Consider the following 971,956-nt stretch of genomic DNA (forward strand, 5'->3'; position numbering starts at 1 on the left):
TAACACACTTGTTAACCACACTCTTACACAATCTCCAGGGATGGCTCCTCGTTCTCTCACTTCCTGCACTGGTCTTAAAAATATCATCTTTATCAATCCTGTAAAATCCCTTTAACAATTTAAATACCTCTATCATATCTCCTCTCCTACGTCTATCAGCTAGTTTTTGGAACCCAGAGATCATCAATCTATCCTCATAGGGAACATTCAACAGACCTGCAACAATCTTTGTAACCTGCCTCTGAATCCTCTACACCACCTCTGCATCACCAAGAAATCCTAGCGACCAGATCTGTGCACAATAGTCCAAATGCGGCCTTATTAATGCCTTATAGAGTGGAACAATAACCTCCCTATCCTTGCTTGTTAGGGTGTTGCTCAACAACCATGTAATTTGATGTGATGTCTTGGCAATCTTTGCAATATGCCCTTTAAACTTAAGTTCTCTCTCCACAATAACTCCCAAGTCTCTTGTCTCATCAACTTCTTGCAGTTCAGTTCCATTAATATAGTAAACGGCATGCGATATCATCCTCCCGAAGTGCATGACCTTACACTTAGCCACGTTGAACTGACAGCCATTTACCTTAGTTCATACCGTCAGCCTATTCAAGTCATCCTGTAAGATATTTACATCAATTGAATTGATTATTGCTCTTCCCAATTTTGCATCATCAGCAAACAAGTGGATATTTCCATTCAAGGTATTTCCAATATCATTGATGAACAAATTAAACAATAGAGGATCAAGCACTGAGCCCTGAGATATACCACTAGTCACTTGCCTTTTCCTGGACTCAGCTCCTCCGTAAACCACTCTTTGATATCCCATCCTTCCACCAGCCATCCTTTAATCCAAATCACCATCTTCGGATCCATACCCATTTGCTCTAATTTATGTAACAGAGTTCCATGTGGAATCCTGTCAAAAGCCTTTGCAAAGTCAAGCAGTATCACTGAGTAAGGATTTCCTTTATCCAACTCCACTGTTACTTTATTATAGAAAGTAAGCAAATTACTTAGGCAAGACCTACCCTTCACAAAAACCACGTTGCCCCTTATAAAGTATCATATTTCTGTCCTGAATTCTAATTTTTAACAATTTCTCCAAATCTTAACCACCACTCCGGATGTATTGATTGGTCTATAATTTGCAACCTCAGTCTTAGAGCCTCCCTTGCGCAATGGAACTATTTCCCCCTCTTTCCACTCTATTGGCACTTTACCAGAACTGAGGCTTAAATTAAACATCCTGGTTAGAGGAGTTGCTAATTCTCTTGCACATTCTCGGAACACATGGGCCGATATGCCATCTAACCCAATGGCAGTGTTAGCATTAAGGTTCTTTAATATATTAAGCACCTTAATTTCGTTTATCTCTAGACTCTCATCAGTCAATGGAGCATTTGACACTGCACTAGGACTTCCAAGATGGTACACGTTTTCGAAATGATCACTAAGCAACTCAACTATTTGATTAGTTTCTGTAATTTCCTTACCATCAACACTTTTTAAAGTAATCTTTCCATGGATATTCTTCCTTTTACTAGCCACATAGTGAAAGAACTCTTTAGGGTTTCTTTTGGATTCATCAGCTAGCTTCCTTTCATAATTAGCTTTGGCTTTCCTTACCATACAGGTTACTCTCTTTGCCAGTACCTTGTATTGCTTATTGGAATGCTCATCACCTTTTTCTTTATACGTCCTCCACAACCTTTTCTTTGTCTGCAACTCCTGTTTAATAGTTCTACTCCTACTTGATTTCTCCTTCTGACTCTGGGAATACAGTCTGATACAGCTTTCTTCAAATACTCGTTGAAAATCTCCCATGCTCCATCAACATCTCTCCCCTTGAAATTCTCATGCCATAGTACAGCTGAAAGCTGACTTCTCAGCTTGTCTAAATCACCAGCCTTGTAGTTCCACATATACCCATTCTTAATAGAATATTCAGCACAGCTTACAATCTCCCAGGTCAAGACCACATGATCGCTTTCCCCAAGTGGAGACATTGTAACTAAATTACTTATTGATATGTTCTCCGATGTTATGACCAGATCTAACACTCTAGAATCTCTTGTCCCTTCCATCACATGCTGCCTCAGGTAATTATCTCTTAACAACTCTATAAACTCCATTTCCTTTGTTCCTTGTGACCATTCCTTCCCCAAATATATGTCCCCAAAGTTATATGTCCCCAAAGTTAAAATCCCCCATAATAATTACTTGACCTTCACTCATCGTGCTAATTTGCCAATACATGCTATCTACATTCTCCTTTATTCCCCTTGTATTATAGCAACAACCAATTACATATTTCTCCTTGTTAATCTCTATCTCATACTAAACAGCCTCGAATGAACTACCCTCTACATACCTGTCACAGTGAGGTACTTCTATCTCTTTTGGCTTTAATGCTTCGTCTATCATTAATAAAACCCCTCCCCCATTCTGCATCTCTGTCCTGCCTGAAAATATTGTACCCGTTACATTCAATCCCAATAACTATATCATTCTTAGTTAACCAAGTTTCGCTAATTCCTATGATTTTTGGCCATGTTGTACTAAGTAATGACAAACATTCTTCACACTTATTCCTAATACTTCGAGCATTAGTATACATAAACTGCTATACTCCTTTCCTCCCATAATCTCCCTGTGTGCGAATTAGCCCAATTTGTATACCGTTAATATTCTGCAAACAATTAATTCCAAATTCACAGCGATTAATGACCTTAGTATTATTTACAGCTGACTCTATCACCTTCCTCCCTAGCAAATTCCATTTCCTTGTTTTTGACCCATTACTTTCTCCTTTATCAATAAATGTTCTAAATGCCAAGCTCCTAATCCATTTAAGTGCAAACCATCTCTCTTAAAATACTCCTTCCTTTTATCAAACTCATCCCAGGCATTCATGAAATGAATATTCAGTTTCATTTCTTTGCAAAACCTTTTACACAATCTTGACACCATTCCATTTACTATAACTGCTCTTCTGTTCAATTCATCACTAACAAATTGTGGTAGCACACTCATGATCTTTCCACCCTCACTCTTTGCATTCACTGTTATAATTAAATCCTTCAAATCCTGTCTTACAGAAAATCTTTCGCTTAATAGATCATTCGTCCATTTCTCCAAATTTCCATATATTATTCCCCAAAGAAAATAGCAGAGCTCCTTTAGTCCTAATTCAGCTTTAGAAGATAAATAGACAGCCAATTTCATCTTTCACACTTCACTGTTAGTGAGTTCAAACTATCAATGGACCAAGTCATTTGGGGGAAGAGGAAGTACGAAATATATTGCCGCCATCTCATTGCCCTAAAACCTAACATTCGTATTATTTTCCTACGCCGTGCAATTGGAAGAACACAATAGCACATTGTGCCCTTCAAATAGAAATGAATTGAGATCGATTCTCGTCATGAAAAGATGAATTTTTATATGGACATTTTGAAATGATGGTGAGTTAGACGATCTCATACGGAAATATCAGGGCTTTTTCTTCAGGGAACTAGGGTTTTCATCTAACATACAGTCAAACCAGCCATGAGATCACACGATATACAGGCATTATATATACTGCCGGAAAATAAGCCAACGAACAACCCCATGGGTTGTTCGTTGGCTTATTAGAAATCAGCTAATCCATTTTATTCCCGTGTTTTGGGAGTAAGCAAGGTCGTTTTAGTCCTATCTAACTTTTGGAGACTGAGTGGACAGTTCAATCTACACTGGTAGCCAATCAGAGATAGCTGGCCCAAGGCTATCACTAATTAATCAACACGCAGTGAAGAGATGGCTAACAAGTGCCGCCATCTCTTGGTACATAATCCTAAACACAATGTATTTTTTTTTTTATGTCTGAAAATAGTATTGGTTCTACGGTGGATTTTCTCGAGTGTTTACGAGACGAAAAACCCGAGTTTCCGAGAGAAAAAACTTCCTTTCTCGTGCCGGGGATCGACTAACTCGGGAACCAATCGAAAAAAGGCTTAGAAAAAGTTCCTTTAGTCGGCAACTAGAATCGAACTCGTGACACTCTTTCTTCGGGTGGTTTAGCGGTAAGGAGCGTAAACACCAATCCACTGAGCTACATAGATTATCATTATTATTATTTTGTGACACATCTAAGGAGTCCAAAGACTCATCGAGTGAGGGCACCCACTCCACAGCTCTGTCTCCAGCAGTTCCATCCGTCTCCATCTTCTACACTAATATCATCTACTTACATCACCTACGAACCGTCAGTCTTCCAATTGAGTTACGAAGGCCGAGGAGGATGCTCATGGAGTGACAAATCACGCTACACCCTCTGCCGAGCAGATGGACGGTGTAAGTGTGGTGGATACCCGGTGAACGTCTCTTCCTATAATGCGTAACCTCAACTATGACATTCAAAGATGGCAGTGTGATGGTTTGGTCCTGTCTTACCTGGATCTCTGTTTGTGTGCCACCACGAATACTAAACTCCGAGATGCCTCTGATCATTCTAGAGACGCTTCCTATTTTGCAGTGTTTCTAAGGGATTGACCGTTATTTCTTTCAGCAAGGTAATACACCTGGTCATAAGGCTGCTTCTGTAACTGCGTGGGTGGTAGACATGAACGTCACCACAATCAACTGGGTCCTCAGAGCCTTGATCTCGACTATAATGAATATCTCTGGACTGCACAAACTGTATTAGACCACATCCAGCCAATTATGCAGGATGTGGTCTATATAGAGGATGCAGGTTTTATCCTATTAACCAAACTACTGGAAAACAGAAATTCCCTTCAAACCCTTTGGCAAACAAGTTGATCGTATATTCACCTAATAAACAGAGAGAGAATCTAAAACCAAATAAAACACATGCAGAAATGGTGTGAACAACGAAAACATCAACGATTGAATAAACTATCAATATTGACCATAATCGCAATCATAACCGCCTCAGTAGCAACCATGTAAGATGAATTCAGTAAATCCAGTTCGATTCTGGTTTCTATAAAAAGATTGATCAAAGAACGTACTCCATTCTAACTGCCCTCACCAAAGCACAGAAATACAATCTTGCCTAATTCACTTCTGATTGTCTCTTGGAATCGAACTGCCTCACCAACAAAATTCTTGAACTACAAAATTTCTCCATTCGGTATAATCCAGAAATAATTCTAATTAGTGATACATACTTTTAGCCAACAAACAATCCAAAATTAAGAGGTTGTATTATCTACAGAAATTATAGACTTGACGCCAGAGGTAGTGGCACTGTCATTTATGTTAAAAACTACCTCAAACCTAACGTTGCAGTCAAATCCGAAAGCAGAAATTCAGATATCACGGAAATTGAAGTTCATACCAATAATGCGAGAAAACATAAAATCTACGCAACTTACAAGTCAACCAGTAAAACTCTACTGATTACAGATCTAGACGCCATTCTGGGCACCAAAGATTCCATTATCATAGCAGGTGTTCTAATTTCCAAACATGCAACACGGAAGATCAAAATGACAAACAAAAATCGACGCTTATGTTGCTTTCAATTACACAGCAGTAGTTGGTCCAACCGATCTCATTCATTTTAGTCCGTCTGGGAGTCCAGGCATTTCGGATATTGTTATCCTACAAAACATTAGATAACAGTATCAACTTCAAATGATTATTAAAGTACCTTTAAATCAGAATCCAATCTTACTCACATTAGGCACTAAGTGCCCAAACTCATTTCTTCATAGCTTGAGAAAAATTTTCTAAAGTAATCTCAAATATATAGGTTCAGTTCACCACTCGCTGCACTAACAGGTAAGGGTAACAGTATTCTTAAAGCAATTGAAAAGTTAGGGAAAGATAAGTTATTGGACACAATAAAATTAAGAATATCGAAAGGGCTTTTGAATATTTAAATTATCCTTCCGAAAAATATCCCGGAAAGCACATAACTCGTCATATAGTTCTATTGCATTTACGTCTTTATTGTCGCAGTACTTCAAGAGAATCTCTAAATCGTCACAATTTCTTCGTAAATCTTCGTTATTAATTTGTAGTAATCTATACAAGAAATTGAAATTATCATAATATGTTTTTAATTGTTCAAAACGTTCTATTAACGAACACATCGTAACGACTAGAAGTGTATAAAACACATTCACTCTAAATTTATCTTCTGGCGATTGTGTCGTTTCGTCATGATGCTCGTAGTCTAATTGTCATGTCTTCTTCGTCGTCGAACTTCCGTACCAGTTTTAAATTCTTGTTCTCCATCCACCGCTTCACGCAGTTATTTTGCCGTTTTTAGAACTTCTTTAACATTTGTATTTGATCGATACTCTTGTAAGAATATTTTTAAGTTTTCGATAGATTCTAAAGCAAGTGTCAAAAAAAAAAAAATCAACTAACGCCTGTTTATTTCCGTATACGGGGAGTAGGCAAGGCCATTTAGCCCTATCTAACTTTTGGAGACTGAGTGGGCAGTTCAATCTCCACTGGTACCAATCAGAGATAGATGGCCCAAGGCTATCACTAATTAAGCAGTACACAGTGAAGAGAGACGGCTCAAATGTGTCGCCATCTCGTGGTACCTAACCCTAACACAATATATTTAATGTCTGAAATAATGTGGGTTCTACGGTCGATTTTCTTGCGTTTACGGGACGAAAAACCCGAGTATCCGGGAGGAAAAACCCGCTTGCCCATGCCAGAGATCGACTAACTCGGGAACCGGTCGAAAAAAGACTTAGAAAAATTTCCTCTAGTCGGCGACTAGACTCGAAAGAAGTCTTCCTTCGTGCGGCCAAGCGCCGTCGTGTGCAAATGCCACAACCATTGAGCTACACAGGCTCTCACAAAAAGCAAGTGTAATGTTCATATTTTTGTCTTGAAGCATTTTACTCACAGGGTTTATTCTGTTAAGTAAATCATGCCAAGTTATAAGAGAGCAAATAAATTTGTAGTCCTTTATTATAGCACCTAATGTTAGTGCTTCATGTTGAGTTTCTTTATTAAAATTATCATTATTTAAAATTTCAATAAGTGCATCATAAATTTCTCCTAACTGATATCGTACAGGGCGGAATACATTAATTTTACTTTCCAATCGCGTTTCTGATGGCTGTTTCAATGTTAATTTTTTACGAACTTTAAAAGGATTGCTGAACGTCTGTAAGAGAATGAAAAGAAATTTTATATTCCTTGAATAATTGCAAAGAAACTAATTGTATCTGCATTCACTTTGGCAGCATCGTTAATGAATAAATTTAGAATATGAGCAGCACATGGCACATAAAATGCTCGAGGATTTTTGTTCGAAAGCAAATTTTGGAGCCCATGTTTTTTCTTTTTCATATTTGCCCCATTGTCATACCCTTGACCTCGCATGTCTTCAATGGGAATGTTCCATTTTTCCAGTAGTTCCATTATTGTTGCACATAAACCACGTCCTGCGCAGTCTGATATATCTGCAAAACCTAAAACGTTTTCCCTGATCATGACAATTCCATTGTCACAGGAAACAAAGCGAATAATAATGGTCATTTGTTCTGCTTTATTTGCATCAGGTGTGCTGTCTAAAATTATGGAATAATATTTCGATTTACGAACTGATAATAAAATTGTATCCCTGATTGCATTACTTAAAGTTTTCAATATTTCATTTTGACTGTCTTTACTCAAATAGTGTACCCTATTGTTTCGTTGTAGGGCACTTTACTTGATTTTCCATAACGGGATCAAACATAGCAAACAATTCGACTAATTTTAAAAAATTACCGTTATTCCTTTCATATAATTTATCAGATGATCTGCGAAAAGCTAAATTTCGACTACCAAGGAATTTTATAATTTCAATCAAGCGTTCTAAAACACTCGACCGTTGTTTCTTTTCCATTTCATACATGCTTTGAGTATGGAAATCAATAGTAGTTTTTTTTTTTTAATTTTTATCAAGTTCCTTCCATTTAAAGAAATTTTTCATGTGAGTTAAACTAGTCTCATGTCTATGTAAAATTGTACTTACATTTCTCCGATCGTTATAACCTTCTACAAGACTCAGTAGGTGAATTCAGTAGGTGCGACAAATTTGCAACAAAAGCAAAAAACAGAAGTTAAAGTTTCAGAATAAATGAGCCATTTTCTTGGCAAGAGCTCCCGTTTTCCATTTTTCTATTATAATACGTGTCGCCAAATTTACGACCATATGTATCTGATATTTTATATTTTTATTTTGAACAGGCCCCATTTCAATTAAAACAACTCGTAATTTTTCATCAATATTTCCTCATTCACCTCTATCCTCTAAATTTACAGACACTAACATGTGATAGTTTCATGGTCAACTACAACTAAATCTTGTTGTAGTTGACTAAATCCTAACTATTTTTCACTTAAATCATGTTCAATTATCTTGCTCAATAGTTGCAATATTACTTTCATGCAAACTGGATGATGTGCACGGTTCTTCGACTCTGATTTCTGATGTATCGAGTGGGTTACAATCTGGATCAGAATAATTTTAATGTTTTAATAAATTTATTAAGAGCCCCAGTTTGTTTCTTAATATCTGCTTCTTTCGCAGCATGATGCTTACGATTTTGTGCACCGAATAAATTTTTTAAAAATTTTTGATTCCATTTCAATTTTATACCCACAAGAAATTATTACCTAACGCGACACAGAGACGAAATAATAGTCCAGTGCGCTACTGTCAGTAGCCTACTGAGATGTGTACCATATGACTGGTTAACTAACAACAAATGTTTTGTACGAAAATTCGTTTCTGCGCATGAAAATCGTTCACCGTTTCACTTTAGTTAGATTGCAGTAGACACAACATTCTGCAGGCAAGCATTTAGCCTGCTCTAACTGCAAAATTGTAAACAGCAGGCTGATCAAAGAGTCGGCAATATACTTTTTTTTTTTTAATTTTTATTCGGTGTATCTGGCCTTATTTATTTTAATATTGATCATTCTAAGAATTTTTTGTTTTTATGATAAAAATTTTGTTTCTTAATATTAACTTATGAACCGTTCCCTGGCGGCGGCGACCCCATCGTAGCGGCGCCCGCATGCTCTGCATGTCCGCTCTGCCGGCTCTGTCCTTAATTGTTTTTTTTTTCTTTTTTATCAATACTAATTGCATTCGCTTACATTATACATATAAATTTCAACCAATTATTGGTATGGAATAGTTTCCAATAAAAGCTGAAAATTGCTTAAAGTTCTAAAGTATGCTAGATAATATTAAGTAGGCTGAATATGTGCCATCCAAATTCTTGGAATTTTTATGACACCATTATTATTGAGATTAGGGTGGTTAATCAGAATTTCACAGGCTTCTTTAAATTTTCTTTCATACCAGGTTTTTGTATGATGTAAAGAGCAGGTCTTTTCCAATCAATTTGGTGTAGGGTGTTGAGAGCATGATCTGAGAGGCCTGCTTCACCAAAATTGTTATATTTAATGTCTTTTGTGTTCTTTTTTATGTATTGGGATTGTACGTTCAGTTTCACCAATATAAGGTAAGTTACAGGTGCAGTAGATGCAATAAACTCCAGGATGTGCCCATGGGAGGAGAAGATCCTTAGAGGAGTTGAATATGTTTTTTAATCTTATAGGTGGTTTAAAAGTGGCATTGAGATTATAATGGTGTAGGATTCTATTGATTTTTTCTGATGACCCTTTAATGTATGGGATGGCTATGGTTTTATTGTAATCTATATTCTTTTTTGATGAAGTTTTATGAAGAACTTTATTAATAGTATTTTTTTATAGCCATTATTTATAAATGTGTTGCTAATAATCTTTAATTCTTGTTTAAGAGTGTGTTGATTAGAGCAAACTGTTATAGCTCTGTTTTTAAGGGTGTTAATGACTCCAAATTTTTGCGATGGGTGGTGATATGAGTTAGCATGTATATATTGGCCAGTATGTGTTGGTTTGCAGTAAATCATGAAGGATAGACTGCCTGAGGGAAGACGTGTGACAAGTGTATCCAGGAATGGGTACGAGTTCTGATTTTCAATCTCGATAGTAAATTGTATGCATTCATGTTATTTGTTCAGGTGGCTGAAGAATGTGTTTAAAGTTTGTCGACCGTGTGGACAGTTAACGAAAACATTTTCAACTTATCGAAGCCATACTGTAGATTTTCCTAATGGCTTGTACTTTAAGGCTTGTTTTGATAATCTTTCTGTTTTCATTCTTTGAACATGTTCCATCCATTTACGTTTATAATTTTTAATTTTTTAAAATTTTTTTAGCCATTAGGAAAAAGAAAACCAGGACATCCTCTTAAACGATTCAATGATGACTTCTAAGGCCGGAACAGGCCATGCTAGGCCTAAATCCTTGATACGCATGATGACGATGACTGTAGATTTTAGAGTAAATGAATTAAGAGCGCTTTGCTCAAAAGCTACCATATAAAAGTTAGCAATTCGGGGGGATAGTGGTGAGACCATGGCTGTACCTTCTTTTTTGTAGGTAAAATTTATTTTGCCACACGAAGTAACGGAACGTAGTATGTGGACAAAGAGGGCCGTAATGTCAGCGGAAATTTGTTCTGTAGGAAAATTGAGCCACTGATTGGGACACACAACTCTTTATAAACAAAAAATAAAGAACACACAACACTTTATAAACAATATTAAAAACATAACACTCGGCAAATATGATTTATTAGTCAGTTTTGACGTTTCTGCCCTTTTCACAAATGTCTATATATAATAGTATATAAACATGTTGCTCTCCAGCCTAATTTAATTTTGTAACCTAATAGATAATAATAATAATAATAGGACTCTATCTTTGATGTAATAAAGGTTTTTTTTTTTTTTTCACCAGAGGTCCAGCCAATAATTGTTGTAACAGTTGGTCAGTGACTTTAGCAAACCATGTAGATTGTAGTGCAGCTTGTTTCTCAGTATATATGCATATGCTCCAGAGGATGGCCTTGATATGAAAGTCGGAATGTCGAGTGTTCGTTTTGTTTTATATTAAACTAAAGTTTTGCTCTAACATGGTAGTTGTCTCCATAATTTCCATAATGTATTAGATAACAATAAGACTGATCTCATCTAATTGATTAACTTAATGGCTCTAAAAAGGCATTAAGTAATTGATTTTATTATTATTATTATGTGACACCTCCTGGGAGTCAAACGACTCATCGACTACAACTAACTGCAACTATACCAACGTCATCTATTGCCTGCCACCATCACTACTGTTTCCACAGACAATCACAAACATCCATGCCCACGGCGGGATTCGAAGAGCAGCCTTTTGGCTGGAGAGCGGATATGCTAACAGCTTGGCCAACTAGGCCGGCAAAAGTTACAAAAAACTGAACCTCGGGAACTTTGAAGATTCTGTCTTCAAGTTCAACACCTTCACCAGGAGGCATATCATAGACGATAGTTCACATCACCAGCAACACAGTTAAAAATCTGGGGTTTCTCTTTTCTTTTTAAATATGTTACCACTTTTATTACTTATATACAGGGAGTAGATGAAGCTGTTTTGATCTTGTCTAACTTTTGGAGACTGAAGAGACAGTTCGATCTACACTAGTAGCCAGAGATAGCCAGCCCAAGACTATTGCTAGGTATAAATGGTTTTCTGCCACAGACGAATAGCATTTTTTTAATTCAGAAAAAAAACAAAACAAAAAAAAAAACAGCCTGTGTAACTCTGGTTGGCATTTGCATCCATAGGACTAGCGAAACTCATGTTTTTCATTCTGTAAACTCAACAAAATTGTCCATAGAACCCATGCTATTTCAGAGAAATAATATATACTGTGTTAGGGACCATAAGATGATTGTGCTTGTCTGTCGCTCTTCATCAGATGCCATTTATACCTAGCAATAGTCTTGAGCTGGCTATCTCTGGCTGCTAGTGCAAATTGAACCAACTCTTCAGTCTCCAAACGTTAGACAAGACCAAAACAGCCTTATGAACTCCCTATATAAGTAATAAAAGTGGTAACATATTTAAAATCAAAAAAAAGAAAAGAAAAGAAAAACCCCAGATTTTTAACTCCACCATTTTTAAATCAGAGAAATTGACTATAGAACTCACAAATCACACCTCCTTCATACTACTTAAAATTCTTTGTAATTTGCATAAGGATACAGAAATAAGTTGATAACAACAGTATTCTCTGTGGTTGTCAGCATGGGCTTGTTAAATGGAGATCATGTTTTACTAACTTACTTATGTATAGGAGACATTTGTCACCTATAACAATGTGACAAATGTCTTGGAAAAGGCAGATGCATATACAGTGCCATATTTGGATTTTGCAAAAGCTTTTGATAGACTGCCACATAACAAGCTGTTATATAAATTGAAACGGATGGGATTGGATAACAGACTTCTGAGTTGGATCAGTGACTGGCTACCAGATAGGTATCAGAAAGATGTATGTGCAGGGGTGCAGTATCCCAAAAGAGGAAGGTCACTAATGGTGTACCACAGAGGTTAGTTTTGGGATCATTGTTCAATTTGTATATTAATGATATTAGGACAGGTTTAATTAGTTTTGTATGATCTGCTGCTGTTTGCTGATGATGCAAAATTGGGGACAGCAATGGGGTCAAGCAGACGTTCAAGTCCTCCTTGTAAGGCAGACTTGAATAGATCATGAATGGACAGGTAGTCGGAATTTTCAGTTCAATGTTGCAAAGTGTAAGGTTTTCAAATTTGGTAAGCAACGATGGGATGTAAAGTATACACTTGGTGGGGAAACTTTAAAGGAGGTAGAGGAGATGAGAGCTCTGCGAGTGGTGGGGAACAAAGACCTGAAATTCAGGGGCCACATTGCACAAGAGGTGAAGATGTCACATTGGATAATGGCAATGAAGCGGAGGACCCTGACATGCAGAAATAGAGAGGTTATTATACCATTGTATAAGGCCTTGATCAGGCCTCATATGGATTATTGTGCACACATATTTGGTAAGCAGGTTTTCATGATGAAGGATATGTTAGAAAGAGTCCAGAGAAGATTCACAAAGGTGGCCAGTGGGGTTTGGAATGTGGAGTATGAGGACAGATTGAGAGAATATAAATTGCAAAGTCTCGTGAATAGGAGGAGAAATATGATTGCATCATATAAGTTAGTCGGGGGGGGGGGTTGTTATCAGGTTGACATGGAAGAGGAGAGGGATATAGAACAAGAGGCCCATTCCTGGGAACTGTATAAGGAGGATGTGAGCAGGGGAGCAAGGAGTAGGTTCTTTACATTAGAGAGTGGTTATTATTATTATTATTATAATTATTATGTGACATCTCCATGGAGTCCAAAGATTCATCAAGGGAGAGTGTCCCACCAACAGCATCGAACGATTGAACTCCTTCCAACTACTAACTGCACTCAAACTTGCTTAACTTTTTGCGAGCCATTAGTATCAGAGGCTCTACCAATTGACCAACCTTTGCTGGCAGATGAGTGGAATGCATCGTTTCAGTGTGTTGTGAATGTAGACATCAAATCGGTTTAAGGCATAGTTGGATGAGCTTTATATGTGATAGTGTATACCTCCCACGATGAATATCTTACTCCATGGCAGTCAGATGTTAATAATAATCAGTTTAACTTTATAATCTAATACTGATGGATAGCACACCAATTCTGTATGGTAAAGAAGATTATAAAAGCATCATACTGAAGATAACTAATATGGCTACATCAACACCAGTTAGTTCATTCAGTTGCAACTCTGTTACTGCATCCCAGATTAATTGCAGTTGATAACTCCAATAGATAACTGTACATTATGGTGCAGAGATTCTACCAATCAAAATAAACTACCAACCATACCTTGTCTGCCATGTGATGATTCTGGAAAGGATCAAGCTATATATTACCATGATAATGTACCAAATTACCTCATATGGCAGTCCATAATCAAACAGTTTTTACATATTCAATTTTGAAATTGAACCCACATAGTGAATAGTGTAGTGTGATTTGAAGGTCAGTAGAATATTGGAAAGCTGCAGCATGGAATAATAAAATATGACACCGACCCTTCATATCAGATAGTTATTATTATTATTATTATTATTCAGGTCTCCATGGAGTCAAAAGACTCATCGTGGGAGGTACTTCCTAAGAAACACAAAGTCTATCAAGACTCATCGAGGGAGGTCCCCCCTAAGAAACACAAAGTATCATACCACTCCTTGACTATTCTCGCTCTCGGCACTCCATCAGGCAATGCATTCCATGGTTCAACCACCCTCCATGCAAAGAAACCACTCCTCACCCTCTTGCTCACAGTTTCCTTTTGTAACTTCCAAGGATGGCCTCTTGTCATCACTCCTTCCCGCTGTTCAACCAAGTGAAAAAACTCCCCAGTGTCAACCCTGTAACCACCTCTCAACAGTTTAAAAGTCTCAATCATATCACCTCTCCTTCTTCTATCCACCAAACTCTGCAGTCCACATTCCCTCAGCCGATCCTCATAACTATCATTGTACAGTCCTGAAACCATCTTTGTTATCTGCCTTTGTACCCCTTCCACAGTTAATTTATCCCCTTCAAATCCTGGGGACCAAATCTGAGAACAATAGTCCAAGTGTGGTCTGATCAGTGTCTTATACAACAGAATGATAACTGTTTTATCTCTGCAGGTCAGTGTCCTTCTCATTATTGCAGCAATCCTCTGTGTTACCTCCACCTTTGCAATATGTCCCCTAAATTTCAGGTTTCTATCAATCATCAACCCAAGATCTCTTGTCTCCCCCTACTTCCTCTAGTATAACTCCTCCCATAGAGTATGCAGCATCCCATCGATGTTTCCCAAACCTCAAGACCTTACATTTTGCTGCATTAAACCGACACCCCCATTCATTTACCCATCTATCTAGCTTATTCAAATCCGGGCTGCCGCATCTGCACTATTACTAATAATCCTTCCCAGCTTCGCATCATCTGCAAACAACTGAATATCCCCTTGCAATCCACTGACAATGTCATTGATATAAAGGTTAAACAATATATTGTTTAACCTTTATATCAGTTTTAAGTTGTCTTTGGACATGGTGGCTGTCAGCAAGAGATTTGTTATTTATTGATTATTTGTGTGTGGTGGGACACACAAATAATGATATTAGAATGTGGGAAAGTATTTCCTAGCTTATATTAAGATTCTCCCATACAACTTGAAAAATTATCACCATCATATGTTATATTGATTCCAAGCAATTCCATGTTGCCTGCCGTGTGATGATTATGGAAAGGATCTAGCTATATATTAGTATGATAATGTACCAAGTCACATCAAAAATGGTGTTGAAATTGTTTTTGGAAATGTGAATTAACATATTAGACCAGCAAGGATGATTCTAATGTGAACCCCATAAAGGACTTAGAAAGAGTTAGAACATCAATGGAAGGTAAGACCAATACATCCTTTTTAAATGAGGAACTGAATACTGCTTTGGCAGAGGAATGAGATGAAAGAGATGTCTGCATAATTATTATACAATAATGTATAGAGTGCAACAGGAAGAATTACTAACCTGTGTAATTGATTCCTTTGATAATTTTAATAAAAAAAAGTTTATATCAATATAGGTCCAATTCTGGGTGGGTGGAGAAATAGAATCATTTCACAGTTTTCAAGCATTAACTGCAAACTGAAAGTGCTCTGTATTTGTAAACTATGTTATTGAGTTCATTATATTTACTGAAAAACATGCTAAGTTTTCAAATAAATACATTAGGATCAACATCATTTATAGCTTTTATAAGCATAGTAGATTTCCAGAAAGTATTGTTCAAGTTGTTTTTTTTTTTCATGAATAGCAGTGTTTGAAGAGATTTGATTATTTGTTTTGTATCTGGCCCACAATACGCCTCAGCAATGAAACATGAAGAACACTTATGGGATAAGTCTGAACTATTACACCATTTCTATTACATAACAGAAAGAAGAATTTGGGAATCCTTAGAATGGCATTGGCTCCAAAACACCTAAATATAAACCCTAGTACCAACTTGTTGGAATATATTATAGCCACATCTAGCCAAACTCTTGTCCATGTATGCATAAACAAGCACAACCTGCTCAACAATGATACATATAATCAGAAATATTTTTTAAAATCAGTTTCTTGTGTACCTATATAGTGGTGGTTACCTTTTAATTTTTACTCTTTGTCTACTAGTTTTTATTTTTACACCTGAAGAAATCCTATATAATTAGGATGAGACCTTGCATTTTTAATTAAAGTACAATAATACACTGCTTTATGAAGTTTCCCTTTACAATTGCCTACTCGCAGTACTCTTTTTAGTTATAACCCATGCTGCATTCGCTCACAGCATGTTGATTTTATCAACATGCTGCCATGAATCAACTGATGCACGATATTCATGAACTCATTTCATACTATTATTTTATTGTTCTTAATAATGGCAGATGAAATTCAAAATAAGGGTTGCTCTCTTACTTATTAGTGAAAAGAAGATGCCATGTAAACCTATTGCATTGCATGCTAAGGTTAAAATTAGGGACAATGGCATATCAAACACTGAGATAGGCCATAGTTTAAACTTATCTTGCGCTACTGTTGTTATAGTTGTTAAAAACAAAGGTAAAGTTCTTGGTGAAGTGAAAAGTGATACACTAATTAATACTACAGTTATCTGTAAACATGACAATCTTAATGCCAAAATGGAAATCCTTCTAATGGTGTAGATTGATGACCAAACTGTTTGGTGTGTTCCTTTAAGCAAAGCCATTCCGAATAACTTTCCGTTTGAGGAAATTATTCTATATCTTTCATTAGCATATCTGATGAATCTAAATGAGTTATTAACATAAGTTATGCACATAAGAGGGTGTGCTGAAAAGTTGTGATAATTTTGAATTTCATCAAAACCTCTGACATGTCTTCTTATATATCCTAAAAGAAAAAGCTCAATTTTAATTATTACAATTTGATGAAACATGGAGTTAAAGGGTTTTAAGATATGTTCTTTCTTGTGGTTATAACAGTTGTTTTAATATCATTTTTGTTTCATCCCCCCCACCCCATATATGACTGCTTAAGAATGTTATTAAACCTTTACATGCATATACAAGAGAAGAGAGAGGGAGGAATTAAAAAAAAGCAGTGATTCACTAAATGAGGTAGCCTAGAACAGTGGTTCCCAACCTTTTTCCACTTGTGTACCCCTTTTAAACTATTTCTATAAATTGCACTCCTTATTTTTAAATACTGACACTTTTGTTCAGTGCCTATTAGTGCATTTTGTTTCCCGCCATTACTAATTATTTTTTGTGTACCTACCCGTGAACGGCCCAGCACGTACTCCCAGTACGTGCTGGGCCGTTCCACTGGTTGGGAACTGATGGTCTAGAACATAGGTTCCCAAAGTGGGCGGTACCACCCCCAGTATGCACTGAAGCCTTCTAGGGGGGCTATAGTGGGTTCAGAAGCATTTGGGGGCGGGCTAGGGATCTGTGGCTCTTTATAGAAATTAATAATATATATTTAAAACTTAATTATTTTTGATTTTGTGATTAGATAATCATTAAAAATTTAAACATTGCATTTTAATTCATCTTATGCCCTTCTTACACGATCAATTTTTTTATCAATTTTCTATTTCAATTATTTAATCATTTGAAAATTTACCATGTCAGATAGAAATAGATGTCAATAAGGAAATAGAGCATGTATATATGTGTGTGTATAATAGGGGGGCGTTACAAAATTTAAGTCTTGCAAAGTGGACGGTGGCCCGAAAAAGTTTGGGAACCTATGGTCTAGAACTTAACATGACGTGTCATATACCTGGGATATGCGTGTAACTGTTAATATCTTATTCTAGTTTCCTGCCTTATATACTCTTTTATATATATGTAATTTTTTTTTTTTTAAATGGAGAACCCAATCAGAAGAGGTTAATAATCCTATACTACACTAATACCATGGATGGGCATTTCACTTGAAAAGCTATGGGTTGTATTCCTTGAGAAACACATGGTAAAAGAGTGTTCCAGAGGAAAGCAGTGAAAGGGATAAATGAGGAGGAGGAAAAATTTGTTGTGTTGATTTGAAGATGAATTTCAGGTGGACTTGACAGAGAGTGGGAGAAATTATTGATGCCAATTCTGATATACAGCTGCCATAGAAGTATTTATAGATGTAGACCACAGAATCAGAACAACTGTGTGAAAGTCAGTGGAGTGTATTAGAGAGAGAGAGAGAGAGAGAGAGAGGAGGTTCATTGGTCAGTTTAACTGCCCTTTCCTGTATAGCATCCAGTATTTTTAGGGAGTTATTAAGAGCACCATCCTAGATATGAGAGCAGTATTCAATAGTCAAGCAGATTTGTGATTTGTATAGGGTATGCAGTTAAACTAATACCTTGAGTGAAAGCAAAAATCTAATATTTTGGATGCAGTGAAGGCAATATTTGTAATATATTTGTGTCAAGAGAGACTTCAGCATTGTCAAAGATGAGAATGGAAATAAATTGATGGAAGTATTTTCACTTGGCTATGCTACCAATTCTATATTTGGTTTAATCCTTTATTCAAGTGTAAGCAAACAAAGTTTGCACTTGAAGTATTTTCAGGACTAGGGCAACTCGTGATAAAGGTAGTATAAGTTCTCATCACTTGCCTCAGTATCCCATAATGCAAAGCACATCTCCTTGAGGACATGTATAATGCTATGCGTTAAGGGAAGGGTCACTACCCAGACCGTTTTCGACCTTTATTGAGGTTTCATCAGTAGGAGCCAGACCCAGAGATGGTGATACTAAGGTGAAAATAATCTACCTTAGTATCACCAAAAGACCTTATTGGTGTGACACCTTTTGTCAACTGGTATATGGAAATATGACTTCTCCATTACATCCACCTTAGTATCACCACCTCTGGATCTGGCTCCCACTGATGAGACCTCAATAAAGGTCGAAACTGGTCTGGGTAGCGACTCCTCCTGGTGGCAAAGGTGGTATAAGAAGTTATACCACCTTTGCCACCAGTTGTCCCAGTCCTGAAAATATTTCAGGCGCAAACTTTTTTTGCTTACACTTGGATGAAGGATTAAACCAAATACAGGTATCCCTTGATTAATGCGGTTAATTAATCCCTCGATTTTACCGCATATATCAAAATCGCGTTAATCAAATCTAATAATTAATGGTAAAATTTACAATTCATCCATGATCGATTACTGTATTAATAATTCATAGGATGAATGACATCATCATGCTCACGCCACGAGGCTTGCATGTTTTTGCATGGTAAATGTAACCCTACGGAGCTCGCGGTGGGAAAAATTGCAGCATAGGTCGCGGTATCTGACAGATACATTCGTTACTAGTATGTGCTAAAATGCAATAAAACATAAAGAAAAATACTGCAAATATAATACATGATGGTACAAATTAAGTGGATATTGAATCCAACATTATTTCATAGCCGAATATAGAACCTACAATAGTTTCGTGCCGAATATACAGAAACGTTTTTGATGATAGCTGATGAACTGCAGCCAAGGAGAATTGAAGTTGTATAGCAGGATAGTGAAAAGAGCTCATTTGAGGCTATTTGGTGTGAGTTTGAGACTGGCAGAACAAAATATGCAGTTGGGTGCTGCTATAGACCAGGTGATGGAATAGATGGTGCAGATAGTACGCATAAACAAATTGATGAAATGAGTGGAAGGAGGGTAATTATTATGGGAGATTATAACTATGGTAATATTGATTGGACGGAGGAGAGGACACATGTGAGGAGGAAATGGATTTTATTCAGTTATTAAGGGATAACTATCTGAGACAGCATGTAATTGAAAATACTAGGGGAGTGATTGACCTGGTAATTGCATATGAGAATTTGACTAATTAATAAGACTATGTTGCCACCTATTGGTGGGAGTGATCATAAGGTCTTGACCTGGGAGGTGGTTAAAGTTGTGGAATTTTCGATTAAGACAAGGTATATGTGGAATTACCGTGCTGGCAAGTATGACAAGCTTAGGAGATTGCTTGGATCAGTCCCATGGCATGTAAAATTGCAAGGGCTGGATGTCGATAGAGCATGGGAAGTGGTCAAGGAGCATTTACAGGAGGTTATGGCTGATTGTATACCTAGGGTCCAAATAGTAAAACAAGTAGGGGTTAAATGGATGAATAACACTATTAAGCTTGAGCTGCAAAAAAAGAAACAACTGTGGAGGGAATTTAAAGAAAGGGGTAACCTGCAGGCACATGAACGGTATAAAGTGCAGACCAGAAGGGTAACGAGTGTGGTAAGAAAAGCAAAAGCGGATTATGAAAGGAAACTAGCTATTCAAGCAAAAGAGAATCCCAAACAGTTCTTTCAATATGCTGCAAGCAAAACAAAAAAACTGTACACGGCAAAATGATTTTAAGGAATGACGATGATAAGGAGGTCACTGAATCAGTCGATATAGTGGAATTACTGAGCGAGCACTTTGCAAGAGTATATCATCCAGGTGGTGACATTTAAAAAATGAAGGAACCATTAGTTTATACGGGAAATGTTATGAATGAAGTGGAGGTGAATAGTCTATTACAGAACTTTAATGCGAACACATCTGTGGAATTGGATGGTATACTGGCACGGGTCTTATGTGAAGTGGCTAAAGCATTATCAGTGCCCTTGACCATGTTGTTTAATCCGAGTCTCGGATCTGGTTTAGTCCCGAAGGTGTGGAAAGAGGGGAAAATAGTTCCACTGCATAAAGGAGGATCCAAGACTACTGTTGCAAATTACCGACCGATCAGCATATCAGGAGTTGTTGTCAAGGTCTTGGAGAAAGTAGTCATGGTGAGATGGATAGGTGGGCGGTTGATGGAGAGAGATATAAGAGAGTAGTTTATTCAGGAGTAGAGTCCAAAAGACGACCTATGACAAGTGGTGTGCCGCAGGGTTTTGTTCTTGGACCACTGCTGTTTAATTTGTTCATTAACGATATAGGGAAGGATCTAAGAGGAACAGTTCATTTGTTTGCTGATGATGCAAAGTTGGGTAGGGCGATAGTGAATGCAGAAGAAGGAGAATGGATGTCAATTTAATGTGACAAAATGTAAGGTTACGCATATTGGGGTGAAAAGATTATCAGCAGTATACCACATTGGTGGAACTGTACTCCAGGAGATTGATGAGGCCAGGGACATGGGAGTATTGGTGGATAGGGAGATGAAGTTTAGGGGGCACATTGCAAAAGTAGCTAAATTAGCTCATCATCTCGCTTGGTTATTGAAAAATACTTTGATGAGCAGAGACAAGCAAGTTATTGTACCTCTGTACCGAGCCTTGATAAGACCTCATCTTGACTACTGTGCCAAGATTTGGTCACCTAAGTTTCTTCTTGATGGGGAGGAGGTGGAGAGGATCCAGAGGCGATTGACCAAGATGATAGCAGGTCTATGGAATGAATCATATGAGAACAGGTTGAAGATTTCTGGGTTGCAGAAATTAGTTGATAGGCGGAAAAGGGTGGATATGATTGAGACATTCAAATTGCTGAAAGGTTTCTATAGGATTAATTCAGAGGATATATTTGAGATCAGGACTGGTGGTGGGAGAACTAGGGGACACCTATGGAAGCTGGGCAAGAGTGTGGTTAGAAAGGGTATTAGAGCTGGGTTCTTTACTTTTAGAGTGGTAAATGAGTGGAATAAGCTGCCAGAGGCTGTTGTGGGTGCTACGACGGTGAGTGAGTTCAAGGCACGGTATGATAGATACTGTGAGAATGTCGTATAGTTGTGTGGACATGATGTTTAGGGCCTCCCTCGATGAGTCTAAGGACTCCCTGGAGTCGCCCGTAATAATACTAATAATAATAATAAAAACTAAAAGTTTCAGTGAATGAAAGCATAAGCAACCTTATGGGCAACTCGTAGTAAAGGTGGAGTAAGCTCCAGATCTCTTTCCTTAGTATTTTCCATAAAGTAAAGCACATCTCCTAGAGGACATGTATGATAAATAAACCTTTGGTTCTCTGTTTCAGTAATACATGATGGTTTATTTATTTTCAGTTAAAATCTAGAAATTATTGAACAAAGAATAAAAAAAAAAAACAAAAAAAAAAACAACTAAACCATACTATACTGACATTGGAGGTCGCGGTATCTCTCTCAGATACAATTTACTGTCAAATATCACAAACCTTTACCTAACATGTTTTAACCAAACTGACAGCAAAAAACAGTGCAGAATATCACTTGTAACATATGAATGCACAGCTACTGTGCATGACTTCCAAGCTATACACTGAATTGTGTAAGAATATTTATAATAAACATTTTGCATGTATCTATCAGATCAGCTGCGAGCTCTGCAGGGTTAACGGCACGTTAATCAAAACTCTTGCCGCGTATATCAAGAGATTGCTGCAAGTAATTTTGCCGCATTAATCAAATCCTGCATTAAGCAAAACCACATTAAGCAAGGGATACCTGTATATAATTGGTGAGAATGGAAAAAAAAAAGGGTTATTTTTTGAGGAAAATAATGTGGAGCTCTGTTTTGCAGTAGTGAAGTTGACAAGGTTATCCAAATCCTAATGATAAATGCTTTGAAAATCAAACTTTAAGGCAGTAGAAGTTAAAGTTCTGTAAGTTGTGATCTGTGCTTTTCAAGGTTTGTCAAATGAAAAGGTGGAGGAGAAGTACTATGTGCTGTCATTAGCAAAATTGTGTACTGGATTGGCAATCAGCTGAGTAGATCATTTACATATAGAAGGAAGAGGGTGGGAAAAAGAACATGGGACCCGAGCATTAGTTGTATAATTAGAAGATAGGGAGTCATCCATCATTACTCGAAGTGAGAATCCAGTCAGGGAGCTGATCAATGATGGGAGTTTTCTTAATAGATCTTTGTGCCAAACTTGGTCAAAAGCCTTGGGGATATCAGGGACAATGACATGCGATTTAAACTTTTCCACATGGTGTGTGTTTAGAGATGGGTGGTACAGATTAGTAGATCCCCCGTTGATCAGCAGTAATGAAATCCATATTGTTGGTCATTTATTAGATGAGAGCCTTCAAGGTAGCATAGGATTGTGTGTTGGTGGTTCTTTCCATTATTTAGAAAGAATTGAGGTAAGAGAAGTTGGTTGGATGGTAGTTTGAAGCTAGAGATTAGTCACCCTTCTTAGGAACAGGTTGAGATCATCCGGAGTTTGTCCTTCTTCCTCTTTCCCCTCTTTTACCTTGTGGGGCCAAGGGTTTTCTATTCATTTAACTGCAACCATACACAAGGATAAGGTGGTTGGCCATATGCCTCCCAGTGTATCCTATGTCTGTAGAAGTGTTGAGTTCTCAAGGCCAGTTTGTCTGCTTGCGGGATGAAAAACCCCATATAAGCTGAGGAAAAAACCTTTGCAGTTCATTCCCAAGACTGGCTAACTTGGCTATGTCTGAGAAAGATCCTAAGCTCCTCACGTCAGACCACACGTATCTGCAGACATAGGACACGCACCAGGAGGCACTGGGCTAGCCACCTTATCCTCGTTAAATGAATACAAATTTAACACAGCAAGGTAAAAGAGGAGGGAAGGAAGAAGGAGGAACAGGTTGTATGTGGGCTAATTTCTAGACTGCAGGATAGACACCAGTGGAAAAAAAAAGTGTAAATAGGTAGTAATAAGTGTAAATAGTAAATAGCATGGAGTGGAAGTCAACTTTGGAGTGCATACCTTTAGAACAATTGGAGAAGGTAAGGAGACGTTCTGGTATCCATTGTGAGCAAACTTTTTTCTGAATTCTTTCTAGCAAAAGGTCAAATGAGGCATTGAATGTTGAGTGTTTGGAATAGTTGTAGGATATTTACCATGATCAGCTATGCAAGAATTGGAGGAGAAGTAGGAAGCCAGGAGGGTGGTTTTTTTCTGTGGGCAATAATGCAATAGTACCATCTGGGTATAATAGGGTGGGAGCGGTGTTGGGCAGAAGTTACAGCCAACAGCTTTGGCTAAAGACCAGAAGGCATGGCTGTCATATGGGCAGAATGAATGCAAGTTTCCTGCTTTTAGCTCTCAACATCATTTTTTCAATGTGTTGATAATTTTCTTGCAGCTATTCTAGGCTTTGGTGTAAGATATATAAAAAGATGGAGTTTTGGATGCAAATCAGTTGCAGTATGCTTGACTTTATTTGTATAGCCTTGGTACACTTGTGGAAGAACCAGGGGACAGGAATTTAGATATAAATAGTAAACAGTAATCTGAACAAAGAAATGAGGTGTAGAAGTTGCAGAGTCCATCCCACTTGGTTTTCTTGTAGTGTCATGCAATACATGGATGTGAATGGTTGCATATGTGTTGCAGCAAGGGAGAGGAAATCTGCACTAGATTGAGGTTTGAGCTGCCTAGAGGAGGGGCAACATTCACATTCTTAGATAAGTCATTGGTGAGGAAAAGATCCAGAGTGTTTGTGGTTGTTTGGTATTCTGGTGGGCATGTGAACCATTTGTGTGAAATCATTTGTGATTCTGTGAAATCTGCTATGATACATTATGAGATGAACCTGAACCTCACATGAATTCTAATCACACCATACTAATTTTCCAGGAATGTCCTGAGATCACATAGTCACATAAATCAGCAAAATCACCCCCTTTTCTCTGTCTATTCCTCAAACTTTGCAAACATTCCATCAGTCTGTCTCATGTCAATTTCACAGACTAATTATCATCTTCATTATCTACTGTTGGAGTTTCCACTGTCCATCTCCTTGAAAACCCAGTGATCATATCTGTACACAATGCACAATAGTCCAGATGTGTTATCATCAAAGTGTTGTTAAGTGGGAGGATAGCTTACTTCTAATGATGAATTTACCACCTTAGCAATGTGGTCCTAAATAATGTAATCAGGTCTCTAGCTTAAGTGACTATTTGCAAAAATTTCTTTTAACATAATACACTGCATGCAAGATCCTCCATCCAAAATACATAACCTTACACTTTGCAACTCAGACTGTTCAAGTCAGCCTGCAGGGATTCTATATCAGACGTGTTCTTTATTATTGGACTGAACATAGCATATCGGCAAATAGTTGGATATCACCTTCTAGATCAGGGGTCGGCAACCAGCGGCCCATAAAAGTTTGAAAATACTTACATGGCATGTGACCCATATGTTGAATTATTTAAATACATTTTATAATATGAATAATAAATTAAAAATAATTTTATACCTATATATATACTTATATTTTTATCTATATAAAGTGTGATTATGGCAATTAAGAGAGGTGAAAGGGTGGATGAGATGATTGTGATGGTAGGAACAAATGACTTGAGTGGTAATGTAAGTAGGGCAGTGACAGATATGAGATTCTTACTTGAGGGTATACGAAAGAAGATACAGAGAGGAAAGATAGTGTGTGTGTATGTTGCCTAGGTATGATAGTGACGAGCTGAGAAGAAGAGCGGTGATATTGAATGGCATAATCACGGGAATGTGTCAGAAGAGAGGATTCGAACATCCTTTCTTCTGACACATCTTCTGAGCAAGCATCTGGAGAGATTGCTGTTCTAAATGAGTCAGTGTGTCCCAGTGTGGATGGTAGCAGGGGTGACCTCTTGTGGGAATGGGTACTTGGGAGAACGGGGACAACATCAGGTAATGCTGAGCCCAGTGGAGTCGAGAGGGGATAATGCTGAGTATAGAAACAATGGCATTTTTATGCTTTATACTAATGCCAGGAGTATTCGGAATAATGGAGAGGAATTGGTGGCACTGATAGCATCAGCCTGGCTAAAGATTATTGGGATCACCGAGACATGGTTGACAGAAGAGGATATAATAACTGCGTACAGCATTTTTCGGTAGGATAGGAAGGGAAAGCGTGGTGGTGGAGTAATGCTTATGATAAGTGATGAGCTATGTCCTCTAAGAGTGGAGGCTTTGGAAGGCTGTGACACTAATGATTTTGAAAGCATATGGTGAGGTGGAGGTGGGCAAGACAGGATATTTAGTGGGGTGTTGCTACAGACCCAGGAACACAGAGGGTAGGGACCAAGAGATGTTGAGACAGTTGAGTGTGGCAAGTGCAAGAAGAATGATTGTCATGGGAGATTTTAACTACACAGTATAAATTGGGGAGAGAAAGTTGCATGTAGCAATAAGTGAATGGAATTTCTAGAATTCTTGAGGGTCAAATGTCTTAGGCAACATGTAACAGAGGGAACAAGAGGTTAAAGAGTTTTGGATTTGGTTATAGCATCAGAAGAGTTGATAATAACTGAGATGATATCACTCCCACCAGTTGGAGAGAGTGACCATATGGTTTTGACTTGGAAAATGAACAGACATGCAGGAGTATCAAAGAGACGGGAACTTATGTGGAATTATAAAGCAGGTGATTATAATAGTCATAGACGTCAACTTGGAGAAGTTTCGTGGAGGGAGGAATTGGAAGGCCGGAATATCATTAGTGCTTGGGAAATTGTGAAGGAATATTTGTTAGCAGCAATGGTAAGCTGTATTCCACGAGTGAAGAAGAGGACACAATTTGGAGTAAAGTGGATGACAAACAATATTAAACAGGAACTGCATGCAAAAAAGAGGCTATGGAAGAGATATAAGGAGACAGGTGAAGAGAAGATGCATGAAGAATATAAGACACAGGCCAGGAGAGTGACTAGTATGATAAGAAAAGTGAAACTGGAATATGAGAAAAGATTGGCCCCTAGATCCAAGGAAAATCCTGGGGAATTTTTTAGCTATGTGGCCAGTATGAGGAGAAATGACTGTGTAAGAATGACATTGTGGGATAAAAATGGGAATAGACATAATTCCACTATGTCCCCTGCATCAGATGACTGATGCAGAGGATATAGTGGAATTGTTCAATGAACACTTTATTGGAGTATTTCATCCTGGAGGAGTCAATTTGAATACTAGAGAGGATAGGGCAGGTTCAAGGTTTAGAGGTGCAGGAGGAGAGTGTGTTCCAAATACTGAGTACTCCAGATGTCAGTAAAGGAGTGGGACTGGATGGTATTTCACCATGAAGTTTTGAGAGAATGTACTGAGGAACTGACAGCGTCTTTGACCTGGCTTTTCAATGAAAGTCTCGCTGTGGGAAAGGTTCCCATGGAATGGAAGGATGGTAAGATAGTGCCATTGCATATGGGCGGTAGCAGACTGGAAGTGTCTAATTATAGGCCAGATTGTGTGTCATCAGTAGTTAGTAAAATCTTGGAGAAAGTAATGAGGCACCGTATACAGCATTGGGCAGATGAGGGTAATGTTATCTGTGAGAGTCAACATGGATTTGTGAAGGGGCACTCTTATTTTAGCAATATGCTAGCCTTTTATAATAAAGTTACAAGAGCATTAGATGAGGGAAAGGCAACTGCCATTTTCCTAGACTTAGCAAAGGCATTTGACAGGGTGCCACATGATAAGCAGATATTCAAGTTGTAGCACATGGGTCTGGATGTCAGATTAGTCAACTGGATTCAGGATTGGCTGTCCGATATGTATCAGAGAGTTGTGTATGGTGGAACAATCAAATCAGACAACACTTAGACTATCAAAGAAGCAGAAGGTTACAAGTGGGATTCTACAGGGCTCGGTACCGGAACCTATATTGTTTAACCTTTATATCAATGACGTTGTCCGTGGATTGCAAGGGGATATTCAGTTGTTTGCAGATATGAGAAGCTGGGAAGGGTTATTAGTAATAGTGCAGATGTGATAACCCTGCAAGAGGATTTGAATAAGCTAGATAGATGGGCAAATAAATGGGGGTTTCAGTTTAATGCAGCAAAGTGTAATGTCTTGAGGTTTGGGACACTGCATACGCTATGGGAGGAGTTAAACTGGAGGAAGTAGGGGAGACAAGAGATCTGGGGTTGATGATTGATGCAATAATGAGAAGGACACTGACCTGCAGAGGTAAAAGGGGTTATCTTTCCATCATATAAGACACTGATCAGACAACACTTAGACTATTGTTCTTAGATATAGTCCCCATAATTTGAAGGGGATAAATTAACTGTGGAAAGGGTACAAAAGCGGATAACAAAGATGATTTCAGGACTGTACAATGATAATTATGAGGATTGGCTGAGGGAGTGTGGACTGCAGAGTTTGGTGGATAGAAGGAGAGGGACTGATTGAGATTGAGACTTTTAAACTATTGAGAGGTGGTTACAGGGTTGATACTAGGGAGTTCTTTTGCTTGGTTGAACAGCGGGAAGGAGTCATGACAAGGGGCCATCCCTTGAAGTCATGAAAGGAAACTGTGAGAAAGAGGGTGAGGAGTGGTTTCTTTGCATGGAGAGTGGTTGAACCATGAAATGCATTGCCTGATAGAGTGGTGAGAGTGAGAATGTTCAATGCATTTAAATAGTGGTATGATAGACTGTGTGTTTCCTAGGAGGAACCTCCTTCGATGAGTCTTGATAGACTTGTGTTTCTTAGAAAGGACCTCCCACGATGAGTCTTTTGACTCTATGGAGGCCTGAATAATAATAATAATAATAATATACTTTGTGATATTGCCATGCAACTTGGTGCAAATCAACCATGAGAGTTATCGTGAGTGGGGATAACAAAGGCGACTTCATCCCATAACAACCGAGATTTTGGTGCACTTTTGCAGTCGTATTCTCTGGTCCGTCTTTTAATATAATTCAACAACATCAACTATTATTTTCAGAGGATATATATTTGTTAAAAAAATTTTAAAAATGAGTTCAATAAAATGTAAAATTGCAGATGAAGGAAGAAGGTTTAATGATGAATGGAACAGCAAGTACTTCTTATTGAAAATGGGGGTAAGCCTCTTCGTCTTATTTGTCATAAAAGTGTTGCTGTTATGAAGGAATATAATATCAGACATCATTACAAGAATGTCACACTTTATCTTGTAATCTCGTACTTTAAATATTTCTGTGTTTTTTAAGATTGATAATAAAAATTGATAACTTAAGTATTTTTTTCACTCACTATTTTCTTTTAATTAAACGCTTGCAGCCTGATTATTAAAAATAAAAAAGTTGAATGTGATCAGCGAGTGTTAAAAGGTTGCCGACCCTTGTTCTAGATCATCTCCAATGTCATTAATATATAACACAATACAGAACACTATGGTACACCACTACCATCCTTCACTTAGACTCAGCACCTTCATATATCACTTTCTGATACTCGTTGGAGTCAGCCACTCTCTTATCCATACCACACATATATTTTGCATATCCATCCATCCATCTCTCTTTCTCTCTCTCTTGTAGTCACCATTTGAAGATGATAATGTAGTCACCAAGTTTCTAGCTTAATTGTCAATTATTTGCAACAAATTTCTTTTAACATAATAGAGCCTGCAAGATCCTCCATCCAAAATACATAACACTTACCAAGGCATTTGACAGCATTCCACTTGAGAAGTATCCACTTTCCATATTGGAAAGACCAGTTAGGAATCACATCCAAAGCAAGTTCTACCTTTAACACAGTCATACTTATATAGAATCATAGTGCCTTTGGATGTGATTCCTAACAGGCCTTTCCAATACTTTGATAATTGCACCAGGGATTATCAGAGATAATATGCTGCACCAGTCTTAGCTCCATGCTTGTAGAATGAAATTATCTTGTTCTCTTTCCACATATTAGGAATCATGATAATTTGATAGTTGTTCATCTTGTGTTTTAACATGCATTTGTTAAGACACAAGATGAACAACTAAGTCAGGGAACTGCTAAATCTCTTGTATATTCCTTCACCACCTATGCCAATGTCCATCCAGTTCAACTGCTGAATTGGAATCAAGCTCCTGTAATAGCCTTTAATACTTCAAGCTTATCTACGTCTATTCTTTTCTACATTTTCTCTTTGGCTTCCAGAAAGCTTATGGGTTTCCCCAGAACATTTAAAAGTGGAACACTTAAAGACTTGAAAAACTCTCATGTGTCCGAGTTTCCCAAGTAGGTCACTGATGCAATGGTGAAATCCCAAATTCTCCACTCACTCTCCTCATGAAAAAAGTAACTTCATGACTTTCGTAGGTTCCAGAATTACTATTATACAAGAGCCTGTGTCTCGTGATTGAGGATCAAACAGAACACTTTGGAAACTAGAAACTTTTGTCAAATTACATACAAAGATTGCATACTGCTAAAAATAACAGAATGATTTCTATAAATTTTTTTGTCTCATTTTATATCATAAGAAGAAACATATTTTAAAATGCTTTTAAATGGCTTGGGCAAAAATGTTTATTTGTTTGCCAAAGAAATTTTCAAATCACTCAAGATAGGTGTTAAGTGAATATGATTACCATGGATTTGTTTAACTTCAAACTTGGATAATAATTGTTTGCATTTTATAAATACCTTCAAATAAAGCCAATATATTACTTTAGAATAACTATTTTGGTATAAACCTCTTGTCATTCAAATATAATTTAAATATAGACAAGCACAGAACTGGCAAATTTCTCATAACTTAACAATACCATTTTAAAAATCATTCCTTAGTTTGTTGTGCATTTTCATATCAAGAAATTATTATTATTATTATTACGGGTATCTCCATGGAGTCAGTAGACTCATTGCGAGAGACCCAAACTAGCAATACAATATCTATCATATCTCTTCTTGAATTCATTTACAGACGAAGAACTCACAGCTAAGTCAGGCAATGAATTCCACTCATTCATCACCCTCCAAGCGAAAAACCTCGTTCTCACACCCTTGTTAACCACACTCTTCTTTAATTTCCAAGGATGACCTCTTGTTCTTCCATCACTATCACACAGCTGAAACATTTCCCCTGCATCAATCTTATAAAAACCTTTAAGTAATTTAAATGTTTCCATCATATCCCCTCTTCTTTGCATATCAACCAACCTTTGCAATCCACAAGCTCTCAATCTATCAATGTAGGGAGCATTTTTTACATCACTCACCAACCTAGTCACTCTCCTCTGAACCCTCTCCATAACCTCCTCATCTCCAAGGAATCCAGACGACCAGACATGAGCACAGTAATCCAAATGTGGAAGTATCAACGCTTTATAAAGGGGAATAATAACCTCTTTATCTCTGGATGTCAGTGTGGTCCTCAAAAACCAAGTAATCCTATGTGCAATCTTGGACACCTTAGCAATGTGTCTCCTGAACTTCATCTCCCTATCTACCAACACCCCTAAGTCCCTAGCCTCATCAATCTCTTGGAGTACTGTACCATCAATGTATTTTGGGATTAAAAGATTACACAGCTGGTAATCTTTTAATCCCAAAATGCATAACCTTACACTTTTCCACGTTGAACTGACATCCATTACCCTTTGCCCATTTTGCCAGCTTATTTAAATCATCCTGCAAACTTTCAACATCAGCTTGATTTTTTATTGCATCATCAGCAAACAACTGTATATCTCCTTTTAAGCCATTTCCTATATCATTTATATACAAATTATACAACAATGGCCCAAGCACAGAGCCCTGAGGCACACCACTGGTCACCTGCCTCACCCTGGACTCGGTTCCTCCATACACCACCTTCTAGTATCGCTCCCTGAGCCATTCTCCTATCCATATCACCAGTTTAGTATCCATTCCCATCTGCTCCAATTTGCATAACAGTGTTGCATGGGGTATCCTGTCAAAAGCCTTGGCAAAATCCAGAAGTACCACTGTGTAGCCATTTCCTTTGTCCAGTCAGATGTCATTCTATTATAAAAAGTTAATAGATTGCTAAGGCAGGATCAACCTTTAACAAAACCAAATAATAACAGAATAACAGAACATTTGCACAATTAGAAAAAAAAGATGATCACTGAAAAGCTGTCATTGACAACTACATGACAAATGCATTAGCTAGTTGCAAAAATTTGAGATGCTCAAATAAAAGAAACTATGACATAATTTAGTTTAAAAGGGGATTAAAGAAATTTTTCTTAAGAGAGTCAAGATAGATGACATATTATCAGATTGTCTATGACTAAATCTCAGAAGTCTAAAATGCTGAGGGAATCGATGTTATGACAATCACAATGTGGAGTACACAAGTCAGTCTGCAGCGACAATCATTAATTCTCACATTCATATTGGTGGGCATGTTAGTAACCCTGGATATATTCCCCAGCCAACAGGCATTAAGCCACTTAGGCAGGGTTGAAATAGGGCATCCAAATCACTTGAAAGTAAAAAAGCTAAGTGGTATCAGGCTATAGATGAATTTCACTGTAAAGCCTAATACCACATCTTTCTTTGTAGGAAGCTTGCAGTGACCAAAAACCATATTCGAAATCCACAGCAAAGACCCCCCCCCCCATTATTTTCACCATGCAACTTGAAGTTTTCAGAGTTACATCACACAGATCCAACATTTCTTCTTTTCAATGGTATAACTAAAACTGCAGACACTAGCCACTAGATAATATCCTAGACTGAACCTAATGGTAATGGTTTAGGAGAATTCTGGATCAGCTAGTGAATAAGGAAACCAATCAAAGTATGCACACAATTAACAGACAAAAAAATACTATTAGTGGTATTAGATGGCATCATGTGTAGATCATCGATAGTAGTGTGTATAGATGGAGGATTAAATAATGTAAATAGTAAGATCGATGGGACGCTGCATACTCTATGGGAGGAGTTAAACTGGAGGAAGTAGGGGAGACAAGAGATCTGGGGTTGATGATTGATAGAAACCTGAAATTTAGAGGACATACTGCAAAGGTAGTGAAGGTAACATAGAGGATTGCTGCAATAATGAGAAGGACACTGACCTGCAGAGATAAAATGGTTATCATTCCGTTGTATAAGACTCTGATCAGACAACACTTAGACTATTGTTCTCAGATCTGGTCCCCAAGATTTGATGAGGATAAATTAACTCTGGAAAGGGTAGTACAAAGGCAGATAACAAAGATGGTGTCAGGACTGTGCAATGTTAGTTATGAGGATCGGCTAAAGGAGTGTGGACTGCAGAGTTTGTGGATAGAAGAAGGAGAGGTGATATGATTGAGACTTTTAAACTGTTGAGAGGTGGTTACAGGGTTGACATAGGGGAGTTCTTTTGCTTGGTTGAACAGCAAGGGGTCATGACAAGGGGCTATCCCTGGAAGTTACAAAAGGAAACTGTGAGAAAAAGGGTGAGGAGTGGTTTCTTTGCATGGAGGGTGGTTGAACCATGGAATGCATTGCCTGATGGAGTGGTAGAGCGGTCAATGCGTTTAAGGAGTGTTATGATAGACTTTGTGTTTCCTAGGAGGGACCTCCCTCGAAGAGTCTTGATAGACATGTTTCTTAGAAAGACCTTCTCCTGCAATGAGTCTTTTGACTCCATGGAGGCCTGAATAATAATAATAATAAAAGATGTGTAGAGTAAAACACTCTCCTGCAACGAGTCTGTGTAGGTGTTGTAATAATAATAATAAAACAATATATGGACACAAAGACACAAGAAAGTTTATTAAAAAGGTGTATAACCATATTGATCTGAAATATACAGATCATCTTCAGTGTAGAAAGTTTTTGCTCCACCTTTGCAAGGAGTTTCCCTGGTGTTGTACCACCTTATCCCAGTCCTGAAGATACTTTCAGGTGTAAACTTTGTTTGCTCACACTTGGATAAAGGATTAAACTAAATTTATTTTATTACATCTTTGTAATTGACAATTCAAAAAAAAAGGAGTATAACAAAACAAAACAAAAAAGATAAAATAAATTGCTGGATTGGTTGGCCAAGTAGTTAAAATACTTGGCCAACCAGTTTGAATCCTATATTGGGGATGGATGTTTGTGATTATCTTCAGGAGGGAGATGAATTTCATTACCCTATGTGAGGCAACTTCCCTGCATACTGAAAGCATTAGGTAGCTTGAAAAAGTTCCATGTTTGGTCTCTCCAGCAGGATTTGTAAAAATAACATATAAGATATACAAAAAATAAAAAAAATGAAAATAAATTATTATTATTATCCTCAGACCTCCATGGAGTCAAAGACTCATTGTGAGAGGACCCTGTCTCATACAACTCACACAGCATGCCTTAAATACGTTCACATTCTCTGCAGATGCCATTCTCTCTCTCAGGTGATGCATTCCAATCATTCATCACTCTACATGCAAAAAACTTGGTTCTCACCCCTTTGCTCAAACTTTTCTTATACAATTTCTAGGAATGATCTCTTGTTCTCTCCCCATTTCCCACATTCTATGAAAAACTTTTCAATGTTAATCTTATAAGAACCATTTATCAACTTATATGTCTCTATCAATATCACTCCTCCTATTCACTAGAGTCTGTAAATTGTGTCTTTCTAACCTTTTTTCATACATTACATTTCAGAAACCAGAAACTGCCTTAGTCAATTGCCTTTGGACCTTTTTCAATACAGGTGTTCCTCACTTTACGCAATTAATTGGTTTTATGAAATAATCGTGTAACACGGAATCACGTAAAGTGAGTTGAATTTAGCATGGGTGAGATAGGGATAGGGGTTTCTTCAGAAGGATAAAAAAATGAAACCTTTACACCTGTGAGCAAAAGAAATTTTAATGAATGAATTATTTAAACATTAAACAAAACACAATTTTCGTCGAGACTGAACACTTGCTGAGGCAAATAACCTTGTTCCTGAATTACACTTAGAAATTTTGCTGGAAAGTTCTCAGCAGCAACATCCACTCCTGCATCCTCGCCAGTCAGCTTGAGATTATAGAATCCATGTCACACCTTGAAACCACCCAGCACTTGCAGCAAAAGATTGCACTTTAGGATCTAAAGCATTCAAATCATCAAACAAACTTTTTGCTTTAGCTTGGATAATCAAGGTGGATAACAGAACAGCACGTTGATTTTCATGTTCAATCCATTGGACCAACATCCTTTCCAATTTCTCCATAATTGGTGCCCTTATCTGAGTTATCTTAGTTGTTGACATTCTTGTCACACTTTTACAACCTTCTTTTATTTTCTCTGCTTGATTTCTTATTGTTCTTAAAGTTGATTCTGAAATTCCTGTAGCTCTGACTATGTCGACTGTGCGCTCATTACGTTCATGCCTCTTTATAACTTCTAATTTTTCCTCCAGTGTTATAGCTTTTCTCTGTTTTTTAGTCATGGAGGTATTTTGATCACAATTACCTCTTTTTTCCATAATGTTTGCATTGCAGAAGACTCCAACAATGGAGCTTACTAGTTCTACACTTTCTGGGAGACTGACTTGCAGCATGATGCCGCCTTGTCAAAGCGGTGCGCGCACAAAGTCACGTGACCAGGCACAGGGTAACTATGAAATTGCTACCAGTTGCGATTTTTTAAATTAACTTTTTAAAATCATGTTATAGCAAAAATGAGCGAAGCAAGATCACGTATAACGAGGGATACCTGTATGTCTCTTCATTCTTTTGAAAATCAGGTGACCAATCTGTGCACAGTAGTCCATATGTGACAAATCAAGACCCAGATTAATCTAATCTAATACAACTCCATCCATTCTAGGTTAACTATCAACTTATCCCGTGACAATCTATCAAAAGCCTTTGTAAAATCTAAGCATACTACTGTTTATCTGTTTCTCTTGTCTCAAATGCACCTGTCACCTACTGTCATAAGTAGATTACTAAAACATGATCTTCCTTTAGCAAATCCATGCACCATCAAAAAAGAATACCACTGTTATTAACTCAATTCTGGATTCCTAGTTTTTACTAACCTCTCCATTACACCTTACACACTGAGTGACATATAATTTGAAGTTAGAATTCTGTCGCTTCACTTATGAAGCAGTACAATCTTGCCTTCCTTCCACTCTTTTGGAACTTATTCCAGTATAAGACTCATATTAAACAAGTATGCCAAGCCAAGGTAGATGTCAAACCGCCTCGCACATCCCCTCAAAATATGTGATAATATATTGCGAAGTCTCATAGCTCTTTTAACATCAAGTTTATTCAATTCCCCATAAAAATTAAAAGCATTAAATAAAAAATAAAAGTATTATAAAATGATAAACAAAAATCCTTAGCCTGCCCATGATACTGATGTACTATAGGTTTACAACCTTTCTTGGGTGGGGAAACATGCACAAACCAGCTAATGAATTAGAAACCTTCATGCAGGTATACGTAAAAATCACTTATGCAAAATAAAACAATCTGTATTTAAATTAAGGGGATATTAAATCCCACATTGTTTTAAAACCGAATAAGAAACTCAAAGATTAGAATCAGAGAGTTTCATGCCGAATATAGTATAATAAACTATAAAAGTATCGGCGATTACTAGCGTAAGCTAATGCAAGTAGTCCCAGCACGTAGTACAATGTCGGGCAACTTGTAGCAAAGGTGGTAAAGTTCTGATCACTATTCTTGGTATTTTCCATAATGCAAAAACACATTTCCTAGGAAATGTATGCTGCTATTACATTATGGTGGGAAGTCACTACCCAGACCGGTTTCAGCCTTTATTGAGGCTTCATCAGTGAGTAGCTAGACCAAATTAATATCAAAGGGTATAGCAAAAAGAACTTATATACTCTGCTATATGAGTTGTCAAAAAAGTGCACCCATTAAGTTACTAAAAATTTACCCACCTTTGCTATGAGTTGCACGAAGTGCTGGGACTACTTGCATTAGCTCACGCCGATACTTTTATAGTTTATTATACTATATTCGGCATGAAACTCTCTGATTCTGATCTTTGAATTTCTTATTCGGTTTTAAAACAATGTGGGAGTTAATATCCCCTTAATTTAAATAATGTTTATATCGCCGAAATGAAGCCCATTGGCTCTTTATATTTTTAGTAACTTAATGGGTGCACCTTTTTGACAACTCATATAGCAGAGTATATAAGTTCTTTTTGCTATACCCTTTGATATTAATTTGGTCTAGCTATTCACTGAAGAAGCTTCAATAAAGGCTGAAACCGGACTGGGTAGTGACCTCCCACCATAATGTAATAACAGCATACATTTCCTAGGAAATGTGTTTTTGCATTATGGAAAATACCAAGAATAGATATCAGAACTTTACCCACCTTTGCTACGAGTGTTGCCCGACGTTGTACTACATGCTAGGACTACTTGCATTAGCTCACGCTAGTAATCACCATACTTTTATAGTTTATTATACTATATTCGGCATGAAACTCTCTGATTCCAATCTTTGAGTTTCTTATTCAGTTTTAAAACAATGTGGGATTTAATATCCCCTTAATTTAAATAATGTTTATATTGCCGAAATGAAAACAATCTGTGTTTCAACCTGTGTTCTGGGCAACTACATAAGAATGCTGCTGGTCAGTAATTGTCAATAATGTTGATTGCAATGGGAAAAATAAAGGATCTTTTGGAGTTTGATAAAGGACTTATTGTGGGTGCCAGTCTAGCTGAACCATGATTTTGAAAACAACAGCAGATCTGACTGGTTTCTCAAAGAGTGAGATATCCTGGATGCTTAATCAGTGGAAAAATAACCTGCATTGCTTGTCTAAGAGGCAATTGTGATATAGTCTGTCAGGAACAGATCGCCATCATCTGAGAAGGCCTGTGTGGACAAACAGAACTTCCTGTATGCACTAACTGCCCAAAGCATTTAATGAAGGCTGTTCCCAACCCATATCTCACTGAATCATGAGCAAGGAATTGAAGAGGATTGGTATTGGCAGTCGCATGTCTATTGTTATTATTTGTCACCTCCAGGGAGTCCAAAGACTCATCGAGGGAGAGTATCCACTCTACACCTCTGTCTCCACCACTCACAATCCACCAACTGACTGCAACCACACCAATGCCATCTATCGCTGAACACCACCACTAGTATTTCAACAGAATCAAAAACATCCATGCCCACGGCGGGATTCAAACCCGCAGCCTTTTGGCTGGGGAGCGGATACGCTAACCACTCGGCCAGCCATGCTGGCCATGTCTATTATGGAAACCACTGTATTAAATAAAGTTTCTAATTCAGTGGCCAGTATGTATATAAAAAACATTAATTTCAAAATACATTTGCTGTGTACAGGCAAACTGGCCATCAGAACACATGCAATTTACAGACAAAAAATATTGTTGGTGGTGATGGGTAGCAGATGGCATCAATCGTATTTATGTGTAGTAAGAGAATTAAGTAGTAAGGGAAGTTACATGTGTGTGTGTAGCAGAGTGACGTAGTGTGCCCTCCAGTGATGAGCCCTTGGACTCCATGGAGGTGTCATGTAATAATAAAATCGATAAGAAATGTGTTCAAAAGTGGTATAGTCAGTTACATTGATCCCTAAGTTTCAGATTGAAATATATATATATATATATATATATATATATATATTATTATTATTATTATTACGGATATCTCCATGGAGTCAGTAGACTCATTGCGGGAGACCCAAATTTGCAAAACAATATCTGTCATATCTCTTCTTGAATTCATTTACAGATGAAGAACTCACAACTAAGACAAAAAACCTTGTTAACCACACTCTTCTTTAATTTCCAGGGATGACCTCTTGTTCTTTCATCACTATCACACAGCTGAAACATTTCCCCTACATCAATCCTATAAAAACCTTTCAGTAATTTAAATGTTTCTATCATATCCCCTCTTCTCTGCCTATCAACTAACTTCTGCAATCCACAAGCTCTCAATCTAACAATGTAGGGAGCATTTTTTACATCACTCACCAACTTAGTCAAAGGACCTCCTCCTGCAATGAGCCTTTTGACTCCATGGAGGCCTGAATAATAATAATAATAAAAGATATGTAGAGTGAAATACTCTCCTGCAACGAGTCTGTGTAGGTGTTGTAATAATAATAATAAAACAATATATGAACACAAAGACACAAGAAAGTTTATTAAAAAGGTGTATAACCATATTGATCTGAAACATACAGATCATCTTCAGTGTAGAAAGTTTTTGCTCCACCTTTGCAAGGAGTTTCCCTGGTGTTGTACCACCTTACCCCAGTCCTGAAGATACTTTCAGGTGTAAACTTTGTTTGCTCACACTTGGATAAAGGATTAAACGAAATTTATTTTATTACATCTTCAGTGTAATTGACAATTCAAAAAAGAAGGAGTATAACAAAACAAAACAAAAAAGATAAAATAAATTGCTGGATTGGTTGGCCAAGTAGTTAAAATACTTGGTCAACCAGTTTGAATTCTATATTGGGGATGGATGTTTGTGATTATCTTCAGGAGGGAGATGAATTTCATTACCCTATGTGAGGCAACTTCCCTGCATACTGAAAGCATTAGGTAGCTTGAAAAAGTTCCATGTTTGGTCTCTCCAGCAGGATTTGTAAAAATAACATATAAGATATACAAAAAATAAAAAACTGAAAATAAATTATTATTATCCTCAGACCTCCATGGAGTCAAAGACTCATTCTGAGAGGGCCCTGTCTCATACAACTCATCATAACACGCCTTAAATACATTCACATTCTCTGCAGATGCCATTCACAATCCACCAACTGACTACAACCACACTAATGCCATATATTGCCGACCACCACCACTAGTATTTCAACAGACAATCAAAAACATCCATGCCCCACGGCAGGAATCGAACCTGCAGCCTTTTGGCTGGGGAGCGGATACGCTAACTACTCGGCCAGCCAGGCTGGCCATGTCTATTATGGAAATTACTGTATGAAATAAAAGTTTCTAATTCAGTGGCCAGTATGCATATAAAAAACATTAATTTCAAAATACATTTGCTGTCTACAGGCAAACTGGCCATCAGAACACATGCAATTTACAGACAAAAAATATTGTTGGTGATGATGGGTAGCAGATGGCATCAATCGTATTTATGTGTAGTAAGAGAATTAAGTAATAGTAGTAGTAGTAGTAAGGGAAGTTACATGTGTGTGTAGTAGAGTGACGTAGTGTGCCCTCCAGTGATGAGCCCTTGGACTCCATGGAGGTGTCATGTAATAATAAATTCGATAAGAAATGTGTTCAAAAGTGGTATAGTCAGTTACATTGATCCCTAAGTTTCAGATTGAAAAATATATATATATATATATATATATATTATTATTACGGATATCTCCGTGGAGTCAGTAGACTCATTTCAGGAGACCCAAACTAGCAAAACGATATCTGTCATATCTTTTCTTGAATTCATTTACAGATGAAGAACTCACAACTAAGACAGGCAATGAATTCCACTTATTCACCGCCCTTCAGGCAAAAAACCTTGTTAACCACACTCTTCTTTAATTTCTAAGGATGACCTCTTGTTTTATCATCACTATCACACAGCCGAAACATTTCCCCTACATCAATCCTATAAAAACCTTTCAGTAATTTAAATGTTTCTATCATATCCCCCTCTTCTTTGCCTATCAACCAACTTCTGCAATCCACAAGCTCTCAATCTATCAATGTAGGGAGCATTTTTTACATCACTCACCAACTTAGTCACTCTCCTCTGAACCCTCTCCATAACCTCCTCATCTCCAAGGAATCCAGACGACCAGTCATGAGCATAGTAATCTAAATGTGGAAGTATCAACGCTTTATAAAGGGGAATAATAACCTCTTTATCTCTGGATGTCAGTGTGTTCCTCAAAAACCAAGTAATCCTATGTGCAATCTTGGACACCTTAGCAATGTGTCTCCTGAACTTTATCTCCCTATCTACCGACACCCGTAAGTCCCTAGCCTCATCAATCTCGTGGAGTACTGTTCCATCAATGTAGTACACAGCTGGTAATCTTTTAATCCTAAAATGCATGACTTTACACTTTTCCACATTGAACTGACATCCATTACCTTTTGCCCATTCTACCAACTTATTTAAATCATCCTGCAAACTTTCAATCAGCTTAATTTTTTATTGCGCTACCCAAATTTGCATCATCAGCAAACAACTGTATATCTCCCTTTAAGCCATTTCCTATATCATTTATATACAAATTAAACAACAATGGCCCAAGCACAGAGCCCTGAGGCACATGAGGTCGCCTGCCTCATCCTGGACTCGGTTCCTCCATACACCACCTTCTAGTATCTCTCCCTGAGCTATTCTCCTATCCATATCACCAGTTTAGTATCCATTCCTATTTGCTCCAATTTCTTTTAACAGTGTTCCATGGGGTATCCTGTCAAAAGCCTTAGCAAAATCCAGAAGTACCACTGTGTAGCTAGTTCCTTTCTCCAACTCAGATGTCATTCTATTATAAAAAGTTAATAGATTGCTAAGGTAGGATCTACCTTTAACAAAACCATGTTGCCTCTATAGAGTATCACATCCTGTTCCACCCATTCTTGAATTTTGTCTTTAAACAACTTTTCCAATACTTTTACCACTACTCCTGAGATGGTGATTGGTCTGTAATTAACTACTGCAGTTTTAGAGCCACCTTTATGCAAAGGAACCACTTTGTCTAACCTCAACTCCCTAGGGACCATACCAGACTTCAAACTTAAGTTAAATATCCAAGTTAGAGGGTTTGACAATTCCTTTGTACATTCATGCAACACCCAAGCTGATATTCCATCTAAACCTATAGCAGTGTTTGCATTTAAATTTTGCAATATATTAAATACCTCTGATTTCTTACCTTCAATTCTCACATTAGTTATTACCACAGGTACAGAGATATCCTCACTTGGGTGATAGACTTTTGAAAAGTGATCACTCAGTAACTTGACTATTACATCTGATTTTGTCACCTCAATACCATCAGCACCCAAAAAAGTTTCTTCTGAAGTCATTCTTCCTTTTACTTGCCACATAGCAGATGAACTCTTTGGGATTACCCTTGATCTCATTGGCTAAGATCTTTTCATAATCTAATTTAGCTTTTCTTACTATGCTGGTAACCTTCCTAGCTTAAGCCTTGTATTGCTCATGAGTGTTTTGATTGCATTTCTCCTTGTACATTCTCCATAACATTTTCTTATTTTGCAGATCAAGCTTGATACTACTGCTCATCCATCTAACACCTGCTTTGTTTGTCTTCCTGACCATGGGGACACAATCTGATATTTGTTTTCTCAGATACCCGCTGATTTTATCCCATGCACTGGTAACATCTTTCCCCTGCAATATGTTCTGCCATGGGATGGCTGCAAGGTCACGCTGCAGCTAGTTATAATTGCCTAACCTGTAGTTCCGTATATACCCCTTCTTAAAAATCCACAGATTTTGCAACCTCCCAAGTCAATACCACATGATCACTTACTCCAATTGGAGGTAACGAGGATGCCTTACTTATGCATATATCCTCTGAACCAATAACCAGGTCCAACACTCTCACACCACGTGTCCCTTCAGTTATGTGCTGTTTCAAGAAATTATCTCATAGAAGTAATTATCTTGTATGAACTCCATTTCCTTTTTGCTACATGATATTTCCTCCTTCCAACTGATATCACCATAATTCAAATCCCCCATAATAATCACTAAACCTCTACTCATTGCACTAATTTGTTGATGCATGAATTCAATATCTCCCTTGTACCCCCTGGCCTATAGCAGCATCCAACTGTATATTTGGTTGCGTTGGTCACTATTTCACACCAGACCACCTCAAATGAACTCTCATTCACATGTCTATCATCTTGATATACTACTTTCTTTGGGTGCAGCACATCAGCTATCATCAACAGTACTCCTTCGCCTGTTCTATCTTCTCTATCCTCCCTAAAAATACTGTACCAATCACATTCAATTCCAGTGACCTCATCTTCTGCTGACAGCCAAGTTTCACTAATGCCTACAACTTTTGGTGAGATTGCCCTGACTAATGCCAAAAATTCTTCTCTCTTATTTCGAATGCTTCTTGCATTGGTATACAAAAGTTGCAGATTCCCTCTAGTTCTTGTACTGGCTTTAGAACTGATATACAAGTCACTAATTTCAGTAGTCTCATGCCGATTTTTATCCCCTCTCTTCTGCAATTTATTCTGTGAATAAGGATCAATAAATATACAATAACTGCTAAAGTTTCTCTCTCTCTTACACTCAACCTTTTCAATATTAGTTTCCCTGCCCAATTACTTCAACTTGTTCAGAAAACAGTAACTAACTTCTTCAATCGCTTATGTCCTTTCATGTTCAGATGCAGCCCATCTCTAGCATACAACTGTTTTTCTCCTTCAAACACACTCCAGACATCAACAAATTCCAGACCTCTTTTTTTGCGCATTCTTGCAATCATATTCATTATCGTCGCTCGTCTACTTAACTCGTAATTGTCAAAATGAGGCAGCACACACACACACACACTATCCTCCCATTGACACTTTTCCTCTTCACAATATCTAACAATGTTCTTAAATATTTTGCTACCCGATTTATACCACCACTCAGGTCATTTGTACCCACCATAACTATCATCTTGTCTGCTTCATGCCCTCTCTTTATTGCTAAAGCCAATCTTTCTATTGTCCCACCAGCCAAGCACTCCTCAGGCATACCGCTCTCCATACTCTTAATCATAGAATCACCATATATCTTACCACTCTTAACTTCATTCAAGTCCACACAAGTGTCACTCATGGACTAATTTTCTATGCTCTTTAGCATGACTCTCCAGGTTTCATTACTCAACGCTCTTTTACTTACCCCCCCTCTCCCACTCTCACGACATCTCGTTTCTTCTAGACCTCTTGTGGTTTTATTTTGTTGATTCCCAATCACTCCCATACTATTTATTATTTCATCATTCACCAAAGACTCACTCATACGTAATCCTGTTCTAGTTACTTCAGCTAAAGTAATCTCTATAGTCCTAATTTCTCTGTTTAACACATTAAACTCAGTTTTAACTTCCCGTATCTCCTTACTGAGCACTTCCAATTCCTCATGCAGAAGATGAAGGTCATTTATCATTTTCATGAACTCCCGCTGACGTTCTTCCGCTATGGTCCCGATGTCAGCTTCCATTCCTAAACGCTCCAGCCTATCCCGACACTTCTCACATATGTCGACATTTTTGTTCTTCTCATTTAGCCAGACCAACCACAGATCCTTCACATTCTTTGGCACATACATGTAGCAGTTTCTGCAATGCATCCATTACAAAAAATCTAACATTGAGCCAGCCTTTCATGTAGAAGTAGAAGTCCTGCACGCCGGTGATACGTTTCTTGTTGGACGCCATCTTTACATGTTGAAGTAGTGAAATAAACGGCAGCAAAAACATAATACATACAACACAGTTTCAAACAATAACACCACTGAAGGATGCACAACTGCAGTACAATTTGAGACAAAAAGTCACACTATACTTAAATTAAAAAAAAAAAAAAACTATAGATAGATAGATAGATAGACAGACAGATACACACACACACACACACACACACACACATATATATATATACACACATACATAGATATGCATACAAACTCACAATACAAAAAAAAAACTTTCATTATGTTAGCACATTAAATAACTGAGCATTCATAATAAGAGACTCTCGCAATCCATTCCACTCATTCACTATCTCCAAGGGAAAAATCGAGTCCTAAGGCCTTTCAGGGATGACCTTGATTTCCAGGGATTCCCTTTCAGCCAAGTGCTGAAAACTTTCCTCTATCAATCCTATAAATGGAGGTGGTCAGATCAGAGAGAGAGAGATGCACTATCGCAGAAATAGTATGGAGTAACGGTTTTGGTAAAATGGTCTCAAAGAGTGAAGAATTGCTACGTTTTTATACTAAGGTAAGGAGTATCAGGAATAAAGGGGCTGAGTTTATAGCATTGATTGAGTCAGTATGAAGCTCGGTTGTATGAGGATGATACTGTCTGGACTAGAAATGGTAGGATATAGAATTAAACTTTAATTCTGTATTCTAAAAGAAGGATGAGTACTGTTAATAATAGCAAAGAAATTGTCCTTGAAGAGTGGAAGTGGAAAACAATAGTATTTGTGAAGATTTTGAAGCTATTTGGTGTAAATTTGAGATTAACAGGATAGTATCTGATAGGATGCTGTTAGAGGTCAGAGAATGTGGAGAACACTGATTATTAAACGTTTAGATAAAGTCGTTGGGAAAGTAAAAGGAAGGTGATCATACCGAGAGATTTTAATTATAGAAATATGGATTGAAAAGAAGAGATAGTGTATAGTAACAAGGAGAGTGAATTTGTTGAGTTTCTGTGGGATAACTACCTTAAACAGCATATGATGGAAACAACACAAGGCAGTATCTGCATACCAAGATTAAGCAAATAAATAGAGTAGGAGTGAGATTGATGAACAGTGAAATCAAGTGAGCAGTGTGGCAAAAGAAGTTATTATGCAGGAGGAGGTACAAGAGACAGTTTGTAAGGTGGATGAAGAATATAAACTGCAGGCCAGAAAAGTGACAAGCATGGTTAAAAAAGAAAAAGTAGAATACGAGAGGAGATTGCCCAGTCAAGTCAAAGATAATCAAGAGAATTTTTCTACAAGCAAGAGGAAAAATAATTCTGGCAAGTTGATACTGGTAAATAGTTATGGTAGCGGAGTAATCATAGCAAATGATATAGTGGAATAATTTAATGCGCAGCTCATAAGTGTATATCATACAGGTGTGAATGCTGTTATGCAATATGTAGAAGGGAGGCAAGTATTAGGAGAATTAAAAGATGAAAAAATCAGAGGTGTATCAAGTGTTGCTTGGGTTAGAAATAAGGCTGCAGGAATGGATGACATATCATCATGCATTTTTAAAGATGTGCAAAAGAATACGCTAGTCTTAATCGGGTTATTTAATTCAAGTCTTGTAGTGGGGAATATTCCTAAGGAGTGGAAAGATGGCAAAATAGTATCTCCTCTGCACAAGCATGGTTCTGGACAGAAGTTTCCAATATAGATCAGTCTGTATATCTGCAGTTGTGGTCAAAGTACTGGAGAAATTGGTTGGGAATAGAACACAGAATTGGGATGATGGATATAAGATTCTCTATGATGGTCAGCGTGGGTTTGTGAAGCAGGTCTTGGTTTAGCAATCTGCATTTTATGATAAGGTGACAAATGCATTGGATAAGGGAGATCCATATGCACTGATTTTCTTAGACTTGGCAAAGGCATTTGACAGATTACTACATGGAAGATTGGATTAAAGAGATTGGAGATTGGCTTTCTGAAAGATACCAACAAGTTGACAGTTCTCAGAAAAGGAAGGGACCAGTGGCATGCCTCAGGGTTATGTTCTTGGACTGCAAGACTTTAAATAACCAGGTCAACTGGCTGGCTGAGTGGATAGCGTATTTGAACCCGTAGCCAAAATGCTGTGGGTTCAAATCCTGCTGTGGATATGTATGTTTATGATTGTTTGTGAAAATACTAGTGGTGATAGTGATGGGTGGTAAATGGCGTTGGTATAGATCCAGTTCATTGCAGTTGGTGAATTGAGTGGTAGAGACAGAGTTGTGGAGTAAGCCCTCCCTCGATGAGTCTTTGGACTCCCTTGAGGTGTTGCATAATAATAATAATAATAATATTTCTTGTGAATTCAATGGGGATCTTCAAAAGTTTGCTGATGATTCAAAGTTACATAGAATTATCAGGAATATTGCTGGTGTTAATTCTCTCTACAGGAAGATTTGAATAAACTTTTAGCTTGGAGATGAGTGTTGGTTGTAGTTTTAATAGTAAAAAATGCAAGGTGTTACACTTTGAGGTATAGACATATAAGTCAATGTACTGTATTAGTGGAGCTGCATTTCAGGAAGTAGATGAGATTTAGGATCTTGTGTAATGATAGACAGTGGACTAAAGTTCCAAGAACACATTGCAAGTGTTGTGAAGACTGCACATTGTATTGCTACTATGATATGTAGGGATAACAAGGGGGCATTGCCTCTATATAATAAGGCTTTCCAACCACACATGGACCATTGTGCTCAAATTTGGTCTCTTAGTTTTTACTGTGATGTGAAAATGCTAGAATGGTCTAAAAATGAACGTGAGAGTGATATTGGAACTCTGGAGGTTATGCACAGCAGTTAAAGGAATATGGATTACAGAGTTGGATGGGTATGAGGAAAAGAGAATATATGATAGAGACCTTCAAGTTAGTTATGGAATTCTACCAGATTAATACAGAATATAAAAAGAGTGAACTTTAAGATGGAAAGAACAAGAGCCCATCTTCGTTGCTGCATCACCATCAACATGTTGCTGGTTGAGTGCCCCCCCCCCCAAACAATATTAACTCCATGGAGAATACTGTAATAATAATAATCAAATTATTTTATTAAATTAAATTTAGAAAATTAAATATTTTTATCATACCATAGATTAAAGCAAAAGTATAATATTCTTTATAGCCAGGTGAAACAACTTCCTACCACTTTCTCTGATGCCAAGTATTTTAATAATATGGTTATATCAGTGGCAGCTGGTGACAATAGAAACAGGTGGGGTCAGGGGCCAAAAACAACTTAATTTTTTTTATATTTATATAGTGGGTTCTATTATTGATTTATAGTTATTTCTATTACAATAATATTTAGTCAGAATCCACTGATGCATTGAGCTATTAATTTTTTAAAATTGTTAGGACGTAACATATACGGGTTCAACATATTAATAACACGAAAACTCAAAGGATTTGCAGTTGCGGTCATAACCCAATGGACTAGAGGTGGACCAGAAATCCAAAGACACTGGTTCAATGCCAGCTGGCTGCCCTGCAAAATATTTTCGAGTTTTCATTTTTAAAGTGTTAAAAAAAAGTTATTTCTATTATTTATTTTATAAATCAATGTCGCAACTTCAGAGAAAATAAATTTTTAAAAAGTTAAAATTGTTTAATTAAGATTGACTAATAGAACCCATAAATATAAACACATAAAAGACAAAGAAAAATCATAAATTTTATTTTTTACAAAGTAAACATAATATGTAGTACATATTATGTATTATATATAGTGACATAATTTATTTTTTCAGTGTCTGAAAAAATAAACACAAAAATAATAAATTAAATAACTACTGATAAATCGAGAAAAAAATATAAAATACAGGTTATGACAAAAATATTTTTAAAAAATTAAGAAATACTTTAAAAAAGTTATTTCTATATCAAAGAAGGGGAACCATCGGTATTTCTAGTCAGATGCACAAAACTTTTCGGTTAGCATATAGATTTTATAATTTTCATTTACTGATATTCACACAATTATTTATTTATATAAATATTCTGTTCTTCTTTGTTTCATATGAGCAAATTTTTCGATTACTTTATGATTAAACTGTTTGAATTTCTTGTAAATAATCCTTATGAATAGATAGTACGTACGGCTAGAGCATTCAACTGATCTTGGCCTGGCCTGGCCTGTCTAATTTCTTAAAAGTGTTTTAATACATTTTAGAATGCTAAAACAATGTTCAGCATCAGCTGTGGAGACAGGTGTCACTAAAACAATTTCAATTAATTTTGACACTTCAGAAAAGGTATCGACCAGTTTATTGTCTTGTATAAATCGTGATAAGACATTGATGTTGGGTATATCACTAAAAGTAGTATTTTCATACATAACAGTTAATTCTGATATCAACTTGTCTTCCTTAGCATTGGATAATTTCTTATGTTTATTATGTGTTCTCTAGGAAAATGTTGTCTATTGAAATTTTTAGGGTCTAAATAAAAAATGATTTAAATATTTCAAAGCTGCTGAATCTGTCACTAATTATTTTGTCGCAGGCTTCTTTGGCATCTTCTATCAGTAATTCATCTGTCGTGTTGTGTCTTTTAATTCTTTTTTTAGGTATTTCCTTGCGATCGTCTGGAACTGATGCAGGAATAAAATCGACGATGCAATTCTGTACAAGATTAATGGATGATTCAAATTTATTGAATGCTTCTTTGATAGTGATATTGTTGGTTTTATTAGATTGCAATATGTTGTAAAGTACATTGACATGTTTTAAAATTGAATAAAAAAATATAAAAAGAAGTTGAACTCAAAATCTTCCAATGATTTTTTGAATGCAACCGATTCCCACATGCTTTTGTCGTCCCATCCTTCTTCGTTTATAATTTTGTTAAAACATTCCAGAAGCTCTATTTTATTCTCTTTTATACAATTCACTATCTTGGAACGAAAATTTCATCGTGTTTCACAAACTCTTGGTTCTTGTGTTTGACTAATTTTGCAAAGCAAGTCATTTCGTTTTGGAGAGGATGTGAAGAACAAGCCAAATCCACTTAAAACAGTGGTGTAGCAAGGGGGTGCGGAGGTGGCAATCTGCCCCGGGTTGCACTTTTTTGGGGGACACGAGACACAATTTTATTTGTTGACGGTTCTTTTATTTATGTTAATTTAGTAATTTTTATTACTTAATAAATAATTAGTTTTTAACAACTATACTTACAACAAAAAATAAAATATAAATATAACAGAACCATTACATATCCCTATCATACTATAATCTAAATTCTTAAAAATAAAACTCATGGCAAGGCAATTGCTTTATTGCTTATACTGCGGCGGCTGCTTCTCAGGAGCTGGCACCACACAGTCAATACACATTTGTGAAAACGTATTTTTTTTATTATTTTTCTCTAATTTTGCGTATAACTAAGGCCATCGACAGGATTTTAGGGCCCGGCTAGGGTTTATTATATTAAAGTTTTGCTTAACCCTTTTGATGCATTTATGCAGTGTATAAAAATTAACAAACATGATTCCGTTTTTACCCTAAAAATGCTAAAATGCCTGATTCATCAGTTTTTTTAATCTGTTACACATTTATATTATTTGGCTCGTTATCGAAACCGTTGAAAACATATATTTTTTTAAGTATGGGTAGTCTAGAGCAGGGGTGGACAAACCTTGGCATGCCTACCAAACGTGCCACTCCAACCACTTTTCTGGCACGTAACCCAGGGCTCATCTTAAAAAATAATTAAATAAAAAAAATACATTTCAAACATTTTCGCTGACTTGTATATTTTAAATTAATATAATACAATTTTATTAAGTACAGCGATACCAAATAAAAATGCAATAAATAAGCAAATCCTACCAACTGTTTGGGTAATAATAAGTAATAAGAAAATTAGAAACAAACATCCTATTTCCAAGCCATCTATATCTCCACGATATACTGATGTACAAGTTTCATCCAGTTCAGTTATTGCATCATTCGTCAGGCATCACAAAAGTGCTGTGACTCCTTTACCATCATTTGATATATCTTTTCATGTTTCGTAAAGAACCTATCCGTTTTCTAAAGTCTCTATATATGTGGATTTGGATTTTATTAAATTGTAGGTCATTAAAATATGGATTGGAAGTATTTATTGTCAATTAATGTTTAACATATTAGATATAAAAGCAAATTTCCTTTACATTGCCATAAACATACCGTATTTACTTGAATATAATTCAAACTTTTTTTTCTCCTCTGCTAAAAATCGTGGTGCGATATATATGTATGTGGGGATTTTCGGAAACAAAAGTTTTCAGTTTTTTTCGTAAAATCCGTGTATATATCTCACACCATGATTGCAATTGCTATTTCCTACCTAGAGAGCAGTTTCCTTGTATGCATCCTACCCAAATAGCACCATCTTCTTTCCAGTGGCAAATTCTCCATGCTTGCTGCGCAAGTTCATTAATTGAGAAAGAATTAATATTTATTTGTTAATAAACGCATGCATTTATAAACATTCCATTTAGGCTTTTATTTTGTAGACAGAAGACGTGTTAAGCTTGCGCGGCAATAATTGAGTTTTGGTCGTGTATTGAAACCAATGCTTCCAGATCCTCGCAGCAGCACTGTGATTTCATGCGGCGCATAGCCATTTCACATCTCACTCTGTTGTGTAAACACAGGCATATGCAGTGAACGTAGCTCTAGTCAGCCCACCTTTACAAGTGTGCATGTTGCTTGGGAAAATGAAGTTACAACCAAATTTTTATGACGATGTTATTGACCAGTTCATAAAGAACCATAGGGTAGAATTTGTATTCAAGTAGCTAAATTGAAAAAGATAGAGTATCATTTGTAAAATATAAATGTTGTATTTGTATGATTAAATATACATAAATTTCTAAACAGTCGGGTTTCTTTTTATGCGGTAGATATATTCTGCAGAAAACTGCACAAAAAAGCCCTAACTTGCATCGAAAAATTAGGGATAAGTTCCATACTTTTCTAAAACTGCATAAAACCGAAGCAATGAATTAAAATAAACCTAAAATCGCATAAAAAGTTTATAAAAATTCAGGAAAATAAGAATGCCAAAGTTTGTTTTAAAACTTTATTCATTTAATTTTATTGAAAAGTAACAATTTTTTTTTACATCTTGTCATCAGAATTATCAATATTAGACAATATATTCGGCAATGTTTGCAAACTGGTGCGAAATCACTTTCATCACCAGAAGAGATAGTCAGCACATCAGATCTGTATGGCAAAGGCAATGGTTCTTCACAAACAGAATTAGTTTCACCCTCATTCTGTGCTGATTTTTTCTTCTGATAATGTAATCAGTGATTAAACTTTGCGATGATGATTTTACTAATTTTTTATACAGCTCGTGATATCCAGACATAGTTCTTCAGCTCACTTTGGAATTTAAAGGCTCATTCAGAATTTGTGTCATTAACAAGAAAATGATTTTCAATTTATTACACAGTTCAAGACCTTCTCAAATTATATTTTCAGTTTCACTTAAGGCATAAGGCGTTGATGAAGAAGATTCGTAGTAGAGGTTTGGTGTAGTGGTTGAGGCAGTTGTAGGTGTCCTACCGCGATGAGTCTTTGAACTCCTTGGAGGTGTCAGGAATAATAATAATAATTATCCACAAGTAATTCATCTACATCATTCTGGTTAAATGTATCAAAGCCTTCTCCACCAATTTCCTATGCCAAAGTAATGATTTTGCTCATAATGTAGATGTTTGCATGGTTGCAACGCATCCAGGTCAAGCTGCTTTCCAGCAGGCATTTAAAGTTTGTGGTCTTATTTCAGCGATAGCAGATACAACATGATTTAAACAGTTCAAAATAGAAAATTATTTCCTAATGTCAGTTACTGTTAATGATTCATTTTCTAATTTATCCAATATAAATCGAAAAGTGTGCTCGACGTAATATTTTTTAAATTTTAAATTTAAATATTTTTTAAATTCCTAATGTCAGTTACTGTTAATGATTCATTTTCTAATTTATCCAATATAAATCGAAAAGTGTGCTTAACGTAATATTTTTTAAAAGTAGCAATTATGCCTTGATCCAATGGCTAAATAGTGCTTATTTTATTGGGTGGAAAAAACGCTACCTGCACATATGATGTTCTAAATGCGGACGACTTGGTGCATTGTCAACAATTAATTTTTAAAATCGAGAGCTTTTTGCTTCATGTATGTTTCCACTTCTGGTACAAAGCAATTATTGAACCATTCAGTAAATACAGCAGTTGTTACCCAGGCCTTTGTATTAGCCATCCAATGTACAGGAAGCTGTTTTAGATCTTTGCCTTTAAGAGCACATGATCTTAGAGATCGATTTACTAGGATGGGTTTCAACATTCGATCCCCTGATGCATTGCTACAAAGTAACGTTACTTGATCTTTGCTTGCTCTAAACCCACTTGATTTTTTCTCAGACTTAAAAATTTAGAAATTTTAATTAAAAACTTAAATTTAGAAAAAATAATAATGAAAAGACAAACACTTACTCATAAGCAAAATTAAACTTCACGGACACTCACTGCTTACACGTTATTCACCTCACGCCAGAATGTGCTGCAACACGCTGTTCATTATGTACAACAATACATAAGTTTTGAAGTTATGAGGTGCATAACTTCAAATCCGCATAAAAAGAGACCCGAGTGTATATAGTTTTAAATGGTCAGTAATTCATTATTCCTCTATCACTTCAATCACACCTCTTACTCCCTGAATGATAACAAGAGCAAGCATGAATTTCAAGACCAGCATTCGCCCCTGCTTCTTTCCCATTATTTCAAGCAAAAATTACCAGTAATTTGCAAGACTTGTAAATACTTAATGAACAATCCTTCACGAATGACTAATGAACAGACGGCTATGGTACCAGGCCAGTAAAAGATCGTGCGAGTCAAAGATAAAAGCCAGCAGACAATGTTTGAATTGAAATGCTAATTCTCTTCAACCAAATACAATATCTGAAAGTGCCATAACAATATTCCATATATATTTCTTAGCTTTTACATGTTTATGAATTTTAACACTTTCCGTTAATTTTTATTGTTGCTTTGCATTTGAGCTGGTGGTAAAGACTCCCATACATCTAGTTTTTAGTGTTTGCTGGTGCAGCATATGGCTTTGCTTGAGTCTAAATAGCATAGTTTCTGTGGAAAGGGGACATGTGATTCATTAGTTAGTGCCATTTTTATCCCAGATGTCTCCAATTGCACTATTTGTTGAGAAATATAATACACCGACTGCAAATGTCTGTACCTTATTCAGTGATACAATAAAGCGACCTGCTTTTACTTGTGTTTGCAGTCATTATGGGCTACTGGGGAGGAAGTGCAGTAGCCAATAATGACTGCAAACACAAGTAAAAGCATGACCAGTGAGTCACTATCACCCTGAGGTGAAAGTGATTAAACTTTTTTTTTCCTGTGCGAGGTATAAGTGAAATTTTTAAATTTCTTTTTTCGCAAAGTAAAATCAGGGGTGCAAGTTATACGCGAAGGCGAGTTATATTCCAGTAAATATGGTAAGTTATTTTTAAAAATATGTGAAATGTATTATCAATATTCAGGATTATGAAGTGTTATCTGCACTTGATTAGATTGCAGCGTACCCTTGTCTTTCATTTGCGTGTGTAGGTCGGCTTATAATTGTACAAATTTTTGGTTTGCTTAAACTTGGTTGGTATATGCAAAGAGTGATTACAATGAGATCGAGTCCAAATTATAATTTTTGTCAGAAATATACCCCATAATCTCATAATCTGATTTTCATTAAAGTTAAGAGCTGTATGAATAAAGCAATTATTTAATTGTTTCCTTATATATATATATATTTATTTATTTATTTGCTTCCTGCTCTTTACGGATTGAGCAGAATGTCATCACCACCACCAGCAAAGAAACAGACATTCAAATGAAAAGGATATTAGACAATTTAAGGAATACTGGACTGAAAAATGTGGCATGATTAAGAAAGATAAAGCATTATGCATTTTATGTTCCAAATCAGTTGTTTGTTAGACTTCTGTAAAGAGACATTTTGAAACTGTTCAGAAGAAATTAAGTAACAAAAGTGAGCAAGAACAAAGAGAATTAATTTCTCGTGAACTGAGCAAGACAAAAAAAATAGTCCGATACCTTGATGAAATTTATTTCAGGTAGGCCTGGTTTCAACTTAGTTGCTGCTAGTTTTGAGGTTTCAAAAGTTATTACCCAACATGGAAAACCACTCAGTGATGGGAGTATATTAGGGAAGCATGGCTAGAATGTGCTCCATTCCTTTTTGACACTCTTTCAGAAAAGGTAAAAATTATTCGGTGCATTAAAGAATTGTCTCAGTAGAAAAACAATTAAAAATAGAATACTTAAGTTGGAAAGGAACACAGCAGAGCAATTAACAAAAGATTTAGCTTCACGTAAGTTCTTTTCTATTTGTGTTGATGAGAGCACAGACATTACATCATCAGCTAGGTTGGCAATCTTTGCTCAATTTTGTATGGATGATGAAGTATGCAAAGAGATGATTAACCTTGTAACACTACCTGAGTGTACATGGGGTTGAAATATGTAAAGCAGTTAGGAAGGAATTATCCATTCGGCAAATTGATATTTCAAAAGTGGTATTTTATATTATGTGCAAATATATGCATTATTTCACATAATTGCATTATGTGATATATAATTATCTATTAATTATGTGTGATGTATATTTGTATATCACATGATGTAATGTGTACATTATGTGATACACATATACACACACATACATATATAATGGATATTATGATAATATATTCCATAATTATACTGTATTTAAACTTCATAAAATTTTTGATTGTACAAATTGATATCACTGAGATTTTATAGCAAATTAACATACTGTATTTCTTTATTAATTCACCTCATCACATTTAGCCAGCAGTTTATTGATAATGTAAATATGTGTAGCACAATTTGTGAGTTTATTTAGAAAAGTTAATAGTTCATCAGTTTGACTTATTACTTCTACTGTTGACAGTACAGAACTTTGCATGTGTGAGAAATTTTATGTACATGAATTCACCCTATTGATTATATTATTATTATTATTACCCCAAGACCTCATGGAGTCAAAGACTCATCTGGGAGGTCCTTTTATCACACACACACATCTCATCATACCGTGTCTTAAACACACTCAAACTCCCTGCAGACACCACACTCTCAGGCAAGGCATTCCAATCATTCACAACTCTACACAAAAAAAAACCTACCCTTCAATCCCCTACTCACACCCTCTTTATACAGTTTCCAGGGATGACCTCTGGTTCTTCTCTGATCTCCCACTATTCTCTGTAGAACTTCTCCACCATTGATCCTATAACAACCCCTTACCAATTTGTAGGTCTCTATCATATCTCCCCTCTTCCTCCTGTCCACCAGACTCTGCAAATTACATCTTCTCAATCTTTCCTCATACTCGACATTCCAGAGGTCAGAAACTACCTTAGTCAGTTGCCTTTGGACCCTTTCCAACATCTTTTCATCATTCTGAAAACCAGGTGACCAAATCTGGGCACAATAGTCCATGTGTGGCCTAATCAAAGCCTTATACAACGGAACAAGAATCTCCCTACTTCTACACATCAGTGTCCTCCGCATCATTCCAATATAAATTATTTTTTTATATAATTTTTTTTTACTGCTAATATAAGTAGCAGTAAAAAACTATTCACTACCTCTAATAAAATGAAATGTTGCTAGATCTAACAATAATAAGGCAGCACCAATAAGGTTCCCCTGAGTTAATCATGTATTTGTTGAAGTAGAGCTCCTTCCATAATTCATGCAGCCAAAGACAAAATTTAATCAACAGAGAGTAAAGAGAAAATTCATTTAAGAAAGTCAGACTACTGTTTTCTTTTCTTTTTTATCATATATTCAGTGAAGAATTTTACATATATACATGTTTGCATACATCATATTTTTCAGTACATTCCTAATTTATAAGATATAAAATATACCAAAAAATATTATACAGCATATTTTTTTTCCTGAATAATAACATTACTTGATGAAATATTCCAGAGTATTCTATGAAAAATATTACACAGAACCCCCCTTCCCCCATACATATTACATCTAATTCATTAATATACACTTTCAAACATAATTTCTTTACAACCTGTCATCTGCAAACAGCTTAATTTAAACATATAATACACTTGAACAAAACTATTAAAACCGACATATGTAGATTTATTTTTATTTTGAAAAGTAATCTTTTTTTTATTTATTCAAATTCCATGTATACTATATTCAAATCATGTTTATTATGTAACACTGCAGTTTCATAATAAATGCTATTTCGTCAGAAAAAGTAATATACTAAAAAAAAAAAATAAAAAAAAAATACTACAGCTGAAGTATTATATTTTAAGAAATACAATAATTTACATGACACCCAGCCATATATCTACTGACCTTCCAGACTATCGACCTTCAGACTTGGGCTTAGTGCTGTGATCATCGCTACTGGCTTTTGTGTGTGCCTGTTTAAAAAAATTGATAGTTGGCTTTAATTTGTTTGTGTGTGTGTGTTTGAAACGACAATTCTTATAAGTGAAGTCTAAAACAAAGCAAAACAAAAACAAAAAAAAAACAAAAAAACAACGTAAACTGCATGAGTTAAAACAGACAATAAGGCAGCACCATACTCTGTAAACAATATACATACATTATGTGTATATTATTTGCAGAGTTCTATGAAAAATCTCTTTTGCAGTAACAAACCCCTTACAGGCTTATATGTCTGAATTCTATAATACCTTTCCTCTAGATTATTTAATCTAGCTTCTGATTTTTTTTAAAAAATATTTTATTTTCAAAGTATGAAGAAATGTCTACTACAAGATTTCCAATCTGATCAGCAGTGAGATTTAAATTAGCATCACTGCCTCTAATAAAATGTAAATGTTGCTAGATCTAACAGTAATTGTATTTTTGTGAAAAACTGATTAAAAGTTTCACATACACACACACACACACACATACATATATATTTGTTAAATTTTAATGACTAAACACCGAGGATTTAAAAATCAGAACTTTAATAGAACACGACTAGTTACGGCGGAAAGCCGACTTTGTCAGGCGTCACAGCATAAAAATATGTAAAACAGAAAGACTATAAAAGCATAATAATAATACATACGTGTATGTGATTTAATTTAGCATATTTTATATAACAAATGAATAATTAATTTTTCAAAATTACTAAATAAACATACTATTAGAGGTTAATTACACACACACACAATTCCCATCATTATTAACTTTACTTTCTATTAGAAAAGCAATACTTGTGAAGTTTCCAAATTACAAATATGAGACATAATTTTCATGTACTTCAATTGAAGTTCACTTATTTTCTTTTAAAGTTTTTTTTTTTTAGTTATATTAAGATTTAGAGCAAGATTATTTGCTAGTGAAGTGAATTCAATTAGAAAACTGTATAACTTACCTGCAAGAAATTAATTTGTGTTATCTTTGCTAACTTCTGTTCAGTTCAGTAACACTTTTTGTTGTACATGACAGCCAAAACAACTAAAACTATAGAGTAAATATATTTTATTAAATTTGGTCTGCAGGAGGAAAAACCTGAGTTTCTGGGAGGAATAATCCTGCCTTCTCCATATGTGACTATGTATTTAGAACTCAAACAAATGAATTTGAATTCCATCTGGGATGCAAAACATTATTTTCCTGACCCTTATGGAGTCACAAGACTCATCATGGGAGGTCAACACAAAGTCTATCATACCACTCCTTAAACTCATCCACTGACTGCACGTTAACCACCCTCTCAAGCAATTCATTTTATGATCCTACCACTCTCCACACAAAAAACTTACTTCTTACCCTTTTATTCACCACTCCCTTTTGCAACTTCCAGGGATTGCCCCCTTGCCTTGCTCTTTCCATTTGTTCTACAATCAGTCTTAATATGATAATAACCCTTCAACAGCTTAAATATCTCAATCATATTCCCCCTTTGTCTTCTATCCACCAAGCTCTGCAGTCTGCATGCCCTCAGTCTATCTTCATAATCAACATTGTAGAGCTCTGATATTGTTTTTGATATCCATCTCTGCACCCTCTCCATGGTTACTTTATTCCCTTCAAATCTCAATGGCCAGATCTGAGCACAGAAATTCAGATGTGATCTGATCAATTATACAATAGGACCACCACACTTTGATCTCTAGTGGTCAAAGTCTTCTTCAATTGCAGCAATTCTCTCACAACCTTTGCAATATGCCCTTGGTACTTCAAATCTCTATCCACAATCAACCCAAGATCCCTTGCTTCCTGCACTTCTTCCAGTATAACCCCACCATGTGATTATGAAGCATCCCATATGTGGATCCCAAATTTTAAAACCTCAACATGCATATACAGTGGTGTACTTGGATTTTGCATAGGCTTTTGATAGACTGCCACATGACAAGCTGTTAATTAAATTGAAGGAGATGGGATTGGATAACAGACTTCTGTGATGGATCAGTGACTGGCTGTCAGATAGGTATCAGAAAGTTGTATATGGGGGTGCAGTATCTCGAATGAGAAAGGTCACCAGTGGTGTGCCACAGGGGGTCAGTTTTGGGGCCATTGTTGTTCAATTTGTATGTTAATGATATTGGGTTTGGTTTAACTAGCGATATCCAGCTGTTTGCAGATGATGCAAAACTGGAGAGAGCAATGTACAGTCAGGCTGATGTTAATGTCTTACAAGAGGATTTTAATAGATTGCATGAATGGGTAGGTAAGTGGAACTATCAGTTCATTGCCAAGTGTAAGGTTTTGAGATTTGGTAAGCAACGATGGGATGCCAAGTATACACTTGGTGGGGAAACTTTAACAGAAGTAGAGGAGATGAGAGATCTAGGAGTGATGGTGGACAAGGACCTGAAATTCAGGGGTCACAAGTTGTGAAGATATCACATTGAATAATGGCAATGATGCGGAGAACCCTGACATGCAGAAATAGAGAGGTTATGATTCCATTGTATAAGGCGTTGATCAGGCCTCATATGGATTATTGTGCACAGATTTGGTCACCGGGTTTTCATGGCGATGAGGATATGTTGGAAAGGGTACAGAGAAGATTCACAAAGGTGGTCAGTGGTCTTTGGAATGTGGAGTACGAGAACAGATTGAGGGAATGTAAGTTGCAGAGCCTCGTGAATAGGAGGAAGAGGGGGAATATGATTGAGACATAAACTGGTCAGGGGTTGTTATCAGGTAGACATGGAAGAGATTTTTCATAGAAGTGGAGAAGGAAGTAGAACAAGAGGTCATTGCTGGAGGCTGTATAAGGAGGGTGTGAGCAAAGGAGTGAGAAGCAGGTTCTTTGCATGGAGGGTGGTTGGTGAGTGGAATGCATTACCTGAGTGTGTTGCAGATGTGGACACATTGAATCAGTTTAAGAAGCAGTTGGATGAGCAATGTATGCAATAGTGAGTACCTCCCCCACGATGAGTCTCTGACTCCATGGAGGTCGGGTGTTAATAATAATAATAATAACAACATTTAGTTGGATTAAACTGGCATCCTCATTTGCTTGCCCACCTTTCCAGCTTATTCAAATTCACTTGAAGAGTGAAAAACATCAGCTCTATTACTAATAATCCTCGCAGGCTCACATCATCTGCAAACAAATGAACACTCCCAGCAGCCTGTGAAAATATCATTGACAAAGAGTGAATGGTAATAGTCCAGTACTGAACCCTGTGGAATTCCACTTGTAACCTTCTTACTCCCTGATACTGCTCCTCTATATGCAACTCTCGATATCTACCAGAGAGTCAACACAAATCCAGTCCACTAACCTGATATCCAAACCCATATTTGCAACTTAAAAATCAACTTGTCATGTGGTACCCTTTCAAATGCCTCTAAAAAATCCCCCCCCCCCAAAAAAAAATGTATTCCTTACCCTCATCCACTGTTCCCGTTATTCTATTACAAAAGGACTTTTTTTATAGGGCTTATTAGAAGGATTTAGGTAGGATTTTTTTTCCTACAAACCAAATTTAATAAAATACACTTGCTGTATATTTTTAGTTGTTTTGGCATATTCATACACAACAAGAAATATCAGAGTTTATTGACATTTACACTTCCCACACATACTGGTCACTGAATTAGAAACTTTTGTTTAATACTGCTTTGGATTAGCAACTGCCAGCCGATTCTCTTCAATTCCCTGTGCATAATTCGGTGAGATATGGGTCAGGAACAGCCTTCATTAAATGCTTCAGTCAATTGCTGCACACAGGAAGTTCTTTTCGTCTACACAAGCATTCTCAGATGATGGCAATCTTGTTCCTGACAGACTGTCTTAGGACCACAGTTACACCTTTAAGTAAGCAAAGTGGGTTATTTTTCTACTGATTAAACATTCGAGATATCTCATCTTTTGAAATACCAGTCAGCTCTGTTTTCAAAATCGTAGGCTCAGCCAGACAGGCACCTACAATAAGCCCTTTATCAAACTCTGAAAGATCCTTTGTTTTGCCCATTATGATCAACACTACTGACAATTACCGACAGCAGTATTCTTAAATAATTGCTTAGAACATGTGGCGATGCATGTGACCAAGTATTTTGCATATAAGCTGCATAGTTGACATTTACATACATCTGCATAAAGGTTTTTAATGCAGTGGCCGGTAGGTAGAACATGGTTATGAAATCAAGCCTTAATTTGATAAGTCAAGATTTTATAGACTTTACTAAACTTTGAGATAGTTTGCAATTAATGTACACACAACACACACCTAACAGATTTAGTTTAAGGAAGAAAATAAGTGATATTTTTATAAAGCCAAACTAAGTTATTTATTGACATGAAAGAATTTACAACAGCAGAAGAATTTAAATTAAAAAAAAATCTTGTTAAGTGACCTTTCATAAATTTCTCTATAGTAATTACGAAGTCAAGCTGAATCACAACATTCAAGGATTTATGACACCTTGCAATTGAATTATGTGTTGAGGATATGAATGTATATAGCAAAATGACTTGGAGAGAGCAAAAGTTTATCAGTTTTTTGAACAATAGATTTAATTGTGATTTTTAAGGGGCTAAACTAAAATTTCTGAGGTATAACTACCTTTGCCCACATGGAGAGAAGCTATGCAAGGTTTTAGAGTGTTGGACTTAGTGAAAGCCTCACCACATGTAGCAGTGACTGAAGTAAAAAGACTTGCCACCAGATGACGAGAGTGCTCCTGAGATACTGATTTAGGAATAGGCCAAACTAAGGAAGATTTCAGCCATATAAATGGATACATTTATAGATATATATGGAATTACACGACAGGTGACAAATGGAAACTTATCCCATCAGCAAATATAGTGTACCATGGAATTATGAGCTGTAAGGAAAAGAGGATCACAGAACATGAGAATTGCTTAGACATTATATAAATATCTAATTATGCATATGCTCACAAAATGTAACCTACTGTATATAGAAGAGCATATAAGATGATATTTGAAGTTAAAAAACTTAAAATATCATCTTATTAAAAATGGTTCATTTTATACTGCAGGTATGAAATCTGAACCTTTGATTTCATGATGGAAAACATCAAGCAACCGTCTAAAAAAGACAATTGCTTGATGTTTTTTTAAACATATACGCTGTGCTCTAATAAAATTTTATATCAGATTAATACAGAAGGAATTATAAAAAGAGTGGATATTAAGATGGGAAGAATGAGAGGCAATCCCTGGAAGTTGTATAAAGATGTGGTGAAGAATGGTGTGAGGAGTAGATTTTTTACATGGACAGTTGTTAGTGAGTGGAATGCAGGTAGTGTAAATAACTTCAAAACTCATTATGATTGGACATGTTGTTGGTTGAGTGGGCCTCCCATGATGAGTCTGTTGACTCCATGGATGTTACCAAAATAATGATAAGGTAATTAGCATGTTAATATATGGATATTTTGCATATTAATATATTTTATATATACATATTTGAATTTAATAAATGTATTCAGTAGGGTAAACATGTAGTTTTTCATTTAAATTCTAATGAAACCTTACTGATGTGATCACGTGAATTACAATATACGAAACTGAGATGATATAAACAAACAATTTTACTGATCTTGTATGGGAAGACATTCATAAATTACAGTAAAGAAAATACCTGAGGTTATGTCTACACCTACATTATATTAATCTAAAAGTAATGTGTAAGAAGTTGTCAGCAGTAAGTGTAAAATTTGTGATCATCCTATATAGTGAGCATATCAGAAAATAGACATTTTGAAAAGTAATTCTGGGGATCATCTTATACACCCAGTTTCCTTATACAGTGGCATATATGGTACTTTGTATGTTCTCCACTATAAAAAGTTTACAGTAACACAGACCACTATATATAAAACTTTTTACTAGTTACATTCTCAAGGGATATTTAGAAAGACTGCATCATGCTAAAGATGAATCCTTTCTTTTAGGCTAAAGATGAATTATCATCTTAATAGGAGGTCAAGTCTAAATATCTGGAAGTTGTGGTGGTATTGCTGTGAACATAGGAAAATAAGCGTGTATTTAAGGAACATATCAAGTTTGTCTTTAAGTTTTATAGATCTTAACAAAAAGCACATGATGATATTGATTGCTGTGCAATAATACAACTTTTACTTCATTTATACATTTCTTTGATTATTCTAGCATATTTGTTACGAATTCCATAACTAGGGAAAAAAAATGAAAAAGACTGAAACTGTAATAAAATTATTTCAATTGTCAATAGAACTTTCCAGTTCCTTTCTTTCATTTTCCAAGGTTGCTTTCAAAGTGCCTATTTACTTTAAGTGTCAGGTTTGCATTCACTTTCAGATGATTGGATTGGATCTGCATGCTATCTACACAGCAGCTACACTGCATAATTCAGAAGGCCTGGTCAGAGGGTCAAATTTCAGATGATTGGATTAGCAAATCAGCCATTCTTCTTTCCTTTCTGTCATTCTCTGCCAAGTTTAATTTAGGCCTACTCTCTTTTCTTCCTTGGATCCATGTCAAGCTACCCTTGGAATTTCTCTGCTGTCCATTCTCAGTATATGTCCAATCCATTTCCATCTTCATTTTTTTTTTATTCTATATTTATTCTTTTTTGCTCAGTCAGCTTATATAAGTTATCATTTGTTATACATTGGGCAAAATAATTTTTATATTTTAAACAGACATTTTGTTTAAAAACTATTTAATTTAGCTTCCTGTTTTTTTGATCAGTTTCCAAGTTTCTGATCCATATAATAGTATGGCCTTAACATTGCTATTGAAGATCTTAATTTTGATGATATTTGGAAGATTTCCATATATTATTTAATTTTCTGAAAGCACTATTAGCTTTTTCAATCTTTGCATTATACCCTTGTCAGTTACACCTACATTTGATCCCAAGTATGTTAACTTCTTAATTCTTCTACAGCATGTTCATTGATTTTAATTTCTTTGTGTGGCATTTATTGTTCAATTTGTTTCAGTCATATTTATTTTAAGACCAATCATTTCAGCTGTTTTATACAAGTCTTTTGATTTGGTTTGTATATCATTGTATTTTGATATTATTATCATTATACAAACACCTCCTGGAGTCAAGACTTATCAACAGTAAGATGCTTTCTAACAGAGATAATGTTTATCATACCTTGTCTTAAAATGGTTCAATATGTGTACTCTCATCACCTCATTTGGCAGGATACATTCCACTCTAAATGCAAAAATGTCATGCTGCACTCTCTTATGCACTACACCCTTATACAACTTCCAAGAATGTCATCTTGTCTTTATCCCCCTTCCATCCTTCAACCTTGTGAAAAATATCTTGGGTATCTATTTGATAAGCATCCCGTGTCAACTACATAAGCTAGATCTTCTAGCTGTGACATAGGATTCCATTTAATTCTTCATCTTAAACCTACAACTTTTCTCATAATCCAATCAATGACTATGTTAAACAACAAACCAGACATTACATGACCCTGTCTCACACCAGCCCTTATCTCATCTGATGTTTGCTCTGCAACAACACTACTTTTACTTCCTTTATACATTTGATTATTCTTGCATATTTGTCAGGAACTTCATAACTTTTAATGATTAATCATAATATTTCTCTATCAATACTGTCAAATTCTTTAGAAAAATTTATAAAAATTAAGTATAATGAGCTTCTAAGCTTTTCTAAGATTCCTGAGAAGTTTCTACTTCTCAGGTATCTCAGAAACTTCTTTCCACTGCTCAGGTATCCTTTCAATCTCTAGCACATTGTAAAGGATCAGGTGCAGTTTATCAGCAACAGTTTCTTTAGTTGTCTTAAGCATTTATATTGCTATATCATCATCGCCACATGCCTTTCCACTTTTTATCTTCTCCATTAAGTTCATTATTTCATTTTGCTATTCAAGATCTTATTTTGGTTTTCTTATGATATTTGGATGACATCCATATATTATTTAATTTTCTGAAGCAGTACTAGCTTTTTTCAATCTTTATTAAAAAGAAAGTCCTGGGAAAAGAAGAAGATGGAATGTCAAAAGTTTCTAGCAAGTAAGTGACCAGATATCCTAAGAGAACACAGAGACAAATGTAAGAGATGTATATATAAAAATGGCTAAACAAAAGTCATGGGAAGACTTTGGTAAGAATTTTATTATTATTACCCCAAGACCTCATGGAGTCAAAGACTCATCTGGGAGGTCCTTTTATCACACAAACATAGCTCATCATACTGTGCCTTGAACACATTCAAACTCCTTGCAGACACCACACTCTCAGGCAAGGCATTCCAATCATTCACAACTCTGCATGAAAAAAAAACTGCCCCTCAATCCCCTACTCACACCCTCTTTATACAGTTTCCAGGGATGACTTTTGGTTCCCCCCCGATCCCCAACTATTTTCTGTAGAAATTCTCCAGCATTGATCCTATAACAACCCCTTACCAACTTGTAGGTCTCTATCATTTCTCCCCTTTTCCTCCTGTCCACCAGACTCTGCAAATTACATCTTCTCAATCTTTCCTCATACTCAAAATTCCAGAGGTCAGAAACTACCTTAGTCAAGCACCTTTCGATCCTTTCCAACATCTCTTCATCCTTCTGAAAACCAGGTGACCAAATTTGGGCACAATAGTCCATGTGTTGCCTAATCAAAGCCTTATACAATGGAACAAGAATCTCCCTACTCCTACATGTCACTGTCCACCGCATCATTCCCAGAAGCTTTTGTGTTGTCTTCACAATTTTGGCTATGTGTCCCGTAAATTTTAGATCCTTATCCACTATCACCCCCAGATCTCTTATTTCCTCCACCTCCAATAATATATCCTCACCAAGCATAAATTTTGCATCCCATCTTTATTTTCCATTTTAAAACCTTACATTTTGCAACATTGAACTCACATCCTCATTCCCATGCCCAATCACTCAATTTATTCAAGTCTTCTTGTAAGGCCACAACATCTTCACTACTCTTCATGGCTCATCCCAACTTTGCATCATCTGCAAACAACTGAATATCTCCATCCAAATCTTTATCTATATCGTTAATATACAAGTTAAAGAGTAATGGCCCCAAAATAGACCCCTGAGGCACTCCACTAGTGACTTTCCTTTTCCTGGATATTGCTCCCCCATACACAACTTGTTGATACCTATCAAATAGCCAGTCTCCAATCAAATGCACTAATCTAATATCCAACGCCATCTGCTCTAGTTTGACTGTCAACTTATCATGAGGTACTCTATCAAAAGCCTTCGTGAAATCCAAGTATATTACTGTGTATCCTTCTCCTCTGTCCAAGGAAGCAGTCACTTTATTGTAATAAGTAAGTAGATTACTAAAACATGACCTCCCTTTAGCAAATCCATGTTGTCCATCAAAGATAATACCATTGTTGTCAACCCAACTCTGGATCCTAGTTCTCACAAGCTTCTTCAACAACTTAACCACAACACCTAACACACAGATAGGCTTATAGTTCGATGGTTGAGTTTGATCACCTCCTTTATGAAGTGGCACAATCTTGCCCTCCTTCCACTCCTTAGGGACTTGACCATCTGCAAGACTCATATTAAAAAAATATGTCAAGGCGGGTGTCAACTGCTTGGCACATTCCTTCAGAATACATTGCGATATATTATCAAGTCCCACAGCCTTATTAACACCTAGTTTACTCAACTCCTGATACACCTCTTGCTCACTTACAGTCAGCTCTTCTCCATCATCTACTGCTCTCAATCTCTCCATGAAGTCACATTCACAAGATTGAAAGACCTTTATGAATTGCTCATTAAATATTTCCACCACACATTCTGCATCAGCTGTCTTTATGCCATTTTCTCCTATCAATGTCATCCTTCCATAATCATTCTTTCTTTTGCTGGCTACATATTGAAAGAACTCCTTAGGATTCTTTTTAGCTTCATTAGCTAACTGCTGTCCACATCTCTCTTTAGCTACTCTCACCAACCAAGTCACCCTCCTTGCCTGGTCTTTGTAGACCACGTGAAATTGGTTATTTCCACTTCTCTTATGCTGCCTCCACAATGCCCTCATTCTCTGTATTGCATGCTTAATCTCTTTATTCATCCATCTCACGCCTACCTTATTTAACAAAAGGAAGAATACAAAAGTTAAATATCAGAAAGGCAGGAAAATGTTGCTAAATGTTCTAAGCTGGTGAAAAAGCTTAGAAATGAAGAAACAGTACTCTAAAAGGAAATAGATAAAGGCAACATTGAATCTGAAAGTAAAGATAACTACTTTGAAAGACTATTAAATGAAAGAAGTAGAAGATGAGTGATATAAAATATTCAAGCGGAGTGCAAAGATGAGTTTGGAGTGAAAAAAAAAAAAAAAACTATCAAAAACCAGAAACAGTTGATATTCAATCAGAAATGCACAAATATGAAATGATAAAAATCTTACTGCAGTTACACTGCATAATTAAGAAGGCCTAGTCAGAAAGTCTTCCAGATGACTGGAGTAGTGCATTCATAGTGCCAAACTATCTATAAAAAGAGAACTAAAGCTGAATGGTTATCTTTGTATATCAAAGTTTTAGAAAAAGGAACTGATATCTTAGAGAAGATGTGAAATAAGAAATATATTTCACAGAGGAATTTCCCTATAAGTGAGTGTTCCGGGATGGATTTACATGAGTATACCTGAAAAGATGCTAAGAAAAACTGTGGAAAAGAAACAGCAGAAGAGCAAGCTAAGTTCAAGCAAAAGAGGATATCAGATTTTTGCTTTAGGACAAACACTTGAGAAATCACAGAAATATAATAAGGATCTGTTTTTTAATTTTGTAGATATGGAAAAGGAAAATGACAAAGTAACAAGAGCAAAGCTGACCACAATCCTTCAATTGTGTATGGTTTAAACAGGATATTATTCATAGCAATACATCATCATCATCAAATTCCTGCCATGCACCCTCAAGAGGTGTAGAGGATATGATAGTACTACATGAAAAAAATTGCATCATTATTAACTTCCTATCTACAATTTTCCTCCAAATCAGTCTGTTACTTGTCAAGACTCCAACATTATCAGATCTCATATTTTTATCGTCTAAGGAACTTTGTACCGTATGAATCTACCTATATCTTGGTCTTCCTCTCGGTCGTTTTGCTGCCAACCTGGCAGAGAACACTTGTTTTGCTAATCTTTCTTCACCCATTCTGTTTAAGTGACCATACCATCTGAGATTAGCTCTGCTAATGCATTCCTGGATGTTGACAATGTCAAGTTCTTTCCTAATATCCTCGTTTTTAATATGATATTGCCATTCATGCCATCTGTTCACGCCTATAATCTTTCTCAGGACTCTCATATCTGCGGTCTCTAGTCTTTGGTCAAGTGTTTTACTTCTGACCCAGCTCTCAGATCCATAAGTTAAAACTGGTTTGAACACTGTCTTGTATACAGCTAATTTAGTGTTCCGACTTATTTCTCTCGTATTCCATATGAATTTATTCAATTGACTTCCTACCATACCAGCTTTGCTGATTCTGTTGTCTATTTTGATATTTAATTTACCATCTTCAATAAAAATCGTGCCTAAGTAGCTGAAATGTTTCACTTGTTCCACAGGTTCTCCATTCATTCACAGTTGACATTTTCAATGATTCTGCCTATTTTCATTGTCTTTTTATTGCTGACCTTCATACCATATCTATTACAACAGCTATTCAATTTAGTCAGAGAATCTTGCAGACTTGTAGTGGATTTCTTTAGAAGTATAACATCATCCACATAAAGCAAAGAGCTGACATTAACATCTCCAATTTTGATATCATGTTTAATACCACTTTCCTTCATAATGTGATCCATATAGATAATGAATAACAGAGGGGATAACGTACATCCTTGTCTCACACCAGATTTAACATTAAACCATCTTCCTGTACTTCCTTCAATTCTAACTGCTGACTTACAACTCAAATAAAGACTAAGTATTGCTTCATATAATGCCCCATTGACACCATATAACTGCAGCGTATTGAATAGCTTCTCTCTTGGCACCTTATCATATGCCTTTTCCAAATCGACAAAACTTAGATACAGATCTTTGTTATATTCCCATGCTTTCTTGACTATTTGTCGTAAAGTGAAGATCTGATCCTGACAGCCTCTATTTGGCTTGAATCCAGCTTGTTCTTCACCAAGCTTTTCTTCCACAACTCTTCTCAACTGTTTCTGAAATATACTTGCATAGATCTTGCCAGGAACACTCAGTAGGGAAATACCTCTGTAATTCTCACATTCAGTTTTATTTCCCTTTTTATATATGGGTGCTATGAGAGCTCTACTCCAATCATCGGGAATTCGTCCCTCTGTCCAGGCTTTCTCAACTATGCAGTGCAGCCACTGTAAGACTCTTATACCACCATACTTCAGCATTTCTGGTCGAATATCATCTACTCCTGCTGCCTTTCCACATTTCAAGCCATTGATGGCTTTTTCTATTTCAAGTATGGGTGGGAGATAATGGTGCACTCTATCTCCATCCTTATTCATCATCTATTTGGATAGCAATATGAAAGAAAGTGGCATTAAACCTGATATTGGAATTGAAGATATCAAATTTTCTTTTCTTCTCTTCAACTAAACTGAATAACAGCTGTAACAAATTTGATGTGAAAATTAGCATTCTCAATGGAAAACCTATAGAACAAGTAAATTATTTCAGCTATTTAGGCACAATTTTTAGTGAGGAGGCAAACTAAATATGTAAATATATAACAGAATAACCAAAGGTGGTATGGTGGTGGGAAGCCAGTTGAATGAATTTATATGGAATAAGAAATTAGCCAAAACACTAAACTAGCAATATACAAGACAGTGTTCAAACCAATTTTAAATTATAGATCTGATAGTTGGGCTAGTAATAAAACAACTGATTAAAGACAGGTGATCACACACATGAAATTTTTTCTGAGCAGAATTAGGAGAGTGAACCAATGGCATCAATGCCAGAATCATATTAAAAATAAAGATATTAGTAAGGAACTGATATTGTTAGCATTCAGGAATGTGTAAGTAAAGCTAATGGGAGGTGGTATGGTTACTTAAACAGAATGAGAGGAGAAAAGTTAGAAAAACAGGTGTTTGATATGAAGATAACAGAGAAAAAACCCAGAGGAAGAATGAGTTCCATGTAGATTAATGCAATCAGAAGTGTCCCAGAAGGCAGAAGTAAAAGATCTGACAATACGAAACTTCTAACAAGTGTGACAGATTAATTTGGAGAAAAACTGTTCACACAACATTAGTAATAATATAAATTTAATCATGTAGTACTGTCATAGCATCCTGTATACCTATTGAGGGTAGATATCAGGAAATTAATGCTTATGAAGTCTTCAAGATGCTTCAAATTGTTTGTGGAGTGACTGAACAGGAGATGAGAGAAGATATGAATTTGTAGAAAAGGCAATATTTCGTTAGACTACAAGTCAGCGAATCATTCTGCTGATTGTGAAACAGACTAAAGGAATAACAGAATGAAAGCTAGGGAGACAGAGGGAATGAAAGAACTCAAGAACAAAGAAACAAAAGAAATTCATATGGAAGCAAAAGGAAGTATGAATGAGGAAACAAGTCAGGTACTGGCAAACAAGAGGTAGAAGAATGAAGGAGCTACAGAGAGTGAAATTGCTGGAATGCAAGATTTGAAGAAAGAGTTATTCAAAATGAAATGAGGAATACACAGAGTGATATTAGCCATTTAGTGGAAACAAATGAAAGAGTGAAAAACAATAGAACGAAGTATGGAGATTCTAATGTTAGAGAATTGGTTAATGAGAGAGTCCATAAGGTCTGCTATCCAGGAAGGAAAATGAACAAGAAAATTCATGCTTTGGATATGAGGAGGAAACAAGCAAGAGAATTAGTGGTGGTTGTGGGAACAAATGATTTAAGTTGACATAAGTAGAATGTAAGAGCAGATATCAGGAGATTATTGTGGAGAGTGAAAGATAAGGCCACATCCAGGCTACTGCATACAAATTTGAACTCTCAGATTACATGGTGATGAAGCAGTTGTGGAGAGGATGCAGAGGCAAGTTACAAAGACTGTGGCAGGGTACTGTAGAATGCACCTTATGAGAATAGACTGAAGATCTGTAGGCTTCAAAAATTAGCTAACAGATGAAAAGCAGGAGACATGATAGAAGAATTTAAGTTATTAAAGGGGGTTTATAGGATTGATAGCGAAGAATTGCAAGGGAGAGAACACGAGGCCACCAGTGGAAGTTGTGTAAAATGTGGTTAGTAAGGGTGTTAGGACTTTATTTTTTGCTTGGGGTGGATGGTGAATGAGTTGCCAGAGGTGGTTGTGGGTGCTTCATCAGTGAATGAGTTTAAGGAGAAGTATGTTAATAAATGGATCTCTCATGATGAGTCTTCTGACTCCATGGAATTACCTGCATAATAATAATAATAATAACAGTATAGTAGGAAAGGTTGTCAGTGTGTTGAAGGGATATGACAATGATGAGTTGAGATGGAGAGCTAGAATCATGAATGGTGTGCTGGCAAAGCTGTGTGAGGAGGAGTGCAGTTTGTGGAGATGTATAGCATGTACTTGAGGGAAGAATGGAATTATATATATACATGACGAATTGCATTTGAATGGCTTTAGAAAGAGTGAACTGAAGAAACTTGCTATATGGAAGTGCAGTGTGTGTGTGTGATGCAATCAAGAGATCAGAAGTAAGAGATGAAGTGAAAGGTCAGGGGAGAGAGGTATGGAAGAGACTGAAGTGCTTGGCAATGAAAACAGCAGTAGTGTGAGAGATGAAGAGAGAACGGGAATGGAACAGGAACGGTAAAAAGGGGAGGGGAGCCAGGATGAACAGAGAGACATGGCATAGGGATAATGGATATTGGACAGGGTAGCGAATTTATGAATGAGGATGATCAGCACAGAAATAAAACAGATCATGATGTGAGTAGGGCAGTTGAGACTGAGCATATGTGGTAAGAGGTGATAAAGGAGATCGGGCAAGGGCAAGTGTGGTTGAGAAATCACAACCAACAAGTGGCTTGAATAGGACTGGTTATAGACCTAAAATGAACAGCTGCACTTGTTTATTTACAAGTGCCAGAAGTATCAGAAATAAGGGAGATGAAATGGTTTTACTGATCGAATTTATTTACCCCAGAATCATTGGAATAAGTGAAACATGATTGAATGCAGATGATATCATACTGTATATATACTGCATGCTGTATAATGCATATAGTAAATCATACTGTACACTGTATAATACTGAAAAATACTGCATCCTTCTATTTCTATTTCAGTTAGAATATCATCTTCATTCAACCAAGTTCCACTTATTCCAATGATTTGGGGGTAAATAAATTTGATCAGTGAAACCCCTGCCTGTGTAATAAGAGTCTTACAACAGCACAGGTTCCAAGGGAATGGAAAGAATGTAAAATTGTTCCACTGCATAAAGGTGGTGGGCTGTGGTTACATATTATAGGCCAATCTGTATATCTGGAGTTGTGAAGATATTAGAGAGACTGGTGAGAAGTAGGATACAGAAATGGGCTGATAACAGTATTCTCTGTGACAAGCAGTTAAGTAAGTTGAAATGGATGGGATTGGATAAAAGATTTGAGTTGAATCAGTGATTCGACTCAAATCTTTTAGAGTTGAATCAGTGATTTGCTGTCAGACAGGTATCAGAAAGTTGTATCGGGGGAGGCAGTATTCCAAAAGAGGAAGGTCACTAGTGGTGTGTCACAGGGATCAGTTTGGGGACCATTGTTGTTCAATTTGTATATTAATGATATTGGGATGGGTTTAATTCGTTTTGAATCATCTGCAGATGATGAATGGGGGATAGCAATGCAGAGTCAAGCAAATGTTATGGCCTTACAGGAGGACTTGAATAGATTGCATTAATGGGCAGGTAAGTGAATTTTCATTCAATGTTGCAAAGTGTAAGGCTTTGAATTTTGGTAAGTAACGATAGGCTGCACTTGGAGGAAACTTTAAAGAAAGTGGAGAAGATGAGAGATCTGGGAGTGGTGGTGCACAAGGACCTGAAATTCAGGGTCCACACTGCACAAGTTGTGACGATTTCACATCAGATAATGGCAATGCCAGAGGACCCTGAGATGCAGAAATAAAGAGGTTATGATGCCATTGTATAAGGATCTTGATCAAGCCTCATATGGATTACTGTGCATTCATGGTGACAAGGATATGTTAGAAAGGATCCACAGAAGATTCACAAAGTGGTCAGTGGTCTTTGGAATGTGGAGTATGAGGAGAGACTGAGAGAATGTAAATTGTCAAGTCTCGTGAATAGGAGGGGAGATATCATTGACACATATAAGATAGTCAGGGATTGTTATCAGGTTGACATTGAAGAGGTTTTTCATAGAATGGGGAAAGGGGATAGAACAAGAGGTCATCTCTGGAACTGTACAAGGAGGGTGTGAGCAGATTCTTTGCATGATGTGTGGTTGGTGAGTGGAATACATTGCCTGAGTGTGTTGTGAATGTAGACACACTGAATCAGTTTAAGCATGGCTGTATGACCATTGTGTGCAATAGTATATACTTCCCATGGAGGTCAGATAATAATAATGATATCATAACGGGAATAGAAAGGGAAGGATACAGTGTCTCCAACTGAGAAAGGACAAGAATGTTGTTGATGATATCAGGGGAATTATTTTCAGGTAAGATACACAGGAAAGAATAAAATAGTGGCAAATGGTTTTGAGGCAGTGTAGTCTAAGGTGGAGGTTGACAGGAAGAGATATTTTCCTGTTGTTATTTTCTGGATGTTGCTATAAGCCAGGGAATGTGGAAGGTGGTGATGAAATATATAAGCAGATTTGGTTAGTGAACAAGGGAAGGAATATTATTATGGGTGATTTTAATTATGGCGGTATACATTGGAATGAAGAGATAGCTTGGGAATAAGGAAAATGCATTTCTCAAGTCCTTGAGAGAAAACTATCCCAAGAAGCATGTAAAGGAGAGAATGCAAGGATCAAGAGTTTTAGATCTAATCATTTCATCAGAGGATGTAATTGTGAGTGGGGGTTTTCGCACTTTCCTCCAGTTATTGAGAGTGATCTTGAAGTAATCACCTGGTTTGTGGCTAGCCATATGCAGACTTCTGTGAGGAAAAGATATATGTGGAAGTACAAGGCTGGAGATTATGACAAGCTCTCGTGATTTTTTTTTTTTCGATATGTGGCAAGTAGAAAGAAAAATGGTTATGGTAAGATGATGTTAATGGATGAAAGTGGGAGATGGGTAACTGCTGCAGAGGACATAATCATGGTATTCAGTGAGCAGTTTTATCCTCAGTGAGCATGTTTTATCCTCAGTGTGAAATACCCTGATGAACTGCTCACTGAATACCTTGAGTGTAGAGAATGAAATGAGAAAAGATATAATAGCGAGCGAGCAACATCAATAAGGCAACAGGAATTGATGAACATATTACATGTTTTAATGGAATATTCCAAGGAGTCAGCATCAGCCTTGGCCTACCTGTTTAACAAGAAAAGTGAACTGCTGTGTTTATTTACAAATGCCAGAAGTATCAGAAATAAGGGAGATGAAATGGCTTCACTCATTGAGTTTTATTCATCCCAAATCATTGGAATAAGTGAAACATGGTTGAATGAAGATGATATCCTAATGGGAATAGAAAGGGAAGGGTACAGCATTTTACATGAGGATAGAAAGGACAAGAAGGCAGGGGGAGGATTACTGTTGTTGATAGCAGGAGAATTATGTTCAGATAAGATACACATAAAAGAGAGAAATAATAGCAATGGTTTTGAGGCAGTGTACTGTGAAGTGGAGGTTGACAGGAGGAGATATTTAGTTGGATGTTGCTATAGGCTAGGAAATGTGGAGGACTGCAACAGCACAATTCCCAATGGAGTAGCAGGAAGACAAAATTGTTCCAATACAAAGGTGATGATAAGAGTAAGGCATCAAATTGCACACCCATCTGTATATCTGGAGAGGTTGGTGAGGTATAGGATATAAAAGTGGGATGATAACAGGGTATTCTTTGTGCCCGTCAACATGGGTTTGTTAAAGGGAGGTCATATTTACTAACCTGATTATGTACTATAATAGGGTGATGAATGTATTAGATAAGGGAGATGTATATACAGTGGCATACTTAGATTTTGCAAAGGCTTTTGATAGATTGCCATAGCACAAGTTGGTCACTAAACTGAAGTAGATATGATTGCATAACAGACTAGTGAGTTGGATAAGTGACTAGCTATTAGATAGGTATCAGTAAGTTGTGTATAGGGGGGCACTATCTTGAAAGAGGAAAGTCAGTATTGGTGAGATATGGGGGGGTCTGTTTTGGAACCACTGTTATTTAATTTGTATATTAATGATACTGGGATAGGTTTAACTGGTGATATACAACTTTTGCAGAGAATGCAAAATTGGGGAGAGTGATGAGGAGTTGAAATGATGTTGTAGCCTTATAGGACTTGAACAGATTTTATAAGTGGGCAACAGTATGGAACTATCAGTTGAATATTGCAAAGTGTAAGATTCTGAAATTTGGTGGGCAACAATGGGATGCAAAGTACACTTGGTGGGAAAATTTTGAAGGAAGCTGAGGAGATAAGAAACCATGGAGTGGTGGTGGACAGGGATCTTGAAGTTCAGAGGTCACATTGCACAAGTTGTGAAGACATCCCATCAGATTATGGCAATGATGTGGAGGACCTTAACTTGTAGAAATAAAGAGATTCTGGTTCCATTGTATAAGGCCTTGGTCAGGCCTCGTATGAATTATTGTGCATAGATTTGGTCTCCTGGTATTCATGGTGAAAAGAGTCCAGGAAAAATCAAATTAAGGTCTTAAGGTCTTAACTGGTCTTTGGGATGTGGGATACGAGGACAGATTGAGGGAATGCAGCTCGCAAAGCATTGTGAATAAGAATAAGAATAAGACAAGGGATATAACTGAGATATTTCAGCTGTAAAGGGGTGGTACCAAGTTAATGTGGAAGAAATTTTTCATAGAATGGGAAGAGGGGATAGAACAAGAGGACAATCCTGGGAGGGTGTGAGCTATGGCATAAGGAGCAGGTTCTTTTCATGGAGAGTGGTTGATGAGTGGAATACATTCCTGCCATTGTGGTGAATACAGATACAGTAAAACCCCAAAGTTACACAGTAGGTGGGACCAACAAAAAGTGCGTAAGTCGGGGTATAATTTTGCATGTAATTTATATACACAAACATAAAAATATTAGTTAATTGGGACTAAAGGTTTACAAAAACACCTATTTTTTTTTAAGAAATATAATCATAATTGTTGTTTTTTGTACATTAAAAAAAGAAAATTATTTCAATGTCAATGGTTTCATAAAATCTAATAGATTCGTCTGACGGCATATGTCTCTTTCTTATCATGCAAAATTTCTTCATGGCAAGCCAATGATTTTTTTATTCCTTGCCTTGTGGCTACAATTCGTTCCTCGTTAGAATCTATGTCCTCCAGAATCTGTAAACCTTTCTTAATTAAGCTGTGACCTGTTAATTTTGCAATTGTCATGTGTTTTTCTGGTAGAACTGGATCTGAGGTTTCGGTCTCTTCAGTAGCGCTTTGCTCACGCATCTCTATGAGCTTGTCGATTGTAAGCTCCTTGTTATGCGAGTCTAACAGCTCACTGACATCTTCACTGTCGACTTCTAAATCTAATTGCCTGGCAAGGTTGACAACTTCTTCTATTGCCTCAGCAACTCGATCAGTTTCTGGCAACATTTCCGTTTCGCATTTAAAAAAGGATGGACAAAGTTTTTTCCAGACACCATTCAAGGGTTTTTGGGAAATTTCATCCCAAGAATCTCCGATAATCCTTACAGCATCTAAAACATTAAGCTGTCTCCAAAACTCTTTAACAGACAGTTGCTCATTTTGCCTCATAGCTTCATTCAGACTTGCAAACGAATGCTGTGTGTAGTATGCTTTGAATGTTTTGATAACTCCTTGGTCCATCGGTTGAAGTAAGCTGGTTGTATTTGGAGGCAAGACAACAACTTTTACACGTGGATCAAAATCAATTAAAGTTGCAGGAGGGGAGTTACAGCTTTAGAAAAATCGTGTATGAATGGAGACCACGCGAAACACATCAGTGCTTGTTCACAGCATGTGCGACACTGGCGAATGTGGCCAGTGCCGGAAAGATACGACTAGTAGTGAGATGTGAAGCGGGATGGGAATACGTACATATAAGAAACCGCATTCTCCAGATTGTCATGTGTTTTTCTGGTAGAACTGGATCTGAGGTTTCGGTCTCTTCAGTAGCGCTTTGCTCACGCATCTCTATGAGCTTGTCGATTGTAAGCTTCTTGTAATGAGCTTGTCGATTGTCTATGAGCTTATTGATTGTAAGCTCCTTGTTATGTGAGTCTAACAGCTCATTGACATCTTCACTGTCGACTTCTAAATCTAATTGCCTGGCAAGGTTGACAACTTCTTCTATTGCCTCAGCAACTTGATCAGTTTCTGGCAACATTTCCGTTTCACATTTAAAAAAGGATGGACAAAGTTTTTTCCAGACACCATTCAAGGTTTTTTGGGAAATTTCATCCCAAGAATCTCCGATAATCCTTACAGCATCTAAAACATTAAGCTTAATGTAAGTCAGGGTATTACTGTACATTTAATGCAGTTGAAGCACAGTTTGATGGGCTTTGTGTGTAACAGTGTTTGCCTCTTCTGATGTGTCTTTTGAATCCATGGAGGATGTGTTAATAATAAATGAAGTAAACAACTGCTGTAAGAAATTTGGTATGAAAATGAGCAATAAAAAAAGAAACAAAATATTTGAAAGTAGTCACATAAGTAGTAGTTTATGTAATAGTCCTGACTTAAGAATAGATTCACAGAGGTATCAAGGAGAAAGGCATTTATGTGCAGTTATAAGGATATCTGCTATTTAGCATTATAAGATTATCTTACAATTTTTGTTTAAATGTATAGCAACAGCTGATTTGGAATAATTAAAGAAATAAAAAGAAAAGGATAACTTTTGACAGCAGATAGAAAAATGGAATAGTATATAATGAATTTAGTTTAATCCTTTATCCAAGTGTAAGCAAACAAAGTTTGCACCTGAAAATATCTTCAGGACTGAGGTAAGGTGGTGCAACACCAGGCAACTCCGAGCAAAGGTACTTGTCTCAGTATCTCCCATAATGCAAAGCACATCTCCTTGTGGACATGTATACTGCTATGCATTAAGGGAAGGGCCACTACCCAGACCAGTTTCTTGAATATGTTGTGAAAGTTGGAAGTTTAGGGAAGAAATATACTTTAAAGGAAAGAATGTTTTTCTTAAGTCAAAAAAGGTGGAAAAGAGCATTATGGGGGAAACAGTTATCCCAAAATTAACAGATAAATTTCTCTTAAAAGTAAGTTGGAATATGGATAAAAGTGATGAGAAGAATTACATAGTTTTGTCCAAAGAAATGGACAGTTCCTTTTGATATGTTAAGAAGTAAATGTATTCGGGTTAAACACTATCAATTCGAAAGTGATGAACTTTTTGTGTCCAAGGATAAGGAAGAAGTTTCCACACAAAAAAAGGGAACTTTGAAATTATTTTTTGTATGTCAAAAAATTAGAAACAAAAGGAACTGATATCTTAGAGAAGACATGAAAAAAGAAATATTATATTTCTCAACAAACTGGTTGCACACAAATTAAATTTTTGTTTTCAAAGAAAAAACAGGTATGAATTTTTTTAAATGACCAGTAATTATAAATAAATGGCCAATGTTGAGAGTGGAAAAAAACTGCTTTATAAGTTTCAAGTTAATTGCTTTACTTGTGTGTTCCCATCATATCCTGTATGATAAACATCAACACAGGATTTCTGATTGAACATTAAAGAAAATAAACATTTTCTTTATGTATGATGTTAAGTTTGGGTTCCCTTTCCCATGCTTTACACTAATATTTGTTTGTAAATAAAGATATTAGTTTTGAATTTATTTTTGAAAATTATGGAGACATTTACCGTGTTTGAATAAAAACTTTAGTTTAATATAACTAAAATCTACATTCGACATTTCGACCTTTATGTCAAGGTCATCTTCTGGAGCATACAACTATACACAGAAAACAAGCTATACTACAATCAAACTGGTTTGTTAAAGATACTGACCAACTGCTACAACAATTGTTGGCCTGACCTCTGGTGGAAAAAAAAAGTCTACATCAACGCTAGAGTCCTATTATTAGTGTTATCTGTTGGTTGTAGAAATACATTGGGTGCAACAACAAGTATCTATCTATATACATATTTTAACATCATGATTATACTTGTACATTCCAGCCAGTTGGTATGGAATGGTTTCTAATACTAGCTGAAGATTGGCTAGAGTCCTGACTTATGCTGGATCTTAAATATTAGGTAGGCTGAATGTGTGCCATCCAGATCCTTGGAATTTTCATGCCATCTTTGTTGTTGATATTTGAGTGGTTTATCAGGATTTCGCAGGCTTCCTTAAATTTCCTTTCATACCAGGTTTTTGTGTGGTGTAAAGAGCGGGTGCTTTTCCAGTTGATTTGATGTAAAGTGTTGAGCGCGCGGTCTGAGAGGCCTGCTTCATCATAATGGTTATATTTAATGTGTCTAATGTGTTCTTTTTTGCTTATAGGGATTGTCCGTCCTGTTTCCAATGTACGGTAAGTTACAGGTGCAGTGGATGCAATAGACTCCAGGATGTGCTAATGGAAGGAGAGGATCCTTAGAGGAGTTGAATATGGTTTTAAGTTTAGTGAGTGGTTTAAAGGTGGCATTGAGGTTATAATGTTGTAGGATTCTGTTGATTTTTTCTGATAACCCTTTAATGTATATGGGATGGCTATGGTTTTACTGTAATCTAGATTCGTTTTTGCAGTAGTTTTATGGAGTATTTTATTAATAGTATTTTTGTTGTAGCCATTATTTATGAATGTGTCGCTGATGATTTTTAGTTCTTGTTTCAAGGCTTGCTGGTTAGAGCAAATTGTTGTAGCTCTGTTTTTAAGGGTGTTAATGACTCCATATTTTTGTGAAGGGTGGTGGTATGAACTGGCATGTATGTATTGGCCAGTGTGTTGGTTTTCGGTAGACCGTGAAGGATAGACTGCCTGAAGGAAGACGTGTGACTAGTGTGTCTAGGAATGGGAGCGAATTTTGATTTTCGATTTCAATGGTAAATTGTATGCATTCGTGTTGTTTGTTTAGGTGGCTAAAGAATGTGTTTAGTTTTTGTTGTCACCCATGCGGCCAGATCGCGAACACGTCGTCAACGTATCTAAGCCAGACAGTCGGTCTTAGCATGGCGGAATCAAGAGCCCTTTGCTCAAAGGTTTCCATGTAGAAGTTAGCGATTGGGGGAGGATAGTGGTGAGCCCATGGCTGTACCTTCTTTCTGTAGGTAAAATTTGTTTGGCCACATGAAGTAACCAGACTTTAGTATGTGGGCAAAGAGGGCCGTAATGTCAGCCAGAAATTTGTTCTGTAGTAGGAGAATTGTGTCAGTGATGGGGACATTAGTGAAAAGGGCAGAAACGTCGAAACTGACTAATAAGTCTTCTTTGTTGTGTTATGTTTTTAATTTTGTTTATAAAGTGTTGTGTGTGTTTTTTTTATGTAGGAGGAGGAATGACCTACCAACTCCTTGAGTGTTGCCGCTAATTTCTCGGCTAAGTGGTAATTGGAACTGTCTATTCCTTCCACGATTGGTCGAAGGGGCACATTTTGTTTGTGTATTTTCGGGACCCCATATATTCTGGGGGGGGGGGGGCAGGCGTAGTGGGGTTTGAGTTTTTTTAACCGTGTCTGGTGGCCAAGAAGTGACGGACTTGAGTAGTTTCTCTGTTTTATCCTTTATCCTTTTTGTTGGGTTATAATTTACCAGCTTATATGTGTTGTTATCGGTTACTAGTTGATTCATTTGAAGTACGTACGTTGACCTGTCAAGGACGACAGTGGCATTGCCTTTATCCGATTTCGTTATTAATATGTTTTGTTTTGCTTTTAATCATTTAATTACTGCTAGTTCTGTTTTTGCGAGGTTGTTCTGTATGGTTTTCTTAGTGTTTAGGACATTACTAGTTTCTAGTTGTATTTTATCTGCTATATTGTTAGGTAGGGACCTGATGCCTCTTTTTATGTGGTAGATAAAATCTAATTTGTTTACCTTTTTAGGTGCTATTGCGTAGTTAAGTCCTTTATTCAGTAGCGTAAGTTCGCCGTTGTTCAGGGTGTGGCTTGATAGGTTGATGTGGTTCTTGCTTGTCTGTGGTTGGTTGCTCCTTGTTTGTTGTTCATTGTTGGTGTTTATCGGAGAGGTCTTCTGATTGGATGGATTCCTGTGATTGGCTGCCATATTTTGCCATTGTTTCAAACAGTGGAATTTGGTCTTGAACTACTACAAAAACGAATCTAGATTACAGTAAAACCATAGCCATCCCATATACATTAAAGGTTATCAGAAAAAATCAACAGAATCCTACAACATTATAACCTCAATGCCACCTTTAAACCACCCACTAAACTTAAAAACATATTCAACTCCTCTAAGGATCCTCTCCTTCCATTAGCACATCCTGGAGTCTATTGCATCCACTGCACCTGTAACTTACCGTACATTGGAAACAGGACGGACAATCCCTATAAGCAAAAAAGAACACATTAGACACATTAAATATAACCATTATGATGAAGCAGGCCTCTCAGACCGCGCGCTCAACACTTTACATCAAATCAACTGGAAAAGCACCCGCTCTTTACACCACACAAAAACCTGGTATGAAAGGAAATTTAAGGAAGCCTGCGAAATCCTGATAAACCACTCAAATATCAACAACAAAGATGGCATGAAAATTCCAAGGATCTGGATGGCACACATTCAGCCTACCTAATATTTAAGATCCAGCATAAGTCAGGACTCTAGCCAATCTTCAGCTAGTATTAGAAACCATTCCATACCAACTGACTGGAATGTAAAGTATAATCATGATGTTAAAATATGTATATAGATAGATACTTGTTGTTGCACCCAATGTATTTCTACAACCAACAGATAACACTAATAATAGGATTCTAGCGTTGATGTAGACTTTTTTTTTTTTCCACCAGAGGTCAGGCCAACAATTGTTGTAGCGGTTGGTCAGTATCTTTAACAAACCAGTTTGATTGTAGTATAGCTTGTTTTCTGTGTATAGTTGTATGCTCCAGAAGATGATCTTGACATAAAGGTCGAAATGTCGAATGTAGATTTTAGTTATATTAAACTAAAGTTTTTATTCAAACACTGTAGTTGTCTCCATAATTTTCAAAAATGCATTCGGATCACCGTGTAAGCTTAAAAGCAAGAATTTTGAATTTACTTTGTCTCTTTAATTTTAAGTTAACTTATTTTTGTACTAATATCCCAGATCCAAAACCTGTATTATTAACCGTGAAAAGGAAAAGTTAATAAATCATTCTGGTATACCACAGATAACAATAGTCTTAGAAATCAGCTTGGGGCAGCTCAGTGGATGGAAAAATCAGAAGTGATAGATATCACCAGTGCATAGGAAGTAGTGAGGAAATATTTAATACAAGTAATGGCAAGATGTATACTCCCAAGTGATAAAGATAAAATGTTTTGGTGTAAAGTAGATGACTAATGAAATCAAACAGGAGCAGCAGATGAAAAAGAAGTATAAAGAGGGGGTGGAGAGTAGTTTTACGAGGAATATAAGACTCAGACCAGGTAAATGATTAGTATAATAAAGAAAACAAAACTGGAATATGAGAAGAGATTAGCCCTGTGATTCAAGGAAAATCCTAAGAAATTCTTTCATTACAGACGGCAGGGCCGTGCCAACCCGAGGGTGCAAGGGGTACACTGCACCCGGGCAGCAACATTGATAGGGCGGCATTTTATGTAGCTAATATCTAATTTGGATTATACAATGCAGTATAGGGGCAGAAGATACAGTGGAGTTGTTTAATGATTATGTCTACTTTTGGAATGTTAAGCAGTTACCAAATTCAAATATTTTATTAAAATTGGAGTTTTTATATGATTAAGTTTATAGTTTATAAAGTACATTTATAACTAATTTACCTTTTGATAAATAATAGTATTTTCCATACCAAAGTTAGTACAAAGTGTTAAGTTTTTGACAATTAGTCCTTGCAGCACTTGTCTATGTTATATTATCAATGAGAATCCAAATATTTCAAGGCAATTAATTTACGCAGCCAACATGCTATGTAAAGTATATGCATATATGTATTTCAGTGAAATATAGAAATATAGTTTTATATTTCTATATTTCAAAAGAAAAATAGGTTTGAGAATGCAGCAGAGCAAAACTTGATTTATCATAAATCTGTATGGCTTTTTACTTTATTTTCAAGAAATTCAGAATGATAAAATTGTCTCTCCTTTTTATGAAAATAGGAACTGTTAGGAAAGATTTTCACACCTAACTTATATACATGCACATACTTTACCTCCCTTTATGGAGAAAATATATATGGAGGAAAATTATCAGGTCAAAAAGAACTGCTGTTCCTATGCCATAGGAATAGTTTGTTATAGTAGACAGTTCACTGCAGTGAAATTCTCAGAGTACAGTATTGCACCTGTGGAGCTTTAGTCAGAACTTTTCAGTTGTTTGATATAATATGTGAGTTGGTTATAGTGGTGTTTGATATAATGAGATTACTGACAAAATAACAGAATTTTATTTGTAAATTTAATATAAACAAATAAGCTTCGATATTTCAGTAACTGTTACTGAAAGCATCTTCAGGAAGTTAACCATACTAGAGAAATATATAAAAAACTTCTGGAAACTCCTAACAACAGTTATTTGTTTTATTTTATTTAATTTTTTGAAAATTACAATATAGCTTAATGTTAGAAAGGCACAGAAAAATAGCATAATGTAGAATGAAGGCCCTAGTTCCTGTTAAAAGTGCCTCAAGAGTGTATGACTTCAGATGATTCCTTGAAGTCCTCTTAACAACAGGTTGTTTTTTAAGGTAAGCCATGGAGGTGGATGATCATTTCATGGTGTTATGTAAATATGTGAAATGAGGTCAGTTTTACTTTTCCTTCTGTATTTAATGTCTCTCAACTATTCCTTTTCTAGCTTTTATTTCAGTCGTTTTCTAAGCGATTAGTTGATTTCTGTACACAGACAAATAGATTTTATGAATGCTTAAGTTTCTGTGGTTTAGAAGTTCTGTAGATTCCAATTAATTACAGATATTAAAATTTCACAATTCATAACATATAAATATCCAGAATAAAAAATTAATTGATGTATATGTGTTGGAACAATGCAAGGTGCTGCTATCGCATTCCCTAGCATCACTTGTATCGTATCCTAGGTCACAACAGCAGTTAGATTTTTAATGAAAGCAGACTGCACTTTGTGTATGATTAAGCCTTGATTTTTGTTACATTGTGTGGGATTCATGGCATTTCAGAAGCTTCCTCTTGAACTTTCTTGTAAAACAATTTTGATCAATATAAGGCATTTTTGTTTGTTGCCAAACTACTTGATGGCCTGTGGTAGTTGTATGGGATGCCAAATATATTTTTTCGTCTCTTATGTTTTCAGACATGTGGATCTTCCCCACCCTTCCTGTTTGGCCTACACAGCAAATGCCACAAGAGCAATGAATCTCATAAACACCTGGATTTTTCATAGGATGATGTGGTGGCTTTGGTGGATGTAAGAATCGGGTGATTTTATGTAATGGTAATAAAGCCACTTTAATGTTTTCTCACTGAGCAACTTTGCCACTTTGTCTGTAACATTCTTGATATAAGGTAGCATGATTACATTCTTCAAATTTTGTTTAAGTACAGGAGGTGTATTAAGAATTTTGTTGATCGCCTTGAGTTCGTAATCATAAGGGCAAAGTTATGCCTCAGGAAGTGTAGTTCTTCATTCCTATTAACTGACATACTGAACATCTTGTATACTCTAGCTCATAATGTTTTAATCATGCCTATCTTTTGTAATGAATGATGTGAAGCAGTACGTAAAAATCTTCCAGTTGCAGTAGGTTTTCTGTGTACTGAAAATAATAATATTTTTTCTTCATTTATTTCAACAAGAAAGTTCAAGGAGGCCTCTGAAATGCTGCAGATCTCCAAGCAATGCAACAAAAATCAAGGCTTAATCCTACACCAAATTTGGTCTACTTTCATTAAAAATCTAACAGCTGGAGACCTTGGACACAACATGTGCGATGCTACAGAATGTGGCAGTAGTAACAGCATTGTTATATACAGTGTATGTTATATACAATGCTTGTTGTATACACTGTATATATAGCAATTAATTTAATGTTTTTTATTCTGGTTATTTATATGTATGAAGTTCTGATAACGTCTAATATTGTGTAATTAACTGTTTCTAGTCTCTTTTCTGTACAACTTTTGCTAATATCCCCTGATGATGTAAGTCTGACAACTTACAAAACTTGTAAGATTATATTTTATTAAACTTGTTAATTATCTTAAAACACGTGGTCTCGATACTGGAAACTATGTATATGAAGATATATTGGAGGAGGTGTAGAAAAAGAGATTTGGGGGGTGATAGCTGACAGGCTGACAGGGATCTTAACATTTAGAGGACAGCTAAAATTGTTAGGATAGCACACTAAATTTTGGCAATGATGCAGAGAAATGACTTGTAGAAATAAGGAAATTATGGTTCCATTGTATAAGGTCTTGATCAGGCCACATAGAGAGTATTGTGCACAGATTTCATCACCTGGTTTTCAAAGGAAGAACATATATTGGAATGGCTTTCAGAGGTTACTGACTAAGGTTTCTAGTCTCTGGAATGCTGAGTATGAAGAAAAGTTGAGAAGATGCAATAGGAGGAAGAAGGAAGGTGGGGGAAAAAGCAAGAGATCCGATAGAGACATATGAGTTGGTAATGGGTTCTTATCATGTTAACATTGAGGAGGTTTTTCACAGAATGGGAGGAGAACAAGACATCTCTTGAAAGCTGTATAAGGAGAGTGTGAGAAGCAGGTTTTTTACATGGTGGGTGGTGAATGATTGGAATGTGTTGCCTGAGAGTGTGGGCAGAGCATATGAATGTATTTAATGCACAGTATGATGTGTATGTCTGTCTGTCTGTGTGTGTGCATGCACATGGCAGAAGGACATCCCAAGACAAATCTTTGATTCCATGGAGGTCTCAAGACAATAATTTCGCTCATTAGGCTCTTTAAGCCTCAGTACTGACAAAATCTCAAGGGAAGGAAGATGACAAAATATTACAGCATATAAAGAAGGCTCCAACATAGAGGTAGCAAATTATAGACCAGTAAGTATCCTAGGAATGGTGGTTAAGGTATTTGAGAAAATGATGAAGATACAATTCAGGAACGGGTGGACAGAAACAGGATGCTCTATGGAAGGGGAGGGACAAAAGGATATATATAATAGGCCTTGCCTTTCTATTTTATTTCTATAATAAAATGATTGAAAGAAAGAAAGTGGCTCCACCAATGTAATACTACTGGACTTTGGAAAAGCATCTCACAGGATACTGCATTTAATTCTATTCCATGAAATGGATGGGGATGAAGTTAGTAACGTGGATAAGGAGGTGGGGGATGCATAGACATTAAAAAGTAGTACAGTAATCAACCATTTATCTGACCCTTCGATTATCAGAATAGCAAGTTCTGATAACTAAACGGTCAGATAATTGCAATACAATTATGTGGTATTCTATCAGAGGTTAGTTGACATGCAAAGGTCAGTTAATTCAAGAGTTGTTTTGAATGCAATATAAACAGTAGATTACTGTTTATAGTGTAGTGAAACTAAAAAGGTAGGCAACCAGTGAGTGCTGTGCTGTAGAGATATGTTCTTGGGCCACTGCTGTGTATTTGCATATTAATGATATTATTATTATTAGTAGTAGTACATCTTCCATGGAGTCAGCAGACTCAATCATGGGAAGTTCATTCAACTGATAACATACCATACTGAATCTTAAAATCCCTAGCACTCCCTATATTAACAACATACATTGGTAATGTGTTCCATTCACTCACAATTCTCCATGTAAAAAATCTACTCCTCACACCCTCTTCACCACACTCATAATTTCCAGGGATAGCTTCTGGTTCTTCTCCTCTTGCCTTCTACTCTTTTTATAATCCTCTCACTAACATCCACAGACCTCCCACTTCTTGGTAATTAACCTCTGGATCCTCTCTGCCACTTCCTCATTCACAAGTAACCAAATCTGTGTACAGTAGTTCAGATGTGGGCTGTATCATAACCTTATAAAGAGGGATAATAACCTGCTTATCTCTAATAAGAGCATCTTGAGCATTCAAGACATACTTTTGAACTATTTTGTCCAGTTTTTTAACATATGCCATCTGAACATCAACTCTCTGTCCACTATCACCTCAAAATGCATAGCCTCAGAAATTTCTTGCACTCCATTTCTGATGGTGAGTGATTTTATGAATATATGTTTGCTGATGATACAAAACTGGAGAGGGCAATAATCAATAATGATAGAATATTCTACAGGTTAATTAGAAGAGACTGACAGTTTGGCCATAAGATAATAGTTGGCAATTCAATATGGCAATGTGTTGGGTTTGTAAAGTTATATACTTTGAATAACCTTAATGAAAAGACTATAAGTTGTATTATATAGATCAGAAATGAAGTGCAAGAAATTTTTGAGGCTGTACATTTTGAGATGATGGCGGACAGAGAGTTGAAGTTTGAAAGTGGCAGAGAGGATCCAGAGACGAGTTATCAAGAAATTGAGAGGTTTGTGGAATGCTCCATATGAAAATAAAGGTTTGGGAAATAAAATCTTTGCTGATATGTGGAAAAACAAGGGATATGATAGAAACATACATGTTACTAAAGGCATTTGACAGGACTGATGCAGAATACATTTTTATGACATGAGCAGAAGTGAAAGAACAAGGGTTTACTCCTGGAAATGATATAACTGTGGTTAGTAGAACCATGTAGACTAAGTTTTTTTGCTTATTGACAAAATGGTGAAGTGGAATGGTTTAAGAATTTAAGGAGAGGTATGATAGGTGCTATGAGAATAATGGTTAATTCCTCAATGAGCCTTTGAAGTCCAAGGAGATGCCTGCATAACAATAATAAATAATAATAAATGATATTAATTTAAATCGATATTATTTATATAAATTTCTATTATATAAATTAAAAGTAACTAACCGAATGGGAAACCCCAGCATGAATTAATTTTATTATTATTATTAGTTCATTTTTTTTTCTTCCAATTTTGGAAGTGTGAAGAAATGCAACTTTTCTTTTTGTTTTTGTTTGTTCTGAACATTTGCAATACTACAAATGCAATTTGTATTATTAAAATGCAAATTATTAAAATGTGATTACTTTTCGCACTATGCATATAATTTCTGTTGTCTGCAATAGGTTTGTGGCCTAGTCATTCCAAACAATGAAGTTTTGCTGCTTACTTTTGAAAAAATAAATATTTTATAACATTTGATCTTTAGTAGATTGATACAATTATTTGCTTTAAGAAAAAATATATGAGCTGAAAACTTGATAAAACACAGATCAATTTGGAAAAAAATTACTGATAGAAAATTAGTAATAAAATCTTAATTGGGCTAGACTATCATGTTATCTGTATGTCATTAAGGTCACATGTCAGAAACAAATGCAATTAACGGTTCCATCAAAATTGTTAATTACATTATAATTGTTACCCACTTCCTCTTAGTAATTAAAGTAGCAGTCATGTTTTGTTCCATCTTTGATCTTGGGACAGACTTGGTTCTGTGTTGGGTGTATTCCTTCTTTTTTCTTGTCCTATAATCTGAATATTCTCACCTTCTAGTGGCCCAAGTGGTACAGATATCGTATAATTACTACAGTATATGTTAACGTACTAGAAGAAATTAAAACAAACTTTTTTTTTTTTTTAAATTTATGTTACAGAGTTACACAATTCAATTTAATTAGTTTCTGGTGGACTTGTATATGCTGATGTAGTTTTTGAGTATAATACTTAAGCTGCAGTAATTTTCTTAGTATTTAAGACCTACCAGAAAGATATCATGTAGTGGCATTAGGAATCATTCATTTATCTAATAAACATGTGTATCAAGTATAATGTGAAGTTTGTATAAATATTAGAGTAAAATGAAGAAGCATTTGATCCACCAAGCACCTTTATAGTTAAAAAGCCAAACTTCGCCAGAAAAAATAGCCGTTTGGTTTTTTATATTAGTTATAATATATGAGTACACCTTTCTGACATTCGTATAGTGAAGGTATGCAAGTTCTTTTCACTTAAACTTTGATATCATCCAGGTCTACCTACTCACTGATGAGACCTCAAAAAAGGTTGAAACCGGTCTGGGTAGTGACCTCTCCTCATAATGTAAGGCAGTATTACATCTCCTAGGAGCTGTGTTTTACATTATGAGAAAATATCAAGGATAGTGAGAGATCTTGCTCCACCTTTGCTTCGAGTTGCCTTGGTATTGTACTACCAGGTGTTCACTTACGCTTGGATTCGCCGATAGTTCTTCGGCATGAAACTCTTAGATCGTAGTTTTCGATCTCAGAGTTTCGCATACTGGATGTAAAATAATAAGGGATTTTTATCCCCTTAATTTAATTCACCTTTATAGTTATTTCAACTTACGTGTTGCATGTTTATAAATGTTTAATATAAATTATGTACAGTAACTTCATCTAATATATATACTATTTTATATTAAACTGTGAAATATGAAAATAATGTGAAATGAAATAGTTAAAATATTAAAATTGAAATGATTTAAGTTAAAACATCTGTTATATGATTCTGAGCACAATACTATAACTAACTTAAAAACTAGTTTTAGTTTTAGTTGAAACAGAAAATTTAATAACTGGTCTCATTTCAAAGTTCTGTTACATATCAAATGTCCAGTAAAAATAACAAAAAAGCTTAGCTTTTTTGTTATTTGTGTCTTTTTATTTCTGAACATAACTTAAATAATTATAAAAAAAATTCTAATGTTGAAACACGAAAAAAAAAAAAATTACTTGTGCGTTTGTTATGATCATTGTAGGAGACAAAATATAACAATATCATTTGCTAAATCAACCATATGATAATATATATCAGTTCATTTCAAGCCATATAATAAAAAAATAAAATAAAATAAACAACCAAAAAAAAAAAACTGACTGGATAAATTTATCTCCTTTGGTAACATGGTTTCAAGAATATATATTTTCTATTCTGGTGTACACCTCATCTTTTGGTAGAGTTAATCTTCAGTTACTATAATAATAAATACACACTGTTTCCCGGAGAATATAACAAAGTAATCTTTCCTTTTTCCTTCTGACAAGCATCGCAAAATATATATCAAAACTTTCAAAGTGAACTATGGAATGATTTCTAGTCTTCACACATATAAATCTTTAGCAGCAAATAGTAACTATGTGCAGATTTGTTCATATGCAGAGAAGAACTAGTTGCACAGTCATTATATATGAGCAAAATGAATCTGAATCTTACTACAGTTTTCTCCTATTTGTAGTATTGGCACAGGCTGAACTAGCTCTTAAGGTGACTATAATTCGGTACTCATCTCATGGCTACTTTGTGAATGAAGTGTATCTGTTGGCTTTGGGATGTCACTATTTGGCCTCTGATATCTTGTTGACCATGGCTGGTGTGGCACGAAGCCCTAGAGAAGGATATGTACATAATGTGCATGAAATAATCAGGGATTTTTTTTATCACGGACATTTTGCTCATGAAACTGTATTTTCCATTTTATGATATAAAAGTAAAGATAATGAAGCATTTCAAAACATGAATAAATAATAATTTCAAACATGCTTCTCATTCTTTATGTTTATTGGTGGAACTTAAGTTTCTTTTCTTCTTAGCAAATATATGTGTATATTTATATATTTTTTAAAACAATTTATAAAAGGTTATTCAAAGAGAATACATAAATCACGAGTTAATATTCAATATAGCAGTGATTATCAGAATGAAGAGAAAAAAGGTAAATTTATATATAATCGATTCATTTTTGAAAATATAGAAAGAAAATATGACATATAGGAAATAGAGAATTAAAATGAAGAATGAAAATACAGAAAGAGGTAGTTTAGTTCATGAAAAGAGAATGGAAAGGAAAACACTCTCAACCTTACCAGATACGTGTCTGAAGGAAAATTAGATCAAGCGTATAGCACAAAAAAAAAAAAAAGTCCATGCAGGAAAATCACATAGTAGTGTAAATAGTATTATGAAAGATACTAGTTCAGCATTACCAATGAAAGATTTTTTTGCATTCTGATTGAAGAAATGGATGTTTGTGAATGTCTTTATGGTGGAAGATGAATTTCACTGCTTTGTGTGAGACCACTGCCCTACTTACTGGAGGTCAAAAGCATGTGAAGAAGTTCCAGTGGATTGAAAAAACTCCCTGCTCTGCAGATCAGGTAGGAAACTAGAGCAGAATTTCCAGATTATCTAACTCACTGCCCTCTGCAGTAATAACACCAATATGCTACTAATCTATAATTTTTCATGATGAAATTATGATGAAAAGAAACACTTAAAATAAAATAAATAAAATATTGGTGAATGCAGACAGCAGGAGAGATGCACAAGGAATACAAGGTTGATGATAAAAAGCGAAGCTTGTAGTTTGAGAGAACACAAACACTGTGAAAAAGACAACATCTTGTAGTTTGAGAGAACACAAACACTGAAAAAGACAGCGTCTAGAATTATAGGGAGAATTAGAAAGACATTTCTTAGTAGGGATAAAGAAGTGTTATTTTCTTTTATATTAGGTTTTGATTCTCACCTAGATTAAGCACAGATTCTGTTATCTGTGATATTTTGTAGGAAGGGGAAGAGAAAGACATCGACTATGATATAATAATTAACAGGATGCAAGTCACAGAATTTGATAAAAAGCATGGTAAAGAAAGAGGAATACAACAGACATAAATAAAAAAAAAAAGAGATTATTCATAGTACTCTAAGAGAGAGAGCAGGACATGGGGAAATTTCTGAACATTGAGCAACAGTGTAGTCAGCAATGGAATGAGTACTATATTTATCCCACAGTGAGTAGTGACTAAGCAGAATGTGCTGGCGAGAGGTTAATGATTGCACTGACATGAATGGATTTAAGGACATATGACAGGTAAAGAGAGATTTAGAGTAAATTATTCACAGTGAGTCCTGTGATATGAAGATGGGTCAGAAACAATAATAATATAATTGAAAGCTGTAAATAGCTGAAAGTGAATTTGACAATGGAAAGAATGCTGAAAATAAACAAGTAAAAGAGTATATGCAATTTTGCCAAAAGAATTTGTATATAACTGTCTAGATACTGCAGGCCACCACTAATTATGATCTACACTGAACTTCAGTGATGGATTAAGACTCTGAAACCAGCAAAAATAAATAAAATAAAAAAAAATAAAAAATAAAATAAATAAATAAAAATAAACTGCCATCTTGGTGTTATGGTGTCCTCCATAATTTTGGGAAAATTAATGCAGCTGTACTAGAGGTTTGGAGATTGCTAATGCTGATTCCAAAAATAGTCTCTCAAATCTGTAATGGCTTCTATATTGTACTACAATGTTCTTCATTTAGTCTCATGTGAAGCCATACTAACACTTGGTATGCTAGTCTTCCCTTGCCATAATAGTGTCTATTTCTTGAAGAACATTGAGGATAATAAATGCTGGCTGAGAGCTATTGAACAGACGCAATGCATTCCAAGGGCCAAAAGATTAAATAATGTAGGTGTGAAATGGATGAATGAAGAAATTACGCATGTTCTTTCCAATGTTCTTCAAGGAAGACATTTTCTTCCTCTCTCTCTCTCTCCACAGACCAATGTCAAAGCACTGTTACTAGTTTGATGCATGATGAAAAAGTGGTGCCAAGATTATATTCATGTAGCATTTTGGCTATAGAGATATGGAGAGGAATTGGAGGTATATAGTATTCTATCTATTTCAGAGTGATTGCAGTCACTTGCAAAAAAAAACAAACATGTGAAATATATAATTTACTTTTGATTTTATTAAAATTGCTTATTCCTCTGCCATTATTATTCAAACATTATTCATGCTGGTCACCTTGCATAAGAAATGAGGTAAAAAAATACATGCTTGTTTGATTTCATTTTATTGGTATCATGCCTATAATGAATTCAGTTCATGGCTAAAATAAACAGTAGACATCTGCTGCAGAGATCCCTTATAGACCAATTTGCACTATAGCAAATTTATGGAAAATCTTCCCCCCCACCATCCCCTGCTCCATTCCCATGAAGCAAAGGATAAGATGAGAAACAGAACAAAGGAAATATGGTGGGAAATCATACACCAATGACAGAACAATGTTTGTGTATGGCAGGAACCAGAATGAAGGAAATTGCCAGAAATAACAAAGGAGATGACAGGAAATCACCTCAAGACACTGTGGCAGTATATTAAAGCCATTTCAGTTTTCAGAGACTATTTCTAAAATCAGCATTAACAATGTGTTGTTCTTAAACTTGGGCACGTCTAATTACAAAGACAGAGAGAAGCATATTTATCTCTCTTGTCCAATGCACCAGTTCCCTTATTGTAATAAGTAAGCAGATTACCAAAACATGACCTTCCTTTCACCCATCCATGCTGTCAATCAAAGAGAATGCCATTGTTGTCAATCCAGTGCTGGATCTTGGTCCTTACTAACCTCTCCAATACCCTCACTAATCACACCTGAGACAGACTAGATTATAATTTGAAGCTTGAATCTTATCACTTCGCTTGTGAAATGATAAAATCTTGTCTTCTTTCCATCCCTATATAACTTGACCCAATGTAAAACCTATATTAAACATGCATGTCATGGCAGATGTCAATTTCTTGGCACATTCCTTGATGACATGCAGTAATATATCATCAAGTCTCATAGCCTTATTAACATCAAGTTTACTAAATTCTTCACATATCTTCTGTTCATTCACGGTCAGTCTCTCCTTCCTTTCCACTGCATTCAAACTCTGCATGATGTCACATTCATGAAGATGAAATATCTTTATGAACTGCTCATTTAATATCTCAACTCTGTCCTCTGCAGTGGTTATTCTTTTACCGCATTCACCAACCAGCATCATCCTTTCTTCTACTAGTTACATATTGAAAGACCTCCTTAGGGATTTTTTTTTCTGCCTCATTAGCTAAGTACCGCTCATACTGCATTTTTGCTATTCTTACCAAATGAGTCACCTTCCTTGCCTGTTCTTTTTGCTCCTCAAGCAAATGATTATTACCGCTCATCTTAAGCTGCCTCCATAATGCATGCTTAATCTCTTCATTCATCCATTTCACACCTACCTTATTTAATCTTTTGACCCTTGGAATACATATAGACACTGCTTCTGTTTGATAACTCTTAAATAGCTCTCGGCCAGCATTTATTATCTTCCCCAAGCTCCTCATTCCATGCACCACTGCAACTTGTCTCCTGAGCTTTTCATAATCATCAGCCTTGTAGTCCCACATATATTTTGCTCATAGAAGTCCTCATACAGTTGGAAACCACTCAGGTAATCACTTCATGATCACCCTCACCAATCAGAAGGAGATTCAACACTTTATTTATAATGACATCCTTTGATGAGAAGATCAAATCCTCAATCCTTGCATGCCCTCTACTGCCTAAGATAGTTGTCCTTCAAAATCTCAAGAAATTTATTTTCTTTACTTCTGGAAGCTATTTTGTTATTTCCATCTATATTACTATAATTAAAGTCATCACCCATAATGATCACTCATTTTCTATTTGCATGTCTAATTTGCTCATAAATTTCAATGTCACTGCCTTCCACATTACCAGGTCCATAGCAACTTCCAACTAAGTATTTCATTCTGTCAATTGCTAACCTTACACCAAAGCATCTCAAAACCAATGCCACTATTTCTCCTTTGTATCTATCCTGCATGTGGGCAACTCCTTTTCTGTCATCAAGAGCACTTTGCCTCATATTTTGTCTTTTCTATCTTCACAAAAAAAAAAACATCATACCCTTCCATCTCTATTCTTGTCAAGATGTCCATCCTCATCCAATGATATCTCATTTATTCCAACAATTTTTGGGTGAATGAATTCAATAAATGCAATAATTTCATTCTCCTCATTACTGATATTTCTAGCATCCATATGCAAGCATAACAGTTCATTTCTATGTTCATAACAAGTTCCATCGATACCACATATTAAATATGACTCCTGCATTTCTTTACCCCGTCATTTGTCTCTGTCAATACTCATCACATAATCCTCTTTATCCCCAAATCGCCCCTCCCCGACACACACACCACGGGTCATTCTATTCCTTTCTTCTAGTAGCATCAACTTTTGTTATGTTATGTCCACCTGTCTACTCTGACTCTCCTGTTTCCCTTGCACTCCTGTTCTCCAGTCTCCTCACTCATGCTACTCACTTCTCCATTCATAATCATTCCTTCCTTACTCTTCTACTCTTTCACATATCTTCCATCTTGCTCAGATTCATTCTCTGCAGTCATTACTATATTTTTCCAGCAGCATCTCCAAATGACTCACATTAAAATCATTCAAATGCAATCATCACTCTTCACAGTTCCATTCATCCCTCAAACTCATCCTACACATTCGCAAACTGCACAGACACATTTCCACTAACATACCCTTTATGGTCTTTGCTCTCTGCCACAACACATCATTGTCATTCCTAGGCAACACAATGACTACCCTTTCTATCACATATTATCTTTTATTCTTCTCAAGAACCTCTTGACATCTGTTCTTACATTTTCCCTGTTTCCATCTGCCTTATTTCTTCCTGTTACTACTACCAACTCTTGAACTCTGTTTTTCACCTTGCTTACTCCTCATATCCAACATCTCAATCACTCTACTCATTCTATCTCCTGGAAAACTCATTCTATCTCTTTGTGCATCCTCTGATTTGCCACACCTCTAATAATGAAATCCTCATACAGTGCTTGAGTCATTTATTACCTCTTTCAGATGACCATCATTTATTCCAATTATTATAGTAATATAGATTGGAATAACAAGATAGCATCCAGAAGTAAAGAAAATAAATTTCGAGTATATCTACAATTGTCTAATTGTCTTGATTTCACTCCACATAAACTTCATCTCTTGCCTCATCTTCACCATCTCTGGTTTCAAATCTGGAATGGCTTTTTCACCATCAGTCACTGTTTTACTGTTGGTCACACCAGTTGTTTTTGCCATCAGCCCACTCATAATCTTACTGTTGATGGTACTCTGTTTTTTACCTTTAATCTTGCACACTTTCTTAATAGTTGCACACACTCGTCATCTTCTGTTTCATCTTCTTACTATGCCATTTTCCCTACTCTGATTCAAACAAATCTCATAGTCCATTGGCATGTCACACTTCCTGCATATCCACACTCACTCATCTTTTTTTTATTCAACCTTTCCACATAAACATCCACATCTCCTCATGCATACTTATTACACTGGCAGCACTGCACCATTCTAAAAAATCCATGCCATTCACTTTATTTGTCTTTCGTGCTGACCTATGCAATGATCTCCCTCTCACCACCATTTTGACAACACTGAAAAGAAATAAAGAATTAAAAGAGAAGTTTTATATGTTTATTTTTTATTGATAAGATTATGGAAAGAAGAGCAGGCTTAATAATACCTTTGCCAGTATACTATAATTAATATATTATTTGTTTAACAAAAAAAAGCATTGCTGCTTGCTTGGGGTTAACCACTCTCCTTCCAACTAAGAGGCTGCAGGCTTGAATCAGTCTGTGGTCATGGATGTTATGATGGGTCTTCTTTTAGATGCTTCTTCAGATATTTCAAATGGGGAGAAACTTGTCCATTATATGAAGTGCATAGAGAAAAATCAGAAGAAGCATATATCTTTTCCCAAACTAAGCTGCAGTGAACTTTGATAGATGAGTGAATGAAACAAACAAGCTTGCCAAGGAAGACTAGTAATAAATTAGCACGCAGTGGGACAGAAGTAGCACGTAACATGCTGGAAAGAAAACAATGGACTAATGGCAATAATTAAAGAAAGATATGCCAGATCATATAAATTATTACACATAATTTGGCTGTTTTAAATTCTATTAAAGATATTCTCTTTGTTGCTGTAATTGAAATGGTGGTAAATATATACACACACACACAAACAAACCTTTTACCATAATGCATACTATGGGCGAGTAAATTTTTTGCAACCAGTAGATTTAAGTGGCATTTCCAGAGTCCTGCTGATATCCATCAACATATTCTCCTATTCAACCAAATAATTTATTCCCACAATCACAAATAATTCTCTTGCTCATTTATTTCTTATATCTAAAGCATTAATCACTCTCTTTACCTTCCCTCCTGGGAAAACAGACCTCTCTCTCACATTCACCACATCTTTAGTAATGGAATCTCTATACACTGCCACTCTCAAATTATTCATAGCCTTTTTTTTTCTATTTTTCTTTCATTCTATTCTTTCACACCATTTCATTCATATCCACCAAACATTTAATTTCAATGTGCATATACCGCATCTCATTTCTCATCCTGATCAACTTATTTTTCAAATTTTGCACTCCTTTCACTCACTTTCTTACATTTCTGGCAATCACATTCTTTCATTTCCACAATCAAACTCACTTTTGTTCTGTCAGGCTGTTTGTATCCCAATCATATTCTTAGCACTTTTATTTTGTCATTTAACCTTCTGGTTAATAGTGCCCTTTGTCACATATCCACTTCTTGTTCCCTACATTCATTTACTGATACCTTACAGCCTGTCAAAATATCCTGCTTTATGTGCAAATCCATATCTTCTAACTTTTTTTTGTTCAGTCTTTTCACAAATAAGTATGTTTTATTGCAATCAATAATCAGTTAAATGCATCTTGCACATGGACAATTGTTAGAGTGCACGATAGTTTTAATGAAGCATGTTTTATCATGAAATGATTTAAGACTTTTCTGAAAAGGACCTTTTTGGAATAGCATACTTCTTACTGCCCATTGCACACTTTAAAAAATAAAAAAACCTAGTTGACCTGCTCACCTTTGAATACTGACATATTAAAGATGGACTTTGAAAGGTTACTCTGGATGCTGAAGTTGGAATAGATGAAGAGGAATATGCTGTGGAAGGTGAATAGTAGTAATGGCCATTTGTTAACCTGCAAGCATAGATAAAATATATAAAACAAAAATCACACATCGTGTTCTTATTTATATCAATATATCATTTAATCTATCTTCAACAATTAAAAAACTACTTAAGTATTCTAGCATACAGTGTGGCCCAGAAATAAAGAACAGTTAGAGAATCCCTATTTAAGCAGAAAAATTTTATTAGGAAAACACAATATATATGTAACGTATGTGTAAAATAATTATCACTTAAATAACTTCAAATAAAAATCAATCAATAATCAAAATGATAATAATAAATTATAATATAATGATGAAATTGTAATGGCTGTTGTTCTGACAATGGCCTTATTACTTCTGGGCCAACCTGTATAATATACAGTTGATCGTTCAACAACACATGGGGTAAGGAATGCCAACCCCTGCACAGTCAAAAACCCGCATATAACTTTTTACTCTCCAAAAACTTAACTACAAGGAGCCTAATATTGACTAAAAGCTTTACTGATAATATAAACAGTCGATTAACACATATTTTGTATGTTATATGTATTATATACTGTATATAATTACATAATGTATAAATAAATAATATAATGTATACTTTATTGTAAGACAAGAAAAGAAAATGTTACAGGAAAACCTTACTTAACATGATTAATTAATCCATGAATTAATGCGAGCTAAGTCAAATTGCATTAAGTGAATACAATAAACAATAGGAATAATTATAATTCATCTATTAATTTGCATTAAATTTAAAAAAATTTATAAGCTATATTAAAGGAAAAAATCATCAGTTAATAAAAATCAGTTGCTTAAATTTTGATTTGATGTCTAAATATTTGATTAAGCTACTTTTTTACAAAAAAAAATTAAGTAAAGATGTCTGAATAGTGCTCGACTCTTTCATCTTATCGTGCAATTTGCGATAGCTAGCAATCGCTTTAGTTAGAGTTAGAGTGCAAAAACAGAGGGTGAAAGAATTAATAATTGTGGCGGGTACGAATGAATTGAAAGGTGATAAATTTTTTATGAGAGAGGACTTGAAAGTATTGTTAAAGGTAGCGAAAGAAAAGAGTGACAGAGTTAGAATGGTGAGTCTGTTGCCACAGTATGACAGAGAGGAGTTTAGAAGGAGGGCCATAATCGCAAATGACATTATGCGCAGGTTATGCAGACGGTGTGGTGTGGAATTCGTGGACGTGTGGAATGAGTTTGATGGGTGAAAAGACTTATACAAGATGGATGGCCTGCATTTGAATGGACATGGTGTGCGAAGACTGGAAAAAATGTTGCTGAATGAAGTGAAAATGGATGTGCAGAACCAGGGAAACTAGAACTACCAAGGATGGGGGGAGTGGATATGCAGACATCAGTGAGACAGTTGAGTGTAAAAATGTATATAATGTACCTGAGCCAGCACTAAGCACAAAAAATGGGAATGAGACATTTAGAATAATGCATCAAGATAGGGGTGGGACAAAGGGATCACTGCATTTCATGTATACTAATGCCAGGAGTATTAGGAACAAGAAGGAAGAATTTTTGGCCTTGATTGGCTCTTCCTGGCCACAGGTTATTGGCATTAGTGAAACATGTCACGAAAGATGATATAGTTAGTGGGATAGAATGTGTAGGTTATAGTGTGTTTAGGAGGGACAGAGAGAATAAAATAGGGGGAGGGGTGTTATTGATGATAGCTGATGAACTGCAGCCAAGGAGAATTGAAGTTGTATTGCAGGATAGTGAAAGGAGCTCATTTGAGGCTATTTGGTGTGAGATTGAGACTGGCAGAATAAAATATACAGTTGGGTGCTGCTATAGACCAGGTGATGGAATAGATGGTGGAGATAGTATGCATAAACAAATTGATGAAATGAGTGGAAGGAGGGTAATTATTATGGGGGATTTTAATTATGGTAACATTGATTGGAAGGAGGAGAGGACACATGTGAGGAAGGAAATGGATTTTATTCAATTATTAAGGGATAACTATCTGAGACAGCATGTAATTGAAAATACTAGGGGTAAGAGAGTGCTTGACCTGGTAATAGCATCTCACAATTTGACTGTAATGAATATGACCATGTTGCCACCTATTGGTGAGATTAATCATAAGGTCTTGACCTGGGAGGTGGCTAAAGGTGTGGAAATTTTGATTAAGACAGGGTATATGTGGAATTACCGTGCTGGCAAGTATGACAAGCTTAGGAGATTGCTTGGATCAGTGCCATGGCATGTACAACTGCAAGGGCTGGACATCAATAGAGCATGGGAAGTGGTCAAGGAGCATTTACAGGAGGTTATGGCTGATTGTATACCTAGGGTCCGAATAGTAAAACAAGTAGGGGTTAAATGGATGAATAACACCATTAAGCTTGAGCTGCAAAAAAAGAAACAACTGTGGAGGGAATTTAAAGAAAGGGGTGACCTGCAGGCACACGAACGGTATAAAGTGCAGGCCAGAAGGGTAATGAGTGTGGTAAAAACACAAAAGCCGATTATGAAAGAAAACTAGCTATGCAAGCAAAAGAGAATCCCAAACAGTCCTTTCAATATGCTGCAAGCAAGAAAAAAACTGTACATGGCAAAATGATTTTAAGGAATGACGATAGTAAGGAGGTCACTGAACCAGTCGATATAGTGGAGTTACTGAGCGCGCACTTTGCAAAAGTATATCATCCAGGTGGTGACATTGAAAAAATGAAGGAGCCATTAGTTTATACGGGAAATGTGATGAATGAAGTGGAGGTGAATAGTCTATTACAGAACCTTAATGTGAATACATCTGTGGGATTGGATAGTATACCGGCACGGGTCTTGTGTGAAGTGACTAAGGAATTATCAGTGCCCTTGACCATGTTGTTTAATCTGAGTCTCGGGTCTGGTTTAGTCCCAAAGGCGTGGAAAGAGGGGAAAATAGTTTCACTGCATAAAGGAGGATCCAAGACAATGGTTGCAAATTACCGACCGATCAGCATATCAGGAGTTGTTGTCAAGGTCTTGGAGAAAGTAGTCATGGGAAAAATACAGGAATGGATCGATGAAAATGAGATACTGTACAGGGGACAGCATGGCTTTGTAAAGGGTAGATCATGCCTGAGTAACTTGCTCAAGTTTTATAACAAGGTGACGGTGGAACTGGATAAGAGAAATGGGTTTACAGTGATACTGCTGGACCTGGCAAAGGCGTTTGACAGGATACCACATGGAATTCTAATCTGTAAACTACAACATATGGTAATGGATATAGGGTTGGTGAGATGGATAGGTGGGTGGTTGATGGAGAGATATCAAAGAGTGGTTTATTCATGAGTGGAGTCCAAAAGACGGCCTGTGACTAGTGGGGTGCCGCAGGGTTCTGTTCTTGGACCACTGCTGTTTAATCTGTTTATTAACGATATAGGAAAGGATCTAAGTGGAACAGTTCATTTGTTTGCTGATGACGCAAAGTTGGGGAGGGCGATAGTGAATGCAGAAGATGTCAAAGTCTTGCAGGATGACTTAGATAGATTGGAGTTCTGGGCTAAGGAGAATGGATGTCAATTTAATGTGACAAAATGTAAGGTTATGCATTTTGGGGTGAAAAGATTAGCAGCAGTACACATGGGTGGAACTGCACTCCAAGAGATTGATGAGGCCAGGGACTTGGCAGTGTTGGTGGATAGGGAGATGAAGTTTAGGGGACACATTGCAAAAGTAGCTAAATCAGCTCATCAACTCACTTGGTTGTTCAAAAATACCTTAACGAGCAGAGACAAGCAAGTTATTGTACCTCTGTACCGAGCCTTGATAAGACCTCATCTTGACTACTGTGCTCAGATTTGGTCACCTCGGTTCCTTCTTGATGGGGAGGAGGTGGAGAGGATCCAGAGGCGAGTGACTAAGATAATAACAGGTCTATGGAATGAACCATATGAGAACAGGTTGAAGATTTGTGGGTTGCAGAAACTGGTTGATAGGCGGAAAAGGGGAGATATGATTGAGACATTCAAATTGCTAAAAGGATTCTATAAGATTAATTCAGAGGATATTTTTGAGATCAGGACTGGTGGTGGGAGAACTAGGGGACACCTATGGAAGCTGGGCAAGAGTGTGGTTAGCAGTAATGTTAGAGCTGGGTTCTTTACTTTTAGAGTGGTAAATGAGTGGAATAAGCTGCCAGAGTCTGTTGTGGGTGCTATGACAGTGAGCGAGTTCAAGGCAAGGTATGATAGATACTGTGAGAATGTCGTATAGTTGTGTGGACATGATGTTTAGGGCCTCCCTCGATGAGTCTAAGAATTCCCTGGAGTAGCATGAAAATAATAATAATAATAATAATCATAATAATCATCATCATCAAATTCCTGCCATGTATCCACAATTGGTGTACAGGATATGATAGTACTACATGAAAAAATTATATCATTACTAACTTCCTATCTACAATTTTCCTCCAAATCCGTCTGTTACTTGTCAAGACTTCAACATTATCAGATCTTATATTTCTATCGTCTAGGGCACTTTTTACCATACCAATCCACCTATATCTTGGTCTTCCTCTGGGTCGTTTTGCTGCCAACCTGGCAGAGAACACTTGTTTTGCTAATCTTTCCTCGCCCATTCTGTTTAGGTGACCATACCACCTGAGATTAGCTCTGCTAACGCATTCCTGGATGCTGACAATATCAAGTTCTTTCCTAATATCCTCGTTTTTAATATGATATTGCCATTCATGCCATCTGTTCACGCCTATAATCTTTCTCAGGACTCTCATATCTGCGGTCTCTAGTCTTTGGTCAAGTGTTTTACTTCTGACCCAGCTCTCAGATCCATAAGTTAAAACTGGTTTGAACACTGTCGTGTATACAGCTAATTTAGTGTTCTGACTAATTTCTCTCTTATTCCATATGAATTTATTCAATTGACTTCCCACCATACCAGCTTTGTTGATTCTGTTGTCTATTTCTATATTTAATTTACCATCTTCAGTAAAAATTGTGCCTAAGTAGCTGTTCTACTTGTTCCACAGGTTCTCCATTCACAACACAGTTGACATTTTCAATGATTCTGCCTATTTTCATTGTCTTTGTCTTTTTTTTGCTGACCTTCATACCATATCTATTACAACAACTATTCAATTTAGTCAGAGAATCTTGTAGACTTGTAGCGGATTTATTTAGAAGTATAACATCATCTGCATAAAGCAAAGAGCTGACATTAACATCTCCAATTTTGATATCATGTTTAATACCACTTTCCTTCATAATGTGATCCATATAGATAATGAATAACAGAGGGGATAACGTACATCCTTGTCTCACACCAGATTTAACATTAAACCATCTTCCTGTACTTCCTTCTTGCCATGTATCCTGCTGACTTACAACTCAAATAAAGACTAAGTATTGCTTCATATAATGCCCCATTGACACCATATAACTGCAGCGTATTGAATAGCTTCTCTCTTGGCACCTTATGATATGCCTTTTCCAAATCGACAAAACTTAAATACAGATCTTTGTTATATTCCCATGCTTTCTCGACTATTTGTCGTAAAGTGAAGATCTGATCCTGACAGCCTCTGTTTGGCCTGAATCCAGCTTGTTCTTCACCAAGCTTTTCTTCCACAATTCTTCTCAGCCGTTTCTCAAGTATACTTGCATAGATCTTGCCAGGAACACTCAGTAGGGAAATACCTCTGTAATTCTCACATTCAGTTTTATTTCCCTTTTTATATGTGGGTACTATGAGAGCTCTACTCCAATCATCGGGAATTTGTCCCTCTGTCCAGGCTTTCTGAACTATGCAGTGCAGCCACTGTAAGACTCTTATACCACCATACTTCAGCATTTCTGGTCGAATATCATCTACTCCAGCTGCCTTTCCACATTTCAAGCCTTTGATGGCTTTTTCTACTTCAAGTATGGATATGTATTCCTGACTGCATGCCTGGTCAGTGTTTTTTACCACTGTGCTGTCATCACTGCTTGTTTCATTTAGCAGTTTTTTAAAGTAATTACTCCATACTTCAAGGATATCTTTTTCTCCAGTTTTCATGTCACCTTTATCATCTCTAACTCCTTTTACAACACTCTTTCCTCCATTCCTAAGCTTCTTCAACAACCTCCAGAATATTTTGCCACCTTCTTGATATTTATTTTCTATATTCTTGCCAAAGTCCTCCCATGATTTTTGTTTAGCTAGTTTTACACAGTGTTTAGCATTCTTGCATTTGTCTCTATATTCTCTAAGAGAACAAGCTGACTTATTTGACAGGAACTTTTGATATGTTTTCTTCTTTTCCTTCACTGCCTCTTTAACTTACTGTGTCCACCAGGGAGTTCTGATTTTTTTATCCTTGCAGACAACCTCACCACATGCCTCTCTGGCAGAATCAATCAATGTTTTCTTCAGAGTTTGCCAATGAATCTCCAAGGTTTGATTCCTGTTCTCAAACTCTTTCATTTTTTCTTCAATAATCTTTGTGTATTTTAGTCTACAGTTCACATCTGACAGCTGCTCAACTTTTATTCACTTTAAAACTTTCTTACATGTTATTCTTTTCAATATGAAATTCAATTTTATCCTACTCAAGACTAAATAGTGATCACTTCCAATTTCAAATCCTCTGTACACTCTGGTGTCCTGCACCAGGGAGAAAACATGACTATCAACAATAACATAGTCAATGAGACTTTTCTTATTCCTAGCCTAGCCTCTTCTCTCCATGTGAATGTGTGCACATTTTTATGTTGGAACATGGTGTTAGTAATAACCAGTCCATGTCCTGAGCAGAAATCCAACAGATATTTGCCATTATTATTAGCTTTGCTCTTTTCTCCAAATTTTCCCAAAATATTTTTGTATGTCTCACAATTATTTCCTACTCTGCTATTTAGATCCCCAACAAGGACCAACTTTTCATTTTTCATTGTGTCAGTTGCTTTTTCTAAAGCCTCAAAAAATTCCTCCACTTTTACCTTAGTTGAACCTTCTGTGAGACCATAGGAACAAATAAATCTCATTGTCCAGTTCCCCATTCTCATATTTAGTGTTGAATACTATGGCTACTCCTTCTTTTCCTTGATTGTCATTGCCTGAATATAACATTTTGTATTTATTGCTCAGAAAGATCTCACCAGTTTTGGTCTTTTTTGTTTCAGTCACCCCTATTATGTCGATCTGGTACTTATCTAATTCCTCAGCTTGCTCCATTTCTTTGCCATTCAGGCTTCTTACGTTGATAGTACCAATCTTTAATTCTGGTGATGTTGAGTTAGAGTTTGTTTTCAGATTTGTTCCAGTAGCTGACTTATTGCTGTTCGCCCTGGTTCCCTGGCGAAAACAATGGGGGCCTTGTTTAACCGGGCGACGCCCCAGCCGGCATGAAATTTTGTCATGTTGTACCATCATTTTTTATTTTGGTTTAACCAATAAGAATACAATTTGGTCGGTTAAATCCCAAATTGCCAGCCCATCCTCGTTCGTTCAGTATCCAAGTAGATACCCAACAGGGTGCACCACGAGATGGTGAGGATTGGACATTAGGTCAGAAGCCCTGGTCGGTTCTCTGCATTCTTTTAAAGGCTATGTGGAGGTCTCCTCTCAGTTATATAGCTTTGACCCTTAAGCACCCCTAATAATAATAATAATAATAATAATAAGATTTCTGCAGACTTCGAAATTTCATTTCATATCAGGATTAGCATCAAACAAAATTTCCTTAGCATGCTCAATGTGATTGAAAACTAGCTCAAGTTCTTTTGCAGTTAGCTTCTTAGTCATAACATTCTCTTCTTGTTTGCTCTCCTCATCACCATCTTTTTCTTCATATGCACTCTGTTCTTCTAGTTGAAAGAGATCATTCTCGCTTAACTGTTCTGAATGGGAATCAAGCAAGTTTTTTTTAACCTTTCCTCTAATGTAATTATGTTTCTTCTCTTTTTATTACTGTGGCTTTCTTTATCAATCTTTTTCTTTTCCATATCAGGGGTTGAATATAATAAATCCTTATAGGTATCTAAATTAAAGCAAAATGAAAGAAAAGTGATTAAGCAAGAGAACAGAGTGTGCATGTGTGCTTGCGAAGATAGCTTTGAGTCAACCCCCAAGTGTTGTCGGCCACTGCCCGCTAGATTGACAAGTGCCGTCGCTCACTGCAGATTGTCAACAAAAAATTTCACATAACGTAAAAAATTTGTGTTAACTGATTAATCACTCACTTAAAGCAGGAAATGGTATCATTTCACTCAATCATGCTAACTGATTTTTGCATATATTGAATTCACATTAAATGAGATTTTCTTGTATTAAGAAAATCATAAGGAAGTGAAAATACAGGTCCACATGGTTAGCTGAGTGGCTATGCACCTTGCAACCATATGCCTGAGTTCGATTCCCATCGCTGACGTGAGGTGCTTAAGATCTTTCTCAGACATAGCCAAGCTAGATGGTCTTGGGTGTGGACTGCAAGGTTTTTCTCCCCAATTTATCTGGGGTTTTTCATCCTGCAAGCAGGCAAACCAGCCTTGAGAACTCAATGCTTCTATAGACATAGGATACACCAGAAGGCACAGGGCTAACCACCTTATCCTTGAGTACGGTTGTGGTTAAATGAATAGAAATAAAAAACCCTCAACACTGCAAGGTAAAAGAGAAATACACTGTATTTATCAATACCATAAGTTTACATCGTCTGTTTACAAGATGAATCATGTTTCTCAGTACCTACATCAATATTGTCTTATATGATACAAAACAATGTGATGTTATATGTATTACTAACACTAGACATCAAAAATTAAAAGATAATGTGAAAAGAAATTACAGTGGTATCTCTCTCTCTAATCCGAACTAATAAAAACCGTGCTAGTTCGGATTAGCGAATTTTCCTCCAAGAGGCAACAATAACTAGCGTTTAAGACAAAAATAATCAGATTCTAATGGTATATCAATTTAATTCTGTAAATAAATGGAGTAACTGATAGAAAAAAGCTACCGTACTGTAATATAAAACAAAACAAAAAAATAATAATAATACGGTACACAAGTTTATTTTAGTAAAAAATTTAATTTGTATGTACTGTATTGTTGAGGATTCTGATTTAATAAAATTGCATAGTTCAGTACGTAACTTAATTTAGATAAAAAATATCACTTTCTTGTACACAACACAAAAAAGTTTCACAAAATAGCACAAAAAATTTTTTTTTTTATTTCTTTGTAAAAAAGTCCCCGATTTTCTTTTGCTTCTTTGAAGCTAAACGTTTTTCGAATGCTTCTTCTCAGAGCTGCATTAGCAACAAAATTTTGTGGAATGGCGTATCATTCTGCTCAGCCCATTCTATGCACATATTAAAACTGTCAGCTGCCTCTTCATGTTTTACTTTTTTTTCTTCGAGTTCTTCATCATCATCTTCTAATTCATTCTGTAGCGTCATATTTATAATTTCATCATGTGACTTGATTTCGAATTCACTTTCGGTTCTATCTGTAATCCATTCTGCAACATCTGGATTTATATTTTTAACCAAATTATGCACGTTTTGAATTTTTACTCAAGGGCTCACTTTAGTGAGTACGGGCATGGCAAACCCGAGGTACCTGATGCTGGACCATGCCTTACTTCATGTAATATATATCTGTTATATTATTCTGTAGACTGGTCCCTCCTCTTCTTTCTTTGCTTCTTTCTCCTCTCCTTGCTCCTTCCCCCTGATGCTATTAGAGTATTCGAGGGCTAGGGGTGAGTCTTTCCTATCTTGCTAAGTCATTTCGTCTTATGCAGCCACCGAAGGAGGCAAGCTAGCCTCAATAGGTGCCGGTCCCAAGCCCGGATAAATGCGAGGGTTGATGTCAGGAAGGGCATCCGGTCGTAAAACTTCAGTGCCAACTCAAACTATGATTATGAGTCTAAGAGAAAATGGTATAAGGGCTAGGGCGTACCCCTTAAGCGACGCGCAGCCACATCGCCCTACAGCAGTGAGAAGTGGACGAGGGCTACCGCATCAAGGGCGGGTGCGGTTAAAGAAGCGATCCCAGCAGGGGGAGAGGATGTTGCGAGTGGGAACACTGAATGTTGGAAGCATGACTGGAAGGGGAAGAGAGGTGGCAGACATGATGAGGAAGAGGAAGTTGGACATTTTATGTGTGCAGGAGACAAGGTGGAAAGGGGGAAAGGCAAAGGAACTGGGAGATGGATATAAATTGTTCTACTCTGGAGCGAATAACGAGGGAAAAAATGGTGTAGGAATTGTGGTGGGTGGCAGAATGAAGGGTGAAGTACTGGACGTGGGTAGAAGGAACGACAGGATCATGCGAATGAAATTGGGTCTTGGAAAAGAGCGGGTGGTCGTATTATGTGTTTATGCCCCACAAGTTGGTTGTACAGCAGAGGAAAAAGATGAGTTCTGGAACGTGTTAGATGAAGAAATGAGGGAATTGGAAGAAAATGAGATGGTGATTGTCGGAGGAGACTTGAACAGGCACATAGGAAGACAGAATAGAGACTGTGAAAGGGTGCATGGTGGCCACGGAGTGGGAATGATGAACCAGGAAGGAGAGAGGGTTGTGGACTTTGCAATAGCGTTTGATCTGGCAATTGTGAACTCGTTTTTCTTCAAGAGGGAAGAACATTTGATAACATTTAGAAGTGGTAACAACAGCTCACAAATTGACTACATTTTGACTAGAAGAAAACATCTTAAGGTTGTGACAAATTGTAAGGTAATTCCAACAGATCAAGTAGCACAACAACACCAACTGCTGTGCGCAGACTTTAAATTAAGATCGCAGATAAGAACTTCTGGTTGCCATGGGATGAAGACAATTAAGTGGTTTCGCTTAAAAGAAGAGAGTGTGAGGAATCGTTTTAGGGAGAGAGTGTTAGAGAGGATTTCGGATGGACTGGAAAGTGTACAAGATTGGTGGAAACATAATTCAAAAGTAATCCTGAGCTGTGCAATCGAGGTGCTTGGTGAGACATCTGAAAAGATTAGAGAGCAGAAGGAGGGTTGGTGGTGGAATAATGATGTACAAGTGGCAGTGACAGCTAAGAGGAAGGCAAAGCAGAAGTGGGATGAGTCAAGAGTGGAAGAGGACAGAGAGGTGTACAAAGAGAGAAAGCAAGAAGCCAAGAGAGTTGTGGCACAGGCGAAGGCCATGGCATATCAAGATCTGTATGATCAATTAGAAACAAAGGAAGGACAGAGAAAAATTTACCAACTAGCGAAATGTAGAAATAAAGCAACTAAGGACATCTTACATGTGAGGCAGATCAAAGATGCTGAAGGAAGAGTATTATGGAGGGATGTGGACATAAGAAACAGATGGAAAATATACTTTGAGGGACTTCTGAATGAGGAAAATGCAAGGACTCACAGAGGAGATGGGCATCCTTCTGAGGGGATGGTGCAGAACATCAGTAGAATGGAAGTGAAGGAGGCGATGAAGAGGATGAGGAATGGAAAAGCGGTGGGCCCCGACAGAATTCCAGTGGAGGCATGGAAGGCACTGGGGGAAGAGGGAATTGACCTGTTGTGGGACCTGTTTATGAAAGTTTGCCAACAGGAAAATATACCCGAGGAATGGAGGGAGAGTACTCTTGTTCCCATCTACAAGAGTAAAGGGGATGCACAAGACTGTAAAAATTACAGAGGAATAAAGTTGATGTCCCACACAATGAAGATCCTAGAAAGGGTTCTTGATGGTAGATTGAGGGAGGAGGTGGAGATTGCAAAGGAACAATTTGGCTTCATGCCTGGTAGATCAACAACAGATGCTATCTTTGGGTTACGACAGATGATGGAAAAATATCGAGAGAAACAAAGGGAGCTACATCTGGTATTTATTGATCTGGAGAAAGCATACGATAGAGTGCCAAGGCAAGAAGTCTGGAGGTGTCTGAGGGAGAAGAAGGTGCCGGAGAAATATGTCAGGTTGGTGCAGGAAATGTACAGAAATGTGAAGACAAGTGTTCGGACCTGTTTGGGACAGACAGAAAGTTTTCAAGTAACAGTTGGCTTGCATCAAGGGTCAGCATTAAGTCCGTTACTGTTTAATATTGTGATGGAGGTGGTAACAGAGGAGGTGAGAGAAGATGCACCTTGGACAATGTTGTATGCAGATGACATCTTGCTGTGTGTAGATTCAAGAGAAGAAGCGGAAACTAAACTGGAAAGATGGAGAAAAGTACTGGAAGAGAGAGGTATGAGACTGAGCAGAAGTAAGACAGAGTATATGTGTTGCGCAGTGGGCGGTGGCCAGGAGACAGACCTGGAGCTGGAAGGAAATGTCATCAGGAAGGTGAGAGACTTTAGATACTTAGGTTCGACAGTGGAAGAAGATGGAGGAGGTGAGAAGGAAGTGGGATGCAGGATACAAGCAGGTTGGAGGAACTGGAGAGAGATGGCTGGAGTGTTATGTGATAAGAGGGTGCCGATCAATCTGAAAGGCAAAATTTATAGGACAGTAGTGAGGCCAGCTATGACATATGCTATAGAAACTGTGGCCCTGAGGAAAAATAACATTAGCAGGATGGAAGTAGCAGAGATGAGAATGCTTAGGTGGATGTGCGGTGTGACCAGAAAGGATCATCTGAGAAATGACTATGTCAGGGGAACAGTGAAAGTTACGAACTTAGGAGCGAAAATACAGGAGGCAAGGTTGAGATGGTTTGGTCATGTGATGAGGAGGGAGGACGAATATGTGGGAAGAAGGGTCATGCAGATGGATGTGCAAGGAAGGCGGAAGCGTGGGCGGCCAAAGAAGAGATGGAGGGAGCTGGTAGAAGAGGACTTGAAGATGAAGAACTTGGATGTGGTGACAGCCCAAGACAGGAAGGTGTGGAGGAGACTCATAACAAACAGTGATCCCACTTAAGTGGGAGAAGCTGCAGAAGAAGAAGAAGAAGAAAGAAGAAGATGCACGTTTTGAATTTCCTCTTTTTGTGTATATTTGTGATTCATGCCGACAATACAGTACGTACTGTACAGTATAAAAAAGCAAATGTGAACAGAATAAATCAAAATAGACCTCCATTATAACCGTACAATCGACAGTATGAAAAAAATACTGTACCATAATAATAATAACATAAATAATAATAGTTAAAATAATAATTATTAATTAAAAATAATACTACACAAAATAATAATACGTAATAAATAAAACTTTTTTCTTTCAAACCGCAGTTCGGTTTACTGGAGGGTTCGGATTAGTGAGATACCACTGTATTCACATTTACAGGTATAACAATTCATGCATTGATAACAAAGCAGCAGCAATATGGTTACTTTGTGGTAGCCTAGCCTATACACTAATGAATGAATCATTATAAAATTTTTACTTTATGCTAATTAAACTAATTAACAACAGTTAATTTTATCCAGTTATGATTTAATACTGCATCTTTATTGTTTACATTTCTCTTGACTGCAAATGACACCATGTATGGTCTGTAAATGTTTGAATGCACAAGTTTTGATAAATTTTAACTTTTTATAATAAATTTGTGTATATTTTATGGTAGTAAATGATAAAATTAACTGGTATCTACATAAATTTTATGCATTAATCACATATCTAACTTTTTCTTAAGATTTTTGATATTTCTAGGCTGTGCAATTAATCTGTGAATTTTTTCAAACTGTCGCAAATCTCCAAAAAAATTTTCCAATATATTTATTCAAAAAAATCTTCGTATAAGTGGACCTGCGCAGTTCAAACTCACACTCTTCAAGGGTCAACTGTATTATTACAATACAAGGACATATTGTCCAGGCAAAGAAAACAATTATACCCAACTAAGAAAGGCTAATATTTCAGACTACTAAAAGCCTTTCCTCTTACAAAGTTCTGAAATGTAGCAACAGCATTCAAGATGAAACTAATCTAATTCTGGAAAGGTCAGTCAGAACACTGTTATATTTTATCACAGCTAGCATCTCTCTAACAATTAAACTGTACATGCCTCTATATAATAATATAATTGTAATAACAATAAGCATTATTGCATTCATTATGGCATAATTATAGAGACAACTACCATGTGCGAGTAGTAACTCACAAATTAGTCTCTGTTGCTCACTTGTTATTGATGATGTACTCTGGTCACAAAGATCTGTGTTTGAATTCCATGTATGATGCAAAGAACCACTATCAGGGCTTTTCAACGCAGGTGAGTTAGCTGGTCTCAGACAGGGTTCTCCCTCCTCCCAGAAACTTGGTTTTTCATCTTGCAAAACATGCAAACTGGCCAGAAGAACATATGCAAATTAGAAATGTAGCAAGCAATGATAGGTTTAACTGTCTTATCATAAGCAGTAATCAGGCTTCAAAGGTGCCAAGTTACTTGGACATGACTAGCCATTGAGCCTAACATGAAAAAGGAAAATGGGATGAGATAAACCAAACTAATTACATGATATTCTAACCTTCATATTAAGCTCATCATATAGTGTACATATATACAGAGTGTTTCTGAAATGTTTGGCCAAACTCTGGGTACTTGTTCTCTGCTGAGAAAAGGTCAGAAATGCTTTCCTACAGAGATATATCATGTGCAAAATGTGACTGAGAAGGAAACGGTTTGTGTTCCGAGTGGTACTGTACATGGGAAATGATTGAGGCGACCAACTACTTGGTCTCGTCAATCATTTACTACCATTGTTAAAGGACATGTCATTAGCAACATGCTGGTCCATACATGAGGGAGCTCCAGTACATTTTTGTGTACTGGAGCTCTCTTTGGTCCCCATGATCTCCCAGTATGAATCCACTGGATTTCTTTGTATGATGACAGCTGAAGGCCACTGTTTGTACTGCACTGTGCCTAACGAACATGCTCTCCTAAGGATTGTTGATTGTAGATTATTTTACAACAATATGATTTACTCCAGGACTTCTCAAACATAAGACTGCTATATATGTTTACACACACACACACACACACACACACACACACACACACACACACACACACACACACACACACACACACACACACACACAGAAACAAGATACATTATGATTCATACAGTATGCTGAAGTATCACCCACCAACTGGTGAGAGTGACCATGAGGTGATTACCTTGGTGGTTGCCAACAGTGTGAAGACCTCTGTAAAAAAAGGGTATATGTGGAACTACAAGGAAGGGGAGGTGATTATGAAGAGCTCAGGATACAGTTTGCAGGTGTAGCATGGAAAGAGGAGTTAGCTGGAAAAGAGATCAATGCAGCTAAGGTAGGTGTGAAATGGATGAATAAAGAGATTAAGCATGAGGACTATTGGTTGGTGAGGGTAGCTAAAGAGAGGGAGCAGTTAGCCAATGAAGTCAAAAAGAATTCTAAGGAGTTCTTTCGATATGTAGCTAGCAAAAGAAAGAATGATTATGGAAGGATGACACTGATTGGAGAAAATGGTATAAAGACAGCTATTGCAGAAGGTGTGATCGAGATACTTAATGAGCAGTTCATAAAGGTCTTTCAATCTTGTGAATGTGACTTCATGAAGAGATTGAGAGCAGTTGATGATGGGGGGAGGAGAGACTGACTTTAAGTGAGCAAGAGATGTATGGGGAGTTGAGCAAACTAGATGTAAATAAGGCTGTGGGACTTGATAATATATCACCACATATTCTGAAGGAATGTGCCAGGGAATTGACGCCGGCCTTGACATATTTTTTTAATAAAAGTCTTGCACTGGGTCAAGTTCCTAAGGAGTAAAAGATTGTGTCACTTCTTCATAAAGGAGGTGATAGAACTCAAGCATCAAACTATAGGCCTATCTGTGTGTCAGGTATTATAGTTAAGTCATTGGAGAAGCTTGTGAGAACTAGGATCCAGAATTGGGTTGACAACAATGGTATTATCTTTGATGTACAGTGGATTTTCTAAAGGGAGGTCATGTTTTAGTAATCTACTTACTTATTATGATAAGGTGACTGCTTCCATGGACAGAGGAGAAGGATACACGATAATATACTTAGATTTTGCAAAGGCTTTTGATAGATTACCGCATGATAAGTTGATAGTCAAACTAGAGTGGATGGGGTTGGGTATTAGATTGGTGCATTGGATTGGAGACTTGCTATCTGAAAGGTATCAATAAGTTGTGTATGGAGGAGTGATATTCAGGAAAAGGAAAGTTACTAGTGGTGTGCCTCAGGGGTCTGTTTTAGGGCCATTACTGTTTAACTTGTATATTAATGATATTGGAGAAGATTTGGATGGAGATATTCAGTTGTTTGCAGATGGTGCAAAGTTGGGACGAACCACAAAGAATAGAAAAGATGTTGTTGCCTTACAAGAAGACTTGAATAAATTGAGTGATTGGGCATGGGAATGAGGATGTGAGTTCAACGTTGCAAAATGTAAGGTTTTAAAATTTGGAAAACAAAAATGAGATGCAGAATTTATGCTTGGTGAGGATATATTGTCACACACACACACACACACACACACACACACACACACACACACACACACACACAGCTCATAAGACAAAGCATAAATGCTTTCATTGTTTTTGTACTCTCCAAACTCTTAGGTAATGAATTCTAATCATTCACCACTCTCCATTCAAAAAATCTGCCCCTCCCCTCAGCACCCCCTTCCATTCTTTATATACCTTTCAGGGATGTATATAAGTCAAGTGAATATTAGATCCAGCATTATTTCAAAGCTGAATGTAGTAACTATGAAAGTTTCATAAAAATAAGCGGACCAGAGAGATTATGGGAATACACTCACTGGCATTCACGAGTTACCTTAGCGTGGACTACTTAGAAAACAAACACTGCCCAAGAGTCTATACATTCACTTTCTATTAATCCACTTTTATAAGGTTTCACTGGCCTGACAGCTGTTTTGAACTAGTTGGTTCTCATCAGAGACCAGGCAGAAACTTTAAGAGAGCAAAAACTCGCATTCAGTACTAAAGAACTTGAAATGTGGAAGAGGTATTTTTCATAAGCGAACTCTCGGTAAGTGCATAAAGTATTTACTAATTATCTTCAGTGATGCTTATTGTTCTCTCCCAATCTCCTCCAATTCTACGAAAAACCTGTTATATGTTAATCTGATAATCATATACCTCCTGTTTCTCTTAACTACTAGACTCTCTAACCTGCATTTCCTTAACCTTTCTTCATAGTCAACACCGCAAAGACCATAACTACCATAGTCAATTGCCTCTGGACTCTTTTCAGTATCGCTTTATCCTTTTGTGGACTGGGTAACCATATACAGGGTGTTCGGGATAAATTTGACAGTTTCGTAAGGAAAAAGAAAATCTTCTTTGTATCTATTAAATTTAATGAATTGACAAAAAAACATTACAGGCAGAGTTAATTACAATACTATCAACAAGATTTACTCAAAATAACCACCATTAGCATCGATCACAGCTTCAATTCTGCTTCGGAACCTCGAACAAGCTGATGCTACAGTCTCCCTGGGAAGGGCCACAAAAACTGTTTTAATTTTATCCATTAACTGGGCTTTTGTATTACTGGAAGTGCGATTGGTGTCTTTTTCAACTGCGCCCCATACAAAATAATCCATGGGGTTAAGGTCTGGGGAGTTTGGAGGCCAAACATTTGGACTGGTGAAGTCGTAGAAATTTTCAGACAACCATTTTTGACTTTTCCCAGAGGTGTGGCAAGGGGCCGAATCCTGCTGCCATACATACGGCCTACCATTGGCTACCCTTGTTATCCAGGGCTTGACTACAGTTAGCAACTCCACGAACAAAGCCCGAATTCCAATGCCAGGGTTCTTCAACACCTGTTCCTGCAGATTTGCGAGGAATTCTGCTGTACGAACGCAATCAGATCGTCTGCTAGGGATCTTTCTTCTTGCTACATCCTCGTAGTCACCATTGCAAGTCTCTAGTTCATGCCTGATTGTTTTTACTGTATTCAGGGAGCATTGGGCAGCAGTCGTAATATCCTTATTTTGATGGCGGGCACGAATCATCATGATACAAGTTATTCTCTTCCATGATTCAGGTGGGTTCCAGCTATCCATCCTTTCTGACATCTTGTATATGAATGAAGAAGGGTCCAAACTTTTAAATGAAGAGAAGTGTGTGTTAATACATGTAACTTACGGAAAAATATAATTAATTATAAATATGTCAAATTTATCCCGAACACCCTGTATGTGCACAGTAGTCTATATATGGCCTGATCAAGGACTTATACAATGAAACTATAATCTCTATTTCTATATGTCAGTGTCCCCTTATCACTGTTAGAATCCAGATAAGGATTCTAGCAAATGATGGCCCTTATCACCATCACCCCAGATCTCTTATTCTCTCTACCTGCTTTAAGATATCCTTACCAACTGTATATTGCTACCGATCTTTGTTTAATCACTCCACTAACTTTCCAATTCAAACAATCTATTAAAATTCTCATCTTCAAACAACTGCATATCCCTATTTCAAATCTTCCCCAATATCATTAACATACACCTTAAACAGCAATGCCAAAAACTGACTCTTTGGGCACACCACTAGCATGACTTTCCTCTTCAGAGATATTATTCCCTGTACACAACTCAGATACTTATCAGAATGTTAATTGTACAACTCCATCCGTTCCAATTTAATTACCAACCTGTCATGTGGCAGTCTATTAAAGACTTTTACAAAATCAAAGTAAATCACCATCTATGTATCCCCCACTGTTCAATGCAATTGTCACCTTGTTGTAGTAAGTAATCAGGGGACTAGATAAAACATGATCTTTCTTTAATAAACCCAAATGCTGTCAATCAAAGAGCAACTGTTGTCAATCCAATTTTTGATCTTAGTCCTCACTGACCTGTCCAATCCTTTATCCACAACTCCAAATTGGCCTATAATTTGAAGCTTGCATCTTGTTACCACCTTATGAAGCAGAACAATCTTGAACAATATCAGAACTGAACAATCATAGCCCTTCTTTCACTCCTTTGGAACTTAACCCAATGTAAGATTCATATTAAACAAGTATGTCAGGGCAGATATCAATATCACAACTTTATTAACATCAAGTTTAATCAATTCCCCACCAGTCTTCCTTTCCATTGCACTAACTCTGCATGATATCACATTCATGAGAATGAAATATCTTTATGAACTGATAATTTAATATTTCAACTTTATCCTCTGCAGTGGTTATTCTTTTATCTTTTTTTAAATTTTTTTTTCTTTTACCAACCAATATTATTATTCAGTAATCATCTGTCTTCTGCTGGCTACATATTGAAAGAACTCTTTAAGGTTTTTTTTGGCCTTCATTACCTAACTACTGCTCATACTGCACTTTTGCTACCCTTGCCAACTTTGTGCTCCTCATGCAACCGATTATTACCAGTCATCTTATGTTGCCCCCCATAATGCTTTCTTCCTCCAGGTTGCATGCTTAACCTCTTCCTTCATTCATCCATTTCATATCTATCCTATTTAACCTTCTGAAATTCCTATTCAACCCTTGGAATATATTTAGATATTGCTTCTTCTAGATAGTTCTTGAATAGCTCCCAAATAATCACTAGGTGAAATTCCACATATCTTATATTATATGAAAGGTTGCAGAGGTGTCAGGAATGACAAAGTTAAAACAGTGAGAGCTGAAATATCACACAGTCAAATAATCATTGCTTACTACATCGAAGAAAGAAGAAAATTTGGAAAAACCACACGAAGTAATGGATCTTAGTAAAATACAGATCTTACCTGTATTTTACTAACTGGAGGATGTTAGATGAAGTTCATTCAATGATGCTCTGGTGATCATTATTTTCATGAATGCTATCTATCCCAAATGCCAATATGTCAAGTTATTGGTTTGAGGAACAAATAATTTCAGATGCTGCTTGTTGCAACTGAACAGACCAGTTGCACTTTGAGCTTCTGGGATATGAAACGATGCTATTGTTGTTGTTTAGGATTATGTCAAAAGGATGAGAGGAAAGTGTATTATGCCAGTCAATGCATGCATTCTCCAGCCTACATATCTATTTTGTGAGACTGAGGAAGATTTCTTTACCTTAGAATGAAATTTTCTTACTAACCCTCAGTCGAAAAAAATTATACATGTTCTACATATCCTAAGTGCAACCTGAACCTGTTCTTTATAATTAAAAGAAATATATTATTTTTTTCCATCTGTGCTTAAGAAGTGATGGGAGGAGGGGTGGTGAAGTGAAAAGGGATACCACCTTTGTTATAGTATTCTTCTCCAGCAAACACCAATGTAGAATTTGTAAACTGTAGTTTTATAATAGGCCGTTCTGTTTAATATTTCGAGGCCTCTTTCTGCATCCTATAAGCTTTACAACATACCACATAATGCACATCATGGGTCTAGCTCCCACTAATGAGACCTTAATAAAGGTTGAAACCAGTCTGCGTAGTGACTCTTCCCCTAATGCATGGTGATATACATGTCTAGAAGTACTGAGCATTATCCCATAATATGCTAGCATATTAGAGAAATCTGATGTGCAATTATGTGCCTCCATATACAAGTAGTCTAGTAATGAAGTTACTTCACAAACAAACTTTTGTTTGATCACACTTGATCTCTCATCCAGAGTATTTTAATAATAACATGGTAATACACAATTCTCCTACTTGTATATGGAAATAAGACTTCTACCATTAATTTAACTCTCAGTATTTCCACTGGTCTGACCCCCATTGACAAGATCAGAATAGAGGTTGAAACCTGTCTAGGTAGGGACCCTTCCAATAACGCATGGCAATATACATGTCAAAAAGAAAGTGTACGGTGCATTATAGGATACTAGGGCAATTAGGTGTGAAGTTAGCTACCTTCATTTACAAGCAGTCTAGTTGAGAAGTTAGTTCACATGCAAACTTTTGTTTGCTCATTGGTAAAGGATAAAAACAAGAATACAATTTACATCACGTCATAACTTTTTTTTGAACTCAAGATCAAGAAGTATTAGTATCGTAAAAGATTAGATTAAGATTATATCAAGACTAATAAAAGTGCTCAATCAGCATTTGTGAATATATTAAACTACCTATTATTCAATGGCTGGCTCTGCTCTATATTGCACGTACTTTGCTCCTGTACAATATTTCCATTCATAATGATATCTGGCTTGCTCTGTAAAGACAGAAAAAAAATTACCACATATCATATATAAAGAACTATAATGGTTCAGTACCAAATTCAATTTAAGGCACTAATTACAATAATTACTTACAACAACAAAAATAAACAATATATACACATGTATAAGCCACATTTCTCTGACTAAGTTGTTTCAAATCTTTTTGATAACTGCAAATCTCTTTTTAGATATTTTCCTTTTTTAGATTCTTACTATATTATTACTTGCATTTTCACTTTTTTAGATATTTTTACAATACTGAGTTAAGTCATCTCATGGCTACATCATATAGTCAATTTTTTTCCCCACTCCATAAACAGAACTATATTTTAGAGAGTTTCAAACCACTTTCTGAAAGTGCAGCAAAGGAGAAGGTAGACAGACATAATATTAGCTTCAATACCATAGCCTAGCCATAATAATAGGTTATGAGGGTAGGCTAGCATTATGTCTGTTAACAACATGTTTTCTTCTGGGTAGTTTATCTGTTTTGTGGGATAGTCTCCATAGCTCAGTCAACTTTTACAATGCCCTTTGGTTAGAAAGACCTCACAGTTTGAATCTCATCTAGGACATGAAGAACTTACACAAGGGCTTTTCAAGTGAAGATGAGTTAACCAGTCTCATATGGAAGTAGCAGGGTTTTTCTTCCTGCAAAACAGGCAAGAAGAACACATGAAATTTACAGTTATAATACATTAATCTCACAGCCTTAGTTGCTTTGGCTGTAAATCCAATCAACACCAACCTGTTTTGTAGGAGGAAAAACTCTTTCACCTCATGGGAAACTAGCTAACTCACCTATCTTAGAGAAGATTCAAATCCAGACTTTCCAACTAAAAAGTATCATCAATACCAAGTGAACTATAGCAGCTCATTACAGGATATGCACTGACATAATACTGAAATATGGTGATTTGCCTACGTGTTGAGCTTTCTTTTTGCAGAAAAGTAGCCTGTACAGCCTATACCTGCTGGGGCAGGTATTAGAAGAAGAAGAAGATGATGATGATGATGATGTGGAATTGTGACCATGAATGGAGGAGGGTGCAATGTATAAGCATCTCACACATTTGAGTGGGTTGAGATCAAGTAAACTCACTGGAGGACACATGGTACATTACTGTCCTAGAACATGATAAATTCAATGTCTATCTAGGAACAGATGCAACATGGTAGAGTGCATGTGGTCTGCTGTGATATGCCAGTAAGCCATATCAGGCATATACTGGCCAATGGGAGTCCTAAATCTGACCAGCAAAACATATTTCATATCATGATAATACCTCCCTTGTTGTGAAAGGAGAAACCTTGTATAAGGATCCCACTGACTCATGCTTTAGTTTACTCATAACTCAGGTTATGAAGTCTGCATCCTGTGTGTGAAGTCAAGCCAAATTACTAAACTTCATATCCGCAATGCCATTATTAGTGTTGTCTCCTTGGATCTCCACTCTGCAAGGACAGAGTCCATCCATCATCATTATGAGTATTCTTTTTACTTTGAATACTGTACCCTCCATATTCAATTCTGGTCACCTCATACTCATCAGTGGCTAGCTCAACTTTTTCAAAGCATTAGTGAGATATGGTACAGTGATAATGCACTGTACCAATACTAAGGGATAGCAGTAATTATCTCTTAGTATTGTCTTATTTCCTAAGAGATAATTACAAGTAGCTAACCTTCCTGCTGAACTCTTCTAGTATAACACCAGAAGAGTTCAGCAAGATAGAATTGTAGGAGGCAGTGCATTTGAGCTATCTAGGCTTAGATAGAAGCAACCAGGACAAAATATATAATCAGGCTGCTGATTAAGGTAGAGGGAGCAAACAGAAAAGCAGATGGCATACATCAGCAAATTAACACTAGTCCAGGTAATTATGATGGAGGCTTCAGTGTTGGGGGGGGGAGAAGTAGACTGGAAGGAGAAAAGTCATATACTTCCTAGAATTTATGCAGCTACTAAGAGATAATTAATGAAATAGCATGTGATATAATTGGAGGATTTGTACACAACTAAAGTAGCTGATAGCCATGTTTGAAGCTCTGATTGAGAAGAGCAATCATGCAGTTAATAGAGGAGGTTTGCAAACATGGAATTAAAGAGTAGATGATTATAACAAACTAAGGAGGAGCTTGGAACTGTTTCATGGCATGAGTTTCTACAAATGATGTCAGCAGTGCATAGAAAATGGTCAAGGGATATTTGAAGGAAGCAGTAGCAGATTGTATACCCAAGGTCAGGAGAATAAATCAGAAGGAGTTAAATGGATGTGATGAGCCAGTAAGTAGGAGGTGCAGATAAAAGAATGTGGAGGATATATAATGTTGCGGAGGAGTGTGTGGCCAGCAAGAGTAGTAGCCAGAACCATTAAGAAAGCCAAATCCACTGAGCAGGCCAAATGAAATTCCAAAGATTCCTATGCTACATAGCCAGTGCAAGGAAGAGTGACTACAGAAGGATAACTTTAAAAGCAGTGTCAAACTCTGAGTCACTTCCATTATATGGAAGTGACTCTTTAAATCTTACCCATTGAATCTGACACCATTAATGTTTACATTTCCACTACTATTTAAAACCATGCTTTCACTCTTTCTACTATTAGTATGTAACCCATAATTCTGTGTCTAGAAAGTATACTTCCCAGATATTTAAACGGTAAAAACTTCAGATACTACTGTGTCCAGATTTGGTCACCTAGGTTTCTTCTTGATGGGGAGGAGGTGGAGAGGATCCAGAGGCGAGTGACCAAGATGATAGCAGGTCTGTGGAATGAACCTCATGAGAACAGGTTGAGGATTTGTGGGTTGCAAAAATTGGTTGATAGGCAGAGGAGAGGAGATATGATTGAGACATTCAAATTACTGAAGGGTTTCTATAAAATTAATTCAGAAGATATTTTTGAGAACAGGGCTGGTTGTGGGAGGACTAGGGGACATCCATGGAAACTGGGCAAAAGTGTGGTTAGTAAAGGTGTTAGAGCTGGGTTCTTTACTTTTAGAGTAGTGAATGAGTGGAATGTGCTCCCTGAGTCTGTGGTGGATGCCGTGACAGTGAATGAGTTTAAGGCGAGGTATGATAGATACTGTATGAATGTCGAATAGTTGTGACGAATATGATTCGGGGCCTCCCTCGATGAGTCTAATAACTCCCTGGAGTTGCCCGTAATAATAGTAATAGTAATAGATGTTTGGGAAGTATACTTTCTAGTGATGGAAGTTTAGATCAAGAGATAGTAGGATTTCACTGGGCCAAACTTTTTTTTTACAGTGTAAGTAGTCTGCTTTGGGACAAATTAAATAGTTGTGTTATTTAATCTGTGCATTAATGATATAGGAAATAATGTGAAGAAAAATATATAATTATTTGTTAATAATACAAAATTGAGTAGGGCAATACTTAATAAAGATCAGAGATAATGCAGGATATTTTAAATACTCTAAATGTGTGGGAAGCAATAATGATTGCTATTTTAATATAACAGTGTTAGGTTATGCACTTGGGGGTGAGAATATTACAAGTTGTGTGAATGAGAGCAAGAGAGAAAAAGAGACCATCGCAGGAGACTATGTAGGGAGGATGTGAGTAGAGGAGTGAGGAGTACGTTCTTTGCATAGACACATCAGCTTAAGGCATGGTTGGATGAGCATTGTGTACAATAGTGTGTACCTCCCATGATGAGTCTCTGACTCCATTGAAATCAGATGTTAATAATAATAAATAAAGGAGTTATGATATATCAGATGTTAATAATAATAATAATAAATATTAATAATAATAATAAATAATAATAAATATTTCATCCAAAAATGAACTTGGAGGGACAAAGGAATTAATATGAATGGTAAAAAAAAAACTAAATTATTTACAATATGCTGATGATATTGTAATAATAGCAAACAACAAAAGAGAACTAGAAAAATTATGAATTAAATACAGTATCAAATAAAGTAGGATTATACATAAATTATGAAAAAACTAAAATAATGATAAATATTGAAGGAAACCAGATAAGAGACATACAAATAACAATAGACAATAACAAAATAGATCAAGTACAAGATCATGTGTACTCTGGAAGAACTTTTACATTAGAAAAAAGAAGCTTTTATGAAATAAAAAAGAATTCAGCTAGTCTGGATGGCTTTTGGAAAATTGAAAAAAAAATTCCTATTTCTGGTTTTATTTTTATTGCAGTCAGTAGTAAAATAAAACCAAACTTTTTAACCAGTGCATCATCCTAGTTATGACATATACATCAAAGAGAGAGAGATGGTCAATAATCAAACAAATACTGGAAAACAAAATGAGGAAAACTGAGCACAGAATGGAGAGAGAGAGAGAGAAGGGAGGGGGGGGGCATGCTAAAAATCAGATTGCAAGACAAAACAAGGAATGAAGATATAAGAAAAGAAATAAAAGTGTTGGATATAGGAGAAGAGATTTAAAAAAAAAATTAAAATGGAGATGTGCAGGATATACTGCATGGATGAAAAGCAATAGATGGACAAAGAATAGTGGCATCCATATGAAGAAGGGCAAATGCCTGTACAACTAGAAAGAAGAGGGAAGGATGACCTATTGGAGAGAGATGTTTGTAGAATGTAGGCATCGGGAAGCCTTCAAAAGAGAGAGATGAAGGCTTCTCAGTGGAGAATGGCACAAGAAGACTATAACCAAAAATGATTATAAAAAGGACTTAGAAGTAGTAGGAGAAGAGATTATTGTGTGACAGCTTATTAAATCTAGAAATTTCAATTATTACAATATATTATTAGAAGGTTCACCAATTTTTCCATATTCAGAATTTATTTTCTTTTGTTCAGATGGCAGGGGATGCATATAGGATAAGATTCCAAAATAAGAAAAGTGAGATATTGCAATAGTTAAGATGAGGGAAAACAAGTCTGCAGATATGTTTAATAATATACACTTTTCTTTTTCTTAAAATTTTCTTTTTTAATCAAGTCTGTTCACTTCAAAAAAAGTCTTTCTTCTTAAATAACAAATTTATGAATATGAAAAACAGTTACAATACAGACAATTTTTGAAAATATGAAAATCATCAATAAACACTGCAGCCAGAACAGTATTTGTTGTTGACAAAAACCATAATACCATCTGAAATGTAATAAAGTTGCAAAATATATTATGCAGAAAATAAAATAAAAAGATATTGCACAATAATAAAAATGTATCTATAAAATTAAAAATATAGTAAGTCACATCTGTATATAAAGTTATTAAAGGATCAAGTATTCAAGGACCTGATTCCTATTTGAATTCTGTGGAGGTTTACAAGTAGGTGACCACTGCATATTTCCTGGAGCTACTGGAGTCCTATGAGAAGATGGGGTAGGTTCCAAAAAGCTAAAAGAAAATAAACACTCATCAAGCTTTCAGCCAGTTATAATTTCTTATTAGAAGCAATATAACTTTTCAAATGACAATAACAACAACAAAAAAAAAAAAAAATGCACAATTTCAACTACATTCTGACACTTAATCAGCATATTTTGCTCTCTCTCCCTCCCCATAGCAAAGTCGAAATCCACCAAACCCCTCATCCTTAATGATTTCCTGTACAAATTCCTTACAATCACTGATTACTTACACAGAAAAAAAAAAAAAAGGGTACATATAATAATCAAACTTCCTCAATCTGTGGTGCAAATTCTGCAATCCTTTGTAGCTTCATTAAGGGATATTCTGCAATTCGATATTTCTGTGATATGCCTCTGTGTTTACTCAGCCATCTTTATCACAAAACTGAAGGGACAAAATCTGAGTATAGCAATTATGTCTTGCCTTCAAGGTACTATCACTGTGCTATGAAATTCACTAATTTAACTCTAGAATTTCTGGTCATGAATGAAAAGACTAACTATATGTATAAAACTAAGCCAAGACAAGATTAATTGAGTTATGACATACTCATTAACAAAAAAAAAAAAAAATATACAATAAATGCACTTTAATAAATAACAGGAAATATATTTAGAACTAAGCTCTATAACAAGGTTAAAATATAAAGTATAAAAATGTTTTCAACCATTTACAAAATCCCTTGTGCTGGTAAAGAGAAGGAAGAATACACAGAATAAGCTTTAGTGTCTGAACAGATGAAACTACATGCATAATGAGTGAGAGAGAGAGAGAATCTGCTAATTATATTAGAGTAGTACACAAATCATGTTAATTATTATTACCATCAAAACTTCACAGCAAGCATCCAAAGATCCTAAAGGCTGGATTTTCTCTGGAATTTCCTCTCCTCAAAGTTCACAAAGACAGCTCAGATAGACAACTTAGACATAGCAGTAAAAATAGCTGTAGTGTCACACTGGTTTATGTGCACAATATACAAGGAACCACAATCATAACAGCCTCTGTGAGCATATACTGGTCTTATTCCTATTGGAATAAGACCAGTATATGCAAGAATACTATGCAACTAAATATGCTACTTTTCAGCACTTCTAGTAGAAAACTGCTACTTTAAAAGGAAAGTAATCTCTCTCTCTCTCTCTCTCTCTCTGGTCACAGGCAGTTAAATCAAGTACCACATATACAAATGCATAGGCATGAGGAGATGGTCATGCAGAAAGTAAATGAATCAACTAAACAAGGCTCTGATGACATTAGTAACATAAATAGCCATAATTTAATCATACTTTTCTATATTACATCTTAATTAAACATTGTCATTTATATTGAAAGGTTATTTCTCACTAGGTTAGACTATAACAAATTTAGTTTAATCCTTTATCCCAATGAGAGCAAACAAAGTTTGTGCCTGAAAATATCTTCAGGACTGAATATAGTGTTGTACTATCTTACCTGGGTAAGTAGTACAACACCAGGCAACTCGGAGCAAAGGTGGGGGCAAGCTACCAACACTCCTATCCCATATCTCCCATAATGCAAAACACATCTCCTTGTGGATATGTATACTGTTATGCATTAAGGGATTGGCCACTACCCAGACTAGTTTCAACCTTTATTGGTCGAAACTAGTTGGTTTTATTAAATATAATTTAATAAAAAAAAAGGGGTGGCAAACCTTTTGGCAACTCCTATAGGTAAAGATGACCTTGCTACTGCTTCTGCCTGGTATCTCCAACTCTGGGCCTGGCTCCCACTGAAGAGACCTCAATAAAGGTTGCAACTAGTCTGGGTAGTGACCCATCCCTTAATGCATAACAGTATACATATCCACAAGGAGATGTGTTTTGTATTATGGGAGATACTGGGATAAGAGTTGGTAGCTTGCCCCACCTTTGCTCCGAGTTGCCTGGTGTTGTACTACTTACCCAGGTAAGATAGTACAACACTATATTCAGCCCTGAAGATATTTTCAGGCACAAACTTTGTTTGCGCTCACTGGGATAAAGGATTAAACTAAATTTGTTATAGTCTAACCTAGTGAAAAATAAACTTTCAACATCTTTATCTAAATCAAGAGTAATTTAATAAAAAAAAGGTGGCAAACCTTTTGGCAACTCCTATAGGTAAAGATGACCTTGCTACTGCTTCTGCCTGGTATCTCCAACTCTGGGCCTGGCTCCCACTGAAGAGACCTCAATAAAGGTCAAAACTAGTCTGGGTAGTGGCCAATCCCTTAATGCATAACAGTATACATATCCACAAGGAGATGTGTTTTGCATTATGGGAAATACTGGGATAGGAGTGTTGGTAGCTTGCCCCCACCTTTGCTCCGAGTTGCCTGGTGTTGTACTACTTACCCAGGTAAGATAGTACAACACTATATTCAGTCCTGAAGATATTTTCAGGCACAAACTTTGTTTGCTCTCACTGGGATAAAGGATTAAACTAAATTTGTTATTGTCATTTATAACAGCAAAATAATGTAAGAAACACACAGAAGTAATAATTACAAAAATAAAAACTGCATACAGTCCTGCAGTGGTTTTGTGTTTGCATCATTCAGACAATATTTGCCATTCACATGATATGAAACAGCCACTAAATGAAAGAGGGGGGGGGTGCTAAAACCACGAATTCAGAGAAATATCAGAACTGAAATGAGAATGAATCAATACCTTACACAACAGAACCATAGCCTCACTTATTCAACTAGCCAGTGCACTCTCTTCGTAAAAATCATAACTCCCATAAAAAATATTTAATAACTGTTAACAAATAATACTTATATTCTGATCTCCATTCCAGTTATTCCACCCCATATAAGCTCTTCACATCATCCATCATCTACCTTCAATGTTATTAATATAACAGTCTGCCCTCAGTATATTATGTATTTAAATACATTTTTACAACAGCTGTAATTTCGAATTCTAGTGTTTAAGTTTATAAGTTGATTGTTATTTATCGTGTTTTAGGAAATTACAACATAGAAGATATAATAACTAAACAGATTTAATTATTTATTGTGAAGAACAGGAATGTAAGTGGATATGGAATTAAACACAATAATTAATTATTAAAAACAACACATAAGTCCACAGTAATAACTTTAATTAATAAATAAGGTAGATATTTCATAAAAGATATTACTAAAACTAATAGTACATCTTCAGGTGTTGCAAACAGATAGGAATAGAATACAAGTAACGAACATTCGGTGGATCACCTATTAAAATACATTGTTGTCGCGAGCTAGGAAATGAAAGAAATTAATAAATAATTAATATTTAAGATAATTAGATTTATAATGATTACATAAAATAAAAGTCTGCCAGATCTTCGAGAGAGAGAGAGAGAGGCAATCATTTCGATTTAAATTTGGTTGGTGTAAAAATGCTTCACAACTTTCTTTAAAGAGGCGTTCATATTTGAACCTGCATCTATGAAGGAGAATAGCTTTATCCCACTGGATATTATGGGTAATGGTAATACTGTATTGTGCTAGACCAGACTTCTGAGGTTTGTTGTAATCAATATAATATTGATGTTCTTTAATTCTTTTTTCCACAGAACAGCCAGTTTGTCAATTCCTTGTGAATTTGGTAAATTCACAAGGAATTGACAAACGATGTTTGCGATGTTTTTTATTTTGGAGAAACTGGCCGTTCTGTGGAAAAAAGAATTAAAGAACATCAATATTATATTGATTACAACAAACCTCAGAAGTCTGGTCTAGCACAACATAGTATTACCACTACCCATAATATCAAGTGGGATAAAGTTATTCTCCTTCATAGATGCAGGTTCAAATATGAACGCCTCTTTAAAGAAAGTTGTGAAGCTATTTTACACTGACCAAATTTAAATCGAAATGATTGCCTCTCTCTCACGCGAAGATCTGGGAGACTTTTATTTAATGTAATCATTAAAAAACTAATTATCTTAAATATTAATTATTTATTAATTTCTTTCATTTCCTAGCTCACAATAACATTGTATTTTAATAGGTGATCCACCGAATGTTCGTTACTTGTATTCTATTCCTATCTGTTTGTAATACTGAAGATGTACTATTAGTTTTAGTACGAAATATCTACCTTATTTATTAATTAAAGTTATTACTGTGGACTTACATGTTCTTTTTAATAATTATACTATGCCACAGGTTCCTCTAAAAATAACAATAATTAATGTTATTTCTATAAAATTTTTCCCCAAGTATCAAGAGCATCTTCAGTATGAAATTCAACAACCATCAGTGACAAAATAAACATTCAAAAATGAGAATATGTGAGCAACATGATGATATAGAGACATATTCTAAAGTATTTATAGGGCTCAACAATTTGAACAAGTTGTATATACCGACAGTGATGGAATATATGAACAACATTTTGTCATCCATTCTAGCATATTTACTTGTCAAAACAAGTTTTATTAGCAAATAGAAGTTACCACCATGGGTAGTCTTTTTTCTCCTACACTTGCAAACTACTTTATGGAGTGTGTTAAACAGTGACTACTTGATAACATCAATCCTAGGCCTTATGGTACAGATACATAGATGCAATATGACAGGACTTCCCTTCCAAGCTTCAAAATTTCATTGCAAAGATTAATGCTGTTCTTCTTCAAATACCACTTATTCTTGATTATAATAAATGTAGTTTAATCCTTTATCCAAGTGTGAGCAAACAAAGTTTGTGCCTGAAAGTATCTTCAGGACTGGGGTAAGGTGGTACAACACCAGGCAACTCGTTGCAAAGGTGGAGCAAGCATCCCTTAATGCATAACATTAGACATATCCGCAAGGAGATGTGTTTTGCATTATAGGAGATACTGAGATAGGAGTGTTGGTTTCTTGCTCCACCTTTGCAACGAGTTTCCCAGGTGTTGTACCACCTTACCCCAGTCCTGAAGATACTTTCAGGCGCAAACTTTGTTTGCTCACACTTGGATAAAGGATTAAACTACATTTATTATACTCTAACCAAGTAAAAAATAAACTTTCAACCACTTATTCTTGAAGTGGAAAAGAATCATTGCATTTCTTTTTTAGGCCTCCTTATTCTTTGGACACCAAACTTTATAACCATGCTCAATTGCAGCCCATCCTTGTCAGAAATCTAGCACTATCAGGTGTCTCATATATCATGCTCTACTGAAGTGTTGCTGGTGCAAGAAACAAATTTTATAAAGACTACTTATTTGTCTAAAAGCTTCACCATGTCCTTTATGGTTATGGAATTTCCAGGTCACCTTCCTACCAAGAAGTTATCAACCATATTGCCATTTCTTGTATCCATCTCTTATATCTTGTATTTCTGCAAAAATCAAACAATTAATTAGATCTGTTGAACTCAAAAGGTCTGCAAAGGATAAGCTGCAGTCTATCTCAATGTTTACCAGATACCTTACATCTATTAGCTGTCTTAATTTGACTAAATTGGGAGATCTGCAGCTGATTGTCATTTACTAAGTGACTAAAAATGAATATTTTTACTAAATTAGATTATTATTATTATTATTATTAAACACCTCCAAGGAGTCCAAAGACTCATCGAGGGAGGGCATCAACTTTACAACTCTGCATCTCACTACTCCACCAACCTTCATCATCTAATACCAATGCCATCTACCGCTGACTACCACCACTAGTGCTTTCACAGACAATCACAAACATTCATGCCCATGGCGAGATTCGAATCCACAGCCTTTTGGCTGGAGAGCAGATATGCTAACCAGCCAACCAGGCGGGCAAAGATTCCATGAGTCAGATCAATATGGACTTTCTGAACATGCAATTCCCACCAAGCATGAATCCTTTGAAAGAAGACTAAGGTCTTACACAAAAGCCATTTTCTTTTAGAATGATTATACAAAGAAAGTTGTGAAGCCTTACTTCAATGTTGCAATTTGAAGAGAAACAATAAATTAAAGCTATCTCCCTTATGAGAAATTGTTGTTCTTCACACACACTATCCTCAAACAGTTTTATTTTGATATATATGCATATATAATTCTATAAAATGAAACAACTCTCACATAAATCTTCTGTTGTTGTTATTGTATTAATTATGTTTGCTTACTTTCCAATTCTTCACAATACAACAAGTTCATTCTCACCATATGGAACAATCTGAATAGTGACTTCTTCATACCACTGATCCTGGGCATTCTTTATAGTACAGATACAGATGAAATTATTGCAATATGGCAGTGTTCCCCCTTCTAAGCTTCATGATTTTATTACAAGAACAACAGAACAATATACTGGTGCAGATACATGTATGCAGGCACTATATGAGTAAGTGAGACTGATAAGATGAAACACAGGGAGGTCCATAGTCCTAAAATGTGTGCCACCTATTGACCTTGATTGAGTTCTTGGCCATTGGGCTGATTGTCTGTGAATGAGAATTTCCCAGATGAGAGACAATTTAATGCAACCATATTTGTCGAAGTTAGGATAGTTCGTGAGGAGACAGAGACTGAGTCAAGGAATAATCTTTCACATTTACATTTGTTTTTATTAAGTAAGGTGGCATTTTTCCAATGATCCTCTGGCAGGTGTCCAAGGCATGGACTGCTAATCCTGAGCAGCCACAGGTTGGAGCTGATGTACTCTTGATGCTCCAAGATCCTGATGCTAGCTGTTCTGTCTGTTCGGTCACAGCAGAAAAGATTGCACCTGCAAGATATTTTCTAGAGCCAAGTAAATCCATGTTGTACCTGATCTAATGGTATCTGTTCAGCGGTCTACATTACAGATTGTCCAGACAATGGCATTCATCATGGCACCACTCCTCATCTGGTGTATAAATAGCTTTGTTGGTGTAAGCAAATTCAAACTTTACAGACTTCTAAAAAATATCATCTCCTGGATGTTGCAAACAAATCAAAACCTAAAATCCCATTAAAACCAATTCAAAACCACTCACAGTACTAATGTAAAACAGGCTTAAAACCTTTTGGGAGTAGGAGTCATAAAAAAAAATTTCAGATCCCCCTCCCTCCCTAAGATATATGGACTGCCAATGTGACATTACACTTATTTGTGTATGGAATAGATTCATCCACTTATAAACTAGCTAAACATATAACCAAAGTGCGCTCTTATCCTCCAAAATACTGACTTAATTTTGATTTCTCCTCATTATTCACCAGCATTCCACTTACAGATACCTTTCACCTAATCCAAACTCTCATAGCTCCCAATATCTCAGCCCCATTTCAGTTCACCATGAACTCAGGCTTTTTGTTTGGTAAGGCAAATTCTACAAACAATGCAGAAAACAAAGGTCTGAGTGAGACAGTTTAATGCATCCTTTTTAAACATCTCTCCATCACTTCCCCATCCCAAAAATGTGGCATTATAAAAATCTTAGTCAAGAGAGAAAAATTAATTTGCTTTGATGAAAATGCACTAAATTCTGAACTCAACATACACGATACCTTCCTTTTTTAGCCAATGGCTATAACCCCCACCAGATCAGAAGATTAACATTCCATACCACCTGCCCCTTCCTCCTCAAAACACAGACTACAATAAATCCATCACTAGCCCATACATCCATGGTGTCTCTGAAAGGCCAAGATCCTAAAGAAATACAACCTTCTGACCATCTTCAAACCATACAAGAAATTATCATTCCTTATCTGTTCTTCTAGAGACTAGCAACAACTGGATTTGCCTGAAGACTGCCTTGCAGATGCAGTCTTCTTCTATCTATATGTTCACTGGACATCTACAGATGCCATATGGTCACCCCGATGCTCGGTGATGTGCCACACCATGCCTCGCTACGTAGTCCTGTTGTTTGCTTTTCTGGTGGCCTCAACTCTCTGAAGATCAGTCACTCCACACACACACACACCATCCATCCATCTCATTGATGGTCTACCCCTTTCTCTTTTTCCAGGAACTTTACCTTCTATTACTGTTCTGAGAAGTCCCCCCTTCCATCCTTTCTATGTGTCCAAAATATTTTAACATTCTTCTGTCAATATCCTTAAGGAGCTTTAAAGTTCTACTGATCTTTTCTAACACCCATTCATTTGTACGCCTTTTAGTATATGATATCTTCAACAGCCTTCTGTAACATCTCAAAAGCAGATATCCATTTTTTATCTGACTTCTTTAGGTTCCAAGTCTCACATCCATAAGTCGCTGTTGGAAAAACAACTGTATCCAAAATCCTCAACTTGGTTCCCATGGAGATAGATCCATCCTTCCAGATTTTAGACAGGTCTCTGACTGTTGTTTTAGCCATTCCTAACCTTCTTCAGACGTCTTCTGAACAGCAATTCTTCACATTAATAATGGATCCCAGGTACTCAAACTTGCTAACTTCCTCAATTCTTTCTCCATTAAGGTACACTTGTTTCTCAGGAACTTCTCTGTTTGTATTTCCTTTGAGAATCATAATCTTTGTCTTTCTAGGATTGAGTTGAAGTCCTCTGTTATTACTGATCTTGTTAACTTTGTCTAGAATTAATCCTAGTTCTTCCATGTCATTACAAAGGAGTACTGTATCATCAGAATACCTCAGATTACTGATCAATCTAACTCCTATCCTAATTCCTGTCCTAGCCTCATCCAATGTTTCATGCATGATGTCCTCTGCATATATACTAAACAAGTGAGAAGAAAGTAAACATCCTTGCCTAACTCCTTTTCCAATTTGAAGCCAGTGTCAATCGAACACCTGTTCTTACTGTGGCTTCTTGCTCCCTGTACAAGTTGGCTATCAACCTGGTAGTGTGTTGAGGAAAACCCATTTTTTTTCATTACTTCCCACTGTTTCACATGCTCAACACAGTCAATACAGGATGCACACTTCTTAATATGGCCAAATAGGCAGGACAGCTAACTTCAGGATCTGGGAGCACTGAGACTGCATCAAATTCCACCATTATGGCTGCTTAAGATTATGCCTTCACAAATGATAGTTTGTAAAGGCATAATCTAAGAATAATAATAACCTCAGAAAATATAGTTGTAATAAATTGCCTCTCATCTGAGAAATTCTCATCCACAGACAATTAGCCCAATGGCCAAAACACCCGATTAAGTGCAACAGGCGATGCAATTTAGAAGTATAGGCCTTTCTGTTTATCCTTTTCAGTCCTGCTTACTCATAAAATAAATGAGACTGAATGTGCATCTCTGTACTAGCATATTGTTTTCCTGATGATGCTAATTTAACAATGTTGAAATATCATCATCAAATTCTTGATATGTACCCTCAAGGGGGTGTACAGGATATGATAGTACTGCATGAAAAACTTACACCCTTACTAACTTCCTATGTACAATTTTCCTCCAAATCAATATGTTACCTGTCAATACATTAATATTATCAGATATTATATTTCTATCTTCTAAGACACTTTTTACTGTATCAATCTGCATATATATTGGTCTTCCTCTGGATCTTTTTCCTGTGAACCTGGCAAAGAACACTTGTTTTGCTAATCTTTCCTCTCCCATTCTGTTTAAGTGACCATACCACCTGAGATTAGCTCTGCTAATGCATTCCTCCTGGATGCTGACAATATTAAGTTCTTTCCCAATATACTCGTTTTTAATATGACATTGCTATTTATGCTATCTATTCACCCCTCTAATCTTTCTTAGGACTCTCATATCTGCAGTCTCTAGTCTTTGGTCAAGTGTCTTACTTCTGACCCAGCTCTCAGATCCATAGGTTAAAACTGGTTTGAACATTGTCTTGTATACAGCTAATTTAGTTTTGACTAATTTCACTCTTATTCCATATAAATTTATTCAGTTGACTTCCTACCATTCCAGCTTTGCTGATTCTGCTGTCTATTTCCATATTTAATTTACCATTTTCACTAAAAATCCCTCCCCTTGATGAGTCCTTGGACTCCCGGAGGTGTCAAATAATAATAATAAAAAAATCGTGCCTAAGTAGCAGAAATGTTTTACTTGTACTATAGGTTCTTCATTCAAAATACAGTTGATATTTTCAATGCTTCTGCCTATTTTCATTGTCTTTGTCTTGTTGTTGTTGATCTTCATACGAAATCAATTACAAGAGTTGAATTTAGTCAGGGAATCTTGCAGATTTGTAAGATTCATCATCTGCTTCTCGTGGAAAGGCTTAGACATTGGTTATGCATTTTTTACTAAATAATTTAAGGAAATTACAACATCAACTATGATATACATTAAAATAAATTTTAATATACTTCAATATTTCGGCAACGTCTCGTTGCTATTTTCAAGAAACTTAAGAACAAGACATGTGCACGCAGGCACAACAGACAGTAAGTGAGAAAGAAGCAGAAAGCTATTATTTCTCCTAAAGTCCTGATGGTGCCCCCTAGCAGGCAATGTTGGTATTCTTGGACGATTGGGCTGAAGGTCTCCTGATGTAGGTTTCCCAAATTTGAGGAAGTCTCATGCAGCCAAATTTGTTGAGGTTTGGATTGTTTCTTAGGGCTGAAGTTGATTCCATGAAAAGCCTTTCATATTTGTATTTACTCCGGTGTATTATCCTCGCTTTCTTCCACCGTATTCTATGGCAGGTATCCAGCGCATGGTCAGCAAGACCAGAGTGGCTGTATTGGTGAAACCGGATGTAATCCTTGTGTTCTGAAATTCTGTTATTTGCTGTCCTGCCTGTTTGGCCAAAGTAGGACAGCTTACAGCTGCAAGGGACGTGGTATACACCAGGTAGGTCTAGGGGGTGGGGGGAGGTTGGTCTTTAGTAGAGCAGATAAAGGATGCCAATTTTTTATATGGTCAGTAACAAAAAGTTAAATCATGTTTTTTTTAGGATTTTTGTAATTTTTTCTGAGGTGCCTCGGACATAGGGTATGATTGAGATTACTCTCAATCCAGGATTACTCTGGAGCGAGAGTAATCCTTGTTGTGAGGGGGGGGGTTGTGGTTTACTGGTTTCAATATTTTTTGGATTTTTTTTTGGAGGGTAGCCATTGGCTAAGAAAGTGTTGAGAATGTGGTTTAGTTCTGTGGTTAGGGCATTGTCATTTGAACAGATAAGTTTAGCCCTGCTGTGTAGTGTCTTAATGACTCCATATTGTTGCGAGGAGGGGTGGTGGGATTGTTGGTGAATGTATCTGCCTATATGGGTGGATTTTCTATAGACTAAGAAAACCAAGGTTCCATCAGGCTGGCAGGTGACTAGTGTGTCTAAGAAAGGAAGGCAGTTGTTTTTTTCTTCTTCCAGGGTGAATTTGATTCTGGGGTGTTGGTTGTTTAAGCATGTTAGGAAGGAGAGGAGTGCATCGGAGCCATGTGGCCAAACAGCGAACACATCATCAACATAGCGAAGCCAAATGGTTGGTTTTTGTGGGGCAGAGTTTAAGGCTTTCTCTTCAAAAGTCTCCATATAAAAGTTGGCCAAGGGTGGGGAGAGTGGAGAACCCATGGCTGTCCCCTCTTTGTTTGTAGAATTTTCCTTGCCAAACAAAATAGCTTGAGGTCATTGTGAACTGAAATAGGGCTGTGATATCAGGAGGAAATTTAGCTTGGATCCTTAGAGCTAATCCAAGCTAAAAGTGTTATTTTGTATGGCAAAATGCCTTCTACTTACAAAGAGAAGGCACAGCCATGGGCTCACCATTATCCCCCCCCCCATTGCTAACTTTTACATGGAACATTTTGAGCAACTTGCCCTAGATTCCTCCCCTCTAAAACCCAAAGTCTGGCTTAGATACGTTGACGATGTTTTCGCGATCTGGTCCCATGACCGCCAGACATTAGACACATTCCTTAGCCACCTAAACAAACAACACAAACGCATACAGTTTACAATTGAAATTGAAAAACACAACACACTTCTGTTTCTAGATACACTTGTCACATGTCTTCCCTCTGGCAATCTTTCCTTCACTGTTTACCGAAAACCGACACATATGGGACAATATATACACATAAACTCCTACCACCACTCAACACAAAAATTAGGTGTCATCAACATGCTAAAAAACAGAGCTCAGACAATCCATTCCAGTGAACAGGCACTGAAAGACGAATTTAAAATTATCAGTAATAACCTACAAAAAAATGGATACAGCCAAAACACTATTAACAAAATTCTCTACAAAACCACAATAAAAAACAAAGACAAACCAGACTACAGTAAAACTATAACATTCCCTACATTAAAGGAATATCAGACAAAATAAACAGAGTACTACAAAAGTACAGAATCAAAGCCACCTTTAAACCTCCTGCAAAATTAAAAAGCTTACTCAACTCATCCAAAGACCCACTCCCTCCACTAGCCCACCTTGGAGTATACCGGATTTATTGTACTTGCAACATACCATATATAGGAGAAACAGGACACACAATTCCTATTAGACAAAAGGAACATAAACGACACATTAAATATAATAATTATGGTGAAGCTGGCCTTTCTGATCATGCCCTGAATACCTTACACAGAATTGACTAGAAAACCACCAGCTATCTACATCACACTAAAATATGGTATGAAAACGGAAATTCAAGGAAGCCTGTGAGATTATTATCAACCATCCCAATCTGAAAAATAATGATGGTCTAAAAATCCCAAACATATGGAAGATATATATTTGACCCACAGAATCTTCCTCACTAAGAACAACTATAAACAAGACTGTAGAAAATCCAGTATTGCAAATCAAAAATAAGAATTTAATACTAAAAATAGGACACCAATTGTTTCTGAAAGAAAACCATCTAAAAGAATGTTTATTCCTGTCATTGTAAAATAGAATTTAGCTTGATGTAATTATTATTATTATTATTATTATTTTCCACTAGAGGTCATGCCAGTAGAATAACATGATCAAATCATTGTTTCTCTAGCTTACAGTTAATGATGTAACTCAGCTTGTCCTGTATATTTATGTACGCTCCAGATCTTGATGTGAAGATCGAAACGTCGGGATAATAAAAAAAGTTTTTTTTTAACACGGTTGTATATTCCATAAAAAATTTTTAAAATTCATGCGAGTTTATTTTTGATCTGATGTGAGCAAACGCGGCACCCATCTTGTGCAAAGCTTTTTCATTTGCAATTCTTCGTGCAAAACATATCCTACACATTATTTTGAAATGCCCGTAGTCTTAGCAATTTCACACACTTTGACTCGCAGGTCATCCAATACCATATCATGCACTTGATCAATGATTTCTGGCGTTGTTACACTTTTTGGACATCCTTCACCTGGATCATCTTCAAGGCTGGTATAGCCACGTTTAAACTGGGCAGCCCATTTCTTAATTGTCGAGAACGAAGGAGAAGAGTGTGCATAAACTTTTATTAACTTTGAATGAATTTCTTTTGGTGTTAAACCTTCTTTTACAAAGAATTTTATAACCACACAATAGTTAATTTTATCCATTTCAAGGAATATAGACAACACTTTTGCTTCTGACAGTGTATAAAAAAAAACTACTTGATAGAATGATTTGCAATATCATTCTATCAAATGACTTCACATGGATTCTTATGATAGATGTACCAACTAAGAAAAAAAATCTTGCCGATATTGTTGCCATCTATGGTCGAGAACTTTTCAGATCACCCTTGTAAAGGGAAAATTGGCCATGAAAACACACATAATTTGCACACAAAATATACTATTGGTGTGTGTGTGGGGGGGGGGGGGAAGGTAGATGGCATTGTGTGCTGACAGTAGTAATGCCATGCAGTTGGAGGTTTAAGTAAAGGAGAAGGTTATTTTTAGTGGAGTAGCATGCCCTCCAACAATAAGTTCAAGGACTACTTGGATGTGTCACATAATAATAATTATGATTATTATTATTTCCTTACTATGCTTGATGCTATTCTCTATGCAATATAGAATAGCAATATGACAATAGTGGATTGAGAACTGAGTTGTGTGAGCAAAGGATGCTCAGTTTGTAAATCAGTGGAGTGAATTTGAAGAAAAGTTGAATGGTTTAAAGCTGACGGATTGCATTTTAAAGGGTTTTGTGTTGAGCATTTAGACAGGCTATTGTTTTCTGAGAAAGCACAGAGTCAAGAAGTTAATGCAATAAATGATCAGAGTCTCCTTGTGAAGAAGGATAGCACAACTAAACAGATTGTATGACAGGAGGAAGATAAATATGAGGTTGAAGATATGGTTTGAGCAGCACAAGGCAATGGAATGCATAAAAGTGAGGATGACAGAGGTAGGAATGAAAATCGGAGTCAGGATCAAGGAAAGAAGAGTGGTCAGATCGAAGAGAGAGGTGTGGTATAGCAGCTAGAATATAGAATGTTGGTTTTGGTAGAATGGTCTCAAATATACAAGGACTGTTATGTTTGCATACAAATGTAAGGAGTATTAGAAAAAAGAGTGCTGAGTTTGTTGCACTGATTGACTCCACTAATCTTTCTTAAATCTCTCATATCTGTGTTTCATTTCTAACCCAGCTCTCAGATACATAAGTTAAAATTGGTTCGAAAACTGTCTTGTATGTGGCTAATTTATTGTTATGACTAATTTCTTTCTTATTACAGATAAGAAAGAAATTCTTGCCTAAGTAGTATGACTGTGGTGAAATGAGGTGGAGAGCAAGGATTATGAATGATATGCTGGCTGAAATGTGTGATGAGACAGGAGTACAGTTTGTTAATGTGTGGAATGAGTTTGAGTGACGAAGTGAGCTGTATGGGAACAATGGACTGCATTTGAGTGGCTATGGTGTGAGTCGCTTGGAGATACTGCTGCTGGAAAGTAGAGAAGTGAGTAGAGAGAATGAATCAGAGCAAGCAGGACATGATGTGGAACAGCAGGAGAGTAAGACAGGAGAGATGGAAGAGATGATTATGAATGGGGAAGTGAGTGGAATGAGTATAGAAAATGAGTGAATGAGTGTGCAAGAGGAGCAGGGAAACGGGGAGCCTCAGGGTGGACAGGGGTACACAGCGTCAGAAAGGTGGATGCTCCAAGAGGGGACGAGAGCACGTGTAGAAAGGAATGGGATGACCTGGGATCAAGAGGAAACAGTTGGAATTGAAAAGGGTTCTAAAATGAAGAAGGAGAAAGGGAAATGGTTCCAGCCAAGCATGGAGAGATCACATCGAGTGAGTGGAATCAATGAAATTAGCTGTAGATCCAGAAATGAGCTGTTGTGTTTGTATACAAATGCTAGAAGTATAAGAAACATGGCGGATGAAATGGTTGGACCAATTACATCTGTTCACCCAAAGATTGTCGGAATAAATGAGACATGTTGGAAGAAGATGACATCCTGACAGGAATAGAGAAAATATGTATGATGTGTTTCGTGAGGATAGAAGGGGTAAAAATGGAGGGGTGTACTATTGATGATAGAGAAAGAGTTATGTCCGTGCAAAGTAGAGATGCAAGAGGGAAATAGTGCCAGTGGTTTTGAGGCAGTATGGTGTGAGACAGAGGTGAATGGAATCAAATACTTGGTGGGATGTTGTTATAGACCAGGTAATGTGGATGGTGGTGAAAATGAAATGTATAATCAAATTAGCCAAGCAAATAAGAAAAGGGTGATCAGTATGGGTGATTTTAATTATGGCAATATAGACTGGAATGATGAGATAACAACTGGAAGTAAAGAAAATGAGTTTCTTGAGTTTTTGAGGGATAACTACCTCAGACAGTATGTAACAGAGGGAACACTAGGATTGAGGAACTTGGATTTGGTCATCTCATCAGAGGATGTAATTATAAATGAGGTGTCAAATCATCCACAAATTGGTGAGAGTGACCATGAGGTGATTACTTGGGTGGTTGTCAGAAGTGCGAGGACCTCTGTGAGAAGAGGGTATATGTGGAACTACGACAGGGGTGATTATGAAGAGCTCAGGAGACAGCTTACGGGTGTAGCATGGAATGAGGAGTTATCTGGAAAAGGGATCAATGCAGCTTGGAGGATTTTCAAAAACTGTCTAGTAGATGCAATGTCTAAATGTATTCCAAGGGTGAGAAGGTTAAATAAGGTAGGTGTGAGATGGATGAATAAAGAGATTAAGCATGTGATACAGAGAAAAAGGGCAGTGTGGAGGTAGCATAAGAGGTGGAAATAACCAATTCCATGAGGTCTACAAAGAACAAGCAAGGAGGGTGACTTGGTTGGTGAGGGTAGCTAAAGAGAGCTATGAACAGCAGTTAGCTAATGAAGCCAAAAAGAATTCTAAGGAGTTCTTTCAATATGTAGCCAGCAAAAGAAAGAATGATTATGGAAGGATGACATTGATTGGAGAAAATGGTATAAGGACAGCTGTTGCAGAATGTGTGGTGGAGATACTTAATGAGCAGTTCATAAAGATCTTTCAGTCTTGTGAATGTGACTTCATGGAGAGATTGAGAGCAGTTGATGATGGGGAAGAGAGACTGACTGTAAGTGAGCAAGAGGTGTATGGGGAGTTGAGTAAACTAGATGTTAATAAGGCTGTGAGACTTGATAATATATCACCACGTATACTGAAGGAATGTGTCAGGGAGTTGACACCTGACATTTTTTTTTAATACGAGTCTTGCACTCAATCAAGTTCCTAAAGAGTGGAAGGGGGGCAAGATTGTGCAACTTCATAAAGGAGGTGATCAAACTCAAGCATCAAACTATAGGCCTATCTGTGGGTCATGAGTTGTGGTTAAGTTGTTGGAGAAGCTTGTGAGAACTAGGATCCAGAGTTGGGTGGACTACAATGGTATTATCTTTGATGGACAGCATGGATTTGCTAAAGGGAGATCATGTTTGAGTAATCTACTTACTTATTATAATAAAGTGACTGCTTCCTTGGACAGAGGAGAAGGTTACACAGTAATATACTTTGATTTCGCAAAGGCTTTTGATAGAGTACATCATGATAAGTTAACAGTCAAACTAGAGCAGATGGGGTTGGATATTAGATTAGTGCATTGGATTGGAGACTGGCTATCTGATAGGTATCAACAAGTTGTGTATGGGGGAGCAATATCCAGGAAAAAGAAAGTCACTAGTGGAGTGCCTCAGGGGTCTGTTTTAGGGCCATTACTGTTTAACTTGTATATTAATGATATTGGTGAAGATTTAGATGGAGATATTCCGTTGTTTGCAGATGATGCAAAGTTGGGACAAGCCATTAAGAGTAGTGAAGATGTAATGGGCTTACAAGAAGACTTGCATAAATTGAGTGATTGGGCATGGAAATGGGAATGTGAGTTCAATGTTGCAAAATGTAAGGTTTTAAAATTTGGAAAACAAAGATGGAAAACAGAATTTATGCTTAGTGAGGATATATTGTTGGAGGTGGAGGAAATAAGAAATATGGGGGTGATAGTGGATAAGGATCTAAAATTTATGGGACACATAGCCAAAATTGTGAAGACAACACAAAGGCTTCTGGGAATGATGTGGTGGACACTGACATGTAGAAGTAGGGAGATTCTTGTTTCATTGTATAAGGCTTTGATTAGGCCACACATGGACTATTGTGACCAGATTTGGTCACCTGGTTTTCAGAAAGATGAAGAGTTGTTGGAAAGGATCCAAAGGTGCTTGACTAAGGTAGTTTCTGACCTCTGGAATGTTGAGTATGAGGAAAGATTGAGAAGATGTAATTTGCAGAGTCTGGTGGACAGGAGGAAGAGGGGAGATATGATAGAGACATACAAGTTGGTAAGGGGGTTGTTATAGGATCAATATTGGAGTAGTTCTACAGAAAATAGTGGGAGATCAGGGGAGAACCAGAGGTCATCTGTGGACACAGTATAAAGAGGGTGTGAGTAGGGAAGTGAGAGGCAGGTTTTTTTTGTTTGTTTCATTTGCAGAGTTGTAAATGATTGGAATGCCTTGCCGGAGAGTGTGGTGTCTTCAAGGAGTTTGAGTGTGTTTAAGATACGGTATGATGAGCTATGTGTGATAAAGGGACCTCCCAGATGAGTCTTTGACTCCATGAGGTCTTGGGGGTAATAATAATAATAATAAATTTATTCAGCTGACTTCCTACCATACCAGCATTACTAATTCTGTTGTCTATTACTATACTTAATTTTCATCTTCACTAAGAATTGTGCCTAAGTAGCTGAAACGTTTATTCTCTAATTTTACCATTCAGAATACAGCTGATGTTTTCAATGTTTATGTCTCTTTTCATTGTCTTTGTCTTTTTATTGCTGATTTTCATACCACATTTATTACAACAGTTATTCAATTTAGTCATGGAATCTTGCAGACTTGTATTGGATTTATTCAGAAGTATAACATCATCTGCATAAAGTAAAGAGCTAAGATTAACATCACCTTATTTGATATCAGATTTAATATCACTAGCAAAGGTGGTGGTGAAGGTAACCCAGAGGATTGCAGCAATACTGAAAAGGTTGCTGACTTGCACAGATAAAAGAGTTGTCATTTCATTATATAAATCCTGATTAGATCACACCTGAACTAGTGTGCTCAAATTTGGTCCCCAGAGATTTGAAGGAGAAAAATTAACCAGGGAAGGACTGAAGAGGCAGATAACAAAGATGATAACGGGATTGTACAATGTTAGTTATGAGGACAGGCTGAGGGAATGTGGACTGCAGAGTTTGGTAAATAGAAGGAGAGGTGATATGATTGAGACTTTTAAAGTGTTGAGAGGTAGTTACAGAGTTCTGTAACTAGGCAATTCTTTCAATTGGTGGAACAGATGGGGGGTGAGCAAGAACAAGGAGCCATCCTTGAAAGTTATGAGCAAGAGGATAAGGAGTGGTTTCTTTGCATGGATGATAGTTGTCTTAAAGTGAAAATCTGATCCTGACAACCTCTATTTGGCCTGAATCCAAGTTGTTCATCACCAAGCTTCCCTTACACAATTTTTCTTAGCCATTTCTCAAGTATATTTCCCTTTTTATATATGGGTACTATGAAAACTCTACTCCAGTCATTCAAAATTTGACCCTCTGACTAATCCTTCTGAATTATGAAGTGCAGCCATTGTAAAACTTTCATACCTCCATATTTGAGTATTTCTGGTCGAATGTCATCTACTGCAGCAGCCTTTCCACATTTCAGGTTTTGATAGCTTTTTTTCTACTTCAAGTATGGATATGTATTCCTGTTGGGAGCTTTCTACCACCATGTTGACACTGCTTGCTTCATTTAGCAATCTTTCAAAGTAATTACTCCAGACATCTAGAATATATCTTTATCTTCAGTAATCATGACATTTTGAAGAAATATATACTGGTTGTGAAAAAAAAAGCATAATCAACAATAAACAGTGACCACATGTGATGGGAAGAGAGAAGGAATCAATCTTCCACAGTTTGGATGATTTGCCTGGGTGTATATAATTCTGTAATCATGTGTACATTTGTGGAGTTCACTAATATTTGGAAATCTTTGTGGAGTCCAACGACTCATCACTGAAGTCTACACAATGCCTATTGAACTTATAAAAAAAAAGAACAAAAAATTACAGATGGTGCATTCACAATTCTAGTTTTGAATAGTTTTTAATTGTGAATGTTGTATCTGCTATCCACTCTGCATCCAACAGGCTGTGGGTTCAAATTTTATCTACTGATGGGAGACTACTCTCTGCCTATGGAAGTGTGAAGTGGCTCAAACTCTCTCTTTAGAACAGAATTTGAGGAATAGTCCCACACTATCTCATCCTTATCCTACCCACACTGCTATGTTTTTATGTTTATATCCTAGTGTGGCTGGAATTCACATAAAAAAAGTATTAAAATGATTTTAAAATATTAACTGATTAGGAATTATGCCAGTAAAAAATAAACAAAGTATGAGTTAACAATACTAAAGTAATATATTTAAAAAATAATGCTCACGATGGCAAAGATGAAGTGGTTGGACACGTAGTGCTTGTAAGATTTCTAGTCATTGGCTCAGTAAACAGTGTTGCAGATGTGGCAGACAATGAAACAGGCAGAATATTTTTTGACAGTGAATCAACACTCTGAGGAATAGTCCCATTTTGTCCAGCTGGTGTGTATGGAGGTGGTGGACCTTCCTCTTCATAAACAGATCTTTGAGATTTGGCATCAAGAGATGTTCTGAGAATAAGCTTATTTTAGAAATTATGTACAAAATTGTAATGATATAAATGCTTTAAAAATATTGTAACAAAGAGGAGTGTGTAGTTTAGAAGTATATTAACAAGCACAAAATTTTAAAAAATTATACATTATGTGATAACTATTCAATAAGAATGGATTAGTTATGAAAATCAGAAATATATTTTAAAAAAAAGCTCTGAAAATTTTTTTGTTTTGTTATGAAAGAAAAAGAGAAAAGCAATCATAAAAAGCATTTATTTTTCTTAGTGTTTTTAATGCTCTGATATATTTTTATAACTGGCATTAAAGGATGCAATGATATACTGGATGCAATTGACCCTCACATAGCAAACACCATTATAACAAACTTGCCCACTACAACTAAGTACTGAAAAAGTTCACCCAATTGGTATGATATTATGCTAAGAGCAACAACAAACTAATTACTACAGCAAGACTATTCCTGCAGATCCCTACAAGTTGTTAAGAGTCAACTGCATATTCTATTTTCTTTTCTTTCAAATGAAACAATTTTCAAAAAGCTTCTATAAGAGCATCCTAATTCCAATTTAAATGGAACATTAGATAATGGAAAATTAAAAGGAAGAATATATTTTTAACTGAAACATAAGATGACATCATGCAGACTAAATAAAACTGAATATTCATTTATTATAAATTTAATAATCTAGAAGTTTTGACCAACCTAGTGAATTTAATCTGCTGAAAATAACCATGATGCAACAAATGAAAATTCTGCATTATTAAGTTTACATGTAAGTATATTTAGTTTTATTCCCTAAAACAGAATGCCATGGTGCTTAGAATTAAGCAGAAAGAATTTAAAAACAACTGCTTGCTTAACAAGTGAAAGTGATTTTAGCAACTTAATCTATGATAGAAAGATGACTGATAAGCCACAATTTTTCAGCTAAATGGGGCTAGTATAATGAGATTTCGTGGAGAAAATAGATATCAGTGTGTAGATAATAAATATAGGTTCCACTTCATCAGAATCAGAACACATACATTGAGTATGCATGGTGACAGATATCTTATTTGACAAATCAGTTATTTATGAGGAAGTAGCAAAAGAACTGGAAGAGACTTTTCTTTATTTTTTTTCTCAGATCAGTTTTCGAAATCTGATAAAAGGTTGAGCTGATAGATACCAGAGGTCTGTGTATGGTTAATGTAAAGTAGGAGAGAGAGTGATGAAGAAATATCATGAGGAGTTCTACTTTACATTACTCCACAACAAACAGCTTTCTTTCTTTAACCAGTAAAATAATAACACAGAAGTTCATATTGTTTATGGATGTTTGTGTTGTCTGTGGAAATACTAGTGGCAGTGGTTGGCGGTGGATGGCATTGGTGTAGTTGTGGTCAATTGGTGGATTGAGTGGTTGAGACAGAGTTGTAGAGCAGGTGCCCTCCCTCAATGAGTCTTTGGACTCCCTGGAGGTGTCAAATAATAATAATAATATTGTGCAAGATATTTGCAGATGATGCAAGTATGAAAGAATGGTCAAAAGTGAGGACAATGTAAGAACTTCAAGACATTTGAATGCTCATGAAATGGGTGAAGAAGAGTTCCATATACAACAAAACAAAGTGATACACTTAAGTTTAAAATAAGATCTGAGCACACCTTAATATTAAAGACCAACAGTTAGAAAAACTGGGATTGCTAGTTGTTTGAAATTTGAAATTTAGAGGTTACATTGTAGAAATTTGCAAGAGGAATCAGAAGAATATTCGTGTATTGTGGACAGTGTTACGTCGTTACTTTCTATTATTTTTCTATCTTTGTTATCTCAATATCCGCTATTATCTATTCTATTGTCTATCCTATCTTATTTCTATCTAGGGTTATTTTCTCTTCAGATACCGGCAAAATTTGTATTATGCTGCGCTAGCCAGTATCCTATAACAAAAAAGATTCTTTCTCAGGAAAATAATCCTGGATCTTAAGGCATACACACATTATTTTACTCTTTGTTATGATTATATAGATTTCTGGTACTTTGCAGTTGTGACCTGTAATCTATCGTTATATAACTTCTAAATTCTTTCCACTAAGGTTCTATTTTTTATAAGTGGTAATTTGTCCTTACAATCAGGCATAACTTAAGGCATATGTAATAAAACATGTTTATTGGGAAATCAAATATTTTACAGTTAAAAAGCAACATATATTCAATGCTAAAGAAATCAGTACATGCTAAATAAAATCAGTTCACGCTAAGTTGTTCAAAATGCTATATCATATTGCATAACCTATAATCTCTTTCCTAAAGTTATAAGTTACACATATACACATTCTTAAGGTTTTCAATTAAAAGGTTCTCAGCAATACCCGTTTCATTTTATCAGGTTCAATCTCATTCAATAATATAACTGCCTCCAGACAATCTCTGCTAAAGGTTACTAGTTATTTTCAAAAGGGAATTCTTACTAAAGTCCTCTATTAATTGTCCATACTTTATGCTTACACATGTTTTTTCTTCCTCTAACAATTCTGCAACATACACTGAAATATTCTACATTACTGATTCTGTTCCGGACAATATGTCGCTTCCACGTGGTCTGGTTACTTTCTGCTTATTCCATCGGCATCTGGCAATGAGCTCACGCTGTCCTTGAATTCTGCTACTGAATATGAACGCATATTGCTGCCGTGTCATAGGGGACTTTCTCCACTCTTTCCGATGGGACATCCAGCGATTGGCACGATTCTGCAAGGCTGATAATTCACGAATGGCTCCGCGTGGAATTTCTTAGGCATCTTCAGGAAAAGGCCCGCTGTTCTACATCTCAACACCTACGCACGTCTCTCACGAGCCACCAGTCAAAATCACCAAGCAAGAACCAGGAACAAGAGAGCGAGATATGGAGTGCATCTCCTTATATTTTCCGTATCTTTTTCCGCATGACACTTTATTTTATGCCCCCAAGTTGATCCTTTGCTCTCCCTTTGCTGTTAGGGTGCTGTTCTTGGAAAGTGTGCCTGCGTTACCTTCCGCATATGTTATTGCCCCCCGGCATTACGCAGATCTGGGTGGCTAGCACGCAACCTTTGGACTGTTACTTAAAATTGTCTGGAGACTTACAATACACTGGATATCTTAATGAACTAAATATTTTCCTTACACAAATACTATATTATGATACAAATTCTCACATTGATCTCTGGTTAAATAACAATAAGATCTCAGTAATTTACATAGAAAGGAATATATACTTTCACATACAGTAAACAAGTTTTATCTATTTTCTGCTGAAGTGCAGGCATCTCCTTTAGTTGTTAGTTTTTGCATGTTAAATCCTGAATGAATAATTTCTTCTCAAAATTTTCTCATTCAGGATCTAACAACAGCAAAGTAGGATATAAGAATCCTACTTTGCTGCCCAAGTGCTCAAATTTTATTATTATTATTATTATTATTATTATATTGCATGAGAACCTCCATGAAGTTTGAAGCCTCATTGTTGGAGACCCAAACTAACCACACAGCAATTATCATACTTCTCCTTGAACTCACTAACAGACAAAGCTCTCACAGCTGACCCTGGCAACCCATTCCACTCATTCACCCCTCTTCAAGAGAAAAATCTAGTCCTCACACCCATGCTAAATAGACTCTTATGTTGGAAGATTTCTTAATGCGGCCTCACACCACCATCCTTCACAAAAAATAGGTCTAATAACAGAGAAATGAAGAATTAGAATATCTAACACAGATCTTTCAAAAGAATGGTTATGAAACCAAGACTATCAAAAAAATCCTCCACACACCTCCTACAAGCATCTCTCAGAAACAAGATTTCAAAAATGCTATCATGCTTCCATATATCAAAAATGTTACAGACAAGATGACTAAATTACTTAACAAATATAACATCAAAATAGCCTTTCTGCTGCTGGGAAAAATTTCGAGATTTCTACATCCCCCGAAACCTCCTCATCATCCTTTAAAAAAACTAGGTGTTTCCAAAATTTATTGTTCTTGTGGCATCTGCTACGTAGGACAGACAGGAAGATCTGGGGAAATTTGCATGAACGAACACCAAAAGGATGTGCAAAACAGAAGAGAACACAAATCAGGTCTAGCTTTCCATACCACTTCCACCGGTCACAATATGCTCTAGAAGAAAAAACACGTGTCGTACATGGGAAAAAACTGTTACATAAGGAAATTTAAAGAAGCTGCAAACATGCTTAAAATACCAACACAATGCCATAAAAATCAAGGATTAATTCTCTACCAAGTTTGGTCAGCTTTAATAAAAAATATACCTCAGTCAGACCTCAGACATTATGAATGTTGGCATCATCCAGCATTGTTTAAATTCAGCACTGCTTTGAATCTGCATTCTGATTTTTAATTTTATGAATAGTCATATTCATAAATATACAGATGGCTACAACTGTATAGCATGAACTATTACTAATAATTTCTCTTTTCTTTGTGTTTTAAACTTTAAGTTAACTTTTACCACTGAAGATGTAAGTCAAACGACTTACAAAACTTGTTGGGTCTTTTATTAATTCATTGTTTTACATAGCTCATTAAAAAAAAAAAAAAAAAAAAAAAAAAAAAGTGGTCCAATTACCGGAATATACCATATGAACTTCTAAACTACAGAAACCTCCACTTACAAATATATCTAACTGTTCAGAATTAAGCAAAAATGACTATATAATATTAATAAGCAGCTAATAAACAGAATTTTTAAGTCATATAACCTCATATGGTTATATAATTATGGCAACAGGATTTGATGACATATCACCATACGTCTTAAGGGAATGTTCCAGTGAATTGGCAGTAACAGTATTCCACTGCATGAATGTGGCTATGGCTACAAATTATAGGTCAATCTGTATATCTGCAGTTGTGGTAAAGATATTGGAGAGATTAATGAGAACTAGGATATAGAAATGGCTTGATAACAGCAATATTCTCTGTGATTGTCAACATAGGTTTGTTAAAGGGAGAGCATGCTTTACCAACTTAGTTATGTACTATAACAAGATGATAACTGTATTGTAGAAGGGAGATGCATATACTGCAGCATACTTAGATTTTGCAAAAGTTTTGATAGACTGACAAGCTGTAAAATAAACTGAAATGGATGGGATTAGATAACAGACTAGTGAGTGGGATTGGTGAGGGCTGTCAGATAGGTATAAAAAAATTGGCACAATATCCTAAGAGAGAAGATGATGCACAAAATTAAGGAGAACAATGAAGAGTCATGCTATGTTATGTCATGTTCTTACAAGAGGAGTTCAATACATTGTATGAATGAGTAGGTAAGTGGAACTGTCAGGTCAATGTTGAAAAAGTGTAAAGTCTTGAAATTTGGTAAGCAATGATGGGATGCAAAGTATACACACTAGGTAAGGAAACTTTGAAGGAGGCAGAGAAGAAGATAGACCTGGGAGTGATGTTGGAAAGGAACTAAAATTTAGGGTCCACATTGCACAAGTTACGAAGTCATTACATCAGACAATGGCAATGATATGGAGGTCCTTGATGTGCAAAAATAAAGAAGTTATGATTCTATTGTAAAAGGCCTTAATCAGGCCTCGTGAATTACTGTACACAGATTTGGTCACCTGGTTTTGATGGTGGTGATGAGGATATGTTAGAAATAGTCCAGAGAAGATTAAACTAAATTTATTATAGTTCAGAGAAGATTCACAAAGGTGGTAACTGGTCTTCAGAATGTGGTGCAAGAAGACAGATTAAAAGAATATAATTTGCAAAGCCTTGCGAATAAAAGGAGGAGGGAGGATATGATTCAGACATAAGTTGATCAGAGGTTGTTACCAAGTTAAGATGGAAGAAATTTTTCATAGAGTGAGAGAGAGGGTAGTACAAGAGGCTATCCCTGAAAACTGTGTAAGGACGGTATGAGGCAAAGGAGTGAGGAGAAGGTTCTTTACATGAAGAGTGGTTGGTTAATGGAATATATTGCTTGAATGTGTTTTGAATGTGTAAAAATCTCAACACGTCATAGTGAAATATGTTGCTTTTTTACAATTTTTTTGGTGTTTATATAAGAATTATGTCTCTGTCATGTAAATTTTCTCAAATATGATAATTTTACATTATTCAAATTATTATGTGACGTGGAAGCTGTAATATGGCAAATGTGTTGTGATGTAGTATTCTCGATGTAAGTTTGGGAAAATGAGAATGCGCATTAGCTTTAAAACTTGTAATATAAGAGGGCATTGTGCTCGTCGTCAAAAATAGGGGGGGGGGACAGAGAGAAGGGAGAAGTTTGGTCATCTTTGCAAAAGATGGAAGATGACATATCAGAAGAACAGAGGTTCATCTATAGAACAGTTCATTAACAGAAGTGTTTGTCAACAAGAAAAAGACGAAGAAACAGCAGGATAGGAAGGTTGTCGTCAGAAAGGACAAGAGTTGGTAAGAAAGTAAAGGAAGTTGATTGTTAGTAACTCCATGGCGTTAAGTTAAATAAATGTTCAAGAACTTTCGTGAATTACCTACCAAGAATAAGGAACTGTGCGGTAAATGTATGCTGAAGTGATAAACGGTATCTGTCATGAAAGCTCAGAAAATGGAATTGCACTTGGACTATTCAAGTAATATGTTCCCATTTTTTTTCCTATTATATTCTTATCGACTATAAGAAAGGTTACATTTGTTGAGCTGAGTGTTAAACTTTATTGGTAGGATTGGTTTGTATTTGTTGACTAAGATATGAGAAACAATTGTTTAAATCCATTATTGTTAATTTTTAATTTGATTATGAAAGGTTCTTTGTGATTAATAAACTCTTGTACATAGATTAATGGGTAAAGTAAATATTATGAGATTTTATTTGAGCTTCATTAATTTGTGACACAACATAGCGATATCGAAATCAATGCACTATTCCCAAAAAAATATGAACCTAAATAGCTATCCAAAAAAGGGATAGAATTTGAAGAAAATGTTATTTTAAGCCACGACTATAACTTTAATTATTGATTACACATAAAAAGGAGAATACCACAGATATTTATTATAGTATCATAAAAATCTCACACTAATATAACAAAAATAAGATAACATAAATAGAACAGTCGACACGATGAAATCCTATAGGATAAAAATCCGATAGAATTGGATTAGTATGAGATAAAATAAAGTAAAACTACATCAAAACTACACACTCCAGGTGCACAAAAAATACAGATAGATTCCTACTCTTTTACCTCTTTCTCACACAATACTTTGCTACATATTTTGCAACCTCTCAAGCAGGACCAGCTCAGACGTTGGTTTTTCGGGCCTCAGACGAAGACCCCGTGCTCAGAGGGGTCCCATACTTTCAAATTTCTAAGAAAATTTGATAATAGAATTTTTGATGTTTCAGAGATGTATTGATATGGGAAATATTTATGTATATAACTATATGTATTTAGTGTTTGTAAATTATGTTTAATAAAATTATATGATTTTTTGATAAAAAAATTCTTTTTTGCAAATATTTTGGGGACTCCACTAATAACTTTTTCCAGAGGCCCTGTAAAACCTCCAGCTGGCTCTGCTCTCAAGTGTAGAATTAATTGATATATATATATATATATATATATATATATATATATATATATATATATATATATATGATGACTACTACTATTAACTCGGGGTTGGGATATGTTCATTTTTAATATTAACTGACTTAAAACCCGAGAATTATAACAAAATGAGATTTATTTGAAAACGCAACATGTTTCGTCGAGATTGACTTCATCAGGCGTTAAGAACATAGAAAGATATTAAAAGACACTGAAAATAACATTGAGATACTCTAAAGCTATACAATTATAAAGTTATAATATTCGACTGTGAATTACAGTTATTATGAACTTGAGCTATAGTCCGTGTAAAAGTTCTATTGTTGTACACTTGTGCGTGTGTGGAACCATGCGATCTCCAGTATCTGATAGTAGAGCTGAAAGAGTCAGGCAAATTATAGCTGAGATTATTGTTAATATGAAGTGGGTCCAAGGTGATTTCTTTGGACTCCACAATGCGGCGTTCCACCTCATCATGGCAAATGTGTAGGTTTGAAGTTGAAGTCCAATTTATCTCATGTTGGCAGCTTTCGTTGTTCGTGATTATTGAAAACAGGACATGGCCCGACAGAGCAGTTGCTCTGGTTCTCTTATAAGCAATGTCTCTCTGGTGCTCCTCGAGACGTAGGAGGATAGATTTCTCTGTTTGCCCATAGTAAGGCTTTCCGCACTCACATGTGACCTTGTATACACCTGGGAATTATAGAAGGATGTGAGATTGTTTCTCAACCACTTAAACAACCTCCATCAGGATATAAAATTGACCATGGAGATCGAAGAAAATAGTTCCATCTGTTTTCTAGATGTTAAACTCACCAAGACACCTGAATCAATAAAAGTCTATATTTAGAAAGCTAACACACACTGACAGATATTTGCATGCGTCCTCACATCACCATCCAGTGCAAAAGTTGGGTATTATATCAACTCTTGCGAATCGTGCAAGATCTGTACTGTCAGATGAAGAAGAACTAAAAAAAGAACTACAACATCTTAAATGGCTACTCTTTAAAAAGTATTAACAACCAATTATCCCACCGTCAACGTAGAGACACAGGACGCCTCCAAAGGTCATATCATCTTGCCATATATCAGCACACTATCCAAAAAGCTGAGTAGAATCCTAAAGAAGTTTAACATACAAACGTGCTTCTCGACTCTGCCAAAAATAAGATCACGTTTCAGCAACTATAAACAATCTCACAACCTTCTACAATTCCCAGGTGTATACAAGGTCACATTTGAGTGCGGAAAGCCTTACTATGGGCAAACAGAGAAATCTATCCTCCTACATCTCGAGGAGCACCAGAGAGACATTGCTTATAAGAGAACCAGAGCAACTGCTCTGTCGGGCCATGTCCTGTTTTCAATAAACACGAACAACGAAAGCCGCCAACATGAGATAAATTGGACTTCAACTTCAAACCTACACATTTGCCATGATGAGGTGGAATGCCGCATTGTGGAGTCCAAAGAAATCACCTTGGACCCACTTCATATTAACAATAATCTCAGCTATAATTTGCCTGACTCTTTCAGCTCTACTATCAGATACTGGAGATCGCATGGTTCCACACACGCACCAGTGTACAACAATAGAACTTTTACACGGACTATAGCTCAAGTTCATAATAACTGTAATTCACAGTCGAATATTATAACTTTATAATTGTATAGCTTTAGAGTATCTCAATGTAATTTTCAGTGTCTTTTAATATCTTTCTATGTTCTTAACGCCTGATGAAGTCAATCTCGACGAAACATGTTGTGTTTTCAAATAAATCTCATTTTGTTATAATTCTTGGGTTTTAAGTCAGTTAATATTAAAAATGAATATATATATATATATATATATATATATAATGATGATGTTATACTTCTAAATAAATCTGCTACAAGTCTGCAAGATTCCCTGACTAAATTGAATAACCGTTGTGATAGATATGGTATGAAGGTCAGCAATAACAAGACAAAGATAATGAAAATAGGCAGAAGCATTGAAAATATTGTGAATGGAAAACCTATAGAACAAGAAAAACATTTCAGCTACTTAGGCACAATTTTTAGTGAAGATGGTAAATTATATATGGAAATAGACAACAGAATCAACAAAGCTGGTATAGTAGGAAGTCAGTTGAATAAATTTATATGGAATAAGAGAGAGAAATTAGTCAAAACACTAAATTAGCTGTATACAAGACAGCGTTCAAACCAATTTTAACTTATGGATCTGAGAGCTGGGTCAGAAGTAAAACACTTGACCAAAGACTAGAGACCGCAGATATGAGAGTCCTGAGAAAGATTAGGGGCATGAACAGACGGCATCAATGGCAATACCATATTGAAAATGAGGATATTAGAAAAGAACTTGACATTGTCAGCATCCAGGAACGCATTAGCAGAGCTAATCTCAGGTGGTTTGTTCATTTAAACAGAATGGGCGAGGAAAGATTAGCCAAACAAGTGTTCTCTGCCAGGTTGGCAGGAAAGAGACCCAGAGGAAGACCAAGATATAGGTGGATTTATACGGTAAAAAGTGCCTTAGAAGATAGATATATAAATATAAGATTTGACAATGTTGTAGCTTTGACAAGTAACAGATGGATTTGGCAGAAAATTATAGGTAGGAAGTTAGTAATGATGTAAATTTTTCATGTAGTACTATCATATCCTGTACATTCCTGTACATCCCTTGAGGATAAATGTCAGGAATTTGATGATGATGATAATGAACAGCCTATTTTTCTACCAACTGCAGGGTGAAGGACTCTCCCATTGAGAGAGGTTTTGGGTCTACTGCTCCCATGTGATCCAGTCCATATTGGGAGAGTATCTATACTGGAGTGAATGAACATATGAAGGTGGAAGACAATCACAAACATCCATGGCTATGCGGGATTCAAACCCGCAGCCTCTTGGCTGGAAAGCGGATACACTAGCCACTTGACCAACCAGGCCAGCAACCTAACCTTCCCATGGCGTAACCTAACCTAACCTTCCCATGGTGGCAAAATTTAAAACTCCAAAACCTAATCTAACCTCCCATGGCAGCAAAATTTTAAATGCCCAGGCATTCTATAGAATGCCTAGGCGTTTTTTGGCAAAGTATGAAATATCTATTTTTTTAATATTTTACATACTTTCCCTAGGCATTGTATAGAATGATAAATACTATTTTGGATATACAGTAAAACCCCATTTTTATGTTCCCGCAATTTATGATTTCCTGCCATTTACGTCATTTTCCGTTGGTCCCGTCTTAAGGCCTATTCTCACGATATACTGTTTTCCCGCCATTAACAACTTGATGTGGACGTTATTTCCTGTGATTTGCGTTTTTTTTTCTGGATGGCAATACCAATTTTTGAATGATTTCTGCAGAAATCTGGGCATTTCTGTTCTCAGGTGGTGTTGCTTTCGGCTGTAGTTTTGTTTCCGCCATCACTGTGGCTTGCACGCTTGCAGTAGTGATGAGCGATACCATGATTTTTCAATCACAGTATGAATTGATATTGCAGAATTTCTGGTAAGTAATTTAGCGTGTGATAGTTGCTTGCAAGTTGCGGTGGTAGATTATCCATGTTAGTAACATGGAGAAAAAATACAGAAAATGTATTTTGGAAGAAAAAAAGATGGCAATTCTGCGACATGTAGATTGGCATGCCGGAACAAGTGTTCAATTATCAAAAGATCTTGGTCTCTCCGTGTCCACTTTGAACATGATAGTAAAAAACAGGTCACGCATTGAACTCAATGCAAAGCAATCTGGAGCTATGTCAAAAAAACGAAAATATATCCGGACATCGACATACGATGAATTGGATAAACTTGTGGCGAAGTGGTCTGTTTCTACCAGAGCATCTGATATTCCAGTCGATGGTACTATACTCCGAGCGAAAGCCCTTGAATTTGCTGTGAGGTTGGGGATTAATGGTTTTACTGCGTCAAATGGATGGATTGATCGTTTCAAGACTCGTCACAATATTGTGTATAATCAAGTGTGCGGAGAAAGTAACAGTGTTGCAGGGGGAAACTGTAAACCAGTGGAAACATGAACTAAAGACTATTATTCAGGACTACGAACCAAAAAATATTTTCAATGTTGATGAAACTAGGCTCTTTTATAACATTCTGCCAAGTAAAATATTGTGTTTTAAAGGAGAGAAGTGTCACAGTGGAAAACTCAGCAAGCAGAGGGTAACCGTTTTGCTCATGGTCAATGCTGATGGATCAGAAAAATTACCTCCACTAGTAATTGGTAAATTTAAAAGCCAAGGTGTTTTAAGAATGGGAAAAATCTGCCTACTAAGCATGATGCCAACAGCACAGCATCTTCACATCCACTATGCATGTTCTGGATGCTAAAATAGGGACAAATCACCGCAAAATACTACTACTGCTAGACAAATGTCCTGCACACCCTAAAGATCTGCAGCTCAGAAACATTAGATTAGTGTTCTTTCCCCCTTAATTGTACAAATGAGCTTCAACCATTAGATCTGGGCATCATCCATGCATTTAAATGGAAATATAGAAAAATGCTTGTTGAAAAAAGCTGTGTTTATGCATGTGGTATGGACCCAAAACAAATGACCATATCAATCCTTGATGCCATGCATTATGTGGCCAAAGCATGGTTGCATATTACTCCTAAAACCATATCCAACTGTTTCCGGAAGGCAGGAGTTACATTTGCAGAAGAGGTGGAACAACTACAGGAGGAAGAAGATATGTCAAAACCCAACAACCGGTATGTGATGGATGAGTCTTCCTCATTTCAAGACTATGTTGATGTTGGTATGATCACATCAATAGTACCAAGTGTAGAGGACATCCTTTCCAACCACCTTGGTGAAGAAGAAGAAGAGGAAGAAGTGGTTGAAGAAGACTGTGATCAAGAACCTACCGTCCCTACTAGTAAAGAAGCAATGGAAGCTCTCTCTCTGTTTTGAGGCGGTATATTGCAAATGCATCAGGAGACGATAGGGCATTTAATGCCTTATATACTGTGGAGAGTCAGGTGGAACTTATAAGAGTGCAGGAAAAGAAAAAACAATCAACAATTAAAGATTTTTTTAAATAAATAAATTTAAGTAATTGTAAATTCATTTATTTTCAGTTATTAAATTTTGTAATTTAGTATGTAAACTCACATACTAGCAGTAAGTCATCTTTTAGCCTTTTTTAATGAATTCTTTACATTTCCTGCTATTTACACTTTTTTCATCAGTCCCCTAAAAATGTAAAAAAGGGGTTTTACCGTATTTTCATTTTGAAGTTTTAAATTTTGCCGCCATGGGAAGGTTAGGTTAGGATAGGTTAGGTTCTGGCAGTTGTTATGAGTGTGACAGACGATGGTTTTTACCAACTTGGAACTGATTAGGTTAGATTTTGAAGTTTTAAATTTTGCCGCCACGGGAAGGTTAGGTTAGGATAGGTTCTGGCAGTTGTTATGAGTGTGAAAGACGATGGTTTTTACCGACTTGGAACTGCTGAAGGAATTTTAAACCAACTCCATGACAGATCACAATTCACTTTATGTCTCAAGGACTTACTGAGAGTTGGAGATGTTCTGGAATGGCATTTTGAATTGCACTTAACTGCCTTTTTCATACAAAAGCGCTTCAAATTTCGGCACTTGGTCTTGCAAGTACACCTCACAAATCCTTGGCCGCTACCCGTGGAAGCGGCTGACCGGAGAGCTATTTCGTGGTCAGGAACGTCTCCAACTCTCAGTAAGTCTGTGAGACATAAAGTGAATTGTGATATGGCATAGAGTTGGTTTAAAATTCCTTCAGCAGTTCTAAGTCGGTAAAAACCATCGTCTGTCACACTCATAACAACTGCCAGCACCTAACGTAACCTAACCTAACCTTCCCATGGCGGCAAAATTTAAAACTTCAAAACCTAACCTAACCTCCCATGGTGGCAAAATTTAAAACTTCAAAATGAAAATATATTTGAAATAGTATTTGTGATTCTATATAATGCCTAGGGAAAGTATGTAAAATATTAAAAAAAAATAGACATTTCATGCTTTGCCAAAAAACACCCAGGCATTCTATAGAATGTCTGCTTTTCACATTTTGCTGGTAACATATATATATATTAAAAAATTGGTATTTTTCAAAAAGTAAACAAAAAATGATTACAATTTCAAGAATAAGAATAAGTCTTACTTGGAAGGCAAACGAGCCACTTTATAATGATGGCGACCAACCGAAGGGGAATAGCGAATTTTGAAGAGACGACTATCAGTTCTGAAAACATAAAAATAAAAGTTACAAATTTCAATACTACTTCATCCAAAAATGATATTTGATTTTCAACACATTCATGATTACACATATCTATGAATATCTTTCAAATGTATAGTTAGTACACCACACCATACTGTGCATCCAACCATCGACTGTGAATTTGAAGACAAGTGGTGTGTGTCTATATGTATATATAATATTCATCCTAGATTGATTTGCTTCCTCAGCTTTAAGTAAAAGGTTGGTTATATTCCACTAATTTGAGCCCTACCCAAGGGCCAATGAGTTGTGGGAATACCTTCTGAATATGAATGCCGTGCACAAGGCAGCCTTTTGCAGCTTTCTTTTAATCATCTAATTCAAGTGCTTCTAGATGTTTTTTTTGATGTTTTGGGGATGGTGCCTAAAGCACCTATTATTAGGGGAACAACTTTCATTTTCTTTTGCCAAATTCGTTCAACTTCGACTTGCGACTCATGATACTTTGTAATTTTTTCAGTTTCTTTTTCATCAATTCAGCTATCTTCTGGCACTGATATTTCGATAAACTGAACACCCTTGTTTTCACTTTTTTCAACGACTGTTATATCAGGTGTATTACATTCCAAGCTTTTGTCAGTCTGGATTTTGAAATTCCAGAGTATTTTAGCTTTTTCATTCTCAATTCTTTGGTCAACTTTATGCTTCTAATAGTCTTTAGATACTTTAAACCCATACTTTTTACATAAATGCCAGTGAATTATCTTAGCTACTTTATCATGCCTTTTACGGACTCAATTTTTGCAATTTTGCTGCACCCACTTTAATGTGGTCTACCATTTCTTTCTTCTCTTTGCACAATCTGCATTTACTGTCTTCTTGAAATTTTTGTATTTTTGCCTTCATAACATTGGTTTTAATGGCCTCTTCTTGAGCTGCAAAAATTATTGACTCTGTTTCTTTCTTTAGTGCTCCATTTCTCAACCAATGCCAAGTCCAGTTGCTGTCAGTGCTGTCCTGTATGCTGTGAAGGTATTTTCCATGCAATGCATTATTTTTCCATCTTTCAGTTCTCACTTTTACTTGGTTGGCCTTGTACTCCATTTTGTCTCCGTGGGTTTAAATAAACCCTCCTTCCTTACCTCAGTTAGAAATTTTTCCGTTGTTTGCTACAGATAATCATTCAGATTTCGTTTTTCTTCTTCAGCAACCTGCTTTACTTGTAATAATCCTCTGCCTCCTTTTTTACATGATAGGTGGAGCCAATCAATGTCACTGCGAGGATTGAGAGCATGGTGTATTGTCATTAATTTTCGAGTTTTTTGGTCTAAATTCTCCACCTCTAGCTGGGTCCATTCAACAATGCCTGCTGAATATCTCAGAACAGGTATGGCACAGGTGTTAATTGCTTTTATCAAATTTCCAGTATTAAGCATTGACTTAAGGAGTTTTCTTAGTCGTCTTATGTATTCTGCTCTAGTTTTTTCTTTGATCTTATACAGGGTGTTCGGGATAAATTTGACAGTTTCGTAAGGAAAAAGAAAATCTTCTTTGTATCTATTAAATTTAATGAATTGACAAAAAAACATTACAGGCAGAGTTAATTACAATACTATCAACAAGATTTACTCAAAATAACCACCATTAGCATCGATCACAGCTTCAATTCTGCTTCGGAACCTCGAACAAGCTGATGCTACAGTCTCCCTGGGAAGGGCCGCAAAAACTGTTTTAATTTTATCCATTAACTGGGCTTTTGTATTACTGGAAGTGCGATTGGTGTCTTTTTCAACTGCGCCCCATACAAAATAATCCATGGGGTTAAGGTCTGGGGAGTTTGGAGGCCAAACATTTGGACTGGTGAAGTCGTAGAAATTTTCAGACAACCATTTTTGACTTTTCCCAGAGGTGTGGCAAGGGGCCGAATCCTGCTGCCATACATACGGCCTACCATTGGCTACCCTTGTTATCCAGGGCTTGACTACAGTTAGCAACTCCACGAACAAAGCCCGAATTCCAATGCCAGGGTTCTTCAACACCTGTTCCTGCAGATTTGCGAGGAATTCTGCTGTACGAACGCAATCAGATCGTCTGCTAGGGATCTTTCTTCTTGCTACATCCTCGTAGTCACCATTGCAAGTCTCTAGTTCATGCCTGATTGTTTTTACTATATTCAGGGAGCATTGGGCAGCAGTCGTAATATCCTTATTTTGATGGCGGGCACAAATCATCATGATACAAGTTATTCTCTTCCATGATTCAGGTGGGTTCCAGCTATCCATCCTTTCTGACATCTTGTATATGAATGAAGAAGGGTCCAAACTTTTAAATGAAGAGAAGTGTGTGTTAATACATGTAACTTACGGAAAAATATAATTAATTATAAATATGTCAAATTTATCCCGAACACCCTGTATATATATATATATATATATAAATATACACACACACACACACACACACACACACACACACACACACACACACACACACACACACACACAAAGCATGTTCAAAAAAAGGCAAAACTTTTGCTATAAAAGACTTTATTGCTCATTTTACAACAATTTAAGCACTCCCACTTCAAAGTAGTCTCCCTCTATTGGCAATACACCATTCCCATATGTTTTTTCTATTGTTGGAATGCTTCTTGGAACGACTTTCTGTGATGTTGCACAGTTCTCTTATCACATTTTCCTGAATCTTCTTTATGATTTAGAAACAACATCCCTTCAAAGTGGTTTTAAGTTTGGGAAACAGGAAAAAGTCTACTTTCATTACCATTTGCATTGGCAAGCAGTTCCTGATTGATTTCAACATGGTTCTTTTTCTGATCATCGGTCAACAAATGCGACACAAATTTTGAACTGACACGACTCATCTGAAGTTTTTTAGTCAAAATTTGATGGCAAGATTCTATGCTGATGCTCACTTCATCAGCAAAACTTCTCAGACAGTTAAACAACTATTTTCATGAATCACAGCACACTTCCTTGAAATGGTCATTGTCTGTTGATGTGGAAGGTTGTCTAGGCCTGGGATCTTCACCGACCAATGTTCTGCCCTTTTTAAAATGCTTAAACCACTCATAGTACTTTGTTTGGTTCATACAGTCCTTCCCAAAGATGCTTGGTTATGCAATTGAAATGTCTCTGTAAAATTTTTACCAAGTTTGCAGCAAAATTTTACACACATATATGTGCACACATTGTTCTTCAAGCTCTTTCATTGTCACTAATCCGAAGAACAGCTTGTGCATGTGCTCACTTCAGCAGATGTAACTTGACGACTAATGCTCATAGCAGAATGGGGAAAATGGCATTTTGCTATCAAAACCTGCCACTAGGTGCACTCAGTAGCAGCAGCACACTCTCTGTGCTGGTTGGTATGCTATTTAAAGAGTTTGGTTGTTTTTTTTGAACAAGCCTCGTGTGTGTGTGTGTGTGTGTGTGTGTGTGTGTGTGTGCGTGCGTGCGTGCGTACACACACACACTGGGGACTGTTATTAATTGAACAGTCCTAGTGGTGCAGCTAATAAAGCTTCCTTTCATTCGAGGAAACTAGGTATAGATAATTGTCATAACCTGGTTGTAAATGTGCCATGTTTTGGTCCATAGAGCAGTTTTTACAACTTCTAAAAGTATAAATTTCATGAAAAAAAAGAAACACACACACACATCTATCCATACAAGTACAGTATTCTCATATAGGACTAGAACAGAAGAAAGAAGATTCTGGTTTGGATCACTTGAATGAGCAGTTGTTCATTTTTAATAATTTTACTAGACACAGATGGCATTCATTATATTTTCTTAACAAGTGGGGTTTGTCACTGCTATTAAGGTAGGCTGTAGGACTTCAACTGCTTCTTTAAAAATCATTCCTGTTGTCTGTGTTTTCATGAGTGGAATTCTCACATGATGCATGTGAGAATTCCACTCATTCAGAGTCACATAAATCCATGCCTTCAGTGGGATTTGAGATTCAAGTTCAACCTAATGGATGGCAAGTGGAAGCACTATTTGTTTGATTAACTAGGTGGTTAAAAAATGAATCTGAAAATCAGTTTGGTATTCTTCCATTTGATGTAATAGGTTACTTCAAAAACATGCAAGCATAAGCCAGTCCTGATTTTTTAGGATGCCTCTGTATCAGATGTGTGATCAAATGCTCTGAAGATATCTAGAACAACAGCCTAGGAATTAGAAGAAGGCAACATAAACAAAGTTGCCGGTAAAATGGATGTGAAAAACTGATTTATGCATTATTTTAAAATGAAAGTTAATTATCTGCTAAAGGATTTGTTAATGTAAGAGCAATGGATAATTAGCTAGTACTTGTTTTTCTCTCTTTATGGTAATCTCAGACACAAAAGATAGTTTAATCTATAGTAAATTAGTATTATGGATGAGCAGAAATTTCTAGAAGAAGAAGAAACTTATTAATACTGGATTTCTGAACCTGCAGTTCACGCACTTCAGAAAATACATAAGAAGGGAAGCTGTTCTTTAAAAAACAGCAATAGAATGCATGAACAATGAGGAAGAAAAATTGTTCTGTGAAGAGGGGGCTGCACAGCCACTGCACTTATTTTAGAATTATAGGCAAGTGGTGGAATTACATGCAGATCATGATGATCAGGGACAATGGAAATATCCACTGCAATCAGCAGCAATGGAATATTATGTTAAATATGTGTGTAGAGAACCACTTATTATTTCGTGTGATGATACTGCGTTCCCCGTTTTTACAGGAGTTCACAGTACCATCAAGTCCCCCCAAATTTTATCCGGGCTCCGGAACTGGCATAGGCTGACAAATCAGAACTATGGCTGGGTCAGTATTCCTGACTGTAATCCGTGTGTCCTCAGACCGGTTTGCCTGCTTGCGGGATAAAAAACACCAGATAAACTGGCAAAAAAAACCCTACTGTTCACGCCCAAGACTGGCTAACTTGGCTATGGCTGAGGAAGATCCTTAAGCTCCTCACATCGTTGACGGGAATCGAACCGAGGACACTCCTTCTCCAGGCATATGGTTACGAAGTTCAACCACTAGGCTAACCACGCAGACTAGAGAACCACACAGAGACATTAATCAATCTAATTGCTTTGTTTTATGCTGAGCCAATCATATTTAGGGATTTCCAAGGTGTGCCACCCAAAATGTGAGAGCAGTACAGAACAGATGAATGGATTTAAAATTTATAGAGTTAATAACTGTTTCAAAGGTAAAGTAATGCTTGAAATGAAATAGAAAACCTGGCTTTTTGGTGATCAGAGACAATAGTTGTAACATGTTTATAACAAAAAAGATTAAAATTAGAGTTATATCAAGAAGAGAAACCTCTGTCATGTCAGAAATTTTGGTATTATCAAAAGTAAGATTAGAATAAAAGGTTCTTTTTTTTTTTTTGAGATACACAAGATAGGATTTAGTTTTGCTAGCACTGAAATTAACAGAACATCATGGAATTTGGTTTGGAGATAAAAATCAGGATGTAAGAGGTGATCTAGAATGATCTGGAAGTTTTATTGATTTGATTAGTACAAGGTTCATCAAATGAGAAAGAGAGGTGCTATGTATATTATTCATTACGCTATTCAGAAAAGCAAAACTTCTCCATTTTGACTGCAAACAATTCAAATGGAGAAGATTGCTGATATCCATAAAAGTGGAAAGTTGATGTAAGAATGATGTCCTGCGGAATCCCAGCATCAGTTGCAAAGTTTGAAGATAAAGATCCATTCATTCACCATATGACGTGTAACCAGAATGAAAACTAGCAACCCAGATGGAGAACTCAAAAGAGAGAGCATAAGATGGAAGATTACTTAATAGACTCTGTACTCAATCATATGACTCAGAGATATCAAGAGAAACCACTTGGATGTTGGTTAATTTTCAAGTTCAGATGCCAGTGAAACAGAGGAGCAGAAGCAATTAGTTTTGCAACACCTATTGTAAGAACTAAATCTACTAATGCAACAAGAAGCTTTCTTGAGTCAAACTTGCTCAAGATTTTCTTGATTTCTCATGAAGAAATGAGAAAGGGAAAAATCTGTTGCAGTAGGAAAAATAGGATGTATTATCTGTTTAATGATGCAAAAGTTTGAGGGGGTGAAAAGGATATTAGGAGATTTCATTGCTGAGTTGTTGTTTAGCAATGTTGTAGAAAAACAATCTGGATGTGTAAAAAGGTGGTAACAAGGATGAGTAGAAGATGAAGTAGCTAGGCAAATTGGTTTATCAAACAAGAGAAGGGTGATCATTATATATTTTATTTTATATATGGAAAATTAGATTGGAATGAAGGAATAATAACTAAAGGCAAGGATATTTTGAGTTTTTCAATAGAAAACTACTTTATGCAGTATATAATGGAGAGCACATAAAATCTGCCTTCAGATAGTTTTCAAAAATGACCATGAGGTAATCACATGGGTTTGGTGGCTAGTTGTATGAAGGATTTTTTCTACAAGGAAAAGATATGCATGGAGCTACAAAGTCAGCGACTGTGAAAGCCTGGGAGACAGACTGAAATAATGGCACAGAATGAAGAGCAAGGAAATCAAATCTACTTGAACACTGGTCAAGAAATTTATAGCAGAAATATCTGAACATACTCCAAAGTTCAAGAGGTTAAACAGGGTAAGTGTAAAATGGATGAATGGTAGAAATAAGTATACAATCTACAATAAGGCTTTGTAGAGGCAATAATCAGTTACATGAGGAGTTACATAAAGAGTCAGCTAAGAAGCTGACTCCAATGGTAAGGAAAGAAAAATTTTATAAGTAGCAATTAGTCAATTAGGCCAATAAAAATTTCAGTTTTTTTTTTTCCGATAGGTAGTGATTACAAAATGATGATATTCCATATCTATAAGTTCACTGGATATCATAAGATGCCACATAGTCACTCCACTCCTCACTGATGTGCCCCACCAGTCCTCACCAGGTGGTCCTGTTGTATGCTTTTCTGGAAACTTCAATTCTCTGAAAACCAGTCACTCCAAACATGCTATCCATCTATATCATTTAGTGTCTATTACTCCTCTTATTCTAGGGAGAGTCTTTACCCTCTGTTACTGTATTGAGACATCCTTCTTCCATTCTTTTAATCTGTCCAAAGTATTTCAGCATTCTTCCATCAACATCCTTAAGAAGTCTTAAAGTTCTACTGATCCTTTCTAGTACCATTCCATACATCTGCCTTTCAGTATATGGGATGCTTAATGGTTTTTTGTTAAGGATCCCATATATTGAAAGGATCCCATTTACATTAACACCACATCTAAAAGCAGCTATCCTTGTCCTATTAGACTTCTTTAGGTTCCAAGTTTCACATCCATAAGTAATTATAAAAAAAAAAACAGCTACATCCAAAATCCTCAATTTTGTTCCTTTGGAGATAGACCCATCCTTCCAGATTTTAGACACATCTCTAACTGTTTTAGCCATTCCTAATCTTCTTCTGATGTCTTCTGAACAGAAACTCTTCATATTAATGATGGATCCCAAGGATGATATTAGTTGATGAAAATAGCAGGCTGAGAGTCACTGCAGCATATATACAGTTATCTTTCAATTATCAATCACACTGTGAAATGAATCTGTTGGTTGGTGTTAAGTGAATGTACAGTTAATTGCATATCAGGAGTCCAGTGACAGAATAACACACTCAATAGTCAATTTACTGAGGATTTGATTATTTGAGGATCAGATAATTGAGAGATTAATTATCAGCATAGGGTGGTTAAGAGAAGTCACGTTTCAGCAATCCACTTATTACAACAGGATGACAAATGTATTGAATAAGGGGGGGGGGGAGTATACATAATAGTATATTTGGATTTAAGGAATTTGCAGACTGTATATGAATTGTTGTATTTGTATTAGGATGCATATGTGGTTTGATAATAGATTACTGAGCTGAAGAAGAGACTGGCTCTTTCATAGTATCAGCAAGCTGATACTATGGTAGTATTTTGGGATAATATTACTCCCTGTATATTATCCCAAAAGAGGAAAGCCAGTATTATGTGTTGTAGAAGCTTGTTTTAGAGCCATTAACTTATATGTTAATGATATTGATAGAAGTTTAAATTGGATATGCAGTTGTCTGAATATGATGAAAAGCTGGGAAGGGCTATGAAGAATGAAGCAAATGCTGTGTTGTGGCTCTGCAGAAAGTTTGAATAGACCTGTCTGTGCAGGCAAATGGGATGCAGAACATACAGCTGGAAGGGGATATCATGATGGAGGTAAAGTGTAAAATTATTTGATTTATTTGGGTATTTTAAAAAAAATTTTTTTTTTTTTTTGTATATTATCATTAAAGCAGTTAAGTGTTAAGAGAAATTTGTTTTGAAATTGTGTTAATTTTTTCTTTTCATTTATTTACAATGTATTTCAAAATGAATATGCCGATTAAAGAATAATTATGTATCACAATTGATTTAGGGATTATAGCATTATAATTCAAAATGAATGTTAATATATAAGGTTGAAAGTTTATTTTTCGCTTGGTTAGACTATAATAAATTTAGTTTAATCCTTTATCCAAGTGTGAGCAAACAAAGTTTGTGCCTGAAAGTATCTTCAGGATTGGGGTAAGGTGGTACAACACCAGGACAACTCCTTGTAAAGGTGGAGCAAGCTACCATCATGCTATTTTGATAATGAAGATGCATTATTAATGCATCTTCATTATCAAAATAAACTTTCAACATCTTTCTCTAAATCCAGAGTAATTTATTAAAAAGGTAGCACACCATTTGGCAACTCCTATAGGTAGAGATGACCTTGCTAATGCTTCTGTCTGGTATCTCCACTTGGGCCTGGCTCCCACTGAAGAGACCTCAATAAAGGTCAAAACTAGTCTGGGTAGTGGCCCTTCCCTTAATGCATAACATTAGACATATCCACAAGGAGATGCATTTTGCATTATGGTAGATATGGGAGATACTGAGATAGGATTGATGGTAGCTTGCTCCACCTTTGCATGGAATTGCCCTGGTGTTGTACCACCTTACCCCAGTCCTGAAGATACTTTCATGTGCAAACTTTGTTTGCTCACACTTGGATAAAGGATTAAACAAAATTTAATATATAAGGTTACTTACTGATGTAATGGGGCACATGGCTTCAACACACACATGAATGTTTAGGAGTGAATTATGAGCAATAGAGAAGAAATATGACAGTATTATGAAAAAGGCAAGAAAAGAAATTAAACAAACAGAATTTTTTTTAGATGAACTTTTAATTAGAATTTGCTGATATCATATTTACAAGGATTAAGGAAAAAATTTATTTTCAAATATTTTCTGTATGTTTTTAAGAAGGATAGTCATCCGATGTTGGGACTTAAATAGTGAATAAAGACAACAAAGAATGACAGTCTAATGAAGGTTAAGAAAGTAAAATCCTTGAACATCATTCAAAATCGTTCTAATGTGTATTATCAGTTTCTATTAATGAGATATTTTGTATATGAAATAACCTTCAATTGTTATTTTTTGGATAACTTTTTCAACTTTTTGGATAACTGTTTTTTCAATAATCTGACAAAGAGAATTTTTATTCATCTGAAAGAAGAGTTCATAATTAATGAGAATAATCTGTTGTTTTCTAGAGAAAGTTTGGAAGATTTAAATATGTTAAAGACAGAATATGCATTATTAAGCTGCAAAATTTCTATATTAAGATTATAGTCATCTCTTGTTATGGCAGAATCTATGTAATGGTATTCATAATTTTTTTTAAATATTTATTTAATTCTAATTTACTTCTATTATACATTTAATGTGAAAGTGAGAGAGTGATTGAGTATATGAAAACATTATCATTTTGTAATTGTTATTTATTTGTAAATAAATAATTTATATATATTTCTTCATTTAATCAGAGATTTTCTGTTGAATGCTTATGAATTTCTAAAACCAGATATGAACCTGATTTCATACTGGTCTCTTTCTTTTATGGATGTCATAGGGAATTAATTGAAAGATATATCAATTAATTCCATGCAGATAACAATTAATTAGAAAATTTAATAAATCGTGCAGCCAACAATTTCATCAATAAAAAGTTTTACAAGGGGTACACTGACTTGCAAAAAAAAATGCTCACGATTTAGTTTGCAAGGCTTTAATCACGCTTCCAAAGGAAGCGTGACTAAAGTGATGTCAGATCTCTTTTTGCAGAGCCTGGAGAATAGAAAATGGAAAAAACATGACTGAGGCATATTTACATTTGAAAGAGTTTTTTGTCAGATTAATATGAATGAGATTTTTTAGTGTGTATACGACTGAAAAGTTCTCAGCCTCAACCATAGATGGCAACAATATCGGCAAGATTTTTTTTCTAAGTTGGTACATCTTTCATAAGCATCCATGTGAAACTGCAAGTCATTCTATCGAGTAGTTTTTTTTTTTATACAGCTGTCTGAAGCAAAAGTGTCTGTATTCCTTGAAATGGATAAAATTGAGTATCGCATGGTTATAAAATTCTTTGTAAAAGAAGGTTTAAAGCCAAAAGAAATTCATTCGAAGTTCATTAAAGTTTATGCGCACTCTTCTCCTTTGTTTTTGACAATTAAGAAATGGGCTGCCCAGTTTAAACGTGGCCATACCAGCGCCTTGAAGATGATCTATGTGAAGGACATCCAAAAAGTGTCACAATACCAGAAATCATTGATCAAGTGCATGATATGGTATTGGATGACCGGCGAGTCAAAGTGCGTGAAATTGCTGACACTATAAGCATTTCAAAAGAACATGTAGGATATATTTTGCATGAAGAATTGCATATAAAAATTCTTTGTGCAAGATGGGTGCCGTGCTTGCTCACAGTAGAAACGCACTCACATGAAAATTCTTGTTAAAATGCTCAGAGCATTTTAACAAGAATAAAAACTGATTTTGTGCATTGATTTATTACTATGGATGAGACTTGGATTCACCATTACACACCAGAATCGAAACAGCAGTCAAAACAGTAGACAGAAGCCGGATTTTCAGCACCAAAGAAGACAGAGTCAGTTCCATCAGAAGGAAAGGTCATGGCATCAGTGTTTTGGGATGTTAAAGGCATTTTGTTTATTAATTATCTTGAAAAGAGTAAAACAATAACCCAGGAATATTATTCTGATCTTTTAACCAGACTAAATGAAAAAAATTCGTGAGAAAAGACCCAGTTTGCAGAAGAAAAAAATCATCTTTCATCAGGACAATGCACCTGCCAACAAAGGTGTTTTGGCAATGGGAAAATTAAAGGATCTCACTATGAATTGTTGGAACATCCACCCTATTCACCAGATTTGGCTCCCTCTGACTTCTTTCTCTTCCCAAAACTAAAACTCTTCCTCACAGGTCAGTGTTTTTCTACAATTCAAGAGATGATTGCAGCTATAGAGGGGTATTTTGCAGATCTTACTGGGAACCACTACAGGGACAGGATAATGGCACTGGAATAAATGTATTAGCCTTAAGGGAGATTATATTGTAAAAATAATTTTCAAATTATAAATTTGTTTTTTCATTGTTAGGCTGAGAACTTTTCAGACCTCCCTCGTGTGTGTGTGTGTGTGTGTGTGTGTGTGTGTGTGTGTGTGTGTGTGTGTATAAGAGGAATGGAATAAGAAGCCATTCTTGGAATTTCTATAAGGAGAATGTGATTAAGTATTGTGCATGGAGAGCAGCAGTTAGCAAACAGAATAAGATCATGCTAACTGCAAAAATAGGTGATGATACTAAGGTTGAAGTAATTGAGAAGTCATAATTACCTATACGAGTTGCCAAAAGGTGTCTCACCTTATTATTAAATTACTCTGGATTAGTCCACCTTTACCACGAGTTGCCTCAGTCCTGAAGATACTTCAGGAGCAAAGTTTGTTTGCTTACACTTGGATAAAGGATTAAACTAAATTTATTATAGTCTAACCAATGGGAAAAAATTTCCAGCAATATCTGAATTAATTATGTTAATTAAATTGTCATATGCATATTACAATACCCATATGTGATGTTTATGTGTTATGGGCCATGTCATTTTTGTTTTTGACTCTTTCACTTTTTCTATCATTGTCAAATATGCTGATTTTGTAAAAATTTGAGTGACCTGGGCAAAGTTCCCTTCACATCTCCTGACAAAAAGAAATCCAAAGAATCTCTCTCCCCAACCCCTACCACTTCTAATACTGCCAAAAAGGTATCATTATTATTACTTTACCCAACAAAGTGATAGCAGTATTCATATTGACCCATCAATGTGATAAATTATGATAAACAATGTGAAATTTATTTCAGTGCCCGACTTTGTTTGTCATTATTCATAATAGTTAGGCATTATAAACAATGTCCATATTAATGATTTAGTCTATAACACACACACACACACACACACACACACACACACACACACACACACACACACACACACACACACACACACACACATTTATTTTTCATTGTCTGGTCAATATATCATTGCAATTCACATTCATTCACTGTAACTCACCACCCTGTATAGAAATATAGATAAATGACCAATACTTTTCAAAAAAGATAACTGACCACCTTTTCCAATGAAAGGTAATCAAAACAAAATTACGAAGCAAAAAAATTAATGTTATACAAAATGGATAAAACAGAAAAATGAGTGATAACCAAAAAACAAAATCCAGAGTCAAAATAAAGATAACAAAAAACAATAGCCATCCCAATATAAAAAAGTTATCTGAAAAAAATTAGCAAGATATTATTATTATTATCATTATTATTATACCCTCCATGGAGTCGGCAGATTCATTGTGGTTTCATTCAACTGACAACAAATTGATCATACTGAATCCTAAAATCCTTAACACTTATTAACAACATATTCTGGTAATGCATTTCATTCACTGATAATTCTCTATGTAAAAACTACTCCTCACACCCCTCTTCGCCACACTTTTACAGGACTTCCAGGGATGGCCTCTGGTTCCTTCTCTTTTTGTCTTCTAATCTTTTTATAATCCCCTCTGGATTAATCTGATAAAATCACCTCACTAACTTAACCATCTCTATCATATCACCTATTTTCCTCCTATCCACCAAACTCTGCAATCCACATTTCTTCAACCTCTCTCTCCATAGCCAGTATTCCAGAGTCCTGATATTGTCTTAGTCACTTTCCTCTGGACCTTCTCCAATGTTTCCACATCACATTGAAAATCAGAAAATGCTATTATTTTGAAACCTTCTACTAAAAAAATCTGAACAAGACTGAATGTGTGGTCAGCATAGAAAGACCACAACCAACACATCTATTTTATCCACGATGAACAAGAAAGCCTTTATGATCATTCCCTTGAAACTCAACACAGGTTTGACTAGAAAGATATCTGGATGTTATATATTATTTAGAAAAAAAGCACAGTATGAAAAAAAATTAAAAGAAACATCAACTAACCTTCCACTAAAAAAATCTGAACAAGACTGCATGTGTGGTCAGCATAGAAAGACCACAACCAACACATCTATTTTATCCACCATGAACAAGAAAGCCTTTATGATCATTCCCTTGAAACTCAACGCAGGTTTGACTAGAAAGATATCTGGATGTTATATATTATTTAGAAAAAAAACACAGTGTGAAAAAAAATTAAAAGAAACATCAATTTCTTTTAATTTTTTTTTGATTGCAAGACCGTCATCAAACGGCCTAAAAAACACTTAAATTTTCAGAGATTTGAGTCTACATTCATTTGATTTCCCCAAGTTACAAAATTCCATGAAGATTAAGCTTCAAGGATTTCTATAAACTACAGTTGGTGATATTATAATGAGAACCTGAACGTCTGATAACTCATAATTATCTGGCCTGGTTGATTGAATAGTTAATGTATCAGCTATAGATTTAACCAAAGACCATGAGCTGAATCACATTTGAATCACTATGGGCTTGAATCATAGAAGTTTGTGAAAGTCCTTAGGTAACATATTACCCAGTGTGAGACAACTGCCTTGCTTACTGGAGGCTTGAAAAGGACTGAAAGAAAGAAAAAAAAAAGTCCATGTTTGGTCTCTAAAGCAAGTCTTTGGATGATGAAGAAAAAAAAAATAATAATAAAAGTTGGGAAAAATCCTTGCCCCAACCTCAGTACTCAAAAAATATATGATTATAACCTTTTGGATGGGAGTTGCATAAAAATACTTTCCTCAAACACTTTCTTAATTTAAGTTTATTTATTTATTGTTATCATTATTATTTTTTTTTTTTAGGAACTCTAGGATGAACCTCACTAAGTTTTCACTTTCCTTTCACTAAGTTCGTAATAGTGAATATAACTAGAAGAATCAAGAATCACCAATAATATGACTATAGCTATGCTATACTTTTTAGTATAGCATAGCTTTATCTTTGTTCCACTGATTCTCCCAACTATTGTTAGGAGAATCAGTGGAACAAAGATAAGTTTCATTTTTTTGGAATATTTTTAAAGAATTATATGCATTTCACCAAAACTTTATTTAATTAGTGATACTGAGACTGAATTCATATTAATTTTTGAGATTGCCAGTAGCTTTTGTAGTGAATTTTGTATACAACAGTTAATGAAGGCAGTAAAAAATAGCAATAAGAACCAGAACAACTAGACACATGACACAAAAATCGAGTGTGTTGAGCAGTGTGGATTTTACTAAGATGGTTCGTTGTCAGGAGTGTAATATATATGTATGTGTGGGCAAATGTGACAGATGTGTTTGTTGAGGAATTAAACAAGAGAAGTGAGAGAGAGAGAGAGTGTAGTTTTGCAGAAAATGTGATATATTAATAGACTGCAGCGATTTAAAAGAGAGTCATTAAGGGGAAGTGAAGAGTACAAAAAGAAAAGCAAAAGGCAATGATGGATGTAAGACAGAATGATAGCCAGAACAGTGCGTGTGAGAATATGTGTCAATAATTTGATAGTGAATATGGACATGACTGAAAAAAAGAAAAGTGAGCATAAATTCAAAAACAGAAGCAAGCCTGATTCATGAAACAATAGTGGGAATGACTACTGGAATACAAGAATTGAAGAATGAAATTATTAAGATGAGAAATGAGATGAGGCATATACAAAATGAAATTGCGCATATGGTGGATATGAATGAAAAAGTGAGAGAAAATAAATGAAAGAGAAGGGAGAAAAAGAATAACAAAGAACTCATGGAAAATCTATTATAAAAAGTGTGTTGAAAGAGAGAGTGCACAGGGTCTGATTTCCAGGAAGAAGAATGAACAGGGTGACAGGCACTGGATATAAAAAGTAAGCAGCGAGAGAGTTAGTGATAGTAGCTCAAAAGAATGATTTGGTTGGGTAAGGAGAATGTGACGATGTATATCAGGCAATTATTAAGGAGAATGAAAGACAATAGTGTAGTAAGAAGAGTGATTTGTGTGTCACTCGGGTATAACAATGATGAATTTTGGCAGAGAGCTAGGATCTTCAATGAAATGTTAGTAGAAATGTGTAAAAAGAAAGAAGTTCAGTTTGTGGATGTGCGAGATGAGTTTGGGAGTTGAAAGGAACTATACAAGAGTAACAAACAGTATCTGAATAGTTTTGGAGTTAGTCTGGAAAGGTTGCTACTCTGGGAGAAAATGTAATGAGTGATGTGAACAAGGTATCAGTGGAAGTCAGAGATAAATGTAAATGATCAGGACAATGGACTGAGTAAGACTGATATGATTGTGAATGAATATGAGATCATAAGAACAGGAATGCAAGTTGACCAGGGGAAATGAGGTCGGGAAGAGAGGTCAGAGTGACAAGTGTACAGAGAGTGGATTCTGAATATGCTGTGGACTATGTTTACCATCCTCATGTATGGGGGATGGTCAACATAGGAATGAAACAGCCTGGAATATGAGAGGTAGTTGAGTAAGCAGAGGGAGGCATATGGGACAAAAGGTCATTATGAAAGACAAGAGCAAGTGCTGAGGTCAAAGATGAGGGACAGCAATGGTAGGACTAGTTACAGACCAAGAAATGAACTATTATGCTTATTTACAAATGCCTGGAGTATCAGTAATAAGGCAGATGAAATTGTTGCATTGATCAAGTTCATTTACCCAAAAATATTTGGAAATAAGGGGAACATGATTGGATAAGAATGTTATTCTGATGAAAATAAAAATGGAACACTGCAATGTTTTTAGTGAGGATCAGTTTTTGACAAAATGTGCCACTTGTAATCACTTTCCATGTAGGAATTTCTCTACTGTGCATATCATACAGGAGAGTTATTAAATGAAACTTACATGTTGTTGAACTTTGAAGGTAAAATTAATTTTCTATGGCATCTCAGTGGTAACTATGGACGAAAAACATGACATGTTTCAGATTGTTATGAAACAAACTTCATAGCTACACTCACTTTGTTTAGTCACAAAAATTTTTTGCATTTGCATATGATATGCAATTACCTCTTCTAATCACCTCTTTAAGCCAATGTAGATGAATCACATCGGCTTAAAAAGGTATTATTACAACAGTGAATAAATTAAATCAAGATCTTCCATCAGCTTCAAGTAAAAGATTATTTCATTATCAATCCTACCTTATATTCTAATCTTCCTGCCTTCTCTAACCCTTTTAAGACAACTATAGAAACAATAACTGGCTAGTAATCTAAATCTATCTTCATGTTCAATGCTAGTCCATTGATAGGTTCATTATTAATTGTTCCCACCATCTCAGTCGCCTAATGAACGCTCAGTCATTTTTGTACTGTCCACATAACTAAAGAATTTAGTTCTATGTGTAGCTCACTAAATTTACTTTCATGCTACACACTACCAATTTCTTTACAATATCTACCACTTTCCTATCGACACCATTATATCCTCTGAAGTAACTAATACCTTTTCCATAATCTTCATTGGTTCCTCCCTCTCTATATATCATCATCCATGTTCTTTATGCTCACTCTTTCCACATAACTCTTGGAATGTATTCTGATACTGCTGTCAAATGAATCGAACTAATTACCAGCATCTTATTCCCATCTAGTTCTTCATGCCATGGCATATTTGAAGATTCTGACAGAAATGCACCATATCAATCATGTTTCCAGATGTTTCCATGTTGTGTTATTCTGACTGTTTTCAGATTCTGCTAAAGCTGGTCATAATTTTCTTAGCCTATACACATCTCCATTCCATAATTATTTCCATACTGAAATATTATCACACATGGCCACTTTCCACAGTAAGATTATGCTCATCTACTTGCAACATGTTGTCATAATCATAGTTAGGTGAAAAAGCAGTGACAAACTGGAGAACAGATTCTCGGTCTAAAAAATTACTAATTTTTAAATTTATTTTAAAAATGAAATTAGCATGAACTCTTGTTTCAGTAATTTACTCAGAGCACTATATAGTATCCATCCCTTCTTCGTTATGTGAAAATTTAATTTATAGGTAACCACTTGTGAATTCAAGAGCATCATAATGAATGAAATCTTCTGAAGCATAAGTGCAAATATCAAATTTTGCCAATGACATTTGGATAAAACACTGAATGAAATATTTGCATTAATCATGTGGTAAAATGATGTTCAAAAGATTTTAAGTAACACATACTATTAAAACAGGTAGAAAATTCCCACTGCTAAGACTGGGATGTGTGCATATGCCAATTATCAACAAATAGTGGATACTGTAACAGAATAAACCAAAATATACCAAATCAGAACTTTGCACACATTAAGTTATACAGCACATGTTATCTTGATAACCAACTTCTGCCCAATGTAGTGAGCATACAGTGATTTGTGGCATTGTCAGTAGCTGATTAGGTGAAGCATTGCTACAGAAAATTAGGATGAACATGGTAATTTCTACATTATACATAACCAAAATATATTATTCTATATTATTATTATTATCCAGGCCTCTATGGAGTCAAAAGACTCATCGTGGGAGGTCCTTCCTAAGAAACACAAAGTCTATCAAGACTCATCGACGGGAAGTCCCTCCCCACCCCTAAGAAACACAAAGTCTATCATACCACTCCTTAAACTCATTGACCGTTCTCACTCTCACCACGCCATCAGGAAATGCATTCCATCGTTCAGCCACTCTCCATGCAAAGAAACCACTTCTCATCCTCTTGCTCTTTCCTTTCATAACTTCCAGGGATGGCCTCTTGTCATGTCATCACCTCCTTCCTCTGTTCAACCAAGTGAAAGAACTCTCCAGTGTCAACCCTGTAACCACCTTTCAACAGTTTAAAAGTCTCGATCATATCACCTCTCCTTCTTCTATCCACCAAACTCTGCACTCCACATTCCCTCAGCTGATCCTCATAACTAACATTGTACAGTCCTGAAACCATCTTTGTATCCTTTCCACAGTTAATTTATCCCTTTCAAATCCTGGGGACCAAATCTGAGAACAACAGTCCAAGTGTGGTCTGATCAGAGTCTTATACAACGGAATGATAACCCTTTTATCTCTGCAGGTCAGTGATACCTTATCATTATTGCAGCAATCCTCTGTGTTGCTTTCACCACCTTTGCAATATGTCCCCTAAATTTCAGGTTTCTATCAATCATCAACCCCAGATCTCTTGTCTCCCCTACTTCCTCCAGTATAACTCCTCCCATAGAGTATGCAGTGTCCCATTGATGTTTCCCAAATCTCAAGACCTTACATTTTGCTGCATTAAACCGACAACCCCCATTCATTTGCCCATCTATCTAGCTTATTCAAATCCTCTTGCAGGGCTACCACATCTGCAGTATTACTAATAATCCTTCCCAGCTTCACAATATCCCTGAATATTATTCCTGAAAAATTCTGGTGGGATATGCTAAAGAAAAGGGTAATGTCTAAAGTGCTTTTCAAAAATTCTTATGAAAAAGTGGTGCATTATAGATATTATAAATTTGTATAAGGTGCATCACAGTCAGTAAGGAACAATATATACATATTCTGTTTTATGATGAACATAATCATGCATGATTATATTAGTTGATAAAGACTAGCATACATGCTAACACTTAACACCAACTGACAGTACTTCATATGAAAACTCTATAGAATAATGAAAAGATCATTGGCAAAAGAACAATTTTAATCTAGGCAAAAAGACAATATTTAAAAACTAATATACAAATTTTACTTACTGTACACTAGTATACTTAATATCTCTTCTTTCTTCTTCTGTCATATCTGAAGAGTCTATAAGTTTGTATCTGTTTATACAAAACAATTATTAAAAAATACTCAGTGAGTATCGAGTTCTAAGCATTTGCAATTAAATTCTTTTAAATTACTGCCAAATTTTTTCATGATACTTTAACAATATATATATATATATATATATATATATATATATAGAGTAATTCCTCGATTAATGTGCCTCTGATTAGTACGTCATTTTTTTTCTATACCCAAATTTGATTAGTCTGTCTATATACATCTTAAAAATAAATGCTACAGATTTAAAATTTTTTCTATCTATATATATTTATGGCTAACTATTTTACAAAACATTTTACAAAGTTATTTTTTAATGGCATACTACACAATTTCCATGTACACTATGTTCCAAATTTACCACCAAAATTTATGTTGTCTGTTAATTACATAGCATTTTGATGATCATATCTCATACCTTCTTTGCAAGTGTTTTCCTTACTTTTTTATTTTAAAGTATTTTCCTAACCTTTCATCATGAATAAAAGAATTAGTGAGCAAAAAAGTGGAAGTGTGAAAATGATTCGAAAAGTAATCTCATTGGAAGAAAAACTTGAAATAATAAAGAAAAATGAATGGGTAGAGTCCAGAGCAAAGATAGGACAAGAACACAAAAATTGGTGAAATAACTTTATGAGCAATTTTAAACAAAGCTGCTGAATACAAAGAGAAAGGTAAGGCTGCTTCAAGTTCATCGTGTATGTACTTGAAATCAAAGTATTATAATGATTGAATTAGAGAGATTTCTTTCTACATAGATCGAAGATTGTAACCAACAATGGATCCCACTAAGCACTGACTTTATTAAATCAAAAGCATCAGGTCTCTTTGCAACCTTGAAAGAAAGGGCTATCAATGATGGAAAAGAAGAAGAATTCTATGCTAGTGCTGGGTGGTGTGAGCGTTTCAAAAAGAGAAATAGCCTACATAATGTTCTAATCACAGATGAAGCTGCAAGTGCAGATAAGGAGGTGGCCAGAAATTATCCAGAGATTTTCAAGTAATTGTGGAAGAAGGGAGCTATTGTGAATATTAAATATAACAAATATTTAATGTCGATGAAACCTTTCTTGGAAGCAAATGCCTTCCCAGACTTTTCTAGCCAAATCAGAGAAATCTCAGCCTGGTTTTAAAGTTGCAAAGTCAAATGAAATTACTGCTAGCAATATGCAAGCCATTTGGAAGCACATTCTTCCACATTGTGCAAATTATTTTAGAGGCTTTTGAAATGAATCTAAGTTAATTAAATCTCATTCTGAGAAATTGAGTGATTCTGTCCTGCTAAATTTAGATGCACAGTGGGAATATCCTGAAGAATGTGAAGAAAATTTAATCACTGACAAGCCTAAAGAGATTTCACAGAAACAATTTGAAAATATTTTTCATACAATCGAAGTTTTTAAGCAGCAATACTTAGAGGATAAAGAGAGAAGCAGTAAAATTTGCAGAAGTAGTTGAAGAGGCAATAGGACCATACCATCAGCTGTATGAAAAAAAGAAACAATGCCCTCCGAACTACGTTAGCTCAATTCTTTGTTAAGAAGTAAAATAATAAATTTATATTCTGAATATGTTTTATTGTCTTTCAGCTTCATGGTTTTCCTTTAACTAAGCCATGAGATATACCCTAATTCTTTTATATAAAAAAAATTAAGGGTTAAAAAAGAAATCTGAGGAACAAATGATACTTTTTCCCATAGGTTATAATATTCGATTAGTGCATTTTTGATTAATGCACCTTTTTAAAGAACACATTAGGCGCATTAATTGAAGGATTGCTGTATACATATATATAAATAACAATATTTACACTCATTCTGAACTTTATGCATTGTGACTGCATGAGAGGCCAAACTCTACATACCATAATACCCAAAACCTTGTCTTGAACATATTCAGAGTTGGTGAATTTACCAACAATAGCACTAATGCCTTCATATGAAATATTTAACAGTACTGACTCCCGGCACAAGAACAAATTACTGATAACTTATTAAGCTGTGCAGAGAAGCCAACAAAGATCAAAAAGAGGAAATGTCAAGTTGGAAAATTCTCTGATATGTTATATCAGTGTGAACACATACACAAATACCATGTCACCTTTGACATGAAGAAGTTAAAGTACATGCAAATGAGAAAACTGAGTTAAGTAGTATTTGAAGTTGCTGAGTTTCTCTTTGGTAAAGTAGGCATGATTTTTGTAGACTGGAGAAGGAAATTACCATTGGAGAGGTTTGGAACTAAGAAATATGTGTGTGTGAATTGTTCTAAGAAGTTTTTGGAAGGTTTGCCTTTTACTGCAAGTAATTTATTTCGCATTTCTTGATTTTTTATAACTACTATTTAATGTGCCTCAAAATTAGAAAGGATATGGAATATACAGTAATGAATAATTTATTAAGTCATATGTGCAACAGAACAAGACATAGTGAGACTACAGGAGTAACTGAAATTGCTAGAATGCAAGATTTGAAGAGTTATTCAAAATGAAAAATGGAATGAGGAATATGCAGAGTGATATTAGATGTTTAGTGGAAACAAATGAAAGAATGCAAAAGAACAGAATGAAAGAAAAAAGGAAGAAGAGGTGATGAATGATTCAAGGATAGCAGTGTATGGAAAGTCCATTGTTAGAGGATTAGTTAATATGAGAGTCCATAAGGTATGCTATCCAGGAGGGAGAATGAGCAAGATAATTCATGCTTTGGACATGAGGCGAGCAAGAGAATTAGTGGTCATTGTGGGACAAATGATTTAAGTGAACATATGGAGAATGTAAGAGCAAATATCAGGAGGTTATTAAGGAGAGTGAAAGATACCAGTATAGTGGGAAAAGTTGTCAGTGTGTTGCCAAGGTATGACAAAGATGAGTTGAGATGGAGACCCAGAATCATGAATGGTATGCTGGAAGAGATGTGCAAGCAGAAGAGAGTGCAGTTTGTAGATGTATTGAAAGTTAATTTTTCACTAGACTATAATAAATTTAGTTTAATCCTTTATCCAAGTGTGAGCAAACAAAGTTTGCACCTGAAAATATCTTCAGGACTGGGGTAAGGTAGTACAACACCAGGAAACTTGTAGCAAAGGTGGACCAAGCTAACATCACTCCTATCTCAGTAACTCCCATAATGCAAAACACATCTCCTTGCAGATATGTATAATGCTATGTATTAAGGGAAGGGCCACTATCCAGACTACTTTAGACCTTTATTGAGGTCTCTTCAGTGGGAGCCAGGCCCAGAAGTGAAGATACCAGGCAGAAGCAATGGCAAGGTCATCTTTACCTATAGGAGTTGCCAAAAGGTGTGCCACCTTTTTATTAAATTACTCTGGATTTAGAGAAAGATGTTGAAAGTTTATTTTTCACTTGGTTAGACTATAATAAATTTAGTTTAATCCTTTATCCAAGTGTGAGCAAACAAAGTTTGCACCAGAAAATATCTTCAGGACTGGAGTAAGGTAGTACAACACCGGGCAACTCGTAGCAAAGGTGGATCAAGCTAACATCACTTTATTGTATATGTTACCAGATGGAAGTGCAGTGTCTGATGCAAGCAAGATATCAGAAGTAAGAGGTGAAATGAAAGATCAGGAGAGTGGTATGAAAGATACTGAAGTGCTTGGCAATAGAAACAGCAGTAGTGAGTGCAAGACATAAAGAGAAAATAAAGAGAAAATGAGAATGTAAAAGGAATAGGGAAATGGAGAGAGCCTGGGCGAACAGAAAGGCATGGCATAGGAAGAGTTGACGTTGGAATAGTGGTGAACATATGTATGGGAATGATCAGCATAGAAATGGAATAGATTCAGATGTGAGTGGCATAGCTGAGACTGAGCAGACGTGTGTGTGTTATGCAGTAATAAAGGTAATTTCGGCAAAGGTAGGTGTGGTGGGAAAATCACAACCAACAAGTGGCCTGGGTAGGATAGGTTATAGACTTAAAAGTGACCTGCTGTGTTTATTTAAAAATGCTAGAAGTATCAGAAATAAGGGAAATGAAATTGTTTCACTGATTGAGTTTTATTCGCACCAAAACATTGGAATAAGTGAAGCATGGTTGAATGAAGATGATATCCTAATGGGAATAGAAATGGAAGGGGACAGTGTTTTTATTATTATTATTATGTGACACCTCCAGGGAGTCCAAAGACTCATCAAGGGAGAGTATGCCAACATCATCGAACGATCCCCTTCCAGCTACTAACCACACTCAAACTTGCTTAACTTTTTGCTGAGTCATTAGTAGCAAAGGCTCTACCAATCGACCAACTTTTGATCATGAGGATAGTAAAAACAAGGGAGAGGGATGGGGTTGCTGCTAATGACAACAGGGGAATTATGTCCACATAAAGTAGCCATGAAAGAGGGAAATAGTGACAATGGTTTAGAGGCCGTGTGGTGCGAGGTAGAGAATGACAACAAGAGATATTTAGTTGGACGTTGCTATAGGCCAGGTGACATTTTAAGCAACTTGGGATAGTGAACACAGGAAAGGTGATTATTATGGCACTATAAATTGGAATGAAGAGAACATTTGGGAATAAGGAAAAAATTTCTCAAGTTCTTGAAAGAAAACTCAGGCAGTATGTAAAGGAGAACACATGCGAAATAACAGTTTTAGATCTGATCATGTTATCAGAGAATGTAACTGTGAATGGGATTTTGCACTTCCTTCTTTGCACTTTGTGAGAGAGATCACAAAGTGACCACCTGGGTTGTGGCTAGCCATATGAACACTTCTGAGAGGTAAGGATATATGTGGAATTACAAGCCTTGCAATTATGAAGCTTAGGAGACAGCTTGGAGCTATAGTATGGAATGAGGAGTTGATTGGTAAGGATGTCGCTTGGGAAGTGACAAAGAAATATATAACAGCATCAATATGTGAATATATTCCAATGGTCAAAAGGCTGGATAAGGTGAGTGTCAAATGGATGAATGAGGGTATTAAGCATGAAATTTGGAAGAAGCAGAAGACACTTTGAAGGCACTACAAGATGAATAATTGTAATAAGCAACTGCATGAAGAGTATAAAGAACAGACTATGAGAGTGACTCAATTGATAAGGACAACAAAAATGCAGCACAAACAGAAGTTAGCAAATCAGACCAAGAAAAACCCTCATGATTTTTTTCGATATGCAGTAAGTAGAAAGGAGAATGATTATGGTAAAATAATGTTAATAGCTGAAAGTGGGAGATTGTTAACTTCTGAAGAGGACATAGTTGAGGTATTCAGTGAGTAGTTCATCAGGACTTCATCTTCAATGTAAAATCAGAAGCTTAAGTGTAGACAATGAAATGGGAGAAGACTTAATGGTGAGTGAGCAAGAGATATGTGAGGAGTTAAGTAAGCTAGATGTCAATAAGAGTTGATGACATATCACCATGTGTCTTAAGGGAATATTCCAAGGTGTTTTCATCAGCCGTTTAAGAACACCAATCTGGAAGGAGTTGAAGGAAGGCAAAATTGTTCCACTTCACAAAGGTGGTAATAAGTCTAAGGCAACAAATTATAGGCTGATCTGTATATATGGAGTTGTAGTTAAGGTATTGGAGAGGTTGGTGAGAAATAGGATAAAAAAAGTGGGTTGATAACAGTGGTAGTCTTTGTGCTTGTCAGCACAGTTTTGTTAAAGGGAGATCGTGTTTTGCAAACTTCCTTATGTACTATAACAAAAGTGATGAATGTACATTGGTATCTCGCTAATCCAAAACTCTTTAGTCCCAACCCTCCAGTAATCCAAACTGGGGTTTGAAAGAAAAAAAGTTTTATTTATTACGTATTATTATTTTGTGTACTATTATTTTTATTTAATAATTATTTTAACTATTATTATTTATTTTATTATTATTACAGTAGAGTATTTTTTCACGTTGTCGATTGTACGGTTATACTGTAGGTCTATTTTGATTTATTGTGTGTTCACGTTTGCCTGCTGCAAAGCCGTCGAACCTGAAGCAATTCGAGCATCATGGAAAAAACTGTGGCCTTCTAGAATTTTCCAAGATAACTACGGTGATACACAAAAAGAGGAAATTCAAATCATGCATAATTTGGTTAAAAATATAAATCCAGATGTTGAAATTTCACAAATAAATGTTACAGAATGGAAAAAGAGTAACACATAAAGAGGCAGTTGACAGTTTTAATATGTGTATACAACGGGATAAGCAGAATGATATGCCATTTCACAAAATTTTATTGCTAATGCAGCTCCGAGAAGAAGCATTCGAAAAAAGTTTAGCTTCCAAGAAGCAAAAGAAAATCAGTGATTTTTTTACAAAGAAATAAAAAAACTTTTCTGTGTTATTTTGTGAAACTTTTTTTTTAGTGGGTTGTGTACAAAAAAGTAATATTTTTTACACAAATTAAGTTATGTACTGATAGCTTTTTTATTGCAGTTTTATTAAATCAGAATCCTCAACAATACAGGTACATACAAACTAAATATTTTACTAAAATAAATTTGTGTACAGTATTATTTTTTAAGTTTTACATTGCAGTATAGTAGCTTGTTTTCTATCAGATACTACATTTATTTACAGAATTAAATTGATGTACCATTAGAATCTGATTATTTTTGGCTTAAATGCTAGTTATTGTTCTCTCTTGGGCAAAAATTAGCTAATCCGAATTTTTCGTTAATCCATACTAGAACGGTTTTTATTAGTTCGGATTAGCAAGATACCACTGTATTTGACAAGAGAATTGTATATACATGATATACTTAGATTATGAAAAGGCTTTTGATAGATTGCCAAACCAATGTTGGTCACTAAACTGAAGCAGATGGGATTAGCAAGTTGTGTGTGGGGGGGGGACACTAGCTTAAATGAGGAAAGTCAACTAGTGGTGGGCAGCAGGTGACAGTTTTGGAACCATCGTTATTCAATTTGTAAATTAATGATATTGGAATAGGATTAACTGGGATTTGCAGATTATGTAAAAGTGGGGAGAGTGATGAGGAATCAAGCAGATGTTGTGACTTTACAGAAGAAATTGAATAGATTGTAATGAATAGCTAATACACCTTCTGTCCAAAAAAAAAAAAAAAACCCGAACTTTTCGAAAATAGAAGAAACTAGTGGCTCCACCTGTTGTATCTTTTTGTTGTCGAAAGTTGCAACCTTAATTAGTGTTGTGTCAACTGTTTATGACATTTGTTTCATTAGAAGCAGAGTTATAGTGTCAAGAGTGACAGTGTATTTTGACGAACAGTCGGAAAATGAGTTTCAAACAGAGCTGCGATTGACTTTTGTGTTAAACTTGGTAAATGTTTTACTGAAATGCATCAAATGTTTCAAAAAGCATATGGTGATGAATGCTTATCCCGTACTCAAGTTTACGAGTGGTTTAAGCAATTTCAAAATGGTCATGAGACACTTGAGGATGACAAAAAGGTGGGCAGTCCAAAAACTGGATTGAGCAAAGTTAACATCCAAAAAGTGTGTGATTTCATCAAAGAAAACCTGAAATCATCCATGAGATTGATTGAAGAGGAATTGGGGATTCAAAAATCAACTGTGTACGACATTTTGACCGAGAGTTTGGGCCTTCGTAAATTGCATTTGCAATTTGTTCCCCACAAGTTGACCGACGACTAAAAAATATATCAAATTGAACACTGCTAGGACCTCATTAAAACAGCGCATAAGGACTCAAACTTCCTTGAAATGATTGTTACTGGTGATGAAATGTTGTGTTTTGAGTATGAGCCTGAAACAAAGTGCCACAGTGCTGAGTGGAGACCACCAGAAGAAGGGGCATCTGAAAAAAAGTCGCTTGGAGAAGTCAAAAGTAAAGACAATGCTGATTTGTTTCTATGATTCCAAGGGCGTTATCCATAAAGAATTCATTCCGCTGGACCAAACAGTCAACGGTGAGTTTTATCTCAAAGTTTTAAGTGACTGATAGCGAGAATTCATCGTGTACAACACACAAACTTGGTTTTTGCTCAAAAACTGTCTCACAATGTTCGAACAATGAGATGGTGCAATAATGTGCAAAAGTAACTAGCTGCCTGCATCACGATAGTTCGAACATTGTGAGACAGTTTTTGAGCAAAAACCAAGTTTGTGTGTTGGATCACTCACTGCATTCACCTGATTTAGCATCCTGTGACTTCTTTCTCTCCCCCCCCCCCCAACTTCATTTGTCAATGAAAGGAAAGCGATATAACACCATTGAAAACATCCAAGCGGCAGTAACCATGACCTTCAACAGTATCCCAAAAACCAATATAAAAAACTCATTTAATGAATTAATTGACCATGTCAACCACTGTATCGAAGGTGAGGATATTGATTGAAATAAATTATTTGAATAATTATAATTGGCCTGTGTTTTATTTTCTATCAAAAGTTCAGTTTCTTTTTGGACAGAGGGTGTAGTATGGAACTGTCAATTCAGTATTATTATTATTATTATTATTATTTGACGCCTCCAGGGAGTCCAAGGACTCATCGAAGGAGGGCACCTGCTCTACAACTCTGTCTCCACCACTCAATCCACCAACTGACTGCAACTACACCAATACAATCTACCGCTGACCACCACCACTGGTCTTTCCACAGACAATCTCAAACGTCCATGCCCACGGTGGGATTCGAACCCGCAGCCTTTTGGCTGGAGAGTGGATACACTAACCACTCAGCCAGCCAGGCTGAGTTTTAGGATATTGTTGAGGGTCATGGTTACTGCCGCTTAAACGTTTTCAATGGTGTCGTATTGCTTTCCTTTCAGCGGCAAGTGTATTGCCAAGTGTAAGGTTCTGAAATTTGGTAGGCAACAATGAGATACAAAGTACACACTTGACAAGGAAATATTGAAGGAAGTTGAGGAGATAAGAGACCTTGAAGTGGTGGTGGATAAGTATATGAAATTCAGAGGTTGTGAAGACATCACATCAGATTACTGCAATGATGTAGAGGACCTTAAATTGTAGACCTTGATCAGGCCTTGTATGGAATATTTTGCACAGATGAGTCTTAGGATTCCATGGTCGTGCCTGTGCAATAATAATAATAATAATAATAATAATAATAATAATAATAATTTGGTCCCCTGGTTTTCATGGTGATGAGGATATACTAGAAAGAGTTAGAGAAGATTCACTAAGTTCATAACTGGTCAGGGATGTAGGATATGAGTCTGTACTCATATCCTACATCCCTGGGAATGCAATTTGCAAAGCCTTGTAAATAGGAAGATGAGAAGAGATAAGATTGAAACAACATGGTTTCATAGAACCAGAGAAGGAGTAGATGTGGTTGTGACAGTGTTTGCCTCCTGCAAGTCTTTTGACTCCATGGAAGTCTAGTGTTAATAATAATAATAATAATAATAATGATGATCACTAGCCAACCAAATGAGATGGTGGAAATGCAAAATCGAATAAAGAGAGATAATCAGGGTTTTTATTCTCTCTTGTGTACTCAGTTCAAAAGATATTCATTGGAAGACTAAAGTAAAAACATACAAATTGATAATTCATCCAACTGTTACCTATGGATGTAAAATCTGGATATTTACAGCAATGGTAGAGTATGATTTCAGCTTTTGAAAGGAAAATCCTTAGAAAAATATTTGTCCCAGAAATGATAATGGTCTCTGTAGGATCATATACAACCATGAGTTATATCAACTTTATAAGGAATCCACAATATCTAGTATAATCAAGTTGAAAAATATGCAGTGGGTAGGACATGGTTTCTGTATCGAAAAACTACAGTATTCTCATGAAGACAATCAATAGTAAAATTCTTAGTAAACAACAACAAAAAAAAAGGAAAAAAGAGCAAGATGGATAGACACCATTAGTCAAGATGGCAATATCATATTGTAATGTCCAAATCAGAGAAGTAACGTTTTAGACGGACAGGGTTGGAGGCAATAAATTCAGGAGACCAAAGCTTGATTTGGTCTGTAGAACTATAAAAAGAAGACCAACATGGTACTCCATTATCATATTTAGTAAATTTGATACAATCACAACTTCATACTAAGACAGCCAACCTGAAACCAAAGAAAAACTGTGGTGAGGAGTGGAGGAATGGGATGGAAAATAACATGTTGACTTCTGTCTCAGCCAAAATGAATATACTATTTGATGAGTTGCAGACACTCCTATTCAAACCTTCCTGTAATGCCATATTCTGCAAGCTCTACAATTCTTACAGGTTTGGACCTCAGAATTTTGATTTTTATATAATTTCTATTCACATCTTCCTTCGAGGACCATATTACTTTATCACTTTAGTTATGAAAATACTATTCTCTCTTGAAAATGAAATGAAGGAGTGAAATAAAAAAAAAGGAAACTAAATTACAGATTCCTTCAATTAAATGTTCAATGCATTATGTACCTGTACATTAATGTTTTTTTTTTTCTTTTTAAACATTCATTCAGTTATTTTTTTACTATCCCATTGTTATTGTCACATAGTATACCACTCATGATCCTAAAAAAGTTGTCCTAATAGGTGTACGCACAAAATATGCTGATAGATAAAGAAGAATTCGGCAACAGATGCTGATGAGATATCAGCATGGATGGATGCTAATACAGTTCAGCTGACCTAGCTGTGCTTTTGGCCTGAATAATTTGACTGTCAGAACAGGTATGATTCCACAGGAATGGAAAGAACATATGATAATTTCATTGTATAAGGGTGGTGCAAAGATCAATGTGCCCAACTATGATCCATCAGTATCTAGAAAGTAGTTGTAAAGATTTTGGAAAAATTGGCTAGAACTTGAATATAGCAATAAGTTGAATCTATACTTTGCAAAGAACAGCATTAGTTTACTAAAGAAAGTTATAATAAAATCCTTCACATTAATAACTTCACTTTCCAGACTGAAGCCTCTTATTCTCTACAGAATCACAGGCCTATGCATATTAGCAGACTTTGTCTGCCAACAAGCAAAGGTTGTTGCTTGGTGAATGGTGAAATTTTACCTGTCACAGCATAACGCTATGGCTTGACCTGGTGGTAGACTTTGTCTGTGGCTGTCCTGGCCAAATGTTTGACCAAGTGTTCCTGGGCAGAGCCAAGAGATTCATAAGAGGCCCAGTCAGAAGCAACAGGAGAGTGAACTTTTTTTAGGTCACTCACAAGTGTCTGAAACCAGAGGTGAATTAAACATGCTTATTTCTGTTTAGTCTTTGATGAGAACCAACAGTTCAAAATAGCAGTTAGACCACTGAAACCATAAATATTAAAGAGAGATGAATTTACAGGTTCCTGGGCAGAGTCAATGTCATTTGAAGAAGAATTATTAGATGTTTTATAGAAACATGTGTTAGACATAAAAATATATTTTTAAAAAAGTTGTTTAATACACATAAGGGAAATTAGAATTCATTTATAACTCCTGTATATTTTGCTTGCTGTAACATAAGCATCATTCAGGGGAAGAAAGCAAAAGAATTGGTTAGAGCATTTAAAATATTAACACAAGAATAATTCAAACAGCATGAGATAACGCTATTAAAGTTCCAAGGAACCAGGTCAGGTATACCTATAGTTTTGTAATTAAAAAAAAAAAAAATTAAAATAAATAATAAAAGTTATGAACAGTTTATGACTCTTACTTCCCAAAACTTGAAATTAGGAATGCAGTCTGTTTGATTAAAATTAGGTTGATGTAGTGTTTTCCATGTTTCAAGGAATACATGATCTAATTTATTTATACTATAGTATAATATCTTTCTGATTCCAGTGAACCCTATGTCCAATGTCAATGACATGAGAAGCAAGGTCTGAACTTTCTGATGCTAGAAATGTTATGTAACCTTGGTGTTCTTCACTTCTGATCATAGCAGAATGGCTAGTTTGTCCAAAACAGCAAAGTCAACATGAACTGGCTACTTGATGGACACCAGACAAGGATAGTGGAGGCAATTTATCATTAATAGATGGTTTGTGAACAGAATAAATTCATACAACCACATCAAGTTAACTACTGAATGTGAGTCTAACAACAATATTTCCAAATTGGATATCTTAATAATCCATAATTCTACTGGCAATATTGAATTTTCCATCTAGAGGAAGCCTTTCTTCACTGGTAGGTATATCCACCTAGCTTCACATCGTTATCCTTCATGCAAGACAGGTATCATGAAAAGACTTGTAAAGATAATGTACAATATGTTCTTTGGACACCATCTAACAGAAGAATCAAATAAAATCTATATCATTTTGTTGTCTAATGCATATAAAGAAACCACCATTCAAAAAATATTTGATAATATCCTTCATCCAAACTACAATCTAATTGGGAAGAGGTGTTCTGCTAGGATCAGTGATGAATACTAAGATTTCATAAGATTTCTATAATCAGAGGGTTCAGGCATTGCTTTTCATGCCATCAAAACTACATATAGAGTTCGCTGGAATCAGACAAAGATGTTACCCTACAGTATATTTCAATCTGATTGCCTATTCACTACAATAAGGAATCCAATATTTCCGTGTCATCATCTTAATCTTAATTGAAGAGACTACATGCTTATCTCCAAGTTTTGGGAAGTAATAGCCATAAATTGTTTATAATTTTTATTATTTATTTTTATTTTTTAATTTCTTTAAATTACAAAACTATACCTGATCTGGTTCCTTGGAACTTTAATAGTGTTGTGTCCTGTTCTCTTAGTGATAATATTTTAAATGTTATTAACAATTCTTTTGCTCTCTCTCTCTCTCTCTCTCTCTCTCTCTGAATGATGCTCATTACAGTGAGTGAAATATATATGAGTTGTAAATAAATTCTAATTTCTTTTACATGTGTTAAACTTTTTTTTTTTTTTAAATATATCTCTATGTCAATATAGCTCTGTAAATTTTGAAACATTTTAAGTTTCAGTTGTATCTGGCTCGTGTACACCCCTTGAGGGTACATGGCAGGAATTTGATGATGTATCTGGCTATAACAATGATGGATTAATAATATCCTTCATAGTAATAACTTAATCTGCCAGATTGAATTCACCAAGATTTGATGAAACAGTTATTTAAAATGAAAAATGAAATGAGGAATATGCAGAGTGATGTTAGACATTTAGTGGAAATTAATGAAAGGGGGCAGAAGAATAGAATGAAAGAAAAAAAGAGTAACAGAGGTGATGAGTGATTCCAGGATAGCAGTATATAGAGATTCCATACATAGAGAATTAGTTAATAAGAGAGTCCATAAGGTCTGCTATCCAGGAGGAAGAATGAGTAGGATAATTCAGGCATTGGACATGTGGAAAAAACGAGCAAGAGAGTTAGTGGTGATTGTGGGGATAAATGATCTAAGTGGACATAAGGAGAATGTGAGGGCAAATATCAGGAGGTTATTGAGAAGAGCGAAAGCGAACAGTGTAGTGGAGAAGGTTGTCAGTGTGTTGCCAAGGTATGACAATGATGAGTTGCGACGAACAGCCAAAATCATGATATGATAATGGAGCTGTGTAAGGAGAAGGAAGTAGAGTTTGTGGATGTATGGCATGTGTTTGAGGGAAGAATGAAATTATACAGGCATCAAGTTGTGTTTCAATGGCTTTTGAGTGAGTGCACTGGAGAAAGTGTTGATATATGAAAGCACAGTATGTCAAAGTACAGTGTGTGATGCATGCAAGACATCAGAAGCAAGAGATGAAGTGATACTAATATACTAATATTAGAAATATTAGTATTTCTAATAGTATTAGAATTAAGGGAGATGAAATGATTTCACTAATTGAGTTTATTTGCACTAAAATTATTGTGTGCATCATGGTTGAATGAAGATGATATTCTAATGGAGAATAGAAATGGAAGGATAGAGTATTTTTTGCGAACAGAGAAGGGAAGTGCTGCTGATGATAGCAGGGGGATTATGTCTATCTTATGTGGTGTCAACTGCCAGTGTGGTGTAATTGGAGGTTGACAGGAAGACATATTTAGTTGGAGGTTGCTATAGGCAAGGCCAAAAGGCTGAATAAGGTAGGTGTAAAATGGATGAATGAGGAGCTTAAACATGAAATCTGAAAAAAGAGGAAGGCACTTTAGAGGCAGTATCAGATGAATAATGGTAATAATCAGTTACATGAAGAGTATAAAGCACAAGCCAGGAGAGTGGCTCAGTTAGTAAGGAAAACAAAAGTACAGTATGCGCAGAAATTGGCAAATTAGGTGAAGTAAAATGCTAGAGTTTTTTTTTAAGATATGTGACAAGTAGAAGGAAGAATGATGATGGTAAAATGACATTAATGGATGAAAATGGTAGAATGGTAACTGCTAAAGAAGACATTGTTGATCCATCAGTGATCCATTTATAAGTGTGTTTCATCCTGATCAGGGTGGAATCATGAGGAACTTAAGTATAGAGAACATAGTAGATTTCTTAATTGTGAGTCAGAAGGAGGTATTTGAGAAAAATACCTCCTTCAGGCAATGCATTCCACTCATCAGCCACTTCATGTAAAGAACTCCTCTGCTCACACCTTCTTTATACAGTTTCCAATAACCTTGAAGTCAATAAGGTGATAGAATTTGATGATATGTCACCATGCACCTTAAGCGAATGTTCCAGGGAATTAGCAGTAGCATTGGCATGTCTGTTTAATAAGAATTTTACAACAGCACATTTTCCAAGGGAGTGGAAGGAGGTTAAAATTGTTCCACTGCATAAAGGTGGTGATAAGGCTGTAGCTTCAAATTATAGGCCAATCTGAATATCTGGAGTTGTGGTGAAGGTACTGGAGAGATTGGCAAGAGGTAGGATACAGAAATAGGTTAATAACAGCAGTATTCTTTGTGGTTATCAGCATGGGTTTGTGAAAGAGAGATCATGTTTTACTAACTTACTTATAACAAGGAGACAAATACCTTAGACAGCAGAGATGCATGTACAGTGGTATACTTGGATTTTGCAAAAGCTTTTGACATGACAAACTGTTAAATAAATTGAAACAAATGGGACTGAATAACAGACTTTTCAGTTGGATCAGTGACTGGCTCTATCAGATACATATCAAAAAGTTGTATTTTGCAGTGCAGTATCCTCAAAGAGGAAGGTCATTAGTGGTATACAACAGGGGTCATTATGATGCAAAATTGGGGAGAGCAATGCAGATGTTATGGCCTTACAGGAGGACCTGAATAGACTACATAAATAGGCAGGTAAGTGGAACTGTCAATTCAATGTTGCCAAGTGTAAGGTTTTGAGATTTGGTAAGCAACAATGGGATGCAAAGTACACACTTGGTATGAGAAACTTTAAATTAAGTAAAGAAGATGAGTGATCTAGCAGTGATGGTGGACAAGGACCTGAAATTCAGGGGACACATTGCACAAGTCGTTAAAACATCCCATTGGATAATGGCAATGATGCAGAGGACCTTGACATGCAGAAGTAGAGCGGTTATGATGCCATTGTATAAGGCCCTGATCAGGCCTCATATGGATTATTGTGCACAGATTTGGTCGCTGGGGTTTTCATGGTGATGAGGATATGTTGGAAAGGGTCCAGAGAATATTCATAAAGGTAGTCAGTGGTCTTTGGAATGTGGAGGATGAGGACAGATTGAGAGAATGTAAGTTGCAAAGTCTCGTGAATAGGAGGAAGTGTGTGTGTGTGTGGGGGGGGAATATGATTAAGACATACGCTAGTCCAGGGTTGTTATGAAGTTGACATGGAAGAGTTTTTCATAGAATGGGGGAAGGGTATAGAACAAGAGGCCATCATTGGAAACTGTATAAAGAAGGTGTGAGCAGAGGAGTGAGGAGAAGGTTCTTTACATGGAGTGGTTGGTGAATGGAATGCATTGCCCGAGTGTGTGTGTGTGTGTGTGTGTGTGTGTGTGTGTGTGTGTGTGTGTGTGTGTGTGTGTGTGTGTGTGTGTGTGTGTGTGTGTGTGTGTGTGTGTGTGTGTGTGTGTGAATGTAGACAGATTGAATCAGTTTAAGGCATGGTTGGATGAGCATTGTGTGCAATAGTGTGTACCTCCCACAATGAGTGTCTGACTTCATGGAGGTCAGATAATAATAATCTTATCAATTAATAAGACTTACTCTATATGTTTTTTTAACTCATCTGGTAGTGAAGTTTTGCTGTCTGGAGATCGGGATCTTGACCTGTGCCTTATTAAAAAAAAAAAACAATTAGAAAAATTCAGCTTATTTTGTACATTTGTATATTGATACACTGATCTAATACAGTGAGTTATAAATTAGCTAATGATCAAATAACTAGATCATCAGTTAACAAATCTTTGAATAGGTTAGCAAGTATGATGACTGCAACTGAACAATCGAACATTTATCTGACCTTCAAAATAATGACCCTTTAATTAACTGCCCCTTGCATGTCAACTGACTGCTAGTACTAATCTTTAAAGGTACCTGTAGCATGACTATAAACAATAAATTACACGATAACCACAGTAATTAACTTTAATGAAATGAAAGTACAGATATTTCGTACTGAAAATAACAGTACATCAGTGTGTAGAAACAAGCAAATTAAAGAAACAGAAATACAAGGTATGTACAGCAGTCAGTGGTTTTCTAATTAAAAACAGTTGCTGTGTGCTAGAAATTAATATAAATAATATTATTAAAAACTATTTTTGATGGTTACATAAGATAAGAATCTCCCAAACGTTTGGAAGAGAGAGAGAGCGACAATCATTCCGATTCAGATTTCACTGATGTAAAAGGGCATTGCAACTTTCTTTGAAAAGGCGTTCATATTTAAACCCTTCTATGGAGAAGACGACATGCATCCCACTGGATACTGTGTTTAGTGTCAATAATCTATGTTGTGCCAAACCAACTTTTGAGATTTCATGTATTCGATATAATACTGATGTTCATTAATTCTTTTTTCCACAGAACGGCCTGTCTGTGTAAGTATGTTAGATTACATTCACAAGATATCTGGTAAATGCTAGCTAATGAGAAATTTTGTTGATAGTAAAATAGAGTATTTTTCGGATGATAACATGTACCGGACTATAAGATGCACCCCAAATTTATGAGACAATTTTATTAGAAAAAATATATTATATAAAAATATTTGCAAAACTTAAATTTCATTTATTATTAGCATAACTTGTACCAGCAGCATTCAGTTCATCTTCACTCATCTCGTTACTGTCATGTTTCGTATTATTGTCTGAACTATTGTTATCACTCTCTTCAAAACCTAAGTCATCTTCAGTATCATCCATCATGTTACTTATGCCACATTTTTTAAAAGACTTAATAATTGTCTTGTCCATTCAAAACCGCATACGCTTGCCCACTAACTACTATTGATGGCAGTAGAGTTTTTGTATGTAAATAGGTGATTCCCACATATGCGGTGAGACACATGTTTGACTCGCATCGAAACATGGGAATCCAAGACTTACCTGGTATCACCTACCTTCGGACCAAACAATGCAACCCCAACTCTACGTAAAAAGGTGCATCTTATAGTCCAAAAAATAAGGTATGTGGGAATGAGATGATACTTCTTCAAAATTCCATCAATCAATTCAGAGATGCCAGAAATATAAGGGATTGGAACCCTGCAGTCTGTTGAAGAATCCTGAGGTGTTGGAACATAGGAGTCAATTATCTGCTGGATTTGAATTAGAGTTGTAACCATTAAATTCCATTAATGTTTTGATAGTGAGAAGTTCTTGTTGTAAGCTTGAGGGAGAGAAGCACACATTATGTGTTCTATTAATATAGACATAAAGCAAAAGCAATAGCTGTTCTTTGCATGAACTCTTGTAATTCATTGTTTTAACTTTCTCAATGTTTTCACACAGCTTCATGAATACGCTGTTGTCCTTTTTATAATACAGTCCTGGTGAATGACACTTTTCTGTCCCAAAAGAGTCAGTGCTTCCCATCAGAAAGTTCGTTCTGGCTTTTTTGTCCCTCAGTAAGTTAAGGCAGTGATATTCCATAGTCAGAATATTTATTTTGAGGTGATAACGAGGGACTCAACTTTTGTTCCCAGTCATAATGTTGAAGGAAATTTTTATGCTGAAACATTGGGCAACAAACTTCCATTCTCATCTTTTCATTTCACCAGTCAATTAACATGGCATTCAACATGCACACTCTTTATTGTAGCCCAATTCTGTAATGACTTAGTTGATTCCTTTTAATCAACTGTTTTTATTGTTTATCTCTGACTTTTTTCACTACTTTTCTTTAATTAAATTGCTCAGCATTCTGCTTATAGAAATCAGCAATCAACACTTGCAATTTTCACCCATTTCATGATCAATCAATTAATATCAACTCCACCTTCAATGTTTCTTGTTCTGCATGCCTAGTAACATGCAATACTTAAATATCATTGCTTCAGCAATGATATTTAAGTATCATTGCTGAAAATGTGATTGTTATTTCAATAACAATCACATTTTCATGTGTTAAAAATTTGATTACTGCACACACACTTTGTCAAAGTTTAAGGGAATCATCCACTGCTCATGAGAAATGCAACTTCAATCTTACAACACTATCTAGTAAATTAAACAGGAGGATGAAACAACAAAACAAGGACTAGACATGTTTCAAGGTCACTTATACTTCAAGTGTACAGTGTAAATGTAGGCATTACTTTTGAGAATGTTCCTCATAGATATAATAGTGAAGATAAATCTGTGCTCCAGAGGCATATAATTCCATCTCCAATTTTCACCAAATTTTAAATTTTTACATGGTGTTCATGTTTCACAAGAAATAGCACATAAAGAATTCCTTTCTTTTAGAAGTTAGACATGATTAAAATTAACCTATCTGTATAGGTTAATTTTAATGGAGAGTAAATATGAAAAATCAATGCTAAAAGATTATTCTCCTGGCAATATTGAAAAATTCTAACTGTGTAAGATAGTATCCTATGACTCCAGGATACAGAAAAAAAAACAACTCAAATTAGGTATTATATGGTTCAATCATAATGCACCAGAACTTGTGGATTATTCATAATGCAAAATCAATGATTTCTTAACAAGTAACCTGATATATTAAAAGGTTATGGAACTTCGTGGGATTACCTAGAACTGGCCAATTTTACAGCATATCAAAATAGGCTACCTTTTTTCTGTTTATTTTCATGCTTTTCAATCATAGTCCTGTGTTTCTTCAACTATGTATTAAATCAACAAACACCTTCAATGAACTTTTCAAACTGCATTATGATTTTTGTCTAACGTTTTATATTATACTTGATTTAACCTCCTAATTTTTTAAATAATGATGTGATTAATTTTCCAAACAGTTCAATGAAAAAAAAAACCCAATTAATACTGTGAGAATCCCATTAAATACCTATGCCATTACATCTCTTTAATCACCATGGAAAATCGAAGATTTTCATAATCATCAGCTTGTCATAATTACCAGCCTTTTAATTTCACGTATCCTTTCCTTACAGAAGTCTTCATACGGCTCGGCAGAATCCAAATGTCATCCTCACAAAGTGCAAAACCCTAATTATAATTACATCCGCTGATGAGATGATCAGATCTAAAACTCTCGATCCTCACATTCCCTCCTTTACATAAGATAGTTGTATCTCAAGAAATTTATTTTTCTTATTCACAAATGGTACTTCTTCATTCTAATCTATACTGCCATAATTAAAATCACCCATAATAATCACCTTTTCCTTGATCATTAACCAAAGTTGCTTATGCATTTCTTCATCGTCTTGCTCCCCATCCCTGACCTATAGCAGCATCCAACTAAATACCTCTTCCTGTTAACCTTTGCCTTATACCACAATGCCTCAAAATGAATACCGCTATTTCCTGCTTTCATGTCCACCTTATGTGGTATGAATTCCCTGCTATCATCAGAAGCACTCCACCTGCCCCTAATTTGTCCTTTGTCCTTGTATAAAAATTACAAAAAAGAATGCAATAAAACAATTAAAATTATTAAAATATTAAACAATTAAAAACGCTGTTGTCCTTTTTATAATACAGTCCTGGTGAATGACACTTTTCTGTCCCAAAAGAGTCAGTGCTTTCCAGCAGAAAGTTAGTTCTGGCTTTTTTGTCCCTCAGTAAGTTAAGGCAGTGATATTCCATAGTCAGAATATTTATTTTGAGGTGATAACGAGGGACTCAACTTTTGTTCCCAGTCATAATGTTGAGGAAAATTTTTATGCTGAAACATTGGGCAACAAACTTCCATTCTCATCGTTTCATTTCACCAGTCAATTAACATGGCATTCAACATGCACACTCTTTATTTTCTTATGAGCATTAAATACACTGACTAGTCACTATATAACCTTGAACCAGACTCAACTGACCACAGAATCTTCTGGTATAAAATGCTTACTCCATTGATGCTGCTTCATTTCGAATGTTTATTTAAGAAGAGCACCAAAGTCCTGCTTTATCATCCTAATGTGAATAAAAAACAAGTGCCTCTCCTTACCAAATCTGGGAAAATCTTATTCTTATAAGACATTAATAACCCTCTTTTTTATTATTACATGTCATTATCTGCATCATGGTGTTCCTTTTATACCACCGTATAGTTTGTACTGCTTTTTTTAAAAAAATCCATTGTTAACATCCTAACTTGCACTTCTTGCCACTAACTGTCTAATATCACTTTGCATGTTCCTCATTATATTTTTCATTTTGAACAACTATCTTCAACTCTTGCATTTCAGTAAATTCACTCTCAGTCACTCCCATTGTCTCACTCCCTCTTGTTCTGCCATACCTTTCTTCCATTTCCTCATTCCTACTTCCTTTCTCTTTCACATCACTTACTTTCTTTTCTTCATTCTTACATTCTTTCACTTCATCAGTCTCCCTAGCTTTTGCTCCATTATTCACAGTCTTTTGCGCTCACATTTACACTTTCATTATTCAGTGTTTCGTATTCACTGATTACTCTTAGTCTAACAAAATATCAAACTTTCTATAAATTCATACATCATTCTCTCATTTCCTGTTTAGTCTCTCCACAAATACATCTTTCACATTTTGCCATGCATACATGTTGTACTTTGAACATTGTACTTTTGACATTGAACCATTTTGAAAAGTCAACATAGTTAATAGCATTTAATCTTCATGCTGTACAGCACACAGATCTCATTCATACTGCCATCATGTTCCATTCAAAGTAAGATTCAAAAATTCAGTAAAAGTAGTAAGCAACAAATTCAGAAAGCCCAATAATCATGCAGTTACACTAAGCCTTAAAAAATAAACAATATTATACTACAATGCAAGCAATATCACCAATTATTACACAAAATAGCACATCTTTTCTAGAGCTCTTTATCAATTACTACATATGTTGAGGCCTCTAGCAGCTGGCAATTTTGCTCTGGAAACACTCAAAATGCTTTGAATTATAGGTTTGAAGGCGTGGATAGGCTTATGTGTTCATTAGACATGTTGTAATAGATTTAACGGTATTGATATGAACACAGATGGATAAGAAAATAAACTATTTATTAACTTAAAAGCTAATATTTTGCTGGCATTATATCCTGCATCTTCAGAGCATGCAACACAAGTTTGTTACAAATGCAAGACAACCACAATCCGGTGTAACAGTGGGGCTAGTATAAGTAATTGCAGTGTGCAACACAAGACTAAAGTCCTAATAGTGCACCAGGTTCTAGGTTAAAAAAAAAAAAAAAAGTAGTTCAAAGTTTTGAAATAGTAGTCCAAATAATAGTCTTAGAAAGTTTGAAAACAATAAAATAAAATAAAAGTAATAAGTATTAATTTGGTCTTAGGATGACTGTCTCCCAAATCTTTGGTAGATTTATACAGCCATACTTGTTAAGGTTTGGGGTATGTTTTAAGGTTTCTGTTGATTCCAGGAACAACCTCTGACTTGTAGAAGCATACAACACAGAAGCCTACAAGAAAACTATCACCATCCCATACATTAAAGGCACATCTGAAAAGATATCTAGGGTGCTTAACAAACACCAACTGCGCACTGTATTTAAACCTTATGTGAAATTAGCAACTCTCATCCGTTCACCTAAGGACAAATGCACTCCTTTATCACATCCAGGAGTCTATGAAGTGCCCTGTTCTTGCCATAAAGCCTACTACAAACAAACAGGAAGAACTGTGGACATCCACCTCAGTGAACACAAAAAATATATCCGACACTTTCGTCATGGCAAGTCGGGTCTGGCAGACCATGCTTTGGATACCCCAGCACACAGGATCAATTGAAAAAAACAAAAGTAATGCACAGAAGCTTCTACAAGTCAGAGAGCTTGTTCCTGGAATCAACAGAAGCCTTAAAACATACTCCAAATCTTAACAAGTATGGCTGTATAAATCTACCAAAGATTTGGGAGACAGTCATCCTAACACCAAATTAATACTTATTACTTTTATTTTATTTCATTTTTTTCAAACTTTCTAAGACTATTATTTGGACTACTATTTCAAATTTTGAACTATTTTTTTTTTTTTTTTTTTAACCTAGATGGTGCCCTATTAGGACTTTAAGTCTTGTGTTGCACGCTGCAATTACTTATGCTAGCCCCACTGTTACACCGGATTGTGGTTGCCTTGCATTTGTAACAAACTTGTGTTGCATGCTCTAATACCAGCAAAATATTAGCTTTTAAGTTAATAAATATTTATTTTCTTATCCATCTGTGTTTATATCAATACCGTTAAATCTATTATAACATATAAGTTTGAAGATTTTTGCTTTTCAATATAGACTTTTTTTTAATGTAAATTATACAGTTCTTTATTCTCCTTAGAAAATTTTATTACTGTCTACAACATTCGAAATACTTTTATAAACTTATAATAAAAGGACCAACACAGAGGCGTAGCTAGGGAGGGGTGGAGGGGCAGTCCGCCCCAGGCAGTACTTTCAAACTTTTTGAACTTTTGCAGTTAATTCTAAAATACAGTCTAGAGACCTCAGTTCCAAATATTGTAATACTACTGCGATTTTCCTCACAATTGCTGTAAGTGTTGCTAGTTGCGAGAGGAGTTTTTCTAAATAAAATTGATTAAGAATTACCTACATTATTATGAAATAGACTTCGCCAATGTCATCGACGATTTTGCTAACAGAAAGGCAGGAAAATAACATTTTAGAATGTTGAAATTAAGGTTTTACTTCAAAAATAAACATAGCATTTAATTTATTTCCCTATACATCGTTTTGTAGTATTTTTGGGTGTATTGAGAGGGGCGGCAAACTCAGGGACCGCCCCGGGTGACAAAAGCTCTAGCTATGCCACTGCTACAATATATTGATCTAAAAGCAGTTAGGACATAGACTAAATTTTCTGCAGATAAAGGAGAAATGAATGGTCATCCAATCACAATAGAATTCTTTCCAGAGTAGATGATTTTAGGCAGTTAATCATTGTAAACATTAGGTGCAGCTACCCTTACTAATAAGTCAATTCATTCTCATTACACAAAAGAACAAGGACTTCGATGTCTCTCACTAACACCTCTCTCTCTGATATGATTATCATGTTGACTTCATTAATTTAAAATAAAAGAGTAAGCAATCAACATAGCATAAAATTTTATATATCTACTATAAAATACAACTTGTAGAGGATTTTCAGCATTTTTTTGGTTGAGATTTTTCAGTATGAAACGATTGCAATAAAGGTACCTTGTAACTTAATTCAAGTGCTATAAATTCTCAAACTATCATCATGTGTATGTGATTTTATATTTTTTGATTAATTTCAAATGTCAAAATCTCAGAAGAATTAGAATGTTTCAGTAACAATTAACATCATAACAGTAGTTTTTACCTTCTTGTCTTTCTTCTGTGATTGTAATTAATTTCTGATTCTGTTTCTAGGCCAGAATTCATATATCTGAAAAATACAAATGCCATTGTCAACTCTTTGAATAATTCTGCTTTACTTCTAAATAGATATATTAATAGATTTCTATGGAAATATGCAGTAAAATAATTTTTTTCCAGTTTTATTATTATCTAAAAATATAATGGATTAAAAATTGTATACTTTTTTTTTTTGCAGAAATGTTATTCATGATGACAACTGAAATTTATATCCAAGTAAAACAAAAACTTTTTTTCGTGCTACCCTTAAAAACATTCAAAATGTAATGCCACAGTGTGATATGTATCTACAGCCCCTTGCTTGGAGAGTGGAGGTGCTTTGTTGGCCTGGTTAGTAAAATGGATAGCACCTCCACTCTCTAAGTACAGGGTTGTAGATACAAATTCCACTGTGGCATGAACATTTTGAATGTTTTTTAAGGATAGCATAAAAAAAAGTTCTATGTTTGGTGTCTACAGCAAAGTTTCCAGATAATTATCGCTTTACCCGTCCACAGTAATATGCAAAATACATTTATAAACTTTCATGTAAATGTATATAACACAAAGAAATTTGTTAGTGGTTATAGATGACTGTAACAGATCCCTTCAGAAGTCAGGAATAAAAGTTATTTTCTATATAAGACATTCTCGTAGAAAGGCTTATACGTTGATTATACATGATTATTAATTAACTTAAGGAATTCACAACGTACACTAGAATATAAATTAATTAAACTTTAAAATATATTTCCAATATTTCGGCAATGTAACATTGCCATCTTCAAAGGAACTTAAAATAAAGACACGGGCATGCAGACACTACACACAGTAAATGAGGATGAAGCAAGGAAGCTACTGTTTCTCCTAAAAGTCCTGATGGTGCCCCCTAGCGGGCTATGTAGGTATTCTTGGCCATTGTGCTGAAGGTCTCCTGATGTACGTCTCCCAAATTTGGGGCAGTCTCATGCAACCAAATTTGTTGAGGTTTGGCATGTTTCTTAGGGCTGAGGCTGATTCCATGAAAAATCTTTCCAATTTGAACTTGCTAAGGTGTATTATTGTGGCTTTCTTCCACCATATTCTGTGGCGTGTATACAGAGCATGGTCTGCAAGACCAGAGTGGCTATACTGGTGAAAACGGACGTACTCCTTGTGTTCTGAAATCCTGATATTCGCTGTCCTGCCTGTTTGGCCAAAGTAGGACAGCTTACAGCTGCAAGGGACCTGGTATACACCAGGTAGGTCTAGAGGAAGTGGTTGGTCTTTAGTGGAGCAGATAAGGGATGCAAATTTTCTATAAGGTCTGTAACAAGCGGTCGTCATGTTTTTTAAGATTTTGGTAATTTTTTCCGAGGTGCCTCGGATGTAGGGAATGGTGATGGATTTAGAGTAATCCTTGTTGTGAAGGGGGGGGGGAGGAGAATTGTGGTTTACTGGTTTCAATATTTTTTGGATTTTTTTTGGGGGGGGGGTAGCCATTGGCTGAGAAAGTGTCAAGGATTAGTTTAGCCCTGTTGTGTAGTGTCTTAATAACTCCATATTGTTGTGGGGGGGGGGGTTGTTGGTGAATGTATCTGCCTGTATGGGTGGGTTTTCTTATAAACTGAAAAAAACCAAGGTTCCATCAGGCTGGCAGGTGACTAGTGTGTTTAGAAAGGGAGGTTGTTGTTTTCCTCTTTTTCCAGGGAGAACGTGATTCTGGGGTGTTGGTTATTTAAGTGTGTTAAGAAGGAGAGGAGTGTATCAGAGCCATGTGGCCAAATAGCGAACACATCATCCACATAGCGAAGCCATATGGGTGTTTTTTGTGGGGAAGAGTTTAAGGCTTTCTCTTCAAAAGTTTCCATAAAGAAATTAGCCAAGGGTGGGGAGGGTGATGAACACATGGCTGTCCCACCTATTTGTTTGTAGAATTTTCCCTGCCAAACAAAATAGCCTGAGTTCATTATGAACTGAAATAGGGCTGAGATATCAGGAGGAAATTTAGCTTAGATTAGCTCTAAGGTTTCCTTGAGTAGGACATTTGTGAATAAGGAGGAGACATCAAAACTGACTATTATGTCAGTATGTTGGAGTGTAAGGTTTTCTATGCTGGATTTGAAGTGGACTGAGTTTTTTTGTGTGTGATGGTGTGCTGCCAGTATAGTGTGTGTGTGTGTGTGTGAGTGCTTTGGCCAAACGTTTGGCTAATTTGTATGTGGGGGAATCAAATGCCATCCACTATGGGATGTAATGGCACATTTTCTTTATGTATTTTTGGGAGTCCATATATACGAGGGGGCATAGAGAAAATGGTTTTAATTTGTTAGTAACTTCTACAGGTCAAAAAGTGACCTTCTTAAGGAGCCTATGGAGTTTTCTGATTTGTGAGTTGGTGGGATTGTATTCAATAGGGAGGTAAGTAGCCCGATCTAATAATAGAGCATTAAGCTTAACTGTGAGTCTGTTTGGTTGAGTACTACGGTGGCATTTCCCTTATCTGCCTTGGTGATTACTATTTCTTTGTTTTTCTTCATTTCATGCAGAGCTTTATATTCACTATTGGATATGTTGGTTTTTGGTGGTCTTGCTTTGGTGAGAACACAAGCTACATCCAATCTAATATTGTTGGCGATGTGGTTTGGAAGGTGGCAGATCCCGCGTTCAATCTGGATCATATCTTCTGCCAGTATTTTTCTGGGAGCAATGGCGAAGTAGGGGCCACATGAAAGAGCGATGAGTGCTGCAGGCTTCAATGTAACTGAAGAAAGGTTGACAACAGTGTTGGTTGGAAGTTTGGTTCAGAGGTCGAGTTCTTTTTTAATTTCTCAAATTTCTTGATATGTCGACCCCGTATTTTCTCAAATTTTTTATCTGCTGCAGTGCACAAGACGTCATATAAAATTGACCAAAGCTCATGATTTAACGTGTTGGAAAGCTCTTCTTCAAGCACCCGAATAGCTTTGTTTGCATCAGTTAGGAGAACGTGCGTGGCAGCAATTTGTTCTCGTAGCAGAGCATAGCTGGAGCGGTTATAAATTTGGAGAGCCTTTTGTGAAAAGAAACGGTGCTTAAATTTCACACAATTTGGGATTATCTGATTTTCCCGGCAGTGTTTTAGGAAGGTCAGATGATTCAGTTGTCTTGATAACTTCAGCTTCATTTTACCGTATCGGCGAGCCTTGCGTGCGATGGAATCTCCGTGGATGATAGTAATTCTCGTAGAAAGGCTTAAACATTGATTGTACATGATTATTAATTAATTTAAGGAATTCACAACATACTTGATAATTCACAATTATCAAGTACATTGTCAAGTATCAGGCCATCAAAATTAGTGGTAGTCATGGGCACAAATGACTTAGTTGGGGAGAAAAAAGAATGTTGATAGAGACTTGAGGAAGTTGTTGTGGTAGGTAAAGAAGAATAGTGTTGTTGGAAAAGTCGTAGGCATGTTGCCCAGATATGACAACACTGAATTGAGAAGGATGGCAGAAATAATGAATAGTAAGATGGCTGAGTTGTGTGAGGTAAAGGGGGTTAAATTTATAAAATCTGTAGAGTGAATTTGAAGGAAAGTTGGAATGGTTTAAACCTGATGGATTACATATGAATGGGTTTGGTGTTGGACATTTAGAAAGTATTGTTTTCTGAGAAAGCATAGAGTCAAGAAGTTAATATAGTAAATGGTCAAAGTTTATTTGTGAAGCAGGACAGCACAATTAAACAGATTGTATGACAGGGGGAAGACTGATATGAGGTTGAAGATGTGATTGCAGCAGCACAAGGTGATGGAATGCATAAAGGTGAGGATGAGAAAGGTAGCAATGGAAATCAGAGTCCGGATAAGGGAAATAGCAGTGGTCAGACTGAAGATAGGGGGTGTGTGGTATAGCAGCTAGAATCGAGAATGTTGGCACTGGTAGAATGGCCTCAAACACAGGGATGGTTATGTGTATGCACAAATATAATAAGTTAAAAGAAACACACATATCAACCACAGTGAAAATTATTAATTGTAAATATTTCATCCTAAGTATCTTAGGACATCATCAGTACAGTAGTTTAAAACAATAATAGGAATAACATACAGTTAGGGCGCATGATTACAATAGAATCTCATTAAACGTGCGTAAAGTGTTACAGAAGTAAAAAATAAAAAATAAAAATAAATAAATAAATAAATAATAATAATTATTTTACACAATTTTGTATGACAATTTCCCATACTTTAGGGATAGTAAGAACATCGTTGCGGTTTAAATTTGGTCTGTGTAGTAGGGCTGCAGAGGTAAAGGGGGTTAAATTTGTAAATCTGTAGAGTGAATGATGATGTCATTCACTCTACAGATTTAATGATGATGTCATTCACTACTGTACTGATGATGTCCTAAGATACTTAGGATGAAATATTTACAATTAAATAATTTTTACTGTGGTTAATATGTGTGTTTCTTTTAATTATGATCTCACCACAGGTTTCGTTATTTAAAAAAAATATAACAAGTATTCGATACAAGAGAGCTGAGTTTGTTGCATTGATTGGGTCAGTATGCCCAAAGGTAATTGGAATAAGTGGCACTTGGTTGTCTGAGGAGGAGGAGGAGGATGTGATGTCAGGAATAGAATTAGTGGGACAATTTTCTGGAAGGATAGAAATGTGAAAGAGGAGTGGGGAGGATTGCTGTTAATGATTGCAGAGGAATTGTGTCTGCAAAGTGTGGAAGTTGATAGTGCATGCACAGATTTTGAATCTGTGTGGTGTGAAGTTGAAATTAATAGGCTAGTTTATCTGATAGGATGCTGTTAATATGCCAGGTAATGTAGAGAATACTGATTGTGAAATATTTAGGCAAATTGGTTGGCATGTAGAAAGAAGGTGATGTTGATGGGAGACTTTAATTACATTAATATAGAATGAAGGAGGACATTGTGTATGAAAACAAAGAGAGTGAGTTTGTTGAATTTTTGAGAGATAAGTATCTTAAGCAGCACATGATTGACGCAACTAGAGGCTTTAATGTTTTGAATTTGGTGATAACGTCAGAAGATGTAGTTGTTAATGAGGTGTTGACACTGCCACTAGTTGTTGAGAGTGATCATGAGGTACTTGTTTGGGAAAGTGGTAAAACAAGAAAAGGTTACAGCCAAAAATGGAAGTATAAAGCAGTTGATTATGAGAAGCTCTGTAATCCGTTAGCATCAGTACATTGAGTATATGAGCGGAGCAGAAAAGATACTGATCGTGCATGGAAATTCATAAGGCAGTATCTGACACAAGCAATGTATAACTGCATACCAAGGGTTGAGCAATTGAATAGAGAAGTGGATCAACAGTGCAATCAAGCAAGCTGTGTTGGAAAAGAAAATGCTATGAAGGAGGTACAAAACAGTTGGTAGTGATCAGATCCATGAAGAGTATAAAGTGCAGGCTAAATAGGTGGCAAGCATGGTAAAGAAATAAAAGGTACAGTATGAGAGGAGATTGGCTGGTCAGTCTAAAGTTAACTCAAGGGAATTTTTCCACTATATGGCAAGCAAGAAAGAACAATTATGACAGATTAACACTTTTGGATAGTCATTACAGCAGAATAACAGATGCAAGGGATATAGTGGCATGATATAGTGGAATTACACAAGCATGATATAGTGGAATTACGGAACAAGCACTTTATCAGCATACATCATACTGGTGTAAATGATGCTGTGCAATATATAGAAGAGAAGCAAGTATGATGAGAATTGGAAGTGAAAGAATTGGAGGTGTATCAGATGTTGGTTGGGTTAGATGTTAATGAGGCAATTGGAATGGATGATATATAGCACATATTCTTAAGGAATTTGCACCACTGTTGGCTATGCCCTTGACCTGGTTATTTAATGAAAGTCTTGCAGTGGGTAGGGTTCCTAAGGAATGGAAAGAAGGCAAAATAGTACCACTCCACAAGCATGATTTTAAGACAGAAGTCTCGAACTATAGGCCAGTCTGTATAACTGCAGGTATGGTTCAAGGTGTTGTAGAGATTGGTATGGAATAGAATACAAGATTGTGTTGATGGACATAGCATTCTTTATGATGGTCAGCATGGATTTGTAAAGGATAGGTCCTGTTTTAGTAATTTTCTTGCATTTTATGATAAGGTGACAAGTGCGTTAGATAAGGGAGAATCATATACAGTGATATTCTTGGACTTTGCAAAAGTGTTTGATAGATTACTATGTGATAAGTTGGTGTACCAGCTAAGAGGATGTGAGTAGGTAGTATATTGGTTAGATGGATCAGGGATTGGCTTTCTGAACGATACCATCAGGTTGTGTATGATGGACCAGTGTCTCAAAAAAGAAGGGTAACCAGTGGTATGCCCTAGGGTTCTGTTGTTGGGCCCCTGCTGTTTAACTTGTTTGCAAACGATATATCATGTGGACTCATTGGGGATCTTCAGTTGTTTTGCTGATGATACAAAGTTGGGAAGAATTATAATTAGCACTGCTGATGTTAATTCCCTTCTGGAAGATTTGAATAAACCTTTTACTTGGACAAAGGAGTGGGGTTGTAGTTTTAATATTAATAAGTGCAAGGTGTTGTATTTTGGAGTGCAGAAATATAAGGCTTTGTTCTATATCAATGGTGCTGTACTGCAGCAGGAAATGGATAAGATTAGAGATTTGGGAGGGATGGTTGACAGTAGACTGAAGTATTGAGGGCATATTGCTATTGTTGCAAAGGTTACACATCATAGTGCTGCTAGAAGTACTCGAACATGTAGGATAACGAAGCAGTTGTGTATAAGGCACTGGTCAGATCACACTTGGACTATTGTGCTCTGATCTTGTCGGTTTTCAATGTGATGTGGGGACATTGGAGAGGGCCCAGAGATGAGTAACTAAGACAATGTTGAGACTTTGGAATGCTAGCTAAGGAGAGAGAGGTTGAAGAAATGTGGATTGCAGAGTTTAGTGGATAGGAGGAAGAGAGGTGATATGATAGAGACATTTAAGTTAGTGAGAGGATTTTATCAGATTAATCCAGAGAGGGATTATAAAAAGAGTAAAAGGTGAGAGGGGAGGAAACCAGAGGTCATCTCTGGCAGTTATATAAAAGTGTGATGAAGAGGGGGGGGAGTAGATTTTTTACTTGGAGAATTGTCAGTGAATGGAGAGCATTACCAGAATGTGTTGTTAATGCAAGAAGTGTTAAGGATTGTAAGATTCTATATGATATATATGTTGTCAATTGAATGAACCTCCCACGATGATTCTGCCGACTCCATGGAGGGTGAATAATAATATCTATGTATTATATTTGTTTTGATGTGCCTAACCCTGAAGAAGCTACCAGTCCTATTTTAGGTGGTGACACTAGTTAGTGTAACTTATTTATGTAATGCCTAATAAATTCCTTTGTTCTATCGTCTTGTTTTATGACTAAAACAATTCTATGAATTGTTTTAGTCATAAAACTATCTCTATTTAGGATAAGATGTATGTTATAAAATTGTCAAGAATGAATAATGAAAAAAATCATATTTTTGACTGCTCTGAGCAACCCACAGTGATTACTGTTGTTGAAAGAATAGCAAACAAGAAAGTTCATTAGAACTTTTAGGAACATTCTATATAATTTCAGTACAGAGTATCTTCAATTTATTAAAGAGCATTCCTTATTTACTTAACTCTCATTATGAGTAAATTATTAAAGCAATCTCTTCTCCTTTCACTAAAAAATCATCATCCCTCACAGAATGCTATACTTCTATCCATTCATTCCTGAATATATGGACACCGACTTCTCCAAAACTTTAACCATTTCTCCAGCAATACTAACTGATCTATAATTCACTATTTCTGTCTTAGATTCTATGTGACAGAGCTATTTTCCCGTATCCACTTTGCATTTCCTGGACCTTACCTGCATTAAGACTTAAACAACTGGGTCATAAACATTTTCTATTCTTCAGTACATCCCTTCACATGTTCAGTAATACCCCACATTATCTCACTGCCACATTAATTTTGAGATTTTCTGATATTTTTAGAAGCTCCACTTCATCTCCCATTGCTCTCTCATCAGTTCTGACAATATATTATCTCCACATGAATGATACAGCAAACTAATTACTAACTAACTGAACTATTTCCTCCACTGCTATCAGCTTCCTATCATCTGCATTCACTAATGGCAAAGTGGTTATCAGTCATTGACAAATTTATGATGCTAGATCAAACCTGTGTAAATATCAGTCTCCTCTGTCATGTTCTGTTTTTGTTAATTATCTCTCAGTTATTGTCTTTTTTTTTTTTTTTTAGAGTAGACGTTTTAAGATTAAGATTGTTATATTAACAAATATGAGGGTTGTTTGAAAAGTTTGGTAAATGTGCAATAAATGGCAGCACAATTCATCCATTCATACCACTGTCGAAATATATCATCTTTTTCATGACCCCCTGACAAAATTTTAGCCACGTGCGATGCGTAGTTCTTGTTTAGCAAACATTTAGAATGATTGTTTCACATTTTTCATAAAAATGGAGAAAAACGAGTTTCATGCAGTGATAAAATGGCTTTTATTTGAAGAAGTGGATGGCTGCAAGGATCAAAGTCGAGTTACATTCAGTTCATGGGGACTTTGCATCAGTATTAAAGACTATTTAGTTTCGGATAAATGAGTTTAAATGTGGTTGTAAGTTCATTGAAGATGAAGTGTGCTCCCGAAGCCAGACTGAGATCACCACGAAGGAAATGATTGGCAAAATTCATGGTATCGTTATGGAAAACTGCCAAGTGAAAGTGAGTGAGATTGTTGAGATTGAAGGCATCTCAACTGAAAGGGTGTATAATATCCAGCATGAAAAATTGCACATGAAAAAGCTGTGTGTGTGTGCAATGGGTGCCGTGATTATTGACTATCGATCAAAAATGTATGTGAAAGACATTTTGACGCAGTATTTGGTGATGTTTAATTGCAATTCGCAGGATTTTTTTTTGCGTCAATTCATGACTGCAGGCAAAACTTGGATCCACCACTACACATCTGAGTCCAAGCAGCAGTCAAAACAGTGGACAATGAGTGGTAAAAGAGCACAAAAAAAAGCGAAGACCATTTTTTCAGCTGGGAAGGTGATGGCCACTTTTTTTTGGGATTCTCAAGGAATTATCATGATAGACTATTTAGAAAAGGATAACACAATAACAGGAGTCTATTATGCATCATTGTTGGACTGTTTAAAAGAAGAATTGAAGAAAAAATGGTCAAGATTGGCACACAAAAAAGTGCTCTTTCATCAAGGCAATGCACTATAACTTCTCTTATCACTTTATATCGTAGCAGATAGCATCTATTTTTCAGATTTTTCACTAATGCAGAAATGTAATGGTCAAATGTAAAAACTGTAATGCAAAAATCTGAAAAGAGGAAGGTTACTGCAATATTATTATTTATAATTATATTATATGGATATCTCCATGAAATTACAAGACTCATTGTAGGAGACCCACAGTAACTCAGGGCACTCACAACTAATTCTGAATACATTCTATTCATTCACCACTCTCCAAATCTAGTCTGCACAGCTTTACCACATTCTTACACAACTTCCAAGGGAGGGGCTCCAATTCTCTCTCTATCAAAGTCATGTATCAAGAAATTTCTTTTCTGTCAATATTATAGAGTTCTTAAATAAGTTAACATCATGTCTCCTCTTTTCTGCATATCAACTAAATGTTGCAGCCCACACACCTTCAACCTATCCTCATTGGGAGAATGACACTGAACTGTCACCAATCTTTGAACCTCCCTATCGCCTGATCCCCCAAGAAACCCAGGTGATCAAATTTGTGCAAATTAGTCAAGATACAGCCAAATCGTAGACTTATAAAAGAAGGATAATAAACTTCCTATTTTTACTTTTTAGTGTGTTTTTCAACATTGAAGTTATCAGTTGAGCTATTTTTCCCATTTTTGCAATATGTTTTCAGAACCTCAACTCTCTGTCCACTGCCATTTTTTTTAAAATCATCCTGCAGAATATATATATCTCCTTTATCAACTATTGCCCTGTCCAGTTTTGCATTGTCAGCAAACTGAATATTCCACCTTAAATCATTCCCTATATCATTAATATACAAATTAAAGAGTAGTGATCCTAGTACAAAGCCCTGGAGCACTTCACTAGTCATCCTCATTCTCCTAGATTTCACTCCACCATATACTATTCTCTGGTGTTTGTCAGCCATCCTATCCACGCCACCAGCTTCGTATCCATTCCCATTTGCTCCAACTTTTGTAAGTTTTTCATGCTGTATTCTATCAAATGCCTTTGCAAAGTCAAGTAGTATCCTGATGTAGTCATTTCCCTTATCTAATTCTTCAGTCACACTATTATAACATGTGAGTAAATTAGAAAGCCATGCTGTCTGCCACAGAGTATCATATTTCTATTCACCCATTGCTGGATTTTACCTTTAACCAACTTTTCCAATACCTTAACCACTGTTCCTGAGATATTAATTGGTTTGTAATTTGCTACTTCTGTCTTGGAGCCACCATTATATAATGGAACTATCTTACCCTCTTTCAACTCCCTTGGAACATTGTCAAAACTAAGACTTCGATTAAACAACTTCATCAGAGGCACTGCCAATTCTTTTGTACATTTGGGTAGTACACAGGGAAACATGTAGTGGTATGTGGGAAGCACTGTTGAGACTACATAATGGCACGGAGACTGGTTTCTCTCTCTATGTGATTGTACTTCTGTCTAATAAAACTAATGATCAAATTTACGAAGATTCTCACAAACAATATGACATTGCAACAAAAGTGAATCTTCCTCATAAACTAATCCCATTAAAAAAATGTTACATCACAACCAGCCACAACATGCAAATCATACCAGAATCGCTTCACTAAAAATTCACTTTCACATCCACTTTACCAACATCCATGGCATTAACACAAACATAAATGACGTTCACAATACTTTCAAGTCTTTCAGACCAGACATCTTATTTCTGACAGAAATAAGATGCCTACATCTACTGCTGTGCACCTCCAGTGTGCCCAAACTACACACTTCACTATTCTTTTCACCACATGGGTGGCACCTGTGCCTTTGTGAAATCTGACATAGCCTGGAGAGAAGAATGGTTAATTTAGAATCCCATTCTTTCAACCTTCTCTGGCTCATGATTTCCTTGTCCCCATTTAGTAACTTTCATTAGTTGCATTTACCATTCTCCAAACACTAATAACCATTCAGATCTCTTCACTTTCCTTTCCATGAAACTTAATCATCCTGTCTCTTCACTTTCCTTTCCATGAAACTTAATCATCCTGCAATACAGCTATTTAAATAGTGAAGTCATCTTTGGTGAACTCAACGTCCACAACTCCAACTGGCTTGAACACCACCAACTAAGCAGGACAAGAGCAGAAGTCTTTGCTATAAGTAATGACCAAAAACCAATTGTACATCTACCACTCAAATCCATGATAACCCTCTTTACTTTCTAAATACTCTGAACATCTTTTTGACCAGTTCTCCTTCCAAATACATCACAGAGAATACCACTCCTCTCTGAGTAGCTGAGAGGAGTGGTGATCTCTGTGATGTATTTGGTACAATGTTGTACGTCTCCTCTCTCATAGAATGCCCCTCTTCCAACCACTACCAAACTCACATCCTCTGGCACTACAAAGCAGCTAATTGAGATGACCTCTGAATTTCTACTATTCCTTTCTTTGGTTTGACTACCGCTTCCACTTACCTGACCCTAATAGCTGCTGTAAATGAGTCACAGAAATTATTCTCACTGGTATGAAGGCCTTCAACCCCCACCACTCTCCAAGTCCTTGTTCAACCAAAAATGTGTCAAAGTAGTCAAAGAGAAAAATTCAGCTTAATGCATTTAGCTCGCATCAAGAACTCCCCCTTCAAACTCTGCCTATACCAAAGCATGCAACATATGCAAATCAGTCATCAGTAGATCCAAATCCAATTTCATAAAGGCCACCAGCAGAAATCTCACCTCCTGTCCATATGGAAACCCATGCATTCTGGTCACTTGCTAAGGCCATTCAATGCAATTTCTGCTCTCCTGCACTTCCACCTCTGTCTCATCCTGATGGTACCATTATAACTTGGAAACTGGGCAAAAGTGTGGTTAGTAAAGGTGTTAGAGCTGGGTTCTTTACTTTTAGAGTAGTGAATGAGTGGAATGCGCTCCCTGAGTCTGTAGTGGATGCTGTGACAGTGAATGAGTTTAAGGCGAGGTATGATAGATACTGTATGAATGTCAGATAGTTGTGATGAATATGTTTGGGGCCTCCCTCGATGAGTCTAATGACTCCCTGGAGTTGCCCGTAATAATAGTAATAGTAATAGTAACTTCACCTAAGGATAAAGCCGATCTCCTAGCATCACTCTTTTCCTCAAACTCCTGCATAGATGACCAAGGGAAATCACTTCAAAAAGCCATCAGAAAACTACTAAATAACTTGGATACTAAAACATCTTCTGGTCCTGATGGTATTTCCCCAACTGGTCTCAAGCACTGTTCTCTGGAGATAATGCCTGTCTTGCATTGTGTCTATAATTTATTATAAGTAACAGGTACTAACCCCAATACATGGAAGCAATCTAATATACATCTTATTCCAATAAAATTGTGATAGAAGCATACGTCAAATTACTGAGACCAATTGCCATCACCTCCGTTCTCTCCAAAATAATCAAAAAAAAAGTCATCAACAGTCATCAACAGACCAAGTGTCCAGTGGTGGGTGCCTTGAATGGCACCCACCACTGGACACTTACCATGTAAAGGTCTGGAGAAATTTGTGCTGTCACCCTTGACATTTCTAAAGCTTTCAACTGTGTGTGACATCAAGGCCTACTAAACAAATTGCCATCCTTCAGTTTCCCTGCCACTCTCTGTAATTAGATAACCAGTTTTCTCTCTGGTTGTTCTCTGCAAGTCATGGTAGATGATTCCCTCTCTTTGAGCTTCACCACCAATGCTGGTGTGTCCCAAGCCTCTGTCCTATCACCTACTCTCTTTCTCTTGTACATAAATGACCTACTAACAATAACCATTAATCTCATCCACAGCTGTGTAGATGATAGTACTCTCCATTTATCCTATTCATTTATTTGACAAACCATGCAGTACTCAGACATCCCAGGACACAAGATCATCTACAACTAGTGCCTTAAACATTGATATACATACTCTCCTCAAACAGGGCAAGGATAACTTTGTTATGTTCCACCAAAACAGTCATGCATCTCAGCAGTGGCGGCCCATGAAGTTTTTAGTGGGGGGTGTTGCCTATACAAAATAATTTTAAAAAAATTATTTTTTTCCTAATCAGTAACCAATTTATTAATAAATAAATCTACATATTTATTTATTAATAAATTAGTTAGTAATTAGGAAAAAATAATTTTAAAAAAATTATTTTGTATAGGCAGCACCTCCCACTTAAAGCTGTACGGGCCGCCACTGCATCTCAGTAATACACAAATCACCAGACAAGATCAGATCTCTTTGCTTGGATTAACATTTAGCCTCCACTCTTTCCTAGCATAAACATGTCACATCAATAGTACGGGATCAATGAAAAAAATAATAAAATAAAATAAAAACATGCCATCCTATCCCACTGTTGTATTCACATCGATATTTTTCCTGATGAATCTAAGCACCTTGTGTTCATCTACTTTGATTCTCACATTAGCAACTGCAAAATCTCCACCTGGATTTATAACCCTTGCAAAGCAATCACTCAGCAACTAGACTATTTCTTTTGCTTCTGTCACCTGCTTACTATTAGCACTGTAAAGTCATTCTTCCTGTGACTTGCTACATAATGAAAAAACTATTGAATTTACTTTGGTCTGCTTAGCTAATTTTCTCTCATAATCTAATTTGACCTTTCTTTCTTAATATTAGTCACACTTCTTGCATGCACTTTGTACTACTCACAAGCATGTGGATCACCTTTTTCTTTATATTTTATGCACAATATTTTCTTTTTTTTGCAACTTTTGTTTTATCTCTATCCATTTATTTAGTCCTGACAGTGGGTATGCAGTGTGATAGAGCTTCTCTCAAACAATCCCAGACCACTTCTCATGCACTACTAACTTTCTTTCATTGCAGCTCCTTAAGCCATTGTATTGTTGCAAGTTGCTACCCAAGTCTGTCATAAATATAATTTTTATAGTTTAACATACACCCTTTCTTGGCAGAGAATTCTACTTTAGAACCTCTCAGAACATGGTCACTTTTTACAAATGGAGGCAGTGTCTACCTTGGTTATGGATACATCTTCTGATACTATTACCAGATCAAATACTTTCAAACCCCTAATCCCTTTGACATGCTGTGTAAGGTAATTATTCTTTAGTGGCTGTATAAATTCTACTTCCATCTAGCCATGCTTCCTTTCCTCCCTCCAATATATGTTGCATAACTGAAGTTATCCATAATATATCCATAGTTATCCAAAATAGCATCAAACAATAATCTTCTACTTTCCTTTAGGCCTGTAAAATATAAGCAGTAACTGGCCAACATCCTTTTATCGTCTAAATGCAAATTCATTAAAACCTATTTCTGCCCTGCCTCTATTTTCTGAAACAGGCTTCCATGCCAAGAGACTTTGTGAAAGAGGCTATCCAAACACTTAAAAAAAAAAAAAAAAAATATATATATATATATATATATATATATGTGTGTGTGTGTGTGTGTGTGTGTGTGTGTGTGTGTGTGTGTGTGTGTGTTCCTTCTCTCTTAGCCCTTGTCTACACATAGCACCAGTGTGCTACACATTCTACACCCTCTTATGTGATAGAAAAAGGAAAAACTGACGTGAGTGGTGCTCATAAAAGCTGTTAGCAAAGAATGTGGGTTTGGAGATTTAGAAGTAAATGAATGTTTTAAAGGATGGAACTATGACCATATTTGTGAAATAAATCTGGGATGTTTTGGGAGGTTTGCTTTTTTTTTGTTCTTTTTTTCTGCATGTAATCTATTTCTCTTTGCTTGACTTTTCACAGTTGATTAAAGTGAGCTGAAATTTGAATGGATAGAGAAAACAGAGTAATGGATTATATACATGGAGAATTTTACCTAAATCCTTTGTGAGCTATTGCCTTGGCAATACTCCTCATGTATCACTCCTAATAGGACTCCTCAAGGCATTTAGCAGAATAGTAGTAGCAAGATTAATGTCTAGCTGTGTAATTACTATACTGTGACTAAATAGTAACTAATGTTACTATTTAGTCACAGTATAGTAATATACAGCCAGTCTGCAGAATAATTCTTTTAAAGTTGTACCTTCAAAAACAAAACAAAAAAAAATTATCAGTCTCTCCATGATATATGACAGAACTCTGAAATAGGCAATGAGGGAAGGGGGGAAACTGGGTCATTGCCCACTACTTTAAGCTTCCATTAAAAAAGTGGTGGAGGTGGTGTTACACTGGGCAATGGAACTTGATCAAAGTTTGGTAGTACCTAATGCCAAAGTGACTTGGTATTTTTCATGAGGAACAATGGACATCATAGTGCAACCACTGTCTACAGTAGCGGCACACTTAAAATTAATGTAACAGAGAGATATAAACAGAACTACTAATAGGGTCACATGAAAGCATTGTAGAGAATTTGGTTATTGCTAACTAAATGGCTTCAAAGGTCATTGTGGTAGCCAGAACATTAGTTCCATTAGTATTTAAGATTTCTGAGGTTTAGGTTTTAATCCTGCAATCATTCAACCTATCTCTTCCATCTCTCAATAAAATGTCTTCAATCTCAATTTAAGTCTTTTTATACTAAGATACTTACAATAACAAATTGAATAGATTACATTATTTGACTTTCTGAGAAAAAAATAAGAAGTATATAACAGACAGGTGATAGATGAAGTGCTTTGTAAATTTCAGTTTTACCTGGAAAACATTTACATGAAAGTGTAATGTCATTTGCTGCTTGAAGGAATCACTATTAATCACCACCATCATCATCATCATGCTATTATTTCAGGAAACTCAATACAAGAGGTTTACATTCCAAATTCAAATAAATGGTAATTTAAAGGGGAAAAAATACTTACCCACTCTTCCGGTTTGACAAATCTTTTACTATAGCATTCTGAGGTCTATAAAAAAATATACACATTACAGATTACAGTCTGCAACTTCTATACAAATCATGTGATAAATTACATTTGAAAATTTTCAGCACATGCAAAAATTTTCCAATAATTTCATAACATTTTAAATGAACTGTGATTGCAATATTTATATATACATATTATAAATAGTTTTATATATAAAAACCAGGTACATTTGGACCATTATGGGCCAGCAATGCACAACACAGAGCCTTTCTTGGTCAAAGCAATCCCATCTTTACAAGGTGTGGCCTTTCTCCCAAAGGACTCTGGAACCATCAGCAAGCATTCCTACTGTAAAAAGATATATTCATAGTCAGAGGAAATGCCAACTGGATCTATTAAGTGACAGATGGCATTAATGGGTTGAAGAAGCATCACCATCCTACTTACCATGGGACTGAAGCAGCTGTTGTCATGACTGGTCTTCAGAGCAGGGATTTTGGCTTCTGTCCTCAATCTTTTAACATGGAACATGAGTGATAACCTTCAAGGGCATACCAGACATACTATGGAGATTCAGAATCTTCCCTATTTTTGAGGATACGTAAAACAGTTTTGCAGGCTGGCCACCTGAGAGCATATGGGATCAAACCTGTGGCACATTTAGGAGGCTTCTCAATCAAGCCATATACTGCATGCATTACAGAGACTGAATGCTCTTTGTGTAGACAATATGTCTAAGAGTCTATTTCTTTCCAATGTATCATTGACTGCTCCTTTTCTCTTCACCTCTGAGAGTATGACTAAACAAACTGTCTTCAAAAAATCACAAAATTATTTTAAAAATGCAAAAACTTACAAAAAATCTCTTTTACATTCACTTTACCAATATCAGTGGTATAAACAGCAACTTAAATAATGTGCACCATCACTTACAGACATCCAAATGTGATCTGTTTTTTGACTGTATCCCAAATATTACTGCCAATAACCACAGTTCATCCTAACAGTCCAAATTACACAGTTTGATTCTTTCTGCCACAAGGGTAGTAATTGTGCTTTTCTGCAATCAGATACTCTTAGTCAGAGCACACTTAATCTTGAATCTCCTCTTTTCAACCTTCTGTGGCTTAAGATTTCTTTGCCTTATTAGGTTTCATTCATGAAGGAGAATTATGATTAATGGTAGAAAGAGCTTCAGACCAATGTTTGGCTAGCTTATAAGTTGTACTGCCAAAAGAATCCACTACAAGTCCTAAAGGCGCATTCTCTTTTTGAATTTTTGGAAGTGTGTATAGTCTGAAAACTGAAAATTCGGTAGTCATTAAAAGATTATTTACATAAGTGATTTCTGTTTCTATCATTAATGTAGATTATTGTTGAGAGGGATATCTTTAGAATGGTTCAAGATGCGAAATAGTACTGCAACAGCCACAGAGCTTAAAAGCAAGAACTAAACTTTAGAAATTCAGTAGTAAAATCTAGAAAAAAACATCAACTGATTCTAAGAAACCTAGCAGGTTGTCTCTCATCCACAATTTTCCTTATCCTTTTCAAGAATACCAGACAGATGCTAAATAAAAGTTGCAAAACTAGAGGTTAGTATGAAAGCAAGCCTTTGTCCTGCCTGTCCTTAAAAAGAGAGATAAAAGTCAGCCATCAAACTACTCTTTACTACCCTGAGACCTCATTAATGCATAATCAACAGTAGATTCTGCCACTATTATATAGCAGATTTTCTGGCCAACCGTACTAACCTTTAACAAGTCATGGACAAGTTTAGAGAAACTCATTATTATTATTAACATCTGCCCTCCATGGAGTCAGAGACTCATTGTGGGAGGTGCACACTATTCCACACAATGCTCATCCAATCATGCCTTAAAATGATTCAATGTGTCTACATTCACAACATGCTCATGCAATGCATTCCACTCAAATCTTGCATAGAAGCCTTCTTACAAATTACCATTTAATGGTCTCAAATTTTTATTTATTAGACACATGTATTCACAAGAAGACAGCAATTTTATTACTGCAAATATTTAGACCAGAAACTAACTGGTCATCATCAGCGCATGGCATAATCACAAGGTGAAGCTACAACAAAACAACAGAGAATGCTAATTCTATTTACAGAGCTGAGCCACATGCCAGATGCAACTTTGTCCCTCAAAAACTCAAGAAACTAATTTTTTTTTATTTCCAGTTGCTATCTTATCATCCCAGTCTATATTGTCATAATTAAAATCACCCTTTTCTTATATGCTTGCCTAATTTGATTATGCATTTCATGATCACTACCATCCACATTAAAAACATCTGCCTAAGTATGATATTTCATTCTATTCACCTCTATCTCACACCATCACACCTCAAAACCACTATTTCCCTCTTGCATGTCTACCTCATATGGACATAAATCTTTCTCTGTCATCAATACCACTCCACCTCACTTTTTACCCTTTCTATCTTTACAAAATACATCATATTCTTCCATCTCTATTCTTGTCAGGCTGTCATCCTCTTCCAACAATGTCTCACTTAATCCAACAATTTTTGGGTGAATAAACTCATTCAATGCAACCATTTCATTTGCCTTGTTTCTTATACTTCTAGTATTTGTATACAAACATAACAGCTCATTCGTGGATCTATAACAAGCTTCACTGATACCACTTATTAGATGTAGCTTCTCCATACTTTCCCCAAGCCATTTCTTTTTCTCCTTATTCATCTCAGAACCTTCTTCAAATCTGTTTGCCACCTCATCTCTTCATTATCAGACCTAGGCAACACACTACCTTTCCTATCACACTATTATCTTTTATCCTTCTCAACAATCTCCTGATATCCAATCTTAGGTTTTCCTTATTCCCATTTAAGTCGTTTATCCCTATTACCACTACCAACTTTTTTACTCGCTTACTCCTCATATCCAATGCCTTAATCACTCTATTCATTTACCTCCAAGAAAACAAACCTTCTGCATCTTCTCGTTTACCACACCTCTAAAAATCGAATTTCTATGCAATGCCATTCATGGGCTTTTCATTACCTTTTCATACTGACATCATTCATTTTCGTCTTCTTCACTCTTTATCTAATTCTTTTCATTTCACTCCACATCAGTTTCATCTCTTGCCTCGTCCTCACCAACTCAGCTTTCAAATCTTGCAGAATTTTTTCGCTATCATTCACTCTCTCTCTCAAGTTTATTGCTAGTCATACATGCTTGTTTGCCGTCAAAGCTATTTGCCAACCTACCATTAATTGTACACTGTTTTTCAACTTCTGCTACATTCATATCCTTTCATCATTCTTACTAGCATCGATTGTTAAGTTCAGCAGATAGCTCATTCGCTTTTTCAAAACTTTTTTTTTTACCAATATTTCACTGCTCTTTTACAGTGTCTCTCTTTGCTATCAGATCAGCATTCTCACTATTAACACCTTCAGTTCCACCCATTAAGTCCTCATTCAGATAACACTTCACACACACATACACACCCTCCTTCCATCCACCTTAAATATCCATTATTTATTGATATAATCTAATGAATACATATAGCATACCTTGCATCTCACGAAACAACTAAAATCAAAATTCAATGTTCGTAAAGGCAAAGACAAATCCACCATCATCTTTCCTTCGCCAGTTACTATACTCTACTCTAAGTGTAAAGATTTTGCATACAAACTTAAACAAATAAGCCTAAACACTGCAAGAGCACAACTTCTGTAACTCTTACACATAAACACACACTTATTTATATTAATTTTTTTCAGTTAAAGATGTAACTATTCTGCCTCTGGTTGGTGATAGTGATCATGAAGTACTCACTTGGGAAGTGACTAAATTTATGAATGTTCCATTCAGAAAAGGTTACATGCTGAACTAAAAAGCAGGAAATTATGACCAACTGAGTAGTATACTGAGTTCAACAGAATGGTATCGGTTGCTAGATGGGAAGAATATCAACAATGCATGGGAAACATTTAAAAAATATTTAAATCATGCAACAGCAGAATTGTGTCCCAAGAGTTCTATGAATAAATAGGGTAGGAGTCAAATGGATGAAGTGGAAGGAATAGCATGTACATAAGGATGGCATCCATTATGAAAGTTATAAGCAGCAGGCTAAAATAGTCACAATTGTTGTACAGAAAGCTAAGTCTGAGTATGAAAAGAAGCTGGCTCTGCAAGCTAAAGACAACCCACAAGAATTCTTCAGTATGCTGCAAGTAAAAGAAAGAATGAATATGAGAATAACTCTTCTGCATGCAGATGGTGTGAGAGTGACAGATGAGAAGAGGTTATTCAACTAATGAGTGCCCATTTTGCTAAAAGCTATCAAGCTGGTATATGCAACATTGAACTAACTGCTACTTCACTAAATGAAAAAACTCAGGTGTATGAAGAAAAGGTATTAGATCTGCTATGCAAACTGAATCATTCAGCAATGGGAACTGATGGGATATCAGCACAGGTGCTAAAAGAGTGTTCAGCTGAACTGGCTATTCCTTTGACCTGGATATATAATTTGAGTCGCAGAACAGAAAAATTCTGCAGGAATGGAAAGAATGTATGGAAAGAATACTGTTGCACAAAGGTGGTACAAACACCAATGAATCCTATCAACAATCAGTATCTCAGAAGTAGTGGTGAAGATTTTGAAAACATTGGTTAGGGCTCACATTCAGAAATGGGTTGACAGTGAATCTCTACTTTGCAATGAACAGCATGGGTTTACTAAGGAAAGGTCATGTTTTAGCAACTTGCTCACATTCTATAATAATGTAACCATTGAACTGAACAAGGGAAAAATGGATACACCATGATACTTTGGGATTTTGCTAAGACTTTTGACAGGATACAGCATGGAAGACTGTTGCATAAATTGGAGAATATGGGTTTGGATTATAAAATATTAGTGTGAATAAGAGGATGGCTGACTGATATCAAAAAGTGGTATGGGGGGGATGTGAGTCTGCAGGAGTTCAGGTAACTAGTGGTGTACCACAAGGATCAGTCCTTGGTCTACTGTTATTCAATCTACATTAATGATATTGGGAAGGATTTGACAGGCAACGTACAACTATTTGCTGATGATGATGTGGCAAAGATAAGTAGGGTAATTAGGAATGCTGCTGATATGCAGCACTTACAGAATGATTTGAATAGGCTGGAATTGTGGGCATGGGAAAATGGATGTCAGTAAATGAAAAGTCATGCACTTTGGCATGATTAGATATCCAATGTTGTATTATATTGGTGAGATTATGCTAGAAGAAACTGATTAGGTTAGAAGGAATCTTGGAGTGTTAGTAGGTAGCAACTCTAAGTTCATCAGCCATGTAGCAAAAATTGCAAATACAACTCTAAAGATAATTGCAATGCTGAAATGAACTTTCACATGTAATGATAAGGATGCCATTTTGCTTCTTTACAAAGCCTTGATAAGACCTCACTTGGACTATTGTGCACAGGTGTCATCTCCTGGTTTCCATTGTGATTCTGATAGTGGAGAGAGCACAAAGGAGAGTGATAAAAATGATATCAGGATTGTAGAATATTGATTATGAAGACAGATTGAGAATTTGTAGACTGCAGACACTAGTAAACAGGAGAAATGGAGGTGATATGATTGAGACTTGAAAACTTCTGAAAGGGTCATACAAGATTTCGGTTGATGGAATTTTTAATTTTATGGAGGGTGGGAAAGGACAAGAGGGAATTATTGGAAGCAGAGAATGAATGCGTGCTAAGAAGGGGGGGGGGATAAGAGCCAGATTTTTCTCTCATAGGTAGGTGTGTGATTGGAATGGACTACTATTGGGTATTGTGTGTGCAAGCAGTGTGGATGAATTCAAGAATAAGTATGATAGCTGGTGCGTGTAGTATATCGCCTCCATTTCTCCTGTGCACAGGTGTCATCTCCTGGTTTCCATTGTGATTCTGATAGTGGAGAGAGCACAAAGGAGAGTGATAAAAATGATATCAGGATTGTAGAATATTGATTATGAAGACAGATTGAGAATTTGTAGACTGCAGACACTAGTAAACAGGAGAAATGGAGGTGATATGATTGAGACTTGAAAACTTCTGAAAGGGTCATACAAGATTTCGGTTGATGGAATTTTTAATTTTATGGAGGGTGGGAAAGGACAAGAGAGAATTATTGGAAGCAGAGAATGAATGCGTGCTAAGAAGGGGGGGGGGGATAAGAGCCAGATTTTTCTCTCATAGGTAGGTGTGTGATTGGAATGGACTACTATTGGGTATTGTGTGTGCAAGCAGTGTGAATGAATTCAAGAATAAGTATGATAGCTGGTGCGTGTAGTATATCGCCTCCCTTGATGACACCCTGGAGGTCTCTCTCTTAATAGTAATAATAATAACAATAATAATAACTTGTCAAAAACAGTTATCTGGACCGAGAGCCTTCTTTACACAAACCTTCCAGCAAAATGGAAGGATTGTATAAAGAAGGCTCTTGGTTCAGTTAAGTTTTCAGATAAGCGATTATTTTTTATATTGCTTTCATGTATTGCTTTAATTTTTGTAATTTTGTAAAGATACATAAATGCCAATAATCCTGATTTTTTCTTGAATCTTAACATGAAGAAAATTACTGTTGCATATTTTAATACCATTGTACATTCATGTTGTGCTCTTCTATTTTAAAAGTAAAATACATAATATAAACTTGAAATTACTCTCATTATAAACTATCAGCTTTTAGATATCTGATTGTGCTTATCACAAGGAACTTAGTTTAAGAAAACATTGTATGAGATGAAGAAATATGCAAATTTAATACCAAGATCTGTAATTTGTAAGAATAACATGCATCAAGAAAAAATGTGCCATTGTCTGTGAAGTACAAAAATATTTGTGACGTAAGAAAGCAAATTCCATTTTCATATAGAAGTTATTACTTTAGAAAAAGAAAGAAAACATTTTGAAATAATCAACAGTGTGCACAAAATTTTATTTATATTTACATTGCAATCTGTATACAAATTGTAACATTACAAATTATTGTAATGTTACAATTCTGCTATGCAATTACAGGCTGTGAACTCAAATCACACTGGATGACAGATAATTTTCATTCCTCACAATTTGTGTGGCCACCACAACTCTTCTTACAGAAGACCTGAAAGTACCATGCTTAATCTCTTGTTGGGTTCCCAGATAATCTAACCCTTAGCTTACCCACAATGTTTACATTGTGGGCAAGCTAAGGGTTGTAGATGAGATTAACATAAAAAACATTTAGATGCAAATGAATGTCTAATGCTTTCCTGGTTCTGGAAAGTAGTTCAGTTAAATTCACTGCAAAATGATTTTTTCAATTGTAGAATTAATTATTAATTTTATAGTAAAGTAGATTGAAAATGAGTTTCCTACTTTTATGTGAATCCTATCCACAAAATGTTGTAAGAGATAGATAAGTCAGAACCTTACTCTAGAGACCAAATAAGCCTCACACACATACAAACAAAATGAGAAATGATATTCATCTACCACCTAAACATATTCACAAACATCAATGTACACAGTGGCATTCAAATTTCCAATTTTGGAGAAAGGATATAATATCTACAAATTAAATTGGGGAAATATATGAAACAAACTAACAAAATCTAGAAGTATGAATAATAATTAAACTTTAACAATGATAATTGCAGTGAGTATTTTCTCTTGAAATCACTTCACATGCAAATTTTTGTTCACTCATGCTTGGATAAAAGATAAAAAAAAATGAATACAATTTTTTGTCAAGTATAATTTACTTTCTAATTGAAAAAACAGTTTTATAACTGTAAAGTTTTTGCCATAACTAAATCTCACCTAGAGCATTTTAATAATAATAGATAAGTCAGGAGCCACCATAGCTCAGTCAGTATAGACAAAAACTCTTTAGTCAGAAAGACCTGGGTTCGATTCCCGTCCATGATGTGAGGAACCTTTATCTGGTCTATTTCAACTAAAGATGAGTTAGCCAGTCTAATACAAAGGTAGAGGGTTTCTTTCACCCAGAAACTCTGTTTTTTTGTCCCTCAGAACAGGCAAACCAGCATGTTAACACATGCATCTACAGACATAGGACACTCCTGGAATAAGGATTGCCCAACTTATTCTGAGAGATTGTTGGTTTTGAATGCCTGCACTGTGAAGTGTGGGTATATATGTGAGCATAAATCAAGATGAGGAAATAAGTCAGAAAACTTGCTCTGAAGACCAAACAAGTCTTCAGCTATTTATATATGGAAATATGACTTCTGCCACTGATTAAGTTCTCAAGATTTCCACAGGTCTAACTATCACTGATGAGACCTCAATAAACGTCGAAACTATTCTCGACAGTGACCTCTCTAATGAATGGCAGTATATATACCCAAAAGGAAGTGTGCTATACATTATGGAATATTAGACAATTTCATATGAAGTAATCTACTTCCATATTCACTATCTACCAATAATTGTCTGGACATGCCTGTTATTTGAAGTTATGGAACATTCCAGGTTTATTAATAACATAAAACCAGTGTACAGACAGTAGGAAGCAGTATTTCATTGTAGCAATTGAATACATGTGGTATGGCAACATGATGTGAACGCAATGACTTCAAGAGAGGTGTCATCGTGAGCTATCACATCAGTGGCATGTCCATACATGCTGCTCAACTGGAGCATCTAAAATCAAGAGTTCACGATGTGATTAACAAATGGAGACATTCTGGCATCACTAGTGCAGGAAAACACATAGGGCAGCTGCAGAAAATGACTGACAGGGATAGGAGGATGTTAAAATCGGTGGCATGCAAAAATTGGCTGCAATTGGCACAACCATTTGTGATGCATTCCAGAGTGCCAGTAATACCTTGATGAGCACTAACACTGGACGAAAAGAACTCCATTTACTGGTTTTCCACAGATGAGCAGTGGCACACAAGCCGAACATCACAACAATGAACAAGGCGACTCTTCTGGCCTGGTGTAAAGAACATGTGAACTGGACAACTGCCTGGTGTAAAATGGTACTCTGGAGCAATGAATCAACGTTCACCTCTTTCCAGTTTGATGGCAGGGTGTGGGTGTGGTAGCATGGTTACCACAGTATGTTGTACCCACAGTAAAGTTTGGTGGTGGAGGAGTAATGTTGTGGGGGTGCATTCAGCTGGTTTGTAGTGGGATCCATGTAGGCAACTCAGTACCTTGATATTCTGGATAATCAGGTGCTGCCCACACTGTGGAGTTTTTATGGAATGGACCTGTGTTACAATCAAGATGACAATGCCCCATGCCACAAATGGGGCAATGTCATGTAATGACTATGTTATGACATAACATATCATTGTTATTGAATGGTATGAAGAGATGGATGTTAAATTGGTTCAGAGGTTATATGCATAAGTAAGGTGTCCTCGTTACCTCCAGTTGGTGAAAGCGATCATATGGTATTGACTTGGGAGGTTGCAAAATCTGTGGATTTTTCTATTAAGAAGGGGTATGTACGGAACTACAGGTTAGGCAATTATAACAAGCTTCGGAGTGAGCTTGCAGCCATCCCATGGCAGAACATATTGCAAGGGAAAGATGTTAGCAGTGCTTGGGATAAAATCAGCGGGTATCTGAGGAAAGCAATATCAGATTGTGTCCCCATGGTTAGGAGGTCAAACAAGGCCGGCATTAGATGGATGAGTAGTAGTATCAAGCTTGAACTGCAAAAAAAGAAAATGTTATGGAGAATTTACAAGGAGAAAGGCGATCAGGACACCCATGAGCAGTACAAGGCTCAAGCTAGGAAAGTTACCAGCATAGTAAGAAAAGCTAAATCAGATTATGAGAAGACCTTAGCCAAAGAGATCAAGGGTAATCCCAAAGAGTTCTTCCGCTATGTGGCAAGTAAGAGGAAGAATGACTTCGGAAGGATAACCTTAGTGGGTGCTGATGGTATTGAGGTGACAAAATCAGATGTAATAGTCGAGTTACTGAGTGATCACTTTTCAAAAGTCTATCACCCAAGTGAGGATATCTCTATACCTACAGCAATACCTAATGTGAGAATTGAAGCTAAAGAATCAGAGGTATTAAATATATTGCAAAACTTAAATGCAAACACTGCGGTAGGCTTAGATGGAATATCAGCTCGGGTGTTGCGTGAATGTGCAAATGAATTGTCAACCCCTCTTACCTGGATATTTAACTTAAGTTTGAACTCTGGTATGGTCCCTAGGGAGTGGAAGTTAGGCAAAGTGGTTCCTTTGCATAAGGGTGGCTCTAAAACTGCGGTATTGAATTACAGACCAATCACCATCTCAGGAGTAGTGGTAAAAGTATTGGAAAAGTTGGTTAAAGACAAAATTCAAGAATGGGTGGATCAGGATATGATACTCTATAGAGGCCAACATGGTTTTGTTAAAGGTAGATCCTGCCTTAGCAATCTATTAACTATTCATAATAGAATAACATCTGAGTTGGACAAAGGAACTGGCTACACAGTGGTACTTCTGGATTTTGCTAAGGCTTTTGACAGGATACCCCATAGAACACTGTTACGCAAATTGGAGCAGATGGGAATGGATATTAAATTGGTGATATGGATAGGAGAATGGCTCAGGGAGAGATACCATAAGGTGGTGTATGGAGGAGCCGAGTCCAGAATGAGGCAGGTGACCAGTGGTGTGCCTCAGGGCTCTGTGCTTGGGCCAATGTTGTTTAATTTGTATATAAATGATATAGGAAACGGCTTAAAGGGAGATATTCAGTTGTTTGCTGATGATGCAAAGTTGTGTAGTGCAATAAAAAATCAAGCTGATGTTGAAAGTTTGCAGGAGGATTTAAATAAGCTGGTAAAATGGGCAAAAGAAAATGGATGTCAGTTCAATGTGGAAAAGTGTAAAGTCATGCATTTTGGGATTAAAAGATTACCAGCTGTGTACTACATCGATGGAAAGGTACTCCAAGAGATTGATGAGGCTAGGGACTTAGGGGTATTGGTAGATAGGGAGATGAAGTTCAGAGGACACATTGCTAAGGTGTCCAAGATTGCACATAGGATTACTTGGTTGTTGAGGAACACACTGACATCCAGAGATAAAGAGGTTATTATTCCCCTTTATAAAGCATTGATACTTCCACATTTGGATTACTGTGCTCAGGTCTGGTCACATGGATTCCTTGGAGATGAGGAGGCTGTGGAGAGGGTTCAGAGAAGAGTGACCAAGTTGGTGAGTGATATAAAAAATGCTCCCTACATTGATAGATTGAGAGCTTGTGGATTGCAGAGATTGGTTGATAGGCGAAGAAGAGGGGATATGATAGAAACATTCAAATTACTAAAAGGTTTTTATAGGATTGATGCAGGGGAAATGTTTCAGCTGTGTGAAAGTGATGGAAGAACAAGAGGTCATCTCTGGAAATTAAAGAAGAGTGTGGTTAACAAAGGTGTCAGAACAAGGTTTTTTGCCTGGAGGGTGGTGAATGAGTGGAATTCATTGCCTGACTTAGTTGTGAGCTCTTCGTCTGTAAATGAATTCAAGAAGAGATATGACAGATATTGTTTTGCTAGTTTGGGTCTCCCGCGATGAGTCTACTGACTCCATGGAGATACCCGTAATAATAATAATAATAATAATAATAATTAAGGCTCTGGCCTGTGCATAATTATGAACTCAACCACATCGAAAAACCCACAGGTTTTTCGATGTGGTTGAGTTCGACAGAAATTGAGGTCCAGAGCAGCACATCCTCAATCTGTTGCTGAACTCAGTGCTGCTTTGATGGAAGAATAGAGACAAATTCCACCTGATGTCTGCCTCATACTGGTGGAAAGCATCCCTCAAAGGGTGCAGGAGGTGATCAAAGCCAGTGGTGTAGCTAGAGCTTCCCCCCCCCTCTCAATACATACTAAAAATACTACAAAAATTCAAAACAACATATTGGGAAATAAATTACAACACTATGTTTATTTTTGAAGTAAAACTTTAATTTCAACATTCTAAAATGTTATTTTTCTTGCTTTTCTGTTAGCAAAATCATCGATGACATTGGCAAAATCTATTTCATAATAATGTAGGTAATTATTAATCTATTTTATTTAGAAAAACTCCTCTCACAACTAGCAACACTTACAGCAATTGTGAGGAAAATTTGCAGTAGTATTACAATATTTGGAAATGAGTTCTTCAGAATGTATTTTAGAATTAACTGCGAAAGTTCAAAAAGGTTTGAAGTGCCGTCCAGGGTGGACCGTCCCTTCTGCCCCTCCCAAGCTACGCCTCTGATCAAAGCCAAAGGTGGACATATACTCGATATTAGGGTTCGCCTGCTGGTATCAATTGTAAATTGATAAAATGTCCAGACAATTATTGGTAGATAGTGTACAAGTTGCCTAGTCATGAAATTATTTCACATGAAAACTAAGTTTTCTCATGCTTGGGTAAGGGATAAAAACAATTATCATTTTTTCTATCAAATATAATTTAATAATGATAATGCAACATTGCAAAGTAATGCTGCATTATCAGAAACAACAGAAAGCAGTAACATGAATGTTGACAGTTCAGTGGTTGGCTGTTTTGGAGTTATGGCCAAAGAAACTAGGGCTGTGAGGCCAGTGTATTATGTTTGCTAATTGCATATGTTCTTATGGCCTGCTTGTCTTTTGTGGGATGAAGCCAGTTCAATGGAACAGTGACCACGGAAGTACCTACAGAAAAGGCAGAGAGCTGAAATAGTATATCTGTGAAATGATGACTGAAATTAGTCAGTGAGAGAGGACTCACTATCAGCCATATTTATTGCTATTCTCTGGACAGCATAAAGAATTTTGAGAGATGTTTTTTGCATGCACTACCCCAAACAGTATTCTAAGAATGGGAGAATTTGGGATTTGTATGGAGTTAGAAACTGGATGGGTGAAAAACAGCATCATGAAGAAAAGAATGCCTAGTTTTTTAGTGGCTGAGAAAGTTATGATGTCATTGATTATGCCTAGAGATGCTGGAAGGAAGCATCAGTCCAATGAGCATGCTCTCATCCTGCCTGGTAATTTGTGTATGATTAAGAATAAGGGCAAGTAAGTTTTGATCTCTTTGGTGAGAAAAATATTTATAAAAAGATAATTATTATTTAATTATAATAAGGTTGGTCGATTGGTAGAGCCTCTGCTACTAATGGCTCGCAAAAAGTTAAGCAAGTTTAAGCGCAGTTAGTAGTTGTAAGGAGATCAATCGTTCGATGCTGTTGGCACACTCTCTCTCGATGAATCTTTGGACTCCCTGGAGGTGTCACATATTAATTATTATTATTATTATTATTATTAAGTTAATAATTATTAACTTATTAAGTTGAAGAAGAATTGATTTCTTTAAAAATCATTAAACAGTTACTATTAATATTTTTTTTCTTAGTAACATTTATCGATATCTGAATTTCTCCATTACCAATATTAAATAGTATATAAAAAAAAGAAAAGATATATCTAAGAATTTAGTTAAAGATGCCAAGAAATTATATTCTTGGTTTCATCCTTTATCCAAGTGCAAACAAACAAACAAAGTTTGTGCATGAAGTAACTTTATGACTGGACTACTTGTATATAGAAACTAAAGCTTCACATTAATTGCTTTAGTATCCCATAATGCAAGGCACATATCCTTATAGGCATGTATAATGCTATGCATTTTAGGGTAACTACCCAGACTAGTTTTGACCTTTATTGAGGTCTCATCAGTGGGAACCAGACCCAGAGATACTGTTAAATTGTGAATGAAGCTATGTTATGTAATTTATTTTTTTTTCATTCACATTTAACATTGTTTATTAAATATTAATCATGGCTTATATAAAATTATTTATTATTTCTTAATTAAGAATTGCTAATTAAATATTTATTTAAAACCTGACCTACTATTAGTTTATAGAATAATAAAATGTATAGAATTTTGTATAACCAAATATATATGATGTAACGTAAAGTGTTATTTTATATTTAACTGTATACGTAATCAAAAAGTTGAAGAAGTAGCTTAAATATTCTGTTGTTCTTATTTGTGAAATATTTAATGTTATGTAATCACTGTAGTAGTAGTAAAAGAGCATACATTACATTAGCGAAATGTTTACGCTTAGTTTGTTGTCATGGAGACGCACGCGTAAACAACCACGAGTGGAGTGGAGCGTGGCGTTCGAACGTAAGGTGGGAGTGAAGGTCATAGATAGATAAAAAAAAAAAGGTGATAAGGAAGGTCATAGATAAATAGATAAGAGAGAGAAAGGAAGAGAAGAATTATTATTAAGCGAGTGAGGAGAGAGTTTTGCGGAACCAAGATTATAAAATCCTCAGGGCAGAAATTTATGAGTATAATGTTCGGAAGTGAACCTATAAGTAGTGAAACATAAAGTTTAATGTTATAAGAGAAATCTGCTGTTGTTATGAAGAAAGGTTGATGCCGTAATCAGATAAAAGGAAACTGGACAGTCAATGCGAAAATTCTGATTAGTTCCAGTTAATCTGGATTACGATTTAATTCTATGTTGCCCTAGGAAAGAGTTATATTGATTACTTGAAGAAAAGTGAACAGGAAAAGATATTAGTACCTACAGGGTGTTCGGGATAAATTTGACATATTTATAATTAATTATATTTTTCCGTAAGTTACATGTATTAACACACACTTCTCTTCATTTAAAAGTTTGGACCCTTCTTCATTCATATACAAGATGTCAGAAAGGATGGATAGCTGGAACCCACCTGAATCATGGAAGAGAATAACTTGTATCATGATGATTCGTGCCCGCCATCAAAATAAGGATATTACGACTGCTGCCCAATGCTCCCTGAATACAGTAAAAACAATCAGGCATGAACTAGAGACTTGCAATGGTGACTACGAGGATGTAGCAAGAAGAAAGATCCCTAGCAGACGATCTGATTGCGTTCGTACAGCAGAATTCCTCGCAAATCTGCAGGAACAGGTGTTGAAGAACCCTGGCATTGGAATTCGGGCTTTGTTCGTGGAGTTGCTAACTGTAGTCAAGCCCTGGATAACAAGGGTAGCCAATGGTAGGCCGTATGTATGGCAGCAGGATTCGGCCCCTTGCCACACCTCTGGGAAAAGTCAAAAATGGTTGTCTGAAAATTTCTACGACTTCACCAGTCCAAATGTTTGGCCTCCAAACTCCCCAGACCTTAACCCCATGGATTATTTTGTATGGGGCGCAGTTGAAAAAGACACCAATCGCACTTCCAGTAATACAAAAGCCCAGTTAATGGATAAAATTAAAACAGTTTTTGCGGCCCTTCCCAGGGAGACTGTAGCATCAGCTTGTTCGAGGTTCCGAAGCAGAATTGAAGCTGTGATCGATGCTAATGGTGGTTATTTTGAGTAAATCTTGTTGATAGTATTGTAATTAACTCTGCCTGTAATGTTTTTTTGTCAATTCATTAAATTTAATAGATACAAAGAAGATTTTCTTTTTCCTTACGAAACTGTCAAATTTATCCCGAACACCCTGTAATTACTGTTGTTTGGAATAGTGAAGTGCGACTTACAGTAATACAGTTTAAACTTGGAGAATTTTTATTATGTGTGTTCCGCTAATGTTAATTAAGTTAATTCATAAGTGCTCTCTCAATAATTTGATGTATTGAAGAATTTGTCTGGTAAGAGTAGTTGTATAAGTTTCTCTATTCTAGCATTAACTGTAATATATCTCCGATGCTCAAGGTCCGGGAATATATTTGCTTGGAATAATGCTTACGTAGTTTATTGCCTGCTGTGAATATAAACATTGAGCTGATAGATTTGTGAAGACTGATTAAATGTGAAATTGTTATATTAACTTGAGATAAGAAGATTTGTGTTTTTGAGACTGTGAATAGTATATGAAAGTTAGAACATTGAATTAGCATCAGTGACCTAAGAAGATGTGTTAAGTTAATTGTATAGTTCCATTTTAAAATAGAGTTCTTGTATTTGTTAACCATATCATATATTAAATGTTTTATTTTGTTGATCTAAATATTGTGTTTGCCTGAATTCCTTATTATTGCACCGTTCATAAATATTCGGATCTTGCGGGAACCCCAAGTAAAAATGATAATAGATGATTCGGCCTAATGAGATGACTGCTAACTTAATTTAGAACTGATCCTACTATTTATATAGACTAATCTAAGAATAGGGTGGCGCAGTATAAATATAAATTTCCCTACTTTTGGATCGGTGATCATTTCGTAATTAGTTATTTTATTTATAAAAGTGACTTGAACTAGACGGTGAATTAGAACACGGCAGAAAAGAGTCGTCACGACAATACCAAGGTTGAAGTAACACAAAAGTAGCCCAATCATGATGTTACAATCAAACTTTGTTTGGTTATACTTGGATAATGGATGAAACCAAGAATATAATTTCTTGGCATCTTTAACTTCTAGTATAATCAAGTGATAAAACTTTCAACAACTAGCTTTAATCCAGGTATTATAGTAATAAGCTGTGCCACCTTTTGACTACTTGTATATGGGAAATATATGAATTCTGCATCATTTCAACCTTGGAATCTCTTCTGATTCACACTGATGAGACTTCAATAAACATCTTGAAATTTTCTGTTGATCTTTTCAACCAAATTCCAGACCTTCTATTCAAATTGGAATAATGTTACCTGGAACTGGGATATGTGGTTAAAATTCAAACATGCAATAAAACAGAATATGATTGAATGGGGAAAAGAACAGGCTTTCCTCAAAAGAAAAAAGTTGAAAGAATTGTATAAAGAGAAAAGTGTTGGTTTGCTACAAACCAACATAATGATATAGAAACCAACACAACATCAATAGAAACATTAACATAGAGAAAGAAGTGGAAAGGCAGAAACAAGAAGAAAAAAATTTTGAAATAAGAATATAGCAGCACTTAACAGATAGCCCTTTAGCTGCATTCATCAACAGACAATTCACTAAATTCTATAAAGAAAGGACTATCACTCAAATCTGCATTGATGGTGAAGACATGTCCACCACTCAAGACATCCTTGATTCCATTCAAAAACCCTAAACAATCTGTTTGAAGACAATAGTACTATGGGAAATTATAACCCTTGGAACATTAATGGCTTTCCTGTTTATATCCAAGATGGACTTGACAGACCTATTACAGCATCTGAGGTTACACAGCCTATAAAAAATGCCAGACAAGAAAATTTCCAGGACCTGATGGTCTAGGTATAGAACTTTGCCACGAGGCCTGGGATTTTTTTTCTTCCTATTCTATTTATACTATTTAATTCTTTTCTCTCATCAGGACATATACCAAGTCAATTTGTAGCAAGCCATGCTGTCCTCATTCTAAAGCCTAATAGAGATCACACCTTGATCAGCAGCTGGAGACCTATTTCTCTATCTAATACTGACTACAAGATATTTTTTCCCATTATCAATAACAGGCTCAAAATGAGAATGAGATACATAATTAAAAACACACAGATATACGGAGTTCTAGGCCAAGCAGTAGAATTTAATCTGTTTCTGACATGTGATCTGTGCTGCTTAGTTAATACGAAAAAGCAGCTAATGGCATTGACCTTACTCAAGCATTTGGTAATGTCTGGCATCCCTTTTTGTTCCACATCCTTCAGCAAATTGGTTGTGGGTAAAAAGCTGCTATCCATTATTAAAGGAGCCAATGCCAATTCAACTACCTACCTCCTAGTTAATGGGTTCCTGACTTGGTCAAAATTCAAAAAGGAGTCAAGCAAGGTTACCCTATTAGTCCATTGCTCTTTGCACTGGTTCTTGAATCTTTCTTACAGGAAGTTGACAATACACGTGCTGTACGAGGAATAACAGTTCCTTCAACTATGAAGGAAAATGATTCCATATACATCTTTTTTGGTATTTTGGAAAAATTCAGCCAGATCAGTGGATTAACTATGAATGCAGACAAGACAAAATTAAAAGTTTTTGGAAAGTGGGATCTTGGAGGCATTCCTTTTGGGCTAACCCATAAAAGAGAACCCCTCATTATACCTGGAATTCCATTCTTCACTTACCCAATATTATCAGCTCAAGAACTTATAAAAACTTTGAAACCTTAGAAGACTGGAAAATAGGCCCACTTTCCTTTTCTTCTAAAGCCATAGTACTCAAAATCATAATCTTTCCTGTTCAGTTGTACATATGTTCAGTTGTATATAATAAATATTACAGACATCACAGAAGTTGAAGAAAAGCAATTATATAGAAAGCAATTTTTTTGGTTAAGCCAATACCAAGAAGTTAAAAAGGAATTTCTTCAGCTATCAAAGAAGAACAGAGGATTTGGGCTTCCAATCTTAAAATTCTGCTATTTAAGCAATACAGCTTCAAAAATTCATAAAATGTTGCAGACCAATCACACACGTGCAAATCTTCTCTGGTACTACCTTTCATCTTCCCCTGTGTGGAGTAAATAATTATAAAGGTACAAAAGCTGAGATTGTTCCTGAATGCTACAACATTCTATACTTAATGCTAAGATTGTTACAACATTCTGGCATTGGCATTCTTTCAATTAAAAAAAGTAATATTTGGTATAAAGAAATCTTTAATCTCTTTTGCCATGAAATTCAACAGTTGGATACTGATAACAACACTTTGTTTCATAACTTATTGAAGTTCCAAAGATACCAGGAGGGATATTGCTTGGAAAATTGCATACTATCACCTTCCAGTCAATACCATCAAATGGAGTACTTTAACACAGGGAAATCCAATTTGTGATATCTGTTACCAATTAGAAACAGTAGAACATGCATTCTACAGCTGCCCTATTTGGAATAGTTTATGTAATGCGTTGGGTATTTCAATACTTATAACAGAACAGATTATTTTTTGCAGTATCCACCATCTGTCAGCAATGGGAAGAGAATTTATTTTTATAATTAATGAATTAAAATACCATTTATGGAAGGTTAGAAAGAAACATAAATTTAAAAACCAGCAATATGACATACAAATGCTTTATAATATTGTATTGTGGGAATTTTATTGTTCAGTCAGACGATTTTTCTATTTAGAAGTATTCTAGGAGATTTTTGGCTAGGTGGTGTAAACCACCCACATTATGCAGTATTCGCTAGGAGGAGTTAAATTCTATTTTTGCTACGAGAGTTTTTTTTAAATGGTTCCATCCTATTAATTCAATGTGATAGTCAATTGCAGGGATGACTAGAGAGCAATCCCAAGCAGAGAAGGTCAACTCAAGGCAGTTAACTCAGATAAGGCTAATCACTTGGGTATCAGTCATCTTTATTCTTTCGTTTCAACTGGTCTTTTGGATGTTCATCTTGATGAGACTGATGAAAAAGGAAAACTGATAGCTTTTGAATCTATGATGATATAAATGAGCTGAGGCCTTTTCTTTCACTCTCTCATACTATCTCTCTTTGCTTTCTCCCAATACTATCATACTCGCTCTCTCTGGCATCCCTACACTAACTACTCTAGGCCTATGATGAGCACCCCTTTACTTTTCACCTCAATAAACATCTCCCACTGATGACATCTCAGATTTTAGCAAGATGAATATTTGGTTTTCTTTTCTTTGTTTTTTTCACTTAGATTTTATTTTAATGGTGCTAGTGTTGGTTTTTTCCTCACTAGTACTGGCTTTTAAGTAAATATTAAGATTGCTGGTAGTGCAGCTAATATCTGCATTATGGGATTACATTTGGCTGTATTATGGCTGCCATTTTATAGTAGCATTTGCTGGTGGTGTAGAATTGTTTCGATATCAAAAGATTATTTAATTTTTCAGTCTTACAACTGAAAGGTTTTTTTCTCTCATAATCAAATGCACAAGTTTTAGTCCCCCCCCCCCCCAAGATAATGGTATCAACTCCTCCAAGGGTGCAAACTCTAAGAATTGAAATTCTAAGATGTGAAGAAGCGAGACAGGTGACTACGGTTTTAAAAGAGATAGTGGGGGCTGGTAAGATTTATTCTTTCACACCATATGGCTAAGAGAAATATTTAATTGTAGTTAAAAGATGTGTAGACAAGGGATAAACTATTACGGACTTTTACATTCAAAGGTAGCACAGTAATTCCTGTAATGGTAGGAAGCCAGGTTAAAACAGTAAAAATTGAGAGATTTCCAATGGAATATATAGAGAACAGTAATGAAATTCTTATCCAGACATTCTAGAAATAGGGTAAAATCATTAACATATAAAAGGATAAATCAGGTGAAGATTCAAACTGGTTTTCTGGTGAGGTAACCTTCACAAGAATATGAAGATGCCCGTACCAAATTTTGTCAACAATAGTACAACCTGAATTATGGTGAACTATCTTGGAGTATGGTGGCAGTGCTTGCATTGTGGTTCATACGATCACTTGGTTGGCAACTGTCCCAAAGGTAAATGTTTCAACTGTATGGAGATTGGACATATCATTAATCAATGTCTCAAACCTTGTCAGAAATGCAAAAGTTCTGAATATCATGTTACCATCTGTCCTTTCAGAACTTTCATTGAAAGAGTGGGAGCACTGGTAGAGACAATCAGAACAGCATATATATATCAGAGAAACATAAAGAAAAATTCAGAGATCTTCAAATTCCATCTAGTAAAGACTGCACTATCAAACAAACTATACTTTAATTTTTCACATCAATAAACATTGAAACTGGTCTGGGTAGTTGCCCTTCCCATAATGCATATCATTATACTTGTCTATAAGAATATGTACCTTGTATTATGGAATACTAAGGCAATTGGTGTGAAGTAATTAGCCTCTATATAAAAATAGACCAGTTGTGAAGTTATGTCACATGCAAACTTTGTTTGTTTACACTTGGATAAAGGATGAAATCAAGAATTCATATTATCAAGTAAAAAACTTTCAACATCTAAGAATTAAGGCCAAATGGGAATAAGTAAACTTTAGTGCAATTTAAATTATTTTAGCATTACATGTGTTAATATTTTCAGTTTAGACTGACTTGGTGTTTTGGGGAAATATACCTTTTTCAGAAAATGAGAGATATGGAGACTTTTTCTAGATCTGCCATGTTAGTAATAAATTAGTAAAAAAAAATGCATTGGCTATTCAATGCATTTTTTGCATTGCATTGAATGTTGTGTAATAAGAAAATAAAACTGCATTCTTCAGAAAACTTAATACATTTTTAGACATATGAAGAGCCAAAGGCTTCAATTCAGCGACATATAATTTGTTTAAGTTAAGGGATATATATCCCATATCGTTCTTAGCCGAATATAGTAGAAACTATATAAAGTTCGGCGATTCCAAGCGTAAGCAAATACCTGGATACTACAGCAACTGACCCTTATAATGTTCTTAAACTTCTCTCATAATGTAGAACAGTAATACAGCTCCTAGGAGCTAAGTTCACATTATGGGTAAATATCAAGAATAGTGATCGGAGCTTGCTCCACCTTAGACATGAGTTGTTTCAGCTTGTACTACCTTAAGGGTCAGTTGCTGCAGTATCCAGGTATTTGCTTATGCTTGGAATCGCCGAACTTTATATAGTTTCTACTATATTCGTCATGAAACTCTTTGAGTTTCTTATTCGGCTAAGAAACGATATGGGATATATATCCCTTAACTTAAACAAATTATATGTCACCAAATTGAAGCCTTTGGCTCTTCATATGTCTAATAATTTATTAGGACACCTCTCAGCAATACTCATAGAAGGGTGGTAAGTTCTGTTCGCTACAAAATTGATATTAACTTGGTCTACCTACTCACTGATGAGACCTCAATAAAGGTTGAAACCGGTCTGGGTAGTGACCTTCTCTCATAATGTAGAACAGTAATATAGCTCCTAGGAGCTAATTTCACATTATGGGTAAATATCAAGAATAGTGATCGGAGCTTGCTCCACCTTAGACATGAGTTGCCTCAGCTTGCACTACCTTAAGGGTCAGTTGCTGCAGTATCCAAGTATTTGCTTACGCTTGGAATCGCTGAACTTTATATAGTTTCTACTATATTCAGCATGAAACTCTTTGAGTTTCTTATTCGGCTAAGAAACGATATGGGATATATATCCCTTAACTTAAACAAACTTAATACATTTTATCTAGTAAAATGAGTTTCATTACTTTCATAACTTATGAAAGAAGCAATAAATTAAAGATGCCAAGAAGTTATATTCATGATTTCATCCTTTATCCAAGCGTAAGCAAACAAAGTTTGCATGTAAAGTCACTACATAACTGAGCTACTTGTAGAGGCTAATGACTTCACATCAAGAAAATTTATCTGAAATAATTCCCCTCTATATAGAAGTAACCCAGTTGTGAAGTTACTTCAGGTGCAAACTTCATTTGCTTATACTTGGATAAATATTATTATTATTATTCAGGCCTCCATGGAGTCAAAAGACTCATCGTGGGAGGTACTTCCTACGAAACACAAAGTCTATCATATCCCTCCTTGAACTCATTGACCGTTCTTGCTCTCACCACTCTATCAGGCAGTGCATTCCATGGTTCGACCACCCTCCATGCAAAGGAACCACTCCTCACCCTCTTGCTCACAGCTCCCTTTTGTGACTTCCAGGGATGTCCCTTTGTCATTGCTCCTTCTGCTGTTCCACCAAGCAAAAGAACTACCAAACTCTGCAGTCCACATTCCCTCAGCCGATCCTCATAACTAACACTGTACAGTCCTGAAACCATCTCATCTCCGTTATCCACCTCTGTACCCTTTCTACAGTTAATTTATCCCCTTCAAATCCTGGGGACCAAATTTGAGAACAATAGTCTTAGTGCAGTCTGATCAGGATCTTATACAATGGAATGATAACTCTTCTATATCTGCAGGTCAGCATCCTCAGTATTGCAGCAATCCTCTGAGTTACCACTTTCACCTTCACTTCACTTCACCACCTTTGCAATATGCTCCCCGAATTTCCGTTTCTATCAATCATCACCCCCCCCCAGATCCCTCATCTACCCTACATCCTCCAGTACAGCTCCTCCAATCGAGTATGCAGCCTCCCATCGATGTATCCCAAACTTCAAGACTTTACATTTTGCTGCATTAAACTGATATCCCCATTCATTCACCCATCTGTCTAGTTTATTCAAAACCTCTTGCAGGGCTGCCACATCTGCACTATTACTAATAAACCTTCCGAGCTTCACATCATCTACAAACAACTGAATATCCCCTGCAATCCATTGAAAATGTCATTGATATACAGGTCCCAGTACCGAGCCCTGTGGTATCCCACTTGTAATCTTCTGCCTTCTTGATACTGCCCCACCATACACAACTCTCTGATACCTATCAGACAGCCAATCATGAATCCAGCTGACTAACCCGACATCTAAACCGATGTGCTGCAACATAAATATCAGCTTATCATGTGGCACCCTGTCAAATGTCTTTGCAAAATCCAAAAAAAAAAGGCAGTTTATTCCTTTCCCTCATGAACTACTCTTGTCATTTTATTACAAAAGGCAATCATATTACTAAAGCAAGAGAGCCCCTTAACAAATTCTTGTTGACTCTCATAGATAACATTACCCTCATCTGCCCAATGCTGTATATGGTCCCTCACTAATTTCTCTAAGATCTTGACTACTGATGAAACACAAACTGGCCTATAGTTAAACATATCCAGTCTGCTACCACCCTTATGCAATGGCACTATCTTACCTTCCTTCCATTCCTTGGGTACCTTTCCCATAGCCAGACTTTCATTGAAAAGCCAGGTTAACGGAGCTGTCAGTTCTTTAGCACATTTTCTCAAAACCGGTGTGAAATACCATCCAGTCCCACAGCTTTACTGACATCCAGGGTACTCAGTATTTGGAACACACTCTCCTCTTGCACCTCTAAACTTCAGGCCTGCCCTATCCCTCTAGTATTAAAATTTCTCCAGGATAAATACTCCAATAAAGTGTTTATTGAACAGCTCCACTATGTCCTCATCAGTCACTCTATTCCCATTTTTATCCCACAATGTCATTCTTCCACAATCATTTCTCCTGCTACTGGCCACATAGCTAAAAAATTCTAGGATTATCTTTGGATCTTAGCTCAAATCTCTTCTCACATTCCAGTTTTGCCTTCCTTACCATATTATAGTCACTCTCCTGGCCTGAGTCTTATATTCTTCATGCAACTGCTCTCCCCCCCTCTCCTTATATCTCTTCCATAAGTTCTTTTTCACCTGCAGTTCTTGTTTGATATTGTTTGTCACCCACTTTACACCAAACTGTGTCCTCTTCTTCATTCATAGAATACAGCTTACTATTGCTGCTAACAAATATTCCTTCACAATTTCCCAATCACTAATGATATCCCAGCCATCCAATTCTGCCCTCCATGTACTCAGTATTTGGAACACATACTGAGTACATGGAACTGCCCCAAGTTGATATCGAAGCCTATTATAATCATCTGCCTTATAATTCCACATACATTCCCTTTTCTTTGATACTTCTGCATGTCTATTCATCTTCCAAGTCAAAACCACATGGTCACTTAGTGACCATGTAGTTTTGACTTGGAAGATGAATGGGGGGGGGGAGGGTTGTTATCTCAGTTATTATCAGCTCTTCTGATGCTATGACCAAATTCAAAACTCACGAACCTCTTGTTCCCTCTATTACATGTTGCCTAAGACATCTGTCCCTCAAGAATTCCAAAAATTTCATTCCGTAATTACTACATGCATTTTCCTCTTCCCAACTTATACTGCTGTAGTTAAAATCTCCAATAACAATCATTCTTCTTGCACTTTCCAAACTCAACTGCCTAAATATCTCCTGCTCCCCACTCTCTGTGATCCTTGGCTTGTAGCAACATCCCACTAAATATCCTGTCTTGCCCACCTCTAACTCACACCATATGCTTTCAAAACCATTAGTGTCACTGCCTTCCAAAGCCTCCACGCTTAGAGGCCATAAGTCATCACTTATCATATGCAGTACTCCACCACTGCATTTTCCCTTCCTATCCTGCCAAAAAATGCTGTATCCTGCTACTTCTATTCCTTTTATTATATCATCTTCCGTCAACCACATCTCAGAGATCTGAATAATCTTTGGCCAGGCTGATGCTATCAGCACCACCAATTCATCTCCTTTATTCCAATTACTCCTGGCATAGTATAAAGCATAAAAATGTCACTGCTTCTATACCTATCATTATCCCTTCTAGACTCCATTGGGCTCAGTGTTACCTGACATCGTCTCCCTTCTCCCAAGTATCCGTTCCCACAAGAGGCCACCCCTGTTACCATCCACCCTGGGAATTCTAGATTTGCTGCACTGACACACCGACTCGTTCAGAAAACAGCATTCTCTTCATATGCCTACAGCTACTGTCTGTCCTCAAATGCCCTCCAATCATCCACATATTCCAATCCTCTCTTCTGACACATTCTGGCTATTATGCTATTCATTATTATTGATCTTCTGCTCAGCTCGTCATTATCATACCTGGGTAACACGCACACTATCTTTCCTCTCTGCGTTTTCTTTTGTACAACCTCAAGCATGAATCTCAGTTCTCTCATCACCCGATTTACACTGCCTCCAAGTCATTCGTGCGCACATCACAATCATCGCATCCAACCTTTCACCCCACTTAATTGCCATAGCCACACCGTCTATCGTTCCTCCAGGCAAACACTCCTCTGGCATCCTATCTTGCACATCATGGATCATCGCGTCTCCATACATCATACCTCTCACCACTCTGTTCCTTGATTGCTCACCTGCATCCTTCACTCACTCACTCTCTCTCTCTCTCTTGTAATCCTTTCTGTCTGTGTTCCCCTACTTATCTGCTGTCTTGGCATTACTCTATCCCTGGTTCCAGCACTCTCTTGTATTCTTCTTATTCCCTCTCTCTGACTGTTTCCATTCTCTCCTCTTCTATCATTCCCATAAATCTCACTCATTCCCTCTCTTCTAATGTTTCTATTCTCTCCTCTTCTATCATACCCATAATTCACTTTCATTCTCTGTCTTCTACTGTTTCTATTCTCTCTTCTTCTATTATTCTCATAACTCTCTCATTCCCTCTCTTCTACTGTTTTTATTCTCTCCTCTTCTAGCATTCCCATAACTCTCTCTCACCCCTACTCTGATTCGCCTTATCTCATCCTTCATACTTCTCATCTGATTCCCAAGACATTTCACCTCCTCTTTCAGCTCATCTATCTCTCTTTGCAAGTTAGCCACTCTTGCTTGCCATTCATCCTCCCAATCAAGACAATCTCCGAAAACTTCACAATCATTCAGGCCTTCCACACTCACCACTCTTATTTTTTTCATTCATATTCCACTTGTTATTCTCACCTTCTATCACATTACTCATCTCTCTAGGTCGAGAGATGAGTAATGTAATGTCGGTTACTCATCTCTAAGATGAGAGATGAGTAACCGACTTCATTGTGATGCATTGAAGTCGGTTATTGTAATATCTAACTCAATAAAGGATGAAATCAAGAATATAACTTCTTAGCATCTTTAATTTATAGTATAACTAAGTGGAAAAACTTGCAACAAAAAGAAATAAGCAATACTTTACCTAAGAAAAAGATTTTCTTCTTGTTGCCTTTGAATTTCTTTCCACTGATTTTCAGAATCAACTAAAGCATAAGCACTCCCAGATCTAAAATTAAAATTAAAAAAAAAATGTAAAAACCCTTCTGCATGACAATACTTTGTTTCCACACACACACACACACACACACACACACACACACACACACACACACACACACACACACACACACACAAAAATAATAATTCTGAGCTTTAAAGCAGCTAGTTGCTATGGTGTTACTGAAACTTGAAAATAATGAATCATTTATAGGTAGATGTTAACCTGGTCTTGCCATAACTACTGTTACAACTTCTGTATCATCCCCCACACTGCTCACAGAATTGCATGAGCTAAGTTCTATTAGTGGTGCTGTGTGCAGCCAATACTTGCGTGTTTATCATTATGGGTTAACATACAGTGGGGAAATTATGAGAACCATGTAGCTGTAATAGCACTTCAGTTAAAATGCATCCACTTGTTATTTTCACAATGTTAAAAACACTCAGGATCAGTAAGATGTATTGGACAGTTAACCATTATAACAATACAGAAGATATCTGATCCCCAAAGAACAGGGTCAACCACACTGTGTTAAAACACAACAGCTTGTGAGGACTGTGAAGGTAAGTCTCCACCATAATCCTGTGAGAATGTAGAAGTGATGTCATGAGAGATGAATGTTTCACAGAAAATGATGTCACATGTACTAACCTGGGGGCGAGAGCTCATTACTGTTCTCCTGGACACTTCCTAACATCACAACTTATATGGCAGAGGGCGATAAAATCAAAGCACTTCTCTGGCAGTATGCAAAAACAACACAGATGAGATTTTCAGCACTGAATAGTCATTTAACCACCAAAACGATTAAGTATATGTCCCTGATGGTCGCAGCGCACCCAGGATTCAGAGAAACCATCAGCCAGCATGATGGTTTGGTGTGTGGGGGGAAGGGGGGTTACATATTAGGCAGTATCCATGTTGCATTTATGCAAGAAAGGGGTGAAAACCTCTGCCAAATTGTATCAAGACACTGTGCTGGAACATGTGGTACAGCTCCTGAACAACATTTTGTTTCACGGTAGGCAGTGGGCCTTCCAACAGGACTCAGACCCTGCACACAAGGCAAAGACCACACAACAGTGATTGGAGGTGAATGCCCAATCACATATTACTATCTGATTGGCTGCATGGAAGTCTGGATCTGAATCCACTGGACTTCAAACTATAGTCAGAGCTTAAGAGACACAGAGATATTCCTGCAAGAAATGGCACCCCGGCATCACCATCCTGAAGGTGGATTTGGAGCAAGCAGTGACAGAGATATGTGGCCTCACAGACTTTGGTGTGCATATGAAGGCAAAAGGAGACAATATGAACATTGAGTGCTACTATATGCATGTTACACATGTGGTTTGTATATGCTGAAAGCTGTAAATGATTTACTGATAGCTTAAAGGTTTATGCACTGTTCAAGTTGGAACAGTATTTATGGCTAGACTGTGTATACAACTGACTTTCACGATAGCAAACACTGCAATAACAAACTCATTTACTACAACAAACTACTAATCACTAAACACTGCAATAGCAAACTCACTTACTACAACAAATTACTGAAAAGTCCCAGCCAAAGCCTGAACGTTATAATACTAGGCTATATTATAATACTAGGCTTGGTTACAATATGGTAAAAGAAATTCATTGTAGCAAACTATCCACTATAACAAACTATTCCTGCAGTTTTTTTTATAATGCAGCTTAGAGTTAATAATTGCATTATAAAATGCAGTTATTAACTCTAAACTTTTTCCTGAGTTTTTATAACTGCATTATAAAAACTCAGGAAAAAAAGTAAAATAAAATAATTTACCATTATTTAAATTAGGGGGATATTAAATCCCACATTGTTTTAAAACCGAATAAGAAACTCAAAGATTGGAATCAGAGAGTTTCATGCTGAATATAGTATAGTAAACTATAAAAGTATCGGCGACTACTAGCATGGCGACTACTAGCATAATGCATGTAGTCCAAGTACTACATACTTGGACTATGAGTTGTCCGAGTTTGTACTACGTGCATTAGCTCATGCTAGTAGTCGCCGATACTTTTATAGTTTACTATACTATATTCTGCATGAAATTCTCTGATTCCAATCTTTGAGTTTCTTATTCGGTTTTAAAACAATGTGGGATTTAATATCCCCTTAATTTAAATAATGTTTATATCGCCAAAATGAAGCCCATTGGTTCTTTATATTTAAATAATTTATCATATTTAATACTCTTTTTAAAATTCCTTATGTTGAAAAAATTAGCTAACAAGTTCATATGTGATTTTAATAACTAAAAGTTGAATAATATTGTTTAAGATGGCTTTAAGAAAAACATTATGGTAAGCACATATACCACTTAGGTGTTGAGGTTTCAATGGCTTGAAATGTCCATAGTTAGTTTTTGTCAGGTGAGAACCACATTCAACTTTCTAGTAAGAACAACATATTCAACCATTGCCTTATGTTCATTCAAAGTATAACAATTATTAATTTAGAAATCTATCTGTTAATACCTCTTTTAACTATTTGTATTCAATTTGAAAATGCACACAACATGATATATGAAACTAGTAATTAAATGTTGTTCTTATTAAAAAGTTTTATGTGGTTCTTGCTGACAAATACTAACATATCTCACTTGTTGCCTTCGTCATTTAATATCCATAGGAAAATATTAAATGAAATTTAAAACATTGATGTAATTAATATTCATTGATTCAAAAATTATAAAATGTATTAGAAATTTGTGTGTATAAAAGCTCATCATCAAGAACATTTGTAAAATAATTTGGGGTCTTTCCTTCTCCAGTTTACTAATTAATGCCAATTCTTTTCATAGTGCATGTGAATTTTTCATTTTTTTTTCTCACCTTATTTAGTTTATTTAGTTTTAAATTTCTTACTTACCTAATTCAATTTTTGCATTCATATATTGTATATAAATAAAATGAAATATGTGTAACAGTTCAATCATTGGATTACTTGAGAGTGCTTGAGGGCCTCCTCTGAAAGAAAGTTTAATAAAATTTCATAAAAACTTGGTTACATGTCATTTGCAGTTAACCAAGATTCACATATCTTAATAATCCTTGGACACAGGAATGTGATCAATGCCACAAACTTAGTACCTTATTTCTGATGTTTCTTTCATTAAGTATACAAACATAAGTTCATGCAAAGACAAATTAGTCATGCTCATGCCATTACTCTTTAACTGATACACAAGGCCATAATCTCAATGACTTTTCCTTCCATACTTTCCCAGATATGAGCAATCCCACTCTGAAGCATTCCCACATACATTATCTCTCATCACTCTAGTTGCTAAACATGCAACAACTCTTTTGTCTCACTTCAATCTGATCATTTATTTCCCTGTTCCTTACTCTTAATTTCCTCACTCATGCATATTTTTTACTTATCTGTGCCATAATGACTGTCATATCTGTCTCTACCTTCTGCTTGTCTTTCCATAACCTGTTCATGCTTCTCAGTCCCTCAGTGTGAATAACAGAGCCTCTGTAGCTTAGTCAGTATAGAAGAAGCCCTTTGGTCGGAAAGATCTGGGTTCAATTCCTGTCCATGATGCGAGGAACCTTTACCTGGTCTCTTTCAATTAAAGGTGAATTAGCCGGTCTCAGAAGATTTTTTCACCAGAAACTCGGGTATTTCATCCCTCAGAACAGGCAAACTGACCCATGAACACACACAGATCTACAGTCATAAAAAATACATACTTAATCCCTCACTAGGAGGGCTCAACCAGTCCTAAGGGATGGTCGAGAAATGGGAAGGGGGATAAACCGCATACGAATAAAGAAATAAAAAGTGTGAATAACACTTTGTGATGGTTATCCACACATAACTTGCCTCCATGTATTCAATCTCACCCTTTAATCTTTAAATTTCTCATAGGTTACCATCTACCAAAGACAACTTACCCCCGCTATTTTTAGCTGGTGTTTACCAGATCCATTCTGAATGTAATTTGATAGATTATGGGAAGACAGGTTGTTCTGTGGAAAAAAAAAAAATTAATGATGAATACTACACTAAATACCTGAAACCTCAAAAGTCTTGTCTGGTACAGCATAGTATACTAAACACAGTATCCTGTGGGATGAAGCTCATCTTCTTCACAGAAGCAGTTTTAAATATGAACACCTTTACAAAGAAAGTTATGAAACCCTTTTATACCAGTCTAACCTAAATTAGAATGATTGTCTCTTTCTCACTCTCTCCCTCCCAAAGGTTTGGGAGATTCCCATCTTATGGAAATATCAAAAATAGTTTTTAATATTTTTCTAGCACATGGCAACTGTTTTTAATTGGTAAGCCAATTGTTGCATTTATTATTATTATCATCATCATGGGCAACTCCAAGGAGTCCCTAAACATCATGTCAAGAACAATTATTCAATATCCACACAGTATCTATTATACCTTGCCTTGAACTGATTCACAGTCATGGCACCCACAACAGACTCTGGCGACTTATTCCACTCATTCACCACTCTCCAAGTAAAAAACCTAGTTCTAACACCCTTGCTAACCACACTCTTGCCCAGTTTCCATGGATGGCCCCTAGTCCTCCCCCACCATCCTGTTCTGAAAAATATGCTCTGAATTAATCTTATAGAAACCCTTCAGTAATTTGAATGTCTCAATCATATCACCCCTTTTCTGCCTATCAACCAATTTTTGCAACCCACAAATCTTTAACCTATTCTCACAAGGTTCATTCCATAGATCTGCTATCATCTTGGTCACTCGTCTTTGGATCCTCTCCACCTCCTCCCCATCAAGAAGAAACCCTGGCACCCAGATCTCGGGCACAGTAGTCAAGATGGAGTCTTATCAAGGCTCGATAGAGAGGAACAATAACTTGCTTGTCTCTGCTCATCAAAGTATTCTTCAGTAACCAAATGATTTGATGAGCTGATTTAGCCACTTTTGCAATGTGTCCCCTAAACTTCAACTACCTATCCACCAACACTCCCAAATCCCTGGCCTCGTCAATCTCCTGGAGTACAGTTCCACCAATGTGGTATACTGCTGCTAATCTTTCCACCACAAAATGCATAACCTTACACTTTGCCACATTAAACTGACATCCATTCTCCTTAGCCCAGTCACCCAATCTATCCAAACCATCCTGCAAAATTTGGCATCCTGTGCACTCACTATTGCTCTACCCAACTATGCATCATCAGCAAACAAATGAACTGTTCCACTCAGATCCTTTCTTATATCATTAATGAACAAATTGAAAAGTAGTGGTCCAAGAACAGAACCTTGCGGCACACCACTAGTCACAGGGCAGTCTTTTGGACTCTACCCCTGGATAAACTACTCTCTGACATCTCTCCATCAACCACCCTCCTACCCATCTCACCAACCCTATATCCATCCCCATATGCTGCAGTTTACTGATTAGAATTCCATGTGGTATCCTGTTAAAGGCCTTAGCAAGGTCCAGCAGTATCACTGTATACCCATTACCCTTATCCAGTTCAGCCATCACTGTGTTATAAAACGTGAGCAAGTTAATGAGGCATGATCTACCCTTCACAAAACCATTCTGTTCCCCATACAGTATCCCATTTTCATCTATCCATTCCTCTATTTTTTTCTTGACTACTTTCTCCAAAACCTTGACAACGACTCCTGATATGCTGATCGGTCGGTAATCTGCAACAGCAGTCTTGGAACCGCCTTTATGCAGTGGAACTATTTTCCCCTCTTTCCACCCCCCTCGGGACTAACCCAGACCTGGGACTCGGATTAAACAATAAGGTCAAGGGCGCTGACAATTCTTTAGCCGCTTCACGTAAGACCCAAGCTGGCATACCATCCAATCCCACAGATGTATTCACATTAAGGTTTTGTAATATACTATTCACCTCAATTCCCATATAAGCTATTGGTTCCTTCATTCCCGCAATATCACCACTTGGATGATATACTCTTGCAAAGTGCTCACTCAGTAATTCCACTATATCAACTGATTCAGTTACCTCCCTACCATCAGCAATCCTTAAAATCATTCTGCCTTATACATTTTCTCTTTTACTTGCAGCATATTATAGAAAAAAGTGTTTGGGATTCTCTTTAGCTTGCGTGGCTAATTTCCTTTCATAATCTGCTTTTGCTTTTCTTACCACATTCATTACCCTTCTGGCCTGTGCTTTATACTGTTCATGGGCCTGCAGGTCACCTTTCTCCTTAAATTCCCTCCACAGTTTTTTTTTTTTTTTTTTTTTTTTTTTTGCAGCTCAAGCTTAATGGTGTTATTCATTCATTTAACCCCTACTTGAGTTACTATACGGACTCTAGATATATAGTCAGCCATTACCTCCTTCAAACACTCCTTTACCTCTTCCCATGCACTATCAACCTCCAGCCCTTGCAGTTTTACATGCCATGGCACTGAACCAAGCAATTTCCTAAGCTTGTCGTACTTACCAGTCTGGTAATTCCACATTTACCCTTTCTTAATTGAAAATTCCACACATTTAGCCACCTCCCAGGTTAAGACCTTATGATCACTCTCACCAATTGGTGGCAACATGGTCATATTCATTACAGTCAAATTCTCAGATGCTATTACTAGGTCAAGCACTCTCGAACCCCTAGTATATTCCATTACATGCTGTCTCAGGTAGTTATCCCTTAATAACTGCATAAAATCCAATTCCTTCCTCCCATATGTCCTCTCCTCCTTCCAATCATTGTTATCATAGTTGAAATCCCCCATAATAATTACCCTACTTCCACTCATTGCGTCTATTTGTCTATGCATACTATCTCCACCATATATTCCATCACCTGGTCTATAGCAGCACCCAAACTGTATATTTTGTTCCACTGGTCTGAATCTCACACCAAATAGCCTCAAATGTGCTCTCTTCGCTATCCTGAAGTTCAACTTCAATTCTCCTTGGTGTAGTTCATCAGCTATCATCAATAACACTCTTCCCTCCCCATTCTTTTCTCTCTGTCCCTCTAAATACACTATACCATTCACATTCTATCCCACTAGCTATATCATCTTCTGTCAGCCATGTTTCACTAGTGCTAATAACTGTGGCCAGGAAGAGCCAACCAAGGCCAAAAATTCTTCCTTCTTGTTCCTAATACTCTAATACTTCAGTAAAGATAATAATACTTTAGATTACTGAAATTCATGATACTCCTAAAATCTTTTTTAAAAAAAGCATGTTAATTAATATTCTTCTTTTTAAACCTTCATAAATAAAACTCTTAAGCCTTGTTGTTAAAAAAAAAAGTGCCTGCACCATTGCCAAAAATTGCCTATCCCAGAGAAGGTTCTATTTAGAAAGAAATTGGTAATTTTATGAGTTACTAGGGAAGGCAACTAATAAAAACAGAAAAGTTGGTTCTTGTTGGAGAGTTCAACAGCAGAGTAGGAAATGAATAACAAACAGAGAAATATTTTGGGAAATTTGGAAAAAAGAGCAAAGCTAATAATAATAATAATGGTAAGTAACTACTGGATTTCTCTTTAGGAGATGGGTTAGTCATTACTAATACCACATTTCAACATAAAGATATGCACATTTTCACATAAAAAGAAAAAACAAGAAGTAAAGCAAGTCTTTGACTATGTCATTGTTGATATAACCCTTGGAAGTTGTATATCAGCGTTGTTAGAAAAGATGTGAAGACTAAATTTTGCTTGGAGAGTGGCGAATGACTGGAATGGATTGCCACAAGTAGCTGTCAGCACCCTGACAGTGAATGGGTTCAAGGAGAGGCATGATAAGTATTATGAACGTAAAGGGTAGTGTGGGTCTCCCATGAGGAGTCTTGTAACTCTATGGAGATACCCGTATAATAATAATCATATCTTCATGCTAGCTCAGGACCCAAAAGCATACAGGGGATTTAAAATAGGAAGGATGTGATCAACATTTAGATTTGAGAGAAGAAAAATGAATGTTTATATTGAAAAAAAAAAAAAATTAAAAAGAGTCAAATCTATCAGATAAGCACAGTTCATTGATGATTATTCATGACTTATTTTTAACAGTATTAACAACACCAAACAAACTATTTTATCTATATTATAATAAAACATCCTTTGATAAAACAGTTTGTTTGGTGTTGTTAATACTGTTAAAAATAATTTATGAGAAAGAGTAAAAGTCAAGCAGCTTTCAGAGGTCTTAACTGTAAGCTCAAATATATAATTTGTTGATGAAGGATAACTGTGGTATTCATCAAAATAGAGTTACACGTTACACATAGTTATCTTGGTTGTTGTTTGAATTTCTCACTGTAATACTACACTGAAGATGGTTCATGATATGTGTATCAAAATATCCATTTAATTGACCAAGGTTAATTATACCACATATATTTTGATACACATATCATGAACCATCTTCAGTGTAGTATTACAGCGAGAAATTCAAAAATCAAACAACAATCAAGATACATGGAGAATGGAATATTTTCTTGTATTACTATTTTTGATTATTATCATCATCATCAGACCATGATGGAGTCTAAAGACTCATCATGGGAGGTTCCACGTGAACATATACAGCTTATCACACAGTGACTTAAATGAATTCATTGTCTCTGCACTCAACACACTTTCAGGCAATGCATTCTAATCACCCACTACTCTTGACACAACCACCTACTTCACATCCTCCTTACACAGATACCAGGGATGGCCTCTTATTCCCCTCCTGTCCCCAGTCTTCTATGAAAAATCTCATCCATATTAATCTGGTAATTATCCTTTACCAACTTATGTCTTGATCATATTCCCCTCCTCCTATCCACTAGGCTTGAAATTTACATCCTCTCAATTTGTTTTCATACTCAACATTCCAGACACCCAAAATCGACTTAGTAGTCAATCATCTCTGAACCCTCTTCAACAAATCATTATCCTTTCAAAAACTAGGCAACCAAATATGTGTATAGTAATCCATATTTGGTCTGATCAAAGTTTTTTACAATGGAATCATAACATCCTTACTTCTACATGTCATTGTTCTCCAGATCATTACCACAATCTGCTGTGGTGCCCTCACAATTTTAGCAATATGAATTTGCAAATATATGTTTCAGCATGTGAAATGTTAACTTACATGGCAAGTAACATTTCATAGAAATTTGTCCTCAAACCACTGAGTTTAGTTTGTATATATTATTATTACGGGTATCTCCATGGAGTCAGTAGACTCAGTGAGGGAGACATAAACTAGCAAAACAATATCTGTCATATCTCTTCTTGAATTCATTTACAGACGAAGAACTCACAACTAAGTCAGGCAATGAATTCCACTCATTCACCACCCTCCAGGCAAAACACCTCGTTCTCACACCCTTGTTAACCACACTCTTCTTTAATTTCAAGGGATGACCTCTTGTTCTTCCATCACTATCACACAGCTGAAACATTTCCAATGCATCAATCTGATAAAAACCTTTCAGTAATTTAAATGTTCTATCATATCCCCTCTTCTCTGCCTATCAACCAACCTCTGCAATCGACAAGCTCTCAATCTATCAATGCAGGGAGAATTTTTTACATCACTCACCAACTTAGTCATTCTTCTCTGAACCCTCTCCACAGCCTCCTCATCTCCAAGGAGTCCAGGTGACCAGACCTGAGCACAGTAATCCAAATGTGGAAGTATCAACGCTTTATAAAGGGGAATAATAACCTCTTTACCTCTGGATGTCAGTGTGTTCCTCAACAACCAAGTAATCCTGTGTGCAATCTTGAACACCATAGCAATGTGTCCCCTGAACTTCATCTCCTTATCTACCAATACCCCTAAGTCCCTAGCCTCATCAATCTCTTGGAGTACTGTTCCATCAATGTAGTACATAGCTGGCAATCTTTTAATCCCAAATGCATGACTTTACACTTTTCCACATTGAACTGACATCCATTACCTTTTGCCCATTCTACCAGCTTATTTAAATCATCTTGCAAACTTTCAACATCAGCTTGATTTTTTTTATTGTGCTACCCAACTTTGCATCATCAGTGAACAACTGAATATCTCCCTTTAAGCCATTTTCTATATCATTTATATACAAATTAAACAACAATGGCCCAAGCACAGAGCCCTGAGACACACCACTGGTCACCTGCCTCATCTGGACTCTGCTCCTCCATACACCACCTTCTGGTATCTCTCCCTGAACCATTCTCCTATCCATATCACCAATTTAGTATCCATTCCCATCTGCTCCAATTTGCGTAACAGTATTCCAAGGGGTATCCTGTCAAAGGCATTAGCAAAATTCAGAAGTATTACTGTGTAGCCAGTTCCTTTGTACAACGCAGATGTCATTCTATTATAAAAAGTTAATAGATTGCCAAGGCAGGATCTACCTTTAACAAAACCATGTTGGCCTCTATAGAGTATCATATCCTGATCCACCCATTCTTGAATTTTGTCTTTAAACAACTTTTCCAATACTTTTACCACTACTCCTGAGATGGTGATTGGTCTGTAATTCACTACCACAGTTTTACAGCCACCCTTATGCAAAGGAACCACTTTGCCTAACTTCCCTAGGGACCATACCACCAGAGTTCAAACTTAAGTTAAATATCTAAGTAAGAGGGGTTGACAATTCCTTTGCACATTCACACAACACCCGAGCTGATATTCCATCTAAACATACAGCAGTGTTTGCATTGAAATTTTGCAATATATTAAATACCTCTGATTTCTTACCTTCAATTCTCACATTAGTTATTGCTACAGGTACAGAGATATCCTCACTTGGGTGATCACTCAGTAACTTGACTATTACATATGATTTTGTCACCTCAATACCATCAGCACCCACTAAAGTTATTCTTCCAAAGTCATTCTGCCTTTTACTTGCCACATAGCAGAAGAACTCTTTGGGATTACCCTTGATCTCATTGGCTAAGGTCTTCTCATAATCTGATTTAGCTTTTCTTACTATGCTGGTAACCTTCTTAGCTTGAGCCTTGTAATGCTCATGGGTGTACTGATCACATTTCTCCTTGTAAATTCTCCATAACATTTTCTTTTTTTGCAGATCAAGCTTCATACTACTGCTCATCCATCTAATGCCTACCTTGTTTGTCTTCCTGACCATGGGGACACAATCTGATATTGCTTTCCTCAGATACTCGCTGATGTTATCCCGTGCACTGCTAACATCTTTCCCCTGCAATATGTTCTGCCATGGGATAGCTGCAAGCTCACTCTGCAGCTTGTTATAATTGCCTAACCTGTAGTTCCATACATATACCCCTTCTTAACAGAAAAATCCACAGATTTTGCAACCTCCCAAGTCAATACCACATGATCACTTTCACCAATTGGAGGTAACGAGGACACCTGTCTTATGCATATATCCTCTGAACCAATAACCAGTTCCAACACTCTCATACCATGTGTCCCTTCAGTTATGTGCTGTTTCAAGTAATTATCTCGTAGATGTATGAACCCCATTTCCTTTTTGTCACGTGATATTTCCTCCTTCCAATTGATATCACCATAATTCAAATCCCCACAATAATCACTAAACCTGTACTCATTGCACTAATTTGCTGATGCATGAATTCAATATCTCCCCCTGTACCCCTGGCCTTTAGCAGCATCCAACTGTATATTTGGTTGCGTTGGTCACTATTTCACACCAGACCACCTCAAATGAACTCTCATTCACATGTCTATCATCTTGATATACTACTTTCTTTGGCTGCACCAAATCAGCTATCATCAACAGTACTCCTCCACCTGTTCTATCTTCTCTATACTCCCTGAAAATACTCTCCCATCACATTCAATTCCAGTGACATCTTCTGCTGACAGCCAAGTTTCGCTAATGCCTACAACTTTTGGTGAGATTGCACTGATAAATGCCAAAAATTCTTCTCTCTTATTTCGAATGCTTCTTGCATTGATATAAAAAAAGTGCAGATTCCCTCTAGTTCTTGTTTAGAACTGATATAAAAGTCACTAATTTCAGTAGTCCCATGCTGATTTTTATCCTCTCTCTTCTGCAATTTATTCTGCGAATAAGGATGAATAAATATACAATAACTGCTAAAATATCTTTTAAGTTTCTCTCTCTCTCTCTCTCTCTCGCACTCAACCTTTTCAATATTAGTTTCCCTGCCCAATTACTTCAACTTGTTCAGAAAACAGTAACTTCTTCAATCGCTTATAAAGCCCATCTCTAGCATACAACTGTCTTTTTCCTTCAAACACACTCCAGACATCAACAAATTCCAGACCTCTTTTTTTTTGCACATTCTCGAAATCATATCATTCATTATCGTCGCTCGTCTACTTAACTCGTAATTGTCAAAACGAGGCAACACACACCATCCTCCCATTGACACTTTTCCTCTTCACAATATCTAACAATGTTCTTAAATCTTTTGCTAACCGATTTGTACCACCACTCAGGTCATTTGTACCCATCATAACTATCATCTTGTCTGCTTCATGCCCTCTCTTTATTGCCAAAGCCACTCTTTCTATTGTCCCAAAAGCCAAGCGCTCCTCAGGCATACCACTATCCATACCCTTAATCATAGAATCACCATATATCTTACCACTCTTAACTTCATTCAAGTCCACACAAGCATCACTCATGGACTCATTTTCAATGCTATTCAGCATGACTTTCCCAGTTTCATTACTCAATGCTCTTTTACTTAACCCCACTCCCAACTCTCACGACATCTCGTTTCTTCTAGACTTCTTGTGATTTTATTTGGTTGACTCCCAATCACTCCCATACTATTTATTACTTCATCATTCACCAAAGACTCACCCATACGTAATCCTGTTCTAGTTACTTCAGCTAAAGTAATCTCTATAGTCTTAATTTCTTTGTTTAACACATTAAACCCAGTTTTAACTTCCAGTATCTCCTTACTGAGCACTTCCAATTCCTCATGCAGAAGATGAAGGTCATTTTTCATTTTCATGAACTCTCACCGAAATTCTTTCGCTATGGTCCCGATGTCAGCTTCTATTCCTAAACGCTCCAGCCTATCCCAATACTTCTCACATACGTCGACATTTTTGTTCTTCTCATTTAGTCAGACCGACCACAGATCCTTCACATTCTTCGGTGCATACATGTAGCAGTTTCCGCAACGCATCCATTGCAAAAAATCTAATGCTGAGCCAGCCTTTCATGTACAAGTCCTGTGTGCCGCTGACGTACGTTTCTTGTTGGACGCATCTTTACACGTTGAAGTATAATAAATTTAGTTTAATCCTTTATACAAGTGTAAGCAAACAAAGTTTGCTCCTGAAAATATCTTCAGGACTGAGGTAAGGTAGTGCAACACCAGGAAACTCATAGCAAAGGTAGACCATGCTAACATCAATCCTATCTCAGTATCTCCCATAATGCAAAACACATCTCCTTGCAGATATGTATAATGTTATGCATTAAGGGAAGGGCCACTACCCAGACCAGTTTCAACCTTTATTGAGGTCTCATCAGTGGGAGCCAGGCCCTGAAGTGGAGATACCAGGACAGAAGCAATGGAAAAGTCATCTTTACCTATAGGAGTTGCCAAAAGGTGTGCCACCTTATTATTAAATTAGTTTGGATTTAGAAAAAGATGTTGAAAGTATATTTTACACTTTGCTTCTGCCTTGGTATCTCCACTTCAGGATCTGGCTCCCACTGACGAAACCTCAATAAAGGTTGAAACAGGTCTTAGTAGTGGTCCTTCCCTTAATGCATAACATTATACATATCTGCAAGGAGATATGTGTTACATTATGGGAGATACTGAGATAGGAGTGATGTTAGCTTGGTCCACCTTTGCTATGAGTTTCCTGGTGTTGCATTACCTTACCTCAGTCCTGAAGATATTTTCAGGCACAAACTTTGTTTGCTCACACTTGGATAAAGGATTAAACTAAATTTATTATTGTCTAACCAAGTGCAAAATAAACTTTCAAAACGTTGAAGTTATGAAACGAACAGAAGCGTAAACACAATATATACAACACAGTTTCAAACAATAACACCACTGAAGGTCACTTGTATCTAATCGATGCACAACTGCAGCACTATTTGAGACAAAAAGCCCACTATACTTAAATTTAAAAACACGTTTTCTACCCTAACTAAACACGACCGCCACATTCACCAAGGACACCAAATGAATAATATCAGGAGTGGGATTTGAACCCACGCCCAGAGAACTAGATTGCAACCTGAACGCAGCCCCTTAGACTGCTCAGTCATCCTGACTGCTAAATATGCTATATCCTGACTGATATATATTTCAGGTTCCGAATTCACCATCACTCCAAAATTTCAGGTTCCAAACACCATCACCTACAGAATGTTCATCTCCTCCACTTCCTCTAAGATGTCCAGTTTGCCATTTTGTAGCACACCTTATACTTTACTACAGTGAACTGGTAGCCCCATACACTTGCCCATTCATCCAATCTATTCAAGTCCTTTTGCAAGGCATCAAAATCTGTTCTACTCCTCATAGCTCTCCCCAACTTTGCATCATCTGCAAACAACTATATATCACCATTCAGGCACTTTCCAATGTTATTTAAATATAAATTAAACAACAATGGTCCTAAAATCCTACCCTTGGGCACATCACTAGTGACTTTCCTCTTCTGTGATATTGTCTCCCACACACACAACTTGCTGATACCTATCAAACAGTCAATCTCCAATCCAACACACACTAACCTACCATCCACCTCCTCTGTTCCAATTTAATTACCAGCTAGTCATGTGGCAATCAATCAAAGCCCTCTGCAAAAATTTTAATATACTACTATGTATGGACCCCCCCCCCCCGCCTAATGCATCTGTCACCTTATAATAAGTAAGCAAATTACTAAAACATAATCTTCCTATAGCAAACCCATGCTGCCCAGGAAAGAGAATTCTGCTGCTCTCAATCCAGTTCTGAATCTTGGTCCTCACTAGCCTCTCTAACAACTTAACCACAACTTCAGACAAGCAGATTGACCTATAATTCAAAGCCTTAGTCTTATCACCCTGTTTATGAAGCAGAACAATTTTATCTCCTTTCTGCTCTTTTGGAATTTGAGCCAATCTAAGACTCATGTTGAAGAAGTATGTTAAAGCTGTTGTTAATCACCTGGAATATTCTCTCAAGACGTGGTGATATAACATCAAGTCTTAGAGCCTTAATCACATCAAGTTTACTCAATTGCTCAATATACCTCCTGCTCAATAACCATCAGTGGCTCTTTTGCCATTCTCACTGCTCTTGAGATCTACATTATGTTATATTCATAAGGATAGCATACCTTATGGAATTGCTCATTTAAGAATGCTACTATATCCTCCTCAGTGGTTATTATGCTACCATCATCACTAACCAACATCATTCTTCCTTCTACTAGCCACATATTGAAAAAATTCCCTAGGATTTCTTCTAGCTTCATTTTCTACCTGCTGATCATACTGTACCTTACCAAGCGAATCACCTTTTTTGCTTACTCTTTATACTCTTCATGTAATTGATTGCCACTCACCATGTGCTGCCTCCGCAATGCCTTTTTCTTCCAGAATGAATGCTTTACTTCTTCAGTCATCCATTTTAGACCTACCTTATTTAATCTCCTGATTCTCTTGGAATAGACACACATTGCCTCTATCAGACAGTTCCTGATTAGGGACCAAGCAACATTGATTTCCTTCACATGTAATCCTTATTTCAAGATATAGCTGCATGCCACCTTCTGAGTTTATCATAATCACCCACTTTATAGTTCCACATATAACCCTTTGTCACAGAAGTACTAATATAGCTGGCCATCACAAAGTGATCACTTCGTGGTGACTTTCACCAACTGGAGAAAGATGTGACACTTCAATTTACAATAATATCTTCTGATGCCTATATAGTACTAAAACGGATGACTGAAGAAGTGAAGTTTTCATTCTGGAAGAAAAAGCCATAATGGAGGCAGTGCAAGATGAGTGCCAATCAGTTATATGTTCCAATGTCTGATCACCCGTGTAGCTCAGTGGAGATGGCATGCTCCTTCCATAGTGCTAAATCGACTGAAGAGAGAGAGTGTCATAAGTTCAATTCTAGTCGCCGCCTAGAGGAACTTTTATTAAGCCTTTTTTTGGATGGTTAGTCGATCTTTGGCATAGACAAACAGATTTTTTTCCTCCCGGAAACTCAAATTTTTCAAGCCGTAAAACTCAAGAAAATAGACCGTAGAACCCACACTATTTTCAGACAGTAAGCATATTGTTAGGATTAGGGACCACAAGATTGTGGCACTTGTCAGTTATCTCTCTTCACCAGATGCCATGTATAATTAGTGACAGTCTTGGGCCAGCTATCTCTGATTGGCTACTGGTGGAGATTAAACTTTGCCATTCGGTCTCCAAAAGATAGAGAGGGCTAAAACAGCCTTGCCTACTCACTATATGGGAATAAAAGGCATTAGCTTTTTTTTATTTTTTAGATCTTCTGATGAGATAATCAAATCAAATCAAACCCTGGATCTTTGTGTACCCTCTGTTAGACAGTAGGTAACAGAGGGTACACAAGGATCAAGGGTCTTGGATTATTACCACTAACACCTCTTTAGTTTGCTTACTCCTCTTATTTAATGCTTCAATCACCCTGCTCATACTACCTCCCAGGAAACAAACTTTGTGCATCTTTTCATTCATCACACTTCTAATTATTCAATCCCCATACAGGGCTGAATCATTCAATATCTCTTTCAAAAGGCCAGCCATCTTTCATCCATTTCTTTCTCACATTTCCATTTAAATCTGTAATTCTCCTCAGTTCAATTCCTCATGCCCTTAATCTCTTGCCTCACCTTTATCAACTTCACTTTCATTTCTTTAATTACAATTACATTTTCATTACCTTGTGTGTTCTCTGTTTTATCACTTGCCACTGCTAATACACTGCCAGTTTCACCCGCTGTCTTACCACAATTGTCGGCTGCACTGTCTTTCATGCACTCAAACATACCATCAGCCCTGCTTACTTCCACAGCTACATTTATGATCTTCTACTGTGACTTTTGCCTGCTACCACTCACATTCACAGACACCTCAATCTGTAAGCATGTTACACTTCTTGCACACCTAAACTCTCTCATCTCTGTTATTAATCCTCTCCACATAGTTATCCTCAATCTCTCCCTAAACATACATGTTACATTCACAGCAGCTCACCAGTTTTAAAAAACTACGCCATCTGCATTTGTCTTTTGCACCGATCCACTCATTGCTCCCACTGATGAGATCTCAATAAAGGTAAAACCATAATGGGATATTAACTCAATTAATGTGCAGTTATTAACCTCTATATACAAGTAGCATAGTTGTGAAGATATCAAACAGGCAAACTTTCTTTGCTTACACTTGGATAAACAATCAAATGATAAACTTGCCAAGAATATACTTTCTTAGCAAGTTTAATATAATTTATAACCAAGTGAAAAAAAAAAATTCTACACTATGTACTGATAAGCCTGTATCATTTTTATATGAATGTATATATTTCATTAAATCATTTAATTCACATTTAAATTACACCTAATATTAAAGTTTTGAGCAGCTGAGACATAATTAGTTGGTCAGAGGTGGACTGATGAACTATTATTATATGATCACCATTGGTCCAGGACAAATGGGTAATTCAAGAAGTCTGTAGAACCAAATGTATCAGAAAATCAGCAGTAGACCTGTAGTACCTACCATGGGGTATCCTCTGTACCTCTTGAGGTTACATATTTGATGATGGTTCATCAAACAAATATCATTAGACCTTTATGTCTGATGATATCAGACCTTTATATTGTCAGAGACTGATTGTAAGAGGTCCTTACTGTTATACAAACTCACTAAACTGTGCCTTAAACCATTCAAGGTTTTTTTTTTTTTCACTAATCACACTTTCAGGCAAAGCATTCCAGTTACCACCTGCCTGCTCCTCACATCCTCTTAACACACCAGGGATGCATTAGGAGGATGTGACGAGCAGTCGTTCCATCTTATGTGAGGATTGTTCCATCTTATGTCATTCTATTTGAAATGTCTTCCACATTAAGAAGATTAAAAAATCACTCACTAACTTTTGTCAGTTATTAAAGAGAAATGCTTTCCATTTAAATGTTAACCTCTGTTGTTAATTTCTGCTGTGTAGAAATCCAGTACTCGTATAGTTTTCTGTGATATTTTTTATCAGAGAAAACCATACACCTGATGAAGTCTGTTCTCAGACGAAACGAGTTGTGTGTATTAATAAAGTTTTTTTTATTCAAAACCTCTGTTTTCAGTCATTAAATAAATTTTAATATATTATCAAACCGAGTAAACTTTCAATTTAATAATAATATATATATATATATATATATATATATATATATATTCACAGAAAAAATTTTTTAGTTTAATAGAAAAGAAAATACATACTTTTTCCTTCTACTATGCCGCCTATGTCTATGCTGCACATCTGAATCACTTCCATTGTCACCACTCTGAGAACTGCATTTTCAGAAAATCATTATATAAAATATATATTCTTACATATATACACACAAAAATTAATCACTATATATTTACACAATGTTGAAATATATATGACAACCAATATATTTTGAGAAAAAGTAAACTGCACAAATCTCAATAAGCCCATGAACCTTCATATGGCTCTGATTACAGTTTCACTCTTCTAGGCACTCTCCACCAGTTTGTGATGGTATGAAACAGGTGTTTTGAACCATTCTTTCTTCAACATGACTATTCAGTACTGGTTTAGTGCATTAGTCTACCCTATAACCACACTTCCACTTCCTCTAAAGGTCTTCTATTAGGATGAGAGTAGGATCCTGCAGAAGACCATTCAAACTTTTTCACATAATTTTCCTAAAATATTGTATGTTACAATAGCACCTGCATTATGTTGAAAGAGACAAGAGCCTGTTCAATAAAATTGCCACAATGTTTAGCAACATTATCCATAAATATTGCAGATTTCTTAGTATTTATCCTTTCCCAGGAACACCACAAGCAATGGTTCAAGTTTTGTGGGGGAAGGGGGTGGATGTTCTGAAGGAACAACCGCAGAACATTCCTCCCCTCCCCACACACAAAACTTCATAGATGGAAAGATACATTTATGCATAAGGTACTCTTTAGACATTTGCACTGAACACCCACACTCAATGATCAGAAAAGAGATTAGCATGACAATAGCTTATGCAGAACATGTAGGGTATCCTACTATTAACTTGAATCTCTGTAGACGACTGTGGCAGATTTCCATAGACCAGAAGAGCATTCCGAGAATCTTTTGGGTCTTAAATTAGCTTTCTGAGTCTTTTTCTAATGTGGCACCCTCACATTTCTATCAGTCAAATCACATAATGCTTACAGTTGATTTTGTATCATTTAGTCTTTTACCAATACCAAGAATAGATAAGCTGATATGGCATCTTATGATAACACTTCCTTTGAAGTGAAATTTTTCTCCAAATAGCACTGAAAATATACAGACATGTAGTGTAGTGATAGGAGGATATTTACTTGCTGAGGCTATGTGTGACAACATGAATACATATTAGATATCATTCTAAAGCAAAGGGCAACCTAATACTTATATTTCAACACAGCATGTGCATATGCACGCACACACAAAATGCAGCATATTATATATGCTGAACCACATAATACTAATAAATACCTAAACTCTCTATCTGACCTTCAATTGTGTTCCAGCAGGTTTCAAATATCTTATATTCTTCTTTGGATGAATATTCTGTACAACATAAAAAAATCCATCTGCCCACAAACTCTATAACTAACAGCCTTTTGAATGTTTCTGCATACAACTGCTGCTTGATTAAATGTACATATGGCAGTAGTCATCAGTGCTTGTATATTTTTGGAAGTATAAAGTTGGCAGTGACATTTATATTTACCACTTCTTCAGTATCTTACCATTCTACATAATATATTTGTGGTGTGACTGAGTGTGCAGATAGTAATACTTTCATAGGAATCTAACTTTAGCATTCCATGTTTAGTGCTCATGCAATGTATGTCTACAAAGGCTAACTGACAGTGGTGAATTCTCCATTCTCCATGCACGCTCATTAATTGAGAAAGAAGTACTATTTATTTGTTAATAAATGCATGCATTTCTAAGCATTCCATTTAGGATTTTATTTTTGTAGACAGAAGACGTCTTAAGCTTGAGAAGCAATAATTGAGCTTTGTGTAGTATATCAAAGGCCGATGCTTGCTCGTCTAGTCAAAGCTACCTTGGCTTGCTCGGTTGTAGAAGCTTACAGGTCCTCACAGCAGCACTGTAATTTCATGCGCATGCATAGCCATTTCACGTCATCTCACTCTGTTGTTTAAACCACAGGCTATACACAGTCAACGTAGCGCTAGCCAGTGAGCTTCAGCAGCCTTTACAAGTGTGCATGTTGCTTGGGAAAATTAAGTTACAACCAACTTTTTATGACGATGTTATTGACCAGTTCATAAAGAAGAACTGTAGGGTAGAATTTGTATTCAAGTAGCTAAATTGAAAAATATAGACTATCATTTGTAAAATAAATGTTGTATTTGTATGATTAAATGTACATAAATTTCTAAATATATAGTTTTAAAAGTTTTAAATAGTCAGTACAGGTAACCCTCGTATAACGTGGTACTTATACAATGCACTTTCAATATAACACAGCAGACAAACTGTAGTAACTCTTGTTCAAAGTGGTACTTATACTAAGTGGTTTTGACAAAAACACAGTATAGAAATTGTAGTAACCCTTTATCTTTTCATATATTTTTCACTGTGCAACTTAAAAATCAAATTTTATCTTTGATAAATTTGTGTCTGCCCGTATTGCGCAGGTAGTTATATAAGTAGCGAATTTATATTAGGGGAAACACCCTTTAGCACGCATGTACATCAATTGTATACCATATAAAGTGTTTATTGTTGAAAATTGTCTTCGTTTTCTGCCAGGAAAGTGCATTAAAAATCATAAGTGTGTTATCTCAAGCTGAGCACTTTATTTTCTGGTGAGTTACATAATAAATATGCAATGCTTTTTTTATGTAAAAAAATTATTTTTATAGTAATGGCCACAAATTGCATTGAAAGGGAAAAAATTAATATTGAAAAAAAAAATTCGTCTTGAAGAAAAAAAAATTAAAATCATGGATCGGTTGAAAAATAGAGAAAAACCAGTTGTTGTAAGGACTTTGAATTTAAATGAATCAACAATTCAAACAATCAAACACAATGAACATAAAATCCGAGAAAGTGTTTATTGCTGGGTCAACGGTAAGTGCAAAGCTTGTTGCTCGTATACGCAATTTTCTAAGAGAAAAATGAAGAAATCTCTAATGATTTGGAAAGAAGATGCACTCAAAAGAAAATTCCTTTGAATGGAAATCTTATTAAACAAAAAAACTCTCAAAGTTTATAACCATTTATAATGCAGACCAGGTGTTCAATGCTGATGAATCTGGTAATATTGGAAAAAAATGCCAAAACGTACCTATATTTCGAAAAATGAAAGATCAGCTCCAGGATTCAAAGTTTCCAAAGACAGAATTACTCTGTTTTGTAGTAATGCATCAGGTGATTACATGACAAAACCAATGTTTATTAACTGATCCTCAAATCCTCATGCTATGAAAGATTAAAATATGCAGTTATTTTTATTTTGCCTAAAACTTTTATGCATTATGCGCAATGAAGCTTAATTACAATTTGTAATTTTTATAATTTTATACTACGTATCTGTGTCATAGTTTATGTTTTCTTAACTTACATGAATTACCTGAATTAAATAAAAATATATTTTTGTTGGATATGTCATTGTTGTTTATATAATTTTTTTTTTATTTAAAAAAAAACGATTTCGGAACATAACCCTACTTTTTGTATGTTATCTGAGTCTCGCAAAACGTGATTTATATAATGCGGCATTTCTATGGAACTTAACATCCGTGTTATATGAAGGTTACCTGTAATTCATTATTCCAATAATCAGATTTCAAATCACACCTCTCACTACCTGAATGATAACAAGAGCAAGCTTGAATTTCAAGATCAGCATTCAGCTATGCTAATTGATCAGCCTTTTCTAGTTTACAGACAAACTTGACTTAAGGATGCTGGCTGTTGAGGATACAGGAACTCATGTAATTCTGCCACCCTGTGCTATCAGATAAGAAAAATCATCCACATACTGGATTAAACTAGTTTTGGAAAGTAGATTGTTGTGTTAAATGTTTTTTTTTTATTCAAAGTATTGCATTAAAAAAATTCACAAGTGTTGGCCATAACAGCAGTAATAAGTCCATCAGCTGAATGTATATTATTTTTGGTTGTAGATGGAGTATCTGCTTTGTATATAAGAGAGAAATTTCTTTCTGAAGAGAGCTTCTTTCTTCTTATTATTATTATTAGGCTCCACTGAGTCAAAAGACTCATCGTGGGAGGTCCTTCCTAAGAAATACAAAGTCTATCAAGATCTTAGGGCTGATCTCCTGTCATATTCCAGTTTTGTCTTCCTTACCATACTAGACACTCTTCTGGCTTGTGTCTTATATTCTTCATGCATCTTCTCTTCACCTGTCTCCTTATATCTCTCCCACAGCCTCTTTTTGGCATGCAATTCCTATTTAATATTGTTTGTCATCCACTTTACTCCAAATTGTGTCCTCTTGTTCACTCGTGGTATACAACTTACCATTGCTGCTAACAAATATTCTTTCACAATTTCCCATGCACTAATGATATTCCGGCCTTCCAATTCATCCCTCCATGAAACTTCACCAAGTTGATGTCTTAGACTATTATAATCACCTACCTTATAATTCCTCATACGTTCCTGTCTCTTTGATACTCCTGCATGTCTATTGATTTTCCAAGTCAAAACCATATGGTCACTCTCTCCAACTGGTGGGAGAGATGTCATCTCAGTTATTATCAACTCTTCTGATGCTATAACCAAATCCAAAACTCTTGAACCTCTTGTTCCCTCTATTACATGTTGCCTAAGACATTTGTCCCTCAAGAATTCTAGAAATTCCATTCCCTTATTGCTACAATCATCTTCCTCTCCCCAGTTTATACCACTGTAGTTAAAATCTCCCATAACAATCATTTTGATACTTCACTTATTGATTTTGTTTCGAAGTTGTATTGCTTTACTAGACTGCTCTTGATCTTTTCTTGTTTAAGTTTTCTTTGTTTTGAATTGAAACTGAGGATTCTGTAATTTTCAGATCAAATAAGCTTGTGTAAATATAATGTAATAAAATGTAAATGTAATAAAATAAAGATGTTTTTTCTATGTCACAAGTGTTTCTAAAAACATTTAGTGGTTTCTTTATCAGATACTGCAAGTATTTCATGAGATGTATGTAAACAAAGATGCTACGTATCTTTGTTTACATACATTGAAATGGTGTCTCTGTATTTGCAAGGTTATATCCAATTAAGGTGATGAAGTAGCTAAAATTCTTCTCATGTAAAAAAGGTTTTCATACATGGTGTGTGCAAGTTCAATAAAGTAATTAGAAAGAGCACAGGTTGACAAACTGATTTCATCCATAATGACCTCTATCTACTGTGGATGCCATAAAGTATGGCATCAAGCAATGTAAGGAGCATAAGATTTGTCCAGTTTATAAGTAAATACATACTGGATAAATTTTATATTTACCATAAGTAAATACAAAACACACAAAGCTGTTTATAAATGCATTGTTTTATATATAGTGTAAAGGATATAGTAAAATAAAGAAGAACAGAACCACAATGGGGAGGAATATTGTTGTTGATGGTAGAAGAACTGCAAGCAATGAGCAGTTCAGCAGAGGATGCAAAGAAAAATGTGGATGACCTCCACCACAAAATTGCAAAAGAGTAGAATGAAAGAAGGAAATTAAATTTATAGAGATAATTACTTGAAACAGCATGTGGCACAGGAATTCAAAGATTGCAAGTACTGGATTCCAGTTGGTAACAGTTATCATGCAGTGTTGGCTGGGAAGTTTCTAAACATAGAATTTTCAAAGAATTGGGGTATGTGGAACTAAAAAGCTAGTAATTACAACAAATTTATAAGACAACTTTGAGCAGGGCATGAGAAGCTTCAAATGAAGAATGTTAACAGTGCACATGAAACACTAAAGGGATGTTTGAGAGAAATAATATCAGAGTGCATACTTAGGACCAGGAGGATAAATCAACTGTCAATTAAATGGATGAATAGCATCATTAAGCTGCAGATATAAAGAAAAAAAAATGCTGTAGAGGGAATATAAGAAGAAATGTGAACAGTAAATCATGACCTAAAGAAAACACATGCAAGAAGGGTGATCAGCATGGTGAAGGCAAATCAGATTATGAGAGGAAATTAGCTGAGCAGGCCAAAGGAAATCTTAAGTGTTAATGTTCAACATGGTAAGTAAAAAAGGAAGAATGATTATGGTAGGATAACTTCAATGAATGCTGATGGTAGAGGGTTGACAGAAGCAGAAGAAATAGTCACATTATTGATAACTCAGAGAGGATGTATCATCCAGAAGGAAATAATGCAGTGACTAATATGAAAGGGATTGACAAATGAATTGAGGTTGATGAAATTAAGATGTTTAGGATGTTAGGAAATCTCATGTGAATATAGTCATGGGATTGGATGAGATATCAGCTTGGGTGGAAAGTACAAGAAAAATGGCAGTATCTTTAATTAGGCTGTTTAAGTCTTGGCTCTGGCATGGTTCCATGGGAGTAGAAAGAGGATAAAACAGTTCCATAACAAAGGTGGTTCCAAAATTGAAGTAGAACATAATAAATCCAGACAGTTTCTGAGTAACAATATACTGAAAAAAGATAGTTAAGGACAGAATTCAGGAATTGATGGATAGATATTGTGGTATTCTTTTGGGAGAGGGACCGAACAGCTTTATGAAGGGAAGGTCTTACTTTAACATAACATATTCCTGTCAGGGTGTGCAGGAATCTCTCGCCACCACCTTAACAATCTAGCGGGGCAAATGAAAACACTTTCCTGCAGAAATTTTATCCTTGCATATCAGCAGACATACCGCATATCATGACAGTTCTGCAAAGGCAACCAAATCTTCATGCAGGGGTGAGGGGGGGGGGGAGGATTAAGGTGTTTGTTTTAGGATATATGAGAAAACAGTAATTAAGGAGAATGCTATATTTGGTTGGTATATTTGAATTACTAAAAGGTGTAAATAAGTGAACCGTCATCACAAACAGCTTCATTGTAAGTGCAAAACATAATCTAATTAAATGCATTTGTCCTAACATACTCTTTTGAAAATTTCAGTTACAGAATACATGTGTAACTGCCATCTATCATGCAGTCACTGGGTACAGAAAACACTCAGTTTATGTAAAGTAAATTTTCTAAAGCAACCAAAGATGCATATGTGCACACGCACGCACACACACACATGTGCATGCACACACACACACACACACACACACACACACACACATTGGAGACCTGAAGTGGCTTGAAAAATTTCCATGTTTGGCCTCTAGAGCAGTGTTTTTTGGACTATGTAACAATAAATAAAAAAAGTACAAATATATATATATATATAACTGATAAAAATGGGAGGAAAATCCTTAGCCCACCCATGGTACAAATGTATTATAGATTTACTAACCTTTTGTGGGTGAGAACTACATTAAAAAAATAATAAAATTAAAAAAAAATACATACATATATACATATATGTATATACTTGAAATCAGTTCAAATTTCATTTGATATTTTCAATATCATTAAGACTCACAAGTGCTAATGAAAAAGTTGCAAACATGCCATATAAGCTTTGTGAAAAGGAGACGGTCCAATGTGGAAGCAGCATATATATGCTAAAATTAGTTCCCACCAGCAATTTATGCACATGCAGACACTGCTAGGTGTTAATTTATTTACTTTATACAATAAAGTGACAGTTGTGTTGAATAAAGAAACAGCTACATGATGATACTTTTGGAGTTTGCAAAGGTATTTGAAAGATACTATACAGTATTACATAAAGTAGAAAATGAAAATGAATATGAAGCAGGGTAGCCGATAGCAGTGGCGGCTTGTACATAAGCACTGCGACACTGCAGCACCCCAAAGAAAAAATGAAAAAATGAAATTTTGTTTGTGTTTATAAATAATAACAATGCTTACATTATATAAATGCAATACAACATGTTAAAGGTTAGAGCTTATATTTCGACATTGATTGAATAGTTACTAATTGGAATTGTTCGATTAACGCTTTAGATTACAAAGCAAATGCACTGCGATCTAACGCAGTGTCAGAATTATCACGTTCGGTCAGTTCCAGCTAGACTCGCTGATATTCGTTTGCACTTGTCACTGCATGTAACAAGTGAATCCAACACTGCTCAGAGAGCAGTGTCACTACAGATAAATTTTTATGCTTCCGTGCGTTATTTCTGTGAGATACGAAACTTTTATTATTGGTGTGTGTGTGTGTGTGTGTGTACGTGGTGAGGGTGAAATATTTTTAATAAAACAATTTTTTAATATGTAAATTTATTTATTAATAAATTGGTTACTGATTAGGGAAAAAAAAATATTTATTTTGTATATGCAGATCCCCACTTAAAATTTTCACTGGCCACCACTGGCTGATAGACACATAGAAGAGCAGTATACAGTAGAGGCAAATACAAGAAAAAGCGGATGACTAGAAGTATACCACAGGAATCTGTACTTGGGTCTTTGCTATTTATACAATAATAATATAGAACTAATCTGGGGAGGTATCCAAATGTTTTGCAGATGATGCTAAAACTGAAGAGAGCAATAATTAATAAAGGTGACATGAATGTAGATATTCTGAAGAATAATTTAAACAGACTGATAGTATGGACAAAAGATAATCATTGAAGTTGAATGTAGTAAAGTGTAATCAATTTGGGATGATAGAATTATAAGGTAGCAATTGACAAGACTAGGAATTTGAGGAGCAGAGGAAATACTATGAATGTTAGCAAAATAGCTCAAAGGATAACTTGGACTTTGAAAAATGATCTTTTGTTTAATTTTTTTATAATTGCATTTGTTTTATTTCTTGTGATTTCTTCAGTTTTATTTCTCAGGATTTCATCCATTTTATTTCTAGGAATTTCATTTGCTTTATTTCTAGGGATTTTATTTGCTTTATTTCTAGGGATTTTATTTGCTTTATTTCTAGGGATTTTATTTGCTTTATTTCTAGGGTTTTATTTGCTTTATTTCTAGGGATTTTATTTGCTTTATTTCTAGGGATTTTATTTGCTTTATTTCTAGGGATTTTATTTGCTTTATGAGTCTTACATTGTGCCAAATCCATAGGAGTGGAAGGCAAGATTGTGCTGCTTCATAAGGAAGGTAAGAAAACCCACACTTCAGATTATAGGCCAATCTGTGTGTCTGGCGTTGTGATTAAAGTGATGAAGAGGTTAGCAAGGACCAAGATCCAGAATTGGGTTCAGAGAACAGTGGCATTCTCTTTGATGTACAGCAAGATTATGTTTCAGTAAAGGTTACAGGTACATTGGACAAGGGAGATATATATACACAATGGTATACTTACATTTTGCAAAGACTACCACATAAGTTGATAGTTAAACTGGAACAGTTGGGTTGGATAACAGATTAGGGCAAGGAACTGGAGATTCTCTATCCAATAGGTATCAACATGTGTATGGGAAAGCAAAATTCCAGAAGAGGAAAATCACTATTATCATGCCTCAAAGAATCTGTTTTAGGACCAATAGTGATTTTTGTTGAATAGCAATTCAAGTCTTCTTGTTAAGCAACAGGATCTGCTTTACTTCTCCTTGCTCTTCACAGTAACATATCATGTGCAAACAACTGAATCTTCCCCTTCAAACACATCATTAACCTACAAGTTAATGATGTTGGGGGAAGGTGTGAATGTGAATATCAGTTATTTGCACATGATGTGATACTGTGAAGAGCAAAAAGCAATAGAGCACATGTTCTGGCTTTACAATAGGACTTGAATAGATTGAATGAATAGGCATAAGAGTGGGAATAAAATGTTGCAAAGTGTAAGGATTTAAAATTCAGAAAACAAAGAATTGCAGAGTATATGAGGGTGGTGTGAAAACTTCTCGGCCTCGACCACAGATGGCAACACTATTGGCAAGATTTTTTTTTCTAAGTTGGTACAGCTATCATAAGCATCCATGTGAAATTGCAAGTCATTCTATCAATAGTTTGTTTTATACAGCTGTCCAAAGCAAAAGTGTTGTCTGTATCTCTTGAAATGGATAAAATTGAGTATTGTGCGGTTATAAAATTCTTTGTAAAAGAAGGTTTTAATGACAAAAGAAATTCATTCGAAGTTCATAAAAGTTTATGGGTACTCTTCTCCTTCGTTTTTGCCAATTAAGAAATGGGCTGCCAAGTTTAAATGTGGCCATACCAGACTTGAAGATGATCCACATGAAGGACGTCCAAAAAGTGTAACAACACCAGAAGTCACTGATCAAGTGTATGATATGGTATTGGATAACTGGTGAGTCAAAGTGCATGAAATTGCTGAGACTATAGGCATTTCAAAAGAACGTCTAGGATATATTTTGCATGAAGAATTGCAAATGAAAAAGCTTTGCACAAGATGGGTGCTGCGCTTGCTCAAAGCAGATCAAAAACGCACTCGCATGAAAATCTCTGAAGTCACCTAAAAATAAAACTGTGTGCATCAGTTTATTACTATGGATGACACTTGGATTCACCATTACACACCTGAATGTAATGGTGAATCCAAGTGTCCTTCTGCCAACACTGTTTTTGTCAAAAGAGTGGACAGAAGCCAGTTGTTCAGTGCCAAAGAAGACAAAGTCGGTTCCATCAGCAGGAAAGGTCATGGCTTTGGTGTTTAGGATGCTAAAGGCATTTTGTTTATTAATTATCTTGAAAAGGGTAAAAACAATAACCGGGGAATAATAGTCCAATCTTTTAACCAGACTAGAGGAAAATAATTGTGAGAAAAGACCTGGTTTGCAGAAGAAAAAAATCATCATTCATCAGGACAATGCACCTGCCCACAAAAGTGTTTTGGTGATGGGAAAATTAAGGGATCTGCACTATGAACTGTTGGAACATCCATCCTATTCCCCAGATTTGACTCCTCTGACTTCTATCTCTTCCCAAAACTAAAACTCTTCCTCGCTTGGAGTTTTTCATCAAATCAAGAGATGATTGCAGATGTAGAGGGGTACTTTGCAGATCTTACTGAGAACCACTAGAGGGATGGGATAATGGTGCTGGAGCATTGCTGGAATAAATGTTTTTGTCTTAAGGGAAATTACGTTAAAAAATAAAAATAATTTTGAAATTATAAATTTGTTTTTTCATTGTTAGGTCGAGAACTTTTCAGACCACTCTGGTATACAATTAGAGGGGATATAGTAGAGAAGCCGGGGTAAATAAGAGATCTGGTGATCGGGATCTAAAATTTAGAGGACAATGATAAAATTGTGAGAACAGCACAATGAATTCGAGTAATGATACAGAGGATACTGACTTATAGAAGTGAGGAGTTTATGGTTGCATTGTATAAGACCTTGATAAATCCACACATGGGTTATCAGCAGAGATTTGAGTGCCTAGTTTTCAAAAGGATGAAGAGATATTGAAAAGGGTCAAGAGGTGATTGATTAAGGCAGTGTTTAGTCTCTGGAATACTATGAAAAAAGGTTGAGAAAATGCAGTTTGCAGAGGCTGGTGGATAGGAGAGGGAGGAAAGAGAGGGGTATACGAGACATAAGCTGGTAAGGTTTTTTTTGTCTGATTCATATTTAAGAAATTTTTTTAAATACTAAATGCTATAAAAAAGGGTGCGAACAAGGGAGTGAGAAGCTGGTAGGTGGTTTTTTGCATAAAGAGCGGCGAATGATTGGAATGCATTGCATGAGTGTGATAACTGCAGAAAATGTGAATGTCAAAAACATGAGTCTTTGACTCCACGGAGGTCTAATAATAATAATAATTTTCTGCAATTTCTTTTGTTCTATTTCTTCCTATTTCTTTCCACCATTTCATTTGTTCTGTGTCCTATGATTTCTTCGGTTTTATTTCTCCAATTTTTATTTCATTTCTCGAGATTCCATTTGTTTTATTTCCTGTGATTTCTTGTTTGATTTCTCAATTTCATTTATTCTGTTCACTACATTTCATCTATTCTGTTTCCTGTGAATTTCTTTATTTTATTCCTTTTGATTTCTTTTGTTTTATTTCTCAATTTCATTTATTCTGTTTTCTAAGATTTCATTTGTTCTGTTTCCCATGAATTCCTTTTGATTTCTTTTGTTTCATGGAAATGAAATATGTAAGGGGTCCAATCAGTATTCTGCCCCCCCCCCCCTCAATGACAATAAAGAGCAAAATAGCATGCATACACAGCATCCTTCATGAGATAGAACAACTGGAGAAAGAATGAAAGAAAAAGTGAATGAGAAAAGTATGAAAGTGCAACAAACTGAAAGTGAGAAGGTATTATGTAACGACTCAAAGATAAGAGATATATTTAATAAAAAAGCAATGAAAGTATGTTTATCAAGTGTAAAGATCAAGGATGATAGTGAAGTAATTGGTCTGTAGAGGGGAGGGGGTGCATTTCTAGCTTGCCTATACATGGTACACCCTAGGTAATGTTAAATGAGCTAGAGTGATTGCTGATAGCCATAAAATTATTTTTATTTTTCAACATATTATTATTATTCGACACCTCCAAATACTCATCGAGGGAGAGCACCTACTCTGCAACTCTCTCAATCCTCCTACTACAAAGAACTGCAACTACACCAACACCATTTACCTCCCACCACCAACACTAGTATTTTTAAAGACAATCACAAACATCCATGCCCATGGCAGGATTCGAACCCACAGCCTTTTGGCTGGAGAGCAAAATGCTAACCACTCAGCCAACCAAGCCGGTATAATCTCCCTTAAGACTAATACATTTATTCCAGCGATGCTCTAGCGCCATCATGCTGTCCCTGTAATGGTTTTCCGTAAGATCTGCAAAATACCCCTCTACAGCTGCAATCACCTCTTGCTTTGAAGAAAAACTCCAACAAGCGAGGAAGAGTTTTAGTTTTGGGAAGAGAAAGAAGTCACATGGAGCTAAATCTGGGGAATAGGGTGTATGTTCCAACAATTCATAGTGCAGATCCCTTAATTTTCCCATTGCCAAAACACTTTTGTAGGCAGGTGCATTGTCCAGATGAATGATGATTTTTTTCTTCTGCAAACCAGGTCTTTTCTCACGATTATTTTCGTCTAGTCTGGTTAAAAGATTGGACTAATATTTCCAGGTTATTGTTTTACCCTTTTCAAGATAATTAATAAACAAAATGCCTTTAGCATCCCAAAACGCGATGCCGTGACCTTGTCTTCTTTGGTGCTGAACAACCGGCTTCTGTCCACTGTTTTGACTGCTGTCTGGATTCTGGTGTGTACTGGTGAATTCAAGTCTCATCCATAGTAACAAACCGATGCACAAAATCAGTTTTATCTTGTTAAAATGCTGCAAGCACTGTTCAGAAATTTTCATGCGAGTGTGTTTTTGAAATGCCTATAGTCTCAGCAATTTCATGCACTTTGACTCGCCAATCATCCAATACCATATAATGCACTGATCAATGATTTTCTGTTGTTGTTACACTTTTTGGATGTCCTTCATGTGGATCATCTTCAAGGCTGGTACGGCCACGTTTAAACTTGGCAGCCCATTTCTTAATTGTTGAAAATGAAGGAGAAGAGTGCCCATAAACTTTTATGAACTTCAAATGAATTTCTTTTGCTGTTAAACCTTCTTTTACGAAGAATTTTATAACCACACGATACTCAATTTTATCCATTTCAAGGGATGCAGACACTTTTGCTTCAGACAGCTGTATAATACAAACTACTTGATAGAATGACTTGCGATTTCACAGGAATGCTTATGACAGATGTACCAACTTAGAAAAAAAAAATCTCTTGCCAGTAGTGTTGCCATCTATGGTTGAGGCCAAGAACTTTTCAGACCACCCTCGTATAGCAGAACCCTGCACTATAACAGACTATGTCTGTCCCTAAGGATTCAATACAGCAATATCTACTCTACAACAGATTTTCAGTTTGAATCCCATTGTGGCATATTTGTAAAAGTTTTTAGGCAGCTGGCAATTTTTAATTGTCCTTGTGTGAGACCACCACCAATGAAACGTGATTTGACTTGAAAAAAATAATATATTTTGTATCTATAGCAGGATTCTTTGGCTCACCCACAGCAGCAAATAGGAAGTTTTGGATGAGCCATAGGAACAAGTGAAGAAATGCTATCAAACCAGAAGAGATTTTAATATTGCTCTTTTTAAGATTATTCTGATCACTGTCTGGTGAAAAATAAGAGAAACTATGAAGATGATTTGGAAGAGGTTAATCTTACATATATAAGATCTTTTCAAAAGTATCTAGGTTGGATGTGTATTTCAATATTGACTGCAAGCTTATCATAATGAGTGAAGAACATATCTTGCAGATTTAGAGAAGTTTAGCTGTAGGAGATGGTTGTTGTGTAAGGTCAGTCAGCTGTGGTGAGCCAATAAAGCTCTAATGTTTTTCTGAAGTTTTTAATGTTTGAAAGTATTGAACAATGTGCATCAAATTTTGTTTATAGAATATACACAAATGGCCAGTGACGTAATGAGAGATGAAGCACCTGCAGCAAGTGTCTAACTTGCACCCCCCCCAACCCCCAAATGACAAAAATGTTATAAGCTTTGGGCCCCAAACCTAGTTGCACCTGTGGCAGGCACCTTTTTCACTATGCCCTCGTTACAGCACTGCAAATGGCTATCAATGTTGAGAATGATGAAATGAGGCAATGCCATCAATATCATCTTCCTATCTTATATTAGGCCCCGGGCCTGTTACGGTCTCATTTCATCTCTTATATTGTCTTCCAACTGATCTCTTCTCCATGGGTTTGTATTCAAGGATTTGTTTGGTGATTCTACTATTGTCCATTCTTTCAATATGCTGTTTCCATTTTCATCTATAGTTGTGGATATAGTCTATTATTGGTTGTTCATTCATTTCTTCCATGATTTTTTTATTTCTTTTATGATCTAACAAGGTGGATCCTATGGTTCTCTTCATAAATCTCATTTCTGCTGCAGTTATCTTCTCTCATTTTCTTTTCTGATCGTCCATGCCACACTTCCATAAGTCAGCACTGGTCTTGCTAATGTTTTACAAGCTCTAATCCGAATAAAACCAGATTTATAATATTTAAATCTCTATTGAAATTTGTAATTTTTATTTCTATGTCTTTTTCTTCTATGTTGGTTAGGTGATATTCAAAGTATTTGGAAGAGTTGACTTGTTCAATAATTGTATTGTCTATACAGATTGTACTTCTTTTTAGTTCTCTTCCCTTAAAGGAAGAAAGTATCTTTGTCTTCTCTTTTGAAATTTCCATATTATTTTTTTTTTACTATTAAATTAAGATGATGGATAGAGTATTGCAGATCAGTTTCAGAGGTTGTAGGTATAGCCTGATCAACGGCAAACAGTATTGTATCTATATTAGTACGTTTGCTAATTGGGATATAATAATAACCTGTGAGTCTCCAATGTCTTACTATAGAATTCATATAGATTATGAAGAGAATGGGTGATAGGCTACAGATTCTTCCATTAACTTTTACTGCAATCATGTTATCTGTGTATGTATCATGAATCGCTTTAATTAGGTGATGAGGAACACTATCATTTATTAATATCTCAAAATGTTTATTGCAGTTAACTCTGTCAAATGCCTTAGAATAATCAATAAAAGCAATACGGGTTTCCACATTGTACGAGTATTCTTTATGCTTTTCCAATACAATTTTTAAAGTATTCATCTGCACAAGAGCAGCCTCTCCTAAATCCATTCTACTATTCTCTATCTTATCTTCATAGAAATGGGACAGTCTATTTTTCAGAATTTTACTATAGATTTTATATCCAGAGTTCATCATCGAATTCCTGACATGTACCCTGAAGGGGTATATAGGATATGATAGTACAATATGAAAATTTACATCATTACTAACTTCCTATTTACAATTTTTTGCCAAATCCATCTGTTACCTGTCAAAGCTACAACATTGTCAGATCTTATATTTATATATCTATCTTCTAAGGCATTTTTACCGTATCAATCCACCTATATCTTGGTCTTCCTCTGGGTCTTTTTCCTGCCAACCTGGCAGAGAACACTTGTTTGGCTAATCTTTCCTCGCCCATTCTGTTTAAGTGACCAAACCACCTGAGATTAGCTCTGCTAATGCATTCCTGGATGCTGACAATGTCAAGTTCTTTCCTAATATCCTCGTTTTTAATATGATATTGCCATTGATGCCGTCTGTTCATGCCCCTAATCTTTCTCAGGACTCTCATATCTGCAGTCTCTAGTCTTTGGCCAAGTGTGTTATTTCTAACCCAGCTCTCAGATTCATAAGTTAAAACTGGTTTGAACACTGTCTTGTATACAGCTAATTTAGTGTTTTGGCTAATTTCTCTCTTATTCTATATAAATTTATTCAGTTGACTTCCTACCATATCAGCTTTGTTCATTCTGTTGTCTATTTCCATATTTAATTTACCATTTTCACTCAAAATCATTCCTAAGTACCTGAAATGTTTTACTTGTTCTATAGGTTCTCCATTCACAATGTAGTTAATATTTTCAATGTTTCCCTATTTTCATTGTCTTTGTCTCATTGCAGCTGACCTTCATACCATATCTATTGCAACAGTTATCCAATTTAGTCAAGAAATCTTGCAGAGTTGTAGCAGATTTATTTAGAAGTATAACATCATCGGCATAAAGCAAAGCGCTGAGATTAACATCTCCAATTTTGATATCAGGTTTAATACCACTTTCCTTCATAATGTGATCCATATAGATAATGAATAACAGAGGGAATAATGTACATCCTTGTCTGACACCAGACTTAACATTAAACCATCTTCCTGTACTTCCTTCAATTCTAACTGCTCACTTACAACTCAAATAAAGACCAAGTATTATTTGATATAATGCCCCACTGATACCATACAACTACAAGTTTTCAAGAGCTTCTCTCTCTCTCTCTCTTGCACCTTGTCATATGCTTTTTTCCAAATCTACAAAACTTAAATACAGATCTTTGTTATATTCCCATGATTTCTTTCTCAACTATCTGTCGTAAAGTGAAAATCTAATCCTGACAGGCTCTATTTGGCCTAAATCCAGCATGTTCTTCACCAAGCTTCTCTTCCACAATTCTTCTCAACCATTTTTCAAGTATACTGGCATAAATCATTAATAATAGGAACACTCAGTAGAGAAATACGTCTGTAATTCTCACATTCAGTTTTATTTCCCTTTTTATACATGGGTACTATGAGAGCTCTACTCCAATCATCTGGAATTCGTCCCTTTGGACAGGCCTTCTGAACTATGCAGTCAGCCACTGTAAGACTTTTATACCTCCATTAAAGATACCAAGTACTTTTATAAACTTAGTTTTAATCCTTTTTCCCAAGTAAGCAAACAGACAAGTAAGTCAAGTTTGTGCCTGAACATAGTTCAGGTCTGAGGCAACTCATGGTAAAGATGGAGTAAGCTCTGATCACTTTCCCTTAGTATCTCCCTTAATGCAAAGCACATCCCCTTGCAGAGATGTATGATGCTATGTTAAAGGAAAGGGCCACTATCCAACCAGTTTTGACCTTTATTAAATGTTCAAGTACAGGTCAAACTTCAAAACCTCAGCGTTGTTCCCCTCAGTAACAGGCTCACCCTGCCACTGAAAAGAACTCTCAGAACTGGTTGGCTGTATACCGTGGCAGGCTCACCCCACCACCGAGCAGAGCCGCTCATTTGCTATCTGAGGGGTAACAGCAACAGCCATATTGAGGTCTCGTCAGTGGGAGCCAGATGCAGAGATGCCAAGGTTGAAGTAATGCAGAGCTTATAAATTTTACCTAAACAAGTTGCCACAAGGTGCTTTGACCTTATTAAATAAAAATCTCAGGATGAGAGAAAGATGTAGAAAGTTTTTTACCTTGGGTATACTATACATTAAAGATACCAAGTACTTTTATAAACATGGTTTTAATCCTTTTTCCCAAGTAAGCAAACAGACAAGTAAGTCAAGTTTGCACCTGAACATAGTTCAGGTCTGAGGCAACTCGTGGTAAAGGTGGAGTAAGCTCTGATCACGTTCCCTTAGTATCTTCCTTAATGCAAAGCACATACCACGAGTTGCCTCAGACCTGAACTATGTTCAGGCACAAACTTCACTTACTTGTCTGTTTGCTTACTTGGGAAAAAGGATTAAAACCAAGTTTATAAAAGTACTTGGTACCTTTAATGTATAGTATACCCAAGGTAAAAAACATTCTACATCTTTCTCTCATCCTGAGATTTTTATTTAATAAGGCCAAAGCACCTTGTGGCAACTTGTTTAGGTAAAATTTATAAGCTCTTCTTAGATCCTGAATGGAGAAATTTTGCAAGGAAATTGTTCATTCAGGATTTAACATGCAAAATCAAACTACTTAAGGAAATACCTGCACACCAGCAGAAAATAAAGAAAGCTTGTTTAATATATGTGAGAATATGTTTTCCTTATATGTGATGTATAAAAATTTACTGATGTCTAACAGAAAATCAAATTAGAGAATTTATGTCAAAAAAGTAGAATTTATATAAGAGAAATGTTGGCTTATTATTGGTTTCATTAAGCTATCTAGTATACTGTAAATCTCCAGTAGTAAGACAGGTAATAAGTAGCAGTCCAAAGGTCACATGTGAACTGTACAAGTCAAGCGTAGCGCCAGAGGCAATGGCTTACACGGAAGGTGACGGTAGCACATGTTTCATAAAAACAGCAACCTAAGAGCAAAGGGAGAGTAAGGGATCGACTTAAGGGCATAAACGATAAGGGTCATGTGGAAAAGACCCAGCAAAAAAGGGGGCACACGAGAGGAGAATATAAGGTGATGCATGCCATATTGAGCTCTCTTCTCTCTTTTACCTGGTTCCTGCTTAGTGAGTTTTGATGGGTGGTTCGTGAGAGTGAGGAGTGTAGGTGCTGCGATGTCAGACAGCGGGCCTTTTCCTGGAGATGCCTAAGAGATAATTCACGAACGCTTCTACGCGGAGCTGTTCGTGAATTATCGGCCTTTGGAATCATGCCATCGCTGAATGTCCCATTGGAAGGAGCGGAGAAAATCCCCTTAGACACGACAGAAACACATTCATGTCCGGCAGTAGTTTGAGGATGACGTAGCCACAACGCCAGGTGCAGAGACAGCCTAATAGGAAGATAACCAGAACCAACACGTGGCAGTGACTAGACACCCAGAAAGGACTTGGTAACGTAGAGAACTTTATTTTATGTTTCGGAAGTATCAGAAGAAAGAAATTTGTGTCTAATAATAAGATGTGGACAATTGATTAGAGAACTTTAGTGAGAATACTTATTTGGAATAGCTAGTTTCCATTGAACAAAAGAATTGTTCAGAAGCTATTCTCATATTTGAGTATGACTGAGTTTGATAAGGAAATTAAGATTGCAGACAGCCTTTAATGAGTAACACCAGAATGTATGATATATAATTAATGAGTGGCATGTGGATAGGGATCATAAGTTTATGTGGTATTGTGTTTGCTTTCTACCTTATCTAGTTTGATTAATAATTTGGAAACTAACTAAGTGTGTTTGATTAACTTAGAATGTATTAACTTCCTTAGCATGAACTTTATTTAGCATGAAATTGAGATTTTTGAATATATGATTCATCTTAGTTGTACATGTCTTAAAATTCCAATAAACATGTTTTATTACTTATGCTTGAGTCATGCCTGATTACGAGATCAAATTACCACTTATAAAATAGAACCTTAGCGGGAAGAATTTAGAAGGTATATAAAGATAGATTTCAGGTCACGACTGCCAGTACCAGAAATCTATGCGACCATAACAAAGTGCATAATGATGTGTGTATGCCTTGAGATCTAGGATTGTTTCCCTGAGCAAGAATCTTTTCTGTTATAGGATACTGGCTGGCGCAGCATAATATAAATTTTGCCAGTATCTGAAAAGAAAATAACCCTAGATAGAAATTTCTTAGGCTAGACAATAGAATAGAATAGATAATAGCAATTATTGAGATAATAAAGATAGAAAATTAGTAGAAAGTAATGACGTAACACTCTGCATTACTTCAACCCTTGGCATCTCTGGGTCTGGTTCCCACTGACAAGACCTCAATAATGGTTGAAACCAGTCTGGATAGTTGCCCTTTCCTTTAATGCATAGCATCATACATCTCCGCAAGGGGATGTGCTTTGCATTAAGGGAAATACTAAGGGAAAGTGATCAGAGCTTACTCCACCTTTACCATGAGTTGTCTCAGACCTATTTTTAGGTGCAAACTTGACTTACTTGTCTGTTTGCTTACTTGGGAAAAAGGACTAAAACCAAGTTTATAAAAGTACAGCAATCCCTCGATTAGTGCACCTAATGCATTCTTTAAAACAGGGGCATTAATCGAAAATGCACTAATCAAATATAATAATCTATGAGAAAATGTATAATTCATTCCTCAGATTTCTTTTTTGATCCTTCATTTTTTTTATAAAAGAATTAGGGTATGTCTCAGGGCCTAGTTAAAGGAAAACTATGAAGCTGAAAGACAATAAAACATATTCAGAATATAAATTTATTATTCTGCTTCTTAACAAAGAATTGAGCTAACGTAGTTTGGCGGGCATTCTGTTTCTTTTTTTTCATACAACTGACGGTATGGCCCTATTGCTTCTTCTGCAAATTTTACTAGTTCTCTCTTCACAGGGTCAGTTTCTAAGCATTGCTGCTTAAAAACTTCGATTGTATGAAAAATATTTTCAAATTGTTTCTGTGAAACCTCTTTGGGCTTGTCAGTGATTAAATTCTCTTCATATTCTTCAGGATCTTCCCACTCTGAATCTAAATTTAGTAGGTCGGAATCACTCAACTTCTCAGAATGAGATTTAATTAACTTAGATTCATTTGAAAAGCCTTTAAAATCATTTGGACAATGTGGAAGAATGTGCTTCCAAATGGCTCGCAGATTGCTAGCAGTAATTTCATTCAACTTTATAACCAGGCTGAGATATTTCTCTGATTTGGGTAGAAAAGTCTTGGAAGGCATTTGCTTTCAAAAAAGGCCAGTTTCATCAACATTAAATATTTGTTGATCACAATAGTCTCCTTCTTACACAATTTTCTTCAAAATCTCTGGATATCTCCTTATCTGCACTTGTAGCTTCTCCTGTGATTAGAACATTATGTAGGCTATTTCACTTTTTGAAACACTCAAATCACCCAGCACTAACGAGGAATTCTTCTTCTTTTCCATTGATAACCCTTTCTTTCCAGGTTACAAAGAGATATTGCTTTTGATTTAATAAGGACAGTGTTTAGCGAGATCCATTTTTGGATACAATCTTCAATCCATGTAAAAATAAGTCTCTCTAATTTAATCATTATAATACTTGGATTATGAGTGCATGCATGATGAACTTGAAGCAGCCTTACCTTTCTCTTTGTATTCAGCAGTTGATTCACCATTTTTGTATTCTTGTCCTATCTTTTCTCTGGACGATTTGTTCATTTTTCTTTATTATTTCAAGTTTTTCTTCCAATCAGATTACTTTTAGAATCATTTTCACACTTCTATTTTTTGCTCACTAATTCTTTTACTCATGATTAAAGGTTAGGAAAATAATTTAAAATAAAAAAGTAAGGAAAACAATTGCACGTGATATGATCAGCAAAATGCTATGTAAAGCAGAACGTAAATTTTGGCAGTAAATTTGAAACATAGTGTACATGGAAATAGTGTAGTATGTCATTAAAAAATAACTTTGTAAAATGTTTCAAATCGGTAACTAAATTATTTCATCCTGGTGAGTGATTTTTTAAATAGTTAGCTATAAAAAATGTATAGATCGAAAATTTTTAAAATCTGTAACATTTATTTTTAAGATGTATATAGGCAGACTAATCGAATTTGGGTATCGAAAAAAAATGAGGCACTAATCAGGGGCACATTAATCAAGGGATTGCTGTACTTGGTATCTTTAATGTATAGTATACCCAAGGTAAAAAACTTTCTACATCTTTATACCTCATTTCTGGTCGAATATCATCTACCCCAGCTGCCTTTCCACATTTCAGGCTTTTGATGGCTTTTTCTACTTGAAGTATGGATATGTATTCCTGATTGCATGCTTGGTCAGTGTTTTTTTACCACTTTGCTGCCCCTGATTGTTTCATTTAGCAATTTTTTGAAGTAATTACTCCATACTTCAAGGATATCTTTTTCTCTTGTTTTCATGTCACCTTTATCATCTCTAATTCCTTTTACAGCTCCATTTCTGAGCTTCTTCAACAACCTCCAGAATATCTTGCCACTTCTTGATATTTATTTACTATGTTCTTCCCAAAGTCTTCCCATAAGTTTTGTTTAGCTAGTTTTACATAGTGTTTAACTAGCTAAACTAGCTATATCCAGAGTTTAGGAGACTAATTCCTCTATAATTTTCAGTTATTAATATCGCCCTTCTTGTGTGAATAACTATTGCCCTTTGCCAGTCTTTTGGTGGTGGATCACCATTCCATATTTTATTTATTAGTTTAAGGAAATGAATTTTGAGGTTTGGGCCTGTATACTTGATTAATTCAGTATTTATCCCATCTTCACCTGATGTTTAATGGTTTTTACAACTTTTTAGAGTAATTTCTAACTCGTTTATTGATATAGGATTCAAGAGTGTCTCGTTATCAAAGTTTATTGTTTGAAAATCTTTATTATGAGTCCAAAGGTTTTTATAGTAGCTTAACCAAGTATTCTGATAGATCGATAGGTGAAACACGTTTTCTCTTAGCTCTCTATGTAAATTATTTAATATTTTAAAAGTTTTGGACTGTGGGCGTGTAATATCTATTTCAAGTTCAGAGACAAAGTTGTCCCAAGACTCTGTGTTTTTTCTTACAGCTTGTTTAGCGATTGATCTTTTTCTCTTGTATTTTATAGTCATCTTGAGATGTTGTTGCTAAGTATTTTTTAAAAGCATTCCTTTTGTTTTCAATAATTTGGGTGATATGATCACCCCCATCTTCTAATTCCCTTTCTTCTCTGCCATTTCCTCTTCTTTCCCAGTGATTCCTTGGTTGCATTTGTTATAATTGTTTAATATAATATAATATAATATAATGTTTAATATAATGAGGCAATGCGCAGAGTTTAATTTAAAATGATCGGTTATTTGGTCAAAATTTCCACAGGATCATACAACTCAATTAGAAACTGAAAACCTGAATGTAAAGCACAATTTAGATTATGTTATTATATCGGCTTCCACTGTGTATAAACTATCTGCTTCCACTGTTGATCAAAAATGGAACCACAAGTACAGTAGCTCCATATATACCAGATTTAGTTCTGTGAACATTTTTCTTGAGTTACAAAAAAATTCATGAAAAGCTACAACTGATAATAAGAATATTAAATTAAATTGATTATCTTAACATTCAATTCATAAGGAAAGAAATTCACATGTTCCTTATGTCTTCATTCTTGAATGACATAAGGAATGGGAACACATGAAATAGCTCCATTTATTTCTTTTCTATTCACCAATCTGATAAAAGCAAGTAGTGTCAGAATGCCAGATATGTTTTTATCTACATCACTGTCATTCCATTACTTGAATTTCATCCTGTATTAAATCTCTTCAAACATTAACCCAACTCTACTACTTTTTCTTAACAAAAATCTTATGACCTTTAAAAATGCCCTGTCCATCCTCTCTCACCACATATTCAATGGCAAATATTAGCCCTAGTAGGCACTACAACAACCTTAAAAACCCAACCATCTTATTCTCTGTTTTTTAAAGTTATTAATTAGCATCCAGGCATGCTGCTTTAAGAAATCAGCTTTTCAACTTTGCAACCAAAGAGCAATATATTCAATAAGCTAGCATAATACAATGTACCAGAAAGTGATTATCACAGCCTATCCACAATACTAATGCTATATATTATATAGTACACATAAACAACCAAAACTGTCAAAGATAGCTACAGCATCATTTTATGAATTTAGAAAGATTGCTAAAATGTTTATACATATGCAGATCTCCCAAAATCTTAGAATTCATTCTAAGATGATAGTGCAGCATGCATGCCTACAGAAAGCAATGCAAAAATAGTTTTATATATCAAAAACAAAAGAATACCTACCCATGTCGTCTATGTCCTGTACGAGAGGATTTGGATGATTTTGAACACCTTGATGATTTGGACACTTCACTTTCATTATCAGAGTTTCTTCGATTACGATGTCTTTAAGAGAGCAAAAAAAAATAGATTTTATTTCTACATATTAAAAAGAAAACAAACAAAGAGTTTTCATCCATTATTATCAACAACAGAAAAAAAAAAAAAAAAAAAAAAAAGGTAGAACACTATGTATCACAGCAATTTGACACTTCTGGACTCTCCTCACACACATTCATATTCTGCTTTAGTTCTAATGGCTGTCTACCCTTACTACATATTAAAGGAGAAGAATAAATAGTAACTGTGCAGCATGTATAGCTTAAGTTTTAGTTATTGTTGATGTCAGAAGCTGTACATCAAAAACAGTAATAAGAAATCAAAAAAAAAAAAAATTAATAATAAATAGATAAACGATTATTCTGTTCATACACTTATACTGTCATGGTCAGAACATCACTTCCATCAATGTTTTATGCTACCAAGTTGGAAAATGATTACCGATCTTCAATCATGCATGTTAAAATATGCATGCCATCTCAAGAAGGTTATTAAGAATACCTTCCAGCTTTGATGGAGGCAATGTTGATGTGAAAAAGTCTAATGAGTTTAAGGCACAATATAACAGATAAGATAATAGTGAGTAAAATCAATAAGCCTGCTGATTCCATGGAGGGATGATAACTGTTTATAAACCTATCAGACCAGATAATTCTAGCCACTCTCTGAATAATCAATCTCTTCCATAATAGTATTAATTCTAAGTAAACTAGAGATACTGACTACAAGAAAGTGGTATTGCAATTACATTTCTTCTTCTTCCATGAAATACCTATGTAGACAACAATTCTCAACCTCAAGTCTGGCAGTATATGAAAGATGTCTGAGATGTCTTGCATGGCCCGTTGATCTAGGGATATGATTCTCGCTTTGGGTGCAATAGGTCCCAGGTTCAAATCCCGGATGGATCCAATAAATTTTGTTGCCCTAGTTGGCCAAGTGGTTAGCGTATCCGCTCTCTAGCCAAAAGGCTACAGGTTCGCATGCTGCAATGGACACGGATGTTTGTGATTGTCTGTGAAAATACTAGTGATGGTAGCAAGTAGTATATGGTGTTGGTGTGGTTGCAGAGTAGGTGCCCTCCTTTGATGAGTCTTTGGACTCTCTGGAGGTGTCACGTAATAATAATAATAATAAACTTTATCTTTTAAAATAAAGCTGCATGTAGAGAAAAGTGTTATAGTTTAAGGCACAATATTTTAGCACACATGCAGCTGCATTGAAAAAGATAACCATTGTTTCAGCATACAATTATAATCATTTGCTTTTGCCATAAACATCATTAACATTAAACTGCTAATAATCCCCCTTACCAGTTGTATGTCTCAATCATATGTACCCTCCCACACACCCATCCTATTCAATAGACTGCAAATTACATTTCCTTAATCTCTCTTCATATTCAATTCATGGACACCAGAAATCACTTTATTCAATCATCTCTGGACACTTTCTGGTATTTCTTCAAGCCAATGAACAACAGGTAACCAAATCTGTGTAAAGTAATCTATGTGTGGTCTGACCAAGGCATTATACATAATGGAACCAAAATCTTTATTTCAAAATGTCTGTGTCCTTCACATCATTATCATGATCTGTTGTGCTGTACTAACAATTTTAAAGCAATGTGTCCTCTAAATTTTAGGCATTAAACATTACCCCCAAATCACTTATCTCCTACAACTCCTCTAAGATATCCTCATTAACTGTATACACTGCAATCATTTTTGTTTTCCAAATTTTAGAACCTTACACTTTGCAACAGAACTAGTAACTCCTCCACTTACATGCCCATTCACTCAGTCTATTCAAGGTAAAGACACTACATCTGCTCCACTACTCATAGTTCCTCGCAACTTTGCATCATCTGCAAACAACTGCAATCAAACTATTCTCAGTATCATTAATATACAAAGTTAAAGAGCAACGACCCCAAAACTCACCCTTGTGTACAGCCCTATTGTACTTTTTGCTTCCAGGATATCATTCCCTGCACAACTTGCTAGTTTCTATCAGAGAGTGAATCTCCAATCCAGTACATTAACCTACTATACAACTCAATTCATTCCAATTGTCCATTCACTTTTACTCTTTCATTACAGTGATCATCATCATCATCATCATACGTATCAAGGATTTAGGCCTAGCATGGCCTGTTCCGGCCTTAGAAGTCATCGTTGAATCGTTTAAGAGGACGTCCTGGTTTTCTTTTCCTAATGGCTTGTACTTTATTACAGTGATATATATATATATATATATATATATATATATATATATATATATATATATATATATGTGTGTATGTGTGTTCTATGATTTACATTCACAACATGTGCTTTCTTTTCAAAATACTATATTTACTTTTGATATAAAGTGATTTTCTGCCAAAGCAATCTGTTTTTTTTCAAGTTTTCAACTTTACTTGATATTTTGTATAATCCAAAGTAAACATTTTTTCCCCCGTCTGATGCAATTATCAATTATTCTTATTAGCATAGTCTCTGAGAGTCATAAAACTCATTGTTATTATTATTATCTGAGACCTCCAGAGAGTCAAGAACTCATCGAGGGAGACTATAAATCACCTAACCAGCTGTCATACCTTCCCTTAAATTCATTCACACTAGATGTACTCACTACTCCTATGGGAGAAAACCTACCTCTAACCGCTTTCTTGCCTGTGAACAAACTTAACTTCCATGGATGCAACCATATTCTCTCCCCACCTTCCATATGATGAAACATTTCATCAGATGATATTCTGTAACACCCATTCAAAAGTTTATAGACCCTCTATTATATCACTCCTCTTTCTCCTGTTAACCAAAGTCTGCAATCCACATACTTGCAATCTGTCCTCATAATCTAAATCCTATATCCAGATATAATCTAACTCTTCTTGGCACCCTTTCCACAGCTTCTTTATCCCCTTGGAATCCGGGAGACCAAATCTGCACACAATAATCCAGGTGTCATCTTATTAAAGCCTTATAAAGAGGCAAAATGACTTCCTTATCCTTACAAGTCAAGGTCAGCTTCAACATTGCAATTATCCTCCAACTTGTATTTGCATCTTTTGCCATGTGACCTTTGAACTTCAAATTCCTATCCACCAATACTCCAAGATCCCTTGCCTCTTCAGTTTCTTGTAGTATAACCCTGCTAATATAATATGCTGCTGGAACTCTACTCACGCCAAAGTGCATAACTTTACACTTACTAAAATTAAACTGATAGCCATTTTCATTTGCCCAAATTTTCAACCTATTCAAATCATTTTGTAAGTGCTGAATATCAGTAGCATCCCTGATTTCCCTGCTTATCTTTGCATCATCAGCAAACAATTGCACATCTGATGCTAGACCCTGCCTGATGTCATTAATGTATAGATTGAACAATAATGGCCAAGGACTGAACCCTGAGGTACACCACTGGTCACTTAAATCTGGCAGATTCACACCCACTGTATACCACTTTTTGATATCTATCTGTCAACAATCCATCCAGCAGATAATCCTTCCACAATCATTTTCTCATTTACTGGCTGCATAGCAAAAAACCTCTTGGGATTCTCCTTGGATTCCTGCACTAGTCTCCTCTTATATTCCAATTTTTCTTTCCTTACTATACTAATCAAAGTCATAGCCTAAGCCTTATATTCCTCATGCAACTGTTTTCTACTTCTTGCTTTATATGTCTTCTGTGACTTCTTTTTTTTCATTATTTATACATTATATATATTTGTTTCTGTTCTTCCAAAAATTTCAATCCAAATGGAATGAAACAAAGGGGGGGGGGGCTGCTTTCTCCATGGATATCTCTTGAATATTCAACCCATTTTGACCAAATCTGGAATACAACTATTTATAACACTTTTTGTACTCCTCTGAAATATTCACACTCTCCAAGGTAATTTTATTCCCTTCAAATTCCAGAAAGGAATATATGAGGTGGGGGAATGCTTGCTCCACCTCTCATCATTCAACTCATTTTGACCAAACTAAAAAAACAGATACATTTTTTTAGTTTGTTATATTGCTTATGTTCCTTTGAAAAAATCATATCTAAAATGAAGGGGGGGCGGAGTCACTTCCTCCACAGATAGTTTCATTGCTCAAATGATTTTCATTAAATTTGGGATGCAGTTGTTTCTTATGTGGTTTTTGATCTTTGAGTAAATTCAGTTTAATCAACCTAAAATGAAGGGGGGGGGGGAATTGTCTCCTGTATAAAACATCTGTACAAGTCGCACTGCTCTACAATATTTCTGAAATGTGAAATGCAGTTGTTTCTTATGTTTATTTAGGATCCTCTGAGAATTTCTGCACAATCAGATCAAAATGGAAGATGCACTTGTAAAGGAAGAAGAAGAAAATAAACTACAGTAGACAATGGCTGCATCATTCAAATTTGCCAGTGTGGTTGACTGAGTGGTTCATGTACCCAACCAACAGGCTGTGGGTTCAAATCCTGCTATGGGCAATTATGTCTGTCTTTAAGTGGTAGATGAATTTCATCACTCAGTGTGACTACACTTACTTAAGGCATGAATGGCTGAAAAAAAGTTCCATATTTGGTCTCCAGAGCAGAGTTTCTGAACTATGTAAAAAGTAAATAAAAATATGATAAAATAAATCCTTAGCCTACTTAGGGTACTATAGGCTTTCATGGATGGAAGATACATAATAAAAATATTTTGACATAACAGTTCCTTAACTGTTTTATCAACTTCATTTAAAAAATATCTTATATAAAAAGTGAACCAAGTTCTCTGGAAGCAGGAACTTGGCTTCAATTTAGAAATAACTACTTACTGACAAATGCTTTAAGTGTTAATATTGTTGATTTTATATGATGAGCATTATATGATTTATACTTTGCATTATAGCAGCAGGGTGAATAGCATCTGTTCTCCAAACTGTGTTTTCAAATCCAACTATCCCAGTTTTTTTCTGCCTCTCTATGTGACCACATCCTGTTTACAGGATTAATGTGGCTAGCTTGAAAAAAAAAAGTTCCACATTTAGTCTCTGGAGCACTGTCCCCAGATTATCTACCTTTACTGGTAGGCAGTATCAATGTCTGAAACATAAACTTTGAACCTTCTGCAGGTGGACTAATGCTAATAGGTAAATTAAAGAAGAAAATGTATATAATGTGATGGAATTCAAAACTTGACCTGGTGTAATACTCAGATGCTGATTAAATAAACTTAGTTCATTATTATACTTAGATGTATGTTAACATAAGTAATTCAGGGCAGCTTATTAATCCATAAAAAATTTCCTTAAAAACTTTCACACTGCATGGGAGGAACATATATAAGATAGGGAAAAAAAAAAAAAACCAGTAATCTACTATGAAACACACTTATGAACAGACATGATTAGAGTTTAATATTTCTTGCTTTTGGAGACCATTGCTATTTGTGAGAGAAACATTTTTGCCATATCATATTTTTCTTAGGATTTTCTAATACCCTGCTCAAATGATTTTCATTAAATTTGGGATGTAGCTGTTTCTTATGTTGTTTTAGGTAATATGCCACCCCTAGTTAAAAAAAAAAAGACAATTCAAAACTGATGAAATATATAAATGTATAAATGGCAAGTTTCAATAATTTCATTCAATTGTCTTTGACATACAAAGAAAGGAAATCATGCCAGAAAACACAGTTCCAGTTACAAACCTGATCTTGGAATTATCCAAGAGGTTTTGAAATCAAATGTCAAAAATATTTAGATAAAAATTATCCCATATTTTACCTGCGTCTCCTGTAGTCATAGCTTCCATTACTGTCTACAGAAGAAGATCGCTGATGAAGAGGATACCTATGAGATGATTGAGCTCCTGCACTACGTACAGACCTAGGTGATGGGTTGGTGGAACTGGAATACAAACCTCTATCCCTGAAATGATGAATAACAGGTTAAGTGACTATGTTATAATGCAGCAGTTTGCAAACATTTTAAACTGACAGAACTATTTGAATAACAACAAGAAGCCTCAGTTGCTGCTAGATTGATATTATATTCGCTATAATAGCAAAATTTGATATACTGAATATTATACAAGGTGTACAGAAAGAAACACAACCCATAGGTAATGTAAGTTCATTAGTAAATTAAAAAATGGAATATATCGGCTATTATAGGTTGCACACAAAAGCACACAATGAATCATGTTATTAAACATATAACATGAGATTACAACTTATATGCCACCCACTGGGCAACAAATGCTGAACATTACCTCTACTAACGTGAGAGCTGATTACATTCAAATCAGCTTTTTCATTTAAAAAATCTCCATAAAAAGGAATCATGTGGACTAAGGTCTGAAGATATTAATGACCATAATCCTTTGAAATAAACTGCCCATTAAACACATTATAACTCAAGGAGGTGGAAGAAATGTAAACAGTCACATTCTGTTATTGAAACCACATTTTGCAAAACTAATTTTCAGATAAAGTTTCCACATACTTTCTTGGAATAACTGATTATTAAAGCATGAATGTTCATGAGCTTATTTTCAGTAAGTACTTCTGGTCTTCTGCTTTTTCAATGCATCCTAAACATTTCTACTTTTTTTTATCATAGATTTTTGTTGCTTGAGTTGTTTGGAAAGGTCTTTGTACTATTCAGATTCCCCCCTTGTGGTTTATAACATTATAACATTGAATTCTGAGGTATTTGACAATGAATATTCTTTCCTGAAGTGTTAAGATCATTTTTGTACTAATAATGGTTAATGAATCTGAAAGAACCAATGTGGATTTTTAGTAATATACCTATGCATTGTCTATAGGTTGCGTTTCTGAACATCCTATATTTTATTATATATCAAGTATAATAAGCATAATATATAATATTATAGAGAGGTATAAATTAAATATGCTTTTTTGATATAATATAATTCTGATATACAAGTGTTAAAATCCTGCAAGATATTTTAACACATTATATGTACATACATATATAGACAGCATTTGTAGAGAGCTCCTGAACAGATAAGTATTATTTTAAGTAATAATTGGTAAATTTGCTTGAATCTTACGTAGTATTAGTTACTTTTTGTATCTTGGCGTGTCTTGGTGATTTTTGTGCATCTTCTGAGTTGTTTCAATAAGTAATTTGATAGATATGATTGCACCTGGTGCACATGGCGCCAATAAGGAGGAATACAATGGCATCCAGGTCACCATCTTTGTCTAAAAATTTTAATTTAAAGGATTTTATTCAGTGTACCATTTGTGAAATGTATGCTTTGAGGAGAGCGGTTGGAGTCTAATTAGACAACGATAGTGGAGCGAATGTGTGCAGAAAGTGTAAGGAATGCAAGGATTTAAAGAGTATTTCAGGTCGTGAGAGTGATATCGTTGTTGAAAGTGTGAATGAAAATAGTGATATGTGAGGAATGACTAGTGATATTTGCGAGGTAGTACCAGATAGTAGCTGTGAGAGTGGCATTGAAAGTGAGAATGAGGGTAAACATACAGAACGAATGAATGAATTAACAGATAATAAAAATGATGAGACAGATGCAATGAGTGAGATCACACGGTTATGCAGAGCAATATACAGGGCAAATCGGCAGCTGGAGCGTTGGCAAAAATGTTTACCGAGCATACTAAATAATAAACGGCAAAAGTATGATAAGAAAAATAAGAGTATGATAGTGAGTGTAAACAAAATGAAAGAATGAGTGTTGTAAGGAGATTCGTCAGTAAGAGGTGTGACAGATGAGAGTTTAACAAAATTGTACCAACCTGGTGCGAACATTAAGGACGTAAGCGAGTCAATTAGAATGCAAAAGCAGAGGATGAAAGAATGGATAGTGGAAGCAGGGACAAATGATTTGAAAGGAGACAAAATGGCTATGAGAGAGGATTTGCAGGAATTGCTTGAGGTAGCAAAAGAGAAGCGTGAGAGAGTTAGGATGGTGAGTCTGTTGGCGCGGTATGACAGTGAAGAGTACAGAAGATGGGCCAAAATTGGTAATGACTTTATGCAGAGATTATGCAGGAGTACTGGTGTGGAATTTGTGAATGTGTGGAGTGAGTTCGATGGGTGAAAGGATTTATATAAGATGGATGGTTTACATTTGAATGGATTTGGTGTACAGAGACTTGAAAAGGTGTTGTTGAATGAAGTGGATGTGCAGAATCAGGAAAACTAGAGTTATTAAGGGGGGGGGGGAGAGAATAGATATGCAAACTTTAGGGAGACGGTTGAGTGCATGAATGTGTGTGTAATATGCACATGCGAGTAGGAAAGACCACGAATCAGAATGGGATAGCTAGTATAAGGTATCAAAATAGGGATGGGACAAATGGGCTTCTGAAATTCATGTATACTAATGCCAGAAATATTAGGAACAAGAAGGAAGAATTTTTGGCCTTGGTTGGCACTTCCAGGCCACAGGTTATTGGCATTAGCAAAACATGGCTGACAGAAGATGACATAGCTAGTGGGATAGAATGTGAGGAGTATGTTGTGTTCAGGAGTGACGGGGAATAAAATGGGTGGGAGGAGTATTATTGATGATAGCTGATGAGCTACAGCCAATTAGAATAGAAGTGGAACTGCAGGATAGAGAAAAGAGCACATTTGAGGCTATTTGGTGTGAGATTGAGACTGGCAGAATAAAATATACAGTTGGGTGCTATAGACCAGGTGATGGAATAGATGGTGGAGATAGTATGCATAAGCAAATAGAAGCAATGAGTGGAAGGAGGGTATTTATTATGAGGGATTTCAACTATGATAACATTGATTGGAAGGAGGAGAGGACACATGGGAAGAAGGAATAAGATTTTATGCAGTTATTAAGAGATAACTATCTGTGACAGCATGTAATGGAAAATACTAGGGTTAAAGAGAGTGCTTGATCTAGTAATTGCATCTGAGAATTTGGTTGTAACAAATATGACCACGTTGCCACCAATTGGTGAGAGTGATCATAGGGTCTTGACTTGGGAGGTGGCTAAAGTTGTCGAATTTACAATTAAGACAGGGTACATGTGGAATTATCGGGTAAGTAAGTGTGAAATGCTTAGGAGTTTGATTTGTTCAGTGCCATGTCATGTAAAACTGCAAGGGCTGGACGTTGATAGTGCATGGGAGGCGGTTAAGAATTGTTTGCATGAGGCAATGGCTGACTGTATACCTAGAGTCCGAATAATAAATCAAGTAGGGGTTAAATGGATGAATAACACGATTAAGCTTGAGCTGCAAAAAAAGAAACAACTATGGAGGGAATTTAAGGAGAAAGGTGACCGGCAGGCACATGAACGGTATATAGCGCAGGCCAGAAGGGTAACGAGTGTGGTAAGAAAAGCAGATTATGAAAGAACATTAGCCATGCAGGCTAAAGAGACTCCCAAACAGTTTTTTTGATATGTGGCAAGTAAAAGAAAAAATGTATATGGCAGAATGATTTTAAAAAATGCTGAGAGTAGGGAGGTAACCGATTCAGTTGATATAGTTGAATTACTGAACAAGCACTTTCAAAGAGTATATCATCCAGGGTGACATTGCAGGAATGAATGAACCAATAGCTTATACGGGAATTGTGGTGAATAGTCTATTGAAGGTGAATAGTCTATTGCAAAATCTCAATGTCAATACATCTGTGGGATTGGATGGTATACCAGCTCGTGTCGTACATGAAGCGTCTAAAGAATTGTCAGTGCCCTTCACCATTTTGTTTAATCGAGTCTTGGGGGGTGGAAAGAGGGGAAAATAGTTCCACTGCATAAAGGAGGTTCCAAGATTGCTGTTTTAAATTACCGAGCAATCAGCATATCAGGAATCGTTGTCAAGGTCTTGGAGAAATTAGTCAAGAGAAAAATACAAGATTGGCTAGATGAAAATGGGATACTGTATGGGGGAACAGCATGGTTTTGTGAAGAGTAGATCATGCCTCAGTAACTTGCTCACGTTTTATAACACAGTGACGGCTGAACTGGATAAGGGTAATGCGTTTACATTGATTCTACAGGACCTTGCTAATGCCTTTGACAGAATACCACATGGAATTCTAATCAGTAAACTGCAGCATATGGGGATGGATATAATGCTGGTGAGATGGATAGGAGAGTGGTTGATGGAGAGATATCAGAGAGTGGTTTATTCAGGAGTAGAGTCCAAAAGATGGCCTATGACTAGTGATGTGCTGCAGGATTCTGTTCTTGGACCACTACTTTTCAATTTGTTCATTAATGATACAGAAAAGGATCTGAGAGGAAGTGTTTATTTGTTTTCTGATGATGCAAAGTTGGGTAGAGCAATTGTGAGTGCACAGGATGTCAAAATTTAACAAGATGATTTGGATAGTTTGGAGGATTGGGCTAAGGAGAATGATGTCAATTTAATGTGGCAAAGTGTAAGGTTATGCATTTTGGGGTGAAAAGATCAGCAGCAGTATACCACATTGGTGGAACCATACTCCAGGAGATTGACAAGGCCAGGGATTTGGGAGTGTTGTTGGATAGGGAGTTGAAGTTGAGGGGACACATCGCAAAAGTGGCTATATGAGCTCATCAAATCACTTGGTTGCTGAAAAATACTTTAACAAGCAAAGAGGAACAGGTTACTGTTCCTCTGTATCGAGCCTTGATAAGACCCCATCTAGACTACTGTGCCCAGAGATGGGTGCCAGGGTTTCTTCTTGATTGCGAGGAGATAGTGGATCCAGAGACAAGTGACCAAGATGATAGCAGGTCTATAGAATGAACCTTATGAGAACAGATTGAAGATTTGTGGGTTGCAGAAATTGATTGACAGGCGGAAAAGGGGTGATATGATTGAGACATTCAAATTACTGAAGAGTTTCTATAAGATTAATTCAGAAGATATTTTTGAGAATAGGACTGGTGGTGGTAGGACTAGTGGCCATACATGGAAGCTGGGCAAGAGTGTGGTTAGCAAGGGTGTTAGAGCTAGGTTTTTTACTTGGAGAGTGGTGAATGAGTGGAATAAGCTGCCAGAGTCTGTTGTGGGTACCATGACTGTAAATGAGTTCAAGGTGAAGTATGATAGAGACTGTGTGAATGTCGAATAGTTGTTCTTGACATGATGTTAGGGCCTCCCTCGATGAGTCTGTCGACTCCTTGGAGTTGCCCGTAATAATAATATGTGTATGTATGTATATGTGGAACTACAAGGGGGGGTGATTATAAAGAGGAGCTCAGGAGACAGCTTGCAGGTGTAGCATGAAATGGGGAGTTAGCTGGAAGAGAGATCAATGCAGCTTCGGGAATTTTTAAAAACTACCTAGGAGATGCAATGTCTAAATGTATTCCAAGGGTGAGAAGGTTAAATAAGGTAGGTTCAAGATGAATGAATAAAGAGATTAAGCATGTGATACAGAGAAAAAAAGGCATTGTGGAGGCAGCATAAGAGTAGTGGAAATAGCCAATTTCATGAGGTCTAAAAAAGACCAGGCAAGGAGGGTGACTTGGTTGGTGAGAATAGCTAAAGAGAGGTATGAACAGCAGTTAGCTAATGAAGCCAAAAAGAATCCTAGGGAGTTCTTTTGATATGTAGCCAGCAAAAGAAAGAATGATTATGGAAGGATGACATTGATTGGAGAAAATGGTATAAAGACAGCTGTTGCAGAACGTGTGGTGGAGATATTAATGAGCAGTTCATAAAGATCTTTCAATCTTGTGACTTCGTAGAGAGATTGAGAGCAGTTGATGATGGGGAGAAGAGACTCACTGTTAGTGAGCAAGGTGTTTTGGGAGTTGAGTAAACTAGATATAAATAAGGCTGTGGGACTTGATAATATATCACCACGTATTCTGAAAGAATGTGCCAGGGAGTTGACACCTGCCTTGACATATTTTTTTAATATGAGTCTTGCACTCGGTCAAGTTCCTAAGGAGTGGTGGAAGGAGGGCAAGATTGTGCCACTTCATAAAGGAGGTGATCAAACTCAAGCATCAAACTATAGACCTATCTCTGTGTTAGGTGTTGTGGTTAAGTTGTTGGAGAAGCTTGTGAGAAGTAGGATCTAGAGTTGGGTTGAAAACAATTGTATTATCTTTGATGGACAGCATGGATTTGCTAAAGGGAGGTCATGTTTTAGTAATCTACTTACTTATTACAATAAAGTGACAGCAGGAATATATTGCTGGAGGTAGAGGAAATAAGAGATCTGGGGGTGATAGTGGATAAGGATCTAAACTTTAGGGGACACTGCCAAAATTTTGAAGAAAACACAAAGGCTTCTGGGAATGATACGGAGGACATTGACGTGTAGAAGTAGGGAGATTCTTGTTCCATTGTATAAGGCTTCGATTAGGCCACACATGGACTATTGTGCCCAGATTTGGTCACCGGGTTTTCAGAAGGATGAAGAGATGTTGGAAAGGGTCCAAAGGAGACTGACTAAGGTAGTTTCTGACCTCTGGAATGTCAAGTATGAAGAAAGATTGAGAAGACGTAATTTGCAGAGTCTGGTGGACAGGAGGAAGAGGGGGGGGGGATATGATAGAGACCTACAAGTTGGTAAGGGGTTGTTATAGGATCAATGCTGGAGAAGTTTTACAGAGAATAGTGGGAGATCAGGAGGGAACCAGAGGTCATCCCTGGAAACTGTATGAAGAGGGTGTGAGTTGGGGAGTGAGAGGCAGGCTTTTTTCGTGAAGAGTTGTGAATGATTGGAATGCCTTGCTTGAGAGTGTGGTGTCTTCAAGGAGTTTGAGTGTGAGTGTGTTTAAGACACAGTATGATGAGATGTGTGTGTGTGTGATAAAAGGACCTCCCAGATGAGTCTTTGACTCCATGAGGTCTTGGGGTAATAATAATAATGCATGTATGTATGTATGTATGTATACACACACACACACACACACACACACACACACACACACACACATATATATATATATTGGTAAAAGGAGATCTAATAATATGGAAAGTCAGGGAAACTAGATTATGATAGGAGGAATGGTGAGTATCAGTGTTTAAGAGCAACTAGTTATGCAACTATATTAATGATACAAATATGCTTAATAATGGTGGTGATTATGATGAAAAGAAGAATGTTTTTTTCTAGTTCAGACATTAAGATATGTAAGGATATCTGCATGAGCAAATCATTAGATCTAAACAGGAATCTTATTTGTCCAACTAGTCATGCAAACTATACAGGTGAGTATATATATAAAAAAAAAAAAAGCATGGTTGGACTTATGTTCTGTACACAAATGCCTGGAGTATAAGGAACAAAAGAGTTCAGTGAATTGCTTTACTGAATAAACTGTAGCCTCAGATTATTGACATTACAGATACCAGGCTCTCGGAAGCAGATGCACAAGCTAGTATGGAGTGTAAAGGGTACAGTATTTTGTTTGAAAGGATAGACAAGATAAGAGGAAGGGGGATCTAATGATATTGAATGATTTAAGTCTAGTTAGAGTAGGAAACTATGATTACAAATATAATTATTATTACAACATCCATGGAGTCAGCAGACTCATCGTGGGAGGTTCATTCAACTGGCAACATTTTAATCATACTGAATCTTAAAATCATTAATACTCCCTGCATTAACAACAGATTCTGGTAACATGTTCCATTCACTCACAATTCTCCCTGTAAAAAATCTACTCCTCACATCCTTCTTCACCACACTGTTACATAACTTTTTGGCTGATAGTCAGGCATCAGAGGGTGGTGTATGGTGGAGTAGAATCAAGGCAAATGAGGCTGATTAGTCAAGTGTCCCAGAGCTCTGTATTAGGACCACTACTTACAATCCTTAACACTTTCTGCATTAATAACATATTCTAGTAATGCATCCTATTCACTCACAATTCTCCATGTAAAAAATCTATTCCTCAAACCTTTCTTCACTATGCAGTTAAGTGACTTCAAGGGATGGGCTCTGGTTCTTCCCACACTCTTTTCATAATGCTCCTCTGGATTAATCCAATAAAATCTCCTCACTAACTTAATCACTAACATTTCATCTCTTTTTCTCCTATCCACCAAACACTGCAATCCACAATCCTTCAACCTCTCTCCATCAACATTCCAGAGTTCTGATATTGTCTGAGTCATTCGTCTCTGAAACCACTCCAATGTTTCCACATCACAATGATAATCAGGTGACCAAAGGGGGTGGCTAATAGACATCAGTGGGTGGTGAATGGTGGAGTACACAGTCTCTGCACTAGGACCACTACTCTTTAATTTGTACATTAATCATACAGGAGAAGATAAGAAGGGAGATATTCAGTTTTGCCAATGATGCAAAACTCGGGAGGACAATATAGTTGATAAAGGTGATATAGATATCTTGCAAGATACTTAAATAAATTGGCAGTGTAGGCAAAGGACAATGGTTGCTGACTTTAATGTTGTAAAATGTAAGGTAATGCACACTGAGATGAAAGGGTTACATACTTCGTATCATACTGATGGCACTAAATTACGGGAGGTTGATGTGGCTAAGGATCTGGGATTTATGATGGATAGAGATTTGAAATTCAGAGGACATATTGCAAGACATTGCAAAATAGCTCAGAGGATTACTTGGATGTTGAAGAACACATTGAAAAGTGAAGACAGGAAGTTATAATCCATTTTTATAAGGCTATGATTCAGCCACATGTTGATAACTATGCACAGATTTGGTCACTTGCATCTCTAGGAGACTGGGTGGTGGTAGAGAGAATTCAGAGATGAGTGAGTAAGCTTGTGACAAGTCTGTGGAATCTACACATTTTCAAATCTATCCTCATAGGGAAAATTCCACAGATTTGCCACAAGCTTATATCATATCCCCTCTTATCTGCAAAGTTTAGCTGACATGCAGATAAGAAGGGATATGATAGAAACGTACCAGTTACTAAAGGGATTCTATAAGACTGACATAAAAGACATTTTTTAATGCACGGAGAGTAGCGGGAAAACACGGGGTCACACTTGGAACTTGCCTAAAAGTGTGATTAGTAAGGGTGTGCAGACTAGGTTCTTTACTTAGAGAGTGATGAATGAGTGAAATGAATTGCCAGAGGTGGTTGTGAGCAAACTAACAGCGGATAAGTTTAAGGAAGTGTCTGATAGTTATTGTGTTAATGGAGAATGTTGATCTCCTGCAATGAGCCTTTTGACTCTGCGGTGTACCTGTATAAATGATAATAACAATAATAATAAAATGTGAGCACAATAGTCCAAGTGTGATCTGATCAGTGCTCTACTTATCTTTACATGTCAGCATACTTATCATAGCGACACTATAATATGCAGACTTTGCAACACTTGTAATATGCCCTCTAAATTTAAGTCTAGTGTCAGCCAACACTTCCAAATCTCATCCACTTCCAGCAGTAACGCACCATCAATATATGATAATACACAGCCTTATATTTCTGCACTCCAAAAGCAACACTTTGCACTTATTGATATTAAAACTACAACCTCACTCTTTTGTCCAAGTCAAAAGTCTATTCAAATCTTCCTGAAGGGAATTAACATCAGCAGTGCTAATTATAATTCTCCTCAGCTTTGCATCATCATCATCATAACTGATAGATCTATCAATTACAAACAAGTTAAACAACAAGAGACTAAGAACAAAACCCTGTGGCATGCCACCAGTGACCGTCCTTATTTGAAATACTGCTTCAACATGCACAACTTGCTGGTATCATTCAGAGAGCCAATCACCAATCCATTTAACCAATATACTACTATTCCCATCCTCTGCAGGCTGCACACCAAACTTATCATGTGGTAATCAATCTAATGCTTTTGCAAAGTACAAGAATATCAGTGTATATTATCTTCCCTTATATAACACGCTTGTTACCTTATCATACTGTGTAATGAAAGTAAATTGCTAAAACGAGACCCTGCCCTTTACAAATCCATTATGAAATCCAAATTCATTATGATCAGCCATCATAATGAATACTATGTCCATCAATCCAATCTTGTATTATATTCACCAATCTCTCCAACTCCTTGACTACAAATGCAGTTATATAGACGGGTCTATAACTGGAAACTTCTGTCCTAGAACCATGCTTGTGGAGTGGTAATATTTTGCCTTCTTTCCATTCTTATCCACTGCAAGACTTTCATCAAATAACCAGATCAAGGGCATAGCTAACTGTTTGTGCACATTTCTAAAAAATATATGGTGATATGTCATCCATTCCAACAGCCTTATTAACATCTAGCCCAATGAACACTTAATAAACCTCAGATTCTTTCACCAACAATTCTCCTAATACTTGTCTCCCTTCTACATATGGCATGACATCATTTACACCAGTATGATATATGCTGATAAAATGGTCATCCAATAATTCTACTATATCCTTTGCAATAGTCATGCTACTACCATGACTGTTCACCAGTGTCAACCTGCCATAATTATTCTTCCTCTTGTTGGCCATCTAGCAGAAGAATTCCTTTGAATTAACTTTGGCCTGATCAGCCAATCTCCTTTCATACTGCACCTTTTCCTTCTTTAGCATGCTCATCACCAACGATTTTATACCTTCTATGTAGGCTCTTCTTTTCAAACACAACTTGCTTGATTTCACTGTTCATCCATTTCACTTCTAATCTATTTATTCGGCTAACCTTTGAAATGCAAATATAGGTTGTTTGTGTTGCAACATATTTTCTGCACAGCTCATCTACCCAACATATTGATTCTAGTTGATCACAGAGCTTCCCATAATCTTGCAATATGGGCAGTGCTAATACTTCATTAACAACTACATCTTCTAAATCATTAATTTTATGGCTATTCAGCCTATTTTTGTTTAGGAGTGCCCCCTTTTTATAATGTCATTAGTTTTTTTACTCAGTTCTAAGGCATTACTGAAGTTTAAATAGATAAAAGTATGAGGATTATAAGAGGAAAATTCAGACATACCTTTAGGATGTTGCTGGCTGTCTTCTTATTCAGTGGCATCCTGGCATGTGGTGACAACATTCATCTGTTGTTTGACGGGAGTATGATGGAAAGGAAGGGGGTTTTGGAAAAGGTGAGGGTAGAGCAACGGGAGAATTATTGGTGAGGCAAGGGGTATGTGAATCATTTTGAAAAACCTGGGTTTTATATATATATATATATATATATATATATATATATATATTATTAAGGGTGGGCAGAGAATACTTTGGAGGGGATGAAAATAGAAAAAATTTTTTGGAGAAGGGGAAGGATATGATGGGATAGGTTCAGGGGTGGGAGTAACGGGGTGCGAGCCATTTCGACAGTGCGTTGTCTTCGGAGTTTGTGGGGGAAGTGGAGACTATGCATGTCGGCTTGCTGTTTCTGTCTTTAGTGTAACGTGTTATTTCCTATTGGTCAGAGTCGTGACCTAATTTTTATGTTATGAAGCTTCCAATACTCTGAGATTATGTAGGGCCGGTGGATATTTATTGAGTATTCATCACATCAAAATGTGATGAAACCTCAATAAACGTCCACACGCCCTACATAATATCCGAGTGTTGGAAGCTCCATAACAAAAATTAGGTCATTACTCAGACAATAGGAAATAACAGTTATACTAAGGACAAAAACACCTAGCCAACATGACAAAGCCTCCCCAACGAGATCCGTAGACAACACACTGTAGAAACGGCTCAAACCCTGTTACTCTCACCCCTGAACCTGTCCCATCATATTCTTCCCCTTCTCCCAAAAAATTGTTTCTATTTTCAGCCCTCCCCAAAGTATTCTCTGCCCACCCTTAATAATAATATATATAAAAAACCCGGGTTTTTCAAAAAGATTCACATACCCCTTGCCTCACCAATAATTCTACCACATTGCTCTACCCCACCCCCTTTTTCCAAAACCCCTTTCATTCAATCATACTCCCATAAAAACAGTAGATGTTGTCACACGCTAGGATGCAGCTGAATAAGAAGACAGCCAGCAACATCATCAATGTATGTCCAAATTTTCCCTCTTATATTCTTCATACTTTTATCTATGTAAAACTTCAGTAATTATTATTATTATTAGTCACCACCAGGGAGTCCAAAGCCTCATCGAGGGAGGGCATCTACTCTACAACTCTCTTCCACCACTCACAATCCACCAATTGACCGCAACTACACCAACACCATCTACCGCCACCACTATTTCACAATCACAAGCATCCATGGCGAGATTCGAACCCACAGCCTCTTGACTGGAGAGCGGACACGTTAACCACTCGGCCATCCCTAGGTATTGAGTAAAAAGCCAATGACATTATAAAAAGGGGCACTCCTAAACAAGAATAAGCTAAATAGCCATAAAATTAATAATTTCTTAGAGGAGTAACATGGGAATTTTCCCAGAAATAACACCTATACATCTTGTAAAGTTACCACCAAATACAAAACACTAAACCTCTAGTTGCTTCGGTCACATGCTGCTTAAGATATTTATCTCTCAAAAATTCAATAAACTCATTCTCCTTGTTCCCATACACTATCTCCTCCTTCCATTCTTATATTCTTTTAATTAAAGTCTCCCAAAATCACATTCTGTTTATGCCCAACCAATTTGCCTAAATGTTTCACAATCATTAGTATACTCTACATTCCCTGGTCTATAACAGCATCCTATCAGATATGCTAGCCTGTTAATTTCAAACTGAAAATCTGCACATGTACTATCAACTTCACAATATGTGGACACTATTCCTCTATAATCATTAATAGTACTTCATCTGCTCTTTTCACCTTCCTAGCCTTTTCGAAAATTGTATATCCATCCATTTCTATTCCTGACATCACATCATCCTCAGATAACCATGTTTCCTTTATACCAATTATCTTTTGGCACAATGACTCGATCAATATATCAAACTCAGCTCTCTTATTTTGAATACTCCTTACGTTTGCATACAAACATAACAAGCCCTGTATCTTTTAAGCCATTCTACCAGCACCAACATTCTCTACTCTAGCTGCTATATCACATCTCTCTCTCTCTCTCTCTCTCTCCAGTCAGACCACTTGTGTATCCCTGATCATGATTTTCATACATGTATCATTTCAACCTTTATGCATTCCATCACCTTGCTTTGCTGCAATCATATCTTCAACCTTGTATCCATCTTCCTCCTGTTGCACCACCGTTTGACTGTGGCTATCCTGTTTTGCAAGTACCTTTGATCATTCACTACATTAACTCTTAATTTGTCTTCTAAGCAAACAACAGCCTTTCTAAATGCCCAACTTCAAACACATTCAAATGCAATCCATCAGCTTTAATCCATTCCAGCTTTATTTTAAATTCAATCCACAAATTCACAGAGTGAATCTCGTTTGCCTCACACAACTCAGCTATCTTGCTATTGATTATCTCTACTCTCCTTTCGAGTTTGGGCAACACACAACTTTTCCAACAGCGCACTCTTATCCTTTACCTCCTACAATAACTTCTGCAAGTTTCTATCAACATTATTTTTTTCAACAATTAAATCATTCGTCCCCACTAGTACTACTACTACTACTACTAATTCTGATGCCTGTTCTTTCCATCTCTGCAAAGCATTAGTTATGTTTCATCAGGAAAGCATGTTTTGTGCACTTTATTAGTTATCACACCGGTAATTAGCAAGTCCCCAAATATGCTCTCCAAATATGATATATGATTATCTTTTGACTCTTTATAGTACTAACTTTCTCTTCTCATCAGCAAATTATTGAGATTAAGCACTTGTTTAAGTGCTTAATCTCATCTTCCAGGTGCTTCATTTCACTTTTCATTTTCACCAACTCTTGCCTATGCTCTTCTACTCCAGTCCCAATTTTAGCTCTCATTTCTAAACAGTCTAACCTATCAATACACTTTTCACATATTAATGCTTTTTTCTTTTCATTCATTCTAACAATCCAGAAATCTTTCGCATTTTTCAGTGCATACATAAAGCAATTCCCACAATGCGTCCACTGGGAAAAATCCAGGACAGAACTCTGCTTCATGTTAAAGCTTTCTGTGCCACAAACATATCGGAAAGCATATTATTATTATTATTACCCCAAGACCTCATGGAGTCAAAGACTCATTTGAGAGGTCCTTTTATCACACACACAGCTCATCATACCGTGTTTTAAACACATTCAAACTCATTGCAGACACCACATTCTCAGGTAAGGCATTCCAATCATTCACAACTCTGCACGAAAAAAACCTGCCTCTCACTCCCCACCTCACACCCTCTTTATACAGTTTCCAGGGATGACCTCTGGTTCTCCCTTGATCTTCCACTATTCTCTGTAAAACTTCTCCAGCACTGATCCTATAACAACCCCTTACCAACTTGTAGGTCTCTATCATATCTCCCCCCTCTTCCTCCTGTCCACCAGACTCTGCAAATTACGTCTTCTCAATCTTTCCTCATACTCGACATTCCAGAAGTCAGAAACTACCTTAGTCAGTCTCCTTTGGACCCTTTCCAACATCTCTTCATCCTTCTGAAAACCCGGTGACCAAATCTGGGCACAATAGTCCATGTGTGGCCTAATCAAAGCCTTATACAATGGAACAAGAATCTCCCTACTTCTACACGTCAGTGTTGTCCGTATCATTCCCAGAAGCCTTTGTGTTTTCTTCACAATTTTGGCAGTGTCCCCTAAAGTTTAGATTCTTATCCACTATCAACCCCCCAGATCTCTTATTTCCTGTACCTCCAACAATATATTCTCGCCAAGCATAACTTCTGCATCCCATTTATGTTTTCCAAAATTTAAAACCTCACATTTTGCAACATTGAACTCACATCCCCATTTCTGTGCCCAATCACTCAATCTATTCAAGTCTTCCTGTAAGGCCACAACATTTTCACTACACTTCATGGTTCATCCCAACTTTGCATCATCTGCAAACAATTGAATATCTCCATCCAAATCTTCTCCAATATCATTAATATACAAGTTAAATAGTAATGGCCCTAAAACAGACCCCAGAGGCACTCCACTAGTGACTTTCCTTTTCCTGGATATCGCTTCCCCATACACAACTTGTTGATACCTATCAGATAGCCAGACTCCAATCCAATGCACTAATCTAATATCCAACCACATCTGCTCTAGTTTGACTGTCAACCTATTATGAGGTACTCTATCAAAAGCCTTTGCAAAATCCAAGTATATTACTGTGTATCCTTTTTCTCTGTCCAAGGAAGCAGTCACCTTATTGTAATAAGTAAGTATTCATATTTATGAATTTAGGGACACAAAACACATGTGTTGAAAAGATTATTTTACTGATTAATAATAAAATAATAACTTTATGTTTCGACCCCTGTATTGAGGTCATCTTCAGAAGGATACATGTGTATAAGAACAAGCTACATGCTGTTGCACTGTATACAAGTAAATTACATCTACGTTGTTAACTAATCTTTATTCTTAGCCTGCCCTCTAGTGATAAAATAATAAAAAATAAAAATTAAATAAATAAATAAATAAATAAATAAAATAAAATAAAATAAAATAAACAAAAATAAAATAAAAACTACAATAAACTCTGCTAAAGTCCTCACGTACTAGGATTCTTCTGGAATTATACAGTTTATATTGTTATATTACGATTATCTTCTGGATTTGTACAGTACAGGTTGCTATTGAATGTTCAGGAGAAAAAAAAAAAAAAACACTTCACCAAGTCTTCCTGTATTGAGATTTTTCTTTGTGGCTGCTATGAAGGTTGTAGATGGGTCCTCCACATTCTTGGAATTGTTAGACCATCATTTTTATTCAGGTTTGGATCATGTTTGAGCATTTCACATGCTTCCTTGAATTTCCGCTCAAACCAGGTTTTGGTGCGGTGTAGGGACTTGGTACCTTTCCAGTCAATTCTGTGGTATGTTTGGAGTGCGTGGTCAGAAAGGCCGGTTTTTCAAAAATAAAGGTATTTTATGTGACGTTTGTGTTCATCCTTTCTGATTGGGATGCTTTGCCCTGTTTCCCCTATGTATGGTATGTTATATGTGCAATTTATTTTGTAAACCCCTGGGTGGGCTAAGTGTGGCAGGGGATCCTTGGACGAACTAAGTAGGTGTCTTAATTTTGTCGGGGATTTAAAGGTGGTTTTGATGTTGTATTTGTGTAGTGTTCTGTCCATTTTTTCTTAAATGCCTCTAACATATGGTATTGCAATAGCATTCTTGAAATCTTTTATGTTATTAGTGGTATCTTTGTGGAGGATCTTGTGAATGGTTTTTATACTGTATCGATTTTTTATAAAGGTCTGTTTGATGGTCTCATATTCATGGTTAAGAGCTTGTTCATTTGAACAAATGGTTTGAGCTCTGTGTTTAAGGGTGCTAATGACCCCTAGTTTTTGTGTTGGGTAGTGATAAGAGGTTTTGTGTATGTACTGGCCTGTGTGTTTAGGTTTGCGGTAAACTGAGGAGAGACAGCCTGAAGGAAGACGTGTGACAAGTGTGTCTAGGAACGGAAGATAGTTATTTTTTTTAAAAATTTCAATGGTGAATTGGATGCGTTTGTGTTGTTTGTTCAGGTGGCTAAGGAATGTATCTAGTGCTTGGCGGCCGTGGGGCCAAATGACGAAAATATCGTCAACGTATCTGAGCCAAATTTTGGGCTTTAGGCAAATTCTAGAGCTCGTTGTTCAAAATCTTCCATATAAAAGTTCGCTATTGGGGGGGGGGGGATTGGTGAGCCCATGGTGGTACCCTCTTTTTGAAGGTAAAAATTGTTTTGGCACGTGAAATATCCGGAGCAGAGTACGTGGGCAAAGAGGGCCGTGATGTCGTGTGGAAATATGTTCTGTAAGAGTAGGATAGTATCATTGATTGGGACATTGGTGAAAAGGGAAGTTATGTCAAAGCTGACTAATAGATCTTGGTAGTTGAGTGTAATATTTTTGATTTTGTTTATGAAATGTTGTGTATTTTTTATGTAGGAAGGGGAAGGACCAACCAATTCCTTGAGTGTGGACGCTAATTTTTTGGCTAAGTAGTAATTCGGACTGTCAATTCCTTCCACAATTGGACGTAATGGTGTGTCTGTTTTGTGTACTTTTGGCAGGCCATAAATTCTGGGCAAGTGGGCACACTACAGTATTAATGTTTTAATTGTTTCTTCTGGCCACGTGTTAATTGATTTAAGTAGTTCAGTAGTTTTCTTTTTGTTACGTTGTGTGGGGTTGTAATTTACCATTTGGTAGGTGTTGTGGTCTGATACCAAATGGTTCATTTTTTCAATGTAGGTTGTCCGATTTAAAACAACAGTGGTGTTCCCTTTATCAGATTTTGCGATAATAATGTCACGGTTATTTTTTTAGGGATTTGAGGGCCAGTTAATCCACTTTGTTTAGGTTGCTGCTTAATTTTCAGGCAGTGTCCATCCGTATTTTGTCAGCTAAATTGGCGAGGAGGGATCTTAAACCTCTCTCGATATGATATATTATATCTAGTTTATTTACTGACCTCGTAGCAATGGCATAATTTAAACCTTTCTCCAGTAGCGAGAGTTCACCTTGTGTGAGGTTGTAATCCGATTGGTTGATAACCAGACAGTGGTCCGATGGTGGTTGGTTGCTCCTAACTGCATTGTTGGGTGATTGGCTACTCCTTCCATTATGGCGGCGTAATTGTCTTGTGCTTTCCTGTAGTTTTAATGCTTGAAACTTTGTTATTAATTGTTCTTTGTTTTTGAGTAATAGGTGCTTGGCTGAGTCGACTGTGATCCTGTCTAGAATATTCCAAATTTCCTGATTAACGTAACTGGATAGCTCAAATTTCAGTTGTAACACTTTGGCTTGGGTCGATGCCAAGTTCTTTCGTGCCTCGTGAATTTGTTCTCTTAACAAAGTTTTTTCTAGCCTGGCATAGATACGGAGCACTTTAGGTGCTCCGTATTAAATTTCTTCTTTAGTTTAATGCAGTTAGGTATTAAGTTGCTGTCTCTACATCGTTTCAAAAAGGCCAGTCGGTTAATTAACATGGAACAACGTATTTTTAGTTTACTGTAGAGGCTGTACTGCTTGTGGGTCACATTTCCATGGATTATGATGACTCTTTCTTTTAAGATTACACGGCGATCAGCATTCATATTTATGAATTTAGGGACACAAAGTTATTATTTCATTATTAATCAGTAAAATAATCTTTTCAACACGTGTGTTTTGTGTCCCTAAATTCATAAATATGAATGCTGATCACCGTGTAACCTTAAAAGAAAGAGTAATAAGTAAGTAGATTACTAAAACATGACCTCCCTTTAGCAAATCCATGCTGTCCATCAAAGATAATACCATTGTTATCAACTCAACTCTGGATCCTAGTTCTCACAAGCTTCTCCAACAACTTAACCACAACACCTGACATAGAGATAGGCCTATAGTTTGATGCTTGAGTTTGATCACCTCCTTTATGAAGTGGCGCAATCTTGCCCTCCTTCCACTCCTTAGGAACTTGACCGAGTGCAAGACTCATATTAAAAAAATATGTCAAGGCAGGTGTCAACTCCCTGGCACATTCTTTCAGAATACGTGGTGATATATTATCAAGTCCCGTAGCCTTATTAACAGCTAGTTTACTCAACTTCCCATACACCTCTTGCTCACCTACAGTCAGTCTCTTCTCCCCATCATCAACTGCTCTCAATCCCTCCATGAAGTCACATTCACAAGATTGAAAGATCTTTATGAACTGTTCATTAAGTATCTCCACCACAGATTCTGCATCAGCTGTCTTTATACCATTTTCTCCAATCAATGTCATCCTTCCATAATCATTTTTTCTTTTGCTGGCTACATATCGAAAGAGCTCCTTAGGATTCTTTTTGGCTTCATTAGCCAACTGCTGTTCATACCTCTCTTTAGCTACCCTTACCAACCAAGTCATCCTCCTTGCTTGGTCTTTGTAGACCTCATGGAATTGGTTATTTCCACTTCTCTTATGCTGCCTCCACAATGGCTTTTTTCTCGGTATTGCATGCTTAATCTCTTTATTCATCCATTTCATACCCACCTTATTTAGCCTTCTCACCCTTGAAATACATTTAGACATTAAATCTACTAAACAATTTTTGAAAATCCCCCAAGCTGCATTGATCTCTTTTCCAGCTAACTCCTCATTCCACGCTATACCTGCAAGCTGTCTCCTGAGCTCTTCATAATCACTCCATTTTTAGTTCTACATATACCCTTTTCACACAGAGGTCCTCGCACTGCTGGCAACCACCCAAGTAATCACCTCATGGTCACTCTCACCAATTGGTGGATGATTTGACACCTCATTTATAATTATATCCTCTGATGAGATGACCAAATCCAAGACCCTCAATCCTCGTGTTAAATACTATCTGAGGTAGTTATCCCTCAAAAACTCAAGAAACTCATTTTCTTTATTTCCAGGTGCTGTCTCATCAATCCAGTCTATAGTGCCATAATTAAAATCGCCCATAATGATCACCCTTTTCTTATTTACTTGGCTAATTTGATTGTATATTTCATTATCACCACCATCCACATTACCTGGTCTATAACAACATCCCACCAAGTATTTGATTCCATTCACCTCTATCTCACACCATACTGCCTGAAAACCACTGGCACTATTTCCCTCTTGCATCTCTACTTTATATGGACATAACTCTTTCTCTATCATCAATAGCACTCCCTCTCCCTTTTTACCCCTTCTGTCCTCACAAAACACATCATATCCTTCCATCTCTATTCCTGTCATCCTCTTCCAACCATGTCTCACTTATTCCGACAATCTTTGGGGGAACAGATGCAATTAGTGCAACCATTTCATCTGCCTTGTTTCTTATACTTCTAGCATTTGTATACAAACACAATAGCTCATTTCCGAATCTACAGCTAGTTCCACTGATACCACTCACTCGATGTGGTCTCTCCATGCTTGGCTGGAGCCATTTCCCTTTCTGCTTCTTCATTTTAAAATCCTTTCAATTCCAACTGTTTCCTCTTGATCCCTGGTCATCCCATTCCTTTCCTGCCTACACATGCTCACCTATTCTTGGAGCATCCACCTTTCTCATGCTATGTACCCCTGTCCACCCTGAGTCTCCCCATTTCCCTGCTCCTCTTACACACCCATTCTCTCATTTTCTATACTCATACCACTCACTTCCCCACTCTTCAATCTCTCCTGCTCTTCCACATCACTTCCCACTCGATCTGATTCATTCTCTCTATTCACTTCTCTACCTTCCAGCAGCACTCTCCAAGCGACTCACACCATAACCACTTCAAATGCAGTCCATCGCTCCCAGTTTCCCCATGTAGTATTGATTTTGAAGCTATATGGTGTGAGGTAGTATCCAACGAGATAAAATACTTGGTAGGATGTTGCAACAGACTTAGCAGCTCAGCTTCTGGTCATGATGATGAAATGCATTCCCAAATAAACTTAATGGGTACTAAGTGATTAAATATCATGGATGATTTGAATTATCTGAACATTGGTTGGGCAGCAGTGAATGACAACTTCCTTAAGTAGCATGTGACAAAACAAACTTGAGGTCAGAAAGTGTTAGATATGATTTTAGTATCAGAGGAGGTTTTAGTACAAGATGCGAATGTTCTGTCTCTGGTTGATAATAGTGATCATGCTGACTAATCCAGGAAGTGGTTAAATGTATTGATAATCTATTTAGAAAGGTTACGTCTGCACTTCAAAGTTAGAAATCATGTCCACCTCAGGAAAATACCAGATTCAATTCCATAGGATTAGATGCAAGATGGGAAGTTATTAGCAGTGAATAAAAATATTTAAAACAATAAATCAATGGTGCAATATTAGAATGTTTCCCTAGAGTTCAGAGAGAGAGAGAGAGAGAGAGAGAGAGAGAAAAATCAATGTGCAATTTTATTAAGCAACAGATAAAAAGAAATACCATGTCCACAAGGATATTGAAAGTTAAGAAACTGTCTCTGCAAGCCAAAGAAAGAAAAGCCAAAATAATTCTATTGTTATGCTGCAAGTAAAATAACTCTGTAGCTCAGTCAGTATAGACAAAGCCATTTGGTTGGAAAGACCTGGGTTCAATGTCTCAGACGAGGGGGGTCACCCGGAAACTTGGGTTTTCCATCCCGCCAGAACAGGCAAACCGGCCCCTGTGAACTCACATGGATAACAGTCGTGAATAAGTCCCAGCCATATGCCAGTCCCAAGCAGGATAAAATTGCAGGGTTGGGGAAAGCAATAGTGAACTACCCTGTAAAAATCTCGCCAGGAATACTTTGTGGGCAATGCCTACAAAGTCATCTACAGTCAGAAACGATCATAGATGACTTTGGTGGTTTTCCCGACTGAAAGGGCAAACCAGAAGTAAAAGAAAGAATGGATAGGAAAGTATAACTCATGTCATTGCAGACAGTATGTGGGGGTGGCAGATGCAGAAGAGATAACGAGTACCCATTTCGATAAAACCTATCAAACTGGTATATGCAACATGAGCACAGTGCCACCTCTACACTGGATGAAGAAACTCGGGTATACAAGGAGGAGGTACTAGAGTTATTCCTTAAACTGAATATGTATTTGGCAATAGGGATTGATGAAATTATCAGCATAGATGCTAAAAGAGTGTTCAGCTGAACTCGCTGTTCCTTTGACCTGCCTGCATAATTTGAGCACAGGGAAGATTTCACAGTGGTGGAAAGAATGGAAGATAATTCTATTGCACAAGAGTGGTGCAAAGACAAGTCAGAAAAGGAGAAAATGGATACTACATACAGTGCCGGATTTACGTATAAGCTAAAAAAAGCTACAGCTTAGAGACTCGCAATCTGCCGGGGCCTCAAATAAAAAAAAAAAAAAAGACCAGCTGATGTAATTTAAAACAGTAGGGGGCCTCTGGGTATTGTTTAGCTTAGGAATCCGGCCCTGACTACATACCAATTTTATTATAACTCTTCATTAAGCTTTGACGGGATTCAGCATAGAAGGTCACTGCATAAGTTGGAGGATAAGGAATTGGATTATATATATATATATTACTTGAGATAAGAGGATGGTTGACTAACAGATATCAAACTGGTGTATGGGATACGTGAGTAGGCAAGTTTTAAGGTGATCAGTGGTTTATCTTAGGGATCAATCGTTGCTCTGCTGTAATTCAATCTTTACATTAATGATCTTGGGAAGGATTTAACAGGAGACAAACAGCTATTTGATGATGATGCAAAGACACGCAAAGCAATAAGGAATACAACTGGCATGAAGCACTTGTAGATTGATTTTAATAATCGAGAAGTGTGGGCATGTGAAAATGACCATCAGTTCAATGTTATTATTATTACGGGCGACTCCAAGGAGTCCTTAGACTCATCGAGGGAGGCCCAAAACATCATGTCCATAACTATTCGACATTCACACAGTATCTATCACACTTTGCCTTGAACTCATTCACAGGCATGGCACCCAAAACAGCCTCTGGCAGCTTATTCCACTCATTCACCACTCTAAAAGTAAAAAACCTAGCTCTAACACCCTTAACTAACCACACTCTTGCCCAGCTTCCATGGATGTCCTCTAGTAATCCCACCATCAAAAATATCCTCTGAATTAATCCTATAGAAACCCTTCAGCAATTTGAATGTCTCAATAATATCTCCCCTTTTCCACCTATCAACCAATTTCTGCAACCCACAAATCTTCAACCTATTTTCATAAGGTTCATTCCATAGACCTGCTATCATCTTGGTCACTCGCCTCTGGATTCTCTCAACCTCCTCCCCATGTGGTGACCAGATCTGGGCACAGAAGTCGAGATGGAGTCTTATCAAGGCTTGGTACAGAGGAACAATAATTTGCTTATCTCTGCTCGTCAAAGTATTCTTCAGCATCCAAGTGATTTGACGAGCTGATTTAGCCACTTTTGCAATGTGCCAAATAAACTTCAACTCCCTATCCACCAACACTCCCAAGACCCTGGCCTCATCAATCTCCTGGAGTACAGTTCCACCAGTGTGATATACTGCTGCTAATCTTTTCACCCCAAAATGCATAACCTTACATTTTGCCACATTAAATTGACATCCATTCTCCTTAGCCCAGACCTCCAATCTATCCAAATCATCCTGCAAAATTTTGACATCGTCTGTATTCACTATTGCCCTACCAAACTTTGCATCATCAGTGAACAAATGAACTGTTCCTCTCAGTTCCTTCCCTATATCGTTAATGAACAAATTAAACAGCAGTGATCCAAGAACAGAATCCTGCAGCACACCACTAGTCATAGGCCATCTTTTGGACTCTACTCCTGAATAAACTACTCTCTGGTATCTCTCCATCAACAACCCTCCTATCCATCTCACCAACCCTATCCATTCCCATATGTTGCAGTTTACGGATTAGAATTCCATGTGGTATCCTGTCAAAGGCCTTAGCCAGGTCCAGCAGTATCACTGTAAACCCATTACCCTTATCCAGTTCTGCCGTCACTGTGTTATAAAACCTGAGCAAGTTACTGAGGCATGATCTACCCTTCACAAAACCATTCTGTTCCCCATACAGTATCTCATTTTCATCAACCCATTTCTGTATTTTTCCCATGACTACTTTCTCCAAGACCTTGACAAAGACTCCTGATATGCTGATCAGTCAGTAATTTGCAACAGTAGTCTTGGATCCTCCCTTTATGCAGTGGAACTAGTTTCCCCTCTTTCCACCCCTTTGGGACTAAACCAGACCTGAGACTCAGATTAAACAATATGATCAAGGGCACTGACAATTCTTTAGCCGCTTCACGTAAGATCCGTGCTGGTATACCATCCAATCCCACAGATGTATTCGCATTAAGGTTCTGTAATAGACTATTCACCTCCACTTCATTTACCACAATTCCCATATAAACTAATGGTTCCTTCATTCCTGCAATGTCACCACCTGGATGATATACTCTTGCAAAGTGCTCACTCAGTAATTCCACTATATCAACTGATTCAGTGACCTCCCTACCATCGGCATTCCTTAAAATCATTCTGCCGTGTACAGTTTTTCTTTTACTTGCAGCATATCGAAAGAACTGTTTGGGATTCTCTTTAGCTTGCATGGCTAATTTCCTTTCATAATCCACTTTTGCTTTTCTTACCACACTCGTTACCCTTCTGGCCTGCGTTTATACTGGTCATGTGCCTGCAGGTCACCTTTCTCCTTAAATTCCCTCCACAGTTGTTTCTTTTTTTGCAACTAAAGTTTAATGGTGTTATTCATCCATTTAACCCCTACTTGATTCACTATTCAGACTCTAGGTATACAGTCAGCCATAACCTCAAACTCAGGTCTTTTCCAATTGAAGGGTGCAATGTTCTGGTGTTCTTACAATTGTGCTACAAAGGCACTTGCAGTGCTGAAAAAACAAACATTTACATGCAAGAATAATGAAGTTATTTTGCCTCTTTACGAGGCTTTGATACAACCTCATCGGGATCTTAGATCTTATCTCCTGGTTTCTAAGGTGATGCAGATTCTGGACTACACACACAAATAAACAGGAAAAAAAAAACAGGATATGAAACATCACCCTGTTTTTCCTTCTGAAAGGGTCATACATGATACCAGTAGATGAAATTTTTCATTTTATTGGGCATAAGTAGAGGATGAGAGTACATCCATGGAAATTGAGGATGAATGGGTGGTGCATGACTGGAATAACTTGCATTTGGAGTCTGCTGGGACTATGTCCGGAGAATAGTGTGGATGGGGCACAACGGATGTCTGATGTTTCACCATGTAACTGCGGATGAGGAGTGATGTGTGAACCGGCTCATTGTCATTGTTCAACACCCAAGTCTCGTTTTCCCACAATTCAGGCCTCGTTTTGTGCACAGCATCCCTCAAATGCACTAAAACTTCCTGGTACAACTCTTTGTTTACCATCTGACCATGTGGTACAAATTCATAATGGAGAATGCCTTTCCAATCAAAAAACACAACCAACATCACCTTGATATTTGGCCGACTCATCTGTGCTTTTTTTTTTTGGTCTGAATTGAAATTTTTCGGTAAAATGTCTGTAAAATGTTTACCAAGTTTGCAGCAAAATTTCACACACATACATTGTTGTTCAAGCTCTTTTATTATCACTTTGTCACTAATCCGACGAACAGCTTATGCATGTGCTCACTTCAGCGGATGTAACTTGATGACTACTGCTCATAGCAGAACGGGGAAAATGGCAGTTTGTTGTCAAAACCTGCTACTAAGTGCACTCAGTAGTTGCAGCACGCTCTCTGTGCCTATTGGTGTGCTATTAAGAAAGTTCGATCTTTTTTTTGAGCACGCCTCATATGTGGAATTACAAAGCTGGTGATTATGACAAGCTTAGGAGACAGCTTGCAGCTATAACATGGAATGAGGAGTTGAGTGGTAAGGCAATAAATGCTGCTTGGGAACTGACAAAGAAATACATAACATCATCAATGTGTGAATGTATTCTGAAGGCCAAAAAGGCTGAATAAGGCTGATATAATGATATTGGGATGGGTTTAACTAGTGACATGCAGATGTTTACAGATGACACAAAATTGGGGAGAGCAATGTAGAGTCAAGCAGATGTTATGGCCTTGCAGGGGGACTTGAATAAATTGCATGATGGGGAAAGTAAGTGGAATTGTCAGTTCAATGTTGCAAAGTGTAAGGTTTTGAAATTTGGTAAGCTACGATGGGATACAAAGTATACCCTTGGTGGGGAAACTTTAAAGGAGGTAGAAGAAATGAGAGATCAGAGAGTGGTGGTGGTGACAAGCACCTGAAGCTCAGGGCCACATTGCAAAAGTTGTGAAGACATCACATCGGATAATGGCAATGATGTGAAGAATCCTGACATGGAAACAAAGAGATTATGATGGCATTGTATAAGGCCTTGATCAGGCCTCTTATGGATTATTGTGCATAGATTTGTTCACTGGGTTTTCATGCTGATGAAGATATGTTAGAAATGGTACAGAGAAGATTCACAAAGATGATCAATGGTCTTTGGAATGTGGAATATGAGGACAGATTGAGAGAGTAAGTTGCAAAGACTCATGAACAGGAGGAAGAGTGGGGGAAATGATTGAGACATATAGTCAGGGGTTATTATGAGATTTACATGGAAGAGATTTTTCATAGAATGAGGGGGGGGGGGGTAGAACAAGAGGCCATCTCTGGAAATTGTATAAAGAGGGTGTGAGCAGAGGAATGCGGAGCAGGTTCTTCGCACGGAGAGTGGTCGGTGAGTGAAATGCATTGCCTGAGTGCGTTGTGAATGTAGACACATTGTATCAGTTTAAGGCACGTTGGATGAGCATTGCATGCAATAATGTGTATCTCCTAGGATGAGTCTCTGACTCCATGGAAGTCAGATAATAATAATAATAATTAACCAGTTTTAACAAAAAATCGATATCTGTTCATCCATTTTCGATCTGTTTCATTTCACTGGAAGGATGAATAAACTGAGACATGGTGAAGCTAATAAATCCTATTTGCTTTCCAGTGCATCTAAAAATGCAATAAATAAACTTTTTTCATTTTTTATTTTTAGTTGTTTAGTGTATAAATACTTTTACACCAATACATAATTATATGCATTCAAAATGATCAAATTATGTTAATATTTGGTAATTTCTTTAAACCATTTCCAGCTGTAACACACATGTAAAGATACTGGGCATTATTAAAAATGGGTGCAAATTTAGCATAATGCACACACATACTAATTACTTAGGTCTGTAAGGAGGATAGTGTTTTGCAGATAGTATGTGTGTGTGTGTGTGTGTAAATGGTGAAAAATAAGAAAATGATATAAGACTCACTTTAACTCGCTCATTTGAGCAAGTTAAAGCAAACTATAGACAGATATCACATATACAGTCCTTAACCATGTTACTGGCCAGGATGTATATATACGTCCACATTTCCATGGATGCGAAATGCATATTAAAATTAATACCATTGATATTACATTGAAATTTATGATGGATACGAAGCTTTTCAGGATGCGCATTTGATCTTTAATGGTCGGTAAAGTGGTTAAACAACAATTAAGATGATTCTGATGCCTTCTGAGAATATCTTCTCGGAGATTACAGAACTTAGCCCTGAATCGAGTCATTGGAGGATGATGTTCAAGAGGAAGACCATAAAGAACTTGGTTATAGTCATTTAAGGAAAGGTCATAACTGTTCAACTCCAGAGAGATGATAGAAATGGCCAGAGATGGAGCCAGATGGCAACAATTTATTCATAGGGGACTCAGCCAATCAACACAGTGTCATATCTTTTCTTAAATTTTAATCACACTACCTGCTCTCATTCACAAACTTAAAACCACTTTGACAGGACATAGTTTCCAAACCATAGAGAAGATTCAGGAAAATGCAAAGTGTAAACTGCATGCCATCACAAAAAGTGCATTCCATTAATGGAAGAAACATTGGGAATGGTGTTTCACCAGTAGAGGGGACAATGTTGAAGGGGATTGGAACATCCTACCTGACTGACTGTTCCATTTTTTATTGGTTAGTTTATCTTATCTTTGCCTCTTTAAATTCCGTTTTACTTCATTAGTTGTTGATTGATGCTCATCTGAATATAAAGAAATTTATATTATATTGCACCACCCTATATTCAGATTAGTCTAAATAATATAGAGGAATCAATCATCAACAATACTTGTATTATCACTTTATCTTCAGGCCGAGGTGATTAGTAGCTTTTAAGGCTTCCGCAAGGGTCCGATTAATTTTATGAGCGGTGCAATGAAAAAAAGCAGGCAAACACCATGTTTAATTCAACAAAAGAAAACATTTAATGTGGATTGGTACATCATATACATTCAAGTATAACTATCTGCAAACGGTTATTCAATTGAAAAATTAAAAGTTCATACTCAGATATCAGTAGCTTCTTGATTAGGTTTGAGGATTATGCCTAATGTTGACATTTCTTAATTCTTAAAGCATTAGTATTTCTTTCACATAGTTCTCTCTACTCAATTGATGAATCAAATCATAAATATAGTAGCTCAGTCTAAAGTACTCAGAATAATTACAATCCATTAACTATCATACATTCATTTTTCAGTTTTCCTTATGCTCAGTTAATCAAGTTGAGAATAGTTCTTAAAAGTTTAATCTTCCAAATGTTACAATATTTAATCTTATGACAGGCTACACCGTATTCTTTCTCAGTCAGCTAACACTTAATAGAACAACATAACACTTATTATTTCAAGGGGAAAGTACTTCAGTACATCTAATATCTGACCATTAATTGACATAACACCACAGCTAAGGTCAAAATATATCCAGCGGAGTTAACCGTAATAGCTCCATGGGTCATAGAAAGGACAACTCTTACCGGGCTACTGCTTCTACACATCAAATTCACATAGGCACATTTGAAATTCTTGTTGACTTTTACTTTATGGCAACACAATTCAAAAGAAATCTTCCACTATAATAACTGAATTATAGACACAGAAATACACAAGTCTTGATACATTTGGTTTAAGTTATCTACTAATTCCTTATTTTCTTCTATGTATTAACTTTGGTTCTGCACTATTCTTCCACTAACTATTTTGAATTTATCGTAGTGTCAGAACTCCCATAGAAGTAATTCAAAATGCCTATTAATTCCTTGTTCTTTCCTAGTCGATTTAGGGCATATATCAACTCCCCTTCTGCCACTCACTACCGATCTCTATGCTGTCTTTCAGGCTTCTCCCTTTTACTTTTTTTGTTTCAATCAACTACGTTATTTCTTTCCTGCCAAAATCCGGTTTTAACCAGTTCAGCTTATACGGTTAACTTTCTGTTAACTTATATGGCTTGATGGACTTCAATCCCATGGATTCTGATCCCTTCATCGCTATGAAATAGACTAATATTAGAGGTTATCGAGCACCTGGCTCACCCTAATTAGGGCGAGGGTACCTGAACCGACGAGCAGAGCAGCTTTCGGGTGCTTATGTTTCCCTATCGTGTTTGTCATAATTAGATGACTCTTGAATGAGTTGATTGGGATGAACAGCTGCTTTGGCAAAATAAGCAGTGGCAATATTATGGAGAAACGTGGAAATATCGGCATCGCGATCTAAGAGAGCATTTCTGACAAACCATGGAGCGTTGAAAATCATACAGAGGCACTTGTTTTGAATAACTTGTAGCTTTTTGATGTTGGTGGGGGAAGTGTGACCCCAAGCCGGCGATCCTTAAGTTAACGTGGGTCTGATAATTGTTTTGTAGATCCGTAGTTTGTTTTCAGTGCTGACTTGACTTCTTCGATTGAGGAGAGAGTAGAGTTGCACAATTGCAGAGTTTGCTTTTTTGCATGCATAAACTGTGTGAGAGTTAAAGTTTAAATGGTTATCAAATTGAATGCCTAGATATTTGGTGCTAGATCTCCATGGGATGGCTGTGTTAAAAAAGCTTAATTTCTCCGAAGTGAGATGCTTTTCTTCTTGTGAAGAGAATGGCAGTGCTTTTATCGGCATTTACAGTTATTCTCCATTTTCTGAACCAGTTTTCTACATTTGTTGCTGCAGTTTGTAAGTGCTGCGTAGCTATATTCGGCCTGAGAGATCTGCTAAGAATTGCAATATCAACTGCATAACTAGCTATAGTGGTTAGTGATGTGCTAGGAACATCAGAAACAAAGATGTTAAAAAGCAGCGAGCCTTGAGGGACACCAGTAGTGATTTTTTTCAGTGAGAATCGAAGTCCGTGCAACTTGACCTGGATTTTACGGTCCTTTACAAAGGAATCAATAATTTTAAAAAATGTCTGAGTCTATTTTTGTTTCTGATTAGAGCAAGGATTTCTTCAGGAAGTAAGTTTACTTGAGCTAGAGTGGAAATAGAACAAGCTGTGGATAAGCCAGAATGGATTTTACATTCAAGATTGCTGACTGCCGCGTCAATTTCTTCACGGGAGGAGATAATAGGTACTGAGTCTATGATAGTGTTAATTTTAGCCTTGAATTTTGTGAAGTTAGTGTGTGATTGACTGGGAATGAGCTAATGATCCCCTCCTAAACTTAAAAGTACTGAATTGTGATCTGAGCTGAGCTCGTCAACCACTTGAAGTTGGAACTAATGTTATTATATTTAATGTTGTTAAATATAGCAATATCCAAAACATCAGGTCTGCCGGTCGCTCGTGTTGGCTCGATCGAGCCTGCAATAACAATGTTTCTCTTCAAGGCAAAATTGTAGAGGATCATTCCATTGTTGTTAAAACTCTTGCTGTTCCATAAAGGATGCTTGGAATTGAGATCTTCTGCCACAATTATTGCTTCATTTGTATCTAGTAGCTGAGAGAGAGATCAGAGGGTAGGAGAGGTTTGCAGGGGGGGTTGTATACAGAATAAATCTTTAAGTTGCCTGCATTGTTGGTATGTATTTCTAGGCCTGTCTCCTTGAGGTTAGATGTATTAGTCTTCTTATTTTCATTATAGCGGATGTTTCTTCTGACAAAGATGGCAGTGCCTCCACCTCTGGCATTGAGTCTGTCATTTCTAAGTAATGAGTAGTTTCTGAGTTTGGGATTATCGCAGGGACGTAGGTGAATCTTGTTAATGAGGAGAATATCAATTTGTAAGTGATCTGCAAGTTCCTGTAATTCCAATTTTGTTGTTGAGACCATTTGCATTCCAGAATGCTATCTGCATAGAGTCTGATGTTGAAGCAGGATTAGTCATTAATCATGGAGAAGATGACTTGGGTATTCTTAAGGAATTTGGTGTCGGCCTGGCTGGGATTTGTTTTGCTAAAGGCTGTTAGCATCTCCCCTAGTGAGGCAGCGAGAATTGCTGAGGAGTGTTGACTGCTAGTTGCAGGGAGTACCACGGTGTTACGCGAGGAAACCATAGAAGCATAACCTTTATCTGGTGTAACTACCCGCACTTTAATTTCTGGCGCAGATCTCATGATATTTTCCTGAATGGGCAGGACTAACTCCTCTCTAGACTTTTGGAGGTTGGATGGGTGGAGAGAACAACCCTTGTAATTGGCAGGATGGGGGCTGCCACAGGTCGCACATTTTACCACTGCACTTTACACATCTGTAATCTGCTCTACATAACATTTGCGCATGCCCATATTTTTGGCATCGATGGCATTGACCAGCAGATGCCTTTCTTCTGAGTGGTTCGGTCTTGATGACTAAATTGCAGACTATTCTAAGGTTGTAAATTTCCCTCTGATCTTTATTGATCTCCACCAAGACCAGGGGCATGAGGTGCTTGTCTGCTCGGTACATGCGAGAAATCTTGATCGGCTCCAAGCCTTGTGATCTGGGGTCAGTAGCTATCTCTTCAGATGTTATGGTTTCTACCAAACCTCTGATAACGACCTTAAGGTTTTTTTCACTTTTAAGCTGGTACATGTGATATGGGACTTTCTGTTCATCCATAAGTCTGGTGAGCTGGCGGCAGTCCGTTGCTCCTTCGGGCTGTATGCGGACTCCATTGTCGGTGTTTTTAGCTGATGAGAACTTGATGTTAGTGTTCTTCATCATCTCTGCAAGTGACGACCATTTTTCTTTAGATCTCAAGATTACTGGTGGAATCATCTCTTTGGGCTGTGTCAATGTATCTGTCCATGTTCTTTCATCAGATAGTGCTGATGTGTTTGGAGCTGTTCTTTTCAGGGATTGAGGTACTAATTCAGGTTCTGCAGCAAGAGACTCTTTCTTTCTCTTCTTTCTGCTGACCTCTTGGTAATCATTAGAATCTGCATCGGTTGTTGAAACGGGGGAATTGTCGTTGTCATGTGTAAGGTTGGGAGAAAGTTCAGAGGGTTGAGGGTCTTCTGCCTCTACCTCCATAATCTGATGGACTTCAACCTTTCCTGGCCATTTCGTGTGTAATATGTTACCTATGTGCCGAAAAATAGCTACAAGTTCCTTGAAAAGAAGGTCCTCATATAGTGAATCCATAATTAAATCTAGACTTGAAGTGGGGGCAGGACCTGCCTTGTCCCTTCCAACCACCAAGTGCACAGGGCAGGGAAGAGGAGAGGGCCTGAAAAACTTTCGGAGACTAAATTAAAAGTCTTACCTGCTCTGCTGATCGAGCACGCTGTTGACGCTACAGGAGGAACATCAAACAATCGCTATTTTAATGTAGAAAAGGAGCTGTGAACAAATCATCAATGTTTTATCTCAAAAACTTTTATCACTGCTGTATTAACTATGAAGAGTGCTGAAAAACACGTCTGTACTGATCGAAACCAAAACTCACTAACCCAATCAGTTCAGCTCATATCAACTGGCTTCTCTCTTTATACGCAGTAGCTCACGCTCTTAGCACTAGCTAACTAAAAATAAACTCCGTTTCTCTGTCAGCAGCCAATCAAATCCTATCAGTAGAATTCCATAAAATTACTTTTACTTACAGAAATAACAAACAAAATATATCACAGTTCACACAAAGTATATTTAATTTTATATATACACAGTTTCTTATAATAAATTTTACCGAATAAACTAAATAAAATGAGTGACATTTTTATATAGTCTTTTTATTACCATTACATATCCTAAGATTATATAATTAATTAATAACCAAAAAACTCAAAGCAATTTATAAGAATAATATATTATAAGCAAGAGATTAACAACAAATAATATTTACAAGTCTTGCTTATGACTTGGTGGATCATGTTAAATATGAATGAAGTATTATAATATATAAAATATCTTCATTCACAATTTAACAGGGACAGTGCTTAAAATGTTGTAAAATAAGCAATAGAGTCTTTATAGCAAAAGTTTGGTCTTTTTTTAAACATGCCATGTATATCCCTCACAGAAATATGCATATGGCTAGCCACAACCCAGGTGATCGCTTCATGATCACTCTCACCAACTGGAGGAAAGCACAAAACCCCACTTACAATTACATCCTCTGATGAAATGATCAGATATTATTAACACCAGACCTCCATGGAGTCTACCACTGAAATCTACCATGGGGTCTACACGTGCGAAGACCTCTACTTTATGAATATAAGGTGGTAATGAAATGCAATAAAATGCATTTTAATTACAGGCATTAGCAATGCAAGTAACTTCACTGCATAAGTAATGTATGCAGCGTGCAGTTATATTATTCTTATTATTACATGACACCTCCAAAGATTCATTGAGGGAGGGCACCTACTCTACTATCCATCAACTATCCATCTCCACTGCTCAATTCACCAACCACAGGGAATCACAACTACCATCATCTACACCACCACCACTAGTATTTTCACAGAGAATCACAAAAATCCCTGTCTACAGCAGGATTTGAACCACAGTCTTTTGGCTGGAGAGCAGACATGCTAACCACTTGGCCAACCAGGCTGGCAGATATTAATTATCTTTGATTTTTATCTAATTTATGTTATTTATTTTTGATGTATATTTGATATATTATTTATCTTTGAATGGTGGTGAATTTAACTGCTATCTTGGGATAATAACTATACTTTGCAATCCTAATATTCATGCATTTTGTTTATTAAGTAACCACTTTAAATAATGCATCTTAATATCACAAATACATATATATTGATTCATACACAAGATGCAGATGAACCTATAATACATGAGTGGTGTGTGTGGTGCAAGTGAAGGTTGGGAAAGAAGTTTACTGATATTTTTCTTGAAGAGTTGAAGTTGTATTTGGAAATACCTCATGAGAAAGGCTGTTCCGGAGCAGAGAGATAAACGGAATAAAAGAGGAATAGTAGAAGCAGGTTTAATGTGTTTACAGTTGTACTGAAAAGGGATGCTGGACAGCTTCTACTCTTGTTTTAACAGGTCCAACAGAAAGTGGAGGAATGATGTTTGTAAGTTCAGTGGATTAGTGACTATGACAGTACTTGAACCTGCAGAAAATACACAGAGCTAAAAGAGTACATCTGTGAGATAAAGGCTGAAGTAAGTTCCTCTTTTATTCCGTTTATCTCTCTGCTCCGGAACAGCCTTTCTCATGAGGTATTTCCAAATACAACTTCAACTCTTCAAGAAAAATATCAGTAAACTTGAGGGAGGGATCATCTATAAGCCCTCTGGACAGCACTTAGAATTTTTAGGGAGGTTTTAGGTGCATTATCCCATATATGTGAACATTATTTTAAGGATAGAAAGATTTTGGGATTCGTACAGACAGTAACTGGGTGGTTGAAATATAGCATCTAAGCAGAAAAGAATGTCTTGTTTTTTTCAATGCCAAGGAAGCTACTGATGTGATGAGTTTATACCAGAAGAGGCCAGAGGTGAATGTCAGAGGAGAGATCTGATTCTGTCACATGATGGCACAATAGCCATTAGCTCCATATAGACAGGTATCATCCATCTTGTGAAACCAATATAAAGCTATTTGTTGCAATGCAACTTTTTCTGTAAATTGTGTGTTCCATGGTCAATGTGCCTCTATGTAGGAGGAAAAATGCAATGCTTCCAGGAGAAAAAATCTTGCTGTCCCTAAAAGAGACTGGCTGGCTTACCCTCATATGAAAAAGACCAAATAAAAATTACTAAGTGAAAGGGTAAGTGAGTGAGCTGACATCCCTTTTGTGAGAGAAAAGGCAAGACTGCATTTTGGTGGCACTGAAGGTGACAGGTTATTCTCACCCTATTAAGAGATATTATGGAGATCAGTATTTAAAGCACTGGATACAGATCATCTAGGCTTGAAATGTCTGAGCACTGCATGGTTTAATAAATGAGTAGGATAGTATATATATCAACTTTGCTGATGATTAATGAGATTAGAGGATTAATGGTGATTGAGAGCAAGTCATTAATGTATAGAAAAAGAGGGAAGATGACAGAATAGAGCTTGATGCACTCCTGCATTCATGGTGAAGCTCAAGGAGAGGCAGCCATCTACCATGACACACTCTGACTGACCAGACAGAAAGATGGCTAACAAAACATTGCAGGTAGACCAAAGATTGCAATTTGTTTAGCAGTCTTCAGTGACAGATATTTTCAAAGATCTGGAAATATTGAGAGCAATAGCATATTTCTCCAAATCTTTCCACTGATGGAGTCCAGTGGTGGGTAATGTTGGCAAAGAGGTAGGTCAGTTGTGGATCTACACTGGCAGAATTCATACTGGTGGTTGCCAATTAATGGCCTCTAGCTAGTGAAGAAGCTTTGCTGATGATTTGCTCTATTATTTTGGAGAGGAAGGCATAAAGTGACAGTGACTGGTCAGTAGTCTCATGATAGACTTTTATCTTATTTACCTTTTTTTTTTGGAAGAGGTTGGATATAATGTTACTTCTAAGGGCTGAGATAAGTACCAGCTGAGCATATTATTATTATTATTACGGGTATCTCCATGGAGTCAGTAGACTCATCGCGGGAGACCCAAACTAGCAAAACAATATCTGTCATATCTCTTCTTGAATTCATTTACAGACGAAGAGCTCACAACTAAGTCAGGCAATGAATTCCACTCATTCACCACCCTCCAGGCAAAAAACCTTGTTCTGACACCTTTGCTAACCACACTCTTCTTTAATTTCCAGAGATGACCTCTTGTTCTTCCATCACTATCACACAGCTGAAACATTTCCCCTGCATCAATCCTATAAAAACCTTTTAGTAATTTGAATGTTTCTATCATATCCCCTCTTCTTCGCCTATCAACCAATCTCTGCAATCCACAAGCTCTCAATCTATCAATGTAGGGAGTATTTTTTATATCACTCACCAACTTGGTCACTCTTCTCTGAACCCTCTCCACAGCCTCCTGATCTCCAAGGAATCCAGGTGACCAGACCTGAGCACAGTAATCCAAAATGTGGAAGTATCAATGCTTTATAAAGGGGAATAATAACCTCTTTATCTCTGGATGTCAGTGTGTTCCTCAACAACCAAGTAATCCTATGTCCCCCCCACCCCCCCCCCCCCCCACCCCCCCCCCCCCCCACCCCCCCCCCCCCCCACCCCCCCCCCCCCCCACCCCCCCCCCCCCCCACCCCCCCCCCCCCCCACCCCCCCCCCCCCCCACCCCCCCCCCCCCCCACCCCCCCCCCCCCCCACCCCCCCCCCCCCCCACCCCCCCCCCCCCCCACCCCCCCCCCCCCCCACCCCCCCCCCCCCCCACCCCCCCCCCCCCCCACCCCCCCCCCCCCCCACCCCCCCCCCCCCCCACCCCCCCCCCCCCCCACCCCCCCCCCCCCCCACCCCCCCCCCCCCCCACCCCCCCCCCCCCCCACCCCCCCCCCCCCCCACCCCCCCCCCCCCCCACCCCCCCCCCCCCCCACCCCCCCCCCCCCCCACCCCCCCCCCCCCCCACCCCCCCCCCCCCCCACCCCCCCCCCCCCCCACCCCCCCCCCCCCCCACCCCCCCCCCCCCCCACCCCCCCCCCCCCCCACCCCCCCCCCCATGTTCTTTCCTAGTCGATTTAGGGCATATATCAACTCCCCTTCTGCCACTCACTACCGATCTCTATGCTGTCTTTCAGGCTTCTCCCTTTTACTTTTTTTGTTTCAATCAACTACGTTATTTCTTTCCTGCCAAAATCCGGTTTTAACCAGTTCAGCTTATACGGTTAACTTTCTGTTAACTTATATGGCTTGATGGACTTCAATCCCATGGATTCTGATCCCTTCATCGCTATGAAATAGACTAATATTAGAGGTTATCGAGCACCTGGCTCACCCTAATTAGGGCGAGGGTACCTGAACCGACGAGCAGAGCAGCTTTCGGGTGCTTATGTTTCCCTATCGTGTTTGTCATAATTAGATGACTCTTGAATGAGTTGATTGGGATGAACAGCTGCTTTGGCAAAATAAGCAGTGGCAATATTATGGAGAAACGTGGAAATATCGGCATCGCGATCTAAGAGAGCATTTCTGACAAACCATGGAGCGTTGAAAATCATACAGAGGCACTTGTTTTGAATAACTTGTAGCTTTTTGATGTTGGTGGGGGAAGTGTGACCCCAAGCCGGCGATCCTTAAGTTAACGTGGGTCTGATAATTGTTTTGTAGATCCGTAGTTTGTTTTCAGTGCTGACTTGACTTCTTCGATTGAGGAGAGAGTAGAGTTGCACAATTGCAGAGTTTGCTTTTTTGCATGCATAAACTGTGTGAGAGTTAAAGTTTAAATGGTTATCAAATTGAATGCCTAGATATTTGGTGCTAGATCTCCATGGGATGGCTGTGTTAAAAAAGCTTAATTTCTCCGAAGTGAGATGCTTTTCTTCTTGTGAAGAGAATGGCAGTGCTTTTATCGGCATTTACAGTTATTCTCCATTTTCTGAACCAGTTTTCTACATTTGTTGCTGCAGTTTGTAAGTGCTGCGTAGCTATATTCGGCCTGAGAGATCTGCTAAGAATTGCAATATCAACTGCATAACTAGCTATAGTGGTTAGTGATGTGCTAGGAACATCAGAAACAAAGATGTTAAAAAGCAGCGAGCCTTGAGGGACACCAGTAGTGATTTTTTTCAGTGAGAATCGAAGTCCGTGCAACTTGACCTGGATTTTACGGTCCTTTACAAAGGAATCAATAATTTTAAAAAATGTCTGAGTCTATTTTTGTTTCTGATTAGAGCAAGGATTTCTTCAGGAAGTAAGTTTACTTGAGCTAGAGTGGAAATAGAACAAGCTGTGGATAAGCCAGAATGGATTTTACATTCAAGATTGCTGACTGCCGCGTCAATTTCTTCACGGGAGGAGATAATAGGTACTGAGTCTATGATAGTGTTAATTTTAGCCTTGAATTTTGTGAAGTTAGTGTGTGATTGACTGGGAATGAGCTAATGATCCCCTCCTAAACTTAAAAGTACTGAATTGTGATCTGAGCTGAGCTCGTCAACCACTTGAAGTTGGAACTAATGTTATTATATTTAATGTTGTTAAATATAGCAATATCCAAAACATCAGGTCTGCCGGTCGCTCGTGTTGGCTCGATCGAGCCTGCAATAACAATGTTTCTCTTCAAGGCAAAATTGTAGAGGATCATTCCATTGTTGTTAAAACTCTTGCTGTTCCATAAAGGATGCTTGGAATTGAGATCTTCTGCCACAATTATTGCTTCATTTGTATCTAGTAGCTGAGAGAGAGATCAGAGGGTAGGAGAGGTTTGCAGGGGGGGTTGTATACAGAATAAATCTTTAAGTTGCCTGCATTGTTGGTATGTATTTCTAGGCCTGTCTCCTTGAGGTTAGATGTATTAGTCTTCTTATTTTCATTATAGCGGATGTTTCTTCTGACAAAGATGGCAGTGCCTCCACCTCTGGCATTGAGTCTGTCATTTCTAAGTAATGAGTAGTTTCTGAGTTTGGGATTATCGCAGGGACGTAGGTGAATCTTGTTAATGAGGAGAATATCAATTTGTAAGTGATCTGCAAGTTCCTGTAATTCCAATTTTGTTGTTGAGACCATTTGCATTCCAGAATGCTATCTGCATAGAGTCTGATGTTGAAGCAGGATTAGTCATTAATCATGGAGAAGATGACTTGGGTATTCTTAAGGAATTTGGTGTCGGCCTGGCTGGGATTTGTTTTGCTAAAGGCTGTTAGCATCTCCCCTAGTGAGGCAGCGAGAATTGCTGAGGAGTGTTGACTGCTAGTTGCAGGGAGTACCACGGTGTTACGCGAGGAAACCATAGAAGCATAACCTTTATCTGGTGTAACTACCCGCACTTTAATTTCTGGCGCAGATCTCATGATATTTTCCTGAATGGGCAGGACTAACTCCTCTCTAGACTTTTGGAGGTTGGATGGGTGGAGAGAACAACCCTTGTAATTGGCAGGATGGGGGCTGCCACAGGTCGCACATTTTACCACTGCACTTTACACATCTGTAATCTGCTCTACATAACATTTGCGCATGCCCATATTTTTGGCATCGATGGCATTGACCAGCAGATGCCTTTCTTCTGAGTGGTTCGGTCTTGATGACTAAATTGCAGACTATTCTAAGGTTGTAAATTTCCCTCTGATCTTTATTGATCTCCACCAAGACCAGGGGCATGAGGTGCTTGTCTGCTCGGTACATGCGAGAAATCTTGATCGGCTCCAAGCCTTGTGATCTGGGGTCAGTAGCTATCTCTTCAGATGTTATGGTTTCTACCAAACCTCTGATAACGACCTTAAGGTTTTTTTCACTTTTAAGCTGGTACATGTGATATGGGACTTTCTGTTCATCCATAAGTCTGGTGAGCTGGCGGCAGTCCGTTGCTCCTTCGGGCTGTATGCGGACTCCATTGTCGGTGTTTTTAGCTGATGAGAACTTGATGTTAGTGTTCTTCATCATCTCTGCAAGTGACGACCATTTTTCTTTAGATCTCAAGATTACTGGTGGAATCATCTCTTTGGGCTGTGTCAATGTATCTGTCCATGTTCTTTCATCAGATAGTGCTGATGTGTTTGGAGCTGTTCTTTTCAGGGATTGAGGTACTAATTCAGGTTCTGCAGCAAGAGACTCTTTCTTTCTCTTCTTTCTGCTGACCTCTTGGTAATCATTAGAATCTGCATCGGTTGTTGAAACGGGGGAATTGTCGTTGTCATGTGTAAGGTTGGGAGAAAGTTCAGAGGGTTGAGGGTCTTCTGCCTCTACCTCCATAATCTGATGGACTTCAACCTTTCCTGGCCATTTCGTGTGTAATATGTTACCTATGTGCCGAAAAATAGCTACAAGTTCCTTGAAAAGAAGGTCCTCATATAGTGAATCCATAATTAAATCTAGACTTGAAGTGGGGGCAGGACCTGCCTTGTCCCTTCCAACCACCAAGTGCACAGGGCAGGGAAGAGGAGAGGGCCTGAAAAACTTTCGGAGACTAAATTAAAAGTCTTACCTGCTCTGCTGATCGAGCACGCTGTTGACGCTACAGGAGGAACATCAAACAATCGCTATTTTAATGTAGAAAAGGAGCTGTGAACAAATCATCAATGTTTTATCTCAAAAACTTTTATCACTGCTGTATTAACTATGAAGAGTGCTGAAAAACACGTCTGTACTGATCGAAACCAAAACTCACTAACCCAATCAGTTCAGCTCATATCAACTGGCTTCTCTCTTTATACGCAGTAGCTCACGCTCTTAGCACTAGCTAACTAAAAATAAACTCCGTTTCTCTGTCAGCAGCCAATCAAATCCTATCAGTAGAATTCCATAAAATTACTTTTACTTACAGAAATAACAAACAAAATATATCACAGTTCACACAAAGTATATTTAATTTTATATATACACAGTTTCTTATAATAAATTTTACCGAATAAACTAAATAAAATGAGTGACATTTTTATATAGTCTTTTTATTACCATTACATATCCTAAGATTATATAATTAATTAATAACCAAAAAACTCAAAGCAATTTATAAGAATAATATATTATAAGCAAGAGATTAACAACAAATAATATTTACAAGTCTTGCTTATGACTTGGTGGATCATGTTAAATATGAATGAAGTATTATAATATATAAAATATCTTCATTCACAATTTAACAGGGACAGTGCTTAAAATGTTGTAAAATAAGCAATAGAGTCTTTATAGCAAAAGTTTGGTCTTTTTTTAAACATGCCATGTATATCCCTCACAGAAATATGCATATGGCTAGCCACAACCCAGGTGATCGCTTCATGATCACTCTCACCAACTGGAGGAAAGCACAAAACCCCACTTACAATTACATCCTCTGATGAAATGATCAGATATTATTAACACCAGACCTCCATGGAGTCTACCACTGAAATCTACCATGGGGTCTACACGTGCGAAGACCTCTACTTTATGAATATAAGGTGGTAATGAAATGCAATAAAATGCATTTTAATTACAGGCATTAGCAATGCAAGTAACTTCACTGCATAAGTAATGTATGCAGCGTGCAGTTATATTATTCTTATTATTACATGACACCTCCAAAGATTCATTGAGGGAGGGCACCTACTCTACTATCCATCAACTATCCATCTCCACTGCTCAATTCACCAACCACAGGGAATCACAACTACCATCATCTACACCACCACCACTAGTATTTTCACAGAGAATCACAAAAATCCCTGTCTACAGCAGGATTTGAACCACAGTCTTTTGGCTGGAGAGCAGACATGCTAACCACTTGGCCAACCAGGCTGGCAGATATTAATTATCTTTGATTTTTATCTAATTTATGTTATTTATTTTTGATGTATATTTGATATATTATTTATCTTTGAATGGTGGTGAATTTAACTGCTATCTTGGGATAATAACTATACTTTGCAATCCTAATATTCATGCATTTTGTTTATTAAGTAACCACTTTAAATAATGCATCTTAATATCACAAATACATATATATTGATTCATACACAAGATGCAGATGAACCTATAATACATGAGTGGTGTGTGTGGTGCAAGTGAAGGTTGGGAAAGAAGTTTACTGATATTTTTCTTGAAGAGTTGAAGTTGTATTTGGAAATACCTCATGAGAAAGGCTGTTCCGGAGCAGAGAGATAAACGGAATAAAAGAGGAATAGTAGAAGCAGGTTTAATGTGTTTACAGTTGTACTGAAAAGGGATGCTGGACAGCTTCTACTCTTGTTTTAACAGGTCCAACAGAAAGTGGAGGAATGATGTTTGTAAGTTCAGTGGATTAGTGACTATGACAGTACTTGAACCTGCAGAAAATACACAGAGCTAAAAGAGTACATCTGTGAGATAAAGGCTGAAGTAAGTTCCTCTTTTATTCCGTTTATCTCTCTGCTCCGGAACAGCCTTTCTCATGAGGTATTTCCAAATACAACTTCAACTCTTCAAGAAAAATATCAGTAAACTTGAGGGAGGGATCATCTATAAGCCCTCTGGACAGCACTTAGAATTTTTAGGGAGGTTTTAGGTGCATTATCCCATATATGTGAACATTATTTTAAGGATAGAAAGATTTTGGGATTCGTACAGACAGTAACTGGGTGGTTGAAATATAGCATCTAAGCAGAAAAGAATGTCTTGTTTTTTTCAATGCCAAGGAAGCTACTGATGTGATGAGTTTATACCAGAAGAGGCCAGAGGTGAATGTCAGAGGAGAGATCTGATTCTGTCACATGATGGCACAATAGCCATTAGCTCCATATAGACAGGTATCATCCATCTTGTGAAACCAATATAAAGCTATTTGTTGCAATGCAACTTTTTCTGTAAATTGTGTGTTCCATGGTCAATGTGCCTCTATGTAGGAGGAAAAATGCAATGCTTCCAGGAGAAAAAATCTTGCTGTCCCTAAAAGAGACTGGCTGGCTTACCCTCATATGAAAAAGACCAAATAAAAATTACTAAGTGAAAGGGTAAGTGAGTGAGCTGACATCCCTTTTGTGAGAGAAAAGGCAAGACTGCATTTTGGTGGCACTGAAGGTGACAGGTTATTCTCACCCTATTAAGAGATATTATGGAGATCAGTATTTAAAGCACTGGATACAGATCATCTAGGCTTGAAATGTCTGAGCACTGCATGGTTTAATAAATGAGTAGGATAGTATATATATCAACTTTGCTGATGATTAATGAGATTAGAGGATTAATGGTGATTGAGAGCAAGTCATTAATGTATAGAAAAAGAGGGAAGATGACAGAATAGAGCTTGATGCACTCCTGCATTCATGGTGAAGCTCAAGGAGAGGCAGCCATCTACCATGACACACTCTGACTGACCAGACAGAAAGATGGCTAACAAAACATTGCAGGTAGACCAAAGATTGCAATTTGTTTAGCAGTCTTCAGTGACAGATATTTTCAAAGATCTGGAAATATTGAGAGCAATAGCATATTTCTCCAAATCTTTCCACTGATGGAGTCCAGTGGTGGGTAATGTTGGCAAAGAGGTAGGTCAGTTGTGGATCTACACTGGCAGAATTCATACTGGTGGTTGCCAATTAATGGCCTCTAGCTAGTGAAGAAGCTTTGCTGATGATTTGCTCTATTATTTTGGAGAGGAAGGCATAAAGTGACAGTGACTGGTCAGTAGTCTCATGATAGACTTTTATCTTATTTACCTTTTTTTTTTGGAAGAGGTTGGATATAATGTTACTTCTAAGGGCTGAGATAAGTACCAGCTGAGCATATTATTATTATTATTACGGGTATCTCCATGGAGTCAGTAGACTCATCGCGGGAGACCCAAACTAGCAAAACAATATCTGTCATATCTCTTCTTGAATTCATTTACAGACGAAGAGCTCACAACTAAGTCAGGCAATGAATTCCACTCATTCACCACCCTCCAGGCAAAAAACCTTGTTCTGACACCTTTGCTAACCACACTCTTCTTTAATTTCCAGAGATGACCTCTTGTTCTTCCATCACTATCACACAGCTGAAACATTTCCCCTGCATCAATCCTATAAAAACCTTTTAGTAATTTGAATGTTTCTATCATATCCCCTCTTCTTCGCCTATCAACCAATCTCTGCAATCCACAAGCTCTCAATCTATCAATGTAGGGAGTATTTTTTATATCACTCACCAACTTGGTCACTCTTCTCTGAACCCTCTCCACAGCCTCCTGATCTCCAAGGAATCCAGGTGACCAGACCTGAGCACAGTAATCCAAATGTGGAAGTATCAATGCTTTATAAAGGGGAATAATAACCTCTTTATCTCTGGATGTCAGTGTGTTCCTCAACAACCAAGTAATCCTATGTGCAATCTTGGACACCTTAGCAATGTGTCCTCTGAACTTCATCTCCCTATCTACCAATACCCCTAAGTCCCTAGCCTCATCAATCTCTTGGAGTACCTTTCCATCGATGTAGTACACAGCTGGTAATCTTTTAATCCCAAAATGCATGACTTTACACTTTTCCACATTGAACTGACATCCATTTTCTTTTGCCCATTTTACCAGCTTATTTAAATCCTCCTGCAAACTTTCAACATCAGCTTGATTTTTTATTGCACTACACAACTTTGCATCATCAGCAAACAACTGAATATCTCCCTTTAAGCCGTTTCCTATATCATTTATATACAAATTAAACAACATTGGCCCAAGCACAGAGCCCTGAGGTACACCACTGGTCACCTGTCTCATTCTGGACTCGGCTCCTCCATACACCACCTTATGGTATCTCTCCCTGAGCCATTCTCCTATCCATATCACCAATTTAATATCCATTCCCATCTGCTCCAATTTGCGTAACAGTGTTCTATGGGGTATCCTGTCAAAAGCCTTAGCAAAATCCAGAAGTACCACTGTGTAGCCAGTTCCTTTGTCCAACTTGGATGTTATTCTATTATGAATAGTTAATAGATTGCTAAGGCAGGATCTACCTTTAACAAAACCATGTTGGCCTCTATAGAGTATCATATCCTGATCCACCCATTCTTGAATTTTGTCTTTAACCAACTTTTCCAATACTTTTACCACTACTCCTGAGATGGTGATTGGTCTGTAATTCAATACAGCAGTTTTAGAGCCACCCTTATGCAAAGGAACCACTTTGCCTAACTTCCACTCCCTAGGGACCATACCAGAGTTCAAACTCAAATTAAATATCCAGGTAAGAGGGGTTGACAATTCATTTGCACATTCACGCAACACCCGAGCTGATATTCCATCTAAGCCTACCGCAGTGTTTGCATTTAAGTTTTGCAATATATTTAATACCTCTGATTCTTTAGCTTCAATTCTCACATTAGGTATTGCTATAGGTATAGAGATTTCCTCACTTGGGTGATAGACTTTTGAGAAGTGATCACTCAGTAACTCGACTATTACATCTGATTTTGTCACCTCAATACCATCAGCACCCACTAAGTTTATCCTTCCGAAGTCATTCTTCCTCTTACTTGCCACATAGCGGAAGAACTCTTTGGGATTACCCTTGATCTCATTGGCTAAGGTCTTCTCATAATCTGATTTAGCTTTTCTTACTATGCTGGTAACCTTCCTAGCTTGAGCCTTGTACTGCTCATGGGTGTCCTGATCGCCCTTCTCCTTGTAAATTCTCCATAACATTTTCTTTTTTTGCAGTTCAAGCTTGATACTACTGCTCATCCATCTAATGCCTGCCTTGTTTGACCTCCTGACCATAGGGACACAATCTGATATTGCTTTCCTCAGATACCCGCTGATTTTATCCCAAGCACTGCTAACATCTTTCCCTTGCAATATGTTTTGCCATGGGATGGCTGCAAGCTCACTCCGAAGCTTGTTATAATTGCCTAACCTGTAGTTCCATACATACCCCTTCTTAATAGAAAAATCCACAGATTTTGCAACATCCCAAGTCAATACCACATGATCGCTTTCACCAACTGGAGGTAACGAGGACACCTTACTTATGCATATAACCTCTGAACCAATAACCAGGTCCAACACTCTCACACCACGTGTCCCTTCAGTTACGTGCTGTTTCAAGTAATTATCTCGTAGAAGATGTATGAACTCCATTTCCTTTTTGCTACGTGATATTTCCTCCTTCCAATTGATATCACCATAATTAAAATCCCCCATAATAATCACTAAGCCTTCACTCATTGCACTAAGTTGCTGATGCATGAATTCAATATCTTCCCCCGTACTCCCTGGCCTATAGCAGCATCCAACTGTATATTTGGTTGCGTTGGTCACTATTTCGCACCAGACTGCCTCAAATGAACTCTCATTCACATGTCTATCATCATTATATACTACTTTCTTTGGCTGCAACACATCAGCTATCATCAACAGTACTCCTCCTCCTGTTCTATCTTCTCTATCCTCCCTGAAAATACTGTACCCTTCACATTCAATTCCAGTGACCACATCTTCTGCTGACAGCCAAGTTTCACTAATGCCTACAACTTTTGGTGAGATTTCACTGACTAATGCCAAAAATTCTTCTCTCTTATTTCGAATGCTTCTAGCATTGGTATACAAAAATTGCAGATTCCCTCTAGATCTTGTACCGGCTTTAGAACTGATATATAAGTCACTAACTACCGTAGTCCTATGCCGATTTTTATCCCCTCTCTTCTGCAATTTATTCTGCCTATAAGGATCAATAAATACACAATCAGTGCTAAAGTTTCTCTCTCTTACACTCAACCTTTTCAATATTAGTTTCCCTGCCCAATAACTTCAACCTGTTCAGAAAACAATAACTCCTTCAATCGCTTATGTCCTTCCATGTTAAGATGCAGTCCATCTCTAGCATACAACTGCCTTTTTCCTTCAAACACACTCCAAACATCAACAAACTCCAGACCTCTTTTTCTGCACATTCTTGCAATCATATCATTCATTATCATTGCTCGTCTACTTAACTCGTAATTGTCAAAACGAGGCAGCACGCACACTATTCTCCCATTGACACTTTTCCTCTTCACAATATCTAATAATGTTCTTAAATCTTTTCCTACCCGATTTATACTACCTCTCAGGTCATTCGTACCCACCATAACTATCATCTTGTCTGTTTCATGCCCTCTCTTTATCGCTAAAGCCACTCTTTCTATTGTCCCATCAGCCCAGCACTCCTCATGCATACCACTCTCCATACCCTTAATCATAGAATCACCATATATTTTACCACTCTTAACTTCATTCAAGTCCACACTCATGGACTCATTCTCTACACTATTCAGCATGACTCTCCCAGCTTCATTACTCAACTCTCTATTACTTACCCCCCCACTCTCACTACATCTCATTTCTTCTAGGCCACTTGTGGTTTTATTATGTTGACTCCCAATCACTCCCATACTATTTATTACTGAATCATTCAAAGACTCACCCATATGTAATCCTGTTCTAGTTACTTCAGCATAGAACACTATAGACATAATATAGGATGGTGTTAGCAATGGAGCACACATTTGAGTTCATTTGGAGAGTGTCATCAGGACTAGAAGACTTTTTTTTGGTGTTAAGTTGCTAAGTATTCTTTGGTCCCTTTTTTGATTCAAACCCACAGAAGGCATATGGTGTTCAGTTTCTATTATGGTAGAGGCAATTTTCTTTGGTTATCTATGCAGAAGCTGGATGAAAAGAGTGATGCCAGGAGATCAGCTTTACCTTTAAGTGCTGTAATAGCAGTGCTATCTAGATGAGTGACAGAGAGAGAGAGGGGGGGGGGGGGAATATCATGTGCTTTTAATTAAATTGTTCTTTTTTTGAGTTTTTCTATAACTGTATTGACAATAACTGTGAAACTTAGTCGAAAAGTTTACAATAAAAATAGTAACGCGTGTTTCTGGTATTAATATTTTATAATGAATAAGCCTGAAGAAGCTTCAAAAAGACCATATTTGAATTATCTAACCTGGTCAACCCACTTAATGTGCTAAGGATTTCTAACCTTTTGTGAATAGGGTTATCTTAAACAAAATTGACTGATATATCATTAGTTGCAAGTTGGATTGCAGTATAGACAAATATGAAAATCAAATACTCACTTGAATTTTGGATCCTCCCAAGGAGTGCCTTGATTGGATGATGAGAGAGGCAAAGAAGATGGTACTGATGTTGAACGATGAAGCATAGGCCTAGTAAAAAAAAATTACTGAAAGCTGAGTATTCAGATAAAACATTAAAGTTGATAAATAAAATTATCTTTTTCCCTCACTAAACCTTCAAACATACAAACATTAAAATTATGCATTTTAAAATTATTGTTATTTATTAAAAATTCATTACTTCATCTCCTCTTTTCTAAATTGCTTATTTACCACTGCATTTATCGAACAATTTACTTCAAAGCATGCAGACAAAGATATCACATTTCTTTTCACAACAGATAAACCTGTTGTTTTCCCCAAAAAATTGATGTGTAAAGAAATTGTGGAGATATCTATAAATTATTACTGGACTATTCAATTGTGCTGAAAGTATTCACTTGATTATACTATAAATTAAAGCCAATAAATTATATTCTTGGTTTGATCCTTTATTCAAGTGTAAGCAAACAAAGTTTGTGTGTGAAGTAACTTCACAACTGGGCAACTCGTATATAGAGATTAATGACTTCACGTCACTTGTCTTAGTATCCAATAATGCAAATACAAAGCACATATCCTTACGAACATGTATAATGCTATGTATTATGGCAGTAGTGTTCAACCTTTTTTACTACGTGAGCTACTTTTCTATAAAAAGTTATTCGGCGATCTACTCTCTTATATAGATCATGTTCCCCCAACCTGATATCTGATTACGCACAAATAAACAACTAAAAATAAACAATTAAAAAAAATACACAACTAAAAACTTTATTTGTGTATTTAAAAATTTATTTATCACTTTTAATTATTTTAATACAACAACAAAAAAATGTATATATATATATTGGAATAAAATATTTATTTCTCTATTTTGGAAAGCCAAAGTTAAAAAAAACAACAGATTGATTACAAACTCACAAGTTACAGGAAATGCTGGTTGATTAAAAAAAAAAAGTTAATGTGAAATTTGGCATTGTTTGGATTTTGCAATATTTTCAGTCAAGTTGATATGAAGAAGTGACCAATCCCAGACAATGATCCAAATGATCATTTGTAATTTGGTTTCTTAATTGATTTTTTATGACGGTCATATTTGAAAAAGCGGATTCTGACAAGCATGTCGATCTGAAACATGACAGAATATTTTGCACAATATCAGTTAATATTGGGAATTTTTCATGTGCATACTTCCAAATGACTTCATTTTTTATTGATTTTAAATGTAAACTATTCTGAATGTTCATTATCTCAAGTTCTACTTCAGCTTGGTTTACATCAAACAGCCCACTAATTTTATTTGAAATTTCTGTGATGTTCAAGTTTTCTTGAAATGGAATATTGATAAAAGCTACAATGATTTCAGTTTTATTAAAATCTTTACATCTTGAATTTATTTCTTCCTCAACTAATTCTATTTCAGGAAATAAATTCTTTTAAATCATAGCGAAGCATTTCTTGATTTTCTTCAAAAAATTTTAATAAATATGGAAGATGTCTAAATTCGCGTTATTTATATTTTTCTTTAATAAAAGTAAGTATTGTTGGAAAGTTTTTATTGAACTTAACATGTCAATTAAATTTTTATCTCTACCTTGTAACTCTAAATTTAAATTGCTTAATTTTGTACAGAAATCTACTAAAAATGATAAGTATAACAACCATCTTTTATCACTCAATTGTGGATAAATATCTCCTTTTTCATCAAGAAAATATTTTATATCGTTAATTAATATTATTATTATTACGGGTATCTCCATGGAGTCAGTAGACTCATCGCGGGAGACCCAAACTAGCAAAACAATATCTGTCATATCTCTTCTTGAATTCATTTACAGATGAAGAGCTCACAACAAAGTCAGGCAATGAATTCCACTCATTCACCACCCTCCAGGCAAAAAACCTTGTTCTGACACCTTTGTTAACCACACTCTTCTTTAATTTCCAGAGATGACCTCTTGTTCTTCCATCACTATCACACAGCTGAAACATTTCCCCTGCATCAATCCTATAAAAACCTTTTAGTAATTTGAATGTTTCTATCATATCCCCTCTTCTTCGCCTATCAGCCAATCTCTGCAATCCACAAGCTCTCAATCTATCAATGTAGGGAGCATTTTTTATATCACTCACCAACTTGGTCACTCTTCTCTGAACCCTCTCCACAGCCTCCTCATCTCCAAGGAATCCAGGTGACCAGACCTGAGCACAGTAATCCAAATGTGGAAGTATCAATGCTTTATAAAGGGGAATAATAACCTCTTTATCTCTGGATGTCAGTGTGTTCCTCAACAACCAAGTAATCCTATGTGCAATCTTGGACACCTTAGCAATGTGTCCTCTGAACTTCATCTCCTTATCTACCAATACCCCTAAGTCCCTAGCCTCATCAATCTCTTGGAGTACCTTTCCATCTATGTAGTACACAGCTGGTAATCTTTTAATCCCAAAATGCAAGACTTTACACTTTTCCACATTGAACTTACATCCATTTTCTTTTGCCCATTTTACCAGCTTATTTAAATCCTCCTGCAAACTTTCAACATCAGCTTGATTTTTTATTGCACTACACAACTTTGCATCATCAGCAAACAACTGAATATCTCCCTTTAAGCCGTTTCCTATATCATTTATATACAAATTAAACAACATTGGCCCAAGCACAGAGCCCTTTAGTTATTTAATTAATACAAGAAATCTTTCTAAAAATTGACTTCTGTTGAGCCAGCGAACATTATTATACAACAGAAGTTCCCTATCATCATCTGCCTGTAATTTAAATAACTGCCGTTGCAGGGCTTTTCCTCGAACAGAATTTACAATTTTAAATGTAATATCCAAAACATCTTTTGTGTTTAATCTTTTACTACACAGTACTTGTTGGTGAATAATACAGTGGTATGTTAAAAAATCTGGATATTTGTCATCGTTTTTACATAATGAAATGACGCCTGATTTATTACCTATCATTGCAGGAGCACCATCAGTAGTAATAGATACAAGTTTAAAAAGCGGAAGTTTGTGTTGTTTCACAAATTCATCAAATGCCGAAAAAATGTCTTCTCCCCTAGTCCTTCCCAATAATGGCATAATTTTCAAAAGTTCTTTTTTACTTGAATAATCTAAATACCATGTGAATAAATACCATTAACTGAGCAATATCAGTGAAGTCGTTTCATTCATAAAATTGTAATGAAAATGCAACACATTGGTGAATGTCTGACATTGCTATAATACATAACATTATACATGTCTGTAAGGACATGTGCTTTGCATTATGGGATACTAAGGCAAGTGATGTGAAATTATCAGTCTCTATATATGAGTTGCCCAGTCATGAAGTTACTTCACATGCAAACATTTTTTGCTTTCACTTGGATAAAGGGTTAAACCAAAAATCTAATTTACTGGCATCTTTAATTTATTCAATTGTGTATTTTTATTATTTATTTGCAGAATAAATAAACTGATTTTAAGTTTGCATCCCACCTTGCTCACATCATTAGGGCTTATCCATAAATAGCATAATGCTATTTTCCAGATTTTTAGCTACAAATCCCTGTCCTTTTTTGTCATAAACTTGATAACATTCATAATGAATCCCCCCCTCCCTTAAATGAAACTTATAAAATGAACATTATTTTAATGCAGTGCTTTCATTATTATGAAATAAAACAAGCACCTCTGCAACACGATTGAAAATGGGACAATGATAAGAGAAACCTTTTCATGGGATTTTTCAACTGCAGATGAGTTAGCTGATGTCACACAGGGGTAGCAGACTTTTATTCTCCTAGAAACTGTAATTTTTCATCTTACACATAGGCAAAAAGAAATTATCATGCAAAAAAAGTTAATGATGTATTGTATAGCTGACAGTAGTTTTCGTGTATAATTGTGGAGTGGCCTCTCATGATGACTCATTGGACTCCATGAGGTGTAACAATAATAACAAAACCTTGTAAATACAAACAATTCCTATAAAAATAGCTGGAGAAACAAATTACTTGATGTACAGTGCTTCAGTTGTAGTTATTTATACAATAAAACAGATGAACAAACCAAAAAGAGGAAACCAAAAATGGAAATTGCATTTAGAATCAAAATTAAACAAATTTCAAGCAGATGTTATCAATTTAAAACAAAGAAAACTTAAACAAGAAAAGATCAAGAGCAGTCTAGTAAAGCAATACAACTTCGAAACAAAATCAATAAGTGAAGTATCAAAATGATTGTTATGGGAGATTTTAACTATAGTAGTATAAATTGGGGAGAGGAAGATTCATGTAGCAATAAGAGAATGGAATTTCTAGAATTCTTGAGGGACAAATGTCTTAGGCAACATGTAATAGAGGGAACAAGAGGTTCAAGAGTTTTGGATTTGGTTATAGCATCAGAAGAGTTGATAATAACTGAGATGACATCTCTCCCACCAGTTGGAGAGAGTGACCATATGGTTTTGACTTGGAAAATGAACAGACATGCAGGAGTATCAAAGAGACGGGAACGTATGTGGAATTATAAGGCAGGTGATTATAATAGTCTAAGACGTCAACTTGGTGAAGTTTCATGGAGGGAGGAATTGGAAGGCCGGATATCATTAGTGCATGGGAAATTATGAAAGAATATTGTTAGCAGCAATGGTAAGTTGTATACCACGAGTGAACAAGAGGGCACAATTTGGAGTAAAGTGGATGACAAACAATATCAAATAGGAATTGCATGCCAAAAAGAGGCTGTGGAAGAGATAAGGAGACAGGTGAAGAGAAGATGCATGAAGAGTATAAGACACAGGCCAGGGAACATGGAATATGACAGGAGATCAGCCCTAAGATCCAAAGAAAATTCTAGGGAATTTTTTAGATATGTGGCCAGTAGGAGGAAAAATGACTGTGGAAGAATGATATTGTGGGATAAAAATGGGAATAGAGTGACTGATGCAGCAGATATAGTAGAATTGTTCAATGAACACTTTATTGGAGTATTTCATCCTGGAGAAGTCAGTTTTAATACTAGAGGGATAGGGCAGGTTCAAGGTTTAGAGATACAGGAGGAGAGTGTGTTGCAAATACTGAGTACTCTGGATGTCAGTAAAGCTGTGGGACTGGGTGGTATTTCACCACAAGTTTTGAGAGAATGTGCTAAGGAACTGACAGTGTCTTTGACCTGGCTTTTCAATGAATATCTGGCTGCTGTAAAGGTGCCCATGGAATGGAAGGAAGGTAAGATTGTGCCATTGCATAAGGGCGGTAGTAGACTGGAAGTGTCTAATTATAGACCAGTTTGTGTGTCATCAGTAGTTAGTAAGATCTTGGAGAAAGTAGTGAAGGACCATATACAGCATTGGGCAGATGAGGGTAATGTTATCCGTGAGAGTCAACATGGATTTGTGAAGGGGCGCTCTTGTTTTAGCAATATGCTACCCTTTTATGATAAATTTACAAGAGCATTAGATGAGGGAAAGGCATATACTGCCATTTTCTTAGACTTAGTGAAGGCATTTGACAGGGTGTCACATGATAAGCTGATATTCAAGTTGCAGCACATGGGTCTGGATGTCAGATTGGTCAACTGGATTCAGGATTGTCTGTCCGATAGGTATCAGAGAGTTGTGTATGGTGGAGCAGTTTCAAGGAGGCAGAGGGTTACAAGTGGGATCCCACAGGGCTCAGTACTAGGACCTATATTGTTTAACCTTTATATCAATGACATTGTCAGTGGATTGCAAGGGGATATCAGTTGTTTGCAGATGATGCGAAGCTGGGAAGGATTATTAGTAATAGTGCAGATGCGGCAGCCCTGCAAGAGGATTTGAATAAGCAAGATAGATGGGGAAATGAATGGGGTTGTCGGTTTAATGCAGCAAAATGTAAGGTCTTGAGGTTTGGGAAACATCGATGGGACACTGCATACTCTATGGGAGGAGTTATACTGGAGGAAGTGGGAGAGACAAGAGATCTAGGGTTGATGATTGATAGAAACCTGAAATTTAGGGGACATATTGCAAAGGTGGCAAAGGTAACACAGAGAATTGCTGCAATAATGAGAAGGACACTGACCTGCAGAGATAAAACAGTTATCATTCCATTGTATAAGACCCTGATCAGACCACACTTGGACTATTGTTCTCAGATTTAGTCTGAAGGATTTGAAGGGGATAAATTAACTGTGGAAAGTTTACAAAGGCAGATAACAAAGATGGCTTCAGGACTGTACAATGATAGTTATGAGGATCGGCTGAGGGAATGTGGACTGCAGAGTTTGGTGGATAGAAGAAGGAGAGTTAATATGATCGAGACTTAAACTGTTGAGAGGTGGTTATAGGGTTGACACTGGGGAGTTCTTTGCTTGGTTGAACAGCGGATAGGAGTGATGACAAGAGGCCATCCCTGGAAGTTACGAAAGGAAACTGTGAGCAAGAAAGTGAAGAGTGGTTTCTTTGCATGGAGGGTGGTTGAACCATGGAATGCATTGCCTGATGGAGTGGTGAGAGCGAGAACAGTCAATGAGTTTACAGAATGGTATGATAGACTTTGTGTTTCTTAGGAGGGGACCTCCCATAATGAGCCTTTTGACTCCATGGAGGCTTGAATAATAATAATAATAATAATAATAATTCAAACAAAGATTATTGCCCACAGAAAAAAAAGATCATTTGCTACAAAGACTGAATAAGTCGATACAAGCAAAACATTCATTTCAAAACTAACCAACATCAGTTTCATCAAAATATTGATGGGAAATCTGAAAACAATGTTCTACTTCTGAACACAAAAGAAACACTCAAGTTCTGGAAGCAGCTGGGAATAATCCAAAAATAGGTAGAGTAAGCAGCCAATGGAATAAGAGCAAAATTAGCCCAAACACTTGGCTACTTTAATAAATTAAAGACTTAATTCTGTATATTAGTCAAGTAAATAATAGTTTAATATCCGACGTTTCACTGACTAATATCTGTCAGCATTTCAAAGAATACACTGGTAAGCAATAGAAAGTAACAAAAACTAGGAAACTAACCGACAATTCTCTAATTCAGAATTGTCGGTTAGTTTCCTAGTTCTTGTTATTTTCTATTGCTTACCAGTGTATCCTTTGAAAATGCTGACAGATATTAGTCAGTGAAACATCGGATATTAAACTATTATTTACTTGACTAACATACAGAATTAAGTCTTTAATTTATTAATACCAGTGGTCAAGAAAAAGGTCATAATAACTTGGCTACTTTCTTGTATATATAATTAGCAGTATAATATACTCGTATATATATATATATATATATATATATATATATATATATTCTGACAATTCATTTTTACTTGGTTGGAATATTATAAAATAAGTTTAATGACTATTACCGAGAGAAAAGATGGCAAGATATATTTAACAAGATACTACTAGTTTACTAGTTTCGTTACATGAACATCATCAGGTATCATACTCAAAGAAGTATATAAAAAACTACAGACACTTAAAATTGTACTAACAGAACAAGTGAAAAACAGTAGCATGTTTGAAAAAATGCAAGTATGAGTTCCATACAAACAAATACTACGCGCTGTCACGAGTGCGCCAGTACTGAACAGAAGCAACGTGTGCGTCCGAGAGATTGTAACTCAGGCTGTTGTTGATATGAGAGGAATCTAGAGAAATTTCTCTTGATTCAACAATCTTTCTTTCGAGTGCATCGTAGCACACACGGATATTAGCAGTTTGAGTCCAGTTTACAATGTGCTGGCGGTCTTCGTCTGAGTTAGCAGAAAAGAGAACGTGGCTAGAGAGAGCGCTAGCTCTAGTCCTGTTATAGGAGATATCTCTACGGTGTTCATCCAAACGTAGAAGGATGGATTTAGAAGTCTGTCCATAATATGGCTTTCCGCAATCACACAAAATCTTGTAGACTCCTGGAAACTGAGTAGGAAGATGTTTCTGTTTATGTTTGCAAAGTAATGAACGAAGTTTTGGAAGCGTAGTGTAGCACGTTTTGAAGTTAAATTTCTTGAGAATCTTTGCCAATTTTGGTGAAAGAGAGCTGATGTAAGGCAAGGAGATGAAGGCTCTTGGGGGAGGGGGATCTTCAGCAGTAGTTGAGTGCCTGGGGGAAAGAAATCTGTCAATCTTCTTTGGAGAGAAGGACTACACTTCCAAAACTTCGTTCATTAAAATCTCAATTTTTAGAAAGCCTACTCATACTGACAGATACCTTCATGCTTCCTCCCATCATTATCCCCCACAAAAATGCGGTATTATTTCCACTTTAGCCCACCGAGCCAAATCATTACTTACAGAAGAAACAGAAATTATAAATGAACTCAGTTTTCTTAAAAAAACGTTTATTAACAATGGCTTCTCTCCAAAGAAGATTGACAAATTTCTTTCCCCCAGGCACTCAACTACTGCTGAAGATCCCCCTCCCCCAAGAGCCTTCATCTCCTTGCCTTACATCAGCTCTCTATCACCAAAACTGGCAAAGATTCTCAAGAAATTTAACTTCAAAACGTGCTACACTACGCTTCCAAAACTTCGTTCATTACTTTGCAAACATAAACAGAAACATCTTCCTACTCAGTTTCCAGGAGTCTACAAGATTTTGTGTGATTGCGGAAAGCCATATTATGGACAGACTGCTAAATCCATCCTTCTACGTTTGGATGAACACCGTAGAGATATCTCCTATAACAGGACTAGAGCTAGAGCTCTCTCTAGCCACGTTCTCTTTTCTGCTAACTCAGACGAAGGCCGCCAGCACATTGTAAACTGGACTCAAACTGCTAATATCCGTGTGTGCTACGATGAACTCGAAAGAAAGATTGTTGAATCAAGAGAAATTTCTCTAGATTCCTCTCATATCAACAACAGCCTGAGTTACAATCTCTTGGACGCACACGTTGCTTCTGTTCAGTACTGGCGCACTCGCGACAGCACGTAGTATTCGTTTGTATGGAACTCATACTTGCATTTTTTCAAACATGCTAATGTTTTTCACTTGTTCTGTTAGTACAATTTTAAGTGTCTGTAGTTTTTTATATACGTCTTTGAGTATGATACCTGATGATGTTCATGTAACGAAACTAGTAAACTAGTAGTATCTTGTTAAATATATCTTGCCATCTTTTCTCTAAGTAATAGTCATTAAACTTATTTTATATATATATGTAAGACACCCACCATAGGATACAATGGAAGAAGGCTACTCTATTACACTGCAGCAAATATAAGTATGAAAGACTATTCATCAAATCTGCCTCGGCTCTAAAAAACTATCCAAACCTCAACACATTTCAGTGCATAAAACTGCCCCAAATTTGGGAAGCATGCAAATTAAGATAGTCAACCCAACGGCCAAGACAATCCAATTTAGCCCACTAGGGGACATTGTTTAGGATTCTACCTGACTTTTGTTGTCTTTATTCAGCCTCATTTGCTCATTGTTAGTGCCGGCATGCACATATCATTCTTTTTGTGATCCCAGATGATGGCAATGTAACATTGCTGAAATATAAGAAAGTATTAATTAAAGTTTTTTTATAATTAAAGTAGAAGTAATGTCTGAATGTATTCAAAAGGTCAGAAGGTTAAATAAGGTAGGCGTGAAATGGATGAATGAAGAGTTAAGCATGCAATACAGAGAAGAAAGGCATTATGGAGGCAACACAAGAGGAGGGGTAATAATCAATTCCATGAGGTACATCAGAGAGAACAGGCAAGGAGGATGACTTAGTTGGTAAGGTTAGCAAAATTTCAGTATAGCAGTTAGCTAATGAAGCAAAAAAAAAAAAAATCCTAGAGTTCTTTCAATATCTAGCTAGCAAAAAAAAAGAAAGAAAGATTGTGGTTAAATAGGAATGACTGGAGAAAATGGTATAAGAAGAACTGCTACAGAGGATACCATTGAGATATTTAATGAGTAATTCATAAAGATCATTCATCCTTGTGAATGTGACATTGTGCATGGAGGGGTTGAGAGCAGTGGATGATGAGGAGGAGAGATTGACTGTGAGTGAAGAAGAGGTATATGAGGAATTAAGGAAACTTGATATTAATGAGGATTGGATTTCATGCTACATCACTGTATATTTTGAAGGGAGTTGACATTGTCGAGACATATTTGTTTAATATGAGTCTTAGACTGGGTCAAGTTTCAAAGAAGAGTGAAGGAAGAAGGCAAGATTGTACCACTTCATAAAGGATATGGTAGAATTCAAGTATCAAATTATGGCCAATCTGTGTGATTGAAGTGATGGAAGGCTGGTGGGAATCAGGATCCACAATTGGGTTGTCAAATGGTATTATCTTTGATGGACAGCACAGATTTGCAAAAGGGAGGCCATGTCTTACTTATTACAATAAGGCGACAGCAGCATTGGAGATGGATACACAGTAGCATACTTGACTTTGCAAAGGCTTTTGATAGATTATCACATAATAAGTTGATAGTCAAACTAGAGTGGATGGAGTTGGATATTAGACTAGTGAATGCACTTTATACATTTCATGGATCAGATCACCACAACTGTCTTGTACCTCCTCCATAGCCTTTTCTTTTTCAAACACAGCTTTATTTCACTGTTCATCCATTTCACTCCTAATCTATTTACTCACTTAACCCTTGGGATCCAGTCATACACTGTTTTGTCAGGTACTGCCTTGTGAGTTTCCATACATTGCCAACATCTTTTCTGATCAGCTCATCTATCCAACGTACTGATGCTAACTGACTACAGAGTTTCCTATAATCACCTGCTTTATACATCCACATGTATCCATTTTTCGTAGTGACCTTTTCTTGTTTCATCACTTCCCAAACAAGTACCTCATGATCACTCTCACCAACCGGTGGCATTGTCAACACTTCATTAACAACTACATCTTGTGAAGTTATCATCAAATCCAAAACATTAAAGCCTCTAGTTACTTCAATCACATGCTGCTTAAGATACTTATCTCTCAGAAATTCCACAAACTCTCTCTCCTTGTTCCCATACACTATTTCCTCCTTCCAGTCTATATTCCTGTAATTAAAATCTCCCATCAGGATCACCTTTTTACATGCCCAACTAATTTGTCTAAATATTTCACAATCAGTATTCTCTGCATTTCCTACAACTTCCACACTTTGCAGACACAATTCCTCTGCAATCATTAACATCACCCCCCCCTCCTCTTTTCACATTTCTATCCTTCTGGAAAATTATATATCCTTCTAGTTCTATTCCAGACATCACATCCTCCTCAGACAACCAAGTTTCACTTATATCAATTATCTTTGGTATATAGACTCAATCAATGCCACAAATTCAGCTCTCTTATTTCGAATACTCCTTACATTTATGTACAAACATAACAACCTCTGTATCTTTGAAGCCAATTCAACCAGCACCAATATTCATTCTCTATTCTAGCTGCTATACCATACCTCTCTCTTCGGTCTGATCACTCCCGTTTCCCTGATCCTCACTCTGATTTCCATTCTGACCTGTCTCATCCCCACGTTTATTCATTTCATCACCTTGCGCTGCTGCAACCACATCTTCAACTATGAATCCATCTTCCCCCTGTCATAAAATCTGTTTAACTGTGCTATCCTGCTTCACAAATAAACTTCGATCATTTGCTACATTAACTTCTTGTTTCTGTGCCTTCTTACAGAATCAACTTTCTAAATGCCCAACACCAAATCCATTCAAATGCAATCCATCAACTTTAAACCAACTGATGAGACCTCAAAGGTTGAAACCGGTCTGGGTAATGACCTTCTCTCATAATGTAGAACAGTAATACAGCTCCTAGGAGCTGGGTTTCACATTATGAGTAAATACCAAGAATAGTGATCGGAGCTTGCTCCACCATTACTATGAGTTGCCTCAGTGTTGCACTCCCAAATGGGTCAGGTGTTGCACTATCCAGGTATATGCTTATGCTTGGACTCACCGAAATTTATATAGTTTCTATATTCAGCATGAAACCTTTGAGTTTCTTATTCGGCTAAGAAACAATATAGGATGTAATATCCCTTAACTTAAATGAGTTCTTCATGTGGCTGAATTGAAGCCGTTGGCTCTTCATATAATTAATAATTTATTAGGACACCTTCTTGGCAATTCTCATAGCAGGGTATGTAAGTTCTGTTTGCTATAAACTTGGTATTACTAGGCCTACTTACTCACTGATGAGACCTCAATAAAAGTTGAAACCGGTCTGGGTAGTGACCTTCTCTCATAATGTAGAACAATAATACAGCTGCTAGGAGGTTTAACATTATGAGTAAATACCAAGAATACTGATCAGAGCTTGCTCCACCCTTACTATGAGTTGCCTCAGTGTTGCACTCCCAAATGGGTCAGATGTTGCACTATCCAGGTATCTGCTTACGCTTAGACTCGCCGAAATTTATATAGTTTCTATATTCGGCATGAAACGCTTTGAGTTTCTTATTCGGCTATGAAACAATATGGGATGTAATATCCCTTAACGAATGGATGATTTAAATGATAATGAAAATGGTGAGATAGATGCAAGTAGTGAAATCGCACGGTTGAGCAGAGTGATACGTAGAGCAAAGTGGCAACTGGAGCGTATGCAAAAATGTGTACCGAACGTACCAACTAATAAACGGCGAAAGTCTGATACAAAAAATAAGAGAATGTTCATAAACATAAATAAAATGAAGGAGCGAGTGCTGTATGGAGATTCATTATTAAGAGGTGTGATAGTTGAGAGTTTGACGAAATCGTACCGACCGGGTGCGAACATAAAGGACGTCAGCAGGTCTATTAGAGCGCAAAAACAGAGGGTGAAAGAAATTATAGTCGTGGCAGAACAAATGATTTGAAAGAAGACAAAATGGAAATGATAGAGGATGTGAGGGAATTACTTGAGGTAGCAAAGGAGAAGAGTGAGAGAGTTAGGATGGTGAGTATTTTGCCACGGTATGACAGTGAAGTGTTGAGAAGGAGGGCCATAATTGCCAAATACTTTATGCGTGGGTTATGCATGGAGAGTGGTGTGGAATTTGTGGATGTGTGGAGTGAGTTCAATGGGCGAAAGGATTTATATAAGATGGATGGTTTACATTTGAATGGATTTGGTGTATGGAGGCTTGAAAAAGTGTTGAGGAATGAAGTGGAAGTACAGACTCAGGGAAACTAGATTTATTAAGTGGGAGGGAAGTAGATATGCAGACTTTAGGGAGGCAGTTGAGTATATGAGTATAATATGCCTGAGCGAGTATGAAGGATAACATATCAGAATGGGATAGTTAATATAATGCATCAAAGTAGGGATGGGACTAATGGGCTTCTGCAATTCATGTACACTAATGCCAGGAGTATTAGGAACAAGAAGGAGGAATTTTTGGCCTTGGTTGACATTTCCAGGCCACAGGTTGTTGGTATTAGTGAAACAGAAGATGATAAAGCTAGTGGGATTGAATGTGACGGGTATAGCTTGTTCAGGAATGACAGGGAGAATAAAAAGGTAGGAGGAGTGTTATTGATGATAGCTGATGAGTTGCAGCCTAGGAGTATAGAAGTTGAACTGCAGGAAAGAGAAAAGAGCACATTTGAGGATATTTGGTGTGAGATAGAGGTTAGCAGAACAAAATATTCAATTCGGTGCTGCTATAGACCAGGTGATGGAATAGATGGTGTGGGGGGGGATAGTATGCATAGGTAAATAGAAGAAATGAGTGGTAGGAGGGTAATTATTATGGGTGATTTCAATTATGGTAACATTGACTGGAAGGAGGAGAAGGCATATGGGAGGAAGGAATTGGAATTTATGTGGTTATTAAGGGACAACTATCAACATGTAATGGAAAATACTAGGGGGCAGAGAGTGCTTGACCTAGTAATTGCATCTGAGAAGTGGCTGTAACGAACATGACCATGTTTCCACCAATCGGTGAGAGTGATCATAAGGTCATGACTTGGGAGGTGGCTAAAGGAGTGGAATTTACAATTAAGACAGGGTACATGTGAAATTACCGGGCCGGTAAGTATGACAAGCTTAGGAGTGTGCTTGGCTCAGTGCCATGGCATGTAAAACTGCAAGGGCTGGATGTTGATAGTGCATGGGAAGTGGTTAAGAAGTGTTTGCAGGAGGCAATGGTTGACTGTATACCAAGAGTCCAAATAATAAATCAAGTAGGGGTTAAATGGATGAATAACACTATTAAGCTTGAGCTGCAAAAAAAGAAACAATTGTGGAGGGAATTTAAGGAGAAAGGTGACCAGCAGGTGCAGGAACAGTATAAAGCTCAGGCCAGAAAGGTAACAAGGGTGGTAAGAAAAGCAAAAGCAGATTATGAAAGAATATTGGCCATGCAGGCTAAAGAGAATCATAAACAGTTGTTTCAATATGTTGCAAGTAAAAGGAAAAATGTTCATGGCAGAATGATTTTAAAAAATGCTGAGGGTAGAGAGGTAACCAAATCAGTCGATATAGTGGAATTACTGAGCGAGCACTTTGCAAGAGTATATCATCCAGGTGGTGACATTGCAGGAATGGAAGAACCAACAGCTTATACTGGGATTGTGATGAATGAAGTACAGGTAAATAGACTATTACAGAACCTCAATGTCAATACATCTGTGGGATTGGATAGTATACCAGCTCGTGTCGTACGTGAAGCGGCTAAAGAATTGTCAGTGCCCTTGACCATTTTGTTTAATTTGAGCCTTGGGTCTGGGTCAGTCCCAAGGGGGTGGAAAGAGGGGAAAATAGATCTGCTGCATAAAGGTGGTTCCAAGGCTGCTGTTGAAAATTACCGGCCAATCAGCATAACAGGAATCGTTATCAAGGTCTTGGAGAAAATAGTCAAGAGGAAAATACAAGATTGGATAGATGAAAATGGGATACTGTATCTATCAGGGACAGCATGGTTTTGTGAAGGGTAGGTCATGCCTCAGTAACTTGCTCACGTATTATAACACAGTGACGGCTGAACTGGATAAGGCCTTTGACAGGATACCACATGGAATACCACATCATTAAAATGCAGCATATGGGGATGGATATAGGGTTGGTGAGATGGATAGGAGGGTGGTTGATGGAAAGATATCAGAGAGTAATTTATTCAGGAGTAGAGTCCAAAAGACAGCCTGTGACTGGTGGTGTGCCACAAGGATCTGTTCTTGGACCACTGCTGTTTAATTTGTTCATTAATGATATAGGAAAGGATGTGAGAGGAACAGTTCATTTGTTTGCGGATGATGCAAAGTTGGGTAGGGCAATAGTGAATGCAGATGATGTCAAAATTTTGCAGGATGATTTGGATAGATTGGAGGTCTGGGCTAAGGAGAATGGATGTCAATTTAATATGACAAAATGTAAAGTTATACATTTTGGGGTGAAAAGATTAGCAGCAGTTTACTACATTGGTGGAACTGTACTCCAGGAAATTGATGAGGCAAGAGATTTAGGAGTGTTGGTGGATAAGGAGTTGAAGTTTAGGAGGCACATTGCAAAATGTTGCCAAATCTATATGTGTGATTTAACACACATATAGATTCGTCCTGTGTAGCTCAGTGGATGTGGCGTTTGCACACCACCGCGCTTAGCCGCACGAAGGAAGTCTTGGTTTCGAGTCTAGTCGGCGACTAGAGGAAATTTTTCTAAGCCTTTTTTCGACCGGTTCCCGAGTTAGTCGATCTCTGGCACGGGCAAGCAGGTTTTTCCTCCCGGAAACTCGGGTTTTTCGTCCTGTAAACTCAAGAAAATCGACCGTAGAACCCACATTATTTCAGACATTAAATATATTGTGTGTTAGGGTTAGGGACCACGAGATGGCGGCACATTTGAGCCGTCTCTCTTCACTGCGTACTGCTTAATTAGTGATAGCCTTGGGCCATCTGTCTCTGATTGGGTACCAGTGGAGATTGAACTGCCCACTCAGTCTCCAAAAAAAGTTAGATAGGGCTAAATGGCCTCGCCTACTCCCTGTATACGGGAATAAAAAGGCGTTAGCTGATTTTTTTTTTTTTTTTTTCTATTCTATCAACACAATTTTCACATACATTAATGCTTTCCTTCTTTTCATTTACCCACAAATCTTTCACATTTTTCTTCGCATACATGAAGCAATTTTCACAATGCATTCACTGGGAAAAATCCAAGACAGAACTTGATCTTCATGCTGAAGCTTTATGTGCCACTGACATGCACTTTATTATTATTATTAAGAGAGACCTCCAGGGAGTCAAGAACTCAAGTAAGGCCATAATATTTGCTTAGCCGTTATACCTGTTTTTTGATGCTACTCGCACACAACATCCAACTGCAAAGCTTTCCAATCACACACCACTCTATGAAAAAAATATCTAGCCCTTACCCCCTTCTTGACAGCATTGATTCTCAACTTTCAAGGATGCTCCCATGTCTCTTCCCACTCTCCATGAAATGAAAAAGTCCATTTACTGAAATTCTGTATAACTCTTTCAGAAGTTTGTAACTCTCAATTATATCAACCCTCTTTCTCCTGTGTGATAGTGTCTGCAGCTTACAAATTGTCAATCTGTTTTCATAGTCAGTATTCCACAATCCTGATATCATTTTTAACACTCTCTTTCTCCTGTGTGATAGTGTCTGCAGCTTACAAATTGTCAATCTGTTTTCATAATCAGTATTCCACAATCCTGATATAATTTTTAACACTCTCCTTTGCACTCTCTGCACTGTATCAAAATCACCATGGAAACCAGGAGATGAGACCTACATCCAAGTGAGGTCTTATCAAGGCAAAGAGGCAAAATGACTTCCTTATCTTTACATGTCAAGGTTTGTTTCAGCAATTATTTTTTTATGGATGCCATTTTCAGAAGTAGCAAAACACAATATAAATTCCAACAACAAACACTACTGCTACATTTGCTCACAACACTAGTGATGCATGATTGAAACAATATTAGCTAAAAAGAAGCCATCAATTTCAATCATTAATGAAGAAGAAGTGATATCCAAACCTACCTTGGTATCATTAACTATTATGTATACAGAAGCAACATGAAAACTATACTAACAGCGTAATATAAATTACCATTCAGTAAAAAATATAATTAATCATTTGAGAAGTAGTGAGTAAGACTGGAATATGAAAAAGTAATGAATAAAATCCAGGATACCAAAGCAAGATGAAAAGCGTAATGAACAAAAACCCCAAGATATAAAAATAATGAGTAAAAATCCAAGATATAAAAAGGTAATGATTAAAAATCAAGTTATGAAGTACATGTGAGAATTAGAAGGTTAAAAAACAATACCTTATGGGAAAATAATGAAATAAGAACATGTATAATTTGTACAAAAACTGGATGACCAATATGAAACTTCTAATCATACTTGCAAGGTTTTCATCCCATACACTTTATGGGATGAAAATTATTATACATGTTCTTATTTTATTTTCCCGTAAGATATTTTTTAAGCCTTCTAATTTTCACACATATTTCATAACTCAGTTTTCATTCATTACTTTTTTTTTATCTCACTTTTATACTCTGTATTTTATTCATTATTTTTTCACTGTTAGTTTAGTTTCCATAGTGCTTCCATATACTTAGAAGTTCATGCTACTAAGGTAGGTCTTCGATATTGCATCTTCTTCATTAATGAATCAAATAGATGACTTCTTTTCACTAATACTGTTTCAATCATTTTTCATATCAAAATCACAAATCAACTACAACTAAAAAATATGGTACTGTATAGAATAAAAAAATGAATCAAATAGATGACTTCTTTTCACTAATACTGTTTCAATCATTTTTCATATCAAAATCACAAATCAACTACAACTAAAAAATATGGTACTGTATAGAATAAAAAAATGCTGGCTTATAAATTCTTGTTTTTAACTTAAAGACAACATGAAACTCAAATTCAGAATATCGATCAATAATTACATAATTAATATTAATATGTATGATACATATTTGCCATTGTGCAGCTAGAAAAAAAAAGAAAAAAAAGAACAAAACAATAAATTTACATGAAATAGAGATAAGCATTATACATACAGAGATACTGGCTGTGGAATAAGAATGGTAGATTTAGATTCGGAATTGCTTTCTTTCATTTTTTCATCATTTGCCTGTGTTCCGGCTTAGAATAAAGAGAAAAATATAGGAACATGGTAAGTATAAATATAACTTTACTACACTGTATTTATATACATAGATACAAGTCTTACTTTTCCATTTTTGTTATGTATATAATATACTAGACAACAAAATTATGTTTCTATTATTATTAGTGAGGCATCTCCATGTAGTCTGTGGACTCATCACAAAAGGAAGGTAATCCCTTGTCCACCCAACAACTTTTATACCTACCCTTGAATTCACTCAATGATGAAGAATCTACTATTCATATGAGTAACCATTTCTCTTGTTTATGACTCACTACAAGTAAAATGTTTACCTCAGAGTCATGCTGGCTTCATCTTATTTCACATCGCTTGTTCTCTTACCACTCACCGTGAACTGAAAAATCTTTCCTGGATATATAACTATAAACTCCTCTTACTACTATATATACAGGGTGTTCGGGATAAATTTGACAGTTTCGTAAGGAAAAAGAAAATCTTCTTTGTATCTATTAAATTTAATGAATTGACAAAAAAAACATTACAGGCAGAGTTAATTACAATACTATCAACAAGATTTACTCAAAATAACCACCATTAGCATCGATCACAGCTTCAATTCTGCTTCGGAACCTCGAACAAGCTGATGCTACAGTCTCCCTGGGAAGGGCCGCAAAAACTGTTTTAATTTTATCCATTAACTGGGCTTTTGTATTACTGGAAGTGCGATTGGTGTCTTTTTCAACTGCGCCCCATACAAAATAATCCATGGGGTTAAGGTCTGGGGAGTTTGGAGGCCAAACATTTGGACTGGTGAAGTCGTAGAAATTTTCAGACAACCATTTTTGACTTTTCCCAGAGGTGTGGCAAGGGGCCGAATCCTGCTGCCATACATACGGCCTACCATTGGCTACCCTTGTTATCCAGGGCTTGACTACAGTTAGCAACTCCACGAACAAAGCCCGAATTCCAATGCCAGGGTTCTTCAACACCTGTTCCTGCAGATTTGCGAGGAATTCTGCTGTACGAACGCAATCAGATCGTCTGCTAGGGATCTTTCTTCTTGCTACATCCTCGTAGTCACCATTGCAAGTCTCTAGTTCATGCCTGATTGTTTTTACTGTATTCAGGGAGCATTGGGCAGCAGTCGTAATATCCTTATTTTGATGGCGGGCACGAATCATCATGATACAAGTTATTCTCTTCCATGATTCAGGTGGGTTCCAGCTATCCATCCTTTCTGACATCTTGTATATGAATGAAGAAGGGTCCAAACTTTTAAATGAAGAGAAGTGTGTGTTAATACATGTAACTTACGGAAAAATATAATTAATTATAAATATGTCAAATTTATCCCGAACACCCTGTATTATACTCCCCTCTCCTTCATAAACAAATGCTAGTTCAAGTATGAAATAATTTGAATTTCAAACTGCTATTGTTATAATCACCATTATTATCAACAGATTTCAGTAGTTATCATAATATCCATCATAGGAAGTCAGCCTTAAGTATCTTATAATTTTATAATTCTTATTAAGCAATTTGCATTTCAATCAGACAATTTTAATGACTTTGCATCACTTATCACTTTATGATAAAAAATTGTGTGTCAAGATTTTATCTTGCAATGATTCTGTTCTGACTTGGGTGGAATGTAATATTTTGGATTTATGTTATGCACTAAAAAATATTTCCATGTGAATAAGTTCTAGTTTCAATCAGTTAATTTTTATTGAAAAAAATTATTTCTGTGTTCATAGCAACATTTCCATACTAGTGTGGTAGTGAAATTTGGTATTTAGTATCACTATTAAAATTTATCAAGACATCTCCATTTTGGAGATAAAATCAATTTCAAATTCATTTGCAGTGTCAAAACAATGTCTTCAGTACATAAGCCTTTAGTGCCTTTGTAGCGCAATTGGAAGAACAACGGTGCATTGCACCCTTCGATTGGAAAAAGTTTGAGTTCGATTCCTGTCGTGATGGGAGGAATCTTTATATGGACTTTTTGCAATTGAAGCTGAGTTAGCCGATCTCATACGGAGGCAGCAGGGTTTTTTCCCTCCCGGAAACTCAGGTTTTTCATCCCAAATACAGACAAATTGGCCCTTCAGAACACACACAATTTACAGACAAAAAATACTTGTGGTGGGCGGTAGATGGCGCTGATATAGTTGATTGGTAGTAGAGGTTCGCTAGTGGTGGAGACGGAGAGTTGTACAGTAGGTGTCCTCCCGCGATGAGTCTTCGGACTCCTTGGAGGTGTCAAGAATAATAATAATAATAATAATAAAAAAGCCAAACAGGGATTAAACTTCCATAAACTGCATTCTAATTTTTGACACATTTTTCAAAAGAATCACAATTCAACAGCTACGTTTAAATAGCATAATTATGTCACAGACATCATGATAATTCTTGTGAAATCACAGAAATATTGATAATTAAAAATTCCAACCTCATTTTTAATGAAATAATATTAATAAAATCCCATCAGAACTACAGCATATATTTGATCATCTGCAAGTGCTGCAATGTAGTAAGTTACAGTATTGGGTTAAAGACTTGCTGACTGATAATTCCTTACCCTTCCTGCTATAAATGCTTTTTTGTTATGATGACTCCACACATGAAAGGTCACAGAACCTATAACACAACAGTGCCATGTGTGGGTAAGTGTTTATGGAGAAAGAAGTAATCTATTGATATGTTTCTTAAAGAGCTAGAGGTTGCACTTTGTGGGAAAAACAGAATGGGGAAGATTGTTCCAAGGAATAGAGGTGGATGGAATGTAGGAGGATAAGGAGTTTGTTCAGTATGTTGGAGTTGGACAGTGTATGGGTGTTGGTCAGTGGTTCCACTTTCTTCTTACATGGTTAGAAGAAAGTGGAAGAATTGTAGCATCCAATTCAGGAGCAATGTCCATGAAAGAACCTACAGAAAAGTCACAGTGCAGAAACAAAGTGCCTATGGGAAAGTGACTGAAGGGAGTCTATGAGAGAAGGGTCACCTATTAAGTGGATCACCTCTGTATATCATCCACCACCCCAAATGTGGGAACAATATTCCAAGGTTGGTTACAACATAGACTTATAAAGTGTTAGGAGTTGAGCAGAAGAAAAGTAATGTTTTGAATGGAGAAGAACACCAAGCTTTTTAGAGGCTGAAGAGGCTATGCATTTATATGTCACCTTGAACACAACCTGCTGGTATCATTCAGAGAGCCAATCTATCTAACCAATATATTATCTATTTGCATCCTCTGCAGCTTGTACACTAACTTATCATGTGGTAATATATCAAACACTTTTGCAAAGTCCAAGAATATCACTCTATATGATTCTTCCTTATCTACTACACCCATCACCCTATCATAAAATGCAAGTAAATTACTAAAACAGGAACTATCCTTTACAAATCATGCTGACCATTATAAAGAATGCTATGTCCATCAACCCAATCCCATATTCTACCATAGTTATACAGATTGATCGATAATTGAAAACTTCTGTTCAAGAACCATGCTTGTGGAGTGGTACTATTTTGCCTTCTTTCCACTCCTTAGTAACCTTACCCACTGTAAGACTTTCATTAAATAACCGGGTCAAGGGTATAGCAAACAGTAGTGCACATTCCTTAAGAATATGTGGTAGTAAGTCATCCATTCCCACAGTCTTATTAATATCTAACCCAACCAACACCTGATACACTTCCGATTCTTTCCCTTCCAATTCTCTAATACTTGTTTCCCTTCTATATATTGCACTGCATCATTTATACCAGTATGACATATGCTGATAAAGTGCTCATTCAATAATTCCACTCCATATCCTTTACAAATGTTATTCTGCTGCCTTGAATATCCACCGTCCACCTGCCATAATTACTCTTTCTCTTGCTTGCCATATATTGGCCTGACCAGCCAATCTCCTCTCATACTGCACCTTTTCTTTCTTTACCATGCTCATCACCTTTCTAGCTTGCACTTTATACTCTTCATGGATCCGATCACCACAAACTGTCTTGTACCTCCTCCATAGCATTTTCTTTTCCAGCACTGCTAGCTTGATTACACTCGTCATCCATTTCACTCCTGCTCAATTTACTCGCTTAACCCTTGGTGTGTGGTTATACATTGCTTTTGTCACATATTATCTTGTGAGTTTCCATGCATTGTCAACATCTTTTCCACTCAGCTCATCTACCTAGCATATTGATACTAGTTGACAACAGAGCTTCCCATAATCACACACTTTATACTTTCACACATATATCCATTTTTGACAGTAACCTTTTCTTGTTTCATCACTTCCCAAACAAGTACCTCATGATCACTCTCACCAACTGGCAGCATTGTCAACATCTCACTAACAACTACAGCTTGTGAAGTTATCACCACATCCAAAACAATAAAGCCTCTAGTTGCTTCAATCACATGCTGATTAAGATATTTATCTCTCAGAAATTCTGCAAAATCCCTCTCCTTGTTTCCATACACTATCTCCTCCTTCATTCTATATTAATGTAATTAAAGTCTCCCATCAAGATCACCTTCTTTTTACATGCCAACCAATTTGCCTAAATATTTCACAATCAGTTCTCTACATTACCTGGCCTATAACAACATCCTATCAGATAAACTAGCCTGTTAATTTCAACTTCACACCACATAGGTTCAAAATCTGCACATGTACTATCAACTTCCACACTTTGTGGACACAATTCCTCTGCAATCATTAACAGCACTTGCTCTCCTCTTTTCACATTTCTATCCTTCCAGAAAATTATATAACCTATTTCTATTCCTGACATCATATCCTTCTAAAAAACCAAGTTTCACTTATTCCCATTATCTTTGGGCATACTGACTCAATGCAACAAACTCAGTTCTCTTATTTCAAATACTGGTTATTTTTTGTGTACAAATATTACAATCCTTGTGTCTTTAAGGCAATTCTACCAGCACCAACATTTTCTATTTTATCTGCTATACCACACCCCTCTTTGGTCTGACCATTCCTGTTTCCCTAATCCTGACTTTGATTTACATTCCTATCTGTCTCATCTTCACCTTTATGCATTCCATTACCTTGTGCTGCTGCAACCACATCTTACCTCATATCCATCTTCCTCCTGTCATAAATTCTGTTTAGTTGTGCTATCCTGCTTCACAAATAGACTGATAATTTACTACATTAACTTTTTGACTCTGTGCCATCTGAGAAAACAATTAGCTTTCTAAATGCCCAGCACCAATCCCATTCAAATGCAATCCATCAACTTTAAACCATTCCAACTTTCCTTCAAATTCACTCCACAGATTTACAAGTTGAACCCCCTTTTCCACACACACAACTCAGCCATCTTACTATTCATTATCTCTGCTCTACTTTGCAATTCACTGTTGTCATATGTGGGCAACCCCACCTACGACTTTCAAAATATAATATTTTGTCTTTTGTAAGAAATAAAATAGTTTTAATAGCATTGACTATTAAAACTATTTTATTTTAATAGCACTGAAATTAACAAAGTTAGTGGCATCTCACAAATAGATTGGAAATCAAAATTTTGGATATAGAAGTTGAAGGTCTGGAAGTTTCAGCAATTTGATGCAAGGTTTGACAAATGAAAAAGAGGAGTGTAGCATGCTGTCATCAGCAAAACTGTATTGGAATTTTTCAGTCAAACTGCAGAAAGTATATATAATCACTTTCTGCAAGAGAGAGAGAGAGAGTGAAAGAAAGGTTTGTGGAATATTAGATTTAGTTGCAAAGTTTGATGATAAGTCATATGTGATGTGCATTCCAACAAAAAAATCTGGCATGAAAGAAGATAAGAAAATAAAAATCAATATGAAAGAAGCCAAGAGACTGGCTTTTTCCATAGATAACAAGTGGAAAAAAAAAAAAAAGAAAAAAAGAGGCAAAACAGGACTGGACAAAAGTTATGACCAATAGCTTTGACAAAAGACCAGAAAACATGACTGTCAATTGGACACAGTGCAAGTTCATGCTTTTAGTTCTTTCAAAATCAGTTTTGTATGAGCTAATACTTTGCTTGCAGTTATTTCTAGCTTTGGTATAAACAGAAAAGAAAAACAGAGATTTGGATGAAAGCCAGTTGCAATATGCACAGTTCTTCTCTTGTGCAGACTTTACATATTTATTTTAGATAAGGAATAAGAATTTAAAGAAGAATGGAATAAATATTTCTCTACCAATGAAAACTGCTTTAGTGATACATTTAGTGTAAATGTTTGGATCAGAAGACTGAAGCAAAAATCCAACCAATCAAATGAAACAGAAGAAGTCAAAGATCATCCCATTTGGCATTCTTTTAATGCCATACAATACATCGATGAGAGTCGAGCGAGTTTTCTGAAAGAGAGAAGAAATCAATTCTAGATTGTAGTTTGTTGTCTAAAGGACCAACAACATCCACAGAAAGGATCATAAGTCAGGAAGGGTGCAGAGTGTTTAGAGAATGGTCAGCGTTATCTGATATTCCCATAGGGCTGAGAACAATTCATATAAGATCAGTGGTGATAATCAGGCATCACCCGCTTGATCTGTGCTTGTGAACATTAAAATTTCTAAGGAGGATTACCTAATTAACATCTAAAAAAAGAAATAAAAAAAGCATTCATAACTGATAATATTTGAAGAGTGATAGAGCAAATAATTTAAAAGAGTGGAGCAGGTAGATTGTTAGCAATAGTAGATCAATATAAACTCTCTGTCATGGTATATCAGAGTGAATATGTGTGATTTAGAAATAGATGGAGGAGAAAAGCTATGAGAAAAATACAATGGTAAGGAGATCTTATGGTATTGATAACAGGAAGATTTTGCAGTTAATTTTGCTGAGAAAGAGTGACTGTAAAGCATGTGAAATTAGCTTCTTCTCATGGCATGTGGTGAATGTGTGGAATCAACTACCAGTGAGTGTTGTGAGCATATCTTATAGGTATTTAGGCCTTGTATGATCTAGAAGGATTTTCTTGTTTGATATGGGCTCAGACTTCCTGGAGGAATCCACTTAATAATAATTACCAGGTTTCAATTCCTCAAATGAAACATGTCAAAAAAAAAAAAAAAAAAAAAAAACTACCCACACCATTAATATAATTCTAATATTATCTAGAAATTTCAAAATACTATGATTATATACAAATATTTATTAATTTTTTGCTTACATTTAATAAATGTTTATTATATACTTATATAACAAACATTTATATTGAAATGTACAATAAATTGAATAATTATTCATAAAGAACTGGATTGTTAGCTTATGGCTTACCATCTGCTCCATCTGGCTGTCCTAATCTTCTCTGATACCGTCTACTTGGAATTCGAATAACAGAGGGTGGAAGTCGTATTCTAGACTGAAGGCTCAGTTGTGACTGATTATCTGATCTACCACTATAAAATTATTTTAAACAATCTGTAACTTATTTATAAAACTTATATATTAAAATTATTAACTTTCACCAATTATTAAAAAAATAATAATAATAAAAAGAAATTGTTGTAGGATATACTGAATTATATGGCAATACAACATAATATAAATGCTGTTTCCAAGGTATTGGATGAAATATTTATTTAATTATTATAAATTATATAATTCTTCTTCTTCTGCAGCTTTTCCCGCTTAAGTAGGGTTGCTGTTTGTGGTGAGTCTCCTCCACAACCTCCTGCCTTGGGCTGCAGCCACATCCAACTTCTTCATCCTCAAGTCCTCCTCCACCATCTCCCTCCATCTCTTCTTTGGCCATCTGCACTTCCTCCTCCCTGCACATCCATCTGCATGACCTTCATGCAAATTATATAATAATTATATAAATTATTATATAATTTATATAATAACATTAACCCAAACAAGACCACTATTTTTGACTGCTTCATTAAGGATAATTTCATAAGTTTTTATAATTGTTAAAGAAACTGCTGTGTACAAACTTACTGTTACCAAATACACTACAGTCAGTTCTCACAAAATCAAACACCATTATAACAAACTCACTCACCATTAACAAATTACTGAACAGTTCTGATCAAAACAAATCCACAGGCACGATATTATTCTAAAAGAAATTCACTGCAAACTAATCCTGTTGTCTTTGTTGCATGTACACTCTCTCTCTCTCTCTCTGTATGTGTGTGTGTGTGTGTGTGTGTGTGTGTGTGTGTGTGTGTGTAGTGATGCACTAGATTTAAGTCTAAACAGCAAGACTCAAAGGTAAATCTATAAACAATATAACTGATCATTTAATGGAATTATTATTATTATATGACACCTCCAGGGAGTCCAAAGTCTCATTGAGGGAGGGCACCTAATCTACAACTCTCCATCTCCACCACTCAATCCACCAACTACAATGAACCGCTGACCACCACCACTAGTATTTTCACAGACAACACACAAACATCCATGCCCATGGTAGAATTCGAACCCACAGCCTTATGGCTGGAGAGCGGATAACTAACCACTTGGCCAACCACGCTGGCAAAAACAGAGTTTCATTTTATTTCTCACCAAATATTTTGATTCAATTCTCTAACTTTATCATTTATTTTCTAGGATATAACTTTGTTAATCTGCTAACTAATCTCTGCAACAAGAAGAGGTTAATGAAGTCTAATCTTGTAGACTATTTTTGGTATTGAGACCACACATTTTTAGACAAATAGAGTTTAATAAAATAAACAATATAATCCTACAAGTTTCATAAGTCACTGGACTTACATTGTCAGGGGTACTAGCAAATATTATACACAAAAAAGACTAGAAACAATTAATTACACATAGAAGATGTTATCAGAACTTCACAATTGGTAGGTACAAACAAGTAACCAGAATAAAAAAAAAATAAATAAATAAAGCCTTAATATCTATTAAGGAAATCTGCAGCATTTCAGAAGCTTCCATGAACATTCTTGTAAAACAATTATAATCAATATATGTTTGTTTGTTTTTTTCTTGCCAAGCTACTTGATGGCCTCTGGTAGTTGTATAGGATGCCAAACCTGATTTATGCTATCTTTTTTCCATATCTTTTACATGTTTAGATGGAAATCTGCCCATCCGGCCTACACAGTTAATGCCACAAGAGCAATGATTCTTGTTATTGCCTGGTTTTTACAAGATGGAGGATTTCGTGGGATGATGTGGAGGTTTGTGGATATAAGAACCTGGAGATTTTATATAATGGCAAAAAAGTCACTTTAAGTTGTAATCAAAGAACAATGTTGTGACTTTGTCTGTAACATTTTTGATGTAAGGTAGCATGATTGCATCCTTAAAATCTTGTTTAAGTAAGGAGCTGTAAGAAGTGTATTAAGAATATATTGATCATCTTGGGTTCATATCCATTAAGGGCAAGAGTATGCCTCAGGTAGCACAATTCTTTATTCCTGTTTTCTGATGTACTGAAAATGTTGTATACTCAATTTCGTAATGTTTTAATCATGCCTATCTTCTGTAATGGATGATAGAGGAAAGCGACATGCAAAAATCTTCCAGTTGTAGTGGGTTTTTTTGTATACCAAAAAGGTCAATCTGTTTTCTTCTTCATTTACTTCAAGAAGGATTTCAAGGAACAGTAAGATTTTGTAATCTTCAGTTCAAGAGTGAATTTTATGTTAGGATGCAAGCTGTTCAGATAATCTTTAAACTGAATAAAGTCATCTGTTGTTCCTGCCCAAACAATGAAAATATCAATGTAACATAAGCAAGTTTATGAAAAATGAAACTTTATGAAAATTTTGAAATGAAGGTTAGGAATAATCTTCATTTCAAAATTTTTCATAAAGTGGTTGGCTACAGCTGGTGATAGGGTAGAACCCATGGCATGTCTTTCTTTTTGTTCTCAGTATTTATCCTGAAATATGAAGAAAGTGTTTACCATACAGTGTTTGAATAGTCTGACTGTGTCTGGTGGGAAAGCTCTGTAGAAGATCCACTGTGTCACCCTAGAGCAAAAAATTTTTTTACAGAACTGCTAAACCACAGAAACTTTGTATTCATCTAGAAATCTAATCTTTTCAAAGTCAAAAGTTCACAGATGAATTTTAGACTACAATAACAGCAATTTCCTTTTATAAGTATACCTGACAAGAAATTATATTTTCATTTTCATCCATATTATCTTTTATTATTATCACCATCATTCATATTTTCATCTGCTTATCTTAACATAAACAAGAGTTTTCATGTGAGGCATTTTACAACACACACAAGTTCTCCACACATGGAGAAAAGGTGACATCACATTTTATTTATAAATCATTGCACATTTGTTTCATATGAGATATATAATGACATATATTATAATGGGAGTCTTACCTGAATGGTAAATATTATTATTATACAGGTATCTCCGCAGAGTCAGAAGACTCATCATGGGAGACCCACACTAACCTTTATACACAAAATCTATCAAACCTCTCCTTAAACTCATTCACTATCAGGGCATTCACAAATAATTCTGGCAATTCATTCCATGCACTCATCACTCTCCAAGTAAAAAATAAATAAAAAATACTAACCTTACTAACGCACTCTTACACAAGTTCCAGGAGTAAAGTTTAGTTCTCTATTCATAATGTACTGAAAAATTTCCTTTATGTTGATCTTATAGAACTCCTTTAAGTTTCTATTATGTTCTCTCTTTTCTGCCCATCAGCTAAATTTTGCAACCCACACACCTTCAGCCTATGCTTATAGAGAGCATTCAACAGACCTGTCATGAACTTGGTCACTTATTTCTGAATCCTCTCAACACCTCCTGATCCACAAGAAACCTAGGTGACCAAATCTGAGTAGAGTAATCAAGATGTGGCTGAATCATAGCCTTATTAAGAGGGAAAATAACTTCCCTCTCTTTCCTTGGAGCTGTTTTATCCTCTGAACATCAACTCTTTGTCTACCATTATCTCCAAGTACTTAACAGCATCAATTTCCTGCAATCTAGTACCATCAATGTGATACACAGTATGTAACTCTTTGAATCCAAAGTGTATAAACTTATATTTTGCAACATCAAATTGATAGTCATTATCCTTGGCCCATGATGACAAATTTATTTAAATCATCCTGCAGGATATCTACATCACCTTTATTGACCATTTTCCTCCTCAGTTTTGCATCATGAGCCAAAAAACTGAAAACCCACTAAAATGTTTCTCTGTATCATTAATACAGAAATTAAAGAGTAGTGGCACAAGTACAAAACCCTGAGGCACTCCACTAGTCACCTTCTTTCTTCTAGATTCCATTCCACAATATACCGTTCTCTGGTATCTGTCTGTCAGCCAACTCCCAATCCATGATACCAGGTTCATATCTATTCCCATTTGCTCCAACATTTGTAAGAGTTTTCCATAAGCTATTCTGTCATATACCTTTGGAAAGTCTGGCAGTATCATGATGTAGCCATTTCTGTTATCTAATTCTGCTATCACTATTATAAAATGTGAGTAAATTACTAAGGCAGGACCTATCTTGTACAAGGTCATGCTGCCCACCATAGAGTATCATATTTGTATTCATCCACTAGTGATTTTATCTTGAACCCACTTTTCCAATACTTTAACCACTCATTAGATGCTAACTGGTCTGTACTTTGCTATTTCAGTCTTAGAGACACCTTCAATGTAATGGAACTATCTTATCCTTTTCCACTCCCTTGGAAGCCTGCCAGGGCTGAGACATAGATTGAACAACTTCATCAGAAGCACTGCAGTTCGTTTGCATATTTGCATAATAGCATATGTGCAGACATACCATCCAGTCCAACTGCTGAGCACCTCCAGCTAGTCTACCTCAATTCTGAAATCAGTCTGTCACAATAAAAACTACAAAATCTCTACCTAGATGATACACCTTTGCAAAGTGATCACTCAGCAACTGAACTATTTCTTTTGCTTCTGTCATCTTATACCATCAGCACTTCCTTCCACAGTAGGGTTTCTGAGTCTCAGCTATTTTTCTGTTCTCTAGACTCGAGACTTTTTTCCCCCAGTCCCAGGAATTCACTTGCACTATACAATTTCATTTATTAATATTATTTTTTTAATATATTCAAATTTTAATATATATTTTGAAATATACATACATTTTTTTCCAGTTTTCTTTTTTGCATTATTTTGCATTCAGAAGTCCACAATATCTTGAATATGAACTGAGAACATTTTTCTGGATATATAAAACTAATCCTAAATTTAAAATTTTGTGCCATCTGAATGAACAACATTACTGAATATGCTATTTAAATACTGGTATACTTATGCCAAGTAAGACTAAAAACAGTAATCTTATTCTGCTAATCCTTTGATTTTTGATATTTGCTCTTCTTTTTTATGTTCATAGATGTCCAAAAAATTAACATTAAGATATCTGACTAGTTCTTTGATAATACATACCTTGAAATTAATTTACATAAAAAGCAGCTGTTGGCAATTGTTCAAACTGAGGTTCTGTCTTTGGTGGATAATCTAGATACAATCTCACTTCTACTAACCAGTCCACAGCATTCCATACTTTTGCTTCAGACAGCTGTATAAAACAAACTACTTGATAGAATGACTTGGAATTTCACATGGATGCTTATGACAGATGTACCAACTTAGAAAAAAAAAAAAAAAATCTTGCCGATAGTGTTGCCATCTATGGTCGAGGCTGAGAACTTTTCAGACCACCCTCGTATATTATAATATGTTCATCAGTGATGAACACATAATATACAGGGTGATTCAGAACTCTTGGGACAAACTTTAAGGGGTGATAGAACACACCCCAAACAAGCACTTTTCGTCATACAATGCATGGTCTGAACTCAAGTGGTGAAGCGCTAGAGGACGATGGATTGGTCGGGGTGGACCCATCGCTTGGCCGCCACGATCGCCTGATCTCTCATGTCTGGACTTTTTCCTATGGGCCATATGAAAAGCCTGATCTACGATAGCCCCATCGATTCCAATGAGGACCTTATTGCCAGGATTTCTATTGCCGCTGCTGCTGCTGTACGAGAAATGCCTGGTGTTTTCACCAATGTACGCCAATCACTATGTCGAAGGTGTGAAGCCTGCATTAATGTTGGCGGTCACTCTTTTGAGCAGTTTCTGTAATTTGTTCAATAAAATCTTTAACTTATGTTCTGTAATTTCTGCAATTGTTTCAAATCTCCTCTGTCATTCTTGTGTTTCTTCATTTCCTGACACAGTAGTTGCTAACTCCTAGCGCTTCACCGCTTGAGTTTGGACCATGCATTGTATGACGAAAAGTGCTTTTTTGGGTGTGTTCTATCACCCCTTAAAGTTTGTCCCAAGAGTTCTGAATCACCCTGTATAACAGATATTAACAGATGAACAGATATATTAACTAGTGTTGAGCATTAAGGGTGCAATATTTTTATGAAGGATAGACAGGATAGAAGAGGAGAGGTTCTAATGACATTCAATGAATGTCATTAGCACCTCTCTAGTTTAACAAGATCAAATACATAGTGGGGAGCTGTTACAGACCTATAGATCAGTTGCTAGTGAAACAAAGTACATTGCCAAATAAACACGATGGGATCTAAATGAGTGATCTTCACAGGTGACTTTAATTACCATGAGAAGGAGACTGAATGAGCTGTTGCATGACAACTTCCGCAACATATGTAATAGAAGGAACTCTAGGTCAAAGAGTATTACATCAGATTATGGCATCAGAGGGTTTCAGTATAAAGACATGATTGTTCTGCAACTGATTGGTGACAGTAATCATGCTGTGCTGCCTTGAAAGTGGCTAATTTTTATGAATGTTCCATTCAGAAATGGTTACATGCAGAACTGCAAAGCAGGAAATTGTGATAAATGAACTGAGGAATATACTGGGTCCTGAACTATGGTACTGATTCATAGATGGCAAGATTATTGTTATTACGTGATACCTCCAAGGAGTCCAAAGATTCATCGAGGGAGGGTACCTACTCTACATCTCTCTGTCTCCACCACTTAATCCACCAACCACAGAGAACCAAAACTACCTTTGCCATCATCTACACCAACACCATCTACTGCCTGCCATCATCATCATTAAATTTTTTTTGTCTGTAAATTGAATGTTTTCTTAAGGCCAATTTGTCTGTATGCAGAATGAAAAACCAGAGTTTCTTGGAGCAAAAATCCTGCTACTTCACCTTCAAATGAAACAACCTATATAAAGATTTCTCTCGTCACGACAAGAATCAAACTTAGGCTTTTTTCAATCAAAGGACACGATGCACCATCATTCTTCCAATTGCACTACAGAGACAATTATTGGCAGTTCATGAAAAGCATTTAAAAATTACTAAAATGATGCAATATGGAATGAGTACCTAGAGTTGGAGGAATAAATTGCATAGAAGTAAAATATATATGCAATCTTATTAAGCAAGTGATTCTTGCTTAATAAGATTATATGGAAAGAATATTATGTGCATAAGGATGATATCAGTTAAGAAAATTATAAGGAGTAGGCCAGAAGAATTTACAACTATTGTACAGAAAGCTAATTATGAGTATGAACAGAAACTAGCTATGCAAGCTAAAGATAATTCAAAAGAATTCTATCCTTATGCTGCAAGTAAAAGAAAGAATGAATATTATTATTATTATTATTTGCCACCTCCAGGGAGTTCAAGGACTCATCGAGGGAGGGCACCTGCTCTACAACTCCGTCTCCACCATTCAATCATCAACTGACCGCAACTACACCAATGCCACCTACCACCAAGCACCAATGGTATTTCCACAGACAATCACAAACATCCATGCTCACGGCAGGATTCAAACCTGCAGCCTTTTGGCTGGAGAGCGGATACGCTATCCACTTGGCCAACCAGGCCGGCATATGAAAGCATACGTCTAATGAATGCAGATTGTATGCAAGCAACAGATGTAGAAGAGATTTTGTTATGTAGGGTTCAAACAAAGATGTCAAATAGAAACTATGTTTTTATTTTGATTAGTTTCATGAAATACTTTGTTTAACATCAAGAAATAACAAAAATAAACTAAAAACTAGAAAGGAAGTATTAATTAATATTTCTAGTGAAAAATATTTGAAAACATTTAAACAATGGAAAGTGTGCATTTGCTATTATGCTGGCTGCTGGTTCGTGGGTTGCTATAACATATTACTGGTAAATGCAAATAGGTCATGATGGTGAAATTTTTTTTTCCCTTGCTTATACTATAAATTAAAGATGCCAATCCTTTATCCAAATGTAAGTAAACAAAATTTGTGTGTGAAATCACTTCACAAATGAACTACTTGTATATAGAGGCTAATGAATTCAGATCACTTGCCTTAGTATCCATATAGTGATACTATACTGAGATGGAAGGACAGGGAGTCAACTGCAAGTGCTACCAGCAGTTGATGATCCACTACACTCACCAAACATGACCACAGGGTGCTAGGAAAGATGATACTATATGTAAAAACCACCATTTGTGGTTTTTACATATAGTATCATCAACATATAGCCCATTCAATATGGCCTACATGTTGAATGCAGAGTTCTGGGTATTGACTGGAACATGAATCTGCATAAAAATATTCAGAATTGAGGGTTATATATGCATTTCCATGGTAGGCCTGCAATATGCAACCCCACATTACCCAAACAACATGCAATATCATCCTCAGTGGTGCAAAGACTTGGAAAACTGTGTTATGGAGTGATGAATCATGGTAAACCATCTACTGAGCAGTTGTACAGGTGTGGAACACCAACTATTCAGAGGTGGCATTGTGATGGCATGGTCCTGTTTCTCCAGGTTTGGCCTTGGACCTGTTTGTAGTGCCATGAACACTGAATGCCGAGAATGAACTCCGAGAGGTATCTGAACATTCTGGACAATGTAAGGCTTGCTACTTTGGGGCATTTCTACAGAACTGACCATTGTCTCATTCAGCAAGACAATGCACCATTGTCGTAAGGCTGCTGTAATTGTGTAGTTTGTGGATATGAACATCACCACATTTGACTGGCCTCCACAGAGCCCTGACTTCAACCCTACTGAACATCTGTGGGATGAACTGGAGCATCAGGTGAGGTCAATGGACATCTACACCACAACAGTCCAAGACCTCATTATTTGCCTACAGGAAGAAAGATACAAAATTTCCATTGATTGCTATTGTATGCTTGTGGAAAGTATGTCTTGTAGGATTGCTGCAATCATTGCAGCAAAAGGAGGTCCTACACCGTGTTGGCCCTAGGAATTTCGCCGCCCCATGCAATAGCATATTTTTCCACCCCTCTCCCCTATTTTGCCACCCTCATTGTTACTAATATGGTCATTACTGGGATAGCAATTAGAAGTACTTGCCATGAGCTCAGATTTTTTGGTTTCGGTCCTTTCACTTATTTTCTCTTTTACTATGTTAGATGTTTCAGTTTTTAGATATTTATGCAAAGCCCTGCTTTGCATAAATATCACATTCTGTTTCTGATTTTCGTTTACAATATTCTGCACCTAATAGTTTTTTTTTTTCTTTTGTCAGACATATTGGAATGTTAAAATTATTTTAAGTCAAATCCTAATAACCGTATCAAAAAAAGTATTATTAACAATCAGCACACAACCGTATTTAGGTATTTTGATGCTATTTTTTTAATTGGTTTACTCTTAACCAATTATCTCATTATGATCGTTTGGTCTCATTGGTTAATGAGAATTGGTTAAATCTTCAGGTCAAGGTCAATTCATGGCCAACAATGGAATCGGAAATAAATGCAAAGATAGAAGGTGTTCTGCTATTGTCAAGTCGTCTGATATTAACATTGACAGTGCGATATTAAACGCAACATAATACTATATTATTTTAAATGATTATGATTTTTAAAAACTATGCAGTACAATGAAGTTTTATTGTGTAAAAATTTAATGAATTAAAGAATAAATGACTTTTTTTATTATTTATTTTTCGTACAGTTTAGGCCAATTTTGCCACCCTCCAAAACTTGCCGCCCCGTGCAAAAGCACATATTGCACCATCGGTAGAGCTGGCCCTGGTCCTACATCTTATTAAGGTGGGTGCCATGGTTGTTTGTTCCTCACACTATGGTGTCCACTGACTTCCTTCCAACCAGTGTAGATGATGAATACGAGTGGAGATAAGGTGCATCATTGTCTCACATCTGATTTTACTTCCAAGTATCTTCTGGTATTTCCTTCAATGCTAACTGCTGACTTACAACTTAAATATAGACTAGGTATTACTTTGTATAGTGCTCCATTTATCCCATATAATTGTAGTGTTTTGAAAAGCTTTTCTCTGGATACATTGTCACATACCTTTTCCAGACACACAAAACTTGAGTACAAATCCTTGTTACATTCCTATGATTTCTCACCTATTTGTCATAAAGTGAAAATCTGATCCTGACAACTGGTATTTGGCCTTTATCCCACTTGTTCTGTTCCTCATTTCTCTTTCACAATTTTTCTCAATCTCTTTTCAAGTATACTTGCATAAATCTCACCTGGAACACTTAGTAAATAAATTTCTCTGAAATTCTCACATTCAGCTTTATTCCCTTTTTTTTTTTTATAAATGGGAAGTATGAGAGCTCTACTCCAATCATTTGGAATTTGACATTCTGACCAGGCCTCTGAATTAGGCAGGGTAGCTGCCTAATTCAGAGGCCTGGTTTCAGGTTTTTGGTGACTTTTTCTACCTCAAGTATTGATATGTACTCCTGTTTGCATTCCTCTTGAATATTGTGTACCATTGTTGTGTCACTGTTTTCTTTTTAACAGTCTTTCAAAATACTTGCTCCAGAAATCTAGAATATCCTTATATTTAGTTTTCATGCAACCTTTATCATCTTTGATTACAGTACTCTTTCCTCCATTTCTAATCTTTTTTTTTCAATAGCCTCCAGTTGTTTCAAGTTCTAGTAGTTTCATTTGCCACCTTCCTGAGATTTATTTTCTATATTCTTACCAAAGTATTCCCATGACTTTTTAGCTACCCTTACACATAACTTATCTCTCTTACATTTTTCTCTTTATTCTTTTGGGGCATCTGCCAACTTATGGAGATCTTGAGGTTTCTAATAATTGGCCACTGCAAGGTTTGTCAAATGAGAGGGGACGAGTGGATTGTACTGGCATTAGCATCCAAATTGACAGAATCTGAAGTCAGTGAGATCAGATCATTTTGTTACAGAGAGAAGAGAGTGGATGAAAGTATCCACTTTGGGGAGATGTTCCATTTTTATGTTGCAAGTCTCCAGGCCTCTTGTATAAAGTTGATAGGGAAAAAAAAAAAATTCTTGTCATACCTCTCAAACCTTTTGTTGACAAATGAGGGTAGTGGTGCTGTGTCTTAAATCTAAAAGGCTTGAGAAGTATAGCAGTAGTAATGGTAACAATATTTGCAGCTTCAAAAATCAATGGTGTGCTGGGAGTAGGGAAAATATAGTCCTTTGTGGATAGCAAGACTGGAGAAAGTTTTCTTAATGATTTATAAGAAACTTAAATCTTAATGTTTCTTTAGAATACTGGCAAATTTTTTTGCCAAGACTGGACTTTGATGTTTGTATTTTGTTGCATGTTTCAGATTATGTATCTGTAGATATATTGAGCTGTATCTTTTTTATTATTAATTCTTCTTCTGCAGCTTCTCGTAATTAAGTGGGGGTCACTGTTGATAATGAGTCTCCTCCACACCTTCCTGTCTTGGGCTGTCACCACATCCAAGTTCTTCATCCTCAAGTCCTCTTCTACCAGCTCCCTCCATCTCTTCTTTGGCCACCCACGCTTCCGCCTTCCTTGCACATCATCTGCATGACCCTTCTTTCCACATATTCGTCCTCCCTCCTCATCACATGACCAAACCATCTCAACCTTGCCTCCTGTATTTTCGCTCCTAAGTTCGTAACTTTCACTGTTCCCCTCTGACATAGTCATTTCTCAGACAATCTTTTCTGGTCACACCGCACATCCACCTAAGCATTCTCATCTCTGCTACCTCCATCCTGCTGATGTTATTTTTCCTCAGGGCCACAGTTTCTATAGCATATGTCATAGCTGGCCTCACTACTGTCCTATAGATTTTACCTTTCAGATTGATCGGCACCCTCTTATCGCATAACACTCCAGCCATCTCCCTCCAGTTCCTCCAACCCGCTTGTATTCTGCATCCCACTTCCTTCTTAGCTCCTCCATCTTCTTCCACTGTTGAACCTAAGTATCTAAAGTCTCTCACCTTCCTGATGACATTTCCTTCCAGCTCCAGATTTGTCTCCTGTCTGCCGCCCACTGTGCAACACATATGCTCTGTCTTACTTCTGCTCAGTCTCATACCTCTCTCTCTTCCAGTACTTTTCTCTATCTTTCCAGTTTAGTTCCCGCTTCTTCTCTTGAATCTGCACACAGCAAGATGTCATCTGCATACAACTTTGTCCAAGGCGCATCTTCTCTAACCTCCTCTGTTACCACCTCCATCACAATATTAAACAGAAACGGACTTAATGCTGACCCTTGATGGAAGCTAACTGTTACTTGAAAACTTTCTGTCTGTCCCAGACAGGTCTGAACACTTGTCTTCACATTTCTGTACATTTCCCACAACAACCTGACATATTTCTCCGGCACCTTCTTCTCCCTCAGACACCTCCAGACTTCTTGCCTTGGCACTCTATTGTATGCTTTCTCCAGATCAATAAATGCCAGATGTAGCTCCCTTTGTTTCTTTCAATACTTTTCCATCATCTGCCGTAACCCAAAGATAGCATCTGTTGTTGATCTACCAGGCATGAAGCCAAATTGTTCCTTTGCAATCTCCACCTCCTTCCTCAATCTACCATCAAGAACTCTTTCTAGGATTTTCATTGTGTGGGACATCAACTTTATTCCTCTGTAATTTTTACAGTCTTGTGCATCCCCTTTACCCTTGTAGATGGGAACAAGAGTACTCTCCCTCCATTCCTCTGGTATATTTTCCTGTTGGCAAACTTTCATGAACAGGTCCCACAGCAGGTCAATTCCCTCTTCCCCCAGTGCCTTCCATGCCTCCACTGGAATTCTGTTGGGGCCCACCGATTTTCCATTCCTCATCCTCTTCGTGGCCTCCGTCACTTCCATTCTACTGATGTTCTGCACCATCCCCTCAGAAGGATGCCCATCTCCTCTGTGAGTCCTTGCATTTTCCTCATTCAAAAGTCCCTCAAAGTATATTTTCCATCTATTTCTTATGTCCACATCCCTTCATAATACTCTTCCTTCAGCGTCTTTGATCTGCCTCACATGTAAGATGTCCTTTGCTGCTTTATTTCTACATTTCGCTAGTTGATAAATTTTTCTCTGTCCTTCCTTTGTTTCTAATTGATCATGCAGATCTTGATATGCCATGGCCTTCGCCTGTGCCACAACTCTCTTGGCTTCTTGCTTTCTCTCTCTGTACACCTCTCTGTCCTCTTCCACTCTTGACTCACCCCACTTCTGCTTTGCCTTCCTCTTAGCTGTCACTGCCACTTGTACATTATTATTCCACCACCAACCCTCCTTCTGCTCTCTAATCTTTCCAGATGTCTCACCAAGCACCTCGATTGCACAGCTCAGGATTACTTTTGAATTATGTTTTCACCAATCTTGTACACTTTCCAGTCCATCCGAAATCTTCTATAACACTCTCTCCCTAAAATGATTCCTCACACTCTCCTCTTTTAAGCGAAACCACTTAATTGTCTTCATCCCATGGCATCCAGAGGTTCTTATCTTCGATCTTATTTTAAAGTCTGCGCACAGCAGTCGGTATTGCTGTGCTACTTGATCTGTTGGAATTACTTTACAATTTGTCACAACCTTAAGATGCTTTCTTCTAGTCAAAATGTAGTCAATTTGTGAACTGTTGTTACCACTCCTAAATGTTATCAAATGTTCTTCCCTCTTGTAGAAAAATGAGTTCACAATTGCGATCAAACGCTACTGCAAAGTCCACAACCCTCTCTCCTTCCTGGTTCATCATTCCCACTCCATGGCCACCATGCACCCTTTCACATTCTCTATTCTGTCTTCCTATGTGTCCGTTCAAGTCTCCTCTGACAATCACCATCTCATTTTCTTCCAATTCCCTCATTTCTTCATCTAACACGTTCCAGAACTCATCTTTCTCCTCTGCTGTACAACCAACTTGCGGGGCATATACACATAATACGACCACCCGCTCTTCTCCAAGACCCAATTTCGTTCGCATGATCCTGTCGTTCCTTCTATCCACTTCCAGTACTTCACCCTTCATTCTGCCACACACCACAATTCCTACACCATTTCTTCCCTCATTATTCACTCCAGAGTAGAACAATTTATATCCATCTCCCAGTTCCTTTGCCTTTCCCTCCTTCCACCTTGTCTCCTGCACACATAAAATTTCCAACTTCCTCTTCCTCATCATGTCTGCCACCTCTCTTCCCCTTCCAGTCATGCTTCCAACATTCAGTGTTCCCACTCGCAACATCCTCTCCACCTGCTGGGCTCGCTTCTTTAAATGCACTTGCCCTTGATGCGGTAGCCCTCGTCCACTTCTCGCAGCTGTAGGGCGATGTGGCTGCGCATCGCTTAAGGGGTACGCCCTAGCCCTTATATCATTTTCTCTTTGACTCATATCACAGTTGGAGCTGGCATTGAAGTTTTCCAAACGGATGCCCTTCCTGACATCAACCCTCGCATATATCCGGGCTTGGGACTGCCACCTATTGAGGCCAGCTTGCTTCCTTTGGTGGCTGCATAAGACGAAATGACTTAGCAAGATAGGAAAGACTCACCCCTGGCCCTCGAATACTCTAATAGCATCATGGGGAAGGAGCAAGGAGAGGAGAAAGAAGCAAAGAAAGAAGAGGAGGGACCAGTCTACAGAATAATATAACAGATATATATTACATGAAGTAAGGCATGGTCCAGCATCTGGTACCTCAGGTTTGCTATGCCCATACTCACTAAAGTGAGCCCTTGAGGTTTTTTATTATTAATTAATGTTATAAAATATTATTATTATTATTACATAATACTTTCAGGGAGTCCAAAGACTCATCAAGGGAGGGCACCCACTCTACAGCTGTCTCCACCAACTACAATGAACTGCAACTACCATCATCTACACCAATGCCATCTACTTCCTATATAATCACCACTAGTATTTTCACAATCACAGACATCCATGTCCACGGCAGGATTTGAACCTGCAGCCTTTTAGCTGGAGAGTGGATACGTTGACCACTCGGCCAACCAGGCTGGCAATATGATGATTATTATAAACTACTCTAGGTACTCTATAAGTTTCTTCTAGGGTAGTTCATCTAAAAAGCAGATGACATAAATGTTGTGATGAGAGTGGTTTAATTACTTATAGTTTTTCTATGATGGATCCTTTTATAATATAAGGCTTACAAATATGTTAAAAATATCAGATGAAAATATGGCTTCTCTGTGACTGAAACAAATTACCATGCAGGTGGCTGGATAACAGAACTAACGGGATATCATATGATCAGATATTTGTAATTAACCAAAAAAGGTTTAATGCCTAGTGATGTTACTTCTTAATTACCACATAATTACTTACCTATATCTTAATTTTTTCCCTAGATCTTGTCCTTTTCCTGAATGCCCAGGAACTTCCCTCACTTGAGTTAATCTAATAATATTAAGGGATAAGATGTGTGAATTTTATTTTTGCTTTAATGGATTTAAAATACACATCATGCTAATCAAAATTCTATACACATTTATATTTGCTTAGATGAAGAAGAAAAGAGCAGGTTATAAATTATATCAAATCTAAAGATGTAATATTCTCGGGTGATCAAATTCCCTTGAGCAAAAAAAATCAACTGGTGATGCCTTGCCTCTCCTGTCCCCTACTTCCTTCGCTACAGCATTGCTCCAAAATCTAACATAACTCTACATTATAATCTGAAAAAAAATCAGATGTAAAGAAAAAGTAGTTATCCTGTGTGATTCTGTAATTACGCATCCTGAAGTTTTATAAATCACAACATACATTTCAGTGCTCCAGTAACTAGTTTCATATCAAAAGACATCTAGCATCGGTTAACTGCATTCAATCGCAACTATCTATTTTTATGATGAATGCCCATAAGTGATGCTATTGTTAGATATTCTTCTCAGAGCATTTCTCACAAAAAAGGAAACATTTTATAGAACTTCTAGGATGGTCATACAACTGCAGCTTTCCCTCCTCCTCCTTTGAAAATACCGAGTATCATTTACTAAACCTCCTCTCCCAAATTTATTCTCAAACATAACTTTTTTCTTTCTAGCTTTCAATCTGTTCTGTTAAATGACCAAACTGACTACTGAGATTGCTTCAAATGACTCTCTCTCTCTCTCTCTCTCTCTCTCTCCATTCCTTTAATTTCCTTCTTATTTCTTCTAAAATCTAGGTAACTAATAATGTTCAAAAAAGTCTAAATGTAGGTTGATTAAAACCACATGTTATGTATTATTATTATTATTATTACCAGCAATTGCCAGGGAGTCCTTTGATAAGTCCAGAGACTCAACAAACATGGTCCATATCAACAATACCAGCTGCCATATTTATTATTGAATTCATTCACACTACCTACACTAATCATCTCCAAAGGTAATCCATCCCAATCATGCACCATTCTATGAGAGAAAAATATAGCTCTTGCCCCTTTCTTGACTGCATTCATTCTCAACTTAAATGGACGCTCTCTTGTCTCTCTTCACCAGCCATAAAATTAAAAATTCCATGTATACCTGTACCCTGTGTGACCCTTTCAGAAGTTTGCTCTCTTAGTGTATTTGCTCTCTTTGCTCTCTCAAATGTGCAACTTTTTCAAGCCAATTCAGGTCTCTAGTAAGCAGGATTATAACATGACACAGGCAATAACATTCATCTATAACCTAATATATATATATTCAAAAATCCATGCCCATGGTAGGATTTGAACACATCATTAGATGGATAGCAGTTATGATATTCGACTGTCCAACAATTATAGTAATAGTTCTTTTAAAGAATGACTGATAACAGAATTTCTGAAATCAGCATAGCTGAATTTATATAAGCGACTACATTTTGTTAAAAAAAAAAATTTTTCTTTGCTCTGCAGTATAATTATTCTAAAAATGTATTTTAGATCTCTAAAATGTATTAATAAATTAATGCATTTTAAATAAATATTTCTTACAAAGAAGATGATAAAAATTTAACATATCATTTTGCATAATTCTAGTAGCAAGGCTTATACGTTGGTCAGACATAACTGGTGATTAGTTTACGGAATTAACAATGCATATAAAGTATATTAACCTTTAATTAATATACTTTATATGCGTTGTTAATTCCGTAAACTAATCACCAGTTACATTTTGCATAATATAACAATTATAAGGCTAATCAACATGGGGAAAATGGGAATCTCTAAGTAAGTCAGTTTCAAAAATGACTAATTGAAAAAATCTGGTTTTGAATCTCATCTAGGATGTGAAGAACTTTTATCAGAACTTTTCAACTGAACATAAGTTAGCTGGGAGGTGTAAGGTTTTTTTTTTTTTTCCCCTCCTGAAACTCGGGTTAATCCTATGCCAGTAGGATTAACTACCCTATAAGAGCATTAATCAAATTTCAAAACAAGTCACATTACTTGGTCATGATAGGTTCTTAAGCCTAACATACAAAGGATAATGAGAATGTATAATTTAAAAATGTTGTTTGGGGTTCTTTTTCAGCAAATTCTCTCAAATTGTTTTTATATTCACACAACCAAAATGGTATGTAAAATTACGTTTAAAATAGGAAAATGCCACATTATTTTATTATCATTATTTTATTATTTATTATTTTAAAACTTCAAATACTACTAGTTCAGATTTCTAAAATATGATTTGAATCTATTTTTTTTAATATGAAACTACCTCTGAAGTAATATGTTTACTTTACATTAACTCATAATTTACTATTACTGCAATCACCATATATGGCCATGGAGTATAACATCTAAAAGTGTGCCCAGGATAAACTAAGAAATACCATGTGGCTAGAGAACATCTTCTAAACCTACATACTCCATCACTGAAGACATTATTTATTAATAACTTCTTTTTGGACAGTTTAGGAGTTTGGATTCACAAAAGAAACCAGCGCCACAGCTTACTAACAATTAACAAACTCTAGCTAAATATAAATTTTCAACATCAGTGGGAACTTTAAAGTAATGAAGGGCTGTATGCCATTAAAGTTTTAGATTAAGTTTTTTTTGTTTGTTTGTTTGTTTTGTTTTTTTGACACTCATTAAGAAATAGTAATGGTCTATGATTAAGGAAGAGAATTCTTGCTGTTTACCAATCACTATGCTTTAAACTTTGTCTCCATATATTGTACACATAATAATGAATATAGCCTCAACATGATAGTTGAAATGTCAAGTGTAACTGCTTTTTAGTATTATTATTATTTTATTATCCAGATGATAGTTGAGGTTGCAATTTTTTTTTACAATCAAATACAATACTGCACACCTCTAGCTTTTTGAGAGAGAGAGGATCTCTCTCTCCTCTACAACCTCTGTAATGTATCCTCAGAACCTCAATGTCTTGTCCACTATCACTCAAAGATCATGCAACTCCCTCCCTCCATTTATTATTATTTTATTATCCAGATGGTAGCTGAGGTTGCAAGTTTTTTTACAATGAAATACTGCACACCTCTAGCTTTTTGAGAGAGGATCTCTCCTCCACAACCTCTGTGTTTGGAGGAGAGATCCTCATAGCACATCCTTTTCTCATTCCAATATGGAATGTTATCTTCCATCTCTGAAGTTCAAAGTGTAGAACTTTACATTTAGCAACAATGAACTGAAGTGTTCATTGTTGCCAAATGATATCCCCCCCCTGAGCTATCCACAACATTAAATTCTCATGAAGTATCATTATTATTATCCCAAGACCCCAAGGAGTCACAGACTCATCTAGGAGGTCACTTTTGTCATATACACAGCTCATCATACTGTGCCTTAAACATATTCAAATTCTCTGCAGACACCACACTCTCAGGCAATGAATTCCAATTATTCACAACTCTCCATGCAAAAAACCTTCTTCTCACTTCCTGCTCACAACCTCCTTATACAGATTCCAGGAATGAGCTCTTGTTTTTCCTCAATCTCCCACCATTTTATGAAAAACCTCTTCAACATTAAGACTCTGCAAATCGCATCGTCTCAACGTTTCTTCATATTCAACTTTCCAGAGATCAGTAACTATCTTAGTCGGTCACCTCTGAACCCTTTCCAACATCTCTTTCTCCTTTTGAAAACCAGATAACCAAATCTGTGCACAGTAATCCACGTGTGGACTAATCAGAGCCTTATACAATCGAACGAGAATCTCCTTACTTCTACAAGTCAGTGTACTCTGCATCACTCCCATTATTTGTTGTGCTGTCCTCACAATTTTGGCAATATGCCCTCTCAATTTCAGATGCTTATCCATTATCACCGCAAGATCTCTTATTTCCTCCACCTCCAACAATATATCCCTACAAGTATAAATTCTATATCCCATCTTCGTTTCCCAAACTTTAAAACCTTACATTTCACACCATTAAACTGGCATCCTCATTCCTGTTCCATTCCCACTCCCTCAGTCTATTCAAATCTTCTTGTAAGGCCACAACATCTGCAGTACTCCTCATAGTTCGTCCCAACTTTGCATCATTGGCAAACAACTGAATATCCCCATCCAAATCTTTGCCAATATCATTAACATACAGGACAAACATCAGTGGCCCTAAAACAGACCCCTGAGGCATACCACTAGTGATTCCTCTTCTAGATATTGCTCCCCCATACACAACTTGTTGATACCTATCAGACAGCCAATCTCTAATTCAATGAACTAGTCTAATATCCATCCCCATCCACTCTAGTTTGACTATCAATATATCATGATATAAGTAACATTTCATATCTCTTCCTAGTTTTGCATCATTAGCAAACAATAATCCTGTCCCACCACCCAAAAAAAATGTGCAGTGCATCAATATGTAACTCTGATATTTTTCTTTCAGCCAGTCTTCTATCCAATCATTCGTTAATTTACTTATCTAACAATATAGTTAGAGCACTAAATTGCCATACAGCAATCTCTCAAATGTCTTTGAAATATCCAGAAATATTACACTACATGCATTTCCATTATGAACTTTTACTAGGCTATTAAAACATACCTATCTCTTGGCACACTTTTAAAATGCATAGCAAAATGAAGTGTAATCCCTTCCATTTCAACAGTCCTCCCTTCCATTCTAGAAATATTTCAGTACTGTGAAACAAATACCTCCGCTATATTTTTCTTTCATCTTCACTGTTACTTTACCATCAGATCCATCCAGTAAAGGTATTCTCCTGTAATCTTTTTTTTTTTTTTTTTTTTGCACATAACAAAAAAAAAAAAAACATTTTTTATATAATAATTTTTCTTCCCTTATTAGACTTTCCTTCTTATAGCTTCTATTTCATATGCTTCATATTCACCCTTCTCTTTCATAGTTCTTCCATAGGTGCTTCTGAGTCTTCTGTCTAACGGTTTTATTCATCTATTACCATGCCTACTTATCCTTTTAATTTAAGGAATAGAATTCATGACTACTGATTCCGAGCATCTGGTAATATTATTCCTTTTATACACTTCATTATTATTATTATACAGGTATCTCCATAGAGTCAGAAGATGCCTTCTGGAAGACCCATTATTCACACAATAACTATCATAACTCTCCTTAAATTAATTCACTGACAAAGCACTCCAAACCACCTGAGGTAACACATTTCAAACATTCGCCACCTTCTTAAGCAAAAAATCTAGTCCTAACACCATTACTAACCAACTCTTACACTGTTTCCACTCCTCTCTCCCTCTCCCTTTCTTGACAGAGAGCAATAGTGAATGAATGTTTCCAGTCAAATCATTTCCTATATCACTGATGTACAAATTAAACAAAAGAGGACAAAACACTACGCCCTGTGGTACACCACTAGTCACCTGCTTTTTCTTCACTCAATTCCTCCATAAAGCACTCTTTGATAGTGGCCCATCAGCTATACTTATATCCAAATAACCAGATTCACATCCATCCTCATTTGCTCCAATTTATGTAACAAAGTTCTATGTGGAATCTGACTTTGCAGTATCACTGAGTAGCCATTTCCCTTATCCAACTCCATTGTCACTTTATTATAAAAAGTAAGCAAACTGCTAAGGCAAGACAAAACCATGTTGCCCTAATAAAGTATCATATTCCTATCCATCATCAAGTCTCAAATTCTATCTTTCACCAATTAATTCAATACCTTAACCACTACTACTACTGAGATACTTCTGTTGTGGTTATGCAATGAGACTATTTTGCCCTCTTTCCACTGCCTTAGTACCTCACCAGTATTGAGGCTTAAATGAGACAGCTTGGTCAGAGGAGCTGATAATTTCCCTATACATTCTCATAATACATAGTCTGATATATCATCTAATCCCATGGCCATGTTTGCATAGAGGATATGAAATACTAAGCATCTCAAATTCTTCAACCTTTATTCTCCCATCAATGTCACATCTGGCACTGCGATATAACCACCTAGATGGTACACCCCTGCAAAATGCTCCCTCAGTTTAACTATCTGGTTTGCTTATTTATTTAACATTAAACTCTCAACCCAATTCTCAAAATCCAAGTCCTCCCTAAGACGTATAGTAGATGCTACACATTCACTATGCTATAAATTAGCAAAACAATTAGCATGTTCTTTCCCACTCCCTCCCCACACACACACACACCAGTCATATCACTTCCTATAAAAAAAAACTATCCATTTTAATACTTCGATTGACAATTTAACATTAAATAATACAGATATTTTTGATTAGCTTTGATATCACCTCTGTTCACCAATTTATCACTTCGAAAAAATGTTTTTCCTCCTGATATTAGTGATCTCTTTTCCTTTGTTATTCATTCCAGATATTTCTCTTGGAAGCACAAAATTTATAAACAGGTAGAGGGTACCTCTATGGGTTCTCCCCTCTCATCCTCTCTTGCCAAATTGTTATGGAATATTTTGAAAAACAAGCTCTTGATTTAGTCTCTCTCAAACCTTCTTTCTAGTTAAGATATGTGGATGATATGTTCTCTAATTGGCCTCATGGCCCAGACACGGACTTTTTCCTCTTTCATGTCAATAGTCTTCACCCTAGAATCCAGTTTACTATGAAAAAGGAAACTAATAGTTTAGTCTTTCTATACACCTCAGCAACATGCCTACCCAATAGTAACCTGTCCTTTTCAGTATACAGGAAACCCACTCACAAAAGTAGATACATTCACAAACTTTCCCATCATTATCTGCCTCCCCCCCCCAACAATATGGTATTATTAAACACTAACCAATAAAGCCTATAAACTTTGTTCCAATGAGTCCTCTCTTACAGCAATAGTAAATGAATATTTCATTGATTAAGCAGAACTTAATCATATACATCACATCTTCTTATCTAATGACTACAGTTCCCACAGTATCAAAAAATAAATAAATAAATATAATAATAATCAATCCTTCCCCCAATCCTTGCCCTACTTGTCAGAAAGTTTTTAGTAATGCTATCGTCATTCCCTATGTGTCATTCCCCACTTCATAAAAAATAGTCAGAATCTTAAAGAAATATAATCTCTGCATGGCTCTCAAGACCCACCACAACTTGCTACCCTTATCCTATTAAAGATCAGCTCTCTCCTCTCTCAGTGCCTGGAGTACAAGTAAAGTGCCCTGTTCCTACAAGTTGGTCTATTATGGACAGCCAGGAAGATCAGTCACCATCCACATGGAAGAATAACAAAAAATATATCTGCAGTCATGACTACGGTCAACCAGGTCTTGCAGACCATGCTTTAAATGCAGCTCATAGAAACAATTGGAAAAAGACCACCATGTGCCATTGTAGTAAATTTAGAAGAGAAACTGTTTTTGAAATCTGAAGTCAGATGCTCTCAGAAATCAGCCTAATTTGAATAAATATGATTGTATTAAACTTCTCAAAATATGGGAAACAATAATAGTTTGAAATCCCAATTTACATCCTAGGGTGCCAATAGGTGCCCACAGAGGGAGTACCACCTAGTAAGGACTCTAGTCTTTGGTTCATGTCTTTCACTTAGTTTTGTGTGGTCTTTGTGTTAGAAGTTTCATTATCTGATGATGTCTCAGTGACAGATGGAATACTGGAAGAATTAAATATTTTTAATCCTTTCTCAGGGCTGTTTCACTGCATTAAACCTCTAACATGAGTTTCTCCCAACACTTAAGCATTAAGACACAGATAAAATAGTCATTTAATTAAAGAGTTCCATAATGTTCTATAACTGCATATTTATTGAATTACTGGTTCTTCATTTTGGCATTCATGATACAACCACCAGAAAATACAGAGCAAAATATGTAGAAAACATCTCAGATTATGGATTATGGGTGATAAAAGGGAATACTAAGCAAATATTAAAGGGAGAGAGAGAGAGAGAGATCAAACATGTTACAGACAAGAGCATGGAGCTTGCTGGGATTTAACTGTCATAGTATTCTATACAGAATCTAGGAATGACTATTTTTAAAGAAGCAACAGTTATGAAAATGTCTTGCACAACAGTGAACTATAACGACATTTATTCTGAGCTCAATATAGTCATCAGCAATAAGTTTCATACACCACTATATTAGATGTGCAAGTCAACAGAAATACTATACTGCCAGACAAGGAAAATAAAAAGTAAAACCCTAAACAACGAATGTGCTATCCACTTTCACACTATAGGATATTAGTGTGCAGTTTCCTGTCATAACTATTCAAGTGCATATATTTATGATGGGATTTGGACAGACATCTGTGATAACCAAAACAGAATCATTTATGTAAAAATGTTTTGCAATTAAGAGTACTGAAGCATTTCAACATGTAATTGCATATGTGACAAACTGTATAAAATGTAGTTTTACATATATTCACATAGAATCTAAAAATTGAAATTATGCATATTTGCATAACTATTTATTTGTAATAGATAAGGGAGCAATAAATTAAGATCAAGATGTAGTAAAACAATATAATTTAGCATGCTTACTAATACAGATAAAGGCAGAATGTGTAGTACAAAAAAAACCTGAATGTGAAAAGAATTTTCAAATACTAAAGCGCTACTTTAGAAAAATATATTTTTTTTAAGGATAAAGAGTTAATCTTTATCTTTGATATGGCTTGATAAAAATAAGCTACATAAATGAATTATCAATCAACTATCAGCTAACAATTAAAATGGCACATCCACCAGGATTGGCTGGTTTAAGAGTAAATAAAATAAATTATGCAACCAACATAAAATGGCAGCATTTCAATATTTCAATTAAAAAAAAAGAAGAAAATTAGATACTGAGTATACATATATAAGTTGATCTGTAATTAATCTGTCACTAACCTGAAGAAGGCATGGTGTTCTACACAACATTTCCAAAGATGCTTACATGCTTGCTTGCTAGGCAATTCAAATCCATAAGTATTTTCATCATTCTAAATATGTTAAAAATTCAGTTTTGAAATTCACTGGTTGAAAAATATTTATCATCTAAAAGAGAGGCTACTTGATTCAATACTGATGCTGACATATAACATATCAAAAATAAATAAATTTAAAAAAAATTACACAAAAAAAAATGCATGTAGGCCTAGTTGATGCCATTTCTGCTACCCAACCAAGAGCATGCTGATTTGAATCATACTGTGGTATGGCTGATTGAAAATGCCATTGACTGGTAAGATAATGAGTGGGGCTAACAGCAAAAAAAAAAATGCATGTATGACTGAAGATAGTAAGACAGTGAGAGTGAGAGAGAATGATAGTGAAAACGTGATGAATGGCAGAAAGCAGAGTTATTAAAGATGAGGCATACACAGAGAGAAATGAAGAGAACTATGGATGTGTATGAAAGAGTGAAGACTGGAATGAATGATAGTTGTATGAAAGATGTAATGAATGACTTGTGAGTGACGCTATAAAGATATGACTGACTGATTTTCCCTTTCAGTTGTTACCGACTGTAGGTGATTTTGTAGGCTTTGCCTACAAAATCCACAAAGTATTCCTGGTGAGATTTATTTTTACAGGGTAGTTAACCATTGCTTTCCCCACTCCCCTATTTTATCCAAGCTCAGGACCGGCTATGGCTGGGACATGTTCATGACTGTAATATACGCGTGTTCACGGAGCCGGTTTGCCTGTTCTGGGGGCAAAAACCCAGATCTGATTATTAGAAATGTAATGAGTGAAAGGAGGATGCAAATAGTTTGTGTTACTGGAGGAAGAATGGGTAGAGTGACTAATACACTGAAGATGAAGAGTAAGCAAGCAAAAGAGTTGGTAGTCATAATAGGAGCAAATGACTTGGTTGGAAACAAGGAAATGCAAGAGTTGATAGCAGGAGGTTGTTCAGAAGAATAAAAGATAATAGTGTGGTAGGAATGGTAGTTAGTATGTTGCCCAGATATGACAGTGATGAGCTGAGGTAGACAGCAAAGATCATGAATGGTATGTTTATTGAAATGTGTGAAGAGAGAAAAGGGTGCAGTTTGCAAAGTGCAGGATGAGTTGGAAGGACAAATGGAACTATAAGAGTGGTGTATTGCATTTGAATGGTTTTAGTATGAGTCAACTGGAGGGGATGCTGTTGGAATGGAGAATAATGACCAGACAATGGATTTCAGCAAGTAAAAAGCAATGTGAAAGAGAACAGAAGAGTAAGGAAGAGAATGACTGAAGGAGTGGTGATGAACAGAGAAGTGAGTAGCATGAGTGAGGAGAACAGGAGTGTCAAACAGACAGGAAAATTGCAAGAGGGGAAGTTGGTGGATAGGGGCACAGTGAGAAAGATTGATGCTGGAAGGAAAAGAGAGTAAATGTATGAATAGACAAGAAAGGAATGGGGGAAACATTTGGGTCCAGAGAGGATTCTGGAATGGGTAATGAGAGACGAATGGTGGGGGAAAGGCACTGAGGAGTCACATCTGAGAGGTGGTATCAGTGAAACCCAAAAGCAAACTGTTATGTTTGTAAACGAATGCTAGAAGTATCAGAAATAAGAGGAAATGAAATTTTGCATTGAGTTTAACATACTGAGAATGACATAATGACAAGGAGAGAGATGGAGGGATATAATGTTTATCATGAAGACAGAAAAGACAAAAAAAAAAAAGGGAGGTGGACTGCTGTTGATGACAGAAAAGGAGTTGTGCCCATACAAGAGAGAAATAATGGCAGTGATTTTGAGGCAGTATGGCATGAGGTGCAGGTTGACAGAACAAAATGGTTAGTTGCATGTTGTTAAGACCTGGTAATGTGAAGTGCAGTGACAATATATAAGCAAATTAGCTAAGAAAATAGGAAAAGGGTGATCATTAAGAGCGATTTTAATTATTGTAATATAGTATGTAAATTAATTTCTTGGATTTTTGAGGGTAACTACCTCAGTGGGTATATAACAGAGCACACACAAGGATTGATGGTTTTGGATTTGATAATTTCAAGTAAGTCATTATAAATTAGGTGTTGCATCTCTCTCTCTCTCTGATTGGCGAGAGTTACCTAGAAGTTATTTCCTGAGTGGTTGCCAGCTATGTAAGGAAAGGATATACATAGAAATATAAAAATGGTGATTATGACAAACTCAGGAGACACCTTGTAGCTACTGGAATGAGAAGATGATGGAAAGGAGATCGGTGCTATTCAAGGACTATCTAGTAGAAGCAATATATAAATAGATTCCAAGGGTTAGAAGGTTAAATCAGGTAGGTTTGAAATGAGCGAATGAAAAGATTTTAAGCATGCAGTTATGGAGGCAGCATGAGTGATAATAATCAGTTGTATGAGGAGTACAAAGAATAGGCATGATAGTTCACTTGCATTAAGGGTAGCAAAAGTGTAGTATAAGCAGCAGTTAAAAAAAAGCACTAGGGAGTTCTTTTGATATATAGTCAGAAGAAAGAATGATTATGGAAGGATAATACTGATCAGTGAAAACAGTAAAAGGATAACAACCACAGAAGATATAGTTGAGATATTAAATGAGCAGTTCATAAAAGGTATTTCATCCTTATGAATGTGACATTATGCAGAGTTCAAGTGTCATACCATGCACAAATCTCAAAAAACTTTTGCAACTTATGTGTAGTGTTGAGGTGTGTCGACTGACTTCTGTATGAATCCTTGGACTGCTTGGAGATGCTCTGTAATAATAATATGCAACAGAATGACTACAAACAACCATGATCAAATTATAAATGCTGTATTCAAGTGAGTGTAACTATTTGGAGTTTTAGATTCCAAATTTCACACTTAATTAGTATGTAAGAAAAACTTCTTTGGGGGAGGGGTGCATACAACTGCAAGCTAAGCATGTGCTAAATTTGATTGTGTACAGAATGATGGGTAGTTAGGAGTAAAAATAATAATAATAAAAAAAAAAACAGAATAACCACATTATGCACAGCATTATTAACAAAATTATTTGCAATAGAAAATCCTGCAAATGTTCCCTTTTAACATTCATTTTTTGAATATAGCAAGTCATGAAGTAGACTTCTTATACTTGAAATGTTAAATATGAAAATAACTGTTGAGAAAAATAAAATTCAACTACAGGTACAACATTAGTTTTCTGGCACCCTTGGCTTCAGAGCCATACCTGCTTAGCCATTTTGCAGGACTAATAAAGATTATGTAATAATCTCATCAGTGTACCTCTGACCCACAAATTATCCCTTCTATATCTCTATGGACTTCTAAAAACTTAAACATATATTACATGCGAAGTAAGTGATTAAATGAAAGTAGAAATGATACAGTACACATTTGCTAGTATGAATGAAATAGAATTATTAATTAAACAGGTATTAAATATAAATTAATATGAATTAAATATTTAATGAAATGCAATTGTCAGCACAGGTAAAATGATACAAGTTTAGCAGGACAGTAGTATAAATGAAAACATATGAAGAATGCTGCAATAGTACCATTCTCAAAGTGGCAAAATTTAGAATTTTACTGACTGTAGATCTAATCAAAGGTCTGGAAGATGAATTCTATGAGAATTAATATCAGTTTCAGAAATAATTGATTTATTCTTTGAAGACATCCTTCACTATAGTGAAGGATGTCTTCAAATCAGTGTTTTAATTTAAGTTCTCTTGATGAAACAGCTTAGCCTATTCCATTAACTATCCAATAAGTCCACCCTATCACTTTAACATTTTAAAAACAATTCCATCATCACTCAATCATGCTCAGTACTTTTACCAATTTTTAATTTTTTATAACACTACTTTGCTTCTTAGAATTACTGTAAAAATTAAATTAAACTTGCCAAGAATTTATATTCTTGTTTAATCCTTTATCCAAGTGTAAGCAAACAAAGTTTGTGTATGAAGTATCTTCACAACTAGGCTACTTCTATAGAGAGGCTAATGACTTCACATCGATGCAAAGCACATCCTTTCAGGCATGCATAATGCTATGCACACCTGATGCTATACTTGTTAGTGTTTTTCAGCATCCATGTAATTCGTTGAGATATTTTAGTAACTTTTGCAATATGCCCTCTGAACTTTAACTCTTTGTTCCACCATTATCCCCAAGTCCCTAGTCTCATCAATTTTCTGCAATCCAATAACATCAATGTGATACACCATATACAGCCTTTTCAACCCGAAACATAACCTTGCATTTTGCAACATTAAATTGCCAAGCGTTATCCTTTGCCCACAATACCAATTTATTTAAATCATCCTGCAAGCTATCTACATCATCTAAGTCATCTATTGCTCTCCCCAGCTTTGCATCATCAGCAAATAACTGAATATCCCCTCTTAAATCTGTCCCTATGTCATTGATATACAAATTAAAGAGTAGTGACTAATGGAGCACCAAATCCTGAGGTACTCCGTTAGTCCCCATCATCCTCCTAGACTCCACCCCACCATATACTACTCTGTGGTGTCTATCCATCAGCCATCCCCCTATCTATGCTACTAGCCTCATATCCATTTCCATCCTCTCCAGTTTTTGTAATAATTTTCCATGTGGTATTCTGTCAAATGCCTTGGCAAAGTTGAGCAGTATCATGGTGTAGCTATTAACCTTTATCCAATTCTGCTGTCACTTTATTATAAAATGTGAATAAGTTACTAAGATAGGACCTACCCTTTACAAAGCCATGCTGCCCACTATAAAATATTGCATCCCTATCCATCCACTCTTGTATTTTTACCTTTCACCAACTTTTCCAATATTTTAACAATAACTCCCGATACATTAATTGGTCTGTAGTTTGCTATCTCTGTCTTGGAGACATCTTTATGGAATGGTACTACTATCTTACCCTCTTTCCACTCCCTTTGAACCCTGCCAGAGATGAGACTTAGATTGAACAACTTTGTCAGTTCTCTTGCACATTCACATAGTACACAGGCTGATATGCCATCCAGTCCCACTGCTGTGTTCACATTCATATTTTTTTAATATGCTGAACACCTGCTGTTCACCTACCTCAATTTTGATGTGTGTCTCTGTAATATCAGCTAGTGTAAAATCTCCACCTGGATGATACACATTTGCAAAATGATCACTCAGCAACTCAACTATTTATTATTATTATTAATAAATGCCACCTCCAGTTAGTTTGAGGAGTCATTGCAGGAGGGCACACTACTCTACTTTGCCAAATACATCTCTTCCTCTCCACAACTACAACACTATCACAATTAACTGCCCATCATAGCCAACAACAATATTTTTTGTCTGTAAATTGCATGTGTCCTAAAAGCCTATTTGTCTGTACACAGGATGAAAAACCTGAGATTCAGGGAGAAAAAAAACGCTGCTACCACCGTATGAGATTGGATAACTCACCTTCAACTGAAAAAGCCCATATAAGGATTCCCCTTGTCACGACAAGAATCGAACCCAGGTCTTTTCCAATCAAAGGACACAGTCAACTTCACAGTCATTTCTTTTGGCACAGTCACCATCCTACTTTGAACTTTGTTTAAAGTCATTCTACAATAGTCCTTTTTCCTCTTACTTGCTACATGAGGAAAAAATGCTTTTACTTTGGCCAATTCTCTCTCTCTCTCTCTCTCTCATAGTCCGATTTGGCCTTCCTTACCATACTAGTCACCCTTCTTACTTACACTTTGCACTGCTCATGAGTATGCTGATCACTATTTTCTTTATATTTCCTCCGCAATGATTTCTTTTTCTTTCTTTCTTTTTTTTTTTTTTTTTTTTTTGCAGCTCTTGCTTTATATCCCTACTCATCCACTTAATTCCAACTTGGTTTATCCTCCTGACCTTTGGTATGCAGTCTGATACTCAGTACTGTTGACAGGGTGTAGCACAGAGGCAGCCTGCCTCACGGCAAGGCTTAATAAGGGAGTTCGTTTAGCCATATTGCAGTAGGCGGCATCGCATTCCTGTTAGCATAGCAAGTGCGAAAGAAGTGTTTGCAAACTTAAACTAATTAAAAATTATTTGCGAACAGCAATGACCCAAGAAAGATTGGTTGGTCTAGCTACTATATCGATAGAGGCAGACATAGCTTAAAATTTAAATTTAGAATATCTTATAAACAGTTTTACTGTGCAATATCCCCATAGAGCAAACATTTTAATTAATATTATTATGTAATCGTTTTGCATTAATGTTTCTCTTCTAATAAAAACAAAACAGCAATTGGAGATTTTCTTATTTTTGTCTTATAATCCATCAGGGACGATATTTAATTGTTTGCCTCAGGGTGTGATCTAATCTGCCAATAGCTTTGCTGATACTGCTACCCTCAAGCAATCTCTGATCACTTGCCATGCAGAACTGACATTATTTCATTGTAGCTTCTCAAGCCATGGCACTGTTCCAAGATGACGAACATAAACCCCTTCTTGACACGAAATAAGGGAAGTTGCCACATGTCTGGCTACTTCCCAGAACAATACTGCACGGTCACTCTCTCCCCAATTGGAGGCAGAATGTCTATTTGGTTATGGATACATCTTCTGATGCTTTTATGAGATCCAACACCTTCAAACCCCTTGTTCCCTCTATAAGATGTTGTTTCGTGTAATTATCCCATAGCAAATGTATAAATCCCACTTCCATCTCGCTATTCCCCCTTTCCTCAATCCAATCAATGTCCCCATAGTTAAAGTCTTCCATAATAATTGTTTGGCCTACACTCATTGTGATGATTTGCTTACTTGGCATCTACATCTTCCTACAGACCTCCTGGTCTATAACAGTGTCCAACACTGTATTTTGTCCTATTTATCTCTATCCCCACACCAGACAGCCTCAAATGAACCATCTCCTTCAGTCCTAATATCCTCTTTAACTTTTAATTTTGTTGGTTGTAATTCTGCAGCTATGATCAGCAATACCCACCTCCTGTCCTGTTCCTACTATTTTCCCTGAAAATACAATACCCTTTACATTTTATTCCTGTAACTATATAATTTTCAGTCAACCAGGTCTCAGTGATGCCTATAATTTTTGGCCAAGTTAAGCTTACCAACGGCAAAAACTATGTAGACCATATTGGTCTGTTCCAGTCTCATTATCCATCTAATATCTTCTTTTGAGGTCTCCTGGTCTTCTCTTTCCAACTGGTTTATATTTCATTATTTGTTTAGTATATTGGGTGTTGGCCATTCAGTTTACATGTTCTATCCAATTTTTTTTGTAACTGTTTACGTTTTCTTCTATTAATTTTATTTTTAGTTCTTTTAAAATATCTTTTCTCCTTTTTTTTTGTCTAATAATATGTATTTTGCAGTTCTTCTCATGAATCTCATTTCATTTGTTTTTATTCTTTGTTTATCTTGTTCGTTTATTGCCCAAATTTTGCTGCCATATAATAATGCAGGCACTGCTCAAGTATTATATATTTTCAAGTGTTTTTCTTTTTTGTACAATATTTGGATCGAGTGTTCTAGTGTACTGTTGTTTTAGTTTTATCTATGGATATTTTCATTCCAAACTGTTCTACTATAATGTTTAAATTATATAGTGCTCTTTGTAAACTGTCTTCTTTATCTGATATTATTACTTGATCATTTGCAAATAATAGCATATTTATTTTGTTATTCCAGGAAATTTCTATACCTGGATTGTTTAAGGTGTTCCACTATTTTAATATTTCATTCACATAAATATTAAAAAGTGTTGGAGACAGGGAGCATCCCTGCTTACTTCCTTGGTTTATAAATTATTTTTCAGACATTTTTTGTATATATTCAATATTGTATATAGTAAAATATTGGGTATATTTATTCTTTGTAATATATCAAATAGTATATATCTTTTTACTTTGTCAAATGCCTTTTCATAATCTATAAACAAAAGATGAGTTTCTAAATTAAATTCTCTTCTTTTCTCTATAAGTAGTTTTAAACAAAAAGCTGCATCCATTGTAGAATGTCTTTTTCTAAATCCATTTTGACATTCTAATAATATTTTTTTTTCAAATTTTCATTAAGTATTCTACTATATATTTTGTAACAAGTATTCGATAAACTAATATGTCTGTAATTAGCAGGTTTTGTTTCATCCCCTTTTTTAAATATAGGTATTACTATACTTGTTTTCCATTCTATTGGTATTTGTCCATTCAAATATATTTTATTTAAAAATTTTAATAATCTCTGACGAAATTTTTTTCCAGCAAATTTATACAGTTCAGAGTTTATCCCATCTTCTCCTGCTGATTTTCCATTTTTTATTTTACTTTAATTTGCCTTTAACTTTTTAATCTACTTAATTTGCCATCACATCATTAAAAATTGTGACTAAATAGTTTAAATATTTTACTTGCTCTATAGGTTTCTTATTCATAATGTAGTTGATGTTTTGAATGCTTTTGCTGATTTTTATTATTATTTTGAACATAATTGTCTTGAGCAGTTCCATAGAGTCAGACTCCTCATTCAATACCCATTGCATTCATTGTTCACACTACCTAACATACCTCTACTTCAACTCATTCACTGATGAAGCATTCATCACCATTTCTGACCACCCACTAACCAAAAAAAATCTAGTCTTAAAATTCTTGCTAACCTCATTCTTATACAATTCATAGGAGTGACTCCTTGTTTTCTCCTTCCTGCTATGTATTGACACTGAAAGTCTTCAGTGTAAATCCTATAAAACCCCTTTGTAACGTTTACTGTCTGCTGCGTTATTGTAATATCTTCTTTTATTCTTTATTACATTAGCAGTGAGTGCACTTTCTCTCTTGTAACCTTTCTCACTTACTCTAATGTTTATTCACCTTTTGTATTTTACTAGTCATATGCCTATGAACACTGGAAAATTTATTTGTTAAGACTGCACCATCCAGTATTTCAATATCGGCAAAAGCCTCAGTAAAACATCCAGTAGATTTCTCTCTCTTGCTAGCGTAAATTCCTTCAACAAAGTTTACATAAACAGTCGTGGTTCTTAAGTAATTAAACTGTGCTTTTAATGCCTTAGTTGTTTCCTGCTCACTAGTCCAATTATTTTTAGAAACAGTGCATTGTAAAATAAAGGATCAGGCAGCACTCTTTTAACAAATAATTAAAACACATTTATTTACATTAATATGAAATATACATGAATCAAACGACAGGGAGATTGCTTTCTCTACCCATCTAAAAATCTTTAGCATAAAATTAGAACCCTTTTGCTTCATCACTAAATAATCTCTTTAACTCAAAAAACTTATTTACTCTGCTTACAAATTCAACTTATTAAACTTCTAGTTTACTCGCAAAGAGGTTAGCTAACTCTCTGTTAAGTTATTTTTACAAATTTGATATCAACTTCTAACATGCCAATTGACTCTTTTATGGATGCTTCTTATTACTATTAAACTAATTCTTAACAATCCATATATAACATATCTCTTAGATTATAACAGAACTTACAGAGACTCTGTATTGCACATTCAGTCAAGAGTCTTGCACTAAAATTTTTATGGCATTTCTTTCATCTGGAATTTTAGGCTTCCTTCAGAGTGTCTTGCTTCAGCAGTATCACGTCAGGATATTGGCGGGCTTTTGGACTGCAATCTGTGGTACTTGAATAGCACATGCAAGAGGTTTCAGTATACGGGCAAATTCTCCTCTGGATCCTACTTCAGGAACTTCTGCTTCTAACTGCCACCACTTCTGCTACTAATTGTCGATGACTATGCCTGTAACTAACTGCCGCCGACTGGCTCTGACTCTCTTTAATAACAGCGCTTCGCCTTGCTCTCTTGGCAACTGGATCTCGGCTCTCCTTTGTTAGCAACTGGACCTGGACACTCCTCTCTTGTAACTGGGGCCTTATCTCTCTTCTGCCACTGCTCTGGTTCCAACTGTCCTCTGTTGTGGTTCCGCCTGTCTCTCCTCTGCCAATGACTGGAAGCCCCTTATGCTCGGCTCAGTCCCCTTTTATTTTGCAATCCTGGGGCCTTGCACTAAGGGTAGTAAACCCCGAAGAATTCGGTATAAAATAAATCTTTCATCTTCTTTTAAGTTCAACCTGCTCTTTGTTCTCCTCCATGCATTCTTTTGATCGTATTTTGCCGGGCAGCGGAAACTTGTCTCTAAAAGTAGTGGACCTCTTTGATACTTTGCTTGTCCTTTCAGGCCACATAAACTTCTCTAAACCTAGCAGAACTCTTAGATACTACTTTAAACGGGTTATGCGCAGAGCTTGTAAACAACTTTCTCATACACAAAAATAGTAAACAACTTTCTTGTGCTCTTGCACATAGCTATATACAAAGTTCTGATGGCAAAGCACTGCCTTTGTTTTTGACGTTAAAACAGTAAATTTCTCTTCCCATAGGGTTAACTACATTAATATTTAGCAAAATATACATAGAAACAAACAAGGTTATTTACAGTTCTCATGAGACTTGACCTATGTAAAAATCGATGTAAAGTGCTTTGGTATTTTTAAGCTACATCGAATTTTACACATTTAATAACTTATACACATCTATCATGTCCCCTCTTATTCACCTATTAATAAGGTTTTGAAGTCTACCAACCTTCAATCTGTTCTCATAGAAATCATTCCCAAAACCTACCACAATCTTGCTCACTCATCTCTCAATTCTATTCTCTCCAACACATCATCCCTGCAGAAACCAGGTGACTAGATCTGCATGCAGTAGACCAGATGTAGTCTTATTAAAGCAGAATAATAACTTCCTTATCCCTGCTTGTCAGCATATTCTTCAACAGCCATATAATATGATCGTTGTTTGGGCACTTTTGTCCTCTAAACTTCAACTCCCAGTTCACAGTAAACCCCAAATACCATCTACTCAATTTCCTGCAATTCGGTTTCATCAATTATAGTACACACAGCTTGTTATCTCTTCATCCCAAAGTTCATGACCTTACACTTGTTCATGTTAAACTGGCAGCCATTTACCTCTTCCCCCTACTACCAGGCTATTTCAGTCATCCTGTAGGATTTAAATGTAATCTGCATACTAACTTGACAAATAGAAACATCTTATGTTTCTATTTGTTTAATTAGTTAAACATAATATAGATTTTACTTAAACAATTTTTTTTTTATTAGCATAAAATTTTTACCCCAGTAAAAGGGCAACTTCAGTATGACTTTCAGATTAACCCTGCAGAGGTCACGGCTGATCTGACAGATACAAATTTTTAATATAAATATTCTTACACATATCCAGTGTATAGCTTGGAGGTCATGACTAGCTGCGCATCCATATATCATGAGTGATATTTCAGACTGTTTATGCAGTCAGTTTTGGTTTAACATGTGTTATGTAAAGGTGTGTGATAATTCATAGTAAATTGTATCTGAGAGATACAGCGACCTCTGATGTAAGTATAGTATTGGTTTTTTTTTTTTTTTTTTTTTAGTTTTTTTTATTTACCGTTGAAAATGGCTGGAAAAATATATCGATCGGATAATCCATCAGATATTGAAGAGATTTGCGATTTTGTTACTCGAGTCTGATGATGAGAATGATGGAGTCGAATGTGAAAGTGATATTTTATAGTAAATTGTATCTGAGAGATACTGTGAATTCCGATGTCAGTATGGTATTGGTTTAGTTGTTTTTTTTTTTCTTTGTTTCTCTGTTCAATAATTTCTAGATTGTAACTGAAAATAAATAAACCATCATGCATTATATTTGCAGTGTTTTTTTTTTTTAATTTTATCGCATTTTAGCACATACTAGTAATGAATATATCTCTCAGATAGCGACTTCCGCTGCAATTTTTTCGACCGCAACCTCCACAGGGTTGAACAACTAGAACAAAAACTTGTAAATTCTACAATGAAAACACGTGAACTGGTGTAAATGATGTGTAGAATGACATGGTCCAATTAAATAACTTTAACACGAGATTTTTAAAAAAAAAGGACATGTAAAAGGTGTAAAATATAGAGAGCAGAGCATTAATTGGCCACAAAGCATATAAAACAAATTTGAAATAATTGCTATTATATTATAGATATCCAGTGTAATCTTAGGCAAAATAGTCATGTTTAGTACTTAAAATATATTGTTCCTTGTACTTAATGGTGTTTAATGGCAATAGTTACAGCTTGTTAAGTTCAGTTTTTTTTTTTTTTTTTTTAAATCTATTGATGTCGTAAATACAGCTGAAGAAACCATCTTACATAAAGTTTTATATATTCTCTCTTTCAGCATTGTCAATCTTCAAGAATTCATTCTGGCAATTATTTACAATGGCTAACATGCTGCAGATGCACAAAGCAACAATGATCAGTATTCCAGATCTTAACTGTATATGCCCTACTATGAACTTATAAAGCTAGTACTGAAATTCTCTCTAATAATAGTCTGCAATTAGCTAGATTAACTTAAATAAAAATGTGCTTTAATAAAAAATGAACTTTTGTTTTTGTTCTATTTGTGTTCTATTACTAAGGAAGGGCAAAGAGTTCATGAAATGCACACAAATTTATAAATTGAGTCATTTGCCTCCTAACTTTGGTATAATTCAAGGTATCAACATCATAAACAGCAAAATATTAAAATAAAACAGATTTTGTGTTATTATGGGTAGTATAATATAGATTGTGTATTGTATATGTATTGATAATAGTGATTGTCTGTGAAAATACTAGTGGTGGTGGTGGTGCTGGGCAGTAGATGGCATTGTTGTAGATGATGCGGTTCGCTGTAGTTGGTGAACTGAGTGGTGGAAACTGAGAGTTGTAGAGTAAGTGCCCTCCCACAATGAGTCTTTGGACTCCTTGAAGGTGTGACGTAAAAATAACAATAATATTGCAGTTTTAAGTCTACAAATTTTGTAAGTAAAATTGTTATAATTTGCAAATGCATAAAATTACTTACATTTTTATCTCTAACTCGCAACATGAAATACTTTCCCTTAAAATAAACTTTAGTAATTCTGGGCCTATTGCAAATAAAAATATGCAAATTATTTCATACTAAATAAGACTACATTAAACAAACATATGGGTGCAAACAAGGAAATTTTTAAATCAGCTAGGTGCATAACCTTAATTATAATAATTGACGGATTATCAAACTTTTTCAATAAATTATCTTTCTTTTAAAAATCATTACAAAATATAAATGCATGTATCACTATTATCATTAATATTCCGAAGGTGTACTGAAAAGTTGTGATAATCACCAAGAAGGAATTGAGATAGAACCATGTAACTTACACATTATTCTACATATTCCCCACCAAGTGTTGTACAATGCTGCTGAATCATTTGCAATCCTTTAAGAAAAGTCTATCCTTGTTGCACAAACCAGTGATTATCTGTGAAATAATCCTCAGCTGCATATATGACTCCATCATCGATGGTAAATTTTGTTCCTTTCAAGTGTTTCTTTAAATTTCAGAATAGGAAATAGTCAGATGGGGCCAGGACTAGTGAATAGGGTAGGTAAGGCAGACATTGAAATCCCAAGCTGTGTATTGTCTGGTGGGTTTCATGAGCAGTGTGAGCAGGTACACTGTCCTGCAAAAGCAACATGGCTCTGCTCAGTTTTCCGTGGCATTTTTCCTTCACTACCTCATTCAGAGCTGTCGAATAAATTGCTGCTGTAACAGTTTCACCTTTTTTGAGGTACTTGTAAGGATTACACCATCCATATCCCAAAAAGGCAATGGCAAGAACTTTCCCTGCTGATTATTGGGTTCAGAACTTCTTTGGCCATGGAGAACTTTGTGTTTCCACTACACTGATTGTTGTTTGGTTGTCATAGTGATGAAGTCATGATTCATCAAATGTCACAATACAAGCATATTGACCCAAAATCGCTTGAGATGATAGCACACTTTCTCTCTTTTGGTTGGCATTCAAACATTTGGGGACCCACTTTGCTGAGAGCTTCTGTATGTCCAGATGTTGGATAATAGCTCATTCCCCCAGAGTCTTTGCAATGTTTCTGCATCAATATTTTCAGGAGTGAGCGCTGTTAGAAAACAGCACTCACTGTTGGGACATCTGTTGTCTCAGGACTTGACAACCCATCGGACAACTGTTGGATATGCTGGGGAACAGTCCCCTAAAGTCTCACACAAAATTTGTGAATTCCAGGTTTGGATTTTTCTTGCAGCACAAAAAACTTGATGACAGCCTGCACCTCAGTGTTTTTGAATTTCTTCAAAACCTCTGAAGTGTCTTCTATATCCTAAAAGAAAAAGAACAAATTATTTCAATTTGATGAAATATGGGGTTAAAGAGTTTTAAGATATGTTCTTTCTTGTGTCATATCAGTTGCTTTAATATCATTTTTGTTCTAGCTGTTTATCAGAACTTTTCAGTCCCCCCCCCTTGTATTATACAGTATTTCCATGGACTCAAAAGACTCATCACAGGAGGTCCATTATTTGGACACTTGCCATTTATTCACACAACAGCTATCATGCCTCTCCTCAAACTCATTCATAGACAAAGCACTCCCAACCAACTTCAGCAACCCATGCTACCCATTCACCACTATGCAAGAAAAAAGTCTGGTCCTAATACCCTTACAAACCATATTATTACATAATTTCCAAAAGTGACCCCTGATTATTTCCCTTCCTGCCATGTATTGAAAAAAGTTTTCAGTGCCAATCCCAAAACCCCTGTAATAATTTATATGCTTCTATTATGTATCCTCATTTTCACCAAATATTGTTTCATGTTTATGGAATGCTCCCTATGTGTCCCTCACCTCTGGTTCCCCTTCACCATTTCTTCATCCTCAAGGAATATAGGTGTCCAGATCTGCATGCAGTAGTCCAGATGTGGCATTATTAATGCCTTATATAGGGTAACAATATACCTCCTTATTCCTGCTTGTCAGTGTATTCTTCAACAGCACATAATCTGATGTGCTGTTTTCGCTACCATTGCAATATGCCCTCTAAATTTCAACTCCCTGTCAACAATCACTACCAAGTCCCTGGCAACATCATCAGTTTCTTGCAATTCAGTTCCTTCATATAGCACACAGGTTGTGATCTCTTCACAAAGTGATTTACTTTACACTTGGCCACATTAAACTGGCGGCCACTTATCTTTGCCTATACTGCTAGTCTATTTAAGTCTTCCTGCAGAATCTCTACATCACCTTCATTTATCATTCCTCTTCCTAATTCAGCATCATCAGCAAACAACTGAATATTTCCCGTCAAATCATTTCCTATATCACTGATATACAAATTAAACAACAGAGGACCAGTACTAAGCCCAGTGGTACACCACTGGTCACCTGACTGCTCCATAAGATAGAGAGCGCTCATGAGTCAAGCGTGGTGGATGTGTGTAAGAAGAGCTCCAGATTGAGATAAGTATTCTTGGAATAATTAAATATATATGAGTGTATGTTGGAGTAAGAGCTGCTGTAAAAGTTGTGCGCTACCATTATTATTAGTGTGGGGGATTTTGTTATGCTAAAACTTAATTATGAATTAGCTGTTATTATTAGACTTTAGAGTGGTAACCGGCAGATTAAACATGGCGGCAGCTTTGTCATTCCATGACTTTAATTAAGACTTCAGTCATTTCGTTAAGTGTGAGGTGTGTTATATGTATTCTTTTGATTACATAAATGATTTGTGGATGTTCAAAGCGGATGGAAGGAGGGTGTGTGCAAAATGTGACCTGAACAAGGAATAGACGAATGCAAATATGAAACTGACAACAGAAAGTGTTAGTAGCGAGAATGTCGCGGGGAAAATGAGTGCACGTTTGAAAGAGAGGATGGTGTGAAAGAGAGGCGAAAGAATGTTAAAAAATTGGAAAAAAAGAAAACGAGTGATTTAAAAATCATAAAATATGTTAATAAGGATGAAAGTGAGGTGAGAGGGTGGCGGAAGGAAACTAAATTGAGAGAACGAATGAAACTGGAAATGGCGTGATGCAGGAATCGAAAGAATGAATGACAGCGAAAGTCCGACGCATGTTGGACTTTCGCTATCATTTTGCTATCATGCCTGGACCGAAAGTATGGAAGCACAGAAGGTTGAATGAGAGTGAAAGTGAGAAGAGGGTGTCGAGAGTTAGAAAATTAGAAAAAATTAATGAAAGAGAGAATGTGACAGGAGATTCGGAAGTTGAATTGGATTGGATGAGGAAAGAGATGAAATTGATGCGGAATGAAATTAAGAAAATTCGGGTAAAAAAACTATTAAAACTAATCATGATGGCATGAAAGAGTTACTGAAAGATGAGCGAGTAGAGTTATATGGTGACTCCATTATTAAAGGTGGGCTGGATGATAGAATGCACAAGGTATGTTTTCCAGGTGGTAAAATGAGTAGAGTGATTGAGGCATTAGATATGAGGAGTGAGCGACCAAAGGAGTTGATGATTTTAATCGGCACGAATGATTTGACAGAGGAAAAAGAGCAAGTCAGAATGGATGTCAAGAGGCTGCTTAGAAGGATAAAAGAGAATAGTGTGACAGGAAGGGTAATCAAAGTGTTGCCTAGGTATGACTGTGGTGAGATGAAGTGGAGAGCAAGGATTATGAATGATATGCTGGCTAAAATGTGTGAGGAGATGGGAGTACAGTTTGTTAATGTGTAGAATGAGTTTGAAGGAAGAAGTGAACTGTATGGGAAGTGATGGACTGCATTTGAGTGGTTATGGTGTGAGTCGCTTGGAGAGACTGCTGCTGGAAGGTAGAGAAGTGAGAGAGAATGAATCAGATCAAGTGGGAAGTGATGTGGAAGAGCAGGAGAATAAGACAGGAGAGATTGAAGAGGTGGTTATGAATGAGGAAGTGAGTGGTATGAGTATAGAAAATGAGAGAATGGGTGTGCAAGAGGAGCAGGAAACGGGAAGGCTCAGGGTGGACAGGGGTACACAGCATCAGAAAGGTGGATGCTCCGAGAGGAGGTGAGAGCATGTGTAGACAGGAAAGAAATCGGATGACCTGGGATCAAGAGGAAACAGTTGGAATTGAAAATGGTTTTAAAATTAATAAGCAGAAAGGGAAGGGCCTCAGTCAAGCATGGAGAGATCATATCGAGTGAGTGGTATCAGTGGAACTAGCTGTAAATCAAGAAATGAGCTGTTGTGTTTGTATACAAATGCTAGAAGTATAAGAAACAAGGCAGATGAAATGGTTGCATTAATTGCATCTATTCACCCAAAGATTGTCGGAATAAGTGAGACATGGTTGGAAGAGGATGACATCCTGACAGGAATAGAGATGGAAAGTATAATGTGTTTCGTAAGGATAGAAGGGATAAAAAGGGAGGAGAGAGTGCTATTGATGACAGAGAAAGAGTTATGTCCATACAGGGTAGAGATGCAGGAGGAAATAGTGCCAGTGGTTTTGAAGCAGTATGGTGTGAGATACAGGTGAATGAAATCAAATACTTTTGATTCCATTCACCAGATATTATAGACCAGATAATGTGGATGGTGGTGATAATGAAATGTATAATCAAATTAGTCAAGCAAATAAGAAAAGGGTGATCATAATGGGTGATTTTAATTATGGCAATATAGACTGGAATGATGAGATAGCAACTGGAAGTAAACGAGTTTCTTGAGTTTTTCAGTTAACTGCCTCAGGCAGTAAGTAACAGAGGACACGTGAGGATTGAGGGTCTTGGATTTGGTCATCTCATCAGAAGATGTAATTATAAACGAGGTGTCAAATCATCCACCAATTGGTGAGAGTGACCATGAGGTGATTACCTGGGTGGTAGCCAGCAGTGTGAGGGCCTCTGTGAGAAAAGGGTATATGTGGAACTACAAGGGGGGGGGGGGATTATGAAGAGCTCAGGAGACAGCTTGCGGGTGTAGCATGGGGGATTTTCAAAAAACTATCTAGTAGATGCAATGCCTAAGCGTATTCCAAGGGTGAGAAGGTTAAATAAGGTAGGTGTGAGATGGATGAATAAAGAGATTAAACATGCGATACAGAGAGAGAGAGGGCATTGTGGAGGCAGCATAAGAGAAGAGGAAATAACCAATTCCATGAGGTCTACAAAGACCAGGCAAGCAGGGTGACTTGGTTGGTGAGGGTAGCTAAAGAGAGGTATGAACAGCAGTTAGCTAATGAAGCCAAAAATAATCCTAAGGAGTTCTTTCGATATATAGCCAGCAAAAGAAAGAATGATTATGGAAGGATGACATTAATTGGAGAAAATGGTATAAAGACAGATGTTGCAGAATGTGTGGTGGATATACTTAATGAGCAATTCATAAAGTTCTTTCAATCTTGTGAATGTGACTTCATGGAGAGATTGAGAACAGTTGATGATAGGGAGGAGAGACTGACTGTAAGTGAGCAAGAGGTGTATGCAGAGTTGAGTTCACTACATGTTAATAATGCTGTGGGAATTGATAATGTATTCTGAATCAATGTGCCAGGGAGTTGACACCTGTCTTGACATTTTTTTTAATACAAGTCTTGCACTCGGTCAAGGCCTTAAGGAGGGGAAGAAGGCCAAGATTGTGCCACTTCATAAAAGAGGTGATCGAACTCAAGCATACAAACTATAGGCCTATCTGTGTGTCAGGTGTTGTGGTTAAGTTGTTGGAGAAGCTTGTGAGAACTAGGATCCAGAGTTGGGTTGACAACAATGGTATCTTTGATGGACAGCATGGATTTGATAAAGGGAGGTCATGTTTTATTAATCTACTTACTTATTACAATAAAGTGACTGCTTCCTTGGACAGAGGAGAAGGATATGCAGTAATATACTTAGATTTAGCAAAAGCTTTTGATACAGTACCTCATGATAAATTTATAGTCAAACTAGAGCAGATTGGGTTGGATATTAGTTTAGTGGATTGGATTGGAGACTGGCTATCTGATAGGTATCAACGAGTTGTGTATGGGGGAGTGATATCCAGGAAAAGGAAAGTCACTTGTGGAGCGCTTCAGTGTCTGCTTTGGGGACATTACTGTTTAATTTGTATATTAATGATATTGGTGAAGATTTGGATGGAGATATTCAGTTGTTTGCAGATGATGCAAAGTTGGGACAAGCCATTAAGAGTAGTGAAGATGTAATGGGCTTACAAGAAGACTTGCAAAAATTGAGTGATTGGGCATGGAAATGGGAATGTGAGTTCAATGTTGCAAAATGTAAGGTTTTAAAATTTGGAAAACAAAGATGGAAAACAGAATTTATGCTTAGTGAGGATATATTGTTGGAGGTGGAGGAAATAAGAAATATGGGGGTGATGGTGGATAAGGATCTAAAATTTATGGGACACATAGCCAAAATTGTGAAGACAACACAAAGGCTTCTGGGAATGATGTGGTGGACACTGACATGTAGAAGTAGGGAGATTCTTGTTTCATTGTATAAGGCTTTGATTAGGCCACACATGGACTATTGTGACCAGATTTGGTCACCTGGTTTTCAGAAAGATGAAGAGTTGTTGGAAAGGATCCAAAGGTGCTTGACTAAGGTAGTTTCTGACCTCTGGAATATCAAGTATGAGGAAAGATTGAAAAGATGTAATTTGCAGAGTCTATTGGACAGAGGAAGAGATGAGATATGACAGAGACCTACACGTTGGTAAGGGGGTTGTTATAGGATCAGTGCTGGAGAATTTCTACAGAAAATAGTGGGAGACCGGGGGAGAACCACAAGTCATCCCTGGAAACTGTATAAAGAGGGTGTGAGTACGGGAGTGGGAGGCAGGTTTTTTCCGTGCAGAGTTGTGAATGATTGGAATGCCTTACCTGAGAGTGTGGTGTCTGCAAGGAGTCTGAATGTGTTCAAGACACGGTTGATGAGCCGTGTGTGTGATAAAAGGATCACCCAGATAAGTCTTTGACTCCATGAGATCTTGGGGTAATAATAATAATAATAAACCACTGTTTGATATCAGTCCCTCCCACAGCTACCCTCTAATCCAAATCATCCAATTCAATCTTGTTAAATGTTGTTGCAAAGTCTAGCAGTATCACTGACTAGCCATTTCCATTATTCAACTCCAATGTCTCTTTATTATAAAAAGTAAGCAAATTACTTTTTAACGATTCCTTCACAAAACCATGTTGTCCCTTATAAAGTATCATATTCCTATCAATTCAGTCCTGAAATCTGTCTTTCACCAATTTCTCCAATACTTTAACCACCACTCCTGAGATGCACATTAGCCTATAATTTTCTAGTCTTGGAGCTTCCTTTATGCAGTGGGACTATTTTGATACTCCACTCCACTGGCACCTTCCTAGTACTGAGGCTTAAATTAACAGCTTAGTCAGAGGAATTGATAATTACCTAGCATATTTTTGTAATACACAGGCCGATACACCATCTAATCCCATGAGTGTGTTCACAATGAGGTCCTGCAATATTTTAAGCACCTACATTTCTTCAACCTCTCTGGCAATGCAACATCACCACCAAGATGGTACACTCCACTGCAAAATACTCACTAAGTAATTTAACTATTTGATTTGCTTCTGTTACCTTCCCATCATAGCATTTTTAAAGTCACTCTTCCATAGTCATTCCTCCTTTTACTCGTAGCACAGCAAAAGAACTCTTTAGGATCTCTTTTGAACATATCGGTTAGCTTTCTCTCATAATTAGCTTTGGCCTTCCTTAGCACAAATGTCACCCTTCTTGCCTGTGCTTACCGCTCATGGGCATGTTGATCATCTTTTTCTTTATATTCCCTCCACAACTTTTTCTCTGTCTACAACTCTTGCTTAATGAGGCTGTTCATCCATCGAAATCTTACCTGATTTATCCTTCTGACAGAGAAAAAAACGAGAGTGTGCTTGTATCTCTTTTTATTTAACAAACTGAGAAAATCAACTATGATCTCCTTCAAAATAGTTCCGTTCAGTTGACACACATATTTGCATACGGTGCTGCTAACGTTCAAAGCAATTCTGCAGATCATTTCCTGAAAGGCTGTTGAGGATCTTCATCATTTTTGCTTTCACATCTTCTACGAACAAAAAATGGGTTCCTTTGAGCACCGACTTGATCTTTGGGAAGAGGTAAAAGTGCTGCTAACGTTCAAAGCAATTCTGCAGATCATTTCCTGAAAGGCTGTTGAGGATCTTCATCATTTTTGCTTTCACATCTTCTACGAACAAAAAATGGGTTCCTTTGAGCACCGACTTGATCTTTGGGAAGAGGTAAAAGTCGCAGGGAGCCAGGTCTGATGAACAGGGCTGGTGCTCAAGCACAGTGATGTTGTGATTAGCTAAAAACTGCTTCATAGACAAAGCATTGTGGGCTAGCATGATGTCTTGGTGCAAAATCCAACCGTTTCTCCACAATCCTGGTCATTTCCTTCTGATACGTTCGTGCGATTTCGTCAAGACTTCAAGGTGATACCGCTGACTTCCACTGCATTGATTGTCGCTTGGTTTCTGGATCATACGTAAATATCCAAGTTTCTTTACAAGTAATTCGGTAATTACTTGTGATGACCTTTTGCAATGCATTAAGTATGAACCAAATCTGGTTCATCCATAATGCGTTGCAAAAGGTCCAAACACAGTTCCTTATAACGTTCTTTTTGTTCATCTGACAACATTTTTGTACAAACCTTTTTATGTTCAATTCTTCCATAAAAATGCATCGAACACTTTCCCTGTCCAAATGAACTTTCTCAGCTACAGCTCGACCACCCAACCTTCTGTCTTTTCGAATCACATCTTGCAATTTTTTTAATGTTGTTACTGATAACTGCTGTGTGTGGGTGATCATCTTTCACGCTTTCTCTGCCTTCAGAAAATATTTTCTGCCATTCAAAAACATGAGTACATGAGACATGCACTCTTTACTGTAAGCCTCAGTCAATAACTGAAAAGTTTGTTGCAGATTTCTTCAGTTTCACAAGAAACTTGATGTTAACTCGCTGTTCACTTTTGCACTCCAACATTTTCTGACTGAGGGTAAGAAAACGTCTATATATGAACATGCATCCACTTGTACTGAGTAAAGCGGTGGAGTTGAGCCTTGTCTTGTGGTGACAGGTTAGAACATGCTCTATAACTATCTCTTTGTCTCTCCCCTCCCACTCTCCATTCCCAAGCTATAGGGTTAGTCTCATTTTTTTGTGTCAGACCTCGTATTCTGATACCGCTTTCTTCAAATACTCCTTGACCACTAACAGCCATGCATCACCAACATCTCTCCCATCCAAATTCTTATGCCATGGCATTGCTGAAAGCTGATGCCTCAGCTTGTCAAAATCACCTGCTTTGCAATTGCAGTTATATCCCTTCTTAACAGAAAATTCTGTATGCTTAGCATTCTCCACGGTCAAGAGCACATGATCACAGAGGTAGCTAGACTGGTTATTATTAAGTTCTCTAATGCTGTAAGCAGATACAGCACTCTCAACTCTTGTGTCCTCACCATTACATGCTGCCTCAGGTTATTATCTCTCAGAAGATATATAAATTCGATTCCAGTTATTCCCTACCTGTAACTATTTCTCCTCCCAATCTATGTCCCCATAGTTAAAATTCCCCATAATAATTACTCAACCTGCTAATTTGTCAATGCATGTCGTCTAAATTCTTCTTTATACCCCCCCTCCCCAGATTAGATTACGGTGGCAACCAATTACATATTTTGTCCTTTTGGCCTCTATCTCACATCAGATTGCCCTCTGAATCCCTGTCCACCCCTGATGTACTTCTACTACAGTTCCAAGAGCAGTTTCCTATTATTAGCAAAACTGCTCCTCAATCTTGTTCCTTCTGTCTTCTCTGAAGTTGCATTCTATTCCTATGACCATATCATCCATGGTCAACCAAGTCTCACTAATGCCTTCAACCTTTTGGCCAAGTTGAAATAATCAATGTCAGAAAACTCCTTGCTCTTATTTTGAATACTTCTGGTATCAGTATACATAAACTGCAATCCCTCCCTCCTTAATCTCACAACCTCCCTTACACCTTATGTTACTTAATTCACTAAAGTTAAGAACCTAGGGGGTTCTACATATAGTATGATGTGATCCCTCTCCCGCTTAATAACCTATATGTTGCCTGCACCTATGCTAACCTACCCCCCCCCCAAATGTTCTATGGACAACACTTTCTCAAGACTCCTGACCCCAAATCCATTCAAATGCAAGCCATCCACTTTATATAAATCCTTCCTTCCATCAAACTCACATCCACAAACTCCAGCATTTCTCCTGCACAATCTGCACACTGATTCAATCATGATCATAGCTCTCTGTCTCTACTTGCATGTATCATACTGTTGCGACAGACTCACAACTTTTACTTTCTCACTCTTCTTTTCCACATGATAGCAACTCTTTCATGTCTTTTTTCATACCACACTTGTCACTTACTAAATCATTTGTACCAGACAAAATAAACATCTTCCACCTTTGCTTTCTGCATTCTTACAGCATCACTAACGTTGATAATCTTAGCACCAGGAAAACATGATTTCATCACACTCTCCTCAAGCATCCTCTTATCAATGAATCACCATACAAAATCCAATTCTCATTCTGATGCTTTCACTCTTTCATACTCTGCTTTCTTTTCCCATGTATCTTCTCCTTTTGCTTCTGTGTCATACCATCCACCAAGCATTTCTCCAACCACTCCACAGAACAAATCTCACGTTTTGTTCTGTGGAGCATTCCACATAGGTGTGCTATCTTTTCCACTAACATCTGGTTATTCTCTTCATTTTCCACCATTTCATTCTTACTCATACCACTTGTAACACCAACCTCGCCAATCACATTATCATGCATTTTGTCTTTCAACTCACTGCTATCATTTACTTACTCTCTTTGCACTTCTCACATTTACTTATGACAAATACATTCTCAAGTTTCCTTTTTTCTATAAGAAGGAAATGATATAAAAAGAGAATGATAAGTAAGACCATTTTTGTTGCATTAAAACTATGGGTAAGATCGAATTCCTGCCACTTGACAAAATTAACAGAAGTATTTAGACAGTAGTTGTAGGAATAAGACCAAAACTGAGAATAGCTATATTCTTAGATTATTTAGGATTAATCCTATACATAAGAAACGTCTTAGTCTTTTTAAAAATTTGTATTTGTGTATTTTTTTTAATCCATTTAATTTTAAATATGGTTAGCTAAACCTGGACTTCTTGTTCTTAAGAACTAGATGTAATCTTTATTATGATTATCCAGGCATCACCAAGGAGTCTTCAATACAGGAGGCCTGTACTAACCATTATTTACATAATACATATCAAACTTTTCCTTTAACTCATTCAGAATATACCCTCAGTTCCCTATGTCAATCCATTCCATTCATGACTCTAAGCAAAAAATCTAATTTCATTCTTGCTAACCACTTACTCAATTTTCAGGGCTGAGCATGTGCTCACCTGAAAAATCTCCTCACAAAAATACACCTCTCCCCACTACTTAGTAAGGTTGTGTTCCTATAAACCAAATTTAGTAATGAACAAGAAATCTTCAATCTATTCTCATAGTGATTATGAGAATACCACATCTACACTTCTGAGTACAGAAGCATAAGGGTGGTAATATGTTAAAACATTATAAAGTGGACAATAACTTCCTTATCTCTATTTGCAGCATATTTGTTCCACATCCAAGTGGTTCTTTAAGCTATTCTACTCCCTTTTGTAATATATCACCTGAACTTTAATCCCAATTCCTTCTTTTCTTGCAGCATAATTTCAATGTAATACACAGCTTGTAAGCTTTTCACTCCAAAGTACATGTATAACTTTATACTACATTAAACTGAAGATCATTATCCTTGGACCCTAATGTTGGGCTATTTAAATCAGGGATTCCCAACAGGATCAAATGACTTAAAAGAGACAAAGGTAGAGATAGAAGCTAAGAGATAGAATGGGGGTCGATGGACAAATTATATTATAATATAACAATAATAATAATAAATATAAGCATCATTCTTGTTAACTTTCCCCAGTTCTTATCTTGTGGAAGCTGCATTCAGTTATATTAATATTAACAAGAAAAAGAAGAGACAGGCTGAACATATCAGAGCCCAGGGACCCAAGAATAAAATTGAGAAATTTTAGTCCAGATATGACTCCAGCTTAATGTGAACCATAGGTAAAACCAGTGCTTTTTTTTCTGGAGGCACGCAACGGTACGCAGTACGGCACCTTTTTTCTTAAGTTTTTAAAAATTTGCGATTTATTGACAGCAAAATGTATTATAAATATTCCAGTAGATGGCACTGTGTTCAAAAATTAAATTTTCAGTTTTGATTACTCATAAGTTGGTATCCTGCTTTCCTGTTTCATCATATACAACCGGAAACAGAAGTTGTGTTCATTTCCGATTCCTTCCAATATCAGTTTGAGTTCTATATTCACTCTGCAACAGGTAGGTGTTCACGTGAGTTTTGAATTAATATAAGTTAAATCAGTGCAATCATTGTTCAACATGAGTAAAATAAGTAGTTAGTTTATGCCAATGAGTAAAAAAAAGAAGGCTGAAGAAACAGAAATTGTTCAATCTACTTGTGATCCTGTAAAACAGAAAACTACCACCGAAAATACACTTGGTGAAGAGCATCACAAAACCAAGACCGAAGATCCACAAGAATAAAATTTCTCAATTTTATTCTTGGGTCCCTGGGCTCTGATTATGTTCTGCCTGTCTCTTGTTTTTCTTGTTAATATTAATATAACTGAATTCAGCTTCCACAAGATAAAAACAGGGGAAAGTTAACAAGAATGATGCTTATATTTATTATTATTAGAGCTAATAATGATTGGCCCGAATGTTGAACCCTTTTGCAGAAAAATGACCTTCTGCGAGAGAAACGAGTGGCTGTATGTCAAGAATAAAATGCTGGGCTGTAAAGTGTGTCGTGATGTCGGAAGTCTTGCTGTGGATAAACACATGGGAACGAAAATTTCAGTGGAGTGGACAAATGGTAAAATCAGTCATTTTGGAGAATCTCGCAAACAACAGTTAATGTCATTAAGAAAAAAGATTTACGTTCGTGATGAGAGTGCAGCACACAAAGCATGCCAAAAAATAAAATCTGAAGCAAAAAAAAGAAACATTAGAGAAAGTTTTCCTAAATACTTTGTCTCATAATAAAGACGTAATAAGAAAAGTGCTTCAAACCGCTTACAAAGTTGCGAGGAGAAATCAATCATTTAACAACTTTGAAGACAAAATAAATTTACAGGAACTTAATGGCCTAGACATGGGATATATTCTTCATTCTACAAATGCCGGCATTAACATTGTGAGCCATATTGCAAATGAAATGAGAAAAACATTAATAGACAATATAGTGAATTCCAAGAACAAAATATCATTACTTATTGATGAATCGACAACTGTGAGTAACACAACAACATTGATTGTTTTTGTTCGTGTAGTTATTCTTGAACTTTCGGCTCCTGTGAGTCTTTTCCTAGATTTGATCGAATTATCAGATGTAACTGCTAGAGGAATTCTAAACTCTTTAATTAGTCATCTTGAGTGTTTAGGGTTATCTGAAGATTACTTAAAGGAGTATTTATTGTCTGTAACTTGTGATGGTGCAGCCGTGTTGTTTGGTGTGTGTAATGGTGTAAGGAGGCAAATGCAAGAGAAGTTTCCTAGTGTTATTTTCTGGCATTGTGCTAGCCATCACCTTGAATTGTCTGTTAGTGACACAGTGAACAATGTGGCAGGAGTGAATCACTTTAAGAGTTTCATGGACAAACTTTATGTGACTTATCATGCTTCACCTAAGAATGCTAGGGAACTACAGGAATGTGCAGACTCTAGAACTTCAGTTTCTTAAAATTGGCAGAATTTTAAGCACTTGCTGGGTTGCATCTAGCTTTCAATCTGTTTTTGCAGTGTGGCAAGACTTTGAAGCCCTCGTCCATCACTTTCTGGAGGCAAAAGAAGACAGCAGAAGAAACAAAACAGATCGCTTTCTTTATGAGGGCCTTTTAAGAAAAATAACGTCATGCAAGTTTGTTCTTCATTTGGGCCTTATGTGTGATGCTCTCCAAGAACTTAGTGAACTAAGTCTAGATTTACAAGAGAGAAATATCGACTTGTACAAAGCAGATAGGAAGATAAAGAATTCAACTTTTTGAAGAAAGAACTGAAAATCCTAGTCCGTACTACAGTATTTCTCTTCAAAGTCAGAAGAACATGAAGTTCAAAGGGATTGAGCTCCACAAAAATGAAAGACACAGTCCTGCAATAAGTTCATTTGTTTTCTATAAAAGTCTAACAGAAGCTGTTGGAAAGCGTTTGATTGAGGGGGATGATGCTGATTTGCCTGAATGTGCTAAGATTTTAGATTCCAAGTATTGGCCAAAAATCCTGGGAAGCATCTAACATTCGGCGAAGCAGAAATTAAAAAGTTAAAAAGTTAGCACGCAAATTTCACTTGAATGAAAGAGAAGCAGTTCGTGGTTTTCATGAATATCTTCAAGAAAATAAAGTCCCGGACATACTACGTCCTCTAAAGCACACTTTGGGCACAATTACAATATCTTCCAGTGAATGTGAAAGGGGTTTCTCTCAGATGAATCTTATAGTAACTTCAGCTAGGTCATCTCTGCTTGTACGGACAACTTCTGCACTGATGTTCATCAGGATAGTAGGACCTCCTCTCACTCAGTTCAACCCTAGCAAATATGTGGACTCATGGCTGCTCCGAGGCAGTCATTCTGCAGTTGATACCAAAAGCAAGAAGAGATCTAGAGACGACGAGGGTATATCAGAGGATATGTTAAAAGTGTGGAAGTTGCTGTAATAACATCTTCACGGTGAGTACCAGCACCTTTTTTCCAGAAAAAAAGCATTGGGCAAAACTATTACATTGAAATAGACATAACATCCAGCAAATTTTTATGAGACTGACATAAGACTTACCTATAAAGAAATGGTCATTATTATTAAACAGAAGTAATCATTATTGTGTATTAAGTGTTACTTACCTATTATAATATTTATTTATTTATTATAATATTTATATATAATTAAAATATGTATGTATTATAATTATTTCACATTTTTTAATAAATGTTAATACATTTTTCTTCTGACCAATCCATTACAGTTAAAATGTCTATATTTTTTGATGAGGGGTCAGTGAGAAAGAAAAATGCTTTTATGAAGAGATTTAAAAAAGGCTGAGAAAACCTGATTTAAATCACCCTGCATTTACTGTTGCACTCACCAGTTTAGCATCACCAACAAATAAGAGAACATTTCTTTTAAATCATCCCTAATATCATTAACATACAAACTGAACAACAGTGGTCCAAGCACAAAGCTCTGTGGTACACCACTCGTCTACTTGCCTTCTCTTTGATTCTGCTCCATCATATAGCACTCCGATGCCTACCAATTGGTCTTAATCTTATCCATATGACCAGCTGTATGTTCTTCTTCACTGACTTCAATTTATGTAATATTTGAAAAGACAACACTTTCACGTGTTATCCTTTCAAATTCCTTCTCAAAGTTCAGCAATGGTGTAGCCAGTTCTCTTATCTAACTCAAGTTCAGTTTAATAAAGATGATGAATAAATGACTAAGACATTGGTTTCCTAAACCAGTGCTACTCCTTATAGAATCATATTCTTACCCATTCCCAAATGATCACTACTGAGGTAGTGATCAGTCTATAAATTTCTGTTCAGTATGCAATAGACTAACCTTTCCCACTTATTTATGAAGATCCTGCCAAAATTGAGACTTAAATTAAGTAACCTTGTCATAGACCCTGCCTATTATCTCATACCTTCATGTGATAGAGGAGAAGAAATCTCATCTGATCCTACTGCTCCATCCGCAGCAAAATTTTAAACTATCTTGAGCATCTAATGCAGCAAACCCTATTCTTACATTTGTCTCTGTCACACAGTTCTGCATTATCTTGTCTGGATGATATATCATTGAAAAGTGATCAGTCAGTAATTAAACTATTTCTTCTGCTGCTATTACCATGTAATCATTATCTGCATTCATTAAAGTTATGATTTCATTCCTTTAATTCTCCATGCAAAATATAATTCCCTGAAAATTGCTTTGCTCAGCTAATTTCTTCTTATAATTTGATTTATCCTTTCTTATTTTATTGGTCACTCTTTTCTTGCTGGAATTTTGTACTGTCCTAAACTCACTCATCTCATTTCTCCTTATTTGTAGCTCCTATTCAATGATGCTATGATGTTATTTGTCCATTTATCTCTAAATTTATCTTTATGATCTTGGGTATACAGCCTAATACTGCTTTCTCTGATAACACTCCTTGACTATTAATCACATACTGCTCCAATCTGTTTTTTGTCATAATCACCTGCTATGTACTTCCACACATGCCCCATCTTAACTAATATTCTATATGCTTGTTACCTCTCAGGTCAAACTGCATAATCACTCTCCTCACTCAGAAGCAGGGATTGATTCTCTTGGTAATGGACAAATCTGCTGATATCATTGCCATATTCTGCATTTCCCAACCTCTGGAAATGTTGGATATGGCAACATGACAATGACTTATGTATTCTTTCATTATAGGTTAAGATGAGTTTAGCAATTATTATAAATGATTTGCAGACATATCAGCTGTTTGAGAAGAAAACAATTTCACTTAAAAATTCTTAACTTTGATATTTTAACTTCCATACTGAGGTCATCATCAGGATAATATGAAGAAATAGCCAATCATTTCTTGATTTGCATGCATTTGATTCAAAGCAAGTGAAGAATATATATACTACTTCTTAATTTATGTTGCTTTTAATGCTTACTTTAATACTGTTATGTAATGCAAATAATGCAATGCAATATAGTAATGCAATATAGCAAACAATACCATAAACATGAATATATGACACACAAACAGTGTAGATGTACAGGTGCACACAGAGATAGGACCTGTGCACATAGACAGCATGCATGGTTTAAACATTTGCTTTATTATTATTGTATAGGTACCATGGAGTCCAAAGACTCATTATGGGAGACCTAGACTATCCACACAATATCTAATCATACATATCCTTGAACTCATTAATAGACAAAGCACTCACAACTGACTCTGACAACCCATTCCATTCATTCACCACTAGCCAAGTGAAAAATCTAGTCCTCACAATGTTGCTAATCATGCTCTTACTCAACTTCCAGGGATGACCTCTTATTCTGTCTCCTCTCTCCAAGTGCTAAAACAGTTCTCCTGCATCAATCCTATAAAACCCTTTAAGAAACTTAAATGTTTCTATCATATCCCCCTCTTTTTCACCTATCACCCAACTTTTACAACCCATGAACCCTTAGTCTATCATCATAGGGAGCATTCCACAGGCAACTCACCTCTGAATCCTCTGTACTACTTCCTCACCCACAAGAATCCAAGTGACCAGACCTGAGCACAGCAATCCAGATGTAATATATCAAGGCCTTATAAAGAGGAATGAAAACTTTATCTTTGCTTGTTAGTGTTTTCTTCAATAGCAAAGTAATTCTATGAGCTACCTTGGAAACCTTAGAAATATGCTATCTAAACTTCAACTCTAATACCATCTTGTGGTCATTCCCTTTATCCAACTCAGCTGTCACTCTATAATAAAAAGTTAGTAAATTACTATGGGATGACCAATCCTTCACAAGGCCATTCTGTCCCTCATAAGCATATCATATTCTTATCCACACGTTCCTGAATTCTTTCTTTGACCAACTTTTCAAGTACTTTTACTACCACTTCTGAGATACAGATTGGTCTATAATTTGTATTGCAGTCTTAAAGCCTCCCTTATGCAAAGAAAATATTTTGTCCTCTTTCCATTCCTTTGGGACTTGGACTCTGCCAGTTCCTTTGCACATTCTTATAATATGTGAGCTGATATCCGTTATAATCCTATGGCTGTATTTACATTGAGATTATACAATATCCTAAGAACTTCCAATTCATCCACTCTATTCTCACATCCACCCATCCCTGTCACATCTGTCATAGCACTAACCTCACCTGTATGATGTATCCTTACAAAATCGTTCCTCAGTGACTACTTCTGTCACCTCATTGCCATCAGCACTTGTTAAAGTTATCCTTCCATGGTCATTCTTCCTCTTTCTTGGCATGTAACAAAAGAATTCTTTGGATTTCTTCTGGCCTGCTCAGCTAGTATCTTCTCATAATTTGATTTTGTCTTCCTTACCATGCTGGTCACCTTTCTTGCTGGATACTTGTACTGCTTGTAAGCATGCTGGTTGCCTTTCTCCTTATATACCCTCCACATTTTTTTTTGTAGCTTCTGTTTAATGATACTACTCATCCATCTAACTCCTACATGATTAGCCCTTCTGACCTTGTGTTACATACAATCTGATACCACTTCCTCTAGATGCAGTGTTAATATCCTTTCCTTGCATGTTTTATGCCATAACACAGCTTCACGTTTCTTCTTAAACTTGTCATAATCACCTGCCTTGTAGTTCAACATATACCCTTCCTGATAGAAATTCCCCATGCTTTGCAACCCTCCAAGTCAAGAACATGTGATTACCCCCTCGAGTTGGAGGCAATGTGGCCACCATGGTTGTGGACAGCTCTCCGATCCTATACTAATGCCAGAAGCATAAGGAATAAAGGGGGAGGAAATTTGGAGGTTGTTTAACTTGGTCAAAAGTTATAAGCATTAGTAAGACTTAGTTAACAGATAATGATAGTCATAGGGATAGAATGCAAAGGGTATAGTTCAGAGAGGATACAGGAAACAGGATGGAAAGAATGGGGGAGGGGTTACTAATTACACAAGAACTTAAACCAAAAAGAGTAGAAGTGCATCAGGAGAACAGGGATGTAGAGTGCAGTTCATTTGAGCCATCTAGTGTAAGATAAAGACCAACAAAATGAAATACATAGCTGGCTGTTACTACAGGCCATGGGAGGAGGGGAGGGGGTCCAAGAAAGAAAGTGGAAGGCAAGAATTGGAAAATCAGAATAAGTGCAGAACAAGCAAATTAATATGAGGAATTTCAAGTATAGGGGCACAGGCTAGAAGGAGGAAAATAGTCACAAAGAAGAAAGGAGATGGGGAGATGGAATTTATACAACTGCTAAGAGAAAATTACCTGAGACAAGTAATGGAGGGTACTCAGGGTTCGAGAGTGTTGGATGACCATCAAAAAAGCAGTGACAAAGGCAGCCACATAAAGTTGAGGGATCATGTAGTCTTGATTTGTAAAACTACTATACAATCAAAATTTTTTGGTAAGAAGATATATGTGGAATTACAAAGAAGGTGGTATGACAACCTTGAAGTAGTTCCATAGCATAAGAATCTGGAGGGGAACGATATTAGCAAGTGCATGGGAGATGGTCAAGGGGTGTTTGAAGAAAGCTCTATCAGATTATATATTTAGAGTCAGAAGTATAAATTAGGTAGGAGTTAGATGAAAGAATAATCATTAATGAGAGCCTGCAGGAAAAGAAAAAGATGTGAAGGGTGGAGGGGTATATTAAGAGAGAGATAATCAGCAAGTTCATGAGCAGTACAAAGCAAAAGCAAGAGGGTGATCAGTATGAGATGGAAGAGAAATTCAGATTATGAAAGGAAGCTAGATAAGCAGGCCAAAGTAAAGCCCTTTTGCTATGGCAAGTAAAAGAAAGGATGGAAGGATAACTTTAAAAAGTGAAGATGACAGGAAGATAACAGAAGTAGATGAAATAGTTGAGTTACTAAGTAATCATTTTGCAAAAGCATACTATCAGGTGGAGATATACAGTGCTAGATGTGTGGCATTAAATGTTATGAGGATAGAGATACATGAACTGGAGGTACTTAGGATAGTGCAAAAGCATAATGCAAATTGAATCATAGGATTAGATGGGATATTAGCCTATGTATTAGAGGTGAGCAATTTGATTGATAGCTTCTCTGACCAAGCTATTCCATTGTAGAAGTGAAGGGAATCTCTAAGATTGAGGTAGCAACTCAAACCATTCAGTATTCCAGATGGGCAGACAGGAATATAATGCTCTATGGGGTGGGGTTCTAAATAGGTCTTGCCTTGAGAATCTGCTCACATTATTTTATAGTAAAGTGACAAAGGAAATGACTACATAATGTTACTACTGAACTCTGCAGATGCATACAACAAGATACCACAAAGAACTCTGTTACATAACTTGGAGAAAAATGGAGATTGATATGAAGCTGGTGATGATGATAAGAAAGTGGTTGATGGACAGTATCCAAGAGGAGGAGGATGATAAGTGGTACACCACAAGACTAAGTATTTGGTCAACTGCTGTTGAAGTGGTACATGATATAATAAATGGAAGAATACTTGATGAAGATGATGTAGAAATGCTGCAGGATGACTTAAATAAACTGGCAGCAGGGGTAAGTTAAATGGCTACTAATTTAATACGGCCAAGTGTGAGGTCATGAGCTTTGGATTAAAGAGATCATGAGTCATGTAATATATTGAGGTAACTGTAGGAAATTGTGAGGTGCCAGGGATTTGGGGATGATCATGAGCAGGGAGTTGAAGTTTTGCAAAAAGTAAACAAAATAGCACATTGGATTACTCAGATGTTAAAAAACACTGATTGGTAGGGATTGGGAGGTTATTATTCTCTTTCATAAGACTTCAGTAAGGCCACATGTGAACTGCTGGGCAAAGATCTGGTTACCTGGATTCTTGTTAATGAAGTGGTAGAGAGGATTAAGAAGGGAGTTACCAAGATTGTAACAGGTTTGTGGAATGCTCTATAGGAGGATGGATTAAGATCTATGGATTACAGAGACTAGTTGATAGACAAAAAAAACAGGGGACATGATAGAAACATGTAAGTTATTAAAGGGGTTTTATAAAAATAGCACTGAAAGCTATTTTTCAAATGCATGACAGGAAGGGAAAAAACAAGGAGTCATCCCCTGGAAATTGTATGTATAGTTAGCAAGCATGTTAGATTTTTTCTCGGAGAGTGGTGAAAGTGTGGAATGGGTTACAAAGGAAGTGGTGAATGCTTTGTCAGTGAATGAGTTCAAGAAAAAGTATGATAGGTATTGTGTGAATCATGGCTGTCCTCCTGCAATGAGTCTGACTCCATGGAAATGCCTAAGAAAAAAAAAAAAATACTAAATCTAGATGCTCCTATCCCTTAGACTCCTCCTGGCCATCATCCTGAGAATATTGAGATGTATAATAGTTCTATGCTTGCATCAATGCTGCATATCCTCAAACCGTGAGTCATCTGTTTGCAGAATAACAAAACATACACCTTTGAATGAGACCAGATAATCACCATTGGTTTAAAAATCTCTTTTATTCAATGAGGATGTCCTTTATATCATTATGTAATTCTTTTCCAACCAAAGATGAATACATAAATTCATCCATATGACTGCACTACACAGGCACATGTGTATATGTACTTTCCTACTGATACAGAATACTTAGTTCAGCAATTTCCAAACTAAGTCGATCATCATTCATTGAGAATTCAAATTGATACCTAGTTACAGAGCACACCACAAGAATGTGAGGGCTGGATAATAACAAATCAGAAGTACTAGTTAGTTGTTATAGGCTATGAGTAGATTTCCTTCCTCTGATCCAGAATTAATTTTCAAGCGACCCACTTTCCTATTCTATTAACAATTTCCACACATTTAAATTGTGCACAAACCAGAAATTCTCTTATTGTTAATTCTCTTACCTAATTTACTACAGCAGTTAATTTAATATGATTAATGACTCTTGAACATCTATACTGAATAGGTATATAAGATGACAGTAAACAGGGAATGATGGGCAAGAGAGAGAGAGAGAGAGAGATGCAGCATAAATAAGGGGAGAGGTCTGGTGAAAAAGTCACAGCTAAGAGGTGGCACAGATGAAGCTGAGTATAGATCAAATAATGAGATGTTATGTTTCTTTATGAAATCTTGAGTACTAAGAATGAAAAAGGAGAATCAGATGTATGCTGAACCAAGGAGAAATGAACATACAGCAGTGTAACTAGATTTTGCAGCAACTAGATAAGTTGCTATTTAAAATGAGTTTGCTGAAGAAGTAGAATCAGGCTTATTAATTTATAAGCTGGATAGGAGGCTGTCTGTCTGACAAGTATCAGCAAGTTGTTATAGGATAAGTATTCCAAAAAAGGAAAGTGACTAAGTGTGCTTCACTGTTCTTTATAACTGCTTTTATCTACTGTGCCATTGTCACTTATATTTTAAATGATATTGAGAGAGATTTAAACAGAAATAATCAGTTGTTTCAAATGATACAAAGTTGGGAGAAGCTATGAGGGGTAAAACTGATGTTGCTGCACTTCAGGATGATTTGAATAGCCTTACTCATATGTTTGGCATATGCCAAACATATGAGTAAGGCTTCCAATTCAACATCATGAACTGTAAGGTGTTCAAATCTGAAAGGAAGAGATGGGATGCAGTGAATTCAATACGTTAAGATGTATTAAAGGAGTGGAAGAGAGAAGGGACCTTGTGTTGTTGATAGAAAAGGGCTTTTAGGAGGAATGTCACAAGAATTCTGAAGACAACACAATGGGTTAAATGGCAATGATAATGAGGAGGGCATATGACATGTAGAACTGAAGTTATGGTTCTGCTGTAAAAGGCCTCAATCAGGAATCATGCAATATTTAGACTACTGTGCCTAGATGTGGTCACCTGGCTTTTGAGACAAGATTTTTTGAAGAGGGGATCAAGTGAAGGAAATTTCTGTATTTTGAGTATGAGAGAGACTGAAGATATACCATCTGAGGCCCATTAGACAGAAGGAAGAATAATTAGACTGGGACATAAGTTGGTGATCAGGTTTGTACAAGATTAACATTCTAAAGATTTTCACAAAATGCAGGGAGAGGGACAGAACAAGAGGGTCATCCCTGAAAGTTGGATAAAGAGGTAGTAAGGAGCAAAGTTTTTGCTTAGAGAGTGGGAGAAGAGAATGAGACTGTGCTGAAGTCCCGATCAAGATGGTGCCAGAAGTCTGGACCTGAGAGCTGGATAAACATGCTGAATTTTGCTTAAGAACAGTGATTATGGAACACTGAGGAGGCGGCTTAGAGCAGTGCCATGAACTGAAAGGAAATCATGTTAGTAATGCATGGGAGATGGTCAAGGAGTATTTACAGAAATCAATATCAGACTGCATACCCAGAGTTAAAAGAATAAATCAGGTGGGAGTTAAATGGATGAGTAGCATCAATAAGCAGGAAATGCAAATGAAGAAAACATTATGGAGGATATAAGCAAAAAGGTGATCAGCAGGCTCACGAACAACACAAAGCATAGGCAAGAAGGGTGAGTAGCATGGCGAGAAAGACAAAATCAGATTAAATGAGAAAATTAATAGATCAGGTTGATTCCAAAGAGTTCTTCTGATAGATGACAAGCAAAAGAAAAATGATTTTGGAAGACAACATTAATGAATTTTTATGGTAGGGAGGTGATATAAGGAGAAGAAATAGTGGAATTACTGAGTGAACACTTTGTCAGTGTGTATCAAGCATTATCATCCAGGTGGAGATAATACAGTGACTGATATTCGGAAGGACTTGACAGGAGACATTCAGCTGTTTCCTATTGCTGCTGATGATAATGATGCAAAGATAGATAGGGCAATCAGATGTACTGATATACAGCACTTTGAGAATGATTTGAACAGGCTGGAACTGTGTACAAATGATAATGGCTATCAGTTCAATGTTAGTAAGTGCAAAGATGATGAAAATCATCATGCACTCTGGCATGATGATTTTCAATGGCAGATTATACTGGTAGAATTATGCAATGGGAAACTGATGAGGCTAAGGCTTGGAGCTATACAAATGATTTGAAAGGAAACAAAATGTCTATGAGTGAGGATGTGAAGGAATTGCTTCAGGTAGCAAAAGAGAAGAGTGAGAGAGTTAGGATGGTGAGTCTGTTGCCACGGTATGACAGTGAAGAGTATAGAAGGAGGGCCATAATTGCTAATGACTATGCGTGAATTATGCAGGATGAGTGGTGTGGAATTTGTGGATATGTGGAATGAGTTCGATGGGCTAAAGGATTTATATAAAATGGATGGTTTACATTTGAATGGATTTGGTGTACGGAAACTTGAAAAGGTGTTGTCGAATGTAATGGAAGTGAATGTGCAGAATCAGGGAAACTAGAGTTATTAAGGGGGGAGGAATAGATATGTAGATTTTAGGGAGACAGTTGAGTGTGTGAATGTGTGTAATATGTCCAAGCGAGTAGGAAAGACCACGAATCAGAATGTGATAGTTAATATAAGGCATCAAAATAGGGATGGGACAAATCGGCTTCTGCAATTCATGTATACTAATGCCAGAAGTATTACGAACAAGAAGGAAGAATTTTTGGCCTTGGTTGGCACATCCAGACCACAGGTTATTAGCATTAGTGAAACATGGCTGACAGAAGATGACACAGCTAGTGGGATTGAATGTGAGGGGTATGGTGTGTTCAGAAGTAACAGGGAGAATAAAATGGGAGGAGGAGTGTTACTGATGATAGCTGATGAGCTACAGCCTAGGAGAATAGAAGTGGAACTGCAGGATAGAGAAAAGAGCACATTTGAGGCTATTTGGTGCGAGATTGAAACTAGCAGAACAAAATATACAGTTGGGTGCTGCTATAGACCAAGTGATGGAACAGATGGTGGAGATAGTATGCATAAGCAAATAGAAGAAATGAGTGGAAGGAGGGTAATTATTATGGGAGATTTCAACTATGGTAACATTGATTGGAAGGAGGAGAGGACACATGGAAGGAAGGAATAGGATTTTATGCGATTATTAAGGGATAACTATCTGCGACAGCATAATGGAAAATACTAGGGATCAGAGAGTGCTTGACCTGGTAATTGCATCTGAGAATAAGGCTGTAACGAATATGATCACGTTGCCACCGATTGGTGAGAGTGATCACAGGGTCTTGACCTGGGAGGTGGCTAAATGTGTGAAATTTTCAATTAAGACAGGGTACATGGGAAATTATTGGGCTGGTAAGTATGACAAGCTTAGGAGTTTGATTGGCTCAGTGCCATGGCATGTACAACTGCAAGGGCTAGAAGCTGATAGTGCATGGGAGGCAGTTAAGAAGTGTTTGCATGAAGCAATGGCTGACTGTATACCTAGAGTCCGAATAATAAATCAAGTAGGGGTTAAATGGATGAATAACACCATTAAGCTTGAGCTGCAAAAAAAGAAACAACTATGGAGGGAATTCAAGGAGAAAGGTGACCGGCAGGCACATGAACGGTATAAAGTGCAGGCCAGAAGGGTAACGAGTGTGGTAAGAAAAGCAACAAAGGATTATGAAAGAACATTGCCCATGCAGGCTAAAGAGAATCCCAAACAGTTTTTTCGATATGTTGCAAGTAAAAGAAAAAAATGTATATGGCAGAATGATTTTAAAGAATGCCGATGGTAGGGAGGTAACCAAATCAGTTGATATAGTTGAATTACTGAGCGAGCACTTTGCAAGAGTATATCATTCTGGTGGCGACATTGCAGAAATGAATGAACCAATAGATTACATGGGAATTGTGGTGAATGAAGTGGAGGTGAGTAGTCTATTGCAAAACCTCAATGTCAATACATCTGTGGGATTGGATGGTATACCAGCTTGTGTCGTACGTGAAGCGGCAAAAGAATCATCAGTACCCTTGATCATTTTGTTTAATTTCAGTCTCGGGTCTGGGTTAGTCCTGAGGGGGTGGAAAGAGGGGAAAATAGTTCCACTGCATAAAGGAGGTTCCAATACTGCTGTTGTAAATTACCAGCCGATTAGCATATCAGGAATCGTTGTCAAGGTCTTGGAGAAATTAGTCAAGAGAAGAATACAAGATTGGATAGATGAAAATGGGATACTGTATGGGGGACAACATGGTTTTGTGAAGGGTAGATCATGCCTCAGTAACTTGCTCACGTTTTATAACACAGTGACGGCTGAACTGGATAAGGGTAATGCGTTTACATTGATTCTACAGGACCTTGCTAATGCCTTTGACAGGATACCACATGGAATTCTAATCAGTAAACTGCAGCATATGGGGATGGATATAATGCTGGTGAGATGGATAGGAGAGTGGTTGATGGAGAGATATCAGAGAGTGGTTTATTCAGGAGTAGAGTCCAAAAGATCGCCTATGACTAGTGATGTGCTGCAGGATTCTGTTCTTGGACCACTACTTTTCAATTTGTTCATTAATGATATAGAAAAGGATCTGAGAGGAAGTGTTTATTTGTTTTCTGATGATGCAAAGTTGGGTAGAGCAATTGTGAGTGCACAGGATGTCAAAATTTTGCAAGATGATCTGGATAGGTTGGAGGACTGGGCTAAGGAAAATGGATGTCAATTTAATGTGGAAAAGTGTAAGGTTATGCATTTTGGGATGAAAAGATTAGCAGCAGTATATCACATTGGTGGAACTGTACTCCAAGAGATTGATGAGGCCAGGGATTTAGGAGTGTTGGTGGTTAGGGAGTTGAAGCTTAGGGGGACACATCGCAAAAGTGGCTAAATTAGCTCATCAAATCACTTGGCTTCTGAAAAATACCTTAACAAGCAGAGACAAACAAGGTATTGTTCCTCTGTATCGAGCCTTGATAAGTCCTGATCTAGACTACTGTTCCCAGATATGGGCGCCAGGGTGTCTTCTTGATGGGGAGGAGGTGGAGAGGATCCAGAGATGAGTGATCAAGATGATAGCAGGTCTGTTGAATGAACCTTATGAGAACAGGTTGAAGATTTGTGGGTTGCAAAAATTGGTTGATAGGCGGAAAAGGAGTGATATGATTGAGACATTCAAATTACTGAAGGGTTTCTATAAGATTAATCCAGAAGATATTTTTGAGAATAGGACTGGTGGTGGGAGGACTAGGGGCCATACATGGAAGCTGGGCAAGAATGTGGTTAGCAGGGGTGTTAGAGCTAGGTTTTTTACTTGGAGAATGGTGAATGAGTGGAATAAGCTGCCAGAGTCTGTTGTGGGTACTATGACCACGAATGAGTTCTAGGCAAGGTATAATAGATACTGTGTGAATGTCGAATAGTTGTTCTTGATGATGTTAGGGTCTCCCTCAATGAATCTGTCAACTCTTTGGAGTTGCCCAAAATAATAATAATTACTTCATCCAATGAAAAAATCAAGCAGATACCATTATTATTAGACTCAATAATAATGATAACTTATATCACCTGTATCGTTATTACATATAACTGTATAAAGATAATAAAGCTTTATATTATCTTTATCACACTTATATTTCTTTTATGTTACTTCAAATTATTAAAAAGTATTTGAAGTAACATATTCCTTTTATGTTACTTCAAATTATTAAAAAGGAAAAAAAAAAGATTATAAATATCTATTAAGTCAAACCAAGTAATCAAATGATCTCTGATTAGTTTCAACAGTAACTGAGAGTTACAAAATTATAAACCCTCTACATGGGCTGTTTTTGGTATTAAGCTATTTTTTAAATGATATATTCTGTCCAACCGTTATGTAAAATCAATTTTTTTTGCTACTTTTGATTATGGACTTAACTTGGTTAAGTCCACAGCAACTAGCAAGAGAATAAAATTATTATAAATATCCATCATTATTATATAATGAGTAAGCAAACAACTACATTACTTTATATTACTAATCCTACACTCAAATTCATGAAGTCTCCATAGCTCAGTCGGTACAGACAAAGCGCTTTGGTTGGAAAGACCTAGGTTTGATTTCTGTCAGTGACGTGAGGAAACCTTTATCTGGTCTCATTTGACTAAAGTAAGTTAATTGGTCTCATACGGAGGTGGAGGGTTTTTTTCTCCCAGTAACTCTAGTTTTTCATCCCTCAAAACAGGCAAACCAGTCCCATGAACACACACTGTTACAGTCATAAAATATACTACACCAAGGAAGGCAACAGGAAACCACCTTGCTCATAATTATCTCCCTAGTATGGTAGAATATAGCTACCATACCCCCACCAGCCATATGGCTGAGGGAATAGGATAGGACACTCAAATTCATAACAGAGTTTATGCAATTTGCCAACCATCTCTTATTCTTATTCTCTTGTATTTTTATACTAGTGTATTATCATATCTTCACTCTTAAGAATTTTAGTAAGCTCATTACATAAATCACTGATGATTAATTCTATTTTAAAAATGCAGTTAGTTCATCACCACAAAAAACTTTCAATAACAGCCTCCATATCTCATTTGGTATCAACAATGCCCTTTGGATGGACCCGAGTTCAAATCCAATCTTGGGATGTAAAAAATCTTTATCAGGGCATTTCAGCTAAGGTGAGTTAGTTAGGCTCGTATACAGAAGTGGTAGGGTTTTCCTCCCAGAAACTTAGGTTTCATCCTATAAAACAAGCAAACTGGCCAGAAGAATACACACAGTTTATAGCCATAAAACATCATATAGATAGGATTAATCTCCCTCATATTACCAAAAGCTTTGGAAAAACCAAATAGTGGATTGCAACAAATAATCAGGACACCAAAAAAAGTTGTGATAAAAAGTGATTCTGAAACTGTGTAAAGAATGGAATGGGTTGAATCTTGGGTTGCATACAAGGAGGTTCTTTGTCACCTCCATTTCCAGGAAAAATGAAAACACTAAGAAATTCCCAGTAATGAGTAATAACCAAGGTAGCCAGCATTATAAAATGTTATCTATTAGGATGGATTAAAGAAATGCAGGCTGCAAGTTTTTGGATTTTTTTCAGTTTTCTGAAAAAAAAAATTTTCAGTTGGCTGAGTAGCATGTTATAATGTACAAGAAATTATGGTTTTCATATATATGTTACGATTAAAGTGATAAATCCGGTTATTATTAATAATTACCGGTTAAAGTGAATAATTAGAATTAATCACTTTAACCGGTTAAAGTGAATAATTCCTAGAGGAATCTGGTAAATGTAATAAAAACATGTTTATAGGTTTTGTATATAGGTTTTCATTCTCAATAGAAATTATAACAACTTAGGTTAGGTAAGGTTAGTTTATAATGAAAAAAAGTAAGGAAAGTACTTCTTTTTTGCATTCAATGAAATCAGAAATCATTATAAACTAACCTAACCTAACCTAACCTTAATTGGTTGGAAATCATTATAAACTAACCTAACCTTTATTGGTTAGGTTAGTTTATAATGAAAAAAGTAAGGAAAGTACTTCTTTTGCACTCAATGAAATCAGAAATCATTATAAACTAACCTACACTAACCCGGATGTCGCATGTCGAACCAGAGTATAGTCGTAGTTTGTCGTGGGCAGATTAATGGGGATGAAAGATAAATGTTGTTGTTGTGGGCCGAGCTTAAAAATTGTGGGCAGAAATATTTCTGTTATCCCCATATAACAAAAAATTTGTTATATGGGGATAACAAATAAAAGTTGTTGTGGGCAGATGAATGAGGATAATAGATAAATCAGAGAGCAACTGATCAGTGTTTTTCTCCATTGATGATTAAAGAGGTACACAATGACGTTTATCTATTAACCCCATTCATCTGCCCACAACAACTTTAATTTGTTATTAGGTTAGTTTATAATGATTTCTGCTTTCTAATTTCATTGAGTGCAAAAGAAGTACTTTCCTTACTTTTTTCATTATAAACTAACGTAACCTAACCTAAGCTGTTATAATTTCTATTGAGAATGAAAACCTATATATAAAACCTAAAAACATGTTTTTATTACATTTACCAGACTCCTCCAGGAATTATTCACTTTAACCGGTTAAAGTGATTAATTCTCTTAAATTATTCACTTTAACCAGTAATTATTAATAATAACCAGATTTATCACTTTAACTGTAACATATACACTATACCCAAGCATATGCAACTAAATGCACATGAAATTATATTTGAGATCATGATTCTTGTATACCAAGAGCAGCTGAATTGGTTACGAGTTGCCTTTCCATACACTTGGGTATAATATGGTGAAATCAAGAACATGATTCCTTGTATTATGCTACTCAATAAGGTCAAAAACCTTCAAAAACTGCCCCAATTCCAGAATGACATAAGTTAGAATACAGTGATATAATATTTTGTGTATTATAAGGTAAATTCTGCTGTCAAGTTAATTCAACATATTTTATTTTTTTATGGTCCCAATAGAGACCAAAATGTGTCTGAGTAGTAAACACACTATAATGAAAGACATTTACCATCCAGATGTATGTCATATAATGTCTTCCATTAGTTTCTTAAATTCACTATAAGGAAAAAGAAATGCTCATAGGGAATGTGCCACTATAGCGAAAAGTAGTTACATAGAGCAACTCATAGTGAATCATTACTCTCAGTATACAAAAAAATGCAGTCAACTCTCACTACATCAAAGCCACAGAGATCAAAAGTGGGTTTACTATAGTGAATTTTCTACAGAACAGTATTGATTAATCATGGGGCTTCAGAGGGGTTTTTTTTTTTTTTTTTTTGGTAATTTGGTGAGGTCATTATAGGTGCTTGTTATTGTGAGAGTTGACTGTAATTTCGACGGCAAAGTTCTGTTGGAAGATACTTGGGTATAATATGAATGAAAACAAAATATAATTTCTTGTATACTATAATAAATACTTGATTCCACTGCAAACTGAAATTAAACTGAAAGAAGCTTTATTTACTCACCAAAAATAATTTCCAACTTTTGATTTATTTCTTAGTACCAGAACTCCACTAGGTGTGAGACCCAAGAAATATTCAATATTATCTTCCCCCTATAGTTAATAATGTTGTTAGAAATCATTCTGAAACACATAAATAATGATTACATGTTTGTTGCATTTAGTTGTATACGTTTCAGTGTTAGTTGTGGAGTTATGAATAGAAATATCAAAAATGATGACAAAGAACTAGAGGCCTTGGTATTATTGAAAAACACTTTAGCTACTAAAGACTTGAAAATTAAACTACTGAACTACACTGTATCATAAGGATGCAATTTATCTCTGTAGAACAGTTGGGGGAGACAAGCCAAAAACAAATATTTCTATTGTAATGTTAAGTCAGATGAGTTTGTTTTTCTAATATGTTGTTTACTATTTCTTTGTGTGTGTTCTATTGTATATTCATATCTGGAGAATTAAACATAGAAATATCACCACAAATTAAACATCAAGAATCATGTGATTAATACTAAGTAATTAACATTAAGAAATAAGTGCACATTGAAATTGATTATATTCATTATATTATTGCCCTAAGACCCCATTGAGTCAAAGACTCATCTAGGAGGTCCCTTTGTCATACACACAGCTAATCATACCATGCCTTAAACACATTCAAATACTCTGCAGACACCACATTCTTAGGTAAGGCATTCCATTCATTCACAACTCTTCATGCAAAAAACCTACTTCTCACTCCCCTGTTCACACTCTCCTTATACAGCTTCTGGGGATGACATCTTATTCTGCCCTGATCTCCCAACCATTTTATGAAAAACCTCTTCAACATTAATCCAATAACCACCCCTTGCCAACTTGTATGTCTCTATCACATTACCCCCTCTTCCTCCTGTCCACTAGACTCTGTAAACTGCATCTTCTCAACCTTTCCTCATATTCAATTCTAGAGATCACAAACTACTTATTCAGTCACTTCTAAACCCTGTCCAACATCTCTTCATCCTTATGAGAACCAGATGATCAAATCTGTGCACAGCAATCCATGTGTTGCCCAATCAGAGCCTTATACAATGGAACAAGAATCTCCTTACCTCTACAAGTCAGTGTCCTTTGCATCAATCCCAGAATTCATTGTGTTGTTCTCACAATTTTGGCAACGTCTTCTAAATTTTAGATCCTTATCCACCATCACCCCATAATGTCTTATCTCCTCCACCTCTAACAATACATCCCCACCAAGTGTAAATTCTATATCTCATCTTTGTTTCCCAAATTTTAAAACCTTACATTTTGCAACATTGAACTGGCATCCCCCCACTCCCATCCCCATTCTCTCAATCTATTAAAGTCTTCTTGTAAGGCTACAACATCTGCTCTACTCCTCCTCATAGTTCATCCCAATTTTGCATCATCTGCAAACAACTGAATATTCCCATCCAAATCTTCCCCAATAACATTAACATAAAGGTTAAACAGTAATGGTCCTAAAACAGACCCCTGAGAGGCACCACTCATGACTTTCTTCCAGAATATTGCTCCTCCATACACATCTTGTTCATACCTATCAGATATCCAATCTCCAATCCAATGCACTACTCTAATGTCCACCCCATCCATATCAAAAGCCTTTGCAAAATCTAAGTATACTACTGTGCATCCATCTTCTTTGTCCAATGAAGCCAATATCTTATTATAATAAGTAAGCAGATTACTAAAACATGACCTCCCTTTAGCAAATCCATGGATAATACCACTGTTGTCAACCCAATTCTGGATCCTGGTTCTCACCAGTCTTTCCAACATATTAATCACAAAAACTGACACACAAATAGGCCAATAATTTGATATTTAGTTCTGTTACCTCCCTTATGAAGCCACACAATCTTGCCTTCCTTCCTCTCCTTTGGAACTTAAACAGTGCAAGATTCATATTAAACAAATATGTGAAGGAAGATGCCAATTCCCTGGCACATTCCTTCAAAATACATGGCAATATATTATCAAGTTCCACAGCCTTATTAACATCAAGATAAATGCTGAAAGTTTTTTTCACTTGGTTATACTATAAATTAAAGATACCAAGAAATTATATTCTTGGTTTCATTCTTTATCCAAGTGTAAACAAAGTTTGCACATGACTTCACTTCACAAGTGGGCTACTTGTACGAGATGGTATCAAAAAGTTTCAAGACTAGTTTTGTAACATGCCAGCACAAGGTTGCACACACACAGTCACAGGGAGCACCGACCTTCATAAGTCAGTGTGCCAAAAGACATCATCCTGTGTACATCAGGAGCTGTGCAACTGGTGCTATTCTGACCACGTCTGCAATTTCATCATGGACAGCAAGTTAGAACAAAGAGTGAACGTGAAATTCTGCATGAAACTGGGCAAATCTGTTATAGAGACATTTCACATGATTCGGCAAGTTTACGGCAATGCTGCAATGAGTCGTTCGAGGTGTTTTGAGTGGCACGCGTGCTTTAAGAGCAGAAGGACATCACTGGAAGACGAAGAGAGATCAGGAAGACCTTCAACGAGCTCAACCCCCAAAAATGTCAAAATCATTCGGCAACTTGTGCAAAAGGATCGTTGGAGAACACTCCACAACATTGCTGCCATTGCCGGTGTGTCATACATAACAGTCCAGGCAATCCTCACATGTGATTTGAACATGTGCCATGTTGCTTCCGAGTTCATCCCCAGGCTGCTGACCCAGAAGCAGAAGGAACACCGCATCGAAGTCTGCCGAGAACTCTGTCAGCATGCCATGGATGACCCGCCCTTCATGTCGAGGATCATTACTAGTGATGAAACTTGGGTGTACGGGTATGACCCTGAGATGAAGCAACATCTTCACAGTGGAAGAGCCCATCATCTCCATGACCGAAAAAGGCAAGGCAGGTCCGTAGCTCTACCAAGTGCATGCTCATCATCTTTTTCGACATTCGCGGCATTGTACATCGAGAATTTGTCCCCAGGGGCCAGACTGTCAATAGCGAGTTTTACTGCCATTTTAAGGCGTCTGAGGGAAGACATTTGGCAAAAACGACTGGATCTATGGTGCATGAAAAACTGGATGCTCCATGACGACAATGCACCATGTCACCGAGCTCTCCTCACATGTGAGTTTCTCATCGGAAACAACATGGTCTCACTTCTGCACCCACCCTACTCACCAGATTTGGCTCCTGCAGACTTCGCCCTCTTCCCGAAGATGAAGATCCAGCTTAAAGGTCACCGTTTTGACACCAATGGGAGATCCAGCGCGAATCGCAAAAGGAGCTTGACATGCTTCGAAAAGAAGACTTCCAGGACACATTCCAGAAGTGGCAGGAACACTGGGACTGCTGTATTGCTTTGCAAGAATACTATTTTGAAGGTAATACTTACTTTATTTATCTATGTATAAACATAGATAAATAAAGTAATTTCTCATCAACAGAGCTAGTCTCGAAACTTTTTGATAGCATCTTGTATATAGAGGCTGATGGCTTCACATCAACTGCCTTAGTAGCTCATAATACAATGCACATATCCTTACAGACATGTATAATACTATACATTATAAGTATCACTACAGACCTGTTTCGACCTTTATTGAAGTACGTTAAGTGTGGGAATACCTCTCCAAAAACTCATGCAATCCCTCAAATTACCCAAAATGAGTGACCTGAAGGATCATTTAACTCAGCAGTAGTTCCACTCAGTGACAGGCTCAGCCTGCCACCGAGAAGAACCCTTAGCAGTGGCTCTGCCGAATGGCAGGCTCACCTCACCACTGAGCATAGCTGGTCATATCTCAGGGAAAGCAACCACTTCAGCACAAAATCGCATGAGTGGGAACCAGATCCAGAAGTGATACCAACCTTGAAGAAGTCATATTTCCATATACAAATAGCCAAAAGGTGTCACACCTTATTACTAAAATGCTCTGGATTAAAGATAGATGTTGACATTTTTTCACTTGCTTATACTATAAATTATAGATGCCAAGAAATTATATTCATGGTTTCATCCTTTATCCAAGTGTAAACAAACAAAGCTTGCACATGAAGTCACTTCACGACATATTGCTTCTGGGTCTGGCTCCCCATTGATGAGACCTCAATAAATGTTGAAACCAGCCTGGGCAGTGGCCCGTTTCAACAGTGGCCACTACAGACTAGTTTCACAACAGTTGAAACCAGTCTGCAGTGGCCATTCCCATAATGCATAACATTATACATGTCCATAAGAATTTTGCCTAACAGTCTCTAATCCTCATCATCAACAACTGCTCTCAAATTCTCCATGATCTCGCATTCACAAGAATGAAAGATCTTTATGAACTGCTCATTAAATATCTCAACTATCTCTTCTACAGCAGCTGTTCTTATACCATTTTCTCCAATCAATGTGAAAAATAATCTTTTTTTTTTTTTTTTTTTTTTTTTTGCTGGCTACATATCAAAAGAATTCTAGAATTGTCTTTTTGGCTTCATTAGCCAACTGCTGCTCATACTTTACCTTTGCTACTCTTACCAACCAAATCACCCTCCTTGCCTGTTCTTTGTAATCCTCATGGAACTGATTATTACCACTCCTCTTATGCTGTCCCCCATAATGCCTTTTTTCTCTGTATCATATGCATAATCTCTTCATTCATCAATTTCACACCTACCTTATTTAACCCTCTGATCCTTGGAATACATTTAGACATTGCTTCTACTAGACAGTTCTTGAACATCATCCAAGCAGCATTAATATACTTTCCACCCAACTCCTCATTCCATATTACACCTGCAAGCTGTCTCCTGAGCTTCTTATAATCATCAGCCTTGTAGTTCCACATATATCCTTTCCTCATAGAAGTCCTCACACTGCTGGCAACCACCTAAGTAATCACTTCATGGTTACTCTTACCAACTGGAGGGTGATTTCACACTTCATTTATAATAACATCCTAAGATGAAATGATCAAATCCAAGACCCTCAATCCTTGTGTGCCCTCTGTTACATACTGCCTGAAGTAGTTGTCCCTCAACTACTTCAGGCAGTATATAATCATTCAACTAAATCATTCCATCGCACCAGTTGCTATCTCATCATCCCAGTCTATATTGCCATAATTAAAATTGCACATAATGATCACCCTTTTCTTATTTGCTTGGCTAATTTGATTATACATTTCATGAGTCACTACCACCCACGTTACCAGGTCTATAACAACATCTGATTAAGTATTTCATTCTATTCACCTCTATCTCACACTGTACTGCCTCAAAATCACTGGCACTATTTACCTCTTGCATCTCTACCTTGTATGGACATAACTATCTATCATCAAGAGCACTCCCCCTCCCTTTTTACCCTTTCTATCTTTACAAAACACATCATACCCTCCCATCTCTATTCTTGTCAGGATGACATCCTCATCCAAGCATGGCTCACTTATTCCAACAATTCTTGGGTCAATAGACTCAATTAATGGAACCATTTCATTTGCTTTGTTTCTTACACTTCTACCATTGGTATACAAACATAACAGCTCATTCCTGGATCTACAGCAAGTTTCACTGATACCACTTATTAGATATGACTTCTCCATACTTAACTTGAGCCATTTCTTTTTCTCCTTATTCATCTTAGAACCTTCTTCAAATCCAACCATTTTCCCTTGATCCTAGGTCATCCCCTTCACTTTGTGTCTAAATATACATTCAAATCCTCTTATAATATTATCCTTTGTCGTGCTGTTTTTCCCCCTGTCCACCCTGAGCCTTCCCATTTCCTTGTTTTTCTTGCACACTTGTTCTCTCATTCTCTATACTTATGCTACCCACTTATTCATTTATAACCATCACTTCAATCTCTCCTTTCTTACTCTCCCACTCTTTCACATCGCTTCTTACTTGATCGGATTCATTCTCTGAACTCATTTTGTCTATCATACTAAACATACTAAACAATAAAGATACTAAACAATCAGGATAAGGAGGATAAAGGAATATCAGCAAAGGACATCACATGACTGCAAAAGAATTGCACAGTGTGACAAATCCTGATTCCTGTTATTTCATGTGAACAGCAGAACAAGGGTATGGTGACAACAAAAACATCGCAAGGTGGTGGTGCTGGTAGTGGGTGGCAGCAGATTAATGATCGGGACATGTTTTCCTGACATTCATATGTTTCTTAATACCTGTAAAACAAGCACTAAATGGTACAACCTTCCTAATCATTGTCAACCAAGTTGAATCATGTAGAAAAATTTATATGTGATGGATACTTCTGACAGGATAATATACCATGTCATAAGGCTGATTGATTGACTGATTTATGGTTTATCAGCACAAGGACAGTAAAGGTCATACTGCACCAAAGCAAAAGTTACAGCAGCATGCAAGACAAAAATAAATAGCAATAAAGCAATCAATTAATAAATAATACGTTCTGTACAAAAAGAAAATTTTCAAAAATTTATAAATTAAGCAATGCAAAATCCACACAAAAATAGAATGCATAATCAAATGTGCTTATATAAATTAATTCTTTGTATGTCATGCAATTTGTCCAAGTTCAATAACATCTGCCTGAGTGTATAAGGCTCAGCTACATTAGTAAAAATTTCATTTCTCTTTTGTGTGAAGTGCTGGCACTCCACCAGAATATGACAAATAGTGAAACTTGTTGAATTTTTTGCACATAGGTGGGTAATCAGCCCACAATAAATAACTTCCTCTATTATGTTTCTATTTTGACTAGACTACCGATGTTTAATTTCAGGTTTAATCTCATGCAATTTGTTTGTCGATGCTACCATGAAGATGTCATCAGAAATGGTTATATGAATACTGTGACTTTACCTTAACACATGCTGCTCAGTGGAATTGAGATCACCGAGATGTAATGAAAATGAGATATTCATGTTAAACTCATTCACACTGTGAATGTTAAACTCATTCACACTCCAGAAACTATTCAACATGTTTGACCACTCTCCAAGTAAAAAGTCTGCTACTAACTCCATCGCACCTAGACACGAGTTAAAGGATGGCCTCTCACTGTCCCAATGCACTATATATAATCCTTTAATGTATTAATACTCTAAAATCCTCTCATATCACACCTTTAATGCCTATCCATTTGCATTTTCTCAACCTTTCTCTATAACCACCCATTCAGAGCCCTGATATCTTCAAGACTCATTTCTAGACCCTCTCCAGTGTTTCTTCATCATAATGTAAACCAATTGACCAAATCTGCACATAAATAATCCTCATGCAGTTTAATGAAGTCAATGTACAGTAGTACAAACAGATACTTCTAATATTACCCAAAAACCTCCGTAAAGTCCAAAGACTCTTCACAAGAGGCCCAGTCATTGACAAAGTATTCCGAACTCCCTCAGGTTATCCATTCCACTGATTTGCAATCAACCAAAAAAATCTAGCACTGACACTGTGTTTTAACTATGCTATTACACAACTTTCAAAGTGATCCCTTATTCTCTCCTGTTATGCATTTGGATTTTTTTTTTCTATCTTCAAAGGTAGCACCCTACAGATAAGTTCTCCATTTCGGTCACACCTCTGAATCCTCTTCAATACTTCTGCATCTTCAAGGAACTCAGGCAATGGAATTTGTGCAGTGGTCCAGATGTGGCCATATAAAAACTTCATGGAGAGGAATAATAACCTCATTGTCTCTCTCTATGTCAATGAATTCTTCAATATCTAAGTGATCTTTTTTGAGCTATTTGCCAACTTTTGACAATATGCTGCCTGAACCTCAACTCTGTCTTTTTTTTTTTTTTCAGTCCATTTCCATCAATGTAATACATAATCTCAAAGTGAGTAACTTTAGACATGACTATTATTCTTTTCCCCACAATGCTGGTTGATTTAAATCATTCTATGAAATGTCTATTTTTATTTGCTATTTCCCTCCCCAGTTTTGCATTATCAGCAAACAACTGAATATTACCTTCAAATCATTCCCTATATCATTAATGTACAAATTAAAGATTGACAGGCCTAAATAAAGAGCCATGTGGAACATCATTGGTTGCCTGCCTTCTCTTGCATTCTACTCCTCAGCCACTCTATCTCTCTTTGTGTGTGTGTGAGTGTGTGTGCACGTGCGCACACGCCCCCATCAGTCATCCTCTTATCCAAGAAGTCACCAGCTTCATATTCTCATTTGATCCAATTTCCATAAAGTTCTATAATAAATTTAGTTTAATCCTTTATCCAAGTGTGAGCAATCAAAGTTTGCACCTGAAAGTATCTTCAGGACTGGGGTAAGGTAGTACAACACCAGGCAACTTGTTGCAAAGGTGGAGCAAGATAACATCACTCCTATCTCAGTATCTCCCATAATGCAAAACACATCTCCTTGCAGATATGTATAATGTTATGCATTAAGGGAAGGGCCACTACCCAGACTAGTTTCGACCTTTATTGAGGTCTCTTCAGTGGGAGCCAGGCCAAAGTGGAGATACCAGGCAGAAGCATTAGCAAGGTCATCTCTACCTATAGGAGTTTCCAAATGGTATGCCACCTTTTTATTAAATTACTCTGGATTTTCATCATCAACTTCCATAAAGTTCCATATGGAATCATTTCAAATGCCTTTGCAGTCCAGCAGCATCATGGTTTAGCTAGTCGTTTCTTTTATCAAACTTATTTCTTCCTTGTCCTCCCATGGCAGCAATGCATCTTTGCAATACTTGCAATGTGCCCTCTAAATTTCAGTCTCTGTCAGTCATTGCCTCCAAATCTGAAATTTCATCTACCTCCTCGAACAAGTTTTATTGATACAATATAGTCTTACACCTTTGAAGTGTAACACTGCACTTTTAAACATTAAACATTAATTATATTCATTCATTCAAGCTAAAAGTCTATTTAAAACTTCCTGATGGGACCTAATGTTAACATCACTCCTCATAACTTTCCCCAATTATACATTATCACCAAATGACTACATATCCCCTGTTTTTATCCAAGAGATCAAAACAGAAGTATCATTAACAAACAGTTAGGGCTCAAGAACACACAACCCTGCAGCATGCTAATGGCTACCTTCTTTTCACAGTCTGTCCATGTCTATCTTCCAAGCAAAATTTGCTGGTACTGGTCAAACATCAAATTTCCTATCCATCTGACTAATGTATAATCTATCCCAATCTTCTCTCAGCTTGGACATTAACTTGTAATATGGCAATCTGTGAAATGTCTTCCCAAAGACCAAGAATACCTTTCCCTCACCAACTAATTATCGTATTGTCATAAAATGCAAGTAAACTGCTGGTGTAAGATTTACTCTCTACAAACAAATGCTGACTGCCACAAAGAATCTTTTGTCTATCGACCTAATCCTATTCCCAACCAATTCTCCAATATCTTAACCCTAAATGCTGATCTATTATTATTGGAAACATCTGTCTTCCAATAATATATACTTGGTATACTTGGATTTTGTGTACTGACTTTTACTGACAAAGGATTCCTAGATGTGCAGGAAGTATATGAGGAATTAAGTAAACTTGATGTTAATAAAACAATAGGATTTGATAGTATATCACCACGTATTTTGAGGGAGTGCTCTATGAAATTAATGGCATCTTTGACACTTAACATGAGTCTCGCAACAGGTCAAGTCCCAAAGGAATGCAAGGCGGGAAAAATTGTTCCACTTCAAAAAGGGATAGGGATAAGACTAAGGCTACAAATTATAGGCCAATCTGGGTGTCTAGGGTTGTTAAGGTATTAGAGAAGTTGATGAGAACTGGGATACAGAAGTGGATTGATAATAGCAGTATTCAAAGATTGTCAGCATGGATTTGTGATGTTTTAGGGGAAGGCCATGTTTCAGAAAGCTGCTTATGTATTACAAGGTGAAAAATTCACTCAATAAATGAGATGCATATACAATGGTATACTTGGATTTTTCAAAGACCTTTGATAGACTGCCAAATGATAAGCAAGTAGCTAAACTGAAACAGATGGTATTTGATAACAGACTAGTAAGTTGAATAGCTGATTAGCTGTTGGATAGGTATCAGCAGGCTGTATATAAAGGAGTAGTATCTCAAAAGAAATCACTAGTGGAGTGCTACAGAGATCTGCTTTGGGATCATTATTATTTAACTTGTAGATAAATGACATCAAGACCGACTTAACTGGAGATGTGCAGCTTTTCACTGATGATGATGATGCAAAGTTGGGAAGAGCTATGAGTAGTAGAGTAGAAATTATAGCCTTGCAAGAAATCTGAATAGACTATGTGAGTGGGCAAATGAGTAGAGCTATCAATTTAATGTTGCAAAGTGCAAGGTCTTGAAATTTAGTAGGCAAAGTTGGAATTCAGAGTACACAGTTAGTGGAAAAATTTTGAAGGAAGTGGAAGAGATGAGAAAATTTTGGTGCACTGGTGGACAGATACTTTAACTTTAGGGATCACAGTGCTAAAATTATAAGAACATCCCAATGGATTATAGCAATAATGAGAAGGACATTGACATGCAGAAGCAAAGAGGTTATGGTTCCTCTGTATAAGGATTTGATCAGGCATATGAACTACCATACACAGATTTGGTTGCCTTTGGGGGGGGGGGGATGAAGATGTACTGGAGAGGATTCAGAGAAGGTTTACTAAGTTAGTGTCGATCTATGGGATGTCAGATATGAGGAGAAATTGAGGGAATGCAATTTACAGAATCCTGTGAATAGAAGAAGAGGGAGGGATATGATTGAGACATATGAGTTGGTGAGTAGTTAACAAGATTAATGTGGAGAAGATATTTCACAGAGTAGAGTAGAGGGATGCAAGGTAGAAATAGAAAGCATCAATGGAAGCTGTATAAGGAGAGTGTGAGCAGGGGAGTGAGAAACAGATTCTTTGCATGGAGAATGATTGGTGAGTGGAATGTATTGCCTGAAAGTGTGGTGAGTGCAGAAACTAAGAATGTGTTCAGGTCATGGTTCGATGATCTTTTGGCATAAGAGGGTATATAACTCCCGTAATGAATCCTTTGATCCCATAGAGGTCAGATGTTAATAATAATAATAATAATAACAATAATAATGTGAAACATTTCATCAAAGTCACAATGGACTTTACATTCAGGATCTTTCACATCATCATCATCCTAATCAAAAATCTATCACCATTAAGGCTTTGTACACTGAGCTCATTCTTTGTGCTCTACTGAAGATCTGTCTCAAGAAATTAATTACATTAAGTTGACCTTCATCACTAATAGCTTCATGGTTTCCTTATCACCTGCCTCCCAAGAATTGGTCTATCATGCTACCATTCCTTATGTTAAAGGTGTGTCCAAAGGAATAGTCAAACTGCTTAGATCCATTAGCCTTCAGGTGTTCTTTCAACCTACCAGTAAGATTTCTGCTTTTTTTTGGGGGGGGGGGGGCTCTGCAAAGGATAAACTTCTACCTTTAGCCTACCTTAGAGTCTATCAAATAACATGCTAGTGTTTGGCAGGCAAACAAATAATTGGCAGCTGTTCATCATGAAGATCATATCAATTAGATCAAATTCCATGAGCCAGAACAGACTGGACTAGTAAAACATGCCATCTCTATCAAACATTGCATCCTTTGGAAAAAAAGATGAACATCTCTCACAAAAGCAATTAATTCATGGAACGTTTAAACAGACAAAGTTGTGAAACCTTTACCATTCAAATCTGAACCGAAATGATGGCCTGAAATTATCCCTCCTATGGGAATTCTCCACACATTCCATAGTCAATAGCTTTTTTTTTAAAAAGTAATATTTTTATCTCTAGTTTCAATTTATATAGTTAGGATCTCAGTGGGTTTTAGACTGTACAACTCTATGTCATGTCATGTACTCATACATGTAGCTCACATGCTTTCACTGTTGAGTCTTACAGTTAACTATTTTATTATCTATTCTACTTGTAAATTATAATGAAGATGCTGTAGACAGCAGGGAAAATTTTATGCTAAGTAAAATGTGTCATGTAAGTTAGTCCATATTTGATAATTATTTCATTATGCTGCTTTAAGCTAACTCAAGATTTCACCTTCATTACTGAAATAGAGAGTCAAAAGGCTTCACTTTGGCGATGCAAAATTATTTAAATTAAACGGATATTGAATCCAACATTATTTCAAAGCTGAACAGAGAAACTACAAGAGTTTCATGCCAAATATAGATAGAAACTATAAAAGTTTTGGTGGATCCAAGAATAAGCAAACCTTTCAAGACAGGGGCAACTCGTAGTAAAGGTTACCATGAGTTTCCCCTGTCATGAAAGGTTTGCTTACGCTTGGATCAGCTGAAACTTTTATAGTTTCTATCTATATTCGGCATGAAACTCTTGCAGTTTCTCTGAAACTCTTGTAGTTTCTCTATTCAGCTTTGAAATAATGTTGGATTCAATATCCACTTAATTTAAATCATTTCACCTTCATGTTTCAGTTGTTTTAATTTTTTTTATTATGTTTGCTTGTGCCAGTATTCCAATTTATTTGTAATGAAAATACCTTTGATACTCGGGCAAAAATTTAATAATAATTTTTTTTTTTTTTACACAGGTTATCTAATGTTTATTATTTTCATTAAATTAATCCACAACTAAATTAATTAAAGGAGCATACATTTCAGAATGATTAAACCATTCCATCACCAGTACCAATACTAAAAGCTTGGGTTAATTGTATAAAGAATAACTCAAACCAATCATTAACGATAAAGAAGTTATTTATTTGTATGATAGAGAAGAATTTATTTGCTGATAATGCAAAACAAGGGATGGCAATAGTTAATAAATATGAGGTAGATATCCTGGATGTTTTAAACAGACTAACAGCGTAAAGCCAAAAATAATGATTACACTGGCCAACAAAAAAAAATTTTTTTTCTGCTGATTATGATCTGACGTTTGTTTTTTTACTAATTTGGGTGCGCTGATTTCAAATATCAAACCCATTTTTCTCTATCACGTCAGGTTTTCCTCTATGGCATTTTCTTTTTGCTAATTTGTAAGTTTTTGATAGTTTTAAGGAGGCAGTACTATTTAGAGGATCAAAAAAATCGATTTTTTAATATTATTTTCTAAAAGTATGTACTTTTAAAAATCTGTTCCTAACTTTTTATCAAGACATTCGAAAAATTCCAGAAGATATAGCCTATTATTCAAAGCGGTGCGCAGATCAGAATCTGAGCGCTCACCGCTCTCGCTTGTTAGTAAACGAATAAATGCGAAAGAACCTGCAACAGCACGTACTGGTACTTTGAATGCGAGAGAGGCCGATAACCATCCTAATACATTTAGGTGATGAAAAGTAGGCGATGACAACTGCCTAAAACAAATGAATGCTATATGCGTCATAGCGGACAAAGAATGATTGAAATCAGGCAATCGTTAATCGATCGTGAAAGTATGATGAGCGCTTATAATGTTTAAATAAAGTCTCTGGGTTTTTTTGTCTTGTTAATTGCATGTTAGTTGGCAGTGAAGAAAATACATCATGTCTACTACTCGAAAATGTGTCAATATTGTAGATTTCTTCTGCTACATTTGTGGAAGCTTTACTGTTCCCAGTCAAAGGACAAATATCACTGATTTCGTTAAGAAAGTGTACTTTGCATACTTTGATGTAAAACTTGCAGATCAGGACAATTCATGGGCTCCAAATAAAGTGTGTAAGTCGTGTAGAAAATTTACGACAGTGGAGCAAGGGAAAATGCCAAAAATTAGCTTTTGGCATTCCAATGATTTGGCGTGAACCGAATAATCACGTAGATGATTGCTATTTTTGTTTAGTTCAGACTTCTGGTTATAATAATAAGAATAAGAAAAAAATTGTGTATCCAAATATCTCGACTCAGCAATTCGGCCAGTTGCTCATTCCAATGAAATAGCCATGCCAATTTATAAAGGACTTCCTTTACTTGAGAACGAGCATGATCAGGATATGCCAGATGTTCTTGAGGAGCAAGACCCAGATGTTGATTTAGACAATGAAAATTTAATTTCTAGTTCTGGACTGCAACGTTTTACTCAAGCGGAATTGAATGACTTAGTAAGAGATTTGGGCCTATCAAAGGAATCATCGGAATTGTTAGCTTCAAGATTAAATGAAAAAAACTTACTGGAGCAAGATACGAAGATAACTTTTTATCATAGCAGGGAAAGTAATCTTGTACAATATTTTAAACACGAGTGTGGGTTTGTTTACTGTAACAATGTGTCAGGTTTGCTAACTGAAATGAGTGTTGTACAATATCATCCAAATGAGTGGCGTTTATTTATCGACAGTTCAAGCAGAAGTCTCAAGTGTGTCTTACTACACAATGGGAATGTATATGGCTCAATTCCTATTGGCTATTCAGTCCACTTAAAGGAAACATATGAGGACATTAAAAAGGTTCTGAAGTTATTAAAATATACAGACCATAACTGGATCATCTGTGTGGATCTTAAAATGGTGAACTTTTTTACTTGGCTTTCCAAGAGGATATACAAAGTTTCCGTGTTTTCTATGCTTCTGGGATAGTCGAGCTAGAAACCAACACTGGAATCAGAAACATTGGCCTCTTAGAATATCCTTAAATGTTGGAGAACAGAATGTTATAAATCAACCTTTAATCGACAGAGAAAAAATCATTTTTCCACCTCTACACATCAAACTAGGTCTTATGAAGCAGTATGTTAAAGCTTTAGATTTACAAGGTGACTGTTTCCAATACATAAGTGAAAAATTTCCATGACTTAATTATGAAAAATTAAAGCTGGTGTATTTGATGGACTGCAAATTAGAACTTTAATGAGAGACTCAAATTTCATCAATTCCATGAACGAAATTGAGAAAGAGGCCTGGACTTCATTTACGATGGTTGCAAATAATTTTCTTGGAAACAAAAAAGCGTGCAATTACAAAGATCTAGTGGAAACAATGCTTGAAAATTTCCAGTGCCTAGGTTGCAACATGAGCATAAAGCTTCATTTCCTATACAGTCATCTTGATAGATTTCCCGAGAATTTAGGTGCCATAAGCAATGAACAAGGTGAAAGATTTCATCAAGACTTAAAAACTATGGAAGATCGGTACCAAGGAAGATGGGATTCTCACATGATGGCCGATTACTGTTGGAGTATTCAAAGGGATTGCCAAAACAGAACACACAGCAGAAAATGCTACAAACAAAAATTTATTCCCTGAAACTCATGTGTAAGTAATATTGTTATTTTTTTATAAATATTCTTGTAATTTTTAATGAATATTGTTAAGTAGTTATGTATCTAATTATCGGCCTCTCTCGCATTCAAAGTGCCAGTACGTGCCGTTGCAGGTTCTTACGCATTTATTCGTTTACTAACAAGCGAGAGCGGTGAGTGCTCCGATTGTGATCTGCACACCGCTTTGAATAATAGGCTATATCTTCGGGAATTTTTCGAATGTCTTGATAAAAAGTTAGGAACAGATTTTTAAAAGTACATACTTTTAGAAAATAATATTAAAAAATCGATTTTTTTGATCCTCTAAATAGTACTGCCTCCTTAAAACTATCAAAAACTTACAAATTAGCAAAAAGAAAATGCCATAGATGAAAAACCTGACGTGGTAGAGAAAAATGGGTTTGATATTTGAAATCAGCGCACCCAAATTAGTAAAAAACAAGTCTCATATAAAAGTCAGCAAAAATTGTGTTGGACTAATTATTGTGTTATCAGTTTAATGCGACAAAAGGTTAAGGTTATGCATGCACTTTTCGGAAGAGAAGATTACAAGGTATGTACTATACTAAAAGAAGTGCACCACATGAAATTCATGATGCTAGGGATATGGGAATCAAGATGGAAAGATGAAGTTCAGAGAGCATACTGAAAAAGTGAGCAAAGCAGCTCAAAAGAACACCTGGATATTGAAGAATATGTTAACAAGTAGAGGGAAGAAGATTGTCCCTCTTTATGAAGCTCTGATATGAGTACATTCCGACTACTGTGCATAGATTTAGTTAGCTTGGTTTTTTGAGGATGAGAAAGTGATGGAAAGGATCTAGAAGCAAGTGATCAGGATGGTGACACATTTGTGGAATGGTCTTCATAAGGACAGACTGAAAGTGTATAGGTTACATATTTTATTTGATATGCAAAAAAGAGATATGACAGAAACATAAGTTACTTTAGGGGTTTTATAAGAATGATGCAAAAACATTTTTCAATGGATTACAAGAAAGGGGAGTAAAAGCTGTCACTCACAGAGGCTGTTAAGAGTGTGATCAGGAAGGGTATGAGGACCAGACTTTTATCATGGAGCACAGTGAATGAGAGGAGTAAGTGGCCATAAATAGCTGTGACTGCATTGTCAGTGAACAAGTTTATGGAAAGGTATGACAGGTATTATGTGAATAATGGTTTGTGTGAAACTCCCACCATGAGTTTTCAATGCAAGAAGCCCAAATAATTAAAATGATAACAGCAATATATAAACTGCTATCTGTAAACTATTAGTGACATGGTTTCAAGATTACACTCTCCCAAACATTTGGAAGAATTCTTAACCTATCATTCTGATTGAAGTGGGGACTATGCAACAGAATCCTGATATACACTAATAACAGTATTGGGGGGGGGGATAGGAGTATCAATATGACAGAAATAAGCATTTGTGTCTACAACTGCTTCTTTGATTGCACATTTGTTACAGCAAATCATTCAATCAATAAAGTCCACAACTACACAGGTTCTCTTTCCATCTCTCAAGAGGAGATCAGCCATATTGCCATTCCTTATGTAAAAAGCAAATCTGAATAAGTTTTAAAAGAGGTAAACCGTGAGTAGACATAACTATACATAATAAATAACGGAAAAACTCACGTAGAAATATTATTTAATAGTATAATTTTCGCCTGTGTGTCACAGGCATCTTCAGTACAATTAGGCACAAAAATTAAACACTAACTGACAATTCCAAAAAGCGCCACCTAAGTAGCTGGTGTAAGATAACTAAAAAGGTCAATAACTTTCCTAAAAAAAAAAAAAAATTTAATACAATAAAAAGTTAGGAAAGATTAGCTGATTTGTAAAGTACTATCTCCCATAAAGGGGATAGACGTAAGCCGTCGGATCTGTTTAAGTTAGGAGAATGAAGTAGAGTTTCACATGCTTCTTTATAAAGGCATTCCATGAGAAACTGACTTTTGTGAAGAACTTTTGTCTTTCTCCAATGAACTCTGTGTCTAGTGAAGATGGCATGTTCTGCAAGTCCAGACTTTTCAGGTTTAAAGTATTCAATATAAGATTGGTGTTCTTCTAGCCGAATGGAGGCAGATCTTCCCGTTTGTCCGAAATAACATAATCCACAAGAACACGGAATCTGGTAGACACCTGGATGATTAAGATGTGGAAGCTTGTCCTTTGGAGAAGCGAAAAAGGTGGAGATTTTTCTAAACGGTCGAAAGGCAACAAAAATATTCAGTGGTTTTAAAATTTTTGCTATACGTTCACTGATGCCTTGTATATAAGGGATGGTAATGCGCGTTATTTCTGCTGTGTTTGAAGAGGGAGACATATTAAATCTACTCAAAGTTCTTTTAATGAAGCAATTCTTATAGCCATTAGATAGAAAGGAAGAAGTTATATATCGTATTTCTTTCTGTAAAAGATCGTCTGTAGAACAAAAGGAGTGGGCCCGATGAACCAGTGTTTTAATAGTTCCTGCCTTTTGACTGGGATGGTGATGAGATTCCGCATGGATATAATAGCCTGTATGAGTCTTCTTTCTATAAACTGAGAAATGTAGGTTACCATCTGGTTGGCGAAGAATTAGAAGATCTAAAAAGGCTAACTGCTTATTTGATTCTTTCGACCATTTAGAAAAATCTCCACCTTTCTCGCTTCTCCAAAGGACAAGCTTCCACATCTTAATCATCCAGGTGTCTACCAGATTCCGTGTTCTTGTGGATTATGTTATTTCGGACAAACGGGAAGATCTGCCTCCATTCGGCTAGAAGAACACCAATCTTATATTGAATACTTTAAACCTGAAAAGTCTGGACTTGCAGAACATGCCATCTTCACTAGACACAGAGTTCATTGGAGAAAGACAAAAGTTCTTCACAAAAGTCAGTTTCTCATGGAACGCCTTTATAAAGAAGCATGTGAAACTCTACTTCATTCTCCTAACTTAAACAGATCCGACGGCTTACGTCTATCCCCTTTATGGGAGATAGTACTTTACAAATCAGCTAATCTTTCCTAACTTTTTATTGTATTAAATTTTTTTATTTTTTTTATTTTTTTTATTTATTTTTTTTTTTTTAGGAAAGTTATTGACCTTTTTAGTTATCTTACACCAGCTACTTAGGTGGCGCTTTTTGGAATTGTCAGTTAGTGTTTAATTTTTGTGCCTAATTGTACTGAAGATGCCTGTAACACACAGGCGAAAATTATACTATTAAATAATATTTCTACGTGAGTTTTTCCGTTATTTATTATGTATAGCAAATCTGAATGTATTTCTAAGATACTTAAGGTCATTGATCTTCACGAGACATTTTGTCCTGTCCACAAGATTTACTTTCCAAGTTCTGCGAAGGACAGACGTCTCCAATTGATAACTCACTCCACTCTCCAAATATCCTTGATCTTTTTTTTTTTTAACAAGTTCTCCTTATAGGTATATTGTAGAGGTCACATCTCCTCTCAGACCATAATCATATGCAAGAAGGAGTACATTCTGTCAGAGTTTCCTCTCCGACAGAATGCCCTCCTCTAACCACACCTAATGCCTCATGTCCTTTGATAGTAAACAAGTATCAAATGTGACAATGTCTGGAACTTCTACTCTTTCTTTTCATGGTCAGAGATTATTGCTTCTACTCTTTTGATTTGAACACCTGCTCTGAGTAAATTATAGAAATTATTCTCTGGCAAGAAGTCTTTTATTCCCCATTCTATCTATGAGTAAAATCCTGCACACGTTCTAAGTCATGGTTTAGCAAAAGGTGTACCAAAACAGTTCAAGAAAAAAAATTTAGACAGAATGGGTGGCTTGCAACAAAAACTCCCATACTCAACTTATACTGAAGCATGCAACAAATGCAAAACAACAATCAGCAAATTAAAATCTAATTTAGAAAGAGTAAACAGTAAAAAAACTTGACCAAATGGCAGTCATGCACTTCTGGCCCCTTGTAAAGGTCATTGGACAAGTTAAGCTCATTTGAGCTTCCACTTCTCTCTCTCATCCAGCAGAACTTCTGTTACAGCACCTAAAACATGAAGCTGATCTCCTGGCATCATTATTTTTTAACTCCTCACAGATGACCAAAGCAAAACACCTCCTAACATATCAGAAACCAGACACCTTTATGTATCCTGTCATCTTTTGGCAAGACATGCAAAGAATGTAAGATAACCTGGTCACCTTCAATGATATCAAAAAGCAGTCTTGCCTTCTTTCTCACAAAAAAACTATCTTAAATCAACTTGCTTGCCTTCAATAATGATCTAGGTCTGATCAATATTGAAACCAGATCAGACCTAGTTTGATCAAGTGAAACATAAGTAGACATTTAAAAAGAAACTAATACAATGGAACACTTACATTAGAATATTAATTGCATAAAATTTTCACCAAAGTAGCAAAGGCATTTTTAATATGAATTTAAAATTAAACAATGTAAAAGTACAAGTAACATAAAGACTCAACAGTGAAAATATGTCAACAACATGGGAATAAAGTAGAGTAGCACAATCCAGACTGCTCTAAAATCATAATGATATTTTTATATGTTATAAAAAATTAACTATGAAGGACTTACAAAGATTTCCCATAAAGGGAATGACTTAAGCCCATCCAGTTTATTCACATTAAAGCAATGTAGCAATGTTTCACTGCTTTCTTTAAACAGCCACTTCATAATAAAACAGCTTTTATGTAGGAGCTTAGTGTTTTTCCATAAAAATTCTATATTTGGAATAGATGGCATATTCAGCAAGTCCAGATTGATCTAGCTTGTGGAATACCAATTCCTATAACTTTTGGTGAGGTTGCACTAACCAATGCCAAACACTCTTCCCTCTTATTCCTGATGCTTCTAGTATTAATATATTAGAAACCATACCATCCCTTTAGGCCTACAACCACCTTTACATCATTAATTGACTACACTATTTGATACTATTGCCTGAGAGACTACATTCTGCCTTTTTGCTCACTCACACTCATTTGCTTCATGGGTATCTTCTCTCTCACACACACACACACACACACACACACATATATATATATATATATATATATATATATATATATATATATATATATATATATATATATATAAGTGCAGTCATCAATTAAAAGGCTATGCAGAAGTCACTCATGAATTGAATGGGATATCTAACAGTTATCTAAATTGATCCTTAAGCAACCCCAAAGTTGAGAATTATAACTATTAAAGAAAAGTGTTAATAAATTGAAGTACAAAAAAAAAAAAAATATATATATATATATATATATCATGCGTGGAGTGTGTGTATGGATGTGAAACAAGCATTTTGCTAGTATGCAACTTTCTGAGGAGAATAATATTAAATGAATTATGTGAATAATGGTTTGTGAGAAACTCCAACCATGAGTTATCAATGCAAGAATGCCAAATAATTAAAATGATAATAACAATATATAAACTGCTATCTGTAAACTGTTACTGACATGGTTTCAAGATTATAGAATATCGAAATAAGAGAGAAGAATTTTTGGCATTAGTCAGTGCAATCTCACCAAAAGTTGTAGGCATTAGTGAAACTTAGCTGTCAGCAGAAGATGTGGTCACTGGAATTGGATGTGATGGGTACAGTATTTTCAGGGAGGATAGAGAAGATAGAACAGGGGGAGGAGTACTGTTGATGATAGCTGATGTGTTGCAGCCAAAGAAAGTAGTATATCAAGATGATAGACATATGAATGAGAGTTCATTTAAGGCAGTCTGGTGTGAAATAGTGACCAACACAACCAAATAAACAGCTGGATGCAGCTATAGGCCAGGGGTACAGAGGGAGATATTGAATTCATGCATCAGCAAATTAGTGCAATGAGCACAGGTTTAGTGATTATTATGGGGGATTTGAATTATGGTGATATCAATTGGAAGGAAGAAATATCATGTAGCAAAAAGGAAATGGAGTTCATACATCTTCTATGAGATAATTACTTGAAACAGCACATAACTGAAGGGACACATGGTATGAGAGTGTTGGACCTGGTTATTGGTTCAGAGGATATATGCATAAGTAAGGTGTCCTCGTTACCTCCAATTGGTGAAAGTGATCATGTGGTATTGACTTGGGAGGTTGCAAAATCTGTGGATATTTCTGTTAAGAAGGGGTATATATGGAACCACAGGTTAGGCAATTATAACAAGCTGCAGAGTGAGCTTGCAGCCATCCCATGGCAGAACATATTGCAGGGGAAAGATATTAACAGTGCATGGGATAAAATCAGCGGGTATCTGAGGAAAGCAATATCAGATTGTGTCACCATGGTCAGGAAGACAAACAAGGCAGGCGTTAAATGGATGAGCAGTAGTATAAAGCTTGATCTGCAAAAAAAGGAAATGTTATGTAGAATGTACAAGGAGAAATGTGATCAGTACAAGGCTCAAGCTAGGAAGGTTACCAGCATAGTAAGAAGCTAAATCAGATTATGAGAAGACCTTAGCCAATGAGATCAAGGGTAATCCCAAAGAGTTCTTCTGCTATGTGGCAAGTAAAAGGAAGAATGACTTCAGAAGGATAACTTTAGTGGGTGCTAATGGTATGGAAGTGACAAAATCAGATGTAATAGTCTAGTTACTAAGTGATCACTTTTCAAAAGTCTATCACCCAAGTGAGGATATCTCTTTACCTGTAGCAATAACTAATGTGAGAATTGAAGCTAAGAAATCAGAGGTATTTAATACATTGCAAAATTTAAATGCAAACACTGCTGTAGGTTTAGATGGAATATCAGCTCGGGTGTTGTGTGAATGTACAAAGGAATTGTCAACCCCTCTTACTTGGATATTTAACTTAAGTTTGAACTCTGGTATGGTCCCTAAGGAGTGGAAGTTAGGCAAAGTGGTTCCTTTGCATAAGGGTGGCTCTAAAACTGCAGTAGTTAATTACAGACCAATCACCATCTCAGGAGTAGTGGTAAAAGTATTGGAAAAGTTGTTTAAAGACAAAATTCAAGAATGGGTGGATCAGGATATGATACTCTATAGAGGCCAACATGGTTTTGTTATAGGTAGATCCTGCCTTAGCAATCTATTAACTTTTCATAATAGAATGACATCTGAGTTGGACAAAGGAACTGGCTACACAGTGGTACTTCTGGATTTTGCTAAGACTTTTGACAGGATACCCCATGGAACACTGTTATGCAAATTGGAGCAGATGGGAATGGATACTAACTTAGTGATATGGATAGGAGAATGGCTCAGGGAGAGATACTAGAAGGTGGTATATGGAGGAGCCGAGTCCAGGATGAGGCAGGTGACCAGTGGTGTGCCTCAGGGCTCTGTGCTTGGGCCATTGTTGTTTAATTTGTATATAAATGATATAGGAAATGGCTTAAAGGGAGATATACAGTTGTTTGCTGATGATGTAAACTTGGGTAGCGCAATAAAAAATCAAGCTGATGTTGAAAGTTTGCAGTATGATTTAAATAAGCTGGTAGAATGGGCAAAAGGTAATGGATGTCAGTTCAATGTGGAAAAGTGTAAAGTCATGCATTTTGGGATTAAAAGATTACCAGCTGTGTACTACATTGATGGAACAGTACTCCAAGAGATTGATGAGGCTAGGGACTTAGGGGTGTTGGTAGATAGGGAGATGAAGTTCAGGGGACACATTGCTAAGGTGTCCAAGATTGCACATAGGATTACTTAGTTGAGGAACACACTGACATCCAGAGATAAAGAGGTTATTATTCCCCTTGATAAATTGGGTGCTCAAGTCTGGTCACCTAGATTCCTTGGAGGCTGATGAGGAAAAAATGCTCCCTACATTGATAGATTGAGAGCTTGTGGATTGCAGAGGTTAGCTGATAGGCAGAGAAGAGGGGATATAATAGAAACATTTAAATTACTGAAAGGTTTTTGATGCAGGGGAAATGTTTCAGCTGTGTGATAGTGATGGAAGAACAAGAGGTCATCCCTGGAAATTAAAGAAGAGTGTGGTTTAACAAGGGTGTGAGAACAAGGTTTTTTGCCTGGAGGGTGGTCAATGAGTGGAATTCATCGCCTGACTTAGTTGTGAGCTCTTCGTCTGTAAACGAATTCAAGAAGAGATATGACAGATATTGTTTTGCAAGTTTGGGTCTCCTGCAATGAGTCTACTGACTCCATGGAGGTATCCATAATAATAATAATAATAATGAAACATCAATGTATCTGCCTCTGTTAATTTATTTTTGTAGACTAAAAATTGCAGGCTGCATTATTGTGATCTCCGAATAAAGAATCTAAGAAGGGGATAACATCTGTTTGTTTCTACTACAAATATTAAATAAAATCTTAGACTCTGTATGATTATTCTCTTATTCTTGCTCAACAATTTCTACATTGAGGATATCGAGCATGAATGGATAAGCCAATTTAGGTCACTTATACAGAATGGGGAAAGGATGGCAATTGCAAAATGAGATTATTGAGCATGTCAGTCTGGGTGATATTTAATTGAATGAACACAATATATATATGTAAAACTACTATGGCAAGTCTGGACATGAAGAGCATGCTCTCAGCAATTCATGAAAAATTAAACTTAAAAGAAATAAAAACAAAAAATTAATATCCTTCTCAAAATCAGATATTAATCTGAAGATAGTAGCACCAAAACATTCCTCATATAGATGTAATGGATTGGCTTTGTATGTGTGTGTGTATGTGTGTGTTTGCTTGCTTGCTTGGGCAGAACAGCATTTTCTGTTGAACTTTATCATTTGTGCTATTTTTTTAATAGCACAAATTATAATTTTTAATTAATTATAATTAATGGCCATCTCCAGGTCATCTCCTTTATCTAGGGCAATGTGCAAAAAATGGAAACATTACTTAAATGTAATCTACATGCTGATTTTAATACTATCAAACTGGAAATCCTTATATGATTTCCAAAAATGCTTTTCATTATATAGTAAATACAAGTACATATAAATAAGACCACATATTGGCCTGCTTCAAACAAAAAGTATAGGAAGAACAGTTAATATCCATGATGAACAACACAAAAAATATATCTGTGCCATTATTTTGACAGGTCTAGAATTCTGGACCATGCTTCACTTTACTTTCATGTTTATGTCACTGAAACAGACATGGATCTGAAATACCATTTTCTAAGTTGGCCCCAGCACCAAAACATTTCTGCAAACTCAAAAGAGTATGGTTATATCAAGTTACCCAAAATTTTTTAAATGCTTATCTTAAAACCTCCAAACCTGGCCTGCTGTGATTCAGGTCACAGAGGGTATTCACCGAGGTCTTCATATTTGTTTTAGTTATAGAACATCCATAGCACAGTTAGAAAACTGACATGTGTCCTGTTGATTAGAAAACAGTGCAATTCTATCATGATGAGAGAAATGTTTATATGGTTATTTTCAGTTAAAAATAAGTTAACTGACCTCATGAGGAAGTAGCAAGGTTTTTTTCCAGAAACTTTTTTTTTACCCATTACACAGGCAAATGATAAATGCAATAAAGATGGTAGATTGCACAGTGAATAAGTGGATATGGCACAAGGATGTTCGAAGGTGGATTGTTTGGTGTAGAGTGGCCTCCTACAATGAATCCTAGGACTCAATGAAGAGGCCATGTAATTAAGAATAATTGTGAATATCCACTTTTTGTTTGTTACATTGCATTATATATTATATCACTAATTACACATCATATTGATTTAATAAATGACAACACTTAATGATATGATAAATTACAGCTAAAGAAACTAAGACAGTATAAGTCCCATTTATGTCTGTTAAGTTAATGTGTTCTTCAGCTAGTTTGTCAGGTTTTGTATAAGAAAAAAAAAAACAACTGAACTTTCAGGAGAAAAAAAAACCTACACTTCTCTATGAGACCAGTTAACTCATTTTCTGTTGAAAAGTCCCTATAAAAGGTTCTTTGCATCTTACTATGGGCAATCAAAATATCCCCCCCCTCAAAAAAAAAAAAAATTAATATAAATAGCATAACATGTCTAGGTTGACCATGCTTTAGAAAAACATTCTTCACCAGATAAAAGGTGACAAAAAATACCATAACAAATTCAAAAATTCTATGACAGTCAGAGCATTGAAAGCTCCTAACTGAACAAATCTGGTTATCAGAGGATACCAAAAATTTGGGAATCGCTATTGTTTTTTCCCAGTAGCTCCTGACTAGCTTTCAACTGTAAGGTCTGGTCATTCATTTCCTCAATACCAAGAAGCCACAACTATAGATAATTATAACTCTGTATATAATCATGCATTTGCCAGCCTGAATGGCTAAATGTATATAGCACACCTGCTCTCTAATAGAATGTTAGTTGGAGAGCAGGTATAGATGTCTGAAAGTCTGTTGTGGCATGAATGTTTATCAAAGTCTTTAGGTGGAAGATGATTTCTGACAAGTGCGAGATCACTACCCTGCTTACTTGAGGCCAGAAGTGGCTTGCAAAAGTTTGTAGATTTTGAAGTACTAAATGTGTGGGAGACTTACACCTTTCATGGGTGGGATTTATATTAAATATATTAGTAGTGTATATATCTGCACTACAAATAAATCATATCACACATATATGCATTAACCAAAAGTTAAGTTGAATTCCAGATACAATATATAATAGGGTAGGAGATTTCACTGTAAGAAGGAAAAAAATAAAAATGAACAAGAAAAGTATAATCAGGAAGATTATACTTTTTTTAGATGAAGAAAACCAACAATCTTGGTTCCATTGAGGCCTCTCAACAGAACTCAGTCATATTTGCTACACCTTCCTTCCTAATGGCCACATTTCCTATGGAATCAGCAAAATACTTAACTCCTCTCCAATCTTCCACGTTCACTTCGGAATGATTTTAGTAATGCTATCACTATTTCCTATGTCTGGGGAGCACATCTGAAAAAATAGCCGAAAAATAAAAATTAAAATACTGCACTACCTTCAAAGCCTTACTTGAAACTTGTCATCCTTATCCATTCTCCTAAAGACCAACTCCTCTCTCTGTTCCTGGAGTAGATAGAGTTCTTTGTTCCTGCAAGTTGGCCTATTATGGACAGGTTGAATCAACTACCATCCACATAGTAGAACATAAAAAATACATCAGTAATCATGCCTACTAACAGTCAAATCTAGCAAACCATGCTTTAGACACTATCTGCAGAACCAAATGGGAAAAAATCTCATGCTCCATTACAGCAAGTACAAAAGTGAAAGACTTTTTTTTCCTTTAAGAATTTGTAGCTGCTCTTAAAAACCAGACTTTTAAGGATGCATTAAACTTCCCAAAATATGGGAAACAATAATCCTCAGAGATCCCATATTATAACTAAGGCCTCCAATGGATGCTCAGACAGGATGCCCTACTAGTTACAACTATAGTCTTTTGTCTAGCAAGTTTCACTTAGTTTTGTTTGTGAGTGTGTTACAATTTTACACTATACTTCCTGAAGATGTCTCTGTGACAGATGAAATACCAGAAGAATTCTCAAATGCATGGAAAGGTTTATGTGTTAGCAGTACATGTTAGTTTATTTTTCATGGTATTTATTACTACCCCAAGACCTCATGAAGTCAGAGACTCATCTGGGAGGTCCTTTTATCACACACACAGCTCATCATACCGTGTTCTAAACACACTCAAACTCCTTGCAGACACCACACTCTCAGGTAAGGCATTCCAATCATTTACAACTCTACACAAAAAGAACCTGACTCTCACTCCCCTACTCACACTCTCTTTATACAGTTTCCAGGGATGACCTCTGGAAACTGTATTTCTGGTTCTCCCCTGATCTCCCACTATTTTCTGTAGAACTTCTCCAGCATTGATCCTATAACAACCCCTTACCAAATTATAGGTCTCTATCATATCTCACGTCTTCCTCCTGTCCACCAGACTCTGCAAATTACATCTTCTCAACCTTCCTCATACTCAATATTCCAGAGGTCAGAAACTACCTTAGTCAGTCGCCTTTGGACCGTTTCCAACATTTCTTCATCCTTCTGAAAACCAGGTGATCAAATCTGGGCACAATAGTCCATGCGTAGCCTAATCAAAGCCTTATACAATGGAACAAGAATCTCCCAACTTCTACACGTCAGTATCCTCTGCATCATTCCCAGAAGCCTTTCTGTTGTCTTCACAATTTTGGCTATGTGTCTGCTAAATTTTAGATCCTTATCCACTATCAGCCCCAGATCTCTTATTTCCTCCACCTCCAACAATATATCCTCACCAAGCATAAATTCTGCATCCTATCTTTGTTTTCCAAATTTTAAAACCTTACATTTTGCAACATTGAACTCACATCCCCATTTCCATGCCCAATTACTCAATTTATTCAAGTCTTCTTGTAAGGCCACAACATCTTCACTACTCTTCACGGTTCGTCCCAACTTTGCATCTGCAAACAACTGAATATCTCCATCCAAATCTTGACCAATATCATTAATATACAAGTTAAACAGTAATGGCCCTAAAACAGACCCCTGAGGCACTCTGCTAGTGACTTTCCTTTTCCTAGATATCGCTCCCCCATACACAACTTGTTGATACCTATCAGATAGCCAGTCTCCAATCCAGTGCACTAATCTAATATCCAACACCATCTGCTCTAGTTTGACTGTCAACTTATCATGAGGTACCCTATCAAAAGCCTTCGTGAAATCCAAGTACATTACTGTGTATCCTTCTCCTCTGTTCAAGGAAGCAATCACTTTATTGTAATAAGTAAGTAGATTACTAAAACATGACCTCCCTTTAGCAAATCCATGCTGTCCATCAAAGATAATACCATTGTTGTCAACCCAACTCTGGATCCTAATTCTCACAAGCTTCTCCAACTTAACCACAACATCTGACACACACAGATAGCCCTATAATTTGATGCTTGAGTTCGATCACCTCCTTTATGAAGTGGCACAATTTTGCCCTTCTTACACTCCTTAGGAACTTGACCGAGTGCAAGACTCGTATTAAAAAAATATGTCAAGGCAGGTGTCAACTCCCTGGCACATTCCGTCAGAATACATTATCTAGTCCCACAGCCTTATTAACATCTAGTTTACTCAACTCTGCATACACCTCTTGCTCACCTATAGTCAGTCTCTCCTCCCCATCATCAACTGCTCTGAATCCCTCCATGAAGTCACATTCACAAGATTGAAAGACCGTTATGAACTGCTGATTAAGTATCTCCACCACACATTCTGCAACAGCTGTCTTTATACCATTTTCTCCAATCAATGTCATCCTTCCATAATCATTCTTTCTTTTGCTGGCTACATATCAAAAGAACTCCCTAGGATTCTTTTTGGCTTCATTAGCTGACTGCTGTTCATACCTCTCTTTAGCTACCCTCACCAACCAATTCACCCTCCTTGCCTGGTCTTTGTAGACCTCCAGGAATTGGTTATTTCCACTTCTCTTATGCTGCCTCCACAATGCCCTTTTTCTCTGTATCACATGCTTAATCTCTTTATTCATTCATCTCACACCTACCTTATTTAACCTTCTCACCCTTGGAATACATTTAGACATTGCATCTACTAGACAGTTTTTGAAAATCCCCCAATCTACATTGATCTCTTTTCCAGCTAACTCCTCATTCCATGCTACATCCACAAACTGTCTCCTCAGCTGTTCATAATCACCCCCCCCCCTTGTAGTTCCACATATACTCTTTTCTCACAGAGGTCCTCACACTGCTGACAACCACCCAGGTAATCACCTCGTGGTCACTCTCACCAATTGGTGGATGATTTGACACCTCATTTATAATTACATTCTCTGATGAGATGACCAAATCGAAGACTCTCAATCCTCGTGTGCCCTCTGTTACACACTGTCTGAGGTAGTTATCCCTCACAAACTCAAGAAACTCATTTTCTTTAATTCCAGTGGCTATCTCATTTCCAGTCTATATTGCCATAATTAAAATCATGGCATAATGATCACCCTTTTCTTATTTGCTTGGCCAATTTGATTACACATTTGATTATCACCACCATCCACATTACCTGGTCTATAACAACATCCCACTAAGTATCTGATTCCATTCACCTCTATCTCACACCATACTGGCTCAAAACCACTGGGACTATTTCCCTCCTGCATCTCTACCCTGTATGGACATAACTCTTTCTCTATCATCAATAGCACTCCCCCCTCCCTTTTTACCCCTTCTATCCTCATGAAACACATCATACCCTTCCATATCTATTCCTGTCAGGATGCCGTTCTCTTCCAACCATGTCTCACTTATTCCGACAATCTTTGGGTGAACAGACGCAATTAGTGCAACCATTTTATCTGCCTTGTTTCTTATACTTCTAGCATTTGTATACAAACACAACAGCTCATTTCTGGATCTACAGCTAGTTCCACTCACTCGATGTGATCTCTCCATGCTCGACTGTGGCCATTTTTCCTTTTCTGCTTCTTCATTTTAGAACCCCCTTCAATTCCAACCGTTTGCCCCTGATCCCAGGTCATCCCATTTCCTTTCCTGTCTACACATGCTCTCACCTCCTCTTGGAGAATCCACCTTTCTCATGCTGTGTACCCTGAGCCTCCCCGTTTCCCTACTCCTCTTGCACACCCATTCTCTCATTTTCTATACTCATACTACTCACTTCCCCATTCATAACCACCTCTTCCATCTCTCCTGCTCTTCCACATCACTTCCCGCTTGATCTGATTCATTCTCTCTACTCACTTCTCTACCTTCAATCAATACAATCAATGTGTATTGATTACAACACAGAATGATAAGAAAATAATTATTAAAAAATAAATCAACCCTTGATTTTCTAGTCACATCTCCCTCCAGATATACTTCTGGAGGGAAATGTGAAATATTTGAACTATTTAAATTTACCATACATGCAGGTCACTTTGCATGGAAAGGGAAAATATACAAACAACTAGAAGGGACAGCAATAGTCTCCCCCATTAAGCCAATTTCTACATAGAACAATTGGAAAAGCTAGCTATGAATGCAGCCACTCTCAAATCAGTGGTTTGGCTACACTATGTTGATGATGTGTTTGCTATTTGGCCACATGGTTCAGACACACTGAATACATTTTTAGTGTATTTAAATAGCCAACACCCTAAAATCCACTTCACAATAGAACAGGAAGCCAATAACCATCTGCCCTTCTTGGATACACTAATTACATGGCTTCCTGATGGTTCAATATGTTTTTCTGTTTATAGAAAACAAACACACAGTGAAATATTTGCACAAATAGTCACACCATCACCCAGCTCAACAGCATGGTATCCTAAAAATTCACAGAGCTAGAATTATATGTTCCAATGACAACATTCTTACCGCTGAACTCACTCACTTGCATCATGGACTACAGCAAAACTGTTACCATTCCATACATTCAAGGCACATCTCAAGCGATATCTAGAGTGCTTAATAAATATCAGCTACGCACCATATTTAAACCAAATGTCAAATTGTCAACTCTCATCCATTCACCTAAGGACAAACTCTCTTCTTTATCACATCCAGGAGTTTATGAAGTGCCCTGTTCTTGTGACCTGGCTATGGACAGACAAGAAGAACTGTTGACATCTGCTTTGATGAACATAAAAAATATATTTGCTGCAATCGTTATGGCAAGTCAGGTCTAGGAGATCATGCCTTTGATACCGTTTCACACAGGATCAACTGGAAGAAAACAAAAATGCTACCCAGAAGTCATAAGTCAGAGAGAGATTGTGTTTGGAATCAACAGCAACTTTAAAACATGATTCAAACCTCAACAAGCATGGCTGTATAAATTTACCAAAAATCTGGGAGACAAATCATTTTAAGATCTAATTAATACCTATTTTCTCTTTTTTCAACATAGATGGTGCCAAATTAGGACTTTAGTTCCTTGTGTTGCCTGTCACAATTTTTTTTTTTTTTAAACTAGTCTCACTGTTATTCCAAACTGTTGTTTTGAGTAATGTGACAAACTGTTCTTGTGTTCTGAAGATGCTGGATATAATACCAGTGAAATATCAGCTAATAAATTATTAGACATACGAAGAGCCAAAGGCTTCAATTCGGCAACATATAACTTGTTTAAGTTAAGGGATATATATCCCATATCGTTTCTTAGCCGAATAAGAAACTCAAAGAGTTTCATGCCGAATAGAGTAGAAACTATATAAAGTTTGGCGATTCCAAGCGTAAGCAAATACCTGGATACTGCAGCAACTGACCCTTAAGGTAGTACAAGCTGAGGCAACTCATGTCTAAGGTGGAGCCAGCTGCAATCACTATTCTTGATATTTACCCATAACGTGAACTTAGCTCCTAGGAGCTGTATTACTGTTCTACATTATACTACTATACAATACTACTATATTCGACATGAAACTCTTTGAGTTTCTTATTCGGCTAAAAAACGATATGATATATATATCCCTTAACTTAAACAAGTTATATGTCGCCGAATTGAAGCCTTTGGCTCTTCATATGTCTAATAATTTATTAGGACACCTCTCGGCAATACTCATAGAAGGGTGGTAAGTTCTGTTCGCTACAAACTTGATATTAACTAGGTCTACCTACTCACTGATGAGACCTCAATAAAGGTTGAAACCGGTCTGGGTAGTGACCTTCTCTCATAATGTAGAACAGTAATACAGCTCTTAGGAGCTAAGTTCACATTATGGGTAAATATCAAGAATAGTGATCGGAGCTTGCTCCACCTTAGACATGAGTTGCCTCAGCTTGCACTACCTTAAGGGTCAGTTGCTGCAGTATCCAGGTATTTGCTTATGCTTGGAATCGCCGAACTTTATATAGTTTCTACTATATTCGGCATGAAACTCTTTGAGTTTCTTATTCGGCTAAGAAACGATATGGGATATATATCCCTTAACTTAATCAGCTAATAAGTTCATAAATATTAATTATTTTCTTATCATTCTGTGTTGTAATCAATACTGTAAAAATTAAACTAACATAACTGAAAGAATTAAAGAGTAAGTAGTGCAATTCTTCCAGTATTTCATCCAGTAAAGAGATTGGTTTTAATATTTTACCTGTATTATTTTATTCCATTACGCCTCAGAAAGAGAACATATGCAATTAACAGATTAAAATACTGTTAGTGTCAGTAGATTGCATAGTGTGCATACGATGGATAATGGTATAGTGTGTAGAGGAGGATTAAGCAGTGTATATGGTATTGTAAAGATATCTAATTATCTTTACATGATTTTTTGTTTAAGAAACATATTAGTTTAGTTATTAAAAGTGAAATAAAAGATGTATAAAAATATCATTATGTTGATAAGACTATTTGTGAAAATGATGCTGTTTAAGCCTAATTATTATTATTATTACTACCCCAAGACCTCATGGAGTCAAAGACTCATCTGGGAGGGCCTTTTATCACACACACACACACAGCTCATCATACCATGCCTTGAACACATTCAAACTCCTTGCAGACACCACACTCTAAGGTAAGGCATTCCAATCATTTACAACTCTGCACGAAAAAAACTTGCCTCTCGCTCCTCTACTCACACCCTCTTTATACAGTTTCCAGGGATTACCTCTGGTTCTCCCCCGATCTCCCACTATTTTATTAGTTTATTAATGCAGGTAGCATTAATAAACTAATCCCCCACAATTTTTTCCAGTATTTCATCCAATAAAGAGATTGGTTTTAATACTTTCCCTGTATTATTTTATTCTATTAAGCATTTATTCCATTAATGCACCTCATGGTTTAAATCAAGGTGCAATTAGTTTTCCAATTTGGCAGCAAGAATCAGCAAGATGTACATACCTTCCAACATCATTGGAATTAAAATACCTGTAGAAGTTCATTCAGAGTGCATGAAATAATCAAGTGAAAAAGAAACTTCATCACACTTCCAACAAACATATCCAGCCAGCCTTTACTGAAAACTTCTCCTTTCTGCAATCCATGATACCCAGCTTTTGTGACATTCTGCAAGCAGCCAAAAATAAAAGAATACAGTGTATGTGATATGAAATGACAAGTGAATGGACATAATAGAGAGAGAGATTGCATATAGAGAAAGAGAAGTAAAATCGAACAAATAAAAGAAGATAAAAGAGATTTGTAAATGATTCCCTTTAACAGATGGAAAGCCATTCTCTGTATTTGTGGAACTGACAGTTGTCAAGTAAAAACACAGGAATGTGTCAAAATGGTTGCATTCTGTTTCAGTGCTGGACAGCTGAATTTTTTGAATTAAACTGCTAATGTTTTTTGGTACTTGTTTTAAACAGAAACTGAGCATGCTTGAAGTAAGACATATATTGAAGATACGGATATGAGCTGTCATTTTCTTGTGTGATTATGTGGAAGACATGTTTCATGGAAAAGGGGGGGGGGATGGATAAGGGCCTTCATTTCAGCAAGTATTATTTTAGTTATTCATTTGGATAGATATGATAATCAGTCACTGGAAATTATGAGTGAAAATGCGAAAGCCATCCCCTTTTGCACTTCTGTAGTCACAAAGGATATGATAGTGAATGGCTAAAAGACACTCTGAAAAAAAAAACAATGTAGATAAGATTACGGTCTGCGTTATCAAGAGGACAGTTGGCATCTACCATATGTTTGGAGGGAAAGCTGGTTAAGAAAAAAGTCTGTGTTGAAAGGATGGTGAGATTGATCTAATATTTGGATGGAACATTTGAACATACTGTGGGTAGGTGAATTCGTGTCCCCTTATGAAGTTTCAAACATTTATAGATTTATTATTATTATTAACATCTAACTTCCATGGAGTCAGAGACTCATCGTGGGAAGTATACACTATCACACACAATGCTCATCCAACCATGCCTTAAACTGAGTCAATGTGTCTACATTCATAATGCACTCAGGTAATGCATTCCACTCACCAACCATTCTCCATGCAAAGAACCTTCTCCTCACTCCTCTGCTCACACCCTCCTTATACAGTTTCCAGTGATGGCCTCTTGTTCCACCCCTCTCCCATTCTATGAAAAATCTCTTCCATGTCAATGTGATAACAACACCTAACTAGCTTATATGTCTCAATCATATCCCTCCCCCCCCCTCCTTCTATTCATGAGGCTTTGCAGCTTTCATTCTCTCAATCTGTCCTTGTACTTCACATTCCAAAACCCACTGACCACCTTTGTGAATCTTCTCTGGACCCCTTCCAACATATCCTCATCACTATGAAAACCCGGTGACCAAATCTGTGCACAACAATCCATATGAGGCCTAATCAAGGCTTTATACAATGGCATCATAACATCTCTATTTATGCATGTCAGGGTCCTCTGCATCATTGCCATTATCCGATATAACATCTTCACAATGTGCAATGTGGCCGCGGTTTTAATTTTTTAGTGTATAATTTTTTTAAATTATTCATTTTATGTTTTACCTGAAATTCTCTCTATCTATAATATATATATATATATATATATATATATATATATATATATATTCTTTTCTGCTACTTAAATCAGCTAAACAAGTGTTTCATGTCTGTAGATCATAAGATAAATCTACCCTACATGCAATTAATTTCATCCCATGCTAATTTACAATATCAGCATCATACAGAAATGCTTTTAATTATGGCTTATTTATATACAGAATTCTGAACACAACAGATTCTTACTCTATGTATTTGAATTTCAATGGAAACCAAGTATATAAGCAAGTGTAATTCATGACATACCCTGTGTGCCAAACAAAGTACAAGATAACTTGCTAATTCTCACCCGTTGAAATAGTACAATATGAAATGATTCAGCTCTATCTAGGATGAAGAAAAACAACAGCTGTTAACAATAAATTACAAATTTAAAAAAAAATAGTATTCAAAATAAAGAAGTTTCATACTTCTGAAAGGACACTCACCAACACAGGATGAAGATCTACTCCATACATATCTAGCCATTTAACTCTATCCAAAAAATTAAGCTCAGCTGTTGCTGGAACTTGGCCTCTATAAAAGTGAAACATGTTATCATTGTTATTTGCTTTCCCTTGATGATCAACAAATTTACAGTTCTCAGCAGATTTATTTTTTTACAAATAAAAAATTAATAAAAATTTAAATTAAATAAAAAAGTAATAAATAATAAGAAAAAATGTTCAATATTCCTTTTCTTTCAAAGTACATTATTTGCACTACTTGAAAAACTGTTAACACCAAAAGTTACAAATATGCTACAGTAAATCTCAGTAGAAATATGATTTAGTATATTTTCATTTGATAAACATGACTGAGCATGGAACAAACAAAAACCTTGCAGGCTCAAAATTCTTAAGGAGGTTTCCATGTGCATCAATAATAATGCATATATACAGCTTTTATTAATTCTCTAAAGATTTTACAAATATCATTAAAAAATTGTAGTAGTATATTAGATTATATTTGCAACTGATGGTATTTAAAAAATGTTTTAATATCTTATTTAGTATTTTATTACATTTACATTCTTGTTATAATTATGACTGGAGTCCTATATCTTTTTACATATCAGATATGTATTTTTGAAGTGAATATGAAGGTTTTTCTTTTAACTCTGTCTAAAATATTGGCATGCTACACAGGGCATTATTGGTTTAAGGATGAGATCTTATCTTTAATTTTCTATAACTGATCAAATTCCTTAGTTAGAGAAAGGTTGTTAAAAAAATTTCCATACATGGAATAATCCAGCTGATCTTTGATATGTGTTATGACATTATATATGTGTTATAGCATTATATATATTTCTATGTTTAGCTTGATTTGCCTTAAGTCTTATCATTTTTAATACTCTGGTTAGCAATGATACCATTTTGCAGATTATTATTACATGAATATCTCAATGAAGTCAGGAAGATCCATGCACCTCTATATACCTATACACACAATGCCTATCATACCGTTCCTTAAACTCATTCACTATCAACCAACCAATTTTAGCAATCCATTCCACTCATTCACAACTCTCCAAGCAAAAAAAAAAAAAAAAAAAAATCTAGTCTACACACTGACTACACTCTCACACAACTATTTCCAGGACTGACCCCCTAGTTCTCTCTCTTTCTGTTTGTCATATATTGAAAAATTTCTTTTGTGTCAATCTTATGGACCCCTTTACTAATATAATTTTTTATCATGTCCCCTCTTTTCCACCTATTAACTAAACTTTGCAATCCACACACCTTCCTATCTTCATAGGGAGCATTCCCCAGACCTCTCACAAGCTTGGTCACTTGTTTCTGGATCCTCTCTGCCGCTGCTTGAATCCCAAGAAACCCAAATGACTAAATCTGTCATAGTACTCAAGATGTGGCCTTATCATAGCCTTATAGAAAGGGATAATAAGCATCATATTCTTACTCAGTGTGTTTTTCAACATCCAAGTAATCATTTGAGATATTTTGCAAACTTTTACAATATGCCCTCTGAACTTCAAATCTCTGTCCACAATTATCCCAAATTCCTAACCTCATCAATTTCCTGCAATCCAGTACCATTAAATGTGATACACAGTTATGAAATCTTTTCAACCCAAAGTGTATAACTTTACATTTTGGAGCATTAAAATGACAACCATTATTCTTCGTCCATACTGCTAATTTATTTAAATCATCCTGCAGGATATCTATCACTTTTATTGACTATTTGCTCTCCCCAGTTTTGCATAATCAACAAACAACTGAATATTCCCCCTTAAATTTTCCCTATATCATTGATGTACAATTTAAATTTACATTAATGGTCATATTCCAAGAGATATTTGATGTCAGGGTAATTCCAAGAAGAGAAATCTCATCTTGTCTAGAAAAGAGAGTGCTGTCAAAGGTAATACTGGAAGAAAAATGGGTTTTTTTGAGGAAATAAGATGGAACTGTGTTCTGCTAGCAATGAAATTGACAAGGTTAGCTGAACCCCAATGAAGTATGGCTTGGAGATCAGAACTGAGTAGTGGAAATTGATCCTCAGTAAGTTATGGGGATTTATGTAGTGCAAGGTTTTTCAAATGAAAAAAAGTACAATGTGCTGGCATCAGCAAAAACTGTGTGTTGGGAAAACAGTCAACTAAAGTAGGTTGTTGATTTATACTAAAGTAAGGGGGGGGGCACAAGTTAGAGGTACTGTAATGTACATCCAGTCAGAAAGCTGACAACCTAGTTGGAAATCATGAACCAGGCCAAATGATGGAAGCTTACTTAAGCCTTTGTAATAGACCCAGTCAAAATCCTTGATCTCAAGCCAATGAATGCACTTGCCTTTTCAAGTGCAACAACTGCCAAACTTTTCCATAGTATATGTCCAGAGATAGAAGAATATGTAAGCAGATCCCCTGTTGATCTGCTTATCTGTTGAACAGAATCCATTCATATTTAAATCTATTTCTGTACAGCAACATCTCCAAGATTAGTTTCCTCCCCATGTTGTAATGGTTTGTTTGATGAGCCTAACATGGAGGGTAGAGGGTGGAAAATGGGTGGTATGGATTGTCAGAGGTGGTGTGAGTACTTCATTAGTGGATGATTAAAGAAGAGGAATGATAGGTATTGTGTGAATAATGGCTATGATGTGAATAATGGGTCTCCTGCAATGAGCCTTCTGACACCTTAGAGATGGAGATACCTGTATTATAAAAATAACAAGAACTTCTTATGCACTTAACCCATTCAAAATGGTATGAATGAGTTAAGGTCAACAACACATAACTAGGAGAAGATCTCCTCATAGCCTGTAACAAATGTGGAGAATTAACCAGGGCTTTGACATGCTCAATCCTCACCATTCTCATGGTGTTCCCTGTTATTAGATTATCCACCTAGATGCAGAACAAAAAAGGCAGTTGAATTTGAGATTGTATCCAATCAGTTTACACTACAAACAAAAATGATGGAACAACATGATAGAATGTCATGCCAACTGGTACATAGCTCAGAACAATAACTCCCCTAATTTCAGACTACAATTATTGTAGTCTGAAATGAGACTACAATAATTATGGAGACTACAATCTGTTAGAAATAATTACTTTCATTTCCCAACATTTCGACCTTCATATTATATATATATATATATATATATAGGTGAAACAGGACGCACAATTTCTATCTGGAAAAAGGAACATAAATGGCACATTAAATTTAATAACTATGGTAAATCTGGCTTTTCTGATCTTGCCTTGAATACTCTACATAGAATCGACTGGAAAGGCACCTGTTGTTTACATCACACCAAAATGTGGTATGAATGTTTTCTATGCTATGTGTTCAAGATGTCTCTTTAAGATATGGAAATCCTTTTTACATTAGATTATAGTCTAGCTGAGGAATGATATTTGCTGATTATTTTCTGGATGGTGGTTTCATTATATCCATTAGACATATGGGTGATTCTTATTTTAGTACGTATGATTCTTCTAACAGAAGGGAATCCGAAGAACAAATTGTTAATTCTCTGTGAACAAGAGTTTTGATAATATCTGTCTTCTGAGATGGATGAATATGTGAAGCCAGATAGATTTATCTACCAGTCAAGGATGGTTTCTACACATAGAAAATTCAATATTGCCTGTACAGGTATAGATTAAAGTATCCAGAAAGGGAAGACTGTTGTTGGATCCACATTCAACAGTGAACTTCATGCAGGAGTACATGGTGTTAATTTTGTCTGGAAATGAAGTACTTTAATTAGTTAACCTTCAAATATAAAATTATACTTGGTTCCCTTGAACTCTAAGAGTGCACTTTCCTGTTCACCCAGCTGTGACCGAGGCACGAGGAAGTATATTCAAGCTATATGACTCACTCTCGTGATTCATATTTTGAATATCATAACCAGTCTTTATATTCAGCCTGAATGATACACACGTTACAATGAGCAAAATCATAGGAGTTATATTAAATTCTAATTTCCTTTACATGTGTAAACTTTTATTAAAATATATATATATGTAATATACACCTGTTATATTATCTGTAGACTGATCTCTACTCTTCTTTCCCTCTGTATTTCTTTTCATCGTGCTCCTTCCCCCAATGCTATTAAAGTATTTGAGGGGGGTATTCATTCCTATTTTCCTATTTTTCCACCTCATGCAGTGGGAGTCTACCTTCTCTCTCAAATACTTGCCCACCCCCAGTTAAAAATGGTGAAGACAAATCTGAACTCTATACTGCATTGGTCATTATGCAGATTACTAAGGGCCACACTGGATGTTTACACTTCCTAGACATTCAGTGATAAGTGGGCTACAACAACAAGATTGACAGAACTCGAAAGTAATTACTAGGAAAAAGTGGAACATGGCTGAAAACGACAAGTCATGCAGTGCATCTACCATTCAAACCCCTCAGTTAGGGGATTTCAGAAATGAATGTTCCAACTTTGGCTTGAACTACACCCAAATTCTGAAATTTCATTCGAAAGGCTGATGCGCCAGCACAGCTTCATTATCAAACGCAAGATATTTAATGAACTTCAGCTTGAAGCACTGAAAGCTCAAGTTGTAAAAGGAGACTGTACTGTCCAAGAATGTGAACGGAGCAGAACCAGATTCCAATGTGCAGAATGCTGAAAATGTCGAAAATATAGAAATAGTTGAAAGGAATCTATTAGAGAAAGAACAAGAACTCACCACAGAAATTATCAAGCAAATGAACAACAACCTAGAACAAGTTAGGCTTCCAGTATTGAGGCAAGTATACCTCAACAAAAACTGAAGGAACTTCTACAATAAGCCAATAAAGCTGCAAGGGCTATTCCTACTGGAACTATTGAGTACATAAGTACTCAATACCCTGATGTAGGCTATTGAGTACTTATGTACTCAATAGCCTACATCAGGGCTGTCCAAAGCACTGCCTGCAGGCCATATGTGGCCCGCAGTGCGATTTTGTGTGGCCCGCTTGTGGGTTTTCATTTTCACAAGCAAAAAAATAAAATAACAATTTGAACCGAATGCGTATTAGATATTTTAATTCTATCACTAATTGATAATCTTGATGTTGGTAATTTTATTTGGTGTTTTTATATCACTATATACCCACATGTTTTTCAAATATTAGATGTGTCAAAGAAGCGTTCTTACATTGTTTTGTTCCAATGCGCATGCTGCGAGCGCTCATGGGGAACGCAAGCACACAATTAGTGTTCAGCTATTGAGGTCATGTCACTACTATTCACCAAATTACTAGATACGCATTGCAATGCAGCTCTATGATAATGTTTTTTTTTTCATGCGGCCCTCGGATTATCTAAGGATGAACAGCCCTGGCCTACATAGTAACATCTGAATTAGGATATAAGATCAGTGAACTCAAAAGCAGTAAGTCTCAGAAACAAAAGTGGAAGCATTGACTGGAGAACAAAATTCTCAAACTTAGAGTAGACATGAGCAATTTGAAAAACCTTAAAGAAAATAAGCTGAAAAACATGAAAACCCAAAATAACTTCATAAAGAGATATAATATTGGAACACGACCTATTGATGAAGTATTAAAGGAAATGAAGCAAAAAATAGTTGCAGCTAAAATAAGAAGATACAATGCATGCATTGAACAGTACAAGCAAAATTCAATGTTTTGCACGAATCAGCACCACTTTTACAAGAAAACTGATTGCTAGAAATGATAATCTTAAAGATTATCATTTCTACAGCAATCTGTAGAAAAAATATATATGCTACAGACAAAAAAATACACTTACATTTTGGCAAAATCTATGGGACAACCCTAAGAGGCAGAAAAATAAGGCAAAGTGGATTGAACAAATTACGAACGAATCTCAAGAACGAAAAATGGACCAACTGAAAATAACAACTGAAATGTTTTAAAAGCAAGCTAAAAGGATAAAAAATTGGTCAACATCCGGGAAGGATGAATTACATGGCGACTGGTTGAAATATCTGACAGGCTTACACAAAAGACTTGTGTTAAATTGTGAATGAAGATATTTCATGTATTATAATACTTCATTCATATTTAACATAATCTACCATGTCATAAGCAAGGCTTGTAAATATTATTTGTTGTTAGTCTCTTGCTTATTCATATTTTTATGAATAAGCAAGAGACTAATATGTTATTCATATGTTAGACTAATATGCTATTCATATAATTACTTTAAGTTTTGTTTGTTATTAATTAATTATATAATCTTAGGACATGTAATAGTAATAAAAAGATTTTATATAAAAATGTCATTCATTTTATTTAGTTTATTCTGTAAAATTTATTATAAGAAACTGTGTATATATAAATTTAAATGTACCTTATGTGAACTGTGATATATTTTGTTTGTTATTTCTGTAAGTAAAAGTAATTTTATGGAATTCTACTGATGGGATTTGATTGGCTACTAACGGAGAAATGGAGTTTATTTTTAGTTAGCTCGTGCTGAGAGCATGAGCTACTGTGTATAAAGAGAGAAGCCAGTTGATATAAGCTGAACTGGTTAAAACTGGATTTTGGCGGGAAAGAAAGAAGGTAGTTATTTGGAAAAAAAAAAAAAAGAGAGAGAGAGAGAGAGAGAGAAGCCTAAGAGACAGCATAGAGATTGGTAGTGAGTGGCAGAAGGGAAGTTGATATATGCCGTAAATCGACTTGGAAAGAACAAGGAATTAATAGGCATTTTGAATTACTTCTATGGGAGTATTCCAAATGGTTAGTGGAAGAATAGTGCAGAATTGAAGTTATTAGTAGATAACTAATAATTAGTAGATAAAATAAAGAATTAGTAGATAACTTAAGTCAAGTGTGTCAAGACTTGTGTATTGTCTATAATTCAGTTATTATAGTGGAATATTTCTTTTGAATTGTGTTGCCATAAAGTCAACAAAAATTTCAAATGTGCCTATGCTGATTCGATGTGTAGAAGCTGTAACCCGGTAAGAGCTGTCGTTTCTATAACCTGTGAAGCTATAACAGTTAACTCCGTCGGATTATTTTGACCTTAGCTGTGGTGTTATTCAATTAATGGTCGGATGTTAGATGTATCGAAGTACTTTCCCCTCAAAATAATAAGTGTTACGTTGTTCTATTAAGTGTTAGCTGATTGAGAAAGAATATAGTGTAGCCTGTCACAAGATTAATTATTGTAACATTTGGAAGGTTAAACTTTTAAGAACTATTCTCAACTTGATTGACTGAGCATAAAGAACTGAAAAGTGAATGTTTGATAGTTAATGGATTGTAATTATTCTGAATACCTTAAACTGAGCTAATCTATTTATGATTTAATTCATCAATTGGATTGAAAGAACTATGTGAAAGAAATACTAATGCTTTAAGAATTAAGAAATGTCAACATTAGTCATAATCCTCAAAACTAATTAAGAAGTTACTAATATCTGAATATGAACTTTTGTAATTGTTCAATTTGATAACCTTTTGCAGATAGTTATACTTGAATGTATATGATGTACCAATCCACATTAAATGTTTTTTTTTGTTGAGTTAAACTTGGTGTTTGCCTGATTTTCTTTCATTGCACCACTCATAAAATTAATCGGACCCTCGCGGAAGTCTTAAAAGCTATTAATAACCTCGGCCTGAAGATAAAGTGATAATACAACTATAGTAGATGATTGATTCCTCTATATTATTTAGTCTAATCTGAATATTGGGTGGTGCAGTATAATACATTTTTTTTTCATGTGGCTTGGATAGATTAAAAAAAAAAGTGTTTGATTCAGAACTATGGACAGAACTATTTGGTATATTAGTGAATATGTACAAAAATTCTTGCAAACCAGCATGAAAAATTGGAAAACAACATTGGTTCTGAATAGAGAAGAAATTGGGAGGGTAAACATAAAAAGTTTATCTTTCAAGGAGACTCATTATCTCCTTTATTGTTTATCTTGTCATTGATCCCCTTAACTAGAATTTTAAATAAAACTTGTCATGGTTACCAAACTACACAAAAAAAGTGCAAAGATATCTCAACTTTTATACATGGACAATCTGAAGCTGTAAGCGAAATCAGAGAATGTGGATCATTGCTTAATACTGTGCACATGTTCACTCAAGATATATCAATGGATTTTGGCTTAGACAAATGTGCAATTGCTGGAATAACAAGAGGAAAGTTTGAAGACCTGAACAAAATCAAGCTGTTCAGTGGTGAAAAAATCAAGGCAATAAAATTCAAAGATAGATACAAATATTTGGGAATTTTAGAAGCATCAGAAATTCTGCACAATAAGATCAAAGAAAAAACTGGAGCAGAATACATAAGGTGACTAAGAAAACTCCTTAAGTCAATGCTTATCTTGATTACCTTGATGGACCTGTGTTTCACTCAGAATTTCTCCATGAGTGCAAGTCACAAAGATGACTCCAATGATCTTGATCTTGAGCCTCTCTTCCACGTTATACCATAGATTTCACTAGTGGATCTTCCCATCTTGTAGGCGGTCTTTCTGATTTTCTCTTTATTCTTGGTTGCCAGTTGAGTATTCAATATGTCCATCTGTTATCCCTGAGTCTGGCTATGTGACCTTCCCATCTCATCTTGCTTTCATATACTGCAGTTACCACATCTTTTATGCCTGATCTCTTTCTTAGTTCCATGTTTCTAACATGTTTCATTTTGCTGAATATTACAAATCCTACGTTCTATTGCACACTGAGTTATTCTGAAAGTCTCTTCTTCTTTTCTTGCCGTGTTCCATGTTTCTGATCCATATGTGAGTGATGGAAGAATGTCACTATTAAATAGTTTTGCCTTCACAGAGATGTCAAGATTTGGATCAGTATGCGTTTTTTTTAGTCTGTTGAATGATAGTCATGCAGCTTTCTTTTTGTTAGTTCTTCAGATAAATTGTTATTCATTTTTATTGCTTGTCCTAAGTAATTGTAGGAATCAACTTGTTCCATAGGGATATCATTAATACATAGGTGACTGCCACTTGTGTAGATGTTTTTAATCCATTTTGTTTTTTCTAGATTCATTTCTAGGCCTATCTTACTGCTGCTTGTGTATATTTTTTCACCCATTTCTTCTAGGTCTTTTGGGTTGTGGGATATCAGTACTAGATCATCGGCAAATATAAGGATTTGTAGATTTTCACCATCTATGCTCATTCCTCCATTTAGGTATTCTAAAGTGCTGGTAAATAGATTAGGGGAGATCACATTGCCTTGGCTGACCTCTCTTTATATCTATATTTATAGGTTAATCGAATAGGGTTATTTGTGTGGTCTAATTTTTGTTAATTTCTTTTATCATGTGGATGTAAGTAGGGTTCACATTTATTTCCAGTAAGGCACTGATGAATGCATTGTTCTATGGTATCAAATGCTTTTTAAAATCAATAAAGAGGAAGCATAAAGGGATTTGGTATTCTCTGCATTTTTCTGTTAGTTGTGAAATGACCTGGATATGATCTATTGTGGAGAAGCCTCTTCTGAATCCTGCCTGCTCTCAACTGGAGTTGTCTTCAAAAGTGTTTTGGATTCTGTTCAGTATTACTCTGTTCATGATTTTATATATGTGAGAGAGTAGACAGATTGGACAATAGTTTTTTTTATGTCTCCCTTGTTCCCTTTTTTTTAATAGAAGTATGGTTTTTGAGATCTTCCATTCCTCTGGAATCTTTCTTTCTTTGAAGTACTATTATTATTATTATTATTATTACCAGGGGCTACTCCAGGAGTCCTTAGACTCATCGAGGAAGGCCCTAAACATCATGTTCACACAGCTGTTCAACATTCTCACAGTATCTATCATACCTTGCCTTGAACTCGCTCACTGTCATAGCACCCACAACAGACTCTGGCAGCCTATTCCACTCATTCACCACTCTAAAAGTAAAGAACCCAGCTCTAACACCCCTGCTAACCAAGCTCTTGCCCAGCTTCCACGGGTGTCCCCTAGTTCTCCCACCACCAGTCCTGATCTCAAAAATATCATCTGAATTAATCCTATAGAATCCTTTTAGCAATTTGAATGTCTCAATCATATCTCCCCTTTTTCGCCTATCAACTAGTTTCTGCAACCCACAAATCTTCAACCTGTTCTCATATGGTTCATTCCATAGACCTGCTATCATCTTAGTCACTCGCCTCTGGATCCTCTCAACCTCCTCCCCATCAAGAAGGAACCGAGGTGACCAAATCTGGGCACAGTAGTCGAGATGAGGTCTTATCAGGGCTCGGTACAGAGGTACAATAACTTGTTTTTCTCTGCTCGTCAAGGTATTTTTCAACAACCAAGTGAGTTGATGAGCTGATTTAGCTACTTTCGCAATGTACCCCCTAAACTTCATCTCCCTATCCACCAACACTCCCAAGTCCCTGGCCTCATCAATCTCTTGGAGTACAGTTCCACCAATGTGGTATACTGCTGCTAATCTTTTCACTCCGAAATGCATAACCTTACATTTTGTCACATTAAATTGACATCCATTCTCCTTAGTCCAGAACTCCAATCTATCTAAGTCATCTTGCAAGACTTTGACATCTTCTGCATTCACTATCGCCCTACCCAACTTTGCATCATCAGCGAACAAATGAACTGTCCCACTTAGACCATTCCCTATATCGTTAATGAACAGATTAAACAGCAGTGGTCCAAGAACAGAACCCTGTGGCACACCACTAGTCACAGGCCGTTTTTTGGACTCTACTCCTGAATAAACTACTCTTTGATATCTCTCCATCAACCACCCAGCTATCCATCTCACCAACCCTATATCCATTCCCATATGTTGTAGTTTACGGATTAGAATTACATGTGGTATCCTGTCAAACGCCTTTGCCAGGTCCAGCAGTATCACTGTAAACCCATTTCCCTTATCCAGTTCAGCCGTCACCTTGTTATAAAACTTGAGCAAGTTACTGAGGCATGATCTACCCTTCACAAAGCCATGCTGTCCTCTGTACAGTATCACATTTTCATCAATCCATTCCTGTATTTTTCCCTTGACTACTTTCTCCAAGACCTTGACAACGACTCCTGATATGCTGATCAGTCGGTAATTTGCAACCATAGTCTTGGATCCTCCTTTATGCAGTGGAACTATTTTCCCCTCTTTCCACGCCTTCGGGACTAAGCCAGACCTGAGACTCAAATTAAACAACATGGTCAAGGGCACTGATAATTCATTAGCCGCTTCATGCAAGACCCGTGCCGGTATACCATCCAATCCCACAGATGTATTCACATTAAGGTTCTATAATAGACTATTCACCTCCACTTCATTCATCACAATTCCCATATAAACTAATGGTTCCTTCATTTTTTCAACGTCACCACCTGGATGATATACTTTTGCAAAGTGCGCGCTCAGTAACTCCACTATATCGACTGGTTCAGTGAACTCTTTACCATTGTCATTCCTTAAAATCATTTTGCCATGTACAGTTTTTTTCTTGCTTGCAGCATATTGAAAGAACTGTTTGGGATTCTCTTTTGCTTGCATAGCTAGTTTCCTTTCATAATCGACTTTTGCTGTTTTTACCACACTTGTTACCCTTCTAGCCTGTACTTTATACCGTTCGTGTGCCTGCAGGTCACCCCCTTTCTTTAAATTCCCTCCATAGTTGTTTCTTTTTTTGCAGCTCAAGCTTAATGGTGTTATTCATCCATTTAACCCCTCCTTGTTTCACCATTCGGACCTTAGGTATACAATCAGCCATAACCTCCTGTAAATGCTCTTTGATCACTTCACATGCTCTATCGACGTCCAGCCCTTGCAGTTGTACATGCCATGGCACTGATCCAAGCAATCTCCTAAGCTTGTCATACTTGCCAGCACGGTAATTCCACATATACCCTGTCTTAATCACAAATTTCACACCTTTAGTCACCTCCCAGGTCAAGACCTTATGATCACTCTCACCAATAGGTGGCAACATGGTCATATTCATTACAGTCAAATTCTCAGATACTATTACCAGGTCAAGCACTCTCACACCCCTAGTATTTTCAATTACATGCTGTTTCAGATAGTTATCCCTTAATAATTGAATAAAATCCATTTCCTTCCTCACATGTGTCCTCTCCTCCTTCCAATCAATGTTACCATAGTTGAAATCCCCCATAATAATTACCCTCCTTCCACTCATTTCATCAATTTGTTTATGCATACCATCTCCACCTCTATTCCATCACCTGGTCTATAGCAGCACCCAACTGTATATTTTATTCTGCCAGTATCAATCTCACACCAAATAGCCTCAAATGAGCTCCTTTCACTATCCTGCAATACTTCAATTCTCCTCGGCTGCAGTTCATCAGCTATCATCAATAACACCCCTCCCCCAATTTTATTCTCTCTGATTATGACTATGCGAATCTGGCAGCAAGACTTTGAAAATAATTGGTCCACCTTGTTGGATTTCTTCAGCCTTAACATGATCAAGTCCTGAGGCTTTACCTTTACTCATTTTCTTAAGGCATGTTCTATTTCTTCTGGAAGTAGATCTGGTATATTGCTTGGTTTTGGAATGATAGGTTCTGAGATTTGGCACTTAGTTGCATAAATATCATTATAAAAATTCTGCACAATTTCTTCTATTCTTTTCTATTACTATGTTTTTCTCCATTTTGATCCTGTAAAGCAGATGGAATTGGCTGTTTAAAATTTAAGTCTTTCTATTGTTTTCAGGCTGGTTTTTGCCTGCACTGCTTCTCTTAGTTTTTTTTATCCTGAAAGCTTTGTAGTCTTCTGGAATTCTTTTCCTTAGTAACTTACAGATAATTTTGTATTCTAGAAAATCTCCTTCAGATTTCTTCAGTTCTTTTCTCTTTTTCAGTAGTTCTATAGCTTGAGGTGAGAGTCATTGTCTTTTCTTTTGTTTCACATGAATTTCTGATTTTTTCTTGTACTCGTTGAATTTATTAATAAAGTTGATATAGCCATTATTTATGTAACAGTTCTTAATAGTCCATTCGGTCTCTTCTATGTACTTCCTGAACTTTTGGTAGTCTATTTGTTTGGGTTTTCTTTTGTGGTTTGATGTTGCCCTGATATGTTGTTCTTTTTTGTAGTCTATTCTTATAATGGCTCTGAGGAGTCTGTGGTCAGAATCTATGTTGAAGTATGTTTCACCTATTGTACCAACATTTTAAACCAGTCTTTTACAGTCAGTTAAAATGTAGTCAATTTCATGTATCTCCATTCGGTGACTGCCATGTCCATCTTGTTCCTGGGTGTTTGTTGAAAAAAAGTGTTCATGATAAAGAGTTGTTCAGCTGCAGCAAATTCAGCTAATCTCTCTCCTCTTCTATTTCTATCTCCCAGGCCATTTGGACCTATAATAAACTTTTCGTTTTCTTTTTTGGCATTAAAAGTCACCACCAATGAACGTGTATGTTGACTTGTAATTTAATGACTGTTTAAGTCAATGCTTAATGCTGGAAATTTGATAAAAGCAATTAACATCTGGGCTATGCCTGTTCTGAGATATCCAGCAGGCATTTGAATGGGTCCAGCTAAAAGTGAAGAATTTAGACCAAAAAACTCTAAAATTAATGACAATGCACCATGCCCCTCAATCCTTGCAATGACATTAATAGGCACTATTAATGTCACTGCAAGGATTGATATTAATGTCACTGCACTATTAAACATGCAAAAAAGGAGGCAGAGGATTGTTACAAGTAAAGCAAGTTGTTGAAGAAAACAAAATTGGAATGATTAATTGCAGCAAACAATGGAAAAATTTCTAACTGAGGTAAGGAAAGAGGTAAGGTTTTAAACCCATGGAGACAAAATTGAAGTACAAGACCAACGAAGTAAAAATGAGAACTGAAAGATGGAAAAATTTGACATTGAATGGAAAATAACTTCACAGCATAGACGAGCGTTGACAGCAACTTGACCTGGCAGTGGTTGAGAAACGGAGTACTAAAGAAAGAAACAGAGTCGGTAATTTTTGCAGCACAAGAACAGGCCATTAAAACCAACATTATGAAAGCAAAAATACAAAAAATTCAAGAAGATAATAAATGCAAATTGTGCAAAGAGAAGGAAGACACGGTAGACTACATTATAAGGGGACGCAGCAAAATCGCACAAATTTAGTACCGTAAAAGGCACGATAATGTAGCTAAGATAATTCACTGGCATTTATGTAAAAAAGTATGGGTTTAAAGTATTTAAAGACTGTTGGAAGCATAAAGTTGACCAAAAAGTGATTGAGAATGAAAAAGCTAAAACTCTGGGATTACAAAATCCAGACTGTCAAAAGCTTGGAATGTAATACACCTGATATATTACAGTAATTGAAAAAAGTGAAAATAAGGGTGTTCAGCTTATTAAAATATCAGTACCAGGAGATAGCTAAATTGATGAAAAAAACTGAAAAAATTACAGAGTATCATGAGTTGCAAGTTGAAGTTGAATGAATTTGGCAAAAGAAAACAAAAGTTGTTTCCATAATAATAGATACTTTAGGCACCATCCCCAAAACACTGAAAAAACACTCGAGTTAGATGGACTAAAAACCAGGCAGCTGCAAAAGGCCACTTTGTTTGGCACAGCATTCATATTCAGAAGGTATTTCCACAACTCATAGGCCTTTGGATATGGCTTGAATCAGTGGATTATAACCAGCCTTTTACTTAAGGATGAGGAAGCAAATCAAGCTTGGATGAATATTATATATATATATATATATATATATATATATATATATATATATATACACACACACACATAGAGGTGCTATGATACTGACAGGTTCTCAGATGCTATCACCAGATTCAACATTTTCAAATCCTGAGTCCCTTCCATTACAAGTTGTCTTAATTTAGGTTATCTCTTAACAGCTGCATAAATTCCATTTACTTTCCTTCCTGTGATTGTTCCTCTTCGTAATGTATGTCTCAGTAGTTGAAGATCTACATCAATATCATTTCCACTGCACACACATTGTGCTAATTTTCCAATGCATGCCTTCCAACATGGGACTGAATAAATTCAGCCCCATGTTGCTGATTTTATCTGAATAAATTCATAAGATTAAAAGAGAAATAGCCAAAGCATCTAAACTAGCAGTACACAAGCATGTTCAAATGCTTTAACTAAAATGTTAGTGCACAGTTCTCAAATCTGAGAACTGTGCATAAACTTTTACTCATACTAAGATCAAATACTGCAGAAAAAAAGAATTTCTTGTGAAGTATATAATATACTATTGACCATAGAAAAAAAAATTTCCATGTTCGCTGAAAAACATTGAAACCTGATAAGAGTGTGGATAGAAGAATGCTGACATGTACTGGAAGAAATATATCATTAAAAAACATTACAGAAAATATGCTAGGTATTGAGTAATTTGCTGAACAGATAATCGAAGGTCTAGTTACGTAATGCTATATCAGAAGTCAACTGACACACTAACCCATTCAATGGTTCTGGATGGGTGGGTGGATGTGGAGAGAAAGAGAAGCAAGAAGAATCAGTTATTGAATATGTTAGTTTTTATATAATGGTTTAATTCACAACATAAGACACTAATAAGATAATAAATAAAATATTTATTTACTTAATTGCTGATATTTCACTGGTTTTATACCCAGCATCTTCTGAGCAAATAATAACGATTACTTAATAACAAGAACAGTTTAAAATTATAACAGACAACACAAAGAACACAAAGTCTTAATTGGTGCCATCTATTGTTGGATACAGAGAGGGAGAGAGAGAGAGAGAGGTTGACAAGTATTAATTTGATCTTAAAATGATTATTACCCAGATTTTTTAGTAAATTGATATGGCCATACTTCTTCAGGTAGCTTTAAAAAGCTGCTACTGATTCCAAAAACAGACTCTCTAACCTGTAATGATTTTTGTGTAGCACCTTTGTTTTTTTCCATCTAGTCCTATGTGAAGGGGTGTCTAAGACATGGTCTGCTAATCCTGGCTTACCATAATGTGGTGCTGAATGTATTTCTTATGTTCTCTGAGGCAGATGTCAACAAATCTTCCTGTCTGTCCATAGTAAGCAAGGTCACATGTTCAGGACACTTTATTATTATTATTATTATCCAGGTCTCCATGGAGTCAAAAGACTCATCGTGGGAGGTCGTTTTTAGGAAATACAAAGTCTATCATACCACTCCTTGAACCCATTAACCGTCCCCACTCTGACCGCTCTCTCAGGCAATGCATTCCAAGGTTCAACCCTCCTCCATGCAAAGAAACCACTCCTCACCCTCTTGCGCACAGCCTCCTTTCGTAACTTCCAGGGATGGCTCCTTGTCATCACTCCTTCCCGCTGTTCCACCAAGTGAAAGAACTCTCCAATGTATACCCTGTAACTGCCTCTCAACAGTTTAAAAGTCTCAATCATATCACTTCTCCTTCTTCTATCCACCAAACTCTGCAGTCCACATTCCCTGAGTCGATCCTCATAACTCATATTGTACAGTTCTGAAACTATCTTTGTTATCTGCCTCTGTACCCTTTCCACAGTCAATTTATCCCCTTCAAATTCTGGGGACCAAATCTGAGAACAATAGTCTAAGTGTGGTCTGATCAGGATGTGATAAAGGAGAGAGTTTGTCCTTAGATGAACATATGATTGGTTTGGTTTATTTAGATATATGGCCAAAGCAACTCAGGCTATGAGGCCAGTGTATTATGTAGATTAATTGCATGTGTTCTAATGGTCGGTATGCCTGTTCTGAGGGATGAAAAACCCAAGTTTCTGGGAGAAAAAAACTTTCTACCTCTGTAAGAGACTAGCTAATCCACCTTCAGTGGAAAAGCCCTGATAAAGGTTCTTCATGTCCTAGATGGGATTAGAATCTAGGTCTTTCCAACCAAACGGCATTGTCGAAATCTACTGAGCTACAGAGGTTCTGGAAAGCAAATAACATTTAGTTTAAATGTGATGTGGAGCTGATATTTTTTAAGCATTCTGGATATCTTTTCAGATGCGCCCTGAATGTCTGGTATAATAACAAGTTTACTGTGGTCTTGTGTATAGGGAAAGGGAGGAAATTTAAAGAGGGACATTTAATTTTTTCTGCATTTTCTGGAGATTATAGCCATTGGCTAAAAAAAAGTATAATGAAGATAGGTGAGCTCACTGAAAAGTGCAGTGTCATTGGAACAGATACTTCTGGCTCTGTGTATTAGTGTTTTCAGTATGTTTTCAGTTTTCAGTATAATGGTATCTACTGTGCTGGATGATGGTGCGACTGTTTGTGCAAATATCTTCCAGTATGTATGAGCTTTTGTAAATAGAAAAGGATAATGAACCATTTGGAAGGCATATGATTAGTGTATCAAGGAAGGGAAAACAGTTATTCAATTACTTTCCATTGTAAAGTGGATTTGGGGATATTGGCTATTGAAATGCATTAAAAATGGATCTAATGTGTCTGAATCATGTGGTTAAATTGCAATAGATCATCTACATCAAAACTACTGGTTCGAGTATGGTTGTGTTGAGTGCTAAGTTCTCAAAGTGTTCAATGTAGATATTAGTCAAAAGGGGATGTAGATGAACCCATGACTTTCTTATCTAGTTGTTTGTATATTTTTCCATTCCATGTGAATTAACTAGAATGAATTGTAAATTTAAATAATTTGAATATATCTGAAGGAACTGGGATTTTATCAAATCAAAGGTCTCGAATAGTGTATATTAGTAAATTATGAACTAATATAAAAACTAATCATTATGCCTGAACATTTTAGAACATGGTTATTTAATTTATTTTTAAGCAAATAGAAGTTTTTACAAAGGAGGAAGAAATACTTGTAAATAAGTTTGCAAGTTTTCTAAACAAATTTCAAGTTTGTGTGTACTACTGTTTATACTATCAACAATATGCCCTTATGCCCAACAACTGGGCATAAGGGCATATCTTGTTTGTGAATTTTTTGTCCTCCATATATTCTGGGTGGCTTTACACAAAACAGATCAAGTTTCTTAACAGTTTCTTTTGGGCCAAGAAGCGATTTTTTTTTTCAGTAATTAATTGAACAAGCAAGTCATGGGTCATACCTACAGAATGAGTACTAAATTTTGATTATTATTATTATGTGACACCTCCAAGGAGTCCTAAAACTCATCAAGAGAGGGGTACCTACTCTACGACTCTCCATCTCCACCACTCAATCCACCAATTACAGCATTTATCTACTGTAATCAATCCAATGGTATCTACTGCCCACCACCACTACTATTTTCACAGATAAACATCCAGGCCCATGGCAGGATTCGAACCCACAGCCTTTTGGCTGGAGAGCAGATACACCAACCACTAGGCCGACCAGGCCAGTCCTGGGAATGGCCTGGAATTAAAATTGAATTACGCATCTTAAATATCCTGAAAGAAGCTCTCTTGATTTATTATTATTACAGTTTTATAAGCATCCCCAAGGAGTCCAAATTATCATGGGAGAGCAGATATGCTGACACATCAGAAAATTTGAATTAATAAAATATTCAGCATGTACTAAAACTACAACTTACGCAAGTCCTTTGTGTAATTCAGCAGCTTTTGCTTCGAGTTCTGGGGTTTGATTTGTACAAAATCGGAATTCTGAAACATAGCCTGGTTGGTGGCGTCTTGGATCATAATCACCCAGTTCCGCTTAAAAAAGAAAGAAAGATGGCAATTTGAAATTTAAAATAATGGAGAAAAAAATCAAAAAGATTCTCAGCTTAAAACACATAATGGATAGTATACAAATATGCTACGCTTTCCATTAATGTTAGTCACACCAAATATTTTAGTTAAATAGACTGATGACTGCAGTTGTTAGCTCTCCCGATTAACAATGAACAATCCTAATTATGTCTCATATGCCCTACATCCTTGTTATATTTAAACTGCTCAAACTTTTTTTTTTTAACTAAAAATACTTTTAGAAAATTTTATATCATATTACCAACAATAATTAGCACAAAAGTTATAAATCTAATCTGAAAGAATAGCAATATTTACTCTTTGACATGTCAAGTGACAAGATATTATGATTAGATGACATCTCCATTGAGTACTTCTCTTCATTGGAGATCCACATTAATCATTATTGACACAGTGCCTATCACTCTTCTTAAACTTGTTCACTGACAATCCATTCATGACCACCTCTGCATTCCCCTAATTCACTGATATTCAAGCAAAAAATATTGTCTTTAAATCTTGCTAAACACATTCTTACAAGACTTCTAGAAATGATCCTCTTGTTCTTTACTGTCAAGTGATGTAATGAAAGATTTAACAGCAACTTTAGTCATTTATATGTTTCTATCATATCCCATCATTTTTTTCTGCCCATCAGCTAAATTTTGTAACTAACAAACTTTCAGTTTATCCTTGACACTCCACAGACAAGTCACTATTTTGGTCACTGAATTCTGAATCCTCTCCAACACTTCAACATCCCAAAGAAATTCTGGCAACTAAATCTGTGCACAATAGTAAAGATGTTGTAGTAACTTATCAAAGCCTCAGAAAGAGGGATAACTTCCTAATCCCAAGTTTAGACTATGTCATCTAGCTTGTTTAAATTTGTTAATTCGGGATTCAGTGCAGCACTAAGTAAAATTATCACATAATAAAAGACTGAGCTTAATAAAATATTTCTGTTTATATTTCATTACCATAACATGTCCTTTATCATTCTATTTGTGAGAGGAGAGAGCTAAAACTTCATTCTTCCATACATTAGAAGAGGTGTAGCTTTAAGTAGCATGCTGTTTCAGAATGAATATACTGGTAGTATGAGAAGGACTGCTTTGAAGACCTTTTAAAAAGAAGGCCATTGAAACCATTATTAAAAATCCATTACTGAACTCTTAGGAACAAAAGCATAATTAAGACCTCTGCACAGATATCTTATTTATTGAAGGCTACCCAAATATGATAATGTCACTTTTCTTAATATCAAGAAAAGAACAAAGGAACAATGTTTTGTTGAATAATTCAACAAAAAATTATTATTATTACATGACACCTCCAGGGAGTCCAAGGACTTATTGCAGGAGAGCGCTCTACTTCACTAATCTTGCTACTACGCTACTACTATCAACTGCCCATCTTCACCAACAACAGTATTTTTTGCCTGTAAATTACATGTGTTCTGAAATGTATTCTGAATTAAATTTACAAATATGTTTCATCATAATTATAAAAATTCTACATGCTGATTCCGAGAATATCTAAGGCTGCTCAAAGGGGAAACTGGCAATACATTGACTAATAATAGCGTAGAATTTTTGTCATTACGAATCTGGTTTTTAAGAAAAGACTTGCTGGCATGTAAATATATACATATATTTGATGATTGGATGATTAGATTAAAATACATGTTTAATTTGACAAGAAAGAATTGCCTGTGGAAGCAAATAAAAGTTTCCTTTTCCTACATGTGTCCCTCCCAAGACAGACAGCGAGGCAGCATCACGCAATTCCTGCTATAGAGGGGGGGGGGGGATACACTGACACAACCTCCCATTATCCCTCTCAAAAACTTGCCACTATCAACTATGCAAATTCAAAAGAAATTCTTATGTATCGAAACTGAAGCATTATGGATTCTTTTCTAATGTCCCATCAAGCTTAGAAAACATTCCTTACTTTCAGTTATGCATATCATTTCCATATGGCAAGGGATTTCTGATTTTTGCAGATTACTGAAAATAGTGGGCGCATCACCCAGTGACAACTGTTTTAAAAACTTACAAAGTGAAACTCAGTGACAACATGGCTGCCATTAGTACAGCATTTTCACATTGTAATAGTATATGGCATAGGAACTCTACTATAAATACAGGTATCCCTCGATTAACGCAGTTAATTAATCCTTCGATGCTAGCACATATATCAAAATCGCGTTAATCAAATCTAATAATCAATGGTAAAAAGTACAATTCGTCCATGCTCGATTACTGTATTAATAATTCGTTTTATATGGTACTCTTTTAGGAAAGATAAAAAACGAATGCAAAGTAAATGTTTAATAAATACTTGTACCTACATTATTTATTTCAATTTTTTAATCAAAAGAAGTTATCAAGAGTCGTTTGAACAGTTTTAGTTTTTTTCTTCTCGGCATAAATTCTACGATAACAAGCAAAATGACTCTCCAGATCTTGGCAAAAAAAAACGAGCAATAAAACATAAAGAAAAAACACTGCAAATATAATAACATGATGGTACAAATTAAGTGGATATTGAATCCAACATTATTTCATAGCCGAACATAGAAACACTACAAGAGTTTCATGCCAAATATATAGAAACACTACAAGAGTTTCATGCCAAATATATAGAAACTACAAGAGTTTCGTGCCGAATATATAGAAACTACAAGAGTTTCGTGCCGAATATATAGAAACTACAAGAGTTTCGTGCCGAATATATAGAAACTACAAGAGTTTCGTGCCGAATATATAGAAACTAAAAGTTTCGGAGGATGCAAGCATAAGCAATCGTATGGAAAACATGTAGTAAAGGTGGAGTAAGCTCCAGATCACTTTCCTTAGTATTTTCCAAAATGTAAAGCACATCTCCTAGAGGAGATGTATGATAAATAAGCCATTGGCTCTCTATTTCAATAATAGACGGTTTATTTACTTTCAGTTACAATCTAGAAATTGTTAAACAAAGAAAAAAAAAAAAAACGAAACGAAACCATACTATACTGACTTCGGAGGTCGCGGTATCTCTCAGATACAATTTACTGTCAAATATCACAAACCTTTACATAACAAGTGTTAAACCAAACTGACAGCAAAAAACAGTGCAGAATATCACTCGTAACATATGAATGCACAGCTACTCATGACCTCCAAAGCTATACACTGAATTCTGTAAGAATATTTACATTAAACATTTTGCATGTATTTATCAGATCAGCTGCTAGCTCTGCAGGGTTAAAGGTGCATTAATCAAAACTCTTGCCACGTACATCAAAGGATTGCCGCAATTAATTTTGCCATGTTAATCAAATCCCACATTAAGCAAGGGATACCTGTATACATACAGTAAGCAACTTGATTGTCTAAATACATTTAAGTCACATAACACACTTTCACACATAAAAAAACTAAGCCCACTTTAAAAACCAGTATAAAAAACCTCAAATACCAACAATGGTCAGTTTTGATGTCTCCTCTTTATTCACCCTTTATGTCCCACTCAAAGATACCTTAGACCTCATCCAAGCCATATTTCCTCCTAAGATCTCAGCTCTGTTTCAGTTCACCATGAACTCAGGCTATTTTTTTTGGCAAGGGTTCTCCCCTTTCTCTGCCCTTGGCCAACTTCTTCATGAAGACCTTTGAAGAAACACCTTAAACTCTGCCCCACATAAACCACTCTCTGGCTACACTACACAAATGATGTGTTCTCCATTTGGACACATGCCTAGATACGTTCAACATTTTCTTAACATATCTAAATAATCAACACCCCAAGATCCAGTTTACCTAAGAAAAGAAAAACAACAATCTCCCATTCCTAGACACTCTGATTACATGCCAGCCTGATGGATCCCATATTCTCCATTTATAGAAAACCTACACACACAGGTATACATTCACCAGCAGCGCACTGGCCCCTGACATCCCAACAATATAGGATTATAAAAACCCCATATAACAGGGCAAAATTAATTGGTAAAATCTTAAACTGATAATAGTGCCCTAACTACTGAACTTGACTATATTCTCCATTTATAGAAAACCTACACATACAGGTATACATTCACCAGCAGCACACTGGCCCCTGACATCCCAACAATAAACAGGGCAAAATTAATTGGTAAAATCTTAAACTGATAATAGTGCCCTAACTACTGAACTTGACCATATCTGCAACACTTTCTTAGCCAATGACTACAATCCACTAAAAATCCAAAAAATATTAAAACCCTGTAACTGCAACTCCCCTTCCCCCCTTCAGAACAGAGATTACTCAACATCTATCACTATTCCATATGTCCAAGGCACAACTGACAAAAACCCTAAGGAAATGTAACCTTACAACCACTTACAGACCTCATAAAAAATTGGCAGTGCTTATCTGCTCCAAGAAAGATCAATCACATTCCCGAGACCAGTGTTTCTCAAAGTGTGGTAAGCATATCCCCCCCCCCGGGGTACGTGAAATATCTTCAGGGTATGTGGCAATTTTCGGCTATGCACCATTAACTCATTCATTAAGAAAAAAATTATTTTAAACTTATATTATATTTCTTAATAAATTATATATTATATATGAATTCTCCTACTCAAATTGTGATAATCAATTGAATAGTTTGCAAATTCACGGGCAATCACTCGTGAATCTTCTTCAGCTTCGTATATGAATGTATATTGTAAGCCTGCAACAACGCAAAGAGAATACAATAGCGAATGACAAAAAAAGGTATTTATATGAATCATTAGTAGATGTAATTAAGACAGTTAAACAGATATTAATCAATATGCTTCATTATTTGATCGTGAAAAAATATTGTTGTTAGTTAAAATAATGATTAATAGGTTAGTACTACTTTTACAGTGATATAGTTGCTTTAATAATATACGAAAGTTATAATACCTATAATAAATATTATAACTGTTTAGCGTACAAATTCTTAAGTATGGATCAATGGTTCAAGACTGGGTTTATAAAACGCACAAAAGAGAGCAATATAGAAGACACAAGTAGCTGTAAGCAACAAGAAAATTTTAATATTGTATCTGGATCAAATGAAATTTATAAGGATTGTCGACTGACATCTGTAATGAACCAATGAGGAAGAAGATGAAAAAAATTATTTTAAATACGTTAAATACATTATTTTAAGTACCTTCTTAAGTACGATATGAATTACTTGAAATGTGGATTTTCATGGATGGGAAATGAAGAGGAACCTATTCCATATGTCTCATTTGTGGTGAAACTTTAAAAAATGGAAGCATGAAACCATCTGAAAATCGAAACATAATGAATCCAAGGATGAACCTGTGGAATTTTTTTTCAAAATAAATTTAGAACAATTTAGAACTAGATTCTGATGGTTTCCTAAAAAATAAATACAACGTGAATACGTTATCATCATTTTGGCTACAAATACAGAATGAATTTCCAGAATTAACAGATAAAGCTAAGATTAATTTTTCCATTTCCAAGTTCATATCTGTGTGAAGTTGAATTTTCAGCCCTTGTAGATATTAAGACGAAGAAGAAGAACCACATTATAGATCTTGAAACGCATCTGAGATTGAAATTAACAACTTAGAGCCAAATACTGCTGAAATTTTATCCCACCATAAGCAATTTCACTCCTCTCGCTGATGATAAATTATTTAAATTAAGTAAAAATTTATAGTATCTTTATACATTTTGTTCTAATAAAAATAAATCATGTTTTTTTTCTTTGCAAGCGCATCTTAATTCGAATAAAATAGGCATTTACAATGAAATATGTTTATTTATTTATTATTTTGATAATGGGTACTTGCTAATAATGAAAAGTTAAGAAGGGGTACATGGATATCTGCAGTTTGAGAAACACTTCCCTAGACCTACCAATGTCTACCAGGTCCCTTGAAGTTACAAACTGTCCTACAACAGCCAAATAGCCACTATCAGAATTTCTGAACACAAGAACTACATCCAGTTCCACCAATACAGCCACTCAGACTTGCTGACACCACCGCAGAATACACTGGAAGAATGCCACTATTACACTGCAGCAAATACAAATATGAAAGACTCTTCCTCGAATCTGCCTCAGCCCTGAAAAACTTTCCAAACCTCAACAAATTTAGGTACATGAGACTGCCCCAAATTTGGGAAGCATTCATTCTAAGATCTTCAGCCCAATAACCAAGATCACCCAATTTAGCCCACTAGGGGGCACCTTTTAGGAATCTAGGCCAGACTTTGGTTGCCTTTCTTCAGCCTCATTTTCCCAGTGTTAGCACCTGCATGCACTTATCATTGTTTTTTGTGTTCCTTGATGATGGGAACGAAACACTGCCAAAATATAGCAAAGTATTAATTAATGATTTTATAAGTAATATTTTAGTATACATTGTTATTTCCTGAAAAATAACAGTTATGTATTCAAGAGTGTTGTGTGAACATAGCAAGGGGAAATTATGGTAAAGAAGTGTTGTTGCAGGCATTAAAAGCTTGCCACAACATAAATTATGTACCTGGTATGTAAATACCAGGTCTGGGGTCTTTCCCCCAGGCAAAGCTACATGCGACTGGACGGGTCTCCAGGTTGCGGATCAGGGAATGGCCACCAAATATGGTGGCTAACTGTGAATAGCCAATAAGCAGTCCCAGGCAAGAAGCGGCAATACTAACAGGACGTGATGGGTTAGTGGACAGTACTCCAATTACTCTATAAAATGCCACAGAAGTCCAATGACGGTATTGCGTCAAGGCAAGCTTAGGCAACCTTATGCCTAAATCTATATGTTCCTTCTCCTTCTGATTCTCTCCCAAGCTCTTCAAGGAAGACTAAGGGTTTATCAGATAAGTGTCGATGTGCCGACAGTAAAAAGAAAACACGATTGAAATCTGATGCCAAAGTACAAGAAAAAAGACTCATGCAGGCTCGGACATCGCCCAGTCAAACAAGGTCCGCGTCCCCAATCAAGTAATCAGGGTTGGATCAAAAAATCAATTACTGAACACAAAGTCAAAAAAATCAACCTCAGGCCTGTAAAGGATGGAATATCAATTGGTACATGGAATGTCCGTACACTCTAGGCAACTGGAAAATTGCAGTTGCTTCAAAAAGAAATGAAGAAATACAGATGTGATATATTGGCTATTTCAGAAATGAGATGGACATTGTCAGAGTAATCAAATGGTGGAAGAGTTCTCTGGTCAGGAAATGAAAGTAAGCATGAAGCAGGCATAGGTTTCCTAATGTAAGTAACAAGGCCTGTCAGGCAATGATAGGATACAAACCAGTTAGTGAAAGAATAATGGTTGCAAGATTCAGTGCCCAACCATTTAATATCACAACCATTCAAATATATGAAACCCAACGCAGAGAGTGCAGATGAAAACATTGAGAAATTTTACAGAGAACTACAACTAGTAATTGATGAGGTGCCGAAGCAGAATATACTCATCATCGGAGGAGACTGGAATGATTGGCAAAAATAACACAGGATGGGAAAAGCTTAGGGGAAAATTTGGATATGGAGCAAGAAATAAACGTGGAGAGATGCTTCTGGAATTTTTTGAACCTGATGATTTGCAATACCAAATTCCAACAAAAGGATTGTCGTAAATGGACGTGCGCTCCTTCGATGGCAAACACGGGAATATGATCGACCCGATATTAATAGATCAGAAATGGAGAACCTCAGTTCAACAGTTCAGATCATTCCAAGGAGCTGATATTGATTTGGACCACAGTTTAGTGACTGCGAATATAAGACTAAAACTGAATCAAAAGTACAAAGGAAAGTTCCAAAAAACTAGAGACTTCTCAAAACTAAATGAAGACAGGCTAAGAACAGCATATCAGAACATATTGGAAACTAAGCTTAAGACTGCAAGTGAAAAACAAAATATAAATACAAGAGCAGAACGACTGACTACAGTGCTAAAAAAAACTGTAGAGGAAGTAATTCCTGAAAGAGAAATGATCAACAAGAAATGGATAACTCAGGAAACCCTAAAATTGGTACAAGAGAAAAGAGAATTGAAACTTAAAAGAGATAATTCAGAGGCAGCAGATGAGTTATACTGTCAAAAATGCAATGAAGTATGGAAAACAGCAAGATCTGATAAAGCTAAATGGTTGGAGGACCAGTGCAAAGACATTGAACAGTACTATGGAGAACACAAAACTAGAGAGGTCTACAAACTTATAAGAAATGTCAATAGGAAGTGGCAAACAAGATCAGTAGCAGTCAAAGATGAAAATGGTAAAGTACTGATGGACAAGACAGAAATCATACGCAGATGGACAAGATATTGCAGCGAACTACATAAAAATCAACTAAATGATACTGCAACAGAAGTAATCAAAGAACTAAAAGGCAATCTCTACACCAGCAGAGATCTTTGAAAATGACATCTTGGAAGACGAGGTGAATAAGGCTATAAAACATCTCAAGAACAAGAAGAGTCCTGGAAATGACAACATAATAGGCGAGATGCTAAAATATGGGGGAGAATCAGTTGTAAAAGAAATACATCAGCTATGTAATGAAATATGGAGATCAGGATATGCCCCCGAAGAGTGGAAAAAATCGGTCTTGGTTGTTCTTCATAAGAAATGCAGTGCTTTAGAATGCACCAATTACAGAACTATTGCATTAATGAGTCAGCTTGGCAAAGTGCTGATGAAAATACTAAAGGGGCATATGGAGGCACATCTTCCGGATGAGCAAGCCGGATTTCGACAAGATCGAAACAAATACTCGCCCTAAGACTAATAACAGAGAAAGCTCAAAGAAAGAACAAAACGATATATTGCTGTTTCATGGACTTCCAAAAAGCATTTGATAATATTGACCAAAATATAACATGGGCTGTCTTGGAATCCTATGGTGTGGACAATAAATTGATCTGCCTGCTGAAAGATATAAACAGCCAAGCACAAGCAAAAATCAGGATAGCAGGTGAGACTGGAGATTGGTTTGGCACAAGACAAGGGGACCCAATATCACCAATCATCTTCATCACACATCTAGGAAGACCACTAGATAAGATTAAAGAAGGTGGAGGCATTTCAATAAATGGCACGAGAATAAACTACCTCTGCTTTGCAGATGACATCGTCCTGATTGAAGAAGTTGCAGCAAGGCTGGAACAGACATTGCAAACACTATACACAGAAGGAAAAAGATATGGACTAAATGTCAACTTTGAAAAAACTAAAACAATGATATTTGGACAACAGGAGTTACTGAACAGAGTTACGATAGACAGATTTCAACTGGAAAATGTGGAACACTTCACATATCTTGGATGCCACATGATGCATGACTTGGATCCCAAAAAAAGAGATAAAAATTAGAATAGCCAGAGCAACAACTATTTTAAAAGCCATGGAAAAAATATAGAAGAGCCGAGCTATAAAGATGCAAACTAAACTGCGCATTATAGAAACCTGTATCTTCAGCAGCGTGCTCTATGGATGCAAGGCCTGGGTACTCCTGAGAGAGTCTGAAAGGAGGATATTGGCATTTGAGAGGAAGTGTTATAGAAAGATCTTAAGAATAAGCTGGATACAGAAAGTGAACAATGAGGAAATCTACAGACAAATACAACCAAAAAAAACCTGATCCAGAAAATAATCAAAAGGAAACTACATCTATTTGGCCATATATGTAGAAAGAATGATGACAGAAAACTAAAAATGTTGCTGTTTGGAATACTTGAAGGAAAGAACAAAAGAGGAAGACCAATCAGAGAATGGGGCGATGACATCGTCAAATGGTGCGGAAACTCTATACACAAACTGAGTCATCTTGCACAAAATAGAATGCAATGGAAGAATCATATCAAGATGGCAGCAGACACCTATGGGCACTGGACCCATGGTTGTTGTTGATGACTATGTAAATGCATATCACGTCCATGTTCAACAGTAAGGCATGCGCTGCATCAGCTGTCTGCTCCACAGATGACTGCTGTTATGTGGCAGTCAAGTAACATACTAAGTACAATTTTTATAATTTTATTTTCCAAGACCTTTTAGGATAATTTGGGTAAGTCTGCATTTATGTAAGTTAAATTTACATGTTGGGAATTGCCTGTATAAGCTATTTTAAATATAAACCTGGTTATTTACTCTTTCCCAAATAAGCAAACAGACAAGTAAGTCAAGTTTGTGCCTGCAAGTGTTGCAAGTCTAGCTGGCCCTGCACGTAGTGCAAGTCAAGGCAACTCGTGGTAAAGGTAGAATAAGCTCTGATCACTATTCTTAATATTTACCCTTAATGCAAAGCACATCTCCTGTAGGAGATGTACGATGCTATGTATTAAAGGCAAGGGGCCACTACCCAGACCGGTTTCGACCTTTATCGAGGTCTCGTCAGTGGGAGCCAGGCTAAGAAATACTAAGTTTTAAGTAACACAGAGCTTATAAATATTTTACCAAAACAAGTTACCATAAGGTGCTTTGACCTTATTAAATAAAAATCTCAGGATGAGAGATAAATGTAGACAGTTTTTTACCTTGGGTATAATATATGTTAAAGATAACAAGCTATTTTAAATATAAATCTGGTTATTAAGGTCAAAACACCTTATGGTAACTTGTTTTGGTAAAATATTTATAAGCTCGGTATTACTTAAAACTTAGTATTTCTTAGCCTGGCTCCTACTGACGAGACCTCGATAAAGGTCGAAACCGGTCTGGGTAGTGGCCCCTTGCCTTTAATACATAGCATCGTACATCTCCTACAGGAGATGTGCTTTGCATTAAGGGTAAATATTAAGAATAGTGATCAGAGCTTATTCTACCTTTACCAAGAGTTGCCTTGACTTGCACTACATGCAGGGTCAGCTAGACTTGCAACACTTGCAGGCGCAAACTTGACAGACTTGTCTGTATATGCTGTTTGCTTATTTGGGAAATGGAGTAAATAACCAGGTTTATATTTAAAATAGCTTGGTATCTTTAATATATATTATACCCATGGTAAAAAATTGTCTATATATATATATATATATATAACCAACACATGCATGCATGCACGCATGCACACACACACAGAAGGAGGACAGAAGACCTATAACAAATAAATAGCATGCATGAACAAATAAATATCACATTAGAAAAACCAATATATACAATATATATATTTATTGGTTTTTATAATGTGGTAGGAAACATATAGGTTTAAAGTATCTAAAGACTATTGGAAGCATAAAGTTGACCAAAAGGTGATTGAGAATGAAAAAGCTAAAATACTCTGGGATTTCAAAATCCAGACTGACAAAAGCTTGAAATGTAATACACCTGATACAACAGTGGTTGAAAAAAGTGAAAACAAGGATGTTCAGCTACATATATATAATATTCATCCAAGCTTGATTTGCTTCCCCATCCTTAAGTAAAAGGCTGGTTATATTTCACTAATTCCAGCCCTACTCCAGGGCCTATGAATTGTGGAAATACTTTCTGAATATGAATGCTGTGCTGAACAAAGCAGCCTTTTGCTACTGCCCGGTTTTTACTCCATCTAACTCGAGTGCTTCTAGATATTTTTTCAGTGTTTGGGGGATGGCGCCTAAAGCACCTATTACTATGGGAACAACTTTTGTTTTCTTTTGCCAAATTCGTTCAACTTTGATTTGCAATTCCCGATATTTTATAATTTTTTCAGTTTATTTTTTGGCAATCTCCTGATACTGATATTTCGATAAGCTGAACACCTTTGTTTTCACTTTTTTCAACCAATATTATATCAGGTGTATTACATTTCAAGCTTTTGTCAGTCTGGATTTTGAAATCCCAGAGTATTTTAGCTTTTTATAATAAATTTAGTTTAATCCTTTATCCAAATGTAAGCAAACAAACTTTGCACCTGAAAATATCTTCAGGACTGAGGTAAGGTAGTGCAACACCAGGCAACTCTGAGCAAAGGTGGACCAAGTTCTCATCACTCCTTGTCTCAGTATCTCCCATAATGCAAAGCACATCTCCTTGCAGACATATACACTGCTTTGCATTAAGGGAAGGGCCATTACCCAGACCAGTTTCGACCTTTATTGAGGTCCCGTCAGTGGGAGGCAGATCTAAACGTGGAGATACCAAGGCAGAAGCAATAGGAGAGGTCATATTTACCTATATGGTATTGCACTACCTTACCTCAGTCCTGAAGATATTTTCAGGTGCAAACTTTGTTTGCTTACACTTGGATAAAGGATTAAACTAAATTTATTATAGTCTAACCAAGTGAAAAAGAAACTTCCAACATCTTTCTCTAAATCCAGAGTAATTCAAGGTGGTACACCTGTTTGCAACTCCTATAGGTAAATATGACCTCTCCTATTACTTCTGCCTTAGTATCTCCACGTTTGGGTCTGCCTCCCACTGACAAGACTTCAATAAAGGTTCAAACCGGTCTGGGTAGTGGCCCTTCCCTTAATGCATAGCAGTGTACATGTCTGCAAAGAGATGTGCTTTGCATTATGGGAGATACTGAGACAAGGAGTGATGAGAGCTTGGTCCACCTTTGCTCAGAGTTGCCTGATGTTGCACTACCTTACCTCAGTCCTGAAGATATTTTCAAGCGCAAACTTTGTTTGCTTGCACTTGGATAAAGGATTAAACTAAATTTATTATAGTCTAACCAAATGAAAAATAAACTTCCAACATTTTATATATATATATATATATATATATATATATATATATATATATAATGTATATATATATAATATGATATATATATATAATGTATATATATATAATATGATATATATAAATATATATCATATTATTGTGTATGACGATGCTGAGCAACACCTAGAAAGAAAGAAAGAAAATGCTACAAGTGACAGAAATGGGTATTAAAGTATTAAGAAGGCTAGATGTTAATAAGGATATGGGATTTAGATGATATATTATTAATATTAGACATTAATGAAATAAAAACACTCACCTGCAGAAGGTTCTCTCTGTTGCATTCAAAACATGTGCCTTAAAATCATTTAACATGTCTCCACTCGCTCATAGGCAATGCATTCCACTCACTAGCTACTCTCGATGCAAAGAATCTGGTTCTTATTCCCTTGCTCTCCCCTTCTTTATACAGTTTCCAGAGATGGCCTCCTGTTCTACCCTGTCTCCCTACATTCAGTGAAAAATCCTTTTCACATTAATCTGTAACAACCCCTTACCAACTTTGTCTCAATCATATCCTCCCTCCTCCTTCTATTCATTAAGACAGATTTGAGGGAATGTCATTTGCAGAGCCTCAAGAATAGAAGGATGGTTGGTTTATGGGGGGTAAATTTTCAGCCTCATCCTAAATGCATTGAAAATATACTGTCTTATTTTCTTTGCACAATTTACACATTTTTTTTTTAATTTTTATACATAATCTCATTCATTATCAAATGATTTGATCATGAATGGCCTCCAATGAATGTCATAATCATAAAGAAGTTTTAATTTCAACTTGGAAATAGTATCTTATGTAATTAATTTAATAAGTTAATTCCTTCATAGACTCTTTGCCCCTGCCAATAGTTTATATGGTGATACTCTCAAATATACCTTGCTGCTTTTTCCGAAATGTAAGGTAATTCCTATCTATGACAACAGGCGGCACTATTTATATCTCGTCCTCTGTTATAAACTAAAACCTATCCAGCTTCCACAGACTAATTTTGAAATAAATAATCAAATATTCTTAAACAACATTCAAGTTGTCCCCATTCATACAAAAATCAGAGATATCATTAAACAAACAAACAAAAAAAATAATAATTTAACAAGATTTAACAATTTGGCTGTGAAACAATTTTCATTTGTTTCACAGCCAACTGTAATTCTCCCAATACTCTCTGTGACCCATAATTTGGTATGCAGTTGTAATGTAATATGTAAGATTTTGCACAATTCACAAAATAAATAAGCTTAGTGTAATTATATACTTAAACATGCATGATGAAAAGGCTTGTTTCATATATTGGGACCTCATATTGTAGGCATTAGTGAAACCTGGTCAGAAGCAGACATTACTAACTGGTGTCGAGTGTAAAGGGTACAAGATTTTTAGGAAGGATGGGATAGGAGAAGGGGCATGCTGCTAATGATATCAGATAACTTGAATCCAGTTAGAGCTGAGACCTATGACTGCAATACTAGCCATCTGGTGTGAGGTGGAGTTTAACAAGATTAAATACAGAGGAATGTTGTTATAGACCTGGTGGATTGGTTGCGAGTGATGAAGAAATGCATCACCAAATAAATACGATAGTGTAAAAAGAGTAATTATAATAGGGGACTTTAATCATCCAAAGATTGATCGGGTAGCTATGAAATTGCATGAGAAGAATGAACTTGAATTTATTGAGCTGTTGTGAGACACCTTCCTCAAGCAGCATGTAACAGAAGCAGCTCATGGTTAAAGAGTGTTAGATCTGATTATAGTATCAGAGAAGAGTTTCAGTTAAAGACTTAACTATTCTGCCACCGGTTAGTGACAGTGTTCATGTGGTACTCACTTGGGAAGCGGCTAAATTTATGAATATTCCATTCAGAAAAGGTCACATGCTAAACTACAAAGCAGAAAATTATGACCACCTGATGAGTATGTGGGTTCTGCACCATGGTATCAGTAGATGGATGGGAAGGATATCGACAGTGCCTGTGAAGTGTTTAAAAAATACTTAAACGATGCAATATTAGAATGTGTCCCTAGAGTTCAAAGAGAAATAGAGTAAGCATGAAATGGATATATAATCTAATTAGAGATTTGTAAAAAAAAAGATGTGGAAGGAATACCATATGAATAAGGATGATGTCAGTTATGATAATTATAAGTAGCAGGCCAGAAGAGTCACTGGTATGGAAAGTTAAGTCTGAGTATGAAAAGAAACTGATTCTGCAAGTTAAAGACAATTCTATCATTATGCTGCAAGTAAAAGAAAGAATGCATGAGGAGGAAGTACTTCTTCCTCGTGTATAAGGAGGAAGTACTACAGGCTGTTCCTATTGCAGAATTCTTATTCAGTTTGTGCAACAGCCTGTAGTATACATGTTAATTCAATATCAGCATGGATGCTAAAAGAGTGTTTAGATAAACTGACCATTTCTTTGACTAGGCTATATAATTTGAATCTCAAAACAAGGAAGATTCCACAGGAGTGGAAAGAATGTATGGTCCATTGCACAAGGATCATGCAAAAACCAATGTATCCAACTACTGACCGATTAGTATCTCAGGAGTGGTGGTGAATATTTTGGAAAAGTCGGTTAGGGCTCACATTCAGAAATGGGTTGACAGAGAATCTCTACTGTGCAACAAACAACATGGGTTTACTAAGGAGGTCATGTTTTAGAAACTTGCTCACATTCTACAATAATGTAACCAGTGAGTTAAGACAAGGAGAATGGATATACACAATGATAACCATGATGCTTTTAATTTTGCTAAGGGTTTTTATAGAATACAGCATAAAAAACTATTGTATAAATTGGAGAATATGGGATTGGATTATTAGTTATCGGCATGGTTAAGAGGATGGCTGAGTGACAGGTTATCAAAAAGTCTTATGTAGGGGAGGGGGATGTGAATCTGCATTAACCAGTGATGTGGTTCAAGGATCAGTCCTTGGTCCATTGTTATTCAATCTGTACATTAATGGGATTGGGAAGGATTTGATGCAACATACAGCTATTTGCTGATGATCCAAAGATAGATAGGGTTACCAGGAAACCTGCTGATATGCAGTACTTGCAGAATGATTTGAAGAGGCTGGAATTGTGGGCATGTGAAAAATGGTTATCAGTTCAATGTTAATAAATGTAAGGTCATGCACTTTGCTATGACTAGATATCCAATTCATATTATACTGCGGGATTATGCTAGAAGAAACTGATCAGGCTAGGAATCTTGGACTTTAAGTAGACAGGAAGTTCAAGTGTCATAGTGCAAAAATTGCAAATACAACTTAGAGAATAATTTCAATGCTGAAATGAACCTTAACATGTAAAGATAAGGAAGTCATTTTGCCTCTTTACAAGGCCATGGTAAGACTTTGCTTGGACTACTATGTGCAGGTATGGTCTCCTGGTTTCCATGGTGATTCTGATACAGTGGAGGGAGTGCAAAGGAGAATGTCAAAATTGATATCAGGATTGGAATACTAATTATGAAGACATTAAGAATTTGTAGGCTGCAGACACTAGCGAACAGGAAAAAGACGGTTCACATAATTGAGACTTACAAACTTTTGAAAGATTTATACAGAATTACAGCAGATAGAATTTTTCATTTTATGGAGGGTGGAGAAAGGATGCAAGGGCATCCTTGGAAGTTGAGAATGAATGCCCTCAAGAAGAGGGAGAGGACTTGATTTTTCTCTCATAGGGTGGTGCATGATTGGAATGGATTACAATTGGGTGTTGTGTGTGCAAGTAGCATGAATAAATTCTTTAATAATAATAATAGTTATATATATATATATATATAACTATTATTATTATTAATAATAGTTATATATATTAATATAATTATATATATATAATATAGTTATATATATAAACTGTTCTTATAAGAACAGTAATCCGGTAAAGATGAGTCAAAGACTGGACCATGTTATTGGCATTATATCATGAAAAGTTAATCTGGTTCCGTTGAGAGTGTTGACCAATTTCTGTTGTTTTCAGAGTCTAGTGGTAAGGGGTTGTTATAGGATCAATGTTGAAGTGGTTTTTCATAAAATAGTGGAAGATCAGGAGAGAACAAGAGGTCATGCCTGGATCTGTATAAGGAGAGTTTGAACAAGGGAGCGAGAAGTAGGTTTTTTGCATGTAGAGATATGAATGACTGGAATGCCTTGCCTGAGACTGTAGTTTCTGCAGAGATTTTGAATGTGTTTAAGGCATGGTATGATGAGCCATATGAATGACAAAGGGACCTCCTAGACTCCATGGGGTCTTAGGGTAGTAGTAATAATAATAATAATAATAACTTTTCTGTCTTTACTTGTTAGTGTGTGACAATAATACATTGTGTTAGGGTAAAGGATCACAAGAATGCAGTACTTGTGTGCCTCTCTTGATCAGATGCTGTTTATAATTAGTGATAGTCTTGGGCCAGCTATCTCTAATTGGTCATTGATGAAGACTGCATTTTCCCCCTCAGTCTCCAAAAGTTATACAGGGCTAAATCAGCCTCATCTACTCCCTATAAGAGATAAAAGGCACTAGCAAATACAATACTAGTCACCCTTTTTTCTTGCACTCTGTACTGCTCATGAGCACACTAATCACCTTTTTTTTTTTGATATCCTCTCCACAATGTTTTCTTTTTTTGCAGCTCTTGGTTTATATATCTAGTCATCCAATTAACCCACACTTGGTTTATGCCCCTGACTGTAAGTAAGCACTCTGATACTACTTCTCTCAAATAATCTCTGACCACTTCTCATGTTCTACCAACATTCTTTCCTTGTTCTATCTCAAGCCATGGTGAGATCTAAGCATTAATCCAAGGTGCCTCTTAAGTCTGTCATAATTACAAGCTTTATAATTCAATATAAACCATTTTGTTGGCAGAGAATTCCATGCATTTAGCAACTTCCCAGAATGAGACTGCACGGTCACTCTTCCCAACTGGAAGTTTGGTTATGGATACATCTTCTGATGCTATTACCAGATCCAGCACTCTAAAACTCCTAGTCCCCTCCATGACATACTGTTTCAGGTAATTATTCCTTATTAACCATGGAATGCATTGCCTGATGGAGTGGTGAGAGCGAGAACGGTCAATGAGATTAAGGAGTGGTATGATAGACTTTGTGTTTCTTAGGGTGGGGACCTCCCCTCGATGAGTCTTGACAGACTTTATGTTCTTAGGAAGGACCTCCCACGATGAGTCTTTTGACTCCATGGAGGCCTGAATAATAATAATAATTATTAACTGTATAAATTCCACTTCCATCTTGCCATGTCCCTTTTCTCTCTCCAATCTATGTGTTTCATGTTCAGTCTGCACCCATGCTAATTTGCCAATGAAGAGCATCCACATCTGCTATAGATTAAGGATCCTGTGGACCCCTAATCTATAGCAGCAACCACAATATATTTTTTCCTATTGGCATCTATCTTGCACCATATAGACTCAAATGAACCATCTCCCCAGGTATAAAATCACCTTTAACTTCTAATTTTGTTGACTGAGTTGTTCAGTTATCATCAGCAATACCTCAGCTACTGTCCTCCCTGAAAATACAATCCCCTTCACATTCTATCCCTGTAAATATATAATTTTCTGTCAACCAATACTCACCGATGCCTATAATTGTTGGCCAAGTCAAGCTAACCAATGCCAAAAACACCTTTCCTTTATTTCTGATACTTCTGGTATTCATGTACATGCATTTCAACATCCCCTGGGAACCCACAGTTCCTCTTCTGTAACGTCAACACCAACCTATTTTGATATGAAACCTGTGAAAGTGCCTGCACACTCATTTCTGTACACGCACTCATTTATAATATAAGTGGCTGAACTTGCACCTGAGGGCACATCCCCTAATACTTCTGGTTTCCTTTATTTTGTACTGCCAACCTTTTACTGAAGATCACTCTCTCCAAACATCTAACTCCAAAACCATTCAAATGAAGTCCATCAGATATATACAAACAGAGAATCTTTTGATCAGATGCTGTTTATAATTAGTGATAGTCTTGGGCCAGCTATCTCTAATAACTCGATACATCTATTAAATGCACACTATTTCTCCTGCACAACCTTCTCATTTGCAATTATGGCACTTCCCAATTCAGTACTAATGCAGCAGACTTACAATCTTAACTTTCACGCTTTTCTTTTTTGCTTCTCTTCAGCAACTGTTTCATATTTCTCACCTCTCAATTCAATTATGCCAGCCAAAACAATCTATTTTTTCATTTCTCCCATCTGCAAACTAACAGCCTCACTAACATCTTTGATAATTTTTCCCAGGAAAACATGCATTCATCACTTTCTCATTAAGTATATCTGTTATCATATCTCTATACAATATCTTTTGCTTAGTCCCAATTTCTCACACTTTCATACTTTTTTCCATGCACTTTTTTTTTTTTTCATTCTTCCTCCTGTACCACACAACAATTGTTTCTCCAGACACTCTACCTCACATTTTGTCCTGTGAAGGATGCCATGTAAGCATGCTATTTCACTCCTTACTGTCACCTCATAATCCAAGTTACCTTCTGTAACTGCTTTTATGATCTCATTCATATTTCATGTACTATTGTTCACTCCTTCCATATTCTAAACTATAACACTTTCACTAGCTTGGCTTACATCATTAATGTTAGTTACTTCATTCTCCCACATGATTCATTTATCACACTCACAACACGTTTCCTCTCTCTCCACTCTCACACCATAAACCCATTTGCTTTTGACAATGAGTAAATCAACATCAGAACACACACTGTCACAAGTGAAATCTCTCATGCTCATAATCACTCAATGCCAAGGAAGACTTAGTTGTCACAAAATGTATATTAAATTTCAAAAACAAACACAGACATAACTTTACAGTCTAAAGTAAATAAAATAATACCAAAAATAATTACTAAAATTACTAACATTCACTAAAATAAAAGACTTGTCTGTATGCCATGTACAGCACTGTTTCTACTATGCACCGTGCTTGTGCCACTGATGACACGATACAATATGTCAGGTGCATGGCATGAATGTGTTAACCTCTTCATTTATCCAATTCACTTCACTTTACCTTATTTAAGCTACTGGCCCTTTGCATGCATTCAGATATTGTCTGCTGGATAGTTCTTAAGTAGAGACCAAGCTGCATTGATCTCCTTTCCATCCAAATCTTTATTCTATTCCAATGATATAGCTGCAAGCTGTCTCCTGAGCTTTTCATAATCACCAGCAGCCTTATAGTTCTAAATATCCTGATTTCTCTAAATTAAGGAACAAAGAGAAAAATCACAATAACTTGGGGGGGGGGCATGAAAGGCAAGTACATTATAAAAAAGTGACAATGAGTCTGGTTATTGTATACAAATGAGTTGCATTGTCAGCGGTACATGCAAATAAACCACAGTATAAAAGCAAGCATTTTGGGGCAATTTTCCATTTCATGTCTGGAGCAAGAACAAGACATTTCATGATAGCAAAATGTCTTGGATGTGGCTGCAGGACATCATTTAACAGATGAATTCAGATGGCGAGTCATCATAAGACTAGAGACTGGCCAGTCAGGTGGAGGTGGTGAGATGGTTGCATCTGAGTCATTCCATGGTTCACAGACTGTGGAACCAATTCCAACAGCCACAAACAACGTTCCAGAGATACAGTGAAGGAAGACCATGGACTACAACCACAACTGGTAGCTGATATCTCTGATTATCGGCTCACTGAAACAAGAGTGCTACTCCAAATCTGCTTCCACTGTACACAGAAGCCTTCACAAAGGTGGGCTATAGGTAACCTGTAGTCGACATGCTCCTATTCCCATACCACAGGAGAGCATGTTTGAAATGGGTCAGGTTCCATGTCAACTGGACTCAAGAACAATGGGGATTGGTACCGATTGCAGATGAGTCCCAATTTGCTCTGTGATACCAAAAAAGTGATACCAAGCATGCTCTGATTTGGAGAGAACCAGGGACACATTATCATCCTCCAATATCTGTGAAAGGGACACTTATGGTAGAGGTAGTGTAATGGATTGGGGAGGCATTGTGTTGGGTAGACACACCAACCTGTATGTGCTTCCTAGTGGAACCATGAATGCTGCAACTTATAAAGACAAGGTCCTGGATCGCTATGCTTATCTGCATGCAAGTGCAATAGGAGAGATATTTATCCTACAAAACAATAATGCTCATCATCACTGAACAAAGCTTGTGCGCCAATAACTTCAAGAAGAGACTATTGTATGTATAGACTGGCCAACCAGATCTGACCTTAATCCTATTGAGGGAGCATGTCTGGGATGCTCTAGGCAGACATGTTGCTGCTCTCAAGCCCACTCTCTAAAACCTTGAGAGACTTAAGAGAGCTTTGCAAGAGCAGTGGCTGTTATTACCTACTAAGCTCCTGGACACCATTATAAACAATATGAAACATTGTTGTGAAGGCTGCATTGCCGTGAGGGGTGACCATATTCTTTATTGAGGAACTTTGACTATTTTATTTTGAACTCTGGTTTTCGATTGTTGTTTTCACGTACCCATTTGTCTCTGAATTAACCTATTTATTTACAGTTTTTGTTAGGGTTTCTTTCACATCTCATATCATATTGCTTTTCACAGAATTGCATAAAAATTCATCATACAGGTTTTGAGTTATTGTGATTTTTCTCTTTGTTCCTTAATTTATGGACATCAGTGTATATCCATTTCTCACAGAAGTCCTCATATGACTGGTCACCATACAGGAGATCACTTCATGCTCACTCTCACCAACTGGCAGGAGATTCAAGATCCCATTTATAATAACATTTTCTGGTGACATGATCAGATCCAACATCCTCACGTTCCCTCTGTACTGCCTAAGGTAGTTATCCTTCAATAATTTGAGATATTCATTCTTTTTCTCTTCATTTCAGTTTACATTACCACAATTAAATTACCCATAATAATCTTATTTTCTAGACTAATTTGTATATACATTTCCTTGTCATTTCTCTCCACATTTCCAAATCTATATCAATATCCAACTATATATTTCATCCTGTCTACCTCTACCTCACACCATACTACCTCAAAACCACTGACACTATTTCCTTTTTGCATGTATCATCATCAACAACATCTACTATCATCAACAGATTTCCTCCTCCTTATCTTCCTTTCTTCATGAAATATTTCATAACCCACCATCTCTATTCCTGTCAGTATGTCATCCTCATCCAATGTGTCTCACTTATTTTGACAATTTTTTGGCAAATGTACTCCATCAATGTAGCAATTTTATTCAAATTATTTCTCATACTTCAGGAGCATTCATAAACAAACACATTTGTCCATTTCTGGGCATGAAATAACAAGTCCCACTGACACTACTTTTCTGATATGATCCCTCCACATCTTCCATTAGCCATTCCTTTCAACAATCACCTATCCCATAATTTCATAATTTTCTCTAGTTCAAATGTTCTCCAGGCCATTCCATTCTTTTTTTGTCTGCTCACTTTTGGCATCCATTCTTCTCACATACCGTCTCCCAATTCACCCTACTCACCCTATTACGTCTTGTTCTCTCATTCTCCTCATTCACACTGATTACTCCTCCATTCACAAGCATGTCTTCAATTTCTCCTATCCTATTCTCCTCCCATCCACATCACCTCTCACTTCCTTAGATATTCTATTCACTGTTAACTAGGATTTTTATGATACCATGTTATTACCATACATTGCCAACCATCATATACACCATCAATCTACTATCCACTAATAGTAATTTTGTCTATTAACTGTGTGTGTGCTCTGGCCAATTTGCCTATATGTCACATGAAAAAAAACGAGTTTCTTGGAGCAACAATTCTTCCAAGAAACTAATGTCTCGTGTCTATGTCCATGGCTAACTCACCTTCAACTGAAAAAGTTGAAAGTGAGTTAGCCATGGACATAAACATTCCTCTTGTCATGATGAGAATTAAAATCAGAACTTTTCCAACTGAAGAGTATAATGCACCAATGTTCCTCTAACTGTGCTATGGAGATGGTAGTAATGTTACATATCCTTACTGGTTAATGCAATATAGCCTCTTAAAAACCTCAATCTGAAAATAAAAATGGAAGCCAAAACTTATGTGAAACTGAATTTACTAGATGCAAATTCAATTTCATATAAGTTTTAGCTTCCATCTTTATTTTCCAAAATGTATCAGATTATGCACTTATTCTGAAACCAAAAACCTCCAAGTTTGTATTTCCAACAATTTTATCTGCTTTTTTTTCTGCCTTTGATATTAAATTCTGGAATATTTCAGATGTTTTTAGCTGAGAATATTTTGAATTATTAAGATATAAAATATACATATTTAAAACATGTCTTGAACATGTAATAAGACATCTACTACCCAATAATAGTATTTTTCTCTGTTGACTGTGCACATTTCTCTGTCTAATTTGCCAATATGCAGGTAAAAAATTCCAAGTTTCCAGAAGAAAAAACCCTGCTACCTCCATATGAAATCAGTTAGCATGCCTTCAACTAGAAAAGTCCATATAGATACCTCTCATCATGACCAGAATCAAATTTTTCAGTCAAAGGGTCCAACACAGTTGAAAGAACCACAGGATAATGCAAGTTGGTATTTAAAAAATAATTATATATAAGTATTTAGATTGGGAATGAATAATAGATCAGTGAGCTGGATAAGAGATCTGAAAGATATCAGTAAGTTGTGTATAATGGAAACAGTATTTTAAAAGAGGTAGGTCACAAGTGATGTGCCATGCAGTCTAGTAGCCATATTTAACTTATATGTTAAAGACACAGATAGAGATTCAAATATGCAACTGTCCGAATGCAAAGTTGGAAGATGTTGTGGCTCTCCAGAAGGATTTAAAAAGATGTATGAAAAATTAGCAAAGCACAAAATTAATATTGTGAAATATTAATTATAGATGATGAGGTTTGCTGTAGTTTGTGGATTTGAGTTGTGGAGACAGAGTTGTAGAGTAGGTGCCCTCCCTATGTCTTTGGACTCCTTGGAGGTGACACATAATAATAATAATATAAGGTTCTGAAATTTGGAAGACAAGGATGGCTTTTTTGCATGTACAATAAGTTAGAATGAACTGAAGATGGTGGAGGAGAAAAGAAACCTGGGAGTGATTGTAAACCAAGAACTGAAATTTGGAAGTCCCACTGAAAGAATATGCAATGCTAAAAACAACATGATATGTAAAAATAAAAAAGTTATAGTTCTAGTAGGCATCGAACAAGTCATATATGGATTGCTGGGTGTAGATTTTGTTATCTGATTTTCAAGTTAAGATGCCTTTCCAAAGCATCTTAATATTTTGGAAAAGCATGACTAAGGTAGTCGTGCAATCAAGTAGAATCAAGTGTAGATTCTACTTGATTGCACGTGCAATCAAGTAGAATCATGTCTAGAATCAAGTAGGTGTCTAATCAACTATATAAATAATTAGAATGAGTTAAACTCAACAATTTTTAAACTAAATATTTTTTACTATGTTTTGCTGTTTTCTTCAAAATGTTATCAGCCAATATGGATTTTCTGTAGACTTCTTCCTCAAAATTTTCAATATATAAATTTGCAATGAGTGGTGATAGAGGAAGAAGTCCTAGCACAGATGATCCTAAAGCCACACATCTGATGGAGATACATAGATGATGTGTATTATATGGATACATTTCAGAAAGACCTCAAAAATTTTGTACAACTCCTGAACAACTGTCATCCAAAAATCAAGTTCACAGTGAAACAGAATAAAACATTAAATTACCATTCCTGGATGTCCTAGTGAACAAAATTCCAGCTGAAGGATTTAAGTTAGAAATCTACAGACACATACGGATAGGTGCTTGCATGCATGCATGCTCATTTCACCAGCCTGAACAAAAATTAAGTATCATTAAAACTTAAAAAAACAGATCCTTAATTATACTTAAGGATGATGAAATAAAAAGAAAAGAAGAATTTCAAATCTTAGTTCACCAATTCCTCCAAAATGGCAACTCTCAGAAGATATTAAAAAATTTATTATATTCTGACTAACTGTCCCATCCAAGTCCTAAAACTAATTACAAAGGCATTATCTCTTTGCCCTATGCTGGCAACATATTATGACAGACAGCCCAGTTATTAAAATATCTGTTGTTAGAACAGCTTTCAGACCAGTTGATGACTTATAAAGATTCCTACATTATTACCCCTAAAGACAGTGTTCCATTTTATAAACACCACAGAGTACACAAGATCCTTTATCCCTGAAGAAAGCTGTACATATGTCAAACTGGGAGAAAATTTGAAATCCATAAAAAAAGAGCACGTAGGCAATGTGAAAGGGTGGTCTAGTTGCACACATTCTCACAGAACATGACACTGTAGACTGTCCATCTGCCTCCATACCTTACTTAGAGGAAAACCCTTTCATAGAATGCTCAAAGTCTTCTGAGGTAATTCACTTTCACAACACGTTAAACAGAAACCAAGGAATTATACTTCATGACATATGTAAATCCTTGATTCATGTACATAAAATCCAAGAATCATCTACAAGTTTTATACAATATACACATTGCACATGATGTGCCTAATAAAACATGTGACTCACTGACTGACTATTCACTATCTTTCAATTTGTAAAATAACAGCTGTTTGATCAATTTTAGATCTTTTGTATGTTCCTTGTATATCTTCCTGAATATGCTATCAATCAATGAAAGACAGCAAAATGTGTAGAAGAAATACTTAGTTTAAAAATTTAAGTTTAACTAATTCTAAGTATTATATTAGATGAAATCCAGCAAGATCCTCTAGTAAGCACTGTTCAAAGAAACCAAATAAAATTACTCGGCCACCAACTCAGACATCCACCCTATGTACCTTTTCATGCTCTGGTCCTCTATGCCCCTACAGACAGAAAAAGAAAAAAGAGGCAGACCCCGAACTCAATATTGAAAATATATCAGCAATATTCTCCCTGTTTCCCCCCCCCCAACTCTCCACATCAGAGATCCGTCAATTAGCATAAGACAGAGAAGCCTGGTTTTCCTTCACGTCATAAGAACCTCCAAGTCCTATCTTAGTGTACACAGAATACTTATTTGTTTTGATTGGTTTCCCTATTAATAATTGTAAAATTATAAATAAACAATGATGATGATGACATATTTCTATAGTTGATAAAAATGCCTCAGAGTTGTTTGGAATGCTGGGCATTAAGGATAATTGAGGAAATATTATCTGCAGACCCCAGAGTAGAGGAAGATAAGTGATATAACTGAAATGTAATTTTGGTGAAGTCTTGTACCAGTTTAATTCAGAGAGAGAGAGAGAGAGAGAGAGAGAGAGAGATAGGAGTAAAAGGCCACCCACAGAAGTTGTATAAGGAAGAGGAAGGAGGAGTAAAAAGTGTTTTTTTTTGACAGGCGTGGAATATACTGCTTTTAGAGTATAGTAAGTGCAGTTTCCATCTGCTAAGAAGATTCATATATTGAAGTATAATCATTCTATTAGTAAAATGTCACTATCATTGAATTGCTATAATAAAAGACAATATCCTATCCCCAAGGGGTGCAAATCTTAAATTATGCAAAATGTACAGTGCAACTCAATCTAAAGTTCCTAATACAGAAACATAGTTACATCCATTTATTTCAACCTTTCAATGCCTACAAAAAGTTACATGTGTCATTAAATCTTTAAGCACTCCCACAGTTATAAAATTTCACAAAGAAAAGAATTTGTAATTTCATATTATGCCTCTAGTCGGATCAAATCGTATATATTAATTTAACACACACACAAAAAAAAAAAAAAAAAAATTGCTCACAGAGTAAATGCTTTAATTTTCATGAATTATACTTCTTACACTGAATTGTATAAGCACAAAGTTCTGTAGCCAGATCGAAGGAAACTGGAAGCCGACCCTGTAGAACATCCTGCTTGACTTGAAGAAAAACTGGTACCTAAAATTGCATTAAATAAAAATAATAAGTATTTATATTTATATGCATATACACTGGGTGATCAGTTTATTAGGTGCACCTCTACCTAATAGTGAGCAGAACCTGCCTGTTGGCCTGCCTCAACTTGCAGCATGAATTCCATGAGGAAGTGAAAGTCTTCCACCATAAACAGTAGCCTGAACTCCAATCTCCTAGCTATATTCCAATGGGGCAAGGACAACCTTGTAGACTTCAATACCATCAAAACTTAGTCCTGTCTGATCTCTTACAAGAAAGCTTGCATCATTATCCCTTACCTTCAATAATAATGAGATATCCAAACACAATCAAATTTTCCTTCTTGCACTGACCTACACCTCTGATCTTTCTTGGCACAAACACTTTTTAACTATAGCTTCTGCAGCTGCCATAAAACTTGGTGTACTTTTTAAAAACACAAGACACTATGTCACACCTTCTTCACAGCTGCTAATTTTATACAAATCCCAAATCTGCCCAACCGTAGGATATTGTTCCCATATATGGGTTGGTACATCAAAATTCTCTCTCTAAGATTGCTCGATTCTATCCAAAAGATGGCAGTCTAGCTAATTAACAATCCCTCTCCCACAGATATTCAGTTTCTGTCTTGTGCCTCTTCTACAGATACTTTCATGGACAGAGCTCTGCTGAATTGGCCACTATTATTCTTCTTCCACTTTCCTCTGAAATCATCAGAACAAGAGCCACTGCTAACCAACAACCTTTTACAGTCCATCTTGAAACTCACTAAACCAATTTCACTGCCTCCTCTTAAATTCCATCTACTTCTGTTCCTTGGAACAATGTCACCTACTTTGCCTTCTCCTAAGAATACAACCTTCAGCTGTTCAAACAAAAAATGTGCACAGATTCCTGTTTTTTCTTTTCCTCTTGCCCACACCTGGCATTAATGTGCTATAGGTTTTGTGGCCATTTGTGTGGGGACCAGACAAAAAAATAAATTTCACATGGTCACTGCTGTGGAATGCTTGATGTACCATATGCTGATGGGAACAGCTCATTTCACCTCATCACACAAATGCTCAAACTGAGATGAGATCCACTGACTGAGTATTCAAATGATATGTGATAAAATTATCCTCATGCTCCTGAAAGCATTCCTGAACAATATGTGGCTTGTGACATTGTGCATTATTCTTCTGAAACTAACATTTATTGTGTATATTATTTCTGGGAAAACTCCCATGTTACTCCTCTTCCTCCTAACATTTATTATTATTATTACATGACACCTCCAGGGAATCCAATGACTCATCAAGGGAGGGCCAGCTCTCTGTCTCCACCATTCAATTCACCAACTACAATGAACCACAACTACACTAATGACAAGAAACATTTATCCATCTGATAATGGTTAATTTCAGAAGAATAATAGGCTTTTCATTCAGGAGAATGAAAAGCTTATTATTAAGTAACAATGTTCAAGTAGGCCATGGAATTCAAATGGCACTATACTGTAGTCGCTATACCAGCTTAGAATAAAGGGATTTATCAGATCAGATAACATTTTTTCCATTACTCAAGTGACCCATAGCTACGTGTCTAGTTAACAAATGTAAAACAAACACAGTGCAGTTAGCTGTGCATCATCCATAAAAGTCTGATGCATTGTTTTCTCATAATCTTTTTTTGTAGACAATTCCTGCTCCATTGTATTACACTGCATTTTACCATATTTCACATATTAGGTTACAAAAAACTCTTGTAAACATTTAGTCCTCTCTCATCAACTAGCTGTCATCCAGCAAACACAGGATTGTCACTGCATGGATGTCCTGTGGTTATTGGATCATTCTAAGTACAATCAAGCATACTGTGTGCAAAATACCTCCATGGCAGTTTCCATGATATTTTATGTTGAAATTTCTGGAATAAACTATGTAAAGACAGAAATGAAATTACTAATTTAATAACTGTACAGTAAACCCTCGATTTAAGGGAACAAAATTTCCGGTCCGTATGTCACGTGAAAATTAATACCTAGTAATTTTCACATGTGACATCTTGGTTAAAATGCTTTTAACCAAGATTTGTTTATAATTAAATTAACAGGTTTTTTTTGTTATTAATATCCTGTTACTTTTAACAAATTTTGGCAAATAGTCCATCATATATTGGAAAAACACTGTAGTAATTTAGCCAATATAAATGAGTCACTGCTCGTAAAACATGTGCGCCGAATGATTAGGACATGATCACACCAATCTCACTGTAATTGGTTCTTTGTTGCGTGGCACGACTTTCAGCGGCAGTTTTATTACTCACATGTTGATAATTTTAGGAAGTTAATTATAAAAAAAAACAACAGAATTCAAAAGTTCAAAAAAGCAGGATTACCTAAACCAAGCGCCTCAACATCGAACATTAACTTCACATTAACTTATCTAAAAGTGTGAAAATTTGTGTAAAACAATTTTTTTGTTATTACAGTGCTAATATTGATAAAATTGCAGTATAATGTTAGAGATATTTTAAAAAATTCGCAATTTAACGGACACCCCTTGTCCCCTATTAGTCTGTTAAATTGAGGGTTTGCTGTATTAAGCATTTACAACCTAACGTTTTGCCAGCTCAAGCTAGCATTTTATTTAATGCTAGTTTGATACTTAATCGATTGATTGAGTTGAGTGATGTCTCATACTCAATGAAGACTACAATTACAATAACTGCCAAAACAATGACAGTCACAAGCATGCTTGCCAACAATGGTACTATCTACAGTGATGTTTCATGATTATTGCTGATGGGCAGATAGGGTGGTGTGCCAAAATGTATGTAGAAATGGGTTTTGTAGCACATGAGCCTCATATAGGAACAGTCACTATGATTTAAACCAGGATCTCTGTAGCAGTTTTGCTTTTTTCCACCTGATGAATGGTGTTTAAGGCATGTGGGGCTAGTCTACTTTTTGGTTGTCCATACCAAATATATTTTTTATGGTCTTTTTCTTCTTGTAATGGTGATCAGTCCTATTTGTCCAAAGTACTAGATCACACACTGACATGAGATATTGTAGAACCTGGGAAGTAGGAGATGATTCTGGTGGTCCTTAATTTGTTTGAGGAAAGTGGAGACTTGTCCAGAGGCTTGTCAACTGTTCTGATTTTGTATTGTTTCATATCCTTCTCTTTGATATAAGGTAAGGATATGGTGTATATATAACCTGGTTGGGTTTGTGTGTGTGTGTGTGGGTGTGTGGGGGGGGGTATTTTTAAGTAGCAATGGTGAGGAACCTATTGCTACTTAAGAAACTTAAGGAAACTCTACTAAACAATAAAATACAAAACACAGACAGGATTCTTAGCATTCTCAACAGAAGATGTTATAGCAATCATCTTAAGCATTCCAAGCAGGTAAGGCCAGATATACGAGTATTCATAGAATGCTTAAGATGAATGCTATAACATCTTGTGTTGAGAATGCTAAGAATCCTGCCTGTGTTTTGTATTTTATTGTTAAGTTCAGTTCATAATGAAATGAAAATATTTAACAAAAATAAAATTAATTTAATCAGGAAATTTGACCTGCTTGCAACAAAGAAAAGGGTTAAGCAACTTCTGACAGACAAGGTAATTCATAACTTATCCGATAAATATACTTTCAGCAAATGAAAAAAAATTTAAGCAAAGGCTTCCATTTTGCAATAACTCCAAAAAAAAAAAAAAAATCCCATGCACAATGATTATGAAACCATAGAATTTGCTGCTATCAAAAGACTGATGTCAGATGAAGCCAACATTATTAAGTTATAACCTAACCCTGCTAGAAAAGGCATACCCTCCAAAATATAACATATCTAAGGGAGAAAAGACTGCCTTGGAAAATCTAAAACTGAACAATGACATAGTTATATTAGAGAACACAAAGGAAATGCCACTGTAAACCTTTACAGATGACTATATCAACAAATTAAAAAATTATATCTAATAATTATTTTATTTTGTTGAATAAACAAAAAAAAAAATGAAGTAAATAAATAAAATCTCCAGTTTCATACCCATTCCCACATGTTGTAGTTTGCATAACAGAGTTCCATGTAGTATCTTGTCTAATGACTTTGCAAAATTCAGCTGTACCAACATGTAGCCATACCCCTTGAATCAACTCGCTGTCAATCTATTATATAAAGTTAGTAGATTACTAAGGCATGACCAACCCATCACAAAACTGTGCTGTCCCTCACAAAGCATCATATTCTTATTCACCAATTCCTGAATTCTCTTTTTGACCAACTTTTTCAGTACTTTTACCACCACTCCTGTATACTGATTGGTCTATAATTTGCTACTTACGACTTAGATCCTCATTTATGTAAAGGAATTATTTTGCCCTCCTTCGACTTTCTTCAGCCTTTGCCAGAGTTGGGACTTAAACTGCCAGTTTCTTAAATTAAATTAAATCACTTAAATTAAAGCACTGCCAGTTCCCCTACACATTCTCTTAAAATGCAAGCCGATATCCTATCCAATCCCCAGTCTCACATTAGTCCCTCTCACCTTTTCATAACAGTATCTTCACTTAGATGATATACCCTTCCAAACTGGTCATTTAGTAGCACAACAAGTTCGTCTGCCTCAATTATCTCACTTTGCAACCATATGCCTGGGAAAGGCGTGTCCTGGATTCGATTCTCGTCACCGATGTGAGGAGCTTAAGGATCTTTCTCAAACATAGCCAAGTTAGCTGGTCTTGGGCATGGACACCAGGGTTTTTCTCCCCAGTTTATCTGGGATTTTTCCTCCCACAAGCAGGCAAACTGGTCCCGCAAACGCACACAGATTACAGTCAGGAATACTTGAGTCTCAGCCGTAGGCCTGATTCGTCAGCTGTGTTGGTCCCTGAGCCCGGATAAAATTTGGGGGGATTGAGATGGTAACGTACTTCCCTATAAAAGGGGTCTCACAGCCATTATTTCATCATACACTATAAAATAAATAACCTCTCTGCACTCAATTAAAGATATCCTTCCAAGTCGTTCTTCCTCCAACTTGCCATATAACAAAAAAACTCTTTGGGAATTCCTTTCACTTTCGGCTAATGTTTTCTCATAATCTGATTTTGCCTGCCTTACCATGCTGGTCACTTTTCTTATCTGATACTTGTACTGTTGATGAGTTAATTGGTCACCTTTCTCCTTATATAACAGTTACATTTTCTTTTCTTGCAGCTCATGCTTAATGATACTACTCATCCATCTACCTATCCAATTTATCCTCTTGACTTTGGGTATACACTGTGATAGTGCTTCCTCCAGATCCTCCCCCTTGACTATTCCCCATGCACTATGAACATCCTTCCTTTGCAGATCTTTATGCCATGGTATTACCTCCTAAATATATCATAATCACCTGCCTTGTAGTTCCACAGTCTTAAATGAAATTTCCACATGTTTTGCTAACTCCCAAGTCAAATCCACATGATCACTTTCTCCAACTGGAGGAACGTAGCCACCTTAGTTATGGTCAGGTCTTCTAACTCTATAACAAGATCCAACACCCTTGTACTTCAAGTCTCCTCCATCACATTCCGCTTCAATTAATTATCTCTCAGTAAATGTATAAATTCCATTTCCCCTCCAGCCATGTGATCTTTCTTCCTTCCACTTTACACAACTTCCAATTGAAGTTGTGTAAAGTGGCTCCGTAGCACAATTGGAAGAACAATGGTACACTGTGCCCTTTGATTGGAAAAGGCCTGAGTTCGATTCCCGTCGTGATGGGAGGAATCTTTATATGGACTTTTTCCATTGAAGGTGAGTTAGCCGCTCTCATGCGGAGGTAGCAGGGATTTTCCTCCTGGAAACTCAGGTTTTTCATCCCGCATACAGACAAATTGACCCTTCAGAACACATGCAATTTACAGACAAAAATACTTGTTGTGGTGGTGGTGGTGGGCGGTAGATGGCACTGATTGGTAGTAGAAGTTCGGTAGTGGTGGAGACTGAGAGTTGTACAGTAGGTGTCCTCCCGCAATGAGTCTTCGGACTCCTTGGAGGTATCACAAATGATAATAATAATAATCTATGTCTCTGAAGTTGAATTCCCCCATAATAATTACACAACCAGCACTCATTGGACTAATCTGCAGATGCATGTCATCCATCCCCCCACTTGCCTATAGCAGCAATCGGTTTTATATTTTGTCCTATTGCCCTTGATCTCAACACCAAATCATTCCTTCTGCACAACCTGTGTATAAACCTGCTTAGCCACCGTAGCGCAATTGGAAGAATAGCAGAACACTGTGCCCTTCGATTGGAAAAGACCTAGGTTTGATTCTCGTCATGAAGAGGGGAATCCTTATATGGGTTTTTTCAGTTGAAGGTGAGTTAGCTGATCTCATATGGTGGTAGCAGGGTTTTTTCTCCCAGAAACTCAGGTTTTTCATCCCAGGTACAGACAAATCGACCTTCAGAACACACACAATTTACAAACAAAAAATACTGTTGTTGGTGATGATGGGCGATAGAAGGCATGAATGGAAGTAGTGTTGTGGATGGAAATAGTGGAGAGGATGAGATGTATTTAGCGAAATAGAGTAGTGTGCCCCTCCCACAATGAGTTCATTGACTCCCTAGAGGTATCACGTAATAATAATAATAGTTTTTAAGTATTATCACCCTCCTTCTCCATTTGTCTCTATCATAGCATGGCAGCATACTCACAAACCTAACCTTCTCATTCTTCTTTTTCACTTCTTCCAATAACTCTTTCACATCCTCCTTCATACGATACTTCTAAGCTCGCAGCTCATTGGTTCCAGCCAAAACAATCAATTCTTTCACCTTCCCTTTCCACATTCTAACAGCTTTACTAATATTCATTTTTGCACCATGGGAAACAAGATCATGTAGCACTTCCGTGAGGTACTCTCCTTATCATAGAATCACTATAAAAATGATCTGCTTACACTATTTCTTTGATTTATCCTTACAATTTTCTTTTTTGCATCAGACCTTTGCTTTTTTCTGTTCTCAGTTTGACTGATCTCTTGCTGTTTCTGCAGACTTTCAATCTTGTCCTTTGTCTTGTGAAGGACTACATGCAAGCATGCTATTTCCTTATTCAAGTCTTTTACATGTTTCTCAACTTCAGCCATCACACTTTTAGTATTATCATTGATATTTACATTTTCTGATCTATTGTCAATACTCTCAACTCTACTATCATGTAATTTGCTCCCTCTACATTCATCTCAAAAAAATTTATTACACACTTGGTCACCAGTTTCGTTAACCTTCCATAAAACTTTCATGATGAGTACATCTCACATATTTAACACTGGACAAAATCACACAAATTTAGCTCGAACAGTGGCAGCCACGGTGCCATGCCAACAATATATAATTTAAGGAAATATACACATTTTACTTATGACTAAATAACTCAGTCTATCTTGCACACTTAGAACACAAATAAATACAATAAATTAACTCAGAATTATTAGCAAAAATTTGAAAGAATTACTTATCTTTCTGCAGCATTACAAATCCTCGTTACAAGGCAATTGGATGAGTTCCTCGTATGTTCAATCTATTGGAAGCCCAAACACACACAGACAGATACATAATGCCACTTCACATCACCATCCTACCCAGAAAATTCCCAGAAAATTGGAATTTTCAAAACTTTGGCCTCCAGGGTAGAGCGAATTTCATCCTTAGAACAGGTGCTATATCTGGAGCAACATGCCCAACTTCACTTTTACAACAAAAAAACTTTGCTAAACTTCTAAAAAAAGTACAACTCTTCCCACCAACCAGACCATATATACACGATATCCGTACCCTATATCAAAGGCAGAACAGGTTAAACAGGGCTCACTTCTAAAATAACACAAAATCAGAACAGTTTACAAAGGCTCCACTTTCCTCAGACTAATTAAGGACTGTCAGGATCTTCTCTCCCTCCCAAGTGTCTATAGTATCCCCTGTCAATGGGGAATCCAGTACTTTGGACAAGCAGGACTGACCACCATTACCAGAAAAAAAAAGAACATAAAAAACATTTTTGACATGGGCACCCAAAAAGTGGACTAGCCCAACATACCTTTAGGTGAAGACCATTTCATCAGGTGGAAAAAGGAAAACTACTACAGAAATTCTAGTTTAAATCACAAAGACTGTTCCTATGATGAGGTGTGTGTGTGTGTGTGTGTGTGTGTGTGTGTGTGTGTGTGTGTGTGTGTGTGTGTGTGTGTGTGTGTGTGTGTGTGTGTGTGAGATAAAAGGACCTCCCAGATGAGTCTTTGACTCCATGAGGTCTTGGGGTAATAATAATAATAATAATAATAATAAAAAGCTCATATGCTACAAAACTACAAAACCCATCAAACTCTAAGAAAAATAATGGTGTAATTCTACATAAATTTTGGCACACTACCCTATTTACCCATCCACTAATCACAAAACATCACTGCAGAGAATGTGACTGTTGCACTTCCATGCATGTGACTATTCTTGTTCTGGAGGTCATTGTAATTCTAGTCTCCACTGAGTGTATCTTAAAAATGCCAGGTTGTAAATACTTAATATAGTTATTAAATTAGTTATTTCATTCTTGTCTTTATGTAGTTTATTCCATAAATTTCAACATGAATCACTACAATTAGGGAATTCTGAATATGGAAATATGTTTCTATGATATTTGCAATGGCACATTCAGTATCATACTCTCTAAGTCAGTTCATATTGCACTCTTAGTCTATTACTGCATTGCATGTATACATGCTTATTCTGTGGTATCTGCTACCTGCTTTATAATATCAATGAAACACACATATGATATTGTCTCTAATAATGTGATAAATGCCAAGAATGATGAGGGGGGGGGTACATCCTAATAAACTAACCACACAGTGCATATAAGGGAAATGATAACTTTTTTTTATTTTAGAAACTAACTCTTTTATTATAAAAACAAAACAGATTCAAATACTGATATATTTAATTATAATAATACTAATAAATAATAATATGACTGTTAACAATATGTTATCAGTCATATTATTATATTGTTAATTCATATCTGTTTAAATATTTCAATTAAAATTATTATCTGAAAACAAACAAATATAAACAAAAACTAAATTAAGACAATCAATTCCTTTAAATGTGACAAAAATTCAATAACAACAAAACATCAAAAATTACATTATAGCCATTCATCAGTGACTAAAAGAGTGCTAAACCTGAACCATCCATCAGTAATAGCCTTCTAGGAGATGAAGTTGATACTGCCACATCACTGTAAGGAATCTGTATGAATCTGAATTTTATACAGTAATCGGTACAATTCTAATTTTCATTTCTTACATTTTGAACCATCAGGCTCCACTCTGCATTGCATGTATACATGCAACGAATCATCATTCTTAAAACAGGCTGATCTACAATCAGAGTAGAATCAACTAAATAAGTAGTACAGTCGTATCCACCTATTGAAGCTAGCAAGGTATCTGACTAAATGGCTAAATAAAAAGAAAATGGGAAGCACTCCTGGATGGGAACTGTAGCTTGGTAGCACAAGGTCATACAGTAGACCAAGGAAAATAATAATGGGTATAAGAGTAACAGGAATACTGACAATACAATTTTAAGACTACTGGAAATAAGGGGAATGGGGAATTCACAGCCTCGATGGATTCAGTTTGCCCAAATATTACTGGTATCAGTAAAACATAGATGACAAAAGATGACATTCTGATAGGCCCAGAGGTAAGGTGAAGGCTGAAGTACAAGGATGGTTCCATAAGTTTTGGCCTGACTAACTTTTAGAGGTGATAGAAAGTAAACAACTCTGTCACTTTTCAACATAATCTCCCTTTACTTCAACACACTTTTCGCATCTTTGAATTAAGATTTCTATGCCCTTGAAAAAACAGTCTGTACTTTTGTCTGTAAAATGGCCTAAAACTGCATCTTTCACCTCATTGTTCTCTGCAAATTTTCTTCCTCGAAGGTCTTTCTTCAATTTCGAGAAGAGTGTGGTAGTAGTCACTGGGTGCTAGATTTGAGTTGTAGGGTGGGTGTTCAATCTTCTGGAAGCAAAATTCCTTCACTGCAGACTTTGCAACAATAGCCATATGGACAGGAGCATTGTTGTGAACCAGGCGAACACCATGGCTCAGCATTTCTCATCTCTTCTCCTTTATGGCATCATGCAGTTTGTGCAGGAGTGAAGCATAATATACTGCATTCACAGTGGTATTTCTTTCCTTGAAGTCAATCAAGAGAATTCCAATCCCAAAAGATTGTTGCCATGATCTTCTTGAACGGAGTGACCTTGGCTTTTCTTGGCAGTGCTTTGCCTGGTCAGCACCACTCCATGGATTCCCTTTTGGAAAGAGGATCATAATAAAGGACCATGGTTTCATCCCCAGTGACAATGGATTCCAGCACTTCTCTCTGATTCCCTTCGAAAGGCTCTAAAAACTTGCGGGAACAGGTCACACAATGCTCCTTCCGAATTGAAGAGAGAAGTCAGGGTACCCACCTTGCACTGACCTTTGTCATGTGAAGATTCTCATGAATTATGAAAAAGACAGTTGTTATAGAAAGTCCCAACCTTCCTGAGATTTCTTTGAGCTTCAACCATCTGTCATTGAGCAGTTCCTCCCTCAACAAGAGAGAGAGACATTTTCCTCAGTCATCACTTCTACAGCAACCATCACAAGGATCATCTTTGGTGCTCTCTCTTCCTAAGTGAAACTGTTTAGCCTATTCCTTCATGGTGAAATATGAAGGAGAAGCTTCCCCTTAAACACTATCCAATTGCTGTTTGATAACACTTGGGGAGTTATCAAACCCTTCTTTGGTGAAAAATTATCACAGCGTGGTACTCAATTTTTAACGTTACAGCTACTTCGTGTGCCACGTGTTAGTTTCAACTCTCTATCTGCATCATTCAGTTGAAGGCACTCATTTGACTAACACGTGGCACACGAAGTAGCTGTAATGTTAAAAATTGAGTACCATGCTGTGATAATTTTTCACCAAAGAAGGGCACTCCCCAAGTGTTATCAAACAGCAATTGGATGGTGTTTAAGGGGAAGCTTCTCCTTCATATTTCACCATGAAGGAATAGGCTAAACAGTTTCATTTAGGAAGAGAGAGCACCAAAGATGATCCTTGTGATGGTTACTGTAGAAGTGATGACTGAGGAAAATGTCTCTCTCTTATTGAGGAGGAACTGCTCAATGACAGATGGCTGAAGTCCAAAGAAATCTCAGCAAGGTTGGGGCTTTCTATAACAACTGTTTTTCTCATAATTAATCAGAATCTTCACATGACAAAGGTCAGTGCAAGGTGGGTGCCCTGACTTCTCTCTTCAATTTGGAAGGAGCATCATGTGATCTGTTCCTGCAAGTTTTTAGAGCCTTTCCAAGGGAATCAAAGAGAAGTGCTGGAATCCATTGTCACCAGGGATGAAACCATGGTCTTTTATTATGATCCTCTTTCCAAAAGGGAATCCATGGAGTGGTGCTGACCAGGCAAAGCACTGTCAAGAAAAGCCAAGGTCGCTAAGCTCCCCATAGATGGTGCTATCTGTCATGCATGGCATTTTAAAATTGGCACAAATTTTGTATGTCAGGCCAGAAACTTTTGGTACCCACCTCATATGTTTCAGGAAGACAGGAGAGATTAAGGAAAATATGAAAGTGATAGCAAATCATGAAAGATCTCTGGTTCTCTATCCTGAACTTTAAGTTAGCTAGTACTTATTATGGGAGATTAACTATGCCAAAATATACACTAGAATTATGAATCATCATGCTTTGTAAGGTACCATTATATAATTAAGAAAAATTACCTCAAGCAGCATATAATGGAAGGAACATGAGGATTAAGAGTTCTGGAATGGTCACAGCCTCAGAGAATGTAATTATGTACAAGACGTGATCTCTTCTCCATCTTGGGATATGGCAATTCTGTGTGAGCAGGCATGTAAGAGTTTCAAGGGGATTACTGAGAAAGGGTCATTCACGTATATAAGAGTTTCAAGTCTAATATGGAACTACAAGATGGGTGATTTTGATAGACTTTATGATCTGCTATGGATGAAAAAATCTGAATTAAAGAGATTAATAGTGCTTGGGTAGTTAAAATACACTCCAGCAAAGGCATATGACAAAAACAGAATATCTTTGAAAAAATGACTGGGATGCATGTGTATGTGAAAGTGAAAGAGATTATTTACTAAAGTGGAATATTCTTTTCATGAGAGCATCACACATTTTTAGAGAGATTTTCATGCACCACCCCAAATATAAGAGTATTCTAAGGTTAGGTGGATATGTGGGATTTACATAGTGTCAGGAGTTGTACAGGCAAGAAGTAGTGAAAAAAAAGAACATCAAGGACAATATGGATGTGATGTGCTAGTTTTTGGAAAAGACAAAAAGTATGGAGTGGAGATCTCAATAAAGTGAAGTGAGATCTTTATTACAAAAAAAAAATAATAAAGTAAGAAGAAGACTGGCATTCACTAGGTTATTCTCATCCCATTGGAGAATAATAAGATCAGTGTTTAAGACACTGGTTATTTCAAATGAAAAAGAAGAAAGGATGTGTAGCAGTGTACTCTAATCTCAAATGATAACTGAGAAAAAGTCATTCATGTATATAAAGAAGACCATGGGTGAAAGTACACAGGCCTGGGGTATATTGATCTTGGTGCAGTTAACTCAGTGATTCTTAACCTGGGAGATAGAATGCCTCCCCCCCCCTGGGGGCGCTGAGGGGGGTCAGTAAGTGGTTAGGGGTGCTGAGGAGGCAGTAAGCATTATAATTCTACTAATATAATAAAAAACTTGATATAATAAACTTAATATTAAAAAAAACTTGAGACTTCGTTTGTCGAATATTGAACCTGATATTGAAAAATTGGCAGGATCTCATCGGGCTCAGGGTAGCCATTAATAATTGGCTTATTAAATATAGTAAGTTTCCATCTTTTTGAGTAAAAATTAATTTGTATCAAAGTCACTAATTTTTAATTAACTATCAGTTCAAATATGTTGATGGTTCAAATATGTAATTGAGGTTTGCCTAATAATATATTACAATTATCTTATTGAGTCATTAACCTAGTGCAAAAATGAGCAAGGGGCACCAGGCCATACAAATAGTTGAAAGCGGGTGTCAGGTTAAGAACCACTGAGTTATCTGAAAAGAAAAAACCATCCACCCTAGCACATAGCAAACAACTGGAGAGGACACTGGCAACCCCTTTGCAAAAGACAGAAAACAGACAGAAACGATAGTATCTTGATGATATGGCCTCTATGTCAGACCTAATCAAATAACTTGAAAATATCAAGAGTAATTACACAAGTTTCTCCAAACATTGCCATGGCTTGTGGTTAAAGGTAGATAAGTTTGCTTATGAGCTCTATATTAGATCAAGAGCAGTGGAGTCCATATAGTGCTATGGCACAATGTGGACTCCATACAGCACTAATTAGTTGGTAAGCTTCCAGGTACTTAAAGACATTCTACAATGTTTGAATAAATTTGGGTAAGGGCAAAAAAAAAAAATAATAATAATAATAAACAGTTTGATGGCTGACTTTTATCCTCTGTTTTGGGATGGGACAAATTTAAGTTTGCTGTCATGTTATTAAGTTAATGTTATTAACAAGCTCTCACACTAGTAGACTAGTGTGAGAGCTTGTACAGATGATGCAACAAGATGTATGTTAATTCTGGAGCACTAATTTTGAGCAGAATTGGGGAGGACATCACATCAACCAGGAAATCTGTTGGTATCCAAACTATTAAGAATTCTTCTGATGTCCTTCTCCAAAAAATAAGATGAGGCATGTAGTAGATTGTTCTTCTTGGTAATGAAAGGTGATTTCTTTTGACCTTCAATACAAGAATTGGAGGAGAATGATGTCAGTCGTGTCCCTGGGTGATTTTATATTCAGAGGTGATTGAGATGAAATCATGGCAATGAAGATATACCCAAATGTTTTGGCACAAGGTGCCAGAAGGTTCAGCTGTTATTTTGAGCAGAAGACAAGTTTTCTGCATTTTTGGTCTGAATTACAAGAGGAGAGTTGATATTGACATTACATTAGGAGGGACAACTGGTTAAAAAAAGGCTTAAGGTCTTGAAATACTTCTTTATCTCTTCCAGCTAGAACATTGGAATCATAGAAGGGAAGCTAGTTTTAATTGAAAAGTCTCCAGAAAATGACTGTGTTTGGTAATTAGATTGAAGACAATCTAGCTGCAAAAAGAATCAGTAGTCAGATAGGCAATCAGAATTTGGAAAGTAATAAAGAGTAAATAAATTCAAAGAATGTGGCAAGGAAACTGAGCTAGAGCACATCATAGATATTTTACATTTGGCATTCTTTGACATGGAATATCATATGCAACAAACGTTTTTTACATAGTTGTGGACAGTGGTTGTGGCTTCCAGCTGAGGTGCTGTGATGAATAACAACACAGCCATTAATTGTCTGTTTAAGGCCATAAGTGGTGAAGTGGATGTGAAACCATTTTTTCTATACTGATTTTTGTTGTTTTGTATATTTTGTGGTTGTATTTTTAATAGATTTTATGATTTTATGATTTTTGTTGTGGGAGTTTGATCCATGGTGCTACTGTATTTTTAGCAATGTCCTTCATGGCTGATGATGTTGTTAGATCTAGAATAAATGCTCTATCAAAATTTAGAGCCATTCTTCCAAGATCTAACAAGAAAACAAAGGTATGCAGGAATATACTTGAACTCTCAAAAAAGAAAAAGAGGTAAACATATTTTATATAAAAGAACATGTCACATCCTAGTTTGAAGATAATGAAAATTAAGGAACATGGAATGTCTAGATTGGAATGAGGTGTAAAGAAACATTAATGTTAAATTATGATATGTGTTAAATTGTATGTCTAAGATAGAAATACATTTGTTGAAACATGAATGTAAATTTATATTATGTGCAAGACAAGGGCTGTACATCCACCTGTTAACAAAAATCCAAAGGTTACTACCTGACCACCACTTGATGACGTAATGTATGATGAGTGAGCGTTCGTAAAAGGGAATGTAACAACCCTTCCATGAAAGCAGTGCTTGACGAAGAGAGGAGAGGTGACATCACCGCGGAGAACGAATGGGAAGGAGTTGTGAGTACGATTGGAGTGCTGATAGAGGGCGCTGGAAAACGGGATAAAAAGTACTCATGCGTTATTTGAACTGTCTCTATTTTTTTTTTGTTCCTGTGTCTTTCCTCATACAGACCAGCATGACTGAGGACCAGAAGAATGCCTGGCGCCGGTGACCTGCAACCGTTTTCCCGTTGATGACTGACCCAAGTTGGACAAGGCTACCTACAAGATGACAGCAGAATTCCAGATTGAGCCATTGGTAAAGCCTGTACCAATGTAAGATGACAAAGGATCTCCTATGAAGAAGAGTCACATGAACCGCAGTGACCCATGAGATGACCAAATGGTTAGCAAAGAAGTCTGGCCATTTTCGTAGTGACCACGTGGCAGCAACCATAGATTCATGATATCATAAAGACAAGGTGGTAACGTACTAAACTTTTTTTTTATAATACTTAATCATAGAGGAAAGAATGAACTTGATTTCTATCCAAGAAAAGAGGAATCCTAAATGCAAATTTGTGCTCAGTGTCCTAGTGTCTGTTTGGACTGATAGTCCAAGAACTGAACATTGTGCTGTTCCTAACTAGTACAGAGGAAATATAACATCTGAACGATTAGTTGAACAAGTTGATAAGTTAATTGTATTGCGTGTGAGTCTAACTCACGCATAAAATGTGGATAGTGCACTTGTAAAACTGAAAATTGCTTATTCCATTTAAATGTGATATAGTGTTGATAAATTAAGATGTTTAAATTTAGTATTGACCTTTTTTGGTAATTTAGATTGAAAGTGGGGAATTTGATTTCTTCACTTACATAATTGATAACTAGATAATGAAATTATTGTTTTTTTATCCTTGATATGTGTAACCTTAATGTAGTCTCATTTAGCCATTAATAAATGTGTTTTGTTAATATATACCTGAGAGTTGTCTGAGCACGAGACTGACTTACCACTTGTAAAATTACGGACCTATGCATCAAGGGGATGCCAAGGGAGTTAAGAGTAGATTGGCCATGACTATATTTCACAATCTCCAATGTTAACTAAACTCCATTAGTTGGATTAGATAACACGTTAGTTCTGGTGAACTTTCTGAGGACAAGAAGTTTCTGTTCCTAGGTTCTGACTGGGCACAGCTCTAACAAATCAAATTTTGTCAGAATTCAAAAATGGGATTGCACTCCCAGAAAATTAAAATGAAAATTCTTCTTCTTCTTCTTCTTCTGCAGCTTCTCCCACTTAAGTGGAGTCACTGTTTCTTATGAGTCTCCTCCACACCTTCCTGTCTTGGGCTGTCACCACATCCAAGTTCTTCATCTTCAAGTCCTCTTCTACCAGCTCCCTCCATCTCTTCTTTGGCCGCCCACGCTTCCGCCTTCCTTGCACATCCATCTGCATGACCCTTCTTCCCACATATTCGTCCTCCCTCCTCATCACATGACCAAACCATCTCAACCTTGCCTCCTGTATTTTCGCTCCTAAGTTCGTAACTTTCACTGTTCCCCTGACATAGTCATTTCTCAGATGATCCTTTCTGGTCACACCACACATCCACCTAAGCATTCTCATCTCTGCTACTTCCATCCTGCTAATGTTATTTTTCCTCAGGGCCACAGTTTCTATAGCATATGTCATAGCTGGCCTCACTACTGTCCTATAAATTTTGCCTTTCAGATTGATCGGCACCCTCTTATCACATAACACTCCAGCCATCTCCCTCCAGTTCCTCCAACCTGCTTGTATCCTGCATCCCACTTCCTTCTCACCTCCTCCATCTTCTTCCACTGTCGAACCTAAGTATCTAAAGTCTCTCACCTTCCTGATGACATTTCCTTCCAGCTCCAGGTCTGTCTCCTGGCCACCGCCCACTGCGCAACACATATACTCTGTCTTACTTCTGCTCAGTCTCATACCTCTCTCTTCCAGTACTTTTCTCCATCTTTCCAGTTTAGTTTCCGCTTCTTCTCTTGAATCTACACACAGCAAGATGTCATCTGCATACAACATTGTCCAAGGTGCATCTTCTCTCACCTCCTCTGTTACCACCTCCATCACAATATTAAACAGAAACGGACTTAATGCTGACCCTTGATGCAAGCCAACTGTTACTTGAAAACTTTCTGTCTGTCCCAAACAGGTCCGAACACTTGTCTTCACATTTCTGTACATTTCCTGCACCAACCTGACATATTTCTCCGGCACCTTCTTCTCCCTCAGACACCTCCAGACTTCTTGCCTTGGCACTCTATTGTATGCTTTCTCCAGATCAATAAATACTAGATGTAGCTCCCTTTGTTTCTCTCGATATTTTTCCATCATCTGTCGTAACCCAAAGATAGCATCTGTTGTTGATCTACCAGGCATGAAGCCAAATTGTTCCTTTGCAATCTCCACCTCCTCCCTCAATCTACCATCAAGAACCCTTTCTAGGATCTTCATTGTGTGGGACATCAACTTTATTCCTCTGTAATTTTTACAGTCTTGTGCATCCCCTTTACCCTTGTAGATGGGAACAAGAGTACTCTCCCTCCATTCCTCGGGTATATTTTCCTGTTAGCAAACTTTCATGAACAGGTCCCACAGCAGGTCAATTCCCTCTTCCCCCAGTGCCTTCCATGCCTCCACTGGAATTCCGTCGGGGCCCACCGCTTTTCCATTCCTCATCCTCTTCATGGCCTCCGTCACTTCCATTCTACTGATGTTCTGCACCATCCCTTCAGAAGGCTGCCCATCTCCTCTGTGAGTCCTTGCATTTTCCTCATTCAGAAGTCCCTCAAAGTATATTTTCCATCTGTTTCTTATGTCCACATCCCTCCATAATACTCTTCCTTCAGCATCTTTGATCTGCCTCACATGTAAGATAATGAAAATTAATTTTAAATATTAATAAAATAAATTAAATTAAAATTAAAATTAGTGAGCACAAAAGAATTGTTAGAAATTATAGTTTAGGCGAAGAACATATGACGTAACAATGCCGAAAAATTAATTACACGGCAGAGATAAAAGTGTGGAAAGAAAGACTTTTGAACACGTGGAAGAACTCAGTCCCTGTGTGTGTTCTTGATAAGCACTCTGCATACCTCCACTCACTCCCTTCAAGTGAAATGTGGCAGATTAAATGACAACAGATTACAGTTTTCGAGCCATTCCGATCAGGAAGCCTTCTGGTGTATTACCATCAGGTTTAGTCAGAGCTGGTCTAAGAGTATCTGATGCCCCTAGGCAAAGAAAATTTAGGCACCCCTATACATTGTCTCTCTCTATATATACATTTTGTCATACTCACACAAACATAAGCCCCAAAGTCTTAGCACCCCTAGGCAATTGCCTAGGTTTAAACCGGCCCTGGATTTAGTTATACATACTTTCAAGTAGCTAGCCTACACAACAACTCTACTACTAAATCCTCAAGTGGAAGAGGCTACTGGATCTCCAGTTAATTATAGTATCTCAGGCATGCCTATGAAGAGTGTCACTTAAGTGATGTGCAAGTAACACCCTACATGGTCATGCATGAGGGGAGGGAGAGAAACCACAAATCCTACTCTGGACAATGAATGTGACAAAAGCTATGTGAGTTCTCCAATAAGGAAGACATTGATGTTTCACTGTGTAAGGAAAATCATCAACTACCTAGGGATCTAGATCCCCTTTGAGCACATACTTAAGTCATTTTTCCTGTTAATTCATAAACAAAATATTCCAGGCCTCTGGCCACATGGATTTTATTCAAATTTGGTATTTCAAATTCATACAAAAATTTGTCGATTCATTCTAATTTTTTTAAATCAGGCTACATTTTTTACAGCAATAATTTGCTTCAGCTCAATGAAATTTGATAAAATTTAATACATACACACGAATATTTCAAGTTAATTTTTATAGACAAATTTTGACAAAATGAGTCTGAAATTAATAATAAGTCTGGGTGTAATTAATGAAATTTGGTATTTACAATCTCCATCAAAATTTATTGAGTGATTTCATTTGAGTTACAATCAATTAGATCATTTGTAATAGCAAAATTAACTAAAGCAAAGTATATATCTAGAGTAATGCTTCTAGAATCCACCCTCCAAACACTATCTCCCTGATCCCCCCCCCACCATTTTCCCTGTCCAGCTTGCCTTCCTGTTCTCATCTCTCATGCAACTCTCCTCTCTGTTCAAACACTTCACCTCACGTCTCACCTGATCCATTCTTCTGCTTGTTAACATCACCTCTGACTTCCTCTGATCCCTTGTTCACATCACTCATCATGCTTTCTTCACAATGGTCTTTCATTTGTTTCACACAATCCTTTTAAATAAAATCCATCTCTTTTATACAATTCTATTTGCAACTCAAATTTATTCCAGACATCAAAAAACTGCACCCTTTTCTCCTCACACAGTTCTGCTAGCATACCATTCATGATTTTCACTCATCTCAACCATATCTGTGATACCTGCGCAACACACAAACTACCACATTGTTGTCTTTTATTCTCCTCAATAATCTCCTATCTATCCTCACATTTTTATATCACTTCTCATATCCAAAGTATCTATCCCATTCCTTCTTCCTAGAAAACAGACTGTGCATCCCATCCTCTCATCGATATACCTGCGATAATTGTTCCACTTTATAGGGCATTAATCAGACCACATCTGGAATATTGTGCAGAGATCTGGTCATACCATTCATGATTTTCACTCATCTCAACCACATCTGTGATACCTGCGCAACACACAAACTACCACATTGTTGTCTTTTATTCTCCTCAATAATCTCCTATCTATCCTCACATTTTTATATCACTTCTCATATCCAAAGTATCAATCCCATTCCTTCTTCCTAGAAAACAGACTGTGCATCCCATCCTCTCATCGATATACCTGCGATAATTGTTCCACTTTATAGGGCATTAATCAGACCACATCTGGAATATTGTGCAGAGATCTGGTCATTGGATTCCTTGGTGATGTAGAAAGGTGGAGAGAATCCAAAGGAAATGATAGAGAGAATTCAAAGGCAAGTAACAAAAATTGTTGCAGGTTTGTGGAATGTTTCCTATAAGGAAAGACTGGAGGTCTGTGGACTGGACTCCAAACACTAGCTGATATTAAAGTTATTAAATGGGTTTTATAGGACACATTACTTTTTTCTGTACAGTGCAGCAAGGGAGAGAACTATGGATCATCCCTGGAAATTGTGTAAGAACATGGTTAACAGGTGGACTAGATTTTTTGTTTGGAGGGTGATAAATGTATGGAATGCATTGCCAGAGGTGAGCCTCCACAGTTCAGTCGGTATAAGTTGACCCTTTGGTCAGAAAGACCTGGGTTCGATTCCCATCCAAGATGTGAGGAACCTTTATCTTATCACCTTCGACTAAAGGTGAGTTAGTCTTATATGGAGGTAGGGGTTTTTTTCACCTGGAAACTTGGGTTTTTCATCCCCCAGAACAGGCAAACTGGTCCCCATGAACACACACGGATCTACAGTCATAAAATACTTAATCCCTCATTAGGAGAGCTCGACCCATCCTAAGGGATGGGGAGAATCCCATACGAAATAAATAAATTGCCAGAGGTGGTTGTGAATGCTTCAAGAAGTATGACAGGTATTGTGTGAATGGTTAATGTGTCAATGTTGGGTCTCCCGCGATGAGTCTTCTAACACCATGGAGACACCGTTATAATAATTGGCACTATCAAATTCCATTCGTTTGGAATGGAAAAAAAAAAAAAAAACATGCCTCAGAAAATTACAGCTAAGCGATACAACCGAATTTTTGTTGTGGTGGTTGTTATTATTATTATTGCTGTTTCGTTTTGACGCGTTCCGCATTCCGAAAGAAAATTTATGGTAATACACAGACCATGGTACGGGGGCATGCACCTTATAAATAATGCTGTCCTCCTAGTCTTAGCTGGTTAGACTCTAATTTTACATAAACCAAAATTAAGAAAAATGAAATAAATGTTTCTTCAATGAATCTTTATTATTATTATTATTAAGAACGTTCCTAAATGAACAGCACCTATTCCCGTAAAACAATTCCCAAACGGAAGTATCAATTTCGACAGAACTTGATATGTAAGACTTTAAAGAAAAATCACTTAGCAAATTTAATTTTTGTTAAAATGGAACAATAATAATCACTTTAAGCGAAGATGAAAATGAAGTTTTAATTGCATGACATAAGTAGTAATTTTAATTTTTGTTAAAATGGGACAATAATAATTACTACCACTTTAAGAAAGTTTTCATTGCGTGAGCTAATTTTTTCTGCAAGTGACTTAAGCAGTGACCTCCGGGCGCTAGCTGTTTTAAAATATCCAAATCGATACTTTAAATACGACGTACGCACATTCTCGCACTAATCTTCTTGTCTTAATATTGGGAAAAGGCTTTCAGTAGCTTGTACATTTCCTAATTTGTTTGTCAATACTACTAAAGGTTCACATAATTAAAAACTTTATAAATACTTTCAACCAAAAGAAGAAAAACAATTGGCTGAACATTTTCTTCACCAAAAACAGAAACGTGCGTATTCGCGTTTTCCTCCATCGTTATGAAAACATCGGAAATGCTTGGAATAATAACGAATAACGTTTCTGGCGAGTTTGGTGAAGCAAAAATGCTTTCATATTCCCCTTATCTGTAAAGGAAGAACTTTGAATGGAGTGTTTATGAGCTATAAGCTCGCCCAGTAAGGGCAGTGAAATTAACTGTGTTCAGCTGGACGTAACAAGAGAGAGACAAGAGACGTTGCTGACTATAAGGGTGAAGCAAAATGCTTTTATAATCCCTGCTATCTGATAAGGTTGCTGTGTAGGGAAAAGTTTATGAGCTGAGTGCTCTGCCTGAGTGGGTGCGATTTAAAGATCTTCATTTGGAAGTAGGATGGCCTTGGGTCTCCTATATTTGGAGAAGTCTGTTTCATCATATTTGCTGCTTGTTGCACTAATTCATTTGGATGTGAAGAGGATGCTGAGAAGAACTTTACTGCTGAAGACTGCAGGAAAGAGTAGATGTAGAGGATATTTGTATCCTGGTGGAGTTGGACGTTTCTGATATATCATGGTGCGTTTAAGATCATGCGGAGACGCTGGACGTAAGATTTTTTGGGCCTTTTATATTTGAAGCTTTCCGATTCATTATCTTCCGAAGCTTCCTTGATAAACGGGTCTGAGTGGTTGCTTGTCTTGGTAAAGAACTTCTCAGTTAGATCTAGAAGGGAAGAGCTGTAAGGAATGTTAACTTCTCTATGGATCTGGGAGTTTCTAATAAACCAAGGTGAATCTAGAATCATCCTCAGGTACTTGTTCTGTAATCTCTGTAGTTTTTGAATATTTGTATTCGCGGTGTGGCTCCATGCGGGGGATGCGTAAGTGATGACAGGTCTTATTACCACCTTGTAAATTATTAACTTTATTTGTGTATCCAGTTTGTTTTTTCTGTTGATCACAGAGTAGAGCTGTGCAATTACTTTGGATGTCTTCGAGGTAATGTGTCTTATATAATTGCTGAATTGGAGTTTTTTTTTTTTTTTATCAGCTATCACTCCAAGATATTTGACTTCAGTCTGCCATGGAATCTTAACTCCCAAAAGATGAATGTCCTCCATACTATGGATTTTCTTTTTAGAAAAAAGTATGGGTGAGCTCTTTTGGGGATTTACTTGGATCCTCCAGTCTGCTAGCCATTTTTCTAGTATATGTATACTGCTTTGAAATCTGCTAGTTGCCAGTTTTGGGCCCAGGGATCTTGTCATTAATGCAGTATCATCTGCATATAATGCAGTGAATGTTGTTCTCGTGTTCAGAGGGATGTCTGCTACATAGACTGAGAAAAGGAGAGGGGGCCAGAAGAGAGCCCTGAGGTATGCCTGCTAAGACCCTGCATCCGGAAGAAACCGTTTTACCGACTCTGACCTGCATATATGTCTTTCAGGTATGAGAAGATTATTTTTGTTAACTTGATTGGCAAGTTAAATATTATGAGTTTGTAAAGGAGGCCTTGATGCTATACTTTGTCAAACGCCTTCTCAGCATCGATGAAGTTGGCAACTGTATGGAGTTTCCAATTATAGCCTTCTGTGATGATCTCCACTAGCCGGTGTACTTGTTGAACTGTGCTATGGGCCTTGCAGAACTGCTTGTTGGGCAAAATTCCTAATTTATCTGTTTCTACTTGAAGCCTTGTGAGGATCGCGTTCTCTGTCACCTTTCCGAGGCTGGACAACAGGCTGATAGGGCTGTAGCTTTTGGGGAGTTGAGGGTTTTTTCCTGGCTTCTTTAATGGCATGATGGTGGCTGTCTTCCAAGCAGTGGGAAAATGCTGGTATCTAAAAATATAATGTTGACGAGATGAACTATGGCCTTTCTTGGAAGTAGTTTTATTATTCGGTTGGTTATGCCATCTGGGCCTGAGTCTTTTTACTGTTTAGATGAGTTAAGATATTTATTATTTCTCCCAGAGTAGTGGGAGTGATATGTTCTGAGTTATCAATATGCTGTCGTAAAGTTTCCTAACATAACAGTAAAACTTGTATACAAGGATTGTATTTACACAAGATTTGATTCGAGGGTAATCTATTAGTACTGCAGCTTAGCTGAAGCACTAATAGATAACCTGGAATCATACAGATAAAGAGAAAGTTAAATCAGCTTTCTCTTTATCTGTATGAATAATCCCTTTCTTGGTTTGTATAGGGGTATGAGTTGCGTTTTGGTGTGGATAGCTCTTAAGAATTTCCAGACGGAGTGATCTTCAGCATTGCGAGCCAATTTGGTTTCCCACTGATGGTTTCTGTGTTTTTGAAGAGCTTCACGAACTTGTCTGTTTAGGTTGTTCAGTACTGTTTTGTCTTGTGAGGCTCTTGTATTATGGAATCTCTTTCAGGATCTGTTTTTTTTTTTTGCTCTAATTAGGTCCATTATTTCCTCTGGGATGCGGTTGGAAGACAATGGTTTGCCTGATTGATTCTATTGCTTTCTGAATTTGAATGGTTAAGTTATTTACTGCTATCTCTTCCTTTTTACTGATGTTGGGCACCGGACCAATATAATCCAGAAGAACCTTGGCTAACTTGTCCTATGGTATGAATGTGTGCGGGAGAGAGAGAACTGATCTGATGCGCCTAGATTAAGCACTGTGGTCAGAAGATAATTCATTAACTGTTTCCAATTTGTATTGGTATTCTTATATTTTTAAAAATAATGATGTCTAGCACAATTGAGCTGCTTGATGGGCTGAAGTGGGTGGGCTCGGTAGATCCGGCCACAACAGCAGAGTTGAACATTGCGTAGTTGAATAGCATGTAGCCTTTGGTATTAATTGAAGAGCTGTACCAAACTATGTGTTTTGAATTGAGGTCTCCTGCTATTATTATGGAGTCATTTGATATGAGTATGGAGTCCAAATCTGTTGTCAGCAGAGGAATGCTCAGAGGATTATAAGTACCATAGATCTTGAGACTGCCAGCATTGCTGGCATGCACCTCCACGCTGCTCACCTCCAGTTTTACGGTTTATGGGTTGTATTATGATTTAGGTAAAACACACCTAAGACCAGTTAATAACCTTAGAATCCGTGGCTACACTAATCGAGATGATATCAGCACTGCGATGAGGTGCAAATTCTTGAAGTTCCAGGACCTTGTTTACCAATATCATGAGTGACTTTGGTCATACATTTTTACATACATACATTTTTTACATACATACATTTACATACATACATCAAACATACATTTTTACTCATGACAGATGGCTGCTATAACGGTTTGAGTGCCTTGCAGGAATCTCTTTTTGGAAGATGGTGAAGGGCTTATTTTGCTGAATTCCTGCAGCATGGCAAGCGAAGCAGTTAAAACTGATGTTAGGTTGGAGCTTGCTTGCTCGAGAAATATAGGAATCTTAGTTCGTGCAGCCTTGGCATGTTTTGGTCGTTGTTTGTGTTCCTCCTGTGTGGTTGAAGGTGAGGTGTTTCAGACTGGGGGGGGGGGGGGGGGGGGAAGACCTACTTGGTTGCTTATGGTGTCATTGCGAGGAGGAGCAAGATTGTTGGAGCATGACTTTGACATTGGAGGAGCATGACTCTTGTTGATTCTCGATTTCTTGGATTAAAAAAGGCATCCCTTGTAGTTCTGCAGTTAACACAGCAGGCAGAAGTAGATCGTGGCTTGGTGCAGGTGTTGGTCTGGTGTCCCTCACCGCACTTCAAGCACCTGTAGGCTGCCTTACATAAGTTTTAGGCATGCCCGAACCTTTGGCACCTATAACACTGTCCTGATGATGCTTTCTTCCTGAGCAGCTCAGTTGATATTTTGAGTCTGTATACAACTGTCAGTTCATAGATTTGCTTTTGTGTATTGCTGATTTCTACCAGCACCAAAGCATTTACCTGAGCATCCTGCTCACTTTAGCAGGGGACAGGCCCTGTCTGGAGAGATCAGTGATCACATCTTCAGGGGTGATACCTTCGGCAACCCCACAAAGAACCACCTTCAGGTTCTTTTCGCTGGGTAAAGCGAAGGTGTGGTATGGGAGATTTGCATTGTCCATAAATCTAGTCATTTGTCTACAGTCCGTGACTTTAGCAGGTTGAATTTTAACTCCTTTATCGAAGTTTTTGGCCCATGAGAACGTGATGTTATGTCCCCTGAGGGCTGATGAAACAGGAATCCATTTTTCTTTATCCCTTAAGATGACTGGTGGTACATTTTCTTTAGGTACACTGACTGATTCCATCCTGTTGTTTTGTGTTCTTCTGTGGTGGTAGAAATTTTTTTCTTCTTTTTGACCATTTGGAATTCTGTATGTGCTTCCAAGGTCTGACAGATCTTGGGATGTACAAAGTCTGATTGCATCTGTGTAATGAATTCGCCACTTATGTCATCCATTTTGTCTTCTATGACTTCTGAGGGGGGGGGGATGTATCAAAAAGCTTAACTTTTCCTGGCTAGTTGTCATCAGCAGCTTTTGTCATGATAGTAATAAGTGAAAAATGTGTAAAGACACAGACAGAGAAAGAATAAAGATTACTCAAGTGTCCCGAGCAAATTAAAGATAATCCTGTAGACTTTTGGAGATCCACTGGCAAATCCCATAGACACACACACACACACACACACACACACACACACACACACACACACACACACACACACACACACACACACAGGTGTCTACCAGCAAAATAATATACTGTATTTTATGGAGGAGCTGTTTGAAAGGACCTGTTTGATTTTCTAAACAAGATCAACTCATTACACCATATGATCAAATTCACTCTAGATCTTGAAAAAGATAACCAATTATCATTTTTGGACACCCTGACTCGTCCACAAGATACTTTTCTCTGACCCCCCACAAAGACAATGGGACTACTCACAGTATATATCTACAATCGCCATTCCATACGTGGGGACAGTTTCTAATAAGGTTGCATGACTCCTCAAACTCCCATAGAATAAAAGTGACTTTTAAACCTACAGAAACGATTAGACAACTCTTAAGATCTCCAAAAGATGGCTATCCTTTCTTCAAATACTGTATTACAGTTTAAAATGCCCTAAAAATAGGGAAAAGGAATGTCAAGAACTCACTTGGCCACAGTGCAGAAAGCTACCTCCCTAAAAGTACCATTCATCCACCACTGGTCCTCGTTGCAGGTGAGGCCTACGCGGCCATCAGACCTCTTGTATTTTTCATGTACGAGGTCTAAAGGTACCGTAAGTTAGCCGATCTTAAACGGAGATGGCATTTTTATTCTGGGGAGACGGTGGGTTTCAGACTGTGTTAGCGCCAGTGCAATGTGAGCTTCCCGATGGATATATATATATATTGCATGATGAAGGAAATGTTTAAGACTTTGCAGGGAAAAATGACTTAGCCAAACAAATATTGCAGATATTTACAAAATCCCGTTTAATTCGCTTAAATAAAATAGACAGTAAACACACCGTTTTCTCATGCAGAGTGACGTCACAAAGGAATTTTTGCAAGTTTTCTAAGCCTTTTGCGACATAAGAAGAAAAACAAAGACTTTTAGGCACATACCTAAAAGTTTATCTATAACACTTATTATTATTATTATTATTATTGTTGTTGTTGTTGTTGTGATGCTAAAAAGTATTTCATGGCGGTTGGAAGAACGATAGGACACTGCGCCCTTCGATTTGAAAAGGCGAGGTTCGATTTCATGAAGAGAGGAACCTTGAATGGGCATTTTCATCTGAACGTACCGTGAGTTAGCCGATCTTAAACGGAGATTGCATTTTTATTCTTTTCTCCTCTGGATACTCAGTTTTTCATTCCGCATTCAAATAAACAGGCCAGAATATTAACAAATACGTAGCACGTTTTCTGTTAATTGTGTGCATTTATTACTCAAGTTATGGACGGTAGATAGTAGTGTAATGTATAGATGAAGGGTTAAGGAGTCCTTATTAAGGAGTCCTGGCAAATAAGTCAGCTTTTACTCTTACAGAATACAGAGACAAATGTAAGAAAGCTAAACAGTGTGTAAAACTAGCTAAACAAAAGTCATGGGAGGACTTTGGCAAGAATATAGAAAATAAATATCAAGAAGGTGGCAAAATATTCTGGAGGTTGTTGATGAAGCTTAGGAATGGAGGAAAGAGTGCTGTAAAAGGAATTAGAGATGATAAAGGTGAAATGAAAACAGGAGAAAAAGATATCCTTGAAGTATGGAGTAATTACTTTGAAAAACTGCTAAATGAAACAAGCAGTGATGACAGCACAGTGATAAAAAACACTGACCAGGCATGCAGTCAGGAATACATATCCATACTTGAAGTAGAAAAAGCCATCAAAGGCTTGAAATGTGGAAAGGCAGCAGGAGTAGATGATATTCGACCAGAAATGCTGAAGTATGGTGGTATAAGAGTCTTACAGTGGCTGCACTGCATAGTTCAGAAAGCCTGGACTGAGGGACGAATTCCCGATGATTGGAGTAGAGCTCTCATAGTACCCATATATAAAAAGGGAAATAAAACTGAATGTGAGAATTACAGAGGTATTTCCCTACTGAGTGTTCCTGGCAAGATCTATGCAAGTATACTTGAGAAACGGTTGAGAAGAATTGTGGAAGAAAAGCTTGGTGAAGAACAAGCTGGATTCAGGCCAAATAGAGGCTGTCAGGATCAGATCTTCACTTTACGACAAATAGTCGAGAAAGCATGGGAATATAACAAAGATCTGTATTTAAGTTTTGTCGATTTGGAAAAGGCATATGACAAGGTGCCAAGAGAGAAGTTATTCAATACGCTGCAGTTATATGGTGTCAATGGGGCATTATATCAAGCAATACTTAGTCTTTATTTGAGTTGTGAGTCAGCAGTTAGAATTGAAGGAAGTACAGGAAGATGGTTTAATGTTAAATCTGGTGTGAGACAAGGATGTACATTATCCCCTCTGTTATTCATTATCTATATGGATCACATTATGAAGGAATGTGGTATTAAACCTGATATCAAAATTGGAGATGTTAATGTCAGATCTTTGCTTTATGCGGATGATGTTATACTTCTAAATAAATCCGCTACAAGTCTGCAAGATTCTCTGACTAAATTGAATAGCTGTTGTAATAGATATGGTATGAAGGTTAGCAATAAAAAGACAAAGATAATGAAAATAGGCAGAATCATTGAAAATGTCAACTGTGTTGTGAATGGAGAACCTGTGGAACAAGTAAAACATTTCAGCTACTTAGGCACAATTTTTACTGAAGATGGTAAACTAAATATAGAAATAGACAACAGAATCAGCAAAGCTGGTATCGTGGGAAGTCAATTGAATAAATTCATATGGAATAAGAAAGAAATTAGTCGGAACACTAAATTAGCTGTATACAAGACTGTGTTCAAACCAATTTTAACTTATGGATCTGAGAGCTGGGTCAGAAGTAAAACACTTGACCAAAGACTAGAGACCGCAGATATGAGAGTCCTGAGAAAGATTAGAGGCGTGAACAGATGGCATCAATGGCAATATCATATTAAAAATGAGGATATTAGGAAAGAACTTGACATTTTCAGCATCCAGGAATGTGTTAGCAGAGCTAATCTCAGATGGTATGGTCACTTAAATAGAATGGGAGAGGAAAGATTAGCAAAACAAGTGTTCTCTGCCAGGTTGGCAGGAAAACGACCCAGAGGAAGACCAAGATATAGGTGGATTGATACGGTACAAAGTGCCTTAGACGATAGAAATATAAGATCTGATAATGTTGGAGTCTTGACAAGTAACAGACTGATTTGGAGGAAAATTGTTGATGGGAAGTTAGTAATGATGTAATTTTTTCATGTAGTACTGTCATATCCTGTACACCCCTTGAGGGTACATGGCAGGAATTTGATGATGATGATGGATTTCTTGGAGGTATCACATCATTCTTATAAGTTCCAACGTGTTCTTAAAACTTGGGAAAAAAAAAAAAAAACTGAACACATATCGACGACTGGCACAAATGGGCCTAGTAGCAATAGGTAGCTAGGTTACTGGTTCGGTCCTTGGCAAATTCGTAGCTATGCGCTTTTTTTTTTTTTTTTTTTCGGTGCGATAATTTCGACAACCGTTAAAATATTCTGTCCCGGGTCTCTTGGCAATTGCCATAGCGTTCGTACGCTTTTGCCTAATAGTCTTGTTTTTATACACTGCGACCATTAGACCTGATCCGGGACCGTACAGCAATGGAAATCTGGCTAAGGAATCACGCTTCCCCCCCCCCCCCCCGGTCTGATGGACTTGTTTGGATATAGAGAATAACTGTAAAAGCTTTTATTTGATGATATTGTTCCAATAACGAAACGTGGAAAAATAGGAGCATATATCTGCAAAATGGTTTACGCCAGTATACTTAGGATGATAAATGTACTGGAATGCAGAATTAGGGCACGGACAAGATGGTCTTCTTTATTAATTGAACTTGATAATGCTTTAAATGCAGAGTGTAGCCCGGTGGACGCCAAAGTGGTCGATATCGACCCCCAGGGATCGATAGAAAAATAAGACATCATTGTACGGGTAATATTTAATTCGGTTAACTTGGATTACCTCCATCCTGAATGAAAACGCAATTAAGAGTGAATTGTGGGAACTGTAAGATGGAGCAAGGTCATGAAAATAGTTACGGAAGCCAATCAAGTAGGCCAAAATGACGTAATTACCAATAAACGGATGAATTTATTATAGGTATATTATTTAGACTTATTACTTTTGCTTAATGACTTCAAAATAAAATAAAATTTTATATTTTATATATTATTTATCCCTCCTATCAAATATGTAATATTAAGGACGTCAAAAGTATCCCTTTGACGTTAAGCTAATATAATAATATATACTATATTATACTTACAATAAACACTAACTATAAAATAAACAATCTAAAAACTCACATAAGCGTCTGTTTTGCTTGTCCTATTATGGTTACGTAATAGTAAAATAGAGGGGGTCGATAAAAAGTCAAGAAATTCTTGAAGGGGTCGACGGTCAAAGAAGTTTGGCGACCCCTGGTGTAGCCCAATACCAACTTGAAACACTACGGTAGATATTACGACCAAAAGGTAGAAACACAAGTTATTAACTTCTGTCGATAAATACATTATTGCTTATATCTCTGCACGTGTGTCATGACTTTTAGCAGTATGTTGTACAAGTGATGAATGTACTCGGAAATGATAACATATTTATTACTGGATTTTAACATGCTATTATTTACGGGATGAAAAGATTTCAATATACAAAAAATACTACATAATACATTTTGTCAAGATACATTTGAAATTAGTTATACGTTCATATTGTAATTAGAAATCTATTAAAGGGAAATATCCGCAGGTACTTCATTTTTTTTTCATCAAACAGATGAAAACAAATACGAATATCATTTTACACACAAAACGGTATTCGTTTTACCCGACGTTCTTCTACATGCATTAATGATCACACCTGTTCTAAAAATGATATTTTCTGCGAGAGTTCGTTTGATGGTGAATCTAGTTACTAATCCATTCCAAAACTACTATTCCAAACCAGTTTTGAGACACTTTCCCTAAAGCGATGTGCCAGTGGCTTGAGGAAAAAATAACGACAAGGAGCCATTAATGTGGTTGCATCCTGCCCCGCTTGTAAATAACGTTCGCATAATGGCTGAAGTAAGCGGAAGTGAATTCCCCCCCCCCCCGCTTCCACCAGCGACTGTGTGGACTAATAAAAACAAAATAAGTGTTTTCCGATTTCCTTCAAGTGAATCACTACTAGTGCCAGTGGTATGTTTGTTAATGGTAAATTTCAGCCAGTTTTCCTCCTTTGCGAGAGGGAGAAAATTTCCTTGCTGTCTATAAGACCAGAAAACTTACTTTTAATTGAAAAGCCCTTATGAAGATTCCTCGCCTACACGAAATCAGGGCACTGTCGTTCTAAGTATGATAGAGAGAAACAATGCAAGGTTCAAAGTTATTTGAAAGAATACTAGTGCAAAAAAAAGTATGCAAATATTTGTTAAAATAACGTATTCTGTGAAGTATTTTTCTCTCGCAGAATTTTCAAGTTGTAAAACAGCAATTTAGCATGAGCTGTATCCACGAAGATAACTACCATCAGGTAGCATAACATTTACTGCTTAGTCTACCTTTACAATTTCGTGTTCGTTTTCTCACAATGTTTCGTTACTTCGCCATTACTGATTTTAATAAGATTACTTTCATTCCCGAATTTTTATTTTCATGAAAAAGTGCTTTAAAAATGATAATAACTCATAAAACTGAAGGACAAAAAAAAATAAGAAATATTGCTATAAAAGTTTTGGATATTTATTTTGAGGTAGCGGGTTTTTTTCCTCCCGAAAACTCAGGTCTTTCATTTCGCATATAGGCAAATCAATCCTAGTACACACACAAATTACAAAAACAAAACGTGCCATTAGTGACGGTAGATGGCAGTGTGTATAGTTATGGATTGTAGCGTAGTGTGTAGATAGCGGCGTTGTCTATATGTCTATATATGAGGTTTAAGTAGTAGATGGTGGGTTATGTAGAGTGGAGTAAGATCAGTCCTTTGCGATGTCTCGTAATAATAATAATAATAATTTATAACACTTCAGCCCACACACGTCAGTTCAAATTTCATAAATTACAGTATTAAGCTTAGACAATCGAACAAAGGAGCTCTCTCTCTCCTCCCAACCCACAGCTCCGGTTTTTTCTCCTACAGACAGACGACCTAACTTGTGACACTACTGACCAAACTTTACATAGCCAGGGACCGGTTGGTATTTATGTATTGTTTGGTTCCTGCTGTAATTTTTGCAGCACATCACGTATACACATATGTGCATGTATAACGTGATGTTTATTGTTATTATTAACACTGAATAGGACATGTAAGATGGAGCAAGGTCATGAAAATAATTACGGAAGCCAATCAAGTAGGCCAAAATGACGTATTTACCAATAAATGGATGAATTTATTATAGGTATATAATTTAGACTTATTACTTTTGCTTAACGACGTCAAAATAAAATAAAATTTTATATATTATTTATCCCTCTTATCAAATACACAGTGACGGCTGAACTGGAAAAGGGTAATGGGTATACAGTGATACTGCTGGACCTTGTAAGGCCTTTGACAGGATAGCACATGGAATTCTAATCAGTAAACTGCAGCATATGGGATAGATATAAGGTTGGTAAAATGGATAGGAGGGTGGTTGATGGAGAGTTCTCAGAGAGTAGTTTATTCAGGGGTAGAGTCCAAAAGACGACCTGTGACTAGTGGTGTGCCACAGAGTTCTGTTCTTGGACCACTACTATTTAATTTGTTCATTAACGATATAGGAAAGGATCCGAGAGCAACTGTTCATTTGTTTTCTGATGATGCAAAGTAGGGTAGGGCAATAGTGAATGCACATGATATCAAAATTTTGCAAGATGATCTGGATAGGTTGGAGGACTGGGCTAAGGAAAATGGATGTCAATTTAATGTGGAAAAGTGTAAGGTTATGGGGTGAAAAGATTAGCAGTTCCACCAATGTGATATACTGCTGTATATCACATTGGTGGAACTGTACTCCAGGAGATTGATGACGCCAGGGATTTGGGAGTGTTGGTGGATATGGAGTTGAAGTTTATGGGATACATTGCAAAAATGGCTAAATCAGCTCATCAAATCACTTGGTTACTGAAGAATACTTTGACGAGCAGAGACAAGCAAATTATTGTTTCTCTGTATCGAGCCTTGATAAGACCCCATCTTGACTACTGTGCCCAGATCTGGGTGCCAGGCTTTCTTCTTGATTGGGAGGTGGAGAGGATCCAGAGGCAAGTGACTAAGATGATAGTAGGTCTATGGAATGAACCTTATGAGAACAAGTTGAAGAGATGTGGGTTGCAGAAATTGCTTGTTAGGTGGAAAAGGGGTGATATGATTGAGACATTCAAATTACTGAAGGGGTTCTATAAGATTAATTCAGAGGATATTTTTCAGAATAGGACTGGTTGTAGGAGGATTCGGGGTCTTCCATGGAAACTGGGCAAGAGTGTGGTTAGCATGGGTGTTAGAACTAGGTTTTTTTACTTGGAGAGTGGTGAATGAGTGGAATAAGTTGCCAGAGTCTGTTGTGGGTGCCATGACTGTGAATGAGTTCAAGGCAAAGTATGATAGATACTGTGTGGATGTTGAATAGTTGTTTTTGGCATCATGTTTAGGATCTCCCTCGATGAGTCTAAGGACTCCTTGGAGTTGCCCGTAATAATAATAATTATTATTATTAACATCATCATTTGGTATTTTTACTGGTGTATGATATCAGTTAGGCAGCAGATCAGAATTAAGTGTTTTTTTTTTGTATGTATGCAATGTTATAAACCTGAATAAGCAATAGTAACATAATTCTGTCGTTTAATTTAATTATTTTTTTTTAACTTATCGCATATTTTCAAGATCAACATCTCACATCAGCGTCTTGATTTTATTTTTTTTTAGAGGTCATGCAACTTTTATTCTAAAGAACAGTACCGAGCTGTGTGCTACACTTTGGGAAAGTAGTCTATGGAGAAAGTTTAAGCCACTGTTATCCTACCAAAATTCAGTTTATGAAAGGCAGATTAATTGGCAATAACTGTGCCTAGTATGTAAAGGAGAGGATGAGATAATGGCAATGTCTACGAACTTACAAAAAAAAAAAAAAAAAAGTCTTTTTTTAATTAAAAGGCATTAACATTTCGAAGTTCAGCAAAGAACAATATAGTGTGTGTGTGTGTGTGTGGTGCGCGCGCACGTGAAACAGATAGTACTTTGAAATGATGTCTGGCAACAAAATTTGGGCTCTTCTATATTTGTAGCACATCCATGCAATAAATATGTGGGAATAATTAAGAGGAATATGTTGATTCATGCTATTTGCAATAGACTCAGTAATAACTTTTCGCAATTATACCATCACCGCCCCTTTTGTTCTGGCTTTTATTTTCGTTGAAGAGATCACTGATACTCTCAACTTTTTCGAGATAAACTCAACGTTTATCTCGAAAAAGTATCAATAAAATCATTTTTTTACTGTTTCTAGTGACACCAAAGTAGCCAATCAGAAAAGGAATTACAAGAAGCTGATCCTATTCCAAATGTATATGGATTGGTGGTCAAAATGTGAAGAGGAACATCCTACAATTTTTCATATCCAATATGCAAAAGTGGGATCATTACAACGTATGTATTGAAACTACTCTAATTTGTATCACTATCGAACTCCAGCACTAAATATTCCGAGAATGCTTCTCTACTTAACCTGTATTATTTCAAAATTATGTGTTATGTATTATTTCAAAATCAACTGGACTTTAAATGATGCATACATAAAAAAAAAAAAGAGTTCAGATGTGTGATTGTTAACAACAATCACACATCTGAACTTTTTTTTTTTTTGAATAACGTTCGAATATTTGAAATGGAGCATCCCCACACCATTAGTTGTTAATGATACAAAAAAAAAAAAAAAAATTGTTTGAAATAATAACATTTCTGTATTCTTTTACATAAAATTGTGTATACTCTATTATAATAAATATAAGCATTTTACACTTACTTAGAGTGAAATTATATGATTGCCTAAGATTGTTTGAATTATGGCAGAAACAAATCAGGCTATGAGTTTGGTGTATTATGTCTATTAACTTCGTGTGTTCTTCTATACATTTCCTGTTTTAAGGGGAAAAAAATCCCTGTTATTTCTGTCTGAGACTGGCTAACTTACCTTCATCTGAAAAATCTTATTAAAAAGACTCTTCGTCCCAGACAGGATTGAAACTCAGGTTTTTCTAATCAAAATTCATCGTTGATACAATGAGATATATGAAGGCCTGGCTGGATAAATAATATGCAATGTGATTTAATGTGCTCAAATTTATTCATTACAATATTCCACGAACTTTATGACAGGGAAAAAAATAAGGCAATGATTGATAACGATAAGAAAGGTGTGTTTGTTGTAGAGTGATAATTCATCATAACACCTAAAGCTGTTTCTGATATATGCTGTAGAAGTATTTTTCCTAATTTTAAAGCCACTAAAATATGACTGATACAAACCAAAACTGAAAGGACTTCAACTTTAAAGAGATCTTAATTATCAAATTTTATTAAATTTCAGCCAAAGAGGAATGATTAGCTTGTCTAACCTTTTTTCCAATTAAAAATGGCTAATTAGAGTTGAATAATATAAGATAGTATTTCATCATCTTTGAATCAAATGAAAATCTAAGAATGAAAATTAGTGTATTACAGTATTTGCATATGTCCGATAAATAACGCATTAGCAGGCTCCTATAATTGTTTATACAGTTTGAAATTCTCAGTCGGTTTCGACGATGCCCTTTGGTTCGAAAGACCCGAGTTCGAATCCCGTCTAGCACGCAAAGAACCATTATCAGGGCTTTCCAACTGAAGGCGAGTTAGCCAGTCTTATACGAAGGTAGAGGGGGGGGGGGGTTCTCCTGGAAACTCGGGTTCTTTGTCCCTCAGAACAGGCAAACAAGCCATTAGAACAGACGCAATTAACCTACATAATACAATGGTCTCATAGTCCGTGATTTGCTTCGGCCATAAATCTAAATAAATCAAACAGGTTGAAATTACTGAGGATTGGATTTTCGATTGCTGACATTCCCATAATTTTTGAAAGAGAAAAAAAATTAAGATATCTATGACAAGTTTTCAATGTTCGAAGAACCCTTTCGAGTGGTGGTAATAATACTAAGCTCAACCACGTTGTCACCCACGTGGTTGGGCTTAGTATTGTATGATATTTGTGTTATGTTACATTAGTTATTTTTGTAATCCCCGTAGATGTCCTAGTGACTAGGACGAAATATAGGAAGTATTAAATTCTTTTTAATCCTTTCTGAGTGTTGTAAAAAAATCCATTAAACCTCCAACATTATAATATAGTAACAGCTTGTTGCGTTTATCCAATTTGCTGTTGCGGTTGATCAGGGGATAGAGTTGGGCTATGGTTCTGGATGTCTTTGTGCCTATGAGCTTGATATGGCTGTTGAAATTTAGCTTGTTGTCTAGTTGTATTCCAAGGTATTTGGTTTCTGTCTGCCATGGTATCTTTTTTCTGAGGAGTTGAATATCATCTTGGATGAAGGCTTTGCGTCTGGTGAATATTATAGCTGAGCTTTTGACGGGGTTTACTTGTATCCTCCAGTCGGAGAACCATTTCTCTAGCTTTGTGATGGTATCCTGGAGACGACTGATCGCCAGGTGTGGGCGGAGAGATCTTGTCATTATGGCTGTGTTGTCAGCATAAAAAAGGGCTGTGATGGTAGTCCTCGGGTTCTGTGGAATGTCAGCCACGTAGATTGTGAAAAGTAAAGGAGCCAATAGAGATCCCTGTGGTACTCCTGCCAGGATTTCGCATCTAGTTGAGATGGTGCCATTTATTTTTATCTGCATGGATCTGTCAGTGAGGTATGATTTTATTAGATGGGTAAGGTTTGTTGGAATGAATGAGTTTGTAGAGCAATAATCCTTGATGCCATACTTTATCAAAGGCCTTGGCAATATCCAGAAAAACTGCAGCTGTGTGAAGGTTCCAGTTGTATCCTTGAGTGATATGCTCCACTAGCGGGGTATTTTTGCACTGTGCTGTGCATACGGCGGAAGCCAAATTGTTCATTTGGAATTGTTCCTAATTGGTCTGATTTTTCTTGTAGTCTTGAAAGGATAATTTTTTCAGCAATCTTTCCTAGGTTGGAAAGCAGGCTTATTGGACAGTAGCTTTGCGGGAGTTGTGGATTGTTTCCTGGCTTTTTTATTGGTATGATGTCGGCTGTTTTCCATGCAGTGGGGAAGTGCTGTATCCTCAGTATTGCATTGGTTATGTTAACCAGGTGTATAATAGTAGCCTTTTTAGGAAGTAATCTGATGATTCTGTTAGTAATTCCATCTGGACCTGGAGTTTTTTTGTTGTTTAGATGTTTTATGATGTTGGTTATTTCAACTGGAGTAGTGGGAGTGATGCTGTCTGGTTTGTCTTTGGACTGTCTTAAGGTACGCTTGACCTGCTGGTGGACTTTATATAAGTGGGTGATGTTTATATTGTCATATGATGGGCTGCATTGTTTTTCTAAGTTTTCTGCTATTGCTTCTGCTTTTTCTTTATCAGTGTGCCCGTTTCATGAGCAGTTTGCATGGGGGGTAGGGGATTGTGTTTGGTGCGCAGAATCTTCAGAAATTTCCATATCGTGTGATCTTCTGGGTTGAGTGATGATAGTTTATTGTCCCAATCCTGATTTCTGTGGATTTGAAGTGCTTTTCTGACTTGGTTGTTCAAGTAATTTAGTGTTTTCTTGTCCTGTGGGGCTCTTGTGTTGTGGTAACTTTTCCTGGCTTTGTTTTTTTGTTCTGATGAGGTCCATGATGTTTTCTGGGAACCGACTGGTTGGGTGGTTGGTTGTGGTTTTGGTGACTGCTTCTAGTGCTTTTTTAATTTGGTTTGTTAGATTGCTTACTGCTTCATCTATTTCTTCTTTTTTGTGGATGATGGATACAGGACCAATGTATTCTGGTAGGATTTTAGCTAGCCTATCCCATGATATGAAGGTGTGCTGGTGGGCCAGTTGGTCTTGCGTGCCAAGTTTGATCAGGATTGGGTTGTGGTCAGATGATAGTTCACTGATCATCTCTAGTTTGTATTGATAACTGATGTTTCCAAGGATAGCTATGTCAAGTACATCTGATCTGCCAAGAGGGCTGTAATGAGTGTGCTCAGTGGGTCCTGCTACCACAACCGAGTTAAGTGTTGAATAGTTGTGTAGTACGCTCCCACTTCTGTTGTTGTTGGTGCTGAACCATGCTGTGTGTTTGGCGTTCAAGTCTCCTGCTATGATGGTGGGTCTGTGGTGCCAAGGACTGCATCCAGGTCTGCTGTCAGTAGAGGGTTGCTTGGTGAATTGTAGGCAGCAAATATCTTGAGGCTTCCAGCATTGTTTGTGTGGACTTGTATTCCTGTGGTCTCCAGGTTTGTAGTCTGTGGGTTGGATATGGCATTGTGGTGGAGGTACGGTTTGATGTAGATGGCAGTGCCTCCCCCTCTGGTGCTGAGTCTATCCGTTCGGTATGTTGTGTATCCTCTCACTTCTGGGTTGTTGGCAGGTCTTAGGTGGGTCTCGTTGATCAGCATTATGTCCGGGTTGCGTCTTTGTGCGAATTCCTGTAGTTCTAGTGTCTTGTTGGTGAGGCCATTGGCATTACAGGCTGCAATTATAAGCGAATTGGGTTTTACTTTTGTTTTATTCATAGTTGAGTGCTGTCAGTATGGAATGGGTTCCTTGCAGGAATCTCTTTGTGGAGGATGGAGTTGGGTTTGTTCTGCTGAATTCCTGCAGCATAGTGGCTAGCGAGGCAGTCAGTATTGCTGTGATGTTGGAGCCTATTTGATTGCTTTGCATTGTGTCCTTTGGGCAGGCTGCTTCTGCATAGGTCTTGGTGGAAGGTTGAGCCCTTTCCTGACTTTTATGGATAGGGTTTTGTTGGTTTGATGACTGTGCAGCAGAGATGCTTTGAGTGGTCCAGATTGAGGGAGGTTGGATGGGTCTTGTAGTTCCATGATTTCTGGGGTGGTGGTTGCATCCTTTGTAGTTTGCTGGGTGGGGACCTCCACAGCTGGCACATTTGGCAGGTGTGGTTCTTGGTTTTGTGCATGTAATGGTTTGATGTTTCTCGCCACACTTCAGGCATCTGAACTCGGCTTTACACAGTCTTTGGGCATGGCCAAACTTTTGGCAACGATGGCATTGCCCTGCTGATGCCCTTTTCCTGAGTGGTTCTGTTGCTATCTTAAGTCCACAGACTGCAGTTATGTCATAAATTCGTCTTTGTGTGTTCTGGATCTCAACCAATACTAATGGCATCAGTTGTTTATCGGATCTGAACATCCGGCTGGCTTTGATTGGTATTAGGCCCTGCTGGGTAAGGTCTGCCGCGATCTCCTCAGAGGTAATGCCTTTGGTGACACCTCGCAGTACAACCTTTAGATTTCTTTCGCTGCTTAGTTCGAAGGTGTGGTACTGTAGTTTGTTATCCATCATTTTTGTTATCCCTCTGTAGTCTGTGACTGTTGTTGACTGAATTTTTACTCCTTCGTCGGTGTTTCTGGCCCAGGCGTATCCAATTTGATGTTCTCTCAGGTTTCTTGCAACTGTGGTCCATTTTTCCTTTTCACGGAGAATTACCGGGGGGGGGACCTTTTCCTTTTTTTCCGGCACTGTTTGTGAGGGTGTTTCGTTTTCCATATGATCATCCTCGATTCTGCGTCTTTTATTCGTTTGTTCTTCTGTGAAGACTGTGGTTCTCGGGTAGGGAGATGATCGTGCCTTTGATCTCTTCTACTTCGCCCTCTATATCTTCGGATTCTTCTGGTTGTGTGTACAGGTTTAGGAAACCTGGCCATTCCGTATCAAATTTTTTAAGCAATAATTTAAACAGTTTTAGTGCTTGCTCTTTGTTTAGATGCTCTAGAAGATCATTAATATTATCCATGTCTGTTTTATTCGTTGTTATATCTAGTAGGTGGTGATTGGGGAATTGCTTATGATCGCAATTAGAAATCCCGCAGGTCTTGAGACCTGCAAGCAGAAATTTTGTAGAGGATATTGCAGATGAAAAGGATTTCCAGCAATATCGAGCGATTAGCTAAATGCGCAAAGCAATAGCATATGAAATTTAAGAAAATGAAGAACGCTTAACTCTATATATCATTCAAAACTATCGCACTGATCAAAATGCGCCACTAATACGCGAGCCGCCGTTTGCATAGCATCAGAAAATAATAGCTACACGTCTGCGTAACTCAATCCATATAGATCAGTGTTTTCTAAATTCTTAATTTCATTAAATTACAATAAATTCATATAAAAATTAAATCAGTATAACTTTTGTTGTCTGCCAATTTTCTTCAATAAAAAATAGTTTGTCCTACTTCCTTCAAAAAATGTAGTTTTAAAATATCATGCAAAGTTTTTATAAATTGCATACGAGAAATTGATTTTTTTAATAATAGTATGGCAATTGTCACATACACTTTCCCTAATTAAAACGGTGTCAAAACAAATAGTGTTACTACTACCACCTTCCCATCCGGCACCATTGTTGATATTATAATTATATAATACATCGAAGGATATAGAGTAAATCTGTTTGGTTAATTGGAAATATAGACGAAGCAACTAATGCTACGATGCCAGTGTATTATAACCTTACCACCAGCGTATGAGAACGACTAAACCGATCTTGACAGAAAAGTGCATAAAGGTTCTTCCAGTCCTACGGAATATGGACTCAAATCTTTACAATCGAAGGATAAATATCGCGTCTTCTTTGGGATGCACTACGGAAGCAAGGCATCCTGCACCAATTTTTTTTTTTTTTTTTTTCCCAGAAACAAAATAGTTCAGGATCGGATGAATTCAAAATGCGAGATAACTTCTGTAATTCGTGCTAAAGGTGATTCATCACTTTTACCAGATATGATAATGGATCAGAGTGCGGTTAAAGGGTATAGAAAAATAATAACTGAATTAAAAATGAACTATAAAAATATATCTGTAAACCTATTGTTAGTCATTTGATAATCAATTTATCTCACCTTGTAATTTCCTCCAGAAGCTTACAAGGATCAGAAGCGTAGAATTTTACGCCAAAATATAACGTAAAACTGTGTGTTCCTGTAAAATAAAAATTATTATTGTTGAGAATTTAAAATATGCATTGTACGTTACTTCAGAAAAAATTAAAGCAATAAAAATAGTTTCAAGCAGGACTCTAGAAATATACTCATCCACTCGCAGTCATGTTAGTGAACTACAGCAGTCGGCAGAATTTTGGCCTCACCAATGATGGATCATGGTTGGAGAAGTTAAAACTCCTTGCTAGTCATTTTATAGACAAGCAGATTTTTTAAATAGCATATTTAAGTTCCGCCATGATCAGCAAAATTTACAGCGTGTCCGCTCTCCAATTAACAAAAATATAAATTCATCGGTGTAAAACCTCCCTTTTCTACTTATTGGAGGCCTAAAGTGGCTTGTAAAATTCACTTCCAAGCAGGTGTATCTAACTCTTGGCGCATCCATGGCACTAATGTACTGTATACTATAGGCAACCTTTCTCAGACGGGAGTCACATAAGTTATATTTTTGGATTCTGATCTAAATAATAGTAAATGATAAGTAATGCTAGATAGAAATGATAAATCATTTTTATAGCAATTTTATCCACTTATGAAAGGATGCTAACCGAAAGTACGAGTACATTGTAGTTCACGTGGGAGGGCTAAAGGGCTGCTCTTGAGAGACCAAACATTCGTACTTTTTTCAAAGTACCAATCAGCAAGGTGACGGTTGTGGCATTTTGAATGCCGCAATGAAAATCGAACTCACAGCCTGAAGAGCGGAGAAGCTATCCTTGGCCGCCAAAGCTGGTATACGACTGGATATTCCTAAAATGTTTACAGTGCAGAATGTACAAAAATAATTAAATTATCACAGATTTTACAAATAAATATCAATAGCTGTTTGTTGCTTCTACAAGTTTTATTTATTCAGAATTAGTGTGTTAATTCTGAATAAATGATTCCAATATCCGACAGACTTGTGCATTGGATACAGGAAAAAACAATTCTTGATTGTGCACTACACATGTGCATTCGCAATGAGATCAATCAGATATCTGTTTGAAAAGAAAATCCTGGTTGCAATGAAAAGGAAATATTTGGAGAGGACACCTAGTCTCGAAACTCTGATTCCTGAAAAGTCTATCACTCTGACATTGGGTGCTGTACAGTTACTTCGTTGGATTGAAGTTGCCACTTAAGGTCATGATGTTATGCCTATCAACTCTGTGTGTGTGTGTGTGCACGCGCGCGCGACGAAAGAGAGAGACGTTTATGATATTAGGTTCGCTACAGATCAACTTCATTACACCTTGAATAGGTATTTCGGGGGAATGAACGACACTTTTTATACGACTTACACCCATTGTAAACTTACATCCATTGTATATTAGCACTGTGGGTAGGCCAAGAGTTTTTAGTTTATTTATTTATATATATATTGTAATTTTATTTTTGTAAATAATCCTGAATTCCTGCTTTAAAGATCACATATGGAACCTTTTCAAGCCACTTCAGACCTCCAATAAGTGGGACGATGATTTCACACCAGGAATGGAATTCATCTCCCACATAAATATATTCACAAACACCTATGTCCGCGGCAGGATTCTACCCTACGGCATGTTGATTGGAGAGTGAGTAATGTAATCAATCAGCCTACTAAGCCGACATATTTGTAATCTATAATAAACATGGCTGCTAAATTCTTAATGTGCTTAATGTTAAATCAGCTAATGTGTTTAACGTGCCGAATGCAAGATTGGCAAATATACATTTGAGGAAATTATGAAAATTTTCATTTGCAATGTTGACAGCCTTATTCATCACAGCGCATGTGCGCCGTTTTTATAGGACAGGCCTGAAGCAGATTGGAACGATTGGACTTAATCGGGATTCGAAGAAAGGCACTTAAAATTCGATAAAATTTTGAAAGATTTTCCTGAATAAGGAGGAAGAAAATTCTTTATATATTTTTTTAATTCTTTAAAAATAACTAAATAAACTAAATTAGTTTTTTTTTTTTTTTTGTAAAAATATAATCAATAAATATATTATTTAATTTTAATGTTATTTAATAGCATATATTTCCGCTACTTAATTATTTTACATTAGGGGCCGCCAAAATGATCCCAACTGGGTCCCGTATTTGCTACTGCCGGGACGACACCGTTTGACATGAATATGGCTACATTGAATACCTTCGCTCCTTCTGATGTCAATGATGAGAACGTAGTCTCTGGAACTACAGTGCCATTTGCAATTTTTGAGTACCAGATTGCTATTTTTTGCATGGCTTATTATCTATGCCCAGAGACTTTTAATGCTCCATGGTTTTATATTATAGAAGCACATTTTATGAGCAGCTAATTATATCATAACACTTTTGTATGACCTATCAGACTGAAATAAATACACTAGGTAATAACCTTTATTATTTCGGAAAACAAATTCGGAGATTGTTTTATATATGAGGGGATCCTATAAGGAATGACATTTTTTCCATATGGACAAATATGGTTTCTTGTTTATGCATGTAACTGTGCATATTGCGTGGAATATTATGATAAAATATTGCATGCAAACTACTACAAACTATGTTAACTGTTTTCATTTTTGTAAAACAATAAGAAGAGGAGGGGTGTTAGAAGACAAAATTAGACAAGAAAATGCTTTAGAAATCTAAGATAACCCGACTACAGCCACAAAACATTATGAGTTAATGGCAAGGAAGCATTAATGCGAGGCAAAAACCAATATAAATTCTGGACTTTCAGAAACGACCACATCTTAGATGATGACAACGGGCTATTAGTTGCCTGAAAAAAAAAAAACTTACAGTAACTTTTCCAATAGTTGAATTCAAACCGTTCTATCGTCTCTCTCACATTCAACAACTGGGAAACGCATTCAAAACTAAAAGCGGTTCCCAATATATTCTCACTAGAGAATCTTAGAGAACAGTCACCATTTTAAGTCACCGAACATCAAGTTTATTTCTGAATTGACCACTGGAAAATGAGAAGCGAGTGCTTTATTACGTGCGTGTCGTTTGAGTTAGTTGCTGCTTACCGGTATAACTATTTGGCCAATTAAAATTATCCCAATGACTAACGGACTATCAGTTGCACGTGACAGGCAATAGATGTGTATAGACGGGAGAGAGCGTCTGGGAAACTATCTATTATATTCAAATTTGTGTGACAGTGGGTCAAGGTCGGGAGCCAGATGAGCAGGTAAAAATATCTCAGAAGCCCTTGACCTGCAAAAATGACCACATGCAAAATGGATTCTAGTAGACCTAGAATAATGTGATAAACAAAAAACTTCAAGTCATTGTCCGGAATGTGGTTAAAACAACTGAATCTATGTAAGAGGAAAGATTTATATGATCGTGAAATAAGGGACAAACCACTATTGGTCAAATAACTATGCAGCAGAAACAGGAACTGTGAGGGAGTGCATTTAAACGCACAGTGAATCAGATTCTATTCCAACGGTTATAACGACAGATGATCATTGGAGATGGTATAGCCTGTTTAATTATCACCAAAATAGATAAAGAACATTAGCCACGTATGTATACACCAAAGGACTAAGAGAAAGATCGCATGGAGTGATGAATTATGGTTCCAGTAATTTCATGGGACAGAAGTATAGTCATAAAGCTATAGATGTCACGTCTGGTCGCAACAAGACGAGGAAGTGGAGCGATGGTCTAGGGCAGGGTTTCCCAAACTGTGTTCCGCGAGAAATTCTCCTGGAATTTGTCATTTTAGTTTTCTAAGCATTTTTCATGAATAAATATTTTATAGTGGAAATATTCCGAGGAGAAGAATATTCGTGAATATGTCGAAAAGCTCGAACCCAGAACGCCTAATAACATCTGTGTAGCAAATGTTAGTGACCAAGCCGTGTATTTTTAAACGTGGAAGTATTCATGAATTATCGTGAATTCTCACACATCGAAACCTTTCAACATTTGGGAAAGGGAATACCGCTGTTTATGGCCGATCATAAAAATTGCCTGCAAGCCGATTACGACAATGGGCGGCATATCCTCTGTTCTCAAAACTGAACCAAATAACATCTGTGTTAAAAATGTTAGTGACCAATCAGCAAGGAAGTATAAAGAAAATTTTTCCACTGAAATTAAAGATCAAGGTAGTCTGTATCCGGTTCTCAAATCTAGAAATACTGAATACTTTCTTCGCAAGTTCGTATTGTAGGGTGAAAGTTTCGAAACCGTAGTGCCGTGATTTTTTAAAAGTAATAGGCCTGCAGATTTACATTTTAATATGAATAAGAGACAAGGGACTTTGTTTAATTTTGGTATTAAGAAATCTCTTATTGAAGGTGTTTGTGACGAACAGATAGTGAGTCATCCACCACCAGCCTACAAAGCGATCTCCAGGATGTACAAAAGGAGGGGAAACTACCAGCACACAGGAGAAAAAGTCTGCATTCACTCGTAAGTACTTATATTATAAATTTTTGGTGATCAGAATGGGATGTGTCAATGAAAATCAGCACAAATTAATTTAATGTTTATATTTAATTGATGTTTAATTATTTATTAATAATTAATGATCAATTATTAATTAATAAAAATCAGCTAAATGAACAATTAATTATAAATTAATACATTACTAAATAACCAACGTGTTCCGTGAAAATATCAGGATTTGTGAAGTGTCCCGTCGTCGGAAAAATTTGGGAAACGCTGGTCTAGGGTATGATACAATATTGAACTGAAGTTAGAAGAGAGGGCGGAAGGGCATTTCCTCCCGGAAACTATAGTTTCATTCAGCAAACTAGTCAAATCAGCCAGAAGAATACATGCAATTTACAGACATAATACACTGGCCTCATAAGCTTAGTTGCACCGGTCATAATTTCAAACAATTCCGAAACATTACAGCCGACCAAGTACATTCATTCATATTACCTATTTACATGCAGATTCGCAACATGATAAATGCACCATGCCATCAAAGGGCACGTGTCATTCAGGAATGGATATAGGAGCAGTATATATTAATGGATTAGCCAGCTCAGTCACTAGATTACTACCCCAATCTTTGAAATATGATAGATTTTTTTTTAAAAAAAAGTTCATGATGGAAGCCTGCCGCCAGCAATGTGAGATGCAGAAATTCATCATCGCTAAGGACATCGTTTTTCAAACTGCGTACAGCGCTCCATTAGAAGTTTTCAACCAGCATGCTTATGGAGTAGAGAATGAACTATTACAGCTTAGTTCTTCATTTAGCCTGAAGAATGGTTACAAGACATTAAGTTTATCATCATTTTGGATTAAAATTAAAGAATTTCCATTGCTCAATAGTGTATGGAGATTATCACCATTCACAAAAATCTATTTGTGAATTTGGAAACTAGGATTTTCAACCATGAACCGATTAAAAAGAAAAGAAAAAGAAACTGAAAAGTGCACTAGATATGTGCGTGACATTGTTCTCGTGTGTTTCCAGATTGGAGTGAGTTATGAACAGACAGGCACATCCGTCGCGCTAAATAAAAGAGTTCCTAAGCTCTGTTTTTGTACTGTTTGAGATTTTTCTATTAATTTTGTTATGTTTTTGTTTTTACTTTATTATATATGTAGAAAGTTTTTTACCTTGGGTATAATATACGTTAAAGATACCAAGCTATTTTAAATATAAACATATAAACCTGGTTTTAATCCACTTTCCAAGTAAGCAAACAGACGAGTAAGTCAAGTTTGCGTCTGCAAGTGGTGCAAGTCTGGGTGACCCCGCACATAGTGCAAGTCTTAGGCAACTCGTGGTAAAGATGGAATAAGCTCTGATCACTATTCTTCGTATTTACCCTTAATGCAAAGCACATCTCCTTGAGGAGATGTATGATGCTATACATTAAAGGGCAAGGGGCCATTACCCAGACCGGTTTCGACTTTTATTCAGGTCTCATCAGTGTGAGCCAGGCTTAGAAATACCAAGGTTTAAGTAATACAGAGCTTATAAGTATTTTACCAAAACAAGTTGCCATAAGGTGCTTTGATCTTATTAAATAAAAATCTCCGGATGAGAGATAGAGGTCGAAAGTTTTTTACTTTGGGTATAATATACGTTAAAGATACCAAGCTATTTTAAATATAAACCTGGTTTTAATCCATTTTCCAAATAAGCAAACAGACAAGTAAGTCAAGTTTGGTAAAAAAACTTTCTACATCTATCTCTCATCCGGAGATTTTTATTAAAGGTCAAAGCACCTTATGGTAACTTGTTTTGGTAAAAGTCTTATAAGCTCTGTATTACTTAAACCTTGGTATTTCTAAGCCTGGCTCCCACTGATGAGACCTCAATAAAGGTCGAAACCGGTCTGGGTAGTGGCCCCTTGCGCCTTTTAATGCATAGCATCATACATCTCCTCAAGGAGATGTACTTTACATTAAGGGTAAATACTAATAATAGTGATCAGAGCTTATTCTACCTTTACCACGAGTTACCTAAGACTAGCACTACGTGCGGGGTCACCCAGATTTGCTCCACTTGCAGGCGCAACTTGACTTACTTGTGTTTGTTTACTTGGGAAATAGATTAAAACCAGGTTTATATTTAAAATAGCTTGGTATCTTTAACATATATATGAGTAAGGGTACATACTGTTTCCAAAACTTTTGTTTCAGTTGCGCGTGCTGGGTCGCTAAGTAAACATGTATTTCTTATTGTGAGTCTCGTCAAAAATTTTTGAAAAACACTGCTTAGGATATGCTTCCGAAGCCTGGAGATTCACGATCATGTAGCGTGCCATTAGATGGATATCTCCAATAATCTAGCCAAATAGTGCATTCTGTGCTTCTGCCTGACCTTTGAGGAGAACCAATACGTTTTCCGAAGAGTAAACAGCACTGATGAAAGGATAAAATACGGGTTCTTCGGAGAAAGTATCTTTTACATATTGCATTACCAAGACAACTCACGCCTAAAACATGCATGCAGGACCATGAGAGAGGGATGCAGGGGGTATATCTTACTTGGTCCGGGAGCCATAAAAACAGAATGACTAATGGATAAGGTAAGGGGCTCAAAAGAAACTTTGTACCACCCCCTAATAAAATTCCTCTCAGAGGCACTGCTTGCATGCTACAAAAACTGGTATAATTTTCGCAATTCTAACAAACCGTTTTGTTACTGCAAACATTAATTTGTTTTCCAATCGGCAAAATAAATGGATAATTCCACACATGAGACATTCCAGAAAGTATAACAAGCTGTCATGTGTGGTCTAGAGAATGACAGAAGGTTTTTTTTTTTTTTGGACAAATGGAGGCTGCAGTGCTTGCGGGGCACTAAATGAGAAGAGATGAACTAGAAAACAGACTAATGGAATGAAAGGAAAAGAAAACGGTTTGATGTTTATAGTCAGACTGATTCATTTTTTCAAATGTTAACTTTCACCTATTAGTCTTATTTTGTTATATAATTTTCAAATAATGTATATTACATTTTTTTCTCATTTACTTCTCGTTTAGCTCTGTTACACTATACTAATTTTAATAAAAAAAAATATACAGAATCAAAATCGTTTGTCCTGATCAGAGTTTACATTAAGAATCTTATTAGGGGTCTACTGTCACAATTGGGTATTTCGAATTTGTACTAACAATGCACAAGTCACGGAATAAATTTCGTTTTAATTAATACAGTACCGGTTAAAGAGCTATCCGTCATTCTACTTGCTCGCCTGACGGAAGAAGTCAGTCATCACTGTCCTCTGCCTTAGTTTGTAAAGTATTCGCCAAAGGAAAACAAGAACCGTGCATTTTTGACATACTATGGACTCAAATTAACAAAGCGATGTTCAAAATCAGCTATCATACCATAGCCATGCATTGAATTTGGGATGCGAGAAAGCCAATGTAGAGAGTGCTGCCTTCTAATCCCAGAACATTCAACTCTGCGTTTCACTTAAAACTCGAAGAGCAGTAAAATTAAGTATGGTGATCCCCTTTTTCCCTTCGAGCGTTCTGAAGGTCTTTCTTCGGAGCACAACAGCTTGTCCGTAGGGAAGAAGGTCGATCCGTGTCAGATAAGGTCGAAACCACCCACTGTAAACTCGTGGCCTATAATTATCTTAGAACCAGAGAGGCATGTACATGAAGTAGTATACTGTGGGTGCGGCTCTGGGAAACAAAGTGAAGAGAACAACGGTTTCTATTGTTGGCCTATCTACTACACTTATCTCACCTTTCACTGCTTGAATCATTACTAGTCTTAAATATACACATGATAAGCTGTAAATTTTCATTTATGTATCTAAACGTAGGATTTACTAGAGACGCGCCAAAGCAAAATATGCTAATAGTGGGTCACTGAACGACGAGCAAGTATAAGATGAATAAAAACGTTCATATATTTTCACTATATAGTAAATTCTGCTTTTAGATTTTATACTAACATTAAGCCGGCTTATCAATAACCAGCGATTTCAAATAATTATTATTGGAAATAATAAATAATGAGATCATTACTATCACTCACTTAACCTATTTTATTTCTTCATTATACACATAAAAAACAAACACATATCAAACTGGCACAAATATACAAGTTAACTACATTTTATGAGACATTGTTTGAAAGTATAAATTTATTATATAGAAAATCTATAGGGAATGTCTTTTGTTATTTTTTAAAATATCTATTTAAAACTTTTTAAATAGATATTTAAAATAGCTATTTTACTGCTAGAAATCTTTCGAAATTGGATTTTCAACTTTTCTAAAGTATAACATCATGTAATAGTCATTCTATTATCCCCCATTAAGTTTTAAAGTAGTTCGGAGCGATTCAGCGCAATTAAACGAAGCGGGACGGTGGTGCGCTTCTTCTGCAGACAGTTCTACAAATTTCATTTCAAAAGTTTTAACTATATTTGGAATATAGCTCTTTCTTACATTGCTTCATGTCATCGGGGGAATTCAGCCCCATCAAACTAAAGAGTTGCTGGGGAGGAAGATTTCTCCTCAGGTGTCTGTACTTGTCACACTGTTTAATCCTTTTCTGAGTTTGGAATATAACTGTAAGACCCACAGATCCAAAATGCAGGAAGAATTTAGAGAGACAAAAGAAAAGACAATACGATGCAGTTACACTGCTCCAGATCGCATCATTCAAAAGGATTCCGACCCGTTATTTGTTCAACAAATTTATCTATCTCATCTAATAAATAAAAAATTAAAATAAAATTAAAAAAAAAAAAAGTAAGCCTAAAACGGAAAAGCAGGTAGCTGCAATCCAAAACCGACGTAATACCATAATTGCAACAATACCGATATCATTAAGAATAATATGGATAAAGTGTCCGCTTCCAAGATGCACACAACCTCTTGTTCTTCATCTCATTTGGCTCGATTTTTTAACTTATGTTTTTTTTTTCAGAGATTACTGCAGGTATAACGTCACAAAGAACAGCCAATATGGTGAAAATTTAACCTTAACTTTTGAGATCATCCTTAAAGCCAATTTACGAGATACTTATTACAGTAGGCCAGTTACACTTTGAATGGCACATGATAATAAAGTGATTATGTACTGCCAACGGGCCGGGCGGCCATCTAAAATGAGAGCTACCACTGTAACAACATCGTGTGAACCAAGACACTTGTGATGGGGGGGTCGAAAATGTAAGATTGAAAGGTGAGAAGGCGGCATATCTGGAATAACACCACTACAAAAAAACTTTTAAGAACTTTTTTTTTTAATTTTTAGCACTTTAATGACCTGACTGGCCTGCAGCTTTGCAGTCCGTCAAAAGGCCAAAACAGTTTCAATATTTAATAATTATTATGTCTTAGAACCGCAGACTTAATACAGAATAGCTTGGAGTCCTGAAAAAAAAAAGCATTAAAAATCAGCTTCTCAGTTTATATGCAAGTAGCTGCAATACTAATACAAGTCGGGAATATTTGGCAGCAAGCGCCATACAAGTGTGTTTAGCAGCAGGGAAAAAAAACGTTACTTTGCTTAGTGAGAGGTGTGTGTGACATACTAACAAAGGAACATGAATCTTTTAAAGAGAGGTATGAGCCATTTTTTTCCAGTAATATCGGTACGTACCATTCTGAAGTAGTGCTTATAAGTTACAAAGTTTTGTGACTATATAATTATGGTGGCTCAAGCTCCGTATAATTTCAGTATTCTAGTGCAAATACCGACTTACTTTCTTCTAACTTTTGTATAAATAAATTTAGCAAATCGAAAAAGATTTGCAAATATGCAATTTCTTTATAAACACAGCTTGATTCATAGTTTACTGGTGTCGTACAGTGACAAGCTACATCTTATTTTTTCTTATATATAAAAAGAATAATCCCGTTTCAAAAAAATAAGAAATATATTTATCTGAATTTTTTAAAAGCCAATAAATGACAAATAATATATTAACGTTTTTTTAATATGCAATGAGAAATGGAGAATTAAGACAAAGGCACTCTGTAACAGGAGTTCCAAAGGCACGAAAAAAAGTATCATTTAAGGATACTTATGGAAATATAAAACTAAAGTGGTGGACAAAGCCTTCAGTCCAGCGAATTTCGCTGAAAATGACTTGAAAAACGTATCATTTTGGTCTTCAGAGTAAAGTTTCCAGATTTTCTAATCCTCAAACTACCCAACGTATTGGATAAATTAAATTAAATGGCAATTTTTGAAATAAATAAAATGCTCCAGAATTGGAAAATGTAATTTATTTAAAAAGTTGGCAATTGAAATATTAGTTCAATACAAATTACAATATAATGATAATGCATTCTTACAGTCAACTATATTTTAAATATTATTGCTAGTCCCTCTCCCTTATATGCATGAGTGAGGGGAGGAGCGGTGTACATATTATCAATTGTTAAAAACATCTTCATTTGCAAACACACCTTTCTGATAGTAGAATTGTCTATCAAATACAAATATTTTAATACAATTTAGAGAAAAACAGAGAACAACAACAAAAAAAAAAATTAACTAGTAATGATAAACGAGTTACATCACAATGCGACAGTTCTTCAAAAAGTAAGTCGAGTACTACGCGAGCGCTGACAATATACAAATATGTACAGTATGTCACCTACGACAACTTTACTGACCAGTTATCTTTGTAAGTTAAATATCATATTTTAAATTGAGAAGAAAAGACGTATCTTTATATTGCGCACGCACCCATTCGAGCACATGCACCTAGCCAGAAAATTAGAAAAAAATAACTTTTCATCAAAAAGGCTGGAGTATAACTTTTCATCAAAAAGTAGAGGGGGACGGGAATCTAGGAAGTCTGATGGAGCTACTTTCTGATAACAACAGATAAGTAGACTGTACGTGTCTGGAAAATACAAAATGGATCTAGGGATATGGTCGAGTGAGATAAATACGGATGAAACAAACAGCCCGGGTTGCGAGACATGCAAAAGAAAAAGTGTAAAGTGGAAGTTTAATATGGACTAGTCTTCGGATCAAACACAAAATCAGACTGGTTTTGATTGGAAAAGACACACACACACACACACACACACACACACACACACACACACCAAGTGTAGGAAATTCGAAAACGAATGATATCTGGTGAGAGGAAAAGGGAAAAAAATGAGATCTCTGGGCAGTTTGCCGGAAGTTCTGGTTGCAAATGGGAAGTTTCTGAGGCGTGAAGGCAGTGGCGATGACACTAGTTCGTGTTTTCTTGGAAATAATCGGTAACCTAACCAATGGAGAAAGGTTTCGACAACTCCGGAACATGAAGGATAGGACGCCAGCGTGGGAACCGGCCAAGTTAGAGGCGGTAGGTATGAAATCTTTAGTTCAGCGTGATTATCAGATTCGCACCCGTGCGTGTAGGATGGTCATGAAGGAAAAATGAAGGCAGTCAGTCAGGAGCTTCAGCCTTCGGTTTTGAGAGAAACAGAGACAAATGTTAGGTCGGGAGATAGAGAGATACTTATTGAGTATTAAGGTTTTTATTTTATTTTAACATTTATATTATTAATTTATTTACATTTTTAGTAATGACACTTAAAAATTTTTATTTGTGTTATAATCAAAAACTAGTCAAGTTTCTGAAAACATTTTGCTATTAAGTAATATTTTTATTATTATTTTTCTTTGATTTCTTGAAAAGGTGTGGAGGACCATTACCGCATCCAGCTTCTGAATCTATCAATCAGTAGAATAGATTAGCGCTAAGACACAAATAGATAAGAAATTGCACCTTCCGCGCAACAACTCGTCTTTCCTCGTTCAGGTTCGTTCTTCAGAAATCAAACGAAGGAATCGACACGATATATTGCCAACTGATGCTGTGTGGATTATTCGGGAAGGAATTACTACTCCTTAATGAGGATCCGAAGAGTAATAAAGATCTTTATTCTGGAAGGTAAGAGGGGCCACGCTGACCTACTCTGATTGCTATGAATCACTGACCTCTGGCGCCTTCACGAAGTGCACAACACAGGCTGACTCATCGAAGAGAGGGTCTGGCTAAAGAAACATGGAGACGCTTCTCTCGACGAGAAACTGGAAGTAACCTGCTAATAGCATTTAACCTTCTAAACTACAGGACTTTCTATTTAGAGCAAGTCTCTTGATCAAAGGTATGGTGAAAAGTAAAAGAAGTCATATTATATACGCCTAATATTATTTATAAAAAGAAAGAGGGCAAGAGCATCCATTAGTAGTTGCAGAGAGGAAGAAAGCAAGAGAAAAGGTACTAGGAAAGGCTCCACCCCCCCTTAGTTTCATTGTTTCATGTTTTTAAGCTTAGCTATTTTTTAGCTATTTGTTTCTTGCTTTTTCACTTACTTCAATTGGACCTATAAAGTGAGAATTTTGAATTAGATAACTGGCACCAAGTGGTTAGCCTTTTCCGAGGCAACCACCTCGATTTGACGTGCACTGCCTGGGTTTGTCTCTCAGTTATCCAATGGAACACCAAGAACCAAAACACAGCACTGCAATGAACAAAGAAGCTATTAAAGTAGTATTAGTTAACCAAAATGGCAAGATGCTAATTAGAAGATGTTATTATGGCAGGAAAAGACAAAAGTGAATGGTTGCGTTCCTCGTGCGCACAGGTTAGGTGGGCTGCACCATATAATTGCATATGTTCACTTTTCGAGCTGCAGGAACCGAAGTGTTGACACGTAGAAACATAATAGGACTTTTAGTACAAATCCAGCATGTTTGGAAGATTGGAGTTATCTGCATATTTTTTTCTGACTTTCCAGATGTGAAATTTGAATTCAATGATTATAAAGATTGTGTGATTCTAAGCTTATTGTTTAGAAGTGGTGGGAGATGCAAAAAAAAAAGGGGATCTATTCTTATGGAAGAAAAGAAATATGCATCATACGTAATAATGCATCACATAACCTTCTCCATAAAGAGAAATTGGATATTAAAAGAAGGCATGTGATCGAAATTACAGTATTAATATTGTTACAGAATTTGCAGCATGGGTTTCTGGTAGAATGAAATCTCCAAATACTAATGTTCACTTGAAGCCTTGCCATATGCAAACCCTCTATGTTGCTGGATCTTCTCTAGTTGTTTGTCTTAATGTTTCTTTAGGTGACAGAAAAAGATGTTGCTCTTCTCTCCTACGTCCTCGACATCGCTAAGCAAGATGTCGACAAATAACCTGCAGTAAGTTTTACTGCCCCAGACATTTATAATGTCAGTTATTGATTCATAAGTACTTTTATCAGGAAACATCGGAAAGCAGTCAACGGACATCATAGTGGGAGGAACAAATAGCCATGGTGCCCACCTTAAGATATAGAACCTCCTTTCGGTGCAATGACTGCAGCAATCCTACGGGGCATGTTTTCCACTAGCGTACGATAGCGATCAATAGAAATTTTGGATCATTCTTCCTGTACGCATGTAATGAGGTCCTAAACTGTTTTGGGGCTGACATCCGTTAACCTCACCGGACATTCCAGTTCATCTCACAGATGTTCAATAGGATTGAGATCAGTTTTCTCATCAGTAATACCATACTGAGATGGAAGCGCAGAGTGTCATCGGCAAGTGCTACCACCAGTGCACGACCCACCACATTCACCGAACGTGACCGTAGGGTGTTGCGAAGGATAACGTAAATACCACCATTCATCGGCTGACCTAGGCATCCACAAGAACACGAATCCGCATAACATTCAGAACCGAAGCACACGACATGGGTTTACATGGTTGGACATAGGACATTAATATGCAAGCCCCACATTATCCGAACCAACATGCAAAGTCGTCTTCAGTGGTGCAAAGAGCGTGTACAGTGGATCGTGGAAGCTTGGAAAGATGTGTTATGGAGCAACAAATCACGCTACACCCTCTACCGAGCAGATGGATGGGTGCGACTGTGGTGGATGCCCTGTGCACATCTCTTACCAGAGTGCGTAACCCCAACCATGAAATTCGGAGGTGGCGGTGTAATGAATTATGGTCCTGTTTTTCCAGGTGGTCTCGGAACTCTGTTTGTGGTGCCACGAACACTGAACTCCGAGTGGTATCTGAACATTGTGGACAATGCAATGCTTCCGACTTTGTGACATTTCTACGCACCTGACCATTGTCTCTTTCAGCAAGACAATGCACAGCATCATGAGGCTGCTGCTGTAGCTGCATGGTTTGTGAACATGAACATTACCACACTTGACTGGCTTCTACAGAATCCTGATCTCAACCCTACTGAACATCTGTGGGATGAAATGGAGCGTCGGATGAGGTCAAGGGATGTCCGTCCCATAACAATCTAGGATAGAGGTGAGCAACCTTTTTAAGTGTGCGTGCCGAAATCGCCGTCTTTGATGCAAAATTTTCTCATGTGCCAACTGAAATTTTGGGGAACATTATTTGGTGTCTTAAGTATTAGGAGAACCTTTTCAAATAATCAAAAAATCCACTAAAGTGGAAAAATCAAAGAATATTGTAAGAGTGATTATTGTAAGTAATGTAAGATTGAATGAATGTAAAAATTAGTGACGTAATTTTTATTTTCACGATTTTTTTTTTTTTTTATTTAAATAATGGTAAAGGAGTCACACCGCGTCTGGCTGTATGGCGAATGATGCAACAACTGAACGGGACAAAACTTGTACGGCAGTATATCGCAGGGATAGATGGCTTGGAAATAGGATGTTTGTTTAATTTCTTATTACTTATTATTACTAAAACAGTTATTAGTGTTTGTTTCTTTGTTCCATTTTTATTTGGCATCGCTCTACTTAAAATTGTATTCTATTAAGTTAAAATATACAACTCAGCGAAGATGTTGGATATGTACTTATTTTGTAAATAAGTACATAAACACCGTGGCAAGGGTTCTCCGCCCTCTGGTCTAGGACCTCATTACATGCCTACAGGAAGAATGGGCCAAAATTCCCATTGATCGTTATCGTGCGCTTGTGGAAAGTATGCCCCGTAGGACTGCTATATGCATCGCAGCGAAAGGTCCTACATCTTATTAACAGACAGCTATGGGCGCCATGGCTGTTTGTTCGTCACACTATTGTGTCCGTTGACTTCTTTCCAAGCAGTGTATATTACTATTGTGAAATATTAAACAGTGGAATCCGAATTGTCGTGATTAATATAGGTTAAACCAAACATAATACTTATTAGAGTATGTACAGGCAAATATTCCTAAACGCTATTTTTTATGCATCTCCTACTCAGGAAAGGCTGTAAAACTAAGCCTATAGTACATCAGCGCCGTGGGCGGGCTAAAATTTTTTATCCTTTAATATGTTATTTATTTATTTTTTTTTTTTTTACAGTCCGGAAATCCTGCTTTAGAGACCAAACATTGAACTTTATCAAGTCACTTCAAGTCTCTAGTAAGCGGGGAGATGCACTGGACGATGAAATTCATCTCCCACCTAAAGATAATCACAAACATCATGCCCACAGCAAATTCGAACATGCAGTCTGTTGGCTGGAGTGTGAATATGTTAGCCACTCGGCCAACTAGACCCCAAAAACCTATCTATAAGTATTTGCACACAAACATCAGTCTCTCTCTCTCAATACTCTGTACACATATGGGAATTTTGACAGAGAGAGGGGGAAAAAAATGAGTGACAGACTGGTGTGTATGCGCAAAATATTTGCAAATGAGATTTGGGAATGTATACCTGTACATACCTCATTAAGTATTATGTTTAGTTTAATCAAATAAATCAACAAATATTTAGGGATTCCACTATTTAGTTTCACTCATAGTTTCATTTCGCCATTAAAATGATATAACTGAAATTACGAATTTTAATATTGATTCTAAATACCAAATTTAATTAAATTCAGATAAAAAAAATATTACTTCGAATAGTTTTATCAATATAAATAGTCCCATTATAGCGAGAGAAGAAAAACGAAAACAACTAAATTGTTTTGACAATGAACATTGAATTAACGGAAAATAAAGTAGCTATCATTCTTGAACGTAAATGATTTAAAAACCAGTTTTGCTTCATACCAATGTGTTTATGTACACACGCTAGTTGTTCTTGAATTGTTTTCATACAAAATAACTGAAATTGTTCCGAATCTGTTCAGCATTGCATACTTCTGTTAAGTTAAACTAAAATAAATGGGAATGGATACAGGATTGGTGAGATGGACAAAAGGGTGGCTGATAGATAGACGTCAGAGAATAGTGTATGGTGGAGCGGAAGTCAAAAGAGAGGTCAAAAAAGTGAACAGTGGCATTTCACAAGGCTGTTCTCGGTTCATTGTTGTTGTTTAATCTGGAGAGTGATATTCAGTTTGCTGATGATGCTAAGTTGGGAAGAGATACGGTAGTACATAAAGACGATGTACCGATCCTGCGGAATGATCAGAATCGGCTGTCATTGTGGTCAACGGATAATGGTTTTTCTTTTAATGTGGCAAAATGTAAATTTGTTCACTTTGGATTAAAAACGTTTCAGTCTGTGTATTCTATTGATGGGATTTCGTTGTTGGAAATTGATGAGGCCAGAGATCTGGGAGTTATGGTAATTAACAGTAAACTGTAGTACAGAGATCATATTTCATATTGCAAAAATTTGCTAAATAGTTCAGAAGATCAATTGAATGCTCAAAAATACGCTGATTATTCCTCTTTATAAGCCTCAGACATATCCATCGTGCTCAGATTTGGTCACCTCGGTTTCTTAGATCAGTTGAGATCAATTAAAGTGGAAGCCTCTAACGCAACTTAAAAAAAAAAAAAAAAAAAAAAAAAAAAATCGAATTATATAAAGTGCGAAATATAAACGTTATTTCAATAAAAGAAATTTATCGTTTAAACAGGCGGACATTATCAAATGGAATGAGTCGTTAGAGAATGATTGTGTTATTGTGAATTTATTTATTCAATAACAGAAAATAATCAAGAACACTTAAAATGATCCTCAAGATTGATAGCTTTCTGCTCAAGGTCGAAGCTAAGAGTGGGCACAAAAGATTTAATATAAACAGGTGCAACTTACTTTTTTTTTTATTTAAGGTGCAGTTTGTAAAAAAAAAAAAATAATAATAAAAAAGAGCTAAAATTATTAAAATAAGAACATAAAAAGGCTTCATTTCTGGCGGAAGTATGTATATATGTTACCGCTAAAGTGCAGAAATCAGTTATTCTGCAGATTAACTACGGTGATCCGTTAATGTGCGGAAAATTGTTTCATTTCTCAAATTACCTAGGTAATCTGCACATTACATACTAGGCACTCGTTAAAGTGAAAATAAGATCTTTGCTGGAACAACAGCAACGTTTCTGTACGCTTAAATTAACATAATGTTATTTATTTATTTTTCGATATCTACAGAATCAAGTTAATACAATCAACAAATTAGTTGATAGAATCAATCATCAATCAATTAATATAATACAAGGAATCAAACGGTTTAAAATATTATTACAATTAAGGAAAAAAACATATGATAAAATTATGTTTACTTATTAAAAAACCAAACTAAAAGTGGAGGGAGAGGGGGGAAGGAGTAGGGAAAGGAAATGAGAGAAACAAACTTTCGAACTTTAACGATACGGAAGCCGTTAATGTGCACATTACCTAGGTAAAATGCGGAAAACTCTTGATTCCGCATGTTAACGGAGCAAATCAGTTAATCTGCAGCTTAGCTAGGTAATGTGCACATTAACGGTTTTCGCACTTTAGCGGTAACATATACATACACATATATACATATACATATATATGTGTGTGTGTGTGTTAAAGATACCAAGCTATTTTAAACCTTGGTTTTACTGCATTTCCCAAGTAAGCAAACAGACAAACAAGTCAAATTTGCGCCTGCAAGTGTTGCAAGTCTAGCTGATCCTGCACGTAGTGCAAGACCAAGGCAACTCATGGTAAAAGTAGAATAAGCTCTGATCACTAATCTTAATATTTACCCTTAATGCAAAGCACATCTCCTGGAGGAGATGTATGATGCTTTGTATTAAAGGCAAGAGGGCCACTACCCAGACCGGTTTCGACCTTTATTGAGGTCTCATCAGTGGGAGCCAGGCTAGAAATACCAAGATTTTAGTAATACAGAACTTAAGTATTAAAATAGCTTGGTATCTTTAACATTTATTATACCCAAGGTAAAATACTTTCTACATTTACATCTCCTCCTGAGATTTTTATTTAACAAGGTTAAAACACCTTATGGTAACTTGTTCTGGTAAAATACTTATAAGCTCTGTATTACTAAAATCTTGGTATTTCTAGCCTGGCTCCCAGTGATGGGGGCTGGCCTTGAGAGGCTCTGCTTGGGGATAGGTTTTTGCCTGTCTCTGAGTAGGCCCACCGCTGAGATTATGGCTCTGGCTGGTGGTGGGGTGAGCCTACCACTGGGTACAGCCAACGCTGAGTTCTTCTCGGTAACGGAGTGAGTCTGTCACCGAGTGGAACAACGCCGAGTTGGATGGTCTTTCGACCACTATTGAGTGGCCTAGGGATCGTCCTAATTTTTAGAGAGGTCTTTACTTAAATATACCTCGATAAAGGTCGAAACCGGTCTGGGTAGTGGCCCTTGCCTTTAATACAAAGCATCATACATCTCCGCCAGGAGATGTGCTTTGCATTAAGGGTAAATATTAAGATTAGTGATCAGGGCTTATACTACTTTTACCATGAGTTGCCTTGGTCTTGCACTACGTGCTGGATCAGCTAGACTTGCAACACCTGCAGGCGCAAACTTGACTTGTTTGTCTGTTTGCTTACTTGGGAAATGGAGTAAAACCAGGTTTAAAATAGCTTGGTATCTTTAACATTTATTATATCCAAGGTAAAATACTTTCTACATATAAGGATATTATACATCCATTTTAATTCCATACCCAGATTAAATTGTTTCCTGACAGCTTTATTTTCATCTGACTGTGGAATTGAAATGGATATAAATAATATCCTTTTTATAAATAATTGAAAAACAGCGATTTACAAAAAAATTATTTACTTATAATTTCTTTTACTTTATTTTAATTTTATTTATTTACTGCTTTTATAGATGAATATTGCGAGTTTGAAATTTTAAGTAGAAGCTGAAAGTTGTTAATACTTTCTCCCATACAGCTGTATCAGAAAATAAAACAAACTTAACTGAAATAATCACTGAGCAAAGCACGACAAACATCTACCGTTCAGTACACTAGTAGAATTTTAAACAGAATCATGACCAATTCTCTGAGAAGATAAAAGAAAGTATCAGAATAGTAGGGGACGAGGATGGTTTCTACCCCATAGACATGATCAGCGTCATGAATAGAAAACCAGTAAATGATTATACAACGAACGCTATCCGCTTCTCACGACTTCGTGAATAAAACCCGTTAACTGCTTTCAGGGTGAGAACAAAGAACAAGCAGATGTAACAAGTTCATTATAAGTGCTCATTGAAAGGTCACTGCTTATGTAAGAAAACTTTTGTAGTGTTTCGTACAAAACAAGAGATCAACAAGTTGGATAAGGGTAAAAAATGCTATCTCTGTATGGTACTGCAAAATCAAATACCTTCATATATTAAAATTATTTCTGTTCTAGGAATCGTTAATATCATCCAAGAGGAGTGAAACTTTATCCATCAACACGATAATTTAAGAATAGCAGATGTAGAAATGGTGCTATATTTGATGTTTGTAACTAAGTATATTTTAGCTATCGACGGATACAAATCTGTTGAACAACTAAAGGGATCGATCAAGAGATATTTACACTAAACGGACAATTTCGTATATTCAATCTCATAATACTTAGAGAAATAATTTGTCTTTCGTTATAGAAAGGTGATTCCCTCACTCTCATCCAATGCCCAGTTTCACGTGCCATCAACACTTTTACGATTTATTTCGTAAACGTTTCGCACTACAAAAAGAGTGAGGGAATTTCCAAGAGCTTAGGATAAACGCAATGGGAGAAGGTCCCAATCAAAACAAAAAACAAAGGGCTTAAAAAGGCATACATGGGGAGAGAGAGAGAGAGAGAGAGAAACGCCGCGTTAGGACATTATCTTAGAACCAAAACAAAAAGAGTGATTACAGAATGTTATTAATAAAAGAATAAGACTGTAAAAATAACGCTGCACAGTATCAGAAAAAAATTCTGATGGGAGGAAGTATAATAATAATCCCTACAAACCTGATGATTGCCAAATCCACCTCCTAGGTATGGTATGTCTGTTAAATGTTTGAAGAAAATGTCGACTGGATGGTAATTTAATTGCCTGGTGTAATACTGACGTCTCATTTATCGAAGGAATGAACTGGCATTACACATGCTCGTATTTGTACGCCGAAGTAGGAGCTCTTCCCCCCCCCTTTTTTTTTTTAACCTTTCTTCTCTCGCTCTGGCAACGACGATACCTTTGAATTGGAGAGATCTGGGATCGAACTCGTCTAGGATATGGGAACCTTAATAAGAACTTTTTAACTGAAGATGAGTTAGCTGGTCTCATATGGAGATGGCCGCGTTTTTCCTTCAGGAAACTGGTTTTGCATCTGCAAAACAGGCAAATCAGCCAGTAAACCATGTGCAATTAACAGACGCACTATCACATAGCCTTAGTTGCTCGGACATAATTCAAAACAACCCAACCGAAACCTTTCTCCTCAGCGACTTCCTGCTCAGTGAAAAGAGTAATTGCTTCGAGGGTAATATGGGAGAGAGTAACGCAAAAGAACATTCTAATGGGTGGCGTATGGTAATGACGCCTCTGGTGAATATCATTTCGTAAGGTGTACCTCAATGGACTCCATATTACTGCTGTGGTAGGGAATAAACGGCAGAAGACACGATTAAAAGAATCCCTGTGCTTTTTCACGTGAAAGTGTGCCGAAAGTTCATCTTTTCCTACTGTTCGGCATATTTCCGATTAAAATGATAAGAAAAATAAACTACATCATCTGCGAATAAAAGGCGAACGTCCAATGAAAAAACAAAAACTATTAAACGGAAATATTACTAATTAATAGTAATATTACTATTACTAATTAATAGTAATATTACTCTGGTCCCTTTCTCTAATTTAGAAGCATCTCGCATGAAACTACATATACCAGTCAGAATTTTTCATAAGTTTATGCACATTTCCATAATCATTGATCGTTTCCTCAATAATAACTATTCCGATTACATTATCAATGATGATGTTCAGAAATGAAAATATCTAAACTGGGGGAGATTTCTTCATCCTCGGACCGTTTTCCGCTAACTTCCTCATCTTCATTTTATCTGACATTATAACAGAAAATCTGAAAAAGACTATAATTATAGTCTCGTAATTTCTACTTTTCCTTCGCCTGATTAGACTATGGCTTATTTTTGCGATCGCAATATGTGCATTATCGAAATTATTTTCGCTGGTGTGACACTTTCATTGTACTTTGGATGTATCCTTTATCCAAACATTAATTCTTCAATGCCAAGGCAATGCAACATAGAGGGGGAATAATATCCATCCTCCCTTTCTGTTTACATTTAAAGCCCATATATGAAGATAAGAAAATGGAACATCATTAACAGATGCAAGTCAGAATATAAAAAGTCTAAAAGCAAAAATTTGTCTAATGCCCAAGTGGGATTAGAATTATTTACGGCTGAAGCAATTGGGGAGCTTATGTTAGCTAACTGTGAAGGATGTTTAAATTCTAATTCCATATAAGATGCTAGTTAGCATCTTATATGGAATTAGAATTTTTTTTTTTTAACTTCTATAAGATGCAAACTAATGATAAGAACATTACTGTGGCCAGTTTTCACATATGGAAGTGAGACCTGGATATTCAAGAAGAGAGTAAGAGAACAGAAAATGGTCTTTGAAATGTGGTGCTATAGGAGAGCTCTGAAAATCTCATTGACGGAACATGTGACAAATACAGATGCCCTACAGAGAATGAGAACACAGATCTTTATTACAGGAAATGATCCAGAGAAAGATGAGACCGGCAGGACATGTACTGAGAGGTTCAGGACAGAGGATACTAACAGTTTTAGAAGGAAAAATTATGGGAAAAGGATCAAGAGGCAAAAAACGAAGGACGTGGTTTGAAGATATAAGATCATGGACAGGATCACATGGCTATGCAGAAACAAAAAGGAAAGCCACCAACAGAGAGAACTGGAAGGACATGGTGCTGCACCCTCTCACTGAGGAAGCTACGTGAAGCAGCAGAAGCAAACTCACTGTCAATTAAACAGAATTTATAAAGGTTTCGCTTGTCCTAGATGAATCCGAACCTAAGTTTTTACAACTGGAGAAAGAGGGAGAATTTCGTTATATCAAGAACTGAACTACGGAGCTGTGCTAAAGACATTGATCCTTTGCAATTTATGCTCATCCCTAGTTCCACACTTCTCAATTTCGAGCATTATTCGCTAAAAAGCAAAACTTTCGTCTTAGTTTTAGCTTGGATTATTAAGATGGGATGAGTTTCTGACCTGTAGTGGCATTATCAATTCTGGAAAAAATAAAAATTAACATTAACAGTGCTAAATTCATATGTTAGGTGTACCTTGAACCTTCTCAATGACAATCCTAAATCTCTCTCTTTCTCTCTCTCTCTCTCTCTCTTTGCAAACACAAATTGTTAAAATGCAACTACATCAACGCAAATATTATGGCACATCATAATGTGATCCTGCTACTCATATCAATGTGTCTTCACTCCACGTTTCTTAAATGTGCATTTGTAAAATAATATTATACTGTTATATTTAATGCTTTTACTTTTTATTGGTAGTATTTGTAACTATTCTTGAAGACCAATAAAGATTATTATTATTACTTAAAAAAATGACAGAAATTCGCTGCATCATAAGTTTGGAAGGTTAATTTGTGAGAATTATTTCTCATCTGTCTTGGCGTAATCCTAAACAATAATAACAGCCCGAACAAACACGTTTTCTTCACTCCTAATCATTTTAATGGAGTATTTTTAACTTTTTTATTTTTGTCAAATATTAATAATGGTATTATTACTAGTAGTAATACAACAACTAATAATATTTCTTCAATATAACCTTTTTCAGTACAGATTTCACTGTACCATTGCAAACTAAGGGGAAGGTATCCCACCCAAAGTGCATGATTATGAGACGACAAAAATAATACGTCATTCTTTTGATTATAAGAATATCGTCCTAGATGATTTGAAATAGTGTTAAGGCGTACACTTTTCGTGGATACTGTTCGATAGATTCTGATATCATAAAATGAATCGGCAAGTGCAAAATTCTATCCATGTTTCGCCTTGACAGTCACCTTCAAAACGGCCATCCTGCTCAGAGCAGATGTTTCCATCTAACATTTTCCCGTCCGATGTTGCCCTCTCACTGCAGTTAATAAATATTTAGCCTCGTGCACCTGTAGATGAGCAATCACGATTTCAAATAAGAGAGCCGCAGAACTGCTTGCACACTTTTCGAAACAACAGTCTCTTTTTTTTCCCTTAACAAACTACTCACTCTAATCAGTACTTCGCCTTCCGCGAATTCGTCAATATATTGTCTTCTCTTCCAAATATGAATTTCAACTTATATCATGTTCAACATTATTAACAGTTCTTCTGATGACAACGAAGTGAATATGATAAAAAGCATCATATCAGTAAAAGTAACCAGAGATTAAAGCAGAGAGAAATTGCTAAAAAAAAGGAGGGAACTACAATGAATTTCCTTACCTAGGTAGTCTCTTCGGTGAAGTAAATTAATTTTTATAAACCGAATTAATATTTTCTCTCCTTTTTTCTTATGTTGATCCCATTCACGAGAGAGCGGTTGACCTACAGTACATGGGCAGAGAGTTGAGAAGGAAGAAACGAGAAAGAAGACACTTGTTCACGTTTTACTGGAAAATCTGTGGATTGTATGCCTTGTGAAACACATAAGAGGAGAGACTGTTCCAGAGGGCAGCAATAATAGAAGCAATGAAAGGGGAATAAGAGAAATTTGCCCTGTGAGTTTGGAGTTGAACCATAAAGTATGGATTTAGTAAAGAGTGGAAGAATTATTATTGGTAGTTCACTGAAAACGGAAGCCACAGAAAAATATTTAGAGAAGATGCATGCTCCGAAACTAAACGTCTGTGTGAAAGTGAGAGGAGTGAATTGATGAGACGAGTCATCAATCAATCTAACAGTTGTTTTCTATACTGTAGCAAATATTTTTATTGAGCTTTTAGGAGCAACACCCCTAATACATATTCCTGTTCGGAATAGTTATTGGGGTGATGTTCGTTACTACCTACCAGTTCGAAGGTAAAATAACGTCTAATTTTTTGGATGCTGATGAGGCAATAGTTGTTTAAACTTATATCGAGAGAGAGATTTGATGTTAGTGTAATTTCAAGAAGGGAAACTTCATGTCAAAAAAGTAAGACTGGAAGAAATTGGGTATTTTTTATGAGAAATAAAACAATTGCATTTTGCTTGCATTAAAATTGAGAAATAAAGAAAAATTCAGTGTAGTAGAAATTGTTTGACAAATGAGAAGGAGTAAAACAATGCGCTGTAATCAGCAAAACTGCATAGGGTTGGCGGTCAAGTAGAGCAGGTCCCTGATATACAGGAGAAAGAGTAGGTGAGGGAACAGAGTTCTTGTCCTGGAGAACAAAGCAGGGGTTGCAAAGTTAGAAGATAAAAACCATCCTCCATCGCATATAGTGAACGTCTAGTCAAGAAGGTGGCAACCAAGTTACAGAAGTCAGAGAACAGGCCGAATGACAGGAGTTAATACTTTCGTGCCAGACTTGGTGAAAAGCATTGGAGATATTAAGAGCAACTCCATGTGATTTACCAAACTTTTCCATAGCTATATGACAACTAAACAAATCCCCTTCTTGATATTAATGTTAGATATTAAAATGATAGATAAAGTAAGAAACATAGATATCATGGGGAAAAAAACAGGATTAAAAGACATCATTAAAGAAATAAAAATTTTTAAAAAAATGGAGATGGGCAGGACACATTGCAAGACAGGGAGACAACCATCGGACAAAAATTTGTACAGAATCGCAAGTACCAGAAGATTCAAGAAGACCTGGAAGACAATCAGCAAGGTGGAGAGATGAACTACACCTTTCAGTGGGAAACGACTGGAGCTCGTGGGCCGGAGACAAAGAAATGTGGAAAAATATGGAGATCATCGTCCAGCAGTGGATAGATAAGGATTGATGATGAATAATACTGTAAGGCTATCATTAGACCGTTTTTCAAGTAACCAAAAAAAAAAAAAAAAATGGAACTCTTCTCACGAACACCATTTTTTTTCTCTCAAGATAAGAAGGAATGATGAAATGGAATGCCAACCTAACAGTAGGAAAACATTAATATGACTTTTTTTTTTTGCAAGTTGCCTAATTATCTTAACCGTGTTAAGATAATTAAATAGTCTAGGTTTCGCCTCTGAGATGTTTTTTTGCTTATTTCATGTTACTTATTTTTAACAAAAGAAAAATCAAATATAACAGTGAAATATGGTCATTGTGCTGTAACCTACAGCTAACAGCAATTAAGGTGGAAAGATACGAGTATATTATGAAATCTTAAGGATTATACAATTTTTCATTGACTATGCAACTGATATTAATATTTAAATTTTTTTGCATTCTGATAAAACTCTAGATATGGCATAATCCCGGAGTTGTAACAACAAGCTTCACTTTTTCTTCTTGTATAAAACAAGAAGAAAAACGGACTATTAAAAATTGCTGCATGATGACTATGGAGTCTGTTCCGAATAATTAATTGCAGCTAAACAGTCACGCAGTAACAATCTCCTTTTTACTTTCAATGCCTTCGGGGCTCACGAGGTACAATCAGAAACTCGGCCATTCGTGCGGGTTCAAGCGAGGTCTATAATGTCGCTTCTTTTGATTAGACTCGCTGTGGAAGAGCAGTGGGTTACAAGTGTGACCGACTCAACCACCTGCTGTAGGAAGCTCGGGAAGTAACAAGTTCGCCAATCTTCAGATCCGTCCAATACATGCTTCATTATTGCAGACGTATAAATCTTGTGGAGGAACCCAGTAACTGGGCCAATGCTGTCGTATTGAGCATCTAGTAAGAGGAGCCCTCACTTTCCATCGCCGTGATAAATGGCAACTTTTTTTTTTCCCGATGTGCATCCCACCCACGAAAGACTGTAAGTCTATAGTAACATTAGTACCGTGAGTGGGCTAAGGGTTGAATAATCCAGGAACCCTGCTTTACAGACTAAACATGGTACTTTTTCAAGCCACTTCACGTCTCTAATAAGTAAGGTGGGATGAAAATCGTCTATCACCTAAGAATATATTGGATTCGAACTCACAGCCTATTGGTTGGAGATTTATATATCTCACAAGTATCAGTGCTGCAAAAATTCCAGAATCTCTCTCTCTGCTGCTTAAAGGAATCTACTAGTAGAAATTATCCGCAGTATTGCAACAATACATAGCTGTAGCTTTTCCTAACGTACAAGGTGAAATAATAATTGTAATATATTTTAACATTATGATTGCAAAAATTAGAATGCCAGCAATTACAATTAAAACTAATCCTTCATCCTTAATAGTTCTAAAGTTGTGCTTACACTTGATGAGAAATAGCATGCAATTGCATGCTATTTCTTTATGTCATTGCAATTACAAATTTCCCACTCCAATATTTTAACAATAGAGAATAAAATTTACAGCGTTTTATTACCATCGGGAAATACTGATTCAATTTTAGAAGTATTAAATTTGAATGCGATTTTGGACTATTTTTTTTCAACAGATAAATAAGGCTTATATCTTCCTTTCTCCAATTAGAAAGTGCGAATGACTTTTTAATTTATTAAATTAAAATATTATATATGGATCATCAAGTATTGATTGTTACATATTCTCTATTTTTAATGAAGACAGTTTTATGAAGTACATTTATGGTCAAATTATTACATAAGTGGGAAAAAGGAAAAATCAAACTCAAGTATTCTATTACAAAACCATAAGGGAACACTATCGCATATATACCGGAATACAAGATAGTTTTTGTGAGAACGAAACTATGCTGGTGTAGCAGCTAATTCTATTTCCCTGCTCAGTTAGAGGTTGGTTTCTTTCATTTTACAGTCAGTAGAAAAGGCCAAGTGTATCGTTCTACCTATGGCGATGCTGCTCTTTCAGCAGGGCTTCTCACCTTCTGTATTAAGGTCACAGACAGAAGAGCAGCTTCCTTTTGCGGTGAAGGCTTTTGTGTTATCATGCCTTGTATGTCTGAAGTAGATAGTTGTACAGTTGATCTGGTAGTTAACTGATCATATATGGATGAGGTCGGAGTACTCATCTTCTGTGGGCAATCAGCCACATGCGATACTTGCAGTTTCTCGAGACAACATAATTTTTATTGACAGAGCATTTGAGATAGATGTGCAAAATAGTTCCAATTTGGTTACAAAAGACATTTTTCTACCCTATATATATATATATATATATATATATATATATATATATATATATATATATAGGGTAGATTGCAAAATAACCAAGGTGTTCCATGAAAATTTCAGGATTTCTGAAGTGTTCCGTCGTAGGAAAAATCTGGGAAACGCTGTTCTAGTTCTTATTCTCATAAGAGGTTGTGTTTTTTAGATGATTCTTAACGCATCCCTCCGCAGATCAGTCGCCAGATATGGAGACATCGGTTCGGTCTTTCCATTTGACACATCACAATCCTATAGTTTTTATGAGTGTTTAGTTTAGCTCCTGATACGCCTGATATTTTTGGTATGCTTCTATGATGAGGTGCAGGTTTTCATGGATGGATCTTCCTCGGCTAGAATAAATAGCTTTGGTGTCTATTATTTCACACAGAGCAAGCTTGAATCTGTTAGCAATAGCTTTTAACATTATTTTACATTCAGTGTTTATAATGAAGATGGGTCGTCAGTTGCCCAGTTTTGTAAGGTCACCTTTCTTGATAGTTGCTTCGACATACACTCTGGAGAATAAATTGCAGTTATTTCGAGAAAAATTGGTAAAATTTAGTAGAAAGTCAGTCTATGCCTGGCGATGCGTCTTTTGATAGAGAAGTAGTGGTATTTGTTAAATCTTGTAACAAGATAGAAAGATATGTTTCATGGTGCATCGGGAATGAGAGTCCTTTCAAGTTAGGAAGGATTTGTTGGCATTAATGGATGTTGCGTTAACTATGTATATTGTTTAAGTAGTACTGCAAGATGTGTAGGAAGATTTCATTATGATCTTCTATACTTCTGCTGTTATGATAGAAAGGCTGGCAGATGCTTGTTCACGTCTTTCTGATGAAAAGAAATACTTTGTGGGTACATCTGTGAAGTTTATGTGCCTACGTCATGCTCTTATTAGGATGCCTCTTGCACAGTGCTCCAACTGAGAAAATATGGCGTCTTCTAGCTTGTATTGCTCAGAGCCTGGCTGATATACTTGCTGTTGTTGCTGCATTTCTCGTGAGGAATGCCTGTTCGAGAGAATATCTTAATTTTTAGAGTTGAAAAGGTGACCACTTTTGCAGGTCTAAAGTTAGTCTGCATCCTGTAGCAAGTTGTTATTAACGATCCAGTATGTTCCCTCCCCCCCTCTGTCCAGGGACAGAAATGTTGAGGAAGATAGAATCATCGTCCGTTACTAACACGTTCCGTGGTTTGGAGCTGCATGAGACTTTTGACCAACTTCTAGTGAAGCAGGGCAATTGGCTGTTCTTGGCGATGAATCATCATTACTCGTTGTGGTGGCTACAAACAACTGCAGGAAATATAGAGGTTGAAAGACTCTCGGACCTCAAATGTATTTTCTTGAGGTGACAAAGAAGTTCTGAAATACAGCTAATAAATTATGGTTATGCATATAATTAAAAAAAAAAACACTTAACTGCTCGATAGATCTTACAATTACTATTATTTTCAACCCCACTAAACAAGGTTCCGGTAGAAGCGACACAAGACACGACCGTTTCCTTCGGCGACTTCGCGATAGCGAATGAGCTGCGGTATAGGAAGAAATCTTCCTTTGAAGTTCGAACTGTTGGTCCAGAATTGCATCATCGTTTTCATAACAAATTAACAGTTTTGTAAGACCCGATATAGAAAAAAGTAGTCGTGAAAAATTGCAATCTATCATTATTTTCAATTTTCTCATAAAAAGCCAAACATTCATACTTTAAAACTATTTAATCATTACAGCAAATTGCTACCTACATAATTATATATACATAATGTTATACAGTATCTCAAACTTGGACGAATCTATGTGTGTGTTAAATCAGGTCCACTAAATTAAATTGTCCTGATTTTATATAATAAATCAGGTCCATTTAATTTAATTTATCCAACAACATTTACAAAAAGTACAAGGAATGAAAGTTGCCAACACACCGAACTTCATGACCTGTCCAGTGTGGCATAGATGATTGGCTGTAGCACTTTACATAGCAACCTTCAGCCACTAGAACGGGCATGCATCTTTGATTCCATATAGATACTCTTGGCAACTCTACTATCGGAAACACTTTTCCTCTCCACCTAACTTATGTTTTTACTTTAACTGTCCATATCATATATTTAATTTGTTTTCACTTTGTTACTGAAGAAATGTGTACTCTTTATTATTTGGAAAAGTGAAATATATACAGTATGGGCATATATATAAACAAATTGTGGTAGAATTCTAAGAAAAAAAAAAAACCCGTCACTCCAAAAATCAGATATTAAAATATAAATAGCAAAAATTAATAAATTTAGTTTACTCCTTTATCCAAGTGTAAGCAAACAAAGTTTGCGCCTGAAGTATCTTCAGGACTGAGGCAACTCGTGGTAAAGGTGGACTAAGCTCTCATCACTTGTCTTAGTATCTCCCATAATACAAAGCACATCTCCTTGCAGACATGTATAATACTATGCATTAAGGGAAGGGCCACTACCCAGACTGATTTCGACCTTTGAGGTCTCGTCAATGGGAGCCAGACCAAGAGGTGGTGATACTAAGGTGGAAGGGAGAAGTCATATTTACTTATATGAATTGCCAAAAGGTGTTTCACCTTATTAAATTACTCTGTCCTGAAGATACTTCAGGTGCAAACTTTGTTTACTTACACTTGGATAAAGGATTAAACTAAATTTATTATAGTCTAACCAATTGGAAAAAACTTCCAACATCTTTCTCTACCAAAACTTACTTAAGTGGAGTGGAGCTCCCCTAAACAACAAAATGGTAGAGTACGTATTACAACAAAATGGTAGAGTACGTATTACAACAAATTAATAACGTATAAATTACCAAAAAATAAGGTAGTAATTGAAATTATATTTTATATTAGAAGGAATATGGAATTTTTATTTCATCTCCAGTATTATATTTCAAATAACTTACCAATACTATAAACGCAAAAATACCCTATATAATCTTTCCCTCATAGCAATTAAATAAAATAACTTACTTCCCGTTACTCTCACACAGGGTCAGCCTTCTCTAGAAAGAGGCCCGGGTGCAAGAAACCTTTTGGGGCCTAAAATATTTTTCAAAGGTAAAAATTAAAGGATTCGAAATAAACGCATTGTAAAACCTCTTACCTGGAAATGATTTTGGCACAGGAAAACAAAAAACACATTCGAAATAACTGGTTAGCATAACGTTTACTGAACACAAAACAAAAGTATTAAATAATTAAAATAAATAAATCTTTAACACAAACAAAAGCAACCTGGCTCATCAACTAGCGCACAAAAACTATTTACAATTATTTATTGTTTAAAGTAATAAAAAAAATTATTTAAGCAGATAAAAAAATAAATAGGTTTTACTATTTAGGGACCTAGTCTTACTAACACGTATATTGCTTAATATGTATTTATTTAAATATGCGATTTTTTTTTTTTTTTTTTTTTTGCTATGTCATTAATCATTTCCGAAAAATTACAATTTTTGGCAATTTCCTTTTCGATGCTTAATATAGCAAGTGCATTTAAGCGTTCTTCGCACATACTTGACCGAAGATAATTCTTTATCAATTTTAATTTCCTAAAAGAACGCTCTGCACTTGCTATAATAACTGGTAACGTAAAGAAAATTTTCAATATAGTTAGCACATTTGGAAATAGTTCATTATAACTATCATTTAATATATATTGCAATATGTCTTGCGCACTATTTACATTTTTTTGGTCCAAGATCAATTCTCGTAACAAATCAATTTCCTGGATTAAGTCTTCATTTACATCTTTACTGAAATATTTTACAAAATTCCTTGAATGGTTTTCTAGTTCATTTTTTTCTAATGTTTTTATATCAGTGATTAATTTAAAATAAGAAATATCATTGGGTATATTTTTAAATCTCTCATCTATTTGTACAATAACAGTATCAATCACAACGTTGAAAAAGTGACATCTAAATTCCTCTACCCGGTTTAGTAAAATTTCATCTTCTGCTAGTTCGGAAAATAATTATTCTTTTTCGAATTCTTTTTTCAGGGAAGTCTTCGGAAATATTCAAGTTTCGTGCTATCATTTTTGCGTCGTCTAAAAATGTGTTAAATTTTGATCTTAAATTTTTTATTTCATTTTTAATTTTATTCACTAAATTAAAAGCAGACTCAAGAACAATTGTTTTTGCTTGAAATAGTTTGTTGATACTATTAATTTTTGACAATATTGTAAACTACACCGATAAGCTTAAAATAAATGGCATTTCTTGTAATGAATCTAGTAGACTTTTAGCTTCGGATACTGCCTGTTTTATCGTTAATTGCACCAATAAATTCTTCTAAGGCATTATAAGTTTGTTCAAACTGTGTATACACTGCTTTGACTGCGTCTATTTTGGCTTCCCATCGAGTATCACATATTGGTTTAAGTGTAATATTTAAACGCTTTTGGATAATTTCCCACCTTTTTGCAGATGCAGAAAATACGCAGTATAAACGTTGCAATATTCCGAAAATGTTTTTACAATATATACTACTGGAAACAGCATCACAAATTATCAAATTAAAAGAATATGATAAGCAAGGTACATAAATCGCATGAGGGTTTAAAGTAATTATTCTAGATTGTACGCCTTTATATGTTCCCTTCGTATAGCTTACCGTTATCGTATGCTTGCCCTCTACAATTCATAATATCTGAATCAAGCTCACCTATTCTTTTTAAAAGCGAATTTGCTAGTCCTTCACCAGTCATATCAGTTACTCAATAAATCCTATAAATGACTCATTTATAACTAATTTTTTGTCTACAAAATTTACATATCTAATAATTATTGAAGTTTGTTCCTTGTGAGAAATATCAGGAGTACAATCCATTCGGATACTCTAATATATGGCTGCTTTTATATCGTTTTTAATTTTATTAAGGACTTCATTACCTAATGCAGCAATAATCTCCTCTTGAATTCTTTGCGCCAAATGATGCACAATTCTTTTTTTCTTATTTTTAATTCTGTTTACATGATCCATTAGCACAGGATCATATTTACTTAATAATTCTATTAAACTTAAAAAATTTCCATTATTCGGAGTTCCTATTGTTTCATGGGATCCTCGAAATGATAGATTATTACTTGCTAAAAATAGAATTACATCTACAATTCTTTGGAATAGTCATTTTAGATGTTCCGTTTCTTTATTTATATTAATTTGATTTGTTCTGTCAACAGCCGAACATAAATTAAGCCTTTTTAATAATTCTTGCCAAGCAATAAAAGAATTAAAGTTACTAACAGAAAGCTCATAATCTCGAATTACAGATGACAGTTTTCTCCATTTATTAAAACCATATATAAATCTTGTTGATTGGTCTTTTCCTCTTCTTTTGAAAAAGAATAGACAACGAAAGCAAAAAACTGAGTCTTGATCTTTTGAGTAAACTAACGAGTTTGTTAATTTTTATGCACTGCATAGACGCATCAGGAATAATAATAAATCCTAATATAATAGAGAAACACAGATATTATTGTTACCGGGGGCTCTAAAATCCTGTCGATGAAATCCCATTAGTTATAAGCAAAATTAGAAGAAAAAAAAAAAAAAATACGTTTCCGCAAATGTGTACCGACTGTGCCCACTCGATCGTGGAGCCCGGGTGCATTGCACCCATCGCACCCCCAAGATGGTCGGCCCTACTCTCACACCAACACCCAATTCCACTTAACACTTTAATTTCCCTTACTACTATCAGATGATTTCTCGGAAACAACCAGTTCACGGTCTCTCTCTCTTAGTGCTGACTTGTCGTGCATTCTTATGATTTTCTTTATTTATTTTACCCCCCCCCATATTATTTTTAAATCCGTAATTCTGAGAGTCATTATCCTTTTACCAATTTCATTTATTTATGTTTCATTCTTGCCATTTCATCTTATTCACTGGTTCTATATTTTTAGAGTATTTCAAATTTAACTATTTATCGGTGCCTATCAAATTAAGTACCAAATGCACCATTATTTTCATCTCCAAAAATGCCAAGTATGTCTAAAACTTCATACTTCTAACATAATTATAATTTCATGACTACCCTGTTTTTGGTAATGTATATTTATAAACCTGTTTTAGTACGTAGCCTATTTTGATATATAAATGGAACTCCATTCCAGTTAAATAAGCTTTGCTGTTTACATTTTAATAATAATAAACAGTTACTATCTAGACTTTCTAGCATTATAACTGATGTCTCTAAGTAGCTTTTGGCCATTTTCCCAAGACCTTTTTATTTTAATTAACTGATGAACCAAAGTGAATTTTCTAACCTTAGTCTACCAGCTCAAGATAACAAAGAGTCTGAATTTAGTTGGCTACTTTGATAGCTACTTCGTTTAAAATGAAGAGGCTCAATGAATGAGACTTCTACTAACCATATCACGTCTCACTATTGTAATGTCTAGAAACAAGGGATAAGGGAGGGGAGAAAGAGAAAAAGAGATCGTGAAAGCGTCATTACCCTTATCAAAGCCACACTTCCTGCTAACAACTTAATAAATCTCCTTTATGACTGCTGAAAGTTTCTTACCTGTTAGCTGCTTTACTGTCTTCTTGTTAGGATCCAGCCAGTGCTGAAAAGATAAAAGAACTGTTATTTTCTTATTATTAACAAGCAAAGTTTTAGGATGAGAAACATTTGTTACAATGAACATAGTCAAAGATAACAAAGGAGTAATGAGAACACTTATTGTCTAACACTATATCACAGGACAAAACTTGTAGAATATCGTTAGTTGTAAATTTTCCAATCCTATTACCTTTTGTAATGGGAATAGTTAACAGACTACAATCGACAACAATAAATAAATAAATAAAAGTGTGACAGCCATTTAACTGACGAACTCCAGTAGCGATAATTTAAATGATGAATTAAGTTATTTTGTTTCTAGTATCCCAGGAGCTTTTCATTTAGCAATAACCCTGATGAATATAACCGATTCTCTTTTCTTGGCATAATAACAGATTATTAGGCAGTCCTGCTTGACTAGTTACCAAATAGCAAGAATTTCCATTTAAGTAAGAAGCGTAGACAGCATTCTGTAAGCAATATTCTTAAATCACATGGGTTTCATATCTGGAGAGTGCGAAAGCCAGAAATAACCAGATTTGAAGTGTGCAGAAAATACACTGGGAATGATGAAAATACTCCTTGAGAATATAAGGTATCGTATTTGGGTAGTGTTGGGGAGCAACGAGAAAACTGTCTTTGCAAAAACGGATATAATTGTCGGTAATTAGGTGTTTTCAAGAAAAAAGCAACTGATCCAACAATACACGTGCAGAAATAGCACGACACTTTCTTTTTTTGAAATGTAACGGCATCTCCATTTATTTTATTTGCGTGTTTTCGAGTGGATTTTGCTCGATAACGTATGTCACTTCCCAGTGCAATCTCAATGCTGTTCTGAAGGATCACTGTGCTTTGCTTCATTATGCTATTATGTAGGCTTTTCTAATAAACTGGTACAGCAGTTTATTAGAAATGTGTACAGCAATTACGATAGTGTTAAACCGTTGACGGTTTCATGAATATCCATTTGGTCAGTCAGTATCACTAAGTGCTTTCATCTATTTAGACTATGTTTCTTATAACCTTCTTTCATACTGTATGCCCACAGATGCGAGACCCTGCGACACTTCTGCATATGCCAGAAGAAGGAGAATTTATTCCGATAATAGGGTAATCAATCCATCTTATGGGGATGAGTTGTTTATTATTACACGACGGAAAATTAACTTTTTTTTTTTTATGAACATTGAAATTTTTAAAGTGTTAACTATTTTGCTTGTATTCTGCTTGTATTTTGCTTGGTGGAAAATGTTACGTTTATGCACGTGATTTCGAACGTTGGTAATGAATTCGTACATCGCCTTATTCTTTTCTCCCCTTCACCATGAACTGACTCGTCTTGGCACATTACCAGCTGAGGGTCTCGGATTTGTGGTCGGACAGTACCTCCTGAGAATGGCAACCGCGGTAGTGACTGCCAAAATACAGACTCTTGCAAGAATAAAAGTGTGCTGCTGCTGCTAATAATAGAAACTCCGAATGAATCGTTATGAAATAATTTTTTTTAACCAATCTGGTATCATTGATATCACTTCGAAAGCATACGGCATAAAAGAAGGAAACTATTGCAAGAATCTATATTTTGCACGACTTTTAGCGTCTAGAGTAAGGCATGAAAAATTAAATGAATTAATAATTGGCTGTACTGCATTTAAATGATGTGAAAACTAAGATTATTGTTTAACATAGTGAAGAACTGTTTAGTCTACAATGCGTTTTGTTTATGGGGCTTAATGATGTTATCATAACAGCTTATTTTTGCCTTTGCATATGAGGACGCGTTATGAATTTTGGGAATTTTATTGTTTTATGCTGATAAAGCATTAAATTTTCTCCATATCTATGTTATTTAAAAGAGGATTTAATGCTGATTTAAGAAAACTGAAAATAGCTCATTAAAACTTGTAGTTCATTATATGGAATTTTCTTGGTAACAATCTTTACATTATATACACATATAAAATATTCTAACGAAATATATTTAATGGGATACTTAGGAAATATTTTATTTTCAGCAAACCTCTCTACCAAGTTTCATGATCATCTTCTGTGCCAAAAGAAAACAAGAATAGAATGGAATCAAAAAAAAAAAAAAAAATCATATAACGATATGAGTGAAGATGTAAGCCGAGTCTGCTCCAACACCAAAAATTCACCTGTAACTTGAAACGCTTATATCACTGTTGTATATGAATTGAACTGCATATTGCGTGTCATTGTTGTAAACTTTCTTTAATACTGGCAATGTAGATGACTGTGATACTTAGCCGAAAGTAAAATATACGATTAAAGATCTTCCTTTATAATTTCTAGAATATTGTTAATTTGTTGTCGTGTGTGTGTACACACACTCATGAGTCAAAACCTCATGATCACCTGCCTATCAGTGTACTTGATCTCCTTTACCACCCGTCTTGTCAATGACTCCAATAGACCACGGAAGGTGTCCTGAGGAATTTTGGACCAACAGAATAACGTCAGCAACAGAGCAAGGTGCCCCTCGAATGACAGATGCATGACTCCAAATCAGGTGACCAGGGAAGTACAAAGAATGTTGAATATGACTCTACGAATCATGCTTGCACAACGTCAACCTTGTGACACGGGAGACTGTCTGCTGGAAGAGTCCAGACCATTGGGCCACATTATCACCATGTAGGACAATACATGGTCCGAAACAATCCCGGTAAGAACTGGCGGTCAAGGTAAATTCAATGGGGAACAAGAAGGCCCAGGGATTAACTGAGCCTTCTAGTCCAGAAAAACAGGCCTATGTCCGGACACTCGTGCAGTCTGGTTAGCTGGGTGATTACAATATTTTGGCTCGTGAATGCGTGCGCGCGCGTGTCTTTTTTAAGAAAGCGATAAACAACATACCGTCTGTCCTGTTACATCAATGAAACGGAGACCAAAGTATGCCGTTTCGAGAAGATTTAAATGTTTAAAGACGACATCGACAAGATCCTGACCTTTTGACGAGTCCTGGAAGAAACAAATTAAAAGTGAGTTTGCTATTTGTGCATAAATTAGAGAAAAAAGAACAGTAGAGATGAAATGAAGCATTCTCCTTTTTAAAATAATTTTCTAGATTAACTAATATTTAGTTAAACTAGTTAAGTCAGCTAGTTAGTTAAATTCCCTACCGAACCAATAACATGGGCTCTTTTTAATAATTATACTTTAAAATGTTTAATGTAATAATTTTAATTTAGCAGAATTATATCTTAAATATATAATAAAGTTATTGAAAATTTAACTGAATGTGACGCCTCAATTATATAACTAATATATTTATTTGTAAATAAGAAAAAAGGCACACCAAGAGAATCTGAACGTCATAAATAAACTTAAATGCGGCCCTTGAAGTTTATTCTGAAAACAACAGCATGACGATATACGAAAATTGCTTCGTCTGTGCTACGAGCTGCCTCAGTATGTAAGCATACTATTCTTAAAATTCCATATTTCGCCTTTCATTCTTCTTCTTCTTGAGCTTCACGAATCCTTAAGGTTATTAGTTGCAAGCATCACAGTTCTCCATTTTTTCCTATCTTTAGCCAACTCCTTCCAGTTTTGCAGCTTCAGCTCTTTCATCTCCATTTCAATGTTATCCATCCATCTTCTGCGGGGTCTTCCTCTAGGATGTCTTCCATTTGGGTGATGTAGAAAGGTTCTCCTCATTCTTTCCAGGTGACCTAACCATCTCATGCGACTAGCTCTGATTTCATTTATTAGTGGCTGCTTAGAAAGTTCATAGAGTTCTTTATTCGTTCGCCTTCTCCATTCATCTGTCACAGGATCTTTCACCAGACCAAATATTTTTCTTAAGATTGTTTTCGAAGCATTGCAATTGATCTTCATCAGCTTTTGTTATATTCCATGTCTCTGCACCATATAATACGACTGGTCTAATTTGCGTTCTGTAAATATTTATTTTAGATTCATATGTCAGATTTCTAGATGCGAGGAGGTGCTAAAGTGAAAAATATGATTTATTACCTGCTTGGATTCTCATCTTTATTTCTGTTTGGATCTTATTATCTTTAGTTATTATAGAGCCTAGATATTTAATCTGTATCGAGTTTTTCAATATCATGTCAGTAAATTAAATAGTTGATGGCTAATTGAGATCATTATGTCTAGATACTTTTAAATATTCTGTTTTATTTTGGTTAATATTAAGACCTATTTTTTCGGAAGAGGTTTTTAAGGTTTATTATATCATCTGCACTTTCTGCTATAATATCAATATCGTCTGCATACCCCAGGAATGATGCAGAGCATGACACAGTACTTTTCGTTGTTTCTCGAATTACTTTTTCGAAGGCTATGTTGAATAGTATAGGTGATATTGCATCTCCTTGTTTTAAACCTGTGGAGACATTGAATGGCTCTGACAATATGTTGTTAGCGAGAACTCTACATTGATTTATCTGTACACACATTTTGATCAATCTGATTAGCTTTTCTGGTATTCCAAATTCCTTTAAGATATTCCATAGACTTTCTCGATGTATACTAATCATATGCTTTTTGGAAGTCAATGAAGAGGTTATAACTTTCTTTATTGTATTCCCAATTTTTCTCTAGAATTTGTCTCATGGTAAAAAGTTGATCAACAGTTGATCGATTTCTTCTGAATCCTGCCCGATATTCTCCAAGAATCTCCTCTGCATATGGTATAATTCTTTATAGGATAATATCAGACAGGATTTTGTAATAGCATTTAAAAGTGAAATGCCTCTATAGTTTTCACATTTCCTTTTATTGCCTTTATTGTCGATGGGGATTATTATTGATTCTTTCCCGCCTTCTGGCAGTTTTTCATTTTTCCATATGAGCTTAATTAGTGTGAACAGTTTGTTAGTTAATTCTTTTCCTCCATATTTAATTTGTTCAGATGTGACCATCAAATCCTGCAGCTTTATTATTTTTAAGAGTTTTAATGCTTGTTTCTACTTCACTAAATGATGGCTCTTTGACTTCTGGCTCACAAGTAGAGTAAATTTTGGTTAGGAATGTTGCTTTGGGATTTTGGCAGCTTAGCCATCTGTTTGTCATTTGCAAAAATCTGTCCTTTATTATTTATTATCATTAATTATTGCAGTTCTTGACTGATAATCTGTCTTTAGTTTATTTATACCTTGAAAAAAGTTTCTTGCATTTTTATGTCTATTCTCTTTATCAGTTTTATCAATTAATTTTTTTAGATGTCTTTTTTTTTCTTGCCTAATAATTTTGTTTGATTCTCTGCTAGCAGATCTATAGTTTTGATAGTTATTGTTGTCCTGTTGGTTCTGAAACCATTTAAACTTAGCTTCTTTTTTCATTTGTATTGCTTCTTTGCATCTGTTATAAAACCATTTATTATGGTATGAAGTATTTTGTAATCCTAAAACTTTTTCAGATGCTCTGTTTATGCAATACTTAATTTCATTCAATAGTGTGTCAATATTTTCAGTTTCTTCAATATTATTAAGCTCTGCTTTTATTTCACTAGAGTAGTTTGATCTTATGTTATTGTTTTTCAGATTATCAATATTAAGTTAGGATGTTTTTTTTATTTTTATTGAAATAGTTTTTGTTAAGTTTTACTTTCATTATTGATCCTACCAAATAATGATCTGAATCACAATCAGCACCTCTATAGCTTCTAACAGTTTGAATACTGCTTCTAAATCTTTTTTCTGTTAAAATATGATAAATTTGGTTGTGGGTTAATCCATCAGGTGATGTCCATGTTTGCTTATGGATATCTTTTCTCATAAATGTTGCGCTACTTATTATCAGATTCTTGGATATTGCTAAAATTATTAACCTTATCCCATTATCGTTTGAGATTTCATGTAGGCTATTATTTCCGATTGTTTGTCTATAGATTTCTTCTCTTCCTATTTTTGCATTAAGGTCTCCTAAAAGTATAATAATGTCATTATTTGGTATTTCATCAATTATTCCTTCCAGAGTATCATAGAATTCATCCTTGGTATCCTGATCAGTTTCCTCTGTGGGTGCATATGCATTAATTAAAGTTATTTTGAACTTTTTTTGTTAGCAGTCTTCTTTCACTGAGTCTTTCCTTGATGGCCTCAAAACTTATGAGCGATTCCCATAGCCTCCTTTGCCTTTCATTATAATATATTTAATTTTTTTTTTCAGATTACAAGCCTACTTTGGATCTCATCAGTAATTCGGAAGAAATGGATATCTGTCAAGAATATCTAAACCCGAGTTGTGGATATCTGTCAAGAATATCTAAACCCGAGTTGTGGATATCTGTCAAGAATATCTAAACTCGAGTTGTGTTAAAAGTTTAAAATTCCTAAGAATCACGAAGCATGCTTGATATATGGTCATTATATGTTCAGCTGAAATCAGATGAAAATTCAAATTTTCCAAACAAACAATTGCACATCAAAATTTGCATTCAGCCATTGTAAAAGTTGCCTCGATTATCTTATGTAAATTTTTGCTCGTTAAAGTTATAAAATGTTCCTGATTTATTATATTTTGAATAGTTTTTTTTTTAATTTTAAATCGCATTATAGTATTTTGCATATTCCAAACTAGCATTCAGATGAAAATACTGAAAATATGTATTACTTTCAAATAAAGAATGTACTTCGATCAACTTTTTGTATGCTAGTGATAAATATAATTATAGGTTATGGATATTATTATGTTCTCTGTCATTTGTTTTTCGAACCAGTCCATAAATAAATAATAATTTAATATTATTTAAAGTATTCATATTTGGTCATGAAGTGTTAAAATATAAGCCTTATTATTGTTTATGTGACCATGGGTTTTTTAATTACTATATATGTTCATACAGGTTCAGACAGAACTGTCTCAAATTGTTACAACACTATCTCAAAATGGATATCCTCTAAACATTATCAACAAATTCCTGTATAAAGATAACCACCGACAACAAGAAACAGTCTCCCAGCAAGTTTCAACGTTCGTCATCCCCTTTATGGGTTCAGTTTCCACCAATATAGCAAGACTGTTAAAAGCTCATAACATCAGAGTTATATTTAAACCAACTACTAGGATTAGACAGGTGTTAAGATCTCCTAAGGATAGTATTCCATTTTACAAATCTCCAGGTGTGTATAATATTCCATGTACGTGTGGCCTCTCCTACATTGGACAAAATTCAAGAAGCCTCGGAATCAGACAGAAAGAACATGTTGGAGATATCAATCAAAACAGAACGATCACCTCCGGTTTAGCGCATCACTTTTCAACTTTAACCATTCTATAGACTGGGAAAATAGTTCTATGCCCTACATAGACGATGATTTCACACACCGATTATTCAAAGAAGCAACAGTAGTCCTACGAACAGGCAGCAACCTAAACAAAAATCAAGGTGCCATATTGAATGAGACTTGGAAAAATTTAATCAATTCACTCAGTTTGACGGAACTACAGTACGCCAACAGTCATATAACGCGTGCTGATGCAACGCATGTTCAGGACATGGACTAAAGATTCGCAATACATGATGGCATTGTCACACGAACGTATCAACTTAGCTACCTTATAGTTACTAACGGTTTTGTATTCTTTATACTTTGTGCATTTATCATTTTTTTTCTGTTTACAGTTCAAGCTAGCGAAACTGGTAGGCGTTATTATATGAACATATAGTAATTAAAAAACCTATGGTCACAAACAATAATAAGTCTTATAATTTAATACTATCTTACAGATTAGAAACTCCCTCCGTCATAGTTACATATAATAACCCTCTCAAATATTGCCGGACAGCATTTGCCTGTCCATTTATCATGAAGTCAAAAAAAAAAAAAAAGAAAAGAAAAAAAGATGCACCAAATCTTGGTTCTCAACATAGCAGGAAACTTTCTCACGATGGACGGTAGTGAGTATTGGCACGCACCAACCTATTATGCATTAGTATTAGTTTGAATCCCACTCATGGCGGGATTCGAACCCACTGGAGGCCTGAATTGGTTGGAAAAAATTAACATGTTTGGTCTCGAAAGCAGATTTCTCATATCAGAGACATTATCTAATATACTGCAGCATTACAACCTTTTGTGGTAAGATTCACATAAAAAATAATACTGCTATATTAATACATTTTATGAAATAATTTAAATGATTAAAATTCTTTTCGTACTTTTAATACTTTCGTTTATTATGCCTTTTAGATTAGCTATCCAGCTAATATAATCAACTGGAAAGACAGCACCGGTTCACCAGGTATTATCATCATACGATACCTTGATGGACTCTCGGGATTCGATGCGGGCATCGAATCCCGGAGCCTTTACTCTCCATACCATATAGAGCTATACTACACTATCCATCAAATTCCATTTCATATTAAAAATTCAATTTTGTCTGCTAATTGTGTTTTAGTTCTTAAGCTAGTTTGCTTTTTTTTTATTGAAGGGGAAAGGAATAAAAAAAACTCTCAACGTCCGTGTGAGACATCATTTAAAGATTAATTATATGATGGAAATCAAACCAAAGAGCTCTGTCTTGTCGCATCATCCTTTCGACTGCACACGGCGGATCTACGAGCATTATTTCCTATTGTTCTTTAATTACAAATATTTGTAGTTTAATAATAATTAAAGCAACGTTTCAATTTTTGGATTTACAGATGAAGTGTTTTTTAGACTAACAACATCAACTTACTAATAATCTTAGAGTTAAAGTTCCAACAGGATATACATCTGAAAGTTTAGACTTGAAAATTCAAGTTATCGAATCAAATTAGCCTCATCAGTGAACAACAGACCAAAGAATGTTTATTTAGCAGGGCCGGCCTTCTCTATAAAGGAGCCCGAGTGCAAGAAACCTTTTGGGTTTCTTGCACTCGGGCCCCTTTATATTATCGCTAAAATATTTTTCAAAGGAAAAATTAAAGGATTCGATATAAATGCATTGTAAAACCTCTTACCTGCAAATGATTTTGGCACAGAAAAAAAAAAAAAAAAAAAAAAAAAAACATTCGAAATATAACAGGTTAGCATAACGTTTACTGAACACAAAACAAAAGTATTAAATAATTAAAATAAATAAATATTTAACACAAACAAAAGTAACCTGTCTCATCAGCTAGCGCACAAAAACTATTTACAATTAATTGTTGTTTAAAGTAATAAAAAACTTAATTTAAACTCGAAAAAATAAATAGGTTTACTATTTAGGGGCCTAGTCTTACTAACACGTATATTGCTTAATATTTATTTATTTAAATATGCGATTTTTTTTTTTTTTTTGCTATGTCATTAATCATTTCCGAAAAATTACAATTTTTGGCAATTTCCTTTTCGATGCTTAATATAGCAAATGCATTTAAGCGTTCTTCGCAAATATTTGACCGAAGATAATTCTTTATCAATTTTAATTTGCTAAAAGAACGCTCTGCACTTGCTATAATAACTGGTATCGTAAAGAAAATTTTCAATACAGTTAGCACATTTGGAAATAGTTCATTATAACTAACTATCATTTAATATATATTGCAATATGTCTTGCGCGCTATTTACATTTTTTGGTCCAAGATCAATTCTCGTAACAAATTCAATTTCCTGGATTAAGTCTTCATTTACATCTTTACTGTAATATTTTACAAAATCCCTTGAGCGTTTTCTAGTTCATTTTTTTTCTAATGTTTTTATATCAGTGATCAATTTAAAATAAGAAATATCATTGGGTATATTTTTAAATCTCTCATCTATTTGTACAATAACAGTATCAATCACAACGTTGAAAAAGTGACATCTAAATTCCTCTACCCGGTTTAGTAAAATTTCATCTTCTGCTAGTTCGGAAAATAATTATTCTTTTTCGAATTCTTTTTTCAGGGAAGTCTTCGGAAATATTCAAGTTTCGTGCTATCATTTTTGCGTCGTCTATGTGTTAAATTTTGATCTTAAATTTTTTATTTCATTTTTAATTTTATTCACTAAATTAAAAGCAGACTCAAGAACAATTGTTTTTGCTTGAAATAGTTTGTTGATACTATTAATTTTTGACAATATTGTAAACTACACTGATAAGCTTAAAATAAATGGCATTTCTTGTAATGAATCTAGTAGACTTTTAGCTTCGGTACTGCCTGTATTATCGTTAATTGCACCAATAAATTCTTCTAAGGCATTATAAGTTTGTTCAAACTGTGTATACACTGCTTTGACTGCGTCTATTTTGGCTTCCCATCGAGTATCACATATTGGTTTAAGTGTAATATTTAAACGCTTTTGGATAATTTCCAACCTTTTTGTAGATGCAGAAAATACGCAGTATAAACGTTGCAATATTCCGAAAATGTTTTTACAATATATACTACTGGAAACAGCATCACAAATTATCAAATTAAAAGAATATGATAAGCAAGGTACATAAATCGCATGAGGGTTTAAAGTAATTATTCTAGATTGTACGCCTTTATATGTTCCCTTCGTATTGCTACAGTTATCGTATCCTTGCCGTCTACAATTCATAATATCTGAATCAAGCTCACCTATTCTATTTAAAAGCGAATTTGCTAGTCCTTCACCAGTCATATCAGTTACTCAATAAAGCCTATAAATGACTCATTTATAATTAATTTTTTGTCTACAAAATTTACATATCTAATAATTATTGAAGTTTGTTCCTTGTGAGAAATATCAGGAGTACAATCCATTTGGATACTCTAATATATGGCTGCTTTTATATCGTTTTTAACTTTATTAAGGACTTCATTACCTAATGCAGCAATAATCTCCTCTTGAATTCTTTGCGCCAAATGATGCACAATTCTTTTTTTCGTATTTTTAATTCTGTTTACATGATCCATTAGCACAGGATCATATTTACTTAATAATTCTATTAAACTTAAAAAAAATTCCATTATTCGGAGTTCCTATTGTTTCATGGGATCCTCGAAATGATAGATTATTACTTGCTAAAAATAGAATTACATCTACAATTCTTTGGAATAGTCATTTTAGATTATTTTAGATTATTTATATTAATTTGATTTGTTCTGTTAACAGCCGAACATAAATTAAGCCTTTTTAATAATTCTTGCCAAGCAATAAAAGAATTAAAGTTACCAACAGAAAGCTCATGATCTCGAATTACAGATGACAGTTTTCTCCATTTATTAAAACTATATATAAATCGTGTTGATTGATCTTTTCCTCTTCTTTTGAAAAATAATACACAACAAAAGCAAAATACTGAGTCTTGAGCTTTTGAGTAAACTAACGAGTTTGTTAATTTTTATGCACTGCATAAACGCATCGAAAGGGTTAAGCAAAAACCCTAATATAATAGAGAAACACAGAGATATTATTATTACCGGGGGCCCTAAAATCCTGTCGATGAAATCCCATTAGTTAAAAGCAAAATTAGAAGAAGAAGAAAAAAATAAAATAAAATAAATAAAATATGTTTCCGCAAATGTGTACCGACTGTGCCCACTCGATCGCGGGGCCCGGGTGCATTGCACCCATTGCACCCCCGAGATGGCCGGTCCTTTGCGCATTTATTAAAAATAAAGAGGAGAAAACCAGATTCGGGTTCATATATTGTATCAGAATAATCAAATGCAAGAAATTTTTCTTCAAATATTAGAATAAAATATATTTCTGTTACGTAACATATTTTTAGAACGCTCCTACCTCCTTATTCTCATAAATCTATAATCCCAAAGTGTCTTTAGATGCTATTTCGGCCAGTAACTAATTCATGGTCATATTCCTTATTTTCCTCTGTGGATGACAAGTGTGGTATTCCTAAGGGACAGGCTATTAACCTCGACATTAATTATAAGGCGTTGCTTACGTCAATTTCCTGATAAAGAGCAACTGGGGAGGACGTACTTTGCTCTTCCATAATGTGGCTGTCAAAATATATAATGGTGCTGTTCTTCAACCTTTTCTGCCCAGACGGACAACATGCAGACAACTTCGTATGTCCCATGAACAATAAAAGATAGACGCACAATGGGCCAAAAAAAAAAAAAAGAAAAGAAAAAAGCTTTCCTGTCACTCAAAAAAATTTCAAGAAGGTTGCTCGTGAAAGACTGCTTCATCCAAAACCTGGAAGAGTAAATGTCGCCTTCGCCATAACCGTAAGTCAACCGACATTACCTGCTTTATTTTCCTAGCACAGTTCACTGACATCTGTGAGGAACAGCAACAGCGACGATTAGAGTCGTGCTTGGAAAAATTTGCCATTCCAAATGCAGTCGTCGAAATGCGACTGCATTTTTCATCTTAATGTTATTACAACAGTGGCAACTAAATCATAGGGCATGACCTAGCTGTAGGTGTCTATTATGTTTTTGGAGGGGAAGAATGCCTATTTGAAACTTTTCAAATCGTCACATTATTTTCTTTTCATGTATTTAGCAACATTTAGTCTACGCATTAGTGAATTAAGCAATCCCTGTTTTTTTTTTGTTTTGTTTTTAATCATTAAAATTTCTTTAGTTACTTTTCATTTATACAGAATCAATTTAGATTTTTATACTAGCTTTTGGACATAAAATGTCTATAATGTTCGCTTTGTTAAACTACCAGTGGGACATCGGAAAATCAACTGTTGTTCCCTGGTGGATATCTTGTAGCATTTATTATCATCGCCAATATATGAATATGTCTCATATGTTGGCTACTGATACGTTACAACGTATAAAAATTATATATAAATATAAATAAATAAGCCAGATTGGTTGGTCCAGTGGTTAGCGTATCCGCTCTTAGGATCAAAAGCGGCTATGCACTCTTGACAGTTTGAGTTTCAAATTTACCTCTACCGAAGTGCTTCACATACATCAGCTATATTGCCAGTCAAACTATTGGCTTTTTATACTTTTTAATACAAATTATTAGTGGTCTTTGGAGAAATATTTAGGTCTTTCCGACATCAGGGAAGAATAAATTTAAAATGAGTAGCCAAAACCTTTGTAGACCTTTCATAAGGTCACAGTTTCATTTATCTGAAAATACGGGAAAATGCATTGTATTACAGTACATATTCTTTTCAATTGCTAATAATTAAAAAGAAGAAATTTGGCTGCATTAATGTCAAGACTGAAAAAATCCTCAAGGTCAAGGTTTAACTTCAATTTTATGCTTGTTACTTCCGTGTTTGTTTTCAGGATAGTTTTATCATGCTGTGCAGAAAATAATAATTGGAAGGAAACAAAAGTGAAAATCAACAAGTACCTGTTGACAGTTACCTATGGAAAATGTAATTGCACATTCCTAAATGAGAAATTCTGCAAATTTATTTCATCGGTTGACTTTCATCATCCGGTGTGACAACAACACCTTGTTTACACCTTGAAGTGGAATAAAAACCTTGTCTCTAGACTACAGTAGAATAAATGCTGATTATTGTACATTAGGCTAGGGTACGATAATCAGCTGAAATTTCAAACAGGAAACTTCTCTTTGATTATTTCGTATTGGACTGATAGTACTACAGTATAATATTATGAAAGACTTTTTTTTTTAGCAACATGAAAACGTATTTACAACATGTGGATTAATCCGATAGGTTTGAAATTATTTTAAACAGCGGTATTAAAAAAAAAAAAAATCACAGCAAATTCACTGATTTTCAGTTTTAATTTTAATATTCAGAAACAATGTCGGAGATATATTATAAATCCATTGCGTTATTCCATTTTTGATTCTAAAGCCCTTGATAGCCATGCGACAGAGAATGCCCAAACAGGATACTGAAATAGACGAAGGATAAGTGGCCAGTGTAAGGAAGAGACAGGTGAAAAATTGCGGTACGAAGATCCCCACTTAAGTAAAGTGATTTACTAGCAGGTGAGTAAAGATACACGTGACAAGATTAACAACTGATGTTACTTCGGGGAGTTTGGAAAGCTTCCAGTTCGGTAGTGATGAAACAGCAAAAAGAAGACACGAGCGTGAGAATCTGAGTTAAATAAGTTTGTCAACCTCCGGTTCTTTGACCGCCTTTTCTTGTTCAGTTAAACGCATATGTCAGTGTATACTGAGAGCCGATACACTGAAAGGCAATCACCTACACTTAAACAATTAAATCGCTTAAGAAGAGCCATCATTACGTTATTATTGTACAATGAAAGCGGAATACAAAATATTCATATGCTTAAATGAATACGCAGCTATGTATTACTATACCAACGGTACGGTCGATAGGGTGTAGCATAGAGGCAGCCTGCCTCAGGGCGCGGCTTAATAAGGGCGCACGTTCAGCCATATTGCGGTAGGCGCCGTCGCTACGCTAACAGGAATTGTGAGGCGGACATAGCTTATAAACAGTTTTATTGGGCGATATCTTCGTAGAGCAAACATTTAATTAATATTATTATGTAATCGTTTTGCATTGATGCTTCTCTTGTAATAAAAACAAAACAGCAATTGGAGATTTTCTTATATTTTTGTTATATAATGCATCAGGAGCGATATTTAATTATTTTCCTCAGGGCGCGATCTATCTGGCGACGGCCCCGCATACCAATCAATTAAAAAAAAATATAAAAAAAAACATTAAGAAGATGCTATTGCTTTTTTCCCTTATAGTTGGATGCCACCTGCAATTATTACAGTCCCATACTGAAAACTTATACTGCTCTAAATGGAAGATACCAAGCCGTTTGTTACATCCTTCAATCTTGAGAATAGGTTTGGCAAGACCTCTATTGTACGGAAGCGAATTATGGAACATAAAAACTGCAGAAGAAAAAATAAAATAATAGAAAGTAGAGAAATGAAATTCCAACAAAGGACAGCAGGCTCTTAGATAACAACAAGAACAACAAAACAGAGATACGTAAAGAACTAAACATAGACTCAGTACTGAACAAAATATACGAAAACCGAAAGAAGTGGATCGAATGTACTGAAAGAAGGGACAGTTCAAAACTACCCAAAAAGATACTCTCCGATACCACCTAGTAAAGGACATTGAGATTGGGGACGACGAAGGAAAAGATAGCATGAGATCACAACAGGACAATGGGCCTAAATCCCCGAAAATATATTTTTTAAGTTTTAAAATCATAACATAATTTTTGAATTTAAAAAGTTTATACTTCGCTTTTAAATGTTTATGTTATACGCAGTATTTCTTTATTCCTATAAAACTTAATGATTGCTTGGTATATAAATGCAAATAGCTCATAATATAATACGTAACTTTCTTTGTAGTTATGTAATGAGGGCGTTTTAAGACAATAATCTAATAACATCCTCAGTGTGTAACTACAAAAAAAAATAAATAAAAGAAAAATAACAATAATAAATAAATAAAATTACATAATGAATACTCTGTCTTTTATCTAACATACTGAGGAAAGAATGAATTGAACCTTCAATAAAAGTAAAAACCAGCTATCAATTTCGAGAAGAAAAAAAAAAAGAAACGAGCCAAAAGAGTGCCCCTGCTCTGTGGAAAATGAAAGGTTAGATTTGTGCAGGAAGATATTTAATGTTAAATCAGTAAAATGTCATTTTTTATTATTTATGGGCCGATTATTTATGAAAATCCTTCATAAGAAGTACTCTGCGACCTCGCAATGGGGTGACTGTAGATATGGGTAAATCCTTTAATATATTATGTAATATGCAGGAGCATTTTTTTATGGATAACCTAAAATTTTAAAGTGATTTACGATTTTAACTAGAAATTTTGAAATCTGAATTTTTACGAGAATTACTAATCAAATTGTGGAGAATACAATACTGGGTCACTACATTCTACATATCCCATTCTTTTCCAATCTAGTAGTGGGTATTCTATTTCCATATGTGATGATGTATTCCAGAAATGGCAAATTAAGCGACAAAATTATTTTCAAAAAGTAAACATTGCGATCCTACTTACTAAAGCTAACAAGTGAAAAACTTTGTTTCATTCTGATATACACAACGACAATCTTCATTTTTTTTTTTTTTTTTTATGTGATTCCACCTAGGAAAAATAAACCTATAAAACAGTACCGCGCAAGGCTAAGAATTTCTTGTTATTTTCGGTGCTTTAATTATTTTTTTCAATGGAAGTTTTTTCAAGCCACTGCAGACCTCCGATAAGCGCGACGATCAAAACATCCATGCCCATAATAAGATTCGAACTTGTAAAGTACTGCATGGAGAACGAAGACGCTAACTCCTCGCCAAGAGGATTCGTCATTCTCTTTCAGAATAAGGATATCAGTCTCTTTCAGAATAAGGGTAATGTTGGTATTTTGCATTTACTGAAGAATACATACTGTACTTAATACTTAATCTGTCACATAGATTCTACTAAAACATGCACATTCTCAGATAATTTTTAAACTGTGTAAAGAATCTTCATATAAGAAATGTTTTAAACTTCTAGCTTGTTTCTACATGTAATATCCGAATGAGGCGTAATATTAGATTCGTCAATGAAACTATTTCGGCACAATGCCTAGCCCACTTAACTTTGTTAAGTCGGCCAGGCATTGTGCCAAGCATTTTGCCATAACAAACGCGAAACTTTGTTGTTCCATCATTTTAGTTTCACTCTCGACAGTTAATGAAAAGTGATATTAATTTACAGCTTGCCGGTGCTGTAAGAATTCATTTTATACCATTTAGAAATTGAATACAGCATTTATCTGATATTTAAAAAAATGCAATTCAGTAAATGTTACGCTTTCTAATGTAATACCTTAAACGATTACTGTTTTTGTCAGTTTTCAGTAGTTTTGAATTATAACATGTAACCTGGCGTGTCTGGTTTATAATCTAGTCTTCACGCTTATCATTCGAATTTTCCTTGTTATTTCTCAGAAAATGAGACGGCACATTAAGATAAAAAAATATCCAGAAACTAGAAGTTGAAACCTAGAGCAATGTCCTGTAATGATTTAGCAATGTGCTTGAAATATGTTATGAAAAATTCCATTGTTCACCAATATACTGCCTCAGCACCACCCTTATGGATGCACAAAGAAATTACTGAATGTTACGGTACATTTACTCAAAAAAACTGTTTAATAATCCATTATCAAAATATAGACTTATATGAATGCAAAAGACATTACCGTGGCACTAAAATAATAATATGTATTTAGATAAAACTTAGGAGTTGATCATAGTAGTCATTAATGCGTAGCAAGAAAAATATTGCATGACTTGTTAAAAAAAAAAAAAAAAGTATTGATTAGTATCCCTCAAGATCTGCTGAATATCACTGTAGTCTAGTAAATTGTGGTTCTTATTTGTGGATGGCAGGAGTGAATATTTATTGATCATGTGATCGAAGTAATGAAAAATACTCAGGAATGTAGTAAGAAAGAACATGGATTATCGTGTGAAAAGTCTACAGATATTTAATAATGCATATGAGGGTGAATTGCTAGGGTATATACTGTATATGCAAATATATTCCATTGTTTCTAATTATGTTTATACGTATATGGTAGTAATGTGTTGCACAGGTACGCAGATAAATGCTGTATGTTGAGTATATCGAAATCGAATTCAGCGCATCCCCCCCCTTAATCGCGTTTTTTTTATCCTTTCGCCATCCAAACATTTTTTTTTTATTGTGCTAATCAGTATTTGAATTTTTAAGGTAAATAATGACCCAGAAAGTCAGTGGGTGATACTTCTAGACTGTGACTCCCATATGAGCCTAGCTCCGTGCCAATGTCCTGTACCCTAGGCGATTTTCTTGTTACCTTATCCTAACCTTCCGGAAACACGGGTTTTTTTATCATATAAAAACAGGCTAACCGGCTAGATGAACATGCTCAATTTACAGACATATTCACAATCTGCACTGGGCTCAGCTGAAGCGGAAAATAAAATGGATATATTTGCAATTCAGCAGATGTTGAGGGATACTAATCAATATTTTTTTACCAAGATTCCTTTCCGAGTGAATTGCAAATTAAAGGCGCATTATTGCAATATTATATTATTAACATTAAAGTTGTGTCGACATTTGTAGTTAGTTTATTTGCATGGAACTATATAACCCAGGCAATTACAGATAAGTTGCTACCATTTAACTTAGAAATTCAATGAACAACAACAAAAAAAATATTATTTCTCTTCTATATTCTCAAAATATAGAGGATCGAGAGATGATACACAAGTGATGCTACGAGACAAGCAAGAGAAGGGGGCATTTAGTCTCAGCTTTTTTATGGAGTGGATAAAATTCTAGGAGTAACTATCCTAATCATTTATTTGCAGTTAGGTAATCCAAAGCCTAAAAAAGGAGGCCACATGAACCTAGGCCAAGGACTAAGAGACTTAAGAAAAGGATCACAAAATTTAGAGACGATTACTCAAAAGGCTCAAAAATATTTATGAACAATTAAACATTAATGAACAATTAATTTAATTTATTTCAGTTTAAAGAAATATGTTCCAGTGGTATAAACTTTGTTCCAAATACTCTGGACAACAAAATGTGTCGTCTATCCTTGTCTGCTACAACTTATCTAAATCTTGCCTTCGTTTTTACATATATAATCGTGCAAAACTCGGAAATCTCTCATTTAGTAAAAAAAAAAAGTTACCTATTGTTCCGTCCAAAAAAGAAAGATACTGTAAATTGTGATTCGCTAAAATATCAGCTTAATATAAAATAGTATATATATATATATATATATATATATATATATATATATATAATTGAATAACAAAGAATATGAAATTTCAAGCAAGTATTATTAATGTTCTGGCTATGCCCGTTGGGTTCAGTTAAGGGTGACCAGTTTTGTTATTGGCGAAGGATGACATTCTCTACTCTTTGGCATTTTTATACGACCAGCTTTATTTAAATTAGGAGTATTTTCCAAAGGCGTACTATGACGATCAAAATGTGAATTTTGGATCATTCTTCCTGTAGGCATGCAATGAGGTCCCGAACTGTTGTGGGGCGAACGTCCCTTGACCTCACCCGGCGCTCCAGTTCATGCCACAGATGTTCAACAGAGTTGAGATCAGGGCTCTATGAAGGCCAGTCAAGAGTAGTGACATTCATGTCCAAAAACCACGTAGTTACAGCAGAAGCCTTATGAGTGCATTGTCTTGCTGAAAGAGACGATAGTCAGTTCTGTAGACACGCCACAAAGTATTGTAGTCGTCCATTATAATTTCGTGGCATTAATCAAATCACTTCAATTTTAATAGAGCTCTTTCTCACACACAAAAACTTCAAATATTACGCACGCTAGTGAACAGCCTCTGAACTGAAGACTCCCAACACCATGCACATGGAAAAACTAAGCCATACATAATACAAAGTGAACATAATTTTTTTTTACATTAATTACATAGTTTATCAATATATGCTCGTAAACGTTATAGAACTAACCGCTAGTGGAAACGTACCAACCAACTGGCTAGTTGTCCCGCACAGAACTGACTTAGGAGAAAACCTTGAAAACAGTGGGGTATTCGACATATAGCTGAAGCGCGTGACTACACCATTCCTTTAATAACAACAGGTGGTATTCCCTGTTTGTAGTAGCCAAACTTCGTGAGACATCTGTCGAGCCTATTCTCAGCTGACACTTAAATCCTGAGTTTTAAAATTTGCATACCTCTTGCCTCCCCAGCAATTCTCCCTCATTTCTCTATCTCTACAGAGTCAGCAATGAAGTTATCGGGTCTCAAATAGTAAGTGAGACCGTATAAAGATCTAAATAAGAAACATCCTATATATATATATATATATATATATATATATATATATAAGACGATTTATTTCTTTTAACATTTAATGGAGAAAGGTTCTCGAGTTACTATTCACATGTAACATTTAGAACGTGAGCCTATCTGTATATTCGACGAAGAAATATACGGATTTAAATATATAGAACATAAGAATCGAATTCAGGATTAGACTACGAAAAGAACTTCGGTTGTTTTTTTTTTCTTCTTCAGAATTTCAGATTCTGCCATACTTAAATACCTTCAAACGAGCTATAAAGACAATCCTGTAGGTTAACTAGACGACTAATTATTTTTAGAAGTATTTTACCTGTGTTCTGAAAGAATGAAAGTAGAACCCCCGCAATCCCCAATAAGCAATATTTGTCAACAAAATGGAAAATCTTTTCACGGCACTAATTGTTCATTCGAGCTTTTACAGAGCAAAACTATGATTTTTTAATACAAAATAAACAGGATTTTCCATATGCTAATGAGATCAGCTTTCTTTTTCTTCAAAAAGAAAGGCAACTTATTAGCTGACGTTCATATTTTTAAATGAGTTAGAAATCTTGTTTCAGTTTACTGCCATAATCTTTTGTAATTCAGTCAATGGCAAAATTGTCGGACATGATCAGTGATGAAATTTCAATTTAATAAAATAAATTGAAAGTATTTTAACTATGTGTACTTACACATAGAAAAAGAGGAAAACAAAATACTGGCCCATCCGCGCAGACCAACATGTAAAAACTTGGGAGGTTGCAGAAAAATATAAGGGGCAAGAGAAATCTTCAAAATATTTCCTACTCATGATATAAATAGAAAGTTTTAATGTGGAAGCTAGCTCATCTTTCATTACATATTATTGCTGTAATGCATAGATTTTAAAAAAATAATAAATAAAATAAAAAAAAAACAGGCAATGATTGGCACCCGTCACTAGAAAGAAACGTAAGCTTAAGAAAAAGAAGAATGCAATTATTAAAGAGCAAGATTTCAAGGAAGCGCACCCCTGAATTAACGACGAAAGGAGTAGAAGAATTTTATGCAGGATAATATGGCTCGTGAGAATGCCCACACAATTATAGAAAGCGATTGCTCTGCTCAAGCCAATCAATCCCGTGAACTGTCGTTTGAGTGTTTGGAGGGGGGGGGGGGCAACAGAATGCCAACTCCTGGAGAAATATATAGTCTAATGTTGTCTTGTAGCACATTTTTTTACAAGTGAATGTGTAGCGACAGCCAAATGAATTTAACATCAGTCTGATTCCATCAAATTGTTGCAGTTCCATGAAAGCCTTTCTTTGCATAATCACAGTTCCACTCGTTCCGTGAGAACGAGCATGGGCACTGAGCTGCTTCCCACCATAACACCTTTTCCTCTTCGCAATCTGATTGGTTGCCAACACATAAAAGACGAATTTATTCTTCTTTTATGGCTTTCCAATTGCAAATTTTATCCGTTATACAGGACGTTTGTAGAACAACGTGGACTAAGACATCTACAGAAGAGATCTCCATTTTCACCAAGCCATCAAATAAAAGAAAATAAAAACATCTCTATGATATTTTGCATGAATGATTAGTATCAATTTTGTATTTCTCCAATTGGATAAATGTAAGTAAAAAAAATTATGGACTTTTCACACCAAAATGAAAGTTTTTTTTTCTTTTTTCATACATCTGAGTTTTCTATGAAAACTTTAACTTTTAGATTTTAACTTTAAATTTAAAATAATGTATTATTATTGCTAATAAATACTTTTTTGTGCTTATACATATTTTTTTGTATTTATTTATTTGTGTATGCTTACTTTTACGTATTAAAAAAAAGCTGGGTAACCGGAGAGAATTTCCAGACGAAAAATAACTTTCCTTACATGAAAACAGTTTACATCCTTGCCTTGCCTTAAAAAAAAACTCTAGTATCGGTCATCACTACGTTTGCCGATAAAATATCACCGTACGTTTATACCGCATCTAATAAACTTGGAGCAATCAATTACAATAACTGATTGCTTAACAACAAAATAATTATTAAATGTACTGATGTATATAACATCGGTTATGTTCATCTTCCCGATGAGAACTTAGTTCCCTCAGCGATGTTCTCTGTATCAGTACAGCATATATTTAACCATGCAGTCCAACACCCAGAAGAGCAGTCCATTATCAGCATATGCTGATCAGAATGAGTGACAAGGAATATCGAAATCAAAATATAAATAATGAGTATGAATGTAATCCTTATTGCACCTCCCTGGAGTCCCAGGACTCATCGCGAAAGGCCACGTCAATTCTCCCTTTCCAATTTGATTGCCAGAAAGGGAGTTAGGCAAGGATGCCTACTTTCTCCGCACCTTTAGTATGTATGCTGAGGACATGAGTGAAGTACAGGATCAGCTTAACACAGGGATTAGGATAGGTGGCAGACTGATCAGTAATCTGATGATACAGTACTCATTTGTAAACAAGGAAGAACTAGAAAAAATCCTCATTAAAGTTAATGTGATCAGCAAGAACAAAGGTCTTCAGCTCAATCCTGTAAGACAAAGATTATGGTTCTCAAAGAAAATTCAAACAGGGAAGCTCCTGAGAAACGAGTATACCTTAATGGAGAAAGAATTGAGGAAGTCAGTAAGTTCGAGTACCTGGGATGCTGTTCAGAAGACGTCAGAAGAAGATTAGGAATAGCTAAAACAACAGTCAGAGACTTGTTTAAAATCTGGAAGGATGGATCTATCAAAGAAAAGTAACTGCATCCAAAATCCTCAAAGTTGCGGATTTTGGATGCAGTTACTTTTCCAACAGTTGAAGCCTCCAGTAAAGCATACAACAAGACTACCTGGCGAGGACGTTTGTTGCATATCACCAAGCATCTGAGTGCCCATATAGCATCTCATGATGTTCAATGAATAGGTGGATGGCACTGCGCGAATTCTACAGCTGAAATGCCTGTTTCCGGGAGAATAAACCTTCAGCTATAAAGTTCCTTATAAAAGACTCTTCAACCAAAGGGCACCGTCATTACCAAGGAAGCTACAGATGCTTAATATTATATATGCTGAAGCGAAATATTTTGTTTTTACTCAAAAGTAGCATTTTCATTCATTATTTCTTTCGTACACCAGCAATTTTTTTTTTATCAGTATACTTTATTAATGAGGAATTTAGTTACTGAAATAATTAGCAAATTAATTTTCTCGCAAAAAAAAAAAAAATTATTTCCTTTCACTTTGCGAGGCGACAAGTCTGATGTTCTCTTGACTGGTGTTACTGCAACACTGCTGGATAACAGACGACTAGTTAATTTTTACTTGTATTCATTCATATTTTTCTTTTGTACACTAGAACACACCACAGGAACAAACTGAATTACCTCACCTTTCAATCCTTTAAGCTTAATTGGTGAAGTTTACGCAGAAATCATTTGATGGGGCTTATTTCCAAAAGGCCAACAAAATTATTTCACAAAATAAAAACAAGTTATCTAAAACAATCTAAGAGCAATCTGTTATTCACTAATTTGACATTCTGTAGTCAGTCGATGTAGCTAAACAAGTTAAAAGGTGACTAGAATTTATTCTAAACAAGTATTTTCCCACGCCACTTGCGATATTGTTTGAGAGAGCCAGACTTACAGTAACAACAGAAATAAAGCGCAGTTTTAAATCAGACTGTGGGAGTTCGACCTACGTGTAAAGAATGAGGTCAGGTAATTCGGGGATTGGTACAACTATTCGAGTTGAAATGCCTTAACGAAATCTTTCGATTCAATAGGGAGGAGTGCATTAGTCTAGAGAGCCCACACTATAAAACATAGCTCAGTTTTTTTGTGTGTGTGTGTGTGTTGTCTTAATGGTGCGATCAGAGGGTGAAGGCCTTCAGAACTGGTTAATGCAAGGCTTCGGTCATTCAGGATGTTCGGGTTACATTTGAGATTTTATCTCCCCTCCTGAATAAGTTCTCCCGACTAGAACATGAACACGCAACAAACACGTTTATTGCTACCAGGGGGATGTTAAATTTAACTTGCCAAGACGAGTTTGTCATTCAGAGACATCGACTTGGTAGAAAAGAAGTGCATTTGACAGTTTGGGCCCAACTGTGGAAGGCTTATTACTAGTAATAAAAATTGTTAGAGAGATGTTTTTTTATCAGTTTGATCATAAAGAACACCCGTTATCTGAACTTGTGCTTGTCGTACATTAAAGACGTAAACACACACACAAAGAGAGAGAGAGAGAGAGATGCATTGCAGTGAGGAGAAAAAACCATTCAAGTTGCAATGATCAATCCAGGAATGCTCAATATCAGATCATTTAATTTTCACACCGATTTTAAATGTGTGTGTCAATGTCCAAGAACTCTTTTTTGAAACTAGCGATGTGGAACTCCATTTCTCTTGTTTTCCTCTTTTATAAAGAAAAAAAAAACTATAGTATACGACTCTTGAGCTCTGTACTGTACATAAACAAATAATAAAAATCTGTTCATCCTTTCTTTGACTAGTGATGGTACTGGATCAACGACTGATAAGCTACTCTTCGGATTCTAAATTACAAACAGCAAATTCCGAAACCTTGAGCGGTATCAATTGATGATTTAGCGGGTAAGCGGTGTGAGGGGATAGGGGTGGAACCTTTAAGACTATTAAGGAAAAATTAGCCTTTTTATGCTGAATTAAAATCTGAGACGAAATAGGTTTATTCTAGACCTATAGCTGTCAGTATTTTCGATACACTTGCTCTCTATTTTTATATCCGAGAGTACAAAGTACCCTCGGATAGAAAAAAAAAAAATACATACATATAATCTGTTCAAATAAAGGAAGCTGATATAGGTGATAGTTTTCTAAGTGTGACATTTATGAAAATAATAGGAATGAAAGGCCATTCCTATTAATAGAATGCTGAAATAGTATTTTCTTTGCGAACTGTAGCTGGTAAAATCTGAAACCAATGTTCACGATGCTTACTACAAATTCATTGACATTAAATACTGAAATAGAATACGCAACTGTCATACTCGAACGCAAGCCAACGAAGCCGTGGATAACACAAGACAAAACAATGTATAAAACTCAGAGGAAAGATATAAAAAAACACAAAAAATATCCTCACAATGAATACTACGAGAATAGCTTCAGACACAGAAACCAAGTAGGCTGTAAACTGAAAGAAGGAAAAACGAGTATTACCGTAATGAATTTTTGAAATGTGAAGGTAGTGCCAAAAAACCACTCAAATTCGTTATGAATATATTCTGCAAAAATATCTGAGACCAACATTTCCAAGACTTAGTAATGATAACGACAATCATATAGATTTAAACAGTGAAAGAACTTTAGCAGGCAATTTTAATAATTATTTCGTAACAGTCAATGCAATACTCCATCAGTAAACTGCACTCTTAAAAGAAATAAGAGTTCGATGTACTTTTTTCCTACTTGTGAGACTGAAATCAAAAATATTATATTATAATTAGACTTGGAAACTCTTCTGCTCCGAATCACGATGACATTAATGTCAGCATTGTGCGGGAGTGCCAAGCATATTTGATAGCTCCTTTGGTGAATTCTTCAATTTTTCACTGATGACTGGAGTGTTTCCAATAGAATTTAAGAAAGCTGTAGTAATACCAATCGAGGGAGGCTAATCTCCCTCCTACTAGTTTTCTACAAAATATTAGAGAAATTAGTAAAAGAATAGATTAGAACTTTTTTAGAAAAAAAAACTTCTCTAAGAACCAGTATCGGTTTAGACAGAAATTAAGCCGTGAATGCGCTGCTGAATTTCACAAATTTGATTTCTTCATCACAAGACCAACACAAACTAACTTGAGAAGTTTTTCTAGACCTCCAGAAAGCTTTTGACACGGTATCCCGTGATATTTCATTTATAAAAAAAAAATATTAAAAATATAAATAAATAAATAAATAAAAACTGGAGACTACAGGTAAAATGAATGAACATACGAGGGTGGTCTAAAAAGTTCTCGGCCTAACAATGAAAAAAACGAATTTATAATTTCAAAATTATTTTTATTTTTCAACATGATCTCCCTTAAGACTAATACATTTATTCCAGTGATGCTCCAGCGCCATTAACCCGTCAGATCTGCAAAATACCCCTCTACAGCTGCAATCACCTCTTGATTCGAAGAAAAACGCTGACCAGCGAAGAAGAGTTTTAGTTTTGGGAAGAGATAGAAGTCAGAGGGAGCCAAATCTGTGGAATAACGTGTATGTTCCAACAATTCATAGTGCAGATCCCTTAATTTTCCCATTGCAAAACACCTTTGTGGGAAGGTGCATTGTCCTGATGAAAGATGATTTTTTTTCCCTTCTGCAAGCCGGATCTTTTCTCACGAATTTTTTCGTCTAGTCTGGTTAAAAGATCGGAATAATATTCGTCGGTTATTATTTTATCCTTTCCAAGATAATTAATAAACAAAATGCCTATATCATCTCAAAACACCGATGCTATGAATTTTCTGCTGATGGAACCGAATTCGTCTTTTTTTTGGCGCTGAACAACCGGCTGATGCCCACTGTTTTGACTGCGGTTTGGATTCTGGTGTGTAATGATGAATTCAAGTCTCATCCATGGTAATAAATCGACGCATAACATCAGTTTTATTCTTGTTAAAACGCTCCAAGCACTGTTCAGAGATTTTCATGCAAGTGCATTTTTGATCTGCTGTGAGCAAGCACGGCACCCAAGTCGCGCAAAGCTTTTTCATATATGCAATTCTTCATGCAAAATATATCCTACACGTTCTTTGACTCGCTGTCATCCAATACCATATCGTGCACTTGATCAATGATTTCTGGTGTTGACACTTTTTCGACGTCCTTCACGTAAATCATCTTCAAGACTGGTACGCCAAGTTTATACTCGGCAGCCCATTTCTCAATTGTCGAAAACGAAGGAGACGAGTTCCCATAAATTTTTATGAACTTCGAATGAATTTCTTTTGGCGTTAAACCATCTTTTACAAAGAATTTTATAACCACACAATACTCAATTTTATCTATTTCAAGGAATACAGACAACACTTTTGCTTCAGACAGCTGTATAAACAAACTGCTTGATAGAATGACTGGCAATTTCACATGGATGCTTATGACAGATGTACTAAATTAGAAAAAAAAATCTCTTGCCGATAGTGTTGCCATCTATAGTCGTGGCTGAGAATTTTTTCAGACCACTCTCGTATGTACAAGGACAATAAATAGTAATTTACTCAGATTACTTGACTATGTAGTGATTCTCAGTAAGATCTGCAAAATACCTCTACAGATGAAATCACCTCTTGATTCGAAGAAAAATGCTGACCAGCGAGGAAGAGTTTTAGTTTTAATATGAGATAGATGTCAGAGGGAGCTTAACATTGTTAAGCTTTTCTTTAATGTTAAGAATATTATTTGTATTTCTCCAGGATGCAGGCTGTTATACAGTATGGTATGCTAAGCTGAGGAGGAACATACCACATCACACTGACACCACTAATCTCTTTTACAAAATAAAATACGCATTTAACCAACGGTAAATATAGAAAGACTACAATATAATATACCCATGAAATACCTTACCACTTAGACAACTATATATTTACAAGATTCTACTGTTCCTAATGTCTGTTAATCAGCCTTAAGCATTAGAAAAGATACTTCTGTAGAAAAGCGGGCTGAAAATATTTAATCCCAAAGGCACAAAAAGAAATTACACACAAACACTATATATATTTAGCTCCAAAAATCTTTAATGGCTTACATATCTTAATACGAAACGAAACTTATTAAACGAGTATTATTTTGATTTGTATAATTGTTATACATTTTGTAACCCGGATTAGCTTATGCTCTTGAGTTATACATATGTTTTTGTTTTATAATTTTTGAAAAATTATAAATATATTGAGATGAGATATTTACTCTCCTCAACAATATATCCTTCACGTTTCGCATATGAATGACAGCTCTTCCAAAACTGAAAAGATGTTTCTCAGTTTTCAAGAGAGCTTGAAGTCAAGTGGAGCCACGCCAGACGATTAAGCTAAGAATGGTTTTGGTCCTTCTTGGCAGGTTCCACAGCTGCAAAAAATTTAAAAATTTCTATCACAAGATTACATTTTGTGCACACGTACGTACGTATACACACACGCATTAGTCATTCAAACTCTTGCTCGTGCCATTATTGATATCTATGGATTTGTTTTAACATTTTGTATCACGTGCAGACTTTCCAGCTTCGTACAGAAAATTAATGTTAATTCAATGTTCTAAATAATGATCATCCCCTCCTTGAGACAACTTAGAACACGCATTACTATTCACCATGGTTCAGAACAACAGACAGATCAAATACTGTACACGTGTTTCAAGTGCGAGTAAACATTAGTAAATGACTTTGCAAGCAATAGTTATACTTAGTGATGTGCAAATAGCTTAATAAAATCAGATTTTATAGTCGCACCTCACATGTATATTAGCTGTGTTTATTGTTAATATTGTTTTATAATATTTCTTTTGCAATTTAAATACTTTGTAGCGGGATTGAAATAAATATCTGAAAAATGAATAATTTTTTTATTCATTCTTCGGATATTTATTATATTATACTCATTGTTTAGGTTCTAGGATATAAATATTTTTATATCATATTATATATAATATATTTATTTATTTTAAAAATCCATGACAACACACACATACACACTGATTATATCTTCTATAAGTGAAACTTTTCTTTTATTTCAATAAATTTAAATTACCAATATAAGATAAGACCTTTGATAAGACTACACCTAGATTATTGTACACAGATTTGGTCTCTCGGATTCCAAGAGAATAAAGAAGCCATGGAAAGGGTGCAAAGAAGAGTTACAAACATATCCGGATTATGGGATTTAGATCATGAGGAGAGATTGCGAGTATGCGGATTACAGACTGGTTAACAGGAGAAAGAGGGGCGAAAAAAAATTTCATCGGCTGATGAAATTTTTCGTTATATGGAAGGTGGGGAGAGAACACGGGGGGGATACGGGGTATCCATGAAAGTTAAGTTTGTTCACAGTCAAAAAAGGGTAAGAGCTAGGTTTTTCTCTCACAGAGCAGTTCAGTGAGTGGAATAGTTTTCCATAAAGTAGTGAGTGCATCTTTTACAGTACACCTCGAAACCCACAGAACAAGTTTCTTCTCCTCCTCATTCATCTCTGCTACTGCAGTACTGTGGAACAGTCTTCCCCCTGACGTATTTCACAAGGAATACAATATACAGGCGTTCAAATCAAATGTAAACAAGTTTCTCCTTTCACAACCCATCACCCTTATACGGTACTAACGTACCATAGGTTGAGCAGCCAACCTCCTGTATATGGGCCCAACATAAAAAAATAATAATAAAATCTAGTGATCAATGAATTTAAGGTAAAGTATGACAGTTTTGGGTGATTTATAGCCTCCTTGACTCCTTGGAGGTCTCAGATAATAATAATATTTTTCCTTGTTAATAGTAACAATACATAACGAAATACTATTTTTGTGTCATTTTTTCAGAATCATAATTCTTAAATTTATCCTAAATAGTCAATAAATAAACGATAAATATAAATTAAATTGTTTGTATGTTTCAGATGGATCACTCTTTTCTGGGAATGAAATGTTTTGTTCCGACCTGGAAGTATAACTTTAGAGGAACAAATAAATTGTTCCTATTCGAATAGCCATCCAGATGGATAAAAAAATGCACGATAAGAAAAAAAAATTCTACCAAGGAGTATTAATTCGTGCAATCAGAAAAAAAAATTCTTTTTGAACTGTTCCGAGTGGAACATTTTATTTTGGTTCAAAACCATTTCAGCTCCTGCTCTGTAGTGAAGTGGCATAATTTAAGTGCAAGAGCTCTGGATAATTACGTTTATGGAATTAGTCGCTTTATTATAATGAGTACCATAACCATGTCTATAGGATCTAGATAACGGTCTCAGCGGAGCAACCGTGACTCGTATTCAGGCGTAAGTTATTACTTGCAGCAACTTGAAGAATTTGTTGCCCTTGCAAAGGTTTGTAATATATACCTCTGCGCCCTCTTAAGAACATGCACATTGATTCGAGGTTGCTAGTTCTATGCAAATTAACTTAAAACAAAATGTAGCAAAAAAGGAACAAAATAATAATTATTATTATTATAGTTATTCAAATTAAGAGGATATTGAATCCAACATTATTATAGTGCTTTCAATACTTAATTTATCTGGTTTTACAGTCTGACATCACGTGATTTCAGATAGTTAATTCAGTTTTGGCTGCGCCAAAACGCAACTTGGACAAAGCAAGAATTGAATAGCAACAGAATTTAGTTGCATTTCGGCTATGCAATATCTGTCAGTGTATAACAGCATATAGTGGATATATGCTGTTACACTGTTATAGTGCAAAAATACATCTCAAAAGACCATCAACGTTTAAAATATTCGCTACTAAGAAATTTTAAGTGAATGAACGCATATAATTTTATCAATTAAGCTTATTAATGGACATATATATCTTTAGATAAGTTACTTCGTACTCGCAGGTTGTTTTTATACCATTTTTTATAGAATAAAATTGTTACAAATTTCACAGGAAATATTTCTATGAAAGAACAGTGATATAAACTTCGTATCGTGTTCAACTGCTGGTACGATTAATCATGATATATTGCTTTATATTATAACTGCACGTAATTTTTTTTTTTTCGGCGTTCACAGACACAGAAACTAACCAAGAGGATGCAAGAAAAGAGTGGTGAAATCTCTCTCAGTTATCGCATTAAATTATTATTATTGAATTATTATTATTATTAATATTATAATTGTGATATATTAATCATATCACATATAAATACAATAATCACTACGGAAAGGCTACGCGAAACTTCTACATCCCAGACATGATAAACAAATTACCTTTTGAATACAGAAACCTTACAAACTACAATAGCCTGAAAAGAGTTCTAAGGACATACTATGAACAAGAAACACGCACCCAAAATACCATACAAACTTAATGAAGCACAATATATTCGTTCAGGCTTCCAGTTCAGCAACGCATCAATACGTTCCCAGTTATCGTGTGTGTGTGTGTGTGCGCGCATTTCTCAATCATAGATTTCGTAGCTTCCCAACACAGCAAAAAAAAAACAACTTCTGTCATCCTCAGATAAGCTTACATATAAGCTTCGAGGATGAAAGCAGAGAAATTAGTTCTCATCCAAGATGTATCATCATATGTAACCAAAGTATGTAATGTACGTATCACATGTAACCAAAGTATGTAATGTACGTATCACATGTAGCCAAATGTAAGTAATGTACGTATCACATGTAACCAAATGTAAGTAATGTATCACATGTAACCAAATGTAAGTAATGTATCACATGTAACCAAATGTAAGTAATGTATCACATGTAACCAAATGTAAGTAATGTATCAGGTGTAAAATTGCAAAGAAACATCTGTAATAATCATCATTATGAATATTATAATAATATACGTTGTAAACAGTTATTGTTATTATTATTATTTAATAAAAAAACTTTATGTACGAGAAAGTATTTGTTATGCATAATTGTCTTCATATAATGTATGTAATTTATCTGAGAAATAATAAAATGTTAAAAAAATAATAAATAATATTAATAATATTAGTATTATTATTATTGAATTATTATTATTGAATCATAATAAGCAGGAAGGTGAAACCACCTTCCTGCTTATTAGAGCACTAAACTGGCTTGGAAAAGTTCAATGTTTGATTTCTACAGGCAAGGTTTCCGGACTGTGTAAAAATAAATGAAAATACAAATTATATAATTTTTAAAAAAAATGTACTAATGGGAGTCATAAAAAATTAAAAGAATTTTCGACATAATCCAGGTGATTAAGAAAATTAACTGTAATGGGTAGGTCACGTTAACAATTATTTCTGAAGACAAATAAAAAAAATAACTTCGCAACAAATACGGGTTAATGAGATAACTAGAGCCCCCCCCCCCCCCACACACACACACCTTTGTCACTGATGCTTTCCAATTCCTAGGTCTTCGCTTGCAAAATGTAGAAGGATGCATAACATTGAGCTTGTGAGAAATATGTATCTCCACTATAACAAATACATGCCTAGTGACCAATCTAGAATAAGGGGGAAAGCTTATATTCCTTCACTTTCTGGCGTTCCTCTCTCCCACATTATAAACTTACAAACCACCCATGACCATTACGACAATATCGTTCTTAAGGATATTAGTTATTTCTTTATTTTATATGAAGCTCGCTCGTTGTATATTTTATGTAAATCCTACGCAAGAAAAGTTGTATTTATCGTACATTTAACTGTGGATGGGTTAAGGATTGAAAAATACAGTTAATAGTATTTCGTCTAGAGACGAAACAGAATTTTGTCAAGTCACTTCAGATCTCCAACAAGCATGGGTGATCTGACAGTAGTACTGAACATCATCTACTACCTATAAATATTGGTCATGCTGAGAAGTTAAGTGATGCAAAAACAAAGTAATGACAGCAACTTAATGGAGTGATGATATATACATAGATGAGAAACGTATCCCACAATTATGCCTAACAATGACCATTTTAGAGATTTAAAAAAAACGAGCATTCCAATTTTTTAAAAAAAGTTAAAAATAATGAAATTATTTAAAAATTTTGAAATCTGAAAGAGAATATTCCCGATGACATTATTCAATAAGAAAAAGTATTCAACTTTTGTTACAAATAAACTGCTAACACGTTAGGGTAAGTCTAAAACGCATTCGAACTAATGAGTGTATTCTCGTTCTATACCCTGTCTATTGAGGCACGTTCTGGTTACAAGCGCCGGTAATACACTACAGAGTTATTTTAGTTTTACTGCATTTTTTTGAAAAAAAAAAAAAACTCATGTTAGAAGCTGGAAAGTGGAATGAAATAAAAATAAACGTATTATAAAACTATTCAGAGGCGAAATAGTGTAGAAATTGCATGTGAAGTGGTGAGAACACACACACACACACACAGAGGGGATGGGGGTAGAGAGCACTCTCGGTAGAGTCCTCAATTTACTCTAATAGAAGCGGCGTATAAAAAGAACCTTCTATCCTAATTAGAGCTTCCATCTCAGAACAACCGTGGCTGCATGACGCCTACCTACCTCCTAAAGTTTTGTGGGGTCGTTTAACTCAGTTCGCTAATGTTAACACGTTAAGGTGGGAAGCCCGGGGAATTAATGAAATTCATTTTTCTCAGAAACTCCCCAGTAACCCTTAGAGTGGCATTGTCAATGTGGAATTGCGTGTTGACTGGAGCTTGGCTTCAGGTATGCTACAGTCCACCTGCAGAGAGTTCACATTTAGCAGAAAGAAAAGAGAAAGAGAGAGAGAGAGAGAGAGGTATAAAGCATACTGGAAGGTGTTCGAGCGTTACTAATTTAGACAGTGAAGGAAAAATCCTTTTACCCGATTTTTATTCCACTAGAAAATAAATGTAATCTAATTAGTAAATATTTTGGAAGTGAAAATGGTTACAAAATTTTATATTATTTGAATACATTCCAGGCTTTTCATTAAAAATAAAAATAAAGTAAACGTTTTGCGTTAATACACGAGCTGTGACCTGTAACAAATGGAGAGCAACCTCAAGACAATGATTGATGGGATATTATGACGCGGGGGGGGTTAAATTAGTGATAAATATGAAATCAAGAGGCAAACTACAAATACCTAAATGGATCTCAACCTTTTAGTCCCGTTTGTGAAGCCCAACATTCCTTTTGCTTTATTTGCTAAATCTCAAAATTCTTTACGTACATATCAAAGGTACTTTTCACTGAATTTTTCAGGTGCGGCCTGGATACTTGCAAGGAACGGAAAGCGAAAGGAATTTTTACAGCTTCACAAGACCCCACAAAACATGAGTTTTAATACTTTTATTAATCAATGATTAAACCTTTTTTACTTCATTTATGTGAAATGATCATGGACAATCATAAAATGGTTCACCATACTGAAATAAAGAGGCTTCACTTCGACGATGCAAAATTATACAAATTAAGTGGATATTGAATCCAACATTATTTCAAAGCCGAATATACAGAAACTATAAAAGTTTCGTGCCAAAATAGAAACTCTTGTCTCTTTATTTCAGTAATTCTTGGTACCTTTTAAAATGTGACACCTTTTGGCAACTCGTATGAGAAAGCATGACTTCTGCATCACTCCAACCTTTTACATCTGGATCTGGCTCCCACTGACGAGACCTCAACAAAGGTCGAAACCGATCTGGGTAGCGACCTCTTCCCATAATGCATAGCATCATACATGTCCGCAAGGAGATGTGCTTTGCATTATGGAGAATACCAAGGAAAGTGATCAGAACTTACTCCACTTTTGCCACGAGCTTCCCGTCCTGAAAGGTTGTTTACGCTTGGATCCGCCGAAACTTTTATAGTTTCTATATATTCGGCATTGAAATAATGTAGGGTTCACTACATATCACTATAGCATTCTTGTATAGTAACATCATTCGTTTCACCAAAACTGAACTTAGATCCATTTGTCGGTTATCCACTCCTAGTTTACCACTCGGTATAACACGTTTTTGCATTGTTTCAAATTATCCCGATTAATTTTACTACTAAAACATGGTTTAATTTAAACTAAAATGAAGGGGTCAGTATTTTTGTAATCACGCGAAATTTTATCAACATGAGTTCAACCAAAGCAAAGTCGGTATGTAACAAACAAAATAAATCTAACAGTTGTTTAGGCTATTTTTGTTTTTTCAGAAATGCACCTGAAAAGTGTACCAAAAAGCCTTAATAGGTAGTTTACTCTTCACTACTAGCAATGAAAGTTTTAATATTTATATTCAATGGATGCAACTATAAACAAATTCATACCACTGCTTAGATTAACTAAAAAATGAAACGAAATGCTGTTTAGAGTTCATAGACCTTGCATGTAGCTATTTATCTATAATGACATTTATTAACAATGCTTCTTTTACGAATATTGCGGTGTATATTTTGAAAGGTGTATATATATTTTGAATTCATTAAAATTGCTAATGTAAAGTGGGTTTTTATGGAGTTTGTGTTTTAATATACGACTATTCCGTAGTGCAATTTGAAGAACGATGAAACTTCGACTGTTAAAGAGCTGAGTTAATTGTTTTTAGTTTAAAAAAATCTGAACTCACCTTCAATATTTTTCGAATGAAAAAAAAAAAATGAAGTTAGCAGGCCTCATATGGAGGCAGTGGTCCCCCCATCCCCGTAAAATCGTGTTTTCATCAACGCATAGAGACAAATCGGCTAGGGTACACACGCTATTAATAGACAAAATACTATTAGTGACAGTAGATGATGTTGTGTGTAGATGGAGAATTAAGTAGTGTACAAGGTGGACTGAGTGGAGCAGAATACCTCCCACTGTGAGTTCTAGGACTCCTGCGGGTGTCACGTAAAAATAGCATTCTATTGTATTATTCCGATTAGGTATCTCGTATTTTAACTGTTTATTGTTAAAAGCCTTGTAGTATAAATGCCAAGCTCGCCCATTTATTTTATAAATCTACACTTCATTTTACAGAGGAACAGGAAGAACCTGAGAAATGAAGGCGGAAGAAATAAAATAATATATATATATATATATATATATATATATATATATATATATATGATGAACAGCCTATTTTTTTACCCACTGCAGGGTGAAGGCCTCTCCTATTGAGGGAGGTTTACTACTCCCATGGTGACCCAGTCCATATTGGGAGAGTATCTATACTTGGGTGAATGAATATATGAAAGTGGAAGACAATCACAAACATCTACGCGAGATTCGAACCCGCAGCCGCTTGGCTGGAGAGCGGATACGCTAACCACTCGGCCAACCAGGTCGGCACATACCTATATATATATAATTAACAAGAATTATTATTATTATTATTGGCACCTAAATGGAGTCCGTAGACTCAACGTGGGAGAAGTATCAACGTCCATTACATCAACATTAACCATCAATACCTGTACAATCCTGGCATATCCTGCTTTGAACTTATTCTCAGACAAAGCACTCAACTGACTATGACAAATCATTCCACTCGTTCACCACTCTACAAGCAAAAAAAATCTAGTCTCGCGCCCCTGCTAACCACTCTCTTACTTAAATTCCATGGATGACCCTTCATTTTCTTCACATTATTCATTTACTGAAATATTTCCTCCGCATCACTCCTATAACCCCCCTGAAAAAAAATTATATTATATCATATCTCTTTCATATCCCCCTATCAATCAACCAACCTCTGCAACCCACAAATCTTCAATCACTTCTCATATGAAGCATCATACATACCTGCCATCATCTTGGTTACTCATCTATGAATCCGTTCCACGTCTCCAAGAAACACAGGCGGCCAGATCTGTGCGCAGTAATCCAGATGAGGCCTTATCAAAGAGGAATAATAACCTGATTATCCCTGCAAAGTGTTCTTTAGTAACCAGGTACTTCGGTGTGCTGTTTTAGCCACTTTTGCAATATGTCTTCTGAACTTCAACTTTCCATCCACCTCCACGTCTAAATTTCCTGGAGTACAGTTCCTCAATAAGGCATACAGCTAATAATCTTTTCACTACAAAATTCATAACCTTACACTTTGTCACATTAAACTAGCATCTGCTCCCCTTTGCCCATACTGTCAGTCTATTTAAATCATCCTGTAAAATATCAACATAATCTTTATCGAGCACTCCCTACCTAATTTGCCATCATCTTCAAACAACTATATATTTCTCCTCAGATCATCTCCTATGGCCCAAGTACAGAGCTCCCTGGCAGGCCTTCTACAGAACTCTGCTGCTAAATAAATTACCGTCTGGTATGTCTCCAACAACCACCCTCTTATCCACATCACCTACTTCATATCCATTTGTTGTAATTTATGTATCAAAATTATGTATCAATATAGCAGTATCCTGTCAAACGCTTTTGAGAAGTCCAACAGTATTACCATATAGCCCATTACCTTTATCCAACTATAATAAAGCTGTCACTTTATTATAAAAAGTGAATAAGTTACTGAAGAATGACCTACCTTTCAGAAAATCATGCTGCCTCCCAAAAAGCATCCCATTCCTGAATGTTGTCTTTAACGAATGTTGTCTTTAACCTAATTCTACAAACCTTGATCACCACTCCTGAATTGCTAATTGGTCAATAAAAGGCTTGCCTTGTACGGCGGAAAGAAACGATTTCGACACTCAGTGAATGTCGTTTTAAAAGATACGCTTAAAATGAAAACAAAAATTCAAAACCTGTGAAATCTACTGTTTATAAAATTAGATAAAGTCATTTGAAATCACGTGCTATAAACAAAGACAAAGGCGCACTGCAACTTTGTCTTTGTTTATAGCATGTCAAAGGTGCACTGATGTTTATGATGTATGGTATTTCTTGTGACTTTAATCACTATACAAATTATGATGAATAGTAAATGAGTTAAAAATATTTTGTATTCGTATGTTCCAAAATAACTTTAATGACAATAAACAAATGAATACTCGAGAAAGAAGTGAGTAGCAGTGAACTACTAACATTATCACGTTTAAACTTTTATTCTTTAATTTCAAAATATTATGCGTTCAGCTTCAAAAGCACCTAAAAATACCATACTGATGACATAAATCATGCAAAGACGCATCAACACTAAATACACATCCCTGATCTTATAAGCATTTCTTAAAGAAACAGTTGAGTATCCCCATTCATTACTATCGCCATTGAAACGCAATTGTAGGCTTTACAATTTTCCCACGCTGAACCGGACTAGTAGCTTCAGGGGATGGAAATGCGCTCGTGGCTAAGTTAATCGTTCTTGGCTGGTTCCAGAACGTCGTCTTCATCAAACTGCAACAAGACCTTCATTAGTGCAGCCGTTGACACTCTGGAAGAGCGATTCACTATCATTTATACGAGCCATTGGGCCTAAACTGTCCTGAGTCAGAAGATGACCTTCATAGACTCTAGACAATGCGTGATCTGTCATGCTCTTTCCGGTGACCTTTAGATCACCAGATTCACCGATAAAAGTAGTAATATGCATCGAATAACCCAACAGCAACATCTTATAGCTGTATACAGGACACACACACGCAACTTTCGTTTTAATGCTTTTACTCATCGTCATTCCGTAGTCTTCTTCTATTGAGTATAATAAATAATAGAAATATTGCTTTCATTTTGTTTTGCCGAAGTAATCTGTTGAATGTGAGAAGGGGGGGGGAGGAAGGGGAACGATGCTGGATTTTGTTTCTTTTGAAGGAAATTTAATTTAACAATAGATCACGTGATAAGTTGGATTTATCTGCGTGAGCACAGTTAAATGTCAACATTTGCGTGTCATCTTTAAATGATGCCCCACTTTAGAAAAGAAGAAGAGAGAGAGTAGAAATATATAGAACAAAAAATATATAGAGAAAACAGTAGTATGTCAACAAAAATCAAAGCATTTTCTTTTTTTTTTTTTTTCAGTTTAGAAATGCAGTACCTTAACCTATTTTAACAATAATTAAATAATTCGAAAAATAGCTGAAGAACAACAATCCAATTTTCGACTTATCATTTCAAAACGTGGTAGTTGCTCTCTCATAGCTGCGATAAAGTACATTTCTTTCTTTTTTTATTTATTATGTATGTATTTTTTTTTTATTAAATTTAGATACAATATGGCTATTTCATGAAACATAGCATGATATCGTGCAGAAATTTTTTGAAACCTAAATAATAATGACTGAAGGCAATTCGAGCATCGCAGCGTGCAAGAGTGAGGAAACAGATACTACTCTTGAATTGGAGTTAGAGCGCTTCCTGTGTGAGAATCGTGCCCACAAATCCTTCTCCCCTGCCGCATGTTCCTACTCTATAAATTTCGCCAATATTCTACTACCATGAAAGTTATCAAAAAGAATATAGTTGCTGGAGTTTAAAAAATAAAATCTCCCACAAACAAAAATAAATAAATAAAAATTTTTAAAAATAAAAAAAATCAAATATACCAAATGCAAAAATATATATCCGAAAAATTAAACATTGCATGATTCCATGTAAAAAAAAAAACACTTCTACATCGACTTTACCAACATCCGCGATCTCAATAAATCATCTCCATACGTCAACACTATCACCACCACTTACAGGCCTCCAAGTCACATCTGTTATTCTTCACTGAACCTCAACCGGCATCCTTTACGATTACAGTTTGCCTCAACTTTCCACATTACATCAAGTATGCAGCCTTCCGTAAGAAGGGCGGAACATGTGCTTTTTCCAGGTCTAATGGCCCATGCCAAAGGTTACCAGACCTGGAGTCTCTTATATACGATCTCCTTTGGCTCAAGATTTCCTTGTCTCACTTAGTTGCCTCCATTTGCGTTTATCGTTCTAATTCTTAAAAGAATGATAAAGGTTATGCAATTCATCAGAATTAGGAGATTTTTGGCTTTGGCATCAACTTCGTCACAAGTTAATGCTGCTCCTGTTGACTGGCTCAGTAATAATCTAACACACATTGTTCAGCAACTTACCAGAATACCAGATCATCCTCATCATTCTCCGAACACCGTGGATCATTTCTTAACCAACTCTTTTCAGCGCCTAACCATTCCTCGCTTAACTCTAATCGTGAAAGAATCCGAATAGGTCTGGTCAACTCAACATCCATACACTGTTAAACTCCGCAACAACTTTATTTTTCCCTTCATTCCATTTATTACTGTTCTTTGGTACTGCATTATACATATCGTCTTTCTCAATGAATGCAACCCGCAGATTTTCATTAAACTTGTTAATTGATTTCAACCTCTCACGCATACAAGACACTATTGTGTTACTAGTTTTGTGACCTCTCTTGTGTGGTGTTAATATATATCTATATTATAATAATAAAAATTTCAAAAATTTCAGTCCTATTCTTTTCGTCTCCTGCGTATTTTTGGTACACCAAGAGCAATTGTTTTTTGCTGCTGTTGCTTTCACCTCTAGTGGATGGCTACTCATGAAGTACGAGTTCTGACACAGGAAAAACGAGACTGTGCTTGTATCTCTTTTTATTTAACAAATTGAGAAAATCAACTACAATCTCCTTCAAATAGTTCCCTTCTGAGTTGTTGCATACGATGTTGCAAATGTTCAAAGCAATTCGGCAGATCATTTTCTGAAAGGCTGTTGAGGATCTCCGTCGTTTTTTCTTTCACACCATCTACCGAAAAAAAAAAATGAGTTTCTTTGAGCACCGACTTGATCTTTGGGAAGAGGTAGAAGTCGCAGGGAGCCAAGACTGGTGAACAGGGTGGGCGCTCAAGCACAGTGATGTTGTGATTAGCTAAAAACTGCTTCACACACAAAACGTTGTGGGCTGGCACGTTATCTTGGTGCAAAATCCAACCGTTTCCCACAATTCTGGTCGTTTCCTTCTCACGTGTTCGCGCAATTTCGTCAAGAAGACTTCAAGGTATTACTGCTGGTTTACTGTTTGGCCGCTGGGAACCCACTCTGCCATTACAAGACTCTGGATATCGAAAAAAACAATATGGCCTTGAATTTCGAACTACTCATGCGTGCGTTTTTTGGTCTTAAAGATGTTGCTGACTTCCACTGCATTGATTGTCGCTTGGTTTCCGGATCATACGCAAATATTCAAGTTTCATCACAAGTAATTACCGAATTCACAAATCTGGTTCATCTTTAATGCGTTGGAAAAGGTCCAAACAGTTCCTTGCGACATTCTTTTTGTTCATCTGACAACATTTTTGCACAGACCTTTTTGATGTTCAATTCTGTTAAAATGCGTCGAATACTTTCCCTGTCAAAATTAACTTTCTTTGCTACAGCTCAAACACCCAACCAACAAGTGAGAGATGCGATTCTTTTCGAATCACATCTCTCACTTTTTTAATCGGTAACTTATGTGCGTGGGCAATCATCATTTTTCATGGTTTTTAAATTCTTCACCGTACGCTCCCAGTCAATAATTGAAAAGTTTCTTCAGTTTCAGAAGAAACTTTATGTTAACTCGCTGTTCACTCTTGCACTCCAACATTTTCCGACCGAGGATAAGAAAACGTCTATATATGAACACGCGTCCACTCGTACTGAGTAAAGCGATGGAGTTGAGCCTTATCTCACGATGACAGGTTAGAACATGCTCTATAACCATCTCTTTGTCTCTCTCTCTCCCTTCCCAAGTATAGGGTTAGTCTCGTTTGTTGTTGTTATGTCAGATACCTCGTATTCTGTTGACCCTGCACTTTAGAATATATCCCGGCTTTATGAAGGGACCACACAGGAAATATCTACTTCTACTAGATTACATTCTATGTCAGTGTTATGGTGAGGATGTTACGAACCTAAGAGCAAAATTTGCAAGCCCGATCATTTGTTAGGGAAAAAAAAAATATATATATATATATATATATTTGCATACATATATATTTCAGAATAGCGATCTCTCTCTCTCTCTCTCTCTCTCTCTCTCTCTCTCTCTCTCTGGTAGTAGCTTAAAGGAAATTTCTGGAGAATACAAAATAAAAATGAAATATATTCACAAAAATCTGATAATGTTGGTAAGCAAACTAAACCCTGGATGGACCCGTTATACATGCAATATGAAAGATGTAGATCATAGTGAAAAGCCTAAGTGGGTTCAACCTGTGAAGTATTTTTAAGAATGCAAAAGATGATCATGGCATTTTGAGATATACGAGTGTATATTTTATGACTATTAATACATGAAAAAATAAATTATGTATCCATATTAAACAATGCTATATGTGCACCACCCAAATATATATATTATGAAATCAAAGTCTCCTCTATTTTCCCAACGGTCTAATACTTCTTCGAAACCAGACGTGTCATGTGTGTTTTAATAATGTTATATGTGCACCACCCGAATCTAACTGATTCAATGTCCTGTTCCCTTCTTTGCTCTACACTTGGCGACTAATTTGAATCTAATTTAAATTGTATTTAAACTTCTGATTAAAAACAATCAAGATTATTACTGCGCTAATTTATGTGAATAAATTTTTTATTTCTATATCTAATTTAAAGATAGTTTGTCTCTAAATCCATTTGACAATACGGTAGATAATGTGGAACGAGATGGATTAATTCTTCTCCAATTGCAGCAGAGATTATGCAAAATATGTGCAGAAATTTCGATGTTTGTGAATGTTCTTTAAGAAGCAAATGATTTCCATCATCTATTGTGATACTATCGCCTTGTTTATTAGAAATTAAAAAGGATCGAGTTTGGTCTCTAGAGCAGGTTTCGGGATTATATAACGCGTAATTCAACCATAGTATTACAACTTTTTTCTTTTTCTGGATGGGATTAGCATTAAAAAAAAAATCTTACAATTCGAATCTAGCATAATGAATGGTAAATAAGAAGGAATTCGAGTATTCTTGTCAAGAGAGTTCGTGTTTATAGACTAAAAGCGATCACTTGTATTATTGCTTTTAAATTCTAAAATTAAGCATTTTGGTCATCAATCGATAAGTCAGTGTGGACAATTCTGATTTTCCTAGTGAAAAAAATCAGTTCTTTTTAACAACATCGAGGTCCTCTGCTCACAATTTACTCAGCAGGCTGAATATTTAAGACAACAAACATTTCTGTGTATTATTTTGCAAAACATCACCTGTTCCTTTAGTAATAATGCGTTAAATAAGTCAAGACAATGCTGATGAGTTCGTTTTCAAGTTCACTCATTTAGCTAAAGAGGAATGTGTATTATCGAAATCGAAAGAAAATGAATCGCATTAGAATGAAAGATGATCCAAAAACAGAAAAATAATTCTACTCACAGTCTTGAATCAATGCAAAAATAAATGCTAATAAAAAGGAAATTTTAATTCGATAAATGAAGATAAATTATTGAATAACTGCGCTCATGGGAGAAAAAAAAAGGGGAAAAAAAAAGAAGAAGACAAGGTGTACCTGTTGAAGAACGATGCCTCTAAGCACAGAATAAATCTGATAATCGAAAAACGACCAACTAAATGAACCAATGCAACCAAATCTGTTGAAGTTAATTTTAACGATAAGTGTTGAAAATAAAAACTAATGTTTTTCATCAATGGCTTGAGATTTAATGCAAAACTAAAACAGACCGACAAGCAAGTGGTTAGATATTTCATTAATTAAAGAAAGAATGTTCTGTAAGAGAAGCGTTTAGAAGTCTGCAATGCGTGATGAATCACATTTATTCTTGCAATGTGCAAAAGACGAGGATGGAGAAAGACAGGATATAGATCAAAATAATCCAGCAGCTACTATCTAAAATCGATTACGAACAAACAAATAGTTCTTTAATTAATGCTGAAATAGTCTCACCCATACAAATTACTAACCTTCAGCATCAAATGCACATGTCAAATTAAGGTTACCTGTCCTGTCTCCTGGTTTTAAGCAGATAATCTACTTCAACTTTGCCTGCCTGTTATTAAGGGTGGAGAACACGGTCGTTATCCACCCACTCTCCACCTAACAATGTCACGGTCACACAGCACGAGTTGCTACTCCCATGCCCGCCCCCCATTGTCAGGATGAAGCTCATATCAATAAATCGTCAACAAATCCTCCAGAAGCTCGGTGAATTGACTAGTACTAATCGTAGCCCACCTCGATGGTAACAGATGCTTCATTTGATCATTATTTAAAGGCTGATTTAGGCATACATCAGTAGACAGCAAACTTCAGACCAATGTTGTTTATGATGCTTTTCAATTGTACAGTGGATTCATCTTAGATGGCGGGGGAAAAAAGTGATCTATCTACTCGTCCTGCATACAGATGGTATGATTATCGCACTGTACATCAAAAGCCAGTGTGTGATTTTAAAACGAAAGCTTGTGATGGGAGAAAAAGATCAATATAATAGATATGGTATTGACATAATGCAATTAACACGCATAACTACTTAACTATGCCTACATTTTTTTCATGTAATAATAGTAGTCAAATATACACTCGTATATCTGAAAAGGTCATAATCTTTTGTATTCTTAAAAGTACTTCACAAACAGAACCCAGGATTTTCAATCTGATCATTATCTTTCATAATATGTGTATAAATATGTTCATCCATGGATTTAGTTTGATTATCAACATTATCAGATTTTCGCGAATATATTTCATTTCTATTTTGCGTTCTCCAAAAATTTCCTCTAAGCTACTACCAGAAAGAGAGAGAGCTCTATACGAAAGCAGTGTGATATCACTGATATCATATTAAAGATAAATAAAAATGCCGCCGATATCTATAATACGTAAACACCAGCCTGTTCTACTTTGTCTACTGAGTACGCTGAATAAATTAAATGAATAAAAGGACAATTGAACATTTAAAAAGTGGATATTTACACCCTACAAATGAGGAGAGGCTCTTAGAAATAAAATGACGCTGTTTATGATTGCAAGAGATCCTGACCATTCTGTCACAAAATGGTATGCATAATATAACCGATTCTTGGCATTAGCTCACAAAAGAATCCTCTCCCCCACAAAAAAAAAAAAGAAAAAAAAAGTATTACATAATTTATAGATGAATCCTAACTGGAAAGTGCCGTTGAATAGTACTTTGATACTTTTCAACAGCATGGTTATCTTAAGTGGATTATCAGTATTCCTCCAGAAATCGCCAGGAAGATATGTGCCCAGAATCCACCCACCCGGTACAGAAAATCTAATATTCATGTCACCCGAATATATTTGGTTTATCATTTGCCTCTTCCATTACTGCAATCAGACCAAACCAAACTTCCAATGTGCGGTCCAATTTTTAACCTCTGAAAATAGATTAATCTGGTATCAAAGAAGAAAATAATGAACCACATTTGCTTATCCACAGTTTATTCTTAAGCCTAAAAGCACTGTAGAAATTAAGAATAATAAAGAACAAGGAGGAAATAAAAGGGTACAGAACGAAATCAGTTGCAATAATCATTTTATCATCAGCAGTTCTAACAGGCTTTAAGCGCCCATGATCTTCAAATATTTAGATTTCGTAACTATAATCCTAGGATAAGGTGGTTTAGCTTATGCCTATAGATGTAGACATAAGTGTAAATTGCTGCGTTCTCCTGGCGGGTTTACATGTTTGCAGGATGAAAAACCAGAGTTCCCATTAAGAAAGAAAGGAAGAAAAGAAAAAACTTCCACATATGAGACTGAATAACTGAGCTTCAACTAAAATCCTGATAAAGGTTTTAGCGTCTTAGACGGAATCTTAACCCAGGTCTTTCCAGCCGAAGGGCATTGTCGAAACCGACTAAGCTATGGAGACTATAATTAGTTAGGCATACATCATATATATGCCTAACAACTCTACCGAGGATGTGAATAAGACTGAACTTTTTGGGTAACAAAAAAGGGTTCATAAACATCACTACAGTTGGAATATGTGTGTTCCTCAGAATATGTATATTCCATAGAATTCTTTAATTTAATTATTTAATGTTAATTTTTTGACATTTTTCTTTTAACTTAGCTTGATCAAGTCAAAATGCGCGTGCCAGAAGGATAGATGATCTGTTTAACTTATTTTCAAATTTATTTTCAAACTCCAGTTTGAAAAAACTAACAAAAAAATGCCAATATTGGTTTATTTGGGAAATTCAATAATGTTGCCCTTCAAAAAAGCGTTCGATATTTAAATTAATTATACAAATATCATATTGAATTGTTGCGATCAATAGAAATTAGGCTGGTTATGTTCTTATTGTTTTCTGAAATCTGGCAAATTGTAACTAATTGAATCTTTCAGAGTTCATATTTGAAAAACATTTGTTAAATCCTGATAAATATCTATCAAGGAAGTAATGCAATGAAGATACACTAAAACTAAATGGAATTCTTGTCACGAATTTTTCTAGATGTTCTGAGATATAGACCAAACTTCTACTGGATTTATTGAAGCAGGAAATGGCTGAAAATGTTAGGGAACCGTCTATCTTAGTAGCAATCAGTAAATAAAATATTCCCGATAGCTGACAACCAGACCAGTTCTACATGTTTTTATGACTCCCTTTATATATAGAAAAAAAAAAAAAAATCCCTCTACCTTTCAGTCTGCACATTTGTCTTATCTCTTCGGGCTTGGTGTTATTATATCATTACCCTACAAACAGTAGGTTTCTCATTTAAAATGTGTTTGACCCAACCTGCCTATTTCTGACATAAAACAGCTAAAATTTATGCACTAGATAAAAGAAGAGATAGTGAACAGGTCGTAAGCTTTGTCTATTAGTTTCAAAACGTCTACTTTAAATGGGGAAATTCAAAGTACTATAATGGATTTTAAGTAACTCCAGTGGAAAGAAGATACGCCTCCCATATTACATACAACAGGGAGAGAGTTCTTGAATATTATTAAATTCAAAAAATTTGAGTCGATTTCAGGACACTGCTAAACATGTTCTACATTAATGCTTTCTCAGAAATGTAGTCTGGTAGAAGAATTATACAGAAAATAGGTTATATATAAAATTCGATTCTTACTCGCATTTTTTAAATAGGGGATTAAAAAAAATCAGCATTTGAAAGGTTTTATTTAATCAAAAATCCTATTATCGAAAAATATAGTTAAAATATTATACAGACAACTAAAGCGTTTTTGTTGTCCATATACAGACAACTAAAGCGTTTTTGTTGTTCACTTGTGAAGAGTACATAGTACTCTTCACAAGTGAACTAATACTTAATCCATCTATGTAGAGTACTAGCTATCTCCCATATTTTAGAATCGTATTAGCAGACTTATAATAAAACGCTGAAACTGGACTTCTTTAAATTCAGAGCAGTAGCACGATATTACTTTCTTAAACTTTTGAATATCTATATATCGCATCAAAAATTCGATAAGCCGACAATCTTGTTAAAAGTCATTCACTATTAAATAAAAAAGTACTGAAATAAAAAGTTATTTATTGAAATTGCAATCAATGCAAAAGAGAGAGGGAGATCACAATTTCCCGACTAAAATTAGGGAAATTCTGATCTCTCTACCAGTGTATTATTATTTGCATGTTTTTGACATAACATTAATAAGGTGGTAAAACACAGACATTTTAAAATTAAAAAATAATTTCAAAAATACTAAGTATCAATTTAATACTTATTAGGTATTTGCATAAGCGATAAAAGTCCCCGCGCGGTTAGCCGAGTGGCTTTGCGCTTCGCAACCATATGCCTGGAGAAGGAGTGTCCTAGGTTCGATTTCCCGACGACGACGTGAGGAGCTTAAGGATCTTCCTCAGCCATAGCCAAGTTAGCCGGTCTTGGGCGTGGACAGCAGGGTTTTTTCCTCGTTTATCTGGGGTTTTTCATCCCGCAAGCAGGCAAACTGGCCCCGTGAACACACAGGGATACAGTCAGGAATACTTAGAGGCATAGGGCTGACCATCTTATCCTCGTATTTCGGTTACGAAATCCAAGCGTGCTTGGAAAGCTGTGGGCCTTAAAGGCCTGTTAACGCCATTGGGATAGGATAAGCGATAAAAGAAATTCGTGTAATTGAGTCTGCAGATCCAGCTTAGCAACGATAATGCTCACTTAAAGAAGGATTCCAATGCCATCTGGAAAGTGAGGAAACTTGAAAAGCCCCTATCAAGTAAAAGCGAGTGTCTCCCAAAGGAATTGCAAGCTTTTTTTATTATTTTATTTGACACTTCCAGGGAGTCCAAGGACTCATCGAGGGAGGACACCCACTCTACAACGCTGTCTCCACCACTCAATCCACCAAATGACCGCACCGCCGACCACCACCACCACTACTACTGCTGCTGCTACTTTTTCCACAGACAATCACAAACATCCATGCCCACAGCCGGATTCGAACCGGCAGCCTTTTGGCTGGAGAGCGGATACGCTAACCTCTCGGCCAGCCATCTGTAGGAAACGAAGGGATGACGAGTCTCTTCTTTTGTTCTCGGAAAAGGCGAGTGCCAAAGAAATTTGTCCCGCAAACAGCTGAAGACACAGAATTGATACAACTATTTAGATAGGATTTAGCATTACTATTTCATTAAGTTTCTGTGAAGTAAGATTACTTGGCTGTGACATGCTACTGGACCAAAAATAGATAAATGACATGAGATTTTTCTTATTTCTTTTTGGCGATCATTATCTATTAATCAGCAAAAATGATCACGATAGTCGTGCTTTAAAAGTGCCTTTCCACAAAATTACTTTTTTTTGGACGATTTGTCCGGAAAAGTACCACCATGGTATGAGATGTGTATCTCGTTTTCAAGATGAATAGCCCTTGCAAAGATTCTTCACTACCCAGACTGAATCGAACCAGCTCTTCCCAACAAAAAGAATAAATGCCATCATTCACGCGATTCAACTACACAGGTGCTCCCGTCCACAAGAACGATCCAATACAGTTTTAAAATAATAATCAGAGTAACCTCCTAACCAAATGAGACTTTTGAAATTTAACAGTGAAGGCTTGAATTCTATAAAACGGGGGATTCCTATTCCTTATTCGCAGTTTTATTTGATACTTTTAGAAAAGCCTACTGTAGGAGTGTATAATTTTAAATATTTGAAAATCTATAGAAAGGAAAGTACGATAATAACTGCTCACATAACTATCTTAATATTAGTCTTAAATCAGGTGCAATGAAGCAAAGTTTATGGAGAATCGACAAGCAAAACAAGCTAAAAAGCAAAACGCCCTAGATAATCTTACGACCATGAATAATAAAATTAACAATAGAATTTTACTACCAGCTTACATTACCTATTTCAGTATCGACAATACCCTTTGGTTGGAAAGGATTAGTTGGAATCCCATCTAGGATGAGAAGAACCCAAGCACTTTCCAACTAAGGTAGTAGGCCTCATATGGAAGAAGGCAGGTTTTTACCTCGCTCGCGTTTTTCAGTAAAACAGGCAAACGAGCCAGAACACATGCAACAGAGAAAAAAAAATACACTGGCATCACAGCTACATAGGCAGTAATTCCAAACAACAACAACATCATCGTCTATTAATACTTAATAAAAAAAGCAGTCTATAGTTAAATTTTGTTAAATTTCCAAATAATTCCGTTTTTGCCATTTTTTTTAAACAAACTTTTAAAATCAAAACTACACATCGGAAAACTGCTCTTTACCATCAACATGAATGGTACTCAAGAAACTGAATATTGTCTCATATGTGACGGCACTTTATGCAACATACGATTCCTTCTCCAAAGTGATGCGGTCAACTCTAAAGCAAGGTCATTTACACGGGAAACAATGTACGTGCTCAGAATTAACATCACGAAACCCAGGTCATCACTAAAGATCGAGCTTTATTTTTGTGCGCTCCTTTCTATAATATGCGCGTATTCATCCGGTTAATGTCACAGAAGTGAACTAACCTTCGTTTCTTATGGTTCATCGGCCATTACTGCGAAAATATTAAATCGAAGACTAGAACGAAAAACACAAGACAAGGTCCATATATGGAATTCTTTCTCCCCTTCGTTTAATAGTGAAGGTGGAAGCATTCGAATATTGTGGTTTGTCATTTTTTCTGAGCAATGCTCAGAAGAAATGACAAACCACCATGGTCATGACCAGCTGATGCTAAACTTTGATGTGGAACACTTTCGTGTTACTTATTTGCTGTTAGTAAATAAATGAGGAGTGAGAACCAGGTCAACAATATTACAAAAGTATTGATTCTTTATAGAAAACGCATTAAAAGCCCGAAATGAAAATCTTTGCTTGATTCATTAGCAATATTTCGTATGTTTTGTTATTTTATTCGAAAAAGAAAAAAAAAGTACAAAGAAATAGGTAAATTCCCAGGGCATCAACTTATATAATTTTTTTTTTATTGCAGAATGTTCCTTTATAGCGCAAGTGAAGTGTGTGATTAAACCCGATCAGCCAAAACACCCAAAGCAGTCATACCAGGAGGTACGTCCATAATTATGAAGATATTAGTACACACTGCTTCTCACGGCAGCCGTAGGCTCAACAGTGACCTGAACAGATACGGAAGGTGACAGAATACCGAAAGTATAAATTCAGTAATTACATACATAGAGTTGGCTAAAAAATCAGTATTGTGTGAGCGGTCGTGACAGTTTAGCCATTAATTTAGTAGTTTCGACCGCCAGACCTAATAAGAACACAGCGCACTCTCGTCAGACGAACACGGAATTAGGCGTATAATTACTAAGTTAACGTCCGCTTAGCTCGTGCAGAAGTGACCTGGCAACATGCGCTTTTCTTTGTATTAAATATATAGGCTGACAATTCTGATATCCTCCTTTCGCTTTAAACTTCGTTATAATCAATCCATTTGAACTTTTTAAACTAAATTTTGGGATGACTGCAGATCAAAATAAGAGATCGGAAGTTCATGCCAAAGCGAACTGTTTTATGTTTTATTCGGTTCCATGAGAGAGTGGTTTTTGTTTTATTTGGGGGGGGGGGGGGCGGTCCTAATATTAATAAACGAGATAAATAAAATTATAATTAAACTTAAGGAAGATTTAATTAAGAAATATTGTACGACAATAACAAACATTTTACAACTCAATGTCAAAAAATTAATAAGTCACTCACATGTAATAACCACTTGCACATTTTTTTTTATCACCATCATACTCCACTATTCTGGTTTGTTTTTATTGTTTTTATTTAATTTCCAAACTATATTTTAAGCATCTGTTAGTATGTTTCTTTTAAGTGGCAATATCACTATCATAAAAATGAAATTCGAGTTGCGATTTCTAAAACCACGATGATAGACTTGGGCTTGATTTTAGGACCTCTTACCGATTCGGGTAATTACTTGTTATTTGAATATACATCAAATCAAAGAATGCTTGGAATGGGTATGCCCAAACAATACCAACATTAGCCATATTTAGCTACTGTATTTATTAATAAACGCATCTTTTATAAGTATATTTAAAAACCTGAATAATAACCAAAAGTGTTTCATTAGAAGATGCAAGTTGCAATTTATATATTTGCTTTTTAATTTTCTTTCAAATTTTTTTCTACGATATTGACTGTCAAGAATATACAAGTACTAGTGACAAGTTTAATAACGGCATGAAATAGAATGGCATGAGACATGACACCTGATTTGCACAGGTGAAACAATCCAGACATTCCAGAAGAAACAAGAGGAGGTCAGTACTGCAGTGCTTAGTTTGCCAAAAGCAATCAACTGAGAATACATGGCTCAGGTTTCATTCATTTCGTATGGTAATTCAACTGCCGTGAGCCCCTTTTACGGGGAGGTATGGCACCACCTCAATCCCCCCTATTTTTATTCGGCTCGGGATAGGCATAGCTGACAATTCGGACCTATGGCTGGAGGGATTGTCTTAAGTATTCCTGACTGTATCCGCGTGTGTTCACGGGCCGGTTTGCCTGCTTGTGGGATGAAAAACCCCAGATAAAGTGGGGGAAAAAGCCTGCTATCCACGCCCAAGACCGGCTAACTTGGCTATGGCTGAGGAAGATTCTTAAGCTCCTCATGTCGTCGATGGAAATCGAACCTAGGACACTCCTTCCCCAGACATATGGTTGCGAAGCGCATGGCCACTAGGCTAACCGCGCGGATATGGCTCAGATGACAAGCAGAGATGGAATGCAGTTTCAATTTAATATTATAATTAAACATGGTGGAGGATGGAAGATTATCTTTCGAGAACCCTTTGTATGTGGAGTTTCACAATATTAATAACATGCAAATCCTTGCTAATATTTACGGAACAAGGGAAAGGTTGGGCAAAGCTGCTCTTGTTCAAAGTCTAATGAATTCAGATCTTACCGATCCAAATAAATCGCATTCAATTCAATTCAATGCCTATTTTGAAAAATACCAAAAGAATCTTGATCAGTCTCAGTATCAAAAGTTTCTGGGCATACATTTCTCTGTTCTAAAAAGTTATGCTCCAGACATGAATCTTCTCTGCGCCGTCTTTTTTACGCCCTTAAGTCATGCAGCTCAAGAAATTTATAGACATCCTACCTAAGAAGGTAGACAAACCTAAACATCAAAAATAATCGTCCTATTGCAGTTTATTTACTATCAATTATGATAACAAATAAAATTACACGTTTTTAAAAAATCTGTCGGATCATTTTATAACCAGTACATTGTCTTACATGGAGAGAATAATAAGAAAAGAAATATAAAATACAATTTGTTCCGACAGATGCGCAGACGGTACCAATTATTGAGACATAAAAACACATCAATAACTCAGCGGCGATATAATGGGCACTCCCTATTTTAAGACCTTGGAGCAGATTTAAAATAAAAGTGTTAAGTAAGTAATGTTATGGTTTCTTGTGCTTTTATACAATTTTTTTTTCCCTGGCCTCTTAACTACGTATGCTGGTAGATGGATCTTCAAGTTTGGGTTTTCGCAGAACTAACCAACGATAGGATAGGGCAGGGTATCCCAAACTGTGTTCCGGGGAAGGTGAATAAGTGTTCGCGAGAAGTTCTGGAATTTGTCATTTTAGTTTTCTAAGCATTTTCATGAATCAATATTTTATAGTGGAAATATTCTGAGGAGAATAATATTCGTGAATATGTCGAAAAGATCAGATAATCTATATATCGTTAATTTTCACACATCGAAATCTTTCAACAATCGGGAAAGAGAATACCGCTGTTTATGACCGATCATAAAAATTGCCTGCAAGCCGATTACAACAATGTTCGGCGTATCCTCTGTTCTCAAAACTGAAAGAAATAACATCTGTATTACAAATGTTAGTGACCAATCAGAAGAAGTATAAAGAAAATTTTTCCACTGAAATTGAAGATCAACGTAGTCTGTATCCGGTTCTCAAATCTAGTAATACCGAACACATTCTTCGCAAGTTCGTATTGTATGATGAAAGTGCTTGTTTCGAAACCATAGTGCCGTGATTTTTTTTTAAAGTAATAGGCATGCAAATTTAAATTTTAATATGAATAAGAGACAAGGGACTTTGTTTAATTTTGGTGTTTAATTGATTATTAATTAATAATGAATTAAAAATTAATAAAAAATCAGCTAAATTAACAATTAATTATTAATTAATACATTACAAAATAACCAAGATGTTCCGTGAAAATTTCAGGATTTGTGAAGTGTTCCGTGGTAGGAAAAGTTTGGATAGGGCATGATATTTCACTTACTATCTTCCTTTCACCGTGAGACTCCAGTACCCTTTTTTGTGATTAAGTGGCGCCAATGTCATAAAAACTGTTTTCCGCTTGGTAGATAGCTTGCACTGAAGAATTTTAGTAAACAAACTGCTGGATGAAGGGCCAGAATGATTTGATTTGGTTTTTGTCAATATGGCCGAATAGCTTGGTTTTTGTCAATATGGCCGAATAGCTAAGGTTATGATCAATGTTCCCTCTAATCTAATTTTTTGCTGTGAGTGTGCGCAGAAATTTTCCTTCTTTTGAAAAGTATGTGCGCACCCATACGAGTCACCATACTGATCATTTAAGCAAAAAAGTTAAAAGATTTTAGTTCACTCTTTACCTTCTGGTGTCAATGGGACGTCAGCCAGGTCACCCCAACTCCCCACCGTGTTCCCACACACGGCAGTAGCCTTCCCAGTAAACAGCCGGAAATCACGATTCACAAGCCTTGGGCAGGACTCGATCCAGGACTTCGCGCATGCGAGGCCAACACGATACCGACTGTATCAGATAGGATTCTAAATGTGTGCATTATTACCATCACCAAGTAAGTTGTGTGACATCAATCACAGAGCTAACATAAATATTTTATATGTATTTGATATTGATCTAATTAGAAGTAAGAAATAAAGTAAAAAAAAAAAAAAAGTTAACACTAGTGACTGATTGCCTTTAATTAAATTTTCTAACTTTGCAAATAACTCTAAACATACATAATAAAGTATTCCCATTACTAATTCTCGCCTTGTTAAACATTCATAATAAGTCCGTTACTAATTCTCATCTTGTTTAGTTCTAGCTTCTCTTTATTTTTTCTCTCTTCTGTCTTTGGCATTCACCCACTCTTTATACATACTATCTAAATTAATTGAATTTCCATATAATTGGTAACTTTTCACTCTCATTAGCATATGCAAATGACATTCTCCTAAGGTTTCTAAGTTGGTTTTTTTATTTGATTCATTAGACTAAAACTTCGTTCAAGTTAGGTGGAACTTCTTTAATTAATAAATTTTAATTTCATCTTGAAAATCTAGTGTGCACATATTTTTGCTTTGTGAGCTAGTTGTAAAACATGTGTGCGCGCGCACATGCGCACAGCTTAGAGGGAACATTGGTTATGATGCTGGTATTTATGTCTGATAATTACGTGTATTCTCAGGCCAGCTGATCTGTTTTGAAGGACCAAAAAACTTTACCGAAGAAAATCCTGTCACTTCTATACGAAACCGGCTAACTCACTTTCAGGTGAAAAGCTTCTTTATAATGATTCCTCGCACCCTAGGAAAGACAGGATTTGAATTTAGGACTTTCCAACAGAAGCACAAATTGTTGCCTCGTCCAGTCGCTATTGCAATGCGAGGAGCACTGAATGGTCAGATTAAAAATTATATGGATTTTCCGGATCCAAAAAGGGGGGAAAAATCTTCAAAATCAATAAAAACGAACAGCTATCAGATCAGTACTTACTAAATCAGTGCGTTAGATGTTATTGCTGCGTTCAGCTAACTACCAACAGTTAATTTCTTGCTATCACATGTACATAACTAGAACGTCATAAACATCTCCCTTTTATCTAAACAAATCTCATTTGTAATAATCTCTCTCTCTGCATTTTATCTCTTCTGTTAATTGATAATTTGAGCTTTTGATAAAATTTCATCTCCAAGTGGATTAAAATCAAATGAAGTAAAGCTGCAGGTTACGTCACGTGGGAAATACAAAAAAAATTACATTAGCACTTTACATGTCATAATCGAGCCTCAGTAACGCAGGCGTGAGGAAGTGCATTAATGAAATGTTTTATTTTTACGGATGTGAAGAGAACATGTGAAGAATGATCGGAATCCCTTTCTTCAGGAGCACATTTCGTCACAAATATATGCAAGTCCGGTTTTACACAAAAAGTTTTAAAATTTTTTTATAGATTCCGATCATGTATGTTGACCAATTTAAATCGAAACCGAAATATCTCGACAAACTAGTAATCACAAACTCCATCAAAAGTTTCTCCATCTAAAGGTGCTATTTTGAACAGACAGACAAAGCGATGTTAATAATGATGCTCATAAGTTCTGTGAAGATAAAAATGAATTTCAGCTTAAAAATATTCTATTCTTATTCTCAAAAAATTTTTAAAAACGGCCGGGGAAAGAAACTAACCGATTTTATGCAATCCTAAACAATATTTGTCACCTGTTAACTTAACTTATTTTAGTTTCAAAGATATGTATTTTGAATCTGAATGCTCATATGAACGAGAAGACTAATATCCTAATAATACTGCATTATTTGTGTGTGTGTGTGTGTGTGTGTGTGTGTGTGTGTGTGTGTGTGTGTGTTGTGCGAGTAAGAGAGAGAAAGACAATCAGACTGGGTTAGAAAACTCAGAAACAAGAAACACAAAGTAAGCAGCAGAATTGTACTTCGTGGTAGGAAAATTGCTTCCTAAATAGGAAATGTCTCTAAGATTTTATTTTTCCTTAACTCGCCAAAGAAGTACTTCAGAACTCTACCTAGAAAATGTTTGCCTATGATATATTCTCTTGACACGTCAAGGCAACGTGGTATTTAAATATTATCATCAAGGCCTGCTGGCCTTCCCCACTTATGAAAACCAGGTGAAATTGTGTCGCGAAGAAAGAAAAAAAATTGCAGTAAGATGTAAGCTTCCATTTAAGGAAAAGAACATTTTACACGAAGTTTAATATGACAATCTGTTTTCACCATTTTTAAAATATTTAACGGAAAAGTTCATGAATGTTGTTCAAAATTTCTGTTTCCAAATCCAAGAATATAAAATAAAATGAAGAGTTTTTTCCAACTGAAAGGAGTATAAATGAATTTTTTTTTTTTACTTTACAGTATTATTTTACAATATTTAAATAAGCAATATTTAAGAAATGACTTCACAAATAACAATTCAAGCTCTGTTTTCTAATGACTCATTTTGTGTTCCTGCTGTGGGAGGACGGGGGGAGTGGCTGGTTTCATTGGTTGGAAGAAATCTTTGCCTTATTTCTGTTTAATAGACATTGAAATAAGGACAAAAATGTTCATTGAGAAACTCGTTACTTTTATTTTTATTACCAAGTTTAATGCTATATGGGAATTTTAAACTGTCAGAACATTTCTGTTGCCGTTTATCAAGTAGAACAAATAACATTACCGATTTTCAATTTTGTCTTTGAGATGGGCGAAGCTACTGCAGCATATGTATACAGGATGGAAAACTCTGTTTGTATGGAGAAATACAAAAGAATTTCATACATGACAAAAAAGTAATAAAATTAAAGCAAATGTTTTTATTAATTCAAAAAAAGAAACAAAATTAAACAATACTGAAACTGAACTTCTTCACTAACACTGCCAAATGCCGACATTCCAAATGGATGCAGTTAAAGTTTCTAGCGTTGAAAAGAGACATTCCATAACTTTTGTTTGTGGTTTGGGGAAAACGGCAAAACAGAAGTGTTGTTAAATGCTCTAAACTTCAGATGAATTACAAAATCAAAGAACCTGACAGCTCGTATGCGTTTTTTTAAAACTTGACATGAACTGAAGGTAATTAGTATAAAAAGGTCCTTTACAAAGAAAAAAGCCATCACTTTCTTATCGCCTCATGATCCAAGCTGCAGTTTTCTCCTATTGAAAGGCATAAGACGAAGGGAGGGGGGGGGGTAGTAGTCTCTGAGTTAATCACTGGCCACTGGGGTACATTCCATCTTTTTTTTTTTTCATTATCTATTGATAATGATAAGGTACTTTGAGAAGTACGAACTTGCCATACTGATTGCAGTTATTAAGAATATAATGGCACCGCCATCACCATTCGTTCTTAGAATGCTACCAATTTAACATTCTCCCCCCCCCCCATTTCCTTCCATTCCCGAGAACTGCATTGCTTCAGCAACAGGATTTTTTTTTTTTTCCATCGCTCTCTCGTATATCATATCATTTACCATTTAAAGTAGCAATTCTGAATTATTCCTGTTAACTTGATGGCTCTGTCACATTAACCTAGAAAGAAAAAATCCTTCTGAGAGGGGAATGGAAGTAAATAAAAATGCAGATACTGAAAGAAATTAGTAACATACGTTCACCTGTGATTTTGTTTATTTTTTAATCATTTTTCTTAAAATAAAAAAAAAACTTAATGCTTTTCATTCCCAAAGAGATTAAGAAAAGTCCCTTTTGTCTCCATAACAACTTTTTAGAAGATCAGTGAGAGTTTCTACTCTCAGTTGTCACTGATAGTTTAATTTATTTTATATTATGGAGCTCCAATCCATTAATGCTTTTAAAGATGCGTCTATGGTTGTATTATTTATATACCTCTGCAATGACATGTATCGAAAGCAGAAGCTAACTTCCTGAGGAATCATATTTCAGGAGCGTTTCGCAAATACCTATTACATTCGCTTCGTTCATCATCAGTAAGCATATAAAAACACCGTTGTGACTGGAGGGATTTAAATAAAACTTGGTATATGCGATCTAAATTAAAATTTGTCACTTTTTGGTTTAAAGAGGACCTACTTTAGAGGGCTAAAAATTATGGCTTTGGGCTGAATTATGGCCGAAATAATGAAAAATGACTGACCTCGTTTCAACAATTGAGTGAGTTTTCCGATCGACTAGCCTGTTATGCGAGAATAAAAAAAGCCGAGGTTCTGGGAATAAAACCTATGTTACCAGCTAACTTTCCCTCGACTCGAAAGCCCTTTTAAAGCTGTATAGCTTTCAGAATCGAATCCAGGTTTTTCATCCGAATAGCCCATACCCCGTCCTCCAGTTGCACTATGGATACTTCTCAGTTTTAGATAGAAAAAAAATTTAAGAGAGATACTAAATTTCATCCGTTAATTTTGATTTAAATGGATTTTTTTTTTATTTTAAATCAATATTGGATTGAATTACGGCCAAAGTAATTTAGTCTATGGTAAGACCAGCCTATTATATCTATTCATTGCGTATGTTCTTCTGTTAGGTTTGTCTACATTGTAGAAAAACAGTTTCTGGGAAAAAACAAAACTTCAAAACGATACAAAATTACATATGCAAATGACACTGAAATTGTCTACAGTCCAAGTAAACAACAGATTTTTATAATTGTGAACTGCACCTTTTTTTTCGCGGTTATCTCGGATGATTTCCATACTTATTACTGCTGTTGTTTTAACTTTGTCATGTTGTAGACGTTCTAATTTGATACAATTTATTTAAGTTTGGAGATGGGATCCTTTACCAATATTATATTAAGGAAGCGAGTCATTTATTATAATTCTAGAAACTAAGGCCCACTTTTACTTTCTATCTTTTTCTTTTCTTGTTACTGTAAACAGTTTAGAAACATAACAAAGGCAAATGGATATTGTTATTGTTCACTGAATTTAAAAATGAGCCCTCATACCCAAACGTATCATACATTGTTTGCCTCCTTCCCAATCATTACCTCCGCATACCCATTACTGATAACTAATGACGTGAGGGACACAAACGTACTGCTATTGACCATGTTGTTATCTCGGTCATTCTGTCAATCCCCCCAAGACCCTCCCGAGGCCACCCGTAAGGAAACAATACTGACACGATTCGAATACGAAGGCTTGTCACGCACGTAAAACTGCATTTCGTCAGCAGCCACTTTACGGTAATGGTGTCTTCACTTTAAATCCACCTTCTCTACGCTGGCAATTTTCTGAAGGAACTTCCTCATTCCGGATATACACAAGGACACAAAGAAAGTATAGCGCAATGAAACTGTCTACATTAGTGTTATATGTAGTGTGTTGGTAATGTACAAATATTCTCTCTCACACACGTCTTCTGTTCAGCGTCTGACCGATTGCCGACTCCAATGAGATACATGAATTGCAAATATATGACCTTTAAGAACGTTTTCAGATGATTTCCAATTACGAACATATTCCATTTTAAAATATCCATTATTGTAAAATCAAATCGTAAAAGCGCATTATATAATACTATTTTATAAGGTTTTATAAGCTACAGACTAATCTCTTATTGGAAGGGGGGGAAGGGGTGAAGGTCCCAGAATTACAATTATTTAATTCAAATTAAATAATTTGAATTAAATTTGACCTTATTTTTGTCCACTATCTTAATTTGTATTGGTAAATATATATATACTCTATAATATAAAATGAATAAAATGATAAGCCTTCTTTTGTAACGTTTTTGTATCACGTTTTTTTAAAACGTTTTGAAACTCAGGGGCTACCCTGAGTGTCGAGTCTTCAAAATTCGAATCATCAGAATTCAAGGAGAACTGGCCTACCAGTCCGCAACTCGGGGGATAGGCGCCGCAGGCGCCAGGGGGGAGGCGCAACTCCCCTTTCGAGTCTTAAAAATTCGAGCCATCAGAATTCAAGGAGAACCGGCCTACCAATCCGTAACTCGGGTGGATGGGCGTCCCCAGGCGCAAGGGGGAGGAACCTCCCTTTCGAGTCTTCAAAATTCGAGTCAATTCAAGGAGAACCGGCCTACCAGTCCGGAACTCGGGAGGTTTGGCCGCCGTAGGCGCCAGAGGGGCGGCACCCCACTTTCGAGTTTTCAAAATTCGACTCATCAAGGAGAACCGGCCTACCAGTCCAGAACTCGGGGTGTTGGGCGCCGGGGGGAACCCACCTTTCGAGTCTTTAAAATTCGAGGAGAACCGGCCTACCAGTCCGGAACTCGGGAGGCGCCGTAGGCGTCAGGGGGAGGAGCCCCCCCCCCCTACCCCCCAGTATATATATATATATATATATATATATATATATATATATATATACACACACACACACACACACACACACACACACACACGTCTGAGCAATAAATACAAAATGTTACATTCAGGCAATGGCAATCAAGGAAAAGGAGTAGCCATAGTATTCAATACAAAATACGAACCTAATCTTCTTGAATGGCAAGCAGTCTCAAGTAGAGGGATGTGGAGAAATATCAGAATGGGGAATTGTACAATGAGATTTATTTGTACCTATAGTCCCACAGAAGGTTCTACTAAGGTAGAAGTGGAGGAATATTTTTGATGCTTTAGAGAAAGCAACTGACACAATGAAAAAGGAAAAGGTGGTCCTTGTTGGGGATCTAAATAGCACAGTAGGAAATGATTGTCGGACATACAAAAATATTTTGGAAAAATTTGGAGAAAAGAGCAAAGCTAATAATAATTGGATTTCTGCGCAGGACATGGACTGGTTATTACTAACACCATGTTCCAATATAAAAATGTGCACAAATTCACATGGAGAGAAGAGGCAAAAAATAAGAAAAGTCTCATTGACTATGTTATCGTTGATAGTGATGTTTTCTCCCTGGTGAAGGAAACCAAAGTGCACAGAGGATTTGAAATTGGAAGTAATCACTATTTAGTCTTTAGCAGGTTAAAATTGAATTTCATATTGAAAAGAATAACATGTAAGAAAGTTTTAAAGCGAATAAAAGTTGAGCAGATCTCAGATGTGAACTGTAGACTAAAATACACAAAGATTATTGAAGAAAAAATGAAAGAGTTTGAGAACAGGAATCAAACCTTGGAGATTCAGTGGCAAGCCTTGAAGAAAGCCCTGATTGATTCAGCCAGAGAGGCATGTGGTGATGTTGTCTGCAAGGATAAAAAACCAGAACTCCATGGTGGACACAGGAAGTTAAAGAGGCAGTGAAGGAAAAGAAGAAAGCATATCAAAAGTTCCTGGCAAATAAGTCAGCTTGTGCTCTTAGAGAATACAGAGACAAATGTAAGAAAAACTAAACACTGTGTAAAACTAGCTAAACAAAAGTCATGGAAGGACTTTGGCAAGAACATAGAAAATAAATATCAAGAAGGTAGGAAAATATTCTGGAGGTTGTTGAAGAAGCTTAGAAATGGAGGAAAGAGTGCTGTAAAATGAGTTAGAGATGATAAAGGTGACATGAAAACGGGAGAAAAAGATATCCTTGAAGTATGGAGTAATTACTTCGAAAAATTGCTAAATGAAACAAAAAATGATAGCACAGTGGTAAAAAAAACACTCAACAGGAATACATATCCATACTTGAAGTAGAAAAAGCCATCAAAGGTTTGAAATGTGGAAAGGCAGCAGGAGTAGATGATATTCGACCAGAAATGCTCAAGTATGGTGGTATAAAAGTCTTATAGTGGCTGCACTGCATAGTTCAGAATGCCTGGACAGAGGGACAAATTCCAGACGATTGGAGTAGAGCTCTCATAGTACCCATATATAAAAAGAGAAATAAAACTGAATGTGAGAATTACAGAGTTATCTCCCCATTGAGTGTTCCTGGCAAGATTTATGCAAGTATACTTGAGGAACGGTTGAGAAAAATTGTGGAAGTAAAGCTTGATGAAGAACAAGCTGGATTCAGGCCAAATAGGGGCAGTCAGAATCAGATCTTCACTTTACGACAAATAGTTGAGAAAGCATGGGAATATAACAAGATCTGTATTTAAGTTTTGTCGATTTGGAAAAGGCATATGACAAGGTACCAAGAGAGAAGCTATTCAATACGCTACAGTTATATGATGTCAATGGGGCATTATATCAAGCAATACTTAGTCTTTATTTGAGTTGTAAGTCAGCAGTTAGAATTGAAGTACAGGAAGATGGTTTAATGTTAAATCTGGTGTGAGACAAAGATGTACATTATCCCCTCTGTTATTCATTATCTATATAGATCACATTATGAAGGAAAGTGGTGTTAAACATGATATCAGAATTGGAGATGTTAATGTTAGTCCTTGATTTATGCGGACGATGTTATACTTCTAAATAAATCTGCTGCAAGTTTGCAAGATCCTCTGACTAAATTGAATAATTCTTGTAATAGATATGGTATGAAGGTCAGCATTAAAAAGACAATGAAAATAGGCAGAAACATTGAAAATATCAACTGCATTGTGAATGGAGAACTAGAACAAATAAAACATTTCAGCTACTTAGGAACAATTTTTAGTGAAGATGGTAAATTAAATATGGTAATAGACAACAGAATCAACAAAGCTGTATGGTAGTAACAAGTCAACCGAATAAATTTATATGGAATAAGACAGAAATTAGGCGGAACACTAATTTGGCTGTATACAAGACAGTGTTCAAACCAATTTTAACTTATGGATCTGAGAGCTGGGTCAGAAGTAAAACACTTGACCAAAGACTAGAGACCGCAGATATGAGAGTCCTGAGAAAGATTAGAGGTGATGGCATCATGGCAATATCATATTAAAAACAAGGATATTAGGAAAGAACTTGACATTGTCAGCATCCAAGAATGCGTTAGCAGAGCTAATCTCAGGTGGTATGGTCACTTAAACAGAATGGGCGAGGAAAGATTAGCAAAACAAGTATTTTGTGCCAGGTTGGCAGGAAAACGACCCAGAGGAAGACTAAGATATAGGTGGATTGATACGGTACAAAGTGCCTTAGACGATAGAAATATAAGATCTGATAATGCTGGAGTCTTGACAAGTAACAGACTGATTTGGAGGAAAATTGTAGATAGGAAGTTAGTAATGATGTAAATTTTTCATGTAGTACTATCATATCCTATACACCCCTTGAGGGTACATGGCAGGAATTTGATGATGATACGCACAGAGAGAGAGAGAGAGAGAGAGATCATTACATTTTCCAGAGAACCCAGTCGTATTCATCAGAATACTTTCAAATCCATTACATTATGAGCGTAGGCTTTAAGTGATTCTGCTGAGTACCGCTTAAAATTAACGATATATATATATATATATATATATATATATATATATATATATATACACACGTTTATTTTTTTTAATTTCGAACGTTGGATACGAAGGAAGTGAAATTTTAACAATTGATAATAGTTATTACAGTAAAGCGATTCTAAATCACTAAACTTGAAAATTGAACAATCAAAATTATTTTGTGTTCTAATTTTGATTTCGTTCTTCCATTGCCAAACAGCATTCGTAGTTCTTCGGTTTTTCTTTCCGCTCTAGTCAAAAAGTTTCGCTTTGTCAGAGAGAGAGAGAGAGAGAGAGAGAGAGAGAGAGAGAAGGTATTCGTTTCGGGCTATATAAAGCAGGTGAGAAAACAGAGGTGCAAGCGTGCAAAATGTCATAGGATATTGAGTAGCATCATCATGCAGGACGATTAGCCAAGATAAATGACGTCTCTACTTTTCAAACTATAGGTTGTTGTGGGTAAAAATCTTGGTGTGAATGGTTATGGAATTCATTAGGTAAGAAATTATTTTCATTGCCCAGTGGGAAACCACAACCTCATGTCCAATGGAAGCCTGAAGCAATAGTCATGTCCTATACTTGTAAACCTTTCGAGGGTGGGGATTATCGTAGAAATAATTTTAAAAAAATGCTTTGATGGGAATTTGTCCTGAAAAATATGCACTCATGTATTTCAAAAGGACCAGCCTGAAAAATGCTGCTTGTTCCCATTCTTCAAGTGGATGTTAATTTCTGTGTTATGCGTTATTTTTTGAACTTCTGGATACTGCACGGCTCACTGCTTGATTGCTTGCCCAAAACTTAGTTCCGCAACCTTCAGGCTACAAGATATTCGGAAACAATAAAAATGTGCTCTTCAGCAATGTGCATTTATAGTAGCACAGGAATTATTCTAATTTAAGAAGACGCTATACTGAAAAGAAATACAATAATAATAATGATAATAATAATAAACATCTGAACTAGGAATCTACATCTACTGTTCTTTCATAGTTCGGATTTTTAATTTTTTTTTTTTTTACTCGACTTACAGTTATGAGTTTCTGCTCATAACTTTCCCTAAATAAAAATCACGATATTACAGGAAAAATGTTAAATGCAAGTACAATACAGCAGTTTCTATGACCAAAAAGAACCAACGGCAAATATTGCATTTATAACACATCTGAGTGTAGACCTCTTTAGGAGTGAAACATTTGAGTGTTTCACTCCTAAATAGGTCTACACGTGTAATATAATCCAACCTGCTGTCCAAATTTTTATTTTCATTACATGCAGATGGAACTTGTATTTGCAAATAATGACGAAAGGGAAAGAAAAACGAACTTCAACGAAGATGGCCTGTATTTGGGAAAAGGGCTGTCTGAAGGCCATTCTCATTTCAAGGAAGGATAGCGTGAGAGCCCCAGGCAAGCATTGCAAGTATTTACTCGATAGAGTCAAACATATTATTAGAACTTTTTTTTTCCCCTCCTGAAAGAGGAGATAGGAGCAAAGCATTCCGTCTGTATGTATGGTCTGTAAGCGAACAACGGTTAACTTTTATCCCATGGCCATACCTAGGCCTCCCATAGCTGCACCCACCCACTCCAAATTCTCCGCTGCACGTGACCTCCAGCCTGGCCGTCATTAAATAAACCACTCTGCTCTATCCTACGGTTAGCCCAAGAAGAGAGGTGAAAAGACCTCGTGATGTTTAAAATAACCCCAGGTGTCATCCACAGGTACGGCACAGCCCACCAGTACACTATTCATTCCTTATTACTAGCTGCGCTGATGGCCAACATCAGTCAGGAGACGGGGGAAAGAAAGGGGGGATATCAGTATTCAAAGTCGACTTCAAAAAAAAAAAAAAAAATCGTCGTTGGAAAGCAACAGAAAATTATGACACACCTACCAGCCGCTTAAAAGAATTACTACCAGGAGACTGGAACATGCAAATTAAAAGAATACGAAACGTGCTCTTCAGTTCAAGACCAATAGACCTTTAACAAGTGTTCCAGTGCAATAAAAATAAATCCAAGTTAGTAGAAATTATTCGTTATAATCTTACTTGTTATACATATTTATATAGTACTGTTTTATACGTGATATTACAAAAGAAGGTAACCTGCATTCATTACATATATTATTTGTGGTATGTGTATATCGAAAGCCGGCTATTAAATGCGATTATATAAATCCAGCTCTTAGCTTGCAGAGAAGAACTCGTCTTCTAGGTATCACCAATCAAAATGACATATAGAGAGGGTGAGGAAAATTAGACTTTTCTTTGTAAGGTCTGTCCAGTACTCGGTAATGATCACGAAAAACCTTCAGCATTTCTGCATACCAGTTTTAGTAGGTCTGGAAAGTAAACCCCCATCAGAGCAATTATAGACGCAGATTTTTCAGGGCGATAGCATCAAGAGTGGTCTTAGGGCACTCAGGGTTGTAAAGCTCAGAGAACGGTCACCACACGTGCACTCATATGGCGACACGAATCATCACAATGGGCATGAACTTAACGTGCACCAACTGACAGTATTTTCTTACGTCATCTTGCTCAACTCATTTTATGAAGTTACCACTAAAAAAAAAAAAAGACACATTCTTCCAAGCGTGCTGCTGTAAGGACCTTTCAACTAAATATTAATTTAGCTGGTTACAAACAACGGTGGGTTTTTCACTAGGAATCCAGGGATTTGCATCTTTAATAATATGCAAAAATGGCCAGAGAACATAAATCTGCAAAAGTAATACTTGCCTTCATCGTTTTGGTTGCAATGGAGTAATTTAAATAACCAACCTAAGATGGAAAGAAAACTTGGATTTGAATCCTACCTAGGAGATGAGTTAACCAATATGTTTTTTTTTCATCCCACAAAATAGGAAAAATAGCCAGAGAACACGCGTGTAATTAAGTCAAAATACACTAGCCTCTATGCTTTACTTGCTTCGGCCGTAAATTCCAATAATAATTCAACACAGCCAAAGCTTACTGAATTAACAGACCCCAAATATAATGATTAAGTAGATAACTCACTTTTTGACCGCCCGCTGTCTTACTTATTACTCTACCAGTTTTTTTTGATAAATCCAACAGTTAAGTAACATAAGTTGAAATAAATGCAATAGTTCATACAACTGTAAAAACCCATTTCTGTTAAATAAATAAAAGTAGTGGTTGTATATCAATGTAGTTGAATACAAGCATTTCCGACTGCCTTTTCATAATATGACTATTGTGTGGCACATTTGTGGATATATATATAAAGTGATGCGCTAAAAAATCTTTAAATTTTAATTATATTTATCCCTCTTTACTATTTCTAGAAATGAAAGATAAAGTCTAAAGAACAGACCTCAAAAGGCAACCAATTTGCCAACCAACCAAGTTTTCGTTGACTTGGCAAATTGGTCAAGTCATTGAAAATTTGGCATCTCGATACTGCGAAACATGATCGCATGTCAGAGTTTTTGTGTCTCATAGAAAGAAATATTATATCTCAAAACCTTTACCAGCAGAAAAACATAAGACAGTCTTAATTAAATGCTCATTTTGTGTGAAGGAACTTTTAGGATGTCGGAAAACTGGTTATGACATGTATTTTGAAATAAATACAGTAAATGATGAGTATGTTGATTTTTTTTTGGACCAAAAAACGAATGTAACAAAAGATAACTAACACTGGGTTTAATAGGGCGTAATAGATATTTAATTAAACCAACTAGTTTCGCCAGATATGCTAGTGCCTTCTTCTGGGTTAGGAAGAACAAACAAATATGCAATAAGCGATAAACATGAATCATTACAAGATTAAAAATCGAATATGTAGGAACCGTTACACGAAAATAAAATAAATAAATAAATAAATAAAAGACGTGGAGCGTGGAAGCTGGAATGGATCAATTTATAGTTATGTGGACGACACATGATTTGATCACTTACCTTTATTTGCGTTTCTTAAATAATGAACATTTAAAAATAAACACTGTTGACCACGCCTAATAAATTTGCACAACTATCTCCTTGAACACAGTCCTCTTACATAAAACGCAACGCCAGACTTGAGCTGTCTTCTGTTGTTATTGAAGTCTCCAATATGCTCCTTTTGCCTAATCTCCGAACTTCTAGATGTTTGCTCTATGTAAGCAAAAGCCACAAGAATATGGAACATTGTAAACTCCAGGATGTTTGTTAAAAGGGTTGTGGTCCTCAGGCGAACGTAAAAGCTCGTATGGTCACAATGGGCTTGAAAGCCACGCTTATATCAGGAGATTGGCGATTTTGAGAGAAAGTTGACCAATAAAAGGGATGGAAACCGAGGCTCTGTAGCGAATGTGATGAGTGACTTTAATTTGAAATTCACTTATTAGATCTTTCAACACAGACTTTTCTGTCAACTATCGTGCACACCTACGGAACAATGACTGACCCATGCTAGCTTCCATGCTCCACGTGTTTGTTTATTTTGTGCAGCGGTTCCTACATATTCGAGTTTTATTTATGTAATGGTTCGTGTTAACTCAGAAGCCTCTGCTAGCATATGTAGCGAAACTAATTGATTTAATTAAATATCTATTACGACCTATTAAACCCAGTGTTAGTCATCTTTTGTTAAATACAGTCAATAAAACTGAATTTTTTTTTTTTTCGGAAACACTAATACGAACCCATTAATAATCTTCATAAAATACTTTAGAAAATAAAATGTAATTTTTTTTATATAGGTAAGAGGACTGTTTTCAAGGAAATAGTTGTGCAAATTTATTAGGCGTGGTCAGTGTTTATTTTATTTTTTAAGTATTAATTATTTAAGAAATTAAAATAAAGGTAAGTGATCAAATCACGTGTTGCCCACATAATTATAAACCAGCGTGCTAGCCCAAACAACCACTTTCCTTAGCTACTCGCCATGGCAGTTCTTTCATTACCATCAAACATCTGTTTCGGTACCACTCGATATAGATAGAGTACATTTTTATATTTAAAAATCATTTCAAACCTTTTCTTCCCTTCCTTGAGAAATTTATCATTAAAATCTTTAAGAAAATCTGGAATCAAATACTAATTTTCCTGTTAAGCACACTTTGGGATACAGCACGTAGCGTTGATCTCAGCCTTTCTTATCACTATTAGTATCCAACGGCATATACATGTTTTAAATTTTTATATATATGACTTCCACCCATTAAAGGTTTTTGTAAACCTAAAGTACACTCATACCGTGGATGGGCTAAAGATTTTTTTCTATTATTTATTCATTTTATATTTTTGTATTTTTAAAAAATTTATTTTTAAATAGTCCGGAAATCCTGCTCTATAAACCAAACAACGAACTTGTTCTAAAATCGGCAACTGTCCTTTTGGACTAGATCAGAATTTGGACTCTTATCAGCCAATCTCATATTTTTTCTTCCGGAAACTCGGGGGTATTTCATCCCGCATATAGACAAAGTGACCATGAAAACATAGGCAATTTACATACAAAAAATGCAATTGGTGGTGCTGTAGTAGGCGATAGATGGCATTGCGTGTTGATGTATTAATATCGTTGTAGTGGTTGAGGGATTGAATAGGGGAAATGGTGAGTTTGGGCATAGCGGAGTAGAGTGCTCTCCCACGATGAGTCCTTGGAGGTGTCACGTAATAATAATAAGCAATTTTATTTTGGACTATGAAAGGTTGGCAAAGCATGACCAGAGCAGAATGGCTCTGCCCACGCATTACTGAATGCTAACAATGTCAAGTTCCTTTCTAATATCTTCATTTTTAAAATGATTCTGTCATCGATGCTATCCGTTCGTTTTCCTAATTTTTCCTCAAAAAATCTCATGCCTGTGGTCTAGTCTATTTATTTCTAACCTAGCTCTCAGATCCATAAGTGAAACTGGTTTGAACAGTCTTGTAAGAACTGGTTTAGTGTTTTAACAAATTTCGCACTTATTCCGTAAAAATTTATTCAGATGACTCCCTACATTCCAGATTTGCTTATTCTGTTGTCTGTTTTCATATTTAATTTGCCATTACATCGCTAAAAATTGGGCCCAAATAGCTGAAATAATTTACTTTTTCTATAGGTTTTCCCATTCAGGACGCAGTTGATTTTCGATGTCTCTGCCTATTTTCATAATTTTATTTTCATTGATGATTTTCATGCAAAAGTTTTTAACTGTTATTCAATCCTGAAGCCTTGTACTGGATTTGTTTAAGAGTATAACTTCATCTGCATACAAGAAAAGAGCACGGGTTAATATGTTTAATTTTGATATCATGCCTATTGTCATTTTCCTTCATAATGTGAGCGATATAGATGACGAATAACAGTAGAGATAACGTACACCCGTGTTTTATACCTGATTTTACAAACTCTCTTCCTGTAGCAATTGTTGACTTACATTTCAAATATAGATTATATATTCTTCAATATAATGTCCTGTTTATTCCGACAAATTATAGCATTTTGGAAAAATTTTCTCTTGGTATCTTGTCATGTCTTTTCCAGATCTACAAAACTTAAATATAGATCCTTGTTATATTCCTATGATTTCAACAATTTTCTTAAAATGAAAGTAACACTGTCAACCTCTATTTGGCCTGAACTCTGCATGGCTACTATAAAAATAGTACGATTGGCGAATTATAACAACGATAGGTAAATTATAGAAGTTTTTGTTTTTGTTTTAATTATTTCCCATACAATTAAATTGTCATTTTTCTCCTGGATTTTTCCATACTATTCCCATAGTTGGCGTGGATCTGTTCTTTTTAATGTATGGGCATCGGCATTATCGACTTAACTATAGGCACTAATAGTATCTCAGCTCCGTATGAGACTGGTGAGTTAACCAGTCTCACATGGAAGTAGCAGGCATTTTTCTCTCATATCTGCTAGAGAATATATGCAATAAATGGACAAAAATACATGTTCGAAGTTACAAGTATAGTGTGTAATAGTGGACGGAGACTCAATGAAGTTGCCATTATAGTAACATTGTATTTATAAATACTCCATGGATATGATGTCAATCTATGGTAAACATACATCAAAATGATAATGAAATAATGCATTGTTTCTCGATTGAGAAAGTAAGACTTTCCTTTTCTTGCGTTCTTAATCATAAATGCAACTTGTTTTTAAAGGAAATTTATAACAACTAAAAATGTGTGGACGATATTCAGTCAGCAATCCAGAGATTTTACAGGCATCAGTAATTATGATAAAAAAAAAAAAAAAAGAGTAACAACACAGGCTTAAAAATAAATGTACTAAAATCTCCAGGGCAGAGGTCGGCAACCTTTCAAGGAAGAAAAGACTTTTTTTTTTTTCTTTTTTCATTATTACGCTTAGTAAAACATTCTCAGAGCTGCAACACAAATATTCATATACACTACACCCAAACGTGCACGCTCACTCACATACACACAGAAAGGTAAATTTCTTTCTATGGGAAAGACGGAAAGTAAAACTGATCTCATTATCCATAGATTTTGTTCCTTCATCATGGTTAGGTGCAAAACCATTTGCATTACTATTAATATACTTTCTTAGTTTTCGTTCTGTTTGCTATTCATAAATCAGAATTTACAGCCTATGGTTATTAAAAGAAGGGCCGCAAGCCACGGATTGTCGACTCCTGCTGTAGGAAAATAGAAAAATCTGTGTCAAATTATTAAAATAAATCAAGAAAACATAAAACAAGTTACCGCCTTTGTAGCCTATATATGGAGTACCTAATTACTGAAGAAGGAAACTATGCTGCTGACTTGAATTAGCCCGATCAAATTTCATGTCCATGAAAAATCACACTTCGACAGACTAGTTTAAACATAAGGAAAAGATTAATTAAAGGCTATATATTATTACTATTATATGAAGCCAAGACCTTATAAATAACAGCTAAATATAAAAGACAGACTCCAGCTTTCGACAGGGTGTGACGAAAATTCCATGAACACGGAAGCTAGAAAAAAAAAATTAAAAAAAAATCTTGTCTATGACAAATGTAAAAGGGCTCTGCACACCTTCACAGTCAGTAAGGTTTAACAAATAACAAAAGCGAACTTGGTTTAACGACCCGCAGTACTGAAAGATCTGAATTTTAAAAAAAATATAATTAGAGATCTATAGTATCCAACGTTGAAGAAAATAATAATTCAAATAAAATCAATAGAAGGTTTTTCCTGAACTCAATAATATATAGCATTTAATCCTATTTTAAAAGTCAATTCATTTGATTAAATTATCGTCAAGGAAATCTGAATATCTCCATCTGAGAGAGGATTAATTCATCAGCTAAAAATAAATACAAAAAAAAATAAAAAAAATCTAGGAAACATTCTTCACAATTCACGAAGAGATTTGAACCGATGTTTCAGCCTGGAAAAACGATGGAGACGTCTTTAGTTTAAAAAGCAGCGAATGAAGTTTAAATGCTTAAGAAAATAACATTTTCAACAAGAATAACTTTGTAGTTTTTTGGAGGATTTAACATACCCGTAATGATATTTCATAAGCCACTTATAGGCATGATATTTTATAAATTCAACAAATACCTTCATATAAGTTCGCCCACCGATTAGAGATCCTTTGACACTTCTGCGCATGTCAGAAAAAGGATAATCTATTCCGATAATAGGGTAATCAGTGCATTTTGTGGGATGAGTTGTTTATTATTACAATTATTACAATATTACAAAAATTAACTTCTCTTTTATGATTATTGTAGTTACCTATGTTGCTTGAATAACAGTTGGAAAATTTTACCAAATAAGCAAGTGATTTCGCGTGTTGGCGACCAATTCGTGCGTCCTTCATTTCTTTCTCACCTTCAGCATGGGTCGACTATTCTTGGCAAGACGCCAAGCAGAGACCTACAAACGGTGGGCGAACTTTTTTTTTTTTAATACCTTATTAGTGTTTTTTTTTTTTATACCGTGAAACCAAAAAGATTACCGATTTAACCTTTGGTTTTTAAGTACATAATGCCGACTCTTCACGCCAATGATTTTCGTAAATGATTAACAAGTGGCAGTGAATACTACAAACAGAACGGTTGAATAATTCGGAGTATTCTCGTGAGAAGAAAATTTGTAGCTTGAGTACATTAAACTTTGTTTATTTTAATCAAGAAAAGCTGGCTATTAAAAAAAAAAAAAAAATCACTTCAACTGCAAGGTCAAACTAGAAGCGTGTCCTTTGGAAGTTGCAATCACCAACATACACCAATGAGAATTACAAATTAGTTTCAGTGTGCAAAACTGAAATAAAAGGTGCGCCTCCCTGTGTGGGGGAGAAGGGGGTATTATCGGACCATTTGAGGAATGTACTCGCTTTTGCCTAGCGAAATATAAAGCTGGCTTACAGATATAACTCGAAAGTTGCAAATGCTAAATAGTAGCACCAAAGTAACATCTCTTCCACACAATATAACTCATTGATGAACTGAACTAGTAATGTCACTGACGAATGGTTATTAAGCACTGGTTTTAAGCGCTATATACAAATTGTTTTAATTTTAAATATTTATACACAAAATAAACTTCCCCCTTCCTCCTCCAGCAATCATCACAACCATAAAAAAATAGGATAACAAAATTTCAAAACAAGCAAACAAAAAAAAAAAAAAGGAATCAAGGTTTTGAAAAAAGAAGTGTGTTCCTGGCTTTAGATTAACAAAATTCACTGGTTTTCCCATATTACGTGTATTTTTCACAAACCATAAATTGGGGAAGTGAAATAGGTGTGAAGGAGATGTCAAACACTGGGATACCACATATCTGTTCTGCATTTCTATCCTGTCACGCATATATTGTAATAATTTACCTCACAGACTGGGTGATAATTGATATTAAATATGCATGAGAAGATTTAGAGAATAATTTTGGATTTGAATTCTAACTTGATCAGCAGGAAATGTTGTCTAATTCAGGTTTTGTAGTCAAACTCTGTCCGCGCGGTTAGCCTAGTGGCTATGCGCTGCGCAACCATATGCCTGGGGAAGGAGTGTCCTAGGTTCGATTCCCGTCGGTGACGTGAGGAGCTGAAGGAGATCTTCCTCAGCCATGACTAAGTTAGCTGGTCTTGGACAGCAGGGTTTTTCCCCAATTTATTCTGGGGTTTTTCATCCCGCAAACCGAACCCGTGAACATACAGGATACAGCCATGTATAGAAGACAGAAGAGGAGATGGGCACCATCTGTCTTAATTCACCGCCCATTAGACATTCATGGCTCAGTCATGAGTGACCCAACGGTCCATTAAGGACTACGGGAGAGATAGATAGATAAACTCTCGTCAATTAACTCCTCCCCCTAGGATGTGGGGGGGGCGTAATTTTGGATCTGATATAACTCGTGGATGGTATATATTTTAATTTTGTGTTCCTGCTTAAACTGATTTACGTTGTAATAATTTTATTATTATTATTGTGGTAATCCTATACATGAGAAGTTCAATCAATAACCTAACCTAAGCAGTACTGTGAATGGACAGAAGGCTGAGAAGAAAGAAGAATGTTAACATTGAATTTGGAGAGCTGTAAGATGAACTCTTTAGGAAATACATAAGAGGGAAGACTGTTCCAAAAGAAAGCGGTAGAAGACTAAATGAACGAAGAGGAAAACAGTTTTCATCCGTGAGTCGATGCCAATTGCGTTGAACTGTGACCATGGAAATAACTTTGTCAAATAGAAAATGCAAGTAGTAGAAACTGAACGTCTGAGTGGAGCGTACTAGTGAGAAGTGGGACATTAATCAATCTTTACTCAAAACTGCTTGCTTCTGTACTGAGTCAAGCATTTTTAGTGAGTTCTAAGAAAACACTAACCCCAAATGTCAGAAAAAGTATTCAATGGTTGGACGGATTTGCGATTTCTACAGAGTTTAAAAAATGTCTGCAGACAAAGTAACGCCTGGAATCAAAGAGAAAAGATAATTTTTTAGATGCCGAGGAGACGATAATATATGCTTATTCCAAGAAAGATTTAGGGTTAGAGTTATGCCATGAAGAGAAATCATCTTGTCCTAACACATAGTGTTACCAAAAATAAGACTGGAAAAAAAGTTTTTTTTTTTTTTTTTTTGCGAGAAATAAGACGGGGTTGATTTTTACTAGCATTGGAATTCATAAGGTCAGAAATCCACTGAGGAGTGATTCAGAGTTCTAGATTTGCGGGTCAGAAATCAGTTATATAAGCTGATTGGTATTCTAGTTTCATTCGTATAATGCAAGGTATGCTAAATGAGAAAAAAGACTTCCTGCACAGTTATCAGATTAACTGTGGATTAGATTTGGGGAGAAGTCGTTCGTATGCAGAAAGAAGAGTAAGTGAAAGAACATTCTTTTGTGGAACTATAGAGTTCCACAAAGGAATGTTCTTTGGAATTTTCAAATTCTGAGGAAAACTATGCAAACATTATATCACACGTAACGTGCGATCAGAGAGAAGGCTGGCAACCCAGCGGAACTAAGGTAATATGATGGGTACTTAATTAAATGACCTTTATGTCAAACCAGATAAAATGTCTTAATCAAGAGCAACCATTTGAGATTCTCCAATCATATTAGTCCCAAGATGGGTGGTCCAATGAAGATCTCCTAATGATCGACAGAGGACGAATCCATACTGGCTACATGCTTTACAAGGTGTATAACATATTATTATGTATGCTATTACAATACACATTGATTAGAACCGTTATATTTATGTTACAATTTATAATTAATTCATAAAGAATGGCATTTGTGTAGGTCTAATAATGACAACAATTCGCACTTGAACGTGATAATGTAAACATGGAACAACCGCGGCATCTAATTAGTGCAGAAAAAAAAGAAAATATTCATTTATATACAAAAACTTACTTCTAGACTCACAAAAGCCTCAAAAAATACAGATGGCATCGCCATTGCATTTTATTATTATTAATTTATTTTTCTGATACATTGGAGACGTTTATGATCTTCAGCCTAACATCCGGAACACATCAAATTAAGTAAGAACGAAAAATCACCTATTTCTTAGATGAAATTTAGCCCAAGCAGAACAAACGTAACGAGTAAAACCAAACGAACCACTTAAAGAAGAGTCAATAATGAAATGATGCGTTAATTGTAATTGGTTGCGAAGGCAAATCTAATTCATGTTGCAAATTGCTGACAAGTGACTAAGCTATGTTAGTAATGTATTATTTACGCATAGAGTATAGAATAAGAGCCTAATTTAAAACACTTAAATATCAATAAATATCCACTGTTTTGCATTATTATACAACTTTCAATCATGAAATTCAAATAGTATCGAAAAAGTGTATCTGGTCTCCGATGAGACCAAATACCCTTTATGTAAAATCATCCCTTGTTTTTTGTTACACTGCAGAGCAGGGGTCGCAAATTGGCGGGCAGCGGGCCGGATACGGCCCGCGACCTTAATGATTTCTTTTCTAAAAAAAATCAATGTTTCTAACATCCTGCGGAGATTAAAACAGAAAAAAAAAGCAAACTTCTAAATGTTTTATGACAGCTTTAAACAAAAGTAAAACTTATTACTACAATTCTTTGTACCATGTTTCTATCATCAAATGTTGGCAACACTGAATGGAAGTTACTTGTCACGCAACCATTTTAAGCCACGTGATACAATGTCAATAAGTGACAGGTTGCTATTGTAATATGATAGTGTGTTAATAAAAAGTTACCTCAATAACTTATATTTTTTGCCCATAACAATGTCTGGATTTAAAGTTAAAAAAAATAGATCAAGAAGGCAGAACGTTTCAAGAAAAATGGGAGAAGGCATATTTCTTTGTGGAAGTAAAAAATATTCCAGCATGTTTGATATGTAGACGAAGTATCGCCATGGTGAAAGAATATAACCTAAAACGCCATTATGGAACAAACCATAAGAACTGTGATAAATATACAGAAAAGATGCGTGATGACAAACTTAAAAATTAAAAAAATCAACTGAAGTTTCAACAGAAAAAGTTTCGTGTGCATGCAACACGAAACGAAAAAGCAGATATTGACATGTTAGTACAGAGGGAAAAGATATCAGATTTCAGGATCAAAATCAAATTAAAAAAAGGACTCTTAGATAAAAAAATCTTTATTTTTGTAAGTCAAAATTATGTATTTAAATAATTTTCTTAAAGTATGAATAAAATGTAATTGAACTTATATTTTCTAAACTTGTTATATTTTTAAAATTTAAAAATAAAAATGGTTATAAATTTAAATGGTGGCGTGTGTTTACGTAAGTCATAAAGGTCCGGCAACAAAAGGGCCTTTGTTAGAGCCTTTCTTTTTTTTAGTTTATGTTTTAGTTCACAGAATAATATCGCCTGATATAGTGGTATCACACTAATCCGAACCTCTTTAGTCTGAACCACGGTTTGAAAGCAAAAAAAGATTTATTTATTACGTATTATTATTTTTTGCACTATTATTTTTATTTAATAATTATTTTAACTATTTTTTATTTTATTATTATTACAGTACAGTATTTTTTTTTCATATTGTCGATTGTACGGTTATATTGTAGGTTTATTGTGTGTGTTCACGTTTACTTTTTTATTCAGTACAGTACATACTGTATTGTCGGCATGAATCACCGAATTTGAAATCAATCAGATGCTGAAATTATAAATATGACGCTACAGAATGAATTAGAAGACGATGATGACGATAAAGAACCCGAAGAAAAAAAAGTAAATAGTTTTAATGTGTGTATAGAATGGGCTAAGAATGATACGACATCCACAAAATTTTATTGCTAATGCAACTCCGAGAAGAAGCATTCGAAAAAGGTTTAGCTTCCAAGAAGCAAAAGAAAATCAGTGACTTTTTTTTTTTTTTACAAAGAAATAAAAAAACTGTTATTTTGAGAAAAACTTTTTTTTGTGTGTTATGTACAAGAAAGTGATATTTTTTACGCAAATTAAATTATGTACTGAACTATGCAATTTTATTAAATCCGAATCCTCAACAATATAGGTACATACAAAACTAAATTTTTTACTAAAATAAACTTGTTTACTGTATTATTTTTTAAGTTTTACATTACAGCAGCATTTTTTCCTATCAGTTACTTCATTTATTTACAGAATTCAATTCATGTACCATCAGAATCTGATTATTTTTGTCTAGTTATTGTTGTCTCTTGGAGGAAAATTCGCTAATCCGAACGAGCACGGTTTATTAGTTCGGATTAGCGAGTACCAGTGTACATCTAATTGACTGGCCCTTGCTCCGTTTGAGTTTGAGACCCCTGCTGTAGAGGATGCTTCATCATTTCAGCTGATTCTTTGAACACTCTTGAGTTAACACGTTAATCAATGCGGAGCATTTTGATTTGTTGCCATTTCCACTTGGTGTTTTGTTTCCGTTGTATGTGCTGCCAGCCCTGATTTGTGCCTTCCTTCATTCTCAGCGTCCTTAAAGTGTCTGATCAGCCTATCTCACCAGATCTGCCAGTCTGTCCTATGTACTGTAGACCACGATTGCAACTGATCTTGTAGACACCTCGTTTTTTAAGTGCCGGATATGGAGGTTTAGGAGGATTTGGATATCCAGAGATTTTGTTGATTGAGTAGAAGGTGACTTAAGTTTTGATGGAGAGGCAATCTTGCTATTTTATCTGTGATTGATTGTATATATGGGAGAATCACTGCTCCTTTATATTCTTGGTTTATCTGTTTGTGTTGGAAGTTGAGATAATTTTTTTTTTTTACTAATGTTTTGTTGTAGCCGTTTTTTGAAAGAATGGAATTAACATGCTATAGTTCTTGGTTTCTTTTATCTATGTTGGTGGAAATTCTGTAGGCTCTATTCCATAAGAAAAGCATGATGGCTATTTTTTGTGCTTGGTGGTGATGAGAAGTTGCGTGTATTTTGTTGTAGTATCTCAATTGGTGTATCCAAAAACGGTAAAAGATCAATTTCTTTCTAATTCATCTGTGAATTTAGTTCGAAACTAGTCGAAATAAACACATTGCTTCTATTTGACATATTTGTTTGTGGTTTTATACCAGAAAAATAGTTCGTAAAACGTTTAGCTGCCTGATTGGATATTTGTTATACTGTACTTTCTTTTAATGGTATTTACCCAACTACGAAAAGCTACTGAAAATGAATAGTAAAATAGCTATTAAACATCTTCGGACAAGCATATTTTCAAGAACGAAAAAAATGAAAGAGCATTCTTTACGACCGAAAAATATTTTTAAAGCATTTACATTGACACCGAACATACCAAAGCACTTTTCAGACAAAAAATGCCTATATTGTGGTAATTCTGCGGACTGCGTAAACAATCTAAATACTGTATTCCAAGTGCTCCAATAATTTATCTATTTAGGTATACTGATTGGCATATCTCTCCTACAAAGAGAGATACGCTAATCACAGCTTGAGATACAAATTATTACTTTTATGCTAGATTATGACAACGCATGCCAGCAGTATTTCCACTAACAGGTCAGTCGAAATCGCAGCACTCATAAACATGATAGCAATTAAACCAATAACAGTAATCTGGTTATATGAATTTCTAACGGAGGTGTTATGTCCCAGCACAATGCAATAAACTCATATGGAATGTATGCTTATAAGTCTCCCAATGAAATCGTGGGAAAACTGTCTATTTATCTGGGACATAAATATTAATCACTAGTAGTTGATCCCTTCTTTACAGGGAGAAGATTTAACACACACACACACACACACACACAGGTCTGACTGGCTCATCAGCAGGTTCAGCTATGCTATAATTTTGGGGCGGTGGCGGGCCCCATCTCCAGCCGATCAACCCGAGGCCTTTGTACTCCCGTGGACGATACCCTGAAGAGCTGCAGCCACACCCTCTGAAGTACAGCGGTTCTCACGGGGTGCCTGTGGCTCCCGGCGATGCCAGTCAAGAGCACGTTGAACTATCTCTCAAGGCACGCGAGTAACCGTATATTCCAACTCCCTGTCTGAGATTAACCTTCCATCGCGTCAAGTGACAAATTGGGCGGTAGGGAATGAGAATATCATCATGTAGAGGGCGCATGGTAGCAACACTTTCCTCGTTGGCAATGTCACACGTCACCGTTTTGATGACAGAAAAATTTGTAATGTGCTTCTGTTTGTTTTGATGAATGGTTCTTCAACGAATGATAGAAATTTCATCATGAATAAATAACTTTCGTACGCATGATCGCAAGTTGTATTTAGCGTCTTCTTGACCATGCCGTTTAAATCTATATACGCATATTAAAATGGAAGAAGGATCGGACTTTTTTTATGTAAACATCTTGTTCCGCGAAAGAGAATTTTAGATAGGGTTATATCCCTTGGCCATCGTAGATTCAATAATCATAAGTAGCAGATGACAGAGGTCCATGTTTGAACTGAGCAGATCCATTCGACTCCAAAATTTGGGTAGAAGCATTGAGTTTTCTCTAAGGCATTCAATCGGGAACAAAAATATTAATCGTCGATGACTGATCTCTTCTTCCCCGCAGGGAACTTAGCTAACAGACTCGCAAACACGTACGTCTGACTGGCTCATCAATGAGTCTAGCTGTGCTATAATTTTGCGAAGGCGGTGACCTCCTTCAGCCAATCAACCCAAGGATTTTTGTACGCCGTAGACGGAGACCACAAGAGTTGCAACCACGCCCTCTGAAGTGCAGCAGTTCGCACAGAATGTATGTGGCTCACAGCAATATATAATGGGAATATCATTGCTATCACACTAGACTGTAGATATGTTTTCAGAAGTAAATACAGTGAAACTACTTCGTTCAAAGGACACAATGCGTGTAAAATTTGAAATGTCTTACACTGGTTGCAAAAATAAAACCAATACAAACTTTCTGAACTAAACTTAGAGGGAATAATTACTCCCAATCATCCCTCCCTGGATTTGATGTTGAGGTAAGGAGCGATGTATAGAACTTTGATCAGTCAAAGTTCTATCATTCCTTGAAACTTTTCAAGGAATGATAGAACTTACCGTTAGATCAATAATTTGTTTCCTGCTACAGAAACTGTATGAACCTTCTAAAATTAACCTAAGCCAATGTTTTGCTGAATATGAAGAGCAAAATAACTTAACAAACATCTTCTAGGACAAGCATATTGACTGAGATAAACGAATTCTAAATACTGCACCATTCGGAAAGATCCATACGAAATGTGAAATGAGCTCTAGATGAGATGAGTTTTAATAATACGACTCTAGCGATGAAAGTCGCAATAAAATATTATTTTCAGTGCAAAATGCTGGCCTACATATTTCTGGAATAACGAATACGCAAGACGGCGTACCTTAAAGACATAAATCTCTATTGAAGAAGGAAAAGAAAAAAATAAATACGCGTGACTCAGGAGTTACCGCTGTCATTACTGTTTCAGTACGGTGAGATAAATGAAATGCATCAACTATAATTAGTCGGTAGATGATCTCAGGAGACAGAATCTGTATTCAGGTGGGTGTAATAATGAGCAAATGTAAAAATGGACGTGATAGGAACTTATTTCCAACAAACCTAATAGAACTAAAGGAATTAATGATGCCTGATAAATGGGACACTTGGGCACTGTTTGGAGAACCTCATGAGGTCCATGTCCTGGTGTATCCAAACTGTTCTGATTGTTGACAGTGGATCTCTAATAAACTGGCCGATCAGCATGCAGGTATCCCTTGCTTAACGTGGCGAAATTAACTGCGGCAATCCCTTGATATACGCGACTTGATTAACGCGCCTTTAACCCTGCGGAGCTCACAGCTGATCCGACAGATACATGCAAAATGTTTAATATAAGTATTCTTACAGAATTCAGTGTATAGCCTGGAGGTCATGAGTAGTTGTGCATTCATGTTACGAGTGTATTCCGCACTGTTTTTTACTGTCAGTTTGGTTTAACACATGTTATGTAAAAGGTTTGTGATATTTGACAGTAAATTGCATTTGAGAGATACCGCGACCTCCGATGTCAGTATAGCATGGTTTAGTTTTTTTTTTTTATTCTTTGTAGTTGTTTCTTTTCTTTTTTTTTTTATTCTTTGTTCAATACTTTCTAGATTGTAACTGAAAATAAATAAACCATCATGTATTACTGAAATAGAGAGCCAAAGGCGTATTTATCATACATGTTCTCTAGGAGATGTGCTTTACATTACGAAAAATACTAAGGAAAGTGATCTGGAGCTTACTCCACCTTTACTACGAGTTGCCCATAAGGCTGCTTATGCTTACATCCGCCGAAACTTTTAGTTTCTATATATTCGGCACGAAACTATTGTAGTTTCTACATTCGACTATGAAATAATGTTGGATTCAATATCCACTTAATTTTTCTCATCATGTATTATATTTGCAGTGTTTTTTTTTTTCCTTTATGTTTTATTGTTTGCCGAGGTTTGGAGAGTCATTTTGCTTGTTATCCTAGAATTTATGCCGATAAGAAAAAAACTAAAGCTGTTCAAACGACCTCTTGATAACTTCTTTTGATAAAAAAAATGTGCAATAAATAATGTAGGTACAAGTATTTATTAAACATTTACTTTGCATTCATTTTTTATCTTTCCTAAAAGAGTACCATATAAAACGAATTATTAATACAGTAATCGATCATGGATTACTGTATTATCCATGATCGATTACGTTTTAATTTTTACCATTGATTATTAGATTTCATTAACGCGATTTTGATATACGCGATAACATCGAGGGATACCTGTATATATTTATTCCTTACCAGATATGCTCTATTATTAACGATTGGAAGAAATATGCTAATTTTAAAATCTTTCACTGGGCAATTTTTTTCAAATGAAAAACATTACGTTCTATAAGAAAATCTAAATTAATATTTTTTACACAAATGTAACTAACTTATCAACGGGATTGAGTGTTTTATGATTAATTAGTGCGTAATTAATTATGAAATATTCAGTCACGTTACCACATTATTATTGACTTTGGAGATTGGAAGCATAGTATGGAAACGGAAATATAATAAACAGACAACTTCAGCTAGGGAATGTTTCAAACAGCTATGATACTACGACGTCTCCACTTGTGACAAAATATAAACTCCCCTGAAGCTTTTTATTCCCCAAAAAAGAATAGGAGGAACTTTTAGCCTTAACTTTTAGATATCCACAGGCAGCCAGTCTCCATCCTTAATCGTCACCGGTAGCCAATCTCATAGCTCCCAATGACCTTGATGGCATCAAAGTGAGAGAATGGTGGACTGCTATCTCATGATCATGAATATTCAAAACTGGCATTACTGTCTGAAACAGTGTAACTTGTACGGTCGTTTTTTTTGTGTGTGTGTGTGTGTGTGTGTGTGTGTGTGTGTGTGTGTGTGTGTGTGTGTACAAAAGTCCAAAGAATTATCGGGGAGGACCTTCACCCACTTTCCACATATTAAATTGAGTTATGTTTAAGTATGTGTGTTGTTTTAGTCGAATGCTTTGCAGGGTTAAAAGCGCTGCTACTTCCGTATGAGGCTGGAGGAATTTAGTAGTTAATGAAGTAGTAGCTTCATTAGATTAAGTATGAAACTCCTTATTTCATATCATACAGTGAATAATGTGAAATATAAGGCATTTTATTGGACCATTTTCATTAATACACTGACAATTTTTTTTTTTTAATCTGCATGATTCACATTCGAGTATACAGAATGAAAATTAAAATCAATGTACTGCATTTCGTGCATTTCAAAATACAGATATCACATAACAGCTGGAATATTATTTATCGAAGCTGGGTAGAATATTTAAAAAAAAAAAAAAATGAGCATCCCTGCTAATAGACAAAAAAAAGTTTTGTTTAATAATACAATAAAGAAAGCAGGTTTAATAATTGAAAAAAGATCTATAACAGACTATCTAGGTAAGGCTTTCTTCTACGAACGATGTCTGAGAGATTTAATATTTAAAAAAAAAATGAATGAATAATAAAGTTTCGTAGCTACCTGTGAATTACAAAACACACTAGTAGTCAAACAAAACAATAAAAAATTAGAGGTAGCTTGTGTTATAAACTTCTTTCCCCAACCCACTTTTTTTTTTTTTGTGGTCACGATGCCGAACATTAACGACACTTCACTCTGCGCAGATAGCTTCTTGCATTTTTTCATGCGGAAAGCTGCTTGGAAATATTTTTGAAAGAACAAAAGGCGTTAAGTTTCACAATGAATGCGAGAGAAGAGGCTTACAGCGCTTTTTAATATTTTCATTAAGAAAGAAACTTGCATCCAAGCACAAAAAAAAAAAAAAAAAAACGAGCTACAAACCGGAACACTTCATTAGAGATTAATTTCTCTGCATAGATGTTCATCCAACTAAGTTCCCAAGCTTGAAATTTCACTGAAATATTTACTTCGAGTGTTCCAAGTATGAACTATTAGAAATACAAGTTATATTTTCAAGAAAGAATTTATTTCATTTTAAAGAATGAAAGTATATTCAAGATTTTGTGTGTTCGAAACGTGGAAATACGGCATACAATTTTTCCAGAAATTATTCGGAAAAACACAAATAATCATCTTAAAAATAAAATAAAGCAATAACAAATCTTTATTAATTGATGCTGCATTATTATTATTTCGTTTAATCTACAAATCACAAGCGTCGAGAATACTCTGATTTGAAAAAATTATATCATTAATCAATGATACAAGAAGAGGCAAAGCAATGATCAACTAAAAACATGTAGTAATATTTAACCATCCATAATACTCCCCTTCATTTAATTAGGCTTAGTGGACTGTTATGGTTAGGTAACTTGGTTTCTATCAAGTCTACGTTGGTTAATGATAGGGTAGTTAATCCTGTCTGTCTTCATTGTTATGCAGTGACAATTTGCAATAGTGATGATCCAGACGATCTCCAGGAACGCTAAGTATTACTGCACCAGCTAGGTTCACAGTACTTTCTCGATATCACAATTTAAAATTACCATCATCTGACTTATTTACCCGTAAACATTGTCGCTGATGTAGGAAAAATATGTTGAAAGGGAGGGGGGGGGGGAATAAAAGAAACTTGAGAAACAGTAGGAACCTCCGGGGGATCCTGAAGGATTTAATCTAAAATCTGGTGCTGCTATGGATATGTTGTCCTAGACAGGATTTGAATGTGAATCTTTTCGACCAAGTGGGGATAGTGATGACAACCGACTGGAACTGAAAACGCCTGCACTCGATATTTTTCAGATTAATTGTATTCATCTATAGTACATGAATTATTTTAATAGTACTGTTTTTTTTCTACAAAGAGCTATGATAACATATTAAAAAAAAAATAAGAGTTTCATATTCGGAACACATATTTTAATGCTATAAAAAATAATATAATATAAAATAAAACTATGTTCGGAAAGTAAGAAAAAAAAATTTTTTTTCTGCTATGCTTTTAGACAGCGTATTCCATCTACTAGTACGTAATGGAGTATAATAATCTGAGGGTACCCACTCCAAATTATAGCGTGCACCAGGCTTTCCTATTCCTGTAGCCCTCTTCATGCTTCGACAATACTCCGTCATGCCGAAACCCATCAGATAAACTATCAACCTATTGATCTTCACGATAATGATGGGAAATGAGCCGAAGCAAAGAAAGAAAAACACTCATAGTTTCCTTTCGATTTTATTGAAAAAAAAAAAAAAAAAGATTCAAGCAGCCGTCAGACCTTAGGAGTCGATGGACTTTACGTCGAAAATTTGCTTTATTATACAGATTATTTGACCAAAATCAAGACCACGCTTTGGGGCCTGATAAAAATCACAAAATCCGACCGTGTGCTATAGAATACTGTCACGATGCCTCGTTTTAAAGAAATAGCTTTCAATAAACCTATTCGAAGGTATTATATTCAACAGCGTTTAATAAATCTATCAAATGCTATTTCATGTCATACATACATTAATAACTAGAATCGCAGGAGGAAAAACAGTTTGCTTGTTGCTAGTAAAGTATATTTATTACTTGCTAGATTGTACTATTGCGCCGTTTAATTTATTAATTTCTGGGTTATCGCATACGCTCTATGATCCACAAACATTAAATTAGTGGTTTGTCGTTTGCGTGTGTTTGAGTTTTGTTTTGTTGTTACAGTCACATCAAAGGTGATATTTGAAAAAAATGAGGCCCTATCCAAATGTTTAAAGACTGGCTGTAAAGAACGCGTGCAACTTGCCATATATATATATATATATATATATATATATATATATATATATATATATATATGTGTTACCGCTAAAGTGCGAAAACCGTTAATGTGCACATTACCTAGCTAATCTGCAGATTAACTGATTTGCTCCGTTAACGTGCGGAATCAAGGGTTTTCCGCATTTTACCTAGGTAATGTGCATATTAACGGCTTCCGTATCGTTAAAGTTCAAAAGTTTGTTTCTCTCATTTCCTTTCCCTACTCCTTCCCCCCTCTCCCTCCACTTTTAGTTTGGTTTTTTAATAAGTAAACATAATTTTATCATATGTTTTTTTTTCTTAATTGTAATAATATTTTAAACCGTTTGATTCCTTGTATTATATTAATTGATTGATGATTGATTCTATCAACTAATTTGTTGATTGTTTGATTGTATTAACTTGATTCTTTAGATATCAAAAAATAAATAAATAACATTATCTTAATTTAAACATACAGAAACGTTGCTGTTGTTCCAGCAAAGATCTTATTTTCACTTTAACGAGTGCCTAGTAGGTAATGTGCAGATTACCTAGGTAATTTGCAGATTACCTACGTAATTTGAGAAATGAAACAATTTGCCGCACATTAACGGATCACCGTAGTTAATCTGCACAATACCTAGATAATCTGCAGAATAACTGATTTCTGCACTTTAGCGGTAACATATATACACACACACACATATATATATATACACACACGTACACACACACACACACACACACACACATACATACATATACATATATTTTTTTTTAAATTGCAACACTTAGCGGTTTTTTTTTTTTTTTTTTTTGGTTCCACAAGCTTAAACTGAAGCACAAAGGAAGAAAAGTTCAGAAAATTTCCGAAAAAGACCGAACTCTAATTTTGAAATAGAAATTATTTCAGAAACCGTGAGGGATAGTAATAATTATGATGTGCACTTAACAATCTTGTGCTTAGAGTCTATTAACTCTAATTCTTTAACTTAAACATCGACTTGATGCTTTGAATCCTCTCAAAAAATCCTTAATGTTATTACTGGTAATGGTGATGGATGGACTAATGTTCCAACTGATGTAACTACTCGTGATGAAAGCAATTTTTTTAGCACTTCTAACAACATACCATCATTTGAGCAAAAGGTATCAAACGATGCTCTTTATATAAAAAAAAAATATATATAAAAAAAATAAAAAAAATTATATATATATATATATATATATTTATTTTTTTTTTAATTAAGAATTTTGGAAATTAATAGCATAATAAACCAACAGTGGAATACAAAAATACTAAAATGAACTTATGTCCCAGATATAGTAATGCAACGAAAACAAGCATAAATACATTATCTTATCAAAAATATGCAGACACATGCTCATCCCAACTCTCGATCCGATATGAAAGGCACTGATAGAGTTGGTCGGCCCTTTCCTACTACAACATCCTTTATTCTTCTGGGCTTTCCACTAGATTCCCTTACAGAATAACATCGGTGAAGTCGGTCAGTGATGTTGGATGATTCCACTTCGTCCCACGGTTGTTCGATGGTTGAGATCAGGGTTCAGTGCAGACCATTCAAGCTCTTCAACAACCATCTCATCAAATCATTCTTGCACAGACCTCGCTTTATGGACGGGAACATTGTCATGTTGATACAGGGATATGTCTTCACCACACTGCTGCCATAAAGTTGGTAGCTAGCACAGAATTGTCTAGATTTTCATTATACGCAGCAGTGTTAAGATTTCCCGTTAATGGAACTAGGAGGAGACATCCTAACAATGAAAAACAACCACCGAACATGATGCCTTCTCCCTGACATCTGCCAAACCAAGGCTAGTCTGTTGAACTACCAGATAGTGAAGCGTGACTCATCTCTCCAGAATCCAATGGTGGCGAGATTTACACCACGCCATCCAATGTTTGACGCTGCCCTTGCTGATATGAGACTTATATGAGGCTGCGCGGCCATTGTGTTGCAGCTGTCCCGATCAACTGCAGGTCACGATCGTGCTGTTACTGCTCCAAGGCATTTCCACATCGCAATAAAATCACTTACAGTTGATCGGAACAGCTGCAGCACAGCAGAAATTACCCAAAGTAAATTGTTTTAAATGTGACATCCTATGATAATGCCATATAGAAAGTCATCAACCTCTTCAGTATGACCCACGCTATGTTCATATTTATCTATGAAGCTTGCAAGACCGTGTGCTTCTTTTAATGCCTGTATAAGCCATGTTTGTAATATATACTGTATAGCCATATCCAAGAATATGAAAGGGTGTCAGGATATTTTTGATCAAAGTGTACTTAATGTAAATTAACACATTGTACATTTTCTATGCCGTTTCTTTGTTAACTGGAAATCTGATACATTACTTTCATAAACTTGCTCAATTACAAATGCTATATCCTTAATGCTTTTTGAGTGCGTAGAAGCAAGTCAAATATTATACTGCAGAGGTACTGAAGTGTGTTATGGGGACAGACTGGTGTTGCATCCGTGAATTTAGCAACAAAGTTATTTCTCAAGAAAGGACGAATTTCTTAGCCTGTAAAAGTTGAGTACGCCACATAGGCAAAGACCTAAAACTTTGTTAGACACATGTGGAATGTGTTGACATTCTTACATTATAAACACGAATTGAAAGAACGTATTAGCTAAGTTAATAGATGCATGTTACATAGAATTTGGTCGGAATTTTGAAAACGAGCTGGGTAATTTTTTGTAAAATTCTTGTAACTTGTCATATTTGAAATAAAAATTTGTCTTTGCTAAATGGTTTGAGTGCTTACTATCCCAGAAATGTCTTCACAGAATTGTACGGTAACCAAATTATAGAAAGACAAACCTGGACAACAGTTTATCGAAAAGACAAACGGGGAGAAACCGGCGGTCAATCTCAGGTCGGCCGCTGCGAGATACAGAAAATTTTGTTCCACCAAGATCGCATATCATTTCGTGTTGTTATATTTTATTTTCTTAAAACTGAATTCCTTTTGTAAAGAGTAATAAAATTTAGCTTTTCATTTAGAAGCCATATCGTGCATCGCGAGAAGGTAACATTCAGCTGATTTAGCTCAAATTGTTGCGCATGCGTATATGCTCGGACGACGGTGCCATTTAATAGAAATAAGGAAATTAACTGGTGTCGAATTGTAAGAAAGCAAAACGTAAATGTTACTGCACTGGTGTCCAAAACCCGGAATTTGCGGTTGCAATATTGCAACCGCAAATTCCAATGAATCAGCTTGTGGTAATTTGTATAACTGACAATTTCGAGTAGAAAACGGTGCGCTCGATTCGAAAATTCGAATCGACAGCAAACAGATCATTTGGTAACACTCGACAGGATAAAAGGCTGCGCAAAGGGAATTTGTGTTTGAAGGAAACTCTTTTCGTTAAGGAATAAAATTGCAAACTTGGATATCTTGTTAAATGTCTCAAAGATAGGTAATTTCACGCGGGGAAAAAATATTGGAAAGCTTGAAGAAGGCTGCAGAATTACTGATATTGCCAGAAAGTTTGGAATCTCACATAGTGTGTTATCCAGGCTCCGAGCAGGCGTTTCAAACCAATGAAATGTGTTCCAGATGCTTGCTAAGAGGTCGTCCTCGCTCTACCACGGAGCATGAGGACAGATTTTTGGTTATAACATCAAAACGTAATCGACGCACCACGGCAGGTCAGCTTGCAAGTCTGTTCACTCAAGCACAGGTACGCGGATATTTCGGTAAACCGTGGCAAGACAGCTGGGTAAGAGACACCAATGGGCTAATATATTCTTTACATTAGTCTTTCCTCCAATTCTAGACGACACTTGATCTGGCGTGAAAGTAGTACTGCTTTCAGTAGTACAATAGCGAGAATGTTCTTGAAAGGGATAGATATGGCGGGTCATGGTGTGGGAAGGCATTATGCTTAATGGACACACCGAGCTACAAGTGCTGGAAAAAGGGACAACGACTGGTGAACGATATTGCAATGAAGTTCTTCAACATCACGTTCGATTGTTCCGTGGTACTGTAGGCGAAGAATTCATTTATCGTACACGAGTAGTGGAGATACTTCTAGAGACAAAGGATTCGAATCCAGTGACCAGCACGCTCCCCAGATCTTAATCCCATAGAACACGTTTGGGACGCAATAGGGAGACTCATTGCTGCTCGAAATTCTCCTCCAGAAAACAAACAAGGCCTTACCTTCTGCCAGTTTTACTCAAGAACTCCCTAATCACTTTGTGTTAAGCATGGTACAACGTTGTAAGAGCTGTATCTCAGTTCGAGGTGGACATATCCCATATTGACATGTCTCTCCGCCTAGTTTTCTGTAAACACTGTACATTAACCCCTTAATTTGGATAAAATTTTGAAATTTATAACACATTTTTGTGTCATAATTTATTAGTATGCTGGCAATAAACGTATGTCCACATTTTCGGCTGCAATGAAATTTTTTTCTTATACAGGTAAAATGTAATTCATCCTTAGCTTTTGGACACTAGTGTATTTTCCTGTTTATCATTTATTTCTTGTATTTAATACAATCGAGGGCTATTCGTGGGCAATTCGAGAAAGCCCACGTTTTTAATTATACATCCAAAAACCGGAGCATAATTGGTATCTTTTGGGACAAATGATCCGAAACCGGTACTGTCCCGTTCAAACCGGGAAGTATACGCACAATACAGAAGTGTTTTGTAATTGGTTAGATACCCTAAATATCTAGCTAAATAGCAAGTTTCAAACGCTAAAACTGAACATATGTCATACCTAACTGAAATTATAATTTTTTTTTTCTTTTAAACTAATTAAAAACAGTAATAACGAACTATGTTCCTTCGTTGAATTATTCAATCCTTTCCTTTAATATCAAATGAAAGCAATCTTCATTGTGCATAGTTTACCTGAAGGCATAATAAATAGCTCATCCTTTCATTCGAGTTACGAAAGATTCGATTAAAACCAGTTTTTTTATTTTCTTTTTCATTCTTGCTTCCTTTGCTACAGGGACATATAAACGTTCATCAAATGTCTTCTAATCATTAAGTGAAAGAGTGTGTCTAGACCACGATGCAGAACCGGTCATTTTCCCCGCAAGTTCGAATCACGTGATCTACAGAATGGCAATTCCGAGTCCTCTCCCCCCCCCCCTTCTTTCAGATTACAGTACTGATCTCCTGACTCGGAAATACTGGGTGGGGGGGAAGCAATTTTTGGAAATTCGTAATAGTCTAAGCGCTTCCCAAACTGTGGGTCGCGGCCCCCTTGAGAGTCAAAATGGTTTAAGACTAAGTAGATTTTTTTTATCTTAAAAGAAACGTATTTAATTTTTATTATTTCTATTTTGTTTGTTTTTTTATATTTTAATGGAAAAAAATTACACATCGGTGTTGGTTCACAAATTTTGCTTTCTGCGTATTTCGCAGAAAGCAAAATGTGGCATGTCAAACGTGTATGTAAGATGCTAAAAGTGTAATATTTGCATTTGATTTTTGCAATATTCGCTGTGTATGTTTTGTATTGAATATAAATACAATAAATATTATAATAATTTCGATGGAGGACGTGAAATATTTTAATTTTTCCAAAGGAGCCTTTACATCCATAAGTTTGGGAAGCACTGCTCTAAGCATTATTAGCTGTCAAAGTTCTGCAATTTCTTTCTCGTGCTTTAGTGACAACCTTCATGTTTGTCATTCTTAATTCGATATTACAATACTGTTTAATTCTTTAAGCAGTTTAGTTTTACTTAAAATGTCAATAACCAGGTTATAACAAGATTGGGTTAGGAATAACTCAGAAATCGAGCCAAATCGGCATTAAGTACTAAAAATAATAATAATAAATAAATAAAAATTAGAATTGCAACTTATTTCCACCAGAATATATTTAAAGGTTAAGCTTTGAGATTGCCCAAATTCCAAAGTAAAACCACCTACTCTGAAGCCGTGTTATGTAACAAAGATTCTCACTTTTCCAAAATTATGTCTCCAGTGAAATAGAGAATGCCGACTTGTGCTATAAGAAAATCATTCTGAAATTTGTTGTGGCTGCGACTATTTGTGAATTTAAGAGATCTACGGAAAAGTATTCTAATATTATCTTTAGGTTTGTTATCCGCCTAAAAGGATAGACTGTTTCCTTTTAAACCCAGATGCGTATGTTGCAAAGCAAATTTTGCTTACATTATATATTTAATTTAAAAAACTAAGGTAAATTCATCTCTTGTCACATTTATATTTAACTGCACTTATTGTAATATATCCATGGACTTACGTTGCCATGTGGGAAAGTTTCTCCTTTATATAATTCTAGACTGCCAGGAAAAAAAAAAAAAAGTTATAGATTTGATTCTAGTTGTCGAATAGGAAAACTTTTTTATGCTTTTTTTTGGAGGGGGGGGTTGTAGAGTTAGTCGATCCTTGGGATGCAAGGTTAGGGTTTCTTTCTCGGAAACTTAGGATTTAATCGAGCAACACTGAAATATCAACCGCATAAACTCATCATCTCAGACCTAAATCTTAACCGTACAAGTTAAGGTTTAGAAACACGAGCTGACGACAGCTATCTGCGAATAATCCCCGATGCCTTCAAAATTGGTGGTAGCTTGGCTATCGGTGACGACTAAGGTAGAAACTAGCTACCCACCGATTTTTAAAAATGAATTCTGGCTGTTTCCTTTAGAGAATAAAAAAAGCGTTAGAAGACGACATTAGAATTCATGAATTTGGTTTTATTGTAATGATATAATTTAATTTTTTATTTAACTTAAAAAATTGCAGAAAGGGAGCCCAAGCTCCTAAAAATTTGCAGTTCGAACCTTTCTGCGAACACAAATCTGCATGAAAGTGTATAAGTGTATAAGCTAAGTTTTTTTAAAGATAAAAATGAAGATCCGAATACAGTGGCTCACTCAGGAGTAGACGATTAGAGAATATACACTACGCACTGCATACGACCTATGACTGAGCACCTGCAGTGATCGCCAATACATGATACCCGTGATCTCATCTGGCCCGGCTCGGGCAAACGAAGTAGCGCTCGGTCCGCCCGAGCACTACTTAGTTCGCCTTGCATTCACAGTGGCCGTGATTCCCGAGAGCTATAGGGTATTCCCATCTTATGTGACCGCTAATTCATAAGTAGTATAGAAATAGAAGACACGACATAACATAAACTTAAAAAAATGAATTTTAATTAGGAAAAGATTTTTGGAAAATTTTCTAGTGTTTTTTCCTTTTTCTTTTGGGGGGACAGGGTCCCTTTCCGCCCCCTAGGTGCGCCACTGTCCGAATGAATTGTGTCCATCGATTAGGTTTAACTAATAGAGTTTGAATTTTTTTTTTTTTCTATGTGTGGTTCCCACCCACGCAAGGACATTTAGTAAACTTATAGTACATTTGTATCGTGGGTGGGCTAAGAATCTCCCCCCGTTTTTATCAATTATATATTTGTACACACACACACACACACAAAGGAAATATATGTATAATTTTTTAAAATTTATTTTTACACAGCCAGAATCCTTGCTCTAGAGACCAAACATGGAATAAGTGGGGGAGGGGGTCTCACACCGGGCGATGAAATTCATCTCCGATTGCCCCCTTGACCAATACACTGCTGCTGTGGGTGCTGCTGGACTACCTGTTCATTGGTTTCTTTCCTCGTTTTATAACCCCCTCCCCGGCAGGGGGACAACTGAGTTGGTAGTAGGGTCGCAGATGCCCATTCCACATAATTAGAGGGACAATCACAAATATCCATGCAGTTGGCGGGATTCGAACCCGCAATCTCTTGGCTGGAAAGCGGATACGCTAACCACTCGCCCCCAACCAGGCCGGTCTGAGTTTTGTTTATACTATGAAGCATTACCATGAGTAGTAACTAGAACTGAGTGTAAAGAATACAGTGTTTTTAGGAAGGGCAGAAGAGAAGAGGGAGTACTGCTGGCGATATTGGATAATTTATGTCCATTTAGGGTGAAAACTCATGTAAGCAATAATAAATGTCCCGTGCAGAAGTGAGTTTCAGCCTATCTGGTGTGAAGTCGAGGCAAACAGAATAAAATATATGGTGGGGGGGGGGGGGTTCTTACAGACCTGGTAGTTCAGCAGCTGGCGATGATGGAATGTATCGCTAGTTTAAACTTATGTGTACTAAATGAGCGATTATTATTGTTGATTTAAATTGCCCAAACACTGATTGTGTAGAAGAGAAATCTCATGATAGGAATGAAGGATAATTTATTGAGCTTTCACAAGCTAACCTTCTCACGCATCATATGAAAGAAGGAACTTGAGGTCAAAGAGTTAGATTAGATCATAGGTTACATGATGAACTACAAGGCTGGAAATTATGACAACATCGGGAGACTATTTTTGGTCCCATGGTATCGGTTACTGAATGGGAAAGATATCAATAGCATAAGGGAATCTTTGAAAAAAAAAGTGATCAAATGAGGCAGTATCTGAATGTATCCCTACAGTTCGAACAATAAATAGGATGAGAGTGAAATGGATGTGAAATCTTAAGTAAGAGCGCCATAAGAATAAGATGATGTGGAAGAAATATCGTGAGAATAAGAGTGAAACTGCAGGACAGAAAAGTTATGAGTATTGTGCAGGAATCAAGTTGGAGTATGAAAAAAAAAAAAAAAAGCCGTGCAGGCTAAAGACAAGCAGAAAGAATTTTATCTCAGTATGCTGGAAGAAAAATCGAATGAGCAAGAAACTATACACTTACTAGCAGTGACCATCGACTGTTAACAACTTTGAATTTGAGTTAGTTTTCCCATGAATTTTTTTTTTTTAATCTAGATTTTCAAATCCTTATGTGATATACCAGCGGTGACCAAAACCAGACTCGTTAGCCACATGCAGCTCGGGAGGTTATTCGTTGCGGCTGTCGAGACAATATAATAACCCATTTTGAAACCCATGACCAAATTGGTGCCCAGCAATTCATACGCGGGTCAAAGCCTTATATAATACAACCAGAACATCCTTACGTCTACACGTCAATGTCCTTCGTATCACTGCCATAATCCACTGGGCTGTCTTCACAATTTTAGTCATGTTTACCCGAAAGTTTAGGTATTTGTCCATAATCACTCTAAGATCCCTCATTTCCTTGATATTCCCACCAACTGTATACTACACATCCCATCTTTGCTTCCTAAATTTTAAAAAATTACACTTTGCAACACTAACTGTTAACCTTACTCACTTTCCTGTTCATCCAATACATTCAACTCCTCTTGAATAACCACATCCACACATAATTAGTATAATATATCTTTCATCATCTTTCTTTTATTTACCTTAAGTTTTACATAAAGCAAGCAGAGCGACAATGGAGTCAATGAGTAAAATTTACAAGTGAGGTGGTTATTTTTCGCCATAGAGTCCTATTTTGTGCAAGTATGTAAATTTTCTTGACAGTTAGCGGGTTGTTGAGAGATATGATATGACTAATATATTGATAAAACTGTTGTCTAGGTCTTCCCTTCCCTCTTTTGCCGATTGCTCCTTATCATAGAGGAGCGCCTCATGATAAGGAGCAATCGGGTGCTTCAGCTGATTTCCAATCCAGTCCAATTGAGACTGTTGTATGATCAATGGTAGAGGAATTTGATTGGTTTCTAAGAGAACTCTATCGTTGGAGATTCTATCTCTCCATGTATATCCAAGAATTTTTCTAAGACATATGGTTCCAAATCTGTTAATGAGATTTGGACTATTTGCTGTAGAGATGGTCCAAGTTTGGGATGCATATAGAAAAATAGCGCGTGCTGTGGCTTTAAAAAGTATAATTTTGGTTTCCAAGCAGACGAGAGAGGATTTCCATATGGGAGTCATAGTACCAAAGACTGCTAGTGCCTTTTGTTTTCGGACTTTTATATAGTATTCAGTGTCCATGATATAAGAGCCAAGATATTTGAAGGTGTGTCCATTTTGGATTTTGTAGTTAAGGTGATATAAAGAACCCTCAGCCAAAATGGGCAGAACTTTAGTTTTGAAAAAATTAATTTTTAATCCCACCGTGTTGGTGAGGATAATAAGTTCGTCCAGATGCCGTTGAGCTGTGTTGTAATCTGGATCAAGTAAGACGATATCATCTGCATAGATGAGTTCTTGCAACTTGGCACGTTCTTGATTGAAGTGTAATTCAATGCCAAAATGCGAGTTAGTTTGTTCAAAGATGTAATCCAAGGCGATAATAAAGAAGAAGGGAGCGAGAACGTCCCCTTGCAAGACTCCTGTAGAGATAAGAAATGGGTCAGTTAACATTCCATCGACTAGGATTTGTGCTTGAAACTCTTTGTTGGGAACCTATATTGCCTTAATGATTTTGTCTGGTATGCCATAATGGGACAGAATTTCAGAGTCTAGATCTGTTAATATTGGCAAAAGCTTTGGTAAAGTCGATGAAGGTAAGAACGACAGGTAGCTGTTTATTCCTGGAGCCTTCTATCAGCCTTCTAATACAATGGATTTGTTCTATAGTACTTCCCCTGAGGAATCCCGCTTGGCTTTTCTTGAGAAGGGAGTGAAGGAATGATTGAATCCTGTTTAATCACATTCGATTGTAAACTTTTAAAGCGGTGGAGATCAGGCTAATTCCTCTCTAGTTTGTCATTTTGGTCTGAGAACCTTTCTTTGTGATGGGAAGGATGTATCCTCTGGTCCAATCTGCTGGAGCAATTCCAGTATTTAGTACAATGTTACAGATGTTCAAAAGTAATGCGTTTAGCGTATTGCCTCCATAGATGAGGGGCTTCAGGAGCAATAATGTCAGGTCCTGGAACTTTTTTGTTTGGTTTTAGTTGTCCTACAGCACTTCTTAGTTAACCTAGAGTGAAGTTAGTTGTGTGTATCACTAGTAAAGATTGGTTTATATGTGAAGCGGTATAGGTGGGAAAGGTATGAACCGTGTGGTCAGCATTTAGTAATCCATGAAAATATGCTCTCCATTCCGTGAGAAGTTCCGCTGTGGTTTGGAAGACTTCTCCGTTTTCCCTGACCTCTCCGCTAGCGTTTTTGGTTGTGGCTTTTTTTTTTTTTTTTTTTTTTTAAACAGCTGGTTGACTTTTTGAAAAACATTTTTTTTGATTTCCTGCACGATTCTCTCTTTCCAAATCAAGGCATATGGCGTTTACAAATTGTTCACGGTCAGCCTTAAATTGATTGGTGATAGCATGTTGTATGTGTTAGGTTTAGAATTGTATTGACAGATATGTTGTTTGACGATCTGATTTCTCGTGTGTCTGAGTTCTACTGTCGAGGGGCTGACCCAGTCGATTTTCTGCGTTTTTGGCTATTGCCCAGCACTTTCTGGGCAAAGTATTGAATAGTTTCATAAAATATGTTGTAGAGGGAATAGATCCGAGTACATTCCAAATTTCGTTGTTCTATTTCCTTTGCTATTTGTTCCTGAAAGGCTATTGATGGATCGGTAAGGTGCTGCCAATTGTAGGAATGTTTTCTTAATTTGCTCGAATTTGTGGACCGAAGAATTAATTTTATATGAGCACTAAGGTTTCTGTGATCGGATCCCAGTTCTACTGCACTATACGCTTGATAGTTTTTAATGGAACGGATCCACTTTCTTCTTACAAATATGTGATCTATCTATGCTTTGGCTCCTGCTGGGTGTTGCTAGGTTCAGATTCTTCCTTCATGAGAAAATCTTGATTGAATAGTGATGAGGTCGTATATCAGAGAAAGATTGCCGAATCTAGAGAAATTTCTCTAGATTCTTCTCATATCAATAACAGCCTAAGTTTCAATCTCTCTGACGTACACGTTACCTCTGTTCAATATTGGCACACTCGCAACAGCGCGTAGTATACGTTTGTTTGGAACTCAAGCTCGCTTTTTGTTTTCAAACACGCTACTGTCTTTTTTGTACTTGTTCTGTTATTACAATTTTAAGTCTCTGTAATTCTTTATATATTTCTTTGATTGTGATACCTGAAGATGTTGATCTATTCAACGAAACTACTAGTATCTTTTCAAATATACCATGTCAACTTTTTTCTCTCGGTATCAGTCATTAAAGCTTTTTCATATATATATATATATATATATATATATATATATATATATATATATATATATATATATATATATATATATATAATACACACAGTTTGTATGAGCTGTGGTGGAATAACATCAGGAGGAGTGTTTGAACAAATAGAATACTAAATTCAGCGCGCGCACTAAAACAAGCAAACAAACAATCCGGTAAAACAAGTACATGAAAGAGCAAACAACTACTTTAATTAAAGTAAGGCGTAAGCAAATGAGAAAACAAGCAAAATTACGCTGTCAAGAACGCTACAGTGAAAGATAGGTATGGTGTAATGTTCTTGACGTAATTGCATGCTGATACGCAATTACTAAATATTTTGAAATATATTTATATATAAAAATGCTGTGTTTGAAAGTGTGAGCAAGAATATTCCCTCGGTGCCGTATAAAAGTATGCATGTTTTTATACGATTTATTAGTAATTATTTTACTTCTCTCCGAAATAATAATAATATATATTAGTATTATTATTTCACACAGTGCTTGGAAAGAAGTTAAAAGACACCATTGTGTGAGGAACAAAGAGCCATGGCGCCCACCTTAATAAGGTGGGCGCCATGGCTGTTTGTTCTCATTTCGCTGCGATGACTTCAGCAATCCTACGCAGAATACTTTTCACAACCATACGATAGCGATCAAATAGAATTTTGGACCATTCTTTCTGTAAGCATGTAATGAGGTGCCGGAGTGTTATGAGGAGGACGTCCCTTGACCTCACAAGACGCTCCAGTTCATCCCACAGATGTTCAATGGTGTTGAGATCAAGGTTCTATGGAGGACAGCTAAGTGTGGTAGCGGCGTTGATTCATGTTCACAAACCACAGTTACAACAGCAGCCTAATGACACAGTGCATTGTCTTGCTGAAAGAGACAATGGTCAGTTCCGTAGAATCGCCACAAAGTACGAAGCATTACATTGTCGAGAACGTTCAGATATCTCTCGTAGTTCAATGTTCGTGGCATCACAAACATAGGTCCAAGGTCAAACCCGGAAAAATAGGACCATACTATCACACCGCCACCTCCGAATTTCATACTTGGGGTTACGCATTCCGGCAGGAGGCGTTCACTGGGCATCCACCACACCCACACCCATCCAGTCATCTACTCGGTAGAGGGTGCAGCGTGATTCGTCGCTCAATAACACAGCTTTCCAAAGTTCCATGTCCCACTGCAGACGCTCTTTGCACTACTGAAGACGACGCTGCATGTTGGTTCGGGTAATGTGGGGCTTGCATATTGCGGTCCTACTATGGAAATCCATGTTGTGTGCCTTCGCTTATGAATGTTGTGCGGATTCGGGTTCCAATCGATGCCCGGAAACCGACATTCAACGTGTCAGTCGATGAATGGTGGTTTTTACGTTACCCTTCATAACACTCTACGGTCACGTTCGGTGAATGTGGTCGGTCGTCCACTAGGGGTAGTACTTGCCGATGACTCTCTGCGCTTCCATCTCAGTATGGTATCAGTGATTGTTGACCTAGGATTGCCTAATTTGTCAACAATTTCCGAATAGACTTGATGCAACGTGGCATCCTATCACAACGCCTCTTTCAAATTCCATCAGTTCCCTTCTCGCAGCCATTTCAGCAGGACACAGTTACACTCGATTAGGAGCATCGTATTCTTCCAATTTACGTGTATACTGGCTACAAACACCTGACTCGTTACACTGCACGATGCACCTTGTCCGTTGACTTCTTTCCAAGCAGTGTCTGGCATACTAATTAGATATTTTAAACAGTTTTAAAAGATTTTTTAAAATTCTAGGAAAGCACAGAATGTACATTTTAAAATGTTAATATGATAATGTTAGAATTATATTATGAAATGTTCTCACTAATAGTCTCAATCGATGGCATAAGTTATGTGTGCTGAAGGGTTCTTTTATAAGTAGCATAAAACACTAATCAGTCATTTTTTTAAAAAAATATTGCCCGATCCACTGTGTTATCCTACCCATTTCTTAATATTTTGAGTTAAAATTCTGTGACGATGTTCTACTTACTCCCAGATGAAACAAACAAATTTTGGACCCACCTCTTTCAGGACATCTTATTTAAAGAATACTTCATGTTCTTTTTTAATAGAAAATAGAGCTCATATAATTTGATTAAAACAAATTATACATTAGCTAGGCTATCGCTTGAATAATGGTGGAAGCACGGACTATTGTATGTAGCCATTACGAGAACAAACAAATGGAAACAACTAAATTTTGGTTGAAAAGAAGGAAAATCCAAGTTTTATGACCAGAGTTTTCAGGGATTATTGCAATAATATAGCTGTTAAATGACGATAATGTGATGACACCGAAAACTGAAGATTAATAGTATAAAAGTAATACGGATAATATATAGGTCACAAATGGACTGTGAACAGATTAGGTCACCTGGTTTTCAAAAGGATGAGGAGATATTGAAAATGTCCAGGGAGGATTGACTAAGGTGGTTTCTTGTCACTAGAATGTTGAGTATGAAGACAGATTGAGGAAATGCAAATTGCAGAGACTAGTGGAGGAGTGTGGGGGTTATGACTGAGACATAAGTTATTAAGGGGTTGTTACCAGATTAATGTGGATGTTGTTTTACATAGAATGGGAAAAAACAAAGGAAAAACAAGAAGTCATTCTTGAAAGCTGTATAAGTAAGGAGGGTGTGAGCAAAGAGGTGAGGAACAGATTTTTTTTTTTTTTTGCACTGAGAGTGGTGGGTGATTGGAATGCATTGCCTGAGTCTTGTGAATGCGGAGACAGGGAATATACAGTATTTAAGGCACGGTATGATAAACTCTGTGTAATAGTGAGACCTCTCGTGATGAGTCACTTGACTCCATGAAGGTCTGATGATGATAACAATTTGGTTGAAATTTAAAACTCAATCTCATTAAAATGTTTCACATGTGATGATCAGGAACGTATTTTAAATGGCATTTTTTGAGAATATTAAGAATAATTAATACGTATTATAATGATATTAAAGTTAAAATAATTATGTGCATAATTTGTTTTATATTATCACAACAATTCAGTCGAAGGTGAGTTAGCCGATCTCATACGGAGGTAGCTGGGTTTCTCAAGGAAACTCGGGTTTTTCATCCCGCATACAGACAAATCGGCCCTTCAGAACACACGCAATTTACAGATAGAATACCAGTTATGGTGGTGGTGGGCGGTAGATGGCGTTGATTCGTAGTAGAGGTTCGGTGTAGTGGTTGAGACAGTTGTAGGTATCCTCCCGCGATGAGTGTTCGGACTCCTTGGAGGTGTCAGGAATAATAATAATAATTACAATCATGTTCGTTTTGTTTTGAGAAGACACTTATAAACCACAAGTAATATCATCCTCTTCTGTTAAATTTGTTATTATTAGTGGGATTTATTAGTTACGTAATTTAAGAGGATTTGTTATGGGATCGTTGCTAAAAGAGGGGACATCCACATATCTAAAAAACAGCGTTTCATAATTTACGAACGAGCATTAAGATCACTTTATGCATTAAAACTCATTTAAAAAAAAATAATAAGATGCGTGCACAGAGTTGGGATCTCCACAGAGAGAGAGAGAGAGATCACAAGGTCAGCAATACGTGGACGAAAAAGGAAACAAGGGAGAAGCTTGAAAAGGAGACTGTATCAATTTCCAACTTAAACAAAATGAGTTATTTGATAAACAAAAACATGCCATGTTTCTTTTAAAGGAAAAGAATGGAGTTTTAACTTAATTCTCCGCGCATTCAACCCAGTACATTCCAGATTTCAATCAATATACCTTCGCACCTATAACTGGAATGCTGCTGATATCCTTGTTACTTCTATTTTACAAAATCCAGTCGATTTAAGGTTTAACCAACTCAACTAAAATTTTTATTTTTATATCACATTGCATCGATAATCTAAAACAGTGTATGAATTTTGATTAGCAGGAGATAAATATATAAACTAATTAGCGGAGGGTGGGGGGGAGAAGACCTAATAAAGATTTCAAATAAAATAATGCATCGGTGAACTCCTGTGACGTGATGAGATTAAAATTGAACTTTCTGTATACAATATTAATAAATCCAAAATCTAACATACTGCAAAAGATTAAATAAATGCTATTCAAAAGGTAATTTCTGTTCGCTTTTGTGTCATTAACTCATTTTATCTCAAGTTTAAAATATGTCATGATAATCCCTCACTGTTATCACAAACAGCGACGTTCGCTCGCATAACATGTACGTTTTCTTAGCACAATGCTACCAAAAATATGCGACAGAGAGCAACTATATGTGTTGTTATAATGGCGATATGTAAAATGGTGGATAAAGCTATTTAATCTAAGCCAAACTTAAGATTGGGATATATTTGTACGGAATCTATATTAAAAGTTTCATAAAATCCATCAAGAACACCAACAATATTTCAAGTTTTATAGGTGAACATTTTAATGATACCTTCACTGGAAAAATAAATAAATAAATAAAATAAAAACAAATCCTTTACTAAAGTTTAACCCATCATAAAGAAATCCTGTAAATGATATTTTACTACTAAAATAAACAAAAAAATAAAATAAAGATTAATAAAATAAAATAAATAATTTTATGGAAAGCATGAAGCTGTCCAGCAACGGTCTTCTCGAAAAAAAAAAAAAATCTAAAAAAAAAATGGATTGACAGTCAAAAACACATCCCATAAAGAAGGAGAGTTGGCAACCTTGGACACTCACGTGACTTAAACAGGATACGCTTTGTTGTTCATCGAGGATTACACAAGTCCTTATAATAACCATTTCTTGCAATGGCAGATCACTATTTATAGCATGGTGCAGGCTCAGATCGCAACGTGCGAGCTGTATATACCTACATGTTCAAACAGGCTAAGCTATCTTCTGATTAATTACAATTGAAAAATGCGAATCTTAATCTAGGCATTTTACATGTAACATTTGGGAATGCGATTTTTGACAAAGTGTAACTTAGTTTAGGCTGTCGTGTTTCTTTACTCGCATGAAAATATATGGCCCTTTAATTTTTATTTATTATTACTTTTTATGACTAAGTGAAATCTGCTGTGGTGAGTTATGCCACCACAAATAAATTCAAAAATGCCGTTGTTTTTTAACATGCACTGATCTCAACTGTATTGTGAAAACAGAGCTGAAGTTTTAATTAGCAGAAGTGACTGTAAGTGGTAGTTATATGGACTGCGCGAAGGGTGAAGCAACTGCCTCACAACGACCGACTCTTGCAAAAAGCAAATCTTTAGAAAAGGAGCGTCCTAAACGATACATTTGTTACCTAAGGCGATATTTTCCTCGAGTTAAAAACATCTAATCTTTGGACAAAATAATTAAATAAGAAACTATGAATTGTGGGCTTCCACATGACATCCATAATGTGCAGTAGAGAGAGAGACAGGTGGTCTCCCGTGTCTGTAGATATGCGTGTTCACGGGACTGGTTTGCCTGTTTTTAAAGGACGAAACACGCGAGTATTTGGGAGAAATAACCCTCCACCTCCGTATGAGATCGGCTAACGCAACATTTGAATGAAAATAGCCTGATAAAGATTCCTGGCGTCACAAATGGGATTCGGACCACAATTTTTTCCAACCAAAGGACTCATGTATACCAACTGGACTATGGAGAATGTATATTCGTAATACGCACCAATAAAATAAACAGCATCTGGATGATATAATGATTTCATATAAAAGAATAACCCAAGTTAAATGGCACTATATTTGAATTCGTATCAATGCAATTTATATGCCGAGTGAAACCCACACATAGAAATAATAATAATAATATATAAATAAAATAAAATAAATACTTACCGCATTTAATTATAATGAGCCTTGCAATGACAAAATTAGTGATAGTTAATTCAAGTTTATTATTTAGATATATTCTCTTCTGTAGCGTACCAAGACGGAGCCAGGGGGCCCTTACTCAAAGAAAAAGGGGGGGAAAAACTAGAAAAATTTCCAAAAATCTTTTCCTAATTAAATTTTTTTTTTTTTTTAAATTTATGTTGTGTTGGGTCTTCTATTTCTATACTACTAATGAATTAGCGATCATTGCAGATGCTCAGTCATTGGTCGTATGCGATGCGTAGTGTGTATTCTCAAATCGTTTGCTCGACTCTCCCCCCCCCCCATCAAGATTGAATCCTGAGCGCGCTACTGATTCTCTTTATATATATATATATATATATATATATATATATTTTTTTTTTTTTTTTTAAGTTGGTTAGAATTTATATCCTTTCGTAAAAGGAAGTAATTAACTGTATTCAAATTATATTCAAAAGAAACGTGTCTTTATTCGCTTTACACTAATATAAAAAGAGTGGTTTGAACGCTTTGTAACATAACATAACAAAACAAAAGTTTAATGCAAGTTCGACTATCACAAAGCATTGTTCGTCGGAGAAAGATCCAGTATATGTAATATTTACGATATATAATAATAAGCACCTCGAGGGAGTCAGGGACTCTTCGAGGGAGAGTAATAACTGACCTTAACATAACTGCAAACCAAATATAAATAAGTGAATAAAATAACATCGTAGATATTATCTAATCAGAATTTTCTCAGTATTTAAAAAAATCGCTAAATAATAATAATAATAATAATAGCAATAATATCGAGTAAGATAATATTATCTTCCTTACAAAATAATTCAATTAACAACTTACTTGTATCTCTTGAATTAGTTCGGTTTCATCCAATAGAACGATTTTGCAATGGTGATTTCTTGTTTTCTTACTAAAACACCCCATGCTACAGATTCACTTTCCCAAGAAAGCTCTAAAAAAACAAGTTCTTATGCTTCGTTAGCTGTATAATGCTATTTCTTGTAACGCTATAATGGAATGTTCACCATTATTTACACTCCTTAATGTCGAAGCAAAATCAACGGAGGTCACGACACTTTTTAGTTAGCAGCACACAGTTGTCATTCCAAGTAATAGTCAGTGATAAAGAACTCAGGTAAAGTTTAAAGTCTAGCAAGTGAACTTTTGGTGAATTAATAGCCGCTCGCATTTACATTAACTTCTTTCTCCACTTACTTGAACTTCTTCAATAGTGTTCGAAGTTAGCACTCAAACGCAACAGAGTTGGCTGACCCTTTTAAGTTGGGGTACTTCGATTGGATTGTGTTCAGGTATTTCATATAGACCACTTACTCAGAACGTTCACTTTTACAGCCAATCAAAAGCACAGAGTAAAAACTATGCTGCCATCTATGAAGGAAAATAAAAACTGCTTTAATTTTATTCACATATGAGCCTGAATTGGCAAAACGTTGTACAAGATAAGAAATGACAATTGCTTATATAACCCTGTTTAATTCTATTTATGAAAAATCTATAGAATAAAAATATAAAAGATCGGTTAATGCATTTTATTCCACAGAGGAAGTAGGTGGAGCTGTTTTACTTCTAACTTTTGAAGAGAGTGAGCAGATTGAAGAAAAGACTTTTCCGTTTTATTTTGTACTTCACGAAGCTTACATATACTCTAGGAAAGATTGTTTATTGTAATAATATTATGTTAGTGATATTTACAACGCAATACTGCTCCATATCACGACACAGTGATCAAGTATTTGGTTTGAAAAGAATTTTGCATGATTGCAGCGGCCAGTACGAAGTTTCCATCTAAAAATACTAGACCATATGTGAGATAAGCTGGAACACAAAATTAGTGCTCAGCCAAGAGAGAGAAAAAAAAAAACATCATTAGTTGAACTTACTAATAATGGTGTAGCAAAACATCATAGAATATCTAGTGTAACAGAATATCACAAATTTTAACTAGAAATCTGTAGACAGTCTTTCCTCAACGATGCTATTATGAAGGCGGGACACGATATAATTTCTGTCAATAAAGAAATTTTGTTTATATTGTATCTGCATATGTGCCACGACATTTGGTAAAATAGTGTTTATCATTTGGTATAGGATTGACATTTTTCTTTTCTTCCTTAAAACGAATTAATTGTATAGGACTCGATACAACAGCCTTTGTTCAAAAGCACTAACTAATAAAAATAAATAAATAAAATAATTATTTTTAGTTAGCTTGCATGAAAAATCGAAGTCCAAGCGATGGTAAAGGTCATCGTCATATTATTGTTAGCCAAGCAAAACAAACGCAATTTTTATAACATTTTTATATTTTTATTTTTTACATTATTTATTTTATTTTATATTTTAAAGAAATAACATTAAAAAAAATTCATTACATTGAAGCTTAAACTCATTAACAAAAAGAAAAAGAAAAAAAAAAGCAAGAATCCAGGATTATAAGCAATCCTTAACTTAACAAGACAAAATAGTGAAGAGAGGAATCTTTATATGAACTTTTTCAATTGATGGTGAGTTAGCCGATTTCATACGGTAATAGCAAGATTTTTTTTTCCAAAAAAAAAAAAAAAAACTTCGGGAGAAAAAAATCAAGTTTTGGGTTTTTCCTGCATAAAAGCTAATCGGCCAGGAGAACATACCTACAATTTAATGACAAAAATACAATTGGTGGTGGTGGTTAGCAGTAGATGACGTTGTGTGTGAATGGGAGTAGTAATATCGCGTGCAGTTGGAGAATTAAGTAGTTCAGAAGGTAAGTTATGCAGTGGAATAGAACAGAGTGCCCTCTGCCGATATATTCTTGGGCTTCTTGGAGGTATCACCTGACTACATTTGACTATATTTTAAAATTTGCTATCTGAAATTTGTCATAAACAAATTATTCCAAAATTACCAAATTGTCATGCAAAAATAAGCGTTGAAAATATATCTATATATACCTGACTTCTATTTTTTTCACAATGAGAGGAATTTTTATGTGGGCTTTTGCAAACCGATGGCAAATTAGATGATCTCATACAGATGTAGCAGTATTCTATCTCGAAACTAGGGTTTTTCATTACACACACAAGCAAACTGGCCAGCAAAGACAAGCAATTTGTTGAGGAAAAACAGTATTGTGGCATTAGAAAAAAGACAAGCAATTTGTTGAGGAAAAACAGTATTGTGGAATTAGAAAACTCTGTTTTTTTTGGGGGGGGGGTCGTTTAATATGCTGTGGCGTAGTGTACAGATAGCCGTGTTGTGTGTTGCTGAAAGTTTAAGTAATCTAAACGGAGATTAAATGGGGTGGACTGATCTTCCACGATGATTCCTTGGCCTCGTTAGATGTGTCACGTGATTATAATATAAACAGCAAAATATTTACGATCTGCACATTCTCGAAATGTGATTTACATGCATAGAAAGTTACATCCAATTTGGCAATTAAATTTATGAACTACGTTATAAAACTGAAATATTCTAATATGGTTAATGTTGATTTATAAATAAAAAAATAAATAAATAAATTTATTTATTTATTTATAAAAACATTAAACAAATTAGAATATTTCATTTTTAAAAATAAATTATTAAAAGGCCTCTGTAATCCTAGATAGGGTTAAAAAAGGCCTCGCCTGCTCACTATAAGGAATAAAAGGTATTGAATATATTTTTTTAAAATTTGTAGTACTGTGGAAATGTCTTTGCATCCGTAGTTAGACCACCCAAAGAAAGACGTTCTAAATTCTAGTTGCCAACTATGGGAAACATTTTCGAAGCCTTTCTTCACGCAGTTATTCTATCTCTGGCATGGTCAAGTGTGTTTTTACTCCAGGAAACACGGATTTTTCATTCTACAAACTCAAGAAAAGCGACTACAGATCCACATTATTTTGAAAAAATAATATGTTGCATTAGGGTTAGGGTTAGGAATCATGAGATGGCAGCACTTGTCTGGTGCATTTCCTCCACTGGACGCCATTAACATTACTGACAATGTTGGGCTAGTTATCTCTAATTGGCTAAGGATGAAAATTTACTGCAGCTGTCTCCAAAAGTTAAATATCGCTAAAATGACCTTACTTAGGGAATAAAAAGCATCATCGGATTTATTTACTTTTTATAAAAATAAACGTCCATGCGGTTAGCCGCGTGGCTATGTGCTTAGCAACCGTATGCTTGGATTCGGATATTTCGGAGCTTAGGATCTTTCTCAGACATAACCAAATTAACTGGTCTTGGGCATGGATTGCAGGGTTTTTCTCCCAATTTTATCTGGGGTTTTTTCTTCCCGAAAACAGGCAAACCGGCCTTGAGAACATAATGCTTATACAGATATAAGGATACACTGGGAGGCATAGGGCTAACCCCCTTATCCTCATGTAACGCTTGTAGTTACAAAGAATAGAATCCCTTGACACCATAAAGGTAAAAGAGGGAAAGAAAGAAAGAATAAAAATAAACCCTCTAATGCATTTTATTCACTGAAGAGAATAGAGAAGGTGATTTTCAGGCTTATCCAAAGCCTATCAGAAATTTCATTGGAACCCAGGAAAGAGAGTACAGCAGACAAGTATCTCTATTGTGTGCTTCATAAGCCTAATGCTGCATACTGTTTGAAATGGTCTGAACTCTATGCATGCTTTTGTTCAGTTGAGAGGATCAAAATACTGTCTTTTGCTAAAAAGCAACTAATTCAGAAAATTGTCTTTAAAAAAGGATATAAGTTGGATATAAGTTGCTGACCAGAGGGATATAAATATCCTTCTGGTCAGCAACTAGAATCGAACTTATAATGGTTCTTCTTCTGCATGGCTCTCGTAATATGGAAACAGATTCAGTATTAATATATTTCCACAAAGTTTAAAGGCATCTGTTAACTAATTAATTATAATAAATACTCTAGAGCAGTGATGGCGAACCTTTTTACCCAGGTGTGTCAAACTTTTTTTTTTTAAAAATATTGACGTTGTTGATGTGCTACTTGCATACATGTATTATAAATGTAACTACATAATCATAGATGGTGACTTATACATATTATATTAGGCTATTTATTTAATAGGACGTTGATAGGACGTCAAAAAAATCTATGAATTCATATTATACAATTAATTTAATAAACTGAAATTACAAACTTACATTACATTTAATGACTTTTCTGTTGCTGACTACTGGTAGGAAGTTCTTTCAATGAACAAACCTACCTTCGCCTTAACTGAGAGCGATCTTACACGATTTTTCGCAGTTTTTTCATCAGAATACCAATATTTTTCAACATCCAAGGTGTGTCACCTGAAACCCTCAAGTGTGTCAGTGCTGACACGCGTGTCATAGGTTCGCCATCACTGCTCTAGAGCCTCATATTCTCTAAAAAGGATTAGGTAAAATTATTTTAGACTTAGTTTTTAGCAACTAGTAGGATGTGAGCTAGATCTCTGATAGAGTCATTAGAGCTGAATTCACGATTACTATAACTATTTAAAGACGCTAGTAAGTGTGATTATATACATCAATGTTTTGGAGTTGTGCAGCTTTATAAACCAGAGTTTCCAGAAGGAAAAGAAGGAAGTCCTCAGTTCTCTCATGGCATTTCATTACAAGCTAGCAAATCCTTACTTTTATGTCAACTTATCGAAGACAAAACATCCATATGGTTTGTCTATATATAGAAGTATATATGCTTACGAAATGTCAATGTATTATCTCCGAAGTTCTTGGCCGGTTTAATATGATTCTTATATGAATCACCGAATCTTATAAGAGAGTTTTTAATAATCTACTTCTAGTTAATCAGCTTTCTTCGTCTTCTTCGACTGTCAAATATTGTGAAAAATTCGTTTTTAATATTTTTAGCCTATCCCCTCCTCTAGAGTCTAGACCACAATACCAAAACACTGATGTTGTAATGTTCTTTCATGCACAGCCACACACTCCCTTCCAAATTGGTACAGATTATCATAAATCTAAACATTTTACAACTAGTATGCCTTATTTCAAACTCAAAGTATTGTTTTCCTTAAAAGGCATTAACAATTTTTTATAACAGAGACCTTTAAGAGAAAGGAAATTGTGGTTTAGGAATGGAAAGAATACTGTAGATGCTTGCAACCTCTGCGTTAGGCCGTCCGAAGATAGGCTTATAGTTCAAGTCGAGTTGCCTAATGGATTAACTTTTTCTAACCCTTTCTTCAACCTGTTCTCGAGTTAGTTGATATCTGGCACAGCTAATCGGGATTTTTCTCCCAGAAACTCGGGTTTTTCGTCCCACGAACTCAAAAAAATCGACAGTAGTACACACAGACAGTAACATTCCCTGTTAGGGTTAGGTATCAAGAGATAGCAGCACTTTTTTCCTGTCTCTTCATCGCTTGCGGCTTATTAGTAATAGTCATGAGTCAGCTATATCTGATTGGCTGCCGGTGGAGATTGAACTGCCCACTTAGTCTCCAAACGTTAGATAGGGTAAACAAAAAACCTAATAAAAGGCGTAAGGTTAGTTTTATTTATTTTATAACTTATTTTAAGCTACGTTACTGCCATTGGAAGCCGCTAAGCAACTAGGAGAAGTAAGCTTGGAGGCTGGCAAAATTAGCCAATAACCAGAAAATCAACAGATTTTTAAAATTTTACATATTTACTGTATGTAAATTTATGTATGTATTTTTAATTTTAGATATTAGCTGTAGCAAAATAGGGCTTGCTTAGGTATATACTATGCTTATGGTATATACCATAACAGGCTGCTGATAATTGCACTTCATATTCTCAACTTCTAATGTGATCCAACTTCCACTCAGCTAAATAGATAGGCTAAAGAAACTCATCGATGATGTCTAAAGTTGGGATAATGAAATTCAAAAGTGGCTTAAATCCTATCATAGCTATCCTCCTAACTTGCATGATCTCCCCAAAATACACAAAGCAAATATTCTGTTTATTCTGTACAAAACTTATCGTTGGCTGCATCCGTTCACCACGTTACAAATTTAAAAAGTATCCCCAATTTACTACCTCATTCGCAGGTAAGTCGATGTCTTTTCCTCAAAAATGGTCTCTGTTTTCAAGAAAACACCTCGTAACTTAAGCTTAATCTAAATGACTTCTTCATTAGTATTGATAGTGTCTCCCTTCCCAAGTTTTTAGAAGAAATATCGATGTTCAAAGACTTTCCCGAAGCTGTTATTAGTCTCAAAGATTTTATGACGAAATTCGCAATATATCATTTGTCAGAACAAATTTTATCAACAGAGACCAGGTGCCACTGTGAGTAGACCACTTTCCCTAATCCTGGTGAATTAAATTACACAGTAAAAAGGTTTGAATGTAGATTTCATATAACATTCTTCCTAAACTCTCAGTATGCTACACAAACATAAGGTTTATCTTTATAGTATGGCAAGGATTCTTATCTGAACTTCAGGACTCATAGAAAGATCAATGTAAGTCATCATAGTGTAAACTTTACTATAGATATTGAAAAAGGTCTAGTGCATTTCTTTATTTGATCTGCATATTCTTCGTCATCAAGGTAAGAGCCTCCAATCATCTACTTTAGAAAAAATCCAGACTAAACTTTATATTCATTCTCTGTCGCAGCAATATCCTTTACAGAATTCCGGCACCATTACAATACCATTTATCAAAACCATTTAACAATTTTAGGGAGTTATTTGTCAATAACGTCATTAACGGTTATAGAGTTTTCTTCTAAGTCACCCGAAAAGCTTTCAACAGTATCGTTATTCTATTTGCCAAAGGTGTATCTGAATTGATTGGTATCAGGGCGACCTTTCATCAGGCTAAAAACCTTGCTCCTTTCTGAGCTCCACAAAAGGCTTAAATTGGCTTCTTTCGAATTCTATTGTTTGTAGTTTAGCCACACTAACAGATCTTCATCTGTTCGTCATAAGGACCATGGACATTCGATGAGGTGGAACAATCATCAGACTGTGCATTAGATGGCACAGATTCTTCTAGATGCAACACTTAGCACTAACATTGGTAGTATAGACAGTAAGTACACCAAACCGGACATGTTTTCGTGATATACTAGTAAAACATCCGAATCAGGTAGAACACACACACACACACACACACACACACACACACACACACACACACACACACACACACACACACACACACACACACACACACACACACACACACACACACACACACACACACACACACACACACACACACACACACACACACACACACACACACACACACACACACACACACACACACACAATTTAAGAGACAATACACTCTCCTAAGAGCATTACTTCTTTTGGCTATAATTCTGATCGATTCAAACCATACTCGGCTCTCCTGGGAAAAAACTGTTGATATAATAACATGTGGTTTATAAGAATTAAGACTACACGATTTGCTAACATCTTGAAAAAATTTCATTTGTGATTCACAAATAGAACTTTCTTCAATATGTTAAAATTACCATTTTTCCATATTTTTCTGATTACCTCATATAATAAAGTGTAAAACTTAAGTTGAGATAAAGAACTGCACGCTGAAAAATAATGTAACTTCTCAAGTGTTGCTGATGCATTTTATAAATACATATCGTCTCATTTCCAACCAAAATGATAATTATCCCAACCGCAAATCAACTGATACGCATTTGAACAGGTTTGAAAAAAGCATATTATAAAAACCTCAACGTTTCTTCAACTGCTACTAACTCACTTTTCCCAATTACACCAATTGAACTGTTTTCATATAAAGCATGGTACTCGCAGATAATTAAAAAAAAAATAATTAGAAAGTTGTTTATAAAGAGAACAAATAACCCCATTTTCACAAATCTTATTGATTTCTGGCACACAAATATGCACTTTTATGTGCACTGTTGATATTTTCCCCCCAAGATAGTTCAAATGAAGAGTTAATACCCATCTCTTTTCAAAAGGATCATCCCTACCGAAGTCATACTCTTGCAAGATTTCTCTATAAGCATACCAATATTAGCAGACTATCTACAATATTTATATTCTTCATTTCCTTGATTAAACTTTTCAGTCTTTTGATGTAGCATATTAACTTCCATGGCGCTAGAATATGCAGAAAAAAATCTCATAGATTAATACCCATGCTAACATCTGGCAAATAGATTTTGCCAGACGTTAGCTCCTCTAGATGTAAACAGATAAATAGATTTTTTTTTAATTTTCCATCAGAACGGTTTTATCCTTTGACAGAGAAAAATAACAAGCAGAAAAGACACAGTATAGAATAATTTCCACTGCTATTAGGAACAGGAGATTATGATTATTATTGCTTATTAAAATATTTAAATTACTGTCATACTAAAAATTGGCCTGTGTAGCTCAGTGGAAGTGGTGCTTGCGTCCTCTGCGCTTGGCCGCTCGAAGTTAGACCTAGGTTCTAGTCTAGACGCCGACTGGAGGAACTTTTAATAAGCCTATCTTCGACCGGTTCCCGAGTTAATCGATCTCTGGCACGGGCAAGCGGGTTTTACCTCCCGGAAACTCGGGTTTTTCGTCCCGTAAACACAAGAAAATCGACCGTAGTACCGACATTATTTCAGACAGTGACCTATGTTGTTAGGGTTAGGTCCAAGAGATGGCAGCACCTGTTTGTCAGCCTCTTCATCGGTGACTGACTGCTATAATTAGTGATAGACATGGGCCAGCTATCTCTGATTGGCTACCCGTGGAGATTGAACTGCCGACTCAGTCTCCAAAAGCTAGATAGGGTATAAAGGCCTCGCCTACTCCCTATTGGAGAGTAAAAGGCGTTAGTTGATTTTTTTGATGAAAAGTCATTTAAATTACTCCAGATCCAAATTCATCCAACAGGATGCTATGATGATGGTGAGTTTTTGGGGAACTGATTAAAAAAATGTCAAGCAGAAAATTGCACCATCCATTTCTTTTTTGGATTAATGGCAAGAGTGGATATATATTTTATTTTATTAAAAAAAACCAGCTAATGCCTTTTATTCCCTTATAAGGAGAAGGCAAGGCCTTTTAACCTTCTCTATCTTTTGGAGACTCAGTGGGCAGTTCAGTCTCCACTGCTAGCTAATCAGATATTGCTCAAGATTATCGCTAATTATAAGTGGCAACCGATAAAAGAGATGGACAAATCAATGTTGCCATCCCTTGGTACCTAACCCTAGCAGAATATGTTACCATCTGAAATAATGTGGGTTCTACGGTCGATTTTCTTGAGTTCACGGGACGAAACCACCTGTTTCAAGAAGGGGAAAAAACCCTCTTGACCCTTCCAGGGATCGATTTACTCGGAAACCGGTTTAAGAAAGGCTTAGAAAACAGTTCCTCCAGTCAGTTCCTTCAGAGATCGACAGTTCTTTCCAGAGATCAACTTACTGGGAAACCGCTCTAAGAAAGGCTTTGTAAACAGTTCCTCCAGTCAGCGACTAGATTTGAATTTCAGTCTATCTTTGGTTGGGATGGTTGGAATGGCTGTCTAGCACAGATGATTCAAGCACCACTTCCCCTCATCTACACAGGCCTTATTTTATCAATAAATTTATGAAATCAAAAAATCAGCTAACGCCTTTTTATTCCCGTATAGGGAGTAGACAATGCCGTTTAGCCCTATCTAACTTTTGGAGACTGAGTGGCTGGTTCAATCTCCACTGGTGCCTAATCAGCAATAGCTGGCCCAAGGCTATCACTAATTAAGCACATGCAGTGAAGAGGTGGCTCAACAAGGGCATTATTTTATTTTATTTTTTATTTTTTTATTTTACTTATAAGGCCAAAACGGCCTCGCTTACTCCCTACATGGGACCAAAAAGGTGTTACCTGATTTTATTTTATTTTTATTTTATTTTATTATTTCATTATTACTTGCAGCTGATGAAGCAATAAACCAATTGTTGTTTATTAATTGAAAAATCTTGCTGCAATAACTAATTAGATGGTCTATATAAAGAAGAAACAATAGATTCTTCTTTATCTCTGTGTGGATATTATTATTATTATTATTATTATTATTATTATTATTATTATTATTATTATTATTATTATTATTATTATTCTCAGTTTTGCTGATTGCACTCTCCATTTGAGTTTTGACTAAACATGCAGTAATCAGATATTCTGAGTTTCAAGATCATTTTCAACCTTTTCCTTACACAGTGATCAGTACCACCATCCTTCAGTGAAGTGAATGACAATCTGGTTATTTTTAGGGGGAACCAAACTATAGTCGTTTATTTTGCAAAAGAGATCTCAGCTCATTTACCTTACCTTCGGAAATGCAAAAATCAGAATAGACCAGATTTCGCCTTGGATTAATACGTACTTCCACACACTTCTATCAGTACAAAAAATACTTGATATTCTGCTCGATTTTCTTGAGTTTACGGAAGAAAAAACCTGCTTGCGCGTGCCAGAGATCGACTAACTCGGGAACCAGTAGAAGAAAGGCTTAGAAAAGTTCCTTCAGTCGGCCACTAGACTAGAACTTAAATCTAACCTCGAGCGACCAAGCGCAGAGGACGCAAGGGGCACTTCCACAGAGCTACACAGCCTCATTTTTTAAAATAAATCAGCTAACGCCTTTTATTTCCTTATAGGGAGTAGGCGAAGTCTTTATACCCTATCTAGCTTTTGGAGACTGAGTGGGCAGTTCAATCTCCAACATATCTCAAATTCAACCATCCTTAGAATACTGTTCTCTTGTTTGTTTTGGTGTCCGTAGGCGAGAATTCGGCTCATAGATGACCTCTTACATCTCCTCAACCAGTATGTAAAAGGTGCAGCTCTTCAATACTGTGCCTCTTGTACAGGTATTTCAATAGCTCTGTTAAATTTCAAATGCTCTGTTAAAATGGCAGCCATCAGTCCTGTACTAGAGCATCAGTTGCTCACGATCGCTTTTCTGTACAGCTGCAAATGCGACGCACCTTTCTCTCCTCTTCCTCTTTTATTACATTTTCCTCTGTCTTTTATAACAGTCTTTTTCATGGAAGTAATTGAATCACCTACATTTTTTTAAAAATACATTTTTCTTTCTCAATCCATACCTACACGTCACAAATGGCGGTATTGTGCCATCTTTAAGCCCTTTTGCATGGCATGTATGTAAATTGTAACTCGACGTGCACTGCCATTTGTGACGTGTAGGTAAGGATTGAGAAAGAAAAATGTATTTTAAAAAAATATAGGTGATTCAATTACACTACACATCTAATATTTTAATTCTGGTATTCTTTTGACGTTGATTGAAAAAGAAAATTGATCGAAAAGATCTTTTACATCTTCAGTAACTATTGAAATATTTAGTCATCTTATCGCATTCTATTGCAACTTAGTAGTTGCAATAGAATTAATAGCAAGTTGTAAACAGTTTTTATTCAGTCCAACGGAATGAAATTTACACCATGACCAACTTGCATTGGTGATGGAAGCTTAAACTAAATTTATTATATTGCATTGGTGTTTTTTTTTTTGTATTTTGGTAGCATCTCTGTCGACATGTATTCTAGACATTCCCCTTCCATTTTATCTGCATCGAGAAGAACCTGCTTAACATTTGCATATCAAAATGTTCCTTTATTATCAGCATTGCATTGATGATCCAAAATAACACTCAAGAACTATTAATTTTATGTGGGTTGTGATTTCGTTTCCGAAGAAGGTAATATGCTATAGTTTATCCTATGTATTTCTCTCAAAACTGTTACATCTTTTACAGATAATATATAAAACAGTCAGTGTTTCTAAGATGAAAAGCCAAACGGCTATTTTTCTGGCGAGGTTGATAAGTTAAGGGGATAAAAATCCCTTATTGTTTTTCAGCCAGTAAGCGAAACTAAGATCGAAAACTACGATCTGAACGTTTCATGCCGACAAGCTGTCGATGGATCCAAGCGTAAGTGAACACTTGGTATTGCCACATCAAGGCAACTCATTGCAAAGGTGGAGCAAGATCCCTCACTATTCTTGATATTTTCTCATAATGTAAAAACACACAGCTCCTAGGAGATGTAGTACTGCTTTACATTATGAGGAGAGGTCACTACCCAGACCGATTTCAACCTTTTTTGAGGTCTCATCAGTGAGTAGAATGGGAGTTAATGTCTTTCATCATCGGCCTTTGGAGTATAAAGATGGCTGAGGGTCAGCAGGTAGTAATAGGGGAGATTAAAGAAAGGTAGAGTAGGATAGTAGTAGGTAAAAAGAGGCCTCAGTCAAACCGTTTAGCTGTATAACCCAGAGGTTGTGGCTAAAAGGTCTGTAAAACATCATCTCCTTACACCTGTTCTAAAAAAAATCTTTGAAATAAACTTTTCTTATATGCGCTCGTAAAATACTTTTAAATTAACAATTTAACTGATCAGGTGTCTTTGGAGGTCATCTTCTAACACCTGTTTTAGTATAAAACTTAAATCGTATTTTTTATATATATATATATATATATATATATAAACAGTAAGAGAACTGGCCAACCTTACACCACGAGAAGAGCAAGATTTGGGGGAAGAATCTGGCCCGAGAGATGCCGCTCACAAGGAGCAGCACCGCCTCGCTGTAAGCCTTCGCAGCCCGGGTTCTCAGATCTGCCCCCTCCTATATGAACTGTAAGAACTCATGAAGAGAGAAAAAGAGAAGGAAAAAAAAAACAAACAGACAGATATTTCTTTTTAAAGGAAGTGACACGGTATGATTAAGCCCTGTCTCAGGACACAGAGGATAGGAGGTTTGCACCATTTATGTACAAACCTCCCATCCCCTAGTATATGTCTTTCTTGTGTGAAGAACCTAGGTAGGTAGAAATAGATCCCACTGAGTATTTTGGCTTGTATAGTGTTTTCATCGCTGATTTGGGACTTTTTCCGCACTTTCCAGATGTGATACTTGATTACATTGATGAGAAAAATTGTAAATTTCTGAATTTTCTTGACTGGTGGGGGAAATTGCAGGTACAAGACCTCCTGTAGGGTAAGCGGCTTGATTCCCAGTGCTGTGCTTAGTCTTTGCCAGATATATCGGGCAGGGGGGGGCACGAGTAAAAGAAATGTCCCACCGTTTCAATGCTCTGGCAGACGTCGCAGAAGGGGTTGCACGGTCTTGAAGTGTATTGGGACATAACCAGTTTCACCGGTAGCTGACCATAGGCTATTCGCCATGCCAGATCCCGGTGAAATGGCTGTCCCCAGCTATTTCTGATATTTTGAAATAGCGTTTCTATGTTAGTTTCTATATTTGGCGTATCACATCCGGAAAGTCGAAAGAACTTCCAATATCTTGCTTGTGGCTTTAATTTTAGAATTTCCATTCCTTCTTTTTTAAATTTTTTAAGTTGTTGGCATAATGGATAATACCATTCTGGCACAACCTCTGCGCTGGGGTCAGCATGTCCCGTGGTCCCGAAGTAGGGGAGAAAATGCCCTAGAAAATATTTAATTAGGGATCCTGAAATATGGTTAGATTTTAAGGCTTTCCCTATGGTTTTGAGAGTGTTTGCATAGAATAGGCAGTTTAATTTCGGAAGTGAGAAACCCCCTTGATTGATTTTGAGTTTTAAATATTCTTTTTTAACTTCATGTTTTCTTCCGTTCCAAAAAAAATCTATTAGTATTTTGTAAAGTTGACCTTCTTGGGTTTTTTTTATATTAGTAATATTTATTGTATGCATTAGCATGGGGATTATTACTGTTTTTATTATTACTGTTCTTCCGCAGAAGGAGAAATAATTGGGTTTAAAACGTTTTATTTTCTTTTCGCACTCCTCCCGCAATTTCTTAACAGGCAGTACCGGGCTCGCCGTGAATGGGACGCCTAGTACTGTTAGGGGCTGAGTTTGCGGGACTAAACCACAAGGAAGGTTATTTCTATTGAAATTTCCAAAAATTTTAATTTTAGTCTTCGAAGTATTAACGCGAAGACCACTGGCCATGCTGAATTTTTGCAAAATGCCGAAATAAATGTAGATGGACTCAAAATCTCTGAGCGTCGCAACTACATCATCAGCATATGCTACAATTTTGCTCTGTCTGGAGACTAGGGGTAACGGTATTCCTCTGACTGCAGGGGAGTTATCTATTCTTCTTATGAGGGGTTCTAACGCGAGTGACAAGAGGAGAGGGCTTAGTGGGCAGCCCTGTCTTACCCCCTTTTTAATAGGAACTGGTTCCGAGAGGAACCCGTTGATAGCTATTTGGGTAGAGGCCTTTGCGTAGATGTTTTTGATTGTTTGCCTAAGCCTCCAGCCCACACCTATTTTCTGAAGGATGTCCTGCAAGTACGTGTGTCTGACGCTGTCGAACGCCTTTTCCAGATCCGTAGAGAGAAGTGCCAAAGGGTAATTTTTATTTTTGGCCAGACGGATTAGATCTCTTAAGAAAAATAGATTTAATTCCATCGATCTAACCGGTATTCCGTAAACCTGGGTGCTTGTTATGATTTTTTCTATACCGCATTTGATGCGGCTGCAGATAATTTTTGCAAATATTTTGTAATCCGAATTTGTTAGGGAGATCGGTCGCCAGCTATCTGCCAAGGTGCGATCTCGATCTTTCTTTGGGATAAAAATTGTGTAGCTTTTAACGAATTCCTCGGGGATATTTCCCGAAGTGAGGAATTCGTTAAATATTTTTACTAAAACTGGTAGTGCGTAGTCCCAGATAGATCGGTAGAATTCTATCCCTAACCCATCTAACCCTGGGGTTTTTCTTGCCTTCATTGTTTTGCAAGCTGTTTTTATTTCCTCAGCAGTTATCGGCCTGTCATGCAGAGCGGTAAGATGCTCGGGAAGACGTGTGATGTCCCACTCATTGAAAACATCTGCGCTCTGCTGATCAGAAAAGGCGCCGAGGTACTGCTGATGGAAGATGCGAAGTATTTCAGGGGTTGATTTTATCAGTTTGCCATTCTCTTAGATCTGGTAAACCGTTCGCTCATCATTTTCCGCCACCCGTTGTTGATTGTACAAAGCGACGGAAGGTGTTTCCAAATATCTGAGATAGAGTCTCGCTCGAAAATCGAGGTCCTCGACTCTACTCTGCCGCTCTTGATGTAGCTCGATTTCTACCTGTCTGATAAGATCGCTACAGGGAATTCCTCTCCGCTCGTTGGTGCGGTACCAGCCGAGCTCCCTATAGAGATCCCTCAGACGTTGTCTCTGTTGGTGTGCCCGTTCACGCCCATACCGCTGAAAGAATTCCCTTGCCTGCGACTTGAACTGTAGCCAGGTTTCCCAGTCCCAATTAGTGTCTCTCCATTCGTTAGAGGTTCTGTAGCTTATCGCTAAAAAGACTGGGGAAATTGGGAGTGAGCCTCCAAGGACCTCTGGCTGTTTCTATTATTTCTGGTATCCTTATTTTTAATAGTACCATTTTGTGGTCTGTTAGCAGACCTCTCGCAGCGATATGACGTACCCCAAGAACATGTGGTTCTAAAAACTGGGATACATAGAACCTGTCGAGCCTTGTTGATATCCGACCACGGCACCACGTTGTTCCGACTTTCAGTGGATTCTGCCGTCTCCAGATATCGACAAGGTCGAAGTTTTCGCAGCAACGGTTCAGTGCTGCAAAACCGCCAGTTCCGCTGTTAGCATTCCCGCCTATTTTGTCATATCGTGCATCTTCTATACAGTTCCAGTCGCCCGCCACGATTAGGTGTTGCGCACCAAGAAAATAGTTTTCCAGTGTGGCAAAGAAACCGTCTCGTTGGTGGGGGTTATTCGGGGCGTAGACAGCCACAAACCGGGTGTTACAGCCACCGTACTTCCAGTCCACGGACATAAAACGTCCCGCAGCGTCTTTCTGGATATTGAAGAACCCCCCCGCGATTGGGGGGCGAATTAGTATCCCCACCCCTCGCGAGTGAGCTTCCCCAAAGCACTAGCTGGTAACCGGGTAGCTTCTCGAAAAGTTCTCCACGTCCCAGTGTTTGTAAAAGTGGGTTTTTTGTAAGAATAAAATGTTGATATTATGCATTAGCATCAGTCTCCAGACAGCGCTTTGCGCCTGAGGATTGCGCAGACCGCTTACGTTTAATGTTGCGATTTTTAAACTTTGGTTCATTTTAGAGGTTGGGGGAGGTGTTACTTCCTTTACGAACTTCCTGGATTTCTGGGGGGGCGGGGGGGCTGTTGTATTGTTATCCTCCATGTTGCTGTCTTAGAATTTCATATCGTCGTCAGAGTCGTCTTTACCGGAGATCTGGGATTCCAGTTCCCCTGGTTCCCCCATTGTTGTTAGATTTTCCTTTGCTGGTGTTGGGGTTTCACTATTATTTTCTGTTGGATTTGGGCTGCTGGCTTTTGTCCTTTTATTTTCTTCCGTGTCCGAGTCTCTCGTGCGTTTTGCGGCACTGTTTGCTTCCATTTTTTCTTCTCTTGTTTCTGTTTTGTTAGAAGGATCCACATCTGAAGCACTGCTTCTTGACACCAGGGTAATTGATCATTACCCTGGCTGAACCGATAAAGACGAAGTTAGGAACGGGTGTTTTCATCTCCATGGAGACGTCACCCCCGACTTCCATTCTGGGAAGTCACTGTCCTGCATTATTCTGACCTCTTTAACTGTTCCCCATTTGGAAAAAAGATTCTTAATTAGAGCGTCCCTGCTTTCTAAATATTCGACTGGGAATCTGTCTATTCTGATCGTTTTTAACATAATCCCTATTAAAGTAGGGAGGTATTTTTGTCCTTCGCATTGAATTCCTAAAGAGAGTTTTTCTCTCGTTGCTTCGTCTTTTACAACGACCTGGAACCTCCCACCCCCGTACGGGGTAAAACCGAATATATTATTTATCCCTACCGTATCTATTAAAGCTTTCGCGAACGTCCGCTTTTCGATGCTAGATTTTACCTCGAAACCGAGGTTTTCACTCTAGGTAAGAAGGAAGTCATATCAGAAAGTTAAGAGTATCCTTATAATTTCCCGAAAAAAAAAGGAAGGATCCAGTGGACCTTCCGGGGGGGGGGGGGGAAGAGAAATGCCAAGCGTTCCCCGTCCGCAGAAATCTCCTACTAACAGGCGGAAGACTGACCGACAGGCAAGATCAAAAATACCAGAGAAAAACAGGAAAATAACAAGATAAGGGTATTACCAAGTTGACTTGCAGTTATCATGCAGCAGGGCTCGCACAGGATTCTCAGGCTCTCGTTCTCAGGAAAAAACAGCGGCTGGACTTCACAGTAGGTGGACATCAGTGAGTAGCTAGACCTAGAATATCAGAGTGACCATTGACCATTGACGTTACTGACAGGATGGGTGAAGCACAAGTGCTTTTCATATTCCCCTTTATCTGTAATGAGAGTTATTTGGGAATGGGAGATTTGTGAGCAATTAAGCTCACCCTCTGAGGGCAGTAGTGTTAGCTATGATCAGTTGAGAGAAGAATAGCCTTCGGTCTTTTGTGTTTGTAGTAATCAGTCTCATTGTAATTGACAGCTTGCACGATTAGTGGGTTTGAATGTGAACTTGACTTCACGAAGAATTTTTCTGCAAGATCACGAAGAAGGGAGGAGATGTATGGAATGCCGGTTTCTCGGTGAATCTGTGAATTTCTGACGAACCACGGTGCATCCAGGATCATCCTAAGGCATTTATTTTGGATTCTCTGCAATTTTGAAATGTTTGATCTCGAAGTGTGACTCCATGCTGGTGAGGCGTAGGTGATGACTGGACGTATTACCATCCGGTAAAGAAGCAATTTATTATGTAGGTTCAATTTGCTCTTGCGGTTGATCAATGGGTAGAGCTGAGCTATGACTTTGGAAGATTTGGAACAAACGAGATTGATGTGTTTGTTGAAAAGGAGTTTCTTATCCATCAATACTCCAAGATATTTGGTCTCTGAATGCCATGGGATCTTTTGACCAGAGAGCAGGATGTCTTCTTTGTTGCAGATCTTTCTTCTTGAAAACATCATGGCTGAGCTTTTGAGGGGGTTTACTTGAATTCTCCAGTTGGTGAACCAGTTTGCTAGCTCATTGATACTTCCTTGGAGTCTAGTGATTGCTAGGTGAGGGCTGAGCGATCTGGCCAGAATAGCGGTATCGTCGGCATAAAGAGCCGTAGTAGTTTTTGGGTTGAGAGGAACATCTGCCATGTAAGTTGTGAAAAGTATTGGGGCCAGAAGAGAACCTTGAGGTACTCCCGCCTGGATTCTGCGCCTTGAAGAAACAATTCCGTTGAGTTTTACTTGCATGTATCTTTCATTGATATATGAATATATGAGTTTCACTAGTTTAATTGGGATATTGTTTTCAATTAGTTTGAAGATAAGGCCTTGATGCCAGACCTTATCAAAAGCCTTGGCAACATCCAAAAATACAGCAGCAGTATGAAGGTGCCAGTTAAAACCATGAGTGATATGTTCTGTTAGTCGGTGAATTTGTTGCACCGTGTTGTGAGCTTTGCGAAACCCAAATTGTTCATTTGGGATTATTTTCTGTTGGTCCACTGCTGTTTGCAGTCTTGATAGGATGATCTTTTCTGTCACTTTGCCAAGACAGGAAAGAAGACTGATGGGCCTGTAGCTTTGGGGAAGTTGTGGGTTATTACCAGGTTTTTTCAGAGGTATAATGTCCGCGACTTTCCAATCAGAGGGAAAGTATTGGAATCTTAAGATGGAATTGGTAATATTAACTAGATGAATTATGGCTTTCCGTGGGAGTAGCTTTATTATTCTATTGGTAATGCCGTCAGGGCCGGGGGCCTTTTTATTCTTCAGATGGGAAATGATATTTATTATTTCTGTTGGAGATGTGGGGATGATGGTTTCTGAATCATCCTTAAGCTGACTTAGTGCATTTCTAACTTTACGATGGACTTTGTAAATAAGATTGATATTTAAGTTTGCATAAGATGGGCTGCATTGATTTTCCAGATTGTCAATTAGGGCTTCTGCTTTTTCTTCATCTGTGTGTGCAACTCCAAGATTGGTCTTTAAAGGGGGAAGTGGTTGTCTTTTGGTACGAAGAGATTTTACAAACTTCCACATGGAGTTATCTTCTGGGTTGATTTCTTTCAGTTTGGTTTCCCATTTGGAGTTTCTGTGGACCTGGAGGGCTTCTCGAACCTGTCTGTTCAAAGTGTTTAAGGTTGCTTTGTCCTGCGGGGCTCTGGTGTTGTGATATCGCTTTCTGGCCTTGTTTTTGGCTCTAATCAGGTCCATTATCTCTTCTGGGATCTTGGAAGCGTGGAAGACAGTGGTTTGAGTGACTGATGCTATTGCTGTGTTGATTTGCCTAGTTAAGTTGTTTACAGCTTGATCTATTTCTTCTTTTTTACGAATGACAGGGGGAGGACCGATGTGGATTGGAAGAACCTTAGAGAGCTTGTCCCATGGTATGAAAGAATGATGGGGAGAGAGTTGGTCTTGAAGTCCTAACCTGAGTAGGATGGGATTATGATCTGAGTTAAGCTCTTCTACTGTCTCCAGCTGGTATTGATATTTGATGTTTCTGAGGATAACTATGTCTAATACATCAGAACTTCCTGATGGGCTGTAGTGGGTGGGGTCAGTGGGTCCAGCTACTATTGATGAGTTGAGTAATGTGTAGTTGTATAAGGTACGTCCTTTGGTGTTGATTGACGAACTGAACCAAGCCGTATGTTTAGAGTTAAGGTCTCCAGCTATGATTATGGAATCTGTGGAGCCGAGGATGGAGTCTAAGTCTGCTGTCAATATCAGAGTTTAAGTGAAAAGAACTTACATACTTTCGCTATACGAATGCCAGAAAGGTGTGTCACTATATTATATTATAGCCTATGATAACTAAGATGAAAAGCCAAACGGCTATGTTTCTGGCGAGGTTGATGTTAAGGGGATAAAAATCCCTTATTGTTTTTCAACCAGTAAGCGAAACTAAGATCGAAAACTACGATCTCAACGTTTCATGCCGACGAACTGTCGGTGGATCCAAGCGTAAGTGACCACTTGGTAGTGCCACATCAAGGCAACTCGTTGCAAAGGTGGAGCAAGTTCCTCACTATTCCACCGACAGTTCGTCGGCAAGAAAACGTTCATATCGTAGTTTTCGATCTTAGTTTCGCTTACTGGCTGAAAAACAATCAGGGATTTTTATCCCCTTAACTTATCCACCTCGACAGAAAAATAGCCGTTTGGCTTTTCATCTTAGTTATAATATTTTGTAATATAATATAGTGACACACCTTTCTGGCATTCGTATAGCGAAAGTATGTAAGTTCTTTTCATTTAAACTCTGATGTTCTACCCTCATGGCAGATCAGATGTACTTGACATAGCTATCCTTAGAAACATCAGTTATCAATACAAACTAGAGACGCTCAATGAACTATCATCCGATCACAACCCAATCCTGATCAAACTTGGCACACAAGATCAACTGGCCCACCAGCACACCTTCATATCGTGGGATAGGCTAGCTAAAATCCTACCAGAATACAAGAATACATTGGTCCTGTAACAATCATCCACAAAAAAGAAGACATAGATGAAGCAATAAGCAATTTAACAAGCCAAATTAAAAAAGCACTGGAAGCAGTCACCAAAACCACAACCAACCACCCATCCGGTCGGCTCCCAGAAAACATAATGGACCTCATCAGAACAAAAAACAAAGCCAGGAAAAGATACCACAACACAAGAGCCCCACAGGACAAGAAAACTCTGAACAAGTTGAACAACCAAGTCAGAAAAGCACTTCAAATCCACAGGAATCAGGATTGGGACAATAAACTATCATCACTCAACCCAGAAGATCACACAATATGGAAATTTCTGAAGATTCTGCGCACTAAACACAATCCCCTACCGCCCATGCAAACTGCTCATGGAACGGCGCACACTGATAAAGAAAAAGCAGAAGCAATAGCAGAAAACCTAGAAAAACAATGCAGCCCGTCATGTGATAATATAAACATCACCCACATATATAAAGTCCACCAGCAGGTCAAGCGTACCTTAAATCAGTCCGAAGACAAACCAACCAGCATCACCCCCACTACTCCAGTTGAAATAACCAACATCATAAAGCATCTAAACAACAAAAAAGCTCCAGGGCTAGATGGAATTACTAACAGAATCATCAAATTACTTCCTAGAAAGGCTATTATGCACCTGGTTAACATAACCAATGCAATATTGAGGATACAACACTTCCCATCTACATGGAAAACAGCAGACATCATACCAATAAAAAAGCCAGGAAACAATCCGCAACTCCCGCAAAGCTACCGTCCAATAAGCCTGCTCTCCAACCTGGGAAAGATTGCTGAAAAAATTATCCTTTCAAGACTACAAGAAAAATCAGACCAATTAGGAATAATTCCAAACGAACAATTCGGCTTCAGCCGTATGCACAGCACAGTGCAACAAATACACCGACTAGTGGAGCATATCACTCAAGGATACAACTGGAACCTTCACACAGCTGCAGTTTTTCTGGATATTGCCAAGGCCTTTGATAAGGTATGGCATCAAGGATTACTCTATAAACTCATTCAGGCCAACATTCCAACAAACCTTACCCATCTAATAAAATCATACCTCACTGACAGATCCAAGCAGATAAAAATAAATGGCACCATCTCAACTAGGCGCAAAATCCTGGCAGGAGTACCTCAGGGATCTCTTTTGGCTCCTTTACTTTTCACAGTCTACGTGGCTGACATTCCACAGAACCTGAGGACTACCATCACAGCCCTATATGCTGACGACACAGCCATAATGACAAGATCTCTCTGCCCACACCTGGCGATCAGTCGTCTCCAGGATACCATCACAAAGCTAGAGAAATGGTTCTCCGACTGGAGGATACAAGTAAACCCCGTCAAAAGCTCAGCTATAATATTCACCAGACGCAAAGCCTTCATCCAAGATGATATTGAACTTCTCGGAAAAAAGATACCATGGCAGACAGAAGCCAAATACCTTGGAGTGCAGCTAGACAACAAGCTAAATTTCAACAGCCATATCAAGCTCATAGGCACAAAGACATCCAGAACCATAGCCCAACTCTATCCCCTGATCAATCGCAACAGCAAATTGGATAACCGCAACAAGCTGTTATTATATAAGATGGTAATTCGACCAGTAATCACATATGCATCCCTGGCATGGAGTCACACATCCAAATCTAACATCCAGAAACTACAGAGGATACAAAACAAATGCCTGCGGATGATCTTAGACGCCCCATGGTTCGTCAGAAACACGCAGATCCACAGAGAAACCGGAACCCCTGACATCCGTTCTCTCCTTCATGACCATGCGGAAAAGTTCTTCAGCAAGGCACATTCTCATCCCAATCCACTAATCAGACAAGCTTCCACTTATAGTGAACATGACTATCAAAAACACAAAAGACCCAAGGCAATTCTGCTTTCAGCAGAACAGAGCTAACTCCATAGTTCACAAAGTGCGAGCATAAGTCTCACAACCTCCCCCATCAAGCTTCTCCACACAGATAAAGGGGAAAATAAAAAGCATTTTATGCTTCACCCAGCAAGCCAGTAACGTTGTTGTTGTAACGTTGTTGTACTCTGATGTTCTAGGTCTAGCTACTCACTGATGAGACCTCAAAAAATGTTGAAACCGATCTGGGTAGTGACCTCTCCTCATAATGTAAAGCAGTATTACATCTCCTAGGAGCTGTGTTTTACATTATGAGAAAATATCAAGAATAGTGAGGGATCTTGCTCCACCTTTGCAACGAGTTGCCTTGATGATGTGGCACTACCAAGTGGTCACTTACGCTTGGATCCGCCGTAACGCATGAAACGTTCAGATCGTAGTTTTCGATCTTAGTTTCGCTTACTGGCTGAGAAACAATAAGGGATTTTTATCCCCTTAATTTAATCAGTGTTTTTGATATTTTTGATATTCAGTGATATGTCGAGGATATGATGTTTGGTTGGGATGGATAGCCTCTTCTGTTTTCAACTGACAAGAATATGACAATCACATATTTGATTTCGAATATGTTAGATAACCATGTTTTTTTTTTTTTTAAAAAAAGAAAACTGTCAATGGCGTTTAATTCTCAAAAAAAGTAGACGAGGGCGTTTGGCCCTAACTAACTTTTGAAAATTTGTGCACAGCCAATGGTTACCTCCTTTTTTAAGAAATCAGAACACTTTATGTCGATTGTTACAGATATATTATCTTCAAAGAGATGAAATTAATGCAAGTTTCGGCGCTATTTCCTTCTTTATTAATGTGCTTGAAGAAGAGGTTTTATTTCTCTTAAAAGATAAGTTTTCAAAAAACGTTATTTCACTCCTGACCTATTTGAGTAAATTCTGGTTACTTTGTTTTTAAAAATGCTATTTACAACCAGAACTTTGGCTTAGCCATGGGTAACCCATGATCTCCTATATTAGCAATTTATATTTAGAAAACTTTGAGGAAGAAACCAAATTTCTTCCCATTAATGCCAAGGTTATGGAAAACGTATATAGTTGATGTTTTCTTAATTTGGTGTCATGGACCAGACTCTTTAAAGGATTTCTTGAACCATCTCAACAATCAACACCAAGAATAGAATTTACCTTGGAATTAGATGTTAACAGTTCTCTCCCATTCTCTCTCTCTCTCTCTCTCTCTCTCTCTTTCTCTCTCTCTCTCTCTCTCTCTCTCTCCCCTGATGTAAAACTCACTCTGGTGACAGAAAAACGTCCAATCGCATTTCCATGTTTGGTAAATGTGATCGCTGCCTCCTCAGTAAAGAACAAGAAGAAGAAGAGATCACCAAAGAACTATAGTTTTTTCGTACAACTTTACAAAAAAAAAAAATAGCTGTCCTAAAGAGTCGGTTCTAAGTTACTTTTTAATCCTCCTCCGCAGTGTATTGAAGATGGCCCTATTCTAAAGGGAGTTATATCTCTACCCTATATCACTCAATTTCACCAAAGTTAACTAAAAGTCTCAAGAAATTTAAACTCTGTACTAATTTTACTTCTCTTTCCAAACTTCGTTCATTACACAGTACACCTAAACTGAATTATGAGATTCAATTTAGGTGTACTGAATCTCATAATGTGGTGTGACTGCAGTGCGCCGTATTTTGGTCAGACAGAGAAATCCATTTAGTTGCGTATGGAACAACATATGAGGGAAATTCTGCACTATCTAATTACGGTCTTAATTCTGCTCGCCATAATGAGAAAGTTTCTATTATTCATCCAGTGATTTGGAAAAAATCAGAAAACATTTTTCGATGCTACGATGAACTAGAGAGAGGACCTGTGTTGTGATTTGAAACTGTCCTCAATCCAGTCAATCTTGATCCTTAGCTATAACCTGATTTTCACTCTTCAGCTATCCTACTTTGGTGTTTACGAGATAATGTTAGCGTGAATGTGCTAAGCAACACTATGGCACCCGGAAAGCCTACAAATGTTAACAATATGTTTGCAGCTAATTTATACCTCCCTCTTGTAATGTATACTTTTGTATTTCTTTTTTCATGTTATTATCTGGATGAGGTTTTCTAAGAAAATGAATCTAGTGTTGAGCTCAAATAATAAATAGTATTTTTCTGTTTTGATATCTCTCGTCTTCTAATAATTAAATTTTATCTAAACACACTGGACGAAAATTATGGAATGCTGATTGAAACACGTACATAATTTAAAAGTTGATGAATATAAAGAGTCGTGCATATAAGTTGTGTAAAACTGCTGAAATATGATTGCAGATGTTTGAAGTGTGTGTTTGATGCATCTGTAACATTCTGTATTCTGTTTTACAAGTAGAATCATGGGTAGTAAAGGCGACGTTACCGAGTGCTACTAGGGTGCTATTGTGTTTGGTTCAGAACATGGACATTCCTTGCAAGAAGTGGCGAAATTTGTTGGAGTGCCTGAATCTCTAGTCAGTAGTGTCCACTTACAGTAGAAGACGTATCGAAGCCATCACTGTAGGCAGAGCAACTGTGGTAGGAGCTCTATGATGCCAAATTGGGACAGCATTCGTTTGAGATGACTAGCAAGAGCTGAACATTTTCATGCGCATCATAAACTGCTTCAACAGAATAATGCTGGACCCATTAAACCAGTATCAGAACAAATACTACTGAGAGAACCACATTGGTTTGGCGTTTTCAGTTGTGTTTTCCGGATACTTCCTAAATAACAACTCTCCGGAAGAAAAATCCCTTGCTTGGGCAAAACAGCATTGTCACTGAACCATTGACCAGTGGAGACGAATAATATGGTCCAACGAATCCAGATTCTGCTTGTATTCGAATGATAGCCGCTCCAGGGTCACGCAACAGGCTGGACAGTATTTAACCCTGCATGTTTCCAAAGAGCTGTGCAAAAGGAGGTGGCAGTGTCAGGTTTCGGGGTTGTATTTCAAGTGCTGGAGTTGCCACATTCATCTGACACTTTTAAAAAAGGAAGTATTGCCATTTGTCTAGTTTTTCGAACAAGAAGGACAAATAGTGGATCCTAAGTTTTAAGATAACTCTTGTATCCATCGAGATAGAATTGTGCTGAATTGGTTTGCAGAACATGAGAAAGAAGTTCTACATCTCAATTGGCCTGCCAATTCATCCGATTTGAATGTTATTGAACATTCAAATTGGATGAATGACCCTTTCTAACATGTCTGGGGCATGTTAGAAAGGGTCATAAAGAAGGAACATCAACACCCTGCAAATTTGACATAATTAAGGGAATTTTTAAGCATTGGTTGAAATAATCTTGATATGCATGTTATGAGTCATATTGACAGCATACCAAAAAAAAAAAAAAAAAATCCAAGCTCTAATTATAGCAGGTGGTGATATAACTCCATATTAATGAATAAAGTTAAAAAATGACTAAAGTTTGCATTCCATAATTTTTGTCTGGTGTGTTTATCTATTTCTTTGTCTTTATATATGTGTGTGTGCACGCATGTGTATGTGTGTGTGCAAATTTTGGCTCTGTGTTTTGTGTAGTTACGCACATATATTTTAAAATCGCAAATTTCAGTAACTGTATCTGCAACACAGATAGTGTGGTCCGCCTAGCGGTTGTGCCTTGATTTTCTCTTTTCACGTTTGGTTCGTTTTGTGATTTGGCTTGTGTTGATTACAATTATGGAAGAGGTATGTTGTTTAATATCTACGTTAATCCACAGTTTAATTTAATTTGTTCGAAATATTAATATAAACAAATAATGGCATTTTTACATTCTTAATCCCGGTTAAGTTTAATTCATTTATAAATGCACTTTAAAGAGAAAAGAGCAATTCTTTTATGCGTGGCAAAACATCAGAACTTATGATGTTGATTATTATGTTTAATAATATATTTTTGAATAATATATTGAAAGAGATTTGAATGTATACTTCTCTGCATTTGTTTTAACATAAATGGCTGTTAACCTGCAATCAATGACGATATGTGCATGAAAATAGCACATGTATCAAAAACGCAATCAAGACTGTGTTTCTTTTCTGTTATAATATGGTTCAATAATACAAATGCTGATAGCCCGTCATCAGGCAATTAGTGAAGTGAAGACTGACTCTCTATTTCAGTCACCATTTTGTTGTTTTAATGATAATCCCACCCATGATATATCGTTAAACTTGGATTTAGTTCCAACTGTTAAGCTAGAACATAAAATAGGATTATTTTATGTTCTATAAGCAAAGAGAATGTATGACACAAATAGTAATTTGTTATGACACTTAATCCATGGGCTGATGTAGCTCATGCATCAAGAAGTTTCTGATATAAGAAATTAACCACCAAAATGGCCACATGGTTAATATATATCAAAAATATGAACTTCGTATCCAACTTATTTCATTAGCATCCAAATGGTATATTAACTTCAAAGGACACTTTGCAACCATATAATTATTGATGTGTGAAAACATTATACTTCTATAAATAAAACCAATTCAGTGGTTAAACATTATTATAATGAAACTTGGCTATCTTGTGGCATATGTTTTTCTATTAATTTTTTAAAGAAAGCTTAAACTAAAATCATGCCATCAGTCTGCATTAGTATTATTAGCAAATAGTGCACAAAATGCCTTTAGTTGAGCCTTATTAAGTGCAAGGGAAGAAAAGTTTAGAATAGTTGCATGATGAAAAGCAAAGATTCCCTGAAATTTTTCTCATGAGAAAAAGTTTTTGGAATTCTTGGAGAATTAACAAGAATCATTCAGTTATTTTTAAATTTAAAGATATAAATGTCCTCTTGTAAATCTTTCAAACTAAATGTATGGTGAAAATGAAACCAGAAGCGTCTTATAAAGTTATGTGAAAGAAATGTGCTTTTGAATGAAGAGATGAAAGATGTGGCTACAAATGGGCAGTGTGAAATTGAAACAAAAAAGTGATAGGGAGGTGATGCATCTAGCATTGTCTTGGAGTATTAACCATTTTGGATTACTTCACTTTCCTCTAAGCCATCTCGTCCCGATCGGTGGTATATTAAGATAGGCACTGAACAAAAGTGTCAGTATTTAAAAAAAACAGCTATTTTAAAAACAAGGGGTACAATTTATAGAAATGGATTTAAAAGGGGTACACAAGTGTAAAAAGGTTGGGAACCACTGCTCTTCAGGTCACTCACTATACAAAGTAACCTATCTAACTTGAGAATAAGTTAGGTTGGTTGCTTTCTTGTGTTTCCAAAGATCAGCAATTTTTTTTTTGAAAATTTTTTTCTAATTGCTGGACATGGCTTTAAAGTGCTATCCTCTGTATCCTGTTATTATTTGTTTTATATAAAAAAAATCCACTGCTCTGTGGATTGTTATAATGATTAAATTGAACCAGCTGTCTTAAATTGGCTCATTAATTCATTGCTGCATAGGATTTGAATTTATTGTTGGAGATAATTATTGAACTATGAACTATTAATTTTTTTTTTTTTTGATAGCAATGGCTTTATGTTAATGGCTGCAAAAACTTTTGTAATATCTCTGTTTAGTCTTGATTCATGAGATAGTTTTGAGCTCAGCTCACTGATGGCTGAAGAATAGATATGGATGCCTATCCTTCTTTACTCAAAGTTAAGAAAGGAGCTCTAGCTACTCCCATAAGTATGGACAGATTTCTTTTATTTATTTAATTATGTTTTTTTTTTTTTTTTTTTTTTTTTTTTTTTTTTTTTTTTTTGAAATTCTGGAACACAGTTTTGCAGAACTTAGAGCACCTTAGCTGTGTGTGTGTATCGCCTCCATAGCACAATTGGAAGAATGATGGTATGTTGCACCCTTCGATTTCAAAAGGCCTAAGTTCAATTCTCATTGTGATGAGAGGATTCTTTATATGGTGTTTTTTTCAGTTGAAGGTCAGTTAGCCAATCTCATGCAGAGGTAACAGAGTTTTTTTTTTTTCTGCCTAGAAACTCAGGATTTTCATCCTGCATACAGAACAAATCGGCCTTGAGAACATGCACAATTTACAGACAAATACTAGTTATGGGCAGTAAATGGTGTTAGTGTAGGTGATGATGGGTGTAGCAGTTTGCTGTAGTTGGTGGATTAAGTGATGGAGACGGGAATGTAGAGCAAGTTCGCTCCCTCGATGCATCTTTGGACTCCTTGGAGGTGTCATGTAATAATGTGTTGGAGGTTTAGGAAAAGAAGCCTTTTTCATTTTTGAAGGAAAGCAATTTTAGAGAATAGAGACAGGTAGAATGAAAAATTGGAAGCTGGGTTCATTTATAGATCACTTAAACAGAATGGGAGGCAAAATACTATCGGAACACATTTGAAGCAAAAATGGCAGGGAAAGCAATTGAGAAGTTTGGAATGCATTTAGGAGTGCTTAAAAAGATAACACGTACATGCTAATGAAATCAGCAAATCAACATGTATCTACAGTATATAAAATACTCTTCCAGGGACATAACTGTGGAATTGCAAGTAGCTTCCTTAAATTGCCTAAAACCCTTAATCAGGGAAGTCAACTTGTCTTGGGTGGATGAGGGATGTATTATGTTGGCTTGTACAGTTTTTTTTTATTTATTTTTTTTATTTTTTTATTTATTTTATTTTAGTAAATTGTATCTAACTGAAGTGTATATTTATTTATTCACTTTTAGGAACAGCAACAAGAAGCACTGAAGAAAAAAAGAACATTTAGAAAATATACTTATCGGGGAGTAGATTTGGATCAGCTGTTGGATATGCATAAGTAAGTTAAATATTAGTTATTTCTTAAGCCTAAAATATTGAATATTGTATTTTTTTAAGCTTTTGTTTACCAAGAAATTAATCCGCATTGTCATCATTTTTTCTACTTCATATTTAAATTGATTGTATCCTCTTTTTTTAAAAAAATTATTTTTTGTGAGAAAGTAATGGTTAGCTTAGTGGCTTTGCGCTTCGCAACCATATGCCTGGGGAAGGAGTGTCCTAGGTTCGATTCCCGTCGGTGACGTGAGGAGCTGAAGGATCTTCCTCAGCCATAGCCAAGTTAGCCAGACGTGGACAGCAGGGTTTTTTCCTCAGTTTATTCTGGGGTTTTTCATCCCGCAAAGCAGGCAAACTAGCCTTGAGAACTTAACGCTACAGGCCATAGGATATACCGGGGCATAAGGCTGACCACCTTATCCTGTAAACGGATTGAGGTCCGATGATCAATGGGCCCTCGACACCGCAAGGTAAAAGAGGGTATAAAGAAGATGAGAAGTAAATGGCTTTCGTTGGAGTAGTCTTATTAATCTGATAAGTCTCGTATTCCCATAAAGGTCAGTAATAGTCTGATTACTATCATCGTTGAACTTCCATGGAGTCAAAAGAATTATCATGGAAGATCCTACTGTCATATGCATGACTTATCAAACCATACCTTTTAGCTGTTTCTGCATTTGCCACACTTGCAAGCAATATGCTCCAAGTAATTTCAGTACAGAATACCCTAAAGATTTTCCTACTAAAGCATGTTCATCAGGACTTATTTTACCCACCCTCTTATACATAAGCAACCTATCTTTCTTCATCAGTCTAGTTACTTATGCTTTACAAATTTTTACCACCCAACCCTAAAATATGGGATGGTACAGCTAAATCCTCTAGAAATTCTTTATGCTGTTCAGCACAACTGGCATCCATCACAGCCTTCCCATTTCTGCCAAACCTACAGTAACATGAGAAACAGCTCATCATCATCAAATTCCTGATATGTACCCTCAAGGAGGTGTACAGGATATGATAATACTACATGAAAAACTTACATCATTACTCTAACTTTTTATATACAATTTTCCTCCAAATCAATATTTTACCTATCAAGACTGCAACATTATCTGATCTTATATTTCTATCTTCTAAGGCACTTCTCATTGTGTCAATCCACCTATATCTTAGTCTCTCTCTCTGGGTCTTTTTTCCTGCCAACCTAGCAGAGAACACTTGTTTTGTTAATCTCCCCTCTCTCATTCTGTTTAAGTGACCATACCACCTGAAATTAGCTCTGCTAACACATTCCTGGATGCTGACAATGTCAAGTTCTTTCCTAATATCCTCATTTTTAATATGATATTTCCATTGATGCCATCTGTTCACACCCTTAATCTTTCTCAGGACTCATATCTGTGGTTTCTAGTTTTTGGTCAAGTGTTTTATTTCTAACCCAGATCCATAAGTTAAAATTGGCTTGAATAAGGTGTTGTATATAGCTAATTTAGTGTTTTAACTAATTTCTTTCTTATTCCATATAAATTTATTCGGTTGACTTCCTACCATACCAGCTTTGTTGATTCTGTTGTCTATTTCTATATTAACATGAAAAACAGCTGGCCAACATAATTTTCATAATTTTGATCATAATTTTATGATCAAATTGCTGGCTCACTGAATCTTCTACTTTTATTTGTTTCATTCCATCTACCTCTGTTCTTTGGAACAGCCTGAAGTATGAGAACCTCTGTCTTTTTTTTCAGAAACAGTATCAACAGATTACTTTGCTCTTGAACCTACTCACCCAAGGCATTATTTGCGATTCTTTTTTTTGTGTCATTATCGGTTTCCTGATAGTATCTCATATACCCTAAGGTGTATGAAATTACTTCTCTTACCAACAATTTCCTACTCCAGGTTAATCTATCACTTGTCAGCATTCAGGTATGTCATCTAAGGCAGTGTTTCTCAGTTTACTGGTTGCAGCCCACTTACACAAAGTATGTAACTCAGCCCCACCCCCTTGCGAAGTCCTTCACTAATTGATATTATTTTTTAAGGACTTATTAGCCTGACACCATAAATTAAAGATGTTAAAAAATTATATTCTTGGTTTCATTTGTCATCCATGTGTAACCAAAGTAAGAGTGGGATACTGGTGTCAGGCTATATAAAGGGTGAACCAAATGGGAAAACTTTCAATAGCCTGACACCAGTATCCCACTCTTTACTAATAGGTCATACTTGACCACCTGATGAGTCTTCATATGCTGCACCTAAATGCAAAATCATGGAGTATTTAGCATACCTTAATATTTTTCAGTGGAAAATTTGAATAGGAATGGATCTCCAGTCTTTGGTTAAGTGTTTTATTTCTAAACCAACTCTTATATCTATAAATTAAAATTGGTTTGAAAACTATCCTGTGTATGGTTTCATATAGTTTTGACTAATTTCTCATTTATTCAGTTTCCGTATTTAATTTGCTTTCTTCCAGTGGTGGCCCGTACATAGACACTGCAGCACCCACAAGGGAAAAATGAAAATTTTAAATTTTGTTTGTGTTTATAAATAATAACAATGCTTACAACATTGTATAAATGCAATACATGTTAAAGGTTATTACAGCTTATTTCAACAGTGATTGAATAGTTAATAATTGGAACTGTTCGAGTAACGTTTTAGATTATGAAACAAATACACTGTTGATATTATCACGTTCAACCAATCACAGCCAGTCTCGTTGTTATTCAAGTCATTCCGACATTTCTGTGAGATACGAAACTTTTATTATTGGTGTTTGTTCGTGGTGAGGGTGAAATGTTTTTAATAAAGCAATTTTTTAATATGTAAATTTATTTATTAATAAATTAGTTACTGATTAGGAAAAAAGGTTTTTTATTTTGTATGTGCAGTACTCCCACTTGAAATTTTCACCGGCTGCCACTGCTCTTTTCACTAAAATTGTACCTAATGAGGATCCTGACTTGTACTGGATTTATTTAAGAGTATAACATCATCTGCATGAAGTATAGAGCATCTCCGATTTTGATAACTGCTGACATAATTTAAATATAGACTGTTTATTGCTCTGTATAATGTCCAATATACATAACGTTCTTATATTGAATCTGTATTTATGTACAAGGACAATAAATAGTAATTTACTCAGATTACTTGACTCTGACAGACTGTTGAGCATAACACATTAAGGGGAAGATAAGGTGACAATTTGCTGTCTATTTTCATATTATTAGTAGTCTTCAAGTTAATTCACAGTATTGCAGTTTATTAAGCTTCTCAATACAAAGTCCATAATGAAGATCTGTGATGCGGTCATAAAAGATGAGACTAATAGTTTGAACAACATTGTTAGTGTGTTTATATTCAGTTTATTTTTGCAGATATGATACTAAATATGAAATGAAAAGATTAAAAAAAAAAAAAAGATTTTAGGTAGCCCTGGGTTGAATATATTCAGCACTTAAATGCTAAACATACAAATTCTAATATTTAAGTAATAATCTCATTTTGCATTATGATTTAAGCCAATATGAATACAATTTGGCCTATTGAATCCCATATTGCCATCTTCATTTATTAAATATCTGGGTAGATATTTAATTCCATCTCATGGAGAGTACTAGATGTTGAAATTTTTTTTTTCATTGTTATACTATAAATTGAAGATGTCAAAAAATTATATTTTTGATTTCATCCTTTATCCAAGTGTAGGCAAATAAAGTTTGCTTGTGAACTTCACAACTTGGGCTACTTGTATATAGAGGCTTCTCTAGCCAAAAGGCTGTGGGTTCGAATCCTGTCGTGGGCATGGATGTTTGTGATTGTCTGTGGGAATACTAGTGGTGGTGATGGTTGCGGTTAGTGGAGTGGTGGAGACAGGTGTAGAGCAGGTGCCCTCCCTCAGTGAGTCTTTGGACTCCCTGGGGGTGTTATGTAATAATAATAATAAATACCTTTATTATTTCAGTAAGATTTTGCCGAGTGGTTAGCATATCCGCTCTCCAGCCAAAAGGCTTCAGGTTCGAATCCCGTCGTGGGCATGGATGTTTATGATTGTCTGTGAAAATACTAGTGGTGGTGGTCGGCAGTAGATGGCGTTGGTGTATATGATGAAAGTAGTTGTGATTGGTGGAGATTTGTAGTAGAGTAAGTGCCCTCTCTTGATGAGTCTTTGAACTCCCTGCAAGTGTAATGTAATAATAATAGTGGCCAGTGACTTAACATCAGTTGTCTTAGTATCCCAATCCATAAGGCAAAGCACACATCCGTAGAGACAAGTTTAATATTATGCATTGTGGAAAGGGCCACTGCTCAAATTAATTCTTCACACGTAGACTTTGTTTGCTTACACTTGGATAAAGGATGAAATCAAGATTATAATTTCTTGGCATCTTTAATTTATAGTATAACCAAGTGAAAAAACTTTCAGTATCGTCTCTAATCCAGAGCATTTTAGTAATAAGGTGTGACTCCTTTTGCCTATTTGTATATGGAAATATGACTTCTGCATTACTTCAATCTTGATATCACTTCTGGCTCTGACTGATGAACTTCCATAAAGGACAAAACCAGTCTTGGTAATGGCCCTTCCCATAATGCATAGCATTATACTTATAAGGATATGTGCTTTGCATTATGGGATACTAAGGCAATTGGTGTGAAGTTACTTCATGCACAAACTTTGTTTGCTTATGCTTGGATAAAGGATGAAGCCAAGAGTATAATTTTTTGGCATCTTTAATTTAGAGAGGACTAGACATTAGGTCAGAAGACCTGGTCAGTTCTCTCTGTTCCTTAAAAGGCTACGTGGAGGTCTCCTCCCAGTTATACAGCTTTGATCCATAAGGTGAAGCAAATATTTCTTGCCATTTCGTTATATTCATTGACCTCGGCTAGTGTTTTCTTTTTATTTTCTACCTTTAATGCAAATTATTGGAATTCAGTAATTCCTACAGGATTGCTCCTGGCAGCTGTATTTTGTGGCATCTTTTGTGAGGAACCAAGGTTTTGTGCTGTTTACACTGGTCAGCTTAAAACTTTGGTTAGCCAGATCTTTTCTGTAGTTAATATGATGTTCAATATAGTGTGTATTTAAAGTGCTGACAATGAACTTTCTCATGAACTTCAAATCAGAAAATTAAAATGTAGAATATGAATCCAGAAAGTGAATCAACAAAAGGAACACTGTTAGTAATAAGTAAAAAAATTCTTTCAGAAAGAAATATCTGCAGTTCAGAAAGCAATGAGGACTACTGTGACAATCCTTTCCTGATAAGACCTCACTTAAAAACAAAAATAAACTAGACTACAATAAAACTGTAGATAAAACAATAAATAAAGGGATAAAATAAACAAAATACTACAGAAATACAACCTTAAAACCATCTTTAAGCCCCCTGCAAAATTAAAGAACTTACTCATCCAAGAATCCACTCTCTCTGCTGGCCCACCCTGGATGAATATGGAGTATACCATATTCATTGCACCTATGATTTGCCTTGTGTAGGGGAAACAGGACACATAATTCCTATCAGAAGAAAGGAACATAAACGACACATTTAATATAATAACTGGTCTGAACACTTTACATAGAATTGACTGGAAAAGCACCTGTTGTTTACGTCACACTAAAACATGGCATGAACATAAATTTAAGGAGGCCTGTGAGATTCTTATCAACCACCCTAATCTTAACAATAATGAGGGTCTAAAAATCCCAAGAATATGGAAGGCACATATCCTACCCACTTAACCTTTCTCTCCAAGAGTTAATTATAAATAGGACCATAGATAATCCAGGATCTTAAATTTAATATAACAATTATCAGGTTAAATTAGGACATCATTTTTGATGTAATAAAACTATATGAAAGAATGTTTCTCTGATATTGTCTTAAATAGAATATGGCTGTGATGTAGTTATTTTATTCCATTTATTTATTTTAATTTTATTTTCACTAGAGGTCAGGCCAGTAGAATAACCGTTGATCAAATCACTGTCTCTTTAGCATCTGTGTGGAATGTAATTTAGCTTGTCTTTGTGTATATACTCCAGATGATGACTTTAGTATGAAGATCGAAACATTGGGAAATTAAAAAATATTATTTATAATATGGTTGTAGAGTTCATAATTTGTCATAAAATGAGGACTGCTGTGATGAGTTAAGTAGATCTTAGCATAGTGGTTTGTTTACTTGGATGTCGGTAAGAATATTTCTCTTCCCACCCCAGAAAAAACAAAATATAAACAGACAATCATTGAGATCATTGTTATATGCCTTTGAATTAGTTCACATTTACTTTTACCTGTCATAGACTATAGGCAGTTTGTAGACTTTATGCAGAAGCTTGCATTTGTTTACAAATTTTTGTAAATGTGGCAAGTAATTAACTGCATTTTTGTAAAAATAGGAGAATATTCAACTTTATTCCTGGATTTTTCTAGATTCAGCAATACTCTTAAAATCATTCACATCTAGTTGGCAATAATAGAGAATGTGTTATACCTTATTCCCTCAGCAATAACTGGAAATAGTCAATTTTTATTAAGCTCAGTTGAACTAAATATTTTACATGTAATGACTGCTACTTTAATATTTTCTTTTTAAATCTAGGTATAAAATGTAATAACTTTTCCCTTTTAGTACACAATTAATGGAACTTCTACACTGTCGTGCAAGGAGGCGGTTTTCAAGAGGCATGAAACGTAAACCAATGGCATTGATAAAAAAATTGCGCAAAGCAAAAAAGGAAGCAGGTCCTCTTGAGAAGCCTGAAAGTGTGAAGACGCATCTGCGTGACATGATTGTTGTTCCAGAAATGGTCGGATCCATTGTTGGTGTATATAATGGAAAGAATTTTAATCAGATTGAAATTAAGGTAATTTTAGTGATTTTTTTTAAATTTCAGTTTTTATATTTTATTTATCTTTTGTAAAAGTTTAAAATACTTCTGTTTTATCTTAGTGTATACCTGCCATATTGAGCAGTTCTCCTTTGTACATCATTTAGAAATTGTTCTTTAATCAAACTACTGTTGTGTTATTTCTTAGGATAATAGGAATGTGGAAAGCATAAACTGCAGCATTATCAGTGGTGAATCTATAGAATGAATGAGAACATGTCAGCTATTTAGAGGCACAATTTTTAGTAAAAGGATAATGGTTTGTAGCCTGTGGAATCAAGTTATACAGAATAAAATAAGTTAGCCAAACCACTGAACTAGCAGTGTGCAAACAGTTTTAACATACAAATCTGAAAGATGGATTACAAACAAGAATTGAAGTCTGTAAGAAAACTGGGGGGAGGATGAACATCATAACACTGGCAGAATCATTAGCATTCAACAATATGAACACAATGGAAAAAAAATTTGGCAAAACAAACAGTCGATGCTAGATGTGGGAAATGTGCATAAATGTGTGCTGATTGGAGAGAAAGGAGTATTAGGTGTTGAGTGTCAGTGTAGTTTCAAACAAGGGAGACAGAAATAGATGATGTTGCAAGTAGGCATATGTAAGCAGAAATATGAACATGTGTAAAGATGTCATGATGATATCAGCATGAAAGAGGTGAGATAGGAAGTATCAAACTAGTTGGTAGAAAGGTCATTTCATAATACTTTGATTGATGAGAGTTGGAAACCCTGGAAATGTACTTGATAATTAACACTGTGCTAGTATGCATGTTAACTAATGTATAAACATCAAGAATAAAAATGAATTCTTAGCATTGGTAAATGTTGAGACCAGAAATGGTCATTAGGGAGACTTGGTTTACAGATGAAAATATCCTCCTTATAGGAATAGAATGTGAGGGTACAGTGTACTTCAGGAAGTGTGACCATATGGGAAAAATAGGCTGGAAATGTTACATTTGCTCAGAAATTAAATTCAGCCAGGGTAGAAATCCTGAATAGCATAATTAATACAGGAAGTAGATTTGAGGCTGTTTGGTGTATGAATTAGATACTAACAGGATAAAATACATAATTATCCTCAGCTTTGCATGCAGTTTATAAATAAATTGTCCAGCCACTCAAATTGAAACAAATTTGTAGTTCTTTTCTACTTTAGTTTTGAGAGTTTAATGCACAGAAACACCAATGTAATATTTCTCATTAATACCCTCTTTTTGTTGGATTTTGGGGGAGGGGGAGTAAATAGCAAAGTAAGAAATGATTGTCAGACATACAAAAATATTTTGGGAAAATTTGGAGAAAAGAGCAAAGCTAATGGCAAATACCTTTTTGGATTTCTGCTCAGGACATGAACTGGTTATTATTTACAGGATGTTCCAACATAAAAATGTGTACAAATTCACATGGAATAAGAAAAGGCCCATTGACTGTTGTGGTTGATAGTGATGTTTTCTCACTGTGCAGGGCACTAATGTATAGATGATTTGAAATTGGAAGTAATGATCACCATTTAGTCTTGAGCAGGATAATGAATTTCATATTGAGAAAAAGAACATGTAAGACAGTTTTAAAGCGAATAAAAGTTGAGTAGTTCTCAGTTGTGAACTGTAGACTAAAATACACAAATATTATTTTTAAAAAAATGAAAGTTTGGGAACAGGAACCAAACCTTGGAGATTCAGTGGCAAGCTCTGACAAAACACTGATTGATTCAGCCAGAGAGGCATGTGGTGAGGTTGTCTACAAGGATAGAAAAATCATAACTCCATGGTGGACACAGGAAGTTAAGGAGTCAGTGAAGGAAAAGAAGAAAGCATGTAGAAAGTTCTTGACAAATAAATCAGCTTGTGCTCTTAGAGAATATAGAGACATGTAAGAAAGCTAAACGAGTCATGGTAAGAACATAGAAAATAAATTTCAAGAAGGTGGCAATATATTCTGGAGGTTGTTGTTGAAAAAGCTCAGAAGTGGAGGAAAGAGTGCTGTAAAAGGAATTAGAGATGATGCTGTTGCTGGCCAAGTGGTTAGCGTATCTGCTTTCCAGCCAAAAGGCTGTGGGTTTGAATCCTGTTGTGGGCATGGATGTTTGTGGTTGTCTGTGGAAACATTGTTGGGCGATAGATGGCATTGGTGGAGTTGCAGTTAGTGGATTTGAGTGGTGGAGACAGTCGTAGAGTAGGTACCCTCCCTTGATGAGTCCTTGGAGGTGTCATGTAATAATAATAATAAAGGTGACAAGAAAACTGGCGAAAAAGATATCCTTGATACGGAGTAATTACTTTGAACAATTGCTAAATGAAACAGGCAGTGATGACAGCCCAGTGGTAAAAACACTGACCAGGCATGCAGTCAGGAATACATATCCATACTTGAAGTAGAAAAAGCCATCAAAATCCTGAAATGTGGAAAGGCAGCTGGAGTAGATGATATTTGACCAGAAATGCTGGAGTGTTGAAGTTTCTTAAGTACAAGTCCAGTTCTTTTGGTCCCTGTAGTTCTAAACATTCAGGCTCCAAGGTTCCACCAGTAATTATCCCATAGCTTGAACAATTAACTCATATACAACCCATTCCTGAGAAAGGTAAAAATCCTTACTATCCAATCTCTCTCACCTCTATTAAAACTTAATTCCTAATTTATTTTCTTATTGTGTGTGTGTATATATATAGGTTTTTTTTATTATTATTATTAGAATATCCTTGATAGGTTCTTATTTATGATCACACTTTTTTAAAAATGCTTCCATTTGTTGTATTTTGATTGTTTTATTATCATTGTATGGAAGATGTCTGATACCCACATGACATTTGCATTATTCAAATTTTTCTTCCTTTTTACCTTGGTGTTGACGATTTTCTATTCATTTAATGCAACTGTACACAAGGTTAAGGTGGTTAGTCCTATGCCTTCCCAGTATATCCTAGGTCTGTAGTAGCGTTGAGTTCTGAAAACCGGTTTGCTTGCTTGCAGAATGAAAAACCCCCAGATAAACTGGGGAGAAAAACCCTGCAGTCCACACCCAAGACCACCGGCTAACTTGGCTATGTCTGAGAAAGGTCCTAAGCTCCTCGTGTCCGACAGGAATCGAACCCAGGCATATGATTGTGAAGCGCATAGCCACTCAGCTAACTGCATGGACTTATTCTAATTATTAGTAAGTTTTTGCTTACTAATATAGTATTCTGTAAATCCCTATAAAAGTGCACATTAAATTATGGTGACGTTTTTTGCTAGAGGAGATAATTTTAAATTCAGTATAATTCTAGAGAGCGGAATATGAAGATTAAAAAAACTTTGTTGCTTTCTTGCTAGAGTAGCTCTCATGTCATCACTTGTGTTATGCCAGACACTGAATTTTATTGTAGCATTCTGTGAAATTGATCCATGTAAATCATGATCATTTTTAAACCAGATGGAAATGAAATTGATATTCTTACACCTTTCATTCATTACTGAATTAATTATGTCTCTTTGCATGTATATATTTGTTATATTGAATGGATTATCAATTTTTTTTTTTTTTTCTCTCTCTTACAGCCAGAAATGATTGGTCATTATCTTGGTGAGTTCAGTATTACATACAAGCCCGTCAAGCATGGTCGACCTGGAATTGGTGCCACACATTCATCAAGATTTATTCCATTGAAGTAAAAGAAATTTGTAATTTTGTGTAATAACTGAATAATAAAATTCAACCATGTAAAAAAAAAAAAAAAATGACTATTTATTAATCTGAATTGATCATGACAAATTGGATAACTAGTTTCTTGGAGCTTGGTTTATTGAAACCACGTCATATTGTTGCCATGTTTATTAAATAAATGGAGGTAATATTTCTCTGGAAATTTGATTGGATTACCATTTGTTATAATATGAATAATAGATTTAGAAGATAATATTTGATGATTTATTAGACTGATATTTTTTTTTATTTAAAACTGTCATCTTCACAGTGTTCATTACATTCTCACTAGCAGACCTTTAGGGACAGTGTATTATAGCAAAAGATTCATTAAAATGAGTTTTCGAGGAAGTGGATATTTTTCCCCTTGCAGATTCTTTTGAATAACTGAGGAAGAAATATAACTCACTTGACTAAGACATTTATTACTCTAAATAGCAAATTTTCAAACAGCGACTGAAAAATGGTGACAGAATTGATTCATATTAATACTAGCCATTGGATTACACTGAAATGAATAATGGAACACTGTCAAGTGTTCCATTATTCATTTCAATAAACATTTCTGAAAAATAATGCTGCCTATCAGGTGCAAACTGAGTAGGATCTCCTTGTGTGCTGATTACAGGACAAATCTTAGTGTGCAATTGAACACAGAAAAACAAGGAAAATGACACTACATTTATCTGTATCTGTTTCTACAGAGAATGAGAAGCTATCCTCTATTAATGACAAGGTTTAACCTAGTTTTCAAGTTGTTTCTATAGCACTGGATAACTGCCCTCAAGTAGCAGTTCTTGCTTTTCAGAAAACTGTCCTCTTAACAGACTAATATATTTTAGGTAATTTTTGTTGTCAAGCACTTGTTAAAAGTAAAAATTGCTTTTGAAACAATTAAATTTACAACACATGGACAACCAACCATCAAAATTAATATTTTATATGTAATTTTAAATAGAATTGCGTTTTTTGTAATGGCTGGTTTGTTTCATGGTTGTCATTTTGGTCACATGATAATCCCAGTTTAGTGTTATTCATATAGCTAACATTAACAGTAATTACAGTCTACCTACTGTAATTACTGTTATCCATTCTCAGGATGGTTTGAGTTTTGCATGGCAAACTTTTCCTCCCTGAAGATGAGGAAGTCTAATTTCTTTCACACGTGGCCAAACCAAGAGTTTGATGGTTTAAGTATTGTTGAATTAAGGATATTCACATCTTTCAGCATTAGTCATTATGTTCTTTCCAGTGAGTTGTTTTTCTAAAGCATTTCATTTCAAAAGCTTCCTGTCCTTTTTTTAAGGTCCAAGTTTCTTTTCCATGGAGTTGTCAGCAGTATTATACTTTTGTATATTTTTTTAATTAATAAGTTTATTGACCATGTTATTATGGAGAGTTTTTTGTTGTCATTAAAATTATAACTCAAGTATGCAAGTTCTTGAATGAAAATGTTACAAGTCATGAGTAGAGTAGGCATTCTTGTATAACTCCATATGATTTCAAGTTTTTTAATTGATATTTTTATATTTAATACATGTGCAATAAGTAATAAAAGATTTTGTAAGAGTAGCAAAGAGTAATCAGTCTATAATTATTACATTTTTAGTTGTTTAGGGTAGTCCTCCCGGTTAAGAGAATATTGAAAAGTGTGGTATGCTGTTTTAATTAGATCAGTTTGCCATTGTTATGGAATTCAGTGGGTATTTATTAGCTTCAGCCTTTGATTTCATTTGGATAAGTTTAAGGGTTACTTCTTTCTCTAGAATTATCAGTGGTATATGTAGGTGAAAGCTTTCAACTTTAAAAATTGGATTAGAGAAGTAATGGTATAGATGTTCTATATCTCAAATATTTTCAGTTACTTTGTCTTGAGAATCTTTCATGGTGTGTGGTGAAGGAATGTAATCTTTGATAATTTCTTTAACTGTAGGGGAGAGATTTGAAATTATGATTTAAATAGGATCTGTACATTTGTCTGCATTGTTATTCAACTAGTCTCTTTTTGCATTGCTTACTCTTTCTAGCTGGTATAGGCTTCTGTAATATATATATATATATATATTCTGTTTTATGATTAACTAGAGCAAACATTGTACTATTAGGATCAGTATGTAATAAAAACATAATTAAACAGTATAGTTCTTCATAATTTCCCAAATTTTTGACATGGCTAAGATTTGGGTGATGCCAATTATAAGTTCTATTATATTGAACACATGCACTTCATTTTTTTTTTATTTTTATTTTTTATTTTTTTTAAATCAAATATATGCACACTTGGATTGATTCTAATAGCAGGCCTTGACAAATTATCCAAAATCATGTATAATTTCTGCCTTACATATTCATTTCATATATCAGGCTTGAGACTTGCTTAAAATAAAATTTAATACAAAAATATCAGCAACATAGAAACAGGAGTGTGCCACAATTTCAATACAAAATCACTGAATTGTTGACAAATCTTACATATCTAACTAGTTCTCTTCAGTTGAGCATAAGAGAAACCCAGTGCAGGCAGAATGATAATTCCTCTCTCTCTACCGAAAATCTTTCACAGTCCAACTCCATACCAAAAGATTTTTTTTTTCTTTATTCCTGCTGCTGTACTTGTAAGACCTCTCCTGTTTCCTAAGGAATACAAGTTGCCAACTAACCTCTCTATGGGCCCAACAATAATCGTAAATCAGAACCGTATTTTGAGCATTCTTCAGGAGGTAATCACTCAGCCTGTTTGAAGATGTTAGCATTCCCACTTGCCAACAGGCTGCAAGTTTGAATCCTATGAGAATTTCATTGTCTTTAAGATGAATTGTATTAGTGTACAACTGGCTAATGGAATCATCCTGCTTATTGGAGAATTGACGTGACTTAAGTTCCTTATTGGGTCTTTATGTGGAGTTTCTGAACAATGGAAAAAATGTTTTTAGCCCAACTATGGTGCCAGTGCACTATAGGTGTATGCTGGCACCATAGTTGGAAACTTTTTGTGGGTTATAGTAAATTAAACATTTGTTGATGTCCTGAGCAAAAAAAAAACTTTCATACCTGTTCTTAAAATATTGCTGATATTGAATTTTGTCTGTGATATGTGGAATTTTCTGTAATGTTTATCTACTCGACCTCTCTATAAAAACGCACAACACTGGAGTTTAAGTGTTGATTTGGTAGAATAGAATTTCAGATTTCGAAATTCTGAAAAGTGGAACCATGCAAGAAATAACGTCTTAGCTAATGCTATGCTTAAGTCATAGGTAGCGTAGACTTAAAAATGTTTTGAAAAGAACAATAAAGGGGGAGGGGCAGCATCTTAAAGAAATCTGTATAATTTTGATATATGTCATTGGTATCAATTAATATAAAGTCTTTGATAGTACCCATTTTACCTAACATCTAGCATGTTTAAAATCATGCTGCATACTTAGAGCAACACGCACTCACACATGTATTTATATGAAATGCAATCTTTTAGGGCACAGACATTGAGAAATAAATTCATATCAGTTATGGCGAAATAGTTCTAATATTAAAAAGACAATCGTGTCCTCCAGTGTAGAAGATTCATAAAATATAGAAAGAAGAGTAAACTAAAAAATATTAAGATAATTAGTATCAGAATAACAAAAGTAATCAAAATAAACTAGAATTTCGAAGAAGAAGCGACTATTTGATGTTTGATTATAATTTTAGGAATGCAACGTTTTTTGAAAAGCTGTTTCTTCCTAAAGTGGAGATCTTAAAAAAAATGGACTATAGGGTAAGTGAATCAAGAGCAGAGAAGCTTTCTTTCATATAACAATGAATTTTAGGTTAAAGAATCTGGCAGAAAGTTAGGTTTTAATTTTTTAAAAAATGAAATAAAGCATATCTGAAGTAAATTATATGAATAAAACAAAACAAAAAAAAAAACGACACTAGGAATTTCTTAACAAATTTTCTACATTCCAGAGAACTTCATCTAATTTTATAGACAAGATGGCATAAGTTTCAAGCAAATAATTTTTGCTGAAAGTTGTAGGGTTTGTGTGGCCATCCAATGCTCAGGTGAAAGGAATGTATCTCTTCAAACTTAATAATTTTTAGATTTTAAATTTAAATAATATAACCCATTTCAGGGAAGTGGTGTTAAACTATCATTGGATACTAGTATTTTTGTGCTCAATATAGTAGAGCCTGAAGCTCAAATAAAAGAATGCTGATGAAGAAAGAAACCTTATCTGAAGTCATGATGATGATAGTTCTGAAGAGAAGGCTCATTGGATCAAAGGTTGCAGGCTCTATAGGTTAAATGTTTTAATGATACTATTTTGTTGAGGGGGGGGGGGGAGATTGTGAATGTACCTGACTATGTGGGTGTGCTTCCTGTATACTGAAAAGGAAAGGTTACCATTGGATATGCATGTTATTAATGTTTGTAAACGCGAAAATGTACAATATTGGTTACTTTTTTCGGCTGCATTTCATATATTCTATAATTCTCATTCTTATTCTCACGATATTCCTTCCGCATTATATTCTTATGGATCTCTCAGTTAAGGTTGTATACCCATTTCACTCCCAACCTGTTTGCTCTTCAAACTCTGTGGATACATTCAGATACAATTTTTTCAAAGATTTCCATATATTGTTGATATCTTTCCAATCCAGTAACTGATACTATGAGACCATAGTATCAACATATATTCCGAGAAAGTATGAGTGGAGTAGAGTGATTATGGTTTTCTCTCTTTCGCTGTAACTTTCCGTTGAACGGCTTGTGTATTGAAGCAGATCTAGATATTTCTTTGTAGAAATTGTTTTAAAAACATGTAACCGAAGATGGATAGTCTTCATCCCAGTATGGGATTAGCGATTGTAATATTGCAGAGAGAAAATGGAAACTATCTTCTAGTTCGTGTGTGTTTTAAATAAATATGCTAAGACCTTTTAAATATCCTGTATTAAAGGTCGTTTTAAATAGATCTAAAACAACCAAAGAAAGTTAAATAGATCTTAAACGGCCAAGGCCGTTTTAGATCTAACTTTCTCTGAACTTGAAGGACAATTCATCATTAGTCTACCGCGGATAACTGGTGCAAGATTTTCGCTAAATTTAAACCGCACCCTCTGAGGAAATAACACAGAATCGCTGCTCCCCAAGCCTAAAACTCATGTTATTGTCTGAGATAGTGTCAGTTCTAGGGATGTTTTTAATGAATTTAAAGAACAAAACCACTAGTTTTCTTGACCTTGCTGATTAACTCCGGAACTGGTGAAAGAAAGGATAAGAAAAATCCTCTAAGGAACAACTAGAATCGAACTCGGAACGTCGTTCTTCAGGCAACATAGAACTACGAATGCAAACGCTACTTCCAGACTACAAACTTTTCTAAAATAATTTCTCGTTTTATTGTCTCTCGCCAGAAGCATCTATTCTTAGATTTGATATAACAGGTATGTGTGTGTGTTCTATATTTATTGTTTTACTTGCAGTATAACAAAGTAGTTCTTTAGGATTATCTTTTTTTTTTTTTTAGCTTGCAGACCCGGTTTCTTTTCATACTCAGACTTAAACATTTAACGGTGTGTATAGATGACAAACTGGTATGTGTGTCAATTCTATTTCGTTTACGAAAATTATTCTAAATTTTTCGTTTACGAAAGATATTGTAAATTAGTTCTTTTGTGAAAATTAGTCGATCTCGGGGAAGGGGCAAGCGGATTTTTCGTCCCGTGAACTCAAGAAAAGCGGCTGTAGAACCTACACTATTTTCAGACATTAAAAGTATTCTTAGGGTTAGGGACCATGAGATGGCAGCGATTGCTAGCCGCCTTCTTCATTGCGTAGCGATTAATTAGGGCTAGCCTTGGGCCAGCTATCGCTGATTGGCTACCAGTGGAGATTGAACTGCCCACTCAGTCTCCCAAAGTTAGATAGGGCTAAAATGACCTTGTCTACTCCCTACATGGGAACAAAAAAAGGCGTTAGCTGATTTTTATTTTTTTGTTTTTTTGCTTAACTAGCGTAAATAAGTGTTTATTTACATCCGTTATGCATATCCTGGAGGCCTGTGTAGATCAGTGAAAGTGGTGCTTGCATCTTCTACACTAGGCCGCCCGAAGATAGACTTATAGTTCAAGTCTAGTCGCCTGATGGACGAACTTTTTCTAAGCCTTTCTTCGACCGGTTCCAGAGTTAGTCGATCTGTAACACGTATATGGGTTTTTTCTTCCAGAAACTTGGGTTTTTCGTCTCGTAAACTCAAGAAAATCGAACGTAGAATCCACATTATTTCACACAGTAATATATCCTTTTAGGGTTAGGTACTAAGAGATGGCAGCACTTCTTTGCCGGTCTCTTCACTGATGGCCGCCTATACTTAGTATTTAGACATGGGCCAGTTATTTCTGATTTGCTACTGGTGGAGACTGAACTGCCCACTCAGTCCCTAAAAGCTAACCTTATCTAGTTTTTGTATAGACTGAGTGGGTAGTTCATTCTCCACCGGTAGCCAATTAGAGATAGCTTTCCCATGACTATCACTAATTATAAGTGACAACAGATGAAGAGACTGGCAAGCAATTGCTGCCATCTCTTCGTTCCTAACTCTACCATATGTTCTTGTCGAAATAGTGTGGGTTCTATGGTCGATTTTCTTGTGTTTGTGGGACAAAAAAACCGAGTTCCAGGAGGTAAAAACCCTCTGTTCCGTGCCAGACATCGACTCATTTATGAAATAGTCGAGGAAAGGCTTAGAAAAAGTTCTGAGAGTCAGCTACTAGACTTGAACTTAAGTCTATCTTCGGGAGGCCTAGCGCTGACGATACAAGCGCCATTTCCATTGAGCTTCAAATAATTTTTTCCGTTTGTTTTACTCTTATTAATAATATCAATTGTTAATCATTTAAGCATATGCTCATGTCTAATCTCACATTAGGAGTTCCTAAGGTTCACTTCCAGAAAGTGTATTCTTAACTGATTTCGATTATTCTTTTTAGAGAATACTGTCTCTCTCTCTCTCTTTCACACACATGCAAAGTTCCTTCTGTTCAGTCAGTGGTGTAGCTGGAACGTTTGCTGGCCAGGGCAGTTCCTGAGTTTACCATCTCTCTCAATACATATCGAAAATACTGCAAAAAATCAAAACAGCGTATAGGGAAATAAATTAAAATACTATGTTTATCTTTGAAGTAAAACTTTAATTCTAACATTCTAGAATATTATTTTTCTTGCTTTTCTGTTTGCAAAATCGTCGATGACATTGTCGAAGTCTATTTTATCACTCAGTTCCTGTTCTGTAGAGAGTATGACAAGATTTCTTAAATGCAAAGTGAAGCCTGGGGCGGATCGCCCCGCCCCCTCTGCCTCTCCCTAGCTATCCACTGTGTTCAGCTGTCTAGATGATTGACTTGCTTAATTTGATAGAAAGTGAACTCCTAAGGATGACCCTTCTACATTGATCTTTTTCAAAAGGGTAGAGTTTTTCATTGCATCTTGAAGGCATTGATGGAACTTTGTCATGATATTTTCACTCCCTTAACTTTCATACATATACAGTAGTTCCATCTGTATGACCAAATCGTATCCAGAGTTATAATAATTATGTTTATTTGTACCTACTTAGCTTCTCATTTAGCCAGAATAGTACGTTTTCATTTATTATTGGAATTTGTGGCATGCATTGTTTCAGAACACTACAAATTCCTTCTGCTATTTTACAATAAATCATCATGTAAAGTGTTTGTGGTATTTTTTTTTATAAAAATGCAAGTTGTGTGGCCATCCAATGGCATGCCTTTTCACAATCTAGCTTTTGGAGACTGAGTTGGCAGTTCAATCTCCATCGGTAGCCAATCAGAGATAGCTGACCCATGTCTATCACTAATTATAGGTGGCTACTGATGAAGAGACCAGCAAACAAGTGCTGCCTTCTCTGACAGCACTTGTTTACTGGATATATTATTGCATGTAATAACAGGATATTTATTGTCTGAAATAATGTGGGTACTACGGTCGATTTTCTTGAGTTTACGGAACGAATTCCCTGAGGAAAAATCGGCTTGCCCATGCCAGAGATCGACTAACTCGGGAACTGGTCAAAGATAGGCTTAAAAAAGGTTCCTTCAGTTGGCGATTAGACTAGAACCTAGGTCTAGCTACCAGTGGCCAAGCGCAGAGGATACAAGTACCACTTCCACTAAGCTACACAGGCCCCTCCTTCAATTGAAGGAACTAATATTCTTTCTTTATAAATATTAATTCATTTAATTGATTGATTCGTGTTTACTGCCTTATTAATGGTTCAGGTGCTAATACGAAGAGGACTACAAGAGAGGGGTCATCATATTGTACGGAACACTTGAGTTGGAATGGAAAATATATATACTGTAATTTACTATTACACCACTAAGGCTTATGTAGTTCAATGTAAGTGGTGGTTGCTTCCTCTGCGCTTGATAGCTCGAAGTTAGATTCAACTCTAGTCGCCGACTGGAGGAACTTTTTCTAAGCCTACCGGTTCCCAAGTTAGTCGATCTCTGGCACGGGCAAGCGGGTTTTTTCTCCTGTAAACTCGGGTTTTTCGTCCCGTAAACTCAAGATAATCGACCGTAGTATCCATATTATTTCAAGCAGTAACATATCCTGTTAGGGTTGGTTACCAAGAGTTATGATATCTTCATCCTGAGATTTTTTATTTAATATGGTCAAAGAACCTTGTGGCAACTTGTTCAGGTAAAATTTATAAGCCCTACATTTCTTCAACCTTGGTAATTTTAGGTCTGGCTCGCACTGATGAGACCTCAAGAAAGGTCAAAACTGGTCTGCGTAGTGGCCCTTACCTTTAATGCATAGCATCATACATTCTCTGCAAGGGGATGTATGATGCTATGCAATGGCCCTTACCTTTAATGCATAGCATCATACATCTCTGCAAGGGGATGTGCTTTGCATTAGGGGAAAATACTAAGAAAAGTGATCGGAACTTACTCCACCTTTACCACGAGTTGCCTCAGACTTGCACTACGTGCAGGCGCAAACTTGACTGTTTGCATACTTGGAAAAAAGGATTAAAACCTAGCTTATAAAATTGATTGGTATCTTTCACATAGTACATACCCAAGGTAAAAAACTTTCTTTTTTTTTTCAGTATATATATATATATATATATAATTATACTGACTAAGAATATTGAGAAAAGTAAGAAAACTTTAATATAACATGACTAGTTTCGTCGGAACGTCAACTTCTTCAGGTGTGTAAATAATAACAAAAAACTGGAAAAATAACAAGGTAAAAAACATGGACTTCTCAAATTAACAAAATAGGAATTGCAACAGTCATATTTGAACTGGTGTCTGCGTGGCAGGACTAGCGTGTGCTGTAAGTGAGTGTCAACTGATTCGAGACCGCCAGAATTTAATCACTGCGCTATGGGCATCAGGCAAACTGTAGCTTAAATTGTTGTTTATGTGTGATGTGTCCAGAACTATTTCTTTTGATTCTACAATACGTGTCTCAAGTTCGTCACCACATTTATGGACATTGGTAAATTCCAGTCTATCTGGTGTTGAAGCTCTTCTAGATTAGAGTTAGCAGAGGAAAGAACATGACTGGAGAGTGGGGTTCTTTTGTAAGAGATGTCAACCTGGTGTTCCTCAAGACGAAGTGAAATAGACTTATCAGTCTGTCCATAATAAGGTTTACCGCATTTGCAGACGACTTTATATACTTCTGGAAACTGAAGCTGGTTTTGGTTTTTGGTGTTTTGGTTTAGGACGACTCAGAAAAGAATGAAGCTTTGGTAGGGTGATAAAGTAGGTTTCAATGCTGAATTTCTTCATTATTTTTGCCAGTTTTGGAGATAGAGAGCTTATGAACGGCAATTGGATGTGAATAACAGGATTGGAGTTATCTTCTTGTCGAGGTTGGATACGTGGGTGTAGATCTTTAGTGATGATTCGAGAAGAATAGCCGTTGTTTAAGAATGTGCTTTTCAGATGGTTGAGTTCTGTTTGAAGTTCTTCTACTGAAATAAGAGATCTTGCTCGATGGGCCAGAGTGGAAGTAATACAAATATATATATAGATATATACAATGGCGGACTGGGTCTAAAAATATTGGTTGCCAGGAGACAAGGGGGGGGATCCACAATTATAAGGCTATAATTTAATTTTTATAAGAAATAAATAAAATTTTCAAGAAATACATAAGTGGAAAAAAGGTACAATTAAATTTTTTGGGAAATAAATGTATATTTTTAGTAATTATAGTGTACATATATTGTACATATTACTGGCAGTATACAGTAGATACTAAATATAAATACAGATTATGATAGATATTATTTGGTCCTTTTCACTAAAATTGTTACATAATATTGGATTTATTGAACCGTGGTTTTGATAAACATTTATGCAATTGTCGACTTGTTTCTCCAGCTGTGTCTGTCTGGCTTTGTCAAGACGAGAAAAGTTATACTAGGCTCTAAATAGCTATTTAGAGACTTAGGTTATCCTAATGTTAAATGCAAAAACAAAAGAATGCAGTAATGACTTAAAAAAACAGTTAAACAAATTGGAGAGCACGCGTCACATCAAACGCATAAAGTGTGAAGACTTGGACATTATTATTAAGTCGCGTTTCATAATTTTTCGTAATTTAGTTCTGCTAAACTTAATGAATTTAATAGGTTTTCCAAATGTCTTTTAATATTTTTTCCCTGGTTTCTATTGAGGTTATTTCCTGTCCGTAGGACTACTGCAGCTTCTTTAAAGATGCTATATATCGAAGAGGATCTGTAATCTGTAATCCTCTTCGATATATGGCATGGAGCTGTTGTCGCAATCTGTTGAATGGTTTGAAGTTGAGAAATAATGTGCTAACACTGAGGTGTCATAATTATTATAATTAAATTATTATTATTATTGTTATTTTAATTTTAAATAAACGGTGGATATTTTAAAATAGTTTGCTTGTACTGAACATTTTACGCATTAACGGGTAGTTCAAAAACATATTTCATGCAGTCCACTGTATTAAGAGCAATCCTTTGAATTCACTAGATGATTGTGTGAATCTTTCAATAAATCTGCATCCAATTCATCTAACAATTCCTTTTCAACGGATAGCAACATGTACGATTCCAAGTTCTCCTCAAACAGTATATTTCTTAGCCTTGTCTTTATGATCTTCAGCTTTGAAAATGTCGTCTCACATTAGACTTGAGTAACTTATAGTGTGCAGTTGACTTTATGAAGTTCATAAAGAACTTCATAAAAGTTCATAAAGAACTTTTATGAACTTTTATGAAAGTTCATAAAAGTTCTTTATGAACTTTCATAAAGTACTTTTATGAAAGTTCATAAAGAACTTTTATGAACTTTTAATCCTCTTCGATATATGGCATGGAGCTGTTGTCGCAATCTGTTGAATGGTTTGCGACATTCAACAGAAAAGGTTGAATGTCGCAATATAACTAACATACAACTTTTTGTGTTGTGCAAAGCTTGAATCTAGGGACTGGACAATGTGGTCCATTATTAGGTTAAACACATATACTCGAAAATCAGCTAGAGAATCTGAGGAATTTCCTTCATCATCTATAAGATCATCTGCCATTCGTTTCTTCTTCCTCGTCTGCCTTTTAACTGGCAATGATATTTCCAAAGAGTCAATTTCCAATGTTTGATTTTCATCCAACTGGGAAATCTTTTCATTACATTTATTTACAAATTCCAATGCCTTGCTGTGAACGTTATCAAATGTTCTTGTCTCTTCCTTCAACTTTGTTGTAGCTGAATTCATTAAATTTCATGCAGTAAACATATCGAATCCACTCGTCTGTAAATAACTTGATAACGGGGGCTGAAGTTTCAAATATAGGCGAGAGTTGCCTAATGCGTACCTGTGCCTAAATCGTACTTTAGGTATTTTTCATAAACCAATTAATATAAGCGGTATCTAGCGGCTGGCACATGAACTAAATGACTATTCTGTATTGTAGGGAAAATGTTGGGAGGTTACATTGCGATTTTCATGAGTTATTAAGGTCGAAAAAAATCAGGTAAGTTCAATGTAAATTTTGACTTTATTTATATAGATGATATTGATCGAATAATAACATTTCGCGGTATGTTACTAGAGTTTTTTTTTTATAGTAGACCTGTTATATTATTCAATATTTGTTTTATAAAAACCATTTAACTCTTGTTAAGGTTATGTTAATTTTTTAAACAAAATGCATAATTTCCTAAATCTTATCACTGTAGTGTTGCTAAAATCGTACAGTACGATTTAGGACATTACATGTACATTTTTATTATTTTTAAAAATTCTTCATTGTTCTTACAGCATGGGAAAAAGAAAATACGCTCAATGGAAATGGAAGAAAATAAGCCAGAAGGAATGGAAAAGGTCATGGAAGCATACAGAAACAAAAAGAACGATTTAATGAATTATTTAAATTAAGGGGATATTAAATCCCACATTGTTTTAAAACCGAATAAGAAACTCAAAGATTGGAATCAGAGAGTTTCACTACTTGCATTAGCTCACGCTAGTAATCTCCGATACTTTTATAATTTACTATATTCGGCATGAAACTCTCTGATTCCAATCTTTGAGTTTCTTATTCGGTTTTAAAACAATGTGGGATTTAATATCCCCTTAATTTAAATAATGTTTATATCGCCGAAATGAAGCCTATTGGCTCTTTATATTTAAGTGATTTAATGAATGTTGCCGGCGATTTGGTATACCGAAGCCAACATTCAAAAGGCATCTAGATGGGAAATTAAAGAGAGCTTTGTCAGCACCAAAAAGAAATGGAGTTCTGCAAGTATTACCTCCAGTTGTAGAAGATAAACTTGTGAATCATTATTTTTTGGCCTAAATATAACAGATATACCACGACTAGCATATCAAATAGCAGTGCAAAATAATATTGAACATAAATTTAATTGCAATACCAAATTAGCGGGTAAAAATGGTTTTATAGATTCATACGGAGGCATCCAAATCTTTCTGTTCGACAATCTGAAAACGCTTCAATTGCTCGTGCTAAAGGTTTTAATAGGAAAACCGTCAATTTTTTTAAGTTATTGTCATAAATAGTTGAAGAACAAAAAATAGATGCTCAAAGGATTTATAATGTTGACGAAAATAATTTTTCCACAGTACAAAAAAAAATGTGGAATTATGATGGGACAGAAAGGTAAGAAATGAATAGGAAGAGTGGTTAGCACTGAAAGAGGAACCAACACAATTGTAGTTTGCTGTACCAATGAAGCTGGAATGTTTGTTCCACCAATGTTTATTTTTAAAAGGAAGTGGTTGGCGCCACAACTTGGTCAAGGAGCACCGGCAGGTAGCTTGATTGAAGTTGCAGAACATGGATTTATAACCAGCGAATTATTTTTGAAATGGTTACAGCACTTTATTGATTTTGTTAAACCAGATGAGAGAAAAGTTATTTTATTGCTCAACGGCAACACGACCCATACAAAAAATTTAGAGGCATTATTGGCACGTACAAATGCGTAATCCTTTCACAGTTACCAGGACATACCACACACAGATTACAGCCTCTGGATGTTGATGTGTTTGGTCCCATGCAAACATACTACGAACAATCTCTTGACCAGTGGATGACAAATCATGCAGGCCAAAACATTACTCAGTATGATGTAACTGAAATAATAACTGCATCTTGTTATAGAGCTGCATCTGTTGGAAATGCAGTGAGTGCTTTTAAAAGTAGTGGATGCTGGCCATTTAATCCTCTCGTTTTTGGTGATGCAGATTTTGTAATCTTTTAACACATGAGGAAAATGTTGAAAAAAATTCTCAAAATGATATTGCCTTTTCCAAAAATGAGTTAAATCAGATTGAAACTGAAGATCCTCAGATTGGAATTGAATCCGGTACTGTAGAAATTAATAAGAAGGATGAATCAAAAGAGAATGTTCAACCTAGTTCTTCTTTAAAAGTTCCTATTGCCGAAATATCACCGATTCCAACAAATACTGGTAAGAACCGACGAGCAGCTCAACCCGCTCTGAAGGAAAAGAAACTAGCAAAGATTGATTCTATGAGCAAGAAGTTGGAACATCTAAAGAATGTCTCCCAGAACATCGGAGTTCTGATAAAGCTCATTTTTATGCTCTATAAAAAAGTACCGCTCCAGCAATTAATATATCTGTAAATGAAGAAGAGTGGTTCTTCTTCCTTTGTCGACAAGCACGTTTAGAAAATATGATTCAATGCATTACTTACAAGTTATAGGTTCATAAAAGTTTTGGTGGTGTACTGAAAGAGAACAAAAAATATTACTGCCCCAAATGTGATTTATAAAAATCCCTAAACATTTTGTAATTTTTCAATTTTGTTAATAAATAAATTGACTTTCTAGAGTAAGTTTCATATTACTGTCATTTCCTTATTCATAATTATTAGGTACGATTTTGTAAACAGACCAGTACGATTTAGACACCGGATTCATAAATGGTACCGCTTGCAGGATCATAAAAAAACGTTTAAAACACTTGCAAAAAAGGAAAAAAACGTGCTACAAATACAGACATGAGGTGCATAAGGAATCAATTTGTAGAAACAAACATTATTTTTCATTTAAAAGCATATTGGGGAATAAATATGTCAAATATGCGTTAAGCAGTCAAGTAAGTAAGTAAATGTTGTCGATATTGATTCAAACTTTAGAAGACTTTGAAGTAAAACATTTTCTTCTTGTTTAGTGTTTACATCAAACTTGTCTGAATCTTGTATCACTGATAAGCATGTCAATAGATTTACAAAAGTACTGACAGCGGCATCATCAAAACGTTCATATATAGTTGTTGCTGCATTGGATTTTCCGGACCATTTTGTCTCAACAATTAGCTGCAATCGTTTCATTTTTTCTTGTCCTAGATGTTTTCCAACAACTTCTATCCATACAGCCATTCTCGTGTATGATGTTTTCACAAACGTTCCTAAATTCTGGAGCAAATTGAAAAAAGAAACTGCAGGCACGCAACATTTTGTTGTTTCAGTTATCACCAAATTCAAAACATGGGTATAGCACCATATATGAACATGTTGATCAGCCACATCAGTAATTTTACTTTGTAAACCATTATACTGGCCATGGTAGCTTTCAGCTCCATTGGTAATATCAGATAAACATTTTTGGGATCAATTTTAAGATGGTGTAAAGTTTCAGTCAATAGATCAAAAGTCCCTGTCCTGTACCATCATTACTTGTCAGAACTGAAAGTAGTCGTTCACAGATGACATCTTCAAGCACATACAGAATAATAATGCTAAGCTGATTGATGGATGTATTATATTGTGTTGAATCAACTTGAATAGAATAATATTTTGCTTGAGAAACTTTACGACTAATTCTTTCTTTTACCATATTCTCCATAATTTGGATTAACATGTTAATAGTTGTTTTACTCAAGTATGTAACAACTCCACCACAGCCTTTACTTTGAGTCTTTCCTAGTTTTTCTACTGTTTTTTTCTTTGTTGCTTGATTCTTTGTGTATACTTTTTTTTTGTACTGCAGAAACGTGAGCTGCCATATTAGGATCATATTTTGCCATCAACTGCACTGTAGCTAAAAAATTTACTATGATTCAGAACCTCATTATCCAGAGTGAAGGCCGATTCATTTCTGTGACCTCGAAAAGGAATTGCTTGCTTGATTAACATCTTTATGATGTCTATAATCCACATGACAATACTCCTCTGCTTCAACACTTCTTTCTTTTTAATTAGTGAAGATGCAAAAAAATTATCTAAGGTGCCATCATTGACCACACTGATAAATTGCTGAACATTTCTGTCATGTGTTGTTGTTGTCGATTCGTGTAAAACCAAGCTCTGGCTAATACTCCTGTAGTCACTAAAGCCACGTACAAAGGATAATGGATTACAAGAGTTGGGAGACTGAAAGGGCAAACAGTATGAACAGTACAATCACCTATTTTCTTTGTTATATGTTAGCCATTTTCTTGGGACTGAGTGATTCATAATTTTTCTCTCATTCAAAAGAGCATCAAATGTCAGATCATCAAGTTGCTGAAATGGATGTTCAGCAAAAAACTGTTTCAGACTTGCTGAAAAAAATTTCAGCAGCTGATCTTTCATTTTCTTGTGAAGGTTCATTTATAGGATGTGGTTCAGAAATCAAGTAATTTATGCCTGAAGGTATATTTGATTCCCTGTAACTAGTTGAAGCTGTGCTCAGATGTTGCAACTACAAGTAGTAAAGATACTCCAACAATGAAGCCAGAAGAAGTATTAGGCCTAGATTGGTGAATAAAGGATGCTACTGTATTTTTAGATGAATATTGCCAGTAAAGGTTGGTCGATTGGTAGAGCCTCTGCTACTAATGGCTCAAACAAAAAGTTAAGTAAGTTTGAGCGCGGTTAGTAGTTGGAAGGGGTTCAATCGTTCGATGCTGTTGGCACACTCCCTCGATGAGTCTTTGGACTCCCTGGAGGTGTCAAATAATAATAATAATCTATTATTAACAGCAATTTTAACATTCACAGTAATTTTAACTGTAGCGCAAATAAAAGGTATCATTATTTATTGAACTTGCATTATGCGTATATATTATTATTTCAGACTGCAGCTTAAATATATTTACTATCTAGTATTTTTATACTAATTTTATACAACGAAAGAAAATACATTATATTTAAATTAAAGGGAATAGGGCCACAGTATATGAAAAATATTAATTAAACACATATCTTTTATAAAACACAAAACACAGCAAGCAAGCAGGTGAAAAGCTGACGAAGCACACCCAAACTGAGGAAGACGCAATGAAAAATATTTGCTGTGTTTGCAATGTATGCAATAGTTCGATATAAAGTTGATTCCGGCTACACGATCCCAGGTTGGGATTCCCAGCTAAGCTTCATTGCGCAGCCGTAATATTAAAGATCCGAGCATATATATAGTATGCGTCGGCCACAGTGGCGCACCCAGAGGGGGGGGGGAGCGGGCACCCCCCAAAGAAAAGGAAAAAACACCAGAAAAATTTCCAAATATCTTTTCCTAATTAAAATTCATTTTTTTTATTTATATTGCGTGCTACTTATGAATTAGCGATCACTGCAGATGCTCAGTTATAGGTCGTATGCGATGTGTAGTGTGTATTCGCAAAAGGTAATACAGTAATAATATTGGTTATTACTGTATGTTTCTCCTATAGTGTCAGCCACCATGGCACTATAAGAGAAATTACAAAAGAATTCTCATCAAAAGCAGCAACAATGATAAACAACAAGATGACTGAAACCAGTAATATTGAAGATATGATTTTTCTTATATCTTCAATATTTCTGGTCAAACCATTTTAAGACCATCTTTCACCAAGGAAACAAAACTACAATGCTAAATGCTAACAATAGAAGAAAATAACGATCACCAAAAATTTTACATGAAGAAGTTAGATACACAGTAAAACCGATGAAAAACAATAAAGCGCCAGGCATTGATACTATCCCTACTGAACTGTGGTCAGTAGGGATACCTACTGACCACAGTTCAGTGATGTGCTGCCTCATGATAGGAGGCAGCACATCAATAGAATATTAAACAACCCTATTCAATAAAATATTACAAACAGGAGAGATCCCAACCGACTGGAGAACTGGAAAGATCATCCCAATATACTAGAAAGGAGTTTGAACGTGTTCCATCTATTTCCATCCACTGCAGAAATTACAGACCAATCAATTTACTCTCTTCCACACCTATAAAATATTCGTAAGAATTATACAAAATAGATTAAAAAACACCTATGAAGAACTGGATAGGCGCATAGAACAAGCTGATTTCCGAAGAAACTATTCAACAATAGACCAGATTTTCACATTGCACCAACTAGCAGAGTTCAGCTGGGTAGACCATAAAGAACTACATTGTTGTTTTGTGGACTTTAAACAATCTTTCGATAGCATTAACAGAGAAATCCTTCTTAAAGTTTTACTAGAAACAGCAATAGACAAATATATAATACAGTTTCTGATAAAATATTACTCTAAGACAAATGCAATAATTCATCATCATCATCATCATACGTATCAAGGATTTAGGCCTAGCATGGCCTGTTCCGGCCTTAGAAGTCATCGTTGAATCGTTTAAGAGATCGTCCTGGTTTTCTTTTCCCTAATGGCTTGTACTTTAAGGCTTGTTTTGGTAATCTTTCTGTTTTCATTCTTTGAACGTGTTCCATCCATTTATGTTTATATTTTTTAATTTTTTCTATTACTGGTTCTTGGTTTAATTCTTTCATAATATCTTCATTTCTTTTGTGATCAAATAGGGTATACTTTGCAGTTTTTCTCATAAACTTCATTTCTGCTGTTGTTAATCTTTGTTTGTCTTTTTGTTTTATTGTCCAGATTTCGCTTCCATACATTAAGACCGGTAAGGCTAATGTATTGTATAATTTTAGCCTGGTTTGTTTTTGAACTAGGTTTGGTTTAAATATAGAGTTAATTACACCAGTTATTTTTAAATATTTTGCAATTTTTACGTTTATATCTTTTTCATTTTCATATGTGATCATACATCCTAGGTAGTTAAATGAATTCACCTGCTCTAAGATCTTGTTATCTATTACTATTTTTGTTCTTGCTGGATCTTGTCCTTTAAAAGCCATAGTTTTTGATTTTTTTTGTTGATATTATCATACCATAATCTTTGGATATCTCATTTAGATTTAAAATAGCTTTCTGTAAGTTATCTTCAGAATTTGTAATTATTATTTGGTTGTCTGCAAAGAGGAGAGTGTTTAAGTTAACTGTAGGTGAAGTTTAATTCCTTAATGTAAATTTTTACTCCATTTTATTATTATTTCATTTAAGTAGATATTAAAAAGAGTAGGACCACTTGGTTTATCTCTCTCGTATATGATAGCTCGTGATTTAATCTTATTTGTATTTGATTATTTTCATATATACTTGTGATAGCTTTTAGGATATTATTTGGTATTTGTCTTTCTTTTAATATATTAAATAATATGTTTCTTTTAACTTTGTCAAATGCTTTTTCAAAGTCAATAAATGCAATATGTGTTTCTAAATTATATTCTCTTCTTTTCTATTAATTTTGGGCAAAAGGCTGGGTCTATACATGATCATCCTTTTCTAAATCCATTCTGTACCTCTAGAATAAAGTTTTCGGAATATTTCATTAGTTTGTTATTTAAGATTCTGGTATATATTTTGTAACAGGAATTTAGTATGCTGATACCTCTATAGTTTTTAGGGTCATCTCTATTACCTTTCTTAAAGATAGGAATCACAATTGCTTTTTTCCATTCTATTGGGGGGATACCAGTTGAGTAAATTTTATTTATAAATAATAGGAATCTTTCTTTGAATCTTGTTCCTGCGTATTTATATAGTTCTGAACCTAGCTTATCTTCTCCAGGTGATTTTCCGTTTCTTGTTTCTTTCAGGCTGATTTCTAATTCTTCTTCAGTTATTTCCTTTTCATTTTCGTTAATTGTTTGCCAGTTGTCTTTTTTAAAATATTTGTCTGTCCACAGTTCTGTGTAGTAATTTAGAAATTCTTCTAATTTCAATTCAGTGTTTAATTTTATGTTTTCTTTGGTATCTGCATTTAGGTGTTTCAAAATCTTATATACATTGGGTCTTATTTTATATAAATCATGTTCTAAATTAGAAACAAATTTATTCCATGATTCTCTATGTCTTTTTCTGACTTCTCTTTTAGCTATGGCTCTTATTCTTTTATATTCTATTTCATCTTCTAATCTTTTACTGCTTAACCATTTGTGATAGGCTTCTTTTTTCTTTTTTGATTATTTCTTTGATTGTATCATCCCAGATCTTCAGTTTTTTGCTTTTATTGAATTTTTTGGTCTTTCCTAAGCTTTCATTTGCTGCTGCATTTAGTATCGTTTTTATATTAAGCCATTCTATTTCTATTTCTTCATTTTGTTTTATTTTATCTAGATATTGGTTAATTCTTTGTTCAAATGCAATAATTAAAAAGGACATACTCACAACAGAACCCATAGAGATCCAAAAAGGAGTAATGCAAGGATGCTCATTATCCCCATGCCTATTCAACATATATCTAGATAAAGTTGTAAAGAAGGCAATAGACAATGAGCCTGGAATCAATGTCAATGGTTTAAACAAATGATAACAAATATGCGGATGATCACGTCTTTATTGCAAGAACCCCAAACGAACTACAAAGTTATTCAAATTAAGTGGATATTGAATCCAACATTATTTCAAAGCAATAGAGAAGCTACAAGAGTTTCGTGCCGCATATGGAAACTATAAAAGTTCCGGCGGATCCAAGCGTAAGCAAACCTTTCATGACAGGGGAAACTCGTAGTAAAGGTTGAGTAGGCTCTGATCACTATCCTCAGTATTTCCCATAATGTAAAACACATCTTCTAGCGGAAAGTTTCTCTATTCAACTTTGAAATAATGTTGGATTCAATAGCCTCTTAATTTGAATAATTTTGCATCGTCGAAGTGAAGCCCTTCGGCTCTCTTTCTTTTGTCAGTGAACTACAAAGGTTGATAAACAAGCTAAACGAAACCTGTTAAACATATGACATGACAATAAATATACAAAAGACAAATGTGATGAAAATAGGGAGGAACAGAACTACCATCTCAGCCGTCCTAAATGGAGAACAAATAGAACAAGTAGACGAATTCATATATCTTGGATCAAAACTAACAGAAACAATAGATGAACACAAAACAATCAAACACAGAATAGCGATAGGATGGACCACCATGGGAAAATTACAGAAAATCTGGAAAGCAAACAAGATATCTAAGCAAGCCAAAATCAAATTATATAAATCAATAATTATACCAACAGTCATCTTTGGAGCAAGAACCGTGGACAGTTAAGAAAAGAGAGGAGAATAAACTGCTGGCATTTGAAATGAAATGCTTTAAAAAAACAAATAGAACAAGTTAGATAGGATTAAACGGCCTCGCCCACTCCCTATGCAGGCGAGGCCGTTTAATCATTTATGCAGGAATAAATGATTTTTCGATGATTTTTTTTATTATTTTTAAATAGAACAAGTTGGATAGAAAAAAAAACAAATGGGACAGTCAGACAAGAATTATTGTATAAAAATACAATAAAAGAAAATGTTAGAAAACAACAATTGAGATGGTTTGGCCACACTGTGTGCATGGAGGAAGATAGACTGCCTAACATCCTAATCAATACTTTTCCAACTGAAAAAAGAAGATCCGAAAGACAAAGAATTACCTGACTGAAATTAATAAAGAATATCTCGGGATGCAGAACTTATAAGGGACATTTTCGAACAGCAAGGAATAGAGAAGACTGGAAGATCCTGCTCAAGAGCAGACTCAACCCGTCTTAGACGGAAGAGAAGAAGAAGAAGAAGAAGAAGAAGAGGAGTGCAGTGTTTTCTTCCTTCCTTCTTCTTTCATTGTTATTTCTTTTAAACAGCCAAGCAGTAGCATGTTTACCTTTATCATTTCCTATATATATATATATATATATATATATATATATATATATATATATATATATATATATATATATATATATATATATATATATATATATATATATATATATATATATATATATATATATATATATATACACAGTCGGGTCTCTTTTTATACGGTAGGTACGTTTCACAGAAAACCGCATATATAAAATCGCACAAAAAAAGGACTAACTTACGTTGTAAAATCAGGGATACGTTCCATAACTTTCTAAAACCGCATAAAACCAAAGAAATAAATTAAAATAGACCTAAAATCGCATAAAAAGTTTATGAAAATTCAGGAAAATAAGAATGCCTAAGTTTGTTTTAAAGCTTTATTCATTTAATTTTATTGAAAAGTAAGATTTTTTTTTTTTTTTGTTTAACATTTTGTCATCAGAATTATCATCGCTATTAGACAATATTCGACAACGTTTGCGAACTGGTGCGAAATCACTTTCATCACCAGAAGAGATACTCAGCGCATCAGATCTGTATAGTAAAGGCAATGGTTCTTCACAAACAGAATTAGCTTCACCGTCGTTCTGTGCTGATATTTTTCTTCTGACAATGAAATCAGTGGTTAAACTTTGCGATAATGATTTCACTAATTTTTTATACAGCTCACGATATCCAGACATACAGTTCTTCAGCTCACGTTGAAATGTAAAGGCTCGTTCAGAATTTGTGTCATTAACAAGAAAATGATTTTCCAATTTATTGTACAGTTCAAGACCCTCTTGAATTATATTTGCAGTGAGGGGAACAGGTTTTTCTTCCACTTCACTGTAGTTTTCTGGATCTTCGACGATATCTAAAGTTAATCGATATCCAATAATATCATCGTTTCTTAAGGCATTATCCACCTGCAATTCGTCTACATCGCTCTGGCTAAATGTATCATGTAATGATTTCATCTGATAATGTAGATGTTTGCATGGTTGCACTGTTTGCAATACATCCAAGCCAAACTGCTTTCAAGCAAGCATTTAAAAATTGTGGCCTTATTTCAGCGATAGCAGATGCAACATGATTTAAGCAATCCAAAATAGAAATTTTTTTTCCTAACGTCAGTTACTGTTAATGATTCATTTTCTAGTTTATCCAATATAAATTGAAAAGTGTGCTTAACGTAATATTTTTTAAAAGTAGCAATTATGCCTTGATCCAATGGCTAAATAATGCTTATTGTATTGGGTGGAAAAAACGCTACCTGCACATATGATGTTCTAAATGCGGACGACTTGGTGCATTGTCAACAATTAATAAAACTTTAAAATCGAGAGCTTTTTGCTTCATGAATGTTTCCACTTCTGGTACAAAGCAATTATTGAACGATTCAGTAAATACAGCTATTCAATGTATCAGCAGCTGTTTTAGATCTTTGTCTTTTAGAGCACGTGGTCTTAGAAATCGATTTACTAGGAGGGGTTTCAACATTCGATCTCCTGATGCATTGCTACATAGCAACAACGTTAGTCGATCCTTGCTTGCTTTAAACCCACTTGCTTTTTTCTCATACTTTGCGATGTAAGTTCGAATAGGCATTTTCTTCCAAAAAATCCTGTTTCTTCAGCGTTAAACACTTGATCGGGACAATATCCACCATCTTCAATAATTTTGGCTAACTTCTTTTGAAAATGTTTGGCTGCTTCTTCATCTGCTGCTGCAATGTCGCCTGTAATCTTCACGTTATGAAAAGCATTCCTTCTTAAAAACCCGTTTTACCATCCTTTGCTAGCCCAAAATTCTTTATCAGCCTGGGAGGCAGAGGTAGATGGCTCCAATTGCTTCATCTGTTCATAAAAACCAAAGAGCTTTTTGTTTAATTAAATAACCACTTATAGGAATTCTTCTTTGAGTTAATTCTTCAATCCAAATTACCAGCGCTCGTTCCGTGTTTCCAAATAAAGCATCTCTTGAGTACGATGATAATTTGGCACTTAGTTTTGTGTGCCAGAAATGACAGATTTTCTTATTGCGACTTCATTCTTTTTAATTGCTCTTATAGTAGATTTGCCTAAATTAAAATGTTTACCAATCACCGTAGATCCTTCATCTTTTGCTAAGTGATCTAAAATTGCAATATTCATTTCCAAAGAAAAGCAATTTCTTTGGTGCTTTTTTTTCTCCATTGGGCCAAATTTAATTAATTATTAATTAATGATCATTTATTAATTAATAAAAAAAACAGCTAAATTAACAATTAATTATTAATGAACACATTACAAAATAACCAAGGTGTTCCATAAAAATTTCAGAATTTATGAAGTGTTTCCGTCGTATGAAAAGTTTGGGAAACGCTGGATTACCCTATTATCGCAATGGATTCTCCTTCCGTTGACATGCGCAGAAGTGTCGAAAGGTCTCATATTTGTCGTATCTCGTATTACTTCTTCATATAGCTGCCTTTCTGATATTTAATTTAAATGTTTCACATGCACTTATTGCATTTACAAGTTTTTCTGTTTCTGCTATTATTTTTTCACTTCTGTATTAAATTCACTTTCCTCAGTTAGCTTTTGAATGAATTTCCATAATGGAAAGTTCCAATTCTTGATGTTTTTTTTTGTTTTTTGTTTTGGAAAACTAAAGTTTGGCCTGTATAATGCGGTGTGCGGTGATCACTGAAGAAGACTGGAGTATGTTTAACACTTTTAACAGTTATACTTCGATAGGTTAGAATGTAGATTCTATCTATTCTAGATGCATTCCTTGGAACGAAGTGGGTGAATTCCTTTTTCATCGGTATATAAAAACTTAAATCCATCATAATTCTTCAGCTTTTAAAGATGTTAATGTGCTCCTTTTCTTGGTCTTCTATATTATTTTCTATGAAATTCATGTCCCATGATACTATGGCAATGCCTTTTTGCGATACAAGGTATTTTATTTGTTCCTAATTGTTTTTTTTTCTTTTCTTCAGGTTTTACATTATGAGATTTCAACTTCTGACATTATGTCTTATGGGTACCTCATGAGAAAGTAACAGAATTTTTGGGTTGCATTTTCTTGACGTTATTGACCCGCCGCTATTACTTTTATTTGGAAATGTGTAGATCAAGATATAATGGGGAGTTGTTATTATTATTATTATTATTATCATCATCATCATCATCATCATTATTATTTTTAAAATACAAAAATGTTTTGAGAAAATTTGGAGAAAAGAGCAAAGATAATAATAATGGCAAATACTTGTTGGATTTCTGCCTAGGATGTGGACTGGTTATTACTAACACCATGTTTAAACATAAAAATGTGCACAAATTCATATGGAGAGAAGAGGCAAGGAATAAGAAAAGTCTCATTGACTATGTTATTGTTGATAGTGAGGTTTTTTCCCTGGTGCAGTACACCAGAGTGTACAGAGGATTTGAAATTGGAAGTGATCACTATTTAGTCTTGAGCAGGATAAAATTGAATTTCATATTGAAAAGAATGACATCTAAGTAAGTTTTAAAGCGAATAAAAGTTGAGAAGCTCTCAGATGTGAACTCAAGACTAAAATACACAAAGATTATTGAAGAAAAAATGAATGAGTTTGAGAACAGGAATCAAACCTTGGAGATTCAGTGGCAAGCCTTGAAAAAAAGCACTGATTGATTCAGCTAGGGAGGTACGTGGTGACGTTGTCTGCAAGGATAGAAAAATTAGAACTCCATGGTGGGCACAGGAAGTTAAAGAGTCAGTGAAGGAAAAGAAGAAAGCATATCAAAAGTTCCTGGCAAATAAGTCAGCTTTTGCTCTTACAGAATACAGAGACAAATGTAAGAAATCTAAACAGTGTGTAAGACTAGCTAAACAAAAGTAATGGGAGGACTTTGGCAAGAACATAGAAAATAAATATCAAGAAGGTGGCAAAATATTCTGGAGATTGTTGAAGAAGCTTATGAATGGAGGAAAGAGTGCTGTAAAAGGAGTTAGAGATGATAATGGTGAAATTAAAACAGGAGAAAAAGATATCCTTGAAGTATGGAGTAATTACTTTGAAAATTTGCTAAATGAAACAAGCAGTAATGACAGCACAGTGGTAAAAAACACTGACCAGTCAGGAATACATATCCATACTTGAAGTAGAAAAAGCCATCAAAGGCTTGAAATGTGGAAAGGCAGCAGGAGTAGATGATATTCGACCAGAAATGCGGAAGTATAGTGGTATAAGAGTCTTACAGTGGCTGCACTGCATAGTTCAGAAGGCCTGGACAGAGGGACGAATTCCCAATGACTGGAGTAGAGCTCTCATAGTACCCATATATAAAATGGGAAATAAAACTGAGTGTGAGAATTACAGAGGTATTTCCCTATTGAGTGTTCCTGGCAAGACATATGCAAGTATACTTGAGAAACGGTTGAGTAGAATTGTGAAAGAAAAGCTTGGTGAAGAACAAGCTGGATTCAGGTCAAATAGAGGCTGTCAGGATCAGATCTTCACTTTATGACAAATAGTGAAAAAATCATGGGACTATAACAAAGATCTGTATTTAAGTTTTATAGATCTGGAAAAGGCATATGACAAGGTTCCAAGAGAGAAGCTATTCAATCTACAGTTATATGGTATCAATGGGGCATTATATGAAGCAATACTTAGTCTTTTTTTGATTTGTAAGTCAGCAGTTAGAATTGAAGGAAGTACAGGAAGATGGTTTAATGTTAAATCTGGTGTGAGACAAAGATGTACATTATCCCCTCTGTTATTCATTATCTATATGGATCACATTATGAAGGAAAGTGGTATTAAACATGATATCAAATTTGGAGATGGTAATGTCAGCTCTTTGCTTTATGCGGACGATGTTATTTTCTAAATAAATCCGCTACAAGTCTGCAAAATTCTCTGACTAAATTGAATAACTGTTGTAATAGATATGGTATGAAGGTCAGCAATAAAGACAAAGACAATGAAAATAGGCAGAATCACTGAAAATATCAACTGTGTTGTGAATGGAGAACCTGTGGAACAAGTAAAAGATTTTAGCTACTTAGGCACGATTTTTAGTGAAGATGGTAAATTAAATATGGAAATAGACAACAGAATCAACAAAGCTGGTATGGTAGGAAGTCAATTGAATAAATTCATATGGAATAAGAGAGAAATTAGTCGGAACACTAAATTATCTGTATATAAGACAGTTTTCAAACCAGTTTTAAGTTATGGATCTGAGGCTGGGTCAGAAGTAAAACACTTGACCAAAGACTAGACACCGCAAATATGAGAGTCCTGAGAAGGATTCGAGGCGTGAACAGATGGCAGCAATGGCAATATCATATTAAAAATGAGAATATTAGGAAAGAACTTGACATTGTCAGCATCCAGGAATGCGTTAGGAGAACTAATCTCGAGTGGTATGGTCACTTAAATAGAATGGGCGAGGAAACATTAGCAAAACAAGTGTTCTCTGCCAAGTTGGCAGGAAAACGATCCAGAGGAAAACCAAGATATATAACTGGATTGATACGGTACAAAGTGCCTTAGACGATAGAAGTATAAGATCTAGTAATGTCGGAGTCTTGACAAGTAATAGACTGATTTGGAGGAAAATTGTAGATAGGAAGTTAGTAATGATGTAAATTTTTCATGTATTGCTATCATATCCTGTACACGGCAGGAATTTGATGATGATGATGATGATGATTATTTTAAATTCTTAGAACCAATTTTTGTTTCTTGTAGTATTATAATTTTTGGAAAATATTTAAATATTTGATTTACTAGTGAGTTTTGAGTATCTTTATGATTTAGACCATTACAATTTAGGCTTATAACTTTCATGTCGAGTGTTATTCATATTATTCTCTGTGCGAATGTTTTTTTTTTTCACTTCTTTTTTTATTTCTTGCTTCTGTGATATTTGTAGTGTCTTATTTCATTCTTGTCTGTTTAGCATTACAAAAGCCAGTTGCTATCACCGACAATGTATACCTTTTTGCCATTTAAAGTTAGCATTAGCTGCAGATATGTCATGTGTTTCTTCATTTTATTTCTATTCGATTTATTTAATTTATTTCAATTTCCTGCGCAGATTTTGATTCCAGTGTATTTATATTTTTTTTTTACTTCTTTTTAATGCTTTTCGCTTTTTTTCTAATTTTTTTTCGATGTGTTGTATGGATTCTGTTTCCAAAATTTATTATTATTATTATTATTATTATTAATTACATCCGGCGATTAGTCCGAAGACTCATCACCGTAGACGCAATCTATCATACCTATCCTTGAAATCAAGTAATAGTAAAGCACTCAACTGACTCTGGCAACCCATTCCACTTATTTACAACTCTCAAAGCAAAAAATCTAGTCCTCGCACCCCTATCAACCACACTTTTATTCAACTTTCAGGGATGATTCCTTGTTCTGGTTCCTCTAGCAAGTGCTGAACATTTCTCCTGCATCAATCCTATAATATCTTCAAAAAAAAAAAAAAAAAAAAATCAGCTGACGCCTTTTTATTCCATTATATACAGGGAGTAGGCGAGGTCGTTTTTAGCCCTATCTAACTTTTTGGAGACTGAGTGGGCAGTTCAATCTCCACTGGTACCCAATCAGAGATAGCTGGCCCAAGGCTATCACTAATTAAGCGGCACGCTGTGAAGAGAGACGGCTCTACAGGTGTTGGCATCTCGTGGTCCCTAACCCTAACACTCGCGTATAATGTCTGAAATAATGTGGGATCTATGGTCGATTTTCTTGAGTTTACGGTACGAAAAACTCGAGTTTCCAGGAGAAAAAACCCACTTTCCCGTGCCAGAGACTAACTCGGGAACCAGTCAAAAAAAAAAAAAAAAAAAGCCTAGAAAAATTTCCTTTAGTCGCCGACTAGACTCGAAACCAAGTCTTCCTTCGTGCAGCCAAGCGCCATGGTATGCAAACGTCACATCCATTGAGTTTATTTGTATCAACAACAGCAGCTGTGTACATTTAAAAATAAATATATATATATATACAGCTATTTACAATTTGTACATAGGCTGCTAATTCTATTAGGCATTTTCATTTACTCGTTACAATATACTTATGACACCTGTTTTACAATCACTGTTTAAATAAGATACAACGTCACATGCTCAATTTCTATTTTCCTTATTGTCCTATTGAATATAGTGATTTCAGTCTATTTATAAGTTCCATTATCAGATCAGTCTATTCACGTTTATGTTTATATATATATATAAATATACATCCATATATATATATATATATATATATATATATATATATATATATATATATATATATATATATATATATATATATATATATATATATATATATATATTAGCATTGACATTTTCCATATGTACAATTCGTTATACATATATCTTCATTCTATATTTTTGTTCGCATATTTTGGATGATTATTTTATTAACTTAATTTAAATGCACATCTTATTCTTAAAATACATACATTGCTTATGTTTTTATTTACATTTATATATGCAAATATTTTGGTAGTATCTCTATATCTCATGCAGATTTTTTTTGCAGGCACTCTTATTTTTACAAAAATGAATTCCATATTGTTTTAACATTATATTGTTTGCTTAACTTAAGAGGTAAATCTGTAATTTCTTATATACTGAATTGCAGAATTAATTACAGGTTTTCTGAATTGCAGAATTAATTACAGGTCTATAAATGGATAACATATCTTATTAACATTTCGGGTTATTACCATGTTATGAACTTATGTTATCTGCATTTCTTACAATTGACAATTCTTGTGTCTGTATATACAAGAACATATACATATTTTTGGTAATATATCTTAATCTACATATTTATTACTAGAATAGTATTGATGATATTTATCTTAAGAAGTAATTTGCTATTTACATTTCCATTTTCCCCCCTTACATAATCAGATATACATATATATAACATTCTTATCCCTTATATATAGGCGTACCTATATATTATTATTAATATTTTTATTATATTTTTAAACTTTTATTTTAAAGTTTAAAAAATATAATATTTTTTAAACTTTAAAAATATTATATTTTTTTAAATTATTATTATTTTATTTTATTTTTAATTTTTTTTATTATTTTTAATTTTTTTACTACTTTTATTTATTAGATTTGATATCTTGTTGTCATTATTCCTCTCATTGTGGCGAATGGACCTATGTTAACACCACCTTTTTCTGGGTTTATGATTTTTGTTCAGATAGTGGGTTATCATTATTGTTTACCACTAACTACGGGGGTTCCATTATCGGTATGAGTTTTATTTTTCCTTCTTCTTCTCCTTCTTCAATTAGGCGGAGTTTCCTCCATTGCTGTGTTATTATGCTTTTGGTTTGTTTAGTGTTTATGATAATTTCCTTTAAATAATTGTTAATTTTGCTAGCATGTCTGGTCTGGTGTCTCTTCCGTGTATTTTGTCACATCTGTGGGACCATATTGCATACATTGTTATTATTATGATTATTAGTTCTGTTTTTTTCATTTTTTGGTCTTCCAATCAAAATAATGTGTTTTCAGAGAATGGTTGTGTCTTATGTAGGAGTTTCTGTATGGTGTTCCATACTGTGGACGTTTTGCTACAGAACATCATAATATGATATATTGTTTCTGGGTTGGGAGAGAATGATACTTCGCTGGGCCTTGTAATGGGATTTTTTTTTCTACACACCACATTTTTGTGGGGAGACAGGCATGATGTACTTTATAGAAGAATGTTTTGTATTTTGGTGATATTGGAAGTCGGAAAACTTTGCTAAGTACCGGACTTAGCCTGATTTCTCATTTTCTTATTTCCCTTTGTTGGGGAGGCAGGAATGTAACTTAACTTAATGTTTTATATAGTTTTCTTGGTTTGATTGTTAGTAAGGTTTCGGTATCTGAGTGTTTCATTATATGTGTACCTTTCAGCTATTTCTTTGAATATTCTCGGGCTTGGTTTTTTTATATCTGGAAGTGAGCTTATAAACCTATGCGGCAAACACTTTTGTAAGAATGTTGCCGCATAGGCATGATAGGTTTTGTGTGTGTGCTCGGGCTGCTGTTATTACCCTGCCGATGAGAGTTTTCAGATGGATGTTTAGCAATGCTAAACCTCCAGCTTCAACTTCATGGAAGAGTGTTGATCTGTGCATGGGTTCATACTGAGAGCCCCAGATGTATGTAGCGCAGAGCCTGAGTATTTTTTCGGCCCACCTTCCAGGGTGTTGTGTATCTTGCACCACAGGCGAGATGTTAGGTAGATGTTGCAAACCCGGGCCCTTCTTCTGACGGACAGCTGTTTAGGGCGCATTGCATTAATTTTCTTCTTTATGCCGTCATGGAGTTCTTTCCACTGTTCTTCGTGTGATTCTGAGCTCCGATGTTGATGCCCAGAACCGGTATGTAATTATTCACATGTATTCCTGAAGGAATCCTTGGTTGGTTTTCCCACTTTCCAATTATTTTGTAGTGGGATTTTGCCAGATTCACATTCAGTGCTGAGGCTTTGCTGAAGTCTTTTATTATTTTGAGTGTTGTGTCCAAGAATTTTTGTGTTCCTAGTGTTAAAGTGACGTCATCAGCATATGCCAAAATTTTGGCGCCACTTTCTCCGTGTATATGTGTTCCTTTGATATTGTTGTTTGTGTTAATGGCTATAATGAATGGTTCTAGGGCTAGAACAAATAGAGCCATGGATAGTGGGTCTCCTTGCCGGATAGAACATTTTATTGGGAAAGAGGCTGACAGATTTTTATTAATGATCAGCCTACTTTATGCGTTTCTGTACAAAAGCTTAATCGTTTCTTTCCAGTTTACTCCAACTCGTATTCGGTCTAGTGTTTCAAACAGGTATTGGTGGCTAACTGTGTCAAATGCCTTTTGAATATCTAGCCTAATTACAATATATGGATTTTCTGTGAGGCTGTAATAATCCAAATGCATTGGAGGTGCATTATTATGTCAAGAATATTTCTTCCTTTCACTGCATATGATTGTGCTGGTGAGATAAGTTTATGGAGGTGCTTTTGTATTCTGTTTGTAAGTATTTTAGATATTATTTTGTAATCAGTATTCAGTAGGGCCTGTGTAGCTCAGTGGAAGTGGCTCTTGCGTCCTCTGCGCTTGGTCGCTTGAAGTCAGACTTAACTTCAAGTCTGGTCACCGACTGGACGAACTTTTTCTAAGCCTTTCTTCGACCGATTCCCGAATTAGTGGATCTCTGGCACGGGCAAGCGGATTTTTCCTCCCGGAAACTTGAGTTTTTTAACCCCTTAAACTCAAGAAAATCGACTGTAGTACACATATTATTTCAGACAGTAAAATATCTTATTAGGGTTAGGTACTAAGAGATGGCAGTACTTGTTTACCAGCCTCTTCATCGGCGGCTGCTATAATTAGTGATAGACATGGGACAGCTATCTCTGATTGGCTATCGATGGAGATTGAACTGCCCACCCAGTCTCTGAAAGCTAGTTAGGGTATAAAGGCCTCGCCTACTCCCTATAAAGGGAATAAAAGGTGTTAGCTGATTTTTATTTTTATTTTTAGTTTTATTTTTTTTTTATTCAGTAGGGTTATGCCTCTTCAGTTTTTTGTCTTGTAACTTCTGTTGATCCCCAACCTTTGGTAGTAATACAATGTGTCCTGTGTTGAATTTTGCTGGCGTTGTCTGTGTTGTAATCATTGTGTTGATCATTTTGATAAAAATATGTTCAAATTTTGGGAAGTATTGTTTATAGAATTCGCCTGTTAGTCCGTCTTCACCTGGTGATTTGTTATCCGGGAGCTGTTTCACTATAAGACGGCATTCTGCTAAGGTGGTTGGTGAGTCGATCTCCTCAGCCTCTTCTCGGTGATTTTGGGGAGGAGTGAAAGGAAACTTTCTCTTTCTTCCTGACTGCTGGGTTTTTCTAGAAATAGTGAAGAAAAGTATTTTTGAACAACACGAATAATTTTGGGACCTTTGTTTAGAGTTTGGCCTTCGTATGTTGTGGTTTTTATTCTCTCTTTTGCTTTCCGTTATTTCTCAAACAGCCATGCTGTCGAGGTCTTCCCTTCATCATTTTCAATTATTTTTAGACCAGCACATATCCACGCTCCTTCTATTTCCTGAAACTGTTTCGCTGTGATGCGGTTTTTAATTTCTTCTATTTCTGTTCTTATGTTTTCATTATTTCTATCATGGTGGTGATACAATTTTGATAATATCTTCATGTCCGCGTTCTGTTTGTTCCTTTGTTGCTGCTTTTTTATTCTACTAATTTTGATTGCTGTTTGTTTTGTCATGTATTTAAATTTCTCCCAGGCTGTTACAGCATTTTCTATGGATTCTCTTTCCTCAACTATTTTCTTGTTGAATTCATCGTCATCTTTAATGTGTTTATTAAATTTCCATAGGGGGGATTTCTGTTTGTAAACTTATCAGTTGTTTCTGTTTGTTGTATTGTAGTTCAGCCATCACCATATGATGATGGCTGAACATGACAGGTGTGTGTTGTACAGTTTTGACCTTTATATTTCTGAATGTTTGGATGTATATGCAGTCTACTCTAGAGGCGTTTCCGGGTGCAAAATATGTGAATTCCTTCTTTTGGGGATGCAAGATTCTGAAGGCATCTGATAGGCCACAGTGGGTGAAAACTGTTGTGAAATTTTTCTGCGGAAGTAAGTTTGGGTGTTCTTGATCCTTTTGTGGTTGTTTTGTAAAGTTCATATCACCTGCTATTATTGGGTTATTTTTTTGTTGAATATAGTGTCGCACTTCCTCCCAGAAGGTGGTCTTATGATTATGTGTGGCTGGTCCATATATGTAAATTATGCTGTGTATTTTTTTCTGCCAAAGGAGCTCGACCTCCAGAACTCTATGCCTGATTAAGACATTATGGGATAATATTTGGAGGTTACCCGATTTTTTTATTAGTGTAGTAACTCCATCTATTCCATTGGTCTGAGCTTTTTCGGCAACGATATGGTACATTGATTGAGCGAGAGATTGTAAATCCGGTTTTATTTTATAGCTGAGTACGAAACTCGGGTCGAAATCCATCGACATCCATAGAGTTTCAATGCCAAAAAAACTATTGGCGGAACCAAGTGTAAATGATCACTTGGGTAGTACAACACCAGGGCAACTCCATGCAAAGGTGGAGCAAGCTCGGTCACTAACTTTAATATTTTCTCATAATGTAAAACCAAGCTCCTATGAGATGTATAAATACTGTTTTACATTATGAGAAGAGGTCACTACCCAGACCGGTTTCAACCTTTTTTTGAGGTCTCATCAGTGAGTAGGTAGACCTGGAATATCCAGGTTTTAAGTGAACGGAAACTTACATACCTCTACTATCGAATTGCCGAAGTGGTGTACTATATATTGACCTCAAAAAAAGGTTGAAACCGGTCTGGGTAATGACCTTTTCTCATAATGTAAAACAGTATTTATACATCTCTTAGGAGCTGGGTTTTACATTATGAGAGAATATTAAAGTTAGTGACGGAGCTTGCTCCACCTTTGCATGGAGTTGCCCTGGTGTTGTACTACCCAAGTAATCATTTACACTTGGTTCCGCCGATAGTTTTTTCGGCATTGAAACTCTATGGATGTCGATGGATTTCGACCCGAGTTTCGTACCCGGCTATAAAATAAAACGGGATTTACCATCTTTCGCTCAATCAACAAATTCGCCGGTAAAATAGCCTTTCAGCTGATTATATTTGATATGGTACATTGTTTATAACTTGTATTTGAAGCTTTTTGATGGTTCAGTGTTGTTGTTGAGTAGTCTAGTGTCTTGTATCATAAGTATATCGGGTCTGTGTGGAAAGATTAAATTAACTGTTAGTTGAATCGATGTTTTATTATTTAGCCCGTTTACATTTAGTGTAATGATTTTTAGATTGTGAGTCATAGTTAGAAAGTTGAAAGCTTTCTAGATCCTTTTCTTTCCGGACTCTTAGTTAATTTTTTTTCTTTGGATTTTGACTTCTGGCTTTTGGTAATGTTAGGAGTAAACTTCATTTTTGCTCTCTTTACTGGGTTTAGTATTCCATTCTGATTTCTCTACTTCGTTTTCTAAATCCGTTTTACTTTTTTCTGTAATCTGTGTTACCGAGATGGTTTGAATTATTTCCGTGTTTGGAGATTCTTCATCTTCAACCGGGCAATTATTATTTAATTCTTCATTTGTGTTATTCGGAGTGATTTTTTTTTTCTCTGTAGTTTCAGGTTTTGTTACTTTTTCTGAATCTGAAACTGACCTTTGGCTGTTAGTCTCCTCGCCTGCCCAGATAATCCCTTCCTTTGCCTTTAGCGGAGAGTTATTTTCATTACATTCCTCGTGCCAGTAGATGTTAAGCCCTGGGGTGCTGCTCTCATTGATCCTACTCTCTGCCTCATATTCAATAGTTGAAGATATTTCCTGGAAGTCCTCTGCTTTTTTCAAGCTCATCCCATGTGTTCAGTTGACTATCCGAAGGGCGCGCGGCCAACGTGGAGGCATATGTTTGCCCTGGACATTGTTTAATATCGTGTCCGATTCTCTTGCATCGCTCACATTTCGATGCTGTGCATTCTCCTCTTAGATGACCTACCTGCCCGCATCTGAAGCACACAGGAGGTCTTCCTGGAATGATCACTAAGCCTAGCATTTTAGAATTATAATGTACAGGCTATTTTCTAGTCTGGCATCATCATTCAATGTAATAGTCAATCTTTTTTTGTTAGATAATACATGCGCCCATTTTTTTATCTTTTATATTTTCAATACATTTTATTTTACCAAATGATTCAAAGTGCATGCCAACTAATCTATTAGAGATTTGGGGGGGGGGGCAACCAATGAATTAAAATATCTAATTTTCTAGATTTCACAATGGGGATAATTTCACATGTAAGGTTATTAACATTAAGTGATTTTAATTTAGCAAAATTTTCTTTCAAGGAAACATGTTTGTTTAAATGAAATTATGAAAATATAACTGAACTTTAAGGAGCCAACGTGCCATATATCGGAACCTCTTACCTTGCCTTTGAAACTTTCGATGATATCCAGTTCTGTATATGGGGCGCCAGAAGGATCACATTTTAGGATGCAGGCCTTGCTCCAATCTAGTTCATCTGGGAGATTCAGCAATGAGAGAACATCTGAATTGAAATCCTTCGTTGTACTGGCAGCAGGTGATTGAGAGACGGTCGCTGATGCCTGTTCCGTTGTGTTAAGTACACTTGTTACTGTAGAGACTGGGGATGTATCCTTCAGAGATCCAGTAGCCTTGGTACTTGAAGAGGTATTGCTAGATAAAACGTTTCCTTCCGGTAGTTGTTGAAAGCTAGTAGCCTTAAATAGGTGAGCTTGTAATAGCATTTGAAGGTTTTCTCGCGATCGACGATCCACTGAGCTACACAGACTCAAGCAACTTAAATGTTTCCATCATATCCCCTCTTTTTCTCCTATCAATCAGCTTCTGCAATCTCTCGTACACACCATCAACCTATCCTCATCATCTTGATCACTCGCCTCTGAATTTTCTGCACTGCTTCCTCATTCCCAAGAAACCCAGACTTGAACATAGTAATCCAATGTGGCCGTATCAAGGCCTTATAAAGAGGAAGTTGTTATTTATAAGCCCATATAAATAACAACTTCCTTATCTCTACTTGTTAATATGTTCTTCAAGCTAAGTAATCTTATTGGCTACCTTAGCAATATATCCTCTAAACTTTAACTTTCTATCAACCATCATCTCTAAATCTCTAGTTTCATCTATTTCTTGGAGTACAGTGCCATGAATTTGATACACGGCTTGTAATCTATTTAGCCAGCGCTGACCCGAGCAAATTTTTTTAGTGTGTGTGCAAGATTTTTTTTCCCGGCTTTCGGTCGAAGAAAATATTTTTTTCAGCCCTTCGGTTTCCTATTTATATTATTTATTAATATATGAAATTTTTATATTAAAATATTAAATTACTGAATAAAAATTTCAGATTAATTTTGTTTCTTAAATAAAAACATTCTATTTATAAGAGAATCCAATTTTCTCGATGAAATTGGATCTAAATGTGTGTGTCCCAGGTATTATCAAAATAAAAATAATTATTTGGAGCTTATATAATTAGAATAAAATATAATTACCTTTATAAATATGTATATATGAATTTAATATTTTTAAAATGTATGATATATCGAATTTATTTATTTATTTTTAATTTTTACTGCCTTCAGCATAATTATAAGATAAACTCTATGTAAATTTTCCGTCCTTTTACTTTTCCGCCTGCTACATTCACTCATTTCGCCCCTGTCTCGAGCCGGGTCTGTATTTAGTCCAAAATTCATAACTTCACGTAAGCAACCCAGCATTATTTTAAAGCGGAATGTAGAAACTATGGAAGTTTCGTACGAGTTATGTAAGCGCTTACGGAATGCACTCGCAGGCATTCACGAGTTATCTTCGTGTGGTAACGCGTGAATATATCCCAGTACATTCTGTTAATGTATTAGAATTTATCTGATTACCTTTCTGTGGCATGACTTTCCTATCTTGAATGATATCTTCTTGTGTATATGATGTTTCTGTTTGGAAGATGATATATTGCACATTACCTTCCAGTTCTTCCCATTCCATCTGTTTCACGAGCTTCCACTTTTCTCGTTAATACAGGAGGCACATGTAAATACATATGTGGGATTGGATGGTGTACCGACTCGAGTCTTACGTGAAGGGGCAAAGGAATTGAATTGTCAGTTCCCTTGACCATATTTTTAAATTTAAATCTCAGCTCTGGGTTAGTCCCGAGGGGATGGAAAGAGGGGAAGATAGTTCCATTGCATAAAGGAGGTTCCAAGGTTGCTGTTGCAAATTACTGACCGATCAGAATATGAGGAATCGTTGTCAAGATTTTGGAAATATTAGTCAAGAGCAAAAGACAGGAGTGGATAGATGAAATTGGGATACTGTATGGAGAACAGCATGGTTTTGTGAAGGGTAGATCGTACCTCTGTAACTTGCTCACATTTTATAATACAGTGATGGCTGAACTGGATAAGGGTAATGGATTTACAATGATACCGCTGGACTTTGCTAAGGCCTTTGACAGGATACCACATGGAATTTTAATCAGTAAACTACTGCACATGGGGATGGATATAGGGTTGGTGAGATGGATAGGAAGGTGGTTGATGGAGAGATATCAGAGAGTAGTTTATTCAGGAGAGTCTAAACGAAGGCCTGTTACTAGTGATGTGCTGCAGGGTTCTGTTCTTGGACCACTGCTATTTAATTTGTTCATTAATGATATAGGAAAGGATCTGAGAGGAACTGTTCATTTATTTGCTGGTGATGCAAAGTTCGGTAGTGCAATAGTGAATGCACATGATGTAAAAATTTTGCAGGATAATTTGGACAGATCGGCAGTCTGGGCTAATGAGAATGGATGTCAGTTTAATGTTGCAAAGCATAAGGTTATGCATTTTGGGTGAAAAAAATTAGCAGCAGCATATCACATTGGTGGAACTGTACTCCAGGAGATTGATGAGGCCAGGAACTTGGGTGTGTTGGTGGATAGGGAGATGAAGTTTAGGGGGCACATTGCAAAAGTGGCTAAATCAACTCATCAGATCATTTGGTTACTGAAGAATATTTTGACGAACAGAGATAAGCAAGTTATTGTTCCTCTTTATCGAGCCTTGATAAGACCCCATCTTGACTACTGTGCCCAGATCTGGGTCCCTGGATTTCTTCTTGATGGGGAGGGGATGGAGAGGATCCAGAGGTGAGTAATCAAGATGATAGCTGGTCTATGGAATGAACCTTACGAGAATAAGTTGAAGATCTGTGGGTTACAAAAATTGGTAGATAGGCGGAAAAGGAGTGATATAATTGAGACATTAAAATTACTGAAGGGTTTTTACAAGATTAATTCAGAAGAAATTTTTCAGAACAGGTCTGGTGATGGGAGAACTAGGGGCAATCCATGGAAACTGAGCAAGAGTGTAGTTAGCATAGGTTTTAGAAGTAGGTTTTTAACTTGGAGAGTGGTGAATGAGTGGAATAAGCTGCCAGAGTTTGTTGTGGGTGCCATGACTGTAAATTAGTTCAAAGCAAAATATGATACATACTGTGCGAATGCCGAATAGTTGTTCTTGATATGATGTTTAGGGCCTCCCTCGATGAGTCTAAGGACTCTTTAGAGTTGCTGGTAATAATAATAATAATAATAATAATAATAATAATAATAATAATAATAATAATAATAATAATAATAATAATAATAATAATATGTACTTCCATTACAATTCTCAGTCATATGTCCGATGCGGAGGCATTTTACGCAGTTTGGTAGAAGTAGGTTTTTTACTTGGAGAGTGGTGAATGAGTGGAATAAGCTGCCAGAGTTTGTTGTGGGTGCCATGACTGTAAATTAGTTCAAAGCAAAGTATGATAGATACTGTGCGAATGCCGAATAGTTGTTCTTGATATGATGTTTAGGGCCTCCCTCGACGAGTCTAAGGATTCTTCGGAGTTGCTGGTAATAATAATAATAATAATAATAATAATAATAATAATAATAATAATAATAATAATAATAATAATAATAATAATAATATGTACTTCCATTACAATTCTCAGTCATATGTCCGATGCGGAGGCATTTTACGCAGTTTGGTTCTACACATTTCGTTTTGAGGTGACCGATCGACTTTTTCTGAGCTACACAGGCAGCGCCGTTACCACATCGCCGCTGCCTGTGGTAAGTAACGCCGCAAAAAATACCACAAAAAGTCAAAACAACGTATAGGGTAAACTTCAAAGTGTCGCCCCGGGCGGACGTACCCTTTCGCTCTCCCCGCTGTACATAGGCTATATTCTACTTTACCTACCTCTTTTACTGCTTAACTTTCTGGCTCTTCCTAATGCTTCTCTAAATGCCTCTCGCCTTTATCTAATTTCTGCGTAGTCTGTATAAACTTGTTTTAGTTTTTTTAAGATTTCGAAAGTTAATTCATTTTGAAATCCTCATTTATTTCGATACCACGATCTTTCTGTGCAGTTGAGCAAGCCTCCTTATTCTCAACTGCAATATTAAGGTTAGCGTTATTGTTTGTTCATGCGTTCTTCTTCTTATGCGAATTTGGTCAAACCGGGCTCAATTTTTTGTTTATTTGTTAATATTTATTCTTTGTCATTTATAAAATTGGGTAAACTGAACTTTTTATTCTGAAACACTTTATTCTAAAATTAAATAAATTATTTTTATGATATTAGTGGTGACCTCTTGGAAGGCTGCTTGAAAAGTTTCGTTCTGCTTAATGAATCTAGATATGTTTGTAAACATCTGAAGGCAGTAATCGGTGGGTTTTTCTTCGTATTATTTTATTTATTTTTTTAATTTATTTAAACTGCATTTACAAGTTCTTTCACTCAAATTTATTACTGGTCGCTGTTAATACTTTAAAATTGCTATTCTTATTAGTAGCCGATATGTGGTTAAATACGGAAATTACTCTTCGCGGTATATGTGATGCATGGCATATTTCTGGTAATTACGTAATTTATTAGGTACGCATGTGTAAATATTTTGCGTCATGCATCGCGCGCCGTCTTTGTGAGATATGTGCTATCACTGCTATATTTGCAAATAAAAGATTCAGCTTTTATTTTGAGCGTGTAATTGTTCAAGTGCGGACAACAGTTTAATCTGTAGCTGTGAAATGTTCAGTTGTGTAAAAAAGGAATTTAATCAGTAATCTCCCAATGTCTTATTTGTTTATTTCTTGAAAGTTAAGATAAGGGTATTAAGAAGAGATAGACGTTGAGAGGAAAAGAAAAATAACCATCACTGAACCCAAATTGATTTGTATTGGATGCGCGTTATTTCTAACAAGTAAAATGGAATTGAAATCAAAGCAAGAACCGAACATTTCTGATATTTAAACCAAGCGATGCACGGATGGACACATAACTAAAGGGAATGTTTAGTTTGTATACCAGGTGAATTCAACAAAATTAAATCTGCTAACAGATTTTATTTTGTAGTTGGTGATAGAAAGAAGAAATTATTATTATTACCCTAAGACCCCATGGAGTGTTTGACTCCATGGGGGTCTTAGGGTAATAATAAATTAAGATCAGTTGATTTATTATTTACATGAACGGTTTGTTTTAAAATTTTCCGCACAAAATTTCCCTCTTAGTGTAGTTAACACCTTTGGGCAGTGCTGTAACAAGAATTACTATATCTGCAACTTGCCATTATAGTAATAATGGCAAGTTGCAGATATATACTTCAAACAATAATCTATAATTGAAAAATATATCCCAATGTTCTATATTGGTAAAATGCTTTAGTTCAAAAATAAATTTAAAATTTAATGCCTGAGATTGTAACTAACCTTATGCACATACAATGAGACCTAAACAACTTTGCTGATTACTGACCACAACATAAACACCTCTGATATGTTACTTTCTATATGTTAATGTTATTTATTTATTTTGTTATATCATGATCATTTCTGTGAAAGAATTTCCACAGTGAAGCACACACACATTGACCACCTAACTGGCCATGATGATATCAAGTATCTTATACTCTATATCCATCCTATTTCAACAGTATTCATGTGTATCCATTAACCAAAGCATTTTTCTCATGCTTTGGCTAATGGATACACATTGTTGCCAGCAGGAGGTTAAAATCAAATGGAATAAGTAACAGCAATGTGCAGATTATATTCATGTAATTGTGTTATGTATACATAATTAATCAATGGCTATCATGTTTGCCATATTTTTAAAAGTACTAAAATTTGCAGTTTCTTCAAAATTCCACCTTATTAGAAACTGCAAAGATTTCCTATGGCAAGAGACTGGATTTACTCTTATGATGTAGATGTAGTGTTGCACTTTTTGCAACACTAATTCCCTTGCCAACTTATGTCCGTCACATCTCCTCTCATTATTATTATTTGACACCTCCTGGGAGTCCAAGACTCATCGAAGGAGGGCACCTGCTCTACAGCTCTGTCTCCACTACTCAATCCACCAACTGACCGCAACTACACCAATGCCATCTACTGCCAAGCACCACCCTCACTAGCATTTCCACAGACATTTACAAACATCCATGCCCAGGGCGAGATTCAAACCCGCAGCCTTTTGGCTGGAGAGCGGATATGCTAACCATTCAGCCAACCAGGCCAGCATTTCTCATTATATTTCTCAAACTTTGAAGATGAGATATTATGCCTTTGTTATGCCTTCATATGCAAAATTGCACAGTCGAGAATATCATCTAGGGTAAAGTTATTATTATTATTGTTCTGGGAAACTCCAAGGAGTCGACAGACTCATCGAGGGAGGCCCTAACATCATGTCAAGAACAACTATTCAACATTCACACAGTATCTATCATACCTTGCCTTGAACTCATTCACGGTCGTAGCACCCACAACAGACTCTGGAAGCTTATTCCACTCATTTACCATTCTCCAAGTAAAGAACCTAGCTCTAACACCCTTGTCAACCACGCTCTTGCCCAGCTTCCATGCATGGCCCCTAGTCCTCCCACCACCAGTTATATTTTCAAAAATATCTTCTCGATCAATCTTATAAAAACCCTTCAGTAATTTGAATGTCTCAATCATATCACCCCTCCTTCGCCTATTAATGTGGAATAAGCTTCCAGACTCTGGAAGCTTATTCCACTCATTTACCACTCTCCAAGTAAAGAACCTAGCTCTAACACCCTTGTCAACCACGCTCTTGCCCAGCTTCCATGCATGGCCCCTAGTCCTCCCACCACCAGTCATATTTTCAAAAATATCTTCTGGATCAATCTTATAAAAACCCTTCAGTAATTTGAATGTCTCAATCATATCACCCCTCCTTCGCCTATTGTCCAATTTCTGCAACTCACAAATCTTCAACCTATTCTCATAAGGTTCATTCCACAGACCTGCTATCATCTTGGTCACTCGTCTCTGGACCCTCTCCACTTCCTCCCCATCACGAAGAAACCCTGGTGCCCATAGCTGGGCACAGAAGTCCAGATGGGGTCTTATCAAGGCTCGATACAGAGGAACAACACCTTGTTCATCTCTGCATGTTAAAGTATTTTTCAGAAGCCAAGTGATTTGGTGAGCTGTTTTAGTTACTTTTGCAATGTGCCCCCTAAACTTCAACTCCCTATCCACCAACACTCCCAAATCCCTGGCCTCATCAATCTCCTGGAGTATGATTCCACCAATGCGATATACTGCTGCTATTCTTTTCACCCCCAAGTGCATAACCTTACACTTTGCCACATTAAATTGACATCCATTTTTCCTAGCCCAGTCCTCCAAACTATCCAAATCATCCTGTAAAATTTTGACATCTTGTGCACTCACAATTGCTCTACCCAACTTTGCATCATCAGCAAACAAGTGAACACTTCCTCTCAGATCCTTTCCAATATCATTGATGAACAAATTGAAAAGCAGTGGTCCAAGAACAGAGCCCTGTGGCACTCCACTAGTCACAAGACGTCTTTTAGACTCCACTCCTGAATAAACCACTCTTTGATATCTCTCCTTCAACCACCCTCTTATCCATCTCACCAACCCTATATCTATACCCATCTGCTCCAGTTTACTGATTAGGGTTCCATGTGGTATCCTATCAAAGGCCTTGGCAAGGTCCAGTAGTATCACTGTAAACCCATTACCCCTATCCAGTTCAGCCGTCACTGTGTTATAAAACGTGAGCAAGTTACTGAGGCATGATCTACCTTTCACAAAACCATGTTGTCCCCCATACAGTATCCCATTTTCATCTATCCAATCCTGTATTCTTTTCTTGACTAATTTCTCTAAGACCTTGACAATGATTCCTGATATGCTAATCGGTCGGTAATTTACAACAGCAGTCTTGGAACCACCTTTATGCAGTGGAACTATTTTCCCCTCTTTCCACCCGCTCGGGACTAACCCAGACCCGAGACTCAAATTAAACAAAATGGTCAAGGGTACTGACAATTCTTTAGCTTCTTCTCGTACAACACGATCTGGTATACCATCCAATCCCACAGATGTATTCACATTGAGGTTATGCAATAGACTACTCACCTCCACTTCATTAACCACAATTCCCGTATAATCTACTGGTTTATTCGTTTCTGCAATGTCACCACCTGGATGATATACTTTTGCAAAGTGCTCACTCAGTAACTCAACTATCTCAACTGATTCAGTTACCTCCCTACCATCGGCATTCTTTAAAATCAATCTGCCATGTACATTTTTCCTTTTACTTGCTACATATCAAAAAAACTGTTTAGGATTCTCTTTAGCCTGCATGGCCAATGTTCTTTCGTAATCCTTTTTTGCTTTTCTTACCACACTCGTCACCCTTCTGGCCTGCGCTTTATACCGTTCATGTGCCTGCCGGTCACCCTTCTCCTTAAATTCCCTCCATAGTTGTTTCTTTTTTTGCAACTCAAGCTTAATGGTGTTATTCATCCATTTAACCCCTACTTGATTTATTATTCGGACTCTAGGTATACAGTCAGCCATTGCTTCATGCAAGCACTTCTTAACTACCTCCCATGCACTATCAACTTCTAGTCCTTGCAGTTGTACATGCCATGGCACTGAACCAATCAAACTCCTAAGCTTGTCATACTTTCCAGCCCGATAATTCCACATGTACCCTGTCTTAATTGAAAATTCTACACCTTTAGCCACCTCCCAAGTTAAGACCCTATGATCACTCTCACCGATTGGTGGCAATATGGTCATATTTGTTACAGCTAAATCCTCAGATGTAATTAGTAGGTCAAGCACTCTCTGACCCCTAGTATTTTCCATTACATGCTGTCGCAGATAGTTATCCCTTAATAACCGCATAAAATCCAGTTCCTTCCTCCCGTGTGTCCTCTCCTCACTCCAATCAATGCGACCATAGTTGAAATCTCCCATAATAATCACCCTCCTTCCACCCATTTCTTCTATTTGCTTGTGCATACTGTCACCACCATCTTTTCCATCACCTGGTCTATAGCAGCACCCAATTGTATATTTAGTTCTGCTAGCCACAATCTCACACCAAATGGCCTCAAATGTGCTCTTTTCTCTGTCCTGCAATTCAGCTTCTATTCTCCTTGGCTGGAGCTCATCAGCTATCATCAACAATACTCCTCCCCCCATTTTATTCTCTTTGTCATTCCTGAACACACTATACCCATCACATTCAATCCCACTAGTTATATCATCTACAGTCAGCCATGTTTCACTAATACCTATAACCTGTGGTCTGGAAGTGCCAACCATGGCCAAAAACTCTTCCTTCTTGTTCCTAATACTCCTAGTATTAGTGTACATGAATTTAAGACCCCCATTAGCCCCAACCCTACCTTGATGCCTTATATTAACTATCCCACTCAGATTTGTTGTCCTTATTTGCTCTGGCATATTGTATTCATTCTTGCATTCAACTGCCTCCATAAGGACTGTATCTTTACTCCCCGCCCCTAACAAATCTAGTTTCCCTGAATTTGCACATCCACTACATTCAGCAACACTTTCTCAAGTCTTCTTACACCGTAACCATTCAAATGCAAGCCATCCATCTTATATAGATCCTTTCGGCCATCAAACTCACTCCACACATCCACAAATTCCACACCACTCGTCATACATAACCCACGCATAAAGTCATTCGCAATTATAGCCCTCCTTTTAAACATTTCACTGTCATACCATGGCAAAAGACTAATCATTCTAACTCTCTCACTCTTTTCTTTTGCTACCTCAAACAATTCATTCAGGTCTTCTATCATTTCCATTTTATCTCCTTTCAAATCATTCGTACCTGCCACGACAATCACTTCTTTCACCCTTTCCTTTTGCTCTCTAATAGATGCAGTTACGTCCTTTATGGTCGCACCAGGTTGGTACGATTTTGTCAAATCCTCTACTAACACACCTCGTACTAACGAGTCACCATACAGCACTCTATCCTTCATTTTGTTCATGTTCGCATTCATACGTCTATTTTTCCTGTCATACCTTTTATTATTGGTTGGTTCATTCAGTCTACTTTTGTTCATGCACTCTAGCTGCTGTTTTGCTCTTTCTATCGCACTATTCAACAACGCGATCTCACTCAATGCATCTATCTCATCTTTTTTGTTCTCTGAGAAACCATTTATACTATCATTCACACTTTCTACATTCACACTGTCACAATTTTCATGTACAACCTTGCCGTTTCTTGTCATATCCCTATTTCCTTCATTCTGAAGGTTGACAAAAATATCACACTCACGATCCGAAATACACTTCAATTCCTCATTCTCCCTACATTTTCTACACACATTCAATCCTTTATTATCATCTAACCACACTCCGACCGCACTCTGCAAAGCGTACATTTCACAGCTAGTACACTGACTCATTTCATTTATGCTACCGTTCTTTGATAACGATGGCGAACCTTCATTACTGGCCGCCATTTTCCTTCGCACAGGTGCCATAATTATTTGCAACGTGTTTTGTCAAATTATACGTTATAACACACCAAAAATAGACGCACTAAAATACGCAAGGCAAACAAAACAAAACTACACAATATTAAGTAATTTGTATCGATAACTGAAAATGATACTTATCTTATCTGGAGCTTGCACGAACACTACACATTACGAATTCATCTAGCGGCGACTTCCCGACATAGATTATGTTATAAAACACTTTAGTACACTAACCACGCTAATAAAGCTCCAATAATATACCAAAATTACACACTTAAGTCCATTAAATTGAATCCAAAACACCAATAAATCAACAAAAAACACAAATCTCTCAGGAGCTCTCCGATAGCATGTCCGTTCACCAGCTAGCCTCGACACCAATTCCAAAGTTATCTACCACCATCTTTTCATTTGTCTCCATGAAATCTAGGCAGCCATATCTGAGCACAGATCTACAGATATGGTCTTATCAATGTATAGAAAAGTGTGGGAATAATTTCCTTATTCTTACAAGTTAGTGTTAATTTCAACATTTCAGTTATATTATGTGATGACTTGACCACCTTTAGCAGTGTGGCATCAAAGTGTTAGCTTACTATCCACTATCACCCCTAGGTCTCTAGTTTCATCAACCACTTGCAGCAAATTTCCACTAATATAATACTCTGCCTATAATTTCCTTAGTAAAAAAATTCATAACTTTGCACTTAGCAACGTTAAACAAGCACTGATTAACATTTGTCCATAGAATCAGCCTGTTCCAATATGTAGGAATTCTGTATCAGATACATCCCTTATCACCCATTCCAACTTTTAATCATTGGAGTATAATTGGATATTCCCTCCATACTAATCCTCATTATTATTACAAGAGAAACATTAATGCAAAATGATTATATAATAATAATATTAATTAAATGTTTGGTCTATGGGGATATTGCACAATAAAACTGTTTATAAGTTCTAAATTTAAATTATAAGTTGTGTCTGCCTCTATCAATGAGTTGCTAGACCAACCAATTTTCTTGGGTCATTGCTGTTCGCAAATAATTTTTAATCAGTTTAATCTTGGAAAAACTTCTTTCTGCCCATGCTATGCTAACAGGAATTGTTAGCGTAGCAATGGCACCTACCTCAATATGACTGAACATGCCCTTATTAAGCTGCGCTGTGAGGCAGGCTGCCTCTATGCTATGCCCTGTCGATGGTACTGTATATAAGTTAATCAGCAGTGTTTCAAGCACAGATACCAGTATTTCTCCCTCTTTACTTATCACCGTTCTGTATTCTTAGACCACTTTAAATGCACTGATGGGTCCTTGACCATGAATCTTTTCTCATGCCAGGACACCACTTCATGGTGCTCTGAAGGCACCATGAACAAAGCTTCCACATGATTTGTTGCCACCGTCAGAACAGCATCAGCACTTTCACCAGTTGGAGGTATAACATAATACTAATCTGCACTATTTACAAGATCCCAAAGTCTTACAACCTGTCCTATTTGGCTTTTGTAACCATATTTTTAAAATAAGGTGGTTAGTCTTATACCAAAATATATTATTATTATTATTCAGGCCTCCATGGAGTCAAGAGACTTATTGTGGGAGACCCTTCTTAGGTAACACAAAGTCTATCTTACCACTCTTTGAACTCATTGACCATTCTTGCTCTCACTACTCTATCAGACCATGCATTCCATGGTTCCATCACCCTCCACACAAAGAAACCACTCCTCACCCTCTTGCTCACAGCTTCCTTTCATACTTTCCATGGATGGCCCCCCTTTTCATCGCTCCTTCCTGCTGTTCCACCAAGTGAAAGAACACCCCAGTGTCCACCCTGTAACTGCCTCTCAACATTTTAAAAGTCTTGATCATATCACCTCTCCTTCTTCTATCCACCAAATTCTGCAGTCCACATTCCCTCAGCTGATCCTCATAATTGCTTGCTCAGAGCTTCCTTTCGTACTTTCCAGGGATGGTCCCCTTTTCATCACTCCTTCCTGCTGCTCCACCAATTGAAAGAACACCCCAGTGTCCATCTTGTAACTGCCTCTCAATTTATCCCCTTCAAATCCTGGGGACCAAATTGGAGAAAAATAGTCTAAGTGTGGTCTGATCAGGGTCTTATACAATGGAATGATAGCTCTTCTATCTCTGCAGGTCAGCATTCTTCTCAGTATTGCAGCAATCCACTGGGTTACCTGAATTCACCACCTTTGCACTATCCCTCCTGAATTTCAGTTTTCTATTGATCGTTACCCCCAGATCTCTTGTCTCTCCTACTTCCTCCAGTACAGCTCCTCCAATCGAGTATGCAGCCTCCCATCAATGTATCCCAAACTTCAAGACTACATGTTGCTGCATTAAACAATATCCCCATTCATTTGCCCATCTGGCTAATTTATTCAAATCCTCTTGCAGGGCTGCCACATCTGCACTATTACTAATAACCCTTCCCAGCTTCACATCATCTGCAAACAACTGAATATCTCCTTGCAATCCATTGACAATGTCATTGATATAAAATTAAACAACACAGGTCCCAGTACTGAGCCCTGTGGAACCCTACTTGTAACCTTCTGCTTCCTTGATATTGCCCCACCATACACAACTCTCTGATACCTATCAGACAGCTAATCCTGAATCCAGTTGACTAACTCGACATCTAAACCCATGTGCTGTAACTTAAATATCAGCTTATCATGTGGCACCCTGTCAAATGCCTAAAAGGCAATCATATTACTTAAGCAAGAGCACCTCTTAAGAAATCCATGGTGATTCTCACAGACAGATAACATTACCCTCATCTGCCCAATGCTGTATATAGTCCCTCACTAATTTCTCCAAGACCTTAACAACTACTGATGACACACAAACTAGCCTATAATTAGACACCTCCAGTCTGCTACCACTCTTATCCAGGTAATCTGTTTTGAAAGATGAAAAACCTAAGTTTCTGTTATGAGACTGTCTAACTCATCTTCAATTGAAAAGCTCTTTTAAAGGTTCTTTGACCTAGATGGGGCTCAAACCCAGATCTTTTAACCAGAGGGCCTTGTTGAAACCAACTGAGTCATTGAGGCTGTGAGGCATTACACTTACCTTATAGATAGATTCTCTGATGTAATATTCTTGTACTATGAGACCCATCATGTGCTGTTTAAAGAAATTGTTTCTTAGTAACTATAAATTATCTTTCTCTTCTTTCTTATGTCATTAAGTCATTCTTAATGATATCCCTTCTTGAATCCGTATGGTTCATCTGCCCTACATAGTCCTTTCAGATGAGCCTGCTCTGTATCAGCAAACAACCTTTGCCTCATAAACCTCTAACTACTTTCATCAGACTGCCCAAAATCCATTGAATGTATTTTGCAGAACTCATAGCAAATTGATCCCACATGTGTATGGGTAGCTGGTAGCTCAAGAGAGAAGTAATCTGTTGTTCCAATTTCCAGCTCTTGGAAATTGGAACAACAGATTACTTCTCAATTTTCCAGCTCTTGGAAATTGGAAAATACCTCCTAGGGAAGGCTGTTCCAGAGAACAGAGGTAGGTGTATTAAGGCAGGTTCAGTGAATGAATTAACATTTGAAATGAAAATGGATGTTCAATGAGGGAAATGATGGCCAATTCTCTGAATAGAAGTATCTGTAGAAAAGATCTTGTAAAATTCGATGCAATGTGAATTTTCTCCAATTTTTTTATTTCATCGATTTTTACAGAGGTCACATCTAGAAAGCTTGTAAAAATAAACTTTGTTATTGTAAATAGAATACTAAAAGCCTATGTATAAAGCCCAAAGGAAATTTGCTTGCTCGCTCGCATAAACAAGGAATGTTAAAATGGTAAAGCCAAGGTCAATGCCTTGCCATCGGAAAGTTATTTGAAGTTGGAGCTCTGATTGTAGTGTAAGAGAACTCTTTTTTTTACAAGTTCAGTCTAAGACGACCTTCAAGGTCAGTAGAGAAAAGGGCGGCATGAATGAAACATAATTCCTCAGTCTGGTAAAAAGGATTAAAGATGTATGAAAGGGGAGAAAAGAGATGTTGGCGGAAACGTTAGATCAAAAAAATTGAGAGTCACGAAGAAATATTTGGGGGTTTCAATCGTTAACCAAAGGTTCCGAAGAAGACTAAATATAAGGCTAGGATCTTCAACCATCGGAATCGGCAATTTTCGGCTAGGACACACAGAAGTCCAGAGGAGAGAAAGAGGAGGAGGTCGATCCACGGCAAATCGTCCAGATCAAAAATGACGGTTACCAGAAGCGATTAGTTACGGAGGAAGCAGATGAGCCGAACCTGTTCGGCTCAGCTGCTTCCTTCCTGGGAAATCGCGTTCCAGACCTGCCAATCTTTCTGAATGAAATACCGGTGCTCCGTAAACCTCTAAGGAAAGAACTCAAAACCCGAGACGGAAAAGGAACTAAAGACAAATAGAGAAGTGCACTAAAGGACAAAAGAATTCATGAGAGTCAATTGTTGTATATTATTTTGTATGTGATGTAAGGGAACTACCTTAATGGACTGCTAAGTTTAATGTGATAAGATAGTTATATCCTGAAAATAATGAATGCAATTTTATGGTTGGAATTATTAAGTGTATGGATCAGAGCATAGCAAGTGATTAGGCAATATGTTTAATTGTTAATTGTGAGGAATTCTAAGGCTTAATGCTGCATAATTACAGAAAATTACCATAGAGATTCTGTTCTAAACTAATTTGCTTAAAATAGGAGTCATAAATCATATTACAGCGATTTTGTAAGATATGTTACATAATTGTGGAAGTATGCTGTAGAAATTTGTCATATAGAGTGTAGCTTAAGTTAAAGATATAAGAAGCAACTTCCCTATTGCATGTATTGTATATTCAGTCTTAGTATTTAATAAACATGCTTGTTATTTATATTCAATGAGTTCCGCCTGATCTTTAATACAGTGCACTGTTTCCAAATAAACACGATCCTGTGAGCGGGGGGGGGGGGTGAAATGATAGATAAGATAGGGAGCGCATAGAAAGCCACAACTGTAATTTAATTAAGAGAGGATTTGGATTAACTAAAGACCTACTGGAACTACTATTAATTTTTATACCACATCGGGAGCATTGGTGGTGCAGTCTTTAAACAAAAATAAATTTCTAGTGCTCTCAGGTATAAGAATATAGAGTCACAGAAGGTAGAGTAAGAGATAGAACCAAGAAATAAATAATAAGAAATTAATAATACAGCATAAATAGATAAACTACAAGTTTACAATAAAAGCGCAAAGAAATGCCACTGTTTACAATCTAATATGGAAACAGACTGTCTGCGAGAGAATAGCTGGGAAGAATCGGTAAGAACATGGTCTTCGATTAGCCATCTGCCCTCTTTTGGATCTCATCAAGAATTTTTAGAGAGGTTTTTGATGTGCCACCCAAAATATGAGAGGAGTCTTCTCAGTTTGTATGGATTTATATAGAGTTAGTAGCCGGAGAGATAAAAAATAACATCTTTTATTATTTAAATTAAGGGGATATTAGATCCCACATTGTTTTAAAACCGAATAAGAAACTCAAAGATTGGATTCAGAGAGTTTCATGCCGAATATAGTATAAAAAATAGTATTAAAAAACTGTAAAAGCGTCGGCGAATACCAGCGTGAGCTAAATGCAAGTAGTCCTAGAACGTAGTACAAACACGGGCAAATCGTTGCAAAGGTAGGGAATGTTCTGATCGCTATTCCATAATGTAAAAACACATTTCCTAGGAAATGTATGCTGTTATTACATTATGGTGGGAGGTTACTGCCCAGACCGGTTTCAGCCTTTTTTGAGGCTTCATCAGTGAGTAGCTAGACCAAAATAATACCAAAGGGTATAGCAAAAAGAACTTATATACTCTGCTATACGAGTTTCCAAAGAGGTGCAACCATTAAGTTACTTAAATATAAAGAGCTAATAAGCTTCATTTCGGCAATATAAACATTAATTAAATTAAGGGGATATTAGATCCAACATTGTTTTAAAACCGAATAAGAAACTCAAAGATTGAAATCAGAGAGTTTCATGCCGAATATAGTATAAAAAAACTATAAAAGTATCAGCGAATACTAGCATATTCATAACTTAGTAAGTGTATCTTTTATTATTATTATTATTATTATTCAGGCCTCCATGGAGTCAAAAGACCCATCGTGGGATGTCCTTTCTAAGAAACACAAGTCTATCAAGACTCATTGAGGGAGGTCCCTTCTAGTAAACACAAAGTCTATCATACCACTCCTTAAATGCATTGACCGTTCTCGCTCTCACCACTCTATCAGGCAATGCATTCCATGGTTCAACCACCCTCCATGCAAAGAAACCACTCCTTGCCTTCTTTCTCACAGTTTCCTTTCGTAACTTCCGGGGATTGTCCCTTGTCGTGACTCCTTCCTGCTATTCAACCAAGCGAAAGAACTCCCCAGTGTCAACCCTGTAACCACATCTCAACAGTTTAAAAGTCTCAATCATATCACCCCTCCTTCTTCTATCCACCAAACTCTGCAGCCACACTCCCTCAGCCGATCCTCATAACTAACATTGTACAGTCCTGACACCATCTTTGTTATCTGCCTTTTTACCCTTTCCACAGTTAATTTATTCCCTTCAAATCCTGGGGACCATATCTGAGAACAATAGTCCTAGTGTGGTCTGATCAGAGTCTTATACAATGGAATGATAACACTTTTATCTCTGCAGATCAGTGTCCTTCTCATTATTGCAGCAATCCTCTGTGTTACCTTCACTACCTTTGCAATATGTCCCCTAAATTTCAGGTTTCTACCAATCATCAACCCAAGATCTCTTGTCTCCCCTACTTCCTCCAGTTTAACTCCTCCCATAGAGTATGCAGCATCCCATCGATGTTTCCCAAACCTCAAGACCTTACATTTTGCTGCATTAAACTGACATCCCCATTCATTTGCCCATCTATCTAGCTTATTCAAATCCTCTTGCAGGGCTACCACATCTGCACTATTACTGATAACCCTTCTCAGCTTTGCATCATCCACAAACAACTGAATATCCCCTTGCAATCCACGGACAATGTCATTGATATAAAGGTTAAACAATATAGGTCCCAGTACTGAGCCCTGTGGAACCCCACTTGTAACCTTCTGCCTCTTTGATATTGCTCCACCATACACAATTCTCTGATACCTATCGGACAACCAATCCTGAATCCAGTTGACCAATCTGACAACCAGACCCATGTGCTGCAACTTGAATATCAGCTTATCATGTGGCACCCTGTCAAATGACTTTGCTAAATCTAGGAAAATGGCAGTATATGCCTTTCCCTCATCTAATGCTCTTGTAACTTTATTATAAAAGGCTAACATATTGCTAAAACAAGAGCACCCCTTCACAAATCCATGTTGACTCTCACAGATAACATTATCCTCATCTGCTCAATGCTGTATATGGTCCCTCACTACTTTCTCCAAGATCTTACTAACTACTGATGACACACAAACCGGCCTATAATTAGACACTTTCAGTCTGCTACCGCCCTTATGCAATGGCACTATCTTACCTTCCTTCCATTCCATGGACACGTTTCCCGCAGCCAGACTTTCATTGAAAAGCCAGGCCAAAGGCACTGTCAGTTCCCTAGCACATTCTCTCAAAACTCATGGTGAAATACCATCCAGTCCCAAAGCTTTACTGACATCCAGAGTACTCAGAATTTGGAATACACTCTCCTTCTGCACCTCTACACCTCGAACCTGCCCTATCCCTCTAGTATTCAAATTGACTCCTCCAGGATGAAATACTCTAATAAAGTGTTCATTGAACAATTCCACTATGTCCTCTGCATCAGTCACTTTATTTCCATTTTTATCCCACAATGTCATTCTTCCATAGTCATTTCTCCTCCTACTGGCCACATAGTTAAAAAATTCCCTAGGATTTTCCTTGAATCTAAGGGCCAATCTTTTCTCATATTCCAGTTTCATCTTGAGGGAAAAAGTATACCAGGTTTTTTGAAGGTCAAGGATGCTGCAGAAGTGATGTGTTTTTGGCTGGACAGACTAGAAGTAAGTTCAGTTCAAGAAGGTTGGCCTTCTCCACTGACCTCAAGCCCTTTCATTAGGATTTGAGGTCAGTGGGAGGTTATTTGTGTATATAATGAAGAGAGTGAATAATGTAAATGAGCCCTGAGGACACCTGCATTAGCACAGAAATCTGAATAATGAACACTATGCACTATTACACATAGCAAACAGCCTGAGATAAAGTTGGTGATCAAGTTACAAAGGATGGAAGGTGAACACTAAGATGGTCCAAATCTTTCCATGTCTGGCAAGAGTGATGTAAGCAGGAAGATCTGCTGTGGAACTTGAGTGGCATATTCTAGTGGTCACTGATTAAGTGACAGTTCTCTAGGTGATGCAGAAGTTCACTGTTGATTACCTTCTCCATTGCTTTTGAGAGCATTGACCAAGCATTGAATTGGCCACTTCATCCTCCATTAAGCAAGGTGATCTCACCCAGGCAGTGAAGTCATCTACCATAGTTATTCTTTTTGACATTTCCTCCAAAAAACTATCCTTTTGCAGTAAGCACTTGCCGAGAAAACTAGAGCAGTTTTGACAGAAACAGGCCACATCTCAAGAAGGTGGGATTAACCTGATATGAAGAGGATGTATATTGCACTTCACTATCCTCTTAGTAGTGCAGAATTGCTTACTATCACCAACATTCCCAGTTCATACTTTAGTTGGATTCAGTTCATCTGACGTCATTGATAATATCCTGCATCCTTTCCCTAAATACATTGTACCAATCGCATTCTGTTCCTATCAGGAAATCCTCTTCAATCAGCCAGGCTTCACTAATCTAAAAAAAATAAAAAAATAGAAATTGAAATATAAAAAAAATGAGGCTGATGGATATTCAAGCAACTTTTTATAAGTGACTAAAACTAGTCCTACTGTTCTTGGAGAATATGCCTTCCATTCTCTCCCTCTCATCACAATCACTCACTCACTTTAATACATTCATGCAACCCCCCCCTTCAACCCAAACATCTAGTTTCCCCTGACTATTTATATTAACTCTTTCACTGAGCAATAGTTTCTCCAGGCCCCTTGCAACAAATCCATTCAAATTCAAGCTATCTATCAAGTACAAATCCTTCCTACCATCAAAATCATTCCATGCATTATACTATTTCCTCTACAAAATTCAAGGTAGAGTACAGTAGAGTACAATAAAATACAGTACTATAATATAGAATAAAATCCCACACTGTAATTACTACATGCAGTACAGTTTTAATAATGAAAACAAACTTGTTTTGATGAATATCCTTTTGATTTGAAAGACCTACATTCGAATCCTGTCTAGGATCCAAAGAACTTTTATCTGGACTTTTCAACTGAGAATGAGTTAACCAGTCTTGTTGGGGGGGGTAGCAGGGTATTTCAATTTTTCCCTTCTGGAAACACGGATATTTCATCCTGCAATCAGGCAAACCAACCAGGAGAACACACACAGAAAACATATAGGCATAGGGCTATATGTTTTCTATTTTATTGTTTCTGCTAGCCACAGAACACATTGGGCTTTTTCCTGTACTGAAGCCATTTTTAAAGAAAATCATCAGCAGTGCTCCTGGTGGCAAAAGCAGTATACTGAAGATAGCAGTATGGAAACTTTGAGTGTCCAAGTTTACCTGCAACAAAATTTATTCAGTTAGTTCATTGTTAAAATATTATAGCCAGTTGAAATTAGGGTAAACATTTGTGGACACCCTGCATTTCCCATATACAAGTAGTGAAAGGGTATATCATCTTATTATTAAATTATTCTGGATCAGCAATGACTTCTATATTACCTCAACCTTGGTATCCCTGGTGGGTGTGGCTCCCACTGATGAGACCTCACTAAAGGTTGAAAGCAGGCTAAGCAAACACAAAAGTTAATCTTTTACAAACAATACAGTTTATGGCCAATAGCAGGTAAGGAAGAAGCAACAAGACCATTCAAAACTGATTTGCTCACTTTGGCTTAAGCATTCAATCAGAAATAAGCCAGATGCATCCAATAGTGAAAATGATATTCCATTAGATGTGAACCACATCAGAAGCTATAAAGAGTTTGCATCTATTGATGTTAATTATGGAGTAAACTGCAGCAAAGTAAATTGAGGGTAGCCAGATATGGAGTTCTCAAACAGCAACTGCATTGGGTGAATCAGCTGAAAACAGCATAGGAGCGGCTGAATTCGGGTCAAGGAGTGGTGGTTGACACGTGACAAAACCTAACCAACTTAAAGATAAATACTGGCTTGACTGTTGCCCAGTCAAACAAGAGTCGTGCCCAATATCAGGAAACCAAGATAGTGAAGGTGGCCCTTCCCATAATGCATATCATTATACATATCTGAAAGGAATTTTACTTTGAATTGCAGGACACTCAGGCAATTGCAGGAGACTAATGACTTCACTTTGATGTGAGGTCATTAGTCTCTATATACAAGTAGCCTAGTCATGAAGATACTTCATGCATAATTTTTGTTTACTTGCACTTGGATACAGGATTAAACCAAAAATATAATTTCATGGCATCTTTAATTTATAGTATAACCCAGCAAAAAAAAAAAAAAAAAAAAAAAAAACTTGCAACATTTATCTCTGATCCAGAGTAATTTAATAATAAGGTGATACACTACTTGTACATAGAAAATATATGACTTTTACATTGACATATTTTTACTTTAGCCTTGGTATCTGTTGTGGGTCTGGCTCCCACTGATGAAACCAGAAAATCCCACATTAGACAAAATAGGAGGACACAACCAAAGTGGGATATGCAGTTAAAAATATGTCTTGACAATGTCAACTAGCAGACATATGGAGAATTTGTAAACCTAATCTTCAAGCTTAAATGTCCATGCAATCAAGGTATTGGTACTCATCTTGATCAAAGTTTTCTCTCTTCTTCCCTTATAAATAGGATAATTCAGATAAAACATCTTGATATTAACATGTCAGATCATGTTCCGGTTCTATTTAAATTCCGCTGGAATTTAAATAGAACAAGTAGAGATCAGTTCTGTACCATGGAGATTTCTCATTGATCTTTTCAACCAAACTCCAGACCCTCTGTTTAAACTGGAATAATGTTACTTTGAACTGAGATGCACGATTGAAATTCAAACAAGTAGTAAAACAGAATACGATTGAATGGGGAAAAGAACAGGCTTTCCTAAAAAGAAAAAAAAAGTTGAAGGATCTGTATTAAGAGAGAAGCTGGTTCATAGCAATCCAATGCAATGGTATAGAATGCAGCAACATCATACGGCATATTAAATGTTTTACAATATTGTATTGTGGAAATTTTATTTTCAGTCAGACAATTTTTGTATTTAGAAAGAAGCACTCTTGGAGATACCAAATTTTTGGATTGGTGGTATTCACCAGGGGGAGAATAAAATTCTGTCTTGTTTTACTATGAGAGGTTTTTTTAAATGGTTCCATCCTCTTATGGCTTTCTCTACCAGTGTCTTATGCAATCCCAGGCAGAGAAGGCCAGCTCAAGGCAGTTAATTTAGATAAGGCTAACCATTCGGGTATTAGTCATTTCTTTGTTCTAGTTTCAAGTGGTCTTTTGGTTGTTCAGCTGCATGAGGCTGCTGAAAAATAAAAATAATGAGAGCCTTTTGTCACATGATGATATAAAAGAGTTGAAGCCTTTTTTTTTTCCCTCAAACTATCCAACTATCTTTCCTTTCTCCTAATACTATCAGGCTCTCTTGCAACCATGTACTACTGGCAATGATGAACACCCCTTTACTTTTTCACCTCAATAAAAGTCTAAATTGGTCTGGGTAGTAGCCCTTCCCATAATGCACAGCATTATACACACTTGAATGGATGTGTGTTTTTCATTATACAAGTATCCCAGTCGTGAAGATAATTCATGTGCAGAGTTTGTTTGCTTACACTTGGATAAAGGATTAAACCAAGAATATAATTTCTTGGCATCTTTAATTTATAGTATAATCAAGAGAAACAAGAAAAAAAAACACACAAATTTCCTTAATACTGTTTATTTCATCTAACAAATTGTTACTAATGATAGTGAATCTGTATCTGCTTCAGATACATTAGTTTTTGTATGTATCTATGTACGTATCAACTTCAGGTTCACCAAAGGTGAACCTGAAGTTGAAGGTGAAGTCATGATGAGTCTTCTGGAGTCAGAAGTCTCATCATTGGAGATCCGTTATTCACACAATACCTATTATATTTTCTGCTTAAATTTGTTCAATGATGAAGCACTCACAGCCACCTATGGCAACCCATTCATTATTGTCCAAGCAAAAAATCTAGTCCTAACACCCTCGCTAACCACACTCCTACATAATTTCCAAGTGATGTGAAGTCACTTGGAAATTATGCAGATCATCAATTTGTTCTCATAGGGAGCATTCCATAGACCTGCCACAATCTTTGTCACTTGCCTCTGGATCTTCATTTGTAATCTCATTTATTTATTTTTTTCTACTGTTAGATGCAGTCTTGTGAAGAATTGTGTTGATAGTATTTTTGCTGTAGCCTATTTTCAGGAAAGTATTGCTGATAATTTTTAATTCAATGTCAGAGATTTAAAGCTCTGACATGTGAATTAAATCAGAGCTTCAAGTTCTGTTTTTTAGTGTGTTAAATGATACCCAGGTTTATGGTAAACAGTGAAGGAAAGTCTTCTGGAAGGAAGACGTGTGATGAGAAGTGTATCTAGTAATGGAAGTGTATTCTGGCTTTCAGTTCAGTTGTGAATTGTGTTTGTGTTGATTGTTCAGGTGGCTGAGGAAGGTGTGACCTCTACCTTAAATAAGTACAATACTATATTTTTTATTATTATTTTGTAGCAGGATCTTGATACTAAACTACAAGGCCCAAGACATGCAATAGACTTCTTTTGATGCACTTACGTTACAGTATTGCAAAAATAGATTTTCTTATATTATTTCATAAATGATAGAGAGAGAGAGATTATAAATAAAGTGGTCCATTAAAATTAGTTTTTTTTTGGAAAAAAAAACTTCAGTATGATGAATGTTCTGCTTATTTTATTTTATATATTTTATTTTATTTTTTTCAGGAGCAATACCAGCATGTCTAATAAAGAATCTGATAGCAGTTCTGAGTGGAGTGTAATTTCTGCAGATGAAGTTATTTATGAAAATGTAAGTTCTGAATTTTTGGATTGCTCTCTATATTTATGAATATGGTAATATTCATCGCTACTTATTGATCACTTGTATACTAATTACATGTGGTATCGAATACATAGGAGAAAAGAAGAAGAAAAAAAACCTAATTCATTTTTTTGTAGGTTTCATAGGTTTTCCTCTTGCCAGACAAACTGTGCTGCATCACCAATGTGGTGCTCTGTCTGTATTTTTTATTTATTTTTTGCCTTTTTTTTAAACACTACTTTCACTATTATTTGTTTTCATAAAAAATTGAGAGGGATAATGTTACTAGAATAATTGTTTATTACTTCTTAATATCATCATAGACAGAGGAGGAGCAATATGGTAGAGATATATAAGTAGTGAAAGGATTTTATAAGGATAGATGTAGAGGAGTTTTTTTACTATATTATAAGAAGGGAAAGAACTGGATATTATTCATTGAAGTTGAATCAGAGATAAGGTGAGAAGCAAATTTTTCTTTGGCAAGTGGTTCCTCTGACACCATATTTCATCATAAGTTTAAGATGTATCATGGGCATTGTGTTAGCTGGACAGGTCATCCCTGCAAAGTTGTTATTCTTCATTAAGTAAATGGCTGCTTAATGTAGAGTGGGCTTTCCACAATAAGTCCTGGATGCTATATATGGAAGTGCGAATGTGATGATGCAAATGTGTCAGAGTTCCTGTATGTTTGCAGGTAACTTGTTTTACCATACTGCTGGGATATGTAAACTGCCCTGTATATGAAAGGCCAGTTGCCAAACAAAATCACAGTTGTCGCAGATCATTCGCTGTTAGTTTGAAAATACCAAAGTGCTGCATTATATTGTCTAAGTATGTTCTTGTTGCCACCAAAGGTCTTAGATACTTCAGTTCTGTTCATTTTTCATTACTTATTTTTGCTACAAACCTTCCAGTTCCTCATAGGAAGTTTACTCAGCCAAGCAACATAATAGTCAAACTCTTTAATTAAGTCAATGAAAATGCAAAATCAGGTTGAAATATTGAATTAAAGGAAGCAGAGTTTTCATTGTAAAATGAACAAATCAGCTAGAGGAACACACTCTGGCTCAATTAACAGATGTAATAGACTACCTTCATAGCCTTAGATGCACTTCATCCCTAATTCCAAATGACACAACCACCTAACATGATCTCATCTACCCTTATGTTTGCTGTTTCACAGTCCTGAGATCCTTTTTTTGTTACTTGCCTCCTTACCCACTCTAAAGTATTATCCTTCTGAATCTTAATGAGCAGTTCTGAACATAGTAGTCTGCATGTAATCTGATCATGGCCTTATTCAATGGAACCATCACTGTTGCCTAATTTCTGCCAGTAAAGGCCATTCTCAGTATTGCAGAAATCTTTTAAGGCATTTATTATATGGTAACTCAGTCTGAGTTATACGAGTAACTTAATTATAGAATGATTTTAATACAAGCATAGAAAAATATCCATTATAGTCTGATTATACCATTTATATTTGCTCCTATACAAGCAGAATTATTGTGAATTCAAGTTGACAGATTTGACTGTTTTGCACAATTGCAAAAATAAAAACTACTGCTGAAAAATTAATGAACATCAATGCAACCTCTTAAAAGTAACATGTTTTTTACAATTTGTTCATAAATATTAAATTCAGAGTTCTCAGAGGAAAACTTTATCCATTCCCATTTAGTAATTAATATTTTGATAAGTTAGATAAATACTGTCACTAATCATCATCATAAATTTCCTGGTATGTACCCCCGAAGGGATGTTCAGGCTACTATGACAGCACTACATGATTAAATTATATTATTATTAATTTCCTGTCAGCAGTTTCCCTCGAAATTAGTCTATTACTTGTCAGCACTCCAACATTGTCATATCTAACATTTTATTCTTTTAAGGCACTTCTGACTGAATCAATCCATCCAGACCTTGGTCTTCCTCTGGATCTTATTCCTATGCCATCTTAGGTTGGTCCTGCTTACACAAATTCTCGAATGCAAACAATGCCAAGTTCCTTCCTAATCTTTTCAATTTTAATATGATTTTGCGATTGATTCCATCTGTTTAGGCCCTTAATGTTTCTCAGAACTTTCATTTTTATAGTCTGTAAACTTTGATTCATCCATCCAAAGTTTACAGACTATAAAAATGAAAGTTCTGAGAAACACTGATGTGCCATATGGTTACTCAGTTGCTCAGTGATTGTGCCACATCAGTCCTTGCCAGGTGGTCCTGTTATATGCTTTTCTAGAGGCTTCAACTCTCTGAAGATTAGTAGCTCCAGTCACACTATCCATCCATCTCATTGACAGTCTACCACTTCCTCTTTTGCCAGGAACTTTGCCCTCTATTACTGTTTTAAGAAATCCTCCTTCTACCCTTTCATTATGTCCAAAGTATTTCAACTTTCTTCTGTCCATATCCTTAAGGAGAGAGAGCCTTAAAGTTCTCCTGATCCTTTTTAGTACTCATCTATTTGTCTGCCTTTCAGTATATTATATCCTCAATTTTTGATCAAGTGCTTTGTTTCTAACTCATTTCTCAGATCCATAACTTTTATGTTCTAAGTCGCCTATCATGCTGTTTCATATAGATTTTGAAATATCTCCCTCATCTGACTGATGTAAAGATGGTAACAAGAACATGGGATCCTATATAACCCAGGGTACTTTACAAATGGAACATTGTTCTTTAGATGAATGTAGGAAGTTTTGTTAAGATGTGGACAGGTTTAAAGGTAGTTAAGATGTTTACTGTTCTTAAAAGATGTGCTGATTTTCTTGACATTCCTCCCATACAAGTTAGAGAAATAGTGTGCTTATACTTAATTTCCAGAGATGCATGAGCTGGTTTATCAAGAATAACAGTTTTAAATGCTTATTCAGTAATATTCTTGAATAACCATTTAAAAGGAATTGTCTGAACACCAGATCCTTAGTTCTTCTTTCTATTTTCTTTCATCATTCTTAATCATGATGAGTGTAAAGGATAACAGTTGGTAGGTAAAGATAATGATAAGATAGTCTACTTGTTGCCTAGGTGTGATAGTGATGAGTTGAGAAGGTAAGCAAAGATTATGAATGGTATGCTAGCATATTTGTGTGAGGAGAAAGGATTTCGTTTTGTGAATGTGTGGGATGAATTTGAGGGATGGATGGGGCTGTATGAAAGAGATGGGCTACATTTCAATGGATTTGGTGTGAATAATCTGGAGAAAGAAATGATATTGATTGAAGTGAATGAAAGACTTTGAGAAAGCAAGAGGTGATTTTCAAGAGCAGGAGAGTAGGGTAAGAGAGTTTCTAAATGGAGAAGCGAGTGGCATGAGTGAAGAAAATGAGAAAGAGGGAATGCAAGACGGACATAAAGGAAAATGTGAGAGGGTGGACAAGGGACACAGTGTGAGAATTGTAGATGATGGTTACAGGAAAGAATATGTGAGTGCTCAAGAAAGGATTAAGATAGTCAGAGATGTGGAGGTAACATTTAGATCCGGGGAGAAGTATAATATCAGCGATGACAGGAATGGTTTGGGAGAGAAGGATGTAGAAGTGATATTCGAGAAGTATAGTCAGTGGGACTTGTTATAGAAATCAGCTAGTGCTTACTTTTGCAGATACTAAGAAATAATAGAAATAAGGGGAATAAAATTGTTGCAATGATATAATTCATTTGTCTAAAAATTGTTTTGACAAGATAGAGATGGAGTGATATACAGTTTATTGTAAAGACAGAAAGAAAGGAGTGCTGTTGATGGTAGCAGAGTTATGCCCTTGGATGCAAGGAGCAAATATTGACATTGGTTTTGAAGCAGTATGGTGTGAGGTGTGGATGGACAGGATGAAATGTTTAGTAGGGGTGTGGCTACAGACCTGGTAATGCGAAGAGCAGTAAGAAGGAAATGTATAGGTAATGTAAATATATGTATATAGGAAGGAAATGTCTGGCTATTTAAGAGAGGGATAGTCCTTATGGGTGGTTTCAAATATAATAATATAGATTTGAATAAAAGACAATCTGAAAGCAAAGAGAATGAATTGCATGTGTTTTTGAGGGACAGCTATCTCGGGCAGTACATAACAGGGATACATGAGGATCGAGGGTCTTAGATGAGATCTCATCAGAGGATATTATTGTAAAGAAGATGCCAACTCTTCCTCCAGTTTGTGAAAGTGATCACTTTGGTGGTGGCCAGCCATATCAGGACTTCTGTGAGAAAGAGATATATGTGTGGAACCATGATGATTGTGACAAATTTGTGAGGTGACTTGCAGCTATATTATTGAATGAGGAATTGGATGGGATGGAAATCAGTGCTGTTTAGTCCCTACTCAGGAACTATAGCAATGTCTGAATATATTCCAAAGGTCAAAAGATTAAATAAAGTGGGTGTAAAATGGATTACTGAAGAGGTGAAGCATGCAGTGGGAAGAAAAAGTCATTGTGAAGGCAGCACAAGATGAGTGGCAATAACTTATTGTGTGCAATAACTTAGATTCCAGAGAAATGGAAGAGGACAAAAATTGTTTTGCTTCATACAGGTGATGATAAGACCAAGACTTTGAATTATTGGCCAATCTCCTTATCTGGAGTTGTGGTCCAGGTGAAAATTTTGCTAGTGAGGATCAGGTTTCAGAACCAGGTTGACAGCAGCAGAATTCTCTTTGATGGACAGCATGTGTTTGCTAAAGGAAGATTGTGTTTTAGTAATCTGTTTGCTTACTATAACAAGGTGACAGATGCATTGGATAAGGGTGATGCATACATAGTAGCATATTTAGATTTTGAAAAGGGCTTTGACAGATTACCACATGATAAGCTTGTAATTAAATTGGAACAGATGAGGTTGGATTGGCTGTCTGATAGGTATCACAAGTTGTGTATGGAGGGAGTGATATCCCAGAAGAGGAAAGTCACTAGTGGTGTACTCCAGGGAGTCTGTTGTTTAATTTGTATGTAAATGACATTGGAAAGGGCTTGAATGGTGATATATTGTTTGCAGATGATGTGAAGTTAGGGAGAACTGTGAGGAGTAGAATGGATGTTATAGCCTTGCAGGAGATGGGCAAATGAGCGGGATTGACAGTTCAGTGTAGCAAAGTGGAAGGGTTTAAAATTTGAGAAGAAGCAAAGATGGGATATCTTAGAGGAGATTGACATTTTGCTAAAATTGTGAGGTTAGGGCAATGACGTGGTGAACACTGGCATGTTGAAGTAAGGATGTTATGATTAAGGCTTTGATCAGATTGCACATAGATTACTGTGCACAGATTTGGTCGCCTGGCTTTCAAAAGGATGAAGAGATGCTGGAGATGGTTTAGAGACAATTGAGTAAGAAGGTTTGGGTCTCTGGAATGTTGAGCATGAAGATGGATAAGTTTGTAAAGGATAATTACTAGATTAATGTGGATGAGATTTTTCAGAAAGGCTCGAAACCAGGGAGAACAAAAAGCCATCCCTGGAAGCTCTAAAGATGTTCTGAGCTAATGGATGAGAGTAGGTAGTAGGTTTTTTGTGTGAAGAGTGGTGGGCAATTGGAATGCATTTAAATCTTGGTATGATGAGCTGTGTGTGTGTGAGAGAGTGGAGCCTCCTGTAATGAGTCTCTTGACACTATGGAAGTCTGATGATAGTAATAATCATCCTTAAAGCCTAGTTCTTTATTATTTGCATAACATTTTGGCCAGTTCACTAATCCTAGGCATGTGGAGTGCCATAGGCTGCATGCATTCTAAAAATCTTAGACATCTGTCTGTAGAAACAAGTGTTGAAAAAGTCCATTTGTCGAAGAAATGCCATCACCTATGCAATATCAGATATGGAAATACAAAGTCCCTACCAGTAAATAAGATGATTATTAATCTTTGCAATTATTAGTCCAACCAAATAAAATCTGCAATTTTGAGCAATGGTTTTGGTTTTTCAGTTACCCTACATGACATCATTATTCTGAATGTGGGTATTAGAAATTCCACAGTTACATTAAACAGCATAGATTATGATGCCAAGATCTCCTCTGTGCTATCATACTCTTTCACATATTCAGAAACACTGATCCTACTTGATTTTCTCCATCTGAAAGTAATGATCTGATCTCCAGCACAATTGTAACAACTTAAAACCTCTGTCACCCATAGACAGTATGGAATCCCCATATATCTGTTGGTCCTTTGCATCCAATAGCAGATGGCATAAGATCACCTACCTACCTTCTTTCTAAGTATTTATCCATACTCCTTAACATGCTCACTGGACACTCAGATACATGTTTAAAAGAACTCAGCTCATAGAGAAGCTTGCAGATATCCAAGTTTCACCTTCAGATATTTTAGCCAATCTGAATGTGTGTCATTATTTACTAATGTTCTGGTTGAGGAGTCAGTGTATTATTGCAGCTCTCTTTCCACCAGTAACACATCACTTCCACCACTGCTTCAATTTTCCTTCTTTACTTGAAAAGGAAAGTTTTATCTATAAAAATATGGCTCAATGATGGGATTCTTGCTATCTTCCCCTTTCGCCAGTTTGTTTATGGAGAAATATAAGTGAAATTTTGGCACTAGTGACCGTAAAAAAAAAAAACCATATGTGTGGCAATATGTAAATGGTGAATAATCCCCACACTAAGATTAAGCTGGAGATTGAGAAGGATAACAAACTATCTTTTCTTGGATGTCCTTATTTAAATTAAAAAAAAAAATAAAATGGTGGAAGTAGAATTAGATGTCTACCAAACACCAACTCACACAAAGCAATATCTACATCAGCTTTATTATTACAAGGCAATATCTACTTCCCAAACTGTGGGCCACGGTCCCCTTGGGGCCATTAGTTTTGTTGAGGGGGGGGCATGAAATAATAAAAACAAATTTAAAATGTTTTAAGACTAAGTGTGCCATGTCAAATGTGTATGTAAGATGCTAAAAATGTAATATTTGCATTTGATTTTTGCCATATTTGCTGTGTATGTTTTGTATTTAATATAAATACAATAAATATTATGATAATATAAATAATATATGTCTGTATTACGAATTTTTTTTTCGATGGGGGCCATGAAATATTTTAATTTTCCCAAAGGGGCCTTTACATCCATAAATTTGGGAAGCACTGCTCTAAGCATTATTAGCTGTCAAAGTTCTGCGATTTCTTTCTCGTGCATTAGTGACAACCTTCTTGTTTGTCATTCTTAATTCGATTTTACAATGCTGTTTAATTCTTTATCCAATTGTGAGCAAACAAAGGATTAAACCAAATATATAATTTCTTGGTATTTTAATTTATAGCATAACCAAGTGTAAAAACTTCCAATGACTTTTCTCTAATCCAGAGTAATTTAATAATAAGGTGTGACACCTTTTGGCAACTTGTATATGAAAATATGACTTCTGCATCATTTCCACCTTAGTATCACCTCTGGGTCTGGCTCCCACTGAAGAGACTCCCACTGTATAAAAAGAAAAGTTGGTTTGTAACAAACCAATGCAATGGTGTAGAATGCAGCAACATCATTAGAAACATTAACAAAGAGATAGAACTGGAAAGGTAGATACAAGTAGAAGAACCGAAATTTTAAGATAAGAATACAACAGCAGATAGCCCTTCAGCTGCATTCTTCAATAGACAATTTACAAAATTTTGCAAAGAAAGGACTGTCACTCAAATCTGTGTTGATGGAGAAGATATGTCTACCACTAAAGACATCTTTGACTCCTTTCAAAAACACTACAAAAATCTGTTTGAAGACAATAGTACTGTTCGAAATCATAACTCTTGGAACATTAATGACTTTCCTGTTCATATCCAAGATGGGCTTGACAGCCCCATTACAGCATCTGAAGTTACCACAGCCTATAAAGAATGCCAGACAAGAAAATCCCCAGGACCTGATGGTCTAGGGATAGAACTTTACCGTGAGGCTGGGGATTTTATTCTTCCCATTCTAGTGACACTATTTAATTCTTTTCTCTCATCAGGACACATACCAAGTGAATTTGTAGCAAGCCATAGTAATTTCTATTAAGTTTAGTCCTCATTCCTAAACTTAATTGAGATCACACCTTAATCAGCAGCTGGAGACCTATTTCTCTATCTAATACTGGCTACAAGATATTTTTCCGCACACAGGTTTATGGAGTACCAGGTCGAGCAGTAGAATTGAATCTATTTCTGCTATGTGATCTAATCCGCTTAGTTAACACAAAAAAGCTGTCGATGGCAGTGCTATCAGTAAACCTTACTCAAGCATTTGATCATGTCCGGCATCCTTTTCTATTCCACATCCTCCAGCAATTGGTGTAGGTTAAAAACTGTTGTCTGTTATCAAAGGAGCCTATGCCAATTCAACCACCCACCTCCTAGTTAATGGGTTCCTGTTAGACCCAGTAAAAATTCAAAAAGGAGTCAAGCAAGGTTGCCCTCTCAGTCCACTGCTCTTTCCATTGGTTCTTGAATCTTTCTTACAACATGCCAACAATATACATGCTGTGTGAGGAATAACAGTTCCTTCAACTAAAAAGAAAAATAAGGTATTAGCATATGCTGATGATGTAGTCGGAACTTTGAAGGATAATGATTCCATATATATATTTTTTGGTATTTTGGAAAAATTCAGCAAAAGTTAATTCTTAATGCAGACAAGACAAAATGAAAAGTTTATGGAAAGTGGAATCTTGGAGACCTTCCTTTTGGACTAACCCCAAAGAGAGAACCCCTCATTATACTTGGAATTCCCTTCTCCACTTACCCAATATTACCAGTCCAAGAACTTGGAAATGTTAGAAGACTGGAAAATAGGGCCACTCTCCTTTTCTTCTAAAGCCATAGTACTCAAAACCATAATCTTTCCTGCTCAGTTGTACACAATAAATATTACAGACATCACAGAAGCTGAAGAAAAGTAATTATGTAGTAAACCTCTGCAATTTTTTTGGCCCAGCTGATACCAAGAAGTTAAAAAGGAATTTCTTCAACTATCAATGAAGCATGGAGAATTTGGACTTCCATTCTTGAAATTCTGCTATTTAAGCAATACAGCTTCAAAAATCCATAAAATATTGCAAACTAATCATACATATGCAGACCCTCTCCAGTACTACCTGGGTTTTCATCTTCCCCTCTTTGGAATTAATGATTATAAAGGCTCAAAAACTGAGATTGTTCCTGAATACTACAATATTCTGTGCTTAACTCTAAGACTGCTAAAACACTCTGGAATTGACATTCTTTCCATTAAAAAAAGTAAAATTTGGTAAAAAGAAATCTTTAACTGGTGCTGGTGAGGTTGGAAATGTAACAAAAGTGGTAAGGTGGGGTCCCACAGACCCATCCAAATAATGTAGTGTATTATAGAAATCCATATCTTTTTAATCAATATTAGTGGATTCATCCTCTGAAGATTCTTCCTCACAGTCTTGTTCTGTATCAGACTCATGGTTACTGACTAATTCTAAATCAATTTCACTATCATCTCTGCTAAATGGCTCCTCATCTGTCAAAGCGTCATCTATAATCGATGTAACCTCTGTTCTTTCTGCTCGTAACTCATCTGGTAAAAAAAAGATATTGTTCTCAAAATACCCTCTAAATATTTACGAAAACATATTTGCTTATAGTTGGTATGTAAAAATATAGAAGAGACAGCAGTAACGATAATATTTTAGTAGAATATACATGAAAACAACTTATGTTTCAGAAGTAAATATAGTCGCACTTTTGGTAAGATGGGGTCTGATGGACACCCCAGCACACTTGACACCTCTGCACACTAAACTTGCTTGCGCGTAACAGCCCGTCATCTATTGCGTCGAGTAGTGGGTTATGTGGGAGTGGAAGCTATACTGAGGCAAGACTCACTGCCACACATTGTTAAAAAGTTAGTCAATTTAAAATCTTTGGGGTCTGTGACACCCCACCTTTCTAACGCTGGGTTAATTTTTTTTGCTGCGAAGTTCCACCGTTGGGTACTGACAACAATATTTTGTTTCATAACTTGAAGTTCCAAGGGTACCCTCCAAGCAAGATCCTTCCTAATAGGAAGGATCTTGTTTGGAGAATTGCATATGGCCACCTTCCAGTCAGTGCCACCAAATGGAGGTACTTTAACACTGGAGATCCAATCTGTGACATCTGTTACCATTTGGAAACAGTAGAACATGCATTCTACAGCTGCCCTCTTGCTCTGCATATTTGGAACAGATTATGTAATGTGTTGGGCATTCCACTAATTACAACAGAACAGGTTATTTTTTTACAATACCCACCACCTGTCAGCAATGGGAAGAGAATTTTTATTTTTATAATTAATGAATTAAAATACCATTTATGAAAGGTTAGAAAAAAAACATGGATTTGAAAACCAGCAATATGACATCCAAATGCTTTATAACAGGAGTCGGCAACGCAGTGCCCACAGTGAATTTTTAGTGCGCCCTCAGAGAAATTATTGTAAACTGCTTTATTTGTGCCTATTAAGACAAGAGACCACTGATCATAGGTAGTTTGAGTTGTTGATGTCATCTAGTTATCAATGTGACTTGGAAATGGATATAATTAATTTACAAAACGACATAATTTTAAAAGCTCATCATGATGACAAAATTTTCTGGAAGTTAGTAGATAGAAATACTTTTCCTATTCTGAGAAAAAGTTGCACAATAATTCATATTGTGCAACTAGATACAACTGTGAGACCCTATTTTCAAATATGGCATATTTGAAATCAAAATATCGATTTCAACTTACAGACTCACATTTGGATAATCGTTTAAGAGCAGGTACTTCAAACTATATGCTTGATTATAAAAAATTAGCAGATGATGTAAAAGGCCAGGTTTCTTATTAAATCCTATTGAATTTAATAAATGTATTGGAATTAACTTATGTATATTAATATAGATTGGATTTGATAGGTTAATTAACTGCTTAGAACAAGTGAGAGTATTAGTGCAGGAAAACTTGAGTTGTCAGATATGGAAGCAAAGATGTTCTAGGTTAGATAGGTTAGACTGCTTGGTGACTATCTCCAGCTGGGATAGGGATGATATTTCAGTTAAAATCAGGACCTCTGATGCCAGAACCAAATCCAAAACTCTTGAGCCTCATGTTCCTTCTATTACATGTTGCCTAAGACATTTGACCCTTAAGAATTCCTGAAATTCTATTCCCTTACTATTACATGGTGTTTCCTCTTCACACTTTATGCTGCTGTAATTAAAATCTCCCATAATGAGCACTTATTTTGCACTTGCCAAACTCAACTGCCTTAAAATTTCCTACTCTTCACTCTATATTGCCTGGTCAATCGCAACATCCCACTAAATATCGTGTCTTGTCCATCTCCGCTGCACACCATATACTTGCAAAACCATTAATGCATTTCCTTCCAAATCCTCTGCTCTGAGAGGACACAGCTCATCACTTATCATAAGCAATATTCCACCACCACATTTGCCCTTCCTGTCCCGTCAAAATACACTATACCCTTGTACTTCTATTCTTGTCAGTGTACAATCTTCTTTCAACTGTGTTTCATTGTTCCCGATGATCTTTGGACTAGCTGATGCTGTCAGTGTCATCAATTCATTTGCTTTATTCCTGATTCTCCTGGTATTTGTATAAGGAAATATCAATGCATTGTCAGTATTTCTGTATCTATTATTATTCCTTCCAGACTCCATTTGGCTCTGCATAACACCATACTACCTCTCTCCCCATCTCCCCAGTGTCTATTCCCAAAAGTGGCCATCTTTGCTTCCATCCACCCTGACAACTCTAGATTCCCTGCACTAATACTTTCACTTGTCCCAAGAACAACATTCTCTCTCCAGATGCCTATGTCCTTCCTTATTCAGATGCAATCTGTCTCTTGCATAGAGCTCTCTTTTATCCTCGGATGCACTACGAGCATCCACATAATCCACCACATTCTTGCTCTTATGCCATTCATTATAGATGCTTTTCTCCTCAGCTCTGCATTATCATATCTAGATAACATGCTTACTATCTTCCCTCTCAAGAATAAACCTCAAATCTCTCACCACCTGAATCATGCTACCTCTCAGGTAATTTGTACCTGTCATTACAATCATCTCATCCACTCTCTTACTTTACTTAATTGTCATAGTCACACACTATCATTCCTCCAGGCAAACACTCCTTTAGCATTCTATTTTGCACTCCAAAAATCATTGAATCTCCACATCATATCTCTCACTGCTCCTTTCATTTCTTGCTCTAAATCTATTACACTCTCTGATGCAATATCCATTTCAACATGATGCTCATTTTCCTTGTCCTCAATCAAGCTACTTGGTCAGCATGGCTGTGAGAGCCCTAAGCATAAATGGCTCTTTTGCACATTCCTTAATAATAGTTTATCAGGACAATGTTATTAGTAGTTTATCATCTTCTGTAAGCATGATTTCAGTTTTTCACTTTAAGATAAAACTGACATTACTCTCTCTCTCTCTCTCTCTCTCTCTGCTGGCATTCGCTGGTTTTTGACACTACTCTCACAGCCACTTTTTCTTTTTTCTTTTAATTATTTTACTGTTTTCACTTATTTCATAACACAAGAAAAAAACTAAATCATTTTCGATATGCTGATAATATTGTAGTAATAGCAAAACAACAAAAGAGAACTAGAAGAAATAATGAATGAATTAAATGCAGTATCAAATATAGTAGGATTATTCATAAACCATGAAAAAACTACAATAATGACAAATATCATAGGAAACCTGTGATAACAGAAGAAGATAACACAGATAACAAAATACAAGAATGTGTATACTTTGGAAGAACCCTTTATATTATGAAAAAGAAATATTTCTGAAGAAATCAAAATAATTCAGCTAGGTTGGATGGTTTTTGGCAAACTGAAAAAATTCCTATGTAGTAAATTAAAACTAGATAATAGAGCCAAACACTTTTCAGCCAGTGCATCATCCCAGTTATGACATATGGATCAGAGACATGGCCAATAACCACACAAATACTGGACAGAATGAGGAAAATTTAGCACAGGATGAAGAGAGCCATGCTAAACATGAAGCTATAAGACAAAATAAGGAATTATGATATAAGAAAAGAAACAAAAGTGTTGGACATGGGGGAGGAGATTTTAAAATTAAAATGGAGATGGGAAGGACATATTGCACACAGTTGAACAGCGATAGATGGACAATTACTCAGTGGCATTTGTATGATGGAAGACGAATGCCTGGATGACCAGAGACAAGATAGAAGGATGTAACCTAGTGGAGATGATAGGAGAATATTGGCATCAGGAAGCTTTCTACAGAAAAATTGGAGGCAAGTGGGGAGGCCTATAACCATAAACGGCGATAAAAAGACTAGAAGAAGATTATTTTAAATATTACTAACCCAACTCATTTGTTCAAGCTAAAAGCCTGTTTGAATTGAACCTGAAAAGAATTAACATCAGTAGCATTCTTATAATTCTTCCCAACTTTGTACCTTCAGCAGAGAGCTGAAGATCCAGAGACAAATCCACATGAAATATTATTAACAAATAAGTTAAACAGCAGAGACCTAAAAAACAGAATCCTGTGATGATGATGATGATGCACTACTAGTCCCTCCCCTTTTATTTTTTTTTAAGACACTATTCTATCATATACAACTGCTGACATCATTCAAAGAATCTCCAGTTCACTTAATCAATCTGTCCCTGTCTACCTCAGTTTGTACACCAAATTGTCATGAGGTAACCTATCAAATGCCTTTGCATAGTCCAAGAATACACTGTATATGAATCTCCCCTGTTCAATACATTTGGCTCTTTCATAAAATGTAAATACTGTAGATTGCTAAAACAATACACCTACCTTTCACAAACCCATGATGACAATCAGTCAGCATGGGTTTGTGAAAGTATCTGATGTCCATCAACTTAATCCTGTATTCTATTCCTAATCAACCTCTTCAGCACCCTAACTACAACTGCAAATATATAGACTGGTTTCTGATTAAAAATTTCTGTCCTCGAAAACTATGCTTGTAGTGCAGTGCTGTTTTGCCTTCTTTCCACTTTTTGGGAATCTTTCCCACTGCAAGACTTTCATTAAATAACTAGGTCAAAGGTATAGCTAACTCTTTTGCACATTCCTTAATAATACTTTATCATGATTACTAGTTTTTCCCTCTTCTGTTAATCTATCATTACAAACTAGTCTGTAATTGTGATTGATCTGTTTTTGACTAAGATAACTGAGCACTTAATTGTCCAAGTGTTTTTATGTATACTAATGACATGAACTACACAGACATTATTTATTTTATAGTGCTGCATAGCTGTATTTAGTTCATCTGAATAAAATACATTTGTATTTTATTTGAACAGAAAGCCATATGTGAAGACTCGGTTTGTTTTGGTATTCACAGTTCGTGTGAAAATATACAAAGTGCAAGTGCAACCCCCAGTACAGTGATGTAAGTAAGGATTCAGTTTTTTATTAGGAAAGGGCTCAAATAAATCATTGCTACTACTAATAAAAAATGAGAATTATTTAATAATAATTTCACCTTAGTATTAGGCTTTCGTTATGGTTTCAACTCATATAATCACAGTGACCTGCTGGCTAATATCTAACAATTAGGTAGCAGACAACTAAATATACTGGCTAAGTTAACTAAATAAGTGGAGGAAACAGTTGTCATTGCATACAGTGACAAACATTCAAAAATGTAAACATTAGTGTATTTATTAGGGAGGTGGTGCATCTGGTGAATATTATTCCAAAATGATCATACAATATTTTGGAATCTGTCATTTTAGAATGCATACATATCAAATGTACACAGGCTAGACAGACATCTGGCAGTAACCATGGTTCTCTCACTAAATAAAAATTCTGGTAATAATGTCATGGATGTGTTGAAAGATTCTTCCCTTTCCCAAAGTTAGATGTAAACTACATTGTCTACATCTAACTTTGGGAAAGGGAAGAATCTTTCATATTTTTATAAATTTTTCATATGGTTAGTAAAGACAGCATTCATAGTGTATTCATTTTTCTCACACCAACACCAAAAAATACATTTCATGATTAAAAGGGAAACCAGTGATGAACTTCCATTTCTGAAAATCTCATGAGAAACCAGATAAGTTGCTTACTCTAAGCTATATTCAGTGGGGAGAGACAGGAACAGGTCCAAAGTTACCATCTAAATGGTCACACTAGTTAAGATGAGTACAAATTTCATTTGAAATTCATATGAAATGTGTTATTTCATATATCATATTTGTTATAAATTATTTAATCTATAACAAATATGTTAACCAGTAAACTCTTGAAGACCTGTAGCAGATTTATTTAAGAGGATATCTCCAAGGATTGAAGAAGTAATTTAATTTATTTAAAAAATTGTAAACAACATTTTTTTTAAAGAATATTACATTCTGATAAAATATTAATTTTGCACATTAATAAAATATTATTAATGTGCAAAAGAGTTTGCTATGTCATTGATATAGTTATTTAATGAAAGTCTTGTAGTGGGAAAGGTTTCCAAAAAATGGAAAGATGGCAAAACAGCACTACAAGCATAGTTCTAGGACAGATATTTTAAATCACAAACCAGTCTGTCTATCTGCAGTTGTAGTTAGGGTACTATGAAGAGGTTGATTAAGAATAGAATGCAGGGTTGGATAGATGGACATCAGATACTCTGACGTCAGCATGGGTTTGTGAAAGGTAGGTGTCTTGTTTTAGCAGTCCACCTGGGTGTCTCAAAAATTCTTTCATCATCATCATCAAATTCCTGACGTGCTCTCTAGGGGTGTAAAGAATATGATAGTACCTACATGAAAAACTTACATCATTATTAACTTCCTATCTACAATTTTCTTCCAAATCAATCTGTAACCTGTCAAGACTCCAACATTATCAGATGTTCTATTTCTGTCTTCTAAGGCACCTTTTACCCAACTTGGTAGAGAACACTTGTTTTGCTAATCTTTCCTCTCCCATTCTGTTTAAGTGACCATACCACCTGAGATTAGCTCTGCTAACAATGTTAAGATCTTTCCTGATATCCTCGTTTTTAATATGATATTGCCATTGATGCCATCTGTTCATTCCCCCTAATCTTTCTCAGGACTTTCTCAGGGTTTTAGCAGTCCACCTGGGTGTCTCAAAAATTCTTTCATCATCATCATCAAATTCCTGACATGTGCTCTCTAGGGGTGTAAAGAATATGATAGTACCTACATGAAAAACTTACATCATTATTAACTTCCTATCTACAATTTTCTTCCAAATCAATCTGTAACCTGTCAAGACTCCAACATTATCAGATGTTCTATTTCTGTCTTCTAAGGCACCTTTTACCCAACTTGGTAGAGAACACTTGTTTTGCTAATCTTTCCTCTCCCATTCTGTTTAAGTGACCATACCACCTGAGATTAGCTCTGCTAACAATGTTAAGATCTTTCCTGATATCCTCGTTTTTAATATGATATTGCCATTGATGCCATCTGTTCATTCCCCCTAATCTTTCTCAGGACTTTCTCAGGGTTTTAGCAGTCCACCTGGGTGTCTCAAAAATTCTTTCATCATCATCATCAAATTCCTGACATGTGCTCTCTAGGGGTGTAAAGAATATGATAGTACCTACATGAAAAACTTACATCATTATTAACTTCCTATCTACAATTTTCTTCCAAATCAATCTGTAACCTGTCAAGACTCCAACATTATCAGATGTTCTATTTCTGTCTTCTAAGGCACCTTTTACCCAACTTGGTAGAGAACACTTGTTTTGCTAATCTTTCCTCTCCCATTCTGTTTAAGTGACCATACCACCTGAGATTAGCTGTGCTAACAATGTTAAGATCTTTCCTGATATCCTCGTTTTTAATATGATATTGCCATTGATGCCATCTGTTCATTCCCCCTAATCTTTCTCAGGACTCTCATATCTGTGGTATCTAGTCTTTGATCAAGACAAGGTGTTGTATGCAGCTGATTCAGTGTTTTGACTAATTTCTCTCTTATTACATATAAATTTATTCATCTGACATCCTACCATACCAGCGTTGTTGATTCTGTTGTCTATTTTTATATTTAATTTACCATATTCACTAAAAATCATAAAAAGTAGCTAAAAAAAAGTAGCTGAAATGTTTTACTCTCTGGAGAACCTATAGGGACCTCCATTCATAATGCAGTTGATATTTTGAATGCTTCTGCCTATTTTCATTGTCTTTTTTTATTTTTTTTAACACTGACCTTCATCATCATCATCAAATTCCTGCCATGTACCCTCAAGGGGTGTACAGGATATGACAGTACTGCATGAAAAATTTACATCATTACTAACTTCCTATCTACAATTTTCCTCCAAATCAGTTTGTTACTTGTCAAGACTCCAACATTATCAGATCTTATATTTCTATCGTCTAAGGCACTTTGTACCGTATCAATCCACCTATATCTTGATCTTCCTCTGGGTCGTTTTCCTGCCAACCTGGCAGAGAACACTTGTTTTGCTAATCTTTCCTCTCCCATTCTATTTAAGTGACCTCTTTCCTCTCCCATTCTATTTAAGCAGAGCTAATCTCAGGTGGTATACCTGAGATTAGCTCTGCTAATGCATTCCTGGATGCTGACAATGTCAAGTTCTTTCCTAATATCCTCATTTTTAATATGATATTGCCATTGATGCCATCTGTTCACGCCTCTAATCTTTCTCAGGACTCTCATATCTGCGGTATCTAGTCTTTTGTCAAATGTTTTACTTCTGATCCAGCTCTCAGATCCATAAGTTAAAACTGGTTTGAACACTGTCTTGATTACAGCTAATTTAGTGTTCCGACTAATTTCTCTCTTAATCCATATGAATTTATTCAATTGACTTCCCACCATACCAACTTTGCTGATTCTGTTGTCTATTTCTATATTAATTTACCATCTTCAGTAAAAATTGTGAATAAATAGCTGAAATGTTTTACTTGTTCCACAGGTTCTCCATTCACAACACAGTTGACATTTTCAATGATTCTGCCTATTTTCATTGTCTTTGTCTTTTTATTGCTGACCTTCATACCATATCTATTACAACAGCTATTCAATTTAGTCAGAGAATCTTGCAGACTGGTAGCAGATTTATTTAGAAGTATAACATCATCCACATAAAGCAAAGAGCTGACATTAACATCTCCAATTTTGATATCAGGTTTAATACCACTTTCCTTCATAATGTGATCCATATAGATAATGAATAACAGAGGGGATAATGTACATCCTTGTCTCACACCAGATTTAACATTAAACCATCTTCCTGTACTTCCTTCAATTCTAACTGCTGATTTACAACTCAAATAAAGACTAAGTATTGCTTGATATAATGCCCCATTGACACCATATAACTGCAGCGTATTGAATAGCTTCTCTCTTGGCACCTTGTCATATGCCTTTTCCAGATCGACAAAACTTAAATACAGATCTTTGTTGTATTCCCATGCTTTCTCGACTATTTGTCGTAAAGTGAAGATCTGATCCTGACAGCCTCTATTTGGCCTGAATCCAGCTTGTTCTTCACCAAGCTTTTCTTCTACAATTCTTCTCAACCGTTTCTCAAGTATACTTGCATAGATCTTGCCAGGAACACTCAGTAGGGAAATACCTCTGTAATTCTCACATTCAGTTTTATTTCCCTTTTTATATATGGGTACTATGCGAGCTCTACTCCAATCATTGGGAATTCATCCCTCAGTCCAGGCTTTCTGAACTATGCAGTGCAGCCACTGTAAGACTCTTATACCACTATACTTCAGCATTTCTGGTCGAATATCATCTACTCCTGCTGCCTTTCCACATTTCAAGCCTTTGATGGCTTTTTCTACTTCAAGTATGGATGTGTATTCCTGCCTGTATGCCTAGTCAGTGTTTTTTACCACTGTGCTGTCATCACTGCTTGTTTCATTTAGCAGTTTTTCAAAGTAATTACTCCATACTTCAAGAATATCTTTTTCTCCTGTTTTCATGTCACCTTTATCATCTCTAACTCCTTTTACAGCACTCTTTCCTCCATTCCTAAGCTTCTTCAACAACCTTCGGAATATTTTGCCACCGTCTTGATATTTATTTTCTATATTCTTTCCAAAGTCCTCCCATGACTTTTGTTTAGCTAATTTTACACAGTGTTTCTCTTTCTTACATTAGTCTCTGTATTCTCTAAGAGCACAATCTGACTTATTTGCCAGGAACTTTTGATATGCTTTCTTCTTTTCCTTCACTGCCTCTTTAACTTCCTGTGTCCACCAGGGAGTTCTGATTTTTTTATCCTTGCACACAACCTCACCACATGCCTCTCTGGCAGAATCAATCAATGTTTTCTTCAGATTTTGCCACTGAATCTCCAAGGTTTGGTTCATTTTCTTTTCAATAATCTTTCTGTATTTTACTCTACAGTTCACATCTGATAGTTGCTCAACTTTTATTCGCTTTAAAACTTTCTTGCATGTTATTCTTTTCAATATGAAATTCGATTTTATCCTGCTCAAGACTAAATAGTGATCGCTTCCAATTTCAAATCCTCTGTACACTCTGGTGTCCTGCACCAGGGAGAAAACATCACTATCAACAATAACATAGTCAATGAGACTTTTCTTATTCCTAGCCTCTTCTCTCCATGTGAATTTGTGCACATTTTTATGTTGGAACATAGTGTTAGTACTAACCAGTCCATGTCCTGAGCAGAAATCCAACAGATATTTGCCATTATTATTAGCTTTGCTCTTTTCTCCAAATTTTCCCAAGATATTTTTATACGTCTCACAATCATTTCCTACTCTGCTATTTAGATCCCCAACAAGGACCAACTTTTCCTTTTTCATTGTGTCAGTTGCTTTTTCTAAAGCGTCAAAAAATTCCTCCACTTCTTCCTTAGTAGAACCTTGTGTGGGACCATAGGCACAAATAAGTCTCATTGTCCAGTTCCCCATTTTCATATTTGCCCACATTACTCTACTTGAGACTGCCTGCCATTCAAGAAGATTAGCCTCATATTTTGTGTTGAATACTATGGCTACTCCTTCTTTTCCTTGATTGTCATTGCCTGAATATAACATTTTGTATTTATTGCTTAGAAAGATCTCACCAGTTTTGGTCTTTTTTGTTTCAGTCACTCCTATTATGTCGATCTGGTACTTATCTAATTCCTCAGCTAGCTCCATTTCTTTGCCATTCAGGCTTCTTATTGATAGTACCGATCTTTAACTCTGGTGATGTTGAGTTGGGGTTTGTTTTCAGATTTGTTCCAGTAGCTGACTTTTCGCTGTTCACCCTTGTTCCCTGGCGAAAACAACGGGGGGCTTGTTTAACCGGGCGACGCCCCAGCCGGCATGAAATTTTGTCATGTTGTACCATCATTTTTTATTTTGGTTTAACCAATAAGAATACAATTTGGTCAGCTAAATCCCAAATTGCCAGCCCATCCTCGTTCGTTCAGTATCAAAGTAGATACCCAACAGGGTGCACCACGAGAAGGTGAGGATTGGACATTAGGTCAGAAGCCCTGGTCGGTTCTCCACATTCCTTTAAAGGCTATGTGGAGGTCTCCTCTCAGTTATACAGCTTTGATCCTTTAGCACCCCCTGACCTTCATACCACATCTATTACAGTTATTCACTTGAGTCAGGGAATCTTGCAGACTTGTAGCGGATTTATTTAGAAGTATAACATCATCCGCATAAAGCAAAGAGCTAAGATTAACATCTCCAATTTTGATATCAGGTGTTTAATACCACTTTCCTTCATAATGTGATCTATATAGATAATGAATAACAGAGGGGATAATGTACATCCTTGTCTGACACCAGATTTAACATTAAATCACTTTCCTGTACTTCTTTCAATTCTAACTTCTGACTTACAACTCCAATGAAGACTAAGTATTGCTTGATATAATGCCCCATTGACACCATATAACTGTAGCGTTTTGAATAGCTTTTCTCTTGGCACCTTATCATATGCCTTTTCCAGATCTACAAAACTTAAATACAGATTTTTGTTATATTCCCATGATTTCTCAACTATCACTTGTAGAGTGAAAATGTGATCCTGACAACCTCTATTTGGCGCCTGAATCCAGCTTTCTTCACCAAGCTTCCCTTCCACGATTCTTCTCAACACCGTTTCTCAAGTATACTTTCATAAATCTTACCAGGAACACTCAATAGGGAAATACCTCTGTAATTTTCACATTCATTTTTTTTCCCTTTTTATATATAGGTACTCTGAGAGCTGTACTCCAATCATCTGGAATGCATCCAGATGATTGGAGTAGAATGTGTATGGGTAGAATGCCGGATTTCTACCCAGCATCATCAGAGCACAGTTATAACTGTGACAAGCACACAGCACTGAACTAAGTAATTGTGAAAAAACAATTTCAGTTGTAACTGAAAGCAGAACTAATATTCTCACATGGTGCCCTCTTTGAGTGTGATAACCATAAAGTTAATTTAGGGAAGTTAGCCTATCAGGTATTAAAATGATAATCTCCCAGATCTTTCGTAAATTAATGCAACCATAATTGTTGAAGTTCAGAGAGTGCTTCATAGCTGATACTTATTCCAAAAATAGTCTCTCAGACCTATAATGACTTCTATGTAATATAGATCTTTCCTCCATCTGATCCTGTGCGAAGGAGAATCCAGAGCACGGTCTACCTATTCTGACTTGCCATACACATGATTACAGATGTAATTTTTGTATTGTTCAAGGTGGATGTTAGCTGATCCATCAGTCTGTCCAAAGTAGACTAAACTGCAGGCACATGAAACTTCATACACTCTAGGATGATCAAGAGGATGCAGTTGATCTTTAGGAGAACTTATGAAGGTAGCTAGCTGAGTTGAAAGTGGCATGTAGATCATATTTGTAGAAAACTTTGACTATTTTTTCTCGTGTACCCTTAACATATGGGATGGGAATGAATTTGCTGTGATCTTGTACTGGGTAGGTGATATGGGAGGAGGGATTGCATGCAATTTATATGGGCTGTAGCCATTGGCTGAAAAGGTGTTGTGCAAGTCCCTGAGCTTAGTTTCAAGGGCTGTGTCATTTGAACAAATAGCCCTGACTTAGTAAGTGTTTTGAGGATGCCATACCGTTGGGAAGGGTGGTGGTGTGATTGTTTATGTAAATACTTTCCTGTATAAGTGGGTTGTCTGTAAATGAAGAGAATAATGAGCCATTAGGAAGTTGTTTTACTAGTATATCTAAAAAGGATAAATAATTATTACTTTCTTTTTCTATGATGAAGTTTATTTTAGGACATTGGCTGTTCAGATGCACTAAAAATGTATCTAATGTCTGGACCGTGAAGTCAAACAGCAAACACATCATCAGTGTAGTGCAGTCAAAGTATTAGTTTAAGTATGGCAAGTGCTTAGTTTTCAGAATATTTCATAAACCCATAGCACTCCCATCTGTTTGTATAATTTTCCTTTTCCATAAGAAATAACCTACATATATGATTTATTTGAATAATTCAATTATGTTAGAGAAGAAATGGCTTAATGAGATCAAGGGTCTCTGTCAAAGATACATTAGTAAATAGTGAAGTAATATCAAAATTGACTATAATGTTAGAATCTGTCAAGGTTAGATTTTTTATTAATGTTTTAAAGTGTAGAGAGCCTGCAAGGGAAGAAAGTGATTTGGATAGATGTTTGGCCTATTTTAAGGTGGCGCTGTCTGTGCTGTATACTGTTGCACCAAGGGTGGGGGGATATTAGGTTTGTGAATTTTAGGGAAACCGTTATATTTGGATTGGTTTGACACAATAAGGTTTATCTTTTTTTTCATAAAAGAGGAGTCTTTAAGAAGATGATTCATTTTTCTGTTATAATCTTCTTGGTTCATACAACAGTAGCATTTCCCTTATCTGCTTTAATTACAATAATTTATCTATTCTTAGATAACTTTATGTGCTGATATTTCTTTCAGCCTCCGTAGCCTCTAGGTTATTTCTTATGGAAAGGAAAAATATGCAAACAGCTGGATGGGACTGTTCTGAGTCCCCCCTCCCCTAGCTTATGGAACATTGTGAAAACGAAGTACTCAACACAGCCATGCTTAAAATAATAATTTGGCTGCACTATGTTGATTATATGATTTTGACTTCATAGTTCAGATATTAGATACATTTTTGGTATATCTTAACAGCCAACATCCTAAAATAAACTTCACCATAAAAAGAAAGTAACAATTGTCTCTCCTTTTTAGGTACACTAGTGAAACGACTTCCTAATGTCTCATTATCTTTCTTTGTTTACAGGTATGCAAATATCTTCCTCATACAGGAAGGTATTTTCATAAACAGTCATGCCACCACCCTTCCCAATAGTATGCTATACTCAAAACATTTACTCACCGAGTCAGGACTATTTGTTCAAGTGACATAGTACTTGAAACTGGGCTCGTGAATCTTCGCAACACCTTTTTAGCTAATGGCAACAGCCAATATATAATAGATAAAATACCCCCCCCCCCTTCCCAATGCCTCCAACCCAGTATGTAGGATCACAGCAAATCCATTCCCATCCCATGTGTTAAGGGTACATCAGAAAAAAATGGATCTCCATGTTGCTTTCAAAAACTTTCATTCAGCTAACTACCTTCATAAAATCAGCAGCATCCTCTTGAACATGTATAAAGTTCCTTGTTTCTACTTTGGTCAGGCTTGTAAAAGTTAACATTTGCTTTGAAATATCTGAAAAAACATATCTGAAAAAACATATCTGCAATCATCTGTATGGCAAATTGGGGATTGGGAAACCATGGTCTGTAAACTCCTACACATTTAATGCAACCTATAGTTGCATTAATTTACCAGTGATCTGGGTGGCTCATCATTTTAAGACCTGACAGCCTGTTATCTCTAAATTAACTTTATGGCTATATGACCCAGGTGGCACCCTGTGAGGATATTAGTTTGTTTTCAATTGCAATTTAAATTGTTTTGCCACAATTACTTTGTTCAGTGCTGTGTGCCTGTCAGAGTTATTGTGCTCTGATATGAAGGTAGTTAGAAAACTAGTGAAATATTAGTGAATTTAATGAACGTGTTTTTTTTTTCTTTATAGGTTGTTTATACTGTGAGTCATTGTTATGAATACAAATTTAGTGTTTTGAATAATTTTCACTTGATGCCTTATCATATTCTTTCCTGCCTTTCTATTTCATTAAGGAATCCAAACAATTATTATTGTTTGGACTGCATGGAAGTGCCCGTATAATAATAATACTCTCATGATTCCTTGATTACATGTTAGGTAAATATCTGTTGGCAACTCTATTTAGATCCACTTTTCATTGTTTTTCTGATCTTCATTTTCCTTTCAGCAAGTTGTCTTAGTCCTTCTCAAGTATACATACATAAATCTCTTCTGGAACAATCAGGAAATTCCTCTATAATCCTTGTATTCAATTTCATTATCCTCCCTTGTTTATGAATTGCCAAAAGGAAAGCTCTTCTTTTGGCTTCTTCTTCACTGGTTACAAGATCAAACCAAATCATTTATTTGGTTTGATCATGTAACTAGTCTTTCAGAAATATGCAGTTTAACTGCATAATACAGAAGGATTAAAGTGCTGCTGAAAAACTTTTCACTATAAAACTGTTTTTACTGCTTTATTTTAGAATTTCAGGTCAAGTGTTATCTACTTCATATACGAGGGTGGTCTGAAAAGTTCTCGGCCTCGGCCATAGATGGCAACACTATCTGCAAGATTTTTTTTTTTTCTAAGTTGATACATCTGTCATAAGCATTCATATGAAATTGCAAGTTATTCTATCAAGTAGTTTGTTTTATACAGCTGTCTAAAGCAAAAGTGTTGTTTGTATCCCTTGAAATGGATAAAATTGAGTATTGTACAGTTATAAAATTCTTTGTAAAAGAAGATTTAATGCCAAAAGAAATTCATTCAAAGTTCATAAAAGTTTATGGGCACTCTTCTCCTATGTTTTCAACAATTAAGAAATGTGCTGTCAAGTTTAAATGTGACCGTACCAGCCTTGAAGATGATCCATGCAAAGGACATCCTGAAAGTGTAACAACATTAGAAATCATTGATCAAGTGCACGATATGGTATTGGATGACTGGCGAGTCAACTTGTGTGAAATTGCTGAGACTATAAGCATTTCAAAAGAACGTGTAGGATATATTTTGCATGAAGAATTGCAAATGAAAAAAGCTTTGCACATGATTGATGCTGTGCTTTCTCACTGCAGATCAAAAACACACTCACATGAAAATCTCTGAACAGTGCTTGGAGCATATTAACAAGAATAAAACTGATTTTTTGTGTGTCGATTTATTAGACTTGGATGAGACTTGGATTCACCATTACACACCAGAATACAAGCAGCAGTCAAAACAGTGGACAGAAGCCGGTTCAGTGCCAAAAAAGACAAAATTGGTTCCATCAGCAGGAAAGGTCATGGTATTGGTGTTTTGGGATGCTAAAGTTGTTTATTTAATTATATTGAAAAGGGTAAAACAATAACTGGTGAATATTATTCCGATCTTTTAACCAGACTAGATGAAAAAATTCATAAGAAAAGAGACCCGGTTTGCAGAAGAAAAAAATAATCTTTCATCAGGACAATGCACCTGCCCACAAAGGTGTTTTGGCAATAGGAAAATTAAGGGATCTACATTATGAATTGTTATAACATTCACCCTGTTCCCTAGATTTGGCTCCCTCTGACTTCTCTCTCTTCCTGACACTAAAATTCTTCCTCGCTGGTCAGCGTTTTTTTCTTCAAATCAAGAGGTGATTGCAGGCTGTACAGAAGTATTTTGCAGATCTTACTGAGAACCATTACAGGGATGAAATAATGGCGCTGGAGCATCGCTGGAATAAATGTATTAGTCCTGTTGAAAAATAAAAATAATTTTGAAATTATGAATTCGTTTTTTCATTGTTATGCCAAGAACTTTTCAGACCATCCTCGTACTTTCTGCATTTCACCTTCTGATAAATTTTTTCCTACTTCAACTATTGATATGTATACACATATACACCATCGGATATTTTCTGGTCTCTCACTTGTTTCCTCATCTATATCACCTCAACGATCTTAATTCTTTTTGTTCTAATTCCTTTTGGTGTTTATTTTTAATTAAAAAATAGAATAAAAATTTAATGAAGTGATCATATATATTGCCAAAGATGAAATCAATTGACTGGGTGAAATGGCCTTACTTCTGATCTTTCATCACATATTTTTGTTTTGCTTTCAAGGTCTTTACATTTGTTTCTTATCTTTTACAATTTTAACATTCTAGTTTTTAATCTTTTAATCTTTTTTTATTTTTAAATTTTACAAGTCTTATAGTAATAATAATAATAATTGTATGATGATACACGGCCATGCGTCCCCTTTACGGGGAGGTACGGCACCATCTCGGTCTCCCCAAATTTTTATCCAGGCTCCAGAACCAGCATAGCTGACGATTCAGACCTATGGCTGAGTCAGTATTCCTGACTGTAATATGTGTGTGTGTGTGTGTGTGTGTGTGTGCGTGTGTGTGCGTGTGTTCACTGGACAGGTTTGCCTGTTTGTGGGATGAAACCCCCCAGATAAACTGGTGGAAAAAACCCTGCTGTCCACACCCAAGATTGGCTTACTTTGCTATGGCTGAGGAAGATCCTTAAGATCCTTACAAAAACTCCTTCTCCAGGCATATGGTTGTGCTTCGCAACTAATATCGTACTCGTTTATCACTATCTGCAGTCTCCACTCCATGAGAAATCATCACATATTTTTGTGATGACAAAAATATGTGATGATTTCTCATGGAGTGGAGACTGCAGATAGTGATAAACGAGTATGATATTAGTGATAAGTAAAATAGTAAGATGGAGCTCCATTGTATTTAAAATTTAAAACAGATATGAATAAAGGAGTTAAAAGTAAAAAAATAATTGGGTACTATTAAGAGATGAATATCAGGGAAGGAGTGTCCTAGATTCGATTCCCTGGTCTTGGGCACTGGCTGTAGAGTTTTTCCCCAGTTTAGCTGGGGTTTTTTCATCCTGCAAGCAGGCAAACCATCCCCTTGAACACACATGGACTACAGTCATGAATACCTCCAATAGGGATGCAGCAGAGGAGTGGCATGCCGGCTGCATTATTTTGCCGTGACTCCTCATTAGGAGGAGACCAAACCCATTTGAATCAGATGGAAGGGAGAGATAGATGGATAGTCTCCACTCCAAATTTCCAAAATCGTTATTGCCAAAAGCAAAACAAAGGTGGGCAATATATGTGATCACTTCATTTATTTCATTTTTAATTTAAAATAGAGTTGCTGCCAAAAGACACTTTCTGGTCTAGGGTGCTCCATAACATAAAAGCTCTGCTTAACTCATTATATCAAAAATTACAAAAGGAGTAACATGAACTGTAAGTTCAGAGACAATATAAAGTCTCCAGAACAGTTTATCATCATGATACTTATCTTCTGCATTCTTTCTGAAATCTTCCTTTGAGATTTGTTCAGGTAGTTTTAACCAAAACCTACTTTCCTACACAGATTTTTCTATGTTCTAAGCACATTCTGATTTACTATCCGAGAATGTTCTATATGATTTCTTTAACTTCTGACATCTGCCATGGAGTTATAATTTTTCCATCTTTGCAGACAACTCCACCACGTTCTTCCATGACTTTTTTCGAAATTTGAAGAAAGCACTGATTTTGCCTCTCATTCTCAGTTATTTGCTTTCTGAATGCAAATTCATTTTCTTTTCCTCAGACACATGTTTTGAACCCACAATGATCTCTACTGTTATCAGACTGTTTTTAGAATTTAATATTCTTTTGGCAGCTGCTTTATTTCACAATAATGTATATCAGCAGATGAAGAAATACCCTATAGTTTTAATTCTACAACTGATTAGAACTTTTTTTGTAGCTGGTTTTGCTTCTTAGTTAATCATTGGCATACATAAGCAGAATTTTTCCTCATCGAAACTTGAGGTTTTAATCATGCAGCTCAAAAAAAAAAGTAACCGTGTAACTTGTATAATTTCACATAGTAATGCTAGAACATGTAATGGCAGAAGTTAAAACCTTAACACCCTACAGAAGTTAAAACTAAATTAAACAAAATTAAAACCTTAACACCCTACAGAAGTTAAAACTAAATTAAACAAAATTAAAACCCTACAGAAGTTAAAAACCATTGTGGGGGAGATAACAGAATAGCAATCACAACCAGACTAAGACTAATTGACACCTTGGTGAATTCTGTCCTCTTGTATGGTTGTAAGGCCTGGACTTTATTGAAGGAAGATGAGAGGAGACTCCTGTCATTCGAAATGAAAACTTACAGAAGACTTTTGAGAATTCCCTATACTGCTCACGAAACCAACGAAAATGTCTGAAAACTGATTGATACAATAGATGGTAGAAAAAGGGAAAATATTCTGACAGTCATCAGAAGAAGACAGATGAAATGGTTCGGACATGTGGAGAGGGCTAATGGCATTCCAAAGCAAACACTAGAAGGAATCATTCCGGGATCAAGGGTTAGGGGCCGACCTCGATTAAAATGGACTGATAACATCAAAAAATGGACATTTTCCTCTCTTTCTCAACTGACATTAAGAACAAGAGACCGAGACGACTGGAGGATGCTAGCAAAGAGTATCATCTACCAGCCATGAATGACCCAACGGTTCATTTAGGACTATGGGAGAAGAAGAAGAATGGAAGAAGTATGCAGTAGCCTTGTACTTTTGTCTATGATGCCAGCTAGAGATTACACTAATATTCTTTCATTGCCAGGGGTGGAGATCAACTGCCACGTTCCACAAAAAAAATGTTAGAGTGCTCCTTACTCTCTTTAGGGAATAAAGCAGTATAGAATTAAGTTATCTCATATTTATTTTATTCTGTTCATTACCACTTGGTGGTCATTTCCTGTTTTGATTTATCTCTACTCTACCTGAACTAATTTGAAGAGATCACCATCAATAATTATAAGATTATAATAAATTTAGTTTAATCCTTTATCCAAGTGTCTTCAGGACTGGAGTAAAGTGGTACAACACCGGGTGACTCCTTGCAAAGGTGGAGCAAGCTACCAACACTCCCATCTCAGCATCTCCCATAATGCAAAACACATCTCCTTGCAGATATGTATAATGTTATGCATTATGGGAGATACTGAGATAGGCATGTTGGTAGCTTGCTCCACCTTTGAAAGGAGTCGCCTGGTGTTGTACCACTTTACCTCAGTCCTGAAGATACTTTCAGGTGCAAACTTTGTTTGCACACACTTGGATAAAGGATTAAACTAAATTTATTATAGTCTGACCAAGTGAAAAATAAACTTTCAACGTCTTTCTCTAAATCCAGAGTAATTTAATAAAAAGGTGGCACACCATTTGGCAGCTCCTATAGGAGGAGATGACTTTGCTAATGCTTCTGCCTTGGTATCTCCACTTGGGCCTGGCTCCCACTGAAAGAGACCTCAATAAAGGTCGAAACTAGTCTGGGTAGTGGCCCTTCCCTTAATGCATAACATTATACATATCTGCAAGGAGATGTGTTTTGCATTATGGGAGATACTGAGATAGGAGTGTTGGTAGCTTGCTCCACCTTTGCAAGGAATTGCCCGGTGTTGTACCTTTTACCCCAGTCCTGAAGATACTTTCAGGCGCAAACTTTGTTTGCACATACTTGGATAAAGGATTAAACTAAATTTATTATAGTCTGACCAAGTGAAAAATAAACTTTCAATAACTATAAGATTCTTTTGTTTTTTTCATGTGAATTTATGTAGATTTTTATATTGAAATGCAGTGATAGTAATGAAGTCACTATTCTGAACAGAAATTCAGATGTGCTTAACATTATTATTAGCTTTGTTTTTTTCTCCCAATTTTTCCCATGCATTTCTCGATGTCTGGGATTTGCTACTTTTTATTTGTTCAAACAAATAAAAAGTAACAAATTTGTAAAAATATTTGAACAAATATTTTTTACAAATATCATCATCATCAAATTCCTGCCATGGTACCCTCAAGGGGTGTACAGGATATGATAGTACTACATGAAAAATTTACATCATTACTAACTTCCTATCTATAATTTTCCTCCAGATCAGTCTATAAGAAGGTTAATGAGGAAGGCAGCAAAATATTCTAGAAGGAATGAGATGATAAAGGTGATGTGAAAACTAAAGATATTCTAGAAGTCTGGAATAATTATTTTGATTTGTGGTTTTATGGCACAATATTGATAGATAATTGTAAGGAGATAAATGAGTATATAAAATATACATATGGTACAAGGTTTAGTATTTACATATAAACAAATTTGTTATCAAATGAATTTTAATCAATTAATGTTTTGTAAAAATGTAAAAACTTCATGCAATTTGTCCAAGACCGACATCTGCATGAGTATAGAGCTCGGCTGTATAAATAAAAATGTCATTTCTCTTGTGAGAAGCATTCACACTTTACCAGAATGACTAATGGTAAGATGAGTGCTGTATTTCTCATGCATGGGTGGAGCATTAGCCTTGAGTAAATAAGAATGAGGATCCTCACTGGGTTTTAAACAAGATTTCTGCAAACAGAAACAAAATGGTTTGTGTTTCTGCAGCAGATAATTGATATCAATATGCTGGTGAAACTTGACAGTTCCATTATAAAAATTTTACTATTGTTTAGACTTCATAGACTTGTCTGATTTCCAGGAGGTTCAGGACTTGACTTTTATTGGGTTTGTAATTCTTATTAGATTTTGAGAAGTATGGACCACCAGTATCCACCTTCTGAAAAAATATCCAATACATCACTGGGTAAATTCCAGTTGATTTCAGTGGATACTAACGCATCCATTTTTTTCTGTGGAAGGATCTGGTGGTTTGTATAAGTGATAATTGCAATAATTTTTATTACAAGTGGATTTTCATCTAATGGAACCATTTTCAGAGTGGGATTATACATTGCACTATTGATGTACTCAGACAAAGTAATCATTATAAAAGTTCAGGTATGGTGAAATTAACAAATGGTGGAACATATGAGTTGGAGTTGCTGTTGAAATTTTTTAATTGTTATCATTTCAGCATAAGAGGATCTCAGAACAGGTGTGGTGGCGGCTAACTATCTTTTTGCATCCTGATATGTTGCATTTTTTCTGTAATTTCTTTCCATTTCTGAAATGCATAAGATGATCTCCCTGACAGTTTACGTTTGTTCTTGAAATATTTGGAAATCCATATATATAGCATAAACTTTACAGAAGGAACTATTGACTGCATAAGCAAAACATGACTAATCGGTCTTTTTTTTTATCATATGAATCCACCTGTATACAATGCAATTTTACCACAGTCAACGGACAGCATAGTGTGAGGAAAAAACAAATAGCCGTGGTGGCCACCTCAATAAAATGTAGGACCTCCTTTAGCTGCGATGACTGCAGCAGTCCTATGGGGTATATTTTCCACAAACGTGATAGTGATCAATAGGAATTTTGGACCATTCTTCCTGTAGGCATGTAATGAGGTCCTGGGCTTTTGTAGGGTAGATGTCCCTTGACCTCACCCAATACTCCAGTTCATCTCACAGATGTTCAATAGAGTTAAGATCAGGGTTCTGTGGAGACCAGTCAAGTGTGGCGATGTTCATTCATGTCCACAAACCACGGAGTTACAGCAATGGCTTTATGGCACAGTGCAATGTTTTGCTGAAAGAGACAGTGGTGAGTTCTGTAGAAATGCCACAAAGTAGGAGGCATTGCTTTGTCGAGAATGCTCAGCTACCTCTTGGAGTTCAGTGCTTGTGGCATCACAAACAGAGGTCCAAGGCCAAACCAGGAAAAACAGGACCATACCATCACACTGCCACCTCTGAATTTCATAGTTGGATTTACACACTATGGTAAGAGACGTTCACCAGACATCTGCCACACCCACAGCTGTCCATCTGCTCGGTAGAGGGCACAGTGTGATTCATCATTCCGTAACACAGCTTTCCAAGTCCCACTGTACATGCTCTTTGCATTACTGAAGACAACACTGCATGTTGGTTAGGATAATGTGGAACTTTTGTTCTGTGATCCTGCTATGGAAATCCATGTTGTGAGATTCAGACCTGCATGGTTTTGTGCAGATTCATGTTCTAGTTCAGTGGTGGCGAACCTTTTTATGTCCACGTGCCAGAAGTTTACAAATTGATTTGCTGACGTGCCTGGCACGCCAGCAACTAATTGATTCAACACTAATTAGTTAACATTAATTAATACAAAATAAATTGCTGAATTTTATTGAGACAAGTTTAAAAATTAACATAGAATTTCATAAAAATGAACTCATAATTTGATATGCACATTGTCGTATACAAATCAATATCAACCTATTATCAATTTATTAATTTATCAATATCAATATATCAATTTATTAATGAGATTTTTGCTGTTGTACATTATAAAATATTTTATGCTTTATATCAGGTTCATATTTTGTCACTTTTAGTAATATATACGTGGAACTAGATTCATCAGTCATTCTATTTCTTAAACTGTCTTTTATAAAATTCATTTCGGAAAATAATGACTCAAGCATATGTAGAGGAGAAAATTAATTATGGCATAATCATAAAGAGTATTAATACACTTATGTATACAGTGTAGCATGTTGACAAATATAAAAGTACGCATTTAAATTAGTTATCAATCACAGGACTAATGTTACAATATTGTAGTTTCCTCAGGCCAACATCATTAAATTAACTTGTGGTAAGTTTCATTGACATATCCCATTCCGATCACCAAAAATTTATAATATTATTCAGTTTAAAATTATTTATTATTGTATTATTAAATTGATTTTAATGATGTTGGCTTGAAAAAAAAAAAAAACGGTAATGAGAAAAATATTTATGCATTGTAACTCACCATAGAAGTCAGTGGAGCAGGGGAAGAAGCAGAAGGATGTCAACTTGTCGGCGAATGCTTACCGTTGAATATAACTTGCCCTCGCGTATAACTGGCACCCCAGATTTCACTTTACGAAAAAAGACATTAAAAGGTTTTGCATATATATATATATATATATATATTACCTCCCACACAAAAAAACAACACTCTCTCCCCAACAGCCATTATATTCTGTAGATGCAAGAAAAAAAAATAGTTTTATTGTATCCCTGAATAAGGTACAGAGGCTTTTGCAGTCTGTGTAATATATTTCTCAACAAATAGTGCAATTAGAGACAGCTGGAATAAAAACGGCGCTAACTAATGAATCACATGTACTCCTCTCACAGAAACTACCCTGTATAGGCAAGCAAAACCATATGTTGCACTAGAAACACAGTATCTAACTAAAATTATTGTCCAATTTTTCAATTACATTTCAATTACGGAAAATAATGACTCAAGCATATGTTTGTTTGATTGCATTTGAAATTTTCTATGTCATTATGACAGATCACAAAGGCTAACTTCAAATAAAATTCTACCACGAATTGAAACATGCCATATAATGCTTGCGTGAGTTCCCCTGCCAGCTCAAACGCAAACAAGCAGCAATAGAAATCAACCAAGAGTTGAAACTTTGTGTGAGTTGAGCTTGCCGGTAATGAGAAGTTCTGTCGGAACGAAAAACAACACCCCGTCGTGAATGTCTTAAAAATAAGAAATATAATAGTGAATGTTGTTATGACAGTTGCAGATGAATTAGTATTTCAACTCAAAAATTGTCGGTTCCATTTGTCTTTAGGTCGCATGATCTTTTGTTAATACCGCACCAATCAAATTCATGTCTTCATAGCTGCTCTCTCCTGTAAAACAAAATTTAACTTGTATGTATTGTAACAATTAAAAAAAAGTAGAATAATTTATAAGTGTATAAAATGATATCATATGTACATCGTTGATGTGCCGGCAAAATTCTCGGGCATGCCACCTCTGGCATGAGTGCCACAGGTTCGCCACCACTGTTCTAGTTGATGCTTGGAACTCTGTATTCAATGTGTTAGCTGACAAATGTTCAGTTTTTGCATATTATCCTTCATAGCACCCTACAGTCGCATTCAGTGAGTGTGGTGTGCAGTTACTCCCTGCGCTGTCATCTCAGTATGGTAACACTGATTACCTGGAATGGCTCGGTTTGTCAACAATAATTTGCTGAACAGATAGGCCTGTGATGTGACATCCTATCACAATGCCTCTTTCAAACTCCATCAGTTCCCTTCTTGCACCCATTTAACCCAGACACAGTTGCACTGACTTGGGAGAGTCACATTCCTCCAATTTATACCGGCTACAAACACGACTCGTTATATGGTAATGCATCGTGCTCATGTGGGTGCCCATTGATTTTTTTTTCAAGCAGTGTATATATCATATCCACTGCTCCAGAAGTGAGTCATTAGAGACAAGTAGAGAGTCCATTTTTTTAGCCTTCTAAATGCATTCAAAAAATATTACAGTAAAATTTGTTCAGAGCGGAATTGCAAGGGACCGAATATATTTTCCACATTGGCCAAGTTTCTGCATTATACAAAGTTGCAAAAAAATGTAAAATCCATTAAAATCATATTATGTGGTACCTGTTTATGAGTAAAAATCGGCTGTGCTGGCTCTTGTAAATAGGTGGTACTTGTAGACCTATGTTATTAAAATAATAGTAATAATAATAATACATTATTAAAGTATTAATGCTCTATTACACCGCACATTACACGTTTCCAATATACAACTCATTGAGATTTCTTCCACAGATCCAACAAAGAAACTTGCTTCCACTTTTTTGTGATCATGTCTTTTTGAATGCAGTCCTTAACTGTATACAATAGTTCAAGAAGGTTGGAAGAGTTTGAATCAATTGCAAACTGCATCACTTCACTGATGCAATGAAGGGCCTGTTCATGTGTACGAATTTTCATTGAAATATCCTGTTCTCCAGCTGCTTCTTCTCCTCCTCCTTCCTCTTCATCATCCTCCAAATCTTTGTTTTGTGTATTTCTTACCGCTAGTAGAGCTGTAGCAGATTCAAATCTGTAATGTGTGGCTAGATGGTCATCACTCCGAACAATATTGTCTGTATCAGGAAAGTTCTTTTCCTCGGCAGAGATTGGATATTGGAGCAATATTTTCACTCGCCTCCTCTAAATTATCTGCCACATCACTTTCCCCAAACCCAGCTTTAGCAAACACTTTTTTTACTGTATCTGCTTTAATTTTCTGCGCTGCCAACCCGATCCAATTCAGAGCATCCAGAACTGATACAAATCTTGCTAATCTTAAGAGCTATTGGGTTCTTCTACATTCGAAATCAAAGATTGCATCAGAAATCGTCTGTAGTGCAATTTGAATGTGCAAATAATACCCATATCCATGGGTTGTAATACACTTGTTGCATTTTCTGGAAACCAGGCTATTTTTACATTTGAAAGTGCTACCTTTGGGTGGCAGGTAGCATTGTCAAGAAAAAGAGTGACATTTTTATTTTCCTTTTTCATTTTTGCATTAAACATATTTAACCACTCTTCCATTGTAATAGTCATCTAAGCGTTTTTATTCTTTCTCCAAATCACTGGTAAATTATTAATTTCCAGGTTCTTGAAACATCTTGGATTTGCTGCTTTTCCATTTCTCCCACCATATTCCCACACAGTAACACTGTAAGTCTTTCTTTGGATATTTTGCTTTTGGTACACTTTTCTCCCTGAACCGCAAATAATTTTGTTGGTAATGCCCACAAAAACAATCCTGTTTTGTCTGCATTGTAAATGTTTTTAGGTTCGTATGGTGAAATCAATTCTAGCAGTTTTGGTTTCCACTCACTCACTACACTTACATTCACATCTTTAGATTCTCCATAGACTTCGTTCCACACAGTATTATGCCTCCTCTTAAAACTATCTATCCATCCTGTAGATGCCTTAAATTGATCATTCCCGAGAGATTTGGCTACTGTGAGAGCTTCACTTTGAACCATTGGACCGGATATGTGAATATTTTTTGATCTTGCATTCGTGAACCACTCCCACACTACCTCGTTGATTTCCTCGTTACCTTTGCCTTCCTCTTCATTCGACTGTTTCCTTGCAGCCACTCATTCATTATTTTATCCTTTTGTTTAAGTATGTTGTATATTTGCATTTTGCCACACTTAAACTGCATCATTATTTCCTGTACCGAGAGATTATCCTTTTCTTTAGCTTCAGTGACTTGGATCTTTTCTTTTAGCAGCAACGCCATTTACGATTTAGCCATGATGTAAAAAATGAACTGATCAATTTATTGAAATTCAGGTTACTGAAATGTTTGGACTTACCGGAAACTGACCAACATTAATTCTCAAATGAAACATTAAAAGCAACACAAGTGCCAAAATCTAATAAATATAGGTGTATTTTTAAAACAAGTAATTTTTAATAAATTCTTCAAATATTGCTTTCCGTTTCCATGTTGGGCAGATTCCACATTATACAAAATAAATAACGCTGTAATGCCAATTCTTCTGGCCTGGACTATATAATTTTTTCACATTGAGCAAGTTTCTGCCTTATTCACATTCCACCTTGGACAAGTTTTACTATATTTTCTTTGCATAATTTATACTCTTTTTCTCCATGTTAAAGCATTATCTTATTCACTGTCAACTTATTTGATCATGGATAGCTGCCAAATGAAGGTATTAGAGAAGTTTTATTCCAGACAATTGGAAATAAAATGTCTGGATCTGAAATCTGTAATTCAAACTTTATAGCATTCCCTTTTAAAAAAAAAATCACAAAAACTTGCATTATTAGTGCCAGTTTTATTTTATTTCCTTTTATGTTCAGAAATTTATTTTTCTTTCTGTGAAAAAGACTATAAAAACACAAACAGTGATTAAAAAATCATATCTCCCTGACAGCTGTTCTGTCATTGTCATAACATAATAATTGGTAACTTTTAAACGTTTTTCTTTCTATATGAAAGACTTCATAAACATAAATATTCACTATTGAGTTCCAAAAATCCTCTAATTTCTCTCACAATGGTATTATGGTATTCTTTTCACTCCACACGTGCTCCACTGCATGTCACACTTTCAGCTTTTGTTCACAAAGAAAGAAAAATGAACAGCCCTTATGTTATAGTTACAGTGCTTGACTTGAAAACAGTAAATCTTGTTTTCAAGTAAAAACATTGGTTTTATATATCATGAATAGATTTAAATTAAATTAGTTGTCATTTCCAATAAATGAATTTTTAATCAAATCAGTGTATTCGTTTAATTCAAAATGAACCTTATGCCAATGTAGAACAGTATGCACTACTATTGTAATAGACAATCTGTTATTTAAAAAAAAAAGTACTTTTCTCATAGTATAATTCAGCATTTCACAACCTTTCTAAGCCCAAGGACCAGTAAAATGCCTAAAATGCCTGGCAGATTCATTACATAACTTAATGGTTTACCGACCACTAAGTTATGTAATTTTTTTTTTTAAATATATGTGGGGATTATCAATATTTTGGAAAAACTGCCTTTTATAACATAATAATTCTAAAAGCATCTTTTGAATACATATGGAAACTTAATTAAGTTGGAAGTAAACAATTAAAAGTGTATCATCACTGAACAAAGTTTTAATTTTTATTAAACAAATAAAAGATATCAGTTTCCGATTTGCTGCAAATGAATGATTATGTCAGCACTGTCCCGCTGACACCCCATTCAACAACTTTTATATTTTATATGTTATCCCCATTCATCTGCCCACACTCATTAAGCTGACCCCAACAACTTTTTAGCGCCGCTGGTATCATGGGCAAATGAATGGGGAATGTCAGTGCTGTCCTGCTGAGACCTTCATCTGCCCACAACGACGTTTATCTTTAATCCCCATTTATCTACCCACAGCAACTTTCATATTTTATATGTTATCCCCATTCATCTGCCCATACTCATGAAGCTAGCCCCACAACAACTTTTATCTTCATGCGCTCTCTGATTCGACTTGCAACATGTAAAACTGTTCCATTCGCTAAGTGCATTGGGAGGCAAGGGAAAAATGCTGTTCTTATCTTACTCCATTCATCATAATACTGAATACAAACTTGACGTCCATGGATTCCATCATGGATGACATCCCTTGTCCTGTCTAAACCATCCCCTGCACATACCTAAAAATTTCAGAACATCCGAAAGCCATTAATTCCCCCCCCCCCACACACACACACTTCTGGCCGATACAAATCGCCTTGTTTCCCTGATCAAAAAAATTTAAGACATCCTGTTATGTGAGGTCCTTCCCGATATCTATAAACAGTCCAACCCACGATGTCACTTGCAAAGTTTCATCTATGTAGTCTGGCGCATTTTCCTGCCAGCGACTGTATGCTATATATACCGTACGCACGTGATTTGTACTAATCGTGTTATGATGGTGGTTTTAATTACATCCATGCTGTTTTATCCAGAAGCACAATAGTGGTCATCGTAAATCTGGCAGATTCATTAATCGTGTGGAGGTTTTATTTATATCCGTCCTGTGTGCTGGTTGTATTCGTTACGTTGTGATGTGTGTTTCTGTATAATCCATGACCATACAGATGTTGTTGTCTGCATGCGATGGATTTGATGTGCTTGGCCACATATTCCTACAAGTGACCGTATGAGATACACAACTTTGCTAAACAGGACATAGGCAGCTATCCTCTTTGCCAACAGAGCTGAACCTCACTGTGATGTCACTTTGCGTAACTTTCGTTTCATCCCTGATTTGGTCTGATTTTGGAAATGGATTAATTCCAAAACCAGTAATGAGAATAATCGGAAACTGTAGTCCAAATAAATAATACGATATAATTATGTCATTACTTACTTTTAATGAGATGGTTCAGCTTCTCGGCCTTTGCAGAGTTGCTGGATATCTGGCTCAATATTGGTCAACTTCAGTCGAAGATCGGCACACACACAAAGACGATTTCTGTATTTTGTTTTTATTTGAAGGAGCGATGAAAATCCTTTCTCACAAAAATAGGTTGTAGAAAATTGCATGACGATTTTCTACAACCTTTGTGCTTCTTCAGATAATTCAGGAAATTCACTTCTCACTGAAGGCAAGATACAGAATCAAGCCAAACCAAGATCACAGAATTGCATTTTAAGCCCACTCTCACTTGAAAGCTTGATTAACTGTTCTTTTTTTGATAATGAAAGGTCGTTTTCGTGACCGTGAGCCTGAAATAGATCTCGAGCCCACAGAAATTTCTTATAAAAAAGTTATTCGGAAAATATGTTTAAAAATTCTGTATCAGAGTTATGAGGTGGTCACAAACCCTTTCCAGAAAATCAATCAACAAAAAAAATAATTTTCCACTACAAAAGATTCCAATGTTGGAAAAGGTGCAAATTATCTGTCTTGTACGTAATTAATGCACAACACCAGTTTTTTTGTTTTTTTTCTCGAATGCCTTTATTTTGTTGTAGGCATGAAGAACCTGAAGGGAGAGATTTAGTTCATTTAATTTTGAAAAAAATTGCCTGGAAGATAGGATAGTGTTGATAACCATGCTTTGTCAACAAGGAGTGATGCAAAATTAGAATTATGTTCATTTACAAACAGTAAAACTTCGTGCCTTAATTGAAATAACATTTTTATTTTTGACAGTATATATCAGAACACAAAATTATAAGTAAATAATTATTTATTGACTTATTGCTGATATTTCACTGGTGTTATAACCAGCATCTTCAGAGCACAAAAACACAGTTTGTCACAATACGCGAGACTACAACAACATGGTGTAATCAACGGACTAGTTTAACAAAATTGTAGCAGTAACACAAAGACTAAAGTCCTAATTAGGCACCCTCTATCTGAAAAAAAAAACTTGCAGTTTTTTTTTTTTTTTTTTTTTCAGATAGAGGGCGCCTAATTAGGGACTAAAGTCCTAAAAAAACAGAGAGAAAAAGCCTGTACTAGTTATGTCTTAAGATGACTGTCTCCCAGATCTTAGGCAAATTTATACAGCCATATTTGTTGAGATTTGGAGTATGTTTCAAGGCTTCTGTTGCTTCTAAGAACAATCTCTCTTACTTGTAAGAGTTTATGTGCAGTACTTTTGTTTTCTTCCAGTTGATCCTGTGTACAGGGGTATCCAAAGCATGGTCTGCTAGGCCCGACTTGCCATAGTGATAGTGCCGGATGTATCTTTTATGTTCACTGATGCGGATATTCGCAGTCCTGTTTGACCATAGTAAGCTTGATCACACGAGCAGGGTACTTCGTAGACTCCTGGATGTAATAAGGAAGGGATGCTGTCCTTCGGTGAACGGATGAGAGTTGCTAATTTGACACATGGTCTGAATACTGTGCGTAGTTCATGTTTATTAAGAATTCTGGATATCTTTTCTGATGTGCCTTTAATGTATGGAATGGTGACTGTTTTGTTGTAGTTCACTGTGGTGGATAGTTGGAGGGGTTTCTTAGGAGCATTTAGTATTTTGTTTATCTTATGGGGATTATAGCCATTGGCCAAGAAGGTGTGGCATAAGTGAGCCAGTTCAGCAGCAAGAGCATTGTCATTGGAACAGATTGCTCTCGCTCTGTGGGTTAGCGTTTTTAAAATACCATACTGTTGAGCCAGGACTAGTTTAACAAAATTACGGTCAAACAGGAAGAACTGTGAACATCTGCATCAGTGAACATAAAAGATACATCCGGCACTATCACCATGGCAAGTTGGGCCTAGCAGACCATGCTTTGGATACCCCTGCACACAAGATCAACTGGAAGAAAACAAAAGTACTGCACATAAACTCTTACAAGTAAGAGAGATTGTTCTTAGAAGCAACAGAAGCCTTGAAACATGGCTGTATAAATTTGCCTAAGATCTGGGAGAAAGTCATCTTAAGACATAACTAGTACCAGCTTTTTCTCTCTGTTTTTTAGGACTTTAGTCTTTGTGTAGAAACTGCAAGGTTTTTTTTTTTTTCTTTTTTTTTTCAGATAGAGGGTGCCTAATTAGGACTTTAGTCTTTGTGTTACTGCTACAATTTTGTTAAACTAGTCCGTTGATTACACCATGTTGTTGTAGTCTCACGTATTGTGACAAACTGTGTTTTTGTGCTCTGAAGATGCTGGTTATAACACCAGAGAAATATCAGCAATAAGTCAATAAATAATTATTTACTTATAATTTTGTGTTCTGATATATACCGTCAAAAATAAAACATGTACGACGAACACATAAGCCTTTCTACACATTGAAATAACCTTGTTAGTACTTTGCCTCTGGAAAGCCAGCAAATTTCAGAATGAAACAAAAGTTGTATATATTCACTGCCCATTTCGTTACATAGTACTGAAAATAACCTGTTATTTAATGATCAAGCCTTAATAAAATTAACTAGCTTTACAGCATTGTATAGCATAGTTTTAAATTCTGGTGGCATTCTTTTGGAGGCCAACCTTTCCCTATGTCCTACATTGTTTCATAAACAATATATACCCAATTTATATCTAGAGCCACTTCTTTGACCATAGAAACAACCCTCCGATGGAGCTCATGCCTACATGTACGGGCATGAGCTCCATCGGAACCAAAGCCCATGCATTTTTCCCACTGGATCCCTTTGTGTATTATGTAATTATTGAACATGTGAAATATTTCTTCTCCAGTTGCTTTGGATGACAAAGTTCTACAAAACAAAATATCGTCATGAATGTTGTTATCATGCACATATCATAGGAAACATTAACTGCGAATCATCTGTAACGTCAGTAGTCTTGTCTATTTGTAATGCATGATAAGAGCTCTTCTCAACTCTTTCGATTAACTGAGATTCTATGTCACCTGCCATATCATTAATTCTGCGACCTACGGTGTCATTGAAAGAGGAGTCAAATCAACATCTTTTAGTAACTTGTTGCCAAACATAGTTTTTACTACATCTTTTATAGCCGGAAGTTATAAATTTTCCCTCATAGAATGAGGTTTCTCTGTTTTTGCTATGCACAAACTTAAGAAATAGATGTTTCCAGTGCTTTGCTGAAATTGGCTTTTTTTTTTTTAAATTTGCTTATTTTTCACATCACAGTGTTTAGTTTCTAAATGTCTGAGTTTTGCAGGTTTCATGCACTTGTTCGATGACACTTCATAACACAAAACACATTGAGGTTTCTGTTTATTTTCATCTCCACACCAAGTAAACCCGAATTCCAAATATGAACTGTTATATTTCCTACTGTACTTTTTCTTTGAACTGAACTTCTTGTTTCTTCTACTTTAATAGTATCGGATTTATTCACCATTACAACACATGTATTACAATTAGGGTTAGCATCACCTGTTTCATTTGCTCTTCTTTTCAAAGTCCTAGTTCTAAGCCACTTTTCCATTATTAAAAAAGTTTCCTAAAAATATATAAATACTGGGGTTAACTCATGGCACACTTTGTCCAAGTATCGTTTAGCACTTCTGAAGGTATACTGAGCCTTGGTTGAAGGAGGAAAACCTTCAGTAATAAAAATCAGTAAACAACAAGCAATTGGTTGAAATGTGAATAACACATGTTCACTTGACAGCTGACAAAAACAGCAAGGGAAGGTGGAAGCAATAAAACTATATTGTTGTTCACTTCACTCCTCTTATTATTCATCATTCTGCTGCTACAAATTATTGTTGTGCCAGAACGATGAGTAATAAAAGAAGGATGAAGTGAACAACAATATAGTTTTATTGCTTCCACCTTTGAACATTCTGATGCTGTTTGTTGTTTTTTTTAAGTCTCCACTTGATTTCAATAATTTTTACTTATTCAGTTTTAATTTGTTTGGATAACTAAAAAATATATATTTATTTAATTAATTTAAGTCTGCTTGCAGACCACTTGTCCCATAGTCACGGACCACAGGTTGAGAAACACTGGTATAATTTCATGAACAAAATTTCTAGAACGTTTCTAGTTGTTAAAATTTTGAAATCTCTTAAAATAATTATTTGTTGCCCTTTATTTTATTTTGTTACAAACTTGTATCATTTTGTATTAGTAATCTGAATTATGCAGTTTAATTGCAGTAGTTTCTTTTGTGGTGGCACCACAAGTCGACTTTTCACTGCTGGCAACACTGCAAGTCGTGACATCTGCCCACCGAACGTGCGAACATCTGATAGAAATGATTCTCTGAAATTTTAAACAATACTAGTACAAATGCATAGAACTTAACGTTATTAAGTGCTACTTGAGTGCAATTTATTTTTGAAACTTTCAGTGCTGTGCATGCAGAGTTGTGAATGATTGGAATGCCTTGCCTAAGAACATGAGCAAACAAAGACCATTATTTGATTTCCTAAATATAAATACAGTAAAGTTTTTACAGTAATATTTAAGTAAAGTTGATTTCTGTTTTCTGTTTTTTGTCATTATAATCAGAAAGTAAAACCACTATTTTAAAAAAGTTTAACTATTATTATTATGTTACCATTGATAACTTATATTTAAGGAATTGACAGCGTATATTAGAAATATAAATTAAATAAACTTTAATATATACTTTCCGATATTTCGGCAAACATCACGTTGCCATCTTCTTGGGAACTTAATATAAAGACACGTGCACACAAGTACTACATAACAGCAAATGAGAACTGAAGCTAGGACGCTAATGTTTTCCTAAAGTCCTGGGTGCCCCCTGGCGGGCTATATTGGTTCTTGGCCTTTGGGCTGAAGTTCTTCTGATAATTGTTTCCCAAATTTGGGGCAGTCTCATGCATCCAAATTTGTTGAGGTTTGGCATGTTCCTAAGGACTGAGGCTGATTCCATGAATAGTCTTTCATACTTGAACTTGCTGCGGTGTATGACTGTGGCTTTCTTCCATCTTATTCTGTGGCGAGTATCCAGAGCGTGGTCTGCAAGCCCAGAGTGACTGTGCTGGTGAAATCGGATGTAATCCTTGTGTTCTGAGATTCTGATATTTGCTGTCCTGCCTGTTTGGCCAAAGTAAGACAATTTACAGCTGCAAGGGACCTGGTACACACCAGGTAGGTCTAGGGGAAGTGGTTGGTCTTTAGTGGAGCAGATAAGGGATGCCAATTTTCTATGTGGTCTATAACAAGTGGTTAAGTCGTGTTTTCTTAAGAGTTTGCTGATTTTTTCCGAGGTGCCTCGGATGTAGGGAATGGTGATGGATTTAGAGTAATCTTTTTTGTGAAGGGGAGGGGGGAGGTGGGTTGTAGATAACTGGGTTAAGCATTCTTTGGATTTTTTTTGGGGGGGTAGCCATTGGCTGAGAAAGTGTCATAGATGTGATTTAGTTCAGTGGTTAGGGCTTGATCATTTGAACAGATTATTTTTGCCCTGTTGAATAGTGTTTTAATAACTCCATATTGTTGTGAGGGGGGGGGGGTGATGGGATTGTTGGTGAATGTATCTGCCTGTATGGGTGGGTTTTCTATAAACTGAGAAAACCAAGGTTCCATCAGGTTGGCGGGTGACTAATGTGTCTAGGAAGGGGAGGTTATTGTTTTCCTCTCTTTCCAGGGTGAACTTGATTCTAGGGTGTTGGTTGTTTAAGTATGTTAGGAAGGAGAGGAGTGAATCTGGGCCATGTGGCCAAATAGCAAACACATCATCAACGTAGCGAAGCCATATGGTAGGTTTTTGTGGGGCAGAGTTTAAGGCTTTTTCTTCAAAGGTCTCCATAAAGAAGTTGGCCAAGGGTGGGGAAAGTGGTGAACCCATGGCTGTCCCCTCTATCTGTTTGTAGAATTTTTCCTGCCAAACGAAATAGCCTGAGTTTATTGTAAACTGAAATAGGGCTGAAATATCGGGAGGAAATTTAGCTTGGATTAGCTCTAGGGTTTCTTTGAGGGGTACATTCGTGAATAGGGAGGAGACATCAAAACTGACCATTATGTCATTATGTTGCAGTGTAAGGTTTTCTATATTGGTTTGAAGTGGGCTGAGTTTTTTATGTGTGATGGTGTGTTGCCAGTACAGTGTGAGAGCACTTTGGCTAAATGCTTGGCTAGTTTGTAAGTGGGGGAATCAATGCTATCCACTATGGGAAGTAATGGCACATTTTCTTTATGTATTTTAGGGAGCCCATATATGCGGGGGGGGGGAGGGTCTAGAGTCATAGGGTTTTAGTCTGTTGGTAACCTTCTTAAGGAGCCTATGGAGTTTTCTAATTTGTGAGTTGGTGGGATTGTAATTAATGGGGAGGTAAGTGGATCGATCTAATAGCAAAGTCTTGAGCTTACCTGTGTAGTCATTAAGGTTGAGTACCACAGTGGCGTTCCCCTTATCCGCTTTGGTGATCACTATTTCTTTGTTTCTCTTCAATTCTTGTAGTGAATTGAAAGAAACCCTAGAGCTAATCCAAGCTAAATTTCCTCCCGATATCTCAGCCCTATTTCATGCATCCAAATTTGTTGAGGTTTGGCATGTTCCTAAGGACTGAGGCCGATTCCATGAATCGGCCTCAGTCCTTAGTATGAAAGACCTCAGTCCTCAGTTCAAGTATGAAAGACTATTCATTCCATGAATAGTCTTTCATACTTGAACTTGCTGCAGTGTATGACTGTGGCTTTCTTCCATCTTATTCTGTGGCGAGTATCCAGAGCGTGGTCTGCAAGCTTGTGTTCAGAAATTCTGATATTCGCTGTCCTTCCTGTTTGGCCAAAGTAAGACAGTTTACAGCTGCAACTATTCCTTATATCCGAGGCACCTCGAAAAAAATTGCCAAAATCTTAAAAAAACATGACCTGACCTCCTGTTACAGGCCATACAGAAAATTGGCATCCCTTATCAGCTCCACTAAAGACCAACCACTTCCCATAGACCTACATGGTGTGTACCAGGTCCCTTGCAGCTGAAAATTGTCTTACTTTGGCCAAACAGGCAGGAGAGCTAATTTCAGAATCTCAGAACACAAGGATTACATCCGATTTCACCAGCACAGCCACTCTGGGCTTGCAGACCGCGCTCTGGATACTCGCCACAGAATAAGATGGAAGAAAGCCGCAGTCATACACCGCAGCAAGTTCAAGTATGAAAGACTATTCATGGAATCAGCCTCAGCCCTTAGGAACATGCCAAACCTGAACAAATTTGGATGCATGAGACTGCCCCAAATTTGGGAAACAATTATCAGAAGAACTTCAGCCCAAAGGCCAAGAACCAATATAACCCGCCAGGGGGGCACCACCAGGACTTTAGGAAAACGTTAGCATCCTAGCTTCAGTTCTCATTTGCTGATATGTAGTAGTTGTGTGCACATGTCTTTATATTAAGTTCCCAAGAAGATGGCAATGTGACGTTTGCCGAAATATCGGAAAGTATATATTAAAGTTTATTTAATTTATATTTCTAGTATACGCTGTCAATTCCTTAAATATAAGTTATCATGTTTAACCAGTGTATAAGCCTCTCAACAAGAATATGTTACTATTATCGGACCTGGACCTAACACCACTAACAGAGCTCTGGTGAACACTTCAGAACCCTGGTCAGGAGAAGTGTATATGCGACCATAGCAAAGATGCCACTACTGCAACAATAGAAATGGCCCAGAGTCGTGCACGGCCCACACTCACCTTTCTACAGTGGCGGTAAGGCATCGAGTGAGGCCAGGGGTACTAAGAATCTTGCAGATGAAAACAGGCCGCCTCTTAAATCTATGAAAATGGCAAACAATGAAGCCCACTCCGCCTTGTTTGACATTGTTTGAGGATGCTCCGAGGAGTATCTGTGTGCTATCGTACAATGTTGTTGTCAGTTTTCTTTCAATCTTTTTGTTTCATTCACTAGCAGGATATCTAAGTTGATATTAGTTGGCAAGAGACTACAGAATAGATTTATTAATCAAAGAACTAACTAATATCAATTTAGATATCCTGCTAGTGAATGAAACAAAAAGACTGAAAGAAAACTGACAGCAACATTGTACGATAGCACACAGATACTCCTCGGAGCATCCTCAAACAATGTCAAACAAGGCGGAGTGGGCTTCATTGTTAAATCTAAGCTCACCAAGTCGATCCTTTCTTATAACATCATATCTGAAAGAATAGGTGTACTCCTAATTGGAATAGAGAACAATATAACAATAAAATCAATATCCTGCTATGCTCCAACATCTGTAGCTGATATCATTCAAGAAATCTCAATCAAGAAAGATCAAGAAATGGAAAATTTTTACATGAATCTTGAACAGGCATTACATTACAAGTCAACATACATGTTTGTTGGTGGTAACTTTAATGCCAAAATAGGAAAAGAAAACAAAACGTTTATAGGGCTATATGGCCTGGGAGAAAGAAATAGAAGAGGAGAGAGATTAGCTGAATTTGCTGCAGCTGAATAACTCTTTATCATGAACATTTTTTTTTTCAACAAATGCCCAGGAAGAAGATGGACTTGGCAATCACCAAATGGAGACACAAAAAATTAAATTGACTACATTTTAGCAGACTGCAAAAGACTGGTACAAAATGTTGGCACAATAGGCGAAACATACTTCAACATAGATTCTGACCACAGACTCCTCAGAGCCATCATAAGAACAGACCACAAAAAAGAATAACATATTAGGGCAACATCAAACCTGAAAAGACAACCCAAACAAATAGACTACCACAAGTTCAGGAAGTACATAGAACAGACTGAATGGACTATTAAACACTGTTACATAAATGATGACTATATTGACTTTATTAATAAATTTAACGAGTGCAAGAAAAAATCAGAAATTCCTGTGAAAGAAAAGAGAACGACTCTCTCTCCTCAAACTATAGAACTACTGAAAAAGAGAAAAGAACTAAAGAAATCTGAAGAAAATTTTCTAGAATACAAAATTATCTGTAAGTTACTATGGAAAATAATTCCAGAACAGAAGACTACAAAGCTTTCAGGATACAAAAACTAAGAGAAGCAGTGCAGGCAAAAACCAGCCTGAAAAAAATAGAGAAAGACTTAAATTTTAAACAGCCAATTCCATCTGCTTTACAGGTTCAAAATGGAGAAAACATACTAATAGAAAAAAGGATAGAAGAAATTGTGCAGAATTTTTATAAAAACCTCTATGCAACTAAGTGCCAAGTTTCAGAACCTATCATTCCAAAACCAAACAATATACCAGATGTACTTCCAGAAGAAATAGAACATTCCCTTAGAAAATGAGTAAAGGTAAAGCCCCAGGACTTGATCATGTTAAGGCTGAAGAAATCCAACAAGGTGGACCAATTATTTTCAAAGCCTTGGCTGCCAGATTCATGTGATACTTCAAAGAAAGAAAGATTCCAGAGGAATGGAAGACCTCAAAAACCATACTTTTATTCAAAAAAAGGCAAGGAAGACATAAAAATCGTCCAGTCTGTCTACTCTCTCTCATATATAAATTCATGAACAGAGTAATACTGAACAGAACCCAAAACATACTCGAAGACAACTCTAGTAGAGAGCAGGCAGGATTCAGAAGAGGCTTCTTCACAATAGATCATATCCAGGTCATTTCACAACTAACAGAAAAATGCAGAGAATACCAAATCCCTCTATGTTTCCTCTTTATTTATTTTAAAAAAACATACCATATAACTTGATTACTTGATACCATAGAACACAATGCAGTAATCAGTGCCTTACTGGAAATAAATGTGGACCCTACTTACATCCACATGATAAAAGAAATTAACAAAAATCAGACCACACAAATAACCCTATTTGATCAACCTATAGATATAAAGAGAAGAGTCTGCCAAGGCGTTGTGATCTCCCCTAATCTGTGTAGAGGCTTAAGTGCTGTGAGGACATCATATTGGAGGCTTAATGGATTGTATACAGCACTCAGAAAGGATTAAATCAGAATTTAATACTTCCTATATATTTCATCTCAGTAAATGAGACATCTTCAGGGATTACATAAAAACAAATAACACACAATACTAAGTCCAACCACGTGGGTGACACTAAAGTCCTATCTAGGTGGAGTGCCCTCTAAGGGCAGTTGTAGGTGGCCTGGAATGTAAAGTGGGACCTTTGGTGATAAGTGTTTCCCAAATCTTGAGAAGCTTAATGCAACCATATTTGTTGAGATTAGGTTGATTTCTGAGAGCTGCTGCTGATTCTAAGAATAGTCCCTCTTTTTTGAATTGCTGTGGTGGAGCATGGTTTTTTTCATGAGATCCTGTGGGTTGTATCCAAGACATGGTCAGCCAGGCCTGACTGACCATAGTCATGTTTGCGGATGTATGACTTATGTTCCTCCAGCCGGATAGTGACTGATCTGCGTGTCTGTTCAAAGTACACCAGTTTACAGGAACAGGGTACTTTATAGACTCCAGGCACTGAGAGAGGAGGGAGCTGATTTTTTGTAGAACAGATAAGGGTAGCAAGTTTGCAGTGGGGCTAAAATGCTGTGTGTAGGTTAAGCCCCACCGCAAACTTGCTACCCTTATCCGTTCTACAAAAAATCAGCTCCCTCCTCTCTCAGTGCCTGGAGTCTATAAAGTACCCTGTTCCTGTAAACTGGTGTACTTTGGACAGACACGCAGATCAGCCACTATCCGCCTGGAGGAATATAAGTCATACATCTGCAAACATGACTATGGTCAGTCAGGCCTGGCTGACCATTTCTTGGATACAACTAACTATTCTTAGAATCAGCAACAGCTCTCAGAAATCAACCTAATCCCAACAAATATGGTTGCATTAAGCTTCCCAAGATTTGGTAAATGCTAATCACCAGAGGTCCCACTTTACATTCCAGACCACCTACAACCGCCCTTAGAGGGCGCTCCACCTAGATAGGACTTTAGTGTCACCCACATGGTTGGGCTTAGTATTGTGTGTTATTTGTTTTTATGTTACATTAGTTTTTTTGTAATCCCTGAAGATGTCTCATTTACTGAGATGAAATATATAGGAAGTATTAAATTCTGTTTTAATCCTTTCTGAGTGTTGTATACAATCCATTAAGCCTCCAATATGAAAATCTCCCCTAATCTTTTACCAGCACTTAAGAATACATTCTGAAAAAAATAGACCTAATGGAGGAATAAGCAAAGATGGTGAAAAACTACAAATCCTTATGTTTGCTGATGATCTAGTACTGATATCCCACAACCCAAAAGACCTAGAAGAAATGGGTGAAAAAATATACACAAACAGCACTAAGATAGGCTTAGAAATGAATCTAGAAAAAACAAAATGGATCAAAAACATCTACACAAGTGACAGTCACCTATGTATTAATAACATCCCTATGGAACAAGTTGACTCCTACAATTACTTAGGATAAACAATAAAAATGAATAACGATTTATCTGAAGAACTAGCAAAAAGAAAGAAAGAAAACCATATGACAATCATTCAACAGACTAAAAGAAACACTTACTGATCCAAATCTTGACATCTCTGTGAAGGCAAAACTATTTAATAGTGACATTCTTCCATCACTTACATATGGATCGGAAACATGGAACACGACAAGAAAAGAAGAAATCTCTCAGAATAACTCAGCGTGCAATAGAACGTTACAGATAGTAGGATTTGTAACATCAGCAAAATGGAACATGTTAGAAACACTGAACTAAGAAAGAGATCAGGCATGAAAGATGTGGTAACTGCAGTATATGAAAGCAAGATGAGATGGGCAGGTCGCATAACCAGATTCAGGGATAACAGATGGACATATAGAATACTCAACTGGCAACCAAGAATAAAGAGAAAACCAGGAAGACCACCTATAAGATGAGAAGATCCAGTAGTGAAATTTATGGGTATAAAATGGAAGAGAGAGGCTCAAGATCGAGAACATTGGAGGCATCTTTGTGACCTGCACTAATGGAGAAATTCTGAGTGAAACACAGGTCCATCAAGGTAATGTTACTACAAACTAGGAGACTGCGACTACTAAAAGGCTAAGAACCACTGACATAAGTGATTGAAATTTTTTTCCATTTATGCTAATTCTATAGTTTTCCTATGCGATGTTCTTAAAGACTTCTAATTTAGCAGAAAACAATTTGGGTGATATGGGATCTCCTTGCATTACACTTATTGTAATATCAAATTCCTTTCCCTGATATTCTAGCTTTTGAGTTTTGATATTAAGCTTTATACTAGTTATTGATTTTTGATATTAAGTTTTATGCTAGTTGTTGAGTTTTGATATAAAGTTTTTAATATTTTTTTTTTTTTTTAAATAACGAAACCTGTGGTGCGTTCATAATTAGAAGAAACACACGTATAAACCACAGTGAAAATTATTTAATTGTAAATATTTCATCCTAAGATCTTAGGACATCATCAGTACAGTATTTAAACAAAAATTAGGAATAACATACAGTTAGGGCTCATGATTACAATAGAATCTCATGAAAACGTGCATAACATGCTAAAGTAGTAAAAAAAAAAAAAAAAACGTTAATTATTTAACACAGTTTTGTATGATAATTTCCCATACTTTAGGAATAGTAAGAACGTCGTTGCGGTTTAGGTTTGGTCTGTGTAGTAGGGCTTCAGAACTTTCTTTGTATAAACGTTCATGTTTAAATATAGATTTATGTAAAAGTTTAGCCTTTTCCCAATGGATCCTATGGTTTGGATTTTCAATTCCGTGTTGAGAGAGGCCAGATTTCTGCGGTTTAAGAAGACGAATGTGGTCTTGATGTTCCGAGATGCGTTTCTGAACAGACCTACCTGTCTGTCCAAAGTAAGATAATTTGCATGAGCATGGAATCTCATAAACACCAGGTAACATCAAGGGTGAGAATTTGTCCTTAGGAGAAGGTAATAAGTTGTAAATTTGGTTGATAGGTTTGTAAGTAGTGGCAAAATTGTATTTCTTCATAATTTTAGAAAGACGTTCTGAGATGCCTTTAACGTAAGGTATGGGAATCCTATGCACTTCTTCCTGTCTGGTTTGATGTATGAAGAAGTGACTGATTTTTTGAGTTGTTTTGGGATTATATCCATTTAGGATGGCTGTATTTTTGATAACTTCTAATTCCTGGTTTAAAGATTCTTCAGAATTTGTGTGCTCTGGAAACTAGTGATTTAATAATGCCAGATTTCTGAGATGGATGATGAGCAGAAGAATTGTGAATTTAGCGACCTGAGAATGTAGGCTTGCGAAAGATGGAGGTGGCGATGGAACAGTCTTCTTTTCTTTTGATGGGTAAATCAAAAATGAGATACCCTGTGGAGATTCTTTTTCTAACGTAAAGTTGATGTGATGATGAAGAAGGTTAATTTTATCTAGAAACAGTTTTAATTCAGGTTCGGGATGATTCCATACGGCAAATACGTCATCGACATATCTTAGCCAAATTTTTGGTTTGGGTTCAAAAGTGAATATTTTTTCCTCAAGGTGTTCTAGAAACAAATTTGCTAGGTTTGGTGATAAAGGAGATCCCATTTCTGTTCCTTCCTCTTGCTTGTAAATTTGACCTTTCCAGGTGAAGCAACCTGATGCAATAACAAACTTGAACAATTCAACTATATCAGACGGAAATTTTTGAGTTAGTAATTCTATTGTTTCTTTATGGGGAATGTTAGTGAAGAGGGAGACAGTGTCAAAGCTGATTAACAAGTCAGTTTTTTTGATAGTTGAATGTCTTTAATTTTTGTGTGAAACTCATTAGAATTTTTGATTGAAGAGACTGAGTGGCCTATGTGAGGGCGGAGAAGGTTAGATAAGAATCTTGATAACTTGTACGTTGGACAGCCGATACAGTCTACGACAGGTCTAAGTGGAACATTAGTTTTGTGTAGCTTAGGTAAGCCATAAATTCTAGGAGGTCTTGCATGGTATGTCTTAAGTTTTTTGATTGTTTCTTCATCTGTTCAGAAACGCATCTCGGAACATCAAGACCACATTCGTCTTCTTAAACCGCAGAAATCTGGCCTCTCTCAACACGGAATTGAAAATCCAAACCATAGGATCCATTGGGAAAAGGCTAAACTTTTACATAGATCTATATTTAAACATGAACGTTTATACAAAGAAAGTTCTGAAGCCCTACTACACAGACCAAACCTAAACCGCGAGACGACGTTCTTACTATTCCTAAAGTATGGGAAATTATCATACAAAACTGTGTTAAATAATTAACGTTTTTTTTTTTTTTTTTTTTGTACTACTTTAGCACGTTATGCACGTTTTCATGAGATTCTATTGTAATCATGCGCCCTAACTGTATGTTATTCCTAATTTTTGTTTAAATACTGTACTGATGATGTCCTAAGATACTTAGGATGAAATATTTACAATTAAATAATTTTCACTGTGGTTTATACATGTGTTTCTTCTAATTAAAGTTTTTAATAATTGGATATACTTTGTTGGGATGGCTTGTTATTTTAAGCTGTTTATCATTTCTGACTGATGTAGAGAATCAATGCTATAAATAAATAATGCTATATACGTGGGTGGTCTGAAAGGTTCGTGGCCTAACAATGAAAAAACGAATTTATAATTTCAAAATTATTTTTATTTTTCAACATAATTTTTCTTACGACTAATACATTTATTGTAATACATTTCAGGATAATGCTGCTGTAGCGGCATTATCCCGTCCCTGTAGTGGTTCTCAGTAAAGATCTACAAAATACCCCTCTACAGCTGCAACACCTCTTGATTCGAAGAAAAACGCTGCCCAGCGAGGAAGAGTTTTAGTTTTGGGAAGAGATAGAAGTCAGAGAGAGCCAAATCTGGGGAATAGGGTGGATGTTCCAACAATTCCTAGTGCAGATCCTTTAATTTTCCCATTGCCGAAACATCTTTGTGGGAAGGTGCAGGGCCACATGTGGAAATCTACTCTCGAATCGAAAGTTTTTTCATATTAAGGTTGATAAAGGACTTCAACTTTTTTAGACCTCTACTAAATTTGCAAAGTTGAAAAGACTTTTACGTATAGTAACTATTCCATGATGGGAATTTTTTACATGTAAGATAGATAAAATATAATTATGAAGTAACATGAATGCTTTGTCTTTTGAATAACTGCTAGTGTTTAGATTTGAATATAATGGTGAAATGTTTCATTTACAGGATGTTAACCGACAGCCAGATTGAAAATTTCAATTCTAAATATTGTAAGTCAAGTGACATTAGTTTGGAAAATGATGCCGATGATGAAAGTTCATCTTTATCTAGTAGAGAGAGTCATCTTTCTAGTGATATAGATATAATCAATGAAGAGAGTGATGTCAATGGAGACTACCACATTGATAATATGATTCATGAGTTACAATTGCATAAGTTTGATTTAACAGGTAATTGTATTTTTTTTTTTAAAATTAAGTTGCATTTACAAGAAAAATTTAGTTCAATGCTATTAAAAACTGTCAGTCTAGCTTTTGCAACATAAGACATGCTTTCCATTTATTAAAAAAAATATTAAAATGAGTAAAACTATATGTATAATTTTTGCATAACAGCAATGATCTGTTCCCTACACTTGTTAAATTTTCATCTGGTTATAAAAGCCACAAAGGAGATTTAGGTGAATCATACATAGTACAGTAAGAAAACTTGATGATATAAATTTATAGTGAGAATTTTATATAACTTTATACTATTGCAGAAAAAATTGTATCACCTTCATTTGTGTAATGTAACAAGTTAATTCTATTAATGTAATCATCATAGAATAAAATACTGAGATGGTGCACTAATATCATCATTAACTATTGACAAAACGGCACTTTTAAGGAAAATGGTAGCCAACTTTTTTACACTTCTGTAGTGCAGTTACAAGTGGAACAATGTGCCTTTTCATCAGAAAAGATCTGAGTTTGATTCTTATTATGACAAGGAAACGCTTTATATTAACTTTTTCATTTGAGCTGATCTCATATGGAGGCTGCATGTTTTTTTTTTCCCTCTTGGAAACTTGGTTAGAGAAAACATGCAGTTGACATACAAAAATACAATTAGTGGGCAGTAGATGACAGCGTGTGTGTGTGTAGATGCCCTCCACCACTGATTCCTTGAACTCCATAGCATTGTGTAAAAATAACTTTTTTTTTCCGTCATACTTTAAGTACTTTGGGTAGGCTAATATAAAATTATATAGTCCAGAAAGTTTGTTATAAAGGCCAAATATGAAACCTTTTCAGTCCAATTAAGCAGGGTAATGGTCTCACATTGGATTCTGCAATTCACTGCCTAAAACATTCATAAGCATCCATGTCCACAGTAGTATCCGAACCTACAATTTATTGGTTGGAGAGCAGAAGCACTATTCACTTGGCCAGACTGACTAACTGTTATTATTTTCATTATTTTTTTAAGGCGAGCAAAGGAGTTGTATTTCTAGATTTTGCTTAAAAGTTGAGACGCACGTATGGAGTAATATATGGAGTAATAGTAATAATAAATTTTATGCAAAATTAAAAAAGTTTCTAAGTTCTTTTAGTTATTCAAGGCAAAAGTATATGCAATTTATAGCTGTGTGTGTGTGTGTGTGTGTGTGGTTGGATGTGTATCTGTTTAATTTATATATGTTTATGCATCATTTTAGGGTCAAAGCTAGATAAACTAGCCTGGTTGGCTATGTAATTAGCACACTTGTTCTCCAATCAGCAATCTTTAGGTGGGATATGATTTTAATTACTCACTGTTATACTGCCACTCCACTTATTGGAAGCTTGAAGTGGCTTTAAAAAGTTCTATGTTTGGTCTTTAGGGCAGAGTTTCTGGATCTTAAAAAAAAAAAAAAAATCAGATAATGCATTTTTATTCCTATATAGGGAGTAGGCAAGACCATTTTAGCCCTATCTAACTTTTGAAGACTGAATGGGCAGTTCAATTTCCACTAGTACCCAATCAGAGATAGCTGGCCCAAAGCTATCACTAATTAAGCAGCATGCAGTGAAGAGAGACGGCTCAACAAGTGTCGCCATCTCGTAGTCCCAACCCTAAATAATATATTTAATGTCTGAAATAATGTGGGTTCTGTGGTCGATTTTCTTGAGTTTCCGGGAGAAAACACCCACTTGCCTGTGCCAGAGATCGACTAACTTGAGAACCTGTCAAAAAAAGGCCTTAGAAAAATTTCCTCTAGTAGCCAACTAGATTCGACAGCAAGTCTTCCTTCGTGCAGTCAAGTGCTGTGGTGTGAGCTACACAGGCTTCTTAAAAAAACCCTGCTGTCCATGTTCAAGAACGGCTAACTTGGCTATGGCTGAGGAAGATCATTAAGCCCCCCCCCCCCCTCACTTCGTTGATGGGAATCGAACCTAGGACACTCCTTCCCCAGGCATATGGTTGTGAAGCACATACCCACTAGGCTATCTGTGCAGATAAGTTTCTGAATTCAAATCTCTTAACCTACCTATAGTAGTAAGTAATGTACTATAGACTTGCAATCTTTCATGGGCAGGAGTAACAAAAAAAAAAAAAAAAGATTTGACTCTTATTTTGACTTTTTAGTGTTTTGATAAAGCACACTGGCTCCATTTATTTATTTATTTTTTTTAACCTGCCATTAGTAAGGTGGAAAAATGTAACAAAAATGGTAAGGTAGGGTCCCACACTAAACTTGCTTGCGTGCAACAGCCTGTCATCTATGGCACCGAGTAGCAGGTTACGGGAGGGGAAGCTATACTGAGGCATGACTCACTGCCACTGGTGTTATAGTCTATTTAAAATCTTTGGGGTCTGTGACACCCCACCTTACTAATGCCAGGTTAAATATGTTTTTTATGAAATTGTTTTCCAATCTTCCATATTCATTTGATTTCTATCCTATAGCACAAAAGCAAGTTTATATTTATATTTTAGTCTATTCCAAAAAAAACAGTCAGTAGTCAGTCTGTCATCCCACTGCCCTCACAGGAATTGTTTTAAAAATAATGAACAATGTCATCCATAGCCAACTTTTTTACCTCGAGATCTATAGATTCTCCAGATAAAAAACTTTTTTATCTGGAGAATCTAACAATTAATTAATGACCACTAATTATTGGTACAACCTAATTAATTAATGGCAGGTATGGATTCTGCCATTCTCTAGCCATAGCAACTCTTATAGCCAACATTTTCTCCTTCAGGTCTGTCATAGAAGTCTGCTTACTAGCCTACCATCTTTTATGTTCAGATGTCCTGACTAATGCTTGAGAACCCCAGGGTTCTGTACTTTCAGACTTTCACCTATGTTTTTGCTTTTATACATAAATCACCTCATCTCACTAATCTCAAATATCCATAGTTTTGCTGATGACAAAACACTGCATTCCTTTTCTTCATTTAACAAGTGTGTTCTATTCTGAATAATTCTTTGTTTCTAGATACGTACCAGCATACTAAATTCTAATCTCCTTGTAGTTATTCAGTGGGATGACGATATCTTTGTGAACTTCAGTGCTTTCAAAACACATCCAGTCATATTTCTCATAAGAAAGATGTTGCTTCACTTCCTTACCTTTGATGATACTCTGATCTCAACAAAAAATAAATCTAGCAGGTTCTAGATTTCTCTTAAGTTGTCTTATATCTCTAATCTTTGATTATAAAAGCATCGCATGCCTTGGCCTCCATAAAACTAAAATGTTTTAACTTTTTTGTTTTTTGTAGTGCATAAAAAAATTGCTTGATTCTATTAAGGAGGACATTCTGGTTAATAGATGACCTCTCTCTCTTACAAACTCACCCTAGTCGCTTTCTCATGGATGTTCTGTTTCTGTCATATGCCTTTCTATAGTTATTGTGTCATAGGCACTGTTCTGACAAACTGTCCACCCTCACTCCTCTTTCCTCTAAGCCTATAAACTGCATACCCTATGGGAGGAGTTATACTGGAGGAAGTGGGGGGAGACAAGAGATCTGGGATTGATGATTGATAGAAACCTGAAATTTAGGGGACATATTGCAAAGGTGGTGAAGGTAACACAGAGGATTGCTGCAATAATGAGAAGGACGCTGACCTGCAGAGATAAAACAGTTATCATTCCATTGTATAAGACCCTGATCAGACCACATTTGGACTATTGTTCTCAGATTTGGTCCCCAGGATTTGAAGGGGGATAAATTAACTGTGGAAAGGGTAAAAAGGCCAATGACAAAGATGGTTTCAGGACTGAACAATGATAGTTATGAGGATCGGCTGAGGGAATGTGCACTGCAGTTTGGTGGATAGAAGAAGGAAAGGTGATATGATCGAGACTTTTAAACTGTTGAGAGGTGGTTACAGGGTTGACACTGAGGAGTTATTTTGCTTGGTTGAACAGCGGGAAGGAGTGATGACAAGAGGCCATCCCTGCAAGTTATGAAAGGAAACTGTGAGCAAGAGAGTGAGGAGTGGTTTCTTTGCATGGAAGGTAGTTGAACCATGGAATGCATTGCCTGATGGAGTGATGAGAGCGAGAACGGTCAATGAGTTTAAGGAGTGGCACATAGACTTTGTGTTTCTTGGGGGGGGGGGAGACCTCCACGATGAGTCTTTTGATTCCATGGAGGTCTGAATAATAATAATAATAATAATAAAACCATAAGTAGATTCTGTCATATACAGTTGAACTATAGGTTGCAATTATATGCATATGTATATAAATCAGACTTGAGTAGGTATGTGTTTTAGGAGATGAATCATCATCATCAACAACCATGGGTCCAATGCCGTAGGTGTCTGATGCCATATTGATATGATTCTTCCATTGCATTCTGTTTTGTGCAAGATGACGCAGTTTGTGTATATTTTCCACACCATTTGACAATCATATTTGTAGATTTAGGGACTCAAAAACACACGTGTTGAACAGATTATTTTATTAATTACAAATAAAATAAAACTTGACGTTTCGACCTCTATATCGAGGTCATCATCGGAAGAATACAACTGTATGCAGAACCAAGCTACATGCTCATGCTTTCTATACCAGTAAACTAAATCTATGCAGTTAATAAATCTTTTTTCTAGCCCGACCTCTAGTGATAGAAAAGAAAGACAAATAAATAAAAAAAAAAAAAAAAAAAAATAATAATATATATATACACATTATAAATAGATAAATGCAACTACAATAAACTGTTAGAGTCCTCATGTATTAATATTCTGGATAGTTACAAAATGATTTCTTTCAGTTGCTATTGAATGTTCTAAACACTTCACCAGGTCACCAGGTTGTCTTCTTGTAGTGGGAATTTTTCTAATGCTAGTTTAGGATGTTATACAGGTTGTAGATGGGTCCTCCACATTCTTGAAATGGTGAAGCCATCATTTTTGTTGAGATTTGGGTTGTGTTTGAGCATTTCACAAGACTCTTTAAATTTTCTCTCAAACCATGTTTTGGTGCAGTGTAGGGACTTGGTATTTTTCCAGTCAATTCTATGGTATGTTTGGAGTGCATGGTCAGAAAGGCCTGTTTTACCGAAGTGGAGGTATTTAATGTGTCGTTTGTGTTCGTCTTGTCTGATTGGGATAGTTCGCCCTGTTTCCCCTATGTATGGTATGTTACATGTGCAGTGTATTTTGTATACCCCTGGGTGTGCTAGGTGTGGAAGAGGATCTTTAGAGGAACTGAGTAGGTGTCTTAGCTTATTTGGGGGTTTAAAGGTGGTTTTAATGTTGTATTTGCGAAGTGTTCTGTCTATTTTTTCAGAAATGCCTCTAACATAAGGAATGGCAATAGCATTCTTGAAATCTTTTTTGTTCTTACTGGTGTCTTTATGGAGGATCTTGTGAATAGTTTTTTTATTGTATCCATTTTTGATAAATGTTTGGTTGATGATTTTGTATTCTTGGTTTAGAGCCTGTTCATTTGAACAGATAGTTAGGGCTCTGTGTTTAAGGGTGCTTATGACACCTAATTTTTGTGTTGGGTGGTGGTAAGAATTTTTGTGTATGTATTGGCCTGTGTGTGTAGGTTTGCGGTAAACTGAGAAGGAGAGACAGCCAGAGGGAAGACGTGTGACAAGTGTGTCTAGGAAAGGAAGAGAGTCATTTTTTTCCATTTCAATGGTGAATTGGATACGTTTGTGTTGTTTGTTTAGGTGGCTAAGGAATGTATTTAGAGCTTCGTGGCCGTGGGGCCAAATGGCGAAAATATCGTCGACGTATCTGAACCTGATTTTGGGCTTTAGACATGCTGTCTCTAGAGCCCGTTGCTCAAAGTCTTCCATATAAAAGTTAGCTATTGGGGGAGAAAGTGGTGAGCCCATGGCTGTACCTTCTTTTTGAAGGTAAAAATTGTTTTGCCATACGAAATATCCGGAGCGGAGTACGTGGGCAAAAATTTGTAGTTGCATTTATCTATTTATAATGTGTATATATATATATATATATTATTATTATTATTATTTTTTTATTTTATTATTATTTTTTTTTTATTTATTTGTTTTTCTTTTCTATCACTAGAGGTCAGGCTAGAAAAAAGATTTATTAACTGCGTAGATTTAGTTTACTGGTATAGAAAGCATGAGCATGTAGCTTGGTTCTGCATACAGTTGTATTCTTCCGATGATGACCTCGATATAGAGGTCGAAACGGCAAGTTTTATTTTATTTGTAATTAATAAAATAATCTGTTCAACACGTGTGTTTTTGAGTCCCAAATCTACAAATATGAGTGCTGATCACCGTGTAACCCTAAAAGAAAGAACCATTTGACAATGTCATCACCTCATTCTCTGTTTGGTCTTCCTCTTTTGTTTTTTCCTTCAATCATTCCAAACAGCAACGTTTTTAAATCATTCATTCTAAATGTGTGGCCAAATAGATGTAGTTTTCTTTTGATTATTTTCTGGATCAGGTTTTCTTTTGGTTGTATTCGTCTGTAGATTTCCTCATCGTTCACTTTCTGTACTCAGCTTATTCTCAAGCTCTTTCTATAGCCCTTCCTCTCAAATGCCAGTATCCTTCTTTCAGATTCTCTCAGGAGTATCCAGGCCCCGCATCCATAAAGCATGCTTCTGAAGATACAGGTTTCTACAATGTGCAGTTTAGTTTGCATCTTTATAGCTTGGCTCTTCCATATTTTGTCCATGGCTTTTAAAATAGTTGTTGCTCTGGCTATTCTAATTTTTATTTTTATCTCTTTTTTGGGGTCCAAGTCATGCGTCACGTGGCATCCAAGATATGTGAAGTGTTCCACATTTTTCAGTTGAAATCTGTCCATCATAACTCTGTTCAGTAACTCCTGTTGTCTGAATATCATTGTTTTATTTTTTTCAAAGTTGACATCTAGTCCATATTTTTTTCCTTCTGTGTATAGTGTTTGCAATGCCTGTTCCAGCCTTGCTGCATCTTCTTCAATCAGGATGATGTCATCTGCAAAGCAGAGGTAGTTTATTCTCATGCCATTTATTGAAATGCCTCCACCTTCTTCTTTAATCTCATCTAGTATTCTTCCCAGATGTGTGATGAAGACGATTGGTGATATTGGGTCCCCTTGTCTTGTGCCTTGACTGGCAAACCAATCTCCAGTCTCACCTGCTGTTCTGAATTTTGCTTGTGCTTGGCTGTTTATATCTTTCAGCAGGCGGATCAATTTATTGTCCACACCATAGGATTCCAAGACAGCCCATGTTATATTTTTGTTAATATTATCAAATGCTTTTTGGAAGTCCATGAAACAGCAGTATATCTTTTTGTTCTTTCTCCGAACTTTCTCTGCTATTAGTCTTAGTACGAGTATTTGTTGCACTGTACTTCGATCTTTTCGAAATCTGGCTTGCTCATCAGGAAGATGTGCCTCCATATGACCCTTCAGGCATTCTGTTAGTATTTTCATCAGCACTTTGCCAAGATGACTCATTAATGCAATAGTTCTGTAATTGGTGCATTCTAAAGCACTGCATTTCTTATGAAGAACAACCAAGACTGATTTTTCCCACTCTTCGGGGGCATACCCTGATTTCCATATTTTATTACATAGCTTATGTAATTTCTTTTACAACTGCTTCTCCCCCATATTTTAGCATCTTGCCTATTATGTTGTCATTTCCAGGACTCTTGTTGTTCTTGAGATATTTTATAGCCTTATTCACTTCCTCTTCCAAGATGCCATTTTCCAAGATCTCTGCTGGTGGAGAGATTGCTTTTAGTTCTTTGATTACTTCTGTTGCAGTATCATTTAGTTGGTTTTTATATAGTTCACTGCAATATTATGAATATTGATGAGGAGATGAATATTGACCAAAATTATTTTTTCTCAATAATTTTTGTAATTTTTATTTGGGTTGGTTGATGATAGTCCTGCAGACTTGAAGTTTTCTTTCACACCAGGTTTTGGTGTGGTGTGATACTTTGGTATGTTTCCAGACCATTACTGAATTTTTATTTATGTATTTATTATTTTTTTTATTATGAGTCCCATTCAGCAGTGTTTGCAGACTTATAGCATACTATTTGTGTGAGCAGTAGTTAAGAGAGAAGGAACTTATTAATATTGTTTAATATTAATAATAGCTGATTGCTGTTGTCACTGAGGGCATGTCATGAAAGGCCATTTCACTGAATAGAAATAGATAGAATTATTAGGAAAAGGAGGTTTGTTAAGTTAGCAGTCAGACTGTAATTGGATTATTAGATTTTATGAGAGAGAGAGAGAGAGAGACAAAGTGATAGTTTTGCAGTAAGAAATATTTGTATGTTAATAAGTACAAAATGTTAAAGGATGTGAAAGAGGACCACTATCATATCCTAATGCCAAGAGATAAAAGGGAATTAAGAAGATGTACCATAATATCAATTGAGTTAATGCACAGTTAATGCACAGTTTCTTTAGGAAAAATGATGTTGTTATGTGGATGTATAGATGAAAGAATTATGAGCACTGTCCTACACTTGAATGGATTTAGTGTTTGGTGTCTATAGAAAATGCAGACAATTTTGAGGTATGTAATAATAGGAATGATAAAATTGGTGATAAGTGTGGAGGTGATGGCTCACAATATAGTACCTGATAGTGAGAGATAGGGAGGATTCCAAAATGAAGTTAGGAAATGAGCGAGGAAATCTGCAAGAGGATTCATAGACAGGCATAAGCTTGGGAGGTTGATTCCTATACCTGTTGGCTAAAGCTGACATACAAGGAGAAAGTGACAACAATGGATTTAGTGTTTGGTGTCTATAGAAAATGCATGACAATTTTGAGGTAAGCGAATGTAATAATAGGAATGATAAAATTGGTGAGTAAGTGTGGAGGTGATGGCTCACAATATAGTACCTGATAGTGAGAGATAGGGAGGATTCCAAAATGAAGTTAGGAAATGAGCGAGGAAATCTGCAAGAGGATTCATAGACAGGCATAAGCTTGGGAGGTTGATTCCTATACCTGTTGGCTAAAGCTGACATACAAGGAGAAAGTGACAACAGTTGCTCCCCTTGATGAGCATTATGCTAAAAGAAAAAAGAAAAAAGTTATTTATTTGTGCTGTTTCCTGATGAAGTGAAACTAGTTGAATTAAAACATAATTACTTTTTGACTTTTTTGTGAATGGTTTATTACCAGAAAATAGTGATTCTTAAAAAAAAAAAATAAAAAAAAAAATTGCTGAGTTTAGTGAGTATAAGGACATACTTATGGGAATAGCATTTTTAATATCAGTTCCAAACATGAGAGATTTCAAACATTATAGTAAATTAATGTTGCGTGTTTGGTGACTCGTTATTAAGAGGAGTAATAGATGGGAGTGTAACTAAATCGTACTTTCCGGGTGCGAAATTTAAGGATGTAAGTGAGAGCATTAGAGTGCAAAAACAGAGGGTGAAAGAAATAACAATTGTGGCTGGTATGAATGAATTGAAAGGTGATAAATTTTTTATGAGAGAGGACTTGAAAGTATTGTTAAAGGTAGCGAAAGAAAAGAGTGACAGAGTTAGAATGGTGAGTCTGTTACCGCGGTATGACAGAGAGGAGTTTAGAAGGAGGGCCATAATCGCAAATGATATTATGCGCAGGTTATGCGGACGGTGTGGTGTGGAATTTGTGGACGTGTGGAATGAGTTTGATGGGCGAAAGGACTTATACAAGATGGATGGACTGCATTTGAATGGACTTGGTGTGCGGAGACTGGAAAAAGTGTTGCTGAATGAAGTGAAAATGGATGTGCAGAACCAGGGAAACTAGAACTACCAAGGAGGGGGGGAAGTGGATATCCAGACATCAGTGAGACAGTTGAGTGTAAAAATGTATATAATGTACCTGAGCCAGCAATAAGGACAAAAAATGGGAATGGGATATTTAGAATAACGCATCAAGATAGGGGTGGGACAAAGGGAACACTGCAATTCATGTATACTAATGCCGGAGTATTAGGAACAAGAAGGAAGAATTTTTGGCCTTGATTGGCTCTTCCTGGCCACAGGTTATTGGCATTAGTGAAACATGGCTGACGGAAGATGATATAGTTAGTGGGATAGAATGTGTAGGTTATAGTATGTTTAGGAGGGACAGAGAGAATAAAATTGGGGGAGAGGTGTTATTGATGATAGCTGATGAACTGCAGCCAAGGAGAATTGAAGTATTGCAGCATAGTGAAAGGAGCTCATTTGAGGCTATTTGGTGTGAGATTGATACTGGCAGAATAAAATATACAGTTGGGTGCTGCTATAGACCAGGTGATGGAATAGATGGTGGAGATGGTATGCATAAACAAATTGATGAAATGAGTGGAAGGAGGGTAATTATTATGGGTGATTTCAACTATGGTAACATTGATTGGAAGGAGGAGAGGACACATGTGAGGAAGGAAATGGATTTTATTCAATTATTAAGGGATAACTATCTGAAACAGCATGTAATTGAAAATACTAGGGGTGTGAGAGTGCTTGACCTGGTAATAGTATCTGAGAATTTGACTGTAATGAATATGACCATGTTGCCACCTATTGGTGAGAGTGATCATAAGGGCTTGACCTGGGAGGTGGCTAAAGGTGTGAAATTTGTGATTAAGACAGGGTATATGTGGAATTACCGTGCTGGCAAGTATGACAAGCTTAGGAGATTGCTTGGATCAGTGCCATGGCATGTACAACTGCAAGGGCCGGACGTCGATAGAGCATGGGAAGTGATCAAAGAGCATTTACAAGAGGTTATGGCTGATTGTATACCTAAGGTCCGAATAGTGAAACAAGGAGGGGTTAAATGGATGAATAACACCATTAAGCTTGAGCTGCAAAAAAAGAAACAACTATGGAGGGAATTTAAAGAAAGGGGTGACCTGCAGGCACACGAACGGTATAAAGTACAGGCTAGAAGGGTAACGAGTGTGGTAAAAACAGCAAAAGCCGATTATGAAAGGAAACTAGCTATGCAAGCAAAAGAGAATCCCAAACAGTTCTTTGAATATGCTGCAAGCAAGAAAAAAACTGTACATGGCAAAAGGATTTTAAGGAATGACGATGGTAAAGAGTTCACTGAACCAGTCGATATAGTGGAGTTACTGAGCGCGCACTTTGCAAAAGTATATCATCCAGGTGGTGACGTTGAAAAAATGAAGGAACCATTAGTTTATATGGGAATTGTGATGAATGAAGTGGAGGTGAATAGTCTATTACAGAACCTTAATGTGAATACATCTGTGGGATTGGATGGTATACCGGCACAGGTCTTGCATGAAGCTGCTAATGAATTATCAGTGCCCTTGACCATGTTGTTTAATCTGAGTCTCAGGTCTGGCTTAGTCCCGAAGGCGTGGAAAGAGCGGAAAATAGTTCCACTGCATAAAGGAGGATCCAAGACTATGGTTGCAAATTACCGACCGATCAGCATATCAGGAGTCGTTGTCAAGGTCTTGGAGAAAGTAGTCAAGGGAAAAATGCAGGAATGGATTGATGAAAATGAGATACTGTACAGAGGACAGCATGGCTTTGTGAAGGGTAGATCATGCCTCAGTAACTTGCTCAAGTTTTATAACAGGGTGACGGCTGAACTGGATAAGGGAAATGGGTTTACAGTGATACTGCTGGACCTGGCAAAGGCATTTGACAGGATACCACATGGAATTCTAATCCGTAAACTACAACATATGGGAATGGATATAGGGTTGGTGAGATGGATAGCTGGGTGGTTGATGGAGAGATATCAAAGAGTAGTTTATTCAGGAGTAGAGTCCAAAAGACAGCCTGTGACTAGTGGTGTGCCACAGGGTTCTGTTCTTGGACCACTGCTGTTTAATCTGTTCATTAACGATATAGGGAATGGTCAAAGTGGGACAGTTCATTTGTTCGCTGATGATGCAAAGTTGGGTAGGGCGATAGTGAATGCAGAAGATGTCAAAGTCTTGCAAGATGACTTAGATAGATTGGAGTTCTGGACTACGGAGAATGGATGTCAATTTAATGTGACAAAATGTAAGGTTTTGCATTTCGGAGTGAAAAGATTAGCAGCAGTATACCACATTGGTGGAACTGTACTCCAAGAGATTGATGAGGCAAGGGACTTGGGAGTGTTGTTGGATAGGGAGATGAAGTTTAGGGGGCACATTGCGAAAGTAGCTAAATCAGCTCATCAACTCACTTGGTTGTTGAAAAATACCTTGACGAGCAGAGAAAAACAAGTTATTGTACCTCTGTACTGAGCCCTGATAAGACCTCATCTCGACTACTGTGCCCAGATTTGGTCACCTCGGTTCCTTCTTGATGGGGAGGAGGTTGAGAGGATCCAGAGGCGAGTGACTAAGATGATAGCAGGTCTATGGAATGCACCATATGAGAACAGGTTGAAGATTTGTGGGTTGCAGAAACTAGTTGATAGGCGAAAAAGGGGAGATATGATTGAGACATTCAAATTGCTAAAAGGATTCTATAGGATTAATTCAGATGATATTTTTGAGATCAGGACTGGTGGTGGGAGAACTAGGGGACACCCATGTAAGCTGGGCAAGAGCGTGGTTAGCAGGGGTGTTAGAGCTGGGTTCTTTACTTTTAGAGTGGTAAATGAGTGGAATAAGCTGCCAGAGTCTGTTGTGGGTGCTATGACAGTGAGCGAGTTCAAGGCAAGGTATGATAGATACTGTGAGAATGTTGAACAGCTGTGTGAACATGATGCTTAGGGCCTCCCTCGATGAGTCTAAGGACTCCTGGAGTAGCCCGTGGTAATAATAATAATAATAATAATAATAATAATAATATTATTATTAATATTCTATTTTTTGAAAAAAAAAAAAAAGTGGGGGTGTAGTCTTTGGGAATTCTTTGTGAGAAGAGCTATTCAACAGAACAGAGTAGATGAAATGAAAGAGTGAGAAATGCAGGTTCTTTGGGTTAGGAGTTGAACTGTGAATGGATGTTAGGTAGCTGATGTTTATTTGATTGTCTGTTTAGCAGAAAGAGGAGAGAATGATGGGTGCCAGTTCTGTGGAGCATCGCCTTCATAAGTACCTGTAGAAAAGGCATAAAACACAGACTTTCTGTGAGACAGTAGTTGGAGTGACTCTGAGAGAGGAATTATTGAGCAACCATGCTTGCTGGCTTCTTCTTCTGGACACACTTTTTAGGGAGGTTTTTGGTGGTGCATCACTTCAAACACGAGTGCAGTATTCTAAGATTGAATAGGTTTTGGGATTTGTACAGTTAGTAGTTGAAAAGTGAAAAGCATCTTGAATGGAAAAGAATATTGATTTTTGTGGAAATACACATGTGATGTGTTTATGTCAAGAATGGTTAAAGGTAAATGTCAGTGCAAGAAGAAACAGCTGGATGTTATCAATATCCAGTTAAGATCCTTTATTGTAAGAAGAAAAATAAGACTGTGTTTTGGTCAAGGTTATTAGGTTGTCATCACCTTATTGAAGATATTCATTTTTATTAATTATATATTTGGTTTTATCCTTTATCCAAGCGTAAGCAAACAAAGTTCGTGCCTGAAGTACTTTCAGGACTGGGGCAACTGGAGGTAAAGGTGGTATAAGTTCTCATCACTTGCCTTAGTAACCCATAATGCAAAGCATGTCTTCAAGGAGATGTGCTATGAATTAAGGGAAGTGTCCCTACCCAGACCAGTCTCGACCTTTATTGAGGCCTCATCAGTGGGAGCCAGACCCAGAGGTGGTGAAGGTGAAAATAATGGAGAAGTCATATTTACCTATACGAGTTGCCAAAGGGTGTCACACCCTATTATTAAAATTCTTAATAATAGGGTGTGAGATAGGGTGTGATTAGAGATAAGTTTATGGAAGTTTTTTCACTTGGCTATGCTACTAATTATATATTTGGTTTTATCCTTTATCCGAGTGTAAGCAAACAAAGTTCGCCCTGAAGTATTTCACGACTGGGGCAACTCGTGGTAAAGGTGGTATAAGTTCTCATCAACTTGCCTTTGCCCCAGTCACTCCAGGTGCAAACTTTGTTTGCTTATGCTTGGATAGCCAAGTGAAAAAACTTCCATAAAGCTACTTTTTATGTAATCCAGGAATCCTGCTCTGGAGACCAAACATGGAATTTTTCAAGCCATTTCTGGGCATCCAATAAGTGGTGCAGTAATTTCACACTGGGCAATGAAATTCACTTCTTCCAAATCATCTTCATAAGAATGTTTTATGGGGAAAGTGAGTGAGCTAACTAGCAACACTTTAAGGAACTTGTAATGCAAACTCCACTCACAAAAGATTGTTAGCCAATAGTACATTAATATCAATACCAAGGGTGGGATAAGGTTAGATAATAGAGATTAAACATGGAATTTATTCATTTCAGGCCTCCAAATAAGTAAATTGGTGGTCATCTGTGGTCTCACACAAGGGTTGTCCTTATCTCACATTCCTATTCATGATGAGATTCCAATTCACAGCTTGTTGGTTGGAAAGCAGGTATGCTAACCACCTCACCAGCCCAGGCTGGCTGGTTGTAGAAGAGCTTGAGAAAGAGATCTTAGGATGTTAGAGCACAAGGTATGCCAAATGAATAGGCAGAATGTGGTGTACTATCACCAATAACACTATGGATAATCAGTGAGAGAAGGTCATTTATATATCGGAGGACGAGTAGGTGATAAAATAGGCTGTTAGGCACATGCATCATTAGTAGAGAAATCTCTAGAGAGAGAAAAACAAATTAGCAAGCTGTCCATCATTTTACACAGTGAATGACCAGAGTGAGAAAACTGCTTACCCAGTTAAAAAAAAAAAAAAAAATATGGAAGGCAGACGATAAGATGACAATTTGTCAAGTAATCCTCTAAGCCCAGCACTGTCAAATGCCTTGATTCAAGTGCAGCAGCATATACAATGTGAGGGTAATAGTATTTTTAAGGTGGACAAAAGGGACAAGAGGATTTTACTGATGCTAAGAGAAACTGAATCCCTTAAAGGTTGTGATTCAAAAATGAAGTAGTAATAACTTGAGAAATAGTAGGTTTTGTGGTGGGTATGAGCCGAAGGCCAACGAGATGAAATATATAATCAAGTTGCTATAGGCTGTGGAATTTGGAGATCACTGGTATGTATTGGCAAATGATCTCAGTCAGGGAAAAAGTGATTAATAATTATTATTATTGTCAATTATGGATACATATATTCTATGAAAAACAGTTACTTGGGGAAAAAAAAATAATTCATAAAGTTTCTGAGAGAAATTATCAGGCAGTATATGAAGTCAGAGGTAGCACCCCCCCCCTTCTCTCCAATCCCTCCTACACACAACAGAATCACAACAAAACCATTCTCATCTCATATACTAAGGGTGCATCAGAAAAAATAGCCAAAGTTCTCTGCAAATATGATCTCCATACCACTTTCAGACCTTTCATTCAGCTAGCTACATTCATACATTCTTCTAATAATCAACTGCATCCTCTTGAAAATTGCAGAGTGTATAAAGTTCCTTGTGCTTGCAGTTTAGCCTACTTTGGGCAGACTGGTAGATCAGTTAACATCTGCCTTGAAGCACACAAAAATTGCATCTGCCATCATCTGTATGGCAAGTTGGGATTGGCAGGACCAGATGGAGGAAAACATAGAAAACTTTATTACATAGAAGTCATTATAGATCTGAGAGACTATTTTTGGAATAAGTATCAGCTGTGAAGCACTTTCTGAACTTCAGCAAGTATGGTTGAATTAATTTACCAAAGATGTGGGAGACTATCATTTTAAGACCTGATAGCCTAACTTCTCTAAATTAACTTTATTGTTATCAGATCATAGAGGGCACCATGTAAGGATATTAGTTCTGCTTTCAGTTACAATTGAAATTGATTTTCCACAATTACTTATTTCAGTGCTGTGTGCCTGTCACAGTGAAAATTGTGTTTTGCTGATGCTGGGTAGAAAATCAGCAAAAATTTGTGAGTTTAATAAATATATTTTTTCCTCTTTTGTTGTTGCTTATACCATAAAGTATTATTATGAACAGTGTATAACACCTGAGCCTTTCGTGTGTGTGTGTGTGTGTTTGTTTGCATGCATATATATACACAGCTAATTCTCTCTTTACACGGCTTTTTTTTTTTTACATGATTTCAAAATAATACAGTTTAGAAAACAAAAACAATTATATTTTTACATGGTATATTTTGATTTACAGTTCAAATGCACTTATTTTTAAAATTTCTGTTTGAATTCAGTTCTGTTAAAAATGGTATTTCCATTTTAATTATCATTTCCTAGAATGGTATATATGTACTTAAACTTGAATTTTGGGGAATCTCCCACGATGTTTTAAATATCAGGGATTATTCTAGGCTACAGAATTTGTGGCAACAACAAAAAAATCAATTTTTGTAATTGCGATCCCCCGAAGTTAATCCAGCAGATGATCTGTTATATTCACTTTCCATTGGTTCCTGAAGCTTTTGATTCCAGGAACTAATGGTTCCTTCTTGATTCCTCGAAATTAAGTTGGTTCGTTATGGGAGGCCCACCTATATAAAGCTTCTTGGAAGGAGTTGTTTACTAAACAATCATTTCTTTTTTGCACTTCGAAACATTTACATGTCTTGTGTTTTGTTTGTGAAAGTTTTGTTCGTGCAATAGAGTTATAATATTAATAAAATTATAACTCTATAATTTTATTAATATTATAAATTAATAAAATTAATTAATAATATTTATTATTAGTTATTATTATTATTATTAAAATTAATTATTAGTTATTAAATAACTAATAATTAATTTTATTAATCAAATTAATCAAATTAATTATTAGTTATTTTCAGATATTTACGTAACATTACCCCATTAATCACAAGGTCAGGTAATTCAGTTAGAAGAAGTAGAATAGAAAAGCTATTTCTTTAGAAACTAAGATCCAGATTTTAGATCGTTTAGCAGCTGGAGAAGATTCAACATCCTTAGGGAAATATTTTGGACTGAATAAAGCTACTATGAGAATGATTATAGAACCTAATTTTGTTCTTTATGGAACAAAATTAGGTACCAAGTCTTCATTGTATACAAGACACGTTATAAAAGTGAAGATGGAAAAGGCCCTAGTGATGTGGATAGAAGATTGCTCAAAAAGGAATACCTTTAGACGGAAATGTCATCAAACAGAAAGCATTGCGGTTGTACAAACATATTCAGGAAAATTAGCCAACAAGATCAAACAACAATTGTGATTTTTCTGCAAGCACCGGTTGACTTACAAAATCTCTCAAAAGATACGTGTCTCATAATGTAAAAATAAAAGGAGAAGCCACATCTGCAGATGAGCCAGCAGCTAGGGAATTTCTTTCAAAATTGTCTAAAATTATTAAAAATGGTGGCTATACTCCTGATCAAGTTTGCAACGTAGATGAGACCTGCCTTTTCTTTGGAAAGAAAATGCCAAGTAGAACAGTGAAATCACAAAAAATGTTGGTATCTTTAAAACAGCTAAGGATCATGTGACTATTATTTTGCAGGAATGCTTCAGGAGATTTCGTATATTAAAACCATTACTCATTAGTCGATCCCTAAGACCACGGGCAATGAAAGGTGTAGATTTTAACATGCTACCAGTGATAATTTACTGACAGTTATTGATGTTTAGAAGAAATTTTCTATTTTGGATTGCATCAAACTCTAAGTTGGTGTTATCAGAATTGAAATCATCAACGTTAAATGCATGCTGGAAAGCTACTTGGACGGAATGTCTGAAAAAGAAAAACCCCATACCTTTGCATACAACTGAATATCCCAACATAATCAGATTAGCACATGCAAGCAGAGAACGATTTGATAATTTTTCGTCTGCAGATATTGAAGAATGATGGTTGACAAGGCTGTTAGTGATGCACAAAATAATAGAAGTTGTCCTTGAGAATCTGGATGAAAAAGAAAATGAAGAGATTCCACTCACTGCAGGATTAATTAAAGAAGGGCTTCAAAATGGCTAGTAAATTGCAAAGTCATTTTCTTACACATGTTCCAAATACTGAATGAGCTGAATAGTTTAAATGTGAACTGAAATCATGTATGTTGCGATATGAAGAATTATACAAACATCTAGTCAAAACAGGATCTCAACGATTAATTACAGAGTATGTGGTAAAAAAAAAAAATTAACCTTCAAAATTATTGGAAATTAGAGCTAATTTAGTTCATTTTACTGAAAAAAAAAAAACTTTTCGCCATTGCAGTATGAACAGGAAACGGCCAAAATGTTTCAGGTGATGGAAGTGATTTAATTCCAGTTTCACACGAAAGAATGCGGCTGCTGTCAGAAAGTGACAGCGAATAAAATTTAACTAATAACCATATGCATGGGTGTATTTGGACCTTTTCGAATTTCTGTTTTATTAGTAACATGCTATTTTCTTTAAGAAATATACATATGTATATACTTTAAATAAGCATTTAAAATAAAAAATATTCCATTAAAATTAAATAGAGTTTTATTCAATGATTTTCATATGTTTTGTTTGAAAATAACTTATTGTTCATATCGGCTTTTCACACCTGGAACCATTCTTCTATTTTTTCATATACACTATTTTTTTTCACATGGTTTTCATTTACATGTTTTGTTTTCTGGAACCAATCTACCATGTAAATGGAGAATTGTGTGTGTGTGTGTAATAATTATTACAATGTTGAACATTGTAATAATTAAGCCCATACACGAGAGGTTGATCAACATGTAGTACATTTATTACTGTATATGGGTAATGGGTTAGGAAAGGAGAAACTTGTCTACACTTAATTTAAAAGACTGTATATTATATTCTTAGGAAACACATCAGAGAGAAGACTGTTGCAAATACAGCAGTAGCAAGGATGAAAGAGGAGGGAAAGAAACTTGTTCTGTGGGTTTCCAAGCCTACCGTGAAGGGATGTTCGGTGGCAGCTGTACGTGTTCCAATGGGCTTAGTACTAAGTGGGGGATTTATTGATGCTATTTCAGATGAACATTTGCCATGGAAATATTTATAGAATACACATAATGCAGAAACCAAATGCTTGTACAAAACTGGGAGGAGTGAGTTGGTAAGAGATGGGTCATTAATCAACTAATTACTCTCCTCTGTATTGAGTCAAGCATTTTGAGGGAGCTCTTAGGGGCCCCCACTCCAAATGTGAGAGCAGTATTCAATAGCTGGATGGATTGAATACTGCTCTCACATTTGAGATAGAGCAGTATTCAATAGATGGAAGTAATGTCTTGAGCGAAAAGAAAATGACATTAGCCCTGACATCAAGAGTTTGACTTCATACATATATATGTATAAAGTCAGAGTCAGTTATCTAACCCGTTGCAAATTGGTGAGCATGATCATCTAGTTATGATTTGAGTTAGAACCACATGATCACTCTGCAGCATGTGGATGTGTTAGTTAAGAAGGATATCTTAAATTACAGAACATTATTTCTAGAAGACAGCTTGGAGCAGTATATCAGAAATGAGAAATTGTGTGTGTGTGTGTTCACGTTCGGCCTGCATTCCCAGACAGAAAAATAAATCAGGTGAGAATAAATCATGTGATGCTTCATCAAAATAAATAAGTGAAATATATATAATGACTTGGAGCCTGAGATGAGCAGTTGTAGAAGCAGTATAAACCATGTGCTAGCAGAGTGGCAAGTATAGTAAGTAATACAAAATCAGATTATGAGAAGTAGCCGAGTGAAGTATGGAGGAGGAGAATGAGGAATTTGCTTTTCAGTTTGTTTATTAATGAAATTGCTGATGATGCAAATTTTGCATCATCAGCATTATGTTTTACATGAACTCTTTTCACTCAGTAACAATTCCAGATATACCAAACTTTATATGTAGCCCATCTTTCTTATTTAATGACATTTCCCTGTCAAATTTGTTTAACACCTACCAACTACTGAACATTCTCTTTATACAATTCATTTCCTCATCTTTGCTTTTTACTGTCATACCTAGACAACACCCACCACCACCTTTACAACTCTAAATCTTTCATAACACTTCTTTTTAAGTCAGCCTCCTTTGTGCATTCTCTTTTCTGCTTTCCATGATGTCATATGTATTCACTGTTGTGCAGCCAGAAGAATGGCAATTTATCCATTGGGAGAAGACTGCCAGGTACAAATCTGTGACAAGAGTGTTTATAAGGTGTACTGAAACTCACTATGTTCATATCAAACAATGTATTGAAATGATTAATTTGATTTGTTTACAACATAGTGCAACAAGAAGGAGCTACATCTGGTATTTATTGATCTGGAGAAAGCATACGATAGAGTGCCAAGGCAAGAAGTCTGGAGGTGTCTGAGGGAGAAGAAGGTGCCGGAGAAATATGTCAGGTTGGTGCAGGAAATGTACAGAAATGTGAAGACAAGTGTTCGGACCTGTGTGGGATAGACAGAAAGTTTTCAAGTAACAGTTGGCTTGCATCAAGGGTCAGCATTAAGTCCGTTTCTGTTTAATATTGTGATGGAGGTGGTAACAGAGGAGGTGAGAGAAGATGCACCTTGGACAATGCTGTATGCAGATGACATCTTGCTGTGTGTAGATTCAAGAGAAGAAGCGGAAACTAAACTGGAAAGATGGAGAAAAGTACTGGAAGAGAGAGGTATGAGACTGAGCAGAAGTAAGACAGAGTATATGTGTTGCGCAGTGGGCGGTGGCCAGGAGACAGACCTGGAGCTGGAAGGAAATGTCATCAGGAAGGTGAGAGACTTTAGATACTTAGGTTCGACAGTGGAAGAAGATGGAGGAGGTGAGAAGGAAGTGGGATGCAGGATACAAGCAGGTTGGAGGAACTGGAGGGAGATGGCTGGAGTGTTATGTGATAAGAGGGTGCCGATCAATCTGAAAGGCAAAATTTATAGGACAGTAGTGAGGCCAGCTATGACATATGCTATAGAAACTGTGGCCCTGAGGAAAAATAACATTAGCAGGATGGAAGTAGCAGAGATGAGAATGCTTAGGTGGATGTGCGGTGTGACCAGAAAGGATCATCTGAGAAATGACTATGTCAGGGGAACAGTGAAAGTTACGAACTTAGGAGCGAAAATACAGGAGGCAAGGTTGAGATGGTTTGGTCATGTGATAAGGAGGGAGGACGAATATGTGGGAAGAAGGGTCATGCAGATGGATGTGCAAGGAAGGCGGAAGCGTGGGCGGCCAAAGAAGAGATGGAGGGAGCTGGTAGAAGAGGACTTGAAGATGAAGAACTTGGATGTGGTGACAGCCCAAGACAGGAAGGTGTGGAGGAGACTCATAATAAACAGTGACCCCACTTAAGTGGGAGAAACTGCAGAAGAAGAAGAAGATAGTGCAACAAGAACCAAAGTCTCATACTTAAATATCTGATAAACTGTGCTAAAAACAATTTGATTTAGTAGAGATGGAAAATGAAAAAGCACTACATCAGTAATGATGCTCTCATTTGTATGATTAATATGGAGTCTGCTTATTGTTAAATTGAAAATTATATGTAACGGCCTTTACTGTTTTTGTGAATAATGTAGTTAATATCCTGTATATTGAACCTTTTTAAACATATTTGTATACAAAGAAGAAAATAATCACAAAGCTTAATCACAGCAAAAATATCACTCTTATATCATGGCCTTATTTGCTTCACCATGAGACAGAATTGGATTGAACTGATTAGAATTATGGCTGAAGCTATGAGATAATGTATTATATCTGTAAATTGCTTGTGTTTTTCTGACAAGGTTGTGTGTTTTGTAGGATGAAAAACTCCATATAACTCCTTCTCTAGATGGAATTAGAAACTAGTTCTTTTCAACTGAAGGACAGATGTCATGTTCAGATATTATTAATCCACTACAATCTAATTTTTGCTGCATTACGAGCTTATGATGTTGTTCAAAGCCTCAGTTTTCTACTTCTTCCTCAGTGTATCACTCTGTTTCTTATATTTCATAGCATTTGTAAATAAACGTAATTCATTTTGAAACTTGTTAGTAAAACTTGATTCATACCGTTATTTACAACAGATACACATATGCCAGACAACAACCTCACCTATTCTATCAGATCCTGTTCTTTCCAAGTATAACTGAGTTCATTCTATTTAAAACCATCCTACCTACATATTATCAGATATGTTTTCAGGCTTGCAATTAAACCTAGAAAATGTACTTTATGTACCATACCTCTAATGATAAATCCCAATACATTCTTATCTTTTATTCCCCATTTTTTTTTCTTTCATTCTTTACTTCATCTTCCAGTTACCCAATTTCATATAACATGCTTTATTGCTCACATGCCAGTTTCATTAACCTGTTATTTGAATTTTTCTTCTTGCTACTCATATTTTTCCTTACATTGTTCATCTTTCAATGCATTATTATGCTCTCAATAAACAATCACATACATTTCCCTGTGTATGCAGAAAGAATTCCCCTAATCACAGTTTATGGTTGAAAAGAAATAAATATGAATTTAAATCAATTACTCCTTACTATTTCATGTAAACATTTGATGACTGTAAAATTGCATCCTTAAGGTTGTTGAAACATTACACGACTCTTTTTAAGATCTGAATAATTACTGAAAAGAGTAGATTTCTATTACTGTATTTATTTATTTATTTTTTCCCAAGATACTGAGGAAGCCAGAGAAGATGACCTTTTATCAGATGATGTTGAACTTCCTTCTGCCTTGCGTCAGTATACCCATATTCGGAATGCTGAGCTCAATAAGGCACTCAATATTTTGCTTGCCCTTAGTGTTACAGCAGTAATGGGATTAGGAATCGGCAACTTTTTAGGTAAATTAAAACATAAAAAAAATGTTAACTACTTCTAGGAGTAAGTACTTTATTATTAATTAATAATTTAGTTAACAAGAAATGAATGTGTCATATACGAGGCAGTGCTAGAAAGTTCTAATAAACACCTGAAACAAAAATGATATTATAGCATTAATATAACCACAAGAAAGGACAGACTTGTGGTTATATCTGTTGTTTTAATATCATTTTTGTTCTAGGTGTTTATCAGAACTTTCCAGACTCCCCCACCCCCACATGTGTGTGTGTGTGACTAAGAGTTTATAAGGCTGAACACTTTAATTGACAACATGACATTTCATTCTAATTGCACAGGATTTCTTTGGGTGTAAACGTACAAACTAGTAGACAAAACGGTAAGGACTAACGAAGGTGACAACTATTATGTAGTTAGAGGTTGATGTTATTTTAAAATGTTTCTAATTTATGTTGTATTGTTAAGAACGTTGTGCATGTTTACACATTTACGTGCACATATTTGGCTAACGAAGGCTAGGATGTATTCAGACAAGTTGATAATTGCATTAATATGATTCACCAGCCTGGTTGGCCGAGTGGTTAGAATATCCACTCTCCAACAAACAGGTCGCAGTTCAAATCCTGCTTTGGACGTTATGTTTGTGATCGTCTTTAGGTGGGAGATGAATATCATTACTTGGTGTTAGACCACTGCCCTGCTTATTGGAGGCCTGAAGTAGTATGAAATGTTCCATGTTTGGTCTCTAGAGCAGGGTTTCCAGACTATGTAAAAAATAAATAAAAAATTACAAAAAATATATATATAAAATTGATAAAAATGGGGGGGGGAATCCTGAGCCCGACCACGAAACAAATGTACTATCATCATCATCATCAATTTACTGATATGTATCCTCAAGGGATGTTCCGGTTACCATGACAGCACTACATGATTAAATTTATATTATTATTAATCTCATATCAACAATTTTTTTCCAAATCAGTCTATTACTTGTGAGAACTTCCATATTGTCATATCTAACATTTCATGCTTCTAAAGCACTTCTCACTGAATCAGTCCATCTAGACTATAGGTTCCCAAACTTTTTCGAGCCACCACCCACTTTGTAAAGACATAAATTTTGTACCCCCCCCCCCCCATTATAACACAGTTATTGCTATACTGATTTTGGTGAAATGTAGCCCATATATAAAGATTGTAAAATGTATGCTCGAATAACATTATGCACAGTTTCATACAATGGTTTAAATATGAAAATGTGGAATACAATTAAGAGATTGCATTACATTAGTAAGAATCTTATTGTAATAATTAAAATACCATCAAATGTATTAGTTGGTTTATTTTGAACTTACAAAGTAAAAATACAAAGAAAAAATAACAAATTAATGTGAAGGATTAGTCTAGTGCATTTTTAAAAGTTTGTTAATATTGGGTTCAATTTTCGTTAAAAATAGTCATAAATCGCTACGCTCAGTTATATGCAATCGGTTCCTTTTTCTTAGTAAATTCACTACAGCACTAAACCCATGCTCAGCCAAATAAGAAGATGGAAATGCAATTAAAAATTTCTGTACTATTTCCCATAATCCAGGGTACAGTGTTGGTATTGATTTTTGAAGCCAGAACTCTTGGTATCCAGTTTTGAATTTTATTTTTAGTTCATTTGTTGTGAGTTCTGAGTTCCACTTCTAAATTTGATGATCCTGCTGTGCTTACATGTGAGAAAGGATCTAGAACCCAATTTGGTATATTCATGTTTAAAATATCCTTGAATCACTCATTGAAATCAGCATGGAGAACCTCCAAGTGTTGGCAGTATGTAAGTAAATCTTCCTTTTTGAAAGACACTGCTGATAAATTTCAAAAGTGGCTATATTCCCCTCGGCCCATATTCCACTTGAACAGAAGAAGTTTCCCTACAAAAGCGGAAATAATGTTTTTTGTTTTAATTCAATTCAATTCATCACCTTGTAGTTGTAGATTGACTTCATTAAATATTTTATAGAGGTCTGTCAAATAAGTGATGTCATTTATGAATGTAATCAGGTTGGCCCGCAATCCGTTGTCTCTGTTTTCTAGGAAGTCTAGTACTGAATCAAACAAATTGTAAAATCGATTCAGACAAATACCTTTTTGAAAGCCAGCGAACTTCTGTGTGAAGCAGCAAACTATTGAAACCTTCATCATTTTCACTACAAAGTTGGCTAAACAATCTGTCACTCAATGAATTGCTTCTAATCTTGTTGACTACTCTAATAACGTAATGGAGCGACATGTGCAGGCATTCACTTAAATTTTTCGCAACCAAATGTTAACGATGAAGAACACAATGTATAGCGAGTACATTTGATACTGCTTGTTTCAAATGCACTATGAAACCCTTGTGGCGCCCTGTCGTTGCTAGAGCACCATCAGTAGCAGCAGACAAAATATTACGAATAGGAATGTCTTTCTCTTGAAAAAACTTATTCATGATATTATACATACATTCTCCCTTTGTATCCGCTTCCAAGTTTTTAGCAAATAATAATTCTTGACAAACTTTTTCTTCTTTTATGAATCATACGTATGATAAGAGTAGGGGTTCATTATTTGGAAGAGTTGATTCATCGAGTTGAACGGAAAATTGACATGTCTTCAAATAATCGCATAATGATTTTTCAACATCTCCAGCCATTTCATCGATTCTTCTTTGCACTGAATTATTGCTCAAAGGAATTTTCCTGATGATATCTGATGCTGGCTTATGAAGCACAGTGTTTATTACTTCTTTTAATGCCGGCAAGATTAATTCCTCACCAATTGTGAGTGGTTTTCCCACTTTTGTGATTAATAATGAAATATTATAAGAAGCTCGTAATCCGTCATTATCTTGTTTAGTGGACGATGTAAAAAGCTTTGATATAGTTAGACGTTTAAAATATTTTTCTTCTAGTACTTGAAAATAAGACAAATCTTTATCCTTTTTGTCAGCATGCATTTTAGTCAAATGCTCGTGTAGCCTAGAAGGCTTCATTGCTTCATTTGAAAACACTTTTTGGTTCGTAGGAGACTGAATAAAACCATATTTCAAATATTCAATACTGTACTGTCGACATTTCTTCTTATATTCAGACATAATGAAGTAATAAAATTTGCAAAAATATTCACAAAATAAAAGATTTAACTTATACTTTGTATGACTCCACTTATCTATCACACTTTCGACTGATGATTGTTGGCAAAGCACATAAAAAATAATGAAACTTATTCCTAAACCACTGGTATTTATAGATTTGAAATCTAGCCTGAATCGACTTGCATGCATTGACTTGTTTGTGATACCATCGTACTCGTGCTTTGAACAAGTCACTGCAAGCACCCATATTCCTGTCAAAACATGCTGAATTGAGTGAATTACGTAATAGTTGACCGATATACAACTAGTTGACTCGTCTGCCACGTGGATAGACTAAAACCTGTATGGCACAATCAATTTTTACAATAGCAAAAATTGAATACATTTTTTAAGTATATAAAAAATAGAAGTTAAAATATCCTGTATGACACATTCGATTTTTTATTTTGCATGTAAGCGCATTTTGTTCGTCCAACCACGACATTGTCCGAATAATTATAAATAATAATTAATAAATAAAATAATTACACAAGATATAAACAGCAAACCTACAAAACATAACCACAGAAAACAGTATAAGTTTCGAATAATATTTGCTTTGTTTTTTCCCTCTAGTTAGCAATATAAGTTAGTATACTAACTAGGCTAACTAAAATTTACGATTTTATTTCTTTCTTGCCATTATTATTTTTTACTCGTAATATTAAATTATATAAATTTGGGTTTATTTTTGTACAAATGAATTAGAAAAGTGGTTTTATATATTTTATATATATTTTGAAATGAAATATAACAAATATATTTGCTACTGTAAACATAACCTATTATACACACATATATACATGCTCTATTTTCTCATTGACATAGAAAATTGACATCTATTTCTATCTAACATGGTAAATTTTCAAATGATTAAATAATTGAAATAGAAAATTGATAAAAAAATTGATCGTGTAAGATGGGCATAAGATGAATTAAAATGCAATATTTAAATTTTAAATGATTATCTCATCGCAAAATCACGAAAATAATTAATTTTTAAATATATATTATTAATTTCTTCTATAAAGAGCCACCGACCCCTAGACCGCCTGAACGTCCCCAAATGCTTCTGATTCCACTATATTCCCCCTAGAAGGCATCAGCACCCACTGGGGGGGGGCGCAGTACCGCCCACTTTGGGAACCTATGATCTAGACCTTTGCCTTTATCTGGGTCTCTTTCCTCAACTATTCTATTTGAGTGGCCATAGCACCTTAGACTTCTGACATATTCTTGAATGCTAACAATGTCAAGTTTCTTTTTAATGTCTTCATGTTTAACATGATTCTGCCATTGATGCCATCAATTCATTCCTCTAATTTTTCTCAGGACCCTCTTATCTATGATCTCTAGTCTTTGATCAAATGCTTTATTTCTGATCCAGGTCTCAGATCTATAACTTAAAACTGGTGTGAACACTGTCTTGTATACTGCTAGTTTGCTAATTTCTCTCTTTATTAAATATAAATTTATTCAGCTGCCTACACACCATATCAGTTTGCTTATTCTGTTGTCTGTTTACAGATTTAACTTGCCATCTTCACTAAAAACTGTGCCTAAATAGTTGAAATATTTTGCTTGTTCTATAGGATTTCAGAATGCAACTGAAATTTTCTATGTTCCTGCTTATTTTCATAATTTTGGTCTTTTTATTGGTGATTTTCATGCCAAATTTGTTAGCTGTTATTCAATTAGAGAATCCTGGATACCTGTACTAGACATGTTTAGGAATACAACATTATCTGCATAAAACAAAGAACTAAGTTTGACATGTGCCTAATTGCCACTTAATGCCTAATGCCACAAATGCACTATAGGTTTACTGATAACCTTTCTTGGGTGGGAACCACATCAAAAAAAGAAAGATATTCAGATGCAGTTAACATTCAGTACACACACACACACACACATCCTATGGATAAGTACCTGGTACAGCAATCATCAGTTAGTTTAATTTGTAGTCTGTATTAGAAATCCAATATGGAAATGTTCTAGGATATCAGATATGGTATATTTTGCAGTAACATCCTTATATAGTTACATCATTCAGTTTCAGAGAATTTGGGATGAAAAAAAGCTGTTTGAACTTAGTCTTAGTTTATTGTCGTCATCATTAAATTCCTGGCATGCACCCTCGTGGTTTACAGGATATTATGATAGTACAACATGAAAAAAAATTAGATCATTACTGACTTTCTATTGACAGTTTTCCTCCAGATTAATCTGATATCTATCCATATTCCAATATTATCAGCTCTTATATTTCTCTCTCTCTTCTAAGGCACTTTTTACTGCATCAATCCATCTAGATCTTGGTCTTCCGCTGGGTCTTTTTCCTGCCATCCTGGCAAAGAACCCTACCTCTCTCTCATTCTACTTAAGTGACCATACCAGCTGAATTTAACTCCACTAACATGTTCCTGAATACTAACAATGTCAAGTTCTTTTCTAATATTTTATTTGTAATATGATATTGCCATTGATGATATCTGTTTACTCCCCTAATCTTTCTCAGAATTCTGTGGTCTCCGATCTTTGACCAAGTGCACCATTTCTAATCCGGTTCTCAGATCCATAAATTAAAATTAGTTTGAACACTGTTTAATTTCCCTCTTACTCTCAATATGAATTCATTCAGTTGACTTCCTACCATGCCATCTTTGCTAATTCTGTTGTCTATTTCCATGTTTAATTTTTCATATTGACCAAAAGTTATCTAAATAGCTGAAATATTTAACTTGTTCTATAGAGTATCCATTCAGAATGTAGTTGATGGTTTCAATGTTTCTGCATATTTTTATTGTCTTTGTCTTTTTATAAAGTTGTCCTTTTACAAATAAGTGTACAAAGAATTGAAATGTGAAAAAATTTCACTTTTCAGTTCTTTTTTTCACTGCTGATTTTCATACCGAATTTGTCACAGCAGTTACTTATCAGAGAATCCTGCAGACTTTTAGTGAATTTATTTAGAAGTATAGCATCATTTGCATAAAGTAAAGAGCTGAGATTAGCATCTCCAGTTTTGATATCAGGTTTAACCATCTTACCGGCCATTATGGATCAAATATTATTATTATTATTATTCCGGGCAACTCCAAGGAGTCGACAGACTCATCGAGGGAGGCCCTAACATCATGTCAAGAACAACTATTCGACATTCGCACAGTATCTATCATACCTTGCCTTGAACTCATTCACGGTCATAGTACCCACAACAGACTCTGGCAGCTTATTCCACTCATTCACCACTCTCCAAGTAAAAAACCTAGCTCTAACACCCCTGCTAACCACTTTCTTGCCCAGCTTCCATATATGGCCCCCTAGTTCTTCCACCACCAGTCCTATACTCAAAAATATCTTCTGGATTAATCTTATAGAAACCCTTCAGTAATTTGAATGTCTCAATCATATCACCCCTTTTCCACCCATCGACCAATTTTTGCAACCCACAAATCTTCAACCTGTTCTCATAAGGTTCGTTCCACAGACCTGCTATCATCTTGGTCACTTGATTCTAGATCCTCTCCATCTCCCCCCATCAAGAAGAAATCCTGGTGCCCAGATCTGGGCAAAGTAATCCAGATGAGGTCTTATCAAGGCTCAATACAGAGAAACAATAACTTGTTTGTCTCTGCTTGTTAAAGTATTTTTCAGAAGCCAAGTGATTTGCTGAGCTGATTTAGCCACTTTTGCGATGTGCCCCCTAAACTTCAATTCCCTATCCACCAATACTCCCAAATCCCTGGCCTCCTCAATCTCCTGGAGTACGGTTCCACCAATGTGATATACTGCTTCTAATCTTTTCACCCCAAAATGCATAACCTTACACTTTGCCACATTAAATTGACATCCATTTTACCTAGCCTAGTCCTCCAAACTATCCAAATCATCCTGCAAAATTTCGACATCCTGTGCACTCACAATTGCTCTACCCAACTTTGCATCATCAGCAAACAAGTGAACACTTCCTCTCAGATCCTTTCCTATATCATTGATGAACAAATTGAAAAGTAGTGGTCCAAGAACAGAACCCTGTGGCACACCACTGGGCACAAGCCATCTTTTGGACTCAATTCCTGAATAAACCACTCTCTGGTATCTCTCCATCAACCACCCTCTTATCCATCTCACCAGCCCTATATCCATCCCCATCTGCTCCAGTTTACTGATTAGAATTCCATGTGGTATCCTGTCAAAGGCCTTGGCAAGGTCCATTAGAATCACTGTAAACCCTTATCCAGTTCAGCCATCACTGTGTTATAAAACGTGAGCAAGTTACTGAGGCATGATCTACCCTTCACAATACCATGTTGTCCCCCATACAATATCCCATTTTCATCTATCCAATCCTGTATTCTTTTCTTGACTAATTTCTCTAACACCTTGACAACGATTCCTGATATGCTAATCGGTCAGTAATTTACAACAGTCTTGGAATCTCCTTTATGCAGTGGAACTATTTTCCCCTCTTTCCACCCCCTCGGGACTAACCCAGACCCGAGACTCAAATTAAACAAAATGGTCAAAGGTACTGACAATTCTTTAGCTGCTTCACGTACGACACGAGCTGGTATACCATACAATCCCACAGATGTATTGACATTGAGGTTTTGCAATAGACTATTCACCTCCACTTCATTCACCACAATTCCCATATAATCTATTGGTTCATTCATTTCTGCAGTGTCACCAACTGGATGATATATTCTTGCAAAGTGCTCGTTCAGTAACTCAAATATATCAACTGATTCGGTTACCTCCCTACCATCGGCATTCTTTAAAATCATTCTGCCATATACATTTTTTCTTTTACTTGCAACATATCAAAAAAACTGTTTAGGATTCTCTTTAGCCTGCATGGCCAATGTTCTTTCGTAATCCTTTTTTGCTTTTCTTACCACACTCGTTACCATTCTGGCCTACGCTTTATACCGTTCATGTGGCAGCCGGTCACCTTTCTCCTTAAATTCCCTCATAGTTGTTTCTTTTTTTTTGCAGCTCAAGCTTAATGGTGTTATTCATCCATTTAACCCTTACTTGATTTAGTATTCGAACTCTAGGTATACAGTCAGCCATTGCTTCATGCAAACACTTCTTAACCGTCTCCCATGCACTATCTACTTCTAGCCCTTGCAGTTGTTTGAACCAATCAAACTCTTAAGCTTGTGATACTTAATGCCATCAATGCTACCATAGTTGAAATCTCCCATAATAATTACCCTCCTTCCACTCATTTCTTCTATTTGCTTGTGCATACTATCTCCAACATCTTTTCCATCACCTGGTCTATAGCAGCACCCAGTTGTATATTTTGTTCTGCTTGCCACAATCTCACACCAAATGGCCTCAAATGTGCCCTTTTCTCTATCCTGCAATTCAACTTCTATTCTCCTTGGCATCCTCATATTCTTCGTATCCATCATATATTTCAATATAATATCAATGGTATTACAAGTTTAATATGCACTTCGCATCCATGATAACCGTGCCGTCTATAGACGTCTTGGCCGGTAGCGTGATTAATATTACTTTCATTCATAATGTGATCCATATAGATGATGAATAACATTGGGGATAATGCTGCCACTGGGCATTGTGAGCGTGCAGTTTTCTATGCTCTGGCAAGTGCCATCATCCTGTGTGAACTGGTTCATTGTTCTGGCTGCTTTTTTGTTAGTGCTTACAAGCAAGTTTGGTGATTTTATGATGGCTGACCACAAGGAACATAGGATGTGCATGAAATTTTGCTTTCTTTTGGGTAAAACTGCAGCTGAAACTACTGTTATGCTTTGGCAAGCCTTTAAGGATGATGCTTTAGGTAAAACATGGGTTTATGAGTGGTTTTTTCCCGCTTCTAAAATAGGATGTGTCAGTTGAAGACCAACCACGATCTTGCCGACCTTTGACAAGCAGAAAGGATAAAATCATCAAAAAGGTTTGCCAGGCAATCAATGAAGATTGTTGAAAGACCATTGAGTAAGTTTCTGAAGAGACAAATTTGTCATGGAGTTCATGCCAGCGAATTTCAACAGAAGATTTGCAGATGAAATGTGTGTGTGTGTCTGCTACATTTGTGCCTCATTTGATCACTGAGGATTAAAAAAAAAAATCATGTGAATATTTGAGGGAGCAAATTCTTAATGACTAGAATTTTCTTTTTTTCAAAAGTTGTGATTGGGGATGAGTCTACAGTTATGATCCAGAAACAAAACAAGCATCATGCCAATGGAAACATGCAAATTCACTGAGACCCAAGAAGGCACGTTAAGGTTGATCAGATCAAGACGATGTTGATTTTTTTTTTTTTTAATTAATTTATTTTTTTTATGTGAATGGTATTGTTCACAAGGAATTTGTTCCTCCTGGACAGATACTGAACCAACATTTTTTTCTCAACATTTTGAGAAGACTGCATGATAGTTTGTGATGAAAACAGCAAGAAATGTGGTGCAGCAGAGATTGGTTGCTGCACCACAACAATGCCCCAATCTGTCCAACAATTCTTGACAAAAAAACATGGCAGTTGTTTTTCATCATGTGACTCTTCATGTGATTTTTTATTCCCATGGATAAAGAAAACCATGAAAGCGCAGCAATTCATTGATGTGGATGAAGTGAAAGAAAAGTTACTGGAGGCCATGAACAGTATTCCAGTTGAACTGTTTCCAGCAGTGGAAAAAATGTTGGGACAAGTGCATTGATTCACTTAATGAGTACTTTGAAGAGACTAGAATATAGTATTATAAACTTTAATAAAATTTAAAAAAAAATACCGTATTTTTCGATAGATAACGTGCGTTATCTATACAAAAAAGTCTAAATTCTTTAAAAATGAACATGTGTGGTATACATTTGAAAGATATGAGAGGTAAATCAAATGTAATAACAAAACTAAGGTAGAAGTATTACTTAATATTTATTGAACATTACACTATTCAAATCCAAAAAACTCTTCATCAGACTCAATAATGAAAGAATCAATTGCGTTAAAAATTTCTTTGGTATTTCTTCAGCTTCATAATCATTGTCACCGGACACCACTGCATTCCCTTGTGCTTTAATGAAACCATTTCTAACACAGTTTTCACTTACAGCAGCTCAACTTTCTACAATCTACATAACTATATCTTTATATGACATTCTTTTCATCGGCCCTGTTTTGTTATATTCATGGATGCCATTCATCATCCAGTTTTCCCACTTAGCCTGCAAATTGTCTTTGAATGGTTTATTTATCAAGATCACGGGATTAGAGTTTTTTTTGTTAAACCGCCTGAATGATGGCCAATTTGGAATACTTCTTTACAATTGTTTTAACTTCTGCTGTCGTGTGTGTCCTACATGAATCCAACAATAACAAAGATTTTGGGTTGAAAAATGCCATTTTTCTCTTTCGCCACACATTCTCCAACCAAAATTTCATAACCTCGGAATTTATCCAACCTTTATCATTAGCAGTAAGAATAATATCTTTGGAATCACAACCTTTTGGGACAGTCTTTCTTTTGAAAATCACCATCGGTGGCAGTTTGGAACCATCTGCAGTTACGCAGAGAACCATAGTAAAGTTAGACCTTTTGTGCCTTGTTGTAGCAACTGAAACCTCTTTTGCTCCTTTCAGATTCACAGTCCTAGAACTAGGCATGTCAAAACTTATGGGAACCTCATCCATATTCACAAAGTGACAAGCATCAACCCCACACAAGTTTTCTCTCAGAAACAAACGAAATTTAGCTACTTTCGCTTCCAAGTCGCATGGCAAATTTTGTCCAACACTAGTGGAGAAGCGCACACTTAAATTGTTTCTCTTCATAAATCCAAAAACCCAAGATGGGTAGGCCTTGAAATCCTTTATATTATCGTTTTGCATAATTCTTTTTGATTCCTGCAACACACGAACAGTAGATATTCTCATACCTTTAGCTCTTTCACTAACAACCCAGTCAAACAGTTTTTTTTTCTATGGTTGCTCACTAGCACCTTCTAAACCTCATAGGACGTTTCCTCATATGTAAACGTTTCAGGACTGTTTCAGATTTTCACCATTCACGAACACTAATTTCTCCAACACTGAACAATCTACCAGCTTCACCATTCCCTTTTTCCTTTGCTACTTCTACCACTTCAAGCTTGAATTGCTGTGTAGGATTTTCTCTTAGAAGTACTTCTGTCTTCCATAGGTAATTCAGATCTAATAACAAAATATAAACAAATAATGATTTACTTTATGAAATATTTTAAAACAGGGTGTATGGAATAATTGACCACTGCTACTAGCAACGCATGTGCTTTTAAAGAATTCCTCCATCCTCTGTCTGTACTTCCTAACTTTACCACTAATTGGTGCATGTGCATTATCTATACATCAAAAGGAGTGATAAAAATGTTGGGGGTGCGCATTATACATTAGGTACGCGTTATCTATCAAAAAATATGGTATATAATTCTGATTATTTTTGGATATCCCTCTTAAACACAAATTTTTTGTTTGTCTTTTAAAATTGTTGCAGCAGCAGATGTTTATATCAGTTGATGTTTTTTTTTTTTTTTTTTTTTTTTTTTTTGCCACTTCTAGCACTTTCACAATTCACTACATTTACATTAGTGTTCCATATTTGAAGGATGTGAGAGTGCAGCACAGAACAGAGATTCACCAGACTAAAGTAAACATATGCAGGGTGTTTCAGAATACTCATTACAAATTTCTATGGTATGTAGGGGGAATCAGGGTAGATCAATTTTTAACTATGAACACATGTCCTCAAACATGCCATTGCAGTGGTACAGGTTGAAAACTTTTCATGTGTACATCACAAAGAACATCAGACACAGGGTAAATTACATTTTAAATTACATTAACGTTTACAAAAGTTGCTTGTGACTAGCAACTTCACAACACACCTACGTAGCAAGTTCTGCCACTCTCTTTCAAAAATACCTGGCATGGTTTGGATCTCTCCCACTTCAGTCAGTATCTTTGCCAACAGATCTTCTACTGACTCCACTGGGTATTTTGTACACAAGGCTCTTCATGTAGCTCCAGACAAAACAAAGTCTGAACTGGATGTGCAAGTCACACCACGGCGCCACTTCTGCCAATCCATTGCCCACCAAACATTTGGTGAAGGTAGTATCGAATGTCACATAAAAAGTGTGGTGGTGCCTATTGTGCATTGGCACATCTTCCAACAACTGTGGCTATGTCTTTTGCAAGAACATCAAGTACATGGGACCATTCAGGTAGGGTGGAAGAAAATATGGTCCAATCAACAATGATGCTAGCCCATATATCAACGTCAAACTTGTTCTGGAATCCATGGCAGTGAGTGACCTTGAGAGTTGTCCCTGGACTAAATGTGGCTGTTCTGGTAGTTCCACATGCCTTCTGTAGTGAAAAGAGCACCAATTCTGGAAATTGAGGTTGTTCTACACAATGTTGACTGAATCACCTACAGAACCTGTAGGTGGTTGTCAGTGTTGTGGTTGAATTCATGATAAAACCAACTTCCTTTATGCAATGTAATCTGCATAATAAAGGTGACAAAGTAAAAATAAATATTAATAGCAGCTGAAACAAAATTCATTAGAAAAACCACAAAATATATTTTACTGGATTATAAAAGAAACAAAGAATTAATTAATGAAAAAAAATTAAACTAATTGAGAAATTAAAGAAATATAAACATAATTGGTTTGAATATGTTTAAAAGAATGCAAACCAAAAGATTGCCTACAAACAAAATAAAGTTACTAAATAAAGTTATTAAAAAAATGTTAGTTTTGAAACCTGCATATATGACCGGAAAAGTCGTTAAAATTCCATTTCTGTACATTGAAGGGGCGGTGGGGGCTCCTGATGTATAGCTCATATTTTAAATAATGTCAATATCAGAACCATTTTCAAACCAGTTCAGATAGAAGATCTTTTGCTTATTACTTTTCCTTTCTGCAGTATGTTGCCCTTTGCTGATATAGGTCAGACAGGAAAAAAAATTTCAAAATTAAAAAAAAAAAAAATGAGACTTGAATGTTACTGAACTCAGAAGGAAGAATAAATACGGCTTTACATTCTACATTTTCACAGAGCACAATGAAAGGAATTGGTCATCTGCCATGATGCCTTACTTGGAACCTCCTATTATAGACTTTTAAAGTATCCAGTGAAGTTATATGCTTTCAAGACATCCTAAATAGAAACCAAGAACTCATCCTACATGATATTTGGAAGTCTCTCATGTGATTATGTAACATATCAGACCTTTGCTATGCTAACAACAATCTAAAAGCTATGTTATTAACATGTAAGCAAGTCATTGTTACATTTAATAAGCTGGATGATTCAAATGGTATTTGAATAGTTTTATATTCTCCACACTATCATGCTCCAGTTTATAAAAAAAACTTAAAAGTTTTACTTAAAAGACATAGCCACTGCCCAAGCATCTGTATATTCTCCTTTTATTAGTCCATTTTGATAAGGTTTCACTGGCCTGACAGCTGGTTTGAATCGGTTTGGTTCTCTTTAGAGCCTCTTTATTTTATTACTTTTATGCACTGACTGAGTGTTTACTTACAAAAAATACATTTCTCTGACATTTCAAGTTTCTTTGTACTGAACGAGAGTTTTTGTTCTGTTAAGGTTTCTGCTTGATCGCCGAAGAGAACCAACCAGCTCAACAGCTGTCAGGCCAGTGAAATCTTATCAAAATGACTAATAAAGGGCGAATATACAGATGCTTGGGCAGCGCCTATGTCTTTTAAGTAATCCACAGCACTAAGGCAATTTGTGAATGCTGAGGAATGTATTCCCACAAGCTCTGGTCAACCTACGAAACTTTCATAGTATTTCTATGAAATACCATGAAACAGGGCTTTCTACAGGTATTTTAGGGCACTTCTGACTATCCAAAATTCACCTAGTTTTGTTTTTGGTTCCTCTGAGTAATTTTCCTGCCATCTTAACATCAAACACCTGTTTGATTTTATTTACTAGCCTTTTCCTGTCCCATCCTGTATAAATGACCATACTACCTCAGATTTTCGCTGCTCACATTTCTGAATGCTGTAACAGTGTCAATAACAATTCATTCATTCTTTATATCTTCATTTTTAATATGATGCCATCTGTTCACTCCCCTAATTTTTCTCAGAACTCTTATATCTGTGTTGTTTACCTAGATTAACTGCTTTATTTTTAACAGAACTCTCAGATGTATAAGTTAAAATTGGTTTGAACACTTATTTTGTATATTACTAGTTTATTATTCTGGATAATTTCTCTCTTATTCTATATAAATGTATCAGCTGGCTCCCTAAACATACCAGCTATGCTTATTCTGATCTGTTTCCATATTTAATTATCATCTTCACTAAAAATTGTGCCTAAATAGCTGAAATGTTTCACTTGTCTCTAGGTTCTCCATTGAGAATGCAGTTAAATTTTTTCATGTTCCTACCTATTTTTATACTTCTGTTCTTTTTATTGCTAATTATCTTGTCAAATTTGTTAGTTATTATTCAGTTTAATTAAAGAATCCTGGAGACTTCCAGTGGATTTGTTTGGTGTACTTCATATGCAGACAGTTGAGAACTAAGTTTGATATCATCAATTTTGATATTAGGCTTAGTCCTCTGTTCCTTTTGTAATACAATCCAACTGACTGAATTTATACGGAGTAAGAGAGAAATTAGTCAAAACGCTAAACTAGCTATATACAAGACAGTGTTCAAACTAATTTTAACTTGTGGATCTGATAGTTGGATTAGAAATGAAACACTTTGTCAAAACTGGATACTGCAGATATGAGAGTTCTGTGAAAGATTAGAGGTCTGAACAGATGGCATCAGTGGCAAAATCATTAAAAATTAGGATATTAGAAAAGAACTTGACATTGTTTGCATTCAAGAATGTGTGAACAGAGCTAATATAAGATGGCATGTTCGCTTAAACGGAATGGTAGAGGAAAGGTTAGCAAAATAGGTGTTTGATGCCAAGATGGTAGAAAAAAGACCTAGAGGAAGACCAAGGTCTAGGTGGATTGATTCGGTCAGAAGTGCCTAACAAACCGTAACAAACATTTCAGTCAGAAGACTGAAATGTTTGTTACAGTAATATTAGATTACTGATAAGTAATAGACTAATTTGGAGGAAAATTATCGATAGGATATAACTAATAAAGTAAAGTTATTCATGTAGTTCTGTCATAGTAGCCTGAACATCTCTCTAAGAGTACATATCAAGAAATTGATTGATGATGATGTTATAATCCTAGATTTTCTCACTTCTTTGTCATAAAGGAAAAATCTGATTCTGACAACCTGTATTTTGTCTCATCCCAGCTTGTTCTTCAACAGATTTCTCTTTGAAAATTTTTCATAGCCTCTTCTCAAGTAGCATAAATCTTATCTGAAACAATTAATAGAGAAATCCATCTATAATCGACATATAGTTGAACTTTATTATAATGAGCACCCCAGGACTGAGAAAATTTCCTTGTTATAAAATGTTTTATAGTGGCAGCACAGTGTAATTCAGAGGACTTGGGAAGGGCATATAATGCAGCAAATACCGAAAACCTTCCACAAAACTGCTAAACCACAGAAACTTACATGTACATATACAATAAAAATACAATGAGCACCCCAGGACTGAGAAAATTTCCTTGTTATAAAATGTTTTATAGTGGCAGCACAGTGTAATTCAGAGGACTTGGGAAGGGCATATAATGCAGCAAATACCGAAAACTTTCCACAAAACTGCTAAACCACAGAAACTTACATGTACATATACAATAAAAATTAAAATAATATACAGTGGTATCTCACTAATCCGAAATAATAAAAACCGTGCTTGTTCGGATTAGCGAATTTCCCCCCAAGAGACGACAATAATTACCTTTTAAGACAAAATTAATCAGATTCTAATGGTACATCAATTTAATTTTGTAAATAAATGAAGTAACTGATAGAAAAAAGCTACTGTACTGTAATGTAGAACAAAAAATAATACAGTACACAAGTTTATTTTAGTAATAAATTTAATTTGTATGTATAGTATACCCACAGATACGAGACCCTTAGACACTTCTGTGCATGGAGAATCCATTCCTATAATAGGGTAATCAATCCATCTTCTGGGATGACGGATTGATTACATGGATTATTATTACACATTGGAAAATTAATTTCTCTTTTATGATCATTGTAGTTTTTAAAGTGGTAACTCTTTTGCTTGTATAACAGTTGGAAAATTTTACGTATAAAGCACGTGATTTCGCATGTTGGTGACCAATTCGTATGTCCTTCATTTCTTTCTCCCCTTCAACATGAATTGACTCTTCTTGGCACCGACCCAACGACAGCTCTCTAAAGTTGGGCATACTATACCTGTATTGTTGAGGATTCTGATTTAATAAAATTATAGTTCAGTATCAACTTAATTTGCGTAAAAATATCACTTTCTTGTACACAACACGAAAAAACATTTCACAAAATAACACAAAAAATAGTTTTTTATTTCTTTTTAAAAAAGTCACTGATTTTCTTTTGCTTCTTGGAAGCTAAACTTTTTTGGAATGCTTCTTCTCGGAGCTGCATTAGCAACAAAATTTTGTGGAATGGTGTATCATTCTGCTTAGCACATTCTATACACATATTAAAACTGTCAGCTGCCTCTTCATGTTTTACTTTTTTTCTTTGAGTTCTTCATCGTCTTCTAATTCATTCTGCTGCATCGTATTTATAATTTCAGCATCTGATTTGATTTCGAATTCACTTTCAGTTCTGCCTATAATCCATTCCGTAACATCTGTTTGTGAAATTTCAACATCTGGATTTATATTTTTAACCAAATTATGCTCGTTTTGAATTTCTTCTTTTTGTGTATATTTGTGATTCATGGCAACAATACAGTACATACTGTACAGTATAAAAAAACAAGCGTGAACACACTACATCAAAATACGCTTCCAGTATAACCGTACAAGCGACAGTATGAAAAAAATACTGTACTGTAATAATAATAAAATAAATAATAGTTAAAATAATAATTGTTAAATAAAAATAATAGTACACAAAATAATAATACGTAATAAATAAAATTTTTTTTCTTTCAAACTGCAGTTCGGATTACCTGGAGGGTTCGGACTAAAGAGGTTCGGATTAGCTAGATATCACTGTAATTACATACCTAGATATTTGTATGAATATGCTTGTATAAAATACAACATACTTAATATTAAATGTAATTTATTTGTCCATAATTTTAAAACCATACACCTAATAATAAACGCATTTTATTTCTTTGTAATTAAAAACAGTGCATTAGCACTGTTTTTAATTACAAAGAAATAAAATTACAAAGAAATAAAATTTAATAACAAACATGATTTTAATGAGTCTTTTTTAAAAATCAACATAATGATGTTATGCCAGTTTTTAAATTAATCCAGCCAACTGTTGTTACAAGCCCTTCTTTCTGTAGTGAACCACTGAATTAATGCTTCATCAACATTTGTAACGTTATACAAAGTGGTGTACAAACATGGTTACCTGCTTGGAATACAATTGTAAATGAAAAAGCAGGGTATAAAACTCTGTCATGTGCTGTTATAAAATTACATCCCATCCATTTCTCATCTGTCTAAGATAGGTGAAGTTCTCTTCTTAGTGGATTTAGGCAATTTAAGGGAACCAGTTTGCCATTCTTCTGCTGCATCCATCTAAGGGTATTTTATGTCTGTAGAACTGTGTTCACCAAAGCTGGTTTGCCTGTTTTGAGGGAGGAAAAAAAAAAAATTTCTGAGAAAAAACTGTCTACTTCCATATGAGACTGGCTAACTCACTGTTTGATTGATTGAAAAGATCTGATGAAGGTTCCTCACGTTGTAGATGAAATTCAAACTTGGGTCTTTCCATCTAAAGGGCTTGTCTATGCCAGCAGAGCTATGGTGGCTCATAAAATTACATAGCAAAATATAAAAATTACATATGTATAAAGATGTTGGAAGTTTATTTTGCACTTGGTTAGACTACAATAAATTTAGTTTAATCCTTTATCCAAGTGTAAGCAAACGAAGTTTGCGCCTGAAAATATCTTCAAGACTGAGGTAAGGTGGTACATCCCTTGGCAACTCATAGCAAAGGTGGACCAAGCTCTCATCACTCCGTGTCTCAGTATCTCCCTAAATCTTTCTCTAAATCCAGAGTAATTTAATAATAAGGTGGTACACTGGTTGGCAACTCGTATAGGTAAATATGACCTCTCCATTGATTCTGCTTTAGTATCACCACTCTGGGTCTGCCTTCCACTGACGAGACCTCGGTAAAGGTCGAAACTGGTCTGGGTAGTGGCACTTCCCTTAATGCATAGCAGTATACATGTCTGCAAGGAGATGTGCTTTGCATTATGGGAGATACTGAGACAAGGAGTGATGAGAGTTTGGTCCACCTTTGCTACAAGTTGCCAAGGGATGTACCACCTTACCTCAGTCCTGAAGATATTTTCAGGTGCAAACTTTGTTTGCTTACACTTGGATAAAGGATTAAATAAATTTATTATCGTCTAACCAAGTGCAAAATAAATTTTCAACATCTTTCTCTAAATCCAGAGTAATTTAATAATAAGGTGGTACACCGGTTGGCAACTCATATAGGTAAATATGACCTCTCCATTGATTCTGCTTTAGTATCACTACTCTGGGTCTGCCTCCCACTGATGAGACCTCAATAAAGGTCGAAACCGTCTGGGTAGTGGCACTTCCCTTAATGCATAGCAGTTTACATGTCCGCAAGGCGATGTGCTTTGCATTATGGGAGATACTGAGACAAGGAGTGATGAGAGCTTGGTCCACCTTTGCTACGAGTTGCCAAGGGATGTACCACCGTACCTCAGTTCTGAAGATATTTTCAGGCGAACTTTGTTTGCTTACACTTGGATAAAGGATTAAACTAAATTGATTACATTTGTATAACTGCAGCATTTACGATACTGCCATATATATATATATATATATATATATATATATATATATTTTTTTTTTTTTTTTTTTTTCTCCATTCCTAATTGAGTGGTAGCTTTTATTTTCATGCCACTAGAAGAAGAATCACTTTTTGCTTAATGGGAATTTTCACAAAGAAATAATCATTAAAAAAATCACAAATTAAAATGCGTCATCATATACAGCAAATGGGGCAGTCATTATTAGACTTTATGACATGCAGCTGAAGTCGACAATAATATAATAAGAGTAGCAAGTTTTCCATAAGCAGGGACCAGTCAGCTTGTGCTGTACTTTACCTTGTGGTGGGCATGCCACAAATTATGTGCTTCCATCGAAACCAAAATATTATGTAGACGAAGGGAAGGGGATTTGTTTTAAGACATAGTAGAAACCAGTAATTAAGGGAAATTCTGCATTTGGTTGGTATAGTTAATGATGTGATATCAAGGTGAGAGTGAAATGGATGTGCAATTTTATTATATAAGAGATTCTTAAGATAAAGATGACGTGGAAGGAAAACCATGAATAAGGATGATATCAGCTTTAAAATTATAAGACACAGGCCAGAAGGGTTACAACCATTGCAAAATGCTAAGTGTCACTATGAAAAGAAACTGGCTCAGTAACTAAAAGCAACCCAAAAGAATTCTATTATTATTTGCAAGCAAATAAAAGAATGAATATGAAAGAATAACTCATCATTGCAGATGGTATGTGATTGGCAGATGCAGAAGAGATTGTCCAGCTATTCATTCCAATTTGCACCAACCTATGCAGTAGTTCCTGTGTGGTATTATGTTAAGATATTAAAATCTAAGGGTGAAAAAAGTTTTGCAGTTAAAATGCCAGTGTCATTGGCTGAGTGGATAGTGGCTCTGTTTTCCGGGCAGCAGTTTCTCTGGGCTGGGCTCCAATAACTAGCACTCTGCAGTGATTGTTAAACCACTGTCAGCCTGCTTATTGGAGACCTAAAATTACCTTATAAATTATCATGTTTGCTCTGCAAAGCATGGTTTATGAATTATCTAGCACTTACCTCTCCACAGTATTAATGTGGATCTTCTAAAATCTTTCATGAGCAGTAGTATTGTAGAAAAAGAAAAAAGGACTGCCAAATTTGACCAAATTACTGAAGTGGTTCAGTTTTTGAAGTTGAAAAAAAAAATACACTGTGATGAATTATAGTATCATTTTATGCTTAACAAGAATCATATTCTTGTTTTCATCCATATTAGAGTGTGAACGTAATGTCTGTTGGCTCCTTTGTAATATTATGCTATTATTTACTTTATGTTCTCTTTGCTATATTATTACACTTTTGCTGTTTACCTTGGATTAATACAGGTTATCTATTTTCTAATACCTTGGGAACCTTGGAAAATTTATTTAATGTTATGACTGCACCACCAAGCCCCTTTATATAAATAAGATTAATGGCAGAATCTCTCTAGATCTATCTCAAGCTTTATGGACAGTCATGGCTACTCTTATTTACCTTCACTCACAGGTTCGTCTTTATTTAGAAACAGTGCATTGGATCAGTGAATACATATTTTTAACATAAACAAACATATTTATTAAACTGTGATGCATTTATACAGTATCTTAAATGAATTGGCTCTTTCTAAAAATCTAAAATCCTAAGAAATATAATATCTCAATAATTCTCAATAATTGTACATACATTAAAACATGCAGCAATACTATCATACAGAAATCTGTTCTCATTCCAATACTAATATGTTAATGCAATATATATTTCAATTAACAAGTTTCTCATATCAAATTATACAAATTAATCTTCAGCTTCTTAGTCCGGAACAAACAATCACAATTAAACTTTGTAAGTGTCCTGTGGACTATCAGTCTATCTTCCGTAATGTTAAATAAACATGTAAAATTTTACTCACAGTTCTTCTCTGACACGTATATCTTAACTGGCTCTCTTATCTCTTTACTGGTTCCACCGACTGCTTTTTCATCCTGGTCCTCAACATTCGTGTGGCGGAGTCGCATCGTGGAGGACTCCTGGTGCTCGAGGCATATTACACTGATGCTTTCTAGGTCAGCCAAAGGCGTTTGATGTCTGATGCACATAGCAGACTATCTTACTGGCAAGGCATGCTGGTCCGACTTCTCTTTCCCTTCGATGCCAATTCTCTCCGGACTTCTAACAGACTGTCGTCCATAATTCTGGATCGAGACACTACAAAGGAGACTGCCCTCTTTCGATTCACCCCCGATGATTTCTTATGCTTCTGCAGTCCCTGGATTAAGGGTTGAGAACCCCTAATATTCCTTTGCAAACGGGGATGTAATCTTCAAAGTTGTTGATTACTTCTGTTTCCCACAGAACACACACAAAAACAATCTTATTTACCAAACGTGGGACATCCTTAGATATTGCCGCCTTTTGTTGCATTGTCCTTGAAACTTGGATTTGGTTAAGCTCGAACACAATTGAAAGCACTTTACATTGTACAAACAAAGTTTCTAAGCTATTTCTTTTAAATCTGAACCACATCAAATGCCGGGCCACCTTCTATGAAACATTCATACAGTTTCAACATATTCTTGCATGGTTTTCCAATCACAAAATTATTACAACTACAGTGTTAACATATACCTTATATACAAAATTCGTAATAAAAATTTACAATCATAGAGTTAAATTACAATATCCTTCTTTATACAATATTCGTGATCTCTGTAAAAGTCGATGCAAAGTCAAGAAAAAAAATTTCTACTGCATCAAATTTTACAAGAGTATAGTTTAAGCAAAAAGTAAGTTTATGCATGAGGTATCTTCAGCAGTTGCTGTTTACATAATGTAAATTTGCTGTTTACAGTTTCTGGGCTATACATTGATTTTGGTGCACTACACAGAATACTTCCTGAGTGTGTGTATCAACTTTTATTATGGAAGAATCGCTCTCCAGACAAGCTTTGACCTGTATTGCATTCTCATTAGTGGGAAGCTGGATTTGTGGAGATACCAGATATCACAAACTAACTTGAAAGCATAAGTCATGCTTTTCTAAAAAGTGTAACATCATATTGATATCATACCAAAAAGTTATATTCTTGTTTTCATCTAGGTTTTTGCTGCCTCTGTAGTGCAGAGAGGATGTCTCATGCACTCTTTGTTGAAAAAGATATGGGGCTTGAATCTAACAGCTAATGCAAGGATTTTTTCACCCAAAGGTGAGTTAACTGGGCTTAGAGAGAGAGAGAGAGAGAGAGAGAGAGAGATGGTAGTGTCCTTCATCCTGCAAATAAACTGTCCCCAGGTATACAGCAGAGCCAGTCAAGAAGATCAGTGTGTATAAATTGGCCTGAAACAGATAAATTTGAAAAATAAGTGAAAAGGACACAGGAGAGAGAGAGAATCTGTAGGGTCTATAAATAGAAACCTAATATAAGAAGTTATCTAATAATCAATCAGGAGGACTACTTCAGGATTCAGAACCCACCTCCTCCCTTCTCCATGGACACAGTAACTTATTATTATTATTGTTATTATTATATCACACCTCCAGGGAGTCCAAAGACTCATTGAGGGAGGGCATCTACTTTGGTGGTCGTCTCACTACTCCACCAACCTTCATCATCTAACACCAACGCCGACCACCACCACTAGTACTTTCACAGACAATCACAAACATCCATGCCCATGGCGGGATTCGAACCTGCAGCCTTTTGGCTGGGGAGTGGATACACTAACCACTCGGCTAACCAGACTGGCTAGTCAATCATATTTTATTCTAGTATAAACAGATAATAAAAGTTTGTTTTGGAAGGAACATAGATGAAAACAGTAGTATTTCTTGTCACATATGCTATGTTATTGACTTAGTAAAAGCCTTATTGCAGCTATCTCAAGTCCAGATTACAGTTATATCCCACCTTATGATGCTTTGCTTTATGAAGATCCGCTCATATGATGCTTTTCAGTTATGAAAAATGTCCATTATATGCATTGCATTTGCTCATATGACTGAGACCGCATTCACTCTCATATGACTCATACAAGAGCATCATAAATCAACTGATGTGCAGTTTTCGTGAACTGTTGATGACATTTCTCTGTGAATTATAAACTCCTTAACTATTATTTTATCTCGTTAATAATGGCACACAAAATTCAAGTAAGAGTGTTGTTGCTTCCAGTGAAAAGATGTGTAAACCTATTTCATTACATTAAAATGATTAAATTTAGTGATGATATATCAGACACAGAGAGATTGGAAATAGGCTAAACTTACCTTGCACTACTGTTGTCGAATATCAGTGCTAAACTTCTTAATGAATTGAGAAGTGCTACACTAATTAATACTACAGTTCTCTGTAAATGCAACAATCTTATTGCCAAAATGGAAAGCATTTTAATGGGATATAGATTGATGACCAAACTGGTTGGTGTGTTTCTCTAAGTAAAACTATTCAGAATAACTTTTTCATTTGCAAAAATTAAAATTAATCAAATAAATAAATGAAATAAAAGCAAAAAATCAAAAATAAAATTTTTGTTTGGTTATCTGACATAAATAAATCTTTTATTTACATCATTTACATACATATGACTGCTAAAGATGTTATAAAATCATTACATGCATCTGTTAATGGGGGGGGGGAAGCCAGTGATTTACTATAATAACCGTCTAGAACCTAACATGTCGTATGACTGGGATATGCCTGGGTATGTGGTAATACACCCTTTAATACTTATTTAAACAAAATCTGACTTTTTTTCTATTCACTAAGCTATTACTATTATTACGGATGACTCCAGGGAGTCCTTAGACTCATCGAGGGAGGCCCTAAACATCATGTCCACACAACTATATGACATTCTCACAGTATCTATCATACCTTGCCTTTAACTCACTCACCATCATAGCATCCACAACAGACTCTGGCAGCTTATTCCACTCATTTACCACTCTAAAAGTAAAGAACCCAGCTCTAACACCCTTGCTAACAACACTCTTGCCCAGCTTCCATAGGTGTCCCCTAGTTCTCCCACCACCAGTCCTGATCTCAAAAATATCTTCTGAATTAATCCTATAGAAACCCTTTAGCAATTTCAATGTCTCAATCATATCTCCCCTTTTCTGCCTATCAACTAATTTCTGCAACCCACAAATCTTCAACCTGTTCTCATAAGGTTCATTCCATAGCCCTGCTATCATCTTAGTCACTCGTCTCTGGACCCTCTCCACCTCCTCCCCATCAAGAAGGAACCTAGGTGACCAAATCTGGGCACAGTAGTCGAGATGAGGTCTTATCAAGGCTCGGTACAGAGGTACAATAACTTGCTTGTCTCTGCTCGTCAGCTCGTTTGGTTATTTTTCAACAACCAAGTGAGTTGATGAGCTGATTTAGCTACTTTTGCAATGTGCCCTCTAAACTTCATCTCCCTATCCACCAACACTCCCAAGTCCCTGACCTCTTCAATCTCCTGGAGTACAGTTCCACCAATGTGGTATACTGCTACTAATCTCACCCAAAATGCATAACCTTACATTTTGACACATTAAATTGACATCCATTCTCCTTAGCCCAGAAGCTAGGTGAAAAGCTAGCTCTGTTATCTGCATGAATTTAGTTTTCCACTGATGAAACATCTTATGGAAGTAAGATATTTCATCAGTGCACAAACTTGTATTGTTTACTTCCATTAGGGTAAAATATCAATAAAAACAAGATATAATTTCTTGACAAATGTAATATATTATCAATCCAATGGGAAAACTTGCAACAGTATTATCCCTTAGAGTGTGCACTTGCTTTTAAAATCCTTATTCATAAAGATTGAAAGTTTTCCTACTTCTGCTTCTTAAACTTCAGGGAATGTGCTAAGTTAAACTTCTAACTTACTCCCAGAATGGCTTGCCTTTCCAACAGATAGTATGGAGAAATTGTAGGACTGATTACCTTATAGGTAAGTTACCATGATTATTTCTTACGGTTCTTTAGCTAATATCCAATAGTTTCTTTTTTAAAACTACTGTACATCTGAAGTTTTTTGTGTTACATTATTTATAATTCAGGTCTAGTAATAAATTTTGTGATTGCAAACTATCTGATGAACTGAAAGCCCATTCATATATGAATAGTAATGTTATGTGAAAACTGTATTTTTAAAAACTTATTCTCTATATCAGTGATAGCGAATCTTTTTACCCAGGTGTTGTCAAACATCTTTTTTTTTTTTAAAATATTGACGTTGTTGATGTGCCACTTGCGTACATGCATTATAAATTTAACTACATAATCATAGATGGTGACTTATACATATCATATTAGGCCATTTATTTAATAGGACATTGATATAAAATCTATGAATTCATATTATACAATTAATTTAATAAAGTGAAATTACAAACTTTCATTACATTTAATGACTTTTCTGTCTGAGTACTGGTAGAAGTTGCTTTATAGAATGGCTATAGTGTGTATATTTTAATGCTACGCAGGCAGCGCTCAAATTATTGCTCAATCTATTTCTCCCTTTCGACTTGATACTATTTAAGGCAGAAAATAAGAGTTTCACAAGAGTATGTAGAAGAGAAAATTGTTAGAGCTTTAGCAAAGATTTTAAGAGCATGAAAGTTTTCGGGAAGGCTATTCAACATGCTTAGAATTTTACCATCCAAATTTTTACATGCAGTATTATGCAGACGTTCCCACTCAAGTTCTTCTAATTTATTTCTAAGAGCAATAAACTTTCTTTTCCAGATAGGATTACACTGGTAGTCATCTAGTTGCATTTCTAGATCTTTTAAATCCAACCACTTAAAGCCATCTAATTTAAGATCCATGAATTCTGTTTCATCAGGATACTTGATGAATTGGATTGTTTGTTCCAACATTCGAAATTGCTCAAATCTAGAAGAAAACTGCTCAGTTACTGACTTCAGAACTTCGATAGATTGATTGATATGTTGTTCACGATTCTTGGGGCTGGTTTCGTTAAAAAAATTTTCACTCTTGGGAAATACTTACTTTCTACTATATACTAAATCCCGTTGAAATATTTCGAGTTTATTCTCAAAGCTCTTGATCGTGCCAAACATAACATTGACAGATTTTCGAAACCTTGCAATTGTATATTAAGTTCATTCAGGTGTTATGAAAAATCTGTGAAAAACATCAGCTTACTGAATCAAGCAGAATCGTTCAACTGAGAAAATTCGTGCTCTATGCCCTTCGTATTTAAATATAATTTAATTTCATTTAAACATTCAACAAACCGTTCAAGTACTTGGCCACAACTCAACCATCGAATATTATTGTACATTATTAGACCATTGTACACTGATTCAGCTTCACTTAAAAGTGAATTAAATTCTCGTTTGTTTAAAGCCCTGGCAGCAGTAAAATTAGTTACCTTTGTCACAATTATCATCACATCATCCAAATCCTTTAAGCCTGATTTTGCACACAGTGTCTCCTGATGTATAATACAATGGAAAGAAACCAGGGGATGACCAACATATTCTGTAAATTGTTTGTTAAAATCGACATTAATTACGGCCAACCATAATAGGCGCACCATCATTTGTAATCGAACATATTTTTGATAAGTCTGTTTCTCACAGAACACTTTAACAACACAGTCCTATATGTCCTTACCTGTCGTATTTTGAGGTAAATTTTCTAGCTTTATCAATTCCTTGTGCATAGAATCACCGTGAACATACCTTGCAATAATAGCCAATCGAGCTGATGGCGTAATATCTGTAGTTTCGCCGAGACAAATGGAAAAACAATGGCATGAACCATCGAATATTATTGTACATTATTAGACAATTGTACGCTGATTCAGTTACACTAAAGTGAATTAAATTCTCATTTGTTTAAAGCCCTGGCAGCAGTAAAATTAGTTACCTTTGTCACAATTCTCTGTCTTTAATAGTATTCCTACTTAATGGTAACTCTTTCATGCGCTTTACAATAGCTTCCTTATTATGAAAGTCCTCAAATAAAAATGGTGCACACTTTACGAAAGCTTCTTTAATATAATCACCATCACTAAGTGGTTTCCCATGTTCAACAATAGTATGTGAAATACTGTAACTTGCAGCTACTAAATTTGAAGGTCCTGAAACAAATTTAATTAAAGTCCCTGATTGTGATTCTGCCAGTTTTAAATGTTGCGATATGTATTCTTTGCGTTCTTCAAAAGTTTTTTCTAGCAGCCATTTGTGCTTAGTTTCAAAATGTCTTCTTACATTCTAAGTTCTACTCACCACACAATTTACAGAGAACTTTATTGCCTCTATCAATAACACCATATTGTTCAGTCCAGGCATCTTGGAAATTTCTTCCACTTCCTTTCTGTGATAATTTTAGTTTTTTATTAGTGTTAGCTGCCATTGTAAAAGGGTTCATAAATTAAAAAAGAGTACAATTATATACAGCATAATAAAGCAGTAATAATGAATAAGAAATAACAATTACTGGAAATGAATTATACACCAGCAACTCAAATTACTTAAGTGGCAGACCTTGCAAGACTACCATTTCTTTCAGCAGGCTGCCAGATTTATTACTGGTACGTTTGTAGCAACCTTGTTACGTTTTACTCTCTATCATGGTACCAAATAGCAGCTATTTAGTAGGTTTTGTTGCGACGTCATTGTAAGTTGTTACTATTTGCATTATTTAACAAAATTTACTGAATTTATTGCAACTAAAAAAATGTTTTCATTATTTACTCAGATAAATTTAATATTTAATGCTGCAAATTATATTTTCTGTTAAAGTGGTTTTAAATATGTTTAGAACTTGTATTATTCAGTCGAGAGACTTGGAATGCATGCATGAACAAATTTCACACAGAAGTCAAATGAAAACTTATGGGACATATGGGAGTGTGTTGTTAAAGTGTTCCGTGAGAAATAGACTTATCAAAAATATTTTCAATTACAACTGATCATCATCATCATCATGCATATCAAGGATTTAGGTCTAGCATGGCCTTAGAAGTCATCATTGAATCGTTTAAGAGGACGTCCTGGTTTTCTTTTTCCTAATGGCTTGTACTTCAAGGCTTGCATTGGTAATCTTTCTGTTTTCATTCTTTGAACGTGTTCCATCCATTTATGTTTATATTTTTTAATTTTTTCTATTACTGGTTCTTGGTTTAATTCTTTCATAATTTCTTCATTTCTTTTGTGATCAAATGGGGTATACTTTGCAGTTTTTCTCATAAACTTCATTTCCACTGTTGTTAATCTTTGTCTTTTTTGTTTTATTGTCCAGATTTTGCTTCCATACATTAAGACTGGTAGGGCTAATGTATTGTATACTTTTAGTCAGGTTTGTTTTTGAACTAGGTTTTGTTTAAATATAGAGTTAATTACACCTGTTATTTTTAAATATTTTGCAATTTTTATGTTTATATCTTTTTCATTTTCATATGTGATCATACATCCTAGGTAATTAAATGAATTCACCTGTTCTAAGATCTTGTTATCTATTACTATTTTTGTTCTTGCTGGATCTTGTCCTTTAAAGGCCATAGTGTTTGATTTTTCTGTTGATATTATCATACCATAATCTTTGGATATCTCATTTAGATCTAAAATAGCTTTCTGTAGTTTATCTTCAGAATTTGTAATTATTATTTGGTCGTCGGCAAAGAGGAGAGTGTTTAAGATTACAACTGATGGTGCGCCTAATATGGTTGGCTGTAATGTTGGTTTTATCAAACAATTTACAGAATATGTTGGTCATCCTCTGGTTTCTTTCCATTGTATTATACATCAGGAGACACTGTGTGCGAAATCAGGCTTAAAGGATTTGGATGATGTGATGAGAATTGTGACAAAGGTAACTAATTTTACTGCTGCCAGGGCTTTAAACAAACGAGCATTTAATTCACTTTTAAGTGAAGTTGAATCAGTGTACAATGGTCTAATAATGTACAATAATATTCAGTGGTTGAGTCATGGCCAAGTACTTGAAGTTTGTTGAATGTTTAAATGAAATATAAATTATATTTAAATACGAAGGGCATGGAGCATGAATTTTCTCAATTGAACGATTCTGCTTGATTGAGTAAGCTGATGTTTTTCACAGATTTTTATAAGTATTTATAAGCACGTATTTATAAGCTTGTATTGTATAATATTGATAATAATTTTTATAAGTTTTTATAATATCATATGACTATGCAGAAATTATAATGATTAAGAAAGAAAACGTAAACTTAAAGCTCATTGTTTATAGGCTAGTTACAAAATAAAATTGCAGTTTTTTCATTAGAATACCAATATCTTTCAACATCCAAGGTGTGTCACCTGAAACTCTCAAGTGTGTCAGTGCTGACACGCGTGTCATAGGTTTGCCATCACTACTCGAGATGATAATTAAATGACCTTACATAGAATAAAGTAAAAATATAAATTTTAAAATTAAAACTAAAAATGGATATCTCCAACCACAGCCTTTTCCATTTGAGGCTGGGATTATATACTCTCATCTTCAGCATATAGAGGAAGAAAAATAATGAAATAAAATGTGTTGTAAATTAAATTCCAAATTGGTTGTCATTAATTATATAAGGTCTCAAAAATGTTATATCCACATTAATAGATGGGATGTAATTAGCACACACTTGCTTACAATTTGGAATTTACAGAAAATATTGTTCAACATTTAACCAGCCAGAAATTGGCTACTTTATGACCCATAATGTATGAGACATTAGAGTGCTGTACTATATTTGCTTTTATTTCATTCTTCAACTTTCTTTTTTTTATTTCTCTCTGTTCTAAAGATGGAGCAATGTTCCTGAATTATAGCTCTCACAACCTCATAAATTCTAAACCACTGCAATTGAGGGGAACTATTCTTAGTTTTAAATTTGAACCCTTATGTTTTCACTTTATTCTATTTAGGTTCTTATTTTAATTGTTGTCTTAGTATAAGTTCTTCACATTCCAGTTTATAATCAAAAAGTGTATTACTAACCCCTAATTATAAATAGCATGACTGATAAATATAGCACACACTTTTAAGACAGTTCTAAAATAACTGAATGTTAGCTGAACATGCTGGCCTGGTTGGCTCAGTGGTTAGTATACCCACTCTCCAACCAACAGGCTTCAGGTTCGAATCCCACTGCAGGCATCGATGTGGGAGATGAATTACGAATTAGATGGGAGATGAATTTCATCACCTAGTGTGAGACCACTACCCAACTTATTGGAGGCCTGAAGTGGCTTCAGCAGGGTTTCTGGACAATGTAAAAAATAAAAAAAAATATTAAAAAAATATATGTGTGTGTGTATATATAAAATGAATAAATAAACTCATTAGATCAACAGTACAGAATGTACTATAGGTTTTTGCAGATAACCTTTTGTGGGTGGTAGCAACATAAAAAGAGAAAAAAAAATTGAAATTGTACAATCATGTTTTTAATCTGAAGCAATCTAAGCTGTTTGTATTATAAGTTATGTGCTCAGATATAAATGATTCTCTGTTTCTGTATAGATGTTTATTTTGTTTACAGTCCCCCCCCCCCCAAAAAAAAAGATGTGTTGGCTGAGTGGTTAGTGTATCCACTCTCCAGCCAAAAGGCTGCGGGTTCGAATCCCACTGTGGGCATGGATGGTTGCGATTGTCTGAAAATAATAGTAGTGGTGTTGGTGCACGGTAGATGGCGTTGTTGTAGTGGGTGGAGACAGAGAGTTAAGAGTAGGTGCCCTCCCTCAATGAGTCTTTGTACTCCTTGGAGGTGTCACTTTATTATTATTATTTCATGACACCTCCAAGGAGTCCAAAGACTCATCGAGGGAGTGCACCTACTCTATAACTCTCCATCTCCACCATTTAATCCACCAACTACACCAAACCGTGATGTCACTACCATCAACTACATCAATGCCATCTACTGCGCACCACCACCACCACTAGTATTTTTTTTTTGTCTGTAAATTGCATGTGTTTTCTGTAAATTGCGTGTGTTTTGAAGGTTGATTTATTTGCATGCGGGATGAAAAACCCGAGCTGCCAGGAGAAAAAACTGCTACTACCTCTATATGAGATCAACTAACTCGCCTACAGTTGAAAAAAACCCCATATAAGGATTCCTCCCATCATGACGAGAATCAAACTAGACCCTATTCCAATCTGAAAATTTATTCCAGAGAGGAATAAATTTTCAGAATACAGCTATTTATCACATTTGAATGAGTGGTAATATATATATAGAGTGGTAATTTTTTCTTTTTTTTGTAACTTAATTTTATGAACTTACTTTTCGCTTTATGAACATTATCATTATAAATCCTTATCCATCCACTGCTCGACAGTGATTTCCTCTGTATTTTTTCACATTTCTCTGTCTTTCTGGCCAATAAACTCCAGTCATTTCTCATTGAATGATGTAGTTCATCTCTCCACCTTGAGATGGTCTGCCAGTTAATCCTGTTTTTTTTCCTAATATAGGTTTTTTTTTTAATCTGTTCTTTTTTTTTTTTTATCTAACATTGATCTTTCCATGTTTCTTTGAGCAGTTCCTAATTTATTTTTCAGTCTTCTTATGCTTCTCCAAGTTTCTGCTCCATATGTCATAGCTGGTATGATGTTCATATGTTTTTCTTTTTCGGCAGATATATATGTTTTCTTTAAAAATTTTATTGTAATTTCTAAATTATCTCCATCCTTGGTTTATTCTTTGTTTTATTTCATGTTCTCAATTTCTATCTATGTTAATTATTTGACTTAGATATTTGAATTTAGTTACTCTATCTTTTGGCTGTAGTTTGTATTTTTGTTGTACACTATTTTAATTTTATCAATATTTATGTTGAGGCCAGACTTGTTGCTTTCTGGACTTTGTGTATACAAGGAATATCAGATAGAATGGCCTGACTGATTCTGAAAATAAACTTTATTTAAAGTTTATTTTCAGAATAAACAAAAAATCAAGAATTTCAGAAAAATCAAGATATAAAATTAAAATCATTATAATATATGTATTAACATCAAGCCATGAATACAATGAAATAGAATAATTTTATAAAAAAAAAACAAAAAAACTGGAACACCTCATGCAAAATAAAAAATAAAAAAAAATAAAAAAACTCATTATACCTTAATCATAGGTGACTTAAGCTCAAAAATAGGAATAAAATCAATTGCATAATAACTTCCAACAGGAAAATTTGAACTAGAAGAGAGGAATGAATGTGGAGAAAGATGAATTGAATTTGCAACTTTGTTGCAAATTCAACAAAGGACATGGAACAAAGGACATGGAACCCAACAAAGGACATGGAAAGGACCAACTGATATAACAAAATATGAAATGGATTACATCCTAACCAACAGAATGAATATAATCAAAGATGTAGGTGTCTTAAATAAATTTAACACAGTAAGTGAAGTGACCATAGAATGCTAAGAGGAAGAATAAGTATAAATACAAGAATAAAAAGAAGAAAACATGCGACTCCATAACAAATGAATGAAATGCTTAAACAAAATAGAAAAATATATCAAACAGAAATAAATATAAGAACTCTAAATACTCTTGGTTTAAATATCCTAAACCAAGATATTATAGATATAATTATAAATAGCTTAAATAAGATTCTTTCTTTTAAAGTTACACGGTGATCAGCATTCGTATTTAAGAATTTAGGGACACAAAACGTGTTGAAATGATTATGTTATTAATTATTAATAAAATAACACTTGACGTTTCGACCCCTGTATCGAGGTCATTATCAGAAGGATACATGTGTATAGGAACCAAGCTACATGCTGTTACAATCTGCGTTGTTAACTAATCTTTTTCTTAGCCTGACATCTAGTGATAAAAAAATAAATAAATAAAATAAATAAATGAAAACTACAATAAACTCTGCTAAATTCCTCATGAACTAAGATTCTTCTGGAATTGTACAGTTCATATTGTTATACTACAATTTTCTTCTGTGTTTGTACAGTTCAGGTTGCTATTGAATGTTCCGGGAGGAAAAAAAAAAAAAAACTTCAAGTCTTCTTCTATTGAGATTTTACTTTGTGGTTGTTATGAAGGTTGCAGATGGGTCTTCCACATTCTTGGAATGGTTAGACCATCATTTTTATTCAGATTTGGATTATGTTTGAGCATTTCACATGCTTCTTTGAATTTCCTCTCGAACCAGATTTTGGTGCAGTGTAGGAACTTGGTACCTTTCCAATCAATTCTGTGGCATGTTTGGAATGCATGGTCAGAAAGGCCGATTTTTCCAAAATAGATGTATTTAATATGTCGTTTGTGTTCATCCTTCCTGATTGGGATGGTTCGCCCTGTTTCCCCTATGTATGGTATGTTACATGTGCATTGTATTTTGTAAACCCACAGGTGGGCTAGGTGTGGCAGAGGATCCTTGGAAGAACTGAGTAAGTATCTTAATTTTGTTGGGAGTTTAAAGGTGGTTGTGATGTTGTATTTGTGTAGTGTTCTGTCTATTTTTCGCAAATGCCTCTAACATATGGTATGGCAATAGCATTCTTGAAATCTTTTTTGTTTTTAGTGGTATCTCTGTGGAGGATCTTGTGAATATTTTTTTTTTACTGTATCCATTGTTTATAAAGGTATGGTTGATCTCGTATTCCTGGTTAAGAGCTTGTTCATTTGAACAGATAGTTTGAGCTCTGTGTTTAAGGGTGCTTATGACTCCTAGTTTTTGTGTTGGGTGGTGATAAGAAGTTTTGTATATGTACTGGCCTGTGTGTGTGTGTGTGTGTGTAGGTTTGCAGTAGACTGAGAAGGAGAGACAGCCTGAGGGAAGACATGTGACGAGTGTGTCTAGGAATGGAAGAGAGTTGTTTTTTCCTATTTCAATGATGAATTGAATGCATTTGTGTTGTTTGTTCAGGTGGCTAAGGAATGTATTTAGTAGCCGTGGGGTCAAATGGCGAAAATAGCGTCGATGTATCTGAGCCAAATTTTGGACTTTAGGCACGCCGACTCTAGAGCTCGTTGCTCAAACTCTTCCATATAAAAGTTAGCTATTGGGTGGGAAAGTTCTGAACCCATGGCTGTACCTTCTTTTTGAAGGTAAAAATTGTTTTGCCACACAAAATACCCGGAGCAGAGTACGTGGGCAAAGAGGGGCTGTGATGCTGTGTGGAAATATGTTCTGTAAGAGCAAGATAGTATCATTGATTGGGACATTGGTGAAAAGGGAAGTTATGTCAAAGCTGAATAATAGATCTTGGTTGTTGACTAATTTTTTGACTAAGTGGTAATTTGGGCTGTCGATTCCTTCCACAATCAGACATAGTGGTGTGTCAGTTTTGTGTACTTTTGGCAGGCCATAAATTCTGGGCACGCAGGCATACTGAGGTATTAGTTTTTTAATTGTTTCTTCCGGCCATGTGTTAAGAAAGCTAAACATTGTAAAACTAGCTAAGTGAAAGTGATGGGAGGACTTTGGTAAGAACATAGAAAATAAATATCAAGAAGGTGTCAAGATATTCTGGAGGTTGCTGAAGAAGCTCAGAAATGGAGGAAAGAGTGCTGTAAAAGAAATTGGAGATAAAGGTGACGTGAAAACTGGAGAAAAAGATATCTTTGAGTATGGAGTAATTACCCTTGCAATCCACTGGCAATGTCATTGATATAAAGGTTAAACAATATAGGTCCTAGTACTGAGCCCTGTTGGACCCCACTTGTAACCCTCTGTCTCCTTGAAATTGCTCCACCATACACAACTCTCTGATACCTATCAGACAGCCAATCCTGAATCCAGTTGACCAATCTGACATCCAGACCCATGTGCTGCAACTTAAATATTGGCTTATCATGTGGCACCCTGTCAAATGCCTTCGCCAAGTCTAAGAAAATTGCAGTATATGCCTTTCCCTCATCTAATGTTCTATAAAAATAAAATTTATTATAAAAGGCTAACATATTGCTAAAACAAGACTGCCCCTTCACAAATACATGTTTACTCTCACAGATAACATTACCCTCATCTGCCCAATGCTGTAAACGGTCCCTCACTACTTTCTCCAAGATCTTAACAACTACTGATGACACACAAACTGGCCAACAACTACTGATGACACACAAACTGGCCTATAATTAGACACTTCCAGTCTGCTACCACCCTTATGCAATGGCATTATCTTACCTTCCTTCCATTTCCTGGGCCCACCTTTCCTGCAGCCAGACTTTCATTGAAAAGCCAAGTTAAAGGCACTGTCAGTTCCCTAGCACATTCTTTCAAAACTCGTGGTGAAATACCATCCAGTCCCAAAGCTTTACTGACATCCAGAGTACTCTGTATCTGAAACACACTCTCCTCCTGTACCTCTAAACCTTGAACCTGCCCTATTCCTCTAGCATTAAAACTGACTCTCTAGGATGAAATACTCCAATAAAGTGTTCATTGAACAATTCCACTATGTCTTTTTGAAAATTATGGAGACACCTACTGTGTTTGAATAAAAACTTTAGTTTAATATTACTAAAATTTTACAATTCGACGTTTCGACCTTTATGTCAAGGTCATCTTCTGGAGCGTACAAATATACACAAGAAACAAGCTATACTACAATCATACTGGTTCGTTAAAGACACTGACTAACCGCTACCACAATTGTTGGCCTGACCTCTGGTGAAAAAAAAATATATATAAATAAAAAAATAAAAAAAATAAAAATAAATAAAAATAAATAAAAAATAAAATAAAAAAATTATACATCAACGCTAGAGTCCTATTATTTGTGTTGTCTACCATATACATATATTAACATCATTCCATCCAGTTGGAGTGGAATGGTTTCTAATACTAGCAGATTGGCTAGAGTTCTGACTTATGTTGAATCTTTCATATTAGGTTGGCTGAATGTGTGCCATCCAGATCCTTGGAATTTTCATACCATCTTTATTGTTGATATTTGGGTGGTTTATCAGGATTTCGCAGGAGTCTTTAAATTTTCTTTCGTACCATGTTTTTGTGCGGTGTAAGGAGCAGGTGCTTTTCCAGTTGATTTGATGTAAGGTGTTAAGTGCATGGTCTGAGAGGCCTGCTTCACCATAATGGTTATATTTAATGTGTCCTTTTTTGCCTTATAGGGATTGCCGTCCTGTTTCACCAATGTACGGTAAGTTACAAGTGCAGCGGATGCAATAGACTCCAGGATGTGCTAATGTGCTAACCGCACAAAAACATGGTATGAAAGAAAATTTAAAGAATCCTGCGAAATCCTGATAAACCACCCAAATATCATAAATAAAGATGGTATGAAAATTCCAAGGATCTGGATGGCACACATTCAGTCAACCTAATATGAAAGATTCAACATAAGTCAGGACTCTAGCCAATCTGCTAGTATTAGAAACTATTCCACTCCAACTGGATGGAATGATGTTAATATATGTATATAGTAGACAACACAAATAATAGGACTCTACCGTTGATGTATAATTTTTTTATTTTATTTTATTTTATTTTTGTTTTATTTTTTTTATTTTATTTTATTATTATTTTTTTTTTCACCAGAGGTCAGGCCAACAATTGTGGTAGCGGTTAGTCAGTGTCTTTAATGAACCAGTATGATTGTAGTATAACTTGTTTCTTGTGTATATTTGTACGCTCTAGAAGATGACCTTGACATAAAGGTCGAAACGTCGAATTGTAAAATTTTAGTAATATTAAACTAAAGTTTTTATTCAAACACGGTAGTTGTCTCCATAATTTCCAAAAATGCATTCGGATCACTGTGCAAGCCTAAAAGAAAGGATTCAGATCATCCATGGAAATGATACCCACAAGCGCTGCAATCGCTATGGTAAGCTAAAGATTCGTATTTCTCTCCTGATCAATCGACTGGCCTTTTTAAAAAGATGCAGAGACAATAACCTCATTCCAATCTGCATCAGGCTAAAAAAGAAATTTACGTCCGCTAAGGCACTCCGTATCTATGACTGCACAGAAAAAGCAATGCTTAGAGAACAGATCCAAACAGGCTGCCGAAACCTAGCAACAACACAACATCTAGTTTCTAAATTACAATCAGAACTATCGAACTATGTTAATCCAGACATTCTACAAGCACTTGAAAGAATTACTGAGAATTCGGCCAAGCATACCCTGGAAAAGAATAAAGAAAAACTCGAGAAAAAATTCCACAGGTTGAAACAACGGCAAAATCTGGCGGCCAATCAGAGGACTTCCTCCCCGAGAAACAACAATGAACAACAAACAAGGGAGACAAAGAGCGACCAACCACTGACAAGCAAGAACCATGTGATCAACACATCAAGCCACACTCTGAACAACGGCAAACTCAAGCTGCTGAATAAAGGACTGAACTACGCAATAGCGCCTAAAAAGGTAAACAAACTGGATTTTATCTACCACATTGAAAGAGGCATCAGATCCCTACCTAACAACATAGCAGACAAAATACGACTAGAAACCAGTAATGTCCTAAATAGTAAGAAAACCATACAGAACAACCTGACTAAAACAGAATTAGCAGCAATTAAATCATTAAAAGCCAAACAAAACATAATAATAATAACGAAAGCTGATAAAGGCAGTGACACTGTTGTCCTTGACAGGTCAACATACAACTGCAAATGAACCAACTAGTAGCCGATAACAACACACATAAAATGGTAAATTATAACCCAACAAAAAGGATAAAGGACAAAACAGAAAAACTACTAAAGTCCGTCACTTCTTGGCCACCAGACACAGTTAAAAAACTCAAACCCCACTACGCCCGCCCCCCCCAGAATATATGGGGTTCCGAAAATACACAAACAAAATGTGCCCCTTCGACCAATAGTGGAAGGAATAGACAGTCCCAATTACCACCTAGCCAAGAAATTAGCGGCAACACTCAAGGAGTTGGTAGGTCATTCCCCCTCCTACATAAAAAACACACAACACTTTATAAACAAAATCAAAAACATAACACTCGACAAAGACGACTTGTTAGTCAGTTTTGACGTTTCTGCCCTTTTCACTAATGTCCCCATCGATGACACAATTCTCCTACTACAGAACAAATTTCTGCCCGACATTACGGCCCTCTTTGTCTACGTACTAAAGTCCGGTTACTTTGTGTGGTTAAACAAATTCTACCTACAAAAGGAAGGTACAGCCATGGGCTCACCATTATCCCCCCCAATCGCGAACTTCTACATGGAAACCTTTGAGCAAAGGGCTCTTGATTCCACTACTCTTCGACCGACAATCTGGCTCAGATACGTTGACGACGTGTTCGCGATCTGGCCGCACGGGCGACAAACGCTAAACACATTCCTCAGCCACCTAAACAAACAACACGAACGCATATAATTTACCATCGAAATCGAAAACCAAAATTCGCTCCCGTTCCTAGACACACTAATTTCACGTCTTCCTTCAGGCAGTCTATCCTTCACGGTCTACCGAAAACCAACACACACGGGCCAATACATACATGCGAATTCATACCACCACCCAGCACAAAAATATGGAGTCATAAACACCCTTAAAAACAGAGCCACAACTATTTGCTCTAACCAGCAAGCCCTGAAATAAGAACTAAAAATCATTAGTGACACATTCATAAACATTAGCTATAACAAAAATACTGTCAATAAAATACTCTATAAAACCACAACAAAAACGAATCTAAATTACAGTAAAACCATAGCCATCCCATACATTAAAGGGTTATCAGAAAAAATCAACAGAATCCTACAACATTATAACCTCAATGCCACATTTAAACCACCCACTAAACTTAAAACCATATTCAGCTCCTCTAAGGATCCTCTCCTCCCATTAGCACATCCTGGAGTCTATTGCATCCACTGCACCTGTAACTTACCGTACATTGGTGAAACAGGACGGACAATCCCTATACGCAAAAAAGAACACATTAAATATAACCATTATGGTGAAGCAGGCCTCTCAGACTCTTAACTCCTTACACCAAATCAACTGGAAAAGCACCTGCTCCTTACACCGCACAAAAACATGGTACGAAAGAAAATTTAAAGAATCCTGCGAAATCCTGATAAACCACCCAAATATCAACAATAAAGATGGTATGAAAATTCCAAGGATCTGGATGGCACACATTCAGCCAACCTAATATGAAAGATTCAACATAAGTCAGGACTCTAGCCAATCTGCTAGTATTAGAAACCATTCCACTCCAACTGGATGGAATGATGTTAACATATGTATATAGTAGACAACACAAATAATAGGACTCTAGCGTTGATGTATAATTTTTTTATTTTATTTTGTTTTATTTTTTTTAATTTTTTTATTTTTTATTTATTTATTTTTTTTCACCAGAGGTCAGGCCAACAATTGTGGTAGCGGTTAGTCAGTGTCTTTAACGAACCAGTATGATTGTAGTATAGCTTGTTTCTTGTGTATATTTGTACGCTCCAGAAGATGACCTTGACATAAAGGTCGAAACGTCGAATTGTAAAATTTTAGTAATATTAAACTAAAGTTTTTATTCAAACACGGTAGTTGTCTCCATAATTTCCAAAAATGCATTCGGATCACCGTGCAAGCCTAAAAGAAAAGAATTCCACTATTTCCTTTGCATCAGTCACTCTATTCCCATTTTTATCCCACAATATCATTCTTCCACAGTCATTTCTCCTCTTACTGGCCACATAGTTAAAAAAAAAATATAAATTAAATATGGAAATAGACAACAGAATCAACAAAGTTGGTATGGTAGGAAGTCAACTGAATAAATTTATGTGGAATAAGAGAGAGAAATTTGTCGGAACACTAAATTAGCTGTATACAAGACAGTATTCAAGCCAATTTTAACTTTTGGATCTGAGAGCTGGGTCAGAAGTAAAACACTTGACCAAAGACTAGGGATTGCAGATATGAGAGTCCTGAGAAAATTTAGGGGCATAAACAGATGGCATCAATGGAATATCATATTAAAAACGAGGATATTAGGAAAGAACTTGACATTGTTAGCATTCAGGAATGTGTTAGCAGAGCTAATCTCAGGTGGATTGATCACTTAAACAGAATGGGAGAGGAATGATTAACAAAACAAGTGTTCTCTGCCAGATTGTCAGGAAAAAGAGCCAGAGGAAGACCAAGATATAGGTGGATTGAAAGAGTAAAAAGTGCCTTAGAAGATAAAAATATAAGATCTGATAATGTTAGTCTTGACAGGTAACAGACTAATTTGGAGATAGGAAGTTAGTAATGATATAATTGCTCATTAACATTATATCCTAGTACTATCATATCCTGTACATCCCTTGAGGGTATGTATCAAGAATTTGATGATGATGAAAAGGCATTTGATACAATAGAAAGAACAGCAATAATAGAGGCACTAAAATAACCAAGGTATTGAAATGCCATACATTCAACTAATACAATATATATGCCAGAATGCAACAAGTGATATACAATTAAATAATCTAAAAACAAAAATTAAAATAGACAAAGGAATAAGACAAGGAGATACAATGTCACCAATAATATTCAATGCTTGCCTACAATAAATATTTAAAAATCTAAACTGGGGAAAAAATTATCAGAATAAATAGCCAATATCTAAGCAATTTAAGGTTTGTAGATGATGTACTATTTTCTAAAACACCTGAAGAGTTAAAATAAGTGGTATCATACCAGGCGATGACATTCATCTCTCACATAAAGACAGTCACAAACATCCATGCCCACAGCAGGATTGAAACCTGCAGCTTGTTGGTTGGAGAGCAGGTAAGCTAACCACTCAGCCAACCAGGCTGGCAGACTTGCAGTTCTAATCTTATTTTCACCTTTAGGGAAGGAGATGCTATCCTTTTCTGTCTCCAGGGTTACTCACATAAACTGTTATTTTCTTAATGTATGGTTTAATATGCCATGTGAAATTGTCTCTCTCATGTGGTAATACATTGAAATATATAAATTAAATTAGCAAGGTTGATCAGGAATGAGTTTTATAAATTTATGTGGAATAAGGAAAACAGCTATATGATTGTTCACATCCATCTCTCAGGTATACACATGAAAACAGCTGTATTACTGGCTGACAAGCAGACTGGAAGCTGCTCATGTGAATAGTTTTTCACTCTATCTAGTGGAATTATAAAAAGTTATTTACCGTAAGAAACCTTGTGTATATAGGATTAACTGTCCTATCAAAGCATTAAATAAAATAAATTTATGCAATCCCCTCTTACCTGGCTGTGAAGCCAGACTCAATGGTCTGGCATGTAAAGGGTAAAAAAAATAAGGGAGCTCATTATGTAATGTAGCCACATGTGATTTCTGTTTTTGCAATTTTTTGTTTTTTGTAGTACTCATAATTGCTATCACTGTTTAATTTAATTTGTATGTGTGTGTGCTCATCCATAACACTAGCTGCATGTAAATTAAAAATGCACTGATTTATAGAAGTTTTCAAGAAATTTATCTTGCAGACTTTTGAAGATGATGTTTTTTATATATTTTAAGATTTGTAAGTGAACAACATTAGCATGGTTGTCAAGGAAAACTTACATTAAATAGCAAGTTCTTTTATAACACTCCTACACCTGGAACTTATAGCAGATCAATGCTTTATGGGACAAAATACTGTATATGCCTTGTCTTTTTTTTTTTTTTTTTATCATGTCACTTTTTAAGAAATCATACCAAGGCTCAATTGTTTAATAACAGTTATTATTTTAATAGAGTTCTTGAATTTAATTACTTACTTGAACAGTTTAATAATTTATTGCAAGTCTTGCATAACTGTTCAAATTATTCATTGACTACCCAGACTACAATTTAACAGCATGTGATAACCACTTGTTGCTTAAGAATGATATGAGCATTAGGCTAAAAACAGAGCAATGTGAGGATAAACTATTATTATTATTTTAAATTAAGGGGATATAAAATCCACATTGTTTTAAAACCGAATAACAGCATACATTTCCTAGGAAATGTGTTTTTACATTATGGAAAATACCTAAGAATAGTGATCTGAACTTTCCCCACCTTTGCAACGAGTTGTCCGGTATTGTACTACGTACTAGGGTCACTTGCATTAGCTCACGCTAGTGATCGCCAATACTTTATAGTTTACTATATTCGGCATGAAACTCTCTGATTCCAATCTTTGAGTTTCTTATTCGGTTTTAAAACAATGTGGATTTTATATCCCCTTAATTTAAAATATTGTTTATATTGCCGAAATGAAGCTTATTAGCTCTTTATATTTAAGTAACTTAATGGTTGCACCTCTTTGGAAACTCGTATAGCAGAGTGTATAAGTTCTTTTCGCTATACACTTTGGTATTAATTTGGTCTAGCTACTCACTGATGAAGCCTCAAAAAAGGCTGAAACCGGTCTGGGTAGTGACCTCCCTCCATAATGTAATAACAGCATACATTTCCTAGGAAATGTGTTTTTACATTATGGAAAATACCTAAGAATAGCGATCTGAACTTTCCCCACCTTTGCAATGAGTTATCCGGTATTGTACTACGTGCTAGGGTCACTTGCATTAGCTCATGCTAGTGATCGCCGATACTTTATAGTTTACTATATTCGGCAAGAAACTCTCTGATTCCAATCTTTGAGTTTCTTATTCGGTTTTAAAATAATGTGGATTTTATATCCCCTTAATTTAAAATATTGTTTATATCGCCGAAATGAAGCTTATTAGCTCTTTATATTTAAGTAACTATTATTATTATGCGTGACACCTCCAGGGAGTCAAAGACTCATCGAGGGAGGGCACCTACTCTCCAACTCTCTGCCTTCACCAACTAAATGAACTGCAACTACCATCATATACACCATCACCACTAGTATTTTCACAGACAATCACAAACACATCCATGCCCATGCATGGATTCTAACCCACAGACTTTTGACTGGAGAGCGGATACACTAACCACTTGGCCAACCAGGCTGGCCTATCTCCAAAAATTATGGAGATATCAAAACATTTTGGTGTTCAGAATGACATATGCAAAACATGTTTAGGCCAAGGTATTCACAAGACACCTGTGTAGTATTGGTTCATCAACAAGTGAGTAAAATGGTACATATGTTTTGAACATGAACTCTATTCAAAAAAGTTGAGCTAAGTAATTTTGCTTAGTCAAAATTAAGTTGTAACAATTTTATTATATATTGTTTTGTTAAAAAAAAAAAATTTTTTTTTTTTTATTGTTTTGTTAGTAGATTTAGTGAGTTAATTTTTAGTATGTCTTTTAGCTAGAGTGTGCACAAGCTATGTAAACATATAGGATTCATTGTTATTGTCAAGATCTCTGTTTTTTAATTGAATAATTAAAATAAGTAGTGATGTACTTATCTCTTCCACTAAGCATTCCCATTGATGTATAGTATGTACATCAATTTTTAAAAGTGATTGATAGAGAAATGCATGGTAGAAAGTTTAGATTTTACACTCATAAGTTTATCTTGTACAGTTCTTAAGAATATATATATATATAAGAAATGATGAGGAAGGTTAAATTGAAATATCTTTTATTATTCTTCTTTCTCATCTGTCAGATGATGGGTTGAGTCCCATATGAAATCCTTGTCATCTGGCTCTATCATCTCTCTCTGAAGCTCAATAATTGTGGCCTTTCTTTCAAAGACTGTAGCCAAGTTATTTTTAGTCTGCCTCTTGATTGTCTTTGTCCACTGATTCCATTGAAGACTATATTTGGTAATCTCTGAAAGGGCATTTCTGGAGGTGTCCAAACCATGTTAATTGCTGTTTAAAAATTATAGCTATGATATCTTGATTATAGTTTAACTCATGTTTAACTTGCTCATTTGTTTTGTGACTCATAAGACTCACTGTTCTGAACCAGTGAGTCTTATTTATTGTTCTTAAGCATTTCATTTCAAATTCTCTGGTTTTCTATATTTCTTTTTGATCAAGTTTCCATGTCTTGACTCCATACTGTAGGTATAATAATGGTTTTATCAAGTTTTAGTTTGAGGATTTTTGAAATGCTGTTATTTTTTCATATTTTCTTTAATTTATTCATATTAGACCATCCTTTGTTATGTTTGTATTTTACTGTTTCTGTGTTGTCGAGGTTGTGAGTAATGAGACTGCAAAGATATGTAAATTGTTTTATTTGTTCAAGTATATGATTTTCGAAGTTTATTGAAATATTTTCCTCATCTCTTCCTATTTTCATTGTTTTAGTTTTGTGTAAATTGATTTTCATCCGAAAGTTTTGCACTCCATTTAAAATTTTTATTTTTTCGAATCTTTTATTATTGTTACAAAGTTATATATAATTCCTAATTTTATTTAGGAATGGCTGGCCCTTGTGAACACTATAAGAAAGAGTTTTTCCATCAGAATGACATAATAAAAGGTCTCCAAGATAAGCTGTTTTTATGTATACAGTATCATTCATCTGTTCATGAAGCAAGATGTAAAAGCATGAATGATCCTCAGGTAAGACTGGATGAAAATGAAACTTTAAAAATGAAATTCATAATATTTTAGATGTTTTGAATAACACACTTTTTACTTGTTTGTAATGATTGTAGACAAGTTTTTTTTAAAAAAAAAGTATACAGGGGCATTCTGAAAGTGATGTCTCCATTGTTATAGCACTCCACCCAGAAAAAAGATGTCAGAAGGAAAAAAAAAAAAGGTAGTTTGAATCAAGTCTCTACTTTATTTTCACACACATTTCTCAACATAATCTCCATTTTAATAAATTTTCTCTAATGTAGTAACATTCAAGTTGTTCTTGGGATTTCTCATTTCTGCTTTGGCCTGTTCATTGTTTTCAAAATCAAGTCAAGTCTGGACTGTAAGGAGGATGTTCACAAATTCAAATCTGATCTCTTCAATAAGACTATTGAAGTGGATGCACTCATCAAAGCCTGATGTTGCAAAAGTAATGGCTTGTTCCTTGGCACATACACATTTCATTGCCAGCTGAGTGGTTAGCATATCTACTCTCCAGCAAAAAGGCTGCGGGTTTGAATCCTGCCATGGGCATGAATGTTTGTGACTGTCTGTGAAAATACTAGTGGTGGTGGGCAGTAGATGGCGTTAGTGTAGTTGCAGTTCGTTATAGTTGGTGAATTGAATGGTGGAGACAGAGTTATAGAGTAGGTACCCTCCCTCGATGAGTCTTTGGACTCCCTGGAGGTGTCACGTATTTCAACTTTCTGAAGGCCTTCATATAGCTTTGTGAATTATTGTCAACCTTTTCATCATATGGCACTGGTGAATGAGCCAGCCTGGTTGGCCGAGTGGTTAGTGTATCCACTCTCTAGCCAAGAGGCTGCAGGTTCGAATCCCATCAGGGGTGTGAATATTTGTGATTGTCCTGTTTACCATATGTACTGCTGTAACCTGTGTCCTGGCACAGTATGACACTTGATCTCTGTTGTGCCATAAAAATCAAAAATAACTAACCCTGGTGAATGACAGTTTTGCTATCCCCAGAGGCATGTTGCACTTTCTGGAGGAAAGTTGAGCTTTTATTTATCAAAAAAAGTGAACTTTTTTGGTTCTTGCTGATATTTGAAAGGCTGAATTTTGCAGTCATAAGGATGGAGTTATAAGTGAAGAAAACTCTTGTATTGCATTTCTCTCAGTTACCATCTGTTTCATTTTGCTAGTCAGTTGGCATTGCACACAACATGCATGCATTTCATAGTAGCCCCGTTATATAATGATATAGTTGATGCATGCTAATACAGTGTAAAGTTTAATGCTAGTGATCTGACTTATTCGATTTTCTCTGATTAATTATTCAGCTTCCTACTTATGGAAATCGTCAGTTTGGTTGCCCACTTCGTAATCAGTTATTAATGTCAACTCTTCCATCAGATCTGTTCCAAATGAAGGGCTGAGGTCATTACTATTTACCACTTAAAATGCTGGTGTTGAGGATTGCTCTAGACCTAAACTCCCTAATTATTTGCCACATGTTGATCTAGAATCCTGATATTTAATTAATATTATACCCAAAAATTGTGAGGATTGAATTTGGTCCATCCATATCAAGATTTTTAAGCTATCTTTACAGATTGGGATGCTTAAGGGTCAAAGCTGTATAACTGAGAGGAGACCTCCACATGGCCTTTAAAGGAATGCGGAGAACCGACCAGGACTTCGGACCTAATGTCCAATCCTCACCTTCTCGTGGTGCACCCTATTGGGTATCTACTTGGATACTGAACGGACGAGGATGGGCTGGCAATTTGGGATTTAGCCGACCAAATTGTATTCTTATTGGTTAAACCAAAATATAGGATGATGGTAAAACATGACAAAATTTCATGTCAGCTGGGGTGTCGCCCGGTTAAACAAGGCCCTCGTTGTTTTCGCCAGGGAACCAGGGCGAACAGCGAAAAGTCAGCTACTGGAACAAATCTGAAAACAAACCCCAACTCAACATCACCAGAGTTAAAGATCGGTACTATCAACATAAGAAGCCTGAATGGCAAAGAAATGGAGCTAGCTGAGGAATTAGATAAGTACCAGATCGACATAATTGGGGTGACTGAAACAAAAAAGACCAAAACTGGTGAGATCGTTCTGAGCAATAAATACAAAATGTTATATTCAGGCAATGACAATCAAGGAAAAGAAGGAGCAGCCATAGTATTCAACACAAAATACGAGGCTAATCTTCTTGAATGGCAGTCAGTCTCAAGTAGAGTAATGTGGGCAAATATGAGAATGGGGAACTGGACAATGAGACTTATTTGTGCCTATGGTCCCACAGAAGGTTCTACTAAGGTAGAAGTGGAGGAATTTTTTGACACTCTAGAAAAAGCAACTGACACAATGAAAAAGGAAAAGTTGGTCCTTGTTGGGGATCTAAATAGCAGAGTAGGAAATGATTGCGAGACATACAAAAATATTTTGGGAAAATTTGGAGAAAAGAGCAAAGCTAATAATAATGGCAAATATATGTTGGATTTCTGCTCAGGACATGGGGTTATTACTAACACCATGTTCCAACATAAAAATGTGCACAAATTCACATGGAGAGAAGAGGCTAGGAATAAGAAAAGTCTCATTGACTATGTTATTGTTGATAGTGATGTTTTCTCCCTGGCGCAGGACACCAGAGTGTACAGAGGATTTGAAATTGGAAGTGATCACTATTTAGTCTTGAGCAGGATAAAATTGAATTTCACATTGAAAAGAATAACATGTAAGAAAGTTTTAAAGCGAATTAAAGTTGAGCAGCTCTCAGATGTGAACTGTTGACTAAAATACACAAAGATTATTGAAGAAAAAATGAAAGAGTTTGAGAACAGGAATCAAATCCTGGAGATTCAGTGGCAAACTCTGAAGAAAACATTGATTGATTCTGCCAGAGAGGCATGTGGTGAGGTTGTGTGCAAGGATAAAAAATTCAGAACTCCCTGGTGGACACAGGAAGTTAAAGAGGCAGTGAAGGAAAAGAAGAAAGTATACCAAAAGTTCCTGTCAAATAAGTCAACTTGTGCTCTTAGAGAATACAGAGACAAATGCAAGAATGCTAAACACTGTGTAAAACTAGCTAAAGAAAAGTCATGGGAGGACTTTGGCAAGAATATAGAAAATAAATATCAAGAAGGTGGCAAAATATTCTGGAGGTTGTTGAAGAAGCTTAAGAATGGAGGAAAGAGTGCTGTAAAAGGAATTAGAGATGATAAAGGTGACACGAAAATGGGAGAAAAAGATATCTTGAAGTATGGAGTAATTACTTTGAAAAACTGCTAAATGAAACAAGCAGTGATGACAGCACAGTGGTAAAAACACTGACCAGGCATGTGGTCAGGAATACATATCCATACTTGAAGTAGAAAAAGCCATCAAAGGCTTGAAATGTGGAAAGGCAGCAGGAGTAGATGATATTCGACCAGAAATGCTGAAGTATGGTGGTATAAGAGTCTTACAGTGGCTGCACTGCACAGTTCAGAAAGCCTGGACAGAGGGACGAATTCCCAATGATTGAAGTAGCGCTCTCATAGTACTCATATATAAAAAGGGAAATAAAACTGAATGTGAGAATTACAGAGGTATTTCCCTACTGAGTGTTCCTGGCAAGATCTATGCAAGTATACTTGAGAAACGGTTGAGAAGAATTGTGGAAGAAAAGCTTGGTGAAGAACAAGCTGGATTCAGGCCAAATAGAGGCTGTCAGGATCAGATCTTCACTTTACGACAAATAGTCGAGAAAGCATGGGAATATAACAAAGATCTGTATTTAAGTTTTGTCGATCTGGAAAAGGCATATGACAAGGTGCCAAGAGAGAAGCTATTCAATACGCTGCAGTTATATGGTGTCAATGGGGCATTATATCAAGCAATACTTAGTCTTTATTTGAGTTGTAAGTCAGCAGTTAGAATTGAAGGAAGTACAGGAAGATGGTTTAATGTTAAATCTGGTGTGAGACAAGGATGTACATTATCCCCTCTGTTATTCATTATCTATATGGATCACATTATGAAGGAAAGTGGTAATAAACATGATATCAAAATTGGAGATATTAATGTCAGCTCTTTGCTTTATGCAGATGATGTTATACTTCTAAATAAATGTGCTACAAGTCTGCAAGATTCTCTGACTAAATTGAATAGCTGTTGTAATAGATGTGGTATGAAGGTCAGCAATAAAAAGACAAAGACAATGAAAATAGGCAGAATCATTGAAAATGTCAACTGTGTTGTGAATGGAGAACCTGTGGAACAAGTAAAACATTTCAGCTATTTATTCACAATTTTTACTGAAGATGGTAAATTAATATAGAAATAGACAACAGAATCAGCAAAGCTAGTATGGTGGGAAGTCAATTGAATAAATTCATGGAATAAGAGAGAAATTGGTCAGAACACTAAATTAGCTGTATACAAGACAGTGTTCAAACCAGTTTTAACTTATGGATCTGAGAGCTGGGTCAGAAGTAAAACACTTGACCAAAGACTAGAGACCACAGATATGAGAGTCCTGAGAAAGAATATAGACGTGAACAGATGGCATCAATGGCAATATGATATTAAAAACGAGGATATTAGGAAAGAACTTGACATTGTCAGCATCCAGGAATGCATTAGCAGAGCTAATCTCAGGTGGTATGGTCACTTAAACAGAATGTGCGAGGAAAGATTAGCAAAACAAATGTTCTCTGCCAGGTTGGCAGCAAAACGACCTAGAAGAAGACCAAGATATAGGTGGATTGATACAGTACAAAGTGCCTTAGACGATAGAAATATAAGATCTGATAAGGTTGGAGTCTTGACAAGTAACAGACTGATTTGGAGGAAAATTGTAGATAGGAAATTAATAATGATGTAATTTTTTTCATGTAGTACTATCATATCCTGTACACCCCTTGAGGGTACATGGCAGGAATTTGATGATGATGATGACTTTTCCATCAGATCTGTTCAAATGAAGGGCTGAGGGCATTACTATTTACCACTTAAAATGCTGGTGTTGAGGATTGCTCTAGACCTAAACTCCCTAATTATTTGCCACCTGTTGATCTAGATTCCTGATAGTTAATTAATATTATACCCATAAATTGTGAGGATTGAATTTGGTCCATCCATATTATGATTTTTAAGCTATCTTTACAGATTGGGTTGAGATTGGGATGGTTGATTAGAATCTCACAGACACTTCTTTATATTTTTGTTTATACCAGGTTTTGGTACATTGTAACAAATACCTTTCCTATCAGTTTTGTGGAGAATAATTTTCAGGACAAGAACAGAAAGGCCAAAATAATGAATTTCATATGACATTTGTGTTGCTTTTTTTTTGGAATGGAATCATGCATCAAGTTACAGGAACATTGAATTTAGTACTTCTCCTAGGGTTGGAAAAGTAGATAGATCCTTGGGAGAGTTAAATGAGTTGTTTAATTTTTTGGAGGGTTTAAAGGTGACATTAATGTTGCATTTTTGTAGCATTCAAAAAATGTTATTTTTTTATTTATTTATTTTTTTCCAGATATCCCTTTAATATATAGAATAGCTGTGGATTTACTGTTATCTATTTTGTTTTTAGATGTAGATTTGTGAAAAAGTTTGTTGATTGTTTCTTTACTATAGCAGTTGTTTATAATTTGTAATTCATGTGTTAAGAAAATGCGGAGCATATCCAGGCAGTATGGTCTCCATTTGGTTACATGTCCTGGCTATGCTCCACATTTACTTAACACATCTAAACAGTCAACACTCCAGGATCCAGTTTACCTTAGAAAAGGAAAGCAACAATAGTCTCCCATTCCTGCACACTCTAATTACACGTCAGTCTGATGGATCCCTGGTATTCTCCATTTATAGAAAACCCACACATACAGGTATATACATTCACTAGCATTCACCCCCCCCCCCCCAACAATATTGGATTAAAAAAGGCCTATGTAACAGGCTAAAATGAATCAGTTCAGTGCTGTAACCACTGAAGTTCACCATATTCTCAACACTTTCATAGCCATTGGCTACAATCCCTCCCAAAAATCCAAAAAATATTAAAACCCTGTAACTGCAACCCCCCCCCCCTTCAGAGATTACTCAAAATCTGTCACCATTCTGTGTATCCGGGGCACATCCGAAAATTGACAAAAATCCTAAGGAAATACAACTTTACAATCACTTACAGACCGCATAAAAGATTGGCATCCCTTATCTGCTCCACCAAAGACCAACTACATTCCTTAGACCTAATAGGTGTTTACCAGGTCCCTTGCAGTTGCAAACTGTTCTACTACAGTCAATTTCAGAATTTCTGAACACAAGGACTATATCTGGTTCTGCTATTACAGCTACTCAGGACTTGCTGACCATACTTTATAACACCCACCACAGGATATGCTGGAAGAAGGCCACTCTATTACACTGCAGCAAATCAAATATGAGAGGCTATTCCTCAAACCTGCCTCAGCCCTGAAAAGCTTTCCAAACCTCAACAAATTTGGGAAGTACACTTCATCCCAATGACCAAGACCATCCAATCTTAGCTAACTAGGTTGCACCTTTTAGGACTCTAAGCTTGACTTTGGTTGCTTTTTTTCAGCTCATTTGCCCAGTGTTAGTGTCTGCATGCACATGTTGTTTTTGTGATCCCTGATAATAGTAGTGTAATGCTGCCAAAATATAGGAACGTATTAACGTTATTATAATTAATATTTTAGTATACGTTGTTATTTCCTGAAAAATAACAGTTATGAATAACCAACTTGTAAGCCTCTACCACAGTCTAGGCAGTTTGGGAAAAAAGACTGTACTGCAGCATAAACCTTATAGATCTAAGTAGAATTGTCATAATTGGTGATTTCGGCTATTGGGAAGATATAGAATGGTGTGAGAACAAAGCATCTAAGACGGAAGAAAGAGAATTTATAGAGCTACTTATGGATAACTACTTAAGCAGCATGAGATGGAAGGGATTTATGGATAAAGAATATTTGATCCAGTAATGGCATCTGAGAATATGTATAAAAGAAGTAGCTGTTTTGTCTCCGGTTGTTGAGAAATGATTATGCAGTTTTAAACTTGGAAGGCAGAAAATCATGTGGTAGCTTTGAATTTAAAAAACAAACAAAAAACAATTATATATGTTGAATTATCATGGCAGAGTGGGAAATAAGATAGGAATAAGTTTCCATAGAATTATAATTAGCAAGGTCATCAGATCACTAAAGAATCATTTCATGATCAATATTTATGTTCTCCTAAAAGTTTTGCTCATTTGTGTTTTGTGTATGATTTATATGATAAAAGTGCACCTACTGTCGTTAGCAGACCTATGGTTTTGATTTGCAGTTGGTTGGGAGATTTTTTTTAATAATAAAAAGAAAAGAGAGTATAGGCAAAAGGAATACTAGTCTGTGATACTTCACCATTGGTTTAGAAGGCTCAGGATAAAAATTCATCTTCCATCATGCATAACATATTACAGGAAAGCTGGTGACCCATATGTTCAGGACAGATCTAAAAACCTATTTGAAAGGCCTTTATACATACAAGCTTCAGTTTTTCTAAACTTTCATGGCATTAGTCAGCTTTACTTATGATCATTTATTATTGAGAATTTCCAGGTATTGTAGCAGTTTACAGTTAATGAATTTCTTCACTACTTTAGAAAGAACTGAAATTAGGACAATAGGATGGTAAAATTTGCTACCCTTTATATAAATAGATTCAATATGAGCTAAAGCTGCAAGACAAACACTAAACACCAGTGGAATAGATGAGTAAAATGACAGTAATAAAAAATGTATCTTCAGAGCATTCAGAAAAATGCCATCAGGGCAAGGAGACTTATTCCTATTCATTAAGATTTCTTATCTCAGTTCTCTCTCTGTAAAGTAATGGAGAGAACCATCAACATTGAACTCCTATAATGCCTTGAATGCTCTGAATGATCATCAGCTTGGATTTCATCACTGTTGATTAACAAGGAATCTGCTTACCCATGTCACCCATTTTTGGACAAATAATTATTATTAATATCAGATCTCCAAGGAATCAAAAGACCTATTGCAGGAGTTCCATGCATACAGATGATCAAGCTGTGCTTTAAACCCATTCACATTTTCTGCACTTGCCACACTCTTAGGCAATGCATTCCACTCACCAACACTTTTTATGCAAACTCGCTTGCCTATACCCTCCTTATACAGCTTCCAGGGATGGCATCTTGTTCTACCCTTGGGTCCTGCTACTCTATGAAAAATCTCCACATTATTCTGGTGACAACTTCTCACCAACATGTATGTCTCAGTCATATCCTCTCTCCTTCTTCTATTCATAAGGCTATGCAAATTTCATTTCCTTAGTCTGTCTTCTTATCTCACACAGGCTTCTCTGGATGCTCTCCAAGATATCCTCATCCACTTGAAAATCAGGAGATCAAATCTGTGCACAGATTTGAGAGTCATAACTACTTTTGATTCTCAATGTCCTCATTGTTGCCATAATCTGTTGTGATGTACTCACAATATTAACAATGTGACCCTTGAACTTCGCCTTTGTCCACCATCACTCCCAGATCTCTCATCTCTTCCACCTCCAAAAGTTCCCCATTAATTGTATACGGTAATCCCTCGATTAATGCGCCCCCGATTAATGCTTCATTTTTTTTCGAAACCCAAATTCGATTAGTGCACCTATATACATTTCAAAAATAAATGTTACAGATTTTAAAAATTTTCTATCTATACATTTTTATGGCTGACTTTTAAATAATCACTCACTAGAATGAAATAATTTAGTTACCGATTTAAAACATTTTACAAAGTTATTTTTAATGGCATACTACACTACTTCCATGTACACTATGATCCAAATTTTTACTGCCAAAATTTATGTCGTCTGCTATAGTACGTCCACAGATTTGAGACCCTCCGACACTTCTGCGCATGTCACAAAAAGAAGAATCCATTCCGATAATAGGGTAATCAATCCGTCTTCTGGAATGATGGATTGATTACATGGATTATTATTACATGTCAGAAAATTAACTTCTCTTTTATGATCATTGTAGTTTTTAAAGTGGTAACTATTTTGCTTGAACTTTGTCTCGAACTTCATGGTATAACAGTTGGGAAATTTTATCTATAAAGCACGTGATTTTGCGTGTTGGCGACCAATTCGTACGTCCTTCATTTCTTTCTCCCCTTCAGTGATAACATCATTGAAGGGGAGAAAGTGATTCTGACCTGCTAAATTTACATGCACTGCAGGAAGATCCGGAAGAATATGAAGAAAATTTAACCACCAATAGTCAGCCAAAAGAGATTTCACAGAAACAATTTGAAGATACTTTTTCATACAATCGAAGTTTTTAAGCAGCAATGCTTAAAAATTTCGATTTCAAGCATTGCTGACTTAAAAGTTTTACTGCTTCTCTCTTCATCAGGCTGACCCTGATGAAGAGAGAAGCAGTAAAATTTGCAAAAGAGTAGAAGAGGCAATAGGGCCATACCGTCGGTTGTATGAAAAAAAGAAACAGAATGCCTGCCAAACTATGTTAGCTCAATTCTTTGTTAAGAAGTAGAATAATAAATTTATATTCTGAATATGTTTTATTGTCTTTCAGCTTCATGGTTTTCTTTTAACTATACCCTGAGACATACCCTAATTAATTTATAAAAAAAATTAAGGGTCAATAAAGAAATCTAAGGAATGAATTATACATTTTCCCATAGGTTATTATATTCAATTAGTGCATTTTCGATTAATGCGCCTGTTTTAACTCTGCATCACATCCTTGCCTACCAAATTTCAAGACCATACACCTTTGCAACATTAAACTGGTAGCTCCACTCACTTGCCTACTCACACTGTATTGAGATCCTCCTGTAAGGCCACAATATCTGCTCTGCTCCTAACTTTGCATCATCTGCAAACAGCTGCATATCTCCAGTTAAATCTGCTCCAATATCATTAACATATAAGTTAAACAATAATAGCCCCTCAACAAACCCTTATTGGTGACCTTCCTCTTTTGAGATTCCACTCTCCATACACAACTTGCTGATACCTGTCTGATAGTCAGTCAGCTATCCATCTCACTAGTCTGTTATCTGGTCCCAAATATTTCAGTTTAGTTATCATCTTGTCATGTAGCAATCTATCAAAGGCATTTGAAAGGTCCAGTATATCACTGTATATCCACTGAATTCACTTAAAACATGACTTCCCCTTAACAAATCCATGCTGACCATCATACAGAATACTGTTGTTATCAACCCATTTCTGAATCGTAGTCCTCGCCAACTTCTCTAACACTTTAACCACAATTCCAGACACATAGACTGGCCTATAATTTGCCTTCCCCTATTTGTGAAGAGGAAAACTGCCCTATTTTTACTTTGGGACTTTGCCCTGTTGAATACTTGTGTCAAACAGGTGTGAGAGTGCCATTAATTCCTTAGGGCAGTCCTTCAAGATGTATGGTGATATATTGTCAGGTCCTACTGCCTTATTAACATCACACTTAATTCTTCATATACCTCCTGCTCACTCGCTATCATTCCTTCCATACCATTCCGTCTACGTGCAAGAGGATTTGCCATTCATTGTCAGCTTCTAACATCATCCTCTCATAGTCATTCTTTCTTCTACTTGTCACATATGAAAAGAACTAACTAAGATTTTTCTTAGCTTGATTGGCTAATTTCTGTTCATACTGCACTTTTCTGGCTTGCTCTGAATACTCTTCATGGAACTGATTATTAATTTTATTCATCTTGTGTTACATCCACAGTGCTTTCTTCTTCCACATTTCATAATTAATTCTTCCTCATCCATTTTACTTCTACCTATTTAGTCTTTTCACATTTGGAGTGCACTCAAACATTACTAGTATAAATATCTCTTGATCAGGGCCCAAGCCATACATCCATCATCTTTCCATTCTGTAGTTTTCACTTGTCTCCTAATTTTTTCATAATCATTGGCCTTGTAGTTCTCTATATTTCTGGTTCTCACAGAAGTTCTCATACGAGTTGCTACAACTCAGGTGATCATAACCTCATGGTCACCCTTGCCAACTGAAGATTAGATACACCACTCACAATCATACCTCCGATAATATGATCAGATCTAAGGCACTCAATCTTCTTGAGTCCTTTGTTACATATTGCCTAAAGTAGTTGTTCCTTAAGAACTCAAGAAATTCATTCTCCTTATTCTCTGATGCTATCTCTTCATTCCAATCCATATAACCATAATTGAAATCACCCATAATGACCACTCTTCTCTTGCCCACTAAGTCAGTTTGCCTATACATTTCTTTGTCTCCACATTCCCTAACCTATAGCAACATCTAACTAAATATCTCATCCTGTCAACCTTGACCTCACACCATACTGCTTTTTCCCCTTAAATTTCAACCTTGTGGACCATTCACTTAATATCATCAGCCACACCTTCCTTCCCTTCCTATCCTCATGAAAGACATCATACCTTTCCATTTCTATTCCAGTCATGTTATCATTCTCATCCAACCATGTCTCACTTATTCCAATTATTTTTGGGTGAATAAACCCAATCAGTACAACAATTTCACCTCCCTTATTCCTAATATTCTGGCATTTGTAAATTAACATAGTAATTTATTTCTTGGTCTATAATCAGTTGCTCATTCCATTCCTCATCTGTAATTGCTCTAAACCTACTCCTGTCTGCTCACCTCCTTCATAATTCTTTACCTCATGTAACTACTTGGATTTAATCATTCCTTGTGCATCTCAGGACATCCCATTCCTTTGATGACCCATCTCCATTCATTTGTATACATACATACATTTTTTATTGCTTCCAGAATTCATTCTCCTTATACTGTCTCTCCTCTCCTTATCCACCTTGCATTCCTGTTCTCACATTCTCATTTTTCATACTACATTCCTTTGCATTCACAAACACTAGGAGAAATAGGTGTGAATGGTATACCATTCACTTGTCATCTCAACATATAATTGTCATATCTGGGCAACACACACATTTCTCTTCCTACCACACTGTTGTCTTTCACTATCCTCAGTAATGTCTACTGATATCCATCTCACATTTTCCCTATGCCTAGTAAAATCATTAATTTCTGCCATCACCACCACTAATTCCCCTGCATGCTTGCTTCTTATATTCAAAGCATCTATTACTCTGTTCATCCTCCCTCCTGGAAAACAAACTTTGTGTATCTTCTCATCCACCACACTTTTATTAATAAGAATCTCCATACAGCACTACTCTTGAATCATTTACCACTTCTTTTTCTCCACCAACTCATTTTATTCCCCTCTTCTGCTCATATCCACCAGATGTCTAATCTCATTTGGTATACCCTCATCTCATTTTTCATCTTAATCATCTCATTCTTCAATTCTTGCATTCATGTAGTCACCTCAGAACTGCTTTTGCTCCATCAGTCAAGTTCTCTTACATTTCTGTAGTCATGTCCACTTTTGCTTTTTCAATCTCTTCCATCAGACGATATTCCAGTTCACAATCATATTATCTTGCTCACCATTCTCACTGCCTTCCCCACTAGCCTGGTTGACTGAGTGGTTATTGTACCCACTCTCCAACCAACAGGTCATGCGTTGGAATCTCGCTGTGGGCATGGATGTTTGTGATTGTCTTACTTTGCTTCTGTTATAACCTTTGATGTCTTCTTCCATTAAAACCATAAATCATTATCATCATTGCCTTTGCCCTTTCATTTAATATTCACTCCTCTTTGTCAACTCTCATTTAACTCCTTGCTGTTCATTTCTCCTGTTCAATATCTTCAACAAACACAAAACATTCCTCAACTTGCTCATACTGCAATCCTGACAATGGACTATCTTGGAAAAATCTACACCACATTCAGTTTTTCACACTTCACATTTGGCTGATCTTGTTCTCATCACATTTTGTCTTCCATGGAAAAATTTTATGAGTTCAGGTGGTCACTCTTGATATTTTCAAAACTTTTGACAGGTCTGGCATAAGGGTCTATTAAGTAAGGTCTATCAGTTCGACTTTGCACCTGGATTGTCAGCATTCTAGCTGGATGCATGCTTGTAATGGTTGAGGGTTCCTTATTATTATTACAGGCAACTCAAGGGAGTCCTTAGACTCATCGAGGGATGTTCATCACAACTATTCAACATTCACACAGTATCTGTCATACCTTGCCTTAAACTCATTCACTGTCACAGCACCCACTACAGACTCTGGCAGCTTATTCCACTCATTTACCACTCTAAAAGTAAAGAATCCAGCTCTAACACCCTTACTACTAACCACACTCTTGCCCAGCTTCCATGGATGTCCCCTAGTCTTCTCACCACTCTGTTCTCAAAAATATCTTCTGAATTAATCTTATAGAAACTCTTCAGTAATTTGAATATCTCAATCATATCTCCCCTCCTCTGCCTATCAACCAATTTCTGCAACCCACAAATTCTCAACCTGTTCTCATAAGGTTCATTCCACAGACCTGCTATCATCTTGGTCACTCGAATCTGGATCCTCTCAACCTCCTCCTCATCAAGAAGAAACCTAGGTGACCAAATCTGGGCAGAGTAGTCGAGATGGGGTCTTATCAAGGCTCGATACAGAAGAACAATAACATGCTTGTCTCTGCTTGTCAAAGTATTCTTCAGCAACCAAGTGATTTGATGAGCTGATTTGGCCACTTTTGCAATGTGCCCCCTAAACTTCAACTCCTTATCCACCAACACTCCTAAATCTCTTGCCTCATCAATTTCCTGGAGTACAGTTCCACCAATGTAGTAAACTGCTGCTAATCTTTTCACCTTAAAGTGTATAACCTTACGTTTTGCCACATTAAATTGATATCCATTCTCCTTAGCCCAGACCTCCAATCTATCCAAATCATCTTGCAAAATTTAGACATCATCTGCATTCACTATTGCCCTACCCAACTTTGCATCATCTGCGAACAAGTGAACTGTTCCTCTGAAATCCTTTCCTATATCATTAACGAACAAATTAAACAGCAGTGGTCCAAGAACAGATCCTTGTGGCACACCACTAGTCACAGGCCATCTTTTGGACTCTACTCCTGAATGAACCTCTCTCTGATATCTCTCCGTCAACCACCCTCCTATCCACCTCACCAAAGGTCCAGTAGAATCACTGTAAACCCATTACCCTTATCCAGTTCAGCTGTCACTGTGTTATAATACGTGAGCAAGTTACTGAGACATGACCTACCCTTCACAAAACCATGCTGTCCCCGATACAGTATCCCATTTTCATCTATCCAATCTTGTATTTTCCTCTTAACTATTTTCTCCAAGACCTTGATAACGATTCCTGTTATGCTGATTGGCCGGTAATTTTCAGCAGCAGCCTTGGAACCACCTTTATGCAGTGGAATTATTTTCCCCTCTTTCACTCCCTTGGGACTGACCCAGACCCGAGGCTCAAATTAAACAAAATGGTCAAGGGCACTGACAATTCTTTAGCCTCTTCACGTATGACACGAGCTGCTATACCATCCAATCCCATAGATGTATTGACATTGAGGTTCTGTAATAAACTATTTACCTCTACTTCATTCATCATAATTCCAGTATAAGCTGTTGGTTCTTCCATTCCTGCAATGTCATCACCACCTGAATGATATACTCTTGCAAAGTGCTCACTCAATAATTCCACTATATCGACTGATTCGGTTACCTCCCTACCCTCAGCATTTTTTAAAATAATTCTGCCATGAACATTTTTCCTTTTACTTGCAACATATTGAAAAAACTGTTTGGGATTCTCTTTAGCCTGCATAGCTAATATTCTTTCATAATCCGCTTTTGCTTTTCTTACCACCCTTGTTATCTTTCTGGCCTGAGCTTTATACTGTTCCTGCACCTGCAGGTCACCTTTCTCCTTAAATTCCCTCTACAATTGTTTATTTTTTTGCAGTTCACGTTTAATGGTGTTATTCATCCATTTAACCCCTACTTGATTTATTATTCGGACTCTTGGTATACAGTCAACCATTGCCTCCTGCAAACAGTTCTTAACCACCCCCTAGCCCTTGCAGTTTTACATGCCATGGCACTGAGCCAAGTACACTCCTAAGCTTGTCATACTTACCAGCCTGGTAATTCCACATGTACCCTGTCATAATTGTCAATTCCACTTCTTTAGCCACCTCCCAAGTCATAACCTTATGATCACTCTCACCAATTAGTGGCAACATGGTCATGTTCGTTACAGCCACATTCTCAGATGCGATACTAGGTCAAGCACTCTCTGCCTCCTAGTAGTTTCCATTACATGCTGTCACAGATAGTTGTCCCTTAATAACCGCATAAAATCTAATTCCTTCCTCTTATGTGCTCTCTCTCCTCCTTCCACTCAGTGTTACCATAATTGAAATCCCCTATAATAATTACCCTCCTTCCACTTATTTCTTCTATTTGCCTATGCATATATCCCCACCATCTATTCCATCACCTGGTCTATAGCAGCACCTGATTTGTATATTTTGTTCTCATAGCCTCTATCTCACACCAAATAGCCTCAGATGTGCTCTTTTCTCTATCCTGCAGTTCAACTTCTGTACTCCTTGGCTGCAACTCATCAGCTATCATCAATAACACTCCTCCTCCCTTTTTATTCTCCCTGTCACTCCTGAACACGCTATACCCGTCACAGTCAATCCCACTAGCTTTATCATCTTTTGTCAGCCATGTTTCACCAATACCAACAACCTGTGGCCTGGAAGTGCCAACCAAAGCCAAAAACTCTTCCTCCTTGTTCCTAATACCCCTGGCATTAGTGTACATGAATTGCAGAAGCCCGTTAGTCCCATCCCTAGTTTGATGCCTTATACTAACTATCCCATTCTGATTTGTTGTCCTTCGTACTCGCTCGGGCATATTATACTCATTCATACACTCAACTGCCTCCCTAAAGTCTGCATATCTATTCCCTCCCTCCCCTAATAACGCTAGTTTCCCTGAGTCTGTACATCCACTTCCACTTCATTCATCAACACTTTTTCAAGCCTCTGCACACCAAATCCATTCAAATGTAAACCATCCATCTTATATAAATCCTTTCACGCATCGAACTCACTCCACACATCCACAAATTCCACACCACTCTTCATGCATAACCCGCGCATAAAGTCATTGGCAATTATGGCCCTCCTTCTAAACACTTCGCTGTCATACCGTGGCAAAATACTCACCATCCTAACTCTCTCACTCCTCTTTTACTACCTCAAGTAATTTCCTCACATCCTCTATCATTTCTATTTTGTCTTCTTTCAAATCATTTGTTCCTGCCACGACTATCATTTCTTTCACCCTCTGTTTTTGCACTCTTAATAGACTCGCTGACGTCCTTAATGTTCACACCTGGTTGGTACGATTTTGTCACTCTCTCAACTATCACACCTCTTAATAACGAATCTCCGTACAGCACTCGCTCCTTCATACGTTTACGAACATTCTCTTATTTTTCGTATCAGACTTTCGCCGTTTATTAGTTGGTACGTTCAGTGCACATTTTTGCATACGCTCCAGCTGCCACTTTGTTCTATGTATCGCTCCGCTCAACCATGCAATCTCACTACTTGCATCTATCTCACCATTTTCATTATCTTCTGACTATGCAACTAATTCTAGATTCCACAGGGCTCTGCTCGCTCACTCACTCTCTTCCTTCTATATATTCACTTCTCATTTAACAAACCATGTACTACACAAATCACCACAGCCTCCAGAATCAATTCTACTACTTTACATTCTGTTCCAATCCCCTGAACACCCTTTGGGTGAATTTGAACAAACTTGTCAAAAAAAGAATAATTTTCTTCTAGTTTTACTCTCAATAACACCCAAATCCTCAGACAAGACAAGATGAGATTTTTCTCTTCTTAGGATTACTCTATATCAGAATTCTTTTGGACATAAACACTTTACAGCTATTGTTTCCTTGGCATCCAAAACTTCAGGATTTCTCTTTGTTCAAAACATTATCTTTAAACAGCAAGGGATTTATACAAATTACAAATCGGTCCCACCCTTGAATACATTCTGCCCTATGGGATAGTGCCCTTAAGAGTTTCCAAAAAATACTTGACTCAATATAGAAGAGAGGAATTAGGTTAATTAATTACTTGTTTCTTACCAGTTCACTCCGCCCGCTCTCATACAGGCATTCAGTATCTGCTGCTCACATCTTGTACAAATACTTTCATGGCAAATGTTCATATGAATTTGCATCAGTAATTCCTACACCTTCTGTTAAATTCATTGAAACACATACAGGTACTTCCCTATGCTCCCCCACAGTTCATCTCCAAACCCACAGAATCAATTTCTCCTCCTCCTCCTGGTTCATCCATACTACTACTGTACTCTGGAATGGTTTCCCATCTTATGTGTTTCCCTAGGAATACAATCGACAGCTCTTCAAACTAAATGTGAACAAGTTCCTTCTTGTTCATCCATGGTACTAACATACTATCAGTTGTCCAACTTCTCATACATGGGGTTTATCATTTAAAAAAAAAAAATCTTTTGATCTTCAGGCAGAAATTAGAAAAGACATTGAATAACATTTGTTTGGAATGAGAGGATCTTTGTAAAATTTTATACTATCTGTAATAGCTTTGATACCCTTTTAGTCCTAATTAACTTTTTGAAGTTGAAAGTTTTCCCATGTGGTTATACTATAAATTAAAGATGCCAAGAAATTATATTCTTGATTTAATCCTTTATTCAAGAGTGTAAGCAAGAATGATATAATCACGTAATCACAAGAAAGATATTTATTTAACCAAATATTTCGGTCTGGAAATAGCAGACCATCGTCGGTGGTATTACAAGAACAGGTGGTATTAAAACAACAGAGTGTAAGCAAACAAAGTTTGCATTTGAAGTAACTTCACGACTGAGCAACTCATATATAGAGGCTAATGACTTCACATCACTTGCCTTAGTGTCTCATAATGCAAAGCACATATCCTTATGAACATGTATTTTCATTTTCGGCTGCTTGTATGTGGAAATATGACTTCTGCATTACTTTGACCTTGGGTCTTTTGGGTCTGGCTCCCGCTGATGAGACCTCAATGAAGGTCGAAACTGGTCTGGGTAGTGACCCTTCCCACAATGCATAGCATTATACATGTCCGTAAGGATATGTGCTTTGCATTATGGGATAATAAGGCAAGTGATGTGAAGTCATCAGCCTCTGTATACAAGTTGCCCAGTTGTGAAGTTACTTCATGTACAAACTTTGTTCGCCTTACACTTGAATAAAGGATTAAACAATAATGTAATTTCTTGTCATCTTTAATTTATAACTTTTTGAAGATGAGTGGGACAGCTGCTCTCTACCTTTCAATCATCACTGATAGTGAGCCGGAGGTTATCAGTGTATTGGGGTTTTAAAAAGATATTATAGAGCAAAGTGTCATCCTCTTGTGTTCCTACACCCTAACAGCTGAATATTACATCTGAAATAGGGTGAATTGTGCAGCTGATTTTTTTTAGCTAGAAGGTTAAAACCAGAGCTTTAGGAAAGAAAAACCTATTTTTGACTGTCCAACAAACTTTGGACTTGTTTAGGTCAATTTTCTGTGTAGTGTCCAGGGCAATGTTCCCTCTAACTTTTGCCAACTCATTCACAAGAAAAACATTTTGTACCCAGGTTACCACTCTCAGACTCATTGTACTAATGTAATATTTCTCATATTACATGTTGCCTTTTTTTTTTCCATCTAGCTATAACCTGTAAAATGATGAGATCTAAATTAATTCACTTAAGTCTGCATAGCTGCCAAAAATCCATCACTATTTGCATGGATTCAAGTGATTGTACTGACTAGACAGTTAAAAAAAAAAATATGCCACTGCAACTTGCTGATGTCAGCATCAGTTCTCCCACATGGTTCAGGCTACACATAACTAATTAGTGTATTAATTTGGAATAGATTAAAGTAATATTGGAAGGGAGATATTGGATAAACTACTAAATAAAATAAGTGATAAGTATGATTTATCACATAATTCATTTTTATAGTACTTTCAGAAATAATGCAAATTAAAATTGTGAAAGGAAAAATTTTGTGCATGCGGTACTAGGCATATGCACACACACCCTTTTTGACTGGTGTGCACATGTGCACAGCTTAGAGGGAACATTGGTCCAGAGCATGATCAGAAATCCTGATTTTCCATAATTATTCAGTGACACATCCAATTTAATTGTAGAAACTCAGGTGCTTCTGATCATACCCAACCACTGAATACCATTTCAATGTCTAGGATAGTGCCTTTAAAATACTTGACTCAATACAGAAGAGAGCATTTGGGTTAATTATTGACTTGTTTCTTACCAATTCACTACATCTACTTTCACAGGTATTCAGTATCTGCTGCAGTCTTCTACAAATACTTTCATAGACAATGTTCATTTCATTTGGCATCGATAATTCCTCTGCCCTATATTATTATTCCAACTCTACACAGAATTGATTGGGAAGGCTCTTGTTCCCTACATTATACTAAAACCTGGTATGAATGCAAATTAAAAGAAGCCTATCAAATTCTAATCAACCACCCATAATATCAACAATAAGGATGGACTAAAAATCTCAAAATTTTTAGTCCATCGGTTTTAGTTCAAGATGGTATGCATTCAACTCACAACTTCTTTATCAAACAGGTCACAAATTAGGACTCTAGTGATACTAATTATTCCAGGACTTCAATTATTGATTAACCTGCCCATAATGGTTTGCTACATTTAATGGTTGACCAAATTGGTCAACCATTAAATGTAGCAAAGCAAATAATATGAGATATGACAATTTAATTCCCAGAACAGCCACATAGTGTCATCCATGTGGTGATTTGGTTGGAGTCACATGAGTAATCGTGTTTCTACATCTTTTAACTGATGTGTGCATAAACCTCAAGCCAATAGAGCCATTTGCTAGTTAGCCATTGCAAAAACAATAGAGATCTGCATGTAAACTTTGGCATAAAAATGTGTAATTGATATTTGGAGCAGCGTGTTAACATCAAATTTTGTATGAAAATCGGCAAAACTGCTACTGAAACATTGGAGCCGTTGAAAGTGGCATATGGTGTTGATGTTCTAAAAAAGTCAAGTGTCTGAGTGGCATAAGACATTCAATGGTGGGCGAGATGTGAACGACGAACGAAGGCTTGCTGTGGTGCTGGAATAGTGTCCAGAGTAACCCTGGCATTTCACCTCTCAGCTCATTTATTTCTTGCCAGATAGTGGGTAGGGGAGCCCTGGAATAGAACAACAACAACAACAACAACAACAAAAAAAAAAAAAAAAAAAAAAAAACCCTGCAAGCATTAATCCTTCATCCTCAAATTTTTCCAGGGTTCTAAAGGCCCCAACCAAGTACAGATACCATGCATACATAATTTGATAACAGAAATAAGAAACAAAAGATATCTGACAAAAGTCAATAGGGAAAATATTACATTTCTTTATTTAAAAGGGCTGGCAGTATCTGTCAAAACAGTTAAACTACATTCTAGTAATATACTTGCTGAAACACGCCAGCAACTCTCAGAAAGTAGCATCAATGGGTGGGAAAATACAATTACAATAACACCTCATAAAATACTAAACTATCCTAGAGGAGTGATGGAATCAGATCTCTTTGATGAGCAGATATATGATCAGAACTTAAAGATCAAAGAGTGATAGGTATGAGTTGCATCCTGATACACAGGGATGGTCACCTGGTTCCAACCAGGATCATCATCTTTACTTTTGATATACCCAAACCTCCAACATCTGTAAAAGCATAGTATCCCACATGGCGGGGAATTTGAGCTGTGCTGAAGAAAGTGCTGTTTAATCGGTGAGTAGTATGTTTTTGTAGTGCTAAGTGTTTTTGGAATACGAGTATCCTTCAGTAGTTGTTTTTTGAAGTAAGTTGTTGTCGCGATATTGTTTATTTTGGTTACCGAGAAGACAGAGGCGGAATCGAATGCATAGTGGTGGAAGACGAGACGAAGGATAAGTTTTCATTATTTAGTTATTTCATTTTATTTATTTATATCTTGTGTGCTTAAATGTTCTGTTTGTACTTTTTCTTATAGTTATACTCTGTAATACTTATTTAGCGTTTATTTTTTTAACACTAATTAGCGACACTATTCTGAATAATGGCGGCAGTTAAAATTGCAAATGGCGTATCGCCAAGTTCCCCCCCCCCCCCCATTTAAGGATTCCATTTTGTGCAATATCATACAGGATTTTGTAGCATGCGGGACTTGTGGAATGTATGCATCCTGGCAGTTGTATATGTGGCAGGAGAGAGAAGAGGGAAAACGTATATGCACAAAATGCAGGCAATGGGAGGAACTTGGTGATTTAGAAATGACCATAACTGACCTTGTTGAGTCAGAGACGGGAGATTCTCCACGTAGAGAGATGACTGGTATGATAGAGGGTGAGAGAAGTATGAATAAAATAATAAGAGTGGGGAGTATGGAAAGGTTGAATGATTATGAAGTTTTAGGAGATGGTCTCAATTGGGAGGATGAATGGCAAACAAGAGTGGCTGACTTATAGAGAGAGAGAGAGATAGATAAGCAGGTGGAATATCTGGGGAATGAGATGAGAAGTGTGAAAGATGAGATTAGGCGGTTGGAATAGATGAATGCAAGGCGAATCAGAGGAGGAATGAGAGAAGATGAGAGAATAGGAACAATAGTAGAGGAGAGGGAATGAGAGAGAGTTATGGGAATGGTAGAAGAAGAGAGAATAGGAACAGTATAAGAGAGGGAATGAGAGAGAGTTATGGGAGTGATAGAAGAGGGAGAGAATGGGAACAGTAGAAGAGAGGGGATAAGACAGAGTTGTATGAATGATAGAAGAGGTGAGAATAGGATAAGTGGAAGAGAGGGAATGAGTGTCAGGAAGAGGAAAGAATGGAAACAGCAGGAGATAGGGAATGAGAGGAATGCAAGGGAGCACAGGGACTAGGGATAGAGTGATGTCAGGAAAGCAGGTAAGTAGTGGAGCACAGAGAGAAAGTGTTACAGGAGAGAGAGTGAGGGATGCATGTGAGCAATCGAGGAATAGGGTGGTAAGAGGTGTAACGTATGGGGACTCAATGATCCGTGGTGTTTAAAATAGGATGCGTGAGGAGTGTTTGCCAGTAGGAACGATAAAAAGTGTGGCTATGGCAATTAAGAGAGGTGAAAGGGGGAGATGATTATGATGGTAGGAACAAATGACTTGAGTGGTAATGTAAGTAGGGCAGTGAGAAATGAGATTCTTTCTTGAGGGTGTATGAAAAAAGACACAGAGAGGAAAGATAGTGTGTGTGTGTTGCCTAGGTATGATAGTGATGAACTGAGTAGAAGAGCGGTGATATTGAATGGCATAATAGCCACAATGTGTCAGAAGAGAGGATTGGAATATGTGGATGCTTGGAGTGCATTTGAGAACAGAGAGGAATTTTATGCGAGAGACCGCTTGCATTTGAATGAGAAAGGACATAGGCATCTGGAGAGATTGCTGTTCTGAACAAGTCAGTGTGGATGATAGCAGGGGTGGCCTCTTGTGGGATGGGTATCTGGAAGAAGGGGGGGGGGGACGACATCAGGTAATGCTGAGCCCTGTGGAGTCTAGAGGGGATAATGCTGGGTATAGAAACAATGGCATTTTTATGTTTTATACCAATGTCAGGAGCATTCAGAATAAGGGAGAGGAATTGGTGGCACTGATAGCATCAGCCTGGCCAAAGATTCTTGGGATCACAGGGACGTGGTTGACAGAAGAGGATATAATAACAGGAATAGAAGTTGCTGGGTACAGCATTTTTCGGCAGGATAGGAAGGGAAAGCGTGGTGGTGGAGTACTGCTTATGATAAGTGACGACCTATGTCCTCTAACAGTGGAGGCATTGGAAGGCTGTGACACTAATGATTTTGAAAGCATTTGGTGTCAGGTGGGCAAGACAGGATATTTAGTGGGATGTTGCTACAGACCAAGGAGCACAGAGGGTGGGGACCAGGAGATGTTGAGACAGTTGAGCATGGCAAGTGCAAGAAGAATGATTGTTATGGGAGATTTTAACTACAGCAGTATAAATTGGGAAGAGGAAGATGCATGTAGCAAAAAGGGAATGGAATTTCTAGAGTTCTTGAGGGACAAATGTTTCAGGCAACATGTAACAGAGGGAACAAGAGGTTCAAGAGTTTTGGATTTAGTTATAGCATCAGAAGAGTTGATAATAACTTAATAACTGAATCTCTCTCACCAGTTGGAGAGAGTGACCATATGGTTTTGACTTGGAAAATGAATAGATATGCAGGAGTATCAAAGAGACGGGAACATATGTGGAATTATAAAGCAGGTGATTATAATAGTCTTAGACGTCAACTTGGAGAAGTTTTGTGGAGGGAGGAATTGGAAGGCTGGGATATCATTAGTGCTTGGGAAATTGTGAAGGAATATTTGTTAGCAGCAGTGGAAAGCTGTATTCCACGAGTGAAGAAGAGGAGACACAATTTGGAGTAAATAGGATGACAAACAATATTAAACAGGAACTGCATGCGAAAAAGAGGCTATGGAAGAGATATAAGGAGACAGGTGAAGAGAAGATGCATGAAGAATATAAGACACAGGCTAAGAGAGTGACTAGTATGGTAAGGAAGGCAAACCTGGAATATGAGAAAAGATTGGCCCTTAGATCCAAGGAAAATCCCGGGCACTTTTTTAGCTATGTGGCCAGTAGGAGGAGAAATGACTGTGGATTGTTTGATAAAAATGGGAATAGAATGACTGATGCAGAGGACATAGTGGAATTGTTCAATGAACACTTTATTGGAGTATTTCATCCTGGAGGAGTCAAAATTTGAATACTAGAGGGATAGGGCAGGTTCGAGGTTTAGAGGTGCAGGAGGAGTGTGTGTTCCAAATACTGAGTACTCTGGATGTCAGTAAAGCTGTGGGACTGGATGATATTTCGCCACTAGTTTTGAGAGAATGTGCTAGGGAACTGACAGTGCCTTTGACCTGGCTTTTCAATGAGAATCTGGCTGCGGGAAAGGTGCCCATGGAATGGAAGGAAGGTAAGATAGTGCCATTGCATAAGGACGGTAGCAGACTGAAAGTGTCTAATTATAGGCCGGTTTGTGTGTCATCAGTAGTTAGTAAGATCTTGGAGAAAATAGTGAGGGACCGTATACAGCATTGGGCAGATGAGGGTAATGTTATCAGTGAGAGTCAACATGTATTTGTGAAGGGGCACTCTTGTTTTAGCAATATGCTAGCCTTTTATAATAAAGTTACAAGAGCATTAGATGAGGGAAAGGCATATACGGCCATTTTCCTAGATTTAGCAAAGGCATTTGACAGGGTGCCACATGATAAACTGATATTCAAGTTGCAGCACATGGGTCTGGATGTCAGATTGGTCAACTGCATTCAGGATTGGCTGTCTGATAGGTATCAGAGAGTTGTGTATGGTGGAGCAATTTCAAGGAGGCAGAGGATTACAAGTGGGGTCCCACATGGCTCAGTATTAGGACCTATATTGTTTAACCTTTATATCAATGACATTGTCTGTGGATTGCAAGAGGATATTCAGTTGTTTGCAGATGATGCAAAGCTGGGAAGGGTTATCAGTAATAGTGCAGATGTGGTAGCCCTGCAAGAGGATTTGAATAAGCTAGGTAGATGGGCAAATGAATAGGGATGTCAGTTTAATGCAGCAAAATGTAAGATCTTGAGGTTTGGGACACATCGATGGGATGTAGCATATTCTATGGGAGGAATTAAACTAGAGGAAGTAGGGGAGACGAGATCTCGGGTTGATGATTGATAGAAACCTGAAATTTAGGGGACATATTGCAAAGGTAGTGAAGGTAACACAGAGGATTGCTGCAATAATGAGAAGGACACTGACCTGCAGAGATAAAAGGGTTATCATTCCATTGTATAAGACTCTGATCAGACCACACTTAGACTATTGTTCTCAGATCTGGTCCTCAGGCTTTGAAGGGGATAAATTAACTGTGGAAAGGGTACAGAGGCAGATAACAAAGTTGGTTTATGGACTGTGCAATGTTAGTTATGAGGATTGGCTGAGTGAGTGTGGACTGCAGAGTTTGGTGGATAGGAGGAGAGGTGATATGATTGAAACTTTTAAACCATTGAGAGGTGTTACAGGGTTGAAACTGGGGAGTTCTTTCGCTTGGTTGAACAGCGAAAGAACTCCCCTTGGGGCCTGACAAGAGAACTTTATGATCACAAATACTTCTCTATGGAGCACACAAACTATTATGGTCTAACTTCTGAAACAACTCCTAAAATGATCCTTTGATGAGAACCAAGATTATCTTGTCAAGGAAATTATGGTAAGGGTACTGCTGAAAGATTAACCATCAGACATCCCCATAAAATAAATGGACACTCACTATCCACTGAAAGTGAACTAAATCAACAAATGATCCTGACACATGAGATGTATTGAACATTTTTCCAGAAGAGGTGGACACTGGCCATCTGCAGCAGAACCTTTAGTTCTGCTGTAGATATGCAAACCAATCTGTTTCTGTCTGAAGGAAACATTTAAAACCCAGTGAGAATCCCACCTTAGGGAATTTCACTGTTATTCACAGATGGTCCTACTCATTGTAGAGTCATATCTAGTTTAGTACTGTTCTGGAAGCAGTAGTGATTTACATATCTGTAGGATTACTTATTCCAGTTTGTTCCATTTATTTAACTTACAAATCGGTGATATAAATGTTCCATTTATATCACCGATTTGTAAGTTAAATGAAATTAACCTTATATTGCAACTTTAGCCCATATTTCTTATGGATGATAATATGCACAACACTTTTTTGGATAATTCCAGCATGAATGGACAAGGCTGTATCATTGAATGAATGCTTGACAATAATAATTTCTCTGTTATTAATAATGGATTTAATACCTCCTTCCATATGCCTATCCACTCATATCCTGTAACAGATTTTACAATCTGCTTCCACTGCTCAAGTGAGATGTTGAAGAGAACATATATGTATGAAGTGATCATTTTTCTTGTTATTTGCACTGTGTCCTTACAGAAATCATGTCCTACACAGATGACATATGGAAATCAGACCAAGCTGAACTGGAATGCTTTTTTCCTGTCTTATGAAATTTAATGTTGAAACAGTCAATAAAAACAGCTATCAATGAAGCAGTGACATACGTAACAGATCATATTATCTAGGCTTCAACAATTGCAATTCCAAAATGATCAAGACAGAGCATGAGGTATATTTTGTAGATACCCTCCCACATCAAATCTCATCCCTTTTAAATGTGACAGAGCATCACATTAGATATTAGAAACAAAAACAATCTTGGATCCAATTTAAATCATCATCATCAAATTCCTGATATATATATATATATATATATATATATATATATATATACACCCTCAAGGGGGTGTACAGGATATGATTGTACTGCATAAAAAAATTTACATCATTACTAACTTCCTATCTACAATTTTCCTCCAAATCAGTCTGTTACCTATCAAGACTCCAATATTATCAGGTCTTATATTTCTGTCTTCTAAGGCACTTTTTACTGTATCAATCTACCTATATCTTGGTCTTCCTCTGGATTGTTCTCTGCCAACCTGGCAGAGAACAATTGTTTTGCTAATCTTTCCTCTCCCATTCTGTTTAAATAACCATGCCATTTGAGATTAGCTCTGCTAATGCATTCCTGAATGCTGACAATGTTCAGTTCTTTCCCAATATCCTCGTTTTTAATATGATATTGCCACTGATGCCATCTGTTCATGCCTCTAATCTTTCTCAGAACTCATATCTATGGTCTCTAGTGTATCTAGTCTTTGGTCAAGTGTCGCATCCAGTTTTATTTCCCTTTTTATATATGGGTACTATGAGATCTCCTTCAATCATCTGGAATTCGTCACTCTGTCAGGCTTTCTGAACTATGCAGTTCAGCCACTGTAAGACTTTTATACCTCCATACTTGAGCATTTCTGGTCAAAGATCATCTATTCCTGCTGCCTTTCGATGGTTTTTCTACTTCAATAATGGATATGTATTCCTGACTACATGCCTGGTCAGTATTTTTTACCACAGCGTTGTCATCACTGCTTGTTTTATTTAGCAATTTTTTGAAATAATTACTCCATACTTCAAGGATATCTTTTTCTCTCATTTTCATGTCACCTTTATCATCTCTAATTCCTTTTACAGCCTTCTTTCCTCCATTTCTGAGCTTCTTCAACAACTTCCAGAATATCTTGTCACCTTCTTGATATTTATTTATGTTCTTACCAAAGTCTTCCCACGACTTTTGCTTAGCCAGTTTTACACAGTGTTTAGCTTTCTTACATTTGTCTCTGTATTCTCTAAGAGCACAAGCTGACTTATTTGCCAGGAACTTTTGATATGCTTTCTTCTTTTCCTTCACTGCCTCTTTAACTTCCTGTGTCCACCATGAAGTTCTGATTTTTCTATCCTTGCAGACAATCTCACCACATGCTTCTCATGCTGAATCAATTAGTGTTTTCTTTAGGGCTTGCCACTGAATCTCCCAGGTTTGGTTCCTGTTCTCAAACTCTTTCATTTTTTTTTTTTTTTGAATAATATTTGTGTATTTTAGTCTACAGTTCACATCTGAGAGCTGCTCAACTTTTATTCACGTTAAAACTTTCTTACATGTTCTTTTCAATATGAAATTCAATTTTATCCTGCTCAAGACTAAATGGTTATCACTTCCAATTTCAAATCCTCCGTATACTCAGGTGTCCTGCACCAGGGAAAGAATATCATTATCGACAATAACATAGTCAATGAGACTTTTCTTATTCCTTGCCTCTTCTCTCCATGTGAATTTTTGCACATTTTTATGTTGGAACATTCTGTTAGTAATAACCAGTCCATGTCTTGAGCAGAAATCCTTTGCTCTTTTCTCCAAATTTTCCCCAAATATTTTTGTATGTCAGACAATCATTTCCTACTCTGCTATTTTGATCCCCAACAAGGACCAACTTTTCCTTTTTCATTGTGTCCATTGCTTTCTCTAAAGCCTCAAAAAATTCCTACACTTCTACCTTAGTAGAATTTTCTGTTGGACCATAGGCACAAATGTCTCATTGTCCATTTCCCCAATTCTCGTATTTGCCAACATCACTCTACTTGAAACTGCCTGCCATTCAAGAAGATTAGCCTTGTATTTAATGTTGAATACTATGGCTACTCCTTCTTTTCCTTGATTTTCATTGCCTGAATATAACGTTTTGTATTTATTGCTCAGAAGGATCTAACCAGTTTTTGCCTTTTTTGTTTCAGTCACCCCTATAATGTCGATCTGGTACTTATCCATTTCCTCATTTTTCCATTGTGCTTCTTATGTTGATTTTTTAATCAAATAGCCAGTGCAAAAATTGTATGGGATAAAATCCGAAAATGAAAGGTAGGTATAGAACACATCTTTTGTCTACCTTGGAATATAATGATATGTTGTTGCTAAACCTGAAGCTATTGCAAACACTGTGGGAGAAAATTTTGCTAGAATCTCAGCAACAGCTTCGTATCCTCGTGAATTTTTAATATTGAAAGAACAACAAGAGAAACAGCAGCTAAACTTTTCTACATATGAGCTAAAGGCATACATACAATTCAGCCATTTGTTAAGGAGGAACTGAAAAGAGCTCTTTTATTCTTTCATGCCAGTGTGGTATAGCCTGATGACATCCATTATGAGATGATGAAACATCTACCATAATCTCTGGATCTCCTATTACCTGTTTCTCTGACCAAGCTGTCTTTGTAATATATTAATATTACAAAGACAGCTGGCTGTTGAGAATTATTAACTGGTCACATCCTGGAAGCAGAAAAAGAGGAAGACCAAGGACTACATGAAAAGGGACTATTGGGAGAGCAATGGAGAAAATGGGCTTATGGGATGAGGACTGGAAAATGTGCAGAGTGAAGAACAGGAAGCTGCTGACAAGTGAAGAAGCCTGCAGAAAGAAGCCAAACGTCTGGTATTTAGAAAGCAGTGATCTTCTCTACAACACAATGCAGCTTGCATAGACATTGTTCAACTTTGGATCATTTGGCCATTTGGAAATTTATAAGCAGGGCTTGAAAATTCCAGATGCACTCAATTATGAGTGAGAATTTTTAGTTGATGAAAAAAAAACAAACACACACACATACAAAAAGAGAGGAATTTTGGTTTAATAGTTTTATTTGCATAATGCCCATTCTGTTTCATGTTTTATGTAATAAAGTTTTTTTTCTTTGTTTATCTTATAGCATTTATAAGGGAACACTGGTCATTACAAATGCCTGTTTTATAGAGTTTCTCTAATTTTATCATAATGGAATACAGCCAATGAGCATAGGATATGCATATATCATTTTATCTTTAGAGAGTTCTCAGTCGTACTGCAAGGCCAATTAATTGTGACATGACAGACTGAAATAAGTATGTTTCAGTGGATATTGAAAGTCGAGAAGGAAGTATATATTTTCTTATAATAATATTTCTTTATATTGATTCTAATCTAAATGTTTTTCGATTGCTTTCTGAGTTGCCATCCTGTTGCATGACCATTGAGCCTGCACATCCATGTTATGAAGCCGATCAGAATTCAGAATCACACTGATCTAGTTATATGTGTTGACCTAAGGGTTTTATTTTATTGAATTTTTATGATGCTAAATGTTTTCAATGTTTGTTTAAAATGGCAGGGAAGAAACTGTTTACTTTTTTCAATATTCAAAGCATAAAGGTTAGAAGAAAAAAATACTATCATTACTTTTAAAAAAATACATAAAAAATAATTGGCTTGTATCACATATCATCATCATCAAATTCCTGCCATGTATCCTCAAGGGGATGTACAGGATATGATAGTACTACATGAAAAATTTACCTCATTACTAAACCTCCTAATCTACAATTTTCCTCCAAATCAATCTGTTACTTGTCAAGACTCCAACATTATCAGATCTTATATTTCTATCATCACTTTGTACCATATCAATCCACCTATATCTTGGTCTTCCTCTGGGTCGTTTTCCTGCCAACCTGGCAGAGAACACTTGTTTTGCTAATCTTTCCTCGCCCATTCTGTTTAAGTGATCATACCACCTGAGATTAGCTCTGCTAACACATTCCTGGATGCGTTAGCAGGCTAATCTCAGTGTCAGATGCTTGACATTGTCAGATGCTGGCAATGTCAAGTTCTTTCCTAATATTCTCATTTTTAATATGATATTGCCAATCTGTTCATGCCTCTAATCTTTCTCATATCTGCGGTCTCTAGTCATTGGTCAAGTGTTTTACTTCTGACCCAGCTCTCAGATCCATAAGTTAAAACTGGTTTGAACACTGTCTTGTAGTCTGCTAATTTAGTGTTCCAACTAATTTCTCTCTTATTCCATATGAATTTATTCAATTGACTTTGACTTCCTACCATAACAGCTTTGTTGATTCTGTTGTCTATTTCTATATTTAATTTACCATCTTCAGTAAAAATCATGCCTAAGTAGCTGAAATCTTTTACTTGTTCCACAGGTTCTCTATTCACAACACAGTTGACATTTTCAATGATTCTGCCTATTTTCATTGTCTTTGTCTTTTTATTGCTGACCTTCATACCATATCTATTACAACAACAATTCAATGTAGTCAGAGAATCTTGCAGACTTGTAGCGGATTTATTTAGAAGTATAACATCATCCGCATAAAGCAAAGAGCTGACATTAACATCTTCAATTTTGATATCATGTTTAATACCACTTTCCTTCATAATGTGATCCATATAGATAATGAATAACAGAGGGGATAATGTACATCCTTGTCTCACACCAGATTTAACATTAAACCACCTTTCTGTACTTCCTTCAATTCTAACTGCTGATTTAGAACTCAAATAAAGACTAAGTATTGCTTGATATAATGCTCCATTAACACCATATAACTGTAGTGTATTGATTAGCTTCTCTCTTGGCACCTTGTCATATGCTTTTTCCAGATCTACAAAACTTAAATACAGATCTTTGTTATATTCCCAAAATTAAGATCATCCTTAATTTTGTATCACATAAAATATCCAAATTTTTTCTTTGCAGACTGATAAATACACTAATGCATAAGTTGTTAACATATGATCTTCAACACTAGTACTTATACGGGGGGGGGGAGGGGGGAATTAGTCAAGCATTAATGAAAGCTTAGAAATTGACCACATCCAGGATTAAACACTACTATGATATATTGGGTGATTGTGATGGAGTACAACCAGGTTAACATCTGACCAGTGATCCATTATAAAATTTTTCATCTCTTGTGTATAAGATATATATTCCTGAAATAAGTTCACTGGTTTCAGTTTTCTTTGACATGGAAAAAAGCTTATGACACAGCCTAAAGATATGGCATATTAAAAGTCCTTTATAATGTAAGTCTCAGAGGGCACCTTCCTATTTTCATTAAAAACTTTGTCTAGCTGTCTTCCAAATCCAATTGGAAAGCACATTATCTTAGCCATATTATCAAAAAGAGTGTTCCCAAAGACAATTTCAACAGCGGTTGATCATGACTCTTCATGGGTTGTTAGTAATGGTTTCTCATTTTCAGCAGAAAAAAATGTGTGTGTGTGTACATTTCTGCCTAAAACAATCTTCACCGAGACCCAGAGTTGAGAATAGGACAAACTATTATTCCAGTAGAAACAGAAGCCAAGTTCTTAGGACTCATCTTTGGCCGAAAGCCTATATTTCTCACTTACATTTGTCAACTTAGAGAATGGGATGTGGATCGATTTTCCTTGCTTTGCCTTTATTGCACACTTTGTTGAGAGCTTGATTATGGGTCCCAAGTTTGCAGTTCTGCAAGGGAGAGCACACTCTGATGGTTGTGGATCGATTTTCCTTGCTTTGCCTTTATTGCACACTTTTTGTTGAGAGCTTGATTATGGGTCCCAAGTTTGCAGTTCTGCAAGGGAGAGCACACTCTGATGGTTGTGGATCGATTTTCCTTGCTTTGCCTTTATTGCACACTTTTTGTTGAGAGCTTGATTATGGGTCCCAAGTTTGCAGTTCTGCAAGGGAGAGCACACTGATGGTTGTGGAACGATTTTCCTTGCTTTGCCTTTATTGCACACTTTTTGTTGAGAGCTTGATTATGGGTCCCAAGTTTGCAGTTCTGCAAGGGAGAGCACACTCTGATGGTTGTGGATCGATTTTCCTTGCTTTGCCTTTATTGCACACTTTTTGTTGAGAGCTTGATTATGGGTCCCAAGTTTGCAGTTCTGCAAGGGAGAGCACACTCTGATGGTTGTGGAACGATTTTCCTTGCTTTGCCTTTATTGCACACTTTTTGTTGAGAGCTTGATTATGGGTCCCAAGTTTGCAGTTCTGCAAGGGAGAGCACACTCTGATGGTTGGACTATATAGCTACTGACTTTTCACACACCTATTCAAAGTGTTTGTCTAAGAAAACGAATCTGCTGTTTCACTTCAATGGAAACAGTTGTCTTTTAACTAAGCCTTAAAAATAAAGTCTCTTCCAGAACATCCTACATGAACTAATATTTTTTCTCTTTATTGGGAAGGTCAATATTACATATGTCAGACTACCACACACTCCTTTAGTTTGCATGTGAAAGAGATCATGCAAGCTGTTAGCATGAATGTTGACAACATGACTAGCACTGAACATTACAACATTCCTCCTTGAAAGTTAGCATGCTATTGTGCACACTCTATCATCTATTTATTTGTGGCCATTTAATGTGCGTAGAGCACTGATTTCTTACCTGTGTATACTGATGGTTCAAGATATGAGCACTCTTTTGATTGTTTTGCAGTTTTTCCTGACCTTTTTTATCTGTGTAATGCAGCAGATATGCATGTCATTCAGTTTGACCTTTTATGCATAAAAGGAAACTACTACCACAAATATATAATTTATATAGATGTATTCATTGAGTTTCACAGGCCATCTCCTCCTTTGTGCAGTCCACATCCAGTGCTTTTCAGGATTCTACAACTGCTGTACAAAATTAAGATCATCCTTAATTTTGATATTCGGTTATGCTGGATGCTGCCACATTGGGAATGAAATGATTCTGCAGCTGCTAGATCATCTCATTCATTTTTCAAGCACTGTTGGTCAGTCCTGTATACAGATTACAGACGATTTATAAGATCAAAGCTGTTTGCTCAGTGGCAGTCATCATAACAGAGATACTGACAAATAAATTTCATACGGTTTAACCTGCAATTAAGCATTGGCAATCTAGTCAGTGTACAATCAGAAGAGAAGAAGTTATTCTTGCAAGGTGCTATATAGGTCACAGTCATCTTACACCTTCTTATTTACTGAGAGTTGATGACCCACCAATATGTAAGCAGTGCAACATGTCTCACCATTTGTCATGTTCTGGTGGAATGCCAGCACTTCACTCATGAAAGGAATGAATTTTTTTAATAATCTGGCTGAGCCGTGTACACTCAGGCAGGTCTTATCAGACTCTGAAAAATTGCATGAAGTTTTAATATTTAAAAATAATTAATTTAGTCAAACACATTTGATTATAAATTCTATTTTATATACTGCTTTGCTTAACTTATTTTTTTTTAAATTTGTGTATATTTGTACATAAAATATAATTTATGTACAATTTACTATTTATTATTAGCTTGTGCTGTTCGTTTGGTGCAGCATGACCTTTGCTGTTCTGTCCTGCACCAATAAACCCCTAATTAACCAACCAGTGTATTTGTTACTTTGTTATAAGTAAGTAGATTGCTAAAACACAATCTTCCTTTAGGAAACCCATGCTATCCATCAAAGAGAATGTTGCTAATGTCAAACCCAATTCTGAATTTTTAGCTTTACTACTGTCTCTAACAATGGCACACCCAGGATTTAATCTTGGAGGGGGGGGGCAAGTTGAGTGGACGATTTAAGAATACACACTACGTAGTACATACAACCTATCACCCGAGCACTACTTCGTTCGCCTTGCGTTCACAATGGCCGTGATTCCCGAGAGCCAGAGGGTATTCCCACCTCATGTGACCGCTAATTCATAAGTGGTATAGAAATAGAAGACCTGACACAACATAAATAAAAAAATTAAAAAAATAGAATTTTAATTACGAAAAGATTTTTGGAAATTTTTCTAGTCTTTTTTTTTGGGGGGGGGGGGGGGAAGGACCCCTTGGCCCCTTCCTTGGGTGTGCCAATGGTCTCTAATACCATGATTACAACTCCAGACAAGCAGACCAGACTATAATGCTAAGCCTTGGTCTTGTCACCTCCCTTATGAAGCAGAACAGGTTTGTTCTTTTTCCACTCCTTTGGAACTTAGCCCAATCTAAGATATGTGTTAAAAAGATACGTCAAAGCTGTTATTCCTTTGAATATTCTCTCAAAACATGTGGTAATATACCATCAAGTCCTACAGCCTTGTTGACATTGTTTACTTAATTCCTCAAATACTTTCTCACTGACCATCAGTAACTCTGCCTCCCTTCCCACTGCTCTCAAGTTCTTCATGATGATGATGAAATACCTTTATGAATTGCTTGTATAGCATTTCATCTTATATTCTCCAGTGGTTATCATTCTACTGCTTTTACTAACCAGCATCATCCTTTCAGAATCATGATTTCTTCTACTGGCACATATCAAAAGAACTACGTAAGATTTTTTTTTTTTTTTTTTGACCTGATTACCTAATTGCTGCTCATACTGCACTCACTATCCTTACCAAGCAAGTCATCTGCTCTTTGTACTCCTCATTCAATGATTATTAGCACTTATCTTGTGCTGCCTCCATAATGCTTTCTTCTTCCAAATTGCATGCCTCACCGCTTCATTCATCATTCATTTCACACCTTATTTTACCTGCTGACCTTTGGAATGCATTTGGTCTGCCAGGCAGTTCCTCAGCAAGGCCCAAGCAGCACTGATCTCCTTTCCATTAGTTTGTCATACATACCAGCCACTGAATTAGAAACTTTTATTTAATATTGTGTTGGACCTCCTTTACCTTGAATTACAGCACATATACAGTTTGGCATATATTGAACATCTAATGTCTACAACACACCAGGTGTTTCCAGACAGTCCTTTAACTCAATCAGATAACTTTGCTTCCAGATCTGTTTTACTAGCATGTCCCATCCATTCTCAATGGTGTTCAGATCCAGATTTTTGGTGGCCAGGTTCGCTGTCATCTTCGCTGAACTGCTGCTGAACAATTCTTGCATGATGGACAGTAGCATTGTTGTCAATCAAACAAATGTCACCTGCTGGATAAAAAGTCAATATTGCAGGATGGACTTGATCGACAACAATGTTCAGATATTCCTTAGAGGACACCTGACCTTTCACCAATATCAGGGGACCCATTCCATACCAATAGAACATACCACTTCCAGAACCTTGAGGCAATCCAGGTTCATTGCTTCCTGACCACTTGCCAAACTCTTTTCCTACTGTCAGTACAGAACAAGGTGTACCGTGACTCGTTGGACCATGGGACTTTTTTTTCCTGTCACAGTGTTCCTGACACCACTGTAGATGAACTTTCTGGTTCTTTGCAGAAATCAGTGGTTTCCGTATAGGCATGTGATTGCCAATATTGATCCTCTTCATTTCTCTGCACATAGTTCAGTGAGATATGGGTCTTGAATAGCCTTCATTAAATGCTTCAGTCAACTGGATAAACAGCAAGTCACACACGCACACATAGGAAGTTCTGTACAAGCTTCTCAGGCAAAGGTGGCCTTGTTCCTGACAGACTGTCTTAGGCCCACAGTTATACCTCTTAGACAAGAAAAATGGGTTATTTTTCTGTTTTTTTGATTGAATACCTGGGATATCTCACCTTTTGAGAAACCAGTTAGCTTTGCTGTTTTCAAAATCTTGGCTCCAGACAGGCCAGGCAGGCAAGCACCCAGAATAAGCCATTTATTGAACTCCAAAAGATCCTTTGTTTTTCCATTGTGATCGGCACTGTTGAGAATTATTGACCAGCAGCATTATTAAATAGTTGCTTAGAACATGCAGTGATGCACATCACAAAGTATTCTGCATAAAGGTTTCTTCAGTAACTGGTATGTGTACTGCTGTATATATCACATCCCTTTCTCACAGAAGCCCACATATACCTGACCACTACCCATGTAATCACTTCATGGTCACTTTCACCAACTGGAGGAAGATTTGACACCTCATTGATCAGATCTTTGATCCTCATGTACCCTCTGCGGCATACTATCTAAAGTATTTATCTTTCAAAAATTCAAGAAATTAATTCTCTTTGCTCCTAGTTTCTGTCTCGTCATTCCAACCTATATTAAAATACTTAAAATTGGTGATCCTTCCAGCCTAACCTCTATTGGGAAAAAACATAATGCATCATCTTTACTAGCTTTGTTGGCCAAGTAGGTAGCATGTCTGTTTTCCAACAAGTAGGCCATGGGTTCAAATCTTGTTGTGATAAGGAATATTTCTGAACATTGGTGGATTGATTTCAATGTGAGATCACCATGTTTATTTAGAGGCCTGATGTGACTTCAAGGAGTTTCATGGATTATCTAACCAGGACTTTTTTGTGATTCACGTATTAAATGAGAATTTGAACAGCTTTGATCTAAATGAACTTAGGACTCTAGGCCACGATTATTTTTAAATTCCCTCACACTAGACTGCTGACTGGTTTTTAATGAAAAAAACAGTGGGACTCCAAAATGCTCCATCATGTTACTAATCAAAGAAAAGTAGAATTATCCCAATGCAATTTTTTTACATAAAGACAGGTTAACATACTATGAGCAAGGCATTCCAAAACTAGATGTTGTTCTCAATAATTACTTATATATCTGTTGACCTTCATTGTTCATATGCTCAGAATTCTTCAGCAACCTAAAGTTAACAGATCCAAAGGTAATTATTTCTGATCAGTCCCAAAGAAATTTGCATAATTATTTGATGTAACTAGTTTTAACTTGCTAGATGTCAATGTTAAAAATACCAAGCAATTTAAAACCTGGTTTTACTCCATTTCCCAAGTAAGCAAACAGACAAATAAGTCAAGTTTGCACCTGCAAGTGATGCAAGTCTAGCTGATCCTGCAGGTAGTGCAAGACCAAGGCAACTCGTGGTAAAGGAGGCATAAGCTCTGATCACTAATCTTAATATTTACCCCTTAATGCCAAAACACATCTCCAAGAAGGGGATGCATGATGTTTTGTATTAAAGGCAAGGGGCCACTACCCAGACCGGTTTCGACCTTTATTGAGGTCTCGTCAGTGGGAGCTAGGCTAGAAATACCAAGATTTAGTAATACAGAGCTTATAAGTATTTTACCAGAACAAGTTGCTATAAGGTGTTTAAATAAAAATCTCTGGAGGAGATATACATGTAGAAGGTATTTTACCTTGGGTATAATAAATGTTAAAAATACCAAGCAATTTTAAACCTGGTTTTACTCCATTTCCCAAGTAAGCAAACAGACAAATAAGTCAAGTTTGCACCTGCAAGTGATGCAAGTCTAGCTGATCCAGCAGGTAGTGCAAGACCAAGGCAACTCGTGGTAAAGGAGGCATAAGCTCTGATCACTAATCTTAATATTTACCCTTAATGCCAAAACACATCTCCAAGAAGGGGATGCACGATGTTTTGTATTAAAGGCAAGGGGCCACTACCCCTTAAAACACCTTATGGCAACTTGTTCTGGTAAAATACTTATAAGCTCTGTATTACTAAATCTTGGTATTTCTAGCCTAGCTCCCGCTGACGAGACCTCGATAAAGGTCGAAACCGGTCTGGGTAGTGGCCCCTTGCCTTTAATACAAAACATCATGCATCCCCTTCTTGGAGATGTGTTTTGGCATTAAGGGTAAATATTAAGATTAGTGATCAGATGCCTCCTTTACCACGAGTTGCCTTGGTCTTGCACTACCTGCAGGATCAGCTAGACTTGCATCACTTGTAGGTGCAAACTTGACTTATTTTTCTGTTTGCTTACTTGGGAAATGGAGCAAAACCAGGTTTAAAATTGCTTGGTATTTTTAACATTTATTATACCCAAGGTAAAATACCTTCTACATTGCTAGATGTCAGAATAACTAAATCAGTTATTCTGTAGGTTGTTTCAGCAAAGTGCAGTATACCTTGTGCTCATGCATATGTAATTCATAACTTGATGTACTGCTGCCTTCATACGAGTATTAAAATGCTGAATATATAAATCTATAAAATCCAAGTTACTACATGCATATATTATTTTCTGTAAATTTTTCTTAGCAATTGCTTCTGAACACTGTGATGGTCAGCATCCATGAAGAGAAAAAAATAACAATTTATTTATAATACTAGCACTGAAGTAAAAAATAAAAAAATTAAAAAAAAAAAAAAACGCCAATCATTTGCTTCTTTGACAAAGAGAGTACAATGATTCAAATTCCAAAGAAGTGAAATCATATCAGGACTGAACTTCATGCACATTTCTTGCTTTCACCTCCTTTAACATTGTTAGAATGAAAGTAAGTTTTTTCTCCAAAACCTGGATATAGGAATTCATGTTTTATATTTTAGAGACTCAAATTAACAACTAAGTACTCTGAAAATTGTTGAAATGATTTCAGCTGCATTATTGTAAAAATTTATCATTACTGCTATTTAAAAATTAATAGACTGACACTGATCAAAAAAGCAGGAAATTATGACCAACTGAGGAGTATACTGAGTTCAGTTGAATAGGATCAGTTGCTGGATAGAAAGAATATCGAGAATGCATGGGAAGCATTTAAACAACACTTGAATGATGTGATATCAGAATGTGTCCCAAGAGTTCGAAGAATAAATAGAGTAGGAGTCAAATGGATGTGTAATCTTATTAAGCAAGAGATTTGTAAGAAAAGGATGATGTGGAAGGAATGCCGGGTGTATAAGGATGACGTCCGTTATGAATGTCATAAGCAGCAGGCTAGAATAGTCACAACTGTTGTACGGAAAGCAAAATCTGAATATGAAAAGAAACTGGCTCTGTGTGCTAAAGACAACCTATAAGAATTCTATCAATATGCTGCAAGTAAAAGAAAGAATGAATATGAAAGAATAGCTCTTCTAAATCCTGATGGTATGACAGTTACAGACGCAGAAGAGGTTGTTCAGTTAATGAATGCCCATTTTGTTAAAAGCTATCAACCTGGTGTATGCAACATTGAGCTCACTGTTACCTCTTCACTAGATGAAGAAATGCAGGTGTATGAGGATGAGGTATTAGAGCTGTTGCACAAATTGAATAAGAATTCAGCAGTAGGGACTGATGGGATATCAGCACATGTGCTAAAAGAGTGTTCAGCTGAACTGGCCATTCCTTTAACCAGACTGTTTAATATGAGTCCCAGAACAGGGAAGATTCAACAGGGATGTATGGTAATCCCATTGCACAAGGATCGTGCAAAAACTGATGTATCTAACCATTGACCGATTAGTATCTCAGGAGTGGTGGTGAAGATTTTGGATAAATTGGTTAGGGTTCTCATTCAGAAATGGGTTGACAGTGAATCTCTACTTTGCAATGAACAACATGGGTTTACTAAGGAAGGTCATGTTTTAACAACTTGCTCACATTCTATAACAATGTTACCATTGAACTAGACAAGTGGAATGGATACACCATGATTCTTTTGAATTTTGCTAATGCTTTTGACAATACAGCAATGCAGACTGCTGCATAAATTGGAGAAAATGGGTCTAGGTCATAGATGGTGAACCTATGGCACGTCCGAGAATTTTGCTGGCACGTCGACGATTTACAAGTGATATCCTTTTATATGCTTATAAATTATTCTACCTTTTTTTTAATTGTTATAATACGTACAAGTTAAGTTTTATTTTACACCAGAGAGCAGTTATGAAGATGTGCATATGATTGGTGCTGTATTAACAAAAGATCGTGTAATCCAAAGGCAACCTATAATGGTTGAATTGAAATGCTAATTCTCTTCTACCAAATTCCATAATATGTGAAACTGTCATAACAACATTCCCTATATATTTCTTAGTTTTAACACATTCAGGACGGAGTGTCGTTTATCATTTTGATGGAACATCTCTTTATTGGTGGGCTCAAATCACACAAAATTTCAACCTTTGGTTGAATTTTATTGCTGCTTGTTTGCGTTTGAGCTGGCACAGGAATTCACACATGCATTATATGACATATTTCAATTCCTGGTAGGATTTTATTTGAAGTTAGCCTTTGTGATCTGTCATAATGACATCGAGAATTTCAAATGCAATAAAACAAACACTTATTTCATGTAATTGAACAAGAGTTTTTCAGTGAGATACTGTTTCTGGTGCGACATATAGTTTTGCTTGAATCTATAAAGCATAGTTCTGCGAGAGGGGACATGTGATTCATTAGTTAGCGCTGCTACGTCGGTTTTTTTTTTTGTCTTAAGTATAATTCCTAACAGTTCTTTTGTGCTTACTAAGATTTACTCCAAATTAATTTTATGGGGGGGGGGGGGGGGCTTTCCCTTTTTGAATTCTGACAAATTTGATTTGTTAGACCTGCGCCAGTCAGAACCTAAGAACAGAAACTTCTTGTCCTGCGAAAGCTCACCAGAACTAACATGTTATCTAATCCAACTAATGGAGTTTAGTTAACGTTGGAGATCATGAAATACAGTCATGGCCAATCTACTTTTAAACTCCCTTGGTATCCCCTTATTGCATAGGTCCGTAATTTTACAAGTGGTATCAGTCTTGTGCTCAGACAACTCTAAAGTATATGTTAACAAAACACATTTATTAATGGCTAAATGAGACTACAATAAGGTTACACATATCAAAGATAAAAAAAACAATAACTTCAATACCCAGTTATCAGTTATGCAAGTGAAGAAATCCAATTCCCCCATTTCAATCTAAATTACCAAAAAAAGTCACTACTAAGTTTAAAACATCTCAATTTATCAACACTATAACACATTTTAACTGAATAAGCAATATTCAACTTTACAAGTGCACTATCCACATCTTATGTGTGAGTTAGGCCCACACGCAACACAATTAACTTATCAATTTGTTAAACTAAATGTTCAGATGTTATATTTCCCCTGTACTAGTTAGGAACTGCACAATGTTCAGTTCTCGGACTATCAGTCCAAACAGACACTAGGACGCTGAGCACAAATTTGCATTAAGATTCCTCTCATCTTGGATAGAATCAAGTTCGTTCTTTCCTCTATGATTAACTATTATACAAGAAAAAATAAAGTTCAGTACGTTACCACCTTGTCTTTACGATATCACGAATCTAAGGTTGCTGCCATGTAGTCACTACGAAAATGGCTAGACTTCTTTGCTAATCATTCGGTCATCTCATGGGTCACTGCGGTTCATGTGACTCTTCTTCAAAGGAGATCCTTTGCCGTCTTACACTGGTACTGGTTTTACCAATGGCTCAATCTGGAATTCTGCTGTCATCTTGCAGGTAGCCTTGTCCATCTCGAGTCGATCAGCAGTGGGGAAAAGGTTGCAGGTCACCGGCGCCAGGCATCCTTCCGGTCCTCATCCATGCTGGTCCGTACGAGGAAAGACACAGGAACAGAAAAAATCGAGAGAGCATCAAATCACACGCAAGCACTTTTTTTTATCCTGTTTTCCAGCGCCCTCTATCAGCACTCCAACGTACTCACGACTCCTTCCCATTCGTTCTCCGGGATTACGTCACCTCTCCTCTTCTTCGAACGCTGCTTTCATGGAAGGTTTGTTGTTACGTTCGCTTTCCACGAATGTTCACTCATCATACGTTACATCATCAAGTGGTGGTCAGGTAGTGGCCTTTGGACTTTCGTTAACAGGTGGATATGCAGCACTTGTCTTGCACATAATATAAATTTACATTAATGTTTCAACAAATATATTTCTATCTTAGACATACAAATTAACACATATCATAATTTAGCATCAAAGTTTCTTTACAGCTCATTCCAATCTAGACATTCCACGTCTCTTAATTTTCATTATCTTCAAACTAAGATATAACATGTTCTTTTATATAAAAATGTGTTTACCTTTTTTTTGTAAAAATTTACAAATTTAAATTTGTAAATTTTTAAATTTTTGGCATGTGCACATAAAAAGGTTTGCCATCACTGGTCTAGGTTATAGAATATTAGCATGAATAAGAGCATGGCTAACTGACATATCAAAAAGGGTATACAGGGGATGTGAGTCTGTATTCTGATCCTTGTAGTATACCTCTAAGGGAACTATGATGTACCACAAGGATCAGTGCTTGGTCCATTGTTATTCAATCTGTACATTAATGATATTGGGAAGGATTTAACAAGTGTTTGTTAAATACAGCTATTTGTGGATGATGCAAAGATAGGTAGGGTAATCAGGAATGCTGCTGATATGCAGTACTTGCAGAATGATTTGAATAGGCTGGAATTGTGGGCATGGGAAAATGGTGTCAGTAAATGTAAAGTCATTCACTTTGTCATGATTAGATATCCAAATCCAGTGTCGTATTATACTGGTGGATTAGGCTAGAAGAAACTGATGAGGCTAGGGATCTTGGGGTGTTAATAGATAGGAAGTTGAAGTTCAGGGGTCATGTGGCAAAGATTGCAAATACAACTCAAAAGATAATTGCAATGCTGAAACGAACATTCACATGTAAAGAATAAGGATGTTTTTTGCCTCTTTACAAGACCTTGATAAGACCTCACTTGGATTATTGTGCGCAGGTCTGGTCTCCAGGCTTCCGTTGTGATTCTGATATATTGGAGAGAGTACAAAGGAGAGTGTTAAAAATGATATCAGGATTGTATAATACTGAATATGAAGACAGATTGAAAGTTTGTAGACTGCAGACAGGAGAAAGAGGGGAGATTGAGAATGAAGGCTACTAAGAAGGGGTTGAGGACTAGATTCTTCTCTCATAGGGTGGCGGTGCATTATTGGAATGGATTGCCATTGGATGTTGTGAGTGCAAGCAGTGCGAATGAATTCAAGAATAAGTATGATAGCTGGAGTGTGTAGTTTGTGGCCTCTCTCGGTGAGTCTGATTCCCTGGTGGTCTCTCTTAATAATAATAATTTCATTTGTGAACATTTTTCTTTATGGATAATGTCAAGAATGACATTATTTAGAAATTCTAAAAAAAAATCAGACCATTTTCATAATTTAATTACATACGGCATTTGAAGTATCACATTGTAATCATCCTCTTTTTATAATGCTCATTTATAATATTTTTTTGCATAGCAGATTGTATCATTCCTCTGGAATATGATGGGAATTTGAGAATTTTAAAGCAGCACTATATATATATATAGAACTCTTTTTACTGAAATCAAACATGCATTTTTTTTCATTTATAATTTAGATACTCATAAAATATTTATTTCTATATATATATATTTTTATATATTTTTTATTTTTATTTTTATTTTTAGATGATTTTAGATATGCCATTGCAAAACCAGTATTCCATTCAGCAAATGATAACATTAGATGAATACTCATTTGAACAAGTGAAATTGGACAAAGATATGCATATTAGTCATCTTGATTTAGAACAACAAATATTACTTCTCAAAAAGAAGAACAGTGAATTGCAGTCTATGGTCATCAGAGAAATTAAAGCAAAAGCACGAGAGATGTCTGAAAATGTTCAAGATTTGCAAAAGGAAAATCTTCAGCTTAAAAAAGAACTTAAAGAACTTCAGGTCCATTCAAATCAGGATGATAAGAGAGATGACATGCATACGGAGGATGCTAAGTTTGACTTAGATTATACAAAAAATATAAAAAATTTAAAAGAGAAGATTCATATATTGACCTTACAGAAGGATGAATTATCAAAGACTATTGAACTTCTAAAATATGCTAAGCCTGCATCTGCTGCGAGTACTTGCAATACAAAGAAGAAGAAAGATAAAAATAAAAGATATGATGCTTATCGAGAATATAAAGATAAAGTTTCTACTTTTTTGTCAGCTCTGTTTTCAAATATAACTCTGGAAGATGTCTTAAACAACAGTTCGCTCTTAATTAGCAATTTCTCAAATTCAATATTATTTCAGCTTTCTGAAGTAAATATCTCAAATTCTGGCCATGTTGATAAGCTTTTAAATGCCACTCAATCAACCTTTCAGAGCATCAGGCATGCTATATCAGAAAAAATTTCAGATTTGCAGAATTTACAAACACATTCTTGGCTTTCAGATGCTACAAGCCACACTAAGAAATTTGTACAAAAATTTAGTAGTGTTCTGGGCAACACTTTTACAAGTCTGCAAAAGGTAAATTTGGAATTCATAAACAAGAAAAATCCTTTAGAGAAGGAAATTAAAAAGATGTTAAATAAAGTTACAAAAATATCTTCTGGTCTTGAAAGCAGATGGTCTCACATTAAAGAGAAGTGGATGAGAAAAGCATATCAGTATTCAGAATATTATAAAAAATCAGAAAATATAGTTTGTGATAACTGCTTTGACAGTGAGGTTATCAATAAGAAAAAAGAATACAATATAGAATTTTCTGAAGTTCACCAGAGAAACAAATGGAATGGAAAAAAAGCAAACAGGAAAGAAAAATACAAGAATGGGGATCATTTCAGAAATAAAGCTGAATTGAACAAAAATTTTCACCCAAAAGTTCAGAAAAAAAATAATAAAAAATATATCTATAATTCTGGTGAAAATCACAATGCAGTGAATAAATTACAGCAACCATATAAAGATATCTGGAAAAGTAATATTCACACTACATGGAAATCATAGTATTGTGATTCTTTTTTTGAAGAGACCTGATTTCATACATATAAAATGAACTTTCAAAATAACAGATGGAATAGCCACCTAAATAATTTTAAATATGTTTTAAACCAGTCATTTGTAATTTAGAAAGTAGCTTTTTACAATGGAGGTAATGTTGTCAAATCTTGTGATGATATATACCAAAAGCATGTTTTTAATTATTTTATTTTCTGTAAAAAAAAAAAAAAACAGTAAAAAGTTGTATACATTTTGAGCGATCTTTGATAGCATAAATTTATTGATATTTATTCATCGACTTTATAATTTACAATATCATAAAATTATCAGTTTTTATAGTACTGTATTATTAACATATTGTATTTGTTATAGGGATAAATTTTATTTTGTATATAGGAACCAATTCATCTTTGTGTTAACTCTTATGTGATTTCATAGACCAAATTTACAAAAGGGTTACTTTTGTGAAAAAATGTTTGTAAATCAAAGCATGTTCATAACTTCCCATCAACTTTCATTATCCGATGTCCCCTTCCTCTTGCAAGAAAATCTTTCCCAAATAAGGAAAAATGAAAATAATTCTCTCTCAATACTTAATTGTGTATAAAAAGCTTCTTTCATCTATCCTCTAATGTTGCAGATTGCTGGAATTTTTTTTAGCATTTCTCAGTGTCTTCAGCTGTGGTGTATATCACACAATCACAGGCATGAATAAAGAAAAACAAAGCTTTGTAACTGCTAATGCCCATTTAGGCATTACTTAGTAAATTATACTTACCAAGAAACTTTCTACAACTAGATATCGCTTAAAATAAAGATGCCAAAAAATTATATTTTTGTTTAATTCTTTATCCAAGTGTAAGCAGACAAAGCTTGTGTGAGTGAAGTAGCTTCACGACTAAGCTACTTGTATATAGAGACTAATGACTTCACATTAATTGCCTTAGTATCCCATAATGTAAAGCACACATATTTTTAAAAAAGATCATTCAACTCTAATTAGGTTATCGAATGTGATGCTGAAAATGTGGTTTCCCAGTTCACAAGAACCTTGATGCTCCACTTATAGATGGAATTTTCTTTGTCCAAATATATTTTCTATTGTTTAGAGCAGTGGTTCTTAACCGGTGTTCTGCCAGTGAAAGATGTCACATGACATCTTTCAAAAACATTACGGGCAATATTAAAACCTCTAGTAGACCAAGTTGTAAATAGGGTAAATTACATGAAGTCAAGACCTTTAAAAGCACGAATTTTTTTAAAAAAACTTTGCATATTTATGGAAGTACGAATCTTTGCTCCTTCACACTGAAATAAGATGGTTATCCAGGGGTAAAGGACTATTCCAAATTTTACAACTTAAGAATGAATTATTGGCCTTTTTTCCAAAATGAAGGTACAGATGCTTTTGTAAAATGTCTTCAAAATGATATTTGGTTGCTAAAATGGCATATTTAGCCAATATTTTTAATTACTTAAATATCGTTAATGCATGTATCCAAGGGAAAAATGAAAATATTTTGACATCCACTGACAAATTGTCAGCTTTACATAAAAAAGTATCTCTTTGGAAAAGCCGCATATCAGAAAAAAATACAGTAGATATGTTTCCATCGCTCCATAATAAAAATGTCGAGGAATTATTTCCATTATAACAGAATATTTAATAATATTGGAAGAAAAGATTTCAAGTTACTTTCCTTCCTTAAATACACGCAATTATGATGATACGAAATCCATTTTTTTGCACAGTTAATGCATCGAGATGTGAATTTTCATTACAAGAAGAAGAACAATTAGTTACCTTGTCAACGGATCATACTCTAGAATTGAAATTCTCTGAAATAACGCTTGAGGAATTTTGGATTTTTGTCCAAGCCGAATACCCAGCTCTCTCTCCACAAGAGCACTAAAAATATTGTTACATTTTTTAACGTCGTATGAGCTCGGTTTCTCAATATTAGCCAATATAAAAACAAAAAGCGTGAAAGACTTACTAATATGGACAAAGAGATGAGGTTAGATATAAAACATATTAGGTTTGATATTGCTGAAATCTGCAAAAGTAGACAAGCTCAAGTATCACATCAAAATAAGTTCCATTTTTACAAAAGGCAAGCCCGTGCATATGTTTACTGTTAGTTTTATGACCCTAATGCTTTTGGTGTTCCCCAAATTTTTCTTATAATCAAAAGTGTTCCGTGACTTCGAAATCAGAACCACTGGTTTAGAGTCGGGCAGAATACCATCTATTGATTTCAAGGCAGGTTGGATGTTTTATTACATGCTTAGATGTTACAAAAAAAAAAGTTGCGGACATTTACAACTTCTGTATCTAGTTCATTTCGATGTCAGGTGAATATTTAACCTTTTCCTCTTAACCATTCATACTCTTGGTACACTTTGAGGCATCATGCAACTTCAAACAGTATCAAAATCATTCAGGTTGACCTTGAAAGTGCAACGACAAATGAGCATTATGCCAAAATGCACTCCATAGTCCTTCAATGCATACCACTTAAGAGAAAGAAAACACTGCAATCAGAAATTCAGCAGTATCGCTCAAGTTAGTAGCCTTTTTTTTTTTTTCACTTTTCTTGGTATCGTGATCACATTCTCTTGTTAGACAGTGACTGGCATGAGTGATATCAAGTGATGTAATTATTTTGCTTCTGCATGCCTTGGAAAATGATGACCTTGAAATGGCTCAATTCAAGGTCAGTTCACTTAACAGAAAGTACAGTATTTTAAAAAAACAGGATGATGCCCATGCTATTATAATTACCTGCTTTTTGCCTGAACGCAAATGTCAGTCTTTCAGTGTTACTGGAATCTCATTAAAATCAAAATATATTTGGTTAAATATTATAAGAAACTTTTAACATAAATAGCTGAAAGAAAACCATTGTGGTATTAATAGTCGAAATGCAAGACAACAGTGAAGTGTGGCATGAGAGTCTGTTTTCTGGTATTTACAATGACCTAATCAGTGATTTCCAAATATCATTTAGAACGAGTAGTTGTTGTTTTGAGTAAGTCAAGTGAAAAAATAAATAAAAAATAGTGCTGAATCCTTTAATCCAATGACAAACATCCAGGGGTCTACAGAATTCCTTGTTTCCATAATCTTTCCTGTCTGTTTTAAGCTACGTCATAAGGTATTCATTCTTTCTTATTTAAAAACTTCAGCAAGTCTGATTTGCATAGGGAAGACCATGGAAACAAAGAATTCCATAGACTCCTGGATGTTTGTTATTGGATTAAAGGATTCAGCACTATTTTTATTTATTTTTTTACCCTGCTTACCACTGTTAACATACACATCATAACATCAATTGGGACAATCCCTCTGTGCCATATCTAAAGGAGAATTTTCTTTCTCATTGGATTAAAGAATCTAGTACCATTAATATTTCACAAAATATGTTGTTGGGTGCTGCTATACACTGGGGAGGGGGGCACAGGAAGATGCTATGTATCAGCAGATTAGCACAATGAGTGTAAGCTGAACAAATATTGGGGAACTTTATGGAGACAGTGATTAGAAGGAGGAAAGGGGGCATGGCAAGATGGAGGTGGGATTTATACAGTTTGCTAAGGGATAATTGCATGGACAAGGGGTTTGAGGGTGTTGGATCTAATAATAGCATCAGAAGATGTATCCATAACCAAGAAAGACACTCTGCCTCCAATTCTGAAAAGTGACCATGTTCTGTGGAGTTTTCTCAAGAAAGGGTTTATGTTCAGCTATAATGCTGGTGATTATGAGAGTCTCATCCTGAGACACTCATAATCTTGGAACAATGCCATGGTTTGAAAGCTACAAGGAAAGAATGTCAGAAATGCATGGTAAGTGGTGAGAGAGATTGCTTGAAAGTAGCAGCATCAGACTGCATACCAAGGTCAGAGGGATAAACCAAGTTGGAATTAAGTGGATGAGTGGGGATATAAAGTGAGAGCTGCAAAAAAAAAAAGAGAACAGAGGAAATATAAAGAAAACAAGTGATCAGCATACTCATGAGCAATACAAAGTGCAAACAAGAAGAGTGACCAGTATGGCGAGAATGGCCAAATCAGATTGAGAGAGAGAATTAGCCAAACAGGCCAAAGTAAACCCAAAAGAGTTTTTTTCATTATGCAGCAAGTAAGAGGAAAAATGACTATGGTAGATTGATTTTAAACAATTTGATGGTAGGAAGGTGACTGAACCAAAAGAAATTGTTGAGTTGCTGAGTGATCATTTTGCAAAGGTGTATATATATAATCCAGGTGATGATTTTACAGAGACATCAAAAATTGAAGTAGATGAACAGGTGTGTTGTTCAGCATACATATTAAAAAATATGAATCTGAACACATCAGTGGGGCTGGATGGCATAGGCTGTGTACTATATGAATGTGCAAGAGAATTGGCATTGCTTCTGACAAAGTTGTTCAGTCGTAACTCTGGCAGGGTTCCAAGGGAGTGGAAAGAAGGTAAGATAGTACCAGTGCATATTCCAAGACAGAGGGTAGCAAATTAATACAGGCCAATTATGCATCATGTGGCATCCAAGATATGTGAAGTGCCACATTTTTCAGTTGAAATCTGTATCGTAACTCTGTTCAGTAACTCGTCCGAATATCATTGTTTTAGATTTTTCAAAGTTGACATTTAGTCCATATCTTTTTCCTTCTGTGTATAGTGTTTGCAATGTCTGTTCCAGCCTTGCTACATCTTCTTCAATCAGGACCATGTCATCTGCAAAGCAGAGGTAGTTTATTCTCATGCCATTTATTGAAATGCCTCCACCTTCTTCTTTAATCTTATCTAGTGTTCTTCCCAGATGTGTGATGAATATGCTTGGTGATATTGGGTCCCCTTCACTAGTGGCAAACCAGTCTCACTTGCTATTCTGATTTTTTGCTTGTGCTTCTCTGTTTATATCTTTAAGCAGGTGGATCGATTTATTGTCCACACCATAGGATTCCAAGACAGCCCATGTTATATTTTGGTCAATACAGTAAACCCTTGCCGAACACGGGGGTTACATCATTAATACATTGGGCACACAGCAAAATCGCGTTCCGCAAAGTTAACTTTCTATGGGGGGAAAAAATGAGTTAGGTATAGTTCAAATTAGGAAAGTATGTATGTATAATTTAAACTAACCTAAACATTGTTGTAATTAAAAGGGAAAAATGAAACAAATGTTAATTGAAAGGATTTTTTATTGCTGCTTAATAAGTAGGTACATGATACAATTATTTTTTTAAAAAGCTAGTGATTTTTGCTTGGGACAATGACTGACAAAACTCTAAAAGTTTTGCGGTGAGGAGCGCAGAGTTTTTCAATGCCTTTCATAAAGTGTCCTCTTTCTTCATTTGGGTCAATCTCAATTGCAAAATCAAACCGTTCCTGTGCCTTTTTTTAACAATTCGTTTAACTTCTTGTAAGTTAAAGGCGCTGTATCTTCTTCACTGTCGGCTGATGTTACAAGATCATCCAATTCTTCATTCGTCATTCCTCGATCGCCATTTTCGATTAATTCGTTGACTTCTCCTTTTTCCATATCTGAAAATCCTTCGCCGCCAATTGCTTTTGCAATTTGTACGATTTCTTTAGCTTCATTTTCAATCGATGGAAATCTTTTCAAATTGTTGACAACTTCTGGCTAGAGCTGATGCCAGCAAGCATTCAATGTTGATGAATTCACTTGTTCCCATGCGAGTTGAATCATTTCTATGCAGTGCAGTGGCTTATGTTGAATCGCTTCCAAAATGCCATTAGCGTGTCATGCTTTCCTTCATCTAGTGCTTTATTTGCAGAGGTGTAAACATGCCTGACATAATAGGCTTTGAATGTTTTTATGATCCCTTGATCCATTGGTTGGATTAAGGAGGTGGTGGGAGGAATAAAACCTCTACATTTGGATACAATGTTGTGAAGGCTTCAGCATCGTGTCCTGGAGCATTATCGAGAATTTGGAGAACTTGAACGCACAGGTTTTGCTGTTCTAAGTAATGTTTGACTTCTTTAACGAATGAATTTTCAAACCAGTTATTAAAGACAGCTTTTGTTACCCAATCTTTTCTATTCCTCTTCCACACAACGGGCAATTGCTCAAAATTTTCCCCCTGCAATGCACGAGGCGTTTTAGATCGATAAATGAGCAGAGGCTTGCACTTGAAGTCGCCTGATGCATTTCCACAAAAAAGCAAAGTGAGTCAATCCTTAAAAGCTTTAAAACCTGGAGCAACCTTTTGTGTCTTTGTGATGTATATTCGTTGTCCCATTCTCTTATAAAATAGGTCCGTCTCATCCACATTGAAAACTTGTTGCGGAACGTAACCCCTCTCTTCAATGAATTTCAAAAAATGGGGTTTGAATTTATCTGCTGAGCCAGCTTCTCCCTGAAGCTTTACATTGTGCAAATTAAAACGACGCTTAAAGTTTTCAAGCCAACCTTTGCTTGCTTGAAAATCAATTTTCTCTGACGATTGGCCATCTTTATTTAAAATGAAAGAAAACAAATCTAAAGCTTTGTTTCGAATAGCAACACCATCCTCAACTGATCCTTTTTTCGTTTACTTGATTGTCAATGCAAGCTATTAATATTTTTTGCATCTTTTCCAATTGCAGAATTCTTGAAACTTGAGCAACCTTTGCCGAAGTATCGCCTGAAGCTTTGACACTAGATCGAATCTTTTCTTCATTCTCCCGTATTGTTCTTATGCTTGATTCGTGTACCATTTTTCAACTTATCTAAAATTTCAATTTTCTGAGATAATGTCAAAACTTTGCATCTTTATGCTGCTTTATCCTCATTCTTCCTCTTAGATGTCATTGAATTTTTGAAATTAAAAAAATACAAATGCAAAAGGAAAAGACAAACTGATAAATACGTGATTACGGCTCTGCTAACGTGAGTAAAATGATCGCAACTCGGCCTGGGTCACTCAGCTAGCGGGCAGCGCCAAGCAGAGTTGCCGGCCGATGCTCTGCAGCGTACCGCGTATGAATGAAATTCTAGCGTTGGACAAATTAAATAGAAACAATTAAGATAACGTCTATGTGCAAAATCGCGTTTTGCAAATCCGTGCTCGGCAAGGGTTTACTGTATTATCAAATGCTTTTTGGAAGTCCACGAAACAGCAATATATATTTTTGTTCTTTCTTCGAGCTTTCTCTGCTATTAGTTTTAATGCGAGTATTTGTTGCACTGTACTTCAATCTTGTCGAAATCCGGCTTGCTCATCCAGAAGTTGTGCCTCCATATGCCCCTTCAGGCGCTCTGTTAGTATTTTCATCATAACTTTGCCAAGATGACTCATTAATGCAGTAGTTCTGTAATTTGTGCATTTTATAAAGCACTGCGTTTCTTATGAAGAACAACCAAGGCCGATTTTTTCCACTCTTCGGGGGGATACCCTAATCTCCATATTTCATTACATAGCTTATGTATATCTTTTGCAACTGATTTTCTCCCATATTTTAGCATCTCGCCTATTATGTTATCATTTCCAGGACTTGTTCTTGAAATGTTTTATAGCCTTATTCACCTCCTCTTCCAAAAGATTTCTGCTGGTGGAGAGATTGCTTTTAGTTCTTTGATTACTTCTGTTGCAGTATCATTTAGTTGTTTTTTGTATAGTTTGCTGCAGTATCTTGTCCATTTGTGTATGATTTCTGTCTTGTCCATCAATACTTTACCATTTTCATCTTTGACTGCTACTGATCTTGTTTGCCACTTCCTATTGACATTTCTTATAAGTTTGTAGAGCTTTCTAGTTTTGTGTTCCGCATGGTACTGTTCGATGTCTTTGCACTGGTCCTCCACCCATTTGGCTTTATCAGATCTTGCTGCTTTCTGTACTTCATTGAATTTTTTGAGGGTATAACTCATCTGCTGCCTCTTAATTATCTCTTTTAAGTTTCAGTTCTCTTTTCTCTTGTATCAATTTTAGGGTTTCCTGAGTTATCCATTTCTTGTTTATCTTTTCTCTTTCAGGAAGTACTTCCTCTACTGCTTTTTTTTAGCACTGTAGTCAGTCGTTCTGCTCTTGTATTTATATTTTGTTTTTCACTTGGGGTCTTAAGCTTAGTTTCCAATATGTTCTTAGCCTGTCTTCATTTAATTTTGAGATGTCTCCAGCTTTTTTGAAACTTTCCTTTGTACTTCTGTTTCAGTTTTTGTCTTATATTCGCAATCACTAAGCTGTGGTCCAAATCAATATCAGCTCCTTGGAATGATCTGCACTGTTGAACTGAGATTCTCCATTTCTGGTCTATTAATATCAGGTCAATCATATTCCTGTTTGCCATCGAAGGAGCGCCACGTTCATTTACGACAATCTTTTTGTTGGAATTTGGTATTGCAAATCATCAGGTTGTTATCTGTGGCAAATTCCAGAAGCATCCCTCCACGTTCATTTCTTTCTCCATATCCAAAATTTCCCATAACCTTTCCCCGCCCTGTGTTATTTTTGCCAATCTTTGCATTCCAGTCTCCTCCAATGATGAGTATATCCTGCTTCTTTACCTCATCAATTACTAGTTGTAGATCTCTGTAAAATCTCTCAATGTTTTCATCTGCAGTGGGTGCATATATTTGAATGGTTGTGATAGTAAATGGTTGGGCATTGAATCTTGCAACCATTATTCTATCACTAACTGGTTTGTATCCTATCATTGCCTGACAGGCCTTGTTACTTAGCAGGAAACCTACACCTGCTTCATGCTTACTTTCATTTCCTGACCAGAGAATTCTTCCACCATTTGATTTTCCTGACAATGTCCATCTCATTTCTGAAATATCCAATATATCACATCTGTAGTTCTTTTTGAAGCAACTGCAATTTTCCATGTGCCAATTGATATTCCATCCTTTACAGGCCTGAGTTTGATTTTTTTGTCTTTGTTTTCAGTAACTGATTTTTTGATCCAACCTTGATTATTCGACTGGGGACGAGGACCTTGTTTGACCAGGTGACGTCTGAGCTGGCACGAGTCTTTTTTCTTGTACTTTGACATCAGATTTCAATCTTATTTTCTTTTTACTGTCAGCACATCGACAGTTATATGACAAACCCTTAGTCTTCCTTAAAGAGCTTGGGAGAGAATCAGAAGGAACATATAGATTTAGGCTTAAGGTGGCCTAAGCTTGCCTTGATGTAGTATCGTCATTGGACTTCTGTGGCATTTTGTAGTTACTGGCATTGTCCACTAACCCACTACATCCTGTAAGTATTGCCGCTTCTTGTCCGGGACTACTTATTGGCTATTCGCAGTTAGCCTGGACGGGTCCCCAGGTTCTGGACGGGTCCCCGATCCAGAACCTGGGGACCCGTCCGGTGGCATGTAGCTTTGCAACTGGGGGAAAGACCCCAGACCGGATCTTAGTAACTTATTCACATTTTATAATAAAGTGACAAGAATTGGGTAAAGGCAATGGTTACACCATGATACTGCTTGAATTTTCCAAGGTTTGACAAAACCTTGGCAAATGTATGACAGAATAGAGTTGAGAAGGAGGGCCATAAGTTTTGACAAAACACCACATGGAAAACTATTACAAAAACTGGAGCAAATGGGAATGGATATGAGGCTAGTAATATGAATAGGGGAATGGCTGACAGACAGACACCAGAAAGTAGTATATAATGGAGTGGAATCTAGGAGAATGATGGTGACTAGTAGCGCACCTCAGGGTTCGGTACTAGTGCAACTATTTGTATATTAGTGACAGGGAAAGATTTAAAAGGGATATTCACTTGTTTGCTAATGATGCAAAACTGGGGAGAGCAATAGTTGATAAAGGTGATATATTTAAATCATCCTACAGGATGATTTAAATAAATTGGCATTATGGTAGTGGATAATGATTGTCAATTTAATGTTGCAAAATGCAAGATTATTTGCTTTGGATTGAAAAGATTACATATGGTGTATCACATTGATGGTATTGGATTGCAGTAAATTGATGAAGCTAGAGACTGGGATAATGGCAGACAAAGAGTTGGAGTTCGGTGGGCATATTACAAAATTGTTAAAATAGCTCAATGAATTGAATGTTGAAAAACACACTAACAAGTAAAGATAAGGAAGTTATCTCTCTTTATAAGGCTATTATTCTGCCACATCTTGACTACTGTGCACGGATTTGGTTAGGTTTTCTTGAGGACCACGATGGTGACAGATCTGTGGAATGGAATACTCCCGACCAGCATAGGTTGAAGGTTTGTGGTACTAGTTGATAGGCAGAAAAGAGGGGACACGATATAAACTTTTAAGATATTAAAGGAGTTATGAAATTGATGCAAGTGAAAATTTTCAATATACAGGAATGCCTTGTATAGCACGGTTAATTGGTTCCAAGAGGCATCTGCGCTATGCAAAACTGCGTTGTTTGAGGTTTATAAAGGTTTTCAATTTAATTTGTTTATTACAAAAATTTAGGATAATAAAAATGTTTAAAAATGAAAAAAAATGTCATTTTTATTAACCAAATAACAAAATCCTTTTAAACTGATATAAAAGTTGTAGAAAACAAAACACATTGCTTCAATTTTAGCATACAGTAATTTACTTTTTACTAAAGTAGTCTTTTAGTGTTCGTTGAACCATCTTTGTTTCTTCAAGTACTAGATCTCCGTAGCATTTGATGGTATTATTGAGACTTTGTCTCACTTTGATGCTTCTTTCCAAATTCAGGTCGGCATTTATGAGAACGTCGGAAGCTTCGTCGATTTTTCTCACACAAGTTGAAAGGTCAGCAAAGGAAAATTCTTCAACCATGACATCAGGGCTCATCTTCATCTTCTGCTTCATAGGCTCGTTGTTGTTCCAACTCCAAAAGGGTTTCATCATCCAGATCATTTGAATGAGAATCAATACGTTCGTTCACATTGTTACAATCTAAACTTGTAAAACCAAGATCTTTGCCTACCTGCACAATTTCTGTTGAGATTTCCTCTTTCTGTGTTGCAAATGTAACAAAGTCCTTTGAACAATGCGGCAAGATATTATGCCATACGGCTCTCATGTTACTTTGAGTCACCTCTTTCCAAGATTCATAAATATTTTCAATGGCATCTTTTATGTTAAATTTCTTCCAAAATTCACTCCAAGTCCAAGAATCTTCTTCTGCTGCAGTTTTAATAGCTTGAACAAAAGTTCGTCTTAAATAGTTAGCCTTGAAAGTGGAGATAATGCTTTGCTCCATCGGCTGCAGAATTGATGTGTTTGGAGGGGAAAAATTAATCTAGACATTTTTATCTAAGTCAGTCAATAAAGTTGGATGGCCTGGCGCATTATCTAATAAAAGCAAAATTTTGAAAGGAATATCATTCTTTTTACAATAGCTTTTAACTTCAGGGCAAAAACAAGTCTTAAACCAGTCTTCGAAAAAAATGAACGAGTCACCCACGCTTTTTTATTTGAACACCAATGAAACAGGTAAATTGTTTTTTTTAAAGCCATTAAGAGCTCTTGGGTTTTCTGCTCTGTACACTAACAGTGGCTTCAATTTTAAATAATCTGATGCATTACATCCTAGTAAAAGTGTCAATCTTTTGACACTTTATATCCAGCTTGTGTTTTTTCCTTCTCTGCTAGAAATGTACGCGATGGCATTCTTTTCCAGAACAAGTCAGTCTCGTCAGCATTAAAAATTTGATCATCTGTGTAGCCTTCTTTCTCAATAAACTCCTTCAATTCATTGAAAAATAATTCTGCAGTTTTAGTGTCAGCACTTGTGCTTTCACCTTGGATTCTTACGTTATGGAGTCCCATACACTTTTTTGAAATTGTAGAACCACCCGTGACTTGCTATAAAAGTTTCACTGGTTGTACCGCTTTCATTTTCTTTTATTTTGTCATATAGACTTGTTGCTTTTGCCTGGATTATCATTTGACTCAAAGGAATCTTTTTCTGATTACAATCGTCAATCCAGATCATTACAAGGCGTTCATATTTTCCATTGTAGAAGATTGAGTTCTCGGGATCACTTTTGACATATAAGAAACGGTGCTCATTCCATGTTGTTTAATCTTTTCTTTGCTCTGAATAATTGTTCGTACAGATGACTCATTCATTGAATTCTCACATGCTATTTTAGCAAACGAAGTGCCATTCTCGTGACATTTTATAATTTAAAGTTTTTTTCTCTAATGTCAACCACTTGCGGTGTTTTGTTACTCCAACAGCGTCTTTGTTTTCTCTCTTTTCGCTCATACTAAAATAATAAAAAAAAAATATTAAATACTAATGATGTAAATAATGAAATGCTGCGGGAAAAGAACGCGTTCTATGATAACTGATAACTTCTGTGGCTTGATGGATATCAGTCCTGTAGACTCTGATCCCTTCATCGCTATGAATAATTCCCAGTTTAAAGGAAGAAATTTTTGAGCACTTGGCTCGCCCTAATTAGGGTTGTGTTGAAAGATTTCAATCTGTGATTCGGGACGCCTTTGGGCGTTTATGTTTCAAACTGTCT

General features: G+C 36.1%; 3 protein-coding genes across 4 annotated transcripts; 2 read left to right on the forward strand and 1 right to left on the reverse strand.

Moving 5' to 3' along the window:
• Positions 1-56,619: 56,619 nt before the first annotated feature.
• LOC150098108 (band 4.1-like protein 4) lies at positions 56,620-693,808 on the reverse strand. Its single transcript, XM_090406685.1, has 30 exons — positions 693,725-693,808; positions 592,910-593,014; positions 589,991-590,033; positions 555,451-555,529; positions 534,027-534,034; positions 514,018-514,107; positions 487,259-487,379; positions 468,713-468,800; positions 433,573-433,661; positions 402,809-402,872; positions 389,833-389,924; positions 380,890-380,961; positions 365,578-365,699; positions 358,199-358,283; positions 340,143-340,232; positions 292,544-292,687; positions 286,683-286,784; positions 262,721-262,792; positions 244,174-244,257; positions 217,583-217,627; positions 201,442-201,507; positions 193,704-193,772; positions 177,583-177,651; positions 158,354-158,434; positions 144,341-144,565; positions 124,423-124,525; positions 119,058-119,143; positions 97,936-98,053; positions 89,988-90,495; positions 56,620-56,659 (listed from the first exon to the last, which is right to left on the reverse strand). The coding sequence occupies exons 1-29, from the start codon at positions 693,806-693,808 to the stop codon at positions 90,379-90,381; spliced, it is 2,613 nt and encodes an 870-aa protein (XP_090262811.1). The 3' UTR covers positions 56,620-56,659; positions 89,988-90,378.
• Positions 693,809-719,810: 26,002 nt separating this feature from the next.
• On the forward strand, positions 719,811-733,785 carry RpS15 (ribosomal protein S15). The gene is made up of 4 exons (XM_090406126.1): positions 719,811-719,947; positions 722,914-723,005; positions 729,662-729,896; positions 733,473-733,785. The coding sequence occupies exons 1-4, from the start codon at positions 719,939-719,941 to the stop codon at positions 733,584-733,586; spliced, it is 450 nt and encodes a 149-aa protein (XP_090262252.1). The 5' UTR covers positions 719,811-719,938; the 3' UTR covers positions 733,587-733,785.
• A 39,928-nt stretch (positions 733,786-773,713) lies between these two features.
• Positions 773,714-959,736, forward strand: LOC150098110 (uncharacterized). 2 transcript variants are annotated; one of them, XM_090406006.1, is made up of 7 exons: positions 773,714-774,102; positions 792,775-792,859; positions 807,237-807,325; positions 846,945-847,168; positions 869,809-869,976; positions 914,443-914,588; positions 958,154-959,736. In XM_090406006.1, exons 1-7 carry the CDS (start codon positions 774,083-774,085, stop codon positions 959,480-959,482), a joined length of 2,061 nt encoding a protein of 686 aa, XP_090262132.1. In that variant the 5' UTR covers positions 773,714-774,082; the 3' UTR covers positions 959,483-959,736. The 2 variants fall into 2 exon arrangements, with proteins under 2 accessions (XP_090262132.1, XP_090262133.1); XM_090406007.1 differs by lacking the exon at positions 807,237-807,325.
• Positions 959,737-971,956: the final 12,220 nt, after the last annotated feature.

Source organism: Typopeltis vanoorti, chromosome 16 (genome assembly GCF_054136105.1).
Source record: "Typopeltis vanoorti isolate ZY-2024b chromosome 16, IOZ_Tvanoo_1.0, whole genome shotgun sequence".
NCBI classification, from domain to species: domain Eukaryota; kingdom Metazoa; phylum Arthropoda; class Arachnida; order Uropygi; family Thelyphonidae; genus Typopeltis; species Typopeltis vanoorti.

Bases quoted from the DNA above. Each gene is read 5' to 3' on its own strand.
- LOC150098108 (XM_090406685.1), bottom strand. From the start codon at position 693,808: ATGGGGTGTTTTAGTAAGAAAACAAGAAATCACCATTGCAAAATCGTT. The intron at 340,233-358,198 runs GTATGTATAATG...TTTTTTTACTAG, and splicing joins ATTCCACAGCCAGTATCTCT to GCCTATGCTTCATCGTTCAA. The intron at 177,652-193,703 runs GTAAGTCTTATT...TTGTATAAACAG, and splicing joins GAGTTAAAAAAACATATAGA to ATACAAACTTATAGACTCTT.
- RpS15 (XM_090406126.1), top strand. The intron at 723,006-729,661 runs GTAAGTTAAATA...TTTCCCTTTTAG, and splicing joins CAGCTGTTGGATATGCATAA to TACACAATTAATGGAACTTC. The intron at 729,897-733,472 runs GTAATTTTAGTG...TCTCTCTTACAG, and splicing joins TTAATCAGATTGAAATTAAG to CCAGAAATGATTGGTCATTA.
- LOC150098110 (XM_090406006.1), top strand. From the start codon at position 774,083: ATGTTTAGTTTGTATACCAG. The intron at 774,103-792,774 runs GTGAATTCAACA...TATTTTTTTCAG, and splicing joins ATGTTTAGTTTGTATACCAG to GAGCAATACCAGCATGTCTA. The intron at 847,169-869,808 runs GTAATTGTATTT...TTTTTTCCCAAG, and splicing joins GCATAAGTTTGATTTAACAG to ATACTGAGGAAGCCAGAGAA.